This window comes from Balaenoptera ricei, chromosome 9, assembly GCF_028023285.1.
Source record: "Balaenoptera ricei isolate mBalRic1 chromosome 9, mBalRic1.hap2, whole genome shotgun sequence".
Lineage (NCBI taxonomy): Eukaryota > Metazoa > Chordata > Mammalia > Artiodactyla > Balaenopteridae > Balaenoptera > Balaenoptera ricei.
Window position 1 is genome coordinate 52,751,854 of NC_082647.1, and position 999,974 is coordinate 53,751,827.

Below are 999,974 nucleotides of genomic sequence, written 5' to 3' on the forward strand. Positions count from 1 at the left end.
TGTCTCAACACAGAAAAGCCCAGCACCAGACGGTTCCACTGGTGAACACTACCAAACATTGAAAGAATTAATGCTAATCCTTCTCAAACTCTCCCAAAAAACAGAAGAGGAGGGAATACTTCCAAACTCATTTTACAAGACCAGCATTACCTTGCTATCAAAGCCAGATAAAGACAATACAAGAAAAGAAAACTGCAGGCCAATATCCCTGATGAATAGATGTAAAAATTCTCAACAAAATATTAGCAAACCAAATTCAATAGAACATTAACAGGATCATACACCATAATCAATTTACCCCTGGGATGCAAGGGTAGTTCAACATAGGCAAATCAATATATAAAACACCACATTAAAAGAATGAAAAATACAAAGCATATGATCATCTCAGTAGATGTAGAAAACTTTTCCTCTAAGATCAGGAACAAGACAAGTGTGCCCACTTCACCACTACTATTCAACATGGTACTATAAATACTATCCAGAGAAATCAAGCAAGAAAAATTAAATAAATAAAAGGTATCCAAATTGAAAAGGAAGAAGTAAACTGTCTCTGTTTCCAGATGACATGATCTTTTTTTTTTTAAATTAATTTCTCTCACATTTTATTAATCATATGATTACACTTAGCTGCAAGGGAGGCTGAAAGACATAGTCTGTAGTTGAGCGATCCTATGCCCAGTTTAAATTTTTATTTATTTATTTATGGCTGTGTTGGGTCTTTGTTTCTGTGCAACGGCTTTCTCTAGTTGCGGCAAGCGGGGGCCACTCTTCATTGCGGTGTGCGGGCCTCTGACTATCGCAGCCTCTCTTGTTGCGGAGCACAGGCTCCAGATGCGCAGGCTCAGCAATTGTGGCTCACGGGCCTAGTCGCTCTGTGGCATGTGGGATCTTCCCAGACCAGGGCTCGAACCCGTGTCCCCTGCATTGGCAGGCAGATTCTCAACCACTGCGCCACCAGGGAAGCCCCAGATGACATGATCTTATAGATAGAAAATCCTAAAGACTCCACTGAAAAACTATGACAACTAATCAATGAATTCATTAAAATTTCAGGGTAAAAAATCAACATACAGAAACCATTTGCATTTCTATACACTAACAACAAAACATCTAAGAAAAGAAAGAAATGATTCTATTTATAATAGTATGAGAAACAACAATATACTTAGCAATAAATTTAACCAAGGTGGTGAAAGATCTGTATACTGAAAACTATAAGACATTGACTAAAGAATTGAAGAAGACACAAATCAATGGAAAGATATCCGTGTTCATGGATTGGACAATTAAATTTAACAATATTAATTCTGTTAAAATGTCTATACTACCCAAAGCAATCTATAGATTCAGTGCAATCCCTATCAAGATTCAAATGGCATTTTTCACAAAGGCAGAAAAAACAATCTTAAAATCATTTGGAACCACCTGAAGACCCTGAATAGCAAAAGCAATCCTGAGAAAGAAGAAAAAAGCTGGAGACATCATGCTTCCTGGTTTTAAACTATATTACAAAGCTATAGTAAGCAAAACAGTATGGCACTGGCATAAAAAACAAACACATAGACCAGTGGAACTAAATCAAGAGCCCAGAAATAAACCTATGCTTATACAGTCAACTAATACTCAAAAAGGGAGCCAAGAATACACAACTGGGAAAAGACAGTCTCATTAATAAATGCTGCTGGGAAAACATTTTGCATTTATTCACATTTAAAATAATGAAACTGGACACCTATATCACACCACTCAAAAAAATTAACTTGAAATAGATTAAACACTTAAATGTATGACCTGAAACCATAAAACTTACAGAAGAAACCATAGGAAAAAAAGCCCTTTGGCAGTGAATTTTTGGACATGACACCAAAAGCACAAGCAATAAAAGCAAAAATAAACATGTGGAATTACATCAAACTAAAAACCTTCTGCACAGCAAAAGTAATGATCAACATAATGAAAGGCAACCTACAGAATGGGAGAAAATATCTGCAAACCACATATCTGATAAGGGTTTAACACCCAAAATATATAAAGAACTCATATAAATCACTATCAAATAAAAAAATAATCTTATTTAAAAATAGACAAAAGACCTGAATAGACATTTTTCCAAAGAAGATATTCAAATGGCCAACAGGTACATGAAAAGGTGCTCAACATCACTACATCACTAATCATCAAGGAAATGTAAATCAAAACCACAATGAGATATCGTTTCACACTCATTAGAATGACTATCATCAAAAAGAAAAAAAAAAAAACAAGAGATAACAAGAGCTGGTAAAGTTGTGAAGAAAAGGGAACCCTTGTACACTGTTGGTGGGAATGTAAACTGGTATGGCCACTATGATAAACAGTATGGATGTTCCATTAAAAAAAATTTTTATAGATTTTATTTATTTATTTATTGGCTGCTTTGGGTCTTTGTTGCTGCACGCGGGCTTTCTCTAGTGGCAGCTAGCGGAGGCTACTCTTCGTTGCAGTGTGCGGGCTTCTCATTGTGGTGGCTTCTCTTGTTGCAGAGCACAGGCATGCAGGCTTCAGTAGTTGTGGCACATGGGCTTCAGTAGTTGTGGTTCATGACCTCTAGAGCACAGGCTCAGTAGTTGTGGTGCACGGGCTTAGTTGTTCCGTGACATGTGGGATCTTCCTGGACCAGGGATCGAACCCATGTCCCCTGCATTGGCAGGCGGATTCTTAACCACTGCACCACCAGGGAAGCCCAACCATAAAAATTTTTTTAATGGGCTTTTTCCAGGCGGCGGGGAGGGAGGGCGGCCTGCTGGGTCCGCGCGGCTTTGGGGCCGGAGCCCGGGTCCCCACCGCCCCAGCGCCCGCCGCCGGCCGAGCCCTGCCCCCTGCGTCTCCATCGTGGGTCGCAGTGGTCGGATGTGCGCCTGGGTCCATGGGACAGGCGGGCGCAGAGGTCCCTTGCGTTGGCGGGGGTGGGTGCAGCGAGGTTCCGGCACCTCCGCAAAGCATCGTGGGTCTGGGTCTGGGGGCGCCGCGGATTGCTATGCTGTCCGCACTTTCCCGGCTCTGAAGCCTCGAGAACACGGCTAGGCAGCAGTAGTTTAATGGGGAGCTTGCCTGCTGGGAACTAGGGGCCTGCTGGGGTCTCAGTTCTCGGCTGGCCCCGGAACACGAGGTTGCCAGATGTGTGACGGCAGCAGGTAGGAGTGACCAGCTGGTGCAGTGATGAGCAGGAAAGGAAGGACAGCAGCTGTGGGCCTGTGAAGCTAGGCAAGAATGACCAGCCGACACAGTCCAGACCAAGGTCCGTGGGCCCAGCTCGGTCCTGTGCATCTGGTCAGTGGAATAGACCTGCAGGTGTGGCTCTTGTCACTCTAGGACTGGCTTCAGGACAGATCCTGCTGATGAGCCCAGGGCACTGCCCTCAGTTCTCCAGGAGAGTGCGCCGGAGTGGAGCCAGGGGGGTGTGCCCGACTCAGCACAGTGGCCACGCACATCCAGTCTGCTGGCAAGGGCAGTGGGCAGTCGGGGGAAGTCATGGCCTTGGGAATGTCCTCTGATGAAAAAGAACCTGCGGGATTATAAAATAACTTTTGTGGGGAACATGGGTGTGTTGAAAGCAGTTCTGTGTGCTTTTGCCCCTTGGTGTGGATCAGCAGTGCTGAGGCAGCAGGCGTGACACAGAAGAAGTGTGAGCAGAGATGGTCTGGAAGCCCCAGACTCCAGGGAAGCTAGAGGTGACAGCCAGCCTAGTGAAGAGGACAGGAGTTAGGGGTGGGGGCGGCAGCCCAGCAGGCGCTCCTCATCTCAGGGCCCTAATCCTGTCTCCAGCCGGGTGGTCAGGGGAGCTGCAGGGTCTTCTGGGAGAGCAGAGCCCACAGTCCTGAGCTGTTCTTCTCTGTGTTTGGGTCATCTCCCCCCATCCAAGGGGAGAAATCTAGATGAGGTTTAAGAATTAGTGCTTTAAGATTGTGGATCTCATAGTTGAAACCTCGGAAGACATGTTTTCAGCACAGGGTGTTAAAGTGAACGGAAGGATTCAACCCCTTTTCAAGGAGGGTGTCTCCATGTGGGCAGAACTAGAGAATAAATGGGTCTTGAATAAACAAAAAAAACAAAACAAAACAAAACAAAAATTTTTTTAATGGAATTACTGTATAATCCAGCAGGTCCACATCTGGGTATATAATCAGAGAATATGAAGTCCCTAACTTGAAGGGATATCTGCATTCCCATGTTCATTTCAGCATTTTTTACAATAGCTAAGACATGGGAAAAACCTAGGTGTCCAGATGAATGGATAAAGAAAATGTGGCATGCACACACACACAAACACACACTCAATGGAATATTACTCAGCCATAAAAAAGAAGAAAATCCTGCCATTTGCAACAATACAGATGAAACTTGAAGGCGTTATGCTAAGTGAAATAAGTCAGAGAAAGATAAGTACTGTATGATCTCACTTATATGTAGAACCTTAAAAAATATCAAACTCATTGAAACAGAGAGCAGGTTGGTAGTTGTCAATGGCAGGGGGCAGTTTGAGGGGTGTGATTAGGGGAAATGGGTGAAAGTGGTCAAAGGGTACAAACTTCCAGTTATAAAATAAATAAGTTTTGGGGTTGTAATGTACAGCATTTGGGGCTATAGTTAACAATACTGTTTTATATATTTGAAAGTTGCTAAGAGAGTAGATCTTAAAAGTTCTCACATAAAAAAAATTATGAGGTGATAGATGTGTTAACCTTATTATGATAATCATTTCATAGTATGTACTTATATCAAATCATTATGTTGAACACCTTAAACTTACACAATGTTATATGCTAATAATATCTCAATAAAGCTGGAAAACAATAATCTATGAGTCAGATTCCATAGGCTCTATAACTTTTTGTAGCTCTTCTTACTCCCTATGATACATGGCAGATTTTCTGATAACAAGCTGCATGACTTCTGCTAACTGGATGATTTCTTGATGCTAGTGACTTCTTCAGTCCTCTGTAAGGTCCTTACTGACGTAAAATTTCTTCAGTACATTTTGCAAGCAGCTGCCTCCCTTCGGAACACTTAAGGACTCAGTTGCTTTTAAGTACATCCAAGTCAGGGCAGTTGAGTTGTAGTGTCCCTGAAAATTGCTAGCAAACTCAGCTTAACTTCAATTTCTGGGAAGAGACAAGAACAAATCATCCAGCATCTGATTGGCAGGCACCTAGAAGACCCATTCCCAGAGCGATTGTTCTAACCATATTCTAGCGCCTCATTATAGATGTCCTGGTGACATTTGAGATAAAGTATGAGTAGAAGGTGTCACCTCTGAATCTACCTTTCTGCAAATTAGAGGTTGTATTACAAGTCACCTACCTCTGAAGGAAAGAATGACGATTAATGAGGCCCTTGTGTTAAGTTGGTCTCAAAGTTTGAAATGATAGCAAAGGGGAAGCGAAAATAGTTCAATAGATTCTTGTCACATACAAAAGAAAACCCTTTTTAGAATTCTTCCGTAAGTCTAGGGTTCTGAACCAGTTAAACACTAAAGTACATTAGAGTCAGGAGAGCTGAATTTTTAAGCAATTATCTAAATGTCCCACAGCCATTTCATCTTGATTAACGGTAACATTGTCCCCAGTATGTATTGTTTTGTACTATTTTTCATTTCTTAATTTGTGTTTCTTTCTGATCATATTTGCTGGAGACATTTTTATTTTATTACATAGTGCTGAATTCCATGGTTCAGCACTCTAACATCTCCCTTGCAAACATCTTAGCTCCTTTTTCCATTTACTAAACTCACCTGGGGTAGATTCTAGGTGGGTTAACCCAACAACCCACTTACTTCAACCCTGCGCCAAAGTTGCACCTGGTGACTGAACTTGGAATAACCACCGATTTCAAATGGGCACCCTATACTCCCAGATAGCCCACTACACTTTCCTAGTAAATTCATGTTCTCAGTCACTGACAGGATTATTTCACATCTGTTCTCTTTCCTCAGATCATCAAACCCCTTCCCCATCTCATCTATGATGTCATGTCATAGAAAAATAGATTAGACCAAATCTACTTCATCTTGCCACCCCAAATTTCATCAACTCACCTACATTTATTTTTATTGTAAATTATACATAATTTTACATAAAACATGCATAACACAAATTTTACCATTTAAACCATTTTTAAGTGTAAAGTTCAGTGGCATTAAGTACATTCACATTGTTGGTGATGGTGCAACCATCACCACTGTCCATCTGCAGAACCTTTTTCATCTGCATGTATTTTTTAAAAAGAAATAATAATAGCTAACTTTTATTGATTACTTGTTATTTGCCAAGCACTGCTCCTAACAATTTGTATACATGAAATCACTTAATCCTCACAACCCCTACCCCATGAGGTAAGTATCACTTTCTCCATTTTAGAGCGAGAATTAAGGCACAGAAAAGTTGAGTAATAGCCCAAGCGCACAAAGCAAATACTTGTTACAGTCACATATTCTAACTTTCCTCCTGTAACAATGGATAAACTGTCTACGCTCTCATCTAAGGTAATCACTCTACCTCTATCCTGGATCCCATCACTTCTCCTCTCCCCAGGGACTTCACTCCAGCCACTGTCTTCCTTCTCTTTTACATCATCTGTTTCTTCTTCTCTACTGCATCTTTCCTGTTGACATACAAACATGCATCCTGGTGCCCAATTTTAACAACATAAGAAAAATCCTCCCTTGACTCTACATCCTCCTCCAGCTATTGCCCTGATTTTCTGCTAATTTTCACTGTAAAAAATCCTTGAAAAAGCTGTCTGTACTTGTTGTCTTCATTTCTTCTCATCCCATTCTTTCCTCAACCCACTTTGATGTTGGTTTTCTGCACTGACATAATATAGGCTGATTTAAATTCTATTAGTGATTTCTTTTACATTTTTCAAAAACATTCCTAAATCTGTATTTATCTAGATATCAAAGATCAAGAATCAAACAACTTTCTGTTTCCTACTATAGAAGGCAAAAAATTGAGTCCTTTTGCTTTCTCTGTGTCCTTTGCAACTTCCAGGTCTTCGTTAATTAATCTGGGGTTTTAAACCCCATCATCATTGTTCTTTTTAACATAATCTTATATGAATTTTTAAAATCATTACATTCAACCTTGCAACCATATTTATACCAGTTATAACACCTATTTCTGCATATTTTATGTTTCAGTGCTCTCTATACATCTTTTTTTCTGTTAGCACGCCTCACAATTTAATACGGATTCATCTCTCATTGAATTAATAGACGCATACAAATATGTATTTTCAGGAAGAAAACCTACATAGTAAATTTTCTAAAAATCTTAAAGATACGTAAATGTCATTGTATTGCTATCACACACAAATTTTGGTGGGCTTAGAATTTTTGTGTCACAATCGTTTTTTTCCTAACAAATTTTGTAGAAGAGCTGATCTGAACACTGGCTATGTAATCCTGCTTCAGATTTGATCAGTCTAGGATGAGTATTACTCATCTGTGATTTTTATAAAGCTCCAAAGGGATGTTAATGAGAAGATGGTGTTAAGAAGCACTGTCATAGGCATTTTTATTGTGTTCTGGACGGCCAAAAAGTCTGAGAACAACCTGAAATTGTTTCCTTCTTAGGTAACTTGTTTTATCTTCTTGCATGCCTAGGTTTAAATCTAAACTTTACCGTATTGCAGCTGTATGATGTGGATGAGGTTATGTAAATTCTCAGAGCTCCAACCTCATCATCTCATTGCTGAATAAAGGTATATTTATGTCTTATACCACTCTTGTAGAGAATGATAAGGTCTAGTTTGCACATAGTAAATGATGCATAATTTTTTTGCTTATCCTTGCAATTCATAAGTTTCACCAGGATATCCATTAATGGATCTCTCAATTCATATCCAATCATGGATCTCTTAATCTCTTAATCCCACCTGAAATGCAAGAAATTTCTCAACCTTTAGATTCAGATCTGGTTTTTTGTTTGTTTAAATAAGGAGTTTTCTTCTACTACATTACAAATTAATTCTATCTTAATTAATCATTCATTCTCCTCTAACAGTATCTATTAGTCATGGGCTAGATTTTTGTGGTCACTCTCCCATATTTTTCATCTTCTCTCTTCATTTTCAACTTTTTATCATGTATTCTGAGAGTGCCTTCTCAATTTTATGCTCTACCTCAGCGGTTTTCAGTGCTCTAGAGAAACTTCAGTGAAAGTTCAAGAGAATGCCTATAGGATCCACTATTTGGGTCAAGGATGAAAGTGTAGTACATGGAGCTCTGGGACCCTATCTGTACTTCAACCAGAAACTCAGTCATAACCTTTACATGGCGAGAACCTATATATGCTTTCATTAAAGAAAGAGATTGACAACGTTTTTAAAGCATTTAAAACCACCACATTCATTACTTATTCAATTTTCTCTACTGGTGAATTTGGTCTTTTCTGCCTTCAATATGGATTTTAATTTGACTATTCTTTTGTTTGAATAAATCTCTTCCTAAAGATTCTTCTTGTTCATAGAGGTGATTTCCTCTTGCAAATTAATAAAAACCATCAAATTTTACCTTCTAAAATTTTCTTCTGATTCTTCTAGTAAATCTAATTTATTTTTCATGTTTTTCTTCTGTGTTTTTAAAAACACAGGAAGCCTCTCTTCCTTGGTACTATACAGACTGTTCTCTCCATAGTGTACTTACTATCTCCTCTGGACCTAGAAGAATCGCTCATCAAATATAAAGCCAAGAGCAAACTGATGAGCACAGCTCTGAGCCCAGTTCCTGGTAGGTGAGTCAACCAGGATCCCTTACCAAACTGAATAGGGACTGTCCCCATCACTTCCCTAGTCATGAGGGGGAAAATGCAGTTCCCAGGAAAACTGAGGCCATCTGTGGACCAGTTCTCATTAATGAGAAAAAGTAATGAAATGAACAGTTATGCATTATTACACTGCCACTCCTGAGAGTTCTCAACATGTATCTCTGGAGTTTTACATCTTAAGGATGTGGCAATGTTGCTTTAATAAAGGAGTAGCCATGCCAGAAACAGTATGGCTTGAGTTTCTTAATCCAGTCCCATCATCAAAGGAAGCAGTAGAAATTCCTCCTGGATAATGGAACATGGCCAGTGCTCATCCTTAATTTTAAGAGCAATTACAGATTAGATTAGGAGCAATTTGAGGGAAGGGACTGTGTAGAACATCTGCATCTCTAAACACCGGCATAGGGCTTTGCACTTGATAGGAGCACAGATTTCCCTGAATTAAATAATTACATTAATTATATTTTCATAGGTGTTTAATGGATATTTGGGGAAGGTCAGGTCATGATAAGTAAAACTGCAATAATTTTTTAAAAAAACCACATTCAGGTAGAAGGGCTAGTGTGAGGTAAGGCAAAGAGGCACAGAGAGAGTGCTTTGAAATACAAGACCATTTGAAACCTTTAGCACTACTTAATGAACTTCTCAGAACTAGAAACAAAAATGTGGATGCTTTGGGCTTCCCTGGTGGCACAGTGGTTAAGAATCCACCTGCCCATGCAGGGGGCACGGGTTCGAGCCCTGGTCTGGGAAGATCCCACATGCCACAGAGCAACTAAGCCCGTGTGCCACAACTACTGAGCCTGCACTCTAGAGCCCACGAGCCACAAGTACTGAGCATGCGTGCCACAACTACTGAAGCCCACGCACTTAGAGTCTGTGCTCCGAAACAAGAGAAGCCACCGCAATGAGAAGCCCGCACACCACAACAAAGAGTAGGCCCCACTCACTGCACCTAGAAAAGAAAGCCCGCGTGCAGCAACAAAGACCCAACGCAGCCAAAAAGAAATTAATTAATTTAAAAAAAGATAGTAAAAATATGGATGCTCTTGTTATTGTTATTATCACCTTCATTAAGAAATATCCCATCCATAAACCAAATGTCCTTGGCAGTAATTCTTGGCTATCTAATTATTTCCAACAGAGAAAAGGCCAGACATATTTAAGGCTGCCCTTACACAAAATCACCAATAATCTGAACTTTCCTGATACAGACTCAATCTATCACAACGAGGCAGGCTTTTACTATGTGTAATGGAATCAAATTTATCCGAATCAAAAGGCATTTTGTATGTCACTAATGTTCTTTGTAACTTTTGAGAGCTTATGAATTTATGCTTTTAAGATATATTTACATACTCTTCATTTGTCCATGCAGGGCAAACAACTGAGAATAATTTTGGGGTTTATTAATGTATCTTAAAAAGGTATCTTTCTTGGTTTACTGGCTGAATCCAGCCCCAATAAGCTTTTCTTATTAGAGTTAGCTCAGGCCAGCTTCTGTTTTGAGACAATATTTAAGGTCTCACAATTTGTGGTTTCTAATCCTCAGTACCACTAATTGGCATATGGAATTCCTCTCCTCAGGTTCCCTCTGAGCCCTCATGCTGGTTCCTATGTCCAATTTTCCCACCCTCGTGAAGGATGTCGGTGAGGGAACTTTTACCGTTTTCCCGGGTTGCTTCTCACTCTCTGATCCCCACAGTCTGATGACGAATTATCACTGCTCATGCTCCACTTCCTTCCTGCCATGCAGAAGCAGACCAGGCAAAACTCTTCGGCTGCCCCACCTGCAGTTGGGAGGCTGTATTAGTCATGGTCTCCAGAGAAAAAGAACCAATAGATAGATTGATTGATAAAATATATAATAATATATATTATTACCTGATATATAAAGCATGTATCATATAATGATGTATAATAGAAAGAGGTTCATTATAAGGAATTGGCTTACACAATTATGGAGGCTGACAAGTCTCAAGATCTGTAGTCAGGGGAATAGGGCAAGATGGCGGAAGATTAAGACGCAGAGATCACCTTCCTTCCCATAGATACATTACAAATACATCTACACGGGGAGCTGCTCCTACAGAACACCCACTGAATGCTGGCAGAAGACGTCAGACCTCCCAAAAGGCAAGAAACTCCCCATGTACTTGGGTAGGGCAAAAGAAAAAAGAAATAACAGAGACAAAAGAATAGGGACGGGACCTGCCCCTCTGGGAGGGAGCTGTGAAGGAGCAAAGGTTTCCACACACTAGGAAGCCCCTTCGCGGGTGGAGACTGCGGGTGGCAGAGGGGGGAAGCTTTGCAGCCACGGAGGAGAGCACAGCCACAGGGGTGCGGAGGGCAAAGTGGAGAGATTCCCGCACAGAGGATCCATGCTGACCAGCACTCACCAGCCCGAGAGGCTTGTCTGCTCACCCGCCAGGGCGGGCGGGGCTGGGAGCTGAGGCTCGGGCTTCGGTCGGATCCCAGGGAGAGGACTGGGGTTGGCGGCGTGAACACAGCCTGAAGGGGTTAGTGCACCACAGCTAGCCGGGAAGGAGTCCGGGAAAAAGTCTGCAGCTGCCGAAGAGGCAAGAGACTTTTTCTTGCCTCTTTGTTTTGCGGCACGCAAGGAGAGGGGATTCAGAGCGCCGCCTAAACGAACTCCAGAGACGGGCACGAGCCGCGGCTATCAGCGCGAACCCCAGAGACGGGCATGAGACGCTAAGGCTGCTGCTGCTGCCACCAAGAAGCCTATGTGCAAGCAGAGGTCACTCTCCACACCACCCCTCCCGGGAGCCTGTGCAGCCCACAACGGCCATGCTCCCGTGATCCGGGGACAACTTCCCCGGAAGAACGTACGGCGCGCCTTGGGCTGGTGCAATGTCACGCCGGCCTCTGCCGCCGCAGGCTCGCCCCACCTCCTCCGTACCCCTCCCTCCCCCCAGCCTGAGTGAGCCAGAGCCCCTGAAGCAGCTGCTCCTTTAACCCAGTTCTGTCTGGGCGGGGAACAGACGCCCTCAGGCGACCTACACGCAGAGGCGGGTCCAAATCCAAAGCCGAACCCCAGGAGCTGTGCGAACAAAGAGAAAGGGAGATCTCTCCCAGCAGCCTCAGAAGCAGCAGATTAAAACTCCACAAACAACTTGATGTGCCTGCATCTGTTGAATACCTGAATAGACAACGAATCCTCCCAAATTCAGGAGGTGGACTTTGGGAGCAGGATATATTAATTTTTCCCCTTTTCCTTTTTTTGTGAGTGTATATGTGTATGCTTCTGGGTGAGATTTTGTCTGTACAGCTTTGCTTTATAATAGCTTTATTTTATTTCATTTTATTTTATCCTCTTTCTTTCTTTCTTTCTTTCTATTTTTTCTTCCTTTTACTCTGAGCCGTGTGGATGAAAGGCTCTTGGTGCTCCAGCCAGGCATCAGGGCTGTGCCTCTGAGGTGGGAGAGCCAACTTCAGGACACTGGTCCACAAGAGACTTCCAGCTCCACGTAATACCAAACGGCAAAAATCTCTAAGAGATCTGCATCTCAACATCAAGACCCAGCTTCACTCAATGACCAGCAAGCTCCAGTGCTGGACACCCTATGCCAAACAACTAGCAAGACAGGAACACAGCCCCATCCATTAGCAGAGAGGCTGCCTAAAATCATAATAAGGCCACAGACACCCCAAAACACAACACCAGACGTGGACGTGCCCACCAGAAAGACAAGATCCAGCCTCATCCACCAGAACTCAGGCACTAGTTCCCTCCACCAGGAAGCCTACACAACCCACTGAACCAACCTTAGCCACTGGGGACAGTTACCAAAAACAACGGGAACTACGAACCTGCAGCCTGTGAAAAGGAGACCCCAAACACAGTAAGATAAGCAAAATGAGATGACAGAAAAACACACAGCAGATGAAGGAGCAGGGTCAAAACACACCAGACCTAACAAATGAAGAGGAAATAGGTAGTCTACCTGAAAAAGAATTCAGAATAATGATAGTAAGGATGATCCAAAATCTTGGAAATAGAATAGACAAAATGCAAGAAACATTTAACAAGGATGTAGAAGAACTAAAGAGGAACCAAGCAACGATGAAAAACACAATAAATGAAATTAAAAATACTCTAGATGGAATCAATAGCAGAATAACTGAGGCAGAAGAACGGATAAGTGACCTGGAAGATAAAATGGTGGAAATAACTACTGCAGAGCAGAATAAAGAAAAAAGAATGAAAAGAACTGAGGACAGTCTCAGAGACCTCTGGGACAACATTAAACGCACCAACGTTCGAATTATAGGGGTCCCAGAAGAAGAAGAGAAGAAGAAAGGGACTGAGAAAATATTTGAAGAGATTATAGTTGAAAACTTCCCTAATATGGGAAAGGAAATAGTTAATCAAGTCCTGGAAGCACAGAGAGTCCCATACAGGATAAATCCAAGGAGAAACACGCCAAGACACATATTAATCAAACTATCAAAAATGACATATAAAGAAAACATATTAAAAGCAGCAAGGGGAAAACAATAAATAACACACAAGGGAATCCCCATAAGGTTAACAGCTGATCTTTCAGCAGAAACTCTGCAAGCCAGAAGGGAGTGGCAGGATATACTTAAAGTGATGAAGGAGAAAAACCTACAACCAAGATTACTCTACCCAGCAAGGATCTCATTCAGATTTGATGGGGGAAATTAAAACCTTTACAGACAAGCAAAAGCTGAGAGAGTTCAGCACCACCAAACCAGCTTTACAACAAATGCTAAAGGAACTTCTCTAGGCAAGAAAAACAAGAGAAGGAAAACACCTACAATAACAAACCCAAAACAATTAAGAAAATGGGAATAGGAACATACATATCAATAATTACCTTAAATGTAAATGGATTAAATGCTCCCACCAAAAGACACAGACTGGCTGAATGGAAACAAAAACAAGACCCATATATATGCTGTCTACAAGAGACCCACTTCAGACCTAGGGACACATACAGACTGAAAGTGAGGGGATGGAAAAAGATATTCCATGCACATGGAAATCAAAAGAAAGCTGGAGTAGCAATTCTCATATCAGACAAAATAGACTTTAAAATAAAGACTATTACAAGAGACAAAGAAGGACACTATATAATGATCAAGGCATCAGTCAAAGAGGAAGGTATAACAATTGTAAATATTTATGCACCCAACATAGGAACACCTCAATACATAAGGCAAATACTAACAGCCATAAAAGGGGAAATCGACAGCAACACAATCATAGTAGGGGACTTTAACACCCCACTTTCACCAATGGACAGATCATCCAAAATGAAAATAAATAAGGAAACACAAGCTTTAAATGATACATTAAACAAGATGGACTTAATTGATATTTATAGGACATTCCACCCAAAAACAACAAAATACACATTTTTCTCAAGTGCTCATGGAACATTCTCCAGGATAGATCATATCTTGGGCCACAAATCAAGCCTTGGTAAGTTTAAGAAAATTGAAATCGTATCAAGTATCTTTTCCGACCACAACGCTATGAGACTAGATATCAATTACAGGAAAAGATCTGTAAAAAATACAAACACATGGAGGCTACACAATACACTACTTAATAACGAAGTGATCACTGAAGAAATCAAAGGGGAAATCAAAAAATACCTAGAAACAAATGACAATGGCGACACGACGACCCAAACCCTATGGGATGCAGCAAAAGCAGTGCTAAGAGGGAAGTTTATCGCAATACAAGCCTACATCAAGAAACAGGAAACATCTCGAATAAACAAGCTTACCTTGCACCTAAAGCAATTAGAGAAAGAAGAGCAAAAAAACCCCAAAGCTAGCAGAAGGAAAGAAATCATAAAGATCAGATCAGAAATAAATGAAAAAGAAATGAAGGCGACAATAGCAAAGATCAATAAAACTAAAAGCTGGTTTTTTGAGAAGATAAACAAAATTGATAAACCATTAGCCAGACTCATCAAGAGAAAAAGGGAGAAGACCCAAATCAATAGAATTAGAAATGAAAAAGAAGAAGTAACCACTGACACTGCAGAAATACAAACGATCATGAGAGATTACTACAAGCAACTCTATGCCAATAAAATGGACAACCTGGAAGAAATGGACAGATTCTTAGAAATGCACAACCTGCTGAGACTGAACCAGGAAGAAATAGAAAATATGAACAGACCAATCACAAGCACTGCAATTGAAACTGTGATTAAAAATCTTCCAACAAACAAAAGCCCAGGACCAGATGGCTTCACAGGAGAATTCTATCAAACATTTAGAGAAGAGCTAACACCTATCCTTCTCAAACTCTTCCAAAATATTGCAGAGGGAGGAACACTCCCAAACTCATTCTACGAGGCCACCATCACCCTGATACCAAAACCAGACAAAGAGGTCACAAAGAAAGAAAACTCGGGCTTCCCTGGTGGCGCAGTGGTTGAGAATTCGCCTGCCAATGCAGGGGACACGGGTTCGAGCCCTGGTCTGGGAAGATCCCACATGCCGCGGAGCGGCTGGGCCCGTGAGCCATAATTACTGAGCCTGCGCGTCTGGAGCCTGTGCTCCACAACAAGAGAGGCCGCGATAGTAAGAGGCCCACGCACCGTGATGAAGAGTGCCCCCGCTTGCCACAACTAGAGAAAGCCCTCGCACAGAAACGAAGACCCAACACAGCCATAAATAAATAAATAAAAAATTAAAAAAAAAAAAAAATAAGAAAGAAAACTCCAGGCCAATATCACTGATGAACATAGATGCAAAAATCCTCAACAAAATACTCGCAAACAGAATCCAACAGCACATTAAAAGGATCATACAAGTGGGGATGATCAAGTGGGGTTCATCCCAGGAATGCAAGGATTCTTCAATATACGCAAATCAATCAATGTGATACACCATATTAACAAATTGAAGGAGAAAAACCATATGATCATCTCAATAGATGCAGAGAAAGCTTTCGACAAAATTCAACACCCATTTATGATAAAAGCCCTGCAGAAAGTAGGCACAGAGGGAACTTTCCTCAACATAATAAAGGCCATATATGACAAACCCACAGCCAACATTGTCCTCAATGGTGAAAAACTGAAACCATTTCCACTAAGATCAGGAACAAGACAAGGTTGCCCACTCTCACCACTATTATTCAACATAGTTTTGGAAGTTTTAGCCACAGCAATCAGAGAAGAAAAAGAAATAAAAGGAATCCAAATCGGAAAAGAAGAAGTAAAGCTGTCACTGTTTGCAGATGACATGATACTATACATAGAGAATCCTAAAGATGATACCAGAAAACTACTAGAGCTGATCAATGAATTTGGTAAAGTAGCAGGATACAAAATTAATGCACAGAAATCTCTTGCATTCCTATACACTAATTATGAAAAATCTGAATGTGAAATTAAGAAAACACTCCCGTTTACCATTGCAAAAAAAAGAATAAAATATCTAGGAATAAACCTACCTAAGGAGACAAAAGACCTGTATGCAGAAAATTATAAGACACTGATGAAAGAAATTAAAGATGATACAAATAGATGGAGAGATATACCATGTTCTTGGATTGGAAGAATCAACATTGTGAAAATGACTCTACTACCCAAAGCAATCTACAGATTCAATGCAATCCCTATCAAACTACCACTGGCATTTTTCACAGAACTAGAACAAAAAATTTCACAATTTGTATGGAAACACAAAAGACCCCGAATAGCCAAAGCAATCTTGAGAACGAACAATGGAGCTGGAGGAATCAGGCTCCCAGACTTCAGACTATATTACAAAGCTACAGTAATCAAGACAGTATGGTACTGGCACAAAAACAGAAACATAGATCAATGGAACAGGATAGAAAGCCCAGAGATAAACCCACACACATATGGTCACCTTATCTTTGATAAAGGAGGCAAGCATATACAGTGGAGAAAAGACAGCCTCTTCAATAAGTGGTGCGGGGAAAATTGGACAGGTACATGTAAAAGAATGAAATTAGAACACTCCCTGACACCATACACAAAAATAAACTCAAAATGGATTAAAGACCTAAGTGCAAGGCCAGACACTATCAAACTCTTAGAGGAAAACATAGGCAGAACACTCTATGACATAAATCATGGCAAGATCCTTTTTCACCCGGATCCTAGAGAAATGGAAATAAAAACATAAATAAACAAATGGGACCTAATGAAACTTAAAAGCTTTTGCACAGCAAAGGAAACCATAAACAAGACCAAAAGACAACCCTCAGAATGGGAGAAAATATTTGCAAATGAAGCAACTGACAAAGGATTAATCTCCAAGATTTACAAGCAGCTCCTGCAGCTCAATAACAAAAAAACAAACAACCCAATCCAAAAATGGGCAGAAGACCTAAATAGACATTTCTCCAAAGAAGATATACAGATTGCCAACAGACACATGAAAGAATGCTCAACATCATTAATCATTAGAGAAATGCAAATCAAAACTACAATGAGATATCATCTCACACCAGTCAGAATGGCCATCATCAAAAAATCTAGAAACAATAAATGCTGGAGAGGGTGTGGAGAAAAGGGAACTCTCTTGCACTGTTGGTGGGAATTTAATTGATACAGCCACTATGGAGAACAGTATGGAGGTTCCTTAAAAAACCAAAAATAGAACTACCATACGACCCAGCAATCTCACTACTGGGCATATACCCTGAGAAAACCATAATTCAAAAAGAGTCATGTACCAAAATGTTCATTGCAGCTCTATTTACAATAGCCAGGACATGGAAGCAACCTAAGTGTCCATCATTGGATGAATGGATAAAGAAGATGTGGCACATATATACAATGGAATATTACTCAGCCATAAGAAGAAATGAAATGGAGGTATTTGTAGTGAGGTGGATGGAGTTAGAGCCTGTCATACAGAGTGAAGTAAGTCAGAAAGAGAAAAACAAATACAGTATGCTAACACATATGTATGGAATCTAAGGGAAAATAAAGGTAATGAAGAACCTAGTGGCAAGACGGGAATAAAGACACAGACCTACTAGAGAATGGACTTGAGGATATGGGGAGGGGGAGGGGTAAGATGTGACAGGGTGAGAGAGTGGTATGGACATATATACACTACCAAACGTAAAATAGATAACTAGTGGGAAGCAACCGCATAGCACAGGGAGATCAGCTCGGTGCTTTGTGACCACCTAGAGGGGTGGGATAGGGAGGGTGGGAGGGAGGGAGATGCAAGAGGGAAGAGATATGGGAACATGTGTATATGTATAACTGATTCACTTTGTTATAAAGCTGAAGCTAGCACACCACTGTAAAGCAATTATACTCCAATAAAGATGTTTAAAAAAAAAAAAAAAAAAAGATCTGTTGTCAGCAAAAAGAGACTCAGGAGAGTCAACGATGCAAGTTCCAGCCTGAGTCTGAGTTCAAAGGCAGGAAAAGACCTATATCCTAGCTCAAAGACAGTAAAGCCAAAAGAAAGAAATCTTTCTTACTCAGTCTTTTATTCTACTTAGGCCTTCAGTGGATTAGATGAGGGCCAAGAACATTAGGGAGGGAGACTGCTTTACTCAGTCTACTGATTCAAATATTAATCTCTTAAAAATACCCTCATAGACACACCCAGAATAATGTTTGACCAAATATCTGGGCACCCCATGGTGCCAGTTTCAAGTTGACACATGAAATTAACCATCCCAGAGGTTAAGTCACTTCAGTTCCGGGGGAGTGTTGTGTAGAGAGCCTTATTTCCATCTCCAGCACAAACCACTTTCTCTAATCCAGTTTTCCTTGTGACCCCAAACTAGAATAATATGGCTGATCCTCCACTTTTATCTTCATGCAGGAACTATATCTCTAAAGTTAATCAAACCTCATAGTGGAGAAGTGGGGTAAGAGAGAGCAGTATATCCACAGAAGTCCCTGAGGCAGCCTCCCCAGAGGAACAGAAGGAAATGGAAGATAAAATGACTAGTCCAGAGAAAGCTGAAGAAGCAAAATCAAAAGCAAGGTATCTTCTTCTGGGACAAAAGCCTGGGGGTTCAGATTTCTTAAGGAAATGATTGTAGGAAGGGCAAAAATATTTTGATTCTGGGGATTACAACATGGCTAAAGCAAAAATGAAGAACAAGCAACTTCCTACTGCAGCCCCAGATAAGACAAAGGTCACTGTGACCACATTCCCACTCCACAGGTCCATCCTCAACGGAAACTATCTCTTGCTGCTAGCAAGCTGGCTGGCTGGTTGAAAGAGCTAAACTGCATGAATCTTCTAATGCCCATTATTTCTCCTTAATACGTTCCTTCTCCACTTTTAATTTCCCTTCATTCACTAAGTCATTTGAGAGTGACAGCTTTGCAGGTAGCAGTAGTGTGTGCTGCCATTGTAAAGTAGTATACATGTGTACAGTTTTGGATTAGTTTAACAGTGTACTGATGAAAAGAACACGTTAGAGAAACATGAAGTAATCTACTTGAAAATAACTGTATATAATACCTAACTTCTAGTGTAGGACAGTCCCAACAAGTAACAAGTAAGTTTTACAATTTTAATGTTTTGGCTTTCTTTAATTCATCTTAATCATAGCTTTGTATTTTACTCTTAATATAACCTTTGTAGTACTGATTTCTTCTGTATTTTCAGATTTTGTAAAACAAAATTTTAAGACCACAAGTCAGAAGAAAGGTCACAAATTTCAAACACAGATAGATGGGGCTCCAAAATATTTGTATCTCTGTGCTTAAACTTGAATGGCCTTAAATCTGTTTCAACTTTAACAATAGAATTTTACTTGGGCAATATTTGCCCATTCTGGTGTAACTTAGGTGACTCTAATGCTTAACAGCTGCCAAGAAGCTAGCATTCTTATTCAGTTCTACAGCGTTTCAATACCTTTTGTTGTTGAAGATGTGACTGAAGTGTGCATGTGCATCAACTGCTGAATTCACTTTTGTGCCATTTTTGTAAACACGATAGTTTTGTACAACTTCTCACAAATGTCTGTATTAATTTCAGGTATTAAAAGTAGATGATGTGCCAACCAGAAGCACAAGAGTTCCTACACAAAATTCTATATGTCATTAGAGCTATTGTATAGTAAGAGTAGTTTACAGTTTTGTGGTTATAGAATACCAAACTGAAATCTTTGCTCAGTCTGCCATAGACTTAAGCTTTTTCATTCATTACTAATATCCATGACATTCATGTCACCTTGTACAAATATGATATGTTGTTTAGGCATATCTTTTGTCCTACACAGAACATTTCATTTTGATATTTATGAAAATTATAATTCATGTAACTTATATAAACTTTATAAATGTAGAAACTTTTTACTTCCACAGTCAATTTGAGGGACACTAGAATAAAATACTTTGCCTCCTGTGGCCCCTCCCTCCTTTTTTTCCTGATTCTTTGACTCAAACCATGTTGGGCTATGCTGTTCAGTCTATTCAGAAGCACAAGAGTCTATATCCTTACTCTTGAAATTTGTGCTGCTGAATGCTGCATTTTATAACACACTAATGATATTTTCCTTATAATTTCTCAGTTGTTAATTAACCACTCTTAATCTTACGCTATTATTAATATTTGACAAATTTTTAAGTAAAAGGAACTTTATAATTAAACAAATACTTGAGAAGGCTGGCCCAGGATCCTATATCAAGATGAGCTGAATTTCAAGTAATTATACTGAGCTAAGTGAATTAGGCTTTTGACAATTAGAGTAATATACATGATAGGTGGAACATATTCATATTAAATATTTAGATATTTTGCTTCTATGGATGTCACTTTAATAAAATATAAATTTAATTTTTCTTGTGGTTTATCTGGTTAACAAGAACTTTAATTAACAGACCACTGGGACAAATTTACTGGTCTTTTTAGGAGCTCTTCCCATATGTTGTTGTGATACTGTAGCATGACAATGAGGATCGGTAGAGCCTAAGAAGACAGTATTTATTTTTTTTCTTCATCTTTGACTTGCAAAGGGCCTCCCCTCTTTTGGATCCAGGCATGTTTTCTGGATCTTGGCTTCATTTGTATATGTGCTTTCCTATGACCCCAAATCATCATAGATGGTGCCTTGAGCATAGCATCTGCACTTAAAGCTGTCTAGCACTCTGAGGAAAACTTGCTGGTTGTCTTCCTGCTTCAACCACCCCAAAAGGCAGAAAAAAACAAAATCAGTAATGTGCTAATTTGTTATTATAAGGATCAGTTATACACAAATAGATTTGTAATGGGAGCAGGTAGGTTATTCCACGGTATGTATAATAATTATAGGATCAATTTAAGAGTTTTCAAATATTCCAAAGTAGAATTTCTGTGGTATCTAGTCTTTTTTATGAATATTTGCAAGCTATCACCATTAAATTCACACATCAGAGATGATTAATCTGAAAGAGACCATGTTATTCTTGACCATCGTAGGACTCCTGCTGTGGTGTGCAACAAGTGATGTAATCTCTTTAGTTTATAAAACACAATGCTAATATTTAACCTACCTCAAAGTTGAGGATCTGTAAATACTGAGTAAGGGCCCCAAATACTGTTTATTGTCTTTTTTATTTAAAAAAAGCCATAGGGGAGGAAAGTTTCCTTAATTATCAAATCTTCTACATTGTTGGTGGGAATGCAAATTGGCACAGCCACTATGGAGAACAGTCTGGAGGTTCCTTAAAAAACTAAAAATAGAGCTACCATACGATACAGCAATCCCACTCCTGGGTGTATACCCGGAGAAAACCATAATTCAAAAAGATACATGTAACCCAATGTTCATTGCAGCACTGTTTACAATAGCCAGGACATGGAAGCAACCTAAATGCCCACGGACAAAGGAATGGATAAAGACGATGTGGCACATATATATTATGGAATACTATTCAGCCATAAAAAAGAACGAAATAATGCCATTTGCAGCAACATGGATGGACCTAGAGATTGTCTTACTGAGTGAAGTAAGTCAGACAGGGAAGGACAAATATCATACGATATCCTTTGTATGTGGAATCTAAAAACATGGTACAAATGAACTTATTTACAAAACGGAAATAGAGTTACAGATGTAGAAAACAATCTTATGTTTACCGGGGGAAAAGCGAGGGAGGAATAAATTGGGAGATCGGGACTGACAAATACACACTACTATACATAAAATAGATAACTAGTAAGGACCTCTGTACAGCACAGGGAACTCTACTCAATACTCTGTAATGACCTATATGGGAAAAGAATCTAAAAAAGAGTAGATATATGTATAACTGATTCACTTTGCTGTACAGCAAAAAGTAACATAACATTGTAAATCAACTATATTCCAATAAGAATTTTTTTTAAATTATCAAATTCCCAGAATCAGTCTTATATGATAGCTCTTGGTACTTATTTTTTCTAATTTTTTCTGGCCCTTCCTTCCTACTTTCTGACTGGAGGGCTCAAGAGAGGCCTCCCTGTTCACTCTAATTTTTTGTTCGTTTCCATCCCGCTTTGAAATCTGTCCATCCCTCTGTGGCCCAGTTCGAATCCAGCTACATTTTCTGCAGTTAGTCTGAGGATAAACAGACAGCAAAACAATGAAATATCCATCTAGTGGTATTCCATCAGCCACCATCTTGCTTTCTAAACTTGAGAGAGTATAACAATAGACACTGGCTTCCCATTTGATAATTTTCTGTACTAAAATGAGTCCAGTACCACAAAATATCTCTTTAGTTTCATGCCCTGAATATATATTCCTATTTTTCCTCAAAACTTAAAAAAAAAACTTAGAAGAACTGATGTTATACAATAAAAATATATACATCATCTCTGTATTAAATATTCTAATCAAATGTTTTTAATCTGAATCTATTAGTTAAGCCTCTAAATTTAACTGCCAGCTTGCAGGAAATAACCAGGACTAGATAACAAGTTAAATGCTCTATGAGGAAACAGTCAGTTAAATTAAGAATCTATAAGACAATCAGGCTGAACTCTTCAAAGAAAAATTAATAAGACATAACAACCAAACACTATGTTTGAATTTAGCCACAGAACCTGGTTCAAAAAAAAAGCTATAAGTTCTTTTATAGTCGTAAATTTGGAACAACAGCAGAAATTTGAATATGAACTATAGATTAAATGATATTATAAAATTATTGTTAACTTCCTAAGGTAAAATCATTGTAAAGAGTTGTTATTCTTAGGAGAAGTATGCAAAAATATTTAGGGATGAAGTGTTACAATGTTTAAAAATTACATTCAAATTGTACACTCAAAAAATATATAAAACAAATATGGCAAAATGTTACTTAGCAGTTGTAGAATCTGCATGCAAGGCCTCTGGGTGTTCACTATACCATTCTTTAAATTTCTCTATGTTTGAAATTCTTCATAATAAAAAGTTGAAAAAATACTTAGAAGGAGCCCAGTTTTTGTCTGAATGTTCTGGCCACCTACATACTAAATTGAAACAAAACAGAGTTGAGCAGGGTAGTGAGTAGTAATGATATAACTATGTAGAGCTTCTGTCTCTAGTCTTCCTGAAGCTTCACACAGGGAGCTCACTGCCCTTCCTGTTGGGTCTACAGACATTGCTTCTATCTCCTTCCCAAACCTAACATGATCCTGCCCTACATACAAGGAGGTGTTTGCACACCTGTCTCCTCAGAGAATCTCCAGTTCCCTTTTGGATGGAGACTATCTCATTCATCTTCAATTCTCATACCTTAGTCCACAGTCAGAGGTGCTCAATAATAGCTGTCAGATGAGTCAAGATGTGCTTCTCCCTTCTTCCAATATCAAGAAACACCAATTTGGAACAAGAAGAGTGGCTTATTTTGACTTGATAGTATAAATTTGACCCCTTTCCAAACTTTTAAAAATGAAATTTATGAAGATTCTCCTTTCCTCACAACTAATCTCTTTTGGACTGAATGTTTGTGTCTCCCCAAATTCATATGTTGCAAACCTAACTCCCAGTGTGATGGTATTTGGAGGTGGGGGCTTTGGGAGGTGATTAGGTCATGAGGGCGGCACCCTTATGAATGGGATTAGTGCCCTTATAAAAGGGGCCCCAGAGAGCTCCCTCTCCCCTTCTGCCACTTAAGGTCACAGCCTTCTATGAACCAGGAAGTAGACCCTCACCAAACAGCCAGCACATTGATCTTAGACTTCCCAGCCTCCAGAACTGTGAGAAGTAAATGTTTGTTCTTTAAGCCACCTAGTCTATGGTATTTTTGTTATAACAGCCTAAATTGACTAAAGACACAACCCAGCACGGACCCTCAGGCCTACAAGGAGGACCCCAGCCGGAACAACTCCAACTGCTGTCTGAGCAGCTGGCTGAGGGTCTCTGCCGCCTTCTGGCACAGCCCCTGCAATCACTTCTGCTGCCAAGTCCAGTTCCATGGGCTCAGGGACAAGGATGAGTGGGAGCAGGACTGGCCCAAACCCGTCACCCAGAACATCAGTGCCGAGGCCTGGGGCAGAGCAGACTGTGGCTTCACCTCAGTGTCCTATCAGCAAGGGGTCCTGTCTGCCACCATCTTCTACGAGATCCTGCTGGGGAAGGCCACCCTGTATGCTGTGCTGGTCAGCATCCTGGTGCTGATGGCCATGGTTAAGAAAAAGGATTCCAGAGACCATCTCCAAAAGTGCATCCTGAGTCATTCTTTATCCTCGCCTTGGATTCTCCTAACGGTGTTTCCCGTCTGTGTTCCTCAAGAGTTTCTCTCTCTCCACCTCTTATCTCCTTCCTACACAGATATCTGTCCTTCTCTCAGCTTCCCTGCAGACTGAGCTCCTCAGCACTGAATCTGAAATAGACTAAATCAATAAAAGTGGATGGGCTTGATTGTGTCCCAGGAAAAAATAAATAAATAAAATAAAGACATGACCCAATATTCCACTCAGATCATTATCACCCCAATCCTGATTTTTGGAACCATCTGGGAGAACTGAGAAAAAAGAACATGGAGCCTGCTGGGAAATACCATGATCTGTGTATTACTTTCTGCTAGCCTTTTTAATTGGATCATCCTGTCCACAAACCAAACCCAGAGCAGTGTCTTCCAAAGTGCAGTCCCTATTGAAAGTTACAGATTTCTTAGCCCATTATTCAGTGGTTCTGAGTCAGTCAGAAGTGAGGCCTAGAAATCTATTTCTCTTAACTTTTCCCAAGTGATTCTGCTGTGGGGCCAGGTTTAACAACTACTGTTCCAAATAGCAAACATTGGCTCTAGGTGACCACTCATGCACTAACACACACACACACACACACACACACACACTCACACACTCACACGCAGACATAGTTTCCTTCTGATGTAATTATGCCTATGTTCCGCCCTCTGGCTTCATATTCCCTTCCTGCCTCAATTTTGATACCCAGCCCTGACCCAGCTGGTTTGGGTCATCCTCCTGCCTGCCCTGGCTTGTTGGAACTTGGGAACATCTGTGCATTTGGTAGCTTTCCTCACTCCTCTATTCTTCCCCCAGGGCCTTAGGAGCTCTTCATTCTGCCTTCTTGGCTCTCTAAAGCAACACAGGTCCCAAACACTCCTCCTCTACCCCAAGGAGAGGAAGGCATTCAGGCAGAGCCAGTTAATGTCCTTATCAAAACTCCGGTGCAAAGCACAGGACTATAAGCAAGCCTGAAGCAAGCAGGGGGCAGACAACTACATCCTGCTCCCTCCTGCCTCTTCCTAGGAGGCCCAAGGGGCCCCTCCCACCACTCTTTAGTAATTTAAACATAAGCCCAGTGTGATTTTTTTTCATTACACAAGTAATACATGAATGTAATCTTGTTGTAAAATAATTTAAAACAACACTGATAAGCTAAAACTGCAACACCCCATTTTCAGTCCCCTCCCCAGAAGTAACTGATAACAAATCAGTTTGGTGTATATTGTTCCATTTACATATACTAAGTTAAATAAGTGGTTCTCAAGGCAGGGAAAGGATTTTTCCCCCCAGGGGACATTTGACAATATCTGGAGACATTTTTGGCTGTCACAATTGGGAGTTGATACTAGCATCCAGTGAATAAAGGTCAGTATATGCTGATAAACATCTAGTAGTGTACAGGACAGCCCCCATAACAAAGAATTATCTGACCCAAATAGTGTCATGATTGAGAAACTTGAAGTTAAACTATGTGAAACTGCCAATGTCCAACCAATTTGGACCTTCAAAAAGGCAATTTAGTATGGTACAACCATATATATATATATATAATATATAGATAGATAGACATATATTATACACACACACGGAAATATATAGTTCTATTTTACAGAAATGCATTAGACCATATGCCTTATTCTACAAGTTTCTTTTTTCCTTTAACATGCCTAGAAGATTCTCCAAGTCAGCAACCAGAGCTCCATCCGATTCCTTTCTGGCGGCTGTAGATATTCATTGCTGAGAGGCTCCTTGTGGTCCTTTAACCAAACCTTTCGGAGGGATGTTGGAGATTTCCAGTTCTTCACTATTATAACCATGCTGCAATGAGCATCCTGACCCATCCCCTTCTCCCCACGTTAATTAGGTCTCAGGTGGGGCTGAGGATGGGGGACACTGAGGACCAGAGAGGAAGGGGTTGGGCTGCGAAGGAGGGCAGAGAGTCATGCTCTCTCCAACTCTGCTTCCTCCCTTGGCCTTCCTCAAGGACTAGTTGCCACCAGCTCACATAACTGCTTATTTCCCTGCATAGCAGTGGCCATTTCATGCCAGGAGCATTTATGGCAGAGCAGTGTGAATTCTGAAACCTGTTTGTTAGACTTTCTACCCTGCTATTCTCGTGGGGTGAGTAAAAGCTCAGGGAGTGATTTACACCACTTGCCTGCCTTTCAGGCCTCTCCCGGAGCTGCTGGGAGTTTCTGTCACACCTCCTTGAAACCTCTCAAATGTCAACACATCACTCAGCAAAACCATCCCCCCCCCCACAACGTTTTCTAAGCCTGAAGTATCTTTATATCCAAAGAACTGGAGCCAGAAGAAATCTTTGCTTTTCCACAAATAGTTTAAGGGCGTTAATTATCATGAAAACTACATGCAGACTGTTCAGAGACAAAAAGACACCCCTCCCTAAGTGTTCTGAGAGAACAGCATATTGTCATCTGAAAGAGTAATTTATTTCCACATAATTGGCTCTATAAAGGGCATCTTCGGTGTCTAATTCCCTAAATAACTCGGGGCCTACTGTTGCCAGCACTGACCCCACGGGGGAAGGAGAACTGTAATTAATTGACTCATTTATGATTAATGCATTCCAGCTTTCCTTTGCTGCCACTCTTCTAGGAGAAAATTGGCCAGTCTTGTGACTCTATCTCCAAGCACCTAATTCATTTAAAATAAGAAATCTGGATGACAAACAAGAAGTTGGGTGTTAATGGAAGACCCTTGGAGGCCGCACCTTTCCTGCATGTCCTGTTCATCTCAGAAGACTGTCTGAGAGAGGGACTTCGCTCAGCTCTCAGCAATAAGATCCTTAATACACACTTGTAGATACCAGTTTGGTGCGGGGGGGATGCTTTGGTTTCCTGGTTTATTTAGCAGCTATAACACCTAAAGGAGGCAGGAGAGGAAGAAGGGAGGGAGTAGGGAGGTCACAAAAGGCAGAAAAGAAGACCCATAAAAACATTTTAAGTGGCTCCACCTCTCCACATAGTATGAAGATACCTATCTTGGATCACACCCAATCAATGTGATTTAATGAGCAACAACCATGATGCTATGATGTAACATACACTGCAAACATTTTTTTTCCAGGTTATCTGTGAACATCCTATTGTGTACTTTTAAGGGCTCTTATTTGAGCTCAAATTCATGAAAAAGAGTAACTGAACAACTTGGGAACCTACACATAGTTCTTCATTCATCCAACACCATTTTTTAAGCAAGGCTAGATGCCAGGCACTCCCTCATTATCCTTCTGTTCACCCGTGTTTCTCGACCAAAACCAAAATGTCCTCTGTGCCCCATTCTTTCAGTCTTGCCAGACAATTGAATCCATATTTAGATAACTGTGCTGCTCATACCTCCAGTGGATGAATTATATTCACCAGTTCCAAGTTGTATTATTCCAAAGGGGTATATATTGGTGTCCTTAACAGAGTACCCTGATAAATCCTCTACTATTACCATATTATTCTATTTCCAAACTCATCTTTCAATTCACCTCTCAACTCTGACTTTCTCAGGCCTATGATAGCTGGTATAGATTTTTAGTTTACACATCCTGGACAATTCCAGCGTGAATTCAGGATCTCCAGGAGTGGTGGACGGGCTCTTCAATGTAAAGATTATAGCTAGAACCACCTAGAAAAATGACCTCCAAACAAAAGCCTCCAAATGACCAGTAGTTCATGTATCAGTTGATACCTACAGTAACCCAGTGAGGAAAATGTCAGTGGGGTGGGGGTGGGGAAGGGGGCATCAGTCACAACCTGCTTCAAGAAGTTTACTTAGATGTATTATTATTTACATTTTATAGATGAGAAAATTGGGGTTCAGGGGTAAGTATCCACCTTCATGCAACTCCATCAATGACACAAATGCTCACAGAGCATCAAATTTATAATTCTTTTTTTGTCAATACTGATTCAGTTTAAAAAAAATAAGACATGTGCAGCTTGAGGAATTTAGGAGGTAAGGCATGAGCTGCACTTCAGTGCATGAAGTTCCAAATTGATGGTAATCCTCTGGGAACCCACACAACTGGGTTCCAAATGTTCCCAGGTGCTCACTTTGGCAAGTACCCCAATATTCATGGTTTCAAAGACCTAGACTCCTAGCAGATGCCCAAGCCCTCGACTAGCCATTGTTATCTCTCTACAGCAAAAGCTCACAAACTTGGGCTGCACATGAAGACCAGCTGGGGAGCTTTAAACAAATACAAATGTTCAGTTTCCAAGAGATTCTGATTTAGTCAGTCTGGAGTAGGGCCCTGACATCAGTGTTATTTAAAAGCCCCTCAGGTAATTCTCATGGTCAGTCAGGGCTGAGAACCACTGGCCTACAGACATTCTTGGCCCACGGCTGCCATTACTGAGGTCAGGAATGCTCCTACTCTCTCTTCTTTGCCTCTTCTGGGGCCTATCCTCTCAAGTGCCCTCTGATAATTCCTTCTACAAAGGCCTCCCAAAATTGCCTTCTCAATATTCTTTCCCATTAAAAAATATGAGCTTTTTCACAGGGAGTAGGGCACAGTGAGAGGCTATGGACAAAGGGAAATACTGCATTATTATTTATTATTGAAAATGTATTTAGCATCCACAATGTGCTGAAATAAAGGATTCTGAGATTGCCTTATCTGTTTTTCGGCTGCTATGAGCACAGTTAGTCACAGGGTTTTATATTCCTCTATTTAACTGCCTGTGAAGTTAATAGGCAAATGCAATGCTGGAGTTGAGCTGGTTCAACTCTGAACTCAATATACAGCTTCTAAAGAAAGGAGCAGTTGTCGCCTCTAAGACTGCAAAAAATCCAATTAAGTATCACTTTCCCCTGCTGTTAGACAGACTTAGACCCTGGGAGTAATGTGAATAACACCACATGAGCATCCAGGACAATCACCATGCCCCTTTTATTGAAATCACACCCCAGCCAGCAATTAAACAAAAAATGCAAGAATTTTAATGCAACCCTCTGGCTTTTAGTTGTCAAACAAAATACTATGAGAGGCAGGGGGTGATGAGGGCCAGATAATAAATTTAGAAAGAAAAATGTACCATTATTCTGTTTTCTTTTTCAAAGACGAAGCATTCAAGGTCAGCAAAATAGATTACACAGATATTTTCCCAAAAGATGTGTCTTTTGGGATCTGCTGCCCCAGCCTATGTGCCCCTCCACGTGTTCTCCACTGTAATTAAGATATATGTGCTTTTCTGGGTTTTGGGAGTTGCTGACGGACAGCTCAGCTGCTAACAAAGTGTAAATCGCCAAAGGCAGATGCTCAATGTTAGAAGGTGCCCCAGGCAATGCCAGGCAGTGCAGCTACACCTGGGACCTAGGCAGACTATAAAGCAAGGTGTTAAACAGTTTCAAGACACATAAAAACTGGCATTTGACTTTAGATTGCTGTCTTTCCTCTAAAAGATGGAGATGAAAGGGTATTCCCAAGACTGAGCAGTTTCAACTGGTTCATGCCACTTGCCCCTCCAGTCCTAACAGTCAAACTCCCAAACCTCATCTGGGAACTCTTTCCTCCTCAGACTGACTCTGGATGGGCCTGGTTCTGTTTCTGCTCCAAAGCATGAGCCTAACTCCTCACGTTGTAAGTAAAAGAAGACAAGGTGGCTGTGATGAGCTGAATTATGCTGCCCCCAAATTTATATGTTGAAGCCCTAACCCCAGTACATCAGAATGTGACTGTATTTAGAGGCAGGGCCTTTAAAGAAGTGATTACATTAAAGTGAGGCCATTAGAGTGGGCCCGAATCCTATCTGACTGGTGTTCTTATAAGAAAAGGAGATTTGGACACATAAAAGACACCAGGGATCCATGAACACAGAGGAAAAGCCATTTGAGGACACAACGAGAAGACCACCACCTGAAGCCAAGGAGAGAGGCGTCAGGAGAAACCAAACCTTGTCATTTGTCGATACCTTGAACTTGGACTTCCAGCCTCCACAACTGTGAGAAAATTAATTTCTGCTGTTTAATCCATCCAGTTTGTGGTGTTTTATTATGGTAGCCCTAGAAAACTAATACAGTAGCCCTCAATTGACGCAATGGAACCTTGTATTGACATGCAAATAAGAGAATAGTCTTTTTTGTTGTCAAGGAAGACTGAGTGAGTGAGTCCTCTCTATCTGGCCACTCTGTACTATGCAGACAGCATTGAGCTCTGGCACCTAAACCAAGGAGCAACTTCAAGAGTATTGAATATCAGCTGTGAGGAGAGCTGATATTCCCACAGTGACCTCTAGAGCCACACCTGCTCATAAATATAGTAAGGAACCCCAGCCAGCCTTGGAAAGTGTTCCTGGGTGTCTGCTAGACCTTGAAGGATTCAAATTCAATTATGAAAGTGACAGCTATTTCACAGACTAGGGCAATGCTTCTTTTGGGCTACTGGGGGGCTGGGGAAGTATCCCATAATCCTCCTCTCATCAATGGTTAAAAGTGATGTATAGCTAATTGTTTCTGAGAACTTGAAGGTGAAGTGCCCTCAGAAGAGTCTGTTGACATTCCTGGAAGTCAAGAACAGCTGGGGGAGTGGGCGGCTGCAGCCCAGTGCTGTGAGGACTGGCCCTCAGCACACACATGACCAGGGGTCCTGAAGAAGGAATCTCTTGGAGACCTGTTGCACACAAGTCCATCCAGACCCTGCCTCCAGAAGGGGTCCCTCATTTCAGACCCTAAAGTCACTTCTGAAACACTACACATTTCTTACAGAACTTTATTATCTTGTAGGACAAAGCCACAAGTGATGAGGTGTCATGTGACTCAAACTTGCCTCTATTTATCGACCAGAAAATATCCACCAGTCAGATGTAAGTTCTCATGGCCTCTGCTCCGGTGCTGGAGTGGGGACGGGGGTAAATGGTGGGTGGGGATGGGGGCTTGTCCTATACCAGCCTGAATGAGGCCCACACAGCTCACCAGAGTCATTATCATATTTAATATCCCAAAGTATTGCTTCATCAAATTTGCACAAAAGCTCCCTGACTTCCCAGAATGAATTTCTTTGGTGCTACAAGTCACAAGAATTCACCAGGTTCACAGCTGGGCCAACTTCCTGCCACTGACAGTCCTGGGGGGTCTCTTATGTGAGCTACCTAGTCCACTTGTCAAGTGACTTCTTTAAAGAATTTCCACTGCTTAGAGTTTTCTACATTAAATTATATTAAAACATAAGCTGGCCTCATTTTGTTCTATAATTTCTCTCCTCACTTTTCCTTGGATTTCCACTACAGCGTTAAATAGTATTATTCTTAGTTTTGATCAATCTTCAATTTTCTACAACTATACTTCAATAAAATTAATTTTCTTTAATTAAAAACATTTTTTTAATTAAAAAAATCTTCAATTTGTCATCATGTCTAAACTTTATTTTTCAGTTTCTGGATTCCACATTATTGGCAAAATGAGATAAGAGTAAATTTTCCTCCTTAGACAAGAGGAAAATGAACCTTTGAATATACTGAAGAGGCCCTATTTGAAGGATCCTTGAAGATTATCTTAAAGGTCATTTTGTGCTATGCATATTCACACACACACACACACACACACACACACACGTATATGTGCTCCATTTGCCAACTTTGAAAGTGGCTTCTCCATATACAAGTTTTCCTTAGAGTTCTACAAGGAACCCCCTTATAGTATTTTTCTGTGTGGAAAAGTGCTTTCTTCTTTAGCCTTCTTGGAAATCAGTTCTTCTCAGAACACTTAACTTGGGTAGACCTAAATTCTTTGAAACACTTTTCTACTGGTTCATATTTCTTTTTGATTCAAGTTCCCTTTGCCTGCTGATTCTCCACTGCTTTACAGTTCCATCATTACTGTCATAGAGTATGGCAGCAGCAAAGAAAGCAATATCTCTGCCAACTATCACACTAATGTATCTCATCACCTACTTGATTGGATTTACTCTTATCTCATTTCCCAAGCATCCTGACAAATCCTTCTCTGAGTTGAATGGCTTTTCCTAGCAGATATGTCGACGACACTCGGCTTCTAAGAATCTCTGTCCCTTGTTCTCCCCAGTAAGCCATCTTTCTTCTCAGACAAAGGTGCGTCATCCAATACATACCTTGTCAGTGCAACTAGACATGTATTTATAATTTTTTTCCTGGACTTTATCATGTTAGTAGGAGCAACTATCCTATCTATCTGAAATATGCAAAATCTTTGCTCTGCTTTTCCTAAGCATTTCCACATTGCGATAACTGAGGTAAATAGTAAGATTTATCTCACTTGAGCATTACAAAAAAGCCAATAGGAGAAATACTATTATGATCATTCTGTATTAAGTAACTGAGGACTCAAAAAAGGGAATTCACTTTCCCAGGGTAGTGAAGCCACAATCCTAACCCAGGCAGTGGTACCTGCCAGCATTCTTTACTTCTGGTTTGAATACTATGACTGGGGAGGGCGGGACGCTTAAGTGATCACATCAACCAACTATTGATATAAGCTTAGGGACTGTCCAAACACCCAACACAACATCCATCAAGGTGACTCAAGGGAAACGTGACTGGGTGGTAACTGGACAAAGAAACTGAAACTCAGTAATTGCATTGTGCTTTGTGAAGAAAGAATATGCTGACAAAAAGAGGGGTGTTACATCTGCTTGTTATCTGTAGAAAGAATTCTAATATAAAACATCATCACTATGTAGCCAGTGCTATCCGGAGGAGAGACTGCCCAGGCCTAGATCCACGAAGGTTTATGAACACCAGTAAGGCAATGCAGATGTCACAGTGGAAGTGGGTGCAGGCGGATGCTTCCAGACTGGCCTGGGCACTCTTCACACCAGACCTGATCACCCCAGCAACACCCCAGAGACAGGGAGGGCTGCTCCTGGAGGAGTGAAATCCTCCTCAGGAAACCACGGCCAGGAGTTGGGTGAGTAACCCAGGTGCTGGGGAAAGCATTTGGCATATATTTTCTCATTTAGTCATTTCAACAACCCTATGAAGTATTGTTATCCCCAAATTGGGGTGTACTTACCTAAGTTCAAATAGAAAGGAAATGGCTTTAACTGTACTTGAGGTAAGTGTACTGACTTTTTTGGGATGGTTTTGTGTGTGTGTGGTGGGTGTGTGTGTGTGTGTGTGTGTGTGTGTGTGTGTGTACACAGGCAAAGAAATAGGGAATCCTGTGTGCCCAAATCTGTTTGTTTGAGAGAATTCTGCAGTATTCAAGAAACACAGCCCAGGACTCCAGGCTCATTTCCACAGGGAATCAACATGAGACTTAATCTCCAGAAGAAGCCACAGAAGTTCACGTTCCACAAACAAGATACTTAGAAAGGCCAACTTACTGGCATAGCCCTTGAGCTGATCGAGAGCTTTCTTTAGATAACTTGGGAAGTTTTAAAAAGGCTGAGGTCTTCCCAGCACCCCCTGAGATTCTAATTTAATTGGTCCAGGGTATGGCCAGAGCAGGCGGGATGTTTTAAAGCTCCCCAGTGGTTCTAACGTGCAGCCGTGGGTGAGAAACACAAGGAGTCTTTCAGATTCCTTCACCAAGGACAAGACTGGCCTCCAGAAACTGAGAGGGAATGTCTCGGTCACAGGACTCCAGCAGCTGAAATGGGAGAGAATGGGATGGGGCAGGGAGCTAATCTGGTCAAGAATAAAAGGTTCATAGCCCAGAGCTCTCATTTTCCTTCCTTCCAAAAATCTTAACAAGTGTGGCAAGAAATGTTGATTAAGCAGAGATATTGTTTGCCTATCAAACTGACAATGTTGTATGATACTACCCATTGGCACTGGTGAGAATACAGTGGTGAGGGCTCCCTCATTTATTTCAGGTTGAAGTCAAACTCTACAGTCTTTACGGAAGGAGACTTGCCAATATGTGTCAAGAGCTTTAACAATGCCTGCAGCCTTAATACATGCATAAAAGAGAGGTATGGAAGGACATGCACCAAATTAGTGATTTTCTCTGGGTTTTAGGATTTCAGGTGAATTACATTTCCTTCTGTTTTCATATGTTTTCTGTCTTTTACATAATGAGCATAATGAGATTTGGGGGAGAAATATGAAAGGTAAAAATAATGTTTTATTAAGTTTTGCATCTTTGATATGACTTTTATACTCAGGTATTTCCCACCACTTCTTCCCCACAATTCCAGTTTTGTTTCTTTGGGGTCATAAGTCATATGCTGACAGACATAACTGCAAATGGGTCTCTGTAGAATTGAGCACGGAGCCCTGGGATCTGTTTCTCAAATACTTCAGGATTCTCTCAAACAAACAGATTTGGGTGCACAGGATTCTCCATTTCTCTGCCTACAGATACATATAAAAAAATTTTTAGGGCTTCCCTGGTGGCGCAGTGGTTGAGAATCCGCCTGCCAATGCAGGGGTCATGGGTTTGAGCTCTGGTCCGGGAAGATCCCACATGCCACGGAGCAACTAAGCCCGTGGGCCACAACTACTGAGCCTGTGCTCTAGAGCCCGTGAACCACAACAACTGAGCCCACGTGCCACAAATACTGAAGCCCGCGTGCCTAGAGTCCATGCTCCACAACAAGAGAAGCCCCCGCTCACCGCAACTAGAGAAAACCTGCACATAGTAACAAACGCCCAACGCAGCCAAAAATGAATAAATAAATAAATAAATTTATTTTAAAAAAAAATTTTTTTAAAAAGCACATTTGAAATGTCTTTTTCAGTAGGATTGCTTCATTATGAAGCCCAAACATTCAGTAAGCATATGGATTCTGGAGTCAGGAGTCTTGTTGGAATCCAAGCACTGTGGGCAAATTTATATCTCTTTGCCTCACTTTGCTAAAGTATAAAGTGGGGTTGAGAAGAAAAGCTATCCCAGGGGACAGAGATGATTTTTCATTGAGTTTAGTGAGTTTCAGCCCTATTCTTCCGCTTGAGAACCGTGTGACCTGGAACACGCCTCAGCCTCTCTGCGCTTTGGATTCCTCATCAGTCAAAGTGGGATGGTAATAACAAACCTGCCCTTCTCACCTCAGTGCGAGCACCAACTGAAACAGTGTATAACAACTCTAAAGGACTGTGCAAATGTCATTTGGTATTTTTACAAAAGTTTTTATTTCATTCTGTTACATCTGTTCCGTTCACCCCCCATGACTGTATGGGAGCCAAGAACAGGATTGCGCTGTTTGCACTTTTAGGAAAGCAAAGAGGCCCAGAGCCCTCAACTCCCCTCATCACTGTCAAAACAAAGGAGTGACTTTGGCAGCATTTCAACCCCATGATGTGTGTCGAGCCCCAGGAACCTGGCAAGGCACAGCCGTCCAGTCACACCCCTGAGGTGACTGCTCAACTTTGTGGACTGTAAATAAAAACTCACACAGTTCTGCCAGAGAAGCCATGCTGCCATCGTAGGCATGGATGTAACTCCGTGCAACACTTGAGATTTTCTAAATGTCACATTTCTACAGCTCTCTAAATCAACTGTAAACTGCTCTGAACACTCACCCCTGGGTGCTGGCAGGAATTCAATCTCGGTCCTAATAGCCATGCCCTACTCCGCTCTCTGGGAGTGTACGAGATGCTCTGGCTAGCAGGGCACCCAGTGCAAAGGTTGCAGCCTCAGTCCAAGGCAGCTTCTGCTCCCTGAAGCTGTGGTCAAGCCCTAACCCTGCAGCTTTGTGCCGGATTCTTTTCTGTGTAGACTCAGGGAGACTCCTGACCTGGGTTTTTTGGAACATAAGACCACAGACTCAGTACTGTAAACAAACTTTATCTTTTTCTAAAAGTGGCTGTGCAAGAAGGCAAGAAGATCAGAAGCCAACACAATAGAGGCTGGGCAACCTACCATACCCAGTTCCTTAATAGAGCAAAATGATAGACTTTCTCTTCCATCCTGGTACCAAGCTAATATCTGCTGAAGAACTGCTCTGTGGTGGGCAGAGAAGGGTCTGGGCTGCTCAGGTGAGATGAAGGTCACATGATAGCCAGAGGAGGGAAGGAGGTGTCTTCTGGTCATACCTCAGCCACCTACAGGAGGGCTTGTTGTCAGAGGTAATAGCATGCATTTGAAAGAGCACACAGTATTTGTCCAGTAAGATGTCTGGGATCCACCATTTTATTGAGGCTAACATTATCTCTATCAGTTAATGTAACATAACATTTTGTCTATTCAGGGAGTTTGGCAAATAAAAATCCTCTAATGGCCAGTTCCTGACAGTAAACTTCATAATGTTTCTCCAGGTTCAAGAGAGTATAATTAAGTTTTTCCAAAATAGAGATTTAAGTTATGTTCTGGCTTCCTGTTTCCGTGACTTGCTTTCCCACCAGCCATCTTCCCCAAGCTACTACAGATCAGACTGTGTTATTCTCCTACTTAAAACCTGCCAATGGCCTTCCATATGGTTAAAATAAAACCCAAATCCTTTCCATGAGGGGGTCTCTGTTAACTTGCTGAGTTTATCTCCTTTTGTTCTCTTTCCCCCAACCCCATTCACTTTGTTCAGACACTCCAGCCTCCTTGCTGTTCCTACAATACCCAGGCATATGCTGCCTTAGGGCCTTTGGACTTGCTGTTCCCTTTGCTTAGAATGTTCTTCCCCCAGCTATCTGTGTGGTTTCTACTTTACTTCAATTAGGTCTTCAATCAAACGTCACTTTCTCAGTGAAGACTTTCCTCACCACACTTTTTAAAATATCAACAAACCAACACACACACACACACACACACACACATACACACACACACACCCCATGTACTTCCTAACCCCCTTCCACCCTTTATTTTTCTGCAAGGTATTCATCACTGACTGACATACTATATATTTTACTTATTAATCTTTTTTATTGTCTATTTTGTTTACTATTGTATCCTCAGTACCTAGCATACGGTAGGTGCTTAATGAATATTTATTGAATGAATGAATGACTTCATGTGACTGCCTCCTCATCATTCAGGTCTTAATTCAAATGTCACTTCCTCTAAGAGGTCTTGCCAACCACACCCAACATACCCAAATACACAATTTTATATTATTTTTAGCACTTAATACCTGGATTATCTTATTTGTTTGCTTATAGATTTATCGTCTGCATCCCACCCTAGAATGGAAGCTTCCTGAGGATAGAGTTCCTGCCTATCTTGTTTACAACTATATCCTTGGCACCCAGAATAATTCTGGGCATGTTAGAATGTTCAATAAATAAAAGATGAATGAATGAATGGCCAAAGCGAAAGACCTGAGTGGCAGAACAAACTGACCTTCTGAATGAAGTTGTTGGATATAAACTAATACATTTTTAGGGGAACTAAATTGCCCAGTCACATTTCAGTTATATTCATAGTGAATTTACATATTAGGAAACTGAAGGTTCCCCCTCCATGGGCTCCATTCTGTGAAAAAGTAAATTTCAGTAATTGGACTAGATATGGAATGACAGGCTCTTCTGGTCTAAACAAAACTTTAAAAACCCTCATGGATCTAATATCCTAGCAAAGAAGATGGACAGTAAATAAATAATCACATGTGTGGTGAATATTTGCATGGGGCTTATAAACATATAGAGTTCAACTGGGTTGGGAGGCAGGTATGGTTGTGGAAGACATCCCTTTGAAAGAGATATTTTAAATATTTGTGCTGAGATTTTAAGTGGCTGGTAGAGGGGGATCGTGGAAGAAGATTGGGGAAAGACCATTGCCAGCATAGGGGGACAGCATGCACAGCCCTTTGATGGGACAGAGCCATCCATGTTGGATTCAGAAGGCAGCAGGTACATCAGGAGATGTAGACAGAGCCAGGTCATGCAGGGCCTTGTCAGTTATGACAAGGATTTGGGATGTTGCCCTATGTGCAATGGGAAACCTCTGGAAGTATTTAAATAGGGGAATGTCATTAAAAGATCATCTACCTGTAAGAGAGATTGAGAATGGATGGGAAGAGGGTGACACTGAGGTCAGCAGACCAGTTGGGAGGCTGAGGCAATGATCTAGGAACAGGGCAACCCTGGACCAAGGTCGTAGCAGTAGGATGGAGAGAAATGGGGAGATTCAAGAGATATTTCAGAAGAAGAGTGAACAGAACTTGGTGACTGACAGATGATAAAAGGTAAATAGAACAAAGGGGCAAAGAAGACTTGACATTTCTTCCTTGTCAATATGGTGGATGTTGTAATTTACTAAGATCAAGATAATGGGAGAAAAATCAGATTTGAGGAAACATACATAAACTCAATTTGGGCCAACTTTGTAAGGCATCCAAGTGGAGAAGCCAAATAAGTAGTTGGATAAACAAGGCTGGAGCTCAGATAAAAGTCTGGGCTCTGTTGTCTCCTAAATGGCAATATTAAGATTAATAGACTCTAGAAGATTCTAAGAGCCAGTATTAATCCAACAATCAGCAGTATGACCTAGCTCATGATAAGAAGTGCCTTAAGATATCCTAAAAGCAGAGAGGCTTAAGGTCCTTAACAGGCCTTCCCATGTGCCTAATGACAGCCAGGCAATGATCTATCATGGGCTCTCTAACAGTAGAGATAATGCATTATCAAACCAAAGATCCACAGGTCATTGTGGAATTGAATTACAGCAGCTTCTGTTTATTGAACCAATACTATGTGATAAGCCCTACGCATTTGCAATCTGGAGATGATCATTGTTAATAGATTTGATACAGGCCTCACTTGGTGTTACCTATCTTGTTGTTATACATGTTCTCAGTCAATCCTAAAGACTACTCTATGAGATAGTCATGATGATTGTGCCTATTTTACACACAAAGAAACTAAGTTTCAGAAGAGTGAAGGACTCAATCAAGATCATTCAACAAGGGAATGCAAATGCCAAGATGAAAAATCAGACTTGTCTGATCCCAAAGCCTGTATCCTAATTCAGGCAACTAGTTTCCTGAAGGTAAACTTAACAGATGGTCTTTTTCCTTCTCTGAGGCTTAGGAAACAATTTCTAAGGCCAAAGAACTAAACTCTTTGTTAAGCCTCTGATTATCCTGTCCACACTGTCATTTTCATACTGAGAAATGGGGCCTGGAAAGATGCCATTAGCAGTAAAAGGTCTACTTTACAGTTACAGGACAGAATTGCCAAAAATCAAAGCTCCCCAGCCCACTACAGCATATTGTCCTATGGAGCCCAGGGCCCAAAACCAGTCTTGTTTTTCAGACCCTCCCACACCTAGAGGCACTGTAAACTGACAGATGCAGCAGTGGGAAAGAGTGTCACTTCCTTGATAGGTAACCTTGGGCAAGTGACTTAAACTACTTTTCTCATGTGCTCAATGGGGCTGATAGTGGTATTACTTCCTATCAATAATGGCTAACCATTACATAAGGCTTAACACAGACCAGGCGCTGCTCTCAGCATCTTACATGTATTAACTCATTTAATCCTTTCCACAGTCCCACGGGAGAGGCTGAGGAGGACCTGTTATTCTCCCCACATTATGGAAGAGTAAATGAGGCTCAGAGAGTTTAGTAACCTGCCCAAGTTCACACAACTAGTAACAACAGAACTAAGACCTGAACCCAAGCAATCGGAGACTGTCTCACTACCAAACCGTACAACAGCATTTCTGGCACAGTACCTGGTGTGCTTAGTTAATTCTATGCCATTATTTTCATTGTAATAATCACCATCATCATCATTTAAAAACTAAAGCAGAAGATAGCATTTAAAACTGAGGCATATAGCAGCACAACTCCAAAGAGCAGACATCCAACCTTTTTAGAATTGTCTTATAAAAAAAGAAACGCTATTTGCAAGCCAGGATCTTAAAACCCATCTGAGAGGGATGGCACTTTTTTAAGCATCCCATTTACGCAAGCAGTTCGATAAATGCCAAGGGAGCTGAATAGCACTGCAGACCAACCACTGAGGGAATTCCCCCATAAAAGCTCCCAAAGCCATTTGGAACACAGTCAGCAGGGGGTGGTCAGTGCACTCATCCTTGCCATCTCTGCCTCCCTACCTGGCAAGCTTGAGAAATTGCCACATCCTTTTTAGAAATAAGAAGAAGAAAATAAAACTAATTAGAAAAGTCTGACATTGCGATGAAAAGCCTGCTTTTAATGCTAAACTCCATCAGAAGCAGTGAGAAGGACTGTGAGGTTGTGAGTGGAGGCTTTGAGACTCTTCCCACAGTGGGCTCCTCCTCAAAACCTAATGACACCATGTCAGAGGGGCCTTGTCAACAATCCCATTTAAAGCAGGGGTCCCCACTCACCCTATTTTTCTCCGTCGTTCAAAGCAATCCCTAATTATCTCATGTAGCTTGTTTGTTTCTTATCACACACATCGCTGTAGAAAAACACATATTCTCAGCACCTATTAGATGTTCAATAAGTATTTGTTGGATAAAAGAGATAGAAATTCCAGTCTCTATTCACATCTCATCTCCGAAAAACATTTAGGGGTGTCTAAATGTACAATTAACAGCAATCACTACAAAAATTCCCTTTCCTCTCCTACACTCTAGCAGTGCTAATAGAAATATACTGCTAGCCACCTATGTAATTTTAAATTTTCTAGCAGCCACACTTTAAAAAGTAAAAGGAATCAAGCAAAAATAACTTTAATAATGTATTTTATTTAACCAACCTAATATACCCAAAATATTACCAACATATAACAAATATTTATGTTATTAATGAGATCTTCTACAGTCTTTTGTTGTTGTTGTTGTTACTAAGTCTTCAAAATCCAACGTATGTGTTATCTTCATGGCACATCTCAGCTTGGGCTACCCACATTTCAAGTGCTGACATGTGACCAGTGGCCACCATATTGGACAGTGCAACTCTAGCACCTTAAAACTCTCAAGAGACCCTCTCTCTCTACTATCTCAGGAAAGCTCTCTCCCTCTCTGCATTTGCTGTTCTCTCCTCCTGGAACTTTCATTCCTTCCCCAATAGGTACTTTCTCATTGCTCACATCACCAACCTGCATCATTTATTACCTGTTGTTTAATAGCTGTCACTCTCCATTAGAACATGATCCTTGTGAGGCAAGGATCTTATTATATCCCCAGAGCCTAGCACACTCCCTTGCATATCCTAGTCCCCCAATGAGTATTTGTGAATGAATGAAAGCAGGAATGAATGAATGAACAAATGAATCCATTAGATCCCATCCCTTCCCTCCTTTGCACCAAGCTACACTACAGGACACAGACCCACCCTACTCTAGCACTCCCATAGTGTGAATCATGTTTTTGTGCAGGGTCTTAATTATTTTGGGGGCCATGAACCCTTTGGTAGTCTGTGACACCCCTGGATACATTCTCAAAATAATGTTTTCAAGTGCATAAAGTAAAATTCACAGAATTACAAAGAAAACTAATTATATGTAACTACATTTGGCAAATTTTTCTGAAAATTGTATATGGTAATATAGCACTTTTTAATAACGCACTAAATAACAAGATATAACAGCGAGTCTAATAATTTCCCTGATTTTGAAGTAGTCCTAAGCGTACATGCTATTGAGAGATCTGTCAAACTATAATGTGATGTGAAAATATTTATAATTCTTATGGGTAACAATGTCTAATATTACTCTATTCCTAATTGAAGGAAATGCTACATTTCAATTAGAAGTTAGGGGAAATAAAGATGAATTTTCCTTCCCATCCAAGTTCACAGACCCTGAATTCTATTCACTTCTTGGCATCTATGAACCCCAAGAGCCTCTGTTTTAGTGTGAGAATTCATCTCCTCAGCTTTGTCCTTCTTTTCATTAGAGTGAAGGATTTGAGAAGATAATTACAAAAAGCTTCAGTGCTCCTTTTCCACTGCAGTCTGGGGGTAGCGGGGTGGAGAATGAGGGGTGGGGCGGGGGTTGATGCATTAAAATATAGGTATTCTGAAAAAAAAAAAAAAAAAAAGGGACTTCCCTGGCGGTCCAGCGGTTAAGACTCCGCACTTCCACTGCAGGGGGTGCATGTTCGATCCCTGGTAGGGGAACTAAAATTCCCACATGTCACGTGGTACAGCTAAAAATTATCTACCTATATGTATATATAGATACAGAAATTCTGTCCAAGCATCATACACACTAGTCAGAAGCGTGAACATTAGACTCACACTAGCCTGGCTCTGCCACTGCCTAACTTTGTGACCAAAGGCAAATATCAGCCTCTTTGAACCTCAGGGCTTCACCTGTAAGAGGAGGTAAGATTTTCTACTCACAGGATGGGCAGCAAGATGAAATACGATAATGAACTTACTTACTAAAAGCCAGGCACCGCATGTGCACTCAGTGAATATTTCCTGCAGTGTTGTTGCTATTTCTATTGGCCCATGTCTGTCTTACCCCCTTTCTCTAATAAGACCTCCAGTGCCCAGCAGGCCCTCCACCCTCAGTTTCCTGAAGTTATCTAATTGGCACCACTGGCCATCTTTGCTCTGCACTCAGGTCAGGCTCCTTCATTAGTTCCTGTCAGGCTGTGTGCTCTGATGGAAAGGGATTGGAATTATCCAGGTCTGAACTGGCATCCTCGAGGTCTATAGATAGGTGATGTTGGTCAAGTTACATTATCCTTCTAGGCCTCACATTAACATGGTAGGTAATAGGTCCCCCTCACAGAGCCATAATGAGGATTAAGTGAACACAGTTTCATTTAATAAATGTTAGTTGTCTTTTCTTGGTCAGTTTTTCAAGTGGAAATTAATTCAATGAGGGGCACTCAGAGCAAAAGTTGTTGAAAAACGGAAGTAGAATGAGAAAATAGGCTTTGCCACAAAAAGTTCATTTCATGTTCAACTCTATTTTTTTTTTTCAGGACTTTAAGCTTTCCCAGCCACAAGCATCCAGCTAAACACCTACATTAGAAAAAATAACGTTCCCCAACAAGAAAATAAGAAGCCCTCTATCCCTACCCCAACTATCATAATTGGCCCCCATCATGAGGGCCAGATTGTGCAGCTGGTAAGTGGAAGTGACTTTGCTTTAGGGGAAAAACAGGGAGCTCAGATTGCGCTAAAGTGTGATCAGGAGCTTCCCACGAGGAATGTGACCCACTCCGAGCTGTCCTGTAACCCAGGGATTTTTTAATGATGTCCATGTAGAAGACGGGAGAGTATAAATAGAGGCTGGTTTTCAGGGGCCAATCTCAGTACTGTAAGCATTCCCCAACTATAACCACCGCCTCCCCACCTCCCCCCAACCCCAAAGTGTTGGGAGAAACAATGCATTCTCCAGACAGGTGTGGGCTTGGAGTCAGATAGGCCTGGATTTATGTCCCAGCTCAGTCACTCACCACCTGGACAGACTTCAACAAAGTAATTTTTTTCTAAGCCTCAATTTTCCTTAACCATAAATCAGAGAAAATACTACAATTGTGGAGATACTACAAGGACTAGAGATTCTATGGATAAAGGACCTGGCATACAGTAGGTACTTGGTAAACGGCAAATATTAGTATATAGTATGAACCACAAGAGTTGAAAAGAGGAGTACAGTGTCTAAAAATAGAGAAGGTGAGGGAAATCAAGGTACAAGAAAGGGAAGCAGGAAATCAAAATGAGAGACCTGATTGCTGAAGGAATTTCAGCTTTTTCACTGTTGCTGTGAAATAAATGATAATGTAGGGATGATTAGAAGGTAATTTTACGTACTACAAAAACGACTTATTCATGAGCATAGCACAGAGCAAGAGATGAGAAGTGACGCGCACAGGAGGTCAATTACAGATCTCGTTCCCAGCGTGTGAACAGGTCTATTGTCACAAGTCACACCTCACAACGGGCCAGTCCCAGCCCTCCCTGTGCACATCCTTGCTCACCAAGAGGCTTGGAAGGGTAAGTCCCCCCATTTCACAAAGTGATGACAACAATTAAAATAGCAGAAAAAAATGACTGAATTGTCACTATTTCTTTGGTGACCAGGTTATTTTTAGCTTTCCAATTTCCTTTCCTTGACTTTGGGATCCTTGTAAGCAGTGACAGTCTAAAGCACTAAGCACACATGAAATTCATTAATTGTTCAATATTTAACTCCATTTCCAAGTTCTCTTTTCCCTTGGAGATATAAATAGGAAGGCCAGTGACGAATGGTAAAGAAGAGGCTTGATTTTGCTTTCATACTCCAACCAGAGTCCCAGGAAGCTCTGTTCTCAATGAGTAATATTTCTTCTTTCTTCTTTTTTTGCCTACTCCCTGCATCTTCTCCCTCCTTCCGCTCATACTACCTACTCTCCTCCCAAGACAGCTATGTCACCTATCAGGATTCTGTGAAAAAGAGTTAGGCCTAGGACTCACAGACACAAAAAAGGAAGATAGAGAAGTGACATCAGCTCTTACCGTGTGCAGGGCATCATCCTAGATGCTGGGGAAAAAGACACTGATGGCCTACCAGACACTTACAACCTACTTATTCTACACAACTAAGTCAAAAGTCCTTGATTAACGGAACACAAGGCCCCCAAAATTCCACCCCCAACCCTCACTTCCAGCCCCATCTTTCACCCCTTCTGCTACCACAATGCAGCCTAGAACGCAGAACTAACGCCAGGTCCTGGTGCTTTACATGGAGCTGTGATACATCTGAAAATGTGGGACAAAGATGAATTTGAATCCAGCACTACCATTTAACTATGCGACTTAGGCAAATTTCTTAACTTCTCTGGACCTCAGTTTCCTTATTTGTAAAATGTAGACGATAATACCTTTTTCATAGGATCACACGAAGATTAAATGAGATGACACATGGCAAGTGCCTGATGTGTGAACGACAGAAAATTCCCACTAGATGCCCATCTCTCCCCGACTAGGTTAGATGTGGGTAGAAACAAGGGAGGAAGAAGGAAGCTCCCTGTTAAAAAACTTTTTTCTCCCATATTAATATACCAATAAGAGATTCTGTTGTATCAACAATCTTATTATAAATGCAAGTCACCTCTGTGTGCATTAAGCTTATCAATTCTCACCTTCATATAAACTATTTAAATCAGACCAGTACCTTCCAGAGTTTGAGGTTTCAGTATTGTGATTTCGATGTGGAGGAGCAAGGTTATTTTAAAAACCTTTTTAGGAAGGAAGCAGATGGCAAGGAAAAACTTTGGACATTCAGAACACAGCAACTGGGTGGCTGAAGGTCAGGGTTGGGATAGGGGAAAGGAAAACATAAGAATAAAAGAGAGTAGGACAAGGATCCTGAAAGGGAAGCAGAAGGCCATTACATACACACTTGTCCCACTTTATCATTGTGCCTTTGGCTCTGGTGGCAGCTGGAATGTCATTGACAATCACCCAGCCTGCTGCCTTTGGCATACTGTCAGTGGATTGAGACATCAAGATGCATTTGTCAGGCTGCCTTGTCAGCTTGCCCCAGTTCAGCCAGACTTCTTAGTAGAGGCTCTTTCCGTTCCAATCCAGCACAGGTAGCTCCCACAAAAAACCCTTCCCTACTGCGATGACAAAGAAAGTATAGAAAGAGAAATGAGGGAAAGGATGGAGAAAGATGACCTGCATCGTACAATACTTCCAAACCAAAGGACTGCAAGAAATTATCCCTCACCATTGCGCACGTTCTCCTTAACAACTTGGATGTATATGCCATTTCATATGATTTCAAACCATTTGATTTTCATAACAGTTGTGTGAACAGATTGTAAGCAGAGCAGGTAGGACTATCCCCATTTAAAATAATGAGGAGACCATGGTCTAAAATTGTTGGCCCTTTCTCAAATTCCAGCTGCTTGTTAGGAAACAGGCCACTTTAAGACCAAAATCTCTTGACTCTACATTCCAAGATAATGAGTCAGGACTCAAATTTTACACTAGGCCTTTAAATCACTATCACAGCAACCGGAGTGGGATGTCTCCACCATGTGAGGCTGTAGACAGGATGGAAAAGCTGCAAGTTTCAAACCCTGCCTCTGCCAGTGACCATTCATAAGAATTTTAAGACCTTCACCTATGTGGTCCTTGATTTTCTCATCTGTCAAATGAAGTGGGTGTGGACAATCTTCTACCCCTAAAGTATACGTACGCTAAATACTTTCATCTATTTCACAATTGTACCTCTGCACAGTCTCCTTCGCCAATCATATTCAATACCCTATCAAATGTTCTGAGACTCTGCAAGACCTAAAATGACCTTAAAAATAGGCAGCATTGCCGCAAATCCACAGTGACGCCCATCTTCAGTGTGAGCCCCATTCAGGGCTCTGTCCTGCAGCCACCACCCACCGCCACCCCTAAAGGGCAAAGTGCCCCTTGGCTACCTTCAGCCCTAGGACCAGGACTGCAGGTACCAGCAGCATGGGTCAAACACAGAGAAGAGACCCTGGCAGTGAGCTCAGGACCTCTAGGGGCAGGGAATTTGGGGTCTCAGATACTACAACAAGGTCTAGAAAAGGGGCACGCTCTAGGTGGGCACATCCATTTATACCTTCAGGGAGAAAAGTTGCAAGAGGGTCAGAGTGGGGCCTCTAAAGGATAGGCCCAGGGCAGCAGCCCAATAGCTCAGGTCTAAGGGCAGTTTTGCCCATGGTTATTTGTCCTTCTCCACCTCCAAGTATCTGCTCCCAGTTCCTGTTGCTGGCAAAGCCTATTCATTAAGACTTCCTCACCTGTAATATAGATAAAGATAAAGAAGGCACATGTCCTATTTTAATGATTCCCAACCTTGTTTTCATGAGAATTCTTTCATTATCTTGAAAGGAAAGGCAGGAATTCTCAAAAATCGTTTTACCACAATTAAAATTAATCTTAACTTAAAAGACAGAATGCTTATTCACAGTCACCAAAAGGTGGAAATGACCCAAATGGCTACCAACACATGAATGGATAAATAAAATGTGGTTTATGAATACAGTGGAATATTATTAAGCTACAAAAAGAATGAAATTCTGATACATGCTACAACATGGATGAATCTTGAGGACATTATGCTAAGTGAGGTAAGTCAGACACAAAAGGACAAATATTGTATGATTCCACTTATATTAGGTACCTACAATAAGCAAATTCATAGAGATAAAAGTAGAATAGTGGTTACCAGGGGTTAGGAGGAGAGGGAATGGAAAGTTATCGTTCAACGGGCAGAAAGTTTCTGCTTGGAATTATGAAAAAGTTCTAGAAATGGAAAACGATGATCGTTGCCTAACAGTGAGAATGTGCTTAATGCTAATGAATTCTGCACTTTAAAAAGTTTTCAAATAAATAAATATTATGTTATGTATATTTTGCCACAATTTTTTTAAAAGATAAAATGCCACTGTGCACTCTCAAGGTTTTCTGGAGGGGAATGATAAAGAAGAAAGAAGAGAGAGCACAAAATCAAATTTCCAAAAACAGTGTGACCTCCAAAAAAACCAGGGACAGAGACCTTCAAGATGGCAGAGGAGTAAGATGTGGAGATCACCTTCCTCCCCACTAATACATCAGAAATACATCTACATGTGGAACAACTCCTACAGAACACTACTGAATGCTGGCAGAAGACCTCAGATTTCCCAAAAGGAAAGAAACTCCCCACGTACCTGGGTAGGGCAAAAGTAAAAAGAAAAAACAGACACAAAAGAATAGGGATGGGACCTGCACCTCTGGGAGGGAGCTGTGAAGGAGGAAAAGTTTCCACACACTAGGAAGCCCCTTCACTGGTGGAGATGGCGGGTGAGCAAGTGGGGAGCTTCAGAGCCACAGAGGAGAGTGCAGCAACAGGGGTGCAGAGGACAAAATGGAGAGATTCCCACACAGAGGATCGCTGCAGACCAGCACTCACCAGCCCGAGAGGCTTGTCTGCTCACCCACAGCGGGAGCGGGGGCTGGGAGCTGAGGCACGGGCTTCCGAGGTCAGATCCCAGGGAGAAGACTGGGGTTGGCTGCATGAACACAGCCTGAAGGACGCTAGTGTGCCACACCTAGCCGGGAGGAAGTCCAGGAAAAAGTCTGGAACAGCCTAAGAGGCAAGAGACCATTGTTTCAGGGTGCGCAAGGAGAGGGGATTCAGAGCACTGCTTAAACGAGTTCCAGAGAAGGGCGCGAGCCACGGCTATCAGCACAGACACCAGAGACGGGCATGAAATGCTAAGGCTGCTGCTGCAGCCACCAAGAAGCCTCTGTGCAAGTACAGGTCACTATCCACACCTCCCCTCCCGGGAGCCTGTGCAGCCCACCACTGCCAGGGTCTAGTGATCCAGGGACAACTTCCCCGGAAGAACACACGGCGCGCGCCTCAGGCTGTTGCAACATCACGCCAGCCTCTGCCACCGAAGGCTTGCCCCGCATTCCGTACCCGCCCCTCCCCCTGGCCTGAGTGAGCCAGAGCCCCCTAATCAGCTGTGCCTTTAATCCCCTCCTGTCTGGGTGGGGAACAGACACCCTCAGGCGACCTACACGCAGAGGCAGGTCCAAATCCAAAGCTGAACCCCAGGAGCTGTGCGAACAAAGAAGAGAAAGGGAAATTTCTCCCAACAGCCTCAGGAGTAGTGGATTAAATCTCCACAATCAACTTGATGTACCCTGCATCTCTGGAATACCTGAGCAGACAAGGAATAATCCCAAAACTGAGGTGGTGGAATTTGGGAGCAACTGTAGACTTGCAGTTTGCTTTCTGCATCTAATTTGTTTTTGGTTTTATCTTTATCTTAGTTTAGTATTTACAGTTTCTTATCATTGGTAGATTTGTTTATTGATTTGGTTGCTCTCCTCCTTTTTTTTTATATATAGATATATGCATATTTTTCATTTTTCTCTTTTTGTGAGTGTGTATGTGTATGCTTCTTTGTGTGATTTTGTCTGAATTACCTTTGCTTTTACCATTTGTCCTAGGGTTCTGTCTGTCTGGTTTGTTTTTTATTTGTTTGTTTTTAGTCTAGTTTTTAGTGTTGGTACCCATTGGTGGATTTCTTTTTGGTTTGGTTGCTCTCTTCTGTCTTTCTGTCGTTTTTTTCAGTACTTTTTAATTTTTTTATTTTCAATAATATTTTTTATTTTTTATTTTGATTATTTTATTTTATTATTTCTTTCTTTTTTTCTCCCTTTTCTTCTGAGCCGTGTGACTGACAGGGTCTTCATGCCCCGGCCGGGTGTCAGGTCTGTGCCTCTGAGGTGGGAGAGCCAAGTTCAGGACATTGGTCCACGAGAGACCTCCCAGCTCCATGTAATATCAAATGGTGAAAGCTCTCCCAGAGATCTCCATCTCAATGCTAAGACCCAGCTCCACTCAACGACCAGCAAGCTACAGTGCTGAACACCCTATGCCAAACAACTAGCAAGACAGGAACACAACCCCACCCATTAGCAGAGAGGCTGCCTAAAATCATAATAAGGTCACAGACACCCCAAAACACACCACCGGATGCGGTCCTGCACACCAGAAAGACAACATCCAGCCCCATCCACCAGAACACAGGTACCAGTCTCTTCCACCAGGAAGCCTACACAACCCACAAAACTAAGCTAAGCCACTTGGGGCAGACACCAAAAACGATGGGAACTACGAACCTGCAGCCTGCAAAAAGGAGACCCCAAACACAGTAAGTTAAGCAAAATGAGAAGACACAGAAACACACAGCAGATGAAGGAGCAAGGTAAAAACCCACCAGACCAAACAAATGAAGAGAAAATGGGCAGTCTACCTGAAAAAGAATTCAGAGTATGATAGTAAAGATGATCCAAAATCTTGGAAATAGAATGGAGAAAGTACAAGAAATGTTTAACAAGGGCCTAGAAGAACTAAAGAGCAAACAAACAATGACGAACAACACAATAAATGAAATTTCAAATTCTCTAGAAGGAATCAATAGCAGAATAACTGAGGCAGAAGAACGGATAAGTGACCTGGAAGACAAAATAGTGGAAATAACTACTGCAGAGCAGAATAAGGAAAAAAGGATGAAAAGAATTGAAAACAGTCTCAGAGACCTCTGGGACAACATTAAATGCACCAACATTCGAATTATAGGGGTCTCAGAAGAAGAGAAAAAGAAAGGGACTGAGAAAATATTTGAAGAGATTATAGTTGAAAACTTCCCTAATATGGGAAAGGAAATAGTTAATCAAGTCCAGGAAGCACAGAGAGTTCCATACAGGATAACTCCAAGGAGAAACACACCAAGACACATATTAATCAAACTATCAAAAATTAAATACAAAGAAAAAGTATTAAAACCAGCAAGGGAAAAACAACAAATAACATACAAGGGAATCCCCATAAGGTTAACAGCTGATCTTTCAGCAGAAAGTCTGTAAGCCAGAAGGGAGTGGCAGGACATATTTAAAGTGATGAAAGGTAAAACCTTACAACCAAGATTACTCCTCCCAGCAAGGATCTCATTCAGATTCGACAGAGAAATTAAAACATTTACAGACAAGCAAGAGCTAAGAGAATTCAGCACCACCAAACCAGCTTTATTTAAAACACATGCTAAAGGAACTTCTCTAGGCAGGAAACACAAGAGAAGGAAAAGACCTACAATAACAAACCCAAAACAATTAAGAAAATGGTAATAGGGACATACATATCAATAACTACCTTAAATGTAAATGGATTAAATGCTCTAACCAGAAGACACAGACTGGCTGAATGGATCCAAAAACAAGACCCATATATATGCTGTCTACAAGAGAACCACTTCAGACCTAGTGACACATACAAACTGAAAGTGAGGGGATGGGAAAAGATATTGCATGCAAATGGAAATCAAAAAAAAGCTGCAGCAGCAATTCTCATATCAGACAAAATAGACTTTAAAATAAAGACTATTACAAGAGACAAAGAAGGACATTACAAACTGATCAAGGGATCAAACCAGGAAGAAGATATAACAATTGTAAATATCTATGCACCCAACATAGGAACACCTCAATACATAAGGCAAATACTAACAGCCATAAAAGGGGAAATCGACAGTAACACAATCACAGTAGGGGACTTTAACACCCCACTTTCACCAATGCACAGATCATCCAAAGTGAAAATAAATAAGGAAACACAAGCTTTCAATGATACATTAAACAAGATGGACTTAATTGATATTTATAGGACATTCCATCCAAAAACAACAGAATACACTTTCTTCTCAAGCGCTCATGGAACATTCTCCAGGATAGATCATATCTTGGGTCACAAATCAAGCCTCGGTAAATTTAAGGAAATTGAAATCGTATCAAGTATCCTTTCCGAACACAACGCTATGAGACTAGATATCAACTACAGGAAAAAATCTGTAAAAAATACAAACACATGGAGGCTAAACAATCCACTACTAAATAACCAAGAGATCATCGAGGAAATCAACAAATACCTAGCAACAAATGACAATGAAAACACGATGACCCAAAACCTATGGGATGCAGCAAAAGCAGTTCTAAGAGGGAAGTTTAAAGCAATACAATCTTACCTTAAGAAACAAGAAACATCTCAAATAAACAATCTAAACTTACACCTAAAGCAATTAGAGAAAGAAGAACAAAAAAACCTCAAAGTTAGCAGAAGGAAAGAAATCATAAAGATCAGATCAGAAATAAATGAAAAAGAAAAGAAAGCAATAGCAAAGATCAAAAAAACTAAAAGGTGGTTCTTTGAGAAGATAAACAAAATGATAAACCATTAGCCAGACTCATCAAGAAAAAAAGGGAGAAGACTCAAATCAACAGAATTAGAAATGGAAAGAAGAGGTAACAACTGACACTGCAGAAATACAAACGATCAGGAGAGATTACTATAAGCAACTATATGCCAATAAAATGGATAACCTGGAAGAAATGGACAAATTCTTAGAAAAGCACAACCTTCTGAGACTGAAACAGGAAGAAATAGGAAATATAAACAGACCAATCACAAGCACTGAATTTGAAACTGTGACTAAAAGTCTTCCAACAAACAAAAGCCCAGGACCAGATGGCTTCACAGGCGAATTCAATATTCAAACATTTAGAGAAGAGCTAACACTGATCCTTCTCAAACTCTTCCAAAATATAGCAGAGGGAGGAACACTCCCAAACTCATTCTATGAGGCCACCATCACCCTGATAACCAAAACCAGACAAAGATGTCACAAAGAAAGAAAACTACAGGCCAATATCACTGATGAACATAGATGCAAAAATCCTCAACAAAATACTAGCAAACGGAATCCAACAGCACATGAAAAGGATCATACACCATGATCAAGTGGGGTTATTCCCAGGAATGCAAGGATTCTTCAATATACATAAATCAATCAATGTGATATACCATATAAACAAATTGAAGAATAAAAACCATATGATCATCTCAATAGATGCAGAAAAAGCTTTTGACAAAATTCAACACCCATTTATGATAAAAACTCTCCAGAAAGTGGGCATAGAGGGAACCTACCTCAACATAATAAAGGCCATATACGACAAACCCACAGCAAACATCATTCTCAATGGTGAAAAACTGAAACTATTTCCTCTAAGATCAGGAATGAGACAAGGATGTCCACTCTCACCACTATTATTCAACATAGTTTTGGAAGTCCTAGCCACGGCAATCAGAGAAGAAAAAGAAATAAAAGGAATCCAAATTGGAAAAGAAGAAGTAAAACTGTCACTGTTTGCTGATGACATGACTCTATACATAGAGAATCCTAAGGATGCCACCAGAAAACTACTAGAGCTAATCAATGAATTTGGTAAAGTTGCAGGATGCAAAATTAATGCACAGAAATCTCTTGCATTCCTATACACTAATGATGAAAAATCTGAAAGAGAAATTAAGGAAACACTCCCATTTACCCCTGCAACAAAAAGAATAAAATACCTAGGAATAAACCTACCTAAAGAGACAAAAGACCTGTACTCAGAAAACTATAAGACACTGATGAAAGAAATTAAAGACGATACCAACAGATGAAGAGATATGCCATGTTCTTGGATTGGAAGAATCAATATTGTGAAAATGACTATACTACCCAAAGCAATCTACAGATTCAATGCAATCCCTATCAAATTACCAATGGCATTTTTTACAGAACTAGAACAAAAAAACTTAAAATTTGTATGGAGACACAAAAGACCCCAAATTGCCAAAAGAGTCTTGAGGGAAAAAAACGGAGCTGGAGGAATCAGACTCCCTGACTTCAGACTATACTACAAATCTACAGTAATCAAGACAATACAGTACTGGCACAAAAACAGAAACATAGAGCAATGGAACAAGATAGAAAGCCCAGAGATAAACCTATGCACCTATGGTCAACTAATCTATGACAAAGGAGGCAAGGATATACAATGGAGAAAAGACAGTCTCCTCAATAAGTGGTGCTGGAAAAACTGGACAGCTACATGTAAAAGAATGAAATTAGAACACTCCCTAACACCATACACAAAAATAAACTGAAAATGGATTACAGACCTAAATGTAAGACCGGACACTATAAAACTCTTAGAGGAAAACATAGGAAGAACACTCTTTGACATAAATCACAGCAAGATCTTTTTTTGATCCACCTCCTAGAATAATGGAAATAAAAACAAAAATAAACAAATGGGACATAATGAAACTTAAAAGCTTTTGCACAGCAAAGGAAACCATAAACAAGACGAAAAGACAACCCTCAGAAGGGGAGGAAATTTTTGCAAATGAATCAACGGACAAAGGATTAATCTCCAAAATATATAAACAGCTCATGCAGCTCAATATTAAAAAAACCAAACAACCCAATCCAAAAATGGGCAGAAGACCTAAATAGACATTTCTCCAAGAAGCCATACAGATGGCCAATAAGCCCATGAAAAGCTGCTCAACATCACTAATTATTAGAGAAATGAAATCAAAACTACAATGAGGTATCACCTCACACCAGTTAGAATGGGCATCATCAGAAAATCTACAAACAACAAATGCTGGAGAGGGTGTGGAGAAAAGGGAACCCTCTTGCACTGTTGGTGGGAATGTAAGTTCATACAGCCGCTATGGAGAACAGTATGGAGGTTCCTTAAAAAACTAAAAATAGAACTACCATATGACACAGCAATCCTAGTACTGGGCATACACCCTGAGAAAACCATAATTCAGAAAGAGTCATGTACCACAATATTCATGGCAGCTCTATTTACAATAGCCAGGACATGGAAGCAACCTAAGTGTCCATCGACAGATGAATGGATAAAGAAGATGTGGCACATATATACAATGGAATATTACTCAGCCATAAAAAGAAATGAAACTGAGTTGTTTGTAGTGAGGTGGATGGACCTAGAGTCTGTCATACAGAGTGAAGTAAGTCAGAAAGAGAAAAACAAATACCGTATGCTAACACATATATATGGAATCTAAAAAAAATTTTTTTTAAATGGTCATGTAGAACCTAGGGGCAAGATGGGAATAAAGATGCATACTTACTAGAGAATGGACTTGAGGACATGGGGAGGGGGAAGGGTAAGCTGGGACAAAGTGAGAGAGTGGCATGGACATATATACACTACCAAATGTAAAACCGATAGCTAGTGGGAAGCAGCCGCATAGCACAGGGAGATCAGCTCGGTGCTTTGTGACCACCTAGAGGGGTGGGATAGGGAGGATGGGAGGGAGGGAGATGCAAGAGGGAAGAGATATGGGGATATATGTATATGTATAGCTGATTCACTTTGTTATAAAGCAGAAACTAACACACCATTGTAAAACAATCATACTCTAATAAAGATGTTAAAAAAAAAAAAAGAAGTGTTTGCTCTCGGGAATTCACTTTTAACGTGCAATTTCCATCAAGCCTGGCTCTCATGAAATTCCTTCAGCAAGGATACTGTTTTTATTGGCTGCATCAACACCTAACCTGGCACTGGCAAGAATGAACCTGAATATCACACACCAGAATGCTTTAGCATTCAGGATGCTTTATTAGCAACATGTGTTTTCTCTGCAGTTCATAAATACTGGTTGTTCCAAGGACCATAATTTGAGGAGCAAGCTTCCAATGAACTAGAAATGCATGTGAAGGAAGTTAGAAGAAATCATGTCTTCATAATTGCCCTGTTAACAAAGAACAGGCATTCCATGGCAAATAATCACTACCATTTATTGAGCCTTTATGATCAGTCATATAACTGTGCTAAGTGCTTCACTTAGCTAATTAAGTTAAATCTTCACTATACCCTGCAAGGTAGGTATTAGTCCCATATTACAGATGAAGAAATGTCATCTCAGAGAGGTTAAGTCATTGGCCCAAGGTCACGTAGCTAATGAGGAGTAGAAGTAGGATTTGAACCCAGACCAACCAGTAACAAAAACAGCACATCCAATGTGTATGCAACAGAGATCCAACAAGTGATTTCATTCTGAGACTCAGGGCAAAGTTCTCTTTGCAGAAGTAGAAGGGTTGTCCCTACTGGTAGCCATGAAAAGCTACAGTTGAATACCTGATCAGACTGTGATCAATTCCCAAGATGAGAGGGAGAGACATGCTGAGCGCCTGGACCCCTTTCCACAGGAGCAAATTGACAGACAAGTTGAATTTGGGTCCATGGTGCTGGAACCTTTCCCCATGAATTAGCTTTGGGTGCTTAATGTTGATGACTGAGAACAATTATACCACTCAGAGCAGATGGGAGCCTATGGTGCCAGCCAAAATGAATCAATGTGTCACAGCAGCAAAATTCTTGAATAAGAGTTAGAAATGTTGCCAAACAATGATTATGATACTACCACTGGGGTGAGGCCAGCAGTTACATCTTTCAGCGAGTAATTTATGGCACTTTCTTTTACCCTTATCCAGCTGTCATTGTTATGGCTCCAGTTTGCAGATGGAGAAGTGAAAGTACAAAGTAGTTTGCCCCAATTTACAGAGCAAGTCACTGGCAGAACTTGTGGGGCTTTGAGAGAGCCTAATGGATTCCCTTTTCCTGTCTGGATCTTGAACCAATTAAGAAATAAAACAAATAAAATGGCAGCGGCAGAGATGGAGCACAAGATACTATCTTTATTACAAATAAAGTTAGGTTGGAAGACAAATGGCTAACTTCCTCACAATCAACTCAAGCATAGACAACCTGAGGTGAAGTAAAGCTGGTCAAGTCACTGTCCCCCACTCACTGGCTTGGACAGAGGAGGAAATCCCCTGCTCTCAAGACCTTGGTAAGATAGATAAAAACAGGGACCAAACAGCCCACCAGGTAACTCACTTCATCCACCTGGGGAGTCAGTCTCCCCTCTGATTTTTCTCGTCTGGGTCTTCAGGTCCAACCACATTGTTCTAAGTGGGAGAGGGGCTTCCCTTGAACGAAATAGATGTTATTGTTATTAATCATCCTGGGAAGAGGTTGATTAGGACAGGAAATTAGGATTCACAGAGACAAGCCCTACATTGAGATGAGGACAAAAATCCCTTCTTTCCAGGGCTGGACGTGGTATTGGAGCAAAAGGTCCTGTCTCCAGGGAAGACACAAAAGAAAGTGTCCATGCTGCCACCTTGGCTCACTCCTCAGACTTGTTTCCAGGCCACTCTTTGTCGATGCTGCCTGACCCCACACAGGCATAGGCCCACCTCAGCACCCAGGAAGGAAGAGTAAACAAAAATCTCACTGAGGGCTGGGCAGCACCAAAGGCTGTTACAGCACTGAGCGGATACCATCAGCCTGAACGTCACATTCGGATGCCCCAGGTCCACAGGCCACGCCTCACCAGCTCTGGGCCATCACCCTCTCTCACCCAGTCTCTAATCTGCAGCCTGTTGCCAAGTCTTCTAGCAATAACTCACGTCCCAAATCTCCTTCTTCAGGGTCCTTTCAAAGGAAAAACCATTTTATGCTCCCAATCAAAATATTCTGCTATTCCACCCAACTGAAGATGACATTCATTTTCACAGTTTACTTTAGACATTTACTTCAAACAGAAGCAGTTTAGCTTCTGGCTGCATTAAACCTTTCCACTCCAAAATAGGCTCTTGCCTGTATCTTTACATAACCAGAAGGCCTATTCAAGTGTTGCTTTTGTCGTTAAAGGAGAAATCTACCCTCAAAAGTCAAGTCAGGCACCATGTAAATAAGCCAAAGTAAAAATAAATCTAATGCCTATTTTAGAGGAATAAAAGCATGTATGTTAGGCCTGCTGCCTTGTAACCCAAGCCATGGCTCAGGAAGAAACAAAAAGTGAAACACATAATCACAGTACAACAAAGTAATCATTTTGTAGTAACAAGATGGATCTCCAAGTCAAAACCTGCTCTCCAACTACGCTGCCTAAGACATGTAATATTAAAAAACCCTGTATGTCTGGGGAAAAAAAAAAGTCAAGTCAGGGACTTACCTGGTGGCGCAATGGTTAAGAGTCTGCCTGCCAATGCAGCGAACACAGTCCGAGCCCTGGTCCAGGAAGACGCTCCACATGCAGCGGAGCCACTAAGCCCGTGCGCCACAGCTACTGAGCCTGTGATCTAGAGTCCGCAAGCCACAACTACTGAAGCCCACGCGCCTAGAGCCCATGCTCCACAACAAGAGAAGCCACCGCAATGAGAAGCCCGTGCACTGCAACGAAGAGTAGCCTGCACTCGCCACAACCAGAGAAAGCCCGCGTGCAGCAACAAAGACCCAACACAGCCAGAAAGAAAGAAATAAAATAAATAAATTTATTTTTAAAAAAAAAGTCAAGTCAGACTTCCATCTCTAGGAAAACAGAGAAAATGCTGGCAATTTTTAAGTAGCTATTACTTCATCCCAGACACTGTTTCTAGCCCTCAAGATTTCAAAAATATGGGGGATTCCATCTAGTCCTATTACAAAAGTTCTAGTCCTGTCTCAAAGTAGAGTACAGACCGAGATAAACATTGTCCTTCTGACCTTAATAGAATCTTCATATTTTCAGAGCTCTGCCTTTCAACATCTTTTTCTGCCCCAATACACCCAAGGAAGATAATAAATTCTGTCGGTAACAGCACTTCACAGACTCCAGCAAGGATTCTTTTTTGGGGGGTGAAGTACACAGACCTTACAGAGACATAGCAGAATATTTGAGAAGAAATTTTGCAGTTTGGAAGGTGATTATAATACCTCTCCACTCTCAATCCCCATATTCTCTGAAAATAAGAATAAATTCTTTGGAGGCTCTAACTTGTCTACTTTCTATCACCTCAGCCATTATATAATTCAGTTGGATGTGCTTATTACAAACCTCACCACTCCCTCAAAAGCCCTAGTATCTCAAGGTTCAGGAGGAGCCCTATAGAGAAGCCTAAAGCTCACCTCATTAGAATCAAAGTTTACATTTGTAAGGAGGAGAAACACTGCCTCAAAACACAATGACCTGATTCCTTCCAAATTCTCTTTAGCCTTACGGGTGTCCTAAAAAATAGTGTGCATTTGTTAAGAGTCTGGAAGAGTGCTGCCCTATAAGCTTAAAGCCTTTCTGTGGTTTTTCACCCTTGGTTTTCAGTTGTTTCAGGACTACTCCTTCTTTAAGCAAGACCAATATATGGAAATTACATGACATAAAAGAAAAATGAATGCATATTCACTTTGTAAAATCATTTACCCATAAAGTTTCTTTACTAGCAAGTTTGAAAATGACTCAATTTATTTGAAATTTTGATTTACACACACATGGGGGGAATAACCTTATAATGTAAAGTTAGGTATACCTACACCCATAAAAAAAATTCTTCCTCAAAAATTCACCAACCCATCTCTATACATGCTTTATGTTTATTCATTATAGTCATGTATATCCCCAAAGATACAGAATATGAATAACTGCACAAACATATCATTGCTAACTGCTATTTTGGGTACTCGCTGCAAGAAAACCTCAGGTTTCCACATCACATCAGAAAAGACTGAGCTGAAATGTCAGTTTTCATAATAAATGCTTCGAAGTGTCTGAATAGGTGAGTTAGCAGTTAGGTATCTCAGGTGCCAAAAGGCTCTGCCCTAAAATATACTCACTCCTAGAGAAAACAGCTATGTTGAGTCAGAGGCAGGAAGATAAGAAAAACTCTTTAAGACTTCAAATTAAGTTAGTCTCTCGTTTTGCAACTGTGTTCACTTCTGACAGCCTGATAGACAAATATTTCGGAGGAAACTGTATATAAAGAAAATAAATTGCCATTTGGAACTTTCATGCCCAGCACCCTTGAGAAAAAAAAGAACCCCATCCTTATTCTGCACACAGCGCTTCCTGCTGCTTTGTTCTTTATTTAGTTCTCCTTAAAGTTCAGCAGCATATTTATTCTTTCTCAAATTCTCCAAAATTCTAAACCATTCCATACGTGACAGAATTCTGAATAAATCCTCAAGTTCTCAAAATATAAAGTACTGAGTCACAACTGAAAACAGCAGCTGGTGGCTTTGTCAGGTACCCCTTCTCCTCTGGCCCAGCTTGGTGCCCTTGGCCAACACATCTCTCCTTCCCCACTGACCACAGCAGCCTGCTGCCTGCCAGTCTCCTCACTTAGATCTCTTGTTTCTCTCCTCATTGCATGCATATTAGTCTCATCACCCTCTCCTCCTTCCTCAGATTCATCTACTCAATTTCTTTCACGCATGCTGTTTCAACTCCCACTCCTTTCCACATAATGTTCCCTCCCCTGCAGTCCTTGCCCAAGTCCTTCCTTCTTCACCTAGATGAATCCTCCCTGACCTTCAACTGTTGGGTCAAGCATCACCTCCTTCAGAAAGAGTCCTCACCTACCTCCTCCCACCCTCAGCTAGGCCACAAGTTCCTCCTCTGTGCTGGGAATTCTGTGCTTGAAACTGTCAAAATATTTATCTTGCTGTTCTGGTTATGTGTCATTTAACCTCCATTTATTCCCTTGGATGCTGAGGTAGTGAACTGAGGTCATGGTAGTTTCTATACATCTGTAGCCCACTCACAGGTGGGTACTCAATAAATGACTGCTGAATAAATGAAGATTCTGAAAGGAAGGAAAGAAGAACAATAGGAATAAAGAAAGAAAGAGGGAATTCATTTAAATGCAAAAGGATAGACTGCATTTAAGTCTTTAAGATTCAGAAGAAAATTCTGAATGAGACCTGAGAAACATTATACCAACACCAAGGGGTAAGACCTGCGGTGACCCTCCCTCATCCACTCCTCTGGTTTTGACACAATGATGTAGAAACCTACCTACCAATTGTAGCCTTTTCAAATTATGCATATTATAGAATTACCGAACACAACAAAAGATAATCCAATATGAAATTACCTAGCTTATCTAAACTAAGCCTTCCTATTAATACACATACCACACTTCTCTGGGATAGGAATAAAAGGGCACAGTAGCAACCTTTAGGCGGGATCTGTGATAGTGCACTATCACCCTGTAGGTAAGAATGTGCTCCATCACTCACCTGCTACTGGGGATTGGATCCGATAGGAGGGCCTCATTGGAGCAATGCCAAGAACTTTTCTCAGAGGCTCAATCTCTAGGCTCAGGCAAGGAGAAGGAGACCATGCAACCTGCAATGGGGGCAAGTATCATATGGCTATGAAAGCTTGAGAGTCAATGTAATATACCATATTAATAGAATAAAAACAAACTCTTATATCTTCTTAATAGATGCAGGAAAAGCATTTGACAATATCCAATATCACTTTTATGATAAAAACACTTAGCAAACTAATAGTAAGGAACTTAACCTGATAAATAGTATCTATAAATAACTCATAGCTAACATCATACTTAAGTGTATGTCAATGTCAAGCTCTGCTTCTATGACACAAGTTCCCTGTACTTGAACCCTTAAAACTTACAGTTAGCACATTTTTTTCTTGATGTCCTAAGAGAAAAAAGAAAATTATAAAAAATTACAGGTCAACAGGTTGATGGTCCCATAACAAACAACACAGTTCAAAGAAGATGGAATCAGTACTGATGCAACACATAGCCATACAGTAGAATAAAAAGCAAGGAGACAGATTTCCCAAGATTCATACAAGCTTATTAGTTTCATTTCTGCAGTTGTGCCTCATATGTCAAAAGTCTTCAGGAGGGAGAACTGGTCACCTGGGGGCATAATATCCTCACTTCTCAAATAATCAAATACTTGCATTTACTATGGCAGGAAAGTACACCACGTACTGGGAATCCCTCTCCCCCAAAGCTACCTGGTCGTGGGACATGGAGAGGCCATGGGGAGCACCAAGTCAAGGCATAAATAGAGCACATCTTCCTAAAGGTCAATTTTACTGAGAGATTTGAATGGGGAAATGATGTGAAAAAATGAAAAGTAACTTAAAACATAATTTGGTATAAAAACAATTTAGATATATTATAATGTCTAATGCAGAGTGTCCATAAATTATAAAGATTAAATGAAAAAAACAAAGTGTGAGCTTGCTGCAGGCAAGTTTAGTTCTGACTCCAGCCCCCATTTTCCCCAACCCCATCCAGGCCAGTAAGCACTCCCTTTTGCCTTGGGGTATTTTACCTTGGAAAAGTTTAAGAAGCACTGAATCCCTATAGATTTTCAGAAATATTGAATGAGGGCTGCAATCAAAAGGAATGTTTGTGTATACATATGGAAAATTCATCTAAATGGGATATAGATCTCTCATTCTAGAGTCTGTTCTCCTTTTTTTCTGCTGTACCACTGTACCTGCCCCAACCCCTGCAAAAAAGAAACCAACGTACATATTTCTGTTGCCCCCAAGCATTCTGAGTCAGCAAAGCTTTGATGCACTGATGATAATGTGCATTACACGTGGACATATCCATCTATCCCCACATCTAACAATCACCGGGCTGGACACTTCTGAGGATACAAAATGAGTGTGATGTTATCCCTACCCTGGAGAAATTCACAGGTAGGTGAGGGATCCAGATACCAATTTTCAGATGACTTTATAATGTGATAGATCCATTAACGAAGCTACAAAGTGCTGCAGAAATAGAGAGGGTGAAGGGATTTCCTGATCCTCATGGGAAGAATAGTCAGGAAAGACTTGTCAGATAAAGCAGCATTCAGGGCTCCACACTTAGTGTCTCTGCAGCAGCAAAGTGAGCCTCCAGCTGGGTGGAATACAGATGTGCTCTGAAAACTCCTCTGCCCAGCTGGCTTCTTCCTTACGCTTCTCCCTCGCCCCAGGCCTAAGTGCCTCCACTCAACTCCTGTTGAGTGAAGTGCATGTCTGCACTTCACTCAACAGCCCAAAGACACTATACTACTTTTAAAATTATATTATCGTTGCACCATTTGTTGAACATCTGTTCCATGAAAGGCTGCCCTTGCACAGCTTTTACTCCAACACTTAATATTCCCCACAACATATTTTATTATTCCTACTTGACTCATGAGGAGACTGAGCCTCAATGAGTTTCAAACCTAGATCAGTCTACACTCTCCACTGTACCCACCGTCTCTCTTGGTTATAAAGCTGCCTTTGCCTGAAGGTATTTGACAAGTCTATGTTTATGAATGAAATACCAATATCTAGCCTGTTTGTTTAGTAAAAAAGATTCAGGAAGGAGAGGGTCATTTTTGATGATGAAATTATGGATTTTTAAAAAATTCTTTCTGTTTTTATATGGATCTAGAGACTATCACACTAAGTGAAGTAAGTCAGACAAAGACAAATATCATATGATATTGCTTATATGTGAAATCTAAAAATATGATACAAATGAACTTATTTACAAAACAGAAACAGACTCACAGACACAGAAAACAAACTTATGGTTACCAAAGGGGAAAGGAGGGAGATAAATTAGGAGTCTGGGTTTAAAATATACACACTATTGTATATAGAATAGATAACCAACAAGGACCTACTTTATAGCACAGGGAACAATACTCAATATGTTGTAATAACTTATAATGGAAAAGAATCTAAAAAAGAATATATATAGTTATATATATAGTTTCATCTATATACGTAAAACTATATATAGTTATATATATAGTTTCATCTATATAGATAAAACTACATAGTTATATATATATATAGCTATATATATATGTCACTTTGTGTACACCTGTAACTAACACAACATTGTAAATTACTATATTTCAATAAAAATTTTAACAAATTTATTTTGCCTTAGCCTGAGTATATATTATTTATAAAATGGAAATTATGCATTATTTATTTATTTATTTCTACTGAAAGAAGCAGTGTCATGCTTAGGAAGATAATAGAGAAACCCAAATTAGAAGATGTGGGGGGAGGGGACACAGAAAAAGAGAAAGAAAACAAGCAGCCAGAGAGACCTGACACGAGGCAGCTTAGAGGAAAAGGTCACATAGCCCAATCTCAATGTCCTTTGAAATTTTAAAAGCCCAGAAACAGTGTTCATAAAATACTGATCTAAAAACCAGGAGGCTTCAGACTGCAAAGTGAGCCTGAGAAATGTCAGGGAAGCAAGGCTCTTGAACCTGATGTGCAGCGGCTCAACCAAGCAACCCCTGGTGAAGCCCTGGTGTGCACTATGCCCAGCGGTGCTCAAGAGGGAGGCCAGCATGGGCTTTCTGCTCCGTAATCAGATGTGGAGAAAGAGCTTTCACTCGTGTCAGCGCCGTCAGCTCCTCTGAGCTTGGATGCAAAGCTGAAGCTGGCAACGTGATGTCCCGTCCCACCCCGCGCTAGGCCCAGGGGGAAAAGAGTACTGCCTGTGGAGGTAGTATCCGGGCCTAGGCTAACGTGGGATGCCAGGAGTCCACGAGCGAGGGGGAGAAACATAAAAACACCCTCCCCTTGTCTAATTCCTGACTTCTGTCTGGTGCCCTGAGAGTGATGAGGGGCAGCACGTCCACTGCCACTTTGTCAAGGAACCTTTCTAAGGGTGGGCTTGTCAAGAGGCTGAGGCAGAGCTTTGTGCCAGAGCCTGCCTCATCCTGACCCAGGTGGCTGCAAGAAGGCATCTCAAGATAAAGACTCATCAACAAGAAAGCTAAATTTGACATTTTCAACTCCACTTTGATTTCCCCTCTACTTCTGTGAGGTCCTTTTCAAAATCCATGTGAGTTCATTAAGGCTTGCTTAGACCTATTAGAAGAGGAAAAATCAGTAACCCCGTTCCTTTTTTTTGTAGCTGTCACATCAAAGGACTGGTGGATTCAGTCATAGTTGCCATTTGCCAGGAGCTAGTTATCACAAAGGGAAAGGATTTTATTTAAGGTGAAAATAATAAAAGCCAGAAAATTGACCAATTTGTTTCTTGGAAGCAGCAAATGCCAGGGACTAGATGCAGATAAGATTATCTGAACTAAGAGTGTAGCAGGGATAGCCTGTCTCCTGGTCCATTTCTCATATTCTAACTACTGATAAAGAACTGCCAATTAAAGAGAACCTCAACCCTGTATTTGTGAAAAGGGAGAGTCAGTAATCAGACTGAAAAGCTCAGATGAGTGGTATCAGCAACATTCCAGAAGCAAGTTGAGAGAAAAAGATATACACACACACACATATACAGTATTAGGGGGTAGTCCTGCTGGTAAAAACAGATGCAAAGCTCTGAGGTATAATTAATCCCTGCTCCTGTAACCTCAGCAAAACCAAGACTGTTATCCATTCACACCCTGAAGAGCCTGTCAGAATGAGTCAGGAAAAAAAAACAAAAAACTAAAAACAAGATCCAGTCCTCCTGGTCAGGTGTTCTGATGTGGATGGAGAAGACAGACATGCCACAGAGGCAGAGTTCTTCTGACACTGAAAGGAGGTCCTCTGCGGGTTGCAGCTTCTGATCTCCTCTCTGGTGGCAGCTACAGAGAAATGTTTGCATGTTTCTAGTAACAGAAGATGAACTACATTCTTCTCAACAGTCATGGCCCTGGGAAAATGAGCCTGTGATATCAGACCGCCCATGAACTGGAGCTAATAGGGACCATGCATGTGCTGCCACTCTGCCCAAGGGTCCCACGTATGGCCTACATCTCTCTCCTGACACTTACTGTGACTCTCCCTGTACTAATGAGTGCTTCTCAGGAAACAGTTGTATTTTCTTCTCTCTTTCTGTACACTTCTATCTAGCTCACTTTCCCACCTCTCATAGAGAATGCACTGCAAGAAGGAGATAGTATAAGAAAACCTCTCTGTAATCCAGCATTTCCCCTAAGAAGCAGTTATCTTAGAACACAGGTAGGGCTATCTTTGCTCACAACATAGTGGGTGTTGCCAATGTATATAGCTGTGTTAACTCAAACTGGCCTACCATGGAGTCCAAAATTCTGCTCTGAATGATTAATTTCTAGAATACCGCATACTCAAACGTACCCTTATAAAATTCAACAAACAGAGAATACCTCAAGCATCATTAGTGTGCAGCAATTGATTTACTCAGCTATGTTGCATGACTACATGGGGATCTGGCAGAGAGAAGAACAAGGAAACTCTTAGAACTTTTACTGCAATCCAGTAAATCCCAGATCCAGCCCAGCCCCTACCAACTGGTCTTCCCTGGTATTCAGAGGTCCGTGAGATAAAGCTGAAAGTATCTCCATATGCAACACAAACTTTAAAAAAAATTATCTTTAAATACAATACTAGCACTTCCCTGGTGCCACAGTGGTTAAGAATCTACCTGCCAATGCAGGGGACACGGGTTCAAGCCCTGGTCCAGGAAGATCCCACATGCCGCAGAACAACTAAGCCCGTGTGCCGCAGCTACTGAGCCTGCGCTCTAGAGTCTGCAAGCCACAACTGCTGAGCCCGTATGCCACAACTACTGAGCGCCTAGAGCCCATGCTCCACAACAAGAGAAGCCACCGCAATGAGGAGCCCACACACTGCAACGAAGAGTAGCCCCTGCTCGCCGCAACTAGAGAAAGACTGCGCACAGCAACGAAGACCCAACACAGCCAAAAATTAATTAATTAATTAATTAATTTTTAAAAATACAATACTAAACTTTCTCCAGCTTTGCATGCTCATTGTTGTACATTATTGGCCTTTAGCTCTAAGCCATTTCCCATAGAAAACAACCAGTGCCCTTCCTGGAAAACTCCATTCTCTTTCCAGCCACTCCCTAACAATTTTTTTTTCTTTATCTTTTTAAATTGAAATATAGTTGATTTATAATATTGTGTTAGTTTCAGGTGTACAACAAAGTGATTTAGTATTTTTGCAGATTTTACTCCATTATAGGTTATTACAAGATAATGGGTATAATACCCTGTGCTACCTAACGAGTATATATATATATTTTTTAAATAAATTTATTTATTTATTTTTGGTTGCATTGGGTCTTCGTTGCTGCGCAGGCTTTCTCTAGTTGCGGTGAGCGGAGGCCACTCCTCCCTATGTCGCGCGGGCTCCCCACCGCGACAGCCCCTCCTGCCGCAGAGCCTGGGCTCCAGGCGTGCGGGCTGCAGCAGCTGTGGCACGCAGGCTCAGTAGTTGTGGCTCCCGGGCTCTAGAGCGCAGGCTCAGTAGTTGCTGCGCACGGGCTCCGTGGCATGTGGGATCTTCCCAGACCAGGGCCCTAACCCGTGTCCCCTGCACTGGCAGGCAGATTCCCAACTACTGCACCACCAGAGAAGTCCCTAACGAGTATATTTTCTCTTTCTCTCTTCCCGTCTTTTCTCCCACCCTGTGCCCCTCCTTCCTTCTACACCCATCCCCCAAGCTTCCTCTCCTATATTTGACAGAAGGGGGATGAGTTACATTATCAAACATACCACATGAAGCTTCATCCCAAATGGATTTCCAGTGAGTTAAGTGAAACCTGGAGTTCACATTTGTGTTTCCATTGAGCTGATTAAAGCCCAGATTTTAACAATTTGGAGACACGGCAGATAGTAAGACTATAGGAATTTACTGAATGCTTAAGTATTGCATCTAACCCTGCTGGTAAGGAGATACAGTAGAAAGAGCATGAACTTTGGAGGCTGCTGGACTTGGAAGTCAAAAACAACTAGATTTGGGACTTCCCTGGTGGCGCAGTGGTTGAGAATCCACCTGCCAGTGCAGGGGACATGGGTTCGAGCACTGGACTGGGAGGATCCCACATGCCTTGGGGCAACTGGGCCCGTGTGCCGCAACTGCTGAGCCTGCACTCTGGAGCCCGCGAGCCACAACTACTGAGCCCACATGCCACAACTACTGAAGCCTGTGCGCCTAGAGCCTGTACCCCGCAAGAGAAGCCACCACAATGAGAAGCCCACACACCGCAACAAAGAGTAGACCCCGCTCGCCGCAACTAGAGAAAGCCCACGTGCAGCAACGAAGACCCAACGCAGCCAAAAAGTAAATTAATTAATTAAAATTTAAAAAAAAGTCCATCAACAGATGAATGGATAAAGAAGATGTGGCATATATATACAATGGAATACTACTCGGCCATAAAAAAAGAATAAAATAATGCCATTTGCAGCAACATGGATGGACCTAGAGATTATCATACTAAGTTAACTAAGTCAGAAAGAGAATGATAAATATATGATATCACTTACATGTGGAATCTAAAGTATGGCATAAATGAACTTATCCACAAAACAGAAACAGACTCACAGACATAGAAAATAGACTTGTGGTTGCCAAGGGGGAAAAGGGTGGGAAAGGGATGGATTGAGAGTTTGGGATTAGCAGATGCAAAGTACTATATAAAGAATGGATAAACAGCAAGGTCCTACTGTATAGCACAGGGAAGTATACTCAATATCCTGTGATAAACCATAATGGAAAAAAATATGAAAAAGAATATATATATTATATATATTCTTTTATATATGTAATTTATATATATAACTGAATCACTATGCTGTACACCATAAACTAACACAACATTGTAAATCACCTATATTTGAATGAAATAATTTTTTAAGAATTACTTCAGGGAAGCAATTGCCCTCTGTTTACCCTCCCCTACATATGTTGCCAGGTCTCTGATTAAGCACTCAGATTCCTACTGGAAGCAATCTGTACTCATCTTTTTTGGTGAAAAGACAGAAACAGAAACCACACTGAAACTCTTTCAGAGGGTCCTTGAACTTAAAAAAATACCTAATTCCACTTACATCAGAGGTGCTCCTTGGGAGTTTGTAAATGTTTACATTCAAGAAGTCTAGTATATTTTTAAAAAGAAAGAAAGAAAAAAACACCTCAACACCAAAATCACATAATTTCTAAATTTTTAAAAAGACTGAAGCTGATATGGTACTGCTATTGACATACACTCTATTTTCTATTTTGAATTCTGCTAATGTGTAATTGCAGTCAAAAACGATGTACCCACAGAACCGTCAAAGAACAGAAAGACCAGTTGAAAACCTACTATTTAGAATGGTTCATGTTGCTAGTTCAGGTTTCCTCTCTGTGTTTTTCCCAGATAACCTTAATCTCAATTGGGAATTCTAATAGAGTTAGGTTGGTAATAAAAATTAAAAGGACTTCTCTCCTCCCCACTGCTGTTTTCTATTAGCAGCGCTTTGCATTGTATTATTTTCCAATGTTTACTTAAAATATCTCATAAATATTAGATAGAGAACTAGGCTAGCAAGAATGGTGACCACAAAATAATGAACAGTTGAACATTAGACATTTGAACAGAAAAAGTTCATACAAGCCATACTCATGTGCATAAAGGCAATCCAGGCCCCCCCTTCAATGCAGTACACTGTGTGAAATCACATGGGAAAGAAGCAGATTTATTTGCTTTTGCACTGAATCCTACAGTTACTCCCTTTTTGCTGGTAGATGGTGACTCTGAAGTTGTAACTGGAAACCATGAAGTCAGTGACAGAAAATTACAAATCAGAAGGCAAAGTACATACCAATATGCAAAACTACCCATTTCTGATCACCCATCACCTGGCAGACCAAGGCCAGAAGCCTCCACTGTCTCATGCAATTCTCAAAATATTATTATCTCCATTTTACAGGTAAGAAAACTAAGAGATTTTTTTTAACATCTTTATTGGAGTATAATTGCTTTACAATGGTGTGTTAGTTTCTGCTTTATAACAAAGTGAATCAGTTATACATATACATATGTCCCCATATCTCTTCCCTCTTGCATCTCCCTCCCTCCCACCCTCCCTATCCCACCCCTCTAGGTGGTCACAAAGCACGGAACTGATCTCCCTGTGCTATGCGGCTGCTTCCCACTAGCTATCTATTTTACATTTAAAACTAAGAGATTTTAAGCGACTTCTCCAAGGTCACTCAATTGGTAGGTGATAAACACCCAGTTCTGATAGATTCCTAAACTCCTGTTTGTTTCTCTACACTGTGAACAGAGAACACAGCTACCATCATAGTCATTGAGGGATAAAAAGACACCCTATGCTATGGACTAAATTGTTTCCCCCCAAAATTCATATGTTGACCTTCCAATCCCAGTGTAACTGTATTTGCAGATAGGGTCTTTACAGAGGTAATTAAGGATAAATGAGGTCATAAGGGTGGGGCCCTGATTCAATAGGATTAGTGTCCTTATAAGAAGAGACACCAAAGAGTCCCTGCTGCCCTCTCCAAGGGTACACAAAAAATAAGTCATGTGAGCACACCTCAAGAAGGCAACCATCTACAAGCCAGGAAGTGGACTTTAACCAGAAACTCCATTGGCCAGAACCTTCATCATGAACTGCTAGCCTCTAGAATTATGAGAAAATAAATTTGTTTAAGCCACCCAGTCTTTGGTATCTTGTTATGGCACTCTGAGCAGATTAAGACACCTACATATCCTGTGAACCTACTCACCCTTCTCTAATCCTCCTAACATTTCATCTCTCATCTGTTGCGCTGTCCTTGGTCCATCCTCTACCCTACCACCAATGTGATCTTTCCAAAATGTAAAACTGATCCTCACTCTCCATGAAACATTTCCATTGGCTTCTGAACTGTTAATAAGAAATCCACTCTCATAGAGTTTTCAATGTCATTGGGAGAAATCAAAACAGACATAAAACTGGAGCATAAACTCCAAATTCCTGAGCTAATGTGGCTCCTCACAAAGCCCCAGTCTGTTTTTCTATTTTTATCGCTGATCATTCTTACCACACTCCAACACATTCCCTAACCAAATATATCCTGAATATGTGTTTATACCATATTCTCTCCCCCAAGAAATGTAATTTCTCCTCACTTCATATTCTCCCCATCCATCTGGTCAATTCCTATGCTCTCTTCAAGACCCACTTTACTTCTTCCTCGAAACCTTCTCTGGCAGAACCTTCCCTCCTTCTGGGATTTCTTAATGTATGATACTTGCCAGATGATAAGTATTTATAATGTCTGATTCCCTAGTAGGCCCTGGCATTTAGCCCTGTGCTTGACACACAGAGAGTCCTAATAGATGTCTGTGGTATGAATGAAAAAATATGTTTTCTAAGAGGATTAAAAGGACTATATCAGTGGTTTCCAAACATTGCTACATATTAGTGCAGTGATTTCCAAACTTTCTCCAAGCACAGAACTCTCCCTAAATCTCCATGTGTTCACCAATCCAGAAGCTCTCCAAACCCCCATTCTTTGGACTTTTTATGGAGGCTTCATTAAATAGGCATTATTGGTTAGATCATTGGCCACTGATGATAAAATTCAATCTCCAGCCTCTCCCGCCTCTCCAGAGGTCAAGAGATGGGACTGAAAGTTCCAACTCTCTAATCACATGGTTGGTTCCACTGGTAACCAGTTCTCATCCTGAGGTGTAGTCCAGAAGTCACCTCATTAACATATCAAAATATATCTTTTGTCACTCTCATCACTTGGGAAATTCCAAAGGTTTTAGGAGCTCTGTGCCAGAAATGGATGAAGACCAAATATTTGTTTCTTATTATATTGGGTTGGCCAAAAAGTGCCTTTGATTTTTAAGTAAAAGTAAAAGACACATTTTTCATTTTCACCAAGAACTTTATTGAACAACGTATTTACCCTTTTGTTCCACTACCTTCTGCCATTTTTCAGGCAACTTCATAATTCCGTCTTCCCCAAACTTATCTTTTTGAGCAAAGAACTGTTCCAGGTGCCTTTTACAGTCTTCCAGGAAATGGAATTTTTTTCCATTAAGAGTATTTTATAAAGACCGAAATAAATGGAAATCTGAAGGTGCAATGTCTAGTGAATACAGCGGATGAATCAGAACCTCCCAGGCAATCTGAAGCTGTAACAGTTTTTGCCTGGTCATCAAAGAAACATGCAGTCTTGTGGTGTTCTGATGGAAGATTATGCGTTTTCTGATGACTAATTCTGGAGGCTTTTCATCGATTGATGCTTTCAGTTGGTCTAACTGGGAGCAGTACTTGTTGGAATTAATTGTTTGGTCTTCTGGAAGGAGCTCATAATAGAGGACTCCCTTCCAATCCCACGATATACACAACATCACTTTCTTTGGATGAAGACCGGCCTTCGTTTCACTTGCCCCACTCTCTCTTCCATTCCACATTATTGTACAGTACCCACTTTTCATCACCCATCACAATTTGTTTTAAAAACAAAACATTTTTGTTATGTTTAAGTAGAGCATCGCATGCAGAAATACGCTCAAGAAGGTTTTTTTACGCTTATCTTATGTGGAACCCAAACATCAAAGCGATTCACATAACCGGGCTGGTGCAAATGATTTTCAGTGCTTGATTTGGATATTTTAAGTATGTCAGCTACCTCCGGTGTGGTATAACATTGATTGTTCTCAATTAATGTCTCGATTTGATCGCTATCAACTGCAACTGGTCTACCCAACTGTGGAGCACTGTCCAGCGAGAAATCTCCAGCACGATACTTCACAAACCACTTTTGACACATTTGATCAGTCACAGCACCTTCGCCATACACTGCACAAATCTTTTTTTTTTGCGTTTTGGTTGCGTTTTTACCTTTCTTGAAATAATAATGCATAATATGCCAAAAATGTTGCTCTTTTTCTTCCATCTTCAATATTAAAATGGCTACCACCAATTTTGATAAGTCCTTTTTAAATTCACACTGATATGACAGCTGTCACATACCATCTAACAAAATTGTTTTGAATGAAGTTAAAGACAACTAAGTGCTACTAGAGCCATCTTCTGGAAAAAACCTAACAAAGCGTTTGGCCAACCCAACAAATCACAATCACACAATTATCTGCTTTGGAACAATGTCTATTCTGGTCCTTTGTCCATTTTTTAATCGGATTATTTGTAGGGTTTTTGTTGTTGTTGTTTGTTTTTTTGCTATTGTGTTGTATGAGTTCTTTATATATTTTGGATGTTAACAGCCTATCAGATAATCTGATTTGCAAATATTTTCTCCCATTCCACAGGCTGCCATGTTACTGACTGTTTCTCTTGCTGTGCAGAACATTTTTAGTTCAATGTAGTCCCACTCATTTATTTTTGCTTTTGTTGCTTGAGCTTTAGCTGTCATATCCAAAAATATCACTGCCAAGACCCACGTCAAGGAGCTTTTTCCTGTGTTTTCTTCCAAAAGTTTTATGGTTTCAGGTTTTGCATTTAAGCCTGTAATCCATTTCAAGTTAATTTTTGTGAATGGTTTAAGATAGGGGTCTAATTTCATTCTTTTACATGTGAATATCCAGTTTTCTCAGCACCATTTATTAAAGAGATTGTCTTTCCTCCATTGAATATTCTTGGCTCCCTTGTTAAATATTAACTGACTATATATGCATGGGTTTATTTCTGGGCTCTGAATTTTGTTCCATTGGTCTATGTGTCTGTTTTATGCCAGCACCATACTGTTTTGATTACTATAGCTTTATAATATAGTTTTAAACCAGGAAGTATAATGTCTCCTACTTCATTTTTCTTCCTCAGAATTGCTCTAGCTATTAGGGGTCTTTTGTGGTTCCATATACATTTTAGGATTGCTTTTCCTCTTCTGTAGAAAATGCCAGTGGAATTTTGAGAGGGACTGCATTCATACATAGATTGCTTTGGGTAACATGGACATTTTAACAATATTAATTCTTCCAATCCATGAACACAGGATACCTTTCCATCTATTTGTGTCTTCTTTGACTTCTTCCATCAGTGTTCTACAGTTTTCACTGTAGAGATATTTCATCACTGAATAAATTTATTCCTAAGTATTTTATTGTCTTTAATGCTATTTTAAATGGGATCATTTATCTCTTTTTCAGACAGTTCATTGTTAGCGTATAGAAATGCAACTTACTTCTGTATGTCAATTTTGTATCCTGCAACTATACTGAATTTGTTGATTAGATCTAACAGATTTTGATGGAGTCTTTAGGATTTTCTATATATAAAATCATGTCATCTACAAATAGAGACAATGTACTTCTTCCTTTACAATTCTGATGTCTTTTATTTCTTTTTCTTGCCTGATTGCTCTGGCTAGGAGTTCCAGTATTATGTTGAATTGGAGTGGTGAGAGTGGGCACTCTTGTCTTTGTCCTGATCTTAGAGGAAAAGTTTTCAACATTTTAGCACTGAGTATGTTGTTAGCTGAGGGTTTGTCATATATGGCCTTTATTATGTTGAGATATACATTCCTTCTAAACATAAGTTGTTAAGAGTTTGTATCATGAACAAATGTTGAATTTTGTCAAATGCTTTTTCTGTGTCTACTGAGATGATCATAAGAGTTTTCCTTTCATTCTATTAATATGATGTATCATATTTATTGATTTGTGAATGTTGAACAATCCTTGCATCCCAGGGATAAATCACACTTGATCATGGTAAATGATCCCCTTTTAATGTGCTGATGATTTGAGTTTGCTATTTTTTTAAGAATTTTTTCATCTATATTCATTAGGGATATTGGCCTGTAGTTTCCTTTTCTGTAGTGTCCTTATCTGGCTTTGATATCAGAGTAATACTGGCCTCATAAAATGAGTGTTTGGGAGTGTCCCCCCCTCTTCGACTTTTTGAAAGTGTTTGGGAAGAATTGGAATTGACTCTTCTTTAAATGATTGGTAAAATTCACCAGTGAAGTCACCTGGTCCTAGGCTTTTCTTTATTGGGAGATTTTTGGTTACTGATTCAACCTCCTTACTAGTAACTTGTCTGTTCATATTTTCTATTACTTCCTGATTTAGTCTTGGTAGGTTGTATACTTCTAAGGATTTTTCCATTTCTTCTAGGTTGTTCAGTTTGTTGGCACATAGTTGTTCATAGTAGCCTTTTATGATCCTTTTTATTTCTGTGGTATCAATTGTAATGTCATAGAGATAGTCTTAGAGATATTCTATACTTCTAAAAGAGTGTATGTATATACTTTTCATTCTTTTCTTATAGAAATAAGAATATACAATAAATGCTCTTCTGTATCTTGATTTTGTTTATCTTAACAAACAAAATTGAAGGCCATTTAATATCAATACATAAACAGCATCCTCATTTTTTCAGATGTGCATAGTTTTCCATTGCATGAATATATCATAATTATTTACCCAGTCTCCTTCTGTTGTACAATTAGGTTGTTTGTAGGATTTTTCTATTACAACAAAGCTGCAGTGGATAGCTTTGTGCATGAATCATTTCATGCATGCAATACTTACCCATTTTTGCCTATTGCACAGGCAAATGTTCCAGAATTTGCTCTTAGGCCTTTAGAATTAATCTACTGTTAAACAGTTCTCTGATGTGCCCATTTTCTTGCCATTCCATTATTTTTCTTCTTTGCTTTCATCTCCATCCTAATCACATGCCTCTTTTAACTAGTACTGTCAACATTCTTTCTGTTTAACACTGAAGAAATATGATGAGGTTAACAATGTTCATGTATAACCTCAAAGCTAGATGCAAACAGGGCAAACACGTGGAAGGCTGATAAGCAATGCAGTGAGTGCACACAACCACTGCTTCCATCATCTTTCTGTTGAAAGAGGGCTCTCTGGTAATGTTTGACTCTGGAGTATAGCTTTGTTTCTGATATGTGACTTCAGGTAAAACTGGGGGTAAAGGAGTTTCTACAGCAATAACAAAGACCATGTTTTCTTCATGATAGAGCCTCTAAATCCTCAGAGCGTGCCTCTGTTTGGCTTATAGGCAATTCTAATGAATAAAGTCCTCTGCGTTCTCTCCCCAGAAGATTAAGAGTAGCAAATAATAAAGCTAGAACTAGACACTAGTAACAGTTGGAAGTGATGCTTTACAGTGAAGGTGAGGCATCGAAAGCTATAAAAACATAAAATAACACTCGAAGATAATTTAATATAGAAGAAATAGCCCTATATAAGCAAACTGCTCCTGAGGGCACAACTTACCATATTACAACACAAGTAGCTAATGAACCAGAGTCACAAAATACTAAATTAGGGTTAATCTGTTCTTTTTAAGAAAGCAGAAAAAAGGGGAGGGGACATGTGTGGTTTGTCTACCTATAAAAAGATAGGGAATACCTTGAGAAGGATTTTCATATTATCTCATTTGACCACCAATTGCTTTGGGGTAGCCATTATCATTCTCATATTACAGATGAGATTCAGAGAGCATAAGTAATTTGCCCAGGGTTACCCAACTACTCAAATTCAGGTCTGATTCCAGAGTCCTTGTTTTTACACTACATTGCACACTGTCTCTCTTGCTGTGCTCATTGCTACATTGACGATAAAGTGCTGTGAGCCAACCCAGGAAGCTAATACCTGTTCATAGCATCATTTCTGTGGAAAGAATGGATGACCTATATCAAGTAGCCTACACATGAATTTTAAAAACTCAACTTATTCATTCCTTGGGTTTTTCTGTAGTACACTTGTTACCCCTCAAAATACTTACTACCTAGCACAACGCAGGAAACAGAAAAGACTTCATAAATATTTGTTGGATTTTTAGATAGTTTCTCATGTCTTAATACTGTCTATTTAGAATCTTATTTTAGGTAAATCCTTATAATTTACTAATATTTGGGGAAATGTACTTTTTTATGGAAATAAGACATCTTTGTCAATTATGTACCCTATACAGTGGTTGAAACCATTTCCTTCCTCAGATCTATTGGCAGGAATTTCTCTCCTAGAATAGTACCAGACATACGTAGGTGTTTTAAAAATTGCCAGTGAATGAATGCATAAATTAGTGAAAGAAGAGTGTGGCTTATAAAAGGTAACTCAACTTTGGGAAACTGGTTTGCCTGGGGAATCAGAATCTGGAAGAAAACCGATTCATTGAAAATCAATTCATTGAGTGAGCAATTTGCCAATGTTACAGCAAAACTGAACCAAATTGGTGAATTTATTATCTGCTGAATTAATTATTTGGCAAATTGATGCTGGCAAACTAGTTAATAGGTAAATTGGTCACTTGAAAAAGCAGTCATTATTTTTAAAGCACCTCTTGAGCAACAACTGAGCCTTGCATTTTAAAAGCAAAGATCTAGCCTGCTTAGACTGTCTCTGTGGCGATGTCCATCTGATCAAGTATATGTCAAAGTTCATCTATATAAGTTCTCCTCTCCCTTACCTAGGCGACCCTTCCCTTCCCTTTTTCTCTGTACTTCTACTCCTCAAGCTACTGCCTTCTGTCACAATAAATTTCCCTTTCTCTTATGTCTGGTATATGCCTCCATCATTCCCGTCAGGTCTACAGCTCTGGGCACAAACTGTTGAATGTTTTTTTCCTTTCTGCTCTCACTCCTCATCCTAGTTCTATCCTAACCCTCCATCCACATTGTGGTCTATTTGAGGCACACATTTGGTGAGGGGGAAAAAATGTGTTTCAGTAGAAAACTATGCCTTGTCTAGAGGATGTGCTTCTGGCTTTCATTGTTGAGCACTGTCTACATACAGCACACTCTGACAGGTTATCTGATTTTAGCCCTTTCATTGTCTTTATTTTACAATTCTATAAATACATCTGTTCTTTGAATTGCCTTTTGAACCGGTTATAACATCTGCCTAGTTCCCATATTGAACGGATTAAATAATATCTTCAACATATGTTCATTTATATATCTGTATGAGAACCATGATTTTACCTTTTTTTGAAAATTATCTTTTAACACATTGTTTTCCTCTAGCTTACTTGCATTTGCACAATTTTTTTAAGAGTGTCATCACAGAAATAGGAGTAGAGGGTAAAACCTGTGTGCTGCTGTCTAGGTTTTGCATAGCCATTATGAGCCAGAGTACCTTGGCTCACTGGTAACTTTTGACCAGTTACTGCTAGTGCTCATGGTGTCTTCTTTGACTTTACTTATTTTTTTTTAATTAATTTATTAATTTATTTATTTTTGCCTGCGTTGGGTCTTCGTTGCTGCGTGCATACGAAGTACATAATTCAATGGTGTTTAGCATATTCACAGAGCTGTGCAATCATCACCACAACAAACTTGGGAACATTCTCATCACTCCAAAAAGAAACTCCATATGGATTATCCATCACTTGCCATTTACCAACAACTCCCCAAGCCCCTGGCAAACACTAATATACTTTCTGTCTTCAGGAATTTGTCTATTCCAGATATTTCATGTAAATAGAATCATACAGTATGTGGTCTTTTGTAACTAGCTTCTTTCACTTAGCATGATGTTTTCAAGGTTAGTCATATTGTAGCACGTATCAGTACTTCGTTTATTTTGATTAAAAAATTACCAAATTATATTCCATTATATAATGGAAATACTACATTTTATTTATCTATTCATTAGTTGATGAAAATTCGTGTTGTTCTACTCTTAAGCTAGCATGAAAAATGTTGATATGAACATTCTGTACAACTTTTTGTGTAGATGTGCATTTTTATTTCTCTTGGGTGACCTAGACTGGGTCATATGGTAACTCTATGTTGAAACTTTTTAGGAACTGCCAGACTGTTCTCCAAGGTGGCCACATCATTTTACATTCCTACCAGCAATGTATGAGGGTTCCCATTTCTCCACATCTCTGCCAACACTTGTTATCATCTGTCTTTTTTATTGTAACCATTCTGGTAGGTGTGCCATGATTTACATTTTACAATTTGTATAACTGATTTCATTTCCTTTGGCCATTATTTTAATTATGACCACAATTTTTAAGTCCCCTCTGGAAAGTTTTTTTGGGGGGGAGAGTGGAATGGAAGTCCTATAGTATTCGTTCATGACTACTCATGACTACTGCCTTCTTACTCCCTTCCTGGCTATCCACAAAGATATTATCATTCTCCATTATCATTATATATGGAGGACCCAAGTTATCTAACAATGTAACAGGGTGAGAAGAAGAGAGTTGGTCTCATGCTCTGTCTTAACACCATTTTGGCACCATGTAATTATCACATATATCTGATCTCTTTGCATAGACGTCATTCTTATATATCATCCTCATCAAATCACTGCTGCTACTGTTTACCACCATGTGGGAAATACTGTTTTCCTCCTATACTCATTCTTTCCTACTTCTCTCATTAACATAATACTGTGTTTCAGCTGGACACATCATTACTACCAGGTAAAGAACACAATTTCAGTCTCCTTTGCAGCTGGTATGGCCATGTATCTAGAGGTTATGTGTACAGTTTCTAAAACATCCTCTTAAAAGGAAAGGATACACGCATCCCTTTTCTTCTTTCCTTCCTGCTCAGATGTGGACATAGGGGTAGTGAGCCATCTTTGAATGTGTATAAGAACATACTTAATCTAGAGATGGCTGAGCAGCAAGAGAAGAGTTTGAGACACCACTGAACTGCCATGCCAGCTCCAAACTATTGTTCAGACTGCTTTGTGAGAGAGGACAAATTTTGTACTGTAAGAGAAACACACAACAAAGCCTTCAGGGATAAAAGGGCTAAAATACATGCAACTTAATTTCAAATGGTTGAAAAAAAGCAGATGTATTTATAAAAACACACATGTAAGAGCACGTGTGTGTGTGCAAGTGACAAAACAGAAGGGGCAAACTGTGGACAGTTAGGTGACTCAGTAAAGGATGAGGTTAGGGAAGCCACTGATGTGGTCAACTTCCATGGCACAGAGCAAGGAGTAGAAGAGTGGAGAGTAGATCTGAAGGAATAAAGAGGAGATATTTAGCATAGTAGACTACAAATTCTCTAGTCCCTCCCATGAAATAATAGCAAAAGTATTTTTAAACAATTACTTTGAAGTGCATCAAAAAACAAAATGGATTAGAGGAATGGATAGGTAAAGCAAGTATGGTAACATGTCAGTTGTAGAATTTAGAGTTGAATATTTTGGTGTTTACTGCAAAATTCAACATTATTGTATGGTTGAATTTTTCATGATTACGTATTGGGGGTAAAAAGGGGAAGTGTTTAAAAGAAGCAGTGAAACTTTCCTACTACATACCCAACTATTTTTTTCCTCCAATATGCTTTACATTTTAAGTGTAGCTTCATATTTCAGTTTGCCCTAACCAGTCTACTGAAACCTCTTGAGTAAAGTAATTTTCAAAGGGTCAGAAAACAAAATGTTCCGCATGGTGGTGTTGTCGTTGTTGCTTTTAAATATTGTCTTTTAAATGTGTAAATGCTTCTTCCATAGTGGATATTCTGTTCCAATTTTATCAGCTTTCCTCTAGTCCTCAGGAGAGACAGAGATAGATAAAGAGAGAGAGGGACATCTCCCTCTCGCTAAGTGGATATCCCCAATTTCTGATGAGAAGGGAAAAACTTGTATGAAAAACATGATGGAACTGTCAAAAGTATACTAACGCATTGTGAAGTACAGCGAGTTCTACCTGTTCTAAGACTATAAAAATCAAAAGTTTTCCATTAATACAAGAGAAAAACAAACACTATATAAGATGGTTTTTGATACATAAAGGTTTTACATTTTTTCATGTAATCAAATCCATAAATCTAATCTTTAATGGCTAGCATTTTTTGTACCTTCTTTAGTAAATCATTCCATATATCAGTTCTAAAAGCTACACACCTATATTTTCTACAAAGAGTTTTAAAGCTTTATTTCTTATTTTTAAGTTCTTACTACATCTGAAGTTCATTTTTATGTGTGATATGAGATAGAGATCAAATTTCTTTTTTTTTCCTTATGGCTAAATAATTTTTCCAGCTCTATTTATTAAAAAGCCCCACACCACCCCCCACGCTTCATTGACCAATCTTAAATACTATTTTTCTTTTATCAAAGTTCCATGCTTACATGGGTCTGTTTCTGAGCTCTAGTCTCTTCCATTGGCCAATGTATCTATCCACGTGCTGATAGCCACCAAACTGATTTATAATAAGTCCTGATATTTGGTAAGACAAGACTCTCCTCCTAATTTTTTTTTTTTTTTTTTGCCAGAAGTTTGTTAGCTACCTGTGACCCTTCTTTCTTCAATATAAATTTCAGAATTAGTTTGTCAAGTTACACACAGGCACACACAAAAATTTATTATTTTAATTGGAGTTGATGCAAATCTATAACTTTATTTGGGGAGAGTTGATATCTTTAAAATAGTAAATCTTTTTATCTATTAATAGTATATATCTCTCCATTAATTTAGGTCTTCGTTAACATCTTTCAGTAAATTTTAAAATTTTTTTCTTGAACAGGTCTCCCACGTTTTGTTACATTTATTCTTATATTGGTATTTTAACTATTTTTTACACTTTGTTGATGGTATAGAAAAAAATGCAATTGACATTTACAGGTTTCCTTTTTCTAATCTACCTCAATAAATGAATCCATTTTAAGTTTAGAGTTTAGTGAATTTTGACAAGGTTTTACAGTTTTATATATTTTTGAATTTTGACAAATGTATACAGAATGTACTATACCTGCCAACACATTCAAGACACAGAGAATATCCATCACCAAAAATTCCCTTGTGCTCCTTGCCAACCAGTCCCTACCCACCTCATCCTACCCAACTATTGATATGTTTCCTATCATATAAATTAAATTTGTAATTTATAGAGTTTCAAATAAATAGAATCATATAGTATTTACTCTGTTGTGTCTGGCTTCATTTGATCAGCATAATTTTTTAGATTAATCCATGCTGTGTGTATCAGTAGTTCTTTGGGTTTTTTTTTAATTCTTATTATTGCTGAGTAGTATTCCATTGTATGGATATACCACAGAGTGTATATCCATTTACCTGTTGATGGACATTTCTTTTGTTTCCAGTATTTGGCTACTATACATAAAACAGTTAGGAACATTCTTGTAAAAATCTTGCCTCGGTATGTTTTTGTTTCTGTTTTTCTTGAGTAAATAACTAGGAGTTCATGGTTTATATGGTAAATGTATAAAGAAATTGCAATTCTTTTTTCAATATTGAAGATTTGTGGGACTTCCCTGGTGGTGCAGTGGTTAAGAATCCACCTGCCAATGCAGGGGACACAGGTTCAATCCCTGGTCTGGGAAGATCCCAATGCCGCAGAGCAACTAAGCCCGTGCGCCACAACTGTTGAGCCTGCATGCCACAACTACTGAAGCCTGTGTGCCTAGAGCCTGTGCTCCACAACAAGAGAAGCCACCACAATGAGAAGCCTGCACACCGCAATGAAGAGTAGCCTCCACTGGCCACAACTAGAGAAAGCCCGTGTGCAGCAATGAAGGCCCAATGCAGCCAAAAATTAATTAATTAATTTTAAAAAAAAATAGAAAATTTTCAATATGTGCATTCCCAGACGCTCCACATCCTTGCCAGTATGCTGTATTGTCAGTCATCTGAATTCAATAGAATCCTTTCTAACTGATGTATAGTGGTATCTCACTGTGGATTTAATTTGCATTTCCCTGAGGACTAATGATATTAAGCATCTTTCACATGCTTAGCTCCCATTTGTCTATTTTCTCTTGTGAAATACCTTTTAAAATATTTTTGCCCCTTTTTAAAAGTTTCTTAATATTGAGAAGATATATTATTGTAATATTGTTATATTTTGAATATGTCACTGTTATATTATGGATATAATTGTTATACTTTGGATAGAAATCATTTGTCAGGTAGATGTATTGTGAATATTTTCTCTTAGACTGTGGTTTGCCTTTTAGCTTTCTTAATGATATCTTTTGAAGAGCAGAAGTTTTTTAACGTCATGAAGTCCACTTTATCAATATTTTTAATAGTTCATACGTTTTCATGTTCTACCTAAGAAATCTTTGCCTGGCCCAAGGTTATAAAAAGAAAGATCCTCTATGTTTTCCACCAAAAGTTTTAGAGTTTTCACTCTTATATTTAAGTTTATGATCTCTTTCGAGTTAACTTTGTTGTATGGCATGAGATAGTAATTAAGCTTCATTTTTTTTTCCCAAATGATACCCAATTGTTCCAGTTTCATTTTTTTTTTAAAGACTACCTTTTCTAATAGAATTATATTGGCACTTTTATCAAAAGACAATTGACCGGGCTTCCCTGGTGGCGCAGTGGTTGAGAGTCTGCCTGCCAATGCAGGGGACGCGGGTTCGAGCCCTGGTCTGGGAAGATCCCACATGCCACGGAGCAGCTGGGCCCGTGGGCCACAATTGCTGAGCCTGCGCGTCTGGAGCCTGTGCTCTGCAGCAAGAGAGGCCGTGACAGTGAGAGGCCCGCGCGCTGTGATGAAGAGTGGCCCCCACTTGCCGCAACTAGAGAAGGCCCTCGCACAGAAACGAAGACCCAACACAGCCATAAATTAATTAATTAATTAATTAATTAAAAAAAAAAAGACAATTGACCAAAATGTGTGAGTCTATTTCTAGACTCTTGTTCTGCTGATCAATATGTATATCCTAGTGCTAATACCACACTCTCTTGACTACTATTGGTTTTCGTAGAATGAATTTGGGAGTGTTTCTCCCTCTGCAATTTTTTGGAAGAGTTTGAGAAGGCTCGGTGTTAGCTTTTCTCTAAATGTTTGATAGAATTTGCCTGTGAAGCCATCTGGTCCTGGACTTTTGTTTGTTGGAAGATTTTTAATTACGGTTTCAATTTCATTACTTGTGATAGGTCTGTTTATATTCTAATTCTTCTTGGTTCAGTCTTAGAAATGTGTACCTTTCCAAGAATTTGTCCATTTCTTCGTGGTTTTCCATTTTATTGGCATATAGATGTTTGTAGTAGTCTCTTATAATCCTTTGTATTTCTGCAGTGTCAGTTGTGATTTCTCCTTTTTTGTTTCTAATTTTATTGATTTGCATCCTCTCCCTTTTTTTCTTGAAGAGTCTGGCTATGGGTTTATCAATTTTGTTTATCTTCTCAAAGAACAAGCTTTTAGTTTTATTGATCTTTGCTATTGTTTTCTTCATTGCTATTTCATTTATTTCTGCTCTGATCTTTATAATTTCTTTCCTTCTACTGACTTTGGGTTTTTTTTGTTCTTCTTTCTCTGTTTTAAGTGTAGGGTTAGATTGTTTATTTGAGATTTTTCTTGTTTCTTGAGGTGAGACTGTATTGCTATAAACTTCCCTCTTAGAACTGCTTTTGCTGCATCCCATACGTTTTGTGTCGTCATGTTTTTGTTGTCATTTTTTTCTAGGCATTTTTTGATTTTTTTCTTTGATTTCTTCAGTGATCTCTTGGTTATTTAGTAGCACACTGTTTAGTCTCCATGTATTTGTGATTTTTACAGTTTTTTTCCTGTAATTGATTTCCAATCTCATAGTGTTGTTGTCAGGAAAGATGCTTGATACGATTCCAATTTTCTTAAATTTTCCAAGGCTTGATTTATGAACCAAGATGTAATCTATCCTGGAGAATGTTCCATGTGCACTTGATAAGAAAGTGTATTCTACCACTTTTGGGTGGAATGTTCTATAAATATCAATTAGATCTATCTGGTCTATTGTGTCATTTAAAGCTTCTGTTTCCTTATTTATTTCTGTTTGGATGATCTGTCCATTGGTGTAAGTGGGGTGTTAAAGTCCCCCACTATTATTGTGTTACTGTTGATTTCTCCTTTCATGGTTGCTAGCATTTGCTTTATGTGTTGAGGTCCTATGTTGGGTGCATAAACATTTATAACTGTTATATCTTCTTCTTGGATTGATCCTTTGATCATTATGTTAGTGTCCCTCCTTATCTCTTGTAACAGTCTTTATTTTACAGTCTATTTTATCTGATACGAGTATTGCTACTCCACCTTTCTTTTGATTTCCATTTGCATGGAATATCTTTTTCTGTCTCTTCACTTTCAGTCTGTATGTGTCCCTAGGTCTGAAGTGGGTCTCTTTTAGACAGCATATATATGGGTCTTGTTTTTGTATCCATTCAGCCAGTCTGTTTCTTTTGGTTGGGGCATTTAAACCATTTTCATTCAAGGTTATTATCAATATGTATGTTCCTATTAGCATTTTCTTAATTGTTTTGGGTTTGTTTTTGTGGGTCTTTTTCTTCTCTTGTGTTCCCTGCTTAGAGAAGTTTCTTCAGCATTTGTTGTAAAGCTGGTTTGGTGGTGCTGAATTCTCTTAGCTTTTGCTTTTCTGAAAAGCTTTTGAGTTCTCCATCGAATCTGAATGAGAACCTTGCTGGGTAAAGTAATCTTAGTTGTAGGTTTTTCTCTTTCAGGACTTTAAGTATATCTTGCTACTCCCTTCTGGCCTGCAGAGTTTCTGCTGAAAAATCAGCTGATAACCTTATGGGGATTCCTTTGTATGTTATTTTTTGTTATTCCCTTGCTGCTTTTAATATTTTTTCTTTGAATTTAATTTTTGTTGGTTTGATTAATATGTGTCTTGGTGTGTTTTTCCTAGGGTTTATCCTGTATGGGACTCTCTGTGCTTCCTGGACTTGGGTATTTCCTTTCCCATGTTAGGGAAGTTTTCAACTATAATCTCTTCAAATATTTTCTCAGACACTTTCTTTTTCTCTTCTTCTTCTGGGACCCTATAATTTGAATGTTGGTGCATTTAGTATTGTCGCAGAGGTCTCTGAGATTGTCTTCAATCCTTTTCATTCAACTGCTCCTCGGCAGTTATTTCCACCATTTTGTCTTTCAGCTCACTTATTCGTTCTTCTGCCTCAGTTATTCAGTTATTGATTCCTTCTAGTGTATTTTTCATATCAGTTATTGTGTTGCTCATCTCTGTTTGTTTGTTCTTTAGTTCTTCTAGATCTCTGTTAAATATTTCTTGTATTTTCTCAATCTGTGCCTCCATTCTACTTCTGAGATTCTTGATCATCTTTACTATCATTACTCTGAATTCTTTTTCAGGTAGATTGCCTATTTCCTCTTCATTATTTGGTCTTGTAGGTTTTTACCTTGCTCTTTCATCTGTGACATATTTTTTTGCCATCTTATTATTATTATTAATTTTTTTTATGAGTGGGATTGTGTTCCTGTCTTACTGGTTGTTTGGCCTGAGGCTTCCAACATTAGGGTTTGTAGGCTATTGGGTAGAGCTGGGTCTTGGTGCTGAGATGAGGAACTCCATGAGACCTCACTCCAATAAATATTCCCTGGGGTCTGAGGTTCTCTGTTAGTCCAGTGGTTTGGACTCGGAGCTCCCACTGCAGGAGCTTCGGCCCGACCCCGGGCTTGTGAACCAAGATCCCTCAAGCCACCTGGGGTGGCAAAAAAAAAAAAGTAAAAAACAAAATTAGACTACGAAACTAACAGATATGTTAGGAAGAATATAAAAATAAAAATATAGATGAATGAACAACCGGAAGGTATATCAGTACCACAACAGTAAAAAAGAGGAGGGAAAAGAAAAAAAAAGTGGAGGGGGAGGGAAGGCCTTGGCTGTGGAGGGCGGGGCCTAAGCAAGGGCGAGGTTTGGGCAGTGGGCAGGGACAATGCTCAGGACCCAGAGGGCTGGAAAAGGCCCTGAGGGCTGTGGCAGGTTGGGGCTTAGGCTCAAGGAACAGAAGGGGCCCAGGTGTGTCCCCCACCCCTGATCCAGAGGGCAGGGGACCTCACCTGGGAGCCCAACAGGCTTCCTGGGCTCGAGTGGGCAGGGCAATCACTCTCCACTCCTCTCCCTCTCCTCCTGGATGGTTCCTCCTGCCTGTCTCTCCTGATCTCCCCGGCCTCCCTCCTATGCCCTCAAGGACCCACATGGACTGGAGGGGGCCTTGAAGGGCAGAGGACTGGCCTGGGATTATATGCTAAGAGTTGTTATCATGAATAGATGTAGAATTGGGGCAAGAGTTTTTTTTGTTTTTTGTTTTTGTTTTTGTTTTTTTCCTGCATCTACTGATGATCATATGGTTTTCCCTTTTGAATCAGTTAATATGAATAATTATATTGATAGGTTTTCAAATGTTAAAGGAACCTAGAGTTCCTGTGATAATCCCTACTTAGCCATAATACATTATCCTTTTTATATATTGCTATATTTGATTTGCTAATATTTTGTTAAAGATTTTTGAATCTATATTCTGGAGGGTTATTGATCTGTAGTTTTTACTGATTCTATTTCATTGATTTCCACTCCTTATTATATCCTTCCTTCCACTTCCTTTGGGGTTATTTTTCTTTTTCTAGTTTCTTAAAATGGAAGCTTAGATCACTGATTTTAAATGCTCCTTTTCTAATGTAAGCATTTAAATCTGTAATTTCCCTGTGAACACTGTTTTAGCTGCATTCTGCAAATTTTGGCGTCATGTTTTCATTTTCATTCAGTTTAAAATACTTTCTAATTTCCTTTGTGATTTCTTCCTTGATGTGTGGATTATTTGGAAATGTATTAATTTTTCAATATTAAGGGAATTTTCCAGGTACTTGTGTATTTTTTAAACCTAACTCAGTTTCATCATGGTCAGAAAATATATTCTGTATGATTGTGATTTAAATTCTTTAAACTCTTTTAAATTAATTGTTTATCCTCTCAAAAAAAATCTCTTAGTTTCATTGATCTTTTCAATTGTCTCTTTAGTCTCTATTTATTTCCACTCTGATCTTTGTTATTTCCTTTTTTCTACTAACTTTGGGCTTTGTTCTTTTTCTAGTTCCTTGAACTGTAAAGTTGGTTTATTTTAGATCTTTCTTGTTTCCTAAAGTAGGTTTCATCACTATGAACTTTGCTCTTAGAACTGCTTTTGCCACATCACATAAGTTTTTGTATGTTGTATTTTCATTTTCTTTTGTCTCAAGATATTTTTAATTTCTTTTTTTATTTCTTCTTTGAACCATTCAATAGCATATTGTTTAATCTCCACATATTTGTGAATTTTCCAGTTTTATTCTTATAACTGATTTCTAATTTCACACCATTGTGGATGAATTTGTCTATTTCTTTTGGTTTGATCTGGTTTTTCTTTGTGTTTTTTGAAATTCTGTTGTTAGGTGCATACACATTTAGAATTGTTATGTATTCTTGGTGAATAAAACTCTTTTATCATTATGTAATGTTTCTTTTTATCCCTTGTAATATTCCTCATTCTGAAATCTACTGTGTTTTATATTAAAATATCCAATCTAGTTTTTCTTTGACTAGAATTTGTATAGTATGTCTTTTTCCATCCTTTTACTTTTTAATATATCTATATCTTCATATTTAAAGTGCATTTCCTGTAAACAGCATATAGTTGGATTTCGCAGGTCTGATAATTTCTGCCTTTTGATAGAAATGTTTACACCATTTACATTTCATGTTAAAAAAGGGACATGTTATAATATCAATATACTCTATTTTTAGTTTTTAAGAAACCTCCATACTGTTCTCTGTAGTGGCTGCACCAATTTACATTCCCACCAACAGTGTAGGAGGGTTCCCTTTTCTCCACACCCTCTCCAGCATTTATTATTTGTAGACTTTTTAAATGATGGCCATTCTGCCCAGTGTGAGGTCACCTGGATATCTTCTTTGGAGACATGTCTATTTAGGTCTTCTGCCCATTTTTTGACTGGGTTGTTTGGTTTTTTTTTTGTTACTGAGTTGTATGAGATGTTTGTATATTTTGGGAGTTAAGCCCTTGTCAGTCACATCATTTGCAAATATTTCCTCCCATTCCATAGGCTCTCTTTTTGATTTGTTTATAGTTTCCTTTGCTGTGAAAAAGCTTATACATTTGATTAGGTCCTATTTGTTCATTTTTGCTTTGATTTCTATTGACTTGGGAGACTAACCTGAGAAAGCATTGCTACGATTTATGTCAGAGAATATTTTGCCTATGTTCTCTTCTAGGAGTTTTATGGTGTCATGCCTTATATTAAAGTCTTTAAGCTATTTTGAGTTTATTTTTGTGTATGGCGTGAGGCAGTGTTCTAACTTCATTGATTTACATGTGGCTGTCCAGCTTTTCCAACATCACTTGCCAAAGAGACTGTCTTTTCTCTTACTTTGTATTTTTAAATACTTCCAAAACTTGAAAGAACTTGCTTTTGCTTCATACCATTCCAATGTAATTTACATTTGTGTAGCACACTACCAAGTACTTTCAAAGACGTTATCATAATCTGTTCAAATGGCCTTAAAGGTAGATATTATTTTATTTCAACTTTACAGGTAAGGAAGTGGAAACCCAGATAAAAAAAAGTGACTTCCATAGTGTAATACTGTCATTTATAATGAGAAATATATATACTTTGTCTTTGTCCCTATTTCTGACACAGAACTCCTAAAACACTTGGAATTTCCTAAGTCATAAGAGCCACAAAGTTGACTTGATATCATAATAAATGATTTGATATCTCTTTCGACAACAATGAGATGACTTTTGGAAAACCAGGGAACTAACTATGAAATTAGAGGGTTAGAACTTTCATTCCCACCTCCCTGACCTCCCAGGATGGGAGAGGGGTGGGAGGTTGAATTGATGGATAGTCAATGGCCAGTGATTTAATCAATTGTGCCTATGTAACAAAGCCTCCATAAAAACCCAAAAGGACTGGGTTAAGAGAGCTTCTGGGTTGGTGAACATGTGGAGATATAGGGAGAGTGGAGAGAACATGGAAGCACTGTGGCCATTTCTCACATGTCTTGCCCTATGAATCTCTTCCATCTGACTGTTCCTGGGTTACATCCTTCTATAATAAACTAGTAATATAGCAAGTCATCTGGTTTCCTGAGTTCTGTAAGCCATTCTAGCAAATTACTCAAACCCAAAGAGGGGGTCATGGGTATTGATCTGGACCTGCAATTAACTGGCATCTGCAGTGGGAGCAGTCTTGTGGGACTGAGCCATTAACCTGTAGAATCTGACACTATCTCCAAGTAGACAGTATAGATGAAAAATGTTGCCTGCCATATCAGTAAACAAAGGATGTTGCAGCTATCAAGCCAGCAGCCACTGAAGCCACACCCAACTGTGCACCCTGGGGGATTCAAGATGGAGAAAAGCAGGATACTGGCCCTAGATAGTTAAGGCACATATCAAAGGGATGATTTCAATGAGCCCAGACTCTTGCATCTTCCCTTAAATAAAAAAGTACATAAATTCATTAACTTGAGATGTCTGGTTTTCTTTATTTAACAGTAATCTTTTGATGTTCCGAATCCCTGGTTTTTATTGCAAAACTCCTATATATTCTTTTTTTTTTTTTTAAACATCTTTATTGAAGTATAATTGCTTTACAACTCCTATATATTCTGATTCCTCCCTTACCTCTCAGAGGAGTCCCTCAGAGCTATCTGAGAGGCTATCTTCCAAGGTTTAAGTTCCCAGTTTTGTTTGCCAAATAAAACATAATTCTCAACTTTTAGGTCATGCATTTTTTTCCATCTTTTTTTTTTTTTTTTTTTTTTTTTTTTTTTTTTTTTTTTTTTTATTTATTTATTTATGGCTGTGTTGGGTCTTCGTTTCTGCGCGAGGGCTTTCTCCAGTTGCGGCAAGCAGGGGCCACTCTTCATCGCGGTGCGCGGGCCTCTCACTGTCGCGGCCTCTCTTGTTGCGGAGCACAGGCTCCAGACGCGCAGGCTCAGTAGTTGTGGCTCACGGGCCCAGTTGCTCCGCGGTATGTGGGATCTTCCCAGACCAGGGCTCGAACCCGTGTGCCCTGCATTGGCAGGCAGATTCTCAACCACTGCGCCACCAGGGAAGCCCAATCTTTTTTTTTTAAGAGCATTTATTTACTTGTTTATTTATGTGGCCACACCGTTTGACATACGGGATCTTCATTCCCCAACCAGGGATTGAACCTATGCCCCCTGCAGTGGAAGCATGAAGTCTTAACCACTGGACCACCAGGGAAGTCCCAGTTGTGCATTTTTTTTTCAGTCAACTATAGTGTTAGAATTGAGGTGAATTATAGGACACCTAGCTGGTGTCAGAGAATTGCTTGGTGGGTGGGAAAAAAACATACATCAGAATTGGAGTCAGAATCATACATAGTAATGGTATAGGTTGGCCTAAAACCCAATTCCTGTGACCCCAAGTCCATAGCTAATTCAGATATATGCATTTACAACACTTATTATCTACTATGGAATTTTTGTTTTCTAATTCAATATAGGTGATATTCTTCAACTTATTTGAATAATACTTATAAATTATTTTAATTATAACAGTAAATATATTCATACTACAGAAAATTTAGAAACTTAAGTAAGAGAAAAAATTACTATTAAAATCACTATCCTAATATAACCTAATCATTTCCCTTTAATTGTATCACAATGCAGAGACTTCTTGAATACATTTAGAAAAAATACATTTATCAATACATTTAGTACAAGAGAGTCAGTAGGAAAATCACCTTTATCCCTGGTTCAGATTCCTGTGTTCTGATTTCTTATGCTACCTTGCTCTCTCCACTTCTGAGTTCTAGATTTTTGCATCTTCTTTTTGACACATTAGATCTGGTTATTGCAATCTCTAATTTCAGATCCTTAGTTTTTACCTAAAAACTGAATTTCTTAAATCCCTAACCTGCAATGGCAAAAGTACCTGGGTTCACAGGAAAGAATGCCATAATCTACTAAAGATCTGCCATGGAGCAGTAGGGTGGCATTATAGTTTTTGCTAATCTTGTCCTGGACCTTGATCTTTAAGTTGCTTCTAATTTGGGTAAGTTTAATCATTAACTTAACAGTTCAGAATCCAGACTTCTGTTCCAGCTTCTAAGTCCAGTCCACCTAACTTAACCCTGTTATCTCCTCCTCCCTTCCAGAGTGAACTAAACAAACAATATTTTCATGACCTAAGATATACTCACTTAAAAGAATACTTTAAAGCCATTTTTAAAAATTAGTTTGTGAAGACTTTATAATAATGAAAAAGTAGTTATGGTATAATTTTAACCAGAAAAAGATAATTATATATACAGTATTATAATAACAGATTTTTTTCAAATATAATATTTTATTTCTTCCAGGAATCTGATGGGTTCAGAATATTTCCAAAAACATTATTTAACCAACTCAGATAATGGAATTGCTGATTTGTTGCTGGAAGGGATCTTGCCTACATTCCCAAGTAGAGAGCCCAGAACAAAGATCTGACCAAATCTTTGCCCAAAGGCCTTACACCAGGGAACCTTGACACCATGTTTCTGTTTCAACATGCCACTTAAGAAAAATAGCAACAGAAATGCCACTGATGAGAGCAGTAACAAGGTATCAACTTGTCAGCAGAAAGCAAGGCAGCCAGCAGAGCTAAGATATATATATATATAATAACAGATTATTTTAAAAGGCTGTGCATGGAGAAAAACTGCACGGAAAACACTAAAATGTGAATAATTACTTTTTAAGTGATTGAAATTTGTTATTTTATTTCCTTTTATTTCAACTTTTCTAGGTTTTCCAATGTTTGTATACATGTGGTAGTAAAAAATAAACAATATGAAAAAATATAACTTTTAAGAAGCAATAAAATAACATGAAGTATAACTTCATACCTTACATTTCTTAATTTTTAAAAAGCAATATATAAATAATCAAAATTTCCTTTGTCAATTCAGTCAGAATCCTAACATTGTCATACCCAGAATTTGATTTTCAACTTCCAGGCTGCCATGGTCTTCAACGGTCTCAAGTTTCTTAATTCCTAAAGGTCAGTTGCTTTCTGTCTCAGCACCAGTTGGTCTCTTCACCCTTTGCTGTGTAGGCTTATGGTAATATAGGCCACAGCTCATTCGTGTACCACAAACCCTTCACAGGTAAACTACTATACATATAAAATTTACTTTTGCTACAAGTAAAAATATAAGGATATATATTGTTACAATAATTTGTATTAGACTTATACTTTATGTGAGAGATTAGCACAGAGAAGATACAACTTGCTGTAAATTAGTAATAAGAGATGTGATGGAGCATCTGGTCAGTTCCAAAAAAAAAAAATTAGTGATTTGCTAGAACATGTAAGAACTGAAAGCCTCTGAGTATGAAGGAGAATGTAGACAAAAAAATCAATAGTGTCAAACAGTAACAGCAAAGAATACAATAACCGTGAAATGCATTTTCTATTTCCCAAAACTTTTTTAAGAAAAAAAAAATCCATCTTCTAAATTCCTTAAATAAAATGCCAAAATTTCTACTCTTCAAAAGTGCATAACAAACAAAAAGTTTTGGAACACTGAGGTGGGTAACACTTCCTTCTAATCTCTCTGCATGTAATGCCTCTTGTCCCTTTCTCTCAAACTCTGATAAAAATGAAGGAAAGCAAAAACTATACAGCATACCTACTGTGTTTTGTTTGCCCTCAAATTGAGAGATATTTCCCTCAAATTGGTGTGAGAGTTAATAAACTCACTTTAATCTCTTACTCAAACCAGAACTGGTAATTTTGAATTCCATATTACAGTTACTTATTTGTTCTACATAAATGGTCCCTGGCAATGACTTTCGCATGGAAAATGAGCTTCAATTACAAACTGTTTCTGTTAAAGGGATATCTCCTACAATAGTACATTTTGATAAAAAATTAAACATACACAGAAATTAATATTTATTTCTTTACATGTATAGTGAATCTTTCTGCCAGCCATTCAAGGAAATTATCTTCACACTTGAAAATAACAAACTTCTGATTTACCAAAGTGGACAAATAATGGACGACTTGATACCTACAGTAAGAGCATTTTATTTCCTGTACAGAAGCTATCCTTCCAAGTGTCACTTCAAGAAAACAATCAGGAGAAATACATTTTAACTCTCTCAAGAATGTAATGGCAGACTTCCCTGGTGGCACAGTGGTTAAGAATCCACCTGCTAGTGCAGGGAACATGGGTTCGATCCTTGGTCCGGGAAGATCCCACATGCCGCGGAGCACCTAAGCCCGTGCACCGCAACTACTGAGCCTGCACTCTATAGCCAATGAGCCACAACTACTGAGCCTGCACACCACAACTACTGAAGCCCGTGTGCCTAGAGTCCGTGCTCCGCAACAAGAGAAGCCACCACAATGAGAAGCCCGCGCACCGCAACGAAGAGTAGCCCCCGCTCACCACAACTAGAGAAAGCCTGCGCACAGCAACAAAGACCCAACACAACCAAAAATTAAATAAATTAATAAATGTAATGGCAATAAACAGACTTATGCAAAAATTGTAGAGTTCCACTTCATTTTGGACTTCTCTGCTAAGACAGAGTTTTAGGTAGATTCGCTGACCCCAAGATTGATTCACTTTTGTGGGAGACACCACTTTAGGATTAACAGCACTTAGCAAGAAATTCTCCTCTCATTTTCTTCACAGATATGCCTTGTCTCAAGCATACTGAAGGCTTTCTAAAACAAAGACTCATACCTCTTAGTGTTTTCAGCATCAATCCTGGTGTCCCATATATAATTTCAGTGATGATAAATGTGATCCTTGCCAAAATCTAGTCACTCATGCCTCATTTTCCTTCTTTTTCTGTAAAAGAGGAATAATATTTGCACTTTATGGGGTTGTTGTGAAGATTAAACGAGACAATGTAGACAAAATACCTAGCATCCATCCACCCTAACTTCTGCACTGAGGTAAGTGATGCTACATAGCTTTTTTTTTTTTCTGTTACTTTTATGTATGTATATTCTATATAACTGTCATATTTTCTTTGGAATTATTCTTTCTTTTTCACTGTTTGCATTTCAGTGTGTAGTGTTCCAAACCTGCTTTTATGCATCTATACATCTTTTTCCATAAAAATATGAATGTACACTTACGTTCTATTATAATTGACTATAAGCATAATATCTCTTTTTATAAAGATGGGTTTTTTTTGTTTTTTTAAGAAGTATAGTTGATCTACAATGTGTTAATTTCTGCTGTATAGCAAAGTGATGCAGCTAATATATATATATATTATATATATATATATTATATATATATATATATATATATATACACACATACATATATATATTCTTTTTTATATTCTTTTCCATTATGGTTTATCTCAGGATATTGAGTATAGTTCCCGGTACTATATAGTAGGACCTTGCTGTTTATCCATTCTATATGTAATAGTCTGCATCTGCTAAACTCAAACTTGCAGTCCATCCCTCCCCCACTCCTTTTCCTTGGCAACCGCAAGTCTGTTCTCTATGTCTGTGAGTCTGTTTCTGTTTCATAGATAGGTTCATTTGTGTCATATTTTAAATTCCACATATAAGTGATATCATATGGTATTTCGTTTTCTGACTTACTTCACTTAGTATGATAATCTCTAATTCCATCCACGTCACTGCAAATGGTATTATTTCATTCTTTTTAATGGCTGAGTAGTATTCCATTGCATATATGTACCACATCTTCTTTATCCATTCATCTGTCGATGGACATTTAGGTTGTTTCCATGTCTTGGCTATTGTGAATAGTGTTGCTATGAACATAGGGGAGCTCCATAGCTTTTAATTATGAAACAAAATAGGAAACAAATGAAACATTTCCAGACTTCAGAAATTTTTAACACAAAAGGAGGGGAGAATTGAAAGCAGTAGATTAAACTAACAACCAAAGTATGTTTTAAAATCAACTGTTATATCAGGGTCTAATGTAGTTAATTACATTAAAGTCATCTATGACTACCCTGGCTCAGATTTTTACTCTGAATATGCTATCATCGTGTTAGAACAAACCACATCCCTTCCCAACCTGCAAAAATACAATGACATAATTTTGTCAAGCACATTAACTAGTAAAGAATCAAATTTAAAATAACCTCTAAGCATGACTTTAAACACTACCATACAGGAAAAAAAGTCATTTAATGGGGCATAAAGTTTATTATTTGCTTTAAAGAAAAGGCTGAAAATTCTTACAGAAGCCAAAAGAAATTATCTGGGTTTTCCTACTAAAGCAAATTGCCATCACATATTTATATGATACGGCTGATGCTTATGCAAGGTTGAAAAGGATATATGGAAATAAAATTTTGTGAATCATAAATAGAATTGCAGGAGATGATGCAAGCCATGACTCAGGCAAGTACAATAATCATGACCAAAATTATGCTTGCATTATTCATATACAGTTTGTCATAGCAATTGTAATTTGCAGTTACCAGTTAGTTGCCATAAATGGAGCTGATATCAGATAAAAATAAATCATGATATTCAAGGAAAAGCAAGTAAGTGTTAAAATATTGATATGTATAATATTTTGGGGCAGTTACAGAAACATGATGGCAATAACAAGTCTGTACCTTAGTAGAAGTTGTTCAAGAAATATTTTATGTTTCCAATTTAATTCTTTCAGCAGCTATTAATCTTCCTCTAAATGAACTTGTAATGTTAAAAAAAAAAAAAAGGTGCAGGGAGAAGAAAAAAGGGGAAAGAGGAGATAGGAGAGAAAGGAGGAGGGAGAGGGTATACAAGACAGGTTTGCAATATAAACATTACTTACCTTTTAAGGAAATGAAGGATAGTAAAGACCTTCAAAGTCCAAGCCCTTCAGGCTATATGTATATAATGACTCTTCTCCCTTGTCAAGCACAGTTGAAAGAACACATGTAAAAGCAGTATACAGGGATAATACAAAAAGTTTGTCAATAATTTAATTCTTGAGCTAAGTAATTTTGTGGTCTTGTTTCTCTGGTATTTCTCTTCTTTCTGTAAAATAAGAGTCCTTCTAAATGTTTGTTCTTATCTTCTCCCTTGATGAATTTTTTTTACCATCCTAGCTGAAATTCAAAAGAATGACATTAAATTCTTTGAGAAGAACGTCTCTACTTAAACTAAAATTTTCCCAAGACCTTTAACTCTGAATAGCTTTATTTTATGAAAAAGAATACTATGTTTCATAGACTGCTTGTCAAATATTCTCTCCTTTAAAAAAAAAGAAAAAGACTTTAAATTGGAAAACCCTTCCCCTGGTTATTCCAGTAGACAGTTTGATTTACTTGACCATACTATTGGATTCTTGCCTCATGATTTTATTCTCTGGTATGAAGAAACAAATTGACAGTTGATGACGTCTAATGTAGAGAGAAACTGAGGATTCCTTGAAGGGGAAGAAGAGAAAGCATTTTTGGTTAAAATGGATTTCAACAAATTAGGCTCTACTTTCCTTTAAAAATGACTATATTCTTTTTTGCAACTAAAAACAGAAAAATATTTTCATCTGGGAGCAATTTTTAAACTATGAAGTATATCTAAAGGTAATCATCTTATCGTTAAAATGAATAAGCACACTTCTTAAAGAATAGATTTACCAATTCCTACAAAATAACCTTCAGTAAAAGTTTCAAATCACTCTTTAAATTTATCATTCAACTAATATTTTTTGAATGTCTGTCATTGTGCTAGGTACAGTCCCAAACCTTATAGAGTTTATATTTAAAGAAATATACACATTAATCAAATAATCACACTAAAGAAAAATTACAGTTTTGATGAGTTTTCACTGTACAAAAAAGTCTGAAAATTTCTATTTCCATGACTAATTTAAATCTTCTTAAAATTATCATTTCAAACAGCTAGTAACAAACATATTTGCTGCATAACCCAAAACTTCTGACTCAGAGGCTGTGGAGTAAGAAGGTCAAGTTCCAGGTAAGAGAAATTGTGGCAAAGACATTTTGAACAATGAAATAAATATACAACCTAAATTACTTTAGATCTTAATGGAGGAGAAATTTACTGTACCCTCACTCAAAAAAACAAAACAAGTCTGATTGCATTCAGAAGTTACCTTTACTACAACCTTGCTTACAGATGCGTATCCCAGGATGATAGGTCCAGAGCTACACCTTGTGGCCATATACATACTTACAAGAGTTCTAAGCCTTTCAGTGAAATTTAAGTTACTCCTCTGTTAATCAAAAATAAGCGTTTCTCAGGAAATGTCATATTATTACTTGAAAACTGGGGGAAATTTTTTAAGTTTTATTTATTTACTTTTTTCTGTTCTTTTTCAAATTCTTTTCCCGTTTAGGTTGTTATAGAATATTGGGATAGATAACGAACAAGGACCTACTGTATAGCACAGGGAACTCTGCTCAATATACTGGGGGAAATTTTAAACTCAATAAGAAACAAATATAAAAATATTAAGGTAGGTAAAGAAAAATTATACGGTAAAGTATAACTACATGTTAATGATATACCTTAAATGATGATATATGAATAGTCACTGTAAAATTCTTTTAACTTTGCAGTATGTTGGGAAATGTTCATAATAAAATGTTGAAAAAATGAAGAATTTTAAAAAATGTTTCATTACCCTTATATTCCTCACAAGCACATTTTTAGGTATTGTTTCCCGTATGTATGAGCATTATGTGTGTGTCTTCATAATTTATGCTTGTGTAGCAGTCTATTATACTGATGTACAATGAATTATGAAACAATTCACTTGTTGAATATTTATTCAATTTCCAATTGAACATGTATTTATGTGTAACTTTATTTCTGTTAAATCATGTTCCTAAGACAAAATTTTAAGACTAGTATCATTAGGATCAAAGGAGAGAATCATTTTCATGGCTCATGAGACATAGGATCAAACTACTATCTACCAACTTCACACTGCTTTCGTAAATGAAAACCAGCACCAATTTAGCTAATATCATAGGACCTTGCCATTTTAATATTTTGCTGCTTTACTAAGCATGAAATTTGCTTTTATTCAGAGGTCAATTTACACTTCTTTGATTTTTGAAAAAAATTTACATGTTTATTTCTGCATTTATCTACTGGAATCTTAGTAATTTTCTTATAAATTCGAATAATCACTTTATGCGTTATAACTATTAACCCACTGTCTTCTAAACTCATGCAGATTTTTCTGGACAGCTCTCATCCTTTATTTTTACTATGTTGATTTTTATATATTCTCATCTGTCAGTCTCAGCCTTCATGATTTCTTCAATCAATTTAGAACTAGGAGATACATTATTTCTCCACAAATATGACAAATATTCTAATTTTTTGGTTTTAATCTATACACATTCAATGCAGAGAGTAAAGGTCCCTTTAAGAAGGGACTAGGAAAATCAATGAATAAAATGTGGCTGGTAAAATTCTCCTAGAACACTTTTTCTAAATGTGGTCCTCCCAGAGTAGCTACATCAGACATAATTATGGGTACTTGTTATAAATATAGATTCCCAAGTCCCATCTCTGATACACTGAGGTAGAATCTCTGGGTACGGACATTGGGAAACTTGAATTTTTTTAAAAGATTACCAGATGATTCTTATGCAGATTTAGGCTTGAAAGTCACAAACCAGGAGAAAAAGTAGGTGACTCACACACAGTTGGATTAGTAGAAGATAAGAAAGCAACATATGATAACTGACATTCAGGAATCCCTCAAATATTTATTGAATGAACACGTATGTGTATTTTTTCTTATATAATAGCTTTTTGAGGTATAATTCATGTACCATAAAATTTACCCTTCAAAAAAAGTAAACAATTCGGTGGTTTTAGTATATTCAGAGTTGTGAAACCATCACCACTATCTAATTAGAGATTATTTCTATCACACCAAAAAAGGTCATACACCTATTAGCAGTCATACCCTCTACCCTCTACCTCCATTCCCAGGCAATTACTAATCTAATTTCTGTCTTTATAGATTTACCTATTTGGAACATTCCATAATGCCCAGATATGAAATGTTCAGATAAATGTATGCAGTCTTCTATGACTGAATTTTTTTTATGTTTTCAAGGTTTGTCCATGTTGTAGCATGTATTAATACTTTATTCCTTTTTATTGTTGAATAACATTCCATTGTATGAATATACCACATTATGTTTATCCATTCATCAATAGATGGATATTTGGATTATTTCCACTTTTTGGCTACCATGAATATGCTGCAATAATTGTTCAAGAACACGTTTTCTGTGTAAACACAGGTTTTCATGACTAATGGGTAATTAGCTAGGCGTTAAATTCCCAGGTTGTATGGTAATTCCATGTTTAACATTTTGAGGAACTGCCAAACTGTTTTCCAAAGCAGTTGTACCTCTATACACTTCTACCAGCAGTTCCACTTTCTCCTCATCCTCCCCAACATTTGTCATTATCTGACTTTTTAATCCTAGCCATCCTAGTGGTTATGAAGTTGTATCTCGTAGTTTGATTTGCGTTTCCTTAATGACTAATGATGTTGAACATGTTCTCATGTGCTTATTGGCCATTTGTATATCTTCTTAGGAGAAATATCCGTTCAGAGCCTTTGCCCATTTTTATTTGGTTTGTCTTTTTATTATTCAGTTGTAGGAGTTCTCACACTAACTACAAGTCCTTTAGCAGATACATGATTTGAAAATATTTCTCCCATTTTGTGGGTTGTCGTTTCACTTTCTTGATAGTGTCTTTTGAAGCACAAAATATTGTAATTTAATGGAAACTCTCCTGGGCTTCCCTGGTGGCGCAGTGGTTGAGAATACGTCTGCCAGTGCAGGGGACATGGGTTCGAACCCTGGTCCGGGAGGATCCCGCATGCTGCAGAGCAGCTAATGTGCCACAGCTGCTGAGCCTGCACTCTAGAGCCCACAGGCTACAACTGCTGAGCCCACATGCCACAACTGCTGAAGCCCGCGCGCCTAGAGCCTGTGCTCCGCGGCGGGGGAGGCCACCGCAGTGAGCAGCCCACGTACCGCAACGAGGAGTGGTCCCCACTCACTGCAACTAGGGAAAGCCCTTGTGCAGCAATTAAGACCCAATGCAGCCATAAATAAATAAATAAATAAATAATAAATAAATAAATAGAAATTCTCAATCTTATTCCATGGATCTACATATCTATCCTTATGCCAGCACCCACACTGTCTTGATTATCATTGCTTTATAGTAAGTTGGAAATTAGGAGTGTGATTCCTCCTATTTGTTCTCCTTTTTCAGTATTGTTTTAGCTATCCTGGGTCCATTCCATTTCCACATGAATTTTAGGATCAGCTTGTTAGTTTCTGTAAAAACAGAAGCAAAGATTTTGATAGAGACTGTGTTGAATCTCTAGATAATTAAGTATTACCAACTTAACAATATTAAGTCTTCCGATGCATTAATATATCTTTGAGTTTATTTAGGTTTTCTTTACTTTCTTTCACCAATGTTTTGTAGTTTTAGTATACAAGTCTTATACTTCTTTTGTTAAATTTACTCCTAATTATTTTTTCTTTATGATATTGTAAACGAAATTGTTATAAAAATTTCTAGGTTATAGAAATGTAATTTATTTTTATGTAATGACCTTGTATCTGCAACCATGATGAACTGATTACTTCTAAAAGTTTTAAAATGGATTTCTTAAGATTCTCTGTGGACAAGATCAAGTCATGTGAGAATAGAAATAGTATTACACCTCCCTTTCCATCTGGATGCCTTTTATTTCTTTTTCTTGTCTAATTGTCCTAGCTAAAACCAATAGTACAATGTCAAAGAGAAGTGGCAGGAGTGGAGGCCTTGACTTGTTCCTTATCTTAGGAGAAATCATCCAGTCTTTTACCATTAAGTATGATGTTAGCTATGAGGGGTTTTTTTGTTTTTTGTTTTGGCTGCGCTGGGTCTTTGTCACTGCATGCGGGCTTTCTTTAGTTGTGGTGAGCGGGGGCTACTCTTCGTTGCAGTGTGCAGGCTTCTCATTGCGGTGGCTTCTCTTGTTGCGGAGCACAGGCTCTAAGCACGCGAGCTTCAGTAGTTGTGGCTCCCGGGCTCTAGAGGACAGGCTCAGTAGTTGTGGCATAGGGGCTTAGTTGTTCCGCAGCACGTGGGATCTTCCCAGCCCAAGGCTCAAACCTGTGTCCTCTGCATTGGCAGGCAGATTCTTAACCACTGTATCACCAGGGAAGCCCTAGCTATGAGTTATTAATGATACTATTTATCAGGTTGAGTAAACTCTTCATTATTAGTTTAAGTGTTTTTATCATAAAAGGGGTATTGGATATTGTTAAATGCTTTTTCTGCATCTATTAAGATAAGCTTTTTGTTTTTATTCTATTAATATAGTATATTACATTGATTGATTTTCAAATATTAAACCAGCCTTGCATTCTTGAGATAAATCCCTGCTGTTCATGGTGTATAATGTTGCTAGATTTAGTTTGCTAGTATTTTGTTGAGAAATTTTGCATCTATATTCATAAGAGATATTGATCTATAGTTTTTTTGTGTGTGTGATGTCTTTGTCTGGTAGAATTCACCATTCAGTCATTTAGCTTGGGCTTTCCTTGGTAAGAATTTTCTGATTTACTAATTGTTTCTCCTTATATAGGTCTATTCAGGTTTTCTTCTTCTTGTGCCAGTTTTTCAGGTTTGTGTCTTCCTAGGAATTTGTTCATTTCATCTGGGCTATCTATCTGTTGGTATACAGTTGTTCATAGTGCTTCCTTACAAACTCTTTTACTTCTCTAAGGTCTGTAGTGAAGTCCCTTCTTTAATTACTCATTTTCATAACTGGAGTCTTTTTTTTCTTGGTCCATCTAGCTGAAGTTTTTCTCAATTTTGTTGATGTTTTCAGAGAACTGACTTCTGGTCTCAATTTTCTCTATTGTTTTTCTGTTATTTCATTTATTTGTTTTAATCTTCATTATTTCTTTTCTTTTGCTTGCTTTTGGTTTAGTTTGCTCATCATTTTATCGTTTCTTAACAAGATAGAAACTAAGGCTGTGTTAGGTTAGGTTAGTGATTGACATCTTATTCCTTTATTAACATAAGCATTTACAGCTATAGATTTCCCTCTAAGCTCTGCTTTAGCTGCATCCTGTAAGTTTTCGTATGTTGTGTTTTCATTTTCCTTCACCTCAAAGTATTTTCTAATTTATGCTATTTCTTTCTTTGATCCATCGGTTATTTAGAAGTGTTTTTTTTTTAATTTCCATATATTTGTGAATTTTCTAAATTTCCTTGTTATTGATTTCTAATTTCATTCCACTGTGATTAGAAAACATACTTATGATTTAAATCCTTTTAAACTGTTTTGAGACTTGTTTCATGATTTCATATATAGTCCATCCTGTAGAATGTTCCATGTACACCTGAGAAGAACATGCATTCTGCTCTTTTGGGGTACAGTGTTCTAAAGTTGGCCTTTAATTTATAGTGTTGTTCATTTCTTCTATTTATCTTCTGCCTAGTTGTTCAATCCACTATTAAACCTGAGGTAACAAAATCTCCAATTGTTATTGTTGAATTGTCTATTTCTCTCTTCAATCCTGCCAAGTTTTGCTTTATAAATTTGGGACTCTGCTGTTAGATGTATGTATGCACACATCTTTGTGATGTATTGACTTTTTTTCCATTACAAAATATTTTTTATCTTTAGTAATAATTTTTGCCACAGACTATTTTGTCTGATATTAGTGTAGGCACTAGTTCTTTTGGGTACTGTTTGGATGGTATATCTTTTCCATCTCTCTACTCTTAATCTATTTGTATCTTTGAAACTAAATTGGGTCTTTTAAAAAAAATTCTAATTCTTTAATCAATGTAATATATACTGTATATATTTTATATATATATGGAAATGACATTAATAAACTATATGTGCAGTTTTCTACCTCATGTACAGGAAAGGAAAAGTATAAACGTTGCACAGGATTTCAGAGTCTCTTGGTTTAAAAAGCAAAGGATAAAGCCAGGTTTCCATTCTCTCTCTCTCACACACACACACACACACACAAAGTGATCCAGTAGTTCAAAGGACTCCAAACCTTAGGAGGGTCACAGGTAGTAGTGCTGAATATCACTGATAGACAAGGAAATATGTGCTCATTGTTAATATTGAGCCATTTGATATAGTGTGAAACTTAGGGTCTTGCCTAATTTATTTTTTCTTCTAATCAAGGAAACTCTACCTACTAACCGTATAATGTTTTAAAAAGAAAGCATAACACTTTAACTTATTCATTTTTTTAACCAATAATATTTGCATCAGAAACTTTACCCCACTTACTTATAATCCTTCTCTAAGGCTGCCAAATCTTCCCTGGTGTCTGAGAACTCCCACACCTCTTCTGATATACCAATGTAGAAATGCCCTCTTGGCATACATGTGGTCAAACCTGTGGTCTAGTAGGGTTAAGGTCTTCACAATTGCTGTGCTGTTGCTCAGCATGCAGATAGCCTTCTGGACTTCAGCCAGGTTAACTCCTGGCATCACCACGGATAGCTGATTGTTGATGGCCACCTTGAAACCATTTGGAAGCCAATCTATAAACTGAACAGAGTTCCTTGACTTTATGGCTGCAACTGTTGCATTCACACCCTTGGGAAAAACATCCCCTTTGTAGAGCAGGTAGCAGGCCATGTAATTCCCAAGTTGAGGATCACACTTAACCAGCTGGTTGGAGAACTCAAAGCAAGCAGTAGTCATGTCTGAAATGGAGAGCTGCTCCTGGTAGTTTCTGTCAGCAGAGATGATGAGGGCAAGGGTTGTCATGGGGAAATATATTCTCAGATAAGTTACTAATTTGTTCTGGAATTCAATTAGGTACCCATTCAAAGGCCCTTCAAACCAGAAGCAAGCAGTAATAGAAGACCTGTCAGCCTATTAATGCTAACAGAAGAGGTGGCATTATACACCAAGCATATGATGGCATATGTCACAGATGGCTTCATTGTCTACCATGCAGCTACAGTCTGTGTGCTCTAAGAATAGAGCTGTAAGGCTCTACAACAGTGAAGATCCTGAAGGCTGAATATACAGATAACTCAATTTAGTCTTCCTGCTATATTCTATCATGAGCCACTCTATTAAGAGAGATGTAAATCCTGATTCAATGTTTCTTCCAAAGCTTCAGAAAGTCAGAAACTGTTCTGCCAGCTTTCTGATGCTCTCTAGTCCAAGGCAGACAATCTCTGACCCCATAGTGACCTCAGACATAGCTGTTCCCACTACCCTCCTTTCTGCTAACAAGCTGCTCTGGGTAAAAGAGTGACTGGTACTTCCCTGTATGAATCCCATCTCTAAGAGTTGGTTCTAGGTTGGGAAGAGTGCTCTGGGCACATGATTCCCAGCTCTTGTCTCACAAAAGATGCATTCATATGCTCTATTTTAGCATTTTCCTACTGATCCTTTTTACTGCCAAGAATGACACCATCTGGCTGAATTCCATACTCTAGGCAACAGAGTTTCCAGCACGTGTCCTCAATCTAGATGTCAGCTTGGCCAATATGAATGGAAAGGCACTCACTCCCTCATGCTGATCTGAAGGTGTCAACACCACTCTGTGGTTATGGCACTAAAACTGCATCTCTTATAGACAGCACATAATTTGATCCTATTTTAAAATATATTTTTCCAGTTTCTATCTTTTGACTGGAAAATTTAATACATTTGTACTTAATGTAATTACTATAGCAGATTTACAGCTTTCATTTTGCTGTTCGTTTTCTGTATGTCTTGTATCTTTTTTCTCTGTACCTCCACCAGTTTTCTTTATTGTTAGGTATTTCTAGTGTACCATTCCTTTGTTGTTTCCTCTACCATACTTCTTATTTTCTTAATGAACCATACTTCTGATTTTCTTAATGGTTGCACCAGTTATTACAATTAAAATTTTAACTTAAATCAATCTAGTTTGCATTAATACCAACTTAATTTCAATAGCAAACAAAAACTTTGCCCCAATATACCTCCATTTTCTCCCCTCTCCTTTGTCAGAAAAATTACATCTTTCCACATTATAAGGTCATTAACACAGTCTTATAATTAATGCTTTATGCAGTTTTCTTTTAAATCAGATAGAAGAAAAGAGTTACAAACAAAAATACATTAATACTGTTTTATATTTACCCATGTATTTTCCTTAACCAGTGCTCTTTGTTTTTGTGTGTGAACTGAAGTTACCATCTCGTGTGCTTTCATTTCAGTCTGAAAGACCCCTTTTTTGTTTTTGTATGGCAGATATTCTAGTAACAAATTCTGTTTATCTAGGAATGGCTTAACATCATAAATCTAAATCTTAATATCGCCTTCATTTTTGCTGGATATACAATTGTTTGACAAGGCTTTCTTTCTTTTAATGCTTTGAATACATCATCCAACTGAATTCTAGCCTCATTTCTGATGAAAAAGCAGATGCTGCTCTTATTGAGGATGCCTTGTACTCAGTAAATCATTTCTCTCTTGCTACTTTCAAGATTCTGTCCTTGGTTTTAGCTTTCAGTAGTTTGATTATGATGTGTCTAGTTGTGAGTCTCTTTGAGTTTATCCTACTTGGAATTTGATGAGCTTCTTGATTATGTAGATTTATGTTTTTTGTCAAATTTGGAAATTTTTCAGCCATTATTTCTTCAATATTCTTTCTGTCCCTTTTTCTTCTCTCCTTCTAAGACTCCCATTATGCTGTTGGTATGTTTGATGGTGTCTCATAGGCCTGTCTCTTCATTTTTCTTCATTCTTTTTCTTTCTGTTCCTCAGTCTAGATGACTTAAATTGACCTACCTTTAAGTTCACAGAGCTTTTCTTTTGTTAACTCAAATCTGCTGTTGAGCCCCTTTCATGAATTTTTTTATTCTGGTTGTTGTACTTTTCAGCTCCCTAATTTATATTTGGTTCTTTCTTATAATTTCTATCTCTCTACTGGCATTCTCTATTTGGTGGAACATTATTCTCACACTTTCCTTTAATTCTTAGAAATGATTTCCTTTAGTTCTTTGAACATATTTTAATAGTTGATATAAAGTCTTTGTGAACTTAAAGTCCAACATCTAGCTTCCTCTGGGACAGTTTTTATTGGTTGCTTTTTTTCCTAGCATACAGACCATACTTTCCTGTTTCATGTCTCACTTTTTTTTTTTGCAAAAAACTGGACATTTTAAACATAGCAATTTCCAACTTTGAAAATCATATTCCCTGCCCCCCACCAACACAGAGATTGTTATTGCTAGTTGTTATTGATGACGATGACGATGTTTGCTTAGTGACTTTCCTGGACTAATTCTGTGAAGTCTGTATTCTTTTCATGTGCAACTTAGCTTTCATTTGATAATTTTTGCCAGTGTTCTTGTTGCTTTTATGGAGAACTAGATCTTCAGAGGTCCTTACATTCCAGAACTGCTTCCACATGTAGTTTTGATGGCAGAAGATATGGTTATACTAACAAGTAAGAAATGATAAAGCATGTCATTTGTTGAGTTAAAAGAGAGATGCTAAAAAGAAACTTAACAAATACTGACATTTAAATATACACTGAAATGACTTAGCACTGATACTATGAAATCTATGAAATGGACCAGAGGTTCCCCATAAATTTCTTTTGAGGAACAGTTTATACTCTTAATTCTCTCCTTTTCAATACTTTGATCTAAAACAAGATGTTTTCTTTGCCTCAATTACTTTAATGAAATATGCCATCCTTGACTTTTCTTTATTTCCATTATTTCCCAAATCATCCTCTCTAGTTAGCTATTTTATTCTAAAATAAGCATGACTGTGTGATTCAGCTGCTCATAAATTTATAATAGAGTCCCATCTCTTGGCAACTCACGACCCTCTATGATCTGCCCCCAAAATACTTTCCTAAGCTTTTTTCTCAGCTACCCCATGAATATCCTATACTCCAGCCAAATTCTTGCCCTTTCCCAAATCTACCCTTTGAGCTTTCTTAATTTCCTTTGTCTGGAATACCTTTTTCCAGTTCTAAATAAGCAGAATACTACTGCACCTCTAAAATGAGTCAAACAGCTATCCCCCAACCTCATTATTCCTCTCTTCCCTTCCTCTTCTTTGTGATGACATACATTTCGTTCTTGTAGCTTATTACATACTGCATTATTCTCAGACTGCCCACAGGGCAGTGAACACATTTTTTTGCCTCTGTATTGCCCTTACACATATATACACATATCTCAAGAAACATCTGTGGCATTGAAGAGACACATGAATTTGTCTCTTTCCACCACACATTAATACTTGCCATTTTAAAACAAGAAATAAAAATAAGTACTATCTAACTTGGTAACAAAATCTGAAACTCTAGTTTCACAAGAGAGAAGTTGCTAGGTATTACGTGAAAAAAAGGGGGTCTCATTGTCAATTTTGGTATATGCTGGCTAAATAAAACTAAACAGGTTTCTTTTCCGGAAAACATTTTAGAACCTTTACCCTCTAATATGATCAATCTCCAATTTAGCATTCATTATTTTCCAAACAACTAATCACAGAATTCTTTTTGTAATGAACATCCCAAGGGACTAGTGTTCATTCAGCAGAACACATTTGGAAAATGATAATCTAATTCTTTATTTAAAATAGTATAAGTAAAGTGATCTATTCTTTGCCCCTTTAAATTATCCAAGTTTGTTTTAAACCTAACTGCTGTGTCTTTATTACTTAATCAGGTAGAATTAAGTTCTACTATAAAACAAGAAACCCAAAATGGAACAATAGCTTGAATGTGTGGCAACAGTCCTCTTTAGTATGTATTACAATGACTTAACAGTGCTTGTTAAAACACAGATTGCCAGGCTCCACCCAACCCCAAAGATTCTCATTTAAAAAATCTGGAGTGGAGCTGAGAATTTGCATTTCAAATAAGCCTCCAGGTGATACTGAGGCTGCTGATATAGGGACCACACTCTGATGTAAGGGTTTATTCTCTCAAATAACATGAAATCTTGAGACTAGTACAAAGGATCCAGAATTATTAGGAACATCAGCTCCTTCTAACTTGCTGCTCCATCATCCTAGTTTCATGAGTTTCCTCAAGGTCACCTCATGATCCGAGGAGACTGCTCAAATTCTAACCACCATGTTAACTTCTAGGCAATAGGAAAGGGGTAAGGGTGAAAGGACACATCTCCAAGCTAAGTCAGCTCCTTTTAAGGATCCTTATTTGCAAAAATTTAGTCAAAAAGCTTCAACTAATAGAGAAGATGGTAAATGTAGTCTTTTAACCAAGTACACTGCCACCCCGAATAAAACTGCTATCTACTACTAAGGAAGAAAGAAAGACTAGATTTTGAATAGGCATCTAGAGACTCTAACATACTACTTTAGTCTACATACGCTTCAATCACCAAGTCCGACAGAACTGCCTAACTGTCATAAATTGGACCCATATGTGTCATCACTGTTTCTTTCCCCTCTGTAGATCTTAGTTTCATCGCTGCTCACCTACTTTATCATAATATCCTTCTGATCAGTCTCCCTACCTCTTATCCTGGTAGTAGGTATAAGACAGATTTTGAGGGAGCTAAAGCTGTTTAAAATTCTTCAATGGCTCCACATTTCCTATAGAATTATAAGGTATGAGCATTTTATTACTTCATATAAAGCCCTCATCTACCTATATGACTATTCCCTATTAAACACACAAACTGTTTCTCCCTTCAGTGCTTTCATCATGCTTTCTCTGCTAGTAAGATACTCTTGATCGTCCTTCACCTTTACTACTCATCCTTTATGATTTAACTAAGGTAGTATCTCCTCCAGAAAGTTTCCATGACACCCCTCTTCCATAAGATGAGTATCCCTCCTGTGTAACCACATAAAATCTCTGCCCAGAACTATCATTAGATATTCTATACTGTGTTATGAAGATCTGTTTAGATCTCTAACTTTCTCAATAGATTTATGTGCTTTTTAAGTGTAAGAACCACGTTTAACTTATCTTTATATTCCCAAAACTGGGTACAAAGCATATGCCAACTATCATCTGTTAAACAAAAGTATTACCCTTCATAATGAGCTGGCCTACATACTGAAAGTCTGTGTAGGAGCCGTCCAACAATCTAATAACCTTTTTCTATTACAAGTAACATAGTCGGGCTATACAATTTCAAAAAGTTCAAAAAGTAACTACAGACAGAAAGTCCTTCCTTCACAACTCTAGTTAAATGAAATTTCAAAGTATACAATTTTTTTGCATAACCAAAAACATCTTTTATTTTCACAACTGGAATACCAAAGACACACCCAACTAGCTCCAGAACACTTCCAGATTTTTTTCTATTTATTTAACCAAACTAAACAAAGTTTTAAAAAGGAACATCTGCAACAACAAAAAAATATTGATCAATCAAATTTGGCTTCACCATATCTTGTCTTTTCCTTATCTTTATCCAAGTTCTCCACCTTTAATTATTCTTCCTCTTTTTTTGGGGTGTATTCAGTATCTTTTTCTGAGTTTGGAGTTGATTCCCCCTTTGGTAGCAAGAAACATTCAGCATTGAAAACTTGCTCAGCAGTCACTGAACTTCTACAATAGATCAAGCTACAGAGGAGGGATTTGACATTATCATCCTGTAAGAAAAAAGATGTTACAAAACAAAAATAAAATCAAAGCAAATGAATGAAAGGACAAACTTGTAATAAGTAAGGAGTATCCAATTCAAAAATACTTTTAATCAATGATACAGAGCTAAAATCAATTTTTCCTATTTAGGTTTTAAAAAATTTTTTACCAATATCAATGGTTTTTATTGGAAAAGGATTAATCCAGTATTAAAACAATGGAATCAAATTACAGGGAAATGTAAAAGGAAAAAGAAAAGAATCACAACTGAAATTTATCAAAAACAAGTGAAATTCACAAAAAAACCCTGTATATTTTACTTCCCATTTTCCTTCTTTTTTAGGGCACTAGCCAGAATTTGACACTTTGAAAATTTTACACTGAAGCTCCTCTGTCTGGAAGGGTAGCCTAACCTTTACTTCAACTGCTTCTGGTTTCACTTATGAAATGATCTCCTCTTGAAACATTTCTACCACCCCTAACACATTATCATCATTATTACGGATTTTATTATGTACCACAATTTCAAAGAACGTTATTTGTGTTACCACAAGTAAATAACATTATAATGTTCCTCTTCCACTAGTTCCGCCTCCCAAAGTATGCTTTTTTTCTTGCTCCCTATGATGAATCCAATCAGAGCACATTTCACACTGAATAAAACTCACCTATTTATTGGTAGTGTCCTCATTAGACTCTAAGATGCATAAGACCAGAAATCTTAGTTTCTCACTTCATCCCCAACAACAAGCACAGTGTCAGGGATATAGCAGGTATTCAGTATACATTTGCTAACTGAATGAATGCCAATGCTCATACTGAATTCTACAGAATATGTTTTTAAACGTATTTAAAGATAATACCTTTAGTAAGTATAAACTTGACTAAAAATTACAAAATCTAAATGAAAAAAACTAGCACACACTCTTGAAAGCCACAAAAATAGATTTAGAACAAATAGAAAATCATATCATGTTCTTGGACAAAAAGGATCTCATCAGTAATGAGCCAATTTTTAAGTTAATTTATAAGCTTTACCTGATTCCAATAACATACAATCAGTTTTTCCCCCTTGGAACTAGGTAAGTTAACTGTATAGATCTTTTATAAGAATGATAAGTGAGAACAGACATGAAAGTTCTGATACAGAGTATCAATAAGGAAGAAACTAGCCTTTCCAAGTATTAAAAGATATCATACAGTCTGTGAATTAAAGGAATATGGCAAAAGAATACGAATAAACACACCAATGGAACAAAACAGAAAAACTAAAAATACACTCTTGTGCAAATAAAATCTTATTATAAGAAATATGACATTTCTAATGGAAGAAGTGGATAACTTTTTAATAAAAGGTACTGGGACAACTGGACCCAATGGAAAAAAATAAGATAAGATCTATTCCTCACACCAAACACCAGGATAATTACAAATGTATCAAAAATCTAAATGTATAAAATAAAATTATCTAATTACTAGGAAAAAAGTCTTCTCAATTCCCAAAAGTAACTATAGACAAAAAATTTCTACCTTACGGTTATCCCTCTTGCAAATTATAAAATATTGTAAAATTATAAAACACAGCTAAAGAACAAAAACAAAAGCAATCTCTAAATGTCAAAACCAAAATTAAACAAATGAACTATGTGTCAGGTAACATAATCACACAGAAAATTATTTTAACTGACTTTAAAACAAGTATTTTGGCTATACAATCGTAGTGGGATAAGGATCTTGTGAGATACATCCTAAAGAAAGATCTTCAAAGAAATGTTAAAGTGTACTCAATAACCTTACTGTTTCTAATAATATCATTGTTATTTTCAAACTATCAAATTTATTTCAAGATGAAGCAATTACATAATTGTTAATATCATAAAAATGAATATTAGTATAAAAGGAAAGAGGAAATTTGTAATTAAAATTAAGTAAAAAGCCTATAATCTTGAATTTTATTTGGAAATACCTATACAAAATATGTATTCATTTTTCTTTTTCTAAAAAAAAAAATGAACTTCCAATAACAATGAACAACCTTTGCAACCCATATTTTTGTCTCTAAATTTCCTGCTAAAAGGATCCCAGGTTCCTTGGGAAAATGGCTAATTCCAGTTATTGGGCAAAGAATGTACAAGATAATAAGGGACATCTTATGCAAAAAGCAAGTTATAAAAGACAATTCAATTTGTGACAAAGGTCACAGGATCCATCTTGAATAGGGTTCTCAACGAATTAGAATTTGAGCAAAATACTTTTTTAAATGACTTCAACAAATTAAGACACATTAAAATATGTTTAAATCCACAAGATTATAATCATACCATTAAAACAAAATTTTAAAATTTGATTGATACCTTTTAGAGGTTGCCAAGACACCAACTAATTTTTCTTAAAATTTCTTTCCCTGAACAAACTAAAATGTAGGGTAACCCAATAATTGTTGAGACAAAGTTTATCAAAACATTTCAATTAATAAACACAGATGCAATAACAGAACTGGAAAATCACCAGTATTCAACAAAACAAAGTATCTAGAGGAGCATCACTAAATGATGCTAAAATTACTAGGCAGTGAATGGAAAAATTAAATAATGAATGGAACAGTTTAAGAGATAATGAATGAAACAGTTTAAGAGATCTTTGAGATAATATGAAGCATACCAACATTTGCATTATAGGAGTCCCAGAAAAAAAAGAGAAAGTGAAATGAGTTGACAATGTATTTGATGAAATTATGGCTGAATACTTCTCAAACCTGAAGAAGGAAACAGATATCCAGGTACAGGAAACACAGAGGGTCCCAAACAAAATGAACCCAAACAGACTCATACCAAGAGGTATCATAATTAAAATGTCAAAAGCGAAAGAGAAAGAATTATAAAGGCAACAAGAGAAAAAGAAAGCATCACATATGAGGGAACCCACATAAGGCTATCAGCTTATTTTTCTGTAGAAATTTTTCAGGCCAGAAGGGAGTGCAATAGCATATTCAGAGTAATGAAAGGGGAAAACCTTGAACCTAGGATACTCTACCCAGCAAGATTATCATTTAGAATTGAGGGAGAGATAAAGAACTTCTCAGACAAGAAAAGCTAACAGTTCATAGCTTAAAGAGTTTCCTCTAAATGGAAAAGAAAAGGCTGTAACAAGAAGAAAGAATCTACAGGAAAGGAAAAATCCCATTAGTAAAGGCAAATACATAGTAAAGGCTGGGGATAAACCACTTAAGCTGGTAAAAAGATTAAAAGACAAAAAATTCTAAAATCAACTGTAACTACAGAGAGTTAAGGGATAAACACAAAGATGTAAAATATGACATAAAACATACAAAATGCAGGGGAGGGGAGTAAAAATATAGATCTTTTAGAACCTGTTTGAACTTAAATAACTACCGGTTTAAAACAAGTAGATATAGTTATAGATCAGCATATATGTATACCATGGTAACCACAAATCAAAAACCTTCAACAGATACACAAAAACTAGAAAGAAAGAAACACAAGCAAACTACTAAAGAAAATCATCAAACCATAAGGGAAGAAATAAAAAGAGAAGAAATAAACAGAAAAGAACTGCAAAAATAACCAGAAAAAAAGTAACAAAATGGCAATAAGTACATACCTATCAATAATTATTTGAAATGTCAATGGACTAAATGCTCCAATCAAAAGACACAGGGTAGGGCTTCCCTGGTGGCGCAGTGGTTAAGAATCTGCCTGCCAATGCAGGAGACATGCGTTCGAGCCCTGCTCTGGGAAGATCCCACGTGCCGCGGAGCAACTAAGCCCGTGAGCCACAACTACTGAGCCTGTGCGTCTGGAGCCTGTGCTCCGCAACGGGAGAGGCCGCAACAGTGAGAGGCCCGCGCACCGCGATGAAGAGTGGATCCTGCTCACCGCCAACTGGAGAAAGCCCTCGCACAGAAACGAAGACCCAACACAGCCAAAAATAAATAAATAAATTTAAAAAAAAAAAAAAAAGACACAGGGTAGCTGATTGGATAAAAATTAAGGCCCATCTGTATACTGCTTACACAGAACTCACTTCAGAGCTAAAGAAGCACACAGACTGAAAGTAAGTGGATGGAAAAATCGTATTTCGTGCAAATGGAAACAACAAAAAAACTGGTGGTAGTAACTCTCATATCAGACAAAATAGACTTTAAAACAAACTCTGTAACAAAAGACAAAGAAAAGCATTAAAGGGATAAATAAAAAAAGAGGATATTACACTCATTAACATATATGCACCCAATACAGGAGCACCTAAATATATAAGGCAAATATGCATAACGGGAGAAACTGACAACAATACAGTAATAGTAGGGTACTTTAACACCCCACTTACATCAATGGATAGATAGATCATCCAAACAGAAAACCAAGAAGGCCACAGTGGTCTTACATGACACAATATACCAGTTAGACTTAATAAATATCTCCAGAACATTCCATCCAAAATCACCAAAATACATGCTTTTCAAATGCACATGGAACATTCTCCAGGACAGATCACATGCTAGGCCACAAAACAAGTCTCGACAAATTTAAGAGTTCAGAAATTATATCTAGCAGTTCTTCTAATCACAAAAGAAACTAGAAAAAAATTACAGAAAAAAAAATGGGAAGAGTACAAATATATGCAAACTAAACAACACGCTACTAAAAAACCAAGGAATAAAAGAGGAAATCAAAAAATAACTCGAGAGAACTGAAAATGGAAACACAACTTTCCAAAATCTATGGGATGTAACAAAAGCAGTTCTAAGAGGGACACTTATGGCAATGAAGACCTACCTCAAGTAACAAGAAAAATCTCAAACAACCTAACCTACAATCTAAAGGAATTAGAAAAAGAACAAATGAAGCTCAAAGTCAGTAGAGGAAGGAAGTAATAAATATCAGAGAGAGAATAAATAAAATTAAAAAATAATTAATGAAACCAAGAGATGGTTTTTTGAAAAGATAAACAAAACTGACAAACCTTAAGCCAGGTACATGAAGAAGAAAAGGGAGAGGCCCCAAATGAGAAGTGAAAGAGGAGAAATAACAACCAATACCATAGAGATACAAAAACAACAGAATACTACAAACAGTTTTATGCCAGTAAATTGGACAACTAGAAGAAATGGACAAATATCTAGAAACATAAAACCTAGGAAGACTGAGTTGGGAAGAAATAGATAATCTGAACAGACTAATCACCAGGAGTGAAAGTGAAACTGTAATTTAAAAAACTCCCCATATACAAAAATCCAGGAGCAGACAGCTTCACAGGTGAATTCCACCAAACATACAAAGAAGAGGTAATACCTGTCCTTCTCAAAGTATTCCAAAAACTTGAAGAGGATGGAACACTCCCAAATTCATTCTACAAGGCCACCACTGCCTTGATACCAAAACCAGACAAACACTCCATGAAAAAAGAAAATTTCAGGCCAATATCTCTGATGAATAGAGATGCAAATATCCTCAATAAAATACTAGCAAACCAAATCCAACAATAAAAAGGATCATATACTGTAATCAAGACGGATTTATTCCAGGTATGCAAGGATGGTTCAATATTTACAAATCAATCATTATGATACACCAGATTAACAAAAGGAAGGATAAAAATCACATGATCATCTCAGACACAGATAAAGCATTTGACAAAAATTCAACATCCATTCAGGATAAAAACTCTCATCAGAGTTTGTACAGAGGGAGCATATCTCAACGTAATAAAAGCCATTTATGACAAATCCACAGCTAACATCATACTCAATAGTGAAAAGCTGAAAGCCTTTCTTCTAAAATCAGGAACAAGACAAGGATGACCACTCTCACCACTTCTATTTACAACAGTATTGGAAGTCCTATCCATAGTAATCAGACAAGATAAAGAAATAAAAAACATATAAATTGGAAGGGAAGAAATAAAACTGTCACTATTTGCAAATGACATTACTATATATACAAAACCCTAAAGTCTCCACCAAGAAACTATTAGAACTAATAAAGGAATTTATTAAAGTTGAAAAATTCAGGATTAATATATAGAAATCTGTTTATTTTCTACACACTAGTAATGAAGTATCAGAAAGATAAAGCAAGAGAACAATCCCATTTAAAATCACATCAGGGACTTCCCTGGTGGTCCAGTGGTAAAGAATCGCCTTACACTGCAGGGGATGAGGGTCAGGGAACAAAGATCCCACATGCCACGGGGCAACTAAGCCCGCGCGCCACAACTACTGAGCTTGTATGCCTCAACTAGAGAGCCTGCATGCCGCAAACTACAGAGCCCATGCACTCTGGAACCCATGCACCAAAACAAGAGAGAAGGCCGCACGTCACAACAAAAGATCTCGCATGCCTCAACAAAGATCCCATGTGCTGCAACTAAGACCCGATGCAGCCAAAAATAACAAAATAAATAAATAAATAAAAAATCTTTTTAAAATAAATAAATAAAATCACATCAAAAAGAATGAAATACCTTGAAATAACCTTAACCAAGGAGGTGAAAGACCTATACTCTGAAAACTATAAAACTCTGATGAAGGAATCTGAAAATAATACAAAGAAGTGGAAAGATATACTATGTTCTTGGACTGTAAAAATTAATATTGTTAAAATGACCATACTACCTAAAGCAATCTAGAGATTTAATATAATCCCTATCAAAGCACCTATGACATATTTCACAGAAATAGAACAAATAATCCTAAAATTTATGTGGAACCAGAGGATAACCCAAATTGCCAAAGCAATCTTGAGAAAAAAGAACAAAGCTGGAAGTATCACACTCCCTGACTTCAGACTATACTACAAAGCCACAGTAATCAAAACAGCATGATAATGGCACAAAAAACAAAGACATAGGTCAATGGAATAGAATAGAGAGCCCAGAAATAAACCCATGCACCTACGATCAATTAATCTACAAAGGAGGCAAAAAAGAATACAACAGAGAAAAGACAGTCTCTTCAATAAGTGGTGCTGGAAAACTGGTCAGCTACATGTAAAAGAATAAAATTAGAACATTCTCTAATACCATATACAAAAATAAATTCAAAATGGATTAAAGACCTAAATGTAAGACCCGAAATCATTAAACTCCTAGGGGAAAACATAGGCAGAACATTCTGTGACATAAACCCCAGCAATATGTTTTTTGGGTCTATCTCCTAAAGCAAAGGAGATAAAAGCAAAAATAAGCAAACAGGACCTAATTAAACTTAAAAGCTTTTGCATAGCAGAGGAAATCATTGACAAAATAAAAAGACAACCTACTTAATGAGAGAAAATATTTACAAATGATATGACAGATAAGGGGTTAACATCCAAAATAAATAAACAGCTCATACATCTCAACATCAAAAAAACAAACCCATTTTAAAAACGGGCAGAAGACCTGAAAAGACATATTTCCAGAGAAGACATACAGATGGCCAACAGGCACATGAAAAGCTGCTCAACATCACTAATCATCAGAGTAATGCAAATGAAAACGAGACATCACCTCACACCCATCAGAATGGCCATCATCAAAAAGAACACAAATAACAAATGCTGGAGAGAGTGTAGAGAAAAGGGAACCCTCCTACACTGTTGGTGGGAGGGTAAATTGGCACAGCCACTGTGCAAAACAGTATGGAGGTTCCTCAGAAAACTAAAAATAGAACTACCATATGATCTAGCAATTCCATTCCTGTGTATATATACAAAAAAAAAATGAAAACAATTCAAAAAGATACATGCACCCCAATGTTCATAGCAGCATTATTTACAATTGCCAATATATGGAAGCAACATAAGTGCCCACTAACATATGAATGGATAAAGAAGATGTGGTATATATATTCAATGGAATATTACTCAGCCATAAAAAATAATGAAATTTTGCCATTTGCAATAACATGGATGGACTTGGAGGGTATTATGCTAAGTGAAACAAGTCAGACAGAGAAAGACAAATACTGTATGATATCACTTATATGTAGACTCTAAAAAAATAAATTAGTGAATATAAGAAAAAAGAAACAGAATCACACATATAGAGAATAAACTAGTAGTTACGTTTATTGGAGAGGGGAGGGACGAGGGGCAGGATATGGGTAGGGAACTCGGAGTTACAAACTACTATGTATAAAATACATAAGCTACAAGATATATTGTACAACACAGGAAATATGGCCAATATTTTATAATAGCTATACATGGAACATAACCTTTAAAAATTGTGAATCACTATGTTGTACACCTGAAAACACATATAATACTGTACATCAAATATACTTCAATAAAAAAATAAAGTGAAAATGCAACCCACAGAATGGGAGAAAATATTTGCAAATCATCTACCTAATAAAGGACTTGTATTTAGAATATAAGGAACTCTTACAACTCAGTAATATAAAGATAACCCAATTTAAAAATGATCAAAAGTTCTGAATACACATTTCACCAAGAAATATATATATATACAAACGGCCAATAAGGAAATGAAAAAATGCTCAACATCATTAATCATCAGGGAAATGCAAATTGAAACTACAACGAGATATTACTTCACACCTACTAAGATGGCTAGAAGCAAAAAGTCAGGTAAAAAACAAGTGTTGGGGAGGATAAAAACTTGGAATCTTGCCGGATACACTGCTGATGGAAATTTAAAATGGTTGCAGCCACTTTGGGAAACAGTCCGGCAGTTCCTCAAACAACTAAACACAGAGTTACAGTTTGACCCAGAAATTCCACTCTGAGGTACATACCTAAGAGAAATGAAAACATATGTCCGCAGAGAAACCTGTATACCAATGTTTACAGCAGCATTATTCGTAATAGCCAAAAGGTAGAAACAACCCAAATGTCTACCAACAGACAAAAGGATAAATAAAATGTGGTAAATCCACACAATGGAATATTATTTAGCCATTAAAAGGAGTAAGTACTGATACACACGAAAACTTGGATAAACCTTGAAAACATTATGCTAAATTAATGAAGCCAATCATAAAAGTTTACATATCATATGATTCCATTCATATGTATGTCGAGAATAGAAAAGAGACAAATAGTACGTTAGCAGTCATTTAGGACTGGTGTGGCTGGATAGTGACATAGAGTGTCCATAACTAAGGAATATGGAATTTCTTTTTGAGGTAATGAAAATGTTCTAAAACTGACTGTGGTGATAGTTTGCATGCATCTTTCAATATACTAAAAATCATTGAGTTGTAAACTTTAAATGGGTGAACTGTAAGGTGTTTAAGTTATTTCTCAATAAAGCTATTTAAAAATGATCATAAAACTTTACTGAAAGACATGCCATATTTCATTTAACATAAGGGACACTAAAACACTAAGGAATTAAAATACTCCCAATAAAACTATGAACCATGATAAAAAGACTTCGATTATGAGAAATAGCCCAACTTCAGAGATAATAAATTGTTTTAAAAAATAGTAATACTGGGACTTCCCTGGTGGCTCAGTGGTTAAGAATCCACCTGCCAATCAATGGAGGGGACACGGGTTCGAGACCTGGTCCAGGAAGATCCCATATGCTGCGAAGCAACTAAGCCCATGTGCCACAACTACTGAGCCTGTGCTCCTAGAGCCCGCAAGCCACAACTACTGAAGCCCGCATGCCTAGAGCCCATGCTCCACAACAGGAGAAGTCACTGCAATGAGAAGCGCACGCACCGCAACAAAGAGTAGCCCCTGCTCACCACAACTAAAGAAAGCCAGAGCACAGCAACAAAGACCCAACGCAGCCAAAATAAATGAATACATAAACGTTCCTTTAAAAAATAATAATAATAATATTGTATTTATATTTGAAAGTTCCTAGGAGAGTAGATCTTAAAAGTTCTCATCACACACACAAAAAAAATTTTGTAACTATTATGGTCATAGATGTTAACTAGACTTACCGTGGTGAGCATTTTCACAATGTATATAAATATTGAACCATTATGTTGAATGCTTAAAGCTAATATAATGTTATATGTTAATTATACCCCAATTTTTAAAAATGAAAAAAAGAATCAATTTTTGCTACATGATATATGCACCTTTGAATATAATTAAAACTACTTATGAAATTATTTAGAACAAAAAATATTAGTAATAATAATAAAATCTATCTTACAATCAATACAATAAAAAGTAAAATAATAATGTCCTAAACAAATGGAAAGCTATTATTTTCCCAATCACAAAAATAGTGTATCATTAAGATAGCAACTCTCCTTCAAATTAACCTATAAATTCAATATACTTTCAAAGTCTCAACAGTGTTTTTCAGAAGACTTATTAACAAGTTGGTGCCAAATTTCACATGGAAAAATAAAGTGACAGGAATAGTCAAGGCAATGTTAAAGAAAAATGTGAGGAAGGAAAGCCAATGCCCTCTACAAAGATACAGCATTTAAAATAGTGTAGTGCCAGCACAGGGATCAATAGTCAAAGAACAGAATAGGCCCAAAATAGATTCATGAATACATGGAAATTTGATACAGCATAGACTGGCATTATTAATCAGTGGGAAATGACTGATTATTGAATAAATGGTGCTGGGTCAACTATTTATCCACATATAATAAGATAAAATTAGATCCTTAACTTCGTATCATACACAAAAATTGATTTGAGAAGGATTAAAAATATAAACGGGAAATGGAGGGAAAAGGCAGGTCCAAGAAATAGCAGATGAAGATCTTTTAACCAGAAAAAATATAATAAAGCAAGATTCATTCATTCAAAAATATTTATTAAGGTCCTACTATGTGTAAAGCACTGCTACAGACACTGGGGATACAATGCTGCATAATACAAAGTCCCTGCTTTATTGAGCTTACAGACCAAATATAAATTTTTTAAAAACTTAATGAAACAATCTATTTTTAAAAGGATACATACACAGACTTTTATAGAAAGATTCACAAACTAGCAATAACAAGTGTTTCTAGGGAAGGGACTTGGATAGCTGACGGAATACGAATAGAGAGATTTCTAACAGCATGTTCTTCCTCTTGTAACTCTTGAATTTTGCATCATACACGTTATGTGAAGGAACAACTATTTGAAGGAACTAACCTTATAATAAATCTAAGAGTTGTACAATAGTGAAATGGGTTTCTCCAAACTTAAAGGTATTTAAGCAGAGAATGAAGGCCATCTGTTAGGGATATTATTGAAGAAATTCTCCCAGGGGGCTGGGGACAAGTGAATTAATTATCCTCTAATACCTCTTTCATTGCATAATTCCATGATTTCTCTCCATTTGTGACATGGGCCCTGCTATGTCCAGACAAGAGCTCCCTCATTTGTTTGATAACTATGTGTGAGCACAAAATGTGGGTAAAGACAACACCATTCCCAGCACTAATGGCTGCCTCAGATAGAAGCAAATACTGCACATGCCAAGTATTCTTCTAACTTAATGTCCACACATAGCTACCCACATTAAAGAGAGACTTCTTGTGTTTATTCATCTTCCTTACACATACACCTAGCAGAGTGTCTAGCACATGGCTGACAGATTACAACCTGTCGTAGGCAGACCCCTAAGATGTCCTCCAGTCAGCCCTACTTCCCAGTATTCATTTTGTTACATTATCCCATCCCTTCGAGTATAGGCTTGACCTAGTGAAATGCCTCTAACAAAGAGAAAAAGTGATGGATATCACATCCATAAGTTGGTTATGAAAAACTGTGACTTATGTCTAACTAACAGACTCTTTTCTACTGCTTTCTCTGCTTATGCACTTTGATGAGAAAAGTTGCCATGATGGAAATACGGCAACCTCTGGTCAACAACTAGAGAGAAACTAATTCTGCCAACAACTATGTGAGCCTGGAAACAGATCCTTCCTCAGTCGACCTTTAAGATAACTACAGCCCACCCAACAACTTGACTGCAGCCTATGAAAGGACATGAAGTAGAGGATCCAAATAAGCTGCACTCAGACTCCTGGCTCACAAACTTTTAAGACAATAAATGTGTGTTAAATCACTAAGTTTCCAGATAATTTGTTACAGGGTAATTTTTCTATCAAACCTGAAAGAACGTGAGAGTTTCAAGTGTTCGCTTTGGGTGAAGCTGTAACCTCTAACTGTTATTTTTCTAATGGCAAAAACTCTGTATCATACGCTTTTCAAAAATGTAAAACATTATCAACCTTCTTCGTTATCCCATTCTATAGAGATGGCCAGTAGGTGTAATGAATAGTTTCATAATCTCCCAAAAGTTGTCTCCAATGTTTTTTACTACTGCCCAAGAAGTGGGGCAAAACTCCTTAATAATCATTCCTAATGTGTGTTTAAAAATTAATTTCATGGGCTTCCCTGGTGGCGCAGTGGTTAAGAATCCTCCTGCCAGGGCAGGGGTCACCAATTCGAGCCCTGGTCCGGGAAGATCCCACATGCCACAGAGCAACTAAGCCCGTGTGCCACAACTACTGAGCTTGCACTCTAGAGTCTGTGAGCCACAACTACTGAAGCCGGCGTGCCTAGAGCCTGCGCACCACAATGAAGAGTAGCCCCCACTCACCACAACTAGAGAAAGCCCGCGTGCAGCAATGAGGACCCAATGCAGACAAAAATAAAGTAAATAAAATAAATAGATAAATTTATTTAAAAAATTAATTTCATGGGATAATAGTAGGTACTACAAAACAAAAAAATTTTTCGGTCAAATAAGAGACCATATAGAGTTAAACAAAACTGTGTGTGTTCCTTCATTGCAGTTCAAACTACCAAAAGAATATGAGGTCATGTCAGCTGGAAGGAAGAAATAAAACTGTCTTCGTTCATAGATGGCATGACTGTCTATGTAGAAAATTTGAAAGCATCAAAAAAACACCTAGAACTAGTTCAGTGATTATAGAAAATTTGTAGGCTATAAGGTTAATATACAAAATTCAATCATTTTCCTATATACCAGCAATGAACAAGTAGAATTTGAATTTAAAAACACAACACCATTTATATTCATACCCTCCAATATTAAATACTTGAGTAGAAATCTAATAAAATATGTACAGGATCTATTTGAGAAAAAAATTATAAAACTCTGATGAAAGACATTAAAGAACTAAATAAATGGTTATTCCATGCTCATGGAAAAAAAACGAATATTGTCAAGATATCAATTCTTCCCAACTTCATCTATAGATTCAATGCAATCTCAATCAAAATCCCAGCAAGTCATTTTGTGGATATCAACAAAATGATGCTAATGTTTACACTGAGAGGCAAAAGCCCCAGAATAGCCAATACAAAATTAAAGGAAAAGAATAAAGTTAAAGGACTGTTACTACCCAACTTCAAAACTCACTGTAAAGCTACAGTAGTCAAGACTATGTGGTATTAGTAAAAGAATAAACAAATAGATCAGTGGAACAAAACAGATCCACATAAATATAGACAACTGATCTTTGACAAAGGAGAAAGGGCAATACAACGAAGAAGATAGTCTTTTCAACAAATGGTACTGGAACAACTGGACATCCACATGCAAAAAAATGAATCTAGACACAGATCTTATACCTGTCACAATAATTAACTCAAAAAGGATCACAGACCTAAATGTCAAATGCAAAACTATAAAACTCCTAGAAAACACAGGAGAAAATATAGATGAAACTGGGTTTCGCAACGATTTTCAAGATACAACACCAAAAGCACAATCCATGAAAGGAAAGAATAAACTGGACTGCATTAAAATTTAAAATTTGTTCTGCAAAAGACACATTCAAGAAAATTAGAAGACAACCACAGATTGTGAGAAAATATCTGCAAAAGACGTATCTGATAAAAGACTGTTATTCAAAATATACAGAGAACTCTTAAAACTCAACAATAAGAAAACATGATTAAAAAATGCGCCAAAGACCTTGCCAAATACCTCACCAAAGAAGATATACAGATGGCAAATAAGCATATGAAAAGATGCTCCACATCACATGTCACCAGGGAAAAGTAAATTCAAGCAATGAGATACTAGTACACATCTATAAGAATGGCCACAATCCAAAACACTGACTGAATGCTAGTAAGGCTGTGGAGCAACAGGAGCACTTATTCATTGCTAGTGGCAATCAAAAATGGTACAGCTTAGAAGACAGTTTGGCAATTTCTTTAAAAACTAAACTATTTAAATATATTATTACCATACAATCCAGCAACTGCACTCCTTGGTACTCACCCAAGGAAGTAAAAAACTTATGTCCACACAAAAACCTGCACATGGATGTTTACTGCAGCTTTATTCATAATTGTCAAAACCTGGAAACAACCAAGTTGTCCTTCAGTAGGTGAAGAGATAAATAGATTGTGGAACATTCAGACAATGGATCAGGCTAAAAAGAAATGAGCTATCAAGCCATGAAAAGACATAGAGGAAACTTATGTGCATATTATTAAGTGGAAAAAGCCAATCTGAAGAGGCTACATACTGTATGATTCCAACTATATGACATTCTGGAAAAGGCAAAATTATGAAGACAGGAAAAATATCAGTCTCCAGGTGTTTGGAGAAAGTAGAGATGAAAAGGTAGAGCACAGAGGATTTTTAGGGCAATGAAAATACTGTGTATGATATTATAATGGTAGATACATGGCATCATACATGTGTTCAAACCTGTAAGAATGTACAACACCAAGAGTGAACCCTAATTTAAGCTATGGACTTTAGGAAATAATGATGTATCAATGTAGGTATCAATTGCAACAAATGTATAACTCTGGTAGGGGATGTTGATAATGGATAAACTGCATATATGGGGGAAGGAAACCTATGGGAAATCTCTACCTTCTCATTTTTGCTGTGAATCTAAAACTGCTCTTAAGAAAATAAAGCCATAAAAGCAGTTGTAGAACATAAAATATTCTCTTTTAAAATAAAATGGCGAGAGAACTTTTACAGTCTGATCATTATGATTTTTTTAACATCTTTATTGGAGTATAATTGCTTTACAATGCTGTGTTAGTTTCTGCTGTATAACAAAGTGAATCAGCTATATGTATACATATATCCCCATATCCCTTTCCTCTTGCATCTCCCTCTCGCCCTCCCTATCCCACCCCTCTAGGTGGTCACAAAGCACGGAGCTGATCTCCCTGGGCTATGCAGGTGCTTCCCACTAGCTGTCTATTTTACATTTGGTAGTGTATATATGTCAATGCTACTCTCTCACTTTGTCCCAGCTTGCCCTTCCCCCTCCCCGTCCTCAAGTCCATTCTCTACGTCTGTGTCTTTCTTCCTGTCCTGCCCCTAGGTTCATCAGAACCATTTTTATTTTTTTAGATTCCATATATATGTGTTAGCATACGGTGTTTGTTTTTCTCTTTCTGACTTACTTCACTCTGTATAACAGACTCTAGGTCCATCCACCTCACTACAAATAACTCAATTTCATTTCTTTTTATGGTTGAGTAATATTCCATTGTATATGTGTGCATCTTCTTTATCCATTCATCTGTCGATGGACACTTAGGTTGTTTCCATGTCCTGGCTATTGTAAATAGTGCTGCAATGAACATTGTGGGACATGACTCTTTTTGAATTATGGTTTTCTCAGGGTATATGTCTAATAGTGGGATTGCTGGGTCATATGGTAGTTCTATTTTCAGTTTTATAAGGAACCTCCATACTTTTCTCCATAGTGGCTGTATCTATTTACATTCCCACCAACAGTGCAAGAGGGTTCCCTTTTCTCCACACCCTCTCCAGCATTTATTGTTTGTAGAGTTTTTTGATGATGGCCATTCTGACCGGTGTGAGGTGATACCTCATTGCAGTTTTGATTTGCATTTCTCTAATGATTAGTAATGTTGAGCATCCTTTCATGTGTGTGTTGGCAATCTGCATATCTTCTTTGGAGAAATGTCTATTTAAGTCTTCTGCCCATTTTTGGATTGGGTTGTTTGTTTTATTTATATTGAGCTGCATGTATATTTTGAAGATTAATCCTTTGGAAACACAAAAGAGCCTGAATAGCTAAAGCAATCTTGAGAAAGAAAAACGGAGCTGGAAGAATCAGGCTCCCTGACTTCAGACTACACTACAAAGCTACAGTAATCAAGACAATATGGCACAAGAACAGAAAATATAGATCAATGGAACAGGATAGAAAGCCCAGAGATAAACCCATGCACATATGGTCACCTTACCTTTGATAAAGGAGGCAAGAGTATACAATGGAGAAAAGACAGCCTCTTCAGTAAGTGGTGCTAGGAAAACTGGACAGGTACACGTAAAAGGATGAAATTAGAACACTCCCTAACACCATACACAAAAATAAACTCCAAATGGATTAAAGACCTAAATGTAAGGCCAGACACTATAAAACTCTTAGAGGAAAACATAGGCAGAACACTCTATGACATAAATCACAGCAAGATCCTTTTTGACCCACCTCCTAGAGAAATGGAAATAAAAACAAAAATAAACAAATGGGACTTAATGAAACTTAAAAGCTTTTGCACAGCAAAGGAAACCATAAACAAGACGAAAAGACAATCCTCAGAATGGGAGAAAATATCTGCAAACGAAGCAACTGACTAAGGATTAATCTCCAAAATATACAAGCAGCTCATGCAACTCAGTATCATTATACTTTTATAGACATGTTTACTGCCATATTTAACTCCTTAATATCTAGTCACACTGGGGACTATTCCATTTCAATGGATTTTAATACTTTCATGTCTTAGTTCAGGCTACTGTCTTTACCTGAAATGCCCATCATCTCATTCTAACTCTCATAAAATCCTAATTCAATGTTGAAGATTCATCTCAAATAACTATTTGGTGGCATTTTTGAACAGCCTCTTCCCTCCCCTTTTTTCTGCCAAATTAAATATCAGCTCCCTCCAGGGTACTTTCTTAATATTCTATATATAAATATTGGTTGTTTACTTGTTCACATTTCTAAATTATTAACTCCTTCAATGCTGTAATCCTAAAAAGCAGCACCTAGTTCAATTCCTGATATAGAAGATACTCAAAATAGGTTGTCTGTATACATATATATATATATTGATCTCAAAGCAGTATGAATGACACAGATGTATGACAAAGAAAAGATACAGCCAGGTACTTATAAAAAGTAGTAAAACACTAATTTTAATATAATATGATCTTTGAAGATATAGCAAAGACTGTTTTTCCTTAATTATTACACAGATTACATATACAATTTGTGTGACAAACATACAATCCAGTAGTACTCTCTAGCAGTAATTTTCTGGCAATGGTGTAAGTACTGCACTTAAATTTTTTCAATACTTCTTTACTGTGAATGCTATTTTGTAGTCTTACAAAAATAAGAGGACATCTTCAGTCAAATATTTAAGTTTATATTACTGCTACACACCTATATCACAGGTTTCCAACCAGTAAATGACAAAAAGGTAACATACCAAATGAAACTGATCCACCTTCGGGATTCCATCCTCATTTGTCTCAAATTCCTGATTTTGAACAGAAAGCTGTTAAAGAGAATGAGAATGAATAAGTTCCCAATGTACCAAACTACCGATCCTATAGCAGAGGCCAATCTGGAACTTTTCAGGTTCTAGAGAGAAGAGCAGAGCTCAAAGAAAGCACATTAGTTCTTGCAGGATAAAAAAACTTTCATAATAACAACTACCAAACAGTCCCTGGGGCTCCTAACATATTAATCAGAGTTGATGCACACACTATAAGCACTTTTAATACTTACTCACTTTACAAGCAAATATATTAAAATTTTGTAGCACTCCCATTCATGGTTCTACTTTATGTCTACAACCATTTTCTTCTTTCTTCTCATCTTCAATTTATAATATCTTGCTCTGTTTTCAAGTACCTCTGCGAACTGCCTTATATCCTTTCTGGCACAAGGTAAGGTATTTAATAAATTAAGGTAAAGTCAGCCAAAAGGAAGGCATATATACACAAGGCTGAAACTCTGGCAAGAGGACTAGATTACTCTCATAAATGTAAGAACTGCAACTAACAGGTGGTTCCAGAAGCTATGAGAGTAAACACCACCACCCAAGGAAGGGCTGTACAGTGAAAACTTTAGTAGGATGTGGGCTAAATCCTTGGGAACACTAACATTTAACAGATAGGCAGTAAAGAGGAGTAAAAGAAATGCCCAGTCACAGAGGCAAAAGAACTTAGAAGGTACTGTGTCATAGAAAACAATGGGTAAAGTAATTACTGTGGATTTTTTTTCTGATAGATCAGACTTAACCGTATTTTTAGGCTAAAGGAAAGGCAAAGAATAAAAAGAAAAGAAATAGACTAAAGATACAGTAAAGACAGAAGAATGGTAAAAGTGAGGTATTAGAACAGGAGAGAGAATGGGATCAAGGTCACATGCAGATGGCTTGCACTAGAGAAGGAGCACTTTAATTCTCTGAGATAGGAGTAGAAGACAGAAGACCAGGTAAAGAGGTGACCAGTTTGTAGACAGAAGCACTGAAATTTTATGGAAAGCACATATCATGATCTCAGTTTAAAAAAAAAAATTAAGAGGCAAGGTCTACTGAAAAGAATGGGTATAAGATTTAGGTAGGGGCTTGAGGAAAGCAGTAAAAGGTTTAGAGTAATCGTTGAGGGAAATTTGAGAATGAACTAGCTGTGGGCAGGTGAAAGGACTAAAAGAAAGCACTGAGGACCTAACAGAAGTAAGACTGATATGGTGGTGACATTCTGCAAAAGCATTCAGTTCCCAAGGTGTTCCAGGGGTCCCATTCCATACCAGTCTTCCCTCTTAAAATAAAATCTGAATAAAACATAACCAACAAACCTAAGAAGACTCTGAAAAGTGGAAATAAGAAGCTAAAATGGAAAGAAGAAAGCGAAGTGGCTAGGAACCTTAGGATTTAAGAAATGACACAATGGTGAATTCCCTGGGTTTTATTTTTGGCTCTCCTATATCCCACAATGGATGCTAGAGAAGCCTGCAACCCAGAAATGGCAAGAGCCACAGACCAAAATAGCCCCAAGAAAAGCCTGCTCCATCTAGCTAAAGGACTGTGAATAGGGTAGTCTAGCAGAACAGAAAACCTTTTTGGTAACAGCCTCTATTCCAGCCAAACACCAAAGGAAAAACTGTGTCAGCGGGGCTGAGGGGGGAGCTGAACTCCCACCCGTACTCATCAGCAAAAAGGCAGAACAAGGTTGTATGTGATGGCACTAGTTGGCAATCTACTCCCAGGGGTACTGTCAGTGGGACCCAGTGGGGAGCTATCTTCTACTACCACTCAACAGCAACAAAGTGGAAAAAGCAGTGTGAGGCAGTGTTAGCCAGCACTCTGTTTTGCCCTCTCTGCTCCCCAAGTGACAGGAGGACCCAGTGGGAAATGAAACTTATACCCTCACCAGGTAGCAACAAGGTACAAGGAGGTGGAATAAGGTAGTGGTAAAGCAGTAATAGTTTAACACATTGCTCCTCCTGCTCCCTGCACTCAATAGAGAGATGAATTTCCACTCCCAACCATCAGGAACGAGAAGAGGCAAAGTAATACAAATCAGCATTCCACTTTTGCTGAGGTGGTGTCAGCAGAGCTCAATGGGGAGCTGAAGATCTAAACTCATCTGAAACTGTACACTACACCTAAACAAGGTAACTGTCTGCAGAAAATGAAGATTAAATAGGATGCAGAGTCTCAGAACATAATACCCCAAATGTTCAGGCTACAATCAAAAATCACACGTCAAATTTAAAACCAACAAAATCTTAAATGACAAAAAGACAATCAACAGAAGACATCAAGATGACACAGATGCAAGGATTATCTGACAAGGATTTTAAAGGAGCCATCATAACAATGCTTAGAGATCAATTTGAAACATGCATGAAAGAAAAAAAAATAGAAAGCCTCAGCAAAGAAGACAGAAGATATAGAGAAAACCAAATAGAAATTTTAGAAATGAAAAACAACAACAGAACAACAGAAATAACTCACTGGATTGGCTCAACAGTAGAATGAATATGACAGAGGAAAGCACTGATGAAACTGAAGATAGAATAACAGAAAATATCCGGATTGAACAACAGAAAGAAAATGAACACAGCCTCAGGAACCTGTGGGACAATAACAAATGATCCAAAATTTGTATCATCAGAGTCTCAGAAAAAAAGGAGAAAGAATGTAGGACTAACAAAATAGTTATATGAATAACAGCTGAACCAAATTTCACAAATTTGTTAAAAACATAAACAAACTGAAGAAACTGAGCAAACCCCAAAGAGAGTAAACCCAAAGAAATCCGTGCTAAGACACATCATAATCAAACTTCAGAAAACTAAAAACAAAGAAAAGTCTTAAAAACAGGTGGAAAGAAACATCACATTACCTATAAGAGGATAATGATTCAAATGACAGTGGAGTTCTCATGAGAAACCATGAAGGCCCAATGAAAGTGGCACAGCATTTTTGAAGCACTGAAAGAAAAGAACTATAAACCCAGAATTCTGTACACAGCAAAAAATATCCTTCAGAAATGAAGGTGCAATTAAGATGCTCTCAGATGAAGGAAAACTAACAATTTATCACCAGCAGACTTACCTTGAAAGAATGGCTAAAGTAAGTTCTTAAAATAGAAAGGAAATGATAAAAGAATAAATACTGAAACATCAGGAATGAAAAAAAGAACAATTGAAAAGAGTAAAAATATGGGTAGATATTATAGATAATCCTCATAAATAACACACTTTGAGAAGTGAACTCCAAGCTCTCTGCACTTGGATCCAATAAGAAAGCAATAATGAGTCTGAGGTTCTTGGTTGGGTCTCAAAGGAGGTCCAGAAACACATGAAATTCCTGCACAGAGGAGGGCATTAGAGATGTTAGTGGCTCCATCCAGCCTGGAAGCCTTAATCCTCCTACATCCAATTCTGTAATAATGAGATCCATTCCACTCAGTCTGCTTAATTACGATATTAGCATCACTTCCAGATTTTAGGGGGCTGCCACTCATTTTCCTTCTCTTGAGATTTCTCTTAATTGGAATATTTGTGAAAGGCACTCATCATAGGCCACATTAGCTGGGTCTAAAGGAATGACAGATATGGAATATTACTTTTCCCCTTGTCTCTTAGTTGGGGATTAAACATCAAAACGAAGCATAATGTATAAAAAGTACACCTGACCTCTAAACAGGAGTGTTACTCACATCCATGCAAGGCTTTCTAAAAGGAGGACTTCTCACCAAAGAGCTCATAGAAGACAAGGTTAGAGATGCCTTAATAGGGCACTGTAAAATGTAAGGGACTTCATTGTAATCAGTGCAATGACACTTATTAGTAACTTATTTCCAAAGCCTGGGTCCCTTCAGCAATTGTTCATCATTGGCTTCAGTGAAGACTGCACATTCAAGGCTTAATATGTGATGTGAATGCAGAAGGTGGTCTTGAACACAGCCTCAAGTCACTGAAATTCTGAGATGGGACGTTACTTAAGAAGTGATGGCCTTCTCTGACTTTCACATGCCTCACGTCTACACTTAGGATGATGATGTGCTCCCTCACATGGTTGCTTAGGAGGATGCAATGAGATGAAGTTCATAAAGCACTTATTAACTAAGTTCCAAACATGCACTATGTGCTCCCAGCAAGGGAGGATGTTATCACCATGTTATAAATACACATAATAATGTCCTTAAATTAATAAATATAATGTTTGGTCATACTCTGGAGAAAAATCAAATATATGTGCCTTTTATAGAAATTAGTCTCACAAAGAAATAAAACCTTAAAAAAATAGACTATTTTAAAAATCATATATAGCAGACCACAAAACATATCTAGAAACGAGGGTTGTCTAAAGAGGCTAAAGAGATGAATAGGAGTCAAAGGGGATACAGGGTAGCCTAGATGTTATATGATGGGATCCAACGCTGAAGAAGAAAGGAAGAGAAGCTAGGAGGTTGCTGATAGACTAGGGAGAAAGGGAAGACAGTGGACAAAACATATTGGAGATTTAAGAGCAGTTATAGTAAAATGAGAGGATAGGAAGTCCTGTCCAGATAAAAATATACTGGATTGGATTCTTTACTTTTGTAAAAGAAAAACTATAGGGAATCACAAAATCCTGGTTTCGGAAGGTAATTGAAACTGCATGAAGGTATGGGTCTCAAATTGTTAACGAGGTCCAAAAAACGCAAAGCTAAGTTGTTCAATGGGGGATCAATATGACCACTAATATCTCCTAGGAACATCTCTGGAGTTGGAATAAAAAGAAAATCTTCAAACAAGGTTCCAAAGAAATGTACAACGGGCCATGGTGGAGAGACCAGAAGATGAACACACCAAGGAAACATGGCACATTTTATTTAAAAAAAAAAAAAAGCCTAATACTTCAGCACATAATTGTGGCTAAAATTTAAACATTCATTTTGATATCATAAAGGCATGCTTTCATTCAATTAATATTCCAGTGACAGCTCTACACCAGGGACGCTTCTAGGCATAGGATCCACTAGCAAACAAGACAGACAAGCTACCTGAAAGGAGATTACATTCTATTGGCAGAAGCAGACAATAATAAAGATAAATAAAACACATGTATAGCACGTTAAGAGAAAACTAAAGCAGGGAAAAGCGTTGCATTTTAGAGAAGTCCATGCTAAAAAAGTGTCATTTGAATAAAAGAAAATAACCATTTACTTCTCTCTATTTTAAAATTATTCAGCTTCCTCACAGTAGCACCCACACACAATTTTTTTCAATATCACATCAGAACCATTCTAATTTTTAAAACTGGCTTCTAGAAATGCCTTTAAGAATTTCATTATAACCCAAAAAAATACAGAAGAACCTTAATACAAACAACTTTAAGATAAGACTACCTGCCAAATGTACCAGTTAAAAGACATGATTTATTGCTTGAGGTAGAAGGGGTGCCAACACTCAAACACTATAATTTTCTGTAGTTGAAGGCAGTCTTCAGAATCTTTCTGTCATTTAATCTGGGTCTCATAACAAAAATGATCCTAAACCAAAATATCTTATGATATGCCCCAAAACATCCAGCCAGTATTCTAGTGTTTTAATATCAAATAAGCTGTTACTTTCATTTTTGCTAATTCCAAAACTTTTAAAAGCCATATCGTGACAGTAATCTACTCATGGCTCTGGAAATAAGATTCTTCGCTAATGATTCCAGTTTAACTCTGACTATTGTCTTTTGAAGCATAGCCCTTGAGTCTTGACTTTTTGCCCTTTTATATATTTTATACTATGTGTTTCTATTGTAACTTGCCCAGTTCTTTGAGGAGGAAGATCAAAGCATCTGTAACCTCTGGTACTAAACTAACTTTCCTATCAATAAAAGAGCTGTTTTTTTAAAAAAAGAACTTGAACAACTAGAAAACAGTTTTTTAGTTTTTTTAAGATATCACAATAGCTCCAAAAAAATGAAATACTTAGGTATAAAATCTAACAACACATGTATAGGATCTATAAGCTCAAAAATAACAAAATGCTGATGAAACAAATCAAAGAAGACCTAAATAAATAGATTCACGGATTAAAAAACTTAACATAGTAAAGATGTCAATTATTGAAAATGTCAATTCTCCCCAACTTGATCAACAGATTTAATGTAGTTCCAGTCAAAATCAAAATCACAGAGGCTTTCTGTGTATATAGACAAGCTGTTTATAAAATGTGTATGGAAAGGCAAAGATATCTGAACTGCTAAACAATTTGAAAAAACTGTTTTACTAATCATACAATTTTAAGATTTACTATAAAGATACAGTAATCAAGATAGTGTGGTATTAGTAAACAGATAGATATATAGATCAATGGAACAGAATAAAGAGTCCTGAAACAGACTCACACAAATATTACCAACTGATTTTTTACAAAGGTGCAAAGGAAATTCAGTAGAGAATCATAGTCTTTCTAATAACTGGACAACCATATGCAAAAAAAAAAAAAAAAAAAGTGGACCCTGACATAAACCTCACTCCTTACACAAAAATTACATCAAAATAGATCCTAGATCTAAAATGTAAAACATGTAACTATAAAGCCTTTAGAAGAAAATATAAGAGAAAATCTTTATGACCTGGGGTTAGGCAAAGATTTCCTAACTACAATACCAAAAGCATTACCCATTGAAGGAAAACAATAATAAACTGAACTTCCTCAAAATTAAAACCTTTTTGTCTACAAAAGACACTATTAGGAAAATGAAAAGACAAGCTACAGACTAGGAAAAATATTCAAATGACATCTGACAAGGGATTTGGATCTAGAATATATTTTTAAATGCTCACAACTCAACAGTAAGAAACCCAATTTTTAAAATGGGCAAAAGACTTAAACAGACACTTCACCACAGAGGATATATGCAAGGCAAATAATCATCAAATAAAAAGATGCTCAACATCATTACGCATTAGAGAAACGTAAAACCACCATGAGAAGACACTATTACAGACCTAAGAGAATGGCTAAAACAGAAAACAATGGCAATATGAGGTACTAACAATCATGCAGAGTGTCTGAAACTCTCACACAGTGCTGGTTCTGAGAATGCAAAATGGTACAGCCACTCTGGAAAACAGTTTGGCACCACCTTATAAAGTTATACATACAATTACAGTCTACTCAATAATCGCCCCCCTATTTATTCTAGAGAAGTAAAACCATGTTCACGTAAAAACCTATACACAAATGTTCCTAGCAGCTTTATTTGTAATAGCCAAAAACTGGAAACCCGAATGCCCTTCAACAGATAAACAAAGTTGGTACATCCATATAATAGAGTACTACTCAGTCACAAAAATGGAATGAACTATTGATATACTAAACAACTTGGATGAATTTCAAAGGCATTATGCTGAGTGAAGAAGCTAGTCTCAAAAGGTTACATACTGTAAGATAACATTTATATGACATTCTTAAAAAGACAAAGCTGTAGTGATATAGAAAAGATCAGCGGTTGCCAAGGGTTAAGGGTTAGGGAGAGGGTATGACTACAAAGGGACAGCACATAGGATTTTTTTTTTTTTTTTAGTTAGGGAACTGTTCTGTATCCCAGTTGTGGTGATGGGTATACTAATCTACACATATGTTAAAATTCATAGGCCTGAACACCAATAACCAATCAACTGTACTACATGGTAATTTAAAAATAAAAATTTTAAAAGAACTTAGTCAACATTAAAGATGAGCAGGAATTCAGCACAATAGTGTCTTTACTCATAAAGCTCTTTACTACCAGTTAATGAAGAAAGGAAATTGGTAGAATAAAGACTGCTATTACCATACTTAAGTGATATTTTATGATAGCTCTCAGGAACATATGAACATTTGAGTCATTCACTTTCGTCCTGATGTAAAGAATAAAGAGATTACTAAAGCAATGACAAAAATGATGCCAGTACAATAATTTCTATGGCTATGATGGTTCTATGAAACCACACAAATTTAAATACATATGCCAGCATAAGGCTAAAACTTGGGAGTAATTAATTGTTGAATGGGATTCCCACTGATTACCACTTGGGTAGGTATAAATACTCTTTTTATAACAGTTTTATTGAGGTATAGTTGATGTACAATAAACTACATGTATTTAAAGTATATAATTATCAATATTTTTGATATATGTATCCTGCTACAAAATCATCACCACAATCAATCTGGTGAACATGGTGATCATGCCAAAAAAATTTCCTCATGCCCCTTTGTAATCTATTGCTCCCTTCCTCTCTACCCTCAATCCCCAGAGCACTCCTTTCTATCACCATAGATAAGTTTGCATTTTTTAGAATTCTATATAAATAGAAACATAAAATATGTACTCTTTCTTTCCTTTGGCTTTTTTTAGCTTGGCAGAATTATTTTGAGATTCCTCCATATTACTGGGTGTAGAGGCATAACCTGAGAGATACTGAGGATTCAGTTGCAGACCACCGCAATAAAGTGAATACTGAAATAAAGTGAGTCATGCAATTTTTTTTGGTTTCCCGTAACATAAAAGTTATGTTTACACTATACTGTAACCTATTAAGTATGCAAGAGCATTATGTCTAAAAAACAATGTAAAGGGGGGGACCTTCAAGATGGCAGAGGAATAAGACGTGGAGATCACCTTCCTCCCCACAAATACATCAAAAATACATCTACATGTGGAACAACTCCTACAGAAAAACTACTGAATGCTGGCAGAAGACCTCAGACTTCCCAATAGGCAAGAAAATCCTCACGTACCTGGAGAGGGCAAAAGAAAAAACAGAGACAAAAGAATAGGGACGGGATCTGCACCTCTGGGATGGAGCTGTGAAGGAGGAAAAGTTTCCACACACTAGGAAGCCCCTTCACTGGCAGAGACGGAAGGTGGGCAGGGGGGAAGCTTCAGAGCCACGGAGGAGAGCTCAGCAACAGGGGTGCAGAGGGCAAAGCGGAGAGATTCCCACACAGAGGATCGGTGCTGACCAGCACTTGCCAGCCTGAGAGGCTTGTCTGCTCACCCGCCAGGGCCAGTGGGGGCTGGGAGTTGAAGCTTGGGCTTCGGAGGTCAGATCCCAAGGAGAGGACTGGGGTTGGCTGCGTGAAGACATCTTGAAGGGGACAAATGCGCCACAGCTAGTGGGGAGGGAGTCCAGGAAAAAGTCTGGACCTTCCTAAGAGGCAAGGGACTATTATTTTGGGGTGTGCGAGGAGAGGGGATTCTTTCCCTGTCTGTCCACAGAAAGCAAAGCAAAACCTAAACGAGCTCCAGAGATGGGCACGAGCCGCGGCTATCACCTCGGACACCAGAGACGGGCATGAAACGCTAACTGCTGCTGCAGCCACCAAGAATCCTGTGTGCAAGCACAGGTCACTATCCACACACCCCACACCGCCACCCCAGGAGCCTGTGCAGCCCGCCACTACCAGGGTCCTGTGGTCCAGGGACAACTTCCCCAGGAGAACATACGGCATGCCTCAGGCTGTTGCAACATCACGCCAGCCTCTGTCACTGCAGGCTCACCCCGCATTCCAATTATAACTACCGTACCCCTCCCTCTCCCCGGCCTGAGTGAGGCAGACTGCCCTAATCAGCCGCTGTTTTAACCCTGTCCTGTCTGGGTGGGAACAGAGGCCTGAAGACAACCTACATACAGAGGCAGGGCCAAAACCAAAGCTGAACCCCAGGAGCTGTGCGAACAAGAAGAGAAAGGGAAATCTCTCCGTGCAGCCTCAGGAGCAGCAGATTAAATCCCCAAAATCAACTTGAGGTACCCTGCATCTGTGGAATACCTGAATAGACAACGAATCATCCCAAAAACAGGTTGTGGACTTTGGGAGCAACTGTAGACTTGGGGTTTGCTGTCTGCAACTGACTTCTTTCTGACTTTTATGTTTATCTTAGTATAGTTTCTAGTGCTTGTTATCATTGGTGGATTTATTGATTTGATTGCTCTCTTTTTCTTTTTTTATTATTACTACTTTTTTATTCTAATAATTTTTTAAAAATTTTTTTATTTTCATAATTTTTTTTAACTTTTATTATTTACTGGGTTTTTTTTTCTTTTTTTCTCCCTTTTCTTCTGAGCTGTGTGGATGAAAGGGTCTTGGTGCTCCAGCCTGCTGCCAGGCCTGAGCCTCTGAGGTGGGAGAGCCGAGTTCAGGACACTGGACCACCAGAGACCTCCCAGCCCCACATAATATCAATCGGCTAGAGCTCTCCCAGAGATCTGTGCCTCAACGCTAAGACCCAGCTCCACCCAACAGCTAGCAAGCTCCAGTGCTGGACGCCCCATGCCAAAAAAACTAGCAAGACAGGAACATAACTGCACCCATTAGCAGAGAGGCTCCCTAAAATCATACGAAGTTCACAGACACCCCAAAGCACACCACCACATGCGGTTCTGCCAACTAAGAAGACAAGATACATCCCCACCTACCAGAACACAGGCACCAGTACCCTCCATCAGGAAGCCTACACAATCCACTGAACCAACCTTACCCACTGGAGGCAGACACCAAAAACAACGGGAACAATGAACCTGCAGCCTGCGAAAAGGAGACCCCAAACACAGTAAGTTATGCAAAATGAGAAGACATGCAGCAGATGGAAGGAACAAGGTAAAAACCCACCAGACCAAACAAATGAAGAGGAAATAGGCAGTCTACCTGAAAAAGAAGGAATTCAGAGTAATGATAGTAAAGATGATCCAAAATCTTGGAAACAGAATGGAGAAAATGCAAGAAACATTTAACAAGGAACTAAAAGAACAAAAGAGCAATGAAACAATGATGAACAACACAAGAAATGAAATTAAAAATTCTCTAGAAGGAATCAATAGCAGAATAACTGAGGCAGAAGAACAGATAAGTGACCTGGAAGATAAAATAGTGGAAATAACTACCACACAGCAGTATAAAGAAAAAAGAATGAAAAGAATTGAGGACAGTCTCAGAGACTGCTGGGACAACATTAAACGCACCAATAGTCGAATTATAGGGGTCCCAGAAGAAGAAGAGAAAAGGAAAGGGTCTGAGAAAATATTTGAAAAGATAATAGTTGAAAACTTCCCTAACATGGGAAAGGAAATAGTCAATCAAGTCTAGGAAGCACAGAGAGTCCCATACAGGATAAATTCAAGGAGAAACATGCCAACACACATAGTAATCAAACTATCAAAAATTACAGACAAAGAGAAAATATTAAAAGCAGAAAGGGAAAAGCAACAAATAACATACAATGGCATGCCCCATAAGGTTAAGAGCTGATCTTTCAGCAGACTCTGCAAGCCAGAAGGGAGTGGCAGGACATACTTAAAGTGATAAAAGGGACAAACCTACAACCAAGATTACTCTACCCAGCAAGGATCTCATTCACATTCGACAGAGAAATTAAAACCTTTACAGGTAAGCAAAATCTAAGAGAATTCAGCACCACCAAACCAGCTTTACAACAAATGCTAAAGGAACTTCTCTAGGCAGGAAACACAAGAGGAGGAAAAGACCTACAAAAACAAACCCCAAATAATTAAGAAAATGGTAATAGGAACATGCATATCGATAATTACCTTACATGTAAATGGATTAAATGCTCCAAGCAAAAGACACAGACTGGATGAATGTACTCAAAAACAAGACCTGTATATGTACTGTCAACAAGAGACCCATTTCAGACCTAGGGACCCACAGACTGAAAGTGAGGGGATGGAAAAAGATTATTCCATGCAAATGGGTATCAAAAGAAAGCTGGAGTAGCAATTCTCGTATCAGACAAAATAGACTTTAAAACAAAGACTATTACAAGAGACAAAGAAGGACACTACATAATGATCGAGGGATCAATCCAAGAAGAAGATATAACAATCATAAATATTTATGCACCCAACATAGGAGCACCTCAACACATAAGGCAAATGCTAACAGCCATAAAAGGGGAAATAAACAGCAAGACAATCATACTACGGGGCTTTAACACCACACTTTCACCAATGGACAGATCATCCAAAATGAAAATAAATAAGGAAACACAAGCTTTAAATGACACATTAAACAAGATGGACTTAATTGATATTTATAGGAAAATCCATCCAAAAACAACAGAATACACTTTCTTCTCAAGTGCTCATGGAACATTCTCCAGGATAGATCATATCTTGGATCACAAATCAAGCCTCGGTAAATTTAAGAAAACTAAAATCATATCAAGTATCTTTTCTGACCACAACGCTATGAGACTAGATATCAATTACAGGAAAAAACTGTAAAAAATACAAACACATGGAGGCTAAATATGCTACTAAATAACTAAGAGATCACCGAAGAAATCAAAGAGGAAATCAAAAAAATACCTAGAAACAAATGACAATGAAAACACGACGACCCAAACCCTATGGGATGCAGCAAAAGCAGTTCTAAGAGGGAAGTTTATAGCAATACAATCCTACCTCAAGACACAAGAAACATCTCACATAAACAACCTAACCTTACACCTAAAGCAATTAGAGAAGGAACAAAAAAACCCAAAGTTAGCAGAAGGAAAGAAATCATAAAGGGCAGATCAGAAATAAATGAAAAAGAAATGAAGGAAACAATAGCAAAGATCAATAGAACTAAAAGCTGGTTCTTTGAGAGGATAAACAAAATTGATAAACCATTAGGCAGACTCATCAAGAAAAAAAGGGAGAAGACTCAAATCAATAGAATTAGAAATGAAAAAGGAGAAGTGACAACTGACACTGCAGAAATACAAAGGATCAGGAGAGATTACTGGAAGCAACTATATGCCAATAAAATGGACAACCTGGAAGAAACGGACAAATTCTTAGAAAAGCACAACCTTCTAAGACAGAACCAGGAAGAAATAGAAAACATAAAAACACCAATCACAAGCCCTGAAATTGAAACTGTGATTAAAAGTCATCCAACAAGCAAAAGCCCAGGACCAGATGGCTTCACAGGCAAATTCTATCAAACATTTAGAGAAGAGCTAACACCTACCCTTCTCAAACTCTTCCAAAATATAGCAGAGGGAGGAACCCTCCCAAACTCATTCTATGAGGCCACCATCACCCTGATACCAAAACCAGACAAAGATCTCACAAAAAAGGGAAACTGCAGGCCAATATCACTGATGAACATAGATGCAAAAATCCTCAACAAAATACTAGCAAACAGAATCCAACAGCACATTAAAAGGATCATACACCATGATCAAGTGAGGTTTACCTAAGGAATGCAAGGATTCTTTAATATACAGAAATCAATGTGATACACCATATTAAAAAACTGAAGGATAAAAACCATATGATAATCTCAACAGATGCAGAAAAAGCTTTCGACAAAATTCAACACCCATTTATGATAAAATCTCTCCAGAAAGTAGGCATAGAGGGAACCTACCTCAACATAATAAAGGCCATATAAGACCCACAGCCAACATCGTTCTCAATGGTGAAAAACTGAAACCATTTCCTCTAAGATCAGGAGCAAGACAAGGTTGCCCACTCTCACCACTATTATTCAACATAGTTTTGGAAGCTTTAGCCACAGCACTCAGAGACAAAAAAGAAATGAATCCAAATCGAAAAGAAGAAGTAAAACTGTCACTGTCTGCAGATGACACGATACTATACATAGAGAATCCTAAAGATGCTACCAGAAAACTGCTAGAGCTAAACAATGAATTTGGTAAAGTAGCAGGATACAAAGTTAATGCACAGAAATCTCTTGCATTCCTATACACTAATGATGAAAAATCTGAAAGAGAAATTAAGGAATCACTTCCATTTACCACCACAACAAATAGAGTAAAATATCTAGGAATAAACCTACCTAAGGAGACAAAAGACCTGTATGCAGAAAACTATAAGACAGTGATGAAAGAAATTAAAGAGGATACAAACAGATGGAGAGATATACCATGTTCTTGTATTGGAAGAATCAACATTGTGAAAATTACTACCCAAAGCAATCTACAGATTCAATGCAATCCCTATCAAACTACCACTGGCATTTTTCACAAAACTAGAACAAAAAAATTCACAATTTATATGGAAACACAAAAGACCCCGAATAGGCAAAGCAATCATGAGAAAGAAAAACAGAGCTGGAGGAATCAGGCTCCCTGACCTCACACTATACTACAAAGCTACAGTAATCAAGACAGTATGGTACTGGCACAAAAACAGAAATATAGATCAATGGAACAGGATAGAAAGCTCACAGATAAACCCATGCAAACATGGTCACCTTATCTTTGATAAAGGAGGCAAGAATATACAATGGAGAAAAGACAGCCTCTTCAGTAAGTGGTGCTGGGAAAACTGGACAGCTACATGTAAAAGAATGAAATTAGAACACTTCCTAACACCATACACAAAAATAAACTCAAAATGGATTAAAGACCTAAATGTAAAGCCAGACACCATCAAACTCTTAGAGGAAAACATAGGCAGAACACTCTATGATATAAATCACAGCAAGATCCTTTTTGACCCACCTCCAAGAGAAATGGAAATAAAAACAAAAATAAACAAATGGGACCTAATGAAACTTGAAAGCTTTTGCACAGCAAAGGAAACCATAAACAAGATGAAAAGACAACCCTCAGAATGGGAGAAAATATTTGCAAATGAAGCAACTGACAAAGGATTAATCTCCAAAAATATACAAGCAGCTCATGCAGCTCCATATCAAAAAAACAAACAACCCAATCCAAAAATGGGCAGACGACCTAGACATTTCTCCTAAGAAGATATACAGATTGCCAATAAACATGTGAAAGGATGCTCAACATCACTAATCATGAGAGAAATGCAAATCAAAACTACAATGTGGTACCACCTCACACCAGTCAGAATGGCCATCATCAAAAAAATCTACAAACCATAAATGCTGGAGAAGGTGTGGAGAAAAGGTAACCGTCTTGCACTGTTGGTGGGAATGTAAATTGGTTCAGCCACTATGGAGAACAGTATGCAGGTTCCTTAAAAAACTAAAAATAGAACTACCATATGACCCAGCAATCGCACTACCCGGCATATACCCTGAGAAAACCGTAATTCAAAGAGTCATGTCCCACAATGTTCACTGCAGCACTATTTACAATAGCCAGGACATGGAAGCAACCTAAGTGTCCATCGACAGATGAATAGATAAAGAAGATGGGGCACATATATACAATGGAATATTACTCAGCCATAAAATGAAACGAAACTGAGTTATTTGTAGTGAGGTGGATGGACCTAGAGTCTGTCATACTGAGTGAAGTCAGAAAGAGAAAAACAAATACCGTATGCTAACACATATATTTATGGAATAAAAAAAAAATGGTTCTGATGAACCTAGGGGCAGGACAGGAATAAAGACGCAGACACAGAGAATGGCCTTGAGGACACGGGGAGGGCGAAGGGTAAGCTGGGATGAAGTCAGAGAGTGGCATGGACATATATACACTACCAAATGTAAAACAGATAGCTAGTGGGAAGCAGCTGCATAGCACAGGGAGATCAGCTTGGTGCTTTGTGACTACCTAGAAGGGTGGGATAGGGATGGTGGGAGGGAGACACAAGAGGCAGGGTATATGGGGATATATGTATACATATAGCTGATTTACTTTGTTATACAGCAGAAACTTTACAACACTGTAAAGCAATTAATACTCCAATAAAGATGTTAAAAAAAATAAAAGAATAAAAAACAATGTACATACCTTAATTTAAGAATATACTTTATTGCTAAAAAACGCTAACCATCATCTGACATGCAGGGTTGCCACAAACCTTCAATATATAAAAAACACTATATATGCGAAGTGCAATAAAGTGAAGCACAATAAAACAAGGCATGCCTGTATTAATAGTTCATTCCATTTTATTGCTGAGTAGTATTCCAATGAATATATAGCAGACTGTTTTTCCATTCATCCGTTTATGGACATTCGGGTTGTTCCCATTTTTTGGCTCTTACAAATAAAATGTCTTTGAATATTTTTGTACAAGTCTTTGTATGGACATATGCTTTTACTTCTCTTGGCTAAATACCTAAGAGTAAAACAGCTGGGTCATATAATAGGTATATGTTTAACCTTTTAACAACTGCCAAGTTGTTTTCCAAAGTGGTTGTTACATTTACATTCCCCTCAGCAATATATGAGAGTTCTAGTTGCTATACATCTTAGCCAACACTTGATGTGGTATTTTTAATTTTAGACATTATAGTGGGCATGTGGTAGTATCTCATTTTGGTTTTAACTTATATTTCCCCAAAGACTAATGATATTGAGAGCATGTTTTCACATGCTTATTTACCATCTGGACATTTTATTTGGTAAGTGCCTATTTAAATATTTTGCCCATTTTTGAGTTGTCTTCTTTTTTTTTTTTTTATAAATCTATCCGGGGTTGAGGGGGAAATTGTGTAGGAAAGTGCTTTTTTTGTTGTTGCTTTTGTTTTTTAATTTTTATTTATTTATTTATTTATTTATGGCTGTGTTGGGTCTTCGTTTCTGTGAGAGGGCTTTCTCTAGTTGTGGCAAGCGGGGGCCACTCTTCATCGCGGTGCGCGGGCCTCTCACTATCACGGCCTCTCTTGCTGCGGAGCACAGGCTCCAGACGCGCCAGCTCAGTGAATGTGGCTCACGGGCCTAGCCGCTCTAGGGCATGTGGGATCTTCCCAGACCAGGGCTCGAACCCGTGTCCCCTGCATTGGCAGGCAGACTCTCAACCACTGCTCCACCAGGGAAGCCCCGAGTTGTCTTATTATTCAGTTGTAAGAGTTCATTGTAAGCTGGAAAGAAGTCTTCTGTCAGATATATGTTTTGCAAATATTTCCTCCAAGTTTGTGTATGACTTGCCTTTCATTTTTGTAACAGTGTCTTGTGAAGACCACAATTTTAAATTTTGATGAAATCCAAATTATTTTCTTTTATACTTGATGTTTTTTGTGTCCTATTACAAGAAAACTTTGCCAAACTCAGTAAGATTTTCTCCTGTATTTTATTCCTGAGTTTTAGAGACTTAGGTTTTACATTTTGGTCTAATATACATTTAGAGTTAATTTTTATACATTGTGCAATGAATGAGTCAAAGTTTATTTTTTATGTACAGATATCCAATTGTTACAATACCGTTTGTTGAAGACTATCTTTTCCCTCATAGAACTGTCCTGGCACCTTGGTCAAAAATCAATTGACCATATTTTAGTGGGTGTATTTCTATTGTCTCTATTCTGTTCCATTGATCTATGTCTAACTTTACATCAGTATCACACTGTCTTGATTTACTGTAATTTTATTAAGTCTTAAAATCAGTTAAAATCCTCCACTTGCATTCTTTTTCAAAATTGTTTTAGCTATCCCAGATCCCATGTATTTTCCTATAAACTACAGAATCTGATTGTTAATTACTGTCAAAAAAAAAAAAAAAAGTAAGCCTAGAAGGAGTTTTGTTGAAATTGTATCACAACTATGACCAATTTGAGAAGAATTCACATCCATACAACACTGATTCTTCCAGTCCATGAACATGGCGCATCTCTCCATTTATTTACACCTTCTTTAGTTTCTCTCAACAATACTTTTGTAGTTTTCAGTATACAGATCTTGCAAATCTTTTGTCAATTTAGCTCTAAAAGCTCCATATTTTTTATACTTCTGTAAATGACTGTTTAATTTCAATTTCCTAGTATATAGAAACACAATTAATTATTATACTGATTTTGTATCCTGAAACCTTGCTAAATTTGGTGGGTTTAGTAGCATTTATGTATATAACATTCAAAAAGATTTTCTACATAATTAATCACGTCATCTGCAAATAAAGATGGCTTTACTTCTTCATCTTCAAACTATATGCCCTTTATTTCTTTTTGTTGCCTTATTTGACTGACTAGAACCAGGATTAGCAAACTACAGCCTGCATGCCAAATCCATCCCACTGCTTGTTTTCATGCAGTGTGCAAGCCAAGAATGGTTTTCACATTTTAAAATGTTTAAAATAAAATCAAAGAATACTATTTCATGACACATGAAAATTATATGAAATTCAAATTTCAATATCCATAAATAAAGTTTTATTGGAACAGAGACACTCACTCATTTATGTACTGTCTACAGCTGCTTTCACGCTAAAGCAGCAGAAACCGTATGTCCCACAAAGCCTGAACTATTTACCATCTGGCCGCTTATGGAAAATTTTGCTGACCCCTGGGCTAGAACCTCCAGTACAATGTTAAACAGAAGAAGTAAGAACAGACATCCTTCCCTTGTTAACACTTAATCCCTCATATTTCACAGGAAGAATGGGTTTAAACCATGGATTAGAAATAGCTATTTGGTTTACACTCAAAGCAGGAACATTTACTCAAGGCTCATTTAATATCATTTAATATTTATTTTCCATATATGCATGAATTACTTCCAGATTAATATAGGACAAAACCATCTTCACTGTTAATCTTGACTTCAATAAAACTAAGACAGTAGCATGCTATGTAAAGCATATTATCAAGCCAATTTCTAGAAAGTACACAACAGATGATAAGTACAGCTGACTCTTGAACAACATGGAGGTTAGAGGTGCCGAAGCTTGGCACAGTTGAAAACCCGCATAGAATTTATGGTTGGCCCTCCATATCCCTGGTTCCTCTGTATCCACGCAACCATGGATGGCGTGGTACTATAGTATATACTATTGAAAATGAAACTGCACTTAAGCGGACCCAGGCAGTTCAAACCCATGTTGTTCAAAGATCAACTGTAGAGCAACAGTTTATGACAAAATTTTAAAAACAAGTGGGAAGAAATTTTTTTCTACAGAAAATCTACCACTATTTTTTATTCAGAGTAATATACTGAGGAAAGCCACTTCAAATCATCACTTTCTATACTGAAATACATATAAATAAATGACTTATCTGTTTCAATAAAAAAATAACATACCCACAATAAAAGGCAGCCGTAAGCATATAAGTCAGAACTTGGAGAAGCAGGTTTTCCCATTTTCAATTCAGGTGATAGCAAACTCAAGTCACCAACCATCATGTTCACTGAGGCTCGCTGACTCTACAAAAACAGTAGGTTAAATATTTTAAAGGCAACACAGTTGAGGCGGCATTCTGTGAAGTAATCTGCATTTAATCAACACAAAAAATATGCATTTGAAATATTTTATTCTCTCTTGCTTTCAAATATTTTTACCTAATTTCCACTATTATAAATTGCTCTTAAAATCAGTCTCATGAAATTAACAGTGAGACTAGGGTTAAATTTCACATTGTAGACTCCAGCAGATTAAAAATTAAGAACCAGTGATTCTTTAAGAATTTGGTACTCTTTTTTTAAAAAACACACTTCAGGGGCTTCCCTGGTGGCGCAGTGGTTAAGAATCCGCCTGCCAATGCAGGGGACACGGGTTCGAGCCCTGGTCTGGGAAGATCCCACATGCCGCGGAGCAACTGGGCCCGTGAGCCACAACTACTGAGCTTGCGCGTCTGGAGCCTGTGCTCCGCAACAAGAGAGGCCGCGATAGTGAGAGGCCCGCGCACCGCGATGAAGAGTGGCCCCCACTTGCCACACCTAGAGAAAGCCCTCTCACAGAAACGAAGACCCAACACAGCCATAAATAAATAAATAAATAAATAAAAATTAAAAAAACAAAAAACAAAAAACCACACTTCATAAGGGCTAGAGGCAGTGCTATTTTCTAATTCTGAAAATTCTAAATAACTTTTAAAAACCACAAGTCTACAAAGTACTTCCTTACTGACCATTTTCTAAGTACACCATTTCCAATGTGTCAAAGGATGATGAATGACAAGAACATGAACCCTGGATTCAGACAAACCTTGACTGCAATTCCCACTCTGCCATTTATTTGCTATGTGACCTTGGGCTTTAACCACTTTGAGCCTAAAATAATTAATTTGTAAAAAGGAAATTAATTTGTAAGTACTTTACAGAGTTATTGTAAAGGTAAAGGTAATCAGCACAATAATTACCTAGCACATATCACTACCATCATTATCCTTGCTTCTCAGAGTGTGGTCCAAAGACCAGCAGCTACAGTATCACCCAGGAGCTTGTTAGAAATACAAAATCTCCATCCCAGAAATGCTGAATAAAAATCTGCATTTTATGTACACCTGAAACATATAGTATCATATACTAATTTTACCTTAATTTCTAAAAATTGCATTTTAACAAGATCCCCAGAAGATTCACATGGAGTATGAAGTATGAAAAGCAATGCTCTCGACTACAGTCTACTTTTCAAATTACCCTTCCTGATTAGTACTTCAATCTGAGAGTAGGGTGAAAAATGCAGCAAAAGGTGACTTTAATCAATATTTCAAAGTAAATAATTTTAAATAGAGATTAAAAACAATGTTTTGTTGGATAATAACAGCTGACAAATCAGTATAAAACAGGAAGAATTCCTTGGAGTCATATCTATAGTTGTGCAAATGGCATGTTCAAAAGGTAAAGTAACCAGGATCCCTATGAATTGAGAACTTTTTAAAACTCACAGTTCAGTTATTTTTCTTAAGATGTTATGCTAATTTTCAAATAAATAAACAAACACTTCAGCAAATCTACTCTGTATAAATCCTTTATAATCCAGCATTTCATTATAGTTTTACATTTTTATTTTCTCTTCTTTTTGAGGTACCATATGAACACCACTGAAACTGTATACAGACAGGTGGCATTATCCTATAACTTGCAGACGACCAACAAATAAAGCATTATGGGGACTTCCCTGGCAGTCCAGTGGTTAAGACTCTGCCTTCCAATGCAGGGGGTGCAGGTTCGATCCCTGGTCAGGGAGCTAAGATCCCACAGGCCTCGCGGCCAAAAAAACCAAAACACAAAACAGAAGCAATAATTGTAACAAATTCAATCAAGACTTTAAAAACATGGTCCACATCAAAAAAAATCTTTAAAAAAAAATAAAAAAGCATTATGACTTTCACTAGTCAAAAAGGAACTCCTCAGACAATAAAATATTGGCAAGGATGTTGAGAAACTGGAATCCTCATACATCGCTGATGAGAATGTAAAACAGTGCAGCCACTTTGGAAAACAGTTTTTTTCCTTAAACGGTGAAACACAGAAGAGTTACCATATAACCCAACAATTCCACTCCCAAGAAAACATATCTCCACACAAAAACTTGTATACTGATTTTCATAGCAGCATTATTCATAATAATCAAAAAGTGGAAACCCAAATGCCCACAAACTGACAAAGGTAAAAACAAAACATGGCATATCCATACAACGAAATATTATTTGGGCATTTTTAAAAGGGAATGAAGTTTAGACACATGCTACAACATGGATGAACCTTTAAAACATTATGCAGAGTGAAATAAGTCAATCACGAAAGGCCACACATGATTCCATTTATAGGAAATGTCCAGAATAGGCAAATCCATAGGGACAGAAAATGGATTAGTGGTTTCCAACAGGCTGAGTAGAGAAAGAAAGGGGGAGTAACTGCAAACCAGTATGGGGTTTCTTTTTGAGGGTGATAAAAATTGTTCTGGAATTAGACAGTGGTGATTGATGCAGAACCTTTTGACTATATTAAAATTAGTAGTGAAATATACACATTATGGTATGTGAATTATATCTCAATAAAGCTGTTACTTTAACAAAGAGAACTGCTCCCTCATGATTGTGTGTATTTTGAAATTGCCCATTCTACCAAAAAGAAAAATAAAAAAGATCACAATATGCTCTTTAATTGTCTGATGTTTGTTATTCCCACAAACTGCCTCTTCTGAGGTAATATGACACCAAAATTCACAGGCAATGTCATCAAACTAGAACTTGAATTAAATGGAAAAGTCCAAGGTTCCCAAGTTTCTAAAAATGCCCATTAATCAAAAAATAGCAAAGCGTGTATATCTAAATTTAATCTATTGAGGGGGAGGGCACCAGTAGACTGGGAGACAGGAGATGGCCACCTAGTTTTCCTTGTGTATTTCCAGCAACTAAATGTTTCTTGATGAATTAATTAATTAATGCTAATGTTGTCAATGCCACTGACTGTAATTTCAGGTTGCTCCTAAGACTTACGGTTAAAAAATATAATGCACAACTTTAGAAACTCTTGTTCCAGCACCTACCTGATAACACATAATTGCTTACACTACATGACACACCTTAACTGAAGGCAAAGATCTTATAATAAATTACCATATGATGTAAAAGTGCTGAACTACTGCCTAATAATAATAATACTAAATGAAGTCTAGAACTTATTTATAAAACCACTATATTTTACCACAGATTTGGTGAAGTCAAAATCTCCAACAATTCCATGTTGACGGTTTAAAGCAAATACATTGTTCTGATGAAGTGATCCATGAATTATGTCAGCCTTGTGCAACGTATGCAGGCCCTGGGCAACACCTTTCATGACCTTTAAAGCTTCCTATAGACAAGTACATACAAAAGAAGTCAGGAAGTAGACAAATCATTTTAACAGCTGAACCTTTTCTCTAATTAAAAGACTTTTCCAGAAGTGACTAAGCTTCTTCCAAATGAACCTTTAAAAAGAATACAGCATAGAGAAAGAATTAAAGGACAGAAGTCCTGATTATGTCACTGGTAATACCGTGTGGGGGGTGTGTGTGTGTGTGTGTGTGTATGACTTAGAGACTACAGTCTCTAAGAAGACTTGGATTACAAATAATGAGCAGAAAGCATCTAGAAAAGAAAAAGAGACTGAAATAGTGTTACTGGGTAGCAAGAATCTGGGCATCCTTTATTGTTATTACTAATTCAAATTTACGATAGAAATCAAAGCTATTGCTTAAAACTTATAATACCAAGTGCTATACTACACAATTTACACACAGCACAGCTTAATAGTTATAAGGATAGGCTTTGGTGCCAAAAAGACCCAATTCCAAGTCTCAACTCAGCCACTGGATGAGGGACCCTGTGCAAGTCACATTAATCTCTGTGAGCCTCATTTTTCTAATCTGTATATAATGGGATAACTCATATCACAGGGCGGATATGACAATTAAATAGAATGAGTCAAAATTGTACACTGTATAAAGCATGTAGTATATCCTCAATAAACTTTAGATGTCATTCTTCTCATTTAATACATCCGTGGAAATAAGGTTTTTTACTTACTTCTAAAGTTAAAGGCATGCTGGACTGAACAGCACTCAGGTTTGCCCTAGGATAGTATGGGACCATCAGATAAGCCATAGGATCAGACTGAGAAGCAAAACAGAGAATGAGAATGTAAGTGAAAAATTCTTCAATATATTTTTAGTATACAATGACTGTACAAAATAACTTTTCTGGAAAGAATTACTTCTGTGCTGTGCAAAAGCTTTTAAATTTAATTAGGCCCCGTTTGTTTATTTTTGCTTTTATTTCTTTTGCCTTGGGGGACTGATAGGAGAAAATACTGCTACAATTTATGTCAAAGACTGTTTCTTCTATGTTCTCTTCCAGGAGTTCTATGGTTTCATGTCTTATATTTAGGTCTTTAAACTATTTTGAGTTTATTTTTATATACAGTGTAAGGGAATGCTCTAATTTCATTGTTTTACATGCCCAGCACCACCTTTTGAAAAGACTGTCTAATTAAACTTAAAAGCTTTTGCACAGCAAAGGAAACTATCAACAAAATGAAGACAACCTATGAAATGAGAGAAAATATTCACAAATGATGCGATTAACAAGGGGTTAATATCCAGAATATACAAAGAGCTCATACAACTCAATATCAAAAAACACCAAACAATCAAAAAATGGGCAGAAGACTTGAATAGACATCTTTCCAAAGAAGACATACAGATGGCTAACAGGTACATGAAAAGATGCTCAATATCACTAGTTATTAGAGAAATGCAAATCAAAACCACAATGAGGTATCACCTCACATCTGTCACAATGGCTATCATCAAAAAATCTACAAATAACAAATTTTGGAGAAGATGTGGCGAAAAGGGAGCCCTCATACACTGTTGGTAGGAATGTAAATTGGTGTCGCTACTATGGAAAACAGTATTGAGGTTCCTCAAAAAACTAAAAATAGAACTACCATATGATCCAGCAATTCCACTCCTGGGTATATATCCGGAAAAAACAAAAAAAACTTATTCTAAAAGATACATGCACCCCAATGTTCATAACAGCACTATTTATAATAGCCAAGACATGGAAGCAACTCAAATGCCCATCAAAAGATGACTGGATTAAGAAGATGTGGTAGATATACAATGTGATATTAGCCATTTAAAAGAATGAAATACTGCCATTTGCAACAACATGGATAGAAAATATCATGCTTAGTGAAATAAGTCAGAGAAAGACAAATACTATACATCACATATGTGGAATCTAAAAAATAATACAAATGAATGTATATACAAAACAGAAACAAACTCACAGACATAGAAAACAACCTTGTGGTTACCAAAGGGGAGAGGGAAAGTGGGAGGGACAAATTAGGGGTATGGGATTAACAAATACAAACTATTATATATAAAATAGATAAGCAACAAGGATTTACTGTGTAGCACAGGGAATTATACCCATTATCATGTAATGGAATAAAATCTGCAAATATACTGAATCACTTTGCTGTACACTTGAAACTAACACAATATTGTAAATCAACTATATACTTCAATTTTAAAAAAATTAAAAGGAATTAATTACTTCTCTAAAGCTTGGAGCTAAAACGCACTTTAAATAAAATGTTTTCTGCAAGAGATTAGCATAAAAACTTTACCTTACACAAAAATAGGAATATCAATGGTAGCAACCCAGACTCTTCTTTAGCTTCTCTCCAAGCTCTGTGATACGCAGCTGCTCTCTGAATTACCCTGGTTTCTGTGTCGACATCCACAGAATAGCCCTTGTACCAAAAAAAAAAAGAGGGATTGGCAATTCCAAGATTAAAAATCTCACTCTAATTATATATCATTCCAACTTAAATTAGATTTTTATGTAAGTTAAAATATATCTAAATTTATTTTTTTAAATTGTATAAGTACTTTTTCTATCTGCTTTAAATGATATGATTTAGAAAGAAAAGAACATTTCTACCAGTAGCTTAATATACACTCTACAATATGTACTCACTAAGGCCAAAGTAATTATCCTACTATCATGATTAACAGTTTTCCAGGTCAATGAAGAGAAGAAATCAAAGAACAGAAGACTGTGTTGGCAAAATAGTTGAGATTTCAAAGAGAAATGTAAGAAAAACAAGAATTTTAAAAGGCTTTTGGCTAGAACGTAATAAGTTCACCCGAAAAAAGGAAAGCAAGTATATCCTATTAAAGACATACATTATTTAGGGAAATGAGAGAAACTTTAAATTCAAAATTAGTTCTGGCAACCACACTGGAAGCATAATCATCATACCAGTCAATTCACATAATTTAGAAAATAAACAGTGGGTCTTTACTTTCCTGAAAAGTACCACCACCACTCCCCTTTGTACTTCTGAATCTCCCACAAGTCCAAAGAACTTAAACTTACCTTTAAAAGAATTATCTGCCCGTTAACCTCAGAACATACCAAAGGACGCTTCCTGCTAAGTTCCTTCATGGGCTCAGCATCAAGAAGATCCCTTTCCAAGCTCATTGTAAGAAGACCACCAGAGTTCTAGGCACAAGTTTTTGTTACAGTTTAAGAATCCAAATAATCCCAGCACTTTTAAATAATCAACAAAATTAGTTACATACTATTAGATGGATTGGACATCAACCCTACTGGAGACACCAATAAATAAAAATATTTAAAGTTTCATATTTTTTCTATTTCCTGGCTCTTGAACTCCCACCCAAAATGTAATGACCATACATTTAATCCTTGCAACAGCTCTCTAACAGATTCTGAAGATGACTGGGATGAACCAGACGTGCTTCCAAGGGACCCTGATGTTTACTTGGAAAACTTCATGTGTTTCCTAAAAGTATTAAAATGATGACAAATAAAAGGGAGACTGTATAATGGGAATGAGATGTCTAAAAATTATGACTACTGTGAACTCTAACACCCCTGCCTCTGAAGTGGAATCCTCAAAAGTGAAAATGGCTTTTAAATAATTTAACTCTACTAGGTATTTCTGCTACTTTTTAAAAGGAATAACTTTTTTGCACTAAAACATGACTATCAACATTTTAAATCAAGCTGAGTTTTACTGTGGTATAGTTTTAGTAAGAGGGGTTGTGAAATTATTTTCTGGTGTTTTTTTTGAAGTGTTGTCAGCATATTTAAGTAATCCACAATACATAATCTACAGGGGTTTCCTAAGGATACATCACAGGAAAACATCTTAAAATAATTAAAGGCATCCATAAGCCACAATTCGAACCTTTTATAATCTTCCACAATAAAACAGATAAGCATATTTTTAAAATTAATTTTCAAGTCCTATATAGCACCACATATTCACTCACCCATCCTATAAGAGAGAGTCTCTAAGCAAGAGTTAAATAATTGCAAGAAAAACACTACATTATTTTAAAGTTTAGTCTGAAAAGATTATACAGTAATTGCTTTAACAATTTATGGGACTTATTAATCTTACATATTTATGAGTTCACAAGTCTATGTGAACATCCCTTTATGTACTGTATTTAAGCTATTATCAGGGACTTAATGACAATCTTGAAGAATACACATCTTGGGCTTCCCTTGTGGCACAGTGGTTAAGAATCCACCTGCCAATGCAGGGGACACGGGTTCCAGCCCTGGTCCGGGAAGATCCCACATGCCGCGGAGAAACTCAGCCCGCGTGCCACAACTACTGAAGCCCGCGTGCCTAGAGCCCGTGCTCTGCAACAAGAGAAGCCACCGCAATGAGAAGCCCCCGCACCGCAACAAAGAGTAGCCCCCGCTCGCCGCAACTAGAGAAAGCCCCACGCGTAGCAATGAAGACCCAATGCAGCCAAAAATAAATAAATAAAATTAAAAAAAAAAAAAAAGAATAAACTTCTAATCTAGTCCCTCATCCCTAGCAGACAATATAAAACACAGAGCTAACAGATTCTGCTCTGAGAGCCGAAGTTTACCAATCCTGCTCCACAGAGTCCTTCTAACACACTGATCTCCCAGGCTTTGAATCCTGCCTGCTTTAACTTAAAAGATAAATTCTGTTTAAATTCCTCATGACTATCAGTGTCCTGCTTTTATTCTAACCTGGAACAGAAGCTAAAACTGCTTCATCACTTCAAAAAATAAACACCTGTAATTCAAATAAGTGCCATGCAATGTATTGAGTGGGTATGAGGAAAAGAGAAAACAAAGAAAAACATGCAAATTGATATAAAAATTGATATAAAAATTAAAAACATGTAAATTGATATACATACAGTATGCAAGTATTAAAGACAGTCTTGAGAAAAGTTCTAATAATACCTAAAAACCATTCCTCAGGAACATTTTCATAAAGTAAGGATATTATAAATTTAACACTAACATATAATTTTTTTTTAATTAATTTATTTTTTTTTGGTTGTGTTGGGTCTTCGTTTCTGTGAGAGGGCTTTCTCTAGTTGTGGCAAGCGGGGGCCACTCTTCATCGCGGTGCGCGGGCCTCTCACTATCGTGGCCTCTCTTGTTGCGGAGCATAGGCTCCAGACGCGCAGGCTCAGTAGTTGTGGCTCACGGGCCTAGTTGCTCCGTGGCATGTGGGATCTTCCCAGACCAGGGCTCGAACCCGTGTCTCCTGCGTTAGCAGGCAGATTCTCAACCACTGCACCCCCAGGGAAGCCCATAACACATAATTTTAATGTCATCACTTTTCAACACTCTCTGCAGAATAGTAATTCTCAGAGGAAACAAAGCTTACCATGTACTCAAGTAATCCTATTTCAGGATGAAGTAGAGGAAGCTCAGGGAACCATTTCTGTACCAAGCTCTTCAGCTTCTCCTAAATTTAAAAATATTTTTATTATAGATCAATATATATTCAATTGTGACATGTTGGTATCTCCCTTATTATGTATCTAACAAGATATATAATCTAATAATATATATATAACCTCATAAAATATATAATCACTGATTTTGCCTTCTACTACAAGAAATATTAAACAAAAACCAAGAGTCATTTGGTTCTAAATTACCATCTTACTAACAGAAGAAAAACTTAATTACCAATTTTAAGCTTAATATACATATACAGGCACAAAACCTTGCCTAAGGTCAAAGTCCATACTCACAAGCTAAAATGAAAAAGTGTGATGAAAAACCAATTTGAGTCATAAAATTGTCACTATTTCTCAAAATAGTAGAACACAGTACAAACACAGAACAAAACAGAACACAGTAACAGTTTAAAATAATAGCTATTTCATTTTAGGAAGAAAAAAATCATAAAAGCCTTGAAAGGAATAATAAACATGTAGCTCTGCAAAAGCTACTTTGAAGCAAATGTGTCAATTGAGGATCCTTAGAAAAGTCACTTATCACATGTTTATTCAGTAAAACTTCTAGATACTTATCACATTCCTGGGAGATAGCTATTTTATCCAAGGTTCCTAAGGTGAACAATGAAGCACACACAGTCAGATAAGTTTGCTAAATAATGCATAACACTTAAAATGCCTACTATTTTCATAGTATTTTTATTTTTCAGAGGCATTGTTTCTTATCTTACTTCTTTCCCATAACATCCCTGAAACATAAAATACAATATTCTCTCCATTTTAAAGACAAAATATGCTGACTGACTCTTCCAAAGTCACAAAAATTCATGGTAGAACTTTCCCCCAACCCAGTAGTTTTATTTTGTTATATTCTTCAACTAAATTATGATGCCCTATTAATGTTTTCATTGCAGTTTTAAGCTAAAATGATGTTCATACAGATTTTAATAAAGGAAAAAATCTTTAGGCTTTATCTTCAACAGAAAACAAGCAATATGCAAAAGTGTCTGTTATAATCTCGATTCTTGTAAAAACAAGCAGAAAGAAAACTAAAAGGAAGTTAACTCAAAAGTTAAATGTGATTATACTACTGTTACCACTGAGTGAGAACATTACAGATGATGTTTCTTCTTCCTTATACTTTTCTGTAATTTTCACATTTGGCACAATGGTTATGAACTATTTTGTCATCAGAAATTAATTTCTAAATTCACAAACATTACTATACCAATTTAACTATGCCAATATAATCTCTGATCTTTTGATTATAGTACACTTCATAAATATGGATATTTGAATTCAATTTTTACAGTAAAAACTAATTCAAAATTTCAAAGAATCGAATACTTACATATTCCTCCCGCTCATGATAAATTTCCTGAAAGACACTATTCCGCAATTGAGTTATTTCTTGTTTTATTTCCTCAATCTCAGATCCATCATGGTCATCGGACTTTAATCAGAAAGAAAAAAGTGACCTTACAGACGTATGAAAGTAGACTCAAAACAACTCTTCCTAGTAAGAATTAATGCAACTTCTACAGCAAATCACTCTGTCTGATTTCTACATATCCTTCTATACCTAGCACATAACAATCTCTCATTAACACTTGTCGAATTAATATTTATTAGTTTATTCTAATCCTGACTTTTCCAAAACCTACAAAAAGGAATTATAAAAATAAAGTCATAAAGTTAATTACATAGATTTTTCTTATCTCTTAATTTGCTGTACATTTTCTCTAAGATGACCAACTGCCACCATAACGTAAATGTCAAGAATAGGAACCAGAATACAATTAAACTCCCTGGAACCTTTTTCTACATAAGATTTGACTTTTAAAAAATTAGTAAACATGTGGCATGTCTACTACAGGAAAGACAATGTAGGACTCACAAAGACTCCATAAAACTCTAAGATAATTAACAAGCCTCCTTAAAAGGTACATGTTTTCAAAGTTAGATGTTTCTATAAAAGTTAAAAAATTAAACTAAAAAAGACCCCATTTCCCACAGCCCAGAATAGGATAAAACTAGAAAAATTTTAACTATTAAATTAGCTCCACTCCATGCTTAAATGCTCCAATGAGGAAGAAAGCTAACTCAAGTTGGATTAAGATATAACGTGAATCCCTTTGATAAGTAAATTCTTTGTTCAAGGAAACAAAGAATGCCAGTTTATTCACAAAGTTTCAAGACTAAAGAAGGAGGTTTAGTCCAGTTTAAAGTGTCCTAATTCTTCCAGTTCTATTATAATATGAAAACAACTTAAACTATTTGCAAGAAATAGTATGTCCAGCCATTAAAAAGAGAGCTAACAAAAGACATCCTGATCTTTACGACAAAATTCTGCCTTTGGGGGAGTACCCCATCACCTCGCAGCATGTAGTAGGCTTGTTTTTAATAGATATTATAACAGTCCATATCAACAGTTTTTTAAATTATTCGAAAATGCTTATCTTACTAACAACCAAGGCAACCACGTAAAATGTTTTTTAAAAACATTTCATGACATGGGAAAATGTTTACACTATTAACGTAGTAATTTTATTTAAACACAAACACAGAAGGGAAAAATAAAACAAAATGTGAATAATTTTAAAGAGTGTATTTATGCATTACTCTTACGCATAAATAAAATGAGGTACACACAGAGTTCAGTAAGAACCAACTGTTCCTTACTTCTTCCAAATTATTCTTTTCAACCAATTTCCATCTCAGTCGAGCCTTTAAGTTTTTCAGTGTCTTTTTAATGGACAGCAAGTGATCCACATTGGGGCTCTTATTTAAACATTCAATAATCTGTTTCTTAAACTGAGAGAAAGAGTTGTTATATTTTCAACACAGAGACAACAATATTAATCAAACAGTCGCTTTCTGACCACTCATTAATTCTCTATTAAGATTCAACTAGTATTTACTGAGTTCAGATTGAAATAAGAAATTCTTCAATTTTCAACAAGACAATTCTACCCACTGATTTCTTAATTATCCACATATCTATTTAGAAGAGTATCATTCTAGCAATCAAAGAAGCAAAGGGAAAAAATATTTCAAGCTGAGACACACAGTGAGACACACTTTGCTACAGAAAATGCAAATTGAATTTCTAGTGAGGATGTAAATTGAAATTACCCTTCCCAAAAGTAGTTTGACAATATGTATCAAGTTTTAAGAATGTTCATTCCTTTTGACTTAGTAATTAACAATTTTCAGGACTCTATTTGAGGAAATACACACACAATATTATGTACAAAGATTATGTACAGTGTTATTTATGGTAAAAAAAAAATGGAAGTAACCTTAACATCTGATAGATGAAAGGTTAAATAACACTGTACATCTATGCAAGAGATGATGTTCTAGTCACTCAAAATGACAGTATACAAGAATTATAAATCACATGGGCAAATGTTCATAATACACAATTAAATGAAGAAAACATTTTCAAAACAGTTTACAAAATGATGCAGTGCACATAATATTCATACATACATATAAGTCACCATTCACAAAGGAAATACTCTGAAACTAGCAGTGAGTATCTCTTAAGCAAAAGGGACTATAATCAATGTTTTTATTTCTTATCTTTCTGTATATAGCAAGTTTTCTACTGTAAACTTGTATAGGCAAAAAGAAAATGATAAAAGTTATGTTTTAAAGGACATAAGAAAATCAAAGATTTAAGACAATAAAACAATCTCAATATATTTATATCAGTGAAATGCCATTTCCACTATAGGATGAATTTAATTATATACCAGCTAACAATGGCTATAGTGTTTTTCTAGCAATAGTAAATAATTTATCTACACACTGGGTATTAAACTACTTGAGAAAAGTTTAAGTATTAAAAATTTCAAAGCATCAGTATATAAGACCAATAATATAAAGCATAATCCAACCTCAACACTGTCCTTGTACTTGGATTGTACTGTGGCAATAAGCCTTTCCTCTGAACGGATCTTTTGTACTACTTGACTATATGTATTTAAAGTGATCTCCTTGTCTGCATCACCTTGCTCCTAAATGAAATCATACACACAGATTTATATACAAAGGAATACAAAATAGTTAAAACCTTCGATAACAATGGATACACTTTAAAATGATACCCTTAACGAACTTCTATATCTATTTCAAAATATTTCTTAAACATAGATATTTTTCTAGGGAGAAGAGAGATTGATGTCAAAGATGTTCATATGGGAAATTTTATTCCCATAACGCTATTATACTTAAAGCTGTCTGAAGCAGAGTGTTAAAGGAAATCAGGGATACTGTTATGCTAAATGTAAGAACTAAACAATATACAGAACTTCAACACTTTATTTTTAGATATCTGTTAACAACCACTTCTAAAATCAAGCCTGACAAAACCATCTAAATAAGGACAATTTGACAATAGGGAAATATAGTAATGTGTATTTTTTAATGCCAATCTTTATAAAATCACAAAAGGTAAAGAGAAACAAGCAAAATAAAGAACATAACCAATGAGACTTTGGTAAGCAGCCTGAAAAACTGGTTAAGAGTTCCAGTGAGCAATATTAACATTACAAAATACACTAACTTTTAACTTTACACAGCAAAAGAGAGTATACACAGTAGGGAAAGGGAGCTACTAATCAAACTTGTGTATCCACTTCCAAGAGCTCTCCCAGATTTTATTTCAAGTTTTCACAAACTCTAAAGAGCCTTATCTTACACTTACAGTCATTGCGTATGATGGACTCAAGAATCAAGTGCTAAAGAAAGCTGATACACTCAGATTAAGAGTTGTTTTCCTAGAATTAAACATTAGATTTTTTTTTCATGTGAAATATCCTACTAAAATCAAAATACCACCCTGTGGAAGAATAAGACTTCGCACTGTATTTGGATTAGAACTTGACAGTGTTACTATCTCAAATAGGCCTTTACGAAGAAAGCTAAGACTAGTCTTAACACTCTCTACCTAGTAAGGAAACCACTTTGCTTCAAAGGAAGCAGTAATAAAGAATATCAATACTCACAGTCAGAGACATCTCCAGCTCTTTGCAGACACCTGACTCAGTCTTCTCTAGGATTTCATCAATATTACCAATTGTGTCTTCAGAAGTCAGTGATTCTTCCACAGATAGATCAAAGGCCTCGTTTGCAAAAATAAAAAACATGAAGTATCTCATTTAATTATTTCAATTAGTATTGTGTCCTTATACCTGGAGCAGAGCATTAACCTATGTACTGGGCAACGAGGGGGAAATAAACACAAGAAACATAAAGTACTACCCTCACAAAACTTACGCACCGGAAAGAAAAGGTATACACACCTCACATGCCTAAAGAAAACACAGATTTTTGTTAAGGTAATTAGTGATTAAGAGAGATGAGAGGACAATACAGAGGAAAATTATGAGAAAAAACAGGGACAAGACCAAGATGTTTTGGGGGAATAGAAAAAGACGCAGTCTGACTAAAAACTGGTAAAGAACCTTGACTGCTCAGGGAGCAAGTTTAAATCTGACAGGTAGTGGGCAGACAATATCAGCGTTTATACAAAGAAGGGGTATGACTGTACATGGTACTTAATGATGACCCACTAGCATTAAGGAATATGAAGATTCAAGGTTAAAAATTAAACCCTGATAGTTTCCATCTCATTAGGAAAACTAAGGTACTTTCTATCAGGAAACAGACTTTATGATAAGGTGTTAAATAGAATGACATCAGGGACCCAAACTATAATACAGAACATAAATGTCAGAAGCAGTCACTCGGCTTTCAGAGGTTCAGATTTGTGTTTATGGAGGTCTAGATTTGGGAAATGGATATGGAAATGAAAGAAAAGGATAACAGATAATTAACCTAAATGGAAAGACAATTATGATCAATAACAAAATAAGACAAAGAAATAACTTAGTTACATTAATGTATCCATAAAAAGCACCAAAAATGAAGAGTTCTAGAAGTAGCAGGAGATTAAAGATTTTTTTTTCCCCAGACAAAGCTAGAACTGCATATTTGGAAATCATTCACACAGAGAGATAAATGACACTATAGGTGTCTTTCCCTTTGCTCAGGAGGATGTAAAGCAGACAGAAGAACACAGAATCAATAACAAAATTAGGCCAAAATTTAATTAGGGTTCTGAGTACATTACACAAAGCCACATGCCTCCAAGCCTTTTAGAAAATTACATTGTGTTTTCACAATAATTAAGAACTAAAAAAAAAAAGAAGATATAAAAGACACCTTTTCTAATATCTAATATCAAATGAGACTAATATTCCCCATTTAGTTTAGGTATCTTTAGGATATTTAAGATAACTAAAACTTAAAAGACTTACACTGCTAAACAACATTGTAATCATGGCTAGTTAGCCAACTAATGTTAAAACACATATGTCTTGCTAAAAAAGAAACCAAAAAGAGGAAAGCTCTACTACCCTCAAAGCACATACTCTTATCTCTACACTATAGCTGTAAAATATACACTACACTTGTAATAAATTCCACTGATATTATCTTACACCTGTAACTTGATTGAAGTTGTTTTCATATATGTCCTAAACAGAGAATGTAAATATGTAAATCCCTCACTCTTCTATCCCAGCATTCTCATTCATATTCTCATTAATATTTTTTCTCCTTTTTATCTCTCTCTCCCTCCCTCCCTCTCTCAGAAAGAAGTAAATTACATGTGGACAATTTAAAAATACATATTCCCCGGTTTATGCTATGACACCACTCGGCAACAGCTCTTGTTACCTTTAAGGTACTCTGAAACCACGTTACAAGATGTTGTAGAGAAACCTCTGTTTCACTTCTAACACTGGTGAGCTCCTCTCTTTTATTACACTTCCAGTCATAAAATTTCTTCAGTGTTTCTTCAGAGTTTGTCCCTTCTGTGGCCTGTCCATATACTGCTTCTAAAGAGGCTGACAAATCCTGCAAAGAGATACTTCTGTTTATTAAAGTTTATTAACTTTCTATTAGGATTCAAGCACCATATTAGAATCTGAGAGACAGAAAAGTAGTACGTTGAATCCCTATCTTTGAGCTTTTTATAAATAAAATTTAGAATAATTAGACATAAAAGCATAAAACTACCTATAAGGTGATTTATTTGGACTGTAAGAGTAAACGTTCATTAAGGTTATAAATAGAAGGTTTTATATTCTTAGGTTTTTAATCAAGTAGAAATTATCCTCTTTTCTCTGACTTTACGTAAGAATCACTACTATTTTGCCCTGATATGGAAGTTTCTAAGAGCTACTGCTAAGTAAAAATAAAAACACCAAAATATTCAAATAATTCCAATTAAGGAAAGACATTAAGCATATATATATGTGTGTGTGTATGCACTTAAAAGCATTTTTAGAAAGGACTAGAAGAGACAAAAGAGCTTGATGGCTCTCTCTAGGAATCAGACTCTAGAAATGTCACAGAGACAAGAGGAAAACTTAATAGATTCCAGAAATTTTTATCACAAAACTCTGACAAACCCTTGGAAAGAGAGAGGATGGCTGGTGCTTAGCACTGAATGAATACGGTCATAGCAAGTGGGAGAAGGCCTGTACCACAGCAGAGAATATCCTGTGGGAAAAGAACTGTCTTCATATGCCCTTCTTTCTCCCTCACACTGGGCAGGAAGGCAGCAGCACAAGCAAGAGGCAATGGATTTATACAAGTACAGTATAGAAACCTAGATGAGGCAAAAATTGATAACCAATACAAAAGAATTGGCCAAGCACTCTCTTTTCTTCCCTTTTGCCCTGAACACCTGGTAGCATTTACACCCAAGGGTGGCAGTCCCTGGAAAAGAGCAGTGGCTCTTTTCCTCCCATGACTGGGAGGTCCTCTGAAGAGTAAGATCATCTAGAAGAAAAGCCAATAGGAAGTAGTTGAGCCCAGTCTGCAACCCTAGAAGTTCTGAGTAACAACCCCATCCTATTCCCTAAACCCATCTGAAGTCTCTGAAGTTATGGTCCAAGCTTTCACCCCTCCCTAGGTCCCATTACCACACTATCACATATGTATACAACAGCACACTAAGGCAGCTTATAATTCTTCAAGAGAATATGAGGTCCTGAGGGGAAGTACAGGGGAGGATGAAATGTGTGAATAATACAAGCACTCTGAAAGAAATATAATAAACTAAGCCACCTTATAAAAAGGAAGCAAAATCAGTTGCCTAGACAATAGTAAGAACTCAAAATAAACATAACAAATATTCTCAAAGAAAGAAAGAATATTGGAAACATAAAGCAAAACCAAGTAGCTATGAATAATAACCAACTGAAATATAAGTATGAAAGAAATAATCTTTGAAATAAAGAACACAAGGGATTGGTTAAGTGGCAGAAGAAATACAGCAAAAGAACCAATTAGTGACTAGGTGGTTAAGTCAAGGATCCTTCCAAAAAGACAAAGAAAGGGATAAAAAGATAGAAAAAAATGAGTGAACAATTAAAATATGTAAAGAACAGAAGTTTAAATATCCATCTAACAGAAGTCTCAGAAAGAAAGAAAATGTAAATGAGGTGGGAGGGAGCAGGGGGGACAGTATTTTAAGAAATAATTATCAAATATTTCCTAGAGTTAAAGAAAAACCTCAAACTGAATTGCCTTCAGATTAAATCTAAACTTATATATGTTTCAGTGCAATTTAGGAAATAAGTCAAGAGAAAATGTTCAAGCTCCAGGAGGAAAAAAGGTAACAGAAGAACAAAAATCAGTCTCATATCAACAACTACTGAAATAAGAAAACAATGGATTATTATTGTCAAAGGTCTAAAGAGAAAATGGACCTAATATTTTGTAGGTCACTAAACAATTGTTTAAAGAGCTTAAATGTAAGCAATTGTTTAAATATTTAAATTGTTTAAATACAATATCCTGAGACATTTACTACCTCACAAAGTCAACCACTCAAAGCCCTCCTTGAAAGTACTCTCAAAGAAAGTATTCCAATACAGAGTAAACCAAAAGATATCCAATAATTTACAAAATAAATAAGAGTGGGAAAATAACTCTAAAGTCTGTTACTTGAGATATCATATACAATATCTGTAACAATCTGTGAGTCAAATCCTAGACAACAATTGTGGTTGTTAGATTCATGGGAGGGAGATACAGACAGACAAAAAGACACACCAGAGGCAAGTGAAAATGTTCTAAGATATCAGGGGTAGAAGGTGAAAAAAAAGGGAGAAAAAAAAGAAACCATGCTAAACAGAAACACAAAAATAATCACAGAAAAAAGTTCTAATAAAACAGTAATTATAAATATATAAATCAAGCTACCCATCAAAAGGCAGATTTACACATTGGACTCTTTTTAAAAATGATCTGTTAGTCTGTTGTCTAAGAGAGACATTTAAAATAAAGGGAAGAAAAAAAGAAAATATATATAAAGCAAATATTAACCAGAAAGACAGGTGGGATAAGAATTTTAAATGAAAACAAAAATAAAATTTTATCCCAAAACATCTTAAGGGAAAAATAATGTTCCATAACAGTTTAAAATACATAACAAACACAAATTCATTAACACTCAACAATACAGCAATGAAATATTTTGAACAATTTAAAGAACCAGAATATATAACAATATATTAACTAGAATATATAACAAAAATATCCCCAAACTGATAAACTGATCAGATACAAAAACTAAGCAAAGATACAGAAGATTAAAGCTTAAAATAATAGCTATAGGTCAGAAACTGCACACAAAGAAAACCTAGAATATACTTTCTTTTTGAACTTAAAAGGAACAGTCATGAAAAATTAACCGTGTATTGTAGGCCACAAAAAAAATCTCAATAAATGCTGAGGAAATCAAAATCATGACATTTCACTTCTTTGACCCTCATTATCAAAGTATAAGTTATATTTCTTAAGTATTTACTTGAAGAATATAAATAAAAATCAAACTATTTTTCAGCAAACTAAAGAGAAGCTTAAAGAATAATCTGGTGCCCAGGAGTGGGATTGCTGGATCACATGGTAACTCTATTTTTAGTTTTATAAGGAACCTCCATACTGTTCTCCATAGTGGCTGTACCAATTTACATTCCCACCAACAGAGCAAGTGGGTTCCCTTTTCTCTACACCCTCTGCAGCATGTATTATTTGTAGACTTTTTGATGATGGCCATTCTGACCAGTGTGAGGTGATATCTCATTGTAGTTTTGATCTGTATTTCTCTAATAATTAGTGATGTTGAGAATCTTTTCATGTGCTTTTTAGCCATCTGTATGTCTTCTTTGGAGAAAGGTCTATTTAGATCTTCCGCCCGTGTTTTGACTGGGTTGTTTGTTTTATTGATACTGAGCTGCGTGAGCCGTTTGTATATTTTGGAGATTAATCCCTTGTCAGTTGCTTTATTTGCAAATATTTTCTCCCATTCTGTAAGTTGTCTTTTCATTTTGTTTATGGTTTCCTTTGCTGTGCAAAAGCTTTTACATTTAGTTAGGTCTCATTTGTTTATTTTTGTTTTTATTTTCATTACTCTAGGAGGTGGATTGAAAAACATCTTGCTGTGATTTATGTCAGAAAGTGTTCTGCCTATGTTTTCCTCTAAGAGGTTTATAGTATCCAGCCTTACATTTAGGTCTTCAATCCATTTTGAGTTTATTTTTGTGTATGGTGTTAGGGAGTGTTCTAATTTCATTCACTTACATGTAGCTCTGGAGAAAACCATAATTCAAAAAGATACATGCACCGTAATGTTCACTGTAGCACTGTTTACAATAGCCAGGACATGGAAGCAACCTAAACGTCCATCAACAGAGGAATGGATAAAGAAGATGTGGTACATGTATACAGTGGAATATTACCCAGCCATAAAAAAGAATGAAATAATGCCACCTGCAGCAACATGGATGGACCTAGAGATTGTCATACTGAGTGAAGTCAGACAGAGAAAGACAAATATCATATGATATCGCTTATATGTGGAATCTAAAAGAAGGGTACAAATGAACTTATCTACAAAACAGAAATAGAGTTACAGATGTAGAAAAATATGATTCTGGGTAGGGGGACATATACACACTACTATATATAAGATAGATAACTCATAAGAACCTACTGTATGGCACAGGTAACTCTACTCAATACTCTGCAATGGCCTACATGGGAAAAGAATCTAAAAGAGAATGTATATATGCAACTTATTCACTTTGCTGTACACCTGAAACTAACACAACATTGTAAATCAACTATACTCCAGGAAAAATTTTAAAAAAAGAATAAACTGGTGACCGAGGGGAATAGTAGAAAGAGAGACAAACCAGATTTGGCAAAACTTCTTTTAAGATTAAACTTTAAAAAGAAAAGAGCTTTAAAAATGACCTTGTTTGCTGATCCTTTACCTCTGTTTTCTAACAGTTAATGAGAAGAAATAAACCTTTACAGGGTAAAGTAGAAGCTGCAATGCAGACAGGTGAATTCTTTCATCACTATCCTTTTATATGAAAAGCTCACTTCACCATTCTGGAATAACCTATACTATTTATGCAATTCCATTTAAGAAAATGTTTCAAACCAGGGCTCCAATGGCTCCTGAACCATACACAGTAATATGAAAACTACATCTTCATCTAGGTGGACAAAAAGAGACAGTGCCCAGATGTCCCTGAATATCCTTTTCTCCAATTCTCCAGCAAGCTTATTCCCTACAGTATAAAACAAGACAGCTATTATTCAACTTGGTATTAAAGATACTGACAAAAACAGTAAAAATTCTAAGATACATAAAAGGTAGAAGGAGTAGAAGAGGGTTATTGTGTTCAAATGATATGACCACACAGAAAGCTCAGAGTATCAACTGACAAAAACTAAAAGAGAGTTCAGCAGAGTTGCCAGAGAGACATCAATACATAAAAATCAATAGTATCCCTCTACACCATCAAAAATAACTAGGAAATGGAAAATAAGATAACATTCACAAAAGCAATCAAAAGTATAAATGTCTTGGAGTTAAATGAAGAAAATGCATGAGGCTCTATGGAGAAAAATTTTAAACGTCATTAAAAAACATAATAAAAGATCTGAATAAGTGGAAAGACTATGTTAATAGGTGGAATGACATTGTCACACTCATTCACTCCAAATTAGTCATTTCTGAGCTGACAGGATAGGACTAAAGACAAGGTTCCACAACATCATACAGCTACTGTACTCCATCCCCTATCACAGATCTTAAAAACCCTATAACTCAAGGATCAGGATCCCTCTCCCTAACTCTAACATATGGCTTTACTAGCTTTTCTGCTAGAATGCAGTGGGTAACAGGGACTCACCTGCCTGCTACTGCTCCTGTCTCTGTGAGTTTTCCCAAAGAATGCTGCTCTAGCAAGCCTGACATGCCTGATCATTTTACCTTGTTTGCAGGATAAATACATATACATACATAAACACATTAAATATATCAATATAAAATTTTAACACCATTAAAAAGAAACTAGGATTTATCAAAGAAAAACTTTTGCAGCCATCAGTACTATCTGAAGTCTAAAGGTAAATGCTAATTTCACCTCTCAAATGATAAACATATTTTAATGTATATTTTATATCTTTTAAAATTCCAACCTGTAATGTTTTCAAGCGTTTATTAAGAGGTAACTCATCAACTTCCAGAATAAAAACTTCTACTGCCATGTACAACTTCTGTTGTACTTCATTTCTTTTGGCTATCAAAATATTCCCTTCATTCTGGAGGAAGGAAAAAAAGAATAACCATCATTAATATATCAGGTGTTTTTTTTACACACTGACCTCTATGAAAAAAACTGATCTCTTAAAGTTAGTAAAATTTAACATTACGTTCTCCAAACATAGTAACATTTCAGACAAACACCTGTCTCCTTAGATCACCAAACTGACTAAGAGTTTTCTCTCCCTTAATTAGAAATAAGATTTACGTTCAACAATTCTGCTCTGTTAATCTTCATCTTTTCCCATTATTTCTGCAACAATAAAATTTTTGCTTTTCTTAAGAAAATTATACAAGTGTCTATGGCTAATTACACACTGTCTCCTTCCCACTCTCAGCCCACCCTCAATTCCTTCATCTACTTATCTTTCAAGATTCAGTTAAACTCCACCATGATAAAACCTCCAATTCACCCAAAAGGCTATGTTTGGAAATAGATATGAGAGATATCCAAGAATGCTGTGCATTACCTCTGTTATAGTACTTACCAAACTATATTAAAACTATCTATTTATATATCCGGCCAATACCCAAGGTAGATAGAAGGATAGGACCACGTCTTAAACAAATGCATGTGTCTACTACCTGTAACAGTGTCTGGCACATACACTTAAAAGCCTGAATGTTAGAATACTGTTTTTTGTGTAAGCTCAACCAGACCATTATATAACTAATTATAAAGACAAAAGAAAAGAATCTCTTTCATCAAAAATACACCTGGCGGGCTTCCTTGGTGGCACAGTGGTTAAGAATCCGCCTGCCAATGCAGGGGACACAGGTTCGATCCCTGGTCTAGGAAGGTCCCACATGCTGCGGAGCAACTAAGCCCATGTGCCACAACTACTGAGCCCACGTGCAACAACTACTGAAGCCCATGGGCCTAGAGCCCATGCTCCGCAACAAGAGAAACCACCGTAATGAGAAGCCCACACACGGCAACAAAGAGTAGCCCCTGCTCACCGCAACTAGAGAAAGCCCACTAGCAGCAATGAAGACCCAACGCAGCCAAAAATAAATAAATAAGTAAATTTATAAAAAAAAAAAAAAAAGTACAGGGCAATCAAGTTAAGGAACTGTGCGAAATATATAAATGAAAATAACAATACTAAGACCTAAATTAAGTACAAGAAGGGAAATAAAATTACAACTTTATCTGAGGGACAATTATGACTCTCTATTTATCCAATAATCTACTCTTCAGTCTGTCAAATGAACTTTAGGGCAATAAAGCCTAAAAGTAAGTCCTGAAACATCAGCAGTAGTGGAAATAAATTGCTTCAAAAAAAAAAATCACATTTGTTCTACTAGAATACCAAGTCCTATGTATATACTAAGCCCTTTCCCTCCCTGTGATAAATCACTTTCTTATGCTCAAAAACAAAACAAAACAAAAATTAAAAAGCAGTCCTTTTTCATCTTTTCATCTTACTACATGAAAATACATGATGAAGTATTTTAATACTGGCAGTATGGTTTAAATGGAACTAGAATACACTTTGCAATCAGACATACCTGGGTTCAAATTCCATATTAACATTTAGAACTACGTAATCTTGAACAATTTCCTTAAACCCTGTGGGCCTCAGTTTCCTGAGGAGCAAAAGTGCCCATTTTTAAAAGTTTGTGTACGAAAAAGTTTATAAAGTATCTATAACACTGCCTGTGTTTCATACAGATTCAAAAATTATTACTTCTGTGACTTTTTTTCCTTCCATAATCAGAAGTGACCAGTAAAGGTCTAATATGTAAAATAACCCAAATCGAATCCCTTATCCAAATTAAACATTCCTGGCATTTTCAAAGGCCTAGTTATTCTGTTTACTTTTCTCATTCAGAGCCAGTTAGGCTGCCAACTGGCCAACCTAGAATGAATAGGGAATAAGACTTTCAGGGTACAATCCCCAGAGGCAGAAACCACCGATACTTAAGATAGGACAACTCCAAACACAAGTTTAGGGCTCATAGGTACTATGGAAAGCTATGATTGTTGTACCAAATATCTTTATATGAAAAACAAGGAGTTCCATTCAGCTCAATATAATAAACTAAAGAAAATTCCAAGAGGAAATAAATATATTTTTACCTACACTAATGAAGAAGTCACATGAAATATTCCATTCATCATATCCCTCCCCTACCCACATATGGATGGCTTAGATAGCATTTAACAGTAAGGCAGACTCCTATAATGCAGCATAAAACACGCCACTCAGACCAGAAGACAAGATCCACATTAACGGGCTTCCTTGGTGGCGCAGTGGTTAGGAATCTGCCTGCCAATGCAGGGGACACGGGTTTGTGCACCGGTCCAGGAAGATCCCACATGCCGCGGAGCGACTAGGCCCGTGACCCACAACTACTGAGCCTGCGCGTCTGAAGCCTGTGCTCCGCAACGGGAGAGGCCGCGACGGTGAGAGGCCTGCGCACCGCGATGAAGAGTGGCCCCCGCTTGCCGCAACTGGAGAAAGCCCTCGCACAGAAACGAAGACCCAACACAGCCAAAAATAAATAAATAAATAAATAAATAAATAAATAAAAAACTTTAAAAAAAGATCCACATTAGCAGTTGTGGGAGCCACTCTGGCTTACAAGCCTCATGTCCCTCAAAAGCCACCATCTCTTATAGGTATAGCTGCCAGGGTCCCTCAAGGGGTATGCCCAGTTGCAAGTATTTGTAGTTTACAGTTCCTCCCAGTCCAGATACAATTTACCAATCAGGGGTTTTATTTTTACCTAAACAATGTTGCCAGTAACATGACTGAAATACCATTTCATCAAATTACCAAGGGAACAGAGAGAGGTAAATTCTCATGCAAAAGGGAAAAAGATTTTGTTAATTAACCCTTTTTCCACAATCACTACTTATCTATCCTACCTTTCTTACAAGGCAACAAAAGAAATCAAATTATTAATATGAAGATACTGTAAAAGTTAAAGATTTCACATAAAGTATCATTACAATATCTGCAGTCCTTCTGCTTTCTTGAAAGACATTATCTCCTTATGTTCAACAGATAAAAATCATCATAGAGAAAAATTCTTAACCCACCACATTCTGACAAGTTTGAATCTTCTCCTGAGCCAGACAGTATTCTGCCCAAATTATCTCTAATTCATTCAAAGAAGCTGGGATAGTAAAGCAGTCTTCATACAATACTTGTATAGCATCTGAAAGGTCATTTCCAAAATGAACATTGGCATTGACACATCTATTAAAACAGCAAAAAGGAAAAGATCAAGAAATTTTAAAGGTGTTGTGAGAAAAAAAATTACACTTAAATACGAATGGTCTAAAGTTACTATTTACAACACTGGCTATGAAGAGGTACTTTTTAAAATCATATAAAACCATAAATAACTTTGATACAAACTTTTAATTAAAAACATAATTGATTGAGAAAAAAACTTAAATATCTTTTCCAAAAAGCTTTATATAAGAAGACAACTTCAAAAGTCTGCAGATTTTAAATGATATTAAATTAGATTTATAAATAATTCTGTAAAATTTTATACTTAAGCCAATCTTGCGTACCAAGATGACAGGCACATAGTCCTTGTACCTTAATAAGCAGACTAGCATTTGCAGAGTTTTTTAAAATAGCCAAAAAAAAAAGCAATGAGAAAGACCAAATAGCAAAACCAACAAGGCCCATCATTTTCTTTTTTCTAGCTTCCAGTTAGACTGCCACCATTCTAACAGCACATTATTTCCTCAAATATGGGTTAAAATATTTTGAACTGTTTTGGTCCAAAGTCAATCTCACAGCTTTGCAAGTGTAGTCACTTGAATTTTTGGTTGTGCATTAAAAGTTGATTAAGCTCTAGAGAGACTTAATTTACTCAAACTATTTAGAAACTTATAAACCAGATACCGATTGATGGATTTATACTGGAGAATATAAATTCCCACTGGACAAAAGATGAATGTGCAGGATTAATTCAGGGCAACATCTTCTTAGTGTTTCAAAGTACATGAGAAAATGAATTACTGGTTTAAGTTGTATGTATAGCACAAAAAGAGAACTAGGTTGTTTTGAGAACTATTTTTTCCACATTCCAGAAAAGGGTGAAAAATTATCCCTAACCAATAATAAAGCAATCCTCTATAAAGTACCTACATAATTCATATATAGAGTCTGAGATATGCTGAATAAACTCTGTACAAAACTTGCTAACCAATTTCTTCTGACTCCATGAAGATCACTTTTCTTCTAACTCCATGAAGACTACTTTCTTCTTTCTTTAGACGGAGTATAATTAATTTAGATTACTGAAATCTATAGTTTCAGTATAGGACTGAAAATAACCCCAAGCAAAACAAGAGGACATAGTAGTTTCTCATCAAACTACCACTTAGAAGTTGTGTTGACTTTTTAATTTCATTCTCATAGATGACTTTAGGACACTATCATGCCACATAGTGACAACAGAACACTAACAAAAACAATATAAAATTTGTCTCAGGAGTAACTATTTTTAGTTTCCTTCTTTAAAGTAATAAAAATACAAAGATTAAGTTACAAAGCAAAAATGGCAGGCATACAAAACAAAGCACCAACTAATTAGCATTTGTTTTAAACTATCCTTCTTAAAAATATGCTTTTACCTACCTAATTTCTTTCAATATTTCAACCTTAGCTGCCAGATTTTTCATTCTGGTACCTACACAAGTCTTCAGAGTACTTTCTAAATGTTTAGTCAAATCCATGGTAGTTGCTTTCTCTTGCTGAAGCAAAGAACAAATACATCTTAGTTAGACCGAAATAGGAAACTGTATTTCTACTGTTATTTAAATGATTTTTAGGTGTAATTAAAATTTTAAAGGCTAAAAAATGTTAGGCGACAGGACAACAAACACTGATTTCCCTGCTAGCTAGGATCTGAAAAAGATAAACTATTCCAGTCTTCTGCCTTCACACAGATGAGACACTCTTATATTGCAACCTAATAAGAAACCAAATAAAAACAAAATTTCACATATTATATGTCTTAATACTTAGATTTTAAAAAGAAAAATAAAGGATCCCCTTAAAAACCAAATGATAATCAATGACAATTTGTTTTCTGATGAAGTCTGATGTCATTCTGCATTATAAAAGAATCAAAAACATCATTTCCTTGACCCAAGCTAGGTTAAACTCCTTGATTCTGAGTGGTACCTTAACAATATGTCTAATATAATTATTCAAAATAATGTATAGTGCAGTAATATGGATAAAGACTTAGCAATTTTATTCCAATTATACTACAAACCAGGTATTACATAGTTAAACACAGAACTTTTACTCAGTATTTAAACAACATGCTCTCTGGTGTTCACATTCTCTCCAATGCTTCAGTTAAATAAAAAGAGAGCCAATACTGAATGCTGATTAATAGTAAGTTACATTTGGGAATGCTCATGCCCTTCTGCTCCCATTTGCTGAGGAGGATGACCATGAAGAAGCAGTTATGTTTGTTCTTAAATCTGTTTATATCTACTGTAATTGCTATGATAATTACTCCAAAAATTACATAAATCTAAGAAACAGAAGTGGGAAAATAAAAAGTTGTTGAATCTTTGAAAATGTGTTTAATGCTTTACAAAGACTCCATAAAAGCAAATTTTTAGTACAAATTGCTAATGAAATACATGTGGATGAGAACTATAAAATTCTGAAGAATCATTTAAATCTAAAAGAAATGTCAACTCAGTTTATTTCTCAACTGTCTTAAACTTATTGTTAATCTACCTGTAAAAAAAAAAAAAACCGGAGCTCAGATGACAAATAATTAGTATCGTTTTTAAGACAAACAACAAATAAAACAAATAGAAAAGATGCCAAACTTAAACCCAACCACATTAATAATTACATTAAATGAAAATTAGCTAAACACTCCAATTAAAAGATGTGAGATTATCAATCTGGATGAAAACAGCTTAGACTCAACCATATGCTGCTTATTAGAAACACTTATTAGATATAAAGAGACAGATAAAAATTGAAGGATGGAAACTATATACAAGGCAAACATTGCTATATTAATATCAGGCAATGTGGACTTCAGTACAGGGAGCATTCCCAGCAATAAACTGGGATATTTCATAAAGACAAATGAATTAATTCATCAAGAAGACACAACAATTCTAAATGTGAATGCACCTAATAACAAAGCTTCAAAACCACAAAGTAAAACCTGACCGAACAAAAGGAAGAAATATACAAAACCACAATAATATCTGGATATTTTAACACTCCTCTCTCTGTAACTGAAGGAACAAGTAAACAGAAAATCAGTCATGATACAAAAATCTTAAACAATACTATCAACCAATTCGACCTAACTAACATTTATAAAACACTCCACCACACAACTGTAGAATACACATAATTTTTAAAAGCATACAGAACATTTCCAAGGACAAACAATATGCTGGATAATAAAACAAATATCAATAAATGTAAAAGGACTGAAACCATACTGAGTATGCTCTCTGATGCTAAGAAAATAAAATATCAGTAACAAAAATATATTGGGGGGAAATCTCCAAATATGTGGAAATTAGGCAACACACTTCTAAATAGCTCGTGATTAAAAAAAATAATAATAATGGGAAGTTTTTAAATGTTTGATTAAATAATAAAAAAAAATCAAAATTTGTGGACTACAAGTAAGGTGATGCTTAAAGGGAAATCTTTAAACATTATAAAAGAACAAAAGATTAAAAACAATGATATGAATAAAAAATAAAACAATGATACAAATTTCCATCTAAAGAAGCTAGAAGAACAACCTGAAGGAAGGAAATAATAACAATAAGTAAAGAAAACAATAAAGTAGAATAGAGACAAACAATAAAGAAAAAAAAATCAACAGAAGCAAAAATTAGTTCTTGAAAAATGTTAAGGACTTCCAGTTTCCAGTCCAGCATGTAAGAAGAAAAGTCACCAGTCCATCCTAACAAGTAAAAAGTTGAGCAAACTGAAAAATCAACAATTCTTCTTAGATTTGTCACAGAGGTAAGATCACAAGGCACAACTGGAAAGACAAGACAGGCTAATAAAGGAAACTCAAAACTTTCTGGAGCAGCAATCCCCACCGCCCAGGGAAGAAGTCTGGAGTAGGGAAGCCGCAACTGTAACTGATGTATTGCTAGAGGCTCAGTATGAACAACTGAAAGTTAAAAACACCAGGGGGACCCCATCATCAGGATGCCCCCACATTTTTGTGAGTTTTACCTCCTGGATCTCCAGCAGGTTCTCACAGTAAATCCCCTCAAGCTTCCAGCAGGAGGAGGGGAAAAGGAACCATTTTGAAATATGTTAGAACATTCTGTACTTAACAAGATCTGCCCTTAGGGGAAACCATTTAAACAGAGCCTACCTGCTAGGATTTTATCCAAGCCTAATTAACCTGGGGGAAGGGAAATACCCAAATCCAGCCCACTCTAGCCATCCTGTCCTTTCTAAAGGGAGTGGGGGAGAAATCCAGATGCAAGTGTGAAATTCACAGTCCAGAGGCACAGGCTCACTAAAAGACCTTCTTAGTCTTTTTAGACTATAAAACGCTTCTCCTTCCCCCACACCTAATCATCACATTTACTAAATTCCTATTTATAGCAGTTCCTTTCACCAAATACATCATGCCTGGCTATCAAAAAAAAAAAATTTTGTAAGACATGTTAAAAGACAAAAACACAGTTGGAAGAGACAAAGCAAACATCAGCATCAAATTCAGATCTGGCAGGAATACTGGGATTATCATACCAGAAATTTCAAACATGGTACGATAAATATGCTAAGGGCTCTAACAGATAAAGTAGACAGCATGCAAGAACATACAGGCAATGTAAGCAGAGAGATGGAAATTCTAAGAAAGAAACAAACAAAAAATGCCAGAAATCAAAAACACTGTAGACAGAAATGAAAAATGCTTTTGATGGGCTTATCAGTAGACTAGACGTGGCTGAGGAAAGAATATAATCCAAAATACGTGAATCCATATACCCACAAAAAGACCTGTAGAAGAATATTCACAGTGGCTTTATTTATAATGGCCAAAAACTGAAAGCAACCTAAATGCCCATGAATAGGAAAATGAGTAAATAAACTGCAGTATATTGATAGAATGGAACACTACTTTGCAATAAAAATGAACAAACTACTGATAAACACAACCTCAATAAATCTCACAGACATTATTCTTTAAGTGAATGAAGCCAAACATAATAGAATACTTATCAGAGGATTATTACATTTATATGAAGTACAGGACCAGGAAAATGAAACTGTGGTTATATATAAATCAGAAGAATGGTTGCCCTGAGTGAGAGGAAGAGAGGATAGGCCAGAAAGAGATACCAAGGAACTTTCCAGGGTTGAAAGAAAGGCTTTATATCTCCAAAAGGTAAAGCAGCTGGCCTATAATCCATTTACTCTCTTCATGGAAGGGAACCAGGACACCCATAGAGAAAATAAAAGGCAGGTGACTAGTCTGATCTCCTTGTCAACTAAACCTCTAAAAAGAAAACAGACTGTTTTCTAAGAGGAAGAGACCTTATCTCTGAAATGCACTTAGCAAGATGTTCCTGGCTAAAGGATAGTTATAATGGATAAAACCCACGATTTATGGATTTATGAGTCAGAGTTCCCTGAAGAATGTCACATATGAATCTAGGGGCTGGAGACTGAGTTCAATCACCAATGGTCAATGACTTAACCAGGCCTATGTAATAAAACCTTGATTTAAAAAAAAACTCAGAAAAAAATTAAAAAATTCAGAATGATGAGCTTTGGGGGAGCTTCCAGACTGGTGAACAAATCCATGTGCTGGGAGAGTGGCAGGCCCAGAGACCCCCCCCACCCCTTACCCCATCTCCACCCCCTTCATTACTTCCCCTATGCATCTCTTCCTTCTACTTGGCTGTTCCTGAGTTTTATCCTTTATAATAAAACTGTAACCATAAGCATAGCATTTCCCTGAGTCCTGTGAGTTGTTTTAGAGAATTACTGAATTGAGGGCAGGGGGTGGGGGTGGGGTCATAGGAACCCTCAAATTTATACTCAGCCAGACAGAAGTGTGGGTAGCCTGGGATGTGATTTGTGGCTGGTACCTGAACTGGGCTAAATCTTGAGGGACTGAGTCCTTACCTTGTGGAGTCTGAGATAACTCCTGGTATTTAGTATCAAAAATGCATTGTAGGACATCCAGCTGGTGTTAGAGAATTGGAAAATAGTATTGGGATAACATATTTAGTATCAGAAAAAGCTACACATTTGAAAACCACACAGTATTCTTGGGGGGAAAAAAACTGCCCCGAATCTGAGCAAACCTTGAGACCTAACTACCATAAAAGGAAACACATGGAGATACAGGAGCCTGTTAAGCAACACAAGGATGCAGATTAAGCAATTTAAGAGATCTATCAACCAAAATGCAATGTATGGGCCTAACAGGAATTCTGATTAGAAGAAACCAACCGTAAAAGGACATTCATGGAACAATATGGGAAACCTGAACACTGACTGGATATTAAATGATATTAAGGAATTATTGTTAATTTTTAAGTATAATAGTATTATGGTTATGTCTTTTTTGAAGTTCTTTTCTATTAGAGATACATACAAACGTACATACATTAAAATATTATGAATGGGATTTGTTTTAAAATTACCCAGGAGGTATAGATTTTTAAAAAGACTGCTGTGTATTTAAATAATTGTAAAAACTGGGTGATGGATACATAAGTATTAATTATTCAATTCTCTCTTTTTGAAATGTTTGAGGGGGCTTCCCTGGTGGTGCAGTGGTTAAGAATCCGCCTGCCAGTGCAGGGGACTCGGGTTCGATCCCTAGGTCGGGAAGATCCCACATGCCACAGAGCAACTAAGCCCGTGCACCACAACTACTCAGCCTGCGCTCTAGAGCCCGCGAGCCACAACTACTGAAGCCTGCGTGCCTGTGCTCCTCAACAAGCGAAGCCACCTCAATGAGAAGCCTGTGCACCACAATGAAGAGTAGCCCCCGCTCATCTCAACTAGGGAAAGCCCGCACACAGCAACAAAGACCCAACGCAGCCAAAAATAAATAATAGATTAAATAAATAAATAAAATGTTCGAAAATTTCCATAGTTAAAAATTTTAAAGAACATAAGAGGAAATGTAACTGAGAAATTATTAATCTCTCAAACATCCAATGAAATCCAAAGATGATTAGTTTGTAGCATAAGAAAAAAATCTATAAACAAATATAAAGAAAGGAGAGAATAAAGAGTGGGGAGATGAAGGGAAGGAAAGGAGACAGAAAATTAAACAAACAAATAAGAGCAAATGAATATAAGGATTTCCCAGTTCGTCATGCTTTACCTTACGCCACTGAACATACCATACCTGCAGCTCCTGGACAGTCTGTTCTACTTTCAATTCTAATGCCTTATACCTTTCAAGAAGAACCTCCTTCTCTGTTTTAAGCTTTTCATTTTCTTCAATCAGTTTCTGGTCCTGCTTAATTTTTGCCAGGCTGACATTCGACCCTAAATTAAAGCCACCAACAGCCAAATTTTCCCTATTAAAAACAAATTCACTCATTGTAAAAAACAAATTGTGTAAGTGTTACAGAGATCAAACCCTAAAATTCTCTTGGGTTTTTTTTAGCATGATATATCTTAAAGTTAATTTTGGAAACTAATCTAAAACCTTTACTTAGTTCAACATTAAAAAATATTTTTAATGCAAACTAGATTTTATAACTGAAGAAACACTTCAAAAACAATGCCTCCAAATCTCAAAGAATACATATTCCAACTTCTTCATAGCAATATCAACTCCAGGAAATACAGTAAAAAGCATTTCTGTATCAGTTTCTTCCAATCCCTCCTCCCCATCACCCCAACCCCATCTGACAGTTTAGTTCCTAGAGCACTGATAAGGTCCCAAAAAACAGCTGTATTACCCAAGATATGGCATCATAGCCTAGATCATGATACAGAAGTATAAGAATGGTTTGGTAAACATCAAACCTGACTTTTTGCTTCAAGTTTATAATTCAAAATTATCTAAAAAGTGAACACCTTTTGTAATAATCAAATTCTATCACAGTAAATTTTCACAGGAAGAACAAAGAGCCTCTCTTTTGTTAAAAAGGGAAGGCAATTCCCTAAAACTCATTAGAATACTCTTAAAGCCAAAGGAGAAACTTCAAGTTTATCTGAAATTCTGGCTCTTGGCTGAATCATTTAGATTTAGGGGTAGATTTTTATTTTTAATAAATGTATTAGAAAGAGTTGGAATGAAGAGTTGGTATGTGAACTTCAAACAATTCAGGAATGATTTTTCTTTCAAAATGGCTTTTAATTAAAATAGTCTTGCTAAAGAGGAGAGGAATACCTGCTTGAGAAAAAACAGAAATAATCAGTATCATCCCTCAGAATCACTGACATAGTTGAGGACTCCAAAAACGTAAGCCTTGACTTCTACTATGACAAGGGCTTACACCATAAATCAGAAATTAGTTAAGACTAAAAATCCCAACGTAGTCTTACTTTGGAAGTGCCACATGATTTCCTGCATCATTTTCACTCTTCAAGTCAACAGACGGCCTCCCACTTAAGCGGTTCTTTGGCCTGATGAAGGGTGACTGGTTTGATCTATGCCCCCACAAAGGAATGGGGCTTTTGAGGTTCCTGAGGACAAGCTGACCAGGATCCGATTTTTTTTCCTCACAGATGTCAGTGCTGGAAGTAAGTTTGCATTTTTCTGCAAATCCTTTCTTAGCCACCTCTTCCCCTATATCCACACTGCCATACTCAGCCTGAGCAATAACTGTTCCATCTTGATAGGCTGCTTTAATTCTCATTTTTATTTGCTTTTCAAAAATCAAGCTCCCCAAAAAGATTCTGCCCTAAGAAAGATAAAAAAAAGAAGACATAAACCAGCTACACCAACATGTTTTTCTCCACTTATTTTGTTTCTACCTAGTTTTTGCAACAATCGTGTTTCCTCACTCTGAAATCTCTATAAAAGTGGTCTTACCTTGTTGTTGGCTAAGTGCAAATATACTTCGGCATGTGTATGACTATATTCCAATTACACACTTGCTAAAATCCTTTCCAGAAGCAGAGCTGAGACCAGTATAGGCAGCCATATTTATACATTTTTAAATGTGTACCAATTAAATACCCTAGAATAATTTTTTTCAACCAAGCAGATTCTGTTGACATTTTGGCCCTAACTACATATAATGGTGCCCTGAGGAGCTACACCACATAAAAATGAGTTTTGGTATCTAGAAAAAGTGCTCAAATTCAACAAAACTTTAAAAATCATTTTAAAGGCCTAATCAGGTACTCTCATTTCAAAGTAAGACAAGAGCAGAAGCAGAAAACAGAAACTCAAAGCATAAAACATCAACAATTTTTTTAAAAAATCAACAAACTGCAATTATGGACTATGAGATGTTAGAAATTCCTAAATTAAAACTCTCTTAAATAGAATTTTGTCTGAGGGAGCAATACCTGTATAACTGGCATATGAGAAGACATGTGAGTAATTAGGTACTTGATAACATTTAATTATAGATTATTGATCCACAGCACTGAGCAAAGACATACCTAAAACATATTTAGAATTGAAGATATCTTGAGATTTAATTTTAATAAGAACTTGCTTACATCTCCAGAAATCTGAACTCCTAAAATTACTTTGATATGGTCCAATTTGATAATTATTCCTCTCTTCCCAAATTTCTCAAAGTTCCTTACCTAACTTTCATCCTATAGAGGAAATGAATCATTTCTCAGAATATATAAAGTATAAATTTGAGACAAAAATATCTTGTTTCATATCTTCCTTGGAATCCCTGATGTAATTAATCTTACGGGCCATAATCCTCTTAGGGAGAAGCTTTATTTTTAGCTATATTCCCACTAGGTAAATATGACAAACAATAAAGCTGATGCAAATAAAACCTAATAGGTAATCATACCAATAATAATCCAGGCAACACGAGCATAAAGAACAAATTAAAAACCAGAAAATACAAGCTAGTCACATTTAAAAAAAAAAAAAGAAAGAAAGAAAAAAATTTTTCAAGGTACAAGAAACTAAATAATATTGATAGGGAGTAACTATTTCCTTTTTAACTATATGGTAGTATAGAGGGCAGAAGGGAGATCTATGTAGGAGTTCTTAACTTTTTCCATGCCATGGGCTCCTTTATCGATCTGGTGAACCCTTTGGAATCCTTCTTGGAAAATGTTTTTAAATGTATAACATAAACATAAAGAGAACTACAAAGAAAATTATTTCACCATGATATATTTTAAGCCCAGGTTAAGAACTCCTGAGCCTAAAAGGACGCATCTGAAAGGGTACAGGAGATTCAAACTACATAGGCTCAAGGATCACCAACCATCACTACCAAAAAGAAAAAAGAAAAAAGAATTTTTTTAATCCACAAACCAAAATGACAAAGTATTTTAGGTTACCAAAAACACAGGTTTAATAAATTTTTCAAATCATAAAAATTTTAAATACACACATATTGAGATACTTGAATTCACCAAGAACACCAATATAGAAAGCAAAGATGGTCCAGAATGCATCACCAAAAAATGAGATCAAGCAGGCAAAGCTAACAAACTCAAAATATAATTCACTGAAATATATCTAAGATTTCGATCAATCAGAATATAGTTTTTAGTTAACCTCTTTCATAAAAAAAACCCTTAACTTCAACACTTAATGTTTAAAGTCTATCTAAAATTCAAGTATAACTTCCACCCCTAACCAATCTTAATGGAAGTGACAGTGTCTGAAAATTATTGCTGCAATATGTGAAATTCTTAATACTTAACACTTCAAGAAACTCTGTCCTTGGGCAACATATGAATTTAAGTGGAAATAAATCTACTTTTTACAAAAGTTTCAATTACCTAAAGCTGAATGTTCTAAAGGTATACTATTTAGAAATTTTTACACAGAAATCTGATTTTTAGACTTTTCTCTGAAGTCAAATTCTTTTTAGTTATGGTCATTAATCACAATTAGTACAAAACTGTTCAACCAGATTCTCCCTGAATCATATATAATTACAGGCAGAACCCTGAATTTGGAATAAAATCTGAGTTATCCTAAATTCTAACAAAACACTTTATTCAGAAATAGGAAAGCATCACTTGCTTTCTTAGTCTACCCAACCTTGTCTGGATATATTAGAAAACAGGTTAAAAGACCTTTAAACTGTTAAACCCATATTCCAATCTCTACCTCTCATTCCCTGATTCTACATGAAAATTTTCAAAGTAAGAAAAGCATTTAGGACATAATTTGATCTTCTTTGATCTTCAGCAATTTTTACCACCATTTTGAGTTTCAGTTTCAACTGTGCTTCAGCATAGGTGTGAAAGTGTTGGTTTAAAATGTGTTGAAAGTACTTCAGTGCCCAGGACACCCTCTTTTTTTTTTTTTTAACTGAATCCCTACTTATCCATTCATCCATTCAAATGCTAGATAAACTGGATGCTCATCTAACACCTAACAGGCAGAAGCAGAGAGATTAGGCATAAAAAATGAATAAAATACTTGTCTCTACCAAGACAGTCTTGTCTCTACCAAGCTCACCATCTTGTGGGGGGAGGAAAAAAATTACACCTCTACATGCCTATACATTGAACTAAAACAGCTGCAGGAGAATGAATGGTGGGTATCAGCAAAGACTTCTTATAAGAAATTACATTTGAACCTTCAGCTGAGAATTAATGGCTAAACATGGACTTTCTAAGCAGAGGCACTCAAGAATAACCATTTCTTTCCAGAAAACATTCAGTTTGCTAATTAGTTCAACTCCAATGCATAGTCTTTTTATTGAATGTAAGCATGCAAATACAAATAATACCATCTATTAAGAATCTATGAAGCATATAAAACATTCTCAATACTGAAGTTTATTTCCTCAGTTCCAAAAATAAATTTTGGAAATGACATTTTCTTTGATTCATGTTTGTTTCAATCTACATATATTTTATATCATCTTACTACGAGAATAGCAATGGACTTGAGTTCTAGCCCTAGCTCAGCCCTAATTAGCTTTATGAGTTTAAATAAGTCATTTAATTGTTGTAGACCCAATTTCTTTATTTGCAAAACAATAAGATGAGAGCAGATGAATTCTAAGGTCTGTAAATTTAAGATTCCAAGGCTCTAGGCATGCAAGAAATTCAAAACAAGCCTCTACCTTGGTCAAAACATTTATATTAAAAAAAAAGTAATAAATTTTAGATTTTAAACCAAAAATTTAGGGTGTAATTTTACAATAATATCTATGCTTTACTCTATTTATGAGAATCTAAGTTTTAAGTACAGAAACATTTCTTATAAGTAACTATAGTGCAGACAAAACTACACCCAATGACCTAAAAGATTCTAAAAACAACAAAAAGAGGCAAAGAGAAGGTTTTCAAATTTTACTGTTCCTTCTAGTACTGATTATTTTCAAATAAGTCATTTGAGCTGCTAAATATACAATACAAATCTGATTACTCTGCAATGTGATATTCCCTCAATGGCAGTATCAGCTATCAAAAGAACATCACTATTGCACAGATTTAAAAGGAGGTAGGATTCTTGTTAAGACTACCCCTGAAATTATTAGAGGTCTTCCAGAATTAGGTTGCTAACCCAAAATTTAATGGAAATGAATACAAACAGTAGTCTAGATTAGCAGAACATCACTGCCAATTACTATATCGAACAGTATGAGCCTCTGCCAAAATGATACAATCTGATTAATTTACAACTCCACTAATTTCAAATTTGTGATATTTATCGCCAGGGCTAGATTAAAGAGCACTTTTATTTAATAAATACTTTCACAAAAGCAAAAAACAGAATAATTAGATTCATCATTCTCTCCATCATAAAAGAGACTATTCTTTGAAGCTTTCACATCAGAAGAAACTATTTACATTTATTATATGTGTGCGCATATACACACACACACACATATATATCATATCAGTCTTATCTGATCAAGAATGTTTACCCAGCAAAGACGAGCACAAATATATTATTATACAATTGTCTGTGAGTTATTCTATAATTTCATATTTTCCATTAATTTATACAAGCTTTTACATCAAAGAAAATTAATGGATTTTTAGCACACTTGTATTGCATTTCCAGCACATAGTTTTACTTCTATTAGCAAAAATATTTACAATCTTTGACTTGCCTGATCAAACTGGGTAACTTCTTGGCCAGAAGGAATCTGTAGTCCCCAAAGTCTATACTTTTTGGCAACACTAGAAAATTGCAGATCCAAAGGAATCTCAGCTATATCAGATCGACTTAGAACTTCAGTATTTCCATAGTCAATATATCTCACCAGACACTGGAAAAAAAATGACAGAAATGCTAATACAGAACTTAGATTAAGTATCTCCAAAGAAACTACCCATTTGCTGCTTTCTGTTAACTACCTGTAAATCATGATAGCATTTTACCTGAAACTGACAAAATGCATTCAGAAATGAGAGCTCCAGCAATATCCTCAAAATACAGAAAATCTATAGTCCATGAGATCCCGAGGATTTCTATATTTGGTACTATTTCCAGCAGTACCATTTCTCATTTTGATTTTTTTTAAACAACAGTATTTAAATAAACATAAATCTATGAAACTTATGACTCTCTCCTATCTCAAATGTTAAAATCAATCAACCTTCTTAAATTCAAGTTGGAAACAATAAAATCTGAAAATAAAGGCAAAATTATGAAACTTTCTTTGATAAACTTAAGCCTACTCCAACTGTTAGATCTTGGAAATGAATCAAATTCACCCTTACCTCCAGCTCTATATCTGTATAGAAGGTAAAAAAGAAAAATAGTTTATTACAAGGTCAAAAGCTATCTTGCCCTTTAATTTAAAAAAGTTAAAGCTAAACCAAAAGCAAACACAAAATATCATCTCCAGTTGTCAAACTGCGGAGAAAAGGTCTATTTCACTAAGATAAACCACTACCCATGACAGTAATAAATCACGAGATTTTTTTTAAAGATATTTGGAACATTACTCAAGGTGTTTCACCTTACCTTCTCATTACACCAAGAACAATATTTACAAAACATATATATTATAAAATATTTTAAGTCCAGGAAAGTAGACAGAAAAAAACAGTAAAAGAAACCCTACAGAGATGCTTTTACAGAGCCTGCAATGTGCAATTGCCACCAAACAGCTATTCAGAATCCTATCTCCACAAATTCCCTTAAAAATCTCCCACAATTTCACAACGTAAAAAACAAAATAGCTAAATGCAAAGAAAATTCATCACATTTAACCAAGGCGTGAGAAAGTGGCAAGCCAATCTTCATTATTAACAATATGCACATCAACTAAGTAAAAGATAACCATAACTTCAGGATCAATCAAATGTTCTTTTCCTACTCAATCTTAATAGAATGAAATTTTAAGTTACTCAGCAAGAATCAAACATAATTATTAAGAACTGAGGTACAAAGAACCAATTGGTCACCAAAAATAATCACAAATTATGTAATCTATTCTTGGATAATCTGGGGTGATTATACAACAACTTAAAATCAGAAGAATATTCCTGAATCTGACTTGTATTTTTTTAAGCAATTGATTTCTTTTGTGTTCTCTAAGGGGAAAAATTTATATTTTAATCAGTTTATAAGTTCATTCAACCATATTTTATTACTACTATGAATAAGCAATGAAGGACTAAATAAGCATCAAATTTTGGAACCAAAATAAATATTCCTCAGAGCAAAAAAATTGAACACTTGTTCCTGCCTTTTCATCACTGATGATTTTCAGTACTTTGCATCTGTACCAACATTTATCTTCAGAAAATAATCCTCCATAAATCTACAAAGAGAAAAAGAAAGTAAAATTATTTGGCATTTTAATGAATTTAATGCTAAGTAGATCAGAATAATAATTAGCAGAATTAAGGACTTAATATACATAAATAAGCATAATAACTTATTTTATTCTCATAACAACCCTATGAGGCAGGTACTTTGTTTTCACCATTATATGCCCAAAGTCATAAACTAGTTAGCAGCAGAACCAGGATTCAAATTCAGGCAACTGACTTCAGAGTCCATTATGTTTTTCTGCCTCTCCAAAAAAAAGGAGAGAGAAGACGAAAGACATAAAAACAGAAAACTCAAAAAAAGGCCCAAGCATCAAAGACTTAAAGTCATGCTGTTTTGATGTCTGAAGACATAATTGGTACAATTAATTGTTCTTAAAACACAAACATGCCAAGTACATGCCACTTAAGTCTAATTCTCAACCATGGTAGGATCCCTATGTCCAATCAGACAAGAAAGATTCTTACACTTTTTACTTTATACAGAAAGACTTCAGTGTTATTGTAAATATAAGCAAATAAATTACATTAGATAATATCCTTAATACTGAATCTTCATATATTTTAAATTTATATTTTAATTTAATTATGTTTAATAGAGAACAAAGAGAAAAATTTACATACTTTAAGTCAGTGTCTCAACCTCAGCACTACTGACATTAGAGACAGGATAATTCCTTGGTGGGGGGATGGAGGCTGTCTTCTGTCATATGCGTTGTAGGATGTTTAGCAGCTTCCCCCCCTGGCCTCTACCTACAAGATGCCAATAGCACTCCCTCCAGTTGTGACAACCAAAAATGTCTCCACACATTGCCAAATGTCTCCTGGAGGTGGGAGTGGAAGATACAAAGTAACCCCAGGTTGATAACCACTTTAAATCATACATTCTCAATGGGAGAAATATTATCCCCATGGGAGTAAAAACTGGTTCTTGGAGCATGGAGGAGAAGCTTAGATATTACAGTGGTTTGTAGTCCTCCAAAGTTCAACCCTACCTGACAACATAAATAGATATCCAGTGTATCTGTGGTGTTAAAATGTCTTGCAGAGAGGAGACCCATTAGGGAAAAAAATGCCTTAGAAGGGCATAATGAAAAAAAGGTTGAGGAGCATGGCTTTAGGTGATGGAGTATAAAATTAATTTTAAGTATATCACTCTGAACTAGGACAAATTCACAGATTTTAAAGCAAAAGGAATACAGAGGGTGAAATGTAAAAATCCTCAACTCCCCAAAGCAACAAAGTACAAATCAACTTAGACACACAAATGGATAGCTAAGAAAGCAAATGCTACAAAGGACAGGTGTGTTCAATTAGCACTTAACTCTGGTTCCCTCAGCTAACACTCACCAACTGAAGGGCAAGGGAGAGCACAAATGGCATGGTACCCTCTCCCAGCCATCTTACTTCATTTTTCAGCAAGCAAACAGGTTTAGTAGCAGAAATACCTGATCAACCGTCCTATCCAATTTCAAACCTTGCAAAAGATCACATTACCGTTACGATTTTGTAATATATACCAATGTAATTAACAATTCAATACAAGGCAAGTGACAGAAATGGTGTATCATTGTAACCCAGTCTAGGTAGGGGTGGGGATACCTCTAGAAATAGAGCTTGAACCCAACCAAACTGAGCAATCTAAAGTTCTTGACTCTGTTAGTGTGAATAATCACAACCACCATCATAAATACAAATCTATCCCAAATAGGTTTGTCTTGAGAGCACAGTCAGAACTATATAGTCATTCCCATTGTGCCTAGTCCCCATCTTCTCTCACGACTCCACAATTCACACCCCATGTCCTGACTACATGGTAAGAGGAAGAGGACTACTCAATCACTAAAGAAAATTTACACAGTATAATCCATTCACAGATAATCAGAGGTGGCTAAGTAATCATTTATAATGAGAGGTCTATTACTGAAAATAGGTTGAATTTTTTGTGATGCAAGTAATTTATTCTGCATTCAACAGAGGAAAAACGGGTATGTCTTAACTCATAATACTATTAAACACAGTCACAGACTACAAGGATGTTTAAAAACAACCTAAAATCTTTACAAATTGCATTATCTTATCCATTCTGATGCTCAGCTCCAAGCTACAATCCTTTCTTCCTTCTAAATTTCTTCTTTTTATACTTTTCTATATATGTCATTGGCGTTTTAAATTATTTTTAAATAAAACTAAATAAAGGCACATTATTAAAAGAAAATCAAAGTATACCCAAACAGGTAAAGAGTAAGACTTCCTTCCCAATACTCTTCCACATGCACCTCCTGAAAATAATTTTACATTTACACTAATTTCACATGAACACTATATGTTTATGCTTTTTTATTTACATAAATGAGTTCATTTTAAATATACTATTTTTCACCTAATTCCATATCAAAATACAGAACTCTATCTCCCTCATTTAAATAACCAGGGCTTGGGGCTGGGTGAGGCAAGCAAGGCACCCAGGGCACAAAATTTTTAAAGGGGAATTCACTCTGAGGTATCAACCCTGAACTTGCAAAAGTGCCTCCTTAAATTCAGTGCTTACCTTACCCTAGCTATCAGCCCCCAAAATGATTACTTAGTATTCCAAAATAAGGATCTACCACAGTTCATTAATTATTCCAATACAGGGTAACAGTTAAGAAGGTGGGCTCTGTGAGTTTAAATATTTGATCCACCTTTAACTAGCCAGTGATTTTCATAAAGTTATCCTAGCTGTGTCTCAATTTCCAAAAAAATAAAGTATAAAATAATAACATCTGCCTCACAGGGTTGCTGTGAGGATTAAATGAGTTAGTACAAATGAGTGAGGATTAAATGAGTTAGTAGCCAAGTATTTAGAACACTGTCTCTGTCTCACAAAGGGTAAGATTCAAATGCTAGCTATCATTATTATCACTACTACTACTACTGTAATATTGATATATTAAAGGATACTTAATCTCCACTTTTGCCTATTACAAATAATGCTACATTGAATATATCTGTACAAACATCTCTGAGTACTTTCTGTACTTAAATGTCTAAAGGGTAAATTCTTGGCAGAGAAACTGATGCAGCCAAGACTACAGGCATTTACTATTTTGAAAAAGATGGTTAACACGCACATATAGTCATCTGATTTAAAGCAAAGATTCCAAGACAATTCAACAAAGAAAGGATTGTTATTTCAATAAATGGTGCTGATATAACTGGGTATCGATATGGAAGAAAATTAATGTAACCTCTACTTCACATCATAACCAAAAATTTATTGGAGGTAAACCACAGCCCTAAATGCAAGAGGCAAAAACTTCTAGGGAAAAAACAAAATTGGAGAATATAGTCATGACCTTGGAGTAAGTGAAGAGATCTTATATAGGAAACAGAAAGCACAAACCAAAGAAGAAAAAATTAACAGATTTCAAATGTTATCAAGAATGTGAATAGGGAAGCCATACACTAGGAGAAGACAGTGGCAACACACATATAAGACAATGGACTCATATCCAGAATATATAAAGAACATGTGCAGTTGTCCCTTGGTATCCACAGGGGATTGGTCCCAGGACCCCCCTCAGACGCTAAAGTCCCTTATAAAAAATGGAACAGTATTTGCATATAACTTATACACATCCTCCCATAAAATTTAAATCATCTCTACATTACTTGTAATACTGAATACAATGTAATTGCTACATAAATAGTTGTAAATACAATGTAAATGCCATGTAAATAGTTGTCAGTACATAGCAAATTCAAATTTTGCTTTTTGGAACTTCCTGAAAATTTTTTGGAATGTTTTTGATCCACAATTGGATGAATCCATGGATGTGGAACCCATGGATATGGAGGGCCAACTGTATAGAACTTGTACAAATCAATCTAGACAAACAACCTTGAAAACTGGGAAAAGATCTAAATAGGTACTTCACAAAACAGGATATCCAAATGGCTAATAAAACCTGAAAAGCATGCTTAAGCTTAGTACTCATCAGGAAAATGAAATTAAAATCACAAAATAACAATACACACCCACCAAAATGGCTAAAATTAGAAAGACTGACAATGAGAAGTGTTGGTGAGGACACAGAGGAACTGGAACTCTCATAGTTTGCTGGTAAGGATGCAAACTGGTTCAATACTTTTCCAAACTGATTGGCCAGTACCTACTATAGTGAAACATGCCTACCCTATGACTTGGCAATTTTACTCCTAGGTATATACAAAAAAGAAATAAGTTAAAATATCCATTAGAAGGCTTGTATAAGGATTTCATAGCAGTTTCATTCACAGTAGCCAAAAACTACAAACACTCCAAACGCCCATCAAAGGAGAACAGGTAAATTTTGGTATACTTATACAGTGAAATACTGCACAGCTTGCAAAAGCACAAACACACAATAATATAGATGCACACAATAATATGGATAAATCTCAGAAATTACGTTGAACAAAAGAAGCCAGACATATACAAAAGAGTACATATTGTATAATTTACGAACAGGCAAATGAACCTATGGTGATAGAAGTCAGAATAATGATTACCTCTGTTAAGAGACTACTGACCAAGAATTGACTGGGAAGGGGCCTGAGGGAATTTTCTAGGGTGATAGAATTGTATCTTGATCTGGGTGATGATCACACAGATGCACAGATATGAAAAATTCATCAAGAGATTAAGAGATACACACTTCACTGTAAGTTATATGTCAATTAAAAAATATATGTACATATATATATTGTCCAACTGTTCTCCATAAGTATGTCTCTTACAAATTTTTATGAATCAGTGTCAAGGGCAAGGATTCTATTTTGTTCACCACTGTATACTCAATGCTTAACACAGTGCCCAGTACCTAGCAGATAGTTCATAAGTATTTTTGAAAAAGTAAACTTATTACGACTGTAGTTTATACAAATTCTAAAAACTTGCCTCTTCCTTTCAAATATATTAAAAATTCCAAAAACTATAAAATCTGAGACACAGGAAAGCTAATAAGAAAGACAGAATAATTATACCCAAGAATATGGCTCACCTTCTTTGGATCAAGATTCCCCAAAACTGAACTGGCATGGGGACAGACTTCAGACAGTGAACAACCAATCTTCATAATATCGTTATTTCTACTGATACTCTAGAAGAATAGATATAGTATAAGATTCAGTAAAATATTATTTGACAGTGTTATGCAAATGAGGGTTCTACTATGCATAATACTTAAAAGGTTTTGGAGTATTAGAAATTAAATCAATTCTTATGTCATTATTTTTTCATAATTCAAACAAGTTCTTTGTAAGAAATGGAACTAGGCTATAGAAAATTTTTACTTCCCGATGAGTTCAAATTACTTGGAATTCAAACTAAGATACCAAATATTATTAATATCATATTAAGAGGTAACTTTAAACAATTGTCTCTGGGTTTTACTTTAGCTCTAATTGCTCAAAATAGATACCATATTTTGGTCAAATGACATGGGTCTTCTCACATATTTGTTGTTGTGTAAAGGAAACATGTAAAAACAATTTCAAAATGTACAGGTTCTCTGTATATAAATACTGTAATCTAGTTAGTAAATTTATTTCTCACAGGGGCATAGGTTAACAATTTTGAAACTACTTTAGGTATATACTAGGACTGAACAAGTTAAGTAAATATGTTCTAGATAATGAAAGCAGGGAGAGAGAAATTACAAATAAGGAAGGCTAGAATGAACCTGCAGTGTTAGATTACAATTGGGAAGTATCAGTATGAACTTGTGTGTGTGTGTGTGTGTGTGTGTATACACACACACACACACACATATACACAAACACACATATATGTGTGTGCATGTGTGTGTATACATATATGTTTGTGTGTTAATATATGCATATATGAAAGAGACACAGAGATACAGATGTGTATATGTGTTAGTTATATATATATTTGTATTTATATAGTATATTTATAAATATATATATAGTTCCTATCTCTGTCCGCTGAGAGAGCCTAGAAGCAATGACACTCAGGTAGCAATAAGCACACCTAGTGCCCAGATCTTGATTTTTAAACACCATTCTCCATTAAAAGGAACAAGAGTTCTTTGGAGAGTGGTTGAATCCAGGGCTAGGACAGGGAAATAAAAGATGATCCTGGAACATCTGGTGATGCCAGAAAGTCAAGAAATATTCAAAAAAAGAATGGGTGCATCTTAAAGGATACAGTAGCCAATGTGAACAATCTCCTATTGGTCAAAGCTGGAACAATTTAAACAACAAAATAAATGACAGTATGGGATTATAATCCATGGAATAAATACCCATGGATTTATATTAATATAAATAATTGAATAAATAAATACATAAATGCTGGAGAGGAAACAGCTCTTCCTTAAAGAGGAATTCCAATTAATAAATGTAGAAGGAATGAGGAAAATAGAAAACCATCATTAGGCAAAGGCCATAGCAATAAATAAAAAATTCGTGGGTAAAAAGTTTAAGAGAAACAAGATTAGATAGTCTCAATGCATCTCACTCTAAAACACTTATTACTTACAAAAGGAAAAACAGTAACTTTACAACTGAGAAACCCAGCAGTTACTACCTTAACCAAGTGGACCAAGGTTAACATCATCAATAGTGAAATATAACAACATCATAAATCCCCAATATGACGTACTTTCAGTACACATCACTTCTGTAGTACTACTGCCAATCTATTTATGAGAAATCATAAACAAATACAAACTGACCAGAATTCATTAAAAATGTCAAAATCATGAAAAATATGTATAAATAAAGGAACTATCAAAAGTTGGAAGAGACTAAGGATACATGACAACTAAATATAATGTGGGATCCTGAATTAGATCCTGTAATAGAAACAAAAAAAAAGGCGGGGGGGGGGGCGGGGAACTGGTGGAATTTGAATAAGAGCTGTAGTTAAGATTTAACAGCATTGTACTAATGTTAATTTCCTGACTTTGACCATTGTACTTTGGTTATGTAAAATGTTAGCAACAAGGAAAGCTAGGTGAAGGGTATAAAGAAATTAATTTTACAACTTTCCTGTAAGTCTAAAGTTATTTCAAAGTAAACTGTTAAATATATATATATATGTTCTTTAAAAATATACCAATAACATGAAGTCAGAAAGAGAAAAACAAATATTGTATATTAACGCATATATGTGGAATCTAGAAAAATGGTACAGATGAACCGGTTTGCAAGGCAGAAATAAAGACACAGATGTAGAGAACAAACGTATGGACACCAAAGGGGGAAAGCGGGGGGCGGAGGGAGGGTGGGAGGGGGGGATGAACTGGTAGATTGGGATTGACATGTATACACTAATATGTATAAAATAGATAACCAATAAGAACCTACTGTATTAAAAAAATAAATAAAATTCAAAAACACAGAAACAAAATTTAAAAAATCTATATCAATACCATATTCAATAAGGCTAGAAAGAACATGATTATCTCTGTAACTGAAAATAAACTCTGAAAGAGCAGTTCAAACGACATCATGATGAATATAAGTATTGATAAACAGCAAAAATGGGAAGTGAATTTAAACTGACCCCAAGACACACTTGAAGCAGCCTTTGTAAATAAACTCCTGGAATGAGCTCTCTAAAGTTCAAAATACACCGAAGTATTTTACATAATTAGATTTTGTAGGTATACGGACTAGCATAAACAGAAGCTCTTTTTCTCAAAGGTCAAATACTTAAGATTCCTTCAACTGCCACTCATCAAACTAGGCCTACCAAAAATTCTGAAGTGTTTCATGTAAATGGCTTAAATGGCAGAAATCCATAGTGGTAGAAACACAGAGACTATGTGTGAGCAAACCTTCATCTTGACCTGCCTCCACGTGTTTCTAAATCTCTATTTACTCTTCATCTACACCCTATCCCAACCTAATCAAATGTTAAAATTTGCATCTTTTTTTTCCTGCCATATTCTTTCTGTAGGATTACTATTTTATTGTTGCCCTTCCTGTTACACAGAATGTACACAACTGGTGTTAAAAAGTACAATACATTCTACAGCTGAGCACCACTTTCTGTAACTGAACAGGCAAAGAAATTATACTGAACGTCAGCATCTGGCAGTATTTTTCAGAAAAAAAAAAAGTGTCTAAAGTGGGTTTAAATTGATTAACACTATTAAATCACTTCTAATATTTGATATTATATGATTCAATACAGCCATACAATTACATAAAATGTGTTAACATCAAAGAATACAACCAAAATTAAGATAGCAAACAAAGCCTATATAACTTTTTTTTAACAGAAAATACTCTTGAAACCTGCATGTAACTGCCCATTCTTTTAAAGAAAACCTACTTAAAGCAAAATTATCAACCTCCAGAAAAATCACACACACTAAGCCTATCCCCATAAAGTGTACAAAATGCACACTTGAAAAATACAAAATTAAAACTGTAAGCAACAGGTGAGCTGCATATTTATAAGAATGTGAAAAGAAGTCCTCCCAGTTTTAGCACTGTTGTATAAAGAACTGTCTTTTGATGTGAAATTCATGAATTGTCCTCCTGTTGGGACCACACTTTACAAAAATACATTTTTGAAACGAGATTACAGAGCAAGATAGAGCATCTTAGCAATGGCATCTTACTAAAGTATTTTTCTTTGATTTTTACTACTTTATCAAAATATATCAAAATTTTATCAAACATCAAAAGATGTCCCTTAGATATGTAGGATTCATTTTTAAAATTCTTGCCTAGAAACAATATACAAAGGAGAAGCATATTCACTCCCAATCACACTCCTGAAAGAAGATTCTCAAGGTTGAGAAGGGTCTTCTTTTTCTCACTGGTTGTTTTTGGCCTTAGCATGTGTTAAGATGTGAGATTTCAGGTTAGTCGACTGAGCAAACTTATTACAACCATCGAAGGGGCACATACAGGGCGTGTCTCCGGTATGGATTCACACATGTGTGCACAAACAATTTGCTTCTCGAAAAAAATCATTCGATTCATATGGACGCCTTAGCAGTTTTCACTTCATCTTTTCATCCAATTAAGACATTTTTCCTCACTTTTTCAAATATGTTTAAATTTCTACAGGGGCCTCAACTTCACGGTTGAAATCAGAGGTTGGTAAATTATGGGCTCTCCTACCTGTTTTGGTAAATAAAATTTTAATAGATCACAGCTATATGTATTTATTTATGTATTGTCTATGGCTGCCTTTGCACTACAATGGCAGCTTTTGTAGAGCTGAACAGTTGCAAAAGAGACCCACAAACCTTAAAATATTTACTATCTAATATTTCACAGAAAAAGTTTGCTGACTCCTGGTTTAAATCATAGTTCCAAATTCAAGCAACAGCTTCACATAAAGGTCAATAAAAATCAAAGTCTAGAGCTGCAATGACCAATACAATAGCCAATTCTTACTTGAAATATGGCTAGTCTGATTTAAGTTGTGTTGTAAATCTAAAATATACACTGGATATGAAAAAAAGGAAAATAAACTATCTTGGTAACATTTATATTGATTATATTTTGAAATGATATTTTGGATATGCTGAGTTACATAAAACATATTTATTAAAATCAATTTTGCCCATTTCTTTTTACTTTTTTATGTGTCTGCTAAATTTTAAATTACTTATATGGCTCACATTATATTTCTACCAGACAGTGCTGGTCTGAAAATCTTATTTAAGATAATAAATGTTTTTCCTATATAATGAGCTTAAAAATATCATTTATCATCCAACCTGGGACACTGTTGAGAGGAACACAGGTGCTATTAATGCAGAGACAATGGGCATTGAACCAGAACATTGTGGGCAACCTTTAGAAAATATGTTCATAAGCAGAGATACAAATTTGCCAAAATTTTTCTATGACTATCAGCCTTCTAAAATGTTTTCTATATAGATTTAAGAACACTGAGTTAATCGTATGTCTTCTATAACCTTTCTTCTCATAAATCCTATTTCCCACATTGCCAACTCACTCTACCCGTACAAAAAGGAGTTCTCAGGCCGTAGAAGTACAGAGAAATGTTATTCCCTTCCCTCCCATATCATGTAGTTCACAAAATTAAAAATTAGTGAGTAATTGTGTACCTCTGAGGGATTCACCTTTTAAATTCTGGAACATAAGCACTTTGGTGCTTTGCTTTGTATTTAAAACTGAGTAAACTTATCTGTCTTGGAGCATGCCAATGTAAAATTATAAATGTTCCATTAGTACTTCCAATTATATGATGAGAAAAACATTGTACCTCAAATTCAAAATTAAGCCAATAGAAAAAAATGACTGAAATTTTAAAACTTAGTATCACTTAAGAAACAATCTTATCAGAGACCTCTAGATGGGGCTGTAACTTCAGAAATACAACAGTTTTTCAGCATCTTCAGTAATTGATGCAGCCTAGATGTGTTAAATTGAATGTAATTCTAAAACCACAACTACAATTTTGCTGTTTTCTTTTTTAACTCAGTGTATTATGAGCCTACTACTCATAATTCTGGTATTAAGTTCCAGCTGTAACCATTTGTCTTCTAATAATGCCTTGTGTTAAATAATGTTCAATAAAAATTAAGCATTGAGAATAACAATGATATATATACATTACAGGGTTTTTATTTTTGTTTTTGTTGGGGAGGTCCTGGATTAGTGGAGGAAAGGGTGGGAGAGGAAATCAACCAGGCTACTATTTACCTGGGCCCAAAACGTTACTGCATCTTCTACATGACTTCCAACCACATCTTCAACTAAAACCAAATCACAATGCAAAGAAAATTAGAAATTAATCAAGATCATCTAGCTCTTACAATCAAAAATAATTTTTAGTGTCAGTACCTTTACTGTAATGTACTTCTTCATCCATTTGGACAATTCCTGAAAAACTAAAACAATTTAATACTTTGAATTAGGTTCTATTAATCTGTCCATTAACACTGAATAAAGACTAAACCATATAATGTCCAAATTCCTCCAAGTATGTTTTGTCCTAAGTTATCAAAATTTAAATTCTATATTAAAAACAACCCCAAAGATATTTTCTTCAATAATTGTTTTGAGTATATTGTATTTTGCAATTTTATCATACGCAATTTCTATCTTTGAAATTATCTCCTTAGCCAAACCTTTACAAATTTACCTTGAAGGGTATAATTCATACACACTTTGATCAGTTACATAAATACTTCAGAACAATGTGCATACTCTTTTAAAATAATTGATGCCCTCCCCAAACATGAGTAGGACTTCCATAATCTAAACAAAAAGAAACACTACAAACATATGTAAAACAAATGCTTCCGACTGGTATTTAATTTTTAAATAAACATATCCATTTTACTTAAAAGGCATAGTTGTTTCTGCTTTTGAAGATACCCTGCATTTAAAAACTGCAAAATGAATCAAACTTTACAATACCTTCAAACATAATTTTCATTAAATAATTTGCTTTCCCAACTGCAAAATATTTCAAGATAAATGTCTACTAGTTTATAATTTTATCCTTAAAACACCAGAAGATTGCACTTTACATGCATAAATGTTAGTTTTTTGAAGGAAATGGAAAACAATAAATTTTTTTAAAGAAATTTAAGAGTTAACTATACATCACTACACCAAAGCTCCAAATACTCTCCCAACTATGGGGAAAAAAGTTAACCCTATGGGGGGGGAGGGGGGAAGGTCATAAAAATTATTTTTTAAACTTTATTCTTATTTTTGTTACAACTTTAAAAAAATTTTTTCGCATACACTAACTAGGATCAACACATCTTTAAAAGAAAGATTCTTCCTCAAATATTGGCCAAAAGTAATTTTTAAATTGAGCAAAAAGTTGTAAAATCAAGTTGAAATCTGTTCAGGGAGACTATATTTCACTGGAAGGCACTGGCTTAAACTTAGTAAAAATGAAAATGTTTACTTTGGAAATCGCACCACACGATCTAAAAAGCCACTGCTAGAATAATGTTTAAACCTTACTTTTAAAGGGGTCAAAAAAGACTTTTTCACATGGTTATGAAGGAAGTGATGCTGCACCCACTTTCTGCAAACCTGGATTACCAAACGGCACTTCCAATTCACATCGAGAGTTTGGAATAAGTAAGTCTAGGTCGTTTCTTAACACCTATTTTAGGAGGGATTTCGAAGTTTAAACGGCACGTAGTTTGCGGGAAGAGAAAATTCTACCCGACAAGAGGCCTGCAGGTCCCTGTCTTCACCCAGAACACGCAGGTCTCAGTTATCTGCAGGCCGGCTTCGCCTCCCGGCACCACACTCAGCAACTGGGGCGCCTGTCACCCTCAGAAGTGGGCCGGCGGCTCGGAGACCCAGAAGGCCAGGAAACGGGCCGCGCCCATACTGGTCAGCCCTAAAAGACCACCAGGGGTGAAAATACGGTCCCTGAAGCAGCCACCATCGAACCTACCAAAAAGACTCCTACTGACCTCGCACTGCTCACCAGAGAAGTTCTAGAAAAGTGCCCCTGGCCCCACATGCCTGGCCCTCAGCCCTCTATCCCAAGGCCGTGGCTCGCCGTCGGCTCGCCGTCAGCCCGCCGTCAGCCCGGCAGTGGCGCATGTGCAGAGGCTTACCTCACGTGCCCCGGCCACTCTGGCCCCACACTGCGCTTGCGCGATCGTCGCTGCGCCTTCATACTGGCTTGGCGCGAGCCGGTGCCGCGCTCACGTGACCACCAAAGCCTGGGGGCCTAGGGCGGGGCGTGATGGCTGAGGCCAGGCACCCAGAGGGCCGCGCACGGAGACTGCGCTGGCAAGATTTATGGGCCGGTATTCCCAGCACCTGCGGGCTAATGGCTGCTTCTTTAACAAGGTTTCAAATAATGACATAAGGCTTGGATTTTGTGGCCTTTCCTAATTTGTACACGGTGATTAAAATTTTAAAGCAGCCAAGTAAGAAGAATCCCGGCATTCTTTTTTTACAGGTGGAAAGGAGAAAATGACTTTGGTTAATGAAAATGTGGTTTTCAGATTCGTAGCTTTACAAGCATTTCTCAGTCCAGCCTAGCGTCAGATCTCTCTCTTGTGTTGCAGCGTTTTTCACGACATTAAGGGGGAAAAACTAATATAGCTTATCTATCCAGTTATAAGCAGATATTACCCTTTGTGGCAAACCTTGCATAACAGTAGAAAATTATCTCCATTAATTTTTAACAGCTTGATTGAAGTATAATTAATATACAATAAGCTGCAGGTATTAAAAGTACATACTTAGATGACCGAACATACTATATACTGCTGCAGTCATCCTCACTGTTAAGAAAGATAGCAGTCATTTCCTTTACCCCCCCCCCAAAAGTTTCCTCATGCCTTTTTATAGTACTTGGCTCCCCATGACTACCCCAAAGAACAGATTCTGCTTTCTGTCACCATACGTAAGTTTGCATTTTCTAGAACTGGATGTTAATGAAATCATACAATATGTCCATTTTCTCTGTTTTCTTTCATTCAGCATAATTATTTTGAGATTCATCCATTTTTTCACATGTATCAATAGTTCGTTGCTCCTTATTGCTAAGTACTATTCCACTGATACCAGCTGTGGGGTTTTAGTAGATACCCTTTATCAGATTGAAGAAATTACCTTCTAAGTTTGCTGAGAGTTTTTATCACGAATGTATATTCAGTTTTGTCAAATACTCCATCTATTGTGATGATCATGTGGTTCTTTTTTAGTTAATATGATGAATTACATTGGCTAATTTTCAAATGTTAAACCAACCTTGCACCTCTTGGATAAAACCCACTTGGTCATGATGTATTATCCTTTTTATATATTCTTGTATTAGATTTGCTAAAATGTTAAGAATTTTTGCATCTATGTTCAAGAGGGATATTGGTCTGAAATTTTCTTTTCTTGTAATGTCTTTGTCTGGTTTTGATACAGAGCAATACTGGCCACATAGAATGAGTTGTAAAGAATTCCTAACTTCAGTTTTCTGGAAAAGTCTGTATAGAATTGGTAATCTTTGTTCCTTAAATATTTGGTAAAATTCACAGTGCAGCCACCTGGGCCTGGAATTTTCTTTGTGGCAATGTTATTAACCACAAATTCAGTTTCTTTAATTGATACATAGGCTAATCAGCATATAATAGATATAGGGCTAATCATCTATTATCTATTTATTATTGAATGAACTTCATAGTTTGTGTCTTTCAAGGAATTTATCCATTTCATCCAAGCTGTCAAATTCATTGGCATGAAGTTGTTTATAACATTCCTTTATTATCCTTTTAATATCTGTAGAATCTATAGTGATATCACCACTCTTGTTCCTAATGTTGGTGAATTGTCTGCTCTCTTTATCTTTTGCTGATCCATCTAGCTAGAGGTTTATCAATTTTGTCTTCTCAAAAAAAACCCAGCATTTGGTTTTATTCATTTTCTCTATTACTTCTCTGTTTTCTATTTCTATTTCTGCTCTGATCTTTATTATTTCCTTTTTCCTATTTATTTTAATTTTCATTTTCTCTTCTTCCTCTAGTTTCTTAAGGTGAAAGCTGAGGTCACTGATTTGAAATCTCCTTTTCTGGTATAGGCATTTGGTGCTGTAAATTTCCCTCTAAGTACTGCTTTAGCTGAATCACACACATATTTTTATGTTTTCATTCTCATTCCATTAAAAGTACTTTGATTCCTCTTCTAATTTTTTTCTTTGACCCATGGATTATTTAGACACATGTTATATAAGTTTCAAATATTTGGAGATGTCCCAAATATTGGGACACCTTGTTTTGATTTCTAATTTAATTCCATTGCTGTCAGAGGACATAAATTACCATCTGAATCATCTTAAAAATATTGAGACTTGTTTTATGGCCTAGAATATAGTCAATCTTAGTAAATGTTCCATGTGCACTAAAAAAAGAAAAAAGAATGTGTACAGCAGTTCTCCCTTATCCATGGTTTCACTTTCCACAGTTTCAGTTACCCATGGTCAACCAGGGTTTGAAAATATTAAATGGAAAATTCCAAAAATAAACAATTATAAGTATTAAATTGTGCACCCATCTGAGTAAGTATGATGAAACCCTACACTCTCCTGCTTCATACTGCCCTGGATCCCCAACCATTGACATTGTCTGCTCCTAACATCCAACCACTGACATCATCATGGCCTGATGACCCACAATCACCCAAAGTAGATGACCTTCCTTCTGACATATCTTCAGAAAGTCAATAGTAGCCCAATGCTACATCACAATGCCTATGCCATTCACTTCACTTCATCTAATCATGTAGCCATTGTATCATCTCACATCATCACAAGAAGAAATGTGGCTACAGTACAATAAGATATTGTGAGAGAAAATTTTTATCACATAATTTTTTTATAGTATATTGTTATAATTGTTCTATTTTGTTAGTTATTATTGTTAATCTCTTACTGTGCCTAATTTATACATTAAACTTTATCATAGGTATGTATGTATAGAAAAAATGTAATATTTATAGGGTTTGGTACCATCTACGGTTTCAAGAATCCACTAGGGTTCTTGGAACATATCGACCAGGGCTAAGGGGGGACTACTGTATTCTGCTGTCATTAGGTTGCGTGTTCTATAAATGTCACTTAGGTCAAGTTGGTTAATAGTTGTTCAGGTCTTCTATATCCCTACTGACTTTATATCTACATAACCCATTGGTTAGGGAGGCCCTTAGGTCATTAACTCTGACTCAAGCCTCCAGCACCTGAGAAGCATCTAGGGCAAAAAGCAAGATCTAAGTTGATCTATCCCAATTATATATATTTAAGAACTGTAGAAATAATGAGTGTGGCCAGACCCACTGTACCCACTGAGATGGACTTCGGCCAGGACTTCATTTATCATTGGGCTTCCATAAAACCAGAGGACCATAATGGTGTTTTGGGTCCTTTGGGATCCATATCAGCTCAGATCCTGTCCAATAGTCCTTGGTTTAAAAATCTCAATATTCCTCTTTCTCCACTGCATAGTTACCCTGGTAAATGGTGTTAAATGACTGACCCTTTGGGGAAGCATCAAGGGGATGTTTATCATATATACTTGAGAATCCTTCCTCAAAGGGATCTGGGCTTTCCCTTCCATCAATGGGCTCTAGATCTGAACTGCCTTAGATTCAGAAATTGAGTGAGGAACCGTGGTTATACAAGTCAAATAACATCCTAATCAGCTGTGCTTCTATCTTTCCCCTTGGAACATCATGATCTTAACCTTCTTCACAGGTCCATGCCTTCGTACCTATTAATTATGTCCATTGGGCCTCTGACAGTTAAGTTCCACAACCTGGCCTTTGACATTTCTGCATCCCATCATCTACACTTATATAAAGGAGCCCAGTATCATGGCAGCATCTTCTACCATCAACTCTACCCTGCAGAGGTTAGTCACTGCCAAACTTCCGTGTTGCCAATATATGCTTCACCATTACATTTCTTATTGCCTTAGTTACAAGCATCATCTGAGCCTTCCCAAAGAAAAGTCACGTGGTAGCTTCTCCAGTTTTAAACAACGAATCCATTCTAACACTGCTGTTTTCCTGAGCTTTCTGACCCCTTCCTCAATACTATGCCAAATAACTTCTGGCATTTCTACCATATCTTCCATATGCTATCGTAGCAATGTGTTAGGACCAACTCCAGATACCCTTGCCAGGACATTAAAGCCTGAGTCATGAGTAAGTGCTACGATGTCACTCTTTCCTGTCAAGCCTTATATTCCACTCCCTGATCCAACACCCTCAAGATCTATTCCCAAACATGTTTCCTAGGTCCCTGCCAGTACATTTAGACCAGAACCTGCAGTTCATGCAGATTGTAACCTATCCTCCTACAGGAAGGACTGTATATCTGCTTTAAGAGTATGCTGAGATCTGATCCTAGTTATCAGTTTAGAGTCAATGAGGCATAGCAGGGATGGGTCTTAAGGAGAACAAGTATTATCTTGCAATGCAAGTGCCTCAAATAGGCTTTGCAGGATCTCCAGGCAAGTGCAGGCTGCTCTCCTCTAGCTATGTGGAGGAGACTGCTTCGGCCAGCTCAAAGGTTCAGGAAAACCTGAGGGTTCAATATTTCTCAGTCTCACCAACACATGTCCCCATTGCATGTTTCAGGGTTCCTTTTCCTGTAGGCATGCTAAGTTTGGTGGAGGAAATGATCAAGGCTGTGCATTCAGTTTCCTTTGCAGCCTTGCCACCTTTACTATTAAATTTGGGCTGGAATGTCAGCACAGACAGCCTACATCCGCATGAGATGAGATTTTTCTTGAAAGGTGCTGTTGAGGCACTCTGGTTTCCGCAGCATGCCTTAAGTAGCTAACATGAACCTATGCCATTTTCTTTTTTCAAGGTTTCCAAAGCAGTTAACAATGGCTAAAGAACACCTCCATCTTTATAATTTCCGTTAGTCCCATTCCACAGTAATGTCACTGCTACGGTATAACCTAACACTTCACCTTCCCCCTGCTATTTATGCAAATCCACTACAGTAACTGTGATGCATCTACATGCCAGGGGTTATCACTACCCCGCTTACCACCAGCTATGGGTCTTTATTGTCATCTATTCAATGAATATTGCAGTCACAGAATCCCATCCTGAGGGTTTGCTTTTTAAGGCCATTCCTGATACCCATCATAGCCTGGGTTTACCCCTCACAAAAAAGCAAAGCCTAAGACAAATGTTCAAATACAGGTAAGTATATTTGGGAAGTGATCTGAGGGAACCAGAGGGAGGAGTCAGGGAGTGGAAAAGGGGAAAAGAGAAAGCTAACATAAGGATGTATTATGGGGTTGACCATTGCTATGGGTGACTAGTGCTCAATCCTATTTTCTGAGAAAGATTATAAAAGGCATCTCAGAACTGTCTTCCCAGCAGAAGGAAGGGGAACTATTTATCTATCTATTGGCTTCCACCTCCCATTAGTCAAGTTTGGTCCCAAGGTCATTAACCCACCCGTGTATTTCATACATGTATGATGCAGAGGGGTTCCAGTGGGCATCCCAAGCTACAGTGTCAGAGGATCTTTAGAGAAGACAGCAAGACAAAGTGCCATCAAATGGCTTCCATGTGAAGCTGTCAGAAGCCTGCTTGGAAGTGTTTCACAGCAGTACTGGAGTTAGAGGTGCACCAAGAGAATTTGAAGTGGCACACGGGAGGCATCAATACAGTTAATAAACAATGCATAGTTAACAAAACAACTTAAAAATCATTAGATACCACTAGAAAATGACTATATAATTTTAAAATACACTTTTTTATTTTAAAACAAATCAACATTACAAAGTTTGAAAGATAAAAAAATTAAGGATTTTCATGTAACTATTTTGAATGAAATATATTTGTTCAAAACTCTCAATAACATCTTTAATTTTTAAAATAGCCTGAAAAAGTTAAACTATTATAAACTAAAAATATTTACTGTACTTTAAGCTTTTGGCTAATATAAAAATAACCTCATTTGTTAGGAGAGAGGAAAAGTTTATATAAAGTAATAAATCATGAATTTTGACAAAAGTAATATAAGGTATTTTCACTTAAATAAATTAAGGAAACATTCAAAAAGATATTTTTACACAGAAAAAGAAGTAAATAATTTGAGGAAAAATAAATTGTATTATTATACTTAAATAATTAACACACAAAAGACATATTTGGATGCTGGTTTTAATTTCCCCAGTAGTCTTCATGAAGGTTTTGTAGTTGATGGCAATGGTGCTTTTCCTTTCTGCTTAGCAGCCTTTTCCATTTTTATCTGAAAATTTAAAATATTTGTTGATATAATAATTTGTAAAACATCCTAAAGAAGAAAAAAGGTTGCACATACCTCATTTGGGTTCATGTCTTATTTATCACAGCCATTTTACACAGTTACTTAGCGGTTATTAAGCTGCTAAATACTAAAGCCACAATCTGATTGTTGAAGGGACCTAACTGCATTTTTAAAATATGGTTTGTTGGGGTATGCAAGCTCCCAACTCCTCTCCCTCCTCTGTTTCCTCTCTTCTTCTCTCTCAGAGCCAGGGCGTACTTCAGTAACACCTTAGAGACAGAGAATGGGTCAGAGGGAGGGGGAAGAGGCAGAGAGTCTCATTTACACACACACACACCCCTTCACACGCAGCCCAGCACACGGGAGAGATTTGAGGAGTATTGACTGAACAGAGCACTCACAGAATGAGCACAAAAGCGAGAACCCTGCAGAGAGGGGTCCTGTCAAGGGCTCTGTCTCTATCTCAGTGTGTGAGTGAGCGTGTGTGTGTGTGTGTGTGTGTGTGTGTATCTCAAACACAGTCAAAGAATGACAAAATTTTTTAATTAAAAAAGTAATCAGGGACTTCCCTGGTGGCGCAGTGGTTAAGAATCTGCCTGCCAATGCAGGGACACGGGTTCGAGCCCTGGTCCGGGAAGATCCCACATGCTGTGAAACAACTAAGCCCGTGTGCCACAACTACTAAGCCTGCGCTCTAGAGCCTGCGAGCCACAACTACTGAGCCTGCGTACTGCAATTACTGAAGCCCGCATGCCTAGAGCCCGTGCTCCACAACAGGAGAAGCCGCCACAACTAGAGAACACCTGCATGCAGCAATGAAGACCCAACGCAGCCAAAAATAATAAATAAATTTTTTAAAAAAAGTTATCAAGTACTGTTTGATTTCAACTTTACAAAAACATTTTAACAAAAATAACATATAATGAATATTGCTTTGGAGAAATGATTAATTTTAATTGCCACTAAAGTTAAAAAAAAGAAAAGCTTAAATGCCTAACCTTACATCCAGCCTATGCACATTCCCTACAGCGTTACAGGAATACACCTAATCCAGTTGGATTATCTCTGGAACACATACTGCTTAAAGGACAGTTACCTATAATTCTGATTTCTACATTTCAACAGTTACCTTCCTGAAGGTTGTCCTTCTCCACTGTAACTGAAACAAAGAAGAAGCCTGCATACCCTAAGCAGCAGCCTTCTGATCTTTTAGAAACATATAAACCCCTTCCTTGGGAAAAAAAAAAAAGACTCCATAGAACACAAAACCCACCTTCCTTTTACTGCCACTCACACTCACACACACCAATTCCAAGGCAGCACCACTGCCTTACCCCTGCAAGAGAAGGGGAGAGAAAATATGGGGCATGGTGGGTGGAGGCAAGGCCTCTTACTTCCTAATATGATGGGAATAATACCAAGAAACCAGAAGAGGCCTGGCAAAACCACTCTACCCAATGTCACCAAACTGCAAGTAACCTCCTAAAAATAAAATTGAATGAATCTCACCTCTGTCTCTTACCCATTTTCTCCCTCTCTCTCTCCTCTTTGAGTTGGCTGGGAACCTCATTCAAAAATCATACACTCGGGACTTCCCTTGAGGTCCAGTGGTTAAGATTCCACACTTCCACTGCAGGGCGTACGAGTTCGATCCCTGGTCAGGGAACTAAGATACTGCATGCTGCGTGGCACGGCCAAAAAAATAAATAAAAATCGTACACTCATGTCACTCTTGTACACTGTAAAGGTCAACAGGCCATCTGAAGGACCCCCAAAGAACACTCTGTTCTGAGGCAAAGATTATGGGCCTCGGAGTCAGAAGAACACCTGAATCGTACCTCTACTGTTGATTAACCATCTGAGGCAAGCTACTAACCAACAGTTCTGTCCTTTGTAAAAAAGGTCATCGTAATAGGCACTATGTAATAGGGTCGTTCTAAAGGTTTAAATAAGATTTTATTTATATATATATAAATCTAGGTACTTAATAAGCACTCAAATGCTAGTCCCCTTACTCCTCTCATTTAGGGCCAAGTGTTACATTTGCAGTAACATCAAAAAAGATCAAATATGCTAAACAAACAACAAAAGCCAAAGCAGCGTTTACTCATTTCAAATGGTACTTAGCAAATACATCCACCTAATACAGTGTCCAAAGAGCAAAAACACCTCCTCTTGCTCCTCCTTAATTTTTAATTTTTTAATTTTTTTATACAGCAGGTCCTTATTAGTCATCAATTTTATATACATAAGTGTATACATGTCAATCCCAATCGCCCAATTCATCACACCACCACCACCCCGCAGCTTTCCCTGCTTGGTGTCCATACGTTTGTTCTCTACATCTGTGTCCCAATTTCTGTCCTGCAAACCAGTCCATCTGTACATTTTTCTAGGTTCCACATATATGCGTTAATATACAATGTTTGTTTTGCTCTTTCTGACTTACTTCACTCTGTATGACAGTCTCTAGATCCATCCACGTCTCAACAAATGACCCAACTAGTTCCTTTTTATGGCTGAGTAATATTCCATTGTATATATGTACCACATCTTCTTTATCCATTTGTCTGTCGATGGGCATTTAGGTTGCTTCCATGACCTGGCTACTGAAATAGTGCTGCAAGGAATATTGGGGTGCATGTGTCTTTTTGAATTATGGTTCTCTCTGGGTATATGCCCAGTAGTGGGATTGCTGGATCATATGGTAATTCTATTTTTAGTTTTTTAAGCAACCTCCATACTGTTCTCCATAGTGGCTGTATCAATTTACATTCCCACCAACAGTGCAAGAGGGTTCCCTTTTCTCCACACTCTCTCCAGCATTTGTTATTTGTAGATTTTCTGATGATGCCCATTCTAACTGGTGTGAGGTGATACCTCGTTGTAGGTTTGATTTGCATTTCTCTAATAATTAGTGATGTTGAGCAGCTTTTCATGTGCTTCTTGGCCATCTGTATGTCTTCTCTGGAGAAATGTCTATTTAGGTCTTCTGCCCATTTTTGGATTGGGTTGTTTGTTTTTTAATATTGAGCTGCATGAGTCGTTTATATATTTTGGAGATTGATCCTTTGTCCGTTGATTCATTTGCAAATATTTTCTCCCATTCTGAGGGTTGTCTTTTCATCTTGTTTATGGTTTCCTTTGCTGTGCAAAAGCTTTGAAGTTTCATTAGGTCCCATTTGTTTATATTTGTTTTTATTTCCATTACTCTAGGAGGTGGATCAAAAAATATCTTGCTGTGATTTATGTCAAAGAGTGTTCTTCCTATGTTTTCCTCTAAGAGTTTTACAGTGTCTGGTCTTACATTTAGGTCTCTAATCCATTTTGAGTTTATTTTTGTGTATGCTGTTAAGGAGTGTTCTAATTTCATTCTTTTACATGTAGCTGTCCAGTTTTCCCAGAACCACTTATTGAAGAGGCTGTCTTTTCTCCACTGTATATCCTTGCCTCCTTTGTCATAGATTAGTTGACCATAGGTGCGTGGGTTTCTCTCTGGGCTTTCTATCTTGTTCCATTGATCTATGTTTCTGTTTTTGTGCCAGTACCATATTGTCTTGATTACTGTAGCTTTATAGTATAGTCTGAAGTCAGGGAGTCTGATTCCTCCAGCTCCATTTTTTTCCCTCAAGACTGCTTGGACTATTCGGGGTCTTTTGTGTTTCCATACAAATTGTGAAATTTTTTGTTCTAGTTCTGTGAAAAATGCCAGTGGTAGTTTGATAGGGATTGCATTGAATCTGTAGATTGCTTTGTGTAGTATAGTCATTTTCACAATATTGATTCTTCCAATCCAAGAACATGGTATATCTCTCCATCTGTTGGTATCCTCTTTAATTTCTTTCATCAGTGTCTTATAGTTTTCTGCATACAGGTCTTTTGTCTCCCTAGGTAGGTTTATTCCTAGGTATTTTATTCCTTTTGTTGCAATGGTAAATGGGAGTGTTTCCTTACTTTCTCTTTCGGGTTTTTCATCATTAGTGTATAGGAATGCAAAAGATTTCTGTGCATTAATTTTGTATCCTGCAACTTTACCAAATTCATTGATTAGCTCTAGTAGCTTTCTGGTGGCATCTTTAGGATTCTCTATGTATAGTATCATGTCATCTGCAAACAGTGACAGTTTCACTTCTTCTTTTCCAATTTTATTCCTTTTATTTCTTTTTCTTCTCTGATTGCCATGGCTACGACTTCCAAAACTATGTTGAATAATAGTGGCGAGAGTGGACATCCTTGTCTTGTTCCTGATCTTAGAGGAAATGCTTTCAGTTTTTCACCATTGAGAATGATGTTTCCTGTGGGTTTGTCGTATATGGCCTTTATGATGTTGAGGTAGGTTCCCTCTATGCCCACTTTCTGGAGAGTTTTTATCATAAATGAGTGTTGAATTTTGTTAAAAGCTTTTTCTGCATCTATTGAGATGATCATATGGTTTTCTTTCCTTCAATTTGTTAATATGGTGTATCACATTGATTGATTTGCGTATATTGAAGAATCCTTGCATCCCTGGGATAAATCCCACTTGATCATGGTGTATGATCCTTTTAATGTGTTGTTGGATTCTGTTTGCTAGTATTTTGTTGAGGATTTTTGCATTCATATTCATCAGTGATATTGGTCTGTAATTTTCTATTTTTGTTGTATCTTTGTCTCGTTTTGGTATGAGGGTGATGGTGGCCTCATAGAATGAGTTTCGGAGTGTTCCTTCCTCTGCAATTTTTTGGAGGAGTTTGAGAGGAGGGTTGTTAGCTCTCCTCTAAATGTTTGATAGAATTCACCTGTGAAGCCATCTGGTCCTGGACTTTTGTTTGTTGGAAGATTTTTAATCACAGTTTCAATTTCATTACTTGTGATTAGTCTGTTCATATTTCCTATTTTTTCCTGGTTCAGTCTTGGAAGGTTATACCTTTCTAGAAATTTGTCCATTTCTTCCAGGTTGTCCATTTTATTGGCATAGAGTTGCTTGTAGTAGTCCCTTAGGATGCTTTGTATTTCTGCGGTGTCTGTTGTAACTTCTTCTTTTTCATTTCTAATTTTATTGATTTGAGTCCTCTCCCTCTTTTTCTTGATTATTCTGGCTAATAGTGTATCAAATTGGTTTATCTTCTCAAAGAACCAGCTTTTAGTTTTATTGATCTTTGCTATTGTTTTCTTTGTTTCTATTTCATTTATTTCTGCTCTGGTCTTTATGATTTCTTTCCTTCTTCTAACTTTGGGTTTTCTTTGTTCTTCTTTCTCTAGTTCCTTTAGGTGTAAGGCTTGATTGTTTATTTGAGATTTTTCTTGTTTCTTGAGGTAGGCTTGTATAGCTATAAACTTCCCTCTTAGAACTGCTTTTGCTGCATCCCATAGGTTTTGGATCGTCGTGTTTTCATTGTCATTTGTCTCTAGGTATTTTTTTATTTCCTCTTTGATTTCTTCAGTGATCTCTTGGTTATTTAGTAATGTACTGTTAAGCCTCCATGTGTTTGTGTTTTTTACGGTTTTTTCCCTGTAATTCATTTCTAATCTCATAGCGTTGTGGTCAGAAAACATGCTTGATATGATTTCAATTTTCTTAAATTTACTGAGGCTTGATTTGTGACCCAAGATGTGATCTCTCCTGGAGAATGTTCCATGCGTACTTGAGAAGAAAGTATAATCTGCTGTTTTGGGATGGACTGTCCTATAAATATCAATTAAATCTATCTGGCCTATTGTGTCATTTAAAGCTTCTGTTTCCTTATTAATTTTCTGTTTGGATGCTCTGTCCATTGGTGTAAGTGAGGTGTTAAAGTCCCCCACTATTACTGTGTTACTGTCGATTTCCTCTTTCATAGCTGTTAGCAGTTGCCTTATGTATTGAGGTGCTCCTATGTTGGGTGCATATATATTTATAATTGTTATATCTTCTTCTTGGATTGACCCCTTGATCATTACGTAGTGTCCTTCCTTGTCTCTTGTAACATTCTTTATTTTAAAGTCTATTTTATCTGATATGAGTATTGCTACTCCAGCTTTATTTTGATTTCCATTTGCATGGAATATCTTTTTCCATCCCCTTACTTTCAGTCTGAATGTGTCCCTAGGTCTGAAGTGGGTCTCTTGTCCTGTTTTTGTATCCATTCAGCAAGCCTGTGTCTTTTGGTTTGAGCATTTAATCCATTCACGTTTAAGGTAATTATCGATATGTATGTTCCTATGACCATTTTCTTAATTGTTTTGGGTTTGTTTTTGTAGGTCCTTTTCTTCTCTTGTGTTTCACACTTAGAGAAGTTCCTTTAGCATTTTTTTGTAGAGCTGGTTTGGTGGTGCTGAATTCTCTTAGCTTTTGCTTGTCTGTAAAGCTGTTCATTTCTCCATCAAATCTGAATGAGATCCTTGCTGGGTAGAGTAATCTTGGTTGTAGGTTCTTCCCTTTCATCACTTTCAGTATATCATGCCACTCCCTTCTGGCTTGTAGAGTTTCTGCTGAGAAATCAGCTGTTAACCTTATGGGAGTTCCCTTGTATGTTATTTGTTGTTTTTCCCTTGCTGATTTCAATAATTTTTCTTTGTCTTTAATTTTTCCCAGTTTGATTACTATGTGTCTCAGCGTGTTTCTCCTTGGGTTTATCCTGTATGGGTCTCTCTTCGCTTCCTGGAGTTGGGTAGCTATTTCCTTTCCCATGTTAGGTAAGTTTTTGACTATAATCTCTTTGAATATTTTCTCCGGTCCTTTCTCTCTCTCTTCTCCTTCTGGGACCCCTATAATGCAAATATTGTTGCGTTTAATGTTGTCCCAGAGGTCTCTTAGGCTGTCTTCATTTCTTTTCATTCTTTTTTCTTTATTCTGTTCCGCAGCAGCGAGTTCCACCATTCTGTCTTCCAGGTCACTTATCCGTTCTTCTGCCTCAGTTATTCTGCTATTGCTTCCTTCTAGTGGAGTTTTCATTTCAGTTATTGTATTGTTCATCTCTGTTTGTTTGTTCTTTAATTCTTCGAGGTCTTTGTTAAACATTTCTTGCATCTTCTCGATCTTTGCCTCCGTTCTTTTTCCGAGGTCCTGGATCATCTTCACTATCATTATTCTGAATTCTTTTTCTGGAAGGTTGCCAATCTCCACTTCATTTAGTTGATTTTCTGGGGTTTTATCTTGTTCCTTCATCTGGTACATAGCCCTCTGCCTTTTCATCTTGTCTATCTTTCTGTGAATGTGGTTTTTGTTCCACAGGCTGCAGGACTGTAGTTCTTCTTGCTTCTGCTGTCTGCCCTCTCCCTAAATTTTTTTTTTTTAATTTCCTGGCATTAACACAGTGTCTTGCACCTAGCTGACCTTTAATAATTGTTTCCTTAATAAAATTCTCCTTTCTTGAGGAAAAGAGACCAAAGGCCATCCACGATGGAAGAATATAATTTGACCTGATATATTACAGAAGCTAAGAAGCAACTCTTTAATAATATGTAAAGGTAGTTAGTAAACTATGTTACCACAAAGGCTTCAATTATCAAAACCAACTCACACTAATCATAGATTCTTCCCCACACCCAGTGATACCAATGAGTAGCAAAGGATACAAGCAAAACCAGATTCAGATGTAGCACTGCTTTCTAAAGGGGCCCTGAACCCATCAGACTTAGTTTCCTAATCATCCTTTTTCCCTCAGTGGTGCCTGTCGTAGTTTTTTGGAGTAAACGATGAGTACTAACAACGTGTCTGATACACGTCAGCTCAGAGGAAGTTGTTTAGGTTTGATTTTCTTAGTTTTTATAATCCATTCATCACACAGGCTGGAGAGGTTATAAGCTGTATCTCATCAATCCATAAATCACACAGGCTGAAGAGTTATAAACCACATCCCATAAATCCATAAATTCTAGGTCTATTTATAATAAGCAGTCTGGATGGGCCGGGTATATCCCCTAAAACATTCACAGATAAGAACTACCCCCTTTACCTTGCCACAAGCAAATACCATCAGCATGTTTTTCAAGGCAGTTAACATTACCCAAGCTCCTGGAGGAGGGAAGGAAGGAGTTCTAGAACCCTGTCCCTCATAAGCCTATGAGGAAAAACTAAAGTTCAGCTGTGAATGTGTGTGTTCTAAGAACACAGACTGATTTGATTAAAAGTCTATCCTTGATGATGCTGCAAAAATAGCCTCTTCTTTCCTCACTCTATTTCATCCTCCCCGTGAAATTCTACCACCACCTCTTTCTCTTAGTTCAGAGCTTTCCAAAAGAACTTTCTGCACTGCCCAACAACGTAGCCACTAGCCACATGTGGCTACTGAGCCCCTGAAACATGGATAGTGTGACTGAGGAAATAATTTTTAATTTATTTAAATTTAGACATATATAGCCACATATGATGAATGGCTATAGCACAGACAATATTTATCACTGCAGTGATAAATAGACAGTTCTATTTTCTAGTTCTGCCTTAAATAATATCCAAATCACTGCAGAAAGTTCTACTTTCTAGCTCTGCCTTAAGTCATACCAAACACTCTCCCCCTTTACTTTAAAATTCTTCAATAGGAAAGACATGCTAATCTCTCTGTCCCCTACTCACTTCCTCTGCTCTTGGATGGTGAATTTATTTAATGGTCTCCTTTTTCCACACCTTTAGTTACTCAACAAGCTCTTGTTTAAGAGTTGTAGAGAATATAACAAAAAGTGATGAGTGTCTTTACTTTCATGGCACTTACTACCTAGTCAGAGAGACAATGAATGCCCACAAAGCAACTATAAAATAATCCTAAGGAAAGCACTTTGGGGAATGTATCATATGGCTGGATATAATCCCCCATGCCTCATCAAGCCAGCATACCCTCACCTGGCAATAAACAAGAATAAAACAAAACTTTCAGATATGAACACTGACATGAAACACATCACATGTGTAAGTAGATGACATGTGTGAAAGCAAATATCAATTATACCTGTATTGGGTTAGATTAACCAAGATGGCGGAGTAGAAGGACGTGCTGTCACTCCCTCTTGCGAGAGCACCAGAATCACAACTGACTGCTGGACCATCATTGACAGGAAGACCCTGGACTTCACCAAGGAGGATACCCCACGTCCAAGGACAGAGGAGAAGCCACAGTGAGACGGTAGGAGGGGCGCAAGCAGAGTAAAATCAAACCCCGTAACTGCTGGGTGGGTGACTCACAGACTGGCGAACACTTATACCACAGAAGTCCACCCACTGGAGTAAAGGTTCTGAGCCCCACGTCAGGCTTCCCAACCTGGGGGTCAGGCAACGGGAGGAGGAATTCCTAGAGAATCAGACTTTGAAGCCTAGTGGGAATTGGATTGCAGGACTTTGACGGGACTGGGGGAAACAGAGACCCCACTCTTGGAGGGCACACACAAAGTAATGTGTGCATCAGGACCCAGGGGAAGGAGCAGTGAGCCTGGGGGAGACTGAACCAGACCTACCTGCTGGTGTTGGGGGGTCTCCTGCAGAGGCGAGTGGTGGCTCTGTTTCACCGTGGGGATAAGGACACTGGCAGCAGAGGTTCTGGGAAGTTCTCCTTGGCGTGAGCCCTCCCAGAGTCTGCCATTAACCCCACCAAAGAGCACGGGTAGGCTCCAGTGTTGGGTTGCCTCAGGCAAAACAGCCAACAGGGAGGGAACCCAGCCCCACCCATCAACAGTCAAGTGGATTAAGGTTTTACTGAGCTCTGACCGCCACAGCAACAGTCAGCTCTACCCACCACCAGAGCCTCCCATCAAGCCTCTTAGATAGCCTCAACCACCAGAGGGCAGACAACAGAAGCAAGAAAAACTATAATCCTGCAGCCTGTGGACCAAAAACCACAGTTACAGAAAGATAGAGAAGATGAAAAGGCAGAGGGCTATGTACCAGATGAAGGAACAAGAAAAAACCCCAGAAAAACAACTAAATGAAGTGGAGATAGGCAACCTTCCAGAAAAAGAATTCAGAATAATGATAGTGAAGATGATCCAGGACCTTGGAATAAGAATGGAGGCAAAGATTGAGAAGATGCAAGAAATGATTAACAAAGACCTAGAAGAATTAAAGAACAAACAAACAGAGATGACCAATACAATAACTGAAATGAAAACTACACTAGAAGGAATCAATAGCAGAATAACTGAGGCAGAAGAACGGATAAGTGACCTGGAAGACAGAATGATGGAATTCACTGCTGCGGAACAGACTAAAGAAAAAAGAATGAAAAGAAATGAAGACAGCCTAAGAGACCTCTGGGACAACATTAAACGCAACAACATTCGCATTATAGGGGTCCCAGAAGGAGAAGAGAGAGAGAAAGGACCAGAGAAAATATTTGAAGAGATTATAGTCGAAAACTTCCCTAACATGGGAAAGGAAATAGCCACCCAAGTCCAGGAAGCGCAGAGAGTCCCATACAGGATAAACCCAAGGAGAAACACGCCGAGACACATAGTAATCAAAGTGGCAAAAATTAAAGACAAAGAAAAATTATTGAAAGCAGCAAGGGAAAAACGACAAATAACATACAAGGGAACTCCCATAAGGTTAACAGCTGATTTCTCAGCAGAAACTCTGCAAGCCAGAAGGGAGTGGCATGATATACTTAAAGTGATGAAAGGGAAGAACCTACAACCAAGATTACTCTACCCGGCAAGGATCTCATTTAGATTTGATGGAGAAATCAAAAGCTTTACAGACAAGCAAAAGCTAAGAGAATTCAGCACCACCAAACCAGCTCTACAACAAATGCTAAAGGAACTTCTCTAAGTGGGAAACACAAGAGAAGAAAAGGACCTACAAAAACAAACCCAAAACAATTAAGAAAATGGTCATAGGAACATACATAGCGATAATTACCTTAAACGTGAATGGATTAAATGCCCCAACCAAAAGACATAGACTGGCTGAATGGATACAAAAACAAGACCCATATATATGCTGTCTACAAGAGACCCACTTTAGACCTAGGGACACATACAGACTGAAAGTGATGGGATGGAAAAAGATATTCCATGCAAATGGAAATCAAAAGAAAGCTGGAGTAGCTATACTCATATCAGATAAAATAGACTTTAAATTAAAGAATGTTACAAGAGACAAGGAAGGACACTACATAATGATCCAGGGATCAATCCAAGAAGAAGATATAACAATTATAAATATATATGCACCCAACATAGGAGCACCTCAATACATAAGGCAACTGCTAACAGCTATAAAAGAGGAAATCGACAGTAACACAATAATAGTGGGGGACTTTAACACCTCACTTACACCAATGGACAGATCATCCAAAATGAAAATAAATAAGGAAACAGAAGCTTTAAATGACACAATAGACCAGATAGATTTAATTGATATATATCGGACATTCCATCCAAAAACAGCAGATTACACGTTCTTCTCAAGTGCGCACGGAACATTCTCCAAGATAGATCACATCTTGGGTCACAAATCAAGCCTCAGTAAATTTAAGAAAATTGAAATCATATCAAGCATCTTTTCTGACCACAACGCTATGAGATTAGAAATGAATTACAGGGAAAAAAACGTAAAAAGGACAAACACATGGAGGCTAAACAATACGTTACTAAATAACCAAGAGATCACTGAAGAAATCAAAGAGGAAATCAAAAAATACCTAGAGACAAATGACAATGAAAACACGACGACCCAAAACCTATGGGATGCAGCAAAAGCAGTTCTAAGAGGGAAGTTTATAGCTATACAAGCCTACCTAAAGAAACAATTATACCTGTATTTATCTTTTCAATTTTCCATAAATATTTATTGAAAACATCTTATGTACAAGGCACTGTACTTACTTCTGGGGAAAATACAGATAATAAAATATACTATACTTATCCCCAAGGAGTTTATGGTGTGGCGGTGAACTGATGAAAATTATCATTACTGAAAGCAGGGAACACATCAACACTGCAGTTGTTGAGCCCTGAAAATTGTTAAAATATGTTTATGTTTAGTGTACTGCTTCTTAAAGGCTATTGGGTAATTCTAACTTGAGTCTGCCTATACCTAGAAGCCACTAAGGAGAAGAAATACTATACCTTAAGAATTCAATATACAGGGACTTCCCTGGTGGCACAGTGGTTAAGAATTCGCCTGCCAATGCAGGGGACATGGGTTCGATCCCTGGTCCAGGAAGATCCCACGTGTCATGGAACTAAGCCTGTGCACCACAACTACTGAGCCTGCGCTCTAGAGCCCACGAGCCACAACTACTGAGCCCACATGCCACAAATACTGAAGCCCATGTGCCTAGAGCCCGTGCTCTGCAACAAGGGAAGCCACCGCAATGAGAAGCCCGCGCACCACAACAAAGAGTAGGCCCCACTCACTGCAACTAGAGAAAGCCCACGCGCAGCAACGAAGACCCAACACAGCCAAAAATAAATAAATTAGTTAATTTAAAAAAAAGAATTCAATATATATATAATTTACAAATCTGCTCAGGTTGATGTTTATTATTGACAATTTTATGTGTATATTTAGTCAATCTTGATGACCTCCATAAATTATCATATTCATTAGTCCTGTTTCTCTCTGAATTGTTCTAAATAAGCCTCAAGCCCTAACACTAGCTATAAGCAGACGTTATAATTTTGAATGATGATCCACAATCAATATATAGTTGTTCTACAGTGTCTCTGTTACAAGTAAATGCTTAATGTAAGCAGATTTTCCTACAGACTTACCCTTTCCTGGTATCGTCTTTCAAAGAAAGCCATATCATCCTCTTCAGGTTTCCTTAAGGAAGGAACTTGACTGCTTGTACCTACTAATAAGGAAAAAAAAAAAATCTAAGTACAGTTGACCCTTGAACAACATGGGTTTGCACTGTGTATCCACTTATACTCAGATTTTTTTCAATAAATACCTACTACACTACTGCATGCTCCTAGGTTGGTTGAATCTGCAGATGTGGAGGAACCATGGATACAGAGGGACTGTGGTTACAGAGGCCTAGCTATAAACTTATACGAGGATTTTTCAACTGCACTGGGGTGGGGGTCCCTAACCCAGCTGTGTTGTTCAAGAGTCAACTGTATTCATATAATTATAAATTCTTCTGAAATAAAAAACAGAAAAAAAACTTTCCTCCTACTGAGTGATTATTTTGTGTTTTTCAAACCAGAAGTGATCTAAATGAATCATTGATCCTACTCCCTCTTTTTCAGAAAGCAGGGCATCATAAGACAAAAGTAATGTTCATTGGTAAACATTCTCCAAATATTCAAGTGGTTCATATTAAATAACACCATATAGCTATTTCACATCAGAACTCACTCAGCTTTGTTCAACTACTTTTTACATTTTATAGCTAGAAATTCACGTAACACTGTAACAGATAATGCACAGAAGTAACTATTGAAGGTTTGCACTATGGTCTGAATGTTTGTGTTCATGCCCCCTCCCCGACCACCCAAAATTCATATGTTGAAATCCTAATGCCCAATGTGATGGTCCTAGGAGGTGGGGCCTTTGGGAGGTACTTAGATCATGAGGGGGGAGCGCTCACAAACGGGATTAGTGTTCTTATAAAAGAGACCCCATAGAGAGTCCTCAACCCTTCTACCATGTGAGGACACAAGGAGAAGGCACTGGCTGTGAATCAGGAAGAGCGCTGTCACCAGAACGCAACCATGCTGGCACCTTTATCTGGGACTTCCCCACCTCCAGAACTGTGAGAAATAAGTTTCTGCTGTTTATAAGCAACCCAGTCTATGGTATTTTGTTACAGCCACCTGAACAGTCTAAGAGAGTTTGTATAGTCAACCAAAAGTGATGCTATTTCCTGCTTTGAAATTTTTCAAAACTAAAATAATTTTAACCATTTCCATGGTATTCACTTTTTTTAACCTTGTCAAGAACTAGTTTATGTACCGAAAGGAATTTAAAATCGCTTCAGGAAGGAAAATCTGGTTTTCCTTGTAGGTAAATCAAGCACCTAATTCCATGGAAAAGTTCACCTTCATTTCAGGTGAATGTCTTGGTTGGGTCCCTTCACATCCAAAATAGAATATCAACCTGAACACCTGTTCTTATTTTTAAAGCATATGAATTCACCCTCAACCAGCAACATAAAAATCATGTAACTCCAGATGATGACCACAGAGTATAACCACACTGCCAACAACTACCTAATACAAATCTTCTTGAGAAAAACAAGAATAATTGCTTAGAATATATGCTCTCTATCCATTCGTCTGTAAACCCTGGGTCTTTCCCTGGATCACGCTGGACCATCTGAGCTAAGTTTCTTGCAGAATCACCTTCACTGAGTTACATTTTAATAAATGGTATGTTACCATTTATCTGGTAAAATGGGATATTACCACTTTTATCAAAGGTAAGTATCAGAATTAACCAACCAGAGGCTGCATTTGCTGAAAAAAAGTTTTTAAGAACCTTGGGCTACTGCATCATTGAGGGTCACTACATAAATATCTTTAAAATTCAGCATTGGGGGGCTTCCCTGGTAGCACAGTGGTTAAGAATCCACCTGCCAATGTAGGGGACACAGGTTCGATCCCTGGCCCCAGAAAATCCCACATGCCGCGGAGCGACAAAGCTCGTGCGCTACAACTACTGAGCCTGCGCTCTAGAGCCCACGTACCACAGCTACTGAAGCCCACGTGCCTAGAGCCCGTGCTCCTAACAAGAGAAGCCACCGCAATGAGAAGCCCACGCACCACAACCAAGAGTAGCCCCCGCTCTCCACAACTAGAGAAAGCCCGTGCGCAGCAACGAAGACCCAACGCAGCCAAAAATAAAAACAAATAAATAAATAAATTTATAAAAAAAAATCCAGCACTGGTACAACTTTCATGTGCACCGAGGAATTCATGGCTCCTCCTTTCTAATAAGGAAAAGTATTTAACTGATCTCACCTTCCTTTTTGTACCTTGGCTACCACTACAACTCAGTCAAAACTGCAGCTTAATGTAATAGTTACATCAACTTTGAAAGTTGACACAACTCACAGATATAGAGAATGAACTAGTGGTCAGCAGTGGGAAGAGGGAAGTTGGGGAGGGGCAAGATAGGGGAAGGGGATTAAGAGATAGAAACTACTACATATAAATAAGCTACAAGGATATATCGTACAGCATAGGAAATATAGCCAATATTTTATAATAACTTTAAATAGAGTATAATCTATACAAATTCTGAATCACTATGTTGTATACCTGAAAGGAATATAATACTGTAAATTGACTATACCTCACTAAAAAAAAAGTGACACAATTGTGTCCCTTTCTTTTGTTTTGATTTCTTACTTCTACCTACACTTTATAATTACTTCATTGTGCAAATCCCTTGTGCAAAAAGTCAGTGTACATGAAAAGGTTGTATGAAAACACAAATAAATCAAAGAAAATTCTCATTTCAGAATATTTTAAAATATTAAATACATCATAAATCATACAAATTCCTTCTTCGTTTTTATTCTTGTTTTCCATAAAGGAAACAGAATACTTAAAAATGTATAAAAATGAACTTTATTCATTTTTATGTGCAATTTATAAATGGTAAAACCTTGCTAATCTATAATTATCAAGGGATTACACCTTGTTTGGGAGAGCCTAAAGGATCAAGGCAATTAGTCCACTAGAGGGCTCTCTTATTCAGATCAAAGCAATAACATGTACCAGAATAAGGTTTTAAAACTCCAAATTTTTGTATTATCAGAATCCTCATAATTCCAAGATTTAACAAATTTTCCCTATTAAAATGAAGACTCTTGCTTTTTCTCAGTGCCTGGCCAATATAAAAGTGAAATGATAATCAAATTGTGGTAATACTGGAAAAAAAGAGTAATCTGGAAAATGTATCAATCTATATTCTTTACTACATCCAAAAATATTTCTCAATTTAATTTCATTACCATCTGTTAGTGTTTCTGGAGAAGAGCTAGATGATGCTTGAAATGCTTTTAGAAATGGGTGGTCCATGGCTGTAACTGGAGAGTCTAAAAATTCAACTGAAGGTGCACCTGAGAACAAAATATGTGAAGAATGAAAATTAAATCTTTATTTGTTAGAATACAAAGAAGTTATTTCAAATGTGAAATAAATTAGAACCCCAAGCAGAATCATTAGAAAAATCCTTTATGTACAATGAAAATTTTTGTTTATATAAATTTTTGCCATATAAAGTAAAGGCAAATGGATAAAAGTACTTCTGCATTTCTCAGAGACCTTCTCACAGGAAAAAAAAAAATGCACGAATGTAACTGTATGTCAGCAAAGAAGTATAAGACCTTAACATAATCACAAAACATTATCAAAAGCAAGACACTCAGAATTTAAAAACCTCTAGTTGAAGAGGATAGAATAAGTGTATTTTTCCTCTATTCCTCACTGGGAAACCATCTAGAAACAAAATATGAAAAAATAAAGAAAACTTCTTCAATGAAATGAGGAAACAATCACAATCCTAAACCACAAACTACAAAGACCAACTGCTACATTCACTTTTGGACCGAAAGGAAGGAAGCTGCAGAAAAAATTAATAAGTCCTCTATTTCTTCACAAACCACCCCTCCCCCACATGCCTACCCCCATCCACAGGTAGAGAGAAGGAAATAAACTCTCAGTCCTTTCCTATAAAGTGAATAGTGTGGGACAATTGCTCAGCCTTTCAGATTCCTGCACCCCTCCTTCCCCAGCTCCTCCCTCTTGTGACCTGTGGGAAGATCAGAGAAGGGGGCTCAGGTCCAGCCAGGTCCTTGTGTGTTCTCTGGTTGCTGTGTGCACTACTGATCTCAAATGCTAAAGGCTGGCCTAAGTTGCAATTTAGTCTCTCAGCTTGGTAGGGCCTGGTAGCCTCACACACTCTCACTAGAAGTACAGACCTCTCAGCTGCCTGCCACTTTTTCTACCGAATCCCCCAGAGCTCAGGGCAACCACATGTAGCTCTGCTCTGCAGTCACCTTTGCCCCTTGCTATGAAGAGATGCTATGGCAGGCCCACTGCCTCACAGCTCACCTGCCTTCCAAGCACCCCACAGGAGCTGGGAATTACTACAGGCTCCTTCAGTATCACAAAGGAACAAATTCCAGCAAAAGATCATCTCTGTCCAGGACTCTACATGGCTAATGGAGCAGACGTCCCTCTTCTCCAGGCTCCCCTACATCTAAAATCAAGACAAAAACATCTTATGTTTCCTCTCCTCGTTCTCATCTTTCTTCACCCCACCTTCCAGCAGGGGCCAGAAGGAAAAGTTCTTTTTTCTTTATATTATAAAGATACTTAAGTGATAAAATACCAGAAGTCACAAAAAGGCAAAGATGCCAGCTACTACCACTATTACTTAGCATTGTTCTGAAAGTACCAGTCATTCTGATTAGTCAAAGAGTAAGAAGAGTCATAAATATTGGAAAGGAAGAAGCAAAACTATCATTACAGTTGACCTTTGAACTGTGCAGGGGTTAAGGGTGCCAACCCTTCACTCAGTCAAAATCCACATATAACTTTACAGCCAGCCTTCCATATCCACGGTTCCACACCTGCAGATTCAACCAGCTACAGATTGTATAGTATCATAGTGTTTGCTACTGAAAAAAAATCCATGTATAAATGGGCCCTCGCAGTTCAAAGCCCTGTTGTTCAAGGGTCAACTGTATATGCAAAATCAACTAAAGATTTACATTTAAAATCTTAAGATTAAGTAATAATGACTGGTAACAAAAGCAGCATACAACATTTCCTTTTTCAAAAACAAACAATAATCAGCTAGAAAATATAAAGGAAGGGAAAAATCCATATATGATAGCTATAAAAAAGATGAAATATCTAGAAATAAAATTAAGAATTGTGCAGGACTTTCATGAAGGTAACTTCAGAATTCCACTAAGCTACACAGAAGAAGACAAAGAAATGAAGAGACTCAATATTTTAAAACAGCAAATCTTCCTATATTAATCTACATATTCAACTAAAATAATAGAATGTTTTGTAATAATAGAATGTTTTTAAAAAATAATGCCAAAGGTCTGAAAGAATTAAAAGGGAAGAATAGGTCAGGAAAATTCTAAAGTAAAAAAATGAAGTCATACATATTAATTTATTATAAAGCTGTAGTAATGAAAACAATATGGTAGTTGCACAGAAATAGACAATAATGAGGCTGACTAATGAGCCCAGAACAATTTTTGGGTTGAACCCAGTCCTACCACTTACTAGCTGAATAACACAGAACAAGATGTTTTACTACTCTGTGCTGAGTTTCCTCATCTGCAAAAAGGATTAATAATAGCACCTAACTCAGAGTTGCTGTGAGGATTAAATGAGGTAATAGATATAAAGAGGCTGGAACAAGGCTCGCAGTACAAAGTCGTAATTATCATCAACAACATCATTACCATCATTTTTTGTTTGCCACTGATAACTGGGTTTTCTGTTAACTGTTGCATGAGCCTAATACAATCATGTATCCATAAAAATTGAAAAAGGATTTATTTATGGAATTTAACAAGCTAGTTATAAAATAACCTAGAAGAGAAAATGCACAAATATATCAAGACAACCCTGAAAAACGAACACAAACAGGAAGAATTTACCATACCAATTATCAAAGCACACTATGAAGAACAATAATTAAAAATACGAAATATTGGCACAAAGTATGCAATTAGGCCAATGGCACAAAATAGAAAGTATGATAGAATATGGTAAAGGTAAAGTTTCAAATTATTTGGGAAGAATGGTGTTTGTATAACTTGCCATTGATTTGGACAAAAACGGAGGTTATACACACCTCACACTTTCACAAAAAATAAATTCCAGATACATAAGAAAGCTAAACATAAAAGCAAAAAAATTAAGCATTAAAGTAAAGTGAAGGAGAACATATTTATAAAATTACAGTAGGGATGGTCTGCTTCCTACATTTAAAAACTGTAAAACAACAACAATAAGAAGTAAAAAACCCAAAAGACAAATGACATATTGGAAGAAAATATCTGCAAAATAAATACAAAGGATTAGTATACAGAATATATAAGAAGACTTCTTATAAATCAATGAGAAAATATAAAAACATAAAAATGAGCAAAGTATATGGACAGACAATTCACAGAAAGTAAAACGGCCACTAAATATAAGAAGACTCTCATCTCACTAATAACGAGGGAAATCAACTGAACTGAAACAATGATAACATTTTCACACATTAGACTGGCAAAAAAACTAAGTTTAATGACATCAATGATCAGCATAAATGTTTGGAAATAGGTAAGCTAAAACATCACTAAAGGAAGTATAAACAAGTACAGCATTTTTGGAGGGCAATTCGGCAGAATGTATTACAATTTCACATGTGCACACTCTTCAACCCAACAATTCTGCTTCTCTCCATCGGCCTTAGAGACAAATTCACATAGTACACAAGGAAGCAAGTTCAAGGATTTGGGGGGCACGATGTTTGTAAAGGCAAAAAAATAAAATGGAAACAATCTAAATGCCATGAACAAGGAAATGGTTCAGATAAACTGATGTATATCTATAGTGTGGAATACTATGAAGCAGTTAAAAAATAAGTAGATTTGTATGTCCTGATATAAATAGGCCTTCAAAAATTATTCTAAGTTTAAAAAAAAGTAAACTATAAAAATGTACGTTAAAAAGAGAATACAAATCAATTAATGACAGCAAATCACCCTCTAGGAAAGAATCTGGGGTTAAGAAAAGCGTTCAAGGGGGACTTGTTTGAATCTTTTTTAACAAGAAAGTATTCATTTATGGTTTTGTAGTCTTTGTAATGAAAAAAATAAAAGTAATACATGCTTTTTATGAAAAAAAAATCCATACACATAGAAGTATTTAAAGTAGATAGGAACCATAGTTCTTTTCCCCAGAAGGATCCAGCTACCTTCAATAGTTTGAGATATATCCAATTAAACTTCTCTGTATATTACTTTAAGTTTTTATATATGCAAGCGGATATATTTGTGTACATACATGTAGACATATGAGCATACATTACTACAGATGTGATAACATGTACACACATGCATGTACATACACACATGGACAAAAGCCTATGTTTCCAAAATGAGATGTTATAATGGCAAAAATTACATACAATAGGATAACAGGTAAACTATATCAAATAAAACAAATTATTATTCCGCTATTACAAACAATGGGGTTGTGAGTTGGGATTTCGGTACGAGTATTGGGATAGGTTTCTCTTATGTTTTCTAATTTTTCTGTAATAATCATACATCAGATAGTGACAATAAAATCTTTAAAAAAAAATAAAAATCAAATGAGAGAATATTTTTTGAAAATAACATGAAGAACTTAAAGTGCAAAACAAATACAAGGCTTCACTATTGTTAGCACACATAACACATATTGTGTTAGCACAATATGACAAGCTCACAGTTCATATATCATCACTTACCAATTCCACTGTCATCTAATCGCATGTAGTCCTCTGCCAGCGAGCTAAAGCCAGTTAGTCCTCCCATTGCTGCATAAGGAACATCCCGTCCCACTGGTTTTCTCTGAGCCAGTCTTTCTTGCTTAGTTTCCACTACTGTGTCATGGGCATATGCAGGCTGACCACAAGCACAAGTGAAGCAACTATGGAATCCTGAACACTTAGAACCTGAATCAAGATGTAAACAAAGTTAAACGTTTTTAAATATAGGTAATGAGCTGTATGCCCTATAAACCACTTAGCTTGGCCGAAATCACCTGAATCTGGATCCCTCACACACTGTGCTCTGGCCCCTGTACCTCTTACCTCTAGCCCCTGAACTCACTCCAACCCTGCCACTGCTCTTACTTTTAAAAGATGCTAAAGTGGTAAGAGAGTACATAGCAAAAAAAAAAAAAAAATTGGAAAAACCAATCAGGACTAAAGGAAACTGAGCTAAACACTGGAGAGCCAGGAAATACAGGCCCTCTCCTCAAATACTGAGTTAAAAGCAGGTATGGGGGGACAGCCCAGTGGTGAAGAAATAATGTGGAAACGTCTCTGTGGGTCAATTCTCCATAAAAGCCATATTGGAAGGCCAACCCAAAGACATAGAAAGATGCAACAGAATACTGTTTAACAACAAAAAGGAAAGAAGTACTGATGCATGTTATAGCGTGGATGAATCATAAAAACATTACACTAAGTGAAAGATGCTAATCAGAAAAGACCACATACTCTATGATTCCACTTATATGAAATGTCTAGAACAGGCAAATCCACAGAGACAGAAAGTAGATTATTGGTCGTCTAGAGCTGAGGGGAGGAAGAAATAAGGAATGACTGCTAATCGATATGGAATTTCTTTTTGGGGTGATGAAAATATTCTAAAATTTATTGTGGTGATGGGTGCACAACTCTGTGAATATATTAAAAACCATTAGGTTGTACCCTCAAAATGGATGAATTATATAGTATGTGAATTATACCAATAAAATTACTGTTTGTAAAAAAAAAAACAAGCCACATTGAAATGGAGTCCATAATACACCATTAACAAAATCTTTACACACTCATACTTCTGACAAATGTGTATGGGAACCAAGGCACATAATAAATAAGTTTTATTCAAATACTCCCATACTTCGTCAGTGAAACATATTTATTTCTGCCACTGTCATTAAAAATGTTTTATAACATATTTCATCATAAGATTTCAATTCAAGATACTACAAAAAGAACTGGAAAAACTATCTCCTGAAGAAAAATATTTTACCTATTTTTAAAAATATCGTACCTACGGCTTCCTTGGTTGCACAGTGGTTAAGAATCCGCCTGCCAATGCAGGGGACACAGGTTCGAGCCTTGGTCTGGGAAGATCCCACATGCCGCAGAGCAACTAAGCCCATGTGCCACAACTACTGAGCCTGCACTCTAGAGCCCATGAACCACAACTACTGAGCCCGTGTGCCACAACTACTGAAGCCCGCGTGCCTAGAGCCCGTGCTCCGCAACAAGAGAAGCCACCACAATGAGAAGTCAGCACACAGCAACAAAGAATAGCCCCCGCTAGCCAAAACTAGAGAAAGCCAGTGAGCAGCAATGAAGACCCAATGCAGCCAAAAATAAATAAGTAAAATAAGTAAAAATAAAATAAATTTTTAAAAATTTTTAAAAGAATTAAAAAAAAAATCCTATCTATTTCAAAGGGTTTTTAAAAGGATGAAGAGAAAGGGTATATGGGATGGTGGCTGGGATTTGGGTATAGGTATTGAGAAAGGGTGCTATTGCTTACAAAGTGTTAAAAGCATCATGTTACATTTTGCTTTTCCCATCAACCTATGTCTTAGGCAATAACATAATAATCTGCCAGGAAATTATAAAAAATTTTTCAACTGATAAAATCCTTTTTAAGGATTATTATTCTGTAAATAGAATTCAGTTGGTAAAACGTCCACGATTCAAAAATTTGAATCAGATCATGTCTAGTGATTCTTTAAAATCTATTACTATTACTTAACTTATTTGAATGACATGAGATTAGAGATTAAGGTTGATGACTGCAAAGCATATAAATAACTGAGATTTTCCACAAAAATAAAATTTTAGAGTAGCTATCCATCATCCTAGTTGTTTAATGTCGCTGTAGCTGAATGAAACTGGCACAGAGACACATTAAACATTCAATAAGGAGATAAAAGCATTCTGTTTGTGTGTTTATCATAATGTAACTCACAGGCATTGCACATAAAGCCAGGCCCAGCACTATGCTGATCAGCAAAGTGCTTGCACCTGCAGCGAATGGGCTGCATGCCATTCAGAGGCACGTAGAGGTAAGCCCTGCATGGGCAGCCCGCCACTTGACAAGGCAGACTGATGGGGCGCTGCTGAGGAATCGTTTCAAAGTCAGTTTTATGTTGCTTATACCTAAAAAAAACAGAAGAAATAAAAGCACAATGCAGGTACTGCCAGAAATTACAACTGCTGTTCTGTTAAATGCAAAATGATTCTTTTTCATTTTTAATTTTGTTTCACTGTTCTTATCAGTAAGGTTGAAAATACACTCCCCTGCATGCAGTATTTGTCAGCTATGTTGCTTTGGTCAGATAAAATCTTCACCCATCTAGATTTTTATTTTTAATTATTTAAGAAGAATTTTCACAACAATATACAAAGAAATAGCAAATAATTATCTTAAAATACCACTACAGATTCTTTAATACAGAAGCACAACCCAAGAGTATGAAAAAACTTCTTCATGAAAATTCTTTTTATCAAAGTGCATTATTTACATTTATTTTCACAGGTTTGCTACTTAAAATTGAAATAGTTCAATAAACGTATATTAATGCTATTTATTTTAATATAATTTAATTTTTAACTTTAAACTTCAAAATAAATTATCAACACCTTTCAAAGCCAAAGCTCTTTGTTAAAATGCTGTACGTAATTTTCTCAGGCCACTGGCTTCCTTCTCATTAAGTGATACTCAGTAAAATAATATTAAATTTATTATTCTCAATATTATCCTAGGTAATAGAAGTTAAAATAACAATGAGATACCATTTTTCACTTAGCAAAGAGAGCCAAAGTTTTCTTAACTGTACATATTTCACAATGCTGTCAAGAGTGTTACAAAAGAACCAATCCCATTTAATAGGGTTTCAAGAAACATAAAAGGATGCATCCTTTAACCTAGATGGTTCATTTTTGAAGAATATACCCTAAGAAAATTATTCCATGTATATAAAGAGCTTTGTGCATAAGGACAGCATTAGCAACAGTACTTACAATAGCAATATATATAAAACGTACTCATAATAAGGGACTGGATAAGTATATTACTAGAAGACAATTTTCAAACTCTTTACCAGTGAAAATTTTTCTTCAAATAAAATCTTTTACAGAACCATAATACTATACAAAATAGATAAAAGCAGAATTGGTTAAAGCAAGGCGAAGAGCCATAATTGGAGTCTGTCCTTCCCCTAACCTGCCCTTCCACCTGGCACGCCCCTGAGACTCTGTCATAGCTCTGGGGAAAACACCATGAACACCACTGGACTAGCTGGAATATCAAGCAGGTATTAAATATCTTGTTTGCAATTACTACGAACCATGTGGAAACATTCCCGTGATTCTGTAATGAAAAACTGGTTCAATATTTATACATACATATAATTAACAACTAAATTAACTATGTAAAGAAAAAAGTACAAGAACATAGTAAAACATATTAACAGCAGCTGGCTTTAGGTGGTGAGTTTTCTTTCTACGTTTCTATATATTCCTCATTTTCCTTAAATAACCAATGTTTCACATCCATAACAGGGAAAAATTAATTTAGACAGAGATCTCACTGAGTGACTGGTACTAAAGAACTTTTCCATCCAAGTGGGGTTGGGTCATTTTTGAAGGTTAATTCCATGCTGTACAATTATACATAGATATGAGACTGGCACTAAATTTTTACAAGGATAAATGATAAAACTAACATAAATTTACCAAAGTCCTCTTCAATTCTGAAACATATCAACATAACCCTCATCTTCCATGCCTCCACAGTGTTTTTATTTGGGGTTGCTAAATAAATTTCAAGTCAATCTATACACAACATTACTTATCCTAGCAACTGCCTAACAACCTCCAGCAAACTGCAAGTTTGTAAACAGCAACTACACAGAGTACCTCAGGAAAGAGCCCCAGAAACTATCAGAACAGGGCGGCTCTCCCACGGTTCCTTTGGAACAGAAAGTTGAAGTCGTTACCTAAAACCACGTAATAGTTTCTGTGATTTTCCCTTGAAGCAGCTTTGCCCTTTTGAGCTTTACAACTAAGACCTGTGACAGTCATAAAATTTAAAGTAGAACAGGATAAACACAGCAAAATGCAAACCTCAGGTATAGGTAACACACATCAATGGTTGGAGCCTCACGTATTTCCTTTCCTCCATGTGCTTTTCTCAGAAGAGGACCACTTGTAATAAAAAGCTGTGTGCGTGTATTTTTGTTTAAAGAAAGGTATATATACATGTACGTACACACACACACACACAGAGTTGACCCCTGAACAATACAGGTTTAAACTGCAGATTTTTTTTTCAGTAAATATGCAGTAGGCCCTCAGTATCCGTGGCTTCCTCATCTGGGCATTAAACCAACCACGTATTGTGTTCCTACTATGTTTATGATCTGAGGTTGGCTGAATCCACATCCGCAGAAAGAAGGGCCCAGCTATGGGACTTGAGCATCCCCAGATTTTGGTGTCCGCAGTGGGTCCTGGAACCAATCCTTCACAGGCGTGTGTGTGTGTGTGTGTGTGTAAATAAAAGAGAAAGGTATTCATACAACACACTTCTTAAAGTGTAAAGGGAGATTAGTAAATGTGAGGAGAAATGATTCTATTTGTAGATTGGTAACCTGTTCAGTGTAGCTCAACTCAAGCAACTCTAAAATCAGTTCTGCATAACTTATGTAAGCTGAAGTATGGCTATGTGGGGGTCGATTATACCATACTCTCCAATACTGAGTGTGTCTGAAAATGTTCATAATGAAAGGTGAAAATCAATAAATAAAATAAACTCTTTCTGCAGAGAAAAAAATAAAAATAAAATCAGCTCTGCAGTCTGATGACCCAGCCTCTACTACCTTGTCCAGTGGTGGGAGAGGCAGACTCTGCTCCCCAGCCTAACTGAAAGGCCCCTGGCAAAGCCACAGGGGCACCAATATCTTTCTTACCAATGGTAAGAGAAAAGATGCTTAAGCTGATAGACTCCATAATGAGTTCTAATAGGATACAACAGAAATTTTTAAAATATAGCCCCAAAAAACCTTAAATAATTTCTGGCATATTATTGGTATATAAAGGCCTGTTTTCAAATGTTTCCCAATTATCACCAATAATGTCATTTAGAGAAGGAAGATATGCTCTGCTACAGTTTTATATTTCCTAATCACCGGAAACCTTAGCAATAAAATATCTTACCTATGGGTACAAAAACACAGTGTCTCTGGACCCACAAGTTTACAATCCATTCCAGTTGGTGATCGCCAGCTCACGAATAATCTGTTCTGTAAACGCATAGGTAAGACTTTTCTTTTGTATTCTTCATATTCTTCAGGAGTAAAAAGTTTCCCTCCATCATCCTCACCAACAATTCTACAACAAAAAATATTTTTCTTAAGCCTTGTGTATTTATTTTCCAGGTTAAAAATACTAAACTCTAAAATTAAACTATACTTGTATAGTCAAAGGAAAGGCTGCTTCGGCTTTTTTTTACTTAGGCTCATGTTAATAGCAAAATTACACACAATAGTAATAAAGCTTTTACTTCCCATATAAAAGAGAATTATGAATAAGAAAGTCAATGAATTCATAACATCTGACTTCAATGATCCAGGTTTACCACTAGAGAATTACCACATATTCATCTCAATTTTTCCTTTGATTCTGAAGCAAACATGCTCATTTTTCGCATTAAAAGCTAGAGCCTAAACTGCTAAAAAAATTCTAATATTTTCCTCCTTACAAAATAGTCCCCCCGGGCTTCCCTGGTGGCACAGTGGTTGAGAATCTGCCTGCCAATGCAGGGGACACGGGTTTGAGCCCTGGTCTGGGAAGATCCCACATGCCACGGAGCAGCTAAGCCCGTGAGCCACAATTACTGAGCCTGCACGTCTGGAGCCTGTGCTCCCAACAAGAGAGGCCGCGATAGTGAGAGGCCCGTGCACCGCGATGAAGAGTGGCCCCCGCTCACCACAACTAGAGAAAGCCCTTGCACAGAAACGAAGACCCAGCACAGCCATAAATAAATAAATAAATAAATAAACAAAAATAGTCCCCCCCCCCCAAAAAAACAAATAGTACAAAAAACATTGACGCTGAAGATAACATGACTAATGCCCACACCTGACTCCAAACCCTGGCCAGGAGTTTAAACTAAGATGGGACCCACAAACACCCTTGGATTTGCACCAGCTCAAACCCAACATATGCACTGAGTAATCAGGTGTAACACTGTTTAATTCCAGAAGACCGATCTCAAAATTTTATGGGAAAAATTAAGCCAACACTCTTTCTTAATTTCTTAGGAAATTAAGAACTGGACTCCTTGGAGGAAAAGGAAGCACAATTAAAATTGAAGAAATATCTCCTTGAAAATACCCCCTTTAAAAGTCATGAAAAGTGTTGCTTGCAGAATGCTACATAATTTTTGGTGCAGTCCATACCCTTTTCCATACTTTCAAACCTTTAGCTGAGGTAGATGAATAAAACCAACTCAGAGGCTATGAAACCATTACAAGCTTCTTCCTTACTTAAATAATTTAGATACACAATAGTAAAAAAAATTAAAACAAAGGGCATTTTATTCTGAGATAAGTTTTGAGCCACTTCACTTTATTAAAGCTACCAAGAAGTATACCAACAGGTACTAAAAAGGGCTTAAGATCAATGCAGATCTTTAAAGAAAGAGATCATTTGATTTTAAGTTCTAAACCAGTGTAGCTCAAACTCTATTTACAGAATCCCCAAGAAATCTAGTTCAAATGCAGATTCAGATTAAAATGACTGAAGAGTGCCTGATGATGCTCCCTGGTGATGCCTTGACTGCTACACTTTGAGCAGCAAGCCCCTAACTTTTAGAGAATTATTCCAGGTAGTTTACGTTTGAAAAATAATTTCCTCCCAGGCCCTAACATTTTCTGGGCCAGGCAAGAGACTACAACTGAAGGCCCACATTCCACATACCTAAATATCTAAGTTATCAGTCAACATCAGGACCCAGCAACTTGCTCCCAGGGAAATGTAAGACTTGGAGCCTCAAAGAGCCGGCTCTGCCCTACGTGAGGGCTGGGTGGAAGCCGTTCTGGGCACAAGTCTCCTCGCGTTACCTGAACCAGGAATGAGGCCTGACCCATCAAGCTTCTCACCCTCACTTTTTCTGGCTCAGAATTACCAAGACATTTCTAGGCATTACCCAAAAGTATGTCACCTAGACAGCCAGAGGGAAGTGCAGTCAGATAGGAACTCATTTGCCCAAGTAATTTGGGGCGCCCACTTTTTTTTTTTAAATTAATTTATCCATTTATTTTTATTTTTGGCTGTGTTGGGTCTTCGTTTCTGTGCGAGGGCTTTCTCTAGTTGCGGCAAGCGGGGGCCACTCTTCATCGCGGTGCGCGGGCCTCTCACTATCGCGGCCTCTCCTGTTGCGGAGCACAGGCTCCAGACACGCAGGCTCAGTAGTTTGTGGCTCACGGGCCCAGTCTCTCCACGGCATGTGGGATCTTCCCAGACCAGGGTTCGAACCCGTGTTCCCTGCATTGGCAAGCAGATTCTCAACCACTGCGCCACCAGGGAAGCACTGGGGCGACCACCTTTAAGCAGAGCAACTCCTCTGGCTTGGGTTTCAGGCCGCTCAAGCTTCCCAGGTGAGGATACAATCGTCTCACTTCCCCATTATACACACACACACACACCCACACGCGCGCGCGCGCGCGCCTCAACTCCCTGTCCTCCTGCCTGTCCCTCTCCAGTAATTCCCACTCACACAATTTCCCAACTGTCAAAAACCTTTCTTGGGAGACCGAAAAAACACATCACTACAGGTGCATCGGCCTTTGTCAGGGCCCCAGGCAGTGAATCACTCCCTAAAGCCCCAGGAGCGGCTGCACTTCCAGTTTCCAGAGGAGAGTTTCTCCAGAACCACCAACACTACACCAGTGTCCTTCTCTTAAAACCAGCCCCTCGGGGGTGGGAGCACGTTTAGAAGTTCACGACTTGCCCTATTACTAAGTTAACATGCAAACTTGATGGCTGCTTTTACAGGCCCCAAGTACTCAATGTGTAATCTACACTGGCAGTTTAGAAGAAAAAAAAAAAAGGATCTTTGCATAAATCTAGTTAATAGTCCTTCCTCAAAGAGGTCAGAGCGGGAAGCCTTTTAAACTGCCTCGGAAGAAACTTATTAGATAGAACTGCGTGTCAGCACAATATTTAATTACAGAAAGAGAAAACCTGCAATCAATGTAAGCCTCCCCCACCAGCCCGGGAAGGGATTCCGGGAGCCCCAGCGAGCCAGCGCTGGGCCCCTGCCTGCGCCTCCAGCGCTCCTCCCGCGATGGGGGACCGGGCCCGCCCGCGCCTCCAGAGCTCCTCCAGCGAGAGGGACCGGGCCTGCCCGGGGCCTCCTGGCCCCGCGGAGCCGCCGCCTCACCTCCGGTACTCCACGTACTCGTCCACGGCCGCCGCGCCGCCGGCGGGCAACGTCAGCCGCTCCATGGCGGGCGGGGAACCGGGAGGCGCCGGCTCTGGAGCCCCAGCCCGCCCTGCGCACGTGAGCAGAACCCTGCGGAGCCAAAACTGGTCCCGCCCTGGCCGGCCGCGCCCCCTCCCACCCGCCTCCCGATTGGCCCGCAGGAAGACCGCGGTGACCACGCAGGGCGCGCGCTTCCACCTGGCTGCCCACGAGAAACCTGGCCTCCACGCTCAACGCCGCCGCGCTCGGGATGCTGTTTACCGCCCTCCGCAAACCTTGTCCCTCTCGTTTTCCCTGGTCTGGCAGGTGTCCTTGTAAAATAACGAGTGACGAGGGAGTGCAATGCCTTGCATGTAATGGATGCACAGAACATGGGTTATTTCTTTGTGCAGCGTTTTTCGCTGGTTGTGAGAAGGTTCTGGAACGTGTGAGGCCCACCTCCCCATAATCGCCAGCCGTGTTTTCAAATTTGTCGTTTAAAAAACTGTGACGTAAAATCAGTAGTCCTGAGTGTCTGCGTCCAGTTTGGTTGTCGCTAAAGCAACATGTTCTTCAAAGAAATTGAGTAGCGGTTTAAGCGGAAACAAGGAGAAACAATTTAGTTAAGATTTTTTTAAACCTTTGGAAATATTCGCCACAAAAATCCTTTTCAAAGGTGAATTACAATGCGATTGGTAATTTGCACAGAATCTGGCTTAGTAACCTGGAAAAGATGTAGGAAATCCATCATTATTGAGGGGTCAAACTCTGAGGCTCCCTAGAGGTCAGCTTGAGCGCCCTCTATAAATTATCTGGGAGGGAGAATCCACAAACAATAAGACAAATAATTCGTTGAACTCCAATACTTTATTTCAAAAATAGTTCCCTGGATAGTTCAGGTCCCAAAGGCAAAATATGATATAGACAGATTGCTTAGGTGCCCCCCTTCCTTATCACTGCCCTTTCTTCCCTTCTAGAGTCGGTCCTCCTATATAGGCAGTCAGGCAGGTCTCGTTCCCAACTTTGACACCCTTACTACTTTTTGTTAATTACTCTCTACCCAAAGTATTACCTCCTAACTCAACCTTAGCCAATAAACTTTGAAGCCTCCCAGCCACATTTGCATTTTTATAGAGACGTTTTAAGGTTAAAAGGCTTTCAACAGTTGGGTCAAGGAGTGATCCTGAAATAGGGTTATTTTAGGGGAAGGAGCCCTGCTCAGTACTCTCTCCAATCACACCTATGGGCTGCTGCTGCCAGCTTTTATCTCTTTCTGAACACCTAGCCCTGCTTTTAGGCAACAGCTAAACTAACAAAGATTAAATAGCATAAAGTGCCAGGCTATGTGAGCTTATAGAAAGGTGGCAGGGGAATGGCTATGCAGGCAAGTACAAGTTAATGAATCTAGAGAGAAATAATTAAAATAGGCTTAGTGCAGTTGTGGACTCTTCCAGGAAGATTCTGGAGCAGAAAAATCTTCTGACCAAAAAAGTCAACAAAAATATTAGGAATGACAAATAAGAGTTTGGAACAAAATAGAAAATGTTATCCTAACCTTGGAGAAAACTGACAACTTTGCTAATTAGAATATTGTATATGTTTTTGACCTCTGCTTTAATTTTTTTTAAGTATAATTGAACTATAATTTATTCCCAGAGGTATCTAAATTGATCTAGGAAATATGACGGACAGAGGGACATGAAAGAGGGACACTTGCCTCGGCAAGTGTTAGACATTTTACATATTAAGTCGTCATAAAATGAGATTGGAAATAGCATTTTGCAGTGATGTATAAGTTAGGAATGCTTTCTTCTGCAAATGACAGAATAATCTAACAGTGGCTTAATTAAACATTGGGTTTTTGTTGTTGTTACTCTAAAGAAGTGTTGGGGTAGGTGGTTGCTGGCATTGGTTCAGGGCATTATCCCCATAGTTTCAACAACCCCTGAAATTATATCCAAATTCAAAGAAGAAAGAAAGGGGGCAACCAATATCAGCTATTCCTTTTATCAAGTATGAAAGAGTTTTCCTAGAAGCCCCTCTAAAAAATTTTCACTTATGTATCATTGACCAGAACTATGTCACATGGCCATCCCTGGTTGTACAAAGGAGACTGGGAAAGCAAATACAGGACTAACGTTTCCCAGGGTCTATGATGGAGGTGGTCAAGAAGAGAGTTAGAAATGTGTGTTTGGTTAGTCTGCCCAGCTCACCCCTTGAACTGTTAATACCCATGCACACGCTTCTCCCCAATGTAGGCATTTTACATTAAATGTAGTTATCAGACCCCTAAGGAAGGCAACCCCAAAGTCTCAGCCAGCTACTGAAACTGGTTTGAAGTCTTCTCTGTCATTCAATTTTTTTTTTTTTTTTCTTTTTGGCCGCACCGCACAGCATGTGGGAATTTAGTTCCCCGACCAGGGATTGAACCCGTGCCCCCTGCAGTGGAAGTGCGGAGCCCTAACCACTGGACCGCCAGGGAAGTCCCACTGTCATTCACTCTTAACGGGTTTGGCAGTTGATAGCTAAAGGACAAGAAAGTCACTTCTCCCCCATCACAAAATACCTAATATTATAGTAATGAGGATAGAATAGGATAATTACAATACAAAGGTCTCAGAAAAGGAAAGAATGGGAAATACATAAAAGACAAGAATCCATGGCACATACCAAATACTGCTGGGCAGGTGCTAATGACTCCCACTTCCAACAGTGGAGAAAGTTTCTTGCAGGGCCAATGAGATTAGGCAGCCTCTGATTCTGTTATCTGGAAGAATCTCCCTTACCCATCCCCTCCCAGCTCCTGGTGTACCTCTTTTGAAGAAGTTCTTATTCCAAAGCCACGTATGGCAGCATCTCGTGTGGGCTTTGGGGAAAATGTCTTTTTTGGGGGATAGGCACAACTTTCACAATCCACTCCCGGTTGGCGCAAATACAGAATCCAGGGGACAGTAAGTGTTGAAGAATCTCAAGTTTTCCAGGCAAGCTTAAGATTTTTGAGACAATTTTCCCCCCAAATTTAGCAGCCTTCAAGTGTTTTTCTTTCTTTTGATCAACTTTTTTGTATGAGTGTCCACAACCAAACACCTGTTTAGACAAAATCAATTTTTTAAATTTTTATTTAACTATATTATTCATACAAAAGCACATATATAACATATATGCACAGTTTAGGTTTTTAATAATAATAATAACACCCAAGTAGTCATCAACAAGCTTAAGAAATAGACCAATACCAGTCTTTTTTTTTTTACTAATGTTTCCTTTCTTTTTTACAGAAAATGTATCACTAAGTCATATGTTTAATTTTGCACGTTTTTGAATTTCATAGGATTTGTTCTTCTGAAAATTGTTGTTGAAATCATCTTTATGTTTTTGAGATTCATAAACATTGATGTCTGTATTAGATTATCCTTCATTTATGAATAGTAATTAAGCAATTATATAAAATTTACTCATCCATTCTACTATAATGTACATTTGGGCCCTTTCCACTTTTTATAAACATCGCTATTATGAATGTCCAAAGTACATCTCTCCTGGTGCAAGTGTTTCTCTAGGGGACGCTTAAAACAATTTTATGATATGTAAATTACACCTCAATAAATCTGCAAATATAAATATATATATAGATATATATGTATATATATACATATATATTGTCTTAAAAAGTATCTCTAGGACAATCATTTTTGAATTTTAGTGTACATTAAAATCACCTGGAGGGCTTGTTAAACTAGATTATTGGCCCCATCCTCAGAGCTTCTGATTTAGAAAGTCTGGGGTAGGACTGAGAATTTTTATTTGTAATGCTTGTTCTGCTGGTCTGGAGACTCCTCTACGGTATCTATAGAGGTGTGGAATTGCTTAGTCATATGATATGTGAGTGCACTCCTTTCTAGATAATGTCAAAGTGTTTTCCAAGATTGTGCTCCAAGCAGCAGTATAAAAACATTCAGATTGCTCTATATCCTCACCAGCATTTGAAATTGTCAGACTTTTTTTCACGCATACCAACATCATTGTATTAATTTGTATCTCCCCAATAATTAATGACATTGAGCACTTCTTCATCTTTATTAAGCATTTCTATTTTCTCTTCTGTGAAATGCCTATTCACCAATTTCTCCCATTTTGATTGTTTCTTCCACTGATTTATAGGAGTTCTGTACACATTCTGTATAATAATCTTTTGTTGGTTGTACATGCTATAAATCTCCAGGTTCTAGCATAAATGAACGAAAATTATTTAATCTTGTCAGATTTATCTATCTTTTTGTTTATGGTTTGTGCTTTTTGTGTCCTCTTTCAGAAATCATTCTCTAACCAAAGGTCATAAATATAGTCTTCTACATTGTTTTCTAAAAGGTTGACATTTAGAGTGTTAATCCACCTAGAATTGACTTTCGCGTGTGGTGTAAAGTTAGGGACCTAGCAGGTATGTTTCTGCTAAATAATTTCTGCTGATTCTCATTCATGTACCATTGCTCCTTAAAAACAATTTTTGAGGATTCTTAAAGGCCTAGTTTGAAGTTGCTTTCTTCCAGAGATGTTTTGCATTTGCTTCTGCCAGGTGCTCAGAGGAACTACTAGTCTGGAACCATTTTGTTTCTTTTCTTCTTACAAAATTTTATAATCGAAATTTTAAAACCTGCAAAAGTAGAGAAAATAGTAAAATGGACCCGTCACCGAGCTCCAAAAATTATCAACATTTTGCCATTCTTATTGTCGGAGAGGTAACTGAAAAGAGATAACCACCAGTTGACCCTGGAGCTGGACCCAGGCAATTGGAGGCCCCCCGCCCCCTCCCCTTGTTAGCGCAAGTTCGTGCACCTGACACACAGTGAGGCCAAACAAACGGAAATGTCAGAGTTTGGAGCAGAGAAAGGTTTACTGCAGGGCCGTGCAAGGAGACAGGTGGCTCATGCCCCTCCAAAACCTGAACTCCCTGAAGGGTTTCAGCAAAGCGTTTTTAATGGCCAGGTGGGGGGGGGGGCAGTCTGCAGAGTATGTGATCAGCTTGTGCACAATTCTCTGATTGGCTGATGGTGAGGTAACAGGGCAGTGTCACAGGGTTAACATTATCAATCTTTAGGTGTCAGTAGGTCTGGGGGCTACATGCTCATATGATCATCAAATAGTTAACATCTTCCACTTGGTGGGGGGTTTCCACATTTGTAAAAACAACTCAGGAATGTGCATTAGATACTGTTATCTAGGTACTTCAGAGAGGAGCTAAAGCAGAGGATATGAGGGAAGGGCCCGTCCTGGGAAGCCCCGTAGGTTCCTGCTCAGTTACACCCTGTTCTTGGAATGTACAGTTCTACCCTCCTTTCCTGCAGTGGGAGCTGTTTCAAGGCTGCAGCCTTGAGAGAGTTGTTGAGATCATCTGGATTGTATATGGCCTCTATGTAAACGTTAAGGCCTTTATGTAAACGTTAAGATTCTATAAGGCTGGTGCGGAGATCTACCTGTCTTCTGGCCACCCAAGACAAGCCTTGTAAGTAAGTTCCCTCGCTTATTTACCTGCCACCTGCAATCTGGAGTGGTCTGCCTCATTCTTTAGTCTCTCCTTGCCCTCTGTGTATGGGGGCCAGTTTGTGAGTAAATAATTTACCTATGCTCCTCCTAATATATTTTTAAGTGTTTTAGAGCAAAATGCCAGATATCATATATTTTTACTCATAAATATTATACGTTGGCATGTATCTTTAACAAATGACTTTTTAAAAATCCACAATATCATTATGATACCTAATAAATTAAGCAATAATTCCTTGATATCATCTAATACCCAGTCCTTATTCAAATTTCCCTGATTTTTTTCTAATTAGAATCCAAGTAAGGTCTACACTTTGCATTTGGTTTATATGTGCTTAATATATAACAAGTCTTTTGTAATCTTAAACAGTTCCCTGTTTCCCACTCTGACTTTTTGTGCCATCTATTTGTTGAAAAAAACTGGGTCATTTTTCTTGTAGAATATCTTTCTGGATTGGATTGTTTACCAAAAAGTGTCATTTAATATATTCTTCTAGCCCCTATCTCCTATAAATTCATACATAAATCTGAAGACTTCACTGGGTATTAAATTCAGAAGTTCTTTTCTTCACTGATGATGCTGTGTCCTGAATTCATGACTTTTGGGGACAGGCTTGCCTGCAAATTCCCATAAGGCCCACATAAGATGGTGCTGTATTCTTAGGAACAGTTTCCCTCCTTTCCCCATCCCTCAACCCAGCTCAGTGCCAAGGCCATTTTCTCTGTAGTCCTCTGTGGATGAGGGGGAGATTTTGGATATACTTCATTCACCTTTACTCTGGGCCCTTTGGGGTCCCAGGTTAATGGGGAGAGGGTCTCCTATTAGACTTCTCCTCTTGGGCTTTGACCTCAGTCCCCCTCACTGAGCTAAGCCATCAAAACCAAAGTTCTGGGACTTCCCTGGTGGTCCAATGTTTGGGACTTTGCCTTCCAATGTGAGGGTGAGGGTTCGAGCCCTGGTTGGGGAGCTGGGATCCCACATGCCTTGCAGCCAAAAAGCCAAGGCATGAAGCAGAGGCAGTATTGTGGCAAATTCAATAAAGACTTTAGAGATGGTCGGCATCAAAAAAAAAAAAAAGAAAGAAAGTGACTTCTCTGGTGGTGCAGTGGTTAAGAATCCGCCTGCCAATGCAGGGGACACGCGTTCGAGCCCTGGTCTGGGAAGATCCCACATGCTGCAGAGCAACTAAGCCCGTGTGCTACAATTACTGAGCAAGCCTATGCTCTAGAGCCCGTGAGCCACAACTACTGAGCCCACGTGCCACAACTAATGAAGCCTGCACGCCTAGAGCACATGCTCTGCAACAAGAGAAGCCACCACAATGAGAAGCCCATGCACTGCAACTAGAGAAAACCTGTGCACGGCAACGAAGACCCAACGCAGCCAAAAATAAATAAAATAATAATAAAAAAAGAATTGAACTGTAGGGGAAATAAATTAACTATTAAAAAAAACTTTAAAAAAAACAAGAAGTGCAAGTTTGCCTGGAACAGCTAATGTTCTCAGGACTGTTTTAGTGTAGGAAACTGCTTGTTCTTCATGCACGGGCAAAACCCAGAAGGGCAAGTTAATGCCCTGGGAGCAAACTTTGACCAGTGGGGAATGTGAGCCGATAAATTTTTCCCTCTTTCTCCCCTACGATGTTTCAGAGATGTGTTTCATATGACGCCTCAGAAGATCCCATGGGATTGAAAGATTTCCTGATCAGTAACCTGTCTTTACTCTTTTCTTTCTCTGTTTTACTTCCTTAATCTCTGGGTTCACACTCCAATGTAAAATATTCACTTTCAGGAGGACCCAGGCTAAGACAGTGTCCTAAATCTATTTTAATGTATACATTTATCCTTTTCTCCCCTTTAAATGTATTTATTGAAGACACACACTGGGCCCATTTGTCCTGTGTTTTTCCACATTCTGAGTTTCACTGATTACCTTCCTGTGGTTAGGCTTTATCTGTTCCTCCGTACTCTGTATTTCCCATGATCTAGAGCCTTGATCAGATTGAGGTTCAAATTTTTAGCAAGAATACCTCATAAGTGGTGGTGTATACTTCCATGTGCAATGTACAGATGCGGTTTGGTTGTCTCTGTAACGTTAACATTGATCACTGAGTTCAGTTCTTGCCAGCCTGACCCATAATATTCCCCTTCCACTTTTCATCTAATCACTTCCTTCACTTTCTGCTTTATACATTTTGAATACTAAACTTGTTTTAGGCAAGTATTAGGCAATACAAGTTTAGAATTTTTATAATTGTTACAATTGGTGCATTAAGCTATATATCCATATGAAGTAAATCCATTTCTAGTGAGTTTTTTTTTTTGGTTCAAAGTCTATTTTACTTGACATTAATAAAGCTACACCAACTTTATTTTGATTGTATATCTTTTTCCATCCTTTTATTTTCAACAACAAGAAGTAGCCAACACACATGAAAAACCTGAGATTTTCCAAACATTTCTCCTAAAACTATAGCCTTGTTCCTGTTACATTTTCTTGGTCCCCAAACACAGCAGATGATAATTTGACCAATTTTTCCACTGTTATCAGCAGCCTAGGAAAGTTGTAGGTCCTCACTGCCCACTATCCTAACCCCTCTACCCAACCAATTCTGTATTTTAAAGCCGCTTGCTTTTAGTACTCCATTGTGGTATTGGATTCTCTAGAGTTAGGAATGCATTTTACTAAAAATAATAGGAAACTCAACTGAAGTAGCTGAAACAAATTCAGCTGGTTCAGCAGCTAAATGATGTCATTGCTGACATCTCTGCAGTGTCTTTGGCCTTTCCTTCACCATCACACGATGGCTAATGCAGCATCAGCCCTCCTTCCTGCCACCTCTACATATCCAACTCCCATCCTCAGGACTCAGCTCAAATTTCCCCTCCTCTGGAAAGGAGGTAACTCTATTTCCCAGCCCTGCAGTATTAGGACCTTTAAAAACATAGAGATAGCTAAGCATATGAAAAGTTTTCACTAATGTTTAGAATTTTCAAATTTCTAGGTCCTACAGCTTGTGCTGGCAATATTTCTGGAACACCCACCTTTTTCTTCCCTTGTCCATCATACAAACTCCTCCTCAACTCTAAAATTCAGAATGAACATTCAGTCTTCTATGATGTCTTCCTTGATTTTTTTAAACCATTTTCAAAATTGAAGTATTATTTACAATTTTTTGTTAGTTTCAGTTGTATAGCAAAGGGATTCAGTTATATATATAACTTTTCCATTGTAGCTTATTACAAGATACTAAATACAGTTCCCTGTGTTATACAGTAGGTTCATGTTGTTTAACTATTTTATACAAAGTAGTGTGTATATGTTAATCCCAAACTCCTAATTTATTCCCTCCCACCCCTCCATCCCCTTTGGTAACCATAAGTTTGTTTCCTATGTCTGTGAGTCTATTTCTGTTTTGTAAATAAGTTCATTTATATCATTTTTCTTTAGCTTCCACATAAAAGTGATACCATATGATATTTCTCTTTCTCTGTCTGGCTTACTTCACTTAGTATGATAATCTGTAGATCCATGCATGTTGCTGCAAATGGCATTATTTCATTCTTTTTTACAGCTCAGTAATATTCCAGTGTGTGTGTGTGTGTGTGTGTGTGTGTGTGTGTGTGCATCTGTATACATACACCATATCTTCTTTTCTTTTTTAAAAATTTTTATTGGAGTATAGTTGATCTAAAATGTTGTGTTAGTTGCTGCTGTACAGCACAGTGAATCAGTTATACATATACATATACACTCCTTAGATTCTTTTCCCATATAGGTCATTACATTGAGTAGAGTTCCCTGTGCTATACAGTAGGTCCTTATTAGTTATCTGTTTATATATAGTAGTGTGTATATGTCAATCTCAGTCTCCCCATTTATCCCTTCCCCCCTTCCCCCATGGTAACCATAAGTTTGTTTCCTACATCTGTGACTCTGTGTCTGTTTTGTAAATAAGTTCATTTGTATCATTTTTCAACATATAAGCAAAACCATATAATATTTGTCTTTGTCTGACTTCACTTAGTATGATAATCTCTAGGTCCATCCATGTTGCTGCAAATGGCATTATTTCATTCTTTTTTATGGCTGAGTAATATTCCATTGTATATATGTACCATATCTTCTTTATCCATTCATCTGTTGATGGACATTTAGGTTGCTTCCATGTCTTGGCTATTGTAAATAGTGCTGCTATGAACGTTGGGGTGCATGTATCTTTTCAGATTAGAGTTTTCTTCCGACATATGCACAAGAATGGGATTGCTGGATCATATGGTAGTTCTATTTTCAGTTTTTTATGGAATCTCCGTACTGTTTTTCATAGTGGCTATACCAATTTACATTCCTACCGACAGTGTAGGAGAGTTCCCTTTTCTTCACACCCTCTCCAGCATTATTCTTTTGTAGACTTCTTGATGATGGCCATTCTGACTGGAGTGAGGTGATACCTTATTGTAGTTTTGATTTGCATTTCTCTAATAATTAGTGATGGTGAGCATTTCTTCATGTGCCTGTTGGCCATCTGTATGTCTTCTTTGGAGAAATGTCTACTTAGATCTTCTGCCCATTTTTTGATTGCTTATTTGTTTTTTGATATTGAGTTGTATGAGCTGTTTGTATATTTTGGACATTAATCCCTTGTCGGTTGCATCATTTGCAAATATTTTCTCCCATTCTGTAGGTTGTCTTTTCATTTTGTTTATGGTTTCCTTTGCTGTGCAAAAGCTTTTAAGTTTAATTAGGTCCCATTTGTTTTTTGTTTGTTTGTTTTTATTTTCATTACTCTAGGAGGTGGATTCAAAAAGATATTGCTGCAATTTATGTGAAAGAGTGTTGTTCTCCCTATGTTTTCCTTAGGAGTTTTAGAGTATTCAGTATTACATTTAGGTCTTTAATCCATTTTGAGTTCATTTCTGTATGTGGTGTTAGAGAATATTCTAATTTTATTTTTTTACATGTAGCTGTCCAGTTTTCCCAGCACCACTTATTAAAGAGACTGTCTTTTCTCCATTGTATATTCTTACTTCCTTTTTCATAGAGTTATTGATCATAGGTGCGTGGGTTTATTTCTGGGCTTTGTATCCTGTTCCATTGATCTATATGTCTGTTTTTGTGCCAGTACCATACCATTTTGATTACTGTAATTTGTAGTATAGTCTGAAGTCAGAAAGCATGATTCCTCCAGCTCCATTCTTCTTTCTCCAGATGGTTTTGGCTATTTGGGGCTTTTTGTGTTTCCATACAAATTTTTAAATTATTCATTCTAGTTCTGTGAAAAATGCCATTGGCAATTTGATAGGGGTTGCATTGAATCTGTAGATTGCCTTGGGTAGTATAGTCATTTTAATGATATTGATTCTTCCAATCCAAGAACAAGGTATGTCTTTCCACCTGTTAGTGTCATCTTCAATTTCTTTCATCAGAGTCTTATAGTTTTTGGAGTACAGGTCTTTTGCCACCTTAGGTAGGTTTATTCCTAGGTATTTTATTCTTTTTGATGCAATGGTAAATGGGATTGTTTCCTTAACTTCTCTTTCTGATATTTCATTGTTGGCATATAGAAATGCAACAGATTTTGGTATATTAATTTTGTAATCAGCAACTTTACCTATGTGCTCTGGTAGTTTTCTGGTAGCGTCTTTAGGATTTTCTATGTATAGCATCATGTCATCTGCAAACAGTGACAGTTTTACTTCTTTTCCAATTTGGATTCCTTTTATTTCTTTTTCTTCTCTGATTGCTGTGGCTAGGACTTCCAAAACTATGTTGAATAAAAGTGGTGAGAGTGGGTATACTTGTCTTATTCCTGATCTTAGAGGAAATGCTTTCAGCTTTTCACCTTTGAGTATGGTGTTAGCTGTGGGTTTGTCATATATGGCCTTTATTTTGTTGAGGTAGATTCCTTCTATGCCTACTTTCTGAAGAGTTTTTTATCATACATGGGTGTTGAATTTTGTCAAAAGCTTTTCCTGCATCTATTGAGATGATCATATGGTTTTTATTCTTCAATTTGTTAATGTGGTGTATCACATTGATTGATTTGCAGATATTGAAAAATCCTTGCATCCCTGGGATAAATCCCACTTGATCATGATGTATGACCCTTTTAATGTGTTGTTGGATTCTGTTGGCTAGTATTTTGTTCAGGATTTTTGCATCTATGTTCATCAGTGATATTGGCCTGTAACTTTCTTTTTTTGTAGTATCTTAGTCTGGTTTTGGTATCAGGGTGATGGTGGCCACATAGAGTGAGTTTGAAAGTGTTCCTTCCTCTGCAATTATTTTGGAATAGTTTTAGAAGAATAGGTGTTAACTCTTTTCTAAGTGTGTGGTAGAATTCACCTGAGAAGCCATTTGGTCCTGGACTTTTATTTATTGGGAGTTTTTAAATTACTGACTCAATTTCAGTACTGGTAATTGGTTTATTCATATTTTCTATTTCTTCCTGGTTCAGTGTTGGGAGATTGTACCTTTCTAAAAATTTGTCCATTTTTTCTAGGTTGCCCATTTTATTGGCATATAGTTGCTTGTAGTAGTCTCATGATCATTTGTGTTTCTGTGGTGTCGGTTGTAACTTCTCCTTTTTCATTTCAGATTTTATTGATTTGGGCCCTCTCCCTCTTTTTCTTGATAAGTCTGGCTAAGGGTTTATCAATTTTGTTTACCTTTTCAAAGAACCAGCTTTTAGTTTCATTGATCTTTTCTTTTCTTTCTTTTTTTTTTTTTTGTCTCTATTTCATTTAATTCTGCTCTGACCTTTATGATTTCTTTCCTTCTACTAACTTTGGGTTTTGTTTGTCCTTCTTTCTCTAGTTGCTTTAGGCATAAAGTTAGGTTATTTACCTGAGATTTTTCTTGTTTCCTGAGGTAGTCTTATATTGCTATAAACTTCCCTCTTAGAACTGCTTTTGGTGCATGCACAGATTTTGGATCATCGTGTTTTCATTTTCACTGTCTTTAGGTATTTTTTGATTTCCTCTTTGATTTGTATCTGTGGCCACAGTAGAGTCACAGACTGGTCTACCCATGAGTTATTGGATCCCACTGACCTCTGATCTTCTGAACCAGCTCCCTGGAGCAGGGTGCTTATAACCTCTTATAACAAGGAGGCAAGTGGAAAGCAGCCTTCCAGACAAGTCTCAATCAGTATCAACATATTGCAATGTTATTTGGGTTGTAAAATACCTTTACTTCTTTAAGTGTTTTATGGCCTGCATCTTGGAGGACTTCATACTGACAAGATTGCTGGGTACCTAACACTGCACTCTTTTCAAGCTGACATCTTATGGGTTTCTGATGGCTTATGGCAGCATCACCTGCAAGCCAAACCTGATACAAAATCAAATACAAAAATCAATTTCATTTCTTTACATTAATAATTAACTCTCAGAAAGAGAAATGGAGAAAACAATCCCACTTACTATTGCATCAAAAAGAATAAAATAACTAGGAATAAGTTTAACCAAGGAGGTAATAAACGTGTACACTGAAAACTATAAAACATTGATGGAAGAAATCAAAGAAGACGCGAGTAAATGGAAAGGTATCCTTTGTTCATGGATTGGAAGAATTAATATTGTTAAAATGTTCATACTACAGATTCAATGCAATCTGTATCAAAATTCCAAAGACATTTTTCACAGAAATAAACAAAAAAAAATCCTAAAACTTGTATGGGACCACAAAAAGCCCAAATAGCCAAAGCAATATGGAGAAAGAAAAACAAGGCTGGAGGCATCATACTTCCTGATTTTAAACTATATTACAAAGCAATAGTAATCAAAACAGTATAGTATTGGCATAAAAACAGACACATCAATCAAAGGAACAGAATAGAGAGCCCAGAAATAAACCCATGCATATATGGTCAATTAATTTACAACAAAAGAGCCAAGAATATACAATAGAGAAAGGACAGTCTCTTCAGTAAATGGTGTTGGGAAAACTGGACAGCCACATGCAAAAGAATGATACTAGACCCCTATTTTATACCATATACAAAAATCAATTTAAAATGGCTTAAAGACTTAATATAAGACCGGAAGCTCATAACACTTAAGCCTAAGACCTGAAACTAGGAAACATATGGGATAAGCTCCTTAATATTGGTCTTGGTGGGGCTTCCTTGGTGGCGCAGTGGTTGAGAATCTGCCTGCCAATGCAGGGGACACGGGTTCGAGCCCTGGTCTGGGAAGATCCCACGTGCCACGGAGCAGCTGGGCCCGTGAGCCACAGCTACTGAGCCTGCGCGTCTGGAGCCTGTGCTCCGCAACAAGAGAGGCCGCGATAGTGAGAGGCCCGCGCACCGCGATGAAGAGTGGCCCCCGCTTGCCACAACTAGAGAAAGCCCTCGCACAGAAACGGAGACCCAACACAGCCATAAATAAATAAATAAATAATTAAAAAAAAAAAAAATATTGGTCTTGGTGATGACTTTTTGGAATTGACACCAAAAGCAAAGGCAACAAAAGCAAAAATAAATAAGTGGGACACATTAAACTAAAAAGCTTCTGTACAGAAAAGGAACCCATCAACAAAATGAAAAGTCAGCCTTCTGAATGGGAGAAAATATTTGCAAATCATATATCTGATAAGGGATTAATATCCAAAAAATATAAAGAACTCATACAATGCAATAGCAAAAAAAAAAAAAATAAAACAAAACACAAAAAATAACAAAAAAACCCCACAAAACAAACAAAAATAAAAACCCCCAAATAATCCAATTAAAAATGGGCAGAGGAACTAAACAGACATTTTTGCAAAGAAGGCATACTCTTTTTGGCTCTGTGAATGAAACCTTAATAATGTATAGCAGAAACTGGACAGATTTATTCTTATATGAAAACAAAGATTTCCTATATTACATCTTATTTATATTTGCATACTGAAGAGGTAAAATGTCTAAATGGTTATTTTATAGTCCTTTCTAATAAAATGTACAAAAACAAACAGAAGTAGTGAGAATGCCTTTTGGGGGCCTTGATGGTGACATAAGAATGGGCTTGAACTTGATCTGTGAATCCAAAATCCAGAGGTGCAGGTAGCCTTATGAATCAGGGTTAGCCTCAGGGGGTCAAAAACTATGGCTTTAGTTTCTCCCCAAACCTGTAACTCCTAACTCTTGGTGCTAAGAGTGGCGGGGCTGGAGTGGGAGCTTCCCCCCAAACTGCTGCAGCCCCATGTTCATTGCAGCATAGTCACACTATCCAAGATGTGGAAACCACTGAAATGTCCATCAACAAATGAATGGATAAAGGAAAAGTGGTGTGTGTATATATATTGGGTTGGCCAAAAAGTTCGTTCAGTTAGGGAATACGTTGTTCAATAAAGTTCTTAATGAAAATGAAAAATGTGTCTTTTATTTTTACTTAAAACTGAACGAACTTTTTGGCCAAGCCCATATATATATATATATATATATATATATATATATATATATATATGTGTGTGTGTGTGTGGGTGTGTGTGTATATATGTATATCTACACACACACACACAGTGGAATATTATTCAGCCATAAGAAAGAAGGAAATCCTGCTACTTGTGACAACATGGATGGACCTGAAGACATTATAAGTAAAATAAGTCAGACAGAGAAAGACATACTGCATGATATCACTTATATGTGGAATAAAAAAAAAGTAAAACTTATAGAAATAGAGAGTAGAAACGTGGGTACCAGAGGCTGGGAATGGGGGAAACAGAGGTTGGTAAAAGCATGCCAACTTTCAGCTATAAGACCAATAATATCTGAGATCTAATGTAAAAAATGGTGACTACAGTTGATAACACCAGTATTAAATAGAGATTTGCTAAGCATAGAACTTAAATGTTCTCATCAAAAACAAAGAGAAATATGCGAGGTGAGAAATGTGTTAATGAACTAGCTGGTGGGAATCAAATGAAAGAAAAACAGCAAAAATCCCACAAATATGTAGATATATATATGAAATAGGAAAGATGTTGCCAGAAATGCACTACCTTCCAAGAGATTCAAAGGAGATTCTGTCCCTATAGGATGGGATGCTTTGTTTTGAAATGCTACTGAGACAAGCTTATTCCCACTCCTCTGCCTCCATAACACACTGCTTGGGAAACTGTAGCTTAGTGCCAGAGGAATCTTCTCACTTACCTTGCCTCTCAGGAGGTCCATTCTGTCCCAGGGAGATGGAATGGTTTAAAGGCATGTATTTATTACATCTAAAATATGTGCAAACCCTGTGAACCAAGCAATTTCTTGTTTTGGTATCTGCCTTAGAGAAATGCTCACAACACATGCGCAGGGAGGCATTGTTTATAACAGCAAAAGATTTAAATTTAAAAATTGTGCGGTATACTTAGAGAAGCACAACAGTTACAAAACCTGTAAAATTAATTCTCCGAACTGAGAGAACTGGGGTAAGAATTTGGGTCCATAATGCAGGGAATGAAGGTAAAGGGCTTTTTCAGGCCCTTGGGTTCTAGTTTTATTTTACTGTAACTATTATGGAATCTTCTGCATCAAGGTCTAAAGTGCACTATTGAAATTTCGTAGTCCTTATTCAGGCTTCAGTTGCATGTCATATATAGAATTCCTAAGGGTCTCATTAGTTGAAGATTTGGGGGAAATTTTTTGAAGCGACAATAAGCTCAGTGAGATGTGGTTACTGAAATATGATAGATTTTTCTCTTAGGCAAGAATTTAGGACAACAGAAAAAAGAGTCCCTCTCTACTGTTTGCTTGGGAAACCATGTCTAAGTCGTATTTAATGCTGGATAACACACTTGGGCTGGGACACTGACACACTGGAGAGTATTTTCAAATCACCATGATGGTGAGTGGACTTGAAACCATGTCAATAGAGGCAGGGAGTAAAAAAAAAATTCTTCCAGGGAAGGAGGAAAACATCTCTGTACTGTACAAAACGGTATTCACTCAGTATATCTGACAGCAGTTGCCTCATACCCGTGTCCTTCACTGTTGTGTTCCTTGCTCTTGTCAACCGCCATGCACATAGTAGGTACTCAAACAATGTTTGTTGAATGATTAACTTACCATGTACTCTTGAGGGTATGACTGCCTGGTAATAATTTAAATTAACTACTAAATCTGCAGGAAACATTATTACAGTTCTTTGGGGACGCAGTGCCTGAATCCCGGCTCCCGCGTCGGCGCATTCGGGCATGCTCGGTGCCGGGAGGCCTTGCCAGCGATGACCTTTCTTTCTTTCGACCTTTTCCTCCCTCCCGTCTCCAGTCTGTAGATGACCCTGTGGTCACGAGGTCGCGACAGTCCGCGCCGTCTTGGAGACGAGTGGGAAGTGGAGAGAGAACTACATTTCCCAGCTGACTCTCGTGCGCGCGCCCCTGCCCGCGCGCGGGGGAGAGTTCACCCGGCGCTCGCTCCCCGCCGAGTTCTCGTCGCCCGCCGGAGCCTCTGCCAGGGGATGAGGTGGGTGGCGCTAGAAACCACTTAGCTACAGCCAACCGCCCAATGCAGCACTCGCTCGCTCCCCCCGCCAGCGGAAGCGCCCGCGGAGCACAATGCAGCACTGAGGCAGCGCCGCGGTGGAGGCTGCAGCGCCGCGGTCGCCGCAGCACCGGCCGGGGCTGGGAGGGGGCGGCCCAGGCGAGCCGGGGCCGCGGGGCGCGGGATCCGGACGCGGCTGCCCGGGCATGAGGAGCTGAGCGTCTCGGGCGAGGAGGGCTGACGGCTGCACCATGCAGGCGGCGGCGGCTGTATCCGTGCCCTTCTTACTGCTCTGCGCCCTGGGGACCTGTCCCCCGGCGGGCTGCGGCCGGGCAGGTAAGTTCGCCGCCCTCTGTGGCTCCGGGACGTACCATTTTCCGGGCATCTTTGCAGCCCTCAAGCGCATTTGTAAAGAGGCATCCCCATTTCCCGAGTGCGCAGGGAGATTTTTTTGTTTTTTTAGAAGGGTGGAGAGAAGTGAAGCAAAAATACAGTGTGGATGCATTAGAAGCTTTAGGTCAAATGCCTGTTTTTCTTCTGAAGTAGAAGAGGAATGCGGAGGATGGGAGAGGGGTGCCCTGCTTCTGGGCCCCGATCCTGGATGCTCTCAGATTAGCTGGTCCAAGGCTCTGCGTCTTGTGTCTCTGCATCCTTACCAGATGGGGTCCGGGAGGGAGGGGGAGGTGGGATCTTCATAAGGGAGACGTTGGACCGCAGGATGGACGAGTGTGGGTCAGGGTCATTATTTTCGCCTTTTCTCCCCAATTCCTCCTTCCCCCTTTCCTGCCTGGAGGAGACGCCTCGTTGACGGAGCTGGAGAGGAGGAAGGAAAACCGCTTCCTGGAGCGCCAGAGCATCGTGCCACTCCGGCTCATCTACAGCTCGGGCGAAGACGAAACTGGGCACGACGCGCTCGATACGCGGGTGCGGGGCGACCCCGGCGGCGGGCAGGTGAGAGGCGTGGTGCTGGGGGTGGTCCTCCGCGCGGCCCGGCCCACCCCGACCCCGCGTTTGCTCTCCGTTGCCCTGGAGATGCAGTGTCTTGGGTGAAACCGGTGCAATTCTAATGCGAGTCATGCGTGGCGCTCCCTGTGCAAAAAAGAAGAGAAAGGGGCGACAAACCCCAAAAGAACCACAGGCAGGGGGCTTTGCTGGAGAGGAGTTTGTGCGGGTTGCCTCTGGTAGTTGTGCGGGAACCTGAGCGAAGGGGCGGAGACCCTCTCACCTCTGTCAGGCAAAAGCCATGCGTAGGCAAGAAGGGATATAATATTTGAGCAGGATTTGCATCATCATTATTGTTGTTGTGGTTATTTTAATTTTCAAAGGGAAGACTTTATGTGATTTAAGCCAAGATTGGTACTGTAGGAAAATTGGAAAAACAAGCCTAGACATCCCTAACTAAACTCAAACCCTAAGATTAAGCTGAACTGCAAGGTTCTCAGCTCACTCAATTTGTGGACATCAGAGATGTACCCATTCACCTCCACCTTCCAGAAAAGGTGTCCGGCTCCCCCCTTTCTTCATTGGTAGCAGTCCTCTTGGTGTAATTAGGGCCCTGTTGCTTATTGGGCATTTATAAAGTATGTTTTTAAATAAAAATTGAACTACCGTTTACCCATATTTAGGTCAATATCACACAGCCACAGATATACTTGAAAATTATTTTGAATTTACTGGTTAATTTAAGTAAATATTTTGGGGCTATGTAAGCATTTTTTGTATTTACATGTATCAACCTGGCAACCAGTTCACCCACCTGTAAGTACATATTAAGGCAGAACTTGTTCATGTAGTCGAAAATTTTACACACTTCACTGAAGCAAAGGCAGGCTGAACATTTTCACATGTATAAATATATTCTTAATATTTTAAGATGTATCTTGATGATGTGATACTCAGTAATTTATCTGTAAGTGTAAAAATAGAAAAATACTACTTAAATCTGTATTTGTAGCCAAGTACTTAGTTCTGTTAACATTTTAACATGATAGAAATTAATTTAAAGGGCTATAGTAATATCCATTAGTTACATTATTAGAGTAGAAAATCTAATATGCCAAGCATTAATGAAGAATCCCATCATTTGAATTGTTTGGTAAATACCTATTTTATTTATTTTTTATTTGAATTTTATTTATTTATTTGAATTAATGTTTGGTAAATACCTTTTCTATTTTGACTTTTTTCCATAGTAAAACTGAAGAAGCATAGGACACTGTCTTATTTTTCAATACATTAGAATTATTTCTGTAGAGGAATATTCTCACGCTCAGTTACAACTTTTTTTTTTTTTAAGTTTTTAAAGCCATGTTTATTGAAGTTGAATTTACATTCAGTAAAACTCACTCCAAAATGTGACCAAGGCAATCAGCACCATAATCAAAGTGTAGAGCAGTTCTTCAACACCCACCCCACCCCCGACCAAAACCTATGCAGCAAACTCCTCCCTGCTCCTTAGGAATCCACTGATCTGTTGTCTGTCAAAGGGGTCAAATTTAATCATCAAAATAATCTATTATAGGAAAAACTGTAAACACAAAAAAACAAGTTTTTAAAAGGATACTTTGAAACATACAATGTTTAGAATAGTCAAAAGTATGGGATTTAGAACTAACCTTTGTAAATTCAAGCAGCTGACAGTTTTCTTAAGATAGCTGTATTGATAGAATAGCTAGTCTAGTTACTATGTTGAGCTTCAGGCTGGGGCTGGTTGGCAGAAAAATGATTTTAAATAGTTTAAATGGAATTGAATTCTACAGAAATTCTCTATGGGGCAGATATATGTTCTTGCAGATATTTGGCACCTTTTCAAAAGTCCTCCGCTGCTACCACCATGAAAGGGACAGTAAGCAAAAACCTCTACTCTGTATATATCACTCGTCACATGTTCAAATACACCTTATCTCCTCGAAAAGCTTTCAAGCACCAGCCCTGTTTGCCAGCATCTTGAACTGGACTGAGCCGAGTCGTGCGCCGAGGCCGAAAAAACCAGTTACAACTTTTGATTATAAAAAATTTCAAACACACACACAAAAGTAGACAGACTATTATAATGAACTCCCAGCTTCAATCATTAACAACTCATAGCCAATCTCATTTTATCTACATCCTATCTATTTTTTCTCCCTTTCTGTATTATTTTGAAGCAAATCATATCATTTCATTTATAAAATTTCACTATGCACCTCTAAAAGATATAGATTTTTTAGAAAATGTAACCATGATATTATCATAGCTGATATGTATTAAATATACAAATGTGTTAAATATATGTAAATATATAAAATAGATATATAAACATTATATATATATTTAAGTTTGTTTGATCCAGGGCCCAGATAATGTCTATAAACTGCAATTAGGTTTTTTTTTTGTTTTTACAGTCTCTTTAATGCATGGTTTCCCCCTCCATTTCCTTGCTTTTTTCCATGCAATTTATTCATTGAAGATGTGGGGTCTTTTATCGGTAGAGTCTTTCACAATCTGAATTTTTACTGATATAGACAGTGCTTTAAAACAAGTCACAAAAAGTTTCTCAGAGAGGAAGAAAGTAGAGATGCAGAAAATGCTGCAGGATTGCACCTCTAAACTCCGGAGTCTCTGCCTCATGCTGGTGATGTCTTTAGGTACCCTCTGCCCTTCTCTGTGTTGGTAAAGACCACCACTCTTGGACAACAGGCAGTCCTCCTTTTTCTCCCCATTTCTGAAATACCACTTCTTTTTAAATTTTTTTTTTGATTTTATTTATTTATTTATTTTTGGCTGTGTTGGGTCTTCGTTTCTGTGCGAGGGCTTTCTCTAGTTGCGGTGAGCGGGGGCCACTCTTCATCGCAGTGCGTGGGCCTCTCACTATCGCGGCCTCTCTTGTTGCGGAGCACAGGCTCCAGACGCGCAGGCTCAGTAGTTGTGGCTCACGGGCCCAGTTGCTCCGCGGCATGTGGGATCTTCCCAGACCAGGGCTCGAACCCGTGTCCCCTGCATTGGCAGGCGGATTCTCAACCACTGCGCCACCAGGGAAGCCCCCTGAAATACCACTTCTGTAGATTATTTTGGTTCATAGGCCTCTCTACTTGGGGCAGAAGATACTTGGGGCCTGTGCAGCTTCTACTTCCTATAAGAATAAACCTCACTATTGAGAAGAATGACTCTGGCTTTTGGTGAGGTGTGAATGAATCGGTAGGATTTAGGTTAAACAGCGTGAGTAGATTATTCATTCAAGTCAGAAATGAGAGTGAAGATCCTGTCTTATCATCATAGTAATTATGACAAGCAATTATGTCAGTGCTGGCACATGGTGAGGTATACAGAGTGCATCTGGTTGGATACCTGGATCACCTGGGAGCTGTAGCAGTTTACCATGCTCCTCAACTACAGTTACTGATCACTGACTAGTAGGACTGAATCTGGCAGTTAGAGTTGTAAAGACCTAGTTGTCATAAGCCAACACTTCCTACAGTTAGGAAAGTAAGGAGTGGTCCTGCAATTTGTCATTTCTTGTTTCGTTGAGAGCTGTCACTGAACCCCAAAACATAAGTTAATTCTGTATGGACCTTGTTATTTCTTTGGTGATTAAAATAGATGTAATTTATACTCATAAATATGTTTAGCAACTTCCTTTCTACTTCAGAAATAAAATTAGGATGCTTTTCTATCAGCTCACAAAGGTATATATTGATTTGTTTATTTGTTTATTAAAAAGGCATTTATATACTTGAGCTCATACTGTGTACCAATTTTTTTTGCAAGACCCTGGGGATTTAGAGATAAAAGACCCAGTTCTAGCCTTTAAGGAATTTACAGACAAGTAGGAAGATGGATGAATGGATAGGCAGTTACACTCTGTACTTGTGTGTGATTTTCTGGAGGTGATCACAGAGAGCTGTGGAAGAGAGAAGACAGTGCTTAACCCAGGTGAGCAGTCAGGGCTCTCAGAGAGAGGTGTTATCTGAGCTGTGTTTTGAGGGTGAGTAGGAAGTGGCCAAATTAAAGGGAAGGGGTGGGCATATCAAACAGAAGGGGCAGGAGGTATGTGGGCATGTGACATCAAGACACATTTTAAACTGCAAATAGTTAGGATTTAACGGACAGATGAAACAAAACAGGAAACCAGAAAATAGATGCTGCAGCACCTTCATGACTTGCTGAGGAATTTGGACTTGTCCTGAAAGCGATTCAAGGATTTCAGTAAGGAGAGTTACTGACCAGATTCACGTTGTCGTGGAATAACCCTAATTGTTAGAAATGAATAATCTTTTTTTTTTTGCTGCATTGGGTCTTCGTTGTTGCGTGTGTGCTTTCTCTAGTTGCAGCAAGCGGGGGCTACTCTTCGTTGCGATGCGTGGGTTTCTCATTGCGGTGGCTTCTCATTGCGGAACACAGGCCATAGGCGCGTGGGCTTCAGTAGTTGTGGCTCACGGGCTCTAGAGCACAGGCTCAGTAGTTGTGGCGCAAGTGCTTAGTTGCTCCACGGCATGTGGGATCTTCCCAGACCAGGGATCGAACCCATGTCCCCTGAATTGGCAGGCAGATTCTTAACCACTGCGCCGCTAGGGAAGTCCCAGAAATGAATTATCTTAATTTCAAAAGCTGAGTGAAAGTGGTTGTTCACTTTATTTCATTGTTAAATGCCAATTCACATACTCATTAAGCTTGCAAGAACTTAGTTACTAAGTATACTTAGCTGCTTAGTATAAATGAGTTAATATTTATAAAGCATTTAGAACAGTGCTGCATATTCTGTAAGCACTATATGAGTTTTTGTTAAATAACATTAACTCCCTCAGGCTGCTTGAGTACTGTTTAGAAATTTTATGACATTTGCCTTAATGCAAAATGGTGCCCTAATTACCTGAATTTAACACATTCCCAGAAGTTACAAATTACTCGAATTTACATAAGTGGAATCTTAACAGTTGTAGAGATGGAAGAAATGTTATAAGTCATCTAACCTAATTCAAGAATCACTTCTCACCTGGTAAGATAGAGCCATTAACCTAGAGTAAGGAAACCAGCAATGTTTTACTTAATGTTTCAGAAAGCTCACAAGAACTGTGATGGTATAAAACACCTTAATTTTACTTTTAATGTGTCCTTACTTCAGTTTTCATCACTAAATGGAACTGCACAGTTATATTTTTGGAAAAAATTTTAATATTTTAGTTCTGTGGAAATACTGGCAGTTTGATTGGTGTGAAATAATCATTCTGTTTGTATGAGTCCATATTGTAAAAGATTTCTTTACTATCTGGCCAGTTACTTGAACACATACTTTATTTTTATCCTGAATCAGATGATCAGCCCATACTGAAAGCTTATTGTGGCATGAAGTTCTAGAAATGGTAGTCAAAGAAATTATATTTGATTGTGGGTAACCTTGCTGTCCTAAAGATTGTCTGCCTAGTCTGAAGTAATTTCAGTCCTGTAAAATAGCACTCAGAACTAGAATATTCAAAGTATTCAGTCTTCCTTTCCTCTGACTTGAAATTTTTTGTGCTGAAAAAATTGTATGTTGCAGATAATAGGATAAAATATATTTTTAACTGGACACCCATATGGGCAAGATATCACCTACTGAGTCCTACTGTTGGTTTGATACTGATGATCACATAATTTCTGTTTTTCAGAGTAAGCACCTTAATGGTTTCTCCTTTTTTGCTAGCCAAGCATGATAGTTTTACTGTAGCATCAGAGGTTATTTGGTGGTTTATTTTGTTGTGTGGTCAACCCATACATTTTCAATAATTTGTTTCGCAGCCAGTAATTGCTTTTCTCTACAAGTAGCAGAATTTCTTTTTGTCAAAAGTCTTTATTGCCAGTGAATAGAGAGGCTACGTATTTTTCTTTCTATCTCATTCCCTGGAAAGTGTTGTAAGCTTCTCAAGTAGTCAAGTGCCAAGAACATAGATCTACCATTTATTATAGTTTTGATAATCAGTAACGAATGGGGAAAATGCAAGATGGTCGCAGGATGGCAAGCAGTAGCTGTGCTCCATTCGTTTTTAAAATAATTAATTAATTAATTAATTTTTGGCTGCATTGGGTCTTTGTTGCTGTGCGCGGGCTTTCTCTAGTTGCGGCGAGGGGGGGCTGCTCTTTGTTGCGGTGCGCGGCCTTCTCATTGCGGTGGCTTTTCTTGTTGCGGAGCACGGGCTCTAGGCGGGGGGCTTCACTAGTTGTGGCACGCGGGCTCAGTAGTTGTGGTTCACGGGCTCTAGAGGGCAGGCTCAGTAGTTGTGGCGCATGGGCTTAGTTGCTCTGCAACATGTGGGATCTTCCTGGACCAGGGCTTGAACCCATGTCCCCTGCTTCGGCAGGCAGATTCTTAACCACTGTGCCACCAGGGAAGTGCCTGTGCTCTGTTCTTATGAATATAATTATCCATATGCCTAAGCATGGATGAGCTGTACTTAAAATTGGGTTGTTTCACTTGGGAGCACTGAGTCAGCTTAACCAAAAGTTGTCTGCAGTACTGCTTCCCTGGCGGAAAAGGACTCCTAGGAATTACAGCTTTAGAAGTATTTTGCAAGGATAGCACAAACATCTTTTTTTTCCTTAATGTGCATTTGTTAAACCTAAGTAGCTCAATACTGGTAAAGTTTGCCACCAATCAAAACTTTGTTCCACTGCCATAAATAGGAAGGAGACATTTCTCAGCACATTTTTATTCTCCTGTCAACCTTCTCTTACAGTTAAATAGTTAAAAGAAAATAAAATTTAGAATTGTAGGAGTTTTCCTTACATCTTGCTTTTAGTCTATGAGATCCCAATTTGTATATATTTCTTTTGGGCATCTTTGAAATTCTGCCCAGTGGTTTTACCGTGCACACCGTGCACAGAAGAACCTTGTCTTTCATCGCTTCTTTACAGCTACACGTGGAAAACTATGAATGACTCTAAAAGCTTATGGGATGATACAAATTGTCCTTAAGTTTTATTTCTTTTCTCTTATTTCAAAGAATGCCAAGTGTTGTATCATTTTTAATGATTAAAGCCCCTTCTAAAAGTACATGGAGGGAGGTCTGCTTTCTTGTCATATAGGGTTAGTAGTACTCTATAACTCCAGTGGGGCCCATATATTGCCACATTTATCATTGAGGATTATGGATAAGCCCCAAAGGGAAAAAGGATGTTATTAAAAAGAGTGGGGGAGGGCACAAGAAGAGGAAGAGACCTTGAGGAGAATGGCAAGAAGGAGGAAGGAAAGAGAAACCAGGAAAAGAGAAATACTTATAATAGTGTTGTCATGTTATAGTATACACTAAAATATTTAATAATATTTAATAAATATTTAATAAATGGTAACTCATGGGGTTACTTTTTATGTGCTGAACAGTTTTCTGAGTACTTTTGATCTGTACAAACACATTGCATCCTCACAAGAATCATGTGACAGGTAATATTTAGCTGCAAAATCACAAAGCTGGTAGGTAGCGGAGAGGGTATTTGAACCCAGACACTTCAGCTCCACTGCACTGCCTATGTGCTGAAGCACTAGGCTAACCTGGCCTTAGCACAGGAGGTCACCAACATTTCCTTAGATATCTTTCAATGGCACTGGGGTAAAAGATGTCTTACATCTGTCCCATTGGAACTATATATTTCTTGCAGCACTTGAAAATATTTTTAAAAGTTATATAGTAGTGAAGAAACTTGCGGAACACAGTAGGAATGCTTCATTTCTACTACCTTGAGAATGAGAATGGAATATATAAAGATATTTAACATTTAAAAGGTTAGAAACACCTCTCAAAGGATGTGTGTTTTGTTTCGGAACTGCATGTGAACATTGATTGTTATAATCTTTCTTCGTAAATCAAAGATTTCAGGACAGTTGTCAGTACCAAAATTATACATGCTCTTCTTCTGCTTTAAGTTTCATAAAGCAGAAACATGAAATGCTAAAAAGGAATCCGTGTTTGTGTATCCTTCTCCAAATGAAAAGATACAAAATATCTTTTGTGTCTTCATAGAACAAGTAGCTCTAGAGTCCCAGATGTCAAAGCATTCAGGTCAAAGACATATGTAATAATAATAACCAAAATGATAGCTTCTGTGAACATCTAGCTGGATGTGTTTACTTTGGTAATAAAAGCATTAGAAAGCAAATATTGAGGGAAAGAGTTGAAAATAAGAATTAATATTTACTGAATATTTACCACGTGTCAGACACTGTGCTGAGCGATTTACATGTGTTATCTCTCATTATGAGGTAGATATTATTATACCCATTTTATAGATGAGGAAACTGAGGCTTAAGGACGCTAATTAACCAGCCCAAGGTCATACAACTGACAAGTAGTAGAATTGGGTTAAGAATTCTCAAAGAAAATGTTAGAGATCCACATAAAATAAGCCTCTTGTAATCTTTCTTACTTATTTCACATGTGGTTACTGTGTCATCTATGTATTGGAACAAACCTACCATTTCTTTAAAACTCTTGGCCCTGCCCTGGTCTCCTCCCTCGCTAGCTTCATTCAGGGGTGAATTGATGTCCTGTTTCACACTTGTTATATGTCTTCATTTCTAGAAATGGGTATAATTTCTACCTCTACCTCAGATATTCTTTTAACCACATGGAAATATCTGAATCTTCTTCTAAATGGCAGCAGAGAACATCTGCACTCTGAATACTTGTTGGAGTTTAATCTGCCAGAAATTCACTCAACAGAAAGTATTTATGGAGAATTATCATCTATTCCTCCATAGAGCATTCTGGGGTGGGAGTATTTTAAAAAGTCTCTCCAGGGGATTCCAGTTTGTATCCAGGGTCTAGGAGCTCTTTGTATTCTCAAGGTTTAAGATATTTTTTCTTAAATCTCCTTGGATTCCAGTTAGTCACAAGGGAGTTTGCTATCTGAATTGGTATCCGTTTCCTCAGTCACTTCCCTGACCTCTTCAATCACCTTCCAGGCTTTTTCTAAAGGATATTTTGAAGGACATTGTAAGAAATGTTCCTGAGAAACCAGTTACATTATTCATGGAAGTCTTGGAGAACGTTACACATGGTGTCTCCGCATGACCAAGAGGAGAGATTTATCTTGTAACTGTGTTTCCTTCCTTGACATGAATGCCAAAAGTTTCAAGGCGAATTGTGTCCTCCTCCAAAGCGGAAGTCCCAGCATAAGTTTTCATAGCAGCTTCATTCCTGTCTCATTGTCCTCTTCCTTCCCATCATCCCCATTTCAATGCAAAATCATCCGAAATCTCTCTCGACTAGTGATAATTTATCAATCTGGGAAGTCATATCTGTGCACATTTTCAAGTGCATGTTAGACTAAAATAAATATTGGGCTTAAAAAAAGTGATCTCAAGAGGTTTCCTCTGTCCACTTTTCTAAAGTATTCCCATTCCACTCCCCTCCTTGTCACCATTAGTCTTTTTTTCTTCCTAGCACTTGACATTCTTTTTAATGATTGACTTGTTTATTGTCTTTCTTTCACTATGCCATCCCTGGATGGTAAACTACATGAGAATAGTGATCTTGTCTGTTCCGTCACCACACATCTCCACTACCTAGAGCAGTGACTGGCACAGAGTCGGTGCTTAATAAATATTTATTGAATTAAAGAGTTTTCCGTCTCCCCTGGGTTCCTCATCTACTTAAAAATTTCATTTTATCTTGTAATTGTCCACATAAAACAAGCTGAAATCTTTTTTGGAATAAGGTTGGGCTCCATATGAATAAATGCATGAATAATTTTAGTCTTTTCAAATATTGAATTTACATCCCCTTTGATAATTGCAATTATTTGACACAGAAATGGAGTTCAATATGCTGTATTTTAAAAAATATGAAAACATCATATAGAAAAACTGATTTTAAACTTCTAGGTGTCCTTTACTTTTTGATTTTACCTTCTGAGTTGCTTTTAAGACAGAAATCTGTTTTCCCCAGAGCAGAGTATTATATATAACTTGATTTTGAAGATAAAATTTAAAATGTTGTACCATGATTCAGAAATATCAGCAGTTCTAAAGCTAGACAGAGAAAGAGTAAGGAGCTTAATCCTTCCCTCCCCCTGCCCCATCCTGTCTCACAATCTATTTGTTGTTTGTATTGAAACGATGTTTCAGAATCATATTCATCTGTAAGTGTAAATCAACATTTTTATTCTCCTTTTTAAAAATTAATTTTGTATGAGGGGACTTTAGCACTTAGCAATAGTTGCCCTTTTGCTGCATTTTTTTTTTTTTGTCCCAAGTGAAGAACATTAGATGACTCTTTGAAGATGGGAAATCGATGATACTTCCCTGAAGCTAGACCTCAAGAGCTCACATTTTGCAAGTCGTTTTAAAATTTTCTGCCCAAGGCAGTAGAACTGGTTGACAGTTTTCTTTGACCTCTTATTCTGTTTGGCACTGAATCATGCCTCTAGTTGGTCAATTTCTATTCTTATGTAATTTTTTTTTTTTTTTTTCAGTTTGCCTTTTAAGCAGGCTTCTTTGGGAGAAATTGCCTTCATTTCCTCCTCTAGTGAGGTGAGGACTTTGGGGTCAGGCTGGTACACACCAGTTGCTACTCCTGGTCAGAGCTCAAGCTTTGCTCTCAGTGGTTTCTCTTTCTTCGGATTAGATAGCAAGATGCTGCAGAGAGAGCTGCCACTTCATAGACCTGGTGTCCATGAATTCCCTGGTGGATTTTTAATGCCTTTGGACTGTCCTGTCAGGAGTCTGGCCTGGAACCTAGCTGTGGATCCATAGCAGTCAAGGTTATGCAGGGTAGTATTAACCTAGGGTAGGCTGGAGTCGGAGCAGTTTGCAGGAGAGTAATCTTGGGTCATCAGAACCTGGGGGCAGGAGCAGGCTGTGGGTAAAAGGGTAGTGGAAGGCGAGGCTCAGGGGAAAAAAAAAAAAAAAAAAATCAGGTCTAGAGAGAAGATACTGGGTCCACTGTGCCAGCTCAGTCCAGTATCCTCCTGGCTCAACTAGAGAGAGTGACCTGAAAAAGTCTGAGACACTTTCTGAGTTTTTGATCTCAGCCCATTGAGGTTTCAGTGGTTGGCTCCACTCTTGACTGAGGTCTCTTGTTTTTAAAGAGAACCATGTGTTTTTTAGCCAGACTTGCTCTAATGGCCCTTGGGATTGTTTCCATGCCCTCATGAGCTTTAAGTGTTTGGTTCAGAGAGAGGGACCACTTTCTCCTCCTCCTCCTCCTCTTCCTCCTCTTCTTCTCCTCCTTCCTATTCTTCTTCTTCTTTATTCCTTATTTTCCCTCCTTCCTTCCTCCTCCAAGATCATATCCTTCACTGGTCTTGTCTAAGGCTCTGCAGGCTAGTGGGAGGGGGCTTTCAGGGGCCCACTCTTTTCCCCATTAACGTAGTTCAGACTGCAGACTGTGCCTGTCCTGGATCAGGAGATGACGCTTACATAAAGATTGATGTCCTAACTCGTGTGACAGCTGATGCTCTGAAAACTCACACTTAGTTTGTGCAAAATGAGCAACAAGCTCATTTTACATGGCATGTGGTACGTATTAAAAAAAAAGTATGTTAATAATGGAAGAGTCCTTGTAAGTGGGAGTTTGGAAAATTTGTTCTTATTGAGATGGATAATTTTGGTGTCAGTCTCCATTTGCTATAAATAGTGGGTTATTTTCAAGATTAGTTTGGTATCACCTGCAGTTTAGCAATAGTTAGGAGTACTTTGATGTGCTTTTCAAGAAAACTTTAGGAAAGTGTTTAAGAAGAAGAATGGGAAAATTTTTTTTACAGATACATTAACAAATTTACCATTGTGTTAAGTAATCAAGCCATCATTTCTTAGAAAGAGTTTTATTGACTATGATAGAAACTTAAACATCTTTGAAGATAATGGAAGTTTTGATGCAGGACAGGAAAATCGTTCTTATGTTTTACAAAAGTATACAGCTTGTTTAGCTATAAACAGCACATCGCTTTTTTTCAAACTGATTTCCTCATAAAAGTACCTGAAAGCTTGGACAGATATTGATTGATAAGGAGGTGGGCAAAATTCAAGTTGTGTTCATGGCTATCACCAAAGGTGAAGCCATTTCTGACTGGATGAGTGACTAGAGACGAGGCTATTTCAAACCATGGCGTGTAGCAACTTTCGTTGGTCCTCAGCATCCTTCAGGGTAAAAAGAGGTGCTGAGATACTATGAATTTTTCATTTAATTTAATTTCTGAGGTAAGTTTAGCATGATGTCCTTATAGTTCTTAATGATCTTGCATGGGCAATGTTCTCTCATACTTAATGAAGGGAAGGTACTATTCATTCATAACTTAACCGATTTAATATGAAATCTACTTGAGGTCATTGACTAATGAGTTTTTTAGGACTTTTTTTAAAGTGTTCTGATTATGAAATCATGAAGTTTGCAGTTGTCCCAGGGTGACGGGGTAAGAATTATTTCAATTTAATTTAGGGAAAAACATGGTGTGAGGGCATAAATAAAAAAATATCCATTTTTATTTCTTCCCAGCGTTGAGCTCAGAGCCTTGTACATAGCAAGTGCTCAAAAAGCATATGAGAACTGGATGACATCATTGGTGCCATGACTTAGAGAGCCCTGTTCCATTCTTATGCCTCTAGACCCCTGTTGTTACATCAGGTTTTCCCTGGTCGATTATTTTTTTTCTTTTCTCTCATCTCTTTCTTTCCTCATTTCTCAGTTCAGGCTCTGTCACGTTCCTGTTGCCTCTTTCCATTTATCATTTTCCTGTGAACATAGCCTTGCTCTGTTCACTTTCCCTATGACCCTTGGTTTATTTTGTATTTTTCCCCCTACTCTCTTTCTGTCAAATGCCTCTTTTTCTCTTAGCAACTAAAGTAAAAACAAGTCTCTGAAAGGTTATTTATATTCAGTGTTGGGAACCATCCCTGTTGCCTGTTGCTGGACTGACTTATTTTTGGGATTTGCAAAATGTGTTATAGTTCAACAAGCTTCCCACTCTACTACTTACCTTCAAACCTGTTTTTTATGTGGTTTTTCTTTTTCATTTGTTGTTTCTTTTGTTCCCCTTAAACTGTCCCTCATTCATTCCCTTCTTTGGGTGTGGATTGCAGTGAGTTTCACTTCTGCTCTTTGCTGTTGGAATAGTCGCCTTCCGAAAATCATTCTCCTTGTTCTCACTGCTCATAATCCCCTGGACTTAGACTCTGAGTTTGTGTCTGGTCCATCCTCCACAACTGCTGAGCGTGTCACTTCTCAGAGTCTTCCAGAGGGGTCCATTGCTCCATTGCTGCAGGATTCAGACTCAGCATTGAGCAATGACGAGGCACTTTTACAGGTATACTAATAGTTCAACTTGCCTCACAGGCTTGGCATAAAATTACTCCTGCTTGTGTGTGAGTGTTGGTGCAGGGGTATTGGTGCCCTGATCATTTGGGTGGGTTAACAGAAGGTGTCCCCATGAGATGGACTCTAATGTTGGGCTGGAACTCTGTCATTTGTTTTCACCATTATTTGTTCACTGCTTAACACTCTGCCTGATGGATAGGTGGTACTCAGCCAATATTTATGGTCTGCCTTTGTTTCAACTTTCAATCTCAAAGATGCAGAAAAAGTGTTCTGTGACCATTTATGTTCTTCTGATGTATTTCCAACCATCACAGTATTTCTTTCCTCCGGATTGTTAAAATCTTTTGTTGGGATGGGTTTGAGAGGAGCACGGGCCTCCTTCCACATTTATACCTTATCCCTGACCTCTTTCTTCCCCTTCCCTCCGCGTACATTCTTTATTTTTTATTATTTAAAAAAAAGTTTTTTTTCTCTCCGTGTACATTCTTGCCGGCCCGACAGAGCCACCCTGTCTATATAGAAAGCCTAGGTTCTGTGAGGATCCCATCACGGTGAGCACCTGAACTGCAGGTAGCTGTCCCCCTTGCTTCACGTGTGAGGCAGGGCCATGAGTATAGGAGAGACAAGACTGGAGAAAGCAGTGGGAACTTGCACAATGATTGGCAGACTGATATTCTACCATATAAAGCCGCCTTGCTATCTCCCGGCTGCTTTAATCACTGTGACAAAATCATTCATGTCAGTTTCTAGCCCTGTCTCTCCCAACACAAATAAATCCAAGCTATTTAACCTTTGTGTGTGACTTTATTCATCAGACTTTGCCATTTGCTGCCTGGAGCTGCATTTTCTTTAAGACAATGATGTCTGTCTTCTGGGAAAGTGACATATAGTATTTCTGATAGTTCTGAACTCGTATGACATATTTAGCTAAGGAGTTTTTCTGATATTTGTTTTTGGAGTTTTGATTTTTTTTTGAACCAAGGACAGCATCCTCTTTTTTTTTCTCCCTGTAACTAAGCCTCCAATACTTTCTTGTCTAATATTTTGTTTTATTTTTATTTTTTTCTCAATCTTTACCTCCCTATTGTGGACTAACAAGTTAATATAAAATATTTACTTTCTGGAACTTCCCTGGCCATCCAGTGGTTAAGATTCCGCACTTCCACTGAAGGGGACATGGGTTCAATCCCTGGTTGGGGAACCAAGATCCCGCATGCCACACAAAGTGGCAGAAAACAAACAAACAAACAAAACTCCAGGGGATTATGCTGAGTAAAAAATATTTACTTTCTTTATTTCTTAGGTGGTAGATACTACTCTTATAGAACTATTACTCTATGAAACCTCCAGGCTCTAAAAGATCTGCACATTTGACTTAAATCAGAAAACCCCACTTGAGAATAGCCACTTTGGTATAAGTAGAGACCCTAGAGAGGGATGGCACTCTGAGCTGTTTTCAAGCATTAATATCTTAGTGTGAATGAAGGATTGATCTGAAAGTAGGTTTATAATCTGAAAAGAAAGTAAGGGCTTGTGTCGGGGAGGGGATCCCGCGTCAAAATGTTAAGATTAAGTAACTGGCCCACAAAAATGAACTCTTTAACATGACTTCAGCTGATTTAGTATAATCAGCTGACTTTTCATGACTTCAGCTGATTTAGTATAATCTCAGGAACAAAATAATTCATATTTTCATTATATATAGTTATAAGGCCATTATTGAAATATAATTTGCATACCATAGAATTCACCCATTTAACAATAGTGTACAATTCAAAGTTTATTAGTGTATTCAAGCAATTGTGCAAGCATCACCATGGTCAGTTTTAAACATTTTCCTCACCTCAAAAAGAAATCCCATACACATTCCCCAGGCTCTCTCCCGCCCTGCCTATCTGCACCCCCAGCCCTGGGCAACCACTAATCTACTTTCTGTCTTTATAGCTTTGCCTATTCTAGACATTTCATAAAATGGAATCATAAACTATCTGGTCTTTTGTGACTGGCTTCTGTTACTTAGCATAATGATTTCAAGGTTTATCCATGTTGTAGCATGCATTTTAACCTCATTCCTTTTTTTAAAAAATTTATTTATTTTTGTCTGCGTTGGGTCTTCGTTGCTGTGCGCAGGCTTTCTCTAGTTGCAGCGAGCGGGGGCTACTCTTCGTTGTGGTGTGTGGGCTTCTCATTGTAGTGGCTTCTCTTTGTTGCGGAGCACAGGCTCTAGGCGTGTGGGCTTCAGTAGTTGTGGCATGCGGTCTCAGTAGTTGTGGCTCGCAGGCTCTAGAATGCCGGCTCAGTAGTTGAGGCGCAGGGGCTTAGTTGCTCCGCGGCATGTGGGATCTTCCTGGACCAGGGCTCGATCCTGTGTCCCCTGCATTGGCAGGCAGATTCTTAACCACTGCACCACCAGGGAAGTCCCCTCATTCCTTTTTATTGATGAATAACATCCATTATTTATCCATTCACTTTGATGGAGATTTGGGTTGTTTCCACTTTGGGGAAATCATGCATAATACTGCTATGGACATTTGTGTTAAAGTTTTCATATGAACAAGTGAAAACACACACATACACCAAAGATCAAAACAAGTGTGTTGTAAAGCAATACTTATCCTTGAAGCATGAAGTGTATGCTTTTCATTCTACTCTGTTCTTTGTCATTTTCTAAAAAATCCTGGCATGGTTCACTAAAGTGATTTCAGAGCGTTCTTATGGGTCATGATCTGATCCACAGTTTAAAAAACTGTCCTACAGGATTCCTGACAGGGGAGCCTAGCAGTACCTGTGAGGCAGCTATGGCTAAGTTTTTAAAGATTGAGTCATGTGCCTCCTGGCAGCTTCTAGCTGTTAATTTTTGTTTCTTGTAGTTTTCTTGGCAACAGTATTAAAGACATCTCTGTGGTTGTGTTACTCACCCCTGAGCTGTTATGTGTGGCATCAGTGAAATCAAGCACATGAAGGTGCATATGAAAATTTCTTCAAGACAACTTTTGTTACATTTTTAATTTTAAAAAGCTTATGTTTTGAAATAGTTTAAATATACCAAAAAGTAGATAGAATAATGTGACAGACTTTGATTTTCAGTCTCTTATCTTGATACAGGTAAAGTAATTGAATTCATTCCTTTTTATTGCTGTCTGGCTTTCCATTTTATAAACCTACCCTCATCTATGTATTTATTTTCCTATTAATGGCATTTATAGATTGACCCTGATTTTTTGATGTTATAAGCAGTGTATGCCATTAATGCATACATGTGCGTGTGTTTCTGTGGGGCATATATTTAGAAGTGAAATTGTTGATTCTTAGGGTTTGTCCCTTCTCAACTTCTCCACATACTGACAAATCACACAACGATATACCAATTTATACTCCACCCATGGTGCATGAGAATTTCTGTGTATCCCCATCTTTATCATCATTTGGAATCATAAGACTTTAAAATTTCTAACAATATTATGGGTGTGAAGTAGTGTATGATTACTTTGCTTTCTTTATCCATTCGTCTGTTGATGGGCATTTAGGTTGCTTCCATGACCTGGCTATTGTAAATAGTGCTGCAATGAACATTCGGGTGCATGTGTCTTTTTGAATTACGGTTTTCTCTGGGTATATGCCCAGTAGTGGGATTGCTGGGTCATATGGTAATTCTATTTTTAGTTTTTTAAGGAACCTCCATATTGTTCTCCATAGTGGCTGTATCAATTTACATTCCCACCAACAGTGCAAGAGGGTTCCCTTTTCACCACACCCTCTCCAGCATTTGTTGTTTGTAGATTTTCTGATGATGCCCATTCTAACAGGAGTGAGGTGATACCTCATTGTAGTTTTGATTTGCATTTCTCTAATAATTAGTGATGTTGAGCATCTTTTCATGTGCTTCGTGGCCATCTGTATGTCTTCTTTGGAGAAATGTCTATTTAGGTCTTCTGCCCATTTTTGGATTGGGGTGTTTGTTTCTTTGATATTGAGCTGAATGAGCTGTTTATATATTTTGGAGATTAATCCTTTGTCCGTTGATTCATTTGCAAATATTTTCTCCCATTCTGAGGGTTGTCTTTTCGTCTTGTTTATGGTTTCCTTTGCTGTGCAAAAGCTTTGAAGTTTCATTAGGTCCCATTTGTTTATTTTTGTTTTTATTTCCATTACTCTAGGAGGTGGATCAAAAAAGATCTTGCTGTGATTTATGTCAAAGAGTGTTCTTCCTATGTTTTCCTCTAAGAGTTTTATAGTGTCCAGTCTTATATTTAGGTCTCTAATCCATTTTGAGTTTATTTTTGTGTATGGTGTTAGGGAGTATTCTAATTTCATTCTTTTACATGTAGCTGTCCAGTTTTCCCAGCACCACTTATTGAAGAGACTGTCTTTTCTCCATTGTATATCTTTGCCTCCTTTGTCATAGATTAGTTGACCATAGGTGCGTGGGTTAATCTCTGGGCTTTCTATCTTGTTCCATTGATCTATGTTTCTGTTTTTGTGCCAGTACCATATTGTCTTGATTACTGTAGCTTTGTAGTATAGTCTGAAGTCAGGGAGTCTGATTCCTCCAGCTCCATTTTTTTGCCTCAAGACTGCTTTGCCTATTCGGGGTCTTTTGTGTCTCCATACAAATTTTAAGATGATTTGTTCTAGCTCCGTAAAAAATGCCATTGGTAATTTGATAGGGATTGCATTGAATCTGTAGATTGCTTTGGGTAGTATACTCATTTTCACAATGTTGATTCTTCCAATCCAAGAACATGGTATATCTCTCCATCTGTTGGTATCATCTTTAATTTCTTTCATCAGTGTCTTATAGTTTTCTGCATACAGGTCTTTTGTCTCCCTAGGTAGGTTTATTCCTAGGTATTTTATTCTTTTTGTTGCAATGGTAAATGGGAGTGTTTCCATAATTTCTCTTTCAGATTTTTCATCATTAGTGTATAGGAATGCAAGAGATTTCTGTGCATTAATTTTGTATCCTGCAACTTTACCATATTCATTAATTAGCTCTAGCAGTTTTCTGGTGGCAGTTTTAGGATTCTCTATGTATAGTATCATGTCATCCGCAAACAGTGACAGTTTTACTTCTTCTTTTCCAATTTGTATTCCTTTTATTTCTTTTTCTTCTCTGATTGCCGTGGCTAGGACTTCCAAAACTATGTTGAATAATAGTGGTGAGAGTGGACATCCTTGTCTCGTTCCTGATCTTAGAGGAAATGCTTTCAGTTTTTCACCATTGAGAGTGATGTTTGCTGTGGGTTTGTCATATATGGCCTTTATTATGTTGAGGTAGGTTCCCTCTATGCCCACTTTCTGGAGAGTTTTTATCAGAAATGGGTGTTGAATTTTGTCAAAAGCTTTTTCTGCATCTATTGAGATGATCATATGGTTTTTATTCTTCAATTTGTTAATATGGTGTATCACATTGATTGATTTGCGTATATTGAAGAATCCTTGCATCCCTGGGATAAATCCCACTTGATCGTGGTGTATGATCCTTTTAATGTGTTGTTGGATTCTGTTTGCTAGTATTTTGTTGAGGATTTTTGCATCTATATTCATCAGTGATATTGGTCTGTAATTTTCTTTTTTTGTAGTGTCTTTGTCTGGTTTTGGTATCAGGGTGATGGTGGCCTCATAGAATGAGTTTGGGAGTGTTCCTTCCTCTGCAATTTTTTGGAAGAGTTTGAGAAGGATGGGTGTTAGCTCTTCTCTAAATGTTTGATAGAATTCACCTGTGAAGCCATCTGGTCCTGGACTTTTGTTTGTTGGAAGATTTTTAATCACAGTTTCAATTTCATTACTTGTGATTGGTCTGTTCATATTTTCTATTTCTTCCTGGTTCAGTCTTGGAAGGTTATACCTTTCTAAGAATTTGTCCATTTCTTCCAGGTTGTCCATTTTATTGGCATAAAGTTGCTTGTAGTAGTCTCTTAGGATGCTTTGTATTTCTGCAGTGTCTGTTGTAACTTCTCCTTTTTCATTTCTGATTTTATTGATTTGAGTCCTCTCCCTCTTTTTCTTGATGAGTCTGGCTAATGGTTTATCAATTTTGTTTATCTTCTCAAAGAACCAACTTTTAGTTTTATTGATCTTTGCTATTGTTTTCTTTGTTTCTATTTCATTTATTTCTGCTCTGATCTTTATGATTTCTTTCCTTCTGCTAACTTTGGGTTTTGTTTGTTCTTCTTTCTCTAGTTTCTTTACGTGTAAGGTTAGATTGTTTACTTGAGCTTTTTCTTGTTTCTTTAGGTAGGCTTGTATAGCTATAAACTTCCCTCTTAGAACTGCTTTTGCTGCATCCCATAAGTTTTGGGTCGTCGTGTTTTCATTGTCATTTGTCTCTAGGTATTTTTTGATTTCCTCTTTGATTTCTTCAGTGATCTCTTGGTTATTTAGTAACGTATTGTTTAGCCTCCATGTGTTTGTCCTTTTTACGTTTTTTTCCCTGTAATTCATTTCTAATCTCATAGCGTTGTGGTCAGAAAAGATGCTTGATATGATTTCAATTTTCTTAAATTTACTGAGGCTTGATTTGTGACCCAAGATGTGATCTATCTTGGAGAATGTTCCGTGCGCACTTGAGAAGAACGTGTAATCTGCTGTTTTTGGATGGAATGTCCGATATATATCAATTAAATCTATCTGGTCTATTGTGTCATTTAAAGCTTCTGTTTCCTTATTTATTTTCATTTTGGATGATCTGTCCATTGGTGTAAGTGAGGTGTTAAAGTCACCCACTATTATTGTGTTACTGTCGATTTCCTCTTTTATAGCTGTTAGCAGTTGCCTTATGTATTGAGGTGCTCCTATGTTGGGTGCATATATATTTATAATTGTTATATCTTCTTCTTGGATTGATCCCTGGATCATTATGTAGTGTCCTTCCTTGTCTCTTGTAACATTCTTTAATTTAAAGTCTATTTTATCTGATATGAGTATAGCTACTCCAGCTTTCTTTTGATTTCCATTTGCATGGAATATCTTTTTCCATCCCCTCACTTTCAGTCTGTATGTGTCCCTAGGTCTAAAGTGGGTCTCTTGTAGACAGCATATATATGGGTCTTGTTTTTGTATCCATTCAGCCAGTCTATGTCTTTTGGTTGGGGCATTTAATCCATTCACGTTTAAGGTAATTATCGATATGTATGTTCCTATGACCATTTTCTTAATTGTTTTGTGTTTGTTTTTGTAGGTCCTTTTCTTCTCTTGTGTTTCCCACTTAGAGAAGTTCCTTTAGCATTTGTTGTAGAGCTGGTTTGGTGGTGCTGAATTCTCTTAGCTTTTGCTTGTCTGTAAAGCTTTTGATTTCTCCATCAAATCTAAATGAGATCCTTGCCGGGTAGAGTAATCTTGGTTGTAGGTTCTTCCCTTTCATCACTTTAAGTATATCATGCCACTCCCTTCTGGCTTGCAGAGTTTCTGCTGAGAAATCAGCTGTTAACCTTATGGGAGTTCCCTTGTATGTTATTTGTCGTTTTTCCCTTGCTGCTTTCAATAATTTTTCTTTGTCTTTAATTTTTGCCACTTTGATTACTATGTGTCTCGGCGTGTTTCTCCTTGGGTTTATCCTGTATGGGACTCTCTGCGCTTCCTGGACTTGGGTGGCTATTTCCTTTCCCATGTTAGGGAAGTTTTCGACTATAATCTCTTCAAATATTTTCTCTGGTCCTTTCTCTCTCTCTTCTCCTTCTGGGACCCCTATAATGCGAATGTTGTTGCGTTTAATGTTATCCCAGAGGTCTCTTAGGCTGTCTTCATTTCTTTTCATTCTTTTTTCTTTAGTCTGTTCCGCAGCAGTGAATTCCATCATTCTGTCTTCCAGGTCACTTATCCGTTCTTCTGCCTCAGTTATTCTGCTATTGATTCCTTCTAGTGTAGTTTTCATTTCAGTTATTGTATTGGTCATCTCTGTTTGTTTGTTCTTTAATTCTTCTAGGTCTTTGTTAATCATTTCTTGCATCTTCTCAATCTTTGCCTCCATTCTTATTCCGAGGTCCTGGATCATCTTCACTATCATTATTCTGAATTCTTTTTCTGGAAGGTTGCCTATCTCCACTTCATTTAGTTGTTTTTCTGGGGATTTTTCTTGTTCCTTCATCTGGTACATAGCCCTCTGCCTTTTCATCTTCTCTATCTTTCTGTAACTGTGGTTTTTGGTCCACAGGCTGCAGGATTATAGTTTTTCTTGCTTCTGTTGTCTGCCCTCTGGTGGTTGAGGCTATCTAAGAGGCTTGATGGGAGGCTCTGGTGGTGGGTAGAGCTGACTGTTGCTGTGGCGGTCAGAGCTCAGTAAAACCTTAATCCACTTGACTGTTGATGGGTGGGGCTGGGTTCCCTCCCTGTTGCTGTGGCGGGTCAGAGCTCAGTAAAACCTTAATCCACTTGACTGTTGATGGGTGGGGCTGGGTTCCCTCCCTGTTGGCTGTTTTGCCTGAGGCAACCCAACACTGGAGCCTACCCGTGCTCTTTGGTGGGGTTAATGGCAGACTCTGGGAGGGCTCACGCCAAGGAGAACTTCCCAGAACCTCTGCTGCCAGTGTCCTTATCCCCACGGTGAAACAGAGCCACCACTCGCCTCTGCAGGAGACCCCCCAACACCAGCAGGTAGGTCTGGTTCAGTCTCCCCCAGGCTCACTGCTCCTTCCCCTGGGTCCTGATGCACACATTACTTTGTGTGTGCCCTCCAAGAGTGGGATCTCTGTTTCCCCCAGTCCCGTCAAAGTCCTGCAATCCAATTCCCACTAGGCTTCAAAGTCTGATTCTCTAGGAATTCCTCCTCCCGTTGCCTGACCCCCAGGTTGGGAAGCCTGACGTGGGGCTCAGAACCTTTACTCCAGTGGGTGGACTTCTGTGGTATAAGTGTTCGCCAGTCTGTGAGTCACCCACCCAGCAGTTACGGGGTTTGATTTTACTCTGCTTGCGCCCCTCCTACCGTCTCACTGTGGCTTCTCCTCTGTCCTTGGACGTGGGGTATCCTCCTTGGTGAAGTCCAGGGTCTTCCTGTCAATGATGGTCCAGCAGTCAGTTGTGATTCTGGTGCTCTCGCAAGAGGGAGTGACAGCACGTCCTTCTACTCCGCCATCTTGGTTAATCTCTCGATTACTTTGCTTTCCATTTCACTGATGACTAATGAGGTAGAGCACCTTCGGTAATCTGTATTTCTTCCTTTGAATGGCCTAGTTATATACTTTCCCCATTTTTCAAGTGTCTTTTTCTTATTGATTTACAGGCATTTTAAGTATGTTATGGATTCTTTCCTATTATTGTTTATCTCTGTTGCAAATACTTTAAAAATTGTGGCTTATCTATTCATTCTCATGGTATCTTTTGTCGTAACAGATTAAAAAAAATTTTCTTGGTGTTATACATATCGATTCTTTTCTTCATGATTGTGTTTATGTATTACTATACTACTGCCGAATCTACTACAGTTTTTTTAGAATAAGTCTTCATTTTTAGTAAAACGACTCCCTGATATATAGTTTTCTTCTAAGAAAGTATTGTAGGATAGTGATTAAGAATTTGAGAACCTGGAATTAGAGTACATGGATTCAAAGCCCACCTTTGCCACTAACTGCACTTAATTTCTCTAATCCTGAGTTTTTACACCAATAAAATAGGAATAAGAATAGCGCCCAGCTCATATGTTGTGAGGATTAAGGAGATAAAATGCATAAAGTTTGTAGCTGAGCATTTGGCATATGGTAAGGGCTCCGTACATGTTAGCTCTTTTTTTTGTTGCTGTTTTTCTAGCTCCCATAATGATTATATCTTGGTATAAAACTGTTTGCCCAGTTTCTTGTGTACACAGATCACTGGATTTCTTCGATTGTTTTCACAAGAGCTGTGATTTGCATCAAATGTTCCAGGAGGGTAGAACAATTTGGACCCTCGTGCTAATTCTGGGTCCCAGCTTTGGTCTCACTGCATTTTTTCCAGGAATTTAACAAACCAAGTTAATCTTGTCCTCCCACTCCCCCAACCCCCAGTATAATATTGGTTCAAACATCAGGTGGGATTTGTTTTTTTTTTTTTAATTAAATGAGTAACAATGCAGCTCCATTACTTTGGGATGGGAAGCATCTCTGCCTTAGCTGAGCCCTCAATAGTCTGTATCCTCATAGGGCTGCTCCCAGCTGGGAAGTGAGGAAAGGAAGGGAGGGCACAACATGAAGAGATTAACGGGCAGTGAGATAAAGGTTGGACTCATAGTTCCCAAACTAGGCTGAGTGTTGGAAGCTATATTTTTAACTTTAGTAGAGGATAGGATGCTCCATTTAATAGCTTGTTTTATTTTATTTTTAAAAAACATGTTCAAAAGACAAAAATCTAAGAACTTCAAAAGACAAAAATCTAAGGGAACAGACAGTTGAGGAAGAAAGGGCTCCCAGAATTTTATAAAAGGTAGCAGTTATTATAACAAAGACCATTCCTCTTCTGCATTTGAATTATGTTTATGACCACAATCTTAATTTTTAATATAGTTTTTTTTAAAGGTAAGCAGTCCATTTCTAATTATTTTTCTTTTTTTAAAATTTATTTTATTTATTTATTTATTTATTTTTGGCTGTGTTTGGTCTTCGTCTCTGTGCGAGGGCTTTCTCTAGTTGCGGCAAGCGGGGGCCACTCTTCATCGCGGTGCGCGGGCCTCTCACTATCCCGGCCTCTCTTGTTGCGGAGCACAGGCTCCAGATGCCCAGGCTCAGTAGCTGTGGCTCATGGGCCCAGTTGCTCCGCGGCATGTAGGATCTTCCCAGACCAGGGCTCGAACCTGTGTCCCCTGCATTGGCAGGCAGATTCTCAACCACTGCGCCACCAGGGAAGCCCCAATATAGTTTTTTAATAACAGCTTTATTGAAATATAATTCATGTACCGTAAAATTCACATTTTTAAAGCATACAATCAGTGGTTTTTAATATAGCTTTTAATGAAACTTTTAGTCATCCACAGTTCTCAGTTTTCCCTTTCTCTTTTGGCTCTCTACTTTTTGTCATTCTGTTGTTTTTGGTCCCATTGTAAACCAGTCGTGATCACCAGTTCCTTTGCTCAGCTTCTTGCTAAGCCGACGCAGCCCAGCATTAGATGCGGCCTTCAGCTCCATGGAAGAACTTCCATTTTCTTGTAGTGGATTCTCATATTTAATAAATATTTTAACACTTAATCAATCAACCATGTGTTCCTGAATTTCCAACAGTTTTCAACAAACAGTCTTTCCAAAATCTGTTATTCCAAAGTTAATTGTTTATGTTATTTCTCTTTCTCAAGAAATAATTGGGTTAGAAGAAGCCCATATGCTTTTCTTTTAGCATCATATGCTCACTGCAGAAAGTGTTCAGCAAGAGCAGCTCCATGTGCAGATATTATTGTTGCTGGTGGTAGTAGTGGTGTGTGTGTGTGTGTGTGTGTGTGTGTGTGTGTGTGTGTGTGTGTATCTGTCTGGAGAGTCTTCGTGGAATAGCCCATCTCCATAGGGGCATCGAGTCTGTTTTAGTTCTCACATTTCGCTCAATGAGAGAAAAAGCTACACTTGTCTCTGCACCTTCTGGCCCTTGTGCAGTTGGGTATTTTAGTTATGTTTGAGCTATTAATCATGCCTTTTTATAGCTCCTGTTCTCTGCAGTGTGTTTTCACTAGAACTAGAGATTCTTGATATCACTTTTCCTTTTTCTATCTTTGAATAATGAGGGAACTGAGAAGACTGCAAATATTTAATAGACTTAGATTCCTGTTCCTTTTATGATAAAGTTTAAACTTGCCAGATTTGCAATTAAAATTTTTCCATTGGTTCTTTTATTTTTCAGATTAAGGCTCAATAACTGTTTTGGGCAATATTAACATTTGTGTGTGTGTGTGTGTGTGTGTGTGTGTTTGTGTGTGAGAGAGAGAGAGAGAGGGAGAGAGAGAGAGGGAGATGGAATTAATTCCTGTGATTTGATTTTTGAACTGATGTTTAAAAAATTTACTCCCCAAATATTTATTGAGGATCTACTACAGGCGGGCACTATCTGACTTCTTACGATACATCAATGGATTAAAAAAAAAACCCCAAATTTGTTTCTTCATGGGACTTATGTTCTAGTAGATAGACAAAAACATAATAAAGGATAAATTATTTAGTATATTAGAAGGTGGCAAGTACCATGGAAAAGAAAAGAAAAAAATATAGCATGGTAATGGACATTGGGAGTGCCAGGGTTGTAGGGGACATAGGTTGTAATTTTTAATAGGGTGATCCAATAGGCCTCACGGAGAAGGTGACATTGGGAAAAGCTTGAAGGGAGTGGGAAGTGAGCCAGGCTCTTCTGTGGAAGAGCATTTCTGGAGGAGAGAACAGTTGGTACAATGACTCCAAGGCTAGAGCATGTCTGTCAAGTTTGAGTAACAAGACTACTGCTCCAAAGAAGGTGGGTGACGGAGGATCTCAATGAAAACTGTATTGGGGGCTTTCCCAGTGAAGTTATTTGAAAGTATCCATATCTCTGGCGGTATTTTCAGTTTCATTATATGTTCTCAAAGGATTGTATTATCTCACCAAAGAAGACCACACAAATTTTCACTTGAGTGGCTGAATGTAATTCATCTACCACCCCCAACGTAATGCACTTGGATTCTTCTTTGCAAGATGGTATTACTTTGGTGCACTTAAATGTACTTCTCTTTTATGTTTATACATGCATGGATCACTCTTTCAGCAGGATTTTTTTTAAAATAAATTTATTTATTGATTTATTTCTATTTTTGGCTGCGTTGGGTCTTCGTTGCTGCATGTGGGCTTCTCTCTAGTTGTGGCGAGCGGGGGTTACTCTTCATTGTGCTGCGCGGGCTTCTCGTTGCGGTGGCGCCTCTTGTTGCAGAGCACGGGCTAGGCACGCGGGTCTCAGTAGTTGTGCCTCGATGGCTCTAGAGTGCAGGCTCAGTAGTTGTGGCTTACAGGCTTAGTTGCTCCGTGGCATGTGGGATCTTCCTGGACCAGGGCTCGAACCTGTGTCCCCTGCATTGGCAGGCGGATTCTCAACCACTACGCCACCAGGGAAGCCCGGCAGGATATTTTATGCTGTGTAGTTGGTAGATATTTTCAGTGCGAGCCTGCCATAAAGCTTACAAAGTAGCACATAGTTTCTACTGTGCCTAACAGATGAGAGGCATACTTTCAAGTCATCTTTGAACCTATCCTGTTTCACAAATGGAGGAAATAGGTCTAAATTGCATTAAGAGAGTTCTGTTAGCTATTGAAGAGGGAAAAGAAGGTGATTCAGCATTGGGACAAACTACAATTATAGGTTGAGGAACTGTCTCAAAAACATACAAAATAGGCTCAGCAATCATTTTTTCAAGATGGTTTTGAGTAGATGTTTTCTCATAGGTGGGAAGTGAATCACATAACTCATTGAGGTTCCGTAAAGCTCAAAGTTCCATCCTTCTCCCTCTGAACTATAGATAATACATATTTCAAGTCATGTAGCCAAATGGCTACAAACTCACCAACAAATGTTGATTGAATAAAATGAGCACAGGGACACAGGTAAGAAATTTTTAAGGAATAGAATGCATATGCTGGTAAAGGTCTTACCCTCTATAACAGTGATAGTGCTTATAAACTACTGGAGAACTAACAAAGAAACCAATAAAATAATTGGTTTAACTAACTAGATGAAAGCAACCTTTGTTAGGGTTATATTCCTGAGAACTAACAATACTTCCCATTTTGGGCTAATTTACAGTTTGCAAAATAACGTTTGTCCGTCTTACTGTCAGATAAGAGTTGTCAGATTTGTTTTAAATTTGTAAGTGAGCATGTGCTTTGTGCCAAATGAGGTACTGAGTAGTGCTGGGAATACAGAGGCACTTGGTCCAGAGTTGAGAATGGAGGGTGGTGTAGCTGTGAGGCATGGACCTCAAGGAGAGAGGAATAGAGGAACTGTCATCTGGAAGTGACAAGGGGGAAGCAAGAATAATTCTGACTTCTGGATGTAACACAGTTCTCGTCACGCACCCTCAGACTTTGGCCGCTCATGCGGTGTAATAATAAATAACACTGAGGGAACTAGACTGTTCTATATACTTTACAGGTATTCAGTCTTCTCAGCAATCCTCAGAAGTTGATACTGTTGTTCCCATTTACTAAATGGAGAAACTGAGGCACAGGGAGCTTAAATGACTTGCCCGAGATTGTTCAGTTTGGGAAGGGGTGGAGGTAGAATTTGAAACAGGAAAGTTGGCTCTGGCATCTGGAGTCTTAGCCACTACCCTCTGCCACTTTTCATAAGTAACTGCTCACAGTTCTAAAAGAGAGGGAAAACTCTTTAGGACAAAAGAGTTTAGTACTACTGGATTATGTTACTGCCTGTACAAGAGTAACATGTTTTACCAGACCATACAAATCTGTGGGCAGGGGTTGTATCTTTCATAGCGTCCATGGAGTCCTGAGCACAGGTAGGGGTTCAGGACGTGATGGTAGTGAGGGAGGGGATGGGACCTGCAGGGAAGGCCAGAGAAGGACAAAAAGGATGGCTTGGTGGCAGTTTGCTGAGGATGCTGATCTAGGGAACATTTTGGTCAGGAGGCTTTGCCAGGAGGCAGCTTCCCAGAAGCCCAGTGGGGGTAGTTCAGAGTGATGGCATACACACTTCTCAGAAGTCAAGACATTCTCCCAGGGTATCATTTAATAAATTAATTGAAAAGTGAACTCTCTGTTACTTCAAAGTATTCATTTGCTTCAGAGCAACAAGAAGTAAAAAGAAACAAACAAACAAAAACTATTATAAAACGAACAGAAAGAAAGGCTGTGCCCAGAAGTTTTCCTTTATAAAAGAGAATCAGGATATGTTGTAGGAATCCTTTCTTTAACCCAGCGTGTCGGAGGCACAGAGGCCTCGTTAAACTGCAGTAATTTGCCCCCAATAGAGGCAACAACTATAGAGTTTGGTTTATTCAGCTTTATGTCAAAACACATCAACAGCATAGAAGCCTGAGTCATGTATGGAACATTGAAAACAGTTCAGTGCCCCTGCATGCTTGCTCTTTTGTTAAGGCAGAGAGTTTAAACAGAGGGAAGTATGAATGGCTCTAATCAAGCTATTGGCTCCCAAGCTCCACTGACGCGCCTTCACAAGGTCGTGGCTCCTTGTGATCCTATCTGTGAATCTTTTCTGTTTTTTGGATCTTTTTTTTTGGTGTTGTTGTTTTGGCCACACCACACGGGTTGTGAGATCTTAGTTCCCCGATCAGAGATTGAACCCAGGCCCCCAGCAGTGAAAGCGTCAAGTCCTAACCACTGGACACCAGGGAATTCCCTACCCTTTCTGTTTCTAACACAGAGGAGGTCAAGTTCCATCAACCTTTGACATGATATTGTTTCTATCAAGAGCTGAGTTCATGCCAGTGAAGAAAAGAGTGGTCAGACCTGGATTTTCTTTCTTTTTATTCAGACACAAAGTCATAACGATAGTTAGAAATCTCCGAAGTTTTGTCTTGGTTTTTTCTTGTAATGAAGACATATTTCGGGCCTAAGGGGTAGTCTACATTTGATACTGACTTTACATCACTAGACACTGTTACCTTGTCCTAGGTCTAGAGACCCTCCAGTGAGGATTTATATCCTGTCTCCATTTTAGAGCAGCAGTTATTCCTTCTATTAGATCTTTTTAGAGTTGTACTCACCAGCACTACAGAGTTTACTTGTTTTAAGTAGTAATTATTTTCTAGGTTACAGCTGACTACAAGCTATTCCTGCCGTGATGTATACACAGGTATGCACACACATGCACGTGCAAGCATTATTGGATGTACAATGGATAATGTGACTTGGTTTGATGAGGTTTTCTATCTCTCTCAATAACAGTATCTCTTAGAATTCCTGCTTTAAGAGATTATTTACAATCAATGTATTTTTAAAAGGCATTTCACTTTTCTAGGGAAAGTGTTTAGTGCTAAGGATTAAGTAACACGATTGATCTACTTATTGCAAGGGGCAGTAGTCACTAGTGCCAATAAATAATGGAAGTGCAAGGAAAAGTAATGGCTAGAGTTTTTTCATTACTCTTGTCCAACAGAGTAATTTCATTATTTTGCTACCACTTAGATATTTCCTAGTAACGTGTTTGAAAATTTTTACTCTTTAATTTCTTTAGATTCAGATGCTTTTGAAGTCCATATCCCAGAAAAACTATAGATCTGATACATGTAATGCAGCACATTTAACAAAAATTTTCTCACTGGGTATTTGTTTTCTAATAAACATGCATCATGAATGGATTCTTTCAATTTCCCTATAATTTAAGGGCAAGGAGTTACCCTTCAAAGCAGCTTGGAGACACCAGCTGGTAGTATGTGGAAGCCCATCAGTTTAAGAATTTGGGGGGCAGATTCATGTCATACTGAATCTCTGTAGCAGAATCTTGCTATGTGCTAACCTATGCACGCATTGAAAGATTCCATGTTTCTGAGACATGGTTTCCTTAGGGATGGCTGGTAATCTGCATGCTTGCCCTTAATTGGTCAAGTTTCCTCTCTCTCTCTCTCTCTCTCTCTGTCATACACACACACACACACACACACACACACACACACACACACATATATCCATTCCTTCCTTCATTTCATAATTGTGGTAATTGAGATAACTGGTGTGTTCTTCCAACCAATCTTCATTCTAGCTACTTGGGAAATCCCCCAAAATAAATAGATATTTTTGCAAGGTTTGTGTCTCATTTTGTGTCCCAGTAGAGAAAGCCTTTGGTGGGTGACTGTCAAGTTACAGATAAAAAAACATCTTTTGAATTTTCTTGATATTAGAGACTTACTGCCTTTTTCTTCTTTTTCTTTTAAGCAGGAGCTTTGCTCTTGCAATATTTTACTAAGATTCTTTCTCGACTGTGTTCTTGGAAAACTCTTGGACAGTTGAGATAGTAAAGAAAGAATCTGCTCCTTCTAAAGTTTAGTATGCATGTGTATATATGTATATGTATGAGCAGAAAGTCCTCTATAATTATGTAGTTTTAGTCTTTTTTTTTTTTTTTGTAAAAGGTAGATGCTGGAGTATCTATTTATTTATTTATTTATTATTTATTTATGGCTGTGTTGGGTCTTCGTTTCTGTGCGAGGGCTTTCTCTAGTTGTGGCAAGCGGGGGCCACTCTTCATCGCGGTGTGCAGGCCTCTCACTATCGCAGCCTCTCTTGTTGCGGAGCACAGGCTCCAGACGCGCAGGCTCAGAAATTGTGGCTCACGGGCCTAGTTGCTCCGCGGGACGTGGGATCTTCCCAGACCAGGGCCCGAACCCGTGTCCCCTGCATTGGCAGGCAGACTCTCAACCACTGCACCACCAGGGAAGCCCCGTAGTTTTAGTCTTTAGTTCTAGGAGAGAAAAAACTTTCTTACCCTATGTAAATTTGTTTCTTAAAGAAAATACTGTGGGATTCTTACATGTCAGCTATTTATCGTGGCATTTTGGTCAGTGATAGCTCTGATTTTTCTTTCCTCAAACACTGGGAGCTGGCCCTTTCATGGAAGTGAGCCTTAACTCTCAGATGCCCCTAATATCTATATAAGGAAGGTGAAATTAAGCAAGCAAGCAAACAAAAATCCATTGCCTTAACAACTGGATGAAGTGGATGTTGATGTGAAGAACTCACCATTCTTAATTTTCTTCTTTAGACTTGGCCTATTTCTGATGTTGCCTCCAGGAAAGACTGTGACCCAGCTGGCAGAGATGACACTTATTTCCAGGCCTGCTTTTATTTTTATTTTTTTAAACAAATTTTATTTATTTATTTTATATCTTTTGGCCGCGCCGTGCGGCATGTGGGATCTTATTCCCTGACAAGGGATCGAACCCACACCCCCTGCATTGGAAGTGCGGAGTCTTAACGACTGCACCACCAGGGAAGTTCCAGGCCTGCTTTTAATATTTATTTATTTATTTATTTTTGCTGTGTTGGGTCTTCGTTTCTGTGCGAGGGCTTTCTCTAGTTGTGGCAAGTGGGGGCCACTCTTCATCGCGGTGCGCGGGCCTCTCACTATCGCGGCCTCTCTTGTTGTGGAGCACAGGCTCCAGACGCGCAGGCTCAGTAGTTGTGGCTCACGGGCCTAGTTGCTCCGCGGCATGTGGGATCTTCCCAGACCAGGGCTCGAACCCGTGTCCCCTGCATTAGCAGGCAGATTCTCAACCACTGCGCCACCAGGGAAGCCCCAGGCCTGCTTTTAAAATCATCCGATTTAGAGCTGAACTGACTAGTTATTCATTTGATAATACAATAGCTTAACTGCCTTTCCCCTCTTCTGTTCTTTTTACCTGTGTTTTATTTAACTCTCAGTAGTTACATTATTCTTTGCAACAAGCTTTTATATACTCTTTCACCATAAACAAGAATGTAAGGTGTTATTCTCACAGCATTCTATAATTCATACTATTTTCAGTTCACATTTGGGGAAAAACAAGGTGAAGCATAGAAAGTTTTAGTAACTCCAAAAATCAAATGTCAAGTCAGCAGTGAGGCCAGGAAGACCTGTAATTTTTCTCCCAAGCCTTTCTTGCATTAAGGTAGAGTATCTGTTTCCCAGGGCTGGTTCATCTGAGGGATTTTGTCTGCTGATTTTGTTGCATCCAAACGTTGGAGTTCCTTGCACTCAGATTAAATTACAGCTCAATATGACTACATATGGTATTATTCTCAGGATGCTAAAGATCGTAAAGGTCTGCTCCGACTTTCAGGCTTCTGAGAGAAAGCGTTTTCTTGTTCAGGCCCGAAATGAAGGCCTAGTAATGGGCAGTTAATAGCCAAGATGATGGAGAGACTGATTTATCAGAAGATAGCAGAGCATAAATAGGTAATGAGGCTGCCTGACTTCCTGAATGGAGAGGAGAAAATCAGAGCTGATGCCAGTGTCGGCACAGCCCCTCCACCTCCAGCTTGTTGGAGCAGGGGCCACTGGAGAGAGGGGTCCTCGGCCGCCAGGAATCACAGAGTCGAGGGCTTTCAGTGACGTCAGAACTGGAAACTCAGCAAGGCAAATTCACAGAATGCCTCTCAAGAACTCACCTAAGAAAAGCCTTTTTTTTTTTTTTTTTTGTGGTGTATGTGGCTTCACCTAGGGCTCCTGGCTGCTGAGATCTATATGACATAATCTCTGTCCTTGGGTAATACATCCCCAAACAGGTGCATGTCCACAACAGTGGAACACGTTTACATCAATTGTAAAATTTTTTGCTTCAAATAATAGCAAGAACTGGCATTTGAATTATAGAGCAAGTATGACTAGAGAGGAATTCCATGGGAATTGGTTACTCATTAGACCCACATGGTTAGCTCTTTAAAAATTCCCGTGGGAATTCCAATCTATTGCTCCTTGTCCTTCCTTTTTTTTTCTTATAGTGTGTTGAGAGTCTGCTGTGTGCAAAATAGTATGCTAAGGTGCTTGTAGACATGTTTCTTGGCCCTCACTTAATTTATCTGGGGAGGCCACCAGATGGAATCCCTTTTACCTCCTTTTTTGGCCTTCTCTTACTCTCCCTCTCTTTTTTTTTTTAACTTTTAAAACTTTTATTATTTTGGTTGAACTCAACGACAAAATTCAGGCAGTAAATTGTCAAAAGAACATACATTTTAGTTGCACGAAATATAGGGGGATTCAGCAGGTAGATCATCAGTTTCAAAGCTAAACACATTTTGTCATAAATTGTGAAGATAAGGGAAAGGAGCTATTGTTTATTGAACATCTATCATCTCAAAGCCTTTTACATCCATTTCTTATTGTTTCCAGGATAACGAGTACATTTCTTACATTGTTTTATACTGGTGGTTCTGAACCCTTGGCCACCCCTCAGAATCACAGGGTAGCTCTTTAAAAAATATTGATGCCCAGGATCCATCCCAGACTAAAAGAATTAGAATCTCTGAGTTTGGGGCCCAGGCAGTGGTATTTTTTAAAAATCTTCCTGAGCAAGCCTAATATGCAATCAGGATTGAGAACCACTGGTTTGGAAGTTCTTTGGCATTTGGGGTTCCAGCCTGTTCTCCCACAATAGATGCCTCACATCTTCTGTCTCAGGAATATAGCATTTCCTACAATCCCTGAATGTGTTGAGTTTCCCATTTTTGTGCCTTTATAGGGCCTTTTACCAGGAGTGCTTTCCCCTGCATTCTTGGTCTGAGGAGCACCTCCTCAACTCTCTGTAATCTATAGTCAGAGGGCTGCTGTTGTACCTTGTACAAATATCTATTATTGGACTTCCAAATATTTTGTAATAATTTGTGTAGCAGCTCCTCTTTTTGACCGTGAGTTTCCTGGGTGCAGGGGCCACGTCTGACTGTTCTTTGTATCCCCAGAGCCTGGTGTGTTTCCTGAGGTATGGTCAGTGCTCCATAAAGGTTGAATGGATTGTAACTTATCCTTTCGTTTTCACAATAAAGCTACAGAGTGTGTATTATTATTTTTGGTCTTTTAGAGACAAGGACTTTCAGTTCAGAGACATTAAACAATTTGCCCTAGTTTGTTCCATTAATATATGGAAGGCCCAGAATTCAAACCCAGTTCTGCCTGGCTTTAAAGGCTATGCTTTTTTGTTTTCTTTCATTTTGTTTTAAGATGTCCTGTTGCTGGACACTGTTTGGTTCTTGCAATACTAAATATAGAAGGTTGGATTTTAAGAGCCTTTTGGTTAAAGATAGTATGTAAATTAAATGCAATATATGATACAGATTATGACAACTATGGACATGATTGAGTTGACCACATGAAAAGAGGGAGGCATTTAACATAGAGTCATAGATATACAATTATGAATAGAAAAGACTAATGCTCTTACACATATATTGTGCTAATTTATGTATTAGGTAGATCTATTTGGTAGAATCCTCTTTTAAAAAAAGCCATTGTTATACAATTCTGCTTCAATAAGTTCCATATCTTAAGTAACAGACAGGGGAAAACAATATTGTTGATGTGGCTACAGGAAATTCTAGAATGAGGAATCTTAATGTTAATAGGTTGTAGTATCAGTCTGTTTGAACTGTTTTGTCAGAAGTCCACATAAGGCAATGGAGTAATTACAGTCAGGTTATGGTGATTCTTCAGTTGCCTTGTCTGATGTAGAAGACCTGGGAAAATAGTTAAAAGTAATTATTGGTATTTTGTTTTTTATTGAGCTCAAAGTATTGGATACCAGGAATTACACTTGTATTTTTTAAAAAACTAAATAGAAGCAATCAAATGGCAAAGAAGAATTTAGGATGCAGAATAGCTAAAGATTCTGTTACATACATTGAAGACTTTGTTTTAATTATGTTAATTATTTTCAGAATTATCCTGTTGTACCATACTGTTTGACTGGTAATACTCCCATGCCACTGATATTCATTGATTCATTATTCAGGTTGGGCTTAATTAAAAACCCAAACTACCTGTCTTTCTCCTTGTGTCAAAGTTCTGATTCTACCATGACAGTCTTAGTGTCATCTTTGCTTTAAAAAAAGGTTGTAGGGACTTCCCTGGCAGTCCAGTGGTTAAGACTTCACCTTCCAATGCAGGGGGTGCGGGTTTGATCCCTGGTCGGGGAGCTAAGATCCCACATGCCTCGCAGCCAAAAAAAAAGCCAAAAACGTAAAACAGAAGTAATATTGTAACAAATTCAATGAAGACTTTAAAAATGGTCCACATCAACAACAGAATCTTTAAAAAAAAAAAAAAGTTTGTAAGTAAGACAAGCTTGAAAAGTTCATTTATATCTGCTCTTTGTAATATGTAGGGTTGCTCTGGTTCATGGCTGTAGATGTGAGGAGAAAAAGACACGCTGCCAAGAAGCAAAATGCATAAGGAGCTTGAGGGTTATATTAACTTCACATTTAAATTTCAGCTATTGCCCATGGATAATAAACAGGCCTCAATCTGGGGATTGTATCAGGTTCTTCTGGTCCTAAAATTCTTTTTTTTTTTTTTTTTTTTTTAAAGATACCTAGGGTGCTTTTTTTTTTTTTTTTAAAGTTTAATTTTTGTTTATTTATTTATTTATTTATGGCTGTTGGGTCTGCGTTTCTGTGTGAGGGCTTTCTCTAGTTGCGGCAAGTGGGGGCCACTCTTCATCGCGGTGCGCAGGCCTCCCATTATCGCGGCCTCTCCTGTTGCGGAGCACGGGCTCCAGACGCGCAGGCTCAGTAATTGTGGCTCACAGGCCCAGTCGCTCCGTGGCATGTGGGATCTTCCCAGACCAGGGCTCGAACCCGTGCCCCCTGCATTAGCAGGCAGACTCTCAACCACTGCGCCACCAGGGAAGCCCTGGTCCTAAAATTCTATGATTCATTTTTGAAATTTGAAATTTAAATTATCCTTATGTAATTATATTGATTTATTAAATTTTCTTGCCATCTGGATAGTTATTTTATATTTTTGCCTTTTTCTCCCTCAATCTTTTTTCACAGCTATGATCAAAGTCAGCCTCACTGCTTAAAACACACACACTTCACCATACCTGTGTAATTTTTTTTCTTAAAAAATGGATTTCCTTGTGTATTGTAAAGTATAATGCTTAATTTCTAAGGTTGTGCTTTGTGTCAGATGTGGTAATGTTATTGACTTTCCTGATGAAGTCAGAGTTCCAAAGATTGTTTTTCATGGTTTGATTTTCTTCTCATATGCTCTAGAAGTGCTCTTTAGAACCCAGTAAAACCTGCAAGCACCTCCAAACTGCAGGATGAAAGCAAAGATGAAGCATGATGGAAAAGGCCTGCCAGGAGGTGAAATGCTGCCCTACTACCAAACAGGGTGATTTGGAAATGACATTTACCCACATGCCTCAGTTTCCTTATTTGTAAAATAAGGATGTGTATTATATGAGCTCTAGGTTATTCTAGGGTAACAAAGCATTTGGTTAATAGATTTTAAAATCACAAGTCATTCTTATATAGTAATTTGAAAAAATGCATTTCTGCAAAATAATAATAATTTTCAAATGTCTCTAAGAGCCATTACTACCTTTTAATCTTCTAGTTAAGTTAATAAATATTAGAATTTTGGGGGGCAATATATGTTAGGCACTCCCCCACCAAAATAAAGAGGAATATCCTGATTAGACTAGTTCTCTCTTCTTAAACATTTTCTTTTCTTTTGAGCTAAGAAGGTAAGGTCTAAGATTAAGGTGTCGAATAATAAGCTGGATTGTTAATTGCATGAGTTCAGTGTAATTCTACTTAATTTATAATTTCTCCAAGATAACCTAAAGAGGTAAATATGTTTCTTCTCTTCAGCCTACTTGTTAAGTCAGACATATGGGGATGGCAGGTGCCTGAATGGTAGACAACCATCCAGAATGCAAGGAAACCATGCTAACATGTATTTTCCTGATTACTACTGCAAATTTGTTTTGGCTGGGAAGTTCTGTGTTTGGAGTTTGATCCTTTTGCCTTCATGAGTGTCAGTTCTACTGGTGCAGGTGCCTTAGTTTTAACCCAGCCACGGAGGAAAATGACACTGAACACTGATGCAATCAACTCGTTATTGGAGTTGCTTTTCTAAATGTTCAGGGACATTGCCAGTGATGCTGTATTAGTTTCCCATTGCTGCTGTAACACGTTATACCGCTAACTTAATGTCATAAAACAACTAAAATTAATTTTCTTATAGTTCTAGAGATCAGAAGCCTGAATTAAGTCTTAAAAGGCTAAAATGAAGGTGTTCTCAGGGCTATGCTCCTTTTGGGGGCTTTAGGGAAAAATTGTTCCTTGTTTTTTCCAGTTTCTAGAGGCTGCCAACATTCCTTGGCATGTGGCCTTTTCCTAACCTCATTTTAATCTCTACTTCCATCATCACATCTCCTTCTCTGACTCTAATCCTTATAAGACTCTGGTGACTACATTGGGTCCACCTGGATAATCCAGTATACTCTCCCCATCTCAGGGTCCCTAACTTTATCACATCTGCGAAGTCCCTTTTGCTGTGTGAGGTGACATGTTCACAAGTTCCAGAGATTAGAATGTGGGCATCTTTGGGGCTGTCAGTCTGTCTGCCATAGATCCCTTCTAATCATCCAGGTCATCATCCAGATGTCATCTCCTCAGAGAGACCGCCATACCACCTAGAACCCTATCTACCCTGGTTACCTGTTTACCCTGTTTTATTAAATCTGAGAACAGTGTATTTATATTCTAAGTTTATTTTTTATCCAATTGTTCATTTTCTGTCATTTTATTTGTCACTTTCTATCTCCTTCCACTAGAAGATAAGCCCCACTAGAGCGGAAACATGATCAGTCTTCTTCGTCTTGCCCCCCAAATCAGAAGAGTTCCCAGCACTTGGTAGACTCACAGAAGATGTTTGTTGAATGAATCAATCTGTATACAGTCTAAGGAAGCCTTCCTTACATTAAAACAATATTAATATAATCGCGTTCCTATTACTTTCAATAATGCAAACATTTTGGGGCTTCCCTGGTGGCGCAGTGGTTGGGAGTCCGCCTGCCAATGCAGGGGACACGGGTTCGAGCCCTGGTCTGGGAAGATCCCACATGCCGCGGAGCAACTAGGCCCGTGAGCCACAATTACTGAGCCTGCGCGTCTGGAGCCTGTGCTCGGCAACAAGAGAGGCCGCGATAGTGAGAAGCCCGCGCACCGCGATGAAGAGTGGCCCCCGCTTGCCACAACTAGAGAAAGCCCTCGCACAGAGACGAAGACCCAGCACAGCCAAAAATAAATAAATTTATAAAAAAAAAAAAAATAATAATGCAGACATTTTTCACTAACGGCAGTTAAACATGCTGTCAATAGATTTTCTGTTGAATTTACATAATGGGTTTCTCCTTGGGACATGGATGAGGTCAATAAAGTAAAATACCAGATGTAAACTGAAACTGCAGGAAAAAGAAAATATAAGAATTAGAATTAATGCAAACAGTAAATATCTTGCTAAAAAAGAATAGTAATGTTATTTTGATCCAAGCTGTAATCATGATGCCGTGATGAATAACATGTGTCCTCTGCCATGTTCATAATAAATGCTGAGAAAGAATGGAGGAGAGAGAGGTTCTTTTTAATTGAGACAGAGCTTTCCTCAGGCTGTTCCCAAAACATGGTTGTTAGCACTTCAGGAAACTCAAAGAGCTTTTAGAGAAAAGAAATTATCCATTGAGGTGGCATTAAGAACAACTTGATGGAAGGATGGCATTTCTGTAAGCAGGTAATTTATAGCTGTGCAATTGTTGTTCATGTATGCATCCAGGTGATTGATCAAACAAACCCTCAAATGAGTCAGTCAGTCAGGAAATACTTATTGAATACCTGATGCTGGTCAGTACTGAGGCCCTCATATCAAAATGAACCGTATTGAGGAAGAGGAGAGAAGGAAGCTGGAAGGGGTTGGGAAGACTTCCTGGGAGAGGGAAGTTTGGATTGAATTGTGTCCCCTCCAAAATTTATATGTTGAAACCCTAAGTGCTAATGGGACTGTATTTGGTGACAGGGTGTTTAAGGAGGTAATTAGATTAAATGAAGTTGTAAGGGTGGATGCTAATCCAATATGACTGATATCCTTATAAGAGGAGAGAGAGAGAGAGAGAGACCTGGGGTACACATGCATAGAGAGGAAGCCTTGTGGCCATCTGCAAGCCAAGGAGAGAGGCCTCAGGAGAAACCAAATCTGCCAACACCTTGAGCTTGGACTTCCAGCCTCCAGAACTGTGAGAAAGCAAATTTCTGTTGTTTATGTCATCCGGTCTGTGGTACTTTCTTATGGTAGCCCGGGTAGACTAATACAAAAAGGAACTTGATCTAAGTCTTGAAGGATGAATAGGGCCATTTCTGGGAAATGGCCATGGTGAAGATCACTACCCCTGGGTCTGGTTTGGAAAAGCACAAGTGATGAATGAAAGCTACAGAAAAAGTTGGAATGCACATAGTTTGTGGAATTAAAGAGTAGAAGAGAGAACTGAGTGTGAATGGGATATGGGTGGGTCCTTGGGAACTTGTGTGCTGTTATGTCTGGGGTGGGGGAGGTGATTGTGGAGGATCTTGATATGCAGAGAGAGAAAGTTTGTATTTGATGTAGTAGAAAATCTAGGACTTACATTTGGGGTTTTGGTAAGGGGTCAGTTTTAGGAAAATCAGGGAGGATATGAACTGTGGCAGATATGGAAATGAAGAGTAAAGTGTGGATCCAAGAACCATCATAAAAAGAAAGAAGAAGCCAGAGTTTGGTGAGAACCTGGGTGTTAATTGGGAAGAGTGAGGAGTTAGGGTTGGATGTTTAATGAGGCTAAGAAGTATCCAGATAGTTCTTCATCCTTGGGGTTTCACGAGGATTGGAATGTGTTAGCAACTGAGGTGTGGCATTCTCCCACTCCCACTTATTTCAAAGATTTTAAAATGGAAAGGTTATCGTTTGTTTCCAGAAAGCTTTATGATTATTAAGCACTCTCCTTTCTCCTGATACCATAGCTTAATGAGTGTGAAAATCCTAGGTATGATTGAGGGGCCCTTTGTGCCCCACAGAATCCTAGAATGTCCCTTCCTAAGATGCGCTGGTTCTTGGGAAGCAGTACCACCATCTGCCTCACGTGCTACATAAATACAGTTGCTCAGATGGTTTATGTCTCTAAAATAGTGTATGCTTGCTTTTCTCACTGCAGGAATTATACATGTTTATTGTAGAAATTTTGGATACTATAGACAAATATGAACCAAAAATCAAATAATTTATAGTTCTACTGCTCAGGTATAGCTACTGTTAATATGGGGAGTCAAGATAAATAGTTTTGCTTCCTTCCTCCTTTCTTTTCAATTATTACATGTGGTTATTCAATACGCTAATATTAATGTTATTGGTAACACTGTATGTTTTTTAGAGTCCCTTGTGATTTTCTCTGGGAGTCCCTAGATTGGCCTAGGAAATAGTGATTTTTTTCCCAATAAACTTTTGATGGGTGTTGTTTGCAGTAGATGGGCAGAGGCTCAGTTTTTCTCTGAGGAAATTGTGGAAACCTCTATGAAATTACATTTGGTAAATTAGAACTGAACTATTACTTTGAAAGTATGTATTTGAGATAGGATGAAAAGGGTTTTTTAGAAGTTTAGATGTCTTCCTTGTAAATAGATCACATTCATCATCTTAATTTACTCTTGCATTGAACATATTTTTCCCTATTTCTTTTTTAATCTACAAAGCTTAATTTTAAAGGAGTCAGTCATCTAAAACAGAATGAAATGTAGTTCAGTCTTCTTGGAAATGAAATGTTTAACCACTTGAGATAAAGCTGAAAGGGAGGGTACTTGCCCTCCTTGATTAAGTGGTACTTTACTTTAGATTAGTGAATAGTTTCTAAGAAGGTGCAAATTTTACTTTGTTTTTATTTAATTTCTATGTTGAACTGGTTTTCTAATTTATATTATAAAACTTTCAAATGATCATGAGAAGTGCTTATCATCTGATCTCTATGGCTGAATAATAAATACCTTTTATCTTTCTGATATTGCAGTTGACTCACGTTGACCAGGCAAGCTTCCTGCTGGGTGCCTTTGGAACATCGTTTATTCTTGATGTCCTGCTAAATCAGTAAGTTTTTCTTGAGCTGCACTCACTGTTTTCAGATACACATTGAATCCAGTTTCTTATCCTGCTGTAAAAATTTTTTTCTTACTATATTTTACTTCATTTTCCAATATCAGTTAAATACTATATTTAAAACTATTGTATCTATTGACTGTAAGTTATAAAGTCTGGTAAATAACAGAAAATGGGTATCCGCTTGAAATTGAACAACTGTAACAGCTTTAAGAATGTAAAATTGAGGGAAAGATTTACTCCAATATTTTGCATAAAGATATATATGACCTAAGTTCCTATGAATGACAATAAATTATGAAAATAATACTTTGAGTATTAAAACATCTTTCTTAAGAACAGCAGAAAAGGTAAGTCACCCTTTTTGCTCAGTGAGTCAGGGGACTGGCTGCATGATAGTGTGATTCCAAATAATGCCATTAGATGCTTTGATTTGGGAGTTGATTTTTATAAGGTTTAAGGTACTGGAATTATTCTGTAAATACTATATAATTTTGGAAATTGTCATTACCTAGAATTTTAGGTTTGGAATAGTAGAATTTTAAGTTTGGGAGTGGCTTTTGATAAATCACTGGATTTAATGTCTTCCCTCTGGGTTAGTATCTAAGAAGTCTTACAGGACATTTAGTTGTCTATTCACTTTTTAAAAAAAGCATTAGTATCCCACTTCTTATCCTGAGCAAGCAGGAAGAGACCAGGGCTCTGTCAGCCAGCGTTTCTGAGCTGAGCAGCACTGGACTACAGCTTTGCTGAAATCAGCTATGCAACAACTTAGGAAGAAAGTTTCAGGCCAGGAGGACAGTACGGTAGACCGAGAGTGAGAACTAGAGCCTAATTTGTATACAGTGGGGAATCAGCCAGATGGAAGACTCTGAGTTAATTAAAAAAAAGGATGTAAGAGGCAGTTCTTAGAGCTGTACTATCTGGATAGGTAGCCACTAGCCTCTTGTGGCTGTTTAAATTAAAATTAAATAATTAAAATAAAATAAAAAATTCTGTTTCTTAGTTGCATGAACCGCATTTCAAATGCTCAGTAGCCATGTGTAGTTAGTGGTTACCTTATAGGACAAGGCAGAACATTTCCAACATTGCAGAAAGTGCTGTTGCACAGTGCTGGTTTAGAGATTTCCTTTGAGGAAAGGGCACATGTGCACTGTTAAGATTATTGAGCGAGGTCAATCAGTATTCAGGAGAATTCACTTCTTCCTTTTAGATTTTAGTCTATGTTTAATAGATTAATTTCATAATTAATTTTACTAGTATCCTAATTTTTATGGAATTTATTTACAAAGTTTTCATCATACCATAGTTATTGTTTTAGTGTTTAAGTTATATATTAGTTTATTTTTTAATTAAGCTGCCTTGTAGGTAGGTACATTTTGTAAGTAGTGCTTCCCTCTCCCCACATTTTTGTTTCACAAACAATTTAAATACTGAAAAGCATGTGTTAGATGGCAGTCTGTTATTTGGGTGATCTAACAATGGGAGTGTTTTGTTCTTTGATCATGAACATTTAAAAAATGTAACATAAGTTGTATTTCTACAATACTCATTAAAATAGTTTCTTTCTTATTTTTAAAATTTATGGCTTAGAACATAAATATTAGATGTTTTATACCACACTGTATTTTACCCTAATTTCATAGGACGTGAATAAGATTGTGTTAATACGATCTGTATCTTATATTCCTGCTTGATGTAAATACCCTAAAATTTACATGTTTGTATGACTCATTTCAGTTTTTCAGCAATTTTAATGTCATAAAGTTTTAAAAAACTCATTATGAAAGAATGCATGCTCCTTAGAAAAATAATGAAAGAGTAGAAAAACAATCTCATATAATTCTACCACTTAGACACTGATTGCCCTGTTTTAAGTTGTAACCCTCTCTGTGCTCACTTGCCCATACACCCTACTACCTATTCTCCCTTGCTTAATTTAAAAAATATTATCACAATTTAATATAAAGGTTGACTCATGAAATTGCCATTTTTGCAGGTCAAAAATTTGATGACCATCATTGTCATATGGTCAACTAATTCTCTGTATTTTAATTTTTAATTTATTTTTAAAAATTTAAATTTTTTTTTTTTTTTTTATCTTTTTCCTCCATCTAGAATTTAAGCTCATTGAGGACTGAGATGTTTTTTCGTTTATTGTTGTATCCTTAGCCCAGAATAGGCACTAAATTCTAGGTTGGGAAGTCATATTGACTTAGAAACTAAAGGCTGGAATAGGCCAGGAGACAGAGGAGATGATGGATGAGGGTGGAGGCTATCAACTGGAGAAGAGTGAAGCAGCAAAAAAGAAAGAGGGCAAGTGTTTGGGGCTGGCTTCTAAAAAAGCTGAGCGTGCACATCTAGGTATGATTTGGAAAGTCAGGTTCCTAGGTCTCTATTTCAATGACTCCTTCCCATCCCTTCAAATCATGGCTCTGGTGGATACCCCCTGCCTTGTTTTCTGGTTTCTGACATTTGTAATGCCTTGACTTTCAGTACCCCAACGAAGAAAGGATATTTATTCATTCTGCCCAAGCCATCTCACTTCCTCTGGAGGAATCCGAGCACTATAGTTTTCTGTTCCTGAAGGGGAAACACATATGGCCATACTTATCAGAGCATGAAGCTTAGAATACTAAGGGTGAAGCAAAATTTCTTTCTAGATACTGGCAAGAACCTCCCTTCTTCTTATTGCAGTACAAAGGATAAAATAATAGCATAAATAGAGATTTCCTGAGCTGAGAAATATGCAAAGTTGTTTTTTTTGGCCTGGGATCTATATTAAACATAGATGTCAGGTATCTATTTTCTTTATGCTTTATGGTCTAGGATGATTTGATACAAAGGTTTTTTTTTCTTATTTTTATGGAGAATGTTTTTATTTCATGGTTTCACTTTATATATTATCTAGTGGTTATATTGATTAAGGAGCAGAAAGATGAAAAATCGATGATGCTCTTTAAGTTTTCCTTCCTTCCTTCCTCCCTCCCTCCCTTGCTCCCTCCCTCCCTCCCTCTGTTCCTTCCTTCCTTTCTTTTTTTTCCTCACTCATATGCTTACTAACATTTATTTAACATAGTTTGTTGATTGTTTGTTGTTTTTTACTTTTTCTTCTTAAAACGATTTTTTTTATTGAGGTCTAGCTGATTTACAATATTATAGTAGTTTCAGGTGTACAACATAGTGATTCAAAACTATACTCCATTTGATGTTATTATAAAATAATGACTACATTCCCTGTGCTGTACAATATACCCTTGTGGATTATTAATTTTATACATAGTCATCTTTACCTCTTAATCCTCTACCCCCATGTTGCCCCTCCCCCCTTCTTCCCTAGCCCCACTGGAAACCACTAGTTTGTTCTGTATATCTGTGAGTCTGTTTCTGTTTTGTCATATTGATTCATTTATTTTTTCTGGTTCCACATATGAATGACAACATAAAGTATTTGTCTTTGTCTGACTTATTTCACTAAGCGTAATACCCTCTAGGTCCATCCATGTTGTGGAAAATGCAAAATTTCATCCTTTGTATCTGGTAGGTTGGTTATGTTTCCCAGTGTTAGAGAAGTGGCCTTTTTTTTTTTTTTTTTTTTAGGTTGGAGATTCATCAGTTTTTAAAAATTAATTAATTTATTTATTATTCATTTTTGGCTGCCTTGGGTCTCTGCCGCTGTGCGCGGGCTTTCTCTAGTTGCGGCGAGCGCGGGCTTTTCATTGCGGTGGCTTCCCGTTGCGGAGCACAGGCTCTAGGTGCACAGACTTCAGCAGCTGTGGCACGCGGGCTTCAGCAGTTGTGGCTCACGGACTGTAGAGCGCAGGCTCAGCAGCCGTGGCACACGGGCCTAGTTGCTCCGCGGCATGTGGGATCCCCCTGGACCAGGGCTCGAACCCATGTCCCCTGCACTGGCAAGCGGGTTCCCAACCACTGCGCCACCAGGGAAGCCCGAGAAGTTGCCTTTTGTAGGAGATATCTTATACGTTCCAGCAGCTCTGTCACCAGAGCTATGTACTCTAGGGGTTCCCCCTATGTGGGCTGTGTGGGTCCTTCTGTTGTGGTGGGCGGACTACTGTGGGCATGCTGGTTGGCATGGCTGGCCCCCTGTTCAGCTGGTGTGAGGCCCTGCCTTGTGTGGAGGCTGCTGGCCACTGGTTGGTAGGGCTGCGTAATGACAAGGCTGGCTGTGGAACCCCAGCGAGTCCCAGGGCTAGTGCTGGCTCACTGGTGGGTGGAGCTGGGTCCTGGGGACTCTGACTGAAGGGCCCTGGGGGTCCCAAAGCTAGTGGGTGGGGCTAGATCCCAGGGCCACTGGCTGAGGTGCCCAAGGTGTCCCAAATCTGGAGTTGACCTGTTGCTGAGCAGGGTCTAGTCCTGGGGTCTCTGGCTGCAGGGTCCAAGGCTCCCAGAGCTGGTGTTGGATCACTGTTGGGTGGGGCCAGTTCCTGATACAACTGGCTGCAGGGTCCAGGGTATCCCGAAGTTGTGTCTCCCTGCTGAAGAATGGGGTCAGATCCTGGGGCGACTGGCTGAGGGGCCCAAGGTGTCTCAGGGTTGGGGCTGGCCTGCTGGTGAGAGGACTGGGTCCTGCCATGGCAGGCTGCAGGGCTACAGTTGTTTGGGGACAGATGTTCACCTGCTGGTGGGTGAGGCTGGTACCAAGGCTAGAACTGGCTGGCTGGTGGGCAGGGCTATAGCCCAGGGGGTTCTGGGATTGGTGCCTGTGCACTGCGGGTGGAGCAGGCTCCCCGCGTCTCTAGCTGCAGGACCCTGGGGGGTCCTGGATCTAGTGTTTGCACCCTGGTGTGTGTGGCCACGTCCTGGGATCTCTGATGCACAGGGCTGTATCCAGGATTGGCTATGGGCTCAGCAGGTCTTCAGGCAGCTGGCCTGCTGGTGCTGGGTCTGTGTCCCCTCCCAGCTAGTCGCTTGGCCTGAGATGTCTCAGTACTGGTGCCTGCAGGCTGGTGAGTGGGGATGGGGCTGGGTCTTGGAGCTAATAAGCTAGAGGGAGGATTCCAGAATGGTGCCCGCCAGCACCAGTGTCTCCGTGGTAGAACGAGCTCCCCAAAATGGCTGCCGCCCGTGTCTTGGTCTCCAGTTTCCTCCTGCCTCTCTGGGACACTTTCCAGTATCAGCAGGTGGGTCTGCCACAGGCTCCTTTCAAATGACTACTTCTGCCCTGAGTCCTAGAGTATGTGAGATTTTGTGTGCACCCTTTAAGAGTGGAGTCTCTATTTCTCACAGCCCTCTGGCTCCCCCAAAAGTAATCCCTGCTGGCCTTTAAAGCCAAACATTCTGGGGGCTCATTTTCCTGGCACTGGACCCTCGGGCTGGGGAGCACAGTGTGGGGCTCCAACCCCTCACTCCTTGGGAAGAATCTCTGCAATTATAGCTATTCTCCCGTTTGTGGCTCGCCCACCCACTGGTATGGGTCTGGACTCTTTTGCAATTTTGCCCCTCCTACCTGTCTCGCTGTGGTTCCTTCTTTCTATCTTTAGTTGTAGAAGGTCTTTTCTGGTAGGTTCTGGCCTTTCACATCGGTAGTTTCTTGTATATAAATTTATTTTCATTTTTGGCTGTGTTGGGTCTTTGTTGCTGTGTGCGGGCTTTCTCTAGTTGCGGCAAGCGGGGGCTACTCTTCGTTGCGGTGCGCAGGCTTCTCATTGCAGTGGCTTCTCTTTGTTGCGGAGCGTGGGCTCTAGGCGCGCAGGCTTCAGTAGCTGTGGCACACAGGCTCAGTAGTTGTGGCTTGTGGGCTCTAGAGCGCAGGCTCAGTAGTTGTGGCGCACGGGCTTAGTTGCTCCACGGCATGTGTGATCTTCCCGGACGAGGGCTCGAACCCATGTCCCCTGCATTGGAAGGTGGATTCTTAACCCCTGCACCACCTGGGAAGCCCAGTTTCTTGTAAACAGTTGTCATTTTGGTATGAGAGACCCTGAGAGAAGGAGAGTGCAGGGTCTTCCTACTCCACCATCTCGGGAACTCTTTAACCTAAGCTTTTTTCCTTATGAAGCAATTTATAGGGCTATGGAACAAGTAGAGTTTTTTGTCTTGTTTGAAACTGGAGACAAATTAAGTAAGTCCTTGTGTAGCTGGATTCCAGTTGCAGGATGGATCCAATAATACATATTTTTAGATTGGAAGGAAGGAAAAGTATCATTACATTATATTCCTTCTGAATGTTCAGTAAACAAGGTTACCTGTAACCAATTATATACTAATTCAACCTTTAGGTTGTAACTTGTACAGGAGGCAGATAAAGACTATGGGATGGTTAAAAATGAAAAGCACAGCCAGTTCCTGTGTTATCAAGACTATGAAGGGCGGGAAGCAGTTCTTAACTCCTTCAAGGGGTCACACAGGTGTGAAATTTCACTCTTTGGGACAGATATGTTAATAAAACCAATCATATGGCCTGGCCTAGTCAAACTAGTCCTGAGGCCACATTGGATCTTTCCAGAGGTCAAGAACTGGTGTTATACTTTATTGTGAAAGATTCCTCAGAAAGAAAAGGCTCAAGAGGGCAGACAGCAGGAGCAAGAAGAACTACAATCCTGCAGCCTATGGAACGAAAACCACATTCACAGAAAGATAGACAAAATGAAAAGGCAGAGGACTGTGTACCAGATGAGGAACAAGATAAAACCCCAGAAAAACAACTAAATGAAGTGGAGATAGGCAATCTTCCAGAAAAAGAATTCAGAATAATGATAGTGAAGATGATCCAGGACCTCGGAAAAAGAATGGAGGCAAAGATCGAGAAGATGCAAGAAATGTTTAACAAAGACCTAGAAGAATTAAAGAACAAACACCTAGAAGAATTAAAGAACAAACAAACAAGATGAACAATACAATAACTGAAATGAAAAATACACTAGAAGTAATCAATAGCAGAATAACTGAGGCAGAAGAATGGATATGTGACCTGGAAGACAGAATGGTGGAATTCACTGACATGGAACAGAATAAAAAAAAAAAAAAACAAAAGAAATGAAGACAGCCTAAGAGACCTCTGGGACAACATTAAACGCAACAACATTCGCATTATAGGGGTCCCAGAAGGAGAAGAGAGAGAGAAAGAACCCGAGAAAATATTTGAAGAGATTATAGTTGAAAACTTCCCTAACGTGGGAAAGGAAATAGCCACGCAAGTCCAGGAAGCACAGAGAGTCCCAGGCAGGATAAACCCAAGGAGAAACATGCCAAGACACATAGTAATCAAATTGGGAAAAATTAAAGATAAAGAAAAATTATTAAAAGCAACAAGGGAAAAATGACAAATAACATACAAGGGAACTCCCATAAGGTTAACAGCAGAAACTGTACAAGCCAGAGAGAGTGGCACGATATATTTAAAGTGATGAAAGGGAAGAACCTACGGCCAAGATTATTCTACCCAGCAAGGGTCTCATTCACATTCAATGGAGAAATCAAAAGCTTTACAGACAAGCGAAAGCTAAAAGAATTCAGCACCACCAAACCAGCTCTACAACAAATGCTAAAGGAACTTCTCTAAGTGGAAAACACAAGAGAAGAAAAGGACCTACAAAAACAAACCCAAAACAATTAAGAAAATGGTCACAGGAACATACATATCGATAATTACCTTAAATGTGAATGGATTAAATGCTCCAACCAAAAGGCACAGTCTTGCTGAATGGATACAAAAACAAGACCCATATATATGTTGTCTACAACATACCCACTTCAGACCTAGGGACACATACAGACTGAAAGTGAGGGGATGGAAAAAGATATTCCATGCAAATGGAAATCAAAACAAAGCTGGAGTAGCAATACTCATATCAGATAAAATAGACTTTAAAATAAAGAATGTTACAAGAGACAAGGAAGGACACTACATAATGATCAAGGGATCAATCCAAGAAGAAGTTATAACAATTATAAATATATATGCACCCAACATAGGAGCACCTCAATATATAAGGCAAATGCTAAGAGCCAAAAAAGAGGAAATCAACAGTAACACTATAATAGTGGGGGACTTTGACACCTCACTTACACCAATGGACAGATCATCCAGACAGAAAATTAATAAGTAAACAGAAGCTTTAAATGACACAGTCGACCAGATAGATTTAATTGATATTTATAGGACATTCCATCTGAAAACAGCAGATTACACTTTCTTCTCAAGTGCACATGGAACATTCTCTGGAATAGATCACATCTTGGGTCACAAATCAAGCCTCAGTAAATTTAAGAAAATTGAAGTGATATCAAGCATGTTTTATGACCACAGCGCTATGAGATTAGAAATCAATTACAGGGAAAAAAACGTAAAAAACACAAACACATGGAGGCTAAACAATACGTTACTAAATAACCAAGAGATCACTGAAGAAATCAAAGAGGAAATCCAGAAATACCTAGAGACAAATGACAATGAAAACACGACGATCCAAAACCTATGGAATGCAGCAAAAGCAGTTCTAAGAGGGAAGTTTCTGGCAGTACAAACCTCCCTCAAGAAACAAGAAAAATCTCAAATGAACAATCTAACCTTACACCTAAAGGAACTAGAGAAAGAAGAACAAACAAAACCCAAAGTTAGCAGAAGCAAAGAAATTGTAAAGATCAGAGCAGAAATAAATGAAATAGAAACCAAGTAAACAATAGCAAAGATCAATAAAACTAAAAGCTGGTTCTTTTAGAAGATAAACAAAATTGATAAACCTTTAGCCAGACTCATCAAGAAAAAGAGGGAGAGGACTCAAATCAATAAAATTAGAAATGAAAAAGAAGTTACAACTGACACTGCAGAAGTACAAAGCATCCTAAGAGACTACTACAAGCAACTCTATGCCAATAAAATGGACAACCTGGAAGAAATGGACAAATTCTTAGAAAAGTATTACCTTCCAAGACTGAACCAGGAAGAAGTAGAAAATGTGAACAGACCAATCAGAAGTAATGAAATTGAAACTGTGATTAGAAATCTTCCAACAAACAAAAGTCCAGGACCAGGTGGTTTCACAGGCAAGAAGAGCTAACACCCATCCTTCTCAAACTCTTTCAAAAAATTGCAGAGGAAGGAACACTCCCAAACTCATTCTACGAGGCCACCATCACCCTGATACCAAAACCAGACAAAGATGTCACAAAGAAAGAAAACTACAGGCCAATATCACTGATGAACATAGATGCAAAAATCCTCAACAAAATACTCGCAAACAGAATCCAACAGCACATTAAAAGGATCATACACCATGATCAAGTGGGGTTTATCCCAGGAATGCAAGGATTCTTCAATATACGTAAATCAATCAACGTGATACACCATATTAACAAATTGAAGGAGAAAAACCATATGATCATCTCAATAGATGCAGAGAAAGCTTTCGACAAAATTCAACACCCATTTATGATAAAAGTCCTGCAGAAAGTAGGCATAGAGGGAACTTTCCTCAACATAATAAAGGCCATATATGACAAACCCACAGCCAACATTGTCCTCAATGGTGAAAAACTGAAACCATTTCCACTAAGATCAGGAACAAGACAAGGTTGCCCACTCTCACCACTATTATTCAACATAGTTTTGGAAGTGTTAGCCACAGCAATCAGAGAAGACAAAGAAATAAAAGGAATCCAAATCGGAAAAGAAGAAGTAAAGCTGTCACTGTTTGCAGATGACATGATACTATACATAGAGAATCCTAAAGATGCTACCAGAAAACTCCTAGAGCTAATCAATGAATTTGGTAAAGTAGCAGGATACAAAATTAATGCACAGAAATCTCTTGCATTTCTATACACTAATGACGAAAAATCTGAAAGTGAAATTAAGAAAACACTCCCGTTTACCATTGCAACAAAAAGAATAAAATATCTAGGAATAAACCTACCTAAGGAGACAAAAGACCTGTATGCAGAAAATTATAAGACACTGATGAAAGAAATTAAAGATGATACAAATAGATGGAAAGATATACCATGTTCCTGGATTGGAAGAATCAACATTGTGAAAATGACTCTACTACCCAAAGCAATCTACAGATTCAAGGCAATCCCTATCAAACTACCACTGGCATTTTTCACAGAACTAGAACAAAAAATTTCACAATTTGTATGGAAACACAAAAGACCCCGAATAGCCAAAGCAATCTTGAGAACAAAAAATGGAGCTGGGGGAATCAGGCTCCCTGACTTCAGACTATATTACAAAGCTACAGTAATCAAGACAGTTTGGTACGGGCACAAAAACAGAAATATAGATCAATGGAACAGGATAGAAAGCCCAGAGATAAACCCACGCACATATGGTCACCTTATCTTTGATAAAGGAGGCAAGCATATACAGTGGAGAAAAGACAGCCTCTTCAATAAATGGTGCTGGGAAAATTGGACAGATACATGTAAAAGTATGAAATTAGAACACTCCCTGACACCATGCACAAAAATAAACTCAAAATGGATTAAAGACCTAAGTGTAAGACCAGACACTATCAAACTCTTAGAGGAAAACATAGGCAGAACATTCTATGACATACATCACAGCAAGATTCTTTTTGACCCAGCTCCCAGAGAAATGGAAATAAGAACACAAATAAACAAATGGGACCTAATGAAACTTAAAAGCTTTTGCACAGCAAAGGAAACCATAAACAAGACCAAAAGACAACCATCAGAATGGGAGAAAATATTTGCAAATGAAGCAACTGACAAAGGATTAATCTCCAAGATTTACAAGCAGCTCATGCAGCTCAATATCAAAAAAACGAACAACCCAATCCAAAAATGGGCAGAAGACCTAAATAGACATTTCTCCAAAGAAGATATACAGATGGCCAACAGACACATGAAAGAATGCTCAACATCATTAATCATTAGAGAAATGCAAATCAAAACTACAATGAGATATCATCTCACACCGGTCAGAATGGCCATCATCAAAAAATCTAGAAACAATAAATGCTGGAGAGGGTGTGGAGGAAAGGGAACTCTCTTGCACTGTTGGTGGGAATGTAAATTGATACAGCCACTATGGAGAACAGTATGGAGGTTCCTTAAAAAACTACAAATAGAACTACCATACGATCCAGCAATCCCACTACTGGGCATATACCCTGAGAAAACCATAGGTCAAAAAGAGTCTTGTACCAAAATGTTCATTGCAGCTCTATTTACAATAGCCAGGACATGGAAGCAACCTAAATGTCCATCGACAGATGAATGGATAAAGAAGATGTGGCACATATATACAATGGAATATTACTCAGCCATAAAAAGAAATGAAATGGAGGTATTTGTAATGAGGTGGATGGAGTTAGAGTCTGTCATACAGAGTGAAGTAAGTCAGAAAGAGAAAAACAAATACAGTATGCTAACACATATATACGGAATCTAAGGGAAAAAAAAGCCATGAAGAACCTAGTGGCAAGACGGGAATAAAGACACAGACCTACTAGAGAATGGACTTGAGGATATGGGGAGGGGGTGGGGTGAGATGTGACAGGGTGAGAGAGTGTCATGGACATATATACACTACCAAATGTAAAATAGGTAGCTAGTGGGAAGCAGCCGCATAGCACAGGGAGATCAGCTCGGTGCTTTGTGACCACCTAGAGGGGTGGGATGGGGAGGGCGGGAGGGAGGGAGATGCAAGAGGGAAGAGATATGGGAACATATTGTATATGTATAACTGATTCACTTTGTTATAAAGCAGAAGGTAACACACCATTGTAAGGCAATTATACTTCAATAAAGATGTTTAAAAAAAAAAAAAAAATTGCAGAGGAAGGAACACTCCCAAACTCATTCTACGAGGCCACTATCACGCTGATACCAAAACCAGACAAAGATACTACAAAAAAAGAACACAGGCCAATATCACTGATGAATATAGATGAAAAAACCCTCAACAAAATACTAGCAAACAGAATCCAACAACACCTTAAAAGGATCATACACCATGATCAAGTGGGATTTATCCCAGGGATGCAAGGATTCTTCAATATATGCAAGTCAATCAATGTGATACACCATATTAACAAATTGAAGAATAAAAACCATATGATCATCTCAATAGATGCAGAAAAAGCTTTTGACAAAATTCAACACCATTTATGATAAAAACTCTCCAGAAAGTGGGCATAGAGGGAACCTACCTCAACATAATAAAGGCCATATACGACAGACCCACAGCAAACATCGTTCTCAATGGTGAAAAACTGAAAGCATTTCCTCTAAGATCAGGAACAAGACAAAGATGTCCACTCTCGCCACTATTATTCAGCATAGTTTTGGAAGTCCTAGCCATGGCAATCAGAGAAGAAAAAGAAATAAAAGGAATACAAATTGGAAAAGAAGTGAAACTGTCACTGTTTGCAGATGACATGATACTATACATAGATAATCCTAAAGATGCCACCAGAAAGCTACTAGAGCTAATCAATGAATTTGGTAAAGTTGCAGGATACAAAATTAATGCACAGATATCTCTTGCATTCCTGTACACTAACAATGAAAGATATGAAAGAGAAATTAAGGAAACAATCCCATTCACCATTGCAACAAAAAAATGAAATATGTAAGAATGAACCTACCTAAGGAGGTAAAAGACCTGTACTCAGAAAACTATAAGACACTGATGAAAGAAATCAAAGATGACACAAACAGATGGAGAGATATACCATGTTCTTGGATTGGAAGAATCAATATTGTGAATATTACTATACTACCCAAAGCAATCTACAGATTCAATGCAATCCCTATCAAATTACCAATGAGTTTTTTTACAGAACTAGAACAAAAAATCTTAAAATTTGAATGGAGACACAAAAGACCCCGAAGAGCCAAAGCAATCTTGAGGGAACAAAACAGAGCTGGAGGAATCAGACTCCCTAACTTCAGACTATACTACAGAGCTACAGTAATCAAGACAATATGGTACTGGCACAAAAACAGGAATATAGATCAATGGAAATGGATAGAAAGCCCAGAGATAAACCCACACACCTATGGTCAACTAATCTATGACAAAGGAGGCAAGGATATACAATGGAGAAAAGACAGTCTCTTCAGTAAGTGGTGCTGGGAAAACTGGACAGCTACATGTAAAAGAACGAAATTAGAACACTCCCTAACACCATACACAAAAATAAACTCAAAATGGATTAAAGACATAAATGTAAGAGTGGACACCATAAAACTCTTAGAGGAAAACATAGGAAGAACACTCTTTGACATAAATCACAGCATGATCTTTTTGACCCACCTCCTAAAGTAATGGAAATAAAAACAAAAATAAACAAATCTGACCTAATGAAAATTAAGAGCTTTTGTACAGCAAAGAAACTATAAACAAGATGGAAAGACAGCCCTCAGAATGGGAGAAAATATTTGCAAATGAATCAACGGACAAAGGATTAATCTCCAAAATATATAATCAGCTCATGCAGCTCAATATTAATAAAACAAACACCCCAATCCAAAAATGGGCAGAAGACCTAAATAGACATTTCTCCAAAGAAGAAATACAGATGGCCAAGAGGCACATGAAAAGCTGCTCAACATCACTAATTATTAGAGAAATGCAAATCAAGTCTACAATGAGGTATCACCTCACACTGTTTAGAATGGGCAGCATCAGAAAATCGCCGAACAACAAATGTTGAAGAGGGTGTGGATAAAAAAGGAACCCTCTTGCACTGTTGGTGGGAATGTAAATTGATACAGCCACTATGGAGAACAGTATGGAGGTTCCTTAAAAAACTACAAATAGAATTACCATATGACCCAGCAATCCCACTACTGGGCATATACCCAGGGAAAACCATAATTCAAAAAGACACATGCACCCCATTGTTCACTGCAGCACTATTTACAATAGCCAGGTCATGGAAGCAATGTAAATGCCCTTCAAGAGATGAATGGATAAAGAGGATGTGGTACATATATACAATGGAATATTACTCAGCCATAAGAAGGAATGAAATTGGATCATTTGTAGAGATGTGGATGGACCTAGAGACTGTCATACAGAGTGAAGTAAGAAAGAGAAAAACAAATATCTTTTATTAATGACTATATGTGGAATCTAGAAAAATGGTACAGATGAACCAGTTTGCAAGGCAGAAATAGAGACACAGATGTAGAGATCAAACATATGGACACCAAGGGGGGAAATTTGGGGGGGGGGTGGTGGTGGGATGAATTGGGAGGTTGGGATTTACATATATACACTAATATGTATAAAATAGATAACTAATAAGAACCTGCTCTATAAAAAAAAATAAAAGAAAAAAAAAGATAAGGGTCAATAAAGATATTTAACTCTATTATTGAAGTAATTCAGGCCAGGTCTGTTCCTGTAACTCTCTCCTGTCTTCTTCACGAAGTGGATAATTAAACTGCCCAAAGGATTGCATGAATATTGAAAAAGTTTCTTTTCAGAACTCCTTGATTTTTTTACAACAGGTGACCTGACAGAAATAAACCACATATACACATACACACACTCCACACCACACACCATGCAAAGAAGCAAAGACTCCACGTGGACTGTAGTTGGTTGTTTTAGGACGTGAAACACATAACAATAAAGAGAGAACTCATCTTTTTTTTGTCAATAATTTATAAAAATATTTATTTTATATTGAAGTATGGTTGATTAACAGTGTTGGTTATCTATTTTAAATATAGTTGTGTGTATGTGGAAGGGATTCTGCTGTCCAGCTATCAGATCTTGAGATGATCCAATTCTTGAATTTTGGCTTTTAAAAAATAGATTCTTTCACTTTTATCTTATTTCAATAACAACAAAAATAGTTTCTCTCACTCTGTGATTCTTATATCCATCTCTCTTTTTTTCCTACTTCACGGGGGCACAGGGGGGTAGGGAGGGCAACCAGGGACTCAAACGTGACAGCGGTCAGTAGATGGGTTGCCCGTGCAGATGGGAGGTGATGTAGAGCCAGGGGTGGGAGATGGGGATGGGGTGGGAGATGGGGGTGGGGTGGGAGATGGGAATGGGGTGGGAGATGGGGGTGGGGTGGGAGGAGAAGCACGAGCCAGGTCAGACCAGGAACACCCAAATTCTATTCAAATGAGCAAGTCCATCTTGTCTTCTTTCATTTAGGGGAATCATCTGCCAATTAGTCATCTTTCGCTTGCTTTCCACTGGGACTCTTGAATTTGCAAGGAAAGTAGGAATCACAATAGGTAAAAGACAGGAAATGAATTCAATTGGAATCGAATGTTAAGTTTGGAAGCGTCTCATTTACTTAACCGTGCCCGATTTTCAGTGTGGTAAATAGAATGCTTACAGTGTAGATAAAAATAAGTGACGAGGTTAAGATTATAATTAAAAATGATGATGTTAGGTGATGATAATGAATAGCATGAGATCTTTCACTGTTATTAATGAATCTGTAACTATCTTGCCGTTTAACTAAATTCATTATGGTATTTGTTTATACGTACGTTTAATACAAAACTTTTGTGTAGAACACAAATCTGTGTTGAATAGTTCTTATCAATAATCATCCAGATTTTATTGAATGCCTTTTTAATCAATGCAAGTGAACATATGGATTTTCTTATTTGACTTATTGGGGTTTAGTACAGTAATGTTTCCTGTTATTAGAAATTATTCTTGACTGTAGAGGATAAACTCTACATTATTATGTTGGATAACTCATTGTTCCTGGCCTCTCTCCTTGTGACTATAAAATGGAATCACACCTCCTGTTTTTATCTAAATTACTGTGGCACAAGTCCCAGCTGGCCTTCCTTCTGTAAATTACCTCCGTCTCCAAGTGTTTTTTTCCCCTCAACTGTTTGTGAGATTTGTTCTCTAGTCTTTTTATCTTGCCACTCTATTCTTGCCTCCGATAGATCCCCTGCATTGACCCTCATGACAGCTGCACTGCTGGGTACAGCTGTCCTCCACCAGTGATGGCTGCTTATATCTGCCAGGGGTGGTCCCGCTAAGAACCCACAAGTCCAAACCTATCCACAGGCCTTCTTGTGGAGGTCAGTGACACCACTGGGAGCACACAGACATATCCTCTGCTCAGAGCCAGGCAGAGAAAAGGGAAAGTCCTTACTTTTCCCGGTCCAAGGCACCTTACATTTTCTTTCAAGGTGAAAAGCAATGGGGACATCCACTCTCAGAAGGTGAAACTGAACCCCTGCTTTCAGAGTTATGATCTGGCTTGACTCCCATGGCTTGACAATACCTTTCCCAAAGGATGGCTTATTTAACTTTAAACAATATCCCATGTGGGGTGCCTACAGCTCAGAGCACCGAATACATTTCCTTGTCACAGTTGTTCCTCCTGCATGAAGTGAAGAAAAGATCAGGATTGCACAGCCTTCCTAGTTTAACTTGGGCTCCTAATTTCCTCTGATCCAGTGCTTAGACAAGGACAGACAGTTTTTGGGAGTGGAGCAGTCTGACAAGCAACAGACGTGTAGTGGCTTAACTCTGCAATTAACACCTTGAGGTGAGTGTAATTGCTTTTCTCTACTGGTTCAAGCTTTCCCCACAGTTCAGACAACTCCGAGGGTTTTCTAGGGGGACCTGCCCCTCCAAAAAGGGAAGGTTGCCCAATTACAAATTCTAGTTTTCATTTTAGAATGCTGCAACTGATTTTAAGGCAGTTTTATAGCTTAAAATTATAAGATCCAGTCTCTTTAGGTACCCCGTCACTACTACTAAAATAATTTTGCTGTTACATTATTTAGAATTTTTGCATCAGCAATCATAAATGAGATTGGCATTAGTCTTTTTTTTTTTTTTTTTTTTTGGTATCACAGTTAAAAAGCTGTAAAAAATGGTATTTTTCACTTACAAAAAATTCCCTGAAACATTATCTTGTGTGTATAGGACTCATACATATATATTTTAATGTTTAAAAGTCCTTATCTTTATCCTGACTGGTCCTGTAACACTTTTAATAGATAAGACATTGATAAGCTATTTTTTGATGGGTATTGATGTATTCATCTACTTCTTGTTAAGCCAACATTGGGAAATTGCATTTTCCCAAAGAATTGTCCGCATCATTGAGCACGGCTTACGGGATCTTAGTTCCCCGACCAGGGATTGAACCTGGACCCCTGCCAGTGGAAATGTTGAGTAGCCACTGGGAAGCCAGGGAATTCCCTACACATGCTTTCTAGAAAATAATTTCTAAAATTTCTTCTGTATCTATTATTATATCTTCTTTCCTAATGCTACTTTTATTTGTGCTTATCTTATCAAATATAACCCAATATATACAAACTTTTAGAAACATTTATTGCATAAAATTAAAGACTTTTCATTAAAATTTTTTATTGAGGGACTTCGCTGGTGGTGCAGTGGTTAAGAATCTGCCTGCCGGTGCAGGGGACACGGGTTCGAGCCCTGGTCCGGGAAGATCCCACATGCCGCGGAGCAGCTAAGCCCGTGCGCCACAACTACTGAGCCTGCACTCTAGAGCCCGCGAGCCACAACTACTGAAGCCCTCGTGCCACAACTACTGAAGCCCACACGCCTAGAGCCCGTGCTCCGCAAGAGAAGCCACCGCAATGAGAAGCCTGTGCACCACAATGAAGAGTAGCTCGCACTCGCCGCAACTAGAGAAAGCCTGTGCGCAGCAACGAAGACCCAATGCAGCCAAAAATAAATAAATAAATAAATTTATTAAAAAACAAAAGCTTAAAAAAATTTTTATTGAGGTATTTTTACTTGTTATAAAATTCATCCATTTCACGTTATACAATTTAATGATTTTTTAAAAGTAACTTTACTGAGTGGTGCAACCATTACCATTACCATAACATCAGTTTTATTTATTTATTTATTTATTTTTATTTAATTTATTTATTTATGGCTGCATTGGGTCTTTGTTGCTGTGCGCGGGCTTTCTCTAGTTGCGGTGAGCGCGAGCTACTCTTCATTGTGGTGCGCGGGCTTCTCATTGCGGTGGATTCTCTTGTCCTGGAGCACCAGCTCTAGGTGCGCAGGCTTCAGTAGTTGTGGCTTGCGTGCTCTAGAGCGCAGGTTCATTAGTTGTGGTGCATGGGCTTAGTTGCTCCGTGGCATGTGGGATCTTCCCAGACCACGACTCTAACCCGTGTCCCCTGCATTGGCAGGTGGATTCTTAACCACTGTGCCACCAGGGAAGCCGTACCATAGCATCAGTTTTAAAACACTTTTCATCTCTCCAAAAATATCCCTCATTTCCATTTAAACTTAATCCCCATTCCTATCTCCAGCCCCAGGCAATCACTAATTTACTTTTTATCTTTATAAATTTGCCTTTTCTGGACATTTCATATAAAGGGAATCATACAACATGTGTTCTTGTGTCTTTTTTCTTTTATTTGGCCTGTTTTTGAAGTTCATCTCTGATGTAGGTGTGTCAGTACTTCATCCTTTATATTGTTGAGTGTTACTTCATTGTATAGATATACCACATTATATCTATCCATTGTTGCTTCTAGTTTGGGGCTATTATGAATAATGCTGCTGTGAACATTCACATGCAAGTCTCTGTGCGGATGTAAGTTTTCATTTCTCTTAGGTAGATACCTAGAAGTGGAATTTTTGAGTCTTGTGGTAGGCTTATGTTTAATTGTTTTGAGAAATGCTAAACTGGTTTCCAGAGTGGACTTTTGAGTTTTTAATGGTGCAGTAACAGCTGTTTTTCTGTAAGCTCTGTTTCACAGCAGGGGTGGTGTCAAGCATAAACAGTTGCTAAGCTTTCAGGTTTTCCATTCCATGTCCATGGCAAATCTGGAAAGAGTTTCATACTTCTCACGATTATGATCTTAAGCTCTTTGGTTCATAATAAAGCTCTACCTTTGAAATATATCTTGAACTTTTGACACTTTTTGAAGGGTGGGATTCCACCATTGGTAGAATACCCTAAGGAACTTTAAGTAGACCTCACAACTCTTATGCCTTAGCTAAAGCATATTTCATTTCCTCTTGTTTATTCTGAGTTGAAAAGTGGTAGTTTTAATCTAGGAATCCTAAAACTAGACTTTACAACTTCCTCTCACAGGCAGAAAGTCTCCTGGGCTTAGCCCAGCGTAGCCTCGGTTGTTAGTGGGACAGCTGCGAAGCCCAGAGTAAAGGGGAACTGGGTTGGAAGGCACTGGAAGGGCCATTGGGTATGTCTGACAAAGAGCCAGAGAGTGAGCCAAGGCAGAGAGCCAATCCTAAAGCTAAGACCTGGAAGTTGTTTTGGAAGGGGCATCTGGAAGGAATCCTAGAGGCAATAGGACCCTAGGGGCTGGAGCCTTTTACAGGGTTCAGAAGGCCAAGCTCATGGGTGAGGAGGAAGCTACTGCAAGGCTCAGGTCAGCCCTTTTATAAGGAGAGATCGGAGCTGAGTAGCGGAGTCAGCTCCCTGTGCATCTTCTTATTAAACTGGTCTATTTAAGCTTTCTGCTTTCTGGTTGGCTTTTTAAAGTACAGCCTTAGTGCAAACACATTGTCTTTAAAATATGACCTTGAGATGTTTTTAGCATTATCTGCTCTTTTAATAGGGGAATCTGGAGATTTCAGCATACTTGTAAGCACATTATTTAAATTGTAAATAAAATAATTACAGAATTATTCAATATAACCAAGACTATTTATGGTGTTAGTTCTTCAAGGAGAATACCATATAAATACTATTTTTATAGTTAAAATGATTAATGTATATTTTTGTATTACAGATTTATTAGATGAGCTGAAAATGTAATTTGCTAGATATAGTAAATAGTCTTAATGTACAACAATGAAACGTGTAATGTTTTTGCATAATTGCATAGAAGCTCTTTTGTGCTTTTACAGTGATTAGGAGACATGTTGAAGATTAAATGATCAGCTCACTGCTGTTTTTCTCCCAGGTGCCAAATTATTGAACTCTGTTAAATTATCTAGCAGTGATAGTGGTATAGCCCAACCACAGGGAACTTTGACAGCAGGTACAGCAAATTGGATTCCCTAGATTTATTTAATATAATTTAAGTTTATGATACGATTGTTAAAATATTGGGTGAACAAAATCTTTGCAGACTGAGTAACTGGACACTTGTTCTGTAATAGCAATATTTGTTTTATAGTAAAGACTATGTAGAGTGAGGTGTAAGGTACATGCTTACCTAGTTGACACCATCTGCATAGAACCTGCTTGTTGCTCTTTGTCTCTGAAATATTTTCTCACACATACAAAAAATGTGTAAGAATCTGTTATCACACCCTGTGAAAATACCTGTTGGCATACGTTCTCAGCCAGTGAGATCTGATGTGGCAGATTGTACTGTATACTCTTGTCCCGTGAGTGTTCACCTTAACTATTCTCAGGCAGAGGATAATATCTATTGTGTATCCAGGGGGGCAGTACGGACTGGGTACAACCTTATATAATATAAAGTCCATATTTATACCATTATACCATTATATAGTTTTACCCCTTATATATGCATCCCTAAACATATAGGTATAGGTACATCTCTATCTCTTTTAAAAAATTTGAACACAGGGTAGACTTGTGGATTTTTATTTATGAATAGTTTACATTCAATCACGGTCATTAGTCTTTGTGATGCTCAAATGATCCCAAAGTTGGCTAGTGGGAACCCTTTCATTTTGGTTCCTATGTCCTTTTGACATGACCCCATTAATGTTTAAGTGTTTCTTTGCCTTCTGGGCCAACAAGAAAGACTTCTTGGCTTCTGGGACAACCAGGTTCACTTTTTACTTTAGAACTGATTTCTATTTTTTAATAGACTGATAGTTATCTTCATTTGGCTAATTCAATTGTATATCATCATCACCTTATTACATAAAAAAGCCAAGGACTGACAGCTATCACTTATTCTTATTTTTAATCAAATATTGAACCAACACATGAATCAATAACAAAAGCATTCCAGTTACTTGTCTTTCGGGAGGATTGCCTTACACATAATAATTAAATTAGGTGAAATACAGGATCTCAGATATATCTGCTTTAACAATATTATAATAGTTAGCCATCCATAAGTAGGGCTTGAGGTGATAATCAGAATTTTAAAGCAACATTACAATTCTAAGGGAATAAGTTCTTAATATCCTTAAGGTTGAAACAATCAATTAAAAAAGAGCTACATTTGTTTCCCTACCCACCAGTGAAATTCTTCATGTCTTTTTCTCTTCTAACCAAAGGAGATTTGATTAGAAATCTGTAAACCCTAATCAGATTCAACTCAGATCAGAGAAATGATCTTGGTGTTCAGGTTACTCTTGACTGTGTGGAGGAAACGAATACCTATCCAGGGATCTATAGTGCAAGATGATCAAAGCTGATTATATTGGTATCAATCCAGGGAGGGAATGAACGATCTTGCCCATTAAAGGGCTTTTGATAAAACTTCACAGAAGATTGATATTTTGTTCTGAGTATTAAGCGGTGTAAGACTTTGCTAGGACAGGGTTTATCTAAAACAGAGAAAAGAGACAGAACAATGATATGGTCATGTGAAAGTGCCTTGGGGCAGAGTTGTATAAAGTTCAGGGAGCTGGGGAACTAGGAGATTAAGCTATTATATTAGGTTGGGGGCCTGACAGGTATGTCTAAGTGAGTTCTTGATTGCCATACTATCTGGACTTTATCTGGTTGGCAATGGAGGACTGTCAAAGTTTTTAAGCGATTAAGTTGTAAATTCAGAAAGATAACTTTGATAGTAGTATGGAAATTTGGTTAATCGTGAAAACAAAAACCTGGTGTGTTTTGAGCTACATATTAAGAAGCTTCTTTTATTAGCGGCTTTGATTCTCAAAAATAATTTCCGAATCCCATAGGTAGTATAACTTTTTAGGTTTACCGTAGGCGGTGATTTTACTTATTCATATTATAAAATTGTTTACCTATAGCACATTTTGATAATGAATTAGTTGGGATTTTTTGGGTTAAAAATGATGGAAAAGTCTAACTCAAAGAATCTTACATAATAGGAGATTCTAATCTCACATAACTGTTAGTCCAGAGGTTGGGCAGCCCCAGGCGTGGCTCCAGCTCTGCTGCTTTGCCACTCTCATGTCCAGAGGAGACAAAAAGACCTCCTACCCGTCTGTCTCACTCTGGGGATCCAGGAAAAGCCTTTTTACTGAAACTTCCAAAGTCTTGCTGGCCAGAATTGAGTCAAACCGCTGTTAAACCGCTCCTTGGCAAAAGGAAAGGTATCCCTGTGATGAGTTGATAATAATCAGGATTACCCTGGAGCTGGGGTGGGTTCATCTTTCCCCGGTCAGATGGGAGAAGGACGGATCTCTGACCCATTCAGGGTTCTGTTAGCTAGTGGCATATGGAGTGGATATTGAGAGGTAGCCAACAGAGTCTGCCAAAGAGAACATCGGGTAAAGATGACCTTCAAAGAATAGATTGGAGTGCTATTGCAATACTGAGGCTGAGTTCATTCCACAGACTTGCTGACATGAGAACCCTCTGATCTGCCAAATGCACATCCCTTTATACCTGATCCGAGAGGGACTGCCTTAACCAAAAATAACGAGTCACGTGACAATAAAACCTGGGAATTCTTACTGAATTTTATTCATTGGCTTTTGTAATCCCATGTACATCTTCTTCTTATTCATATCCACTGAACCCCTGTAATAAATTGCTTTAACTTTTTTTCATTTTAGTAACTTCTTCTGTAAGTAGGTGAATGATCAGATTAGATGTATCAAATGTCAGGTTTCCCCAGGAAAGCTCTACGCATGCTGTGAAATTCAGCCTTGCGGCTGCCTGACTCTGGACCCCACCAGAGCCCATCACGTCCCTCTGTAGGAAAGTCAGTATGCCTCAGGCCTTTCCAGCCCTTGCTTTACCCTTTCCATTACCTCACCCATCAAGTACGCTCTGTCCTGCCCCCTGCTGGGTGTCACCCAGCTACCTTGGTCCTGTTAAGAACCTGTTCTCTGATAAATTATTCCATGATGATGTGTTGCCTGGTTCGAGTCCCCTTCTTAGCCCATGTATGTGACCTTTCAGCCTCTTTGGAGTAACTCCAAGGATTGACTCTAAAAGGTGGTATTTCAGGCCACCTAGGACTGCACAGAAGGATATTAAGCACTGTGATGTCTCTTAATTTTCACTGCACAAAAAGCATGGTATGCATAGAAGTTGCCCTATTCAAAGGATGATTTGAGCCCATGAACCCAGATTTACACTAGACTTCACTGAGAGATGCTGAACACGTAAGCAATGATCATTGAGAGAAAAAACAAAATCAAACCATCTTAATAATGAAAGCTTCTAAGTTTTCCGATATAAATAACATACTAAAGAAAACCCCCTCCTCTTTTTACAAAAATTATTTTGAGTAGTTTTGTATTAATTCAAGTCAATTCCACAATGAAAATGATTGATTGTCATTCTTCAGCCAAACTTCATTGCAGAGATCAGGTACCCTGCTGTCGCTTGAGTAATTCTTTCCCCCAGTACTTTTCTGCCTCTCTGGATCTAATTTTGATGTGGATGTAATCCATATCTCTTTTTTAAAAATATTTTTTTCTGACTCTGGTCCCACCCCCATTCCTCTTCTAAAGCTTGTGGCTCAGATTGTAACAGACAACAAAGCTTAATAGAGGTCACAGAAAATCCCAATTCTCACTTTGCTATGTACCTTGCATTTAAAGCGCATAATCACGTAAACTTCCTAATTAAAATTTATCATGCGAATAAATATTCTTCAGTGTGGTGAAATGGCTTTGAAACAGCCCTCTGGCAGTGGTTTTTTAAAGGTCTTTTATTTAACTAGTAACACATGGCCATGGATATGAATACCAGAGGATTTTAGAGAAATAGCAGATGTGGATTTACTCCTCCCTCTGCAAAAATGATCTTGGAAATTCCAGTGCCTGGATGGAGAGGCTTAGGGTTTTCCCTGAAGTACACTGCTAATTGCTACTGGGCAGCGTCCAGAAGGGCTCTCCTTTTGATTCCAAAAGGACTCTTCTCACAGGCCATGAACTAGCCTGCAAGCCCACCCTCAGGGACATCTTACCTTTTGCCTCTTTCCCAGTCATGCAAACTCATGCAAAATTTCTACATTAATGTCTTCCTCATTAACAGTTTTCCTAGCCCAGTGATCTCAACTCTGGCTTCATATTACAATTACTTGGGGAATTGTAAAAACTACCAATGCCTGGGTCCCATTCTAGACCAGCTAGTGGTTTCCCAGTTTTGACCCTGGACCAACAGCATAACAGCATCCACATCATCTGGGAACTTGTTAGAGATGAACATTCAAGATCCTCACACAGACTTACTGAATCAGAACTTCTGGTGGAGTAGGACTCAGGAAACGGTGTTTTAACAAAAGCCCTCTGAGTGATTTTGATGTGTGTTCAGATTTGAGAACCACTGATCTAGTCTACTGTCCCTCGGATACTCACCTCCTGCTATCAATTTTTTTCTCATGATCTTGATATAGTCCAGACCCCAACCCTGTATCTGTGTGTCACCCATCTCCTTATGTATACTTCAATAGGAACTTTCTCTTGTTATTGTTCAAGGTTCAATAATTTAACTGTTCTCACTCATATTGTAATAAACATAGCGTCTTGTGGGTAAATTCTGTTGAAACCTATGAAGATTTTTTGCTGTTGCTGTTGATTGATTTTTTAAAAAATATGCTTGGTTATTACAAATTAGGTGGAAGAAGACTTCCTGCTGGGCCTTGTATAGCTTGCTTTGACCTGAGGTGTTGTATCCTTGAGCTGGAAGATTGTGAATTGGTTCCTATGGTGAACTCAGCCAGGCACCATGAGTTTATTTTGCACGTCCCTATTATTAATAAGGACACAGCCATGACACAAGGTAATCTGGGATTTTCGATCCAATTGTAGGCATGGCTTTGCAGAATTTCACACTATGGTAGGAGGAAAGGCAGCAGATTATGCTGTTTGGTTGGTTAGTGTACTGCGCTTCCTAGAGGAAATATTATTAGGACTTGAGGGGTCAGTGTGAAAGTTTGTGTAGAGAAAGATTTAGCCTGTAGATGCCAGGGCAGCAGGTACCTTGTACTTACTGTGCCAGCTGTAGGTGTGTGATTAAATGGTGCCTGTGCCAACAGAGAGGCAATGTAGCCAAGTAGATAGCAGCAAAGCCTTTGCAACTGGACTGCCTGGGTCTAGAAACCGTTCCCCTTCCTAGCTGTGTGACCTCGGGCAAGTCAGTTAGCTGCTCGGTGCCTGGACTTCTCCACCTGTAACATAGGAAGGGTAGCAGTACTTTTCTCATGGGGTACTCGACAGGTTCAATGGGTGAATGTATATGAAGCATCCAGAACAGTGCCCGGCTGTGGAGGTGTTCAGTAAGTATTGGCTATTATTAGCTAACAGAGGCACTGTCCTTTAAAGAGCTACTCTGAGGCCAGCTGTCTTGACGGGACTGGCTTACATTGAAAGCTTTACAACTAAAAGGGACTTAGGCATTGAGATTATTATTGGAGATTTTTTCTTTTTTTTAATGCATATAGAACAAGGTTTTATTGAAAGTCTCAAAGCCTAGTTAGTATTTATTAACTTGGTAAGCTCAGTGAACATATTTAAATCACAGAAGTCAATAGTTCTGAATCCCTTCTGTGCAATTCTGAAACCCCAGAAGCTCTGAAAACGGAAAGGTTTTGCACATTTCCAGCAGCTCATCTGGCCTTAAAAATCTCACTCGAACACACACATATTAGTTTTGTACTGCTGCCATAACAAATTACCCTAAATTTAGCAGCTTAAAACAACACAAATTGATTATCTCACAGTTTCCAAAAGTCAGAAGTCCGGCTCAGCTGGATCCCCTGCTTAGAGTCTCACAGGCCTCTGTCAAGGTGTCATCCAGTCTGTGCTCCTTCCTGGAGGCTTTGGGGAAGAATCTATTTCAGGCATTTTTAGATTGTTGGCAAAATTCAGTTCCTTGAGATTATAGGATTGAGGTCCCCACTTCCTTGCTGGCTGTTGACCATGGACTGTTCTTCTAGGGGCTGTCCATATTCCTTGGCCAGTGCCCCCCCTTCCTCCACCTTCCAAAGCAACAATGGCCGGTCCAGTCTCTCTCTCTAACCTCCCCTTCTGCTTCATCCTTTCTTTGCCATTCTCTTCCACCATCCCCCTTCGACTGACTTGTCTGCCTTCCTCTTCTTCTTTTAAGGGCTCTTGTGATTACATTGGGCCACCCGGATAATCTAGGATAGTCTAGGGTATCTCCATATTTTAAAGTCAGCTGATTAGTAACTTTAATTCCATCTGCAAAGTCTCTTCATGTAGTACCTAGATTAGTAGCATTGACCCTTGAACAACATGGGATTGAACTGGGTGGGTCCACTTACGGGTGGATTCTTTTCCAATAGATATGCAGTCTGCCCTTTATATTTGTGGTTTCCTATCTGCGAAACCAACCACCACGAATTGCAATTTCCATCCACAGTTGGTCGAACCTGAGGATGTGAAACCTGTGAATATGGAGGGCCAGCTGTATTCATTGTACTATGACATTTTATGTAAGGGACCTGAGCATCTGTAGATCTTAGTACTCGTGGGGGCTCCTGGAACCAATCTTCCGTGGATACCAAGGGATGACTATATTCGATTGACTAATCAGAGAATGGGAATCCTGGGGGGACGTCTTGAAAACTGTGCCTATCTCAATGCAGAAAACTATTTAATAGTCTTTAGCCCACTTTGTGTGACTCTCATTTGGTACAGGAATCACAAGCATGCCTCGGAGATATTGTGGGTTTTGTTCTAGACCACTGCAGTAGAGCGAATATCAAAATAAAGCAAGTCATACAAATTGTTTGGTTTCCCAGTGCCTGTAAAAGTTATATTTACACTATACTGTAGTCTGTTAAGTGTGCAATAGCATTATGTATAAAAAACTGTGTATATATCTTAATTTAAAAATAATTCTGTTGGCAAAATGGCACCAATAGACTTGCTCAACACAGGGTTGCCACAAGCATTCAATTTGTAAAATACAATATCTGGGAAGCACAATAAAATGAGATATGCCTGTATCAATATGTTTGATAAAGGGTGTTGTCTTTGATCCTTTCATCCTGCTGGGAGCATTATGTAATATAGGATATATGCACATTGTTAACTTTCTAAAATTAAAACATTTCTAAACTCCAAAACACATCTGGCCTCAAGGGTTGTTGAAGGGATTGCGGATGTGTTGTAAAAAGTTACAGGTAAAAGATATTTTTTAAAGCATTTATATTTATATTATATTTATATTTTAAACTACTGTGAAATGGTACCTGTGTAACACTTACTTCTTGAGAAAACGGATATTAATGTGTTCTCCAGATTCATACTTAGAGAACTAGAAGGGACTTTCAAGACAGACTGGTTATTTTGAAGATTCAGAAGGGGACATCAGTATTGTAGATAAGAAGGGAAAGGATGGAAGAAAATAACATTTAATAAACACTATGCTATTGGTTTTATGTACATTCACACAAAGTCTGTGTGTGCGTGTGTGTGTGTGTGTGTGAGAGAGATTTAATGTTTACTACCTGTGTGTGTTGTTATTTTTTCATTTTACACGTGCTGGAATTAAGAATCAGGGAAAGTGAGTAACTTGCTCAGGGTCACATGGCTGGTAGGTGTGGAACTGGAATTTGAACTTAGTTCTGACTTCAAAGTCTCCATTCGTCAAAGAAGCTCCTATTTGGAAGCTGATCTGGGATTTAAACTCTAGTCTCCTGCTTCACCCTGTTAAGGTAGTTGTTTTTAATATATAACTATTGATTTACAAGTGCTTTTTGAAATATTTAAAACGTTTTAAAACTTCTTACAGGGGCAATTTGTGATGCTGGGTTTGTTACCAGAATTAATTTGTATTTAGGATTATCAGTTATGTGGGATTACAAATTTCCTTATTTTTAGGATTTTTTTTATATCAGTTAAACCTTAAAATTAGTCACAATTGAATATTTTATTCTTGGATGAATTCTCTATTAAAAATTATTTGCTGTAAATTGCCATCTCTTAAAATGAGACAGTTTACCAATTTAGCAACCATTATTAAATGCTGGAAACATTATTAAATGTTCCAATACTGGAACATTTCTGTACATTCATTGTTGTTAAGTAATCCCTTATTATTCCTTGGATATCCAGTTTGTTATTCCTTTGATGTAAAGTATTCTCTTTTGAAAAGTAAACTGCTCCCCTGCTGATTTCTGTTTCATTTCCTCCTTGCTGTTTTGGTCTCTGTTTTCTCTATGTAGTAAAGTGTTGACAGAAAGCAACTGTACAGAGAGATAAAAATATGCATCAATTAGAACAGCAAATCACAGTGCAGTTTTCAAGAGAAGTATTTTAGCTAAGATACAAGAAACACAGCTGTAATAAGTATCTGAATAGGAATTTCTTCTGAATTGTTACTAAAATAATCTTATTGTTTTTCATTTTCTAATTGTCACAGGATTAAGAAAACTAGAATAGGCATGCATATTCAGGATTGTGCGCCGTTTTGAAAAATAAATGTGAAATGAAGACTAAAGATTTTTCTGGTGTCTTCATTCTGTTCCTGTTATTTTGTTTTCATATCCACAAAGAAAATATTCTAACTTAGCGTGATTTATTATGATAAAATATTTTAAATCTTGGCTGTTAGGGAACAACTTTATGATTCAAAAAATAAATTTCATTTTACATAACATGGATTCCTTAACAAAAATAACTTTACAAATGAAGCTTTGTGATAGGTGCCTGTACTGAATATGATTATTTGAATATTTGTCCATTTAGACTAAAGGTTAGGAAAATTCATATTTCTTTCAGTAAGAATAAATACAATTTTAATTAACTGTGATATGTTGAGAAGGTAAGAAATGGAATAGTTGACAAGAGAGAACTAGGTTTTGTTTTTATCCTGGTCTTAAGGAAGGTTGCTCTCCATTTCTTTTGTTTGTTGTTTATAATTTGCTTTTGCTTTATAGACAAAATGCAGGTCAGGCACTAAGATTATATTATTTTGGAATTGCTTCCATCTTTTTTGGGCTCAGACAAATTGAGATTGGTTATATTTTATGCGATATCATCCAAGGAAGGCAATTTTTACTCTGGTACCTGCTTATCTTTCAGTGACAAGGTATAGAAACATATGCAGAAAAATAATATATAAGCTTTGGGCCAAGACAGCATGAAAGACAGTGGAAACTCAAAGGTTAAGATATTTAGGAATAAATAATTCCCTCTTCTTTAGAGATCTGTTGTATCATTTTCTCTTTAGAGAGAGGACCGAGGCTCTCTGTTTTCCTGGTTTTATAGTCTTGGGTTTATACCTGGGGAATCTGCTGCTCACTCCAAAGCCGGAGGGGATATCGTTTTGAGCTTTAACGCTGGAATTGATGTGTGGCACACCATGTACTTTCACTTAATAACTTTATATTTTCAAGGTCCAGCTTATAGTACAGAAAACAGTGATCATTTCCCCTTTGTTTCCCATGGTGCCTAACAATGTCTGTGATTCTCTTAATTACCAACAGGTTAGTATTACAGGATCTAGCACTTGGGTGAAGAGCAAGCAGGGTGAGTGAGACAAGTGACAGCAAGCATATTGGAAGTTTCTATAAGAAAAATTATGACAGAGTAGGGACTCAGAAGACCCAGGTTTGAGTTGTAGCTCTGTAACTTACTAGTGATGCAACCTTGGCCATGCTGTATAATCTCTCTGGAGATCAGGTTCCTTGGCTTTAAAATGGTAAGTGTTCTTACTGTACTTGACCTGGCAGAGTTGTTGTGAAAGGCAAATGTTTGTAAACTTTGCCGTGTAGTAAAATATGATGTGTATCAGTTGGGAACCTTTCATTTGCAAGTGACAAAAATTTAACCCAAATCTGTAAAGGAAAATGAAATTTATTGGCTCATGCAACTGAATCCAGGGGCAGGCCTGGTTTTCAAGTCTTGGGACCCTGTCGCTCTCCACTCTTAGCTCTGCTCCTCTCCATCTTCAGTTTCCAACTCAATGTATACCTCTGGCCACAAGCCCTGATGTGCCTCAAGTTTAGTCCAGTAGGGAGGACTGCCTGCCTCTGTCCCAGTGAGTCTCATTGTCTTCCAGCAGCTTGGATTGACTCACATGCCCATCCCTGAACCAGGTACCAAAACCAGGAAATAGGATGTAGCCATTGTCTGAGGTTAGTCTGGACCTACCCCTGGAGCTGGGGATCCTTCCCAAACCACAGGAACTGAATGTGGGGGGAGGCGTGATTCCCCAAAGGGCTTTACCAATGTCAGGGAATTCTGTCACAAGCACAACTTTCTGCTGAACAAGATACTATTGTTTTCTTCTCTGTGAAGAGAATATTTAATGGCTTAAAAGAAAAGCTAAATAGTTCATGTACATTTATGAAAGCCAAGAAAGGGCACAATTTCGAAGGGAAATTTTATTTGATAAACCAGAGAGGAAAAAGACCAGACATGATTGAGGACAGATAAAGTCAATTAGCTGGGTGAAGCAGGACCCTCTCCTTTATGCAGCTTGGAAGAGGTGAATCATCATACCTAGAGAAACTGACCTACACCCTAGTAGATGACCATTTTTTGAGACTGTTTTCACTTCTTTCTTGATCCTAACCCAAGAAACAATTCATTTTTAGGGAGGTTGAGCTCAGTCCAAAGGAGTAGGATTAGGAAAACTTCACCCTTGGCTGAAATAAGAGGAGGATGTAATTTGTGAAGTGTTGGAAGCTTTAGTTAGAACTAGTAATTCTTTGTGAGAAAAGTACACGTTATTGCCAGCAAAGTAGCTACACGAATTGTAAAATTGATTCTGATTTTCAGTGACTAAGTGGGGTCAGAATGAAAAAGAGTTGAAGCAGGAAATTATGAAAACGAATAAAATTTTCTTTGGGAAAGGCAGACAGCTGCAGGAGGCATGCTGTTGCTGTCCCTGTGGAGAACAAGGAGTTTTAGGAGATCTGGAATAAACAAATTTAAAAGAGAAGTAAGGAGGCAGAAAATTAAACAACTATAACTCAAGAAAGAAACTGACAATTTAAAGTGGTCTTCTTTGTGGATTTCCCTGGTGGTCAGCGGCTAAGGCTCCACGTTCCCAATGCAGGGGGCCCGGGTTTAATGCCTGGTCAGGGAACTAGATCCCACATGCCGCAACTAAGAGTTCACATGCTACAACTAAAAGATCCTGCGTGCTGCAGCTAAGACCTGGTGCAGCCAAATAAACAAACAAAATAAATATTTAAAAAATAAATAAATAAAGTGGCCTTCTTTGTTCCAGAAACTTATGTATATACACCATCTCATTTAAACCTCATGATCATTTTCTTTTACAGATGGGGAAACTCAAGCTTAGGGAAGTTAAATAACTTGCTCAGTTATTACAACTACAAATTATTACATTTACAACTGCTCAAGGTTAGAGATGTGGCTTTACCTGGGAATCAAGTGGATCTGTGGTGCTCCTGCTGTAGCTCAAATATTCTATGCAGCTTCCTAAGGATTAGAATGAACTTCATTCATCTGGATTTTCTTTCAAATTAGATGTATCCTGAAAATCACTCTTTGAATTTTTCCAAGACAGAGTTGTAGGCCAGAATTAAATAAGATACTGTAAAATATTTGACTATTTTAAATTTGGGAAACAAATAGAAGACAGATTATCGTGTCCAAAAGCAGAGAAATCTTGTTCAAGGTAGAGAAATCTAGTTCAAAGTAGGGAAATCTTGTTCTTTAAGAAAAGGAGACTGAGTCAAAAGACAAGTATTTTCAGAAACTTTGAAGAAAAATCTTATCACTGTTTAAGGGCAACTGGTATTTCTGGAGATGATTTTCAGTGTTCCTAAAGAAAAGTTTCGATGGTCAGAGAAATTTGGGATATGCTCTGCACTGTGTCTGACTCTTGGATTTGTATACAGATGAGCGTGTGGTGCCTGGGGAATGACCTTGATCTACCTGAGAGTCTCAAATGAGCACTCAGCAATGTACAGGATTGTTTTTGGTTGCTTGCATCTATCTGGTAGACAGGCAGACACAAGGCCTGAGACACAACAGTTAGGAGGGTCTGGGAAGAAAATATAAGAAAGACTTGAAAACCTAAATGAATCTTACACCATTGAAGCAGCACTGCAGCAGCTGGGGCTTTCTTGGAGATCTGAGGACCTGGGAAGCTGATTTTTCTTCCTAGGGAGAAGCCCTGAGGTAAAGAAACTTGCTTAATTTAGCATTTCTCAAACTTTCTTGGTCATGTGTTACTTTGGGGGGGGGTGCGGGCAGGGGTGGTGAAAACACCTATTAACATATTCTGGACCACAGTTAGGGAGATAAAGGCCCAAGATATCTAGGATCAAATTATGAATTTTGAGGCCGGAGGCACTGAAGAGAGGATGGTGACCATGTAAAATGTCATTTAAAATAAAAGAACACTAAGCTGTAAAATAAGGAAGTCCCACAAAGTTCTAATTTTCTAAATGATGAAAGCACTTACCACTTACTGTGTGCCAGGCATTGTTCTAAGCATTTCATGTTTATAAATGTGTTCAAAACTTACAACAATAAACAGAGGCACAGAGAGGTTAAGTAAATTTTACAAGGCCACCCATGAAGTTGGTGATAGAGCTGAGATTCAAAACAAGACAATTTAGTGCCAGAGTTTATGCTCTTAAACAATATATATTCTGCTTCTTAGATTAACAATTTCAATACTTTTGAAAACATAAGTTGAATTTTTAGTAAAAAAAATTTTTTTTCTATGGTGGGGTGGTCTTGCATTCTAGAGCCTTTGTAAGCATCAGCATAGATTGACTTCTGGTTAATTTAGTACTGAATGTGGGAATTTTATTCTCTATTACTATAAAGCAATAATTACCCACTCCCCAATGCATTTGTATATTATAAGGATAAGAGATTGCCTGGTTGCCCGATTGGTGTTGCATCTTGTTCTGAATGAAGGAAAATGAATCAGTGTGTTCTGGGGAAATGCCAGAGCAGAAGAGAAGGCCACTCTGGAGGGAAGGCCAAATCTACGTTCGGGTGGATTATTCCCATCTTCAATTGAAAGTCATTAACCAAGAGTATATAATTCAAGGCTTTGGCGATTGTGAATGGTAGGCTCAGATTGAACTGATAACTTGGTGTTAGTGAGGAAGTTGTTGGTGACAGTGTGACAAGGAAACAGGGCTTGGAGGAAGGAGATACAGGAAGGGCGCAGCTCCTTAATGTGTAGGAATACAAGGCTGCCACCTTCTGCATGTCAGGGCCTGGGGAAGCAGGGAAGCTTCTGGGCATTGCAGGGGTTGTAGAAGCCGTCTAAATAAGCAGAAGTTTCCTACTGAGGAGGGAGATTTTTGAGCCTGTGGGCCCAATGCTGTTGCCATCACCATGGGATCTATTGCCTTTGAACAATTTGACTTTTAAGGCACTAGAAGAGTACTCTTTCCAGACCTAACTTGCTTTTGGAGGTTTGTATCAGAATATTAACAGGCTCAGATCTTGATTCTTGGACTGGACGGATATGAGATCATAGGAGCCAGAGAGCACCTAATTAAACACAGATACCAGATTGGGTGGGTGAAGGGATCAGGCAGAGAGAGATGTTTCATTTTTTTTTTTTTTAATTTTATTTAGTTATTTATTTATTTATGGCTGTGTTGGGTCTTCGTTTCTGTGCGAGGGCTTTCTCCAGTTGCGGCGAGCGGGGGCCACTCTTCATCACGGTGTGCGGGCCTCTCACTATCGTGGCCTCTCTTGTTGCGGAGCACAGGCTCCAGACGCGCAGGCTCAGTAGTTGTGGCTCACGGGCCTAGTTGCTCCGCGGCATGTGGGCTCTTCCCAGACCAGGGCTCGAACCCGTGTCCCCTTCATTGGCAGGCAGACTCTCAACCACTGCGCCACCAGGGAAGCCCCCAGAGAGAGATGTTAAATCTGCCACATTAACCTTGACTCATGTAGGCTTAACTTGGAATTTTATTAATATGATACAGGTCTGGATCCATGGTTGGCTCCAGGTTTCCTAAGGCCTGAAAGTTACATAATTTTGGTGACTCTTTTAAAGAAAAAAGATACAAAATGACAAATACAAAGTTAGGTATGGATACGAACATTTATATAGAATGAGAAAAGAAATTAATATTTTTTAAAGGCCAACAAATATAGGAAACATCACAAAATATGGAGAAATAACATTAAAAAATTAATTGCCTGACACACCACTTTACTACTTTATTTTAATCTATGTACAGTGGCTGCATACTTTCTAATTATCTCTCTTCATTTGATAATCATTTTGAAACATAATTTTCTATAGAGAGAATCTAGAGATAATTCAATCTTTCCAGTAGCAAGGTTGATTGAAATTGACTTTCAATTATTGGTAATTTAGAAAATTTTCTTTCAGGTTTCCATCTTGTTATTAATAATGTCTTGTAAATTTAGGGGACTTTGGACCAAATTTGGGAAAACCTCTGTCATAATAAGCAGCAAGATTTTATGGCATTTCAAGTTCTGGGGGAACCATGACTAATCTTAAATACTCTGAATTAATGACCCTAATTAAATGGTTTGTCATCAGTGTCCTTTTTTAGTGACATACTATGAGTTTTGCATTATCTTCACTCATGTCAGTATTTCATATCAAATTAGTAAGATATTTAAATCTTTTTCTAGTATGATCATATGATTAACTCCTCTTCATAATTATAATTTTTAAACAACTCAAGAGCTTATTCATTATTTTTATTTCTTTTTGATGGATTGCTGCCTTTGTTACAATATGAAAAAATTTATAACATTTGCTTCTCAGTGTCAAGATAATTTCAATTGGTTACATGGCTGTTCTTGGTCGCTTTTGTTTCAGATTCCATTAATTTTTTTAATCTGAATTTTCTTTTAGTTGTTTAATAAATTTAAAAATGACAAAAGAAGGTACCCTTTGTATATATACCCAAATCAAGCATCATAATTTTCACTAGTTTTATTGAAATGTCTTTCAAATTGCAGTTAAAATGATGTATTCAAACTTTATAAAATATGCCATTTCCCATTAAAAAAGAAAAAAGTATAGTGCATTTATATTGAATATATTTCTGACAGAAGAGCACTTTGAATTTTGACTAGGCATCAGTGATAATGGAATCCTCTGCTTTAATTTTAGACCTCTGGTGACTGGAAAAATTTCCCACAGATTAGCTTTTATTTCAAACCTTTCATCTCCACGACTGGTATCCTTCAGAGTCAGCTGTCACAGGGCACATCCTTTCAGTGATATGACTTTGGCCCTGCACCTTCTTGTCATATTGATGATTGAGTCGGCACAAGGCTGTGGGAGTGTACCTGGATGCCATCCCTATACCACTAAGACTAGCAATAACTTAACCCTACACGAAAATGATGGGAACCACATAAGTGTTTTCCCAATTCTACTTTCCCTTTATCTGGATGCCCAAAATGCCCACAGCTATTCCAGCCCATTGTGGTTAAATATCTTTTGCAAATACAAAAAACATAAGACCATGTGAACATATTGCTAAGGTCTTCTGTAGGACTTGGAAGAAAACTGTGCATGGAAGGGGTTCTTAAATTCAGGATAAACCTGCCTCTAGCTGTACTTCACTTTGAACAGATCATTTAGGGTAACCATGAAAGGACAGCCAGTGGGACACTCTGGCTCGAGGGTGCCAGAAACTGACCTACTTTCAAATATGTCTCATGTGAAATGATCAGAGATCGCTTGTCTGAATTGTATGTTTATGAATTTGGCTTAAGCCTCTTTTGGTTGCATGTGACAGACACCCAATTTTAACTAGTCATGGCTTTGGTGGAAAGAACTTATTGTGCAAGATAACAGAACACTGAAAGGTATGCAGGTTGGAGCTAGCTTAAGGGTCATCTGGATATAGTGATTTGAATAGCTTCACATCTATTCATTCTGGTTTTTTTTTCTTTTCCAATCTGTTTCTCTATGTTAGTTTTATTCTTCATTCCTGAAAATGATCTTTTTCTAAAAAATGATTGCAGGCAGCAGGGGTGGGGCATTGTGATTGACATGTGATAGTTGGGAGGGAGGAGCAGGTCCCCTATAGAAGCAGGGTACCATTTTGGTCAGATGAAACCATAATTGTCACTGCAGTAGCTCAGGCTGAGGCTTGGTGTGGAGGTGGGCATGGAAGTCATACAACTGATGAAACCCACTCCATGGAGTGTGCCATTCCTCATGTAGACCTGTAACTTATCCCCACTTTGAAGATAAATTTAGGCACAAAATTCACTAATTCTCAGAAAGTGACTTCTCTGTGTTTGTTAGGTGTGTGCCTTTTAAAGCACGTCATAGTGTTTTAAGAGTTAATTCATATAACCCTTCCTTGATGCATGGGTAAAATGGGACTAAATTAGTTCTAAAAATCATTCAAGGCTCAAACTCATATAATTTGGAATATAGCAGCTCAGTTGGCAGTTGGGAAACAAAGAGATTGGAGGGCCAAGAGACTTTTAGAAGCAGCATTGTTAATGTTTATACTAAAATGGTTAAAAATGGAGTGTTTACAGAAAGATAGACAGGATGAAAAGGCAGAGGGCTATGTACCAGATGAAGGAACAAGATAAAACCCCAGAAAAACAACTAAATGAAGTGGAGGTAGGCAACCTTCCAGAAAAAGAATTCAGAATAATGATAGTGAAGACAATCCAGGACCTCGGAAAAAAAATGGAGGCAAAGATTGACAAGATGCAAGAAATGATTAACAAAGACCTAGAAGAATTAAAGAACAAACAAACAGAGATGAACAATACAATAAGTGAAATGAAAAATACACTAGAAGGAATCAATAGCAGAATAACTGAAGCAGAAGAACGGATAAGTGACCTGGAAGACAGAATGGTGGAAGTCACTGCCCTGGAACAGAATAAAGAAAAAAGAATGAAAAGAAATGAAGACAGCCTTAGAGACCTCTGGGACAACATTAAATGCAACAACATTCGCATTATAGGGGTCCTAGAAGGAGAAGAGAGAGAGAAAGGACCCGAGAAAATATTTGAAGAGATTATACTCGAAAACTTCCCTAACATGGGAAAGGAGATAGCCATCCAAGTCCAGGAAGCAGAGAGTCCCATACAGGATTAAACCCAAGCAGAAACACGCTGAGACACATAGTAATCAAATTGGCAAAAATAAAGACAAAGAAAAATTACTGAAAGCAGCAAGGGAAAAACGACAAATAACATACAAGCGAACTCCCATAAGGTTAACAGCTGATTTTTCAGCAGACACTCTACAAGCCAGAAGGGAGTGACAGGACATATTTAAACTGATGAAAGGGAAGAACCTACAACCAAGATTACTCTACCCGGCAAGGATCTCATTCAGATTCAATGGAGAAATCAAAAGCTTTACAGACACGCAAAAGCTAAGAGAATTCAGCACCACCAAACCAGCTGTACAACAAATGCTAAAGGAACTTCTCTAAGTGGGAAACACAAGAGAAGAAAAGGACCTACAAAAACAAACCCAAAACAATTCAGAAAATGGTCATAGGAACGTACATATTGATAATTACCTTAAACGTGAATGGATTAAATGCTCCAACCAAAAGACACAGGTTCGCAGAATGGATACAAAAACAAGAGCCATATATATGCCGTCTGCAAGAGACACACTTCAGACCTAGAGACACATACAGACTGAAAGTGAGAGGATGGAAAAAGATATTCCATGCAAAGGAAATCAAAATAAAGCTGGAGTAGCCATACTCATATCAGATAAAATAGACTTTAAAATAAAGAATGTTACAAGAGACAAGGAAGGACACTACATAATGATCAAGGGGTCAATCCAAGAAGAAGATATAACAATTATAAATATATGTGCACCCAACATAGGAGCACCTCAATACATAAGGCAACTGCTAACAGCTATAAAAGAGGAAATCAACAGTAACACAATAATAGTGGGGGACTTTAACACCTCACGTAAGCCAATGGACAGATCATGCAAACAGAAAATTAATGAGGAAACACAAGCTTTAAATGACACAGTAGACCAGATAGATTTAATTGATATTTATAGGACATTCCATCCAAAACCAGCAGATTACACTTTCTTCTCAAGTGCTCATGGATCATTCTCCAGGATAGATCACATCTTGGGTCACAAATCAAGCCTCAGTAAATTTGAGAAAATTGAAATCATATCAAGCATGTTTTATGACCACAACGCTATGAGATTAGAAATCAATTACAGGGAAAAAAATGTAAAAAACACAAACACATGGAGGCTAAACAATACGTTACTAAATAACCAAGAGATCACTGAAGAAATCAAAGAGGAAATCAAAAAATACCTAGAGACAAATGACAATGAAAACACGACGATCCAAAACCTATGGGATGCAGCAAAAGCAGTTCTAAGAGAGAAGTTTATAGCAGTACAAACCTACCTCAAGAAATGAGAAAAATCTCAAATAAACAATCTAACCTTATACCTAAAAGAACTAGAGAAAGAAGAACAAACAAAACCCAAAGTTAGCAGAAGGAAAGAAATTGTAAAGATCAGAGGAGAAATAAATGAAATAGAAACAAAGAAAACAATAGCAAAGATCAATAAAACTAAACGCTGGTTCTTTGAGAAGATAAACAAAATTGATAAACCATTAGCCAGACTCATCAAGAAAAAGAGGGAGAGGACTCAAATCAATAAAATTAGAAATGAAAAAGGAGAAGTTACAAGAGACACCGCAGAAATACAAGGCATCCTAAGAGACTACTACAAGCAACTCTATGCCAATAAAATGGAAAACCTGGAAGAAATGGACAAATTCTTAGAAAGGTATAACCTTCCAAGACTGAACCAGGAAGAAATAGAAAATATGAACAGACCAATCAGAAGTAATGAAATTGAAACTATGATTAAAAATCTTCAACAAACAAAAGTCCAGGACCAGATGGCTTCACAGGTGAATTCTATCAAACATTTAGAGAAGAGCTAACACCCATCCTTCTCAAACTCTTCCTGAAAATTGCAGAGGAGGGAACACTCCCAAACTCATTCTATGAGGCCACCATCACCCTGATACCAAAACCAGACAAAGATACTACAAAAAAAGAAAATTACAGACCAATATCACTGATGAATATAGATGTAAAAATCCTCAACAAAATACTAGCAAACAGAATCCAACAACACTTTAAAAGGATCATACACCATGATCAAGTGGGATTTACCCCAGGGATGCAAGGATTCTTCAATATATGCAAATCAATCATTGTGATACACCATATTAGCAAATAGAAGAATAAAAACCATATGGTCATCTCAATAGATGCAGAAAAAGCTTTTGACAAAATTCAACACCAATTTATGATAAAAACTCTCCAGAAAGTGGACATAGAGGGAACCTACCTCAACATATTAAAGGCCATATATGACAAACCCACAGCAAACATCCTTCTCAATGGTGAAAAATTGAAAGCATTTCCTCTAAGATCTGGAACAAGACAAGGATGTCCACTCTCACCACTGTTATTCAACATAGTTTTGGGAGTCCTAGCCATGGCAGTCAGAGAAGAAAAAGATATAAAAGGAATACAAATTGGAAAAGAAGAAGTAAAACTGTCACTGTTTGCAGATGACATGATACTATACATAGAGAATCCTAAAGATGCCACCAGAAAGCTACTAGAGCTAATCAATGAATTCGGTAAAGTTGCAGGATACAAAATTAATGCACAGAAATCTCTTGCATTCCTGTACACTAATGATGAATAATTTGAAAGAGAAATTAAGGAAACACTCCCATTTACCGTTGCAACAAAAGGAATAAAATACCTAGAAGTAAACCTACCTAGGGAGGCAAAAGACCTGTATGCAGAAAACTATAAGATACTGATGAAAGAAATTAAAGATGATACCAACAGATGGAGAGATATACCATGTTCTTGGGTTGGAAGAATCAATATTGTGAAAATGACTATACTACCCAAAGCAATCTACAGATTCAATACAATCCCTACCAAATTACCAATGGCATTTTTTACAGGACTAGAACAAAAAATCTTCAAATTTGTATGGAGACACAAAAGATCCCGAATAGCCAAAGCAGTCTTGAGGGAAAAAAATGGAGCTGGAGGAATCAGACTCCCTGACTTCAGACTATACTACAAAACTCCAGTAATCAAGACAATATGGTAATGATACAAAAACAGAAATATAGATCAATGGAACACGATAGAAAGCCCAGAGAGAAACCCACGCACCTATGGCTTACTAATCTATGACAAAGGAAGCAAGGATGTACAATGGAGAAAAGACAGTCTCTTCAATAAATGGTGCTGGGAAAACTGGACAGCTACATGTAAAAGAATGAAATTAGAACACTCCCTAATGCCATACACAAAAATAAACTCAAAATGGATTAAAGACCTAAATGTAAGACCAGATACTATAAAACTCTTAGAGGAAAACATAGGAAGAATACTCTTTGACATAAATCACAGCAAGATCTTTTTGACCCACCTCCTAGAGTAATGGAAATAAAAACAAAAATAAACAAGTCTTACCTAATGAAACTTCAAAGCTTTTGCACAGCAAAGGAAACTACAAACAAGACAAAAAGACAACCCTGAGAATGGGAGAAAATATTTGCAAACGAATCAACGGACAAAGGATTAATCTCCAAAATATATAAACAGGTCATGCAGCTCAATATTAAAAAAACAAACAACCCAATCCAAAAATGGTCAGAAGACCTAAATAAACATTTCTCCAAAGAAGACATAAAGATGGCCAAGAAGCACATGAAAAGCTACTCAACATCACTGATTATTAGAGAAATGCAAATCAAAACTACAATGAGGGGGCTTCCCTGGTGGCGCAGTGGTTGAGAATCTGCCTGCTAATGCAGGGGACACGGGTTCGAGCCCTGGTCTGGGAAGATCCCACATGCCACGGAGCAGCTGGGCCCGTGAGCCACAACTACTGAGCCTGCGCGTCTGGAGTCTGTGCCCCGCGACGGGAGGGGCCGCGATAGTGAAAGGCCCGCGCACCGCGATGAAGAGCGGTCCCTGCACCGCAATGAAGAGTGGCCCCCACTTGCCTCAACTAGAGAAAGCCCTCGCATGAACCGAAGACCCAACACAGCCAAAAATAAAAAAATAAAATAAATAAATAAAGTAGCTATAAAAAAAAAAAAAAGAAAAGTGCTTTAAAAAAAAAAAAAAAAAAAAAAAAAAACTACAATGAGGTATCCTCTCACACCACTTAGAATGGGCATCATCAGAAAATGTACAAACAACAAATGCTGGAGAGGGTGTGGAGAAAAGGGAACCCTCTTGCACTGTTGGTGGGAATGTAAATTGATACAGCCACTATGGAGAACAGTATGGAGGTTCCTTAAAAAACTAAAAATAGAATTACCATATGATCCAGCAATCCCACTACTGGGCATATACCCAAGGAAAACCATAGTTCAAAAAGACACATGCACCCTAATGTTCATTGCAGCACTATTTACAATAGCCAGGTCACAGAAGCAACCTAAATGCCCATCGACAGATGAATGGATAAAGAAGATGTGGTACGTATGTACAATGGAATATTACTCAGCCAGAAAAAGGAACGAAATTGGGTCATTTGTAGGGATGTGGATGAATCTAGAGACTGTCAAACAGAGTGAAGTAAGTCAGAAAGAGAAAAACAAATATCGTATATTAACTCATATATGTGGAATCTAGAAAAATGGTACAGATGAACCAGTTTGCAGGGCAGAAATTGAGACACAGACGTAGAGAACAAACGTATGGTCACCAAGGAGGGAAAGCAGCAGGGGCTGGGGTGATGGTGTGATGAATTGGGAGATTGGGGTTGACATATATACACTAATGTGTATAAAATGGATAATTAATAAGGACCTGCTGTATAAAAAAATAAACTTAAAAAAATTTTTTAAAAGATTAAAAAAATGGAGTGTTTAAATTAAATTATTATTGATGTAAACTAATTAAATAAGACAACTGATATTGACTATTGAAATGAAAGACTCAGCATTTTTGTTCTATTAAGTCAACCTGGTAGGGAACATTATTAGTTAGGTAATATTTGTTCTTGAATGGAAGGTTAACCCTGAAAATAACATTCCTTCTATGTCAAATATGACTTAAGCTAGACTGCATTATAATTTGTTTACATTATTAGTTTATAATTATTTCTTAATTATTTGAGATTCTTTAGTAATAACATGGTCATACATTCATTTAAAGAAGTGCAGTTGACTTTGAACAACACAGATGTTAATCTGAGTATAATTTATAGTCGGCCTTCTGTATCCTTAATATCTCCGTACGCATGGATTCAACCAAGTGCATACAGTGTAGTACTCTAGTATTTACCATCGAAAAATATCCTTGTATAAGTGGACCCGGCCAGTTCACACCTGTATTGTTCAATGGTCAGTGTATAAACTTCATGAAAATATAACATAAATTAAACTTCATTCTTCATGTATTAGATCCATACTCTTTTTCTGGAAGAAATATATTATTCATTGGATGATAGCATTGTGAGAAACATTCTCAGTGGTAGAATGTTATAATGATATTGTCTTATTCTAGTAGAAGAGAGATAGTATCATACCTTTGAATGAGGTGACATAATTTAGATTTTGCTGGGTGTTATGCATTGTCAACATAGAATGTAAATTTTCAAAATTTGATCTTGAAAAAACATATTTAACACTGTGTATAGACAATTTGTATACTTAGTGTTAAAAAATATGACTGCTCTTATGGGGAAAAACATTTTTTTGAGTTATTATATTTTACTTAGAGAAAGGGGTTTGTGATATAGCAGTTTTAGCAGTATAGACCTTGGAGAGGTCATGAAAGAAGTTGAGTATTAGTAACTAGAAAGACATAATAAAATTAATAATAGGCAGCATTTATTGAACTTTTACTATGTGTCAGGCCCTATTCTAATACTTTAACATGTATGTATCCTATTTAATCAATATAATGCAATAGGTACCCCCATTTTGGAGAAGAAAAAATTGAGGCTCAGAGAGGTTAAAAAATTTGCCCATCACCCAACTAGTAAGTGGTGGAGCTGTCTTTGAACTCAATTAACTTGGCTGCAGAGCTCTTAACTATGCATTGGAAATATCTAGAATGAAAAAGATACTTGTCTCTAGATTTAAAAAAATACATTTAAATTTTGGCTTTATTGTAATATGAACATTACTATATATAATATGGTATATATTATATAATATAAAATATCATTAATAAATATTGTTTTGAAATAGTTAATTACTTCTCCGTTGTTGAGTATTTGAGTTGTTTTCATTTTTTTTTCCCACTGTTAAGAACAACTCTGATGAATATCCTTCTACGTAAATATTTGTGCCATCCCTAAAAGTTTCCTCAGGATGTATTCTTAAATGTAGGTTTGCTGGTTAAAGAGTAGGAATGTTTTAAAAGTTCTTGACGGTTGCTGCGATGTTCTTCAGAAAAGTACAATGAGAAAAGCACCACCACAACTTACATGTGGGGAAGGAGGGTGAGAGAACATTCCATGTGTGTCCTTTTTGTACAGATACTTTTTACAGTAGAGAAATTAATTAGATTCTTCACCAATATTTAAAAGACAAAGACCAAAACAAAACCCTCCTAAGGAAGAGTCGAAATGATAGTTCTTTAGCTAAAAGAAAATAAAATTGAGAAAATTTGGTTGAAAATTTTTAAGTTTACATTAAAAATTTATTTCAAAAGATTATAAACATTTTGTTTTTGGTCAGAAGAATCCTTTTTTTCGTTCTTGTGTTTAGACAAAAAGTATGATTTGTGGGAGAAGGATGATGATTAAATTTTTCTTAATTCCAGCCTGACATGCCTTGCTTTTCTAGGCCCTGAGGCTTTTATTTCTCTCTTATTCATCATTAATGATGACATTTTAAAATGGATTTCTGGAGGGTAAGTAAGAATCACTGTTTTTTAGGTACAGTTGCTTCTTATTTATTTTTCAGCCATCAGGAAAGGATTGTTAACGAAACAAATTGGTGGATAGGTTTTCTCCATCCCTTTATTTTTAAAATATCTGTGTCTTGGGACTTCCCTGGTGGCGCAGTGGTTAAGAATCTGCCTGCCAATGCAGGGGACATGAGTTCGATCCCTGGTCCATGAAGATCCCACATGCCGCAGAGCTGCTAAGCCCGTGTGCCACAACTCCTGAAGCCCATGCGCCTAGAGCCCGTGCTCCACAACAAGAGAAGCTACCGCAATGAGAAGCGCATGCACCGCAACGAAGAGTAGCCCCTGCTTGCCACAACTAGAGAAAGCCCGCACACAGCAACAAAGACCCAACGCAGCCAAAAATAAATAAATAAATATCTATGTCTTTATATTTAAATTGGGTTTCTTATATACAACAACTTTTTTTGTTAACTCAGATGATTTCTGTCTTTTAATCAATGTATTTAGACCATTCACATTAAAAGTGATTACTGACATAATTGGATTGATATCTGTCATGTTTGGAATGTTTTATTTGTTGTACTTATTCTTTGTTCCTTTTTCTCCTTCCCCCTTCCCCTTTTTCTCCTTCCCCCTTCCCCTTTTTCTCCTTCCCCCTTCCCCTTTTCTGGTTTTAATTGAACATTTTATATAATTCCATTTTCTCTCCTCTTTTAGCATATCAGTTATACTTATTCAAAAAATTTTTTTGGTATTTCCCTAGAGCTTACAATATATCTTTAAAACCAGTCTAAGTTCACTTTCAAATAACACTATACCACTTCACCAGTAGTACAGATATCTTAGAGTATTCCTAATTCCTCCTTCCTGTCCCTTATAATGTTGCTGTCATTCATTTCATGTATCCATATGGTATATATTGTTATCATTATTACTGTAGATAAAATAAGAATAAGAAAAATTGAAGATTTTATTTTACCTTCACTTATTCCTCCTCTGACACTCTTTCTTTACATAGAGCTGAGTTTCTGGCCTATATCATTTTCCTTCTCTCTGAAAAATCTCTTTTAACATTGCTTGCAGGACAGGTCTGCTGGTGAGGAATTCCTTCAATATTTGTTTGTCTGAGAAAGTCTATATATTTCTTCTCTACTTTTAAGAATAATTTAGCTAGATATAGAATTCTAGTTTGCTAGTTTTTTTTCTTTCAGCTTTAGATATTTCATTCCACTCTCTTTTTGCTTGCATGGTTTCTGTAGAAAATTCCACTATAATTATCATCCTTGTTTCTCTATAGATAAGGTGGATTTTTTTCCCCATAGCTTCTTTCAAGATTTTCTCTTTGTCTTTGATTCGCTGCAGTTTGAATATGAAATGCCCAAGTATAGATATATTGGTATTTATCCTGCTTTATAGTCTCTGAACTTCCTAGAGCTGTGGTTTGGTGTCTGTCATGTTAATTTTGGAAATTTCTCAGCCAACATTTCCCAAGTCATCATTCTATTGAGAAATGTGATATTCCAGTGACCTCCAAATGCTGATTCTCAGACTGGCTGCAGCAGAATCACTTGGGGGACTTTTGGAGAAATGATTCCCAAGCCATGTCCCACCCACAGAGATTCTGATTCAGTAGAACTGTTGGGGAGGACCTGGGAATCTGCTGGCTTGTAGAGCTCCCCAGGTGATCCCCATGTAGAGCCATGACTATATATGCTCTGGTCTATGTAGTGATCATTGGTATGGGGTAGAAACATTATCTAATAGTTCAACATATACTGTGAAACTTTTTACTTCTCATTCTAAATAAAGTACCAAGGATGTAATTAAAAAGAAAAATAAATGGATTGTGGGTACTGAATATACCATTCTTCTGGAGAGCAAAAGAACTTTAAAAACCATCTCAGAAGGAGTTAGGGGTTAAAGTTGGTTGAGCTGACTTGAACCCTAGTAACTGTTATCTGCAGATTGGTATTATGGACTGAATGTGTCCTCCCAAAATTCATTTGTTGAATGCTTATCTTCCAGTGTGATGGCATTAGGAAGTGGGACCTTTGGGAGGTAATTGGGTTTAGACGAGGTCATGAGGATGGAGCCCCTGGATGGGATTAGTGCCCTCATAAGAAGAGGAAGAGACCAAAGCTTTCTCTCTCTCAGCTATGAGAAGATAATCAAGAAGGCCACCATCTGCAAGCTAGGAAGAGTTGTGCTCACCAGACACTGAATCTGTGGGCACCTTGACCTTGGACTTCCCAGCCTCCAAAACTGTGAGAAGTAAATTGTTTAAGCCACTCAAGCTATGGTATTTTGTTATAGCAGTTTGGGCAGACTAAGACATTGGGAAGCCCTTAATAAACGCTGATTATCTATGAAGTAGAAACATCTTGTTCTCCTTTTAAAGAGCTAGAAAGATAGTAGTAAAATACCTAAATAATTTCCCCATATCATAGCAAAGTAAAGCAACTGTGGATTCTTGCTCTGTCCATATAACTCGGCTGTCTCTGCCATCCCTGACACCCTTCTCTGTACATTTGGAATCAATCATCACATGCGTGCATAGCTGCAAGCATTTGGTTTCAGGAAAGAGGTTCAGAGAAGCTAAATGGTAAAAGGAATATGTTGGATCAAATAAAAAAAGCTGCAATGATGCAACTTAAGGAGGAAATGGAACCACACCTCCAACCATCACATTTCATCTTAGTGCATTAAATCTTCTTACCAAAGCCAAACAAAGCCCAGGAAATATTAAGAGCTTGACTTCTGAAGCTAGGCAGCTTGGATTTTTCCTTGAGCACATGTCCCGGCAAATGATGAGGTTTAATATTCTTGTGTATTGTTCTTTTATTACTAATCTAAACATCTCTATGATTCATTTTACACTAGTGAAATTTGTGGGGTGGAGCAGAGGCATTTATTGTTTTTTCCCTTGGAGTTTTTATTTTTAATCAAGTTTATATATATGTAAACACACACACACACACACACACACACACACACACACACACACACGTATATTTTTTCGCGGCACCACATGGCTTGTGTGATCTTAGTTCCCCGACCAGGGATCGAACCTAGGCCTCTGAAGTGAAAACCCCAAGTCCTAACCAGTGGACCACCAGGGAATTGCCCAACATATATGCACTTTAAAATAAATTTAATAGTTGTCCACTTTCCCATGAGGCAACCACTTTCAATTCTTTCTTTTTCCTCATATATAATAAATATAGAAGGAAATATAGAACTAGAAAATGTCTGTTATGCTTTTCCCTAAAACTGTGTTTTTCAAAGTCGGTTGTCTGATCACTGTCATCAGTATTAGCTGGGGTGATTGTTAAAAATGAGGAGTCCCATTCCAGACTTACTAAGTCAGACTTGCTGGGTTGTGGGACCCAGCCATCTGTATTTTAAACAGCCTCAAAGTGATCCTTATGCAAATTAAAGTTTGAAAGTCACTTTCCTAAAGCTTCTTGATTTTTGCCAGTGGATGTGATGTTTTCTGATTTTATTTCTGTCTTCTTATCTGTTGTCATGTGGGTAGGGGCCTTCCTAACAAAGATTATGGCTTTCATTTATGATATTAACACAAACAAGACAGAATAGGAAGTTCACCCCTCCTAGAGCAATGGGAAATGGCTCTGGAGACTGAAATCTGGATCCTATATGTGTTTATTGCTATTGGGGTATTGCTTCTAGGGTCTTTTATGGGACAGATTTAAAAATTGTGAGTTATTTTAAAATTAGAATTATCAATAGGTACTTTACAGTGTGCTAAATTCTATATCATGTATCTTTTTTCTTATACTAAAATTCATAGTTCCTTAAAAAAAAGTAACCTGATTACTTCTTGCTAATCATAAACTGCTGAATTATGTGTAAAGATTACTTTGTATCTTCTTTGGGTTTTAGATTTCCCAGTGAGGAAATACAGTCAAAGTACTATACTTTAAATTTACTTTAAATACTTATTTTCTCTGTTTAGTTATATTACCAATTTGGCATATACATAGGTTATTTGTTTCAGTTTGTTTTCGGATAGAGCCAACATTTTCTCTTTTGATTTAATTTTTGAAATATCTAAGACATATACATGTTAAAAACTAGGTAAAATATATAAAGTGTATCCTCAGAGCAGTTTCATCTACATCTGTTTCTTCCATCCAGTTTCCACCTCTTCCCTTCTTATAGGTTACCGTTTTTTATTAATTTCTCACTTATCCTTTCATTAGTTCTTTTTACAAATGCAAGCATATATATATATATGAAGAAGAAAATTGCATAATTACTTTGCCACAAATGATTAGATATATAATAATGTTTACATAAAGCTTGTTTCTCACACCTTTTTACAAAAACTACAAATTATTGCTCTGCGTTTTTTTCCTCACATTTTTCCCTCCATATATATCCTGGAGATCAAGGAGAATCCTTGTAAACTACCAGTTTCTCCCAACTCCCTAAAGATTCTGAGATGGTCCCATTAAGTTAACGGTTCATTTTGTTCTTAGATCTTCTCTTGTTTCAGATCTCTAAACTAGACCCTTTACTTTATAAAGAGTTGTCCAGGGTCAGCATTTACTACCCATGCCAATGAAAAGGACTTAAGAAATAGCACAGTGTATCTTGTTTGTGTGCTATCTCATACGTAGATTATCCAAACAATATTGTTGTCAGGTGGCCAAGAAAGAAGTGGTTTTGCCTACTTTTGTCCTCTGAAAATAAAAGATCCAGATGTAGCATCCAGAAACCACCATATTACCTGTTGTTTCAGTTTGTTCTAGATCCCACAGTCTATTGTGTGGCTTTTCTTCCTTAAAACACTGTTGAGAACCATTACAGAGCAGTGCCATTATTTGAGTCCTCTGTTAGGGACCTTTTATTTTGTAAATAAATTATATTAGGTAATCTATAGATTTCTTTTTCTTTTTTGCCCATCACTAGACTGTTCTACTAAATTTGCATATTCACATTAACTAGAGCAGAAAAACATGAAAAAATAAATAAGCCAAATCTAATAGAATACCAATATGGTTGGGATTTGGGTAGAAATACAAAGCATTGCTTTTTTCCTTATTTGCAACATGCATTGACAATAAGGCGCATTGTAAAGAAAGAAATCACTCTTTCCAAAGAAAGATTTTCCAAGTGAACTCACTGAGACTCCCAATGGTATGTTCACTTCCTGTTTTCCTGTTTCAGGCACACAAACTTGGAACATGAAAACCCCTGGAGGTCAAATGTTATTTGAATGGTTTCTTAGCAGTGAATAATGGCTCCTTAGCAATAAATAGTTCTGATTCTTACATAGTAATCTTAGAAAGAAAACTGCATAATTACTTTGCAACAAATGATTGGATATATATAATAATGTTTGCATAAAGCTTTAGACAAAGGTGGTATCATTGCACATTCCCTCTGATAGATGGCTTATGAGCCCTAAAACTTTTTGATATAAAAAGATTGAGCTTATTTATAATATCAAAATATATATCATGGTATATATCATGGTATACTATATACCATGATATATCATACATATTGATTTTCTTTTCTGAAATCTATTAAAAATGTGTAAACAATTAAACTAGAAAAAATCATTAACTTAATTCCATTAACTAGCATTCCATTTTTGTATGGTGGGAAAAAACTCAAGCAATTTAGCATTGGGCTAAGGACAAGATATATTAGCCCTTTTTAAAGTTCAGCATGCTGATTTTGAAATTTTTATGGGGGGAAACTTACTTTTAATTATATTTTGTTCTTGGGGCTTCCCTGGTGGCACAGTGGTTAAGAATCCGCCTGCTAATGCAGGGGACACGGGTTGGAGCCTTGGTCCGGGAAGATCCCACATGCCACGGAGCAACTAAGCCTGTGCACCACAACTACTGAGCCTGCACTCTATAGCCCACGAGCCACAACTACTGGGCCCACGTGCCACAGCTACTGAAGCCTGCGTGCCTAGAGCCCGTGCTCTGCAACAAGAGAAGCCACAGCAGTGAGAAGCCCGCGTACCACAACAAAGAGTAGCCCCCGCTCGCCGCAACTAGAGAAAAGCCCGTGCGCAGCCAGGAAAACCCAACGCAGCCAAAAATAAAATTAATAAAAATAAAAGCATAAAAAAAAAATTTCCTTCCTTTAAATAAATAAAAAAATAAATGTATTTTGTTCTTAAAAAGAGGAAACCTTAAACCATGAAAAAGTAGTCTTGTCATCTTCCATAATACTGATGACAGTGGAATAAATGTTAAGTTCCTGAAGTTGGCAAAGAATTGTGAAAGCCATCTCTTATGTGGATAGTAAGTTTTTTCTGGGGAATACTAATGATTAATCAGAAAAGGCTCTGCTGTGACACCTGTGACTTGACTGCATTCTCATGACGGCTGGTGTGGTGTTAATGAGCAAGCATTAAGTATTACCCATGGTGGGCTCTCCAACTACCAACGGGAAAGAAATTGACAATGAGAATGACAGGCTTGTTAGTATCTTTTCTCCTGGGGCCTCATTCATGCCAGACCCATAGTGCCCTTTAATCGAAAGTTGGGACTTGCTGGTGAAAGCCTCATAAGTCTTTAAATACTCAGCCCATGGTGTGCAGAGCACTGTAACATTCTTCAGGGGGCACTATACCTCACAATGCATCTTCACCCAGAAAGGAGGGTTCTTCTCTGACAAGTGGGAGGATTTGTGATTGTACTTCCCAGCTGTCACTGGGAGAGCAGAAGCTCTTGTCTGGTTTGTTTCCTCCAATTTGTATCGACCTTGGCCTCACTCCATCCTTTGCTATTCCAAACTACCTCGGCAATACTGCTGAAATTTTACCAGGTGAGTTCTCATTAAATCTTTAACTCCTTCGTCTGCCTACCAGTGCAATAGGCCCAGGTAGTCACCAAGTCCTGTAGACTTTTTACTCCAAGATAGCATATATTAAAATTTTTTTAAATTTATTTATTTTGTCTTCACATAGTATATAATTCAAAATATGAAAAAGAGTGAATCAGTCAGGGGCCCAGCAGGGAACAGATGGGATTCAAAATAGGTTATTCTGGGAGGGTTTACTTATGATGAAAACTTTTACGAAAGCAGAGGGGTAAGGGAACTTCAAGGGGTGATGCAGTAACCTGGCTGTTAGTACCAAACCAATTGGGGATGAGGGGAGGGAGGGGCATCAGAACTAAGGGGGCAAGTCCTATGGTAGAGTGGTCAGCCCTTGAGGAACTGTAACCTTCTGTGGAGAGATGGCCAACTTCAGGGAACCTTGAGTGGGAGAGCCCAGAAAAAATACTCTGTCCCTACTCTCCTCCCTCCCACTGACCTTCTGTCCTGCTTTCCGTTGTCCAACCCAGCCGAATCCAGAGGGCAGGAAACCCTTGATGCTACACCCGCAGGTCAGCCTCCTGGGGCACAAGCACGGTGGCAAGTGGGATCTCAAGGAGCAAGTAGAAGATACCTAACACACAAGCTATATGGGGAAAGTCTCTCTCCTGCCCTGGTGCCCAGTTCCCCAGTGCAAAAGCAACCATTTACCCGAACCGTCCAGAGATCTTAAATCTTGGTATTTTGTAAGTAAACTAGGGGTGGAGATTCTTTTTACAGATTTGAAAATTTGCCTAAAGCAAACTTTATTGCTGGGAATGATCCCCCTGATGTGTGCCAAAGGTTTGCTGAGGGTCACTTAAGACAATATGACACATATCCTGTTCCTGTGTTCTGGGTGCTTTGAATGGTCCATTTTGGCCTTAAAAATGCTAAATAGGTTAAGTTTTTGTGTTATTGCCTTGTGTTTCCTATTAGTGATCTGGCTCAGAAATAAAGCATGTAAAAATATATTGGCTCTTTTCAGACAAGTGATTATAGCATTTTTTTCTTAAACAGACTTTTTAATGGATCTAAAGCACAGTTTCATAACCTGCTGTTCAGATGGACACTGACTTTCCGGAACTCCTGAAATCACATTTAACGTGTGAAATTCAGGACAGCAGGGCCACAGCTTTCATCACACTCTCATTGAGGTCTTTGTGTCATGAAAGACTAAGAACATTGATCTAAAGGAAGTTTTGATTCATTTGGAATTTCTTCTTCCTCTTATTACATATTTTTAATGTGACCTCTGCATTCCTGGGGTTCAGTAGCCTGGACAAAGTGAATGATACCAGATGTTTCCTTTTTTCTTTTTTTTAATTTATTTTTTAACATCTTTATTGGAGTATAATTGCTTTATAATGGTGTGTTAGTTTCTGCTTCATACCAAAGTGAATCAGTTATACATATACATATATCCCCATAACTCTTCCCTCTGGCGTCTCCCTCCCTCCCACCCTCCCTATCCCACCCCTCTAGGTGGTCACAAAGTACGAAGCTGATCTCCCTGTGCTATGCAGCTGCTTCCCATTAGCTATCTATTTTACATTTGGTAGTGTATATATGTCCATGCCGCTCTCTCACGTTGTCCCAGCTTACCCTTCCCCCTCCCCATATCCTCAAGTCCATTCTCTAGTAGGTCTGGGTCTTTACTCCCGTCTTGACCCTAGGTTCTTCATGACCATTTTTTTTTTTTAGATTCCATATATATGTGTTAGCATATGGTATTTGTTTTTCTCTTTCTGACTTACTTCACTCTGTATGACAGTCTCTAGGTCCTTCCACCTCACTACAAATAACTCCATTTTGTTTTTTTTTATGGCTGAGTAATATTCCATTGTATATATGTGCCACATGTTCTTTATCCATTCATCTGTTGATGGACACTTAGGTTTCTTCCGTGTCCTGGCTATTGTAAATAGAGCTGCAATGAATATTGTGGTACATGACTCTTTATGAATTATGGTTTTCTCAGGATATATGCCCAGTAGTGGGATTGCTGTGTTGTATAGTGGTTCTATTTTTAGTTTTTTAAGGAACCTCCATACTGTTCTCCATAGTGGCTGTATCAATTTACATTCCCACCAGCAGTGCAAGAGGGTTCCCTTTTCTCCACACCCTCTCCACCATTTATTGTTTGTAGATTTTTTGATGATGGGCATTCTGACTGGTGTGAGATGATATCTCATTGTAGTTTTGATTTGCATTTCTCTAATGATTAATGATGTTGAGCATTCTTTCATGTGTTTGTTGGCAATCTGTACATCTTCTTTGGAGAAATGTCTATTTAGGTCTTCTGCCCATTTTTAGATTGGGTTGTTTGTTTTTTTGATATTGAGCTGCATGAGCTGCTTATAAATTTTGGAGATTAATCCTTTGTCAGTTGCTTCATTTGCAAATATTTTCTCCCATTCTGAGGGTTGTCTTTTCATCTTGTTTATGGTTTCCTTTGCTGTTTTAAGTTTCATTAGGTCCCATTTGTTTATTTGTGTTTTTATTTCCATTTCTCTAGGAGCTGGGTCAAAAAGGATCTTGCTGTGATTTATGTCATAGAGTGTTCTGCCTATGTTTTGCTCTAAGAGTTTGATAGTGTCTGGCCTTACATTTAGGTCTTTAATCCATTTTGAGTTTATTTTTGTGTATGGTGTTAGGGAGTGTTCTAATTTCATTCTTTTACATGAAGCTGTCCAGTTTTCCCATCACCACTTATTGAAGAGGCTGTCTTTTCTCCACTGTATATTCTTGCTTCCTTTATCAAAGATAAGGTGACCATATGTACTTGGGTTTATCTCTGGGCTTTCTATCCTGTTCCATTGAGCTATATTTCTGTTTTTGTGCCAGTACCACACTGTCTTGATTACTGTAGCTTTGTAATATAGTCTGAAGTCAGGGAGCCTGATTCCTCCAGCTCCGTTTTTCTTTCTCAAGATTGCTTTGGCTATTCGGGGTCTTTTGTGTTTCCATACAAATTGTGAAATTTTTTGTTCTAGTTCTGTGAAAAATGCCAGTGGTAGTTTGATAGGGATTGCATTGAATCTGTAGATTGCTTTGGGTAGTATAGTCATTTTCACAATGTTGATTCTTCCAATCCAAGAACATGGTATATCTCTCCATCTATTTGTATCATCTGTAATTTCTTTCATCAGTGTATTATAATTTTCTGCATACAGGTCGTTCATCTCCTTAGGTAGGTTTATTCCTAGATATTTTATTCTTTTTGTTGCAATGGTAAATGGGAGTGTTTTCTTAATTTCACTTTCAGATTTTTCATCATTAGTGTATAGGAATGCAAGAGATTTCTGTGCATTAATTTTGTATCCTGCTACTTTACCAAATTCATTGATTAGCTCTAGTAGTTTTCTGGTAGCATCTTTAGGGTTCTCTATGTATAGTATCATGTCATCTGCAAACAGTGACAGCTTTACTTCTTCTTTTCTGATTTGGATTCCTGTTATTTCTTTTTCTTCTCTGATTGCTGTGGCTAAAACTTCTAAAACTATGTTGAATAATAGTGGTGAGAGTGGGCAACCTTGTCTTGTTCCTGATCTTAGTGGAAATGGTTTCAGTTTTTCACCATTGAGGACAATGTTGGCTGTGGGTTTGTCATATATGGCCTTTATTATGTTGAGGTAGGTTCCCTCTATGCCTACTTTCTGGAGGGTTTTTATCATAAATAGGTGTTGAATTTTATCGAAAGCTTTCTCTGCATCTGTTGAGATGATTATATGGTTTTTCTCCTTCAATTTGTTAATATGGTGTATCATGTTGATTGATTTGCGTATATTGAAGAATCCTTGCATTCCTGGAATAAACCCCACTTGATCATGGTGTATGATCTTTTTAATGTGCTGTTGGATTCTGTTTGCTAGTATTTTGTTGAGGATTATTGCATCTATGTTCATCAGTGATACTGGCCTGTAGTTTTCTTTCTTTGTGACCTCTTTGTCTGGTTTTGGTATCAGGGTGATGATGGCCTCGTAGAATGAGTTTGGGAGTGTTCCTCCCTCTGCTATATTTTGGAAGAGTTTGAGAAGGATAAGTGTTAGCTCTTCTCTAAATGTTTGATAGAATTCGCCTGTGAAGCCATCTGGTCCTGGGCTTTTCTTTGCTGGAAGATTTTTAATCACAGTTTCAATTTCAGTGCTTGTGATTGGTCTGTTCATATTTTCTATTTCTTCCTGGTTCAGTCTTGGAAGATCTTTATCAGTTTCAATTTCAGTGCTTATGATTGGTCTGTTCATATTTTCTATTTCTTCCTGGTTTAGTCTCGGAAGATTGTGCATTTCTAAAAATTTGTCCATTTCCTCCAGGTTGTCCATTTTATTAGCATATAGTTGCTTGTAGTAATCTCTCATGATCCTTTGTATTTCTGCAGTGTCAGTTGTTACTTCTCCTTTTTCATTTCTAATTGTATAGATTTGAGTCTTCTCCCTTTTTTTCTTGATGAGTGAGATAATGGTTTATCAATTATGTTTATCTTCTCAAAGAACCAGCTTTTAGTTTTATTTGTCTTTGATATAGTTTCCTTCATTTCTTTTTCATTATTTCTGATCTGACCTTTATGATTTCTTTCCTTCTGCTAACTTTGGGATTTTTTTGTTCTTCTTTCTCTAATTGCTTTAAGTGTAAGGTTAGGTTGTTTATTTGATATGTTTCTTGTTTCTTAAGGTAGGATTGTATTGCTATAAACTTCCCTCTTAGAACTGCATTTGCTGCATCCCATAGGGTTTGGGTCGTCGTGTTTTCATTGTCATTTGTTTCTAGGTATTTTTGGATTTCCTCTTTGATTTCTTCAGTGATCTCTTGGTTATTAAGTAGTGTATTATTTAGCCTCCCTGTGTTTGTATTTTTTACAGATTTTTTCCTGTAATTGATATCTAGTCTCATAGTGTTGTGGTCGGATAAGGTACTTGATACGATTTCAATTTTCTTAAATTTACTGAGGCTTGATTTGTGACCCAAGATGTGCTCTATCCTGGAGAATGATCCATGAGCACTTGAGAAGAAAGTGTATTGTGTTGTTTTTGGATGGAATGTTCTATAAATATCAGGTAAGTCCATCTTGTTTAATGTATCATTTAAAGCTTGTGTTTCCTTATTTATTTTCATTTTGGATGATCTGTCCATTGGTGAAAGTGGGGTGTTAAAGTCCCCTACTATGATTGTGTTACTGTCGATTTCCCCTTTTATGGCTGTTAGTATTTGTCTTATGTATTGAGGTGCTCCTATATTGGGTGCATAGATATTTGCAATGTTTATATCTTCTTCTTGGATTGATCCCTTGTTCATTATGTAGTGTCCTTCTTTGTCTGTTGTAATAGTCTTTGTTTTAAAGTCTATTTTGTCTGATATGAGAAATGCTACTCCAGCTTTGTTTTGGTTTCCATTGGCATGGAATATCTTTTTTCCATCCCCTCACTTTCAGTCTGTATGTGTCCGTAGGTCTGAAGTGGATCTCTTGTACACAGCATATATACAGGTCTTTTTGGATCCATTCAGCCAGTCTACGTCTTTTGGTTGGAATATATAATCCAGTTACATTTAAGGTAATTATTGATATGTATGTTCCTATTACCATTTTCTCAATTGTTTTGGGTTTGTTATTGTAGGTCTTTTCCTTCTCTTGTGTTTCCTGCCTAGAGAAGTTCCTTTAGCATTTGTTGTAAAGCTGGTTTGGTGGTGCTGAATTCTCTTAGGTTTTGCTTGTCTGTAAAGGTTTTAATTTCTCCATCAAATCTGAATGAGATCCTTGTGGGGTAGAGTAATCCTGGTTGTATGTTTTTTCCCTTCATCACTTTAAATATGTCCTGCCACTCCCTTCTGGCTTGCAGAGTTTCTGCTGAAAGATCAGCTGTTAACCTTATGGGGATTCCCTTGAATGTTATTTGTTGTTTTTCCCTTGCTGGTTTTAATAGTTTTTCTTTGTATTTAATTTTTGATAGTTTGATTATTATGTGTCTTGGCATGTTTCTCCTTGGATTTTTACTGTATGGGACTCTCTCTGCTTCCTGGACTTGATTAACTATTTCCTTTCCCATATTAGGGAATTTTTCAACTATAATCTCTTCAAATATTTTCTCAGTCCCTTTCTTTTTCTCTTCTTCTTCTGGGACCCCTATAATTCGAATGTTGTGCATTTAATGTTGTCCCAGAAGTCTCTGAGACTGTCCTCAATTCTCTTCATTTTTTTTTTCTTTATTCTGTTCTGCAGTAGTTATTTCCACTATTTTATCTTCCAGGTCACTTATCCGTTATTCTGTCTCAGTTATTCTGCTATTGATCCCTTCTAGAGAATTTTTAATTTCATTTATTGTGTTGTTCATCACTGTTTGCTCTTTAGTTCCTGTAGGTCCTTGTTAAACGTTTCTTGTATTTTCTCCATTCTATTTCCAAGATTTTGGAACATCTTTACTATCATTATTCTGAATTCTTTTTCATGTAGACTGCCTATTTCCTCTTCATTTGTTAGGTCTGGTGGGTTTTTACCTTGCTCCTTCATCTGCTGTGTGTTTTTCTGTCTTCTCATTTTGCTTAACTTACTCTGTTTGGGGTTTCCTTTTCACAGGCTGCAGGTTCGTAGTTCCCGTTGTTTTTGGTGTCTTCCCCCAGTGGCTAAAGTTGGTTCAGTGAGTTTTGTAGGCTTCCTGGTGGAGGGGACTAGTGCCTGTGTTCTGGTGGATGAGGCTGGATCTTGTCTTTCTGGTGGGTAGGTCCACGTCTGGTGGTGTATTTTGGGGTGTCTGTGGCCTTATGATTTTAGGCAGCCTCCCTGCTAATGGGTGGTGTTGTGTTCCTGCCTTGCTAGTTGTTTGGCATAGGGTGTCCAGCACTGGAGCTTGATGGTCGTTGAGTGGGGCTGGGTCTTGGTGTTGAGATGGAGATCTCTTGGAGGTATTCGCCGTTTGATATTACATGGAGCTGGGAGGTCTCTTGTGGACCAATGTCCTGAACTTGGCTCTCCCACCTCAGAGGCACAGACCTGATGCCTGGCTGGAGCACCAAGAGCCTGCCATCCACATGGCTCAGCATAAAAGGGAGAAAAAAAAGAAAGAAAGAAGAAGGTAAAATAAAATAAAATAATTAAAATAAAAAATAATTATTTAAAAAAGTTTTTTAAATAACAAAAAAAAAGAAGGTAAGAAAAGAGCAACCAAACCAAAAAACAAATCCACCAATGATAACAAGCGCTAAAAACTATACTAAAAAACAAAAAACAAAAACGGACAGACAGAGCCCTAGGACAAATGGTAAAAGCAAAGCTACACAGACAAAATCACACACAGAAGCATACACATACACACTCACAAAAAGAGAAAAAGGGGAAAAAAAAAATATCGTTGCTCCCGAAGTCCACTTTGTCAATGTGGGATGATTCGTTGTCTATTCAGATATTCCAGAGATGCAGGGTACATCAAGTTGATTGTGGAGATTTAATCCGCTGCTCCTGAGGCTGCTGGGAGAGATTTCCCTTTCTCTTCTTTGTTCGCACAGCTCCCGGGGTTCAGCTTTGGATTTGGCCCCGCCTCTGTGTGTAGGTCGCCTGAGGTCGTCTGTTCTTCGCTCAGATAGGACAGGGTTAAAGGAGCAGCTGATTTGGGGGCTCTGGCTCACTCAGGCTGGGGGGAGAGAGGAGTACTGAGTGCGGGGCGGGCCTGCAGCGGCAGAGGCCAGAGTGACGTTGCACCAGCCTGAGGCGTGCCGTGCATTCTCCTGGGGAAGTTGTCCCTGGATCACGGGACCCTGGCAGTGGCGACCTGCACCAGCTCCCAGGAGGGGCGGTGTGGAGAGTGACCTGTGCTTGCACACAGGCTTCTTGGTGGTTGCAGCAGTAGCCTTAGCATCTCATGCCTGTCTCTGGGTCCGCGCTGGTAGCCGCAGCTCGCGCCCATCTCTGGACCTCCTTTAAGCCGTGCTCTGAATCCCCTCTCCTTGAGCACCATGAAACAAAGAGGCAAAAAATAGTCTGTTGTCTCTTCGGCAGCTCCAGACTTTTTTCGGACTCCCTCCCGGCTAGCTGTGGCGCACTAGCCCCTTCAGGCTGTGTTCACGCAGCCAACCCCAGTCCTCTCCCTGGGATCTGACCTCCGAAGCCCGAGCCTCAGCTCCCAGCCCCCGCCCGCCCCGGCGGGTGAGTAGACAAGCCTCTCGGGCTGGTGAGTGCTGGTCGGCGCTGAGCCTCTGTGCGGGAATCTCTCTGCTTTGCCCTCCGCACCCCTGTGGCTGCGCTCTCCTCCGTGACTCCAAAGCTTCCCCCCTCCGCCACCTGCAGTCTCTGTCCGCGAAGTAGCTTCCTAGTGTGTGGAAACCTTTCCTCCTTCACAGCTCCCTCCCACTGGTGCAGGTCCCGTCTCTGTTCTTTTGTCTCTGTTCTTTTTTTTTTCTTTTGCCCTACCCAAGTTCGTGGGGAGTTTTTTGCCTTTTGGGAGGTCTGAGGTCTTCTGCCAGCATTCAGTAGGTGTTCTGTAGGAGTTGTTCCACATGTAGATGTATTTCTGATGTATTTGTGGGGAGGAAGGTGATCTCCACGTCTTACTCTTCCATCTTGAAGCTCCTCCCCAGATGTTTCTTGACATGGAAATTCAAATGCTTTCAGTACCCTGAAAACTAAAATTCTCTAATGTGATCAATTATGTGCTAAAAGGTCCTTGAAATAAAACAGTGCGATTTTGGTCAAGAAATCCCACTATGGTCAGTTTACAAGATGATTTATGTTCAATGAGAATATTTCATTTGGATTTATCCCAGAGAAAAATGTTTTGCTTACGTGATAGGAAAGAGGATTTAGATAAATGAAAAAGTTACATACTATTTTTTTTCTACATGAAATTGTCCAGCAATTTTATAGTATATTCTGTTGTGTGAAAATTGTCATTTTCTTCATATGCATATGTAGACTTGATAAATTCAACAAAGACTTGATAAATTAAACCTATTTAAGATTCTTATCATAAAATTATTGTTGCTTTCTGTGAATGATTTCAAAGGTTTGCCATATTTTGGACTCTTGCTTTATGTACTCTGTCCTCTGGCCAAATATTTTTCTGAGAAGAAAAATTCTAATTTAATATTGAAAATCACTGAGTGAGTTCAAGATATGATTTTCTAACAGCATTTAAAGGGATGAAACTATTAATGGAGCAATATAATTCCTATTACACTGTAGCACATCGTTAGACTAGATTAGATGTATCAACCCTTTACCTCTCCTTATTTCACTTTTCATTTGCTTAGGACTCTGACCACAGATGTCTGAAACCTTACTGACTTAAGCAAAACAGGGAATTTCTCTTTATTTACAGGAATTATATTCAGAGCAATGGAGGCCAAGCTGGCGTCAGGCACGACTACCAAAGTCCCACTTTCATCAAGTCTCTTCCTTTTTATTTCCTGGCTCTTCTTCTGTCTGTATCAGCCTCATTCTCTCTCTCTCTTTTTTTTTTTTTAATAAATTTATTTATTTATTTATCTTTGGTTGCATTGGGTCTACGTTGCTGCGCGTGGGCTTTCTCTAGTTGCAGCGAGCGGGGGCTACTCTTCGTTGCGGTGTGTGGGCTTCTCATTGCGGGCTTCTCTTGCTGCAGAGCATGGGCTCTAGGCGCATTGGCTTCAGTAGTTGTGGCACATGGGCTCAGTAGTTGTGGCTCACGGGCTCTAGAGCACAGCCTCAGCAGTTGTGGCACACGGGCTTAGTTGCTCCGCGGCATGTGGGATCTTTCTGGACCAGGGCTCGAACCCGTTTCCCCTGCATTTGCAGGCAGATTCTTAACCACTGCACCACCAGGGAAGTCTCAGCCTCATTCTCTTTTAATACAGTTTTTCTTCATGCTGAGAAAGACATGGTTATAGAAGGATCCAGACTTGTAGCATTCCAGCCAGTAAACAATGTAGGAAGAAAACTTCCTACATTGTAGGAAGAAAACTTCTCTTTCCTCACTTGAGTATATAAAAATCCAAGGGAAGGAACTTGATCAGCCTGGCATGTGTCACATGTCCAATTGTTGGATCAAGTGATAGTGTCAGCAGTTTATCCCATGATTAGTAGTCCATTCACTGAATGGTGGAGCCAGTTCCTAAAGGAAGGGGAGGAATACTATTAGTAGAGTAAGGGAATGAGGTTGCTGGACTGACCTAACCAGCAGATGTCCAGTGAGTTAATATATACATGTGTCAGAAAATCCTGCTGCTGAATTAGTAACTAGAATGCCATCCTCTGGGCTCTGTGAGCTAAGAATTAAATTGCTTGTTCTGTTTTAAGTATAAAAGCACAAAGTCTGGGAAAATAAGGATCTGTTTGATCTCCACATGTTGTTGATCTTTCTGTAGAAGCATGTTAAGTAGATAATACTTAAATATAATCACCACGTAATCTTTATTGTCACAGAAGGCTTTTAAGTTGCTGACTAGCTGGTAAAATTAAATATGAATGCAAATGAAAAATAAGTAGCACATCATGTCTTATGCTTCTGACACATTTGGAAATAATTCCTGCGTGAGTATTTTGAATACAATAGGCCTTCACTGCTCATTTTTCCATATAATCTTCCTTTTTTTATTTTTGAAAATTGAGAAAAACCTTCACTAAAGAATGAAAAGAATCAAGAGTCATAATTGATGCAAGGTTTATTGCCCCTCCCAAAGTTCAGAAGTCCTCTAGAGTGAATGTCTTCATTCCCTTAAGTATTTTGATGGAAAAAATCAATAATACCTTTCTTGTGTGTAACATTCTAATTAGGGCTAGACACAGACACTGAAAGGAATAAAGATACAAAATATTTTTCACAATTCCAGTTTCAATATATTAATTCATTCCCTCATTATATTTATTACAGTTTATTATCCTTGTGATACAGTAACAATACATTAACAGTACAACCAGCCATAATACACAGCCACCATGGACTAAAGCTATGAGAAAGTTTTCTTGCCACTATTTTACAGTTCATTGGAGCAAACAAAACTGTATCTTTTCCTCTTCTTTGATGTAAAAATCTCTGAGCCCATCCTTAGTCTCTTTTGATTTTAATACTTGTTCTTTGTCATCCCTCCTTCCCACCTAAGTGATGAGAAGTAAATTACAATAAAATGAAAAATTCTCCTGATTTAGTCACCCTTTTTTTTAAAAACATCTTTATTGGAGTATAATTGCTTTACAATGTTGTGTTAGTTTCTGCTGTATAACAAAGTGAATCAGCTATATGTATACATATCTCCCCATATCCCCTCCCTCTTGCATCTCTCTCCCACCCTCCCTATCCCACCCCTCTAGGTGGTCACAAAGCACCGAGCTGAACTCCCTGTGCTATGCAGCTGCTTCCCACTAGCTCCCTATTTTACATTTGGTAGTGTATATGTCAATGCTACGCTCTCACTTTGTCCCAGCTTACCCTTCCCCCTCCCCGTGTCCTCAATAGTCACCCTTTTTTGAATGATTGTTTTATAAAAGATGCCCACAATTTATGACAACAATAACAGAAATAAAAAGAAAAAAAGACCTCTTATACAATCTTACTATCCAAAGAAAACAACTGGCTTTTCCCTCTTTCTTTCTTTCTTTCTTTCTTGTCCTTTTCCAGTGAGTGTGTGTGTGTGTGTGTGTGTGTGTGTGTACACACACACATATATATAGACACACACATAAATATATATATTTATAAATATATATATGTATACATATATATACAGGTATTTTATGTCATTGTCATCATATTTAGTTAGAATTTGTATTCTGCCCATTTCATTTAACATTTGTTGTAAATGTTTCCATATGTTGCACATCCAGTTTGGCTACATATGATCTAATTTGCTGATGTTCCATAATTTGCAAAGGAATTAACATTTTATTGGACATGTATATTATTTCTGGACTTGAACTTATAAATGATGCTATTATGAACATATTTGTGTATTAGAGCCTTTTGGGGGATTATTTCTTCAAGAAAAGTTCTAAGTAATGGGGTTACTGGATCAAGGAGTAGAGCACTTTTCATAATGTAATTTTACAGTGAATTTGAGATATTTTAAAAATTGGAAATATGTAGCTACCATGTTACAGTTTTTTAAATTGAGGTTCATGTGAGTGTAGTTTGTATTATTCATTGACTCCATCCCACACGTTCTACCAAATTACCTTTTTTAACTCTGTTAATTATGTGGGGAAAAAATGAAAACCTAAAGCATAGATTCACATGTGAAAGAAAGAAAAGAGAGAGAAAGGTGAGGGGCCATGTATTGATTTTTCTTTTCACCCTGCTGTCTAATTTCCATTAGGTCTGCCCTGATTTCTTTTATCCTTTTTTTTGCCCATTGATAAGAGCTTATTTCATGACTGTATCTATGTGTTAACCTTTCAACCCAGTCATTGGTCAGTGAAGAATGATGATTTAATATTTCCCCACCATCTTTCTCTTTAAAAGAAGCTTTTGGATGATTACCCTACCCCTCATCCTTACCATACATATACACACTCTTCTGGGATTTTTCATGAAACTAGGTATTTTTAATTTTTTGTGTATGGTATAATCGTGTATTCCATCTCTCTAAGGCTTTCAGTGGGAAACATTGTGCCAGTATTAAGAGAAGTCTTCAGTGCCTGTTGGACAACTTGGAAAACCAAGATAATGGATTAATTCTGAACACTGTACCTCATTAGCAGTTTTTTTCACCCTGTGGACATTGGATGTTGTGACATATTTCATCTGACATGGAAATGTTCAGAAGTTGTGAGCCACCTGATTGGAGGCTTGGGAAATCAGATATCATCTTGTATTTCATTTTAGCTCAGTCCCTGGCAAGTATGACTTTTAGCATTCTCCACATCTCTTGGAGAGATAAGTATATTCCATCTCATTCTGTGAGAGAGAATATAGACTATAAAGGGACAAGTCCCATGAACAATTGGCTTATTTTGACTTAGGATAAAAAATTATAAAAAATTAGTTCATTCTGTCAACATTTTTAATATACAGTATAAATTCCAGAACATGTTGGCTTATGGTTGTCAGACATATTCATTGCCTTGTAAACCGCAAAGTCACTGGATAAAAACGTAGGCTAGAGCCTCCATTTATAGGCAAGCTCCAAAAATTTACTTGAACAGAAAGATACATCTTTGTTATTCTACCCAGTAATTGCATGCATACTTTTCTTAATCCAACTGGACATTTCCAAATTTCTTCCCCAAGACTATAGATCTGCAAAGGATGGTAGCATAATCAACTTTATGAGAAGGAATTCTAAATTAGAAAACAAATAGTTTCCCATAGGGTAGCTATAATCCCACATCTTTCCAAATATTGAAGAATTCAAGAACAGGAAAAGATAATAGGATTATACTTGAACTGTTTTTCATTCTTCATACATATGTGTATATTCATTTATAGAATGGTTGTGGTGATTATTATCCAGTATTTATTACCTCTCTAAAAAAGAAAAAAATAATGAACCACTTTTTCATTTTCTGTCTGGTTTCTGCCAGTGTTATTCTACTGAATCTGCTCTCTCCCACATTACCTGTAACATACTCGTCTTCTAATTTAATGCCCTTTTTTGTCCTTGGCGTCTCTCTAAGTACTTGAAAAGGTTGATTCTCTCACCCTTAGAACTCTTCTTAATACTAATTCATGGACTTCCCTAGTGGTGCAGTGGTTAAGAATCTGCCTGCCAATGCAGGGGACATGGGTTCGGTCCCTGGTCCAGGAAGATCCCACATGCCGGGAGCAAGTAAGCCCATGCACCACAACTATTGAGCCTGTGCTCTAGAGCCTGCAAGCCACAACTACTGAGCCCACGTGCTGCAACTACTGAAGCCTGCGTGCTCTAGGGCCCCGTGTGCCACAACTACTGAGCCCATGCGCCACAACTACTGAGCCCATGTGCCACAGCTACTGAAACCCGCGTGCCTAGAGCCCGTGCACTGCAACAAAGAGTAGCCCCCACTCACCGCAACTAGAGGAAGCCCACGTGTACCAATGAAGACTCAACACAGCCAAAAATAAATTAATTAATTAAAAAAAATACTAATTCATCCTTCCTTTTCTCCTACTTCTTTAATATCACTTCTTTCTCTAAATGTGGGCATATCCAAGCCTGAGTCAATGTCCTTTTTATTCTCCCACTTACTGTCATGGCTCAAATCTGTTTCTGAGGATATTTCCTGAACCTGACCTCTTTCATGAGTTTTCTCCCCACACCTCCAGTTCTTATTGCTACCTCTCAATGGACCAGGTTTTCTGTAATCACTTCTGGATCAACATGTTTGTTGCTGAAATCGTCTTTTTCAAGATTTTCACATATCTGTAAGTGGTTCTACTACTTCCCCAGATATCCAGGCTTATTAGATATCTGTTGCAGATGATTTGGTAAAGAGAAAATCTGAATTTTGATTAGGGTTAGCTTTCTATTGCTGTGTAACAAATTAAACATAGAGGCTTAAAAGAGCACAATTTATTATCTCATTGTTTCTGTGAGTCAGGAGACCATTTTCAGATTAGCTGGGTCTTCTGCTCAGGGTGGAATAAAGGTGCTGGCTGGGGAGGTCATTGCATCTGAGGCTCAGGGTTCTCTTCTGAGGTCATTCAGGTTACTGGCAGAATTCAGAATGAACTTGAGATTATATGACTGAGGTCCCTGTTTTCTTGCTAGCTGTTGTCTGGAGACCTCTCTCAGCTCCTAGATGTCACCCTCAGGTGCTCGCTACATAGTCCCTTTCATTGGCAGTTCATAGCATGGCTGTCGCTCTCTCCAGGCCTGCAGGAGACCTTCTGCTGCTGCTTCTCGACCTGATTAAGTGGTCACCTGATTAAGTCAGGCCCACGGCATATTATGTCCCTTTTCATTAACTCAGAGTCGGCTGATAAAGAACCTTAATTACATCTGCAAAATCCCTTTTTCCATATAATGTACCATAATCATGAGAGTGATAGCCCACCCTATTCACACTCCTGCCCATACTCAGGGGGAAGGGATTATGCAGGGTGTACACATCATGGGGTAAGAATCCTGGGGGCCAACGTAGAATTCTGCTTATCTCAGGATAGGTTGGAAGCAAGCATGGTCATGACTGCCATCATTAGTTATTTAAATGATGACCTTAAGATAGTTACACTAACATAGGTGGTGCCAATAGAATACCAGTTTAAGATTTCATTTGTGTGTGTGTGTGTGTATGTGTGTGTGTTTATGAAAAATTATACTAATTATATATACGTATTGATATATATTTTTATTTTTATTTTTTTATATTTTTTTAACATCTTTATGATAGGTATTTTTAAAAAACATACCTAGAAAATGTTTTAATATGCATGCATCGTACATTACACTGTACTAATTTTATCTTCAATCTGTCTTTAATGCTTATTGGTACACATTTCCCACAACTCAACCATATTTGAATGTGAAATTTAAGATTACTTTTGGAATTGTTATGTTTTTATTGAGAGATACAAGTGAGTACTTTTCGCCCTTAATCTTTGTTATAAAATTCTGGAAAATTATACATGTTTTTTTCCCTAGCTAACATGGTTAAAGTATAATATGAGTTGACTGTCTTCATCTATCCTTCCAGATAAGGCTAATTGCTTCTGGTGAATAAGCAGAATGTGGCTTTCATCCTACTTCACCCTCTGACCTTTGGAGGAAAAACATTCCTCTTATTTTCAGTTGTTTTGCATGTATGTGTGTGAGCCAAACTACATTTGAAATGTTATTTTTCTTAGCAACAAATCTGTTAAGAAAAGAAATAAAAACGTCGATTTCTTATTTGAATAAAGAGAATAGTGTTTCTGCTCTGGTTTCCCAAAATGTATTTATAAATAGCATCTGTTTCTACATAAATGTAGAATTTGTTGTTACTTATTTTTTGCTTGTGTTGTTAAAATTGGTGGTAGAGCCTTTCTTTGAGTCATATCTATTTTGTATTCTTTGCTCTGCTGTCTAAACCATTTCCCCAATCTAAGAAGAAAGTACCTCTTTAGAGGAGCCAGTGTTTTTTGTTGATTTTGCATAAATCAGAGCCTATTGCCAATTTTTGGCTATTTATTCAATAGGCTATGAAAAAAGAGATATTCAAACTTACTTCTATTTTACAGAGGCTGGTATTCAAAAATTTATATGATTTTTTACAAATATGGTATATTAGCCAGAGTATTTTGCAGGAAAAGAAGAAGGAAGAAGTAAACTTTGTTTTATTTTCAAATCAGTGGGTTATGCTGATAAGGTATTTTGCTGATATGAAATTAAATACTGACACTTGAAGACCTGTTTTGTTTGTTTAATTTGGAGCTTCTGTAGGTATCAAGGCCATTATGTGGAACATTATTTTACATATGTATTCATAGATTGCTCTGCTGTAGTCCCTCTAACTTTGTACTTGATCTGAAGGCTTTTAAAATGAAATTGGAAATTAATATGCTTATCTCTACCCACATACACATTCAGTCCTCATTTCTCTTGATTGGTTTTGCATTTCTCCTCTGTTAGGGAAGAAAAAAAAGAAAGATTCATGGCTCCATCAGTAATTGTATTCATCTTCAAATTCAAGTCTTTCTTGAACTTGTTCAGGTCAGGCTGACATTTTGCCACAATTAAGGAAGTCTTGATGATTTTAAGATAATGTCTTGTTCTTGAGTGTCACTAAAATGTGTTTCTAACCCAATCTCAAGGTGTTTGATGTGTTTTAGGCCCTGGTTATCTTGTTCATTCATCGGTATTTTTTCCTATTTTCTGGGTGTTGTACCAGATCTAATTTTGAGGATATTAATAGCCTTCTAAGGAATGGAATATACCAGAGCTGTAGAAGGGAGTATTTGTTGCTACTGGTAGCAAGAAGGTGGATGAAACACACTTTTTGGTGCAGTGGTCAGTTTTCAAGTAGCTTACTTGTTTTTTCTCTTTGTAAATGTTTGGTGCTAGTTGCATTTTTCAAATCTGCAGTTTCAAACAATAGTGCCATTTCTTATCTGAAACATGGATATTAGGGAAGTAACTGTTGGGAAAGTAATGAGTAATTCAGTCATTATTTTATTAAATGTATACATTAGCACAGATATATGAACATATGGATAAAGAATGTTCTATTCTTCATGGTAAGGTTTGTAGTATTCCATATTATAAAAAATGTACACTTAGAAATGTACATTCTTTTTCTATTTGAATAAAGATATACGCAACCTACTAAGGAGAGCATTTACATTATTTCAGATACATCCGTGCACATCTACACATATCGACACGTGGGTGGACACTGTGGAAAATTTTTCATCAGTATGCGTACAATTTAGAAGTACAAGAGATCCCAGGGAAAATAATTTCATCGTTAGCATCAAAGATACTTCTTTTCATCTATTTTTATGTATGTGCATTATATAAATCAAATATGCCATTCTTTTCATTGCTACAATATGGCTTATATTAAAACCAAAGAGAAGTACTTCTTTTTGAAATTGGAATAGGGAAGTGAAACAATATGCAACCTATTAAAAAGTAAATATTTTAAATATTTGTCAAAATTGTAGTCATATGATTGCTGTTTATAACTCTTGGATATTACACTGCAGTTTCATTCTTAGTTAAGCTATTGGTAATTACATTATTTAAAGAAAGTGGTTTAAAATTAATGTAGAAGTTATTCTTCCCTTTTAGATTATAGATAGTGCATTCACATATCATCTGTGACTATGATGATAATGGCATTTTTTAGAATGCTCATGAACTACCATGTTATCTTCTCTTTTAAATGTTCTCATAATAATAATACACAGATGGATGAATATGTGGAATTCCACTAATCTACCTTAAATTGGAGAAATTCATTCTAACGCATGTAATAGAGACTTTTTTTTATCATGAATCTCCTTTGCTAACCCTCTCTACCTACTGCAGTTAGGTTATTTTTAATAGGACTTTCATCTTGAAGAGTCCTTTCATGTTCATTGGCCATCTTGTTGCTACAGGATAAAGCCCTCAGTAGCCTGTTTTTACCCTTTTCCATTAATAGAGGGATGTGGTTGTTCAGAGTGTGGACTCAGGAATAAGACCTACTGGAAATGAATCTGGTGCTGTCATTGACCAGATGGGGAACTTTGGGCTTCCACTTGACCTCTCTAGGCTTCTGCTTCTTACCTACCAAAAAGGATCATATTTATACCTACCTTATTGGTGGATTACGTACTTCAGTGAGCTACTAATGCATGTAAAGCACCTAGCACAGTGCCTGGCACCCAGTAAGCCCTCCACAAACACTAGCTGTTAGTATTATTTCCTCAACTCTAGTCCTCAGGTCTAGGCAGGCTTATCTTTTTCACTACCTCTGGAGTTGCTTGCAGTTTTGTCCTTCCCTTTGGTGAACCCTGAGATGACTGTTCTAATTCACCGAGATCTTTTCTTTTTGTGAATTCCATGTGCCTACCATCAGTTCCATTTACCGTGACTCTCAATCATACATAGTGCTGAGATCTCTTCTTTGTATTTTCTTGCTTCCATAATAAGACTTGAAGTTTCATGGGTTCAAGTGCCCTTTAAATTCTCACATCTTCCTGAGGACTGAACATGCAGGCATGTTGTTGAACTGTGTTTTGTCTTAAAAAAAAAATTTTTTTGTGTTATTTACCCTTAACTGTACATATTTGCAAATGAAAACTGAATATTTTACTAAATATTTTAATTGTTAACAATTTTATTAAATATGTGAGTTTGGAATACATTCATGTAGAAATTTCCTTTGTCACTTATTTTGGCAGGGTCTTTCACAAAGATTTATTTAAAAAGTAAAATTTTAGATTACACATATGCAGGGCACTATGTATTTATAAATAAATCAATGGATGAAATAAATACATCAAATGTATACATTTAAATAAAATTATGTGTAATATGTAAGAAAAAAATTAAATACATTTTTAAAAAGTAAAAGATAAAAGTGGGACTAAGAAAGGTTAGGGTTTTATTTTAGATTCCACATAAAAGTGATAGCATGCAGTATTTGTCTTTCTCTATCTGACTTACTTCACTTAGCGTAATGTCCTCAAGGTCCATCCATGTTGTTGCAAATGTCAAGATTTCCTTCTTTTTTATGGCTGAATAATATTCCATGGATACATTTACATTTTCTTTACCCATTCATCTGTCAGTGGACACCTAGGTTGTTTCCATGCCTTGGAAATTTAAAATAATGCTTCAATTAACATGAATATATTTTTGATATTCTATTTTTGATATTTTATTTTAATAAAAGTGAAAATGGAAATCCCTTGAACATCTCTGCCTCCTGGTATTCCTCTTCTGCTATGTTTTCTCGGTTTTCTCCTCATGTCCTGCCCTGTTTCTGGACTGTTGCCAACTATTAAAACAGAATAATGGTGTTCCTTGTTACATGTGTAAAAAGGACAATATTTGTGCTGTTCTGTGGCCTTTTTTTTTTACTAACTTTATTTTATAAATATTTCCATATTAAAAGTAGATTCATATCATCATTTTTAATGGTTAAATAGTATGCCAATATATATGGTTGCTCTATGATTTATTTAATGATTAAGCTATTAGTGGATATTTTGATTGTATCTAGTATTTTGCTATTATAATATGAATATCCTTGTTCATGTATATTTGTGTTCTTGACCAATTATTTTATTCAGATACATCCTTTATTTATGATGCATATTGTCAAACTTCTATCTATAAATGTTCCCTGGAGGTCCAGTGGTTAAGACTCTGCACTTCCAATGCAGGGGGCATGAGTTCGATCCCTGGTTGGGGAACTGGGATCCCACATGCCGTGCTGCACAGCCAAAAAAACCAAAATTTACTCTCTCAATATTAGTCTGTGTTCCTATCACTTCATTAATCTTTCAAAATCCTTGCCTGTGATAGGTTACTTTTTTTTGTTCTTTTAATATTCTTTTCTTTATTTTTTGATTCTGGAAAGGTTGAACATATCTTTTGATATGTTTATTAACCATTTGTAGGCATTTTATGAATCACTTCTTCATGTAATCTGACTGTTTTCTACTGGGATGTTCACCTTTTTCTTGCTGACTTATACATTAAGAATATTAACTATTTGTTTGATATACAGGATTGTCACCAAGTCTGGAAACACAGAAGAATATATGATGAATTATTTATAGGTATTATATTATAATTCATGATCAAATAATATTATCTATGTTTCCACATGTTGTGGCCATCCTATATCTTCTACAAAGAATTCACCCTTCACTATTTATCCCCCAGTGTGTCATTTATCATTAACTGAGTTTGGTGTAGCTTGTCAAAAGGACTACTTAAATTTTTATGTAGCAAAATCTATTAGATGTTTTATTTTCAGTTTTGCTTTTAGAAAGGTCCTCTTCATTGAGGAAATTGAGGAAGTAGTCATTCAAGTTTTCTCCTACTACATTATGTTTTTATTTTTAATAATTGTCGATTTAACCCATTTAGAATTTATATAAGTATTAGTGTGAAGTAAGTCTCCATCTTTACTTTTCAGAAAGGCCTGCCAATTGTTCTCATTGGAGGCCTCTTGAAGTTTTTTTTAATTAATTAATTAATTAATTAATTTTAGGCTGCACTGGGTCTTCATTGCTGCGTGCGGGCTTTCTCTAGCTGCGGCAAGCCAGGGCTACTCTTCATTGTGGTGCGCGGCTTCTCACTGCGGTGGCTTCTCTTGTTGTGGAGTACAGGCTCTAGGCGTGCCGGCTTCAGTAGTTGTGGCTCGTGGGCTCTAGAGCTCAGGCTCAGTAGTTGAGGTGCATGGGCTTATTTGCTCCACGGCCTGTGGGATCTTCCCGGACCAGGGCTCGAACCTGTGTCCCCTGCATTGGCAGGAGGATTCTTAACCACTGCATCACCAGGGAACCCCCTCTTCTTGACATTTTAATGGCTACTAACAGGTTACGAGTTCTGGGAAATCCCTTAACCTCTCTGACTCTCAGTTTTCTTATTTTAATATAGGGAGTTAGGTTATTTCCCATCTTAAATCGAAGTTCATGGAAGGTAGATTACTTGTCCAGGGTCTGACATATCATCTATTCTGGAACAGAACTTTTCCATGTATACTCTTCCATGTGCCATTTGGATAACTAAAGTTTGGGGTGAATGGTATTTGTCTATCATGACATTTATCATAAACTGAGAAATCTAAAGTTAGAGTTGGTGAGTAGTTGGGACCTTGGTGATTTAATCCATCCAACACATTCACTTTATAAAGTGAAAAACAGAGTTCTTCATCTTAATGTTCTAAATTCAAAATCAGGCAATTCATTGCTTTACTTTTCTTTAAGGGAAGAACTAAAGCCAATTGTTCTTTACTTGCCTCCGACTCTTTTTCTCTGGGTTCAAATCAGTACCCCAGTACGACAGCCCTTGATGTGGAGGGTTTTTTATAATGGAATATGCTATTGTTTCTTCAAACTCAGCTAATATCAAAGACCTATCTTTTGCTTCTTTCCATTTCTTTTATTGCTCAATTATCCTTTGTCCTCAAGACCTTGTTTGGAACAAGTTTCCTAAGACCTACCCAAGTCTGGAAGCACTGAGAGATAGACAGGAAGCTGGAGAGCAAAGAATCACTTGTTTTTTCTGATAAAAACATCATGCATTAGTGAGAAGGCCAGATGATCCTATTAATGCTTCCTATCTCCATGTCCTCCAGTAACGTCTAGACTTTGGTATTTAGGACAGATTTGGGTCTGTGGAGTGGACACAGTTTCTCAGAATCTCCGTGTTCACATTGGTTGGAGCAGAGAGGAAAAGAAAAGAGAGGAGGTCCTCAGTGTTTACAGTCTTTTACAAGGTTAACATTACCCAAGTCAGAAATGTGGACCAGTGTACCCCTCGCCAGGTCAACTCATTCCTTCAAGACAGGGAGAAGGGTAGGAATCCAGGAAAGAACCCAGTGCTGAGCCCTCACATGAAAATGAGGAATATGGGAGGGAAAGTGAGGCTCCCAACATCTTTCTTAACCACTTCCCATGTTTAGTTATGGCTCTTTTTTTTGCACATACCTTTTTTATGTGTTTTGTGTTTTCTCTGCTTGAACTGTAGTAACCCAGTTTTCTTAGTCTCCAACCTCTCGCCATGACAAATGTTTTACCTACTGTTTGAATTGCTAGTCATCTTTTCAGGCTTTCAAACCCTGATATCATTCCTCATGGCCCCTATGTATAAGAAATACCCCACGTGACTCTCAAGCATTTTGAGAAATGTCCTGTGCAACCTCTAGTTCCCACTTCAATTTCATTTAATTGCAATTTTTTAAATATTTATGGAGTCCCTGCTAACTGTTACAGTTTTATACTTCTTGGTAGATCTGCATAGAATATTCATAGATTCTTTCTTCTCCACCCTCTTTATTTAATAAGCAAGAGAAATGCTTAAGTTTTATTAAAACATTCCCTCCAAATGCCTAATTCATTTGATACTGAAACCTAAAATTAGAGCAAAAACCAGAGAGTGCCATATGGGAGATATATCAGCCTTGTGGATATATGTTTGGTCTTTTTCATTTGCATGTGTGTATTAATAGAGATTATTTTGTTTCAGGATCTCTGCTTATTCTCCAGTAACTGAACATGAATCCTACCATTATGCATTGATTTCTCTTTTATAAAAACATAATTTGAAATTTATGAATGAAAAGCAGCACTGAAAACACTCTTTTTCCTTTTCCTGGGTTGGTGGCTGAATTTAGACTGAGAGGAATACAGTGGTTCATCAGATAATTGTGAAAAGGGGTGCCACATACAAAGGCCTTAGATAATCAATCCCTCTGTGTTTGGAGTATAGACATGCACAACTGATATATATGACACTTTCTCCTTGGCTTTCTTATCTCCTTTTGCATATTTTCAAATGCAAAAAGTTCAGTAATTTTCCACAAGATAATGCACTCTAAAAAGTTTCCCTAGAGGTAATTTTCTAAAATCTAAGAGAAAAGGAGACCAAGGCATCCTTAACTTTTAAAATAATTAATTAATTAATTTATTTATTTCTGGCTGCGTTGGGTCTTTGTTGCTGTGCGCAGGCTTTTTCTAGTTACAGTGAGCGGGGGCTACTTTTTGTTGTGGTGTGCAGGCTTCTCATCGTGATGGCTTCTCTTGTTGCGAAGCATGGGCTCCAGGTGCATGGGCTTCAGTAGTTGTGGCATGCGGGCTTCCGTAGCTGTGGCCCGCGGGCTCTAGAGTGCAGGTTCAGTAGTTGTGGTGCATGGGCTTAGTTGCTCTGCGGCATGTGGGATCTTCCTGGACCAGGGCTTGAACCTGTGTCCCCTGCATTGGCAGGCAGATTCTTAACCACTACACCACCAGGGAAGTCCCCATCCTTAACTTTTATGTTCGCAGTTTTGTGTTTTGATTATTAGCTCTTAGAATATAGACACTAACTCTGGGTCAGGTCATAGTGTCAAGATCCTGACTAGTTTTCTTTCCATTTATTGCTCATTTAAGCCAGTTTGAGGAGTGACTATGAGATGATGAAGCTCTTTTTAAACAAGCTTTTCAAAACTTGTACAGCCAGGTGAGTTGTCCCATTCAAAGTTGTCACCACAGGAAGGCATTGCATTTATTAAAATAACAGCTCTATTGCTCAAAGCAATGTTAGATCTTTTGAGGAGGATTGCTATAAAAGTCTATAGCACATTTTGGGAATCTTTTTAGTGGTGGCATAACATCAGTAAGTACAGGTAAATTTGAATCTCCAAAGTAGCCAACAGCCACTCACAATCATCTCTTCAGTAGGATGGGTGATTGGCCTATTTATTATTTTGAAGATATGGTTAGGAAATAATGAGACTGGTTTTCTTATGTGTCACATAAATCATCTCTGAAGGCAATTCCAAAGGGGAAAGTTTAACAAAGTTTTCAGCTATTGCAGTATTACTGGCATAAGTGAAGAGGATGTCAGGAAGACAGTTTTGAAAGTGACAGCATTCAGCTGGTTATTTAGTTCTGCTACAATTTTTAAAAACCACTCACACTCATTATTAATTGTAGCATTCTGGTATTGTGAAGAAACAAAGGCATTTTGGTGGAACCAAAATAAAGTAGTTTGACTTGGTGTAATTACCATTTGCACATTAGCTGGAAATGGCCCTTGGAATTGAAAGATAGGTAAGGAAATGACAGCTAATGGAACAGAATGAAATGTGTGAGAGCAGAAAGGGCACCTTTTAAGGACTTATTGCTAGAGTTTTGAGACTTGGAGAGATATAATTTTCTATCTTTGGTGTCTATTTCATACCCATATGGCCTAGATTTCCTTGGCTCTGGTTTAATCTAATAATTGTCCATCATAAAAATTATATGATCATGATAGAAAAAGAAACATTTCAAATGCCCTGCATGTATCTGGCAGATTCAACCCTTACATATATCTTTCCTCCATTATAATGACAGTGAGGGTGTAATAAGCTTACAAGAACAAAGCAGACAAGAGACATCAATAAAATTTTGGAAGATGCAACAAAAATGGACAAGTGGTAACTGACTTAACCAAGTGGAAAAAGCTGACTACTAATTGCAATGGGAAGCAGAACCTGGGAAAGACTCTGGAGATGGAGGCTCCAGATATCTCAGAAAACTGGGGTGTGGTGTGGGGCTGAAGAAGGTAGGTTTATCAACTTAGAAAGATGTTAACTCTGCAACTTTGTTTTATAATGGGAAATCCAACAGTCATACTTTTATTTTGTTTTACATCTGTAAACATATGGAGGAAGATGGAAGTGCCAGCGATATTCTTTTGGCTTAACAATTATTTGTGCTTTGCAGAAAACAGATATGTCTGTTTAATATTTTAATAGGATAACAGATTATTAAGTAAAGCAACTAAATAGAATTACTGATATTTGTTTCTCACAGAATATTCTAGATATTGGATATTGGCAAATTCTGAACTCACAGCACAAGCATGAGTTGAGATGGCAGTGCTTTTCCCACTGCTTACGAGAAATACAACTCTCTCCTGCCCCAAGAAGTTTGTGTGGCTAGTAAGGAATTCCTGCCTGATGTTCTTGCCTCAGAAGCAGGGCTCCTGGCCTCGATTCGAAAATAAAAGTGTGTCTCATGTTCAAAAAAAAAAGAATTACAGACTTTTTAAAGGTTATACTTACTTTTATAAGACATAGCAACACTTTTTCACATCTGGATTCTGGATAAGAATCTATTGTTGGAAATCATGTTTTCTAAGACTATTCTATGACTTAGATTAGTATTTGCTTTCCTGCTGCTCTAGAAGAAGGAATGTTTTCTTTTCATCTCAACAAACTTTCTTTCACCAATAGTTGGAAGAGCCTATCTTGTTAAAGCTGAGTGTTGGAATTCCAGTAGTTAGAAAAAAGCAGGTTTGAAATGCATGAAGCTTATAATATGGATTACCAGATATTTAAGGAGACTATCTAGCAAAAAAGGAGGCGATCAAAACAAACAGATGAAAAGAATTCAGTTGAAACAAAGAAAATGAAGGGAACAGAAGAAAATCTTTAAAAACTAACTCAATAATAATATATTCAGAGGTATAAGTACTGCATCTATGAAACAAAAAAGTGCTATTTAAAAATACAAAGAAAACAATTAGAAAAAATATTAGAAACAATAAAAATCAATAGAAGGGTTGAATGATAAAGTTAGGGAAAAAAAAGTCTCTCAGAAAACAGGACTAAAGGTGAAGAAGTAGAACATAGGAGAGAAAAGATAAAAACTGTGAGAGGATCAATCCAGGAGATTAAACATCTGACTAGTAAGAATCCCATAAAGAGAGTAGAGAGAAAATAGAGAAAGGAAATTATCAAAAATTATTCTTTATAACTGAAGGACATGAATTTCCAGATTGAAAGGTCTCAAGTGTCCAGAATGGTGAACGAATGAAGACCCACATAAAGACATATAATTCTGAAGTTTTAGGATAGTGGAGATTAAAGAGAAGGTCCAAAAAGCTTCTTTAAACAAGAACTAGGTCACATTGGAAGGAACAGAATCAGAATAACATCCGATTTCTCATTAGTAATACTAGATGCTGGGAGACAGTGGAGCAATGCTGTGTCAATTTCTGAGGGATCTCTGTACTTACAAGTCCAAACCAGCAGTCAAAGGTGAGTTCTCAAAAAATGTACATACAAGGTCTGAAATAAATGAACATCATGCATTATTTATTTGGAAGGTACTGGAGACTGAGTCCCACCAAAATAAAGGGGAGAAGATCAAGAAAGATGAAGATGTGAGATATGGAAACAGGTTTACAATGAGAGAATCAAAGAGGATTCCAAGGATCATGGTGAATGAGAGATATCAGGATTACAGCTATGCAACAAGCTTAGAGTCCATTAGTCCAGATATGAGCAGGAGGATGGAGGGCCACAGGAGAGATGTAGCTAAGAAAAAAAATGAAATTGATGTAGTTCCTGACGTGTTTGAGCATATTGAAGGCTTTGTGGCTCTGTGGGAAAGCTCGGGCTGATTTAGTGACATACGTAGAAAATTAAATAAACAAGAAGAGAAGGGAAAGTACATGTTGGGCTTGGGTTTCATTGGGCAAGAGGATGAACTCTGGAGTCAGACCACCTGAATTTGAATCCTGTCTCTACCACTTATCACACTTGAGTATCCTTGAGTAACTTACTTATCTCTCTGTGCTTCTGTTTCCTCATCTGTATGGAAATACTAATAATACCTACTTAACAGGATTGTTGTGAAGATTAAATGAGTTAATGCCTGTGAAGCTGTTAGGTCAGTAGTAGTAGTATTAGTAATAATAGTAGTAATAGTAGTAGTAAGGACTCAAAATTATAACCATTATTTTATTATTGCTATTAATTTTAAAATTAAAAAAAAATCCAGACATATAAGTTTAAGCATACTTCTTTTTGAGAAATGTGGTGATAAATACCCAGAAGAAACTGCTTAACAAACTGAAAACACAACAAAAATATTTTAATATCCTATAGGGCCATCACTCAAAGGTGAATTTTTTAAACATTTGGTTGCATTTCCTTCCAATTGTTTTTTCTGTGCATTGTTGTATTTATATAATTGTTCTATTCTTTCTATATAATTTCATGTACTGCTTTTCTTTTTTAACTTAAGAAGCATTCCCCTGTTAATACAAACTCTTATTAAAACATTTTGTTGAATTCATTATTTTCCACTAAATGGATGGAAAAATAATTTGCTCAACCAATCATCTCTTTTTGTATACTGAGGTTGTTTTGTGAATAACTTTGGGATGATGGCTTTGTGAAATACATTTCAAATTTAGTTTTGTTTATTTCCATGAAATTATATATGTAACATTTCTTTAATTTCTTAAATGTAAAACATGTTTATTGTAGACGTTTTAGATAACATGTAGAAGTAAAACAAGTAAAATAAATGTAGCAGTTAACTAATTACCCGGAGATAAACACTGCTAGCATCTTAACGTATGCTTTATTCTCTTTTTCCTTCATATATATATATTTTTCTTTCTTTTGCAAAATGTGGAACTTTTCTTAAGTAGACATTATGAAAAATCTTTTAATATCTTCAATGGCATGTTAGTGTTAGCAGAATATTCAATTCTAAATTGTTGTACCCTATTTACTTAATTGCTTTTCTGTTATTTCCAGTGTTTCTCCATGATAATGTTGTATTGACAATCTTTATAACTAAACATCTGTACACATTAAAAATTATTTTCCTAGGTTACATTCTTAGAAACAGAATTGCAGTTAAAAAGGATACACATTATAAAGCAGAAACTAACACACCATTGTAAAGCAATTATACTCCAATAAAGATGTTTAAAAAAAAAAAAGGATACGCATTTAATATGTAGTGTCAGACTGTCCTCCATGAAAAGTCTACAAAACTATGCTCACAGTGTTTGTGCTAGTGGTTCCCTAGTAGCCTTTCAACACAAGGTTTTCTAATAAAAATTATTTAGAAAATGGCATAAAACAACTTCTATATAGTTGTTTTCCTTCATTAGATTCCTGGGTACGAAGAATATCAGAATTTTAAGACGTTTACTAAATTTTGAAAGATTGCTTTCTCAAAAGATGGCAGTAATTGACCATCATTAACAGTGGGTAATAATGCCTATTAATCTGTGTTCTCACTAAGAATGGGACTGTTCTATTCCTTACACAGATTAGTAGGAAAACATTGATGGGTTGACAGAAAAAGGCATTGTAATAATCCAGGCACGATATCATGATGATTCAGAGCAGGGTGGTAGCAATGGAAGTGGTCATATTCTGGATGTATTTTGTAAGAGAAATTGATGAGACAGTGACCACTCCTTGGTTTTTGGCCAGGGTGACTGGAAAGACAAAGTAGCCATTTTTGAAGATGGGAAGACTGTAGGAAAATCCTGTTTGTCAAGCCAGATCAGGGGCTCAGGTTTGGACATATTAAGTGTGATATGCTTATTTGATAAACGGGAGGAGATGTTGAGTATGAAGTTGGACATATGATTCAAGAATTCAAAGGAGAATTCTAAACTGGAGACATAAATCTGAGGGTCATCAGAATATAGTTGTTATTCAAGGGGAGACATTAGATGAAATCACCAAAGGAGTGAGAGAAGGATCAAAGACTGAACCTCCAGGCACTACAATGTCTAGAGGTTGGGGGAATGGGAAGAAACTAGCAAAGGGTATGGAAAAACAGCAGCAGGAGAAGTAGGAGAAAAACCAGGAGAGTGTGGTGCCTGGTAGGAAGTCTAAGGAAGTATTTCCAAGAGAAGGGGGCGATCAGCTGAGTCAAATGCTGCTTATAGGTCAAGTAATACGAAGATTGAGAATTGACATTAGATATAACAACATGGAAAGGTAATTAGTGACTTCGATAAGAGTGGTGTGGTGAAAATCTGATTAGATGGGTTCAAGAGATAAGGGAGGAGAAAAAGGAAAGATAATGACTATTGGTAATTCTCTTGAGTGGTTTTGCTTAATGGACAGAAGGATATATAGCAGTCGTTGGACAGGAAAATTGTGTTGATAATTGTTTTGTTTGTTTTTGGAAATGGGAGAAATAACAGAGTTTATACAGTAATAGGAAAGAGCTAGTAGAAAGGGAGAATTTGATGATGCAGGAGAGGAAGGGATATCTGGTGCCATGTTCTTGGGTAGGCAAGAAGGGATGGATTGTGGTGACCAGTGGGGGGATTGGCTTTGAATAATTACATGGACAGCTAATTCCTAGGATGGGAGGAAAGGCTGAACATATGAGTCCAGATGCTGGTAGGTGTAGAGAAGTGGTGACGGGAGTCTATGGAACTTACCTTTTGATTGCTTTTTTCTCAGTGATGTAGGGAGCATAATCATCTTCTCAGAACAGATGGGGAGTAGATGTTAGAGGTTTGAGAAAAGAGGGAGAAGGTGTGAAATGATATTGAGACACAGTTGGGAGAGTAAATGTCCTAGAAAAATGGAGTATAATTGCCAGGCAGCTTTAAGGGACCCCTTGAGGTTAGTGGTTTTCAGTGTAAAGTGAGCAGTCAGCCTGATGATATGCTCTTCTTCAGCTTCATTCAACTGCACTGAGCGGGCATAAAGCCAGTAAAGAGTTTGTTTCAACTAGGCTTGGTTTAGGGAAGGGAGAATCAGATGTTAGGAGATGGGTAGGGAGATTTGCAAAGCAGTGAATATTAAGATTTAATTTAATCTGAGCAAGGAAGGGAGTGAGACATGAGGGAGGTGAAGACAGTGAAATAGTAGTAAGTTTGTGGGTTATGGGTCTTATTGGGGTCTGAAATGGGGTTTTGAAAGAGAAAGCTAGGATGGATGGAGTTGGTCAGAGAGTGAGATGCTTGAATTTGAGAATATGTTGGGTGGGTGATGTAGGGGTGATGTAGAATGGAGAAGATCATTGGAGGAGATGAGTTCAAGGAGCTGAGAAGCCAGAATTGGAACAGTCACCTAAGTAGATATCAAAATCACCAATAATTGTATCAGGGGTAGTGCTGGAGAGTGTGATTGTAAACTAGAAGTTAAAAATCTTCATGGAGGGCTTCCCTGGTGGCGCACTGGTTAAGAATCTGCCTGCCAGTGCAAGGGACACGGGTTCGAGCCCTGCTCCGGGAAGATCCCACATGCCGCGGAGCAACTAAGCCCGTGCGCCACAACTACTGAGCCTATGCTCAAGAGCCCGCAAGCCACAACTACTGAGCCCATGTGCCGCAATTACTGAAGCCTGCGTGCCTAGAGCCCATGCTCTGCAACAAGAGAAGCCACCACAATGAGAAGCCCGCGCACTGCAACAAAGAGTAGCCCCCGCTCACCGCAACTAGAGAAAGCCCGTGCAGCAACGAAGACCCAATGCAGCCAAAAATAAAAACAAACAAACAAGCAAATAAATAAATAAATTTATAAAAAAAAAAATCTTCAGGGAAATGCAGGGAAGTGACCAGGAGTCAATAAATTACTACAGGGATCAATGATAGGTGGTACAGTCTGATGATACAGGATATAAAGTGGGGTTGTTTTTAGTGGAATGAAGGAGAATGGCATGACATGACAATGAGAAGCAAGAAGGATGTCCCCCCCCACCACCCCACCAAACGTGCAGGGTTTTCAGGAGAAGCATTTCTTCCACTGGAGAGCTGGTTCTCAGGGTAAGATGGTGAAGGAAATATTCAAAGAAGAGACTGGAGGTAGGGGATTTTGCTAATGGCATGTGTGAGTTCCAGAAAGCATCATCAAAGGGTATCTGGAGATGGTTGGAAAAGGGGACAGAACCATATGTGGATTAGAGAGCTGGAGATGAAGGATGATTTGGAAGCCTGAGCTTCTTGAGGTGGCAGACATGAATGAGGATAAAGGGCCTGATTAAGTTAATCTTGATGATTTTTAAAGCATATTGCTGTGATGAGACTGAGTTTTGATGGTAGGTAGATGTTCTCTTGCCAGGAACTAACAGAATTTGGGACTCCCACTTGACTCCAACTCATAAGGTCATGAAGATGGGGGTGGGGAGCAGTCTTATTTTGAGCCCTGGGCTCTTGATCTCTGATGATGGAGTCTGGCCAAGGGATATGGTCTCACTCCTAGAATGTGGATGTGGAGAGGAAGAAGATGAAGAAGGTAAAGATGTTTATCAGTCAGATGGCAATAGAGAGAATTTGAGGCTAGCTCTGCCTTGCTGATTTTCAACTAATTAATATTATAAAAATTTCATCTTTAATTAATATAAATAATTTATTTGAACCACACCTAAAAATTGCAACTTTATAAAAATACCAAAATCTCCCATTTCTAGGGTACTCACACAAAATTTAAGTAAGTTTTGAAGTAAGTCTGGCAATTGTCTTCTTAAAAAATTAGTTCTTGATTTGGTTGTAATGGAGAGGAACATGTCTCCCTCTGTTGATTGTGTGCCATGAGATTTATCAGGGACTTCTTTTAATTGCTTTGCTGTAATGTGTTCCCTGATGTCTTTGGCTTTCAATGTGGTAATGAGTCACAATGATCAGAATATGCCAACACACCATTATATTAATAGAATTTTACTAGAATGTTTGTAGACTTAATGTGATTATACTTTCATGTCCTGTTAACATTTTTTATATATCAGAATAAACTCAGGAGATTCTGATTTGGTAGGTGTGGGGATGCCCAGGCATAAGGAATAAGGATTTTATAAATAAGAGCTAATGTTAATGATGGTGCCTATTTCAACTTTCATAACCACATTTACTTTAAGTGCCCTAGTCCTGACATACACACTGAAAGCTCCCTGAAAATTTTCATCAGATTATGACTTACTCAGTAGAATATAACTAAAATAACTTCCCCTGTAGCCACAAGGGTGTACAGAAAATCTCTTGCGTGTGTATAAACAGGAAAGGAATTCTCATGTTTACAAATTGGAAAATAATAAAATGAAACTTTCATCTAAAAGGCAAACTTTGGAAAAACTTTTAATTCACATTTGTAGTTTCCCTTTAATTTAGTTCAAACAAAATAGGAATTTTAAGTACTAGTTATTACATACTGAGGATATAGATAACAGTTTTTGCACAAAACAAAGCTGAAAACAGGATGATTAATTCTCAGTGGTATGAAAGTTCAGGACATTTATCCATTTTCTGTAGTGAGGATTCTCAGCAAAGACTAGTTTTCCAAAAGGATCTGGAAGGTTAATGCTTGGCTAGACAGAATAAGAAAATAAAGAGAGAGAAAATGAAATGGGGGGAATGATGCACAGAATGGAGAGAATGGGAAAAATGTTTTCTTTTAAAAAATTTTCTAAGCTTATAATTTTTTATTCCTCTTAAATAAAATAAAATAATGAAATTTGGGTCCTTAAATTTTTTGTTTTCCCAGTTCTGTTCTTCTGAAAAGCTTTTCATGACTTAAATACCTAATGAAATCTCTTAATTTTCCATTGTGACCCATGACCCATGGGGATTTTTACTACCTCACTGGGTGGATTATAGTCATATTTGAAGCTTTTATGGTTCTTTTGCAGATCTTCCTCGATTTATGATCGGGTTATGTCCCGATAAACCCATTGTACATTGAAAATATTGTAAGTTTAAAATGCATTTAATACACCTAACCTACTGAACATCATAGCTTAGTCTAGCCTACCTTAAATGTGCTCAGAACACTTACATTTGTCTACTGTTGGGCAAAATCATCTAACACAAAACCTGTTTTATAATAAAGTGTTGAATATCTCATGTAATTTATTGAATACTGTATTGAAAGTGAAAAACAGAAAGGTTGCATGGGTATGGAATAGTTCTAAGTGTATTGGTTGGTTACCATCGTGATTGCATGGCTGACTGGGAGCTGCTGCTCACTGCATCATGTGAGAGTATCATACAGCACACTGCTAGGCCAGGAAATGATCAAAATTCAAAATCTGAAGTGTGGTTTCTACTGCATGCATATAGCTTTCGTACCATCATAAAGTCAAAAAATCCTAAATTGTCTGTATGTTAATATTATCCAAAACAAATTACACTGTACTCATTTGGAGGCTGCTCTTTTTTTTTTTTTTTTTTTAATGGCCTTGCCATGCATCTTGTGGGATCTTAGTTCCCCGACCAGGGATCGAACCTCGGCCCCGACAGTGAAAGCACCAAGTCCTAACCACTGGACTGCTAGGGAATCCCTGTAGACTGCTCTAAGGAAAACATGACGTTGTGCAGTAAAACAATCATTGAATGTTCTAATAAGAAGGCATGATCGAACAGTCAGCTCTACCCACCACCAGATCCTCCCATCAAGTCTCTTAGATAGCCTCAAACACCAGAGGGCAGCCAGCAGAAGCAAGAAAAACTACAGTCCTGCAGCCTGTGGAACAAAAACGACATTCACAGAAAGATAGACAAGATGAAAAGACAGCGAGCTATATACCAGATGAAGGAACAAGATAAAACCCCAGAAAAACAACTAAATGAAGTGGAGATAGGCAACCTTCCAGAAAAAGAATTCAGAATAATGATAGTGAAGATGATCCAAGACCTCGGAATAAGAATGGAGGCAAAGATCGAGAAGATGCAAGAAATGTTTAACAAAGACCTAGAAGAATTAAAGAACAAACAAACAGAGATGAACAATACAATAACTGAAATGAAAACTCCACTAGAAGGAATCAATAGCAGAATAACTGAGGCAGAAGAACGGATAAGTGACCTGGAAGACAGAATGGTGGAATTCACTGCTGCAGAACAGAATAAAGAAAAAAGAATGAAAAGAAATGAAGACAGCCTAAGAGACCTGTGGGACAACATTAAACACAACAACATTCGCATTATAGGGGTCCCAGAAGGAGAAGAGACAGAGAAAGGACCAGAGAAAATATTTGAAGAGATTATAGTCGAAAACTTCCCTAACATGGGAAAGGAAATAGCCACCCAAGTCCAGGAAGCGCAGAGAGTCCCATACAGAATAAACCCAAGGAGAAACACGCCGAGACACATAGTAATCAAAGTGGCAAAAATTAAAGACAAAGAAAAATTATTGAAAGCAGCAAGGGAAAAACGACAAATAACATAAAAGGGGACTCCCATAAGGTTAACAGCTGATTTCTCAGCAGAACTCTACAAGCCAGAAGGGAGTGGCATGATATACTTAAAGTGATGAAAGGGAAGAACCTACAACCAAGATTACTCTACCCAGCAAGGATCTCATTTAGATTTGATGGAGAAATCAAAAGCTTTACAGACAAGCGAAAGCTAAGAGAATTCAGCACCACCAAACCAGCTCTACAACAAATGCTAAAGGAACTTCTCTAAGTGGGAAACACAAGAGAAGAAAAGGACCTACAAAAACAAACCCAAAACAATTCAGAAAATGGTCATAGGAACATACATAGCGATAACTACCTTAAACGTGAATGGATTAAATGCTCCAACCAAAAGACAGAGGCTTGCTGAATGGATACAAGAACAAGACCCATATATATGCTGTCTACAAGAGACCCACTTCAGACCTAGGGATACATACAGACTGAAAGTGAGGGGATGGAAAAAGATATTCCATGCAAATGGAAATCAAAATAAAGCTGGAGTAGCTATACTCATAACAGATAAAATAGACTTTAAAATAAAGAATGTTACAAGAGACAAGGAAGGACACTACATAATGATCAAGGGATCAATCTAAGAAGAAGATATAACACTTATAAATATATATGCACCCAACATAGGAGCACCTCAATACATAAGGCAACTGCTAACGGCTATAAAAGAGGAAATCGACAGTAACACAATAATAGTGGGGGACTTTAACACCTCACTTACACCAATGGACAGATCATCCAAAATGAAAATAAATAAGGAAACAGAAACTTTAAATGACACAATAGACCAGATATATTTGATTGGTATTTATAGGACATTCCATCCAAAAACAGCAGATTACACTTTCTTCTCAAGTGCTCATGGATCATTCTCCAGGATAGATCACATCTTGGGTCACAAATCAAGCCTCAGTAAATTTAAGAAAATTGAAATCATATCAAGTATCTTTTCTGACCACAACGCTATGAGATTAGAAATGAATTACAGGGAATAAAATGTGAAAAGCACAAACACATGGAGGCTAAACAATACGTTACTAAATAACCAAGAGATCACTGAAGAAATCAAAGAGGAAATTAAAAAATACCTAGAGACAAATGACAATGAAAACACGACGATCCAAAACCTATGGGATGCAGCAAAAGCAGTTCTAAGAGGGAAGTTTATAGCTATACAAGCCTACCTCAAGAAACAAGAAAAATCTCAAGTAAACAATCTAACCTTACACCTAAAGGAACTAGAGAAAGAAGACCAAACAAAACCCAAAGTTAGCAGAAGGAAAGAAATCATAAAGATCAGAGCAGAAATAAATGAGATAGAAACAAAGAAAACAATAGCAAAGATCAATAAAACTAAAAGCTGGTTCTTTGAGAAGATACACAAAATTGATAAGCCATTAGCCAGACTCATCAAGAAAAAGAGGGAGAGGACTCAAATCAATAAAATTAGAAATGAAAAAGGAGAAGTTACAACAGACACCACAGAAATACAAAGCATCCTAAGAGACTACTATAATCAACTCTATGCCAATAAAATGGACAACCTGGAAGAAATGGACAAATTCTTAGAAAGGTATAACCTTCCAAGACTGAACCAGGAAGAAAGAGAAAATATGAACAGACCAATCACAAGTAATGAAATTGAAACTGTGATTAAAAATCTTCCAACAAAAGTCCAGGACCAGATGGCTTCACAGGTGAATTCTATCAAACATTTAGAGAAGAGCTAACACCCATCTTTCCCAAACTCTTCCAAAAAATTGCAGAGGAAGGAACACTCCCAAACTCATTCTATGAGGCCACCATCACCCTGATACCAAAACCAGACAAAGATACTACAAAAAAAGAAAATTACAGACCAATATCACTGATGAATATAGATGCAAAAATCCTCAACAAAATACTAGCAAACAGAATCCAACAACACATTAAAAGGGTCATACACCGTGATCAAGTGGGATTTATCCCAGGGATGCAAGGATTCTTCAATATACGCAAATCAATCAATGTGATACACCATATTAACAAATTGAAGAATAAAAACCATATGATCATTAAAAAAAAAAAAAGAAGGCATGATCAACCTATTGCCTTACAGTGTATTATTTTGTACAATTCTGTGGGTTGACTGGGCAGTTTTGCTTCATGTGGTGTTAGCTGGGGCATTATTACATCTGGAAGTTCCAAAATGGCTTCAATCACATGGTTGGAAATTAGTGCCAGCACTGGCTGGAAATTCAACTGGGTCTATCAGCTAGGGACTTTGGTTCTCCTCTACAAGGGTCTTGTTACGTGGTTGCTTAGACTTCCTCACAGCATGGTGGATGGATTCAAATATTCAAAGATGGAGAGTTCCACACACATGGAAGTGGAAGTTGCAGATCTCAGATGTTATGCAGTATCACTTCTGTCTCATTGTGTTTGGTATAGGACCAGCTCAGATGCAAGGAAAGGAGAAATGGTCTCCACTTTACCATGAGAGGAGTCACAAAGCATTTTTAGACATTTTTGTTCAACCACAGTCTATCCTTTGACCAAATTATTTACATTTCTCATATATGTAAAATGCACTAATTCCTCCAAAGATTTCCTGAAAAATCTCATTCCATTATATTATCAGGCTCAAACTCAAGGTTCAAATTCTTATCATCGCAATCTGATTAAGGCTTTTAGATGAGGTAACACAGGTACAGACCTTTGAACTAAAATGACAAGTTATCTATTCCATATACACTCAGTATACAGTGGGGAGATGAGGACAGGATGATTACAGTAGATATTCCTATTTTAAAATGGGAGAAATAGGAGGTACCTAGCTATCACTGGTCCTCTGAAATTCTGATATTCAGCCAGGTGTATGTCACCAGTTCCCCCATTTTGGGAAAGGGAATGTATGTTGAGTAAAGCTCTGTTCTGCTTCCTGATAGTGGTTGCCTATGGTTCTTGGCTCCACCCTTTGAGTCACCATTTCTTTTCCATGAGAAATGACCCAGACCTTAATCTAAGTATATTTCTAGGTCTGCTTCCTGACTGTAAAAGGTTTGAATTGACTTGTCCATTTTAATCCAAGCTGGTGGTGTTTCCATTAGTGGGTTTCATGTGAATCTTAGGCATTTATCCCATCAGACAAAACGACATACACAAATCTTCTTGAGATAGGCCTTTCTCTACTTTGGACTGTGAGTTGAGATGCCCTTAAGATTCTTAGAAGTCTTTTGTTTAGGTGAGACTATCTATGAGTCATACCTTAAGGTTCTTAGAAACTTTTTGGTGTAGCTGAGGATCTATCAATAATAGGCAGGCTCTTAAGAATCTTAGAAACTTTTTTAATATAGATGATATAGTCTAGGCAAAACAGCATTAAAAGTCCTTCTGAGGTCTTATCAAAGTGTCTTACAACCATACCCTTGATTTGATCTTGACCTTGAGGTCACATTTGAATGGCAGCACTTTGGATTAGATCTTTGCTCTGAGGCTATTTCTTTGAAAATCTATTGCTGATTCAGGTTTCGCTAATCATTTGTTTCTTTCTTTCTTATGCATTTTTAGTGGGAATACTGTAAATGATTTATCCTTCCCAGTGCATCACTTTGGGAGCCCATGATTTTGGTTTCTTCCATTATTGGCAATGTTAACTATGATCACTCAGTTAAGGTGAAGTTCCCCAGTTTTCTTCACTGTGAAGTTAATAGTAGGATACATTTTGAGTAGGGAATTGACTATTGCGATTTGGCTGAGAGAGTTATGCATTAACCATGTTGAGTTTGAGATGTCTGGCTGCTCGCACCTCGAAAGCCAATACTGGAGAGGCAAGTGTTGCTAGAAAGAAAAGTTTGTTTTACTGCGGAGTCTGGCAACTGGGGGAGAAGGCAGAATCATTTCCAAAACCCAACTCTCCACTGTTGATCATTGGGCAAGAGCTTTTAAAGGGCAATTTCAGGGGTGTATAGGCGGAGGGAAAGGGCTACATGCAGAACAGCACAGTCAGCTCTGATTATCATCTTGAAATTGGTCATGTGGTGGTCTGATCAGCATCATCTTGATTGTTTTAGGTACAGTTCATCTTCAGTTGTAGGGTTGGTTTTCTTGAGTCCAGTTCTCAGAATTGTGGCAGCTTATGTCATGGCTACAGTCTGGTCATCATGTAGTTAACTCCTTCCACCTGGTGGGGGTTTCAGTATCTACAAAACAGCTCCAAGGGTGTGGCTCAGAATATTATCTCTAGCCCTTGAGGATGAACTAAAGGTCCTTGACTTTTCTTAATGACTAAACTATTACTATTTGGTATTATTTGACTGTTTTCCTTTGCTTCTGCATTTTCTTGTTTCTCTCATTAAATTTATTACTTGGCTAAAGTTTTTCTACAGACAAAAGGCGGGCGGAGGACGTGGAGGAAGTTCTGTCCTGGGAAAGCCCCATAGTGTCTTGCTCTTACACAGCTTTATTGGAGTATACTTGCTTTACAATGTTGTGTTAGTTTCTGCTGTATAACAAAGTGAATTATCTATACATATACATATATCCCCATATTCCCTCCCTCTTGTGTCTCCCTTCCACCCTCCCTATCCTACCCCTCTAGGTGGTCACAAAGCACCGAGCTGATCTCCCTGTGCTATGCAGCTCCTTCCCACTAGCTATCGATTTTACATTTGGTAGTGTATATATGTCCATGCCACTCTCTCACTTAGTCTCAGCTTACCCTTCCCCCTCCCGGTGTCCTCAAGTCCATTCTCTATGTCTGCAAAAAATGACATTTTAAATAGAAGGTTTCTCAGCCCAGTAATTAAAATAACAATACTTAGCAGACTTCCACAATACCGCAACAAACAAAACCAAAAATTGCATGGCTGTTTTTGGTTTAAATTACAGACAGCCCTTTCCAGCAATACTTGTAGGTATAGAGGCTTGATTGAAATAGCTGCATAATTCCTGAGCAGAGGCTTTTCTTTGCTGTAATTACATTCATGTGGTGACTCATACTCTCTTAATTCCTAGATTTTATAATTCAAAGAAAAATATTCCCTTGAAATTTGAATACCTGGAAGACTCAAAAGCTGGTTTTTAAAAAAAAAATGATTATTGTTATTATTATTACTCCTACTACTATACAATTCCTCCCCCTTTTTGATCTCACTCATGCTGGCTCCAGTAATGGGGGTTTACTCACATGGCAGTGAAGGAGAAAGGTATCCAACATCAGGGCTGGGCTGGAGGAAAAGACTAGATATAGGTTTTTGACATAGAAGCCAGTTATGATCTAAGCCTGGCCATAGTGCTTGCCCTTGAATAGATCTCAGTAATAATGATCTTAAGGGAACAAAAGAGTAAACTGTTTTCAGGCAAGAGAAGTAACAATAGCAAAGATAATAAATCAGTTGTAAAGACTCCTAGTTCTGTTTCAGTGGTAAAGATTAGCCTCAAGCACTTTCTTGAGCTGTTTTGCAGAATTTAAATCCCGCTCCAGCACTCAACCACCAGATCGAATGCAACCTAAGGAATGATGATGTTGACCTTTTCTGACCCTCATTACTTCAATCAACTAAAGTGTGGACTCTGTTGACCATTGCCCCAATTCTATGCTGAATTTTCTTCACCTCAAGCCCTTTCATGAATATGCATGTAACCTTAGCTTAAAACTTCCCCAGTTTTGCTCTTGGGGCAGACACTGCTTTGGGAAAGATCCCCGGTGTTCTCCTTACTTGCTGCAAGTAGTAAATTCTTCCTTCTCCCACTCTTTGGCTTGAGATCCACCAAGAGAGGAACCACTTTTTGGGTAACAGGATTCACCACTGGCACAGCCCAGTTTCTCTCAAGTGACTGCTTATTTTTGACTTTCTGTTTCTCTTTCCTTCATCCACTGAATGATTGTTTTCTTTCTGAATTTACTAGTTCAGATTCCCAAGAGAGGGAATCTGGCTGGCTCTGCTAATAAACACTGCCTCTGTAGGGTAATTTTTCTCTCTCACTGCTGGAGAAGTTGTTGGAGACTGATAGCAAGGGTAGGGGGCAGTTTTTTGCAGACATCTTTCTGGTACCTCTCCTGTTGGGGGTATGGTCTTGGATAAAGAGTGGGATGTGGATGGTGGAGCAATGACAGGTTTTGCTTCAGCAGATCTTGACCATGAAGCTTCACTATTTTGTTCGAAACCTTTGGAAATTTGTGAAGTATCCAACATACTCATGGTAAAAATTATATTAAAAAAAAAAAGACAGCTGTCTGTTGGCTATGCAACAGCTATTCTCTCCACCCTGTAGTGTTGTTTACCTCCTTCTGAGTAGTCATGATGTTCATGGGAGGAGGAGAGAGAGGGGGAAGAGGAGGAGAATCTTGATTGTTCAGAGACAGATGTCCTTGTCAAAAGACTGGCTTTGGCAGGGCCAAGTAGTGTAATCCTGGCAAAACATACTTGAGAAGATGAATGCTAGAGGCTTTTTGTGAAGAGTTTGCTGACTCTTGTACCGAAATACAAGGCTTTTTTACCTTGGGATATCTTTATCTGCATGAGATTCTTAGACCTGCAGCAGCCACTTTAGGATCATGAGAGGAGCCAGTTACAAGTACACGTCACCCACCATTCTGGTGGCAGAGCAGAAGGATGGACATACTCCTGGTCTCATTAATGATGCTGAGCCACCACATGAACCAGCCCTGGAACCGCTCTGATGTCCAGTGGAAAATTACTCTGCTGCAATGGTTGCCTACAAGTATACTAGCTAGCAAGCTATCCCAGAAGTAAGGGAAGAAACAGCAAGCCCTCACAGACCAAATTAAAATCCTCAAATCACATAATTTGCTAAATCAAATTAAAGCACACAGTGAGAAGCAAGAGGAAAGAAAAGGGTAGGTTAGCACGCTTAGGATAGGGTGCAAGTGGGGTGGAAGGACCACTCCAGCTAATGTGTACTGGGGTACACTGTATTCTTAGGATCTGCTTCTCTCTCTGCTGCATCTGCCTTCCCTGCTGATATGTAGTTACAAGGACCAGAGATGAGGTTTGGGCAAGCTCCACAGATGCAAGGTGGCCTGAGCTAATGACACCCACGTGCTGTATCTGAGAGACACAGGGACAAGTATGCTTGGTCAGAAGCTGCAGCCTGCCAATTAGCTTGATGGACAACCATGAATTCTGTTTGTTCAGAGAAAACATGGGGCAGGAATGGGTGTCAGTAGCAGTTCTTAACCAGGGCAGTTTTAGCCCCCAGTGTACATTTGGCAATGTCTGGAGACATTTGTGATTGTCATGGCTGGTGTGTGTGTGTGTATGTGTGTGTGATGCTGGCATCTAGTGGGTGGAGGTCATGGATGTTGCTAATCATGTGACAATGCATAAGATACTCCCCAAGACAAAGAATTATCTGGCCTGAAATGTCAGTATTGTGGAAGTTGAGAAATCTTGGGTGTTATACCAATAGGTGGTTGACATAAGACCACATAAATATTAAGTGTTTATGTATAAGCATATCTTGCATATATAGTGTCTTTTATATATTTGTTATATCATGAACACTTATTACCCAGGTGCCTTAAAAATGTTACGTATCTTTTGGTCATCCATCCCTTTCTATCAATGTGAGATACACACATGATCTTCTTACTTATGCTTTACACATCTTATGCATTCTGCCCACATCTAACAAAATTTTGCTTAGTAGCTACTTATCTATACTTAAAACATCTTAAAAAGTGTTTTGCCTATATTTTATAAACTTTAAATGTATTCACCTACCAGAATTGAAGAGTTGCAGAAGCAAATTCACATCACACCTGCCCTGGAATTTCTAACAAGAAATGATAACAATGTCCTGATTGTTTAAGCCACTTTTAGTTGTGTCTTCTACAACTTGCAGCTTAGAGCATTCTAGCTGTTTCCTCCGTAAAGTCAATAGGAAAATGTATTCCAAAGACAAATGAAACAAGGACTTAGACTATAATTATAGGTTACCTAGATAGAAACGTAAGCATCAGATACTATAAGAAACTGACTCTCGTGCCTGCATTAATGTAATGCGTGTTTGATCTTTCTGTTTACATTCCAAGCAACTGTAGGCATAGTGCTTATCATGGTAGCTCTTGTGCTTAGAAATTCACCTTTTTTTATGATTGGGACAGTTTTGGATGGTGACCTTCAGAGCACTGTGAAACACGTTTTTTTAGTTGGGTGAATGTTTATTAATAGAGGGGTAGATTTAGAAGTTTATATTTTTATTTATTAATGTGAATTTTATCTACATTTTACTGCTTTAAAAATTTAAAGACTTTAAGACTGTTTATTGGAGTTGTGCCTTGAGGTGCCTCTATTAAAGGGGAAATGTTTTCCTCTTATATAGAATTAAAGAGAAGTATATTTAAGATGATGTAAACATTTAAAAATTATACAAGAAGGTGGTTGTTTAGGAGAGATTTCAAAAAAGGTTATTTTAAAGTGCTGAAAGTATATTCTTTTTCATTTCTTCTAACTTTCTTTGCCTCTGTTTAATTTTTTTGTGGGGGAAACTAATATTTTGTTAGATAAAATATCACACGTAACATATGAGAAATGGTGAAGTATGGTAGTAAATCAAAAGTGTTTGATAAAAAGCTAAAGCAAGGATGTGGGGTGTGAGAAGAGTCAATAATTTCAAAGTTTTCGGCAAAGCAGTTGAAATGATGGTGTTGATGTTAGCTGTTGTGGAAGGCTGTGGGCCGAGCAGGTGGTGGGGAATGGGTGAGGGTCAGAGAATTCAGCCTTGGCATGTCAAGTTTGAGATGCCTATTAGATATTTAAGCAGTGATGTCCAGTTGGCAGTTACATCTACAGTTTGAGAAAAGGTCTGAATTAGAAATATATATTTAGAAGTTGACAGCATCTTAATACTTAAATACATGAGATAGGAAAAGAGCACCAAGGAATGTGGGGAGACTAAGCCTCCTAGGAGTACCCCACTATTCAAAGGTTAGGGGAGAGAAACAGCAAAGAAGGATGTAAGGTATAATAAAAACTTAAATTAAAATCTTCACACACAAAAAAGCTGAAGTAAAAAAGGGAAGAATAAGATGTCTTAAAAATAATGGTAGTTTCCTAGAATTGCTGAACTAGATCGGTGGAACTAGCTCTGCTAAGCAATGGGGTGACAGGTGATTTAGTCAGTTTAGCCTCATATCCTTTTACAAGTACTAGGCTGTGTGTGTGTGTGTGAGAGAGAGAGAGAGAGAGAAAGAGAGAGACCTATAGAGTTTTATTTTTGTTTTAAAATCTGGATTAAAGAATCATTCAAGCTGGGCTTCCCTGGTGGTGCAGTGGTTAAGAATCCTCCTGCCAATGCAGGGGACACGGGTTCAATCCCTGGTCCAGGAAGATCCCACATGCTGTGGAGCAACTAAGCCCATGCGCCACAGCTACTGAGCCTGCGCTCTAGAGCCCGTGAGCCACAACTACTGAGCCCATGCATCTAGAGCCCATGCTCTACAACAAGAGAAGCCACCAGAGTGAGAAGCACGCCCACTGCAACAGAGTAGCCCCCGCTTGCCGCAACTAGAGAAAGCCCACGGCCAGCAATGAAGACCCAATGCAGCCAAAAATAAATAAATAAAATAAATAAATTTATAAAACAGAAACCGAAACAAAACAAAACAAAAAATAGAATCATTCAAGCTGGAATGTTGTAAACTTAATGGTGATTTTCAAATGATTTACATTTTCAAGGTCCTCTTTCATCATCATTTCTTTCTGTTGCAGTGATTTGCTGTCCTCTGAATACGTGGAGAGACACATTGAACATGGAGGGAAGACTGTGGAAGTGAAAGTAAGTAAAATTTTTCTCTTGGGGGAAACTTTTGAGAATCTTTTAAGTATTGAACGTGGAGAGAAGACTGTGGAAGTGAAAGCAAGTAAATTTTTTCTCTTGGGGGAAACTTTTGAGAATCTTTTAAGTACTGATTATGATTTTAATCTTCAGTGATACTTCCAATGTAGTTTTGGGGTTTTTATATTTCAGAATTTATCAAGAGAGGGTGTCACTGACTTAGGGAAAAAAATTTAGTTACCAGAAAACGAATTCTTACTGTACTACCGGAATTGTTGGAGTTATGCTTTGTGGGATTAATATTACTGCAAGTAGTTCTCTTTTAGATTATGTCACAGAAAATAATTTCTGAAATTTGCTTTTAAGGTTAGCGCTGAGAATCAAGAGGTGAAATCTTGGCCAGGGTAGGTGCCTGGCTTTGCATTCATTTGGGAAAGATTTCTCTGGTAAAATTATGAACTTATTATGTCAACAGGGATGTCCCAGGGAGTTTTAAATCCCTGGAGACAAATCTCAAGATATTGGTTCTTGTCAGGTAAGTTCTGAAAAAGATTACATACAAAAAAAAAAAAAAATTCTCCAGTTATAAGCATAAGAATGTATGTGTCTTTCATATCAGTGATGATGTTGTCTGAGGCATATGAGACCAAACCCCACCCCAGAGTTTCTTTAGAACCAATGTTTAGTATAAAGAGTTTTAGCTAAGTGTTTATTTTCTTCTGAACAGCATTCAGACTATCTATTCTGCCTTATCAGAATGTCTTATAATGTCATATATATATATATATATATATATAAAGTAAGCAAATATGTATATTTGTTTTCTTTTTCTGATTATTAATTTAATTTATACTCATTTTAGAAAACTTGTTAGTGGAGAAAAAATGTATCAAAGAAGGAAAAATCATCCATAAACTCATCACTGACAGATAAACTTTGTTTTCATTTTGTTGTATTTCCTTCTAGTATTTTTTTTGTCCTGTGCATGTATTTATATTTTCATATTTTACAGACTTGGTATCATACATATTTACAATATTGTATCTTGCTTTTTAACAGTAAACATTATATTGTAAACATTTTCTAAAGTTACTTTCCTTTAAACTTATGTCTACTGCTTTTTTATTTTTTTGTCTACTGCTTTTCAATTTAAATGTATTACTGTAACAAAGCTTTTTATTTAAATTAAACTCTGTTATCAATAACCAAAATAAATTACATTGTCCTCGTCCAGTGACAAGTGAAGGGGATTGGATTTTGCAATTATATGTTAACTAAAAAAAGAAAACTTTTTATTATGGAACGTCTCAAACATATACAGAGGTAAAAAGAATACTACAATGAACTCCTACCTACCCATTATCCAGCATCAATAGTTATAAACATTTTGATAATCTTTTCACTCTCTACGTGTGTGTAGTATTTTAAAGTGTGAGGAGGAAGAAATTTTTCTCTGCCCTTCTAGGTTCTTCTAGCTGCTCTGTGAATTAAATATACGTGAGACAGATTAACAGGACAAAAATCAAACAAAAGTTTGATGACATGTATACATGGGAGAGACCAAGAACTGAGTAATTCCCCAAAAAGGCTGAAACCCTCACCTTAAATACCATCTTCAGCTAAAGACAAAAGATGTTGAGGGTAATGGTTTGGGACCTCACAGAGGGGGAAGGCAATTCACATGGAGATGGAAAAGCAAATGTTTGGTAACCAGATGTTTGCTGGGCCACATAGAGACAATGGGACACAGAGAGGAGTTTTAGCAACAGACTTTGCTAGGTTCCTCCCTGTCTACACACCTAGTTCATCCTGTAGTCATCTGTGGTGATGGCTCCCTTCCTGGAACAGGTCCTCTAACCACACTCTTTGGGTAGTTTTAGGGAAGGTCCAAGTTTCTTCCTGAGTCTTTTGGGGTCTTGATTATTTTCAGCTCCAAATAATCCATATGCCAAAGAGACATTTTGGGGTGGCAAATTTTATTCCTCTACAAAAGCAAATTCCAGACATTGGGACATTTTTCCCAGGAAATAAATCTTCACACATCTATACATCTCTAAATGATAAACACTTAAAGCAAAATCTGTTAATTTTTACAAGTGATCTAGATATAGTAATTATGCCAGTCCCTCTAGAAAGTTATTCTAAACTTATTTGAAAACTGACTAATTGAATGTTTGATTGATTTATATCACTGCCTTACATCAAAAAGCATATTAGGATTCTTCTTAGTATGACATAAGAAAATGGAGCCATTTTGCTTACAGTTGGAAAAAATATTTAACTAGATTTAGAATCTCTGGACTCCTTTTAATCTCATCCTTGCTTATTTGATTTCATTTTCTATTTTGTATGATGCTTTTTGGAATGCAGAGTGTATCTTATTCCTTTGCTAAATTAGAGAAGAGAGGAAACAGGCAGTTCACTATTTATTTCCATTTACGTCTGTCAGTGGAATGATGAAATGCAAATATAAGCATGGAGGTTTGGAGGGTGGATCCAGCAATAGCTATCTGCTGTCTCTACAGTAGTATCCCTTTGCAAGAAACTTATATTAATCAACAAAGCATAGTCCACTCAGATCATTAGGCTCCATGGGTATATATAACACCCAGAACACGGACTTCACCACACAACCCCTGCTGATTTTCCAGCCTGAGAATTGCATTTTCTTCCATGATGGTTTGCCTAACTCCCAAGCCTATCCAACCAGGGAAATGTAAATCCAAACTTCATCCAAACCCTAGAGCCAGTGGAATTCCTCCCATTAAGAAAACCACTTTGATCTCACCCATAACCTCAATTTGTTTTTAGTCCATTTAAAACTCAAAATTCTCCTCTGGTTTTTTTCCAGAAACCATATTGAAAGCGCTGAGTCCTGTCCCATCAAATCAAAGTCAGTAGCCAGTTATTTTCCTGCTGGTTTCCTCATGTCTTGCTCTCTGTGCTTAGCTCTTTGGGTGTTTCTTTTTACATGGAGTCTGTTAGATCTCCATTCTTTACTAATGACTCAAGAATTTTCTTAAGTTTTTCTTTTTACTATACATTATGAGTCGAATAAAACTGAAAAATTATAACATTTCATATTTTTCTTTTTCTTCCCTCTACTACTTAAAAAAAAAAAACAGAATATTTTATTCCTCTTTTACCTTCTACATTAGTTTGCTAGGGCTGCCATAACAAAGTCCCATAGACAGGGTGGCTTGAACAGAGAAATTTATTTTATTTTATCACAGTTCTGGAGGCTAGAAGTCCAAGATCAAGGTGTCAACAGGGTTAGTTTAAGCCTCTCTATTTGGCTTACAGATGGCTGTCTTCTCTCTGTGTCTTCACATGATCTTCTCTGTGTGTGTATCTGCATCCTAATTTCTTCTTATAAGGACACCAGTCCAGTCATATTGGATCAGGGCCCATCCTAATGACCTCATTTGAACTTAATTACCTCTTGAAAAACTCTATCTCCAAATATAGTTATAATCTGAGGTACTAGGGGTTAGGACTTCAACACACGAATTTTAGGGGAATACAATATAAAATTCAGCCCATAACACCTTCCCTAAGAGGCCTATGAATTTTTTTCTAAATTGGCTTTTCTCCTGGCATTGAAGTGTTTGAAAGGGTATATGAGATCAAAGCAAAACTGTAGGTAAGAACTTTTTGTTTTTGTCAGCTGGCACAAACATAATCATATTGATCTTTTTTTCATATAAATTTATTTATTTTATTTATTTATTTTTGGCTGTGTTGGGTCTTTGTTGCTGCACACAGACTTTTCTCTAGTTGGGGCGAGCGGGGGGCTACTCTGTGTTGTGGTGCATGGGCTTCTCACTGCAGTGGCTTCTCTTGTTGCGGAGCACGGGCTCTAGGCGCGCGGGCTTTAGTAGTTGTGGCACGCAGGCTCAGTAGTTGTGGCTCAAGGGCTGTAGAGCACAGGCTCAGTAGTTGTGGCGCATGGGCTTAGTTGCTCCGCGGCATGTGGTATCTTCCCAGACCAGGGCTCAAACCCGTGTCCCCTGCAGTGGCAGGCAGATTCTTAACCACTGCACCATCAGGGAAGCCCAATCATATTGATCTTGAGGATGCAAAATTAAAATCAAAATAATTATCAAGTCTGATTTAAACAATGGCTAGAAACCACTCTGGTATATGACTCTGCTCAGGTGTCATGGAACCTTTATTTGTGAAAATTCAGGTGCAATGCATTTGATTTAAGGGTGTGAGTATGTATGTGGGAAAAGGAAGACATTTTCATGAAAAAAAATACTTAATAACTACTTTGGTGAATCTTTCAAATTGCAATTTTATTTTTAAAATCTTTTTAATTGTAAAATATAACACTGACACAAAAATGACTAAAGGGTGAACACCCAATAACCACTATCCAGTTTAAGAAATAGACCTTGGCCCACTTTTCCATGTGCTGCTTCCCAAGCCCAGGTCCCTCCCTCCTCTTCTTGTAAGACATGTAAACACTATCCTGACTTTTGTGGTTATTTTTTCCTTACTTTTGTTTATAGTTTTATCACCCAAGTGTGTCCTAGAGTTTAGTTTTGTGTGTTTAGGTTTTTTTTTTTTTTACTAAGTTTTAAAAAGTCTCCTTTAATCCATTGGTTTCCGCTTATCTTTCTCTTTTTATTCTTCCTTACAATTTATTGATATTTGTTGAAGAAATCAGGTTGTTTATCTTATACAGTCTCTCACAGTCTGGATTTTGCTCTTGATGGCAATTTTATATTTACAGTAAAAGGAAATATATTTTAGTGATCTTTCCTTAAGATAATGATTTGTATTATCTGCAAGACATTCTATGTCTCATGGAAGGCCGTTTTATTCCGATCATAGAGGTGCATAATTCTGATCTTGAAGTTCTATCTAAACCTTTTTTTTTTACCCGAAGATTACAAAGAAAGGCTTTAAGCAGAAAAAACATAATAGATACTTTTAATTTGTTCCTTTAATAAAACATATTAATATCATCTTTCACTTGCATTTATTTCCAAATTATTTAAAAATTAAATTTGAAATTTGCCCCTTAGTTTAGGGAGAACTTTTGTCTGTTTGACATAAACTTTAAAAAGAATTTAAACATAAAACCTCTATTAATCGGAATACCCTGGGAACAGAATCTTTTTATTTTGATTGTGGCCAACTATGGTTCTGGCTTCTTAAGACAAAGGAAACTGAAATTGATGAGTAGCAGCGAATGAGTCTAAACCATGCAGTTTGTTGTTCTATTGTTAGCTAACTTTTTTATCTTGAAGCTGACAAATGCCAATATGCTGGTCAGTCTAAGTCTCCCATTATATAGGCTCTGGTTAATCAGTATTATAATCCTAATAATAGTAATCACTAACATTTATTGTTCATGATGTGACAGGCGTATGAATTTACATATATTCAATCCTCAAAACAACCTCTGATTATAAATATAACTATTATCCCACTTGACAGGAAACTGAGGTATAGAGAGGTTACATAACTTGCTGAAAGTAGCACAGTAAGGAGGGGTATAACTGCAGTTTGAATCTAGGTTATCTAACTCCAGAGCTGACTCTTATACCATATTATCTATATATATTCTACAGTATGTAAAATAGGATAGCTATACAAATTGATAGGTATTTTACGTAGACTTATTATATATATATCTCAGTTTTTGGAGGTCCCTAACAATTACTCCTTTACAGTCTTCTCTTTAAACTGAAATGGTGGTCTAAGTGAAGAGCCTTTAGGTATCCCTCTTAAATTTGGTTACGCAGTTGGGTAGCTTTTTGATAACGTCAGTTGCCTTGGGCAAAATGGTAAAGACACACTCTAGTACAAAGTCTGTTTTATTTTTCATATCTCAGGAAAATAGCCATAGTAGGAGTTTTAGAACACTAGGAGAGGAATGGTAAATCCTCTAGATATGTATGGATGGGGGAAGAAGTGGATTTCCTTGGAGTCAAAAAGTAAAAATAGACATCTTGGTAGAGATATGATTAATTGTATTATTACCAATGAAAGAACATGACCAGTCATCAACATTATTAGTTCTGATAGTGTTTTTTTGGTTAAATTATTTGATCTGTTATGGTAATAATCAAAGTAATAGCTGCTGAGTGTCTTTTTTTTATTAGTTCAAATTATTTCTAAACTGTATATGAGCACTCCCAACTTGTCCTTGAATCAGGATACCAATCGTTAAGGATGGATATGTAGAGACACGCATTTTCCAGTATTGACTTTTAACTGGCACTTAACTGGTTACTACCCATCACTTAATTGAATTGAGTGCACTCAAGGATCATTGTCTCAAAGTCTTAATTATGTCCATAGTGGCAGTAAGAAGATGGATAAGAAGGCAAAAGCAAAGGGTCAAAGTTGAAGTCTGGAAATGGGTGAAGGAATTGGAGAGAGTGTTATGTGTTGGAGGGCAGGTGTCAGGGGAGAAAGTGTCTGCTTAATAGGTGGGAGAGGTTATTGTGACTCTAGAGAACCTTTTACTCTGATGGAATGGTGGTGTAATTTTCCTTAAAAAATATTGTTTAGGCAAACTGAAATGGCCACAGTCACTTCTGGAAACAGAGTATCAGGGATGTTGATATAGAAGCAAGTAGAAAGCCTGAGTGTTTTTTACAAGATAGTTTTTCTCCTGGTGGTCACATCCGTCTCCCCTCCCTGAGGTTGGAGGTCCATGAAAGATTTTTAGGTCAGCACAATATCATCTCCCAGCAGGTGGTTGTGCTACCAGTAGACTCTCTAGGAATGCAAATTCATTTTGCATTCATTTTTTCTAAGTCAGATTTCCAGTCAATTCTATTTTCTTAAAAAAAATATACCTTTGTTTTTTTTTTTAAATCCCACCTTAATTTTTTTGTCTTCCACAATGAATGTGTCAATAACCAGCAAAAAATACTAGTGGAGGACAGCTATAAGAAATCACTTAGAAAAATTTATGTATGCTGACTGTCAGGACAACAGATACCTTCCTGGCTCATGCTAACTTTCTAGCTTCTATAAACCTAAAAAGCATCCATAGAAAATTGCTTGTGATCTTGAATTGTATTCACACTTTCTCATACTGTTTTCTAGATTTCTCCATGAGGATCGTAATTCTCAATACTTGAATACTTCAAATGTGCACAATGTGTTAAAAGAATAATGTTTCTTAAGGTGTCTTTTAAAAAAATTTTATTTATTTTTTATTTATTTATTTTCGGCTGAATTGGGTCTTCGTTGCTACGCGCCAGCTGTCTCTCGTTGCGGAGAGCGGAGGTTACTCTTCGTTGTGGTGCGCAGGCTTCTCATTGCGGTGGCTTCTGTTGCGGAGCACGGGCTCTAGGCACTCAGGCTTCAGTAGTTGTGGCACGTGGGCTCAGTAGTTGCAGCGCCCAGGCTTAGTTGCTCCGCGGCATATGGTATCTTCCCTAGACCAGGGTTCGAACCCGTGTCCCCTGCATTGGCAGATGGATTCTTAACCACTGCGCCACCAGGGAAGCCCCAATTAAGGATCTTTAGTTGGTTCTTTGAGGGGATCCTGCTGCAATGATAGGAATGTTTGGCAGATGCAACTACCCATATGTTAGAATCTGTATTTGTGTTCTTCTGCTGAACTTTCTGAGAGATTTAGGTTCAGGACTCACAGCACTGAGCCTAAACTCTGAGAGCAGAACCTCTGGTGCAGGATGAAGGAAAACTTCAGATGCAGGTGTCACAGGTTGTGGGATGGGCATGCAGGTACCTCACACAGGTTCTTCTGCCAGAGCGAAAATTTCAGATGTCATAGCTATGGACTTGATATCTTTTTACACTACTAAAAATCAAATTAACCACAAATATACACATTTTAAAATTAGGTGACTTGGAGAAATGTCTTAAGTCCATTCTCTGAAACAGTTTAGCCATGATTTAACATCAGTATGACTAGTAATAAAATTAGAATGATTAAAAAATATTGATCAATGCATTTTCCTTATACACAAATATTTACTTATTAGCTGTAGCTAGTTTTAAATTTTATTATATTTAATGACTTCATTAGCTCCTAACTGCTGACGTAAATGATTTTTCTTAAACCTCAGGATATAAGAATCCTACAAGAATGAGATCTAGACTTTCTAAAAAATAAATATACAAATAGGGTTAATCTTCTAGTAATTTGATAAAAAATTATTGAATTGAATTTTAGGGATGGTGGGATTCAATTCCAGGATCTTCTAATTTAGAGATGACCAGCACAGGAAACCTTGTCCTTTGGGTCCTCTGGGTTTGAACTGCTGCCCAGTTTTAAATACTTTCATTTTTAAGTGGTGAATTATATCAGAAGGAGGATTCATTAATTTTCTCTCTTACTATTGCAAGAGCCATGATATCCTCACAAAAGTATTATAAAGTATTTTAAATGCTGAACAAAAGTATAGCGGAAAAACCATATATTTGATGGTTGATGTATGGGAGTCCTAGTGAGCTGCTTTCATTGATTGATAATTACCATATGTTACTGTCTTACTGTACTGTGGGAAGACTAGGCTTTCATTTGCTATCTATTAACTCCAAGGCTACATCTTATCTTAGAGGCAAATAACAGCTGCCAGTGGTTTAACGCTAGTCACTTGGAAGAGTTAACCACTTCTCACAAAGCCAAACTCATTTTGCTTCCTTAAGACTATTGGTGGCATGTTCTCTCCAGCTAATGAAACACTCACTTTAACTGAATTTTAAAATATAATGACTTGCTATAATGACTTTATATCATTCTCAAAATTTTGTGTTTTTGCAAATAAATAATTATTATACCCATAAGTGTTCATTTTACCATCCTGGATTTCCCATTTTTTACAATCTCTACCTCTTTGAATAATGTTCATATTTTTGATGGGATCACCACTTGTAACTGGACTGAGGGGTAGTAAGAGTAGAATTACTAGTAGCAGTTGGAGAAATAGCAAACATTTGTATGGTACTTACTATGTTCCAGGCACTAGTCTAATAAGTGTTTTACATATTTTACGTCATTTAATCCCGCAGTAGTACCATTGGTATCCTCATTTTGCTGATGAGGAAACTAAGCACATAAAGTTTAACTAACTTGCCCAGGAATTTGTAGCCAAGCAGCCTGGTGCTGGAATACATGCTAATATCCACTATAGTCTATCTTCTCTATGGAAACCAATAATTATAGTAGCAGAGGAATCGAAATGCAAATATTTAAATTACAGCACTTCATTTTACTGTTTGCAATTACATCTTCCTTAGTAGATGTTTTAGTAAGACATGAACTGAAGATGTAACTGTTTGGTTCAGGTGAGTCTCTTTTATTCTAAACATAAAATTTCCATTATCCTAAAGAAAAGTAAATGCCTTGTAAGGAAGCCCTGTTTTTTCAACTGTTTTCTCTTGAAGTTTATTTTTAGCTCTTCTGTGTACTCCTTAGAAGTTAGACTGAGTATTGTTCAGTAGAGGGAATTTCTGTGGCTTTTAAACTGTAGCCATATGAAATATGTGGCCATCCTGCACATGGCAAACACATGGCTCAATTCTAATGCCCATCGTACGCTTATGTGTACATTTGTCTGCGTGTGGAGGAAATGTGAAGTTTTATGGACAAGAGTAGCGAAGCTGAAACATGTCATCATTCTGCCAAAAGACTAGAAGATATTTGGTTGTAACCCTGCCAAGGTGCTTCAAAATGCCTGTCCCCCTTCCTTCCCCGCCCCTCCCCCCCAACACACCCAGGGAAGAGAGTAAAAGATCTGCACAAATCTCATAAACAAACTGATAAAATGTTTGTTTCTTCCTCACATGCAACAGTTATTCCAGGTATGTCTCCTAACTTTACTTTTTATCTGCTGCCAGTCATCGTTTTAGCATCTTTTTGATGAGCTGGACACTGCATTTTTCCCCTGGCAGGCTTGTGCAGACATATGTTCCTCTGCCATCTTGTAATCAGTGTGGTTTCAGGGAGGTCTCAGCTTTCATGATTTAGTTCTCTTTGTATTATTGGAAAAAATTCTTTGGGGATTAAGTAAATTTTGCTTTCCCTTGGGACCAAAGCAAGGTTGCTCTAGGTCCATCATCATGAATAATGCATCAGCTGCCTTAATGGCATTGTTAAGATTGCAAGTAGTCTTGACTCTGTAGCCTGAAGAAAATATATTGGCCCATTACCAGTTTATACAGGTCAGGTATCTTAGTGCTGGGGGTAAGGAGAAATGGAATGTGACAGCTGGTGTCAGCATGAGTTCTGTTTCTAAGCTCTGTAACCTATTTCAGTAGGAAGTCCTCTTTATTTTCTTTCCAGTGTAAGATTTTTTTCAGTTAAATATCTAAAGAATTATTTCATCTGTTAATATTCAAGATTTTATCTATAAACTTAAAAAGACATGTTCAGCCATAAATTTAAAAACATTTGAAGTAGCACTAATAGTATTTCTCTATATGGAACCAATTAACTATTTTATAATAGAATATTGTTCCTATTTTAATTCTAATTACAGAACTAATCTTTGTATTATATAATGTCTTATACAAATATACTGTCAGAATATTTTTTGAAATTAGAGTGAACTATGATTGAGCAGGTAATTGCAGAAATGTTGTTTTTGACGAGTTTGAAACTGGTTTGAAGCACCCCCCCCAAAAAAATCACAAATTTTTCCCTGGGTGTTGTCCCAAACTAGTATTATTTTCTTTTTCATTTATAAAAAATTCTTATTTTCTGGTGAATACGTGGCCACTATAAAAATAAGAACAGTTAATAAAGACCAGAGAATTAGTACCTTGGTATTGAGTAGTTTGGGTGTTTTCAGCCATGTTTGGGAGTAATTGATTAGATTTCCAGTTGATGTTTTATCATAGTAAACTTTTCATTGCATCTATGAAGTACAAAAGGAGGAAGGTGTAGGTGCACTTGATTATCCCCATAGGAACTCCTAAAAATTTAGGCATGTGGAGAGTAAGTGACATTAGACACTTAATGGAGACAGTGGTACAAGAGGGAGAGAAGCTACACTGTTGGTGGGAATGTAAATTGGTGCAGCTACTACGGAAAACAGTATGGAGGTTCCTCAAAAAATTAAAAATAGAGCTACCATATGATCCAATAATCCTACTCCTGGGCATATATCTGGACAAAACTGTAATTTGAAAATATACATGCACCCCTACGTTCATAGCAGCACTATTCACAATAGCCAAGACATGGAAACAACCTAAATGTCCATCGACAGATGAATGGATAAAGAAGATGAGGTGTGTGTGTGTATATATATATATATATATATATATATATATATATACACACACACATACACACAATGAAATATTACTCAGCTGTAAAAAAAGAATGAAATAATGCCATTTTCAGCAACATGGATGGGCCTAGAGATTATCATACTAAGTGAAGTAAACCAGACAAAGACAAATATTATATGATTATCACTTATATGTGGAATTTAAAATATAACACAAATGAACTTATCTATGAAACAGAAACAGACTCACAGACATAGAGAACAGACTTGTGGTTGCTAAGGGGGAGGGGGTTGGGGGAGGGATGGATTGGGAGTTTGGGATTAGCAGATGCAAACTCTTATGTATAGGATGGATAAACAACAAGGTCCTACTGTATAGCCCAGGAAATATATTCAATACCCTGTAATAAACCATAATGGAAAAGAATATGAGAAATTCTTAATTCTTCAATTTTATATATATATAATTGAATCACTTTGCTGTACAGCAGAAATTAACACAACATTGTAAGTCAACTATACTTCAATAAAATGAATTTTTAAAAAAAAGGGAGAGAAAGCAGGAGTATAACATTTGAGCAGAGCCTTGACCCAAAGAAATCAGGTATGACCTAATGGAAACAAGACCAAGTATGCCTTTGGACTTCATATATTGATTATTTTCTGCCTTTGTTTTCTCTTCTCTCCATATTCTCAAAAATCTGAAAGTGTACCTCTAACTGTCTTTAGAAGGCAGAGTGGTTTCTTGGGTAATTCTGAGTGGGGTCAACAGGTATCCCACACAGCAATTTGATTTTTGGACAGACTAAGTGCTGTCTTCTTGAGGTCATTGCTACCTTTCTGATTTAAAAAAATTAAAAAAAATTTTTTTCTCAACTAGTGTTAATAAATGAAGCTAGTCATTTCTTTTGTTTCTAAGTCCAGGATAAATCGGTAGTTTGGAGGCAGTAAACTTAGAGACCAAGGATATTGTTAGGGATAGATAGACCTAAATTCAAATCCTGACTATGCCAATCAGTTTTCATGTGGCTTTGGACAATTTACTTATTTCTTCCGTGGTTCATTTTTCTCATCTGTTAAATGAGAAAGATAGACATGTAGCTCAGAGCTTTGTGTATGGGAAATGCTCCATAAATATTAGTGTTGAAATCATTATTGAGGTAAAGTGGAAATTTGTAAAGAGTTTCTGGCTAGGTCTTTGGTGGCCTGTACTTCTTACTGCTAGTTTCTGATTCTGCTTGAGATACAGGAAGCACGTCAGGATCACACACAGCATTTCTTCATGCTCTGCTTCATATGAAGACAATCTTCTATGTCCCTAGACTATACAATCTATGAGAAGTTACTCCAAGAGTAGACTCCCAGGGGAACTTGTACTGAGTTCCTAGCTCTCAGCATAATGTATGTACCTCGAAGACAATAATTCAACAATTTTTTTTGTTGAACAAAAAAATTAAGTGAATGAATTAAGCCACGTGTTAGGAAATTGGGTAGTTTCTCCTGTTCACCCAAAACTATGTGGGGAGAAGTCCAGTTTGGACAGGTCTGGGAGAGCAGATTATTCCCCCTGCTATGAAAAGATGCAGTGAATATAAACAGGAAAAATAGAAGTGTTCCATCTGTTCACCTGATGCTGAGGTCATCCTGTGTACTGAGGCTCATATTCACGTGCTGTCTTTGGAAGGTATATTAGAGCCACTTCTAAATCAGTTTTAAATTTCAAGTCATGACATACCAGCAATTGACCTATGATAAAAATTTCAGTATCTTTGAAATATTTCAAACATATTAAAAATTCTATAACATGTTGTAAAAGATACATGTTAGCATTTTGTTAAATTTGCTTCAAGTCATTTTTGGTTTTTAAAGTCTGATAATTCTGTATCAGAGTATCTCCTGTTTCATTTCTATTATACTTTATTTGTGCCTTTACTCTTACTTGGTTAATCTTGTTTGAGTTTTTTTTTTTTTTTAATAAGTTTATTTATTTTATTTATTTATTTTTGGCTGCGTTGGGTCTTCATTGCAGTGCACGGGCCCTCTCTAGTTGTGGCGAGCGGGGGCCACTCTTTGTTGCAGTGTGTGGGCCTCTCATTGCAGTGGCTTCTCTTGTTGCAGAGCACGGGCTGTAGGCACGTGGGCTTCAGCAATTGTGGCACGCAGGCTCAGTAGCTGTGGCTCGCGGGCTCCAGAGCGCAGGCGCAGTAGCTGTGGCGCACGGACTTAGTTGCTCCGCGGCGGCACGCGGGATCTTCCCAGACCAGGGCTCGAACCCGTGTTCCCTGCATCGGCAGGCGGATTCCCAACCACTGCGCCACCAAGGAAGCCCTTGTTTGAGTTTTTTAAGATATATTTTGTTCAAGGAACGAGCTCTACTTCTGTTATTAACGTCTACTTTCTTTTACTTAAAAAAATTCTCCTTTGTTCTTTTCATAACTCATTGAGTTAAAATTTAACTTATTCATTATCAATCTTTCTTTTCTATCAGCGTCTAGGGATGAAGAATTTATTCTTAAGTACCATTTTAGCAGCGTCCTAAAAGTTCTGATGCATACATTTTTTCACTGCCCATAAATACGTATATTCTGTAATTTATACTAGGACTCTTATATGACTCATAAATTATTTGAAATTTTAGAAATAATTTTTAAATTGTTTAAAATTTTTGTATGTAACATTTAAAATTTTTCCAAACACATGAGTATCTTTTGTTGTTGGTTTAATTTTTTTAATGGTAAATGCAGTGTAAAAGATACTAATTCCTTGAAAGTTGGCCTGATTATTTAAAAGAAATAAAAAGTTGGTAATCTTTGATTTTTTTAAAAATAGATTGCAAATCATAGAACCAGAAAGAACTTTAGAGACCACCAAATTCAACTCCTCCTTCATTTTACAGGAAAATACCCCCAAAACGGCAAATGACAATCATGTGCTCATAGAAACATTGCTGAAAGAAAAGCACTTAATTTTTTCAGGTTTAGCATCACTTCTTGTCAGATACAACCCTTAAATACTACTTTGCCTCCCTGAAGGAATCGTTTGAGAAGTTTGTCCTTAGTAAGCCAACCCTTTGTTTGTACCTTTAAATTAGGCCTGGGCTAATGCAGAATCATCCACTGAGGAATAAGAATGACCACTGGATGCTAGTGTTGAGTTCTTGAGCACAGTGTTTAAGGGTCAAGTATAACAGGAGAAAGAGATGCTGCAATACAGCCTTCTTTTGGCAGCTAGAAGTGTTCCCTGTTTATCCTTCCTTTTTCAAAAAAAGAGTGGATGGGAGGATGATAGAATGGAAGTGAAATTAAAGGAGAATAAGTTCCTGGTGGTAGTGGGAAAAAATGTCTTTTTTTCTTTACCTCAAACCCTCATATAGTTACATCTTCTAAAACAAAAAAGGAAGAGAAGAAAACAACAAAAATAGTATTCTTTTCAGATGGAACAGAAATCTTTTTCTTCCTTTATTTTAGGGATGCCAAATATGCCTTCGTCTTCTGTAACTGTCTTCCAGACAGTTATACTTTTTCCTATTGATATTCAAACACCAACTACAGAAGAAGGTTTTAGGTAATATGCATGTCTTATGCTAAAGCATTCATACAGAGCAATACATTTAAGTGTCTATTATTTGTTAAAAAGATACAGTAATGTAGTAATTTCCTGGAAAGAGTTATAATTTCATGAGTTTATAATTATATAGTCACTGTATGTGGTCCACATTCATTTTCCATTCTCTCAATTTAGAACTGCAACATAGAGAACCTGCTAAGTACCCTCTCTGCGTTACAGTAATTTGTTGCTGAGGAGCATTCTGTGGGAACCTAAAATGTTTTCGTAGTCTGATCAGACATTGTTATATTAATAGGTCTGTAAATGATTACCTGACAGCTGAAAAATAATTTTTCTTGACTATTTTCTGGTTAAAAACAAGCAATTTTGGAAGCTCTGTTCGACTTAATAAAAGAACTGAAGATCAGGTTTACTGTATTATTTGTGTAAAATAATGATGAGTATTGTTAAATTAAGCTATGGGAAACTAGAATGTCTGGCTAGAGGTAATTGAGATACGGGTTAATCTTTTTAGGTGAGGGCTGCTGTAGTAGACACCTGCAGTTTATTTCACTGAGCCAAGCTTCTTAGAAGCAAAATCTCTAGATTAGGAATATAAAAATTCAATTGGTCACATTGAAAGAGATGAGAAATTGTACTGTGTTGAATAGTGTCCCCTCAAAAGTCATGTCCCCTGGTACCTGTGAATGTGACCTTTTTAGCAAACAGGGCCTTTTCAGGTGTGATAAGTTAAGAGGAGGGCCCTAATCCAATGACTGGTGTCCTTATAAGAGGGAAGTTTAGACATAGAGATGCAGAGACAGACGCACAGGAAGAATGCCATGTGAAGAAGGTGGCAGAGATTGGAGGATGCATCTCCAAGCCAAGGAACACTTAGAATTGTTGGCAACCACTGGAAGTTAGGAAGAAGCAAGGAAGGATTCTTGTCAAGAGGGAGCATGGCTCTGCCAACACCTTGATTTCAGACTTCTCGTCTGCAGTACTGTGAGAGAATAAATTTCTGTTGTTTTAAGCCTCCCAGGTTTTGGTAATCTGTTATGAGAGTCCTAGGAAATGAATACAGAAGGCATTTTGATTATAACTAATGTAAAAACAATTAGAGCATGTGCTGGAGGTGCCTGAGCCTACATACAAGAGGAGAGCGAGTAAGTCTTCAACTTTTAAAAATGGATTGCCTCTCATAAAGACTTTAACAATTGTTCAGTTAGGATACTTGTGAGCTTTAACTCCTGGAAAACTATCATCATTTTTATGTTTTGTTTTCCACAGCTGACAATACCCAGGGGAAATTAGTATAAGGAAAGATTCCTGCACAACAATAAAAATAGATTTTAAGTTCACTGTGTCCCTAGTGGGCTTTTTTTTTTTTAAACTCGAGAGCTCATAAGAAATTTATGGTGCCTATTTTCTGTGGTGTTCACCATTTTCCAATAAGAAACTCTTCTGCTTATCACTTTTATTTATATCCAATGGCTGGCTTTCTAGTTCTGTCTCTTTTTCCTTTCTTGTAGAAACTTTCGCTACAATAATATTCAAGAATATTTGCTGCAATAATATTCTTATATATCTTTCCTCTTCAACAGGAACCATGCATATTTTTAAATGAAATTATTTCCTTTTTTTGTCAGCTAGATTTGTCTCCTTTTAGTTTTTAAAATGTTTTTTGGTGGATGACGATGCTGCAAGATCCTAGTGCTTATCGATGAGCATTAAAATAGTGCAGAGATTTTGAAGGACCATTTAGCTTTAGATGCTGAAATGAGGTGATAATTTTGATACTGCTTGAACACTTGTATCCTGGAATGGGATGGCAAACACAAATGTCCTAAGGTGTCAACTAGTGGTATAAATGAGAGACAGGCTAGCTGTAATAAGATGAACAATGTGTATCTTAATCTTATCTGCAGCTGATTTGTATCCTACAGCAAAATGCAAATGTGGGAATGGAGGCTCACTGTTCACAAATCTCCTAATCTTCAGGGGAAAATGGAAATCCAAGTTTCAACAACTGTGAGGGTCTAAGATTTTATCCTACTTGCAAGTTAACAAGTTAGCCTGTTGCAGTTTCATCTCTTCTGGCAGAAGACAGGAGATCCTGCGTCAAAGAAGTAGCCAGAATATCAGCATTTTCTTATGCTTGTATCATGAACCTCGATCCCCAGAGGGTGACAGAGGAAAGGGCCAGGTGACACCTGCACACACAGCATGTTGTGTTACTAGAGAAATTCTGAATTTAAAAAACTAGAATCTTTTATCATAGGAAGTAAACATGCTTCTTTTTTGCTCTAGAGGGAGATAGCTCTATCTTCAAAGGCTTTTCACTCTGCAAACATCCTTGAAAGGACAGTCCAGAACAATTTCAGGCAATGAGGAATCCTAGATTATTGTTATAGAAAAGTGTTATTGAGTAACCTTTCAGAAATTATCTCTATGGGTTATATTAAAAATTACATTTTAATAAGTTGTTTAAATTAAGCTTGTTTACATAAGGGTAGTTTTTTAAAAAAATTATTTTGAAACCTATAGTGCTAAGTTAGAGTCTAGGAAATATTCATTCATACTCTTGATCCTGGACTTGCATTTCATAGCCCAGTATACTAACAAAACAAATTTTAGATCAATATAGGGTTGCCAGTCTTTTTATTTTACTGTATATGGAAACAGCCCCTTCAAAATACCTAAATTCTATTTACTATTGCTCCCAGTTCAAAAAAGAATGACTGTGACAACTAATGCAATATGGTAACCTGGACTGGATCCTGGAAAAGAAAGAGGAAGTTAATGGAAACACTAGTGAAATCTAAATGTTCAGAGCCTAGCAATCGGTAACATTCTGATATCAGTCTTTTAGTTTTGACAAATGTACTCAGGTGATGTAAGATGTTAACAATGGGAGAAACTGAGTGATAGATATACTAGAACTCTCTGTACCATCTTTGCAACTTTTCTGTGAATCTACAATTATTTCAAAATAAAAAAGCCTATTAAAAACTAAAAATGGATAATTTTAATAAAGAGAAGGCAAGAATAAATCTCAAAACAAAGGACAGTTATATGAAAATTAAATGCATTTAGCTTTATGAAAAACTGACTGAATTGCCCTTATTTTTCTTATTTTGGCATGAACTGGTAAAGATTTTGACATGCATAGTGTAGATCCATGGATTATCAGCCATGTGATAGCTTTATTTAATTTAATTTACTGTAAAATAAGATGAGATTGCTTTTCTCTCTGTTTTCCTTGGAGAGCCTGTAGAATCAGATAACCTTACATTCTGTAACTGAACAAATGTTTAACTTATGTCCCTTTTATGAATCCCATCTGATTCTATATAATTCCAGGTTATACATTTTAATCAGGGTAGGTTGCTGGATCCTCTCCAAAATAAGATTTAGCTTTTCTAGGAATTTCCTTGATGCAGATGACCCTAGGGAGACTCGGAATATTCCTGACTTTAAAATGTCATTTCTCACTATTGGGAGGGAGAGGCACGTCATGTCAATGCCAATCAGGAGGAAATTGGGAAGAGGCTATTGTAGACAAATGCCTGGCAGAACAGATTCCAGCCATGCAGCCACAAACAGAAGTCTAGCCAGTGCACATGCCTGGGAGAAATTTAGGGTGCAGTAGAGTTCAGGGACAGGTCTTCAGTTCCTGCAAAGGGGAAATTGCCTAGAGCATAGCTTCTCAACCTAAGGCAGCATGTTGGAATCATCTGGGCAGTTTAAAATAATGTTCAGGTTCCATCCCTAGAGGTCCTGATATAATTGGCATGGAATAAGGCTTGGTCTTTTTTAAAAAATACTTACCTCGTGACAGTAATGTGACACTAATGTGCACCCTGGGTGGCGAACTTCTAGAGTGAGCAAGGGTCTCACTTATGGACGAGGATGACTGGCATGAACCCCGATCTGCAGGGCAGAAGCCAGTCCTGGGACTGGTGCCCACAGAGGGGGAGAGAGCTATGACTCAGGGAGCAGAGCAGGATCACAAGGCTTACAGGCCGGTGTTTTGGTCTGGAAGTGTCTGCAGTAACCCTGTCCCTTTTGGGGTGACCAAACTCACACTGATTTTTGCCTGTGATTTTCTTGGATGGAGCACTGAATGACCTGCATCCTGGGAGACCCCTTAGTTCCAGGCTAATGGGACGTTGATTGCTCTAGTCCCTTGAGTCCTGGCCAAAGCATCCTGTATGGTACCCTCTTACCAGCACCTACAAAGAATAGCTCTGCTCTTCCTGGCTCTGTACATGGTAAAATTCTCACATAATCTTTTTTTCATATTTTTATTTATTTATTTGGTTGCACCGGCTCTTAGTTGCAGCAGGTGGGCTTCTTAGTTGTGGCACGCAAACTCTTAGTTGTGGCATGCATATGAGATCTAGTTCCCTGACCAGGGATCGAACCTGGGCCGCCTGCATTGGGAGTGCAGAGTCTGATCCACTGCGCCACCAGGGAAGTCCCTCACGTATTCTTATTTCACCTTTTACCCTCAATTCTGTTTCTGATAAAACCAGCTGGCTTTGGGAGAAAAAGAGAAGAAGTGGAGAAGAGCTATGGCTGTTTATATCTTTTATGCTTCAGTTAGACTCTGCTCAGGAACTAGTGTAGGATTTCAGAGAGCTCAGCAAATGAGGAGCTTTAAAATGCAAAGGCAGATGTAGCGAAAAGCAGTTGTTCTTAAATTTTGAGTGCCTGGAAGTCACTGGAGAGCTTCCAGAGCCTCTGATCGAGTATGTCTGGGGAGAGGCTTAAGAATTTGCATTTCTAATAAGCTGATGCTTTGGGGCTGGACACCACTCTTTGAGAACCACCAACGTAAAGAGACTTGACTCTGCATCAGGCATACCTGGGTGTGAAGGCTCACTTTAAATCTACATTTTCTCACTTGTGAAATGGAAAAATTAATATTCACTTCATCAGTCATCATGAAATAGTACATTCATCACCAAGCAGAATGCCGAGGATATGGCATACACTTTCATTCTCTGAAAGATCTCAGTCTTTCTGGTGCCCTCTCCCTGGGGATGGTTTGGTATTGGGTTGAATATTTTTAGGTTAATAATTCCAAATATGATCAACAAAATCAGCTGGGGAACTTTTTGCAACCCTAAAAAGCCTAGAGCCCTCTCTCCTTGGAGATTTGGATCCAGTAGGTCTGAGGGAATGCCTGGGAACCAGTGGGTGATTCTGGGAGTCACGGTGATTCTGATAGTCAGTTTTGAGAACCCCTGCTGTTGAGCGATATTTCTTTAGGGCAGGGATTCTCAGACACTATAGCTTCATTGAATCATCTGGAGCACTTAAAAAGATGCTGAGGCCTGCGTCCTGTCTCCAGAGAGGATGATTTAATTGGGTTGGAGTACAGCCTGAGCACTGGGATTTTGAAAGCTCCCCAAGGTGTTTCTGATAGGCAGCCAAGGTTGAGGACCACTGCTCTAGTGTATTCTTAGAGTAAGAAAAACATGGGATATTTGTTAAAATGAAGATTCTTGGGTCTAACCTCAGAGCTGCCTAAACAGACTCTCTGGGCGAGAGACACAGTAAGCTGCATTATTAATTAGCTAATGCCCTGAATTTAACAATTTGTTAGTCTTAACAAATAAAGTATGAGAATCATAGCTAGAGGGACATATAGAATCCCTCACTGAGTAAATATTGCCTGACTGCATCCAATTATATAGCAGTTTACAGTGGACTTGACTTTGTATCTCATGGATTCCACTGCATTCTTTTGTGAGGTAGTGTAGGTTGTTATTTTCCGCATTTGATTGATGAGGAAGCTGAGATTCTGGGAGGCTCTCCCCCCAACAGCACACTTGGGGATGTAAATATAGATCAGGCACCTGTGCTTCTCTGAAAGGAGACCACAGTTTAGTGGGGGCATGGGACAGAAACAAGAATGCAGATAGAAGGAGATAAAATATGAAACTTCAGGGAAAGAAGGGTTAGCAAGGTTAATTTTATGAGGAGGAGGGAATCTGAGAAGGCTTTTTGGAAGAGGTGGCCCTGGTCCATCTTGGAGCTGATAAAGTTGTAGTTTCCTTTGAGGGTCTGGATGGAGAGCAAATGACCATGGCCTTGCAGCTGTGCTCTAATTAGTGTCTTTTATTGGGTTTTCATAGTTTTATAACCCAGGCTGTGTAACTTCCTTTGCATTATCATCTCATCATATGTGTAATAAATTCTGCTTTTCTTTTGAGTTCTGGATGCTTAATAAAAATGTGGTTTGTGTTTGAATTTTTCAAGTAAATGATTATTTCAACTTCCCTAGAATTAAATTTCAGTAAGCTTTTTTCCCCAGGGAAGATAAACCAGTATGACATGTGAATTATCATATAGTTCATTTTTATAGAGGTGGGTAATTTTTTTAGCTACAACTATCTAATTAGCTAAAAATAAACATCTGTACTGTTATGACTGTGTTATTAAATCAATGAGTATGAAGAAAGTTTCAAGGACAATGGATTTATTTCTGGAACAAAAGAGACAGCAAGGAATAAAGCCATGACTGGCAGTTGGATAAAGAGCTAAACTCTGTTGGGATGTGCTGGCTTTTTTCTTTTCCTACATCTGTCTTAGGTTATTTTCTATAATACCTACTTCCATAAAGCATCTCGTTCCTTAAGAAAGTCATGTGAAGGTATGGAGAAACTTTATTATTGATAAGATTTGAGAAAGTTGGTTTAAGTGGTAGTCTTTATTAAAATATGTAATTTTTAATAAAATGCATTTTATTATTTTAAAATGCCATGCATCTTTTAATTTTTTTTTTTTTATTTATTTTTATGGCTGTGTTGGGCCTTCATTTCTGTGTGAGGGCTTTCTCTAGTTGCGGCAAGCGGGGGCCGCTCTTCATCGCGGTGCGTGGGCCTCTCACTATCGTGGCCTCTCTTGTTGCGGAGCACAGGCTCCAGACGCGCAGGCTCAGTGGTTGTGGCTCACGGGCCTAGTTGCTCCGCGGCATGTGGGACCTTCCCAGACCAGGGCTCGAACCCGTGTCCCCTGCATTGGCAGGCAGACTCTCAACCACTGCGCCACCAGGGAAGCCTGCCATGCATCTTTTAAAACAGATATGTGTAAAGAAATACAATTATATTTGTCTTTTAAACTATCCACTAAAATTTTAAACGCACATATTCTTTGACCTACACATCTGGTAATCTGTCCTACATATATACTGACAGAGTGCACAGAAATATATGAAAGAATGTTTGTTGCAATAACCTAAATGTCCATTTATACAGGATTGTTTAGATGAGTTGTGGTTCACCCCTGTGATAGAATATTCTGCCATCATTGAAAGAATGAGGTTGATGTTAAGGTTACCTTAAGAAAAAAAATCAAGTGGCAGAACAGTATGGATAGTGTAAACTCATTTATGCACTGAAAAGGATATATGTATATTTATGTATATACACATTTCCTTAAATATGCATAGACAACTCCTGATGTGGTACACAAAATCTGTCAAAAATGCTTACCTTTTAGGAAGCAACTGCAGCCTGGACAATGTGCAGGAAGGGGATATTTTCACTCTTTACCATGTACCACCTGAATTCTTAGGATTTTTGCCATAAGTATTTATTATTTTAAAAATAATGTGTGAAAATACTTATTTAAAAGCAAAAATCTATTAAATTTATTTTGTCTATTTATTTTAATAATTTAACTATAGATTTATATAAATTAAAGAAGCCCTTCAACATTAAGGCCTCTATTCTGGACTAAGAAATATTTCCAGGCATGTCAAAGGAAAAAAAACAATCTACTTTAGTTCTAAGTTGAAATAATTGTTGATTTATGGCGAATAAGTCCTGAAAAAAAAAGTTACAACACAAAAATTAATTTCCACTATTATTTAGAAGAATTACATATAATGCCAGTTGAGAGCCTCAAGATTTGAATTATAATAGTCTAAATTGAGGAGATTTCCCCCCCTGGTGTTTATGCTTCTCTTGAAGTGTCATGGAAACATTTGATAATGATTCAACCATATTGAGCTCTTCACTTCATTTGCGGTGTTAGGCTTTTGTGCAGACGGATCATGATCATATGCTGTTTTTGGATTGACTCCTATTTTTCAGAATCAGAAATTAGTGAAAGATTGTTTTCTATTATCTAATCGTCTATTTAGCCCCTATATAATGGATTGTTTCAAAACATGAACTCTTTGTCCTTTTTTATGATTTAACATAACATGTTTCCAAAGTTGGTATTTTAAAGAAAACTTTAGTAATTTATAAAACATGTCTTATATGCCTGTACCTCTGATGTATTTTCCCCACATACAATGACTTGTCAGCTTCCATTGTTCCCTAACCTGACACCATAATTCTTGTGATTATCTTCCTGGTTTCTGTTTCTCTTTGTTTCTACTATCTTTCTACCTACTCTTCACTGTGAGTTTTAGACCTCTGAGAGAGATCTGATTGGGTTATTTAGTCTGTGTCCAATTTAAAGAAATGCTGCTCTGTCTTTCCAGGTCACCCCATTGACCTTTGGCTTTTTGTGTCTGGCCAATCAAATGGTAGAGTTTTGATTGGTCTAATCAGATGTGTCCAGGAAATCAAGGTCATTTGAAACATAGTAACCTCTCCTCCACTAATCTTTTGGATAGTTCACCAATCCAACAGCCCAACAGAGGGAATTTTAAGTTCTGTTAAATTTACCCCCCAGCTTTACTCCAAAAATTAAAAACAAACAAACAAACAAAAACAGCCTAGGGGAAGCTTGCATTGCATAACTCACAGGTTCTAGGTCCAACTCATAAGTAATGTAGGGGGAAGGACACAGGCCTCGCATTCACACATTCACACAAAGTTTGCACCCCTACATGGCAACTTCCCAGGTGGACAGCCTTGACTCAGAGATTGTGACCTCCTATGTGAAATAGAGACGGCAATATTTCTTTGTAGAAGCGATGTGAGGATTTAAGGAGATTGTGTGTGTAAACTGAGTAGGACAATAGGTGACACACAGTAATCATAATGGTAGCAAACGTTTATTGAGTGTGTACCAAGTGCCATGCATTATTGTAAGCCCTTTATGCATGTTAGCTCTTTAATCCTCTGAACAACCCTATGAGATTATTACACAGGGAGGCTCTGTGATTTGCTTGAGATTACACGGCTAGTAAGTGAAGGAGCTGATAGCTCACACTGTTAACATCCAAACCAACCCTACCCTGGAAGTCAGGGACTGGCTTTGTTTCTCCCCTTAAGTCTATGGCCTTCTGGGTTCCACTGCCTGTCAGAATTACGCGTGAAGGACCTCCCTATCTTATCCTCCATCCGATCCAACCCCAGTCCTCAGTTCGTGATTCTCAGTGACTCCCTTGGGAGTGTGGAGGTGTCAGGGTGTCAGGGCTTGTGCTGCGTGCCATTTTGCCTGCTCCCTCAGCAAAGCTGAGCTTCACCCTGTCCTGTGGGGTTATCTCCTGAGGAACAGCAGGCTCAGGCCAGGCTGCCTTCCTTGGAATTCCGGTGAAGAAAATGTCTTCAACCTTGTTCCATCATTATGTCTTCCTGTTCTCTCCCCTGCCCTTGTCAAGCACTGAGTATTTTAAGTGGGGTTAGTCCTTAAGCCAGACTGTGAAGTAGGTAACATTTGCCCCTTTAAAGCACCCATTCCTTCAGTCCTTCCTACATTGCTCTTTCACATATCAGTGAGTCAGTAGAATTAAAAGCTTTCAGCTTCTGAGGAAATGGGAGATTAGTGGGGGAATGGGAAAGGTCCTTTAGACCAGTACTTCTCAAACTTAAATGTGCATATGAATCACCTAGGTACCTTGTTAAAATGCTGATTCTGATCCAGTAGGTTGGGGGTGGGCCCTGGGATTCTGCATTTCTGACGTGCTTCTGGTGATGCCATTGCTGCTGTTTTCTAGACCACAGTCTGAGTAGCAAGCATCTAACGACTGGGGTACCACCTTGAGATGCCAGAGGCTCTACCCTGTTACCTTTTCCAGGAACATTTAATCCAAAGAAATGAGTCTCTTAGTGCAATTTCATTAATTTGGCTCACTTCTAGAAGAAACTTCTCAATTTCAAACCCTACCCTAGACTGCTTACCAGTAAAGCCATTCCTGGTTGGAGAAAAGACTAGTGTAAACTTGTCAAGTTTTGATAACTGTAAAAATAGGCATTTTGCTCCATCAATTTAATTTAGTGACTCTCAGATGATTTATATTCATTTTACTTCACTTTATGGGAAAGCACATCATTTTGCTGCTACTCAAGGTTGAGTTTCTCAGGACTGGGGAAATCGCTGATTGAACTTTTCCTGGTGCTGGGGGCCACATATGTATCTCAGAGTCTGTTTCTTTGTTCCGTCTATCATCACCTACATAAAAGGAAAGTTAAGTCAACTTTTATTTCCCTGTCTTTTGATTTGGAGTCAGCTCGCTGGGAGTGTTTATGAATAATTCTGTTAGAAATGGTTTGATAATACTAGCCTGGATAGTGAAACATTGTACAGAGCTTTGCACATGGAGGTGCAGTGTGGGCAGAAACCTGTGAAACGATGTGGCAGATTCTCTTTGTGGTGGCAAAGGCTTATGTTCTTTATTTCTGCTTTCAGGGAGGAGAGCACTGTTACTACCAGGGCCACATCCGAGGAAACCCTGCCTCATTTGTGGCATTGTCAACATGCCATGGACTTCAGTAAGTGTCCCCAAATTTTTTGTATCATCCATTTTTTTTCAATCACTTATTTTCTTTATTTTTAATGCACCGTGGTCAAAATCTCTATTTTATATCAAGAACTAATTTTAAATCAGTGGTGGATCAAATCTTTTTCTCATTTGTGGTTTATAAACCAAGCAGACTATTAAATTAGAGATGCAGAGACCAGGGGCTCTATGATTATAATATGCATCCTTAGTGATGTTTGAAACATTTTTCTAGTTTCATCCAGATGGAGACAGGAGTGGTTTGGGTAACTTTGTTCTCTGTTTCCGTGGGTGTTTAGCCCCTTGGTACCCGTTCTACCCCTCCTACTCCTTGATGTTCATTTTTACATTTGTATGGAATAATAGAGATTTCAGGAGGTGGAGACTCCTGACTCCTTGCACAAAGACAAGGGCTGCAGGTGATCTCAAGAGCTCATGTGTTTTAGCCCTTTATTCAGCCAGAATCCCACCTAACTCACAGCAAACTCGTGGGAGGGTCCATTTGTTCTCAGAAATCTCTATGGAACAAAGTTCATCCTTCCTAAGGGCCTCGCTTCCTTTTACATAACCTTCACTATCAAAGTAGGATTGCTGATGTTTACTGTGGAAATAGATCAGCTTCCTCCATCCTGTCATGATGGTGATACCCAGGTGGCTGTCTGTCTCTTACTTGTCTTGTGAGCCCTTATAAAGATACTGTGTCAGCCCTCAGCATTCTACTTAGACTAAATCATCCAAGCTCCTTGTTACTTTTTGGGGCCCAGAACCAGCTAGCACTTTAGTTTTGTGAATTTTTTGTTTGGAAGCTTTAAAATACTTCCTGTCTGTTACCAAGTTAGAGATGTGGGTTTTTCATCTAACCAACAGTTATTGAGCATCTGGTGTGTGCCAGCCACTTGGAATATTAAGGGAATTAGAATGTGAGCCCTGCCTGCAAGAGCTCCCAGTCTAGTGGGGAAGCTAAATCTAGCCCAGCTTCGTGTTATGGAATGTGGTAGGTATACTTGTTTTCTTTGAGAGAGAAAAAAACTGAGAAAAACGCAGGCTGAGGGTGGGCACTGAAGAATGAGGTCATCCCTGAGGGCTCCAGAGAGATGTCACCTGAAGAAGATGGAGTGGGCCCTGGAACAGGCTTTGATAGAATCTTTCAGGAGAGGGGTTCGACTGACAGGTCCAAAGAAAGTGAGGAAAGAGACCTAATGGGAAAGGCTGGGAAGTCTAGCCAGTCTGCCTAAGTGGTGCCTCTGGTCAGGCTCTGGCAGTAGGTACGTGAGAGGCAGGAAGGAGAGAACACAGGGATCCGATAAATAGCCAGAGAAAGGAGGTCACATGCCTGAGAGCAGGATGGACCTCCATTTGCTTATTGCTTTTTTTCTAAAGGACCATTTTACTAATTTTAAATAAATTCTTTGAATAAGGAGACATTTTTACAAACATGGAATCCGTTCCTAATATCTGAGAGCCTCTGTGTTCTTAATCTGGAAAAAGAAACGTCGATATCCCCTTCAGCAGTAAAATTGTCATCTCTGATCTCAAGATGAGCACAGCTGTCAGCCAGGAATAGTACACTGGGCCTGCCGACTTTTGTGACAGCAAATGTCTGTTCTAGGCTTTCTCCTTCCTCTCTCTTCCTCTTAAAATCTCAGTCCAAAGTCACAGTGTTAAGTGTCTTCCCCAGTGCATGTTCCAATTCCTCCCTGCCCCTCCCCTCCCCCACCCCCCAGTTTTCCAAATGGACACCATATTGTGAGAATCAGAGAGAAGGTATTACTGCCTTCTAAGGACCCTAACAGACCTGAGACCCTCAGACCAACAGCTACTAATCCTACACAGTTCTAAGGATGGAAAGGGAACTTGAAGGACGTTTTAGTGACTAGATGAGGAGTTGATCTCAGAGCTGGCTTCTGTTGTTGTAACTAAGTAAAATTTATTTCTCCCTTTAGAAACTTTTTCATTTAAGACTAAACAAGAAGAAACAAACAGAAAACCCACCGTGTGTAGGGACACTGTCAGGATTGTGTACAGATGTATTTTGGTGTTCTTAGACTTTTATGAGCATGTGAAAAAATTCACTCTTGTTCCTTTTTGTTATTTATTAATTATTACTTTTCATCTTGATTTTACCTTCTGAACAAACATTGCTGACAGAAATATTTGGGGGAGCTATTTCTAAATATTAAATAATTTATGTTGTCTCAATTGCAGTGATTTAGATATGAGATATATTATTTCATCCATGACTCATCTTCTATAAATGACCAAGTACATGTTGAGATTTTTCATTTTTCTTGATTTACTGAATTCCATTAAAGAACATAAAGGGTAAAATAATCAAACTCATATCTTTTCCATAAAGAACCTGCAGGAGCACATTTTTTTTCAAATTCGAAGGACTGATGGGCAATATTTTGGTCCTGGTATGTCTGATGTTTTGACAAAATCCTGTAACTATGGGAACATTAAAGAATGGAATCAAATGTAAGTTTATTGCCCTCTTGTGGCAATTTGTAAGAATGACTATTTCCTTTCAAAATCTTGTTTTGGTGCAGCCTTTTATAATTTTAGTTCAATCGATTGGCCGGTAATGACTTGGTCCTAGCTATAGGATTTTATCAATTATAAACTCTGTGATGGACTCAGTATACTATTTTGAATTTATATAAATGTAACAGAAAGCTTTCAATCCTCAAAGTAAATGAAACACACATGCTTTTTAATTGTTAAAGAATCAAAAATGGCATATTTTCATTTAGGGAACCAGGACTTCCCTGGTGGTCCAGTGGTTAAGACTCCACACTTCCAGTGCAGGGGGCATGGGTTCGATCCCTAGTCCAGGAAGTTCCACATGCCCTGGGGCCAAAAAAATAATAATAATTCATTTAGGGAACCAGAATCTTCATGGATGGTGTCAGAATCTGCTTTGTTTATACCATGTATCATGATGTTTAAATCCAATAAAAAATAACTGATTTTTGCATTGGATACTAACTTAATTCAAGAGGAAATAGCACCCAATACTATTTAAACAAAACAATCTGCTTGCTACTTAATCAGTGTAGCCATGTGAACTTTGGCAAAGGGTGATGGTTTTGTACAGTTTTCTGGTTGAGTCTAGCCTGATATCAGCAGAATGTTCACTGCCATATTTGGTCTACTGTTCTGAAAATGCTCCCCTCACTGATTCCTTAGGCATATATTGTCAGTAATATCTTACAATCTGCGTCTGTTTATCTTTAAATTCCAAATGCAATGTCATCCAAATTCAGAAAGTGCACTTTGGGTTGAAAACATTACAGATGTGAAAAGGGCAGTTCTAAGGGTATATGAAAGTAGAGGACATGTGGAAGATGTTACTGCAGGAGTGAATGAATTTGGATTGACACAGAGCTGGAGGCCATTATAATTATAGCTCAGGAAACCAGCCGATTTCACTAAGCGATCAATGAAAGACACATACTATTCTATGGTTAGCAGCTTGGGTATAATGCAGTCATTTCCACCTAACACTGAAAAGTGACTGCAGAAGATCACAGCTTCACCCCCCTCAGACACCTGAGTGGTAACACAAGTTCCTTCAGTATCAGAAGGGACCTGATCTTAGTAGAAAAACCACATTCCTCTAAATGGGGTGGCTATCGGATCTTTCTGAGTGGGAGTCGAGGCCATATGTAGCTTAAGATGCCCTGCAGAGGATTTCTCAATTGGCTGATAGTCATCTCTAGCCAATGAGGTCCAAAACTGAACTTCAGATTTGCGCCCTGTTCCTTGCATCCTGCTGCCTTGTGCCCGCCTTATTCTGCTCTTCCTGCAGCTTTTTTCATCTTATTAAATGTATATGATGTGTGTGTATGTATGTGTGTGTGTGAGATACGTGGAGTGGGGTGTGTGTGTCTGTGGTATGTGGTGTGTATATGTGTGGGGTTGTGGTGTGTAATGTATGGTATATGGTGTGTGTGTGTGGTATGGTATGTGGGTGGTGTGTGTGTAGTATGGGTGGTGTGTGTGGTGTATGTGTGTGTGTGTGTAGTACGGGTGGTGTGTGTGGTATGGGTGGTGTGTGTGAGTGTGTATGATGTGTGGTGTGTGTGGTGTGTGTGAGTGTGTATGATGTGTGGTGTGGGTGGTATGTGTGTGTGGGGGGGTGTGCTATGTGGTGTGCACCCCGTGTGATGGGTGGGACTGGGACGTGGGCATTGAGAAGCAAACTGGCCCTCCGGCTGCTGCTGACTTTAAAATGATCTTGTTCTGAGGCAAGAGTCAATTGCCAGGCCTAACTATTTTCTTGTCCTTGGCAGTGGGATGTTCTATGATGGGAACCACACCTATCTCATCGAGCCAGAAGGAAATGACACCTCCCAAGTAAGTGCTCCTTCTGTTTGCTGTGGCAAATGTAAATGTTGATGCTGGGAGCTTTTTTTCCCTCTTTTTTTCTCTCTATTTTGCTTTATTTTCATATTTTAGGGTCAGGAATATATGTATACATATATACGTATAATATATACACATATATATTTAAATTAAATAGTGAATAAGGCAAAATCACAGTGATCTTTTCCAAAAAAATCTGACTATTACTCTTCCATTCGGTTGGAAATACTTTCCTTCTGAGGTGTTCTGAAGCCTTCATTTCTGTCTCCACCATAATGTGCTGTGGTCTGTCTTAATCTGCTCAGGCTATCATTATAAAATACTGGGTGGCTTAAACCACAGAAATTTATTTTCGCACAGTTCTGGGGACTGGAAGTCCAAGATCAAGGTGCCAGCAGGTTCAGTGTCCATTGAGGGCTCTCTCCCTGGGGTGCAGACAGCCACCTTCTCACTGTGTCCTCACATGACAGAGAGAGAGTGTGAGGTCTGGTGTCTTTTCCTCTTCTTATAAGGGCACAAGCCTTATCAGATTAGGACCTCACTCTTGTGACCTCTGTTAACCTTTATTGCATCCTCACAGGCCCTGTCTCCCAATATAATCACATTAGGAGTTTAGGGCTTAAACATGAATTTTGGAAGACACATAGTCAGTTCATAACAGATCGAATCCACAGATAATGTGATTTTCCACCCTTTTTCTTTTCTAGATTCCAGATTTTTCTCTATTGCCCATTTTCTTTAAGGCCCCGTGGTGATGAAGTTTAGAGAAATCTGGGTTTTCTCAATTCTCTCTCTCACTTTAGTTGAAACATTCATTTTTCACAAATTAGAAAAGGGTTACTATTACTGGCTACAGAGAAACATAATGCACTTCCATCCTAGCTCTGTACACACAGATATTCTTCCATGTATCATGGAACACTGATCAAACACTTAGAGGGGCAAATAATTTCAAGAAACACACATTGTTTTGCCACTCATAAACAATGTTGTGTGGGAAACTATCTGTTTTGTGTGTTATTTTCTGGGTACCCACTGAAAGCTGTCCTGTCACTTTGCTTGACAGTGTGATTTTTTTTTGTTTTTAAATAAATTTATTTATTTATTTTTGGCTGTGTTGGGTCTTTGTTGCTGTGTGCGGGCTTTCTCTAGTTGCAGTGAGCGGGGGCTACTCTTCGTTGTGGTGCGCAGGCTTCTCACTGCGGTGGCTTCTTGTTGCAGAGCACGGGATCTAGGCGCATGGGCTTCAGTAGTTGTGGCTTGCGGGCTCTAGAGTGCAGGCTCAATAGTTGTGGTGCGTGGACTTAGCTGTTCCGCGGCATGTGGGATCTTCCCGGACCAGGGCTTGAACCCGCGTCCCCTGCATTGGCAGGCGGATTCCTAACCACTGCGCCACCAGGGAAGCCGACAATGTGATTTTTTTAAAAAGTAATATCATGAAACTGGACTATTTATGACATTCTTTTTTTGGTAATTGAAGGAAGCCAGATGAAGTTATTTGAATGTTCGTTAAGTTTTCTTAGATGAAACATGGCTTTTTATCTGTTGGTTTTTCACAGAAGTTTATGTGACACTTGAATTTTGAGGCAGGGTCTGCTTTGGGCATTCTGCTTGTTCCAGTCATCCTGCTTCCCAGTACAGGCAGACTGTTAGCTCTGCAGTGTGCCTAACAAAGCTGTCAGGCTCTAAAAGGGGGCAGGCCTCCGTGGAAAGGAACCAGTCGTAAAAAACATTAACCCATTTTCCCAGACGTCTTGCTTCTCTTGGGGGGAATAGGTCCATTCATTTCTTTTTGATTACTGCAGGCTTTGGCTTCTCTGTCTGTGAAGGCGTCTTGCTTTTAATGGGCTGTCACTCTGGTGCTGGGAGAATACAAGAGTGAGCTGGAGGGGTTGTGCAATGGCTCTTCGCCTTTCCAAACCCAAGAGAATGCGTAGTCAAGCGACGGTTCTTTTAAGGTCTAAGCTCCTCCAGCTATGATTGCCTGAGCCTGGAGATATCTGGTTGTTCATGCCTCATCTCTCTTGTTTGTGTTGTTTCAGGAGGATTTCCGTTTTCATTCAGTTTACAAATCCAGACTGTTTGAATTTCCCTTGGATGATCTTCCATCTGGTATGATCTTCTTATAGTGATTTAAAAAAAAAAGACAACTTTAGTAATTCATTTTAATGCTTTAGAGCTAATTATATGTGGAATATCATCAGCCTGTGACTGCTCATAACAGTTTTAGAAAGTCAAGTGACATCAAGAGAGAGAATAAAATGCAAACCTACCTCATGTTTATAGTGGATGAGTTTGGAAAGATATAGCTTGAACATGATGAAGGAAAACTTTTTAAAATTATAAGACTCAAAGTAAGGTATTACAGGAGAAATAATGTTAAAGCAAAAATTGGTCTGCATACATGGAATATATAAAATTCATTCTTGGTGAAATACTGAGTTTGTAAACATAGAGATGAACCCTTAATTATTTTCCTGTTTGTTGTTTCCTCATCTCTTTTTGCCCCAGCATTTTAAGAAAGAACTATTGTAGATTAACATTTATCATTATGATGTGCTATTTGTGAAATTGGTCTTCCTTCCCATGTGTGTTTATGGGTCCATCTATTTATAGATTTGATATGAGAGTTGCATCCATGTCTTCTCTTGGAAAGAAAGGCAGAGTACTCATGCTTTGGCCTCGTTAGTGGAGCAATGATTATGCAGAGTGCATTTATCTTTGGCTATGCTAGAATCATTCATGTTCTCCTTCTAAAGATAGGGCACACTTTGAATATCTGATGTGGAGATGCTTCCTCCCCTATTTAGTGAGCCCTGACTATGACCATAGTACATTCTAATTTTTAAACTCTTTTTAGTCTTTGCAACAGTTCTGTGAGGTCAATATTATCATTCCTATTTTATAGATGAAGAAACAGAAGCTCAGCTAGTTTGTTTTTTCTAGGGTCCCACAGCTAGTAAGGGGCTGAATGGGGGTTTGGATTATGGCATTATGAGAATGTACCCTGGGAGAGAGGCACAAGGGCAAATGGAAAAATTACTAGACTAAAGCAAACCCTAAACTACTACTTAGGAAAATGACTTAAAGGCTGCATTGTCTTCTCATTGGAAAATGAAATAAGTGTTTTCTAATGTTCCTTCCTCCCTGAAACAAATTTGTAACTCCTTGACTTTCTGCGGTTACCCTGAAGAGAAACAGAACTCACCCCTTCTCTCCTGCTGCCAAAGAAATAGAGGATCCTGTTTTATAGAATTCACTATTTGGAAAAATCTGCAAATGAGCATATAGCTAGCTGCTTTTACTTTACATGGACACTTTAGACTGTTCCTTCGTTATCTATGAAACTTTTTATAATCCCTATTATGGGAAGAAAATAAATCATGGTTAGCTGCCTGAGAACAAAGTTACAATCTTATAGGCATTACTGGAAACAATAAACATTAATTAATATTTAAAGGAATAACTAAAGAGTCCCCCCCTAAGGACTTTATTGTAGGCTTGCCATGATATAATCTTATAATTTTTTAAAAACTTTGTTCAGGGTTTCTTTACAACAGAAACTTTGGAAGTGACTCAGCAGTTTTGCTGTTATTAAAATGAGTTTTGAACATATTCTTTGAAAACTCAAGTCTGTCTCAGTTTGTTCCTGGTTTTCTTTTCTTATCAGCAGTTTACAATGTCAATTTTGAGTGTCATTTGTCTCTCAAGATATTTAGATTTACTATGACAAATGAGAAGGAAACAAAAAATAGACAAATGTTAAAACTGCAATATTTGTGATATAAGCTCAAAAGTAAGCTTTTTTATTTTAGATTTAATAAAGTGTCACTGAGTTTCGGATTATATTATGTCTTTTTTTTTTTTGCTATGCATTATGTATTTGCCAGAGATAGAAATATGATCGGGTGCTCCCCAAACTTGTTTGACTGTGGAACGTTTTGTTTCATCTGACACATCTCTCAGGACTAGTATTCCTAAGAACACATTTTGAGAAAAGCTTATTTATTTAAACACTGACCACTTAGCACTCAGTGTTTTAAAAATCACTACAATGAAAAACAAACTAAGCAAACAGAACAGAAATAGACTCATAGATACAGAGAACAGTTGGGTGATTGCCAGAGCAGATGGGAATGGGGGCCAGGTGAAATAGGTAAAGAGGGTGATGAGGTATAAACTTCCAGTTATAAAATAAATACGTCATGGGGATGTAATGTAAAGCATAGGGAATGTAGTCAATAATATGTAATAACTTTGTATGGAGACAGATGGTAACTAGACTTACCTAAAACCATTTCAAACGATATACATTCAATAAATATCAAATCACTGTGATGTACACCTGAAATTAATATGATATTGTATGTCAGATGTACACCTGAAATTAATATGATATTGTATGTCAATTGTACTGCAATAGAAAATTACTATGATGAAATACGTGAAACTAGTGTACTGTTTGCTGAGTTTTGACACCCATATACTCCCCTGGTGAGATATAGAGCATTTCTGTTACCCCAGTAACTTCCTTTGTGTCTGTTCCCTGTCAGTGCCACCACTTCTGCAGTCCCTTTTCTGACTTTTTCACCATAGATTAGTTTCTCCTGTTGTAGCTCTTCATACAAATGGAATTATGCATCATGTTCAGTTTGTTTTGCTTAGCACATGCCTGAGATATATGTTGTTGAGGGTAGCAATTGTTCTTTCTTTTATATTATTGAGTATGTTCTTATTGTATGAATATACCACAATTTTTTATCTCTTCCGTCGATGGACATTTGGATTGTTTCCAGTTTTTGGCTATTATGACTATAACAACTATGAAAATTCTTGTCCAAATCTTTTTTGTGGACACACGTCTACATTTCTCTATCAAATACCTGGGAGTGAAATCACTGGGTCATAAGGTAGGTATATGTTTAACTGTATACCATTGTTCTCAAACTTCAGCATGCATCAGAATCACCTGGAGGGCTTGGTCAACACAGATTGCTGGCCTCATCTTTAGGGTTGTTGTTGTTTTTTTTTTTTCAGCTGCTTTATTATGGTATAATTGACATACAAAAAGCTTTATATGTTTACTGTATACAACTTGATGAGTTTGGAGATAAATATACACCCATGAAATCATCATCACAATCTCTGCCATAAACATATCCATCCATTCCAAAAGTTTCCTCCAGCCCTGTTTATTTATGATGATGATAAAAACACTTAACATAAAATCTAACCTCTTAGCAAATTTTTAAGTATACAATACAGTATCGTTAACTATATGCACTAAGCTGTACAGTAGATCTCTAGGACTTACTCATCTTGTATAACTGAAACTTTGTGCACTTTGACTAATAACTCCTTATATCCCCCTCCCCGCAGCCCCTGGCAACTACCATTCTAATCTCTGTTTCTCTGAGTTTGACTATTTTAGATCCCTCATATAAGTGGTATCCTATAGTATTTGTCCTTCTGTGTCTAGCTTATTTCACTTAACAAAATGTCCTCTAGGTTCATCTATGTTGTCGCAAATGGCAGGATTTCCTTTATTAAGGCTGAATAATATTCCATTGTATGTATATATCATATTTTCTTTATCCACTCATCCACTGATGGACATTTAGGTTGCTTCTGTATCTTGACTGTTGTTAATAATGCTGCAGTGAACATGGGAGTACAGATATTTCTTTGAGATCCTGATTTAAATTCCTTTGGCTATATACCCAGAATTGGGATTGCTGGATCATATGGTATTTCTCTTTTAAATTCTTTCAGGAACCTTCATAATGTTTTCCATAGTGGCTGCACTAATTTCTACAGCTTTTGATTAAGTATACCTTGGGTGGGTTATGAGAAATTGCATTTCCAAGTTCCCAGGTAATGCTGATGCCACTGGTCCAAGGATCACAATTTAAGAACTACTGTTGGAGGAGAAATTGCAGAACCTTTTCCCAAAGTGGTGATACCACTTTATACTCTCATCAGCATTATATGAGAGTTCTAACTGCTCCACATCTTCACCAACATTTGGTGTGTCATTCTTTAGTGAAGGTCAGTGGTAGAAGTGAAGGTCGAGTGGCTATTCAGACAATTCCCCATAAAAATGTGATAGTATTTATAGGAGAATTTTGAGAAAAAATTTGAGATAAATTAGAACAGGAATAATGTTTGAGATTTGTTTTGAATTGTATTCCTTTGTGGTATATTTATTTAGTATTAATATGAATGCAGTTACTTAGACCAATGTTCTGTATTTTCATTAAGCACAATGTTATATGTTATAAAATTCATAATTAGCTATAATTCTGTAATTTATACATAATAATTATAATACTCATTGATGATTAAAGTACAGTTATGTAATTTATACTAAGAAGGGCTAGTAAAACTTTGATTACCCTTCGTGAAAGAAACCTGGCAAATGCACTAAGTTAAATTTAATTTATTTTTATTTCCTTTTAGAATTCCAACAAGTAAACATCACTCCACCAAAATTTATTTTGAAGCCAAGACCAAAACAGAGTAAACGACAGGTATGTATTCACAGGTATATGTCATGATGTTTTAAAAACATTTGGCAACTGCCAATCAATTTAATCTACATGAAGTCTGTGAGAGATAAGAATTAGTTCAGGCTTTTGCTGTAGTGTGGTAAACAAGAAGCGTGACACATTCGTAGGAGCAGTGGAGTTGGGGCCATATTATTTCATGGACTCAAAAGCACTCATAGTGGTGATAATATGGTCATTCCTCATACAGATGGATTATGAGGCCCCTGCTGTGGCATCTCAGGTTCTTTCTACCATAGGCCTCTTTCCTTGCCTGGGTGTACACCACATCATGGAGTCTACTTGGGTGGTACGTGTCCTTGTATTTATCCCCTTAAAGATACCCCCTTAAGAGTGACTCCATCAGGTTTTGAAGCCACAAAATGGTATTTTCACACTTGAGCTATCAATACTTTGGAGTCTAGGATATAAAATCCGAATGTCTGCTTTATGAATGTTCAAAGGATATTGAACTTAATAATAACAACAGTTCGTACAGCGCTTTAAACCACATGAAGTAGGTGCTATTATTCCCCTTTCACAGCAAAAAAAAAAATGATGTCTCTGAAATGTGCAAATGACTTGCCCAGAATCATAGAGCTGGTAAATAGTTTTAGATAAAATAAGAACTCTGGTCATCAGAATTAAGATAATATCACAGTTGTGGTGGTGGTTGGTATGAGTGTGTGTGTATGGCATAAAAATAGGATGAGAGAAATAGATCTCTAGTAAGATAAAGCCGTTGAAGGAATGAGATATCTTCTTTTTAATATATGTTTAATAAGTATGAAATAAAATGTGTTTACATACAGATTTCTAATATGAATGATAATTTCTAAATTTTATTGAGTACTCACCATGTGCAATTGTATTAACATATTTAATCCTCATAACAATCTTTTGAGGAGGGAATTATTATTAATATTATCACTAATTTACTGGTAAAGACATTGAAGCATAAGAGGCTTAAGAAGCTTGCCCAGGATTACATTGGGTTACCCAGTGGTGGAGCTGGGATTCTGACCTAGAAGTCTGGTCTCAGAGCAGTGCTTATAACCATGTATGCATTACATACTGCCTCTCAGAAGCTGTTGTGTCCCATGAATTACTACTATGAGCTCTATATATTTTGTGAATGTACACATATATTGAGGCCCAGTTAAACAGATAAAAGTAATTGCCGTCAGGATTTAATTTGAATCAGTATTTACTTTCATGACTTAAGAACCAAGAGAATGGGATAATTTTCTTTTGACATGATCCTTGAAGTTCTTCCTAAACATCTGCAACATCCAGTCATTTGCTAAGCAGACAAACCCTTGATTTCTCTTTATGAGAAAGCTGTGGACCCTGGAGGTGAGGTGTTATAAAACCGTGTGGCCAATATGGCAACTCTCTGACACTAAGAAAATACTGGGACTTGTTATAAGTCTACTTGTTAGAAAGGCTCAGGTCTCTACCACAATTAACAAAGCAAATACTATCATCCTAACAACATCCTCTTTTTTTTTTTTCTAGAAATGTTTTATTGTTTATACATTTGTGAATTTGATTTCTAATAACTGATATAAATTTTATTTTAGTTTTACATCTGTAAAAAATCCATTAAAAAAACTCTTGTCAGTGGATGCAGTTTATGTTATTTCTTGGTTTCCAAAACCAGAATTATAGTCTATTATTTCCTATTAATTTGATGTTTTAAGAGATTTTGAAAAGTAAAGTTTTTTAGAATTTGGGAGTGCATTAGCAATGAAACAAAATCCATGTGGCAGAAATATTTTAGTTTAAATGCAATACTCAAACATTCATGTGTTTTTTTAGGTTTGATTGTATACCCTTATGACAAAAATGGCCCTTGGGCAAGTGAATAAAAAGGTTTATTGAAAAAATAAATGTGTGTCAAAGTATGGCACAAAGGAAAAAGTTAATTTTGCAGATCTTGTTAAAGATTGGGCTATAGACTAACTGCAGAGAACCAAAGGATGTGGCTGCCTTTGTGGCTCTTGACAGTACCATTCATTGGTCATGATTTTGAAGGTAGAGAAAATTTGTGGTTGAACAGACAGATATAGCTGCACTGGGTAACCAAAGACTGCCTGAGAGCTCTCCAAACTATCCTAACGGAGCTCCTATATATCACTTGGGACATCCTCTGAACCCTATCAGCAGAAGGGGCGTGTCTCAAAGCCTGATCTGGAGATTATATAGTAAAAGTGTCAATCATTCCACTCCCTATGTAGAACTCTCAGAGATTCTCAGGAGCTTAAACCATTTGTTATAATCTCCACAATATACTGTTAAATGAAAATAGCCTGATGCAAAAGAGAAGGAGATAAATGGAAGTACAAAATAAAAAATATCTCATATTTGATTTTATATGCATAAATATTTCTGGAAGAAACCAGTAACTGTGCTGTACCCATTGTGGGGGAAGGCGTAACAATTGGTAGATGGGGGACAGAGGTGAGAGGAGAACTTTCATCCTATACCTTTTCATAATTCTTTAATTTTTGAACCATGCAAATTTATTACTCACTCAAAAACTAAGTAAATTGATGAAAATGAAAAAAATACTAAATAAATAAAAGGGGAAATTTTGTTTTATTTCTCCCATATTTAAAATTTTAATTAAAAAATTTTGTTTCAGCTTTATTGAAGTATAATTGACAAATGTAAGATATTTAAAGTATACAGTGGGATGATTTGATATACATTATATTTGTGAAAGGATTCCCCCCATGGATTTAATTAACATATCCATCACCTTATGTATTTCCTTTTTTTTTTTTGGTGAGAGCATTGAAATTCCACTCTATTAGCAAATTTCAACTGTACAATATAGTGTTATCAATGTAAGTGTCCATCAATGGATGAATGGACAAAGAAAATGTGTATATATATATATACACACACACACACACACAGAGACACAATGGAATATTACTCAGCCTTAATAAAGAAGGAAATCCTGTCATTTGCGACAACATGGATGAACCTGGAGGGCATTATGCTAAGTGAAATAAGCCAAACAGAGAAAGACAAATATGGCATCGTATCACCTACATGTAGAATCTAAAAAAAAAAGAAAAACCTCATAGAGACAGAGTAGAAAAGCAGTTGCCAGGGGCTAGGTAGTGGGGGAAACTAGGTAGGGAGAGGTTGGTAAAAGAGTACAAGCTTTCAGCTAAAAAAGGGATAATATCTGAGAATCTAATATGTAACATAAGTTTCCCGTAGCCAGGATCGGAGGCTTATTTATGTGCTATTTCCTTGATTATATTGCAGCTTCGTCGATATCCTCGTAATGTAGAGGAGGAAACCAAATATATTGAACTGATGATTGTGAATGATCATCTCATGGTATGATTTGCTGAATTTTGTGTTGTTTGAACTTGCCTGTGCCTAGGATAAAACTAGTGGGTGCAGAAATATGTTTAGAAGAAAGAAGTCTGTAAAGTTGTAAGTTGGAGAAGGTATTTGTATAAAGAAACATCTCTGTTACCCAGCAACAACCTGTAAGTAGGAAACACTCTTAGGTAAAGCAATTAACAGTATTTTGTGAGGTTCCAAAAATATTTCTGTGACTCATAATGTTAACTCTTTGGATTCAGTTAGTTAATGTAGGGGCTAATATCTTCTCTTACTAAAATCGCAAGGTTAAAAAAAAAAGGGAAACTTCCATTTTATATTGAAAAAGTGAAGCAGCAATAATGTGATTCTTTAGTTTGCAATGTACAGCTTTATCCTAATAAGTGGAAAGCAGTTTTTCTATTTCTGTCTTGCTGTGTAGTAAACCATTTGGAAAGCTTATAAACTTATTTACAAAACAGAAACAGACTCACAGACGTAGAGAATGAACTTATGGTTACCAGGGGAAAAGGGTGGAGGGGAGGGATAGATTGGGAGTTTGGGATTGACATGTACACACTACTATATTTAAAATAGATAACCAACAAGGACCTACTGTATAGCAAAGGGAACTCTGCTCAATATTCTGTAATAACCTAAATGGGAAAAGAATTTGAAAATGAGTAGATACATGTATAGTATAACTGAATCACTTTACTGTACACCCAAAACTAACACAACATTGTTAATCAATATATGCTGCAATATAGAATAAGACTTAAAAAAAAAAAAGAAAAGCTTATATAGCCAAGCAGTGAAGATTTTTAGGATAAAAACCTAGCCAAACTTCCTTTTTTGTTGAGTCAGGTTTTTTTTAATACTCAATTCATGGGCATGTTGTATATTCAGTTCATGAGCATGTTGTATACTCAATTCATGGGCAGAGTTTTAAACTAAAAATATTCAGTGATGCACGTTGCTGAATTTTACTTAATTTCAGGTACACATACATTTTAATTTACTTTGAATTATTTATTTTGGGGAAAATGTGTCATTTATTTAAATATGATTAAACTAATAATATTGATTATTAATTATTAATTAATAATAATTATTATTATTGAGTGCTTCTTCCTTGTTCAGGGTAGGACTAAGTTCTATCTTTCTACCAATTTGATTTCGTGAATGTTACTTTTTCCTGAGATTTTTACAGAATAAAAATAAGTTGCAAGAACACATATTTTAGACATTTTAGGATATCATACATTCAGATGTCTGTAAGTATCTGTAGCAGATAATTCAAATAAAGTGAGCCAGGTATAAAGCAATAGGGAGGGGTGAGGCCTGTGGCAAAAGAGAAGTCACATGGTCTGCCCAACGGGAGAGTCTGCTTCTCAGCCCTTGCCAGTTATTACCATGTTGGAATACTAATTTTGAGTGAAGCCAGAAATCATGATATGTCCTGGTCTTTAAAACAGCATTGAGGCCAAACCAAAAATATATGTTATTCACATCAAGCCTATAAGCCACCTCCTCTTGACCATTAGGACTTTCTTCTCTTTACTGAGTAAGTCTTGTGGAACTTTTTATACTTTTAGCATTATTCCCATTCAGTTTTTCTGGCATTCACCCTACCTTTATTTGTATGTCTTGCAAGTCATCAACAACTTTCGTATGTTTTATCGTTTTGAATAACAATCTTGTGATAAAAAATAAACTTTTGAAATGGATGGAATGGGTGTTTTCTACTTTACCTCAAAGACCTGTGAGGCCTCAAACTTTTAGGAGCGTTGCGTCAGACTACGCAGCATCTAAAGAACTAGGTGTCAACTTGAATTTTTTACAGAAAGCTTTAGAGACCTTTCAATTACACCATATTTCCTCTGCTGAGATGAGTATTTGCTGATGATCTTGAAGTCCTTCACTTGTTTCCTTTTGCTTTCAGTTTAAAAAACATCGGCTTTCAGTGGTACTTACCAATACCTATGCGAAATCTGTGGTGAACATGGCGGATTTAGTAAGTATGAACCCGACTCAATATTGCCACAGAGGAAATTTATCTCCTGATTGCTAATAAATCAGATAATATTCTTATATTTTCACTGCCCTAAATTGCACTTTAGCCAAGGTGTCCTGTTAAGTCCCTGGTAACTTTGCCATGAACTTTATTGACTTTGATACCTGGCTGGGAAAATGATAAAAGGAAGTGGTCAGAGTTACAGCTTTATGCCTGAAGTTTTTTTCCTGTATTTTTCACACTGGAAAAGAAAAGGTTGAGTCGTAGCTCCTAACAAAGATATTCACAGTATACTTCTAGCAATGGAGAAACAGTTGTGCCTTTTCAAAAGAATGCCTGGTGCCATGGGAAAGATGCAACTAAATAATTCTACTGAAACTACTTTCCAAATCTTCCTGACAAGGCAATGCCAGTACCTTCCCTATGAGTTTAATTAGGGCCAACTAGGGTGTACAGAAATTATCTCCTTCGTGAGTGTTCCACTTTTTGCTAGTGTGATTCTTATAGGGTGCCAGAAAATGGACTCTGGGGGAACCTTGAGTAAGGGTGCAAAGATTTGTCAAAAAGCAATATTTTGTTGCTACTAGTACTCTATTCTTTGGGTATGACTTGGTAAACAATTGGACTCTCTGTTACTCAAGGGAAATGCATGTAAGTTAGAAAAACAATTGTCTCCCCTAAAAACAATGGAATTTCTCACATTTAGCTAAAACTCAAGGAGTTTCCATAAAAGGAGCTTTGTAGTCCTGTTCATAAATCAGTTGATTTTTACCACATGTATAGCTGGTGTGTTCATTTTGTTAATATACTAGATATATAAAGACCAACTTAAGACAAGGATAGTATTGGTTGCCATGGAAACCTGGGCGGCTGACAACAAGTTTGCCATATCTGAAAATCCATTGATCACCCTACGTGAGTTTATGAAATACAGGAGGGATTTTATCAAAGAGAGAAGTGATGCAGTTCACCTTTTTTCGTACGTAACTTTTGTAATGATTTATTACTTTTTTTATTCCATGTTGAATACTCTATTACTTGTGGGTGAGATGTATTCTTTCTACTGCATAATGCAATTAGGATTTTATGTGGCAGATATATTTGAAAGAAGTTTTAAAGTACAGATTGAAACTGTCACGAATATGCAATAGATTTAATTTTGAGTTATTTTATTATTGCATGTACATTTCATGTAATTTTTTTCAAGAGATTTAATCAGAGCATTTACTGAATGAAAGTACTATTAATTCTCATAAAGAGTATTCTTAACAACAGATTAATTATTATATATTCTTTAAAGTTGCTGTCTTTTAAATGTCAATGTTATCTTTGTTTTTGGTCTAAGGGGAGAGCTTAGTATACCTAGGGTACATTTTATTTTTTATTTTTTCTTACTCTTATGGTTTTTCTGGGGGGGTAACCTGCATATTTGATGTAAGAGCAAATCATAAGTTGCAGCAATTTAAAAACATACCATCTAAAGCCAGAGCTGTTGAAGAAAGTTACAAATGGAAGTAAAAGAGTATTTTTGAGGTAACTTTTTATTTTACACAATTCCAAATTTACAGAAAAGTTGCAAGAATAATACAAGGAAATACCATATGCCCTTTCGCCAGATTCATCAATTGTTAACATTGTATCCCATTTGTTTTATGATTTTCTTCTTTCTATCCTTCTTCCTTCCTTCCATCTATCTATCTATCAGTGTCTTTTTTTGTTTTTTTTCCTGAACTATTTGAGAGTAAGTTGGAGACATTTACTTACTGGGCCTTTACTATTAAATACATATATATATATTCCCTAAGAATAAAGACATTCTCTTATATAACCACAGTAAACTATCAAAACCAGAAAATTTAACATTGGTACAATGTTTTTATCTAACCCACTGTCTATATTCAGATTTCACCAATTGTTTCAATAATGTTTTATAGCTACCCCCCAACCCTTGCCCAAATCCAGGATCCAATCCAGTATCACACATTACATTTAATTGTCATGTCTCTTTACTTTCCTTTAATCTGAAATATTTCCTCAGCCTTTCTTTGTCTCTTTTGAGGTTAACATTTTTGAAGAGTATAGGCCAGTTATTTTATAGAATGTTCCTCATTGTGAGAATGTCTGATGTTTTCTCACTATGAGATTCAAGTTATATGCATTTTTGATGGAAATACCATGCAAGTGTACCTCATGTTAGAGATCCTTTTTTCATAGGTATAGTTCTATTTAAGATATTTATTGATCACGTGGGGAAACATTCCTCAGAAACCTTTCCCTTTGGTTATGCGTGCAAACAATTTTCATATTCCTCCCTTACCTCAGGAGTATATAGTAGAGAAATGTATGTGCATTGAGAAATAAGTGTGGTAAATTAACAATGAGAGGTGCTATGATATGTGGGCTGTGAGTAGTAAGCCTTTTTCCTTTCCTTTTCTGAAAGGGGAAGTCAATTTGAGAGTAGCCGGAGCGGGGCAGCGTATATTGGCGGGATTTGCTCGTTGCTGAAAGGAGGAGGCGTGAATGAAGTAGGTGTGAACATCTGTAAGATACAAAGTGATATGATGGCTGATGATGTTTTCCTAATATTTAAGGGACAGTTTCTCAGTATTCCACATACTCCAGATATTGTTATTTTATTAACAACCAACATGGTTAGTGCCAGAGGCCAGAATAGGGAAATAAGGAAAGATAATATTGGATAATTCTGTTCATGTTCTACTTAGAATAATTTCCAGGTTTAGCTATATACAGATTATATAGAGAAAATCTTTACCTTTACCTTTATTGAAAATAGGCCCTATTTATCACGTTGACTGTTTTTGCAGAGAATTGAGTAATTCCCTGAAGCACTGGGTTACTACTTAATAACTCAATTGAAAATTTTCTTCCTCAATATTTGGCAAATTTTTGGAGGAAAAAACAGACTAGGTTTTCCAAAGGGTTACTTCTACCCCTAGGGCACTAAACCTGATGGAAGTCATCTAAAAGAAAAATACCTGAATCTTTGGGAGGCTGCATATCGAAAAAGTATCCCTAGGTCTTTTCAAGTTTCTTGTGGCCAAAGATCATCACCATTTCCTATGACTCATACCATTCTGAAGCCAAGTTCTATTCAGTTTGTGGATTTTAGGAGTGCTAGTGGACACACAAGGATGAAAAAGTTCCAAATAAATTACACATTTATTTTTATTTTCTCTTATCTGAAAGACTGGCTTAACTGTGGTAACAAGTATTCAGTTTTTCAGGAGTGTCACTGGTGAAACTTGCGCTCAAAATTAGGTGTAAGTTTCCAAATCCGAAAGTCGATGATTCCCTGGCTTCTAGTCTTCTCTGTAAGACTTAGTCAAACATGGATTTATTTCTTACCACTTCTTCCCAAATGCTTAGTAGTTCAGCACTAGCTATTATGTGTTTAACCTCTGCTAAATAAGATGCTTAGAAATTACTTATTTTCAATTATATTGTGACATTTTCTCTGGCCCATCTTAAATAAAAAATAATTTGCATTTGCAAGTATTTTATTTTTGTTTTTGTCTTTCAGTTTGGGAAAACGGATTTAATGGCAGTTACGCTTGCCCAGTCGTTAGCCCATAATATTGGTATTATCTCAGACAAAAGAAAGTTAGCAAGTGGTAAGTTTAAGTACATGTGTGGTTTAGTTGTATTTAAAGTAGACTATCTGAAAAATATTTTAGAGAATGAAATTCTTTAATTCAGTTGATTGATCAAAAGAGTTTAAGTGATAATATAAAGATATCCAGGACCCCAAATTTTTTTTTTCCAAAAGTAATACAAATGTTAATATTTACATTACAGATGAATTTCCTCCATGTATAATAAACATTTAAAGCCAGGTGATGTTAAATTCACAGTTGAATTTAATCTAAAAAAGGACATAAATTCAGTTTGGTAATTTTAAATGGTCTGGGCATATAGGTTTAAGGCATACTGTTGTTGTTTTTTTTCTGTATTTTTGTACCATATAAGTCATTTGCTTTTCAGGTTTATTATTTATTGACTATCTCCTGTGCTAGAATGTGAGCTTCCTGAAGAAAGGGCCCTTTATTTTGATTAGTTAATGTGTCCCAGTGCTAAGAACAGAGCCTGACATGTAGGAGGTGTTCAAACCAGTGTCGTTGAATGAATAAACTTAGAAGTAAATTGCATTAAGTTCACAAGGTAGGTTATAGAGGTGGGTCTGTGTGACTCCAAAACCCAAGCATTTCCACTAAGCCTATGCTAATATAAGTTATTCATAAGGCATACTATTTTATTACAGTTTATTTAAAACATCTTTTAGTATTGCCACAGAGGTAGAATTTGCCTGCCAGGATCAGACCTGATAAAGGGCTTAATACAATATGGGCCTAGTAAAATATGCTAGGTTTAGCATCTGTGATGAATATATTTTCCCAAGTAGGTAAAGTTACTTTACCAGGAATGGTTTAAACACTATATATTTGGAGTAAGTTGATTATAATCATATTTACTGTATTATTTTAGTAACAAATATTATAAATATGATTGTTTATATTAACTAGAACTATTACCATTTATGTAGTACCCATTATATAACAGATAATTGAATGCCAGAATTATATACATCTAGATGCTCATTTAATCCTCAAGATAATCCTGCAAGATATTCATTATCAGCTCCCATTTTACAGATAAAGTGACTAGATCTTAAAAGGGTAATGTCTCCAAGATTACACATATATTAAGTGGCATACCCAGATTTTGAACCTAGGTATTTCTGATTCTGAGGCCCTTTTGCTTAACCAATATACTATACTGCCTGCTACCAGAAGCCTTGGGTGCAGAGGTTTTAAAAGTGGATGAGAAATTGTTAGAATTCCCATAAAGGCCTATGAAACCAGAATCCTGTAGTGGTGCATCACTATTTCATTGGTATTTGATTGTTAAGCCATTTTAAGTGAGTGCTTTAAAAATATGGCCACTTGTTAAAATATGAAAAGATTTTATTTTAGTAAAAATTATATAATCTCGATAGGGTCAAAGTACAATAGATTTTTGTTGTTATGCATTGCATAAAACAGAACATATACTTTTTAAAATAGGAGCTACTCTAATGCACCTGTTTTCACTTTGTAACAAGGCATGTGTATTCATTTTCTCTTAGGTGAGTGTAAATGTGAGGACACGTGGTCTGGATGCATAATGGGAGACACTGGGTGAGCCACTTCTATTTAAAAATAACTCACTGTTCCTTTCTCTGCTGTGCTGTTGTCTTCTTAGGAGGATGACACTCAATAACTTAGTGCCTGGAACCTTATGTGCCTGGAACCTTACCACAGGCATTTAAAATCAGAAGTAGATATTCTCAGTGGCTCTGTAGGGAATATATTTTCACAAAATAGTCTCTTATTTATGAAAACAATTGCTATCCTTTAAGCTAGTAGGTCAAAGATTTTTTTTGGCTGGGGGAATTTGAAATGTGGTGAGTCAGGGGCATGCAGGATATATGATTCCACCAACTTCAGGTAAGTATAATAATTTTTTTAAAGAATTTCTTTCTTTTTTAAAAAATTGATTGAAGTATAGTTGATTTACAGTGTTGCATTAATTTCTGCTGTACAGCAAAGTGATTCAGGTATACATACATATATACATTCTTTTTCATATTTTTTCCATTGTGGTTTATTACAGGATATTGAATATAGTTCTCTTTGCTATACAGTAGGACCTTGTTGTTTATCCATTCTACATATAATAGTTTGCATCTGCTAATCCCAAACTCCCAATCCATCCCTCCTCCATCCCCCTACCCCCGGCAACCCCAAGTCTGTTCTCTATGTCTGTGAGTCTGTTTCTGTTTTGTAGATAAGTTCATTTGTGTCATATTTTAGATTCCACATATAAGTGGTATTATATGGTATTTGTCTGTATCTTTCTGAGTTACTTCACTCAGAATGATAATCTCTAGTTGCATCCATGTTGCGGCAAATGGCATTATTTCGTTCTTTTTAATGGCTGAATAGTATTCCATTGTATATATTACCACATCTTCTTTATCTGTTCATCTGTTGATGGACATTTAGGTTGTTTCCATGTCTTGGCTATTGTAAATAGTGCTGCTGTGAACATTGGGGGGCATGTTTCTTTCTGAATTATAGTTTTGTCTGGATATACGCCCAGGAGTGGGATTGCTGGATCATATGGTAATTCTATTTTTAGTTTATTGAGGAACCTCCATAATGTTTTCCAGAGTGGCTGCACCCATCAACAGTGTAGGAGGGTTCCCTTTTCTCCACACCCTCTCCAGCATTTGTTATTCGTAAATTTTTTAAAGATGGCCATTTTGACCAGTGTGAGGTGGTACCTTGTTGTAGTTTGATCAAAGACTTTTTAGCCTTGAATTTAGGCTAGAAATGTAAGAAATGAGCAACAACTTTGTTCTTGAAGGCTTACTTTCTAATTCCCTTTCCTTTTATCTTCTTCTATTCTAATTAAACGAGTTATAAACAGAAATGTGTCTCAAAAACAAAAACAAGAAGAGAGCCCTGATGAGTAGTTTTCTCAGATTTCCAGCAGCCTTCTACCTTATGTAGAAGCCTATGGTGTAAATGCTCCCACAGTGGCTGATTTCAAGCTACTGGTGGGAATTAAGAGTGGGAAGTGGTATGCTCAGTCCATCTCCTAAGAAAAGTTTTCATTTTTATACTGTCATACCCTTGACACATTATCAGGCATCAATCTTTTATTCTTTCTAAATAAATTTTACAACCATCCCTTTCATGCCAAGCTTATCATTACCACCTTACTTTAAACTTTTATCGTCTCGTGCCCTTATTATTTTGATAACATTCCAGCTACTCACACAGCTTTCAGGCTCCCTCTCTCCCCTCCTGAACTCCACTTCCATCATAATTGAAAGGTATAAAGAATAAAAGAGTATACACTTGTATACGATCACCTAGATAAAAACAAAACAAGACACTGTCTGCATAGTTAAATCCCGCTGTGTTCTCTCTTATCGGTTCCCAACCCCGGCTAAGGTAAACACCATCTTGAATTTGGTTTATATCATTCACAGGTCAAATTTGGTTTATATGATTCACAGGTCATTTTTTATACTTTTACTGTATATGTGTGTGTGTGTTGGAGTAATATATAACATGGCTTTGCATGTTTTCAGTTTATATGAAAGGCGTCATACTATATGTATTTTTCTGTGACTTACTTTCTTGATCAGCTTTATGTTTGTGGGGTTCATCCGTGCTGATGTACATATATATATATATATATATATATATACAGCTCTAGTTCATTGAATGTGTACAGCACAATTTCTCCATTCTTCTTTTTTTTTTTTAATTTTTTTTTAACTTTATTTATTTATTTTTGGCTGTGTTGGGTCTTCGTTTCTGTGCGAGGGCTTTCTCTAGTTGCGGCAAGCGGGGACTCTTCATCGCGGTGCGCGGGCCTCTCACTATCGTGGCCTCTCTTGTTGCAGAGCCCAGGCTCCAGACGCGCAGGCTCAGTAGTTGTGGCTCACGGGCCTAGTTGCTCCGTGGCATGTGGAATCTTCCCAGACCAGGGCTCGAACCCGTGTCCCCTGCATTGGCAGGCAGATTCTCGACCACTGCGCCACCAGGGAAGCCCTCCATTCTTCTTTTAATGACCATGAATTTTTATGTCAAACACATGAATCATGCCATTTTCCTGCTCAGAACTTTTGTGTCTCCATTGTGTAAAGAATAAGGTTCACATTCCTTCCTTCAGTATTTAGAGGTCCATAATCTTTCTTCATACTCATTTGCAATCTCATTTTCTGCTACTATTTATGTGGTTTGTTTACCATGATTGTATATGGGTTTCCAGCTTTTCTGATTTGTTAACTGTAATCCTACGTGGATGTTCAGCCTCTGACAAATATGCTCATCATAATTGTACATGAATTTCCAGCCTCTTTTGATTTCTTTAATATATTCTCTTCATCTGGAATTCTCAGTATTTTTTCTATCTAACCACATTTCTAACCACTTGAGATTTATTATAATTTTTAACTCCTGCATTATAATTTGATTCTGTATGTCTTTGTTTCCTCTCACCAATTAGTTGTAAATTTTTTAGGATTATATATTGCACTAATTTTTATTTTTGTCAGATCTCACACCATACTCTCTTGTACAGAGTTGTTTTTCAATAAATATGTATTCATTGTATTTGAAATGTGAACTCCCAGCATATGCATGACAAGAAGAATAGATGATGGAGGGAATGTACATGCAAATATTTTTCAAAATATCTTTGGACTTTTTGTGTTTAAAATATTTTTCAAAATATCTTTGGACTTTTTGCTTAGTATTAAGAAGAAATGATAAAAGTCTTTGTAGTTGTAATTTTCTAACAATTACTAAATTCCATGCTAGAGGTTCTTGTTTTTTAATCTTGTCTGATTATTCTGATTAACTAAAAGAATTATATAGACAATCTGCTTAGCACTAAGCATAATATGCAGCAAAATCAATGGCTACACTGGAATATGCATAGCTCTTTGCATTAGAACTCCTTACATCAAATAGTTGCATACAAGAGGAAAGCTCTTTACATAAAACATTGTCTGGTACGATGCCAGATATCATTTGATCTGTGCCAAACATCACCTATCAGCACTAATTATGGACATATATTTCCCATGGGTACATTCCCTCCCATTTCTACTTTCTGAAGTTCCTCTGTACTGTTAAATGTTGGAAAGCATTGTTGAAACGAAGACTGTCGGTCCTATTTAAAGGTATAAGAATTAAAAATGTAAGAATGCAATGAATAGATGTTACCCTGCAAAAAAGAAGCTTTGGGGCCAAGCTTAGGGAGAGAAATGGTATCTGCTTTCAGGTATTGGAAGGGCCATGGTATGGTAAAGAATTAGTCTCATTTGATATACTTAACAATACAGGACTGTGTGTGGCTGTTATAGGAAGTCAGATGTGGCATAGGGAAGGTAAGCACAATGTACAGATTTCAACTCTTCATGTGTAAAAAGAGCTTCCCTATCTGGGAAGAGTTTCTTGTCACTACTGGAGAGCAGACTGAGCTCCCACCTGTGCAGTGGGCAGGAGGCTGGGCTAACCTGAACCCCCTGATGGTGCCTTTGCAGGGCAGGGGCTGAACTAGACTTTGACTTCTAAGGGTCCAGCACTGAAAATCAGTGACTTTCTTCTTTAGCAATAGAGAACCACCTCCGATTTTGACCAGTAGAATAAAGAGGGAACTTGAAGAAATTCCTGTTTAAATTCCATAATCCTGACAGGGATATATACAATGGATTATAGATAAGGCGATAAAAACATTGGCTGAAGTGTAGGCACTGAAAAGCAAAAAGGGAGTAATATATGTAAGAAAATTTTAAAATAATAAAGTTTATGACTTATTAGGAAAATGAAGTGAAGGAAGTAAAGTAGTTCAGACAGTTTAAACCCAAGACAACTTTATTTGGAGAGTTTGGCATGAAATACTTGGTAAATGAGTTTAGGGTAAATAATCGTAAATTCCATTAGTCAGTTCACTTAAGCATTAATCGTTACGCTAGGAAGAAGAAAGCATATAAACAGACAGGCTAGTGGGAGAGACTTTTATAAAAACTATACATTCGTATCTTAATTGTGTTTTCGCTTTTATAAAAAGCTCAATGTAAAATAAATTTTGAAAAATACAGAAAATAAAATTTGTATCACCTCTTTTCTCACCATTGGGTGATAACTGTGGTTAATGTTAAAATACTGCTGCTTAAATCTAGCAGTTTTGGGACTTCGCTAGCGGTCCAGTGGTTAGGACTCCGCGCTTCCACTGTACAGGGCATGGGTTCGATCCCTGGTCAGGAACTAAGATCCTGCATGCCGCGTGGCGCGGCTAAAAAATAAAATAAAATAAATCCAGTAGTTTGGTATTTTTTCTCTTTACATGTTTACTGTTTTATAAAATTTGGATTATGTTGGATTATGTTGGATATGACTGTTTATTCATTTTTTACTTACTTTACTATAGTCAGCATTTTTCTGAGTCTTCATTCTTTAACACTACCATGATTATTAATAACTACATGGTATTCTATTTTATTAATATATCACAGTTTAGTTAACAGTTTTCTACTATTGAACATTTAGATTATTTTCATGTTATTTGCTACTATAAATTGTGCCACCATAAATATCTTTATTCAGACATCTCTGCACACATAGCAAATCAATTCCTCAAGAAAAATTTCTGAAAGTAAAATTACTAGATTTAAGGATATTTCACATTCTGAAGATTCTTAATGCATAGTTCCAAATTGCTCTATTGCGAAGTTTCTTTTTCTATTGACCCTTGATTATTTTGGGGGGTATAATTTTTTTGTGTGTGTGTGTGTTTTGAAACAGTCTGAAACTTGAAGAGTTAGAAGAATAGTTACAAAGAACCTTTTTGTCTCTGAATTGTAAGTTTTTACATGGTGCCTATCACCTCCAAATACCTAACTTTATGTGCATTTCTGCAAACAAAGGCATCTTCCTATAGGACCACAATACAACCAAGAAAATCATCTAATTCTTAGCCCTCATTCAAGATCAGCCCTGTGTTTCTACAATGTCATTTTAGCAAACGCTTCAGAATCAGGCATCACAGTCAGTTTTTGGTCTCTTCAATCTGGAACAATTCCTCAGTCTTTCTTTTACTGTCATGACTTTGACATGTTCGGAGATTATAGGTCAGTTATTTTGCAGAATGCCCTGCAGTTTGGGTTCCAGCCCAGGTTTAATATTTAGGAAAAACTCATTGTGAAATAAATTATTTCTAACTCTCTTTGATGGAAATTACAGGTACTATAGGTGTGTTTCCTTTGAATGGATATGCAGATAATGAGCAAACCGTAGTTACTATTAGTCACCTAATGAAGAATTTAGAAATGTGCTTATTGAATAAACTCTTACAGATTGAATGCAAATGTTATACATAAGTGGAATTTATTATTTATTTATTCTTTTATTTTTAGGAATAATGTACAGTGTTAACAATGTTCAGTTTTAAGACTAATCTACAAACAAGGGGGACTAAAATTGTACCCAGCTATTGCTTTTCTTCTCTTTTATAGCTATTATCTTCCTAAAAAGTTCACCCAATGTAGTATTGAAGAGTATCATGACTTCCTGAATAGTGGAGGTGGTGCCTGCCTTTTCAACAAACCTTCTAAGGTAATAAGTGTGATCAGAGTTATTAGTTATTAATCTTTCTAAAGTATTGTAAACACAAATTTTCATTCATTGTGTCTTATAAAAGAAAGCTTTTCAACTTAGCTTATATATACACATTCTAGATATACTAAATATCTGCATTTCTAAGTTGAATTAATCTTGGGCATTTGGGGTTATTCTGATGGGAATAAAAAGCAGGTAGAAATTAGTTTTGCTTTCTGAAAAATGTCCATTTTCTTTTTATATGGCCCAATGAGGATTCAGGGTTAGCTTACAAAAATGGTTTCACTTTGCCTTTCTTTTTCATTTTCTTGATGCATTCCCCCTCCCCTGCCTTTAGATACTGAATCACAATTCATACTGGTAGAAAAGGAGGCCTGTCTCCCCTCTTTACTCCCCACCACTGCCTTTCAGAATGAGCAGTACGATCAAAATTATAATACTTCTCAATACAAAAACTAAGTCTGCTAAAAAGGAGAAGGTCTGTACTTAGACTTTGTCAGAGACTTTTATAGCTTGCAGAGCATCCTCTGGCTACTGACTAGAAAGCAGGTCTTCTTCATACATTTGGAAGACTTCCCATGTTAAAGAAGAGTGTTTTGTCCTTGGTAATTATGTGAACTATGAAGTGCTTCCCTACATCACAGTGATACGTGGCATTGCCTTCGTAATCATTTACCTGGTTTCATTCTCTGTTCACTCCAGTGAAATTTAGGAAATTTCATACTGCACTGAAAAGCAAATTGACAATTTTAAGACTCTCTCCAAAAGCTTCAGAAGGGATATTGGAACTAAATTCCTGCTTCTGTAAATGAAAAACAATTCGAGTCTTTTAACCAAACTAATTGATTATTCTGAGCCCAGAGTAAGAGAATAACTGTGTTTTTTTATCTGGATAGTTTTAATTTTGGCTTCAAAGCTGCCTCATTCATTATGATCCTTTCAGCTGAAAATGAAATCTAGAGATGAGTTGATTCTTTTGTAGAAGAGGAGAGAGTATTTGAAATTAGGTGGGGACTTTTGTTGTTGTTGTTGCTTTCTTGATTTTTTGTTTGTTTGCTTGTTTTTTCCTTCTAGTTAAGAAAGTGTGTGTGTGTGCGTGCACGCATGTGGGTGTGTACTCACTTCCATTCTATAATATGTAAACTTGTATTAACTTTTGAATGAATATTATATATGTGGAACATAGCAACTATTTACTATTTACTTATTTTACCTATCACCATAAGATAAATTATACTCAAAAGATAATAAAATCAGCAGAAAGTTAAAAAATATAAAAGTCTCAAAATATACTCTTGTACAGGCCAAAAACTTTTTCCATCTCTGGGGCAAATTATTATTGCTGTTCTCTGCAGAGCTATCTTAATAGGAAGAGTTGTATTTTGTATTAAATAAATCAGTGGATTTATTAATTTTTGTGATGTTTTCCTTATTGTCCATGAAATAACTTTCTGTTTCACAAGGAAATAACAGTTAATAAAGGGCTTTTCACAAGTAATTGAACTTGATCCTCATAACAATTCATTAAGTAGATGGGAAGCTAATATTATTATTCCTGTCTTAAATACGAAAACACCTGGGCTCTGAGATGGCAAGCCATTTGCCCAAGATAAGTAGCTGAGCCACAATTTGAATCCAGATGTCTGACTCCAAATCCCTTGCGTCCTCTTTGAAATGAAATTTCAGGAGTCCATCTGGCTTGGTTTTAGTCAATGCCTGGATGATCTTTTATTTTGATGACACTTATCAGACCCTGCTTGATAGGTATGTTATATATGAAAATATGATTAAATATGAAATGGAAACAATATTAGACACTATGTTCTAAAGTTTCCAGTTCTAAAATTCTGAAGTCATACTTTGCAGTTTAGGAAAATAAAAATATATTTTGGAATGACTGACAGATAGGCCAGAAGTGTAGGTGTGGCACTTGTGGTCTCTCGTAAGGTCTTTGGTGTTGATTTTTCTACATTTTAGTGCCCTTTTTGGTTTTCATTCCACAGCTTCTCGATCCTCCTGAGTGTGGCAATGGCTTCATTGAAACTGGAGAGGAGTGTGACTGTGGGACCCCGGCAGTAAGTCTCTGGGTGTTGGGATGATTTCTTTAGGTTGTTCGGGGTTATTCCAGGTTCACACACTGAAACATGAAGAGCAAGTGTTATGCCTAGAAATTTCATAAGATTTGTGGAAGAAAGATGCTTATTGTGAGGCTATACATTTGTTTTAGAAAATATCCTGGTACTTTCAGGAAAATGACAGCATTCTCTGACGTTTTGCAAATGTTTATATTCCTTAGGAATGTGTCCTTGAAGGAGCAGAGTGTTGTAAGAAATGCACCTTGACTCAAGACTCCCAGTGCAGTGATGGTCTTTGTTGTAAAAAGTGCAAGGTAAATAAATGTGGATTAATAACCAGCTGAAAGAAAAGAGGACATATTTGATTAAATTGTTAAGGCTAGGTAAATATAACCAAATAACAATAGTAAGACCTAACATATGTTGAGTGACTAAATGCCAGGTGCTTTACAGGAGCCTCACAAACTTTGTCAGGAGTAGTTACTGTTTTTATTCCCATCTAACAGATGAGAACACTGAGGCTTGTAGTGATTAAGTAGTTTTCCCTGGGTCTTATACCAAGTAAGTCAGGAGCTAGGGCCTGAATGTTTGTAATCCCCAGAGTCTGTCCTCTCTCTACTGCCTCTCTGAGGAGCATGCACTTTAAATGAAACCATTTAATGTGCTATCATATATATGTAATAACAATAATAAAAATAAAATGTAATGTAATTTAAATGAAACTATTTTTTGAATGATGTGTTTCCTTTATTGTAAAGCCAAGTGGATATTCAATAGATCTTTCCTTTCTTGGTGCTCAGCTTGGTGTATCTCTTGCATTAGCTGTTGAGGGAACAAAAGAAATCCCTTTAGACATTAAAACACCTTTCGTGTGTTGTGCATGAGAGTTTAATGCGTCGTTATACACCTTGTCTGTTTTCATCCTCCCAACAGTATCCTATACCTGCCCCCAAATACTTAAGCCTCTACATCAAGACTACAGTTACTTGGGGCTTACCTTGCTCAAAGAAATCTATCTTTTTTCTCTTCTCATATAAAATCTGGTACAATATTCTACATTATTTCTGAGGTTCAATATCTTCCTCTCCCTCAGGTCTGTACATTTTATGGAGGCAGAGCCAGGCACTTACACTGTAATTGGTGCAGGTCTTCAGTAAATAATCGTTGAATGAATGAATAAATATGCACAGCACTCTCTTACTGATTATTTGCTGATTGACTAACTTTAATGAGTTAAGAGAGGGTGAAATATGAACCTATCATATTAAATACCCTATTGTGTGCCAGAAACTGTACTAAGCACTTTCAAATTATGTCATCCTATATCCAGGTTTCGTAACCCTGGCACTGTTGACATTTTTGGCCAGATAGTTCTTTATTGTGAGGGTGTGTCTTACGTCTTGTAGGATATTTAGCAACATCCCTGACTTCTACCTACTAGTTGCCAGCAGCATTCCCTCCAAGTCATGACACCACAGTGTCTTCAGACATTGCCAAATGTCCTCTTGTTGAGACTGCTGTCTTAGATAATGCTCATAGCTACACTTTTGGGATGGGCATTATTATCCAGATTTTTCCAATGAGCAATGCCAGTCTCAAGAAAGTGAAATAACCTGCATAGGCTCACTCAGCTAGTAAGGAATAAATGTGCAGTTACATCCCAGATTTGCTGGCAGCAATTTCTGTTGTTTCCACTTTACCACTGTGTCTCTGGCGGCGTTTTAAGAGAAGCAAAGCACAGGCAGAGATCTCTGAAAGCACTCTCTAAAAAAGGAAGATTAAACCGAATGTTAAACAGACATTCTTTCATTTTGGCTACCTCAACTGTTTATTCTCTCAGTTTCTCCAGCTGCCTTCCAGGGATCCCCAATCATTTATTTTAATTCTCAGTGTTTTAAGTCTGCCCATCCATAAAATGCATTTAATTATGCTATTTTTTCTTGGATTTAGACAATTAGACTCTTTGTGATATAACCATTGAAAGGAACAAGTACAAAATAATAAAATTAAAATATACAATAAAATGACAGGGTTAACTATCCCAGAATATAAGTTACAACTTTACCAGTCAAGTAAGATCTCTTCTGCCACTTTCTCTACCCCACACCCCGACTCTCATCCCTAAAGGAGTCAGGCAGAAGAGTGAATGGAAAGGAGGGAATGGAAGAACAAGATGAGAAATCATATGTATCTCTGTTTTCTTCTGTATGTATTTATAATAATGTATCTGCTCTGTGCTTTGTGACCACCTAGAGGGGTGGGATAGGGAGGTTGGGAGGGAGGGAGATGCAAGAGGGAAGAGATATGGGAACATATGTATACGTATAACTGATTCACTTTGTTATAAAGCAGAAACTAACACACCATTGTAAAGCAATTATACTCCAATAAAGATGTTAAAAAAAAAAAAATGTATCTGTAAGTCAAAGTTGGCAAACACTTTCTGTAAAGGGCCAGATAGCAAATAGTTTAGGCTTTGTGGGTTATAAGGTCTCTGTTTCAGTTACTCAACTCTTTCTTTGAAAGCAGCCATCGAAAATACAGAAGTAAATGGGTGTGGCAGTGTTCCAATAAAACTTTATGTATAAAAATAGGTGGCCAACCAAAGTTTGTCCTCAAGCCATAATTTGGGGACTCATTGGTTATTTACTTCTTTACTCTTTTTCTCCTTCTATTTGTATGTAAATTCCAAGAGGGCAGGGATTTGGGTTGATTTATTTACTGCTTTATCCCAGCACTTAGAACAAGTTCTCCTTTACTATGCTTTCTTTCAGAAGTTTCCTGACAGTTCTTGAACATTTACACTCTCACATAAACTCTACCTTAAATCTGTTCGTACTTCTACCTCAGAAGTTCTAGAATTGTAGCTTGCACCAATGCCAAGGAGGAAGAGAACCAGAGTATATGAAATTAACTTATCTTGCTTATTTCCTTATTTTTATGGCTTATGTACTCCCACTGAAATGTAAGTTCCTTGCCAGCAGGATTCTTGTGTTTTGTTCTCCACTGAGTCTCCAGTGGCTAGAGAGTCCCTAGCACATTTTAAGTGCCTAGCAAACACTTGGTGAATGAATGAACGAACACAAGTTTTGTTCTGATCTTCTGAAAAATATCTGTTGAACTCCTGATTGCAGTTGGCAGTGTGCTGCTCATGTTCTACAGACAGCAGGAAACTCAAATGCCTGGAGGGTTGTGAACAAGGGAGAGAAGATGAAAGTTGTATGTGCGTGTGTGGGTGGATGGGTGGGGAGGGGTCCCGAATACTGTGTATGTTTGTGTGAGCAGAGATAAAAGCATGGAAGGATCCCGCCCCAAATAGTAACATTTTGGAGCAGGAAAGAGAGCGGGATTAAAGAGGGAAGGAGAAGGATGATAGCTTTATAGATCTCTGTTTGTTTTGTTATAATGAATACTCTTGCAATTTATGAATCCAACAAGCATAAAATTTAGTTGTACAACTCCCACACTTACAAAAAATACTTGAGTTGAAAACAGACAAAAAAACTCTCATACACGAATACAAATAATAGAAACATTAAAAAAGGAATAAAAGACCAAGCTATAGATCTGTATAAAAATTAGGCAGGAGAGAAGATGGTAAAGGAAAGCATGGGAGGAAATAGCTTTGCCAGAAAATCTCACTTTTACAATTCAGTCCAAAATGTAACTTCCAAATTCTTGGCTGATGGGGTAAAAAAGAAAAATGTGATAAAGGTGCCAGTAAGAATAAGGGTAAAGTGTAAATCCAAAAGCTATTTGGAAGGAAGAATTACTAGAACTTGGACTGACTGTCCTTCTGGTACAGATGTACCATCAAGCACATCCTATTTTAACAAGATCTTGTAAGGCTTATGTGTGATGACTATGCAAATTACTTTATATGTGAGAAACTCTTTCTGAGAACAATTAAGTTGACATTTCATGCAGTAACTGTGGTTTTCACAGATTTCCATCTTAAACTAGTTTAAGGTATTCCTATCCAAAAAATATTCATTTTCCTTTTTTTTAAGATGATACTGTGAGAGTTTTTTTCCTTTGACAGCTTTGCACATTGATTTTTGTTCATTTTAGTTTCAGCCTATGGGAACTGTATGCCGTGAAGCAGTAAATGACTGTGATATTCGTGAAACATGCTCAGGAAATTCAAGCCAGGTAATTTACGAATAATTTCTCTAAACCCGATGGGGGAAAAGTAGGAGTATGTTTAATGTGCTGACCCCCAGGTGAAATGGAAATGGACAAGATACTCATGTTTCTCTTTCATGTCAACTCTCACTCTCCTTTTATTAATTTTTTGGGAATTGAAGTTTCAGTAATCAAAGCTTGAGCAGATGTTCGGCGTGATTTTGTCTTAATGTTGAACTAACTTAAGACTGTATACATACATGCCTTAGCTGTTTTGTTTTTGTTTAAAGTAGAGTGTAAAAGGCATTTGCTTTTTGTCTAGCTAGTGAAGGAGGAAACAAAAAGACTCTTTCTCTTCAGCTGGTTGAAGCAGGAGTCAGCCAAGGCAGAGAGACCCGCGGGGTATTGGGTTCTGAAAAGGGGCCTGTCTTAACTCTTGTTTATCTGACACAGCTTGCCACTAATAGCTGCTCTTGAATTTAATATCATTTAGTTGTCAATAGGGAAGATAGGGAAGTTGATAAACTTTGGCAGGGGTTCACAGATTTCAGTGTACATGTATATAGGCAGTCCTTACTTTGCATATTAGTGCAGGACCACAAATGACCATGCAAGCTGAAACCATGTAAAGTTATTATAGTAATCAATGGAAAAAGTTACAGTTGTTCTGCGATCTTTAAAAAATATCAGATGGGGGCTTCCCTGGTGGCGCAGTGGTTGAGAGTCTGCCTGCCAATGCAGGGGTCACAGGTTCGAGCCCTGGTCTGGGAGGATCCCACATGCCGCGGAGCGGCTGGGCCCGTGAGCCACAACTACTGAGCCTGCGCGTCTGGAGCCTGTGCTCCGCAACAAGAGAGGCCGCGATAGTGAGAGGCCCACGCACCGCGATGAAGAGTGGCCCCCACTTGCCACAACTAGAGAAAGCCCTCGCACAGAAGCGAAGACACAACACAGCCAAATATAAATAAATAAATAAATAAATAAATAAATAAATAAATAAAGGTTAAAAAAAATGCAGAATCTGAGGCCCAGTCCCAAACCAACTGATTCAGATTCTGCTTTAAAAAAAAAAAAAAAAAATCAGATGATTAAATACTCTCTTACTGTTGGTCTTAAATGAATAGGGAAGCGAAAAAAATAAACTAACATTTATTTAGCATATTAAATTAAAACAGAAACACTGAAAATTATAGTATTTTATTTCTTTGTTAAAAAACTTACCAAGAGTAGTTTGAGCTGTGCTGGCCATCTCTTGGTCATATACCTTATGACACATGGTGAGCATCTTTTCTATGCCTTGTTGAATTGCCACACTCCTTTCTAGTTTGTATCAGCTTTTGACATTTTATCCTTTGTGCTTTCAATGTCCTGAAATATCTCCAAGAGATGTGAAGTGGTAAATGGGAAGTTTTTTGCTGAACAGCGGCATCAACATTCCATTCCCATAGTGATTTTTTTATATCACACCATTTACATTTGACTTGAATTTCTCTTCCAATGTCATCACTTTTCATTTCTTTGGTGCACTTTCATCTTTGTTGGCCAGTTTCCTCTTTCAACTATTCTATTTTGTAAGGTGGCACATGGTATCACCCAGAGAGAGAGAGGTAACAAGCTACATTCTTTGTTGTCTGTGCATGAACTGAATAAACAGATGCTCAGCGACCAATCACCGACAGACTTTGAAAGAAGTGACTAGATGGGCCATTGACTGTGATGGGCATCTCTTGTTTACCTAGTGATCAGTGGACTGAAGAGCTAGTAGCAAAGTTTGTACTTCATGCAATAACTCACAGTTAATCTACTGTGGTAACTGAAATTGGAACTGTGTCCTTGGGGTACTGGTGTTGTTTAACAAAACCACGGTGAGTGAAATTCATGCTCCAGTGTGAGTGAAATCCATGTAAAATGAAGACTGCCCACATCTTTTTTCTCTAGAGAAGAGGGATTCAGTAGTGGTATATCTACTTTAACCATTAAAAATGCTTTATTTTAAAGGTAGTCATCCTAAGAGATTAAAGATCTTTTGTGTAAAAGTACTTTCCTTTCCTACTATCTAATTAGCATTATGTTTCTAAGCTAACACCTAGTGATGATGGAAATACAGTGAATGGGCTCTGGGAATGAAAGTATATTAGAGCAACTTCTTTGAAATATGATTATATGATAAGCAGGGATTTTAAAAGAATTCTAAATCTGAAAATGATGTACATACAAAGATGCTCTTGTTCCATTGGTTGTAACAACATAAATTGGAGATAATTATAACTAAATATTTTAGTACATTGATTATATGGTTTGTTAGCTCAGGGCAATGTGTTACAGCTAGAAAGATGATACCTGCAAAAAAGTTTATTATGACGTGAGGAAACTTGTATGATGAAAGTAAAGGGCTGAAACAGAATATAAAACATTATCTATAACTTGATTACACTTATGTTTAAAAATATCACATTTTGTAGAAAATGGTAGAGGAAAAAAATGTACCAAAATACAAAAAACAGTTGTCTTTGGGTAGTAGGAAAATGAATGACTTTTGTCTTTAATTTTTCTTACATTTTTACATTTTCTAACTTTTCTCAAATGAGTATGTAATTACTATAATGCTAGAAAAGAGGTATAATAAATTTAAAAATTACACTCTGTTTCTATCCACATAAGAATGCTTTGCAGTCTTTTCTGCAATTGTTATAAGGAAAGAAAAGGGGGTGGGTGGGCTATAAAGCATGTCTTTTTCTAACATGTCCAGGATAGACCTTTGCTTGAGAGTCATTTTAAGTGTAAGGGCGATGTTACTTCTCATGGTGAAAAAGAGGAAACCATACCTGTTGCTCCATCTGTTGTCATCTTCCTTGCTTTTGTCTTGTGCTCTTGTTTTTCTTGCTCTGAGGAATAGTGTGTCTGTATAAGTTAGCTGAGTCATTGCTGTCAGTTCTTTGTATTTGTAAATAAGGATTTACAAATCAACTACTTTTGCCTCTGGTAGATCCATATTTTTAGGGGAAAGTGCACCAGTTGTTACATTTCCTTTTGATTTCTCTTGATCTTGTTTGTTTTTATTTTCAGATGGTTTGGGAGACTATCCTATATTATCAGACTTTATTTTTAAAATGAAAATATTTATAAAGGGATTAGCTCATCTTGATATTTTGCTATGCATTTGGTTCATACTTCTGTTTTCTTTTCCTAGTGTGCCCCCAATATTCATAAGATGGATGGTTATTCATGTGATGGTGTCCAGGTAAGTTACTCCATCTTTACCTAAATGTTTCATGTGTACCAGCTTGAAAGAAATACTGAAGTCTTATCAAAGTAGGAAGATCATATTAAACGTTTTGTAATCAACTCTGAAGATAAAAGGCCTTTATAATACTCATCTACTAGTTTTCCTAGTCATATTTACTTTTTCAGTTATCTAACAGAAGGGGACATCGTGTTGCTAATGGGTATGCTTTTCCATTTTAGGGAATTTGCTTTGGAGGAAGATGTAAAACCAGGGATAGACAATGCAAATACATCTGGGGGCAAAGTGAGTAAATAGTATGGCTTGATCCTTTTCAAAGTATGGTATCTGGCCCAAAGACATGTGAGCTGGAAATAATTTTTCAAGTACTTTATGACTAGGGGATTTTCAAAGCCACTGCAGGTCTTAGCAGGGGCACTTTTGTGGAAATTAGAGAAAAGCACCTTCTTTGAGAAGACACAGCTCCATACCTCTTGGCTACCTGGCAGTGTCTTTGGACAGAAAGTGCCTTTGCTGCCAGGCAGGTAAAGTCCACTCTAGTGCATGCAGCTTGGAGAATAGAGCAAACCTGGGTTTTAGCTCCTCTTATGCTGTCCTTAGTATCCTTAGGCAAAACCCATCAACCACATGGAATGGACATGGACCCTGGATAGGGCACCCTTGGATAAGAACTGTAGCATTTTAGCTAGAATTGCTTTTTCTTCCTTAACTCTCTTTCTTAAACTCCAACTGGTTTTCCTAGTTATAGGTGAATTTCTGCTGAGGTAACTCTGCCATATCATAAAGAAATTTTAATGTTATTTCTTTCAAAATTCATCAAATTTTCAGAGGGAAACATATAACATTTATATCTAAAATATATTTAACTTGAATGTATATTTAAATGTGATATATTTTCCAGAAGTATTACTGGCCCTTTTGAAAGCAGTTTTTGTTTTAAACTCTTCCAGAAGATGATTTGTATTAGAAAGCAAGCTATAAAGATAATGATAATCCTTAATTGTCACAAACAGTGGCTATAATCCTTTTGGGAGGGGAAGTGTATGCTCTCTTTGGAACAACTAGAGAAACATGGGGATGGGAGAAAAATTTAGTTATGTAGGTTTATGCCCTGGACAAAGAAATATGGTTTTTGCTTCTTCCCCTTAAGAAAAATTAGTGGCTGACAGCAAAAAGTAGGAAAAGAAACTACCAATATAATTAGTTTAAAATATATCTATATATACATACCGACAGTCATCTTTGATTAGTTTGCAAAAGTTGTTTTGGGGCTTCCCTGGTGGCGCAGTGGTTAAGAATCTGCCTGCCAAGGCAGGGGACACGGGTTCGAGCCCTGGTCCGGGAAGATCCCACATGCCGCGGAGCAACTAAGCCCGTGTGCCACAACTACTGAGCCTGCGGTCTAGAGCCTGCAAGCCACAACTACTGAGCCCACGTGCTGCAACTCCTGAAGCCCGCGCGCCTAGAGCCCGTGCTCCGCACCAAGAGAAGCCACCTCAATGAGAAGCCCGCGCACCGCAACGAAGAGTAGCCCCCGCTCGCCGCAACTAGAGAAAGCCCGCGTGCAGCAACAAACACCCAACACAGCCAAAAATAAATTTAAAAAAAAAAAAAAAAGTTGTTTTGATCTAACTCTTGGATGGCTCCATCTGTCAACCTTGGCTTTAGCAAAAATAATCCTGACAAAGATGCTGACATGACTTAAAAATGTTATTTGACTTTCAGAGATTTAACCGGAATTCAAGTTTGTTTAAAAGTAGAGTAACATTTTTCGATAGCTGTTAAGAATTAATAAACAAGGTGGAAATACTGCTGTTTCTTGAATCTTTAATTATAGTGCATCACTCTTAATAAAATTGTCTTCATGATTCATAAAAGTTGCTGAGTGAGAAATTCGTGCTTTATATTTGGCACTGAGATTAAAGCATTGAGTATTTATTCAATGAAACATTTGGTAGCATCTTCCCCTAATTATTGGCCAAACTCTGAGGAGTGTTGTTCTGAGAACCTATAGCCTGAGTCCTATCAAAGATCTAAATAGATTTGTTTTCCAAGTTTCAAAGGAGCAATTGTGAAAAATGTACCTGAGTGATGGATGCTTTTGGTAGAGGGAACTCTTGTGAACCATAGCTACAATTTTTGGAATTGATAACATTGTAGTGAAGGAGAGTCCTTCGTGGGTGTTTTCCCCTTACTGCAAACATGCTGAACAACTCATGTGGTGTAACTCTCACTGATAGAAAACTCTCTTCTGCTTCAGAGGTGACAGCATCAGACAAATACTGCTATGAGAAACTGAATATTGAAGGCACCGAGAAGGGTAACTGTGGGAAAGACAAAGACACATGGATACAGTGCAACAAACGGTGAGATGGAGAAATTAGCTAGAGTTTATACCTCAGTTGCAGGCACTACTTTTTGAGCGACCAGGACTTTCCTGTTTTCTGCATCCTGTAAAGCATTCTCTTCACCTCATCTCTTCCCACAGTTCCAGCATCGCCTTTGCAGAAAGCTCCCGAGTCTTAACACACGTTCCTACCTCTCCCCTAAGGCTCAGGCCATGCCTATAGCTGCCTCAGGACTTTCTCACCTAGAAGACACCTGTCAGCATCTCAAAGGCAACAAAAATTAAAGCCAACAGAATATGTCCTCAGTGCTGGTAGATTGAATTAACTGGCTCTGACTTTTATAAAGGACTCTTTTTGCCAAAGGTCTTAATATCTCACTGTCCTTCTGTTTAGAAGCCTCAGGGTGATCCCTGATGCCACCTTCCCTCTGGCTCCTTGTCCAAACGCCAAATCATGTTCATTATTCTCTTTTACTCCTCCACCCTTTGTCTTTAATTCATCCCTTCATTTCTATTTCTATTGTATTACCCCAACTAAGACCTATATCAACTCTTCAACTATTACAAAAGCCTGTTACTAGTTTTCTATGCCAGCAGTCTCTAGCATGCTCCCATCCGAATAATCTTTTCCTGAATCTTTTTGACCATGTCAAAAATTCTTTGTTCAAATCTCACTGGTTCCACATACCTAATTAATAGTAAGAATAATACCCAACATCTATTGAATGCACACTATGTGTTAAGCACTGTATTACACTTTACATAAGCTATATCGTCTAATCTTTATGGCAGTTTGCCCTGTTTTATGGAGGAGGAAACTGAGACACAGTTAATTAATTTGACCCAGGTCATGTAACCAGGATATAACAGAAGCAGAATTAGAATTCCAGCAGTCTGATTTTAGAACTCCCTCTTAACCACTTTGCTGAATGTCATACTGTCTTGCTTAACAAACAAAATAGAACCTTAGCTTGGCTCTGTACCTCTTCCTCAATTTGGCCCCAACCTACATATTTTGTTTTTTCTGCTCTTCCAAAGTCTAGCAAACGTGGCCATTTCTAATACATTTTATTGTCCTACCTCCACGCCTGTGCTTGTGCTATTCATTCCTTAGGAAGCACCCTCTATACTCACTCTGTTACCAGCCAAAAATTTAGCCATCCTCAAAGCCCCGCTTGGACAATGCTCTCTCTGTAAATTATTTCTGGATCTACTCTGGAAATAAATCTTCTCCCTATTCTCCACTGAACTCCCACAGCCCTTTGTACTATTTTTATGGCCCTTTTTGCCAACTCTATGTTTTATAATTGTTTAATGTATATGATTTCTCTTCTCATCCAGAGTATAATTTCCTTGGGGATAAAAATCATGTCTAATTTTTTTATATATCCTGAAGTATTTAGTAAACTCCAACAAAAAAATGTTGAATGCATATCTCTTCTGTGTTAAGAAAGCATTTTCATTTATGATAGATATAATAAAATGATGATATAACTTTTAAAAAATATTTTTCAAGAAAGAAATAATACATATTTTTCTATGTTGGTGATACATACAAGTCTTAATTTTTCTCTTTTTCTATCTGATAAAGCCTAATATTTCCATATATAGTCTTGCTGGCCTGCTAATCAGTCTTTGTAAGATATTTATTAGAACATGTGTTTATCATTATTATATTAACAATTAAAATGTGTTAAATATAGAGACTAAGTAAGATAGTATTTAACACAAATGAAAATATTTTACAAGTTAAACTAGAATTGTATGTGATAGCTGGGGGAGTAGTGACATATACTGAAAAAGGGATCATGAGCCTATGTGGTTGAGAATCTACAAAGTATATGAAACGTATAATCTCTTCTTTAATTCTGGTGCCACAGGTTGAAGAAAGCACTGTATTCTAAAAGAATACTCATCCAAAGATCATTGATTCACTTATCAAATATTTTTATAAATGTTTTAGTATATCCAGTGATGTGTTATGGGGAAAGAGATTCGGATATAAAAAAAGTCTATTTCATGGGTAATTTCCTTTAGATAAATACTAAATGGACAATAAAGGAAAGGCTAGAACACAGTTGGGATTTTGGTGCACCAACACGAGTTTCAGAGAAGACACTTTTTAAAGCAGGGGTAAACTAATTTGAGCTCATTTTATTTTGCTTATAATTTGAGGAAATAGTATCGTTGATAAAAAACAAATGCTAAAATTAGATAAGATTATTGTTCTAACTTTACAGGGTTTGTTATGTCTTTGGAGAAATAAATAAAGTAAATACTTCATACTTTTTTGACACAGGGATGTGCTTTGTGGTTACCTTTTGTGTACGAACATTGGTAATATCCCGAGGCTTGGAGAACTCGATGGTGAAATCACATCTACTTTAGTTGTACAGCAGGCAAGAACATTAAACTGCAGGTAATGATCTAACCATTCTATGAGAACATAAGTCATCTTATTTCCCAGGAATGTAGCTTAGGATTACTTCTGTTTTCAGTCCATGTGTATGTTAGTAAGATGAAATGGACTCTAGTCCATAGAGGTGATTAAGGAAATCCTGACAGAAAAGATATGAAAAGAAGAGAATTAGTTGACTGCGGAATGTTATATGGTGGCTAGAGTTATGTTTAACTGGTCAGTAAAATCTTGCAGGGTTTAGTTTGCATTTCATTCTTACTAAGGGAAATGAAAGAGGATTTCTGGGTAAAATCAGTAGATTAAATATATGCATCTTCTTTTGCTCCCTTCTGAAATCCCACTAAAATGACACCAAATGGATCTCTTTTAGAATTCATGTATCCACAGGGAAGCAGAGAAAGGGAGGGGAAACAACAGCAACAAAATTTGGAACGTGGAGAGCAAACAGATGTGTGGTAGATGATTATCAAAACTAAGAAAGACGAATATATGGTATCGCTTCTATGTGGAATCTCAAAAAAGGGTACAAATGAACTTATTTGCAAAACAGAAGTACAGTCACAGATGTAGAAAACAAACTTATGGTTACCAGGGGGTAAGAGGGAGAGGAGGGATAAATTGGGAGACTGGGGTTGACATATACATGCTACTATATATATAAAATAGCGAACTAATAAGAACCTACTGTACAGCACAGAGAACTCTACTCAGTACTCTGTAATGGCCCATATGGGAAAAGAATCTAAAAAAGAGTGGATATATGTATATGTATAACTGATTCACTTTGCTGTACACTAACACAACATTGTAAATCAACTGTACACCAATAAAAATTAAAAATAAAAATAAAATAAAATAGATAAACAACAACAACAAACAAACAAACAAAAACTAAGAAAGCTGAAGTCCTAAGTCAGTAATGGGGAAAACCAAGAAATAACCCGATACATACTGTCAGTCCCGAAAGGCTCAAAAATGGGCAGTGTCATCTACTTCTGGAAGAGGGAGTAAAGGAGTTGGAGATTGGGAAAGGAGCTAAAATAAAGAAGATAGGTGAAGTCTGTTAGAGAAGCTGCTAGATCCACAGATTACTTCCCTGACTCAGCTAAACTGGGGGTTGCTCACCCTCCCATGAAAGATTTGAGCTTTACAGTCTGCAAAAAATAAAACAGAAGGTTTCCAAACTGAAGGACAGCAGGAAATATCAATATCAGATTTGTATAGAAGTGGTCCAGCCTCATTGGTATTCAGTCAGAAAGTCCTAGAATTTCTAATCATCTGTCTGGTTCCCCAACTCAAACATGAGCAGATTATCAGATTTGTGAAGAAAGACTCTAACATGAAAAAAGAGAGAGAGAGGAAGAGAGAGAAACAAACAACAGAAAATACAGCAACCAGCTCTCAACATTTATGAGAGATAAGACATTTCTATCATGAAACAAGAATAGAGTGCGATTTTTAAAAATGAGGAACATTAAGAAAAGAAAAGAAAGGCTGTTGGAAATTAAAAACACGATGGCAGAAATTAAACTCAATAGTTGAAATTATCTCCCAGAAAATAGGGCAAAGAGGCAAAGAAAGGGAACATAGAGCAAAGCTCACCATTTTGGAATAGAAATAATAAAGAACAGAGAAAACAGCAGGGAGGAAATTAGCAATTAGTACCTCCAAGAGCATTATCTAGAACTGCTGGACTTGAATTTCCATATTGCCAGGCTCACCAAGTGCAAGGTGCAATGAGCGAAATTAGAGACACATCAAAACTTATCGTTAAGAAATTTCAGAACCTTAGGACAAAGAAAAAGATCCCAACTGTTTCCAGAGAGGAAAGAAAGAAAGGATCAGGCATTAGAATGGTTTAGGGTCTATCAACAAGAGCCCTGGGATCCAGAAGACAATGGAGAAAATGATTTCCAAACTGGAATTCTGTATCCAGGCAAAATATGAATCAAGTGTGAGGGTAGAAAATAAAGTCACATTTAAATATGCAAGTTTCCCCCAAGTTTACTCCTGTATGTCCTTTCTCAGGAAGCTATTAGAAATTGTGCTCCACCAAAATGAAGAAGTAAACTAAGAAAGAAACAGGGAATTTAGGAAACAAGATACTCACCATGGAGAGAGATATGGCAATCCTCCAATGAATCGTGAGGGGAAATCCAAGATGTCCAGCTCTGAGCCATTTACAGGAGCCAACCAAATCAGATAGGAGCAGAGGAAACTTCAGGTGGAAACTCCAGGAGAGATTATTTCAGGAAGGTGAACTGATGTTCAGGCACATCTTAAGTGGAGATTTTGACAGCAGAATTGGACTAATTTTGAGGTAGTGATACTTCAACAAACAAATAAGAGACTTGGCTAATCTGAGGGAAAACAAAAAGTTGTACAAGGAAAAGAAAGGGGTTTAATTATGGCGTACTATATCACTCAACTAAATAACATTTACATAATCATAATAATGCACAATTTGTTATTGATTTAACTATCAATCAACAAAATATGTGATGGAAGGTAGGGGAGAGATGAATTCTCAAATTCCATAGAGGGAAGTCAATTGATAATACTTAAAATGGAAAAATTAAAAATAGTGATGCAAACTCATTATTTAAAGATATGTACATAAAAAAACAAATGAGTCAATTAAGAGTAGAAACTGGTTTCCTTCAGGGAGGGATATACGGAGCAGTAGGGGGCAGTGGATCGCTTTATTGCATTTTAAAAACCAAACTGTCTCTTAAAACTATGTGCATGCATAATTTTGGTAAAAATAAAAAGAATGGAGATTTTTATAGTAGCACTGACATGGTACCAGATGAATAAATTGATTATGAATATACATTTTCAGTTCCCATCCTGTTTATTTAATTAATTTATTTTTATCCTGTTTATTTTTTATTCCTGCATAATATGTGGGCTTGCGATTTTAAATAGCTGTTGCAGTAGTATAGTCTTCTCAAATATACAGTTGACCCTTGAACAACATTGGCTTGAACTATGAGGGTCCACTTTTATGTGGATGTTTTTTCAATAAATATATGCTACAGCACTACACAACTCCCCATGGGTTGAATCTGTGGACATGGAACTTGGATTTCCGACTGCGGGGAGGGGTGGCACCCCGAACCCCCGCAATGTTCAAAGGTCAGCTGTAATTTGTTAATAGAACAATCTTTTTTGGGAAATGTAAACCCAAACCAAAAATTCTCATCCTTGTTTGAAATATATTTGACACCTTGAAACCTACTTATTTATCAAGTCAAATGCTAGTAATAATGGCTTACTTGACTTGTACATGATAGCCAAGGCAAAATGATAAAGCCATTTCAATTCAGGCCCTTGTTATAATAATTATGTTTAAATTCTAAGATATATCAATATCTCTGAAAGGAATTAGATCAAAAGATTCAATTGCTGTCTCCATTTAGAGGTTGAAAATGTCTATGCTACTGTTTTTTATTAGATAATAAAGAGAAAATAGAGAAAGTGATATTGCCTACTTTTAAGTTTTTAAGCATGTTCTCAAGATGAATGTGAATTCACGGAATCCCATTTTCTTTTTGCTCTCAATTTATTTTTAGTGGTGGGCATGTTAAGCTTGATGAAGATGTAGACCTTGGCTATGTGGAAGATGGGACACCTTGTGGTCCCCAAATGATGTGCTTAGAACACAGGTGTCTTCCTGTGGCTTCCTTCAACTTTAGTACTTGTTTAAGCACTAAAGAAGGCACTGTTTGTTCAGGAAATGGAGTAAGTATTCAGTACCTCACCATGGGGAACTATTCAGTCCTTTTATATCACAGAAACAGACAAGACCCTAAACTGCTTATTTCTGTAATAATCGAAAACATGCTTGTCCATGTTTCTCTAGCTGGTATGTAAACTGTCATGGGGTCATAGTCATTTGAATATTTCTGCCGTGTAATCTGTGAAAGCCTGGGAATAAGAAAAAATTTAATGTTCCTAACCAAATTCTTCCATCTTCCTCTCCTATTAGGTTAAATTGATCTTTAATATAATGCTAGTTTTCTACAAGTGACTTAGGAGACAAATTTTAACAAACTATAATGGGATAAAAAAGGGAGTGCAAAGCAGGGGCAATGGCCACAATATTTAACAGCTGGTATGATCCAGGCACTGACCGGTTAGAACAGACCATAAATAACTACCTTGGCCACAACAGTAGGTACAAGCTGAGGATAACTTCTAGAAATAGAAGCAGAATAATGAAGGAAATGTTTCTCAGAAATAAATGGAAAGAATGGTGGTATTTAAAAGACCAAATTCTATACTTTAAGTCATATATTTGATAATGTAGGTCCTATATAAGTAAGTTTATAGGTTAAATAAACATGCTCTATTAGTGATTCCAGTTTTGACATTTTCAGTTAGGAATTCGTACACTAACAAAAACTTCTTGGTTCTTTTTCTTTTGGCATATGCTTTGATTTTCTTTTTATTCTCCTTCTGGATTCTTTGCTTAAACTGGTTATACTATCCAGTTGAGGTAAAGGACCCCTGTCCTGGAATTGTAAGCCTTCAATCGTGGTCATTACATGTATATCCCTAAGGGATATGCCAAGAATTTCCTTAGAGAGGTATTAGTAATTGTTACTTTTTGCCAAAGGATAGGGATTCTGATGGCACAGGAGGATAGAGAAGGCATATAGTAAGTAGTTCTGCTCCTATAAAGGGATCTGCTAAGTCTTCTTTCCTTTTTCCTTAATAATTAAGAGTGTGCTAGGGAGAGATGCTTTTTGGGGGGATGGGAGAAAATAATAATGGAATTCTTTCTTGATCATTATGCTAATGAATAACTGTATCTTATTCATCTAGAAGTCCTGAGTGTGAAACACAGTTGTGTTAATTAACTGTTTGTTTAAGGAATGAGTAAATGAGTGATAGTTACAAGTAAATCAGGTGGCAAATAGCATCCAATAATTTTTAATAATTATGTATAATTATTATAAAGGTTATATTCTATGTATTTTTAATATAACTCTGTATATGTGACAGAAATTAAAATGAGAAATACAGTAGATATTCTCTATATAGTGTACATCATGTAGGTTAAGAGTATGGGCTTGGAATCAGTCTGAGTTTGAATCCCAGCTCTACTCCTTACTAACTGGGTGAGATTGGGCAAACTACTTAGCCTATCTGTGACTCACTTTCTTCCTCTGTAAAATGTGAATAATAATATTGCCTAGTTTACAGGATTGTTGTGAAGAATCAATGAATTAACACCTGTAACTTATACGTAATACTTAAAACAATCCTTGTGACATAGTGAGTGTTCAATAATGTTGGCTATGACTGGGTTTATTATGATCATCGTACATCGGTATCACTGTTCTTGTCACTATGTCACTGGTGCTGTTGTATGATATGGAAACATACTTGGAGAAACCAGTTGACCTGGTTATGGTCTGTTGAAAAGATAGTGGCGAGGGGCTTCCCTGGTGGCGCAGTGGTTGAGAATCTGCCTGCCAATGCAGGGGACACGGGTTCGAGCCCTGGTCTGGGAAGATCCCACATGCTGCGGAGCAACTGGGCCCGTGAGCCACAACTACTGAGCCTGCGCGTCTGGAGCCTGTGCTCCGCAACAAAAGAGGCCGCGATAGTGAGAGGCCCACACACCGCGATGAAGAGTGGCCCCCACTTGCCACAACTAGAGAAAGCCCTCGCACAGAAACGAAGACCCAACACAGCCATAAATAAATAAATTAAAAAAAAAGAGAGAGAAAAGATAGTGGTGAAGTGGGGTCTCAAACCCAGGCCTTTTTTTTTCTTCCTGCATGTTTGTTAATCTGCAGAAATTTGCTAATCTGAATTAATTTGAAATCTGCACTTTGTTAATCATATTTTATAGTTACATTTAGATCTGCATGTATGTTGTCTTCTGGCAAATTCAAGCAGACAAAAGACAAACCTATTCAGTCAAAATCTGTCTCCTGAAGCACTTCTCTGATCTTAACTCTAACTGAATTCTCTCCTACTTCCCACTCCTTTCAAAGTTGCTTTGAATCATAGGATCTTAGGTATAGATTCTGTTTCCTGGATATATAAATGAAGACATTATTTTTTTTTTAAACACTTTTATTTATTTATTTTATTCATTTATGGCTGTGTTGGGTCTTTGTTTCTGTGCGAGGGCTTTCTCTAGTTGTGGCAAGCAGGGGCCACTCTTCATCGCGGTGCGCGGGCCTCTCACTATCGCGGCCTCTCTTGTGGGGAGCACAGGCTCCAGACGCGCAGGCTCAGTAGTTGTGGCTCACGGGCCCAGTTGCTCCGCGGCATGTGGGATCTTCCCAGACCAGGGCTCGAACCCCTGTCCCCTGCATTGGCAGGCAGATTCTCAACCACTGCGCCACCAGGAAAGCCCCCATGAAGACATTATTGTCTGATAATTTTTAAAAATTTGGTGCCATTTTATGTGAATTTTTTTCCTAGGCTCTGTTTGAGGGAATTCTCAGTTTCCATGACCCTGAGGTAGCTAATCTCTGAAGCTTGGGTTGAGGTGCCCAGGTTACGGTTTTGTGAAGCTTTCTTCTCAGACCACTGCAAAGCCTCAGGCCTCCCCTCTTCTTTGTCAGATTTCTCTTTATCGCATCTGCTTCCTAAAAGATGAATAAAATTTTGGTATAAAGATCCTTTCTTTAGAAGAAAGAAAACTTTAGGGACTTCCCTGGTGGTGCAGTGGTTAAGAATACGCCTGCTGGTGCAGGGGACACAGGTTCAAGCCCTGGTCCGGGAAAATCCCACATGCCGTGGAGCAACTAAGCCCATGCACCACAACTGCTGAGGCCACACACTGCAACTACTGAAGCCCATGCGCCTAGAGCCTGTGCTCCACAACAAGAGAAGCCACCGCAATGAGAAGCCCGCACACCACAACAAGGAGCAGCCCCTGCTCGCCGCAACTAGAGAAAGCCTGCGCGCAGCAACGAAGACCCAACGCAGCCAAAAATAAATAAATAAATAAATTTATTAAAAAAAAGAAGAGGAAGAAGAAGAAAGAAAGCTTTGTATTGGATAACTGACAAATGATTATAATTCTGCTTAGTTTTTTAAATCTCCCTCATAAAATTTGAGTTAATGAAATTCAAACCAATCATTTCATTGATTTTTGTTTTAGACGTATAAATTCATTGCTCTGTTAAAATTCACTGTTCCCTCTGGGTCAGCTGTTGATCTCTAGAAAATATTTTTTTAAGTACTTGAGTAAGATATAAAGTAGTAGTAGGAAGAAAGTACCAATAAATTTTCAGTCCCCTCAAATTCTAGGCATATAATAATTAGAAATTAATGTTTATTTTTCATGCCTCTGCACCAGAGACTTGGCATTGACTCTAGATTGATTTTGGATTTCAGGTTTGCAGTAATGAGCTGAAGTGTGTGTGTAACAGACACTGGGTAGGTGAAGACTGCAGCACTTACTTCCCTTACAATGATGATGCAAAGGCTGGCATTACTCTGTCTGGCAATGGTAGGTACTTAATTTGGTCCCATTATGTTGTCTTTATGCACAAGGAAGGAGAAAACTGCCCTTCTGAAAGTTTCATTTCTATTATTTTTATATAACTCAAATATAAGTTAAATCCACATAATAATGAATTACAATATATACTTGGGGCCCACATTATGAAACTGATTGTTTCCATTAACTTGTAATGTTATGAAATATGGAATATAACTTAGTCTACTGATTTAGCTGGATCTTATCCTATATCAGACGGAGATTTTCCAAGTATTGTACTTCTTTGGCACTGACAACAAACCCTATCATTTCTTTTAAATGAAGAAAGTAGTCGAAATTCTTAAGTGTCTGATTTTATATTTTATATATTTTATATGTTTATATATTGGGACTGAATAAATGAGGAAAAATTGGAATTGATTTTAAAATATTTTGTTGACTTTAATATTCTTTCTTAAAGAACCTCATCTATATCCAACTCCAGTTATGTAGCCTGAACTGTAGGTAATTCTAGAAGTAGTAACTTTGGCCAAGGTGCCTGGAAGGGGTTCGACATGGATAACAAAACAACGGGTGCAGTTCTAAAAGCTAGAGTGGTCCAAATGGAGAAGTAGAAATTAAATGCAGATAGATACCTTGGAGATGGATGTCCCCTTTTAAACTATTTTTATCATTTCGTTATTGAGTATTCTTCTGCATAAAATAATGCTGAAATCCTGACGTCCATTCACCTCCAAAGAATGAGAAAATGATTATTTTCATTCTAATCATCCATACAGGTTAAACATCTTAGCCAATGTGACTTTAATAATGAAACTCACAGAATGATTAGGGTTTTGGCATCCTCAGTCTTAGCAATAGTAGTGTGGTTCCAGCAGTTAATACAGAGATGAAGCTATTCACGTCCGTGGATTTAAGTAACTCGTCAAAAGTCATACCATTGCTTAGAAGTAATCAGGACTAGCATTCAGGTTTATTGATCCCTGTTAAATCCCTGGAAGGAAAGGAAGGGTAGACAGACAGGCTAGGTCTTAGAGTAGGAAAATCCCAATGTCCTGGGGTGCATCTGTACCCACCCATCCCACAGAAGACCTGGGCAGAGTGGAGTTGGCCAGTCTCCTAGATGCCCGAGCCACGCTATCCCCCGTGACTACTGAGGGCTCCCAGGTAGAGAGGCTGCCATTTCTGTCATGGGGAATTGGAATCTGCGCCAGTCACCCATGATTACTGACCTTTGATGTCCAGAAGGACTCCTCAGGAGTGCAGCAGACAAGGAGATAGCTGAGCTGCTCTGGGTGAGAGCCCTGCAATTTAACATGGGGTATAAGTCATTATCAGCAAAACCGGTCTCCTGGTATCAGAGCCAGACCTTTTCTGCTCTTGGGCTCTCACTTGCACTTGTTGTCCAGGCCTTTGACTCACTGGGCCGCTCTCACTGCTGTCATCCCTTAAGGATTGCAACGCAGCCTGCCTGACAGTGGATGCTGCCAGGCACAACAGTGCCATTGCCCAGTCCTGAGCTCCAGCCCTGCCCTGGCCTCCTGTCAGTCTGGTGTAGCCTCGCTCTCACACCTCACCGGCACCAACCTCCAGCTCACCAGGCTCTATCTTACCTTTGGTTTTTCCTTCTCTAGGATGCCACAGCCATTACTGTCAAGACTGGGAACTACAGTCTTCTATCATCTACACCACCTGAGCACTGATTCTGTTCATCTGTAGGCATGTTTTCCCCCTTTAGAAGCTTATATTTACGTAGACAAAATATCACACAAAATAAGGACCTTACACTGGTTGTCAAAATGGAGTGATAGGAACAATAACATTTCTAGAATTTCTGAGAAAGAGGTCAGGGTCAAAAAGAACATGGATTTCTAAATATTCCTCCCCAGAGGATGCTATGCTATATGGTGATACAGTAGTATCACCCCTCCTTTCTTCCCTTTATCTTTACCCTTCTTTCTTTTAGTTCAATGACCTCATTATATTTTCCAGAAAAATACATGGAAAATAAAACTGTGCAAAATGCACTTGGACAAGAATTAACAGGGAACATACAGAAATAACTATTTATTTTTAAATAACAATTGATATGGATTGCTAAGTTATGGTTGATTTTTCTTCCCTTGAAAAATACCTACTTTCAATTTCAAGGTATATATGAATATCAGATCATTGTCATACACCTGAAAGTAATATAATGTTATGTGTCAATTATATCTGAATAAATAAATAAAATTTGAAAAAAAAAGTTCTCTAAAATTAAAACTGTATAAAGAAAAAAATACCCACTTTTTAAAACAAATAATGCTATTAGTGTGATGATTACAGATCTGGAGAATAAAGTTCCTGAAAGAATTTTATATCAAAATTTCAATTATATACACTGATCTTCATTGTTTCTTTTTTCCCCCCAGGTGTTGCTGGTACCAATATTATAATAGGCATAATTGCTGGCACCATTTTAGTGCTGGCCCTCATATTAGGAATAACTGCATGGGGCTATAAGTAAGTGAAATGGCTCAGTATGTTACTGTCAAACTATACTTTAAAGTATTTATCCAAACGAATGAAACATCTAGAAAGTTTTGTATCATTGTATAAGTATACCTGTAGTGAAAATAAGTCTGGCTCAATATTCAATCAATGATTATTCTTGGCATGATTAGAGGTAATAATAATTTATCATTTTTTAGATTTTGAGATAACTCCCTTCTATTCTAAAAATACTGAGTATTTCTTAAAACCATTGCATGAAGTAAAATCAGTCTAAATCGTGTCTCATACAAAGGCAGTGTTGGTTTGCTCTTTAGTGACGCAGGTTCTCTTGACTTAAACCCATTCCCCCAAATCTAGGCAAGATAGTGAATTAGAGAGCATAGCGCTTTAATAACAAAGGTCCTATCAACAAGAACAACAGCAGGATCTGCTCCTGAGTGCTTTCACTGTGGCCATGCATCCTGCGAAGAGCAAAACCTCTCCACAACCAGTATGAAGGAGGCATTGTTATTTGTTACATATGTGGGTGTTTTTGTGCGAAGAAAAAATGCTTCAGAGATGTAATTTGTTAAAATTGAAATTCAACTATAAGTTACAACTTTTAGAAACCTAATTCTTTTTTTTTTTTTTTTTTTAGTAATTTGCTTTATTTTAATGAATTGTTTCTGATTATCCCTGCTTGTGTTTTTTTGTTTTTTTGTTTTTAATCAGTCATCAGTTTTATACACATCAGTGTATACATGTCAATCCCAATCGCCCAATTCAGCAAACCACCACCCCCACCCCACTGCGGTTTTCCCCCCTTGGTGTCCATACGTTTGTTCTCTACATCTGTGTCTCAACTTCTGCCCTGCAAACCGGTTCATCTGTACCATTAGAAACCTAACTCTTAAGCTTCAAAGTTCAACTTACAATTTTTTGGTTCTATTTATAAACTTGAAAAAGTTACACATTTTATAACTTTTGAATATTGGATTCCCCTTAGCTAGGCATTTAGCTAAGTAAATGACTTCACACATTCCAAACTTATTTGTGTACTTAATATGTTCATTTCCCTTTTTAAGTACTTAAGTCTTATGATGTGAAATATTTCCTTAGTATTCAACTAACTTATTTATGTTTAATAAAGTAAAACTTAAATGTGACGAACCTTAAGTTTTTTAAATATTTCAAGTTAAAATCATAGTCCTACTGATCTCTGAAATGTTGTATCAGGTTCCCAAGCTTACGGTGTTTCTCCTTTTGGAAAGAAGTCCAGCAAATTTTGCTAGACTTTCTGCGTATTAGCCCATTTTATAGTTTTTTTTTTTTTAATTCATAAATCAAATTTGGCTTACTAAGACTTGGGAATTAGACTTTTTTAGACTTTAAAATTACCCCAAACCTTTCAATAGACTAGGCATTATATAATCATTTGTTGCTGTTGTTGTTATTATTATTCCCTGACATGGTTTTAAGCCAACTGAATTAAAAGAAACCTCCTTAAAAGTGTTTATGGCTCTTGCTTGTTGTGAGATCAAAACCCAGAAAGTTTCTTTGGCTGAAAGGAGAGGGCAATTAGTTGACTGCCAGGATAAACTTTGTATGTTAGAAGTATTAAAATGCAGAAAGACATTTGTGCAAGGTTGTATTAATGAATAGCACAGACAGCAGGGTAAAGTTTAGCGTAATGTAGTTAACGTGGCATAGCATAGCGATGGAGAGCACAGCATAGTGGTAATGCTTTGCCCTAATTAAATGGGTACCTAGCTCTGTACCAGCTCATAGATACTTAGTACCTATGTGCCTTTTTAATGTGCAGTTCGTTAGGCACATTGCATACTTACATTTGCACAGGCTGATTTCAGCATAGCATTTGGAGTATAAAATTACATGTCTGAAAGAAAGGCTTTTCTGTATATATATTGTTTGAGCTCTTCTCACACCTCAGGTGAATTAGACCCATCTTGGAGTCACACTATTTCCTTGACTTCCCTGATGCAAGACTTATGTAGTAATTGCCATCACAACCTTGCTGTTTTGAAGTAGTTCAACGGTTTCATTTGGTCATGTGAGAGGGAAAGCAAAATTGTTAGTTCTGTGGTGTGTGATTTTCTGCCACCTACTGATGCAAATGGATATTTCATGTTTACAGTTTTGGAAAACATTACCCTTTCAGAAATATGAAACCTAAAATCTATTCCTACTGCTAATGAAATTACCTGTGTCTGTTTGTTTTAATGATTAGAATGAAAAGTACTTCTTTCTGTATATCATTTCTTAGTTTTATGAAATTTAAGTGGTTTCACTTTTTTCATTTCTGAATGTATGTACTTTGCAGATTATTAAGGAAAAAGACAAATCTTGTTCATACCACAGTATTCTCTTCATAAATAATTTGAACCTGACTGATGAAAGTTTTAATGTTACTAAATTTATTCAGAATATGTGTAAAAATAGAATAAGGATGTAGAAATTTTAATACAGGAATTAAATTCATGAATATGCTGTTTCACATATTCTATTTCAAATTCCAAAATGAATTTAGGACCTGAGAACTCATTTTTTCATTAATCCTTCCAATTAAACTTTCTACCCCTTCTCCAAGACTTGGGGGAATGGTAGGAATAGGAAATGAGGAATACTCATTTGGAACTGGTGGACCGCTCAGGTAATCAGATTGAGAGAATAAAAAGTAAAACATGTTGAATGGAAACATTTTGGCTTATTTTTCTCTTCTATCTTATGGTTTCAGGAATGAAAAATGTTAAGTATCAAATTGGCACTATTACTCTCATGAACTCATTATTAAATGAGATAGTGCATGGAATAGATTGGCAGGTGAAAGTGCTACAAATGAAATCCATGTGGAAACCTTAGCCTTGATCTTGGAGGAAGGAGCCTACTGTTCAGTTGCTTGACCTTCCCACACATCTTCGAAATATTAACACCTAATTAGGTCATGATAGAAAGTTTTAAATGGACTTTTTTGATTTAAAAGTTAAAAATCATTGGCACCTCACTACCACACTCTCTAGAACACATTTTTGTTTCAGAATGGTTTATTCCGAAACTAATGCAATTTTATTTTAGGAGATGGCCAAATAAAAAACAGAGACTTTGAACAAAGTGTTTCCAATGTAGCTTTCAGTGAAGCTTCAGTGAATAAGTAGTGATGACTTGGGAGGTCCATAACTGCTGTGAATTCTATTATTATTCTTGTGTATGATAAATTAGTTACCTGTTTAGCTGTTATGATAACTAATTTATCGTACACAAAATGTTCTTGTGTCCAGTTATGTTTTCCTATTTGAAATTCTTAGGAAGAGCTTAATTTGGGGTATGTATTCGAAAAAGAATGATTATAATTTTTATTTGTATGAAAACATAGCTAATATATATAAGTAACTTGACTAATTTCCTTATTTAAATCAATGTACATGTCTGAAAACCTGTATTTGAAATAGGGTTGACTTTAGGACATTACTAAATGTTTAATATACAATTGACATTGAGGAAACAATTACTTTTTAATAACTGAAGCTTCATGCTTTTAAACAATGGTTACTTGAACATATTGTCACTAACCCTTTGGTGTCACTTCCTTGAAAGATGAAGTGAAATTTGTGTGTGTGTGTGTGTATGTGTGTGTGTGAGAGAGGGAGACTGTGTTTTTATTCCCCATTTTAATTCTGCATTTAGAAATTCTAGTGGAGACCTTTCAACGAATGCTAAAGCTCTTATGTTTACTGGTCTCTCTTAATGGACTTTTGTAGGTAACTAATTCTCTCTCTCTCTCTCTCTCTCTTCTTGTCCATAAAAAGAAACTATCGAGAACAGAGGTATGTGATGAGAATAATCTGAACATAGAACTGAAAACTGAAAGGTTTAAATCCTGTTAGCATCTTTGGAATTCATACATACAGTTGTAAATCAAGTTCACTTTTGAACAAGCACAAGTTTTTATGCTGTAGTGGTCATAAACTAATCTTGATTTTTCATGACCTTGAAATGATAATTTTAGTAATGTTGCTGTGGAATGTATTAATTTAAAATAGATCTGTCATTATTTAGTTTTAATGGTTCTGTCATCCAACAATACTATAATTAAGAGTTCTTATTTGTGTTACTTTCATAGTAATATATATTTGGAGTTGATTTTTTTTTTCTACCTAAAACAAAATTCCTTTATGTTAAGGTGTCACCTTTGTTTACATTGGTTGATTGGCTTTTGTTCATGTTTATAACACTCTTATTACCTAACACTTTCTGAGGGAACTTATTTTTTGTTACTGTTGTTATATTAGTAACTTTCATTCATAAATGATAAAATTTATACGGGCACAGTGCTGTGGTCAGGAGAATGTCTTGGCATTTGAAGAATCTGTTTTATCGCTGCATAAGAAAATATTTTTTTGTATGGATTAGGTAATTGCACAGGTAGTGAAAGAAATAATTTGCATAGTTAGAATCTCTGATTGCCTAGTGCACTTTTTTTTTTTTAAATAATAAAGCCCCTAAAGTCAGGCACTCCATTCATCATAACCTTAAAATCTATGTTTAACCAGCAGTGTAAAAAGAGATACAAAGCATTCATGTAGTCCTGTAAGACTTGCCCATTTTTTCTAAATCTAAATTAGCCCATATTGGGGTACATCCTTCACTTTTCACATTTAAAAAATTATGAATACTATTAGCTATTGATATAAAAAATTAAAATATCCTGGAAATTGATAATCTAGACCATACCATATAGTACTAGTTTTGTACTCAGGATACCTATGCAGGTTCCTAACTTACTTACCTTTTCCAACTGTTCCATTAAATGCCTGAGGCACATTAGGAATAAGACATAATAAATGCGGTGACACTTTTTCAGGACCCAGCCACAGCTTTAATTTTTTTTCAGAAACTAGAATTTTAAACTTGTTCTATTTCTTTCTGTGTTGTAATTTAAAATCCCTGTAAGGTTTTATCCATAAGAGGTACCTACAGGGTACTCATTGAGATCCTGATCAGTTAGCCATAGATATTAGAAAATATTGACCTTGCCCTGGAGTAACTGACTTCTACCATTAGTGGAGAAAGTAAAATTGAAAGAAAATTAATTAAATTAAAAAAACACACAAGAAACTAGACTTCTTTGTGACCTGTTTTAAACTCTTGTGTCCAAAAACACTGGAGAAGAGCTGGAGCTATTTATGCTTTCTGTTGGGTAGAAGTTGATCAGCCATATCAGAAATGTAAGTTTGGTGGCTTTCTTCAGTGAAAAATAAAATTAGAATACCAAGATCAAAAACTGACGATTTAGCTCCATTTCCATAGGAATTAAGGCTATAATGTAATTTCATATTGCTGACTATATAAAAAGGAAAGCACAGTGTCACAAATATGTAACATAAGCAAAGCTGTTATGGTGCTCTAAGATGTGTTCTCACCAGGGATATTCTCCAGAATAAAGTGATTGCCTACACTACAAAAAATAATAAATATGTAAACCTGTGCACCAATTTCCTATTCTAACTAAATGTATGCATAGGTACAGTTAAGAAAAATTTTATGCTAGAAATCTCTTTTTTGTGCCTGATGTAATTTCATGCCTCCTGGTATTACTGTGTCACCATTTCATCAGTCTGGCTACTCTTTTGGAGTCTAGTGCATATTTTGAGAGTTGTCACATTTCAGCAGATACAATTTTTTTATATTTTGCTATATTTCAGCACAACCTTTATTTGTTTTTGCCCTTGTCCATAGCTAATGAATCTTAGGGTTGTATAATAATTATTAAAATGGAGAAACAGCAAGGAAGGGACTTTAAATCAGGAAGTTGTGAGTGTATAAATATCTTCTGAAGGACTGTCCTTTTTAAGAATATATGTTAGTGGTTATAGAGAAGGTGGTAAAGCCAATGGACCAAAGCATGCATTAGGAAATTTTCAATCTTGTGAAAATATCTGAAGATATTCCAGTAAAGATGTGCCCAATTCCAAAGGGTGCTAGGGAGTAGAAATAAGAATTTTGAGTTTTGAGTTAAATTAAGTTTTCCTCTGAGGTTCCATGGTGGGAGGACCAGTTGAAAAGGAATCAGAAATCCACTTGCTAGTATGTGGTCTTGGGAAACCACTTAAACTTTCCTCAACTCTAAAAACGGACAAAAGTTCTTTGTAATCTGTGAAGCATTCTAGTAAGGAAAGTTATTAATGTGTGGTCTCTGAAGACTTTGCATTTCTCTCATCTCCAAATGAAAGAGGTAGGTAGGTATGGCTGTCCTCAAAGAGGAAAGCAGCATTCCTGACATGAGTAAGGCCTGCACTTGCTGGTATGAAAGCGTTGGTGAACATATGGGTTTGCTTTGACACTGAATGCATATTAAGTATGTAGCCACTTCTCAGATTCTTATTGATGATACAGTGGCTCAGAAATGCCAAATTGAACGTAACTTTCAAATTACTGGAAACGTCAGGCAAGTAATTCTGTGAAGAAACCTGATAACCTGGTAAATTTTCCCACCAGAGAACGTGTCCTCAAGGTTTTCTTTATATTGAAGGAATGTGTGATAGGTTTAATTTCATGTCTGGCAAAAAGATGAGAAGGAAACCCATTTTTTTTTCTTTTTGTTTACCAACTGCCTAATAAAAAATAGAAGTCCCATTCTGGGAGACAGAACGCCATACATGAACGGTATCACTTTAAATTTGCCAGTGTCATCTTGTGAAGGGTAGGACCATGGGACTGAGGAGCCATGGAGAATTCTTAGATGTCATATAGTTGGAAGGACGGCTATTGATTATTTTCTTTAAAATCTCCAGGAATGAAGACCTCCGTAATTTTTTTCAGTTGGTGCTGTTGTTTCTATTTTACCATAATTGCTTTAGGACTTAGCAGCTGTGTACTTTGTAACAAGAATTAGAAATTTGAATTTTGGTTTTCAGGCAGGTTTGCAAATAGCAATAGGATAAGAAAACATTCATTAAACTTGGATTTATAAAGCATCCATATTCCTCAATGTTCTCTTCCTTTGTCTGAAATGAACATACATCATTGAACATACATAATGTGAATTAGAATAAATAATTAGATCATGTCTTCCTGATCCATACCTTAAGCAGAAACCCCCTTCCCCATTTCTTTTCTCTCTCTCACCTGTTTTAGCCACTTTACTTTCTGCTTGTGAACCTCCTTCCTTTTTTTTTCAAGCCTTTCTTAGTTTTTTTAAAATATTATTATTATTCTTATTTCAGTGATACTCATGCATCTGTCAGTGTGACTTAGTACGCATTACACAATATTTCTTCAAACAGAAAAGTAACAATTCCAATAGCAGACAGCCCAGACACCTACAAAGCTTTAGAGAAATGGCTCCTTCAGCATTAAGGTTAAGACTTAATTTTTTTCATTGTAATCTCATTTTGAGTATGTGTAAGGATTATTAAGTTGAATATTATGGTTCAGTGGACTCTTTAAGGAAACATCAGACTTCCCTCATAACAGGAATCCTTTTTGAGGAAAAAGAATTTAGTTAAATAAGCTTTTATTTTCTTTTGGTCATTATTTATTAAAAAAATTCATACATATGTCTAAAATATTTGCATGTGATATTGGAAATATGAGGTAATTTTTCCATTATAAAACTTAGCATTGGTCAGGCCACCTAATTCCAAAATTCTATGAAACTAGCAAAATTTAGGAAGAAAACTATAAAGACTAGAAAAATAAATTCAATTTTAACAAATTTAAAGCTATTACTTAGTTGGTCATTTATGATCTTTTATAATAAATGATGAAATGGTATTTTATTGATCACGGGGACCTGATACTCTCTATCTTCACTAAAGGTTAATCAAGAAGAAATAGGTTTGTAATAATATGTAATTGGATATTGAAAAAAGAATAAATTTCTGGACAGTGAAGGATGTTAAGTATTATTCTTAAAAGATCTTTAACAAAGTTCCTCATCTGTTATTAACATTGTAATGCATTTATTGTGTGAAGAAAGTTACATGCATTCCTTATGGAATTTTCAGGAGAATGCAGAGTAGTTTCTTTATTTTGGAGACTTCACAGTAGAGATAGATAGGAATCTAATCTGCCTGGGATGATAAAAGCAAGGCTATACCCCCAGAGTTCATTGAACTTAAACTTTCCTTTCAACCCTTTGACTGAAGCCCATAGTTTATGATATGTTTAGCATTTAGGATGTTTGTACACAGTGTAAAAGATGACCATGGACTGCAGAGAAATTACATTGAAGGACTGGTAAAATGTGCTTAGTTAAAACAAACAAACAAACAAATGAACAACAAAAAAAAAAACCACCATCCATTGTGAGAGGCAGTTCGTTTAATCCTGCAGTCTCAGCTAAGTGAGCCCTTGGTAAGTGCCCGAATGTCAGAACCTTGTAAAGAGAGGGTAGTCTGGGGGATAGATTAATGGGCAAGATCAAGTGTAGTCAGAACTTGTCTTTATTTAATTTGAATTTAGTGAGGCACATCTCATCAGTTTATAAAGATTATCATTAAAGGTAATAGTGACAGAAATGACTTGTTAGCCATAAGGATTATTATTGGAAATGTAATGTTGATAGGATGTTCTTTGGCATTCTTTTATAAATATTAATATGATACAAAAGGGAATTTTCGTACCTGAGGCAACTTACAGAATTTTGATTTTATTGAGAGCATTTTTCAAAGGATTGATAGAGTATTTTACTGACAGGAGGCAAGACAGAAAATATGATTCCAGAGATTTAAAGATCTCTTGCATAAGCAGATATATCATTTGTCCTGTGTTATTAACACTATAAATATGGGGAAATTGCATTGTTTTTCCCATAAAATTAATGTTTCATAATACACTGGGAAAAAGAAAGACTACAGTTATGAGCTGAAGTCACTTAAAGGGTTAAAAATATTTTGAAGGAATATGTATCAAAGAATTATAGGTAAAATCAATCTTACATACAAGTCTAACGAGAAATTTGATTTCTTTAAAGGGGAGGAGTAGATTTAATCACACAAATTAACATAGGTGCTTTATATCAGTTGAACAATTTTATTTGTAGAGATGTGTGAATATATAGGATTGAAAGAGTATAAGAGAGCATATTCAGTCATTCGAAAGAATGAATGACCAAGCATTTTAAACATTTAAAACAATGTGGTAGTTGGCATAAGCAAGGAAACAGCCTGAACATTTTAGGGATTGAATTTAGCATCAGCAAGTAACCATGACTAGTGTGGTAACTAAGGGAAAAATAAATAGGAAGAGGCGTTAGCAAATGTGGGCCTTTGTTGAAGACCTAGTTAAGTACAGCTCTGTTTAAAATTCTCAGTCCAACACTAGTTTGTACCACCTCCAACTTTAGTGCTGAATGGAACCAAATCAAGTTTGAGGTGCAGTTGTTTGTCTGGGGGCCATGCACTGGCAAAGGATCAGATTAGCTACCAAGGTAGGAGGGTTGACCGGGCAGTCCTATCTAAAGTTTTCTACCCTGTTCCCTTAGGAGAAGTAATAAAAATCTGTTCCAATCTTAGTTAATTCAAACTCAGAGTGAGTGGGGTCAGTAATAGTGCAGACTATGTGGATTTTCCCTTGTTGGAGATGAAGAATGGAGGTCACCCACCAGCCACCTATAAATATCTTCCTCTAGTCTCAACAAGAATTCCATTATTTTTTCAACCCTTTCTTCCTTTTGCTAAATTATCTTCCTTTACACATTCTAGTGTGCAGTTATAGAATTAAATTTTTGATTGCCCTTTGAATCTCTTTCAATTATATTTCTGTTAAATGAACAGTGAGGTTCCAAATTGAACAGAGAACTCGAATAAGAATTTATTTGGATTAAATTATAGAACATAGTTTAGAAATCAATCAGTTCTTTTAAGACCAAATCAAGGTTACATTATATAATATTTAGAAATTATGAATAGTTTACTCACCACAGTGAAAAAAACGATGCTTTATCTGGGCAAGGACTGTCTGTCACAACATGTCTCCTTCAGCACCAGGTTTTTTTGTGTGTCTTTTTTTTTTTTTTTTTTTTAAATACAAAACAGCAGTTCACATCTCTAAGTGTAATGAAGTTACAGTGAAAAACCTCATCTTTTCCTATATTTCCCCTGAAGCAAGGGTTTGTTCATCCAGACTGTAAAGACTTCAGTGATTGCATTTCTGACCTCTACAGTTAGAATGACTTTAACTTGTCACATTTATTAATAATCTTACATGTTGTTATAGACTTGATTCATGGAGCTCATTATCCCTACCTCTTTTTTCCTAAAATACTATTTGTATATGTCTGTGCTCATGTGTGTGTCTTGTTTTCTGACTCTGAAATGTTTATTATGCCTTAGACAGTTACCCCAGGGAGATTATGTAAAAGAGCCTGGAGATGGCGACTCTTTTTATAGCGACATTCCTCCTGGAGTGAGCACAAACTCAGCATCTAGTTCTAAGAAGAGGTCTGCTTTTCTGTCGCATTTTCAGATTTCTACCTGTTCCATCACACATTATTCCATTAGTCAGAACATTTCATTATTTTGCAGCAGGTTTGATTACTTCTTCCTTCTTTCTTGAATGTTAAAAAAAAATAGTATCCTTTGTTCTTTGATTACTCTACTTCAAAATGCCATATGCTCAGAACCACTGGTTTAACAAATCAGGCCAGAAATACAAACAAAACAAAACTAAGCAAATAACAACCCTAAATCTATATAGAAACCCCAGGGTTTTTCAATCTTGCTCTTATACTGCCTAAGAAACAACACATAGTATTTTATCGTATTTTAAATGGTGAGCTTTATGTCATGCTTGGTAGTCAAAGAAAAAGGTTACTGTCACGCTTCAATAAAAGCAGTTGTTAAAATAAATTGGTAATATAATGCTGCATTGAATATTTTCTTAATTTTATATTTATCAAAGCTAAGCTTGGTGTGAAAAAAAAAGATTGCTTCTCTGTGAATCATATATTTGAATATTATGATTTTGCCTTTCATTCCTGGAATGACTAATTCTAGACTTTATAACTTAGAGCTTGGTTGCCAAATTAATTTAAGCATATTTAATGTTTGCCTGAGTTTTATAACAGTCCAAATGGGGTTAATATATTATTTATATGTCTTAAACTTGGATGCTGTATTCTTGCTCCAGGATCTTAAGGTGTATAAGATCATTTAAAATTCTGCATGCTTTATAACTGCTTAATAAAATAAGCTGACAGAAGAAATAAATAGTTGGAATGTTTTAGGAAATGAGACCTACATTCACATTGAAAAAAGCTAAAATATTCCTGTGGAAGAGTTTCTTTAAACTTGTTGGTAGGGGTGTAATGTATAGAAAAAAAGATTTGATAGCCCCCTGCATAACTTTGGGCACAATAGTTACTTTGTAGACTGAAAGGGAAATTGCTAGTTTATTGAGAAGAAACATGATCTCTTCTGGAGTTCTAAATAGAGTAAATACTCTGCAAAAATTCTGCAGTGGATCTCACTCTTTATAAATATCAGGAAAAAGAATAGAAGGAATTAGTGAGATCTGGGAACTCTCTGTGGAACTGTCCTCAGCATGAAGGATGTTTTTAACTCAAATAACATAGCTTAAAGCAAAAGTAAAATGATTAGTTTCTGCATAAGGAGTACAGTTCTATAGTAGGATGTTCAAAAATTTTATTCTTTTAATTTATTGGGGAGTTTTTGGCTAAGAGAATAAGGTTTACTTAAATTCTCTCAGTATATAATTATTTTCTTGGTCAAATATTTAATTTTAAATTAAATAATATGGTAAAGAAGCATAGAAATCAATGAATTCCAGCAGAATTTCTGTTGTTCTTTTGTACAAAATAGGAGTCATTCTATACTTAGCAAATGGTGTTGAAAAATCTAGGGAATTATGTAATAATTGTGCTGAGTTCCATCTATTTTCATTCATCAGTAGAAAGTTCCTTTTAAAATAGACATTGTTAGCAATTAACTGGTATGATATGTGGAAAAGATTTAAAGTACAGCGCTATTTTCTAAAGTACTTCAAGAAGAGCTTAAAATATCGATTTGAATCATTACCAGATTTTAGCAAAATCTCAATGGGTTTTGACTTTTAAACAGTTACATATTGTACCAAATTATGTGACTCCTCCTAAGTATATGTAGTTTGTCAAAATGCTTTTCTTATGTGGTCCAAGGTAGGTGTGTAAATTTTGCTTCTTGTAGACAATTCATTTAAAGATGGCAGGACACAAAGAGTAGAAGGTCTTAACGGTACATGGACTTTGTGAGAGACACCTCCATGATAAACATCTGACTCATTTCAGTTATTGGACAGTTAACCCACAGTGTCATGTTTGGGGGGAACATATTTGTGGAGAAAAATGCCAATTCTCAGAAAATAATTTTGTTGTTTAAGAAAACCTAAATATTACTTTGATAAAGGTTAACCAGGTTCAATTGAGCAAATCTTAATGAAATCTCTTGGAAGTCCATGTTCTGATAATATTTGAATGGAAGCCATTGCTTTACAATTAAGAAACATCTATGGTGGGACCCCATTATAACTCTGTTGCGTGGGTTACGTAACCGAAATATGTAGTGAATTTGCTATATATGGTTCTTGGGACTGTAATTGGCTTGCATTGCATCCTGATACTTTTCAATTACAAACTCTTGTAATGGGGTTCCATTGTATTTGGCTTTTCTTAAATTGAATGTTGTGTAATTCTGCCTTCTTCATGAAGACTTTCATGTTCTCTTCATTCTTTCATTTCAGATTTTTTCTTTCTTGATTTATTTTAATGCACAATAATGCTTAGAAATGTTGCTTACTGATTTCAAAACATTCATTTGATTATATCTTTGAACAATATATATACATTTTCAATTTCAGGTCAAATGGACTCTCTCATTCTTGGAGTGAAAGGATTCCAGACACAAAACATATTTCAGACATCTGTGAAAATGGGCGACCTCGCAGTAACTCTTGGCAAGGTATAGGGCAGCATTCTGAACCCATGTGTCCACATAACCTAAAGTCTATATTTTGTGGTTCCTGGTTGTAAAGACTTGTTCTTTTTTGTTAGGTCTTAAGCTCTTCTCCCAACAGAGAGGAGGGCATTTATTATGAGAGAATCCAGTTCTCTTTTCTTGGATGGGAAATGATGGGATTTGGTAGCACCAGCTCACTGGACACATTGAGAAGGCTGCACAATGCTCTAAAGCCCTATGTTCTGGGCTGGTGCTGGTTGTGAACTGCACCCACTTGAAATACCGTAATTAAACACACAGCGATTGTTTTATTTATATTCAAATCTAGCCATAAACCATCTTTTTCAGGTAACCTGGGAGGCAACAGAAAGAAAATCAGAGGCAAAAGATTTAGACCTCGGTCTAATTCAACTGAGTAAGTCTGAACCTCTAATGGAAAAAGACACTCCAAGGTCCTGTGCAATTAGTGTGAAAAGTTAATTAACCAGATCATCAAAGAACTGTAAACCATGCCTCTTGGTCTTGGTTTTGTCTTTTTAATTCTTTTTTTTTTTTTGCCGTTTTAAAATTAACCATGGCTTTTCTCTTTTACATAGGCATCTGCGCAACTGTGCCCAAACCAATACTCCTTGATAGTGGGGGTCTAACCCTCGCTGCAGGCTTTGTCCTCCAGTAACCTGCCATTGTGGTGTTTCAGTTCCGTTTGAAGGGAATTTTGATAACATTCCTTTCTTCTCATCACCCGGGGGGTCCAGCCATTTAGAGGGGTCACCCTTCCTCTTCCCAGTATTCACACAACCTAGAAGCATCAGGGGAAAATTCCCACTGTACTGGAGCATGAGAACTGCTCACAGTGTGAACCCACCGCTCCAAGGGCTTCATGGCTGCCATCTAAGCATTCTCTCAGACTACTGGAATATGGTTCCCTTTTAAATTTTCCTTCTGAGGACATTTAAAAAGGACATTTACCTAAACTTGCTCTTTAACGGAATCATTGTCACTAAATGCAACACTATCCATTTTAAATGATAGCCACACTTTTTTTTTTTTTTTTTAAAGTGGGGATAGAGTCAGCCGTTACATTTAAAGTCATTTATAATGAAGTAAACACCATACAATTTTTTTGTTTGTTTCTCCACTTAAGAAAGTTCAAGCAAATCCAAGCTTCCTGAAACCTTTATCTCCCATCATGGAATAAAACACATCCTTAGTTTCCTTCTGGACCTTGCCACCTGGTTTTAATTAACTGTACTCTTTGCACCCACCTAAAAAAATTTTTTTTTTTTTTTTTACTTATTTCTCACTGCAGTGCTAGTGATGATTCCCTGCATCTCTATTGCTTCTTCATGCCTTAATACTTAAAAAAATCTGAATAGCAGATATTTGTTAACCGCTTGTCAGAAACTCATGTTAGCTTTTCCATCATATACCCTGCCTTTTTCAGTCCAGGACAATAACATTGCCCTGAAATTTGGAGCTTCCTGCTGATGGTATTGTCTTGTAAGTGGCTTGTCAAAGTTTACTAGAGGATACTTTACCTTAGAAACAATAGATAGGTTCCAGTGATACCACTGCATGGTCCAGACTGGCATCATAGAACTCCATCACAAATAACTAATCTGTTAGAGTTTATCTTATACATCCCCAAAGCGCTTGAATGCTTTAGGGCTCATTGTGGATAAACTCTTCTTGGAATGTTGTTTGATTTGTTTTGCATGAGGTCACCTGGTAAGAGCTTCTTAGCTTATCTCAGTTGCTCACAAGAGTACAGGTTAAAACTGCAGAGTGTTCTTCAGAACTTCCTTTTTGTACTGTTTAGTGTTCTAACAGTATTTCCTACTGTTGCTTTGAAAACTCTTAAGTGAACAACAACCAAATATCCAATATTGTATTAAAGCTATGAGTTTAGGACCCAAGGACCACTTGGTGTTTAGCAACATTTTCTAGCATAATCACTTATTTTTTTAAAAAATTACATATCATGTAACAAGTATTATGATACCATAGATAGCCCTTGAGAAATCTTGCCTGTGAGATAATTATTACATTTAATAAGACATTATAATGAAGTCATCTTTATGAAGAAGAAGTGTTCAGGACTCTCTCAGATTTTTCAGACTTTCAGATTTGGTTACATGACTCACGTGACCTAAATGGAGCCAAGTCCGTGAAGCTGACTACTGTTCTCACATTCTCACATACCTTATTGTTCGCACACTATGTTTTATTTTGTTTTTCTTAAAAGAAATCCTAATACACAGCATATCAAGAATTATGTCGACGGGTTTTTAAAATACTTTCCGTATTTGTTAAATGATCCCATTTGCTTCTGATATAGCAGTATCACTTGTGTAATTATAAGAGGAGCAGAATGACCACGGACAAACATCTCTTTTAAAATTTTTTTTTAGATAATGAGGTATTATCGGGTCCATTATTTCAACATTCCCTTTAGTATCTCATCATCCCAAAGGATGATGAAACATCGGGACATGAACGAAACCATGCCTCACAAATGCATACTCCGCTATAAAATGTCCTTGTTTATTGTACTGTTTTCCCACTCTAAGTTTTGCATCTTCCTCACTGTTGTACATGATGTAAAGAAAGTTTTTGGCTTAGACTTTGTATTATATATTGTGTTTTTACAGGAGGGAGCCCCAAGCACCTGAGCCTGGGCACTCCCTCGCCCAGACAGTCCCATCCCAAGGCATAAACCCAGGGGGCTCTGACAGCCCCCAGACAGGGAGTCTGGATCACAGGTCAGTCTCCACCTGCCCCTTCATTTTGGGCTGCCACTTAATCTGCCTCCAAGTCCCTTCCTTGGCTGAGAACAGGGTCATTTGATCTGTGACTGACCCCCAGCGTCTGCTCGGAGGTGGTCCTGGTCCAGCCAGCACCAGCTAATTTTCCTCTGCCTTTCCATCCTGGAGAACACAGAGAGCTCTCCTCTCCTGTCGAACGCATTTTTTTTTTTTTTTTTTGCATGTTGCGCTACAAGCCAAGTCAAGCCACGTAGGCAGATGTATCACAGTTTGATGAAATCCCATCACTCCAGTAGTCAGCACTACCTAGAGATGTTAGGAGGCCCACTGTGAAGACACTTTCATGGGCACATCCCCAGAGGGAACTACAATTGAGAGCTCTCTTCAGTGACCTCTAGTGAAGTGATCACAGCTTTCTTGAGATGTTCCTGGACACAGAGAGAAAGGTCCACCATGTGCAAGTCAGGCCATGTGGCTGTAGGTTTCCTGGAACATCCATGGCTGTCCCTTGGAGCTTCTGAGATTGACAGTGAAAGGAACACATGTCTTCTCCTGGAAGTGGCCGACTGCCTGTGGGTGACTCAGTTTGCTGTGTGGCTGTGTTTTACCCGGTAACAGCTGCATGGGCTTTTTCTATGGTTTTCCCCAGGCCAGAGCATTCACTAGCCTTTATGTGTGGCTGCACTTGCTTTTTGACTTTTTTCTTTTTGTTCAGAGTCTCAGTGGAAATCTTTATGCAAGTTTTAATTGGCTATCTCTGTCAGAAGCACAAGTTGGCAATGATTGTGGCTAAAGGCAAAAAGAAGTGCGAGTTGTTCTCAAGTCAGGGGACACTGCCTTAGCAAAAATGGTCATGTAAGCATGAAAAACAATCAAGCCCTTCTCTCAGGAGGGGACTCGTGATGTTATTTTGTGGCGTACATTGGTTATAGATAACAAGTTGAGGAAAAGCACTACGGAAAAATAATCTAATTTTGTTTGTTTAACTGTGGAAATGTATCTTGATTTAAACGTATCTACTAACTAAAACTAAATATGGAGGAAAGAAGCAGACCTTAACCACAAAAAAACAGTGTTTTTTATCATTTTCCCTGGTTTGTTTCCAAGTAACTTTAAAAGTTTTATGGAGCTTGAATCTTTATTGTCTGTAGCATCTCTAGAAGTTACCTTTTAAATGAGAAAACTCAGTAAAACCTCCAAATTCTTCCATGACTGAATTTGTTGAAACTGTATTTATTTGACAAGGGCATATTCTAAGAGAATGTGATTTTGCTTGGCTCCCAGGGTAAAAATCAAAAGAAACTGAAAAAAAACAAAAAAAACAAAAACCCTTGCACTCATAATTTTACTGCCTTTAACATTTTTCTTTATGCAGTAATTCTGATGGAGACTTTGGCCAGATCCATCAGGGAAATGTTAACTAAGGTTGTTGTAATCCTCTGGCAGTCACTCCTTAGTGATCAGACACTTGGAAGGCAACCTGTGAGGGCCATTTCCTACTGGAAACACGAGTGTGGAGTGCACAGAGGGGAGGAAGGGACATTGCAGCTGCACCTAAGTTACTAAACCCACCTTCAAGAACATGGAGGCCTCTTCGGACCACACTTACTGTGCACTGGGGCTCCAGGATCAGAAAAGTGGGTCCCTTTCTGCCCCTTATAGAGCCAGCTGGATCACCTTTCTCGTTGACTCTAGCTTGGGATCTGCTCTCAGGAGTGAGACAGAGGCCATGTAAAATCTTTCCTTTCATATTGGAAAGAGAACGTGGCCCCTTTTAATTGTTCTTGGGGTGTTATATTCCCAAACACCAGGTTGGAATTGCAGCCATCTGAATATTCTCAAAAAGGCCCATTATCATTTGAAAACCAAGAAGCCAAATGAGTGGTGGCCTGGAAAAAGCCACTTTGGAGGTGGGTGAATGGGACTGCTGGCAGATCTCTGAAAGAGAGCTTCTGATTCACTTTGGGAAACCACTGGAAAGGCTTTCCCTGAAAGGTTGAATGCATTCTAGAATGCCTTGAGCCTTGTAGCTGAGTTTATTGCCATGTCATCGTACAGACTGCCTCATAATCACCCAGCATCCATCCTGGTTTATTTGCCATAGTCATTAGTGTTTGGAGGGTGAAGAACATCCTTGCTAAGCTTGTGCTGTGTATTTTCAGATTTTCTATCTTGTTCTGCTTTCTTTGTTCCTTCCATTGCTTTCTGCAGGTATTTAAACCCATGGTTCAAAAGAGACTATAATGTAGCTAAGTGGGTAGAAGATGTGAATAAAAACACTGAAGGACCATACTTTAGGTATTTTATAAATTAATTTTATATCCTTTTCAAACTCTCCCAGCACATTCAAATACTGTAGTGTGACTGGCTCTCTATCTTGTATCTCCCAATACAAGTTCCCATAGGTGGAAAGGGTCCTTGTTTATTTGCTGCCTTTTGATCTCTGTTTTTGGCTTCGTGAGCAAGTCTAGTTCTTTTCTGAATGTTTCAAATGAAGCCATTTGAAAGGGTTGCCATTTAGTGCATGTCCCTATCCCCATCTTGAGCTTTTTAGTAGCTTTCTCTTCATGCTATGCTATGTAGTGTTCTATGGGCATGAAACATACTTTCCACTAATAAAGAAGCACTATTAACCTGAACAATTTAATTTCTAGAATCTAGCGGTTTCATAATTTTTCCTACCTACTGCCTGAAGAGTGCATAGTGCATACAAAAACTCAAGGAAAAACATGAAAAGAAACCAAATGAAATGTGGTGGAATTTTACTTTGAGTAAAAACACTGATTTGATGGAACTTGAAAATTGTTGAGATAATATTGACCACACGAGAGTGTGTAGAATGAGTTTAGGCTTTATTTGTTCAGTACAACCATTTGCTATCAGAGAAGGCTATGCTGGAAAAGGGTTTTACAGATTCTCAAAAAGCATCAAAAGGAATTTTTTATTCCAGTAAGAATGTCGTTGTCTTACCCTTCAGATAGAACAGGAAACAGATGAGAAACACGATCTTGATTCACAAAAGAGCAGACAGAATACTCCTACATTTTAGAAACTAGCAAATTTACTCAGTTCACTGCAGCTCGTGTAACATTAGAGGTCAGAGAGAATTTCCAAGGCTCTTAATGGCATTTTTTTCACTCTTTATAATATCAAACTGACTTCCTAGATGTAAACATCGACTTTATATCTGACTACTTTGTGGACAACTCATGTAAAGCAATATAGACTCAATTACTACCTCTTCTGAACATAACTTCAATAATAAGCTTTCAGATTACTTATTGCCATGACTTGGGTCAGCATTTATCAGATATCAAAATATGTATGTGTTTTTAACTCTCAGCACCCATATAAGGTGGACTTGCTCTTCCAGTGTACCATTTAGTTTAGACATGTATAGTTTGAGAAAATGATTAGACCTACCTGCATTTTAATTTGATCCATACATTTGCATATAACCCAAGGGAAGCATAACCCCTGCCTGCTCACAAAAATATCTCCTGCTTTTATACCCCATCTTTCCCTCCTGCCCTGTCCCTCTGCTAATACCACTTTCCACTGAACCTCATATACATACACTCACATTCAAACATCCCACCCTCACCTGTAGCTCCCAAGATGGCCAGCGTCAGGAAGACAGGTAAGATGATTTTGAATGTTATTTGGAATCTTGGCTCACCTGCAGTCCTATTTCTCTTTTCTCTTTTCCTCAGGCTTGTGGGCAGATTATAATTTGTATTAGCCATGGAACCAAAACACAATGACTTTGGTCCCTTATGGGGTAGGGCTTATATACCTAAATGGACTTAGCATTTTGCAGCAGTAATTTGTGAAATGGTACTCCGGAAGAGTTGATTCACCTCCCTGGGTAAGCTGAGTAGTTTATGTGGCTCCCAGAGAAGAGTTCACATTTCTTAAAACCAGCCCCCAGGTCTGCCCAGAAGCTGCATGACTAAATGTAACTTGGATGGGGAAATGCTTCAGCTCCCCCAGGTGCACGCGCAAAGCTGCAAGGGCAATTGTAGAGGGTTCCTTTATCTCCTCTTGTAATATGAGATGTTGGTCCTACAGTGGATAGTCATAGGAAGAATTCCTTATTAAAAATCCACATTTATGTTTAAAGGCTAGATATAATTCAGAGGAGGGTTACAAGTTAACTGTCATTTTGGGGTTAATAAAGGTGATGCCTGTAGGACTTGGAAATCAACATAGAATTTTTGTGGAAGTGGTGAATAATTGAGGTATCCCAGGGCTTGCAACGCAATGATTCTAGCGCAACAGAGTGAATTTCATCCACTGTCTGTCCACACCAAGCCTCATGTAGGAGGCACAGAGCATCCACACCGTGGCTAATGCTCTGCCAGCCCTATGGTTAAGCTCGGGTCTGCGTCATCTGCCGCCAGGTCATTCAGGGTTACCTCTCCTGCCAGAACCACCAGTGAGGGCAAAGGTCACTTTATTAATCACCCACGTGGTGTGGGGTTTGTGGCATCCTTATCAAAGTGCAATGGGGACTTTGCAGAAAACTGGTCCGAAATACTGCCCAGCATTAAAAAAAAAAAAAAAATTGTATCCATATCACTATGAAGAGCAAAGCAAATGCCAAAAGATTTTGAGTGATCAGAGTGCCTCACTTGGGCTCCCTTACCCAGTTCTCATATGACAGCGTTTGCCCAAATTGTTGTCAGTATATATTCAGATCATCACAAAGGAGCAGGTGAGGTCAGAGTGAGAGCATTATCTTCTCACAGCTAGATCCTGGGGGCAGTTCTGTTGGTGACTGTGCTTTACAAGCTCTTAGAAGGTTTCCTTACTATTGGATATTATCCACTGGATTACTCACTTCATCAGTGGTTTGTGAGTTCTCTTCCATGATCTTGTGGAAATGCAGTAACTCTGGAAAGGAACTAATGGTAATAACTGTCTGAGTGCCTGCATTGTTCCTTTATTTCTCACAACATCATGAGATGTAGGCATTCTTATTCCCTTTCTATGAAGCAAAAGAGTAACTCGAGATAGCACAGCCAGTAAGTGTCAGAACCCGAATTACAAGCCTGGCTCTGACTCCAAAATCTCTTCCTTTTCCATCAGACTACTATAAAATTTGCACATGAGCACAGCCGAGTGAATAAGTGGTAGGCGTGTGTCCCACGTGTGTGACTGGCCTGGTTTTTGCCTGTTCTGGGGGACAGAAGTGAGATTGGCCTTGCCTATCTACAGAAGGCAAACCCAGGAGATCTGATGTAGCCCCAAGACACACCACAATCCATTGGCACAGGGACGTACCTTCACTGTGTAATTCTAAATGGCACCCACTATGGTTACGGTTTTTAAAAACGCAGTAATGATAACGGTTAGCATTTGTCCAAAATTTACTTTGTAAGTGAGTGAGCTGGGCTTGGAACCACCAACCAAGTAGCCAAGGTCAGAAAAGAGCCTGGAGGTGGTTTTGAAGAAATGTCTCTCTTAGACATTTGTGAAATATGAAGTTTGTTTTTGTTTTCCCTAAACTGATTTACCCTGCCTTGTTCTCTACTCTTATTTTGACGCCTGCTCTGGTGCTGTCCATCCCCCCAAGATAATTCCCTTGATGCTGTCACACACTACCCAACCTCGCACCTGATGCCCCTTGCTCCTACTAAACTGTGCTGCTTGGTTTCTCTTCCCATTAGGGTCCGAAGTGTCAGTTAAACTAGTGTGTTAGTGTGAGAAGTAAATGTGCAGTTTCTGTGGGGTTCTGGAGGACACCTCTATGTTTTTTTTTAAACTCATTGGCTTTGGCCGGGGAAAGCTATTTGAGGGGAAGACTGGACTTCCAGCACCCTCATTGGGATGGCCCTATATGTATACAAAGCGGGTCACTTGGACCCATGGCCGAGTGAATGGCTGGCATGACTTCGAAGCTATAAGCCAATAATACCTCATCCTATGGACACCCACACACACTGCAGAGAATGAAAAAGAGGACTCAGTTTGTATGATCCCCTAAAGTAAACAAGATTTAGCTGTTTGCGTACCTGACTCGTTTTTCTGAACATGGATATCTTATCAGTAGTGATTAGGCTAAAATCCAAACCCAGGTTAATATCCCTAGTTTCAGAAAGATATATTTAAATCTTTACATACAAAAGTATGTGCTCATTCTACACATACTGAATTTGTTTCCTAAAGATCATAGTCCTATTTGAAATGTCTTCCTAAAATTGAAAATAATCATGAATTTCTGAATTAGAAAAAGATGTGGTAGTACATTGCTTTAATAGTACTTCAAAAAAAAAATAGTACTTTAGAGGATTTGAAGTACTTACATTCTTAGTTCCACCCATCTGCTCCACAATGGAGAGCATTAATACAACAGAGGTCAAACAGCTGCAATATTGTGACAGTTCACATTAAGGAGTGGTCCTGGACATGTTCCAGAAACAGAGGAAACATTAGGAATTAAAGATTTAAAGTAAACTGAATCACTCTTGAGTCTTAAAATTGAGCCAAATCTCAGGGTTCATAGGAAAAATTATTTTCAAATCTTAGCTTGAATTTAGTGTCCATAAAATAAAAACTGATTTGAAAACTACAGCAGAACCAGAGCAAAGAATAATATATAGATAGGAACGGAAATTTAAAATCAGGGAGAAAAGGACATCTCCATTTGGTGCCAGCAGTACAGTAACTAGATCTCCCCCTACAGAAGGCTACCACACCACAAACACTCACAGGCTGAGTCAGTCACTTACAGCAGATGCAATGCACCCCACTGAAATAAGTACCTGTGCTCCAGCATGGCAGTGCCACCAGTTCAGTGATGTGGTCATTACCACCTTGCACAAGGAATGGAGGAGTCATGGATGTGTAGTGGTGACATTTGTGAATGGGTAGCTACTGCCGAATTATCATGTTTATTTTTCATTGACACAGTGTAAATCGAGGCTTTTCACTCTCAGCTGTTTTTTTTCACTTTAAAGACAAAATAGCAGATATGGTCTCTTCCAGTGTGCTCTGCTTAGTCACAAATATTACCACTGTGCATGCAGAATCAAACAAGAACAGCATAATGCACCAAGAGCTTATGCAGATCTTTCATATGGAATATCTCCATGATGAGGAGAACACATGTTATCCAAATAGGAAGAGTTTTTGTTGTTGTGTTTTGTTTTAGTTTTAGTAAAATTCCAGTCATTAAAGTGTTGCCACCTTATTGACATGACAAGTATACCCTACGTGAGTTACCAAGATCTATGTCTATGGCTTAGAATCCTCCCCTATACAGAAATGATGATTGTAGGGACTAATCAGGCCATTTTTGTATGTTCTCATCAGACTCTTTGTTTGGCTGGAACTCTGCACTCCTTACTGCTTGCATGTTTACTAATGTGTTATTAAAACCCTCGTATTTGCCTTTGTTCTTTCACAACTAACACACTGGCCTCTGAATGCATGAGTTTTGTGTAAACTGGTGTGTGACTTAGTAACTAATAAATGTATCAGTTGTATTTTCAGATCTTAAAACTATAATTGGAATTACTGCACTAAAAACATTTTTTACATTAAGTGATAAAAATAAGGTAGACTATTAACATATCGTACACTTAATTTACCATTATGAGCTCTTAGAGTATTTTTTAATCCCTTCTTCATTTTAGCTTTTTAAAAACCTATTCTATAAAAGACCTCATTAGTGGCTTTCTAGCTGAAAAATATTCTGTGTACTAATATTTAAACAATCCATTGCAGTTATGAAGTTAGGAAGATAAAATTCTAGCATTCTAGTGTTGTGAATGACAGAGTATGTCCCAGCAGTTAAACCTTTGCAGTAGTGGCCTATGAAAGTAGAAATCAGAGGGTTCTTTCTGAACCCACTTTTCAGATATTTGAAAAGATATTAGGCAATCACATAATATGTATTTCATGTGTTCTCAACGTCTCAGGACTTTATCTCCTGCCAAGTCTCCTTCTTCGTCAACTGGGTCTATTGCCTCCAGCAGAAAATACCCTTATCCAATGCCTCCCCTTCCCGATGAGGAGAAGAAAGTGAACCGACAAAGTGCCAGGGTATGTGGGAACTTCTTCCATATGCTAACATCCTCAGTCATGATCGTTTATCTGTGAGTTGATGTTTTAAAAGAGAGAGCCATTTTTCCTTTTTTTGTTCATAAGAACATGAAAGAAATTGAGTTTGGAAAATAGTAGATTCTTGGGGCTTTTGGGCCCAGATTTGTATTGGCAAATTTGTTTAATTATTGATGAATTCTAGAAATATTTGGCATATATTAATCATTCACTGCTATATATTTATATCTTTTATTACTCATTGCAGCTAATATATTACAACCTGGAAGAGACAAAACAGAGAGTGTATTTTGCTTTATCAGTTTTTACATATACCTGGAAATGCCAGAGATTAAGTAAACCAGCCTCATTTCCATGCCCAGTTTGCTTACTCAGGCCTTTTGTTGGCTAATAACACCCAGTGGGATTTAAAAATAGGAACCCATTACAGAATGTCAGATCAGTGTCTTGGGGATGGGGATGGAATTTGGATAACTGTACAAGGAAAGGAACCTTGAAACTCTGTAATATTAAGAGTATGGCAAAGGGTATGGTGAAATTTAGCAACCTTTTATTTAAAAAAAACATATTTGGAATTTACTATTTTTATAAAAATGATTCATCAGAATTTTCATGTAAATACTAAGTCCTCCTTTACATTTAAATTATGATCTTATTTAGTCTCACAATATTCCCAGAACACATCCATTATGTGAAATTAGAGATACAGTCGACTTTAGAGAGGCAGACCAACCCTCAGAAACTTATGTGAAAGATATAACTAAAGAATAATTACCTTTATTGGTGTCCAGGCTCTCTTGTGGTCAGTTACACTATAATTTCGATCTTCTCAGAAATAATATTGCAAAAAAATAAAGCCTGAAAAGCCTGGACAGATTTATCTGCTAGTGGGTCCTGGGTTCCTAGGCTTTTTGGTTTTGAAAGATATTTCAGAGCCTCTTGGACCCTGAACTTACATTATGGGGTCCAAGGTAAACACGGATCATTCAAATTTTAACTTGATCAATTCAGAGTCAGTAAGAAAACATGACTCATTAAGAGCTGATTAGATCACTATAATCAAAAAGTTTAAAAACAATCAGTGGTATTTTATTAACCATACAAAAAATTACCTTCATGTATTAATATGGGCAATGGTAAAAGATGGAAAGGAAGAAGATAACTCAGATTCCCAGCACTCAGCTTTTGGCCTTAAAAAAAAAAAAGACTTGTGAGTAGACATCCAGTTGTTTGTGATATAAGTATGTGGTAATGAAACCTTAGGCTGATGTCATTGCTTCTCTCCCCAGGGAACTGCTGAAGTAGAACACTTCACATTTTCTCCCTGATAAATTGTCTACATTGCTGTTTTGGTCTATCTAACTGGGGACATTCTTTTAACTGTTGTCATGCCAGGGTGCAGGTTTTTGGAGATGTTCCCACATGAGAGCCCATGAAAATGACATCCTCCAGAAGAAATGGCTGGCCCTTGACCTTTCTCTAGGCTGAGTGGGGCAGCTGTGAAGACTGTAGCCTTGGAGACAGTTGTGTGAAAGGTCTGCTTGGTTCTTGGTTCCCATGAGCAAGTAGCAGAATCCTACAGAATAGGCAGCCCCTGTCTCTGGGCTGTCTTTGTGGGCTGTGGACAATCTAACGAGCAGATCTTTCTATCAGCAAGCCTTCTGTTACAGCTATCCAGACATGGCCAAGGTCATGCCTATTCTTAAAAGCGATGGCTTGGCAATTCTTTGCTCCTTTTTCCTCACTGGGATAATCGTGACCTTCAGGTTTTCCCAGTGTCATTCCTTTGTTCCTCTCTTCTTTCTGCGAGCTGTCATTTATTATTTAATCTTCGTAACCATTTGTGAAGAAACTGGGCTCACTGAAGCTGAAGTCTGGACTCTTTAACTGCTCTGTATCATCATCTGAGCATCAAACCAGATCTTCTTTCCCTCAGACGCCCTGCACACCTCCTGCTTAACCATTCATTTTCACTTGTCTCCACCAACAGGTGTCATCCACACACAAAGATCCTCACAGTTGAGAGATTTGGTGTCTTTTTTTAATGAAAAAGACATATAAAGTGGACCGAAAGTAGGTAACAGAATATTTCCATGAAGAGTCAAGAGAACATATTAAGAGAATCTGTAGAGAAACATCCACTTAGTCACTTAGCTATTTCTCCTTTTTTTTCCCTCAGAAACTCATTGGGTATCATACTATGACCGGCCCCAGATTTCCAGTAAAAATGAGATTTGGATGGAAATTGGATGCAACCTATGTTACACTAATCTTAGTCTTTCTTTTTTCATGTTCATAATAATTATACCCACATCATATTGCCTGGAAACGTATTTTATCAGCTTGATCTTTTTTCTTTTTTTTTAATTGGACTTCCTTCTCTGGTGAACTGAATTGCACTTATATTTGATCATGCCAAACTTGTATTCAGTCCATTAAGGCAATTACTGAACATTTTAGAAATTAGATATCAATGGGGCTGGTATAAAGAAACGGTGGCAGAGGCCAGGAGAGGGAAGAAGTGAGGGAATTATGAAATTGACATCCTGCCCTGGATACATCATTCTACTCTGATATGTCCGCTCCAGAGAGAGGACAATTGTTTAGCAGATAGTGATGGATTTGGAGAGTGTATAGCCTGACCACAGGCCCAGGGCAATGATTTTTAAGTGGGCAGTGGTGGTATTAATGGACTCACACTTTCCTAAGGTCAGTAGTTCTCAGCATTGACTGTACAGAATTGTCTGAAGGACTTTTAAAATATACTGATGCCTGAGTCCCACCCAGACAGATTTTTATTTAGTTGGTCTGGTGTGCTGTCTAGGAAGTGGGATTTTTAAAACATCCCCAGATCATTGAAATGTACAGCTGGGTTGAGAACCACTGTTCTAGATGGCTGTATCAGAATCCTGGGGAAAATAAGGGTATGTGTAGTTTTAAAAAATAATATTTTAAATTATTTCATATGAGACACAATATTTAATTTATTCAAAATTTCAAGTAATATTGGATGGGCCAAAAAGTTCGTTCGGTTTTTTCCGTAAGATGGCTCTAGTAGCACTTAGTTGTCTTTAACTGCATTCGAAACAATTTTGTTGGATTGTATTGTGACAGCTGTCGTGTCAGCGTGCATTTAAAAAAAAACTTATCAAAATTGGTGAATTTTTGTGTAGCCATTTTAATTTTGAAGATGGAAGAAAAAAGCAACATTTCAGCATATTATGCTTTATTATTTCAAGAAAGGTAAAAATGCAACTGAAACGCAAAAAAAGATTTGTGCAGTGTATGGAGAAGGTGCTGTGACTGATCGAACATGTCAAAAGTGGTTTGCGAAGTTTCCTGCTGGAGATTTCTCACTGGATGATGCTCCACAGTCGGGTAGACCAGTTGAAGTTGATAGCGATCAAATCGAGATATTAATTGAGAACAATCAATGTTATACCACCTGGGAGATAGCCAGCATACTCAAAATATCCAAATCAAGCATTGGAAATCATTCGCACCAGCTTGGTTATTTGAATCGCTTTGAAGTTTGGGTTCCCCATAAGCAAAAACAAAACCTTCTTGACCATATTTCCGCATGTGATTCTCTACTGAAACGTAATGCGACAGGCGATGAAAAGTGTATACTGTACAATAACGTGGAACGGAAGAAAGTGTGGGGCAAGTGAAATGAACCACCACCAACCACACCAAAGGTGGGTCTTCATCCAAAGAAGGTGATGTTGCGTATACGGTGGGATTGGAAGGGAGTCCTCTATTATGAGCTCCTTCCAGAAAAACTAAACGATTAATTCCCACAAGTACTGCATCCAGTTAAACCAACTGAAAGCAGCACTCAACAAAAAGCATCCGGAATTAGTCAACAGAAAACGCATAATCTTCCATCAGGATAACGCAAGACCGCATGCTTCTTTGATGACCAGGCAAAAACTGTTACAGCTTGCCTGGGAAGTTCTGATTCATCTGCTGTATTCACCAGACATTGCACCTTCGGATTTCCTTTTATTTCGGTCTTGACAAAATTCTCTTAATGTAAAAAATTTCAGTTCCCTGGAAGACTGTAAAAGGCACCTGGAACAGTTCTTTGCTCAAAAAGGTAAAAAGTTTTGGGAAGATGGAGTTATGAAGTTGCCTGAAAAATGGCAGAAGGTAGTGGAACAAAAGTGTGAATATGTTGTTCAATAAAGTTCTTGGTGAAAATGAAAAACGTGTCTTTTATTTTTACTTTAAAACCGAAAGAACTTTTTGGCCAGCCCAATATTAAATGAGGATGTGAGGGTTTTTTGTATTGAAAAGTGGCCGTTGTTAAAAACGTTGAGACTCAGGTTTAGAGGAAAAAGAGAACTAAAAATTAGAGTGTTTATTTTATCCATTATGAGACTTCGCATCCACAATCACATAAGTATAGATGAAATTACCGAATCTTTTTCATCTTTGTAGCTCAGAATATGTCTTGTTTCCTGCTTACACAGTGTGAAATTTTGCTTTTCTCTGTTGTGCAGCTATGGGAGACATCCATTTAAGATCAGCTGTTTACATATGATACATCGAAACTGTTTACTTCAACTTTTATAGAAACTCAGCCTCACTGAATCACTGCAAATCTATCTGCTCTTCAAACAACTTGAAAACATCTCTGAATGCCACAGAGGAGAGGAAGCCGAGACTCACATCTGGATACCATTTTCTTTTTGTCATTGGCTTCAGATTTAATTGAACCATGAAAAGAACTACTGAAATGTTACACTATAACATGGAACAACTAAGGTACTGGTATGTTAATGGATAATCCGCATGACAGATATATGTAGAAATATCACTGAAATTAACTCACATGACCCAAATGTAGCAAGTTTCCTAAGGGACAATAGTGGATTCAGAACTTGACATTCTGAAGCACATCCTCATTGTAGACAGTAATGCTATGTGCATGAAGCTTCTGTTTATTGTTTTCCACATTTCAGGAAACAACATCCCATAATAGAAACTAGCATGCAGGGCTAAGGCATATAGGATTTCTTCTGCAGGACTTTAAAGCTTGAGAGGCCAATATCCCATATGCTAACTGTAAACATGTATTTTTCTTTTTTTTCTTTTTTTTTTACGTTTCATATTTATATCAGCATACAAGGACAATTGTACATATGTAAACATTTTTAAAATTAAAAAAAAAGCAGCTGTTACACACAAGTGTATTTTGCCAGATGCCTAAAAACAATCAGTCACAATCACGTCATCATCATCCATCAAATGGTCTTTAAAGATTATGACCGGATGATGTTGTAAATATAGTGGTCAGGGCTGTATATGTGTCTCCCCATAATTGGTATTTGTCCAAACCATGTGCTATCCCTTTAAAGTGTGCACAGTCTAGAGGCAGTTTTACTGAGTAATTAATTGAACAAGAGAACAAAATGTCCGACAGAACTTAGGGCCTCCACAGCTTGCTTACTGCCTCAAGGCGCTCTGCTGCCAGCTGGCTGCTCCCTGGGAATCCTCCAGGCTGTCCATCTTCCTTCTGGGGGCTACAGCGCCTGCCTCAGTGGCTATTCTTTTTCGGTGCCAGAGCACATCTGCTAGTCTCACCTGGGGGCGCCTGTGAGCCCCACAGCAGTGTGTCCTGCTGAGTTAAACAAATGCACCAAAGACACAGGAGGCCACAGCTGCTGATGCATTGGTAGCTTCCAACTTGCCAATACTCTAACCCTCTGTGGCCTAAACTTTTGTTCTTTAACAAAGCTTTTTAGCCACCCTTATCTGTGACATGAATGACGTGTTTTAATGAAAACAACTTTCACACTGTTTATTGAGGGTATTTATCATCGGTGGGACGTGAGTCCCAGCAGGTCATTCTGCACTGATGTGTAAGTAAGATATGGAAGGTTCTACCAGCTGGGCTGGGAAGCCTCAACAGGTTGCAGAGGGTTCAAAGAAACCTAAAACCCCAAGGGTGCAGCAACTGTGAAGTTATCCAAACAGCTGGCAAGGGGTAGAATCTGATGTTCTGAACTCTCTATTTTTTTAATTCATAGAAAAGTGAGAAATCTATGTTAAATCCCCTTCTTTAAAACCAAAGTTCGATAGCTGTCATCATGCAGCTCTGCCATTCTTAAAGAAAACTTCTCTTGGGAGGCGACCCTAGTGAGCTCAGAAATTAATGGGATCAATCAGATGCTTTGATGTAAAGAGTACTTCTGAATTTTCTAATTTTCTCTCCTTTTTCTTGAGAGGAATGGAATCTGCAGACAAGATTTCAGAAATATCCTCTAAATTTGATCTCTGCCAGTAGTGTTCGAGGACAAAACCCATTTCATCTCCGTGTGTAATCATCTTGGAGGCCCAAACTAAAGGGCCCATTAGAAGGCAGTGTTTTCTCCTCTATGTGTCTATGTCTTCCATAGCGGACCTCTCTTCTGAAAGTCTTTGAAAACATTTGAAAAGCAGTTTAATTATCCAAAATGATAAAGTATAAACAGCAGTTTTCATGACAGGAAGGGATGTGATTGTCGAGACTACAATAAAATGATCCATCAGTCTCAAGTTGGGCGATGTTGCCATATAGCCCAAGCCAAGGACAGGAGGGCAGACAGGTTTAAAGATGTAGCAAATAAAGTGGCTTCTGACCAAGATCACTTTAATGTGCACTGAATGTTTTCTGATATTGAGTGTATAAAAGGCTAATGTTAGAAGGTTTATTTTGACTATAAAAGAGTTATAGATTTGAATGTAAGGTACCTCATGTAAATATGCTTCCTAGTTATGGTTCCACATCCCTCATTTGAAAGAATCCACAAATGATTAGCTATGTAGTCGATGGATCCCGTCACCCTTCTCTCTTTCCTCACCTTCTCAATTATTTTTACATGAAGATTATTATTTCAAGTGAAAAATCATTATTTGTGCCTTTTGGGAGACATGGTTGCTCTAGAGGTATACAGTTTATAGTCATCCCCCTCGATAATAAACTTCATATAGAACTGAATGAAAAGTGTTTTATTTGCAGAGAGACTATGATTTTATGGTACCTTTGGTGTTCTATTCTAGATATCTATTCTATCTAGGAATGTGTAAACATTCTTACAGCCATTTGCCACATTCTTTGACAAGTTTATAATTTCAGTGGCTACTTGTGAGAAGCACCTATATGTGAACTCATGGTTGTTGTTCTAGGTGTATTAAATCTAAATATCTATGACTTTTCGTCCACTGAGGCAGGGAGAATGGACCCATGGCACTAAACGCAAGCACAGCATTATTATTATTATTAATTTTTTTTGAGTATCTATTTTGGAGAGCAACTTTGAGGCCACATAGCAGTTTGTGTATCATGAAACTGATATTTATAGCCCCCAGTCAACTATAGGACTGTTATACTAAGCAGAGAAGAGCAGCTTTTTGGCCTTTGTGTTCCATTGTATGCCTTTTTCCTCTCTTTCTGAAGTTTTGTGCGTAGATTAGACTTCAGATTGACAACTCTGCAGCCTGAGATGTTCCATTTATCCATAGTCGTTACAGTATAGTAAACCCAGATTTAAAGCAACACATATCTCTCCCCTAAGAGTGTCAACAAAGGAGGTGTGGGAAACATGGAGCTATAAAGGAGCTGACTGGTCAGATTAACTGGTCTCTGTGTCCAGCCCCTCATTCTTTAGACAGAAAGTGGCACCCTCCTCTGGGGTCTCCCAGCTGGAAAGTGGCCCCTAGGCCACATGCAATCGGTGGAAAGGAATAAACTCCTCACACAGTGCAGCACCAGGAGGCCTTTCAATTTGTGGTTGCTGTATTTTTTTAAAGATGCCCAGTGCTTTTCCTTAAAATAAAACGTTGACTAATAAAGTAAATGCCAAAGCTATTTTCCAGGTTGATATATAGGTGCTTTATTAAATGATACTACAGTTTCACTCCCCTGCCCACCTCCACACCCCCTGGCTTTAAAAAGGCTTTTAAAATTGTGTTACTGTGTAAAGTCAATCCAGCATAGATTTCTGAACATAAGATTGATAGGGTTTCTAAAAGAAGTCGCTGAAAAGATAAAATCAGGTATTCTGCGCACTTCCACAGAAGGACTATTTATGTTTGAATTCCCAAACAGTCTTAACATTTCTCTATTTTTTCTGTTGATCCCCTTGCAGATTTGCATAATTTAATCCTGTCTATTGTCTCAGATCTTTTTGTGTCTCCTTTACCTTTTACCTTCTTAGATTTTCTTCTTTAATTTTTAGAGTTACCTATGGGCTAGAGGAAATATGGTATTTCTGTTCACTTTCAGTGTTTCAAAATTGTTCATTTATTAATCTCACCCATTCTTCATTTCCTGCTGTCATGTAGTTCTATTTTAACATATATATTTAGTGCTTTAAATATTTCCTTGTGTTATTCGACATGATAATAAATCCTTACGTAAAGAGAAGACTTTTATTTTACTTTATTTTACTTAAAAAGGAAAGGGAATATACTGGAACTTACCGAGTAGCTTGCCGAGTGTATGGGAAGGGGAGCTGAATAAAGGCAGTGAGGGAAGGAAGGGAAGCAGGCCTGCTGCCCCCGCAGCCTGATAGAACACCGCCCCCTGCTACCAGGACGCCCCCTATGGGCAGCTTTTTTTTTTTTTTTTTTGGCCAAGCCGCATGTGGGATCTTAGTTCCCCCACGAGAGATCAAACCTGTTCTCCCTGCAGTGGAAGCACGGCGTCTTAACCACTGGACCGCCAGGGAAGTCCCTGGGCAGCATATTTTAAGTACAATCGTACCAGTTGGTAAGTTGACATGAATTTTACATGAAACGTTCTGACTCCCATTTGTAGCATAATGTCTACTTTTTTATGCTCCTAATTATTATTTTTTCTTTCCCGTCTATGTTTCCTCTAAAACTGACACTCAAATACTTCTTTTCTTAAATTGAGTCAAGATGAATTTCTCATTCTATTAGCTTAAAATATATACGAAGCAAACACAGGGCTTAATTGGAGGCTCAAACTTTGAATTTTTCTCCTCTGAGATATTTTCTGAAGGGCTAAGACTTCTGATTTCGGAGGCAGCAACTTTCCTCCAGCCTGGCAGAGCTAAGAACTTTCCTAAACAGCTTCCCCTGTTTATTGGACCCTGAGGAGCCCAGCTTGCGCTTGTGAAAATCAGCTGAGAGGGAACAGCCAATCTGGCTCTGCGTGTGTGTTGGGGTCTGGGCGGGGGTCTGGGGTGGGGGGTCGGAGTAGCCACACCTGCTGGGAACCTTCGGCGCATGCTCATAGTATCTGCTCTGTGGGCGGGTGCTTTCAATTCCAAGAGGAATTTTCCACCCCACCTGCAGATGCTGAGAAAACAAAGATGGAGCGGGATCTTAGAAGTCAGGAGTGTTTCTTCTTTGTCCGAGTCCCCCAAATGGAGCATCTTGCAGTTCAGTTTATAGGTAGAAACACAAAACATTCGGAAACAACAAAAACCTGCCTAGTATTTTTGTCCTTTATATCCATAGCCTGACAAACAGTAAGCATTCTCACTGTGGGTTTGAGAGATGCTTCCAGACCCTTCCTACTTCCAAAGTCGCTCTCTCTTCAGTAGCTGTCAGACCTTTTCTCCTGACTAGGAACTTTCACTGTCATGGAGGTAAGTCACTTCTTCGCCTGAATTGGCACTCGGGGAACCATGGGGGTGTGGAATTAGGGGAGAGAGGCACTTTTAGACTTCCATCGGCATCTGGGCATGGATTATGCAACTTGGGAAGTCACTGAGAGATTGGTTGTCAGGGTGTGTTTCAGGCTGGAGGGGAGATAAGAAACAGAGAGGTTTGGGAGGTCATGGGGCATTTAGCCCTGGATAGGAGCAGAGTGGAGAGTCGCAGGGAGAACTCAGAAGCCAAGCCAGCGGAAGAGCACAGGTCGGCCGCCGGTGGTATGATAGGGAGAGGTGCTGCGTGCCTAGGGCAGACCTGTGTGCTTTGCAGTTTGTGTTGGCTGTGTAAAGCCTCATTGTCTGGTCGTAATGGGCCAATGCCTGGCGTGGCTGTCCCTGCTGCATTGTTCATAGAACCTGTATCGCACCTGGAGGTGCTTCAGGGCTGGCAGGGGTTTGGCTTAAGGACATCATCATTTCATGCTTTTAGGTGTCCTTGAAATCAAAACCACGGAAAAAGTGTTTGGTTTTCTTTCTTTTCTGTTTTTCGTTGTTTACGAAAAGGCATACAATGAGTCGAGCAATGTTGAGATAATACGCTTAACACATTCATCAGTACTGTTTTTGAAGAGTTTATGAGTTTTTGAAGAAACGCGCATTTTCCTCTCGTTAAAAAATACATATGCATACAATACTGTACTATACTATGATGTTTACCTTAGGGCTTAGTCTCTCGTTTTATGAAGTTTCAGATGTGGATTTGTGTTTTGATGGTCAGGCTCTTAAAAAATGCAAAGAGCCCCCAAATCTTTAAACACAGTGGTGCTAAGTTACACTAGATAACACAATACAGAAAGTGCTGATAGGAATTAATACATTTATTCAGTAATAATACAAGAGTTCTTGTTATAATATACATGTGTATCACTGCCTGATGAGAAACCCCACTTTTCTAATCCAGTACAAAATCAAACTGTGATTCTACAGCCAGTCTTTTTAATGGGTAAAAATGACCCAACATCTTTGTTTTGTATGGAAAACTTTTTTTTTTACACTAACTTCAAAGATGCTTAGCAAAGGTTTATTCAGAATAATAAGCACGTGCTCCTTTTTTAACTTGCTGGAAGAGACCTGCCTCTCCAATTTAGCATCACAAAAAGACAACTTCTTTTAAAAACTGAGCGTTTTTACCTAAACATAGCAGTTCATATGTTAGCCAGTGTAGGTCTGCACTGATGTTTTCCACATCTATCATCTTCAAGGGGTGATGTCCCATCTACAGCTAGTGGAAGACACTGCTTGGGGAAGTGTTAATGGCAGCACCGTTTCACTTTTGGTAACCAGGTAATCAGGTGTTATATATTTGGCTTCATTTTAACATTATATTCTCTCGGCTACTCTGCACTTCGGGTTCTTAAGCTACTGTGAACATTATTACTGGGTTTTGGCAAACAGCAACTGAAATATATGGCAACTGCTTTCCAGATCAAGTGCGAATTGTTTCATGGCTGTTCAAGTTATAAAGTTGTTATACTGTAGGTAAACAAAATCTTGCTGTTTTTAAAGGTCACTGTAACTTAAGGTTCAAATTTCTGGCACAATTTTATTAGTATTCACTTCTGAAGCTAATAAGGTACCACACTTTTCTATGTTACTCTTATTGTAACATCAATAAAGTGACTTTCAATAAAAGATTTGTTATTTTGATGCATGACTCCCTTTAATCCTACTTTTCTCCCAGTCACTCTTTCTCTTTCAGAAGCTCTGTGGGCATGCTGCTGGGGGTTCTTTCTTTTCTGTTCCACGCGGTTCTAGAATGGACCATCGGCATGGGGAGAAGTACCATGATCCTTTAGTGAAGCCTGAACGCTTACTTTGTTGGACAGTTGCCCCAGCTGGGTGACATATGGAGTCTTCTCCATTTATCCACCTGCCTTATTTCATGAGCACTTTCTCCCTCACCCTAATAAGGATCAATTTACTATATTCTGTCCTAGAGCCCAGGCAGTGGTGCTTATTTAATGAGTTCACTTGTGTCAGACTGTAAAGCACTGCACCTTGGATGGGCTCAGTTTAGGTCCATGAATTCACTGCCTAAAGAATTTTTGCACCCGGCCTTTTCATCATCTCCCCAGCAGCCCTTTTATCCACCAGTCTTTACCCCAGCACTTGGAACTTCCTTGCCTTCAGCTCCTAGTCTGCTGAGGAAAAAAGCAGTTCTAAGTAAAGTACTGTTTTAATGTGAGAAAAACAGAAGTCATTGACCAAGGGTTTGTACATTTATTATGAGATTAGAAAAATGGTGATTACATATAGCTCCATTTCTTCACTTTATAGTATTTTAGGCATATAATAATCCACTAAGAGAAACACTGAAACAGTAATACACTCAGCAAAGCAAAAGCAAAGTCTAGCTCAGAGATAGCAGAAGTTCTCGCTCACGTGCCGTTTCGCGGACTGACGGTACTGCCTGGGACATCACGCTGAAGTGGAGTCTAGACTTTTTGGCTCAATAGGAGTGAGAGCTCTGATTAATGAAATATGACTGCTGTGGTGCAAATCTATGCCAACTGTCCCCGGGGAAGCACAAGCTTCTTGCGGCCACGTTCCTATGGAAGTGCTCAGAGAGGGCTGTAAGTACTTTATAATCACAAATCTCTTGACACACCATGATAAAGCACTCATCCCCAAAATTAAATTAAATCTTGAGTTGGGGTGATTTGAGGAACTTAATTCTCCAAATGACTGAAGTATTCAAGTTTGAGCTCACAGCTTTATTATGCTCCAACTAGATGCTCTAAGAAAAGTAGACCAAAAAACAGTTTTGAAGAAGGCGGTGAGGCTGCACCGGATGTATATAATGAGTGAAACAGAACCCACCATAAAACAGAAATAAGGCAACACAAGATTCACTTGTAATGAGGATTTTGGCTGTGTTAAAGAAAGAGGATGGATACGTCATGTTTGTCAAGGGGAAGGAAACTTTATAACTGTAGGACATACTGAAGACCAGGCTGTATGCTTTCAGAAAGAAACAGTGAAAGTAGAAGTGGAGGAGATAAGGATATCAATAATTGAAGCTGAATTATTTCCAGAGACATAGTTTTGTAACACTTTAGCACTTACCCAAAAGCAAATTCAGAACCATGACTGATGCAACACAACCTTGGGACCTACCAAAGCAGTCAGATGGTGCAAAAATGGTGCATAACCTTTGGTCAGTAAGGGCCTTCTTCCTTACCACCTTAGTCACCCAGGAAATGACCATTTCCTTACACTATGATTTCCTCAGAGGATCCTGATGAATTTGAAGCCTCCAGGTGCTGGGACTCTGAAGGTGAGTTCCTTGTCCCCTGGTCCTCTGAGCCCCCATTAGTTCTCTTCTGGACAGCTCAGGCTCAGGCCCGGCTTTGTGACCTCACAGACAATATATCTGGAATGAAACCTAGGCTCACCATGAAATTAATAGAAAGCAGGTTGACTCACATTCTGAGATGTAGCCTGAGTGTGACTACATGACAGAAATACATAAGTTAGGGTTTAATAAATATTTGTTAAATGTATATATCTCTCTGTGTGTGTGTGTGTGTGCGTGTGTGTATATATGGGGAGAGAGAGAGCGCGCACGCAATATTTGAAAAAAGTTAGTGGAATGAGGCTAAAGGTGCTTAGAAAATGTTTTATTTTTCATTCGTTGACAACTAATTGATCATCTGAATGGTTACTCTCACACTGTGCCCTAAAATAAGAGATATTTTGCTGGCAGGGAGACTGATTTCATTGTTTTATCTGTTAAGCTCTTTTGCTAAAAAGAGCAAACCAGGCCAGCTTTAAATTTAAGAAACAGAAACATTATTGGTGCTTATCATGCCAACACTTTTTCATATTCGGACTACCCCAGGAGGCATGTATTACCTCCTTTCCAAGATGGGGAAATTGAGGCTCTGAGTTTATCTAAAATGATCAAACCACATATTTAGTAAGAGGCACAGCCAGCATTAGAATCCAGACCTTACTAGTACATGGTTTAAAAATTTTTTTAAAAAATATCTTCCATTATAAATGTAATACTTGCTTGTCAGAGAATATTTGGAAGAGTAGCAGGAAGAGGGAAAATGAGCTCATAATTCTGACTTCCAGTGGAAGCCACATCAACATTTTTGTATACTCTTTCCAGTCCTTTTACTGTGTATATATATATTTTTTAACATCTTTATTGGAGTATAATTGCTTTACAATGGTGTGTTAGTTTCTGCTGTATAACAAAGTGAATCAGCTATACATATACATATATACCCATATCTCCTCCTCTTGCGTCTCCCTCCCACCCTCCCTATCCCACCCCTCTAGGTGGTCACAAAGCACCGAGCTGATCTCCCTGTGCTATGCGGCTGCTTCCCACTAGCTATCTATTTTACATTTGGAGGTATATATAATAAGTCCATGCCACTCTCTCACTTCGTCCCAGCTTACCCTTCCCCCTCCCCATGTCCTCAAGTCCATTCTCTACATCTGTACTGTGTATATTTTTTAATGTAAGTGTGAACACATGGCATATCAAAATGGATGTATCACCATTTTAAAAATTAGCGTCTTCTGATTTTAAAAGGAAAGCACACACATTATAGAAAACTAGGAAAATACTGAAATGCATAAAGGGAATTAGTCACCTAGAATCCCATTAGCCAAAAATAACCACAGTTAATATTTTCATATATTCCTTTAGTCTCTTCCTATCAATTTTCTGTTTTACATCGTTAAGCTCATAATGTTCAAGATTTTTAAGTATAGTTAGCAAAGGTCTACATGGGTGATGACAAGAAGGAACTTGATGACAGGAAGTATTTGCCACTCAAATTATTCAACCAGTTTCCATTTATACAGCCATCAAAATACCTGTAAGCCTTTAAGCTTGTGTTAAGTTTCCACTCAGGAGATTCCTGACATATTACCAGGTTTGTTTTTTTGTTGTTGTTTTTTTTGCATCCAAGTGGGTCTAAACCATTTTACATGACGAGAATACTCCACACATAAAGCTTTCAATACCACGTAAAAGCCCTTCTAAAAGAGGGACAACAGCTGTAGTCTGATGAAAAGGTTTTAGTAGCTTACAATGAAAAATACATAATGTGCCTTAAACAATTTGCACACTTAAATTTACATAAAAGAGGCTTAGCAAGAAAATAAGGCATGATTAACAATGGCTCAAGGAAGTTCTAAATGGTGTTTAACTGACCGGATCTGATATTAATAACATTCCAAAGAATATATTATCAAAACTAAAAACTTCAGTTGTACATAAAGTAATAAACCTTTACAACAGCTGTTAAGGAAAAGTGGCTGTGTAAGTTTGCACACAATTACCAAAGGCAAAGAGCAAAGGAGAACTCCAATCGGAATGAATGTGGATTATCTTCATAGGTCTTCCTCCTGATTTAAACACTCATGACGCACTGAATGAACTGAAAGAGAAAAATCAGCGTTACACTGCAGACCTCAGAACACAGAATACAGCCTAGCTTACTTTCAGGCAGCTTACCTTTTGGTATTCTCATTTGAATTGTGGATTAAAAAAAATCCTTTTCAAAATAGGAGTAAATGATGAGTGGAAAGGTTCATTTTTTGAAGGAAGCAGTCTAATATATAAAACCCAATGGGTTTCTCACATCAAAGCTTCTTACAAGAAGCCGATCTTACCCCAATGGACAAAGAATTATTTAAATTCTAAATAATATCTTACTCTAGACATGGTCATGATCAAAGGCACCTACTCATACAAGTAACAGTACAGTTTATACCATTCTATCCCATGGGGAACTTCAGAACTGCAGTCTTACCCCGCTATTCTACCAGACTGCCTTTAAAACGGTTTATTCCCTTAAAATCTGCTTTATTAAAATAAATTCTAGCATGCCAGTATATGAATGCACAGAAACAGAATATCTGACCCTTCCCTTGCAAATCAGAAACCTGAGTGTAGAAGCATCAGTATTTGCTGTGAAATGTTTGCTTCACCACCAAACACACAGCAATAGACTCTGCCTTTGCTCTCAGTTTTCTTTTGCATTCTTCCAACACCAGTGAGGCCGTGGGCACTGCTAATTCCTGCAGCATTCCTGCAAGGCCAGGCTGATTACCCCTCTTTCAGGGAAAATGGAACTTGGGTCAGGACTTTCAGATATTCCTTAAGTGGTCCTTCTGAGGCCAAAGCCTATGCACTTTCTGCTCTACAGGCCACCTCTCCGTCCTTGGAAACAGAGCGGGACTGTCGCCTGAGAAGTTAATGCACAATGAAGAGAACACACCTTTAAGCAGAAGAAATAAACATGTTTACACACAAGCCTTTTTAAAGTGTACTCATAACTGCAGCAGCTGCTAAACTGAAAATATGTGCATTTTTGTATTTTGTCAGTTCCAAATTTACTGAGACTTACATCATCATATGGGAAATTGACAACACCTTGCTGAGCAGTATCCCGTCTTCGAAAGCTGTCTGTAAAACACCACAGTAAAATTTATGAGTTTTTTTTAAGCATCTTATCTGAAATTATAATAGTTAATTATGTTGGCACTGGGTTCAAAATGCAGTAACATTTAAATTGTACAACCAGCCAGCATAAACAAAAGACCAAAGCAAAGAAACCAACTGTACCAACATGAATAGATTTAATATGCAACCAAAGAACACAACGTGCAGAAGTTGGCCAACTGTCTTTCTCAACATGGAGCTGGAAGAAAACGCCTCATCCCAAAGTCAGTAAAAGCTGCACTGACTTCCAAGACCATTCCTTAATTGTGATGGAAGCACAGTTTCCGACTTCTTAATAACATAGATATTGCTTAATTAGGAAATAGATGGATGGAGTCCTTAATGTGACAAACAGCTGTGCTCAGATATTCCACCCATTTGAGCTCTGTCCTATTAAATGAAAAGGGTTTACTTTAATAAGAAAATCCACCCTCAAATTTGTGTCAGGATGCAAAAAAATCATAAAACCAAATATTAAAAAGGGTAAAAAGCTAAAGAGAGGAACGAAACCAGAAAAAAAATACAAAAGAAAGAAAAAGAATAGAGGGGAGAGAAAAGTAGAGATTATTGATACAGCTACATTTAAGAAGGACATCTGAAACAGAGACCACCATTTTAAATCTTTCCAATAGGAGAAATAGGAAAGAGCTACCAATGGGTAATTTTACTTTTTTCAAGAATTTCACATTCTAGGGAGAAATCACAGAATATTGCTCACACTCTGATCAAAAACATATCAGTTAGCTTGTTATGTTTTGGAACATTTTAGTAAAGTTTAGTTAGGAATTTTTTTGGCCACGCCGCTGGCTTGGGGGATCTTAGTTCCCCGACCAAGGATCGAACCTGGGCCCTCAGCAGTGAGAGCATAGGGTCCTCACCACTGGACCACCAGGGAATTTAGTTAGGATTATTTTAACGGCAGATTACTTAGTAATGTGGAAAAAATTTCTGAGAAAACAGTTATTCTGCCAGACATGCTTAATAGTGATCTCAAAGGACACACCTGTTAGAGCTCGCAGCTTGACGCAGCAGGCGATGTAATCATCGAAGGTGATCTTTCCATTGGTGCTATATCGTTTTGCAATTGAATTCACAGCCTGGGGACTCAACCTAAATCCTGAAAGGAAGAAAAATCATCCAGCCAAAAAAAAAAAAAAATCAAGGATTACAAGAAGACCATTAAAAATAATCAAGCCCCCCCAAATTTTTAGGACTGAGGGCTCATTTAAATTATGAATATGCACTACTTCTACAAATAGAAACCACCTTCATGTAGCACTTAGTTTTAGAAATTAAAAAAAAAATTACTTCTACCAATGAACAGAGAGGTGGAGTCAGTCATACCCACCCATTGTTGTCAGGGCCTTCTGCAATTCCTGGGGATCCACTGTTCCACTCCTGTCGCTGTCAAAACTGATAAAGTGTTGTCTCCAGCCGTTTAGTACAGCCCAGAGTTCTTTAAACTCGTTGAAACCCATTGTGCCTGACATATCTCTCTGAACTGTAATCAAGGATTAGTGCATCTTTATTTTGCAACATTTTCTAATGATTAAATCAAAGATCAAGGATAAGGGAATTTAATATTCTTTCTGCTGAAAAGGTTAAAAATGTTATACATTCTTTTGGACGTGATAGGACAAGAGACTAATGATATAATAAAAAGGGCCTATGGAGAAAAAGTGCTGAGGTACCTATTTCCCCTGGGGAAAAAAGATAATTGATATGATGTGATTACAAGGAAATAATGAAGCCATTGTGAGCCACCTGTCACAACCAAACTGGGCTGCACTTTCTGGGTGGCCCAGGCTATGCTGCTTGTCCTTCTGTCCGGGGTCCTCTTTAGCCCTGACACTCCCTTGGTAAGCCCTCCCAGACCCACTGTTTTCACTTTTGGAAAATGAGGTGGGATGAAAGAACCATACCATCAGCACTAGCTAAACTAGTCTTACAACTGTGATGTGAAAAATCCCATTGCTTGAAGGCCAGGTTTGAATCATGCAGGGCAATCAATGTCACGGTGAAAAAGCCTCCCTGACTGCTCCGGTTTCTATACTTGTTTGTCTTTGATGCTTCCTCAAATTCTTAAATAACGAATGTTTTACTTACTAAACTTGCTTCCTTTTTCACACCAAATACCATCTTGAAAGCTAATGATTTCGGAAAACTTTTTTGTGGTCATTTGTCACTTTGTGTTTACCGGGTATTAATCCTTAGATGAATTCCTTCAGGAAGGATTTTTTTTTAATCCAGAAAAAAATACTCTAGGCCACAGTCAAGGTAAAGGATACATCCAGCATTGAAACCATAAGCCGGCAAGTCTCCAGGTTAAAAGCTGTTAAATCAAGAAAAGTACATACATGTTAATACAATTTCAAAAATTCACATTACATTGGATATGTTCAAATTAATTAGGAATGTGATTATTTATACACCTTTATTTTTATATGCTGCTCAATCTACATGGAACTAAATTCATGGAGCTTTGAAGTAGATTTTTTTTTCCCAGCTAGATAGGGTTCCATCCAGAACCCAAATTTGATTTTAACAACTTTAATAGAAATCTTTTTAAAAAGTTTTGCATAGTACTGTTAATATTTTTAGGTGTGATTTATGGTTTTGAAATTGGGGGGACAAAAGTGTCCTTATCTTTAAGAAAAGTATACACTGAAGTTATTTGTAGGTGGAATAAATGTTAAGAGATCTGGAATTTGCTTTAAAAGAACATGGGCAGGATTATAGATAAAACAAGAATGGCAACACATTGATAACTGTTGAAGCTGAGTGATGGGTATACAGGAGTTCACTGTATAATTACCTCTATTTTTGGATAAGCTTAAACTTTTCTCTAACATAGTTTTTAAAAAGTATTATATTCTTTCTTGCTTTTGAAACTGTAATATAGTGAGTTCAATTCACCATAATGAACCACAATGTATTATTATCCACCATGGTGAATGGGAGGGTTGGGTTGCTTTGTTCCTACTCACAATTGACTCTAGCTGGTTTTGCTAGCTGAGTCTGATCATTTGTTTTTCTTTCTTTTCTGTTTAATGTCAGACACTGAATGGTCACCTCCTACCCCAAACAGCCTATGGCCTCTTTTCATAGACAGTAAGATAAATACGCTTGCTAGAACTGTGTGTTAAACAAGAGCATTCTGGACTAAGACCCGATGACCCACTTAGCGATGGCCACTGTTCAGAAACCTTTTTAGTTTACTTACAGTTCAAGGGTGTTCTGAGGGCATTTCCATACCTCACTTAGACAACCAAGCTAGAATACACTTATTGGTTAATGGCCTACTGGTACTCTAAGCATTAATAAATTAAAAATAAAGAATTCCTTGCACCTTACCAATGACTTTGAGGAAGTATTCTGAGGTACAAAGAAGCTGTAAAACTAGAAGGAAGAAGTGACAAGGGTCACGTGGGCAAAGCTAGCATAAATTTGACAAGTTTGTTAAGATGCACACAGAATTAACATTTCTTACAGCTGTTATTAGCTTCATTTTTATCTCTAACAAAAGTGAACTTAAAACACAACTAAGCTAACTCTTATTACTGTAATGTCTCCAAACATTACAAACTATAGGTTTTGTACTTTTAATAGATTCCTCTGTTTGGCATATCCTGGAACCCTGAAATAAAAGGTTGGGGACTGTTTCTATTTTGGTCCTTCAACCTCCATCTGATCCACAGAGACAATTCTCTGAGGTGAGAGGAGGCAACACTTTTCTACACTTTTGAGAAAGAGTTGGTTGGTTCTTCATTCTGATTTTTAAGTTGTGTGGAGGTATGAAGTCTCTCTAGTGGAGACCAGAGGTTCTCAACCCTTGGGTACTTATCAGAACCACCCAGAGGCTTTAAAAGATCCTGACACCTGGGCTGCACCACAGAACAATTATTATTATTTTTTCAGCTTTATTGAGATAGTATTGACATATAACATTGTGTAAGTTTAAGGTGTACATTGTAATGATTTTCTATACGTATATACTGCAAAATGATTACCATAATAAGGCTAATTAACACACATCCATCACCTCACATAGCTACCTTTTGTGTGTGTGGTGAGAAGTTTTAAGATGTACTCTCTCAACAACTTTTGTTAAGTATAGTCACCACCACCACAGAACAATTAAATCAGAATCTGACTGTGGGACTCAGGCGTTAGTTTTGTTTTGTTTTTTTAAAGCTTCTCAGATGATTCTAGTGAGTAGTCAAGATTGAGACCACTCTTCTACTCAAAGTGTGATTCCTGGACTAGCTGTTATTAATATCACCTGGGAGCCTTTGTTTCTTCTTTGTTTTTTTCTTTTCGTTTTTCTTTTTGTGGTTTGATGGTGTATGGTCAGGCCACTCAAGATGGCTGTCCTCTTGCTCTCTGTACATCCGCTGCCCGACCAGGGCCTGCGTCACCTCTACCCCACGCACAGGACTGGCCTTCCTACGTACTTGCCCTGGGCCCCAGCTGGTGACTGTTCTTATCGAAGGGGCGGTGAGTGCCCCTCTGCTGGCTTCCCTGGTAACGAATGAGCCCACGTGAGGTAACCCCGCCTTGTAACTGGCAGTCTCCCCTTCCCCTCTGGAGTGAAGCCTGCTGCCATGTCCCGCCGGCCTTCTGCTGCACACGGTGGGGTGCCGCTCCAGGACCTGGCTTCAGACGTGTAAGCTCCCACGTCCATTAAACCACTGATGTCTCTGTAGCTGACTCCGGGCTCTTTCTTCGGTCTTAAAACTGGGCAAGCGCAGGCCTTGTAACAGATGGTTTTCTTTTGTATTACACTTGTGTTCAGTTCTTTTTGGTTTTTGTGAATCTACTGTATGTTTTTGATTTGTGGTTACCCTGTTTTTCAAGTATGTTAACCCACTACTATATCTAGTTTCTTTAGACTGATAGTCATATAGGCTCAAATACATTCTGAAAAAAAAAACACCACATTTTCTTACTGTCCTCCCCCACATTTTATGATTCTGATGTTCTTTTACATCTTCACGTTTATCCTTTTGCTCTTCACTGCAGTTATCGTTGCTTCCAAAAATATTTTGGGGATTTTTTTTTTTTTTTAATCTGGATACTGGCTTATTTAAATGATTTACTTTCCAATTGTGCTTTTCTCTTTCCTATAGATTCTTGCTTCTTTTCTATTTAGAGAAGCCCTTTCAATATATCTTTTAGGATATGTTTAGTTTTGCTGTATTCTTTTAGTTTTTGCTTGTCTGAGAAATCCTTTCTCTTACTCTAAATGATAATCTTGCTGGGTAGAATATCCTAGTTCGCAGGTTTTTCCCTTTCAAGACTTTGAATATATCATGCCACTCCCTTCCGGCCTGCAAAGCTTCTGTAGAGAAATCAGCAGATGGCCTTATGGGTGTTCCCTTGTAATTAACTCTTTGTTTTTCCTCACCTGGGAGCTTTTAGAACTGCAGCATCTCAGCCCTTAACATAAACCAACAAAATCAGAATCTGCGCTTTTAACAAGATCCCCAGGGGATATATATTCACATTAAAGCAGCTGGTTCAACCTGGACCAGCAGGCCCGGAAACCCGTTTAGAGATGCAGATTCTCAGGTCTCACCCCAGATCCTGATGAGAAACGCTAGAGCAGGCCCGGCAATCTGGTCTCAGCAAACCTTCCAGGTGACGCTGCAGCTGCTGCAGTGTAAGGACTGCTGCTCCAGAGGGCCTGACAACCACAGGACAGCGCCAACCACAGGACACGGCCAGCTGTGTTTGCATGTAGAGCGAGGCTTCTGGCGGCCAGGAAGCAGCCAGTCCCTGTCTCCCAGGTCTATGAATGACACCATTACCCACTCAGCCCCCTGAGCCAGAAACCTGGGCAAGTCCACAATTCCCTCTCCCTTGACATTTGATCACCTTCTGAACAGCCTTAGGACCCATCCAACTCCAGCCCCACTGTCCTATCCCCAGTGTAGTCAGCACTTCTCTCAGCTGTTTGACTCCAAGGGCCACCTAACTGGTATCCCTGACTCCCCACGTTCCCCACACCCATACTCCCCAATTTGGTCTTCCTCGCACAGCCAGGGTAATAGGTGCTCTTCTACTTAAGACCCAGTGGAGGTGTTCCACTGCCCTCAGGATGAAGTCCAAACACCTTAATTGGCATATAAGGTCATACACATATTTTATCAGTTCAGCTCCTTTCCTACTGTTCATTCAACCCCGTAAGCTATCTCTGGTCAATTTCTCTCAGTTCCTTGATTGAACCATCCTCCCTCTCATCTCTGGGTACACACTGTTCTATTGGCCCGGCACACAGCTTCCCTACCTCACTCACTTCTTGGTCTGCATCATTTCTGCTCAACTTTCATTTCTCCTCAGCTGAGGTATCGATTCCGCAAGGAAAACTTTCCTGACCTATGTCTGGGTTACTGGCCCCTCTGATGTGACCCCACAGCTTACAGTAAAAGGTAAACCCGTCACCTACCCCAGCGCTTTGCACCGCGTTCCCCAGGCACTGTTGGCACTTGCAGACCCCAGCACCTACCACGTGGTAGGTGTCCATTAGAAATGTGTTGGTTGGCCAAATGAACGAGTGAGACTGAATTCTCATCCCTATGCAGGAAGCTGTATACCCCTCTCAGAGAGCCTAAGGAGGATATAGTTTTTAAACGGACTCTTCTGATTTTCACTGATACTTAAAAGTAATGTATAATCCCTTAGGTAAATATCAGTCTTTCTTCAGTCAAAATTCAAATATGGGTATATGATTTTTCCATTTTAGGAAGTCTTCCATACTCATTAATTCATCAAATGCCTATTAAATATTCATTATGTGCAGGGCTCAGGGTACCAGGGACATTGGAGATACAAACATGACACTGGAACCTGGCCCAGCTGACAGTCTAAAGTTAAAGATAAGTCATGTGCACAACATAGAGGATGGTAAGCCATAATGGAGGCACCCAAAACTACCAGATGTTGAGGAGAGGCTCCTTCTTGGTAAGAAATACTTCATAGAAGCAGCAGCATTTAAGCCAAGTTTTGAACAACAGAAAAGACTGGGGACATCTGGTGACAGCCACGTAGAGCTAGGGACCTGCATAAGCACAGAGAGAAGCAGTGAGGTCCGGACAGGCAAAGGAAGTGGGAGAAGTTACCGTTAGATGAGGCTGCATCACTGAGGAGACGGAATTTCTGCGAGGCTGTCTGGCTTTTGTTTTATATGGGCACCATGGAGCTACTCAGGATTTTTAGAGGAGGAGAGTGACAGGTTAGAGCTCTTCGCCAGGGAGAACAGAAATCTGTTCCTCTTTTGTGAGAGGACTGAGAAGGGAGGGAATGAGGTAGGCAGTGAACAAAACAGAAAAGTCACCATTCTGGGCAGTTCCAATGAGTTAGAACACTGACACCTAATAAGTTTGGGTGAGGAGAACCCTTGTTCAATTTTAATAGTATTTTTCTTTCCCCAGAAAGAGCTTTTACTAATGCTAATCCTATTTTAAATAATTTCAAAAGAATCTTTGTTATAATTTTATCTTGACTCTTATCTCCTTTCTCCTGTTCATTCTGCTAAAATACCTCAAACAACTTTTCTTCTAGTGGAAATCCACAATGTAACAGACCTAGCAGGAGAATCCCACCTGCAGTTGTTTCTCTCAACCTTACCACAGAGGAACAACTACTACACTCGAGGAAAACAGAGCAACTTCCCTCATCAGCGCCACCTCTAGGCATGACTACTCCCTCTTAAACTGGTTAAGAAGGTGCCATAGGTTTCTCTGTCCCCCCTGCCACCCCTAGACCCCGTCCGCACCTTCTGGCTTGGAAGCTGGGTTGAAAAGACCAATGGCTGTATAACTTCTGCGTTACAACACTCACTCTGACATCTCACAACCAAGATGGTTTTGTGGTTCATTACAGCCTCCATAACCAGATGACAGCAAGCAAATTAATTCAAACACATGATCCAGATGATTCAGGATATGTCTTTTCTATAACTCAGTGATCTAAGATCATTAGTAAATGCAGCTTTCTCAAATGAAATTTTTAAAAGGACTGCTCTCCAAGGATGTAATGCCCACTTTGTTCGATTTGAAAACCGGCCACACCTCTTCTACTGAAAGGGTGTAGAGTAGAGTAATAGTCTATGTTGTGACATGGCTCACTTCTGTAAACTCTGCTATTAGACCTTCTTTGTTCACCAGCTCCAATTGCTTGAGGTTAACAACTAACAATTTAAAGGTATTGCCTACAATAGTTTAAAAAAAAAAAAAAATCCCTAATCTAGAAAAGGGCTTCTTTTGTTTAGGACCAGGGTAGATGACAGAAATGCAAAAGGTTCCTCTTTTGTATTAACTCCCACAACTAGGAAATGTTAATTGGATACTGAAGTCATAAAACAAAGGATGATAAAAATGGATATGCAAGTAGTTTAAAAAGAGAGCCACCTAGTAACTGTGCCATATCAAACAGTCAAAAATGGCCACTACGGGTCCTCAAGTGTGAATTCTAGTTTGAATGTTGTTTTTTTTTTTTCTTAAGGGATCTTAGTTCCCAACCAGGGATCGAACCCGGGCCCACCGCAGTGAAAGCACCGAGTCCTAACCACTGGACCGCCAGGGAATTCCCTAGTTTGAGTGTTTTAATTCACAGCTTACTGGGAAGTTGAGGCTTCGATCTGATGTTCTGTCTCAATTAACAACTGGCAGAGAAGGTGCTAGGTCACGTACATTAGCCAAGACACTATTCTCTATCATGGTCAAGACATGATTTGAAGGGAAGCATGTGGCATGTGTGGGATGCAGCATCTTGGCAGGAGTTCCCTCTCTGCAGCTCATGCAGAGTCAAAAGGCAGGAAGCAGGTGTAAGTACAGCGGCAGTCTGTGAGGAACTGGGGGGTGGCAGGAAGGAGGACTACGCTAAAGAGTTTAGAAATTAGGAAGGGCACGTCTTACTTAGCCTGATGTAGAAAGAGGAAAGACCTGGGGGATGTCAAGGCGAGCGTTCATGCTGCCCGGAGCTGAGACCAGGAGTGCAGAACTGGCTCCTTGAGGACTAGGGGTTGGGGACCAGGCACCGGGGAAAAGGGAGGGTAGGACCAACTACTCAGAACTAGGCATGCAGGACAGGCCACTCTGGGACCAGGTGCACAGGACCAGCCACTCAAAGCCCTAAGTGCCACCAGGCTCAGAGACAGAATAAGCTCTTGGCAAACAGCAGTGAATGTTAGCTCCTATCATTAACGACACCTGACCTGGTGGATTTCATTTCAGCACCTTACCTCATTTTCTGAGGAGGCCACATAGACTGTCATTGGTTTGAATGGTTCCAGATACATGGAACCCAAATCCAAGACACCCACTAAACCGGTGGGTGGTGTGGAATGATTCAGTAAGAACTGTTTTCAAATTAACATTCTGAAATACAAAAGAACCAACCGAATTCAGCTTTTGAAATTCTTAACTTTGCTGCATCAGAAAAGCTCAGATTCCTTGAAGGCTATAATAATCACAAGTAACATCTGAAATATGAAACACAAGAGTATTTCTAGAGACACTTTGGGGCTCCTAACTTACGCTTGTATCCTCCAGCAATGCCCGACTGTGTCAGGCATCTCTGCAATTCATCAGCATCTATTTGGCCATCCTTTAAAAAAAAAAAATAGGAAAAGGAATCACAATCATGATTTGTACTTTCTAGTTCTTTGTTTACATTCAGTATTCAGTATTCAGTGTAGCAATAATGGTAAAGAAAATGAATATTATCATGCATGAGAGTTTTTTTAAAGGGATGCCTGCCAAAAGTAGAAAGAAAGACAAATTGTTAAGGCCTCTTCCACAAATGTATAATTAGGGCCATAAACAAAAAATACATTTCTTAATACCTAGGTAAAGTGGGCATTCAATTTCAGGCTTTATTTTAAATAATCATTACACAAGAATTAACCAAGTCTGAAAGCTGCTTACACCTATACTTCAGAGGAAATGATGAAAAGGTATTGGTAATACTAAATTCCCGAATTAGACTTGGCATAAATGTTCTCAAGTATAAGGTTCCTCTTTTAATAAAACAGTGAGGTGAATTCAGTTTCTTCCACTGAGACATAATATTTTTAAATGTATGAATAAAACTAGTTTCTGTCTTGAACTACTCTCAGTCTGAGCTAGGAATCTGCCAAAGCAAGCGTTTTAAAATAAAATTATTTATGTAGTTGATTAAAAGTCTTATTACTCTTTCTAGCTTGTTTTTTTGTCAGGGTGTGTGGAGAGCAGGGTACACAGATGACATCAGTAAATGAAAAGTCTGGTTCCCACAGAAAGCGTCCTCTGTGATCACCTTTGCTTATGATGTGATGAATTGTTTTCTTTGGATCACGATTATACCTGGGAGACAGGTTCCCCGTGCTTATTCACTGGCTGACCTAGGTCAGAACTAGATAACATGTTATTTTTAGGGATTTTAAAATAAAATACCTCAATCCTCAAGTCCATGACTATTATATGTTCTAGACGAGGGGCATGATCAATAATGTGAAAACCGATGGACATGCTGCTGCAGGCCGGGGCTGCTGAAAGCTAAGCGGGGGGGGGTCACTTACATGGCTGCAGGCACAGGCAGTCTAAGAATAAGGAGTCTTGAGCTTTGCTGTGTCTTGTGGTTTCAAAGATACTGATCACTAACAGATGAAGCAGATACTTAAGGGGCAGCTCTTTCAGTTTTAGACTCAATTTTCCAGTGTTTCTCAAACGGTATTTCTTAAGAGTGCTATTCTAAAAGGTGGTTGTAGGTTGTTATTCCATAATAGTCTAAGGCATTTTCACATTAAGATTGTGTTATTTCTAGCTTTTGATCAAAACAAAGCTAAGCTGAATTCATAAGCACAGACACCCCCTCTGGACATGTTTGGGTTATACCAACAGTCTATTTACCATATACATTCAGTGACCTGGGAGCTGGGGACGGGGCCTCCCTCAAGATGCACTACCGCCTGTCATATGACTTAGAATGTAAAGAAGTGAATGGTCTTGGGGTGCTGACCTTAATTCTCTCTCTGGGTCAGTAGACCACAACACCTAATAAGGACATGGAAGAGCTGACCTAGTAACAGCATCTGCATCAAAGAGGAACTAAACCGTTCAGAAGATTAACTTCCTGATAGTAAGAAAAATATAGTACCTTTCTTATTTTGAAGCTGGTGGGTTTTTACCATAAATACCTATTTCCTAAGGGGGTCACTGATTAACAACCAAACTCTACCCAAAGAAAGTAGCCCCTAGAATCTGGCTACAGAATTACTAGTACCACATGCTTTTAATTGTACAAAGAAGGGTTTAATGTTCAGCAGATCTGGTATTTCTTCTCTGGAAACCACTATGGACCCTGACAATTCAGTTGTAAAGACATCTTTCTACCTTACATATCTTCAAAGCACACTTACACTAGCCTGTTCTGTTGAATCTGACCCTAATTCAATCACAAGTTTAGTTCTGAATGTAACATAAACACAAGTAACCCTTTGATCTAATTTGTTCTGAATATTCAAAAATAAGTAACTGCCTATGAACTTCTCTCTTTTTTTTTTTCTTGTGCAGAAGCAAAGGAATTCTTTTCCAGAGGAAAGGCTGTTTTTCTGTGCCACTATAACAAAGGTTAATACAAATGTAGAATCTGACAGTCCTTTAATGTTAAAGGGAAAAGCTAACCTGTCCAGCTACAGCAGCAAAGTAACCATACAGCGGATCCTGAGTTTGTCCGGGAAACGCAGGCCCTCCGGGAGCCCCTCCATACTGTAAGACAGGAAACAAATGCATCATTCCGCTGACCAAGTTTTATTCTTTCACCACTGAGTGCCTCATGCAAAGCCAGGCAATTGCCAGGCCTTCGCTGTGAGTCGTTTGCCACCCGGAACTCTCTACCTGCAATCATTCCTCCTCTTTCTCCCATTCTCACCCCGTTATAATTTAAAAACCGGCAGCTAGGGTCAAAATGAGTAGTCTTGACAGTGACATCAGTGTAAGTGAAGCAACTTTACAAATCCCCGTAAACCCGCAGGCTACTGAGATAAACGCAACCTGGGCATGCAACTTACATTTTTCTAGCGTTCATGGTATTTTTAAAGCGTTTTGAGACAGGTGTAGCCTCGGGAGGGGTGAGGTGTGTCAAGGCGAGGGAACTTTCTCTTTTGGAAACAGTTCCCACGACGACGCGCATCCCTGATGCAGGGCGAGGCTGCCTTCCTCCCGGAGGTCTTTGACTCTAACGGACTTTCCCTGACTTTCCTGTTCTTCCCACTTTCTTTCAGAGAGGGAGAAGTGGACCGCAGGACTATTCTAGATTAAAATGGCTGTTGCTCTCAGGAAAGGCGGAGAGGAAGGCAACACCCCATGTGCACGATTTCACGCCGCGGATCCGGGAGTCACAGGGTGGGCTCCTTGGGTCAAAACCACCCGTGCCCCGGCCCCGCGCAGCCAGCCGGGGGGAGAAGGGCTAGAGGGAAAGTGGGCGCTGGAGACAGAGGCCGGTCGGCAGGGGCCCGGGGCGAGGCGGCTGACAGGGCGGGGGCGCCCGGGAGCCGCCCCCGCGCAGTCGCCACGCGTGGCCTCTCGGCGCCCCCGGCGTCCAGGGGTCGCACCCCAGCCGCGAGCCCGGGCGGGCAGCACTCACCCCGCCTGCGTAGTAGCCGCCGCCGCCGGCGCCAGGGTGCCCGGGGTACGCCATGCTGCCCTCTGTGCCGCAGCCCTGCGCCTCCCGCCTCCCCGCCGCGGCCGCCTCGGGCCGCACCACCGGAGCCCACGGGGGACGCACTTCAGGCTCGCCGGCCCTGTCAGGCTCCACTCCCGGCCCCTCGCCCCCTCCTGCGCTCCGCCCGGTCTCTGGTGTTTTATGTACTCAGGCCCTGACGAATCGGAAGTCCGGTAAGTGCCTTCAGACCCGCGATACAATTCGCGCCGGGGACTCTCCTCCCTTCGAAACGAATGGCACGTTCCGACACTAACCCAGTTCCCGGGGTATTCTTTTTCTCTTCCTGCTTGGACATCTTCTGTTACGCTTTTTATTTTAAATAACTTTACTGGACAGGCCTACGGGCTCTAAGCAGAGTGCGGTATTGGGGGAAGGGGCTGAAGGCTTTAGGGCAGCTCTTAGGTGCTTTCGGGGAAAGGAGACCTCGTCGAAAAATCAAAATTTGAAAGCGCCCTCGGGAAACAGGAATAAACTTGAGGAACAGAGAGCTGGGGAGCGTTGGCTGGCGTTTGCACGTATCACTGAACAAGAACGGCGTGTTTCCTTGCTAGGGGACACTGTCATCTCCTGGCTAAGCTGGGTGTGACTCGGCTGTGGCCTGGGGAGTATAGAGAGCATTTACTGGGCAGGGCAGCCTCGCCCAGATTGTTATTAGAAATTGAGTTGTTTGAATTATCTGGATGATTTAGGCAAAACAATCCCATTCTCCGAAATTACTCAGCTACTTTTTATGCAAGAAAAGTTTAGCGCAAGCTGAGAGTGTGCTGGTAAATATTCAGGAGGGTGAGAGAGCTGGAACTTGGAACTTCACTCAGTTGATTCAGGAAACGGTTTTCTTTACTTAACACAGTTTTCTTTTTCCTAAACAATTTGAAGCAATTCAGATGTGAGATTTTTGTTTAGTTTGGTTTCATGTAATTTCAGTCACGCAGAATGTTTTTCTGAATTTTAACGTTTTAAGAAATGCAATAATGAGCAAGATTCGCAGTATTTGCTATGGAGGTTGCACGGAAAAATTGAATGAGTCATGAACGTTTAACAAATATTGGCGCACCCGCTGTGTGAGGTACTATGCTTGTTCACCGTGGTGGACCGGGTTCCTCCATACTGAGTTCCTTGTCTGTGTTCTCACTAGAGTCATTGTTTTCCTCTTATGTATAAACTTCCGTCTCAGGTCCTCTTTTTGGATACCCAAATGCTAAAAGCCAAAGTCCTGAATTGTGAGAAAATTCTAATAGTCCCTATTGTCTTGCATCAAATAAACTATATATTACTTGCTTTGTGTTTGATTCAGGAAGTTGATTACTGTTTTCAAATACCACAGCCATCATCAACGTAGATTAGACATATGAGTCCTTTGGCCTATGTGGAGTTTTTGGGTTTTTTCTCCCTACTATTTTTTATTGTGGTAAGAGCACAACATGAGATCTACCCACCGAACAAATTTTTAAGTGTACCATGCACTTTTGTTAAAAGCATGCAGTGTTATACAGAAGATCTCCAGAACGTTTCCCCTCACATGACTAAAAATCTATACCAGTGAACAACTCCCCATTTCCTCCTCTCAGCCCCTGGCAACCACCATTCTACTTTGTTTCTATGAGTTTGACTACTTTAGATGCCTTATATAAGTAGAATCATGCAATATTTGTCTTCTTGTGATTGACTTGTTTCACTTAGCATACTGTCCTTGAAGTTCAATCATGTTGTAGAATATGATAGGATTTCCTTCTTTTTTAAGGCTGGATAACAATGCATTGTATGTAATATACCACATTTAAAAATATTCATTCATGCATAGATGGACATTCGGGTTGCTGCTACATCTTGGTTACTGTGAATAATGTTGCAGTGAACATGGGTGTAAAATCTCTTTGAAATCCTGTTTTTAATTATTTTGAATATATACCCAGAAGTGGGGTTGCTAGATCATATGGTAGTTTTAATTTTCTGAGGAACTTCCATACTGTTTTCATAGCAGCCTCACCATTTCTAATTCCTACCAATAATGTGCAGGAGTTCCAATTTCTCCAAATACTTGCCAACACTTATTGTCTATTGTTTTTGTTTTGATAATAGACATCCTGACAGGTATGAGGTGATATCTCATTGTGGTTTTGATTTGCATTTCCCTGATAATTAGTGATATTGAACATTTTCCCATATACCTGCTGTTCATTTGTATGTCTCTTTTGTGAAAATGTCTGTTTAAGTTTTGAGCCCATTTTTAAATTGGGTTATTAGGTTTTTTTTTTTTACCATTGAGTTGCGGGAGTTCCTTATGTATTTTAGAGACTAGCTCCTTGTCAGATATATGGTTTGCAAATATTTTCTGCGATTCCATGGGTTGCCTTCTCATTCTGTTGTTTCTTTTGCTGTGCAGAAGCTTTTTAGTCTGATGTAGTCCTACTTATTTATTTTGTTTTTGTTGCTTGTGCTTTTGTTGTCATAGCCATGAAATCATTGCCAAGACCGATGTGACAAAGCTTTCCCTCTAAGTTTTCTTCTAGAAGTTTTACAGTTTTAGGTCTTACATTTAAGTCTTTAATCCATTTTGAGTTGATTTTTGTGTATGGTGTAAGATAGGGGTCCAATTTTGTTCTTTTGCATGTGGATATCCAGTTTTCCCAGCACCATTTGTTGAAGAGGCCATCCTTTCTCTATTGTGTAATTTTGGCATTCTTGTCCAAGATCAGTTGACTGTATATGCATGGATTTATCTCTGGGCTCTCTATTTTGTTCCTTAGCCTCTGTTTTGAAGTCTGTTTCTTCCAACTATAAGGAATAGAGGTGAGGGCTGAACTCAAAGTTGAGTGTAAGCTCCTCCAAGACTCAAGTTTGAAAGAAGTATAAAAAATATTTGTAAGAATGCAGAACTAGTTTTATGGATAAGCATCTATGCTCATGGTCATTTCAGTTGTCTTTAACACCTTCCTACTGCCCTGCTGCTAAAGAATTGAATTTAATGGAGTGCTACAAATGAAATTCTCACAATTATTGCTAACAAATTGGTAAGCTGCTGCTGCTTTAATTTATGGAAAAATTTGTGGCAACTAATAGTAACAGACACATATATAGTACTTAATATGTGCCAGACTGTTTTCTAAGCGCTTTATATATTTGCTTAATCCTCATAAAACCCCATGAGATGGATGCTGTTATCCTCTATATCCAGTTGAGGGTACAGAGGAGGTGAGGGAACTTGCCCAGAGCTGAATTATGTTACCGGGCTGTCTGGCTCCCGGAGTCTGTGCCCCGCATCAGGGGGCTGCAAACTTTGTAAAGGGCCAGATAGTAAATAAATTAGGTTTTGTGGGACGTACAGTCTCTGTAGCAACTACTCAGTTCTCCCCCTGTACCATGCAAGCATCCATAGACAAATCACAAATGAATGGCTGTGGCTTTGTTCCAGTACAACTTTATTTATGGACACCAGAATTTGCATTTCATATAATTTTCACATGTCATGAAATATTACTCTTTATTTTATTTTTTCAATTATTAAAAAAAAGTATTTATCATTTAGGTCCCAGGTGTATAAAGGCAGGAAGTGGGCCAGATTTGTCCCTTGCATAGCAGTTTGCCAACCATTGTTTCAAACCGCAAACACTGTTGCAAACCGCAAACACTGTTGCAAACCCCTCCAGGATTCTGGTTTATGACTCTGGGAGAATAGCATGTTAGCAAATGATATTGGTTTAAAGATAAAGCTTATAGGTACTGGTGGCTCAGTTACCCTGAGAAATGCTGACCTCCCTGGGGTAGGATCCTATGTATAGAGTGGCTTCCAGTAAGATGGTCAAAAGGAAAACCCTGAAGCTCTGACTCATTGGTCTCAGTCTTGCCCTTTGTAGTAGCAGCCAGGGGCGTGCACCATGACAAAGCTGGATGCGAGCCTAGCTTTTAAATGTTATTCATGTAACGTGGATTCTTTCTTTATGGCTGAGTATTGCCAAGCCTAAAAAAAAAATCAGGAAAAAATAAAGATTCAATAAGAACTCTACAAGAATAGAGGTGAATACAGACAATTTACTTTTATGGTTTTGATATTCATTCCAATGGAAGGGGTGAAAGTGGAGAGTGAGAGAAAAGAGCAGCTTTACTAAGTCCTTGGTTTGTGCCACGTGTTGGCCTAGGTACTTCCCTATGGTTGCACTTCAAGAACATTACCTTGGAAAAGAGAGGCAATTATCCACATTTTATAGATGAGGAAATTGAGGTATAGGTAACTTCCCCAAGGTTACAGACCAGGTCTTGAGCCCAACTGATTTATCCATCTCTAAAGCAAGGGTGTTTAAAATGTAAACAAACTACAAAGATGCTAAACCAAGCTTACATTTTCCCCATCATTGTGCCGCTTCCTGAGGAATTTGGGCAGAAGAGGGGCTGCCAGAGAAGAATCTTAAGGGTAAAAAAACCCTCCAAAGTTTATAAGTATCAGCCTTGGGCAAGAACACAAATCATCCAAGAAATAGTTCAGAGCGAGAGAATCTACTCCTTGTATCTGTTTTAATTTTGAACCAAATAAAAACCCCAGTGGAATAAGAACTCATTCTTATCTTATTCCTATACCTTCAAATCACAGAATCCTAGATATGGACACTAAAATCCTCACGTCATTTAAAGAAACTCAGCAACAGAGCACCCGAGCTATATAGTTAGGAGAGGGATTCCTAACTGGTATGGACACTCTGGGGAGCTGGAATACTGTGTTATTTGTCCTAACAATTTACTAAGTCCTAGCAAAAGATTGTGAGAGTTATGCAACCGTACCACAATGCTTGAGGGTCCTGGCAGCAGCGTGGGTCAGGGAGAGAGCTATGGGAGGTTTATATTTATTTATTATTTTTTGAATTGAAGTATAGTTGATTTACGATGTGGTGTTAGTTTCCAGTGTACAGCAAAGTGATTCAGTTATATATATTCTTTTCCATTATGGTTTATTACAAGATATTGAATATAGTTCCCTGTGCTATACAGTAGGACCTTGTTGTTTATCTATTTTACGTAGAGTAGTTTGTATCTGCTAATCCCATACTCCTAATATATTCCCCCCTTTCACCTTTGGTAACGTAAGTTTGTTTTCTATGTCTGTGTGTCTGTTTCTGTTTTGTAAATAAGTTCATTTGTATCATATTTTAGATTCCACATATAAGTGATATCATATGACATTTGTCCTTCTCTGTCTGACTTACTTCACTGAGTATGATAATCTCTAGGTTCATCCACGTTGTTGCCAGTGGCATTATTTCATTCTTTTTGATGGCTGATTATAGGAAGTTTCTAGATAGGCTATGGATCATAGTCATTTTGGAAAGTCATTGGAATCACAGAAGCCTTTGTGATCAACTTCCCCAACCATGTTGTTTTACAGATGAAGAAACCAAGCCTGGGAGAAGGTACATGGCTCAAGATGTTGAAGGGCTGGCCTAGCCTGATGTAAATATTTGACTCTTCCAATTAAAGTTGTGGCATTATCTGAATATACCTCTCAGAGAGGGTCTTGTTTTTTTGTGGTGTACCTTCCCCTATCCATCTGTATTCATACTTTGAAGACAAAAAGCAATGTGGACACTCTCTGCCCCTGGATAAAAGTTAACATAAAGTACTGCGTATGGCATCCAGAACTTTCTCACTCAGAGAAGTGGTGAAAGAAATAGTCTAAATAAGTAACTGCCATTCTTTCACCATTTCCTGCAGTTGAATTGATCACAAGTCTAACATATCAGGAAGAAATGAGCAATAACCTTTGCCAGATTAATGTCTCAGCTTTCTTTTAACTCTAATCTGTGTGTGTCACTTCATGATTTAAAAACCTCTACCTTAGCAAGAACTCAGATCTCCAAATATGTGGAAATGTTTGTTTATAACAACATATATAACCAAGAAGTATTATTTCTATTTTCTTAAGATGGATGGGAAAGAATTTGAAGACTAGAGTCTTCACTTGGGAATAAAAGACACCCCTTTTCTCTAACTGCCCAGAGTAAAAGCCCACTTAATCGTGTAACTATAGTATTTTAAAGGAATAGTAAAACTTCCATCACTGATGTTTTAGTGCTCGCGTGTAAAGTATTTAACCAGTTCCTGGCACATTGTGGGTAATAATGAATTGGAACCACAGCTGTTCAATAGAACTTTTTGCCATGCTGGAAATATTCTATATCTGTGCCATACAATACCATACTCAATAATCACATGTGGCTATTGAGTGTGTGGAATGAGGAACTAAAATTTTAATTTTATTGAAATTTATTTAATAAATTTATTTATAATTTTAATTTTATATTGGAGTATAGTTGATTTACAATGTGTTAGTTTCAGGTGTACAGCAAAGTGATTCAGTTATACATATATTTGAATCTTTTTCAGATCCTTTTTCCATATAGGTTATTACAGAATATTGAGTGGAGTTCCCTATGCTATACAGTAGGTCCTTGTTGATTATCTATTTTATATACAGTAGTGTGTATATGTGAATCCCAACCTCCTAATTTATCCCTCTCCCCCACCTTTCCCCTTTGGTAACCATAAGTTTTTTCTAAATCTGTGAGTCTATTTCTGTTTTGAAAATAAGTTCATTAGTATCATTTTTTTAGATTCCACATATAAGTGATATCATATGATATTTGTCTTTCTCTTTCTGACTTACTTCACTTAATATGATAATGTCTAGGTCCATCCATGTTGCTGCAAATGGCATCATTTCATTCTTTTTTATGACTAATATTCCATTGTATGTACGTACTACATCTTCTTTATCTATTCATCTGTCGATGGACATTTAGGTTGCTTCCATATCTTGGCTACTGTAAATAGTGCTGCAATGAACATTGGGGTGCATGTATTTTGTCAAATTATAGTTTTCTCTGGATATATGCACAGGATTGGGATTGTTGGATCATATGGTAGCTCTATTTTTAGTTTTTTAAGGAACCTCCATACTGTTCTCCATAGTGGCTTGTACCAGTTTACATTCCCACCAACAGTGTAGGAGGGTTCCCTTTTCTCCATACCCTCTCCAGCATTTATCGTTTGTAGACTTTTGGATAGTGGCCATTGTGACTGGTGTGAGGTGATAACTCATTGTAGTTTTGATTTGCATTTCTCTAATAATTAGTGATGTTGAATCTTTTCATGTACTTTGTGTCAGGTTTTTGAAATTATTGATAGTTATTACAAATTGCCTTACAGGAAGTTTATAGCCAATTTGTACTATCATCAATAGGATATGGAAACATTTAGGTCTATTATACAGAGGTGTGCAGTGATGTACAATGATATCATTGCATATCTCTCTCTTTGTAGTACTGGATTGTAGACTGAGTTGTTAAGGTGGTTATCCTTAGGTGCTGAGTTTATGGGCATTTTTTCTTTAATTTTCCTTGTATGTAAATTGTCGTATTTTTTAGTGAACACTAAAAGGAAAGAAGTGTCCTATTAATTAAAAAAAAAATAGAAAACAAACTTTGTAACATTAACAAAAGCCTACCATAAACAAAATAAAAGGCACATACAAACTAGAAAAAATATTTGCAACATCTTTAGTAATGAGTTTATATCCTACACAATTAAATATAAATCAGTAAAATGGAGACATATTTGATTGAGATTCATCCTGTCCTTTGCCTACTCTGCACTTTGATCTACCACTCCCTCACTTATAATCCTACACACACACACACACACACACACACACACACACACACACACCTTACCAACCCATACCCACTCTTATCTATAATCCTACATCTACACACACACACCCTTGCCCATACATATTACTCTCAGTTACAAACCTAAGTGTACACACATCCATACCTGCCCACGCCTACCTATCCAGCAATTCGATGTCACAATTTGGAATTAGGAAACCATCCTTTGGTTTACATATAGTTTTAAAAGGTAAAGTGATTTAACAAGGTCACACTGTTAGCAGTTTCTGAGTCCTAAAAAGAACCCAGGTCACCTGAGGCTCTATCCAATTTCCTCTTGCTTATACCTTGGCTGTCTACATGCATCTATTTAAATAAAATCTTCCATAATGTCTTTAATAAACTCTTCTCTCATTGAGATGTAATACAAAAGTTAGGCAGATGGGTCCTGTGTTGATAGATTTCCCAACAACCATTACACCCTGGTGATGGTTGGTTTAAGATCCAGGATATATAAAGAACTCTTACAACTCAATAACAAAAAAACAAATGACCCAATTAAAAATTGGGCTGAGGACTTGACCAGACATTTCTCCAAAAAATATATACAAATGACCAACAGGTATGTGAAAAGATGCTCTACACCATTAATCATCAGGGAAATGAAAATCAAACCCGCGGTGAGATACCACCTCACACCCATTAAGATGGCCATTATCAAAAAAAAAACCAGAACATAGCAAGTGTTAGCCATGATGTGGAGAAATTAGAACCCTTGTGTACTGTTGACAGGATTGTAAAATGGTGCAGCCACTATGGAAAACAGTGTGGAGATACCTCAAAAAAAGTTAAAAATAAAATTACCATATTATTCAGCCATCTCATTTCTGGGTATATATCCAAAAAAATTGAAAACAGAATCTCCAAGAGATATTTGCGTACCCATCTTCATACAATATTATTCACAATAGCCAAGATATGGAAGCAACCCAAATGTCCACCTGCAGATGAACCGATTTTTAAAAATGTAACGTATACATACAATGAAATATATTATCTAGCCTTAAAAAAGAAGGAAAACCTGTCATATACCACAATAGGGATGAACCTTGAGGACATTGTACTAAGTGAATTAAGTCAGTCACAAAAAGACAAATACTATGTGATTCCACTTATATGAAATAAGTAATCAAACTCATTGAAACAGAAAGTGGCATGGTGGTTGCCAGGAGTGGGGGAAGGGAGATTAGTTGTTCAGTGGTACAGAGTTTCAGCCATGTGAGAGGAAACGTTCTAGTACACCGCTGTGCACATGGTTACCAGTATTGTACTGCACACTTAAAGATTGTTTAGATGGTAAATTTATGTGTTTATTTTTTTAACCACAATAAGAAAAAAGAATGAGCATATGATCTAATTCTGGCCAGTAAGATTGGAAGGGATGTCATGTGGGGGGCGTCTAGGACATGTTTGCTTGCTCTTAAGAAAAGTGATTGAAGAAGAAATGGTTGTCTGGAATTGTTACATGTGTTTCACTACTAGTCTGACATACATGCACCAACAGACTCTCAGGGCACAGAGCCAGACCACTGACTTACTGCACCTAAAGTTGCCAGACTTCTGAGCAAGAGATTTCCTTATTGCTTAATGTAGCTGAGTCGGTGTTTCATGTTCCTTGCAGCACAGAAACATCTTCCCTGAAAAAAAGAGACTATTTCTTAAGCATGACTGTATTCTTTAAGTTATCTAAACTATGTATCTATTAAAAAAAATAGAGCTACATTAGACCTAGGAACTAATCTATACGTTAGGATTACTTATTTAAAAAATATAGAGAAGACTTTCTTTTTCTAAAGTCAGGTTTATTGAGGTTGATTTACATACAGTAAAACCCCAGTTTTTAAATATACAATTTTGATTTTGACAAACACATACTTCTTTATAGGTTAGTCTTTGTGCCCATTTACTAAGTTAAAAAAAAATTAGGAGGCATTGTCCTAATTTCAGCTTTTATCTGAGAAGAAAATTTCTCTTCCTGGGGTAAACTCTATTTTTTTATATTTGCAGCTCCAAAGTAACTTTCAAGGAGCTGTGAAACCATCTGTAGAGACAGAGATAGGAGTCCAATTTAGATCAGTATCTTGAGCGCCCAGAAGTGCTCTGTACACAGTCACATTTTTTTTTTTCCAATCATTTTTATTCACAGTAACTCAGGACTTCGCTGGCTTTTGGGCTGAAAGTCCTCAGTTCCGAGAAACTCCTCAGACTTGGGCAAACCAGGATGGTTGTTTACCCTAACAAGGTTTCTCAGCCTCAGAACTATTGACATTTCAGACTAGATAATTCTTTGTGGTGGGGGACCGCCATGTGCCTTGTAGGGTGTTTACAGCATCCGTGGCCTGTACCCACCCGATGCCATCAACACTTCCCACCCTCAGTGGTCACAATAGAAGATGTCTCCAAATGTGTCTAGGGGGCAGAATCACCCAGGGTAAGAACCACTGCCCTAGATGTAAGTACCCTTACAGCTCACAAATTTGAGACCCATAATCTTATTCTTTGTTGCTGTTGTAAAGCAAAAACAAGTCAATTCTGCTATTTCTACACAGGACTTGAGACTCTGAGGAATTGCTCCGCGACTCTCCCCTTTTTTAGGAATCTCCTCCATCCCCCCCATCTCCGCCCCCCCCCACCCCGTTACCCTGCCCGCCACCCTGCACGCACTTTTTTAACATTGCAAATGACCTGAGTGATGATTCTGGGTGCTTCTCTCCTATAGGTTCCAGGAAGCTGCCACTGTGGGCTGTATCCATCTAACTCTCTGGAGTTCTTTTTTGTTTACTTCTTTGTTATTTCTGATGATTCCATGTTCATATAATCATATCACACAATTGTATTTTTTGCACATATTTATAAGATTGAATGGATGTGTGTTTTAATGGGATGGCATTTTATATACTTTTCTGTCTTTTGCCTTTTTCACTTAACAGTACTATCTGGAAAAATCTCCAGGAAAATGAGTACAGCTCTAATTTGTACTTTAAAATAACTATAATATTCCATGGTGTGGATATACAGTATTTTACACACCATTCCTCTATTAACTTTCTTAACGTGTGGTGCTGCAATAAACACCTGTGTACGTGTATCCTTACCTTCTAGCGCTCTTCTTGCTACGGGAGACGTTCCCAGATCAGAAGATACTTCAGATGTTAATACACTTGCCAGACAGCTTTCTAGAAAATCTGCAGTGGTTCACATTTCTACTCACATTGTTAAAAAAAATACCTCTTTCCATATATCCTTGATAGAAATAAGTGTTATTGTTCTAATTTTTGCCAATCTGATGGGAATAAATTCGTGTCTCATTGATAGTTTAATTTGTGTTTCCCTGACTAGTAGAATTTGAACATTGTTTAATGTTTGTTATTAAAGAGTTGTAATGTACTGTTTGTATTATATTAGGCTATTTACATTTGCTTTCTTTTTTTGGAAATTTCTACTTATATCCTTTGACATTTTTCCTACTGGAAATTTTGTTCTTACAATTCGTAAGAGCTTCTCTTATCTCCATCTGCATCTGCATCTCCATCTCCATCTCCAGCCATACATATGACCTACTACTATGTCACTTTTAACTTTAAGTTAATCTTTTCTTCCAGCCTGGTTTTGCTTATATTTATGTTTTCCTGGTATCTTTTTGCCCCTCCTTTCATTATCAGCCTTTCTTTATACTTTTTCCTTTTTTTTTTTTAACAGCCTGTAGCTGGGTTTTGTTTCAAGTGAATCTATATCTTTTCATGAGGGTATTCGTAGGAGTATTATTTCCTAACCAATATTCTTGATATTCCTTCCATGGTACTTTATTATTTGTTTTTTATTTGGTTGTTTACTATTTTTTCCCCTTATTAATTTGTAAGTTCCACCGTACTTTTCAAGTTTCATCACTTACAATTAGACATCTACTTCTCTTATTTGAAAACCTGTTTATTATATGATACCCAGTGTTTCTCCCACTAGAATGCTCAATTTCCTCACTACCCCTCCCCAAGAAGACAGATCTTTAGAATAATTTGTCATCCCTGCTCTTTAACTAGCCTATTCTGATCCCCATTGAAATGTTTTTACTTCTTTCCTATCCCGACCACCTGCTCCTAGGAATTGCTGATCATCTTTACTGCTTTTAGTTCATGACTATTATAAGAATATCTCTGGTATTACATCTCTTCTATTTCAGTGTTCCCTATTTTTATTTATTTTTTGTATCCCCAGTTTATCATTAGTCATTTAAATTTAAATTCAGTTACATTGCAAAGTACATTGCTTACTACTCTCTTCCTCTCTTCTTCATAGGCCCGTATTTTAACTATTCTATTCACATTCATTTATTGTTGGGAATCTTTCCTTAAATCAGATATATTTTCTGAATCCTTGCATGGCCATAGATCTATTGATATGTTTGGCATGGGATAGTTGGGCTACAGGACTTTTCTCTCACCGGTCTTTGGATGCCGATCTGTCTTCTAACATTGCAGATGAGATGTTCATTGCCAATCTTATCAATGGACAACTCGTTTCTCCTTTCTGAATGCTTATAAGGTTTTCCCTTTTTCCTTGGAGTTTAGGAATTTGTAGAATGTACCTTGAAGTGTGTGTATACATACATTTGTGTGTGTGTGTGTGTGTATATATATATACTTTATTAATTTTTTATTGAAGTGTAGTTGATTTACAGTGTTTCAGGTGTACAGGAAAGTGATTCAGCTATATATATATACACACATATATAGGTATTGATATTTATATATTCTTTTTCAAATTCTTTTCTGTTATAGGTTATTACAAGATATTGAATATAATTTCCTGTCCTCTACAGTAGGTCCTTGTTGTTTATCTATTTTATATATAGTAGTGTATAACTGTTAATCCCAAATTCCTAATTTATCCCTACCCCCCCCTTACCCTTTGGTAACCATAAATTTGTTTTCTATGTTTGAGTCTCTTTCTGTTTTGTAAATAAGTTCATTTGTATCATTTTTTTACATTCCACATATAAGTGATATCATATGCTATTTGTCTTTCTTTGTCTGGCTTACCTCATTTAGTATAATAATCTCTAGGTCCATCCATGTTGCTGCAAATGGCATTATTTCATTCTTTTTTATAACTGAGTAATATTCCATTTTATATCTATGTATATACCTTTATGTATATATCACATCTTCTTTATCCATTCATCTGTCAATGGACATTTAGGTTGCTTCCATGTCTGGGCTATTTTAAATAGTGCTGCTATGAACATTGGGGTGCATGTATCTTTTAGAATTAGAGTTTTTTGTCTTTTCCGTATATATGCCCAGGAGTGTGATTGCTGGATCATATGGTAGCTCTATTTTTAGTTTTTTAAGGAACCTCCATACTGTTCTCCATAGTGTATATATGTGTTAAATCAGTCCTTCCTGGATCTTGTCAAGGTCTTCCTTCAGCCCTGGGAAAACTTCTTCTATTATTTCTTTAATTATAACCTGTTCCTTCTTTTATTTCTGGAATGTTTGTTTGCATATTACATCCCTTGGATTTATGCTCTAATTCTCTAATATTTTCCTTCATGAATTTGTCTCTCTCTCCTTTTTTTTTTTTTTTTTTTTTTTTCTATGTGGTTTGAAAGGTTTCTTCCACTTGACTCTCTAGGCCATTGTTTGGCATCTCTTAGTCCTCCATACCCTGCACAGCTTTCAGTACAGATACCCAAGAGCACTAGTTAGTGCCTCTGAGTAAAAACCAGCTTATGTTCTCACTTATCTCCCAAGATAAAAGGTCTAAAGAATGCTATTTCACATTGGAAAAAAAAAAACCCAGATTACCAAGAATGCATAGTAGTCATTAACTTTTATGCAGGAACAGTACAGTCTCAGACTTTATGAAACAAAACTGATAGAACTACAAGGAAGAATGGACTAGTACAGCCTGCTGGCAGTTTTTACACATCTCTCACAGACACTAAAAGATCAATTAGGCAGAAAATAAGAATAGAGAAGGCTAGACTGACATCATTAACAAGCAGAATCTAATACACAGACTCCTGTGCACTCAACAAACAGGAATGCACATTCTTTTCAACATAGAATATCTTTGAAAATTGACCATGCAATAGACCACAAAGATAAACCAAAAAACTAGTTTGAATTCATTAATAAAATCAAATGTCAGTTATTTAAGGAATCTAATAATGTAGAAAACTCTTGGGTGTGATTTACCAAAGAGGAGAGAGCAACAGGAGCCCCCCCCCCACACACACAAAAAAGAGGAATATACATTTTAACACAATTTATAGTGGATTGTATAATTGTTCTTAATTCTTCACCCCTTCCTAAACCAGTAAGCTTTGTCACGTAAATTTGCAGTTCCTTCTGGTAAAGTAGAGTATATCCACCTCCATCCTTGATACAGGGCTGGACCATGTGACTTACTTTGGCTGATGAGGAAGAACTGACAGTGTTCCAGTTCTGAATCTGGGCCTTAAGAGGCATCACCTATTTCCACTTATCCAACTTGTACTTTCGCCATCACCGTGAGAACAACATATCTTGGGTAGCCAGTTGGTCCAAGAAGGTTATGAGACATACCCTCAGATGTGGAGCCAAGCCCAGCCGAGCCCAGAGATCAGCCAGTGTCCAACTGTCTCACAGGTGTGTGAGCTGGATTAAATGTTGCCTTATATCACTAAGTTTGGAGTGGTTTATCGTACAGCACTATTGCAGCTATGCTAACAATAAACTTGAAAAGCTAGAAATCCAGATAATTTTTAAGAAATACGTTTGGGCAAAATAGACCAAAGAAGAAGTAGAAAATTTGAATAGAGGAATTATCACAAAAGAAAAATTAATGATATTGCAAAATTCTGCCATCCTCAAATGACATGTTTTACTAAATCTTCAAATAACAGATTATTCACACTTTATACAAACTACTGCAAAACATGGAAAAAAATGAGATGCTATCCAGTTCATTTTAAAGAAAGGCAATATGATGAAAACAATGCAAGACTAGAAGAAAAAGAGAAGAAAAAAATCATTGACCAAGTCTAATTGAACATACATGCAAGCATCCTCAGTTAAATAGGAGCCAAAAGTTATAGTTAGACACAGAAACAGTATGTTAAAGGATCATATAGTTAGGAGCCAAAAGTTAATAATAATGTTTATTAACGGTAAATACTGAGACAGGGAAAATCAAAGTATTCCTTTGTTCACACCATTTTTTCATCAATAAATGTCCCTCCTCACCTATGTTCTACCCCAAACTCAGCTGAACACTTCTTCCGTGATGACACCTAAGGATTAGTTAAATCTCTTTTTTTGTAATTTAGCTTATTAAGTGTATGTGAATCCTCAAAAAAATTATAAAGCTTCAAAGGCAATCACTGGGCATTATTCATCTTCTCAAAGTATCTTGCAAAAAATAGACCCTCAGTAATCATGGTTTGCCAGATGCATGCAATGGGCTACTTTAAATTTCTTTCAGACAAAATTCTAAAATAAGTAGACTCTTATGAATAAAGATACTAAACATAATACATACATGTTTTTCAACTCCTTGTATCTGTATAATACTTTATAATATATATTTTCTGTTCATTTTCCTAGTCAATATTTTAAGATTTGTGAGTCATGTTTTTAATCCCCATCTTACAGATGATTATATTGAGGCTAATTAAATTGAAGTAATTTCCGCCTGGTCTCTAATAAATAGAAAGGCTACACTTGAATTTAGGGCTTCAAACTAAGTCTCTTGTTTTCTAATATGTTAGTCTACTAAATTTCTTTCCATATTAATTTAATTTTAAAACATGAATTGAGACACAGATGTAGAGAACAAACATATGGACACCAAGGGGGGAAAGCAGTGGCAGTTGGGGGTAGTGGTGTGATGAATTGGGAGATTGGGATTAACATGTATACATTGATATGTATAAAATGGATGACTAATAAGAACCTGCTGTATAAAAAAATAAATAAAATTTTAAAAAAAGAGATTTAATTCTGTTAAAATCATAGTTGGCATACACATCACAAATAGTAATAGGTTATTAAAAACCAGAATTTTATTTATTTATTTATTTATTTAATTTATATTTTTTATACAGCAGGTTGTTATTAGTCATCAGTTTTGTACACATCAGTGTATACATGTCAATCCCAATCTCCCAATTCATCACACCACAACCCCCACGCCCCCACAGCTTTACCTCCTTGGTGTCCATACGTTTGTTCTCTACATCTGTGTCTCAATTTCTGCCCTGCAAACCGATTCATCTGTACCATTTTTCTAGGTTCCACATATATGCATTAATATACGATATTTGTTTTTCTCTTTCTGACTTACTTCACTCTGTATGACAGTCTCTAGCTCCATCCACGTCTCAACAAATGACCCAATTTCATTCCTTTTTATGGCTGAATAATATTCCATTGTATATATGTACCACTTCTTCTTTATCCATTCGTCTGTCGATGGGCATTTAGGTTGCTTCCATGATCTGGCTATTGTAAGTAGTGCTGCAATGAACATTGTGTCTTTTTGATTTATGGTTTTTTCTGGGTATATGCCCAGTAGTGGGATTGCTGGATCATATGGTAATTCTTTTTTTAAGGAACCTCCATACTGTTCTCCATAGTGGCTGTATCAATTTACATTCCCACCAACACTGCAAGAGGGTTCCCTCTTCTCCACACCCTCTCCAGCATTTGTTTGTACATTTTCTGATGATGCCCATTCTAACTGGTGTGAGGTGATACCTCATTGTACTTTTGATTTGCATTTCTCGAATAATTACTGATGTTGAGCAGCTTTTCATGTGCTTCTTGGCCATCTTTATGTCTTCTTTGGAGAAATGTCTATTTAGGTCTTCTGCCCATTTTTGGATTGGGTTGTTTGTTTTTTTAATATTGAGCTGCATGAGCTGTTTATATATTTTGGAGATTAATCCTTTGTCCGTTGATTTGTTTGCAAATATTTTCTCCCATTCTGAGGGTTGTCTTTTCGTCTTGTTTATGGTTTCCTTTGCTGTGCAAAACCTTTTAAGTTTCATTAGGTCCCATTTGTTTATTTTTGTTTTTATTTCCATTACCCTAGGATGTGGATCAAAAAGATATTGCTGTGATTTATGCCAAAGAGTGTTCTTCCTATGTTTTCCTCTAAGAGTTTTATAGTGTCTGGTCTTACATTTAGGTCTCTAATCCATTTTGAGTTTATATTTGTGTATAGTGTTAGGGAGTGTTCTAATTTCATTCTTTTACATGTAGCTTTCCAGTTTTCCCAGCACCACTTACTGAAGAGAATGTCTTTTCTCCATTGTATATCCCTGCCTCCTTTGTCTTAGATTAGTTCACCATAGGTGCGTGGGTTTCTCTCTGGGCTTTCTATCTTGTTCCATTGATCTATGTTTCTGTTTTTGTGCCAGTACCATATTGTTTTGATTACTGTAGCTTTGTAGTATAGTCTGAAGTCAGGGAGTCTGATTCCTCCAGCTCCATTTTTTTCCCTCAAGACTGCTTTGGCTATTCGGGGTCTTTTGTGTCTCCATACAAATTTTAAGATTTTTTGTTCTAGTTCTGTAAAAAATGCCATTGATAATTTGATAGGGATTGCATTGAATCTGTAGATTGCTTTGGGTAGCATACTCATTTTCACAATATTGATTCTTCCAATCCAAGAACATGCTATATATCTCTCCATCTGTTGGTGTCATCTTTAATTTCTTTCATCAGTGTCTTATAGTTTTCTGCATACAGGTCTTTTGTCTCCCTAGGTAGGTTTATTCCTAGGTATTTTATTCTTTTTGTTGCAATGGTAAATGGGAGTGTTTCCTTAATTTATCTTTCAGATTTTTCATCATTAGTGTATGGGAATTCAAGAGATTTCTGTGCATTAATTTTGTATCCTGCAACTTTACCAAATTTATTGATTAGTTCTAGTAGTTTTCTGGTGGCATCTTTAGGATTCTCTATGTATAGTATCATGTCATCTGCAAACAGTGATAGTTTCATTTCTTCTTTTCCAATTTGTATTCCTTTTATTTCTTTTTCTTCTTTGATTGTCATGGCTAGGACTTCCAAAACTATGTTGAATAATAGTGGTGAGAGTGGACATCCTTGTCTTGTTCCTGATCTTAGAGGAAATGGTTTCAGTTTTTCACCATTGAGAATGATGTTTGCTGTGGGTCTGTCGTATATGGTCTTTATTATGTTGAGGTAGGTTCCCTCTATGCACACTTTCTGAAGAGTTTTTATCATGAATGGGTGTTGAATTTTGTCAAAAGCTTTTTCTGCATCTATTGAGATGATCATATGGTTTTTATTCTTCAATTTGTTAATATGGTGTATCACATTGATTGATTTGTGTATATTGAAGAATTCTTGCATCCCTGGGATAAATCCCACTTGATCATGGTCTATGATCCTTTTAATGTGTTGTTGGATTCTGTTGGCTAGTATTTTGCTGAGGATTTTTGCATCTATATTCATCAGTGATATTGGTCTGTAATTTTCCTTTTTTGTAGTATCTTTGGTTTTGGTATCAGGGTGATGGTGGCCTCATAGAATGAGTTTGGAAGTGTTCCTTTCTCTGCAATTTTTTGGAAGAGTTTGAGAAGAATGGGTCTTCTCTAACTGTTTGATAGAATTCACCTGTGAAACCATCTGGTCCTGGACTTTTGTTTGTTGCAAGATTTTAAATCACAGTTTCAATTTCATTACTCGTAATTGGTCTGTTCATATTTTCTTTCTTCCTGGTTCAGTCTTGGAAGGTTATACCTTTCTAAGAATTTGTCCATTTCTTCCAGGTTGTCCATTTTATTGGCAAAGAGTTGCTTGTAGTAGTCTCTTAGGATGCTTTGTATTTCTGTGGTGTCTGTTGTAACTTCTCCTCTTTCATTTCTAATTTTATTGATTTGAGTCCTCTCCCTCTTTTTCTTGATGAGGCTGGCTAATGGTTTATCAATTTAGTTTATCTTCTCAAAGAACCAGCTTTTAGTTTTATTGATCTTTGCTATTGTTTTCTTTGTTTCTATTTCATTTATTTCTGCTCTGATCTTTCTTTCTTTCTTTCTTTCTTTCTTTCTTTCTTTCTTTCTTTCTTTCTTTCTTTCTTTCTTTCTGCTAACTTTGGGTTTTGTTTGTTCTTCTTTCTCTAGTTCCTTTAGGTGTAAGGTTAGATTGTTTATTTGAGATGTTTCTAGTTTCTTGAGGTAGACTTGTATAGCTACAAACTTCCCTCTTAGAACTGCTTTTGCTGCATCCCATAGGTTTTGGATCGTCGTGTTTTCATTGTCATTTTTCTCTAAGTATGTTTTGATTTCCTCTTTGATTTCTTCAGTGATTGCTTGGTTAATTAGTAACGTATTGTTTAGTTTCCATGTCTTTGTGTTTTTTATGTTTTTTTCCCTGTAATTGATTCCTAATCTCACAGCGTTGTTGTCAGAAAAGATGCTTGATATGATTTCAGTTTTCTTAAATTTACTGAGGCTTGATTTGTGACCCAAGAGGTGATCTATCCTGGAGAATGTTCCGTGAGCACTTGAGAAGAACGTGTAATCTGCTGTTTTTAGATGGGATGTCCTATAAATATCAGTTAAATCTATCTGGTCTATTGTGTCATTTAAAGCTTCTGTTTCCTTATTAATTTTCATTTTGGATGATCTGTCCATTGGTGTAAGTGAGGTGTTAAAGTCCCCCACTATTATTGTGTTACTGTCGATTTCCTCTTTTATAGCTGTTAGCAGTTGTCTTATGTATTGAGGTGCTCCTGTGTTGGGTGCATATATATTTATAATTGTTATATCTTCTTGGATTGATCCCTTGATCATTATGTAGTGTCGTTTCTTGTCTCTTGTAACATTCTTAATTTTAAAGTCTATTTTGTCTGATATGAGTATTGCTAATCAGCTTTCTTTTGATTTCCATTTGCATGGCATATCTTTTCCCATCCCCTCACTTTCAGTCTGTATGTGTCCCTAGGTCTGAAGTGGGTCTCTTGTAGACAGCATATAGATGGGTCTTGTTTTTGTATCCATTCAGCAAGCCTGTGTCTTTTGGTTGGAGCATTTAATCCATTCATGTTTAAGGTAATTATCGATATGTACGTTCCTATGACCATTTTCTGAATTGTTTTGGGTTTGTTTTTGTAGGTCCTTTTCTTCTCTCGTGTTTCCCACTTAGAGAAGTTCCTTTAGCATTTGTTGTAGAGCTGGTTTGGTGGTGCTGAATTCTCTTAGCTTTTGCTTGTCTGTAAAGCTTTTGATTTCTCCATCGAATCTGAATGAGATCCTTGCTGGGTAGAGTAATCTTGGTTGTACGTTCTTCCCTTTCATCATTTTCAGTATATCATGCCACTCCCTTCTGGCTTGTAGAGTTTCTACTGAGAAATCAGCTGTTAATCTTATGGGAGTTCCCTTGTATGTTATTTGTCGTTTTACCCTGGCTGCTTTCAATAATTTTTCTTTGTCTTTAATTTTTGCCAGTTTGATTACCATGTGTCTCGGTGTGTTTCTCCTTGGGTTTATCCTGTATGGGACTTGCTACACTTGCTGGACTTGGGTGGCTGTTTTCTTTCCCATGTTAGGGAAGTTTTCCACTGTAATCTCTTCAAATATTTTCTCTGGTCCTTTCTCTCTCTGTTCTTCTGGGACCCCTATAATGTGAATGTTGTTGCATTTAATGTTATCCCAGAGGTCTCTTAGGCTGTCTTCATTTCTTTTCATTCTTTTTCCTTTATTCTGTTCCGCAGCAGTGAATTCCACCATTCTGTCTTCCAGGTCACTTATCCGTTCTTCTGCCTTAGTTATTCTGCTATCGATTCCTTGTAGTGTAGTTTTCATTTCAGTTATTGTATTGGTCATCTCTGTTTGTTTGTTCTTTAATTCTTGTAGTTCTTTGTTAAACATTTCTTGCATCTTCTCGATATTTGCCTCCATTCTTTTTCCGAGGTCCTGGATCATCTTCACTATCATTATTCTGAATTCTTTTTCTGGAAGGTTGCCTATCTCCACTTCATTCAGTTGTTTTTCTGGGGTTTTATCTTGTTCCTTCATCTGGTACATAGCCCTCTGCCTTTTCATCTTGTCTATCTTTCTGTGAATGTGGTTTTTGTTGCACAGGCTGCAGGATTGTAGTTCTTCTTGCTTCTGCTGTCTGCCCTCTGGTGGATGAGACTATCTAAGAGGCTTGTGCAAGTTTCCTGATGGGAGAGACTGGTGGTGGGTAGAGCTGACTGTTGCTCTGGTGGGCCAGAATTTTATTTTAAAAAGGGAAAATTTAGAAAAATTTATGGATGTACTATATTATATCACTGCTAATTTCATCATCTCACACAAAAACAGTTAGTTTACAGAAGTCAGTTTTTCTTTTTGACAAGTTGAAGATTTTAATAAAAAAGGTATAAACCCACAGTGTATAACTAGAAAACATAGATCATGAATAGGAAAAACACTTTAATTCTGAGAAAAGGTGAAGATCAATGTTATTTGGAAAAGAAAAATGAGGTCTTTAAACTTGGGAAATTTAAAATGACAGTAACCTGAACTGGAGAAAGCTAGTCTTAAGGAGTGACGTGGAACTTAGAATATTCACATTTTCAACCTTACTAGAAGTTATGGAATTCTAAGTTCCAGAAATTTGTCTTATAGGTACATAGTTTGAAGAAACTCTCCCACATGTACACAAGGAGACAAACAGTGATGTTTAAGAAAATCTTTTTTGTAACAGTAAAATACTAGCTGAAAACAAATTAAATAACAAGAGAATGGATAAAGATGTCGTGGCACATTCATATTATGGAATAAAGCAGTTAAATTGAATTTTAAAAAAAAGGAATGATCTAATGCTCTAGCACAAGGAATATAAAAGTGATTTCACCGATTTATATTCTCTGTTGTCCTATGTTTGTTTGTTATTCGTTTTTTCTAGCTTAACTAAGACACCTTTTTTTTTTTTTTTTAAAGTTCCCAAATACCTAATATCTTTGGTGTTTGTACAGTATATCTCATATTACATTTCACTGATGCTTGGGTCAGTGTTCTACTGCCAGTATCCACGAGGTGTCACTGTAAGACTATATTTATTTTAGAATCCGTGTAGCATTTCCACTCTTAGTAGTCAGCTGCAGCTTGGGCTTCTCAGAGGGATGCCCCTGGAGGCTGCTAGCTGCTCTGAGGGAGACTGCCTAGGCTGATGTTGGGAGTTCTGAAAAAGGCTGAGAGCTGAACCAACAAAGTTGTTGATGGGCAATGCTGACTAGAACTGGAAAATTGGAAGGAATACTTTTCTCCTCTCCTCTTATCTTTCACCTCCCTTTTGTGTCCCTACTAATAACACAATAGGAAGTCAGTGGGCAAGAAGGTCTGGGACATACAGTTTGTAGTCTCAGCACAGAGCAGAGTGGGCTTGGAGGTGAGAGACAGTACATCACTAAGGAGCATGAATAAATCAAGCAACAAGACCTTATAAGGAGAAGGGGGTGGCAGCTGGCATAATAACATTATTGGTCTTTGTGTTATTTAGAAGGAGAGTAAAGACGTTGATTATCTTTAAACTTTTTAAAAGTTAAATACACATGTTGCAGTTTCTAGGGTACTGACTATAAGGACACCAATAGACTATAATTTTCAAAGTAGGAGAAGGAAATACTGGAATGAGAGGAAATAGTCCATCAATCCAGCAGAGGGCAAGAAAGGGGAAAAAGGATTATTACAAAGTAACATAAACAAAAAATTAAAAGAACAAAATAAGATATTTTAAATAAATCCAAATATATCATTAGTCACAATCTCAATCAGTTTAAATGGATTAAATTCTCCAAATAAAATAGATTAAATTTTAAAAATATCTATATTATGCTCTTGTAGTATATAGTCCTCAAAAATAGAGATCCAGAAAAATTAGAAAATTTTTAAAAAGAGGTAAGGGAGGGAGTAAAAGGCAAAACAAAAAGAAGGCCAATGCAAATGGGAGAAAAATCGGGTTATATGACAGGATATATATTGGGTTCTGTTCAGTATGGATAGGAACTTAAAAACATCTAATTCCTAGCTGAACTATAATTCCAATCTGCCATTTTGGGTCTCAGAAGTTGGGTACACATTGCCTGGGGAGACAGAGATAGAGATTCCTTTAATTTTATGGATCAAAGTTCCACAGCAGACAAACATTTGAATTAGGCAGAAGTGGCTGATACCCTTTCAATTCACTTCTCTCTCTTTTTTTATTTTTCTGAAGTGGTGTAAATAAATAATATCATGGAATTTTGCTCCTTAATGTGTTAATATCCGTCTGTACACAGTAAGAACATTTTCTAACGTAACCACAATACCATTGTCATATGTAACAAAATTAACATTGATTTCCTAATAATTATGAATAATTCTAATACCCAGTCCATATTCCAATTAACCCAGTTACCCCTTATGCATTGTGTTTCTTTTTCATTTTCTTAACTCTTTAGATCACAAAATGTTATGCTGCTCTTGTGTCCTGTCTGCAGGGAAATCATGAAAGGGCTTTCTGACCCCCAAAGTTGACTTGCTTAACTTTCCTTCACTTTAACTAACAATTTCAACCAACCTGTTCTTACCTTGGAGTAAGGGAGAAAACAATCTCTAGGTTTTAAAATTCATAAAGAAGGAAGGTGTTATATGCATCCTTGTTTTTAATTTCTGTCCCATATAAGATGCTCAGAAAATGTTAAACTATACAAATGTGATCTGTACAGTTTGTTATTTGCAAATCAGGTGGCTATAAGTTGATCATTTCTTGTATTTTTTTATGTTTCCTGTAGAGTATGTTTTCAAATGCTTGTAAATGGATAGATACTACCCACAGATATAGAAAACAAATTCATGGTTACCAAGGGGGAAAGGAGGGGCGAGGGATAAATTGGGAGATTGGAATTGACATATACACACTACTATATATAAAATAGATAACTAAAAAGAACCTACTGTATAGCACAGGGAACTCTACTCAATACTTTGTAATAACCTATATGGGAATAGAATGTAAAAAGGAGTGGATATATGTGTATGTATAACTGATTCACTTTGCTATACGGCAGAAATTAACACAACATTGTAAATCAACTATACTCCAGTAAAAACTAATTAAAAATTTTTTAAAAATTTTAAAAATGGATAGACACCACATAAATATCAATTCCTATTTTCAGATTACTTGATATATTTAGACAAGTGTGAAGATATTTTAGAAAAATCATCATGGGTTTTCAGATCTAGTATTTTGTACTCATTCTCCACTTCTCCCATTTCCCCATCATCTCTTATTATTGGTGTTAAACTTCTTCACTGAATGAAATGACATAAAGTAAACCATAACATTTTAATGTCTTCTACATGTTATTCAGAAATCTAGAGCGCTGTTGGAAACGTGATAACTTATATCAAGGAGAAACTCTGATATGATCTTTAGCTTAATTAAAACCACAGGAACAGATCTGAGAAAATAAGCCAATTTCTAAGCAGGTATTTGGAAAGTCTACCCTGAGATCTCTGGTTACTTAGACATCCTGGAGGCAGGATGCTTCCTTCTGTAGCTCTTTTAGAAGCTAATGTTTTTATGTTAGTCCTATACATTACTATCTCCTGCAGGCTCTCAAGTGAGTTTTGCTTTTATTTCTTTTTAACAAAAAAATTACTTAAACATAACATTCAGCATTAAAAGATTGTTTTCAATCATGTATGAAAAATCTTGAGTATCTCTAGCATTTAGGCAACTTGTATAGATTTATTTTTCCTTTGTGCTTTTGTCTTGCTTAATCAGAGAAATATAATAACTTCTTTTATTCTGTATTTTTAAGAGGCTCAACTATTGAAATCAAAAAAACTTCAGAATTGCAGTATATATCTACATTTATTCAATAAATGTTTATTAAGCACACGCCATTTTTTTTATTCTCAGAGGTACAGTGATTAGGGTTATTAGGGTTACCAGTGATTTCCATGTTGCCAAATCCAATGGTCAGTTTTCAGCCTTTATCATATTGAGCTTAAGGGATGCTCTTCGCCTAGTGATCACTTCCTCCTGCTTGACACACTTTCTTCATATGGCCTTGGGTCCTACCTCTGTCTCCTTTGCTGGAGGTTCCTTCCCTCATCTTCCCACCCTCCAGGGTTAGGATGCACCACATCTCAGTTTTAGACCAGACTTCTTCTCCATCTACACTCATGTCTCAGATGATTCATTCAATTCCAGATCTGTACGCCCAGGGCTCCTAAGTTTACGTCTCCAGTTCAGCTCTCAGACATGTACACCTACCTGCATATCTGATACTTTTACCTGGATGTCTAATGGGCATTTCACATTTGACATGTCCAAAATGAAGTTTCCTCCCTTCAAGCCAGTTCCTCCCAAACCTGACCATGCCTCACCATATTCACTACGACCACTCCAGTCCAAACCACCGCTATTGCACTCCTGGATTATCGTCTTCTTTCTTCCCTTGCCCCGTCACAGTCTACACCCGGCAAAGTGAGTGATCCTTTTGAAGCAAGTCACTCCTCCCTTTAAGACCCTGCAGTAACATCCCTCGCAGAGAGACTGTTCATGGAATGGCCCCGGCACCTGTGGCCTGCCTCCATCTGTTCCCCTGCTGGTTCATCCTGCTCCCATCATGCTTACCTCCTTGTTCTTCCTTGAGTACCAAACACCCTCCTGCCTCGGGGTCTTGTGTACATGCTCTTCCATCTCTCTGGCTTTCCCCTCAGTTCTTTTCAGGCCCCTGCTCCAGGGTTACCTTATGACACGTGCTTTCCCGGAAACCCTATCTAAAATAGCAGCCTCCCCATCCTGTTCACTTAATCTGGTTTACTTTTCTTTAATACAATTTAACCACCCGACGTATTTTTTAATTGAGGTTTAATAACATATAACATTAGTTTCAGGTGTATAACATAATGATCATCTGACATTTAAAAAAAATTGCTTATCAACTGTCTCCTCCTGCTAGAATGAAAGCTCCATGAAGACAGGGAATTTACCACTGTCTGGCACATAGTTGACTTTCAAAAGCTAATTTGTTGAATGAATCGTATTTTCCCTCTGAAATTTCACGTTTTTGAGTTCTTAAGTATTCACTCATTTAACAAAATATTTGCAACCACTTTCTTTTTTAAAAAATTTATCTATTTTATTTGTTTGGTTGCGTTGGGTCTTCATTGCTGCACGTGTGCTTTCTCTAGTTGGGCTTTCTCTAGTTGGGGTGAGCAGGGGCTACTCTTTGTTGCAGTGCATGGGCTTCTTATTGCGGTGGCTTCTCTTGTTGTAGTGCACGGGCTCTAGGCACGTGGGCTTCAGTAGTTGTGGCACGCGGGCTCAGTAGTGGTGGCTCGCGGGCTTAGCAGTTCCAGGGCATGTGGGATCTTCCCGGACCAGGGCTTGAACCCGTGTCCCCTGCATTGGCAGGCGGATTCTTAACCACTGCACCACCAGGGAAGCCCTGCAACTATCTTCTTTGTTTCATATATGGAATAGACAAATAGGAATTTCCAATTTCCAAATAAATTTCATTAATTGGGAGTTGGAATCTTCTCGAATGAATAAGGAACAGTAGTTACAGTGACATAGATCCCTTCACTGTATTTCTGCTGCTTAAAAATACTTTAAACAAATGATGGAATAGCTTTTTTGAGCCCCACCTCCACTATTTATAATTTAAAATTTTTATAAATTATGCTGTTTCTGATGCTTGGAATCCCTTTATAAAGTACACACTAACCTCTGGTGAAACAACATCCAGTGACTTTCAGTCTCCCCTGGGATGATCCAATCTGTCTTCAGGCAGCCGTAGCCCTTATGAAGAGCAATCTCATCCTCAAGTTTCTGTGAAAAGTATCTCCTGCTGACTTTCACTTATTGGTCCTAGTAATGGCCAACAGCTTCTCCTCACCCCTTCCACCTACCATGAAAACTCATCAAATGTAACACTGAAGGACATCTATCATTTGCCAAGGTTTAGATTCTGACCTTCCCTTTAGAGTGCTGACACTACACACTCCAGCTCAGTATCAATTGTTGTCTTAATCATGACTTTTTTTTTCCCCCCGAGAGCCTGGATATTTGTCTGGGGTTACAGCACTGGGTGTCTCTTGAGGTACTGCAGTACAACACTAAAAATAGTTAACTTACTTCCTCTTCATCATTAATAGGCTCTTTCTTTAATATGGGCCATGGATTATGAACCAGGGATAAGAAAGTTGGAAAACAACTGGTCTATGTTTTTCTATCCTATTGATTAGTAAGTATACTGTCTACCCAGAGTAAAGAAACAACTGCTTTACTGAAACTGAGCACCACGTCAGCCGCTAGAATTTGATATAAAACACTCAATTATTTGTCTGGACTATGGCTACAGTTATTACATTTCATAGAATTTTAGAACTAAGAGACATCTTAGAGACAGTGTAATCTAACTCACTTATTTCCCAGATGGGGATTCGAGGAAGTTATTCTGGTTAAGCTACACTTTCATGCTTTTTGTGTTGCCCAGTTCTGTGCCCTATGCTCACCTGAAAATGTACAGTCATATTACTTTCTAGTGATTGGAGGTAAAGATGAGACATAAAGTGGTCTAGTTTCCAATCTTTACAGATCATGAGATCTGAAAAGATTAAATGACTTGTCCAGATTCAGAAGATTAGTGTGAGGGCCTGGCCCCAGGTTTCCTTCTGGACTTGTATTCTAGGGTGTTTTCTGTAAGTGGGGTTTAGATTAAATTCTTAGGTGATTAGAAAGTAGTAATTACCAGTAATCTAGAATCTTCCATTGTACTTCTGAAAAAGTGACATGAAATACTTTAAAAAGTTGACAGAGGTCTTTGGGCCAATTCTACTTTTAAAAATATATTTTGAAAATTTAAACATATGTAAAAATAGAAAGGATAGTATAATGAATGCTCACGTGCCAGGTTCAGTAATCATCATCGTTTTACTTCACCTGTTTCATCCATTCTTTTTTTCTTTTTCGCTGAAATATTTTGAGACAAGTCCCAAATGTTGTGTTATTTTACCTTGACATATATTACTATGCTCTGTTAAAAAAATGGACTTAAAAAATCATGAAACCATTGTCACCTCTAACAAAATTAACAATTCCTTGGTGCAGTCTAATACATTCAATACTTATAATTCTCCAACTGTTTCAAAAATATCTTTTTATATTTGATTTATTCAATTAAGGAACTCACAAGGTTCACATTCTGCATTTGGTTAAATCTCTTAATCTAGAGTAGTCCCATACCCTCCTTGCCATTAATTTATTGAAAAAAATTGGGTTACTTAACCTGTAGAATTTTTCATATTCTGGATTTGTCTGTCTGCGTCCTGTTGGTGACTTTTAACTTGTTACCCTATCCCCTGTATTTCCTGTAATTGAAGTGAGGAGTCAAGGCTTGAAGTGATTCAGGTTCACCTCTATTAGAAAGCATTTGTGGTCTTGGGTGCTTCATAGACAGCATATGGTGTTAGTGTCTAGTTATCACACTTTTGTGATGCTGACATGGTACAATTACCCAGCAACTTTTCATCTAGCCATTTCATCGACTGATGAAAGCGTTTTCATTAGGCAAAGTTGCAGTTTTCTAATTTTCTCTTTCTTGTAACTTTTGTTAGCTGGGTGTTTGCTATGGAGAAGAGCTTTCTCTCATCAACTAGGGCTCTTTAGTTACTCTGTAGTACAGAGAAGGAAGGAAAAATGCTTAATTCTTTTCTTTCTACTGTCAATTTTCAAAATAAGGAAATGTTCTAAATACAATAGTGACCAACTAGATTTTTGCTTGTGTGTGTTTTGTTTTTTAATTTTCATTTTTGTTAGTGTTTTTAGTGATAGAATGAATTCATGAATTCTAATTAATTAATTGCAGTCACTATTTTTAATTTGTTCTCGTATTTTGCCAATGGGATTCTTCCCTTATATTTGCTCCTCTTTGTTTATGTTTGCTTCTGACATGTCCCATTAGTCTTTGACTTCCACCTTGCTTTCTGGCATAACTTGTCACAAACCCATTTAATGCATTTTCTTCTCCAAATCTGGAATCAGAATTCTACCATAGAGCTTTGGTTCCTTTTAGTGGGAAACACTACTTAGAGACCAAAATGTGGGCACTAGGGGCACTCTTGTTTTTGGGTGGTCACTGAGCTAAGGAATATATATTTTGAACAGAAAAAACAAAACCATACAATTATACTGATGTTCAATAACAATAGTCAATTCAAATTTAACATCATTGAATTTTAATTTAACTTCTTTAACTTTAAACTCTTTTCTCTTACACCAATAATTTTAGTTCTTAACAACATTGACACTATTATTTGACTTCATGCATAAATGTTTGTGTGTATTTGCATGTGTATAAACTAGTTTCAAATTAATAATACTAATATTACTAATAAATACTGAATTAAGTTTAAGATTTATTTGAAGCTGTCTGGAATTAGAACTCATTCCACTTAAGATATACTCTCAAAATACTCAAAAGTGACTATATCTATAAATATAAATAAATCTATTCCCTGTATTATAATGTAATGAATTTGATATCGATAGGTCCAATTATTTCCATTTGTTTTAAGTTTGGGGGCAAAGCATGGTCTTCAGAACAGCTGCTTCAGCATCACTTGTGGACTTGTTAGAAATGCGAATTCTTGGGCCCCATTTCAGAATTTTTAAATCAGAAACTTTGGGAGTCAGCCTCTGAAGGTGATTTTTATGTACACTAAAGTTTAAGAAGCACTGATCTAGTGATAACCATTTTTATTAGATTTTTTTTTGCGAATATAATACATTTGTGTACATATTAACAATCTCTTTTCTTATCTAAATGTTAGAATAGTACATATACTGTTCTGTATCTTGCCATTGGAAAAATACACTTTGCATACAAGTCATTTTGTATTTTTATCAGAATATTTTGGAGGTAAATTCCTAGAACTGAAATTGCTAGATAGTTTGCTAGTAATTTTTTTTAAAGATATTATCAAATTCCTTTGCCGAGGAGTTGTACATTTTGTATTCTCATCAGCTGTTTCCTATAATCTTGCCAATGGAATATGTTGTCAGACTTTTGGATGTTTGACAATCAGATATATGAAAACTTGTAGCTCGTAACAGTATTCATTTGCAATTTCCCTGAGTAAGAGCAAGTTTGAGCATCTTTGTGTACATTTAGGTGCCATTTTCATTTCTTCTTTTGTGAATGTCTGCTCATATATTTTGCCACTTTCCTATCAGGTTATTTCGTTTCTTCTCAATATGTAGGAACTCTTAATATTTTAAGTTTATTAACCTTTTAAATACAAATATATTTTCTCAGTTTATCACTTGTCTTTTAACTTTGCTTGTGTTGTTTTTGTGTCATACCAATATTTTAAGGAAAATTAACATAATTAGATTGATCAATATTTCATCTCATAGCCTCTAATTTTTGAATTAGTAAGGTTATCTTCAGATCAGTTTATAAGGCAATTTTCCCATATTTTCTTTTAGTATGTTTTTAGATTGTACATTTAAATTTTGATTTATTTGGAATTTATTCTGGTATGAAGTACTGACCTGATTTTATTTTTTTCCCAAATTTGTGTCTAGTTGTCCTAATAATTATAATAACCTTTTTTCTCAGTAATTTGAGACAGTCCTTATTTCTAATTCTTGCTCTTTTTTCCCCAGTTCATTCTTGACATTTGTCAATTCTCATTTTTCTATCCTTCCATAATTTTTCCTGCACAACTCCTGGGAATAAGGAATGTTACAATTCTTTAATTCTCTAAATAGTAAACTCTTTATGGAGTTACCCCTTAACTAGCTAATAGCAGGTTAATAGAGTGACTTATTCTCCCTCACTCTTTTATCAAGGCAGAATCCAGGGATTATTTGGTGATTGAAGATGGTGAGGAGTCTGTCCCTGTGCCCACGGTGGTTGACATCATTTTGGCTCCTCTGGGTACAGGATACTGCTGTTAAGAATAAGCTCAATTTAAGCACTTTGCTTCAGGTGGCCTTAGAGATGTTTCTTAGAGCATTTCACCCCAATGGCTAAAGATTCTTATTAAAACCTTTGTGTCATACCCAAACTCAGCAAGATGTCTCACAGCATTTGTGATGCTTCATTCCACAGCCCTCATCCCTCTGTCTGCCTCAGTCTCAGGACAGAGGAGGGGTTAAATCCATACCTTTCTCTGAGACTTGGCCGCTTTCAACTTTTATAGCCCAAGCCTCTTACCTTCTGAACACATAGTCCATCTCAGAGACCATCAGCTTCACAATTTTCAGTGAAATTAGAAACACAGTTTTTTCTTTTGTATATTTGTTTTTAAGGGTATTTTAGATCTTCAGGCCTTTAGAAGCATATTATCTTCTCTTTTATGGGTAAGGGATTAGAGGTTGGGAAAGTAGATGCCAGCTCTATTTAGCACTTTACTAACACACTCTGTGATGAGCGTTTTCTCTCATTTATGCCTACCTTATCTTAATACACAATAGTCAATGAAACTAATTGTTAAAGGGTATATTTGGGTGAAAGACACAATAAATGGTATGATTATCAAGACATATTATCATAAAATAATCTATTTTGCAACTTTTCAGCCAATGATGCTTATCGGTTAGGTCCTCCAAGAAGCAGACATCAAGATAGGATTAGAGATATATTGGAGGAAATGCCTTGCGGAATAAAGGAGGAGGGAGCTTTCATATAGCTTTCACACCGCACAAGTCTTACACCTGTGAAAGACAAAAGTACTTAAAAAAAGTAAGGGGAGGATTGGGTAGGAAGAGATTCCGACTGCAGTACAGTTGTGAAACACACTTGGCTGGCCTGATGGGAAATGCCCAAGCAAATGTTGCCCATTAGAGGAAACTTGCGTGAAGAAGTAATGGTTCCGGTATCTCTGACATGCACAGTGATTGGCTGGGAGCAGTCCAAGGGCAACATGAATCATGAATCCACTGAGTGAGGTGGTGCATTCCAAGGAGTGGCAGCTGGAGGCTGTCAATCAGCTATGTTCCCTTGCAGTAGATTCTCTTGAAGGGACATGTGACTATCTCCATGGCTGCCACTGATGTCTACTTGATGTATTTAGCCAGTTTCAAAGAGATATTTCTACTGTGAATTTCTTTTACAATATATTAAAGCAGGTTGACAGAGTCTCCTTCATACGGGGGCGGGGGGGGGAATCCTAACAGGGATTAAATAATGGATAACTTTTTGTTGTTGGATATTCCTAAAATGTCTACTAAGAATTTTAATATTATCTCACTTTAGACAATGTGAAAGGAGGTAAAATAACATTTTTTATTATTTAGCATTCTAATAATCATAGGCCATCTAAATATACCATTGGATAATACTATTCTAAAGTCCTATCGTTTTTTAAAGGTAAAGTAGTTTACCACTTTAGCACTTACTGAAAAGTACAAAATTGCTAACTGGATATACCTGTTTCTGATCAGTCTGTCCTTTTGACCCTTTTGATTTTAATCTACAACCGTTTTCAACTGAATCACTTGCTTCCAAAAGGACTGGAAAAACTCCTAGCCTGGGAATAAGATCATCTGTGGTCTAATTCTGCTTTGTCACCATGTAGCTGTGTGACCTTGCGGAAATTACTTTACCCCCTTGGGCTTCAGTTTCCAAATCTATGAAATTTTGTAGGTGAAGTTGGAGGTTATGGTTAAAATGTCTCTATATTTGTTATCAAAAACTAAAATAAAGATATGGAAGCTATATTTAGGAAATGTGTGGACAGCACATATATTGGAAAATGCAATTAATGTTTAAAAAATCTTCCAGGCTGAAATGATAGGTTACTTTCCACAAGATAAACTTTAATAAGGATAGAGTAGGTTGTTTGTTTTTAAAAAATAAACCTTTTATTTTAAGACAAGTTTTAGATTTACATAATTGTTGTGAAGATAGTACATGGTGCTTATTTATTTTTGCTTTACATAAGTTTAAAAATATTGGTGGCAATCAGTGTTGAGTGGGTGGTATTAGTGCTGAAAGGGGGCAGGGATGGGGCTAGTGCGGCAGATGGTGGAGAGACTGGACTAAACTTTTTATGTGAAAAGAATTTAGGCATATTATGTGATGTGATCCCGATATCATGTGACTTGCCAAAAAAAAAAAACACCTAGTAAATGCTTAACTACATTAATAGAGACTCGTGATCCAGAATAAGGGAAGCAACAGTCATATTGTACTCTAACTTTGCTACACCCTTTCTGGAGTTCTGGTTTTGGTTTTAAAAGGAACATTGAAATGTTTGTAGGAGATCCAAAGAAGAGGGAGCAGGGTGATGAAAGATACGGAAATTATGTAAGAGAAGAGACTGAAGGAGCTGGAGAGGTTTAGTGTGAACGAGAGAAGACTTAGCAGGGACCCACAACCAATTACTTTTTAAATTAAATTTATTTAAAAAATTGGGTAAATTATTCATGTAATTAAAAAATCAAAATGATATAAAACATATATAGTGCTTCTACTCTTATTTCTACTCCTCTGTTCCCCCATCCTGTTTAGGTATGATTTTTTTATTAGTTTCTTTCAAATCCTTTCATTGTTTCTTTAGGCAATACCAGCAAATGTACATATACAAAAGGAATCAAACTTTACATGTTATTTTGCACCTTGATTTTTTTTTTTTTTTTTTTTTGCTTAATAATATATTTTGGAGCTCTTTCTTTATATGTATAAAGAAGGTGACTCGTTTGTTTTAAACAGCTGCATAGAATTCCTTTCTGTGAAATCATCATAGTTTACTTAATCCACCCTGAAGATGAATGCTTGAGTTCTTGCCTATATTTTGTTTTTACAATGTTGTTCTTGAAAAACAAGAAAAATGAATAGCAATGTCTATTTGTCATCTCAGAGGCTTGCAGGCATATCTATAGTGCTCAGGATTGGGGCCCCTGGGTAAGAATTAACTCTGCATTTTTAATTTTGAAAGATAATGCCCAACTGCTCTCCTTGGGGTAGTCCCAGTTTGCACACCCAAGAGTGATGCATGAGAATGCGTGCTTCCTCAGCCTCACCCACAGAATGTGTGCTCAAACTCTTGGATTCTTGCCCATCTGTGAAGTGAGAAATGGTATTTAAATGCAGGCTGAGTCTTCACGCTTTTCTTTATGAATGAAGTAGAGTGCCTTTTCATATGCTGACGAGCCTTTTTCCCCCTGTGAACTGTTCAGACCGGCTGCACAATTTTCTGTTGGATTGTGTAGCTGTTGTTAGTACTGAACCCTCATCCTCTTGGCATTCACCCCTACTAGCTGAAAGCTGCTTGTGTGAACACCTGTGACACCTTGCCTGCAGGATTTTTCCCTGGCCATGGTGGCATGTACAGCGAGCATATGGCAAAACTCAAAAGAACCAGAAAGTTAGGGCCCTAGCAGCTTCTCTCATCCAGTAACAAACGGGAATTTGGTGTATAAAACCCGCATCTTCCTTTCCCCTTGATGGGCATAAAAGGTATATATGACTCTGTTTCCCAGAGTTTCCCAGTGGAGTGGGGCCCACCATGGTAACTGGCTTGAAAACCCACACTTTATTCCTCCCTTGCTCTGTCTACTTCCCTACTCCATTCCCAGTACTTAATGATTTCATTTCCAGAATAAACTGCACATTTGCTTTAGAATCCTTGCCTCAGATTTGGCTTCTGGCAGAACCCAAGTCAAGCCAGGTTGTGAGGCCCATCTTTGAGTGCTACTCAAGATGTGGGCTGCAGATGGTTTGTGACCTGTTTGTCACCTGTCTGATAAATTCAGAAATTGAGCTTAAAAGTTTAGAAACTTCTACAGCAATTTGATGTTGCTTTGATATTTAAGTGTGGTGATTTTATGTTTTACACACACACACACACACACACACACACACACACACACACACACACACAAATGTCTATGACGAATTGGAAAAAACAAAACTAAAGACACTCCACAGTTGGAGAAGGCACAACTTTAAATGATGGCGCTAAGACCAGTGGATGGAAGAACAATTAGGACGATTTTGGTTAGACATGAGAGAATTTCCTAATTGCCCACAGTGCGTAAAAATGGAAAGATTTCCTGTTGGCGGCAGTCAACACTTGGGAAAAGTAAAGCCCACTTGGTTGGCTGGGCTGGTGAGACTGTAAAGAATCCTTGAGTTTGAGGGCAGATCTTTCGTTTTAACAGATTTTACTACCCTGCCTTTATGAATCTTGAACAGTAATTCACCTCTTTCTATGAAAGAAAAGATTAGTAAACATGAAACCAATACATGGTTTGTATTCCTTAATACCTGCTGACTCTCTAAAAATCATAAGGGGTTAATTTTAGTTGATCCTGTTCTGATCGTTTTTGATACATTGTGAGTTCCATTCCAACAGCCCTTCATATTTACAAAACTGAAAAACTGGCAACTTTAGGTAGCGGGACTGAATCTTTTTTTTTTTTTTTAACACTAATATTTCTCAACTAGTATTAAAATACTAAGTGAAAAGTGCTATGAGATTTCCTGGTGCGTCACTGGATCTCAAGAACAAATAAGCCCTCTCAGTACACAAAGCACTAAGGTGGAAGCAGAGAGAAAGAAAACATTTGCCTTGCAGCTTCTGAAGAGCTGTACTCTCCTTGGCTGCCCCTCTGAGCCCTCAGGCCAGGGGTTTTTGCCTACCTCTACCTGAACAGAGGTCTCTCTGCTGATTAGGAAAGCTTGCGGCCAGATTGGAATAGCAAGATTAAAGTGGCACTTAGAGCTGAGCTCAATGCTGAAACCGAGGGATCACATGTCGCTGCAACCTTAAAGGGCATCCTAAGATCAACAGTAGGCAAATGTGGAGTGCTAAAGATGGGGCAATCAGGAATATTTAAAGCTTCCTTTAAAAAGTTTCAAAAAAACGTTGCCAGTGGTTCAGTCCACTCAGCCTAATATATGGATCCAAAGGGACGTTTTGGAGGGCAGCGTGAGGGTCCTCCGTTGTATTGTGGTGTTGAAAGGCAATGACCCTGGACTCAAATGGCCTCAATTCAAATCCCATGTCTGCCTCTTACTAGGCCTCTTATTCAGATGGGCTCAGTTTAAATCCCATGTCTGCCTCTCAGTGTTTTTAAGGCTCAGTTTCCTCTGAAAAGTGGGGATAATGAGAGTATTTTAGAGAATTGTTACGAGGAGTAAATAAGATAATGCATGTCAAGTGTTTATTGTTTGCTCATAGTATTATACAATCAACATCAATAAAAGCCTTCCAAGATTCCCTCCTAGCAGGAAACAGAACCTTATGTAAACGGAAGGAGTCAGCTGTGTTTGGATGGTCAAATTGGTTTGATGGTTTGGGGAGGGAGAGATATTGGGAGGGATGAAAGGAGGAAATCAGCTGGGCTAGGGCCTGGGTGCACGATCCTACTCGTCCACGCTCCCCTTTCCCCAGCCGTCACTGCCTTCCCCAGCCCTCACTGCCTTCCCCTGCCCTCACTGCCTTCCCCAGCCCTCACTGCTTTCCCCAGCCCTCACTGCCTTCCCCAGCCCTCACTGCCTTCCCCAGCCCTCACTGCCTTCCCCAGCCCTCACTGCTTTCCCCTGCCCTCACTGCTTTCCCCTGCCCTCACTGCTTTCCCCAGCCCTCACTGCTTTCCCCAGCCCTCACTGCCTTCCCCAGCCCTCACTGCCTTCCCCAGCCCTCACTGCTTTCCCCTGCCCTCACTGCTTTCCCCAGCCCTCACTGCTTTCCCCAGCCCTCACTGCCTTCCCCAGCCCTCACTGCCTTCCCCAGCCCTCACTGCTTTCCCCAGCCCTCACTGCCTTCCCCTGCCCTCACTGCCTTCCCCAGCCCTCACTGCTTTCCCCAGCCCTCACTGCCTTCCCCAGCCCTCACTGCTTTCCCCTGCCCTCACTGCCTTCCCCAGCCCTCACTGCTTTCCCCAGCCCTCACTGCCTTCCCCAGCCCTCACTGCCTTCCCCAGCCCTCACTGCTTTCCCCAGCCCTCACTGCCTTCCCCAGCCCTCACTGCTTTCCCCAGCCCTCACTGCTTTCCCCAGCCCTCACTGCTTTCCCCTGCACCCTTGATCCTCCTCCTTCCTCAGCTGGATCTTCTTGCTTCCTCTTATGAGAGGTCAGGGCTTTGCCTTGAGCTTCAGAAGGGTAATGAAGAGAAGAGGGACTTATTCTCTCCTCCTGAATTCTACTGAATGAATCTTTGGAAGACTAGAGGGTTTTTCTACATTGTAATCTTAACTCACTGTAGAAAAGTGAAGGAGGATCGTATAAGGAGATTTTTGGTATGTGTGTATTAAACGGGCGGTGGTGTGGATGATGGTGGTGTTGATGGAGAATGGAAATTGAGAGCTCTGTGTGCAGCACCTTGACTGCCATTCCACCTTGATTTGGGGAGGAGGTCCAGAACCTTTTGAGCTCCTAGTGGTCAAATTCATTATATTTACACTCATCGTTATCATGGCTCTTCTGTGATCCCTGAACAATAAATGCACGAAGAGCTCTTGAACACAATTTCTAACTGAAGTAGCTTTCAAATAGGGACTTCGTTCTCTCTGCTTCTAGCTTACTGCAGGTTGCCGGCCCTCTCTTTATTTATCTGTTTTTATTTTGTTTTCAAAAGAATGATAACACCCCTCAGGGCTGCAGCTGTTCAGTTGTCCAGGACATTTCATGTCGGGTCCCACAGGTTGAAATCCAACTTGAAATCAGTCTACCCATTAAGGCATTTGCCCTGTCCGGATGGCATCCATCTGGAGGGAGGAAGGAAAGCCTTTTTTTTCTTCCACAAAAGTCCAGTGTGGGATAGTCTACCCCTACCCCTGTTTGGCCAGCTGATGCTTTCCCTTCTCTGAGGGTAAAACTGAAACATGCAGGATGTTGAAATACATCACCCCGCTGGGTGCAAGCACGTGTCACATGAAGCTGCAAATCCGCTAAGTGCTTTTCAACCCCTGTACTGCCTCTCCTTTTCCTTATCTCTGAAAGGAACTATTTTTAGTTCCAGATGCTGGAGCTACTGTGATTCAAAACCTTTCAATCACTTTCTTTGGAATGCTGATGAGTCAAAACCAGAATGATTACAAAACTAGAAAGATTTTACAGAAGCAGTCATCCCTTAACATGGGGAAAACATACAAAAAATAAAAGGTATATGCTATCATAAAAATTTTTCTAGAATACAGGAAACATACCAGCAGTAAGGAAGTTTAGTCTCACTTTTTAATGTAGAAGAATAGTTTGGAACAGTTAAAAGGAATATAGTTCACCCAACACACCTATTTCTATCTGTTTCAAACTCATTCTTTCCACCTTAAGTAAACTGAGGGAGTCAGCTGTGTTAGGATGGGCACATTGGTTTGATGGTTTGGGAAGGGAGGGATATTGGGAGGGGCGAAAGGAGGGAATTGGCTTCTCTGGTCAGCTGGTGGGGCTTGGAGCCCTTGTGGATGAGGCTGAGGGTCATGACCAGCGATGCACTGTGACGTCAAAACACCCGGGGCGCTCTGTAACGTCTGGCTTCCTGGATGGCTTTTGTGAAGTACTCAGGTAGAGCATTTTCACTAGGTTATAAAAGTAGAATCCTTTTTACTCTAGGCAAGCTTTTTTTTTTTAACCTAAGAGTGGCATTTTCTATTTTTAGTAATGAACCATGTAGCCAGTAAAAACTTTACTCTTTTACCCAAAAAGGAGCATGGTTAATCCCAAAGGCTTTTTTTAGATCAGCCTGGATAGTACTTAATCTTTAATCAACCAATTCTCTAGCCAAAAAGCAGCTGCCAACCCTAGAATACTTGGCCGTTTTGCATAAAATAGAGGGATGAGTAGTGACAATTTCCCTGCCTTTCTCACTGATGCTCTCGGGTCAGCACCACACACCACAGCTCTGCTCAAAGTCGCAAGCTTTTTTGTTTCCTTGCTTGGGTGGATCAAGAATAAAGTAATGGAGTATATATTCTGTGTATCTTCTCATTATCACAAATAGAAATAAAAAACAAAATCTGGTAGGGTATAATGAAACCAGCACCCTCATTCAGTGCCAATGGTATTGACTTTAGAAATAATTTGGCAATTATGTATCCAATGCTATTAAAAGTTCTTTACTTTTTAATACCAATTCTTTGCAAGTATTCTGAGGAAGTAATTTAAAATATGGAAAAATTGTACGTGCCAAGATATCCTCTGAAATGTTGTTTTAGTAAAAAATGGATATAACCTAAATGTTGAATTAGGGCAGTGGTTAAATAAATGCGTATTTGATGTCATATTATGCAGCCACTGATTCAATACATATACCGTGTAAGTAAGCAGACAAAGCCATGATATATTAAGTGAAAAAGGAAGGGTACAAAATTGAATATACAGTATAGGTAGAACTATTTTCAAAAAGTTTTATAAAAAAATATCCTGGATTGTGGGTGGTGTTTTAATATATTTTAATCATTTTATGTAAGGTCATATAGAATATATGATAATAAAATTAAAAAGTAAAAGAAATGGCCTTTGTGGAGCAGGCAGAAAAATGTCAAACCCGAAGCCTTTTGGTTATTTCAGTGTGGGAAGGTCACACGTAAGGCTCCTCTCAGCTCCATGTGTGAGCCAGGAAGGCTAATCCTGCTGAAGGTTGTCTTGGAAATGGCCTCATCAGCACACAAAAGCAGAGAGAACCATCCTGCCTTCCAGCAAGGACCTGAGAAAGAACCAAGTCTCCTATTACAACTACTGCTCACACCTCTCTCCCCTAAGACACTATAATTCTCTCTCATCTATGTATCGGTCATCGGTGCAATTTACACTTTCATTATTCATTTAATTTCACTGCTTAAATTGACAACAAACTATGACAAACTACAGAAGCTACTTTTTTATACTAGAAATGGATTTCATAGATGATTAATGTTGAACAAAATTTGGAATATATTATTTACAAAGCATACCACAAAACCTAAACAATACCAAACCTGAACAATACCAATACCTGTAAAGTGCAACTTTACAAAATTTATTTAAATTTTGGTTTATTTGAACTTTTTGCACAAGGGCTTTTATCAGCTCTTCTTTGCTTATTGTACATTGAGAAAATCCAAGTGGGTATCCCTCATTTTTAACTCAATCTTTCCTATACCTATTCCTTTGTAGAGGAAGGATCTATATCTTATGATATAGATTTTTATATATCCAACCCTTGATTACTTCCAATCAATTGTGATATTTTTATTGTTTTATAAAATAATTCCCCACACTACATATCCATATTGGTAACAAAATCAAAGAGCACACGCAACTACAGAATTCACCATGGCAATATTTATGATAACTTGCACTGCCAAAAACCAAACCAAAAATCTCATTCCTTTTACTTCCTCAGCCCTCTTCTTCAGACATATCTAATAAAGCCTTGATCAGTGGCCACCATCTTACTGTTTTCTCTTTCACTCCTCTCTGCCCTTGATCCAGAGAAGGAAAGTGCATGGACTTCCCCTAGATTTTGCAAGACATTAGGTCATGCATGCTGCCCGCAACAAAGAAGCTTCCTAGTGTGAAACCACACAGCTAATCGCGATCTCAGCACCACCCCCACCTCCAGCAAAAGGAGAGGCAGGGGCCAACACCGATTCAACACCGGCCTGACATCAAACGGTGTCCATTTCTCAAAGTCAGGCATGATTTCTTTCTCTGTTCACAAGCTTCAGCCCGTGGTGGGAGAAAAACGCTTTCTTCACTGCACCCATTATTATTCTCTAAACATACAACACCATAGTTAAGAAGTCCAGGTGAACTGAACTTTGCTTTAAATATCTGTTTTTCCATTCACTGCTGATTCTGAGAATTTCGGGTTCCTTTCCCAGCCCTCGCGGATCCGTGTAAGGGTCTTGTCTATACATGGCAGGATGAGGATGAACTTGATCACCAGCACCGTGCAAGGGATGATCAGTGCTATCACGTAGGCTGAAGGAAGATACCAGACGAGGCTTGAAGGACTGAGGAATCTCTTTCCGCCGTACACCAAGGTGTGGGCTGTGCACAAGATCAGGGTCAAATAACCCAGTTTGGACTATAAGCAAGAATCAAAAACATATACATTAACACTGTTTACACTGTAAGCCAGTGAAGGGTATTTGTCAAAGCCGCAAGCTTTTGAAACCTGTAATATTTAGAACACTGCTAAGTACTGAAAAAACATTAACTCTCCTTCAGGATGATCAGTATATCATTTAAAAAAAGACTGTGCTGGGCTTCCCTGGTGGCACAGTGGTTAAGAATCTGCCTGCCAATGCAGGGGGCATGGGTTCTAGCCCTAGTCGGGAAAGACCCCACATGCCGTGGAGCAACTAAGCCCGTGCGCCACAACTACTGAGCCAATGTGCCACAACTACTGAAGCCCGCGCGCCTAGAGCCCGTGCTCCGCAACAAGAGAAGCCACCACAATGAGAAGCCCACACACCGCAACGAAGAGTAGCCCCCGCTCGCCGCAACTAGAGAAAGCCTGCACACAGCAATGAAGACCAAAAAAAAGAAAACGCAGCCAAGTAAATAAATAAATAAATAAATAAATAAATAAATAAATAAATAAATAAAAAGACTGTGCTTGCAAATGACATGGTGGTTTCATCTTAACCTAACTGGGAAAGATTAGGTTAGGAAAGATTCCCAGGAGTAAATTCTTTTGCGTTAGAATAAATAATGTACCTTCTTCTTCAATGGTAAAACTTTCCGGAATCACCTTTTCTGGAGGCCAGAGATGAGTAAGATACAGTATGTCCTCAAGAAGCACCACATTAGTATATGTTGCTGACTAAGAGCAGATGCTAGCTACATTCTGTCACAGTAAAGAGCAATTAGCAAACTTTACTTTTGGTCGGTTGTTTGTTTTGGCCTAAATACAAAGCTCAATGTTTATTTCCGTCTTAATGTCTCGAATAAAGGTGTAAACATGAGAAAATGTTGACTGCATTTGGTCCCTGGGAGAAACTGCAAGACTTCTGAAATTCAAATTGTTCTATAAAGTTCAAATCTGATTTCAGTTACTAACAGTCTATTCTGTTATACTGGTTCACAAGGAACATGCATCAGAATCACCCAGAGGGCGTGTGAAAACAAACTGCTGGGCCATACCTCCAGAGCTTCTGATTCATTCAGGTCTCGGTGGGGCCGGGGGATTTGTATCTAACATGACCCCAGGTGACGCTGCCGCTGCTGGTCCAGGTACCACACTTTGAAGACCACTGGTCTGTAAGATTAGTTACCAGCTGCTTTTAATGAGGTATCTGGTGGTCGATGTGTGGAAAAACCGATTTTCCCTCTTACAGACCAGCGTTGAATCTGGTGTGATGACAGTCTAGCGTATCTTGCTTTGAAGGTTTTAAAGATCATTTCATTATATGCCTTTTCATATCAATAAGTCCATATTCTAAAGTTGGTTTTCAGAAGAAGAAATTTTGTGTTTGGGTTTCTCTCCACCTTGCACCTAGTACATCTCCACACACAGAATTTAATAGTAGTTGGTGCTTTTCACGCTATACTCTTAGCTGTGGCTCTGGGAGTGGTCAAGAATCTTGGCAAGGGATGCCCTGCTAGGAAATTAAACCATTATGGAATCTGCCTTTTGGTACCAGAGTTTAGCATTTTCTAATTTGAACTTGTTTCAGTTGCTATTTTTATGAGATCGCTAGGGAAGTGATGGAGTAAAATGAAAATTTATGCAGGGTATGAGAGAAAAATGAGAATATTTGTAAAGCCAGAATCATTTTGCACTGTAAAGTAGATTAAATCGTGAAGTCCTTTACCTGGACAAATCGGAACTCTCTCCAGTTGACCATGTTGCTAACTGATGGCAAGGAAGTGATTCCCAGGAGTACAAACAGGAAAAATCCAAGCATTCCCATAGCGACATATGAATCACTGAGCCAGGCAGTAGAGGTACTAAATGGACTTTCTTTCTTGGCTATTGCCTAAGAAAAGTTATAAGCAATTTTTAAAACTTCCATTTTTTACAAACTGCCCAAACTTTTAAGGGGATGAAAAAATACCTCTGCATGGTTTCTTTGCTCAAGGAAAATTATATAACATTTCTTAACAATCACTGAAAATAATTACACTTAGAAAAATACACTTAGATATTATATTTTTTGATAGAAAAAGTGGTTCTATTGGGACTTTATTAATAATATAGTTGACTCCAGGAGTTGTATAGAGAGTTTTAATTGACCCTATAAATCCTAAAACAAAATAAACATTTACTTAAACCTTCTTTACCATATGGCTTCTAGTTCCCCAAGCAAAAATTGATGTTCTCAAATGATTATATCAGGGTTCTGTTTTCCTGCTTTATATGCTGATTATTCACACACACGACGTTTGAGTTCTTTCATGTTTTTTTTTATGTTGTAATATAGCATCAAGTCTGTTGCATCACATCTTGAGAGAAATCTGGCCCCTGTAACATGACTCTTACCCAAGGACATCCCATGTATTTGTTAGGGAAATAATGTAGAGAAATCCACAGACCCAGCACTTTGAGACTGCAGTAAGATTGATCAAAATCAATTATTTCCAAACTAGAACTGATGTATAGAACTTCCTCTGGGACTGCTTTAAGACTCCCTGAGCTGATTCTCTCTGAATATTTTGACTATGCAGAATATAGTATTTGACATTTGCTCAGAATTGTTTAGTTTTCTAGTTATTGAGGACAGCATCCCACAAGTCAAACATTAATGGAGTTATAAGCACCCTTTTGTGAATTTGTCTACATTCCTATGACACGTGTTTGGACAGCCCCCTCACTTATAAGATGGTTGGTTTTGACTTCCAAAAGGAAGTAGCATGCATAAAAATAGAAACTTGAAAACACCTTGGCTTCCAATTATTGAAGTAACTCAAGTAGGTTCATTAGGTTTTCCTGAGCCTCCAAATCTGTTAGTTTGTCAGTATCTCAGTGAGTCCTGGGAATACAGATATGGACCCAAGTGGACCTGGGAATCTACCTTTCATTCTCAATAGTTGTATGAGATTTCAACCAGATTCAGTAAAAAACAAAACAAAACAAAACAACAAACCCCCCAAAACAAACATGAGGTGTCTAATTACAGCTACTTTAAAAAATAAAGATGCTTAGAAGAGTGATTTTCTATAACTGTGAAGTGGAATATGATGTAGCAGGATTGCTCTTTGATTTAAAGAATAGGAGAATACAAATGAGTAGCGATTTACCTGGGCAATGGTTCTGTTGGTCCATGTCCATCGTACATAATAACGAATAGGGATCACAAGTGTGTAGAGGACATGAAGGAAGGCAAATCCCAGTGCTATCAAGCCAAGCTGCTTTCTGCAAAGCATCCAGTGGTCAAGCCAGTCTGGGAATCGGCGGTATTTTGTACCTCGGTACAGCTGCAGGATGGCCGCAATAACACCAGGGAGGTAAACCAAGGCCAGCAGTGTAAGTGCTGCTATTGGAAAGACACGATTTGGAATAGAAATAGCCAGGCGGAATGTCCTATCTTTTTTTTCATAAACATAAGGGTAGATTACTTCTCTTATTACACAGTAGAAAAAGAAGAATACACACAGAACAGCAGACAAATAGAAGGGGAACTTCCACATTGTAAATAGTTGCAGTGGGTAGTTTTCAATTTCATTGGCTGCCATGAGAGATCCTTTATCCAATGGAGTAAGTCCAAGACTACGAACAATATCCATCACTCTTTGCTTGGCTTTGCTGTCATTTCCGCAGACAAACACCTGGGTTAAAATAATTCATTTTGTATTTATTCTTTCTTTAGTAATTATTTTGAAAGTCTGTATAAGCACTGTGCAAGACAATGCCATATGGTAGTTAACTGCTTTTCAAACAAGGCTGTAGAAAGGACATATTTAACAAGATGATGGTTTAGACTTGCACATGTGTGTTGGATAGTTAAGTACCAGGGTTTTAAGTTGAGCGTGGCTGTAAGCATATCACACTGATATGATAAGACTTGGTTCTCCACAATGCAAACAGTTTGGTCTCTCTTCTGTATTCATGGGTGCCGTATCACTTAGGGATTGCTTTTAATTTCAATGAACAGATGGAACCCATTTCATACAAGGTAATGGGAGTGGAAGGGATACCCACCAACAATTTAGCAGTGTTATTTTCTAGTACTGACAAGAGGGCTCCAGAGACTGACACCATTGGGTTCCATCAAGCTAAAAGCTGAGGGTGTAGACAGTGCTAAATAAATCACTACAATTGGTTACCCTACTTGGTCAAGCCCAAGAAAGTTATTCATGGCACATAGTAGCAGAATGAAATGTTTTCTTTTGGAATTATGTTTTGGAATCTTTGAGGTAAGCACATATTAAAACATTCAATTTTTAAAGATGGAGTGTAAATTTATCATTTAATCTTACCTGCCGACTTGCATCCAGTGCCCTTGACTGGAGAGCCCAGGCTGAGATGGTGTTAAATGCTTTTACCACGTGGGCTCCCGGCACCAACTGAGCAAGGTACTCTGCGTTCGATTCCGGATACTGCTTGATTTTGAGGTTGTTGCTGACGTCGACCAGTATTTTCCCATTGAGAACCTCAGTTAATTCTGTGAGAAAATCGTAATGTTCCCTGTGGATTGCTATGATTATAATGTCAGATTTCTGGGCCGCTTCTGAGTAGCTCAGGACCTCTGCACCGTTGGGCAGCAGACTGGACATCCGGGGGTTTCGACTTCCAAAAACAATAGAATAACCACATTGGAGCATTTCAAGTCCCAGTGATTGTCCAAAATCTCCAGTTCCAAAAATACATACAGTCTCTTGCTTCTCTGAAGAATTCATAGTGAGAGGAAGTACATCTGTAGTTTTCTCCATAACTGAAAGATAATAACGCAAACACCCAACAAAATATGAATGTTCTGGGAAAAATTAATGAGAATTATATCCAGGAAGCAGTGATTGACTGATGTTGTTTGAATCTTTTACTGAGTTATCTCAAGCATATTCCCTACAAAATTTGGAAGGAGTAAAAACTGTCTCATATATTCTCATATGTCTTTATTTTTTTGAATTTTATTTTAATTTTTTTTATATAGCAGGTTCTTATTAGTTATCTATTTTATACAAATTAGTGTATATATGTCTCGTATGGCTTATTTAACAAAATCTTCTTTTGGATAAAGAAATGCAGTAAAAACCCAAGACGCTTACTGGTTGCTGTCTTAAACTATGGACATGTATCACAATGATACTGCATTTATTGAACACTTAACAGTTCCTAAATTTCTCAAGAGCAAAATCTGACAAAGAATGCAGTAATAAGGAAATTACAGACCAATTCATTTATGTTTAGTGATACAAAAATCCCAAATTAACCAACAGAATCTGGCAGCCTGTTAAGAGACAGTGCACATTGATCAAATGGGATTATTCTAGGAATGTAAAGATCAGTTCTGTAAATTCAATATTAGAAAATCTTAATAGAACTCACCATATTAGAAGATTAAGGAGAAAAATGTGGCCATATTTATGTGTGCTAAAAGATCAAGAACCTATATGTCTCCAGAAATTTACACAACATTGTAAATTAACTATACTTCAATTTAAAAAAACCTAAAAAAAAAATTGACATTTATTCTTGATTCATATTTAAAAAGGAACAAATAGATATTTCCTTAACATACAAAGTATCTATTTAAATAGCCAAAGTATCTATCTAAATAGCCAGTTGGAAGAAGAAGTTTAATCTATACCTCACACTCCTCCCCAAGGTAAATTTAAAATATATTAAAGATTTAAATATAGTTTTTTAAAAAATGGAACTATAATAGAACTAGAAGAGGCCATGGAGAATTCTTTTATAACCTTAGAGGGGAAAGGCCCTTTTCCTATATCACAAATCCTTGAAACCATTAAACAATAAAGGGACAAATGTGATTACATAAAAATAAATAATACCTGCGAAGCACAAAATCATGATAAGTGAAGTCACAAGATAATCAAACTGGAAAAATATTTTTAACTCATACAAACCAATAAAAAATTTGCCCATTAGACAATAGGGCAAAAGAAAATGAGATGCTAGTTCATCCTAGGGAAATATGACTTTTCAATATAGTAAAAGATTTCTTAATCTTACCCAAAGTAAAAGAAATGCAGGGTAAAACTAAACTGAGATACTGTTCTAAACCATGTTATTGTGTTGCTTTTTAAGCTTTTGAAATTTAAAGATCTTGAAGTTTTCATGATCTAATAAAATAATCTAGGATACTCTCTCCACTTTCAAAGAATATTATTTCTTCTTTCGGTACTGGATTTTTCTCAAAAAATTTTCTCTTCCCAATATTTAGCATTTAGTTTAAACTTTTAATCTTTTTTTGGGTGTGTGTGTGTGTGTGTGTGTGTGTGTGTGTAGTCTCTTGTGTTCAGTGATGCATCCTCAGTGCTAAGAAAGAGCACTGCCTGTGATGGACCAGGCACTTCTTGATAAATATTTGTGGGATCATATTAGAAGGGTGGAATGTCGGCGCTGGAAGCAGCGGTTTCCTCTGTGTGCCAGGCACAGCGTGAGGTGCATGACGAGGAGGAAGCTGAGTGAGTACAGACTGAGCGCTGGGAGTTAGGGAGGAGTAAGGTGAAGCAGAGAAGTGGGGGAAGGCGTTGTAAGGACATTACTTCTTCCACCCAAATGGGTTTAAAGTAAAACTTCGTGAATTTGATGAGGAATTTCAAACCAGACCTAATCACTCTTCCATTCCAGCATGGTGAATTTCATGCAGATTGTAGAGCATATTGAAGATTGCACCTTTTCAATAGGATTTCAGAAATTTGCCCTTTCCATTTTAGCCCATGGAAAACACCTGTTTTTTGTTTGTTTGTTTTTCTTGAAGTATAGTTAATTTCCAATGTTGTGTTAGTTTGGGGGTAAGCAAAGTGATTCAATTATACATATATATATATATATGTATATATATATTCTTTTTCAGATTCTTTTCCATTATAGGTTATTACAAGTTATTGAATATGGGTCCCTGTGCTATACAGTTGGTCCTTATTGTTTACCTTTTTTATATATAGTGGTGTGTATATGTTAATTCCAAACTCCTAATTTGTCTCCCCCGCCCCCGCTATCCCCTCCCCTTTGGTAACCATAAGTTTGTTTTCTATGTCTGTGAGTCTATTTCTGTTTTGTAAATAAGTTTATTTGTATCATTTTTTGTTAGATTCCACATATAAGTGATATCATATGATGTGTGTCCTTCTCTGTCTGACTTACTTCCCTTAGTATGATATTTTCTTTGTCCATCCATGTTGCTGCGAATGGCATTATTTCATTCTCTTTTATGATTGAATAATGTTCCATTGTATAGATATATATACCACATCTTCTTTATCCATTGATCTGTCGATGGACATTTAGGTTGTTTCCATATCTCGGCTGTTGTAAATAGTGCTTCTATGAACATTGGGGTGCATGTATCTTTTCAAATTAGAGAAAAGGAATTCTTACCTGAGCTTATCCGAAGGTGTGTATCTATATCAAAAGCAGACCATTCAGACATTTGTAAATAGTTAGAAGTCATGGAGAAAAGAGACAAGAAATACAAGACTTATCTGTACTTCCACAGAAACTCTTTGAATAATTTAATTAAGCACAACAAGTGAATCATTTTATAAACTAGCTAGTGACTGATATCCTGAACTTTATCAGAGCAGGAAATGACCTTATATGGGAAAGCACCTGGATATGATCACGGCCTATCATATGGAAACACAGCTGTCCCTTTGAAAAACTCTTAGCAGCATCTACAAATGCAAACTAGTGTAGCAAATTCTATTATATTGCTAATCAGTTAACAACTAATTGTTATAACTGAAACCCTAAACTGCTGAATGATGCCTTAATTTTTCTACTTCGTAGAACTGGTTTGTGAGTGTATCGAAAGAATACCAGTGTGCCTGGCTATTCCCTCACTTTTTCTCCATTCTTTATCCTAATACATTATTTTTCTATCTCCTATATTGGGATGAACATTTGCAAGCAAAATATAGATTTGGCAAAGTTGCCTGTGTCCTGCAATGAAATGGATGATGACTTTACTGACATATTATCATTTGGATTACCTTAATCATTGCAGAGAGAGAGTCCAGACTTTATTTTGACCACGTGGCCCCTACATTCATCTATTCTAACCTGTCATAGACTTTTTTTGAAAAAAATGAAGATATTAACTACACTACACTAGTATTTTTTGCTCCACTTACTGGCCATGTGACCTTGGGTAAGTTAAACTCTTTGTGTCTCAGTTTCATCAACTTTAAAATGAGAGATCTGTAGTACCTACTCAAGAGGCATTGTGAGGATCAGATGAATTAATGTATCTTAGAACAATTCCTGAGACTTAGTAAGTACTCAATAAGCTGGCTATTATTAGGAGAGTATTTAATATGCTATAATTAATCAGTCTATTAATGATCTAATTAATGTAGTCTTTATATAAATTCTATAAATTAAGGGTTAATTATGCTTCTATAACTGTGATTATTGGAATATATAAAATTTACCTGAAATAGTATTCAGTCATTCTTGAGAAGCTTCTGCTTCCCCCACTTATTTCTCATAAATAAAACCTTATATAAAGCGGCTCCAGAGCCTATGAATTTATCAAAACACAGATGTAAAAACAGCTCAAGTGTGAATTTCTCTCATTTGTAATTCTTTCACATTTTATTTTAATATTTCCCCCTTAAAATGCAGCTTGGCAATCCAATATAACACACTTGGGCTGTTATCCCAAGCATTAAAATTTATTTTCCCTCTTAAATCTTCAGAGACAAACTGAAGATACAAAATCAGTAAGGAGATATTAAAATATCACCGGTGGAGTTAATAGAAAGAAATACAGTGATTCCATTGGGCAGTTAGTTACTCCATATCAGGTTATAGAAGTTCTAAGGTTGGTAATTGTGTCACACACATCTTGAGTTCCCCTTCAAATCCACCTGGTTCTATTCCCAGTCCTTGGGCAATAACTGAGCTCGGCTCGGTTCCCACTGCCTAACAGAGGCTCACTTTGGGGCTCTAGATCTTTTATCTCTTGATCCTTGCCCTGGGCTTCTCTGATACCTGTGCCTGTTTGGCACTCAGACATGTACAGCCCATGTCCCCATCATAGACAACGGGGCACAGGACTCCATGGATAAGTGCTTCCCCTTTCATCTTCTGCAACACAGTTCTGACACATTTCATAAGGCTCCTATGAAAGTCCCAGAGGAATAGAGTACCACTCCTCTGTAACAGTGGCCAATTTAATGGGCTCTTGTCCTGTCTTTCCCATGTTCCCTGGTTTAAGCCCCTTGCCCCTCACTCCTGCTCCCTGGAATCACTTCCATAATAAACTATCTGCATACAAGCCTTTGTCACAGGCTCTGCTTGCAAATCAACCCAGGATAATACACTATTTTGATTATTATTATCTTTTTATGGTAGAAGAAAAATGATCAGACCTCAGGTTACAACTGGGATGATGAAATAACATGTAAAAAATAAAAAAGTTAGCTAGTACTTTGGAAGAATTTGATTCAGCACTCTTGGAAAAAATATCCTAATAATAGATGTTCATGAAAACGAGATGTATGCACACTCTAAACCACAAGGGAGATCTCATTGAGGGTGTATTTTACAGTAAGTACTAGGTAAAGAAGGAAGTTACAATCATTTCAGACTATTTGTAACTCAAAATAACTCCCATGTATAAACATGGATTTATGGAGGTAGTAAGGTTTCTTGTTCAAAGACTTGTAAAAAAACTTTCCTAGTCCTCTTTTATTCATAGATGTAGGATGGAAGGAATAAAGAAAATAAGAAAGGTGGTAAACAGGAAGCGGAGTTATTAAGGGAAAGTTGGGGTAAGATGCTTATGGCATAGTGGTCTCCTCTCCTTCCTTCAGCGCTTTCCAAACCTCAGTTATGTAACAGGAAGCAAAACAAGACTATCCCCTGGTTTGGAAAATCTCCAGGTTTTGCCTCCTGTGGAAGCATCTCCCAGAGAGGGAGGCCAAGACAGGTAAAGCGACCCCGCAAGAGTGTCTGTATAGATTAGAGATTGGCAACCAATGATGCAGATGCAAAGGTGGCAGAGACAACTGTGAGGGCCATGGTAGCAGCCACGAAGAAGCATAAGCGTGTGTGTGTGTGTGTGCGCGCGCGCGCGCATGTGCGTGTGTGATGAAGTGGTACTGGTGTGGGTCATGTAGAGTCTCGCCCATCAGGTCCCGCTGTCTGCAGATCCCACCCCGGGTTCTGGGAACCTAAGGCAGCATTCCGCTGGATGTTCCCAACTAGGTATCCCATGAGGATGTTAGGGTCAGTCTGGCTTGTGCTTTTACTTCTCTCATCTCCCAGAGGTCAGAGGTCAGAGAGGCCCAGACCAGTTCCAGCTTTAGAGGATTCTAGCATATGAAAAACTTGGAAATGTCCTAATGGAATACAAACATTTCACATTTTAAACGCTTGTATTTAACAAGCAAAGAAACCTTTTTATTTAAAATAATTATAGATTCACAGTAAGTTTAAAGCTAGTACAAGAGGTCCTTGTGCATCCTTTATCATTTCCTCCAGCGTTTACATTTTATATAGCTAGAGTACAATATCAAAACTGGGAAACTGATATCAGGACATTGGGTGTGTATAATTCTCTGTCATTTTAATCCCTTGTGTGGGTTCAGGTACCCACTACTGCAATCAGGATGCAGAACTATTCCATCACTACCCCTTTATAGTCATACTTATCCCCCTCTCTGTCTCCAGCCCCAACCCCTGGAAGTCATTAATCTGTTCTCTACTCTGTAATTTTATCATTTTGAGAATGTTATATAATGAAATCACACAAAATGCAACCTTTTCATATTGGCTTTTTTTTCACTTAGCATAATGCCCTTGAGATCCATCCAAGTTGGCGCATATGTAAATAGTTCGTGTAAATAGTTCGTTCCTTTTTAGTGTTGAGTCCATGGTATGGACTTCTTCATTTGCTAGTTTGCTATCTGAATGTCCTGTTTGGAAATGTTGCAACAGCGTTACAAAATTTGCATGTTTTAAGTGCTTATACTTAACAAGTCAATGCTATTAAATGCTCAGGTACCACCTCCTGAGATTCTGAATCAATTGTTCTGAGGTAGGGCCCAGACATCTGTATTTTTAAAAAAACAGACCAAACAGATCAGTTCTAAAGAGCATCCAGAGCTGAGAACCACTGGAAATGGGAAAAGATAAGGGTATCTTTTTTGGAAAGAGATGGTGAGGAGGGAAGAGGCAGAGGAAGAACAGGCTGTGGATGAGCTTGTAGGGGGATGCAGAAACATTTCACCTGCTTTACAATTTCTTCCTCTAAGTAACCACTGGCTGGGTCTGATAGCCTAGAATTCCTACTTTTATGAAAACTGGAGGCAAAAAAAGAGTGTGTAGGCCCCCTGTGGGAGAGGGTCAAGGGATGCCAGACACAAAACTTGGTAGGCTTCGCTCTACAACCCCCTTAAGGAAACTTTGATGAGTTGTCTTCCATGAGCCACAAGTCATAGTTTGATCACATCCAGCCGTGAATCTGCTACAGTCACTCCTTCACAGCATCTCTCGTACGGTGCCAGACAACATCCCGTTTACATTCGGATGAAACCAGTATGAAAGACATTCCGCCCCTTTCTCCCTTTGAGAATTCAGCTTTGAATTCTGAAGCGATTGTTCACACAAGGTTTTGAACTCCTCCTACAGTACCCTCTCCGGACACCCCCCTGCCCTCTGTCAGGGTTGTAGCACACAAGTCCAGTGATCTGGCCTGGCACCTCCAGGAAGTCAGAACACAAATGACACTTTTAAACTCTATACGACATGACAGGATTTTTCATTTTAATTTGATGCCTGTAAACAGGGATTTTTAAAATTCCTTCCTTCTGTTTTATTATCTCTTCTGAATTTCAACCTGAAAGCCCTAGATGACTTGACAACACATTTGTAATGAGCTGAAGCCCATCAATCAAATGTTTCTTTTAATCACCAGGCATAGGGGCAGGAGGGAGTTCTGCAAGTAGGCCAGCCTTCCTCTGATTCAGAGCATTTGTTTTAATATATCCCAGGGACAACTGGAAAGCAAAAAATAGTAAAAAAAAAAAAAAAATTTTTTTTTAAAAACCTTACAATAATACATGAACCCATCCAGTTTATTCACTGAGCTATTTCTGTACTTAGTGAGATCAAGGCTCTTTAGGGAAAGCAAGCATGCTCACATTTAAGCACATATTCTTTTACTAACAGGTATATATTACTGTAGCAAAATCAGAAGCTCTTGGTTTAAAAAGACCACTGATTGTAGTTTACAAAAAAATGTAATGAGCCCACAATTAATGGAGTTTTCTAATTTTTTTGACAGTTCCATCTTCAGTCTATATATGTGATTTGAAAATATAATAGTACATTTCTTATTTTAGCCTTGTAGTTAGAAGTAGCTCTGTCAGTAATAGCTATAGACGGACATAAATCTATCATTTAAAACTCTTTATCTAAATAAAGAAACCACTGCAGGTTAGTTGCTGAAAAATTGATTAATTATTTAAATTGTTTTGGGAGAAAATGTTATGTATCTCATAGCACTCTAATTTACTGATGCTTAGTTTTTATGCTAGCCAATAGAATGACCCAAAAGGAAACTAATCTTAACTTGTACAATCTGATTAAATCACAAGAGCATAACTAAATATAACCTTTACATTAATATTCTATGGGGATATATATCCACATGAATTGCTAATAAGTAAAACTAGCCATGACATGCTGCAGCTAAAATGATTCTGTCAGTAACATTTCATTGCCACCCAGTGAATACCAGGAGAGCAAGGTAATGCAGAGCTATATTATCTGTTTTAATTGTACTTTAGGAGAAAACTTATTTATTTTAAATATTGGTTCTTTGGTGAAATTCTGGTCCAACTAAAAATCTTTTTAATACGTGTTTTCACATTTACATCTCAGCTGCATCTGTCAAGATAAATGAAGATTGTTTTATGATTCCCTGGCTAAGAATTTTATCATGTAGGTTTATTATCCCCTGTCTAGGCTAGTTAGTTCATTTGATTAAAGCTGGGGCTCATGACAGCAAGGTCAGGGATTCAGTCATGGCTGAGTTAATTTACCTTGACCTCTGTTTGCATTCTAAATCCTGAACAGCTTATAAATCTGTCGTTCATCAAAGATTCAGCATGAGAATCAGGACCTGGATTGCCACCATCAGAAAAACAACTCTGTCTCACTGACTGGGTGGCATTTGACTCGTACACAATACCTGAGCATTTGCTTATTTTATTTTTTTAAGTAGTTTTTTATTTTTTAAATTTTTAAAAAATTTATTTTATTTATTTATTTATTTTTGGCCGTGTTGGGTCTTTGTTGTTGCCCGCAGGCTTTCTCTAGCTGCGGTGAGTGGAGGCTACTCTTCCTTGCGGTGCGTGGGCTTCTCATTAGGGTGGCTTCGCTTTGTTGCGGAGCGCGGGCTCTAGGTGTGCAGGCTTCAGTAGTTGTGGCACTTGGGCTCAGTAGTTGTGGCTCGCAGGCTCCAGAGTGCAGGCTCAGTAGTTGTGGCGCACGGGCTTAGTTGCTCTGTGGCATGTGGGATCTTCCCAGACCAGGGCTCGAACCCATGTCCCCTGCATTGGCAGGCGGATTCTTAACCACTGTGCCACCAGGGAAGTCCTGAGCATTTGCTTATTGGGTAATTTGGTGATCACAAAAACCGACTAATATTTAGTATCCATTAGTGGGTTTTGCTTTTCTCGGACTGTTGTAGTCAGAGATATTTAGGAAGTGATTTGATCATTTCAGAATTAACTTTGTTTAAATAAATTTCCTGTGAATAGTTATTTATCCTCACCTTGAGGCCACTCGGAATTATCTCAGTATTGATAACTGCCAACTCAGTTTGGAGATAGAGCAGTTTTGCTGTGGATCTGATCCCATTCCCTGGCCCCCAACCCTGCTGATGGGGTAACTCCAATCTGCATCAAAGCATCTCCTTAGCATTTTTAGAAATCTCCTAGGGGTGGTTTACATGTCCTGTATAGAGTCTCCTTTATCGTCTTTTGGGTACCGTTTTCTTCTATTTCTAATTTGGCTCTGGAGGCAAGGACTCCCAATGGCCAGAGTACATCTAATGTTCGCCAAGACCCCATGAGCTTGAGCTGCGACCATGATCTGGCCGTTCAGCTGCTTCATTTCTTACCCCAGGAGAGAAAGTACCCTTGAAACGCCTTTCCCCTTCCTGTGTTATACTCTGATATACAAGCCTGAGAGCAGTGCTGGTTGATAAATATATTTTAGTGAAAGCAGCTCCTTCTTTTTAAGTCCTAGGTATTTAATTTCAGCTCTTTTTAGTTGTGTGGTATGACCAGAGCTGGCTTGCCAGCTGAAAGTTTGAAATCAGCCATGGTGGGAGTTTTCACACCATGGAAATCAGCAAATGCTGTAATTCAGGACATATTTTTTTGCCTTAGAGAGCCATTTACCAGCATACCACTGACTCTTTCTCTGTCTCTCATCCCCTTCTCCCCAAGACTCTGCCTGTGACCATGGAAATGGAGAAATAATTGGACTGACAGGATGATATACTTTCCCAATCCTGACTTTGTACTTTAAGCCTTAAAATCTCTTTCCTTAGAGGCCTTCCTTCTAGGAAGGCTCCTAGGTTCTTAATGATAACAGAATCCATGTGGCTTCCCTCCCCCAACAAATGTTCCAGACCCTCTCTACCGCACACATGGAGTTAACACGAATTTGGCTGTAAGTCTGACACCGCTAGACTCTTGGTTCCCTCAGGGACCTCTTTGTGTACCATCAAACCCAAACACATATCTTCTAATTTTCCAGACATACATTAAAAAAAAAAAAAAGCACAGTTTAGGATCTCAGTCGAAGATAACCATTATTAACTGCAATGAACCATTTACCAACTTGCTAATTGCTTTCTCCTCAGCCCCCTTCCGCTATCTCATACCACCTAAGTCAGGGCAATTGAATAGGATGAAGAAATCATTTTAGTACCTGGGTACTGGAGAAGAAATAACGAGAAGCATGATCATTTCTATAATAAGAATGATTTGCTGTAACTTAGTTCTTTTGAACTGTTCAATAGGCTTCATTTCTTATGCCATGCCTTCAGGTATTAAAGAAGGGCTCAAGTGTTTTACTTAAGTTAAACTAATTAAAACCTTTAAAAGTTCAATATTCCAACTTTCACGACCTCAGTTAAATGCCTTAATCTCATTATGTCACTCTTTAAAATGAATTAAACTCCAAAGTATTATAGTTACAAATTTATTATGAACCTTACCCAGGATAGCAACATAATGGGGTTACTAAAATGAGAAGAAATACCAAGGTTGCTGCAATTTCTTTATCCTTTTAAAAATAGTTATAATAATTTCCACTACTTACTTTATATGTACTGTACAGCATACAGCAATCTCATGCTTCTTCCCAAAGGGCAGGACACTTTGACCCTATTAACTAGTACAGCTCAGGGGGCATTCATGCTTATAACCTCCTATGCCCATAATGATAAGCATCTTTCAAAAATAAAAATTAGTGTTATCAACAATGTCTTGGTAGGATTGCATGTTTTTGACAGATTTATTGAACAGCTTCTCTGAGCCAGGCACTGTGCTACACAAGAGGGATAAAGTGATAAACTTTAGACTGACCTTGTCCTCCAGGGGCTCCCAAGTTGGGGAAGATGTAGACCCATAATCAAACTGCTGCAGTACAATGTGTGAAGATGTTGCATATACAGAGGAGGGGAGCTATTCTGCCTGGGAACTAGGACAAGAAAGTTTACCAAAGTCTGTGCATAATTGCTTCAGCCACTGTTTAATTTGGGCTCAAAACTGTTTCCACACCCTGTAAAATGAGAAGTATAGATGAAAGATGTATAATCAATGTGGACCATTAGCCACGCCCTCCTATTCCCATACTTCTCAGGGCTTGTGCCTTCACCAGTGAAACCCTGGTTGGAACACTTGGCCCTGTGCTTGATGCCATTTTTTTTCCTTCAATATTTGGAGCTAAGGTAAAAGAGATGTGTTCTAATAACCCCTCTCTAAGAGGAGTGCTATATAGTTATATTAAGTTACCTCTTAGCTTTCTTTTTTTTTAGAATTATAGTTCCTGACTTTTCAAAATTTTCCTTTGCACACATTTACCTTCCTTATAAGATGAAAAGTGAACTTAACTTCATCCTGACATGAAGACTGATCATGTAATCTACATTTCAAAGAAACATACTTTCCTCAAAATAACTTTTCAGAAGTATGCAACCATCAAAGTTCAGTATGATAAAGCTTTTTTACACATGGCAGACTACACTCTTCTAGAACAATGTGGAGAAGCATTCAGATTAGGATGTCATGTCCTGCCTAGGTAATTAGGGTGGAAATGCTTCTTTGAGTAGAACATTGCATATTTTTTGCAGTGATGTATTTCTGAAAGATGATCTTCATACAGTGCAAGCATTCTTTGTTCCTTTTTCAGTAATGATTTTGGAAGAACAAATTGCTTACGTATGTTGGCCAAGTATGTTTTCTTACCATACATTGTTTTCAGCACTCATTATCCTTTAGTTATTTACTTAGCTTTATTCCTTCCAGGTCTGATTTCTTCTCAACAAAAGAACAAGTGTTAATTCAAATCATTTTGGAAATGACCTAAAAGTCATTCAAAATTCATGGTAGGTTGAATACATCATGTGGAACTGTTCCTGGTTAACTGTCTTCATAGTTAACTAGTGACCCATTCTCTTTGGATGTGCAGAGCACAGAAGGACGTACAAAGCACAGAGTCAAACAGGTGACTTCAGAGGCCTTGTAAACTTTATTTCTATTACTTCTGGCCTAACTACAACTTCAAAAAAAATCCCACACAGAAAACTTCACTATCCACAGACTGTCCTAGATCCTTAGAGTAGGAATTATAGGTAGATGTAGTTGCAGACACTTAACAATTGACTTCCTCTTCAGAGGACAACCCAGAAGAAACCTACAAGTTGCCCTGGCAAGTCTTCAAGTTTGAAAGGTGATTATATCTTTTTTTTTTTTTTTTTTTTTGCTAGCAGATTATTAACTTTGTGAAGATTTTAAAAGGAAATAATTTTTAAACAGCAGTTGACAAAAGATGCAAATGACTTATAAAGATAACTGGATGGTGAGGATCATGAAACACTGGATGTGTTTCTAAGGGTGACTTCAGAATCAACTACTCAGGAAACTTTAAAAAGAGAATCTACACCCTTTTAATAATGTCACGAATAATGGTAGAGTGATGTGAGGTGGTCCTTCAGGAGATGAGGAAATGTAGAGTGACTGTTCAGGATTTCTTCCATTTTGGAATTCTATGACAAATGAATCTATTTTTCTTAAAACTGTTCAGAACAAGGCTCAAGGCTTAAGGTCTTCAGTGTACGAACAGGCTTATAAAAACGTATTTGGTTACTTCTAACAACAGTTAGCAAGCTTAAGCAAGGTAGGAATCTGAAAATCATTCTCAAGTTAGGGGTCAGGGCTCGAATATGCTGGTTTCTGAACCTTAAGTTGCTGTGTGAACTTCGGCAGCACCATAAATGTTGCCAAATGGACAGAGTGCTATGACCCAATTTCTCCATACACATGTTCCATTTTCCTGTACAACCTTGAAGCCTGATAAATAGGGAGTGCTTCATCCTGCTTTCTGGGTTGGCAGTGTTTGCCATGCAGGTAGAATACAGGCAGGTAGAATTTCATACCGTGCTAAATCAAAGCATTCTGAAAAACTCAGGGCCTTGCAAAAAAGTTACTGCTTCAAATAAATGTGCCATTTTATAAAATTACACCTACTGTATCAGAAGAAAATGTTCTTTCATATGAGTGACATTTATATGACTGCTATTTATAGGGAATAGGACATTCTCATACAGCAAGGCTGAAGAATTGGTTTGGAAAGCTGAGAGTATTCTCTGAATGATAAATGTGGTACAGGTCTAGATACTCGGTGGGGAAAGACTATCTCTTCACAGCTGGGTAGTTTCCCTATAAAAGTGAAACCTGCATTATTATGAAGAAAGTAATTACTTGGTTACACTTATAGCATTGATGAAATTTTCAGTGTATTTCAAACCTGCAAACATCTTTAGTCATGTGTTTCCACCTTGTTAGAGTTGGATTTTGTGGCTGCTCTGGTCCAAGAGCCTTTTATTTTACATGTGTAGAAACTGAGGCTGAGGTACTGAACTTCTAATTAGAACTAGGAATAGAATTCCCCAATCCACCCCTGCCCTAGTCTCCATCCAATTCACTTTCCCTTACACCAGTCATCTTTTAAAGAAAGTTTCTAAATTACTATCCAGAGGGAAAAACTACCTTCCAGCTACCTCTGGACAAACAGGGAACCAAAGGCTTTATTTACTCTAAACAATTACATTCCAAACAATATTTCTCTGGAAAAGCAATTAATCACTAAACTGCAGAAGGGCATTGGAATCAAGATCAAGGATGGAAGCGGTTGCAGATCTCAGGACACATTTTCAGCTCTTGGTCAAGAAGCGCACTCAGATCTAGATTGCCTTTATCCAGAAGTAAGATACAGAGAGCAACCCAAACCTCCAAGTCTTCTCCTTCGGTCTCGTCTGCACCCCGGGGCTGAAAGTCTAGGAAGCAAGCCGCTTGTTGAATTGCTTAACTCATCTGGCCACACCCTTGGGTGGCCTTGCACCTTCTTCCCAGGGTGAGCAGGTTTGCGGAGCGGGGTCCTGGAAGCAGGGGTTCGAGGTGGGCGGAAGCTGATAAGGGAGGGGAGCCCTGTGGCGAAAGGTGCAAGGCGAAGGCCAGCAGCAGCGTGACCCACCTGCGGGAGAGGTGTTTCCCAGGCAGCTGTGGTCCAGCGTGGCCGCTGCGGGGCGCGCGGAGTGCCGGGCCGAGAGGGGACGCTGTGTGGCGTTCAGGCTCGGGGCTGCGGTTCGCCGCTCTCGTCGGTATAAGAAGCCGGAGAGCGGAGGGAGGGCCCACTAGATTGCGCAAGAGAAGCGGTGAAGAGAGCAAGCGTTTCCAGGAAGAGTTCAAGCTGGGAATCCCGGGCAGCTAGAAAGACCAGAAATTCCGGTGCTGCCACTGCCGCTATTGCTTCAGATGTTGCTGCTGATCTCTGGCCAGCGGGGTTTTTAAAAGGTTTTCCCCAAACCCCTTGGGATATGTGCATCCCAGGCAGATTGAGGCTTGGAGAGGCTGAGGAGGACCCCTTTCCTAAGGAGCCAGAGGGGCCGCTCTGAAGAGCTGAGGAAACACCACCTGATTTAGGCACCTAGGCATTTCCCCCTGTGCCATAGTGTCTTAATTCAGAGGTGACATCTTTCCCCTGTGCCTGGAAACCCTCTTTTTTTTTTTTTTTTTCCAGGGAGGGGGTCGTAGCCTGGATGATCTTGAATTTGGAGGTCTTAATTTAGGTAGATTAAATGGTTCAAAAGAAACAAACCAAGTGAAAGGGATGATGATACCTTAATACACAATAATATATATTGGACTGATTGATAGTCTTTCTACTTAGGAAGAGCTCAAAAAACACAGCCATGGTGGTTTAAGATTTAACTAACCATGATAATCTATGGGACAAAGCACTCCTGCACTCCCATGCTCTGAGGTCTAGAGCCCAGAGTTTTCCCAGTCTGTCTCTCACCCAGTCACCTGGTCTTAATGGCATGCTTGCCAAGGCCCAGATGTTCAGCCACATGGGAGTCCTGTTCCCTGCGCTTTTGAGCCAAACCCCCTTTTGCCTGGATTGCACCTCTCCCCAGAGCATCTCATGGAGTCAGCTCAGATCCCATGTCTTCCAAGAGGTCTTCTCTGAGCCACTTGTTACAATTAATCTTTTCTTTATCCATACAGTGTAGTTCATTCTTCTACTACAGAATTTAGAATAATTTGTCTCTTAAGAAAGTTATTGTGTATCTCCTCTCCTGGTCTGCAAGCTTTGAGGACTGATACCCTATCCTTTTCAGCCTGGAATACTCCACCACACCTAGCACAGTAGCTGGCATATAATAAGGTACTCAATATTTATTGCACTCATTAATAAATCTACTGCCAATTATTATATTTTGCAAAAAGTTCATCTGGTAGTATTCTTTGGGCAAGGAAGAACTTAAAAAGGTATTCATTGCTTTTATAGCATCTAATTTTCCCAGTTTGAAGACTCACAGGGTGAGAGAAGGGGTGTAACTAGGAAAGAAGGCTTCCTGCTGTGTCTCTAAGAGGCCTCACGGTTGATCAGCCCAGTTCCTGTGACTTGCCCCTGGTCCAGCATCTGCAAGCCTTGTGGGCACAGAAACTTGACTCTTAGCACACTGAACCTGGTACTTACAACTAGAATGCTGATTTGTTAGTTCTCAATGGAGGATAAAGCAAATAGTTACTGTGAAATATGGTTGATGAGGACACCAGGCATTCTGGCCCCCACATGCTCTCCCAGTAGGCACATCCTGTGGAAGCCATTCTATGTAGAAGGCTGCTTCATAAACAGGGGAGTGAGTTATAAGGTTGTAAGGTTGCTGGCATCTAGCCACCCACCGTTCACACCATGGTGACATATATGCCACCAGAAGCAGACAGCTGATGTCTATGGACCAGGTTACCCTGCTTTCTGGGTTGTGTTTGGATCCATTATGAGTTGACCCAATGGAGAATCATATTCCCAAATGCAACCTCCAACTAATAACAGAATCATTTCTTTATGAACTTTAAGATGGACAAAAAATTTTAAACCTGATTTTTATTAGAGGCAGATATATTTCAGTTATGTAAGCTCTTTTCTTTGCCAAAGGCAACTAGAGTCCCAAAAAGGGAAGATTAAAATCAGTGGAATATGAAAGATAGAAAAAAAATTGTCTTTATTAGTACCAAACTTAAGAGGTAATTGACTTATTTATCTTGTGGTTTAAGAATTGACTTTTCCCTTGGTCCTAGGAGTGACACAATTCATAACTTTCCCAGTCTCTCCTTAAACCTTTACCGTTGGGGAAAATTAAGTTTTCAAAGACACCAGCCACCAGAATAAGCAAGGATTTTCCCTTGGCAGGATTCACTCTCCTCTCTGTAGCCTTATCATCGGAACTCCAGATAAGCCTTCCCAGATGTTGCACACCATCAAAGAGGTCCTGTTCAGAGATTTCCACATGGACTGTGCCCTGAGTCTTTCCGGCTACGTCCTCTCTTGCCAGCCTGCTACCTTCATTTCTCCATATGGTAGAACTTAGGAAAATCGATGAAGTAGACCTAGAGCCAGTGTTCATTAAGTGTTATTAAGTGATTGGATAAAAGTGTGCCTTTAACATCTTGTATCTCCTTTTTTTCTGTCATTTCCCTCCTCTCCAGGGACCCTCTTCTGTACAGTTCCAGCTCTTGCCCACTTGTCCCTCATAGTGCACCACACATTTTTATGGGGTGGGGCTTTTAACACGTGCTGGCTCTGGAGGTTACTGACTTGATAGCCTATAACTAGCATGTATTGGGGAAACTTTCATTGACTAAAGATTTACCCTGCAGCTATTTTTTGGGGAAAAGAAATTGAGGAACCCCTAGAGATGTCTCTGCCTACTCAGAGAAATGAGTCTCTAAAGGTGTGGATTTCAGGTACTCCGAGACATAGTTTTGAACATGGGTATAATGAATTTTTTTGTTTTTTTGTTTGCCCAGCATCCAGGGCCAGGAGGAGGGTGAGGTGAGGGAGGAGCCTAGGGCACAAAGTTTGAGGAGAAGCTCACTGTCAAAAGCAAACTTTCATGAATCAGAAAATGTGTACCTCTTTAAATTTTGGCCTGTTGGTGCTTCACTGACCTCCTCTTGTCCTAGCCTTGCAGGATCCATTTCCTTTCTGCTAATCATAGCCCTATTTTTCTTTGAGAAACACCCTTGCACAATCCTTGTGGTCCAGGTGGAAGTGGCAGCACTGCTGGGGTTTCAGGAATAGACCCATGACTTAGGCCTGGCCAATTAAAGCACACAACTTTGTCCACAGTGATTGGCTCAGTGATGACATGTGGCCTAAGCTGGGCCAGTAGGAATCTTTCCAGGAACAACCACACTCTTTCCAGAGGGTTGTTGAGCTGCTGGAATGTGGCTGTGAGGAGAAAGTGAACCTGAGAAAGAAGCCACTTCAAGGGAAAGGAGAGCAAAGAGATGGGAAGAGACAGATTTCTGAAATTGTTGGAACTCCATACCTGAAGAGAGCTCTATACCCTGGGCTTTTAAGTTATAAGAGTCCATATTTGTATAGTCTGTTTTTTGTATAGTCCTGCCTAATAAAATGGGATTGGGTAGGATGAGAAGGGCACCTGATCAGCCTTGGTTCTCCAATCATACTGCCTACTTAAGGTGCCTTCATCACACAAAGGGATGACACTTGTTGTTCGGAAAAAAAACACAAAAAACAAAAAAACCCTGAGTTTTCTTGTAGCATATTTAGGACGTAGGTAAACAATCAATCTCTGCGGCTGAAGCTTCTCAGCTACTTCCTGGTAGACTTGAAATTTAATTTCTTGTCCCAGCAAACTTCTTTTTCTACTTCTTTCCTACTTTACCAGGAAGTGGGCTAGTTGAGCCACGCACCCCATCCCCTTGAACTGTAAAATTATAAGGGGTACAGTAAAGAAACACAGGCCATGGACCTGGTTTTAACTTATTTTTAGAATTCCTGCCAACACACAGCAGGAAGCAAAACCAAACAACATTTTGCCACCCACTTGTACCCAAAAAAAGTCCTGGTGGGAAAATATGCCAGACACTGACAATAGTGGAGACTAGGCTAGGAGATGATGTCAGGAATGACAATAAAAATTTAAAAATAAAACATGCCCTAAAGAAACTCTCACTAGAAATTCAAGAGAAGGTAAAAGTGGAAGAGTTGAGTGTGTGAGATAAGTAAATAGTAATATTTTTAAAAATCCCTGACTACAGGTGAGGGGAGCTACTTCTGGGAATTGGAAATGGGCAAGAAGTCCCAGTCCTCTTTATCTAGTTCTCTGATTCTCCAGGTCACAAAGTCTGCGCTAATGTTGGAGATTCCCAGGCCACTGGCAGGGCTATGAACTGATCATCCCCACTCGAAATCTGGATGTGACCCAAGCCACACCTGCTGACCACAGAGGAGGTCACTTAGCTATGATGTTATCAAAGAACAAGATGTTCAAAATAGTTTGAAGAGATGGAGAAACTTTTAAGTTGAGTTAATGTTTTGATAAACGCCACTGTTATTAACAGAGATACTCTATTGGTAATCCTAAAAGTGAAGATAAGCCATCTCAGCTTCACCCCAGCCTCCTGGTAGACACGCTGACTTATCAGGCTGCTGAAAGAGCTATGATTCAACAGTGGATTACTGTTAGTACTGCAGGTGTTATTGGTAAAGGCAATTCCAGCCCAGCCAATCTACACTTGGTGCCAGTAAAGGAAGGTTAGTTGGATTCTCAATTGCTAAAGAGGAGAAAAAAATTAGAGTGCGTGTAGCTTCATCCATTGTCCTGTTCACCTTCAAACAGAATTAGCAATGAGCAGATCATAGGAGGAAAAGAAAAGGACAAGAAGAATGAAAATATTAGGCATATGTTTATTTTTACATAATTTTGACTGTGTGTAAAGATTAATTGCTTCTAAGAGTTATTTTTTCTTGGGATAACTCTAAAACTTTATCCTGCTGGTAGGGAAATACCAAATCTAGGTGATTTATTTTATATTCACAGATTATTTGCTAAACCATTGATTTAACTACTATAGATTATTTTGGGTTATATAAAACTTCATTTTAAAGAATTAGTTAAAATATTTGGCAAAATGATGCACAGGTGCAAAATTCAAGATATGAAAGGTGTACTTGAAAACGCATTTTTCCCCAGACAATGAGTTTTCCTGCCTGGAGGCAACCATGTTGATGATTTATGGGCTCCTTTCACAGACAGACTGTGCATATAAAAGCACACATACTTATTCTTAAAAAATACAAGTGGCAGCCTACTCGTCACATTCTTCTACATCTTGCTTTTTTCACTTACTGTAACTCAGAGATCATTCAGAAAAGAGCAGTCAAGGCAGTTCTATTTGAAATTACACACATACACGCCCAGCTCCCTTCCCTTGCTCCTCCTTTCTTTGTGTTATTTCTATAGCACTCATGACTTTGTAACACACTGTACTTGAATTACTTATTATGCTTATTGTTTGCCTTTCCCCTGGAATGCAAGTGCAGTGAGCACAAAGAATTCTTGTGTAATTTGTGCTTTGCTGTATATGTAATACCTAGAAGGTGACTAGTGCATAATAGGGTCTCAATAAAGGCATAATGGACTGGTCTAGATTTTACTTCCTGTGTTTAAACCTATTCCTTTGCAATTAAAAAGTCATTTTAAAACTGAAAAACTTAGGGCAACATCAATTGATGTAAAATCTTCACTGAAGTGTTATACTTTTTGAAAATACTGTGACTATTTCTTCTTCTACCCCACCCGCCTCAACTAAATCAACAGCTGTCCTAAAACTCATATTCCATTCTAGTAAGAAAACTGCAAAGGATTATTGTAGGCAGTCATAAATCTTCTTTATAAAAACAAAAAAATATTGTTTTTTCAAGTACTGTTTGGACTATTTCAACAAATACTGATGAATGAATGAGTGAATAGTTTGAAGGGAAAATGATGGACTGATAGAAACCTGTAAAAGAGGGATGTAGAAATTTAAGATCTCTGAAATCATTCATGTCAAAAACATTGGTGAGATTAAACCTGTGCTTCAGCAGCTAAAGTGAAATACTCAAGTAACTGCCTCTGCTGACTGCCAAACATTTTTGTGCTAAAGTTGTTCAGAAAAGGCCAGATGCCTCCGGCTGGTTTATCTCTTGCTATTCCCAGGGTTCTGCTTTTTTTCAGACTTTTTTTCATCTATAATCTTTTCATTTAATTACTTCTTTCCCAACTCCATATCTCCTATGTCTGCAATAGCATTTTGTGAAGATATAATAGAGTTCTTGGACCTTTTTTTTGGTAAGTGTCTCTGTAGTGAGATATTGCTCGCTAAGTCCCAGGAGTTACAGTTGTCAATAGGCTGTGGAATGATGTCCAGGATTCGTTACATGACAGGGACTGGAGACCACCCGCCTCTTCACAGTCTGGAAATGTACAGCAGCCACTGAAAGAGTTTTGATTTCTCAGAAATGTCATCTGTGTTTTTATGTAATAATGGCAGGAAAAAGAGATGTGGACATTTGCCTTCAATTGGCCTAAGTAAAAAATGTTTTTATCATTGAAAAAAGGAAGTGGAGAAAAACAAAGTAAATGGCTTACTCTCCTAGTCCCCTTTAGATATCTAATTCGGTTGAACTAGTGGCCATTTGGGAATATTCTTAATTTGTATTTTCTTGCATTTTATAAAGCAGTGATAGATATTGTACATGAAAAAGGCCACAAGAGAAAGAATCTTTAGAGGCAGTGGGGAGGTAGGTTATAACTTTTTATGTCATTCAGATGTGAATTATATAAAACCCTAGATCAGAACTATTTTAACATTGAATTCAAACCCAGTGCCATTCATAACTTGATAGCTATCCCCCAAGAAGGTCATTTGTAAGCAAGAGAAGTATTTTAGTTGAACACTAGAAATTTCAATAGAAAAGTTTGTAAAATCTCATCAAAATCCACTTGTTAGGGCTTCCCTGGTGGCGCAGTGGTTGAGAATCTGCCTGCCAATGCAGGGGACACGGGTTCGAGCCCTGGTCTGGGAAGATCCCACATGCCGCGGAGCGACTCGGCCCGTGAGCCACAATTACTGAGCCTGCGCGTCTGGAGCCTGTGCTCGGCAACGAGAGGCCGCGATAGTGAGAGGCCCGCGCACCGCAATGAAGAGTGGCCCCCGCTTGCCACAACTGGAGAAAGCCCTCGCACAGAAACGAAGACCCAACGCAGCCATACATACATACATACATACATAAATAAAAAGAATGTAAGCAGACAAGAATAGCATTAAAAAAAAATAATAATAATTAAAAAAAAAAAAACTCAGTTGTCTATATATGTGTGGACTTTAAAAAAAAAAAATCCACTTGTTAGAAATAAAAGCTTATTATTATTTATTATTATTATTATTACTATTGTTAGTATCATCCATTGATCCTGGTGCCCACTCTTCCTCTTTAAAGAATAAAGCATCATTTGACCAGAGGGAGGGAAACCAAGTAAAGGACACCTGAGAAAACCAAACTAATTCAGTCAAGTTCATGGACTTCAGTTGTAGGCGTGCTTTTAAGACCCTCACTCAAGGATGTTTTAGTTAATTCTGAGAAGTCCAGTTTTCAGGCTACTGTGCCTGAAAGGAACAAAGGAAGAGACAGGAAAACTTAAAAAAAAACAAAAAATCTCTAAAAAGCAGACTCAAGGACTCCAAATACAAGTGTCAGGAATAATTTATTGCAGGGGCAAAACAATTGGGACATACTGAGGGAATTATAATACATGTCATAATTAATCTTTATGTTGGTAACCTATTATGACCAGAAAAAATATGTTTGGCCTACTCCAATAATACAAGGAATTGTGTAAAAACCATCTTAATGGCATTTCTGTCCAAAATGTTTGTAATAAAAAATATAAGGTCAGTTTTTGATATGGATGGGCCCTCCTACCTTAGATAGCACTTATGTAGTCACCACTTCCACGTTTTCATTACTAACAACTGCCACACTTTCACTTCAGACAGCTCATTTTCTGATCATTACCTCTTGTCCATCCAGTTCACTTACCCTGTTTATCCCACTCTTGCAAGTTTCTATCTTCATCAGTACCTTCAATTCCCTGCCCTCATCATTTATTTTTTTATATTCATCAGTTGTTCTTGCTTCCCCTATCTTTTCACTTAACCTTCTTACCCAGCTGAGATTTCATGTACTACTATGATCATTTTCTTGCAAAAGCGCCCTGATTCCCTTGGCCATCTCTTTGTCCACTTTCCTTGCCTGGCAAACATCAGCCCTGGTTTCACCCAACTAACCGCCCACTATGCACCTCCAAGCAGCTAAAACGTTGCTGGATAAAATCCAACAGTTTTTGCCGGCTAGAGTCATTTCAAAACCATGACCATATGTGGCAAGGGCACACTAACTTGAGTGCCATCCTACTATACCTGCCAAACATATTCAATTTCTAACTCTCTGAAATGACGCCTTAAACCTCGATGTCCCTTCCTGCCCCCGTCACTCACATGATATGATCTCACTCTAATTCCAAGAGTCCATCATATTCATACTTGACTCTGCCACATCTCTTTGCCCCTCTCTAAGGCCATTCCCTCCAGATATACTCTGGTTCCCACTTCATGCTACCTTGCTGAAGACTTCACTCCTCTAACTATCCTCTTCTTTCTCCCAGTCATCAGTTTCTCTCTCTCCACTGGCTCATATCTGACAACATTCAGGTAATGACTTAATACACCGACCTTGAGCATTTGTTCTTTTCTCAGGATGTTTGCATGTTGTAGTTTCTATCACTTCTGCTTGGAAAGGTCTTTTCTCAGATCTACAAACGACGGGCTCATTATTCTGGTCTCAGCTCAGCTTCTTAACCTTTGAGGATGTTCTCAGCTCAAAGTAGCTCTCCCTTCCACCACCTTTCAGGCAGGCAGAGTATGTCACTTTACACAATTTTATTTTCTTCATGGTACATATTATTTTATTTTTTAATCACTGTGTTTATGTATTTCTTTTCCCCCTGGGGTAAAGAGGGTGGGGACTGCCTCTTCTTCATTACTGTCTTACTGTGTTACTGGAGAACAGTGCCTGGCACAGAATAGATGCGAGATAAATACTGGCTGATGGATTGACTGACACACAAGACATTGTTCCCCAGCAACGCTCACTAAAAGATGTATTACTGTATTTGTTCCTTCAAACAAACCTATTTCTGGAAGGCTAGTGAATAATAATAAAAATATAAACACCACTGCTAAGAAAAATGCTTATCTAGCACTCTCTATGTGCCAGATACTCTTCTGGATCCTTTCCAAATATTAACTTATTTAAATCTCACAACTCCCCTCTGAAACAGGTACAACTATTAGCCCCATTTTACAAATGGGGAAACTGAGGTACCGAGTGCACCAGCACAATTAAGTGCTGTCCAAACTCAGGTTTTATTGTCGCTTCAGTGGGAAAAATATTGAGCAGTGTTTATCTAATATGAATCCCTTCAGATAATCACATCTGTAGGTGGCCATTTTCATAAGAAGGAACTGCCATTTAGTATAAAGTATTAGGAAATCTTGTAGCTACCACTGATCACTGATTACACACTAGGAACAGACTATGTTTTATGGGAGATACCAAAGAAGAATAAAACAAGGTCCTTTCTAGAAAGACTGGGGTAATCTATTTAGTAAGTCTAAGGACTGTACATCTACAAAGAACTGTATAATATCATTAAACAAAATGAACAAATTGATAAAATACACCTTTGCATGCATACTTCTAATTTTTAGATGATAACATGCTTTCTATTTTGAAGACATGGAAAATATTTATTAAGTTAGATATGTGGATAAAGGCCACATCACCATACCTTGGCACCAACTTCCCAAATCTTAGGATATATAAAGAGTGTTGGATCTAAAAAAATTTTCCTATTTGGACATCAGACAGTCTCCCCTCTTTGAACACTATGACTGCCAGTATTAGTTGGTTTACCTAGTTCAGATACTACTTTTCTTTGTACTACATTGAGTCTTTTTTCCCACTAATTTCGGACTTTATGTAAACATAAAAACTTTGGGTTAGTAAAGTTGGCTACGTACCACTAGATGAACTATGACCTTTTTTTTCTAAACTCACAGAGAGGTAATTTAAGGACCAATATAGACAGCATATCTTAAACAATCCAGTCATAACTCCTGCTTGGGTTGGGTGATACTCAGCCTATTTCACTGAAGAATTGAGAACATCCTTAGGCAACAGTGACTAAGGGGCCATGTCTCTTCATCCTGTTTTTATATCCTACACTGGCCCACACCCTCCAGGGCCAGCCTGCGTACAGCTCGTTTCAGAGACGATTGCCAGGAGTTCCTGGTGTGTGTCTATAATTTCTCAAAGTTAAGTCCCTAAAATATCTTAACGTTCTGTCTAAACTACAGCGTCTGCACTAACTCTATTTCAATTCTGTAGACCCATATCCTCCCTGTGTTTACTGCACGCATCTGCAATCCTAGGAATTTATGATGTGCAGTTTTTTAAAAAAATATAGAAGTATCCACTAATACTTGCTGTAAGGAAAAAAATGCTTTATGTTTTGTATTGCCTCTGATCATCTTTTATCAAAAGCCTCTGTATCTAGAATGTGTGGAATTTTAGGCTTCTTCCGTGTAGTAGATTGAATTGTTCCCCCCACCCCAAGAGATATATCCCAGTCCTCACTCCCGGTATCTGTGAATGTGACCTTATTTGGAAATAGGGTCTTTGTGGATGTAGTTAGTTAAGGATCTTGAGAGGAGATCATTCTGGATTTAGGGTGGGCTCTAAATCTAATACCTGGTGTCCTTATAGGAGAAAGGAGAGATTAGAGACACAGAGACACAGAGAGGAGAAAGGCAGGTGAAGACAGAAGTAGATAGTAGTTATGCGGTCCCAAGCCAAGGAAAGCCAAAGGTAGCTGGCAGCCATGGGACGTGAGAGGGACACGGAACAGATTCTCCCTCAGAGCCTCCAGAGGGAGCGAACCCTGCCAACACCTTGATTTTGTTCTTCTGGCCTCTGGAAGTGTGAAGGAATAAATTTCTGTTGTTTTAAGCCACCAGTTTTGTGGTAATTTGTTATGGCAGCTCTAGGAAACTGATACATTTGGTTTTAGGTGGGCAAATAATAAATTCAGGCTTGGGTAATGCCATGAAGATCCTTGCCTGTTATTGATTATTGCTTCCTTTATGGTTCTTTCCTGTTCATATATCATCAAATGCCCACTTTGGCTCTAGTACCTGGGTTTAGGGGCTGTTTCTCCCAACCTTTACAGTAAAGACAACCCAATACTAGCAACAGTCAACCTACCAACTAAACAAAAAAATGCTGTACTTCTGTGGTTTTTGCTTTTTAAGTATTTCATGTGTGTTTTTCATATGCTTTTATTAGAAAATTCCAATGATTATATTTTTATTAATATTTTAATGAACAATGCCTAACTTAGAATTTTGGTGAATTAAGTGTTTCTTCTGGTAGAATTTTAATGCAAATATTGCAGAGAGAAAGGTACTTTAGCTACGTGATCTTAGATACTTACGATTGTCATTTGCACATTATGGATTTTCAGGATCCTTCTTCAGGGCCCTTCTGGGAGCCAGGTTAGTGGTAAAGTGGATTTCTTGGACCTTGCTTCTCAGAGTGTATCAGAGATTCTCCACATCCATGTATGTACTTTAATCTTTCCCATGCGTGCCGGCAACCTTCACAGTTCTATGTCTGCCCTCTCTGATCGCTCAGTGAAGTCTTAGTAGTTGTAGGATTTAAAAACTTAATTTAGTTAATAATCACAGTTGGTGAATACCAATTGTATTTGTACTATTTTTTTTTAATTTTTGAATTTAATTTAATTTATTTTTTTATACAGCAGGTCCTTATTAGTCACCCATTTTATACACATCAGTGTATGCATGTCAATCCCAATCTCCCAATTCATCACACCACCACCACCACCCCCCCGCTGCTTTCCCCGCTTGGTGTCCATACGTTTGTTCTCTACATCTGTGTCTCAACTTCTGCCCTGCAAACCGGTTCATCCGTACCATTTTTCTGGGTTCCACATATATGCGTTAATATACGATATTTGTTTTTCTCTTTCTGACTTACTTCATTCTGTATGACAGTCTCTAGATCCATCCACGTCTCAACAAAATGACCCAGTTTCGTTCCTTTTTATGGCTGAGTAATAGTCCATTGTATATATGTACCACATCTTCTTTATCCATTCGTCTGTCGATGGGCATTTAGGTTGCTTCCATGGCCTGGCTATTGTAAATAGTGCCGCAATGAACATCGGAGTGCATGTGTCTTTTTGAATTATGGTTTTCTCTGGGTATATGCCCAGTAGTGGGATTGCTGGATCATATGGTAATTCTATTTTTAGTTTTTTAAGGAACCTCCATACTGTCCTCCATAGTGGCTGTATCAATTTACATTCCCACCAACAGTGCAAGAGGGTTCCCTTTTCGCCACATCCTCTCCAGCTTTTGTTGTTTGTAGATTTTCTGATGATGCCCATTCTAACTGGTGTGAGGTGATACCTCATGGTAGTTTTGATTTGCATTTCTCTAATAATTAGTGATGTTGAGCATCTTTTCATGTGCTCCTTGGCCATCTGTATGTCTTCTTTGGAGAAATGTCTATTTAGGTCTTCTGCCCATTTTTGGATTGGGTTGTTTGTTTTTTTAATATTGAGCTGCATGAGCTGTTTGTATATTTTGGAGATTAATCCTTTGTCCGTTGTATTTGTACTATTTGTAAAAGGGACAACCAGGGATTCTTAACCCGGATCCTATAATTTTAGGTTCATAGCAAACCTGCTTTATTTATAGTAAGCTCAAACTGAAACTTAGAATTTCTTTCAATTATGAATTTAGGCTCCAAACCATGGAGCCAAGGAATGCTACATTGTATTACTATATACCGGTGATTCTGTCACAGTAGAAATCATTAATATTTTTGCATTTCCTTACACATTATAGTATTTCTGAAATGTTGTTCATGCTAATTACTATATTGGAATTATAGTAGTTATTAGCTCCATCAACAATGCTGTTATTTAATATATTAATAAAGAAGTTGTATAGTACCATATCACATTTTCTTTTAATATTTTGATAGTTGTGTTTCAATTGCTTTTCAATTGTAGTTCAATTTCTGTTGCTTTTGTAAACCTGCTTCGTTTTAAGCATTTACAAATTTTCTTCTGGGAGGAGTTCATAGGCTTTACCAGACTGTAAAAGAGACATCAATGGCACAGAAAATTTTAAGAACCCCTGCATTAGCTCTTAGAAAGAAAGACAACTGAGGTCTGAGGTCACTAAATCATTTGCTTCCTCAGAAAACTGGGTTATTTAGCATATTTCCTTTGAGGGCATAGACATATAGCAGTAAGTAATATTCCAATTTTCCAAAAATGATCCAAGCACTTGTTCTCTTTAATTACTTTACATTTTATTTACATTTTGCGTAACAACATGTTTGTTTTGCTTGCTATAATATTTGGGCAAGTTTGATTAGGTTTTCAGCCCCGGGGGAGTCGGTTATAATCATCAGTCGTTTCCAGTGCTCAGTTTTGATCTGGAACGTGTGAGAATCTTTACCCTGCCTTACTCATAGACCTTATTTGACGTGTCAGTGGAAATGGGAAGCGTGCTACCCTTGGAATGTTAGTGCTGGGGGCGCCAATTCATTTCACAGGAAAACAGTGACATTAGAGAAAGGTCGTGTGAAAACAGGGGTGATGGAATTTCCTTTATGAAGATGAAAATGCTCTCTGTTTATATTACTTTGCCTTTTTTTTTTCATTTACAAATCCAATATTTATTTTATTTTCTTATGTACAAAAAGTAAACTCCAAATGAACATAAAAAGCAATAAAATCCTTTCGGCTAAACTGACTTTAATTGCCCATTATCTTATTGTCACAATTAATCATATAAACACTATACGGACTATCACCACAGTGTCACATTTGTTATACAGAAGGAATGTGATATTTGGCTAGTTAAGAATGTTAAGTAGAGAGAAATAGATCATAAAGCAACTGGGGGAGTAGGGTGGTGGTCAAAGGATTCTGAGATCATCACTCTATTAAAAGAAGTAATCTAGGAACTTCCCTTGTTCTGCTGATGATATAGCTTCGGGGTGTATAGGTGTGGCTGAATGACCTTGGATATGACATGTAATTACATTCCTCTTCTCTGATGTTCAAGACAAGCAAGCTTATTGTTGTTTTTGGTTCTCCTTAGGGTGAAGGACTACAGAATGCTCTCTCTTTTCTGAACCAATTAAAAAAAAAAAACATCAGCAACAAAAATACGTATGCATATAGTCACACATACATTTTTTTTCACATCTTTATTGGAGTATAATTGCTTTACAATGTTGTGTTAGTTACAACAAAGTGAATCAGCTATATGTATACATATATCCCCATATCCCATTTGAGTAGCAGATTCATTAATTCATCTGATAGACATTTATTTGTTGAGTGCCAATTATCTGCTCAGCCTCTGCTACGGACCATGATGTCAGTGCTGGCATCATCTCTCTCCTGCGACGTTGCAGAGAGAGTGCAAGACATCGTGCTCACTTGGCTATATTTCTCTCTAAATCACATTTTCTTCTTCAAGAACACATTGGTGTTTTTTTTCCCTTCCGGGATCTTTTTTTTTAATTTTGATTTTTCTAGTTTTACTGAGATGTAATTGACACACATCACTGTATAAGTTTAAGGTGTACAGCATAATGATTTGAATTACATGCATCATGAAATGATGACCACAATAGGTTTAGTGAAAACCCATCATCTCATATAGATACAACATTAAAAAATAGAAAAAAAAAGTTTTTTCCTTGTGATAAGAGCTCTTAAGATTTAGTCTCTTCACAGCTTTCTCTTTTCAACTTTCAGTGTTAATTATCTTTATCATATTGTACATTACATCCCTATTACATATTTACCTTATAACTGGAAACTGTACCTTTTGACTGCCTTCATCTAATTCCCCTCCCTACACCCCCTGCCTCTGGTAACCACAAATCTGATCTCTTTTTCTATGAGTTTGTTTGTTTGTTTGTTTTTGAAGTATAGTTAACCTACAGCACTGTAATTGACCTGGTACACAACATAGTGATTCGATATTCCTATACATTTCAAAATGATCACCATGGTAAGTCTAGTTACCATGTGTCATTATACAAAGATGTTACATAATTATTGACTATATTATCCACACTGTACATTTCATACCTGTGACATTTATTTTGTAACTGAAGGTGTGTACTTCTTAATCTCCCTCACCTGTTTCTCTCCTCCCCTCAACTCTGTACCCTCTGGCCACCACCTATTTATTCTGTGTATCTATGACTCTGCTTCTGTTTAGTTATGGTTGCTCATTCATTTTGTTTTGTAGATTCCATATATAAGTGAAGTCATATTTGTCTATCCCTGTCTGACTTATTTCACTTAGCATAATATCCTCTAGGTCTATCCATGCTGTTGCAAATGGCAAGATTTAATTATTTTTTATGGCTGATTAATATACTGTTGTATATATATACCACATCTTCTTTATCCATTCATCTATTGATGGATGTTTAGGTTGCTTAGGTCTTAGCTGCTGTAAATAATGTTGCAGTGAACTTAGGGGTGCATATATCCTTTCACATTAATGTTTTTGTTTTTTTCGGGTGAATACCCAGAAGTGAAGTTGCTGGATCATATGGTAGTTGTATTTTTAATTCTTTGATGAATCTCCACACTGTTTTCCATAGTGGCTGCACCAATTTACATTCCCATCAATGGTGCACAAGGGTTCCCTTTTCTCCACGTCCTCACCAACACTTGTTATTTGTTGTCTTTTTGATAATAGGCATCCTGACAGGTGAGAGGTGATATCTAATTGTGGCTTTGATTTACATTTCTGTGATGATTAGTGATGTTGAACATCTTTTTGTGTGCCTGTTGGCCATCTGTATGTCTTCTTTGAAAAAATGACTATTCAGGTCCTCTTCTCACTTTTATTTTATTTTATTTTTTTTTGATGTTGAGTGATATGAGTTCTTTGTATATTTTAGATATTAATCCCTTGTTGGATATATCATTTGCAAATATCTTCTCCCATTCAGTAGGCAACCTTTTCGTTTTGCTGATAGTTTCCTTCACTCTGCGAAAGCTTTTTAGTTTGATGTAGTCCCATTTGTTTGTTTTTGCTTTTGTTTCCCTGGCCTAAGGAGATGTATCCAAAAAAATATTGTTAAGACTGATGTCAAAGAGCATATGGCCTATGTTTTCTTCTAGAAGTTTAATGGTTTCAGGTTTTACATTTAAGTCTTTAATCCATTTTGAGTTTATTTTTGTATATGGTGTGAGAAAGTGGTTTTAAATAAGATGAAAGGACTAAGGGCTAAGAATACAGCTATGTCTCCCAGACCTGAGATGGGGATGGCAAAGCCACTGGGTACTCTCTTTGTGTCTGTCCCTTGCTTCTCTTTGTGCTTCTCCTTCATCCTTCTCTCTGCCAACTCTTCTCCAACATTTGTTCTCAGGGAGGAATGTAGCCCTTCAGAGCTTCTAAATTTACATACTTTATTTCCTGGCATGTGGAGAGAAAAACTCTCCTTATCTTGGTGTCAATTTCCGAAGTCTTCCTTTAGAGAATCTGATTTTCTGGCTTGGTTCTATGTATACTTGAGGCCAATTAACTAGGGCCTGGGTGGGGGTGTTATATGGTACAACATGGCTGGGTACACCTATGAGGGTAATGGGGAGGACAATTCTCAGAGAAAAGAGAGGGGGGTAATAATTCATGGGTTGAGAGGAGGTTCCAAAGTGGGTTCAGTCAGAACTGGGACTCCATTTTGGGATAACAGGAAAAAACTGGCTTGTCCACTTACTAGGCATGTGGCCTGGGGCAAGTCACTAAACTTGACTAATATTTCACAGGGTTACTGGGGAATCAAATGAGACAATAATCTTAAAAAATGCTGTGTAAATAGTAAAGAACTATGCAATAGATATTTATTACTATTGTTGACATCCTTGGTCAGTACTATAAGATGCCTGTAAGAACCTGGGAATGAGGGAATTAAAATTTTTCTCTTTATAAATGAATTGTAAAATTAGACCTTGTAAAGGGCAGGATGTTTCCAAGGCCAATAAGACTAGACTCTCATATTCTGGAATATATTAATTTACCTAATGGGTGAATGTATCAATCATTTGGGGGTGAGTCAGACTGAAATCTTGATTGTTTGGTGGTAGATTCAATTAGTCATCCTTTCAATGTCATTTCCTCTGAGAACTCTTCACTATTGAATCAGCAGTAGTCTCTTCTTCTAAACTCCTGTATAATTTGTTCAACTCCTTGCCCAACTATCGTCCTGGAAAATTTCTTTAGCAGGCTTGGTTTGACAGAAAGACAAAGCATAGATACCCTTTGAGCAAATCAAACACATTTTATTTATATTAGCAGTGCGGTACAAAGTGCAGTTAGGATAAATGGTGGCAAGATAAGCATCATCATCTGGTACAAAGATGCAGGTTTCTGAGCGCCCCCATCTAACCAGGGATTATATGATTGTGAGTGCAGACTGCACGTGTTTCTGGAAGTGTACCTTGTCCCTTTCCTTGCCCAGTGTTTATGCAGAAGGCTGGAGAAGACCTACACACTGTCTAATCTGGATCTGTGCAGATCCTCCCTCACTTGGTCCAGGTACACCTCATCAGGTTCAGTGTTGTCTAATGCAGAATGGGATTGAAGCAGTGCATGCAGTCCTCATCCATTACCCGCAGGCTCTTCAGCTGATGCAACCACGTTCCTAAACTCAGGGTTATAGAAGCAGATTAGGCATCAGTTCCCCAGAATTCTTTGCATTCATTCTAGGAAGCTCTTAGATAATTTAAAGGGTGTAACGTAGAAGCCTTAGAACATTTAAAAAAACATGTAGCCTTGCAATATTCATTTGTGTGTTATCTCCTCTCCTAGATTATAAACTTATTGAAAAGAGACTATAATTTATTTTTATAAAAATTACATATTTTATATAAATTTTTATTTATAAAAACATAGCACAAACCCTCGTGTATACGTGCACCAAACATTTTTTTATTATCAAATGAATCTTCATTATCCAGAACATGGATACCTAGTTACTCTTTCTATCTTTCCTGTTTTCTGGAAATTCCTACTTGTCTTTTTAAAAACTTAGGCTGCATAAAAAGAAACGAAGTTGAGTTATTTGTAGTGAGGTGGATGGACCTAGAGACTGTCATACAAAGTGAAGTAAGTTAGAAAGAGAAAAACAAATACCGTTTGCTAACACATATATATGGAATCAAAAAATGGTTCTGAGGAACCTAGGGGCAGGACAGGAATAAAGACTCAGACGTAGAGAATGGACTTGAGGACACGGGGAGGGGGAAGGGTAAGCTGGGATGAAGTGACAGAGTGGCATGGACATATATACACTACCAAATGTAAAATAGATAGCTAGTGGGAAGCAGCTGCATAGCACAGGGAGATCAGCTCAGTGCTTTGTGACCACCTAGAGGGATGGGATAGGGAGGGTGAGAAGGAGACACAAGAGGGAGGGGTTATGGGGATATATGTATACATATAGCTGATTCACTTTGTTATAAAGCAGAAACTAACACACTTTGTAAAGCAATTATACTCCAATAAAGATGTTAAAAAAAAAAAAAACTTAGGCTGTTTATCACCTTCTCTGGGGCATCTCCCTGAATTCTCCAAGAAGTTAGTGACTCCACTCCCATGTCCCCAATAACATTTTGATCATAGCTCTATAAGCACTGTTTCCACTGTGTTGTAATTACATATCCTCCACTAGAGTGTGAGTTTATCTAGGACTTGCACGATGATTCATTCATTTTTGTGTTCTTTTCAAGCAGCTAAAGCTAGAATCATTTCGTCATAAAGGTTTATCGAAAGAACGAATCCGTAGGATCTCTCTCCCCTCTGAGTGCTTGGTATTGTAATGGAACCCACAGGTGGACGTGGTTAGCAGGTCCTCTAATACAGAAAAGCAACATAACATACTAGGCAAAAATGTGACCTCCAGAATTAGATTGCTTAGGTTGAATTCTGAATCTGGTACTTACTAGCTGTTTGACTTGGGTCAAGTTACTTACCTTCTTTGTACCTCAGCCTTTTTTCTGTAAAGAGGAATGTTAATAGTACCTACCCCATTAAGTTGTTGTATTAAATGGGATAATATTTGTAAGGTGCTTAGAGAAATACCTGGCTCATAATAGGTTCTCAGTAAACATTATCTATTGTTGTTAGAAAAATTTTCAATATATGGCCACTGAATTTGGTAAATTAGGGAATGGGAAAAGAATGGGATGAAGTATTTTGCCCTATTGTAATAATGATTTTACTTGTTTTTTTTCTTCCATTGATTTCCCATATTTTCCCCCCTTTTTCCTTTTTTTTCTATTCCCATTCCCTTTCTTCTTCTTACATGGTAGGAAGTGTTAGTAGTAATCAAAGTCATGATTGGGAGTTGAAAAAGCAACAGTTTTTGGAAGTCACTAGATTGAGCAGAGTAGACTGTGATAATAACAAGAGTGTGATATATATAAGTCATTTGGAAAGATTTCCTGGATGTGGGCCTAAAAGGTTTCAGGAGGACTATTGAAAGATGAAAGGAATGTGAATTGGCCAATGTATGAAATGCATTCGATATCCTCCACCCTTCTTAGCTATTTAACAGCTCTTTGTTTAATGCAAAAAAATGCCACTAACATTTTGGGTGAGCTATACTTCCTTGTTTATAGATTTAGGACTTCAAGGGTCCAAGATTGAGATTTCCTTATTTTTAAAGGGACTTATACTTGAAAGTGTGCATGTATAAATCTTCATCTTTTGTCCATTATATAAATTTCAAAATCTCTTTTGCCAAGTTTAAAAAAATCTTGCTGTTGATATAATTTGCTCGTTGGTAGTTGTATGAAATATGATCTGTTTGTATTGTTTGTCCTTGAAATTCTAGTTATGTTTGACTATCTCCCTTCAACTCCTTGTAGTGTAGTAGTTGTATACTACACAACATAACAGGACTACAGAATTTTTGATTGGAAACTTTGACCTGTTTGTCTAGAAATTCCTTTTAGTTGAGATGAGGATGGTGCCACAAAATATGCTTTACTTAAGGCCTTTAGCTTAAGCAGAACTGTTCATTGAAAAACAGGTATTTGTACAGTCAGCCTTAAATTTTAAGTGTGTTTCCTTCAATCCCTTCAATAATACTCTCTTTCCTATATAACCAATTATTTGGGGAAATCAGGAGGGGTGGGCTGGGGCACAGGAGTACTGTCAAGCCATTATGTTTGAATGAGGTAGATTTCAAGATAAGAATTAAGACTGAGATGTTAAATGCATTATTCAAGCACTGTGAAAAAAGCCTAAATGTAAAAGATTTTAAAAGTGAATCTTACATGAAGTGAATTTGTTCTTAGTAAGGAGAATGTTTGGTTTGGGTATTAACAGCGTGAGAGAGAAGCCTATATACTACAGTAATTGGAAACTACAACAAAGCTATCCACAAATGACTAGAAATGGATCCTGATTACACATTAACCACAAAGGTGAAGCTTGAGTGGCTTATAAGGCCATCAAAATTCAACAGTAAGAGCATATGCTTATTCAAAGCATTCTTTTATTTAAGATGCTGGACAGATGCCGGACAGATGCCTCGCAAGGTCAATGAGAAGCACATATGTTTAATGAACGGCTCCCCTGGCTTTCTTCAAGCCCTCATTTAAAGGAGGCACCCAAATCAAATGTCCTTGTTGTCTTTTCAAGGTGTAGCCAAGCAGAAATTTTGAACAAGTCCTCTATTTTCATACTTTTTAGAACAGCATATTTATACAATTCTTTGAATATATTTTTATTACTTTTGACTGCTCAATTTGAGTAAGTCAGTGGGTTTCTGACCCAGAGCTTAAGTTACTATGTCAATTCTGGCATCAGGAAAAATATCAGGCTATTTGTGGATACATGTTTATTAGGGAGAACTTTTTCAGTCGGGTGGTGTATGTGTGGAAACTTTTAAGTAAATAAGAGATTAAGAGGGATATTTCCGTTTCCTCTGGTTATCCCCCACAACCACAGAAATTAGCAAGTGGTGATGGATGACATTTAGATTTAAAGATCTAAATAACTAGCTAAATTTTACTCGACTAACAACTATAAAATGTAACGCTTGCTTGTATTTTTTCTTTTTTTAGTAATGAGGGGGTGAGTTGGGAGGATTGTCTAAATGTGTAATCTGAATTTGAAAGAACTTCTATTTAATACTTTAAAAATTATTTTTTATTCGTGGTAAAATACACATCACATGAAATTTACTATCTTAACCATGTTTCAGTGCACAGATTAGCAGCATTAAGTATATTTGCATTGTGCAATCCCAATCATCACCTTTTTAGAACTCTCATTTAATACTGTTTTGTGAAGTGAAAGTCTCACATCTCGAATTCAATCCACCAAGTATGGAAACCAAGGAGTAGAGCTACTTTATAAGAAATGTATCATGACTAAGGTAGAATGTAGTGATATACAATTGATACGAGTAGAAAAAGATGGCAGAGCAAGTGGACCATGGTTCAAGTGATTTTGTGGTGGGAGACAATGACCATTGATCTAAAAATATACTCCATCTGGCCTTGTTCCTGCAAAATTTCCACCCCTTAAACCTTGCTATGTGTTTAATTGTCCAGGATTCAACTAGATGCTGTGTTGAGCGCTGCTTTGGCCACAAATTGGATGTAAGGGCAGGGACATCATTTCTATTCTGGGGCTGGGAAGAAGCTCTTTACAGCTCTCCAGGGGTTTGATGACCCCCTTCTTGCTGCAATCTCATGCCTCTCACATTCACAACTGGAGAAGTTTGGGTCAGAGAGACCGTCCTTATTTTCCCAGGAAGGAGCAATCATTCCCCACGTCCTGCATGATCAGAGAAGTGCTGAGAAGGATGAGTAGCTGATGTCAGGACTAGAGATCAGGGTATTCTGATCTAGTTGGGAATTTTTGAGAAGATCTAGAAAAAAGACTCCTGTTTCCCTTTATACTAAAGGAGAGCTTAACCCTGGTACTACGGGGCAGGAGTGGGCCGAAGAGTGGCCAGAAATGGGAAGGGCACATATTTTTCCCATGAAATTATCTCATGGAAAGGATTGGTTATACAGTATTTTTTCAAACATTAGGTCATGAACCATTAATGATGGCGAAATCAGTAGAAGGTTTCTACCAATATTTTAATAAACTGAAATAAAAGACAGTAGAGAATATCACGAGTGCTGCTTCATGAAACAGTTTTTAGGTGTATATGTGCAAATATGTTTATGTGTGGGTGTGGATGTGGGTCTTATAAATGGATGTCTGTGTGCAATGGAAAAGTTATTTCTTAACAAGAAGTCAAAGAGAGAAAAGTTTGGATCTACTGAAGTCAGAACTGCTTGCTCCTAATTTTTACAGAGCTTAATCTCCTCAAGGTATTAACTAACATCTGGGTGCAATTAAATCGTATCTGTAAACTCTTTCCAGCTTACTTCTGTTTTCAAATAATTTTTGTGAACTGAAGTTCATGGAGTACTAGTCAGTATGTGGAAATGGTAATTCACTACTAAAAATAGTTAATATTCATCATATTGCCCAGTATTGTTCTAAGAGTGTTATTTGTATTGATCCTTACTACAATTCTTTGGGATAGGAAACATTATCATCTTCATTTTACACATAAAAGAATGGAGGCACGGAGAGCTTTAGTGAATTGTCCAAGCTGCATGGCTGTTTTGTGGCAAGCCAGAATTCCAAACATCTAATTTCAGAGCCCATGACCTTGGCCACTACACTATACTACATTTCACTATATCAAACAGAAATATATTGTAAACAAAAAAAAAGTTATGTTTCTAACATCAGATTGTGGATTTGAGGTTTCAGTGACCCCTGATTCAAAGTGATTGAAATAATGTTATCACCACTCTTCTCTGATAACTCCATTTCAGAATCTATTTGCCAAGGACTTGCTCCTTACTCATTGGTGTGATGCAAAGATACAGTGTAACACTGTCTAAAACTAGGCTAGCTTAGAGTTCTTCCTCTCTGTGTGAAGAAGAACAGTATCTGTGAACACTGAGTAGTGATTGTTGAACAAGTTGCCTATTTGTTCAAATCCTATTAGACATTTCCAACTGGTAGATGGCTGCTTAATGGAGCCCAAGGGCATCTATGCCATTGTTTTACCCATGAATCAAGTAAGGGCTATTGAATGCTACTTTTCAGGCATTTTATGGTCTCATGAATTAAAAAAAAAAAAAAAAACTTTAGAATTAGAAATGAACTTCAATTATTAGGATAATTGAAGCTCTCCACTCTAGATGGTTTGAATCACTTTGAAGGATAAATATATACTGTTTGTATCATTCAGAGACAAGGTCTCTTTATTATTCTGAGGACTTACTATTTCCGGGTGTGCCAGAAAACTCCCATTTGGAAGCTATACTACTGCCACCAGTGACTAGTACCCTGGCAGAAAATGATAGTTTATGAACTTCTGATTCCTGGTATATTGCTTCAGCTCCCTTTCTCACCAGAGAGTAGAAAATATACCAGGTAAAACTGCAGAGAAATACTGATTGTTTTTGATACCATGACAATAGGATGGGAGCATGTACGTGTGTGTGTGTGTGTGTGTGTGTGTGTGTGTGTATTGGGGAGCCTGCAAGCTTGGTCAGGGTAGGGAGAAATTAAACAAAGGAAGTTACATTTGAAGGATAAATATATTCATAGATTTGTAGATATAGTGATTTTATAAGCCCTTTAATACAAATAAATTTTTTATGTGATTATGTAGACCAAAATTTTCAAATCGTTTTGTTTCACAAACTCTTTATGTGGTGATTGTATGAATCTAGCAACATAACTCTTTAAATACTTATCACCATACCTCAAAAATTAGACGTGATTAATATCTTAAATGCTGTTAAAACTTATTCTGTTTATGCCACCTCACAAGGAGCACTGTTTACCAAAAGTACAGTCTTCTATTCTTGATTATTTATTCCACCAGCATCTTTTTCTAGAGAACTTTTGCATTTGCTTGACATACAACTTTGGGACTATTAATATTACTTTGGCTTCCCATTGTGGCACTCTGACGCTGCTTCCTTGTAAGAGTGGTTATTTATTATCATTTCAGAGTGGCAAGATAGAACTATATCTCTAAGAGGTAGCACACAAATTATTCTCTGTCGTTGCAATGAACAAATGCTTTTGTTTCCAATCTTCTGCTGCACACAATGTGCATTTCCTTTATCATACAGTTTAAAAATACACAGCTAGCGGGAACCTGCTGTATAGCGCAGGTAGCTCAGCTTGGTGCTCTGTGATGACCTAGATGGGTGGGATGGGGCGGGGGAGGGAGGTCCAAGAGGGAGGGGATATATGTATACATATAGCTGATTCACTTCGTTGTACAGCAGAAACTAACACAACATTGTAAGGCTACTGTACTGTACCCCAATTAAAAAAAATACATAGCACTTTTTAATAAAAGGCAATATACATTCATTGTAGCTGATTTTTGGAGTAAGGGTATAGAGGCAATAAATAAAAATTATGTGTAATTAAAATACTTAGGAACAACCACTAATAATGTTTGGTATATTTCCTTCCAGATTTTTTCTTTGAGTAAATGTTAGAGTAAAAATGTACATTTATTTTTCAAATAAGTTGACATTACAGTATAAAATAGAATACATTTTAAAGCTTAAAACTATATTGTAGTTACTTTTCAAAACCTCTAAATATTTTAACATCTCATTAATGGCTTCATTATATCTCCTTGCATGGATGTTCATGGCTTATTTTTTTTTTATTAATTTTTATTGGAGTATGGTTGCTTTATAATGTTGTGTTAGCCTCCACTGCACAACAAAACGAATCAGCCATACATATTCAGATATCCCCTCCATTTTGGACTTCCCTCCCATTTAGGTTACCACAGTGCACTAGGTAGAGTTCCCTGTGCTGTACAGTATGTTGCCATCGGTTGTCTATTTTATACATAGTATCAATAATGTATATGTGTCAATCCCAGTCTCCCAATTCCTCCCACCCCACCCCTTTCCCCCTTGGTATCCATACATTTGTTCTCTACGTCTGTCTCTGTTTCTGCTTTGGAAATAAGATCATCTATACCAATTTTCTAGATTCCACATATATGCGTTATTGTACGATACTTGCTTTTCTCTTTCTGACTTATTTCACTCTGTGTGACACTCTCTAGGTCCATCCATGTCTCTACAAATGACCCAATTTCATTTCTTTTTATGGCTGAGTAATATTCCATTGTATGTATGTGCCACATCTTCTTTATCCATTCGTCTGTTGATGGACACTTAGGTTGTTTCCATGTCCTGGCTATTGTAAGTAGAGCTGCTAGTTCACAGCTTATTTTACTCAGCCCCTTTCATTAGACATTTATGTTATTTCCAAATTTTCATGATTATGATTACACACAATGCCAACATCTTTGTAAGTGAACTTTTCTGCATATCTATGATTATTATCTTAGTCTACATTCCCAGAAATCAAAGATCAAAGAGAAGTATATTTTTGAGGCTTTTGATATATTTTTCTCTGGAAGAGATCATACCTATTTTCACTCTCTAAGAGCCCATTTTTATATTTTTGTTGCTTTTGGCAACATGAATTTTATATTCAATGGTCAACTAGTATGATACCCAACGACTAAGTAAGGATCGATCAATCTATCTATCTATCTACCTATCTATCTATCTACCTATCTACCTACCTACCTACCTACTTACCTAAGAAAGTAACATAAGGACACATATATGTCATCTATGTATCCTCACATATTGTACTTTATAAAAGAAAACTGATATTTAGCAGTGGTGTGAATTCATCTCTCTGGGACACTTTCTCATCCAAGCCCCTTGTAACCTGGTCCTGCACCCATGCCCAGTGGGTTTGGTAAGAATGGCAGGGAAAGGACCTGTCATTCTGTGGCTGTATCCCAGCCATATTTGTTTAGAGATCATTTGTAACGCAATTCATCATCGCTGTATAAGCCAGAATGACAGTTGTCCTACTTGCTTCGGCCCGCTTTAAAGAAGTTTAGGATATTTCGTGAGACAATAAATTTAATATATAAAAACTTGATTTTTCCTTTGAACCCAAGGGAAACTATTTTGCAGGTAGAGTGAGACTATGGAACAAACAGAGGTGAAGATGCACAATTTTGGCTAGATTTCAAAACTACAAGAGAATGTGCCTAGTTCATGTATGCAGAATTATTCGAAAAGCTGTTTAGCAAGAAGGAAAAGACCTGTAGGAGAAGCCTTGCAATTTTCAGAGCAGATGTTTCAACAGTTAGCTAGTCGGACATCCTTTTGCCTCTTTCCCAAGTCTTGTTTCTCCTCCTGCACCCCAACCTGGGATTGCCCTGGTCAGTACTCATTGCCACCTTGCTCTGGTTGCGGCCATTAAAGCCAGGCGGCTCTCTACCTCACAGAGGCCCTCCACCTTCCTAAAGCCTCAAGACACTCATCACCTGGTCCCATGGCAGGTATGTGCTGAAGTGACATCAGAAGGAGGGCTGCTCCCTTGTTGGACCTCGGCCTACTGTCTCCTCCAGGGGTATATGTCTGCTTTCCTTGTCCAACACAGGACATGAGGGACTGAAGCAAGGTCATTTTTAACCCTGCACATACACTCTTGACACTCTGCCTCCAAATGGAAATATCTCAGTGCTTAGATTTTAACTGTTTATTTATTCATCCAACTAATAAATATAAACTGAGAACTTTCTATGGGTCAGATACTTCTAAGTGGTATGGACTCCACATTGAACAAAAATAAACAAATTCATGACCATAATGGAGATTACAATCTAGTAGGGATGACAGATAATTAACAAATAGGCAGCGGTTTATCATGTGATGTTAGGCAGTGACAAGTGCTATGAAGAATAATTAAGTGGCATATGAGGCTAAAGGGAGAGAAAGGCTACCTTTCTGGATAGGAGGTCAGAGAAGGTCTTTCTGAAGAGATGGCATTTCAGCAGAGACCTGAAGGAAGAGTGAGAATAAGCCATGTAGCTATCTGTAGGACATATAGATGTCCTGCTAGGGGAAACTGCAAGTGCAAAGGCCCTGAGTGGGAGTGTGCTTGAGAAGCACAAAGCGGCCAGTGTGTATGGATGGAGTAAGTAAAGGGGTGGGTAGGAGGAGGTGAGGTCCGAGATAGCCAAGGGTCAGTTAAGGTAGGTAATGTAGGGTCCAGCCAGTGTACAGGCTGCATTTATTTGAAGTGTGATAGGAAGCTAGTGGAGGGTTTTGAGAAAGAAGTGATGTCACCTATTAACCTTCTGTTGCTCTTCCGGAGTTTTCTAATTCTGCTTGTATGGTCTTGTTCTACGGCGTTGAGACAGGAGGATATTTTTTCAAATTCCCTTTTGCTTTTGTCACCATCACCATGTGGGAGACAGTTTACACAAATAGATGCTGTCTCTCTGCCAAAGGCATAATTAAAATGTCTGGGGCTTTATGTAAAACGTTACAGAGGACCTGGAGTAGTGAAGTTTCTTTGGACTTCAAAGAACAGAATCCAACGCAGATTACTTCAGGAAACTTCATCAGACAGTGATGGTGTATCTTTCAGAATCCAAGGAAGAGGTCCATCTGTGCCTTGGGAAGCAGGGCTGTTCCAGGGGTCTTCACAGCAGCCATCTGTGACCCCTTTTCTGCAGTTTCACATTACTGAGGCCAGCAGTTTCTGGGTGCCTTTGTTTAAAAGTCCAAATTATTGGGAGAGAGAATTTGATTGGTTCAGCCTGACTCAGCCATCCTCTTCCGAATCAATGAATTCTAGTCACGGGGACAATGGCAGCAGAAATAAAACAGCTCTGAGAAGACCCACGTGGGTGAGGGGCATGGTTCCCAAAGACAATGCTGGACAGACAGCTTTCCAGTGGTCTGTGACTGCTCGGGGGGCGCAAGCACTCAGACGCTTGGTTTATGCACTCTGACGGAGGCAGAGCCCTAAAGCAGGGGCTTCTGAGTAGTAGCCATGTGTCTGCTCTCTTCCTCTATGAGGAGCTGATATCCTGGGCAATTTGGTTGCAAAGTCCGTGATAGCAAGGGCCACTTTTATCCCCTTTTGTACCTCCTTGAACAAAATAAAGGGCAGAGGATATTTTTGGTGTTAAATTTTGCTTCGGGGCCCTGTTCTTTATGATCCTGAAGCTGCCCCACAGCTCTCTACAATTACACGTCCTGTTTTACATTCTTAAAAGATTTGCTGATAACTTGGCAGACAGGTATAGTTTTATTGTGAAGAAATTTTCGCCCACTCTCACATGAACTGCTGTGCCACGAACATGGAATTTGGAGTCAGGAAACTATATTAAGTCCGGTTCCTGGGAAACTCTGAGATGGGGATTTGTGAGCAGGAGGTTTATCGGGGAATGTTCTGGAAATCAGCACCTGTGAGGGGTGAGGGAAGCAAGACTGGGCAAAAGGAGAAGGTGAACTGTGATGGCATGATAACAGAGACTCCAGCCCTTCCTACAGGGATCTCTGGAGCTAGGATGGACCTCCAGCATTATCTGCAAGGGAGACAAGGGAAGCAGGCCTCTGTACCTGGCAGTGACCAGGATGGGGAGGGGGCTTACCTTGTGGGAGACAGCTACCTTTGGTCCCGAGAGGAACATGAGCTCCCAGCCACCGATCCTGGAAGCAGCTGGGAAACGAGTGCTTTGCTCAGAATGTGCAGGCTGGGGACGGAGGGCGTCTGGTTGGTCCATCATAGCATCTACTCCAAAGACTTAAATTTCAATTCTGCTCTACCATACTGGCCTGTGAGGCCTTGAGAAAAGCCCCTAATTTCTTTGAGTCATCATGTCCTCATTAAAAAAAAAAAAAAGGACCCAACCAAACCAAATAAACAAACCTCATTCTAAAAATGGCACGAAATAAAGAGTGTTGTGAGCACTTTGGAGGATGCTTTCACGTAGGTTATATTGTTTAATTCTCTCTGCAAGTCCATGACATAATCTATTTTAGGACAACTATACTGATAAAGAGACAGATCCTCAGAGAGACGAAAGTAGTTTGCTTGAATTTGTACAGAAAAGGCATACCGAAAATGCAGTCTCGTGTCTTCTGAACGTAAATCCTTATTTTGGCCAATTCACTCGGCAACAGAAATAACATTAATAATACTAATACTAGTAATGACAAATAACACCTAACCTATATGGTTGTTATCAGGATTGAATGTAAGAAGCGTAAATCATAAGAGGGACTTCCCTGGCGGTCCAGTGGTTGAGATTTCGCCTTCCAATGCAGGGGGTGAGGGTTCGATCCCTGGTTGGGGAGTTAAGATCCCACGTGCCTCTGGCCAAAAAACCGAAACATAAAACAGAAGCAATATTGTAACAAATTTAATAAAGAGTTTAAAAATAGTTCACATCAAAAAAATCTTTTAAAAAAATTGTAAGTTGCAGAAAAAAGTGAGTCAATATTACTGTCCTTCAAAATTGTTTTTCCCATCAGTAAGAGATGGGCATGGTCTAATCCATCCTGAAAAGAGGAGGGAAGACTTACACAGGATCCTAGAAAATCTCTCCTAGCCAACCTCTGAAAGGCACAGGGCATCATGTTGTTTCCAAGTTTCTTTAATTGACATTTTGACTCTGCTTGTTCACTCTTTGAGAGCTTAAAAAATTCAGCTCACATATTCTGAGCTGCAGTGTACTCTCTGAGGGTTATGCTGTAGGGTAAGGGAATGACAGAAATGTTGTCCTTCAGAGATAAAAATAAGACCAATCAGTGACAGTCATGGGAACCCCTGTTCTGGAGGGAGAAGGACATTAGAGGAGCTTAGAGGAGGCTAGGAGGTACTGGGAGTCGGGGCCAGATTGTCAAGGTGACTCACAGCACAGATGTCAGCTGAGGTTTTGAACTTTATCTGCTTTGACTTTCAGGACCCATTTTTAAAAAGTGAGGAAGTCATGGAAAAGAACCGGTCTGTGGTATCTCTACCAACATGAAAAAACAAATGCAACTCTATATGTAAGGCTTCTTTTCCCATTGACACATGAAGTGTTTTACATGACACACAAAAGCCAAAGGAAAATAAGTTGTTTTGAGCACACACATGTTCACAGATATATTTTAAATCACTTTGTAAATGATTGATATTCATGAACCTTAATACAAACTCAACAGCCCATTTAAAGTGAAGTTGAAATAGAGTGTCTCCACATTATTGTGAAAGCCCACTTTACCCTCATCTCATAATTACCTTTCTAAAAAAATTGCATTTTTGGTTTGAATTTTTACATATTCTTCTTTCTTGGAAAATAATCAAAAGTTACTACTAACATGTACTATTTGAACAAAAGTATTACTCCTGAACCATAAGGTCTAAAGTTCTGGGTTTTCTCATGTTTATTTCCCCCCTCTGGCTTCATTTAGTAAATTCCAGTTTCCCCAATGTAGCAAGTTCAATAGAGGTCAATGGCTTCTCATGTCACTAGTTTGTTTACTTTTTATCTCCACTTGACCTAGATTAAAAAGTCAAGCCTTTCTGGCAGGAGAAATAATTTGAAAAAGTACTGTAATGTTTCCAGGATGGTTAACATGAATAGGAAGACTCTATCTGTAATTATAGGCAGATCGAGTAAGTCCAAAATTGTTAGTTTGTTTAATCAGAGTTTCACAGCGTGGCTTCAATGGCGATATGAAAACATGTCTATTAGGGTTATGTTTCTTATCACTCTGTGAGCCACAGTCAATGTAAATGACTGATTTAATTATGCTTTAGTAGTATAGACTTGGCTAAAGTTTTGGGTGTAATCTGGCATCCTACATCAAATTGTAAAACAATACAGTTATATGTGTAACAGCTAAAGACAATTCTTGTGATTTGTAGCAGAGAAGAAAAAGTAGTAAAATCTTGAACATGTTTATTTTCCCCTTTTGTTCCCAAGGCTATTACTGTCTTTTTTTTTTTTTTTTTCTTAACATCTTTATTGCAGTATAATTGCTTTACCATGTTGTGTTAGTTTCTGCTGTATAACAAAGTGAATCAGCTACGTGCATATGCATATCCCCATATCCCCTCCCTCTTGTGTCTCCCTCACACCCTCCCTATCCCACCCCTCTAGGTGGTCGCAAAGCACCGAGCTGATCTCCCTGTGCCATGCAGTTGCTTCCCACTAGCTATCTATTTTACATTTGGTAGTGTATATATGTCAATGCTACTCTCTCACTTTGTCCCAGCTTACCCTTCCCCCTCCCCGTGTCAAGTCCATCCTCTATGTCTACAGCTGTATTCCTGTCCTGGACTTAGATTCTTCAGAACCATTTATTTTTTTAAATTCCATATATATGTGTTAGCATACGGCATTTGTTTTTCTCTTTCTGACTTACTTCACCCTGTATGACAGACTGAAGGTCCATCCACTTCACTACAAATAACTCAATTTCGTTTCTTTTTATGGCTGAGTAATATTCCATTGTATAAATGTGCCACATCTTCTTTATCCATTCATCTGTCAGTGGACACTTAGGTTGCTTCCATGTCCTGGCTATTGTAAATAGAGCTGCAATGAACATTGTGGTGCATGACTCTTTGAATTATGGTTTTCTCAGGGTATATGCCCAGTAGTGGGATTGCTGGCTCGTATGGTAGTTCTATTTTTAGTTTTTTAAGGAACCTCCATACTGTTCTCCATAGTGGCTGAACCAATTAACATTCCCACCAACAGTGCAATACGGTTACCTTTTCTCCACACCCTCTCCAGCATTTATGGTTTGTAGATTTTTTTGATGATGGCCATTCTGACTGGTATGAGGTGGTACCACATTGTAGTTTTGATTTGCATTTCTCTAATGATTAGTGATGTTGAGCATCCTTTCATGTGTTTATTGGCAATCTGTATATCTTCTTAGGAGAAATGTCTATTTAGGTCGTCTGCCCATTTTTGGATTGGGTTGTTTGTTTTTTTGATATTGAGCTGCATGAGCTGCTCGTATATTTTGGAGATTAATCCTTTGTCAGTTGCTTCGTTTGCAAATGTTTTCTCCCATTCTGAGAGTTGTCTTTTCCTCTTGTTCATGGTTTCCTTTGCTGTGCAAAAGCTTTGAAGTTTCATTAGGTTCCATTTGTTTATTTTTGTTTTTATTTCCATTTCTCTAGGAGGTGGGTCAGAAAGGATCTTGCTGTGATTTATGTCATAGAGTGCTCTTTGTTTTCCTCTAAGAGTTTTATAGTGTCTGGCCTTACATTTAAGTCTTTAGTCCATTTTGAGTTTATTTTTGTGTATGCTGTTAGGAAGTGTTCTAATTTTATTCTTTTACATGTAGCTGTCCAGTTTTCCCAGCACCACTTATTGAAGAGGCTGTCTTTTCTCCATTGTATATTCTTGCCTCCTTTATCAAAGATAAGGTGACCATATGTGCGTGGGTTAATCTCTGGGCTTTCTATCCTGTTCCATTGATCTATATTTCTGTTTTTGTGCCAGTACCATACTGTCTTGATTACTGTAGCTTTGTAGTATAGTCTGAAGTCAGGGAGCCTGATTCCTCCAACTCTGTTTTTCTTTCTAAAGATTGCTTTGGCTCTTCGGGGTCTTTTGTGTTTCCATACAAACTGTAAAAGTTTTTGTTCTAGTTCTGTGAAAAATGACATTGGTAGTTTGACAGGGATTGCACTGAATCTATAGATTGCTTTGGGCAGTGTAGTCATTTTCACAATGTTGATTCTTCCAATCCAGGAACATGGTATATCTCTCCATCTGATCGTATCGTTTTAATTTCTTTCATCAGTGTCTTATAGTTTTCTGCATACAGGCCTTTTGTCTCCTTAGGTAGGTTTATTCCTAGGTATTTTATTCTTTTTGTTGCAATGGTAAATGGGAGTGTTTCCTTAATTTCCCTTTCAGATTTTTCTTCATTAGTGTATAGGAATTCAAGAGATTTCTGTGCATTAATTTTGTATCCTGCTACTTTACCAAATTCATTGATTAGCTCTAGTAGTTTTCTGGCAGCATCTTTAGGATTCTCTGTGTATAGCATCATGTCATCGGCAAACAGTGACAGTTTTATTTCTTCTTTTCTGATTTGGATTCCTTTTATTTCTTTTTCTTCTCTGATTGCTGTGGCTAAAGCTTCCAAAACTATGTTGAATAATAGTGGTGAGAGTGGGCTTCCTTGTCTTCTTCCTGATTTCAGAGGAAATGGTTTCAGTTTTTCACCATTGAAAACGATTTTGGCTGTGGGTTTGTCATATATGGCCTTTATTATGTTGAGGTAGGTTCCCTCTATGCCCACTTTCTGGAGAGTTTTTATCATAAATGGGTATTGAATTTTGTCAAAAGCTTTTTCCGCATCTATTGAGATGATCATATGGTTTTTATCCTTCAGTTTGTTAATATGGTGTATCACATTGATTGATTTGTGTATATTGCATTCCTGGGATAAATCCCACTTGATCATGGTGTATGATCCTTTTAATGTGCTGTTGGATTCTGTTTGCTAGTATTTTGTTGAGGACTTTTGCATCTATGTTCATCAGAGATGTTGGCCTGTAGTTTTCTGTTTTGTGACATCTTTGTCTGGTTTTTGTATCAGGGTGATGGTGGCCTCGTAGAATGAGTTTGGGAGTGTTCCTCCCTCTGCTTTATTTTGGAAGAGTTTGAGAAGGATAGGTGTTAGCTCTTCTCTAAATGTTTGGTAGAATTCACCTGTGAAGCCATCTGGTCCTGGACTTTTGTTTGTTGGAAGATTTTTAATCACACTTTTAATTTCCGTGCTTGTGATTGGTCTGTTTATATTTTCTATTTCTTCCTGGTTCAGTCTCAGAAGGTTGTGCTTTTCTAAGAATTTGTCTATTTCTTCCAGGTTGCCCATTTTATTGGCATATAGTTGCTTATAGTAATCCCTCATGGTTCTTTGTATTTCTGCAATGTCAGTTGTTACTTCTTCTCTTTCATTTCTAATTCTATTGATTTGAGTATTCTCCCTTTTTTTCTTGATGAGTCTGGCTAGTGGTTTATCAATTTCATTTATCTTCTCAAAGAACCAGCTTTTAGATTTATTGATCTTTGCTATTGTTTCCTTCATTTCTTTTTCATTTATTTCTGATCTGATTTATGATTTCTTTCCCTCTGCTAACTTTGAGGTTTTCTTGTTCTTCTTTCTCAAATTGCTTTAGGTGTAAGTTTAGGTTGTTTATTTGAGATTTTTCTTGTTTCTTGAGGTAGGATTGTATTGTTATAAACTTCCCTCTTAGAACTGCTTTTGCTGCATCCCATAGGTTTTGGGGTGTTGTGTTTTCATTGTCAATTGTTTCTAGGTATTTTTTGATTTCCTCTTTGATTCCTTCAGTGATCTCTTGGTTTTTTAGTAGTGTATAGTTTAGCATCCATGTGTTTGAATTTTTTACAGTTTGTTTCCTGTAATTGATATCTATTCTCATAACATTGTGGTCGGAAAAGATGCTTGATATGATTTCAATCTTCTTAAATTTAGGAAGGCTTGATTTTTGACTCAAGATATGGTCTATCCTGGAGAATGTTTCATGGACACTTGAGAAGAAAGTGTATTCTGTTGTTTTTGCATGGAATGTCCTATAAATATCAATTAAGTCCATCTTGTCTAATGTGTCATTTAAAGCTTGTGTTTCCTTATATATTTTCATTTTGGATGAACTGTCCATTGGTGAAAGTGGGGTGTTAAAGTCCCCTACTATGATTGTGTTACTGTCGATTTCCCCTTTTATGGCTGTTAGCATTTGCTTTATGTATTGAGGTGCTCCTATGTTGGGTGCATAAATATTTACAATTGTTACATCTTCTTCTTGGATTGATCCCTTGATCATTATGTCGTGTCCTTCTTTGTCTCTTGTAATAGTCTTTATTTTAAAGTATATTTTGTCTGATATGAGAATTGCTTCTACAGCTTCCTTTTGATTTCCATTTGCCTGGGATATCTTTTTCCATCCCCTCACTTTCAGTCTGTATGTGTCCCTAGGTCTGAAGTGGGTCTCTTGTAGACAGCATATGTATGGGTCTTATTTTTGTATCCATTCAGCCAGTCTATGTCTTTTTGTTGGAGCATTTAATCCCTTTACCCTCGAGTGTGGGGTTTGTTTTTGTAGATCTTTTCCTTCTCTTGTGTTTCCTGCCTAGAGAAGTTCCTTTAGCATTTGTTGTAAAGCTGGTTTGGTAGTGCTGAATTCTCTTAACTTTTGCTTTTCTGTAAAGGTTTTAGTTTCTCCATTAAATCTGAATGAGATCCTTGCTGGGTAGAGTAATCTTGGTTGTAGGTTTTTCCCTTTCATCACTTTAAATATGTCCTGCCTCTCCATTCTGGCTTGCAGAGTTTCTGCTGAAAGATCAGCTGTTAACCTTATGGGGATTCCCTTGTATGTTATTTGTTGCTTTTCCCTTGCTGCTTTTAATATTTTTTCTTTATATTTAGTTTTTGATAGTTTGATTAATATGTGTCTCGGCATGTTTCTCTTTTGGGTTTATCCTGTATGGTACTCTCTGTGCTTCCTGGACTTGATTGACGATTTCCCTTCCCATGTTAGGGAAGCTTTTGACTATAATCTCTTCTAATATTTTCTCAAACCCTTTCTTTTTCTCTTCTTCTTCTGGGACCCCTATAATTCGAATGTTGGTGCGTTTAATGTTGTCCAGAGTTCTCTGAGACTGTCCTCAATTCTTTTAATTCCTTTTTCTTTTTTCTGCTCCCTGGCAGTTATTTCCACTATTTTATCTTCCAGCTCACGTATCCGTTCTTCTGCCTCAGTTACTCTGCTATTGATTCCTTCTAGAGTATTTTTAATTTCAGTAATTGTGTTGTTCATCACTGTTTGTTTGCCCTTTATTTCTTCCAGATCCTTGTTAAATGTTTCTTGTATTTTCTTCTTTCTTCTTCCGAGATTTTGGATCATCTTTATTATCATTACTCTTCTTTATCAGGTAGGTTGCCTATTTCATCTTCATTTATTTGGTCTTGTAGGTTTTTCCCTTGCTCCTTCATCTCTAACTTATATTTTTGTCATTTCATTTTTTTCTTTTCTTTTCTTTTTTTTTTTTTTTTGATGTGTGGTGCTGTATTCCTGTTTTACTGGTTGTTTGGCTTGAGATGTCCAGCACTGGAGTTTGCAGACAGTTGGATAGAGCCTGGTCTTGGTGCTGAGATGAGGACCTGTGGAAGGCCTCACTCCGATTGATATTCCCTGGCATCTGAGGTTCTCTGTTAGTCCAGTGGTTTGGACTCGGAGCTCCCACAACAGGAATCTGGGCCTGACCTCCAGCCTGGGAACCAAGATCCTGCAAGCTTCGTGGCATGGCTTAAAAAAAAAAAAGAAAAAAAGAAAGAAAAAAAGGAGAAGTACAATATCAAAGAAAAAAAACAAAATAAAATTAGAAAGATTAAAAATATATTAGGAAAAATAAAACTATAATTGAAACAACTGCAACAAGGTAAAATAAAAAAACAGAAAAAACCAAAAAACAAAAAAATTTTAAAAAAAGGGGCGGGGGAACAAGCCAAAAGGAGAGAACAATAACAAAGTACAAAGAATAAAATAAAATTAGAAAAATAAAAGATTTACTAAGAAAAATAAAAATATAAAAGGGTCAACAACAATGAATCAATAAGGTAAAACAGCCCCAATCTAAAAGAGGAAAAAAAAAAAAGGAAATAAAAAAAGCCTTGGCGATGGGGGCAGAGTTTAGGCAGGGAGTGGAACTTAGGCAGGGGCGGGGTTTAGGGTAGGGTGGGACCTAGGCGGGTGAGGGGGTGACGTTTGAGCATAGGGCGGGGCCTCTGCTTAGGACCTGTGCAGAAGGGGAGAGGCAGCACTTGGAACAGTGGGCCTCTGGAGTGTGGGGTTCTGGAGTTTGGAGGTAGAGCCCTGAGTGAGGATGTGTGGGCAGGGTTTAGGCCCAGCCTGTTGGAGGGGGTCTCCGAGTGTAGAGGTGGGGCCCTGGTGGGGGTGTAGGGGCGGGGCTTGTGCTCTGCGCGGCAGGAAGGAGGCTCCGAGGGCAGAGGATTAGGCCCGGGAGCCCAACAGGCTCCCTGGTGCCTAAGTGGACAGGGAAAGCACTGGCTGCATTCCCCTCTGTTCTTTCGTGGCCCTACCCCCCTTCTCCCCAGGGTCTCCTCCATCCCCACTGGACCCCTAACTGTGCGTGGGTCCTACTGGGTGTAGGAATTCCTTCCCTCTTCCAGCCAACCCTCAGGGGTGCCCTCCCAGATGTCTGGCCTTTACTTTTGCTCCCCCCTTCCCTCCCTCCCACTCCTTCAGGACCCGCGCAGCTGGAGGGGGCCTCGGGGGACAGAGGATCAGGCCTGGGATCTCAGCATGTTCCTGGTGGCCCAAGTGGGCAGGGGAAACCTGGCCATGCTCCCTTTTGATCCTCTGCCCTCCCATTGGTTCCCCAATTTCCCCCTTTGGACTTGGGATCCCTTCCCCTCCCCCAGCTGCCCCTCAGGGGTGCCAGTCCTGTCCCACCTCTACTTCTCTTCCCCCTTCACTCCCTCCACACCCCATGTCCTACCTGGTTGCTGGCATTTCCTCCCGTCCCCTTAGGTGTCTTTTCCCCCCACCGAGCCTCTTTAGGTGCCCTAGTTGTGAGGAGACGCGAATTCTGAATTCTCCTAGTACGCCATCTTGACTCGCCCCCCCCCATTATTGACTTAAAAAATTTTTTTTTATTGGATTATAGTTGATTTACAATGTTGTGTTAATTTCGGGTTTACAGCAAAGTGAATCACTTATACATATACATATATCCACTGTTTTTCTTTTTTTGATTCTTTTCCTGTATAGGCCATTACAGTGTGTTGAGTAGAGTTCCCTGTGCTACACAGCAGGTTCTTATTAGTTATCTGTTTTATATATAGTAGTTTGTATATGTCAGTCCCAATCTCGCAATTTATCCCTCCCCTCCTTCTCCCCTGCTAACCATAAGTTTGTTTTCTACATCTGTGACTCTACTTCTGTTTTGTAAATAAGTTCATTTGTACCCTTTTTTTTTTATATTCCGTATATAAGTGTTATCATATGACATTTGTCTTTCTGTGTCAGACTTACTTCATTCAGTATGACAATCTCCAGGTCCATCCATGTTGCTGCAAATGGCATTATTTTATTCTTTTTTTATGGCTGAGTAATATTCCATTGTATACATGTACCACATCTTCTTTATCCATTCCTCTGTTGATGAACATTTAGGTTGTTTCCATGTCCTGCCTATGGTAAATAGTGCTGCAATGAACATTGGGGAACATGTGTCCTTTTGAATTATGGTTTTCTCAGGGTATATGCCCAGTAGTGGGATTGCTGGGTCATATGGTAGTTCTATTTTTAGTTTTTTAAGGAACCTCCATACTGTTCTCCATAGTGGCTGTATCAATTTACATTCCCACCAACAGTGCAAGAGGGTTCCCTTTTCTCCACACCCTCTCCAGCACTTACTGTTTGTAGATTTTTTGATAATGGACATTCTGACTGGTGTGAGGTGATACCTCATGGTAGTTTTGATTTGCATTTCTCTAATAATTAGAAATGTTGAGCATCTTTTCATTTGCTTTTTGGCCATCTGTATGTTTTCTTTGGAGAAATATCTATTTAGACCTTCCATCCATTTTTTGATTGGGTTATTTGGTTTTATTGATATTGAGCTGTATGAGTTGTTTGTATATATTGGAGATTAATCCCTTGTCTATTGTTTTGTTTGCAAATATTTTCTCCCATTCTGAGAAATATTTGCAAATATTTCTTCGCATTGTTTTGTTTGTGGTTTCCTTTGCTGTGCAAAAACTTTTAAATTTAAGTAGATCCCATTTGTTTGTTTTTGTTTTTATTTTCATTAATTTAGGAGGGGGATCAAAAAAGATCTTGTTGCAATTTATGCCAAAGAGTGTTCTGCCTATGTTTTCCTCTAAGAGTTTTATAGTGTCCGGCCTTATGTTTAGGTCTTTAATCCATTTTGAGTTTGTTTTTGTGTATGGTGTTAGGGTGTGTTCTAATTTCATTCTTTTACGTGTAGCTGTCCAGTTTTCCCAGCATCACCTATTGAAGAGACTGTCTTTTCTCCATTGTGTGTTCTTGCCTCCTTTGTCATAGATTAGATGACCATAGGTGCATGGATTTATCTCTGGGCTTTCTATCCTGTTCCACTGATTTATATTTCTGTTTTTGTGCCAGTACCACACTGTTTTGATTACTGTAACTTTGTAAGATAGTCTGGAGTCAGGGAGCCTTATTCCACCAGCTTCGTTTTTCTTTCTCAAGATTGCTTTGGCTATTTGGGGTCTTTTGTGTTTCCATACAAATTGTAACAATTTTTTTCTTCCAATTCTGTGGAAAATGCCCATGGTAATGTGATAGGGATTGCATTGAATCTGTAGATTGCTTTGGGTAGTTTAGTCATTTTTACAATATTGATTTTTCCAGTCCAAGAACATGGTATATCTCTCCAACTGTTTCTATCATCTTTGATTTCTTTCATCAGTGTCTTATAGTTTTCTGAGTACAGGTCTTTTGCCTCCTTAGGTAGGTTTATTCCTAGGTGTTTTATTCTTTTTATTGCAATGGTGAATGAGTTTGTTTCCTTAATTTCTCTTTCTGATCTTTCGTTGTTAGTGTATAGGAATTCAAGAGATTTCTGTGTGTTAATTTTTTATCCTGCAACTTTATCAAACTCATTGATGAGCTCCAGTAGTTTTCTGGTGGCATCTTTAGGATTTTCTACTTATAGTATCATGTCATCTGCAAACAGTGACAGTTTTACTTCTTCTTTTTCAATTTGGATTCCTATTATTGTCTTCTGACTCAGAATTGTGAAGAAATGAAAGTGCCTCCTAGTGTACAATGCTAAGCCCATTAAACTCAACCCATTAACAAATGCAGTCACATTTTCACTTTCTAAAATATTGGAGTCAAGATATACTTAAAACAACAATTAACCTTAGGAACGGATATGATAAGAGCAGCATCCTTCCTGTGTGTGCTATAGCCAGAATTCCTAATTTAATCTGAGAAATGTAAATACAGTTATCCCTCTTATAATAGAGGATCAAGGTTATCTCAACCTCGGCACTATTGACATTTGGGGCCGGAGGTTCTTTGTTGTGGGGGCTGTCCTGTACATTGTAGGATGTTTAGTAGCATCCTTGGCCTCTACCCAGTAGATGTTGATAGCACCACCAACCTACCCGCTTCCCCCGCTATGACAATTAAAAATGTCTCCAGACATAGCCAAGTGTCCCAGGGGTGGGGGAAGAGGCAAATTACCCTAGTGGAGAACCCATACACTAAAGACTTTCCTGGGTTTCATGGTTAAGTTTGGTATTACAATTTAAAGCAAATTTTACCTATGGAAAATACTTGAAAGATCCATAGTCTTTTCTAGGAAGATTAAAAAAAGGAACTATATCATACATCTGGCAGACATTGGCCAGTAAAAATGTCTTCTTGTGAACTTTCCAGTGCTGTAAATTTAGTCAGACATTTAGAGGAGTAGGGATTTCAAGGCATTTCTGTTTTCAAGCCCACAGAATTCAATGGCATGTTTTTAAAATTATGGTTAAAGTAACTGAAGTGTAAATTGTGTAATTCTCATATTGACTTCATTTCAAAAAAGAAAATAACATTTAGATTTAGAGAGAAACAAGCTGTCAACAGCTTTGGGAAATCTCTAGGTAGGTCTAACTATGCCAAAGTCCATGGGAATAAAATTAGGCCTTTTCTCAGTGATGTTGCCATGGAGAATCATGTTTTCATCCTTCTGTCCACATGATTTTCTAATTTATAGTATGCACATATAGGATTGAGAGTACCAGTATTGTTAATATTCTCCTGTCAACAACTCTTCCTGTACACTCTTTTGTTTTTCCTTTTATGTTTTTTAAGCTTATTTATATTTCTATAGAGTTAAATAAAAATTGATTCACAATACATTGGCTTTAGGATTTATAACAATTGGCCTTACCATTAGACTTTTATGCATATATGAGAGTGTGTATACATGGGTTCTTGGGAGGACCCCCATTTTGCCTGCCTTTTTATGTCCATTTATAAGCCTCTCCCTCACCATGTCTTCTACCTACAGCAGGTATGTTGTCCATAGGAAAAGGTATTTTCAAGATCTTTCAGTTTAAACTCAGCCAGATCCAGATTCTGCATCAAAATGCATTGTAGAAGTCAGAATACATCCAAATTACAAAAGCTCAGTCATCCTCCTCTCTTCTGTCAATCTCAGGTAAGATGTGCATGCAGTGGTCTGGCTTTTCCGGGACTGACTGCTCTGGCCCTTCAGGGTGCCCATTTAGTGCCACAGCTGCTTGCCTGCCCAAGACTCCCTGTAGGGCTGCCCCACAGCAAGTCTGAGACCCTGACAAATTCTCTACTAAGTATGTTAGGCTGTGCAGTTAATTTCTCCCATCACCTTCAACACCACCACCCCCTTTCTTAAAGTTGAAGACAATTCAAATTTTTCAAAGCTTAAAGGAAACAGTGTAAATCTTACATTTGACTCTTGTCCCTCATCTGCCCATTTCCTATCTTCCTCCAGCCACAGGTAACCACTGTTGTCAGTTTCTTATGTGTCCTTCCAGAATTAATAAAAACAAAACAATTTTATTCCAGCACATACCAGTATCGTCTTTTCTTCTCTTTCTTACACAAAAGAGAAGATGCCATACATTCAAGTTTACTGAGATTAAAGTTTTACTGAGCTCTGCCCACCAGAGCAATGCCCAGCTCTACCCAGCACCAGTCCCTTCCATCAGGAAGCTTGCACAAGCCTCTTAGATAGCCTCATCCACCAGAGGGCAGACAGCAGAAGCAAGAAGAACTATAATTCTGCAGCCTGTGGAACGAAAACCACATTCACAGAAAGAAAGACAAAATGAAAAGGTTGAGGACTATATACCAGATGAAGGAAGAAGATAAAACCCCAGAAAAACAAATAAATGAAGTGGAGATAGGCAACCTTCCAGAAAAAAGAATTCAGAAGAATGATAGTGATGATCCAGGACCTTGGAAAAAAAATGCAGTCAAAGATTGAGAAGATGCAAGAAATGTTTAACAAAGATTTAGAAGAATTAAAGAAGAGACACCTGGTGGAATTAAAGAACAAACAAACAGAAATGAACAATACAATAACTGAAATGAAAAATACACTAGAAGGAATCAATAGCAGAATAACTGAGGCAGAAGAACGGATAAGTGACCTGGAAGATAGAATGGTGGAATTCACTACTGTGGAGCAGAATGAAGAAAAAAGAATGAAAAGAAATGAAGACAGATTAAGAGAACTCTGGGACAACATTAAACACAACAACATTCGCATTATTTGGGTCCCAGAAGGAGAAGAGAGAGAGAAAGGACCCGAGAAAATCTTTGAAGAGATTACAGTCGAAAACTTCCCTAACATGGGAAAGGAAATAGCCACCCAAGTCCAGGAAGCTCAGAGAGTACCAGGCAGGATAAACCCAAGGAGAAACATGCCAAGACACATAGTAATCAAATTCACAAAAATAAAAGACAAAGAAAAATGATTGAAAGCAACAAGGGAAAAATGACAACATACAAGGGAACTCCCATAAGGTTAACAGCTGATTTATCAGCAGAAACCCTACAAGCCAGAAGGGAGTGGCACGATATATTTAAAGTGATGAATGGGAAGAATCTACAACCAAGTACACTCTAGCCAGCAAGGATCTCATTCAGATTTGACGGAGAAATTAAAACCTTTACAGACAAGCAAAAGCTAAGAGAATTCAGCACTTCCAAACCAGCTTTACAACAAATGCTAAAAAACTTCTCTAAGTGGGAAACACAAGAGAAGAAAAAACAAACCCGAAACAACTAAGAAAATAGTAATAGGAACATACATATCAATAATTACCTTAAATATGAATGGATTAAATGCTCCAACCAAAAGACACAGACTGGCTGAATCGATACAAAAACAAGACCCATATATGTGCTGTCTACAAGAGACCCACTTCAGACCTAGGGACACATACAGACTGAAAGTTAAGGGATGGAAAAAGATATTCCATGCAAATGGAAATCAAAAGAAAGCTGGAGTAGCAATACTCATATGAGATAAAATAGACTTTAAAATAAACAGTGTTACAAGAGACAAGGAAGGACACTACATAATGATCAAGGGATCAATCCAAGAAGAAGATATAACAATTATAAATATATATGCACCCAACATAGGAACACCTCAATACATAAGGAAAATGCTAACAGCTATAAAAGAGGAAATTGACAGTAACACAGTAATAGTGGGGGGCTTTAACACCTCACTTACACCAATGGACAGATCATCCAGACAGAAAATTAATAAGGAAACACAAGCTTTAAGTGACACAATAGACCAGGTGGATTTAATTGATATTTACAGGACATTCCATCTGAAAACAGCAGATTACACTTTCTTCTCAAGTGTGCACGGAACATTCTCCAGGATAGATCACATCTTGGGTCACAAAGCAAGCCTCAGTAAATTTAAGAAAATTGAAATCATATCAAGCAACTTTTCTGACCGCAATGCTATGAGACTAGGAATCAATTACAGGGAAAAAAACGTAAAAAACACAAACACATGGAGGCTAAACAATACGTTACTAAATAACCAAGAGATCACTGAAGAAATCAAAGAGGAAATAAAAAAATACCTAGAGAAAAATGAAAGTGAAAACACGACGATCCAAAACCTGTGGGATGCAACAAAAGCAGTTCTAAGAGGGAAGTTTATAGCAATACAAGCCTACCCCAAAAACAAGAAAAATCTCAAATAAACAATCTAACCTTACACCTAAGGGAACTAGAGAAAGAAGAACAAACAAAACCCGAAGTTAGTAGAAGGAAAGAAATCATAAAGATCAGAGCAGAAATAAATGAAATAGAAACAAAGAAAACAATAGGAAAGATCAATAAAACTAAAAGCTGGTTCTTTGAGAAGATAAAGAAAATTGATAAACCATTAGCCAGACTAATCAAGAAAAAGAGAGAGAGGACTCAATTCAATAAAATTAGAAATAAAAAAGAAGTAACAACTGACACCGCAGAAATACATAGCATCATAAGAGACTACTAGAAGCACCTCTTTGCCAATAAAATGGACAACCTGGAAGAAATGGACAAATTCTTAGAAAGGTATAACCTTCCAAGACTGAACCAGGAAGAAACAGAAAATATGAACAGACCAATCACAAGTAATGAAATTGAAACTGTGATTAAAAATCTTCCAAGAAACAAAATTCCAGGACCAGATGGCTTCAGAGGTGAATTCTATCAAACATTTAGAGAAGAGCTAACACCCATCCTTCTCAAACTATTCCAAAAAATTGCAGAGGAAGGAACACTCCCAAACTCATTCTATGAGGCCACCATCACCCTGATACCAGAACCAGACAGAGATACTATATAAAAAGAAAATTACAGATCAATATCACTGATGAATATGGATGCAAAAGTCCTCAACAAACTACTAGCAAACAGTATCCAACAACACCTTAAAAGGATCATACACCATGATCAAGTGGGATTTATCCCAGGGATTCAAGGATTCCTCAATAGACACAAATCAATCAATGTGATACACCATATTAATAAATTGAAGAATAAAAACCGTATGATCATCTCAATAGATGCAGAAAAAGCTTTTGACAAAATTCAACACCCATTTATGTTAAAAACTCTCTGGAGAGTGGGCATAGAGGGAACCTACCTCAACATCATAAAGGCCATATATGACAAACCCACAGCAAACGTCATTCTCAGTGGTGTAAACTTAAAGCATTTCCTCTAAGATCAGGAACAAGACAAGGATGTCCACTGTCACCACTATTATTCAACATAGTTTTGGAAGTCCTAGCCACAGCAATCAGGGATGAAAAAGAAATAAAAGGCATACAAATTGGAAAAGAAGATGTGAAAACTGTCACTGTTTGCAGATGACATGATACTATACATAGAGAATCCTAAAGATGCCACCAGAAAACTTCTAGAGCTAATCAATGAATTTGGTAAAGTAGCAGGATACAAAATTAATGCACAGAAATCTCTTGCATTCCTGTACACTAACAAGGAAAGATCAGAAAGAGAAATTAAGGAAACAGTCCCTTTCAGCATTGCAACCAAAAGAATAAAATACCTAGGAATAAACCTACCTAAGGAGGTAAAAGACCTGTACCCAGAAAACTTTCAGACACTGATGAAAGAAGTCAAAGGTGACACAAACAGTTGGAGAGATATACCATGTTCTTGGACTGGAAGAATCAATATTGTGAAAATGACTATACTACCCAAAGCAATCTACAGATTCAATGCAATCACTATCAAGTTACCAATGGCATTTTTTACAGAACTGGAACAAAAAATCTTAAAATTTACATGGAGACACAAAAGACCCTGAATAGCCAAATCAATCTTGAGGGAAAAAAATGGAGCTGGAGGAATCAGACTCCCTGACTTCAGACTATACTACAAAGCTTCAGTAATCAAGACAATATGGTACTGGCACAAAAAAAGAAATATAGACCAATGTAACAGGATAGAAAGCCCAGAGATAACCCCACTCATCTATGGTCAACTAATCTATGACAAAGGAGGCAAGGATATACAACAGAGAAAAGACAGTCTCTTCAATAAGTGGAGCTGGGAAAACTGGACAGCTACATGTAAAAGAATGAAATTAGAACACTCCCTAACACCATACACAAAAATTAACTCAAAATGGATTAAAGACCTAAACATAAGCCTGGACACTCTAAAAACTCTTAGAGGAAAACATAGGAAGAACACTGTATGACATAAATCACAGAAAGATCCTTTTTGACCCACCTTCTAGAGTAATGGAAATAAAAACAAAAATAAATGAGACCTAATGAAACTTAAAAGCTTTTGCACAGCAAAGGAAACTATAAACAAGACGAAAAGACAACCCTCAGAATGGGAGAAAATATTTGCAAACGAAGCAATGGACAAAGGATTAATCTCCAAAATAAATAAACAGCTCATGCAGCTCAATATTAAAAAACAAACAACCCAATCAAAAAATGGGCAGAAGACCTAAATAGACATCTCTCCAAAGAAGACATACAGATGGCCAGGATGCACATGAAAAGCTGCTCAACATCACTAATTATTAGAGAAATGCAAATCAAACCTACAATGAGGTATCACCTCACCCCAGTTAGAATGGGCATCATCAGAAAATCTACAAGCAACAAATGCTGGAGAGGGTGTGGAGAAAAGGGAACCCTCTTGCACTGCTGGTGGGAATGTAAATTGATACAGCCACTATGGAGAACAGTATGGAGGTTTCTTAAAAAACTAAAAATAGAATTACCATATGACCCAGCAATCCCACTACTGGGCATATACCCAGAGAAAACCATAATTCAAAAAGACACATGCACCCGAATGTTCATTGCAGCACTATTTACAACAGCCAGGTCATGGAAGCAACCTAAATGTCCATCAACAGATGAATGGATAAAGAAGATGTGGCACATGTATACAATGGAGTATTACTCAGCCATAAGAAGGAATGAAATTGGGTCATTTGTAGAGACGTGGATGGACCTAGAGACTGTCATACAGAGTGAAGTAAGTCAGAAAGAGAAAAACAAGTATCGTATATTAACGCATATATGTGGAATCTAGAAAAATGGTACAGATGAACCAGTTTGCAAGGCTGAAATAGAGGCACCGATGCAGAGAACAAACGTATGGACACCAAGGGGGGGGGGGAAGTGGAGGGAGGGTGGTGGTGGTGGGATGAATTGGAGATTGTGATTGACATATGTATACTAATACGTATATGATAGATAACTAATAAGAACCTGCTGGATAAAAAATAAATAAAATCCAAAAAATTTTAAATTATTATTTATTTATTTATTTGACTGCATCGGGTCTTAGTTGTGGCACAGACGATCTTCATCGCAGCATGTGGGATCTTTCGTTGTGGCGTACGGGCTACTCGCTTGTTGTGGTGTGCAGGTTTTCTCTTCTCTAGTGGTGGCGCACGGGCTCCAGAGCACATAGGCTCTGTAGTTTGCGGCATGCGGGTGCTCTAGGTGAACCGCATGAGCTCAGTAGTTGTGGCACGTCGGCTTGTCCCCTGCATTGGAGGGCGGATTCTTTACTCCTGGATCACCAGGGAAGTTCTTTACTCTTTGTTTTAGCTGCAAATATTATTCATTATATGAATGTTCAATAATTTATGTAATTATTCCCTTATAGATGGACACTTGCGTTGGTTCCATTCTTTCACTATCACATTGGTAGTTAAGAACATTTAACCATTATTTTTTGCCCAAGTGCAAGTATATATGTAGGATAAATTCACAAAGTGAAATTGCAGGCTCCAGGGGTATGTGCAGTTCTTATTTTGATAGATATTGGGAAACAGTCTTCCATAGGGATAATCTTAGCAGCAACATATGAGAGTGCCTATTTCCTCACAGCCTGGGCAACAGAGTATTAACACAATTTTAAATTCTAACAATGTGATAGATAAAATTGGGATAGTTTAAATTCACATTTCTGTTTTTATGAATGAGGCTGAGATCTATGGCATAGTCTTGATTGGGTGGACCTTTTGAATTCCTGTTGGACTGTGCCCCTTGAACTCTCATAATTTTATGCAATGTGAAGTCATATGGGGGCTGCTCAGAAGGTAGGACCCTCCAGCTCTGTGTCTGGATGTCAAGGTTGACACAACTCAGAGAATGTGCTTAAGTGTGTTTCACTATTTCTCTTAGAATGAGCCCATTATTTATCTGTCAAATTACTGAATTTCATAACTACTAATTTGTATTTTCTTCTGATAGTTTATATATTCTAAGACTAGCAGTTTTATTAAATCACTTGTCTTTATCTGTGATGACAAACACTGTCAATTTCCTGTGTAAGTGCTCTGGAATTATGACAAAAGGATAATGATTTTTCATTATGGCAAATCTGACATTCTCCCTCCATTTCCATCATGTGAAGGACAAAATAATGGAGGGGTTTCTTTTCAAAAATTGTCCTCTGGGTATTATCTTTTCCATTTCATTCTCTTCTATACAGGTGGATGTAGAAGATGCCACCAGGTGAGTGCCTTCATATAGGCATTCAACATTCAGCCAGTTTTTATTGAGTATCTATTATATGCCAGGCACTGTTATAGGCACTTACTATGATCTGTTACAGCCCAGCAAAGACAGACATTGTGTATTCATCAAGCTTACTGCATTGTGTGTGAGTAGGAAGGACTATGCATGGACAGCACATATTGCACTGTCTATCAAAAGATCAAGACTAGCAATCGGGACACCGAGTTCTATTCTTGGATTTGCCCTTATCTTCCTGTAAGTATTGGGCAAGTTCTTTCGTCTCTATGGGCCCCAGATTTCTCATCTGTGAAAAATGTAATGTTGACTAGAATAGATGATATTTACATCCCTTCTAGTTTTAACATTCTAAGATCATATTGCCCATATGCTACTTTTACAATTTAAAAAATACCGGAGAATCCACATTTATATACTAAGAAGAATAATTGTGCCCCCACTCTCATTGGTGGATACCCCTCCAAGTATTCATAATTATTCCTTTTCCATCTGGAGGTAGCAGGACATATATTTTCCACAGGAATATATTAGAGCTTGTATGTAAACATTTGCATTAAAAAATCTCTCAGGACATTAACTATTCAACATTTATGACATATTTTTTGTTGAAGTATTTCTGAGTGAATAAAATGTCACAAAATATAAATCTCAGCAAAAATCTTTAACAGTAGACAGACTCTGGAGAAGCCAGAAGTACTCAGAACATGGATATCAGAAACAGACATTGTGATGTTGGCCTGTGCTCTGTAGGACCATCTCACCCCTCACTCTGGAAGGATCTGGCTCCACTGGAATGGAAGATATTGTAGTCACTCTTCATCTAGAACCACGCTACCTGCCTATGAACCTGGAAGCAGTGGATTCATTTTTGAAAGATGCTTCAAAACATCCCACAATATCATTTCATCGTCACCCTTACCTCTGCTTTTTCCATACCCATCTCTGTTCTTATATTCACCCTGGGATATTCCTCAGGTTAAACAATTTCATCTGACATGGAAGCAGGTTAAACTGTACACTCAGTTTTAAAATGTATCCTATTTCAATGATTGTCAATCCAATTTTAAACAAGTTAAAGAATTCCATTGTTTATCTTTAATGCAAAATACTTAATGATATTAACTTATCACTTGTCACTTTGGATAAACAATTAGTATCTCTTTATTATCTTCAAGTTAACATGATTTAGTGGAAAAACAATGGATTTTTGGAGTCTTGTTTTAAATGCCAGTTTCATCAATTACTGGTTGTAATTTACCAGCTTTATAATTTATATGAACTTAAGATTTTTTTTCCTCAGATGATGATACTAATAACTTTCAAATTATTATGAGCTTAGAAATAATATATAAACATACAAAACTATCTAAACACAGTAGGACTCAAATAAATGTTAGTTATTTTATCATTATCATTATCAGCATTATTACGGCTTATCAGATAAGATATCCGCTAGCAATTTTTCCTCTAAATTTTTCATATAAGATATAGATTAGGAAATTAGGTCTTGCTGTTTTTATTTCTTATTGGTATTTGAGAAAAATTTATTTCTTATTGCTATTTGAAAACATCTAGCAACTTATATGATGAACATTCAAATATCAGACATATTCAAAGAGAGATGAATCACTGCTCACGTAATTGGTAATTGATCACTGTGTATAGAAAGCAGTGTGTTTACTCCTAAAATGCCAACAATAGAGCTCTTTAATGAGCTATTTTTCTCATGATTGCTGTTCGCAAATTCATTATCATGAAAATATCAACATCATATTTTATTTAATACAATTGGCCTTTCTTAAGTTTGGAGACTTAACGAAGAAAGCAACTCTGTTTTTAGAGGAGAAAAGAAGACTGAAATGCCGTAAAGGAGTGACCCAAACAGGGGCACAAGGATGCATTTCAGAACTCAGCCTGGCCTTCCAGGGACACAGCACCACTGCAGAGCGGAGCCTCTAGATGGCGAAGGAACACCGCGGAGTCGGCATGGGCTTTGCACCGCCCAGCGGCGGTAGAGCTCAGGGCCCGGTGATTTAACAGCCGGCACGCTGACCGGTCAGGATAGCAATACCAATTCACCAAGTTATTAATTATGCTCTCAACATAAAGGCCCAACTCATATTTTCAGGCCACTGTGTACCTCCGCCTTAAAAAAAAAAATTGCTGAAATATAAGAGCGCGCGATGTGTGATACAGCAACGCATCTTTTTTCTAAAAGGAAAGCGTTTTTAGGAGGTTGGCCTTTCATTGTTTTAGGTGCAGTGACCTTTTTGGAGGGGAAGTGCGAGACCCTCAGAGAGCCGCCTGAGAGCGGAGTGGTTTTGGTCCAGACCGAGAACTCCACACGGTGGGTGTGGGTTTGATTCCCCGCTCCTCCACTTGCTGTGTGTACTTGTCTAAGGCATGGACTCTCTCTGAGCTTTGGTTTGTGGTCTGGAGATAGATAACAAGGGCACCTACAGCATCAGGTGGTTGTAAAGAGTAAAAAGCTTGGCACAGAGCTTGGCACGTGGTAAGTGCCCCATAAATGGCAGAATTGGAGCCTGATGAGGGACTCGTACGAGTTGGATTGGTTTAATCAAGTTGATCAATCCACATCATGGGAAAGTGAGACATCACTAGAATCTGAAGCAGTGATCAGGCATCCTATCAGCTTTTTATACCTTGCTATTTAAATGAAAGAATGTGCCGACTTCTCTATTTCTGGCTGACAGAATGTCTTGGAGGGAGGAGGGGTGGCCACAAAGTTCTGACAGGAAGTTCAGGGTACGCTTAAGCACACCACCCCGACGTAGCTTTTCACTAGAATTCTGGTGCTTCTTAAAAATCAGCGTAAACAATCTTGTCAAGAGCTGATTTTCAGAAAGGAGAGGGAAGAGGAAGTGTGTTTTTCCTGATGCCTGGACACAGAGCCTTATGCTACCAGATTCTGGTTAAAGTTGGTGCCCTCAAGAAGCATCTACCAAATGAATCATAGAGAAGTCACAGAAAGTGATATTTTGAATGGTTTTCCTGTAACAATTGAAAGACAGTGTATTACAGCTATGTAAATGTAGGAGGTTAGGAAAAAATATGACACGTTAAACAAGTAAAATTGCAGCAAGGGGTGAGAAGCAATCTTTTTTTAAATCCCACTGTCCTCATCTTTTTATATTTTGGCCTAATCTTTTCATTCTCAATGAACTTTCAGCCGTAAATTACCAGTGATGGTAATTTAAAAATAAAAATCACTAAAAAATAATGATGCCAGAAGTTAAAGGAGGTAGAGCTTTAAATACTTTCCTAGGTACCCACAGATCCATTTACCTGAAAATAAATGGAAAAAATAGGCACCTCTGGTTTTTATGCAGAAACAACAGCAGATCTAAATGCCAATATTTAACTTACACCCTCTTCACCGTGCCCCAGAGAATCACGAAACAGGGAAATGTGTTCTGCAGGCCTCCCAGAGCCCGCATCCCTGGGCAGCGGTGTGTGGCCGCAAGCCAGTCCTGCTCCTGTCCTCACTGCTCTGCTAAACTGGCCGCTACCCTGCCCTTTCCCTCCTCACCTCCCGAGGCCCGTGGACCTGAAGCAGGGGCCCCTCCTTGCAAAGCAGAAGTTCCAATTCTTGCCTAGGCCAATGAGGTCTTCTCAGTGCTCTTTGGAAAGTTGCACATAATGGAAACAATCCCTGTGTACTTAGGTTTTACTACATAAAACCTAACTACATAGGCTTCCATAGATTCTGCTCTAATCACGGTTTAAATTTGTTCTTTCCACTTGCACTTATTTTGTGCTTATTACATGCCAGGTCCTGTGCTATATGCTGTACAGACACGTGGTAGAGTAGGATGTGGTCCCTGCTCTCAGGTGTTAATGGGAGAAACAAGCAGGGAAAGACAAAGAAGGCATTACACTGCCGGCACACCTGGTATGTGATTAGCCTACTGCTTTTCTAGAGTCGTTGTCTTTGGGAACTGGGGTGGTGGGTGATGAATTAATTGTGCAGGTGGTGAGCTGGTGTGAGGGCAGAAAAAGGAAGAGATCTCGACCTTACACATTATGTCAGGATTATCTCAGCATTACGTATCACAGAGCAACCGTTCCATCACAAAATGTGGCGAGTTGGGCCCTGTATATTATAATCTACTTTATTAGGGAATTACTTTCACAGATGTAGGGGCAATCTGTAGTATTCAGGATGACTCAGAATGATGATTTTTTTCTTTGCCAAACGGTGTCTCTCTCTGTTGGAAACACCCATTGCTCTATGCACAGTGAGCTTCCTGAAATCTGAGACAAGGCCGTAAGGAAAGAGATAAAATTATAATTATTTTATTCAACTGAAAGGAGGAAGAGGGGAATTGGTTAGGATTTGGAGATGTTAGGTCTCTTGATTTCTTGTATGAATACCTAGTGTATGAGATTATGGAACAAACTCTGGGATAACTCGAATTGACAGCCTTGAAATAACAGATATATAAATAGGTTTAATTGTCCTTTATTTTTTTAATTTAATTTTTATTTTATATTATAGTTGATTTACAATGTTGTGTTAGTTTCAGGTATACAGCAAAGTGATGGTTTAATTGTCTTTTAATGGCACAATCTTAAGATAAAAGCCAATATTGGTACAATGTTTGGAAGTAGGCTTTTGGTATAAGGTCATTTTCAAATGTGAGGGTTTTTTTGCCATTCCTTTTCTCATAGGTAATCATAATTTTACTGTACACATCAATACTACTGCACTGTGTCATTCAGGTTTCTTTGAATGAAATAGTAACACTAACAAGATGCAAGCTACCATCTAGAACATAAGCGAGAACTGGAATCATTAGGTTACCATAGGCACATGAATAAATGGGGACCATCCGTCTTTCTTACAGAAACCCAGAGGTTGACTCTTTGGATGTTGAGAGCAATTGAATATGATTAATATGTGTGTATGTGTATGTGTGTGTTTGTGTATTCCAAAATTTATAATGTATTTCTGCCATCTTTATTAAAAGTCTTTAAAATGTAAAAATGTGAAGAAACACATATTCGTCTGAAACATGAAGCAATCCCCCAGGAAAACCTTTCAAAACTTCATCCTAACACCCAGGAAGTGTCAAGTCATTCGTCATGTATAATTAATACATCCCTTCTTCCCTTTCCTCCCTGAGCACAGACTAGTAAATAACACCGTTTTCAACAATTTGTTTCCATGTGTGGACAGATGTATCGCTTAATTTGTCAATTCTGAAAATTTATTTATTCTCCATTTTTGTTCTACGATGCAAACATATACATACCTGCTACTTCAAATATAGAATAAAAATCTTAATTTTGTTATGTTAAAAAACAGCATTGTTTGTGTACAGCCTTTGCATTTGATTTATCAAAGCATCACAGTATTTGAGTAAGGTGAGATAGTTTTATGAAATGCAGAAAAGTCTAGTTGCAGAAAGTCATGGGACTAATATAAGCATAGTCTATTCAACTATATATATGTGCAGAGGCTACTGGTCAATGATTTCCCTCCTCCAGGATGGTTTTTGAATTAGAAATAAATTTTAGCATTTAGTATGTTATATGATCATGCAGAGTATATGCTCAATTAATACATAGTTATTTAAAGTTAATTTTGGATTATCTTCCTTTAGGGGAAGTAGGTTTTGCATAGCTAATCCGCAAATATTTGTTTTAGCGTCTTACTGTGTGGTTAGAAGTTTAATTATCAGTGGTTTTATTGAAATGTATGAGAATTCAAACCTTTATATCCAATGATCTAGTCGTATAACCTAAAACTAACTCAGCTGGGTTTTCTCAATCCATGTGGAAATTTGATACTGTCATTTCTTAGAGAAATAAAAATCACCAGAGTAAGGAAAACTCTATCTTTTACCCCTTTCACCAGGTAGGATGGTGATAAAATATTTTAGTTTCAAACAATAAGCAAAAGAACACAAATACAAATACAGCAGAAGAGTAATTGGCAAATGATTGTAATAATTTATTTATTTAATCATGGCAATGAAAGTAAAACATTCTGACATTGTTAACCTTTTTTCCATGAATAATTAAAAGGTAGCTATATTATTATTATTATTATTTTTTAAACATCTTTATTGGAGTATAATTGCTTTACAATGGTGTGTTAGTTTCTGCTTTATAACAAAGTGAATCAGTTATACATATACATATGTTCCCATATCTCTTCCCTCTTGCATCTCCCTCCCTCCCACCCTCCCTATCCCACCGCTCTAGGTGGTCACAAAGCACCGAGCTGATCTCCCTGTGCTATTTCGTTGCTTCCCACTAGCTATCTATTTTACCTTTGGTAGTGTATATATGTCTATGCCACTCTCTCACCCTGTCACATCTTACCCCTCCCCCTCCCCATATCCTCAAGTCCATTCTCTAGTAGGTCTGTCTATTTATTCCCGTCTTGCGACTAGGTTCTTCATGACCTTTATTTTCCCTTAGATTCCATATGTATGTGTTAGCATACTGTATTTGTTTTTCTCTTTCTGACTTACTTCACTCTGTATGACAGACTCTAACTCCATCCACCTCACTACAAATACCTCCATTCCATTTCATTTTATGGCTGAGTAATATTCCATTTTATATATGTGCCACATCTTCTTTATCCATTCATCCGATGATGGACACTTAGGTTGCTTCTATGTCCTGGCTATTGTAAATAGAGCTGCAATGAGCATTTTGGTACATGACTCTTTTTGAATTATGGTTTTCTCAGGGTATATGCCCAGTAGTGGGATTGCTGGATCGTATGGTAGTTCTATTTTTAGTTTTTTAAGGAACCTCCATACTGTTCTCCATAGTGGCTGTATCAATTTACATTCCCACCAACAGTGCAAGAGTGTTCCCTTTTCTCCACACCCTCTCCAGCATTTATTGTTTCTAGATTTTTTGATGATTGCCATTCTGACTGGTGTGAGATGATATCTCATTGTAGTTTTGATTTGCATTTCTCTAATGATAAATGATGTTGAGCATTCTTTCATGTGTCTGTTGGCAATCTGTATATCTTCTTTGGAGAAATGTCTATTTAGGACTTCTGCCCATTTTTGGATTGGGTTGTTTGTTTTTTTGTTATTGAGCTGCATGAGCTGCTTGTAAATCTTGGAGATTAATCCTTTGTCAGTTGCTTCATTTGCAAATATTTTCTCCCATTCTGAGGGTTGTCTTTAGGTCTTGTTTATGGTTTCCTTTGCTGTGCAAAAGCTTTCAAGTTTCATTAGGTCCCATTTGTTTATTTGTGTTTTTATTTCCATTTCTCTAGGAGCTGGGTCTAAAAGGATCTTGCTGTGATTTATGTCATAGTGTTCTGCCTATGTTTTCCTCTAAGAGTTTGAAAGTGTCTGGCCTTACACTTAGGTCTTTAATCCATTTTGAGTTTATTTTTGTGTATGGTGTCAGGGAGTGTTCTAATTTCATACTTTTACGTGTATCTTTCCAATTTTCCCAGCACCACTTATTGAAGAGGCTGTCTTTTCTCCACTGTATATGCTTGCCTCCTTTATCAAAGATAAGGTGACCATATGTGCGTGGGTTTATCTCTGGGCTTTCTATCCTGTTCCATTGATCTATATTTCTGTTTTTGTGCCAGTACCAAACTGTCTTGATTACTGTAGCTTTGTAATATAGTCTGAAGTCAGGGAGCCTGATTCCTCCAGCTCCATTTTTCGTTCTCAATATTGCTTTGGCTATTCAGGGTCTTTTGTGTTTCCATACAAATTGTGAAATTTTTTGTTCTAGTTCTGTGAAAAATGCCAGTGGTACTTTGATAGGGATTACATTGAATCTGTACATTTCTTTGGGTAGTAGAGTCATTTTCACAATATTGATTCTTCCAATCCAAGAATATGGTATATCTCTCCATCTATTTGTATCATCTTTGATTTCTTTCATCAGTGTCTTATAATTTTCTGCATACAGGTCTTTTGTCTCCTTAGGTAGGTTTATTCCTAGATATTTTATTCTTTTTGTTGCAATGGTAAACGGGAGTGTTTTCTTAATTTCACTTTCAGATTTTTCGTCATTAGTGTATAGAAATGCAAGAGATTTCTGTGCATTAATTTTGTATCCTGCTACTTTACCAAATTCATTGATTAGCTCTAGTAGTTTTCTGGTAGCATCTTTAGGATTCTCTATGTATAGTATCATGTCATCTGCAAACAGTGACAGCTTTACTTCTTCTTTTCCGATTTGGATTCCTTTTATTTCTTTGTCTTCTCTGATTGCTGTGGCTAACACTTCCAAAACTATGTTGAATAATAGTGCTGAGAGTGGGCAACCTTGTCTTGTTCCTGATCTTAGTGGAAATGGTTTCAGTTTTTCACCATTGAGGACAATGTTGGCTGTGGGTTTGTCATATATGGCCTTTATTATGTTGAGGAAAGTTCCCTCTATGCCTACTTTCTGCAGGGCTTTTTCATAAATGGGTGTTGAATTTTGTCGAAAGCTTTCTCTGCATCTATTGAGATGATCATATGGTTTTTCTCCTTCAATTTGTTAATATGATGTATCACGTTGATTGATTTGCGTATATTGAAGAATCCTTGCATTCCTGGAATAAATCCCACTTGATCATGGTGTATGATCCTTTTAATGTGCTGTTGGATTCTGTTTGCTAGTATTTTGTTGAGGATTTTTGCATCTATGTTCATCAGTGATATTGGCCTGTAGTTTTCTTTCTTTGTGACACCTTTGCCTGGTTTTGGTATCAGGGTGATGGTGGCCTCGTAGAATGAGTTTGGGAGTTCCTCCCTCTGCAATATTTTGGAAGAGTTTGAGAAGGATAGGTGTTAGCTCTTCTCTAAATGTTTGATAGAATTCGCCTGTGAAGCCATCTGGTCCTGGGCTTTTGTTTGTTGGAAGATTTTTAATCACAGTTTCAATTTCAGTGCTTGTGATTGGTCTGTTCATATTTTCTATTTCTTCCTGGTTCAGTCTCGGCAGGTTGTGCATTTCTAAGAATCTGTCCATTTCTTCCAGGTTGTCCATTTTATTGGAATAGAGTTGCTTGTAGTAATCTCTCATGATCGTTTGTATTTCTGCAGTGTCAGTGGTTACTTCTCCTTTTTCATTTCTAATTCTATTGATCTGAGTCTCCTGCCTTTTTCTCTTGATGAGTCTGGCTAATGGTTTATCAATTTTGTGTATCTTCTCAAAGAACCAGCTTTTACTTTTATTGATCTTCGCTATTGTCTCCTTCATTTCTTTTTCATTTATTTCTGATCTGATCTTTATGATTTCTTTCCTTCTGCTAGCTTTGGGGTTTTTTTGTTCTTCTTTCTCTAATTGCTTTAGGTGCAAGGTTAGGTTGTTTATTCGAGATGTTTCCTGTTTCTTGAGGTAGGCTTGTATTGCTATAAACTTCCCTCTTAGCACTGCTTTTGCTGCATCCCATAGGTTTTGGGTCATCGTGTCTCCACTGTCATTTGTTTCTAGGTATTTTTTGATTTCCCTTTGATTTCTTCAGTGATCACTTCGTTATTAAGTAGTGTATTGTGTAGCCTCCATGTGTTTATATTTTTTACAGATCTTTTCCTGTAATTGATATCTAGTCTCATAGTGTTGTTGTCAGAAAAGATGCTTGATAGGATTTCAATTTTCTTAAATTTACCAAGGCTTGATTTGTGACCCAAGATATGATCTATCCTGGAGAATGTTCCATGAGCATTTGAGAAAAATGTGTATTCTGTTGTTTTTGGGTGGAATGTCCTATAAATATCAATTAAGTCCATCTTGTTTAATGTATCATTTAAAGCTTGTGTTTCGAGAAATAACAGAGACAAAAGAATAGGGACGGGACCTGCGCCAGTGGGAGGGAGCCGTGAAGGAGGAAAGGTTTCCAGGCACTAGGAAGCCCCTTTGCGGGCAGAGACTGCGGGTGGCAGAGGGGGGAAGCTTCGGAGCCGCGGAGGAGAGCGCAGCCACAGGGGTGCGGAGGGCAAAGCGGAGAGACTCCCGCACACAGGCTCGGCGCCAACCAGCACTCACCAGCCCGAGAGGCTTGTCTGCTCACCCGCCGGGGCGGGCGGGGGCTGGGAGCTGAGGCTCGGGCTTTGGTGCTAGCCGGGAGGGAGTCCGGGAAAAAGTCTGCAGCTGCCGAAGAGGCAAGAGACTTTTTCTTGCCTCTTTGTTTCGCGGCGCGCAAGGAGAGGGGATTCAGAGCGCTGCCTAAACGAAATCCAGAGACGGGTGCGAGCCGCGGCTATCAGCGTGGATCCCACAGCAACAGGGGCGCGGAGGGAAAAACGGAGAGATTCCCGCACAGAGGCTCAGCGCCGAGCAGCGCTCACCAGCCCGAGAGGCTTGTCTGCTCACCCGCTGGGGCAGGCGGGGCTGGGAGCTGAGGCGCGGGCTTCGGTCGGATCGCAGGGAGAAGACTGGGGTTGGTGGCGTGAACACAGCCTGAAGGGGTTGGTGTGCCGCGGCGAGCCGGGAGGGAGCCGGAGAGGAGGTCTGCAGCCGCCGAAGAGGCAAGAGACTTTTTCTTGCCTCTTTGTTTCGTGGCGCGCAAGGAGAGGGGATTCAGAGCACCGCCTAGACGAACTCCAGAGGCGGGCGCGAGCCGCGGCCATCAGCACGGACCCCAGAGACTGGTAGGAAGCGCTAAGGCTGCTGCTGCCGCCACCAAGAAGCCTGTGTGAGAGCACAGGTCACTCTCCACACTGCCCCTCCTGGGAGCCAGTGCAGCTCGCCACTGCCAGGCTCCCGTGATCCGGGGACAACTTCCCCGGGAGAACACACGGCGCGCCTCAGGCTGCTGCAATGTCACGACGCCTCTGACGCCGCAGGCTCGCCCCGCCTCCTCCGTACCGCTCCCTCCCCCGGCCTGAGTGAGCCAGAGCCCCCGAAGCAGCTGCTCCTTTAACCCCGTTCTGTCTGGGCGGGGAACAGACGCCCTCAGGTGACGTACATGCAGAGGCGGGTCCAAATCCAAAGCTGAACGCTGGGAGCTGTACGAACAAAGAAGAGAAAGGGAAATCTCCCCCAGCAGCCTCAGAAGCAGCGGATTAAAGCTCCACAAACAACTTGATGTGCCTGCATCTGTTGAATACCTGAATAGACAATGAATCATCCCAAATTCAAAAGGTGGACTTTAGGAGCAGGATATATTAATTTCCCCTTTTCTTTTTTTTGTGAGTGTATATGTGTATGCTTCTGGGTGAGATTTTGTCTGTATAGCTTTGCTTTCACCATCAGTCCTAGGGTTAGGTCCGTCCATTTTTTTTTTTTTTTTTACTTAAAAAATTTTTTTTTCCTAATATGTTTTCTTAATAATTTTTTCCGTATTTTCTATTTTTCGAAATTAAAAATTTTTAATAAGTTTTTTCATATTTTTTATTTTAAAAAATTAAAATTTTTTTTCTTAATAAATTTTTTTCTTAAAAATTTTTCTTATTTTTTACTATAAAAAATTAATAAATCTATTTTTAAAAATTAAAAAAAATTTTTTCTGAATACATTTACTCTTAATAATTTTTTTTTCTTATTTTTTATTATAATAGCTTTATTTTATCCTCTTTTTTTCTTTCTATTTTTTTCTCCCTTATATTCTGAGCTGTGTGGATGAAAGGCTCTTGGTGCTCCAGCCAGGCATCAGGGCTGTGCCTCTGAGGTTGGAGAGCCAACTTCAGGACACTGGTCCACAAGAGACCTACCAGCTCCACGTAATACCAAACAGCAAAAATCTCTCAGAGATCTCCATCTCAACATCAAGATCCAGCTTCACTCAACGACCAGCAAGCTACAGGGCTGGACACCCTATGCCAAACAACTAGCAAGACAGGAACACAGCCCCATCCATTAGCAGGGAGGCTGCCTAAAATCATAAGGCCACAGACACCCCAAAACACACCACCAAACGTGGACGTGCCCACCAGAAAGACAAGATTCAACCTTATCCACCAGAACACAGGCAATAGTCCCCTCCACCAGGAAGCCTACACAACCCACTGAACCAACCTTACCCACTGGGGACAGATACCAAAAACAACGGGAACTACGAACATGCAGCCTGTGAAAAGGAGACGCCAAACACAGTAAGATAAGCAAAATGAGACGACAGAAAAACACACAGCAGATGAAGGAGCAGGGTCAAAACACACCAGACCTAACAAATGAAGAGGAAATAGGTAGTCTACCTGAAAAAAAATTCAGAATAATGATAGTAAGGACGATCCAAAATCTTGGAAATAGAATAGACAAAATGCAAGAAACATTTAACAAGGGCGTAGAAGAACTAAAGAGGAACCAAGCAACGATGAAAAACACAATAAATGAAATTAAAAATACTCTAGATGGGATCAATAGCAGAATAACTGAGGCAGAAGAACGGATAAGTGACCTGGAAGATAAAATGGTGGAAATAACTACTGCAGAGCAGGATAAAGAAAAAAGAATGAAAAGAACTGAGGACAGTCTCAGAGACCTCTGGGACAACATTAAACGCACCAACATTCGAATTATAGGGGTCCCAGAAGAAGAAGAGAAAAAGAAAGGGACTGAGAAAATATGTGAAGAGATTATAGTTGAAAACTTCCCTAATATGGGAAAGGAAATAGTTAATCAAGTCCAGGAAGCACAGAGAGTCCCATACAGGATAAACCCAAGGAGAAACACGCCAAGACACATATTAATCAAACTGTCAAAAATTAAATATAAAGAAAACATATTAAAAGCAGCAAGGGAAAAACAACAAATAACACACAAGGGAATCCCCATAAGGTTAACATCTGATCTTTCAGAAGAAATTCTGCAAGCCAGAAGGGAGTGGCAGGATATACTTAAAGTGATGAAGGAGGAAAACCTACAACCAAGATTACTCTACCCAGCAAGGATCTCATTCAGATTCGATGGAGAAATTAAAACCTTTACAGACAAACAAAAGCTGAGAGAGTTCAGCACCACCAAACCAGCTTTACAACAAATGCTAAAGGAACTTCTCTAGGCAAGAAACACAACAGAAGGAAAACACCTACAATAACAAACCCAAAACATTTAAGAAAATGGGAATAGGAACATACATATCGATAATTACCTTGAATGTAAATGGATTAAATGCTCCCACCAAAAGACACAGACTGGCTGAATGGATACAAAAACAAGACCCATATATATGCTGTCTACAAGAGACCCAATTCAGACCTAGAGACACATACAGACTGAAAGTGAGGGGATGGAAAAAGATATTCCATGCAAATGGAAATCAAAAGAAAGCTGGAGTAGCAATTCTCATATCAGACAAAATAGACTTTAAACTAAAGACTATTATAAGAGACAAAGAAGGACACTATATAATGATCAAGGGATCGATCCAAGAGGAAGGTATAACAATTGTAAATATTTATGCACCCAACATAGGAGCACCTCAATACATAAGGCAAATACTAACAGCCATAAAAGGGGAAATCGACAGCAACACAATCATAGTAGGGGACTTTAACACCCCACTTTCACCAATGGACAGATCATCCAAAATGAAAATAAATAAGGAAACACAAGCTTTAAATGATACATTAAACAAGATGGACTTAATTGATATTTATAGGACATTCCACCCCAAAACAACAGAATACACATTTTTCTCAAGTGCGCATGGAACATTCTCCAGGATAGATCATATCTTGGGTCACAAATCAAGCCTTGGTAAATTTAAGAAAATTGAAATCGTATCAAGTATCTTTTCCGACCACAACGCTATGAGACTAGATATCAATTACAGGAAAAGATGTGTAAAAAATACAAACACATGGAGGCTACACAATACACTACTTAATAACGAAGTGATCACTGAAGAAATCAAAGGGGAAATCAAAAAATACCTAGAAACAAATGACAATGGAGATATGACGACCCAAAACCTATGGGACGCAGCAAAAGCAGTGCTAAGAGGGAAGTTTATAGCAATACAAGCCTACCTCAAGAAACAGGAAACATCTCGAATAAACAACCTAACCTTGCACCTAAAGCAATTAGAGAAAGAAGAACAAAAAAACCCCAAAGCTAGCAGAAGGAAAGAAATCATAAAGATCAGGTCAGAAATAAATGAAAAAGAAATGAAGGAAACAATAGCAAAAATCAATAAAACTAAAAGCTGGTTCTTTGAGAAGATACACAAAATTGATAAACCATTAGCCAGACTCATCAAGAGAAAAAGGGAGAAGACTCAAATCAATAGAATTAGAAATGAAAAAGGAGAAGTAACCACTGACACTGCAGAAATACAAAAGATCATGAGAGATTACTACAAGCAACTCTATGCCAATAAAATGGACAACCTGGAAGAAATGGACAGATTCTTAGAAATGCACAACCTGCCGAGACTGAACCAGGAAGAAATAGAAAATATGAACAGACCAATCACAAGCACTGAAATTGAAACTGTGATTAAAAACCTTCCAACAAACAAAAGCCCAGGACCAGATGGCTTCACAGGTGAATTCTATCAAACATTTAGAGAAGAGCTAACACCTATCCTTCTCAAACTCTTCCAAAATATTGCAGAGGGAGGAACACTCCCAAACTCATTCTACGAGGCCACCATCACCCTGATACCAAAACCAGACAAAGATGTCACAAAGAAAGAAAACTACGGGCCAATATCACTGATGAACATAGATGCAAAAATCCTCAACAAAATACTCGCAAACAGAATCCAACAGCACATTAAAAGGATCATACACCATGATCAAGTGGGGTTTATCCCAGGAATGCAAGGATTCTTCAATATACGCAAATCAATCAATGTGATACACCATATTAACAAATTGAAGGAGAAAAACCATATGATCATCTCAATAGATGCAGAGAAAGCTTTCGACAAAATTCAACACCCATTTATGATAAAAGCCCTGCAGAAAGTAGGCATAGAGGGAACTTTCCTCAACATAATAAAGGCCATATATGACAAACCCACAGCCAACATTGTCCTCAATGGTGAAAAACTGAAACCATTTCCACTAAGATCAGGAACAAGACAAGGTTGCCCACTCTCAGCACTATTATTCAACATAGTTTTGGAAGTGTTAGCCACAGCAATCAGAGAAGACAAAGAAATAAAAGGAATCCAAATCGGAAAAGAAGAAGTAAAGCTGTCACTGTTTGCAGATGACATGATACTATACATAGAGAATCCTAAAGATGCTACCAGAAAACTACTAGAGCTAATCAATGAATTTGGTAAAGTAGCAGGATACAAAATTAATGCACAGAAATCTCTTGCATTTCTATACACTAATGACGAAAAATCTGAAAGTGAAATTAAGAAAACACTCCCGTTTACCATTGCAACAAAAAGAATAAAATATCTAGGAATAAACCTACCTAAGGAGACAAAAGACCTGTATGCAGAAAATTATAAGACACTGATGAAAGAAATTAAAGATGATACAAATAGATGGAAAGATATACCATGTTCCTGGATTGGAAGAATCAACATTGTGAAAATGACTCTACTACCCAAAGCAATCTACAGATTCAATGCAATCCCTATCAAACTACCACTGGCATTTTTCATACAACTAGAACAAAAAATTTCACAATTTGTATGGAAACACAAAAGACCCTGAATAGCCAAAGCAATATTGAGAACGAAAAATGGAGCTGGGGGAATCAGGCTCCCTGACTTCAGACTATATTACAAAGCTACAGTAATCAAGACAGTTTGGTACTGGCACAAAAACAGAAATATTGATCAATGGAACAGGATAGAAAGCCCAGAGATAAACCCACGCACATATGGTCACCTTATCTTTGATAAAGGAGGCAAGCATATACAGTGGAGAAAAGACAGCCTCTTCAATAAGTGGTGCTGGGAAAATTGGACAGATACATGTAAAAGTATGAAATTAGAACACTCCCTGACACCATACACAAAAATAAACTCAAAATGGATTAAAAACCTAAGTGTAAGACCAGACACTATCAAACTCTTAGAGGAAAACATAGGCAGAACACTCTATGACATACATCACAGCAAGATTCTTTTTGACCCAGCTCCCAGAGAAATGGAAATAAGAACACAAATAAACAAATGGGACCTAATGAAACTTAAAAGCTTTTGCACAGCAAAGGAAACCATAAACAAGACCAAAAGACAACCATCAGAATGGGAGAAAATATTTGCAAATGAAGCAACTGACAAAGGATTAATCTCCAAGATTTACAAGCAGCTCATGCAGCTCAATAACAAAAAAACGAACAACCCAATCCAAAAATGGGTAGAAGACCTAAATAGACATTGCTCCAAAGAAGATATACAGATGGCCTACAGACACATGAAAGAATGCTCAACATCATTAATCATTAGAGAAATGCAAATCAAAACTACAATGAGATATCATCTCACACCGGTCAGAATGGCCATCATCAAAAAATCTAGAAACAATAAATGCTGGAGAGGGTGTGGAGGAAAGGGAACTCTCTTGCACTGTTGGTGGGAATGTAAATTGATACAGCCACTATGGAGAACAGTATGGAGGTTCCTTAAAAAACTACAAATAGAACTACCATACGATCCAGCAATCCCACTACTGGGCACATACCCTGAGAAAACCATAGTTCAAAAAGAGTCATGTACCAAAATGTTCATTGCAGCTCTATTTACAATAGCCAGGACATGGAAGCAACCTAAATGTCCATCGACAGATGAATGGATAAAGAAGATGTGGCACATATATACAATGGAATATTACTCAGCCATAAAAAGAAATGAAATGGAGGTATTTGTAATGAGGTGGATGGAGTTAGAGTCTGTCATACAGAGTGAAGTAAGTCAAAAAGAGAAAAACAAATACAGTATGCTAACACATATATACGGAATCTAAGGGAAAAAAAAGCCATGAAGAACCTAGTGGCAAGACGGGAATAAAGACACAGACCTACTAGAGAATGGACTTGAGGATATGGGGAGGGGGTGGGGTGAGATGTGACAGGGTGAGAGAGTGTCATGGACATATATACACTACCAAATGTAAAATAGATAGCTAGTGGGAAGCAGCCGCTTAGCACAGGGAGATCAGCTCGGTGCTTTGTGACCACCTAGAGGGGTGGGATGGGGAGGGTGGGAGGGAGGGAGATGCAAGAGGGAAGAGATATGGGAACATATTGTATATGTATAACTGATTAACTTTGTTATAAAGCAGAAGCTAACACACCATTGTATGGCAATTATACTTCAATAAAGGTGTTTAAAAAAAAATAAAATAAAGCTTGTGTTTCCTTATTTATTTTCATTTTGGATGATCTGTCCATTGGTGAAAGTGGGGTGTTAAAGTCCCCTACTATGATTGTGTTGCTGTCGATTTCCCCTTTTATGGCTGTTAGTATTTGCCTTATGTATTGAGGTGATCCTATGTTGGGTGCATAAATATTTACAATTGTTATACCTTCCTCTTGGATCGATTCCTTGATTATTATATAGTATCCTTCTTTGTCTCTTGTCATAGTCTTTATTTTAAAGTCTATTTTGTCTGATATGAGAATTGCTACTCCAGCTTTCTTTTGATTTCCATTTGCATGGAATATCTTTTTCCATCCCCTCACTTCCAGTCTGTACGTGTCTCTAGGTCTGAAGTGGGTCTCTTGTAGACAGCATATATATGGGTCTTGTTTTTGTATCCATTCAGCCAGTCTGTGTCTTTTGGTGGGAGCATTTAATCCATTTACACTTAAGGTAATTATTGATATGTATGTTCCTATTCCCATTTTCTTAAATGTTTGGGTTTGTTATTGTAGGTGTTTTCCTTCTGTTGTGTTTCTTGCCTAGAGAAGTTCCTTTAGCATTTGTTGTAAAGCTGGTTTGGTGGTGCTGAACTCTCTCAGCTCTTGCTTGTCTGTAAAGGTTTTAATTTCTCCATCAAATCTGAATGAGATCCTTGCTGGGTAGAGTAATCTTGGTTGTAGGTTTTTCTCCTTCATCACTTTAAGTATATCCTGCCACTCCCTTCTGGCTTGCAGACTTTCTGCTGAAAGATCAGCTGTTAACCTTATGGGGATTCCCTTGTGTGTTATTTGTTGTTTTTCCCTTGCTGCTTTTAATATGTTTTCTTTACATTTAATTTTTGACAGTTTGATTAATATGTGTCTTGGCATGTTTCTCCTTGGAGTTATCCTGTATGGGACTCTCTGTGATTCCAGGACTTGATTAACTATTTCCTTTCCCATATTAGGGAAGTTTTCAACTATAATCTCTTCACATATTTTCTCAGTCCCTTTCTTTTTCTCTTCTTCTTCTGGGACCCCTATAATTCGAATGTTGGTGCGTTTAATGTTGTCCCAGAGGTCTCTGAGACTGTCCTCAGTTCTTTTCATTCTTTTTTCTTTATCCTGCTCTGCAGTAGTTATTTCCACCATTTTATCTTCCAGGTCACTTATCCGTTCTTCTGCCTCAGTTATTCTGCTATTGATCCCATCTAGAGTATTTTTAATTTCATTTATTGTGTTTTTCATCGTTGCTTGGTTCCTCTTTAGTTCTTCTACGTCCTTGCTAAATGTTTCTTGCATTTTGTCTATTCTATTTCCAAGATTTTGGATCGTCCTTACTATCATTATTCTGAATTCTTTTTCAGGTAGACTACCTATTTCCTCTTCATTTGTTAGGTCTGGTGTGTTTTGACCCTGCTCCTTCATCTGCTGTGTGTTTTTCTGTCTTCTCATTTTGCTTATCTTACTGTGTTTGGGGTCTCCTTTTCTCAGGCTGCAGGTTCGTAGTTTCCATTGTTTTTGGTATCTGTCCCCAGTGGGTAAGGTTGGTTCAGTGGGTTGTGTAGGCTTCCTGGTGGAGGGGACTATTGCCTGTGTTCTGGTGCATGAGGCTGGATCTTGTCTTTCTGGTGGGCACGTCCACATCTGGTGGTGTGTTTTGGGGTGTCTGTGGCCTTACTATGATTTTAGGCAGCCTCTCTGCTAATGGATGGGGCTGTGTTCCTGTCTTACTAGTTGTTTGGCATAGGGTGTCCAGCACTGTAGCTTGCTGGTCATTGAGTGAAGCTGGGTCTTGATGTTGAGATGGAGATCTCTGAGAGATTTTCACAGTTTGGTATTACGTGGAGCTGGGAGGTCTCTTGTGGACCAGTGTCCTGAAGTTGGCTCTCCCACCTCAGAGGCACAGCCCTGATGCCTGGCTGGAGCACCAAGAGCCTTTCATCCACATGGCTCAGAGTAAAAGGGAGAAAAAATAGAAAGAAAGAAAGAAAGAGGATAAAATAAAATGAAATAAAATAAAGCTATTATAAAGCAAAGCTATACAGACAAAATCTCACCCAGAAGCATACACATATACACTCACAAAAAAAGGAAGGGGAAAAATTAATATATCCTGCTCCCAAAGTCCACCTCCTGAATTTGGGATGATTCGTTGTCTATTCAGGTATTCAACAGATGCAGGCACATCAAGTTGTTTGTGGAGTTTTAATCTGCTGCTTCTGAGGCTGCTGGGAGAGATTTCCCTTTCTCTTCATTGTTCGCACAGCTCCCGGGGTTCAGCTTTGGATTTGGACCCGCCTCTGCGTGTAGGTCGCCTGAGGGCGTCTGCTCCCCGCCCAGACAGAACGGGGTTAAAGGAGCAGCTGCTTCGGGGGCTCTGGCTCACTCAGGCCGGGGGGAGGGAGCAGTACGGAGGAGGCGGGGCGAGCCTGCTGCGTCAGAGGCGTCGTGACGTTGCAGCAGCCCGAGGCGCGTCATGCGTTCTCCTGGGAAAGTTGTCCCCGGATCACGGGAGCCTGGCGGTGGTGGGCTGCACAGGCTCCCGGGAGGGGCAGTGTGAAGAGTGACCTGTGCTCGCACATAGGATTTTTGGTGGCGGCAGCAGCAGCCTTAGCGTCTCACGCCCGCCTCTGGGGTCCGTGCTGATAGCCGCGGCTCGCGCCCATCTCTGCAGCTCGTTTAGGCGGCGCTCTGAATCCCCTCTCCTCGCGCACCAGGAAACAAAGAGGCAAGGAAAAGTCTCTTGTCTCTTAGGCAGCTCCAGACTTTTTCCCGGACTCCCTCCCGGCTAGCCGTGGCGCACTTACCCCTTCAGGCTGTGTTCAAGCCGCCAACCCCAGTCCTCTCCCTGGATCCGACCGAAGCCCGAGCCTCAGCTCCCAGCCCCCGCCCGCCCTGGCGGGTGAGCAGACAAGCCTCTCGGGCTGGTGAGTGCTGCTCGGCACCAAGCCTCTGTGCGGGAATCTCTGCGCTTTGCCCTCCGCACCCCTGTGGCTGCGCTCTCCTCCGTGGCTCCGAAGCTTCCCCCCTCCGCCACCCGCAGTCTCCGCCTGCGAAGGGGCTTCCTAGTGTGTGGAAACCTTTCCTCCTTCACGGCTCCCTCCCACTGGTGCAGGTCCCGTCCCTATTCCTTTGTCTCTGTTATTTCTTTTTTCTTTTGCCCTACCCAAGTACGTGGGGAGTTTCTTGCCTTTTGGGAGGTCTGACGTCTTCTGCCAGCGTTCAGTGGGTGTTCTGTAGGAGCAGTTCCCCGTGTAGATGTATTTCTAATGTATCTGTGGGAAGGAAGGTGATCTCCGCATCTTACTCTTCCGCCATCTTGCCCTATCCCAGCTATATTATTTTTAAAGTTCTTCTCAGTCTTTAGGGCCAATGAACAATAAAAGATAGTAGGGAACTAAAGCAGTTATTTGAGTTACTCTCTCAAAAATTCTAACTAGTTACATATGTGCTACATAATTGAAGCCAAGACAGATATTTTAACTGAAATAGATAAATAATTCCTTTGGTTTGCTAATATGATTAACATTTATCTGTATCTGAAAAAGCCTACTAATTTTCAATGTTATGTTTTCTATTAACTTCAGAAAAGCTCTCTTCTTTTTAGAGAAGGTTGTAAATTAAATTCAGTGTCTTTTTTATCCTTAAAACACATCTGCAGGCCATCCAGGTGACAAGCATTATCAGCTACACGTTGCTGAGAGATGAAATTGGATTTTATAAGCTGCCTTGAAAATTATGACATGTTGAGCTCCTTGCTTTAGTGGAAGCTCGGCTTACACACTACTGAGTTGAATGGATCTTTATCTTGTCTGTTGGGTGAGTAACTCCTTTTCCTTCAAACTCTCCTTGATATCCTCAGAATCACAAAATACAAGAGAGTTCTACTTGTGGGAGGTGAGAAGCTCTTTGGTGTTAGGGGCTAAAGGAAGTTCATCCGTACACTTCTCTGTTCTTTAGACCCACGTAGAGGGATTGTGCTCACTCCTGGGGTTCTACTCAAACTGACACTTCCAACCGAAAGCTTAGTTAAGGACAAAGATAGAAATGCTGAAGTCTCATAAAATATAAAGAAATTACATTGGTATACATTGGTTTTATAGCTCCAGGAACTATAGGAACACAGATAATACATAATTACTCAAAGGATGACATTTTTGGAAAAAAACTTGGTCTCTGACCTGCATAGTCCTGTCCAGTACTATAATCCTTGATTCAGAAGACCCCCTTGTCTTCCCTTCCAAATGGCCATCTTTGATTTTTCTGCAAGTGGGAAAATTCCAGTTGGGTTCTCATTGGATGTCTCAGTGAATTTATGAGACCCCGATTTTCTGGCAGGGAGTAAAAGAATGCATGCAGTTTGATTTTTCTCTTTTGAGTCTTTCCCTTTGGAGGTCTTGCTTAGAAGTTGCTCACTATTAATTTCAGCTGTGGCCCCGTGTGAGCTTCTGGCCTCCAGTATCCATTAGGATACTTGCCCTTTATTCACAAAGAACCCTAGTTCTGAAATGATGTGAACTCTTCTTTTTCCCCTTCTTTTGAATATATATACCTTTAAATGTACAAGTGTCAGCTCCTACATTTTCATAACTTCTGAATGGATTTCATAGAGGATACATGCCCAGCAAGTCTGTGACCCCAATTTATTCCTCATTCTCTGTTCTGTACTCATACTTTACTGATGAAAAAGAAAATAATGCTATGACTTGATAGCTCGGTGCATTTAGGAATCTCAGATATATGGATGAGGTAAGGTCCTAAGGAAAAGTTGCGTAAACTGGAGTCATAAAAAAAGCACACTGCCGAGACTGTCTTTGAAAATGTGTACCATGGAATAAAGGGGCTGATTTTGCCACGGCAGTAAAATTGCAGTAGGTCAGCTCCTGCAGCTTTGATTGCTGCTTAGAAGTTCAGAATTCAGATGTTATGAAAATGCAGGAGCTATCACGTGTGCATTTAAAAGACATATTTTAAAGGAAAAAAAGTTCAGATCACTATTGAATCTCTACTCGCACAAAATGTAACATTCTCTTATTTATATTTCAAATTGGGCTTTCTGTAACATTGGCACACAAGACATTGAAAACCATGGAAATTGCGTAATTTAATATTAGGGCTTTTTTACTTGCCAAGAATAGGGCCAATTCTTATTAAATAGAACAGCTAAATGTTACATTATATAATGCCATACCTCACACAATAAACCAATTTCAACTTAAGAAATTAGTTTTGCATAAGCCTGGCTATTAGTATCAGCTGCCAGGGGACTGATGTGTTCATTATTTGTATTCTCCCTTGTTGAGGTTTTACTGTAGTGGGATTTCTGTACATGAGTTCTTGAGAGAGTACGTAAAATAGTGAAAGGCTGAACATTTCTCTGAGAGGTTTGAGGCCTGCAGAATTCCACCCTGACCTCAGTGGAGTGCTCACAGAGGTCAGCAACGATATTTTGGGGAAGCAGACACGATTGCTTCCTCACCTAGGCTAACTACTGAAAAACCAGGAACTTTCCCCACTAAAGAAATACTTTGAGAGGTAAGTAAAAAACAAACAAGCAGACTATTTATCTTTAATGTTCCCCCTGGAGAATGGCTGCTTTTTAAAAAAATATTGCGTGCCCAGGAGAGGAGAATTACTCAGTAGCAATCTGCCTCTTGACTGAGTTCTACCTATTTTGCTCACTGTTTCATTTAAAACAAGCTTTTAATTTGCTGTTTTCTTTTTTAAATATTGCTATCTGTTGATGTTACCATGGTAGCCATGCTTTGGCAACCAAGCATGAGTGCTGCCCAAAGAGTAGTCAAAAACCAGAGAGTAAAACAGTAATAACATAGTGAAACTGCCCGCATTCTCACCTGTGGAACCTCCGTACACCTAGCTGGTAATGAAAAGATGGAGAAATGGAGGGTGTAACCTTGAGTGGAGACAAGTGAAAGGAAAAGGGTTTAAAAAAATGGTGCCCACTGAAGGCTCATGTCTTTGAAGTAATCATGGCATTTTTTTAAAGTTTAACTGGAAGTAATCAGAAAATCTATGCTTGGTGTGGTGGGCACAGGCAATTTAGAAAGCAATTCCAGTAGACCACCTAAAGAACTAGCTAGGTTGGGAATGGGCGTGGCTGAGGAGGAGAGAGAATCGCCCAGACCATCGTGTGGATAAGGTAGTTTGGACAGACGCCTTTCCCAACTCAATTGTAAGGCCATCATATAATGGTAGAATGTGCGTGCGCACACACGCGCGAGTTTGTGTGTGTGTGTGTGTGTGTGTGTGTGCGTGTACACGCACATGGGTGCCTGTAGGGAGTGTTTCTCTAGTTGAGTCTAAACTGGGCTTCAAAATCTGGCTGTGTTTGACAGAGAGTTGGTGTCCCCTTTCCTCTCCAGCAAATATTTGTATGTGAGCGTGATTCAGAAGTGATTTAACTAAAAAGTTTGTAAGCCATTTTTTTTTAGTGCAAGGACTCTTGAGAGAAGGCTAGAGGCTCATGGTTGTTATTTCTTAAGTAGAGCTCTCTAGTAGAAGGTCTGTTTACCTCCTATGTATCCCTTGAATCCGTTTTCTTCTCTCTGTTCCCGCTGATAGTGCTTTTAGTTTTGGTTCTTCTCACCTTTGTCCTGATGGCAGTTGCTCTCCAGCATTTTCTCCCTAGAATCCATCCTTCTATCGTTTGTTGGCAAAGGGATTGTACTATAATTCTGGACTGATCACAACACTGTCTTACTTAAAATCTTGTAATGAATTCTGGCCACCTTTAGGAGCAAATCCTCACCTTGTGCTTCATGATAAGTACCTGCCTACTTCTGGCCTCGTTCGTCAGTTGATCTCCTCTCCTCATCACTTGTCCTACACCGTTAACGAATCTCCGTCTAGTTCCTGAATCCAGCTGATTTCATGCCTTGCCTTCTCTGTGTGCCTGGAACCCTGCCTTTTCCCCTCCCTCTCCAACCCACCCTTCCCTCCAACTAGCAAGAAGGGAGCAGTTAAGAAAGGAAACTGATTAGCCGGTTGGCTTTATAACTCTGTTTTGAAATGGTAACTGATCAGAAAATATTTTCTGACTCATTTTCCAGATCAGTTTATACAAAGAACTTAATGCTCTCTCTCAATTTTGTTAGGAAATTCAGTTCCATTTATTAAAGTACATTGAGATTTATTGATAAGGCTTTGTTCTTCTAATAAGGACTATTATTTGCATGAAGCAGTGTAAAATACTAATGTTTCTGAGAACAATCCACATTTGGTTTTGCAATATTTAAAAAATCTGGTCAAACTAGGAAACTCTGGTCAAATTTCACTAATTGGCAACAACAGCAGTAACACTAATCTTCATCTTGTGGTTCTAGCAGAGGCATCCACAGTGAGCCAATTGGGGGCAATATAGCTGTGAGGAGAATGACCACAATCTCTCAGTTATTTGGGGGCTATTCATATCATAAGAGTGTATACTGGACAGTATCTGGGTATCCCTTCCTTATGAATTTGGAGAAAACTAGATGATTGACCATTCATTGATAACAGGTCAGTGCTGATGTTTCAAAAAGTCTAAATTAGTGACTTAGTCTGGAGAAATGGGATGTTGAAAATGGAGAGAACCTGTCTTGAAGTAGTTCCTAACCTTGGGTAAGTCCCCTTACCCTTCAGCCTAAAGCATTACTTCTTAAACTTTCGTGTACATCAGAATCACCTGGAGGGCTTGGTCAACCATGGCTGGGTCCCATCCTCAGAGTTTCTGAATTAGTAGGTTTGGGGTGGGGCCTGAGAATGTGCATTTCTAACAAAGTCCCAGGTGGTACTGATGCTGCTGGTCTGGGGCTAGACTTTGAGAATCGTTGGGCTATAGAGTATAAAAGTGCCTGCACTCTACTCCATTAATTAAGGGCATAATTATAAACATGCCACTGCTCTTTGAGGTATAGTCACTTTTGTAAAATGTAGGTAGGAAATGGTTACAACACACAATTAGAAAAGAGAACTAACATAGTTCGTTAGTCTCAACAAAATTATTTAATACCTTTTCCCTAGAGAGAAACAAATACTCAGAAGAGTAAAAGCAAGAGAGAATTGTATCAAAAGTTCCCAGCAAGACTTGAGTTTAGGCAGCACACGGGAGGTAGTTTAAAAAACACATGCACACATACTCGTACCGCTTTTTAATCCAGTATATTGCTGCCTCTTAATTGGCTGATAAATAAGCAACAATAGACTTAAGCAGTATCAAATTATAGTAGACACTGCTGTGTGAGTCTCAAAATAGCTGAGAATTACATTTAATTATAGTAATAGAAAAGGAAGATTATTTTTGCTTGTTGGGGGAAATAAAAATATCATGTGTACTAAAATATCCAGCACATTCTTTTTTATCCATCTCAGTTATTCCTCGTGCAATAACACTAACCAGAATCAAACCCATTTTCTTTTGCAGTTCACTTTTTCATAATGGGACAAGTGATAATAGAATGAAGCAACATTAGTATTTGTTTTCAAAAGCAATGGTTGGGCTCTGAGATGAGTGCATATTCAACACAATCTCGTGCTCGTTCTGTCACTTCCATTTGCAATACTGTAAAATTATTTTTAATTTCCATATGATCATCCTTTGTATTATCTGTCCTCACACAAAGATTAAAATATGATTTGCTATAGCAAGAACATCTACCAGTATATTTTCAAGTCTAGGGATGGGATACTAAACCTTTTCTAGATAAGTCTCAGTTATCCAGAAAACGCAATTAATCAGAGCAACTCATTCCTTGAGATTTTGGATCTATAAGATGTTTCATAGATGAAAATGAAATTAGTGGTCCCCAATGCTTTTGAGTTATTTTCTAAATCTGATAGTAGATTATGCTGAGATGCCCAAAGCAGCTATGTCCACAGAGCAATTTGACATATAGATCAAATACATAAATATAGTTTTATTAGCCTAGTATTCTATCCAACAGATAATTATATATATTCTAAATTCTGAAAAGAAGTATCATTCATATAGGAAGTGAATTAAGAAACAAAATAGTTACTTTTATTATTCCCTTTTATAATATTTAGAATTTATATATAATGCGGTCATATAGAAATTAAACCAAGAGTATTTCAAATAATAAAAGCAATAAAAGGAGCATATTCAGTAGTATTGAAATCCGTATTGTCATAGTGAATGTTCTGAGATTTATAAGATTAACTGTGTCATCACCAGATTTAGGGAGTGATTTAGATCATTGAAGTTTTTGGAAATCATTTTAGTGAGGAGAGTTCCCTTTATCTTATTGCAACCACACAACTTACAGGAGCATCGTGAGAGCATTCACTTCAGCTCAAAACATATGAGTTTATTAGCCTAGAAATTCAGACCTCCTGACTCATCTACAATATGTATTTGAGTGAGTTGCTGTTATGAATTCAACCTTTTGGAACTTGCCACCTCTCTTCTCCATTTCAGTGTTAGACTCTTCTGTTGCTTACTTCTCATCATAATTAATTAATTTATAAATAATGTATACCTCATCTTCTCCCAAGAAAGGATTTAAGGAGGCTGCATTTCACTAGGAAACTACCATAGGTATATAATGAGGTGGAGTTCAGTATCCTCTGCGTTCTCTCTTGGTGGCTGGAAGGTCACGCCTCCTTGTCTGGGAAAATAGTGCACCACAGTCTCCTTTGCCAGAACCTCCCTTCCTCCCACTCTGCCTGGCTCACTTTGGGGGTGGTGGTGGGCTGATTGTCCTTGTCCTAGCCATTAGGGACACAGACCAGGTTCAGATTCTGTTTCTTCCACATACTAACTTTGTGGTCTGGGGCAAGGTACTTCATCTCTGAACCCATATTCTATCCTTACAACAGGGATAATAATTGCAGTTATCTTACAGGGTTGTTCAGAGGATTGATGAGTTATTACGCATAGAATCTTAGAAAAATGCCTGGCAGGTAGCAAGCACCACTGGAGTGCTAGCCATTGGTATTCCACACCCTTCTGTTCTCAGCTAAGATGCTGTTTCTTCAAAGAGCCTTCCCCGAGACAACACCTCAAGCCAATGCTGTATGACCGCAGGAGCCTGCACTTTTCCTTATGATTCTCATCATCATTTGCTGTTGATGTTGAAGGCACCATGAAGCTGTAAGCTCCAGAAAGGCTAGAATCTGTCTGCCTCAACACTCTCTCTCTGACGTCTGGGACAGTGCCCAGCACAAAGCAGTCACGCGGTTACCGTGGAGGGAGTGAATCCAGGGAGTACCTGTCTGTAAACCTGCTAACGGAGATGAGATTACAAGTAATTATTTTGTTAGTTTTGCAAATTTTTGTTTTCTAATTTTTAACAATTAATATTTGTTTTCTTTATGTAATAGTAAAAGAAAGTAAAATTCTGTTATACCACCCTTATTGTGCTATTGTCAGTCACTTCAGTAAGGCAGCAAAGGGGCTGTAGGACGGAATTCATGTTACTGACCTCAGGTTCGGCTGCTCGCCACTCAGAAGCCGATACTCAAGAGACAGGTGTTGATTGGAAAAGGGAAGGTTGCTTTATTCAGGAGGCCAGCAACCTGGGGAGAAGGCAAACTCATGTCCCACAATCAACTTTGAAGATTCTGCTTGGTCATGAAAGTTCTTAAAGGGAAAAAGGTGAAGTATTTCAGTTAATCATTGAGGAAGGGGGTCGGACTCGTGTCATCTTGCACAGTGTGCAGGCTTGTTTACTCCTTGTGATCTTTCTTTAGGTGGTATCTTGTTGACACCACCTGCTCATGAGATTACTAAAGGGGAAGCTGGCCAAAAGATCTAGGCATCTGTTAATTACGTATTCTTCATTTCTACTTCTTTAATCTAAGGAAAGAATCAATAGTTTAGGCAAGGCATTGTGTGATCAAAAGATTTGAAAGGTGTGCTTGGGATGGAGGTTAGTTAAGCATGGGGGCATCTGGTGTAAAGATTAGTTAAAATATAGCTTTACTAAAGTGACAAGACAAAAGGCCTCCTGCAGAGAGCTGCTTATATTCACATTTTTTTTTTTTTGTGGAACTTTGAAGTAGATTAGCGGTTCTCAATTGGGGGTGATTTTGTCTGCTAGGAGACATTTGGAAATGTTTGGAGACATTTTTTGGTTGTCTCAACTGAGAAGGTGCTATTGGTATCTAGTGTGTAGAGGCCGAGAATGCTTCTAAACATCCTGCGATGCACAGGACAGCTTCTTCCCTTAATGAAAACCATCCAGTCTGAAATGTTAATAGTGCCAAGTTTAAGAAACCTTCACATAGATGGATGGCGACGTCTACAAAAAGTGAGTTTGTGTAACTTTCAAAATTGGTTGAGCTGCTAAGTAATAGAACATCAGAATTTTGAAAATTAATAAAATTGATTGTAATTTTTTTTTTAAATTGGCAGTTTGTATTTGCTTTGTGGTATGATTTGCTGGTAATTAAGTAGCAATGAGTATTTAATGTAGTATATTGACCAATATCATCTGTGTCAGTAGAGAACTTTATAGTGTGCTATATGGGTTTTTCCCTTTACATCCAATTGAAGTGGTTTGAAAAGAAAAGTGTCAACTGACTGCTTGTTTACACACTTCTAAATGCCCAATTTGACAGAGTGTTTTTTAAGAGAGCAGTTTATGAGTCACTTTAGCTAAAACTGTTGGGCATTGCATACAAATAACCATATTGCTTACAGATTGTTGTTTTATAGCTCTGGACTAATAAAACAGAAGTAAGGTAGGGCTCTTTAATGTTTATGGAGCTTGGTCTATTTGAATTTGAGTTTAACATCTGGGAGCGTATCAGCCAGGACAGGCTAGGTTATGCTGCAGTAAGAACATCTCAGTGGCTTAACCCAACAAAGGTTTATTTCTTCTTTGGAGTCCACTGTGCATCTGTGTGAATCTCCCAGACAATTGTCCCTGTTTGACAACTCATGCTTCCAGGCTGAGGAAGGTGCCATCATCTTGGAACATATGGCCTTATTAGTCATGTGGCAGGGAAGATAGAACATAGGAAATTGCAGGTTAAATCTTTAGAGTTTTCACCTGGAATGGACATAGGTGACTTCCAGTCACATTTTCTTGACCCAGCAAATTACATGGGCAGATTTAGGCAGTTGGGGCAGTTTAATCCTCCCATGTGGCATTGGAGAAGGAGAAATTCCTGAGTGTGAGCTGTCCTAACTAGCTTTCGTATTTGTTTACCTTTATATGTGGTTATTCAGGATGGTTATTAAGAAGGTATTTGCTAAGTGCACAGATGCCATATCTCACACCAAATTATTCTAATTTCATTACGCTCATTTGGGGTCTGTATTTATATTTCACTTAATGTATTTGTAATTTGCTTCTAAATGTTTGGGCTTCTAAATGAGAGTCTGTACCAGATGCTACAGTCTCTGGTTTCTCAAATGGGCTAACACATTCCATAGGGTATTGAATGCTAAAGGATAAAGATGGTGGCCTTTGCATTTTACATAATGGTAAGTAATCACAACATAATTTTTGTGGTAAAACAAAAACAAACACACCTCAGAATACCAAAAAAATGATGAATTTTTAAGAGAAAATGTAAGACCTCAGTGAAATTTTATGCTGAAGCAGATTGCTTATAGCTATGTCTCAGAGGAACGTATGTACTTTCCTCTGCAACAAAGATTACTTCACTGGGCAGGGTTAAGAAACACTGCTTGTGCACCTACTTTGTTATTCAACTTTGATTTGGATATTTCCTTAGTCGTCTTCATTTTGGTAGAAATGATCATATCATGTTTTTGACAGTGGAGCTCCTTCAGGAGCCCATTGTTTTATTCATCATGAAAATGAGGTTTTCTTTTGCAAAGAGGAATTCAGAATTTCTATTCTGTGTCCTACTAGTAGTTAGGTAGGAGAAACTGGATAATAAAATCGACCATTGTGTTTGTTATTCTAGACCACCTCATGGAACTGTGGGAAGATACTGAACTATACCCACTTTTCCTCATTTTACCATGTGATTCTGTCTATTTATGGTCCATACTACCTATAGCTATTTGAGTCTGTATTCATTCATTCATCAGACAACTTGAGAGCATCTACTGTGTGTGACTGGCATTGCGCTAGGTGCTGAGGATTAGGACAAGATGAGTAAGACAGTTCTTACCCTCAGAGACATTGTGTCTGGGACATAATGGCTGCAGGGGTTGTGAAAATCTCTCATTCAGTTCACGTATATTTATTGAGCACTGGTATGTGACAGGCACCCAATACTACAGCGAATAAGAAGCAGTAGAGTGTAGTGTGTAAGAGCCAGACAGCCTGGAATCAGATTACATTGTGGGGCTTCATGGAAGCTCTTTAACCACCTTATGCCCCAGTTTCCTCATATGTAAAATTGGGGTGATGCAAAATTTACTAATGTTATAGAATTCTTAGGAAGATCCTATGAGTTGGTATATATAAATCACTATGTAACTTTTAGCTCCTACTATTCTTCGTCACATTTTTTCCCTCATGCTTTACTCCCTCCTCAAATCTATATTCTTTCCCATCTCTCCTTTTCATTCCCTTAGACCAAGCAGTCCCAGTAATGAATCATTAATTTGAATATTGTAGTTTATCAGTAACCTGTTAAAAATACTGCCCGTTAAAAAAACAGTGAAAAAAATATAGCTCTAGCATTTTCTATAACCCTTTCTTTTGTTTGTTTCTTTGTAGTCATGAAAAAAGCCATTGCAAATCACATTCTTCAACGGACTTAACCAGGTAAGATGTTTGATCCAAGGGCAAGACGACCCCAATCAGAAGTTGTGTTTTGCAGGAGCCTCTTCCACTTTGCCAGATGCTGAAAGTCTGGAATGTCTCCTGTCCGCCCCCATTACCAGGGCCGTATGCTTGTTCCACGAGCATAGGTGGGCCTTCATCAGGGGGGCACACAGTTGTCAACAACCTGCGGGGTTACCTTGGCAACAGGGCAGCCAGTACCGGCTACTTAAGAATTTTATACTGCCTTTATGAAGTGCTCCACCAGTGTGGTTTAACTTTGCAAAGAAATAGGTGTGGAGAGAACTCAGTGGAGACCCATTCTTTGTCAGCATTTGCATTTTATAGGAAGCATACATATACGTTTCCCATTTCTATAGTAATATGGCTTTAATCTTAACGAATGCCATTTTGGTGGTTCTCTTCAGAGAGTGGAATTAACATTCACATGTGAACAGAAAATGTTAAAGTATTATTAGTCTTCGGAGGGTTTTGCTTCTGGCTATGCAGTTTTAGAGATTTCATCTTGGTTAAGGGGAAGCAAAATACCACCATTTCTGCTTGTTAGAAGGAAACTCTCCAAGGTTTCTGTCTATTTCAGGCCAGGGTTTTGATTTTTTCAAAGCAGAAAAAATGTTTTTTCCTGGACCCTGAATATAACCTGAAGTCAAAAATCAATTGAAAAGCCAGCAAAAAATTGGCCATGAGTGCTGTTAGAATCCTTTATTGGTAACAGTTTTCTGGTTATTACTGACACATTTCTTAATTAACTGCCTAGGTCGTTAATATAGTTCTGTGTAATTTAAGAAACTCTAATTTTTTGGTCCTTATATCTTGCCTCGCTCCACAAAGAGTGTAAGTTGACAAACCCCATTTTGTGCTGATGAGAACTTGGCTTTAAGAGTCATATAAAAGAATGGGTTTGAGAATACTGTTTAATTTCATGCCTTTGCTGCCCGTCTTTTCTCTAAAATATGGAGCCCTTCTTGCTCAGCTACTCTCCAAGCCGTGATCGTTTTACCTTATATAGAGATTCTTGCTTATCAGATAAACATGTGCATAGTATCCCAGATTTTGGTTATATAGTAGTCAGTATGGGGGTGTGAAACTTAACTTTTGTTAGTGTAACTTCACTTACACACATAGACACACACCTGCCTTTCAAGTGTAAAATTTATCTTATAGAATCTAGGTTTTCATCCTGCATACTTTTGTACTTAAAAACAAAGTATAACATTCCAAATCCTAAGGTGGTGTTCTGTCATAATAAAGACAGCCTTCTCACTAAAAGAATATTTATCAAGGGCCTTATTGAACGATGCGGTTATCTTTTTAAATCCTCCCAAGGGCTCTACAAGGTAGATATTGTTATCCCCATGCAACTGATAAGCTAACTGAAGGTCTGAGATGTTAAAGGACTTGGCTAATGTCACGGCTTTTTTTTTTTTTTTTTTTTTTTTTTTTTTTTTTTTTGACATTTAGCCATTTATTGAAATATATACATATATACCAGAAATTAAAGGGAAAACAAATTCCCCACCAACACAGCTTTCCCCTACCCCAATTCTCAGAGGCTGGTTATTTATTTATTTCCCCCTCGTGAAATGAGGCTTCATCTACCTTGAAGTACATTCCCGAACAAGAACACAGGATACACTCTCAACTGATGATGGAGACCCCACTTTCTAGCAGAAAGGAGAAGTGAGGCTCCCGGTGTCATAAAGCTCCACGCACTACAGAATTAAAGCCAAGGGTGGCAATGACCCCAAAGTAATCTGACAGCCATCTGGAAGTCGGGCAGTTGGCAGCCGTGATCCATCTATTACAAGGCCACTGTTATCACTGTGTTGTCTTAGATTCTGGATTTGTCTACGTGGCATCCGTTCATCACAGGGTCAAGTACATTAACTATTTTCCTCTTTTCCATATTCTTTTTTTTTTTTTTTTCACACACACACACACTGTATTTTATTTTTACAAGAGATAAATCGACTGACACCAAGCATTGTACATGGATGACCACAACAAAAGCAACAATGATTGCAATTACCAAACATGAAACACACTCATACTATGTCATAGTGTCACGGCTTTTAAGTGGTAAAGCTGGGATGGATTCAGTCACGGCAAGCTCTAAAGGCAGCACTGAATTTCAGAGTGGTCCTTGGACCAGCTGCCTCAGTGTCTCCTGGGAGTGTATTAAAATGCAGAATCCTGGGCCCCAATATCATGGGATCTGAATCTGTATTTTAAGATAATCAGGTGACTTATATTCATATGAAAATTTGAGAAGGGGTGTATGTTTCTTAAAAAATAACTTCCGGGCAGTTAACTATCAGACATTGAAAGCATTCTATTTAAGACCCTTTTCATCTTTGGGCCTTTGTGATTTTTACCTAGTTAAAGATTAGATTATAGTTCATTATCCTTCAGCTGTTTTGCTTCTGTATCTGGCTTTGAGCTAGTCTGACAAGGGTCATGTGTCATGCTGGCTTCTGTGACATTTCTTAGTGATCTGTTTTGTGGTATTATTGTTAGTTAAAATGACCTTGTGACTATAAAACAAGAAAAATTGATTCTGTCCTAACTGCTTGATCTTTCCATGTATTCAGGTAATCTTCTTGTCACATTCTTCACCAGACTTACCTTTGCTTGTTTAATTCTTGAAAAAGGTTGACTTTTTTCTTGTCTACTAGTTCAAATCATTAGAAGTGACTTGCAATGATAAAACCTACTTAAAACAGGCAAGATAAAAGGAAAAATTATAGAAACAAATTTAAGAAGCTAAAACATACTTATATTAAATGAATATGAAATGAATTAGTTGCTGCCATTGAAAACTGAACTTAATTCTCCTCTTTCGGGAAGTGAAGTCAAACAGGGAAGTGTAAGAGGCTGCCGAGCTCTCAAAGTAGGATGAATAGAATCATTCATGTTCATCTGGAGAGAAACACATTTTCCTGCAACTGAGTACTAAGAGGAATATATTAGGTGTCTCTTTGTATAAAAGGTCATAATGTAACATGACGTATAATGTCATATTTTTTTAAAAAGAAAATGAAAAGAATTTAAAAAATATACCTCTCTTATGTTAGTCTTCAATAAATGCTAAGGTCATGAAGTTTAGATTTTGTGAAGTGATTTTGGGGAGGGAATGAAAACAGTATGATGATAGTATATTGTTTCTTGATGATTAAACAGTTGAATACAGTGACAAGAGCTTGAGAACTTTATCTAAATGTGTAATTTAACATGACCTTTGGACTGAGACTTCCTCTTGCATTAGGTATATCTGAAGTGGGCTTTTTTGGCAATCACTTCTGGATTTTCAGATGAGTGTGTAAAGTAATAAAATGTTCTGCTATTGGCTCAAGGAGGCTTAGAATACGAGGCATGTCGGCGGGAATGTTGACATCCCGTTGTGAAAAGCATTTTTCTTTTCTTTGTGGGAACTCTCACTGTTGCAAACCTCTTCTGATTAGATAATGGAGGAGACCAGTTTTTTGAGAGCATGTAGGTTAGTCGGCAACCCTGTAACGAAAGAAGCAAATCTCAAGTATCTTTCCCAGAATTGTTACGGATGATCATTAAAGACTATGGCTACATGAATATATATATTGGGTTGACCAAAAAGTTTGTTCAGGTTTGTCCATAAGATATGTTATGTAAGATGTTATATATTTTGCTGAAAGCAGATTTTTTTAAAAATGAAAAATCCAGTGAACCATGTTTGGATCATTCAACATTAAACCATTTTGAGGCTCAGTTTTGTTCCAGTTTCTCTCTAAACAGTGGAATAATTATTGAACAAAGCATGACTCAAATCTCAAGGTGTTCTCAAACTGGTAAGGGAATAAAATGCTCTTAACCTTTATATAAGTAGAAATAATATTTTATACGTTTATATTACGAATAAGGATACAGCCCTAAAAAAACTGGTTGATATTTTACCCCAGAATCATTGGAAATACTTGCTAAAAGTGCAGAAAGATAATTCATGTGAGTACCAAAATCTCCATTTTAAACAAAACCCCGAGGTGATTCAGATGCAGGAGTCTTTGGTGGACACTTTGAGAAATAATGGATGAGAATGGTAACCTTATGTTTAATGGAATGACTGGTCATTTTGGGTACTTGGAGACCCAGTTAAAGTGTAATGACTAAGGTCATCTGTAAAGACTGATCTTAATAATCACCTTACAATTTTATTTGAAGCAGGTTATCCATGTTAATCTCCAGGCATGAAATGTAATGATCTGTTTTATTATTGTTAATTTATGCTCAAGCTTCCTTTTACTCTTCTTTTTAACCAACATAACAATTATATAGGCTAACTATTTGCCTCAGGGAGATGCTGTAATAGGACTAATTAAATATTTAATATTTTAAAGGACTTAAACAACCTTGTAAGTAATACGTTAAGAGGAGATAAAATCATGATGTTCCCTTTAGTTGGAGGAAAGTTAATGAAGCCCTGGGATCAGGCATCCCTTTAATGCCCATGTCTTGTATCTGTCCGGAGGCAGGAGAGCATAATGGTTAAATTAATGGCTTTGTAACTCATGGCAGATTTTCTACTTCCTATCTGTGAGGCCTAAAGCAAATTTCTTAGCCTTTGTAAGCCAATTTCTTTTTTGTCACCTATAGCGTGGTAATATGAATACCGTCTACCTTTCTGGATTGTTGTGATGGCATATAATATATGTGTCCAATAAAAGAAAGTGGTTTTTATTAATATGAATTAATCTCATAGACTACAGATTTACCAAATTTGAGACTTATAGATTTCTCTTTTTAAACTAGAAATGTGGCTAGGATTTTGGAAATGGATATGCATTTTTAGAACTGATCTCAAATCTGGAATGGAGAAAGAGTAACAGGAGGGAGATAAGTAGGAGGAGGAGTAGGAGAAAATACCCCTAAATGCAACCTCAAACATGGGCTAAAAACAAAGAGAAAGCAATTTCTGTGCAGAGGATGGAGACTTATTGTAGATATGTATAGTCGGTACAAAAATGCCCTCACTGGGGCTTCCCTGGTGGCATAGTGGTTGAGAATCCGCCTGCCAACGCAAGGGACACGGGTTCGATCCCTGGTCTGGGAAGATCCCACATGCCGCGGAGCAACTAAGCCAGTGTGCCACAACTGCTGAGCCTGTCCTCTAGAGCCCACAAGCCACAACTACTGAGCCTGCGTGCTGCAACTACTGAAGCCCGCGCGCCCATGCTCCACAACAGGAGAGGCCACCACAATGAGAAGCCCGCGCACCACAACGAAGAGTAGTCCCACTTGCCACAACTAGAGAGAGCCCGTGTGCAGCAACAAAGACGCAATGCAGCCAAAAATAAATAAATACAATAAATAAATTTTTAAAAAAATGCCCTCACTGATGTGGACAAATCACAGAATCATCAAATGTCAGTGTATAGAGATCATATAGGATATGATTCATTTTCTAGGTCACAGGTTAGTAAATGAATCTAAATTCATAGAATGTTTTCATCATGATTTTTTTTTTAATGGCATCTTATTTTTTCAAAGTTCACACAGAAAAAGGAACTAGACAAACCAAGTTCTAGAAAAGTTATCCTTTTGACAACTAAATCAGAATTAATTGAATAAGCATTTAAAATACATAAACAGGTACATATAACATTTTCTGAAAGCTTGTTCTCTGATTTATTAGATCTTTTTTTGAAGGTTTTTCCTTTACAACTAAAGATGTTCTGTGAACTCCTTTCTAAAGGAAAGTCTGAATGTAAAATTTGCCCATGTGGTTTTTCCTGATGATACGAATTGCAAAATTTGGGGAGGCCCAAATAATGAGATTTCATTGTACATTCCAAGTCCCCCAGCCTTGTAATTAGCTTCATATTCTATAGACAAAGGAAGCCATGTTCCCAACTCTGTTCATTCATTCAACAAATATGATTGCTGCTGTGTGCTAGGTCATTAGAAAAGAGAGTGGAGCTTAAATTGTCTCAACAATTATGTATTTTTTCTGGTCTTCTTAATGTACCATCACTAAGTATTCTTGATTAATTCTTAAAAATTTATTAGCTACATATAGGTTTCATGAGAACTTACTGCAAAATCAGGGTGAGGTTCCACTTACCTTTCATCCAGGACAGGTACAGTTGATCCATATTGTTCATGGGTTCCATTTTTGTGACTTCTCCTATTCACTAGAATTTCTCTGTAACCCTAAAATCAGCTCATGGCAGTTTTTTTCTTTTTCTCTGATGGAACTGTCCTGTATCTTTTTTTTAATACTTTTATTTTATATTTTTATTTTTTTATTAAATTTTATTGAAGTATAGTTGATTTACAATGTTGTGTTAGTTTCAGGTGTACAACAAAGTGATTCAATCATTGAGTAGAGTTCCCCATGCTATACAGTAGGTCCTTGTTGGTTATCTATTTAATATATAGTAGTGTGTGTATTTTAATCCCAAGCTCCTAATTTAACTCTCCCCCATGTTTCCACTCTGGTAACCATAAGTTTGTTTTCAAAATCTGTGAGTCTGTTTCTGTTTTGTAAATAAGTTCATTTATGTCTTTTTTTAAAATTAGATTCCACATATGAGTGATATCATATGCTATTTTTCTTTCTCCCTCTGACTTACTTCACTTAGTATGATAATCTCTAGGTCCATTCATGCTGCTGCAAATGGCATTATTTCATTCTTTTTTTAATGGCTGAGTAATATTCCATTGTATATATGTACCACATCTTTATCCATTCCTCTGTCATGGCAGTTTTGAGGTCATCATGGACATGTGGGTGAAGAATTTGAGTTGACCCATGTACACGGTCCCAGCTGGGGTTAAACAAGGCTGATGCTCTGCTCTCTTGATTCAGCTCTCCTAAGGTAAACACACGTCCTTGACTTGGTCTGTTTAGTGCCATGGTTATTGCATTCTCCAACTTTTTGTTGGTGATTTAAAATGGACTCTAAGCTTAGTGCTGAATGGCTGTCAGGTGTTTCTGTGCAGAAGAAGCCTTTAATGTGCCTTATGGAGAGAATATGTGGGGTAAAATTCATGCAGCTATGTTGGCCATGATTTCTACATTAATGAGTCAACAGTATACATTTAAAAAGGCATCTTTAAAACTGAAACATACATAAAACAGAGTTTTGTATTGGTTGGTTGATGAAAATACTGTGATCAGAGGCTTGCAGGAATCTAACCCTCTATTTCTCCTGGGAGCATCCAGTGTTTCAGGGTTTTCAGTGACTTGATAGAATATAGTTACCATGAACAAAGAGAACCAATTGTATTTGCCTTTTTTGAGGAGTTTGAGAAATGCTTGTTCACCAATTATCCCTTTTAATGGAAGCCGAGACCATGATTCTTTCTGACCCATAAGCAACTAGTAAGTAAATACAGAGGGATGGAAAAATGAAAATTATACATAAGGCTCAACCATAATTTTTGTTTCTTTCCTTATAAACTGAAAACATAGACAAGCCTGCTGCTCATGAACAACAAAATGAACCTAGAGGGTTTTGAAGCCTAGAAAAAAGTTTGTAACTTGATGGAAATCTCTTAGTGGGTAGAGATTTATCTGTCCTGTTGGTTACTTTATCACCTGTGCCCAGCACAGTTGCTAACACACAAGGAGTGCTCAAGGTGTGTTTTAGAAAATAAGTTAGACATAAATTGACACTACAAGTAGTTTTGACAGTGATTTGATAGGGCAAAAATTTAGTGATAAAAATAAAAGTTGGAGTAATACAAGAAGCATTTATCTGATGGAGACTAGAAGTCAGGAGACAAAGCCTTTTAGGGTTGGCTGGGAGAACCATCTCTGTCACTGGGCCGGGGCAATGACAGCATGTATGTCCCCAGATCTACCTTACTGGGCTTTGTCATTAATTCTCTGTGTGATCTGGGTTAAGTGGTTCTGCTTCTTTGGGTCTTGGTTTCTAATTATTACCTCGATAATCAACTTGATTGTAAGACCACAGAAAAAGTCACTTACAAACTTTTGCAAATATATGTAAGAGCTGAGAATATAGTTAGATGTGAATTCTGAGGGTCTATACTGGAGAGAAAAAGGAGAAACTCAATTTAAATTGAACTGAATTTGTTTCTATGAATTAAGTGTACTATCTTGAGCAGCTTGGGGTGATCTAACCTGTTTGCTTGTTCGCTGATGGAAACCTGTGTGGCCTACCCTGAATGTAGCTGATGGACAAAATTCCTTTGCAAAATATAAAGAAAAGAATCCAAAATCTTGGGAATATAGGAACACGGAAGTGGATTTATCACTAGCAACTGCTCAGCTTCCATACTATGACCTTCAAGTAGCCTCAATTTGATATTGATTTAATAACAACTTTTGTAATAAGAAAAAAAAAAGGAAGAAAAAAGGAGGAAATGAACGCTAGAATGATAGACCTGATATTTCTTCTTGTATTGTATTACAACCAGAATTTGAATCTAGACCAGGTGAACAACCATCAATCTAAATAAAAAAATTTTAAAAATCATTTTGGCCAGCCACAGTCATACCCAGCACTCCAATAAGCTACTACTCTCTGATGTCAGTATTTGGGATTATGATCTTTTTAAAGCACTTCTAGGATTACAATAAAGCATATCAAAAAGTACCTGGTATTTCTTGGTGTTTGTATTTAGATAACTTATGGTTTCACTTTTTTAATGGAACTATGTCTTCTTGGACATCAAATATCACTTGAAAGTCAACTGGAAGCTTTTGCTAAATAAATGATCAATGCTTTGTGACAGGCTTTCACCACACATAAACTAGACAGACATTCCAACAACTCCTAGCTTAGAATAACTTTTCTACAATTACCTTTTTTCCTCAAAGATTTATACTAGAGTAATTTTTAGAAAGCATTTTAAGGAACAGCAAAAGATGCAATGCCATAAAAAATTCAATCATACGCTACCCCCCTCCCAAATAAAACCAACAACAACGTCAATTGAAGTGACAGTTGGATAAACAGATACTGTAGGTGCCTGGCAGTGACAATTATTCTTCTGCATGGATACAATCAAGTTTTTTTAATAATAAAAATATAAAAATTCCAGATTTCAGAAATCATAAAATGTGCATCTTATTATTAAATAAATGGCAAGCATAAGATATATCATTGTCTTACTTAACCATCATAACAAACCTATAATATGGTATTACCATATCCTCTCCTTTTAAAATTAGATTAGGAAGTGAGTCTAAGGCTAAAAGATGTGAAATAACTTTACCAAGGTCACAAAGCTAATACATTATGGGGCTGAGTTTCCAATGACCTAATGCCCAAGCTTGCAACCACTTTTGTATACTTTCTCTCAACTACAAGCTAAGGAAGCAGACTTGGTGATCTTTTCCTGCTCAGAAATACTATGCTTTTCATTTATATTCACTTTTGTTATTTATCAATATATGTACAAACATTGTAACATTTCTATAACCACTCTGCAATTCTCTTTTGTATTCTGCTCTTTTTTTACTTAACCTTATTAAGAAACAAAACTCCCAAATAAGTTGTCTTATTTTTCCTAATTTATTTGAAAAAATACATATCTAGAAATAAGTCCAACTGAATTTGAAAATAATATTCTTTCAATATGTCCTGGTATGATCTTTATTTTCCTGTAAATGGTTAAACATGGAAGAAAGAATCATCAAATGTTAAAGGGCTTCAGCATGGTAGTGGAACTGCCTACCTGTGGCAGATATGGTGCTTGACTCTCTCAATGTCTGTCTTGGTTTACCTGCAGTGCATTTTCCTGTCCTGCAGAGGCTGGTAGGCTAAATACTTCATTTCCCAGATACCCTTGCAGCTGGAAGTCCCCATGTGGTTTAGGTTCTGCCAATCAGGAGCGCCTGCAGGAGACTGGAATTTGGAAATGCAACACCACAGTCTTGGTGACAGCTTATTATTTCTCAGATTATGGCTAATTATGGTGTGATCCTGGGCACAGCTTCCTGGTTACATCAGTGGTAATAGACTCTTTGGCAGGGCAATTTTTTGGCAGTGTTTTGGGCGTCACTCCTCCTCCTTAAACCCTTCTAAAAATGTTGTAAGGCCCTAATATGCAGCATTAAATCCATTCTTAGATGTAAAGGTGCTAGAATGGCTTTGTTCTATGCAGTTGAGTCCTGATTAAGATGACTTCTCTCACTTCTGACTTTTAGATTTTTTTCTCCATCCTTATAAACTGTAAGATTTGGGATAATTTTGGAGTAATAGTTATTTGGATTTTTTAAAAAAAATCAAATAGGAGTCATATACTAAAATAATGGAAATTTCCCTTTCTTTCTGGATCTACTCAAGATAGGAATAAACTGCTCTCCTTAGGAAACAAACTTAAGATGAATAAAAATCCAGGATACTGAAGGCCCTGAAGTTTAATTTCATAAATGTTTTTACTTTTCCTAATTTTTTTACCTTAAACCTCTGATTTGTGTACTTATAGCCAGGCTCAACTAATTCCATAAGACTTGCTGTAGGTTAGTAAAGCTAAACAGAAGACTTCCATTCATTATTAAGTTATCTACATGAACTTACTGAAGAAATAGAGTAAATTTTTCTAAGTTCTTTAGTAGACTCAGGAATTGTTGTCTGGACACTAGAAGTGATTTAAAAAATTATTATTTAGCATACTATTGTGGAATATTGACAGGTTAGTACCTGTCAAACATTGTAAAGAAATGGTTATATTGTTAATCCCAACATGTCATATACAAAATGATTTTAATCTATTCCTTTATTTTTTTAACTGTTCGAATGACAGAACTAAAATATACAGGGTAACCACGAGAGACCTAATTGTTTTGATGACATTTAGGGTCCTATTATTGTTAGACTCAAACATTTTTATTATCTTAGTATCAAAAATTCTATCTAAATTTACATATGTATTGGCAATTATAATGATATTAAATCAATTGAAAATTGGCCTTCAGCTCCATTGTTATACTTCAACACATCCATTGATTGAAAAAAGTCAGCGTCCCTTTAAATATGTCACTGTTAACATTTAGCAATGAGCATTTGCAGCCTTATTGTGTTTTCTCTATAAATGCCTTCCTTGTAGCACCTAAGACATGGCTTTATACAGACTCAAAGTCAAGTTGTCTTAAAAGAGATATTCAAAAAAAAAAAAAAAAAAAAAGAGATATTCAGTAATGGGTTGATTATGGGTCAGAGCTTCTGAGCAGTTCAATTTTAGTTTTCAGTTGGAAATTTCCTTTTCAAATCTCTAAAACTGCTTCGTCTATAGACGTAGGTAATCAAAGGTAAGGAAGTCTTTATAATCTGTGGAGTACTGTGAGCCATGGGGGTGCTCTGCGTCTTCCTTCTATTCTGTCCTCAATGGTCAGGACTTTTCTATTTCTTACATCAATGTTTCTATACCGTCTGTCCTAGACTTCCTGGAATGGTTTTGGTCAGTTTCAAATTCTTTTCATTGGGTAATTGACACTGCTTATCAGGACACCCGAACAGAACCTACCTAGGCTCCCTCCTTTGCTCTGTCCAGTTTGCTCCCTCAGTCCCCACAAAGAGACCTAATATTAACTCAGGCACACATTTTGTTGTTGTTTAAACATGATCTATATACCATGCTACAGGTAACATTTAATCAAGCTTGTATACTCCCCTTTTGTTGGGCATGTGAAATGTGTCCAGTTTTTCACTACTATGAATAGTTGTAAAAAGTCTTAACTTTTTCTTTTAGGTTAATTCTTTTGTCCATATTCCCCAAGTGGAATTAACAAGTTAATGGGCAGGAAGCATTTCATTCACTCATTCCTTCATCAAATATTTATTCATTTCCCGATATATACCAGAAATTGTGCCTGCTGCTGGGCATATGATGGTGATTATTAAAAGATAATAAAGATATCGTTTCTGCTCCTAATTTTACAGGTCTTGTCACAGATGCCTGATTGCTCTCCAGAAAGAGTGAGCGATTTGCAGAACCCCCAACCTTTCTCATTCCCTCCAGTCTTTCTAATGTTAGTTTTTAAATTTTATTTCCTTTTTTTTTTGCTAGTTTAATAATTGTGTCATGACACCTTAAAATTATTTTGATTTGCATTTGTTTGATTATTTTCAGGTGAAGATGTGCTTTTCTTTAAAAATCATCAATTCATCTTTTCTCTTTGTTTTAATAGGATAATTGATAAATTAATTTCCCTTTTATTAAAGAGGAATTTCTATTTTTCTCTGTTCTCCTGGACTACTATTCTGAATTTTATATAGACAGTAACCAGACACAGTAGAAGAGTGAAGTTTCACAATTCTAATAAATACTCTTCTTGGAATAGAACATAGAATGAATTTAAAGATCATTAAAGTAATCATAATACAGTTGGCTTAAATGATTAAAAAACCCCATGAGATCAAATAACATTTTTGCTTATCCATAAATATATTCACTCTAATTTTATGACAATATATCTAGAAGAAGAAGAGCATAATGAGATAATTAATGAGTCCTTTAGGAAACAAAGCTAAATTAAACCCATTTTTATTTACTTCAAGAAATCTTAAAGCAAAAATTATCTTTATCAAATCATCATTGAATAGGTTTCTTCTTCAGGAGCCTACAGACACTGTGAATTAAAAATCCTCTTAGTCTGATAGTAACATAAACAGGTTTCCCGACCTATTAATAACAATTTCACAGCCACAGCACTCACATAACTACTAAGCAACTTTAAATTGTGGGGTCAGCAGAGACAGCCCAGCATTAGAGCATGTCTACCCTGCCTGGCTTTAGTGAGTCAGTGCCTTTCTTTCCTACAGCTTCCAAGTCTTCCCTAGGCTTCCTCCCCGTTGGAGTTCTGGACCCCTAGAGCTCCTCTTTCATGAGTTCTCCTCCAGTAGGTTTTGACTTGCATTCTAAGGGAAAAGATCGAATACGGAAATCCTTTGGGGGAGCAAAACAACATACACAAACAAGCAACAAAAACAAAACTCACAAAACTCAGATCAGAGTAGAAGCTCATCCGTTTTTGATTTTGTTTTTTTTAGTTTTAGAAACAGGCAACATAGTGTTTCAGCAGATTACTTCATTTCTCCCTCTGAGTTTCTCTCTCTGCCAATTTTCAGATTTCCTCATCCAATCTCCTGCTCTCCAGTACCCAAACACAGACACACACATCACAGTTGATGATGTGATGGGCTGACATTGATGAAATCTTCAAAAAGAAGTTCTTAGGTTGAGCCACTTGGGATTACTGATATTATCTCATTGTTTAACCCAATACCAAGGCCAACTGTGTATCTTTCTTTAGTAGGAATCCTCCTGAGTATATAAATGCTAATGGGGAGCAGGAAAGCAATGTGATAAAATCAAACAGAAACCATTGTCTGTCACCACCCAGGCTGATAGTGTGAAATACACAAAAAGTCAAACAAATCAAAATATATTATAAAGCAGACTTTTTCATTTGTACCTTGGGCATGAATAGAAGCAATTATTTTCCCTTCTGGTTACTAGAATGCTGGTGCTTCAGAGTAATGAATAGGTCCTTTTGTTCTGTTTACTCATGCATTACTTTAGAAGCATTTATTGAGTGATGACTGCTGGACCCAGATTATGCTAGGATCCCTAAGGAATACAAAAGGTGTCACGATTTCTTTCTGCCAGTGAAGTTCTAGTTGAGAAGCCCAAGACAGAAATCATGGAATAGTTTGAGAAAGATTCCAAGGCAAGCATATGATAGTAAAGAGCCGGATGAATTCCTAGGTGTGGTAGGAATTCAAAGTAAGAGAAAGCATAGGTGATCAGGCCCGGGAAGACTTCCAGGGAAAGAAGAGTTTTAAGCAAGGAAGCTATGCCAGGTACCCTGCTCAGCGTTAAACACATGTTAGGAACTGGTTTAGAAAAGAGAGTGTGTGTTTAGGCTTGTCCAGAAGGCTAGTCTGCCCTTTCGTTAGTACACTGATGTTTCCATTTACTGTACAGTCCCCTAGATACTTTGATTCCATGATGCTTCTCTGGATGGCTGATCATTGAATGCTTTCTGATTCCATAATTGATCTGCCTAGCATTGTCAGTAAGTTTTTTTGTGGGTAAAGTTAAAGACAAAAAAATGTTAATCGTATTTTTCAGGACTTTGTGCCAGATTTTTCAGAATGTGTAGAAAAAAAATACTGAAATTTAGCCAAGAAACTACTAAAATTTTCCCTACACACCCAATATTCATGATTCCCACCAAAAAGAGATTGTTTTTTCTAATCCCTACTATCTGGGAGAGAAATTACAAGGCCTAGTCATTTAGCTACTGGGTAAGAGATCAACTCACAAAACATAGTAAAATCATGCAGTAAATCAAGGAGATATTTAGGGCAGTGCTTTGCATTGAAGAGTGAAAACAAATAAGGTTAAGCAAGGGTCTCCTCCCCTAGATTTTTTTTTTCTTTTACATAATTGCTTTGGATTTAAGAGAAAAATAAGAGAAAAACTGAAAACAGTGAAGATACACCATGGCATGGGAAATTGCTGGAAGGGGAGCAGGGAAAGGTTGAAAACTAGTGGAAAACTGGGATTAAAGAATGTGTCTTTTTTTCCCCAAAAAAACAACATCTATCAATCTATTAAATATCTTCTTTGTGCCCAATGCTATAATAGGCACTTTTTTTTTCTTTTTAATTTTTGAATTTTATTTTATTTATTTTTTTATACCGCAGGTTGTTATTAGTCATCCATTTTATACACATCAGTGTATACATGTCAATCCCAATCGCCCAATTCATCACACCACCACCCCCACCCCCCGCCGCTTTCCCCCCTTGGTGTCCATACGTTTGTTCTCTACATCTGTGTCTCAATTTCTGCCCTGCAGACCTGTTAATCTGTACCATTTTTCTAGGTTCCACATATATGCGTTAATATACGATATTTGTTTTTCTCTTTCTGACTTACTTCACTCTGTATGACAGTCTCTAGGTCCATCCACATCTCTACAAATGACCCAATTTCATTCTTTTTATGGCTGAGTAATAGTCCATTGTATATATGTGCCACATCTTCTTTATCCATTCGTCTGTCGATGGGCATTTAGGTTGCTTCCATGGCCTGGCTATTGTAAATAGTGCTGAAATGAACATTGGGGTGCATGTGTCTTTTTGAATTATGGTTTTCTCTGGGTATATGCCCAGTAGTGGGATTGCTGGATCATATGGTAATTCTATTTTTAGTTTTTTAAGGAACCTCCATACTGTTCTCCATAGTGGCTGTATCAATTTACATTCCCACCAGCAGTGCAAGAGGGTTCCCTTTTCTCCACACCCTCTCCAGCATTTGTTGTTTGTAGATTTTCTGATGATGCCCATTCTAACTGATGTGAGGTGATACCTCATTGTAGTTTTGATTTGCATTTCTCTAATAATTAGTGATGTTGAGCATCTTTTCATGTGCTTCTTGGACATCTGTATGTCTTCTCTGGAGAAGTGTCTATTTAGGTCTTCGGCCCATTTTTGGATTGGGTTGTTTGTTTCTTTTAACATTGAGCTGCATGAGCTGTTTATATATATTGGAGATTAATCCTTTGCCCGTTGATTCATTTGCAAATATTTTCTCCCATTCTGAGGGTTGTCTTTTCGTCTTGTTTATGGCTTCCTTTGCTATGCAAAAGCTTTGAAGTTTCATTAGGTCCCATTTGTTTATTTTTGTATTTATTTCCATTACTCTAGGAGGTGCATCAAAACAGATCTTGCTGTGATTTTTGTCAAAAAGTGTTCTTCCTATGTTTTCCTCTAAGAGTTTTATAGTGTCCGGTCTTACATTTAGGTCTCGAATCCATTTTGAGTTTATTTTTGTGTATGGTGTTAAGGAGTGTTCTAATTTCATTCTTTTACATGTAGCTGTCCAGTTTTCCCAGCACCACTTACTGAAGAGACTGTCTTTTCCCCATTGTATATCCTTGCCTCCTTTGTCATAGATTAGTTGACCATAGGTGCGTGGGTTTATCTCTGGGCTTTCTATCTTGTTCCATTGATCTATGTTTCTGTTTTTGTGCCAGTACCATATTGTCTTGATTACTGAAGCTTTGTAGTATAGTCTGAAGTCAGGGAGTCTGATTCCTCCAGCTCCATTTTTCTCCTTCAAGACTGCTTTGGCTATTTGGGGTCTTTTGTGTCTCCATACAAATTTAAAGATGATTTGTTTTAGTTCCGTAAAAAATGCCATTGGTAATTTGATAAGGATTGCATTGAATCTGTAGATTGCTTTGGGTAGTATAGTCATTTTCACAATATTGATTCTTCCAATCCAAGAACATGGTATATCTCTCCACCTGTTTGTATCATCTTTAACTTCTTTCATCAGTGTCTTATAGTTTTCTGCATACAGTCTTTTGTCTTCCTAGGTAGGTTTATTCCTAGGTATTTTATTCCTTTTGTTGCAATGGTAAATGGGAGTGTTTCCTTAATTTCTCTTTCAGATTTTTCATCATTAGTGTACAGGAATGCAAGAGATTTCTGTGCATTAATTTTGTATCCTGCAACTTTACCAAATTCATTGATTAGCTCTAGTAGCTTTCTGGTGGCATCTTTAGGATTCTCTATGTATAGTCTCATGTCATCTGCAAACAGTGACAGTTTCACTTCTTCTTTTCCAATTTTATTGCTTTTATTTCTTTTTCTTCTCTGATTGCCGTGGCTAGGACCTCCAAAACTATGTTGAATAATAGTGGTGAGAGTGGACATCCTTGTCTCGTTCCTGATCTTAGAGGAAATGCTTTCAGTTTTTCACCATTGAGAATGATGTTTCCTGTGGGTTTGTCATATATGGCCTTTATGATGTTGAGGTAGGTTCCCTCTATGCCCACTTTCTGGGGAGTTTTTATCATAAATGAGTGTTGAATTTTGTCAAAAGCTTTTTCTGCATCTATTGAGATGATCATATGGTTTTTCTTCTTCAACTTGTTAACATGGTGTATCATATTGACTGATTTTCGTATATTGAAGAATCCTTGCATCCCTGGGATAAATCCCACTTGATCATGGTGTATGAGCCTTTTAATGTGTTGTTGGATTCTGTTGGCTAGTATTTTGTTGAGGATTTTTTGCATCTATATTCATCAGTGATATTGGTCTGTAACTTTCTTCTTTTGTAGTATCTTTGTCTGGTTTTGGTATCAGGGTGATGGTGGCCTCATAGAATGAGTTTGGGAGTGTTCCTTCCTCTGCAATTTTTTGGAAGAGTTTGAGAAGGATGGGTGTTAGCTCTTCTCTAAATGTTTGATAGAATTCACCTGTGAAGCCATCTGGTCCTGGGCTTTTGTTTGTTGGAAGATTTTTAATCACAGTTTCAATTTCATTACTTGTGATTGGTCTGTTCATATTTTCTGTTTCTTCCTGGTTCAGTCTTGGAAGGTTATACCTTTCTAAGAATTTGTCCATTTCTTCCAGGTTGTCCATTTTATTGGCAAAGAGGTGCTTCTAGTAGTCTCTTAGGATGCTTTGTATTTCTGCAGTGTCTGTTATTTCTTCTCCTTTTTCATTTCTAATTTTATTGATTTGAGTCCTCTCCCTCTTTTTCTTGATGAGTCTGGCTAATGGTTTATCAATTTTGTTTATCTTCTCAAAGAACCAGCTTTTAGTTTTATTAATCTTTCCTATTGTTTTCTTTGTTTCTATTTCATTTATTTCTGCTCTGATCTTTATGAATTCTTTCCTTTTGCTAACTTTGGGTTTTGTTTGTTCTTCTTTCTCTAGTTCCTTTAGGTGTAAGGTTAGATTGTGTATTTGAGATTTTTCTCGTTTCTTGGGGTAGGCTTGTATAGCTATAAACTTCCCTCTTAGAACTGCTTTTGCTGCATCCCATAGGTTTTGGAGCGTCGTATTTTTATTGTCATTTGTCTCTAGGTATTTTTTGATTACCTCTTTGATTTCTTCAGTGATCTCTTGGTTATTTAGTAACGTTTTGTTTAGCCTCCATGTGTTTGTGTTTTTTACGTTATTTTCCCTGTAATTCATTTCTAATCTCATAGCGTTGTGGTCAGAAAAGATGCTTGATATGATTTCAGTTTTCTTCAATTTACTGAGGCTTGATATGTGACCCAAGAGATGATCTATCCTGGAGAATGTTCCGTGCGCACTTGAGAGTGTAATCTGCTGTTTTTGGATGGAATGTCCTATAAATATCAATTAAATCTATCTGGTCTATTGTGTCATTTAAAGCTTCTGTTTCCTTATTTATTTGCATTTTGGATGATCTGTCCATTGGTGTAAGTGAGGTGTTAAAGTCCCCCACTATTATTGTGTTACTGTTGATTTTCTCTTTTATAGCTGTTAGCAGTTGCCTTATGTATTGAGGTGCTCCTATGTTAGGTGCATATATATTTATAATTGTTATATCTTCTTCTTGGATTGATCCCTTGATCATTATGTAGTGTCCTTCCTTGTCTCTTGTAACACTGTTTATTTTAAAGTCTATTTTATCTGATATGATATTGCTAATCCAGCTTTCTTTTGATTTCCATTTGCATGGAATATCTTTTTCCATCCCCTCACTTTCAGTCTGTATGTGTCCCTAGGTCTGAATTGGGTCTCCTGTAGACAGCATACATATGAGTCTTGTTTTTGTATCCATTCAGCCAGTCTGTGTCTTTTGGTTGGAGCATTTAATCCATTCACGTTTAAGGTAATTATCAATATGTATGTTCCTATGGCCATGTTCTTAATTGTTTTGGGTTTGTTTGTGTAGGTCCTTTTCTTTTGTGTTTCCCACTTAGAGAAGTTCCTTTAGCATTTGTTGTAGAGCTGGTTTGGTGGTGCTGAATTCTCTTAGCTTTTGCTTGTCTGTAAAGCTTTTGATGTCTCCATCGAATCTGAATGAGATTCTTGCTGGGTAGAGTAATCTTGGTTGTAGGTTCTTCTCTTTCATCACTTTAAGTATATCATGCCACTCCTTTCTGGCTTGTAGAGTTTCTGCTGAGAAATCAGCTGTTCACCTTATGGGAGTTCCCTTGTATGTTATTTGTCTTTTTTCCCTTGCTGCTTTCAATAATTTTTCTTTGTCTTTAATATTTGCCAATTTGATTACTATGTGTCTCGGTGTGTTTCTCCTTGGGTTTATCCTGTATGGGACTCTCTGTGCTTCCTGGACTTGGGTGGCTATTTCCTTTCCCATGTTAGGGAAGTTTTCGACTATAATCTCTTCAAATATTTTCTCTGGTCCTTTCTCACTATCTTCTCCTTCTGGGACCCCTATAATGCGAGTGTTGTTGCGTTTAATGTTGTCCCATATGTGTCTTAGGCTGTCTTCATTTCTTTTCATTCTTTTTTCTTTATTCTGTTCTGCAGCAGTGAATTCCACCATTCTGTCTTCCAGGTCACTTATCCGTTCTTCTGCCTCAGTTATTCTGCTATTGATTCCTTGAAGTGTAGTTTTCATTTCAGTTATTGTATTGTTCGTCTCTTTTTTTTTTTATTCTTTAATTTCTATAGGTCTTTGTTAAACATTTCTTGCATCTTCTCGATCTTTGCCTTTATTCTTTTTCCAAGGTCCTGGCTCATCTTCACTATCATTATTCTGAATTCTTTTTCTGGAAGGTTGCCTATCTCCACTTCATTTAGTTGTTTTTTTGAGGTTTTATCTTGTTCCTTCATCTGGTACATAGCCCTCTGCCTTTTCATCTTGTCCTTATTTCTCTGAATGTGGTTTTTGTTCCACAGGCTGCAGGATTGTAGTTCTTCTTGCTTCTCTGTCCTCCCCTAGATTTTTAAAAAATGAATCATTGGACCTCATTATAGTTTGTGATGAACACAAATTTTATACAAATTTTGGAAGAGGAGAAAAATAAGTATGACCTTCAAATTTTTATATCATCTTTTAAAGTATATGACTTGTCAAGATCGGACAGACCAAACTACTTAATTGACAGTTCCATAAAATGGGCATACTGTTGTATTCTGATGTACAAAACATCTCTAAATATTTATAGAGAGCAGAAAAAGATAACGATACTTATAGGTTTTAAAAACATGAAATGGACTCAGTTACCATGATGATTAGAAGCAGTCCGATAGGAAGAAAAAGTTTATCATTTGCTATTCATTTTCCATATAATTTAATCTCTAAGGTGTTTACTCTTAGCCCATATACAAAAATACATTTTCATTTACGGTCTCCAACAGAGTAGAGATGGAAATTATTTAATTCAAGATCTCTGGATTACTTGTAAATCATTGGTATGCTGATCAATGGTTTGCTCTCAGCTGAGAATGAAAGTTCCTAGAATTGAAATCTGGGCATCACCCCTCCTCTCTTTCCATTTTCGGGTTTGTGTCAGCTTCAATTCTTCCTAACTGTAGCAGAGAACACCTGAAACCTTGAAGCATCTAATAGTTTGGTGAGACTTATTAAAATGTCTAAACCCACCTAAAAAAGCCAAAGTATTACATAAGTTGGCACTTTATATGCTCTCTTATGTCTTCTCAAAGTGTTTCATGCATATAAATATGCCCTTCCAAACTGCCAGGCTCCTGGGGGGCAGAGATTTTTGTCTTATGTTTCTTTTTCCTTACCTTCCTCCTTCAACCCATCAATGTGGCCTTTGCTTGTCCTACCCTTCTCCATAACCTCTCCTTAATTCAGAAAATAGAGATCATTCTTAATATTTACTGTTAAATTCCTGGTGAATTTAATTCAAAATTACACTGACTAGGGAGAGAAAAAACTTATGCCAACCAATTCAGTACATCTGTACTTTGTGGTTTATTCATTGTGCATTTGCATTTTATGGACCTCTGTACCTCATGGGGAAGAAGAGCTACCAACAGAAGGATAGAGCTGAGGAATATTAGGACTTGTAGCTGGAGGCTGCACCTAAACCTTTGTGCCAAGGATTTTGCAGACAAGTGAGACAGGATCCTGAGGGAGCAATTTCAGGGCAGAGAGAGGCAAAACGAATCCCGTTCAGGTGAACAGAGAAATGCTTATTCCTTAAGACATAAGTCGAAGGGAGAGGAGGTATAAGGGGCTACAGACCTCTGAAGGAAAGAAATAGTTATAGACTCCTGGGAAGAGATATTGTTGGAAATTTTGAAGTCTAAAGTACTAATCGAGGGCATTGTATTGCTTCCTCTGGGGAAAAAGTGTCCTCGGGGTTCAATTCATTTGTTTTGGACTAATAACAACAAAAAAAAAGCTTCTGGCTCTACCCAGTGATTTTAAATATGAACAAAACATATCCAAGGAGGGAAAAGCAGGCTACAGTATGTGACCACCATTGTACTAAAGAACATTAAATTACAAATCAATGAGTGACTTGAAAGAAGATTAAAATTTGTGTTTGTTAGTCTATTTTTAAGCCTTTCTTTTATAAGGCTAGGAAAGAAGGTTATATAAAGTTTAGCCAGCTTTTGGTAAGATAATCTAAATGCACCTTTTCCACCTTCTGTTCTCAGATTTGGCAGCAAAAAATTGTTCCGATCACTGTTTCTGGAAGTATAATTACTTTGTCAAAAGAAAATATAATTAGAACTGATATTTTAAAATGTACCATAGTTGTATTTAAAGATTTAATAATTTGCTCACGTATGAAATGTTCTGTTAATTTAGCAACAACCAACAGTACTGGAGTCAGGAAATGATCAGACAGTTTTTCTCTTTCCTGTGTTAAAAATACCATCTCTTCTACTCTTTTGTCTATTCAAAGAGATATAGTCAGCCGGTAGATTGAATTAAATGCTTGACACAGCTTTGTGGGCATCAGGACCATTTATTTCCTCAGTTCTACTGTACTTTTTCACACGTCTCATACCATTTACTGCAGCAGCATGACAACAAAATTACCTCTAGATTCCAGCACATCCTTTCTGGTCACTTCATTTGTAACCCCAATCAGCATAAGTCTGTTTCTTGTTCTTGTTCCTCATCCCTGCCCTGGAAACTGTGGAAATCCCCCCCTTCTTTCTACTATTCTCATTTATCACTTAAAGAAAAGATTTCTTCTATTTGGCAACAATTTGATCATTTGAATTCCCCCCGAATGGTGAGTTCTTGTCGTGTTGCCCACATGCTGATTTGGATCAATAAATCAAAGCTCTTGGAATACAATATTTCTTATGAATAAAGGGACTCCTTTTCCACCAACTATAAAACTGCCCACAGGCGTACCTCAGAGATATTGCAGGTTTGCTTCTGGAGCACTGCAGTAAAACAAATATCAAAGTGAGTCACATGAATTTTTTTCATTTCCTCGTGCATATGAAATTTATGTTTACACTATACTGTAGCCTAGTAAGTGTGCAATACCATTATGTCTAAAAAAAAAAACCAATGTACATACTTCAATTAAAAAATACTTTATTGCTAAAAAATGCTAACCATCTCTGAGTTTTCAGTGAGTCATAATAGTAACATCTGATCACAGATCACCATAACAAATATAATAATAATGAAAAGGTTTGAAACATTGCCACAAACCTTCAATTTGTAAAAAACACAATATTGAAGTGCAAAAAAACAAAGGGCAATAAAATGAAGTATGCCTGTGAAATATTGAGTTTCAGAAAGACACAGAGATACCAAGTATTAGAGTGGGTAGAAAAATTAAGTGAATCTATTATTTTTCATTCCCATCAGCTAAAGTTAGAATTGTCAAAGCCAAACGAAATAGATGACTTGTTCCTTTTTTTCTACTGAGGGCACTCTTCCTACTACGTACTTTCCTACTTTCTGGGATCTTGGTATTGAGATGTGGGTCTAGGTCTGAGAACGTGTGCTGTTTGGACATAATTTAGAAGACTGTAAAGAGTGGAGGTCCTGGAGTCAGATGCCCTGACCTTGGGTCCCAACTCCCCCGTAGAACCTTTGGTGAGTTATTTACCCTCTCTGAACTTCAGTTTCCTTACCTGGAAAGCAAGAGTAATGGTAGTACCTGCCTTTTTCAGTTGTTGTGAGGCATTTAGAGTGGTTAGCTAATACTATTATCATGCTGGATTAAATACTATCTAGCCAAATATTTTATTTTTTATTAAAAAATTTTTTTTAAAAAGTCTTTATTGAATTTGTTACAATGTTGCTTCTGTTTTATCTAGCCAAATATTTTAAACAAATTATGAGCTAAGATGGCTCCTCTGGGACTGGAATATTTTCTCCTGGTATTTAACTTCTAATTAACTGACAGTGACCCTTAGTTAAAATCACATACATTTCTAGTTAATTTTTTTTCTCTCCTCTCCCTTCAACCAATTTCTAATTGAAGTGAATCCTGCAATGGTCATTTTCCAGTTTTACATTTGAAGTAAAAATCTGTATATAAATTTTATGAATTGTGGAAATTAATAAACAGAAACCTCAATTAAAATAAAGTTAGAATGCCAGAGGGGGAGCTCTCATACCCTTCGATGATAGCAGAGCCCAAAAGGAAGAAGAAAGACTTCCTCTCATTGTCTAGTAAGAGCTCAGCCAATGAGAGACTGTCACAACTCAGCCAAACAAAAACAAAAACAAAAACAGGCCACTGTACTTCAAACTCTCAATTCCTCCAATGGACACTTTGTTTACGACAGCCGTCCCAAATTCCTTTCCTCTCTTTAAGGAGTTCTCCTCTCCTTGTGGCATGGGGATTTGAATGTGACTCGACATGGTTGCAGACCCCAAACTGCAATTTTTTGCTGATCCTGAGTAAACCATTTTTGCAGCAGAAATAACTGGCAGTCTATTTGTTTAAGGTCAATGGGATAAAATATAATTTTCTCATTACTGAGTTTTGTCGTGTGGTCTGAATTTCTAGTTGAAGAGAGAATAACTGGAAGAGCACAAAAATACATTTGAGAAATATAAATTTCAATATCTCACTCTGACTAGGCCTTTCTTTCACATGATCTGATATTGATTTGCAGAAAGGAAATGGATGGAAAAAAGAACTGTAATCAATTTAGATAATTAAAATAGTTGAGCAGAAGAAGGAAATTTAATATTGCTGCATTTGCAATGCAGTAATAAATTCTCATTTGTGACATACACTGTTTAGCATGAAATTGATAAAGAATAGGGCTTTCTTCTTATAATAGCATTTAAGCCATTTATTGACTATACTGCTCATGTCTTTCAGGTTAAAAATAGTTTTAATTGCCAAAAAGTTTGTTTTCTATCAAATTATAACGACATAGGTAAATTTATGAATAACTAATTTTTAAGTATTATTGGATGATACTAGGTCTTTGAGAGTCTGAATTATTTTCATTTGATACTCTAAATACAAATATTCTAACCAGGTAAAACTGTAGAAACTGGACTTTTACTTTTTAAGTGAGGAGTTCAAAGACTAGGGCTTCAAAAATGAATGAAAATGCTTTCCTATAAAACTGTTAGTTTCCAAATAATGCAGGCCATTGAATTGGCTATGTAGATGGCCTTGAAACATAACAGCATGAAGATGAGTGTTTGGATGTAATCTTTTTCTGAAAAGTTAAAAAATGTTCTTTTAGAATGTTCTTAAAGAGTTACTTTTTGGAAAGGTTAAAGAATGTTTATAGAAGTGGGTTTGGCCTAGCACCTTTAATTTTGGCTAAATATACAGTGATTTTAGTCATAGAGTATACAAGCTAGAATCATAAAGTGTTAAAAAAAAAAAAAAGAAAAAGAAAAAGCCAAAGAAGCAAAGGATGGCTTTATGTTTGACCATTCTGACCGTTGACAGAACTGCATGGACTCTGTCATTTTTATGGGACTAACTAAATACTCATTGTTGACTAAAGGGAAGTGGCACATTGGTAAACATTCCAGGACCAAAGGGTTATTAATAATATTGTCTTGGTTTGAATTCCCAGAGGAAACATGAAACTGATTTTCTTTATTTGAATCTGCAGCCTTAAGCTGAAGAGATGTGGCCTGCTACAGTGTATAATGCTATGTTTGCCTTAGAGCACAATGTGACTGTCATTAAAAACTGTATGCTACATCTCCTTGGGAAAATGAGTTGTATAATTCCTTAAGGAGTCTCTGAAAGCAGTGGGCTGTGGTGTCTGAGATGGTGGGGTAGGAAGACCCTGAGCTTACCTCCTTTCATGGGCACACCAAAATTACAGCTATTTACAGAGCAACTGTCCCTGAGAATGACCTGAAGACTAGCAGAAAAGACTTTCTGCCAGTAAAGATACATAAAGGAGGAATCACAATGAAATAGGTAGGAGGGATGGAGATGCAGGATAGTTAAGACCCATGCCCCCAGGAAGGTTACCCACAAATGGGAGGATAATCACAATTATAGTGGTTCTCCCCACGGAGCGAGGAGTTCAAGGACCCCAGTGCGGGGTCCTGCAACAGGAAGACATGCCCCCAGAATGTCTGACTTTTAAAACTAGCAGAACTTGTGTATGGGAGAGCTGGAGGGCTGTAGAAAACAGACTCCACTCTTAAGGGCTCACACAAAATCTCACATGCTCTGAGACCAAGTGCAGAGGAAATAATTTGGAAGGAGCTTGGTTCAGACCCACCTGCTGATCTTGGAGAGCCTCCTAGAGAGGCAGGAGGCGAGTGGGATTCTCCTGGGTACCTAGATGCTGGTAGCAGCCATGTGGGGGCGCTTGTTCTACCAGGAAGACGCTGGTGCTGGCAAGCGTCATCTTGGAGTCCTCCTCTAGTGAATTAGTGCCAGGGTCTTAGCTACCCACCATCTGGTCAGCACCAGTCCCAAGGTCCCTCAGGTGATGCAGCCAGCCACCCTAGAATGTGGTCTCACCCACCAGAGAGGTGGTACCAGCCCTGGGACCACCTGGGTCTCACAGCCACCTGTGCTGGGACCCGGCCTCACCAACCAGCGGGCCCACAGAATTTGCCTACCACCAGGCATCACCACTGGCCATGCTGGATGCTGCCTTACCTACGAGCACACCTAAGCCACCATTTGAGGCAGGGCCTGGCAGCCAACTGGGCTGGGGCCCAGCATGCCTACTGGTGCACTGATAGTAACTGGTCCTGCCATAACAAAAGGGCCCACACAGCCCACGTGGGGGCACCCCTAGATCATATAGCGCTGGTGACCAGAGAAGAGTGTGCTGCTGGGCCTATAGGACATCTCCTACATAAGGCCGCTTCTCCAAGATTGGGAAACATAACTGATACAGCTAACACACAGAAATAAAAACAGAATTAGGCAAAGTGAGACAGAGGAATGTGTTCCAGCTGAAGGAGCAAGACGAAGAACTAAGTGAACTGGAGTTTCAAAATCCTAGAAGAACTAAGTGAAGTGGAGATAAGCAATCTACCTGCCAAAGAGTTCAAGGTGATAATTACAAAGATGCTTAATAAACTTGGGAGAAGAATGGATGAATACAGTGAGAAGTTTAACAAGGAGTTAGAAAATATAAAGAAGAACCAAATGGAGCTGAAGAATACAATAACTGAAATAAAAAATACACTAGAAGGACTCAACAGTAGATTATATGATACAGAGGAACTTGAAGACAGCATAGTGCAAATTACCCAAGCTGAACAGAAAAAGAAAAAAAATTTTTTTTTAAATGAAGATAGCTTAAGAGACCTCTGGGACAATATCAAGCATACTAATATTTCTCCCAGAAGGAGAAAAGAGAAAAAAGAAGCAGAGAACTTATTTGAAGTGATAATAGCCAAAAACTTCCCTCACTTGGAAAATAGACATCCAGGTCCAGGAAGCACAGAGAGTCCCAAACAAGGTGAACTCAAGGAGATCCACATGAAGACACATGGCAAAAATTAAAGATAAAGAAGGAATGTTAAATGCACCAAGGGACAAGCAAGAGGTTACTTATGAAGGAAGTCCCGTAGATTATGAGCTAACTTTCATCAGAAACTTTGCAGGCCAGAAGAGAGTGGCATGATATATTTAAAGTGATGAAAGGAAAAACCTATAACCAAGAATTGTCTAGCCAGCAAGTCTATCATTCAGATTTGAAGGACAGATAAACAGTGTAGCAGACAAGCAAAAGCTAAAAGAGTTCTGCACCACTAAACTGGCTTTACAAAAAATGTTAAAGGGACCTCTCTAAGTGGAAAAGAAAAGACCACACTAGAAATATGAAAATTATAAAAGGAAAAATCTCATTGGTAAATGCAAACATACAGTAAAGGCAGTAGATCAACCACTTATAAAGCTAGTAGGAAGATTAAAAGACAAAAGTAGTAAAATCATCTACATCCACAATAAGTAGGTAAGGGATACACAAAACCAAAAGATGTAAAATATGAAGTCAAAGATATTAAACATGGGTGGGGGGAGTAAAAATTCAGAGTTGCTAGAATGCATTTGAACTTAAGATGTCATCAACTTAAAATAATCATCTATCTATATCTATCTATCTATCTATCATCTATCTATCTATCTATCTATCTATCTATCTATCTATCTATCTAGCATTATATATAAACTTCCTGGTAACTATAAACCAGAAGTCTATAATAGACACACACAAAAAAGGAAAATGGAATTCAAACATAATACTAAAGATAGTTATCAAATCACAAGGGAAGAGAGCAAAAGAAGAAGGGAACAAACAAGAACTACAAAACCAACCAGAAAACAATGAACAAAATGGGGAATCTAAAAATAATGATAGAAATGAACTTAATTACAAAAGAGAAACAGACTCACAGACTTAGAGAACTGAATTCATGGTTACCAGGGGGAAGAGTGGGGGGGAGGGATAGTTAGGGAGTGTGGGATTGACATGTACACACTGCTATATTTAAAATGAATAACCAACAAGGACCTACTATATAGCACAGAGAACTCTGCTCAATATTATGTAACAACCTAAATGGGAAAAGAATTTGAAAAAGAATAGATACATGTATATGTATAACTGAATCACTTTGCTGTACACCTGAAATCAACGCAACATTGTTAATCAACTGTACTCCAATATAAAATAAAAAGTTAAAAAAAATAATGTTGGGAAAACTGAAAAGCTGCATGCAAAAGAATTAACCTGGACCACTTTCTCACACTATACACAAAAATAAAGTAAAAATGGATTAAAAACTCAAATGTAAGACCTCAAACCACAAAACTCCTAGAAGAAAACATAGGATGTATACTTTTTGACATTAGTCTTAGCAGATATTTCTTTTGGATCTGTCCTGTCAGTCAAGGGGGAAACAAAAGCAAAAATAAACAAACCCCTTCCCTCTGGCAACCATCTGTTTGTTCTCTATATCTGTGATCAGTGAAATAGGTGAGGCAGATCAAGAGGTACAAACTTTTAGTTACGGAAAAAATGAGTCTTAGGGATGAAATGTACAGCATGGAGAATATAGTCAATAATACTGTAATAACTTTGTATGGTAACAGGTGGTATCTAGACTGATTGTGATGATCATTTTGTCGTGTATAGAAATACTGAATCACTATGTTATGCACCTGGAAATGACATAGTGTTGTAGTTCATTCATACTTCAATAAAAAAGTATTTGTTTACTAAAAATTAATAAATTTAAACTAATAAAAGCAGTGGGTTGTATATCATAGTAATTCAGAATGATAGTATTCCTTTCGGTTTTGTTCAAGTTTGGTTAATATATTTTGGGGCCATACACTGTGCCAAGCACTTTGCTAGGCAGTTGGGGCTATAAAAATTAATATAACTCAGTCCAGTCCTGAAGGAATTAATAATACATGGGTGGCATGGACTCCTAAAAAACAAAACCAAACAATCAAATTAAAATCACAAACTAAAAACACTAAATATAATGCGAGTTACTAGATTGAAGTGCAACTTAAATAAAAAGGCTTCACTTCATTTAGGATGGATTTTTTTTTTTTTCAGGAGGAGGAAGGAAAAGGTTTTCCCAGTTGAGAAATATGATGTGTCAAGGCATAGAGTTATGACAGTTCATACTGCAATTAGGTAACTGTGTGTGGTCCAGCTTGTGGTAAATTATAACATAGTTTGTTCAACACTTCTGATAAACTCCAAGAGCTTGGTTCTCTTCTTTGACTGTCTTTCTACTTTATTTCTTATAAGTAGTGCAGTACCACTTGTACCGCTCTCTGAATATCTATTTAAAAGATACAGAATTATAATCACTGAATACTGAATTAAAAACTGATCCATGGTGTCACCCAATTTTTTTTGCTGGAATGCACCATTTGACTTAATAAATGTTGCAACATTTATTAAAGATCTTGGAGTTGGATGGAAGTGCTGTTTATTGTCTAGTCAAAGAACCTCTCTTGAGGATTGATTATACTGTTGAATTAGAGATTACATCAGAGCTTTACTTTGAAGCATTGAGTAAAAAGTAGATCTAACTGTACTCACAGATGGCTTCACCTTGGAGGTTGAACTTTTAATCTGTGTAATTTTTAAATACCATGGTTCTCAGATTACAGAAATACCTGTATTGTATTTTTCAGAGTAGGTTTTTGACAAATATTTGTGGAAAGAAAGAAGAGATGTATGAGGACACCACATCTCCCTTGGGTCAGATAAAGTCATAAATATCTGCTTAGACTGTTTACATTTTACACTGGAGATAAATGTCATGATCCTTGGAGTCTCTATTCCAGAATAATAAAATAACCTCCCTGGCAGAATGCAAAATCCAACACTAAACTCCAGTCTAGAGTGTGGGATAGAGAGAGTTAACTGTTTAGATAGGAAAGTTTTTAAAAGAGCTGTTAGAAGTAGTTTGTGGTGTAGTCCAATAATTGTTGATTATAAAAGTCACTAGCTTTTAGTTTCTGCTTGTGGTTTTAATTAGTTTTAATGAATGTAAATCGTGCAGTCCTCTACTGCCCTGCTCAAGTTCATTACTCACTAGGTTGTCTGCAGTTGGTTGTTTCGGGATTATCTATCATGCTTAGGAAGAAGGGGTCTTGTTACACAGCTTCAAGGAAGGACAGTTTTCTTCCCCGGGGAAAGAAATTCAGTCTACACAGAGTATTTGACTTCAGTGTTTAGCTTGTATGTGTGACCCCACAGAAGGTGTGGGAAGACTCACAGATGCCAGGTGGGCATAGACCCTGGATTTCATGTATAAAGTGAACCCCTGAAATGCCTTTTGTGATATTTGCCTTATTGGTATAATATATCAATATTTATTATTGATTATACTGATGAAATTGGATCTCATTAAAAAAGCTGGGGGGAAGATTTAAGACTTAAACTCAATGTACCATATCGTGGAAACATTTTACAGGTGAAAGTAAGTTCCTTTAGTTTCATGATTTTCAAGTCTGGTTGTACTTTTGATTCACTGGGAGAGTTTTAAAAAATCCTAAATCCAGGTTTCACCCCGAATCAATTATGTAAGAACTTCTAGGTTTACTGATTCTATAGTTCTGGGATTGGGAACTTTCCTTCTCTTTCTCTAATTTTTATTTGGAAATAATTTAAATCTTACAGAAAGGTGATAGAACTCAATTATACTCTTTGTCTACATTTAACAATTTTTAACATTTTGCCACATTTGCTTTATTGTTTCCTCTCTCTATGTATCTTGATATTTTTTCTGAACTATTTGAAAGTATGTTTTTTTGACAATTTTATTTTTTTTAACTTTTTAAAAATTATAGATTTTCCCCAGGATTATTGAGATATTATTGATATGTAACATAGGTAAGTTTAAGGTGTACAACCTGATGATTTGACATATGTATATACTGTGAAATGATTACAACAATAAAGTTTACTAACATCTCTATCCCGTCACATCATTACCATTTTTTCTTTTTTGTGGTACTCACATTTAAGACTAACCTTCTTAACAACTTTCATGTATATAATACAGTATTGTTAATTATAGTCACCATGCTGTATATTAGCTCATTAGAACTTATTGATATTAATCTTACAGCTGGAAGTTTGTGCACTTTAACCAACATCTCCCATTTTTCCCACCACCCAGCCTCTGCCAACCACTGTTCTACTCTCTACTTCTATGAGTTTGGCTTTTTTATAGATTCCACTTATAAGAGAACATACAGTATTTGTCCTTCTCTGACTTATTTCACTTAGCATAATGCCCTCGAGCTCCATCCATGTTGCTGCAAAAGGCAGGATTTCCTTCTTCTTTATGGCTGAATAATATTCCATTGTGTATATACATACATATATCTTTTTTTCATTATAAATTTATTTATTTACTTATTTTTGGCTGCGTTGGGTCTTCGTTGCTACGCGTGGGCTTTCTCTAGTTGCGGCGAGCAGGGGCTACTCTTTGTTGCGGTGTGCGGGCTTCTCATTGCGGTGGCTTCTCTTGTTGTGGAGCACGGGCTCTAGGCGCGCACGCTTCAGTAGTTGTGGCCTGTGGGCTCAGTAGTTGTGGCTCTAGAGCACAGGCTCAGTAGCTGTGGCACACGGGCTTAGTTGCTCCGCAGCATGTGGGATCTTCCAAGACCAGGGCTCGAACCCGTGTCCCCTGCACTGGCAGGCAGATTCTTAACCACTGCGCCCCCAGGGAAGCCCGACGCATTTATATCTTTATCCATTCATCCACTGGTGGACACCTGGTGCAATTCATGCATTGTATCCATGTCTTGGCTATTGTGAATAATGCTGCAATGCACATGGGGGTGCAGATATCTTTTCAAGATATTGATTCCATTTTTTTCATCATATACCCAGAAGTGGGATTGATGGATCATATGGTAGTATTTTTAATTTTTTGAGGCTCCTCCATATTGTTTTCCGTAGTGGCAGCACCAATTTATATTTCCATCAGCAGTGCATGAAGATTTCCTTTTCTCCACATTCTCACCAACACTTGTTATTTCTTGTCTTTTTGATAATAGCTATTCTGACAGGTGTGAGGTGATATATTGTCATTTGATTTGCATCTTCCTGATGATTGGTGATGTTGAGCATCTTTTCATATGCCTGTTAGCCATCTGTATATCTTCTTTGGAACTATGTCTATTCAAATCTTCTGCCCATTTTTGAGTTGGATTATTTGTTTTTTGCTATCAATTTGTATGAGTTCTTTATATATTTTGGATATTAATCCCTTATACGATATATGCTTTATAAATATTTTCTCCAGTTTGGTAGGTTGCCTTTTTATTTTGTTGATGGTTTCCTTTGCTGTACAGAAGCTTTTTAGTTTCATGTGTCCCACTGTTTTATTTTTGCTTTTGTTGCCTTTGCTTTTGGTGTCAAATCTAAAACATTATCACAAACCCCAGTGTCTAGGAGCTTATCCCTTAAGTATTCTTCTAGGAGTTTTATGTTTTCAGGTCTTACATTCAAGTTTTTAATCCATTTTAAGTTGATTTTTGTGTATGGTGTAAGATAGTGGTCTAGTTTTATTCTTTTGCATGTGGCTGTCCAATTTCCCAGCACCGTTTATTGAAGAGATTGTCCTTTTGCCGTTGTATATTCTTGGCTCCTTTGTCATAATTTAATTGACCATGTATGTGTGGTTGATTTCTGGGCTCTCTGTTTTGCTCCATTGATCTATGTGTCTGTTTTTATGCCAATACCATACTATTCTGATTACTATAGCTTTGAAGTCAGGGAGTGAGCCGCCTCCACCTTTGTTCTTCACTCTCAAGATCGCTTGGCTATTTGGGGTCTTTTGTCATTCTGTAAAAATGTTATGATTGTTTGTTTTATTTCTGTTGTAAATATCTTTGTAATTTTGATAGGGATTGCATTTAATCTGTAAATAGCTTTTGGGTAATATAGACAATTTATCAACATGCTTATTTCTTCTTAGTCCTGAGTAGTATTACATTTTCTGGGTGTTCTACAGTTTATTTATCCATTTACTTACTGAAGGACATCTTGGTTGCTTCCAAGTTTTGGCAGTTATGAATAAAGCTGCTATAAACATCTGTGTGCAGGTTTTTGTTGTATTTATTTTGATGATAAAATTATCCTAGATTTGACTGGAGTCCCATCAAGCTGGCTGTAACTTCTGGTAAATATCATAATTTTTTCAGTACTTTCTTTTTTCTGGCATAAGAAGGTGTTCCAGATGCATTTTGGATTCCAGCCTTGGGATTCAGCCATTTTTCCAAGGACTCATGGTTCTTTTTAGTGGGAGAAGTTATTTGGAAACCAAGACATGGGTGATATTACATCCTTTTAACAAAGTCAAGAATTAGAACAAGTGTGGTGATGTGTGATTATGGGAGCACATATTCTGAAAACTAGATTGTTTATTTTGAAGTGAAGTTTGCTCACCGATTGCTGAAACCAAGAAGAATACATTTCATTACAGAAATAAATAGTTAGATCTTACAGTTGATTTTTAGTTTTAAAAGAAAGCATTATTAGAGTCAAGAAAAGGAAACTGAAATTTTATAATCTGTGATTTTCTTACCAGTAAGCAGTGTTATTTTTGTTACAAGAAACTGTCATAGCCACATGGGAACACCCACATTTCTCCCTGTTGGGGATTGATATGTGTGGAAGCCCTGACCCCCAATATGATGGTTTTGGAGAAGGGACATTAGGGAAGTAATTAGCATTAGATGAGGTCACAAAGGGTGAAGCCCTCATGATGGGATTAGGGGCTTTAAAAAAAGAGGAAGAGAGAGATTGCTTTCTCTCCAACATGGGAGGACACAGAGGAGAGGCTGGAAGCCAGAAAGAGAGCTCTCGTCAGGAACTGAATTGGTTGGTACCTTGATCTTGGGCTTCCCAGCCTCCAGAACTGTGAGAAATAAATGTCTGTTGCTTAAGCCAACCAGACTATGATATTTTGTTATAGCAACCTAAGCAGACTAACACACCCCTGTAGTCACATATGGGATGCAAACTCGTATTCAGAAACTGCTTTATTAATTTATCATAAGATATCTTAACAGAGGGCTAGAAATACTTGAAGTCCTGTTCTTGATGAATTCTCCCTCTACCAGCAGAGTTACATGGAAAATCAGTTCTTAATCAGACAGTGATCGGATGACCATGGAATTAGAACAGGAGGCATTAGATGAATTGAATGTTAAATAGATGGCTTGATGATGGTGTTAAAAAATCCAAGGGGAAGTTTTCTCTCCTCAGCAGTTTTCAGCTCAGTTGATCATCTCCTTTATTTTTTGAGCCACACCTCTCTTTGCTCCTAAAACATCACACATTCCCTGTTTTCCTCCCATCTCTCTGTACCTTCTCAGTCTCCTTGGATAGCGATCTTTCATTGGCCTCAATATATTGTTGTAAGCAAAACATGTGTTTTCACCTGAACATGTCTTGAATGTTCCTGCCTTTGTACTTTTCTCATGGTCCTCTTCTTTTCCTCAAATGTTCACCTTCCTCCTTTCCATTCCAGCAAACCAACTACCTTTAAGAATCAGCTCAAGTTATCCCTCCATTGTCAAATCTCTCTAAAGGAGTAAATTTGTTTTTAAATCTCCTGTAACTTAACTTTTAGACTGGGGAACAGTTATGGGAAATCAGTGAACTGAATGTATTACAAATACGTGTAACAACATGGATGAAACTTGGAAATAAGTTTGGAAAAATAAGTACATGTGATGCAATACTGTTTTCATGGAGCTCAGAAACATGTATATTTACATAAATTTGATAAATACATTTACATATATATGGTAAAACCATAATAAGAAAGATAGGAACTCTAAGCATACAGTTTAGCACAGTGATTTCTTCACTATGGATCTGAGGATAGGATCTAGATGTAGCAAGCAGGTGGAGGCAATGGTGAAGGTTATGGTGTCGTTAAGTTGGTGTGGGAATTCACAGATACTCATTTGATGATTATGCTTATAACTTACAATGCTACATATATTCTTGAATAAGTATCAAATATTACCAAGTGAAACGTGAAAAAGTTTTATTTGCTACTTATCAGTTACAATATTCATTCAAAACTTAATAAATTGCACTTTATTTAAAAATTCTGCTGCCTAAGTTAATGAGGCATCACCTGGGTAGACTGGCTAGAGGCCCAGACAAGGGCTACTGGGGCACAGACCACTTTAAAAGGGAGCATCGTATAGGGCTTAAAGACACAGGATGGGGAGCCAGACTCTGCCACTCACCAGCTGTGTGATCATAAGCAAGTTCCTCATTTTCCTCATCTGTAAAATGGGGCTAATAATAATTCCTACTGTATAGGGCTGTTGTGAGGGTAAAATATATTGATGTATATAAATTGCTTAGAGAATGTCTGGCATATGGTAAGAATGAGTTAAATGATAGCTATTTTTATTTGTTGGGGAAGTTATAGGTGTGTGGTGCTCAGCTGTGAACGAGGTGAACACAGTCAGAGTATCATGGTGATAGGTGTAAATCAACCCAGCTTGCATGGGAAGATGTATAAACCCTATGGCTAACTTACTAGTACTCAAGGAGTGATAACTTTTTCCAATGATAGAATGCCTGTGTCTCTTAATCCAGATCATCTATTTTCCTGGTATTGAGGGACCTAGAAAATTCAATTTTATTATCAAATGAATACTTGAGGTCATGGCTTCAGAGAAAAAGGGAAGTATTTATTCCAGGCCAGTGTAAGGCTTGATAAATCAATTTCCACCACCCAGCTAGCTGGATATGCTCCTCTTGGTCACATGCAGAGTATTCCACACCTGGAAAGTGCTGGGAAACAGTGTCCGCTTGGGGTCTTAGAGTTTCTTCAAGTCTCATTTTTCCTTCCACCTTTGTGTTGACTATCTGTCTTCTATTTAGTCTTTTTCCTGAAAGGTTAGAATGCAGTTGGTTAGTTTCAGTTCAGCAAAATGTAATCACAGAGTTCTTTTTCCCTGAGGGGGTTAACTGTTTCTCTGTGTTTGAGTTTGGGGTGTTTCTAATCTCTTTAATTACACATTTACGGACAGTCTTTTCAGCATTCTTGTAACCACAGGCAAAGCAAGGCCCACTTGTTTTGTGGAAGGGGCACGTGTGCTGGGGCCTTGGGCCTGAGCAAACATTCTGTAAAGGGTACGCTTGTTGCTCCTGGTCCCAGAACTCCATTTCCCATCCGACCTTTTCAGGAAGTTCTAAAAGATGACATGGAGAAAGCAGACACAGTCGGAGAGAAAGAGAAAAGAAGGTAGATTTTAAATAGATGCAAAGAATAGGACCAGAGCGGTGAGTGAGCTACAACTTTTCAGTTATAGGATTTCATTGATTTCAGGGAGAAAAAAAGGGATAATCCCTCCTCCCAAATTTCTTTTTGCTTTTTGGATAACATTTTCTAAATAGTTCTATTTTCAAGGAAATAAATTCCTTTTTTTCCCTCTGGGAAAATGAGGGAGTCTGTATCCCTTGTCCCCAAATCATTCCTGATGCTACTTTACAAAAATAACAGCAACAACAACAACAAACTATAACATGTCAATTTTACTGGCAGACTCATGACAGTAACTTGTTAACAAGTTTTCAGGAGCTATTTCACTATTTCCTCATGAATGGTTTACAAGGACCATGGGAGGAAAATAATAAGGAGATTCTTAGGACAAAGAAATGGGGTCAATGTTATAGGAGCCCCCACAGTGCTCCTGGAAAGTCGTCAAGACCTGGGAACCTTCATCCTGCTGTTGGCTGATGAAGAGGTCCTCCCCTGGGAGAAGGGAGAGGGACGGACTGTTTATGGTGTGACCCAGGAGGTGCTAAAAGGACTGTCGGAAAATAACTTCGTCACAGGCTCGACATGGAGCTGTCAGTTTCCACCATTGGAATGACTCATCATGGTCTCCAGAAAAACCTCTGTTAGACATAAATGTTATCTTTGAGGCAGTAGCACATTAGTAAATGCCAGCTTGAGAATAGCGTGCCCAGTAGCTGTACGTTGGAAGGGACCGGGGTGTGAGCAAGGTCGGCAGATTGTGTAGGAAGGTTTGGAAGATGGAGTGAAGTGAGCAGGGAGCAGTAGCTTTCCACTGACCCCACCTCAGCAGAGGACCTTGGATTCTGAGCAGCTGATGAAGGTGGGGAGGTGGGGGGTCCCAACTCTGTGTCAGGTGAGACAACTCTTTGCTCTGTAGCCCTTGACTTTGCTTGTATTTAAACGATATTGCATGAGCTAGCCAAATCCTAGATATTTGTGCAGAGCAGACCATCACTGAACTTCAAAAGGACATTTTTTTTTTAAGTTTTCTAAATTCTACTTGGCAGTTGTTTTCATCTCCTGGGAAGAAAGCATAATCTTTAGCCTGGTTACATTAAACTAGCTACACTTGGATGGCGTTCTAAGTCAATTAGGCTGCTTCATTTCAACAAGGCCTTTCTCCCGTTTAGAGGTGTTATCGCACAGTCAAGATTACATATTTTTCTGATCCATGGCTTGACAGATCCTGAGTGTTTCTCTTTAGTTTCAGAAAAATAGGAAAGGCTCTCACTGAAGACATCCCAAGTGGTCTTCTGGTCTGCGATCTTTTAAATTGGAATGGGGCCTACTGATTTCCAAACGAGCCATATGGTTTTCTCTTTTTTGGGAAGAGATGTCTTTCATTATCTTAAAATTGATCATTTTATGAGTATGTGCATTATCTAAGTACCTACAAGTTTGTAGGAGTTTCTGTTTTTGTTGTTGTTTTGTTGTTAATTGTATAAGACCCAGCCATTACCAGGTGAATTGTTAGTATTTCACTTTCTATGATTCCAGGATTTAGTTCCTGCAGGATTGATAATATTGTATTTACAGTGATGTACTGTGTCCAAAAAGTAATATATCTCCACATGACTTAAGGGACTTGATATTTGACCTAAAATTATGATCACGTACAGCTCTGAAGCTATGTACAAAAAAGCTGAAACAATAATTTCATTGAATACAGTACATTTTCTTCTCAAAGAAATTGATTTTACATGAATTCCCTTCATCTATTCCACCCTGCTGGGCCCGGCTGCTTGCTGTGAGACACAGCTAAATAGGAAGGAGGCTGTTGTTATTTGATGGCAAATTAATTCAACAATTTCAACAAACATTTATCAAATGCATACTATATGCCAAATATAATGCTACATGCTAGGCATACAAAGAGGAATCAGATATAGTCCTTGCTTCCAAGAAGTTCACTGTTGAGTGAGGCCAGAGAAATGTTTATAATGAAGCACAGCGTAAATGTGGTATGTGCTGTCTTAGTGACGATCCACAGGGCACACAGGGAAGGAAACGATCTGTTTTCTTGGGTGACATCTCCACGGGACTGTGGCTCCTAGCAGGTGGAAATCACAGAATGGATGTTTCAGGCAGAGGCAAAAAATAAGAACAGCATTCTGTAAACTCTAGGACACCTGCTGGGTATCTGGCTACAGTGGGCCTTTGAATCTGGGCTAGGAAGAGAGATGAGGCTTTAAACCCTCCCTAAAATTTGTATAAAACTAACATTTATATAATGTCTTTTTTTTATAATTACAAAGTAATTTCCCATGAATTAGGTTATTTATGCCTCACAAAAAAGCCTGTGCGGGGCTTCCCTGGTGGTGCAGTGGTTGAGAATCTGCCTGCTAATGCGGGGGACACGGGTTCGAGCCCTGGTCTGGGAAGATCCCACATGCCGCGGAGCAACTAGGCCCGTGAGCCACAACTACTGAGCCTGCGCGTCTGGAGCCTGTGCTCCGCAACGAGAGAGGCCACGATAGTGAGAGGCCCGCGCACCGCGATGAAGAGTGGCCCCCGCTTGCCGCAACTAGAGAAAGCCCTAGCACAGAAACGAAGACCCAACATAGCAATCAAGCAACAAATCAATCAATAAAACTTTAAAAAAAAAAAAAAAAAGCCTGTGCGATAAGAATTACAGAAGTTCCTCTGCTTACAAACTTCCATTTATGAACTTTTCCTAATCCAAATGGAGCTACTCTGCAGAGTAAAGGCACAGCAATTTGATTTCTACCAACAGATGGTGATGGCAGTTGTTCACTATCTTTGTAGCTGCTCTGGGTCTCTGTAGTCGCTCATGGTCAATTGTAGGTGTTGTCTTTGTGCTTAGTTTTGAGTATTTCGCAAGTATTATTAACCACAGTATGTGGATTAAGTGCAAAGGCAGAGATAATATGGTCAATGTCTGTTAAGGTAAGTGTAGCAGATGCCTCTGGTGACCCTGTCATGTTCCCTTGGTCCACTTAATTTTTTTTAATTGAGGTATAGTCAATTTACAATATTATATTAGTTTCAGGTGAACAATACAGTGACTCAAAATTTTTATAGATTATGCTCCCTTTAAAGTTATTATACAATATTGGCTATATTCCATGTGCTGTACAATATATCCTTGTAGCTTATTTATTTTATACATAGTAGTTTGTACCTCCCAATCTCCTACCCCTATCTTGCCCCTCCCTCCTTCCCTCTCCCCTCAGGTAACAAGTAGTTTGTTCTCTATATCTAGTAGTCTGTTTCTGTTTCATTATATTTATTCGTTTGTTTTATTTTTTTAGATTCCACATATAAATGATAACAGAGTATTTGTCTTTCTCTGTCTGATTGTTTCACTTAGCATAATACCCTCCAGGTCCATGTGTGTTGTTGTAAATGACAGAATTTCCTTCTTTTTATGGCTCATATATACTATATCTTCTTTTGTGTAGTGGAGAAGCTCTGTGGTCTTTGCAGTAAGTCATGCTTTCCAGTGACCATCTCAGAAGGGAGTCAGGGGTGGTCATCCAGGGACCACCATGTTAGAACTTGGTGCATATCAAGCTTTGCTTCTGGCCCACAGTCATCCACTGCTGCTCTCCTGAACCACCATTAGTAAAACTTTAAAATGAAAAAAGACTTCTTAGTTTATATAAGCAAATCAGTGTTTGGAGAATTTCCCAAGAAGCCTAATTTGGGGGAGAAACTCCAAAGTTAGAGTAATTAGAAATAGTCCTTCCTCTCCTTCACTCTTCCTCTAGCTTATACATGACCAAAGACACTGCATGTCAGAATCCACACAAAAAAACACCCCCCCCCCCACACACACACCATCACAACACACACACACACACCATTATAACACACATGCATGCATTTGCACACAGCCGTGGTGAGAACAATGACAGAACGCCACTAAAAATATCTTTCTGCAATGTCTATCAACAGGTGAATGGATAAACAAATTGTGGCATAGCATATACTGGAATACCACTAGGCAACAAAAAGGAATAAACTGTGGATACAAACTATGGACAAAAACATGGATGAATCTCAACAATATTATGCTGAGTAAAAGTAGCCACACTTAAGCATATGTGCTACCCGAGTCCCTTTATAGTAGTCCCCTGTTATCCATGGGGGATGCATTCCAAGACCCCCAGTGGATGCCTGAAACTGTGGATAGTTCTGAACCCCATATATTCTATGTTTTTCCCTATATTAGTTGGCATGTATTATAGCAGTGGTCCCCAGTCTTTTTGGCACCAGGGACCAGTTTCGTGGAAGACAGATTTTCCACGGATGGGTGGTGGTGGGGGGATGGTTCAGGCGGCCGTGTGAGCGATGGCGAGCGGCAGATGAAGCTTCGCTCGCTTGCCACTCGCCTTTTGCTATGAGGCCCGGTTTCTAACCGTGGTAGTGGTCCGCGGTCCGGGGGTTGGGGACCCCTGTATTATAGCATATACAGCGTGGATATGCTACACAGAGGGTTGATTCACGTCCTGGGCGAGAAAGAGCAGGATGGCGTGAGATTTCATTACTACTCAGGATGGTGCACAATTTAAAATTTATGAATTGTGTATTTCTGGAATTTTCCATGTATTATTTTTGGACCCCCAGTTGACCACCGATAACTGAAACTACAGAAGGCGAAACTTTGGATAAGGAGGAACTACTGTGTATGAAATTCTAGAACAGGGGAAACTAATTTACAGCAATAGTGCATTAGTCGTGGTTTGGGGCTGGGGATTGGGGGATTGAATGAAAAGAAGTATGAGGGAACTTTTGGTGGGGTGGAAATGTTCCATATCCGGGTTGGGGTGTTGATTAGTTGATCACATGGTTGTACACATTTATCAAAACTTAGAGAACTCGTACACATAAAATAGATGCATGTTATTGAATGTAAGTTATACCTTAATAAAGTTAATCTAAGTAAGAAAACAGAAAAGATCTTTTGTGCCCCTTTTGACTTGGATGTTCTGGCTAAATGATATTGTGTGAAGCTCAAATATTTAATGTTCTGAAGTACTATTGCCCTATATATTGTAAGTTATTGGTATAATAACATAAAATGTTAGAATACAGTAACAGTAGGTTTAATCATGCTCCCAAATTAGAAAAATTCATACATGTAAATTCTAAGTTTGAATTGTCAATAAATTTTGAATATAGTAGCTTCTAAAACTTTCTCAAAATATAGTTTGTCATAGGCTTAAAAACACCCATGATTTGGGGAATGTAAATAGTGGCCCACTCGTGACATTTTAAAGGCACTTCTAGTCATTTTGCCTGCAGGAGAGATGGGTATACACACATTTTCAAATGTTTTTTCATGTGTCTCAACTTCTAATTTGTTTGTTATAATAAGGGAAAAGAATGTGGCTCTCAAGCCATTCATCTCTCTGGGTACCAATGTGTTCTTAATAGCAGGTTGAGTGCAGACCATTCCAAAACAAAGGAGGTCCACAAATTAGGTATAGGATGTATCTCCTGTTACATATAAAACTGTCAGCTCAATTCAAGTAACCATGAGGCATAAAATGTGACCTGGTATAAAAACTATCAAAACCCAGGCACTCAGTAGACATTTCTGTTTCAGGTAGAACTTCAGGATCTTGAAATAAATGTAAAACTAGATGAGTTCAAGCCTTTTCTCAACTCAGCCCAATAAAAAAAATGTAATTAGTTAAGTGTGTCATATCCCATTGTGCCTGGGGGAACTGAATGGAATAGCTTGGAAAGTTATAAAAGAAGTTGAAGACTCAGTTCCTTCTTGGGCTGTGGTTTAAAGATAAAATTAAAAATAAGAGATGTTTGACATCTACTATTAAGCGTTATGTTTGACATTGGAAATCCAGGGTGGGTAAAGGTACTGCTGAAGTTCATTTTCACTGAGTGCTAGAGATCCGACCTGGCAACTGAGTGGATCCAAAGGGTGGAGGCTGCTTCATATGTTCTACCACTGCCTGATTTTCCCCAGCACCTTAGCTTTGAGCCTGGGGTTCTGGTTCCACTCATCACTTCCCCTGTCTTCTTCCCTTCCTACCCAGCCCCACTGCCGTGACATCTGGTAGAATGGTGACGTTTGTAAGTGTCATTAGATCAAGTCAGACGTTTCTTGTTTACATAGGTGTTCCCAGTGACAAGAAAAGTATCTGACACATAACAGTCATGAAATACAGATATGTTGAATGAGTGAGTGGTGAGAACTACAAACGAACAAGTGTGTTTCCTTCTGAATAATGATAAATGAAAAAATAATGGCTCCAAAGTAACTCACACCATAGGGAACGGTCCAGACATGCAGGAGGGTGGGCAGTGGCAGAGGTGAGGGCGATGTGGAGAAGCTGGGGAGACTAAACTAGATACAAGACCAGACTAGGTAAGAGCAGAAAGCAGGTACTAGAGAGGCTGAAGTTACATTTTAAATTCCTAAACTTCTGTCATAGAGGAATGCTACCATGAGAGAAGTTTTTTTTTTTCTTTCTTTCTTTTCTGAATGGACGACTTGCCAGAGAGAATAATCAATAACTATGTGCATCTATTGTCTCCCCATATGCACACCCCACTTATAGAAGAGTTCACTTTATTTTCAAGGAAGGCAAATGTTAGAGTTTTCAAAGAGTGGTCAATCAGAGTGTCCTGCTGTCCATTGCCATGAAGTACATAAAATATGAATATTTACTTTGTGATTTATCGCTAAAATTTGTCAGTAAGTACAAGCCTACCTTTCAGTGATGTTACTTACACTGACAACCTAATGTGAAGAAAGCAATTGTACTACAATTCTTTAGATACCTTCAACTATAATAGGATCATTATTGAATGCACAATATTGTGTAGAAATTGATGACATATTCTGTCTGTTCTGTGAATCTTTGTTCTAATAGAGCTTCCATGTAGCAAACTCTGGTCAGTGACCTTTGTGGAAAGCTCTGGTTCTATATGTACACATACTGAGTATGTAGATATGGCCCATTTGTTTCATGGCAAATCAGTTCTCTGTCCAATTTAGGTTGACCTGCCATTATGGAGTTTCAGGTGCATAGATTTGATATACCCATTTTAATATGCATACATTATTTATTTCAGTATAGAAATAGACATTACATATATTTCCAATAGTGTTGTACACAGTTGGTACCTAGTATCTTATTTTGAAATTGTGTGATGAGAACCATACATTTATGGAAATATGGCTGTGTTTTTAAATTGAACAATTAGGTAACACAAATTGCAGATGATGTGTAAGAAATAACTCACTGTAACTGAATATGTCAATATGTCATTATGCAATTATATGGTACCTTATGTACCAATCAATTGACAGTACAGCCAACTAGTACATCATATAGGACATAAATACTACATTTAGACCAGACAATAGCCAGGTAAGAGCCTTGTGAAACATGGCATGCGTTCATTAATGTTTAAAATGAAACAACCTTTCTCTTATGCTATCTATCACTGAAATCAACATGAAAGAGGTAGTTTGTTTCCATTTTTTATCTAGCTAGTATATTTAAGGATATTTAGTATTTGAAATTTTAATATTTCTTAAAAATCCAGCTGTATTAACCAGTGGGATAGATCTGATCATCAATTGCACAACTATTAAGCAGACTGAGATAATTGATCAGTGGCTTCAAAATATTTTATTTTCTTCCAAAATACTCCTTTTGTCTAGTAGTGTTACCCTTTCTTCTCACCATGTGCTATTACAAGTTCCCTTTACTCAGCTGACATTGTCACATTCTCATTCTGGTAAAATGACCAGCTTCTCTTTAAGGCAGAATATAACAATTCAGACTTGCTCATTTCCCTGTCTTTAAATTCTCTGATTTTCCTCAGCATTTTCTTTGCTATTTATGAAGTGTCTTCAGCAATCTATTCTTTGTATGGAATTTCTCCAAGTATGAGGATCTTTTCAGAATGAGATATTTGCATTTGAAACCCTAGATTATTCCTTTAGAATATATTTAATTAATACAGCACACACACACACACGCACACATACACACATTTTCTTGCTCAAGGTCCCAGTGTAGGAATTAAATGTGTATGAATGTTAGAAAGTTCAACAGAATGCAGTGGTAGAATGATACATGTGTTAGAAAGGGAGCAAACTACGAGGCACCAGTCTCAAAATAAACTTGGGATCTATTCTTAACTCACTTCAGTACTTTCGCCCATTAAAGAAAGCCCATTGGACTGCGGGTAGTGCAGACAAGAGGAGCATCAGGACCTTTCAGAGCCCGGATAAATCAAAATCTGCAAAGAACAGAGGAAATAGCATTTTATAGGTGCTAGGATCAAAAGCTTTCTCCTTCAGGGAAAAATTGCTCTATTATTTTCCATTTCTAGCCTTGGGGTTAGAATTCAGATTGATTCTCCCATGAGTGTAGTCTGGCTAGAGCCTTCTGCAAAAAAGGATTTCGCTTACCTGATTCCTTCATGTAACTTTGGGTCTCTAGTGGTGGCTTCAAAATTTAGGACCTCAGTGGAGCAATTGCAGAAACATCCCTGGGATGTACAATTATCTATTAGAGTATTTTATTTTTCAGCCCCCTGAACATATAGATTTATGGGCTATTATGGAAAATTCTTGAAATGAAAAGTGTGTCTGTGTGTGAGAGAGAGATGGAGAGGGAGAGAGAGATCAGTAAATAATCACCTATGAAAATATAAGTACTTGGCATTTAATTCCACATGTGTCCGTATCTCTGTTTACACTGAGTCAATGATCAAAATCATGACTAATACAACTGCTATAAACTCCATATATTTACTCATTAGAGACAAAGTTCCTTTGCAGCCTATATCATACCTTTGTGTGTGTGACTTCAAATGTGTTTTCTTAAAGTTAGCAAAATATGAACACAGTTACGTCTCCTCGCTAAGATCATGCATTCAAATATTAGGCTTCTATGTTAAGAACTTCCATAGTACGTTTTCTCCTTTTCTTAATTAAAAGGTATCAGACTACCAGGGAAGAAATCTCTTCCTTTTAGAATCTTCTGGATGTAAATGCAAGGGATGCTCATGCAGAGCACACAGTGAATTTTTCATCTGAGTGTTTAGAAGAGGATCCTGTAATCAACAAGATTCGAACCAAGCCCTTATAATTGAAAAGGAGCTTAAAAATGACTATAACTCAATTCAAGGTCCAAAAGTTGCAGCACAGTCTATAGCTCAGAAATGGAGGAATTGACCAAGTAAGATGTTCCAATTATACCCTCTCTAGATGAGGTCAAAATATATCTGGTGGGTATGTATGGATGTGCCATTTAGTTAGTTTTTTCCAAGTGACAGGCACTATGTTATATTCTGTGAAGTGTATCGTGACCTCCATTTTATAGTGAAGGAAATAATCCTAGAGGTCTGAAGTGATTTGTCCAATAACCAATAGCTTATAAGTGACAGAGAAGTAGGTTTCAATCTTGATCTGCATGGTTCCAGACTTGTGCTCATAACTGCTTTACTTCTACAGACCATAGTAGTTTAAAGTTTGTTAGTAGCTTGCTGATGCAGAAATATCCTCACCTGTCTGCGGAATAACAGACTGCGGTCTGTTATTCTGAAGGCAATAATGGGCGTGAAAAATCTGTGTGGTTATTTTTACAGGCTCTATAATAACTTTAGATTGACCATATTATAGTTGATTTAATCAATATATTCTCTCAAGTAAAGTAAAAATAGCTTCTCAGCTAGGTTTCTTGGGAAGTTGCAAAATTTAATCCTAAAAAGAAGACCTTAAAGATTATCTGGCTAGATCCTCTCATTTTATAGAGGAAAAGATTTCAGAGTTTTTGTTTGGTCATAACATATGTGAGATTGCCTGAGAGTCTGCTGCTCTGTGTTTGTATGTCTATGTTGGAGGTGAGAAGGACGTTGTCATATTCATTGGGAGAAAATATAATTGTGTTGCATCTGAGAGCCTCCCATCCAAAGGAAGTGGAAATCTATAGTCTGTCAGAGGAATTAACATGAGTCTGCTTCTTCATTTATGTTGAGGCAGTCAAAATCATGACTGAATTAATTTTCTGTAAACTTCATACGCTAACTTCATAGAGCCAGTATATTTGCAACCTGTATTACACCTTTTTGTATGTGAATTTAATTTCATCATCTTATTCTAGCTCACTATTTTCCAATTTCTTCAAGTATGAGAATCACTTTTAAAAAAAAATCAAAACACTATTGGAATTTCCATACGATAGTAATAGTATTTTTAGCATTCACTAATTGAGAAAATATACAATTTCAAAAAGTTACTTTTAATTCAATAACCCTTTTAAATACATGTATATTTCATGAATGTCAAAAGCATCTCCATACATGTGAATGATAGTAGTACATATATGTAAGGGAACTATTTATTCAGTATACAGACATTATCTGATGTGCACATGGATTTTTTTAGATTGCCAGAATACCACTTCATTCATTGTTTATTCATTCATCACATTAACTTTTCATTTAAAATGTATTGACAGAGCACGCACGACATGCTAAGCACTGTATAAAGCAGTAGGTATACAGAGGCAGCCAAACAGGCTGGTTCCTGACTTCTTAGAGTTCTGAGTATGAAATGTGCAATGGAGGAAGTTTACATGGTACCAGAAGGGCATTAGTCATGGCGCTCTGCCTAGTTTGGGGGTCAGGGAGTACTTCTTGAATCAGTGACTCACCTGGTCCTTGAAGGATCTGCAGGTTTAGGGAGGTTGTAGGAGCATGGCCACAGTGCCAAGAGAGCCATTGGCTGCAGACTCGGCTGCAGTCCAGAGCTGTTTCCTACGGAGTAATAGAAGCACATATTACAATCTCATTATTCTCCATGGAATGAATCATGTGGAATAATTGAGACCGGGTTAAAATGTCTAGCAAGGCCCTAGTGAAGGCATGGGGTTATCAGCGTAGAGGACTTACATGGGCAATTCTTACGATGGGGGCCTCAATATGGATTCTTTCAGAGTCTCTGAGCCCCAGGCCCACCATGTGGCTGAGTCCCTCCCGCAGGTAAAGGCTAGCCTTCCCTCCAGACACCTGGTAGGACTCTCATGTAGTCATCTAGTTAACAAACAAATCTTTATTAAGTGCCTCCCATGTGCTAAGCACTCTTATGGGCACTGGGGATATATAAAAATCCCTGTCCTAAAAGTTTCTATTTTAGTGGGTAGGAAGAAAGAGATAAATATGAGGCATATAAGATGGTGATTAAGTATTATGAAGATAAAGCATATTAAGCAGAAGGGAAAGCTCCAGGTAGGGTTGGAGAGGGATACTATTAAGTAGAAAGTGTGCAGGTTAGGAATCTCTGACCAAATGACATTTCAACTGGAGAGAGTAAGGAAGTCCCTTTGCTGCCTGGGGGCAGAGTCCACACTTCCCACTCCCTATCAAGTCAGAGAGAATAATATGACCCCTCTGTTTCTATTCTAAAGGCCTACCCTCTAAGGTCACATTTTCTGCCCATGATTTGCTGCATCTTAGGATGACTGACAGTGTTAATATTTACTGCATTCAAGAGAAATCTGAAGGGAGGAACTAGTTTGTGAAGGTCTTTTGACCCTGTCTAGCTTCTAACAAATCTCTCAGTTTGGTCCACTAGTTTCAAATGGTTGCTGACGCTTATAATAAATTATTATAACCTTTGCTACTTTAAGGACAATTTTTGGACCTCACAGTGTGGTTTTATTTTATCTTTTTCAATGTTACAGTCCCCTAAGAATAAGGTGGAACAAATAGAGCATACATGTTAGTCATTAGGGTCTGCTCAAAAACGAAATTTCTCTCACTCTGGGATATAGTAGGATTGTTTTTCTCTGCCAGTTTGAACTTAGCCTTGGCCATGTGACTTCATTTGGACAGTAAAATGTGAGCTGAAGTGATTGATGTGTGTTACTTCCATGAAGAAGCTTTAAGAGCCATTGTATAATTCACCATGTTTTTTCCCTGCCTCTGAGATCATGGAAACGATGTGTTGAGAAAACAGTCTTCCGTTAGCTGGCTTCCTGAGTGATAGTGTTCAGTAGAGATCCCTGGCTTATATATGATAGAGTGGGCAATTAATAAACCTTGTTGCTTTAAAGCCACTAGATTTTGGTGTTTTGTTGTTGTTGTTGTTGGCCTAGTTTGCCTTAGCTTATCCTGGCTGATTCAATAGGGCAAGGAGGGAGTGTTTTTAGTCCCACGCACAAGGCTAAGAGTAGTCAGTTTGGCATTTACCTGTAAAAGGTTCCATCTGAGCTAGGAGCAGTATTATCCATGGAAAAACGAGAGATGAAAGTGTAGCTAGGAAAGAACTGGAGGTGAAGTCCAGGAGCAATTGGATCTTACATCAAGCTGAAGACCCTGAAATAGTATCAGTGATCTTTACTGCAAAGACAAAGACAGGGAAACAAATGGAGTGACTATTAGGATGCTAATAAGGTCAGGCATTTAAGAAACAATAGGCCTGTGGCGGAAGATTTCTTTTTACAGTATCTGCAGTATCCTGCTAGAATTGGGTGGCAGCTAAAACCACCGCTGAGGAATGGACAAGTGCATTCCTTTCTAATACAACCCATGCCTTGATATGGGATAGTTTGTTGAGTACTTTACATTTGCTCTTCCAGAAGCACTCTATATCCTTCTCCATGCTACTCTCTTTGCAGGGAATATGACCTCTATGAGTTGCCTTGATCTTTGGCTTTTAATTAAGTTTGGGCAATGGGAGGCCCCATCAGATGATCAAGGATGAAAGGAGAATGAAGCAGCTGTCCTTGGTCTGCTGGCTCTATCCCTGCAAAGTTTCTGTGGGTTGGTTGTAACCCTCTACCCAAAGTCACAGCTCCTGACTGTGACCCTCTCCAGACAGACATTTTCTCAGCGTGCTGGAACTCCTCCCTCTTGTCATTGCTCTGGTTGAAGTGTAATAGCAGCAGCCTGCTGTTTCTGGCTTGGAACACTGCACCTTTCCTCGCTGGTTCCCCTAAGCCTTGCCCACACTTTTGTAAATGGCTGCTCTAATGAACTGCCCTACATGACTCCATTTGAGAGTGTCATCTGTTACCTACCAGTGGTCTGACTAGTACAGGCACCTATTTTCTTATTCTCCTCTACTTTTTTCTGTTTCTCTACCTTCTCCAGTGCAATCATCAGGGCAGTCCTTGACTTCGTGTTTGAGACACTTATGAGTCTCAAAGTCAAAGTCATCATTTATTCTGTGGACTGTCGTGATCTTCATAGGACTCCCTGGGTTCTGTCTGGATATCATAAAATTTGTGAGGTTGGAATGCCAATTATGCCCTTACTGGGATCCTTGCCATTTTTAAAATTTTCATTTATAGTTTTAAACATCTAAGTAAAAAATAGTCATTGTAGAAAAAATTTCAAATTTTTCTACAGGTAATGGTAGCTAGTAATTGCCAACATTTATGGGTAGTGCATATTATATGTTGGGTACTATTTTAGGTCTTGTGCATGTATTAACTAAAAAAACCCTGAAATACTGTGTACAGAGGCACAAAGAATTTTGTTGTACATCCTTTGATTTTTCTTATGTAATACTGCATAATTATTTTTAACAAAAAAGAGATCCCATTATGTATGTTATTTTGTAATCCAGTTTTTCAGGTAGAATACATGTGAACATTTCTCTAGGCCAATATAATCCACAACATCACTTTTAAAAGAAGTGAAAGTTTGCATTTTATATTGCATTTATATATTCTGCTATTGTTGGACATATGAAGTTATTTCCAGTTTTTCGCTATTATGAACAAAGTGGTGATGACCATCCTTGTAGATAAATCTTTGCCACATTTCTTATTATATCTTTAGGATAAATTCCAGTGCCTGGAATTACTGGGTGAAAGAATATGAACATTCTAAGACTTTTGTAAATATTACTAAAGAACCCTATTGAGAGCTGTATCAATTTCTCCTTACATAAATACTGTAATAGTGTTTCTACATATCGTACCCAAAAAGGTTCTCATTGTTAATGTTGCTCTTTCTCAATACAAGTTTGAAAAGTATCTCATAGCATTTCTTTAATTGCTAGTGAGACTGAGAATATTTTAAAATGTTAATTGTTATTTATATGTTATTTCTCATTTTGTGAAATGTCTCAATGCCCTTTGCCTGATTTCTACTAGAGTGTTTGGCTTCTTATTATTGAATTTTAATGTATTTATTTTTAATCAAAGTTACATATGCACGTAGTTTAAAGAGTCACTAAATGCATAGTTTAAGAAGACAGTAGTCCTGGGAATTCTCTGATGGTCCAATGGTTGGGCTTGGAGCTTTCACTGCAATAGCCCAGGTTCAATCCCTGGTCTATCCTGCAGGCTTCACAGCCAAAAAAATTAATAATAATAAAATAAAAAAGACAGTAGTCCCATTTCTCCTGCCCTCCATTCATTTCCTCTTCTCCAGAGGCAACCCCTTTCCATACTTTGAGTTGATTCTTCTGGCATTTATCTCTATATCTCTAAAACACTCCAGCTAATTGATCTTCCACTATGGAATATGAACATGCAGCTCTTTTTCCCCATTATTTCCCCAGCATGCATGTGCTCATCTCTCCATTCTCATACTATATTTACACCATCATTTTGGTTAACTCAGTATTCATTGTTTGTATTATTATGAGTATGTATTTTTAGAGATAAGCCATGTTAAACTCTGATTAATTTCCTTTCTGGCACAATTTTTTGTTTCTCCTGGGTTAAAATCTTTTTTTTTTAAAACCAACTTGTCTTTTTTCTTTGTTTGCTTAGTTTCAATAGCTGAACTTCAAATTGTCTTCCAAGTTCCTAATCTCATTTCTTTTAGGTTTTCTGTCAAATTCACCCTCCTTTCTTTGCCAGAGTTGTAACTACTCCGGTACGGACTGGTGGTCTTCTATACCTGGAACACAGATGGTGTCCCGGGATCTCCCTTTATTCTCAGCTATATGATTTCTTTCCTGTTTCTTTGGTAATGCATTTCCTGTGTCCTGTACCTCAGACGTTCCTCTTTTTGTGTTGACTCCCTCTCATTCTTTGTACTTTCCAGGTTCATGGGGTTAAAATTTTAGATTTTAAAGTCTGATAATGTCTTTATTTCTACATACACACCCAACTGGATTTTGGGCTGGATAGAGAATTCTAGGTTGTAAATAACTTTTCCTCAAGAATTTTGAAGCATTGCTTCCATTTTCAAATCTGAAGGTATTTTCTTTCCTGATCATTTGACTGTGATCTGCTTTTCCTCTCTGGACACTTGGGAGATCTCCTTTTAGTGTCCAGTGTTTTGAAATTTTACAATGATATGCCTTGGTGAAAATCTATTTTCATGCAGTGCTGAAAACTTGATGGGTCCTTCTAATTTGGACACACATTCTTCAGTTCTGAGTACTCTGAACAGCTTCTTTAATAGTTTTTCCCTATGTTTTTTTAGATCTCTTCCAGTTGAACTCTTCAAATTTATCTTCCAATTCTTCTAATGAGTTTTTTTAAGAACATGTTATTACATTTTAAATGTAAACCGTTTTCTCTTTTGTTATTCACCAAATTTTTCTATGTGTATGGCATCCTCTTCTCATTTATAGTCCTGGGGATTGATTACCTAGGAGTAATACAGTTACTGGCCATTGCCAGTGAGATTTGGGTTTTCTTTGGCAGTTTGGTTCCCTCAGAAACCTAGTAGGCTTCTAGTCTAGTTGCTTCCAGTAGATTTAAGTGTGAGGAGCTACAACAAATCTGTTTAAGTTTGAAGCTTGAGAACTTTTGGCTTTTGGCTTCTGTGTTTTGAACACCCTCATTAGCTTAATGGCTGCTGCTTTGCAGAAATCTGAAATAACCTCTTGGGTAGAATGACTGACCTTACTGTGGGCTTAGCCCCTTTTTTTCCTGCCAAAGAACTTTTAATGGAATGTGCTTAAGAAAGCCCAGGGTCACCAACTTCATTTTCTGTCAAGGTTGCTACTTTACAACTTGTAAGAGTTTCAATATGGGGTACAGAAGTAATTGGCTTTTTTACCCTGAAAGAATCCTTACTGGGGACTCTCAGTCAATCTAGATTGCTTGCTGAAGGCAGAGTGTATCTCAGTAATGTTGTATTACTTTCCACTTGTGCAAGCAGAACGGCTTTCTCTAGTCTGAGTTTATCCTTTTTGCTGTTGTTGTTTTTGTAGGAATTGGCTGAAAATTGCAAGAACTAACCATCATTTCCCACATTCTGAAAAGTCCCATTTTAAAACCACATCCTGTGTTGAACTCCTGGTTTGTGTTCCAGAATGGGTCACACATGTTCTGCCTCCACATGACAAATGTCTCTACATTGCAGCCCGGAATGTCTGGGTATTTGATATTTGGTTGTTATCGCCACCTCTCAGGCAACTCTATGTTTTAGGTTCTGTTGCTTGCAGTACTCTGCTTTTGGGCTCCAAATTCTATCTGAATCAGCTATTAATTTCTTTACCTGTTAGTAACAGAAAACAAAATTAAGGGTGGTTTAAGCAGGTAAGGGTTTTTTTGTTTTCTGTTTTCACATAATGTGTCTGGGTATTGATAGTGCAGTTGCTCAAAGACATCCTCAGCATTCCAGGCTCATTCTGTCTTCTGGACTTGCCATCCTTAATGTGTGTTTTTCACTCTTGTGGTTGTGAGTTGGCTGCTATGCCTTTAACCTTTTAGGGAGAAGGGGAAAGACAAATACAGGCCACCTGCTTTTTTACCTATGAGAAAGCTTTCCTGAAAGCCCTACTCAGCAACTTCTGCTTATAGCTTACTGGCTTGCCGTAGGTCACATGATCCCCACTTGCCCAATCCCTGGATGGGACAGGTGTGCTGTGGATGGAAGCTAGGTTAGTCAACCCATAGAGTCAGCACAGATGTTGTGCCTGAGTTATTGGGACATTTGTCTTAGCCCTCGGCCTGTCTGTGCTGACCTTCTATTTCAACTCTCTTGGATGTGATCTCTCTCCTGACCAAGATCCAGTCTGAGTCTACACAGACTAGTGAGCTTTTCAGACTTCTAGTTCAATTGTGCAGAGCTGTCTAGCCTTCTTCCTTCTGTAGGTGGACTTCCCTTCTGCCCTGAATCAGCCTCATTTTCTCTCTATCCATATTCTCCTGTCTCTGCTTTGTTCAGTCAGACCCTATTTATAGAAAGTTTCTTATTTAGTGCTTTAAACTATAATGCATTCATTCATTTAAATGAACGCTAAAGATTTTACAGTGTGGTAAAGTTTTCCAACCTTAAGCAAAATATTCAATGCAAATTTTAAAAGCATTTAAAAATACTTCAAGGCATGTAAATAGATCTATATTTAATTTCTGGTTCTATTAGAGGGAAGATTGACAGTAAGAAAATCCCTTATCAATTTACCTGATCATATATAAATTTGGCTTTAATGAGAATACAGGGGTCTCTATTTTCACATTATCATTGTCATTCTCATGTTGATCTTTCCTTGTCCTCTAATTTCTGTCTCTATTAGAGCCCAAAGTCACCTGGACACAGAATTCAGAACCTCTTCAAGTTTCTCTCAGTCATAAGAAAGCATGAATAAGCATAGTAGATTTTACGGAAGGAGACAAGAGGAAGGAGGGGATTTATATCTTGCACCTCACAGAAAACAACATAATATCCATTTTAAACAAAGTCCTTTCTTAGTGGTTCTGCCATGGGAAGTCTCTCTTTGACCATTTCCCAGTAAGTGCTCCACTTTTATGCAACCTCTTCTTTCCTGCTGGATTCTAACCTCTGCCCTCCTTCACCTCACACCTTTTGCCTTCTGTTATATGGAGCAATTCAGTTCTGACCTGACTCCCACATGGAAAGTTGTACACACAAGCTCAGAAAGGGGCTTATTAAAGCAAAGCTCTGTTCTCTCCTTAGAAGACAGATAAAGTTGCTTTAAGGGGAAAAAAAATGTTTTTTGTTACAATATAATCCAGTAATTCTCAAACTAGACTTCAATCAGGAGAACTAGAAATGTATTTTGTGGAATTTGAGTATTTCAAATGAGTTGTTATATTTTTGAGAGACATGCTGGTCCATAGACCATTTTGGCTAGATAGTCTTTGAAATTTTTATTCCAGATAGACCACAAAGGTAGAGTAAGAAGTTGGTACTAAAAGGGTAGAACTCCTCTGTTTCTCTATCTATTTATCAATACATCTTTATGCATTATGACTGAGAGTCTTGGCTGTCCGCTTTTATAATAGAATCCCTGATTCTTTCTTGCAGCTAGGTGTAGACTTTTGAGTAATTTCTCTCCAATGGGATGTTATCAGAGTGTTGTGTGAAATTTACAAGAAGTATCTTTCTTTGTCCATTTCTATTTATTGCTGATTGGGATATGGATATGATGTCTGGAGCCCAAGAATTCATCTTGGATGATGAAGGGGAAGCATGTGTGTGGATGGCAGAGGAGTAAGACAGAAGGAGCCTGATATCCTGGAACGCCAAGTTAGCTCTTGGATGCTTATCTCCAAAAATTTGTTTATGTGAAAAAGAAACAAACCCTGTCTTGTTTAGGCCACTCTATTTTGTGCATTCTGTAACATGCAACAAAACCCATTTCTAATTACATATGTATATTTGATTGCAAGGATTTGATATATAATCAAAGAGTTGTCACTTTGTAGCTAGACTGACCTCTAAAGACATGCTTTCCAAAAGGAGTAACTATATACTGCAATATGTGCAAGATACATTGGGATATAGGAGGTAAATATTACAGCATTTCGGTTTAAAAAAATCTAACAATAATGTAATAATAAAGAAGTTAAGGGTTACTCACATTTAATTAATGAATTGACTGCAGTATCTTGACTCCCTCTGGATGTTGGACAATCATGTAGCCCAAGGGAAATTCTACAACTTGGAAGGTTTGGTGGTCACAGTCTCCATTCTTGGTTTCTTTCTAGCATATTGCAACATTCAGCATTTTACTTGTACTAATTAAGAAGAGTTACAAATCATATTCTCTAGTTTTAACTAAACTAACCCTCACAAGATGGCTAAATGACTGAATAATATTTCAGGAAAGAAACTATAGATTGAAGATAATGCTAACACAAATGAACACCAAGAAGATGACACTTTCCCTGTTCTATGATTTGAGGTCTCTTTTTGACTACATTACGGGATGATTGCATCACCCCTATTTTACTTCACTAAGACATTATTATTATTTTTTAGTATGAGGAAAATAGTACTGTTAATAAACACAGTAAACCTCTCAAAAATATTGTTTATTCATATTAATTTTTCATTTATAATTTCTATTTTTGTATCTGTTCATAGTATACATAGTATGAGTAAAGTAACATGTAATTTTATACATAAATATATATATATGGGGTGAGGTATTCTTTTTCCTGATGGGGTGAATTTTTCAAAAGTTCATTTTTTTAAGTTTGAAGAAACTGAAAAGCTAAAAATCTGTATTTCCAAATCCTCTGTGACTGAGATTTCAAAAGACGAAGTGAAGGATGGACCGCCTTCCTGCAGTTAAGTCAGGCTGTTTCTGAGCTAAAATTGTGATAACTCCATGACTAGCTTGAAAGAAGATTATGATAAACAAATTTTGTTTCTTCTCTCTTCTAGTGTCCCAGCAGGTCTGGCCTGAGGCCCTGAATGAAAGGAAATATGGAACTAGGGATAATAGTAGAAATAACCAATGTCTACCAGTGAAACTTATCATAATTCTTGAACCATCTTTCCTGGATCAGGCTCACATGCTGACACTGTGCAGTGAAGTCAGCTCATTTCAACTCATTGGATATGTGGGATCACTGTTTGTAGGGAAGATATTTCCTGATATTAAAATTGAGAAATTCTCAAAGTGTTGAAAAAATGCAGCTACTCTTTTCACCAAGAGCTGAGGTTGTAGGCAATACGTCCTTTGATTTTGCTACCATGACAATAATTTCTTGGTATAAATTTCTTTCAGTCTAAGGCTAAGAATACTCATCAACAGAATTTCAGAAGATTTGGATCTGACTAGGGTAAATGCCAGAAATGTCTGCTGTTACACTGAAATGCAGAAAAATATCATTTTCCAGAAAGGCTGAGCACTCGTTTCTTTGCCCCCAAGAATGAGATTCAAAGCAGAATCCAAGGTATAAGATATTTAGAGTGATGCACAGTGAAACCCTTGTGGATGAATTTTTCGTCAACCTTTCTGTCTGTCCTTTGTCACTCTGATACTGACTAAATGGTATGAGTGACTGGTACTTGATCCTTGCTGGGATTTTCTGAGGAGCTTTATAAAATATGTTTCTGAGCTGTTCATCTGTGGAACAAAGAGGGGAGTATTTATCTATCAGTTCCCATTCACCCATTTGTCAAGGGTGGTGCCTAGGGCCTTAACTTCTGAGATGTGCGTGATGTGTGCCAGGCTGGTTTCTGATGGCATCTCATGCTGCATTGGAGAAGCCATGGGGTAGGAAGCAATACAGGTATACCCCACAGACACCAGGTGAAGGGCTGTCAGGTGGTACCTGCACTCAGCTGGTTGAACCTCCATTGAACTCATTATTGCAGGAGGGGCTGGAGTAAGAGGTGGACCAAGAGGATCTGAAGTGGTGCACAAGTGACGTCTATTCTAATAGGTAACAGAAATACTATAGATTTATGGAAAAGCCAGCAGTCACAGGGTGAAGAAAATAGTCCTAAAGATCCCTGATGATTAAGATGAGGTAAACTAGTATTGTGGGTAATTTCTGGTAATAATATGGTTCATTTGAATAGTAATTAGCAGTTCATGGTTTTTGAAAACATCTCATTTAATCCTTAAAACTCTGAGGGGTGTGCATTTTTAATTATTGGGAGGAAATGGAGGCTCAGAGATGATTAAATCACTTGCTCAAGGCTCCACAGTGAATTTTGTTGCTGCTCAGTACTTAGTGGAAGCTTGGTGAGGGAAATATTGATGCTGTACTATCTGAGGTAAATATACTCTACCTGTCCCTCCAGGTGAGGAGTTTCAAACTAGTGTGAGTTACAGGGACCAAGCAGGCAGAGTTGATGACTGACGTGGCAGAGAGGGGACAATGGCTAACAGGATAGCTGCTCTTCAGTTTCCAGTGACCTCCTCAAGTTGGAATGGGCTGCCAGTGGGGCTAGACCTACTAAATAAAATCAAACACACGCTGGAATTGGATCTTATTTGAAACTCCCAATTTAAATGTGGGAAACAATAATAATAACAATAACAACAACAACAATCATAATAATACAACCCCAATGAAAATACATCTATGGGCTGGATGTAGCCTATTTTCTGCCCATTTGTGACCTCCTGTCCAGAAACTTTAAGCCCCCATCATGGGACTGGTCATAACACGTCATTTATTCTTTTTTGTAGAATCGGTTTTACAGCATTGTGCTTTTGGGACATTGTACTTTCGCCTTACGTTGAGGTCCATGAGGTCCATGATAAGAAACTCATTCTTGCATTTATTCTAAGGCTATTTGGAGGACATTATTCACTGCGTTGGTCCTTGTTATAAAAGCCCAATGGGAAAAATTTCTCTCTGGACTCAGTGCTAGTAATAGTTGCACTTCTCATGAATAACTTTGTTTAAGTCTTATGGACCCTGTAAATTATGTAACTGAGCATGCTTTTTCACTTGTCTTGCTTGCCAGAAGGTTTGGAACCAAATTTGTGGTCCATAATAACAAAAGATTAAGGTAATAGTGACACATTATTTGCATGCTGATCTGACAGTGAATTTTATTTCATTTCCTACTTTTATTTTATCTTTGCTCCACTTTACTTATTCTTGAAAATAACCTTGTATTGAATGCATTTTAAAGCTGCTACACACACACCACAGGGTATAAATGGTATATATCTAGTAAAGGTTAGAATCCGAATTTAAACTCAGAGCTGCAATTCTAAGTCCAGCCTTCTATCCTTTATGACACAATTTACTCTTGCTTTCGGACTCCGAAACTAAAAGTAGTTGGGTTGGAAAGGATGTGTAGTTGGTTATTTCAGTACAGTGCAATGCTTTTCTTTTTAAAAAAAACATGCTTCTTGGTGTATAAATATGTGTGCATGTGTGTGTGCATGCGGACATGTGGGATGCTGTGAAGTTTGAAGGGGTGAAGGGGTTGCTTGAAATTGATAACCCTTTTATACATTCACAACAGGGCTGCAAAAAATTTGACTCTGAGCTTAATGAAAATTAACATCTTCCTTCTCTCAATTTCAGGCCATTTAGATTTATTTGGATAGAAATTGTGTTCATGAGAAAGCTCTGAATGTGTGTGTGTGTGTGTGTGTGTGTGTGTGTGTGTGTGTGTGTGTTACATCTGGCTGTGTATACTCTGTTTGCCTGGAACCAGAGGTAATGCTTAGGGGACGGCAAGATGACAATGGCAAAATCAGCTCAGGCCAGGGAGATTGTACATCTGAAATAAAGAAAAGCATGTATTCTGCTAACCTACTATCCCTTAGGGGTCACTAAAGAAGGTTAAGACACCACATTTGGTCTCACACACTCCTTCAGTCCTAAAGTTTCTGAAAACTCATTGCGAAGCTTCAAAGGAACACCAAAATTGTTCCTGCCTAGCCCATTATTGTATTATTAACTCATCATCCAAAAACCTATTCAATTTCTTATTCTCCTTTACCTTTGGGCATTTAATTTATCTAAAACTGTATAGAGCTATGCAAGCTTTCCAGAGGTCACTAGTTTAGCCTTCTGCTACCAAGCAAGACTGCGTTTTTCAGCATTTCCACAGTAGTAGATTTTATAACCTCCTTTGGAAACACCTTTGGGCATTTAATCAGTTCTTGCCTTCTACTTAGCCTTCATCCCTCCAGCTGTATCTTGAACACAGTTCTTTCTAAGTGACAAAGACAAAAAAATCAATGATCTATTCCAGTGTTTCTAAAACTTTGTATCAGAATAACCCAAGTTGCTTGCTAAAATGCATATTCCCAGGGCACCAGCGTCAGAGGGATAGATTAAAAGAATCTTGGGTAGCATCAAGGAATCTGTAATGTTCTAAAGCACTGGAGGCAGGCTGCTGTTCCATGCTTTAGGAAGCATTATTTTATGCCTTCAACCAGTGAGCCTCAGACTTTGGAATAGAGTTTGTTAATTTTAAATTTATTGCCTAGCCATCTTCCTGGAGAACCAGATTTTATGGATCAGATATTGGACCTGGGAATTCAGAGAAACTCTTGATGATGTTCACCAGTGTTTGAGATGTATATCATTAGGTCACCTCTAATCTTCTCCATAAATTTAAAGTTATTTAGTTTCTCTTCGCTTAAAGTCAAAACTTCAGTGTGTTACATATTATATTTAATATTTCAGAGATATTCACACAATATTAAGTAAGGTATAAGTATGCATATGTCATAGTTGTTGTCATCCTGGAGCAAAATTTCTTTTTATAGATACTAAGAAAGTCATATTATTCACTTACAGGGGTAATTTTGTGTAATAGGTTAAAAACAAACCCAAAACCATACAGGAAAGTAGGGAGAATTACATAACAAATACCTAGATACCTAGTACCTGGATTTAACAAGTGTTGCCATGTTACTGTATTTAATTCATATTTCTTTTACTTTTAATAAAATGTTATAGATAAAATTAAAGCATCCTTTGGATCCTAACCTCTTCAATTTCCATTCCCCCCGTCATGTTCTTGTAAGTAAATCTTAATCCATATGTATATTATTCTTCCTTAGGCTACATTTCCAGAAATCTAACTGATGAGCCAGACATACAAAGATTTAAGATCTTGACAAAATTGCTCCAAAGAAAGAATGTACCAGTTTGTATGATTGCTGCCATATATATATATATATATATAGTTGCTCTTTTCTGTTAGGCCATTGCCAAACTGGGGATTTGTCATTAACAATAATTCCTAATTTTATAGGTGTAGGTAGTATATTATTGTTTGAATTTGAATTTTTATTATTATTATTGAGTTTACACATTTATGATACATTTTTAAATTTAGTTTTTTTGAATATAGTAATACATTCACGTTGTTCAAAACCCAGAAAGTATTAACAGGGATATAGTGAAAAGTCGCTCTTCCATCCTCGATAGCCAATCCCCTCAAAAGTAACTCTTATTTTTGGTAAATTTGTCTGCTTCCAGAGTTTCTGTATGCATATTTGAATATAACATGGATATTTCACTAGACTTCCATCCCTTTTTCCCCCTGACACACCAAAGTTAGCATATTTATTCAGTGTTCTGTATATTGATTTTTTTCCCCACATAACAGTATAGCTTGCAGATGTTTCTACAGTGGTAGACAGAAAAGTCTCATTTATTTTTTCCTGCTGCATACTATTCCATTATACACCTGTACCATACTTTATTTAACCAGCCCCTATTCGTAGGTATTTGGATTGTTTCCTTACTTTTCCTATTACACATAGCTTTTACATGAGTTACTTCAAATGTGTGGCAGTGAATTTGTCAGGTCAAAGGGTATATTCATTTGTAATTTGATAGATATTGTCTTATTGTCCTCATTAGGTGTTGTACCAATTTACTTCACTCAAGAAATGCATGGAGTTCCTATTTCTTCACAGTCTTACTGAGGTGTGATCAAACTTTTGAAATTTTGCCAATCTGATAAGTGAAAAAGTTTTCTAAGTGTATTGCTATCCTAATTTTCTATTATTTTAAGTGAACTGAGAATCTTTTTTTATATGTTTGAGAACCATTATTTTTATGTGAACTCTCTGTTCATATCTTTTGGCAATTATTATATTGAGTTGTTCTTTTCCTTACCAATTCTAAGACTCTTTTATGTATTAGGGAGGTTATTCTCTGTCTCTAATATGACTTGAAAATTATTTTTCTGGTTTTTCAGTAGTCTTTTGACTTTACTTATAATTTTTATCTCCAAAAATATTAGAAATTTTTTTTGAGTAATTAAATTTATCTATGACTCAAAATCCAAAATGTACATGAAAATCTACCTTATCACATGTAGATTCTGGATTTTGAGTCATAGATAAAATGACCTTACAACATAATTCTCCCATGTGTTCTCTTGCTACTTTTATCACTTCATTGAAAAAATATTTAAATCTTTGTTCCATGTGTAATTTACCCTAGTGTGAGGTAGGAATTACATATTTAACTTTATTTTTCCACATGGCTACTGAATTGTCCCAACACTTTCTTGATTAATCTGTTTTCTCCACTGGCGTGAGACTCCATCTTTATCATATAGTGAATTACCATAGGTATTTGGGTCTATTCTGGATTTCCTTTCCTATATCACTGGTCTATTCATGTCTCACTACAATACTGATTTGATTATTGGTATTTAATAAAATGTTTTAACATCTGATAATACTAATCCCCCCTTTGATCTTTTTTTTTTTCAGTTTTTTTCCTGACTATTGTATTTTATTATTTTTCTATATGAACTTAAAGATCTACCCATCTAATTAAAAAAACTAACTTTTAGGGATTGTTAAATTTATACATTTCTTTAAGGAGAATTAAGATTATGAGTCTTCCTTCTCAAGAACATGGTATATTTTTCCATGTGTTCCTGTCTTCTTTTGTGTCTTTTTGTAGCATTTTAAGGTTTTTTTCATAATGATCTTGTTCACTTCTTACATTTATTCATTGGTATTTTATCTTTTTCAATGCTATTCCATATGGAATCACTTATTCCATTTTGTTTTCTACCTGGTTGTTATTTTCACTTATGAAAATATATATTTCCTTATCTGCTGTGAAGATTATAGTTATCTATTGAATTTTAAATTATAATAACAATTTTTATATTCACAGAATTTCTATTTAGTTATTAAAGCTCAGCTGGAGCTTTTTTCATAGTTTCTAGTTATTGTTTTAGTTTCTTAATAATTCTAAATAGTTTATTTTATGGTCTTTTTCAGCTCTCAGGGGCCAACTTCTCAGGGGGATCTGTTTTGTCCCTCAGGGCACTACCTTTTCTTAGGAGATTTAAAGTTTTTGCTCTGAGTTCCTCTTCAGCTGAGCAACTTTTCCCCACAGGAGTCCCTTGAGATCTTGGTTGTGAAAATATTCCTAGAGTACTTTTGTGGCTGCTTCCTCCAGAGCCTTAACATTTTCAGTGGTTGTGGAGAGGTCTGTATCTTAATTTCTTGTCGTCAGGATGCCTTATTTTGTGATTACTGTAGATTGAGACCCTGCCTGCCTGGGGTTTGATGTCTCATGAGTTTACTTTGATCCCCCCTTAGAGCCCTGGACATATGGCAAACTTATGTGCTTTTTCCCCAGGCTTTTCAGGTTTTTTTGTTTTTGTTTTTAATGCAAGCAACAGCTCTTCAACACTCTGTAATTTGCAGAGGGCTCCATTTCAGCCTTTCTGCTGACTGCAGGCAGAGGCCAAGCCAGTCTTCTGTTCCAGAGGGACTGTTAACACTCCATGCTCTCAGGTGCCGTGGGCCTATGTCTTCTTTAAAGAATCTTAGGACTGATAAGGCAAGGCTGTCCAAACAAATTTAAATGAATAAGAATGTAACACTGGGAAATATTGGAAAAGAATAGTAGTGTGAACGTGGAGAAATTTCTTCCCTTTCTTATAGGGAAGCATTGGAGAGAAAGGCTGTAGTGCTTTTTTCCCAAATGAATGCCTCAGGGTTTATGTCAATTTGTGTCCTTGCCTTAAGTAAAGGTTGATAAGGTCTGCATTTTCTTTTCTCACCTTCATTCCTTTTTATGTCAGAAGTTAATTTTCCAGTCTCTGTAATTATTAGCAGCACACAGAGTCTCAGGGCCTGCAAGAGGTTCAGAATTACATATGGGCTTTTATTTAGCAGTTTACACAGTATTGGCTTTGAGCCAATTTGAGAAACACTGAAAGCCATTATCATCTATCTGTAAAATGCTTTGCCCTTTTTTTTGCTGCCCTCAGAACAGTGGGTTACAAGAAAGCCACAAAGTACTGGTGAAATAATTGGGCATGCAGTTCTGGGCATTTTGTAGACAGCCATTCGCTAGCTGCACATCCATTGTGTGCTTTTTGGCTTTTTTCTTTTGAGAAGTCAGGCAAGTTTTTCTTTTGTTCTGGAGAATCACTATCCTATTCCAGCTAATCATTCCCTTAAGAAGATTTCTTTGCCATAATCCAATCTTCCCAGAAGACAATTTGATTTTATTCCAAGTCTATGAGTGCCACATCCTTGTTGGCTGGGTCAGTCATTTCAGAGTGATATAGAGGGTTTTTCTTTCTTTCTTTTCATTGAGTCTAGGGATTGAGGAACTGGATTTCATCCAACAGTTGACTTTCTTCACTGTTCTTTCTCTTCTTTCTATCTCAGCATTTCCCCCCGCCCCCAACCCTGTAGATATTCATACTAGAAGTTATCCAAGCCTTTGGAAATACTGTTTTTTTGCCTTCTATCTTTTATGTGAACTACTGTTTGGCTATGAAGAAAATTCTTTTAAATTATTTCAGTCTCTTCACAGTGATATAAGATTATATCATATTTCACTAGGTAAAAGACAACAACACTATGCCTTCTTAGAAAATAAACAGCATCACACACCAATCAACAAGGCACCACTGGAAACCTCCAATTCATGAGTGAGTGGAATAATGAGGGGAGGCTGGAGTTTTGTTGCATTCCCAGACCTCACATACCCTACTGGACTCAACTGCACATTTGGCTGCAGATTCTAAGAGTAAACCATACCGTTGTGTTGTTATATGGAAAGAAACACATAAGTTACAAAGGAAACACATAAGCCTCAGGGATGCTTTGCCCAGAGCATGTGAGCCAATTTTGTGGCCAGACTTAGCATAAATTGAGATTTGCCACCAGACCCAGAAATCTGCCTTTGGTGTTCCTAAGTTAATACCATTTTCCCTCAAGACAAAAGACATGCCACCTAGAATGGGGCCTCGGATGCAGAACTGGTTAGAAATGAGAAAGTCCTTCTTTCTAATGACAGAGATTCCATTTGCACTGCACGCTGATTGCAAGAGCAGTTTTGTGGGGCTGTCAGGCGTCACTAGGGATATATTTGCAGGAGAATGTGATGAGGATGGCAAAGCGGTACCTCATGTCTCCCTGGGCTTCTTGCACAGATGTGCTGATTTAACTCAAGGATATGCTGAAAAGACATTTCTCTGCTTGGAGTACAGCTTACAGAGAGAAGCACTCTTGCGGTCCATAAGAATGAGGAGATGACTATTTGAACCCAGAGCATTTATTCCCCACTGGAATAAATTATCTCAAGATTTGATAATTATAATTGTTGTGGTTGGGCTGAAAGTAGGCCTCTCTCTTCCCAGGCTGACTGGGTAAAATGGTCTCTTGGTTGATGTGAGCATTACAGGTGTGAATTTGCTGACACGGTTGGTCCACGTGGTATTTCAGGAGAGGTGGGCACTGTGTCCGTCCTGTGGGATGGCAGATAATTGGCTACGTGCAGGGGCAGATAAGCAATGACGTACTTTAAACACCCACTTGCCTCGTCCCCTCCCTCTTGCAGAGAATTGTGGGATAACTTGCTCTAAAGTAACTCCTATCATAAAAGAAAACATATTCTCTCGGCATGGGCAGGGCCTATAGTAACATGATGATTTTATATACTACTTTTCCTAAGCAAATTCTGGTTTTATCAAATGAACAAACTGGCAGTACAAAACTCTTCTAATTTTTCTCTTACTTTAATCTCCCATAAAAGGCATTCAAACAGCTTGAATGAACAGGTTCCATTTTATGTCAGGTTTTCTGCTTCATTCAAATAGAATCCACTTTCAGTGCACTTTGTTATGAACATACAATGCTGTTATTTCTAGGGCGCATTGTTTAGGAATTGACAGGTATATGAAAGATATATGAATCCTTCCACTAGGGGAAGTTTGTTGCTTCAGGAAAGGAGTTTTGGTTTTCAAGAATTAGACACACTATTAAAATACCTGTAAATTACAGTGAAATATTACACTTGGCTGGCTACCTTCTCACCAGTCTAGCTTCATTCAGCCAGCTTTTCAGCACCTCAAAACACTTCACAATTTGGCTACAGCTGTTTGAGAAACTTGCCAGCCCTGAGTGTGACATTATTTTCTCCTTATTTACTATTTTGTCTCTGATGCAGAGCCCTTAAATTTAAGGGCCCTAAAGCATCTTTTAGAAACAACAATGAAAACAAAATCAAAATAGAATTCAGTTTATGAAAGCATTCCAACTCACTCGTACAGGTTGAATCCATGTTTCCACTTATCTTTTCACCAACGTGACCAGTCCCTCTGGTCATTGAACAGAGCTTTACTAAGCACTCAGTGCTAAGCACTGGCAAGAATGCAGACCTTTACCAAAATCTGTATTTCCTCCCCTGAGTGTGGCCCTCCCACCAAATAATCCTATTGTTTCCCATACTACTGGTTGTGAGAACTTCTTTGAATTTATTTCGTAAGTACTTCCTTTTTCTCCCATCTGTAGGTGACCCTTTTCCTCCGTGGTGGGAACATAGGTGCATGGGTGGTACTGGGGGGAGGGGAGTAGGGAAAGAAACTGTCAGTTCATTCTGTGTGGGAAAAGAACAGTTTAAGCTTCCTTGAGTAGTGTAGCACGGGTTCTCTGTAATTCTCAGTTTTTCCATTTTGGAAACGTCTTTTCTAAAGTGGAACCACACTGGCTTTAATCCATTTCATACATTTAGAGTTTTACTGAAATAGAACGGCAAGTAAGGGTATGTAGTTTGGATTCGTGTATAACAGTGCTCAAGTCTGGGCTCACCAGTTACAATCTATGTATCTTTGAACAAATTCCATTATCTCTCTGAGCTCAGTTTTTTCATTGTAAAATAAGGCTGATAATCGTAGCAAACCTATTACATTGTTTTGAAGATTAAATTGAATACTAAATGTGTACTGTCTGTTACAGAGTAGTTCCCTTTCTTTTTTTTTTTTTAATATAATAAATCTGCCAGGAGACTAGTATCTCTATTCTAAATTCTGCATTCGGTTCTTGACATCTCAACATCAGATGTTAAATTGGCAAAAGTGAAGGAAATTTAAAAGAAAGGGAGTGGAAGCAATTGATGTCATAAGATTTATTTACACAAGTAATAAGGATAGATGTATTTTTGTATAAACCATGTGGAGAACACACTTCTGCAAAGAATTCAAATATAAAAGCATTTTAAATTTAATCTTTAAGTTAATTTATCAAAATGCTTATGCTTTTACTCAAGGATTTTGAAATCTTTACCCACGTTTTCAGTAAGTTTTCAGAATCCCATGAGGAAGGTATTATCTCTAAATTGTGGATGGGAGAAAAAAAGATACACAGAGATAATGTCATGGGAGCAAAGTCACACAATGGATGAGGAGCAGAGACTAGCGCTGGCTCTGTCCAGGCCTTCACTGTTTTGGTCCAGGAGCCTGAATGTACAAGGTCACCAGTAACTATTCAGGAATGTAACACATGCCACCTTGGGTCTCCTTCGCAGAATCTGTTCAAATAGGAGGGATTAATCAACCAGTGACCTGCCACTTTCACTGACCTATGTCCAGCATAACCTCCATGCTTGGTGGCTCTAATCCTTCTTTTGTCCCATTCCCTTCATTGTACTCACTTGTACTCTCCAAACCACAACTCTGGTTAAATCCAACTCTCTAATTTCTCCAGGCCACCGCCCTTATGACTTCAGAAAAATACACAATGAGGCTGACTAGTCTCCTTAAATTCTTGACCTTGAACCTCATCTGGGCTCTGAGTGCCCACCGACAATCATTCCAAACTTTCCCTATTCTGCTCTGCTTGACAGCTAGTTTACTCTTTCCTACTCCCCAAGCTTCAACACTTTCATTGCCTTCATTTTCACAGAGAAAATTTGGGCATTGGAAGAGCATTTCCACAGCTTCTCATGACATTTACTTTCAAAGCCCTCTAGGGTCTGCACCCACATACTCTGCTGTCCTAGCTGTGACCATGGGTGGGTGTCTGTACCCCTATCTCAGCCACTGGGTCCCATCTTCTCTCAGCTACTCAAGGATGTTCTCCAGAAGTTCTCCCCTCCCTCTCTGACGTCATTAGGGTTTTGTTTGTTTGTTTGTTTTACTGGTCTACTGGGTCATTACCATCAGCATTCAAACATGTGGCTGTTTTTATCTTACTAAAAACAAAAAACCAAAACAAAACCAAAAACAAGCAAGAAAACAACTCTTCTTTGACTTCACTTCTTCCACCTCTTGTTGCCCAGTTTCTTTGCAGCAAAACTCTTTGAAGCAGAGTGGTCTAAACTCAGTTTCCAATTTCTCTCCTCCCATCTCTTTTCAATTTGGCTTTTATCCCCCTACTGTCCTCAAACTGCTCTTGTCTGGGTCACTGATGTCTTCCTTATTGCTAAATATAGTGGTCACTTCTCAGTGCTTATCTTAGTTCTGCAGCAATGGACACATTGCTCTCTCTTCTCTTTAAGAGACTTTCTTCCACTGGCTTCTAGGATACCATGCCCTCTGTTTTCTTTCTACATCATTGGCTACTCCTTCTCAGGTGCCTTTGCTCCTTCCTTCTCATCTCCCAGACCTCTTAACATTGGCGCGCCCAGGGCAGAGTCCTTGGATGCTCTATTTGTGATCTCATACAATCTTGTGGCTTAAATGAACAAACAAATAAAAAATAACTCCCAAATTCACATCATCCCATCAGATCTCTCTTACTGCCTCCAAAGTGATATTTTTGATTATTTTCTGCTTAGATGTCTAATAGATATTTCAAATTTAATGTCTCTAAAACTGAGCTTCTGAATCCACCTCTTAAAAAACCCTGCTCTCCTCATTTTAGGTGACAGCAAATCCATCTTTCCAACTGCTCAGGCCCAGACCAGAGAAGTCATCTTTCACTCTTCTTTCTCTCATACCCCACATCCAGTTTATCAGAAAATACTGTTAGTTCTTTCTGCAGTGTATCTCCAGATATGCCAGAATTTGGCCACTTCTCACCACCTTGACTACTCTCACTGGTCCAGGGCTCTGTCACCTCCCCTCTTACTGGATAGCCTTGTCACATGGGCCTCCTGCTTCTGCCCATATCCCTCTGCCCATCCCCCACTGCTTTACTGTTTACTCAAAATATAGCATCCAGAGTGAGCCTTTTTAATGTGTTAGTCATATTATGTCACTTTTCTACTCAAAATCTAGCAGTAGATGCCACTTGGGATAAAACCCCGTCCTTACACTGTTGTACAAAGCCTTTCATAGTCAGACCCCATGCCCCTCTCCATCCTGTTACTGTGCCTCATGTCCACTTCACCCAGGCAGCACAGCCCTCCTTGCTTCTTCAAACTTGTCAAGCATGCTTCTGTCCTAGGACTTTTGTACGTCTCTCAGGAACCTTCTTCCCCAGATGTGTACATGGCTCACCACTTAACTTCATTTAATCCTTTGCTCAAATATCAGCTTCTCCATGGAGTCCAACCTGACTGTCCGATTTAAAATTGCAGCGCGTACCATCTGCACATTCCTGAGTCCCTTTGCAATACTGGATATTTTTCTATAGTCCTAGTCACCTCCTGATATCTGTTGTATGATTTGCTTATTTATTATGTCTATTGTTTCTTGTCTTTATCCTTCCAGAATTCAAGCTCCCCAAGGGCTAGAATCTCCTGCTTTTTCCACTGATATATCCCGAGTAAGTACAGTTGTATCAGGCAAAAAGTGGATGCTCGAAACACATTTGCTGAATGAATAAATGATTTTAGGAACCCTGCTGCCCTAGGGATGCAGTTATAGACAGGTTTGGCATTGGAATATTTTGGGGTTCGTGGTTTTCTATTCCTGGGCTGACATTATTCTTTGTTGGAAAGAGTCAGGATATTCTGTGGGGCACTATTGTGGAACCCTGACCCAGTGTGGATTTCACTTGGAGGACTCCAAAATTCTTTTTTCCTAAGATTTTACAAAAGTATCCCACGTGTTTAGCACATTATCTGGTACATTGACGAATGAAGGAAAAAAGCTCCAGACTTTATCTAGACTTTGCATTCTTGTAAAATAATATGAGTTCTAGAACATACTTCCTGGAGAGCAGGGAACCAGCTGGGTCTCCTTTGTGGCCAGCTCCTTGGACCTCGTGGCCACTTGGCATATACTGCAGCATTGGAAATCTATTGGATTATGCAATGATTGTTAAATAGTTCATGCTGAGGTGGAAACAACACAAGCTTGAAGTCAGACAGATGTAGGATCAGGTCGGATCCTAGACTTAACGCTCCAAGCCTCTTTTTCTTTACTATAAGGTCATTGCAAGGTTCAAATGAGATAGTGTAATGTTGCCAGCTCAGGGCAGGCACGGAGCAGGACCACTAAGGGTGAATTTTCTTTCCCTGGAAAAGAACTCTCTGCGTTAACTCCTGTTATATTATTTTCTGGGCATCACAAAGGAATTTACCTTGCCTCAATATATGAACATACACCAAAGAGATTAATTTATGAACTGGAAGAAACAGAACAAAGGACTTCTTGCTTCTCTTTTATTAACTCTGAATGCCTCAGACTTACAATAGAAATTACAAGACTACAGCAGTTTTCCAGGGAATATCAATGAAAAGACCGCAAATCATCAATTCTGGAGATAAAAGAACTCAGTAGCCATTTAAATTTCCACTAAGAATATGTGATTGTGAACATTTATTGAGAACCTACTGTGAGCAGTATTAGGTGTCTTGTAGAACTGAACACAGAAGAGATGTTAACGTGCTTTAAATAGCACTCGGTGAAATATTTCTATCAAGACTACTGAAGTGCTTCTGAGGGACTTTCTCAGAGATTGTTAGGCACACTTTAGAGGATGCTGTTAGGAAGCTTTTAGGGGAATTGTGCAAATGCATAGTCAGCTTGAAGCTGTTAAACACATTAATTAAAGCCAATTATTCTCGTGTGGTGGCCATAGTTTCAACTGAAAATGACTCCACCACATCTGTTTCCTTCAGGCACAACTTTAGTCTTCATTTGAGAGAGTGGGTAGGAGATCAAGGATTTAAAAAAAAATCCTTAGGGATGGTAAGAAATTCAATTCCTATGTAGTCCTCTAAAAATCACCTACCCATTTAGTGCTACAATTAATTCACCTGTGAAATAGAAATAGTAACAATGCAAACAAGAATTATTTTTCTGGAACTTCTAATCGAAGTTCTCCAAAATTGAAGTGGGCTGAAAATGGCTATGGAAATTATAACACAATGTAATGACTGAGGAAGCTCCATTTCATTAGAAGGCTAAGTATAGATTGAACCAGTGCTTGTTCCTGTTTCCCTGAAGTTGTTGCTGCTTACACCAGGAAGATAACACTTTGGTAGCCAGTGCGAGTAATACCAGCTTTGAACTGAATTTGTCTAGTCTTCTATACTGAGTTATTTTCAGCCATTCAGAAAAATATACAAATGTCATACTTCTAATGATGCAAAACCAGTTTGGACTATTGGAACAATTTTAATTTATTTTCAAATAATTGCAACTAAACAACTGCTGCTTTCTAAGTATTAACTAGGTTGACATAAGCGATGACTTTAAGATACACTTTATTTTTTAAATTAAAAAAAACTTTTAACATCTTTATTGCTTTACAATGGTGTGTTAGTTTCTGCTTTATAACAAAGTGAATCAGCTATACGTATACATATATCCCCATATCTCCTCCCTCTTGTGTCTGCCTCCCACCCACCCTCCCTATCCCACCCCTCTAGGTGGTCACAAAGCACCGAGCTGATCTCCCTGTGCTGTGTGGCTGCTTCCCACTAGCTATAAGATACACTTTAAATGTGCGGCAATAATTAAGTTACATATATAATTTGGTATGTTCTCATCAACAGCTAGGTGAAAAACCAGAACACAAAATTGAAAATAAAACATGATCTTAATTATGCAAAGATATTTACATACTTCACATTTTCTTTATGTGTGTATGCAATAGAAAAATATTGGAAGTAGACATGGCAAATGTTAACAGTGGTCATCTCTAGGTGATGAGATTACTGGTGTTCTTCTGTTTTCTTCTTTGTATTTTCAATGCTTTCTGGGTTCCAGTGAAAATCTATGAGTCTGATAGCAGTAGAAGAAAGCCATTAAAATTGTGCTTAGATGTACTTTGCACAGGGCCAGGGGCATAGAACAGTAAATGCTGAGTGAATGAATGGGTCGATCAGGAAAGCTGATGAGCTTTACCAATTCTCTGGCAGCTTTGTCCATCTTTCTTGTAGGATGAGAGTAAAATGTCACATCACGAAGGTTTCGTTACAAAATAAATGATGACGTGTTATAAATCACTACCATAAATAATAAGCATGGACTAATCAAGTCCCTTTTGTGATGAGATGGCCCTAATTGCTTTTAATTTCATGCTTTCCCTTACCATACTTGCTAATTCTTTTTTTTTTTTTTAAAGAAATTCACATTCTTTTATTTATTTATTTATTTATTTATTTATTTATGACTGTGTTGAGTCTTCGTTTCTGTGCGAGGGCTTTCTCTAGTTGCGGCAAGTGGGGACCACTCTTCATCGCGGTGCGCGGGCCTCTCACCATCGCGGCCTCTCTTGTTGCGGAGCACAGGCTCCAGACGCGCAGGCTCAGTAATTGTGGCTCACGGGCCCAGTTGCTCCGTGGCATGTGGGATCTTCCCAGACCAGGGCTCGAACCCGTGTCCCCTGCATTGGCAGGCAGATTCTCAACCACTGCGCCACCAGGGAAGCCCCCATACTTGCTAATTCTTAAATTTGTAATATCCAGTGTTCTCTCAGTCACTAGCATAAATTGGCGATGTTCTACTGTAGGCAAATCAGTTGGCTGAAAAAGTCAGTTATGTGGAAAATACTGTAAATAACCTTTTTCAACTCAATTAAACAATTTTGGCGTGATACCCCAGGCTTTAAGGAACAAGTAATTCACTACAGCAGTTAAAAACCTCTGGGTCCAATCCAGAAAACCTTATACAGACAAAATTCTCACTTTTGTCAGCACTAATCTTATACTCCCAAGAGTATCAGGATAAGGCCAGAGATGAAATCCTATGTGGACAAAAGAAGAGGATATGAGCTAACATTTACTGAATGCTACATTCACTATCATTATTCTTAGTTTCCAAAGTAAAAATGGCGTTGGATATACACACTACTATATATAAAACAGATAACCAACAAGGACCTACTGTATAGCACAGGGAACTATACTCAATATTTTTTAATAACCTATAAGGGAAAAGAATCTGAAAAGGTATACATGTGTGTGTGTTTGTGTGTGTGTGTGTGTGTGTGTGTGTGTATATCAGTGGTTTTCAGTGGGCAATGGTCCCCTCTGTGGGATATTTGACAATGTCTGGAGGCATTTTTGGTTGTCACGTGTGTGTGGGTTGCTACTGGCATCTAGTGGGTAAAGGCCAGGGTTGCTGCTAAACATCCTACAATGCACAGTACAGTTCCTCACAACAAGAATTATCTGGCCCCAAATGTCAGTCATGCTGAGAGTGAGAAAATCTGATGTGAATCAGTGGTTCTCAGAATGTGGTCCCCAGACCAGCAGTATCAGCATCAGCTGGGAACTTGTCAGACACGTACACTCTCAAAGCCTCACCTTGGGCCTCCTATTCAGAGTGGGCCCAGCAGCTGTAATTTAACAAACACTCCGGGGGATTCTGATACATGCTAATGTTCAAGAGCCACTGACATGGATATTTCCATCTTCTTCTTCCTTTTCAGCCACTTTAAAAAATGTGCTTTAAAAAATTCTTGCTTTCTGTTCAACCTTTGTCTTTGACCAGTAGCTAAAGTCTGAAATCAAGACCCTTCACAGACTCCAATTTCTTCTACCCTCAAGAACCTTCTTGTCTGGTGGCCTCTCTCTAGTTCTCTATCCCAAAGAAACCCCCTTCCCAGGAGCAAGCTTCTCTTCTCTTGCATTGTTCTAAAACACTGACAACAGCCAGTCCTGTGCTTTGGTCTCCCACAACTGGTCCACCACACAGCTTGTCTAAAGCTAGAGCTTTGTCCTCCAGTGAGTCAGTGCTAGTAAGTGGAGGTTTCAAGCAGTTGCTCAACATGTGGCATCAAAGGGCTTTTGAGGTTAGCACTCTGGGTCTTCTTTAGTTTTGAACCTGTTACACCCATTTTTTCAGGAGTTTGGGGCGGTATCCCTGTTCTCAGTCTGTCTCCTCACACCCGCCAAATCATTTACACTTGGGGTTTCGTTCAAAACTAAAATCCACCCTGTGAAATGACTCACAGTGCACATCTCAGGTGATGGGGAGTTAACATGGGCTTCTTCATGTACGAACAAGTGCACCACCTTTTCTTCCTGCCTGTGGTACAAGAAATGGAACTTCCAAAATTGTGAGACCAAGAGCTGAATTTTATAACTTATACCTTTTGGTAACTTGAGAAGGACCTTTAGTCCTTAAGAAATACTAGTTAGGAAGGTGTTTGATTTGCCAATCTGTCCTTTCTCCATCATGCATTTAAACTCTTATTTCAGTGAAGGAAAAAACCAGCTTTTGTATGAGCTTTTATGATGGAGTGGAGAAATGCAAATCTTATAATTAAGAACTCAGTCTTCATTATTAGCCTGCAAATCATACAATAAAATAAATCTGGCAGACATGGCCAAATGTTCTTACTCGATTAATTTGGAAATATATTCGTCTGTTGTGGGCTGCTATTGAAGCTGACAGTTTTGCTTTTCTTCATCTCTATTAAAGTTTCTGGCAAGTGGTGCTGCCAAAGGCGGTGAGAACCTGAACAGGGCAATTGTCGCAAATGTGGAGGAGAGGTGGACCATGTCACCACCTGGAGTTTTCTTCCTGAATCACCCACTTCATTTCCATGAGTGGTGGAGACTTCTACTGATCATAAGGCTTTCGACCAGGTGATGGCCACAGAGCCACAATGAAGGAAGCATTAACATACATCCCACACTGAAGGTAAACTTGTGTTCCGACCTGCCACCTTGTCTCCTCACATCTCATTCAGTGTCATTCTTCCAGAATGGAGCGGTAGGCATGCTCTTCATGGCCCTAGACTCCTTTCTTTTTCTTCGTGTCAAAAAAGGAGGGGTTGGGATCCAAATTTATTCTGTCAGCTTTTATCTAGTTTATTGACATAAATTTGGATGGCCTCTCTCTCTCTCTCTCTCTCTTTTTAAATAGGCAGGTTTTTTTCCCCTTAAAAATAGCCCCAGTGTGGCTTCGTATGCTCTGAGATAGCAGAACCTGTTTCTGCTCTTTAAAAAGTGGTGAGGTTGCTGGGTTTCTTAAAGATGATCAATAAAATACATGCAGACAGATTCCTTCAGAGCAGTGATCACCCATCGGAACAGACAATTTAGGGATGACATTAATCTAGCAGCCTTGTTTTGTGTGTGTGTTTGCAAGGAGAAAGCAGTTTTTAATTCCCTAAATCTGTGTTTTGGGGGGAGGGGTCAGTGTGGGTGGTGATAGTCCTTGTGGAGGGCGTGTGTGTATCCCTGACTGCAGTAGACAGTCTGGGAGTGGCATGGACTCAAGGAAGGAATAGGTGTTTCGGAGTAAGAAACAGTGGGTTGCTGGGGCGAAATCCTTCAGGCATTTATCAAATGCTTTCTAGGTCAGGCTTCCCTTTTTGGAACCCCTGCCTTAAACACTTTAGTGTCCTCAGCCATCAGTCATTTCTCAATGCCACTGCTAATTACTTTCCAAACAGGCCCTTTCCAGAAGAGCTGCCTATCTGTACTCTGCCACTGTCATGCTTATCAGAGAATTCAAGGTTCTGTTTCACGAGCACCGGTAAATATAAGATACATTAATGTACCAGCATAAAATTTAGTTTCCACTCCTAAAACCTCTAGAAAGAAATAGAAGGGATATGGGGCACATCTCTTGCTCTGTTAATATGATTTTACACCATGCCTGTCACATTGCTGGAATGCAATAGTTTGTATCTTGAATGAATGAGTATGCAAGCAAAGGTGAATTTGGACTCCATTAGAAAAGCTAATATGGTTACCAAGAACCAATAGAAACAAAAGGTGCTCTTACTGGTCACTTAAACCATTCCTTTCTCTTGAAATGAAATTGTACATAATTTACTTCAGGTACAATATGAAAGAGAATTTTACAGTTGCCTTGTTCAACTGAGTTATCCATCCCAAACAGGACAACTTGCCCAAACTAATGTAGTGACTCTGCTCCCCAACAATAGGCTCGAGCTTGTTCTACTTCTAGACTGTTGCTTAAGGATACAGAGGGGCAGTTACCCAGGTTAGATGAGAATACTGATGGTAGGCAGATTTCAACTCAGTATCTTGGGGGGAAAATAGAAGAGTAAGAGCCACATCTGACAGCCAAGAGAGCTGATATAGGTGGGGATAAATGTTACCCGACCTTCTAAATTCTGCATTGCTCCCTTCATATCTCTCTTCTGGAGAGTTTCTCTCCCCTTTGATGGGTCCCTTCATCATTGTTTTCAAAGCTAAACACCTTCCATTCTTTTCTAGTAGTTGGTAGATGTTTAGATTGTCTAACTTTCTAAACTGACTGACCTATTCCCTTATTAGCTGGATACCTCGAAGAGCTTGATAAATAGATGGCTTGGCAAAATACGAGATTTGGGGTTTTTAAAAGGTCCCTGCCAGATCAATTTATCAGGTCAATTTCAACTCCTTATCTTGCTGAACATCATGCTTATTGCCATCTCAGAGGGAGAGGTGCTAGCACATACTGCTTAAATTCACACTCAGTTTGCTTGAGTTTGGATCCTCCTTCCATCACTTTCTAGCTGTGTGACCTTAGGCAAGTTACTTAACTCTTCTGTGCATCAGTTTCTCCATTTGTAAAATGGGGTTAATAACACTATATTTAAATTGGATAACCAACAAGGACCTACTGTATAGCACAGGGAACTCTGCTCAATGTTATGTGGCAGCCTGGATGGGAGGGGAGTTTGGGGGAGAATGGATACATGTATATGTATGGCTGAGTCCCTTTGCTGTGCACCTGAAACTATGACAATATTGTTAATCAGCTGTACTCCAATGTAAAATAAAAAGTTAAAAAAAATAGCTCAATATCAAAAAAACAAACAACCCAATCCAAAAATGGGCAGAAGACCTAAACAGACATTTCTCCAAAGAAGATATACAGATTGCCAACAAACACATGAAAGAATGCTCAACATCATTCATCATTAGAGAAATGCAAATCAAAACTACAATGAGATATCATCTCACACCGGTCTGAATGGCCATCATCAAAAAATCTAGAAACAATAAATGCTGGAGAGGGTGTGGAGAAAAGGGAACCCTCTTGCACTGTAGGTGGGAATGTAAGTTGATACAGCCACTATGGAGAACAGTATGGAGGTTCCTTAAAAAACTAAAAATAGAACTACCATACGACCCAGCAATCCCACTACTGGGCATATACCCTGAGAAAACCATAATTCAAAAAGAGACATGTACCAAAATGTTCATTGCAGCTCTATTTACAATAACCAGGACATGGAAGCAGCCTAAGTGTCCATCAACAGATGAATGGATAAAGAAGATGTGGCACATATATACAATGGAATATTACTCAGCCATAAAAAGAAACGAAATTGAGTTATTTGTAGTGAGGTGGATGGACCTAGAGTCTGTCATACAGAGTGAAGTAAGTCAGAAAGAGAAAAACAAATATGCTAACACATATATATGGAATCTAAGGAAAAAAAAAAGGTCATGAAGAACCTAGTGGCAGGACGGGAATAAAGACACAGACCTACTAGAGAATGGACTTGAGGATATGGGGAGTGGGAAGGGTAAGCTGTGACAAAGTGAGAGAGTGGAATGGACATATATACACTACCAAACGTAAAATAGATAGCTAGTGGGAAGCAGCCGCATAGCACAGGGAGATCAGCTCGGTGCTTTGTGACCACCTAGAGGGGTGGGATAGGGAGGGTGGGAGGGAGGGAGATGCAAGAGGGAAGAGATATGGGAACATATGTATATGTATAACTGATTCACTTTGTTATAAAGCAGAAACTAACACACCATTGTAAAGCAATTATACTCCAATAAAGATGTTAAAAAAATAATAATAATTGGGGACTTCCCTGGTGGCGCAGTGATTGAGAATCTGCCTGCTAATGCAGGGGACATGGGTTTGATCCCTGGCCCGGGAGGATCCCACATGCCACAAAGCAACTGAGCCCGTGTGCCACAACTACTGAGCTACAACTACTGTGCTCTAGAGCCTGCAAGCCACAACTACTGAGCCCACATGGCACAACTACTGAAGCCTGTGCGCCTAGAGCCCATGCTCCTCAACAAGAGAAGCCACCGCACCACAACAAAGAGTAGCCCCCGCTCGCTGCAACTAGAGAAAGCCCGTGTGCAGCAACGAAGAACCAACGCAGCCAAAAATAAATAAATAAAAAATAAATTAATTAAAAAAAAATAGTACCAATATCAGCATATAATTGTACTAAATGGGTCGATATGTGTAACACTCTTAGAACAGTCCCTGGCATATAGTAAACACTTGGAAAATGTTTTTATTGTCCTTGTGTCCCTCTCCCTGTAGCATTAAGATGGTTCCCAAACAGAGAAAGACGTGGCTTCTTGTGGCAGCCATGACTGCCTCTGCATGGCATTATAGGTTCTAACAGGGAAGGAGAGAAGCAGGGCTTAAAGACACTCCCCTGGAGGGAACTGTGAGGGAAGGAAACTTTAGTTGACATAGTTTGCTTCTTTCTTTTCCCATTTTTATATTGATGGCTAGCATATTTCTAGGGAAATTCAGCATTTTTTATCAGTACAATTTGGGTACCTTTATTCTACCTAATCCATTTTTAGGAATGGGTGACAGTAAGATAATGCCTAACAGGTGGAGATTTATTTTTCTCATGACACGAGAAGTCTAGAGTATTGATTAATTGCTCAGTGGCTGAGGGTTTTTATGGTTGTGACTCTAATTCTTGTGGCCTTGTCTTCATATTTGTTACTTTATTGTCTGTCCCCTCCCATCTGAGAAAACCAAAGCTCTCCCAGAACTACCTCCATCCCCAGCCTACCTAATATCCAGGAACTTTCTACTAAGGTCTCATTGGCTAGAAATGGGGCACCCCACAAGCTCTAACTGCAAAGGAGGCTGGGAGAGTGGGGACAGGGTTGTCAGAATAGGTCTAAACAGATCGTGATTCACTGCTTGGAATTAGACACTGACTGTGCATTCTCAGAAATCTGTTTGCAAAGGAAGCGGGGGACAAAGATGGGCAGTGGCTGGGCCGTTAGCAATGTCTTCTAAATCAGCATCCATTTTACTGTTCTTGCCTGTCTCAGTGGTAAGCACTTTTATTTGAAATATCTTAATTATTGATCAAGACAAATTTATAAGTAGCTATCTCATCTTGTAGTTGAGAAAAATGAGGAAGCTAATAGGTGATGGGGACATGATTCCAACTCAGGCCCTCTGATGTCATGCTGGTACTCTCACCTACTTTTCCATAGTGATTATATTAGAGCTAGAGACAAAGTGATTACCTGGCACCGCCTGAGAAAATGAAACATGATTTGTCAGACTTATTACTAGAGAGAAGACTCCGGAGTTTTCTACATGCGAGTCCTGAGCTGAGAGTTACTTGTCACAGCAAGTGACCCAGAATTTCCATGAAGCACAGCCTCTCTTCTGAGCCCCGAGACACTTTCATCTCTGTACCCATTTCAGGAATTCTATCTTGATCTTTTGTATCCTTCTGCCTGGGATCGCCTTTTTCTGTCAATTTACGGGCAAGTCCCAGGAAAGTGTAACTCCTATAGTGTGGGTGACCCTGGCCATTTCTTGACTGTGTCAATTACCCTTTTGTAATGAAATCTTTTCAAGAAACACACACAATAAGTGTGCCTCCCTTCAGTGTTGGGAGGAGTTCACAGCTCACCCAGGATGCTGTTGCATGTTTTGCACTCGGATGACGCTTACATTTGGCTTGAGGCCCATCAGCTCTGGCCTGTGTGTCTAGCTGTACAGCGGCAGAGTGTGTTGGTACTGTGCTCACGTGTAAAGGGAGTTTAGCAGGACTCTCACAGAGGAAATCTAGAAGCCTCTAGAGAAATGCTAGGGCATTCATTTTTTCACCTCTGCTTTTTGGCTCTGGCGCACCTGGGCACACTGCGGTTAGCACAGTAAAATGTGACGCTCTCACACCTGTCTGTTGGTATTGGGGAAGAAGACATTCTTCCCCTTTAATCCCCCCAATATCAACACATACTCTTAGCAGTGGTCCTTCTCCTTTCCAACCTTCAACACAGAAATGAAAAGACATTCCGTGTACCTGACACATCATTGGCATTTCAGTGTAAGTGTTATCTGGTCTCCTCATAACCTTTCAGAATCTGAGACAGGTTTGGAGACCTTAGCACCACCCTCTAGAGCAGAGGTCAGCAAACTTTTTCTATAAAGGGCCAGATAGTCAATATTTTAGACTTTACGACCTGTCAAAAATACTCAACGCCATCTATAATATGTAAATAAATGAGCATGGCTATGTTCCAATAAAACTTTATTTGTGGACTCTGAAATTTGAATGCCACATAATTTTCACATCCTAGAATCTTCTTTTATTTTTTCCAACTATTTAAAAATGAAAAAACCTCCTTATCTTATGGATTGTCAAAAAAAATTTGGACTATGGGCTGTAGTTTGTTGAGCCCTGCTTTAAAGCACCTCTGTCTAATAGAATATTCTGTGATGATGGAAATGCTGTATAATATCAAACACTTGAAATATGGCTAATGCAACTGAGGAGCTGAATTTTTAATTCTAATTCACTGAAATTGAAATCTGATTTTAAAGAGCTACCTGTGACTAGTAGCTATTGTACTGGACAGATCTAAAGCTCTGCTGTTTATCGGAACAAGATTCAAAATTCCCAGTTTTTGTATCTTTTAGATTAGAATTTTAACTTCCTGGAAGAAAAAGTCTGACTAGCCTAGTTAGGGAAAAATCACATAATGTAAAAGACACTTGGCTTCTAGGAGTTCCCCTATTGGTTGGGGTCAAGAGGGGGGTGGTTCCTGCAGAAGAGAGCCTGAATATACAACACAACAGGGGTTTGCTACAATTTCCTGAAGTCTTGCATTTCAAAAAGAGGTCTCTAATGGAAAGGAAAGGAATGACTTCAGAATGACACACTGTTGGTAGAATCAGTGCGGGAGAGAGATTTTCTGGCCGTACCTCATTTCAGCTCCCCTTATTTCATACTGCAGTGTTGACTTGTGTAACCCCAGGCCTGTTAGAAAATATAACTGTCATTTTAAAAGATGCTATTTGTGTAGTCGGTCAACAAGCATTATCAAGCATCTGCTATGTTCTAGGCACAGTGCTAGGTGCCTTCACAAACTGTTTCAGATTTATTCTTCATCTCATGAACGTTCTCACACAAAATGCTGTTTTATAAAGAATTAAAATGAAATTAAATGACCTTATCATGAAAATAGTATGGATTATTATTCTGTTACAGAGGGCATTTCAAAACTATATTATGAAAAAGTTAAGACTCGAGCCTTATGTCAACGTCTGAAACTCTGAAAAAGTTTATTAACATTCAGAGCTTTGTCTTTACAAATTAATGGCATGTTTACCAGCTTAAGCTGCTAGTCATTCTTACCTGCTCTTGGGAAGCCCTTACCATCTCTGGAACGTCCTTATTTGTGTATGATGGGTGTGTGGAGATGGGGATACTAATTCTGAATGAGAAATCGGGTAAGGCACCGCTGACATTTCATTTAAGACTTAAGTGGTAGCAAGGTGCAAGTTAGGAAGGTTTTGGAGTAGAGATTTCTAGGAACAGCAATTGTAGAAGCTCTAAAGCAGGAATGAGCTTTCTTTGTTAAAGGAAAGGAAGGTGGCCAGAGGGACTTGGAGTATAATGTTGCAGGAGGACACTGAGAGGTGAATTCTGAGGACAGGCAATGGTCAGATCATGACACAAGGCATGTTAAGCACAGACCCGGGAAGGTATCTCATATTAGCATACGGTAGACATAAGTGACATCACTGACTTTGAAGACTCAGGACTGTTAGTTTATGGCTGAGTTGAAGGTGAGGGATCAGCCTTCATGAATGGACATGCATCCAATTGAAATAGAAAATAGGTTTATAGAATCTTGTCCCCAGTCTCCTTTAAGGTATCACAGACCAAGTAGTTCAGAATGAAATGTCTCTTACGGAATGCAGCAGAGGGATCTGGTTGTCCAGAAACCTCTCACTATGTGTGAATTGGAATGCTGGTAAATTGAAGGACTCAGATGACCAAGAGAAACTAGCATATCAAATCACAGAAGATGTAGAGCTAGGATATCTGACACAATTTGCTCTGAACAGAAATCAACAAAAATGCTAAAGAACTAGAAAGTAAAACAACAACAAACAAATCAAAACAAATGAACAAACCTATTAACTCCCTAGAGCCCCAAAGAAGCTGAATATGCCACTTAGTCTGTAGTCTGATTGCTGGAGCCTGGCACAGCAAACCAAAGGTTTGAATCAGAATTTGTAGAGGTGCCATAACAACAGTGTTTTAAATTTCTATGAATGAAAGAAAAAATAGGATTCCATGATAGAGATAATTCACTTATTTCATTATTAATGTTTGGAAATATACCTATGAACAAGGAATTTACAAGGTAGTGTTTTCCATGGAGGACATTGAAACCATTTTGAACACATTTATTTGTGGTGGTAAAGTGGGGATGACAATTATTACTGAAAATGCAGGCATCCGTGACTGTGGAGACAGAATGTGACTCTAAGGAACCTGTTCAAATCCGTCAACCCAGTCATACAGGCCACTGGTTTGAGGTTTCTGCCCAGTTTTTGAACATTGGCACAAAGGTGGTGTGATGTCACCATCAAATGTAACTTACTCAGTTCATTATAGGTATCAAAGTTATTAGAAATCACACTTTAGAGAATATAGACTTGGTGTTACAAAAAATGTTTTTTAATTTATGAAGATGCAAAATTTTTATTGCTAACAATAACAGTGGCTTAATAGTATATAATACAGAAAAGTACTATAATCCCCAGAAAATTTTATCAAGATTTTAAGGCCTTTTTATGGTTATTTGAGGAAAGATAAGGCAACAATGCATATTTTCCAAGAACTTTAAATATAAGGCTTAAGAATTCCCAAGTTTTAAGTTGTTAATGAGGTCAGTTAGATATTTTGTGTATCTGATTCATCCCAACCATTCTACTTTACTTTTAACCATTGAAGAAGCTTCTTGATGACATGAGATGAGCATAAAAGTGGTAAAGGAAGGGGTTGCAAAGGCAGTGAATGTGGGCTTGTAGTGTGGGTGTGGGGAGACGCGATCCATTTTCCAGACTCCGTTGTATCTTTCTATTTCAAAGATATAATTGGAAATTAAAAAATAAGCCACTATACTTAACTCAAGCACAAATGATGACTGTGGCCCAGGGATAAGATGTGATTTTATTGTATAAATATTAACTATCATTCTCTTTCTAGCGAGGCTATTTCACTGTACCTGCTTAGCTGTACAATTTCTTGTAAGTTTCAAAATAAAACAAAAAATAAAACCCCCCAAAAAACCCACTTCAGTTCTGCTTCTTCTAATTAAGTTATATCTTCAATTACATCTTTGCAGCTGAGTAGTCACCAGCCAGTGCCTTCGGCCCTAGACGGTGTAGCTTAAGAGGACCCTTTCTATTGGCATTGCGATATTGATCAGCCTTGCTGCCTCCCATCAGATACACGTGGCCTTTTCTGGTAAGCCCAGTTCTCATATATCTCTGAGTCCCAAAGGCAAGCCAGGGATGAACAGTCATTTTTCTGCAGTAGGGCAGAATGAAGCCCTACATAGAAATACCTACTCTAACTTCTTTTAAAAAGCTCTTACTTGACTATAAAATAACTCAGTTTTAGAAAATGCTCTTTTCCTATTCACACAATCTTAGGCGCTTTCTTTTAGCACCATGCACATAATAGTAGAAGTAAAGTATGAACGGTGAAAATACCACCCGAGAAATGAATTATGGTTAAAATAACTGTTGAAGGAGAGCGAAGGTGATTTGAAGCCCACGCAGTTCTAACCCTCTGCTTCCCGCTGAAGGAGGATTCTGCCAGGAACACCGTATGATATAATCAGGGGGGAGGGAGGCTTTCCACAGACTGCTGAGCACTTATATTCTGGTAACCAGGTCGTGTCCTATCCTATTCCTGTAATCTTTTTTGACAAACAAGAAGAAATTTTCTTCACCATTTGGACATCAGAGAAGTCTGATGCCCCCAATATTGACTTTTTAATGTAATTGCAATCTTATTTGATGGAATTTCGAACAAATGGGAGTAACAGTCCTGGATGTCAATTCGAATATATGCCTATTAAAAGACTTGGTGATGCAAATACACGTACACACGTACAAGTACTCTTTTGGAATGGAATGAAGTGATTCTGATGGTTTTAGATTCTTCTTTAGAAAGATCATCAATTATTTAATTTTTTTTTTTTTTTTTTTTTATTATTTAAGTTTTGAATGCAGCCCTCCAGGGGAGAATGTAATCTATAAGTGGCTGAGATTTTCAATTATACCTAGTCATTTGTCAAATGTTTACTTCACTTAGCATGAATGTTTATTGATAATTTTTATAATCTCTAGGTTACGATGTCTGATCTTTTTGATCACTTTTTTCTTTTAATATTTATACCTTCAGATATAATTAGTGATTGCTCATCAATTAAAAAAGCTACTTAATAGCCTTTAAATATGCATTTGTAAATGTCCTTGGCTGGTTTGAATGTCTTTGTGTGTGTGTGTGTGTGTGTGTGTGTGTGTGACGTTCTTCCTAAATAGCCACAATACAAGAATAAAGCATTTAAGACTGGCTTAAATATACAAACTGTTCAGTTCAAACCTATGTAAATTATCTTGGGTTCAGTTATGTTTATTCCATCTGTTTTTATCATCTGTTGTTACAATACTTTATCATTTCTACATGGTATTAAAATGTAAATGAATCGAGAGGAAACACATCTGTGGACGGTTAGTTAATAAAACTACATTTGGCAAGTGAGCTGTCATAATAATTAATTAAATTTCACTGCCCATGTATGCTTGTAATTGTATATTTAGTGTTTATTTGCATAATCACATAATGGGATCTATATGATTCATGCTTTGTTGAGCATAATCTGTATACATAAATTACCACTTCCAAACTTGAGTTGCTTATAAAGATATCATGAAGACATTTGGCTTTTTTCAGGAAATGATGTATAGGAAATAAGAAAAAAACATTTTTTTTTCTTTTTTTCTTGAATTTTATTTTATTTATTTTTATACAGCAGGTTCTTATTAGTTATCTATTTTATCCATATTAGTGTATATATGTCAATCCCAATCTCCCAGTTCATCCCACCACCCACCCCTCCCCCCTGCTTTCCCCCCTTGGTGTCCATACATTTGTTCTCTGCATCTGTGTCTCTATTTCTGCCTTGTAAACCGGTTCATCTGTACCATTTTTCTAGATTCCACATTTATGTGTTAATATACAATATTTGTTTTTCTCTTTCTGACTTACTCTGTATGACAGTAAGTTACATATTCTTAAAGTTCAGCAAAGTAACAGATTGAAAAGACAATTCAGGTTACAGACAAGTCCTGGCTTTGTTCTTTGAAATCCTGCTTTTAAAAGTGCAGTGGTATTGTATTTAGTAGTTTTTGATCAGGGAAAGATTTGCTCTTTTGAAGAGGTGGTGTGAGCAGGTTAGATTAGGTATTTGTTCTGAGCCAGGTTATATGTTTAGGACCCCACATATAATAATTTTTGATTCAGTAATATTCCAGTTAGTCTAATCCCACAAATAATTGATTTAATTTTTCAAAATGGAGCCTAGATAGTTGTTTTAGGACCATATCCTGGGGCAAAATCGTGCATACTGGCCTTAAACTCTTAGATGTATACAATTTACAACATTTGCTGAAGGTGACAGGGGACACTTTTCAGGAGTGACATACTGTAGACAGCAGGCTCTACACACAATCTGTTTTGAGCAATGAACACCTCCACCTCCTCAAAACCCAGTCCTCTCCAGTTGCCCTGTGTTGAGCTGAGCAAAATAACGCACAGCAAGTTTTGAGTGACAAAGGCTTAACCTCTCAGGTTTATCTGCATATTGAAAATGAAGCTTGTAATCCAATTAGATTTTAAAGATGTCAGTCTGCTCTAACCACTCCCATGCCTGCTACCATTTCCTGCCCCCCTCAATGCATCCAGTTCAAGTTTAAAGTTCTCAGTGCATTTAGCATTGCCTGTCAGGTCCTTCATCATCTGATCGTCTTGGCTTTCCTCTTCCGCCTTCCTCACCTCTCACAGTTGTCCGTCTATGACTTCAGAACTGAATTGCCAAGAAACCTCAGGTGAGCACAGGTTGAGTATTATTTTTTAAAAATTGAGAAAATGGTGTCAGAGACTAGACTGTTTCAGTCTCACAATTATATTCTTCCCTCTGCTAACGCCAGATTAAGGAGTAGGTCAGTTGGGTGGCTGTTCCAGGTACCAGTCACTTGAAAATACTAAAATGTGATTGGAACACATGAGAAATATGGAACCAGTTCACTCATGTATCTAGTGCCATACCTTTAATAACTGGACAAAATTAAGAAGTGTCCCGCCGCGGAGCAACTAGGCCCGTGAGCCACAATTACTGAGCCTGCGCGTCTGGAGCCTGTGCTCCACAACAAGAGAGGCCACGATAGTGAGAGGCCCGCGCACCGCGATGAAGAGTGGCCCCCGCTCGCCGCGACTAGAGAAAGCCCTCGCACAGAAGCGAAGACCCAACACAGCCAAAAATAAATATAAAAATAAGTAAATAAATAAATAAGATTACTATTTAAAAAAAAAAAAAAAAGAATATACAAATCAATTTTCACTGCAAAGTAAAGGAGCTGTTACAGTGGAGGATTACTGGACTGAATGTCAATACTATGACATAGTATGAGTGTGTTTCATGTTTGGTAATTGCAATCATTGTTGCTTTTGTTGTGGTCATCCATGTACAATGCTTGGTGTCAGTCGATTTATCTCTTGTAAAAATAAAATACAGTGTGTGTGTGTGTGAAAAAAAAAAAAAAAAAGAAGTGTCCCTTATTCTGCCACAGGAGATTGTGCCCTTGATTGAAAATAAAAACACAGCACATCACAGGTGCTCTGCACTGGTTTATCCACTGAGCACTCTTCCAATGGGCGGAGCAGATTCAAGCTGCAAGTTGAAGAGCTAGGGCAGGCCACCACCCCAGAGAACAACCGGATGCACAGTTAACTGAAATTCCAAGGAATTCAAACGTTACTAATCATTAAGAATGAGCGGGTTTGTTTTGGTATTTACATTTTAAACTCTTTTTGGAAAATATATGCTCCCTCCTCAAAAAAAAAAATTCTTCTCAAAAATTTAAGAAAAACCTGCCCATAGAACAAAATCTATAGAAAAGATGGAAATACTTTGTTGCCCTGGAAATAAAAGAAAAAAACATAAACATTTTAAACATATTTTGAAAAAGCCTAATTGGGAAAAAACCCTCTGTAATTCATGACATTTTCAAATAAGTTAAAATGCTATATCACATCAGTGCATTTAACAATTACTTATTTTGAACATAAGGAAGAGACGTGATTTTGATTAAAGTAACATGTTTCTCCCTGTCTCTGCGAAACACTGAACCCTCAGTTTCCTTCTGTGTCTCCTCGTCAGCAGGAACAGTTCCTCCTCTCCTACGTAGCCTTCTCTCTTTTTAAAACTTTTAATTCTGAATTAATTTCAGACTTACAAAAACTTGCAAAAATAGTACAAAGAGTTCCTCATACACTTCACCCAGCTTCTCTGTGAATAATGCTCCTGACAGTACACCATTGGTAGACTCATGGATGACTTACTCAGCCTAAAGTTATCCTACACAAGAGCATATCTGACCAAGGAAATCATTTCACAGCAGAAGTGAGCCTGTGAGCCACAGAATCTTCTAGTTATAATTTACCCTGTAACCCAGAAAAAGTTCATAGAACAATGGAATGGCCTACTGAAAACTCACTGTGGCTCCAGCTGGGATATGATGCCCTGCAAATTGGTGATGCTGTCCTACAAGATGCCACGCATGCTTTGAATTGGCAGCTAATATAGAATGTTCTTTCTCCCATAGCCGAATCCAAGGGGTAGGAGTAGGAGTGATTCCTCTCACTGTTATAGCTAATAATTCCTCCCTTCCCCACAACTCTGGTCTCTAATGACTTTTGATTTCATTCCCACAACCTTGATTTCAGATATTTCAGAAGTTTTTGTTACTAGGGGAGAAGGCTTCAATAGGGGTATGGAGGGGTGGCATAAAGATGGTTTTCTTGTGTTGAATTGGAGTTGAAATTACCACTTGGCCACATTGGGCTCTTCATGTCACTGAACCAGTAGATGGAAAAAGAGGTTATTAGCCTGGCTGAGAAGACTGATTCCAGTTGACAAGGGAAAGTTGGATTGCTCTTACAATGGAGATGACTGGGACCCAGAGTATTCACTGGGCACTTAGGACTTTCACATAGAATAAAAAAAAGTTAATGTGAGACCAGAACAATCCAGTAAAGGCTGGACCACTAAAGGCTGAGCTTCTTCAGAGAAGAATGTGTAGGTCACTCCGCCAGGCAGAGAATCTCTACCGCCAAGGTGTTGGCTAAGGGCAAAGGGGACATGGAATGGATGGTAGAAGAAGGATGTGTTAAAATAGTAACAATCACTCATGATCAGTTACTAGAAGGAAGACCAGAGAAGATATGTGTATTTTATATATGTGTGTGTGTGTGTGTGTGTGTATTCATATGTATAATGAATACGAGTTCTGTGTATATTGAGAAAGAAGAAAAGCAGCCTCCATCATCTGGTAACTGGTCTGCTGCTCATAGCTAGCCCAAATTATTCTCCTGTTGGATATAAACAATTTCACAGAACATCAATATCAGACAAGGTCAGCCTGAGACCACAATGAAGTGAGACAAAAGCAAGGCCACTGAGCCAGCCACAAACAACCAAACATCCTCTTCTCCCAGATAGTAAGAGTGACTGCTGCTGCTTTTTCAGTTTCAGATTTGTCCTCGTTCTAGTTTACCCCCATTATAGATAAGGTTTATTGAGTTACCCCATCATAGACGGCTTTCTGACAGCACTCAATCTAAGGGGAACCCCCACTTCCTCAGCGCATCCTCAAATCACCCAACTAAAGCCCGAGTCCTACCCTGTAACAGGTTATTTTTCATACCATCTTACCGAGTCAGCTCTTGGTTCCCATGGCATGTGTTCTCCCTCGATGCAGTAGGTAATAAACCCAACTTGTTCAACTCGTTCAATGGATGGTCTTTGGCTGAAGGACACTGACAATATTAACTGCTCATTTCTCTTGTCTACTTTTCCCTTGCTCTACTATTTCATATAAGAAGTGTGCTCCTTAATTTCACAAGTAGTTTTTAGGTTACAGAATACCCTGGTAGGATTTTGAGTGAGTTAGATGAGAAATTCACACAGATGGGACATTCTCTCCCTTTTTGAAGGAGAAGGTGAGAGTATGTTAGTTTGTATGAAGGATCTTTGCATCACGATAGGCAGATACAAGTAGCTCCTGTTGCATGAAGGGTAGAGCGTGAAGATGGATGCTGAGGAGCAAACAGGATAAACTGTGTAAACATCTGGTGCTTTACTACCAGATGGCGCCCCCTTTCTTCCTCTACACTGCTCTGTTTCAGGGGGGCCTGATCGCTATAACCCACACTGCCTGGGCTCCCTTTCCCACTGGCTTCTGGTTGGGCTTGGCTGAAGGGAGGGCTGCCAGGACATTGGCAAGCAGGAGTTTAGAAGAAGCTGGTGGTGCTTCTAGTGATGTTCAAGACAGTGGCTACATCTTTGTGGTCCTGGATCCATTTATACACACTGCTATATATAAAATAGATAACCAACAAGGACCTACTGTATAGCATAGGGAACTATACCCAATATCTTGTAATAACCTATAATGTAAGAGAATGTAAAAAAAGAATACGTACATAAAATAATGTATATATATATATAACTGAATCACTTTGCTGTATACTTGAAACTAACACAACATTGTACATCAAGTATATTTCAATAAAAATTCAAAAAAATGGTGTTAATACCTGTGGACATTCACATCCTAATAAGGCCACCAATGACATTGCTTAAAAAAAAAAAAAAAAAAGAAAGCCACTCCCTCCTAGTCACTTCTGCCTGGTTCCAGCTCACACACGGAGGCCTTCTCAACTTGGTTCTGATAACACCATCTACTCTTATCTGCTCACTTGCCCTTAAATGGTAACAATTTCCTACTGTTGTCATTTTCTGGTTACCTCATCTTTCCTTGTTTTCATCTCTTCTCACATCTCTGTACATAGTTATCTGTACTAAATTTCCTCTCTTGGGATACCTGGATTGAATTATGTTTTCCTCATCTTACCCAAAATGGTACACTCTGTAAGCTTAATTTATAGATTCCTTTCAAACATCTGTATAGAAAATAGATGATGAGTCTTGGCACTGGTTATTTTGATAAAATTACATTTTCCGAAATGGGACAGCTTAATTCTAAGAAGCTCAAAGTGATTTTGATTTTTGAAAACCAAATCCTGTGCAAACACAAACCACAAAAAGTAGACACAAACCCATCTGTTTCTCCACATTTTTGCTTTATTTTCCTTCGTTATATGCAGTTTCACTAACACTTGTAAATATATGAACCAATTAAGTGAAAACATTCTTAATAGTCATTTTCTAATTGTTTGAGATTATAAAATAGACATAACATGACAGGGGTAGGGAGGTTAAAATGAAGCATAAATCTTAATGATTCTTCTGTCCCCAGAAACTGGTAAAAGCATATGAACTTCTCTTTCTGATGCACATCTGCCCTGGCTTTAGCTAGAGTTATACACAGATCTAGCTGGAGAAGAGGATCTTAATTTTTTATTCTCTCAGTGGGTACCTGTCTGGATCTTCTCTCTCAAGGCTAAACGATACTCCAAGGTGCTTTCAAGATCAGAATTGAGTAAGTCTCAAACGCTCGATATGTCTGTAGGAGACTTCTGGGGTAGGTCATCATCTTTGCAAATTGCCTCATACCTAAGCAAGGGGAAATAAAATCTAAGTGTAAAACAGTACAATTAACAAAACACTTGATGTCTCTAAACTTGGTACAATTTATCATTGGAGTTGTGTTGATTCATCTTTTTTGTTGATATTTTTTCTTGGCTGCTACAATTATAGTCATAGCTGGAAGTTTTTTTTAAACAATATTTAAATTGTGAAGAAATAATTCATTTTAGAATAAGAGTGTCAGTCATTGGTGGGCATTCTGCTTGGCTTCGGTAAAACCAAAACGCAGAGTTCTGCTTCCTCTGTGCTAACTAACATGCTGCAGAGAGCTTGATGTTTCCCACTGGCTCAGGGAAGAGTCCTTACCCATCTTTGAGGCTCAGGGGAATTTTGTTTCTCTTTTGGTTTTTCACTATATATTCAGCAAATGGGCCCCTTGTGGCCTGAAAGAATTAATGCACTGCCTTAACTGTCCAAATTACCTTTGGGGAGTGACTTAGAACTGTGGCAAATCTGGCTCCATGTCTTTGAAGAGCTTTGAGCAAGTCGGATGAAAGCAATCGCCAAGAAGCAAGTAGAAATGTATGCTATTTATTGAAGTGTTGAATATGTTTATTAGATGAGCCTATTAGCCACAGGGGACATTTCAAAATTTTAGCAAGTAAACATCCAAACCAGATTAGGGTTGTTCATCCCTCTCTTCACATACTTGAGCGCAGAAGTCATTTTATAGACTGACTCTTCTGTTGATTCAGGAAAGGTTTCTTCTCTCCCTTTTCTGTTGTTAAAGAGGCAGGAAAGCTCATAGAGCTCAGTAATGTCAAGGAATCAGCGTGAAGGAATGGAGATTTCCACTGTGTATACGGTACACACACAAGTCCAGGGCTTGAGGCGTCAAACCACAAGTCATTTTAGAATTTGGATAAAGATTAAAAATATAACCTGGTAATGTGTTTTGATTCATACCTATTTTGCTATGTCTGAGCCATTTCCCTTTTTTTCTGCCAATCTAAATATCACCTACTTCTGAATGCCCAGTTCAGATCTCCCCTTCCTCCAGTGGGAGTTTTTCACCAACAGTTTAATCTATAAAGATCTCCTTCCTTTGAAATCTTATAGTTCCTATCGACTGTATCACTCTGAGGCAAAGTATAAGGTATTTAAGCTCAATCGATATTAATGAAATGAATCAATCAGAAACTTAAAATCTTTTATTACCTTGCATTGTGTTGGAAAATCACATCACTTGCATGTTATTTGCATTTTCTCTTTGCATTTGCATTAAGATTTATTTCCCTTTCCAGACTATAAACTCACTGAAGACAGGGATTAGGTTTTATATCATTTGGGTATTATTCACAAAGCCTCCTGCAGTCCTCAGGTTATATATATACACCTATTTATTAGTTATTGATGACCCCTGTCATGACTTTTTATGGTTGGCCTAGGGCACTTTGAGATGATTCCGGTACTCTTCTCCAGGGGTGGTCCTCGATCAGGTGGCAAGTGATTCAGCACCTAGAAGCCTGGGTGATTACCTTGTTAATTTCCCATGAAAAAGGCTCACTTCTTAGCACTGATCTGATCTATATTTCTTCAGACATAATGTTGCTCCTCTGAGTTTGGTGGGTCATAATTTGCCATTATGTTGTCACTTTGAAGGATGTAGTATCTCAGACATTCCATTTTTGGTAAAAAATTTTGTTTTAATATGATTTTTTTGCCCCATAGAGCAGAGCTTCTAAGTGATTTAAAGCAGGTTCACAACCTTTATCTGAAGAAACATTTTGATTTCTCTCCTTACATCTGCCCTTAGAAATTATGAAAGTTCAGAAATGGAAATAGGCTGTGTAATTTGCTCAAAGGCTGCTGTGAGGCTTGCTACTGCAGGTTTCTGGAAATTTAAATAAATGAAGATGGTACTAATATTTTCAGAAAGAGCTTCTTTGTTAAATGGCTCAGGATTGATAAAAGCTTTTTCATATGGAACAACAGGGCCTGCTGAGATCTCAGAGTTCTATTGTGATTTTGAAGGGAACAAAAGCAAGAAAATAGTCTTTAAAGGTCTTCTTGAATCTAGCCAATAAAGCACAAACAGGACTCAGTGCCTTCTGTGTGCTCCTATGCTAGGTCCTGGGATAAATGACAGGCTCTGCTTACAAGAAACTCATAATCTAATGCAGGAGACAGAATATACTTAATAGCATGTGAAAAACTGCAGTAATGAATGCATGTAGAAGATACAGAGATTGCATAGATCAGGGGATGATTATTTCTCCTCTGAGTTACCAGAAGGCAGGTGACAGTAAAGCTTTTTGCAAGCAGGTTTTGAACTGGATTTTGAAGTTGGAATAAGAATTATCCAGACAGAACACAGGAGTGTGTATGTGGGTTGTTTGGGGCAGGACACGGGAAGGTGAGCATTCCAGGAGAGGCAACATCCTCTATAAATAACAGGAGATGCCAGATGACATGGGCATGTAAACGATGTGATGCTCTTGAGATGCTGTAACTGTTCAGAATTGCTGGAGCAAGTGTGAGAAAGGAGTAGCAGAAGATAAGTTTGTAAAGTTAGTCCATCCATCTACAATCATGATGGGCTTGTGATGCTGAGGAATTTGGAATTTGGTCTTTAAGGGATTGGAATCCATGGAAATACTAGAACAGGAAAGAGACATGATCAGATTATCATTTTAGAAATTTCTCCTGTGTGTTCAGGAGGTTTGTGAAGGGACTCAAATAAAAGCAGGGAGCCGTAAAAGGGACTCTACAGAAGTTTATGCAGGAAAGGAACACCCACTATACGTCCATTTATAGAAAATTTAAAATTGTTTATTAGTTTTTGACACTGTTCTTTATGGTGGAAATTCATATTTGCTGGAAAGGAAGATTAATTTCATATTAGCAGAGATGTTTCTTTATTCTCAAATATATCTTACCAATTATTACTTAGGTATCATCCTTTAACCTGTGTGTGGACTTAAGTTTTAAGGTCAGCTTTACAGATTCATATATGATAATAACAAATATATTTTTAGTTAATAAAATTTAAAATATTTTAATTAAATTGATTACTGAACATTTATTCTTGTGTATCTGACTATGGGAATCTCTAAAATCCCAGCACTATTTTATTTTCTTAGATTAAAATAACATTTTAAAATAACTAGACCAGGCCAAATTTAAAATTTTAGATTTTCAAACATTCAGAAAATGTTGAGAAGTAATTGCCTTCTGTCAATGGAAATATATTTAAAAACTAAGTCTGTGAATGGCATTTAAGGACTTCGGTAAATTATGAAAACTTTCATCTAGTACCAGAGATATTACACCCATTTAGGATACTCACAAGTGGTTCATATATACAGTAGTCCAGAGAAGACTTTATCTTTCTGGTGTAAGTTATTTAAAATTTGTAAGAAACTAGACTCTTACTCCTCTTACACATTTTTAGCACATTTTAGAAGCATAAGTAGCCTAGGTAATGATTTAAAAATCTTTTGTACTTATTTCAATATCCCTTATCAAATAATTCATGGAATGAAATTTTATTAAGTGGTACTGATGTATCAGAATATATATCACATTCAATTCCACTTATATCAGTGGTAAAAATATTCACCAACATATACAAAGTAGAGTATAATTGATAGGTTTCTAGACTTTCTATTTTAAAGCACATCAAAGACTTAAGCATTATGGGCAGTTTTCTTCCAACCCATAACGCATGAAAAAACAAATGTAGCAAATTATAGCAAACATTCATATAGGAGTTATGTGTCTGGCACATTTCTAGTGTTTACCAATATTGACTCATTTGAATCAGCTGGTATGTTAGTCTATAAATTATGCCATCATGTATAGGATTCGTGTCCCAATAGTTGTCAAAGGCAATAATTATTGTCAAGGAAAGTCTCAGTGGTGTCCAAGGAATAATACTGAAGACTCCTGAATAGTTCAAATTATGTTTATGACCAATATGGCCTACTTCTCAAACTTAGAGAGTACACATATAGTCACTCCTCTTATGGTCAAAAATACTTTGTTGACTCCCAGACTTCATGTTGGCAGGGACCACACTCTCCTTTGCCAAATTATCCAAGGAAACTGGGAACTTACTTAATCACGGTGTCACTGTTGATGCTGAGTTTGTACATCCCATGGACACTTGTCCATTATAGCCTAGGCCCAAACCTGCAGGCAGCTGTGGTTCCTCTAGGGAGGAAACTTGAACTCCACTCCTCCACCCCTCCACCCCTCCCCCACAAGTGATAAGCACCACCAAAGGGTGTATATACTAGGCTTCCCAGGGCACCAACTCTTTAGTTTACATGCTCAGCCATTTTTCCTCATTATTCCCAATCTCCCCACCAAGCTGGCTGAACCCTAAAGGTCTTCCAGCATTAGAAATGCACTGTTAAGAAAGCAACTCTCCCCCCTGTACTCTTAGTATGAATCCAGTGTCATCAGCCTTGATGGTCATGTTATTTTGGGGGTTCCATAACCATACCCTGATACCAGAGTGTGATCAGGATTATCTAATATATCCTGAAAAAATTTCCCTGGTTTCAAATTTCAGAGAGTAGAAATTAGGCTTTAAGCACTATTTATTTATTTATCATATGATTTATTTTATTGAATGAAAGTTTCTTTAAATTCTGTAGCGCTCTACAATTTTCAGAAAGTTTCACATGCGTGATTTCATATAATCCTGTAATAACCCTTTTTTTTCCCCCTTCCCCTGTATTGCCCTTCCCCTCTTCCCTCTCCCCACTGGTAACACCTAGTTTGTTCTCTATATCTGTGAGTCTGCTTCTTTTTTGTTTTATTCACTAGTTTGTTGTATTTTTTAGATTCTACATATGAGGAATACGTACAGTTTTTGTCTTTCTATGTCTGACTTATTTCACTTAGCATAGTGTCCTCCAAGTCCATCCAAGTTGCTTCAAATGGCAAAGTTTAATCCATTTTCATGGCAGAGTAGAATTCCATAGTATATATATACCATATCTTCTTTATCCATTCATCTGTTGATGGACACTTAGGTTGCTTCCATACCTTGACAATTGTAAATAATGCTGTTATGTACATTGAGGTGCATGTATCTTTTCGAATTAGTGTTTTTGTTTTTTTGGATTATACTCAGGAGTGGAATTGCTGGTTTATATGGTAGTTCTATTTTTAGTGTTTTGAGAAACCTCCATACTGTTTTCCACAGTGGTTGCACCAATTTGCATTCTCACCAAAAGTGTAGGAGGGTTCCCTTTTCTCCACATTCTTGCCAACATTTGTTATTTGTGTTCTTTTTGATTATAGCCATTCTGACAGGTGTGAGGTTATATCTCATTGTGGCTTTTGATTTGCATTTTCCTGATGATTAGCAATGCTGAACATCTTTTCATGTGCCTGTTGGCCACCTGCATTTCCTCTTTGGAAGAAAAAGTTCTGCTCATTTTAAGTGGGTTTTTTGTTTATTTGATGTTGAGTTGTATGAGCTGTTCAACAAATTATCAGAAAGAGAAATTAATTCCATTTAACATTGCATCAAAAAGAATGAAATACCTAGGAATAAACCTACCTAAGGAGGTAAAAGACCTGGGAAAACTATAAGACACTGATGAAAGAAGTTAAAGACAACACAAAGAGATGGGAAGATATACCATGTTCTTGGATTGGAAGAATCAACATTGTGAAAATGACCATACTACCCAAGGCAATCTACAGATTCAATGCAATCCCTATCAAATTACCAGTGGTATTTTTCACAGAACTAGAACAAATAATTCTAAAATTTGTGGAAACACAAAAGACCCTGAATAGTCAAAACAAGAACAGAGCTGGAGGAATCACCCTGACTTCAGACTATACTGCAAAGCAGTATGGTTCTGGCACAAAAACAGAAACAGAGATCAACGGAACAGAGTAGAGAGCCCAGAAATAAACCCATGCACTTATGGTCAATTAATATATGACAAAGGAGGCAAAAATATACAGTGAAGGAAAACCAGTCTCTTCAATAAATGGTGCTGGGGAAAATGGACAGCTAGCTGTAAAAGAATGAAATTAGAACGTTCTCTAACCCCATATACAAAAATAAACTTAAAATGGATTAAAGCCCTAAGTGTAAGACCGGATACTATAAAATTCCTAGAAGAAATCATAGGCAGAACACTCTTTGACTTAAATCACAGAAATATTTTTTTGTATTCATCTTCTAAAGCAAAGGAAATAAAAGGAAAAATAAACAAATGGGACCTAATTAAACTTAAAAGCTTTTGCACAACAAAGGAAACAACTGACAAAATGAAAATACAACCTACTGAATGGGAGAAAATATTTAAAAATGATTTGACCAGTATGGGGTTTAAATATGCTTTTAATTCTAAAATATGCTTTTTTCCCACAAATTGACTTTATTTTGCCTTATCGATAATCTCTGAGTACAAGAGTTGCAAGTAGTAGCATCCCTCAACCACACCTTAATTCAGAACAGTAGGTGTGTGTTTAACTCTAAATTTCTATAAGTATATACACTCCTTAAATGATAAAGAATACAACTTTTCTTATTAAATATAATCAAACCAAACCACATTGCACAATGTCACACCAAATCAAACTAAAACACAGACAAAAAACAAAACAGAACAAAATATCCCAAACTATATGAAGCTACATGCATATAAAAATGGTTGTATGAATTTCTTTGGTTGCTCATCTTTTTTTGATTTAAATATATTCTGTGTCTTCCTGAGCTGGACTTGAATTCAAAATCCATAATCCAAGTAGGGCATACAATTTCCTTTGTAAATGACAGTTTGATCCTATACTACTTAGGAATGAAGATTAAGCCTTCTGTAAAACATTTTAAGCCCTGCAATATCCTCCACTCTCATTCCTCTTCTTTTAGAGAAAGATAATAAAAATAGGGAGAGGGCAAGGGTGTGTGTGTGTGTGTGTGTGTGTGTGTGTGTGTGTGTGTGTGTGTGTATTTCTTAATTCTTGGGTCAAAGGATGGAGTAGCTACAAAAACTATAGAACAATTTTGAAGGTGAGGCGATTTTCAAGGTAAAAGTGCCTCACAAAGTGATCTTACTGAGTTGGTTTGTATAAAGTTTTTATATACCTGGATATTGAGATTTATAAAAGAAGAAATACATATTTGGTTTTTATCCTGTTTCTGACACAGAGTTCTTAAAACCCTTCGAGTTTCCTAAGTGATGAGAGCAACAAAGGTCTTTTATATGTGAATAAGGTAACTTTTAGGAAGCACCTAAGAATCGGGGCTGGTTGCCAGGAGAGCCAACCACATGATTGTGATTGGAGGGCTGGAACTTTCAGTCCCACTCCCCAACTTCTGGGAAAGCAAGAGGTGCTGCAGGTTGAGTTCAGTCACCAATGGCCAATTATTTAGTCAATCAGGCTCCATAAAACCCCCAAAGGACAAGGTTCAGAGAGCTTTCAGGTAGGTGAACATGTAAAGATTTGAGGAGAGTGGTGTGCCTGGAGAGGGCTTAGAAGCTCCACACCTTTTCCCCATATCTTGTGCTATGCATTTCTTCCATCAGGCTCTTCCTGAGTTATATCTATTTATAATAAATTGGTGTTCTAGTAAGTAAAATGTTTCTCTGAGTTCTGTGAGCCACTTGAGCAAATTAATCCAACTTGAGGAAGGGGTCGTAGGAACCTTTGATTTATATTCAGTTGGTCAGAAGCACAGGTAACAACCTAGATTCATGACTGACGTCTGCAGTGGGAGGGGTGGCAGTCTTGTAGGACTGAACTCTTAACCTGTGGGATCTGATGCTACCTCTGGGTAGATAGTGTCGGAATTGAGTTGAGTTATAGGACACCCAACTGGTGTCCAGAGCATTGCTTATTGGTGTGGGGAACACTGCCCCCCCCACTGGAAATTGAGTCTCAGAACACCCTAGTGTACCCTCAAAAGGCCATCATTTGACATATGAAATGAAAGCCAGGAGCCTAGATTTTGAGACTCAGCTGTTAGGCTTTATCCTAAATGCAATGGAGTGCTGATAGAGCTTTAAGGAGAGTGATATGATCAGATTTGCTTTTTATTTTATTTTTATTCTGGAGAATGGATTGGGCAAGAGGGAATATCAGACGATCGGTTAGGAGGCCATTTCAATTGTGCACATAACAGATGGTGGTGGTCTTATGGTGGGTGATGAAGTCTAAAGGACAGTCTTTCTGATAGTTTTTCCTGATTTCATCCATTCAGAAGATTAGCTCATGGCACCAAACCTGAAATATCATGTGTAATTTTTAGTTCAGGAAGAAAGAACACATGGTTTTCATTGCTATTCTTCAAAGGGTTGAGGAAAGACAAGTTGAGGAGAAACTTATTTTGGGAGAGGTATATAGCTGTCACATCACTGCTGAAAGGTCTTCAGACGAGTAAATGAATGCACTCCTGTGACATGTTTCAAGTTTTAATTTACATGATTTCCTGATGGAAGGAGAGTTGATTAGAAATAGATTTCTATCAAAATCACATTTATTATATTGACATAACATTTTAGTCATTATCATTTATTAATTACATAGCTGGGACTCAAAAGATGACTGTTGACTAAAAACAAATTATTATAATTTTGGTGTCTCACATATTAGTGCACAGATATTGTGGTCCTGTAGCTCAGTCAATTACTATGGAAAACTGGTTTGCTCTATGAATTAGTAAAAATCTGGGGAGGAAATGAGCAGGCAGTTTTGAAACTCAATGCACTGGGTAAAGGATTTTCAGATACTTTGAAGCTCAATACACTAAGTAAAGGATTGTTAGTTACTTAGACTTATAGCTGAAATTTTAGAATATCCCCTTCCCAAAAGATCGGAGAAACATAGGTATGTTACCATGATGAGGATTTTTAAAAAGTAGAATCTGGCTCTTGAGGCTAGGAAATTCTACAAAGAGAATCGTGACTGGACAATCTTCATTCATTCAAATGAGAAAAAAAAGGGAGAGGATATATTCTTAAAAGTGTTTTCTGATGATAAAAGTTAGAAATTTTGAAATTTGGAGACTACAGAAAAGTATATAGTGAAGTATTAAAAAATATTACTCATTGTCCTACTAAACAAAGATGGATTACTTTCTAGCTATCTTTCTAGGGCTTTTTTTTTTCTACCTGAAATTACATGTTATACATATATGAGAACATACTAAAATTTTGTTTTCTTGCTTTTAAAAGACATATTATTATATAAAACACATTTTACCATATTATTAGAAAGTCAATAAAAATGCCTCTTTTGGATAGCATATGAAACTATCAAATTAATGTGTTGTTTTTAATTTTTTTAACCTTTAGTGGTCATTTTCAAATGCATAGTAGAGAAAATGGCATAATGGATTTCCAAGTTTTGGCAATTAACCACATTTAGATAATCTTGCTTCACTGATCCCAATGATATTTTTTTTAAGTGGAGTATTTCCTTTTTAAATTGGAATACTTAAAATTCCAGATGTAATTTCACTTGTAAATAGTTCCAAATGTATATCTGATAAATTAAAAAAATATAACTAGAATGGCATTATCACATCTAAAACAGGTAGCAGTAATTTCCTAATTTATGCAATACTCAGTTTATATTCAAATATTTCCAATTGACTCAATAAATATATTTTTGATAGTTGACTTGTTTAAATAGAAGTCAAACACTGCATTTAGTTGTCATGTTTATTAAATCTCATTTAATTTCTAATAAGCTTCCAGCCCCCCACTTCTAATATCATGTATTTGTCCCCTAGTGTGTTCCACATTGTTGATTTGACTGGCTGATTCTTCATGATTTGTTTTACTTCTTCTCACCCCTGTATTTCTTGTAAATGCATAGTTATATCTAGAGACTTGATTGGAGTCAGGCTCAATTTCTTTGTATCAAGAATATGTCATAGTTTGTGATGTTTACTCCTTATTGCATTGCATCAAAGGCCCATATCATCTGGTTGCCCACATTTAGTGATGTTGAGGTAGATCAGGTGTTGTCAGCCCACTAGAACTCCCCTCACCCTTATTTATAATCATTTAACATCCATTGATGAGGATTGACTAGATCCATAACTTCATTAGGGCTTTGCAAAATGGTAATTTTCGAATTCTACCTCTCCTTTTGCATTTAAGATCCACAAAGAACTTTCCCTCATTAACAATTTGGCTACTTCAAAAGACTGTACAGATAAAATCTGATTCTTTCTGTTTATTTCTCACTTTTCCTGATAAAGAGTTGGTGCCTGAACAGTCTCCAAGGGCGACCAAAGAGGTGTTTTGCTTTTTAAATTTCATGGTGAATGAATGCATTTTCATACAACAGTTTTTATTCTTTTTGATAATCCAATTGCCCATCTTTTGTCAGTGGGAATCCCTTTAGATTAGTTCCTGTGTCCCTTTGACATGACCCTGTTTATATTGGATGTCTTCCTTGCTTTCTGGCACAAAGAAAAATATTCCCAGCTCTTGTGAATTTCTTGTCCCAGAAGTGGGAGCAGTGGTTTCTCCTTATTACCCTGGTACCAATTAAGGGAAAATCATATCAAACTCTGAAACTTTTATAAGACATTGTCTTACTTTAAAACTTTTAATTTTATAAAGATTTCCAGGGTTAACATCTTTTGCAGAAAACTTTCTTAATTTCTGATAATTTTGTAAGAATAAATTTTAAGAATTACTGTCATAGAGCATGATTGTTTTAATGCTGTTGTTTCGTATTGCCAAATTGTCCCTGAAAAGGTTATACCAATTTGTATTTCTACCAGCAGTATTTAGAAGTTATTCTATACTCCTGTCAATTTGCTATTATCCTTAACAAAAAGCAGTAGAAAGAAATGGTTTTTTAAAAAATTTTCTTTGTCTTTAATTATTAGTGAGGATGAACTTTTAATTTTTGAATTCAGGGGCAAGTTTTTGAGTTTATTGCACTCTGTGAATCGTGGCACATTCCTATTATGCATGCATGCAAGACTGCTATATATCCAGCTGTCTACCACCCGTCCATCTACCTCTTATCTATCATTACCTATCCATTCACCCATCATTTATCTATATCTACTTATGTATTGATTCCTATGTATTTCATGCTTCATTCCCATTCTCTTGGTGTTGCATGTAAGTATTTTATTATATTTCATGTATAACTTTTGACTCAAAACTTTTCTTGTAAAATGTGTATTGTTTTGTTTATATGTATTTTAATTTATATTGATTATATTATGTTATATATATCATTCTTTTTCCTGTTTTTTCCTATTAACCATTAAGTTCTAGGATCTATCTTTGTCGTTATTTGTATAGCAAATCCTTTGCTCTGACAACTGCAAAATTCTCCATGGTGTGCCACATTTTGCCCATTTCTTATTTCCTATGGTGGACTTCCAGGGAGCCTTCAATATTTCACCATCAAAAATATTTCCATATGGACCTTTTTGAAAAGTTCCCTGGAATTTCTGACTGTTGTATGCAGTAGTTAATTTGATTAAATAAGATCGTGGGATTTATTTCTATAAGCAGTAGAAAAATTTTTCTATATATGCACATCCTCATCAACATTTGGTGTTCTAATTTTGCAGACTAAAATACGTATTGTCTCATTGATTTAATTTGCATTTCTTCAAATATCAATGATTTTTGGCATCCTGTAATATGCTTGCTAAATTTATGTATGCATCTGTGCATTTCTAATTGCCTAATCATATCTATGCAGATTTTTGGAAGATGATCATTATTTTCCCAATTACTCTCCAGCCCTATCACAATCAATGTTGGGGTTATTATTCATATATTCTCTTTTCCTATTCTTTGATCTCAGCTTTAAAAAAAGCAATCACTTTATTAAGGTATTGATAAGCCCTGATTTCCACCTCTCTTGCAGCCTCTTCTGGATTGTTCTCTTTTATTTGAATACTTATTGCAAAAATATTTTCAGTGTCGGCATTTGGTGGTACATTTTTTGAGGGAATATACCTGGACTTATTTTTATTTAGCTCTTATATTTTTTTTTTTCACTTTTACATTTAAATGATACTGTGCTAAATAGAAAATTGTAGGTTTCAAGTTCTTATAGCATTTAAAAATATATTTCTCAGTTGTGTTTTTGCATAGAGAGAACTCTGATGGCAAGCTTGTTTCTCTGTAAAAGATTTGCTATTTCTTTTTTTTTTTTTTAACATCTTTATTGGAGTATAATTGCTTTACAATGGTGTGTTAGTTTCTGCTTTATAACAAAGTGAATCAGCTATACATAAACATATATCCCCATATCTCCTCCCTCTTGCATCTCCCTCCCAACATCCCTATCCCATCCCTCTAGGGGGTCACAAAGCACAGAGCTGATCTCCCTGTGCTATGTGGCTGCTTCCCACTAGCTATCGGTTTTACATTTGGTAGTGTATATATGTCCATGCCACTCTCTCACTTTGTCCCAGCTTACCCTTCCCCCCTCCCTGTGTCCTCAAGTCCATTCTCTAGTAGGTCTGCGTCTTTATTCCCGTCTTGCCCCTAGGTTCTTCATGACCTTTTTTTTTTTTTTTTTAGATTCCGTATATATGTGTTAGCATACGATATTTGTTTTTCTCTTTCTTACTTACTTCACTCTGAATGACAGACTCTAGCTCCATCCACCTCACTACAAATAACTCAATTTCGTTTCTTTTTATGGCTGAGTAATATTCCATTGTATATATGTGCCACATCTTCTTTATCCATTCATCTGTTGATGGACACTTAGGCTGCTTCCATGTCCTGGCTATTGTAAATAGAGCTGCAATGAACATTTTGGTAGAGGTCTCTTTTTGAATTATGGTTTTCTCAGGGTATATGCCCAGTAGTGGGATTGCTGGGTCGTATGGTAGTTCTACTTTTAGTTTTTTAAGGAACCTCCATACTGTTCTCCATAGTGGCTGTATCAATTTACATTCCACCAACAGTGGAGGAGGATTCCCTTTTCTCCACACCCTCTCCAGCATTTATTGTTTGTAATTTTTTGATGATGACCATTCTGATTGGTGTGAGGTGATACCTCACTGTAGTTTTGATTTGCGTTTCTCAAACGGTTAGTGATGTTGAGCATCCTTTCATGTGTTTGTGGGCAATCTGTATGTCTTCTTTGGAGAAATGTCTATTTAGGTCTTCTGCCCATTTTTGGATTGGGTTGTTTGTTTTTTTGATATTGAGCTGCATGAGCTGCTTGTAAACTTTGGAGATTAATCCTTTGTCAGTTGCTTCATTTGCAAATATTTTGTCCCATTCTGAGGGTTGTCTTTTCGTCTTGTTTATGGTTTCCTTTGCTGTGCGAAAGCTTTTAAGTTTCATTAGGTCCCATTTGTTTATTTGTGTTTTTATTTCCATTTCTCTAGGAGCTGGGTCAAAAAGGATCTTGCTGTGATTTATGTCATAGGGTGTTCTGCCTAAGTTTTCCTCTAAGGGTTTTATAGTGTCTGGCCTTACATTTAGGTCTTTAATCCATTTTGAGTTTATTTTTGTGTATGGTGTTAGGGAATGTTCTAATTTCATTCTTTTACATGTAGCTGTCCAGTTTTCCCAGCACCACTTATTGAAGAGGCTGTCTTTTCTCCATTGCATATTCTTGCCTTCTTTGTCAAAGATAAGGTGACCATATGTGTGTGGGTTTATCTCTGGGCTTTCTATCCTGTTCCATTGATCTATATTTCTGTTTTTCTGCCAATACCATACTGTCTTAACTACTGTAGCTTTGTAGTATAGCCTGAAGTCAGGGAGCCTGATTCCTCCGGCTCCATTTTTGTTTCTCAAGATTGCTTTGGCTATTCGGGGTCTTTTGTGTGTCCATACAAATTGTGAAAATTTTTGTTTTAGTTCTGTGAAAAATGCCATTGGTAGTTTGATAGGGATTGCACTGAATCTGTAGATTGCTTTGAGTAGTATAGTCATTTTTGCAATGTTGATTCTTCCAATCCAAGAACATGGTATGTCTCTCCATCTGTTTGTATCATCTTTAGTTTCTTTCATCAGGGTCTTATAGTTTTTTGCATAGAGGTCTTTTGTCTCCTTAGGTAGGTTTATTCCTTGGCATTTGATTCTTTTTATTGCAGTGGTAAATGAGAGTGTTTCCTTAATTTCTCTTTCAGATTTTTCATCATTAGTGTATAGGAATCCAAGAGATTTCTGTGCATTAATTTTGAATCCTGCTACTTTACCAAATTCATTGATTAGCTCTAGTAGTTTTCTGGTAGCATCTTTAGGATTCTCTATGTATAGTATCATGTCATCTGCAAACAGTGACAGCTTTACTTCTTTTTAAGATTTGGATTCCTTTTATTTCTTTTTCTTCTCTGGCTGCTGTGGCTAAAACTTCCAAATCTATGTTGGATAATAGTGGTGAGAAGGGACAACCTTGTCTTGTTCCTGATCTTAGAAGAAATGGTTTCAGTTTTTCACCATTGAGAACGATTTTGCCTACTTTCTGGAGGGTTTTTATCATAAATGGCTGTTGATTTTTCTCAAAAGCTTTTTCTACATCTATTGAGATGATCATATCGTTTTTCTTCTTCAATTTGTTAATATCATTTAACACATTGATTGATCTGTGTATATTGAAGAATCCTTGCATTCCTGGGATAAACCCCACTTGATCATGGTGTATGATCCTTTTAATGTGCTGTTGGAGTCTGTTTACTAGTATTTTGTTGAGGATTTTTGCATCTATGTTCATCAATGATATTGGCCTGTAGTTTTCTTTCTTTGTGACATCTTTGTCTGGTTTTGGTATCAGGGTGATGGTGACCTCATAGAATGAGTTTTGGAGTCTTCCTCCTCTGCTATGTTTTGGAAGAGTTTGAGAAGCAGAGGTGTTAGCTCTTTTCTAAATGTTTGATAGAATTCGCCTGTGAAGCCATCTGGTCCTGGGCTTTTGTTTGTTGGAAGATTTTTCATCACGGTCTCAATTTCAGTGCTTGTGATTGGTTTGTTTATATTTTCTATTTCTTCCTGGTTCAGTCTTGGAAGGTTGTGCTTTTCTAAGAATGTGTCCATTTCTTCCAGTTTGTCTATTTTATTGGCATGTAGTTGCTTGCAGTAATCTCTCATGATCCTTTGTATTTGTGCAGTGTCAGTTTTTACTTCTCCTTTTTAATTTCTAGTTCTGTTGATTTGAGTCTTCTCCCTTTTTTTCTTGATGAGTCTGGCTAATGGATTATCAATTTTGTTTATCTTCTCAAAGAACCGCTTTTAGTTTATTGAACTTTGCTATCGTTTCCTTCATTTCTTTTTCATTTATTTCTGATCTGATCTTTATGACTTCTTTCCTTCTGCTACCTTTGGGTTTTTTTTTTTTTTTTCTTTCTCTAATTGCTTTAGGTGTAAGTTTAAGTTGTTTATTTGAGGTGTTTCTTGTTTCTTGAGATAGGATTGTATTGCTATAAACTTCTCTCTTAGAATGGCTTTTGCTGCATCCCATAGCTTTTGGGGCGTCGTGTTTTCATTGTCATTTGTTTCTACGTATTTTTTGATTTCCTCTTTGATTTCTTCACCGATCTCTTGGTTATTTAGTAGTGTATTCTTTAGCCTCCATGTGTTTGTATTTTTGACAGATTTTTTCCTGTAATTGATATCTAGTCTCGTAACGTTGTGTTTGGAAAAGATACTTGATACGATTTCAATTTTGTTAAATTTACCAAGGCTTGATTTGTGAGCCAAGATATGATCTATCCTGGAGAATGTTCCATGAGCACTTGAAAAGAAAGTGTATTCTGTTGTTTTTGGGTGGAATCTCCTATAAATATCAATTAAGTCCATTTTGTTTAATGTATCATTTAAAGCTTGTGTTTCCTTATTTATTTTCATTTTGGATGATCTGTCCATTGGTGAAAGTGGGGTGTTAAAGTCCCCTACTATGATTGTGTTACCGTCGATTTCCCCTTTTATGGCTGTTAGCATTTGCCTTATGTATTGAGGTGCTCGTATGTTGGATGCATAAATATTTAGAATTGTTATATTTTCTTCTAGGATTGACCCCTTGATCATTATGTAGTGTCCCTCCTTGTCTGTTGTAATAGTCTTTGTTTTAAAGTCTATTTTGTCTGATATGAGAAATGCTACTCCAGCTTTCTTTTGATTTCCCTTTGCATGGAATATCTTTTTCCATACCCTCCCTTTCAGTCTGTATCCTTAGGTCTGAAGTGGGTCTCTTGTAGACAGCATATATACGAGTCTTGTTTTTGTACCCATTCAGCCAGTCTGTGTCTTTTGGTTGGAGCATTTAATCTATTTACATTTAAGGTAGTTATCAATATGTATGTTCCTATTACCATTTTCTTAGTTGTTTTGGGTTTTTTATTATAGGTATTTTCCTTCTCTTGTGTTTTCTGGCTAGAGAAGTTCCTTTAGCATTTGTGGTAAAGCTGGTTTGGTGGTGCTGAATTCTCTTAGCTTTTGCTTGTCTGTAAAGTTTTCAATTTCTCTGTCGAATCTGAGTGAGATCCTTGCTGGGTAGCATAATCTTAGTTGTAGATTTTCCCTTTCATCACTTTAACTATGTCCTGCCACTCCCTTCTGGCTTGCAGAGTTTCTGCTAAATGATCAGCTGTCAACCTTATGGGGATTCCCTTGTATGTTATTTGTTGTTTTTCCCTTGCTGCTTTTAACATTTTTCTTTGCATTTAATTTTTGATAGTTTGATTAATATGTGTCTTGGCATGTTTCTCCTTGGATTCATCCTCTGTGGTGGTCTCTGTGCTTCCTGGACTTGATTGACGATTTCCTTTCCCATATTAGGAAAGTTTTCAACTATAATCTCTTCAATATTTTCCCAGTCCCTCTCTTTTTCTCTTCTTCCTCTGGGACCCCTATAATTTGAATGTTGGTGCATTTAATGTTGTCCCAGAGGTCTGTGAGACTGTCCTCAATTCTTTTCATTCTTTTTTCCTTATTCTGCTCTGCAGTAGTTATTTCCACTATTTTATCTTTCAGGTCACTTATCTGTTCCTCTGCCTCAGGTATTCTGTTATTGATTCCTTCTAGAGAATTTTTAATTTCATTTATTGTGTTGTTCATCATGCTTTGTTTGGTCTTTAGTTCTTCTAGGTCCTTGCTAAACGTTTCTTGTATTTTCTGCATTCTATTTCCAGTATTTTGGATCATCTTTACTATCATTACTCTGAATTCTTTTTCAGGCACATTGCCTATTTCCTCTTCATATCTTTGGTCTGGTGTGTTTTTACCTTGCTCCTTCATCTGCTGTGTGTTTCTCTGTCTTCTCATTTTGCTTAACTTACTGTGTTTGGGGTCTCCTTTTCACAGGCTGCAGGTTCATAGTTCCTGTTGTTTTTGGTGTCTGCCCCCAGTGGCTAAGGTTGGTTCAGTGGGTTGTGTAGGCTTCCTGGTGGAGGGGACTGGTGCCTGTGTTCTGGTGGATGATGGTGGATCTTGTCTTTCTGGTGGGCAGGACTGCATCCAATGGTGTGTTTTGGGGTGTCCGTGACCTTATTATGATTTTTAGGCAGCCTCTCTGCTAATGGGTGGGGTTGTGTTGCTATCTTGCTAGTTGTTTGGCATAGGGTGTCCAGCTTGCAGGTTGTTATGTGGAGCTGGGTCTTAGCATTGAGATGGAGATGTCTGGGAGAGCTTTTGCCATTTGATATTACGTGAAGCCGTGAGGTCTCTGGTGGACCAATGTCCTGATCTCGGCTCTCCCACCTCAGCGTCACAGGCCTGACACCCGGCCCGAGCACCAAGACCCTGGCAGCCTCACAGCTCAGATGAAAAGAGAGAATAAAAGAAAGAAAGAAAAAATAAATAAAATAAATAAAGTTATTAAAATAAAAAATAAGTATTAAAAATAAAAAAAATTTTAAAGTAATTAAAAAACAAATAAACAAAAAAATGGACAGACAGAATTGTAGGACAGTTGGTAAAAGCAAAGCTATACAGACAAAATCACAAAAAAGCATACACATACCCACTCACAAAAAGAGAAAAAGGAAAAAAATATATATATCTATACATTAAAAAAAAGAAAGAGAGCAACCAAATCAATAAACAAATCTACCAATGATAATAAACTCTAAATACTTAACTAAGATAAACATAAAATCAGAAACAAATTAGATGCATAAAGCAAACTCCAAATCTACAGTTGCTGCCAAAGTCCACTGCCTCAATTTTGGGATGATTCATTGTCTATTCAGGTATTCCAGAGATGCAGGGTACATCAAGTTGATTGTGGAGATGTAATCCACAATCCTAAGGCAGCTGGGAGAAATTTCCCTTTCTCTTCTTTGTTTGCACAGGTTCAGCTTTGCAATTGGACCCGCCTCTGTGTGTAGGTCACCTGAGGACGTCTGTTCCCACTCAGACAGTATGTCGTTAAAGGAGCAGCTGATTAGGAGGCTCTGGCTCACTCCGACCAGGTGGAAGGAGGGGTATGGAATGCGGGGTGACCCCGTGGCGGCAGAGGCCGGCGTGACGTTGCACCAGCCTGAGGCGCGCTGTGTGTTCTCCCGGGGAAGTTGTCCCTGGATCAGGGGATCCTGGCGGTGGCGGGCTGCACAGGCTCCTGGGGGGGGAGGTATGGATAGTGACCTGTGCTTGCACACAGGCTTCTTGGTGGCTGCAGCAGCAGACTTAGCGTTTCATGCCCGTTACTGGTGTCCGCGCTGATAGCCGTGGCTCATGCCCATCTCTGGAACTCGTTTAGGCAGTGCTCTGAATCCCCTCTCCTCGCACACCACGAAACAATGGTCTCTTGCCTCTTAGGCAGTTCCAAGCTTGTTCCGGACTCCCTCCCGGGTAACTGTGGTGCACTAGCCCCCTTCAGGCTGTGTTCATGCAGCCAACCCCAGTCCTCTCCCTGGGCTCTGCAGAGCCTCAGCTCCCAGCCCCCATCTGCCCCAGTGGGTGAGCAGATGAACTTTTCAAGCTGGTGAGTGTGGTTGGCACCGATCCTCTGTGCGGGAATCTCTCCGCTTTGCCCTCTGTACCCCTGTTGCTGTGCTCTCCTCCGTGGCTCCAAAGCTTCTCCCCTGCCACCTACCATCTCAGCCAGTGAAGGGGCTTCCTAGTGTGTGGAAACTTTTCCTCCTTCACAGCTCCCTCCCAGAGTTGCAGGTCCCATCCCTATTCTTTTGTCTCTGTTTTTTCTTTTTTCTTTTGCCCTCCCCAGGTACGTGGGGATTTTCTTGCCTTTTGGGAAGTCTGAGGTCTTCTGCCGGTGTTCAGTTGGTGTTCTGTAGGAGTTGTTCCACATGTGGATGTATTTCTGATGTATTTGTGAGGAGGAAGGTGATCTCCACGTCTTACTCCTCCACCATCTTGAAGGTCTCTCCAGATCTGCTATTTCTATCTGGAAGCATTTAGAGTTGTATCATTGCCTTTGTTAGTCTTACATTCACTATATGTCTTTGTAGGATTTTTACTTGTCTCTCACTCTCTGAGCCTTTTCTGTCCACAGCCTTTTATTTAAATTTTTGTGACTCTTTGTTTAGCTCCTTAATACATTTTAAAGCTTATGTTATGTTTTTGATCTAATTTTTTGAATAAATTCACTTGACACATTTTATCTAGTTTTTAAAAATTCCATTGGGATCCTTATACTTCTTATTTTGTGAACCCATTGTCACTTGGGGGATGAGCTACTTTGTTTAGTAATGTGAGTTGAGAAAGGGCTGAATACAGGCTTCCAAGTGTTTGCCTATCTGGTGAACTTAAGGGGTGGAAGGGATGAACCCCAGTGCAGAGAGCCTCAGGTACAAAAGATCCAGTCTTGATTACTCCCGTTTTCCTCCTGTATATCGTCTCTCTTCTGCCTCTTCTAAAGCCTTAAGGAGAACGGCATAAGGAGGTTGCCTCCCTAAGTTGTAACTCGCCAGCCCTGGGTGATTGGACAGGGAGGGATGTAAAAGCAAATGTCTGGGGGCAGCTGCTTAATGGGCACCTGTTTATATAAGCCACATACCCCAATGGGGCTTTTGCTCCTTGGACCATCTGCACTGGCATCTGAAAAGTTGCCATTGATTTTTATGGTGAAGACATAGGAAATGATGATCCCAAACACACAGAAGAGAGGCCAGAGCAGTATTTACAAAGTTATTCTAACATATCCTGTCACTGGTCCTCCAACTGTCCTCTGTCCCAAGCTTCAGGCAACTACTTCCCCTCAACACATCTTTTAAATCAGCTTTAGTATCACTATGGAAAAGTTAGTTTCTGAAATACATTTTCCTTCTCACTTCTATAGTTATTCCAGGGTTAATTTTATAGAGGGAGCCAGAAGCCCCATGTTAAGTTGCCATATGGGCAGAAACCAGAAGTTCCTACTATGTTGAGTAAATATTTTTTTCACAGACTGATGTCCTATTTTACAAAGCATCTGTTCCTTTTTTTTGCCCACTTATCCTTTGGGGTCTTTATTTTTTAAAATTGATTTTATGAGCTATTTATGTATTATGGATATCATTATATTTCCTGCTATTTTAATACAATTTTTTTTAAAATGGTACAACCACTTTATTTATTTATTTATGGCTGTTTTGGGTCTTCATTGCTGCATGTGAGCTTTCTCTAGTTGTGGTGAGTGGGGCCTACTCTTCGTTGCGGTGCACAGGCTTCTCATTGCAGTGGCTTCCCTCATTGCAGAGCATGGGCTCTAGGCGCTCGGGCTTCAGTAGTTGTGGCACGTGGGCTCTAGAGCACAGGTTCAGTAGTTGTGGCACACGGCCTTAGTTGCTCTGTGGCAAATGGGATCTTCCCAGACCAGGGATCGAACACGTGGCCCCTGCATTGGCAGGCAGATTCTTAATCACTGCGCCACCAGGGAAGTTCAATAGAAATATTTTTAATGTAGATATTGAAATAAGGATATTTTCTCATTTTTTTTGCTTTCCTTTTATGTGCTGTTAGTGAATAAAATAAATTTTATATTTTCAATACAGGTAATTATATCTACCATGTCCATTGAGATGTCCTTCATTACTTTTAAGCTTAGAAAGTTCTAGGGATCAGAGGAGGTCAAGGATAGGAAAATTTTAAATCACTTAAATATATAGGATATATATGTGTGTGAACATCCTGATAAACATAAAGTAAAGAAAAAATCATGTCCAATAAATGTAAAAGGCATATGCATCAATGACTAGTAATATGGAGAAAAATGCTCAGACAAAATTGAGGCTTATATAAGTTGCTTAAAATATATATAAAACAAATCTTTTAAGACATTCTTTGGAATAAGGAAATCCCAGGATCCAGGAACCAGGATCCAAGAGTCTTGAGTTTTAAAGGCATTTGAAACTTTCTAAAGGATAAACTTACATGTTATTTAGCCTCTTTGAGTCTGAACTTAAAAAACCTTTTAAATGATGATGATAATATAATTGAAAATGCGTAGTTTTAACATTTTAAGCATTTTAAATTTAATAAAAACTTTATATATTAATCAATGGTAATAATGTTAATAATAAAAGTAACAAGAAGGGAAATGACCAACTGTAAGAAAATAAGAGAGAGTTAGTGGGCTGTTAAATTTTGTGTTCACCTTCTAAGAAGGATTATATAATATCCAGAAAGAATATAACCCCCCTCCCCAGCCAAATGATCTCACATCACTAATGTAAGAAAATGGTAGAATAATACTTAGGTGTTTTCTTTTTTTTAATTTATTTTTCTAATGAAGTATAGTTGATTTACAAACATTGGTTGATTTCTGCTGTACAGCAAAGTGATTCAGTTATACACATTATATACATTCTTTTTTGTATTCTTTTCCATTATGGTTTATCCTAGGATATTGAATATAGTTCCCTGTGCTATACAGTAGGACCTTGTTGTTTATTCATTCTATATGTAATAGTTTGCATCTACAACCCCAAACTTTCAGTCCATCCCTCTGAACGCCCCTCCCCCTTGGCAACCATAAGTCTGTTCTCTATGTCTGTGAGTCTGTTTCTGTTTCATAGACAGGTTCATTTGTGCCATAGTTTAGATTCCACATATAAGTGATATCATATGATATTTGTCTTTCTCTTTCTGCCTTACTTCACTTGTTTGATAATCTCTAGCTGTATCCATGTTGCTGTAAATGGCATTATTTCATTCTTTTTTTATGGCTAAGTAGCATGCTGTTGTATATATGTACCACATCTTCTTTATCCATTCATCTATCGATGGGCATTTAGGTTGTTTCCATGTCTTGGCAATTGTGAATAGTGCTGCAGTGAACATAAGGGTGCATGTATCTTTTTGGATTATAGTTTTGTCCAGATATATGCCCAGGAGTGGGATTGCAGGATCATATGATAATTCTAATTTTAGTTTTCTGAGGAACCTCTGTATTGTTTTCCATAGTGGCTGCACCAACTTACCTTCCCATCAACAGTGTAGGAGTGTTCCCTTTTCTCCACACCCTCTCCAACATTTGTTATTCGTAGACTTCTTAATGATGGCCATTCTGACAGGTGTGAGGTGGTACCTAGGTGTTTTCAATGATTCCAGGCTCAGACATCATATTTAAATCCTTCCACCTATTTTCCATTGCAACATCCAGGAGTGATGAAATGCACACACACAATATACCAGTGAACGTCTATGGACATTGATTAAACTCTTCAGTGGTTAATAAAGTAGATCAAAGGTCAACACTATTGTGTTGGTTAACCAAGACGTAAGTTCAGCTGTAGGTAACAGAAACTAAAAAAACAGTGGCTAAATTGAGATAATTTCATTTTCTCAGACATGTAACTATTTTTAGGTAGGTGTTTGCCAGCTGATATGGCGGCTATGTTCCGGAGACCTACACCCCTTCCGTCGTTTTTATTTTCTCTGAAATATAATTGACATATAACTTTGAGTAAGTTTAAGGTATACACTGTGATAATTTGATGCATTTATATTTTGCAGTGTGATTACCACCATAGCGTTTCCTAACAACTCCATCCCATCACATAATTATCATTTCTTTTTTCTGTTGAGAACATTTATCATCTGGTCTCTCAGCAACTTTGAAATATATAGTACAGTATTGTTGACTACAATCACAATGCTGTGCATTAGATCTCCAGAACTTGTTCATCTTCTATCTGTAAGTTTGTCCATTCTATCTGTCCATTCTACTCTCTGTTTCTGTCCATTCTACTGTCCATTCTACTCTCTTCTATGAGTTTGACCTTTCTTAGATTCCACATATTAGTGATATACAGTATTTGTCTTTCTCTGTCTGACTTATCTCACTTAACATAATGCCCTCAAGTTTCATCCATGTTGTCATATCTGTATCTGTATCTATATCATCTATATCTATATCTGTATCTGCCTCATGTCTTCTTTATCCATTCATTTGTTGACAATGCTTAGGTTGTTTCCATGTCTTGGCTATTGTGAATAATGGTGCAATAAACATTGGAGTGCAGATATATTTTCAGTATCCTGTTATCATTGACTCTTTCCATTTAAATGCTGTGCTAGAATGCTGCCATCATCTGTCCAATATGGCTCACCCCCATGATTATACTCTAAGCAGCAGGATGGAAGAAAGCAAAGAAAAAGAACATGCCCCTCCCTTTAAGAATATAATCCAGAAATTGCACACTTGCTTTCTCTTACCTCTCAGTGGCAGATCTTAGTCAAAGGTCTATTTTTGCTACAAATTTAATGGGGAATTTAGTCTTTATTCTGCACAAATATTGAGCTAAACATAATACTCTGAGAGTAAAGCAGAGGATGGATATTAAGGGGAGTATCAGCAACCTCAGCATATTGGTTCTTTGGGCATTAGACTGCTTTCCTACTCAAATCCAAATTTGTATATTTTCCTTTGATTTGGAATTGGTTGTCTATTATGTTGTCTTAAATTCTTAATAATTACAGATGTATAACCAGAACATGAATTCCTGGCAAGTTTTGAATTAACATTTAAAGAAATACAAAGTGATCACTCAGATCCTACTTTATAAACCCATCAAGATTGATTCACTATCAATAAAACCTTTGAGATTAATGAATAGTAAGAAAAGAATCATTGGATAGAAGGAGAAAAGTACAATCTAATAAAACATACTAATTCCATTATGCATTTTAAGAATGAATATTTATTAAGCACCTACTATATTTCAGATATTCAGACAGGTCTAGACACTGTCATTAAAATGGTGAGACCAAGCCACCTTGGTCCCTGCCAGCAAGAAAGGGAGCATGGAGTTACTCAGATCATCACACAAATAAGTGTGATTGGAGCTGAGGTAATTGCTGTGAAGAAAGTTAAATGGTGCCAGGAGAACATATACTAGGGGCATGTACCCAGTGGAAGAGATCAAGGGAGTGATAATTTAACTGTGAGCTGAAGGATGAATTGTCTCTGAAAAGAGATCTAGTTCTCATAGAAGCAAGAAGTCCAAAAGATCCCTCCTTCTCCCTTCTTTATTCTCTCCTTCCCTCTCCCTTCTTTCCCCTCCCCTTCTTCCTTGTCTGTCCACCTTATCCCCTTTCCCCCTCCATTTTCTTTTCCTTCCATCTTCCCATTTTCCTTCTTTCTCCTTCCCTCCTTTATCCTTCCCTCCTTTCTTCTCTGTTTCCTCCCTCCCTTCCTCCTGCCCTTCCTACCTTCCTTCCTTCCTCCCTTCCTTCCCTCCTTCCTTCCTTCCCTCCTTCTCCTCTTTACATAGATTGTATCCATCTCTGCTTATTTCTCTAACTGGGCCATGCCACTGTTCTGAAGATAACTTGGCTCCAAGTCCAGGTTTTGTAAATAGCCTATGTGCAAGTTAAGGTTCCATAGAGATTTTTAAGAAACTAGGGCAGGGGTACCAGTAAGAGATGGGGTGAAATTTACACATGATGAATCATTTGCCAAATAAGTCTACGTTCTTTTTTTTTTTTTTTTTTTTTTCACAGTCCAGGTCTTTTATTTTCTTTACACCCATCATGCCATGAATTCATAGGGAATGGGCTCCAACAGTTCAGGCTCCTTTCCATTGGTTCTCACGAAGTGTGCTTCTCTGGGTGGAGCAGGCTGGCGCTTCAGCTGAACCCAAGTACCTTTCTCTTTGGCTTCCTTCTTTTTCTGATCATTTTCCTTCACCCGTTTCAGGAAGCTATCTCGGCTCTTAGAGTGCTTAATATGCTCGATACGCACATTAATTCTCTTGGCAAGAATCTTGCCCTTAACTTGTTTGTTTACAATGATGCCAACAGCATGCTGGGTAACATCGTAGACTCTCCCAGTTTTGCCATGGTAACATTTGTGGGGCATTCCTTTTTGAACAGTGCCCATTCCCTTGATATCTACAATATCACCTTTCTTGTAGATTCGCATGTATGTGGCCAAAGGAACAACTCCATGTTTTCTAAAAGGCCTAGAGAACATGTAGTGGGTGCCCCTCCTCTTTCCCTTTGTGTTGGTCATTTTGGCGAATTACTGGAAGATGGCGGTTCCGGCCGAAAAGGAGTCTACTTTCTTTACTCTAGCTGATTTTGACTGTGTTTTGGCCACTCTTACAGTAATGGAGAAGAATCCTTGATCTTGCCGTTGAACGCCTCTGGGTCTCTTAAAATTTAAAACTTAGTCCTTCTTTGATGAATTCAGTCTCTCTTGGGTCAATGATCAGTTTCTTAGCACCTCTGCCCTCGGTCGTTTTTACATCCCTCCCTCTGCTTCCTGGCCAGTATCTCCTCACTACCACTACTGTCACCACCATAGCCCTGCCTCCTGCCAACATTCAGGACCAGAAGGAAGCTTATAGAACATCATAGTGATGGGGAGTGTGGTTCACTGGCTCCTGCTGACCTCTGGTTGAGGCGTAGCTCCTCTTGACAGCTCTTTGGTTGTTGATTTATCTCCTTGCTGTCTTTGCTCCTGACTTTTCTGTGGCTGCTGTAAGTTGTAGTCTCCTTTCTCAGCATAGGCAGTCCCTGGTAATTGCTCCCATGGAGACTGGCCACCATCTCTCTATTATGTCTATCCCCTGCCCTCAACCTCTCACTAGTACCACAGATTCCCAGAGATTCCTCTTTTGATTCCTGGTTTGGGAAGTTGATGCTGTGTCTTTCTGCTGGAAGATCACGATCTTGCATCTTAAGCTATCTTCTGAATCTACCAGTAAGACAAAAAGGAATTTCTGGATTCTCTAAATGCCAAACACAGACTGAGCAGAAACAGGGAGCTATTTCAAGTCCATTCACCTGGGCCCTCCCCTCAGTCATTTCTATTCTTATCACTCAGGCACCATGTTCAACATGGTACCATGACAACCTCAGAGCTCCTCTGAAAGGCATGCAGTCTTTGGAGATTGTGAACAAGCAGTAACTCATTTATTCTGGAAATCTACTGAACTATTTGCATGTTTTTACAGTCTCACAACTTCTCCCATCTCCTCCAGTCTCCCTGTTTGACTTTGGGGCTTCCTTGGAGGGTTATATAAAGAAGGCTTCCATCTTCCCCTCAGACTTCTTTTTTTTCCTTTTCTCTTTCTGTCAGTCAAGGGTAGTCCTAAGTCATTTCCTTCTGCTTGCCAAGATGGTATTTGCCCTCCACCTGCCTATGGAAATAAGTACTAAAGTCATATCTGTCTTAATAACAGAAGAGCTGCAGAGAAAAATTCAAATTACACAGGGAAAAATACCATCAGGGAATATTTTAAAGTGTATCACCCTGCTATAGGGTGGAGGGACAGATATTCCAGACAGAAGGAACAGTTTGTAGAGAGTCTCTGAGGTGGGAAGGAGCAAGGCCACTTTGGCGGGAATGGGGGGGGGGGCAGTGAGGGTCCTAGGAGATGGGGCTGGAGGCGATGCTGACCAGATGATGAAGAGCCTCCTAGACCATGTGAAAGGGGTTTTGTCGAAAATGTTTATATCCAGGTAAGGAACCTGGCTGTGGTTTTTTCTGATTTCGCAAAAAGCACAAACAAACAGCAGCAAAAAAAAAAAAATCCTTCCTCTTCTAGGCATCCTGTTGCATTTTATTTCAGCTTAAGATCTGATACCTTTCACGCTTCCATGCAGTAAGTGCAGAATAGATGATGACACAGAAACCCACGGATAATCAGCCCAGGGTGAACATAAGGGGATTTATGGGGTGGGGGTTATTGTGCTAGAGATGTGTTACTCTTTTCTGTTCATTTCTGCTGTCACCATTGCTAGTTGTGGCAAAGAGAAAAGAGGAAACAAATTCCAGGTCTAGACTGCACCAGGGTCTTATAGGCCTGCTGGTCATCTTGGTGACAGTTTTAGAATCTGATTATGGTCTCTGTAGACAGCAGAAAGGAGAAGATTGAAAACGTAACGGAAACATTTCAAAGCAGCATGTGCAGTCTGAGTTGTGGACCTTTCCTTCAGGTCAACGTGACCAAGAACTACACCGCCTGTCACATTACAGTTTACTGTTATCATCCAGGAAAGAGACAGGATGGAGGTTTGGGTAGAGCTATTTGTTCAGGTGTGTTTGCAACACTTGTTGTTTATCTTGCACTCTTTGGAATAACATGCCACCTCAGCCTAAACTCAGCATTTGTTATTTTCAGTGTTAGAATGCACTTAATCTTTTTTTAGTGAGGAGATTTTGGAGAGCAGCCTAATGAGATTTCTTGTCAACAGTTTTTGTTTCCTGAGTTTTATAAGGTGGTTAGTGTGACTTTGGAGAGCAGATTAAAATTGTTTGAAATTGCGAGAAGAGAAAGTAATCCTTCACTTAATCAGGACAAATCAAAATGAAAGAGAAAGAAAGAAAAGGAAAAAGGTCATACTTTCAAGTTTTCAAATATATGTCTTCTGAAAACTAGTAATTTCCACAATTGAGTCGAGACATCTGATCTAATTCCAGCTTCAATACTAATGATCCTTATGGCTTTGGACAAATCCTTTGATATGCTGGTGGCTCAACTTTTGGAAATTAAAAAAAAAAATTTGCATAGATGAGATACTATCTTATTTTTCCTCTTACGTCTTACTGTGCTGTAATAGTTCATTTTGACAGGACCATTGTGTGCCCAGACATGTCGTCAAACATTATCCTTAGTATGTCTGTGAGGGTATTCTAGATGAGATTAACATTTGACTCAGTAGACTGAGTAAAGCAGATTGCCCTCCCTAACGTGGGTGGGCCTCATCCCATCACTTGAAGGCCTGAGTAGAACAAAAAAGACTGACTCTCCTGTGAATAAGAAGGAATTTCCTCCTGCCTGACCACCTTGAGCTGGAACATTGGATTTTTATTCCTGCCTTCTAACTCAGGTGGAAACATTGGCTCTTCCTGGGTTTCCAGTCTGCAGACCTATGGACTTGGGAACTACACCATCATCTCTCCTGGGTCTCCAGCTTCCCGTCTGCAGATCTTGGGACTTGTCAGCCTCCATAACTGCATGAGCCAATTCCTTATAATAAATGTTTATATATATATGTATATATATATATATATATATATATATATATATATATATACACACACACACACACACACACACATATACACATATATATATTCACACACACACATATATGTATATATTCTGTTTCTCTGGAGAACTCTAATACACATGCTGATGATTTTTTTAGCAGCTATTCTGGAAAATGAAGACAAACTCCTCACTGGCACCATGGGCCTGCTCCTATAAACCAGTTTTATGTTTGCTTCTCAGAATGTATATCTTTTCATTCTGAGAGGAAAGAATGTTGAAGAAATGTATTGCTCATTGACTTTTGCTGTGTGGCACACATCTCTAACTCCCTTGAACCACTTCTGAACGTAAATGAAATAAACACAATCAAAGGATCAGATTTTTCATAATTAACAAGTCTTTGGTATAAAATTAGAGATCAAATATTTTGTCTTCCCTTAATCTTCTGTCATTTTACTTATTTGCCATTCACTTTTACTGCCTTGAGGCTATTCCTGGCTGACTCAGCCTCGTCTCAGGAAGGAACCACTCATCTGGAATCTGGCCAGGGGCACAGCTTGGCTTCCAAAGCCTCTTTCATCTTTCCAGGAAGCTGCCAACTCACGTCTTAGTTTGCATTTCTGGAGAACATCAGTAGGAACATGGGCCTAAGCACTCATGTAGAAGATGTTGGGGAGCATATAATATACTTCGGTGCTAAAATTATAATGAAAAATATACCAGCACTTTATTTAGATTCAGTTTCTTATGGAAATTCTCCCAGATTTAAAATTCTGTACTGATGGCTTAATGTCTAGTTGATAATTGAATATTTTTCTATAAACAAATAGGTAACTTGTTATTAAAATATAACAACAGAGAATAAACTTCTTGTTTAATTAGGAGACTTAGCTGATTTTCCCCTCCAAAATCCTAAAATTAAGGCTTTCCATGTCTACCTTTATGTCTTGAACATCTGAAAAATAAGCATAAATACTGAGAATTTTATCATTGATATTTCATGAAAAATCATGTGAAATGCTCTTAGAGATATGGGGCAGGTCTACACCAGAAAATAAAACAAAGATTTGTGGGAATTATCTAGACATTTTAAGCAAAACGTGCATTTTTATTTTAGTATTACTTTAAGACCCTTCTAGCACTTATATGCTATTCATTCCTTTGCTGTTTTTGAATTTTAGTAACTGATTTGTATCTATACCTTATTTTGTTAGTATAGACAAGTATAGTCATGAATACAGAGGTAATTTCAAGTACTAAATGAAGATTTTTATAATATAATCAAAATGTTTTTACCATAGTCTCTATAACACACTGGTGTTTTTACAAATGAATTTACACGCTTATTTAGAAATGTGCTTCATCGGAAAAATAGTATAGTATTCATTGCTAGCAAAAAACTGAAAAATGGAACTAAAATCATGATAATTGAAAACCTAAATCTGAAGGTGAAAAGCTTCAAGGCTAAGCTGTGTTTTGCTGCAAATGTAGGCGAATTATAGGCTTGTTCTTATAATTCAGGTGTAAAAGCCAGAAGGTATTTGAAGCTGAGCAACATCAAGAATTAACATGCTTAGAATTAAATTGCAATAAGAGAAATTCAAAGGAAATTATTGTCATTGGTATACAAATTGTCTTTCTAGAATACTGTTTGTCATTTTTCTTACCCATATTTATTACTCATATTTATTCTTGTATAAGGTCACTTTTTTAACCCCTTAAAAAGTATAAAGTCCCTATGTAATATATATTTATTACATTTATATATTTATTACATATACATGTATACCTTTTTAAGGGGTTAAAAAGGTGATCTATCTATCTATCTATCTATCTATCTATCTATCTATCTATCTATTGAGAGAAAAGAGGGGAGGAGGAAGGAGGGAGGGAGAAAGTTAGGAAAGACAGAGGGGGAAGGAGGATCACAGAACCTGGAGTAAATATCCTCGTGTTGGACTAAGCTGTTCTAGAAAAGTTTTTCACATAGACATGTCTTTCTGGTCAGAATAGGGTTATCATTCTGCTTGTCAGTTCAGTCATGATTATTTCTCCTCTTCTATGCCAATCAAATAAATTTCCTTTCATTTGCAGATTATATCAGGAAATCAATATTGTTAGTAAATTGAGTCTGATAAGAGCCTTAGATTCAGAATTAACTTTCTTCCAATGAACACATCATTGTCAAATTTCTCCTGGCTGGTGCATAGGAAAGACATGAATTATACTATGCAACTGTTATACTATGCAACTGTTATGTCACTTTGCTGGTCTCATGCATTCAATCAGCTCTACTGCTCATTACACAATTAACAATTCACTGCAGTGCTGCCAAGATTGTAATGATATTTTCCAACAGTGCAAAACACACCAGGAAGTTAGATTTTTTTTTTGTTTTAATTATTTTTTTTCCCACTGTATATCAACAACGACTTAGTCTTTAAGACACAGACCAGGGTGTCCTTCTCTGGAAAGCCTCCTTCGGTGCCCTCAGCTGTTCTCTCATATCCCCTGTGCTTTCTTTTAACATAGCAAATATTGTATTATAATGATAATGTTAATTTTCTATATCCCCAACTAGATTTTCAGCAAGTCAAGATTTAGTGGTCCTTATCTCTAAATATTCAGTATCTGGTATATAAATAGGGACTCAAATATTTGCTGAATGAACTAATCACTAGGCAAATGTATAGAAATTTTCACTTCCCTGAGTCCATTTCATTCTAGGAATTCACCAGGTAGAAAAAGAGGAAGAGCCATATCCGGCAAATCATACAGTATGGACAGAGAGAGGATAGGTGAAGAGCTTGGTGTATTTGGGGGACAGCACAGAGTTTAACAGGGGCCTAGCACTATGTGTACTGGTAGAGACGAGGGAAGCACTGTTTGTTCTTCGACACAGTGCTCAAATATTCTCTCTTTGGAAAGGACTCATCAGACCTTTTTCCTTTTCTTTCACCCCAACCAGAATTTACTACTCTTTTTTTTGCCATTACTTTATAATGTTCATATTTCCATTCTACTATTGTACTTTAAATATTTTATTGCAAGTGTTTACTTGCCCATCTTCCTTGCTTCAGCTCTTGGCGGAATAGTGGAGAGAACCCGGAATTTGCAGTTTGACATATTTCGGTTGAAATCCTGACTTTGCTACTTAACTGGGTAATTAATGATAAACAGTCACTTAGTTTCCTTGAACCCTTTTAGTTTCCTTGAACCCTAGTTTCTTTGTCAGTAAAATGTGGAAAATAGTACAAACTCCACAGCAGTGTCATGATCACGTATATTAGGTGCATGACAGATACTCGATCAATTATATTTCCCTTTCTCTTTCACCTTCCCTGAAGACAAGAATCATGTTTTATTAATTTACTCCTAGCAGGTACATTCCCTGACACCTAGGGGATGTTTAATAGATGCTGTTGAATGAATAAAGTATGTGTTTATTTAAATGTTTAATATAAATGTGTGTGTGTGTGTGTGTGTGTAAGAGTAGATATTCAGGAACTTTATTTGTAACTTATAACTTCTAAATTTAGTATTTCAGGGCATATACTACTACAGTAGTTCCCATATCTATCTACTCTACCATCCTGGCCAAATTTCAGGCCAACCTGAATTTATCTGTGGAAGATGGGAGGAACGTTCTAGGCATTCCACTTGCTCAGGGTACTCCTATAGGAAAAGCTGGGGAGATAATCATGCATGATTTAGCACAGCTACCAAGTACGAATCATTTATCAGCCTACCAAAATTTATGTCTTCCCTTCCCTGAGGAGGTGCACAGACAGTTAAATAAATCGAATCGGTGTTGTTCGTTCCTGGTCTATCATAAATCATCGAGTGAGTGCATATTATTAGCTAGGTTGCTTTAACGTGCCATCCTCTTTGCATTCCCAAGCATAATTGCTGATTAAAGATTGCTTCCAGGGAGGCTCAGCTTTTCTTTGTGGCGACACGTGCACATGAACATCTTATGTCATTTCTATAAATATTAACCATCAGCAAGGTTGGATGAGGTGCAAGGCAAGGTCTATGGATGACTCAGTCTCTTTCAACTTTTCATTTCACTCTGGTATTTGGAGTTGGTTGGGCTTGCTTTTCCTCTCTTCCTTCTGCTTTTCTCCTCCTACTCTTTTCCTGCCCTTCTTCTCTTCTCCTCACCTCCCACTCTCCTTCTCCGTTTTTTAATTGGCCCAAGAGCTGGCCCAGTGACACAGACTGCAAGACTGCCTGCCTACATCAAGAATGTGATGAAGGCAGATAAACTTTTTACCCTGGAAATCCCATTTTGGCTGATTGCTGCCTGTCGGGAAAGGTGGCTTCTCCTGCTACTCATTTGGAGAGTCCAATTACTTTGAAAACTTCCGTGTTTTAGTGAAAGAAAGTGGAGAAATGAGATTAACGTGGTTACGAGGGGATGACTTCTACTAAGTAATTTATCTGTTATCCTAACTGAGCTCTCAGTATTCAATTATTATTGGTGGGGGGTGTGTAACCTAGTTGAATTTTCTAACTTTTTACAGTTACATTAATAGGAGTAGGTTTTACTGCAGAAAACGGTTAATTCCCAGGTGAATTTTATCTTATGTCATTTGATGTTATTCTTAAATTTTTTCAAATTAAATGTAGAATAATTTTACTCACACAGGAAACTTTCTTACATTTCCTTTCTCATATTTGCTTTGTGCCAAATTCTTTTTCCACATTAATAAACAGCCATCAAGAGGTACACATTCTGTGATCTCTCCTCATCCTTCAGGGTATCTCAGGATTTGTTTTTAGACGCTCTTCAGTGTGTGGTACTCAACAGAGTCAAGGTATAATCTAAAGAAAACTATGCATTAAAATCTTAATTTTCATTAAATAATGGAAGAGTCTAAAGGTTGTATTGAAGAATTTTTTTCCCAGTACAGGTGAAAAGGATACTTCAGACTGACTTAATGCCTGGTATTTAATAAATAGCAAGCACGTTTATAAGATTTACAGAAGCATATACATATATTAAAATAATTTCTCTAGGTGTGCTGCAAAGCTGATGTGTATTAAGGAAAAGTCAAGTGCTTAAAGTGTTTGTGTGTTACAGGAGTGAGGTATTTTTCTGGGTTTCTTGCCCCTCCCATTTTGGAAGGCAGGCTTTACTTCAGCTGAGCTTGTCAAAGCCGATAGCCTGGCACTCTGCCTCTGGCACTGAACTCAATTCAGCCTTTTAAGAGAAAAATGAAAAACATCAACATTCTGTGTTTACACTTTGCCAATTGTTGTACATAAAAAAATCCCTTTTTGATGTTTTATATTTAAGCAGTGTATTTACACTGGCATTTTCTTTTCACTAGTCAACAAAGTGTAATTGAAATGCAGCTAACTATACTATGTACTTAGGAATTCATCCCACTATCTTTGATATAGTTCTACATGTGCTAATGCCATTATTCTTTTTTCAAGTAAACACTAGGTTGAATTAAAGCATATTCTATAAAATGGATACTCCTTTACAGTAGAGAAATTATATTCCATTTCTTTATATGTTTTCTTATATTAGAAACAGTGATATTAACAAGGGGAAACAAATGATATACTTAATATTCAGTTATGTCTATGAACTGGCATTCTTCCCACTGTGTTAGTTTAAGTAATATACAGGCACAAAGAATGGAGAATATTATTATTCCTCCCTGCTATGGACTCAATTGTGTGCCCACCGCCCCCCCCCCCATAATTCATATGTTGAAGTCTGAACTCCGAGTACCTCTGAATGTGAGTGTATTTAGAGATGGGGGTCTTCAAAGAGGTAATTAAGGTTACGTGGGGTCATATGAGTGGGCTCTAATTTGATTGGTGTTCTTATGAGAAATGGAAGACACATGGGATGCATGCAGAGAGGAAAGGCTTACATTGCCGTGAGGACACAGTTAGAAGGTGGCCACCTGCAAGCCAAGGAGAGAGGCCTCAAAAGGAACCAAACCTGCAACACCTTGCCCTTGGACTTCTAGTCTCCAGACCTGTGAGAAAATAAATTTCTGTTGTTCAAGCCATTCAATCTGTAGTATTTTGTTAGGGCAGCTGAGCAAACAAATGCACTGTCTGATATTCCTTTGAGGAAGCCTGATGGTACTTATTCTTCCTGAAGGAGAGACAGAGAGAGAGAGGGAGAGAGAGAGGGGGAGAGAGAGGAGAGGAAGTAGAAGAAGAAGAAGGGAGTGAGGAGGAAGAAGAAGCTGCAGCAACAAAGAGGAGGATAGAAGAAGAAAACATGATGGGATGGTTTATAGAAGCAGTGTAGAGGATATGTCACAGTATTATTCTCTCAGAACAAAAGGGAAAAAAATAACAGTTAACGGTGAGAGAGTTTTAAATGCATCAGGATTTGTGCTAAACACTGTATGTGCATTAACTCATATAATCCCCCAAATCCTATCAAAAAGTATTATCATTATTTTTGTTCTAGTTCTGTGAAAAATGCCTCTGGTATTTTGATAGGGATTGCATTGGATCTGTAGATTGCCTTAGCTAGTATGGTCATTTTAACAATATTCATTCTTCCAATCCAAGAACATCAGTTTGTGTTGCCTTTAATTTCTTTCACCAGTGTCTTATAGTTTTCTGAGTACAGGTCTTTTGCTTCTTTAGGTAGGTTTGTTCCTAGGTATTTTATTCTTTCTGATGCTATGGTAAATGGGATTGTTTCCTTAATTTCTCTGTCTGATATATATGATATATATATATCTGATATATATAAGATATGTATATACACAATAGAATACTACTCAACCATAGAAAAGAATGAAGTTTTGCCATTTGCAGCAACATGGATGGACTTGGAGGGTATTATGCTAAGTGAAATAAATCAGACAGAAAAAGACAAATACTGTATATATCACTTACATGTGGAAGCTAAAAAAATACAACAAACTAGTATATATAACAAAAAAGAAACAGACTCACAGATATAGAGAACAAACTAGTGTTTACCAGTGGCGGGCGGGCATATAGGGGTGGGGAAGTGGGAGATACAAACTCTTGGGTGTCAGATAGGCTACAAGGATGTATTGTATAATATGGAGAATATAGCTACTATTTTGTAATAACTGTAAGTGGAGTGTAACCTTTAAAGATGGTATAAAAATTAAAAATTAAAAAAAGAAAGAAAAAAAGGTATTCTCATTAACCCTATTAGTCTTATTTTATAGATAGGGAAACTAGGGTTTATTGAAATTAAATAATTTTGCCAAGGTCACATATATAGGCAAAAGAGAGGTGGGATTTGAGCAGAGGTCTTTCTGATACCACAGCTGATGCTTCTAGACGCTATACACTGTATTCCCTTTTTTTGGAAATAAAATCCCTCAGAACAGTGAAATTGTGTTTTTCACATTTTCTCTCCAAGCACCAAGCTGGCATTTTCAAGTCTATCATATTTGGCACAATCCAATTTAGTAAACATTCTTTAAGTATCTAAATGGGAAGGAAGAAGACACTCGAAGCAAAAATTCAATAGTAGTAGAACTGATGGTGAGTGCAGTAATCCAAGAATGTTGAAGGTAGAGAGGAAGAAATGACACAATTTCCCAGGGGTTTGTGGTAGTGCTGCTGATGATAGTAGAATGATTTGCCATTTTAGTTTTTCTTCTTTAAATATTTTTATGTTCTCTTATATTTTTTAAATGTATTATGCCATATCCTTGTTATCATTTTGATGTGCAGAAACAATACTGATTGATCCAGAATTGAAATTCCTTCAGAGGCTTTGCATTTAAGCAATACATTAATATCACCATTATTTTCATTGGTTGTATTTTTGAACAATTATTTTATTTCCTAGATATTTGGCCCTCTCTGAACTCGTTCAGTAACTTGGCTACCTGTTTCAGAAATGATATTAATGTTGATATAAAAACATCACATGGCCAATATAGACATATTTTATTTACAGATATGATTGGCTCTCAGCAGTTTCAACAACCTCACATGCTTCCCTACTACTGTCAGGTGATCAGCCTATGCCTCTCCTTCCTTCAATCACCAGGGTATCCAACATCATGGTCTCCCCATCCCTTCTACATGGTTTCTGATCAGATTTCTGCCCCCACAGCTGTCCTATACCAGCCTCATCAGAAGTCACCAGTGACTCTTACCCACCAATCACCTCACCTTTTCTCATCCTCCTCTTCTTTGATTGGTCTCTGCTCAACACAAGACCTTTCTCAAAATGCTCTATTCCTGGATTCCATGACATGGCCTTTCTTGGTTTCCCCTGTTGTTCTCTGAAAGGCTCCCATAATCTTTCAGGAACTCCTCTTACCTTCACTCCTTAGTGACAAGGCTTTTCACATCTTTTTTCCTTGAGGATTTCATTCATGCCTGGGACTTGAACTCTCATCTCTCTAAGGTTGACTTCCAATGTCATCTACTCTTCTAAGCTTAAAATCTCTCAATTAAACTTTACTCATATTTCTTAATACCTCCCTTTCTCTCTTGTTATATAACACCGCATCTAAAACCAAACAGATCTCAAATACTCTTTTAAGGACATATCTATTTCCATTTTTAAAAAAGACCTCATTTTTCCAGTCATCCAAATTCAAACTTTTATCATGGCTCTAAATCTTCCTCTTTCAACCGCAATACCAGTTGCTAGTTCTGCCTGTAGACTCTATTCCACGAGGTTTCTCACATCCATTAGTTAGGAATTTAGACTTTAGAGCCAGAATGCCAAGTTTGAATCCTGGCTCTTCCAATGAAATTCTGTCATTTTGGCAATAACTTTATTTCTTGTGATTATATTCCTTCTTCTGTAAAATGGGATACTAATAAGGGAGTTGCAATCATGACTGAATGTGTTAACATATGTAAAGTATTTCAAATAGTGCTAGTACAGTAATCACTATGTAACATAAATTTGCTCTTCCCCTTCTCCTCATGGTCACCATCATCACCATCACCATCATCTCCTTTCTATTTTTAGATCCATCCTGTTTCAGGTTCTCATTATGTCTTGTTTTGTCCCTGATAGATCTCTCTAACTGGTTTCTCCCATCCTCAATCCTTCCTTATTCTACTCCATTCCATAACATATTTTGAAACCACCATTGCAGAAGCAAGACCAGATCATTATGGCCCCGTCTGGAAAAACATTCAGTAGTTCTGCAGTTAATCATTTGTGTGATGTCAGCAAGTCACTGAACCTCTCTGGCTTTAGTTTTTTCATCTCTACCACGAGCGGTAGGGCTGAATGCTCGCCGCAAAAAGATTGATTCTATAACTTTGATTGCCCATCGCCTGTACAGTGCAACACATATCCCTAATCATGACATTCAAAGATTTTCCTGCTTTGGCTCCAAACCACATTCCAGGCATTATCTCATTCTTTTTTTGTGACTAACCAGCCAGAATGAAATATAGTATTTGTTATTCTCTAAAAACATCTGGTGCTGTCCCACCTCCATGAATATAATTGTGACTTTCTCTCTGCCTGGAATGTCCTTTCTTCTGTATTTACCTTACAAAATTCTGACCTTTTTCCCATGTTCAGTTCAATGCCACTGCTTTCATAAATCTGCCCCAGAGATAAATCCCCACACATAATTACAATTCCTTTCTCCTTCATAATCGTATATGACTAGATAGTATTACATACTTGTTTATCTGTCTTTCCTCCCTTAATTGTAATTTCCTTGTGATTTAGGGACCCACTTTTGTTTATGATTGCCTTCCCTGTCCTCACACCTGGCATATGCACTGTGCTTGCCACATAGGCTCTCCGTGGATATTTATAAAACAAATATGTTGGACACCTAGTGTCAGCACTTTATGTGGCTCACCAGAAACTTACTGAAATGCAGGGGACACAGTATTGCTATATAAGGATCCTATGATGGAAGAAGAATCTTCACTGTAATATAGCCACGGAGAACCCCAAGTTGTATCACCCCGTAGATGGTCCTAGGCCATACAGAGAGACCTTTTTCTCAATGGCAGTGATTTGTGAGCCTGTTTTGATTTAGCTTTTTCAGATGACTTCATATTCTTCTGTGTTCGGCTATTGGATTAGTCTCTTCTTTCCACTTCCGTGAGGACAAGTGCTGTGTCTTAAATAATATATGGGAAATTATTGAAATGTGAGCTTCTTATTCACAATGGCATCCGTAGGGCCTGGCAAAGGGTGGGTTCTTCATGTGTCTTTGGGCGGGGAGCCGTAAGATCACGCCTTGTGGGTGGTGCATGACAGGCCCGTCTGAAGCTTGCATTCAATAGCCAAATTCATCTATGCCAAGGCTTAGCACATGGAGGCAGTAGAATCAGGGTCAACCAGTAAGACAAACTGCATAGTCTCTGAATAAATAACGCTAAGCTGAGTGACGCTAATCTCTATTTTATTTAGAGGTTTCCTAAAATATATATATTTTAAACAGGTGTCTGGTATTTTTTTCTGGTCACTGAATTTCCAGAGACTTTTTAAGTTATCGGGGTTAAAATAGTGCTGTCCTTTGATTTAACATCCGTGCATTACTTAGATGAGTCTGGTGTTATCTGTAATCTATTGCCATCTGTCCTTTGAAAATTAATTGCTCTTCCCAATTCTAATGCAAAATCTCCATAAACACAGAGAGGGCCACTGGATTATCTAGAATTAAAATTCTACTTATTAACCCAAATTCTCTTGATGACCACATAGAGCTAGCCCACAGTGTAATTGCCAATTTTCTATATGGTGGAGAAAGAGTCATAGTAAAAGAAACTTAAATAACTTGGCCGAGTTTGTATAGCAAACTAAGAACAAGGATAGGAATAGATGTTGAACAATGATGCAATGTCTGCAAACTCTTGTTTCCTCTGCTACTCTTGAACGTCTCTTTAGGGCCATGAGTAACTTTACCCCTGCTATTGTGTTTGGCAAAAATAGAATGATGCATAAAGGTTTTGGCTTGTGAAGTTATCATCTCAGTCACATTCAAAGTTCTACTGTGTCTTATTTAGTCTCATACCATGTTGGATTACTATATTTAAATTATAAAAAAATAACGAAGTGACCCTGCTATCACATTTAGTTAGTGTATGCATTTGGAGACAAGGGTTTCCTATTGAAATTTAAGAAATATAGTTGGTATAGAAATATGAGTAGCCCTCAAAGCCAAAAGCATTAACATGAAGAGAGGTTCAAAGTTCAGCTGACTTCTGAAGATCTTTGTTTCAATTCATTATGTAAGCATACTTTTCACTACTTTGCATGTGTTATTTTTGAGTTTTATGACCAGCTTAAAAAAAAAAAAAATTTTATGCTACAACACCAATCTTTTAACAAGTGCCTTGAGATCTGGAATTTTTCCAAAGAATTTGGTTTGCTTTTTGCATCTACAAAAGCCCCATGCACAAAACTCATTTGTCATTTAAGTATATAGATCAACAATCCTCTCCTGAAATTTCCCTGGTAAACAGCTCCCAAACCAGTAAATTTGTGAGAGAGTGCAGCAGAGAATCATACCTATTAATAGAGTATACAGCAGAAGAACAGTGGTAAAGTCCAGATGGCAGCACCCATAAATCATACAGTGTCATCAATGCCACGTTACTCATGTAAAATGGATGGGTGTTTGTTCCAATTAGCCCAACATTCATTCAGTGTAATGCTGCTGCTGCTGAAAGAGTATAGTGCATGCTAAGTATTAAGTACTCTGGGTATCTGGTAAGTGTGTCTGGTTATGCCACATCATCTTTCATGGCCCCTTATTATTTGTTCTATTAAATAATGGCCCCAGTTTTAACCCTTTCGGCCAACCACCTCATTCCAATACAATTTTTGACTTTTTCATGGCTATGTTGTCTTTCTTGTTACTTATTTAAATGGTTTCCTCCTACTTCTCCCAGATAGTTGGCTATCAATTTCTTCTTCATACATTCAAAATACCACTGAAAGATCGTTTCTTCCAGGAAACCAACCCCCAAGTCACCTTGTAAGTCAGAACTCAGATTGAGTGAAACTCCCTAACAGATTCAGCTGTATGGAATCTTTGGAGAGATAAATTCATTCACCAACTATGCATTGAACATTTAAAATATGCTACAGCTATGCTCATTTCTATGGGGAATATAAATACTCAAAGGTCTCTGCTTTTTAAACATTGCCATAATTAGTTGTGATAAATATTAGGAATGAAGAAATGTGTATTTAGCTAGAAGGATGAAAAGGGAGAGTAGTAGTGTAATATTTTCTTTGGAGTTTACTCTCAAAGGCCTACATATGGGTAATGACAACCAGCATTATCAGGAGCAAGGCATACAATGGAGTCCTTTTCCATTACATAAATACTGAATTTACTCTTCACAAAAGAATGGGGGATTCTTCAAAAACTTGGTCGTGTATTTCAGAATTTAAATTTATAATACACTTTACCCCATATCAACAAATGAAGGAAATGGGGGAAAGAATTAATGAAAATAACAAAATGAGATAAAGAAATATGGTAACCAAAAAAATAGAGTGAGCATAACCTCTTCTTGAGTTTTCAAAGATGCAAATGATCACCAAAACCACATGAAAGTTGCTTTCAGCTTTTAAGATTCTAAAGAAATAAGAAATTCAAAGCCCTGGAAGATGGAACAGAACATTAGTAAACTTTAAAAAATGAAGTATTATTTTTAGAGAAGGGCAGTTGAAGTGAAGCAGTCTTTAAACTGCTTTTTAAACTGCTTTTATTTTTTCTACTTTATTTCTAAAAATTTGAGACAGATAAGGAAAATAAATTAAAATAATAATTTATATTTGATTTCCTTTCCTAGACTCGGAGCACTAAGGACTTTCCAATAGAAAGGTTATGCTTTCTCAATAATGTTTCAATTGCATTATTAAGGTTTACAGTACAGTATGGGCGGTAGCTTCCTTGCAAAGTCAGTATTCTTGCTGACAAGTACACTGAGTTAAAACAACAGGAGCCAAAGAGCTTATTCAGAGTTGTTAACATTTCAAAAGGATAATGTAGTATCATTACTTAATCTTCGTGCTTGACGCGCATTAGCTGTAGAAAACCTACTAATCAAAACAGCGCCATCATCTGGTGAGGTGTTCGAACAGGATTGTATTACATCGGAGAAACTTCCTTTTTGTTTTGTTCAAGTCCTGACTTTGCCAGTTTCCGTTCAGAGAAATGAAGCATTTTCATGAATATAACATCGTTTGGTTAAAGATACCACAGTAAGTCCATGTTTAACCCTGAAATGATAGCCAAATATGATTCTTTCAGATAATTGTGGGTTGAACCATAAGACACTGCTCATGTTTGGCCATTTTTGACTTAGAAATGGCATGTTCATATGGTTTAACCCATCAATAGGTAATATTTATTAAGTGCTTACCACTGCCACACTCTTTTCTAACCCATGTTACACGTATCAGTCATCTTCTTCGTAACATCCTTTCAAGTTGGGTACTATTGCTAGTCTCCATTTCATAGATGAGAAAATTGAGACACAGAGAGGTTAAGCTGCTTGCTCAGTGTTCCCAGTGATTAGGAAGGCAGCCGTGAAATTCACTCACATTGTATCTGTGAAGAAAAAGTTTTGAACAAATTAATGACTGGAGAGACTGTTGATAGGATTTTAGAAAAGTCACTCTTGTTCCATTCTATCATGTGACAGTTGGACCTCTCCATACCTCAGTTTTCTTCTTTTTTTTTGTAAATTCAAAAAAATTTGTAAAACTTTTAACATCTTTATTGGACTTTAATTGCTTTACAGTGTTGTGTTAGTTTCTGCTGTATAACAAAGTGAATCAGCTATATGTATATATATATCCCCATATACCCTCTCTCTTGTATATCCCTCCCACCCTCCCTATCCCACCCCTCTGGGTGGTCAAAAAGCACCGAGCTGATCTCCCTGTGCCATGAGGCTGCTTCCCACTAGCTATCTAGTTTACATTTGTTAGTGTATATATGTCAAGGCTACTCTCTCACTTCGTCCCAGCTTACCCCCCACAAACACTGTGTCCTCAAGTCCATTCTCTATGTCTACATCTTTATTCCTGTCCTACCCATAGGTTTGTCAGAACCATTTTTCTTTTTTTAGATTCCATATATATGTGTTAGCATATGGTATTTGTTTTTCTCTTTCTGACTTACTTCACTCTGTTTGACAGACTCTAGGTCCATTCACCTCACTACAAGTAACTCAATTTTGTTTCCTTTTATGGCTGAGTAATAGTCCACTGTATATATATGCCACATCTTCTTTATCCATTCCTCTGTCGATGGGCACTTACATTGCTTCCATGTCCTGGCTATTGTAAATAGAGTTGCAATGAACACTGTGGCACATGACTCTTTGAATTATGGTTCTCTCAGGGTATATGCCCAGTAGTGGGATTGCTGGGTCATGTGGTAGTTCTATTTGTAGTTTTTTAAGGAACCTCCATACTGTTGTCCATAGTGGATTTATAAATTTACATTCCCACCAACAGTGCAAGAGGGTTCCCTTTTCTCCACACCCTCTCCAGCATTTATTGTTTGTAGATTTTTGATGATGGCCATTCTGACCAGTGTGAGGTGATACCTCACTGTGGTTTTGATTTGCATTTCTCTAATGATTAGTGATGTTGAGCATCCTTTCATGTGTTTGTTGGCAATCTGTATATCTTCTTTGGAGAAATGTCTATTTAGGTCTTCTGCCCACATTTGGATTGGGTTGTTTGTTTTCTTGATATTGAGCTGCATGTGCTGCTTGTATATTTTGGAGATTAATCCTTTGTCAGTTGCTTCGTTTGCAAATATTTTCTCCCACTCTGAGGGCTGTCTTTTCATCTTGTTTATGGTTTCCTTTGCTGTGCAAAAGCTTTTAAGTTTCATTAGGTCCCATTTGTTAATTTTTGTTTTTATTTCCATTTCCCTAGGAAGTGGGTCAAAAAGGATCCTGCTGTGATTTATGTCATAGAAATCAAGAAACATATGCCTATGTTTTCCTCTAAGAGTTTTATAGTGTCTGGCCTTACATTTAGATCTTTAATCCATTTTGAGTTTATTTTTGTGTTTGATGTTAGGAAGTGTTCTAATTTCATTCTTTTACATGTAGCTGTCCAGTTTTCCCAGCACCACTTATTGAAGAGGCTGTCTTTTCTCCATTGTATATTCTCGCCTCCTTTATCAAAGATAAAGTGACCATATGTGTGTGGCTTTATCCCTGGGCTTTCTATGCTGTTCCATTGATCTATATTTCTGTTTTTGTGCCAGTACCATACTGTCTTGATTACTATAGCTTTGTAGTATAGCCTGAAGTCAGGGAGCCTGATTCCTCCAGCTCAGTTTTTGTTTCCCAAGATTGCTTTGGCTATTCGGGTTCTTTTGTGTTTCTGTACAAATTGTATAATTTTTTGTTCTAGTTCTGTGAAAAATGCCATTGGTAGTTTGATAGGGATTGCATTGAATCTGCAGATTGCTTTGGGTACTATAGTCATTTTCACAATGTTGATTCTTCCAATCCAAGAACATGATATATCTCTCCATCTATTTGTATCTTCTTTAATTTCTTTCATCAGTGTCTTATAGTTTTCTGCATACAGGTCTTTGGTCTCCTTAGGTAGGTTTATTCCTAGGTATTTTATTCTTTATGTTGCAGTGGTAAATGGGAGTGTTTCCTGAATTTCTCTTTCAGATTTTTCATCGTCAGTGTATAAGAATGCAAGAGATTTCTGTGCATTAATTTTGTATCCTGCTACTTTACCAAATCCATTGATTAGCTCTAGTAGTGTTCTGGTAGCATCTTTAGGATTCTCTATGTGTATTATCATGTCATCTGCAAACAGTGACAGTTTTACTACTTCTTTTCCGATTTGTATTCCTTTTATTTCTTTTTCTTCTCTGATTGCCGTGGCTAAAACTTCCAAAACTGTGTAGAATAATAGTGGTGAGAGGGGGCAACCTTGTCTTGTTCCTGATCTTACAGGAAATGGTTGCAGTTTTTCACCATTGAGAACGATGTTGGCTGTGGGTTTGTCATATATGGTCTATGTTATGTTGAGGTAAGTTTCCTCTGTGCCCACTTTCTGGAGAGTTTTTATCATAAATGGATGTTGAATTTTCTCAAAAGCTTTTTCTGCATCTATTGAGATTATCATATGGTATTCTCCTTCAATTTGTTAATATGGTGTATCACATTGATTGATTTGTGTATGTTGAAGAATCCTTGCATTCCTGGGATAAACCCCACTTGATCATGGTGTGTGATCTTTTTAATGTGCTGTTGGATTCTCCTTGCTAATATTTGGTTGAGGATTTTTGCATCTATGTTCATCAGTGATATTGGCCTGTAGTTTTCTTTTTTTGTGATATCTTTGTCTGGTTTTGGTATCAGGGTGATGATGGCCTCGTAGAATGAGTTTGGGAGTGTTCCTCCCTCTGCCATATTTTGGAAGAATTTGAGAAAGATCGGCATTAACTCTTCTCTAAATGTTTGATAGAATTCACCTGTGAAGTCATCTGGTCCTGGGCTTGTTTGTTGGAAGATTTTTTTTTTTTTTTTTTTTTTAACATTTTAACTAACTATTTGGCACCTCCATTCTATAGCTACTTTTTATTTATTTATTTATTTATTTTTGGCTGTGTTGGGTCTTCGGTTCGTGCGAGGGCTTTCTCCAGTTGCGGCAAGCGGGGGCCACTCTTCATCGCGGTGCGAGGACCGCTCTTCATCGCGGTGCGCGGGCCTTTCACTATCGCGGCCCCTCCCGTTGCGGGGCACAGGCTCCAGACGCGCAGGCTCAGCAGTTGTGGCTCACGGGCCCAGCTGCTCCGTGGCATGTGGGATCTTCCCAGACCAGGGCTCGAACCCGCGTCCCCCGCATTAGCAGGCAGATTCTCAACCGCTGCGCCACCAGGGAAGCCCTGTTGGAAGATTTTTAATCACAGTTTCAATTTCAGTGCTTGTGATTGGTCTGTTCATATTTTCTATTTCTTCCTGGTTCGGTCTTGGAAGTTTGTACTTTTCTAAGAATTTATCCATTACTTCCAGGTTGTCTATTTTATTGGCATATAGTTGCTTGTAGTAGTCTCTCATAATCCTTTGTATTTCTGCAGTGTCAGTTTTTACTTCTCCTTTTTCATTTCTAATTCTATTGATTTGAGTCTTCTCCCTTTTTTTCTTGGTGAGTCTGGCTAATGGTTTATCAATTTTGTTTATCTTCTCAAAGAACCAGCTTTTAGTTTTATTGATCTTTGCTGTTGTTTCCTTCATTTCTTTTTCATTTATTTCTGATCTGATGATTATGATTTCTTTCCTTCTGCTAACTTTGGGTTTTGTTTCTTCTTCTTTCTCTAATTGCTTTAGCTGTAAGGTTAGGTTGTTTATTTGAGATTTTTCCTGTTTCTTGAGGTAGGATTGTATTGCTATAAACTTCCCTCTTAGAACTGCTTTTGCTGCATCCCATAGGTTTTTGGTCGTCGTATTGTCATTGTCATTTGTTTCTAGGTAGTTTTCGATTTGCTCTTTGATTTCTTCAGTGATCTCATGGTTATTTAGTAGCATATTGTTTAACTTCCATGTGCTTGTATCTTTTACAGTTTTTTTCCTATAACTGATATCTAGTCTCATAGCACTGTGGTCGGAAAAGATACTTGTCATGGTTTCAATTTTTGTAAATTTACCGAAGCTTGATATGTGACCCAAGATATGATCTATCCTGGAGAATGTTCCATGTGCACTTAAGAAGAAAGTGTATTTTGTTTTTTTTGGATGGAATGTCCTATAAATATCAATGAAGTCCGTCTGGTCTAATGTATCATTTAAAGCTTCTGTTTCCTTATTTATTTTCATTTTGAATGATCTTTCTATTGGTGAAAGTGGGGTGTTAAAGGCCCTTACTATTGTATTACTGTCGATTTCCCCTTTTATGGCTGTTAGTATTCACCTTATGTATTGAGGTGCTCCTATGTTGGGTGCATAGATATGTACAATTGTTATATCTTCTTCTTGGATTGATCCCTGCATCATTATGTAGTGTCCTTCTTTGTCTCTTGTAATAGTCTTTATTTTAAAGTCTATTTTGTCTGTTACGAGAATTGTTACTCCAGCTTTCTTTTGATTTCCATTTGCATGGAATATCTTTTTCCATCCCCTCACTTTCAGTCTGTATGTGTCCCTAGGTCTGAAGTGCGTCTCTTGTAGACAGCATATGTACAAGTCTTGTTTTTGTATCCATTCAACCAGTCTTTGTCTTTTGGTTGGAGCATTTAATCCATTTACGTTTAAGGTAATTATTGATATGTATGTTTCTACTACCAATTTCTTAATTGTTTTGGTTTTGTTTTTGTATGTCTTTTCCTTTTCTTGTGTTTCCCGCCTAGAGAAGTTCCTTTAGCATTTGTTGTAAAGCTGGTTTGGTGGTGCTGAATTCTCTTAGCTTTTGTTTGTCTCTAAAGGTTTTAATTTCTCCATCTAATCTGAATGAAATCCTTGCTTTGTAGAGTAATCTTAGTTGTAGTTTTTTCCCTTTCATCACTTTAAATATGTCCTGCCCCTCCCTTCTGGCTTGCAGAGTTTTTGCTGAAAAAGCAGCTGTTAACCTTATGGGGATTCCCTTGTATGTTATTTGTTGCTTTTCCCTTGCTGCTTTTAATATTTTTCTTTGCATTTAATTTTTGGTAGTTTGATTAATACGTGTCTTGGCGTGTTTCTTCTTGGATTTATCCTGTATGGGACTCGCTGTGCTTCCTTGACTTGATTGACTATTTCCATTCCCATGATAGGGAAGTTTTTGACTACAGTCACTTCAAATATTTTCTCAGACCCTTTCTTTTTCTCTTCTTCTTCTGGGACCCCTATAAATCGAATGTTGGTACGTTTAATTTTGTCCCAGAGATCTGTGAGACTGTCCTCAATTATTTTCATTTTTTTTCTTTATTTTGCTCTGTGGCACTTATTTCCACTATTCTGTCTTCTAGGTCACTTATCCATTCTTCTTCCTCAAGTATTCTGCTACTGAATCCTTCTAGAGTATTTTTATTTTCATTTATTGTGTTGTTCATCATTGTTTGTTTGTGCTTTAGTTGTTCTAGGTCCTTCTTAAATATTTCTTGTATTTTCTCCATTCTTTTCCGAGATTTTGGATCATCTTTTCTGTCGTTGCTCTGAATTGTTTTTCAGGTAGACTGCCTGTTTCCTGTTCATTTGTTTGGTCTGGTGTGTTTTTACCCTGCTCCTTCATCTGCTGCCTATTACTCTGTCTTCTTATTTTGTTTAACTTACTGTGTTTGCGGTCTCCGTTTTGCAGGCTGCAAGTTCATAGTTCCCCTTATTTTTGGTGTCTTCCCCCAGTGGGTGAAGTTGGTTCAGTGGCTTGTGTAGGCTTCCTGGTGGTGGGGGGGACTGGTGCCTGTGTTCTGGTGAGTGGGGCTGGATCTTGTCCTTCTGGTGGGCAGGGCCGCATCCGGTGGTGTGTTTTGGGGTGCCTCTGAACTTAGTATGACTTTAGGCAGCCTCTCTGCTAATGGGTGGGGTTGTATTCCTGTCTTCCTAGTTGTTTGGCGTGAGGCATCCAGCATTGGAGCTTGCTGGCTATTGAGTGGAGCTGGGTCTTAGTGTTGAGACTGAGATCTCTGGGAGAGCTCTTGCCAATTAATATTATGTGGGGCCAGGAGGTCTCTGGTGGTCCAGTGTCCTGGACTTGGATCTCCCACATTGGAGGCTCAGGCCCAACCCCCGGCTGGAGCACCAAGACTCTGCCACCACACAGCTCAGAAGAAAAGGAAGAAAAGAAAAATGAACAGATAGAACCCAAAAACAAATGGTAAAAGCAAAACTAAACAGGCAAAATCACACAAAGTAACATACAAACCCACACACTGAGAAAAAGAAAACAAGCAAGGAAACAAAAACAAAACAAAACAAAAAGCTAAAAAAAAACCCAGAGAAAATGAACAGACAGAACCCTAGGACAAATGATAAACGGAAACATAAACAGACAAAATCACAGAAAGAAACATACACACACACTCACAAAAAGAGAAAAAAGGAAAAAAGAAAAGGAAGAGAGCAACCAAACCAATAAACAAATCCACCATTGACAACAAGCACTAAAAACTAAACTAAGATAAACATAAAACCAAAAACAAATCAGACAAAGTGAGCAAACCCCAAGTCTGCAGTTGTTCCCAAAGTCCACTGCCTCAATTTTGCGAACATTCATTGTCTATTCAAGTATTCTACAGAGGCAGCGTTTATCAAGTTGACTGTGGGGATTTAATCCGCTGCTCCTGAGGCTGCGCTGAGAAATTTCCCTTTCTCTTCTTTGTTCTCACAGCTCCTGGGGTTCAGCTTTGGTTTTAGCCCCGCCTCTGCATGTAGGTCACCCTCAGGCATCTGTTCCCTGCCCCAACAGGTGGGAGTTAAAGCAGCGGCTGAATAGGGGTCTCTTGCCCACTCAGGCTGGGGAGAGGGAGGAGTGCAGTAGTCATAATTGGAATGTAGGGTGAGCCTGCAGCAGCAGGGTCCAACATGACATTGCAACAGCCTGAGGTGCACTGTGTGTTCTCCTGGGGAAGTTGTCCCTGGATCACGGGACCCTGGCAGTGGCGTGCTGCACAGGCTCCTAGGGGGGTGCGGGTAGTGACCTGCGCTTGCACAAAGGATTCGTGGTGGCAGCGGTGGTAGCGTTAGTGGTCCATGGCTGTCTCTGGTGTCTGAGCTGATAGCCGCAGCTTGCGCCCATCTCTGGAGCTCGCTTAGGCGGTGCTCTGCCATCTGTGCGCACAGGGAGCAGGAAGTCCCACTCCTCACACACCCAGAAACAGTGGTCTCTTGCCACTTACACAGTTCCAGACTTTTTCCTGGACTCCCTCCCGGCTAGCTGTGGCGCACTAGCCCCCTTCAGACTGTGTTCAAGCAGCCAACCCCAGTCCTCTCCCTGCGATGCGACCGAAGCCGGAGCCTCAGCTCCCAGCCCCCACCCGCCCCAGTGGGTGAGCAGACAAGTGTCTCAGGCTGGTGAGTGCTGGTCAGCTCTGATCCTCTTTGCGGGAATCTCTCCACTTTGCCCTCTGCACCCCTGTTGCTGCGCTCTCCTCCATGGCTCCGAAGCTTCCCCCCCAACCAGCCCCTGTCTCCACTAGTGCAGGGGCTTCCTAGTGTGTGGAAACTTTTCCTCCTTCACAGCTCCCTCCCAGAGGTGCCAGTCCCATCCCTATTCTTTTGTCTCTGTTTTTTCTTTTTTCTTTTGCCCTACCCAGGTACGTGGGGATTTTCTTGCCTTTTGGGAAGTCTGAGGTCTTCTGCCAGCATTCAGTAGGTGTTCTGTAGGAGTTGTTCCACATGTAGATGTTTTTTTGATGTATTTGTGGGAAGGAAGGTGATCTCCACATCTTACTCCTCCACCATCTTGAAAGTCTCCTCAGTTTTCTTCTTTATAATGGGAATAATATTATCCCTACCTCCTATGTGGTAGTAGGGAGCAAGTATTTTCCCACCCTGTTGTTTCTTTCTGTATCATCCCTGTTATCTGCAGACCAGCCATATTCTCACACATCAGTCCTTTAAGTAACAAAGGTAGTGTTTGAATCTCCCATCTGTCATACCATTAGTTTGGTTTTCAATTGATTCATAACTTAGGCATGGAAAAGGTTTTTGTTCCCCTCAAATCCCTGACAAATAGGGTTGATAAGAGGGCTAAATAAGAAAAATGTATACAGAAAGTTTACAAAGTAGACTTTGGTAGTTATTAAGCCCTTATTACATTTACTGTTATTACTTAAATATAATCCCTGTAGCAAATGCATACTTTAAAATTCCTCTAAGGTCTTTAAGTTGCAAATTGCCCTTAAGACTAAAGTTAATAAAACTTTATTTTAAAAACATACTCTACAATTCAGATCTTTTGCTTTTACTAATTTGAAATATTTTACTAAAACATAGTGAGGTTTAAGTATATCATATTTCATCTAATCCAAAATGCCAACAATAGTAGCATATATGTTTATTTTATATGTCATTAAGAAAGAAAAATGCTTCTAATTAATTCTAAGATGAAATAGATTAAAGACACATCACAATATTAGAGGTTTAAATATGCAAAAAAATGTCTTAGAATTGATGAAATGTGGTAATAAAATCGATGAGTCTGATTTTTCCCTTCACCCATGAGTTGGGATAATTTGAGATTAAATCACAGAGGCAGCAGGCAAGGCCATCCATATTTCTGAGCTGTATTAATGATCTCCCAGATCTTCCTGGCAGTACCAATAGTCTTCTGTTTCAAATGGGCCAAATCTGGGAAATTAATATGGACTGTACATTCCACAAAAATGTCCCTTGATCATGGACATCAACTATGTCCTGAAATGAAAACAGTATTAAGTTGCTGAATTGCAATCCATATTCAAATTCTGCTGTTTTTCTAAGGCACTAGCAAGTCAAAACTGTTTTTTTTGAACATTCAAAATGTACTCATGGATGTGTATGAGTGACAGTTTGCTGAACTGGCTTGAAACAGAACATTTAGTTTACAAAAACTACTTAATGCAAAGCTAAAACATTAAAATAAACTCTGCAAAGCACCTCACGTATGTCAGTATTTCTTTTGATTTGAATCAGTGTTTCTAAGAATGAGAGATTTAAAGAAACCAAAATGAATGTATACACTTTATGCAAAAATATCACCAGGAATATTTACAATTTTAGTAATGTATCATATCTTTCTGCTTTCCATTTTCAAAGCCATTAAAAAGAGAAAGAGTGAATATAAAATTCCCCTCAGCAAAGCTTTTTTCTTCAACTACTGTTTCTTTTTCTTTTAACAGTATTCTACAGCCCCATGGGCATGTTTATTCATGTGTCTCATTGATTCATGTGTATACTATACTCATTTATATCTGGTGCACAGTTGGTAGTATAAAATATGGGTTTGTGGAATAAGACCCTTGATTTGAAATAGCTGGCCAATAAAACTAAGCTATTAGATTAACAAGTCATTGCCTTAAAGGGAGGAATCCACACAAGGTTGATTTTCAGTCTGTTTATCTCTTCCTCACCAGATGAGAGAAAAGAGTGACTTGGTGTTTACATAGTTCTTTGGTCTGTCTGGAAAGATTTGTGTTCTTTGCTAATGTGCTGGGAGCAGTTCAAGCTTATAGTCTTCTGACTATCCATTCTATGTCCTTTCAATATTTTGCGGGCTACTATATGATGAGGCTCACCCAGAACGGCAGTAAACAAATACATATTTTATAGCAATCCACTAGTACTCTAGTTTCCTGATAATTTCCATCCTTCAAGGCCAATGACCAAGATACAGGATATTTTCTGCTTCTATGTGCAAAATGTTTTCTGTCTGTGGGCCAGTTCCGGGTCATAGGTTTCTTGAGCAATACAGGTTACAGAATATTTCAGGATATTTAGGACAATACCTTATCAAGGAGCCATTTAAAAAGAGTGTGGCAGATTTTAAAAGGATGTTTTTTCAGTGGACTCTTTTAAATTTGAGGTTTAAAAAAATGGTTACTGATTGAGTGCTAATAGGGAGAGCTTGGACTTGGTCAATATTTTCCCACCTCTTGGGCGGTGGCAGGAAACAAGTAAAGATATGGAAGTTAATTCATTTCCTTATCTCTTTCGATCTTTCAGAAGCCTGGATCCCTGATGTACTTTGCCTATTGACAGAATGGTAACAATTGTATTGATTTTGATTTTGTTGTTTGCTTTACCTCCTATATTATAGAGACTTACTGCACTAACTATGGGCTGCCAGTGAGCCATCTGAAATGGGCTGAGACTCAAACTGTCCATGGGAATTGGAGGCTTAAACCCAGGCCCTCATGGGTTCTATTTGTAAGAGACAGGACTTATCAACCACACTACTACTTCTAGAGCCTATTTCTCACCTGCTCTCTGTGCGAAGGGTTGCAGAGAGTGTTTAGGGGGTGTTAGAGTGGATGGCAATCTTACTGGGCACCTGCTAAGGTCAGGTTACACCACAGTTCATCCATTACTCCTGATTCAGAGACCTCTGTTTTAATGTCCTCACTCAATTACTTACTCGCAGCTGAAAAGCACAGAGAGCACTGAGGCAGGGCCTCCAAAGTTTGATGCTTATTTCTTTGACTAAGCACTTTACTTCAGCATGGAAGAAGAACTGATTTGAACAAATGTTTTGCCCTGATTCCCTTGTTAAAGAAACAAATATCTAGAGCAAATACGTAAATTCCTTGTAACCACCCCCCTCTCCAAAAACCAAATGCCAAAAAACCCAGCATAGAAAAATGACTAAGCCATAGACAGGCTCACTTTAAATCTGAAGAAATGGTTATTTGAAGTAATAGTAAGGTGCTCTCAACCATGTTCTATGGAGTTTAGCACACTTCAGTTATCCCATGTCCTCTTAAAAGATATGACCTATCAGAGATATGGAATTGCTCCCTAGATGGATTGTTTCAGAACTTATAGGAAGAATATCTGCTTTAGAATCATTCCAATGTGGATTTGAATCCCAGCTTTGCCACTTGTTAGCTGTGTGAACTTAGGTAAATTACGTCTTATCTCTGAGCTACGAGTCCCTCTTTTATCAAACTGGCATTGTAATATCACCCTGCACAGCTATTGTGAGGGAAAAGTAAGATTATATTAAATACTTACAGCTGTTCCTAGAACAGCATAGATATACTAGCAATGCTCTCCTGGCCTGACTCCCTCAGGATGAATTCAAGGTCCTGAGAATTTCCTTGTTGACGGTATGTTTATGTGAGGCAGATATTTCTTAACTATATTATACTGTTAGACTCCCAAACTTTTTCCCCCATTTTCTGTCTCTTTCTGGTTTTTTTGGTTCTATTTTCTGGACAGCCTTGTTCAGCCTCGTGTCTTTGATGATCACACCTGTGCAGAAGACCAGTGATTATCTACCTTCAGCCCTGATCTTTCTTGACAGCCCTTGGCCCCCATTTCTAATTGCCTGTGGACGCCTCACATTTGCTATCCTGTCAGCACTCCTAAGTAGGAGCGCCAAACTGAACCAATAACTTTTCCTTTCAGACCTGTGCCACTTTCTCCTTGGCTTTATGTCAGTTTAACCAACTAGCCTGGGAAGCTTTGGTTTATAGTTGATTCTTCTGTCTGCCCCTGTCCTTGACAGTCCAGCAGTCAGAAAGTCACATGGAACCCACTCCTGGAAATTTCTCACTTCCATCCTGTCCTGTCAATTTCCTCAGCTGTCACCATGCCTCAGGTCTTGTCACGTTCTACCATCATTGTGGGGGAGGACTTTTCACTGATTTCCCTGACCCTTCTCTTTTCCCTTTTTGATCCATCCTTCACTCAGCTCTGAGAGTTGTCACAGTCTCAAGACTGTCATTTCCTTCTTAGAAAGCTTCCCTATTACTTTTAGATTACAGTCTAAAACATCAGTGTGGTAGTCACGTTTATGTCCCAATTTGGCCCAGACCTACTTTTTATTTTAAATAAATATTTTTTTAATTTAATATAAAATATTTGACACATGCAGGCAAGTACAAAGATTATATAATGGAAACTAATATACCAGTTACTTAGAATTAGCATTTGTTGATATTTTCCAAGTTTCCTTCATATTTTTGTTCTATTTACATATTTAAAAATAAAATCTAAAACCCTACCTCCTCATCTCCTTCCACTCTGTCCTTGTTATCTATCTACCTTATTTCTCCCTTCCTTTCTCATATTTCATGTTCTTGGTGGTTGTGATGAAAGAGGGCTGGTATTTGGGGTATGAGAGAAGATCTCTTAAAGTAGGGCTTCTAAGGAGGTGATCTGAGCAGATGTGACTTCTCTCAGGGTAATATCTCCATGTTACATCACTGACATGTGAGGAATAGGCAGCGTAACAAAGTGATTTCTAATCATGGCTACGACACTCACAAGCAAGGTACTCAACTTCTGTAAAACCGAGTTTTCTCATATGTACAGTGAGTGTCACCATACCTCCCTCAAGGATCATTGTGAAGGTTACCTGAGATAATGTACATGAAGTACCCAGATCATTGTGAAGGTTACCTGAGATAATGTACATGAAGTACCCAGATCAGCATTGATATGTCAGTTGAGGAATTGGAATGGACCATAATGGACTAAATGATACAGGCCTGTTCTTTCCTTGCAGGAGCAATGCAGCCTGAATGTACAAGAGCTGTAAAAGTGGCCCCAGGGATTTTTAGGGGGTTATCATGAAATATGGAATGTGTGCATTTGGTTTGAACTTGAAGCTGGCAAATACTAAAGTAACCAACTCCTCCTCCCTTTAGCCTGACCCTCTCCACCGGCCTCTGTGTCAGCCCGGGGTTAAAGTGCATAACCTTGTGTCAAGGTATTCATTGCTAAATGTCCCCAGGGAAACTACAAGGTGGTTGTTTCATTAAAGGCCTTGCCTCCTGCTACGAAAACCATTTCATGTCCCCCATTTCATTCCATTTATGTTTGTATTTGGGCTAAGAAATAGTTAAATGGGTTTCTAACATATCTTTGACTTGAGTCATGTTTAAGTGACTTCCTGAAATAAGAAATCAATGTTACATCTGTCACAGAAGCAAAAAAGAAATCCTACATATGTGAATGATTATATTCCTTGCCCAAGGCGTGAGTCCCCCAGTGCTTCAGAAAAGGCCATCAATCCCTGCAGTATCCCTGACTACTGCGTGTTACATCCAGGTCTTAGAGTTACGGAGAGATATGTAGACCTGGTGACAGATAGAAAGTGGGTTGGCTATAGATCTGGGGAAGTTCTTGTGCCTTGCTTATTCCTGCTGTTCATCTTGTGCTCCTGAAGCCTGGCGCTGTAACACCGCTACCTGCTGACAGGAGCTGAGTAACTTGTGTATGGCTGAAACATATGTCCTGTTGAGAAACCTCTCATCTTTGACTATTGGTTAAAGCCCTTCATGGATAACATAATATCCCATTTAATATAGGAACTAGGAACAACACTTTCTTGTTCTGATATTGAAACTAAGTCTTATATGAAGTCTTATATGAACAAACATCAAAACATTGTTACATGAAAACCCAACATTTTGCATTTAAAGAAAGAATGATGTAAGTGTTTCTCATGCCTTAGGAAATTTTGAAAAATGTATTGACAAGGGCAATTCCCAAGTAACAGTTTACTAACTCTGAAAATTCAGATGGCAGAGAGCTTAGGAAAGGACAGAAATTATGGCTGGATTCTTCATATTTGCCTACCATTGAGAGTAATTTAGGTTGAGGAAATACATTTCCATAATTCACATACATTAGTGAATGAATGAATTCAATTTTTATTGAATAATTTTCATCAAGGTTCTATACCCATGAAAGCTGGGTTGGAAAACATGGGTTGATGTAATCATTGCTTATACTGAAGGGAGGAAATGTGGTTGAGTAGGTTGAATGTAGGGAGTGCTGAAACAGTACTTATTTAAGCTTTCAAACTGGGAATAATGAATCAACTATTAAAATTTGAAGGTGGCACAGCATTATGGATTAGCTATACTTCCATAAAAAAATATAAATTTTTAAATAATTTATTAGTTGATTCTTTTGTTGTTAACTTCTATATCTCTAAATAATATGCTTATATTGCTATGTTATTGTTTAAAAAATTTTAGGCTTTATCTTTTGATTTTCCACTAAGGATTTAGCTCTCTGTTGCCAAATTCTCCCATTTTGCCATTACTCACATACACATCTCCATTTCCTCCAGTGTCCCATTTTATTTTTATCATTGTTTTGGTTATATTAATATTCATATTTATCTTCCTAAAATATGCAAATATTTAGGATGGAGCCATGTAGTAAACTGTAATTATCCTATTTCTTGCTTAATTGAAGATTAGTTATATTGTCTTTGATGAATCTAAAAATATATTTGTTACTAATACAACCTCACCTATTCTCTGGTGTTAGTAATTCTATTGTTTCTGCTTGATTTTTGGAAAAGGTATTTATCAATAATTTAATCTCAAAATCTCTTCCAGATATCTAAAACTCTTTTCAAGGTGTTCATTCCCTTCAGGTATTATATCAGTTATATCTGTTTTTCTCAGAGCATTCTGACTTGCTTCTACCTAGACTGGTTGCCCTCTATAGATACAGTTGAATTTCTGAGATATTTCATGTCTGAAAATGACATCACTTTATCCTCACATTTGACTGATAGTTTGGATGGATATACAATTCTAGGTTGGACAACCTTTTCCCTCATGTTGTTGAAATCTTTTATTTTCAAGTATCTAGAGTTGCTGTTGAGAAATCTTAGGACATAATTTTTGACATTTTACGGCCCTTTTCCCCCCTTCCTGTAGGCTTGTAGTGTCTTTCCTTTATCACTAGTGTTCTAAATGTTCTTTGGTCTCTTTTTGAGTCAATGATCTGTTTACTCAGTTTGTTACTTTTAGTATGCAAACTCATGTCTTTCAGTTATAGAGAATTTTCTAAAATTATTTCTTTGATGATTTCTGCTTCTTCATTTTTTCTGTAACTATTACTATTTCAGATATTAGACTTCCTTCATTGGTCCTCTATTTTTTAAATTTTTTTCCCTGTCCTATTTTTAATTACTTTGTGCTTTGCTATATTTATCAACTTCATCTTCCAACATTCTCCAACTGAGTTTTCACTTTCTGCTATCATATTTTAAATGTCCGAGTATTTTTTTTTTCCAGAATGTTTCTTTTTATAGCATTCTGTTCTTGTTCATGAATGCAAGATCTTTTCTTACCCACTGGAAAATATATTATTGAAGTTTTTTTGAAGTTTATCTCTACGCACAGTCTTTGCTATCTTTATGTTGCTTATTTCTGCAGGTTGTTTTAATCCTTGTCTTTCAGAGTAGAGATCTTACATCAGTATCTGATGATGCTTGATTATATGTTCATATATAATTATGGGACATTTAAAAACATAATAGTTGCTCTATTCTCATGGACTAGGCTGGGCAATTGTGGAGTTCCCCATAGGATGATTCTACTCTTACCACTTGCTTAAGGAATTCCTGCTATCAGTGTCTTTGTGTCTCTTCTCTGGTCTTGTTGGATTCTCCAGGTGGCTTTCTAAATTCTTACCTGAAGGGTTCTGGGAGCCAAACTGGGTAAGAAAATTAGGAGCCTGATTATCCAGGATATTAATCTTTCCTTAATTTCCTTGTTTACCCTTATATACTGTAAAGTGCTACCAGCTTTTTTTTTTTTTTTTTTTTCACATCTTAAGTGAGACTCTATGACTTATGCAAACCCCTGATGCTCTGCCAGGGCTGGAGTGGGGCTGCCACCTGGTTGCATGGAGTGGGCAGATGGGATCTGGAAGTCCCAATGGTTCTTTAACAGATTTTTCAACGTTTGTTCCTATTTTTGGCTATCATTACCTCTACTATCATACCCATTTCAAGTTTTGCTGTGTACGCCCATTTCTTTTTTTTTAACATCTTTATTGGAGTATAATTGCTTTACAATGGTGTGTTAGTTTCTGCTTTATAACAAAGTGAATCAGCTATACATGTACATATATCCCCATATCTCCTCCCTCTTGCGTCTCCCTCCCACCCTCCCTACCCCACCCCTCTAGGTGGTCACAAAGCACCAAGCTGATCTCCAAATGTACACCCATTTCTTTGTAGTTTACTCCACTGTCAGTTTAGGATTCAGTTTTCTCTGATTTGCTAAATCAATAAACATTTCTCCAGCAGATTTTTAATGTATACGTATATGTAAGTATGTGTGTGTGTGTATATATATATATATATATATATATATATATACACACACACACACACACATATCAATCTAATTGATATATATATCAATATATGCAGACATATATATACATATATAATTAGATTGATAACAGTGTCAGTCCTGGTTCCAGCAGGGATTAGATGGGATACTCAAATTAGAGCATTTCGAGTAGAGTTTAATAAAGGGCTCTCATATTCCCAGACATGAGAAGAACATAGATATACCAAAAAGGATCAGGCAGCATGCTGGAGTTAGTAACAAGATTTTACTAATCCTAGGCCTCAAGGTCTGAAGAGAGGGCATGATTACCTGTACCTGGAGGTAGAGACAGCTGTATAAGGAGAGGGCTGCTTGACAGGAATGGGTTTAGGTTGGATAGATACAGCCAGCTCATGGCAACCCTGCAGGAGGGAACCAGGGGAATAAGTACTGTGACCAATTCCATTTCGTCCTACCATCTCTTGATGGTGCTCATGTTTGGTCAAGTCCACGAGAAAATGTTAATGCCACTGATCCAGGTCAGTGAGTCCTCTCCCCCACTCCTACCTGCACAGAACAAAGTGAAAAAGAAGACAGATGGATCTGGAGAGGGAAATGAAAGTTAATCCTAATTGACTCTGTGATTACATTGTCGACATCATTTATTTTAAGAAAAGGTAAAGTTGAAGGGATTTAAACTGTATACAATTGAGTGGTAAGGAATAACTAAAGAATGTTATTCAAGACATTAGGAAAAACATAAAATGAAGTAGGTATTAGGTTTAATTATATACTTTACCTCTTTGTGATCTCACAAAAATGATGAATTTGACTCACCAAGTTATATACACATATTTAATGTGATTTGATTCTTGTGGCTTCTGGACAAAATTGCTCCCAATTGGATTTCACCCCAATATCTTTTGTGTTTACATTTCACAAAGATGACTTGCAATTACTGTTTCATGAATGGCACCTATAGAATAAATGCTATTCACATGCTTTTGCATTTCAAAATGATATGGTGGAACTTTTTCCACTCAAAAGCTCCAGTGAATATAGCAATTAATCTTGAAGTTCTATTTCAAAACTTATCAAAGTACACTTCCTGATTTCAAATTCAGGTTCAAAGGCAAAGCAAGGATCTTTTCAAGTAACCTTGGTTTTAGTGAAAGTCTTTCTGAAGGACCTAATTATAAGTAGAATATTTTCTTATTGTGTTTCTCCCTTTTCTTCTAATCCTAGAAAAGACCCCACAAATTTTGAACATGATGTTAATTACACACAAAAGAGTTCAAAAGTTTAAAAAATTGAAGGGAGAAGTTCTTCTAGAAGGTATTCAATGCATTAAAACAGAAATAGAAACTTTTTTCTCCCAATATGATTGGTCACTGAAGCCATTTCCATGCATCTGGAATAAATTAAACAAGATAACTAGATATACCATCCTAATACAAGTGTAAAGACTCACATATTACAAAGTCAGAGATTATATGATTATATGTAAAAGAATCAAACAGCAAAATATGGACTTTTGAGAAATTTTCTCTACACCAAAGTCAATATCAATAAAACAGAAGTGTACTTATGTCTATGTGTGTGACATTTATAAGTAATGACCTGCTCTTTTCCAAAACAGTAACTCTGATAGTTGGTAGGCATATAACTTTTATGTCTCTGAACATCCATGGGAGATTAAGAAATCTGTGACACAGTCAGCTATGACAAGGAAAACTGGGTGTTTCTCAGATGGCAGAAATGGCCTGCAGTTTTTCTCCCTGAATACAGGAATGAACAATGCAAGCCTGTGTAGTAGAGTGTCTGGGAAATTAAACATTTTTCAAATGTAAAAGGTCAGATCCCTCTCGGCCTCACCTAACCATTTGAATACTTTTCCCTGAGTCTAGTCCTTGCCCTTCTCTTTGCTTTTCACATGTGCAGCTAAGGGGTGCTAGTACATGCACACCAGCAAAGTGTTGTGTGAGGGTAGCCAATGTGTAAAGTGGGAGTGCTAGAAAGAGCAAAATGTTAACACACAGCTAATGCCCAGTTAAGAATACAGGGTATAGGAAGCCACAGATCATCTGTGGTCAGAACAGGTTAGCTGCTACAAGTTGGATAACAAAAAACAAAATAACCTTTGGTACATCATGAGACCAGAATCTCGATGTTATGGGATTAAGTGTGACTCCCCCAAATCCATATGTTGAAGTCCTAACTTCTGGTTTCTCAGAATGTGACCCTATTTGAAAATAAGATCAGTGCCAGTTAGCTAAGGTGCTTCCTCAGCAAGGATCCCAAAGTTTACTACATAAACAGGTTCAGTGAAAAGGAAACCTCAATACTCATCATGTCTCTTTTTATTAACTTTTACAGAATCCGAAAGATGGAATTTTAGGAGGCAGAGGTGCATGAAATTAAGCCTTCTTTGTATCTAAACCTTATCAGTTATCCTGTCTTAATTTTTCAAAACTTTGTTGGTTTCTCAGAAGGATTAAGATGGGAGCCTAGCAAAGCCCCAAGATCTCATTTTACAGATTTAGACCTTAAAACATCTGGACGTCTGATTTTCCAATGCTCAGCATCTATTCCCCCTTGCTTTGCTAATAGCATGCCAATTGTCCCCTGGAAAAGGATCCCTCCCTCATCCTGCTTGGTCTTAGTGGATGGTCAAGGGAAGGGCCACATCTCCTTCCCTGGCTAGGGTTTATACATGCAATTGAGGCTAAAAGAATCAGATTCATTCTTCTGGGAATCTTAGCCTTGTCACAAGGACAGAAAACATTTGGAATCAGTCCATTTTGGTGGTGGTGCCTTGAAGAAACTCCTTTTGTTAATGGCTAGAAGAGGTCCCAAACTACCTGCCCCTGTTTTTCCCAACATCTTAACTTTTTCTTGGGATTCTGTGAGATACTCAGTATCCGTCTAGTGAATACAGTTTTCTTAAGTTAATAAGGGTTGTTTTCAGTTGCATTTAGTCAGAGATCCTTAACTCATTCAGCCTACCATCCTTTTCTAGTGTTACAGTTTTCTAGTATTCTGACACTGGTATTTCCAGGGATGATAATAGTCATAGGGAATTTAAATTACTCATTTGATAATTACTGTTTTGGAGATTTTTTTTTTTCTCTCTGAAGCATCTAAATAGGCATTTTATAAATTGATCCGGGATCATTAAGTGGTTAAATTTTGCAGGGGAGTACAATAATTGGGAAACCATCCAGGGTTTTAAGTTTTGTGTGGGGGGATTTTTTTTATTTTAAAGGGCTTCTCAGTAATGTATATTGTTTCCCAATTCCTTTGTATATTGTCCTTGAAGAGTAAGATTAAAACTAGAGGGAATGTTTTCAGTTCCCTGAAAATATAAATTGCTGGAGGAAAAGGGAAGGACATTCATGGTAGCATACATAGCACTATATAAATGATAATTAATGTTTTTGAAAATGCTTTTTATCATTCAAGTGGAAGATTAATTTGTTTATGTATTATTTGTCACAATTAATGAGAGTAAAGAAAAGCATCCTGAATTTCAGCAACAAAAATGCAAGTTCTAAGATTATATAACAAAAACAGAAAAGTCTATTTTAGTTCCTAATCCTTATAACACTCAGTTTAATAATTGTAAATATATAAAATATTTCTGATTATTCTGGTAATAATTCTAAAAATGCATGTAACTTTGACAAGAATGTATAATTATAAGGTTTCTACTTATTGGAAATTACCCAAAGATTAATTAGAAGTCAAGATTGTTTTCCAAATAAACAAAAAAGTCTGTATTTTTTCTAAATAAGGAGATAATTTAAAAAACTCAAGATAGTTGGTTTGTATAAACAATTCTAAAATTTCAGACTTTTCTTGTTAATTAAAACTATAAACAATTTTATGTTTACAGATAAATTTTAAAGTTTTCACTAAAGAAGACTAAAACAACAATATTTTAATATGACTACACTTGAATTTGTGATTTCGATTACTTCCAGTTTATCCTACATCTGCCCAAAAATTATATGTACGTGTGTATATATAACACACACACATACATACACATACAATTGTGTTCAATTAAATAAATACATTAAATATTTTTTCCTTTAAAATAGATGTAAAATGCTCTGCATTTACAGTCAAAAAATCTGATAATGATGTTCATTTCTGCTACTTACTACCCTTGTAGCTGTTGCCTAATACAGTCTTGAAAATGTCCCTTAGTTTCTCTGGACCTCGGTTTTATCTGTTAAATATGGTGTCCAAATGACTGTTCTGCTTGCTTATATCAGTCATATAGCGTAGGTTATGTTGCGCTAACAAATGACCTACAAATCTCAGTGGCTTTAATGAACATTTAAAATGTTTTTCTCACTTAAGCCAAACATCTAACAAAGATTGGCAGGAGATGGTGGGGTTGTTCTTGTCACTCGGGGACCCAAGCTTACAGAGCGTATTGAATGATGGCTGTCTCTATGCCAGAAGAAAAAGAGAGGGCTCAAGAAATTTACATTGCCAGCTAAGTGCTCTAGTCTGGAGATGACAAATGTCACTTGCATATTCAACTCATTGGCTAGTCACACGGTCCCATCAACCCCAGGGGGGCCAGAAAATGCCATTCTATTCGAATGAGAGAGACAGATATTTTGTCAACAGTACTAATGGCTACCATATCACTTCATAGCATTCTTGGGCTTTGTAAATAAAAGTTCCCTGTAAAATATGAAGTAATATTTATACTCACGTCTTTTGACTGCAAAGCCCCTCTTTTTTCCACCATACCAGATTGCTGTTAAACTTCATTGCCATCCTTTTGATCTTTCATTTAATTAGCACATATTTATTGAGTGCTTATAAAATGCTGATCACTGTGCTAGGGGTACAGATGTGAATAGGGCAGTCTTTGTCCTCAAGGCATCTGAAATTCAGTGGAGAAAAAGAAAACAGAACTCTGCTACCATGAGATTAGTTCTATGTTTGTCACAGAGAAGAGGATGAGCGCTTCTGCTGGGGTAGACTGAAAATAGCATATATGAAATGGGCTCTAGGTCATGATGAGGCTTGTGGGGTTCTAAAATCACTGAGTTTTCCTATCACATCATCTTTGCCCCAATCTACTTAAAAGGGTGACACCTAAGCCAGCCATTAAAAAAAAAAAAGAAACCAAAGAAGACCATGTGCTGGTTCTGTCAAATGAACAAGATAATTGTTTTGCTGCATGGCCACAGTTATTGGGCACCTTTAAAACCAAGTTTAGATAACTTATTTTTAAGCTGCTTTTCCCTAAAAACAGACGCTTGCTTCAAATAGAAAAGCAAGTCACAGTTCTGAGAAATCCATCTGTTTACCTTTAGCAGTACTTGATTTTAAAAAGGCACATTTAAAATTCTTTCACCTTTACGTATTTTAAAAAATTAGGCCTGAGTCCTTTAAAGAAGAAACCTCTTGCTTTTTTCTAAGTCATTTCAGCTGAAACAGGAAGGGCAAGTAGGTAATAAAACCCGAGAATGGTGTCTTTTAGAAAAATTAAGAGCGTGACAGAAACTGCTTTGGTCAGTGGCATTTAATTCAGTTCAACAAACATCTATTATAGGTAAGCCATCAAGAGATTTACCAACTCGTGGGGGAGACAGACTAACAAAAATAATCTATATTATAAGTTAGAATGGAAGCGGGGCACGTACGTGTAGTGAAAAAACATCAGGGCCACAGAAAAAGGAGTGATGATTCTGCTCACTCTGATAATGTTTCTGATAATGCTTTACAGAGCTCTAATCTACGCTGGGCCTGGAACAATGAATAGGATTTCAAAAGCAGGAAGGGAGGAAGAGAGTGGAGGTGGGACTGGGGTAAGAGCATGAGACTGAAGTCAAAATATGAGGGAAAAGCATAGTGACAAGAAAATTCATATGCCCTATTTGGGCAATGGCAAGCAGTCTAGAATGATAGGGCATTTTGGTGTGTGTGTGTGTGTGTGTGTGTGTGTGTGTGTGTGTGTGTGTGTGTATGTAATAGGAAGTAAGTACAGCAGAGCAGATTGAGGCTAGCTCATGAAGAGCCCTGAACATCATGCTAAGGTGTTCAGAGTTCATTCTTTTTTGTTTTTTTTCAAGTCCTCTTTAATGGAATAGATTGTTCCAAAACAAATTTTGAAATATATTAATTTTAAAAGGTTTCACTCACATCTTCAATCTTGAATACTATATAAAATTTTAAAAAATCAGATAGAATTTAGTAAGAATATATTATAAACTGGTGATATATTAGAATTGAAATTGTATATTATGATATTTCTTTTTTTTAAACGATTTTTTAAAAAATTTATATTGGAGTATAGTTGATTTACAATATTGTGTTAGTTTCAGGGGTACAGCAAAGTGAATCAGTTATTCATATACATATATCCACTCTTTTTTTTTAGATTCTTTTCCCATATAGGCCATTACAGAGTATTGAGTAGAGTTCCCTAGGCTATACAGCAGGTTCTTAATAGTTATCTATTTTATATATAGTAATGTGTATATGTCAGTGCTAATTTCCCAATTTATCCCTTTCCCCCATCCCCTGGTAACCAAAAGTTTCTTTTCTACATCTGTGACTCTACTTCTGTTTTGTAAATAAGTTCATTTGTACCCTTTTTTTAGGATTCCACATATGTGATATCATATGATATTAGTCTTTCTGTGTCTGACTTACCTTACCTAGCATGACAATCTCTAGGTCCATCCATGTTGCTGCAAATGTCATTATTTTGTTCGTTTTTACGACTAATATTCCATTGTATATATGTACCACATCTTTATCCATTCCTCTGTTGATGGACATTTAGCTCGCTTCTATGTCCTAGCTATTGTAAATAGTGCTGCAGTGAACAGTGGGGTACATGTATCTTTTTGAATTCTGGATTTCTCCAGGTATATGACCAGGAGTGGGATTGTTGGGTCATATGGTAGTTCTATTTTTAGATTTTTAAGGAACCTCCATACTGTTCTCCATAGTGGCTGTACCAATTTACATTCCCGCCAACAGTGCAGGACGGTTCCCTTTTCTCCACAACCTCTCCGGCATTTATTGTTTATAGATTTTTTGATGATGGCCATTTTGACCCGTGTGAGGTGATAACTCATTGTAGTTTTGATTTGCATTTCTCTAATAATTAGTGGTGTTGAGCATCTTTTCATGTGCTTCTTGGCCATCTGTATGTCTTCTTTGGAGAAATGTCTATTATATTTTGCCCATTTTTTTGATTTGATTGGGTTATTTGTTTTTTTGATATTGAGCTGCATGAGTTGTTTGTATATTTTGGAGGTTAATCCCTTTTCGGTTGCTTCATTTGCAAATATTTTCTCCCATTCTGAGGGTTGTCTTTTTGTTTTGTTTATGGTTTCCTTTGCTACTTTAAAGAATGAAATCTAGCTGCCCTAAGAGGGTGTCATGTTGGAGAATAGCATGTCCAAACTTGTGCTTTACAAATATAGTTCTTTTATTTTTAGTAAAAATTGTATATATTTGAGGTGTACATGATGTTTTGATCTACATATACATAGTGAAGTGATGTTACAGTCAAGGTAATTAGTATATCCATCTCAACATAATTATCTTTTGTGTGTGTGTGGTGATAGCACCTGAAATCTACTCTCTTAGCAAATTTCCAGAATATGATACAGTATTATTAACTATGGTCACCATGCTGTACATCAGATCTCTAGACTTATTCCTCCTGTGTAACTGCAACTTTGTACCCTTTGGCCAGCCTCTCCCCATTTCCTCCATCTCCCTGCCATGCTAACCATGGTTCTATTCTCTTGAATCTGAGTGAAGAATGATGTGGTTAGACCATGTGGAAGACCAGCTAGGAGATCCAGGGATGAGAAGCTGAGAAGCAAAACCAGAGCAGAGGTAACGGAGAGGAATGACTGTAGAATACTGTGGAAGTGGACTTGATTGGCCTTGGCGACTGACTGCATATGGAGAGTGAGGGAGAGGCCAGAGTTGGAGGGAGACCTGCTGCTCTAACTTGGGCCATGTCCAAATCTTCTTAGCTTTTTAAAGTTACATTCCCTTCTCTTAGGAGTTGCTCAATTACTCACATAAATGCCGGGGATTTCCCTGGTCTCTTCTTTAGTTTTCCCCTTTTACATTCATTCATATTGTTGGACTGACTGGTGCCAGATCCATCAGTTTGAGTCTGGGTTTTGACTCACTGCCCCCACCTTTGGAATTGATATACACACAGGAATAGAAAGCATAAAAGTAGTTCTATTGAAAGGACAGTGGCCCACTGATCTTTTCTTATTCCTCATTAGGGATAGTATCACTGCATCCAAACTTAGGCAGTCTCCATACCCTTTCTCTTCATTCTTAGGTAAGAAGAAGAAATATAGTTGTTTTAAACAATTCAATAAAGAGACTGTATGGTCAAATAATAACAAAACTCAGAAAGGGATTTAAAGTTAAAACCTACTCCTACCACTTCTTGCAAAGCTGGGGACTGCTTTGCAATGGCTGCTGGCAGCCTCACTCCTAGCATTATTTCTCATTCTTTAATTTGGCAGACCTTGGAGGGGGGAGGAGAGATAAGGGAGATGCAAAAGTTGCTACTTCTTTGCTACCATTATAGCATGAATGTGCTCTCTCTGAGCCTGACAGATGGATTAAAGCTGATTCTCTTGTTAGCACATTTGTGGGGTCTTTGAAGACCCTGGCATATCCAGAGTGCCTCACCTATAGTGCCTTGATGCAGCTCAAAGTTTCCCTATTTCAGTGAGTCAGTTACTTCCTCTGCAGTTCTCAGCAATTCCTTGGTCCTTCTTGAGCATTTATCTGCTGAGGGCTTATCACAAGTGGTCCTTATATATAACTCACATATTGGCTGACCCTCATCTGATGCATGGAAAGCATGAGCATGTTTTTAGCCCAGACAGGCTCTAGGAAAGCACATTTATCCTAACTCGGCAGCGTGGTGCTTCTAAACCGGCTATCCAGCCCGTCTCAACATCCGATTGCCCAAGTTGGAGTCAAGCAGTAGGTACATCTCCACAAATACTGAGGACACATCGAAGTCTGAGTGACCCCTGGGAACTCCCTCTCACCAGTCTGAGATGAGGACCAGGCTTCTGCTGCTTACCCAACTGCCCCTCCAGAGGTGGGACTCTGCTACAAGGGTAGAAATCCACTAAGGTACCTTCCACACCAAAATGCTCTCTACTCCTGCTCTTATGCCTATTTTTTTTTTAATTTATTTATTTTTATTTATTTTTGGGTGTGTTGGGTCTTCGTTTCTGTGCGAGGGCTTTCTCCGGTTGCGGCAAGAGGGGGCCACTCTTCATCGCGGTGTGCGGGCCTCTCACTATTGCGGCCTCTCTTGTTGCGGAGCACAGGCTCCAGACGCGCAGGCTCAGTAGTTGTGGCTCACGGGCCTAGTTGCTCCGCGGCATGTGGAATCTTCCCAGACCAGGGCTCGAACCCGTGTCCCCTGCATTGGCAGGCAGATTCTCAACCACTGCGCCACCAGGGAAGCCCTTATGCCTATTTTTTAACCTTCAAAACGGCTGAGATATTTGAGAGAATCATGGAATCAATGATTAACTCAATATTTTGAAACATTTCATATAGTATAGCGCCCCCTTTTTAATGCAGCATTTATTACATTTTGATATTTCAGTTGAAATTTCCAACTTAACATAACTTTCTGTCACTATCCATTTGATTTTTGAGCCTGTTTTCACCTTGGAGCCCGCCCTACTGTATTCAGCCCCCTGTTGCTCCATGACTTCCAGCTGCTTTAGTTTCAAATCCAGCTGTGAAGGCTTCTGGTATCCACATCTTCTCCAGAGTCATGGGTCGCTGGTTTGGCTGGTGGGGAGATGGGCAAGTGAAGGGATTAGAGCAGCGTATCTCATTACTAGCAACATTTGGGGACAGATAATCCTTTTTTGTGGGCACCGTCCTGTGCACTGTAGGATACTTTGTAGCATCAGTGGCCCTACCCACTAGATGCCAGTAGAACCTGGCAACCAAAAATGTCTCCAGACACTGGCAAACGTAAAATTCCCTATAGTTGAGAACCAGTGAAATAGAGAGGAGCAAGTTTAAGTTTTGTTTTTGTTGGGGGAAAGTGATGAATTTGGTTTTTTATGTTATGAGAGGAGCTATTTAACAGTTATAGAACAGTTATTAAACATCTGGAGTTATTTAACAGTCTACTAGAAATTGAGGTCTTGCATTCATGAGCAAAGTCAAGGTTCGACTTGTGATTTGGGAATCATCTGTACACAGCTGATACCTGCACACTTGGGTGTGGAAGCACTCACCCTGTGGGATGAGGAGAGAGAGGGGCCAAAGAGCAATCATTGAAAAACATCTCTGTTTAAGGCATGGACCACTGTCACTAGAGATAGGAGTATGACGAGAAGGGCTCGGTGGGGCAATCAGAAAAGGAGAGAATGTTTTAAAAAGGAGAGGCTGACAAGAGGTGTTCAGGGACGCTGCTCTGTTCTAAGCCACCCAGACCGGGGCCCACACAGGACACATAGATGTTCTGGGCTGGTCCTTAGTCCTGTTAAATGTGTGGAAGCCTCAGTATGGGGTCTGATATGCTGAGGGTCTAAATAATTTTAAGGTAATTCATCATACACAATAGCAACGTGAAAACTCTCTGACATCAAGGAGTTCTTTTTTTTTTCTTTTTTTTAACAATAAAGCTCTTAGATGTCCATGATGGCACAATACATGTTGTTCAGAACAGGATCCATGAGGTCCGTCTGTGGAATAGCATGATCTGATGTATCATTCCCTCAAATGGAATTATTGACAAACTAATTTGTCTGTTTCAAAAGTAAGGTTAAGAAGACTTTAGACTATCTTAGATTTTGTAAGGTAACAGACAACTCAAAGTGGAACAATATACCACACAAAGACTATACACAATAAGAATGGAGTAAGATAGGTTATGGTTGCTTTAGACCAATGGTTCTCAAACTTTTTGGTGTTAAGGCCGCCTTATACTCGTTTTTGTTTTGTTTGGTTTTTTGTTTGTTTTTTTGGCCACACTGCATGGCATGTGGGATCTTAGTTCACCCCACCAGGTATTGAACCCATTTCCCCTGCAGTGGAAGCACAGAGTCTTAACCACTGGACCTCCAGGGAAGTCCCGCTTTATACTATAATAATAGACCCATTGCTTATTAACATAAAGAACATATGTTTATTAAAAGGAACTATAATTTTCAAAACATATGTGTAAAAATCATACAGTACTTTTCTTTCTCTGACTTGTTTCACGTAGCATAATACCTTCAAGGTCTGTCCACATTGTTGCAAATGTAAGGTTACATCTTTTTCTATGACTGAGTAGTGGAATTAATAATCAATCATGCCTATTGATGAAGCCTCCATAAAGATCCCCAAAGGATAAGGTTAGGAGAGCTTCTGAGTTTGTGAACACATCTGCATATTGAGAGGGTGTGCTACAGCTTGAAAAATTTTCTAATTCAGGGCTTCAGGGGCATATAAATCATGAGTTCCCCAATCACATAGACAGGTTTGTGCACCAGTCAACTCCCATGATATCTTACCTGACAATTCCCAACAACACTGAAAGCTCTGGGATAGATTCATAATATACAGTGAATTTATCCCTTGTACAGTGGTTGATCAAAGCAGGATATTTTGACCCCAATGTTTTAACCACAAGAGCGTTTGACTACACTGACTTCTATTGAGATGACATTCAGTCAGCATCAGAGAAAATTAGAACTCAGCCTAAAGTAATTGGAAGTACACAGAAGCACTGGTTTAGAAGTTCCAGACCCATAGTCGGCATTCAATGAATAGTCATTGTTGTGTATGTAATGTATATTGAGTAACAAGTCAAATGTACATAAGACATTTTTCAGTGAATGTTGGAGCACCTTTTTTTTTAAGGATATGGCATTTTAAATGATTCTTTTAATTCAATAATGGAAAACAGATTATTCTGGCAAAGTATATTGCTTCTCTAGAATGAAATGGCTACTCCTGCGGCAAAGAGGTGAAATTAGATATACACAACTATTATTTTACAGTCTTGACCAGATCCACTGTGTTTGGTGGCTGCAGTTTTCCTCTTTATACTGAAGACTTTCTTTATGCCTTAAACTTTTTATTCATACATAACATAGTTAACTTCTCTCTCATGAGTAAAAGAACTGTTGCTAATATTTTTTTAATCTTAAATTTTAAGGAAAATCACTTCACTATATATTTATGAATAAAATGGATTGTTTTAATGCTCAACTTACAGAATATATTTCATACTTGGTTCATAATTGGTGTTCTCTTGGCATATTGATACTGTCCATTTTGGGGAATGGACAATTCTATAAGCAATTCCCATTTGCAAATATTAACACTTTCTTTATCTTTCCCTTGGCACCATAAACATAAATATATTCAGTGTCCATGCTGGAGTATTAAGGTCCACGATGGAAGTGTACGTGTACAGACAATGTCATGAATTATTCAAATAGAATAGAAGGAATGATGAGCTAATGTATAACTTTGGAGAAACTTTACTCAGTAAGCATTGGTTGATCGCCAAGAACGTTGTAAAGACGGGTTTCTGTGGCTTTAAATACTCTGCATCCAAACCTCAGAGTGTTCAAAATTATGGCATGAGATGAATACAAATATTCCATTTACCAGCAATTTAGCTACTCTTCTGGTAAAATAATAGTGAACAAGTTAGGACCAACCTAGGACTTATGTAGAACATTAGAATTATAGCTAGAACATGATAACCTACAATGCTGGATTTGTAAAGGAGTTATCTGTCTCTCTTCATTTCCACGTAGGCAGGTCTGGTAAAAAGAAGGATTGTATATTGAGTAATCTCTCAAGCTGAAAGAAAAGAGTGGGATCCCTTGTCTCTTATTGAGGATGGGGCATAAAGTAGGCACAAATCACATAGGACATAATAAAAACAGCAATATCAAATGCTAAGTCAGCGCTACCTTGTGGGAGAAGAAACAGTTGCTGAAGCTGCCATACTTGAATTCTGGCTGCACATTTACTAGCTGCGTAACTTTGGATGAGTTACTTAGACTATACAAATCCCTCAGCTTTTAATTTCCTAAGGCAGAGATGAGATTATTGTGAATATTAGATGAGACAATGCATATAAAATGATTAAAATAGTATCTAAATCATTTAGATACTAGAGGCTTAACAAATAGTCTCCATTATGAGAAAGATGAGAAGACAAAGTATTCCTACATTTTTGCTAAAGATATAGCAATAACTCAGTTTCAGTTTTCTCGTTCAAGTGACTTATAATTCATTAGGTTCAGGTAAGCTTAAATTTTTTTTTTTTTTTTTTTTTTAGGATAGAAGATAACATTTATTTTCTAAATGTGTCCCTGTTGTTATACTTTTACATGTGCAGGATTTAGAAATAACCCAAGGGCACTAAGGGTTGAAAAAAATAAAAGCATATGGCATTTACGTCTACAACTTTTTAATCCTCTGTTTAATCATCTTAATTGTTTTAAAACATTTTATGTTCGGTTTATTGACTGACTAATGGGTGGCTAGCTCCACTAAATTTTTAAAAAATTAAAAATACAAGAGACTGCACAACAGGAACGATAAGATTTACCTAAGGGTTTAGGGGAAAGGAGGTCTTCATCAAAATGGTAATGCTTAAACTGAGTGTTGAAGACTGGATAAAATGTTTATTAAACAGGCTCTAGAGCTAAGGAAGGGAGGAGGTGAGGGTGGCAATCCAGGTAGAAGGAGCAAATTCAAGGAACAGTAGTTTTGCTGGATCATGAAGTATGAAAGGATGGCTTAGTGAAAGGTAAGGATGACAAGTTACGCAGGGATCAGATCATGTAGGGTTTTAATTTTATGTTGAGAAGTATGAACTTCATCCTGTAGGCACAAGGAAGTCATTGGAGGACTTCAGTTAGATGAGTGACATGATCATATTTCACCCGAAAATATAATGTTAGTGGCAATATGACATGTATATTAGGGACAAGAATAGAGACAGAGAGACTAGTTAGAAGTTTAATCTAGCTGTCCAGCTGAGTTAAATGACTGCCTAAATTAATTTTTTAGAGTATGGTGTTTAAGGGAAATAGTCAAGTAGTAGCATTGGCAGATTTTGGTCACTGTTTGAAATATGGTGCTGAAGGAGAGAAGGAGTTTAAGTATTTAAGATCACTGTTATTGAATAAGAGAAGTAAGAGTTTTGAGAGGAAAGAGGGAATTAATTGTGTCAAATGTTAAGAAGATGTCAGGTAAAATGAGAACCAAAAAGAATTAATTAGAATTTTTAACTAGGTTTCACACATACATGTATGTTGTATATGGATGAAGGTCTGGGAGGATTAGTGGCAATTATTATAATAGCTGCTTTGGGGCTGTAAGAATATGGAAATAGCTTACTTCCTACGTTTCTAATGAATTATAATTATACTTGAAAAATGGACAAACACGAGGAATAAAAAAAGAGAGCAAATAAATTAATGTGTTTTTTTTCTTTGTTTGCTTTATTTGTTTGTGTTAAAAGCACTGCAGTTACGAGTGACTGACTATCTCACATGGTAAAACTAGTGTGTTTCAGATTTGGGTCAATTTAGGCCCCAAATTATCTCAGATAAATAGAAATTGACTTATTGCATGCTCACTGCATGACATTTTATCAGAGGTTTCATGAGGGCCACATCAAAACTTAATTTTTGAAATTATTTAATGAGAATTAAAAAATAGTATAACTAAACCTTTGAGGACTTAAAAATATAGGAGTATGTTTACAATTTTCCATTAATATGGCACTACAATTACACATTTAATGCAAGGGAGGAAAGGTTATTGGGGATATTTGCCTGAGATGTTTCAGGGCCATAGTGGGCCATTGGGGACCAGTACGAGCGAACAGGAGACAAGGCTGTGGGGAAAGAGAGGTGATTGTTCTGAGGGACAGAGTGTGGCGTCTCGGTGAGTAGAAGGTGATAGCTGGAGAGGGACACCAGATGGAGAGGGCTGGGGTTTGGATATGTTTTTAACCTGGTAAAGAGCCGAGTGTATTTCCAGGCTGTGTAGAAGGAGCAGGGAAAGAGGGGCATTTGAAAATACAGCAGAGATGGGGGTCGGGGGTCCAGGACGGAACAGAGTCCTTGTTCCAGAGGCAATGGGAGGGAGGGCAGATGAGATTGAGCTCACAGGTGCAGGGACTGGCCTCAAAGAAGACCAAAGGACACTTCAGCTTTTGAGACTTGAAAGAAGGAGCGAAGTGAGATCCTGATATTTGTCATCCAGAGGGCAGGAAGTGGAAGGCTATTCTTCCTGACAGCTTCAATTTCTCTGTGAAACAGAAACAAGGGCATCAGCAGAGGAGAGCTGGAGAGAGGGAGGGGTTGGGGTGGTGCTTGAGAAGGGGAAAACTCTGTGTGTGGCTTTTGTGAGGATGGGGGAGGTCTGGCCAGGGAAGGATGAACGGTTTTGCATGGGTCCCACCTGCATGCTTGTGCGATTTTCTGCAGCCCCATTCAGCAGTCTTCCATCTTCCAGTATAGATGGAAAATAGAACGCCCAGATCTGTATTCTGTCTTCTTTTGTACACTTTTAGGTACATTTTAACGATTGAGCGTGAAGCATTTAAATCAGCTCATTTAAAAAGGATCATTTAATTGCCATCTTCGCTGAAGGAGATGCAGTTAGGCCTTAGGTGACTGATGTTATTTTTCTGACCTAGCTGTTTCTGAACACGTCTGGGGCTTAAAATAAGTGTCCTCTTGTCTCTCTCATTATCTTATAAATGACATAATTCCTGCTAGTTAACTGAATAACAGAATTTTTCCTCTCATTTTTACTACTTCACTGCTCTTTGCCTTGTTCATCTGCCACAACTCATGTTTAAATAGCTCTACTTCCTGTATGTGACTTCACACAGGAAAAAACAGAACAAAACAAAAATACCAAACCCAGCATATTTGGGTGAATCTCATTCAGTTTGAAATCACATTCTTATTGTCTTTCAAACTCTCACTATCTGTAAGGAGACTGCAAAACAGGTTTAGAGTGGGGACCAGCAGACTATGGTCTGTGTGGCAGTTCCAGCCTGCTGCCTGGATTCTGTATACTTGGCCCATGAGCTGAGGAGGAATTTTGCCTTTTGAGTGGTTGAAAAAAAATGAAAAGTAGGATAATATTTCGTGATCTGTGAAAATCATATGCAATTCAAATTTGAGTGTCCATGAATAAAGTTTTATTATGACGTATCACGCTCATTAATTTATGCATCATCTATGGCTGGCTTCTCCTTTACAATGTCAGAATTGAGAGGTTGCTACAGAGATCTGTATTGCCTGAAAAACCTAAAATATTCACTATTTAGCCTTTTACAAAAGAGTTTGCTGACCCCTGGTTTAGAGGTGGTCTCTGCATATATTGTGTTACCATACGTTTAGGCTTTTTTTCTTCTTCCTCTTTAGTGGACTTAAATTATTTAAAGGGACAAAGTTTTGACACTATACATTTAATTCTTTTTGATAGACTAATATGTTTGATAAACTGTCTTATGGTACAGACATTGCCTCTGTCATTAATGTTTTCAGTTGATCTTTATTAAATCCCTACTAGCCTCTTATATTCACAGACACTGTGAATATAATTCTGGGTAAGATGAATATGTATAGTATATTATTATATAGTATATTACTCGGCTCTGGAGTCAGACAGCCTCAGTTCAGATTTCTTGCTGTGTAAAATTAGATAAGCTATTTGGGTTTCTTTATCTGTAAGGTGGGATATTACCCATACTTACCTCAGAGTTCTCTTGTGTTGAAAGCAATTAAAGAAGACAATTTAGTATAACTGGGCCACTTTGCTGTACAGCAGAAACTAATACAACATTGTAAATCAACTATACTTCAGTTAAAGAAAAAGGCAATTCAGGTGATACAAACTTTATTCAGCACTTCATGAAGTGGGCAGTCTCTTTTTTCAAGGGTACAGAGAACTGCAAAATGGAACAGAAGGCAGGAAAATTTTATAGAATAAAGAATAAGGAACAAGGAAGAGAAAAATAGAGAATGAATAAGAAACAAGGAAATAAGTATTGAGCTGAGTTGGCTCGGCGTTTGGGGATTGGCTGAGTGGATATGCTCTGTTTCGGATCAAGTAGAGCATTGGCAGCGACAGGAAAGTTACCTAAGTTTTAGTTTGCTGATGTGGCACCCTGGACAGGAGCATTCCATCTTGGCCCTAGAAATTTATTTCAACACTTGTGACTCTCTAATGAGATAATTCGTATAGTAAAGTATCTGGAACACAGTAAGCACTCAAGGTTGTTGTTGTTCTTATTAGGCTGTAATAATTTCTATGATGAGGGAGGAACCTGGTGCTATGGAAACCAGGAGGTCAGCCGAAACGTCTTGGGGTGCTTCAACTTGCGCTCAGAAACCTGGTGGGAGACACTCAACTTCTTTGAATGCTCAGAACACTGGATTCCTAGCCACTGCCAGGGGGTCCAGCACTTTTGGCCAGGTCACAGTGCTTTCTGCTTTGAAGTTGGCTTCCTGCTTTGAGGGCTCAGTAGTCTTCATGATAAAATCTCCTAGAACTCAATGACAATCATATACCAGTTTCCGTGGTTGGTAGAAATCCTTTAGAAGGAGCATTTCTTTGCTGGTATAAATTCTTATTCTCACAAACCTGCATTGTTAATAAGAACTGTGCATTTAATTTATGGGCCCCCTTGCAGATGAGCTTTATAAGATGCCCACCTGCCTTATTCTAGTACTCTTCATTGATAACGACACGATGGGGAAATAATTAGACCCACTGCAAATGTGCTCTAAAAACTCCCATTCTTGTTGCTACTGCAACTGACTCTCGTTTCATAAATTAGTTAAAATTAGAAAGAAACAGGTAAGGAAAGTACAAAGGAAGATACAACTAGGAAGTAGAATTAGTGGGAAATACAGGTAGAATTCTGTCTGTTAAAAATCATACCCAAGGTCTGAAAGCATCTTGACGAGGACACTGTCCCTACAAATGGAGAACCTCTGCCTTCTGCAAAATGTCTAAGTAGCTGATTTGAAATGGTGACCAAGTTCAAGGCTGATTTTACTTGGACTGTGGCAACCTCAATTATGCAGAGACTCAGAAAATATTTCCATGAGTGGGGTTTGGTCCAAATATTTCTGGTAACAACATAGTCATACATTTTACTTTGAATAAGCAAGTCTGTCCTTACCTCTTTTTGAATTATTTATTGTATTTTGACAACGGAATCAACACAGTGGAGTGCCTAAGGGGAATTAGTTTTGGAAAGAAAACTTGTTGGAATCTTGCTATCACATAAGTTGGGTGATCTTGGCAAGTCTTGTTTCGTTTTTGTTTTTGTTTTGTTTTTCTTATTATTATAAGGTGGGATAATAAGACCCATCTCACAGGATATTGTGTGGTGTATATGAGTAAATATGTGTGAAGTTCCTGGCATATCTTAAGCATTACCTAAATTGTAGCCATTATCATTATTAGAAATGATGCCTCTTTGCCTCAGATTCAAAGCGAAGATACAGTCATTCTGTCAACCTCTTTTATTCAGAACCATTTATCCTGGAATAATTTTCTCTAACATATCAATGCAAACTACCACTTAACTGTGTTTTAAAATGGATTTTTAGCAACAGCATTCTATCACAAAATTTGCTTTTCAGACAAAAAAGAAGCTTATGTCCTCATTAAACACTAATTTACAGAATGAGAAAATCCATTTAAATGAACAAGAAACAGATCCTCTTGGTACTTAGCTGATAGCTTGGTAGAAATTTAAAGAGGTAATTTTTAAAGATTATAACTAGAGAAGTAACAGTGGTTTTTAGGCGCTGGTTTAGTTACTTGGAGTACAACCACATTAGGTTGAGAAATGATGTTTCTGATGAGGAAAGAGCCCAGAAGGATCGATGGTGATTAATAATAAAGCATGTGGCTGTTACCATTTTTCTTCACTGTACAAAAACATGTATTTCACAGGACAGGAATGGGAAGCTGGCCATAGTTAAACATTTATATAGATTTATTTTTATGCCTGACTCCATGGATGGCCCTAGCAATGTAATTTGTGGCAGAGGAATATAATATAGTACATCCGTGAAAATGAGAAGTTCACGGGGTCTAAGGCCACAGCCTCAGGTGAAAGGCTTAATAAAAACTCATGAAGAATTCTAAGTAAAATATAAAATAGTTTAGCTCTAAATTATAAAGCACCTTTTCCCCTCTAAGGTTTATATAATTGCTGTTCTTTAGGAAAATGGTAAAATATGTATATCACAAATTTCTTCTGAAAACAATATTTACCACTAAAAATTCATATAGAAATCAGCAAATATTAGTGGAGTGCTTATTCTATGTCAAGCACTGTTCTTGTGAACAAAATTGATAATGAACAGAGCAGGCAGGAATCTCTTCCCTTGAGGAGCTTACCTTCTTGTGGTCAGAGGCAGACAGTTATATTAATGTGTACGTACGTGTGTGTGTATACATGTGTGTAGGTATATGTATGTATGCTTAAATAGTGATAAGAACTATTAAGAGAAACTAAATAAGGAAGGAGTATGTGAAGGGAGGGGGTGCAATTTAAAATAGGGTCTGGGAAAGCTTCACAATGAGAAGGTGACATTTGAGCAAAGGTTAGAAGACAATAAGGAAATGCACACAGGGATTTCTGCAGGACGAGCCTTGCAGGCCGTATGGTCATGTAGTGCAAAGGCCCTGAGGTGGCAGTGACACCGGCACTTTGTTGCATGCCAGGTCGGCTGGTGAGGCTGGAGTGTGTAATAGAAGATGAAATCAGGGTGGTCATAGTTGGGAAAATTAGATTATGGGGCCTCATAGTTCTCTAATGACTTTCATTTTTACCCCTGGTGAGAGTGGGAATCATTGATCTCGTGAGTGAAATAATCTATCATATTTTAAAAGAACTGCTCTGGTTGCTGGGTGAATCATGGACCGTAAGGAGCAAGAAAGAAAGCGTTTGGGGCAGTTAAGAGGCTTTTGTATATTTTAGGTGAGATATGATGGCAGCTTGGACCTGGGTGGTAGTAGTGGAGGTGCAGGAGAAGGTTGAATTCTGGATATATTTTAAAAATAGAAGCAACGGGATTTGCTAATAGATGGCATGTGAAGTATACAAGTTTTCCCCTTGAGTATTTGAAGGGTGGGTTTACCAACTACGGAGGGGAAGATAATGGATGAACAAATTTTGGAGTGGGGTCAGTAGTTCAGTTTTACAATAATAATTTGAAATATCAATAGTATCCAGCTGAGTTGGTAGTTGGGTATAGGAGTCTAGATTTGAAGGGAGAAATCTGTGCTGGGCTTTTAGATATATAGAATGGAAGTTTCAGGCACCTAGATGGTATTGAAAGTCTCTGGTGAGATTACTAGAGGAATAATGTTTGATAGAAGGGAAGGTCCAAGGACCATTCCCTGGGGCAGTCCTAAAATTCGGGTAGTGTTTCTCAACTTTAGCTGCACATTGGAATTACCTGGAGACCTTTAAAAATACCCCTAATGGGGGATCTCACCCCTAATGGTTCAGATTTAATTGTGCCAGTCAGGGAGCAGCCCGAGTGCCATGGAAGTTACATCCCATCACATTTGCTGTACTTATCCTCGTCATTAGAAGCAAGTCATGAGTTCCAGTCCGCACTTAAGGGGAGGGGATTACATAAAGGCATGAACATAAGGAGGTGGGGATCACTAGGGCCATCCTTCAAAGCTGTCTATCACAGTAGTTATAAGTTTATCTTAGTGCATATTTGAAAAAGACTCACTTTTCCCACTTAAACCATAGTGATAACATTTTCTTTATAAATAAATAAAATTATTTATTATTAATTGAATTAATAATAAACAATTAATAAATAATTATTACTGAATTGAATATATTGAGTCACAGAAAAATTCAGGAAATAATAATAGAGGTAATGCAAAAATTCAAGACAGTAGTAGAAAATATATACAGTTGGGAAATGATGTATTTAAATAGGTGACATTCTGTGTGTTAACATTATCTGCTACTTCCTACTACTGATATTAATGTTCCCTTGGCTGTTATAGAAAAGAGAATCATAAGCCACTAGGCTCTGCCTGTCAGTAACTTCTAAAAAGTATAATTCAAAAATATTCTATAGGAACCATCAAAAATGACATTTGAAAACTAAGAGGCAATAATCTATGTATAGAATCTTTATTTTGCTGAAACTCAGGAATGGTGAACTGCTGTAGCAGCAATTATAGCAGTTGTAGAATTAAAGAGTGAAATCCTCCTTCCTTCTCAGGCAGCTGCAAAGTTTGAATATTAATTATCATATTACGTCTGGCCCAAATAAAGCATTCAGTAACACAATGAAATTGAAGACATATGCTCATGGGAAATTTTATAGAGCAATTTCAAAATAGATACTCAGGGCTTTTGCCAGTATTATCATTATTATGAGATTTTTCCTGCTTTTGAGTGTCATAGAGGGCCAACCATCTTATTCCTCTTGCATATTCCTCAATAGAACATTATCCCATGAAAACAGATTTAAGATTATGAACTGAAATCTGAAACATTTAGGCTGAGCAGTGAGGAAGAAAAGGAAAGAACTGGTAAGTGCCTGTCATTAGTAAAAATTTTAGTCTTGTTTCTTTCACTACAGCCTGGAGTGAGGCTCTTATAAACCCACAGAGCATGCTCTGCACCGGAGGATGTCTGAGTCATGGAGAGAGTCTAGTCTGAGAGCCAGGAACCATGTGTGTAGGGTTCTGGTCCTGGATCTTTGAATAGAGATGACCATCTATGTAACTAGTTTATGGATTGAAGAGAAAGTTTATGGATCTAAGACACCTTTTCTTTCTTATTTCATGGATTCTCCTAACCCTCTTCTCCAGCAGATTGTGGCACAAGTGTGTTTTCAAATGAGACTTGTTCTCTAACTGTGAAAGACTAGCAGCCAGTCTTATATTGAACAAAATTTTTAAACTAGGAAATTGAAAATTACATCTGTACTAACTACCCTTGTCCTTTTACCAACAGTCTTGGCCAATTGTGAATCACACCACCATCACCCCTTTATAAAAGCCAGAAACTGAAGGGTCTCCAATCATTTCTCTCATGCTTTATATCAAATCTGTAACTGAATTCTGTAGGCTTTATTTCCTAAATATCTTTAAAATCTCTTCATTTTTCTCTGTCTTTACTATAAATAACCAATTTTGAGCTACCATCACTTATTTACTTGGATCGTTGCAATAAGGAAGTGAATGTTGTAATTTCTTAAGTCATGATTTTATGGGCATCAGAAAAGGCCTTGAAATTAGACATGTTAGACTTTCACATGATTGCTATGGAATAAGAAATGGTTAGATTTTGGAAGCCATCTTGTTGAGTCTGTCATTTAAAAATTAGGAAACTAGGGCCCCAGTGGAAAAGTCTCGTCAAAAGTTATATACTTATTTAGTGTCAAAGCCACAGATAGCTGTTCTTCAGAGTCCCAACCCCACATGCCCAGGTGAAGCTTGGTAGGGGGTTGGGGTGTGGGGGAGGAGAGGCAGACTATCATATTGATTAGTAACATAGGGTTTGGAATGGGGAGACCTGACCTTGACCCTTGGTGCTGCCACTTAGTAACTCTATGGTCTTGGGTGATTTTCTAAATCTCTCTGGTCTGTTTCTTCTCTAGTATCTTTTCTTCAAGGTATGCCATTACTCCTCACCTTTTTCACAGGATTATTTTAAGTATCCAATGCTACAACATAAGGAAAGTACCTGGCATGGTGTTTGATGCCCACTAAGCATTCAGTACGTCCTGAAGTCATACTTCTCTCTTGTTCAAAATTCAAAAAGTTTAAGATATTAAAATGAAGTTTTTTTCAAATTGTGATCAAAATATTACACTGTTTTCTAAAGTTTCACAGCTGGAAGGATCTTAAACCAAGCATCTTAATTCTACAAATGAAGAAACTGAGATCTAGATAAGTGAGATCATGTGTCCAAGTTTACATAGTTAATTGATGATGTGATGTGAACAGGAGAGGCTCCAGTTCTACTGAGATCCCTTAGGAAGATACATGCCTACATTTCCCTCTTCCCTTGATCAATCTTATCAATGACTTGACATGCACAATCAGAATTTACTTTGAACTCTGCCAAGGAATCCTTTTGCATGATGCAGATAACAAGTATCTTTGTAGCAGTTTGACAAAGTATAAATGACTTCTTCTAAATGTAAGTAGCATTGGTAATCAGTACACCATATCCCCTTCCAGCTACTTTTCACCCATGCCTGGGAAAAAAAAAATATTTAAATTTCCCTTGGAGACATTGTTAAATTATATTTTATTAATTAGTGTCCACTTAAATTTGAATCCATACCCAGGAAAACTAGTTTTGCTCTTAAGTAACACCAATACGTAATGATAATAATAAAACAATAATATATAAAAAGTGCTTACATTTATTGGCTTATATATTGCCTTATATATACCTTCCAGAATACTTCATTAATCAATTTTTTTTTTGATGACAACATGGAGCTCAGTCATTTTCATAATATTCTGAACTGATGATGAAAACATTCACATTCAAAAGTATGTACTGAGTACTAATTACTGATGATACCAACAAGACTGAAGTATAAATAAACTTTCACTGTGTACTATGTCAACAAACTTAGAAAGGTTATCTAGCTTCTGCAGGGAGTTAAATGAAATTTCCTTCAATCCATTTCATCTTTAAAATATTGTGAATATTTATTTTACCACCTGTATAAAATAAGACATAAACTCAAAGTAAATTGGGGACTAACATTTAACAACCAGAGATGATGATTTTGCATTCTTTAGACAGATTTCATTTCATACTTTAAAACATACATGAAAATTCATACTGAACATGAAATAGACATTTATATAATAATGTATGTATGATAGAAGGGGAAAAATTACATGGGAATCTGGGCAATATGCCTAGACCAGAGATCACTTTCTGAAAGGAGAATAACAAAATTTCTATGAGCTCAAAGCTTTTCCATAAAATAGTCATAAAATAAAATTTGATTGATTCTCCAAGAAGTGGTTAGCAGATGAGTGAAAAGCAGGTTTACTAAAATGGTAGCTGCACAAAATACTTTTGGCTGCCATTTAATTACAGTTACATTCAACTTAAAAAGTATCCTCATAAAATACATTTCTTTCCTAATGAATATTTGTTAATATACATTTTTTCCTTTCTAAATAGGGTGACCATAAAATTTATAATCCACAGAGACAAGCATAAACCAGGACTGTCCTGGGCAAACCACAGTATACGATAATCCTGTCTCTGTTATGAATGTAACCAGTTAGAATAATGCATAAGGTTGACAAACTGGGACATGGGTGAAGTTTATTTTTGATGCCTTCCTCTTTCCCTTTCTTCACACTGTTCACCTATTCTGATGCTTTCTTTTTCACTTTGCTACAGGCTCTTTTGACACTCCTCCCATCCTGCTGTCTCTAGGTAGTGTTCCACATGCCACTGTTGTTCTCTTCAGGTGAAAGCCGCCATGGTCCCCCATGCTCAGTTTTCAGCTATGTACTGGAATCTGATCCAGTCAACCAATTCATACTATGTATAAATCATAACTTGGTCCAGAGGAAAAGCACATTAAAAAAAAAAATTAAACAGCTCTGAGTATGAATTGTGTTTCCCTACTCTGGCTGTGTGGCTCTGGACAAGTTTATAAGCTCTCCAAACTGTCTCTAGAAATATCTGGATGGTACCTATTTATGGGATTAAAGCAGTATGTCCAGTTAGAATGGGGTGAACTCTGCTAGATGCCCAACTGGGACAGCTAAAAACAGAACAACTCTCCTTTCCTACCTTTTGCTTCTTTGCTTGGAGACAGCTGTAGTTCTCCAGGATCTGAGATATAGAGGAAGACATTGTCTGAGTGTAATTCTTACATTTTTAAATATTAATACTTGGTTTGACTATGGTCATCAGGTGCCAAGATGTTGAGTTAAATGTAGATTGTTGAGACTCACCAGAAAACAGAAAAGGATCTCCTAGGGAATTCCCAAGCTAAGATACAGGATTGGATTATGACGGAAAGATAAAGCAGGTGTTTTTTTCCTTTTTTAAATGATTCTTCAGAATGTTTATTCAGAGTTTTTTCCCTTTTTTGCTCCATTGCCCCAAAGACATCAAGACATTAATAAAATCTATAGTGTTGTAGGGAACACTAATTTCTAAGTTATCATAGAACTTAAGGGGCTACTGTTACTAAAGTCATGACCTTGGCACCTAAAATAATAATACCTAATTAAAAAAAGTTTCTCAAGAATTAAATTAGATAATGCCAGTACCAAGTACATAACTAGTTGCTTAAACATAGATTTTCTTCCTCTAGCAACTCCCTATTTTTTACATCCTGTCTGAGTTTGCATTTCAAAAGAAAGATACTGGAAAATAATCTAACAAGTCTTATACTGTTTAATGAAGGACATTTCTGAGGGTCTGACAGGTTTTGGGGAGATACTTTTGGGCTTAGGGAGGAAAAACTGCCTTTTTGCTACCAAACCTTCTATTATGAAAATTTTTAAAAATATATAGAAAAGATGAAAGGATTGTACAGTCTCTACCTAGATTCTACAATTAATATTTTGCTATGTTTGCTTAATCACATATCTCTCCATCTATCCTTATCTCTATCCGCCCATCAGTCTATCTTGGTTTTTGAATGAATTTCAAGTGAGTTGCAGGCATCTGTACATTTCACCCTGGACACTTCAGCATGCATGTAATTAACTGATTTTACACTTATGTTTCCATTTTTAAGGTAAATTTTACCCACAGGGAAATGCATACATCTTAAGGGTAGCACTTGAGGAGATTTAACAGATGCATAGACATGTGTAATCCAAACCCCTATCAAGATATTGAATATTACTGTGAATCCAAAACTTTTCTTTCTAAGTTAATACCTACTTCTACCCTTCATACTCAGTATGTAGCCATTATGATGATGTTTTTCAGCATTGATTAGTTTTTTTTTATAGAACTCCATATAAATGAATGTATATTTTCTGTACTCTTTGGTGTCTGAAACTCATCCATGTTGTTGTATCAGCAGTTCAGTCTTTATTGCCAATAATAAAGAATTGCCTTTTAGGAGCCCCTTTAATTATAACTCAAAGACAATATATTTCTCTATTCAAGTGTAAAGACAATCCACAGTATCTTTTAAACAAAATGGGAAAAATGTTATAGGCAGATTTTTATCTGAATTCCCCTATATTAAGATCTTCTATTTCAGGGTGTTTTTCTTAGTTGTTCCCTTAGGAATCCAACTTCTCCTTGTCCTTGTTACAATAAGAATTTGTTCCTGCGGTAAAGAACTTGATTATTTCATGGAGTTGAAAATGGATGGCCGTCCTTACTTATTATTTTTCTTTGCTCCCTGAATATACTTATCATGTACAGACAGCTGTGGCAATACACAGGGTGGAGAAGAGGAGAAAACTCAACATGTACGCCTGTTTGCTTCTGTTATTAAGTTGATGTGGTAGTGTTGGAAGTATCGTCTCTTGATTGCACAAATTTTTTCATTAGTTCCAGTTCTAAACCACGGAAAGCTTATGTAAAGAAAGCTTGACAAAGACCATGTTTTGCAATTGACACTCATTGGGTATGGATAAATCTATGGCAGGAGTGGAAAAGAGAGATAAACAACCAATTACCACTGTCATTCCAAGGATATGAAATTGGCTCTAGTTAAGGCCTAAAGCCACTATTAAAAATATGTGCATGTGTGAAAAATTAAAGGAACGTTGTTGAGATGATTAACAAATGAAATAAAATGAAAAGAAACTCTAAAATCTGTTTCATGAAAGCCCATAGAAGCAATATAAATATTTTACCCAATAGTGTCAATGCTAGAACAAGTTGCCTACACTTCAAAGCAAAACTGGGGTGGAGGAGGGAAATAAAAAGGTAAAAAAAATGCTGCAAGAAATTATCTTAATCTCTCTGGCATAATTTTTATCAAAACTTCTCCTTTACAAATAAAAGAAAACCAAACCAAACCTCCATATCCCTGCATCTACGTTTTTTGTTGTGTTTTTGTTTTTTCTGTTCCCTGTCTTTGGGTGAAGTTATGTTCTTTTTAAAAATTTTCAGAATGTTTCAGAGAGATACTTTTTAAAAATACAATAAAAATAAATTACTAGAAAAATGAAACATAAAAATTAAAAAATACAAGTCCAGAGGGTTGTTTTTTTAGATTAAAAAAATTTTTATCATGGTAATTTTAAGAAAGTAGAAAAGGGAAAGTATATAAAATGCCATGTATACATCATCCAGCTACAATTATCAACATTTTGCAATGTTATTTCCTCTATCTTTCCACTTCTTTTTCTAAATTATTTTAAAAACAAATACCAGGTACCGTAAATTCTTCAGAGCATATTCTAATGGCTAGTGACTTTTTTCGTAAATACATTGCCATTATCATAATTAATAATATCAACAATACCATCTCATGATCAGTCCATGTTCCATTTGCCACTTATCTAAAACATGTCTTTTTACAATTTGTTTAAATCAGAATCTAAACAAGGTCCAAATATTGCACTTGCTTAATGTTTATATAATTTTTTTTTTCCTCTCTGGCAGTTTCTGCATCCCTTTTTTCCCCTTGCCATTTATTTGTTGAAAAAGAAAGTAGGTCTGGAAGACTTTTTCACATTCCGGATTTGATTTTTATTAGATTAAACGGATATAAAAATCAGTCTATCAATAGCTGTGAAAGCTTACAAACACATCCTTTGAGTTCCTCTGTTTGTCATGCTGTGGACCAGTAGCTGACAGTCACGTACAGTAGTGCTGACTTAATAAAGGCAAGTGTTACTGTGTTTTGAAGGTGAATACGCCAAAAGAAAGAGACGAACGTGAACAAATCTATTCTTATGTTTTAATTCATATTTTATTGAGGTAACCTTGGTTTATAACATTGTATGGGTTTCATGTGTACAACATTATATTTGCCCTTCCATATAGCCTGCATCCTGCTCACCACCAAAAATTTAGTTTCTCCCCATCACCATACAGTTGATCCCCTTTACCCACATCACCCTCCACCCCACAGTTCATTCTTTTTTTCCCTTCTTTAAAGAAAATTTTTATTGGAGTATGGTTGATTTACAATGTTGTGTTAGTTTCAGGTGTACAGCACAGTGGACCAATAAGGACCCACAGTTCATTCTTTAGAAAAACATTTACCCTTCCATTTACAGCTCCTAGAGAGTTTACTGGTTGTTAGTAGCTTCTGTATCATAAGTTGATAAAGTGTTTAATTTCATAGGATAAATTTACACTTAACATTTTAAAACAAGCCAATATTTTCAATAAAGCAGAGTTCTTAATACAGAGTTATAATCTGAAAAATGATTGCCCTTTTCATAATAGGACTATAAAAAGTACCATAATCAATGAATTTGTTAATAGACATTCTCTTACAGATACAGTTAGTTTGATTTTCCTAAATATGTAGTCTGTTAGGAAAAATATGGAGGGTGTATCCTCTCCCTTTTCATCCCCTCCCTGCCCTACCTCCTGTTGCTTGATACATTTTGTCCAGTTCCCCCTCTTTCAGGCTTCAATTGCCATAAATACACCATGGCTTTTATGTAACTCCAAAGCAGCAGAGGGCACTCATAGTATTTTCACTATTACCTGACAAAAATAAATTCCTTTGTTGTTCGTAAGACACTTATCAAAAAGATAAAGTGCATATACTTCCAAAGCAGTGCTAACTTATCTGTAATTCTACAAAGACTTATCTTCACACCAGAAGTGTTAAAACAGACAGAAACTCTATCACTTCAAAAAGTGCCAAATTAGAAATTTAGCTTTTGAGTTCAGAGCACAGAGCATTTACGCCCACCAAATTCACAGTGCCCAACAGTTTCATAACTTTCATTTTTAATAAAGTTGTTTCAAAAATGCATGTTAATTTTTTACATCTTGAATGTATGATTTATTGTACTTAACTGGCTGTATAATGAGATTTTGCATGAAGATTGATTAGTATATTGCTAGGTCAATCAGTATCATAAAAGGTTAAGAGTGAAAATATTAAAACCTGAATTAGCAGTTAAAACAGTGGAGCAGTGAGATGATAGAGGAAACAGCTGCTGTGTTTATTATAGTTTTGTCATTCTATGTTTATGATAGTATTGGATGACATCATAAACAGTTCATAAATTATGTACATTCCCAGCTTATTTCTTCTTGCAATATCATAAACAATGGCTCTTTTACAATCACTGCACCTCTGTGTGTTTAAGGGGCCTTGCTGGGGGTAGTACTGTTTTTAGCAGAAACTCATTACATTGCAGACATTTCTGGAATTGGATATAAAAGCAAAGAAAAACCCTGGAGCAGAGATACCCAGCAAGAAGGAAAAGTAGCAGAGAAAATTACTGGAAACAAGATCCCGACTAGCCAGAAGTCAATGGACACTGTACTCTTCCTGGCCTTGAGAAATGATATGGTTGAAATAGACTGATATAGAGCCACAGAGAGTGGCTTATCTGTTTATTTTGTTTATGTCTGTCTCTCCCCACTGGAGTGTAAAAAAATCCATGGACATGGATTTTTGTCTTTTTTATTTGTCACCAAATCCTCAGTGTTTGGCCCATAGTACTCATTCAATATAGTAAATGTTTGTTGAATGAATGAATGAATGAATGAATGCCTTGTCCTTCTGAATGGATGGGTGGGAGGGACATCCCTTCCACCTCAGGGACTAGTAGACCACCACGAAACACTGCAAGGGGACTTGGCTATGGTAGCCTTTTACATTATATCCTCTCTTCAAACAATAGCAGTTTAAACATTTTTCGTTAACTCAAGAAATATCATTTTAGTCAAGAGAGACTACCAAAAAGTACTTTAAATAACCAGTGGGTCCACTGGGCCCTATCTGTATCTGAGGGGGAAACTTAGGTTAGTAACAATACAGTTTTGTTTTGTTTGTCTCTTTGTTTTATTTAGGTTTTCATTTTCATAAACAATCCACCCCTCACTTAACCAAGATAAAATGAATAATGAGAACATGTTGATGTGTTCTTGAGAGAACATCAGGACTGGGCACAATGCGGTGCAGCACAGGGTTATTTAGCCTTCCCAAATGGCTCTACATCAGGCAGACAGTGAGTGAAGATTTGGAGTCAGCAAAAGCACTTGAGGACAGTAACAGTGATATTGGGCAGGACCTCAGTGTTTCATGTTGTTACCAAATGCAAGTGAGGCCAAACAAACCGAAACATCTGAGTTTGGAGCAGAGAAATTTTTATTGCAGGGCCATGAAGGAGATTGGGTAGCTCATGCCCCCCCCAAACCCTGAACTCCCCAAAGGGTTTCAGCAAAGCATTTTTAAAGGCAAGGTGAGGGAGAGGCGTGGTTGACTGTTGCAAACTTCTTGGTGTAGGAATCCTTTGTTCTTGCAGCTGTCCACGTAGCTCAGGTCACGATGTTCCTGTAAACTTTCAGCAAGACAAATGTTCTTCTCTGTTCTGCAACTTTTTATCTCTATATGAATGAAAAAGTGTTATACCCTTAAAGGTCAGAGCCTTGAGAATGGGCTATCCTGTATATATCATGCTATAGGCAACATTCTTAACTCGAAGCAGTAGCGATAGAAGACAAAGGTTAAAGTAAAAGAAACAGATCTAATATGGAGTCAGATTTGTTCTTCCCTATTACAATATGGTTACACAGGTCTTTTGATATTCCAATATTCTTCAGTCACAGCAGTTGCTGAAGGAGAGCTGTTAAGCACAGGGGAGTAATAAGCAAGTCTTGTTCTGGACATCCACCATATACCCCTTATTTTGCCAACAATTTGACCATAGTTCCCTAATTGTTCTAACTTTATTTTTGCTTTAATTCTCCACCCTCATTAATTTCTGTCATTAATGGCATTGTTTCTGGGATATGAGCTGGTAATTAACATGTGAGGTTCTTCAAGTTGAGATTTAACAGTCTTACATCCTATCTTGTCATCTACCCAAGCCTCTAATAGCACAACAAGGTGGCACAAAACAACTAAGAATATCTAACTTTCTAATTTCTGAATGATATGGAAAATACAATGAAATCCGTCCAGGAATAAGTGACCGTATTACATGATTGACAGAATGGAAAATAGGCTAAAAGTTAATGGGATTTCCTTAGTGGGATTTCAGATTTAAAATATGAATACCTCTTTGGGCAGAAATATGGAGGTCATGACTCTACCATGAACTTAGATATTTTTTCATGTTTATTTCATGTTTAATATCGAGTATGTTAGTGTATAACCTGTAATTCTGTACATCTCTGTGTATACAGGTCAGTTTCAGATCATTTCCAGAATACACACACATATCACACACACATGCACACAAATAAAATGAATAGGTTCAATCAAATTAACAAAATTTAATTCACACACGAAATTTCTATTGTTCAGTAAGGAGCATGGTTGCAAACAGTCCAAATTCATCCTGAATTATAGGTAAACAAGAGCTACTTTAAAATACTCCGTCTTTTCATTCAAAAATGATGGATGTTTTTATTCACATCTGTTACACATCTGAATTAGTGTTTGTAGTTTTCTTCATAATGTTCTATATTTTGTTTGTGTTGTTTGGTGATTGACATCTTTTTCATCATGGTTTCTCTTTGTTTTTATATAAGGAAGATATTGATTTTTGCATACAGATGTTGTGGCCAGTCACTTTTGTGGATATCTCATATGAGTTGTAATTATTTTAATATATTCTCTTGGGATTTTTATATAAACAGTCATATTATGTGCCAAAAATAATAAATTTGACTAATTTCTAATGCTACGTCATTTCCCCTTGCCCCATGGTTTTTGAGTGGGCCGTATTATTTAGCCATGGCTGTGTGTTTCTACCTGGGAATGTAAATCTTGTGGAAGGAAAGCAAAGGGAAAGACAGAGGAGAGGTTATTTGATGTAGCTGCAGAGGGCTTGAGAGCCCAGTGGTATAATGATGACTGTCTGATGACACTGGGGGCCTCCTGAACAGATCATTTCTATAAAAGGATCTGAGCTTTCTCCCTTCCTTAATTTCCTTCCAAAGGATCCTGACTGGGGGGTGTGGGTGGGGACTGGAGTAGAGGATGGAGATGCAATAAAGGCAGAATTTAGAAAATGATGATTAAATTTGGAGCAGCAAAGGATGTTCGGATTAGCTCAGTAGTAGGGAATAGATTAGAATGACCGGTCAGAGAAGATTAGAGACGGCTTTAGATTATGAATCTTAGACTAAGAAAATAGCCTATGGGCTTTATGAGCATATGGTGATTTTTCATAAAAGTGTGAGTTAAAAATTACTTTTAACAGACTGTGAAAATAGAACTTACCTTAATTTCAGTGGAAATTGAGAATAATTGAACAGGGGTCAAATACCTACTTTGGGTCCTGCAGGACTGCCTACTGCAGAACATGCTAACAGATCGGAAATGTACTGCTACCAGTGTTGTGAATGCCCAGTTCCATTTTTTAAATGTGTGGGAGTGAAAATACTAGAGGGAGAGAGTTTCTTGGGACAGGGGTGTCTGTGCATTATATGTCCACCTGTCCCCTACCATGGGGGAGAGCTAGGGACTGTGTCCTGGGAACTGCAGTCAGCAGTCCTAGTAGAGGAACTTTGAAAAACCAATAAGAGTGCTTCCCAAGTGAGAAATGAATCAAAATGAAACAGTACTTGTGCATGCATTAGATCCAGAAGAAGGAACACCTCTAATAGCATGTGATACTACACTGCTTATCTCTAATTACCTTTTATTCGTGGTCCTGGTTCTTGAGGTGTCAGACAACCAGGAATAGAGAAGGTGAAAGAAGAGTAGAGAAGAAGCAAAAATGTCCCCATCCGCCATTGCAGGCTTAAGTCTGATGCAGATGCTATCAGGGGCAGGGGGATGGGGGAAGGAGGGGGAAGGTTTTTAAATAGTATTGAACCAGATTGAGACAGTTTGTCACTTAAGGGCCTTAGAAATTTGGGGGGATCTGCCTGCGACTTGTGGCAGACTCAGGGAAAGAATTAGTTCGTGAGCATATTTGAAGGTAGAGTGGGAGAAAGAATAAAGGTGTTCTCTGCTTGTATCCTATTGAGTCCAGAGGATTCAATGAAATATTTACATATTGTTGTACGAGGGGAAAGTTTACTATGAGGAGACATGGGAAATAAGAAAATCAGGATATAACAGCTAGCTAGGAATGAGTTTTTTAAATCCTAAAGCTGGCAGTGGCAACAGAAAGAACTGGACAGATGTGAGAGAGATTTAAAGGATACATTATTGTATTTTTTTTTTGATGATGACTAATTTAATTGAACAAGAAAATAGAAGATTAAAAGATTGCTTTGAAGTTTCAAGCCTGGAATAATGGTGGTACTATTTACAGAAAAAGAGTAATCAAAAGGGACTCATTATTGAACAAATAAGGAATAAAAGGGAAAAAAGGAATGTGTTTTGGAAAATGAAACTAAATAATAAAAAGGGAAATATTCGAAGGTCTTTGAAATCAGAACAATGCAGGAGCAGGTCAGTCTTCATAGAAGACTAGTGATAGAAGATAGTGATAAAGGGAAATCGTTTACCACAGAACTTGTAACATCTCTGACACTATCTACAAATCCCGAATAACAACAACAACTATAATAATAATTTATGTCATTGATGCTTGGGGGAATACTAATAGAATTATTGAGGGCTTACTATGTGCCATGTACTATGGAAGTGCTTTAAATGCATCACCTTATTTAGTTCATATAACAGCATTCTTAGGTTTATAGCATTATTATACTTACTTTAAGGAGAAGGAATAGGAGAATTACTGAGTTTAAGGAACTTGCTGAAGTCTTTTATTTATCATTATTTAAATATCCTGGTACTGATGATATCCAAAAGGGATTATCAGATATAGAAATGATCCATTTCCCAAATAAATCAACAGATAAGGAAATAATCTCCCATGTATAGAATTTCAGTCACAATGATGACTAGTAATTGACTAGCATTTTCTACCCTTATCCTGTGTTTGCTTCTATTGTTGGAAATTCAAAAATTTCCTTTTTATTACTTGCTTTTTAAAAATAGTATATTGTGATTTTGGTTCTCATGTTCTGATTTATTGTTTTTCATGCAGCTATTGTTTTCTCTAAACTTGCTGCCCCATTTCCTTTTTCTCAAATATAAGCTTTTTATTTTAGAACAGTTTTAAATATATAGAATTATTGGGAAGATAGTACAGAGAGCTCCAGTAGACCGCATATCTACCTTCCTCTACTGTTAATTTCACACATTTGTATGGTACATTTGTTACAATTAATGAACAAATATTGATACATTATTATTAACTAAAGTCCATACTTCATTCACATTTCCTTAGTTTTTCCCTAATGTCCTTTTTTTTTGTTCAGACGGACCCAGTATATTATTTATATTGCATTTAGTTGTCATGTCTCCTTGGGGTCCTCTAGACTGTGACAATTTCTCAGGTGTTTCTTGTTTTGGATGACCTTGACAGTTCTGTATGGATAGGTATTTTTTTTGAATGTTTCTGAATTTAGGTAATACAATATCCTTCAGTGGCTAAGCTCACAAATGTTTGTGATATTTGTCTGATATTTATCTCATGACTAGACTGGTGTTATGGTTTCTCGGGGATAAGAACACAAAGGCAAAGTGCCATTTTCATCATATCATATCAAGGGGCTATCAGTTTGACATCACTGTGATGTTGCTCTTGATCCCCTGGTTGAGGTAGTGTTTGTCAAATTTCTCCACTGTAAAGTTACCCTTTTATTTACTGTTTTCCATATTTATTCTTTGGAAGAATGTCACTAGGTGCCGCCCATTAATGTAATGGGGAGTTATGCTTCTCCCTCCTTGAGAGCAGAGTATCTATATAAATTGTTTGGAATTCTTTTCCATGAAAGATTTGTCTCTTCTCCCCAGTTTTTAAAAATTAATTCCATCATTTATTTATATCAGTGTGGACTGATGGATATTCATTACTGCACCTTATTCTCCCACTCCCTTCAGTGAGATTTCATACATTTGTAACGCATTTAGATTCTTTTGTCATACTAATATACTAGTCTGCATTCCATACTAACATCTACCAACCTCTTAAGTGATTTTTTAAAAAATTTACATACATTAAGGTTTACTTTTTGTTTTGTAATGTTCTATGAGTTTTGTTTAATATCTTATATTGACCACTGCAGTATCATAAAGATACTGCCCTAAACAATACTGCTTCACTGACCTAAAAAATCCTTTGTGCTTCCCTTGTTCAACCCTTCCCAACATGTTATTTTTCTATATCAGTTACCTCAGTTCTTTGAAAAAAATTCAGGACGTATAATTAATTTATCTTTATATGAGTGTGTGTGTGTGTGTAATACACATGCACACATATGTAGGTATATGTGTACACAGTTAACAAATTGGTTGCACCTTCTTAATAATGTAGGAATCACTTTAACTTCACCGCTAACTATGAACAGAAAGTGATATTCCCACTTACGAAGTTATCAAAGTGTCAAGAATATTGGTACCATCATCACATGATGAAGTATGTTTGTGAGCTTAACCACTGAAGGATATTGTATTACCTAATCTGTGTCACAAATCTGGTGAAAAACCTTCCGATTGGAAAAGTTTAATGATATCATTCTGTTTATTCCAAGGGATTGATGCTGAGTCATAGAAAAACAAACATCAAACACATATGTTTTTTTCATGTCCCCCCAAAGGCTTCATTCTCATGCCATTATTGTTTAGTATTTATTAACAATTATCTAATTGTCTTCAGGTGTTATAAATGAGACCCTAGGGCTAAAGATAGATAATTCAAGAACATGATCAATTTGCAACATGTAGGAAGAACTAAAGTGCAAATGGAAATTATTCAGGACCTATCAGTATATAACTAAAATGATGCTCAGTAATTGCCTGGTCAATTTGCCAAAATTGGTCTCTGGATCTTCTACACTGCTGCCCAGAATACAAATATGCTGCACTTCTTATTCTTTTAAAAAGCCAAGGATAACCTTAGTCATGTATTTAGTATCACCTTTTCATTATCTTTAAGAAGAAACTGATGAAGCGGGCTAAAGTTTCCTTGGGAGAAGTTCACATGGGATTTGTAAAAGTGCTCTGGGCTACTCCTTATTACTGGGCACCAATGAGAAACAAGTTTTTCATTGAATGTTGAAAAACTGTGTACTTAAATCTGGTTCTGCCACTTTCTAGCTATGTTACTTGGGGCAAGTCATTTAATGCTCTAGTTTTATCAGTAACATTGAAATAATAATACCTAGCTCATAGAACTATTTATCTATTTATTCATACAGTCAATAGATATTTGTTGCATGCCTCCTGTATGTCAGATGTGTTTTGATAGGCCCTGGAAATACAGAAAGGATCAAGAAACGTAGTTTCCTATCTTCATGAAGCTTTTATCCTGGTTAAGAAAATAGACATTGTACAAATAATCAATTGCCTTTGTGAAAAATATTACATAGAATAGATGTATAGCATATTATGAGTTTTATGTTGTGAGGAACACACAATTTAACATACAAAAATACATAATTTGTTGTACATATTTGGTGCTCAAAAGATGTGAATACCATCTACCATTACCATTTAGGTATTCATTTATTGAGCTTGCAGTTATTGGCATCTTCTACATGGTAGTGGAATGTGTATGAGCAGGCACCATGTGTGTTTGTTACAATTTATGAACCTACATTGATATATTATAATCACCCAATGTCCATAGCTTACCTTAGGCTTCACTCCTGGTGTTGTATGTGATGTGGGTTTAGATAAATGTATAATGACATATAGCCATCATTATAGTATCATACAGATTATTTTCATTACCCTAAAAATCCTCTGTGTTCCATTTATTCATCTCTACCCTCCAACTCAGCTCCTGGCAGTCTTTTTACTGTCTTCATATTTTTGCATTTCCAGAATGTCATTTTATTGAAATCATACAATATATAGACTTTTAAGATTGGCTTCTTTTACTTAGTAATATGCATTTACAATTCCACCATGTCTTTTCATGGCTGGGTAGCTCACTTATTTTTAGTGCTAAATGATATTCCATTTTCTGGATGTAGCACAGTTTATGTTATAGTTTTCCCATAGATACTCTTGGGTTTTCTATGCAGACAATTTTATCTTCTGTGAAAAATGACAATTTTTGTTTCTTTCCAATTTTTATTACTTGATTTCATTTTTTTCTTACTTTATCACATTGATTAAAACTTTAAAAATCACATATCAAATTTTGTAATCATGATTATACCAGAAGAGTCAAAGGGTTTAGTATAATTGGTCTAATATTATCTGGTTTAATGTGTTTTAGAGGGAGAAATGATTTTTCAGTAGGTTTTTTCGTCTTTTTATTATTTTATTTAATTATTCTTGAATCAGTTTTTATAATTTATATTTTTTTCCAGAAGTTGTTTATTTCATTTGTTTTCAATTCTTGACAAATCATTATCATATTACTTCTAATTTCTATATTATGTACCCATTTTCCTTTCTAATATTCTTTATTAATGCCTTTTTTTCTTGAACAGTACTTGTAGAGATTTGTTACTTTTTAAAATTTTCTCTAAGAAACTTCCTTTGGTTTTATCAATATTCTCTATTCCTTTGTTTTTATATCATTAATAATATCTTTTATATTTGATCATTTTTTTCTTCTATTTTATTTATATATGCAATATCTTTTAGATTCTTAAAATTAGCTCGGCTTCCAAAAATATATCCCTGTGCTATTGCGGAACTGATGATTTTATTCACCATCATCCCCAGGTAGAGTTCCGGCTCCTTATCCAGGTACGCAAACCTGATCTTTCCCATCTCTAGTCTTATACTTTGCCCTTCCAAATTGTTTTAGTTCTCCACAGGCCTCATGCCCTTCCTTCTACCTGTAATTTTGGTCACCTTTTCCTTTCCCGACCAATCCTACAAACCCTTCAGGATTGATCTTAGGTATTCTCACTAAACCCTGGTTTGGACTAAGGGCTCCACCTGTCCTGTGCACCATTGCACCTTGTGAATCTTTTCATTAAACCATTTAGTGTTAGAATTGAGTTGCTCTCTTCATTTCTGTATCTTCCCAAGTATGCCCCAACTACTCCAGGATAAGAGTCTTGTCTTAATTCATTTTAAAATAGATGTTTTATTTTGAAATAATGCCAGATTTATAGAAAAGTTACAAAGATAGCCCAGAGAATCCCTGTAAAATCCCCACCTGATTTCAGTTTCTGTAGTGCTATCGTCTGTGATTTAGTTTCTCTAGTGCTATCATCTGTATTCGTCAAATCTAAGAAACCAACATTGCCACATTAACTAAACTTCAAACTTTATTTGGATTTCACCAGATTTTTCATTAATTTCCTTCTGTTCCAGGATCCAATCCAGGATATCACATTTCATTTAGTTGTCATATCTCCTTAGCCTTTGGGGATCTATGACAATTTATCAGTCTTGTTTTGTTTATTCAGTTTTATAACCCAGCAACTAAGTGATCTAAACTGATAACTTAGAAAATAGACAATGAATTATTCTGGTTTTGATAGTTCTGCTCTCTCATTTTGCTATTTGCTCAGTTCTGATTTTTCTAACTGCTGCTAAAAATTTGCTGCTTTATGCTGTGTACAGATTTCTGGCCACTAGTTCCAGCTAGCTTTACCTTTGGGCTTTATGCGAGTTACTTCTGGCTCATAGACCTTTCCCATTTCTTTTGGGCCCACAGAAATTTCTTGGATGGCTTGGATGAAAAGGTTGCATACATATGGTTAAAGGTTACAGAACTGAGAAGCTACAGTGTTTCGTATTCACTGACTGCTCAATATGACACCAAGGGGTAAGGTGAGATCCCACAATTCTTTGGAGCTCTAGCATTGTAAATGCAATACACTTCACGTCCATAAGACCAGAGGATATCAGACCCTCCTCAGTATTTGGTACCATCGGCTCCTCGCTGGCTACAGAAGGGGATAGCGTGCTAGGGAGCATCTGTTACATACAACAAACCTCTCTTTGGAGTAAACCTCCGATGTATGTACTCTGACCTTAATCGGATCAAGCAGCAGTGAGAATGTGCCCCAGGGCTGTGTATATGGCACTGGCACCAATAATTCACTACTTGGAACAGCATAAAGTGGTAAGACGAAGAATTCTGGAAATATCTGTCTGCAGTTCTGTAGCTTTAGGCTTAAATTGTTCACTCACCTAAAGGCTCTCCTTGAGCCCCATGAATGATAAGTTTGACCTAACAGACATGCTTTTTGACAAAGAATTTTTGTTTGGATGCTTAACTTGTATTCCCTTGAAGTCTTCAATGATACATAAGCCTGCCCTAAAAGCAACGAGTGAAAAAATTACTTGGTCTAACTGGATACAGAAAGTAATTTTATAAATTTACTAACAATATCCCAATAGACTTTTCATATTATCCCCTTTATAACCCTTGGACAAAAATACAATTTAGATAAATTACAGCTTTGGTAATACCTGCAGCTGAGAAATACAATAACGAAGATTATCGAGTTTTTCATGAATGTCATCCCCAAAGAGTTACAGCCAAATTATTTAGCACCTATGGGGAAAAATAAAACTCAGGATTGCATTTATATGTAATTTTATTTGTCCTGAGGCCAACCTGACTACAGAGGAGCAAAGACTGATGTAGGGCACAAAGCTTTTGCTCAAGATACACGTTGGACTTTTGTACGATACCTGTCAACACAGTAATTGGTACATGCGTAATTCCCTAAAAATTATATAATTACATAGGATACAAATTTAAAGCCAAATCTGGAAATCTTGGCCATCAACATAAGACCGATAATTCACTACTGGCTCTGTCTGAAAAGCAATTGTTTAATTCTTTTGTTCATCTTGCTAAATGTGTACACAGCAGTCCTGATCTGCCAGCACCTGTTCACAGAACCCTCTATAGTTGGGTGACTAGTCTAGAGACTTGCACAAAGTAAGTGGGTGATCAAAAGACACTTGTTGATTGAATACATGATGGTGAATTTAATTAATATGATAAGTTTAATGGAGCAGTCCAATGCCTTCCTGGACTCCAAGAATTATCTTAAACTTGAGACTGACTTTGAGGGGAACAAAATGGTTACGCTTCATAAAACTAGAGTAGACTTTAGGTGCCAAATGAGTTTTCAGCTTTTGTTTTTGGGATAGGGGAATATTAGGTGAGCCAGTAGTACTAAACAAGATAGGTCATTCTCCATTCCCACAGAATCTCTCCCAACCCAGTCTTTTATGAACTCTCACAGGACCCCTGTATATCGCTTCTTCATGTCTTTCCTTTACCTTAGAGAATGTGGCCTCCTTAACTCTTTTTTAAGCACAACTCAGATCATTTCAGAGCTGCATGAGGAAAATTTTTAACAGCTTTGTTGAGGTGTAATTAATATGAAACATACTATACATATTTAAAGTGGGCAATTTGAGGAGTTTCGACATCCGGATACACCTGCAGATCCTTCACCAGGGTGTGGATATTGAGCATAACCACTACCTCCATCAGCTTCCTCGTTCCCCCTTATAATCCCTTCCTTCAGCCCTTCCCACCCACCCCTTCCACACCACCTCCATCCCCAGGCAACCACTGACCTTCTTTCTGTCACTGTAGATTAGTTTGCATTTCATAGAGTTTTATATAAATGGAATCACACAGTATGTACTCTTTTTTGTCTGGCTATGTTCACTCACCATAATTATATCAAAGTGTAGCAGAGAAGAACAAACCTGACTCCATATTGGATCTATTCCTTTAGCTCTAACCCTTGTGCTTTGTTGCCTGTGTGTAGTCACGCTGGCTTTGTGCCTTGTAAAGGAATGTTGCCTCTATCCTGAAACACACATGCTAACGCATTCTCAAGGTTCTGACCTTTAAAGGTATAACACTTATTTGCAGAACAGAAAATAACACTTGTCTTGTTGGAGGTTTATAGGAACATTGTGTCCAGACCTACACTGACAGCTGCAAGAGCAAAGGATTCCTACACCAAAAAGTTTGCAACAGCCAGCCACATCCCATCACCTTTTAGTATAAAAGAAGCCTGAATTCTGACTTGAGTAAAATGGTTCTTTGGGACACTAGTCCACCATCTTCTCAGTCTGTTGGCTTTCCAGAGAAAGTCCCTATTTCTTTCCCCAACAAATCATAACTCCATTTATTGGCCTGTCCTGCAGTGAGCGGTATGAGCTTGGACTCTCTAACAAAGGTTCATCCAATAGCCTATTCCTTTGTATTGCTGAGTAGTATTCTATTCTATGAATAAACCTCAGTCTGTTTATCCACTTACCTGTTGATGGATATTTGGGATATTTTGAGTTTTGGCTTATATTAATAAAGTTGTTCTGAATAAGCTACCAGACTTTGCATGGGCACGTTCTTTCATTTCTTCTAGTTACTTCACAGCCTCATCATCACTTTGTAGGACAAAAATTTTTTAATTTAAGAAATTCGAGGACAACTGGCCTTCTAGTGAGTAGGATGCATCCGGACCCCAGGGTGATGGCGGGGACTCATTGCTGGACCCCCAGGCCCATGGCTTCCTCCCCATCCACCTGCTGCCCTGCCCATTTCTTGGCCCAGGGCTAGGGCGGGGACCCGGGACCTGGGCAACTTTTTTCCCCAAAGTCCCTGGGCCAGGGATGACTGACCACCAGGGAGGGGAAGGGTTCCTTTGCAACACTCCTCCTGACCCATGATGGACCAGCTCAGGCACTAGAATTCGCTTTGAAGTTTCACTGATGGCTGACCTCAGCAGGCAAGCATATTTAGAATTTTTCACCACCCGAAAGACGTCCCTCCTGCGTCACTTTCTGTCAGTCCTTTTGTGCATGGAGAAATTTTACTTTTTTATTTCCACTGCTACAATGAAGAAACATCAGTAAATTAGAGGAATAAAAATAAAGTAATATTTTAAAAAAGAAATTCTAATCAGTATGTAGTTGCATCTCATTGTATTAATGACTAATGATATTGAGTATATATTTATGTGCTTATGTCGTGTATTTTCTTTGGTGTCCTGTCCATTCAAACCTTATATCTTGTATGGTAGACTATCTATTCAAACATTTTGCCCATTTTTCTTTCATTTTAAGAGTTATTTATACATTCAGGGTACAAGTCTTTTATTAGGTATATGATTTGCAAGTATTTTCTCCCAGTTGGCAGCTCATCTTTTAACCACTTTAACAGTGTCTTTCAAATAGCAGAAGTACAGAATTTTGATGAAGTTCACAAAGATTTTCTCTTACTTTTTTTCTAGAAGTTTTATAGTTTAATTTTTGTGTGTGTGTGGTAAAAAACACCTATCATGAGATCTACTCCCTTAACAAATTTTTAGGTGTTCAAGTACAGTATTGGTAACTGAAAGCACAGTGTTGTACAGCAGATCTCTGGAACTCTTTCTTCTTACATGACTGAAACTCTGTACTATTTAACAATATTCTGTTTTCCCTTTTTCTAGACCCTGTCAAATGTTACCAAATGCCAGTTTGTGTGCCTGAGGCACAGGAAGACCAAACAACCCAAAACGTTGGAGTTTGGAGCAGAAAAAGGATTATTGCAGGGCCATACAAGGAGAACAGGTGGCTTGTGCTCAAAAAACCTGGAACTCCCTGAAGGGGTTCAGCAAAGCATTTTTAAAGGCAAGGTGAAAGAGGGGCATCCCAGGGTATGTGATCAGTTTGTGCACAATTCTGATTGGCTGATGTTCAGGTAACAGGGTGGTGTCACAGGTGTTAACATTATCAATCCTTAAGTGTCAGAGGTCTGGGGGCTATGTGCTCATGATCATCAAGTAGTTAATTTCTTCCATTTGGTGGTGGGCTTTAGCATCTGAAAAACTCAGGAAATATGCATGAGATACTATTATCTGCTTACTCCAGAGAGAAGCAACAGCAGAGGATATGGGGGAAGGGGGTCTGTCTCAGGAAGGCCCCCTTGGGTCCTGCTCGGTTACACAACCACCATTCTACTTTCTGCTTCTCTGAGTCTGACGACTTCCGATGTCTCATGTAAGTGGAATCATGCAGTATTTGTCCTTTGACTGTATTATTTTACTTAGTATAATGTCCTGAAGGTTCTTTCATGTTGTAGCATGTGTCAGGATTTCCTTCTTTTCAAAATTCCATTGCATGTGTATACCACATTTGTGTCATCCATTGATGGACATTCAGGGTGTGCTGCAGTGAACATGGGAGTGAAAATATCTTTTAAAATCCTATTTTCAATTTTTCTGGGTATATACCCAGAAATGGGATTGCTGGATCATATAGTAGTTCTATTTTTAATTTTTGGAGGAACTTCCCTGCTGTTTTCCATAGTGGCTGCACCATTTTACATTCCCACCAACAGTGTATGTGTTTTAATTTATCCACATCCTCATCAACACTCGTTGTTTTCTTTTTTTTGGAATAATGGCTGTCATAACAGGTGTGAGGTGATAGCTCATTGTGGTTTTGATTTGCATTTTCCTGATGATTAGTAATGTTAAGCATCTTTTCATCTACCTGTTGGCTATTTGTATGTCTTCTGTGGAGAAATGTCTTTTCAGGTCCCTTCTCATTTTTTAACCAAGTTATTTGTTTTTTTGCTATTGAGTGGTAGGGGTTCCTCGTATATTTTGGATATTAACCTCTTATCAAATAGATGGCTTGCAAAAAATTCTCCCACTCCATAAATTGTTTTCACTCTGTTGATTATTTCCTTCGTGTGCAGAAGCCTTCTAGTTTGATGTAACCCCACTTGCCAATTTTTTGCTTTTGTTGCCTGTGCTTTTGATGTCATATCCAGGAAATCATTGCCAAGACCAGTGTTATGAAGATTTCCCCTTATGTTTCCTTCTAGGAGTTTTATAGTTTCAGGTTTTATATGTAAGTCTTCAATCCATTTTGAGTTGATTTTTGTGTATGACGTAAGATAAGGATCCAATTTCATTCTTTTGCATGAGGATATCCAGTTTTCTCACTGCCATTTATTGTAGAGACTGTCCTTTCTCCATTGTGTAGTGTGGCAGCCTTGTTTGATTGTATACATGCGTGTTTATTTCTGTGATCTCTAATCTATCTTTATTCCATTGGTCTATATGTCTGCCTTTATGCCAATACCATAGTATTTTGATTATTGAAGATTTATAATATGTTTTGAAGTCAGGAAGTGTGAGGCCTCTAGCTTTATTCTTCTTGATCAAGATTATTTTGGCTATTCTGGGCTCTTTGTGGTTCCATATGAATTTTAGGATTTTTTTTTCTATTGTGCAAAACATGCCATTGTAATTTTGATAAGCATTACATTAAATTTGTGGATTGCTTTGGGTAGTATGGACATTTAAACACTGTTAAGTCTTTCAATTCATAAACATGAGCTGTCTCTCCATTTTTTTAATGTCCTTTAAAATTTCTTTCAGCAATGTTTTCTAGTTTTCAGTGTACAAGTCTTATACCTTCTTGGTTAACTCTCTTCATGAGCATTTTATTCTTTTTCATGCTATTGGAAATGGGAATGTTTTCTTTTTTTTTTTTTTCTTGTTTAAATTTGAAGTATAGTTAATTACAATGTTGTGTTATTTTCAAGCGTACAGCAAAGTGATGCAGATATATATATATATACACACACATATATATATATTCTTTTTCAGATTCTTTTCCATTATAGATTATTATAAGACATTGAGTATAGTTCCCTGTGATATACAGTATGTCCTTATTGTTTACTTATTTTATATATAGTAGTGTGTATATGTTAATCCCAACCTCCTAATTTATCCCTCCCCCTCACCTTTCCCCTTCGGTAACCATAAGTTTGTTTCCTAAGTCTGTAGGTTTGTTTCTGTTTTGTACATAAGTTCATTTGTATTATTTTTTTCGATTTCACATATAAGTGATATCATATGATATGTTTCTTTCTCTGTCAAGGTTGAGAAACATAACCAACCTACCACATACATAAAAATACAAATAGCAATTTAGACAAAATGAGGTGACAGAGGAATATGTTTCAGAGGAAGCAACAAGCTAAAAACCCAGAAGAACTAAGTGACTTGGAGATAGGCAGTCTTCCTGGGTATGTTTCCTTAATTTCCTTTTTGAATTCTTCATTGTTAAGTTTATAGAAACACAACTGATTTTTGTATATTGTTTTTGCATCCTGAAACTTTGCTGAATTTGTTTATTAGTTTATAACTCTTTTTAAACTATATGAAAGAGATCAGATAAAATCATCAAAAAGGTAAATCTCTTTCTTGCTTGGAACCTTGAGAAAAACATAAATTGGATAATTTTTATAGGGACATCGAACAATATAATGGGAGGTGTCTTCAGTAGCAGTTTTATCAAAAGTTTCTTCATAGAGCCCGTTATTATATCAGCCCTCAATAAAAGCTGAGGACATAATGCTAAATCATAGTACTGTAAAGACATTTCTGATTGCTTGATTTCCAATTATGACATGAACTGGAGGAAAATGTGACAGTGTGACTTCCTTGTGTCCAGGACTGATAGGCTTATTTTATTTCTGAAGTCCACATTGCAGGGATAGAAAAAAAAAAGAACTTTATAATAAGTTGTGAAATTATAGTCAAATACTAAAAATAAGTGTCTTTTCCACTTTCTATAGTATAATACTAAATATAATTACTTCTATATTAGCCTAAAATAAGAAATGTCTTATTGATTTATATGAATTTTTGAGGAACTTTGTGTAGAAGTCCATCTCAGTTAAAGGAGAAGCTCTTAGTCTTAAAAATCTTAATTATAACCACAAGGTGGCAAAAATCTTTAAACAACTTACCATTTTGGAAACTCTTGTAACTTAAATTGTGAAACTCTCAATTTCTACTTTATATCTTTTAAAAAGGAGACCCGATTAAGAATCTTTATATAAAGCACTTTAGACAAAACTTCTTAAATGAGGTGTAAACAGTAAAGTAAACAGGAAGGTAAGCTATCACTGCAATAAGGAAACAAAATGAAACGTGTGTAAAAGTGTTAATAAGAATACAACAGGCTTCTACAACACTCAGGAGAGAGGTGGGGGCTTATATATAGTCTTTTTCTTTTTAAATAAATGAAGAGAGGAATAGAATGTAGGATAATCAAAATGGCTGGGACACAGCTCTTTAAAAATAGATTTTCAAGTTGCACAACTGAAGGAGTAACATTATTTTCTCTAAAGGCTCATGAGGAAATACAAGTAATAAAGCAGCAGGCAAAATAAAATAGAAAATATGAATGAAACAGAATGGTTTGCGTTTGGGATACTGAAATCAACCAGCTTGATTTAATAAATTATTTGTGGGAAGCCAAACAGAACTTGGAAACAACAGTATTATTTTAAAAAAACCAATTCATTTTATAACAAAAAAAGCAAAGATTTATGTAGTGAATTCTACCTCAGTATTTATTACTGACTAAATCTGAGTGAAAGAAGAGGGAAGGGATGCTGATGCTTTTTATGGGAAAATTAAAAATGATAATGATTAGTGGTGATACTTTGTCCCACTTTTCAACATGACTCATAAGCATAAACATTGTGATCACATGCTCCTATGTGGCCTGCAAAATCTAAAATATTTATTACCTGGCCCTTTATGGAAAAAGTTTTCTAATGCTTAGACTGATAGCACTTGAATTATCTTCCACCTGGTTGTTGCATCTGCAAGAGATATGGAATAAAAACCATTAGTAGAAATGATTGTACGTACTTGACAATATTGGAGTCTCATACACATTTGTCATGACAATGAGCAACTTAGTAGTAGGAAAATGCCTTTTTAAGGGTTTGTTGCTGAAAGAGTATAAATTCCTCTTGTTTGATAATTTGATTTCCAAAATTCAATGAAGAGAAATAGTATTTTCTTCTTCTTTCCCAGTGATCTCGAAATCATTTTCAAACATTAATTAAGCCTCATTGCGAATATTATCCCTATTTTACAAACACAAAAATTAGAGCAGTGAGAACTCAGATTACTTCTTTAGAATCATGTGGTAAAATGATAGAGGAATTGGGAACAAAACTGTTCTCCCAAGTCAGTATTTTATCCCTTTGATTAAAATTCTCCAGCTCCAGCACACGGTTTAAATGTTTTTAGAAATGTTTCCATTTCTTTCTTTTTTTTTTTTCGCCTCTTGGGATAAGAGTAAGAAGAATACTCACCTGGGACGTTGTGACTATTTCAGCCATTACAATCAAACAAACCTGCAAAAGAAAACCAACACCTCATTCACATTCTTAATCATCCCTAGAATGTAAGAGTCAGGTGAGGACCAAGTAAAACAAAACATACAGTTTCAGCGGAAACTGGAATTATTTACAGTGGAATAAAGAAGGAGTTTAATAAGGCTTAAAATGCGCTAAAACTGCTCTTTCATTCCTTTCGGAAGTGTCAGTACATTGGTTGAAGCCAAGAAAACATCAAAGTATACTGAGTTGTTGGGCAAGGAGACATGGTTTCATAATTTTCATTTCATTCTGCAAGAGTAGAATCACCAAATCACTAAGATGTGAGAAAGAAGAGCCTGAAGGATTATGCCTCTTCTTGAGACTGAAGCAATTACCTCTCAATATCTGAAATTCTGCTTCTTTGTCAAAGCACAGTTCAAAGGCTGAGTCCTCCATGAAGTTTGCTCCTGCTTTGGAAGGCTTATCACACCTTCCTCTATGCTCTCTTACAATTCTGTTGAACCTCTATCACAGGGGTTCTGAGTGTGGCCCCGGGACCAAGCAACATGCGTATCACCTGGAAACTTGTTAGAAATGCAAATTCTCAGACTCCTCACAGGCTTTCTGAGTCAGAAACTCAAGGGGTGGGACTCAGCAGTCTATTTGTTAACAAGTCCTCCAGGTGCTCCCAATGCCCACTAAAATTTGAGAACCATGGCTTTCACAACTTGTATTTCATTTGCGTTTTGTTGTAGCTTGCAACAGTTCCTCCAAGGGCTCTCCAAGGCTGCAAGTATGTCCATTTATTTATTTTTTTAATCTCGAATTCCTCGTATTGCTAAGACCATAGAGTTCACAGTATTTTTGCATTCAGTATTCACTCAATGAATGTTTGCTGTTAAATTGATATCACACTTTGGTGTTTCAGTATATCACGTTAGTTGTATTTATAAAATATATACTACTGGATCATTTTCCTGGGAAAATAGCATAGTACTTGAGATAATAATATTGCATATTTTCTCTGATCAGATGAACCCTAAAAAAAAAACTAATGTAGGTTTTCAAAGTTTGGTGTTCCTTGAACTATTCTCAGAGAAGGTTCCTTAGTGATTCTGCTATGTGCTTCTTATCCTCTTGGTGAAAGTGTAATGATTGATTGCAAGCTTTGAAATCAGATCGATAGGACTTGTATCCCAGCTCTGTTACTTTTTCTCTGGGCTTATTCAAGTTACTTAACCTTTTTTATGCTTGAGTTTCTATCTGAAAAACAGGGTATCATGCTCATTTTGTTAAGTTGTTATGAGGTTTAAAAATACTGTCACATGTCAAGCAATCAATAAACATTTGCTGTTATTTAATTACTGGTTTTATTATTATCAACTTGAGGAAAGAACAAATATACATTTTCTACAGTGAATAATCATAGCATGCTCAACTGATTATTCTGAAAGTACTGCATAATTGCTTTACTATGAAAGAACATAATATTTCTACACTAGGGAAAAAATGTCGGGACAATGGTTTATTCTCTAAATTGTCCAATTGATGAAATTACTTTTTTCTAAAGAACTGAGTTGTTACAAATGCCCTTAAAAGAGACAACATGCTGTTTGAGAAAGAACAGTAGACTTGAAATCAGAAGGCCTGGGTTTGAGTCCTAGTTCACTTCTGGTTGTGGTTAGGATTTGAGTTTAGGAGACAAATCAAGGTGCAAGTTACTTAGCAAATCTGAACTTCAATTTTCCACCTCCATAAAATAAAAGCAATAATAATTTGTAAACTAGTTAATTTCATAGAGTTGCTAAAAGAAATAAAGAAATCATAAACATAAAAGTTGTTTATAAAATGTAAAGCAGTACATAAATACAAGTTACAAAAACACCTTGCTATCACTATTATTATAGTTATTATAAAATCGAGGTTCTCCACTGCTCATTATTTGCTAGTCTCTTGTGTTATATGGACATGATTTGCTGTTGGAGTGCCAAGTGAGAGCAAATTGAGTAATACTCTTTCTTAAATTTATTTTTTTAATTTAATTATTTTATATTGGAGTATAGTTGGTTTACAGTGTTGTGTTAGTTTCAGGTGTGCAGCAAAGTGATTCAGTTATACATATACATATATCCACTCTTTTTCAGGTTCTTTTCCCATATAGGTTATTATAGAATATTGGGTAGAGTTCCCTGTGCTATACAGTAGGTCTGTATAGCAGACCTATTGTTGATTATTTATTTTATATATAGTAGTGTATATATGTTCTATTGTCTAGAACATATTGTTGATTATTTTATATATAGTAGTGTGTATATGTCCTATTGTCTAGAACATATTGTTGATTTTCTATTTTGTATATAGTAGTGTGTATATGTTCATCCCAAACTCCTAATGTATCCCTTTCCACCACGTTCTTGTTGATGTAGTCATATCCCCTAAGAATGGAGTTCAGAACACTGAAACATTTCACATGTGCTAATAAAACACTATTGGACGCAAATGACTTCTGCTCTGACAGCTGACCCTGCTTGGATTTAAATTGGTGTCCGTGAGGCGTGTGGCATTGCACTGTATCATTCAGGGCTATCAGATTCTCTGCCTTTGAAGAGAAAACGTATTTTCTGGCTTACTGTCACTACAGTCCTAGTTAATCAGTTCCCTGGTGCTTCTCTTTTATGACTCCAGGCTGTGCAGTAGTTCTGCCGCAAAACTACATTCTCACAGGGCTTTTGATTTTATTTGAAGTTTTCGTGCTTATGCTTGAGTTTTCTATTTCTTAATATTCATGAGTGGCCCCACAAACTTGATGGCAGTTTTAGAATCAGCCAAGAAATCCCCCAGGATATCTGATCTGGCTGTTTTTATAAAAGAACAACCACCACCAACCCCTCTCCTTTGCTTACTCTGGAGATTCAATCAACAGAACCATAAGACGCATGCCTAAAGTTTGGAGCTTCTCTTGCTTTTTAGATTGAGGGTTAGAGATAGATCCAATGTAGCCACTGGATATACTTAGTGTGATATATACATCAAGGGAAGTTTCTCTAGAAAGGTAGACAGAAGGATAAGCTTGGCTCCCTAGGGTATAAGACCTTGATAAAGAGTGATCTCAGCCATTGAGAATCCAGCTCAGGGTTGAAGTAAATTCCAAAACCCAATTGGGATGGAGTGTCTTGACCTGGATACTAAGGAATGAAGAGAACATAGGCTATGCCCACAGGGATAATACAGTATGTGAAATACAGAAAGGCATGAGAGGACAAATGAAAGTAATATTAATATAACCATGTAGTATATTACGTTTCTTCTGTATACTTCTCTGTATCTTCCAAATTTTATGTGGTGGACGTGTATTATTTTTGTCAACAGGACAAATGTACTGTGAGATATCTGAGGAAATAGTGTAACTTCTTACAAGCTTCTTTCCTTCTCCATCCTTGTATTTCCAGAGGCTAGTATAGTGCCTGGAATGTTGTAGGCACTCGATAAATATTTGCTGAATGGAAGAATTAATTCATCTTAAAAAAACGTTGCAGAGAACTATGTCTCATATGACCATGAATATATTAAAAAGAAAAATATAACGAAATGGATAACATTACAATATGTATGAAGTCATTGGATGGTTTTGGTCACATGAGTGATATAACGTGAATAATATTTTACAAAAAGATCACTTTGGATACTGTGCAGAAGTGACCTTTGGGGAAAAAAGCAGAAATGTTTGACCAGTTAGAAAGCTATTCTATATGATAAGAGTGAACCGAAGTGTTTGGTAAGGAATGGCTGCTGTTAATTGTATTTTGGCATAGCACTACAGTTCTTGTTAGCAGATTGGACATAGGCTGTGGGCAACAGAGTGGTAAAAAATGACTCCAGGTTTTTCAGCGTGAGCTGCAGGAGCAATGATGTATCGTTTCCTGAGAAGGAGAACAGTGGCGGGGAGGATGTCTGGGGGGAAGGGGAGAGTACATAATTCTCTTCTGGTCATAATACATGTGAATTTCCCATTATATGTAAAAAGATGCTCAGTTAATACGAATCTTATTTATTTATACAAATCTATATGGTTTAGGAGAGAAATCAGAGCTGAAGATATAATTTGTGTGTTGTACTGTCATTAAATATCTATACACTAACCATGGGACAAGGTGATTCTGCAGATATATATATGTGTATACACACACACACACACACACACACACATACATACATACATATATACATAAAGTGGGGGGAGAGAGGAGGAGGGAAGGAGGGAGGGGAGGGGAAGGGAGGGGAAGAGAGGGAGAATGATGCAGGTGGGTGAGAGGTTAAATGCAGGAGCAGTATCCTGAAAGAGCAAAAGAGGATAGGATCCAGGGGCTGAGAAAAATGTTTGGATTTACAAAAGATTCGAGACAGTACCTTTTATAAGCATGGGAGAGAAAAGAGAGTATTGACACACACATGTAGGGAGGCCAATAGGCAGATTAGGTGATTAGAAGATTGTCTAACCGAGAGGGAGTGAGGAGTGAAGGGAGTGTATCTGCAGTTTGGATAAAGAGAAGGTCTGAAATAATATCTTAGCATGTGGGAGGACCAACTGACTGTGACTAGACACATGCTGAGGGTCTACTTGAGATTTGTGCTTAAAAATATTAGGTGAAATCAGTCAGCAAGGTTCAGTGCTTTTCCTTAACAATTCTCAGATGCTCAGGTGCAGGTGTGGAATTAAATAGTTGGATTTAACCAGGGCTTACATTCTGTAAAATGAGTATGATGGAGTGAGTACAAGAGAATGGAGGGGATACGAAGAGGAGTGATTTACAATTATAGTGAACACCCTACTTTACTGTATAATGTGAAAATTTCTCATGTTGCTCAATATTCTTATAATATTATAAGAATATATCCACATCAATTTATAAGATATCCAAAGCATCCCATCAATGCATAATCATTCTTTGATGTCTATCAATATCGACGACGTCTTCTTTTTGTAGGAGAGCTCTTTGCACCTTCAAACATGTAAAAAAATGCTATGAAAAAGTGGAGGTTGCTTTTTCCTGTGTTTATTTCAATAGAAGTGAATGAACTCTATTGCCGGGTACCAGGAACCTTTTGTCTACAATCAGTTTGACTAATGATTTTCAAAATTGCTTTGTTCTTGAGTCCGAACGTACCACTTTCTCTCCTTCAGTCCAGAATTTGGCCCTGCGAAAAATCCAGAAGGATGTGCTGAGAGGGAACACATTGAGAAAAATGCTGTTCTCGTCTCGGGAAGGAATCCTGGCCCCTCATGGGACCCAACAGCGTTCCCTTTGGGTTTGGGCTCGTGTCTGGGCCTACCTCTCAGCCTTCTCTTTTCAGCTGCAATGAATGCTCTGGTCCAGCTGCCACAGGAAAGCACATTTTACTAGAGAAAATCAAATCCTTGACAATCGACAAGAAGATCCACAACCCCGGCAATTGATGATAGGATAACGCGTGGCCGACTTCATAAAATGGCTGCAGTCAGACAAAAATGTGCCGACTGTTAGGAAATGAAATGTAATAAACCAGCTACAAAAATAGATTTAGAACACCATACTGTAAGGAGAAACAGGAAGCCACGAAGGGAAAGTGGCAGGGCCGTTAGAAAGCTGGGTATTCAAGCTCTCAATTAGACTCGGCTGCGGTCGATGTTCTCCAGGTTAGTGGTACGAACTGTTTAAGGACTGTTCAAGTTGACTCAGTTTTATTTAGGGGCCTTTTTTTCCCTTCTTATAGCAGTATACTGTTGTAAAGAAGGATTCTAACATTTCAGAAGTGCCCTTTTCCCTTTATAGCTAAACTTGAACTCCTCTTAGTGTCTGCTTGAAGCTTTGGGAGGTGTACTAACTCTTTTAGGTCACTAAGCAAACATTTAATTAATTAGCATTGTTGAACCGAGGTGAAAGAGCCACGAATATGTGTTGATCAAATGGAGGTCGAGCTGTAGGGTTTCGGTTCTCTCTAAAGTGTCCAGGGATGTGGACAATCCCCATGTTTGTGTGACATTTGTCCTGGACAACAGAGATGGTCCTGTTGGGACAAGTCAGTCTTCTGTTTGCCTAATGCCACAGCGTGACATTTCACAGCGTGAAGGTGGGAGGAAAACCCTTTTGCATAAAGAAGGCAATAAACAAGCAGAGGAACCAGGGAGCTCTTCTTAATCTCCCTCTGCAGCCCAAGTAAAGTGAATTGTAAAAGCCTGACTTGGAGCCACAGTGTTTTGAATGTAAAGACAAGGCCCAAATGTTCTGAATTTACTCCTAGGGAGCGCTCAATCCAGCTGACTGTAGCATAAGGAATTTAATAAAGTAAAAGCAAGTTATCTAGTCAGACCTCCTGCTGCTTATTTATTATCAAAATGAAAATAGGCTTAATTTGGTGTTATTGTAATCAAATTCATTACAATATCCAAACATGTTTTATGCTTTTCCCCCCTTGGATATTATATTGCCACTGATTGTATGGATGGGAAGGAGGTAAAATGCTCTCTTGTTGAACGCAGATTTACTAATTCTCGACACTGAGATATTGTTCAACAAACTTCACAGACGGCAATTTGTAAAAGGGTCTTTTCAAATGGAAATATGATGGTTAAACTGAGTTCTCTTATTTAATAAAGAGTTTACTAGATGATTTTATATACAAGCTTGTTATTAATCCAACATAAGGAGTTGTTTTTCATGAACTCATTGTAAGTGCGAAAGATTAAATTTGTAATTATCAAACAGTTGCTATGAGCCCTGGTCTGCTAGGAGCTATGTGGGCTTCCTCACATGATAGGAGTGTGCTCTCTGCCCATGAGGCTGGTCAACTAGACAAAGGATGCACGTCAGAAACTGAGCCTTAAAGAATACAGAGGACAATAGAAGTGTCAGTCATGAGAGTTCAGAGAGTGAATTCAAGCTATTCCTTTGCTTGAATTCGTGTTATATTACCCCTTAAATAGAGAATTTAAGTTTTCCAACTTCCTATATGGTGATTTCTCATATCTCTCATTTGCTTTTTTGAAGATTGTGATGAGCTGGGTTTCATTAAGAATAGGTGAAGAAAGATCATTAATTCAGGATAATCAGGCTGGCTCATCGGAATGTACTAAAGATAACAAGCTGATGCTTGTAGAAAACTTGTGTTTAACATACAATATAGAAATAGGAAGTGATATGTATATGCTGTATTCTAAACTTCCCAAATGATGATAGAATAGGCTGTTGGCTAAAAATGTTAAGCATGAAAAGGGTGATGATATATTCCCAGATAGAAAATTGCTTGTAATGCATAATACAAACCATCAGTCAATACAGGGAAGACTTCCATAACTGAGAAAATGGGTGGGATATACTTATAGACAAAGGGGCAAGGCACACCATCTGTCTACAGAATGACGCTGATTGCCTCGATTCCCGATTGTTAATTTATGTATCAAGTAATGACCAATTGAGGGAAGAGCAACTCCAAAGTGGAACAGAGACACAGACCACAGCCAGTTCAGAAGTCTGTGAGGAGGCGTCTTAACTTCTCTGGTCCTTGTCTAGGTGCCGTGGGTTGACGGTTGTTTGGACTTGCCATATTTTGTTTGTGTGTTGTGGGTTAGGATAGGACATTTCTCCTTTGAGTCAATAATTAGAATAAAAAGATCATATGGCATCTTCCTCTCCTTCCTCGCAGCCCTTGATTTGTGTTGGGGAGTTGTTATACTCCCAGCCAATAGAGTGTGGTACCCTCCTCCTAGAGGAGCCTGACTTTGCCTTTGTTCTTGGCCCTTAAGTAGTCTTGGGATATAAGTATTAGTTATTTACCCGAGATAGGACTTTGGAAATTCAAACCCAACACGGTATTTTAGGATTTATATTCATGGAGAAAGAAGTGACCACAGAGTAGAACTGATGAGGAGAATAGAATATTGTCTCTCAGTCAAGATAAAGCATGATCAAGTTATCAGTACCCCATAGAGTATTTGAGTATGAAATAGGAATAATATCTCCTTCTAATTCACCCTCAGAGCACTGCTATCTAACTGCAAGCCCTAAGCATACTGATGGAAGGGACTGCTAGCAGAGTAGCTTCAAAAGCGAGATGGGAAAATGTTCTCAGTGGTTAGTAATAATAATTCCTTATATCTCAATGGAACTCTAAAATTTAAAGTAAGCTTCCACATATGCTATTTTATTTGATCATCGGTACAACCCCTGAACTGTGAAATAAATCCAAATGGTAGGAAAAGTGCACCCATCCACTATTCCCTCAAACAGCTCATGATCTGTATGAGACATATTATCAGTCCATATTATATTGGACATCAATAACTCATTCATTGCTTTTCTAAATCAATACCAATATCTGTGGCACTGTATTTTATTAGATTAGGATGGCCACATACAGACATACTCTTCTAGAAACCAAGGACTGAAGATAGAAATTAAATTACACAGGACCACAAAGCAATTAGAAAGTGAGCTGAAATTAGAACTCAAATTCTTACTCTTATTCTAATGCTGACAAGGAAGATGGTCTCTGCTAATTATTTAATAAAGAGGAAGTCTGAGCTTCTATATATATACCTATATAGAGAGACATATATATATATATATAAATATATATATATATATATATATATATATATATATATATATATATATATATGTCTCTCTCTATATATATTTGTGATGGACACTGGCCACATACTTCTCAATTCAATCTTTAACTACACAGTAGCATATGATACTTAATTTAAAATTATCATTAACTTGCCAGTTAGCATGTGGCATTCTTCTTTTCTCACTTTAGATCACTTCATTCTGAAAGGATAAAAAAAGACCAAAGGCAGCAGTAAGACTTAACTGGACACATTTTCAAGTCAATGATGCATTGGATTTCAACATTTTTGTCTTGTAATCACAAGTTTGTACTAGCACTTTAAATGTAAGGATATTAGCTGAATGGCATAGGGAAGATAAATTGTCCTCAGGTGCCCTTGCTGGCATTACAAAGGAGTTATTTTAGAAAGAACTTTTTATATCAAAGCCTTTTCAAAGAGCTAGTTCAGGGAACCATTTGGTATTTACAAAAACTAGTATTTCTAAAACTGCAAGGCTCACATTCTATTAAAAAGAATTCTCACTTCTCAAAAATTTAAAGAACCCCTAGAATGCTAAATGCAAAGCTCTTTTAAATAGATGAAACGGACCAGCAGTGGAGAAAAAGCTGCAGCATGATCCAGTGGAAAGCAGTGGTCACAAGCTCTGGCTCTATCACTCTCTAGGTGTGTGACCTTGAGAAGGAAATAATGTTTCGACCTCAGTTTCCTCATCGGAGATCAAACGAAGTTGGACTGTACCACATGCAAACACCATTTCTGTTTTAATAACCTATGGTCATAAAACCTGTATTTTATAGTATTATGTATTTGGGTTTGACTCCCTCACCAGCCTCGCCAAATAAGGTTGTTTTAGCATTTCTACCCAGATTTCACTGAACACGTTTCTTCTCCTTTTTCCCAACAGACCTCAGCCTTTTGAAAAGTTCACCCGTGTATTTCTGGAGGTTCCTGGGGGCGTCTTGCACATACTTATGAATAAATCTCAGTCTGCCCAGCGGCCAGAGCTCCTCGCCGAGCCTCTGTCAGGGGCACTCAGCTCCACCACACCCACCAAAGCTTTGCTACTGCTCTGCTGGCCAATAGCCACCTTATCCAGATGCTGTCCCCTGGAACTCCCAAACTGTAGACCTTTGAGATGCAAACACTGTGCTATATTTCCCACAGTCTCACTGCATCAGAACCAGTTTAGAAATGCATTTGCCTCCTGGCTTCAGCTCCAGTCATGGGACTGAACTGTGGATAAAGGCTGGAATGTCTTTATTTTCCTTAGTCACAGAACCCACACAGAAATCTCCTCCTCACCAATCCCTTTTCCTCTTAAGCAAATCATCAGTGTCTAGATTCCTGAGAGGTTGTGGACCCCACAAAAGCCATCTCAATTTCGGCCAAGTCGAGACTTCTCTTTTACTGTACATTCACAAATACTTGTTGGTGAGAATTAATATTTTAGAACGGTGCAGAACACCTCCTGCAACAATTAACTGCAGTCTTTTTAATAAAAGGTGGGGGGCAGTTAGCACGAGGACACGTGCCTTCAGATTAGAAGTGTCTTCTTCTTGGAGCACACTGATTTTCCTATTAAAAGGGCTTTCATCTAATGTTTACTCTTAGGACACTAAATTGTCTGAGTGATATGGGTTGCCACCATCAAGTAGATGTTCATAATTGTGACTTTAAAAAGAGGAGGTAATACTGATATTGGTATTGATTTAGAAAGGCAATGAATATTATTAATGTCCAATATATTGATAATATGGACTGATACTGTCTCATACATACTATGAAGTGTTTTAGGTAAGCAAGGAATAGTGGGTGCACTTTTCCTATCATTTATATTTATTTTACAGTTCAGAGGTTGTATTCACAATCAAATAAAATAGTGCATGTGGGAGTTTACTTCAAATTTTAGAGTTCCGTTGAGATATAAGGAGTTATTATTATTTTTATTATTAACCACTGAGAAACTGTTCCCATCTAGCTTATGAGGCTACTCTATTAGCCATTCCTTCCATCAGTATGGCTTAGTGGAAAGAGTTTGGGATTTGCAGTCAGACATGTGGGATCAAATCTTGACTGCACCACTCATTGTATAGCAGAGCAAGTTAATTTACAGTCTGGAGCAATTTTCTCAGCTATTAAATGGAGATAATAATGCATAACTTGTAGAGCTTCTCTGAAGATTAAATGAGCCAATATATGTAAAGTACTTGATACAGTAAGCCTTAACATATGTCACATCTGAAGGAGCTCTTTTCCATAATGATTGGTTTCTTCTAGATTGTCACTACCTCTTAGGATACAGGGAGTGCAAAATGTTACTGTGTGACATTTATTGTGAAAGTAGATTTACTTCTCTGGTCTTTAGTTAGCTTAATGGAAAAATATGAAGTTTGGCTCCAAATGATTTCTAAAGTCCCCTGGAGCTCTAAAATTAGTGATTCTGTAATTTTTAAATGTTTCATTCATTAGTTAAATAATATTACCTTTTCTCTTTGATACCTGTCAAATTCACTTTAAAAACTATTATCACACTTCATTTATTTCCTAATAAATTTCTGACAGCATGAATTAGACATTCAAGGATTCTGCTGAGTTTTGTTAAATTAAGCCTACATAATGCTAAGTGGGATCTGAAGAAATAAAATCTTGTATTATGGTTATCACACATATTATTTAGTGAGGGATCATATGGAGTTTCCAGATGGTACTTATTTTTAGTGGGAGGTGATAATTAGCTTAATTCTATCTATCAGGCAATGCACTATATGTCCTTTCCTCACTTATTTTCATTGCTCTATGTATGCAAAAAACCAACTGACTAAAATCAATAATTTTCTTTTTTGTTGAATATAGTTGGTGTACATGTTATGTTAGTTTCAGGTGTACAACGTAGTGATGCAACATTTAAATGCATTAAAGATGATCACCACAATAAGTGTAGTAACCATCTGTCCCCATACAAAGTTATTACAGTTTAGTGACCGTATTTCTTATGGTGTATATTACATCCCTGTGACTTATTTATTTTATAACTGGAAGTTTATATCTCTTAATTCCCTTTACCTATTCTGCCTAATTCCCCAGCCCTCTGGGGAGTTCTCTGTATCTGTATGTTTTCGTTTTGTTTTGTTTTGTTTTATTTTTTAGATTCCACATATAAGTGAAATTGTAGGGTATTTTTCTTTGTCTGACTTCTTTCACTTAGCATGATATACCCTCTAGATCCATCAGTGTTGTCACAAATGACAAAATTTCATTGTTTATGGCTGAGTAATATTCCATCGTGTGTGTGTATATCTATATCTATAGACACCAGTTCTATATCCATTCATCTATCAATGGATACCTAGGTTGCTTCCATATCTTGGCTATTATAAATAATGCTGCAATGAATATAGGGGTGCACATATCTTTTCGAATTAGTGTTTTTGTTTTCTTCAGAAAAATATCCAGAAGTTGAATTGCTGGATCATATGGTAGTTCTGTTTTTAATGTTTTGAGGAATCTCCATACTGTTTTCCATAGTGACTGTACCAATTTACATTCTGACAAATAGTGTATTAGGGTTCCTTTTTCTCCACATCCTCACCAGCACTTGTTATTTGTCCTTTATTTGATGATAGCCATTCTGACAGATATGAGGTTAAATCTCATTGTGGTTTTGATTTGCATTTCCCTGATGATTTATGATGTTGAGTATATTTTCACATATGTGTTGGCCATCTGTGTATCTTCTTTGGAAAAATGTCTTTTCAGGTCTTCTGCCCATTTTTAAATCAGATTGTTTCTTTTTGTGATATTGAGTTGTATGAATTCTTTATGTATTTTGGATATTAACCTTTGGATATTCACCTTATTAAATATACTGTTTACAAATGTATTCTCCCACTTAGTTGGCTACCTTTTTGTTTTGCTGTACAAAATCTTTTTAATTTGTTGTACTCCCATGTGTATTTTTTTGCTTTTGTTTCCCTTACCTGAGGAGATATATCCAAAAAAATATTGCTAAAACTAATGTGAAAGAGCATATGTCTATGTTTTCTTTTGTCTATGTTTTCTTTTAGGAGTTTGATGGTTTTGAGTCTTACATTTAACTCTTTAATCTATTTTGAGTTTATTTTTGTATATGGTGGGAAAGAGTGGTCCAGATTCATTCTTTCTCATGTAGCTGTCCGGTTTTCCCAACACCATTTAATGAAAAGGTTTTCTTTTTCCCATTTTATGTTCTTGCCTCCTTTTTCATAGGTTAATTGACCATATAAGCATGGGTTTATTTCTGGCTCTCTACTCTGTTCCATTGATCTGTTTGTCTGTTTTGTGTCAGTATCATACTGTTTTGATTACTGTGGCTTTGTAGTATAATTTGAAATCAGGAGGTGTGATACCTCCAGCTTTGTTTTTCTTTCTCAACTTTGCTGTGGCGAATTGGGGTCATTTGTGTTTCCATAAAAATTTTATAATTATTTATTTTAGTTCTTTAAAATATACCATCGGTATTTTGATAGGGATTGCATTGAATCTGTAGATTGCCTTGGGTAATATGTATATTTTAATAATGTTAATTCTTCCAATCCATGAGCATGGTATAGCTTTCCAATCATTTGTGTCATTGTAAATTTATTTCATCAATGCCTTATAGGTTTCAGAGTATAGGTCTTTCACCTCTTAGGTTAGATTTATTCCTAGGTATTTTATTCTTTTTAATGCAACTATAAATGGGATTGTCTTCTAATTTCACTTTCCGGTAGTTTGTTATTAGTGTATAGAAATGCAACAGATTTCTGTTAATTTTTTTATCCTGTGATTTTGCTGAATTCATTGATTAGTTCTGAAAGGTTTTTTTTAATGGAATCATTAGTGTTTTCTATATATAGTATTATGCAATCTGCAAAAAGTGACAATTTTACTTCTTCTTTGCCAATTTGGATTCCTTCTATTTCTTTTTCTTGTCTGATTGCTGTGGTTAGGACTTCCAGTACTATGATGAATAAAAGTGGTGAGAGTGGACATCCTTGTTTTGTCCTGATCTTAGAGGAAATGCTTTCAGCTTTTTACCATTGAGTATGATGTTGGCTGTGGATTTGTAATATATGACATTTGTTATGTTGAGGTATGTTCCCTTCATACCCATTTTGTTGAGAGGTTTTATTGTAAATGGATGGTAAATTTTGTCAAAAGCTTCTTCTGCACCTACTGAGATGATTATATGATTTTTATTCTTCATTTTGTTAATATGGTGTATCACACTAATTGATTTGCAAATATTGAACTGTACTTGCATCCTTGAGATAAATTCCACTTCGTCATATTGTATGATCCTGTTAATGTTTTGTTGAATTCATATTGCTAATATTTTGTTGAGGATGTTGTTGTTCATCAGTGATATTGGCCTGTAATTTTCTTTTTGTGTGTGTGTCGTCTTTTTCTGGTTTTGGTGTCAGGGTGATGCTGGCCTCTTAGAGTTCAGAAACCTTCTGGAATAGTTTGAGAAGAATAGGTATTAACTCTTTTTTAAATGTTTGGTAGAATTTACCTGTGAAGCTGTCTGGTCCTGGACTTTTGTTTGTTGGGAGTGTTTTGTTTTGTATTGTTTTTAATTACTGATTCAGTTTCATTACTGGGAATATATCTGTTTATATTTTCTATTTCTTCCTGATTCAGTCTTGGAAGATTGTATGTTTCTAGGAATTTGTCAGTTTCTTCTAGGTTGTCCAGTTTGTTGGTGTATAATTATTCACAGCAATCTCTTATGGTCCTTTGTGTTTCTGTGGTGTCAGTGGTAAGTTCTCCTCTTTCATTTCTGATTTGTTTATTTGGGTTCTCTCTCTTTTTTTTCTTGATGAGTCTGGCTAAAGGTTTATCAATTTTGTTTATCTTTTCAAAGAACCAGCACTTAGTTTCATTGATCTTTTATATTATCTTTTTAGTCTCTATTTTATTTATTCCCTCTCTGATCTTTATTATTTCCTTCCTTCTGCTATCTTTGTTTTTCTATATATAGTTCCTGGAAAAATTTCTGGTCACACTGTGTCTTTTGATTGAAACATTTAGTCCACTTACATTTAAAGTAATTATTGAAAGGTATGTACTATTGTCCTTTTGTTAATATCTTCTGGTTGTCTTCGTAGTTCTTCTATTTTCTTCTTCTTTTGCTCTTTTCCCTTGTCATTTGATGATTGTCTTTAGGTGTAAGGTAAGGTTTTTATCTGAGATTTTTCTAGTTTCCTTTGGTAGAGTTGTATCACTCTAAATGTCCTTCTTAGAACTGCCTCTGCTGCATGCCGTAGATTTTGAGTGTCATGTTTCCATTTTCATTTGTCTCCAGGTATTTTTTGATTTCCTCTTTGATTTCTTCAATGACCCACTGGTTGTTTAGTAGCATATTGTTTATCCTCCACGTGTTTGTGTTTTTTTCAGTTCTTTTCTTGTAGTTTACTCCTAGTTAATAGCATTGTGTGCAGAAAAGATGCTTTATTTGATTTCAGTCTTCTTAAGTTTATTGAGACTTGTTTTGTATCCTAGCATGTGATCTGTTCTGGAGAACATTCCATGTTCTTTTGAAAAGAATGTGTATTCTGCTGTTTTAGGATGGAATGTTCTGTCACTGTCTTTTAAGTACATCTATTCTAATGTGTCATTTAAGGCCTGTGTTTCCTCATTGATTTTCTGTCTGGATTATCTGTCCATTGATGTAAGTGGAATATTAAAGTCCCTACTATTATTGTATTACTGTCAGTCTCTCCCTTTATGTTTGTTAATATTTGCTTTATGTATTTAGGTGCTCCTGTGTTATGTGCATATATATTTACAAGTGTTATATCTTCTTGTTGGATAAACCCCTTTATCATTATATAATGCCTTTCTTTGTTTCTTTTAAGTCTCTGTTTGGAAATCTATTTTGTTTGACATAAGTAATGCTACCTGGTTTTCGTTTCATTTCCATTTGCATGGAATACGTTATTCCATCCTTTCATTTTCAGTTTGTGTATGTCTTTAGATCTGAATTGCAGGCAGCATGTATATGGGTCTTGTTTTTGTATCCATTCAGCCACTCTGTGTGTTTTGGAGTATTTAGTTCATTTACATTTAAAGTAATTATTGATAGGTACATACTTATGGCCTTTTTTGTTATTGTTTTCTGTTTGTTTTTTGTAGTTCTTCTCTTACTCTCTTCCCTTGTGATTTTATCTATCTTTGGTGTTATGTTTGGATTCCTTTCTCTTTATTTTTTGTGCATATATTGTAGGTTTTTGGTTTGTGGTTACCATGAAGTTCACATAAAACAGCCTGTACATATCAGTGTCTCTTTTAAGTTAATTATCTCTTAAGTTCGAATGCATTCTAACAGCCCTACATTTTTACTTCCCCCAACATTTTCTGGTTTTGACGTCATATTTTACATCCTTTTATTTTGTGTATCCCTTAACTACTTACTGTAGATATAGATGATTTTACTAGTTTTGTCTTTTAACCTTCCTACTAGCTTTATAAGTTGTTTATCTACTAGCTTTATTGTATGTTTGCCTTTACCAATGAGATATTTCCTTTCCTAATTTTTATATTTCTAATTGTGACCTTTTCTTTTTCTCTTAAAGACATCCCTTTAACATTTATTGTAAAGTTGGTTTACTGGTGCTGAATTATTTTAGCTTTTCTTGTTGGTAAAACTATCTCACCTTCAAATGAGAATGATAGTCTTACCAGGCAGAGTATTCTTGGGTTTTTCCTTTCAGCATTTTGAATGTATCTGGCCTGCAACGTTTCTGTTGAAAAGGCAGCTGACAGTCTTATGGGATTTCACTTGTTTGTAACTAGTTGCTTTTCCCTTGTTGATTTTAAGTTTCTCTCTTTATCTTTAATTTTTTACAGTTTTATTATAATATGTCGTGGTGTGGATCTCTTTGATTTCATCTTGCTTGACACTCTCTGTGCTTTGTGGACCTGAATGTCTGTTTCCTTCCCCAGGTTAGGGAATTTTCAACCATTATTTCTTCAGATAAGTTCTCTGCCCTTTTCTCTCTCTCTTCTCTTCTGGTACCTCTATAATGCTAATGTTAGCGTGCTTGATATTGTCTCAGAGGTCCCATAAACTATCCTCAATTTTTAAAATTCTTTTTCTTTTTCCTGTTTAGCTTGGGTGATTTCCAGTACTCTATCTTCCAAATTGTTGATCCATTTTTCTGTATCATCTAATCTACTGTTGAGTCCTCCTAGTGCATTTTTCATTTTAGTTATTGTATTTTTCAGCTCTGATTGGCTTTTTAAATATTTTCTAACTCTTTATTGAAATTCTCACTGTGTTCATCATTCTTCTTCTGAGTTTGATGAGCACAGTAAAATGAGATCTCAAAAATGGTGGCCACCAGTTTTTGTCCCCAGGGGGAATTCCCAGCTGCCTTCTGCCTCACTGGGAGGCTCTCCAAGATCAGCAAGTGAGTCTGACCCAGGTGCCTTTTAAACTACTGCATTTGTGTGGGATTTGGAGTATGTGAGGTTTTGTGTGTGCCCCTTAAGAGTGGAGTCTCTGTTTCCTTTACTCCTCTGGCTCTCCCAAATGTAAGCTCTGTTGGTTTTCAAAGATGACGGTTCTGGGTTCTCATCCTCCCTCTGTAGGATCCCTGGACTGGGGACCCCAATGTGGAGCTCAGACCCCTCACTCCTCAGGGAGGACCTTTGTGGTTGTGATATCCTCTCTATTTATAGATCACCAAACCAGGGGTGTGGGTCCTGACTAGATGGCATCTTGGCCCCTCCTACCCATCTTGTTGTGGCTCCTTAATAGCTTTAGCTGTGGAAAATCCTTTCTGCTAGGCTTCAGGTCCTTCTCACAGATAGTTGCTCTGTAAGTAGTTGTAATTTTGGTGTACCTGTGGGAGGAGGTGATTTCAGGATCTTCCTACTCCACCATCTTGATGCTGCTGCTCAATCATTTTCTGCGTGTCAGTTGAGATTAGTTGTGCCAGAAGAGTTTAATTTTGGAAGAGTGAAAGGTGACAAAACAGCTTTGACAGCATAAGTTTAATAGATAGACATTTTTGTGGAATAGAGCCACAAATCAATCCCCTTACAAATCTGTACTACTGCAAAACTAGCTAATGCTATGATCTTCCACTCCATTTTAAAATGTTGAACACAGTTAATTCCATCACTGTAGTCCATTATTATGTGAGTAAGCAATTTTTGGGTACCTGTTTTCCAAAGAAAATGTTTAAAATTTTTTGGACAATTTTTTCAACTTGCTTTTCTCTTTTGAAAACATAGTCATCATATGTTTCCTTTGTGTTCTTTCCAGAGTTGACCTTTTTCAATAACTTTTTTCCTTACTATTTCTTCAGAACTCAATGTTTGCTTTTTATTTTTCTATTCAAAATCAAGACCCATGGACTTTCCTTAAAAATAATACATTTCATTCTTAGTAATATCTTTACATATTTAGCTATATACATTTACATTAAAACACTAAAACCTAAGAGTGAGGAGTTAGTAGTTTGAATGATCTTTTAAAACTTATCATGATTACTGCATTGACTGTTTATATGCCATATGAATGAAAATGGAGCAGCAGCAATGAACCCAACATATCTCTGAACTGGTGAGATCTAGTATTTTGGCTGCAAAATTGTCACTTTATGCATTTGTAAAGGGCACTCACTTCTCACTTGAATATTCTTTTTTTATTGCTGTTTTTATATCACTAGATGGTTACTTAGTGCAGGTATCTGGCACGTGGTTTCTAATATTTCAGTGTATATAGTATCAATAGATTCATTATAAATACCTGTGCCAGTATTCCTACTTCAAACTCCAAGTATCTCATATTCTTCATAAAATTTATACACTGATTCTGTATTTGCTTTTCACTATCTAAATGCAAGAGATCATTGATTAAAACACACATTTTCAAATTGTTTATTAAAGAATGAAATGAAATAATTTTATTAAAGAATAAGAATAATAAGAATTATATCATTTTCTTTACAGAAAATTAGAAAAATCAGAAAGTAGGTAAAAATAAAAGTCATTCATCTATACCCTTATGTCTCTAATGTAGCCACTATTAGTATTTACACTTGAGCAATGTGATTTGTTGGCTTTTAATTAGTAAGGTGCTTTCTTCTCTATTATTTTGAAAGTGAATTGTTTAAATGCATTATATATGCTCTTGGCATTTCTGAATGACAAGTATTTAGACAGGCAAGAATTAACCTTAGTCTAAATTTCATGTGAGAATCAGACTGAATACCATTCATTGGAATATAAAATAATTGACAAAAAAATAACATAATTTTATCTTGTAGAAATTAAGTAGAAGAAAAAGTATAATATATAGAGATTGAAACAGATGAAAATATTGTGACATTTGGGAAACATCCAAATCCAAGAATTTTATAACTCTTTCAAAGATACATGCTGACCTATTCAGAAGAGAAGATATCCTGATCCACAACCCAAATATCATGAATTCCCTTTTCATGTCCTCAAGCACTAAAGAGGAGCAATACTCATGTTAATATAAATTTTCTTTGCTATCTTCCAAAACTTTATTACCTTTCCATCCTTGACCTAATTATATAAGACAAACAGTAATTATTTTGCCTGTACGTTTACTTATCTCCTAGTTTTGAGCAGAGAGAATGCGTAGTCATAAATGGAAGAATAGAGAACAAAAGGTATGAAAAGGAAACAAACAGAGAGTAGTTATTTGTGTCACAAAAGCATTCATTAAAAATCACTTTAAAAAGTCTTACCTTTTTTTTCTAAAAAAGCATGGTTTAATTTAATCACAAAACTTTAAAAACTAATAAAATGAGGGATATTGGATTAGAAATTATAGTACATTTCCTTTATAATCTATCTGGTGGGCTTATTCGAGAAATATTTATTGAGTACATCTTTTATAACACACTTTTTAAGCAAATATACTTGCCCTATTTGGGGAGGCATTGTTTAATACTAACCATATCAACATTACTGACAAGGAGCTATGGTGAGTTTTGCAGTAAGACTTGTTTTAACAATTGTTCCGGATTTTTTTTCTTATGGCATGGGATTTAGCACTGAGCCAAGAGCTAAATGGATTCTGAATTAATATTATTTTTTTAGAAGATATTATGAACCTACCCCACAGCTGAAGAAATTATCTAGGAAAGTAAGTGTCTAATATGTGCTAGGAAAATATTACTTTATATTCTGTTTTTGGTTATCTTACTTTGGGAGGTTAGAAAGAAAAAATTGACAATGATCAGTCTGTGTAAGGGATTTCTTAAGTTTTCTATCCCTTGGACAAGATAGAAAAGACAGTATTAATATTTAAATAGCAAGCGTATTTTGGAGAGAGACCTTCAAGGTGGCAGAGGATTAAGACGTGGAGATCACCTTCCTCCCCACAGATATGTCAAAAATACATCTATATGTGGAACAACTCCTAGAGAACACCTACTGAACGCTGGCAGAAGATGTCAGACTTGCCAAAAGGCAAGAAAATCCCCACATACCTGGGGAGGGCAAAAGAAAAAAGAAAAAACAGAGACAAAAGAATAGGGACAAGACCTGCACCAGTGGGAGGGAGCTGTGAAGGAGGAAAAGTTTCCACACACTAGGGAGCCCCTTCACTGGCGGGGATGGGGGCGGTGGGCAGGGGGGAAGCTTTGAAGCCATGGAGGAGAGAGCAGCAACAGGGGTGCAGGGGCAAAGTGGAGAGATTCCTGCACAGAGGATCAGTGCCGACCAGCACTCACGAACCTGAGACACTTGTCTGCTCACCCGCTGGGGCGAGTGGGGGCTGGGAGCTGCGGCTCGGGCTTCGGAGGTCAGACCCCAGGGAGAGGACTGGGGTTGGCTGCGTGAAGACAGCCTGAAGGGGGCTAGTGTGCCACAGCTAGCCAGGAGGGAGTCCAGGAAAATGTCTGGACCTGCATAAGAGGCAAAAGACCATGGTTTCAGGGTGTGCGAGGAGAGGGGATTCCTTCCGTGTGTGCCCATAGAAGGCAGAGCACTGCCTAAGTGAGCTCCAAAGATGGGCTCAAGCTGCAGCCATCAGCTTGGACCACAGAGACGGGCATGTACCAGTAATGCTTCCACCACTGCCACCAAGAATCCTGTATGCAAGCACAGGCCACTACCCACACCCCTCCAGGAGCCTGTGAAGCACACTACTGCCAGGGTCCCATGATCCGGGGACAAATTCCCCAGGAGAACACACGATGCACCTCAGGCTGTTGCAATGTTACACTGTTGCCGCAGGCTCACCCCGCATTCCAATTATGACTACCGTACCCCTCCCTCTCCCCAGTCTGAGTGAACAAGAGAACCCTAATCAGCTGCTGCTTTAACCCCCTCCTGTCTGGATGGGGAACAGATGCCTGAGGGCAGCCTACACACAGAGGCAGGCCCAAAACCAAAGCTGAAACCCAGGAGCTGTGTGAACAAAGAAGAGAAAGGGTAATTTCTCTGTGCAGCCTCAGAAGCAGCAGATTAAATCCCCACAATCAACTTGATAAAACCTCCATCTGTGGAATACCTGAATAGACAACAGATGTTCCCAAAATTCATGGGGTGGACTGTGGGAGCAACTGTAGACTTGGGGTTTGCTCTCTGTGTCTGATTTGTTTCTGGCTTTATGTTTATCTTAGTTTAGTTTTTAGTGCTTGATATCATTGGTGGATTTGTTTATTGGTTTGGTTGCTCTCTTCCTTTTTTTTTATATTTTATTTTTTTAATTAAAAAATTTTTTTTCCTTTTTTCTCTTTTTGTGAGTGTGTATGTGTATGTTTCTTTGTGTGATTTTGTCTGTTTAGGTTTGCTTTTACCATTTGTCCTAGGGTTCTGTCTGTTTGGTGTTTTTCTTTTTCTTCCTTTTCTTCTGAGCCAAGTGGCTGGCAGGGTCTTGGTGCTCCAGCCGGGCATCAGACCTGAGCCTACAAGGTAGGAGAGCCAAGTCCAGGATATTGGACCACCAGAGATCTCCTGGCCCCATGTAACATCAATCAGCAAGAGCTCTCCCAGAGATCTCCATCTCAACACTAAGACCCAGCTCCACCCAACGGCCAGCAAGCTCCACTGCTGAATGCCTCATGCCAACAACTAGCAAGACAGGAACACAAACACACCTATTAGCAGGGAGGCTGCCTAAAGTTATACTAACTTCAAAGAAAACCCAAGACACATCAATAGATGCAACCCTGCCCACTAGAAAGACAAGATCCAGCCCCACCCACCAAAACACAGGCACCAGTCCCCCCACCACCAGGAAGCCTACACAAGCCACTGAACCAACTTCACCCACTGGGGGCAGACACCAAAAATAAGAGGAACTGCAAATTTGCAGCCTGCAAAAAGGAGACCCCAAACACAGTAAGTTAAACAAATGAGAAGACAGAAAAATATGCAGCAGAAGAAGGAGCAAGGTAAAAACCCATCAGACCAAACAAATGAAGAAGAAATAGGCAGTCTACCTGAAAAAGAATTCAGAGGAATGATAGTAAAGATGATCCAAAATCTCAGAAAAGAATGGAGAAAATACAAGAAATGTTTAACAAGGACCTAGAAGAACTAAATAGCAAACAAACAATGATGAACAACACAATACATGAGATTAAAAATACTCTAGAAGGAATCAATAGCAGAATAACGAGACAGAAGAACGGATAAGTGACCTGGAAGATAAAATAGTGGAAATAACTGCCACAGAGCAGAATAAAGAAAAAAGAATGAAAAGAATTGAGGACAGTCTCAGAGACCTCTGAGAAAACATTAAACACACCAATATTCGAATTATAGGGCACCCAGAAGAAGAGAAAAAGAAAGGGACTGAGAAAATATTTGAAGAGATTATGGTTGAAAATTTCCCTAATATGGGAAAGTAAATAAGACCAGGAAGCGCAGAGAGTCCCATACAGGATAAATCCAAGGAGAAACACACCAAGACACATATTAATCAAACGATCATAAATTAAATGCAAAGAAAAAATAGTAAAAGCAGCAAGGGAAAAAGAACAAATAACATACAAGGGAATCCCCATAAGGTTAACAGCTGACCTTTTGGCAGAAACTCTGCAAGCCAGAAGGGAGTGGCAGGACATATTTAAAGTGATGAAAAGGAAAAACCTACAACCAAGATTCCTCTACCCAGCAAAGATCTCATTCAGATTCAATGGAAAAATTAAAACCTTTACAGACAAGTAAAAGCTAAGAGAATTCAGCACCACCAAACCAGCTTTACAACAAATGCTAAAGGAACATCTCTAGACAGAAAACACAAGAGAAGGAAAACACCTACAATAACAAACCCAAAACAACTAAGAAAATGGTAATAGGAACATACATATCGATATTACCTTAAATGTAAATGGATTAAATGTTCCCACCAAAAGACATAGACGGGCTGAATGGATACAAAAACAAGACCCATATATATGCTGTCTACACGTGACCCACTTCAGATCTAGAGACACATACAGACTGAAAGTGAGGGGATGGAAAAAGATATTCCATGCCAATCGAAATCAAAAGAAAGCTGGAGTAGCAATTCTCATATCACACAAAATAGACTTTAAAATAAAGACTGTTGCAAGAGACAAAGAAGGACACTATATAATGATCAAGGGATCAATACAAGAAGAAGATATAACAATTGTAAATATTTATGCACCCAACATAGGAGCACCTCAATACATAAGGCAAATACTAACAGCCATAAAAGGGGAAATCAACAGTAACACAGTCATAGTAGGGAAATTTAACACCCCACTTTCACCAATGGACAGATCATCCAAAATGAAAATAAATAAGGAAACACAAGCTTTAAATGATGCATTAGACCAGATGGACTTCATTGATATTTATAGGACATTCCATCCAAAAAAAACAAAATACACTTTCTTCTTAAGTGCACATGGAACATTCTCCAGGATAGATCATATCTTGGGTCACATATCAAGCTTCGGTAAGTGTACGAAAATTGAAATCATAACAAGTGTCTTTTCTGACCACAGCACTATGAGACTAGATATCAGTTATAGGGAAAAAACTGTAAAAATTACAAGCACATGGAAGTTAAACAATATGCTACTAAAGAGCCATGAGATCACCGAAGATATCAAAGAGCAAATCGAAAAATACCTAGAAACAAACGACAATGAAAATGCGACGACCCAAAATCTATTGGATGCAGCAAAAGCAGTTCTAAGAGGGAAGTTTATAGCAATACAATCCTACCTCAAGAAACAGGAAAAATCTCAAATAAACAACCTAACCTTACACATAAAGCAATTAGAGGAAGAAGAAGAAACAAAACCCAAAGATAGCAGAAGGAAAGAAATCATAAAAACCAGATCAGAAATAAATGAAAAAGAAATGAAGGAAACAACAGCAATGATCAATAAAACTAAACACTGGTTGTTTGAGAAGATTAACAAAATTGATAAACCATTAGCCAGACTCACCAAGAAAAAAAGGGAGAAGACTCAAATCAATAGAATTAGAAATGAAAAAGGAGATGTAAAAACTGACACTGCAGAAATACAAAGGATTATGAGAGACTACTACAGGCAACTATATGCCAATAAAATGGACAACCTGGAAGTAATGGACAAATTCTTAGAAAAGTACAAACTTCCAAGACTGAACCAGGAAGGAATAGAAAATATGGACAGACCAATCACAAGCACTGAAATTGAACTGTGATTAAAAATCTGCCAACAAACAAAAGCCCAGGACCAGATGGCTTCACAGGTGAATTCTATCAAACATTTAGAGAAGAGCTAATACCTATCCTTCTCAAATTCTTCCAAAATATGGCAGAGGGAGGAACACTCCCAAACTCATTCTACGAGGCCATCATCACCCTGATACCAAAACCAGACAAAGATACCACACACACACACACAAAACTACAGGCCAATATCACTGATGAACATAGATGCAAAAATCCTCAACAAAATATTAGCAAACAGAATCCAACAGCACATTAAAAGGATCATACACCATGATCAAGTGGGGTTTATCCCAGGAATGCAAGGATTCTTCAACATACACAAATCAATAACTGTGATACACCATATTAACAAATTGAAGGATGAAACCATATGATAATCTCAATAGATGCAGGAAAAGCTTCTGAGAAAATTCAACACCGATTTATGATAAAAACTCTACAGAAAGTGGGCTTAGAGGGAACTTACATCAACATAATATAGGCCATATATGACAAACCCACAGCCAACATCGTTCTCAATGGTGAAAAACTGAAACCATTTCCTCCAAGATCAGGAACAAGACAAGGTTACTCCCTCTCACCACTGTTAGTCAACATAGTTTTGGAAGTTTTAGCCACAACAATCAGTGAAGAAAAAGAAAGAAAAGGAATCCAAATTGGAAATGAGGTAGTAAAACTGTCACTCTTTGCAGATGACATGATAATACACATAGAGGATCCTAAAGATGCTCCCAGAAAACTACTAGAGCTAATCAATGAAGTTGGTAAAGTAACAGGATACAAAATTAATGCATAGAAAATATTTTGCATTCCTATACAATAACGGTGAAAAATCTGAAAGAGAAATTAAGGAAATACTTCCATTTACCATTGCAACCAAAAGAATAAAATACCTAGGAAAACCTACCTAAGGAGACAAAAGACCTGCAGGCAGAAAACTATAAGACACAGATGAAAGAATTTAAAGATGATACAAACAGATGGAGAGATATACCATGTTCTTGGATTGGAAGAACCAACATTGTGAAAATGACTATAGTACCCAAAGGAATCTACAGATTCAATGAAATCCCTGTCAAACTACCAATGGCATTTTTTACAGAACTAGAACAAAAAATTTCACAATTTGTATGGAAACACAAAAGACCCCAAATAGCCAAAGCAATCTTGAGAAAGAAAAACGGAGCTGGAGGAATCAGGCTCCCTGACTTCAGACTTTACTACAAAGCTACAGTAATCAAGACAGTGTGTTACTGGTACAAAAACAGAACTATAGATCAATGGAACAGGATAGAAAGCCCAGAGATAAACCCACACACATATGGTCACCTTATCTTCGATAAAGGAAGCAAGCATATACAGTGGAGAAAAGACAGCCTCTTCAATAAGGGGTGCTGGGAAAACTGGACAGCTACATGTAAAAGAATGAAATTAGAACAGTTCCTAACACCATATGCAAAAATAAACTCAAAATGGGTTAAAGACCTAAATGTAATGCCAGACCCTATAAAACTCTTAGAGGAATACTTAGGCAGAACACTCTATGACATAAATCACAGCAAGATCCTTTTTGACTCACCTCCAGATAAATGGAAATAAAAACAGAAATAAACAAATGGGACCTAATGAAACTTCAAAGCTTTTGCAAAGCAAAGGAAACCATAAACAAGATGAAAAGACAACCCTCAGAATGGGAGAAAATATTTGCAAAGGAAGCAATTGACAAAGGATTATTCTCCAGAATATTCAAGCAGCTCATGCAGCTCAATATCAAAAAAACAAACAACCCAATCCAAAAATGGGCCGAAGACCTAAATAAACATTTCTCCAAGAAGATATACAGATTGCCAACAAACACATGAAAGGATGCTCAACATCACTAATCATTAGAGAATGCAAGTCAAAACCACGATGCGGTATCACCTCACACTGGTCAGAATGACCATCATCAAAAAATCTACAAACAATAAATGCTGGAGAGGGTGTGGAGAAAAGGGAACTCTCTTGCACTGTTGGTGGGAATATAAATTGATACAGCCACTATGGAGAACAGTATGGAGATTCCTTTAAAAACTAAAAATAGAACTACCATGTGACCCAGCAATCCCACTACTGGGTATATACTCTGAGAAAATCATAATTCCGAAAGAGACATGTACCACAGTGTTCATTGCAGCAGTAGTTACAATAGCCAGGACATGGAAGCAAGCTAAGTGTCCATCGACAGATGAATGGAGAAACAAGATGTAGCACATATATACAATGGAATATTACTCAGTCAAAAAGAGAAATGAAATTGAGTTATTTGTAGTGAGGTGGATGGACCTAGAGTCTGTCATACAGAGTGAAAAGTCAGAAAGAGAAAAACAAATACCGCATGCTAACACATATATATGGAATCTAAAAAAAAAAAATGGTTCTGATTAACTTAGGGGCAGGACAGGAATCAAGGTGCAGAGGTAGAGAACGGAATTGTGGACATGAGGGAAAGGGTAAGCTGGGATGAATTGAGAGAGAGTAGCATTGACATATATACACTACCAAATGTCAAATAGATAGCTAGTGGGAAGCAGCCGCATAGCACAGGGAGATCAGCTCGGTGCTTTGTGACCACCTAGAGGGGTGGGATAGGGAGCATGGGAGGGAGACATAAGAGGGAGGGTATATGGGGATATATGTATGCATATAGCTGATTCACTTTGTTATACAGCAGAAACTAACACACCATTGTAAAGCAATTACACTCCAATAAAGATGTTAAAATTTTTTTTTAATTAAAAAATAAAGAAATGGTAAGTATATTTTGTATCAAAATGTGTTCAGGATATAAAGATAACTTTATGCTGGTTCTAATTATCCCAGCCAAAGAATGTTCTCATTTATTAAATCCGTCTCTTTAAGTCATCAAAAACGTTTTTGAACCAGTAGGTGTTAGAAGGAAATACATGAATGCGCAATAAGCACTTCATCTGCTGCTTCTGAGGTAGCAATATTGGATTGAGAGGCTAGTTGAGAAGCTAATTTTGCTTTTATATATGGAGTTTTGAGGGGTTGTTATAAAAGTCAGCTGTCTTCGGCATTACATTTATTCCATTAGGGTGATTTGTTATGAATGAACTTGACTCTTGCTTAAGGATTAGAAAAATTAATCTTTGTGCCAAGGATGAGCCATTGACATCACTTCCACTCAAAGTCACCACTTTCCCTCAGAGAGCATGCTCCGGCTCATTAGCTTTCCTTAGAATGTGACCAGGCATGAGAGAAGGTGAAAGGGAGTTGTGGTGGGGGAGCAAGGACTGAGAAATTGATGTTCTACCATTTCTCTCTTTCCCTTTCCATGCACATACCCAGTAAATGGACATCTAAGCTTCCATTTAAAAAATGTGCTTAGATCACTTGATCCCTGTAGAAGGACTGTGAAAACTAAACCAGGCAATGAGATGTTGAAATTGGTTAATAAGCCATTTTGTAACAGCCAGATGTATTGTTGTGATCATTTCACAATGTATAGAAATACCAAACCATTATACTGAATACCTGAAACTAATACAATGTTACATGTCAATTATATCTCAGAAAAATCTCTCTCCACTCTAAGTGAATTTAAATGGGATTTCATTTTGTTGTTGTTGTTTAATAACCCCAAATAACCTAAAACATTTGAAGTTGGTAAGCATTTTTGAAACATTCTGAAGCCACTTGACTATACCAATTTTTATACATCATTAGAGAGGTTTGTATATAAGTTTGATAATTGCCACAGAACTTGTTCTCTGTTTTAAACTGACATTTTAAAAACTTCTTATTATGGAAAAACTTAAACATACACAAAAGTATAGAGGTTAGCATAATTTTAACATATATAAAATATAGACATTATGTGCTCGCTTCGTTCTATAGGGCAGTCAAACAAGACATAAGGGTTGTCCTTAAGTAGCTTAATTCTGCAAAGGAGACAAAAAAAAAAAATCAGTGACTATGGTGCCACACAGTACAAAGTGTTATGATCTATCTATCTATCTATCTGTCTGTCTGTCTGTCTGTCTGTCTGTCTATCTATCTATCTGTTAGTCATTTATCATCATCTATCTGTATCTCCTTAGAACTATAGACAGAATCCTACTGGATTGGTTTAGAAAAGGGCTTCTGGAAGAAGGAGACACTAGTAAGGGGATCTAGTGAGATCAGTAACAGGGAGACGGATGCACTTTTCCATAATGCCATGAGTGCATGTGCCAGGGCTCATGAACACTTGAAGCTACACATATTACACAAAACAAGAATTCTAAGTGAGTTTGGGAGAATGTCAGAAGCTGAAACAGAGAGGTAGTTAGAAGACCAGATTCTGGAGGACTATTGGTTATAAAAATTCCAAATTTTGTCCTTAAAGCTATAGGAGACACTGAAGTCCTTTTTTAATCCTTATTGGCTTTATACCAATAGACACTGAGTACAGAAATTTTCAGTCTTAGGTGGTTTTAGTTGTTGATTCATTACATCATAGAAACGATAATCATCTATTTGGTATGTGTTATTGGGTGTTTGGTGTTCTTCAAATATTTAAACCAAACTTTGGACTACTAATTATATTTCTCTCTGTGTTTCGATCACTTCTGAGCTCAGGAGCTTTGAATCTGTCAGTGGTGCGTGGGGTTCTAGTGAGTGAGAACTACCTTTTTAGGAAAAGGTAGAAAATAAGTATCTAGAAGGTTGCTGTGAATGGCAGTGTGCTGACAAAAATGCTTGAAACCTCCATATTCATTTCTTCAAGAAGTGAAGTTCAAGTGCTTCCGCAATGGTTTTCTAATAGCAGAAGCATGTAGTTCTCTGTAGAATCTCAGGTGTTGTAGCAGTCTGTGTCAATCTTACATTAAAATGACAGGAAAAAAAAAAACCCTCACCAATTAAAAAAATAACCTATATTCTGCTCTAACATAATTAACATGTAGGAAATTAGTGTACACTTTGACTTAAATATGAAAAAGTATCCTAAATGAAGAGACAGTTTTTATCTTTGTTAGGAATAAAACTTAAAAGGTAAAAGAGCAAACTGCTGCTTTTGGAACCCTTCTGCAGACTGATTAAAATAACAGGGTATTCATGAATATTTTCTACATACTTTTATCTGATTAAGTTGTGTTGCTTTTTATTGATCCGCCTAGTTTATTTGGTTGAAAATAACAAAATAGCACTTTGGAAGCAAACACATAGAATACTGTATGTTATAATGAATTTAAAATATCAAAATTTACAGACAATCCATAATATGCGTACAGATTACTGTGAATTTACACACACACATACACACACACACGTCCTATAAATATATGTACATAATATTGAATGTTTTCTTTTTTAAGCACTTGTTAATTTTTTCCTAACGTGTGTGTTTGAACTCTTAGTAATTTATTCAGCTGCATTTGATAAATGACTCATGAAGTTACTCACATTTTTTATCATTCCGATATAGCAGTACAATACTGCTCTAGGTTAATTTACTATATCTAGTAATCTTGAGTAGAACAATGACTCCTGGCTAACAAATATTTTAGGCTGATTTCCATTTCTATGTAACCTACTCTGCTTTTGAATAGTCATTATATAAGAGATTATAATACACTAACCTCAATGGAGGAAATGGGGAAATTTTGCAATAAAAATATGATGTTTGCAAAGCTTTTTCAATTTGAAAAGTTGTTTTATCCAGTATTTTATAGCACTTTTTAGTTCATTATTTTAAAATATTTTAAGTAAAAAGTAACTTCCATTTATTGAGTACCTGTGTTGAAATCCCTTCTGCACCACTTATTAGCTGTATGAACTTGGGCAAATTTTGTAACATCTGTATATATCAATTCCAGCATCTGTAAATAGGGGATAATCATACTAATGACTTCCTAGGTTTTGTGAAGATTATATAAATTAATACATGTAAAAACATTTAAAGTAATCATTGATGGGTAACAAACACTTAGTATTTATTATATTGTCATTGTTATTTTACATGGAGGTTAAGTAACTAAGTTTCTGTATCTTGTAAGTGTTAGGACAAGTTAGTTGCATCTGATTCCAAATTCATGTAAGTTCAATATATAATATCTCTTTGAATTTTCTGCAAGCTGTAATGTTATCACCCTTTCCCCTTGCTTCACTGGTTTTAAATATCCTACTGAACTTCCAAGGATTCACATCTCCTATTAAGGTTTGTCTAAACATCTCATCCTATAAAGCTCCTTCTTTGTAGGCATCTTATCTTTTTGACGTATCTTCTCAACAAGAATGTATTAATGTCAGAGAGATTTGTAACTTACCCAGTCCCTTGCAGAGTATGTGTTTGGTTGATAATTCTTTCTATTTCTTCCTCTTCATTATCATTCCATAAATGATACACTAGATTACCTGGATCATAGAAAGACTGAGTGAATCATTATCCAAATTATCTAACTCTTTCCAATATGTCACCTTTGTTAGCCATAACTCACCCATCCTTCCATAGGTCTTTATATTCAGCTTTTCTTTTTTAGAACCTTTCTGTACCTTAGCAGCTAAAGCTATATTGGAAGGATTACTGAAAAAAAAAAAAAAAAAAAAAGTGCTACAAATGATATGCATTGGTCTTTTCCTAAATCACCTATCTGTTCTAGAAAAATTCAAATTTGATTGGCACAATTTTCTCCTTTAATAAAAAAGCAGCTTTCAAATAGGGAACGTGAAAGCTTCATCCTACTGAGTATCATTACAGAACTGTGGCCCAGAACTGAAGCTTCCTATAATTCTAAGAAAGCTTAATTAGATGTTCTAACCTACAGTGATAATGAGAGAGCTGAGTCTTTTGTGATACTCAAAGTGACAGTTTTTTGTTTTTGTTTTTAATTTAAGTATTTTGACAAAGCAAGATTTATGCATTCAGAGATTAATTTATACATTGAGATAGATTTTGATTCATAGATCAAAATATAGAAAGAAAATTCAACTTATTTTATTATTATTATAGTGTATTTTTAGTGAAATTTTAGTAGACTTTTAGCATTTCAAGGAATGACCTTCCTGAATGGAATCAGATGATTGTTTTATCTTTCCATTTTTGGGGTATAAAATTTTGGATTATTCATGATGAATGAAGATGATAACAAAGCACTTTGCCTTTCAGACAAATGTGTAGAGAATCTGCCTGCTTCTGTAAATAGTTTGTGACCCTCCAAACAGTGAAATACCAAAATAACAGTTTGGAGTGACCTCTCCACAGAATGTGTTGGAGGCCAAGTGGAGGGAAGTCATCTCTGTTTTGACCAAAAAAAAAGAAAAAAAATCTCCCTTGTGAATGTCAGCACCTTTGGAGACACTGGGACAGCCAGGAATCAGAAAGCTGAAAGCAAGAATCCAAGAGTTTTGGTGCATTTTACTTACTTTAATTCTAAAGAATGGCATGCTTTTTACACAGTTGTGCTGTATTAAAAATCTATTCCCTTTTACTCCACGCTTCTCTGTACACCTCAGTATACCTCCATGGCAATTTTCCATCCTGTATCCAATTTTATAGTCTTTCCTAAAAGTAGACTGCCTTTTATAGAATCAGGATACCTATGACCTGTGTTCTGACTTGGCACTTATAGATGGGCTATCCATGGCAAGTATTTTGACCTCTTCCAGTGTTCCATTTCCTAATCTGTAGATGAGGCTTCTGAATTAGATAACATCAGGTACCTTCAAACTTCCAGATTCTATTTTTTTTTATCACATTTGATCAGTCTTTCAACATTTCCCCTTCCCTGTTTCCCTCCCTTCCTTACTTCCCTCCTTCCTTTTGATGTCAGAACAATTCCTGGAACCAAACATACAATGCCTCTGCCTATATGGAGCTTATATTGATCATAAGTTGAAGCAGAATAGGTATATGGCTACCTAATGGGGGTGGCGGTAAGATCAGTGCAATACCCCAGAGTAGGTGTGTAGTCTGGCAAAAGACATACCAACTATGTCTCATTAACCATATGTTCTAAGGAAATAAAATTGACTGTTCCTACTTGATTTAATTAATTAAGCTCCACCTAATTTGGAGGAAAACTTAAAAATTCGAATCTGAATCAACCAGATACCCATTTTATTGCCACATACTCATTTTATTACCTTATTTTCTGAGCTGAGCATCTCCCTTCTTGAACACGGGGAAGCTTAAGAAAATGATGCTATTATAACACTAAATGTATGTGTTGTGAAAGTTGTTCCAATCTTTCTTCAAATAAGATGGGTTGATTTAGTAAATATATAAGAAAAGAGATATTTAAAAAATTGGGGGAGACTATTGGATCCTGGCTTAATGCTTGCACTAATTCCTGATGTTACAGAACATCACTGAATTCTACTGGTAAGGTGAGATATTGAGGGTAAGGGAATAAATGAAAATGAGCTAAATATGCCTAAGGAGACAATCAATAGGGCATAAAACTCCAGAATTTCCCCAGTTCCTGATTGTATAATTATATAGGTGTGCTGGAGCCAGCTTGTATTTACTTACAGAGCCGCTTGTGTACATCTCTTTCCAACTCCGCAGTTCAGTGACATCATATTGCTAGCTCGAACTTGGCCATGGTGAAAGTGTTTATGGAAATTAGCAAATGCTATAAATCAAGACATTTTCCCCCCAGAATGCTGTTGTTAACAATTTACCAGTGCGCCAGTGCGTGGCAAATAGCAAATCCCTATACTGGTTCCCTTTAATTTTTAATACGAGTTATTATGTTGGGAAGGCAAAGTGGAAGTTCGGGGTATTGCTATAGGGGAAAGAATTCTGGTTAAGTTGCAGGATATAAACTGGAAATTGTGTGCTGATGGGGAGGAAGTACATGTGCATGGGAGAGTTTAGATCTTATTAGGCAGTGACATTTTTGGATTAAGGAAACAAAGGTGTATGTGTGTGTGGGGTGTGTGTGTGTGTACATGTGTTGAGAGCCAAGTAAAAAAGAACATAATGGATTTAAGTAGAGATGGGGACTTTCCTGGTGGTCCAATGGTTAGGGCTCTGTGCTTCCAGTGCAGGGGGCACAGGTTTGATCCCTGGTTGGGGAACTAATATCCTGCAAGCCGTGGCACAGCCAAAAAAAAAACACAAAACTAGAGTGACTCTTCATGTGCACAGTGATGCCCCCTTGACTGTTACCAAGCCTTGTTTCTGGCCATGACTGATTAATTCTAGGACAGATACCAGGACCACATTTGAATTTATTGTCACTGGGATTGGAATTTGAGCCAAGATATCTGGAATATGGAGGTCATAAAACTCTGTAATCTATGGCAGGGTGACATTGTGTTCCAGGAGGGTGATAATGCAATCTTGGCCCCGCTGAGCTTGGCTTATTCCACCCCTAGTAAGAACATGGATGACATTTTTACCCCCCTCTCCGCCTTGTTCACTAGAATTATCAGCCTAGTAAAGTGTTTTTCAAAGAATCTAGGACTTTCATCACCACGTTGTTTTTTCTTTTCTTTTTTTTTTATTTTTTAAAATCTTTATTGGAGTATAATTGCTTTACAATGGTGTGTTAGTTTCTGCTTTATAACAAACTAAATCAATTATACATATACATATGTCCCCATATCTCTTCCCTCTTGCGTCTCCCTCCCTCCCACCCTCCCTGTCCCATGCTTCTAGGTGGTCACAAAGCACCGAGCTGATCTCTCTGTGCTATGCGGCTGCTTCCCACTAGCTATCTATTTTACATTTGGTAGTGTATATATGTCCCTGCCACTCTCTCACTTTGTTCCAGCTTACCCTTCCCCCTCTGCATATCCTCAAGTCCATTCTCTACTAGGTCTGTGTCTTTATTCCCATCTTGCCCCTAGGTTCTTCATGACCTTCTTTTTCCCTTAGATTCCATATATATGTGTTAGCATATGGTATTTGATTTTCTCTTTCTGACTTACTTCACTCTGTATAACAGACTCTAGATCCATCCACCTCACTACAAATAACTCAATTTCGTTTCCTTTTATGGCTGAGTAATATTCCATTGTATATATGTGCCACATCTTTATCCATTCATCTGTAGATGGACACTTAGGTTGCTTCCATGTCCTGGCTATTGTAAATAGAGCTGCAATGAACATTTTGGTACATGACTCTTTTTGAATTATGGTTTTCTCAGGGTATATGCCAAGTAGTGGGATTGCTGGGTCATATGGTAGTTCTATTTTTAGTTTTTTAAGGAACCTCCATACTGTTCTCCATAGTGGCTGTATCAATTTACATTCCCACCAACAGTGCAAGAGGGTTCCCTTTTCTCCACACCCTCTCCAGCATTTATTGTTTGTAGATTTTTTGATGATGGCCATTCTGACCGGTGTGAGACGATATCTTATTGTAGTTTTGATTTGCATTTCTCTAATGATTAATGATGTTGAGCATACTTTCATGTGTTTGTTGGCAATCTGTATATCTACTTTGGAGAAATGTCTAGTTAGGTCTTCTGCCCATTTTTGGATTGGGATGTTTGTTTTTTTGGTATTGAGTTGCATGAGCTGCTTGTAAATTTTAGAGATTAATCCTTTGTCAGTTGCTTCATTTGCAAATATTTTCTCCCATTCTGAGGGTTGTCTTTTTGTCTTGTTTATGGTTTCTTTTGCTGTGCAAAAGCTTTTAAGTTTCATTAGGTCCCATTTGTTTATTTTTGCTTTTATTTCCATTTCTCTAGGAAGTGGGTCAAAGAGGATCTTGCTGTGATTTATGTCATAGAGTGTTCTGCCTATGTTTTCCTCTAAGTGTTTGATAGTGTCTGGCCTTACATTTAGGTATTTAATCCATTTTGAGTTTATTTTTGTGTATGGTGTTAGGGGGTGTTCTAATTTCATACTTTTACATGTACCTCTCCAGTTTTCCCAGCACCACTTATGGAAGAGGCTGTCTTTTCTCCATTGTATATTCATGCCTCCTTTATCAAAGATAAGGTGACCATATGTGCATGGGTTAATCTCTGGGCTTTCTATCCTTCCATTGATCTATATTTCTGTTTTTGTGCCAGTACCCTACTGTCTTGATTACTGTAACTTTGTAGTATAGTCTGAAGTCAGGGAGCCTGATTCCTCCAGCTCCGGTTTTCTTTCTCAATATTGCTTTGGCTATTCAGGGTGTTTCGTGTTTCCATACAAATTGTGAAATTTTTTGTTCTAAGTCTGTGAAAAATGCCAGTGGTAGTTTGACAGGGATTGCATGGAATCTGTAGATTGCTTTGGGGAGTAGAGTCATTTTCACAATGTTGATTTTTCCAATCCAAGAACATGGTATATCTCTCCATCTATTTGTATCATCTTTAATTTCTTTCATCAGGGTCTTATAATTTTCTGCATACAAGTCTTTTGTCTCCTTAGGTAGGTTTATCCCTAGATATTTTATTCTTTTTGTTGCAATGGTAAATGGGAGTGTTTTCTTAATTTCACTCTCAGATTGTTCATCATTAGTGTATAGGAATGCTAGAGATTTCTGTGCATTAATTTTGTATCCTGCAACTTTACCGAATTCATTGATTAGCTCTAGTAGTTTTCTGGTAGCATCTTTAGGATTCTCTATGTATAGTATCATGTCATCTGCAAACAGTGACAGCTTTACTTCTTCTTTTCCGATTTGGATTCCTTTTATTTCTTTTTCTTCTCTGATTGCCATGGCTAAAGCTTCCAAAACTATGTTGAATAATAGTGGTGAGAGTGGGCAACCTTGTCTTGTTCCTGGTCTTAGCGGAAATGGTTTCAGTTTTTCACCATTGAGGACAACGTTTGCTGTGGGTTTGTCATATATGGCCTTTATTTTGTTGAGGTAAGTTCCCTCTATGCCTACTTTCTGGAGGGTTTTTATCATAAATGTGTGTTGAATTTTGCTGAAAGCTTTCTGTGCATCTATTGAGATGATCATATGCTTTTTCTCCTTCAATTTGTTAATATGATGTATCACGTTGATTGATATGCATATATTGAAGAATCCTTGCATTCCTGGGATAAACCCCACTTGATCATGGTGTATCATCCTTTTAATGTGCTGTTGGATTCTGTCTGCTAGTATTTTGTTGAGGATTTTTGCATCTATGTTCATCAGTGATATTGGCCTGGAGTTTTCTTTCTTTGTGACATCTTTGTCTGGTTTTGGTATCAGCGTGATGGTGGCCTTGTAGAATGAGTTTGGGAGTGTCCTCCCTGTGCTCTATTTTGGAAGAGTTTGAGAAGGATAGGTGTTAGCTCTTCTGTAAATGTTTGATAGAATTCACCTGTGAAGCCATCTGGTCCTGGGCTTTTGTTTGTTGGAAGATTTTTAATCACAGTTTCAATTTCAGTGTTTGTGATTGGTCTGTTCATATTTTCTATTTCTTCCTGGTTCAGTCTTGGAACGTTGTGCCTTTCTAAGGATTTGTCCATTTCTTCCAGGTTGTCCATTTTATTGGCATAGAGTTGCTTGTAGTAATCTCTCATGATCCTTTGTATTTCTGCAGTGTCAGTTTTTACTTCTCCTTTTTCATTTCTAATTCTATTGATTTGAGTCTTCGCCCTTCTTTTCTTGATGAGTCTTCCTAAAGGTTTATCAATTTTGTTTATCTTCTCAAAGAACCACCTTTTAGTTTTATAGATCTTTGGTGTTGTTTCCATCTTTTCTTTTTCATTTATTTCTGATCTGATCTTTATGATTTCTTTCCTTCTGCTAAGTTTGGTGCTTTTTTGTTCTTCTTTCTCTAATTGCTTTAGGTGTAAGGTTAGGTTGTTTATTTGAGATGTTTCTTTTTTCTTAAGGTAGGACTGTATTGCTATGAACTTCCCTCTTGGAACTGCTTTTGCTGCATCCCATAGGTTTTGGGTCATCGTGTTTTCATTGTCATTTGTTTCTAGGTATTTTGGATTTCCTCTTTGATTTCTTCAGTGATCTCTTGGGTATTTAGTAGTGTAATGTGTAGCATCCATGTGTTTATATTTTTCACAGGTTTTTTCCTATAATTGATACCTAATCTCATAGTGTTGTGGTTGGAAAAAATACTTGATGCGATTTCAATTTTCTTAAATTTACCCAGGCTTGATTTGTGACCCAAGATATGATCCATCCTGGAGAATGTTCCATGAGCACTTGAGAAGTATGTGAATTCTGTTGTTTTTGGATGGAATGTCCTATAACTATCAATTAAGTCCATCTTGTTTAATGTATCATTTAAAGCTTGTTTTTCCTTATTTATTTTCATTTTGGATGATCTGTCCATTGGTGAAAGTGGGTTGTTAAAGTCCCCTACTATGACTGTGTTACTGTTGATTTCCCCTTTTATCGCTGTTGGTATTTGCCTTATGTATTGAGGTGCTCCTATGTTGGGTGCATAAATATTTACAATTTTTATATCTTGTTTTTGGATTGATCCCTTGATCATTATGTAGTGTCCTTCTTTGTCTCTTGTAATAGTCTTTATTTTAAGTCTATTTTGTCTGATATGAGAATTGCCACTCCAGATTTCTTTTGATTTCCATTTGCATGGAATATCTTTTTCCATCCCCTCACTTTCAGTCTGTATGTGTCCCTAGGTCTGAAGTGGGTCTCTTGTAGACAGCATATATACGGGTCTTTTTTCTGTATCCATTCAGCCAGTCTGTGTCTTTCGGTGGGAGCATTTAATCCATTTACATTTAAGGTAATTATCAATATGTATGTTCCTATTACCATTTTCTTAATTGTTTTGGGTTTGTTATTATAGGTCTTTTCCTTCTCTTGTGTTTCCTGCCTAGAGAAGTTCCTGTAGCATTTGTTGTAAAGCTGGCTTCATGGTGCTGAATTCTCTTAGATTTTGCTTGTCTGTAAAGGTTTTAATTTCTCCATCAAATCTGAATGAGATCCTTGCTGGGTAGATTAATCTTGGTTGTAGGTTTTTTCCCTTTCATCACTTTAAATATGTCCTGCCACTCCCTTCTGGCTTGCAGAGTTTCTGCTGAAAGATCAACTGTTAACCTTATGGGGATTCCCTTCTGTGTTATTTGTTGTTTTTCCCTTGGTGCTTTTAAAATTTTTTCTTTGTATTTAATTTTTGATAGTTTGATTAATATGTGTCTTGGCATGTTTCTCCTTGGATTTATCCTCTATAGGACTCTCTGTGCTTCCTCGACTTGATTAACTATTTCCTTTCCCATATTAGGGAAGTTTTCAACTATAATCTCTTCAAATATTTTCTCAGTCCCTTTCTTTTTCTCTTCTTCTTCTGTGATCCCTATAATTCGAAAGTTGGTGCATTTAATGTTTACCCAGAGGTCTCTGAGGCTGTCCTCAATTCTTTTCATTCTTTTTTCTTTATTCTGCTTTACAGTAGTTATTTCAACTATTTTATCTTCCAGGTCACTTATCCGTTCTTCTGCCTCAGTTATTCTGCTATTGATCCCTTCTAGAGAATTTTTAATTTCATTTATTGTGTTGTTCATCACTGTTTGTTTGCTCTTTAGTTCTTCTAAGTCCTTGTTAAACGTTTCTTGTATTTTCTGTATTCTATTTCCAAGATTTTGTATCACCTTTACTATCATTATTCTGAATTCTTTTTCATGTAGACTGCCTATTTCTTCGTCATTTGTTAGGTCTGGTGGGTTTTTACCTTGCTCCTTCATCTGCTGTGTGTTACTCTGTTTTCTCATTTTGCTTAACTTACTGTGTTTGGGGTCTCCTTTTCGCAGGCTGCAGGTTCGTAGTTCCCATTGTTTTTGGTGTCTGTCCCCAGTGGGTAAAGTTGGTTCAGTGGGTTGTGTAGGCTTCCTGGTGGAGGGGACTAGTGCCTATGTTCTGGTGGATGAGGCTGGATCTTGTCTTTCTGGTGGGCAGGTCCATGTCTGGTGGTGTGTTTTGGGGTGTCTGTGGACTTATTATGATTTTAGGCAGCTTCTCTGCTAATGGATGGGGTTGTCTTCCTGTCTTGCTAGATGTTTGGCATAGGGTGTCCAGCACTGTAGCTTGCTGGTCGTTGAGTGAAGCTGGGTCTTGGCGTTGAGATTGAGATCTCTGGGAGATTTTCGCCGTTTGATATTATGTGGAGCTGGGAGGTCTCTTGTGGACCAGTGTCCTGAAGTTGGCTCTCCCACCTCAGAGGCACAGCCCTGATGCCTGGCTGGAGCACCAAGAGCCTTTCATCCACGTGGCTCAGAATAAAAGGGAGAAAAAATAGAAAGAAATAAAATAAAATAAAATAAAGTTATTAAAATAAAAAATAAAAAATAATTATTAAGAAAAAATTTTAAAAAATTAAAAAAAAAACAAAAAAATCCCAGACTGACAGAACCCTAGGACAAATGGTAAAAGCAAAGCTATACAGACAAAATCTCACACAGAAGCGTACACATACACACTCACAAAAAGAGAAAAAGGGAAAAATATATATATATCTTTGCTCCCAAAGTCCACCTCCTCAATTTGGGGTGATTCGTTGTCTATTCAGGTATTCTAGAGATGCAGAGTACATCAAGTTGATTGTGGAGATTTAATCAGGTGCTCCTGAGGCTGCTGGGAGAGATTTCCCTTTCTCTTCTTTGTTCGCACAGCTCCCGGGGTTCAGCTTTGGATTTGGACCCGCCTCTGCGTGTAGGTTGCCTGAGGGCGCCTGTTCTTCGCTCACACAGGACGGGGTTAAAGGAGCAGCTGCTTCGGGGGCTCTGGCTCACTCAGGCCGGGGGGAGGGAAGGGTACGGATGCGGGGCGAGCCTGCAGCGGCAGAGGCTGGCGTGACTTTGCACCAGCCTGAGGCGCGTCGTGCGTTCTCCTGGGAAAGTTGTCCCCAGATCACGGGACCCTGGCAGTGGCGGGCTGCACAGGCTCCCAGGAGGGGCGGTGTGGAGAGTGACCTGGGCTCACACACAGGCTTCTTGGTGGCGGCAGCAGCAGCCTTAGCATCCCATGCCAGTCTCTGGGGTCCACGCTGATCGCCACGGCTTGCGCCCGTCTCTGGAGCTCCTTTAAGTGGCGCTGTTAATCTCCCTTCCTCGCACACCAGGAAACAAAGAGGCAAGGAAAAGTCTCTTGCCTCTTCGGTAGTTCCAGACCTTTTCCTGGACTCCCTCCCGGCTAGCCGTGGTGCACTAGCCCCTTCAGGCTGTGTTCACGCCGCCAACCTCAGTCCTCTCCCTGGGGTCTGACCTCTGAAGCCCGAGCCTCAGCTCCCAGCCCCGCCCGCCCCGGCGGGTGAACAGACAAGCCTCTCGGGCTGGTGAGTGCTGCTCGGCGCCGAGCCTCTGTGCGGAAATCTCTCCGCTTTGCCCTCCGCACCCCTGTGGCTGCGCTCTCCTCCGTGGCTCCGAAGCTTCCCCCTTCCACCACCCGCAGTCTCTGCCCGCGAAGGGGCTTCCTAGTGCGTGGAAATCTTTCCTCCTTCACAGCTCCCTCCCACTGGTGCAGGTCCCGTCCCTATTCTTTTGTCTCTGTTTTTTCTTTTTTTCTTTTTCCCTACCCAGATATCTGGGGAGTTGCTTACCTTTTGGGAGGTCTGAGGTCTGGCAGCGTTCAGTAGGTGTTCTGTAGGAGTTGTTCCACGTGTAGATGTATTTCTGATGTGTTTGTGGAGAGGAAGGTGATCTCCGCGTCTTACTCTTCCGCCATCATGAAGCTCCTCTCCACCACTTTGTTCTTAATTGAAAAGTAGAGTGAACAGTTGTCTGAACCCTGGCAATGAACTCAGTGAGGGGATGTATGGGTGAAAAGTACAGGATGGATCCAATCTAACATTACTGTCTCCTGCGGTCTTTGAATTCTTTCTTTGACATCCAACTAAGGGGTTTCTGGCTTTTTAATATTCCATATCATGGGTCACCTTTTAATCTAGTTTTGCTTTGACTAAACAAACAACTTGTTGGAATCATAGTTAGCTGCCTGCAAGCTGTTGAATTCCAAATTGCTATGTGTTCACCAATAGCAAATAATTAAGCCTTATCCAAAATCATACTCCTCTGCTCCTTATGATTGAAAGCCCTCAAAAAACTCATCTCCAAATTCCCATTTTTTTATGATATAAAATTTTAAAGCCATGAAATCTTTTCTGGGTATAATTCTTTTATTCTCTACTCTGATATTTTAAATTAAGTTGTTGGGGAAGTTAAGATGCTACAAATGTTAGAATTGAGTAAGTTATTAGATCTGTACAGCAAGAAAGACACAATGGGAATATTTTAGAACAGTTTTACGGGATGGGGTTCTCCAAATCCTATGAATGCTCCTAGATGTCTTTATTTCATTGATCAGGATTCCCTAATTTTCTATCAATATCATATATTTTATAAAGACATTAGTGATACTATAAATTTAACTAATATTTTTAGTTAAGCTTCCCATGGAATCAATTTCTATATTTGACTTTTAGCAGCTTCAGCTCTATGACTACAAGAGATATAATTTTGTTTTTGTTTTTAGTTGTTTTTTTTTTTTAGCATGGTAACATATAGGAACTAAGTATCAATCCCAGCCTTGAGGTAGGATTGTCAAGATTTGCTTTTAGGGTTCTCTCATTTTAAGTTACTCTGTGCTATTAGTTGTAGTAAAGATCCTGTCATAGCCCTGGGAGTTTTCATTCTTTGTTGTTTCTCTAGTAACCAGAGTTACCAACTTGATTGACTAATTCACCACTTTGTACATGGGCTGGCACTTTCCTATCCTGGAAAATGGGCAAGTATCTCAACGCTTTTGCTTTACAACAACCTGATGACAAATTCCCAAAAGATGAATTTCTCTGAGACTCTATGGACCTTTCCCTACTCCTAGTTTCCAATTCTGTATTTGTTGGGGTGTTTGTGGTTGTAAGCAGTAGACAAAATTGTGATAGTGCCTGCCACAGACCTGCCATCATTACATGGTTATGTTGCATAGAATGTTAACACAAAAATATACATTTTCATTACTTTATAATCTGCAGAGATGGCATTGGAGGCATAATACAAAATTATACATAAAACTTGGGTATTAGGATGTAGATGACCTGGCTTGCTGAATTATTTCTCAGTCACAAAAGATTATTATCTTATAATTTTAGGGCCATAAGGTTGATGGTATAAGAGGTCTGTAAGCCTGTAGTAAGCCTTCTTATGGCTTCCCATGACCTGTTAGGATCTAGGGCCTGAGTAGGAGAATACCATCTCCACCAACCTAAATATATTGTCCATGACAAACTGGAGAGTATCGAGAAGCAACACTCACCCTAAAGCGTCTTCCTTTGTGCTTCCTACATGTTCCCTTGAGAATGTACATTCTGTATTTTTTAAATTGTACCTTCTCTAAGAAAAATATGAGAATTCTTTTTCTCCAAGCCTCCAACCTAACCTTTTAGAAGATTGAGTCACAAACTTTGGTTAATATGAGGGAAAAAAAAAACTTTTCTTAGAAGGAAAGTGGTACAGTTTACAAAGCTAAATAGCTGGATAATTAAGTCTCAGGAAGGACAGAAAATCCAACTCAAATTGCCTTAAACAATGAAAAGATTCACTGGCTAATAGGGCTGCTATAATGTTGGTTTGACCAAAACTTTCACCAAGAAATTAGCTTCTTTCTTTCTCTCCCCCTGACTTTTATATCCTTCTAAAGTTGACTCCTTTCGTAGTATCATAGGACTGAAACCATAGGCTCCTAAGGCTGCATTCTTCCTTGTTTATATTGAGAGTGAGAGATTGAGTGTTTCTGTGTGTGTGAGGGAGGGAGAGAGAGAGAGAGAGAGAGAGAGAGAGGTTTCAGTCATTGCATAAAAGTCCCAATCTTCACTGTGATTGGACTAATTTAGCTCTTGTTCGTTCATGGAAAGCCATATACTAACTAGCTGGCTTAGGCATTGATTTCCCGGTAAATGATGAAAATCAGCCCTCTGGAAAAAAAAAAATGTAACCATGTACATATGTACATAAGTTTATTATAAATTTTACTCGTGTAAAGGATGTTTAGCAAACAATTTGTGAATAATGAGTATACAGTACTTTTCAATGTAAATTCCATATGGCCAATTAATTTTCACATAATACTTGTGTTAACTTTTGCCAGACTCTTGTATCTCTAGCCAGCCTATGGTTGCAATCCAGTCATGATTTGAGAATGTTCTAGCTGTTGGGAAACCTCATTGATTCATTCATTGATGATGTTAATTGTTTGCTCATTTGGACAATACTTTTCAAATACTGTAGGAATATATATCATTTGGCTATCAATGTGATGTCACTGACTACACAGTTGGGAAAAGGTATGCAGTTGCACACCATTATATAGAATTTCCACCCTGCACAGTAAATGTGAATAATCTCAAGAACATGGATGCTAATAAAGTATAGTGAAATCATACAAAATAATTAGAAATAGATATATTTTGCATATTTATTATCTTTTCATATAATTTAAATGAGTTTATATAATTTTTAATAATGGCACTGTTAGTAAGTGACTTGCATATTTGCAAGAAATTTAGCAACTGGCTCTCAGGAGCTGGTATGAGCCAGCTCTAGCACACCCCAAGCTGAGGTCCAGGTTACACATCCCTAATCTAAAAGTGGTGGCATGGGGATGGATTATGCTGTTGGTTTCAACTGTTGACTTCAGCAATTTAGGACAGATCTCGAACTAGGGATCAGATAGTACCATTCACACTACATGAATGGGGCCTTTGGTTACTGTTAGGGCTGGGGAAGGGACGGTGAATGTTAGAAAGGTAACTACAAATTTCTGCCACCAATAGGAACCTGAGCCTGCTGGGGTCTGCAGCAGCAGGAACTTGGGGTCTTTCGCTATAGTGCTGCCCTGGCATGACTCAGCTACTTCACTTTACAATTCTGTGTGTCTTTTCCCAACCTTCTAATTCTTGGGGAAAAGAATAGGTTTGGTCCAGCTTAGATCACCAGGAGTCAACATTTCCTCTGAATAAAATGGCTAGACACAATTGAAGTAGGCAAAATGACTCTAATGTATACTACATAAAATATAATTGTCTCATTTTAATTCTCACAGTTGATAATAGATTACAAATTTAAACAAATGAAATCTCAAAATGTTATATTTTGGGGCATCGTATAACTGCATCATGAGTAAGAATTTCAGGGACTTTGTATAGCCCTTGCTCTTAGATTTACAAAGTTTAAAAAAAAAAAAGAAGAAGAAATGAATAACAATCTGATTGCTTATGATTGTGTATTAATTGAATTAGGTTTGGTTGCAGGTAACAGAAAATCTCACACAGCAGTGGTTTTTAATAAAAATAAGAAGTTTCTTTCTTTCCTAAGAGTCTAGAAGTAGTTGAAAGATGCTGTGACACTGCAGAGTCTGAAAACCACATGATTTTCCTTTTTGCTCTGCAAAGACCTCAGTTCCCAAGATAACCTCATGGAATGAGATGACTGCTTCAGTTCTAACATTTATCCTCATTCCATCCTGTAGAAGAAAGAACATATTCTAGAAGTTTTATATTTGCCTCTGTTCACATTTCATTAGTCAGAATGTAGAGGGCTACTTTGTATTGCTGCAAGATATGCTGAGAAATGTAGCGTCTGTTCTAGGACACCATGGTCCATCAAACTATTGAGGAGAAACAGATATCAAAGACCAAGCAGATACTGAGAGAAAAATAGCCATTTCTGCCACAAAATTCTGCTAACCTCTTCTTTATAAACAACCTGTTTTTTTCCCATTGTTAAAACCAATCTTACTATCAAGCATCTGGCTCCTGAAAAATCTCTGTTGATACAATGTTTCCCTACTTAAGATATTTTTCATATTATCTTAATTTGCTGAAAGCACAATTAGGCCCCCAATACTATTACTTTAGAAAAATACACAGGGTTTTACATTTTTACATAAATATTATACATAAAAAGGAAATTTTATATTACAGTCATAAATGGAAAATCCATCATCACTTCCCATAACTAGAAAGTAACCATACACATACATTAAGTGTAAGTAATGTTAGGCCTCTGGCTTATCCAGATGCTAGTTTTACTCTATGAAGTGGAGTGAGTCTAGACAATTCCTTCTTTGTTTTATTTTATGCAGATTTAATTCATTCAATTCTTTTTTTCTCCTATTCTTCCTTTTCTTTCCTTTTTTAGTGTTACACAATGGTTTTAATTTTCTTTTAAAATATACTTAACATGTATTTAAATGTAAATAATATATATGTGTATTAAAAGGAGAAAATATTTATAAAGACCTCCCTGAACTGAACCCACCACACAGTCTAAGTACTGCAACATCGCCAATAACTTTCAACTCCCATGTGCTCCTCCCCTCCCATTACTCTGCCACTCCCGCAGGGGAACCACTTGCTGAATTTTATGTTTATCCTTCTATGAATTCTTGTGGTTCATCACATATTTATGTATTCCTAAATAATCAATTATTTAATTTTCTTGTTTTTAGTTTTATTAAATGTAGTACTTTTCACTCAAGTTATTGTTCATTTTACTGGCTCACCCATTGTTTTTCCTTTGCAAACTTGAAAAAATAGTAATATACTTGCATGTTTGTGTCATGGGAAAAACATAGGGACTATAGTCAAAACAAAAGACAGATTTTTGAGCTGAATTTCTGTAGCAATATGCATTTGCTTAAAGATTTTTCAAAGATATCTGGCTGTGTTATATATAGGTATTTAAAAATAAACTATCAATGTGGGTTAGGTTTAGTGATTTTAAGCCAGTATTTACATCAATCTTAATAAAATGAATGAAGCAAATAGGCATTGGGTCTTATTTCACTATTATCTATTTTTTCATATAATAATTTAACAAATTAAAGCCATATTTTTTTGGTATATTAATAGAATAATATTCGCTTTATATGTTTTATAAACACACTGGACATTATTGAAAAGAAGGGATATTTGGACCATCCTAAGGAAACTCCACGAGTGGAAGGGACTATTTGTAGTATATATAAGATGAAAAGGAAATCTGTATTTGAGTAGTAGATATACATTCATTCATTCATTTACCCATCATGTAATTATGCATCATTGATATACTGATACTCTAATCTGTGTGTACAAGGTGAACAAAACACACACATGGATCTCTGGAAATTTAATGATAGACCCTAAACAGGTTAACCAACAAAGAAATAGTTGCTTATAAATTGTGATTTAGAGCTGTGAAGAAAATAAGTAGCTAGCCATACAAGGTGGAATATTATCAGTAAAATCAATGGTAGAAATTAATTTCCCTAAGAGGTAAAATAAATATATCTGGGAAAGCTTCCTGGAGAGGTTTTGTTGGGCTAATAGAGTTTATAAAGATTAATAAACTGGAGATAAGCTTAGAAAGGGAATTTAAATATATAGAAAACATAAGAAAAATCAGACATCCAAAAATGTGGGATTTGTTCAGAGAGTATTATACAATCCTGTTGGTTGAAGTTAAGAGTGTGTGAGTAGTAATAGGAATAATCTAACACTTAAACAGCATGTACTCTGTTCCGAGCACTGTTCTAAGTAGTTATCTTCATTCATTTACTCTGCACAGCCACGATTTCAGGTAGATTCTTTTATTTTTCCCATTTTCAGATGAGGAAATTGAGGCATGCAGTGGATAACTAAGTTGCTTACATTCACAGAGCTCTGATTTTAGAAGGTCTGACTCTGGGGTCTAACCTTAACCCTTAGACTATATTACTTTAAAATTGGAAAGTTGACTCTCTGAGGGAGGGCCTTGATGGTTATCCTCAATAATTTAGGCTTTATTCTGTAGGCAGTGGGGAGCTACTGAAGACTTTGAGTAGAGGTAGATGGACTTGTGTTTGGGGGATATTGGCCTTGTATTTCTGGGCAGGGCAGATAATTAAATAGACCAAGAATGAAGTATTATGTGGGGGGTTAGTAGAAATGACGCAAAGAAAGTCAGTGTGAACCTTGACTGAATAATGAATAAAGCCTTGGAGAGGTTCTCTGAGACTGTAGTTTTCTTATCTATAGTGCATATTCAGAGTAGAAGGAAATGTTGACTATTCTTTGGCCATGAGGTTTATGTATTGATTATTGATCCTCTCTGCAATAGGAGGGTGAATTCAGGAAGGAGACAGGAATGTTTATTAAGCATCTACTTTGTGCCTAGAATCAACTTTGGTTCATATTGTTTCTAATCCTAACAATAGAACCATATAAATTAGGATTTCTCATTGAATTTTGTGCATCCTGCAGCTGAGGAGAGCTTGACTAATTTTTGAATGGTTTTGTCAGCACATGGTAGAACTGGAATTTGGAGTCAAGTCCTTTCTTTCCTGTACACTACATAAAACTGATGGTCGTGCTCCGCTCAGAAGGTAAATTTGCCAGTCACATAGCTTCCAAAGGCTTGGACATGTGCTCATCTTTAGAAATGTTCTGAAATAAATATTCCTTTGAAATAGTCTTCTCTGAGACTACCTTGGCTTTAGATCTAAAGAACAACAGATTGAAGCATGATTAAAGAAATCTTATTTCTGAGGTACTCACATAATTACCTTATATGCACAAATCCGAAGACCTCTTCATTGAGAAGAAGAAGATGCTAAATGTTTCCTGAGATTTCCAAGCTTTCTTGTTTCGTGGAGTTGTCAGTGTCTCAGTCATGTCATCACCATGTCCTAAGGCCAAAAGAAAGACTTAACAGTTCCACTTATTAAACAGTGAAGTCCAAATAATTCAATAAACATTTATGTCCTAATAATGTATTAGATGTTTGAAGAAAATAACACGTATAAATTACAAAAAAATATATTTGATGTTTAGATAAGCACAGTTACTTACTAGTGGAGATATCTAAGCACAATTACTTACTAGTGGAGATATCTAAGCTTATCTCCAGTTTATTAATCTTTACAAATTCTTACTATTGGGGGAGCTTCAAGATGGCAGAAGAGTAAGACGTGGAGATCACCTTCCTCCCCACAGACACATCAGAAATACATCTACATGTGGAACAACTCCTACAGAACACCTACTGAACGCTGGCAGAAGACCTCAGACCTCCCAAAAGGCAAGAAACTCCCCACGTATCTGGGTAGGACAAAAGAAAAAAGAAAAAACAGAGACAAAAGAATAGGGATGAGACCTGCACAAATGTGAGGGAGCTGTGAAGGAGGAAAGGTTTCCACACACTAGGAAGCCCCTTCGCGGGCGGAGACTGTGGGTGGTGGAGCGGGGAAGCTTTGGAGCCACGGAGGAGAGCGCAGCAACAGGGGTGCGGAGGGCAAAGTGGAGAGATTCCTGCACAGAGGATCGGTACTGACCAGCACTCACCAGCCCAAGAGACTTGTCTGCTCACCTGCCGGGGCAGGCAGGGGCTGGGAGCTGAGGCTCGGACTTCGGAGCTTGGACCCCAGGGAGAGGACTGGGGTTGGCTGCATGAACACAGCCTGAAGGGGGCTAGGGCACCACGGCTAGCTGGGAGGGAGTCAAGGAAAACGTCTGGAGCTTGTTATCATTAGTGGATTTGTTTTTTGGCTTGGTTGCTCTCTTCTTTCTTTCATTTTTATTTTTATTACTTAAAAAAATTTTTTTTAATAATTATTTTTTATTTTAATAACTTTATTTTATTTTATCTTTTTCATTCTTTCTTTTTTTTTCTCCTTTTTATTCTGAGCTGTGTGGATGAGAGGCTCTTGATGCTCCACCCAGGCATCAGGGCTGTGCCTCTGAGGTGGGAGAGCCAAGTTCAGCACATTGGTCCACCAGAGACCTCCCAGCTCCATGTAACATCAAACGGTGAAAATCTCCCAGAGATCTCCATCTCAATGCCACGATGAAGCACCTCTCAATGACCAGCAAGCTTCAGTGCTGGACACCCTATGCCAAACATCTAGCAAGACAGGAACACAGCCCCACCCATTAATAGAGAGGCTGCCTCAAATCATAATAAGGTCACAGACACCCCAAAACACACCACAAGATGTGGACCTGCCCACCAGAAAGACAAGATCCAGCCTCATCCACCAGAACACGGGCATGAGTCCCCTGCACCAGGAAACCTACACAACCCACTGAACCAAACTTACCCACTGGGGGCAGACACCAAAAACAATGGGAACTATGAACCTGCAGCCTGCGAAAAGGAGACCCCAAACACAGTAAGTTAAGCAAAATGAGAAAACAGAGTAACACACAGCAAATGAAGGAGCAAGGTAAAAACCCACCAGACCTAACAAATGAAGAGGAAATAGGCAGTCTACCAGAAAAAGAATTCAGAATAATGGTAGTAAAGATGATCCAAAATCTTGGAAATACAATGGAGAAAATACAAGAAACGTTTAACAAGGACCTAGAAGAACTAAAGAGCAAACAAACAATGATGAACAAAGCAATAAATGAAATTAAAAATTCTCTAGAAGGGATCAATAGCAGAATAACTGAGGCAGAAGAAAGGATAAGTGACCTGGATGATAAAATAGTTGAAATAACTACTGCAGAGCAGAATAAAGAAAAAAGAATGAAAAGAATTGAGGACAATCTCAGAGACCTCTGTGACAACATTAAATGCACCAACATTCGAATTATAGGGGTCCCAGAAGAAGAAGAGTAAAAGAAAGGGACTGAGAAAATATTTGAAGAGATTATAGTTGAAAATTTCCCTAATATGGGAAAGGAAATAGTTAATCAAGTCGAGGAAGTACAGAGAGTCCTATAGAGGATAAATCCAAGGAGAAACACACCAAGACACATATTAATCAAATGATCAAAAATTAAATACAAAGAAAAAATATTAAGCAAGGGAAAAACAACAAATAACACACAAGGGAATCACCATAAGGTTGACAGCTGAACTTTCAGCAGAAACTCTGCAAGCCAGAAGGGAGTGGCAGGACATATTTAAAGTGATGAAAGGGAAAAACCTACAACCAAGATTACTCTACCCAGCAAGGATCTCATTCAGATTCAATGGAGAAATTAAAACCTTTACACACAAGCAAAAGCTAAGGGAATTCAGCACCAATAAACCAGCTTTACAACACATGCTAAAGGAACTTCTCTAGGCAGGAAACACAAGAGAAAGAAAGACCTACAATAACAAACCCAAAACAAGAAAATGGTAATAGGAACATACATATCAATAATTACCTTACATGTAAGTGGATTAAATGCTCCCACCAAAAGACATAGACTGGCTGAATGGATACAAAAGAAGACCCATATATATGCTGTCTACACGTGACGCACTTCAGACCTAGGGACACATACAGAATGAAAGTGAGGGGATGGAAAAAGATATTCCATGCAAATGGAAATCAAAAGAAAGCTAGAGTGGCAATTCTCATATCAGACAAAATAGACTTTAAAACAAAGACTATTACAAGACACAAAGAAGGAACTACATAATGATCAAGGGATCAATCCAAGAAGAAGATATAACAGTTGTAACTATTTATGCACCCAACATAGGAGCACCTCAACACAAAATGCAAATACTAAGAGCCATAAAATGGGAAATAGACAGTAACACAATCATAGTAGGGAATTTAACACCCCACTTTCACCAATGGACAGATCATCCAAAATGAAAATAAATGAGGAAACTCAAGTTTTAAATGACACATTAAACGAGATGGACTTAATTGATATTTATAGGCCATTCCATCCAAAAACAACAGAATACACTTTTTTCTCAAGTGCTCATGAAATATTTTTCAGTATAGATCATATCTTGGGTCACAAATCAAGCCTTGGTAAATTTAAGAAAATTGAAATCATATCAAGTATCTTTTCTGACCACAATGCTATGAGACTAGATATCAAGTACAGGAAAAAATCTGTAAAAAATACAAACACATGGAGGCTAAACAATACACTACTTAATAACCAAGAGATCACTGAAGAAATCAAAGAGGAAATCAAAAAATAGCTGGAAACAAATGACAATGAAAACATGACGACCCAAAACCTATGGGATGCAGCAAAAGAAGTTCCAAGAGGGAAGTTTATAGCAATACAATCCTACCTTAAGAAACAAGAAACATCTCAAATAAACAACCTAATCTTACACCTAAAAAAGTTTGAGAAAGAAGAACAAAAAACCCCCAAAGTTAGCAGAAGGAAAGAGATCATAAAGCTCACATCAGAAATAAATGAAAAAGAAATGAAGGAAACGAGAGCAAAGATCAATAACACTAAAAGTTTGAGAAGATAAACAAAATTGATAAACCATTATCCAGACTCATCAAGAAAAAAAGGGAGAAGACTCATATCAATAGAATTAGAAATGAAAAAGAAGTAACAACTGACACTGCAGAAATACAAAGGATCATGAGAGATTACTACAAGCAACTCTATGCCAATAAAATGGACAACCTGGAAGAAATGGAAAAATTCTTAGAAATGCACCACCTTCCGAGACTGAACCAGGAAGAAATAGAAAATATGAGCAGACCAATCAAAAGCACTGAAATTGAACCTGGATTAAAAATCTTCCAACAAACAAAAGCCCAGGCCCAGATAGCTTCACAGGTGAATTCTATCAACATTTAGAGAAGCGCTAACACCTATCTTTCTCAAACTCTTCCAAAATATAGCAGAAGGAGGAACATTCCCAAACTCATTCTATGAAGCCACCATCACCCTGATGCCAAGACCAGACAAAGATGTCACAAAGAAAGAAAACTCCAAGCCAATATCACTGATGAACATAGATGCAAAAATCCTCAACAATATACTAGCAAACAGAATCCAACAGCACATTAAAAGGATCATACACCATGATCAAGTGGGGTTTATCCCAGGAATGCAAGGATTCTTCAATATTTGCAAATCAATCAATGTGATACACCATATTAACAAACTGAAGGAGAAAAACCATATGATCATCTCAATAGATGCAGAGAAAGCTTTCAGCAAAATTCAACACACATTTATGATAAAAACCCTCCAGAAAGTACGCATAGAGGGAACTTACCTCAACATAATAAAGGCCATATATGACAAACCCACAGCCAACATTGTCCTCAATGGTGAAAAACTGAAACCATTTCCACTAAGACCAGGAACAAGACAAGGTTGCCCACTCTCACCACTATTATTCAACATAGTTTTGGAAGTTTTAGCCACAGCAATCAGAGAAGAAAAAGCATTAAAAGGAATCCAAATCGGAAAAGAAGAAGTAAAGCGGTCACTGTTTGCAGATGACATGATACTATACATAGACAATCCTAAAGATGCTACCAGAAAACTACTAGAGCTAATCAATGAATTTGGTAAAGTAGCAGGATACAAAATTAAAGCACAGAAATCTCTTGCATTCCTATACGCTATTGATGAAAAATCTGAAAGTGAAATTAGGAAAACACTCCCATTTACCATTGCAACAAAAGAATAAAATACCTAGGAATAAACCTACCAAAGGAAACGAAAGACCTGTATGCAGAAAACTATAAGACACTGATGAAAGAAATTAAAACGATACGATCAGATGGAGAGATATACCATGTTCCTGGATTGGAAGAATCAACATTGTGAAAATGACTGTATTACCCAAAGCAATCTACAGATTCCATGCAATCCCTATGAAACTACCACTGGCACTTTTCACAGAACTAGAACAAAAAATTTCACAATTTGTATGGAAACACAAAGACCCCAAATAGCCAAAGCAATCTTGACAAAGCAAACCGGAGCTGGAGGAATCAGGCTCCCTGACTTCAGACTATTGCACAAAGCTACAGTAATCAATACAGTATGGTACTGACACAAAAACAGAAGTATAGATCAATGGAACAGGATAGATAGCCCAGAGATAAACCCATGCACATATGGTCACCTTATCTTTAATAAAGGAGGCAAGAATATACAATAGAGAAAAGACAGCCTCTTCAATAAGTCGTGCTGGGAAAGCTGGACAGCTTCATGTAAAAGAATGAAATTAGAACACTCCCTAACCCCATACACAAAAATAAACTCAAAATGGATTAAAGTCCTAAATGTAAGGCCAGACACTCTAAAGCTCTTAGAGGAAAACATAAGCAGAACACTCTATGACATAAATCACAGCAAGATCCTTTTTGACCCACCCCCTAGAGAAATGGAAATAAAAACAAAAATAAACAAACGGGACCTAATGAAACTTAAAAGCTTTTGCAGAGCAAAGGAAACCATAAACAAGATGAAAAGACAACCCTCAGAATGGGAGAAAATATTTGCAAAGGAAGCAACTGACAAAGCATTAATCTCCAAAATTTTCAAGCAGCTCATGCAGCTCAATATCAAAAAAACAACCCAATCCAAAAATGGGCTGAGACCTAAATCAACATTTCTCCAAAGAAGATATACAGATTGCCAACAAACACATGAAAGAATGCTCAACATCATTAATCATTAGAGAAATGCAAATCAAAACTACAATGCGATATCATCTCACACCAGTCAGAATGGCCATCATAAAAAAATCTACAAACAATAAATGCTGGAGAGGGTGTGGAGAAAAGGGAATCCCCTTGCACTGTTGGTGGGCATGTAAATTGATACAGGCACTATGGAGAACAGTATGGAGGTTCCTTAAAAAACTAAAACTAGAACTATCATACAACCCAGCAATCCCACTACTGGGCATATACCCTGAGAAAACCATAAATCAAAAAGAGTCATGTACCACAATGTTCATTGCAGCTCTCTTTACAATAGCCAGGACATGGAAGCAACCTAAGTGTCCATCAACAGATGAATGGATAAAGAAGATCTGGCACATATATACAATGGAATATTACTCAGCCATAAAACGAAAAGAAATTGAGTTATTTGTAGTGAGGTGGATGGACCTTGAGTCTGTCATACAGAGTGAAGTAAGTCAGAAAGAGAACAAAAAATACTGTATGCTAACACATATATGGAATCTAAAAAAAAAAAAAGACATGAAGAACCTAGGGGCAAGATGGGAATAAGGATGCAGACCTACTAGAGAATGGACTTGAGGATGCAGGGAAGGGGAGGGGTAAGCTGGGACGAGGTGTGAGAGTGGCATGGACATATATACACTACCAAATGTAAGATGGATAGGTAGTGGGAAGCAACCGCATAGTACAGGGAGATCAGCTCGGTGCTTTGTGACCACCTAGAGGGGTGGGATAGGGAGGGTGGGAGGGAGGGAGACAAAAGAGGGAGGATATATGTGGATGTATGTATATGTATAACTAATTCACTTTGTTTTAAAGTAGAAACTAACACACCGTTGTAAAGCAATTATACTCCAATAAAGATGTTAAAAAAAAAAAAATCTTACTGTGCATCAGTTGAGGACTGCACAACCCCTCAGATTTTGGAACCAAACTAGATACCACTCGGACCCTCATTTTACCTGTTCCACATTGATTTTTGCTTGTACTTACTTTTCATCACAGCAATCACTGAAAATCCAGCTATGCAAAGATATGCCATTGAGAGGAATTTAGCACAATCTACTTCTAAAACAACTTCCTCAAGCTAGTTGTTTGCAGTTATCTGACAGATATCGAGTTTCACTGTGTTACCCTTAAAATTTAACATATTCCATAGTGCCTGGTGAATTTGCTGTGACATCCCAGGGCACAGTTGCAGTTTGGGAAACATGGGTACATATTATTTGACCCATATCAAGAATTTTGACCTGAACACATTACAATTTGCATTCAAGCATAATTCAAAACATGTTTTTCAAACCTCATGTTTCTATTCCAAATACAGATTATTTTTATAGATGCATCCAGTTGCTGGGAAAAAAAAAGCATGGATTTGAAATCATATTGTTTTATTATTAACCAGCAATTTGTCTCTGTGCAAGTTACTTAACATCTGTTAGCCTTTTTGTTTTTAAATCTTTTAAGTTGGAAATAATAATAATAAGTATTTCTTATGGTGGTTGTCAAAGTTTGTGTAAATATTGTTTCTGAAATACCTAGCACAATACTTGGCACCTTTTGGGCTTCAGTGAATGTTGCTTTCCTTCTTCCTTCCTCTACAAAGAGAGATTGTCTCATAAAATTGACCATGTTTCTTTCCTACATAACACATATTGAAAATGAGAAATCCTTCTGTAAAGGCTGTGAAGGGCAATGATTTTTAAATTAGCAAAAGGAGGCTAACGTAGATGAGATCAGATGTTTAATTCTGGAGAATTCGTGCTGCCAGAACCATTAACAATCTCCTTTCCAGGAACAATTATCTCAGCAGCAAAGTAACTACTGAGTGATACAGAAGCAAGAAGTAGTCAAGCAAAAGACAGATGAATCAAGAAAGGATGAACAGACAGGTGTTCTATAACAAAGTATGTTTCATATGCTTCTAAAACATAAGTTCTATGGAATAGTATTCTTCCTGGATTTTTCCTTTATGTTAAGAGTGCCATTGATCAGCATTCTCATTGAGATGAATAATTCCTAATACCTAATTTTCTGTGTTTATGTCATGGCTGATTGTGGCTGAGAGAGATTGAACCCCTGGATTCCCTTGCCCCTTCCACTAATCTTTCTCCTGGATCAGCCACGTGCAGTTGGGAAAACTATTTCTACTGAAGAAAAATCTCTCACTCATTCAGCATTCCTCAGAGCTACATCAGATCATTAACAAGGATTTTCTCAATTAACTACTAAATCAGCAATTAAGGCTTAAGAGATATCTACTTCAAATAAAAGGGTTATTGATTTTAATTCAGTCACATCTTATAATTATGGATATTAGTCACACAATCTTTAACTGTAAAATACTACTCTTCTCACCTGTTAAACATGGCAAAAGGAGGAAAAGTTCAATGATTTCAAGCGGAAAAATGGTCACGAATTAGGAATGAGACTGTACAGTATGGCACTACATTAAAAAGAAAAGTCTGTATGCTTTACAACATAATTTTAAAATGACTTAGAATTTATATTTAGGCTTAGTTAAAACTCATCAGGCATGTAGCACATGAGCACATTCATTGAAGGACCATATACAATTACAGTAATGAGAAGGCAACATGATACATGAACAGTTAAAGCTATATATACTCTTGCTTGTACAGATCAGTATATATGCCAAATCATGTTTTCATTAACATATTACACAGAAATGTAATTTGTTAAAAATAATAATGGGAGAGTGGTAAGAGTAGAGTACAGTAACCTAATGAATTCTTTAACATTTAAATTTATTAAAATAAAAATTTAGAATGTTTTCTATCAGGATATGCTCATTTTAGTCTATGAGAATATGTAAATTCTCATAAAAAATAGAAAAAAATCCTGCAGCCCACCACCTTTCTCTCTTTTACCAGATGGCAAGATTTTCTTTAGCATTCTTTCATGTTTGTCAAAGCTCCAGCTATCAGCCATGTGTTAAGTTTTGGCAACCTGGAAAACACAGTACTGATTCTAGTGGACATTGTTACAATTATGCACAAAAATTTTCCTTGCCCAAGACCAATTCTATTTAGGCTTTGTTTAAATTAGTAATGCCAAACTTCATGCTAACTTATATGAGTGACAGCAGACTTTTCACAAAAGGATAGTTTCTGTTTATATCTTTATCAAATGCTACTCCTTCTAAACTACCTTTTCATGATTGCAAATTAGAAGTATTTTTTCCTGTCCTAAACAGGTTCACAAGTGTCAAAGCAAAAATTGTTAAATAATTAAGGAAGACTGTATTCAATATTTTATTTATTGCAATAGAGAAGGCCAGACTAAAGTCTGAACTCAATTCCACTGAAACAAAGGGTAGGAAGATTTTTAAGCACTGGTGTGAGAGGGAGAACACCGGCCATCTGTGTTGGCTAATTGGTTTTATTTGAAAGAAAACTAAACCTTCTCGTGTCTTTGTGATAGGAAGTAGTTTCACAACTTGGAGTAAGGCGTCCACTGAAGCTAGGCTCTTATCCCCCCACAGAGACTGGGAGATTGCACTACTATATCTTCCTTGATTGACTTATCAAAGAGACAGCTTCTAGGTCTGGAGAAAGACAGTCCTGGGTTGTAAAACTGACAAGCTTTTAAAAAACTTTACACCACAAAGGGGCAGAGAAAGAATTTGCAGTTACAAGTTTTTTTAAAGTAAATGCTGCAAGAAAAGGGATATCAAGGGCCTGGAGTCAGGAGTAAGCTGTCTAAAGTTTAATCAAGCTGACAGGAACTTTAAGTCCATCTTGATCACAAGTATTACTGGGAGTTACTTGTGAGAACTGATGTGAATGATGAAAACCTCATAATAACGGCACATGGTTGGACGAATTTCAAAATTTAGTAGCTAACATATTCCAGTGTTTATTCCTCCCAGAGTCAATTATGGTTATGATGATGTACTCATTCAACACATTTTCGAAATCATTATGAAACCCATTCAGAAGGTGATAGTTTATTTTATGTCCATATGTATAAGTCATACTGCTCCTTGATTCTCACTCTTTCATATAAATGTGTAAGATTAAAACTCCAGAACCTGTTGTTATTTCCCCTGAAGCCATGACCTTTCTATGGATTTAACTGATTTTCGCATTTGAAGAAGCAGGTTATATAGTAAGATTCTGATCATAGCCATGTGTCAAACACGTGATAGTGTTTATAGTTTCAAAAGTACTTTCTCATTCATTTTTCATTTGATCCACCCGACAACATCTTGAAGCAGAGGGGGACAGATATTATGACCCAATTTTTATAAGAGACAAAATTGAGGTTCCCAGAAGTTAAGCAACTTGTCCAAGGTCACATAGACAGCAATTAGTAGAGCTAGCATCTACTTTTATATCCAGCTTTTGATATAAATTCTTCTCAAATGCTACTACTGCCCTAATCCTCTACTTGTAACTCAGCCAAAGTGAGATTTTTTTGAGGCACGTGTATTGTTTTTTTTTTGGTCGGGTGGCCTTTGAACAAATCTGTCTTATTATTGAAGAGACATTGTCCAAATAAGTGAGCCAACATTGGATGAATAATGTTGTCATTCCTGTCTTTTGGATGTTCCTCCTAATTTCTGTGTACTTGCTTTTTCAAATACTCATGAAATATTAAGATAATCAAAAAGGACATTTGGTTTCTTTATTTATTCTTATTACTTGTAAATGGGTAGACAGTATTATATTTCTTGTACATCCATACATACACATTCATTTTTATCAGCAAAACTTTAGTTTTGTATGCTTCTCAAATTATTCCTTGATTTCTAATGTTTACAAAATATTATTTCATCATTAACACTTTCATAGTTTATGTTAGAGTTAGTTTCCTTATTTGGGGGCCAAAGCTATGATTCTCAAAGTGTGCTCCATTATGTATCCTCTGGGAATAAAGTGCAGAATACAAATAGTGAATGAGAATCAATGGGAGTGGGTACAAAGAATCTCCATTTAAAGAAGGTTCCAGAGGATTCTGTGTACATTGTGGTTTAAGATACACTGGCTTTGATTTTTTAATACTCCCAACCATACATCTTGATCAATCTATTTTTTTATTCTTATGAAAATCCTCACGAAAAACAAGTCTATCAGTGCTACTACCACTATAACTTACTAAATAACAATAATGCCAGTGATTTCATAGTACCTATATTTCAAAATATTTTAATCTTCTTGTTAAATCCTTATGACCACATTGTATGAGGAAAGAAAGTAACTTCCTCAGAAAACTTTCCAAATGAAAATCAAAGTCAAAACTAAAATTGTAGGCACAGAAGAGAGTTATTCCGTGGAAAGTGTTTTCTTCATCTTTACTGTGTTAATCTGCCCTGAAATGAATTATGTTTGTCTCCCAAATCCTTAGAGCCCATCATTTTCATGTTAGACACTTATGTCTTATAGTAGACCTTTGACACTCCATTTTGGGCTTTGGTTAATTATTTGAATTACTATTGGTACTTGATATAGCCCAACCAGAATTTTAAAGTAAGAAACATAAGGAAGAAATTATGGGTAGATTTATATCTTTTTCAAAAGGCTTTTATAACATTTAGAATGTTCCAAAGGTAGAATTTACTGGCATGGGAGGTAGAGAACTCCCTGGTAACTAAATAATGGAAACTGAAACTGTATAGAAAATATAATGGAAGGAATCAATGTACTGGTTGAAAAAAACAGATTATTTGATCTATAAGGCCCTTTTTAATTCTCCACTTAATCTCAAAGTATTTAGATTTGCCATCTGTCCAGCCAGAGCTACTACTGCTTTCCCATTTACTTATTATTCCTTGAATGCTAGTTGTAAATTTACTTGTATTTCTCATTTTTGTGAGGCCAAATCTGTGAGATTATGTTAAATGAAGTATTATGCCTTGAATGTCTTTGTCCTGAACATATGCAAAACAAAAATTGAAATTCTTCTATTTTCCCAATTAATATACAGTTTAATCAGGTCTCATTATTGGTAGGTAATGTAAAACCATAGGAACTTTGAAGGTCTTTAGGTTCCTCACAGAAAATTTAAACCTGAAAGTATCATTGATATATTTCTGTATACAAAGTTCTCTCCAATAATTTGCCAGGGATTAGTTTTTTTCAATCTGTCAGAAGGTTTTAAATTGAGTTTTTAATATATTATTTTGTCAAACATTTTTTGCACAATTTGGTTGAATACTAATGATGGTAAAAATATACTCAAAAAGTTAAAAATTCAGTCAATTGTCTGGTTACATTGTCCTTCTAATGAGAAGGACCCTGGAATTTCCAAACATTCACGTAAGCACACCCTTTATTTTCCCATACAGTTGTACTGCATGAAAAAGCTCTCAAAAGATTGGAAAGGAACAGGTCTTCCTTTCTCTCTCTCCTTCTGTCTCTCTCCTTCTCTTGTTAAGATTGTACTTTTCCTTTACTAGCCATTTTTGACAGATAAAAATCATTTGGCATATTTTCAAGATGTTTTGTATCATTTAATCTAGGCATAGCCTTTTCCCTTTGAGAAGTTTTCTGAAGAGAACATTTGACAGCTACTTTAAAAAATGATTGAATGATATTCTCAATATTTACCTATTGCTCATTTTATATTTTTGCCTAACAAAGAAATGCATTGAAGGCAGGCTAACTTACAGTTCAAAAGAAACTCTAAAAGAAACAATTGCTTTGGCACAAAAACTGGTTTTTACTTCCTGAATTAATTGATTTTGGAATCAGCAAATTGGAGCTGTAATTCTAAGTTCTAAGAAATAATGCACATACATTACACAGAGGATCTTGTCCTGAACCTTGCAGCTAATGAAATACAAAATTAAAAAGAATGCAGCTTTGGAAAATGTTTTAAAGGTGGTATTGTAGTCTAATTCTTTTTGCGATAATTTTTTTTTTTTTTACCTGTTAGGCTGAGGAGAATGTGTTTGATTTTGGAAGTGTCACTGTGATAGAATAAAACTGCCTTAGAAGAGAGGTGATTGTCAAGGGCAAGCAAGTACTAATGCACTAGCTAGTTCTAAACACAGAGTTTGTATCATCTATGAAGTGGTGGAGAAATTTCCATGGTACTCTAGTAAATATTTTATATGAGTCACCATACTTTATAACTTGTAAGTGATTTTTATTGTTAAACTATATACTGTTTATTCCTAATTTGTCAGAAAATTTGTGGCAAGCTCTTTAAAAAAATTTTTATGGTAGTATAATTTCTTTACAATGTTGTGTTAGTTTCTGCTGTACAGTGAAGTGAATCAGCTATATGTATACATATATCCCCTCCCTCCCCCACAACCATCCAACCCATCTAGGTTATCAGAGAGTACTGAGCTGAGCTCCCTGTGCTATACGGCAGGTTCCCACTAGCTACCTATTTCACACATGGTAGTGTGTTTATGTCAAACCTAATCTCCCAATTCATCCCACCTTCCCCTTCCCCCCTGTGTCCACACGTCTGTTCTCTACATCTGTGTTTCTATTCCTGCTCTGAAAATATGTTCATCTGCACCATTTTTCTAGATTCCACATATATGCGTTAATATAGATATTTGTTTTTCTTTTTCTGACTTACTTCACTCTGTATGACAGACTCTAGGTCCATCCACATCTCTACAACTGACCCAGTTTCATTTCTTTTTATGGCTGAGTAATATTCCATTATATATATGTACCACATCTTCTTTATCTATTCATCTGTTGATGGACGTTTAGGTTGTTTCCATTTCTGGCTACTGTAAATACTGCTGCAATAAACATTGGGGTACATGTGCCTTTTGAATTATGGTTTTCTCAGGGTATATGCCCAGTAGTGGGATTGCTGGGTCATATGGTAGTTCTATTTTTAGTTTTTGGGGGAACCTCCATACTGTTCTCCATAGTGGCTGTATCAATTTACATTCCCACCAACAGTGCAAGAGGGTTCCCTTCTCTCTGCAGCCTCTCCAGAATTTATTGTTTGTAGATTTTTTGATGATGGCCATTCTGACCTCCGTGAGGTGACACCTCACTGTAGTTTTGATTTGCATTTCTGTAATGATTAGCGATGTTGAGCATCCTTTCATGTGTTTGTGGGCAATCTGTATGTCTTCTTTGGAGAAATGTCTATTTAGGTCTTCTGCCCATTTTTGGATTGGGTTGTTTGTTTTTTTGATATTGAGTTTCATGAGCTGCTTGTATATTTTGGAGATTAATCCTTTGTCAGTTGCTTCCTTTGCAAATATTTTCTCCCATTCTGAGGGCTGTCTTTTTGTCTTGTTTATGGTTTCCTTTGCTGTGCAAAAGCTTTTAAGTTAATATAGTGTATCACATTGATTTATTTGTATATATTGAAGAATCCTTGCATCCCTGGGGTAAATCCCACTTGATCATGGTGTATGATCTTTTTAATGTGTTGTTGGATTCTGTTTGCTAGTATTTTGTTGAGGATTTTTGCGTGTATGTTCATCAGTGATATTGGTCTGTAATTTTCTTTTTTTGTGATATGTTTGTCTGGTTTTGGTATCAGGGTGATGGTGGCCTTGTAGAATGAGTTTGGGAGTGTTCCTCCCTCTGCAATTTTTTGGAAGAGTTTGAAAAGGATAGGTATTTACTCTTCTCTCAATGTTTGATAGAATTCGCCTGTGAAGCCATCTGGTCCTGGGCCTTTGTTTGTTGGAAGATTTTTAATTACAGTTTCAGTTTCATTACCTGTGATTGGTCTGTTTATATTTTCTAATTCTTCCTGTTCAGTCTTGGAAAGTTGCACCTTTCCAAGAATTTGCCCATTTCTTCCAGGTTGTCCATTTTACTGGCATAGAATTGCTTGTAGTAGTCTCTTATGATGCTTTGTATTTCTGTGGTGTCCATTGTAACGTTTCCTTTTTCATTTCTAATTTTATTGATTTGAATCCTCTCCCTCTTTTTCTTGATGAGTCTGGCTAATGGTTTATTAATTTTGTTTATCTTCTCAAAGAACCAACTTTCAGTTTTATTGATTTTGCTGTTGTTTTCTTCGTTTCTGTTTCATTTATTTCTGCTCTGATCTTTATGATTTATTTTCTTCTACTAACTTTGGTTTTCCTTTGTTCTTCTTTTTCTAGTTACTTTAGGTGTAAGGTAAGATTGCTCATTTGAGATTTTTCTTGTTTCTTTGAGGTGAACTTGAATTGCTATAAACTTCCCTCTTAGAAGTGCTTTTGCTGCGTCTCATAGGTTTTGGATCATTGTGTTTTCATTGTCATTTGTTTCTAGGTTTTTTAAATTTCTTCTTTGATTTCTTCAGTGTCTTGGTTATTTAGCAGCACACTGTTTAGCCTCCATGTGTTATCGTTTTTTACAGTTTTTTTTCCTGTAATTGATTTCTCATTGCATAGCATTGTTGTCAGAAAAGATGCTGGATACAATTTAAATTTTCTTAAATTTTCCAAGATTTCATTTGTGACCCAAGATGTGATCTATCCTGGAGAACGTTCCGTGTGCACTGGAGAAGAAAGTGTATTCTGCCACTTTCGGGTGGAATGTCCTATAAGTATCAGTTACGTCTGTCTGGTCTGTTGTGGCATTTAAAGCTTGTGTTTCCTTATTTATTTTCTGTCTGGATGATCTATTGGTGTAAGTGGGGTGTTCAAGTCCCCCACTATTATTGTGTTACTGTCAATTTCCCTTTTTATGGCTGTTAGCTTTTGCCTTTCGTGTTGTAGTGCTCCTGTGTTGCGTGCATAAATATTTATAATTGTTATGTTTTCTTCTTGGATTGATCCCTTGATCATTATGTAATGATCCTTATCTCTTGTATCAGTGTTTATTTTGAAGTCCATTTTATCTGATATGAGTATTGCTGCTCTAGCTTTTTTGTGATTTCCAATTGCATGGAATATCTTTTTCCATCCCCTCACTTTCAGTCTGTATGTGTCCCTAGGTCTGAAGTGGGTCTCCTGTAGACAGCATATATATAGATCTTGTTTTTGTATCCATTCAGCCAGTCTGTGTCTTTTGCATGGAGCATTTATTCCATTTACATTCAAGGTGATTATTGATATGTATGTTCCTATTACCATTTTGTTAATCGATTTGGGTTTGTTTTTGTGGGTCTTTTTCTTCTGTTGTGTTTCTTGACTAAAGAAGTTCCTTTTGCATTTGTTGTAGAGCTGGTTTGGTGGTGCTGAATTCTCTTAGCTTTTGCTTGTCCATAAAGCTTTTGATTTCTCCATTGAATCTGAATGAGATCCTTGCTGGGTAGAGTAATCTTGGTTATAGATTTTCCCCTTTCATCACTTTAATTATATTCTGCCACTCCCTTCTGGCCTGCAGGATTTCTGCTGAAAAATAAGCTGATAACCTTATGGGGATTCCCTTGTATGTTATTTGTTGCCCTTCCCTTGCTGCTTTTAATATTTTTTTCTTTGAATTTAATTTTTGTTAGTTTGATTGATATATGTGTCTTGGTGTGTTTCTCCTAGGGTTTATCCTGTATGGTGCTCTCTGTGCTTCCTGGACTTGATTGACTATTTCCTTTCCCCTGTTAGGGAAGTTTGTGACTTTAATCTCTTCTAATATTTTCTCAGACCCTTTCTCTTTCTCTTCTTCTTCTGGGACCCCTATAATTCGAATGTTGGTGTGTTTAATGCTGTCCCAGAGGTCTCTGATACTGTCTTCAATTATTTTCATTCTTTTTTCTTTATTCTGCTTCTTGGCAGTTATTTCCACCATTCTATCTTCCAGCTCACTTCTTCACTCTTCAGCCTCAGTTATTCTACTATTGATTCCTTCTAGTCTATTTTTCATTTCAGTTATTGTGTTGTTTATCACTGTTTGTTTGTTCTTTAGTTCTTCTAGGTCTTTGTTAAACATTTCTTGTATTTTCTTAATCCATGCCTCCATTCTGTTTCCGAGATTTTGGATCATCTTTTTACTATCATTACTCTGAATTCTTTTTCAGGTAGGTTACCTATTTCCTCTTCATTTATTTGGTCTTGTAGGTTTTTACCTTGCTCCTTCTTCTGTAACATACTTCTTTTTCATCTCATTTTTTTTGATGGGTGGGGCTTTATTTCCGTCTTCCTGGTTATTTGGCCTGAGGCATCTTGCATTGGAATTTGCAGGCAGTTGGGTAGAACTGGGTCTTGGTGCCCAGATGAGGACCTCTGGGAGACCTCACTCTTATTAACATTCCCTTGGGTCTGAGGTTCTCTGTTAGTCCAGTGGTTTGGACTTGGCGCTCCCACCACAGGAGCTCAGGCCTGACCCCCGGCCTGGGAACCAAGATTCCGCAAGCCACATGCATGGCAAAAGAAAAGAGAAAAAAGAAAAGAAAAGAAAAAGAAAGAAGCAGTGCAATAACAAGGATAAAAAATAAAATAAAATTAGAAAAGTAAAAAATACATTAGGAAAAATAAAAATATAAGTGAAACAACTACAGCAAGGGAAAATAGAACCACAACAGAAAAAAGAAAAGAAAAAAAAGGAAGAAGCCAAAAGGAACAGAACAATAACAAAGTATAAGGAATAAAATAAAATTAGAAAAATAAAATGTTTATTAGAAAAAAATAAAGATATAAATAAAATCAACACCAACAGGTAAAAAAGGTTGGAAAAGGCCTTGGCTGTGGGGGATGGCACTTAGGCTGGGGGTGGAACTTAGGTGGGGTGGGGCCTAGGCAGGGATGATGTTTAAGCATGGGGCAGGGCCTAGGCTCAGGACCTGTGTGATGGGGAAAGGCAGCACAGTGGAGGGAGGCCTTTGAGTGCCTTCGGAGATAAGGCCCTGGGTGGGTGTGTGTGGGTGGAGTTTAGGCCCAGCATGGCTGGAGTCGGTCTGGGAGTGTGGCATGTAGAGGTAAGGCTCTGGGTGAGGGTATGGGGGCAGGGCTTAGGCTCAGCACGGCCAGAGGGAATCTCCAAGGGCAAAGGATCAGACCCAGCATCTCAGCAGGCTCCCCAGGTCCCACGTTGGCAGGGGAAATGCTGGCCACATTCCCTTCTGATCCTCTGCCCTCAGGATGGTCTCTCCTGTTTCCCCTCTGGACGTGGGAACCCCTCCCCTCCCTCAGCTGCCCTTCAGGAACACTGGTTCCATCCCACCTCCACTTCTCCTCCCCCCTTGCTCCCCACCACATCCTACCCAGTCGCTGGGGGATTCCTCCCATTCTGTTAGATGTCCATGATCTCCTCCAGTGCCTGGTAGGTGCCCTAGTTGGGAAGAGATGTGAACTCCACATCCTCCTGGTCCACCATCTTCTCTGGCATGTTTTAAAGTCAGGTGTTCGGAATTCAGAATGAAATTTTCTGTAGAAATTACATTATACATGATGGTTAAATCTTTAGGCCGGTTCATAATATGTCAGAGAGATCTGTATAATTCAGCCAGTTATCAAAAAAAATCTAGCTTCTATCCACCAACTTCCCTTAAGGGCAATGGTTTAGATGTTTCACTTAGTCTTACAGAAATACATCTGCCTCCTGCAGTAGGGTCCTGAATTGTCTTTGTGTTCTGCCTTTCCATTTGAAAGACAAGAGAATAGGATAGCAAGGTGGCTGAAGATGTATTAAAAGGAAATGAGTGAGAGAGAATAATAGAGGATACAAAATGGAAGAGGAGGAAAATGTTCTTGGAGTTACATTACCCGAATAACTAAGTACTGATTAGGTAATGGCAGCTCGGCTTCTATTCCAACCATTGTTCATGGCATTTAAAGGTTCAGACTGTTGGAACAGGAGAAATTGTGCTAGGCTGCCCTGCGTGGTAGCTACCAGACAAATATGGCTATCTAAATTTGAATTAATTTAAATGCAGTTAAAATGCGTTTCCTCAGTTGTGCTAGCCACATTTCAAATACTCACTAGCTGCATGAGTTTTGTGACTACCATATTGGGACAAGAGAGATACAGAACGTTTCCATCATCATAGACATTTCTACTAGACAGAGCTGCTCTAAAGGAAGGGTTGGCAAACTTTTTCCATAGGGCCATAGAGAAAATATTCTAGGTTTAGTGGCCGTGCATGGTCTATGTCTCATATTTTTTATAACCTTTTAAAAATATAAAAACCATTCCTAGCTCATGGATTGTACAATAATTCGCTGCAGGCTGAACACAGTTGATTTCTGCCACTCTAGAGCATCTCATTCCTTTCTTCTGATAGACACAGGACAGGAGGTCAGAAGTAGATTCATGAATAAAAACTTTTGCTCCATCCTAAGATAGATATTTATACCTCAGGTTGAAACTTCAGCAAGAACTTTTGCCTCTACTAAGGAACATGATTTAGTCTGTAGAGTTTCTCTGCTGTACTCTGGTGAGCAGGGTCATATCCTTTATTTCAATGATCCTAGATGATGGAACTTGAGAAAATGTGTTACAATATTATAATATGATTGCTCTGGAAGCATCAGTCTTTTCATACATGGCAATTTTATATCAATAAATTACTGAAAATATGTATTGATGAAATGTTTCTATGCTCTGATGCAATCTCATTGTAATTAGTCTAAAAAATTCCTCTAAATGTTTAAAAAAGTGGTACAGTAAAATCTCTTATACGGTATTTAGGTTCCTTTAAACAATCTTATTGATATTTACAGTGATGATTGAAGTTCATGTAAATTTTTTGCATCATGAAAATGTGATCATCTACTTTTTTATTATTACTTTTTAAAATATTTGATTTTATATTTCTCCTTTAGTCATCACCATTTGTAATAGTAACTTAGGGTTTTAAATTTTCACTTGCTTTAAAAACAGGAAAGTAAAATTTAGGAGTATTATTTAAAATATTTATGCCTGCAATTTAACAAGATTTGTTGAATATTAACTATGTGCCAAGCACTATACCAAGCACTGTGGGTACAAAAATCAATTATATAATTCCTGATCTCAAGGAACTCGCATGTAGCAGGAAGGCAGGCACATAAATCTGTAAAACGGTATATGAAATGCTATATAATTTCAAGAAAAAGATGTGGAAACCTGGAGCAAAGAGCTATGTTAGAGTAATGTCTCTAAAACCTTCAGAAGAGAAGAGGCATCTCTTTTGGGCTTTTATGGATTTATGGATGAATGAGATTTTTTAGAAGTGAGAGAGAGCCAAGGCATGCTGTATAAAACAAATAGCATGACTACGTATATGCATCTCTCTCTCTCTCTCTCTCTCTCTCTCTCTCTCTCACACACACACACACACACACACACACACACACACACAGACACTTGGAATAAGTACTCAGAGAAAGGAGGGGAGTATAGTTTGGCTTGAGTAGAAGTTGTGAATGTAGGATGGTAACATATGTGTCTAGATTTATGGTTAATCTGTGTAGCTTGCTAAAGGTATTGAATGCTATAATAAAATAGGCAATGAGGTGAATTTAAGCATAGTCTTAACCTTAGTTAGAAATATGATTCTGCCAGCAGGGTATAAAATGGATTGGATAAAATAATTAAAGTAGGGAGATGCCCTAGGAAGCTCTTTCTATAGTTAGGGGAAACAGTATTGAGAACATAAAGTTAAACAAATACTACCACAATAGAGGGGGTTAGTAGGATTCTCCAGTATTTAGGAATAAACTTGAGCAGAATTTGATCAGTTGGTTTGGGGTAAGGAAGAAATTTAAAAAATGACTCCACATTTTATAGCTTGCTGTCCAAGTCAGCTTTGTAACTGTTAAAGGAGACAGGAAACATGGAAAAGAATAGGTTTTAAGAGTGGAAATAGAGATTTTAGTTTGGTGAGGCTGATTTTGAAGAACCAATGGATCATATAGACAGAAATGTCTAATAGTAGTATAGTTATTGGTTCAGAACAAAAAAAGCATTAAATTGCCATATGATTATCACCTCATCAACACATTGTTTGTGAAGTGTTAAGTACTGTATTAAGTGTTTATCATTCACTGTGTAGTTTATTCCTCACAAAAAGCTTGTAGGGGGCACTATTATTATACTCATTTTAGAAATGAGACAGATTTGCTTATTTCTGCCAGGATTATCTTTTCTCCTCTTATATGATTCAGAAAAATGAGACAATATGTTTGAAAACATCTAACAATGCTTGGTTCACAGTTGAAACTCAACCCATTCAGATAGTAGAATATAGTAGTTAAGAGCATGAGTTCTGGAATCAGACTATGGTTTCAAAATGCACTCCTGTACCAAAAGCAGACAAGGACATTATGAGAGGAAAACTACAGACCAATATCTCCTGTGAACTTACATGCAAACATCCCCAACAAAGTATTAGCAAATCAAATCCAACAATGTATAAACAGAATTATACATCACAACCGAGTGGATTTATCCTAGGTATGCAAGGCTGCTTCAAAATTCCAAAATCGATTAATATAACTCATCATATTAATAGGCTAATAGAGAAAAAACATAATTACATCAATAGATGTATAAAAAGTATTTAAAAGGAGCCTAACACCCATTCATGACAAAAAATTCTAAGCAAATGAGGAAGATAGGAAAACTTCTTCAACTTGATAACATCCACAAAAACCCTACACCTAAGATCATATTTAAATGATGAGAAACTAAAAACCTTCTCCCTAAGATCAGGAACAAGGCAACGACGTCCCTTCTCACTACTCCTATTCAGCATTGTAGTGGAAGTCCTAGCTAATGCAATAAGACAAGAAAAGGAACTAAAAATTATACAGAATGGGAAGGAAGCCATAATGTTGTCTCTGTTTATAGATGACATTTTTACATAAAAAAATCCCAAAGAACCAAGAAAACAACTCCTTGCACTAATAAGAAATTATAACAAAGTCACAGGATACAAGGTTAATATTAAAAAATTGTTTCCTGTATACCATCAGTGAACAACTGTATTTGAAATTAAAAAGACAATACTGTTAATATGGAAATAAAAACACAGCACCATTTGTGTTTCCAAAAATGAAATACTTAGGTATAAATCTAACAAAATTCATACTACATCTATATGAGAAAAACTAGAAAACTCTGATGAAGGAAATCAAAGGAGATATAAATAAATGGAGAGATATTCCATGTTCATGCATAGGAAGATTCAATATTGTTAAGATGTCTGTTCTTCATAACTTTATCTATAGATCCAATGCAATGCCAGTTAAAGTCCCAGCAAAATATTTTGTGAATAATGACAAACTGATTTGAAAGTTTATAATGAAGTGCAAAAGATCCAAAATAGCCAAAACAGTATTGAAGAATAGAGTTGAAAGACTGACAGTCTCTGACTTACTTATACTTACTATAGAACTACAGTAAACAAGATTGTGTGGTAATGGTGAAACAATAGACAAATAGATCAGTGGAACAGAATAGAGAGCCCAGAAATAGACCCACAAAAATTGGTAAACTTATATTTGACAAAGAAACTAAGGCAATGAAAAAAATCTAACACCCAGTCATGACATAAACTCAGTGGAGATAGGATAATCTTTCCAAGAAATGGTGCTGGAACTACTGGACATCACATGCAAAAATAAGTAAATAAAAATAATCCTACACTTTTAACAAAAGTTTACTAAAAGTGGATCAGAGATCTAAATGTAAAACACAAAACTATAAAACTTCTAGAAGATAACAAAGGAGAAAATCTAGGTGACCTTGGGTTTAGTGATGACTTTTTATATATAAACCAAAATCATGATCTAAGAAAGAAAAGAATAAGTTGGACTTCATTAAAGTTAAAAGCTTCTGCTCTGTGAAAGTCCCTGTTAAAACAATTAAAATACAAGCCATAGACTTGGAGAAAATCTTTGCAAAACACATATCTAATAAAGTATTGTCTCTAAAATATACAAGGAACACTTAAAAACTCAATAAGAAGAAAACAAACAACCTAATTTAAAAATGGGGAAACAATGTGAATAGACAACTCTGCAGAGAAGATATATAGATGGCAAATAAGCATATAAAAAGATGTTCAACATAATATCTCATCAGGGAATTGCAAATTTAAACAGCAAGATACCTCTGTACACCAATTAGAATGACTAAAATCCAAGACACTGACAACACCAAATGCTCGTGAGGATGTGGAGCAATAGGAACTCTCACTCATTGCTGGTGGGAATGCAAAATGGTACAGACATTTTGAAAGTCAGTTTGGCATTTATTTTTAAAACTAAGCATAGTCTTACATTATGATCCAGCAGTTGCCCTTATTGTGTATTGATTTGCATTGCCCCAGAAAGATACGTTGAAATCCTAACTCTCAGTCCTTCACATTGTGATCTTGTTTGGAAACAGAGTCTTTAGAAAGTTTATTAAGTTAAAATTAGGTCATTAAATTGGGCCCTAATCCAACATGATTGGTGTCCTTATAAAACAGGGAAATTTGAACACAGAGACAGATATCACAGCAAAGACGAAGTGATGACACAGAGGAAAACACCACATGAAGAAGGCAGAGATTGGAGTAAAGCATCTACAAGCCCAGGAACACCAACGATTGCCAGCACATCACCAGAACCTAGAGAGCAGCATGAAACAGATTCTTCCTTACAGCTCTCAGAAGGAACCCATATTGCTGACATCTTAATTTCAGACTTCTAGCCTCCAGAACTGTGAGACAATAAATTTCTGTTGTTTTTAAGCACCCAGTTTGTGGTACTTTTTTCAGCCGCCCAGGAAACTAATACAGAGCTGCTGGGTAATTACTCAAATGAATCGAAAACTTAAGTCCATGCAAAAAACTGTATATGAATGTTTATAGCAGCTTTACCCATAATCTCCAAAACTTGGGAAAATCCAAGATGTCCTTCATTTGTTGAATGCATAAATAAACTTTGATGTATCTAAGCAAAGGGATAAAAAATTAGCTATCAAGCCATGAAGAGACATGGAAGAACTTTAAATGCATAGTTGCTAAGTGAAAGAAACCAGTCTGAAAAGACTGCATTCTGTATGATTCCAATGATATGACACTCTGCAAAAGGCACAACTATAGAGACAGTAAATGATCAGTGATTGCTAGGGATTCGGCAAGAGGGAAGAAAGGATGAAAAGTGGAGCACAGGTAATTTTTAGGGAAGTGAAACTATTGTCTGATACTATTATGGTGAATATATGACATGCATTTGTCAAAACCCATGAAACGCTGTAACACAAAGTGAACCCTAATGTAAGCTATGATTTTATTAATGACAGTGTGTCATCATGTAACAAATGTACCATAATAACAAAGTATTAATAATAGGGGAAACTGTGTGCAGGAGGGTGGGGAAGGGGAAAAGAGAGTATATGGGAATTCTCTCTACTTTCTGCTCAATTTTCTGTAAACCTTAAACTGCTCTAAAAACTGGTCTGTTAATTAAGAAAAATACACTTTAACCTTTAGTAGTTGTGAGGCCTTGGAATGGTTTAACTTCTCTGTGCCTCAGTTTTCTCTTCTGAAAAAGGGCCAATAACAGGACTACTTTATAGAGTTGTTGTGAAGATTAAACGTGATAAGACATGTAAATCACTTAGTACAGTGCCTTGTACTTAGCAGGTAGTCAAGCGTGTTCTAATTAAAGAGAAGTCAGAGTTTCATAGATGTCACATACTTGTATTTGTTTTTGAAATAGAAGTTTTTGCCTTAGCTAGACACTAGCCTGTTAGAAATTTAATATATACATTTGCATAGAGTTTAATTGCATTACATTTCACATTGAGCTTGTGACTGGTACATAGTGTTGAGACAGTCATCTTAAATGAAAGAATCCTGTAATATGTGTTTTCCAACAAGGGCGAAGGACCTTATGCAGCTTCTTGGCCTTATGCAGCAGATGCAAACATTGCATGAAATTTACCAAGTGGAGTTTCTATGACAGATAACTGTGGACACATTTTAAATGCTTCATCCTTTGTGCTCTATTAAAACCATCCTGTTCAGACAAATAAGAATTTAGAGCCATATTAGTGCACATATGAGACCTTTAGGGACATTTAATAATAGCTTATCTCTTCTTATTTTATTAGAAATCTTGCCTTAAAAAAAAAAAAAAAGAAATCTTGCCTTTATTAGCAGGTGAGGTTGAAAATCAGCTTCATGTTGTCTAACTCAATTTTCAAGCCCTAGCAACATAAACCTTATAGGCTGGTAGCGGTATTTGTAAATTAAAGATTGCTTTAATCTTCAGTGACAGAGATTCATGAAATATTGCTTTAAATTTGTGCTTCATGTGGTAAAGCAAATTGAATTTATTTTATAGACAAAAGCAACTTGAAGAAACCCATAGATTACTTTGGCCACTGAAGGGTATAAATTATGTCGAACTAAATTTTGTCAGTGCTGTGTTTGAGCTATTTAGATAAAACATGTTTGTGACATTTATTGCAAAATGATACCTTCTTCTAGACTCCTGCATTCTCTGGAGTTGAGTATAGAATGAATCATTATGGGAATTAGTAATCCTTCTCTTGACAGGAATTGCATTATCCAAGGATATGAAAATTTGAATGTATTTTTCTAAGTAAATTATTATGAAAAAGTATCCAAACCTATTATGATGAATTTGAGGCAAGCCAAAACATTATACAACCCACATGCATAATTTCTAGCCAAATTCACTGCCATTATTTAGGATTTTTAATGTACATTCATTCCCACAGTGTGTAATCCCACGTACAGGCAAGGTAAGTAAATCACTCTGATGGTGGTACTTGTTTGTTTGAAGTAAAGCAGTTCTTACAGAGCGTGAAGCTTTCTAGTGGACACCCCACCACCAGTGTTGGTGTTCCTGTTATTATTTCTCTCAAGAAAGAGCAAAAAGCCATCCATTATGAACAAAGCTTTGCACTAGAAAGAAAAAAATATATATGTTTTAAGACTCCAAGGACCAAAACGTTTATTGGGCAGAAGAGGCTAATGTGTATATGTGTATAAACATTAAAACATAGACAACCAACCACAGGGCTCAACAACTGGGGAGGAATGAAAGATGAAGCATGGGTAGATGGTTTAAAAAACTCTATAACTGTATCCAGAAAAATTATTATTTGGTAATATTTATAATCAAATTAGTGTAAGACTCAAATTTATTTATATAGCAAATGCCACTGAACAGCCTTTCAATTTAATAATTTAATTATGAATTATATCGGCTGCCATTAATTGGGAAGGAGATAATAAGTCTTTGATTAACAGTTGTTCATCTTTTTCTTGCCAAAAATGTTCCTCTAGACAAACGTAACCCAAAACATTGCAACTTATATTTATGTTACTTATATTGAACCATAGTGGCCATGACATGCATAACATGTAGTCCTCTCTCCTACCGTTATGTACTGCTCCACACAAAGGAAGAATCACAACAGTTGGTGGGCTTCTCTGAATATTAAAGTTAACATATTTCATATCTGAAGAGGCTCTTTCAACCCATTTACTGAGTAAACTGCAGATTTTGCAAGGAGCCCAGAACAAGAGAAGGATCTGCAATAGGTCGAGGTTTCAGGGCAACCTGCTTTGACCCAATAGATCCAACTGCACTTAAAGGATAGAAAGGGACAATGCATGGAGCCTGTGCTTCATCCCAAAGAGACCATAATGCAGACTCCTAGGGTTTTGGAGTAAGTTTCTCCTGCGTGCTATGTTCTGTGGCCAAAAAGAGGCATGATAATAGATTCCATACCAGAACCGGACTACCGTGTTTCCAGGTCAGTGAAGAGTGTTTTGTTGTTCGTTTGGATGATATCTCGATATTCCAATGGTAAATAGAACAATATCTCCAATTCTGGAACTGTATTGGGGTGTATCCACAGTTGGATAGGCAATGCTTCTGCAGATCAGAGGCCCCTGGCTACCCTTTTGGACCAGTCACTTAATGAGCTTAATCTTGTAGGGAGAGGCTATAGTTTTGTTGTTTTTTTTTTAGCATCTTTATTGGAGTATAATTGCTTTACAATGGTGTGTAGTTTCTGCTTTACAACAAAGTGAATCAGGTATACCTATATCTCTCAACAAAGTGATTCAGGTATACCTATATCTCAGGTATACCTATATCTCTTCCCTCTTGCGTCTCCCTCGCACCCTCCCTATCCCACCCCTCTAGGTGGTCACAAACCGCTGAGCTGATCTCCCTGTGCTATGCAGCTGCTTCCCACTAGCTATCTATGTAAAAAAAAAAAAAAAAAGTTATGAAGACTCTAGGGGCAGGACAGGAATAAAGATGCAGACATAGAGAATGGACTTCAGGACATGGGGAGGGAGAAGGGTAAGCTGGGACGAAGTGAGAGAGTGGCATGGACTTATATATACTACCAAATGTAGAATAGAGACTATAGTTTTGAAATCCCTTTTGTCTTCATTTCTGGGAAGTTCTGAGCCCTCTCCTTATATACCCTGTATCTTAGGTTTTAAGCAGTTGGTTCAATTCCACCCACTCTTTTGAAAGTTGAAGGAAGCCCCCATTCCTACCTCCCAGTACTTTATTTTATTAATCTATTTTATTTTATTTTTAATTTAACTTATTTATTTCACATAAATTAAGGTTGGGAACACCATCAATCTCATCATATTTGGCTTCTTTATCTACAAGCCATTATACAGCCTTCCAAGAGGGAGCTTCCTTAGAAGGGTCTATTGAGTGATTCTGCCAGGTTACTTGGTACCCTTGGGTATTACCTGTCTTTCTGGGAGGAGGGATAGTCAACCAGGCCATGCATTTTAGGCCATTTCTATCTTTATTTCCTTTTACATAGAACACGTAGCACCCTAGCAACACAATCCTGTCTTGGACTACTGTACTTAGTTTCAGAGGAAGGTGAAAGATGAAAGATGAAAGAATAAGAGCATCGTTCCTCTCATATAGCTTACCAAATTGTAACTTCATTGCCTACTCCTCTTCATGGAGCCTGCTTATTTCTGGGAAACTCCCTTCAAGACCATTAATAACAACAAAAGAATGTTATCCTTGGTCTCTGGTTCAGGATGCAGTCAACACAGGAGATAAGTGACAAATTAGTGACCTGAAATTCGAATCATTATCATTGATGAACTCTACTACTCCCAGAAGAGTACTTTCTGAACCTCCCTTTGATATGTTTTTGATCTTTAGTCCCTAGGATCGCTTTGAAGGCTGTGATGGGTTTGGCTTTCTGCACCAAACTGTCAGACAAATGAGGACAAGTAACCCAAGAACACACACATCAGGCATGGAATGATGTTTATATTGAGAAACTTCTGATATAGGAGGACTAGTGGATTTGTAGTTCCTCCTGTAAAGGCAATGGAGAAGCACATAGGAATATAAGGCATCTAGATATCATGATGAGAGCTAGTCCCCGGCTGAAGAAGCATCATCACGTGACCTGGACCATGGGCTGAGGATTGAAGTCACAGCTCTATAATGTGATAGAACTTTGTCCAGCAGCACTGCTCTGCCACAGTAGGAGAGCACAAGCCCCTCTCCTATGATCAGGGACTGGGATCTATGCTTTGCAATTGTAGATATATGACAGAACAAATCACTGGCTTCCAACCCTGATCCACCACTGCCTCAGCACTCTCACATAATTGAATTCCTTACTGCTTCTCTGTACCTCTTTTCTATGGAGCAGTTGGAGTTTCCAGCTAGTCTTGCTCTGCATTTACCCAACACTCTCAGGAAGACCAGCCTGCAGGGAATCAGCCTGGGAAATTTAATTCTTCTTACCTTTCATTTAGAATCTCTGAAGGGAAATGCTGAGAAAAATTATGTGATTTGAAAGTAACAACAGAACAAACTTTGGAGATGACATATTCACCTGGTAGATGAATCCTTTGTAAAAAATAACAGCATATTGAAATACTGCAAAGCTTTGTATGTTGATGGTGCAGCAGCGATGTGGAAGGTTTACACATTAAGTTCAATTCGAAAACTCTGAAATTGAAGTATTACATTTTTCTATTTACAGAGAATCTCTGATATGTAAAGATTTGCCTGGAGTTCTGAAATCCACATTAAATAATGCTGTCAAAATGATGAATCTATTAAAATTCAAGCCTCAACATTCCAATTCTATTTTCAGTTTTATTTAAAGAAATAGGATCAGAACACCACATTCTACTGCTTCATACTGAAATATGCCCATTATAAAAAGCAAGAAAATTGTGAAGAATTTGTGAATTAAAAGAACTGGTGCGTATGTGTGTGTGGGGGGGTGATGAGTGCATCTGTGTGATTATCACTTAGGAGATATTATTGAAGGAGAGTTATTGGGTTTCAAGAATGACTTACCTAATGAAAATTTTGGAACATTCAAATACAGTTACAGAAAAGTACAAAGATTATATATATATTATTTGCATATGTATACTGAAAAGGTTTGTGGATTCACAGTCAAAGTTCAGCTTCGGAAAAATGAAGTTTAAAATGCTTCCTAATAGGGAGAAAGCCCTTCGGGAGGCTGTGGCCAGGCTCCGCCACCCAGCACGTGCCCCTTTACCAGCTACTTCACCTTTGCCAATTTGACTTTCTACAAAGTGCGCACCGGACCGGTGGGTGAGCTGCACCTGTGCCAGTTCAGGCCCCACGTGGAGGCACTGGTGCCCCTTGCCTTCCGCACATTGGCGCTGCACCACCTGCGCAGCTACGTCTTCCAGCTGCATGTGGCCTGCGAGTTTCTGTGTGCGCTGCCACTGGGTGACTCCTGGCTGTCCCTTGAGACCCAGCATGGGCAGTTCATCAACTTCTACCCCTTGGACCACCACGGGCTGTCCCCGGCTTCTATGTGCTGGGCCTCAACACGTACTGGGTTTTGCAGCTGTCGCACAAGCCGATATTCAAGACCCAGTGACCCTGGGCTCTGTTCAGAGCCTCCCCTTCTCACGCCTAGCAGTTTTCCAACCTAGTTCTGCAAGCCATGTGGCTGACAGGGTCTTGGTGCTCCGGCTGGGTGTCAGGCTTGAGCCTCTGAGATGGGAGAGTCGAGTTCAGGACATTGGATCAGCAGAGACTTCCTGGCCCCAATTAATATCAATCGGCAAGAGCTCTCCCAGAGATCTCCGTCTCAACGCTAAGACCCAGCGCCACTCAACGACCAGCAAGCTCCAGTGCTGGACACCCTATGCCAAACAACTAGCAACACAAGAACACAACCCCACCCATTAGCAGAGAGGCTGCCTAAAATCATAATAAGATCACAGAAACCCCATAACACACCACCGGATGTGGTCTTTCACACCAGAAAGACAAGATCCAGCCTCATCCACCAGAACACAAGCACCAACCCCTCCACCAGGAAGCCTACACAACCCACTGAACCAACCTTATGCACTGGGGGCAGACACCAAAAACAATGGGAACTACAAACCTGCAGCCTGTGCAAAGGAGAACCCAAGCACAGTAAGTTAAGCAAAATGAGAACACAGAGAAATATGCAGCAGATGAAGGAGCAAGGTAAAAACCCACCAAACCAAACAAATGAAGAGGAAATAGGCAGTCTACATGAAAAAGAATTCAGAGTAATGATAGTAAAGATGATCCAAAATCTTGGAAATAGAATGGAGAAAATAAATAGACATTTAAAAACGACCTAGAAGAACTAAACAGCAAACAAACAATGGTGAACAACAGAATAAATGAAATTAAAAATTCTCTAGAAGGAATCAATAGCAGAATAATTGAGGCAGAAGAAGGGATAAGTCACCTGGAAGATAAAATAGTGGAAATAACTACCGCAGAGCAGAATAAAGAAAAAAGATTGAAAAGAATTGAGGACAGTCTCAGAGACCTCTGGGACAACATTAAATGCACCAACATTCGAATTATCGGGTCCCAGAAGAAGAAGAGAAAAAGAAAGGAACTGAGAAAATATTTGAAGAGATTATAGTTGAAAACTTACCAAACATGGGAAAGGAAAGGGTCAATCAAGTCCAGGAAGTACAGAGAGTCCCATACGGGATAAATCCAAGGAGAAACAAGCCAAGAAACATATTAATCAAACTATCAAAAATTAAATACAAGAAAAAATACTGAAAGCAGCAAGGGAAGAGCAACAAATAATATACAGGGGAGTCCCCATAAGGTTAACAGCTGATCTTTCAGCAGAAACTCTGCAAGCCAGAAGGGAGTGGCAGGACATAGTTAAAGTGATGAAAAGGAAAAACCTACAACCAAGATTACTCTACCCAGCAAGGATCTCATTCTGATTTGATGGGGGAAATTAAAACCTTTACAAACAAGCAAAAGCTAAGAGAATTCAGTACCACCAAACCAGCTTTACAACAAATGCTAAAGGAACTACTCTAGGCAGGAAACACAAGAGAAGAAAAAGACCTACAAAAACAAACCCAAAACAATTAAGAAAATGGTAATAGGAACATACATATCGATAATTACCTTAAATGTAAATGGATTAAATGCTCCAGCCAAAAGACATAGACTAGCTGCATAGATACAAAAACAAGACCCGTATATATGCTGTCTACAAGAGACCCACTTCAGACCTAGGGACACATACAGACTGAAAGTGAGGGGATGGAAAAAGATATTCCATGCAAATGGAAATCAAAAGAAAGCTGGAGTAACAATTCTCATAACAGACAAAATAGACTTTAAAATAAAGACTATTACAAGAGACAAAGAAGAACACTACATAATGATCAAGGGATCAATCCTGAAGAAGATATAAGAATTGTAAATATTTATTCACCCAACATAGAAGCACCTCAATAAATCAGGCAAATGCTAACAGCCATAAAATGGGAAATTGACAGCAACACAATCATAGTAGGGAACTTTAACACCCCACTTTCACCAATGGACAGATTATCCAAAGTGAAAATAAATAAGGAAACACAAGTTTTAAATGACACATTAAACCAGATGGTCTTACTTGATATTTATAGGACATTCCATCCAATAACAACAGAATACACTTCCTTCTCAAGTGCTCATGGAACATTCTTCAGGATAGATCATATCTTGGGTCACAAATCAAGCCTTGGTAAATTTAAGAAAATTGAAATCATATCAACTATCTTTTCTGACCACAGTGCTATGAGACTAGATATCAATTACAGGGAAGAAAACTGTAAAAAATGCAAACACATGGAGGCTAAATGACACACTACTAAATAACTAAGAGTGCACTGAAGAAATCAAAATGGAAATCAAAATATAGCTAGAAACAAATGACAATGAAAACACGACGACCGAAATCCTATGGGATGCAGAAAAAGCAGTTGTAAGAGGGAAGCTTATACCAATACAATCTTACCTCAAACATCTCAAATAAACAACCTAAACTTACACCTAAAGCAATTAGAGAAAGAAGAACAAAAAACCCCAGAGTTAGCAGAAGGAAAGCAATCATAAAGCTCAGATCAGAAATAAATGGAAAAAAAATGAAGGAAACAAGAGCAAAGATCAATAAAACTAAAAGCTGGTTGTTTGAGAAGATAAATGAAATTGATAAACCATTAGCCAGACTCATCAAGAAAAAAAGGGAGAAGACTCAAATCAATAGAATTAGAAATGAAGAAGGAGAAGTAACAACTGACACTGCAGAAATACAGAGGCTAATGAGAGATTACTACACGCAACTATATGCCAATAAAATGGACAACCTGGAAGGAATGGACAAATTCTTAGAAAAGCACAACCTTCTGAGACTGAACCAGGAAGAAATAGAAAATATAAACACACCAATCATAAGCACTGAAATTGAAACTGCGATTAAAAATCTACCAACAAAAAAAAGCCCAGGACCAGACAGCTTCACAGGCGAAGTCTATCAAACATTTAGAGAGGAGCTAACACCTATCCTTCTCAAACTCTTCCAAAATGTAGCAGAGGGAGGAACACTCCCAAACTCATTCTATGAGGCCACCATCACCATGATACCGAAATCAGACAAAGATGTCACAAAGAAAGAAAACTCCAGACCAATATCACTGATGAACATAGATGTAAAAATCCTCAGCAAAATACTAGCAAACAGAATCCAACAGCACATTAAAAGGATCATACACCATGATCAAGTGGGGTTTATACCAGGAATGCAAGGATTCTTCAAAATATGCAAATCAATCAATGTGATACACCATATTAACAAATTGAAGAATAAAAACCATATGATCATTTCAATAGATGCAGAGAAAGCTTTCGACAAAATTCAACACCCATTTATGATAACAAATCTCCAGAAAGTAGGCATAGAGGGAACTTACCTCAACATAATAAAGGCTATATATGACAAACCCACAGCCAACATTGTTCTCAATGGTGAAAACCTGAAACCATTTCCACTAAGATCAGGAACAAGATAAGGTTGCCCACTCTCACCACTATTATTCAACATAGTTTTGGAAGTTTTAGCCACAACAATCAGAGAAGAAAAAGAAATAAAAGAAATCCATATCAGAAAAGAAGAAGTAAAGCGGTCACTGTTTGCAGATGACATGATAGTATACGTAGAGAATCCTGAAGATGCTGCCAGAAAACTTCTAGAGCTAATCCATGAATTTGGTAAAGTAGCAGGATACAAAATTAATGCACAGAAATCTCTTGCATTCCTATACACTAACCATGAAAGATCAGAAAGAGAAATCAAGGACACACTCCCATTTACCATAGCAACAAAAAGAATAAAATACATAGGAATAAACCTACCTAGGAGACAACAGACTGGAATGAAGAAAACTATAAAACACTGATGAAAGTAATTAAAGACGATACAAACAGATGGAGAGATAGAACCATGTTCTTGTATTGGAACAATCAACATTGTGTAAATGACTATGCTACCTAAAGCAATCTACAGATTCAATGCAATCCCTATCAAACTACCAATGGCATTTTTCACAGAACCAGAACAAAAATTTCACAATTTGTATGGAAACACAAAAGACCCCGAATAGCCAAAGCAATCTTGAGAACGAGAAATGGAGCTGGAGGAATCAGGCTCCCTAACTTCAGACTATACTACAAAGCTACAGTAGTCAAGACACTATGGTACTGGTACAAAAACAGAAATATAGATCAACGGAACAGGATAGTAAGCCCAGAGATTAACCCACGCACAGATGGTTACCTTATCTTTGATAAAGGAGGCAAAAATATACAATGGAGAAAAGACAGGCTGTTCAATAAGTTGTGCTGGAAAACTGGACAGCTACATGTAAAAGAATGATATTAGAACACTCCCTAAACCCATACACAAAAATAAACTCAAAAATGGATTAAAGACCTAAATGTAAGGCCAGACACTATAAAACTCTTAGAAGAAAACATATGCACAACACTCTATGACATAAATCACAGCAAGATTCTCTTTGACCCACCTCCTAGAGAAATGGAAATAAAAACAAAAATAAACAAATGGGACCTAATGAATCTTAAAAGCTTTTGCACAGCAAAGGAAACCATAAACAAGACCAAAAGACAACCATCAGGATGGGAGAAAATATTTGCAAACAAAGCCACTGACAAAGAATTAGTATCCAAAATATACAAGCAGCTCATGCAGCACAATATCAAGAAAACAAACAACCCAATCCAAAAATGGACAGAAGACCTGAATAGACATTTCTCCAAAGAAGATATACACATTGCCAACAAACACATGACAGGATGCTCAACATCACTGACCATTAGAGAAATGCAATGAGGTATTACCTCACACCTGTCAGAATGGACTTCATCAAAAAGTCTACAAACAATAAATGCTGGAGAGGGTGTGGAGAAAAGCGAACCCTCTTGTACTGTTGGTGGGAATATATATTGATACAGCCACTATGGAGAACAGTATGGAGGTTCCTTTTAAAACTAAAAATAGAACTACCATATGACCCAGCAATCCCACTACTGGGCATATACCCTGAGATAACCATATTTCAAAAAGAGTCATGTATCACGATGTTCATTGCAGCATTATTTACAATAGCCAGGACATGGAAGCAACCTAAGTGTCCATCGACAGATGAATGGATAAAGAAGATGTGGCACTTATATACAATGCAATATAACTCAGCCATAAAAAGAAACGAAATTGAGTTATTTGTAGTGAGGTGGATGGACCTAGAGACTGTCATACAGAGTGAAGTAAGTCAGAAAGAGAACAAAAATACTGTATGCTAACACATATATATGGAATCTAAAATAAGAAAAAAAAGGTTCTGAAGAACCTAGGCACAGGACAGGAGTAAAGACGCACACATAGAGAATGGACTTAAGGACACGGGGAGGGGCAAGGGTAAGCTGGGACGAAGTGAGAGAGTGGCATTGACATATATACACTACCACATGTAAAATAGCTAGCTAGTGGGAAGCATCCGCATAGCACAGGGAGATCAGCTCGATGCTTTGTGACCACCTAGAGGGGTGGGATAGGGAGGGTGGGAGGGAGACGCAAGAGGGAGGGGATATGGGGATATATGTGTATGTGTACCTGATTCACTTTGTTATACAGCAGAAACTTACACAACATTGTAAAGCAATTATACTCCACTAAAGATGTTAAAAAAAAAAAATCTTCCTAATAATATTTAATTTGGGTTAGAATTTGAACCTTAAAGACAAAATATTTAAATTTATAGAGAAAGATCTATGTAAACTACAGGGAAAATTTCAATATTACATGTATTTTATTAATACCTATTTTTTGAGATATAATTGACATAAATGTATAAGTTTAAGGTGTGCGTATTGATTTGATACATTTATGTATTTGCAGTATGTTAACTACCATAACATTAGCTTACATCTCTTTTTTTAAATTAATTTATTTATTTATGGCTGTGTTGGGTCTTCGTTTCTGTGCAAGGGCTTTCTCTAGTTGCAGCAAGTGGGGGCCACTCTTCATCGCGGTGCGCGGGCCTCTCACTATCGCGGCCTCTCTTGTTGCGGAGCACAGGCTCCAGAGGCACAGGCTCAGAAGTTGTGGCTCACGGGCCTAGTTGCTCCGCGGCATGTGGGATCTTCCCAGACCAGGGCTCGAACCCGTGTCCCCTGCATTGGCAGGCAGATTCTCAACCACTGCGCCACCAGGGAAGCCCTAGCTTACATCTCTTATCATGTCACATAATTAGCATTTATTTTTTGTGGTGAGAACCTTTAAGATCTAGTCTCTTAGCAACTTAGAAGTATATAATACCTTATTGTTGACTATAATCACTGTGTTGTGCTTTATCCCTCCAGAACTTACTCATCTTCTAGTTGCTAGTTTGTACTCTTTGACCAACATCTCCTCCATTTTCCCATCCCCCAGCCCTTGGTAATCACCATTCTACTTTTGGTTTCTAAGAGTTCAGCTTTTTTTCTTTTAGATTCCACCTGTCAGTGATATCATACAGTGTTTGTCTTTCCCTGTGTGACTACTTTCACTGAGCATAATGCCCTCAAGGCCCATCCATGTTGTTGCAAATGTTAGAATTTAACTTCTTTCTCATGGTTGAATAATATTACATATATACACACACACACACACACACACACACACACACACACACACACACATAGATACAATGTATATATCTGTATCTGTATCTATATCCATTCCACATCTTTATCTGTTCATTTCTTGGCAGATAATTAGGTTGTTTCCATATGTTAGCTATTGTGAATAATGATGCAATGAACATAGGCGTACAGATATCTTTTCAATAATCTTGTCTGCATTTCCTTTGGATATACCCAGAAGTAGGATTGATGAATCATATGGTAATTTTATTTTTAATTTTTTGAGAAACCCTATGCTGTTTTCCATAGTGGCTGCACCAATTTACACTCCTGCTAACAGTGTGTTGATACAAGGGTTCCCTTTTCTCCACATCCTCACCAACACTTATCTCTTGTTTTCTTGATGATAGCCATAAAGACGCAGATGTAGAGAATGGACTTGAGGACACGGAGAGGGGGAAGGGTAAGCTAGGATGAAGTGAGACAGTGGCATGGACTTATATATACTACCAAATGTAAAATAGATAGCTAGTGGGAAGCAGCCGCATAGCACAGGGAGGTGAACTCAGTGGTTTGTGACCACCTAGAGGGGTGGGATAGGGAGGGTGGGAGGGAGGGAGATGCAAGAGGGAAGAGATATGGGGATATATGTATATGTATAGCTGATTCACTTTCTTATAAAGCAGAAACTAACACACCATTGTAAAGCAATTATACTCCAATAAAGATGTTAAAAAAAAAAAAGGTGTGAGGTGATACCTCATTGTGGTTTTGATGTGTATTTCCCTGATAATTAGTGATGTTGAGCATCTTTTCATGTATCTCGGCCATTTGGATATCTGCTCTGGAAAGTTGTCTATTTAGATCTTCTCCGCATTTTGTAATCAGATTGTTTGTTTTGTTGTTGTTGTTGTTATTGAGTTGTATGTGTTATTTATATAACTAAAATAGAAGACCTTATACCTTAAAACTATGAGAAAGCATAGGGACGAAGCTCCTTGATGTTGGTTTTGGCAATGATTTTTTTAGATATGACAACAAAATCACAAGCAACAGAGACAAAAATCAAGCAGGACTACATCAAACTAAAAAACTTCTTCACAGCAAAGGAAACAGTTAGCAAAGTGAAAAGGCAACATATAGAATGGAAGAAAATATTTGCAAACTGTATCAAACAGAGGGTTAATATCCAAATTACATGAATACTTAAAAAATTTTAGAATAGTTTTAGATTTACAGAAAACTTATGGAATAGTACAGAGAATTTTTTTATACCTCACACCCAGTTTCCCCTATTTAATAACATCTCAAGTTAATATGCTATATTTGGCACAATTTATGAACCAGTATTATAATTATTATTAATTAAAGTCCATTCTTTGTTCAGACTTCCTTACTTTTTACCCCAAGTACTTTTTCTGTTCCAGGATCTCATCCAGGGTACCACATTGCATTTAGTCATCAAGTCTCCTTAGGTCCTCTTGGCTATGAAAGTTTCTTAGGCTTCCCTTATTTTTGAAGGTGTTGACAGTTTTGAGGATTACTATTCAGATATTTTGTAGAATCTTTCTTAATCAGTTTCATCGCATGTTTTTCTCATGATTAGACCAGGGTCGTGGGTTTTAGGAGGAAAACCATGGAGGTAAAGTGCTGTTCTCATCACATCAAGGGTACATATTATCAACATGACTTTTCATTGCTGATGTTAACTTTGATCCCCTGGTTGAGGTAGTGCTTGTCAAATTTTTTCATGTTACTTTTACCCCCTCTTTCCATAATGTACTCTCCAGAAGGAAGTCACTGTGTAGTCCACACTTAAGGAGTAGGGGATTATGCTCCAGCTGCTTGAGCGGACAGTATCTGTGTCAGTTATTTGGATTTATCTACATAAACTATTCTCCCCCATTTATTTCTTTCTTCAATCATTTATTTTTATTATTATAGACTCATTGATACTTATTTAACACTTTGGCATATAATCCAACACTGGTAGTATTACTATTGGTAATAGTACTTTATTTATTTATAGCAAAAATTGTTCCATCTTCAGTTATGAAGAGCTCTTTCATTTGGCTCCCATGTTACTACTGGCATACCCTCATTATTATATTTTCCTTCCTAACCCATGGATTTACATATATCTATATCTATTTCTGTAGGTACCTATCTTTATATTAGGTTAAACAGGAGTTTATACTAATGTCTCCAACTCTAATCTAATATTACATGGACCATTCTAGCCTTTATCCTTGTTTATCTGTAACCTTCCATTCCAAAACTGAGAAACCTGGATCCCACCATCTGCCATTCATTTGCTTAATTATTAAATATAATTTTTTTAAACATCTTTATTGGAATATAATTGCTTTACAATGGTGCATTAGTTTCTGCTTTATAACAAAGTGAATCAGCTATGCATATACATATATCCCCATATCTCCTCCCTCTTGGGTCTCCCTCCCATCCTCCCTATCCCACCCCTCTAGGTGGTCACAAAGTACTGAGCTGATCTCCCTTTGCTATGCAGCTGCTTCCCACTAGCTATCTATTTTACATTTGGTAGTGTATATATGTCCCTGCCACCCTCACTTTATCCCAGCTTACCCTTTCCCCTCCCCGTATCCTCAAGTCCATTCTCTACGTCTGCGTCTTTATTCCTGTCCTGCCCCTAGGTTCTTCAGAACCTTTTTTTTTTTTTTTTTTTTTAGATTCCATATATATGTGTTAGCATACGGTATTTATTTTTGTCTTTCTGACTTACTTCACTCCGTATGACAGACTCTAGGTCCATCCACCTCACTACAAATAACTCAATTTCATTTCTTTTTATGGCTAGAGTTGATTTTTAAGTCTCACAAAAAAATCATGTAAGAGGCAGGCTCTTCTTACTCTGGTAACTTTGATCAGGAAAGATTGGCCATAATGAACCAAGAGGATAATATCATGTGGATGCAAGAGCTCTTAACTTTATTGCTTCTCTTACTGAGGTCTCTCCATCATATTCCAGAAACATTCTAGTCTTAGCCCTGCCATGTCTCCTCCTGGCTTCCCAGAGGGAGGCTGTTCTTCCATCCTCCTGGAGGGGCCTTGAGCAGTTTACTTGCACTCATCTTGTCCAACAGTACAAGGCAGGCAATGGCCAGCCTTTTGATTGATCGATTGATTGAGTCATTCATTCATTTATTCATTCATTTATCCATTTCTAATAACTGAAGGACTGGAAATAAAATTTGCATACTCATTTTGAAATGAGTTCAAGACACTGCACTTAAAATTCATTTAGTTTCAAATATTCAGGTTCATTAAGAGTATGAGGGCATGTGATCAGCAACAGGCCTTCCACGCAACTCTTTGAAAACCTCTCTTCCTTTCAGTGCTAATAAGAGTGTGGGTTTTAGAAACAACAGCAGGCAAACAAGCCCAAATGGTTAGAAACAAAGATTAGGATCTCATAAATGCTTGGGTTGACCCCGTGACATTTCTAACTGTCTATTCATTGTGCTATACATTAGCCAGCTTAAGTGGACTTATTAGTAACAAGCTCATGCACGATCACATTGAGTGTATGAAGCTATTAGGGTTGCCGGATCATTTACATGCAGCAAATGCAGCAGGAGGTTCTCATACACTGCTTTCTATCTTAAATTGGAATTTTGTATTGAAAGTTCCCCTGTGAAGGAAATATTTAGCTTCAGTTGGACAGACAAAAGAAAACCATGCCAATGCCATTTTTATCCTTTTGCTCTGTTCAACTCATATTCATTTATTTATTCCACAAATATTGATATAAAATTTAAAATAATCTTCTGTATATATATATATATATAATACACAAAAACTTAATATGTTTAAATTTATATGTATACAGAAACTTAATTATATATGCATACGTATAAACTTAATATAAAGGAAGTATTGTAAAGGAGTGTCTATGGATGCATTTTTTAAATAAATGACATTGAGAAAGCTTGCTCCAGAGAAACTCAAGGTAAATTTTCACATCATACCATACGCTAGTTTCCAGATAAATTAAAGATCTAAATGTAAAATTTTAAATCATAGAATACTGGAGAAAATATAGAAGCATAATGTAATGGATAAAATTTTAAAGCTAAATTGATAGGTTTGACAATATACATTTTAAAAAATTCTGTACATTACAAACATAATACAAAATACTAATGAACAAATGATGTAACTAATTAGAGAAATAGTTTCAATAAATATGTGAAGAGTTAATCTCAATGTATATAAAAACACAAATGAATAAGTAATGATCAAGGACTTAAATAGACTAATTACAGAAGGAATGAAAATGGTCAAGAAATTGAAAGCTATTCAATATCATTTATAATCAAAGAAATAAGTGGGATATTATCACTTTTCCCCCACATTCTTAAACATTTAAAATATACAATATTGAATTTTACTTTCTTCACATTCACAGCTAACATTTTTATATACTAAATATTTGCTAGGCACTGTTCTAAGCACTTTGTATATAGTCGCCCAATGTAATTCTCATGATACACCTGTGAGCTTGGTACCATTATTATCTCCTTTTTATAGATAGGAAAATCGAGGCTCTAAGATATTACATAAGTTTCCAAAAGTCACAAAGCTAGTAAGTGGTGACCAGGAACGAGAATGTGTGCGTTCTAGCTTTGGCTTTTTTTTTTTTTTAAACATCTTTATTGGAGTATAATTGCTTTACAATGGTGTGTTAGTTTCTGCTTTATAACAAAGTGAATCAGCTATACATATACATATATCCCCATATCTCCTCCCTCTTGCATCTTCCTCCCACCCTCCCTATCCCACCCCTCTAGGTGGTCACAAAGCACCGAGCTGATCTCCCTGTGCTATGTGGCTGCTTCCCACTAGCTATCTATTTTACATTTGGTAGTGTATATATGTCCATGCCATTCTGTCACTTCGTCCCAGCTTACCCTGCTCCCTCCCTGTGCCCTCAAGTCCATTCTCTATGTCTGTCTGCGTCTTTATTCCTGTCCCGCCCCTAGGTTCTTCATAATCTTTTTTTTTTCTTTTAGATTCCATATATATGTGTTAGCATATGGTATTTGTTTTTCTCTTTCTGACTTTTGACTCTCAGCCCCTCCTACTACCTTGCCTCTCAACTCTCAGTAAGAGCAAAGTGAGTCAGACTCCACGTGTGCTCATCAAATTGTATATTGATGGATCAGTTCTGGAAAACAGTTGTATGGAAGCACACACACATATACACACGTATTAGTTTCCAGGAACTTTAGTTATATAACACAAAGAAAAACCTAATATTAGGCATTGAAATCAGAGCATAAAATTTTCGGAATAGTATGACACTCACATGGGGATGTTAGCCATGGATGACATGGGGAAATAAGTTTCTAGGTGATGTTTTTAAAGCATACTTTTCTATGTTTTAAAATTTTCCTAAAATGATTTGTATAACCTTTTAGTCCAAAATCTCTGTAAAATCCTATTCAAATGTTAAGATAAAAAATAGTAACACATGGGTCTCCTTAAACCTTAGAGAGGTTACAGGTTAGACTCACTGACTACAAAAAAGGGTGAACTCGTCAATATTTATCCTTTGTTTACTTGCCCACTTAAGTAGGCTAAAAATAAGGAAAAGCCCTAAGCCCGTATCAGTTACATTTGACTCACTAATTCAAAAAATACTGACCGTGGGCATTCTATTTGCTAGGCATTCTTCTCAGGGTATTGTATCAAACAAAAATATACCTAGTTTCTGCCCTTGGTGGCATTTTCATTCCAGTAGGGAGAGAGAAACAATAAACAATCAAATATGTGATAAACAAAGAAGAAGAAAGCAATAATCGGACTAGAGATTTACAGGGGATGCTATTTTTGTAGGTTGGTTAGAAAAAGACATCTGCATTAAGTGATATTTATGCAAAGACAAAAAGAAGTAAGAGAAGAAGGTATTTAGGGAAGAGCATTCCACGCAGAGGGAACAGTAAGCATGAAACCCTGGGGTGGGATTGTGCTTAGTTTTCTGGGGAATAGCCAGGAGGCGATATGGCACATGTGAAGTTGGAATGAGGAATGGGGAGGAGGCTGGAGACAAATGCAGTCTAAGTAGGTCTTTGTAGGGCATTGTTAGAACTTTGCATTACATTCTCAATGAGTGTAGGTTTTGACCAGTGGAGTGAAAAGTTCTAACTTAATTTCTCAAGGCTCATTCTGAATGTTGGGTGGCGAAGAGATGCTTGGAAGGCAAGGATGGAGGCAGGAAGGCCAGTGAGAAGACTGTTGCCATAACCCACATGTGAGATAACTGGAACTCGAGCTAGGTTCATACATAGCAGTGGAGAGTGTGAGACACAATCCAGTTTGGGATAGATTGTGAAGGTAGACCTGATAATATTCTCTAATGGAGTGGATGTTAGGTATAAAGAAAGAAGGAAGTAAAAAATGACTCTAGAGTAAGAGAAAAAAGAGCAAAGTCAATTTTGCTTAAATGATACAATACTTCTTCTTGCTCTTCCACATCAGAATCCTGCCCCCTTTTAGTCCTGCCACTTTCTGGGCAACATGGGAAAGTGCCTCCCCTTTGTGATTCCCCAGCATCCTAAGTTATCTTTTTGACCAATCCATGAGCCTCTTGGAGAGGGATATTGTGCTACTGTTATTTCTATCTTCAATACCTAGTACAATGCCTGGCATGTAGTAGGTAGTCCATGTAATATTTGTTGAATGAATATGCTACTTGCTTAAATGAGTGATTAATTAGATGAATAAATAATTATTGGATCTTCTGTATAATTCATTATGATGTTTTACTCTTTTTTCCAGGGTGGACTCAAATTAATAAAGTAATTGTATTTATGTGTTTATTAAGGTTTCTTTCATTCTAGGGAGTCTTGAGTTTAGTTTTTCAAGTTGTTTTCCTAAATTAGATATACTAAGCAACATGTAATTATTAAACTGGTCTCCAGATCCCCTGGCAAAGGTCCCAGAACCACAAGCTGGGCCCAAATCAAAATACTAATTCGCTTTAGAGAGGCAGGGAGCCTGTCCAGTGGGGATGACTAAGATGTTATATATCCTGAGTGCTGGGAGCTTCATAAATATTTCTGACAGCTTGATTTGAAAACTTGAGAGCTATTTTTAACTTTTATTTCTTTTTTTTTACCAGCCATAAAACCTACCAATTCTTCCTTTATAGAAAAATTTCCATTTCTTCATTCTCGTGTATCTAGGCAATTATAACTTCAAGCCCAGATTACTGTGATTTTCTTCTAACTGACATCAGCTGTGATATCAGCCCTTCTTCCTAATTCCTTCCTACATATCACTTTCTACTTATTTTTTCCAAACCTCAGGATTCATTGGATCATTCCTCTTCGAAAGAACTTAAGATCTCCCCTTCAGTCAGGGGATATTGCCCAGGTTCCTCAGCCTGATTTTCTAGGTGTCTTCAATTCTGACCAGTATTTATGGAATGACTCCCTGTGCAAGACACTTCTCTATATCACCTTACCTCTCTTCTCCAACTGTATTGCTCACGCTCCCCTGTTCTAGGTAGAGAGACCTCTTTGCCGTTTCCCTTCTCTGCACTGCAACTATATGATTACCATTTCTGTCTTTGATCTGATATCTCTGCCTTTTGAGCAGACTTTCAAACTCCTTTATGTCAATCTGAAAGCTGAATAACCTTTCAGACTGTATCCCTGCACACCACCAGCCATCTCAGCCTATCCTCCCCAACCCAGCTCTCCTGAAGAAATTATGTACTGCATGCATTTCAAACCTTTAAAAATGGTATTGTATTGTAAAGTTCCTACAATTTTCATATGAGTTTTCTATTTCACTAGACTGTAAGTGCCTTGAAGGCAGAGGATACATATCTTCTTTCTATTCCCAATTTTTTCATCACCTCACATAGTTTAGTATACTGTGAATTGTTAATAAGTGTGTATTGCCTTGATTTGATTTAAGAAGTATCATAGTAGATGTTAAACATCTTTTATATCAAATTCTGTGTAACCTTATTTTACATACAATTGAAAACTAACCTGGCTCTACAAAGGAATAAGGTATAAAAAAAGCTTTTTGATAGTTACTTTTTACTTTTTTGGAGGTCCATCATCCTCAACTTTTAGTCTCCTGGCTTATGTGTTGACAACTATTTTTAATATGATTAGTATTATTGTAATATAGTCTTTGACTAAATTCTGCTCTCAAGGAACAGGTTTGTGTATTACAGGATTCGGGATTGGCAGCCACTACTACCCAAGCCTTCACCTTGTGACCACAATATCTATTTTTATTGAGCTTCTTGTCAAAGATTTAATCTTAGTCTGTGACCTCAAGTATTAAGAACCAAGCTTTATAAATTATATAAAAATGCACTGATGATATCTTGTCCATTTATGACTTCTATTATGATTATTTGCAGAGTCAGTATAGCTTGGTAATGGTGAAACAGAGATTTTGGAGTCAGTCAGACTGGAAGTAAAATCCCAGATTCACTTTTATTTACTCTAGGAACGGGCGATATTGTTTCTCTAGTCCTCTGTTTTCTTTTCTGTACAATAGTACGGATAATAATACTAACTACTTTATAGAATTGTAATGAGACATGCGTGTAAGGCATATAAAACAGTGCTTGACACTTGGGAATCCACAATAAATTTTAGGAATTTTTATCATCATCTTTATTATTGTTATTAAGGTACAACATGGTTTCATTTAGTCAAAGACTATATTACAATAATACTAATCATATTAAAAATAGTTGTCAACCCATAAGCCAGGAAAATAAAAATTGAGGATGATGGACCTCCAAAAAAGTAACTATCAAAAAGCTTTTTTAATACTTTATTCCTTTGTAGAGCCAGCCTAGTTTTCAAAGTTGTATGTAAAATAAGGTAGAATAGAAACCACAAGTTCATCCTGTCAGTAATAAGATACAAGAGTTGATTAAAAATAAACCAAAGAATTAGAGAATAGAAGTAACAAACAATAAAAATTAGAAAAATTGGGGGTCATTTTGTATAAGTAACCTAGCATATTATGAAATAAAATCCTGAGGATATCATTTATTGTACCAAAATACTATAACTGATATATCAAATTACCATAAATTATCAAAAAGGTAAAATTATTTCCTATAAACACTGTTTAAGAAAATAAAAAGAGAATAGATATTTCTGCCAAATAGCATAAGAATATTTTATTAACTTGGGCAACATATAGCACATCCAGCTAAAACTGTGACATTGAGCACACAAAGTTATATCACCTCCTCCTGAAATACCACTAAATAATAGTAATGGCATTTTTAAATGGGTATAACACTCTTGGACAAAAAGTTGGGAGAGAAGACAGGAGAAAGTAACAAAATCTTATTAACTGGAAAGCAGATAGATGAGTGGTAATGACCTAGCAAACCCAAGAAAGTTGAATTCTATGTCAGTTGTGGTGAAGATAACTGACTTGCGAATAAAATTTCTCCAAAGGCTCTGGTTTTAGTTACTTCTTGTTATCAACCTGCTATCTCTAGTTGTAGAAGTGAAGGAGGGACTAAAATCAGAATAATTAGTCAAAAGACTCTGATAAACAGATACACAAGAGCCCTTCTCCCATTCCGTCCAACTGGGTAACTAGTCGTCTCCCACTCTATGACAAGAGAGTAGTTTTATTCTCTTGAGAGGTAAAACTAAGGATGCTGCATTGTCCAAGTGAGACCTCCAAATATTTCCTCTACTCCAGTTCAGAGCATTGGCAGATGTGGCCAATTCTCCTATGCTGATGTGGGTCAGCCAAAAGGAAAATACCCCTGTAAATGATCAGGTTGATTACCTCACAGAAAATTCCATGGGCAACAAACACAAGGACCCAATCAGCTTTCTAGTGCTTCAAAATTGAATATGAAAGAAAGAGATAATTAACAACAGCAGTAGCTTTGAAGAAGCAATTTCAGGGAGGAAAGGAACACTTCTGCCCCATTATTATTATGTGCAGAGAGATAAAAGTTGATAAGCATCCATGAATAAGACCCTGGTGAAACTTAAAAAAAAAAAAAAAAAAAAAAGAATTTTCCAGAGAACAAAAAGCGCTCTTGGATATTAAAAATATGCAGTAAAAACTAAAACTTCAATAAAATAATTACAAGGTAAAGTTGAACAATTCTCCCAGACAGTAATTTTTTATATTAAAATAAGAGATGAAAAATAGAAAAGCATTATAAAGAAAACTATAAAGAAAGCAGAAGACTATTCCAGGAAGTCCAGCATGTATGAAATAGGAGTTCAAGAAAGGGTGGGGAAAAGAAATGGAGGAAAGGACATCATTTAAAAAATTGATTCAAGTAAATTTTCTAGAACAGGAATATAAGATTCCAGAATTTTCTATCAACTTCCTTACTGAATGGATGATGACCACAACTAAATGCATCACTGATATTCCTGAACAGTGAGGAAAAAAAGATCTTGCAACTTTCCAGAGAGAAAAATCAACTTAATACAAAGTATTAAGCATAAGGATGGCATTGGATGTCTTAGAAGCATAGTTGGAAGCCAAAAAACATTGGAGAATGTCTTCAGAATCCTAAGGAAAAGAGTTTTTCAGGAGACTATTAAAGGATGTGCTCCACAAAAAAGAGGGTAAAACCAAGAAAGAGAAAAAAAGGGATCTGTAAAATAGGAACTGCAACCCAAGCAAAAAGAGGAGAAAATCTCCAGGTTGATGGTGAAGGGAGATTCTGTCTTAGATTGGATTCCCTCAAAGCAGAGCCTACAAGGACTTGGGTATGGTTTTTGTGGGGGACAACCTCAGGTATCAGGAGTAAGGGAAGGGGTAAGTGAGACAAAGAAAGAGGAAAAGCTAATATAAGAATGCCTTTATTAAGGTCACATTGTAAGCAACCATAGCTCAATTCCAGAGGACTTATCTGAGAAGCATCTATAATGGCCCTCAGAATTGTTCTCTTGCAGGAGAGGAGGCTGTAACAGTAATCCAGTGGCTATCATTCCAGTTGTTCAGTGTTAGCCATGGAAGGTTAACTCCTCAATTCTAGGCCACATTTGGGGGTAGGCTAAGGCACTGAGTTAGAGCACGGAAAGACATTCAAAGAGAGCATGAGATGGGATGGTGCCAAGTAGAAGATAAGCCTGAGATCACAGGGCACAGTCTACCCCAGTTTAGCTGAAATCAGAGAAGTGGAGAGAATTTGAAGTGAGACAGCAGAGGCGGCTGCTGTAGATCCCTAGGGTTCAGGGCTGCAGAGCTCTTATCTGAGATTGTAGCAAGTCATAATTCTTCAGAAGAGTTCTTCAAGAAGATGAACTGGGTAGATTATCTTGACTTTTTAACATAACTGAAGACACAACAGATGAGAGAGGGTGGGCTTAGAATATTTACTTCTAGATTAGATCTGTAAGTAAATAGAAAACTAAGTAACAGGAAAAAAATTATTAATCCCAAGGAAGACTATTATTGGGCATTAAAGGATAACAGGCATAATCTGTTACATGCCTCAACAGTATCATTTACATGGTAGTAACAGTATACATACTGAATAGTGAGCTAACTAAATTTATCATATAACTACATTGAGAGGTGTGGGTACTGGGAGTATTCATTTAGGGGCGAATGAAAGAGTGAGGTGCCAATAGTAGTGACTAAAATCTTGTAAGTTAAAAGTAGCAATATTAGAACAGGCAGTCCTAGAACAACTCAGTGGTGGGGGCGGGGGGATGTTAGAGGTACTGATCCTCCACACAGTTGAAAATCACGTATAACTCATGGTCGGTCCCCCTGCATCCTTTCTGGATTCAGCCAACTGTGGATCCCATAAACCCCTGTTGTTTAAGAGTCAACTGTATATCATTTAGAAATATGAAATACATCAGGAAGTGATGTGAATATTTTCATGTTTCTGCATGGTCAAGGCTTTCTGAACAATGGAAATTAACATGCTATAAAGATAGAGAATGCTTTTTTTCCCCAGACTGCTCTTCATGCCCTTAAGGGTGTAAACACTTGTCCTTCATCTTGGATCCGTCTTCTCCCATTAAAGGCCAATTAGGGTAACAAAACCTTTATTTCCCCCAGAGCCAAGAACCTACATTTGAGGGTAGATACCTTCCCCTGTTTTCCAAAGAGAGGTTCTTTGTCTCTGTCACTGTCTCTCTCTTGCTGGAGGGGAGGAGGAGTGAATGTGACAGCTCCTGTATCTCCCAATTTCATAATTTCTGGAATTAGAGATACAGACACCCACCCCACCTCCACACAAAGCAAAGTGATATCTTCCATCATCTTGTCGCCCTGTGGATGAAAATGGAATGTGGAGAACAGAGGCAAGATATTCTGTAGGAAAATAATAGATCTGCCTCTGATACAGAAACCTAATGTTTACTGTTAGGATAAAATAAATGCATATAGATATAAAAACTTATAAGAATCATCCAAAACAATTGGATGATTTCAAGATTGGTTAACAGAGGTGGAGTCCGGCAGCAACCTGCTGTTCTTACTACAAGCCTTGTATATCTCTTTCACTCTTGAAACTATGTGTGTAATTTTGATAATAGTGAACTTTGAGTTGAAATTTTAAATGATCACCTATAAACCTCATTATCACAAAAGAAGGGTAACTATTTAACATCTAATCAATTATATTGACCTTAAAATCTGCACTTGTACAATGTTTACATAGCAGTTTGATTTTTTTTTTTTTTTACTGAATTGTTTGCTATGTCTTACTGAGAATGAATTAACCTGCATTACATACTTGTGGTTCAACACATGAATTCAAGAGCTTTATGGTTAAAGGAGCTAGCTTCATGCTATAATTATTTAAGTATGGACACAAATAGCCTTCAAAGAGCGCCTTGGGATTTTTTCATTTTCACTGGGTCAATACCTTTCCTCTCCAGGACCTTTTGCTGCAAATGTAATTGCAGTTTATCAAGGCAGTTAGTCATACACAAAGGATTTCTGAGATGCCAGTTTGAGAAGGTCTGCACAGTGTTTTCCTAGCTGCTATCAGCTATATAACTTGGTGACACAAAGGTTTTATTCTCGTTGCACATTTTTTTTTCTTAACCTTGAACAGTACTTCTTTGTGTATCACAGTTATCTGAATAGCTTTTGTTGAAAAATAGATGAAAATGGTCCAAAGAACTGTTAATACATTTTGATATTAACATGAAATCTGCCACTTCAAAGATGGAGATTGCTAAATAATGAGTAATGTGAATTTCCAAAATTTGCTGCAGGTCTAAAATTATTACCTATACAGAACTTATTACTTCTTGCATAAATGCTATTTTTTTCTGTAACTGAGATGTTTTATAGACTTTATTTGGGGGAGTCTTGAAGACTAAAGTTTTGGAAAGTTTCCTTCAGTGATATATCATTTTCTCTGCATAATTTAATATTACTTTTAAAATTGATATTCCCATTTAGTAGCTTAGTTGCCACTAAAATTATTCTGAGAAAAATTCATTTTAAAAAATAATATCATCATTACCATGATTTATTTGTCGGGTGGAGAGTAGAGATAATAGCTAGAGGGGATAGTGGAATAAAGTAACTTTCAAAAATAATTTTTGTTTTGTTTTGGGGGTAATTTAAGACTTACAGAAAAATTGCATAGAGAGCAGAGACTTGTGTTGACTGAAAAAAAGTGCACACCATGAGACCTGTGATTTTCAGTTTTATTTGGGGAACCTACTGAGGACTATAGCCTGGGTGACAGCTTCTCAAATAGCTCTGAGAAACTGCTCCCAAAAGATAGGGGGAAAGGTCAGTACATATGTGATTTTGGAGAAGGGGTACATGCAATCAAGCATACATCTCAGTAGAAGGTTCCTGCTAATCACAAGGAACTCAGTTAATGATTTTAGAGCTTTTCTTATATGGGAAGATGCAGGAATCCAGGTTCATAAAAAAATTTCTCCTGAAGTATTTCTAACTATCTAAGGGTATGTTTGTCTGTTTTCCCAGAGCACAGAGTGCCCCATCCTGATCTTTGCCCTGAATTCCTTTCCGGGTGTATTGTACGTCAGTGACTGCTGTGGCTAATGGCTTCATTCTTGTAGAACTGGATGGTGGGCCACATTCTTTGTTTTACAGTTGCTACATACCCCCTCATCCTGTTTCAGTTTCCCCTAATGTTAATAGCTTATATTGCCTTGTACATTTGTCAAAACTAAGAAACTGGTATTGGTATTTTACTGTTAACTAAATACTTCATTTTATTTGGATTTTGCCAGTTTTCCCATTAATGCTTTTTTTTTTTTCTCTTCCAGAATCCAATCTAGTCTAACATACACCGTTTAGTAATCTTGTCTCCTTAGTCTCCTCTGGACTTTAATAATTTCTCGGTCATTGCTATATTTGATGGCCTTGACAATTTTGAAGAGTGCTGGTCAAGTATTTTGTAGAGTTTCCTTCAATTTAGATTTGTCTGATATATTTCTCATGATTAGATGGGGGTTATGTACTTTCAGAAAGAATACTGTAGAAATGATGTGCCTTTTCATCACTTTGTATCGGGGTACATGATCTCCACATGACATCATTGGTCATGTTAACCTTGATTACTTGGTTAAGGTAGTGTTTGCTAGGTTTTTGCACTGTAAAGTTACTATTTTTCCCTTTCCAGATTCTATTCTTTGGGAATGAGTCACTAAGTCCAGTGCATACTCATTGGAATTGGGAGTGGGAGAATTAAACTCCACCTTTAATAAGACAAATTTTTCTCTTTTCCTCCTATTTATTTATTCAACCAGTTATGCATTTATTTATTTAATAAATACAGACTCATGTATATTTATTTTATAATTTAGATTATAATCCAATACTACATTTTCCCCCCACCTTTGGCTATTAAGAGCTCTTTCAAGATTTGCTCTTGTGTCTCCTTGACGTGGCCCTATGGAATTATTTTTGAGCACTTTCTTACTTTTTGATACTTCAAGATACCCCAGGCTCTTGTTGTGTTTTTACTGTTCAACCCTACACTCATCCAAGGAGCTCTGGTTTTTCGAAATGGAGGATGGGACTAGAAACCAAGATCTGGGCACTGATTTTTTATATATGGGAGACTTGTACATTTGGTTAAGGGAGAAAAGTTCTAGTGGAGGAGACTAAAATAATAAAAGAGAATGTTACAACTGAAGAGATAAATAGTTGGTAATAGGAATTAACAGACAGCACAAATAGGTAGACATTAAGTAAAAGGCACACCCATGTCTCTGATATTTAAGGGAAGAATGAGAGTGAGTCAGATATAGCTTGAAATGGAATTGATGGCAAGAAAAAAAGCACATATGAGGTTTCCTTTTATTTATGTTATTTTATCACTTCATTTCATTTCAGAAGTAAGGTTACCATCCAGAACCACTGGTGTTGAATATGGGGTTGAAGACTTGACTTGATTAGAAAGGATTTTGAACAGTTGATGGAATGAACAGCAGATGATCTCTTAGAGGTAAGTAAAATTACGCTAAATAGCAGGGGTAGTGTCCATCTGAAGTTAGAAAAGCTAGCAGTGAGTCAAATCAGTTTCTTGTTTCTCCAGTAATGCTCTGTAGAATGAAAGAAAAAGAAGGAAAAGGTGAAATTACTTGCCCAGTAATGGTGTGATTTTGGTAATGACAGATAATAAGTATGTGTAAACACAATGAAATGTTTCCCAAAACAGAATTTTAAAACATTGTCACTGTTACATTTTCAGGATTTTGCATGCTGGTTTACATCCCCTTGGTAGCTTGAAATCGGTCCTGATGGGAGTGTTTATATCATGCATTGGAAAACACAAACTATCAGGCCTTTTATTTCCCCAGAGATGGTTGTTAAATACATAGCAAAACACCACTGCTTCTTCTCTTGTCATCCTACTTTTAGAGAAGGTTATCTGTATCTTTTGCTCAGTTTTGCCAACCTAAAGAAAACACTAAGGCAGAGCCATGGTATTCCCATGGAACAAATGGGCAATTTAACTTAATATCCCTCTCAGGTGGAGGTGGATGGACTTGTTTGTAAATCAGTATGTGCTTAGGGGGCCAGATGGAATAAGCCTTGGGGGAAGAAGAAGGGAAAACTCAGGATCTGGGCAGATCACAACACTTCTATAGCCCCAAGTTCAGTGGTCATAGTCCTGAACTTTCGGCAGATATTTGGGGTGAAGATAAAAATTGAGGCTCAAGTGCCTTGCAGTGGGTCTAAGTGGCAAGTGGGAAGCAGTCCTGTGTGAACGTGACAAGACTCATGTGTTCCTTGTGTGAAAGGAGCACTTCCCTGGGAGTAAAAGTGATATCGTCTCATATGGTATCATACAATATGAGGGTGTTTGAAGAGGATGAAAGTATGAGGTTTTGAGGGCATGAGATTAGGATGGAGGGACAGCCAATTGGGAGGAGAGATGGTTTCCGTGGCAACGATTTAAGCAGCCCCACAATACTCTACAACCTGAAGGACCCCATGCTTGGTTTAATGATTTACTATTGCCATTTTGACATTCTTAATAATTTTTTTTTTTTTTTTTTTTGAGAAGGTAGCTTGTGTTTTTTTTTTTTTTTTTTAATTTTATAGCTACTTTATTTATTTATTTTATTTATTTATTTATTTATTTTTGGCTGTGTTGGGTCTTCGGTTCGTGCGAGGGCTTTCTCCAGTTACGGCAAGTGGGGGCCACTCTTCATCGCGTTGCGCGGGCCTTTCACCATCGCGGCCGCTCCCGTTGCGGGGCACAGGCTCCAGACGCGCAGGCTCAGCAGTTGTGGCTCACGGGCCCAGCCGCTCCGCGGCATGTGGGATCTTCCCAGACCAGGGCTCGAACCCGTGTCCCCTGCATTAGCAGGCAGATTCTCAACCACTGCGCCACCAGGGAAGCCCTTAATAATTTTTTATGTGTATTTGTTATGACCAGGGTTCTTGGCCTCCTTAATCAATAGAAATTGATCAGAGGCCAGAGAAGAAATTCAGGCAAGGCTTTACTGGGGCCCCTGCTGCAGCAGGGGTGGGTGAGAGCAAACAACAGGTTCTCTTGCTTGCTCCCTCCCCAAGGGGGGCTGAGCTCGTTCCTTATATGGGGTGAGGGTAGGGGTGTGTCCAGGGGTCTGGTCAGAGGGGTGGCTTAGGTGCTTTGCCCATCCCTTAGGCGATGTTGTGTGCAGGGGGCATGCGCAGTACCCTGCTTTTGCTCCCGTTCCCTGCTTTAGCTCTAGGCTCTTCAGTAGTGGCTTTTGCTCCAGGCTCTTCAAGAGTTGGGGTTTTTGTCTCTTTGTATCTTTTGTCCAGAATTTGCCCTAACTGCATGCATGCATGCACGCAGTTATTTTTAGTCCCATATAGTTTCTTTGTATTTTGTTGCTTGAGGAGAAGTGTGTCCAGGTGCAAGCATTAGCAGCACTTCAGCAAAGGGTCCCAGCCTGTCTCATTTTTATGATTTGTAAGAGAATGATGGGAGCATGCATGTGAGTAGAGGAGATATACACAGTATAGCATATCTAATGTTCCCTGCATCTCCATTCACATGTAGGGTTCACTGTGCCCCATGAACACAGAATTCCATGGGTAAACAATGTGTGGGAGTTCAGCAAGACTCAAAGGGAGTACAAAAGCAATCATGTTACTTTTTCTTTCTTAACACTTTATTGGAGTATAACTGCTTTACACTGTTGTGTTAGTTTCTGCTGTATAAAAAAGTGGATCAGCTATACATAAATTCATATCCCAATATCCCCTCCCTCTTGCCTCTCCCTCCCATCCTCCCTATCCCACCCCTCTAGGTGGTCACAAAGTACTGAGCTGCTCTCCCTGTGCTATGCAGCTGCTTCCCACTAGCTCTCTATTTTACATTTGGTAGTGTATATGTGTCCATGCCACTCTCTCACTTCGTCCGGGCTTACCCTTCCCCTTCCCCGTGTCCTTAAGTCCACTCTCTACATCTGTATCTTTATTCCTGTCCTGCTCCTAGGTTCTTCAGAACCATTCATTTTTTAGATTCCTTATATATGTGTTAGCATACGGTATTTGTTTTTCTCTTTCTGACTTATTTCATTCTGTTTGACAGACTCTAGGTCCATCCACCTCACTACAAATGAACCAATTTCGTTCCTTTTTATGGCTGAGGAATATTCCATTGTATATATGTGCCACATCTTCTTTATCCATTTATCTGTCAATGGACACTTAGGTTGCTTCCATGTCCTAGCTATTGCAAATAGTGCTACAATGAACATTGTGGTACATGAGTCTTTTTGAGTTATGTCTTTTGCAGGGTATATGCCCAGTAGTGGGATTGCTGGGTCGTATGGTAGTTCTATTTTTAGTTTTTTAAGGAACCTCCATACTGTTCTCCATAGTGGCTGTATCAATTGACATTCCCACCAACAGTGTAAGAGGGTTTCCTTTTCTCCACACCCTCTCCAGCATTTATTGTTTGTAGATTTTTGATGATGGCCATTCTGACCGGTGTGAGGTGATACCTCATTGTAGTTTAGATTTGCATTTCTCTAATGATTAGTGATGTTGAGTATCCTTTCATGTGTTTGTTGGCAATCTGTATATCTTCTTTGGAGAAATGTCTATTTAGGTCTTCTGCCCATTTTTGGATTGGGTTGTTTGTTTTTTTGATATTGAGCTGCATGAGCTGCCTGTATATTTTGGAGATTAATCCTTTGTCAGTTGCTTCAATTGCAAATATCTTCTCCCATTCTGAGGGTTATCTTTTCATCTTGTTTATGGTTTCCTTTGCTGTGCAAAAGCTTTTAAGTTTCATTAGGTCCCATTGGTTTATTTTTGTTTTTATTTCCATTTCTCTAGAAGGTGGGTCAAAAAGGATCTTGCTGTGATTTATGTCATACAGTGTTCTGCCTAAGCTTTTCTCTAAGAGTTTCATAGTGTCTGGCCTTACATTTAGGTCTTTAATCCATTTTGAGTTTATTTTTGTGTATGGGGTTAGGGAGTGTTCTAATTTCATTATTTTACAGGTAGCTGTCCAGTTTTTCCAGCACAACTTATTTAGGAGGCTGTCTTTTCTCCATTGTATATTCTTGCCTCCTTTATTAAGGATAAAGTGGCCATATGTGCGTGGGTTTATCTCTGGGCTTTCTATCCTGTTCCATTGATCTATATTTCTGTTTTTGTGCCGGTACCATACTGTCTTGATGACTGCAGCTTTGTAGTATAGTCTGAAGTCAGGGAGCCTGATTTCTCCAGTTCCATTTTTCTTTCTTAAGATTGCATTGGCTATTCGGGGTCTTCTGTGTTTCCATACAAATTGTGAAATTTTTTGTTCTAGTTCTGTGAAAAATGCCATTGGTAGTTTGATAGGGATTGCATTGAATCTGTAGATTGCTTTGGGTACTATAGTTATTTACACAATGTTGATTCTTCCAATCCAAGAACATGGTATATCTCTCCATCTGTTTGTATCATCTCTAATTTCTTTTATCAGTGTCTTATAGTTTTCTACCTACAGGTCTTTTGTCTCCTTAGGTAAGTTTATTCCTAGATATTTTATTCTTTTTGTTGCAGTGGTAAATGGGAGTGTTTTCTTAATTTCACTTTCAAATTTTTCATCATTAGTGTATAGGATTGCTATAGATTTCTGTGCATTAATTTTATATCCTGCTACTTTACCAAATTCATTGACTAGCTCTAGTAGTTTTCTAGTAGCATCTTCAGGATTCTCTACGTATAGTATCATGTCATCTGCAAACAGTGACAGTTTTACTTCTTCTTTTCTCATTTGGATTCCTTTTATTTCTTTTTCTTCTCTGATTTCTGTGGCTAAAACTTCCAAAACTATGTTGAATAATAGTCGTGAGAGTGGGTAACCTTCTCTTGTTCCTGATGTTGTTGGAAATGGTTTCAGTTTTTCACCATTGAGGACGATGTTGGCTGTTGGTTTGTCATATATGGCCTTTATTATGTTGAGGTGAGTTCCCCCTATGTCTACCTTCTGGAGAGTTTTTATCATGATGTGTTGAATTTTGTCAAAAGCTTTTTCTGCATCTATTGAGATGATCATATGTTTTTTATCCTTCAATTTATTAATATGGTATATCACATTGATTGATTTGCATATATTGAAGAATCCTTGCATTCCTGGGATAAACCCCATTTGATCATGGTGTATGATCCTTTTAATGCACTGTTGGATTCTGTTTTCTAGTATATTGTTGAGGATCTTTGCATCTATGTTCATCAGTGATATTGTCCTGGAGTTTTCTTTCTTTGTGACATCTTTGTCTGGTCTTGGCATCAGGGTGATGGTGGCCTCGTTGAATGAGTTTGGAAGTTTTCCTCCCTCTGCTATATTTTGGAAGAGTTTGAGAAGGATAGGTGTTAGCTCTTTTGTAAATGTTTGATAGAGATCGCCTCTGAAGCCATTTGGTCCTGGGCTTTTGTTTGTTGGAAGATTTTTAATCACAGTTTCAATTTCAGTGCTTGTGTTTGGTCTGTTTATATTTTCTATTTCTTCCTGGTTCAGTCTCAGAAGGTTGTGCTTTTCTAAGAATTTGTCCATTTCTTCCAGGTTGTCCATTTTATTGGCATATAGTTGCTTGTAGTAATCTCTTATGAGCTTCTGTATTTCTGCAGTGTCAGTTGTTACTCTCCTTTTTCATTGCTAACTCTGTTGATTTGAGTCTTCTCCCTTTTTTTCTAGATGAGTCTGCCTAATGGTTTATCAATTTTGTTTGTCTTCTCAAAAAACAAACAAAATTGATTTTGTTTTTGATTATTGATCTTTGCTCTTGTTTCCTTCATTTCTTTTTCATTTATTTCTGATCTGAGCTTTATGATTTCTTTCCTTCTGCTAACTTTGGGGGTTTTTTTGTTCTTCTTTCTCTAATTGCTTTAGGTGTAAGGTTAGGTTGTTTATTTGAGATGTTTCTTGTTTCTTCAGGTAGGATTTTATTGATATAAACTTCCCTCTTAGAACTGCTTTTGCTGCATCCAATTTTTTTGCATCATTGTGTTTTCATTGTCATTTGTTTCTAGGTATTTTTTATTTCCTCTTTGATTTCTTCAGTGATTTCTTGGTTATTTAGTAGTGTATCATTTAGCCTTCATGTGTTTGTGTTTTTTATAGTTTTTTTTTTCCTGTAATTGATATCTAGTCTCATAGCGTTGTGGTCAGAAAAGATACTTAATGCAATTTCAATTTTCTTAAATTTACCAAGGCTTGATTTGTGTCCCAAGATATGATCTATCCTAGAGAATGCTCCATGAGCACTTGAGAGGAAAGTGTATTCTTTTGTTTTTGGATGGAATGTCCTATAAATATCAATTAAGTCCCTCTCGTTTAATGTGTCATTTAAAACTTGAGTTTCCTTATTTATTTTCATTTTGGATGATCTTTCCATTCGTGAAAGTGGAGTGTTAAAGTCCCCTACTATTATTTTGTTACCGTCGATTTCCCCTTTTTTGGCTTTTAGCATCTGCCTTATGTATTGAGGTACTCCTATGTTGGGTGAATAAATATTTACAATTGTTATATCTTTTTCTTGGATTGATCCCTTGATCATTACGTACTGTCCTTCTTTGTCCCTTGTAATAGTCTTTATTTTAAAGTCTATTTTATCTGATATGAGAATTGCTACTCCAGCTTTCTTTTGATTTCCATTTTCATGAAATATCTTTTTCCATCCCCTCACTTTCAGGCTGTATGTGTCCCTAGGTCTGAAGTGGGTCTCCTGTAGATAGCATATATATGGGTCTTGTTTTTGTATCCATTCAGCCAGTCTATGTCTTTTGGTTGGATCATTTAATCCATTTACATTACAGGTAATGATCGATATGTATGTTCCTATTACCATTTTCTTAAATGTTTTGGCTTTGTTATTGTAGGTCTTTTCCTTCTCTTGTGTTTCCTGCCTAGAGAAGTTCCTTTAGCATTTGTTGTAAAGCTGGTTTGGTGGTGCTGAATTCTCTTAACTTTTGCTTCTCTGTGAAGGTTTTAATTTCTCCATCAAATCTCAATGAGATCCTTCCTGGGTAGAGTAATCTTGGTTGTAGTTTTTTTCCTTTCATCACTTTAAATATGTCCTGCCACTCCCTTCTGGCTTGCAGAGTTTCTGATGAAAGATCAGCTGTTAACTCTATGGGGATTCCCTTATATGTTATTTGTTGCTTTTCCCTTTCTGCTTTCAGTATTTTTTCTTTCTATTTAATTTTTGATAGTTTGATTAATATGTGTCTTGTCATGTTTGTCCTTGGATTTATCCTGTTTGGGACTCTCTGTGCTTCCTGTACTTGACTGGCTATTTCTTTTCCCATGTTAGGGAAGTTTTCAACTTTAATCTCTTCAAATATTTTTTCAGTACCTTTCTTTTTCTCTTCTTCTTCTGGGACCCCTATAATCCAAACGTTGGCGCATTTAATGTTGTCCCAGAAGTCTCTGACACTGTCCTCAGTTCTTTTCATTCTTTTTTCTTTATTCTGCTCTGTGGTAATTATTTCCACTATTGTATCTTTCAGGTCACTTATCCATTCTTCTGCCTCAGTTATTCTGCTATTGATTCCGTCAAGAGAATTTTTAATCTCATTTATTTTGTTGTTCATCATTGTTTGTTTGCTCTTTAGTTCTTCTAGGTCCTTGTTAAATGTTTCTGGTATTTTCTCCATTCTGTTTCCAAAATTTTGGATCATCTTTACTATCATTACTCCGAATTGTTTTTCAGGTAGACTGCCTATTCGTAGTTGTTTTTGGTGTCTACCCCCAGTGGGTAAGGTTGGTTCAGTGGGTTGTGTAGGCTTCCTGGTGGAGGGGACTGATGCCTGTGTTCTGTTGCATGAGGTTGGGTCTTGTGTTTCTGGTGGGCAGGACTGCGTCAGGTGGTGTGTTTTGGGGTTTCTGTGAACTTATGATTTTAGGCTGCCTCTCTGCTAATGGCTGAGGTTTTGTTCCTTTCTTGCTCGTTGTTTGACATGGGGTGTTCAGCACTGGAGCTTGCTGGTCGTTGAGTGGAGCTGGGTCTTAGTGTTGAGATGGAGATCTCTGGGAGAGCTCTCACCGATTGTTATTACTTGGGGCCGGGAGGTCTCTTGTGGTCCAATGTCCTGAACTCGGGTCTCCCATCCCAGAGGCTTAGGCCTGACACCCGGCCAGAGCACCAAGACCTTGTCAGCCGCAGAGCTCAGAAGAAAAGGGAGAAAAAAAAAAGAAAGACACAGAATAGAATAGAATAGAACAGAATAGAATAGAGTAGAGTAGAATAGAATAGAATAGAAGTTATTAAAATAAAAAGTATATTATTAAAATAAAAAAATAAAAGAAGTAATAAAAAAAGAAGAGAGCAACCAAACCAATAAACAAATCCACCAATGATAACAAGCACTAAAAAGTAAACTAAGGTAAACATAAAAATCAGAAACTAGTTAGTCGCCTACAGCAAACCCCAAGTAGGTGTTCAGTAGGTGTTCTGTAGAAGTTGTTCCACATGTAGATGTATTTTTTATGTATTTGTGGGGAGGAAGGTGATCTCCACGTTTTAGTCCTCTGCCATCTTGAAGGTCCTCTACCTGATCTTTTTGATAATAACCATTCTAACGCTGTTGAGATGATATACCTTATGAGGTAATATACCTCATTGTGGTTTTGATTTGCTTTAATGAGGTAATAAACCTCATGTCATTTTGATTTGCATTTTGCATTAATCATCATTAATTTGATGATTAATGATGCAGATCTTTTCATGTACCTGTTAGCCATCTGTATGTCTTCTTTGGAAAAACATCTATTCTGATCTTCTGCTCATTGTTTAATTGGATTGTTGTTGTTGTTGTTGTTTTTGCTATTGAGTTGTATTTTTTCTTTTCAATATTGTTTTGGCTATTTGAGGTCCCCTGCGACTTCATATGAATTTTATGATGGGTTTTGCAGTTGTTGCAAAATATAACATTGGTATTTTGATAGGGATTGCATTGAATCTGTAGATTGCTTTGCATAATATTGATATCTTAATATTAAGTATTCTAATCTATGAATACAGGATGTGTTTCCATTTATTTATATTTTTTAAAATTTCTTTTGGCAGTGTTTTGTAGTTTTCATTGCATAAGTCTTTCACCTCCTTGGTTAAGTTAATTCCTAAACATTTAATTTTTTGATGCTACTATAAATGGAATTACTTAAGTATTTTCCTTTTCAGCTTGTTCATTGTTGGTGTATATAAATGCAACTGAGTTGCATTTGTTGTGTGTTGACTTTGTAACCCTGCTACTTTTCTGAATTTATTTTTTAGTACATATAAGATCATATTTTATGAATAGAGAAAATTTTATTTCTCCCTTTCCAATTCGTATACTTTTTATTTCTCTTTCTTGCATCGTTATTCTAGATAGACCTTCCAGTGCTCTGTTGAGTAGAAGTGATGCAAGTGAAAAGTTTCAGTCTTTCATCATTTAATTTGATGTTTTCTGTGAGTTTTTCGTGTATGTTGTGAGCTTTTATTATGTTGAGGTAATTTTCTTTTATTCCTAGTTTGTTGAGTGATTTTATCATGAAAGGATATTGAATTTTGCCAAATGCTTTTCTGTATCAGTTGAGATAATCATGTTTTTTCCCCTTCATTCTGTTAGTATGGTGTATTACATTGATAGATTTGTTTGTCAAGCCATCCTTACATTCCAGATACAAACCCCAGTTGATCATGATGCACAATTCTTTTATTATGTTGCTGAATTTGGTTTGCTAGTACTTGATTAAGAATTTTTGTATCCATGTTCAAAAGGAATATTGGTCTGTTGTTTTCTTTTTCTGTAGTGTCTTTGTATGGCTTTGGTATCAGGATAATGCTAGCCTTCATAAAATGAGTTTAGGAAGTGTTCCTTCCTATTCAATTTTGAAAAAGTTTGACAACAATTGGTTTTAATTCTTCTTTAAGTATTTGGTAGAATTTACCAGCAAAGCCATCTGGCCTAAGACATTTCTTTGTCAGAAGATTTTGATTACGTATTCAACCGCTTACTAGTTATACTAGTCTATTTAGATATGTTATTTCTTCATGATTTAGTCTTGGTAGGTTTTCTATTTCCAGAAATCTGTCAGTTTCATCAAGTTTATTCAATATGTTGGCACACAGCTGTTCATAGTACTCAATTATAATCCTTTTTATTTCTATAGAATCAGTGAAAATGTTTCCACTTTCATTTCTGATTTTAGTAATTTGAGTCTTCTCTTTTTTTCTTAGCCCCTCTTGCCAAAAGTTTTATTGATCTTTTCAAAGAACCAACTTTTGGTTCCATTGATTCTCTCTATTGTTTTTTATTCTCTGTTTTGTTTATCTGAATTCTAATCCTTATTATTTCCTTCTTTCATCTAGCTTTGGGTTTAGTTTGTTCTTTCTCTAGTTTCTCAAGTGGTAGAGTTAGGTTGTTAATTTGAGATATTTCTTGTTTTTTAATATCTGCATTTACAGGTTTACATTTCCCCCTTACCATCACTTTCATTGTTTCAAAGGTTTTGGTATGTTATGTTTTCATTTTCATTTTTTTCCAGTTTTACTTCTGGTACTGATTTCTAACTTCATTCGTTTGGTCAGAGAAGATACGTTCCCCGATATTTATCTTTTAAAATCTATTGAGATGTAATCTGTGGCTTAATATATGGTCTATCCTGGAAAATGTCCTGTGTTCCATTGAGATGAATGTGTATCCTGTCGTTGTTGGGTAGAGTATCCTGTATATGTCTTTTAGGTCTAACTGGTTTATTACATTATTTAAATCCTTATTTCCTTTCTTAATTTCTGTCTTCTGTTGTATCCATTTTTGAGAGTGATGTATTGAGGTCTCCAACTATTATTGTAGAGTTGTCTATTTCTTCCTTTAGTTCTATCAGTTTTTGCTTCATATATTTTGCTAGTCTATTATTAGTTGTGTAAATAATTGTAATTTTTATATCTTCTTGCTGTGGTGGAACTAATAATATATACTATCCTTCTTTGTCTCGTCACTGCTTTTGATTTAAAGTATTTTATCTCCTATTAGTATAGCTACCCCTGCTCCCTTTTGATTTCTCTTTGCTTGGAATATAATTCTCCATCCTTTCACTTTCAAGCTATTTGTGTCTTTAGGAGTAAAGTGAGTCTTGTAAACTTTATATAGTTGAATCATGTGTTTTTATTCATTCTGCCAGTTGCTATCTTTTGATTGGAGAGTGCAATCCATTTTATTTAAAGTAATTACTGATAAGGAGGGTTTTACTTCTGTCAATTTTCTATTTGTTTTTCGTACACCTTATAGATTTTTTTGTTTCTCATTTTGTGCATTACTGTCTTCTTTTTTGTTTAATTGAATTTTTTTTTTTTTTTGGTAGTGAAACATTTAAATTCTTATTTTCTTTTGTATATATTCTGTAGTTGTTTTCTTTGTGGCTACCATGAATATTACATTTAACATCCTAAAGTTATAACACCCTAAATTGAATTTATAGAAACTTAACTTAAATAAAATACAGAAACTCTGTTCCTTTACAGCTCCATGCCCATCCCTTTCAGTTGTCAATATCACAAAATTATATCTTTATAAATTGTGTACCCCAAAACATAAACTAATAATTATTTTAAAGGCATTAGTTTTTTAAATTATGTAGAAAACAACGTGTGGATTTACAAACTGAAGTTATAGTAATACTAGTTTTGGACTAATTGAAAAAATGTATATTAATCTCTTAAATCATGTAGAAAACAAAAAGTAGAGTTACAAATCAGTGTTACAATATTAGTAGCTTTTGTAATTGCCTATTTTTTACCTTTATTGAGGTCTTTATTTTTTCATATGGCCTCAGTTATTGTCTAGCATCCTTTTATTTCACCTTGCAGGACTCTCTCAAACATTTCTTAAAAGGCAGGTCTAGTGGTAATGGATTCCTTCAGCTTTTGTTTATCTGGAAATGTCTTAATTTTACCTTCCCTCTCAAAGCGTAGTTTTTCAGGATATAGTATTCTTAGTTGAAAGGTTTTTATTTTTTTTGGTTTTTTTGTTTGTTTGTTTTGTTTCTCTTTTAGCATTTTGAACATATCAGCCATTGTCTTCCAAACGCCAAAGTTTCTGATGAGAAATCTGTTGACAGTCTAATTGAGGATAACTTATGTGTGCTCATCCTGGCTCCCATAAGCTGTGTGCTGGCTTATTTAGGAACATGTGCACAGCTACCTGACACTGGCATTGGGGTGGATTTGAGTAGATGCTACTGTGTTAAGAGCTGAAATTAACTGTAGTTTCCTATTCAAGCCTTCCCTTGAAAGTTACAAGCCTTCAATAGACACTAGGGTTCCAAAATAGTTATATCAGACAGATTCTGCAAGTGCAATTTTGTTGTCTATTTGGGGAGACAGATTCCTGGTGCTTCCTACTTTACCATCTTTCCAGAATCCTCTCCCATTTGGTTCTCTTTGATAGCTTTTTATTTCTTCTCCAAGGTTTGATTTTCTTTTCTCATCGTGATCATGTTTTTATTGAGCATAGTTATAAGTTATTTTACACCTTCTTATAATTTCAGTACCTGATTCTTCTTGGGATGAGCCTCAGTTGACTTTTTTTCTAGGATCTTGTTTACACATTCCTGATTCTTCATGAGTCAAGTAATTTTTAATTGTGTCCTGTGCATCATGGATTTTATGTTGTGGATTCTCTGGATTTTGTTATATTTCTCAGAACTGTGTTGGTGATTTGTTTTAGTAGGTCATTCATTTGGTTGGAGTCAAATTACAAACTCTGCCTCTTAGCTGGCAGCTTAAATATCAGTTCAGTTATTTTATCTTTAGCTGTAAATATTTGAGTTTTCCCAGTACATGTGTAGTTCAGGGGTCAGCCAAGTATATGAACAGGGTATATAAGCAGAATTTTGGGCTCACATCTATGACTTTCTTACTTCGTTGAATTCACCTTTACTTTTGAATGTCTGTGATTTCCCTGAAATTTTCTCTCATCTTCTGGTATAGAAAGGCTGTGGGTTTTCTATTGACATTTTAGCCACTTTTGTGGTGCCAACTTCAGTTTGCCATCAGTATAAAAGCTATAGTAACTGAAAACTTACTTTATCCTGGTTCATTCTGGTCCTGTAGAAACAGCTATTATGGAAGCCAGTTTTTGCAGTATTTTCTAAAATTTTCTGGACTTTAAAAATATTTTAATATCGTAACTTAGAGCTTTATAATATTACTTCATTTTATATTCAAATGCTGAATATTTCATGATGATTAAATCTTTCCAAAGACTCCTTCAAACACTTTCCAAAATTGAATTTTTCCAAATTATATTCAGATACTGATAGAATGATTTTACAACTACCAAAATAGAATGTTTTTCACTTTAGGCATTTAAATTAACCAACTATATGATTAAACTCAATTAGGATGCTGAATATTGTGAAGCAAACTAAAAGTTTATGAAGAAGGTATTTCAGTATTCAAAAGGCTTCAGTGGGAATTTTGTCTCTGTAAAGACCGAAGATTTGTGATCTAGGTTGGTAGTGACCTTAGAAAAAAAACAAGGGAATAAATTATTGTGTCAAAATTACCTTTATAGGTAATGTTTTTGATGTCAGAGGGCAATCTCTGCTTCCCTTTCTTCTTATAATTGTATCAGTTTCTCACTGTTAAAGAATTCCTCATCCCAAGCTACTCTATTATGTCTGGAATTTGTAGAAAGGTCAGTGAGTCTCAGGAGTTGTGATTACTTTTTCTAGCTGACATTTATTGATCTCATTACCTTCATGCTCATATTTCAAAAACTTTTTTTCATTCTGTTACCATTTCAAAGATGACAGAAATGCTGCAGTGCTCACTGTATTAGAACTGTATGTAATTAAAATCTGTACTCTGTGTTTCATCACAATTTCACTGTCAGAACCACAGCATGTATTATTTATAAATAAGATTGTAATAATTAGAATACACAGTGTGCATAAAATCAAGGCTGAACATATAACATATATTTTATTTCTTTTCAAAGAAATGAATGTTGTAAAATCTTTGGGCATAAACCTTTTGCTAGTGCTGAATGGTTCACTTGATTCTCACCTCTGCCTATACTTAGTTTTAAATGACTACTTTCAGAAAAGTTTACACTTTTACATAAGCAGTTATGTCCTATAAAAATCCTAAAAACAAGGGGTAATAAAGAGATGTGAATAGAGGTGATTAAGTAAAATTAGACGTAAACATCTTTCAAATCTCCTTACTAAGACTGATTCGTAAATAGATATATTTATCAAATAAATATATATCTATTTCTAAATAGTTAAGTCCACAGTTCTAGCCCAATTTAATTTGTTACATCAAAAAACATTTAAAGGGATTGTGAAAATTTTTTTAAGTTATACTTAGATAAGGAGTAATAGGAGTATATATGTAAGAATAGCCCTATCTTTTGTCTGTTTAAACCACAATTATACTTAGGGAATCTGTCCTTCCTGTTTGCCAAAGTCCATTCAGCCAGAAAGATTTAAGGAGTCTCTCTATGAGAATCAAAAATAGACCCAGGGCATTCAGCTGTCATGATGAATCAGAAATCTAATTTATGAATTATTTTCTAGAGGATGTTTTAGGTTGATTAATTAACAAATGGCTCTAACTTACAGATGCTAATAAATTGTAGTTGATTGTTATGACTGAAACCACTATTGAATAGGTCTGCCATTGTTTACTATGTAATCTTAGCTGTTTTTGCTACAGACTTGACTCCTATTAATTCATTTCTGAGAATCACTAATTTCTTTATTCTTCCTCCTAACTTGAGGGATAAGGTTTGGAGAAGCATGGTCTGCCTCTCAGTGCCATGCATGGTTTTGAGGGATCTATTAAGACCCTTAATCTAGAATTTTATCCATGTTTTTTAAATTTGCAGTTTCTTGCCTTACTCGTATCTGTATGATGATCACTGACCCACTGTATTTGTCAGGCAAATGCCAACCTTAAAGTTTGCCAAAAACAAAGATATAGTAATTTTGACTTCAAGGCAAACGCCAACCTTAAAGTTTGCCCAAAACAAAGATATAGTAATTTTTGAGCCAATTAGGCTAAAAAAAAAATTTCTGGATTGAAGACTCTGCTAGCCTTAATAGAATATGCTAAATCCGGGAAATAAGTGTTTTCATGGACCATTTTATAATATATGGGTAATATATGTAGAGTTGAGAGATTCTCTTTATAATAATTGAATTCATCTAGGTGGGCCATAAACTAGTTAAAAAAAGAAAAGTGGTCTATTTTAATGATACCCATGAATTCAGATGTTGGAGGCCACATCTCTGCTTGTCATCACCAAGAAGCTTTTTGTATGAGTATCGTTATGGTTAAAGCTGATTATATGAAATCAAATCAACATATTTACTGAATAGTACATTGGTTAGGTACCATGCTACCTTTAGTAGAAAATATGAGAAAGGTTCTGGTACCAAGTACTGGGTTAGTCAGTTACGAGTGTTATTTTATTTGTTCCCAGCAACATAGAAAAGTGTATTAGTTCCATTTTATAGCTGATGAAATAGGTTCTTGGTTAGTAAGTAGAACAGAAATGATTAGATCCCAGGAATGCCAAAATCTAAAGCTCCTTGCGCTATGGTAATACCTTCAAACTTCTTTGCTCACATAGCCTTTGAATGAATTGTGAAAAATATGCTACTCATGTAGGTTTAAGTAGATAGCTAAAAATTTTAGTTGAAATTTTCAATAGTCGTAAAAATACAATTTGACCTATTATAAACTTTCACATAAAAATTAATCTCCAGATCACTCTCTTAAAAATGTGTCTAATTAAACCTAAGTACCACAATGATTTGATGCTCTCAATCATTTATTTTTTAAAAGTACACAGAGATTATTTTTATGTTTAGTAGTTTTACATAATACCTTTTTCTCCTAGATCTCTGAGTTTCATTCTACAACCTTCAAAAAATTTTATCTTGAAGTAGTATTTTTATGCTTGACATCTTTTATTGATCATCCTATTATACTTCTCTGTAACAAAAATATGTATAATTCAAAATTATTTTTAAAAATTTCCTATAAACATAAGGCTCTAACGTACTAAGAAATATCTTTATAATTAATCTGTCAATACAATTTTTATTAGTTCTAATGTGATCAGAACAATATACATATATTAAAAGACTGATAATTATTAAATATGAACATTAAGATTTATTAGTCATACATTTCTAAATGAGAAAGATGAAACTTTTTCAACTCTTCTATCTATGGATGAATATTAAGAATCGTTAGAATAAGGTAGAGTTCAATCAAGTCTGTTGGTTTTAGTTTCTGCTTTTATGAATGTAATTGCTGAGAATCCATTTCACATAACTAAGTGGATGGGAGTAGAAGTATCAATGTTATTCAATTTTTTGGAAGTTTTTATAGACATATGCCAAAAGGCACAAAAATTGTTTTTAATAATATGTTACTGATTTGACTGGACATGCCTTCAATTTTGTTGAAAGAATTTAAATCCAACTGACTTGCAAAACAAGTTGTTAAAACAGTCATTAAAGTCATTCACTTGGTCAACATCAACACCAGTATTTCAATCAAACTGAACTTTCATTTGATGCCTGGGATAGTTTTACTGGCTAGGGGCAGACTTCACAGCAAGATTCTGGATAGTGAGAGAGAATCTTTTCTTGTGTAAAGTAGGATTATGAAAGGGTGATGAAAGGGGAGTTGGCAATAAAGAATCGGCAAAACCTATTCTTCCTCAGATCATTATTGGAAGAGTCCACATAGAAGCTAAAGATACGAAAAGCATCAATGTTTCTTTGGAAACTAACCACCCTTTGGAAAGTCTTTGTGTATCCTCTGGTATATTTATATCCAACCAGTATGAAAACCATAGCTCCATGCCACACTGTGGAAATTGCAGTCTAATTAAAAAGAGTGAACAGGTATTTAATTTCAATAAAACAATACAAATTTTAAAAAAAGTAGTTCAAGTCCACAGTAAAACAAATGTCACAAGATTGTTTCAGATTAATTGCAGTCACACTGCATGTATTTTTTCATTCCATAATTTGTCAATAATGTTCATCCAAACACTGACATTATATATAAGCCAGCATGTAGTACAAAATTGAGTCAAAGAGATCTAACATTCTTTTTATAGTTTAAACACTCAAGTTTTTATATATCTTATCAAATAAAGGTAAAAGAGCAAGAAATTTGTGTCCCTTCAGGCTCTCACCCCAAGGTTGCCCTTGAACTAAGGGCAGAACTGAAATTAGGCAAAAGTTATCAGCAATAATCCCCATCCATACTGTTTCTCATCTGTTCTTGCTGCCACCAACCGCCATGCTCCCTTAAACATATAAACTCTGTGAGCCCCATCTGAGCTTGACAAAGATGTATTACAAACTCTCACAAACATCTTTCTGTCAAATCCTTCATTTTCATGTTTGACTTTATGTGTTTTATGTAACAGACACATAGAAGTGCATGGCTGTTATAGCTATAGGGTAGATAATAACCCTTCGATCAGTGTAAACAATCCTTGTTGCCTCTGCAATTTTTAAAAATCTACTCTGTTAATGTTGACACTTCTGCTTTCTTCTTCTTCTTTTTACTTTGGCAAACTTTTATTTATTGTTATATTTTTAATATTTCTGCAGCATCTTGCTTTAGATATATTTCTTCTAGGCGTAATATATTCCTTTAAACCAAATCAGATGAATCAGTTTCTTTTGCTGAGTGAATTTAAATGAATTATATTCATTGATATAACTGAGATGCCTGTTGTATTAGTTTTCTAGTGCTGAGTAAAGAATAACTACAAACATAGTGGCTTCAAATAATACCAATTTATGATCGTACAGAGCTGTAGGTCATAAATCCAGGCACAGAGAGACTAGGTTCTCAGCTGGTTGTGTTTTCCTCTGAAGCTCAGGTTCTTCCTCCAAACTGATTCAAGTTGTTGGCAGATTTCAGTTCCTTGATGCATGCCCGCTAGAGAGTCACTCTCATGCTCTCAAGTCCATGCCACATGGCCCCTCTATCTTCAAAGTAAGCAATGGAGAACTTCCTGCACATCAGTTCTGTGTTCCAGAATTTGAATCTCTTTTCCAGGAAGAGGCTCACCTAACTTATCCTCACCTATGCTCAGGCCTACTAAGGATAATCTCCCTTCCTTAAGGTCAACTGTGCAAGTAGCATAACCTAATCACAAGAGTGACTGTTCCATAATATTCACAAAGCCTGCCTACGCTTCACAGAGGGGATTATACAGAAGTGTGCAGGAAAGTGCAGAAATTTTGGGACCATTTTGGAATAGTGCCTACCATACTTGCCTTTACTTTTATAATCTTACTTTATAATTTATTTGGGCCTTTAAATTTTTTTTCTAAAAATTTTTAAAAGACTATTTTTTAGAGCAGTTTTAGGTTTATAACAAAATTGATAGGTAGGTACAGAGATTGCTGGAAAAAAAAAAAAAACCCTGCACGCACACATTCATAGTCTCCCCCATTATCAACATAACTCATCAGAATAGTACTTTTTTTTTTTTACCAAAAATAAACATAAGGAATTTTTCTTTGTGAACAAACCTTAAATTATAGAAGTAGTTTGGGTAATGATTAAGATTATGGTGGTCAAGGGCATAGCTCTGAAGCTGTCACTTGGATTGAGATCACACCTCCTATTCTATGTAATTCGGGACAAGTTACTTACCTTCTCTTTGCCTCAGTGTCTCATCTGTGTAATGGGAACAATATTCTACTCCCCAGGGCAATTTTGATGATTAAGTGACTTAATTTGTACAAGGAACACAGGGTCCAGGAGAACAGCATTCAGTAAGTGTTAGCTATTAGTATTTCTCTTTCACAGTTACATGGAAGATACTTATCCTGTTTTAAAACCTACTAGATTTCCACTATATGTTGAAACTATATTTCTTTAATCACATATAATATCTACTTCTGTGTAATATCTAATGATGAGTTTAGCACGTATTGCTGTTATGCATGTCCTAGTCTTTATTAACATTCTATTTAATGTCAGGCCTCTATGATAAGTTAACAGAAAATTGAAGAAAGTGAAGAAGCCTGCAATGTTGGTTTATGTGGAAAGGAGATTCATAGGCAAAGTGAACACAGGCTCCTGGGATGAGCAAGGGTTAGATGTGTTCTAGAAAATAGAAAATATGCCAGTGTGACTAGAGGTAAACAAGATGGAGTGGTTAAGAGTTGGGATCAGAGAGAGATCTTTTTTGGGCTAGATGGTGAGGGCATGGACTTTGGCTTTTATTCTGAGGATGCTGGAAAGCCATGGGAGGTTTCTAAGCTGAGGCAGGACATGATCTGACTTTGTTTTAAAAGGATGGCTAAGGCTCCTTTGTGAAGAACAGACTGCACGGAGACAAAGGTGGAAGGAGAGAGTGCCCGTACTTGAAGTGGATGTTGATAATGACTTGGACCAAGGTGGTAGCCATGGAGGTAATTAGAGTTAGATTACCTCAAATTATTAGATTATGGATATATTTTGAAGAAAGAGTTGAGAGTATTTATTGTTGGTTGTATGTAGTTATAAGGAAAAGAGAGAACTCAATTACGCCTCCAGTGTTTTGATCTGAACAACTGGAAAAAATGGAATTACCGTTTACTGAGATGTGGAACCATGGGAGGAAATGCTATGGGGGAGATCAAGAATTCACTTTTAAATATGTTAAATTAAAGATGCTTCTTACTTATGTAGCTGGAGAGGTTAAGTAAGCTACTTGAATATATTAATTTAGAGTTCAGGAGTGAGGTTTAGCTTTGAGACACAAGTGAGGAATTTTCAGTAGATTGAGAGTATTTGAAGATGTGAGTTTGTGTAAGATGATTTAGGAAGTGGATGTAGATCAAGATGAGAAGATTACAAGGACAGAGACCTAGGGCATGCCAATCCTGTGCACAGTGATACAAAAGAGGAAGAAAGGGAACAACCACAGGAGTTATTTCTTTGGGTAGTCCATAAGGGATGACATCCAGTGAGTGATTAGAACAACTGAGTTTAGATAAGAACTTTGTCAGTTCACTCATTCCAACAAGGGAGAACTCAGAGTCTAGTGCTTGGCATAAGAATTTTGCCTGGGTCGGTATAACATGGAGAGAGAACATTTTTTTTTTCTAGTGTAAAATATTATCTTCTTAGGCATAGTAATTAGGACAATAATAGACCCCTATTCCTTTCACAGGAACTGGAAGGAAATCAAAAGAGAGATAAAGCTCCTTGCTTTGAGTGGAGAGGGCTCAGCAGTGGCTAGAAGCTAAGGGGAAGGGTCACAGAGAAGGAAGACAGGGTAAGGGCTGTAGCAATGTCAAAAAGCAGGAAGGCTGAGTGCACATATCTTGTTTTAATAGTACTTTAAAACTCAAATAAAGAACACCTCAAGGCTTCCCTCATAAAAGTCAAATGTCCAACATGGTTTCAAGATTGTCATGCACTTGTCTGGGGTTGTCATCTCATACCAGGGGCCAAACAGTGTACCTATGAAATTAGATTAGAAATATTTAATTTTATTATTAAATATTATGGGTGATCATGGATAGGTCCACCCACCCTTACTCCAAAGTAAAAGAAGAGAAATATGGTTTCTTGGACAGGAGGCATGTATTTGGAAAATATTATACTCAAATTAGAGTAAAATTACTGATACTAAACACCAAACAGAAATATTTATAACTATCTCTTATTGACAAAAATGCAAATAATTTATTGATGAGCTGTTAGAATTTTTTAAAGTGTAACAAGACAGAAATATCCAAACACATCCAACTAAAGAGGCTAAATAATCAATCTTAACAAGACAGATCCAACTTAACAAACTATACAATTTTGACAGACTCTACTGGAATATATTAAACTTTATTTGTGTGTTTGTAAGACTGCCTTTGTGGACATTTCCTCCACCTGACCCCAAATTACACATCATTACACATTGAAGAGAATTTTCAGAGGAAAAAAACGAAAAATGGTTGATAATTTATGAAAAGAAATACAATTTGAAATAAAATGAGACATCATATTTGAGTTAACAAATTAGCAAAGATTAAAAATATTGATCTTATTATTTTTTGGAGAGAATATGGAGAAAAGATACTCTCATTTATTCTTGGCTAGAGTTTAAATTGACACAGCATTTTTGAAGAGCCATGTTGCAATATATGTTAAAGTTGTAAAGTGTCATCAATTCAATTTCTAGGAATTTATCCACACAGAACACTCCCACAAGTGTGCAAAGATGCGTGTTCAGGTAAATTCAGTGGAGCATTGTTTGTACCAGGGAACAATGGAAAGAGCTTAAATATTTATCAATCTAGGATTTAATAAATAAGTCATGATGCATCCTATAACCTGTAGACAACAGTTAAAGAATATTTATTAATTTAGAAAAAAGTCCAACATACGCAGTTATATTTTCCATTTAAAATATAGAAGAGTAGTGATTAAACTGGAGGGTGGGCATGATGGAGACAGTCTGTCTTGAGTGCAGGCAATGTAGGCAATAAAAATGATAGAGAATTTCAGCACAGTAATAAAACCAACTACAAGTGGTCTGCCTTTTATTGTTACCATGAGCTAGTAGTTTACACAATATAAATCAAACAATGCCCCTCCCTCTGAGGTAGGTCACTCCCATTGCACACTTGGACCCCTGCCCTTGATTGGCTATTGCTGAAGATGAGAAGATGGGTGAGTAAGAGATGAGGAGGGGAGGGGAGAGGGAAAAGAATGCTAATAAGTAGTAAATTTGGGCATGGCCCTGAGTGTTTCAAATGTGGAATCCTAATGTAAGTTTTTGCTGTTTCATGAAGAGTCTTATATGCTGTGACATGGGATTTAGCAAACAGAGTCTTTGTAAATAAAGTTTTATTGCAACACAGACACGTTTATTCTTTTATGCTTGTCTAGGTTGCTTTCCTCCTACAGTAACAGGGTTGAGTAGTTGCAACAGAAACTGTTTAAGACCTGAAAAGCCTAAAATATTAAGCATCTGACCATTTACAGAAAAAGCTTATGGACCCCTGCTATAAGTAATGGAATATTTTAATTCTATTCAAGAACAATTATTTCCTATTAGGTTTGAATTACTTTACTCAATTATTGAATTAGATGTTAATGGCTATTTTGGTCACCAGCAATTTCTTTCACATTTAATAAATGTTTCGTATGAATTTATACTTTACATATTTCAGCATTTTTGTGCGATTTATGAGCAATCTATGGAAAAGTTGTCAGCCTTTTAACTAAATAACTGAGACTTTTCTATTCAGTAAGTAGTCCTTATTTATAGAGCCATGTTTGAATGCTGGGGGTTTTGTGTCTCCTGACTCTTTAGAAGTAATATAATAAATATTTTATTTAATAAAATATGAAGGTAAAATAAAAAGTATTTTATTTCTGCCCCTTTCCATAAATATATGTAGAAGGCATGATTACCAAGTTGCTACCTAGTTTTGGTGAATATGTCTTACCTGTCCCTGCAATTAAGTGCTCATTAAGTTCCAGGAACAGACCTACTGTGTTTATTCAAAACTACATGACTTCCTTTAAATTATAGAATCATCCCCTGAAAGAAGTCCAAGTGATTTACACAGGGCCACCTTTTAACATATAGTTTAGGTTGTGCTCTCACTTGAAAGTCCATTATTTTTTTATGAACCCACCCCGTACCCTCAATGGTTTACAGGTATCCTCCATATCTTTCTTAACAGAATGTTTGCCAGTAGCAGCTATTCTATAAACTTGAATCAGTTGAATTGTGTGTTTTCTTCTGATCTCACATTGAAGTGTTTGTTGAATAGAGTGATAGGAAACCAAAGCTCCCAGAATACAAGGAAAAAGAGATTGTTGTTATTCGGTAGCATGTTTTCAGAGAAGACGAAGTCTCTAGAGTTTTACCAAACCTGCCCTGGAGTTAGGCCTGTCCAGTCCTAATCAACTTTTCCCGCTGGAGATTCGTTTCATTATTCGATCTTATAAATGGCACATCACAATATTGGTCATTTTTTTTTCCTTTTAAAATCATTGCCTTCCTCTGATTTATTCATTTTACCATTAACTACTGAGCACTTCGCATGCATGAGACTCTTTTCTAGCCACACGGGGAGTATTAAACTAGATAAAATCTCTGTCCTCAGAGGAGCTTATGTTCTACATTCAAATGTAGATATTCTTGTTCATATTCGCTCTCCCTTTTCCACCCCCGCTCCTGCTCATGTCTTCAAATTTTATCACTACTAAACTAAACCTTTTGCCATGGGATTCTTAGTAAAACGGCAGGCTGAATGCTTATCAATTCTCCACTTCCCAATTGTTTCTTTGTTGAAGGAGGCAGCAAAAATACTCCGTCACTCCCAGAGAGGCTCAGCCCTTGCAGACCTGTGATTTCCCTGGGGGAAAGTAATGCCCACCTGCCCATGCCGAGTCCTGGCAGGGTAGGCTCTGTCCTGCTGACCTTCAGGACCTGCAGGAAAGTTAAAAGCTGAGAGAGGCTGCCTCTTAAACTTAAGAAGACTGGAAAGATTCTCAGTAGTTGATATCTGGTCTGCAGTTTTGTTTTGCAATCATTTTGAGTGTTGTTTTTGTTGACCTGAAACAAATAGACTGCCAGATGTTTCTCTAGCATAGATGGGTTTAGTCAGGAGCAGCAGAGAATTGTACTTGGGAGTCTGCAAGCATGGCGAGCTATGTGCAAGTCCCAGCAGGGCTAGGGAAGGAGAAAGCTTTTATGGAGAGGAAAAGGAAGTTGTGAGAACAAAAAACAAAAAACAAAAGGTTTGTGGCTTTTCATTGGCTGAGTCCTTGCCAGGAAAGAAGAGGAGATTTCTTCTTCCTGTTGGGCTCTGTTACTATGGCAGGGTGTGCGAGCGCCCCCTTCTGGTCTCCCAAGTCTATTTAATTGAGATTTCTGTTCACTTGTTTTTACATTTCTAAATTATATACCCCAGCAAAAGATGTATGGAAAAAAATGAGAGAAGAATAGCAACATCAGGCGATAAAGTGGATGGTTTATAAAGTAGCAAGCACATATATATAAAATACAACCTCAAAGAGTACGTGTAAAGAAATAAACTAACAGATGCAGTGTAGTTGAGAGAAGCTATCTGTGGAGAAATCAAGCAATGACTTGAGCAGGCACATTGGAAAAATAATTGAATTTGAATGAGATTTAGAGGGATCAGTTTAATGAGGAATTATGTTTAGCTGAACAGAAACTAAGAAGATAATTTGAATGGAGCTGAACTAAATTTCGTGACAGATGTTCGTGTGGTTTGTACACATACCTTGAACTTGTACAAAATTGTGGTGTTGGTATTTACCAAAAACTTTCCTACTTTGGGCTGAAATTTAAAATAATTTCAACAATTTGCTTCATTCTAAATATTTGATCCAAATTATGCTTTTCATACTTTTTAGAATACAAATCAACTAAAGCAGATTTTGCTCATATAAATCACACACACATATATATATGTAATGAGATTTTGCATAGTCTAAATAAAAATTGCCTTTTCTTATACACTCACAAATAAAAGAGATTTGATCACTGTTTTGGAAATGTCCACCAAATAATAAAATCTTCTCTGGGGACGTTATTAATAGGCCAATCTGATGAAAAGGAAAAGACACATTGAAATGCAGAACATGTTCTTCTTGAAAAGATTGATGTATTAAATATTTATACAAGCACATTAAATTGGCAAGTGTATGAAAACATTATTACGTATTCATCACCTTCACATCTCATCTTTTTGAAAAGAACTTCTTTCCTATAAAACTAAAATGGATGACTATAAGTTTTCTAAAGTCACATTTTTCAAATTTCATAACATGGACTAGTTTGTTTTTCAGAGTTTATATTAATTCACGTAAGTAACAAAATGAATGTTGGGACTAGAAAAGACTCCTTGTATTTATTCAAAATACAAGGAGTCAAGTACCGTTTCATCCTCAGCCTTTCTCTGTAACCCTGCCCTGGAGCCTCTTCATATAAAAGTTGCTCCCCAAGAGTGAATATTCACTTTGAGAAATAAATGAGCTCTTTTAGGTCATGGAGTCATTTAGCAAACAACTGGTTCTGTGGCAAACCTAAATGTCAAAAGGAAATTAATGTATTTCCAAAGTACCTAACTTCTCCTAGAGTGTAATAAGTCCAAAATTTTATGGTCTTTGGAAAGTGTTACTTAAATTAAAATTTAAATTGACTACACTTCTCATTAAAAGCTAGAAAGTTGAAATGATTTTATAGAGGCTCTAAAAATATTCATGTTTAATATAAACTGCCATATTCTGCTGATATAGTGTTCTGTATTCTAAGCTTGCTTGCTTTCTTCTCCATTTCTACCTATTTTTCCAGCTGACCTCAGTGCTTATTTGATTTTTACCCTACTTCTATTACTGTGTGCTTATTTGAATTTTACCCCACTTCTATTACTATTTTACTCCTATAGCATCCAACTTTTTCATCCCTCTGCCCATTTCCACAAGCTTCTCTTACTTTACTGCTCCCTTCTGCTTGCATCTCTTTCCTTTTTCACCTTTCTCCCCCTCTTTGATGTTTTAAAAGACTGCCACTTTAATTTGTTATCTTTCCTCACTTTGAGTCCTCACCATCTCTGTGTTTTGATAGTTTATTCTTGGTAACAACCCTAGGGTGGGGTAGTAAGTCATTGGTGTTGGCTCTATTTAATTTAACTTGCCTATTCCTACCATACATCATAGTAAAAAATAATCTATATTGTAACATGGAAGAGATGGAGGAGGAGGAGAAAGGAAAAGGTCAGAGTGTGGCTCCAGTTGGCTAATTTTAAAAGAAACTTGGAGTTTAAGGCTGGCTGAAATTGACTTCTTCTGTAATCCAAACCTCTGTTTGTCTGTGTGTGGCCATTCTGTAGCCATTTTTCCTTTACTATCCAAACACACTCACTGCAGCCCCATCCTATGTGCTGTATAAAAGGTCCCCTGCCTCCTCCAAATCTCTGAACATTTTCAGGTTTTTGTTCACTGCTCATTACTATTCCCATGCTCCTGCTGAAGGCTGGATTCCTTCTCTGTTTTTCCCCTTTCCTGCACTGCTTTCTCTTCCCCGTCCTGTCTCTCCATAGGCATGAAATGCAAACCATGCTCACTCGATCCCTAAAGCACCATTTTTTAAGAAAATCAAAAACTCATGTACTGAAGAATGGGGGCTAAAGGATAGTGATTAAGCTCAGGACAGCACAGAACAGATAGTAGCATCAAAGTAAAACTAAGTTGTGTAGTTTGACAGCTGCCTCGTCATGCCCACCTCGGTCCTGCTTGCCATTTTGTGCCAGATTATTTGCTCCCAAGAGATTGTTTCCCACATCCTCCTCTTCCCCCCATTCAGGGACCTCCAACCATGTTCTCCTGTGGTCAGGAAAATATTCTATATTCTTGCTACTTTATTACGCAGAGTGATTTATTTCATTTTGTATAACCACTGTATTTATTTCCCATGGCTGCTGTACCAGTTTACCACAAGCTGTGTGGCTTAAAACAACAGAAATTGATTGTCTCACAGTTCTTGAGGTCAGAAGTCTGAAATCAAGGTGTCAGCAAGGCCATGCTCCCTCCGAGGCTCTAGAGGAGATTCCTTGCCTTGCCCCTTCCCAGCTTCTGGTGGTGCCAGGCATTTTTTGGTTTGTGGCTGCATCACCAATTTCTGTCTCCTTCTTCGCATGACCTCCTCTTCTCTGTCTCTTATAAGGATACTTGTCACTGGAGCCACTAGAGTGGACTCACTAGAGTCCACTTGAGTAATCCAAAACGGTTTCATCTCAAGATCCTTAAGTGAATTACATCTGCAAAGACACTTTTTCCAAATAAGGTAACCTTCACAGGTTCCGGGAATTAGGGCAGGGGCATATCTCTTGGGGAGCCATCACTCAGCCCATTACACAGTCTATCTAAGCAGACTCTGGTTTTCTCAACCTTCACAACAAGAGACAGACAAAATTTCCCCATTTAATTTAAAGAAGAAAAAGTAATTCTGTCCCTCAGCATAATTCTATAGTCCTTTTAGGGCTCTTAGAGTGAATTACTGTTAGATTTTAAGTGATGTTTGTCTTCTCATGAAAAGACTCCAACCCGTTAAAAATGGTTAAAATGACATAACAGTTTAAAATGTGGGAAAATTATTTATAATATCAAAAACTTAAATAAAATTTGTATATATTTATACAAATGCCTTTATAATTTATGTTTGTGTATGTGTTTGTGTATATACATGTATTTGTAAAAGTACGTTTGTAATCATTATGTACTACAGCTGTGTATTGTGCTTAATCTTAACAAATGATAAATCTTTTCAATATTTTAACATATTTTTTAATTTGCTATTTTTATTTTTTAATTTTAGTTAATTAGGACATATATAATCATTATAGGAAATATAAATAAACAAACAGAAAAATTAATCACTTGAAATTCTACCACAAAAAAATATAACCAATTTTGGGACACATACATCCTTATTTTTCTCAAGAAATTATGTCCACATAAATCCATACCTGTAATAGGTATATGAGGCTATACCTGTAACAACATCTACATTTATTTATAATTTTGATTCTAACAAACTTGAATCATACAATACTGTTCTATACCAGATTTTTTCATTTCTCCAGTTAATGTTATGTTACACTTTTAATTTTAAATTGTTTTATAATAGTATCATTATTCCATATATAACATATATGTATATATAGTACATCATTGTTTTGATGCTCCATAAATTATTATCATTAGAGATTATTTTCACTATTAAAATGAACACTGTTAATAAATATACTGTGTTTATTACATCTTTATAAATGTGTATAATTATTCCTTTAGGATTGTGTATAATCTTTATAAATGTATATAATTATTTCTTTAGGATTAATTCTCATAGATGAATTTGTTGGGTCATAAAGTGTGTGGTATGTTGTGGCAGAGACCGCTAGTCAGTCACCTATCCAAATTTCTATTCTTCTTTGCCTCCTGAGTAGTACCAGGAATTTCATTTCCCAGCCTCACTTGCAGTTGGGTGTGACTGAGTTCTAGCCAATGGAATAGAAGAGTGTGTCTCTTTTATGCCATCTGTGGGTTAAGGTTATTAACAAGCAGATGTACTTCCTCCAGGTCCTCTTCTCCTAGGCTGCCTGTAAACAGCAGAGGAAGAGGTCTGAAGGACAGAAGAAAGCTGTGCCCCTTAGCCACTATGTGGAGGGAGCTATCCTTTCACTGGACCAGGAATATCTACCTCAGGGGTTAGTCGATGGAAAAATAAACTTCTGCCATTTTTGAGCCGTTACATTCTTAGGGTATTTTAACAATTACTGTTCTATGCTAAGTAATACACTTGGTTTTAGAAGTTTTGATATGTACTGTTAAGTTGCATTTCTCAGTCTAAGCAATGGGGTTATCCCTGCTGCTTTTCAACCAAGATTACACTCAAATGTTTATGATTAATTTTAATATTTACTAGAAAAGGCCTGCCAACACTTTCTAGAGGTTCTCCTACATTTATTCTTGCACATGACCTTTATAATCATGTTGCCAATTTTCCTAAAAAGTCTTAGGGCAGATTGTTAAGGCTGCAGCTGATGCAAAACTATTAACTCTATCATTCTTTCATCATTAAACCTTATATAGTCTTCTAATTATTGATTGTTATGTTGCTGTGATAAAATGTTTTCTACATATAGATTTCCAGAGGTAGATTATTTCCTTGTATCAATTTCCCAGAAATGTGGGAATTCGGAAAAATGGTAGGACTAAATCTACACTTTTTCATATGGGTTGTAGTTTGTCTTTTATAAGGAATATGTAAAGACAGTCTCATCAGAGTAAGACAGTTTGGCCCCTAAGTTATTATCATTGTGTTTTGATATTAATATTAATTTTTTAAATATAAAGAAAAAATTTTACCTCCAGGTTAATTTAATTGCATTTCTTGAGTATCAAAATTGAACTTGAAATGAGGTTCAAATGGTTTAAATTCCTTTAATGTAAATTATTATCTTTGTCCACTTATTTTTTGGAGTGTTGATTTGAATAAAGTTTACATATTATTGATGGATTATCCTTCTGGTGATCTGTATTTAATTAAAGCTTCTTTGATTTGTTTCTACTTAATTCAACAATTCATCAGGAACTTAGATTCATATAAGGTGTGTGACCTGTGTATCTAAATTAATTTATCCAAAAATTGCTAATTAATTATTGTCATTTATTAATTAACTAATATTCCCTTCTCTGTTACTTCCATGTGTTACCTATGTCAAATAAAATTTTTTGTTATAAAGTTTCTTTCAGACATATTTACTATGTTCTATTCTCTTTATACTTATCTTTGTTCTAGAGCATAAAGTTCTGATTATTGGTGTTTTAAAAAGTGACTTGATACCTGATTGAACTGGCCTCAGTTATGCTACTAAAAATATTTTTGAGCATCTCTCTTATTATATTTTTGCATTTTAAAAAAGGTTTGTTTAATGGCAAGAAAACAATTGGGAACTATCTTAAAGGGCATCATACAAACTCCACAAAGCAACTTATGTAAAAGTATCTTTTAAAAACTGATAGAGGTGGACCTTCAAGACGGCGGAGGACTAAGATGTGGAGATCACCTTCCTCCCCACAGATACATCAGAAATACATCTACATGTGGAACAACTCCTACAGAACACCTACTAAATGCTGGCAGAAGACCTCAGACTTCCCAAAAGGCAAGAAAATCCCCACGTACCTGGGTAGGGCAAAAGCAAAAAGAAAAAACAGAGACAAAAAATAGGGACAGGACCCGCACCTCTGGGAGGGAGCTGTGAAGGAGGAAAAGCTTCCACACACTAGGAAGCCCCTTCACTGGAGGAGATGGGGGGTAGGTAGGGGGGAACATTGGAGCCACGGAGGAGAGCGCGGCAACAGGAGTGCAAAGGGCAAAGTGGAGAGATTCCTGCATAGAGGATCTGTGCCAACCAGCACTCAACAGCCTGAGAGGCTTGTCTGCTCACCCACTGGGGTGGGTGGGGGCTGGGAGCTGAGGCTTGGGCTTCGGAGGTCAGATCCCAGGGAGAGGACTGGGGTTGGCTGCGTGAACACAGCCTGAAGAGGGCTAGTGCGCCACAGCTAGCCGGGGGGGAGTCTAGGGAAAACTCTGGACCTGCCTAAGAGGCAAGAGACCATTGTTTCAGGGTGCGCAAGGAGAGGGGATTCCTCCCCTGTCTGCCCACAGAAGTCAGAGCACCACCTAAATGAGCTCCAGAGATGGGCGTGAGCCACGGCTACCAACTTGGACACCAGAGACGGGCATGAAATGCTAACACTGCTGCTGCAGCCACCAAGAAGCCTGTGTGCAAGCACAGGTCACTATCCACAGCCCCCCAGGAGCCTGTGATCCAGGGACAACTTCCGCAGGAGAACACACGGCGCACCTCAGGCTGTTACAAATTCATGCTGGCCTCTGCCGCCACAGGCTTGCCACACATTCCAATTATAACTACCGTACTCCTCGCTCCCCCCAGCATCAGTGAGCCAGAGCCCCCTAATCAGCCACTGCTTTAACCCCGTCCTGTCTGGGACAGAACAGAGGCCTGAGGGCAATGTACACGCAGAGGTGGGGCCAAAACCAAAGCTGAACCCCAGGAGCTGTGCGAATAAAGAAGAGAAAGGGAAATTTCTCCATGCAGCCTCAAGAGCAGCGGATTAAATCCCCAAAATCAACTTGATATACCCTGCATCTGTGGAATACCTGACTAGACAATGAATCCACCCAAAATTGAGGTGGTGGATTTTGGGAGCAACTACTTGGGGTTTGCTGTCTGCGACTGATTTGTTTCTGATTTTTATGTTTATCTTAGTTTCCTTTTTTACGCTTGTTATCATTGGTGGATTTGTTTATTGGTTTAGTTGCTCTCTTCTTTTTTTAAAATTATTATTATTCTTTTATTTTAATATATTTTTATTCTGCCTTTCTTTCAAACCTTTTGTCTGAGCCATGTGGCTAACAGGGTCTTGATGCTCAGGCCTGGTTTCAAGCCTGAGCCTCTGAGGTGGGAGAGATGAGTTCAGGATGTTTGACTTCCAGAGACCTCCCGGCCCCACGTAATATCAGTCGGTGAGAGCTCTGCCAGAGATCTCCATCTCAATGCTAAGACCCAGCTCCACCAAACGGCCAGCAACCTCCTGTGCTGGACAGCCCATACCAAACAACTAGCAAAACAGGAACACAACCCCAACCAAGCAGAGAGGCTGCCTAAAATCATACTAAGTTCACAGACACCCCAAAACACACTACCAGGCGCAGCCCTGCCCACCAGAAAGACAAGATCCATGCCAACCCACCAGAAAACAGGCACCAGTCCCCTCCACCAGGAAGCCTACACAATTCACTGAACCAAACTTATCCACTGGGGGGAGGCAAAAAAAACAATAGGAACTACAAACCTGCAGCCTGTGAAAAGGAGACCCCAACACAGTAAGTTAAGCAAAATGAGAAGACAGAGAAATATGCAGCAGATGAAGCAGCAAGGTAAAAACCCACCAGACCAAACAAATGAAGAGGAAATAGGCAGTCTACCTGAAAAACAATTCAGAGTAATGCTAGTAAAGATGATCAAAAATCTTGGAAATAGAATGGAGAAAATACCAGAAACGTTTAACAGGGACCTAGAAGAACTAAAGAGCAAACAAACAATGATGAAAAACATAATAAATGAAATTAAAAATTCTCTAGAAGGAATCAATAGCAACATAACCGAGGCAGAAGAAGAGATAAGTGACCTGGAAGATAAAATAGTGGAAATAGCTACCGCAAAGCAGAATAAAGAAAAAAGAATGAAAAGAATTGAGGACAGTCTCAGAGACCAATGGGACAACATTAAGTGCAGCAACATTCGAATTATAGTGGTCCCAGAAGAAGAAGAGAAAAGGAAAGGGACTGAGAAAATATTTGAAGAGATGATAGTTGGGTAGTCATGGTACTGAGGCAACTGGAGAGTGAGCTGCATTGCCGTGTGGATGACAGGCTCTTGGTGCTCCACCCAGGCATCAGGGCTGTGCCTCTGAGGTGAGAGAGCCAAGTTCAGGACATTGGTCCACCAGAGACCTCCCAGCTCCACGTAATATCAAATGGCGAAAATCTCCCAGAGATCTCCATCTCAATGCCAAGTTCCAGCTCCACTCAATGACCAGCAAGCTACAGTGCTGGACACCCTATGCCAAACTAGCAAGATGGGAACACAACCCCACCCATTAGCAGAGAGGCTGCCTAAAATCATAATAAGGTCACAGACACCACAAAACACACCACAAGACGTGGACCTGCCCACCAGAAAGACAAGATCCAGCCTCATGCACCAGAACACAGGCACTAGTCCCCTCCACCAGGAAGCCTACACAACCCACTGAACCAAACTTACCCACTGGGGGAAGACATCAAAAACAACGGGAACTACGAACCTGCAGCCTGCGAAAAGGAGACCCCAAACACAGTAAGTTAAGCAAAATGAGAAGACACAGAAACACACACCAGATGAAGGAGCAAGGTAAAAACGCTAACAAATGAAGAGGAAATAGGCAGTCTACCTGAAAAAGAACTCAGAGTAATGATAGTAAAGATGATCCAAAATCTTGGAAACAGAATGCAGAAAATACAAGAAATGTTTAACAAGGACCTAGAAGAACTAAAGCACAAACAATGATGAACAACACAATAAATGAGATTAATAATACTCTAGAAGGAATCAATAGCAGAATAACTGAGACAGAAGAACGAATAAGTGACCTGGAAGATAAAATAGTGGAAATAACTGCCACAGAGCAGAATAAAGAAAAAAGAATGAAAAGAATTGAGGACAGTTTCAGAGGCATCTGGGACAACATTAAATGCACCAACATTCGAATTATAGGGGTCCCAGAAGAAGAAGAGAAAAAGAAAGGGACTGAGAAAATATTTGAAGAGATTATAGTTGAAAACTTCCATAATATGGGAAAGGAAATAGTTAATCAAGTTCAACAAACAAAGAGAGTCCCATACAGGATAAATCCAAGGAGAAACACACCAAGACACATATTAATCAAACTACCAAAAATTAAATACAAAGAAAAAATATTAAAAGCAGCAAGGGAAAAACAACAAATAACATACAAGGGAACCCTCATAAGGTTAAAAGCTGATCTTTCAGCAGAAACTCTGCAAGCCAGAAGGGAGTGGCAGGACATATTTAAAGTGATGAAAGGGAAAAACCTACGACCAAGATTACTCTACCCAGCAAGGATCTCATTCATATTTGACAGAAAAATTAAAACACACAAGCAAAAGCTAAGAGAATTGAGCACCACCAAACCAGCTTTACAACAAATGCTAAAGGAAATTCTCTAGGTAGGAAACACAAGAGAAGGAAAAGACTTAAAATAACAAACCCAAAACAATTAAGAAAATGGTAAAAGGAACATACATATCGATAATTACCTTAAATGTAAATGGATTAAATGCTTCAACCAAAAGACATAGACTGGCTGAATGGATACAAAAACAAGACCCATATATATGCTGTCTACAAGAGACCCACTTCAGACCTAGGGACACATACAGACTGAAAGTGAGGGGATGGAAAAAGATATTCCATGGAAAAGGCAATCAAAAGAAAGCTGGAGTAGCAATTCTCATATCCGACAAAATAGACTTTAAAATAAAGACTATTACAAGAGACGAAGAAGGACACTACATAATGATCAAGGGATCAATCCTAGAAGAAGATATAACAATTGTAAATATTTATGTACCCAACATAGGAGCACCTCAATACATAAGGCAAATACTAACAGCCATAAAAGGGGAAATCGACAGTAACACAATCATAGTAGGGGACTTTAACACCCCACTTTCACCAGTGGACAGATCATCCAAAATGAAAATAAATAAGGAAACACAAGCTTTAAATGATACTTTAAACAAGATGGACTTAATTGATATTTATAGGCCATTCCATCCAAAAACAACAGAATTCACATACTTCTCAAGTGCTCATGCAATATTCTCCTGGATAGATCATATCTTGGGTCACAAGTCAAGCCTTGGTAAATTTAAGAAAATTGAAATCGTATCAAGTATCTTTTCTGACCACAACGCTATCAGACTAGATATCAATTACAGAAAAAAAATCTGTAAAAAATACAAACACTTGAAGGCTAAACAATACACTACTTAATAACCAAGAGATCACTGAATAAATCAGAGGAAATCAAAAAATACCTAGAAACAAATGACAATGAAAACACGATGACCCAAAACCTATGGGATGCAGCAAAAGAAGTTCTAAGAAGGAAGTTTATAGCAATGCAATCCTACCTTAAGAAAGAAGAAACATCTCAAATAAACAACCTAACCTTACACCTAAAGCAATTAGAGAAAGAAGAACAAAAAAACCCCCAAAGTTAGCAGAAGGAAAGAAATCATAAAGCTCACATCAGAAATAAATGAAAAAGAAATGAAGGAAATGATAGCAAAGATCAATATAACTAAAAGCTGGTTCTTTGAGAAGATAAAATTGATAAACCATTTGCCAGACTCATCAAGAAAAAGTAGAAGACTCAAATCAGTAGAATTAGAAATGAAAAGGAGAAGTAACTACTGACAGTGCAGAAATACAAAGGATAATGAGAGATTGCTACAAGCAACTCTATGCCAATAAAATGGACAACCTGGAAGAAATGGACAAATTCTTAAAAATGCACAATCTTCCAAGACTGAACCAGGAAGAAGTAGAAACTATGAACAGACCAATCACAAGCACTGAAATTGAAACTGTGATTAAAAATCTTCCAACAAACAAAAGCCCAGTACCAGATGGCTTCACAGGCGAATTCCATCAAACCTTTAGAGAAGAGCTAACACCTTACCTTCTCAAACTCTTCCAAAGTATAGCAGAGGGAAGAACACGCCCAAACTCATTTTACAAGGCCACCATCACCCTGATACCAAAACCAGACAAAGATGTCACAAAAAAAGAAACCTACAGAACACTATCACTGATGAACATAGATGCAAAAATCCTCAGCAAAATATTAGCAAACAGAATCCAACAGCACATTAAAAGGATCATACACCATGATCAAGTGGGGTTTATCCCAGGAATGCAAGGATTCTTCAATACACGCAAATCAATCAATGAGATACACCATATTAAAAAATTGAAGGAGAAAAACCATATGATCATCTCAATAGATGCAGAGAAAGCTTTCAACAAAATTCAACACCCATTTATGATAAAAACCCTGCAGAAACTAGGCATAGAGGGAACTTACCTCAACATAATAAAGGCCATATATGACAAACCCACAGCCAACATCGTGTTCATTGGTGAAAAACTGAAACCATTAACACTAAGATCAGGCACAGGACAAGGTTGCCTACTCCCACCACTTTTATTCAACATAGTTTTGGAAGTTTTAGCCACAGCAATCAGAGAAGAAAAAGGAATAAAAGGAATCCAAATCGGAAAAGAAGAAGTAAAGCTGTCACTGTTTGCAGAGGACATGATACTATACATAGAGAATCCTAAAGATGCTACCGGAAAACTACTAGAGCTAATCAATGAATTTGGTAAAGTTGCAGGATACAAAATTAATGCACAGAAATCTCTTGCATTCCTATACACTAATGATGAAAAATCTGAAAGTGAAATTAAGAAAACACTCCCATTTACCATTGCAACAAAAAGAATAAAATACCTGGGAATAAACCTACCTAAGGAGACAAAAGACCTGTATGCAGAAAATTATAAGACACTGATGAAAGAAATTAAAGATGATACAAATAGATGGAGAGATATGTTCATGTTACCATGTTCTTGGATTGGAAGAATCAACATTGTGAAAATGACTCTACTACCCAAAGCAGCCTACAGATTTAATGCAATCCCTATTAAACTACCACTGGCATTTTTCACAGAACTAGAACAAAAAATTTCACAATTTGTGTGGAAACACAAAAGACCCTGAATGGCCAAAGCAATCTTGAGAAAGAAAAACGGAGCTGGAGGAATCAGGCTCTCAGACTTCAGACTATACTACAAAACTACAGTAATCAAGACAGTATGGTACTCGCACAAAAACAGACAGATAGATCAATGGAACAGGATAGAAAGCCCAGAGATAAACCCACGCACATATGGTCACCTTATCTTTGACATAGGAGGCAAGAATATACAATGGATTAAAGACAGCCTCTTCAACAACTGGTGCTGGGAAAACTGGACAGCTACATGTAAAAGAATGAAATTAGAACACTCCCTAACAGCATACACAAAAATAAACTCAAAATGATTAAAGACCTAAATATATGGCCAGACACTATCAAACTCTTAGAGGAAAACTTAGGTAGAACACTCTATGACATAAATCACAGCAAGATCCTTTCTGACCCATCTCCTAGAGAAATGGAAATAAAAACAAAAATGAACAAATGGGACCTAATGAAACTTACAAGCTTTTGCACAGCAAAGGAAACCATAAACAAGAGAATAAGGCAACCCTCAGGATGGGAGAAAATATTTGCAAACCAAGCAACTGACAAAGGATTAATCCCCAAAGTACACAAGCAGCTCATGCAGCTCAGTATCAAAAAAACCAACAACCCAATTCAAAAATGGGCAGAAGACCTAAATAGACATTTCTCCAAAGAAGATATACAGATTGCCAACAAACTCATGAAAGGATGCTCAACATCACCCATCATTAGAGAAATGCAAATCAAAACTACACTGAGGTATCACCTTAGAAAGGTCAGATGGCCATTATCAAAAAATCTAGAAACAATAAATGCTGGACAGGGTGTGGTGAAAAGGGAACCCTCCTGCACTGTTGGTGGGAATGTAAATTGATACAGCCACTATGGAGAACAGTATGGAGGTTCCTTAAAAAGCTAAAAATAGAACTACCATATGACCCAGCAATCCCACTACTGGGCATATACCCTGAGAAAACCATAATTCCAAAAAGAGTCATTTACCACAATGTTCATTGCAGCTCTATTTACCATAGCCCGGAAATGGAAGCAACCTAAGTGTCCATCGATAGATGAATGGATAAAGAAGATATGGCAGATATATACAATGGAATATTACTCAGCCATAAAAAGGAACGAAATTTTGTCATTTGTAGAGACGTGGATGGATGTAGAGACATGGATGGACGTAGAGACTCATGCAGAATGAAGTAAGTCAGAAAGAGAGAAACAAATATTGTATGGTAACTCATATACATGGAATCAAAAAAGAAATGATTCTGATGAACCTAGGGTCAGGACAGGAATAAAGATGCAGACGTAGAGAATAGACTTAAGGACACGGGGAAGGGGAAGTGTAAGCTGGGAAGAAGTGAGAGAATAGCAATGACATATATACACTACCAAATATAAAATAACTAGTGGGAAGCAGGTGCATCGCACAGGGAGATCAGCAGGTGGGAGGGAGATGCAAGAGGGAAGAGATATGGGGATATATGTATACATATAGCTGAGTCACTTTGTTATACAGCAGTAACTAACCCAACATTGTAAAGCACTTATAGTCCAATAAAGATGTTCAAAAAACAAAACAAAACTGATAGTCAGTAGGTCACTCTTTCCATTATAGAGGTATCGTAAAATATTCAGGGAGTATTTTGTGTAAAAGCAAGTATATTGCTTATTGAGGTGTAATTGAGATAACATAATATTAGTTTCATGTATACAAGTAATGATTCAATATTTGTATATATTGCAAAATGATCCCAACAATAATTCTAGTTAACATCCGTCACCATATATAGTTACAAAATTTTTTTTCTTGTGATGAGAACTTTCAAGATCCACTTTCCTAGCTCCTTTCAAATATGCATTATAGTATCATTAAGTAGAGTCACTGTGCTGGACCTTACATCCCTATGAACTTATTCATTTATAACTAGAAATTTGTGCCTTTGACCCTCTTCACCTCTTCTCCCCCCACCCACCTCAGGCAACCACTAATCTGTTTTCTATATCCATGATGTCATCTTTGTTTTGTTTTGTTTTTTTACAAAAACATGATCTCATCTTTGTTTTGTTTTGTTTTAAAAGCAGTTTTTTAATGAGAACTGAGAAGTATGTTATTATTTGTTGCTTAAAATAATATTAAAATAATTAATACTATATGAAGGACTCTCTTTTATTTTAAAATTCAAATATACATGTAAGTTGCAGAGATTTTTGCCTTACTTGAAATGTCACCAGTTGCATGCCCATCATCCGTGAAAACTGCATTGTTCTCACATTCTGCATTTCCTTTAATACGGTAGTCTAGAAACCTACAAAAAGAAGAGATACAATGTCTTACAAAGTTCAAGGGTTAAAAATGAAATGTTCAGTATTACAGGAAATCAGGAAATGAAGGTTTCTGTGTGGGGAATGGAACTCTATTTATATCTGGAAGTTAATTAGATATTATGCCTTATTTATAACCAATACAGTCTGATTCGTAATGAAAGTATTTTATGAAAAAATATTTAAATTTTCATTAAGACTTTTTGTGTTGGCAGTTTGCCTGTGCAGTTGATTTGCATGAAGTGTGATTAATGATAACTAAAGAAACAGGCTAACAGGTAGAAGGAGACGAAAAATTACCCTAATAAAAGAACATTTTATAGGATAACCATTTCAACAACAAAAAAACCTCGATTCTTTGAAATTTTGTGACATAAAACAACTATGTGAAATGTTAATAAAGATAAACTTATAAGCCAGTGTTTACTAGTTTGATTTGTTTACCCCAGGCATGAGTTTTCTAGGATAAAGTCTCAGAGTTCCACTTCTTTCTAGAAACTGCACAAGGTCACACGGGAAATAACCAGTTCAACACAATTTGACAGCACAAATGGAAACATTACAAACCAATTCATCTATAAATAGTTGAAAATGTTAAAATAAGCATAGTAAAAACTGAAGTTTTCTGGTATATTATTATTCTACTGCTAGATTACATTCTCTGTTTCCTTTCCTTTGAAAGCAGGGACACCTTTGAGAAGGCCAGATCCATTTTACAGCTCATATGGGACTTTTTATGTTGCTAATGGCATAGATGTTTGTATATACCTTCCATAAAATATAAGATATAAGAGCCCTGAGTCACCTGATATGAATGACTAATATATAAATTTATATTTGAAATACAATATAATAACTAGTTAATATAAAATAATATTAATAAAATTATGGAACTTATATATGGAATGAATGCATTGTAGGACTCATTTATTTCAACTATGGTTCTTGACAAAGGTGTAGTGGCTCAATACAATCTTTATTCTGGCTGAGTGACTATGGATTTTTTATAATTATGGGAAGAAAACTGTGCCATATTCCGCATTCTTACTTGTAATAAAGGTGGGCTTCATGGGCATGTGACCTATGTGGTTGCACAGGGTCCCCCGCTGTAAAGAAACTCACACTTGGTTTAATGTTCTGGTATTGCTTTTCTGAAATTCTTAATAATATTTGAACAAGAGGTCTCTCCTTTTCATTTTGCGCTGGGCCCTGCAAATTATGTAGCTCTTCTGCCTGTAAACAAATACTATAGCCAAGACTCCCTTGTATTAAATTATCAGTTACCTTTAATGCAAAACTTCAGTCCTCTGCAAAAATATATGGGTTTTTTTTCCCCATACTTTTGTGTCCTTAAGGTTCAAAAAGAGAAATTATCAAGGGTGAGACCAGCATGGTTTTCCTACCAGTGATGTGACTTTTGATTTTCGACTACAACTCTTGCAGTTTTCTTCCTCTTAGAAAATATGTGAATGCTGTTGCAACTGCAAGCTATATTACATAACCTCAAATGTTCTCCCACCAACAAAAAAAACACAATAAATTCCCTTATATACTTCGCCTAGATTCAGTGATTATTAACTTTACAGACTCTTTGCTTTCTCTCTCTCTATATTCATACACACACATTTTTCTTCTGAATCAGTTGAAAGTAAGGTACAGACGTTTTGACATTTCACACCTAAATAATTAGCTTGCATCTCCTAAAAACATTCTCCTGCATAGCCTCGGTACCACCCAAGACATTTAAACTTGATACAATAATATTATCTAATACTATTCCGATTCAAATTTCTCTAATTATCTCTAAAAATCCTGTATAGATTTTTAAAACCTAACATCCAATCCAGAATCATACATTATGTTTGGTTCTCATGCCTCTAATTTAGTAAAAACATCCATATTTGCTAATGTTCCTCCAGAGGATTTTGCGCTTGATGAAAGTAGGAGCCCGTGGCTTATCCTTCTTTGATCATCCAAGGAGGCTGAATGATATAGGATGCTGTAAAGAGTCTAGGCTTTGATTCAGATGCACATGAATTCTAGCTCTACCACTTAGCTCTGTGACCTTAGATACAGTCTTTAAATTCTCTGAGCTTCAGTTATATTACCCACATTAAAGCAATTGGTGTGGAGATGAGATGGCATAATGAATATAAAGTACCTGGCATGTGGACGACTCTCCATAAATATTTCCTCTTTCCATCCTTCCGTCAGTTTATGCTGATAGTGAGATTTTGGTATTGTTTCTTTTTTTCGATATGCAATGGGGGATTGAGAAGAAGAAAAAAAGGAAATTTTCTGTCTGCTCGTCTTAAGAACCTACATGTCTTGTACCGTCTCCAAAGTGATGAGAACAGATTTGATAACATTTCAAGTATACTAAGATTCATTTTAAATTTGAAGAGTATATACAATCAGGTTATATTTTAGAAGTGTGGCACTGGGAAATCAGGAACAGTCAAGTCTGGAAAAGGCACTTTGTGTTTAAATGAATGGTTCCTGCCCTTGAGTGTGACAGGGCCATGTTCCAGGAAAAGCAGAAGAGGGTCTCAGCTACAGTGAATTACAGTGCCGTCCATCCTTCCAGACTCTACCGGGATTCTGAGCACCAGTGGATATGATGGTGGCAGTATTTCTTGGCATTTGCTGGCAGCAAGGCTCTCTTCTTTCTCCACAGTGTTGTCAAATTAGCGCCATAGCTTTGGGAAACAGTGAAATGAGAACAACAAAATGCTAGGTAAGCAGCAGGGACTCCTGTTTCCCTTTCTTTGATTCTGTCATCTGAAGTCTTTTTCCACCTCCCGTGCTTCAGGGACTCTTCTTTGAGGAGAGGGAGGAGTGTGGAATGGGATTGGGGGCTCTGCAGTTGGAGATTTTTGGATAGGTTGTGTTTGATTGGTTGTGTATCTCAATTATTGTGGGGAGGCTTTGTCTTTCTCTTGATGACTCAGGACAACATCAGTCAGTATCAGTAGTTTCTCTATGATGTAGTTTTCATTAATCCAGATTACTGAACTGAATTTTTTTTGTTGTTTTTTTACTTGAAGGCATATCTTGGAAAATACTTTTTAACTAATTCCATGAGGTCAGATTCATTTCATATCCTTTGCCCTGTATTGTCATAGTTCACAGAATAAATTTAGCTGTATGACTTGCTGACGTCTTTTTGCAAAATTAGTTATTGAATCTAAGTCTGAGGGAACCTTATCCTAAATTGTTTTCTTGACTTTGATTAAATCATCATCACTGTCTTTGTTATTTGATCTACTAGGAGGCAATGCTCAAAATATTACACCTTGTGCTTTAAGGGAGACAGGGCCCTTTAGTCACTCTCAACCCAGTTTTAAACTCCCTTGGGTTCATTTCAGGGGGAAATATCACTATCTTAATGATTTTAACACGTTGCAGAAAAAGAATACTTTCTCATCCTCCCTCCTCACCTTCGTTCCTCTCTTCTTTTCTTCCCCTCTTTTTTTTTTTCTTTTCTTTCTGGCTATCTCTCGTTCTTGAAATGCCTTAAGCATAAATGGAACTTCATCCCTGAAAGTTTGTATTTAGTCATACAATCATAATAATTAATTTTAATGAAAGAATCACAATATATCTGTGGTCTCTTTTACATATACTTCTTTTTTTTTTTTTAAAGATATAATTTACTATATATGATATTTCCTTTTCCTCTATGATTCAGTGTTTTCTGTACAAATAAAATTTAAAACCATAAGCAATAATTGAGACAAGCATAGTTTACAATAGAAAGCTAGAAGAATGAAAACCAGTCAAGGTACTGTTCCTATACTTTTTTTAAAGTTTAGTGTGAAATATATTGTATACTCAGAAATATATAAAATATATCTTTTACATATACTTCTGATAAAGTTAGCAAACTCATACCTGCTTCCCTCCCTGGCTCTGTGGTAGTCCAGGGCAGCAGGGTCCTAGATTTCTGGTCTTCTAGCTCTGTCCCACCACAGGAAGGTGGCCTATGTCGCCTATGTTAAGTGGAGCCCACATTAAGGAGGGCTCAGATTGAGGGTGAAGGCCTTCACCTGCTTCATGGTGGTTCCGAGTTGGGAGTGAGCATGATGAACACTTTCCTGAAGAGCGCACAATATCCGAGTTCATTGCCTAACCCCATCTCCACATCAGGTCCAACATGTTTCCTGGGAAAATGGTAGCCATGCTCTGTTCATAAGCCTCATGTGAATCCACTTTCCACCAGTGATAAAGGTGAATAAAGAGAACCCAGAATGCTACCCAGTCACTGGGGACCACAGCACTGGTTTGGACTGTTAACTCTGCACATGGACCAGAAAAGTACATGGGATTTTAAGCTCACCTCCTTTACTGGTATCAAATGATGACCAGGGTACTGATCTTTCGTCCCTCTGCTTGTGCAGGAGATGGCGTGAATGAATGAATGAATGAATTAGCGAACTAACTTAGATTGGTCACAGGAAGAAAGCCCTAAGAAACAAAACAAACAAAAAAATTCACCAGCGTGCCAGGCAGTGGGAGACCAGCTCTATCTCCAATTTGTGTGACTTGAATATTTTTAAGCTTCCTTGGGTTCTAGTTTCTTCATCTGTAAAATGAAAGACTTAACTTTTTAACAATATACTTTAAAATTTGATTTTGTAACATATATTAAGGAATGTGCAGATCATATGATGAATATTATCTGCCCCCCAGAATCAACCTCTGCTCCACCTCCTCTACTACTTTTAGTGGTTACTAACTACCTTTAGTGGTTACTAAAGGTAAACACTAACCTGACTTCCAACATCATAAATTAGTTTTTGAATTTCATATAAATAGAATTATACATTATATACTTCTTTGTTTCTGGCTGTTTTTGTTCAGCCGGATGTCCATGAGATCCATCCATTTTCTTTTGTGTAGCAGTTTGCTTGATTTTATTGCTATATGATATTTCACTGTATGAGTACACCACAATTTTTATCCATTCTACAGTTGATGAACATTTGACTTGTTTCCATTTGGGGGCTATTATGACTAATTCTTCAATAAACATCTTGTATGTGTATTTTGTTGATCACATACATATACATATGGCATGGAATTGCTGGGTCATAGGTTAATGTGAATACTCAGTTCTAGGAGATGTTACCAGCAGTTTTCTAGAATCGTTGCATTAATTTCAGTACATAATATGTTGAAGTTTCAACTATACCTTATCCTTGCTAATATTTGGTACTGTGAGTATCATTCATTTTAGCTATGTTGGTGGTATGTATTAGTATCTCGTTGAATCTTCAGTTTACAACTCAAAGAATTTTTATACACAAATTCACATACACATAACACTTCCCAGATCAAGATATAGAGAACTGACAAGACTCAGGAAGGCTCTCATATTCATTGTCAGGCAGTGTACCCCACCTAGGAGATAGCCACTGTTCTGACTTCCGTCATCATAGATTAGTTCTGCCTGTTCTTGAGTTTTATATAAATAGAATCATGAAGTTTCTACTCATTTATCTCTCAATTCTTTTGCTCATTTTCAGGCCAGTTATATTAATCAGTGTTATTACACATATCAGTCACTTTTCCTTTTCTATTGCTATGTAATACTCCGTTTAATATGTTACATTTTATTAACCACTCTTTTGCTACTGGACATTTGCTTTGTTCTAATTCTCTGCTAGGAATAAAGCACCTACAAATATTCCTGTATGTGTCTTCTGTAGACATAAGTACTCATTTCTTTTTGGTATTTACCTAGGAATAAGATTGCTGGGCCATAGTATAACTATAAATTTAGCTTTAGTAGATATTGCCAAACAGTTTCCCAAATTGTTTTTTCCAATTTAAACTCCCACCAGTGATATAAGATAATGCCAGATCCTCACCACAATTTTATGCTTTGGCTTTCTAAATTTTAGTCATTCTGGAGGGTGTGTAGTGCTGCTTCAATTTACATTTCTCTGATGAGTAATTAATTGAGCATCTTATGGTTATTGACTGTGTCAATATCTTCCTTGGTCGAGTTTCACTGAAGTCCCTCTCTTACTTTTTAATTCTTTATAGTGATTTGTAGTTCTTTATATATTCTAGATATAAATTCTTTATTGTGTCTCTATGTTGTCTGTTTCTTCTCCCAGGGCAACTCGCCTTTTCACTCATAATATTGTGTTTTTGTTGAAAACTCCCACAGGATTAAAAATACGCTCTGTTAGTTACCAGTATTTAAATACTAGGTTATTTTGTATAAAAATACTGATTTATTATTTTTCTTAAATTACTACAAGGATTCTGCAACATTCTTCTTGAAATCTCATTTACCTGAGACTCTCAGTAGCTGCCCACATGAGATGCCCACCATGGTCCCTGTTGTTTCCTACACCAGCATAATTCACAAGTTCACATTCCCAGCCCAGTGTGGCCCCCAGGATGGAACCCTGGTCTAAGATCTTCTCCATTTTAAAGTCTGAGTTCTGCTAACCAGACCTCTTCTGCCTTGATGGACTTAATCAGTTTAAGGGATAAGAAATGTCACTTTGGGGTGTCATGCACTTAAGAGTGCCAAATCTCTGGCCAACAAATAATAAAGACTTTAGTTCAGTGAGTACATAGTTTCTACAATAGTTAATTTTCCAAGAATCAGGCTATAAAGCATGCATTTGGGAGGAGAAGTTAAGAGTTCAAATGGTGTTTAATTATAGTGGAATTATTTTAGTTTAAATAGAGGAAATAGTGGAATTTGACCAAATGTTTCTTAGGATGCAGACCTAAAAAACCTATGCAAACTAAAACTAATAAAAACCAAATTTCAGAGTTTCTTATATATGTATGTGTACACACAAATGCATGTGATAATACAGAAATAAATGAACTGTGCTATTAGCAGGTTAAAATAGAAAACACCTATTCATTCACTTCCCAAATGTCAAATAAGAACGTCTGCATTGGCAAGGTATTGTTTTAGGTGTTAGGACCAGAGAAGTGGACAAAATGGAGACATTCTCTGCTTTCATAGTTGTCATTCAAGAATGAGAAATAGTCAATACATAAATACACAAAAAATATTAAAATATCTAATAGTTTAAAATGCTAGAAAATAGATTCTTGTAGTAATCAAAAAAAGGGTGGTATTGGTGAAAGAATAGACAATGAGATTAATGGCACAGAATAGAGAGCCCAGAAATAAATATACCCCCACCCCCAAATCCAGCCAATCAATTTTTGACAAAGGAGCAAAGCTAATTCAATAGAAAAAGAACAGTTTTTTCAACAAATGTTGCTGGAACAAATGGACATCAACTCTCACACACACACACACAAATCTAGACACAGACCTTATACTTTTCACAAAAATTAACTCAAGGCGGATCATGGGCCTAAATGTAAAATGTAAAACCATAAAACTCCTAGAAAATAGCATAGAAGAAAATCTAGGAGACCTTAGGTTTGGTGGTGACTTTTTAGGTGCAGCAAGGGAAGCACAAGCCATGAAAGAAAAAAATAATAAATTGGACTATATTAGAATTAAAAACTTCTCTGCAAACGACATTGTTAATAAATAAAAAGACAAGCCACCTATTGGGAGAAAATAGTTGCAAAACGCACATTTGATGATGAAGGACTGGTATATAAACTATACAAATAATTCTTAAAACTTAATGAGAAAATAAATAACCCAATTATAAAATGAACAATTGATATGAACATACACCTCACCAAAGAAGAAACACAGATGGCAAATAAACATATGAAAGATGCTCAACGGCATTTGTCATTAGGGAATTGCAAATTAAAACAGCAATGAAATACCACTACACACCTTTTAGAATGGCTAAAATCCAAAACACTGACGACACCAAATGCAGTGCTGTGGACCAACAGAAACTATCATTCATTGTTGGTGGGAGTGCTAGATGGTACAGCCACTCTGGAAGACAGTTTGGTAGTTTCTTATAAAACTAAATATAAGATAGAGGTATTTATCCAAATGAGTTGAAAGCTAATGTCCACACAGAAATCTGCTCATGGATGCTTATAGCAAATTTATTCATAATTGCCAACACTTGGAAGCAACCATGACGCCTTTCAGCCGGTGAATGGATAAACACACTGTGGTACATCTACACAATGTGTATTAGTTTCCTACAGCTGGCTGTAACAAAGTACCACAAATTGGATTGTTTCAACAACATAAATTAATTGTTACACAATTCTGGAGGCTAGAAGTTTGAAAACAAGGTGTTGGCAGGATTGGTTTCTTCTAAGGGCTGTGAGAATCTCTTCCATGTCTCTCCTAGCTGTGTGCTGTCAATCCTTTGCATTCCTTGGCTTGTGGCAGCATACTTCCAATCTTCACATGGTGTTCTCTGTGCCTCTGTCCCTGTGTCTAAATTTCCCCCCTTTATAAGAACACAGTCATACTGGATTAGGGCTCACCCTACTGACCACATCCTAACTTGATCATCTGCAGAGAACCTATTTCCAAATAAGGTCATATTCGAAAGGGGTTAGTACTTCAATATTTGGGGGGACATGTGGGGCATAATTCAACATAATGGTTAAACTATTCCAACAATAAAAATGAATGAGGTATCGAGCCGCTGAGAGACATGAAGGACATTTAAAATGCATATTGCGAAACGAAAGAAGCCAATCTGAAAAAGCGGTATACTGTATAATTCCAACTGTATGACATTCTTGGAAGGGCAAAAAAGGGAGACAGTAAAAAGATTGTTGCTTGCTAGGGATTCAGAGGGGTAAAAGGAGGGATGAATAGGTAGAGCACAGGTGATTTTTAGAGCAGTGAAACTATTCTGTATGAAACTGTAATGGTAGATACATGTCATTTTACATTTTTCAAAACTTGTAGAACATACAACACCAAGAGTGAACCCTTATGTAAACTATGGACTTTAGTTAATAATATGTATCAATATTAATTCATCAATTGTAACAAATGTACCACACAAATCAAGACATCAATAGTGGGGAAAATTGGGGGGAAGAGGGTGGTAGGGAAAACATGGGAGCTCTATACTTTCTGCTCAATTTTTTGGTAAACCTATGATATGAAACCATCAGATGGTTTAATAGGGACATATTAAGATATGTTTAAAAAATATCACTCTGGCTGTTAGATATAGAGAATAAATTGTATATGGAGGCAACATTGGAAGCAGGGAGATTAGCTAAGAGGATACAGCAATAGTTCAAGCAAGAGGTAATGCTGGTTTGGGCTAAGGTGGGACAGTGGATATGAGGATATGGGGATCAATTCGGGATGTGTTGATAAAGAGAGGGTTTCTCATGATATCAATCCTCTGGTACTCAGCCATGAATCTGGAATCATGTGGAAATGTCAGATTGGTTATAGGCTGAAATCCATGCCCTTTGCCACTCACATCCTCTTCTGTGGAATGAGAACTCATCAGATCAGATATTGCTTTAAATAAACGGGCCTTGTAAAATTGCACATGATTTTTGCTTTTCATATTTGTTGTAATAGGATTTGACTTGTATCTAAAACAAGATAGGCTTTAACATAGGCTTAAAGTGTTTTACTTTTCTTTCACTTTTTCTGAAAATTTTATATTACTGGAGTTTGGAAGAAAGTCTCTCCTTTAATAAAGAAGTTAATACAACTGATGAACTTTGTATTTATAGCAACTCTGCAAATAAAAACACACATTTCTGTTATTTAGATTGGGCAAACTAAATCTGAAATATAGGCCAGCAATGATGGAAAATTGTTACATACAATGACATCAGTCACAATCTGGCAAGGAAAAGAAGGGAATTGTTCTTCTTTTGTTTGTTTTAAAAGCTATTCTTAAAATCAGCTGAGAGTAACAAACGTGCCATTTTTTTTTTTGCCTCAATATTTTAAGATGGGTGGCAAAAAAAAATTAGAAGGCAAAGAAGAGAACAACCATAATTGATTTTAAAACATGGCAAAGTAACAGAATTCGCATCATTGTTTTCTAATGAACAAGGACCTCAAAAATTAAATAATTTTTAGAAATTAGAAAAACTTTAAGAATTTAGGAAAATTACTCTAGCCTTTGAAACCTTACTGTAAAAGAGATCGCTGTGTTTCCTATGGGAAAACTCAAATCCACATGGGATGATAGTCAAATGAACAAGATCATCAAGATAGCTAACAGATAATTTGAATAACAAAATAATAATAGGATGGTGTATTTGAATTGTATGATTTACTTAAGTCAGTCCTTTCTCTTTAGAAAAGCATACCTAATTCTTTAAAATAACCAAGCATTATTAGGAATCATATTCACTTGAAGAAGGCAGAGTGTCCTTGGAACTGTTATTCACAACATGTGACATCATTCATTTTTCTAGTCCATTCAAGGATGTTTACACTTAGGTCCTCAATGCTGTTTGCTACTTACATTTATGAAGAGTGAGACAGTAATTATAGACTGAGCCACACTATCTCCTTTTAAAATTCCGCTTTTCTGGGGCAAGGATTTCACCTGATTTTGAAATTCATTCTTTGCAAATACATTGTTTCCTTTGCATAGAATATATCTAAATGTCTGTATATGAGTAATATTACTTACTCTCAGCTTCATGAAACATTTTACAACTCTAAGCTGAATAAACACAGCATTGTTAAACACATCCAGCATCTTCGTAGAAACGAAAAGGTGGTTATGTTGTATCTATTGTTTCTGATCTTTTAATTTCAAAAGTTCTTACCAAGATAGTTACAAAGTAAACAATTCCTACGAAATTTACATCGCACTATCTCAGTCTCAGTAATTTTCAATTCAAAATTTGCAAGAAATTGGCACTTTCACCTTATATACTAAGACACTTTCTGGTATGTAAACACTTTAAAAACCACTTGAAAAGGACAATCTAAAACCTTTAAAATATTAAGGATATAAGCCATTGTAATAATGTAAACAAAGTCAAGCCTTTATTGGGTAGTTACAAAAGTTGTATTCATTGGACTATTTTTTGCTTAACAGTTTTATGAGTTGCCTGAATAGGAGAATTCTAATTACGTGCTTTCTATTACTGGTTTCTGTCATTTGTGAGAGGTCCTCAATGTCAACCAGGATGCAAATGGGGATTGTGTTAGAAGAGAAAACTGGGAAAAGGGCTGAAATTAATTCCAGTGCTAAAGCAAAAGAAGGGAGGTGACCTTTCATCTTCTCCCAGCACAGACCAGGTGAGGGGGGTGAGAGAGGTTACACCCAGCCCTCTTAAGGTCAGCTGTGGGGTGGAGGAGAGGGCGTACTGTCTCCTGACTCTGGAAGGGCTTCCTTCTCCTTTCAGAGCACATTTCTGCACGTCTTTAATTCTCAGTGCAGCTCACTCCCTGGTGGCTTTATTTGCAGTCAATGATATAAAGTCCATTTAAAGAAACACTTCTGAAGGGTGACTGTTGGGGGTTGTGAAGACACAAATGTCCTATATAGACCAAAAATATCTGCCTCTTGAAGGAAACGGAAAGACTTGTAAGCGAATGTTTATAACCCTGGAGATAGATGATAAAAGGATAGATAGATGATCGATAGAAAAAAAGATAGATAGGCACAAGTATACATGTTTCATTTGATTCCTTATACAAGTTTTCTACCTAAAACTTGCTTCCTCCTCCGTCCACTACCCACTCTAGCGCGTCTACTCTGCCCTATTTGGGGCTGCACGGCACACCTTTACAGCCCGCTGGGGAGCTGTTGCTTCCGCCTGCGGCGCCGTCAGCCGGAGGGCGGAAGAAATGCTGAAGGCGAGCCGGCAGTGACAGTAGAGAGAAGGCTCTCCTCCCGCTCACCTCCACCGCGCCCTCCAATCATCCCGCCCGCCGCAGCACAGTGCAAAGTTGGCCCAGAGACCGGGTGGAGGGACCAGGGCGCCGCCAGGGCGGCTGACGGCGGGATGCTGGGGCTTCGCGTCCCGCAGCCCCGAGAGCCTCCAGCCGCCGCCGCCGCCGCCGTCACCTCCACGCCGAGCCACGGGCGTACCCCTCGCCTCCCGGGTGGCTCCGAGCCGTCGCGCTAACAGCTCCCACTCACAAGTCTCCGCGTCCCCAGTTCTCAGCTCTCAGCCCAGCCTGCCCCGTCGCCTCCCCCGCCCCCTCCCCCTCCCCGCCACTGCAGCGGGGGCAGCGATCTGGCGCTCCGAGGACCCCCAGCCACTCTCCCCGCACAGGCTGCTGCTGCTGATTCGCGGC

The 999,974-nt window shown here is 37.6% G+C and overlaps 6 protein-coding genes, 1 long non-coding RNA gene, 2 pseudogenes and 1 gene segment (V, D, J or C); 4 read left to right on the forward strand and 6 right to left on the reverse strand.

The window, feature by feature from the left end:
• Positions 1–18,708: 18,708 nt before the first annotated feature.
• LOC132371285 (cAMP-regulated phosphoprotein 19-like) lies at positions 18,709–19,091 on the forward strand (annotated as a pseudogene).
• Positions 19,092–21,190: 2,099 nt separating this feature from the next.
• On the forward strand, positions 21,191–24,584 carry LOC132371286 (T cell receptor beta constant 1-like). The segment is given in 2 exon segments: positions 21,191–21,262; positions 24,051–24,584. Coding segments are annotated over 2 exon segments (606 nt in total).
• A 70,383-nt stretch (positions 24,585–94,967) lies between these two features.
• LOC132371287 (tubulin alpha chain-like) lies at positions 94,968–105,154 on the reverse strand (annotated as a pseudogene).
• A 4,189-nt stretch (positions 105,155–109,343) lies between these two features.
• On the reverse strand, positions 109,344–196,377 carry STK31 (serine/threonine kinase 31). 2 transcript variants are annotated; one of them, XM_059932755.1, is made up of 23 exons: positions 196,335–196,377; positions 196,194–196,246; positions 190,532–190,630; positions 185,423–185,497; positions 183,836–183,994; positions 179,148–179,506; positions 177,997–178,171; positions 172,236–172,351; positions 170,675–170,834; positions 167,502–167,624; positions 161,670–161,849; positions 159,935–160,051; positions 158,825–158,944; positions 157,602–157,733; positions 156,271–156,372; positions 154,841–154,921; positions 152,524–152,649; positions 151,769–151,894; positions 150,154–150,240; positions 149,291–149,440; positions 145,940–146,062; positions 126,962–127,030; positions 109,344–109,549 (listed from the first exon to the last, which is right to left on the reverse strand). In XM_059932755.1, the coding sequence occupies exons 1-23, from the start codon at positions 196,360–196,362 to the stop codon at positions 109,388–109,390; spliced, it is 2,922 nt and encodes a 973-aa protein (XP_059788738.1). In that variant the 5' UTR covers positions 196,363–196,377; the 3' UTR covers positions 109,344–109,387. The 2 variants fall into 2 exon arrangements, with proteins under 2 accessions (XP_059788738.1, XP_059788739.1); XM_059932756.1 differs by lacking the exon at positions 126,962–127,030 and having other exon boundaries at positions 196,335–196,362.
• A 7,508-nt stretch (positions 196,378–203,885) lies between these two features.
• On the reverse strand, positions 203,886–233,501 carry FAM221A (family with sequence similarity 221 member A). Its single transcript, XM_059932757.1, has 7 exons — positions 233,373–233,501; positions 230,144–230,317; positions 226,896–227,086; positions 224,642–224,848; positions 220,119–220,226; positions 216,925–217,007; positions 203,886–204,243 (listed from the first exon to the last, which is right to left on the reverse strand). Exons 1-7 carry the CDS (start codon positions 233,435–233,437, stop codon positions 204,175–204,177), a joined length of 897 nt encoding a protein of 298 aa, XP_059788740.1. The 5' UTR covers positions 233,438–233,501; the 3' UTR covers positions 203,886–204,174.
• Positions 233,502–250,547: 17,046 nt separating this feature from the next.
• On the forward strand, positions 250,548–496,444 carry ADAM22 (ADAM metallopeptidase domain 22). 10 transcript variants are annotated; one of them, XM_059933784.1, is made up of 33 exons: positions 250,548–250,726; positions 251,184–251,341; positions 292,097–292,173; positions 386,667–386,733; positions 412,113–412,195; positions 416,499–416,562; positions 418,614–418,683; positions 423,031–423,101; positions 426,402–426,476; positions 428,410–428,481; positions 429,294–429,460; positions 430,922–431,006; positions 432,023–432,113; positions 433,625–433,676; positions 439,577–439,676; positions 441,683–441,754; positions 441,976–442,068; positions 445,826–445,906; positions 449,070–449,120; positions 449,345–449,408; positions 451,384–451,489; positions 453,770–453,889; positions 457,465–457,633; positions 461,258–461,372; positions 463,778–463,868; positions 467,663–467,680; positions 474,191–474,385; positions 476,712–476,812; positions 477,158–477,224; positions 481,786–481,872; positions 483,185–483,214; positions 487,500–487,627; positions 491,446–491,581. In XM_059933784.1, the coding sequence occupies exons 1-33, from the start codon at positions 250,642–250,644 to the stop codon at positions 491,535–491,537; spliced, it is 2,997 nt and encodes a 998-aa protein (XP_059789767.1). In that variant the 5' UTR covers positions 250,548–250,641; the 3' UTR covers positions 491,538–491,581. The 10 variants fall into 10 exon arrangements, with proteins under 10 accessions (XP_059789767.1, XP_059789768.1, XP_059789766.1 ...); XM_059933785.1 differs by lacking the exons at positions 483,185–483,214; positions 491,446–491,581 and adding an exon at positions 492,147–496,444 and having other exon boundaries at positions 250,549–250,726; positions 487,500–487,623; XM_059933783.1 differs by lacking the exons at positions 481,786–481,872; positions 483,185–483,214; positions 491,446–491,581 and adding exons at positions 479,461–479,571; positions 492,147–496,444 and having other exon boundaries at positions 250,550–250,726; positions 474,191–474,298; positions 487,500–487,623.
• A 3,068-nt stretch (positions 496,445–499,512) lies between these two features.
• SRI (sorcin) lies at positions 499,513–516,525 on the reverse strand. Its single transcript, XM_059933787.1, has 8 exons — positions 516,409–516,525; positions 515,448–515,531; positions 513,321–513,390; positions 506,070–506,113; positions 505,130–505,277; positions 504,785–504,898; positions 503,687–503,745; positions 499,513–502,714 (listed from the first exon to the last, which is right to left on the reverse strand). Exons 1-8 carry the CDS (start codon positions 516,460–516,462, stop codon positions 502,688–502,690), a joined length of 600 nt encoding a protein of 199 aa, XP_059789770.1. The 5' UTR covers positions 516,463–516,525; the 3' UTR covers positions 499,513–502,687.
• Positions 516,434–846,032, forward strand: LOC132371955 (uncharacterized). Its single transcript, XR_009505027.1, has 5 exons — positions 516,434–516,659; positions 645,055–645,212; positions 655,058–655,105; positions 737,680–737,801; positions 845,858–846,032. It is a non-coding gene; the product is annotated as an uncharacterized LOC132371955 (long non-coding RNA).
• On the reverse strand, positions 556,192–576,142 carry STEAP4 (STEAP4 metalloreductase). Of its 3 annotated transcripts, none has more exons than XM_059932758.1 (5): positions 576,053–576,142; positions 561,562–562,016; positions 560,383–560,910; positions 558,957–559,121; positions 556,192–557,224 (listed from the first exon to the last, which is right to left on the reverse strand). In XM_059932758.1, exons 2-5 carry the CDS (start codon positions 562,012–562,014, stop codon positions 556,961–556,963), a joined length of 1,410 nt encoding a protein of 469 aa, XP_059788741.1. In that variant the 5' UTR covers positions 562,015–562,016; positions 576,053–576,142; the 3' UTR covers positions 556,192–556,960. The 3 variants fall into 3 exon arrangements, with proteins under 3 accessions (XP_059788741.1, XP_059788742.1, XP_059788743.1); XM_059932759.1 differs by lacking the exon at positions 576,053–576,142 and adding an exon at positions 572,884–572,963; XM_059932760.1 differs by lacking the exon at positions 558,957–559,121.
• On the reverse strand, positions 770,027–770,566 carry LOC132371498 (large ribosomal subunit protein eL21-like). The gene has a single exon (XM_059932761.1). The coding sequence runs from the start codon at positions 770,554–770,556 to the stop codon at positions 770,074–770,076; it is 483 nt and encodes a 160-aa protein (XP_059788744.1). The 5' UTR covers positions 770,557–770,566; the 3' UTR covers positions 770,027–770,073.
• Positions 846,033–999,974: the final 153,942 nt, after the last annotated feature.

What these genes read in the sequence shown, in the direction of transcription:
- STK31 (XM_059932755.1), bottom strand. Translation starts at nt 196,362, where the DNA reads ATGGATGAAGAAGTACATTACAGTAAAG. An exon ending in AGACTGTCCAGGAGCTGCAG is followed by an intron (nt 172,352 to 177,996) that starts GTATGGTATGTT and finishes TCTTTGCTTCAG; the next exon opens with CAAGAGAAAGCAACTACCAT. An exon ending in AGCTGGAGATGTCTCTGACT is followed by an intron (nt 158,945 to 159,934) that starts GTGAGTATTGAT and finishes GATTTCATTTAG; the next exon opens with GAGCAAGGTGATGCAGACAA.
- FAM221A (XM_059932757.1), bottom strand. Translation starts at nt 233,437, where the DNA reads ATGGAGCGGCTGACGTTGCCCGCCGGCGGCGCGGCGGCCGTGGACGAG. An exon ending in GAGTACGTGGAGTACCGGAG is followed by an intron (nt 230,318 to 233,372) that starts GTGAGGCGGCGG and finishes TTTTTGTTGTAG; the next exon opens with AATTGTTGGTGAGGATGATG. An exon ending in CTGTGTTTTTGTACCCATAG is followed by an intron (nt 227,087 to 230,143) that starts GTAAGATATTTT and finishes TGTTTTTTTTAG; the next exon opens with GTATAAGCAACATAAAACTG.
- ADAM22 (XM_059933784.1), top strand. Translation starts at nt 250,642, where the DNA reads ATGCAGGCGGCGGCGGCTGTATCCGTGCCCTTCTTACTGCTCTGCGCC. An exon ending in CTTGGATGATCTTCCATCTG is followed by an intron (nt 418,684 to 423,030) that starts GTATGATCTTCT and finishes ATTTCCTTTTAG; the next exon opens with AATTCCAACAAGTAAACATC. An exon ending in CAAATACATCTGGGGGCAAA is followed by an intron (nt 449,409 to 451,383) that starts GTGAGTAAATAG and finishes CTTCTGCTTCAG; the next exon opens with AGGTGACAGCATCAGACAAA.
- SRI (XM_059933787.1), bottom strand. Translation starts at nt 516,462, where the DNA reads ATGGCGTACCCCGGGCACCCTGGCGCCGGCGGCGGCGGCTACTACGCA. An exon ending in TTGCTGCTGTAGCTGGACAG is followed by an intron (nt 513,391 to 515,447) that starts GTTAGCTTTTCC and finishes TTTTTTTTAAAG; the next exon opens with GATGGCCAAATAGATGCTGA. An exon ending in TCAATTTCCCATATGATGAT is followed by an intron (nt 502,715 to 503,686) that starts GTAAGTCTCAGT and finishes TTTCTCTTTCAG; the next exon opens with TTCATTCAGTGCGTCATGAG.
- STEAP4 (XM_059932758.1), bottom strand. Translation starts at nt 562,014, where the DNA reads ATGGAGAAAACTACAGATGTACTTCCTCTCACTATGAATTCTTCAGAG. An exon ending in CCAACAGAACCATTGCCCAG is followed by an intron (nt 559,122 to 560,382) that starts GTAAATCGCTAC and finishes AACTTTTCTTAG; the next exon opens with GCAATAGCCAAGAAAGAAAG. An exon ending in GAGAGTTCCGATTTGTCCAG is followed by an intron (nt 557,225 to 558,956) that starts GTAAAGGACTTC and finishes TCTTGCTTATAG; the next exon opens with TCCAAACTGGGTTATTTGAC.
- LOC132371498 (XM_059932761.1), bottom strand. Translation starts at nt 770,556, where the DNA reads ATGACCAACACAAAGGGAAAGAGGAGGGGCACCCACTACATGTTCTCT.